This window comes from Andrena cerasifolii, chromosome 9 (assembly GCF_050908995.1).
Source record: "Andrena cerasifolii isolate SP2316 chromosome 9, iyAndCera1_principal, whole genome shotgun sequence".
In the NCBI taxonomy this organism is placed as follows: domain Eukaryota; kingdom Metazoa; phylum Arthropoda; class Insecta; order Hymenoptera; family Andrenidae; genus Andrena; species Andrena cerasifolii.
In genome coordinates this window covers 15,324,646-16,254,122 of record NC_135126.1, presented here as the reverse complement: position 1 = coordinate 16,254,122, position 929,477 = coordinate 15,324,646, and the positions used below count along the sequence as shown (strand labels likewise).

Here is a 929,477-nt window from a genome sequence, read left to right as displayed (position 1 = left end):
CCATAAACAAGCAAGAAAAACCAGACCTAACCCAGGACGAACCCGGTGAAACTAGTAAAAAAGTGGAAAAAATTAGAAAAAAAATTGAAAAAATTATAAAAAATTGTATAAAAAACATTGTGGGGGAGGTCTGGGTTACAAAAAAGCAGGAAAAACCAGACCTAACCCATAAACAAGCAAGAAAAACCAGACCTAACCCAGGACGAACCCGGTGAAACTAGTAAAAAAGTGGAAAAAATTAGAAAAAAAATTGAAAAAATTATAAAAAATTGTATAAAAAACATTGTGGGGGAGGTCTGGGTTACAAAAAAGCAGGAAAAACCAGACCTAACCCATAAACAAGCAAGAAAAACCAGAAGACCTAACCCAGGACGAACCCGGTGAAACTAGTAAAAAAGTGGAAAAAATTAGAAAAAAAATTGAAAAAATTATAAAAAATTGTATAAAAAACATTGTGGGGGAGGTCTGGGTTACAAAAAAGCAGGAAAAACCAGACCTAACCCATAAACAAGCAAGAAAAACCAGACCTAACCCAGGACGAACCCGGTGAAACTAGTAAAAAAGTGGAAAAAATTAGAAAAAAAATTGAAAAAATTATAAAAAATTGTATAAAAAACATTGTGGGGGAGGTCTGGGTTACAAAAAAGCAGGAAAAACCAGACCTAACCCATAAACAAGCAAGAAAAACCAGACCTAACCCAGGACGAACCCGGTGAAACTAGTAAAAAAGTGGAAAAAATTAGAAAAAAAATTGAAAAAATTATAAAAAATTGTATAAAAAACATTGTGGGGGAGGTCTGGGTTACAAAAAAGCAGGAAAAACCAGACCTAACCCATAAACAAGCAAGAAAAACCAGACCTAACCCAGGACGAACCCGGTGAAACTAGTAAAAAAGTGGAAAAAATTAGAAAAAAAATTGAAAAAATTATAAAAAATTGTATAAAAAACATTGTGGGGGAGGTCTGGGTTACAAAAAAGCAGGAAAAACCAGACCTAACCCATAAACAAGCAAGAAAAACCAGACCTAACCCAGGACGAACCCGGTGAAACTAGTAAAAAAGTGGAAAAAATTAGAAAAAAAATTGAAAAAATTATAAAAAATTGTATAAAAAACATTGTGGGGGAGGTCTGGGTTACAAAAAAGCAGGAAAAACCAGACCTAACCCATAAACAAGCAAGAAAAACCAGACCTAACCCAGGACGAACCCGGTGAAACTAGTAAAAAAGTGGAAAAAATTAGAAAAAAAATTGAAAAAATTATAAAAAATTGTATAAAAAACATTGTGGGGGAGGTCTGGGTTACAAAAAAGCAGGAAAAACCAGACCTAACCCATAAACAAGCAAGAAAAACCAGACCTAACCCAGGACGAACCCGGTGAAACTAGTAAAAAAGTGGAAAAAATTAGAAAAAAATTGAAAAAATTATAAAAAATTGTATAAAAAACATTGTGGGGGAGGTCTGGGTTACAAAAAAGCAGGAAAAACCAGACCTAACCCATAAACAAGCAAGAAAAACCAGACCTAACCCAGGACGAACCCGGTGAAACTAGTAAAAAAGTGGAAAAAATTAGAAAAAAATTGAAAAAATTATAAAAAATTGTATAAAAAACATTGTGGGGGAGGTCTGGGTTACAAAAAAGCAGGAAAAACCAGACCTAACCCATAAACAAGCAAGAAAAACCAGACCTAACCCAGGACGAACCCGGTGAAACTAGTAAAAAAGTGGAAAAAATTAGAAAAAAAATTGAAAAAATTATAAAAAATTGTATAAAAAACATTGTGGGGGAGGTCTGGGTTACAAAAAAGCAGGAAAAACCAGACCTAACCCATAAACAAGCAAGAAAAACCAGACCTAACCCAGGACGAACCCGGTGAAACTAGTAAAAAAGTGGAAAAAATTAGAAAAAAAATTGAAAAAATTATAAAAAATTGTATAAAAAACATTGTGGGGGAGGTCTGGGTTACAAAAAAGCAGGAAAAACCAGACCTAACCCATAAACAAGCAAGAAAAACCAGACCTAACCCAGGACGAACCCGGTGAAACTAGTAAAAAAGTGGAAAAAATTAGAAAAAAAATTGAAAAAATTATAAAAAATTGTATAAAAAACATTGTGGGGGAGGTCTGGGTTACAAAAAAGCAGGAAAAACCAGACCTAACCCATAAACAAGCAAGAAAAACCAGACCTAACCCAGGACGAACCCGGTGAAACTAGTAAAAAAGTGGAAAAAATTAGAAAAAAAATTGAAAAAATTATAAAAAATTGTATAAAAAACATTGTGGGGGAGGTCTGGGTTACAAAAAAGCAGGAAAAACCAGACCTAACCCATAAACAAGCAAGAAAAACCAGACCTAACCCAGGACGAACCCGGTGAAACTAGTAAAAAAGTGGAAAAAATTAGAAAAAAAATTGAAAAAATTATAAAAAATTGTATAAAAAACATTGTGGGGGAGGTCTGGGTTACAAAAAAGCAGGAAAAACCAGACCTAACCCATAAACAAGCAAGAAAAACCAGACCTAACCCAGGACGAACCCGGTGAAACTAGTAAAAAAGTGGAAAAAATTAGAAAAAAAATTGAAAAAATTATAAAAAATTGTATAAAAAACATTGTGGGGGAGGTCTGGGTTACAAAAAAGCAGGAAAAACCAGACCTAACCCATAAACAAGCAAGAAAAACCAGACCTAACCCAGGACGAACCCGGTGAAACTAGTAAAAAAGTGGAAAAAATTAGAAAAAAAATTGAAAAAATTATAAAAAATTGTATAAAAAACATTGTGGGGGAGGTCTGGGTTACAAAAAAGCAGGAAAAACCAGACCTAACCCATAAACAAGCAAGAAAAACCAGACCTAACCCAGGACGAACCCGGTGAAACTAGTAAAAAAGTGGAAAAAATTAGAAAAAAATTTGAAAAAATTATAAAAAATTGTATAAAAAACATTGTGGGGGAGGTCTGGGTTACAAAAAAGCAGGAAAAACCAGACCTAACCCATAAACAAGCAAGAAAAACCAGACCTAACCCAGGACGAACCCGGTGAAACTAGTAAAAAAGTGGAAAAAATTAGAAAAAAAATTGAAAAAATTATAAAAAATTGTATAAAAAACATTGTGGGGGAGGTCTGGGTTACAAAAAAGCAGGAAAAACCAGACCTAACCCATAAACAAGCAAGAAAAACCAGACCTAACCCAGGACGAACCCGGTGAAACTAGTAAAAAAGTGGAAAAAATTAGAAAAAAAATTGAAAAAATTATAAAAAATTGTATAAAAAACATTGTGGGGGAGGTCTGGGTTACAAAAAAGCAGGAAAAACCAGACCTAACCCATAAACAAGCAAGAAAAACCAGACCTAACCCAGGACGAACCCGGTGAAACTAGTAAAAAAGTGGAAAAAATTAGAAAAAAAATTGAAAAAATTATAAAAAATTGTATAAAAAACATTGTGGGGGAGGTCTGGGTTACAAAAAAGCAGGAAAAACCAGACCTAACCCATAAACAAGCAAGAAAAACCAGACCTAACCCAGGACGAACCCGGTGAAACTAGTAAAAAAGTGGAAAAAATTAGAAAAAAAATTGAAAAAATTATAAAAAATTGTATAAAAAACATTGTGGGGGAGGTCTGGGTTACAAAAAAGCAGGAAAAACCAGACCTAACCCATAAACAAGCAAGAAAAACCAGACCTAACCCAGGACGAACCCGGTGAAACTAGTAAAAAAGTGGAAAAAATTAGAAAAAAAATTGAAAAAATTATAAAAAATTGTATAAAAAACATTGTGGGGGAGGTCTGGGTTACAAAAAAGCAGGAAAAACCAGACCTAACCCATAAACAAGCAAGAAAAACCAGACCTAACCCAGGACGAACCCGGTGAAACTAGTAAAAAAGTGGAAAAAATTAGAAAAAAAATTGAAAAAATTATAAAAAATTGTATAAAAAACATTGTGGGGGAGGTCTGGGTTACAAAAAAGCAGGAAAAACCAGACCTAACCCATAAACAAGCAAGAAAAACCAGACCTAACCCAGGACGAACCCGGTGAAACTAGTAAAAAAGTGGAAAAAATTAGAAAAAAAATTGAAAAAATTATAAAAAATTGTATAAAAAACATTGTGGGGGAGGTCTGGGTTACAAAAAAGCAGGAAAAACCAGACCTAACCCATAAACAAGCAAGAAAAACCAGACCTAACCCAGGACGAACCCGGTGAAACTAGTAAAAAAGTGGAAAAAATTAGAAAAAAAATTGAAAAAATTATAAAAAATTGTATAAAAAACATTGTGGGGGAGGTCTGGGTTACAAAAAAGCAGGAAAAACCAGACCTAACCCATAAACAAGCAAGAAAAACCAGACCTAACCCAGGACGAACCCGGTGAAACTAGTAAAAAAGTGGAAAAAATTAGAAAAAAAATTGAAAAAATTATAAAAAATTGTATAAAAAACATTGTGGGGGAGGTCTGGGTTACAAAAAAGCAGGAAAAACCAGACCTAACCCATAAACAAGCAAGAAAAACCAGACCTAACCCAGGACGAACCCGGTGAAACTAGTAAAAAAGTGGAAAAAATTAGAAAAAAAATTGAAAAAATTATAAAAAATTGTATAAAAAACAGTCTGGGGGAGGTCTGCATTTAAAAAAATACAAAAAAAACAGACCTAACCCAGGACGAACCCACTGAAATTGGTAAAAAAGTGAAAAAAAGTAGAAAAAAATTGAGAAAAGTAGAAAAAACATGAGAAAAGTATTAAAAAAACATAAACAAAATGAGAAAAGTATAAAAAAGTATTAAAAAAGTATAAAAAAAACTTACGAAAAGTATTAAAAAGTATAAAAAATAAAATAAAAAACATAAGAAAACTATAAAAAACCATAAAAAAGAGAAAAATAAAAAAAAAACATAAAAAACATGAGCAAAGTATTAAAGAAAATATAAAAAACATAAGAAAAACTCAAGAAAAGTATAAAAAAGTATAAAAAAAAACATGATTGTAAACGAATAGCGACTGCTGTAATTGTAGAAATTTTTCAAAAGTGTATGACTGCTGAAATTGTAGAGATTGTAAACGAATAGCGACTTCTGAAATTGTAGAGATTGTAACCGAATAGCGACTGCTAGATTTGTAGAAACTTTTAAAATGTGTACCATCTGCTGAAATTGTAGAAATTTTTTAAATGTGCACGACTGCTGAAATTGTAGAAATTTTATAAATGTGTACCGTCTGTTAAAAGTGTAGAAATTTTTTAAATGCGTACCATCTGCTGAATTTGTAGAAATTTTTTAAATGCGTACCATCTGCTGAATTTGTAGAAATTTTTTAAATGTGCACGACTGCTGAAATTGTAGAAATTTTATAAATGTGTACCGTCTGTTAAAAGTGTAGAAATTTTTTAAATGCGTACCGTCTGCTGAAATTGTAGAGATTGTATACGAGTAGCGAATACTGATATTGTAGAAATTTTTTAAATGTGTACCGACTACTGAAATTGTAGAAATTTTTTAAATGTGTACCGTCTGTTAAAAGTGTAGAAATTTTTTAAATGTGTACCGTCTGCTGAAATTGTAGAGATTGTATACGAATAGCGACTACTGAAATTGTAGAAATTTTTTAAATGTGTACCGACTACTGAAATTGTAGAGATTGTAAACGAATAGCGACTGCTGTAATTATAGAAATTTTTAAATGTGTGCGACTGCTGAAATTGTAAAAATTTTTTAAATGTGTACCGTCTGTTAAAAGTGTAGAAATTTTTTAAATGCGTACCGTCTGCTGAAATTGTAGAGATTGTATACGAATAGCGAATACTGAAATTGTAGAAATTTTTTAAATGTGTACCGACTACTGAAATTGTAGAGATTGTAAATGAATAGCGACTGCTGAAATTGTAGAAATTTCTTAAATGTGTACCGACTCCTGTTATTGTAGAGATTGTAAACGAATAGCGACTGCTGAAATTGTAGAAATTTCTTAAATGTGTACCGACTCCTGTTATTGTAGAGATTGTAAACGAATAGCGACTGCTGAAATTGTAGAAATTTCTTAAATGTGTACCGACTCCTGTTATTGTAGAAATTGTAAACGAATAGCGACTGCTGTAATTGTAGAGATTGTAAACGAATAGCGACTGCTGGATTTGTAGAAACTTTTAAAATGTGCACGACTGCTGCAATTGTAGAAATTTTATGAATGTGCACGACTGCTGAAATTGTAGAAATTTTTTAAATGTGTACCGTCTGTTAAAAGTGTAGAATTTTTTAAATGTGTAACGTCTGCTGAAATTGTAGTGATTGTATACGAATAGCGACTGCTGATATTGTAGAAATTTTTTAAATGTGTACCGACTACTGAAATTGTAGAGATTGTAAACGAATAGCGACTGCTGAAATTGTAGAAATTTCTTATATGTGTACCGACTCCTGAAATTGTAGAGATTGTAAACGAATAGCGACTCCTGAAATTGTAGAGATTGTAAACGAATAGCGACTGCTGTAATTGTAGAGATTGTAAACGAATAGCGACTGCTGTAATTGTAGAGATTGTAAACGAATAGCGACTTCTGAAATTGCAGAGATTTTAAACGAATAGCGACTGCTGTAATTGTAGAGATTGTAAACGAATAGCGTCTGCTGAAATTGTAGTGATTGTATACGAATAGCGACTGCTGATATTGTAGAAATTTTTTAAATGTGTACCGACTACTGAAATTGTAGAGATTGTAAACGAATAGCGACTGCTGAAATTGTAGAGATTGTAAACGAATAGCGACTTCTGTAATTGTAGAGATTGTAAACGAATAGCGTCTGCTGAAATTGTAGTGATTGTATACGAATAGCGACTGCTGATATTGTAGAAATTTTTTAAATGTGTACCGACTACTGAAATTGTAGAAATTTCTTAAATGTGTACCGACTCCTGAAATTGTAGAGATTGTAAACGAATAGCGACTGCTGTAATTGTAGAGATTGTAAACGAATAGCGTCTGCTGAAATTGTAGTGATTGTATACGAATAGCGACTGCTGATATTGTAGAAATTTTTTAAATGTGTACCGACTACTGAAATTGTAGAGATTGTAAACGAATAGCGACTGCTGAAATTGTAGAGATTGTAAACGAATAGCGACTTCTGAAATTGCAGAGATTTTAAACGAATAGCGACTGCTGAAATTGTAGAAATTTCTTAAATGTGTACCGACTCCTGAAATTGTAGAGATTGTAAACGAATAGCGACTGCTGTAATTGTAGAGATTGTAAACGAATAGCGACTGCTGGATTTGTAGAAACTTTTAAAATGTGCACGACTGCTGCAATTGTAGAAATTTTATGAATGTGCACGACTGCTGAAATTGTAGAAATTTTTTAAATATGTACCGTCTGTTAAAAGTGTAGAATTTTTTAAATGTGTAACGTCTGCTGAAATTGTAGTGATTGTATACGAATAGCGACTGCTGATATTGTAGAAATTTTTTAAATGTGTACCGACTACTGAAATTGTAGAGATTATAAACGATTCGCGACTGCTGTAATTGTAGAAATTTTATAAATGTGTACGACTGCTGAAATTGTAGAAATTTTTTAAATGTGTACCGTCTGTTAAAAGTGTAGAAATTTTTTAAATGTGTACCGACTACTGAATTTGTAGACGTTGTAAACGAATAGCGACTGCTGTAATTGTAGAGATTGTAAACGAATAGCGACTGCTGAAATTGTAGAGATTGTAAACGAATAGCGACTTCTGAAATTGCAGAGATTTTAAACGAATAGCGACTGCTGAAATTGTAGAAATTTCTTAAATGTGTACGTATAATGATTTCAAGCAATAACCTAACTTTCAATGTTATTAAATACTGAAGTTTATGGAATTATTATCAATAAAGAAATCTCTTTTCACCTTCAATTACTTCCTTATGCTTCTACTTTATGTATAATTTTAAAAATTAATTTAACTTTATTTATTATGTATTATTTAGAATTAGATTTCGAAAAGTGTAAAATTGGGTCATTCGAAACCCGCGAGTTACAAATGATTCTGTTAGCGTAACAATTTAAAAATCATTTTATAAACGTATTCCGTGCAACGACCGAGAAAGAAGGATCACAACAAAACAAGATACATACACGAACACATACGCGTTTTGACCTTGCTGTGATATTCAGATTTATTTAACGCAAAACAAATTTATTTAACATAAAAATTTATATAAACAACAACATTATTTTTGTGGAAGACATGCTTTCATGATGTAACGTGGAATACGTCGCCAAGGACGTACAGAGTTCAAAACCATCGAAGAAATCAACGAAATGAAATAAATCATGCAAAACCATCGAAGAAATACCTACCCGAAAGAGAATAAAATTCTGATTAGATATCTAAACCGAACCAAACTCACCGAATGTAAGTTTGGCTCGATCTGGACCCTTAAACTAGATCGTAGGCTTCAGCTTGATAACGTTTTGCAAGACGCAATGCATTGGAAAACGTTACCAAGTCCAGGCACACCAACGCGGATGTACCTACGAAATATTTCTGGTCCATATTCGACCACATTACGATACATTTTTGAAAATTTGGAAAAAGTCTTACGACTAAAGTTCTTAAACTAAAACGTATTGCTAAGACTATGGCTAGTTAAAACTAAGCACCTTTGCAAGTTCTTCCGCGATGTATAAAATTTTTGGATTAGTGGCTTAAAGTTAGTTTAATGCAGGGGGGAGGGGAAGAATTTTGGAATAAATGATTGCTTTGGCAGCAGTCATTTATTATTATACTATTATTTTATAAAGGGACCATGCGAGGTCGAGATATCAGGTGGTAAAAGTGACATTTTTCATTTCTCGTAATATTGCCACTAGTGCGTCTTTATATTTAGCCAAGCAAAAGTAGCGAACATACTGACCAAGCAGTACCAACAATGACTGTCATTGTTTATTAAACGAATCTAATGACTCGAATGTAATTACTGTTAAGAGAGAAGATTTGAAAGAACTCACACGAAAGAGTTGAACTTCAGAAATGTAACTCGTATTCGATACATTAAGCATCCCGAATGATTGTGAAATTAAAGAAAAGAAATTTAGAATGTTTGAAACACGATATTAAAACTCCTAGCGCGAATTTAAAATTTATTCATTGTATTTTTCTACGTGTATTAAACATTTGGAAACACACACACATTAAATGTTACTATTCACGAATACTAACAATAATACGAATACAGCAATCGTTTTGTTCAATAGCATGCAGAAAAATTGAAAGAATGAAAAAGTATCACTCACCGTTCGTTGAAAATAGTCTGACTGCTATCTATGCAGACATGCACCCCCTTTAGCAGTAGCTATTCGATCTGCAGGCGAATGTCCAGCAGTTGCAGGGTCAGTACCAAATAGAATGTGTCCAACTTCCAAATATGTCAGAGCACTGGTGCTCTGAATTAATTCTAGATGCGTTAAAACACTGACTTTACTTTCGCGTTCACATTACTAACACGCAGGGCCATTGTGCACTATGAAATACTTTATCGCGAAATAAGCACTGATTCTACAATCGCATTGCACACGATTACAAAAGCAGTTCATGTTTTTAAACATCTCTCAGTAGTGGAAAGATGTGTGTGGAATCGAGTAAAGTCTTTCCAAAATAGTCCTCTGGGGGCACTGAGTGTAATGTAGTAGAATCTTGTTGAACGATCTCCCACATAGTCCAGTAATCGATGAAATTAATGCACGAATCGAGAAATCACGAAATAATATGTAGGCACGTTCACTGATCCGATCGCTGCCGCGGTTAACGTTGAACTGCGTGGCTTACACCTGTCGTCAATGTTGTCACATTGGTAGAGGTTGCGGTCGACCTCAACTGTTTACTATGGAACGTGAAATTTCTTAAGGGTAGAGATAATCCTATATCGCAATATCCCTTGCAAAACATGTACTTTTCGCGGCTGTAGCCATGCACGCTGCTCTTTCTATGTATACCTATATGTCCAGATACTTATTGTTAGTGTATTGCAGTAGAATATTGATGAACGACCTCCCACCTATTCCAGTAATCGATGGAAATAATACATTAAGATATACTATGGCATTTCAATAGTTCTTCCGTCCGATCCGTCCCCGGACTTTGGTGAACGTCGTTATTGAACTCCAATATTTCACGTATCTTGAGAATTCCACGTATCTTTATTTTATATATTTATATATGTGGAGGAAAGGAAAGGAAGGATTTAATCGAACATTTCGAGAACTACTTAGGATATTTGACAATCACAGCCTATTCATGTTTTATTCGGAGAATCTAATGACTCGAAGGTAATAACTATTAATAAGATAACTCATACGAAAGATTTAAACTTAAGAAGCGTAACCAAATCATTAAGCATCTCGAATGATTGTGAAATTAAAGAAAAAATAGTTTAGAATGTTTAAAACGCCATACTAAGACTTTTATCTCGAATTTAATACATATATATATATTGCATTTTTCTGTGCGTATTAAACGAGAAGTATATGTATAATTTGGAAGCACACGCATAATGTTACTATTCACGAGTACTAACAATAAGTATGTATTAGTGGTCACTATGCTCGCTACAGCAATCATTTTGTTCGATAGCATACAGAAAAATTCAAAGAATGAAAAAGTATCACTCACCGTTCGTTGAAAATAGTTTCACTGCTATCCATGCAGACATGCATCCCCATGCAGGCGAATGTCCAGCAGTTATAGGATCAGTACCGAATAGAATGTGTCACACTTCCAAATATGTCCCATTACTTTCGCGATGAAAAAACAATAGGAGCACTGGTGCTCTGAATTAATTCTAGATGCGTTAAAACACTGACTTTACGTTCGCGTTCACATTACTAACACGCAGGGCCACTGTGCACTATGAAATACTTTATCGCGAAATAAGCACTGATTCTACAATCGCATTGCACACGATTACAAAAGCACTTCATGTTTTTAAACATCCCTCAACAGTGGAAAGATGTGTTCGGAATCGAGTAAAGTGTTTCCAAAATAGTCCTCTGGGCACTCAGTGTAATGTAGTAGAATCTTGTTGAACGATCTCCCAAATAGTCCAGTAATCGATGAAGTTGATGCGCGAATTGAGAAATCACGAGATAATATGTACTATGACGTGCACACACTTCACTGAACCGATGAATTTCTCAGGGCTACACAAAATTTGATTTCCCAATGCGGAAATATATCAAGAGTAACGCGATTTGCTGTTGTATCCATGCACCCCGCGACACTCACGAGTCATGCAACTTTCTGCGAGGCTTTTAAGAATTAGATTTTACTATAAATTTCACAGTGTTGCCGGTAAACTAATCTCGGGGCAAATAGGATCCAATTATTATTACTTCGCTAGAATGATTAAACAGTGCATTAAAAAGTTGCGGGAATGTCAGTAACAGCATGAATTTTTAATACTTTTCAGAGTACGATACGTGAAAGGGTTCTACTACACGCGAAGTACTAATAAACATTGTCATCTTGCAATTTATATAGTGTCTTGATCCCCGAAATGGATTTTCGGGGAGAAATCCGCGTGAAACTTAGCCAAAGCATAGCGTAGCAAAATCCTACCCTTTATGTCAAACACGACGCTGTTCATGATGCCGCTACCTTCAGACCTGAAATTATGGGTCGGTAATACAGTTGGGGTGGCGACACGAACATCCACAAGGTGATAGGTCTATCCTGTACCTCGCCTGTGGTAACGGGATAACATGACGTCGAAAGAGGTGGCGCCAAGTAACGTCTCTGAAGAGCGACTTACAAGGGACGTTCGGCAACCCTGAAGTTCAGAAAAACATGGTGTACAAGTAGAGTAGTTCCTCCGTATGCAATTTTTGGGGATGAATGGCACCCTTTGAAAGAAATGTTTTGTAAAACATGTTACGATCGCGTTGAAATTTACTTGAGAATTATTCCTGGAGCGTCTGAAATACCCGCAGAAATAGGTAGTACCGTGGCCTTGGAGAAAGCTAAAGACATGCATTGTACACACGTAGGCAGCAAGGTTGCGTGACATTAACGTTCTCCCGAATAACAGAGAAAGCAGTGGGGTCGGTCGTTTCATTCGGAACACTTTATCCGATGGTTGCTCGAGATATCTCGGTGTTAACGGTTAAACGAGCTACTTGGTAAGCTTAAATACATACATAAGTACGTACATGCGCATAGTATGGTATACTACCGCGCGCTATCGCCGACAACGGACTCGACAGAGTCTCGCTCTCGCATTTATTCCCATGGGATACGGATCTCACAAATTTCCTCTGTCTACGCTATGAAACCGATAAGGATATCGCGCATTTTTCCGAGCCATTGTGCCTATACACGCTACCCCATAAATCCATATTAGGGAACACGGTAGGATATCGGAAGTTAACGTATCGCCCCTTTTATCTGTTCTCGGAAATTTATCGGCAAGCTTGAGAATTTTATCCGGCTCGGTGAATGAAATTGCACAGAAATTCATTTTGAATCAGCCTCGTCGGTTGCCCTCCTTTTTAATCAACTTACTCTAGCTGGCTGAGCGTAGAGAAACATTTCACATTACGAAGTACCTATGTATGTAAATACATGCTTGGCATCGTGCCCCTAAATTAAACGGAACCAGGGCAGAAGCGTTTATGTTGCATTTCCTCGTTAATTTCGTAACTTGATCGTGTTAACGCGACACTTTGCGATTCGTATCGTATGAACGACACGTTAAACTTTTCCGTCTGATATGAGAAGGATTTTGTTACCAGTCCATCGGATTACTACTTAATTGCGGATGGTCTACTCAACGTCGCTCGCGTAGGTAATATCGTATTTCGTCCACGCGATATTATTAGCGAGTTTTACGCGTACCCTATAGGTATAGATTGGCGAACAAACAATGATGAAATGACGTGGACATTTGCCCATTTATTAATTAGATAGCATTTAATTGCGAGGGTCGCGTTCGGTAACGCGCGATAGAAGCTAAAGCTTTGATACCATTTTAACTTACCTAGGGCTGTCCCCCTCGACCACGGTTCTTAACTTAACGGGGTAGGTAATAATAATTATCGAAACGCGATCCTTCCCAACTGTTTTTTTTCTCTCTCGTTCGACAAAATGGTCGGGGCTCGGTTCGGCGTGGCACCAGCGGTTGGGGGGTGGAAGGGTTGAAAGGCGTGAAAGGCGTGCAGCAAGCAATTTGAGGCTTTATTGCGGAAAAGCTCGGTAATTTTACGAGTTTTCCAGTGAGGGCGAATTAAGATTTGCATAACGTCGGCGCGCCGCTCGGACCCAAGTGCCGAAAAATGCAAATGTAGCCTCGCGCTGAGAATTCTTTCTTTCTCTTCGTTGGTCCTTGTTCTTTTCCTGCCCCTCAGACTTGTGCGGAGGAGACGACGAAATCGTAAGGCGTAAGGCGTAAGGCCGTAAGGGATGTCGCGTAAGTGGAGAATAGGGGGTGGGTCTGCTAGCGTTAGGCGAGCGCAAGACTTGGACCCTGTTGGACCGAAATTTCAACGCGATGCCTCTCGCCCTGGAAATGCTGCAACGAAAGCACCTTCTCTACCTACTTACCCTCTTTACCCTGTTTTTTACAATCTTTTGGAGTTTCCCCTCGTTTGTTCTCGCTTCCCGAGAGAGATTCCGTACCTCGACAACAGGGGAAATTGGGACGGAATTCGATATTTTTTACGAGTCGGTAGAATCTTGGCTTTATTGTTTGTAAACTGTTTTGCAGGGTCGCAGCCTTATGGAAAATTTATGGTAATGTGGACTAATTGCGTGGCGTCGTGGTAAGAAGTCTCGAGAAAACTCTTCTATGTTATATCCACGTGTAAGTAGCGGTAAATCTGTTGCTCCAGCAATCATTAGGATCGGCCACAACTGTTTTTCCGTATTAACGGCCTATTACGGGTTCCAGACACGCTGCTGCTGGACGTAACGGCATTCGATAGCTTTCGCGATCGTTAGCGTAAACCGGTCCCGTCGAAACGCATTCACGCATGGCTCGGGTGCAGATGATTACGTTAATAATGAACACAATTGGTGCTCACCTGCGTGACTCGACGAACGCGCGTTTAATCTGTTTACCCACGCTCGTTCGTACTATCGCGTAGTTGCGCGTTTGTTGGCCAGAATCGCGATCGCTGCCGATTCCAAGCTAGATTACATCCTACCGCGCACCCAAAGCTAGGTACGCGCGAAGCAATCTCATGACGTTGGGGACGGGGAAAAAGTGAAACAAATAAAATAGAGAAAGCAGTGGCTACGGGGAGGGTAGAAACGTGGTGGTGGAACGTATTTACGGTATATTTTCGTATCGCCTACGGGCTGGTCAAACGGGGTCAAACGTCAATTCGGCCCACGGCGCGCGGCGTATTCCCGGCACGCTGCAGAATCAGTGGGAGGTGTATTCTCCGCGAGAAATCTCGTGTAGGGATAAAGTTCTTGGTTATCGCTCTCGACTCGCCCGCCCGCCCGGTACTCGTTGTATTCGCCCAAGTAGTGGAGCCCGGTCGAGTCCAGTCGAATCGAATGAGATCGAGTTTCCTTTCGGACCCTCCACTTTCTAAACTTCTCAGATCTCTGCTCCCGTACATACAGATTCGTGGCATTTTTTCCTCGAAATTTCCCGTTTGTACCGATTTCCGTTCGAAACCGTCGACGAAGCAGGACCTAGGGGAAATATGAAATGCGTATCTACCTACCTGCGCGTTTTAAAGATGAAAGCTCTCGGATTAAATGCAACGTGCTCTTTTCCTTTGGACGGCCGCACCGCGCTCGCGGAACGAGATGTCAACGAGAACGTTTCGCTCCGCTCGAGACGCGGCATACGTACTCGTGGCGGGCGGTAAATTTAAATTTGATTGAATTATACAGTGTACCGGGGAAGATCGTTTAAAGTACAAGCAAATGCTTTCACGATCGAATTCGTCACGTGGTTTCTGCCGCGGAACCGTCGCGCGCGTCGCCCCTGTTTGCGCATAATAAATATTTATAAGGCGGGACAGAGACACCGCCACGAGGAGAGTGCTCTGTCTCGTTTTTCGATCGGTTTTCTCGCGAATTGGGCTAATTTCGGCAGTCGTCGCTGGCTCGATCGAGTTCCTCCCAAGGGCTGCGGTTCGCGTTAAAATTTCACGAGCCTTCTTCCGCAAGAATCCCACAGCCTTTACTCCCCACGATGCGATGTGGTGGCGATGGTGGCGATGGTTTAGGCTTTTAGAACGTAGTTTGCCGTATCGTCGTTAACGCGTAAGCAGCTTACCAGGGATACTCGCGCTTTGCGAAATGCTACACCGTAAAATATCCACCGCTATCGCTGGATAGGGAACACGGGAGCTTGTTATATTTGCAATTACGGCCCGCCCCTTCAACCAACACACAACTTTTAATCATCGCCTTCCGTAATTATTACCTCAGGCATACATACATGTATGTATGTATGCATCTCGAGCGATCTTGACCGTGTTCGATAGTTATACAGGTATCGATCGAACCGCGTTCTACAGCTCCCTTTCGCAGTTTCGCCTGTACACTCTGGCGTGGCTCGTGTTTTTGTCGTTGGTAAACCTTTATGGGCTCGTGACCATGCGCGCGCGACCCGCCTCGTCGAATCCGCAGACAAATGGGGCGTTTCGACATTCTGACCCCTGAATTTCGTCGCAGTCTTTGTCAACCGGCATCCGTTCCATTTCTCTCTCGTATTCTTGCTCGTTGTCCAACACCGAACGAGCGAGCGTGGCTCACTTCCCCGAAACCGTCCATTTACGTAAACAACAGCCTTTGCTCCCCTATATGTACATATATAAGTAGTGCCCTCCGCCTGGCCCACTATAACATACACTTGTAACTTAAAAAATGTCACGATTTGCTTTATCGTTGCATTATTCGACCACCCTTTCCACTCGTTTATTTCTAAATAACAATCAGTTGTCGCCGTTCGGTTCCCTAAACACGATAGACGCCCCGAGGAAATCTCAATTCTATACGCACATGCAATTAGGTTCCGAGATAGCAGGACGAATCTTATTTCCCCCTTTTATTCTTACGCTTCCTCCTCGAGCGGCTCCTCTGCTTGGGCACAATTATGGGCGGAGGTGGACCGGGGTCGGGCAGAGGAATGTAATTTCGTGGCGCCTTAAATTCAATTTCGAGCGTGTTCTTTAGGTTGTCGTTGGGCATAATTTGCCTTATTGCCTTGAGCGAAAGCATTTCCTCGTCGGGTTTCTTGGCTGGCGGTTGCTGGTCCGGTATCACGTGAACTTTCGTGCAGCCCTTTTTGCATTTTTCACCTAGGCGAGATGAAGGAGCAGGTTCAACGTCTCGGTTAAAGAAAAGGAATTTGTGCACCTACCTTGCGCGTCCGCGCAATTGAAGTCGAAGCTGAGATTATCCTGCCCGTCGTGCCCCTGCCCCGGCTGGAATTCCCTCTCGGCCTTCGGTATTCTCACGGACAGAAAGTTATTGTCGATCTCGTGCGTAACTTCGTCGTAGGGTGGTGCCGCGTCCGGGTGGGGGCACGTCGGATGAAGGCACCGCGGGCAGAAGCACTCGTTGCCGTCGTCGTCGTCATCGTCGTAACTCGTCATGTTGCTTCACACTTTTTGCCACTCCACTATCCGCGACGCTGTTTGGTCGCAATGTTTTCACCGGCAGATTTTTTGTTTTACAGCTTGGAGGTTCGCCGGACGGACACCATTTTACGAAACGATACGACGGGGACAGCAATCGAACGAGAAATTCTTTCTGTTATCGCCGGATAACGGAATGTGATCCGTTAACGTTGCCATTTCCCCGTGAAAATTACACGGAGCGCGATTAAATTTTCTTTCTCAAAGAAGCGCGCGCGCGTTTCCACGGTAACGTTCCTCGTAGCGCCGTTAAGAAGCGTTACTCTTTTTATTAAACGATTTTATTCAGCTTCTATCCTCTGTTTGTATGTTTGCTTGTATGTATGGTTGAAATCTGGCAACTCAAATTTAACCCACTTCCAACTATACATTTGTCTTGAAACTTTGCAGGGGTGCGTAGTTTGGATGATAATACAATATTTAAAAAAAAAAAATTAACCCCGACCGGGTGAAAAAATTACCCAGTCATGAATAAATATAACCCATAACCACAAATCCAAACGACTTGAAATCAGCCACTCGCGTTCTTTATGAAAGCGACAAAAAGCCGCTGCGTTCGGGACCCTAGACGCATCGCGATTACCGAGAAATGATCCGTCACGTATGTACGAATAGTAAAACTAAAACTTTGCAGGTGTTCGTAGTATATTACCATGAAAATTTTAGTACAAGAAAAGAATTATTTTTTAGTGACTGTAGCACTACAACGTTTAAACAAACTGTCAAACTGTATGCAGCAATAAAAGATATTTGTAAAGAAAATAAAAAATTATGTTAAAATGTAGTAAACTAAAAAATAATTCTTTTCTTGTTTGCTTCAGTTTTGATGGTGTTAATATCACTTTAAATAAAATCGTGGGGCACGATATTTCAAAACAGGATATGAATGATTTTAATACTTCAACTTCTGGTTGCACATGGTGCCCCGCGATTTTATTTAAAGTGATATTAACACCATCAAAATTTAAGTACAATAAAATATTTTTTACGTACACGATTGCATATCAGTTGCTTATTTAATGAATAATGTTAATTTGCATAATTTATTCTAACTAAAGAAATCCTTTTCTATTGGATACAGAGGCACGATTAGCGTAGTTTGGCGTATTTAGTTATTAAGCGTAGCCCCGATGGCAGATGAAAGGCTGGAAAAGCATGCCTTTTTGATATTAAACTTCTGATTGGAAATTAATCGTTGAATAGGGGCGTAGTTGCGGCACGGCGCAAATAACTTGGCCAATTTCGCAAAATTACCTACAGACTCGACTAATAATAATTGCGACGAAGCCGGAAGCGAGATTGAAGCGAAGTGAAAAGTTTGCGTGCGGGCTGATCGGTACGCGAGGTTTGATCGACCGGTTGTGGTCGTGCAGGAAAACACGCGGCAATACGTACGCATAGGTGTATCGTATGCCTGATGGATTAACGCGCAGCACTAATTTTGTTCGATTCGCGCGTATCTTTTCCACGATAATTCTCTGTAGCTGGCAATTTTCTGCGCTTTTACTCTCTCGAAGCGTGCATAAAATATTAATTAAGATAGCCCGCCTGGAATACTCCCTGGAGCTTCTCTGTATTAAAAAGCGCACTTAATTAAAATTTACACGGTCGGCTATAGACGCGTAGCGTAGGAGCAGCTCGCTTGTATACGAGCGACCGTGACAGAAGTACTTAGGTATCTAATTTTTAATGGCACTGTCAGTGTGGCCACCGCGCCGCGCCGACTTAAAAACCCTTATCGATTAATGAAATCGGCCTTCTTACACTTTTTACTGGTTGATCAAAGTTCAAGCACCGACTACAATCGAATAATTATCGGCTTTTAAATGAAATTCTTCGCTAGGGCCTGGCCGCTTTACTCGGAAACTTTTCAAGTTGACGCAATTTCTTGGGTAATACCCAGAGATTAGATTAATTTGATGAATTAAACTGTCTGCTTGGAGTTCGTTAAAGTCGTTACAGCGAGCTGGCGTATAATCGCCTCGGCTCCGATCTATTTTTCCTCTCTTCCTTGGAGCTTGGAATTTCTCTGGTAACAACGCCCGATAGAATCGCGCGGCCAACTACTTTCTTCTTACAATTACTATGTAGGTGTCTATCGAATCAGACTCGCGAGCCCTACTACTTGCAACGATAATGCTCGCAAAAGTTGTGCTACTCGAGGATTCGGTGGAGGAAAGGGACGTTGCATACGTAGAATTTTTGTTGAAACGTGCTTCGCGATTTCACTTGTTCCGCATGAAAAGGAATTCAGCTGGCGCGGCTCCTCGAGCAAGCAGCGCATGGCCCGCTTAATATTTTTCATTCCTTCTGAGGTATGGACGAGGAAAGGAGAGAAGAGTATTCAGATGCGGGTGCAGATGAGTAAGGAGCGTTACAGGGACCGTCCCGGATCCCGGATCCCGGATCCCGGATCCCGGGCAACTAAACGAGACGCGGGTGGCCCGGGTCGCGAGATGAGACAGGATCGTTGTTTTCTCTCTAAAATTTCTTCTGGACACGAAAGTGCAGTGCTAGAAAAGCTTGTCGGAGCTTGGTGGTTTCATTGTCTCGTATTTGCGCCCGTCTTCTTCCCCGCCCGCGGCAGAAAAAGCCTCCCCGTGCGTCGTGTCATCCTGTTGAGTGGATGGATTCATATTTTACCGGGAAATATACCAAGATTGCTGTCGTCGAACGTCCCAACAACTCCGTGTTCGCACTTTCTCCCATCGGCGCACTCGCTAGCCAACTTTTTCCTTTTACCCTGCTGCGACCTTTCCTGTTCGATATTTTAATCTCGAGCTTAGAATCTCTCCAGCTGCGGAATAGGAGAGAGCTACTTAACAAGGTGTACGAGAGGGAGAATGGAAATTCCATCAATCTCTTGGCTCGTCGGCCTAGATACCTAATGTTATGCGGCGTAGCTCTTGTTTCAAGTTCCACCGCCAGCTTCTTCGGCCTGCTAAGGATTTTCACAAAAAGAATCGAAACAGTCGTTATGTTCGGTTCCACGACCCGTTTGTTAGGGATGAACCATTTGCAACGTACTCGGGCGGCGAAATGATGGGTTATGCTAGCTCGCGTGTTATACTGGCGAAAGATCGACTGAAACGCGGCGGGAAGCTTCCAAAGGGCAGCGCGTAGTAGTTGCTGGAATGATCGCGGCGGACAAAGGGTTTTTAATTAAAACTGGGGGGATTAAAATTAATTTCAACGTTGTACTCGCTGGCGTTTTTACAGAGCGTGCAATATTTACGCGTACCCGGAACTTTGTTCGTTTTAGTTTCGCGCGGCTTACGACTATTCGTTTCGAGCATTTGAGTTTGTCGAAACATAAGCGAGCTTTATTTAACCAGGTTGTGGTTCTCCAGAGTAGGTATAATGTCATTGTACGTCAACGTAGCGTATCCATTCTAGGTAACGGCTAACGAGATGACCGCGTAATATCGTTGCGCGAGTTGCCAAGCACGAAACATTTTTAACGAGGCACCCGTGAAAGGATAACCTTCCCGTTCTAATCTCCTCGTCTCTCGTTCATTCTGCGCCAACTTTTCGATCGCTCGAGCAATTAACGTTATTTCATCCGTAGGAAAATAATTTGTTTGCCGACAGATTGCACGCGCAATCAAAGTTATCAACGCTGCAGCACGCGATACGGGATCGATAGCAATACTTTGCCAGCTTGGCGTATACCTTCTGTATGGGCTAACGTTTCTAGCTGGCCGCATTACGGTTCGATAGCTAATGTAAATAGGTACATAGATTGAATGGCTGCTAGCCTCAAATCATCCAGCAGTGGTATTTACCTACCTATGTAACGTGTCTATGTGTCGTGGGAATAGTCGGTAATGAAATCGGTGTGCGTCGACGTTGAATGATGTTGAGTAATGTTATCGCTTCCTTCCGTCATGCATCTGATTACAGGTTCGCCACGCTTCGTCATTAACCAGAAATTTGCAGAGAGAATAATTTTAGAAACTTTTCGTTTAGAGACGCGTAGCGTTCGTTTCGCGGAAAAGTATAAAGAAGAACCGTGGCAGGTATCGGGCTAAAATGGTGAGAAGAATGGAGCGGTATCGACCGCCGCGTCATCGTACGCGTCGATTAATGTAAATCCAATCGAGATTATCGCGGTCTGCCTCTCGTCAATAAAATTGCAATTGCAACGCATCGTTACGTCTCTCGCTATACGCGGCCAGTTTGCGTTCGGGCAATTTGCTCTTGCCAAACTTTAACTCTATTCCGCTATAATAGCCGAGATACCTAAATAAATTAGCGGGGAACAAATAATAACGAGCGAAAGCGATGGCACGCGAGACACGCGTACACAAACTGGCTGTAAATCTCTCTATAGTTTAATACCAAGAATTATTTACAATCGAGGATAATTCGGTATAACTGCTCGCGCTGTTTGTTTCGCCGATTGGCCTGATACGCGATTGTTTGTCGCTATAAATCGATGTAAATCGGCGCAAAGCGGTGTAAAGCGGTGTAAAGCGGTGTAAAGCGGTGTAAAGCGGTGTAAATCGGTGTAAATCGATGTCTGGTTTACCTAACCAAGATATTGCAAGCGGCTGCGATCGGACAGACGATATTAAACGGGCAGAGGGGCGTGATATATTTCAAAGCGCCTTAATTAAAAGCCGTGGAGATAGATAACGATTACGCGATGTCTGGATGCTGCAAAAGACTCGAGGCCGACCAAGTGGTCGATGCCGCGCCGCTCGATGCTTCCCTTTGTATCAAACTTGCGCACTGCCGTCCCGAGATTATTACCAACGTTTATCATCCTTATCGTTCGGACTCGTCCTTGTTTGAAAGGTCCAGTTGCGTAACGGTGCTCGTTCTCCCTCGGTCCATGCTCCTACACCTGGATCGACGAGATCGTTCCCGTTCGCTAACCGAGTGCAGAGCGGCTCTTGAAATACGTTTGCCAATCGATCCAATCAATTTAATTAAGGACCCGATACATTATGCCCTGGACCGCGTCCATTCTAGACCCTGGCATCATTTAGACCATCATCATCACCATTTCATTTCCAATCGTATTCTTCTCCGATTACTTCATTCGTATTACATATCGTATTATATATACGCATTACGTAATTAGGTATCTATCCAAGCTGTTTCTGTTAATGTCCGTTACTTGTAACAAGGAGGCCGCCGAAAGTGCCCAAATGGGTTTGATCGCGTTTTAATTAATGGCAGAGATGGCTCCCCTTTCGATGAATAGAAACTTTGAGGACTCGTGGACGGTATTTAACGCAATATCGTTATTGGGCCACTGCGCGCCAACTTCTGCTTAATTGGGATTTTCCTGGAAGCTTAAGAAATTACTTGCGCTTAATTGTCCGCTCCGGTCCGTTCATTAAGAATCGCTCTCCGACCAGCTCTCTGGTGGCTGGCCACATTTATATCGAACAGAAATTTCTCTTTATCCTCGAAATCGACCTCTTGGAGATGGTTTCCAAGAGCTGGGCAATCAAAATTTCGCAGGGATTCCCATGGTAACGTAACGCGTGGCTGTTTTCTCGAGCAACGGAACAAGCTTGAAAAAAAGGTGCGAACGGAATCTTCTCATCACTTGTATATACGTAAGTAGGTGTAAGTAGGTTCTCGTTTCTATTTTCTTCCGATGATTCGAAATACACGTATACTTTGGATAGGGTTTGACGATTTTCGGGTGGCCGGCGGAGGAAAGGAGGCAGGTCGGAAGAAGAGAGGTCAGCGCGTGACAAATGAGGCTGTTTGTCCGAGGCTCGTGCACACGGATAACGAGCCCTCTCGGAGAGGGGTCTCCATAGGTCCTCTTTGGCTGTCGGCTCTCGCGAGTCGACTCGAGCGGCTCTGCCTCGTTCACCCGAGAAAATTGCGTACTTTAAACACGCCTGTCTACTAGGTACCTCTAATTCTCGAGTACGCCGTTGTTTCTAATTGACGCGGTAATTAGCGGTGGTGAGACGGCCGGTTTCGCAATTAGGAACCGCGACAGGAAGTCGCGTCGCGTCGCGTCGGTCGGCTGAAGAAGAAAATCGTTCAACTAGCCGTTTTCCGTTTTCGGAACATGGGTATAGGTGGAGGAAACGTAGCGCGAACGCTGCCCCGGGTATTAGAAGCCGGAGCAGCGGACGTGTCTGGCATCGAGGAAGCTTGCTTAATTAGCAGCTGTTTGGCGCGTAGATCCGCGTGTAATTACCTATTAGCAGCTGGCCCGATCGAAACGGTGATTCAGCGTTCACTCTCGTCAACGTTGTATCGCGGCCCTCAATTAGGCCATCGCTAAATAGAATCGGCTGGGAGAAGCTGGGATAAGGTGGGTATTTTTCGCTTGGCGTCGCAAATGAGCTGTCAGCTCGACGTCGCCGCCCGTGGCGTGGCGCGGCGCGGCGCATCCCGACCCACCACTATCGATTCATTTTTTCCTTTAAACCTGTCGCCCCGTACCACCTTCCCTTCGTCCCGAGGGTAATGTTAATTCGTAAAAAATTTATCGGCTCGGCAGCGTCGCGGCCAGATCCACGCGATCGGTGAAATTGGGCGAATCGTCGGGAAACGAAAGGAGTACGTGGCGGCGCGCCTCAGCCTCCCTTAAATTCTTCTCTCTTTCTGTTCCTCCTTCTGACCGACAAACGTCATGCTACGTCCTCCTCGAGGTCGCATGGAAGCTCGCGATAATCCGCGAATAAATTCAGCTGCCTCGCGATCTTGCTGACGCCCGTGCCTACGATTTATCGCCGGGCCCGCGCTTCGAGGACGCCTCCCCGGACGTTCCCGGCATGGCATCGGTAATCGTGGACGGAACTCGGCCTCGGGCTCGGAATGTCCTCTACTCGTACATATATTTTTCTCGCCCGATTTTCATTAGATCCTCGGCGTGGCGTTTCACGCGCGTAGACGCGGCTGGGATATGCAAATTGGATGGCAGTATCTCAGCTCGGGCCGCATATGGGGACCGTGGATATTGGAAGAGAAGGCAGTGCCGCGACGCGACGTAGTCGGTCGGAACGTCGCGTCGGAAGACGAGAAAACTTCCGCGAGAAAGAATTCTTGGTGCAGCTTTTAAAGAGATTCCGTTCGGTGCGTCGGAAACTCGTGGAAATACCAGTCTCGGAGTAATAACAGTTTTAAAAGGCCACCACGGTTCAGATGGTTGTTTGGCGCGTTTCCTCGTTTAGGAACTGTGGGAGAAGGAAAGAGAAAATGCTAGGACATCATTTATATTATCGAAAGTGGGGAAAGCCGTCCCCGTCCGGTGGGCGCAAGGCGAAACATAGCGGTTTTCGGCTCATAACCTATAAGGAGCGGCCGCTTATAAATAAAATGGATGGACCCGAAGACAGTGCCCCCTAAAGGGCGAGCCTGGGACATGGTATTATGGTGGCTGATCGGAACCAATAAATCACCCGGTGGTCGGTCCCCGATGACGTTAACCATCGATCATTCGCAATTCGCAATTCGCGGCAAGGGATCGTCGACCCAGAGCGCGGGGGTGTGCACGAGACCTAAACTAATCGATATTCCACCATTAAGTAGAGACACTTAATTAAGATCAATAAGGCTTTTGATGCGACATTAACGCTATATGACGGTTCACTTTGACACATTGGCGCGCGCGGAACTATGGAACGCGTCTCGTTCATCGATGCGTTCGCATTAACGAGTTTCCGCTTTCTGATGGACGATTCCGCGACCCGAACATACAACCATCGATTAACGCGTTCCATTACCTATCGCCGTGATGCCCTGTCATTCGGCATTTTATCGAGAATTTATTTACCTATAGGTAGTTTGCTACCACCGACTTTTCCATAATTTCGTCCTCAACACTTTGCCCCTTTCTCCGTTATTCTTTCGTATTCCACGACCGGATCGCGCGCGAATCCGTAGAGGTTTCAATATTTTATGCGCAAGTCGCTTTTGCGCCAGTCTCGTCAGCCGGTGAAAATATGTTTACACGCCGTTAGGTGTAGCACCTCCGGGAGAGAAACGTTACTCCGAACAAGTAAAACGTCAAGCCGACGTTCCTGAAATAATACGCGCATAGCTCGCCAGTTTATCTTGATACACGCGGCATTTCCTCGATACATAAAATAGTAGCATCCGTTTATGGACGTAGAGGGAGAGCGTTTCGAATGTGCTCGTTCCACGTGATAAATCTCAGCCAAGCAGAGCGATATCGTTCGTAAGCATTTGCGCGTAGGACGTGTACCCTACTCCATGCATCGAGTCCGTCTACGTCTCCGCGTTCTATCGTAAAAATCACCCCTCTCCACGCGCGCGCTCGCATTGGTCCACCGTATTTCAGGACCATTTACACGGCGAAATTAATTGCTCCGTTTATGTGCAGTGGCCCGCGTGCCCGTCCAAGAAAACTACCTACCTGCAAATTTTCACTGAAATATCCGAGTTTATTTTCAGCGATCCGTGCATCGAGTCACTCAGCCGTTGGAGATTAAATTTTATTTCAGCGAGTCGCCAGTTTTCCGTGGAAAATAACGCGTCCGTAAATTCGGGTCACCGATTCCGGGATCCTGGGATCCCGGGATTCCGACTTTTGCGCGAATAAACTGGCCTGATTTGCCGGATCCGCGGATTTATTAGCGCCGAAACGAAATAACGTTGGGAAGCGTCGCGCACGGTCTTTCCGAGGATTTAACGTCCTCGCGCCGAGCTAACGACCTCGCTTCCGGACCTAACAGAGGCCAACGAATCACGCGTTGCTATTAGCATCAGACCTCGGCTGCTCGCCAGTTCAGACTTAATCGACTAATAGTAGATACCTTACATCCAGATAGGCACTTCACTTGGATCACGGTCTCCACTTATGTACCTTATCCGAGTATGTATCTACTGTCTCTATGGCCTATGGCTTCGCAGTTTGCATTCGTGGCGATCAATCCAGTGGGTCGTTAAGCGCGATCGTCGTAAGATTGTGGGAAAAAATTGTCCTTATCCCAAGCTATCCAACGGCCGTAAATCTGATTCTCGAGACAAGAATATTATCTGGAGTATAAATTGGAGACGCGCTTGAGCAATTTCATTGATTTATCGAGCTGGCCGAGATGGTTTCTCGAGGGATGGAACAGAGAGACATCGAAGCGTGCCGGACAGTGGTATCTTTGAACTTTATTTGCCAGCGGTGGATCGAGGCTGGCCGCGGGCTCATTACAGCGGCGCATTATCCAAATTGCAGGCATTTCGTAGGTCTGTTTGTTGGCAACCCGTTTCGCCACCGAGCCGAGCAGCCGAATTTATGGCGTTCTTGCATGAGATCACCCGCGAACGTAATCCTTCCCTTCCAAGACAAAATTTTCCCTCCTTCTACGATCATCTATCTCCCTTGCTCGCGTATCGTTGGTTATCGTCGACTGTCGTCGCTTCGCAAATCATTTCTGCGTCGTTACGATCGCTGATCCGTGAATCCCCGACACTCCGCGATCGCGCGACTCCACCAGCTTTAACTTATCGTTAGAGTTGCAAGGTTCGGTGGCGGCAAAGTACAGGGAACAAGGAACAAGGAACAGAGAACAAAGAACAAAGAACAAACCGCTCACGTTCTCCGTGCAAAGGAAAATATTGACAAACTCGGAAAGTCGAGTTGGCAAACTCGTCCTATCGGGACAGCACAGTATTTCCGGGCCGGATTAAATAGGTGGAAGCGGTCGGATAATCGTTGTTGGCTGCACGCTTTACGAAACCACCGGCGCTTTTGTCGGAAGTCTCGACAGGGCGATTTAAGCGACGTCCAAACTACGGAGACTTACGGGCGTGACCTATATGAACCCAGCCGAGCAGCGCCGCGCGCCGTGCCGTGCCGTGCCGTGCCGTGCCGCGCCGCTGCAACTAAAGTTACGGCCACGGAAATAAATCCGGTTTAGTCCCACGGGAAGAGACAGATTTATTTCCGGAGGAACATTGGACCATCCGTGCCTCCCCCATTTCACCTATTCCAGCCGTGTGCGCATTCACAGAAATAGGAGCGATTACGAGGGTGTGCGGTTCGAGCCGCGAGATTATTTTCAGCCACCGATAATGTCGACTGGTTCTTATCGGTGATGGATTAACGGTACCCACCCCGATACCACGGATTTCAATAAGCGCCGACCAACTTGGGCCGGATAAAAGTGTATTTCCGAAGGGATTTCGGTAGCGGTCGTTGAAATTTGCCCCTGTTTCGCCCCCGATTCCTCCGCCTTCCACCGTTCACGGAGTAATTCCGGAAATGCGTTCTTGTTTGTCGCATATCAAAAGACAGCAGGTGTAGGTTGGTACGAGTCGATATACCGCGAATCGAATTATCGTTTGCTTTGACGATATCGTTTAAAAGGCTGGCCATGAAAAAGCGGCTTTACGCTTTTTGCGCGGTGCCGCTGGATACCGAATGCTCTCGCTGTTTAGCAGGCAAAGTTCTTTCACGTTCCCTTTTATCCCGTCGCCGTCCATATCGCTGTCGCATCCGTGATAATGCGAAAGCAGTACGCGCGTGGTAAGATTCGATCAGCTACCGATAGAGCAAGCCGGTTGGAAGGAAACCGCGATAATTTTTGCGTCGAAATAAGAGATTTACGAGGAAACCTCTTGGACGCATAAAGTGAATACTGTACGGGGTATATGTACGTAGGTACGTTGAGCAGAGACGAGGAGGGACCGCAAGGCGCAAAAGGACGCGGCGTGGCTATGTATACACGATTACCCAAGCACCCATGTGCCGTATGCCGTATGCCGTATGCCGTATACCGTGCATACGTATGTACGTGCGGAGCATAGGTGACAGAAGGAGGGCAACTTTACCGAAGAGTGTCTAGCTCTCGTGTGATTGAAGCTCGTCCAGGTCGAAGGAGCTCCACGTAGATGGAGGTGAAAGGAGGCGAAGCCTTCACCCTCTTAAGCCGTCCACAGTCCACGCTCCACGCTCCAAGATAAATCCCCCGACGTGCTGCTCTTACCAACTAACGGGATTCCTCGAAATAGTAGGTACGCTTAGTTACCAGAAGGGTTCTCCGCTATGCTCGCTCCTCCACTTTTGGTAAAACGATCCCACGGCGATACCTGGCGACAGTCCACGAGTCACCGACGCCGAGGCCACGTCTGACAACTCGCAGCCAGACTTTCTTACCGTACGCCCACACAAGTAATTTCCCCTGGATGCGGGGATTTTGTCGAGCTTGACGATTCCCAGCCAGATATTTTATTGCTCTTCTGCGGGGCTGGCCTCGGTATTTAGCTGCTGCCACAGCGTAATTAATTGCTTGAATCTTGCGGAACGGGAATGTTCATTGAGACAATAAGAGGAGACGAGCCCGAGGTTTTACCAACTACGCGTTGTAATCGCGGTGGCGGGGATAAAACATTTAACGTTCTTCCGTTGCTTGGGCACGGGCAACTTTCGAGACCGAGGGAGATACAACGTCGTCGTAGCGACCAATCTCTTTTGCCAGTGAAACGCGCCAACAGTCGTGCTCTGTGCTCTGTGCTCTGTGCTCTGTGCTCTGTGCTCTGTGTGTAGGTATGGGTACATCGATAAAGATTTTACTCGGAAATTCCCTCGCAACAGATGAGTGCGCTGCTTGCGAACGGTACCTAAATATTTAAACCGCGAATTTATTCGTTTGCTCCGCCGTTACTTTGACGCGGAAAAGGTTTAGCTTCGCGAACATTGAACGTTGCGCGTGGACGTTGGAGATTACGAACCAAGTTACATTTCGATGTAACGATGTTCCGCGGCTGCAGAATCGCTATCCTGTTGGTTATTTGGTATTTCGACAGTGGTACGAGCCAGCGAAGGAGCGAACCAGAGGACGAGGCGCCTAGGTATTCGGAGCGTTTGGTCAGTCCGCGTCCGTTCTCAGTGTTTAATCCCCCCGCCCTCGTAAAAATGTTAATTTTAACGGACGATTAAGCTTCCACGGGCACGATTAACGCGACGCACGTCGCGACTCGAATTTCTTCGGCCGTAATTGCGTTTTGTTTTCGTGCTGGTCTCGATAATCGAGCGGCCGCCCTTACAAAGCACTCGTCGACATCGCGAACAATGACAAATGACTGCCTGGACCACTGTGTAATTTTCCAGCAGCGATTAGTTGGAGAAGTGGTTCTTAAGTCGTTCGTAACTTTCTAGCCAAGTTCCGGAAGCGGGGGTGCCTACTTGTTTAATGGATCGTTTAATCGGATATCGAAAGTTTCAAGTTGGAGCGTCTGTCAGAAAATTCGCTGTCGTAATTTCCAACAGCCACGTCGCGTCACTCCGGTGAACCGTCGATACTCAACCCACCCGTATCTCGCCCGAAACATTCTTCCCAAATATTTTGCAACGTACTTGCATACTCTGGATTCCAATCCGAGCGGTTGCTCCGAGAGAACGCCGACGAGTCGCGTGGTGCCGTGTTTCACCTTTCTCCTTCGAATCAGATTCGTTAGAATTTTTTGTTAATCAGCTACCTACGACTTTTATCATCGTTATCGTTATCCACCTCCCGAGGCGAGCAGACACCTGATGGACCTCGGCCGCTGTTAATTGCTTCAAGATTTATCACCGATACTATTTCGCTACACCTGCTCGTCTATTCTGTTATACCTATAACAGTTATAACGGAATAGCATTGAAAGGAGGGGGAGAACAGATCGGAGTATGCAGAGAAGAGAAGCAGAGAAAGATTTTTTCTCTTTACCCCTTTTTCTCTTTTCCTCTTTTTCCTTTCTCGGAGGGAATTAAAAACTTTTATTACTACCAGCACGAGCAATATTTGAATTCAGAGGCTGAAAGTACTGGAAAGTACCTAGAGTGTGCCTGCAGGTGCGGTCGAGCGCGGTCTCTGCAATATGTTCGGTAAAACGTTCGCTTTTTTCGATACGCCGGCGCGCGGCGCGGCGTGGCTCGGGATGGATCGGCGCCGTGACACAGGGCTTGGCTGGCTTAGTAATTGCGAAATGTCAGGCTGCTAAAACGTATTTCAAGTCGAGCTCGGTATTTAAAAGTTGTCTGCGCTCTTTGATGTACTTTCGAGCATAGATACGAGTTCGGAGAGGGAGGATGGCTGTGCGCGAGATTTCAATTGAACCACACGGCTCCTTTATATTACTTATACATACATATCTAGTGTGTATGTACGTTTTGACCGTATCGTGAAAGGGGAATCGATTATTACCTATAGCTGCACCCCCCTCCCATTTATTTCTCCTTTTTATTTTTCACCAGCTTCATTATACCCGTTAACTATTCCATCCGGGTCTTTGCCTGCGTATTTTCCTACTGTAAACTTTGTCTTTTGTTCCGCCTTCAACTCTGCCACCATGTTTCCACTTTACGGAGCTGCGTATTTCACGTTAGCATCGCCCAGGGAAAAATTATACCGCACTCTCCCTCATTTCTTTCCATCGTTCTCCATCGCTCCGCGAGCCGTACTTACGGCGTCGTTCGTCCGCTCCTCACTCTCCTTTCATCTGTTTTCAACGAGAAAATCCATCGTGCCGCGAACCTGTACGCGTAAGGTATCGTGCACGAGATGATGCACGCGTAATTCTCTCTCGCGCCTAAGTAGTAAACTGGATAACTTTGCCGCAAGAAATCTTAGGGAAGCCGGCGCTACACAGCCGCGCAAACGTAGTTTATTACTCGCGAAAGTCTTGGGAACAGGCGCAGCTACCTACCTATAATGGGCAATAATAGGTAAAGCATATTTCTCGTTTCGCTGCCTGGAGAGCTCAACAAGACACAAGGGCGGACCCCCTCCAAGAGTAATAAAATAGAAAAATATTACGACATTGTGTATTATTCTATATAAATAATTAATGTGAATTTACTTATTTAGGCTATACAATCAGCTAGAAAAATGTACTTATGTACTTTTACATATTTCGCCCCCTCCTGGAAGGAATTAAAACGCGCGACGCGAGGCAAACGGGTATTCGGTTTTAGCCGAAAGGTGCTCGGGACGATGCGCGAGTGTTTTCTTTTTCGCTGTAGACAGCACGCGAGGAGACGCTGCTACACGAAATCTTGGGAAGCAAGGGACGACGAGTTTACGTTTACGTGCCTCGAGGAAAGGAGAAACAGAGGAAGGAACGATACTCGTCGTCGGCGGCTAAATTTCTCGGCACGTTCTAGCTGCTTCCCTTTAAAAATGCTTAAGATGACGGGAATGAAGGCTGAATCCGCGTATCCAGCGCGCTCTGTCACCACTACCCTATTATTCTTTTAATAAATTTCCTTGGACCTGTGTACCTTGGACCGAGCGTATAACGCTTTTACCATCACGCGTGCAGCCTTTTCACTGGCAGTCGATTTTTTGACTTTCAGATGAGCACGGCCCATGAATATTTCTCGTGGAACTGCGTTATTGAACGCGCCCAACGCTCGTTGCTCGTATAAACTTCTCCAACGGTCTCACACAGAAGTGAAAAGAATAAAACAAAAGCGGGAAATAAAAATAAAAAGAGGAATGGCAATGGGGAAGGGTACACCCGGTCGAACGGCGCGGCCTGCGGTGATAGGTTTTTAAAGTAACGTGCTTTTCCGCGAACGATGAATTTTATTCAAGAGACGTAATCGGTTAACCGACACTGTCGACGCCGACGGAAACACAATTCGACGAGCTCGTCCCTGCGAATATCGGCGTGCGAGCAAATTCGATGCCGGGGCATGTCGCGTGTCGCGTGTTCGGACCTTCGGACGGCGCGATCTATAATCACATTATCAAGGACGCGTTGTCCGCTTTGCTCGGATTTCTCCTAGGTATCCCGTCTATCTACAGGTATGATCGGGTAGGTAGGCTTTGGAGTACTGGTGATGCTGCGATATCGAACGCTGACTAGGTGAAAATTCCCGGTAGAGAAGCGACTTGATTAACAAAATGGCCTTATCCACTTATATTTGCTGGTTCGATTATTTCGTGCTGGGGCATTTTATTGATTAGGTAGGTACCTACTTCTACTTGACAATGGATGGACTCGGGAGAGCAGCGGTACTTGCCGAACAATATATCTTATCGATTATACGGGGCACGGGGAGAGGGGGGTGGGGTGGCGGACTCTCGGTGAGGCGTTAATAAACCACCGCGACCGCCCCTTCGCAAATAGAACCATATATTATGAAGGACTCGTCGAGTCGGTGGTTATGGTCGGATAATCCAAACCGCATCGATTGATCGGCGAGCTCGCAGCGCCGCAGTCGCGGCATTAACGGTACGAAGAGCCACAAACTGGCAGGGAACGCTATGAAATGCTCGAAACGCGTTACGGGAGACGCACGGAACCTAGGCGAAAGCGGGAAAGAATGCGCCAGCGAAAGTCGTGGTTGAACGAATGCTCGGTTAATCTCGGGGATGGCGCGAGGGTTTAATAATGCAGAAGGGAAACAGTTTCCAAGGATCTCGGGCTAGAGGGGAAGACACCGTGCGGACTCGTCGAGCAGATTACGGTTTAATCTCGAGCAACTTACAGCGAATTTCAAATTCTAATGAGCGAAACTTTTCACTTTACAAATCGTACTAAACTCTGGTATATTCACGAGTGGCGGGAATTAACGAGACCGTGATCGCGTTGGCGCGACGATATGTATTTGATCCGTACCTCGTGACCGCTCGCGACCGTTCGTGATCGCGGTGTTGGAGGTTGTCCGTTGACAAATACGAAAAATCGTGCTGGACGAAGATCGAAGGTGGGCCGCAGCGGGCCCCTATTAATTTTCATCGACGCGGCTTGACAAAACCACTTTGAAAACGTCCCGGAGACAAATAACGTCGTCGCTCCTTTCGTAAGAGTGATGCACGGCCGCCATCGCTCCTGCCGGCTCCTCGCCAGTATCCCGACTCGGAATTCCCGAGGTGAAACTACCCTCCAACCCCGATTCCCTGCTTCCCTTGGCCCTCAACCGAGCCACCTCGTTTTCTAGTCCCGTATTTCATTCCTCGGCCTTCTAGCGAGCGCGTGTGTGTAAACGCGCCCCAGTACCACTCGTGGCCATAATTCCGTTTAACAGCGTCGCCCCGCTGGCAAACATCACGACGGAAAGACGGCGACGACGACATTCATCCTGTAGCAGAGCTAGACCACGGCCAAGCGTTGTCTTGGCAGGTCCTGATCCGGTGACGGGGGATGGAAGAGGAGGATGAAAAAGATAATTGTATTTTATGAATTCGAGATAAGCCGAAAACTGCTTTCAACTGGAACCACAGGGATGAAGGGCAGGAGGTGGTAGGAGATTGTAGGAGGCTGAGAAAGCGGTGGTCGAGTAGGGTGCACGAAGAAGGGATGCCCTGCATAACATCAACATAATTTTCAAGAGCCGCGAGAGGTCGCATTTCCATAATGGGATGCATCGAAAGCTGGGGGCTTGGCTGGTTTGCTTCCACTCTACCCTTTCTCCTTCGTTCTTTGGTTATGCCGCCTACACCTCTCGCTCTCTCTATCTTTCTATCTCTCGTCTCTCTTGATCCCGGTAACGGTAATACGCTTCAGTCTCGCATCTAGAGCAAAACGTCGAAAAGGGGTTGCTCGAGTAACGACGACACCGCAAAACGCCAGCCGTGCGATTCCTCGTGTTTCGTACGTGATGGATGAGACTGGTCTTTCTGTCTTCCCCGCGAATTTCTCATCTTTCTTTTGCTTGTTTCGCATCCGCTCTGGCTTCTTCTGGCCTTGCCCAACTTCTTCGCCGTTCGCCCTCACCGAGCTTTCGTCGCGTTTAACCCCGCTCCACTGGCTGCAGCTCGAAATTCCCAAAGTTTCGCAAAGAAATCGCTAGACCGCTGTCTCTATCGAACGATATGAACGCGCCATATGGCTTGGCGTTTCGTGCTTCCTTCCGCCCGGTCTATTGCTAGTCCATCTCTGGTCCATCTGGCTTTGGCCGGCTCTCTTCTAGCCTCTCTTCTCGCCATTTTTATCAGCCAACCAAATGTATTCCATCGCGCGCCTGTATCCGATGTAGCTTTGTGCGCGATGCGGCACGCGACTTGCCTTGCATCGTCAATTTCCCCGACTTTTAATGCGCGCAAAACGATTGGCCGAGCAAGTTGCATTTTGGCCCAGCTCGGAACACGCCGTAGTAGATGCATCAATGTCGAAACGGACGGACACTCGATGGAAGATTGTGCCGTCGCTCTGCAACTTGTGTTAAACTAAGTTTCGTGCCGGTCCATACAACTTGCTATATAACTGTTGGACGACAAGAATTGACGAGCAGGAAGTTTGACAGCGATAACCGGGCTGGCGAGGGGCGTCGGGCGTCGTGCGTCGGGCGTCGGGCGTCGGGCGTCGGGTGTCGGGCGTCCGGGTGACGCAAACATTACGGCGACTCGATCGTGTCCAGTAAAACGATAGATTTTCGTTAAGCCGGGCGACAGTATTGAAAAATCTGTCATATAGTAGACGCGTCGTATGACAGACGCATCCGTGGGGTGTAGTAAAAGTTTGCGGCAGTGTGCGAAATCGTTGGCAAATTCAAAGCGGTTTTACACACTCGATACACCCACGGGGACGGAAACAATTGACTTGGTTTTTGTTGGTGCTGCTACTTAGGTACTCTACTAACAACTAACTACTTGGGACGACGCAGGTCTGTTCTGCAACGTAGCGTATTTCACTGCGAGCGCAAAGAGCCCGCTGTCAACACCTATTAACGTGTGCAACTGAAAGTTCTTCCCGGCCAAGGACAAAATAACAAGTTTTTACTCGCAGCAATCGTCGAAAGCGATCGACCGATGAGTTTCAGGACTCTCGGTTAGTCTGCACTCGTTGCAAAGCTATCACTTTAAAGGGTATCGCATTTTTCGAAGGATCGGAGGTGGATGGAAGCCACGGAACGGACGGAAACGGATGGAAGCAATCGCTGCCTATGTAGGCTCTACGCCTCAGGCCCTAGGTCGTGCCCAGTTGCGGTCTCGATATCCCGCGCGCAATTGAAATCGGATCTACCCATTGTAGATGCTTTCAAACGACAGAATCATCATTTCGGCACGCAAACGGCTCGTATACGTATGCCGAGCCCCGATTGTGATATTCGACGCCAGCGGGATGCGAGAGCCAGGACAAAGGAGAAAAGAATCGAGCGAGAGACGGCAATCGAATTGCCCATTTGGTTTCACTAGCAGCGGGGATGCGCTAACCTAAACTCGGGAATGTTCGTTTGACGTCGACGCGACGACGACGACGACGACGACGGCGGTGAGCCCGTTGCAAATTATGCCGCAGTTTTCATTACGCTTGCTAATTTGGCTTCGACCAGAGTTACGAAGGTTACACAAAAGAACGGGACGACGAACGTTGAAACCCTCTTTTCACCGTAACCGAGCGCTGTTAGGAAGCGTAGAGAGAAAAAGTGTATGTATCTACTACTTAGTAATTTTCATCGCTGGACACTTTGTTTCCCGGCGCTGGCCATGTCGGGACGTATGAAAAAAGACGGAGAAAGTAGGAACTAGGAACAGAAGCTCATTTTGCGGCCGAGTATTCGGTCGTTTGACGTGCTATGGCTTGATCTCAAAGGCGCCCGAGAGTCTTCTTCTTCTCGTAGGTCGGACCTCGGTCGAGCAAATAAACTGTCGCACTTAAGAGCCTTTAGAGAACGGGTTGACCCAGCAACGGTCTTACAGTTTGCTCGAGGCGACAGCTAGAGCGAAGATGAAAGAGAACCGAAGTAATTACGTTTGGGTGATGGCGAGACTTGAATCTTCGATCCTCCAGCACTGAGCCCGGAAGAAAGGAGTTAGCCAGCCTTTCCCGTTTTTCGTTTCGCAACGAGGGGGAAAGAAGCGAAGCGTCGCGTCGAGTACCTAGAGCGAGGATTTCCGTTTTCCGGAAAATCGGACGTCTGCGTCCTCCGCGTAAATGTTTTGCTCATTTCTCCGCGCAGGTTTCGCCCATTCCATGGTTTAGATGACCTAGTTCATTCACGTGCATTCACGTTCGTTCGTTTCGAGTGGAATGCATCGCGCGTCACGATGCAGCCGATATGTACCTATTTAAGTAGGTATGTTGTATGTACATACGTATATGTAAGTACATAAGTGCAGGCCCTTAGCGTGGACAACGGTATTCGGGTATTGTGTTCATTTCGAAGCAATTACCTCGACGCACGTGTACGGATATTAATAGGGAATGGTTAGCGAATTCGTTGAGTTGGTTGGAACGGGCCGATAACACGAGTAACCGGAAAACCCTGAGATTACACACGGTTTGCTGGCGAGCGAACGAGACTCTGCGAGGGGTTTTGCGCCGGCATGAAAATTAGTCCGGTCTTCTTGGTCAATTTACGGGGTAAGATACCATGTCGAAGTTGGCTAAGTTTATGACTTGGTGGAGGATCCCTCGCCGCGCCATGCCGTGGCGTGGCACGATAACGGTGGGTGTAGCGCGCCAGCACGATCGAGCAACCGAGGATGACGAGTACGAGGAGCACGGGTTTACGTATACGCCTAGCTTTGTACCCGCTTTCATTAACAGCCACGGGTATTATCAAATAATAACTTGGACCTGGCGAACCCCCGCGATCCCCTCGTGTCCCCGAGGGGCTACTACGAGAATCGATAGCAGTTTCAGACGAGTTGCGCTCTCTCTCTCTCTCTCTCTCTCTCTCAATAACAATCTCTCGGGCTCTCGAGTACGCTCGCGCGTTATCTTTACAGCCGTGTCTCGCACCGGTTAGCTTTCAATCTCTGCAAATACTACCCACGCTCTCCTTTCTTTTCGTCCCTTCGAATGTACTTGCTCCGGCAGAATCCACTCCAACAACTACGTAGTAAAGCAATTAACGGCGATCAGGATGGTCGGATAGACACGATTCCAATCGATAGGTCGCAGCTGTGGGTGAACGTAGATACCCGGGTACATAGGGGTAAAAGACGGAAGAAACGATGAACCGTCGTCGCTTTTTTCACGTCGAAGATAAATTTCACAGCTCAAGGCGAACGACAGGTATGGCGACTCGCGAGTCCAGAGCTAGCAAGTTAATATCCTGCCGTGAATGGAGTCGACAGGTCTTTCCGAGCCGAATTTAACCTACTCCAGGCCGTATAGCGCCGTTTTACCGCCTGTATCGTTGATACCAGAGAGCAAGCAAATTATGGCTTGTTTAAATACTCGAGCTTTACTCGTTCACGAATGCGGAAAACATTGGGGGAAAGCCTAAGAGAGCGACAAGGGAAAGAGGAAAGTGGGGGCGAGATGATGGCGATAGAAGGCCACTCGCAAGGTTTGCCAAGATTTACGTGCTCGGAATTTCCTGCACGAATGCTTTGAGCGTGAGAAATTCTTCGACGCGACTCTCGCGAAAGCCCTCGCGTAGGTACCGTCGCAGCGCACCGCGACGCGATCCCGTGCTTCCGTAGCCTGTACAGCCTGCGCAAAGTGGCAACATCTACCTATGTACCTAAGCGCTTAGTTTATCGCTTCTGACAGGTCATTCGACGCTTCTCTGAGAACCGCAAGTATTGCCGTATCTTATCTTCTCTCTGCTTGGAAGTTTTACAGAATCGTGTAACCGGGTTGCGCATCGTCCAAGAGGCAGACACGAGCAGCGACCATCTCGTAATATCGACCACGCTATGCAGAAACTCTTGACGAATTACGGTTCCGTAGAGCGTGCATAGAAGGCTGGCAGGGACGGGCACGTAGAGATGGAGGGCCGTTGACCCTGAAGGGAAGCCCGAATGGAGCAATTACGGTCCGAGCAGAACTAAACGCGCAGTAGTCGCGGTTGCCTGTTGTTCGCTGTCCGGGATTACCGAGGTCGTTAGACCGAGAAACGCTGTCGTAACTCGATTAATTTATACAAGCCGGCCCCGAATCAAGACGGTACGCCCTTAATGCGCCAGCTAAATTCTCCCTCGTCGTTTCTCGTTGGAAAAGTCTCGTTACATCGCCTCGGGGACGTTATATGTATGTATATTGTAGGTAGGTAGTATGTATCGGCCGTCCGCTCCCGAACCAGTAATCGCTGCTGATCGAACTTGGCGTCGAGTCGAGTATAGCCTCGAGCAATTATCCTAGCACGGTGTAGGTACAGTTAGTTGCGAAGTAACTTGCCGCCAGTAGCGCCACGTAATAAGGATCAGTTGATTGCAGGCTAATCTCCTCTGGTTTTCGTTAGCCTCCCTGCAAGGGAAACTGAACGGATTTCGAAATTCCAAGTAGGCGCGCGTCTATGGCCTTCTGACCTCTGTGGAGTGTGGCCAACGGCGGGTTAGCTCTGACGACTTGCTCGTCCTTGGGCCTGCATCGTCGCAATGAGAAATACCGGCGGAAAGCGCCCGCGTTATTATGGATATTCGTTAGAAGTTTCTGGGGAGTGGAGCGAGGAACGACAATGAATAACCAGTAAAGGAAACGGTTCGCTGTGCATAGCATGTTCGTGTAGCTCGTTAAACGCGATTCGTAATAATAGTTGGGTAAACGGTGACTGGACTAGTCTAGATTCGGTACCTAATACGAGTTTTCGGTGAATTCGGTTATCGCGGCGCAGCTTAAAAATTTTCACGCGTTTCTCTTCGTTCTTCGCGGGAGACGGAGGAGCTAAATATTGCTGGCGCTTTATCGCAGGCTGGATAAATAGGTTTTAATTTAGAGCCGTTGGCCGATGTTAAATTTCACGACATCGCACGCCGTGCGGTATTCTTCTTACTCTATCACTCGGTTGCCGTGAGAAATCTTTCCGGGCGTAATTTATAGTTAGCCGGTTATGAAATGGCGGTATAGGTATGCGTGGGCACTCGCCAGTTTTATCTTCGCTATAATATTAGAAGGCTAATATATCCCCGTTACGCTTCCGACCCCGTGTATTTTCTGTTTAACGCGCGATCAAAGTAGCAAACGCTTCCGGCCGATCGAATTCGATCGGCCAACGAGTTTCAAATCAACGACAATTACTTAGCTAACAATAAGTGAAACGTCTACACGGCCCCGTACGCGTCCTCGTTGATCGATTTTTCTGCTTTCGAATCGACAAGAAAATTTCGCGCAATACAGTTGCGTGCAATGAACGCAGAAGCGACAAGCATTAAACTAACGTAACGGTAATTACTAATTAACGTCATTCGGGATAGGCGTTCACGGACGTTTGACTCGCTGCGAGAAGCGAAATTGTTTACACTTGTTTGCCAAGCGCGCAAAATGTTCCGAGCGACGTCGGGCAAATATTTCGTTTCAGAGAGAAATTAAAGCAGACTTTCCGAGTCAGTGGCCCGGGAACGCGCAAGGATTTGTTGCATAGACGTTCGCGATACGAGGGAAATTAAACAGCCGCGGATTTCGCTTCCTCGAGGCATTTACAACATTCACCGCCGCGCCGCGGGATGTTACAAGTTGCTACAAGGGCGGCAATTACATGTTTATAATGCACTTTGATCGCTGAAACGTTTATATAGCTGCTGGATTCGTTTAATTCCGCCTGGAGCCTGTTGCCCGTGCAACGCGAGACCGCGAAGTAAAATCTCGTGGCCCTCGAAGGGCCGTAGGTATCGGTGTAAAAATGGAAGTTGAAATTCGATGGGAACCTAGCCGTTCGCTGGGTGTACGCGGCGTAGGGGGAAAAAGAGTATCTCGATGCAATTAATATTCCATCCCGGGACGCGATCTGAATTAATATTAGTTCGGTGTCCGCAGATGCGTTCTTCGCCACGGGCTCGTCACGTCCGCCGTGGAATTGCCAACCTCGTTTTATTTGGCGAAATTGAGAGACGAACGGTCGAACGAGTCCGTTCGGCGAGTAGGGGAAAAGGGAAAAAAGTACGTGGACGTAACGAAAATTTCAGCAGAGCACGAGAGTCGAGATAACGGAACACTGATTGCAGCCTAACGATCTGTGCAACGTTAATTATTCGGCTCGCTTCGATCGTCATGCTCGTTACGCACGTCCCGCCCGGTTATTGCTCCAAGATGAAATTTTTCCAGATGCGTGGTAGCCTATAATTTTAATCGGCCACTACATCAATATTCCTCCTCGGCAGAGGAAACGAATTTTCCGATTCAATTAATATTCTGTTCCACGGCGCGATTTGAATTAAATTTACTTGGGCGGTCGCCCCTGTGGCGGCGATGTGGTGTTCGATCGCGACTCCTCGTCGTCGCGGTCGGCGTCGAATCGGTTTTCGGTTCTCGATCAAGGAATATAAAAAGTGAAAGTTAAGCGTCGATTCGATGGTACATAATCCGTGATCGCGTTGACGGATGCTGTGCGCGTGCTGGGTGCCGTCACGTTTGCCACTAACTCTGCCCGATAGAGCCGGTTCCGAGCACGAATCGGTTATTCGTGGTCGGTTGACGACGTGTGAACTGTAAATCGTGGTGGCCGCGGCACGGGCGTAGCTGCTCGAGGGCGGCATTCCGCTCGAGTTCCTAATGCAAACGTAATCCAACTAAGGTCAGCGCATGCTGCTTTGTAAGCTGCCGGTGGTTCGGAATTAATGCCAACCCCGGAATCCGCCGCCGCGCCGCGCCGCGCCGCGCCGCGCCGCGCCGCGCAGCAACCCCTCGCGCCTATCTCGCCCACTTTTTCACAGCAGAACAGACGCGCTCAATTGTTCCCGATTCTTCCACGGGATTCCAGTGACATTCCCTCGGCGACGACCGCCACACCGAACTTTCAACTTTATCGGTCCAAGTGCGGAAATTTGCAAACGCCCGGAAGAAAGTTACTCTATTTCTCGCCCTCGTTAAGCGGTTCTGCGCTTGAAACAAGAGAAACTTGTCGTCCTAATCGAAACAGCCGAGACGGATGGAAATTTACGTATCAGGTACCGTCCAACCTTAGTTCGGCCAACATGACCTCGTTTCAGTTGAAACTTGCGATGCATTAGATTGGAAAATGTGCACGTCGCGCCGGCAAGATTGAATCGTCCTGCGGACATTTCGCCTTTCGATTTCGTTTATTCGAGCAGACTTGCCGCGAGATTGAGGAGCGCGTTACCGAACAGTCGTGCTAAGGAATACGGATACCTACTTCTTTTCGCCGTATAGAAGACACGTAGTGGGAGATTGCTTGGATTATTCTGTATTGCTCTCGCAACTGTAGGTACTCGCCAGAATGAATGGCAATCGTTACCGGGAGATCTTACGACTCGCTTTACATGGATTATTACGATTATCGTGATAGACACAGGGAAAGGGAACGAGCACCCTCGTCGCTGCTCATTATCGCGACTGTTCTTTCAACGAAGCGGAGCATATTATCATCGCGTCCTCCTTTCCACCATTTCTCTCCTCAAGAGTTTCCCTCGTGTTTCGACCGAATCGTGATAGATTCCTTGACCGTGAAAGTACGAATAGTATCGATATAAAGTCGCATATCAGGAGCAAGGGTGTGCATGACTTTGCGGTTTCACGTTGCATAGGAATGGTATTAGACCCGGCATGGAATTACGGTAAGCTGGTGGTCGGTGATGTTTATAACTGTTCCGGATTTAAACCGGCGCGGCGTTATACATATCTCGGATCCTGAAGGGCTTGGGAATCTCACTGGTTACACGTATCCTTTGACTCTGCCGAGGCTTTACGCCGCGATAGCGTGTGCAGGTGCATACACGCTCTAAAGCGTATGCGTTCAACGGCAATGAAAATGCGATCATTCCAGCTCCTCTTCCATTCCAATAGGCCTAACTAAATCCATTTTGGCGTCTCTATTCCGTCCAACTCGTTCAACCAATACGCTCGTTGCTATATTTTAGAGTTAGAGAATTCCGCTTTGCTAACAGCGCCAACATTTCGACTTTCGTCTTTCGTCGGACAGAAAGTTTCTCTTCGCTCCAGCTACTCCCTCGACGTTTTCCTTTCCGTCTCTCAGGTATAACCTACCGTAGTCACCGGGCCTCGGATGTCCGTGAAACACAGATATTCCAATGGAGCAGGAATTTTCTCGCAAACGATTTCTGTAGTCAAATCCCACGTTGCCGAACAGGTGGACGAGACGCTTTTGCGTCTATCTTGTCCACGTCGATTGCCTCAAAGAACACCCCTTGTAATGAGCCAATAATAAGTGAACTGAATCATCGAGCTGGTGGAAACGAACGGACAGGGAACAGCGATCGATTTGCCGAGAGTCTACGTACATAGGGAAGAAAGAGACAACGAAATTAAAGAAAATAGCGGATTCTACGCGTGCCCGCTACATACTCGAGGCTTTCGTTCTGAATTGCTGTTCCCACAGGCTTTTGTTTGCTTCTCCGCTACCGATACATATAACCTACCCTTCCATTCGGTTGGATGGCCCGGCGAACTCGGTCCGATTCCGACCGCCCCGAGCGACCGTCTGCTTCCACCCCCTCCGCACCGAATAGTTATAATTGTTATATTATGTCGACGTTGATTGCACGAAATTGGTCGGTTAAAGTTTCTACGTTACATCCCTCGCGGCGCGATTGTCCGAGACAGACAATTAAAACTTGCATATCCTGGCCATCTGGATTATTCCTGTCCAGGGAAGAACTATCTCTGTCGATCGGTCGAAAACCCTTCGTTAAAGTCTCCGTGGACCAACCACCGCTTCCACCGAAAAGTTCCTCCACCAGAGCCTCGAAATCCCACTGGCCCGGATGCGGTACCTATACAGTAGTGTAGTCCTTTCCGTCGCGTCATTGGGAACGAGCTTTTGTGGGAACCGATTGGTGGCTGCCAGCAACCCGTTTGCCATGGAATGTGGTAGGTAACCTGCGAATAACCACGCAAACGCGGCTTTAAAGATTAAGGGGAAAGCACGCGTTTTGCTGTGCACGCCAACTGTATTACGGAACTACTTGTCAAGGGTAGTTTGCAAAATCCATTTTGTCTCAGTTATGCCCGTTAAACGCCCATTCACGCGCAAGCGTTTCCTTTGATCGTTCGTCAAAGCGCAAAGACCGTCGACGAGCTTGACGCGACGCGACGCGACGCGACGCGACGCGACGCGAGAACCATGCAACGGACGACGACCACGCGCAACGGCTCGAATTTTCCTTATTCCAAGATAATAGTAAGAAAACGGAAATTGAAGTTTTATATCTGATTGAAAAAGTTCAGCATACGTATTTGCGATTTGCGTCTTACCAGTTGGGGAAGCCTCTGAGTTTTTTGTCGCACGACTGTACCGATATACCTATGTAGCAACTCAATTAAACATGACGACACTGGAAGTGTTGCAGGAGAACCAGCAGCGATTTTGTATTCCTGTACATCGAAGTTAATTAGTGGCCTATTTTTATGTGGCAAGACGGTACAGGACCAATATCGGTCATCTGGATCTAGTTACTCGGAGGTGTAATAGCAATAGCGACAAACTTAATAGCGACTCCCACACTCTTGACCTTTTCTCTGGATCCCTGACATCCTTCGGAACATCAGTGGTTAGGTATCTTGAAAGCGGTTAGGGGTGACACTACTTTGTACACTTTGTATATATGTATATATTTGTAAGCGTAATCAACGTTAAGTGCAACGACTTGTAACCTAGTAGTAAGTTTTTCTTGTTCCTTGTTATGTTTTGCAATAATGTATTTAAAAGGTTATACCCATTAATAATAAATAAATAAATATCTAGCCGGTGCAAATTCCATTTGGGTTTTAACCGCAGACCTCTACGAGTTACGTATGTTGGAGCGAATTCCCCGGTTACGGCTCCCTGGGTGCGCGCGTTTTTCATCGGCACGAGAGGCGTTTGTTTCGGTGCCGGAGAAATACGTGACGATTAAAACGCGCCCTCGACGTTTATACGGGGTACGTTGTTCTCGGTGGCTCGGCCGGGAAGAGGTATTCAATTACAGTGCAGGCAAGGATTTGCAGGTAAGACTTATTCGACTCGAAATACAATCGGCTAATGGAAGAGGAGCGAGACGATCGGGGGAATGGGGTCTCGGTGGCAGTGGCGGTGAAACGAAAATAGGATTGGAAGTGGGTCGAAAGGCGGCATTTTCTTCTCCGCTCGCGTCTCTTTCTTCGACAAAGCCCCGGGCACCAGGCACCAGGCACCGGGCACCGGGCACCGGGCTTCGGGCCCCGGGTATACAGGTACATACATATACCTATACCTAGGTACTTGCCGGCATTGTGTTGTCGGACCAAAAACGAATGGCCGGATTTTCAAAGATTCCGAAGGCTTGGAAGGCGAACGAGTGTGCCGATGGCTCGTTTAAACCGTCCCCTTCTTCTTCCTCCGCTGGATTAAATTCTACGCGCTACTCGGCCCGGAACTCTTTGCAATAAAAGGGCGATCGTTTCTACTTGGATCGCATCCCGCGATTATCCTAGAGTAGAGCTTTCTTGCTTTCTTTCTTTCATTATTTTCACGTCCGTTTAATCGGAGCGAAAGAGTTGGGCGGTCAACGAGAAAAGTAATCGAATCATAAACAGATAGCATAACGAAATAATAGAGCGGGCAGATTCCCTATTACCCGGAGTTGTTCGGTGGACGGTTGGTTGAAACACGCTTGGCGTTTCCCGTCCTTCGCATCGTCGACTATTGTGTCTTGTAACCACCCTGATTATACTCTCCACGCACGGTGAATGCCGGTCGTTCCTATTGTAGATTCATTGCGAGGCCGCGACAGCCTATGGCGACGCCCGCCAAATGCTCGCGATAATACGGGCAAATGCGTTTACGAAAATTCCACCGGCTGGCTTTTCCGCTGCTGCTGATTGTACTCGGGCAATAGACGAATGAAACATGGCCATCTGCAGAGGCGAACCACCATCGATCCTCCGTTTATCATCGCATAATACGAAATCCATTCCTTCGGGCGCGGGCAAAATCGGGGAACAAATATCGAAACCCAGCCGAGCTTCCAAATCTTTCTCGCATTCAAAAGCGTTTCTCTGTCCCGTTCGCGGTTACCAGTGCCTAGTTGGAAAACAGCCGCGCTAATGTATACAATATACGAGCCTGGGCCGATCTACCACGATATTTCTGTGCTCCCTCCGTGCTTCTCTATAGGTTTCCGATAAAATCGTGTTAGCAAGCTGGTCGGCATTAGCCAGTCAGCGAGGAATTGGAATTGGCGGCCGAATCGATTCACGCGCCGATCTTGCGACGCTGCTCCCGAACAATCGTACAAGTAAATAACGCGAATGGCTCGAAGCAAATCTGCTTACATTAGCAGGCCCATTGTTGTCGGTAATTGCTATAGAAGCTGCTCCTGGCTGTAGTATTCCGCGCGACTGTAGTCAGACGATCATCTCGCGTAGTCGCGTACATGCATATACACACACGTAATACGTAATGCCGGTTTATTGCACTGCTGCCAAATGCATAATGCGGGTATCTGTGTGGGAGCCGCGTATGGCTATGCGCTTGCATCTGTTCAACTAACCCTCTACCGTGATCGCGGGTAAACTCTCAAAGCGTTCTCAATTATTCAGGAAAATCGTATTCCTGCTTGCGGATATCTAATGCTCTCCTCCTTGCACTGTCCTCGACGAGGAACGGAGAATGCGTTATCCTGCTACAACAAACGATAAACAAGTCCGTGTCCCGACCATCGATGATGACGAACCAGTAGCGATAGCGAAATGTCGAATAAGTTTGCAAAGGACAACGGTGATACCCAGCTAACCAGAGCAGAAAGGTGGTTCGAAGGAGAAAAAGGAAAGCACAGCAGAGCCGTGGGCAATGCGCAGGGAAGCTGGCGCGGACAGGTGGACGAATTGCGAGTGTGTTGCGGCACGCTGCTGCTAGATATCACGGTCGAAAGGTCAGTCGGTGATAAACGAGGTCGTTTGTCTGTGCCCCGGATGTAAGAAAATGAAGTTTCCTTCCCGTGAGCATCGCGGTGCTTTGTTTCACCGGACGCGAGCTTTATCGCCGCGCCGGTAAATTACCCTGGCTGGAAGCGTGCGTGGAGGTAAACCGGTTACCGCGATCGCTCCGTCATTTGTGTACCCAGAATCCTCCAGCTCGAGGGCTCACCGTCCAAACACCATATGGAAAAGCAAGATGTTGGAGGGGGAGAGAGGATGGAGGAGATTAAAGAAGCGCTCGATAAGCGCACGGAACAGCATTTCGGGTACCTACGCGAGAAGATACGAGACTAAACGAGACACGGAAGTCTATTTGAGGAGCCGTTCGGAATTATGAATAAAACTCGACGCCGATGAATTCGTTGCACGACTTTCCACCGGAAGAAATTATATAATCTGGATGGATCCGCACGAGTCGTAGCGGTAAGAATTACAAATTACATAGTCGGCGAAGCGAGCGTTCAGTTACAGAAAAAGGACCGGAGTCCGTTTCGGCCATTTGTAATTTTCCGCTCGATGTAGCATAAGCTTGCTGGCACGATTCAGAGTACTTTTAGCTATTTGCTGAAGCTTGCCAGAAGATATTTCATTTCGTTGCGGAGGGAAAGCTGCTAGGCGCGGCGCGGCGCGGCGCAGGCGAGTGCAAGCGATATCGTGGCAGCCGAAGAAAGAATTCCAAAGGAAACTATAAGCTTGGGAATCGATTGGATTCTTATTCGAGCGTTCCTTCCCCTTTTTGTAGCCTGTTGGAGCGTCGCGCCGCTCAAGTTTGGTGGGGAAATTGGACGCGCAGTCCTTTGAAAACTCGAATAATTAAACGGCAGAAACGCAAGAGCGAGCGTAACTCGTTGGAGCTCGCGGTCGTTCGGTGGTATCTAGATGCACGAAACTCATTTAGGTCCGTCAACGCGTCAAGCGAATCACGCCGATCGGCTAGTGGCTAGAGAGAAAACCGGCGTGTGGTTGTCTGCCGTGGAAAACGGGAAAGGTCGCGCTCTCGTCCTGCACCTACATAGTGTATGTATGTGTGCAGCCGTGCCTTCTCCCGATCGCGCATAATTCAACTTTCTGCCCCTCGGCCGTCCTTCTCCATCCCCTCTCTACCCTCACGCGACGCGACGCGACGCGACGCGACGCGACGCGACGATCCTGCGGCCTAGCAGATAAACTCCAGCCAGTATTTTATTGGCTAGTTGACTTACGCCGCTGAAAGTAATTTATGTTTTGAATATGCTAAAACTCTTCTCATAAATATGAAACAAGCGTCACGGCAAGATAACGAATTTTACAAACGGTCTCGACCCTACTAATGCTTTTTTCTTCGGCTTGGTCCGTTTGCTCTACCGTTATCCTAGCCCCAGCTATCGAGCGATAGAAATTCCGCGATACGAACCTCTGGCACTAGCCTGATTATGCATCGACGACAAGGCTCCTTCTTTCCAGCTACGTACCGGGCCGACTGCCCCGGACGATATTTTTCTTAACACGAGTGGGGTTTCGAAGAAATAATCGCGGTTTCCTCTTGAATATTTAGTGACGAACGGCGCGGCGGGAAATGACTGGGAATCAGAGGTGGCGGTATCGGTCTTTATAACGAAGATGGGCCCGAGCCAGCGCTGAATGGCGAGAAATTTCAATTGGCCGTGGTACACGTATCGACGAAATGGGAAAAGATGAAGGTGCCACGAAGCCCGACACCGCGCGCCGGGTCTGAAGTAATAATTTTTGCTTAGGATCGATGCGGTTTCCGATCCGCGACGTCGGGATACAATCGATGACGAATGCAGGATACGGGTAATCGGATTAAATAAATTGATGGATGGATCCTGCGGTGGTTTCTAGTAAATCCCAACGGTACGCCTTCGTGATGTACGCTGTAAAATAAATCCGCGAGACGGATTACAGTGTGTGTAGGTATGTGTGCGTTCGGATCGCGCTGAACCCCGTTGTGCTCGTGGATTTAATTCGTGCATTAATTCTTGCTTCAGTCACTTTTACGGACGTCTCGACGCGTTGCTTCCAACTCTATCTATGCTAATTGCTCCGAAGCGCGTCTAGTAAGTTATTTCCACGCGACGATTGAGCCTCGCAAAAAATCAGAATAAACCTGTCTCTCGTCCTTATCGAGGATTTCGTGGAGAAGCAAAGTAGGGAAGAGGTGCTATAAAAGGGACAAATCGAATTGCCAAAATTCTAAACGCATTGCACGTGCAAGTTATTTTCCTGTTTATGACAACAGAAGTGCCCCAGTCATTTCGCGTAAACTTCACTGCGGTCCACTGCGGTCTCACTTACGACAGAGTAGTAATCCGCGGTTCATGTTTTTCGGCAGTAAAAGTAAATTATTTTCGTTGATTTTCTGTGTTGTTTTCTGAGATCAAGATATATACAAAGTGTTAAAGTGTTATACCATTAAAATAGCCTGTATTCAACTGAAACGAAAATACTTAATAGGTAAGTTTAATAGGTAATTGTTTTCTTTGTTTTGAGGTTATTTTATATTAAACTCATAGTCTTGAAAGGGACAGCTTAACGAGTCTTAAATGGGGCGACCGTTTCATGGCTGCCCCTCTCGTACACATGTACTTTACCAGCAATAAGAATTATTTAAAAACGCAAAATAATGAAAGTGTACTCGTATTGTCAGAGTTTTAAATTGACAAATTATCTGAAAGTATCGATGATCTGAGAATACCTTGCCTCGCTAAGCCAAGTATTTGACTGAAAGCACCTTTATGTACTTGCGGCTCATTTTCATTTCGCGTCTTTTTTTTATTTTATAATTATTATTATCTTCTATTTTTTCTCTTTCCCGTCCTCGACTTTTTCCTTACTTGGCGTATGTTTTTTTACTTTTTTAAAGTTTTTTATGGGGATTATAACTTAGAAATTATCACGGGGCAGAATTAACGATAAATTCTACGTAAGTTTAACAACTACGAAAAGAAACCATGCGTACGATACATGGTGCGCGAAGCAGCTTATGGCGCCGAACGTATTTAACATTGAAAAATATGTATGCATTTTTAGCATTTCGTGGCCAAGCTAGTTTTTCCTTACTCCCTACCATACTCGTGTAACGACCATCGGCGATACTTTTATCTACCATTTGTATTTTAGCGGTAGGTATTGCTTTGATCTAGAGATTTTCCGCTTTCGTTGTACCGCTACTATCGTCATCGAACGAATGTAATTTTGCAATAAGAATTTGTTTGGAAGCAGTTATATATTGACTTTCTTCGTTATGTTTGTATTTGAAGTATCGCGATGATTGCAAGGATCTTTCAGATTTTTCCATCCTGTGAAATTGTGTTTTATTATATCTTGAAATTCAAATGATTTTTTCAACGTATCCAGACAATTGGATCGGTGGAATTGGTTTAAATTTGAATTTTCAGATATAAAGGAAGCATACAAGAAGGAAACAGAGGATAAATTTTTTCCCTTAACGTTGATCGCACTGCTTTTAGTTATTTTAGTTACAACTTAGCGTAGAACTTGTGTAGAAATAGAGTGGCATATTGTGTCCGTATGGCAGAAAGTCTTGTTGCTCGATATTTTTAACGCACAATTTATTGGTGTTGGAGTAAAATTAATTTAGTACGTTTGTTGGTGAATCGAAATATTATTAATGGGAAACTAATAAAAGCAACGAATAGCGTGACAACTACTGTGGATTCTATTAAAGTACTACGAATGTCTTTCACAAAAGATTGAAAAGCATCGAGGGAGATGTGTTTTTAGCGTCTTTTCTTCACTAATGTGACTTAATTTTTTTAATTCTTAACGCTATGTCTTTTGACAAATTTTGTCGATTTATCTTATTTCACAAATTTCCAGAAACTTATGCGAACAAAATTTTTTAACAACTTACCTTATTTGACACTTGGTAGGTTATAAATAATTCAATAGCCGAACAATCCCGAGAGTCGACGAACGAAACATGTGTTAGTGAAGGGTATTATGTTGAATCATAAGAAAAATCTTACATCTCTGTCATGCGTGGAGCGATTTTATTGAATTTGGTCTTATTCGAAAGCTTATATGCGGCAGCAACAGCCGACATATACAGGGTGTCGAAACATGTACTTGGCGTCGAGACGCATACTGTCCCATTTAAAACTACCTAGACGTAAAAGGGACATTTCCCACTTATTTGAAAATCCAAGATTTTGTTATTTTCTATTAGAGTTGATGAATTTGTAATATACTTTTATTCAAGGGAAATAAGCACGCTTTCTATTGATATACTTGCTTTTTAAATACCTATAATGATATTGTCAGACATGAACCGAAAGAAGAAAATGATAGCGACAGCGTTAAACATCCCATAAATTATCGCCGGTCCAAATACGTTTCTTTCGTACGGGACGAGAGGTCGCGCAAATACACTGGCGTGCAACTGACGTTTAATCTAATGCGAGCTGGGTAAACGGACGAACCGCGCGAACCCACTTTTCGTTACGAAAGCGCCGCCAATTAAATCTTTGAAAAGTTAGCCCAGCCTGGAGCGTACCTACCTATACTTGGCATCATATACCTATGTATGCAGGTTCGTATGGCTATACTTGGCGGCCAGCTCGTACCGTTGTATCTTCTGTGTACAGTGTACGGTAAGTCCATACCAAGCAACGTTGGGAATGAACGCGACTGCGTATGCCCCATAAAACATCGCTCGGCTCGAAGCTGAAAGTGCTGTAGAACATGCGTTACATATCCACTGTCCTGTACAAGAATATACATACCTCCTATTTGCGGCACGTGGTTGCCAGCGGCGAATTCAGGAGCCTTTCTTGGAGGGGGCGATTTTTCAATCTTCTTTTACACGATTTAAAATTTGCTTGTAATTTATATTTTAATATCTCTATCTGTTACTACTGTATAGCCTAAATAATTAAATTCGCATTAATTATACAGAATATTCGCCCCCCTCTGGATCTGGTCGCGGTAATAATTCCGTGACGAGTGACGCTTCGTGGTATTATTATACCTCGGCTGATATTAAGCATAAGGAAAGAACTCGTCACAGGTGTATATCGAGTGGTATATGTAGAGTGGTACGCACAGCATTTTTTTCGCGTGTTCATCGATGCGCGGTGGAAAGGCCAGAGTAACCTCGGCCAGATTTATACGCCTTACGCGAGTATCCATCATCGATGTTTTTAATATGTCCGACGGGTCTGCGTAACGACATTCGCGACACGAGCTATGCGCGCGTGTAACGATCGATATTGCTTCACCGCGCGACAATGCACACCGCGTTCTGAACGGTTTCCGCAAAATTGCTTTCCACTATTCACGATAGTACCTAGCATCCGGAAACGTGTGCACTTGAAATTTTAGTTAGCGAAATTTCATCGAACGTTCAGTAACGGTTGAAACGTTTGGACGTGAAACGACGAACAGGAATTAATTTGCTCGTTCCCACGCGAAATCGTACAATCTGTTACCGACACACTTGTCGGCTACTGCCAAACCTGCTCCTGCTCCTGCTCCTGCTCCTGCTCCTCGCCGAATCCGCTAGCAGGATCTACGAACGCTCTAAATCTTCGTCCACTTTGGCCTCTCGACTTTCCTTCTCACCCTCGTAAGTTGTTACCGTAGAACGGATGGGGCGGTGTCGATAAGATTTCCCAGCCAGCCAAACTTCTTCCTGTGCCCGGTGAAATTTCCCAAGCCCTTCATCCAGGATTGCGCCGCGCCGATGCTCTTCCAGGGCTTTGCGAACGGTCTCGCACGCAAACGACGCTTTTGAAATTTCGTCACGCGCGCGTACAGCTCACCTCGAAATCGTGGCCGAGTGCACTTCTAAGCGCTTTCGCCAGTTAATTGGTCGCGAAACTGAATTCCGCGATACGTGACCGCCGTATCTACAGACTTTAAAACGATAGGATCGTGCTCCGGGGCCTAGAAAGCTCTATATTGTAGTTATTTCCTTGTTCGCTAATCGACACTTCCCCGAACGCGAATCAACCGTGCGAGCGCACCTTGGAACAAATAAGCACCTATATAGTAGGAACGGTTCAACGCTTGTGCGGTCTAATAATCGAGCTTTGCGCGGCACGTGGTCGAAATATTGTCTTTTCGCCAGGAGCACTCCGCTTGGCCCGGAACCACCCAGCCAGTCTTTGCTTTAATAGAATCGTTATTCAGAGGAATCGATAGATGTCAGCTATTGAACGGCAAGCAATTCCGCTTAGCAAACTAGCAAATGAACTCGAGAACGTTCAAGTCGACGTCTGATTCTGAGTAGATTGATTTTTCCCCGAACCGGAGTGAAATGGGACTGTCTGGCTGGACCATTTTTCGGTAACAGCTGCTTTCATCGATATCACCAGATACGCACATATCTACCTAAGTCGGTACATATTACGTACAGAGATTCGTTTGATCGCAGACCCGTGCCCCGGGGGTCGTAATTTCTAACGACAACGCAAAAGGGAAGCGGCCCCCTGTTTGCTGTTTACCGCGAGTCGAATCTCGGTAGCGCGCTGCGGTTCGAACAATACGCGCAAGTAGTTTAGTCTCTACGGATACCGCATAACCTGTAGCTTTACAGGATAAACTGATACGCGGTAACAAAGACGCGGAACTGCGGTGAGCGAGGCCCTCGCTTAACGACGCTTCTGTTGATTTCTGCGGCCGCGGATAGCAACGATCGGGTATAAATTAGAGGCCCGCAAAGGCATTGAAACAGGTTGGGGATGCTATTGGGAGACTGCAGATCAAGAAGGCTCCTGGCGGCGACATTCTGTATTTTCATTCGCTATTCAGCCGCGCAGATGCTGAAGTCCGCCTCTAGCAAACTTTGGCTCCAGCTCTACTACGTCTTCAGGTGCTCGTTGATGTTTTCTTACTTCCCCATCGCTTGGAAAACGGCAAGACCCAGAAAACCGAGGTAAAAAAAATTTGGCCGGTACTGCGCGACAAGCACAGCTTTGGGTTTGATGCGTAATATACAAAGCAAATTGCAAAATCGGGGCATTTATGTATACCTGATAGTCTAAAAATAATGTACGTAATATGACAGGATTATTTAATTACCTGATAAAAAGGTACCAGCTATGAAAAATAACTTTTGTTAAACCTCTGAAAACTAACGTTAGAAGCGAAATCTAGCTTTGGCCGGTAGGTACCTACTGTACGGCTCGGCTAGAGTTGTTCCTTTCAGCAGCCGCCTGAAGGAAATTGCACAGGACAGAAGACATAGCCGAGTTCCACAAAGTGGCTCGATTTACAGATTAACGGAAATCAGGGGAATGAAACGCGTTCGCGAATGAACGAAGCTCGTTGCAAATACGATTCACTGGATTGATGTTTGAAGTGTACCCGAGAGGACTGATTCCAGCGGAATTTTACCCAGAATTTTATCGAATCGAACGATGAATGCTAGCGTGCAAATTCCACCAGAAATCATTCCCTGTATGTACACAGCAAAGAGTATACACGCACCGCTTTATGATTACAGCTGGCATTCGTTTATTAACTCCGATGGACTGTTCTATAATGCGCGCGAACTGTCAGTGATTTCACAGCGAATTCTCGGATTCGTCGAACAGGGCTTCCACGCGGTATACATACCCGCCATTCAACCACACTTATTCATATCCCTCGAATCGTTGAAAAGATTTTTTTACTCCTTCCACCGTAACATTTATTTCTGATAAATACCGCGAAAGTCAATTCTCCCGCTGACAAAAAAAAAACCAGCAGATTGGATTTAATCGGGAAATACAGGCTATGGATAAAAGCAACGACGTGGCTTCATCGACTACTTGATTTTCCGAATAGGCGGCTTCGCGTATCCAACATTTGCCATTTTTGATTTTCCCCCTGTCGATTTTCGACAAAGATGTTTGGCTCTGGGTGACCAGCCTCTGTCGAGGCGACCGCGACGCGCATCCTTATCGATTCCGCTGTCCCCGTAGCCACCAGCCGTCCACGCGATTAATTGATCAAGCGTTAGGAGAGGACGACCGCGCGTCGTTTGTCAGAGACGTTGTTAGGGTCTTCCAGATTCGAGAACCTCCTTCAATCTCCTCCGACCTCTGGCGCCTATTTCAGGTGCTCCTCCCTTATTGGCCAAGTTGCGGCAAATTTCCACGCAGCAGCCCTACGTTCGCTTTCCGATTCGTGATTCGTCGATCCTACTGATTCAGACATCGGGAAGCGATGGATCCCTTCAAAGGGAAGGAACCAAGTCCAAAGGAGACTTACCTGTAGTATTCGCGTGTTTCGAGAATAGCGAGTGAAATTGTCGCGTTCGACTTTCCAGGAGATTAATTAATTAACACGGATGGATGTTACGAATGAAGCGGCTAACACGTATCGGGACACGCGTCCTATACCTATCCAATTTACCTGGCATACTCCTAAGGGATCGTGCATTATACATATTGCAGAAATTAATTAAAGCTGTCGTAGCTGTGCGTCTTGGTTAGCACGCGTCAACGTCACTTTTAGGTATTAATTATAGGAATTGTCCTAGGAATTGCGCGATAGCAGCGTATCGGTGAAATTATTCATTTCTGAATCAAAGAGACAGAAATTCAACAGAGAAGCGAACCGAGCATGGCGACACGGTCACTTGTATAATGAGAAACCGATGCACGGGCTCGTGTTAAAGCATTCAGAGTACGTACACATGTAGGTACCTACTGTACGTAACGTAGCTGCTCGAAGATGGCGCGCCTCGAAGCATCTGCGATTTCCGATGAAAAGATCCGTGTATGGGCGGTTAAAGCGGAGTTACTGGCTAGCAGAGATTATCAGATTTCCCGCCGTTATTTTTCCTCCTTGATTCCCGCTCGAAATGCAATTTAATTCGACTCCGCTTTCTGTACGCTCGGCATTGAGAAGTAACGAATAAAGTTGGCACATACCTACGTATTTGAGGACGCGTTGGTGCGCGGCAACGCCAACGTGGAACATCGCGGGTAGGCCCTCGTTAGAAAATATTTCGCGCATTTAAAAAATTCTCTTGGTACAAACGTTCCTGCAATTTTGCATCGATAAAACTTTCTTCATTCCAAAGTTATTTGAACTGTGCGCGCAGAGTGTTTAACGTGTTTTAAGCGCCTCTCGTCCGGTTAGGACGGCTGCCCGGTAATTCCCCGCAGCGTGTAACGAAGGAACCATTCTTCTCGTTCTCTGATCTTCAAGCTCACGTCAAACCTGTCGACTTTCGTTCAATTTTCCACGAATAATTCTCGCCGCTCAGTAATAATTATCCTCGGCTATGGGGTCACTATCGACGTACCTACACGAATCATTTTAATCGCAGGCTATTTGGAAAGTATCAAACTGTTGGCGCAAAGGAACTCGAAAAGCATTCTAGCCAGATAGCTAGGTACATATTGTACTTGGTATACGGAAAGAGTGACCCAAAAATAAGGCCTTTTTTAGCCTCTTTTTGGTCCCACGATTTTGCAACGGAATTTTGTGCCAAATAATACCTTATTAGTTTCTCAGATATGGGAGGTCAAAGACGTGAAAATTCGTTATCGCATCAACCCGTACGCTTCGATGTACGAACTTCTATATGTCAGTCCGATAATTTAAACATTTATTTCTAGGGGTTTTGCTGACTGCTAACAACGAATTTCAACTTAGATATTCAAAATTCACGAAAAAAAATAATAGATTTTCAAAATCACTTCTTTCACCTCCCATATCTCAGAAACTAATTGTCACCTCAACTTAAAAATTTCGTGTGATTGATGTCTCATCGTAAGGTATCGTTTCGCTATTTTTTGAGTCACTCTTTTCGGAGACGAATACCTGAAAATCTTTCACCCATTAAACATGCAAACAGGCCAAAATAAAAAGACACCTGTTTCTTATTTTTCTGGCCTCTAAACTACAACATATCCAAATACCAAAGCAATGGAAGGCGGACATCTGGGATAGGGGAAATGTGTCTAAAACGATCGTAATATCGCGGTAAAATGATCTCTGGCTATTCTGCGGCTATTAGCGCTGCTATTTCTTAATATCGATGTACAAAAGTTCAGCCTATATGTGGTCAAGTGTCGCACTTACAAGGAACACTATTCAATTGATGATGGAATCACGCAGATTTCTTTATATAGATCGAAAATATATATCACAAAGGTCACGAAGATGTAAATTAAAGATGCTCCCAATAGCTGGTCTGACCTTGAAAAATCGGCAAAGGTGGAACCGGGGAATCTGTGTGTTGAAATTTAAATATCTCTATTGTATGAAAATTAGCTTTAATACTCGGCTTCGTCCGAAATTTAGATTCTGATTTTATAAAAAAATTTTTTTTTAGTTTTCTTTTTAAGTAGTCACATTCATCTGGATTAGTCAATCATAATGAGCTGAGGCACATTTTGTGATCCCAGAGTTTATCGGTCGAAAGTTTTTAGGCAACAGACAAACACCTACAAACATATTAGAAGCTTTCTGCTTTATATATTAAGATACATTATAGTATATGATAATAAATGATAATACTAATGAGGTCAGTGACATGTTTAGACTGTCTCGTTGATCAAGGTATGAAAGAAACAGTGTTCGCTCGTTGCAGTCATTGTGAAATTTATTATTGCTTCAGTCACTTTTTTAAACCTTTTTGTCGACAAGATTATCATAAATGTAATGGTTAATATTACCCACTGTTGTGATTTCATTAGTATTATCATTAATTTTTTCTAATTACTATTTATCATTAATCTATTATCATTCATTTACTATAATGTATATTCATATAATAGAAATAATTAAATTTGAACACACGTATTTGTCGTTCTCTTTCCCTAATTTTGTTTCCTTCCTCGGTGTCACCTTCGCCAATTTTTCAAGGTCAGACCAGCTTTTGGGAGTATCTTTAGTTTACATTTTTGTGACCCTTGTGGCATATACTTTCGATTTATATAAAAAAATCTGCGCCATTCCATCATCAATTGAATAGTGTTCCTTGTAAGTGCCGTGTAAATATCAGGACTCTGTGTGTGTGTGTGTGTTATAAACAAGACAAAATCAAAATTACTGTCTTTTATCTAAGCTAAGATCTTTCTCAATGTTGTTTAATTTTTGTCATAAACGGCTTAGTGTGACAGCTGTTTCTTCACGAATTTAATGACAATTCAAGAATAATTTAATGTATGTTTCGTTACCGAATGTAATAATTTGACGTTATTCAATCACTGAATGTGAGTTGGATGTTTGGGGTCATACGATCCCTCTCTAGTGGGGTAAACTGATCCCAGGAATGCCAGGGAGTGCGTGAGAGAATTTGAGTCTGTAAAGCTGATCTCATTTTCTTATGTTTTTTAGTTGATTTTAAGTATTTCTATTCATTGATTATGTACCAAAAATTATCTAAGATTTGATTTTTTTTTAAAAATTGTTTTAATTTATTATGTTTCGTGACTCAGCTTAATTTCTGTTTTTATCAGTTTTTTATTATCAGTATGTAGGAAATGATCCTCTGGTATGCCTTCACAAAAATGTGAATAAAAAATATAATTGATCAGGTAGCTAAATTTGATCTCAGCCAATAATAAGGTAAGTAAACTAACTTACACAAACCACTTTACTTTCATTTAAATAATGTGCATTTGCAATTTTTATATGAATTACGCCTCAAGGGTGTCGTTTTAGACACCTTTCCCCTACTCTCCTTGTTAATAAGTTTTAGTAGCGAGTTTCGTCGTGCTCGATGCTTTGGAAATTAGAAGAAGAGTTGGTAACGATAAGGAGGAGAAATGATTGGAAATAAGAAGCGTGGAAGCCGAGAGAGGTGGTTGGCGTTCGCGACATGCTTGCACTGGCCGGTGCTCGCGGTACTTTGCAAGCCCGCCGAGAATCCAAGAGACTTAAAAACAGCTCTAGTGCAAAAAAACGCATCGTTCTCCAGCCTCCACCCCCTGACCTGTTTTCGTTGTACTCGCAAGAAACCCTTAGCAGTAGCTGCAGTAGCCCGTGGCGTGGCGTTCGAGTAATTCAGATGGTGGCGTTCGTGGCGTGATAAAAGTAATGCCCGACGCGTTGTAAACAGCGCGTAAATGAAAAAGATACGAGACGGTAGGTGGATAGTTGGAGGAGCCTCTTATTTTGTTCCCCGGTCCAAGCCCCGCCTTCCACGCAAACTCTCATAAACTCATAAACTTTCCCCGCGCGTCTCTTTCTCTCTGTTCATGCTGTCTCGTTTCTCCACCCCATTCCCACCCCTGCTACGTCGTTCTCCTTTCCTTACTCTCGTTCCCTCGTTCGCGCGATAGTTTGTTTGCCAGGGAGCTCGGGTCGCGTTGATTAATTATCGAAATATAAAGCTCGATGAATCGCATCGATAAAAGGTGAATTGTTCTTTGCTTCCCGACTCGGTCACGTTTTAAGGTTTCCCTTGTTTATCCACGGCCGCGGATAATAAGTCGTCGACAACCGTGACGCGGCTGGCGGCAGAAATTATTTTTAACGAAGCGGAGCGCAGGGGTGGGTAAAACTGGTCCGGGAAACGCGGCATTAAATCGGTTGCCGGTGAAATCGGACGGTGGGGCACGGCGTAGAAGAATCTAGAATCTAGAATCCTAGGGAGGGGGGGGGGGGGTGGTCGGGGCTGGAAAGCTCGTTAATTCGGCACGCCGTTGTTCGACGCGGAACTCGGAGGAAGAACAAAACGCGAGCGCTGCCGCGGCCCGGCCACGTTCGTCCTAATGAAAAAGTTAATTGGCCAGTGTTCGTGAAATGGCCGATCGCGTCACGATGGCCAACTATTACGCTACATCGTTGCCTGCAAGCTTCCAACCTAGAAAAGCTTCCCATTAACGCGTACACTGCGGCTAATTAATCTGCAAAGCCTATTTTCCGGCTCGTCGTTGGGCGTCCAAGTCTTTTGAAGCCCCGCCTCGTCGGCTAGAAATTCGATCCCCCTAGTGCCGGTGGAACGACCATCCAGCCAGCCGCTGCTCGTTCGGTCGAAAGTCGAAATGCATATGTACCTACATACATATGTATGTAATACGCGAGCATCGATAGCCGTGAGCCGTTAGCCGTTAGCGGAAAAACTGAAAAAGGCAGGGACGCCATTACTCGACGTCGCGTATCTTTCCCGGTGATAACGATTAATCCCAGCCGCTAGCGTTTTTCAACGACTGTATCCTTGGCCCTTGGTATCGGCCTCCGAATTATTCCAGACAGATTCGTAAAAACGAACGAGGTTGGCTAATCGCCGATACCACCACTCTCTGATTAAGCTCGTAGGTATGTAGGTAATTGGAGAATCTTGTCCGCCGTGGAATGCGGGCAGGGGTCATAGCCGGGGACTTCGGAGCTTGCCAGAAAGGAGACGAGGGAAGGAAGAGAGGAGGAAGATGGGAGTAAGTAGGTACAGAGACGTGGCGAAGATTGACCTTGATTCGCGGTGATTCACCATTTCGTCTTGTTGTCCGAGACGCATTTGACACGTCTGAAGTTAATCTGTACCACGGATATTGACGGAAAGGGAAAAGTTTGAGCGACTAGTAACCGTTCTCTGATCAATTCCCAGGCGTGCTTTTCAGCACAGAAGTGGATAGCAGTCTGTATTGTTAGCCAGCAGTGGTATTCGCGTTCTATCGTTTACGGTTCGTCGCAAGGTCCTTTGTCCGAGGACAAAAACCACGATTGGAAATCGAAACCGAGAGGGCTATCGGTAAAACGGGAACGAAAGGGAAGAGAAGAGAAGCAGCGGCGGCGGCAAGTAGCGAGAGCACTGTGGGCAGTGTGTGCTCTGTGAACACCACGAGCTAATATCCGGCGACTAACGGCAAACGTTCTCTTTTGGTAACGTTGTATGTATAGCGATCGGTCATCAAACATCTTAATAGCCTTTTATCTGACTGCGACATTCTGGAATTTCACACGCCACGTCTGGCCACCGAATCGCAAGTAGTTTTGTACATAGATATCTACCTACGCAGGTGCATGGATGCGTGTATAGATAGTTTGCTTTAAACTCATCATTTAGTTGTTCCGCTCCCGATCGTGTTTACACGCGTTCGAAAAGCGCAACGCGCTACACGATAGGAATAAAATCGGCAAACTTTCTATTTGACGAGTACGGTAATCGGAAATCGAATCGGGGAGATGGATCAACGGTATGTACATATGGGAAGCAGTAGGATGGTCGAGTACACCGAGAGTGGCATCTCGACCTGGGGCGGTTACGACAGAGATGGTTCGTTACTGATCGGTCTCTGTACTTACCTACAATGTGCCTAGATTACGTTCGACTGCTTACGCTGGAGATTTCGATTAAAGCGAGAATCTGGATAGCGCTGCTTTCTGGTCTATTTTCGCCTCCATGTTCATTCGCAGCTCCAGTGCGGCGCGGAGCCGCATCGGGGTAAATTCGCACTCGTATTACGCGTCATCAATCATAAGGAACTATTGTTGTTGTTGTTGTTACTGCTACGCAAAGCGAATACGGTAGTTAAGCGTGAATTTACGTATCTTTGACCCGAACAAATTGATAGGCAAATAGCGCGCAAGACAAAGTCGTGCTCGGCGGGATGAAAATTACAGAGAACAAAAGCCCAAGCTGAGAACGCTAAATTGTTCGGGGGAACTGTCGCGTGTAATTCGTCGCACTTATACCTCGAAGCGTTTCCGTTTCCAAGTGTCTGGCGTATCGTTGCAACCTAGCATCTTGACGAGACGAGCAGGAGTTCGCCAGGCGACGGAAGTTCATCAAAGTTCCATTCGTAGCACGAAGCAGAAGGGGGTGTACCGCGTATCGAGACCCGCAGGAGACGATAACACGGGGAAAAAAGTCGCCGCCGAAAGAGCTTTTCATCCTGTTTGCTCGCTCGAAAGTAGTGTCAGTCGCAGGTTCGTGCGACATGCATTGCTCACTGCCCGCTGGTTGCTCCTCTCGCTCCCTATCGTCCTGTCCTTTCATTCTCACCGACGTCGACGTCTACTCGGCCTTTGGAACGACCACGTTTCACCCTGCAATCGTGCATAAAACAGACGCTTCACTTCGAGCTTGACATCTAATTGTAAGCAACGTTTCACCTCCATACGTACATACATGTAGGCATATGTGTATGCACAGATCGCCACTATCTCCGTATCCCGTCGTTAGTGCTTCTAAGACCTACCTTAACCGAGTAGAAGTGAAAACTTTGCCCCTCCTTGGACAGGATTGAATTTTCATATTTCCCGAGACGGCAAAGGAGCAATTCACTTCTGTCGACTCAAAGTTGTTAATTCTCGTATCCCGATGTTGCGCGAGTTATCACACCACTCACGCATCGATTCGGTACCTATGTACAAGGGATTAATGCGTGAATCTATCAACCGCGCAACGTGTACGCAACCTCGAGACGGTCTTGCGCCCGAGTTGGCTGGTACACCCTCAACACTGTACAGTGTACACGAAAGCTTGAATAACGACGGCCATTGCTTTTGCGCCGTCTGTTTACCACTCTCGCCGCGTTTCAGACGCGCAATGAAACAAAGGAAAAGGGAACGCGTCGGCGTCGGCGTCGGCGTCGGCGTCGGCGTCGGATCGCTTGAATATTCCTCGTTTAATGAATTCACCTCGCCACACCGCAAACACGCAAACGCAGCCGCGATTATTTGCCACTCGACTTCTATCTCGCCGGATCTTCTTTCTCTGCCCACTCAACGTAATTACTTAACCCGCGAATCCAGATCAGTTGCCCACGGATCTCCTTTGGAGTTCAGCTAGCCCTACCATTCGTTCGCATATACTACCTATCTTCCGTAAGAACGAATCAACTAAATTAGCTCGAAACGAACTCGAGGCTGAACTCTTAGCCAAAATGCACGGATAAAAATGCTGATTGGTCTCCACGGGAATGACTGAAATTTCGACGCTGCAGGCTGACTTTGTTCTTGGCTGGAAATCCAGCTGGTAGTTGCCGCGATACTTGGGCACAGATGAATTCAACTTGCCTATCAACGCTCGAGAACAGCCAAGTCCGTTTGTCCGCTTGGCTCTGGCCAGCTGTTCCTTTGCCTCCGGGAAGCTACATCCCCGCGTTTCATCCTCCTTCCGTCCAACTGAATTGGGAACAGAATCCGCCTAAAGCTCAACCCTGGACTTCCATCCTGTCTTGTAATTTAAATAGACGGCACACTCTCGGGCAAGAGCGAAGAAACGGCTGACAATGTGCGGATTGAAGCAGCTGGCAGGCAAGAGGGGAAAAGAGAGTCATTCTACAATAATTTGACCATTCCCTCGGAACAGTCGAAGCCACGGCCACGACGGTCTGTCCGCCAATTATGGTAGGAATCTCCCCGAGAAGGGACTAACCGACGTCGGATACGTCGCGTCGGTGTACATCGGTGGTGTCGGCAACAGGACGCAGCAAACCAACTAGGCCAGCTCACCTCTCCGAAACGTTCGACGTGAAAACGGCAGGGCAGAGCCGGGAAATTAGCTGCTCCCACGATAAATTGGAGTTTCTGATTTTCGTTTTGCGGTCATCAACGTCACGTCCCTGCTGGCCATCTCTTCCAGCTGTCCCCACCCTCTTGCTCTGCTACCGACCTATTTACCAATTTCTGATAAATTGAGTTTCGTCCTCCGTGCCCCGTCCGCGCTTTCCACGTACGTCCACGGAAGCGGGTCCGTGACTGTTTAAATCGACGAGCCGGATGGACATGGACGCGGCGCTGTCCGGCTCAACGGGAGAACCAACCCTGTTACGGGTCCCTCGAAACTACAAAATTCCTGCCGTTTTCCATTTAACCTCGAATAACGAGCGGCCAAACGTCTCTGACCGAGCTTTTCGCGCTTAAATCGCTTTTGTCACGAATAATAGATAACCTACATCCTACATCCAGCTACTTATGTAATAATTAATCTTTAACGCGGTAATTTTAAGGGATACCGGTTAGTTTATTTTCTCACCGAGAATATAATCTTAGGAATCCGTGTTCGTTCGCGGGTGTGCCCATAAAATACACGAAATAGACGAACTAAACGAAATATCCGTTTACAACGTTATTCACTGGGATTCTTTCTCTCTTTCTCGCAACGTGACAGAATTTCGATTCAGTCGAACGGATTCGTATTTTTCCGCGTCGATTACGAACGACCAAGAATTTTTGCGAACTCAACGGTTTTCATCGTTCGGAAGCTACGAGTGCTGCATATTCGCCGTCGTATACAAGATTGCCAATATCGGCGAATCGGATATTGGTAGCGACGAAAACGCAATTTTAGGCTCAAGGCTGAATCTCGATACCTAGTTTGCGATTTTATCCAGGCACGCGAGCTACGCGAGTACGCTGATCCGTTGGGCGCATTCGATCGGTATCGCTCGGTATCGTTCGCTGGAGAACAGACTCTCGACGGGCTCGGTACTCCAATTTTGCGCGATCTTGATAGCCCGACCGTTCCCGTTCCTGTTCCCTGTGCCGCTGCACGTTTTATGCCCGGCCTTCCGTAGTGTTTCGCTTTTCTAATTTACTACTGCGGCCCAGCCGCGGAAAATTACGCGTACCTATTTCAAACTCGACCGCGCGCGCAAAACCTCTTTATCGATCGGTACTAACTAGAGGGAACCCTTAGCCACTGTTTGCAAACGCGAGCCCTTTGATCGTTATAGAAACTCGAATATTAATCCATCGTTCAAGGGAACGACATGGCCTGGCCCTTGCACCACGTATCGATACCGTAAACCGTAATTTCACATTCGCGGCAACTACGGCTTGGAAAGCTCCCAAGGATTTATGTGCGTGCCATTTCAGACTGCTTTCTCTCCTCCTTTTACGTTCTCCTCTTGTTGTTATATCGCTCTGTGCGCGAACCATCATCGAACCTGTCGATAATTTCATGCAGGAAACGTATGAAATTCTGGCTGCGCGCGCGTGACCGCGAAATTCCGACACAACCGCATCATTCAGTTTAACGCGGTATATATCAAGAACAGTGATTTAATGCGCATCTATGGAGCAATAATATCGATAACCAGCCCGGTCAAGGAAAATTCAATTCCCCGCGTTGGTGGCTTCGATAAATGTAGGTTCTTCCCCTCTATCTCTCCTGACGATCAGTTTTAACAAAGGCATAAAATGCAAACATCTGTCCCAAGGCAACTGTTTTTTTAGAACGCGGTGCCCTCTTGCCAAAGAAATTATTCTGCCTCGCGTTTTACCCTCCGTCTTCCTTTATGCACATTAACACTGGCAAGCTTTACATTATTCAGGATACCTAGCGAGGTTGGTCGTTTGAATTCCATTAATGGACCGCTGATCAGCGTGAAAAATTGACTCGATGACACTCGACGATCGCTACGAACCGTGGCAAAGTAAGGAAAACCACGAGAATCAAAGTTATTCTGACCAGAGGCAGAAGTGGGGAACGGAATGATAACTCTAAAGTTTCCTACGTTGGAACTTTTAACGAGGGGATGCCCGCTGAGTTTTTACTCCTCCCTATCTGGATTTAAACAGAGAAGCAAAAGGATTGAGGGAATAATAGAAAAACTCGCGGTACGGCGGATATTTGAATTTCCAGCAGTTGTCATAGCTATACGCGTGGAAGATGCTCGTAGGATCGAAAGGGTAGGTAATTAAGTTTCTTCTACCGCACTTGGGAAATTGGCCGCAGACCGTTTCCTTGTTTAATGAAACGCGGCGGGAAGGTGTCGTTGAGCGCGCGGTTAACGACGAACTGCGGTGAGCAAACGTTTTTGGAAAATATCGTAAATTGCGAAACCAGTAGAAGACAAATGATTTAAGCGCTTCAACGTCGGAACACGGTTCCGAGAAATGCCGGTAATTCTCGGTAACGAAAGGGAGCACAGAGCGGTTACGTACGCCCGAAATGGCAGACGAGGAGAAACAGACAAACGAAGAAAGAAGTAAAAAACTGTTGGGAGAAGGAACTTTCGAAGATTGGGTTCTAACGGGTAGTGTCGGTGGATCTCGAGGTCGTGCGGTGCGCCTCGCGATACACACTGCACACCCCTTTCTTCGATTTTATGGCCAAAACTACAGAAACGAAATTTTTGAATTTTACAATTTTACAAAACCTCAAAACTTATTTTTAATAAAGTTATACTTTCAAGTAAATTTTTTTAATTTTCCTTCTTATTTAAAATTCGCAATCACTTAGTTGCCAACCCAATAATACAAACATTCAAACAGAGGATCGAAGTTGAATAAAATCGTTTAAAAAAGGCTAAAAAGGATTGTAATGTATAACATGTGAACCATTCTCGGTGTTCGAGACACGCTGAATCGTGTTTAAGAAAATGCAATGAATAATTGCATTTATAGACTGAAAATAGTCGAACGTAAAATAGGAATGAAAATCATTGCAGGATATTATGGGATTGATAACTATTTTATGTATTGAGAATTGATTATTATATGAAAAGGTTATTTCTAAAACACTACTTTAAAAATTGTATAAATTACGCACCACCAGGAATTGAATCCACGCCTTGAAATTATTTTCAGATCTTTGGATAACGCGATATAAGTGTTTGAAGCAACTTGAAAATCTGGATTAATTCTTTGCGATCAATTTATTAATCATTTGCATTTATTTCCCCACTTTGCGTCGTTAGAAACCTACACCTTTCGATCATCCCCAAAGTCTGGTATTTACTAACATAAGAAAAATGGCTCTGATTTTTCACCAGTAACCTCAAGGAAGACGTGAGAATCGGCGATGGAGCCGCAAACCCGAGGACATGAAAAGTGCCAACGAAAAAGGGAAAAGGAAAAGGAAAAGGAAAAGGAAGAGGAAAAGAGAGAAGAAAAGGTAGAGGTAAAGGGCATAATTTTATAAGTGTTGAGGAGGAGCGGCTCGCAGAATAGCGGATGTAAGGCGGTTACGGGGAATGGAGTGAAGCCGAGCCAGTATTGCATTAAAATTTACATAATAGCCGACTCTAAGCCCACCCCGTCCCACCCTGGTTGCATTACTCGACCGACCTCCCGCTGTACCCAGCCCAAATACAGATGTATAATATATTTTCACCGTTTACTTTCATCGCTCGACCCACGAATTTCCACAAGTTACCGCCTCTCACTGTCGGCAGTGTCGGCACTGATCGTGCGAGTCTCTTCCTCCTCTGTTAGGGTTAGGGTTAGTTCGAGTTAGGGGGATCGCAGAGACGCGCACGGGAAAATTCATAGAACGAAGGTAATATTAAGTTCTCGTCGACGCGGAATAACGTAAACTTAGACGAGGGAGTAGCCACCGGGGGGAGGAGCGATTAAAGGAAAGGTGCGTTAGGTGTGCTCCAAGTTGATTGGCACTTTAAATCGCGGTCATTAAATTTCCCTTTAGTTTCGCTGAAAGCAGAGCCTCCAGCAAAGAATAGCCAAGCGCGCCGGATTAACGCGATCATAAATGATTAACGAGAGAGTTCCGCTCCGGCTGCAAGCTCTCTTAACAATGGAGCATCAGCTACAGGAAAGTTTGTGTAAGCTGATGCCGATGTACTACTTTGCTAGCCTCCGTTAGCCCCTGACACGCAAATACGTATGTCCTCGCCACCCTCGGAAAGGGAAAGAGTTCCTCGGCTATCGGCCGATTCATTTGTCCAGCCAGATGAACGCCTATGTGCATTACAGCACGCTTGTTTTCTCCTTTGTTTGCGCGTAATCTGAAGTCTTAGCCCGAACGTTGTACCAGTTTTCCCTCGGAGATCGAGACAAATGCGTGCCGAGTTCGTTAAACAACATCTCTAACGGGCAACTGCTACCACGTCCGATTGTTTTCGGAATTCTTCCTTCTTTTGGTGGGAATTGTTTAATAACGCTAAAGCTCCGTTCTCACCGTGCGTGCCCTCTCGTGCTAGCTTTTAGGTACTCGACCAATAACGGAAGTGCTCGTACAAAACTGTCAGTCGCACCAGACGCGATGCACGGCATGAGTTGCATCTGTCAGCCAACAGGCTGCATTTACCCGGACGGTGGGTGGACGTGTGCTGCAAACTGCAAACTGCAAACTGCAAGCTGCAAATCCTCTTGTCCGTGGTTGGCACGCACGAGCTCCCGTGTCTCGATCCAAAGCCATAGTTTCGCGATATCAAAAAATCCCGATGTTTCCGAGCGTTTTGATAGCGGGTTTAAAGGAGGCGTTGTCGCGGTTCCACAATTTATAGAAGGCGAGGTGAAACGCGACAGTACCTAGGTACTCTGACAAATATCGCGGATATCAGAATCGAGAAAGGGAAAGCGTAGGTACATGACGTAAACAAGATTCGTGCCCGGCGTACGAAACTGGCAAAGTCACCCGCCCGTTTCACCCGAATTTATCGGCAACGGGTTACTCTTTTCCTTCGAAGCTGTTTAAATTGTTGGAAACTCGTTGGAGAATCACAAACACGGTCGGTTGGTTATGTTCTCCGCGAGATAGGTATCTGGATCGAAGGGACGCGATGGACATGGAAATAAAAGGAGAATGGAAGCGCTTACGACTACGGTGTAATAACGCGTAACGTCCGCGTTACCGCCACTTTATTGCCGGAGCCGCAGTTACAGAAGCAACCGATGGACGATTTACGAAGGATCCGCGATGCTCGCACAATGCTCGCACGCCTGATGCGAATCGAAAGTTATTGGCGTTTTCTGCCCTTCCATCGGATCCCCGTTCTTCCACCAGCCTCCAGCACGGAGCTGGAGCAGCGGAGATGCCCGATAAGAGGCGCCAGCGCTGCTTCCAAGTGCCCTCCTGCGTCGAGAATTACCGTCGTCGAGCAGTCAATAAGCGTCTACCATGGCTGACTTTACGTCCATCCGTGCCACTCGGAAAAACCAACCTATATGGACCACTTGCCCGTGACTCGTCGACGCAAAAATTGAGTAGAAAAAAATCAGTTGATCGGCCACCAAGAATCCCGCTATATTTTTCCCCAGCGATCCTCGGGCGAATATCCCGTGGGTTATCGTATCTCCTTAATATTTTACGGCAAGAATTCGGCGATTCGAATATATTCAGTACTTACCTACATACTACGCCGGGCCCGATCAAGACAGTTGAATTTTCCTTTTATCCAGACCGCGGTAAAGGTATGCGAAAAAGCGAGGGGAGTCGTTAGCCGAAGGAGAAGTTGGCACGGGCGAGGGTGAACGTTATCGTTGCTGATGTATACATACGCCCGTTCGCTGAAATTTACAGGCGGCTGGGTGGGCGCATTTTTGTGAGTGCGCTAACCATGCCGGGGAAAAAGGTGGCCCGTGACCGGCTAAACTGCAGACCAGCGCGTTTTATGGACACATAATGCATTTAGCTCGGCGCAATTGCTAGGGAGAAGTGCTACAATCAGCAGGGGCATTGACTCCCCGCGTTGTAAGTTTCGTTCGGAGCGCCGACTGCAGAGTCGGCCGTGTTTCGCACGCGTAGCACCTACCTGGTGATCGCCAGCGACGGGCTTGATCCACTTTTCCTCGTTACGTGATTACGCGAGAGAAGTTTCATGTTCACGGCCGTAAATGCGCGCCTCTCGTGAAACTCGCAAACACTTGGGAACATCGGAGATTGCATAGTTCCAGGTTGGCTTAAACCCGTCGCTAATCACGCGGTGAACAATGCGTCCGACAGCTCGGTGCGCGGGCGCAGCCTTCGGGGTTGTGTCGGAGTCGGAATGCATTCGTGCAAGAAATTCGCGAAACTAATGTGCCAGTTTGTCATTTTCATCCGAGGTGTTCGCCTCAGGGTAAGTCGGACGAATTGTTGGCGGTACGCTCGTGCTCTTAATCCAGTGCCAGCCAGTCGACGTTTTTGTCCCGTCCCTAGCACTCTTAGCAGCAGCTTCCCATCGATACATACCTACTTCCCATCGTCTGCTCATTTATTTCTGCCTCTTTCTATTGTACCAAGTACCTATCGTAGGGAATAACGCACGTGCCACGAATGTAGCCCATCTCCCGTTTCTCCTGTTCAGGTATTCGCGCAAACGCGATAAGCATACCGTGAAACGAGCTTTTTCGACAAGCTTGTCGCTGTGAAAGGTCAAAACGCATATAGGTGTCTTGGTGAAAGCATAGGGGATAGTCCGCCGCATCGGTGTTACCTACTCCAACAGACAGACGTGTAGTAGGTATCATCTAATCACGGTTCAGGAGCACACTCGTATCTTGGACTCTTTGTTTCAGTTTCGATCTCAACGGTGCTTCTACCCCGTCTTGCTGAATCGAATCGGGGCGTTAATTTGTACGCCTCGCGATTTTACGAATGGGGTAGACAGAGGAAGGTTCTACCTATTTTTATTCCGGTGGGTCATCTTAAATTTTCATTTCCGTCTTGAAAGTTCTTTGATGGCGGACCGTGGAGTAGCTGGGTCTTTGTTCACCTGTTCACCGTCAGAGGAGAATCCTCAAAGAATAGAGCGGAACAGGGGTTGGAGAAGTAAGTAGGACAGGAAAGAATACCGCGTCACTGTCCGTTATCAATTGTCTGCTACGCTCGCCCTGTCCGTTTCGCGTTCGATGATCTGATAACATTGCCGTGGAAATGTAGAACGCGACTTTTTAAACTTGCAAGCTATAGGGGATTGCGTGCTCGAAACTTTCAAACATCCTCCCTGGTTATCTTACGCGTTTCCAATCTTCCAATCAAGAATTTTTATCGCATCATCGATTTACTTGACATCGATTCCCCGCACCCCATCAATTTCCTTTCCGTCGATTTCCTTCGCAAGCATAAATCTTCTTACCGTCGATACTCTGTGCGCGTTCTTTTTTTCATAGCTACGGTATTTCTTAATTCTCGATTTCCCGCATCGATTTTCCATTTTCTCCATCTCTCGCCACTCATCCTTCTCTCCGATGGAAAGTTCTTTTCGGCGAAGGCGAAGGCGAAGGCGAAGGCGAAGGCGAAGGCGAAAGCTCTGAAAGGGCACAGCGGCTACGTGTCAACCCATCGATCTACCTACTTACCTGCCTTCTTTTTCCCTTGCTCTGGTCTGGTCTGGTATGGTCTTGTCTGGCCTCGTCTAGCCTCGTCTGGTTTCGTCTGATCTCGTCTGATCTCGTCCCGGCTCCTCCAGTCTATTCGTCCCGTTCTGTCCGAGACAGTCGGTACAGAGCCTTATCGCTCGAGTTTCGTACGTATGCGAGTTTACGGACAGCTTAGAGCCACGACTGCGAAATTCTGCGTCTCGCTCGGCGAAATTGAATCCGACCTCCGGGGAAATGTTCTTGGCATTCGCGACGTCCAGTTTCTCTAGCCTCCTCCCCGGTCCAAGAAATTTGATTACCAAACGCTTCTCGCGAACGTACCCGAGTACACGCGCCTTCCCCCAAACTTCCATCAAATATTGCTCGCCCGGCGCCGTACGCGTACGAATTACGAGACACCAACCATTAAACCCGACATGATCGTTCGCGGATAAAACTCGTGCAACTTACAATATAATTAATATCGGTTGAAGCGCTTCCACGTTTGTCTTTGAAACGCGCCCAATGAAAAATATACACGTCCGCGTTATTACATTTCAAGCACGGGCTTCGGATGGCCGGGCATAGTATTAAATGTATTTTATTCCCCTCGTCGTTCGTTATTTAAATAACCATCGGTGCTTCCGGATTAAAAGCTCGTAGCGGTACTATCGGTAATATTTTACAATAACACGAAACGCCGCAAAAGCGTCACGAGCCAGGACCAGAAATTGATTCCTCGTACCGGCTGTATCACGGGTTTAATCCTGTCAGAACTCCGAAGAACAAACGGAAACGACGCGACCGCGACGGCTCAGTATCAGTGGTGGTGCGTCTGACTTGTCATCGACCACGCTACTTGTGGAAACGATACGCAACGCTGCTGCAAGCTGCGACTGACCGCGCCAGCCGCCGCCGGATTCCGTAAACGATATCCCTATAAAAAACTTGAAAAAAAAAATAAAAAAAAAGATGTGATATTCTCAGATCATCAATACCCATACCTTCCTCCCTCGCGTGCTTTCAGATAATTTGTCAATTTAAAACTCTGACAATACGAGTACACTTTCATTATTTTGCGTTTTTAAATAATTCTTATTCATCGACACGTTGACCTTGCCTGGTCACGCCAATGTATTTGACTGAAAGCACCTTTATGAGTTCACATCTTATTTTTATTTTTGTGATTTATTTGATTTTATGTACCTACTTGGCGTAATTTTTGTACTTTTTTTTTTCAAGTTTTTTTTTTATGGGGATCTCGAACCTTCTCCGGACAACTTCCAAGTCTACGATTCTACGTATAAAGACATATACAGGGTGTCGAAACATGTACTTGGCGTCGAGACGCTGCCGCGTCTCTAGATTTCTTATACCATCTTTTCCATGAAACAAACGATAATCGACCCTTGTGTTTCGGACGTTTCAATTTACATATTTGGATAGAGCGCGAAAGGTAAATTGCGCGGAAAGTGTATCGATCGTATGTTTCAAGTTTTAAAATAGGTGCCCGCCTTTGAATATTAATCGAAAGAATGGATATCCGACGGGATAGCTGGTATGCATTTTTTATGAAATATCGAACGTGGAGGAGCTAGTTGCGCCAGCTTTTCCGCCGAGCTTCCTCTAGAATCTGGAAAGCAACGGTGGTAGCTCGTATATGCATCCTTCAAAGGGGCGGAATCAAAGGGTGGCTCTGGCATACATAGGTAGTACTTGTCAAGAGGGGATCCCTCGTTATTAAAATTACAGAACTGGTCGCGACTCGAAAAACCGCTAGGAGATTCCAAGGGAGGGAGAAAAGTTAGCTTTTGCTGCGAAGCATTTCCCTTGGAACGCGAAAGGAAAGGACTGGAGAACATTCGAGGTATTCGTGGGAAAATATAGCAAGGAAATTCTCTGCCCCTAGGGAGTCGAGTTGTACTTTTGTTAAGCTGAAATCAAACGTTCCGTCGGTGCCTACTTATTCGCGCCATAAAGATTTCAAGCGCGCGTGCTGCTTCTCCATTCGACGATTCGCTCCCGACGGGGTAGATTTTTCCGCTGGTTCCTTCGTTATCTCTCGTTAGTCCGCCGGGTCGCGCGTATTAATCGAGTTCGGGGTAACGGTCGTTTCAGGGGGCCTCGGACCCCGGCCCGCGCGCGGCGTCTAAGAATTCTCAACGAGCAATGTAGAGTGAGACGAAGGGAAGCGTAAAAACCTTGGCTGCTACTAGCTGCTGGTTAATTGGGTCAACTGCAGCCAAATTGGCAGTAAACTTGGCATAACTGTGGCCGTACCGAAAACACCGCTCGATATATTCCGAAGCTTGACGCGGAGAATGTAGCGGGAGAAAACGTAACCTCGTCTCTTATCTTCTTCCCAAGGAGGAGCTCGAGCTTCTTGGAAAAAATCAGCTTTCCTTCCACGATACCGCGAGAAGGCAGGGCGGAAAAGTTTGAAGGAAACATAACCGGAGTCTGGCAGACGAGGAAACCGATATATCCAGCGGATATCGACGCTACCGATTCTTCTATCGCATAAGAGATTCCTTTGAATGCGAGCAACATACCGCGCGCTAGCTGAAAAATTACAATACCTGGTGCTTCCTCCGAGTTATCCTCCCGTCAAAGGTACACGGTAGGAAGGTATATCTCCGCGATATTCTGGCTGCTCTGGCTGGCAGCAGAATCCTAATACGATTTCCAAGCCCATTTCGCGCAGACCTAGCCGAGGGCTAAAAGGTTACGCGACCACCGCTCGAAGTAAGCTCACTCGTAAATCAATCGAACCGGGCGGCCGTTCTCGCGTCGATCCCATGCCAACGTTCCAACTTCTAGCCAGTAAAAAAGATCACACTGTTGGCCTATCTTCGCCCACCGCGCCGGACCAAGCCAGAAATTACGATCCCAAGCCAAGTATGCTTTCATTTTTAATGCAAACGTTGCAACAGGTGCGCCTACGGCTTGTTGCGTGTCGCTGATCTCGCTTCTCGCGAGATCCAGCCAGATAGATAGGCTTTCCTAAATTAGCCATCGGACTGGAAGCTTCGTCGAGTCTTCCGTCTATTTTGTCATCGGGGAGCGGAAATTTCAATTCGAGTTGTACGATCGCGCGAGGTTTTCATAGGCTCGAGTAGATCGGATTTCTAGATTTCTACCTCGACAGACGGGTTCGGATCGAAAGGCAGCGAGGTCGCGAGTCGTCGACCATCGTTCACGGACTGTCGCCCCTCGAAACTCCTCGAACTAAGTTAATTTCAGAAACGTCGTCCCGGCGCTTCCGCAAACGAAACTTCCCTGGAGCGAAGATTGAGCCAGGAAAAGAAAGAAAAAGTCGCTCGCAGGAAATGAAAGACGAACGAAGGAAACCAACCGGAAAGGGAAGAAGGTCGGGAGGCGGCTAAACGCCGGGCGAAACGGACATTCTTCAACTCTGACGATGAGTTTCTATGTCCACCGTCAACGCTTTCGATCTCTGCCAATCCGTGCGAGCAATCCGTTACCGATTACTTTCCAACGACCTTGTCCGCATCCTTCGTTCTCTGTCACTTTTTCCGGCTGCATGGGCGTCTGCCGACGTTAATTCCAAACTTATCTGCTCTCATTAGAATCTCTGCACGTTCGAAAGAGAAACGAAAAGTTTCAAACAGCGAGCGATCTCGAAAAACACGAAATGCCGTAAGTTCCCGCATTACACCTAACCTAAAAGAAAGAAATTTGATCGTTCGCGCGAGCAAGGAAAACTCGAGAAGGATGACTGCTGTGACAGTTTACACGACGCGCATTTCATTTCCAACGATCCAAGTAATTACGCCGAGGTACCTATATCGTCCTTTTCGCTGGCAGCAAGAAGCTTCCCGCCGATTTCTTGCCCCAGGCCAAACGATCGACCGTTTGAAAGCTAGCTTTGAAAGGAGAACTTTTTCGTTGCTCGACACGGAAATTTGGAAGCGTCCAAAGCGACGCGACGCCTTCGCCTCTAGGCTGAACGGATAGACAAAGGGGATCGAGGGAGGATGCCATTCGGGAAGAAACCACAAGAGATTTCTTGATGCTCGAAGGTTTCACTGCGCTGGCAAGTGCAGCTTTTGCAGCAACAGTACTTTTAGGTTATTTTACGATGCGCTTCGGAAAAGAGTTCTCGCTCCCTTCAACGAGGTTTGAATGTGGAGAAAAAACGGGCTCTATCACCTCGAGGTAAACCCAGCTCGGAATAAATTTGAGAAAAAAATTTCCACCGTCGTTATTACTTACGACGTGTATAACATTGCCCCGCACCGTCCAACTTTTACAATGATAACCGATCAACATCGTACCTAACTTGATTAATGGAAAAACATGCAGAGGAATCTTGCTTTCAGCAACGACTAACGACTTTGACGCGTGAAATAGCGAGAGAGGATAGCTGGTTTCAATGAAGTTGCATCTTGAATCTGAGTGGTCGTACTTGTTTCGGGGTGAACTGGAGACCCAGCGAGAAAGATGGAATAAATAGGGAGATTGGCGATAATTAGTTATCAGAGTAGCTAAGCAAAGCGCAGACAGTATCTGAGAAGATGGGAAAATGGGAAAATGGAAAAATGGGAAAATGCCCCTCCGGGCATCCCATGCTGTAGAGAAGCGAATAAAAATGTGGATACCTACTCGCGGCGAGCCGCGAAGCTGGATAGACGGAGACTCGCGCGAAAAAAACGCTGCGGCATGAATATTCAGTGTGGATGATCAAGTTTTAACTATCCGTCGGTCTATTAATCTTGCGGCGCTATTGGCTGCCTCCGGCGCGATTCATAATGATGGCAGTTCGTCGATTATGTGCCGTTGACGTGCAACGACGTTCATTGCCCGACATCGCGCCCCCGAAAACCTATCCGTGTCGAGGAAGCGACAACTTGCTGCCATGTTTTCGATAGTATCTGTCTATGGATAGGTCGTTTGGCTTCACGAGCCGTACTTACCTATCAATGTACCTAACCCAGACCTCTTTATCATCTTTATCTGCGCTTTGTGTACCTAGGTAGATACCTATGTATATCGTGCACCCATCCGCGTTTTTCTCTCCACTTCATTCGTCTTCCAGTGGACGTTGATCACGAGAAATAAATTAGAATCGTTGGCCGTGTAGTGTCTCGAAAAAGCAATTACGAGCGGCCGTAATGGATCACTCGTCCAATCTTCGATCTTCTACTTTCACTTTCGTCTCGAGGTATTACGCGTCCGCAGACGATATACAGGTAGACAGGTACAATATACTCTAGTGTTGATACACGTTGGTAAATGGAGTTGCGCGCATCTTTGCTGAAGGAATGGCGTGAGTGGTCAAAGGGAACAACGTAATCTGGGAAGTTGCCGTTGGCCCAGACAGAGAGGAGTTGGCGGCTTGGTGTCGGTAGGTCTAGCTAGAACGTCTAGACTCCGGACTCTAGCCTCTATGCTTTAGACTTTAGTGGTTGAAAAAGGTGGTGGGTGTCGGTGGACGTCAAGATTCAGTCGAAAGGGGAAGGGGGGAAGCTCGGACAAGTGGTAGAGGAGGAGAGAAGAGAACACGGTGGTCAGCCGATGCTGCAAATGCGAGGAAAAAGAAACGGTTCGAGTAAAGGGAAGCTTTAACGAGATCGATGAAGCCAACGTTGCAGCACGCCCAGATAGGACCACGACCGGGACCACGACCTCAACACTGACCACGACCACCACGACTCCCCAACTCGAACTCGTACGCATCGCCTACATTTTCCTATACATATGTATATAGGATACGGCCGAGGGCTGTCGTGTTAACATCGGTTTAATGGCGGCCCGTTAAGGGGCTAGGCGCGCCTTAAGCGATGAAATAAACCACCTTAATGCTCGGCCATGGCCCGTGCTTTTTCACGAAACCGGGGCATTCTTCTACGACGCCAGCACGTTGTTTCCCCGAGGCTCGCCGCCGCCTGGGATAAATGTGGCGCATTTGCGACACCCACGCTAGGTTTGCTACAGGCCCTTACCGTCCTACAAAGTGACTTTTATTTTTACTCTAAATATTAGCCCGGTTGCCCTCTAACCTTCACGGGGACGACAGGGATTTCGATGGTAAGCACAGCTCGCTCAGAGGGTTCGGTCACGCTCCCAGACTCTTGTAAAAAGCCGTCCCTTCAGCCTCACCTAACTCAACACCTCTGCCCAACGTGCTGACAACGTGGACAATCGATTCCATCGAGGTCGCTCTGTTTCTCCACGTGTGATCCACTGCGAGAGGTCCTCGGAAGAACGTAAGATATGGGGCCAGCAACGGCTAGCAGCTACGTTAACATCCGCTTAATGGCGCGACATTTGCAAGGGATTTGCAGCTTTAAGCGGCGAAATAAACCGCCGCGCCATGCCGTCGGCCCGCTCGTTCTTCTCCACTCAAACGCCCCTCATTCCCCTTGTTTTTCATCGCTGCTGCTGGTACGATACTTTCCGACACATTGACTTTTATCGTAGGAGATTTCTCAGATTTCTCTCTCCCTGCGACTCGTAGGTTGAAGCGCGCCTCGGAGCCTCTGTCTTGCAGTTTTGATTAAGCGTTCGATGCCGATGCCTGCCTGTATCGTCGTATGCCTCGTGGCTCCAGTTTAAATGACTTTGCTTTTACGTTTATTAAAGTTAAGAGCATACCGATATATTTCGCAACATGCTCGTTGTTTAAAGGCTAGCGGAACGAAGGATAAAGTCGGTTTGATCAATCGTCGTGCCGAGCGGCCTGTACTTAAATGGTTAATTTCATTAAGTAGTGGTATGGGCGAACAAAGTAAGAGCGAGCGCAGGTTTTTATCGATACCGCGGCTTTTCGAGGCAACGAACGTTTAATTGGGAAAATATGAAGCCAGAGGTAGAACGCAGTGGAATACCAACGGAAGCATCCGCGCGTATTCGACGTTGCATCGTTTCTGCCTTCTGGCTAGATAGGTATGGATAGGTACGTCGACAGTTGCGAGGCAGCCCGATGACCACCTGCACGGAAACGCGATCGTTGCCCGTTGTTCGATGTCGACCATTTTTTTTGTTTTTCGCTCTTCGAGAGCAATATCACGGATTTATATTGTATTAACCGTGAGACTTGCTACGTAATATGCTGACGGACGATAGGGTCTGAAGTTTAGTCTGAACTTGGTCCAAGCGGGCCAAGCAGTCTCTCCAAGTGAAATTAAAGACGGGCACGGGAATGTGGAATTTATTAATCACGCAGTAATACGGGTAATATCGTTAATACCACAGGCTTCGGCGATGCTCGTAATCGTTTTCTGCCCGATTCCGTCGGCTACAAATTAATTAACGCTGAAGTTTGTTGATTCTGAAATTAATCTCTTTGTGATCCCGTTATCCGATTAAATACCGTTGTGCCGTCATTGATTGCTTGCCAGCAAAAAATATTATACTCGATAAATGCGATCGTTGGTAGGATTTACTTTCCCTCCAATTAACGGTGTCAGCTACGCCGTTTTCCAGGCCTGAAAATGCCAGTTTCCCTCGTCCAAAGACGAAACTACCGAATAACGAGGGCGCGACTATAGTGGCTCATTGTTACGCTTTGGATAGAACAGTGAATTCGACAAGTTGCTGCCTGTCGTCGATGCCTGAAATGAAAAGTGTCGCGATAAGCACACGCGTTCACCGCGTTCATCACGATCGACACTTGAGCACCCACTGCGAACGCTTTCAAAACCGTTTTAAGGCCATCCTCCGTTGAATTCGTGAAAGGGACCACTTTCTTCTAACGTGGATTGACGCCGTGCCCGAGTTTTCGCCAATCAAACAGAAGAGCAACTTGACACACGTACAATGTCCCGATACAGTGTACCGCGTGTCTATAGTCTATGTCTATACTATACTGTAGACTCTATAGTCTATAGCTGTAATTGAAATCTCGAGACGCGCTCGTCGCGATAAAAGGCTAGGAGGAAAAACACGACAAGAATCGCGTCTAAGCTGTTCCGTCTGGAGCTTTTTGTTTCCGAACTCCATTGTCGCCAGTCTTTTATAGCCTCGACAAAGGTGTTTAACGTTTACTTTAAAAACATGAAAAGCTATGGTATGTTTCTACAGCCACCGACGTAACAGTCGTTTCAATGCTCCTCTTTCCAATCGTCCGTATTCGGTCCATTCCAACGCCTTTCTGGAGCCCGAGAAAACGTCCAAGGCTTCCTATGGCCGCGCCCGCGCCGTTTCTCTTCTATCCCCTACCTACTGTCTCGCGATTCAATTTAATTCACTCGAAATTCGCGGATACTACGGTCCAAGTATCGACAGCTTCGTTCCTCCCGCTTCTTGATATTTCGCACGGTTTGTTCGTTTCCGACTCGCGAACAGAAACCGTAGCTTTACACGAGCGAGAATGATTATTACGTAGTACGCAAGTACCTAATCCGTATTTCGACGAAACGCTGTCTTTCAGAGGAAGCGGAAAAACGTTTTAAAAGCAACCTCCGGGGAATTTATGACTCCAAACGAAAGCGAAGTGGGCTCTATCGAGCCACTTTGGCGCTGTGTATCGACTTTCTGCTTTCCCCTTTCTTTCCACTTTCCACTTTCCACTCGTCTCTCTCGTACGAGCCAGTAAAAGCCACACGGAGGCCCGTATTCGTCCATCGATCGGGCGTTCGCAAAAGAATTTGCCCGATAACTGTTGTCGTTTAAGAGGAAGCTAGTTGCTTTTACATGTCCGTCGCTGGCAGTGTGGGAGGAGAAGCGAAAACGCATCAGTTGGAGCTAACCGTTCCGATAACGAGCACGGATCCGTGCTTTTTAGTCGGGCAAGAAATTCGCGCGAAAAAACTAATCTCGAGCCTCGTATTTCGCGTGGAACGTGGATAAAGCAGGTTTTTCCCGTAAGGCCAGCCAGAAGGGCGCCGACGAGACCGCTCACCGCAGACACAGGGAGTTTCTCGACGCGTCCAATTTGCAGCCGCTCGCGTTCGTTCGACTCGCGATAGTTTGTCAAACAAGCGACTCGGCGAATTCCCTGCGTTTTCTACAGGACAGTCTGCCGCGATGAAACGAGCTCGCTCAGCTCGCAGATCGTCGGCTTAAGCGTTAAGCCTTCAGGCCTCAGCCCTAAGCGGCCGAGCAGCACGTATCCCGCCGTATCATGCCCTATCGTGCCGAGTCGCTCCGCTTTAATAAGACGGCCAGAGTTAGGGGAGGATCTTGTTGCCGATGTTTCGCCTCTATCGGTAGTTTGGAACTGCGAGGAAAGTTTCGTACAGTTTCGTATCTCTTTCGGTTCACCCGGTTTCCGACGCGCGCCGACTAGGCTCGGCTCGGCTCGGCTCGGCTCGGCGAGCCCTGATTTATTTAAGTATCTATATAGCCGCCCTGGAGCGAGCTTTCTTTGCTTGTTTGTCAGATTTATGAACGCGCCATCGCGACACCGACATCCGGGCACAAAGGATTGTTTGTCGATAATTAAGCGTCGTAACTCTTTAGACTTGCAAGCACGTCGCGCCCGAGAACTTTCTTGCTCGTGCTCCGCTCGCGGCTCAAAAATTGCTTTATCGCCTTATTCCCGGATATTGATCGCTAGCAACGTGTATGGCTCACCTATCGCGCCAACGCCAACGCAACGAAAGCTCCTAGCGGATAATAGCTTATACATAATAAGTTGCCATCGCGGATGGCAAAGCCGATCGTTTGAAAGTTGCCGCAAGCTCGGCTTTCGTGGTACGCGGCAGGAAAGTAGAGTTAGCAGGAGTTCGGGTCAACTAATTCCGCGGTGCTCCAGCGACATACGTCTGTGTTTCTCAGCAATCTGCTTAGCGCACTCCCGACGTCCGGTCCATCTACGACAATCTCAACCTCCTTCGTTTCAACCTATTACGATTAAACGTAACGGTCGCTGGTCGCTGGCTACAATGCCGTAAGTATATACATATGTATGTATGTATGTATGTACGTGTGTACCGGGCAACTGGCAACTGGCAACTGGCAACATTCCGTTCGATAGACGGTACGCGCTCGTTGCGTTGCTGGAAAAGCGGAGGACAATGGACATGCTCTCCAGGACTTTTCCCGACGTAGAAGCCCAATTATCGTGGCAGTTCCAAGCTTGTTCAAGCAGATCCCTCTGTCCAGATAAGTACTTATTATAACACCGACGCAATTTAAGCGTCGGTGAATGTCCCAATTTCTGCTCATTTAAAAGATAAATCCTCGTAAAGAAGGTGTAAAAAATTGGTTTCTGATGAAAATTTGCAGACTAATTGATTAATTCTTTAATAATAAATCAACCAATTGAAAAACTATTTAAGAAAGATATTTCAAGATTGTTAACTATTAGTAATTTCTAACTAAATATATATCCGTATTTCGTGCAACTCTCGCGTAAATGTTTAAATAGTTTAGAATTATTTGTTGCAACTATAGTACAAACGTAACGCATATAATAATAAGAAAAATACGAAATGATCAGAAATGGGGACATTCACCTTAGGTACTCTCGTTAGCCTCGTTACCACGAATGAACTAATGTTTCCATTTCATCGATCCCATCCACGCTCCATTATAATTACGTAAATCCTAATATATCCTAGTCCAACTAGGTATCTCGTACTATCAAAATCCATTACCGATTCCCCTCCGTGATAAGCTTCTTCTCTATCATGAATCTCCATTATAATTATTAGCTGCTCGAACACGATACCGCATACTCTTCTAATAATTGTACGCATTAAGTAGTTGCCACTGTCTCGAAACTGTTATCGAAACGTCGCGTTCTGGAAACAGTAATTACATATGTACCCAGTGCGGCGGAACATTGCCGCGTACATACAGAATTCTTTGCATCGAAAGTTTTGCCGATTATCCGAGGGCGAACGTCAGAAGGCAGAAATTCTTCTTATTGTTAGTTTCGAGTAGCCGGAGCAGCGGACGAATGGCTAAATTGAATGGCAAATTTTAGCAACCTCTTTGTCCAGTACCATCACCGATTGTCCATGTACTTTGCAATTTGCAGAAATACCTATGTACATGGCCCCTGCAGAGGAACTAAAGTCTAAACGGTAATCGTTGTGTAAGAGGTTTCTCATCTGTTCTGCAAAGAATTAACACATTCTGCCAGCGGTATCGTAGATCTGACAAAGAAGAATCGCGACCCTTCGGAAGCTAGCAGTAAAGAGTTTGCTGGCGTGAGAATTAGTTCCGCGGCGGTGGGCGCTCACAGATTCATATCGAGGAAGATCGTCCGTCTTTCCAGCCGACGACATTCCTTTCATTTAGAAGCTATAATCGCGTTCTCTCTCTCTCTCTCCTCGCGGTCATAAATCATCGAGGCGGCGCGCGGCAAGAAGGGGGCCCTCGAGAATCGCGAACTCGGAGAAATCTCTATTTTCGCCCAAAAGTCTGCGAGTCGCAAAAGATGGGCAAAAAATTATTTGAAATAAAAAATTGGGTTCGACTAAAAGACGAAAATTTGAAAGGACGCGCAACGAGGGACTTCGTGCAACATGAAGCCGCGTACGCGAATGGTTGCGCGCATCGTTGAAATCAGCGGAAAGAATACAGTCTTCCGATTGTTGAAAAGCCTTTGGGTTCGAATTATCAGGGAAGATCTACCCACCCCACTGTTTTGCTTTCTCGCTGCGAGCGAGGATCTTTGGGCCCTAATAAACTGCCCGTGTTAACAGCTGAGAGCAATAAAATCGACGGGCCAGATAAAATACCCAGTAGAAAAAAATTCGCTGATTTTATTGACGCCTAACTTGAGCGTCTAGGGGCCGATTTTCTTCTTCATTCACAGAATATAAATTGAATTGGATCCAAATTCCAAAATCATCCTCACTAACCATTCTTTAAGGGGGTAGACACGGGTAATGCAGCGCGGTGTATATCGACACAATCTGGCCCGAAACATGGGTTCGGGATTTTTCGTTTTTCGTCCTTATATGAGCAGATTTGGGGCTGGGCGAGGTCTCATTCGAAAGAGGAAGGTTCAATGCGGAGCGGTCTGCTCATGGTTCAACGAGATTGTGTTGATATGTAATAATATCAGTGTCCAAAGTAGAGCAAAAGTCGACAAAATATACCCGCAGAATCCAAGCATTTTTAGGTCACTAAAAGAGTTTTGTGACTCAAACGGTGAGCAGAGCGCTCCGCATTGAATTTGGACTATAATTATTAACGATATTACGTGTAAAACTTATTTGCAGAATTGAAAGCCCCGTTTCGTTAAAAGTAGTCCGATTTCAATTATTTTCTGTCCATTTAATCAGGAGAATGACAGGAAAAATAAAGAAATTCCCTTTCCGTATAATCGATGATACATCGCGGAGCAACTCCTGGCAACAGTTTAGGCTTCTATCAAAGGCTCTCGAGCGTCTCGAGGCTCGCCAAGATTAGTGGAGCTTCAATCGACTAAAGAACGCGTGAATACGAGAACATTGTTCAGTCAGTCATGATTGAACTACTTGAATTATTTCAATCATGGCGGTTCGATTAAAAATTCACTCGGATTATTCTTATTCACGACGAATAAGACCACAGTCTCTTTCATTTGATACGTCATTTAAATAATATGTTATTTAAATAATGCTGATCTCTAGCCTGCGAGCGGTTCTTCGGTCGGCAACTAACTCGAACCGCTGAATAATTCAGCGGGACGCTCGCGCTTCTTAACGTTAGTACTACTTACATACTTACTTAGGTAGCTGATATGTGCTTAGCTCGCGCACAGATAATTATCAGAACGCGCGAATCGGGAAGCCATTTATCGGCCTCGCCTCCCTGTCATTCCTCGTGGATGTCAAGTAGGAGGTAGTCGCACATGGTTGCCGTCGCGTGCAATGGAAACGCGCTGTGGCTAAAACGCCGCCCGTCAAGATCAAAGCGTCGCTTCGCATCGCGCAATTGTCATCAGCGGAGCTCGATATATTGTATTCTATTTAAAATACGTCGCGTCGCGTCGCGTCGCGTCGCGTCGCGTCGCGTCGCGTCACGTCGCGTCACATCACGTCACGTCACCGCGAATCGTCGGCCAACGTTTTTTTCCATCTCCGTTGGTGATTTCGGAGAAATAAATAAAATCGAGAAATATAAATACCGATAACAATCGGAAGTGCAGGCGGCCGAGGCCGAAAAAAACACCAGCCCACCTACAAATGCTTCGTATTTCATCCTGTGTCATTTTCCATCCGCACCCTCTCGTTTCGTTATAATAAAACCATCGAAACAATGGGGCACGCTCGCCCGTCCGATTTTTTATCTTGTCGAGAGTCTTCTATCAATTGGAGGGATCTTTCGACCGCGAGTTTGCCGCCCCGAATTCAAAACGGCATAGCCTTTCTGTTTTAAAGAGTTCCCGTTCACTGGCTCTCTGCCCCATCCACCCATACGCACCAAGCGCAAAACTCGGGCAATATACAAATGTGTATGCGTAACCTCATTGCATCGTGGCAACCATTTTGAAACGAACATGCCTAAGTAAGTGGGGCTCGGGTTCGCTCGCGTTCGTGTTCCCGGTAGAATTTGGATACGTAGCAGGAAATTTCATTACGAAATTTCATCGATGGCCCCGGATTGGCCTCGCAACCAGATAGTACATACATATACCTAGGTACATAATATAAACCTCCAGCGATATACCCCCCTCGACCCCTCGCCTCGGATGAAGAAAAATAATTGGGCTGATCAAGTACGATACAGCAAATAGAAGAAGCAATTTCAGTGTTGGGTTGGTCCGGCACGGAGGAGGACAACATCGAGGAGAAAAGTTTAGTAGGAGACCGTGTGTCGCCGACACGAAACAATAGGTAGCTACCTATGTAACTAGTTACTAGTATGAGTTGCGACATGAAAGGGAGTACGTTCGACGTACCTAGCTACTTATTGTTAGTGATGAAACATAGAGGAATACGTACTGTAGACGGGAAATGGAGAAGTGGATAGGGCCGTGAAAGGGTGAGTTTGTTGGCAGATGGAGTGGAAAGAAACGTAATTACAAATAGTTGTTCCACCTTTCGCCCGCAAGTCTGGACGTTCTGCTTCCCTTCAACTTTCTCGTTCAATTCGACAAATGGCTGTACCGATTGTCGGGATTTCTAGTTTTACGGTAGGATAGTTAAGTTGCTCCAGCAAAGCAACCTCGAGGCGGTTGACGGTTGATTCTTCTTCCGCTGAAATCCGGCGACCCTGCTTTACGCAACATATTGTCGCTTTATCTTTTCTACACGCTTAACCCCCCGTTGAAAACGTTGTTCTTCCCTGTGTGCTTTGCCTTCGTACGCTGTATTTTCTGCTCCGTCTCTCCGTCGCACGAAAAGGCAACGCTTGCACTGATTTCTAGGATTTCCGAGACACGGCACGATTGGGATTACGATTACATACCGCGAACTTATTTTGTCGATTTCACGTGTACCCGGCTGAATTTCCATTAGCGTTAATTTAAATCCGCTACGCGCACGCCATAGCATAGAACTAAGCGGATTGTAGGTATGTGTCGGCACGTAGAATGCGCGTAACATTGGTCAGCGAAAATAATTCTCGGATTTCGGCGATACGAAATTAACGTCCGAACCAGGCCGACCCTCCTAAACCATAGCAATGCCGTTGGAACGTTCTACGCGCAACCACATATGTACATACGTGAAAAACCGAGAACACGGCCCCGTGATTATCGGCACGGCGTAGAACTACATACATATTTCATCCACCAGCCAAACTTGCTTTTCATTATACTTGATATCGAGCGCAGGCAAAATTAGGTAGGTACCTACGCTATTAAATGACTACACAGTTAATTACGATTCCACTGCGTGATTAATTAGCTATCGGGTATTCACGCGCAGTGCAACATAATTTATTTCTATTGGTTTAATTAGCTTAGCAAATGCAGTCATTTGGTGCGATGGACGTGAATACGGACCTCAAATCGTGAAATTGAAATCTCGCAAAGGTTTCGACTGCGTTTATCCTACTTAAGAATATTTTATTACGACTCGTGTCTGTGTCGGCCGGAAGCTTACCGAATCGCCGATTCATGAAATGGTTCCGGTAAAATCAAACGGTGTTTCGTTTCGGAATCCACTGCCGCGATTGTTGGCCCCGAAAAAAGTGTTGCGGCGTACTTAGTTACGCGCGAAGGTGTGTACCGAGCCCGGGTCGTCTTTGAGTGGTGAGCGGGATTCAGAAACGCTTTGATCAGCACAAACCGAGTAACGGAAATTATTAAATCGACACAGTCACCCAGATGACCTGTGTGTAGGTAAACAGAAAGTTAGGGGTACGACTCGGCGCGGCGCGGCGCGGCGCGGCGCCGCTATATTTGCTGATTAGATGCAAACCGAGCTTGCAACGGGTCGAGTTGGGTCGCGTCGGTCGGGTCGGGTCGGGTCGGGTTGCATCGCATCCCGTCCTCATTCCCTCTATGCTTGCCCAGAAACTCTCGCATTTTCCAGTTGGCCCTCGCTAGAATTCCCTGTATACATAGAATTAGCGGTTAGCAGCAGTCCTCTGGTCTGGCGAAAGTGCGGACTGCTTCGTTAACTCGCGGATTCGCCGGAAGACGTGCTCGGGCTGCGAACCAGCCAACTGGCCAACGAAAGGGCAACCTCGAGTCGCGGAGATGACGCAGTCCTTGCCCAACGTACTCTCGTAACTCTCTTGCTACGGATGGATGGCGAACGATCGGTGCAAAATTTCACGTGGCATCGAGGGATCAGTGACTACTTAGACGAGGAGACTGTGACAGATACCTAGCAGGTAGGTGTCGTACCTACAAGTTTCATCCAGGCTCTAGAATCTAGAATATCTGCTGGTGGAGATAGCGCTGCGAGCCAGTCCAGAAGTCCAGAATTAGGGAAAATTGAAGGAATGCCAGAGAGACGGTGGGAAGGCCGGATAATGCGCCATCTTCCGTCAGAGATAGGTACATACCTATGTAGCTACCGGTTTTTGTGGCGAGTACTTGTGCGCGTAACCCAAGCCTCCAGGGACCTCGGTGAAACGATGCTTTCGCGATACAGGAAACTTTGAGGCAACCGCGGGACAGACGAACAGAAGCGAAGAATCAGCCTCGGATCGTGAAACGAGATAATAACTTAATTCAAAAACGATTCAATCCCTGGTAATTACTTGGCCGCGCCCGTCTGCATCCGCCTGCGTCCGTCTGCGTCCGTCTGCGTCCGTCTGCGTCCGTCTGCGTCCGTAGATAAACGGAAAGCGAGCTCGCGATCGATAATTTGCTACTCGAAGCTCGTCGAAAATAAGCCAGTTTACCTACTATTGATGCATCGAGTTAGCCGATTCAATCCACCATTCCCCCAGTTCTCTAGTCACAACCATCCTAATTAGACTGCGGATTGACACGCGCCCACGCCGTATTTAATTTCAATCGGATGAGAATGAAAATGGAATCGGATCAGCGCGACGGAAAAGATGGTGGATTCAGAGTTCAAATAGTAGAACCGGGATTTGGAACGCGACTCCTGCAGACAGTTTCGACAAGTTTGCATCGTCTCGATACAGAAGGGCTCGGGGGCAAAAAAGGGTTGACGAGGACCAACGATAAGTAGGTAGGGTCCCGTTTTTCATATAAAGCTATTTACAATTAAAACTATTATGCTTTACTTTTTCAGAGTTGTCGGTTAATATCACAAAATGTGTGTGAATGCAAAATGTCCTTAACATAAAACAAAATAAGTAAAAAAACTCTTTTCAAATTAACAAATATTTAATGAATTTTTTTAAACAAAAGAACGAAAATAGAGGACACAGATTCAGCTCGAACAAAATATTGCATAATAATCTTGGCTCAATATAAAGATATAACTCTCTTTTAAGCACTTTGGCCTTATTTCTTAAACTCAAATTATGTTAATTGGTTTACTTCAACAAAGACAACCACTCTTTTTTATTATATTAATATTACCCTTGCCAACAACATAGTTATGCTGCAACATTCAATCGATTGTTTACGAATGGAGATTTTGCATTTGGGACTTTTGACCCGCCGGACTTTTAGCCCCACTCTACTCTACGCATGCAATCGGCATGCTTTTCAAAGGTATCTATGCATGCAAGCGTATATATACGCGAGCCGGAAAATCAACTCGCTTTCCAGTCTTGAAAAATATGTAAATTGTTAGAAAGTCGCGGTTACGCATACAGGGGGACGGAGCGAGAGGGTGACAGGTGAAAGAGTTGGTAGGAAGCACTCGACTGCTCGGAGGCGCATCTGATCTAAATACGCGTGTGCCCTTACCTCCAAGACAATTGAAACGGGTGCATAATAGGGACCCTCGTTCTCTCGTCCCGTCCTTCCTTCGCAGAAGACCTTGCTTTGCATCTTTATTGTTTGTATTCAACACGAATAATTGCTTTTTGAATTAACCCTCAGCGTGGAATTAACATGTCAAATGCTTATCTTCTACTGCAGCCTTTCGAAGCTCTCGATGCTTCTCCCTTTGGCGCGGCGCGGCGTCCTTTCAATGTCAAAGCCTTGTTAGGAAATTAAAAGTCGTTTCATCAACTCTGTTCTGCATTCTTCTGTCCCTCTGGCTTTCGTAATAAACGCGTGTTTCCCTGAAATATTTTCCTTTCTCTATCACCAAAAGTTCCATCTTATTCGCTGGACGCTACACGGTAACAGGTCATTCACCTCGAGTAAAACGTCACACGAAACAAAAAATTGTATGGAAGAATAGAAAGATAAAAACGGGTGAAAGATGCTTATAACAGCGACGAAATATAAGTACACAGAATTAGCCCAAGTAATTGCGAACTAACGAGGAAACGCTCGTTCAAAAGATAGCACACACGTGACAGATGTAGAATTTTGCATCTTTAACGAATGATACGGTGAGATTACAAGCCAGGATATGCGAATCACTGGAAAAGAGTCGCGACATTTCCAGGTTTTGTGTAAAACAAAGAAAAACTGAAGAATACCATGGGCGAAATGATGTTGTAGTACATTAGAAAAAAAACTACAACACTTATTTAGTAAGTAGTGTGCGGATTGTTCCTTATTTTCGATTAAGTACCGCGAATATAATCCTCTGATAAGTTAATCCACTTTTCTTTAAGGCACTTTCTTAATTCATTGTTATTTTTAAATTGCCCATTTTCTCTATAAACTGCTAGAACAAGGTGTCCCTAACAGTTCTCAATGATATTAAAATCAGGAGAGCATGCTGGCTAGTCAACAAGTGGAATATTTTCAGATGAAAAATAATCTGAAAGAATTTTGGCAATATGAAAGATGAAATTACTGCCACCAATGTGTAGGTACCGCATACTTCTTAGTTTATTCTTGTATTAAATTATGGCAAGCGGTGCCATTCATTGGACCTTCAACAAATACGATGTGAATTTTTAGAAATATAGTTGAGTTGTGCACTCTCGTCTACTATTCTATCCTTTGCGTCGGGGTGGCCGGCGATGAAAACACCCCGGCGCAAGCATAGTAATAATCGAAGCCGTATAGGCCATCTAGGCGTCTTTTCTTCATAGACTTTGCAATTTTTGCAATTGATAAATATTGTTTTCTTAACTCGAAAATTCTCTGAATTTCCCCTTTGTTGAAATACAGAAAGACACTAAGGAATCTAAATGAAAGTTGAAGTGTGCTACGATTTCGCCCATGGTATTCATCAGTGTTTCCTTGGTGTACAAAACACCTATGTTGTGACTCTTTTCCAGCGATCCGCACATCCTGGCTCATAACTTGGCCGTATAATTCGTTGCATACACAAAATTCTACATCTTTTTTACTGAGAGTGTACGAGTAATGAGTGCCGGAACGCAACCGAAATCTCAACGGTGTCCTTTACGTCGGCTTTCACGAATCGCTATCCCCATTACATTAACGAGCAGACGCCGTGGAATTTACAGCGGAATGAGATTTTGAACGAAACGCCTGCTGGAGTGCCCCCAAAAAACAGACGAGGAGAGGGAACAGAAAGAACAAGAGTTGCGGGGGGAAAGAAAGTTTCGAGGTGCCGTTCGTAATCGTAACATTCGTAACACCTCCATTGAGTTGGTACGCGAGATAGAATACGATCTCGTTTGATGAAAATTAACGAGCAAGCTTCTTAGCATGGATTTCACCGGGATTACTCCGTAGCGTTGGATGTATGGGCCCGCGCAACTCACTGAACGCCGAGCCGAGCCGAGCCGAGCCCTACCCTTTCATCGAACTTGCCTTCATAACGAGAACGAACATCGAGACAAACTTGAGAAATCAGACGAAGATGGGGAGAGAGCGGGGGAGAGGTAGAATTGAAGGAGAACGTTGGCACTCGTCGTTGCATCGTCGGTTAAAGAATCAAATTTCACGCTGGCCAATTTTATTTCGGCTAGCCATCAGAGGGAATTTATTTATTTATTTATTAAGTTAAAGATGATCCACCAGTCTAATTAGATCTGCGCCTCGAAGTAGGTACTCCTTTCTTTTTCCTCCCGAGATTATTATTATTTATTACACGGCACAAGCCCATTGAGTACATATGAAAAGAACAAGTGCACAATAGTGTACTTACTATTACAACAGTATACAGGCAAAGACATTTGAACGAAAAGAAGATAACATTACGCCAAGAAAACTTGGAACGAGGAACAATCTTGCAATTATTATGGAAGAATTGAAGCGACGCGTTGACAAATCGAGAGATTTGCGGGAGGGTGAGGGATGCGAGGTTGAGCAGGACGCAAATTCCAGCGCTTGGTGAATTAACCTGTCGTGACGCGGCGCGGCTGTTATTATTTAATTTCAGGTACATTGCAGATAAATTCGATTGGCTTAGAAGAGCGCGGTGCGCTAAACTCATCGAGTTTACTTTGTGCGGAGGGAAGGAGAGTCAGGATTAAGAGGAATCCGATTTCAGCGAGTCTCTCTCAAAGAATCGTGCTCGCCTTTCGCCTGCATATGTATACACCTAGTCGGAGGGCGGTTGATTATTGTGGAGAAGACCCGTGGACACGTGGGCGCGTGGTCGGTAATGTCGGCTGATATCGCGATAAAGTTTGAGTTGAACGAAGGATCACGGGGGTGAAACGGCCTGCTTCCGCCCCGTCGGCATTAACAATGGAACATCCCGCGTTCGTTTCGTGTAAACACTCGCGCCTCCGCCTTTCACTGTACAAGCCCTGCTCTGAAAAGCTGTGTAAAGCGTCCGCGCGAATGGCGCAAGCTCGCCGTCTGTTCTTTATTGCGGCAGTTAAACGAGCGGCCTTGAATATTTGATTGGCAATTTCACGCTCCGACAAAAGATCAGCCCCAGACTGACCGTCCTCTCATGGGGAGGGCTGACCGCGTATAATCAGACGTAAGGCTCCGTACGATTCGTATGCTCGCAGACTACGTACCTACGTAAAGTATTACACTTTGGGGAGGACGAATTTTTCGGAGAACAGGAGAGGAATGAGAGTTGGACGTTGTTTGCTGCTTCATCGATCCGTTTCCCGTTGTAGCCACGCTGAGTATCTATCTCGTTATCGGAGAACGGGAAAATGCAAACTCGAGAGAAGAAGTCCCGGGATGAAAGAATGAGAATCTTGAGTCTTACGGTAGGTGCTCCGACGATACAATAAGAGAATATGAAATAAAGATGTGTCAAAGGAGGCACTCCATTGCCAGGCAGAAAGAAGGAAAAACGCGAGACGAGTATACCTATACATACATAACTATGTATATCTACTATTGTGTATAGATCTGAGAACGAATGGAACTCGACATCGCCGGCATTGCAAGGGTTTTCTGTACTCCACGGCCAGAGGAGTTGCAAGAGGAGTTGCATGGGTACACCAAACAAATGTGCCGCAACAGCCGTGGACTGTTTTGGTCAGTCATCTGCTAGACAGTAACCCTGGCCAGCCGAAAAGTAGCACGCTCCCTTTGGCTTTAAACTTTAAACACTCGAACCTTCCGAAAAGAAGGCAAGGCAATCCTGCTTGCAGCATGCTGCTCGCAGCAGTTAAATGTTAAATGTCGCTTTAATACGCGGTCCGCTTTTTCCTCTCCAGCTGCTGATTGTTCTCCTCAGGATTAATGGCCCCACCGAGCGGGATAATCGCAGAAATTGAGGTTCAGCAGCATTGATTTGAAGCGCGTCCTCGTTCTTCTTGTTGCTGGCAGTTTACAACCCTGTCGCGCGTGGCAAACGTTATTTCGCTTCTGAATAAATGCCATTGAAATTAATTAATCGATCGACCCGGTCTCGGGGAAGTTATTCGCCCTAAACATTGCCGCTTATTAGGAGACGGCTGTTGTTTAAATTGAAGGTATGTATGTATTGGTTTGCGTTGGACAAAGTTTCCTTGATCGCGGCACGGCACGACGACGACGACGCGGCTTAGCATTCCGAATGCGGCGTCCTTTAGCCTTAGGTAAGTGAATCTCTACCGGAGCGTAGTCGAGACAGGCTGATTCGGAACGCCTGAAAGGTAGTTTAATTTGGCTTCTCCGTTGGACGCGACGCGTTTATACCTAACCCGCCGTTCGCTATATTTCCTAGAATTCCGAGCAGCAAATTTTCTCGTCAATTCTCACAACGTACCTATCGTTCAGGACACCGTGATATCGTTAAAAAAAACTTGATTGTTGTTCGATATTTCAATATTCTTGAAAGCCTCGGAGGACATTGAATTTCGACCGATATTTCGAGCGAATGGAATTCGGGCGCTCGTGATTGCTGGAATTGGAAAGTTGTCACGGACAAGTGTTCGCGGGCAGATTGTATTCCGCGGTTAGAAAGGGATTTAATTTCCCTCTCGATCAAACGGTCGGCATTTATGGATCGCATAAGCCACGAGCCATGTATTTTCGGATGCTATACGCAGCCTTCGACCCTTCCCCGGGGTACCTACATATTCCTCGTCGTTCGACAGGCAAGATGATGGGGACTATTTGCAGGATCCTTGCAGAGTCAGCAATACCGATCGCCCTCACTGGCAGTAAGATTTTTCATTCGAGGATACATCGGTACTTGGGACTTGAATCCGGCAGGTGCAAAACGTGCACCCTCTATCGTTTTAAACTGGAATCGAGCAAACGGTGATTGCTCGACCTCTGCCGCTTCCATTATACGAAAGCCTTGCGATTCGCCGGTGTCGTTGAATTATTAACGAGCGGCTGAAATTACAGTCAGGGACCGTGGAAATCGGCTGACAGTGTCAGCGTTACTGTCAACCTCACCGCGACGCGACGTCTTCGTTCTCTGCTCCGTTTCTGTTTTCGAGCAATTACATCGCGTCGATTATAGATTCGACCCAGTGAAACTTTAATATCCGGTCGCTGCCGCTGCAAAAGGCCGGAAATGACGAGGGGTGCATAGGTGGTGGTGGTGGTGGTGGTGTTGGTGCTGCTGGGGCGAGCACCTATCTACGCTAGGTAGGTATACACATACCTGCATCCAGTTGATCCTATCCGCCAGGAATTTTCCGTCCCGAGACCTCGGCATATCTATTGACGTTCAGCTTGTAAATTGCTTAGTTGCCCGTAACACCCGTACACTGTACAAGTTAATCGCGATGAGCTTTTAGGCAAAAGAGCAGAAGAGGGTATGCTTGCCGAGGAATCGACGAGAGGAAAAACTGCGCGTTTCCTATCTTTCGAAATGGCTGACTGTCCGCGATTTATCTTGAACGCGTCGGCGCCGACGTTTTCCGCGTGGACGGCCGCGGGGAACGCCAGACAGAAACTGTTGGAGTTGCTGGGCCATACCAAGCGGAAAATTACAAATAGTTGGTGGATTCTGCCGGCCAAGATCCGATACGGGACCGGAAGTGGCAAGAAATCTGGCTACAGAGCGAAACAAAGAAAAGCTGCTGGGCCAGCGGTGCATAGAACGATAAATAATGGAAACTGGTGCGTCTGTTTCCCTCCCGTAAACATATTCCTCAACGAGAATATCGACGGAGAAAGAATAATTGCCACCGTTAAGACTCCATCGGCCATTTTCTCGGAGAAATATGGCAAACGCAAATGGAATAAATTTCAGTGGAGGATAGTTACGTAGATGCGCGCAATTTTTCCGTCCATTCATCGGTGGGAAACGGAAAACAGTTTCGCTGACCACGCACGTGCAGCGAGTCGGCCAGAAAGGGGTCAGTAGGTCAAAGGCATCCACCCGTTAAAGTAAGCAGTTTCGAGGGCCATGCCGCGCCACTCCGAGATAAACACGTGGAGAAGAAACGTGGCAAGATAAGAGAAACTGGTTGTGGATTAGGTGGAATCGCGCCAATTCGCTGTCCCACTCGGTGGCGCGATTCGAACATATTCTACATATTCCGATCTTGTGCCCAGGCAACGCCCAATCACACGCGTTATACCTATACGTATTATATTACTCAAGAATGCTTTCGAGATGTTTCTAAGCTAAGCGGCGACACCACGCCCAATAGCGAAACAAAACCGATTTCACTCCGCAAATCGGCAGACTCGAGATCCGACTCTCGACCGGGTAACACGGCTAAAACCTACTTGTACCACACCTCAGTCTAGTTTAGTTGTTTTTGAATAAAAACTTACTTGGTCTTTGAATTTAAAGAAACATGGTGTAGTTCACCCGGTGGATTCTTATCCTTTAATCACTCCCGAACCCACGATTACGCCAGATCCCCGCCTCACACTGCGTCCAATGGACTCGGTAAGTTCCTCTTCCGGTAAAAACATCGGTTTTCAGCGTGGGTTCATCTAATCCATGTGTGAACAATGCGTAAATTTTATCGAAAAAATAAAAAAATAATTTCCACTTTAGAGAAATTTACTTCAATAAAATGTAATATGTATGGCTGTGATAATATTTTTCCCACTCAAGTTATATGTCTGTATATCGAGACCGTACCCAATATCGCCTAGCAAAAGTTAAATCGCTGTCAATTCAATAATAATTTATATTTTGCATGCAATTCGTTTGAAAGTAAAGAGAAATTATTCATCTTTCATGAAATCTAACATTTTTTAACTAGGAATTAGTCATTTTCACATGTGCTTTTATTATTTCTTGCTGCATAAATGTTTTTTTATCCACCTTTGATTTTATTTTTATTACAAAAATATGGAAATAGAATTTTTTAAATATTTGATTTTTTACGTTCGGTAGTACATATTGAACAAATAAAGTTTATTTCGGTTGCTCCGCACATTTCGTGATCCAACCTGTAACAAACATTACATCGAAACCATTGTTCTCCGGTAGGTGGTATTGAGAACACGCATACCGCTAAAACAATTCATTTCTTAAGTACATCCATAAATCAACAGACGCGGTCGCGTCTGGAAGCTAATTCCCCCTTCCCATGTCTCTATACACGAAAGATAGCGAAATTGACAGGTCGTCGGAGCTGTTTTAGCCTTATTATCTTATTTTATGACATAGTCCCGGTGTTTCTACATGATTAAGCGAATCATTTTTTTTTTTCGAACCTATATGTCGTTTTACTGAATATATCAAGCTATTTGTCTAAAAGATATAAGATTTATTCTGAATTAATAGTTATAAAAATGATACTTTTAGTATTACGAGGAATAAATGTCATTTTGCTGTCATTCAATGAAAAGAAATGATACGTTTACACGATTTTATTCAGCTTCGATTCTCTGTTTGCTTCTTGTATGTTTGCTACATATCTGAAAACTCGAATTTAACACAAAATCCACCAATCCACTGAATATGTATTACAACACGTATAACATAATTGACATATTTAATCAAGGTTACAGGTAGGAACATGTAAAATTCGCATACGTTAATATCCACGCACAGTATCGTGGCCGAGGCCGTGGTCGTGGTCGGGGCCGTGGCGGTCAGGAGGAAAGCCGTTAAGGCGGAAAAGTTTATTAACTTAATATTGTTAATTTATTTATAATTTATTAAGTAATAAATTTCTTTCCTCGCATATATACGTTTTCTTTGTGGTGAAATTTCCTACAGAGTGACCGGCGGTACATTAGCTTGATAAGATCAACGCAACAAAAATTCACAAATTATGAAAAAAGTGATGAAATCCCCCCCATAACCATGACTCATGTATGAAAGAAGCTAATTCCTTTTAATTCACGAAAAAAGTTCTCACGCAAAGATTGTGAAATCATCTTTGCTAATTCCCTTTGTACCTTTAATTCACGAAAAACATTCAAAACATTCTCACGCAAAGATTGTGAAATCAACTTTGCTAATTCCAATTGTATTCTCGTTCTCCGTTCGAACACTGATTCCTCTGTCATTTTTTATACTTGACATTCCTTTATTGGCCACAAATCAATTCAGTGGTCAGATTTTCAGCTTCGGTTTTAAGGAATTAGCGGGTGAGGCCTGTAGTTGACACAAAAACTTTTACGAGAGGGACATCTTCTGTTAAAAATGTCGTATAAAAATCGTTTTACGATGGAAAATAACAAAAACTTGGTAGAGACTAATTTAAACGAATCAAAGTCGGTAATAGATTAATAGCACATTCGCCAACCTGCCTAGTGATATGAAACATTTTGTTTTAAGTCGACTTCATAGTTTTTTCTTACACCACGCCCGCTAATTCCTTAAAACCGAAGCTGAAAATCTGACCACTGAATTGATTTGTGGCCAATAAAGGAATGTCAAGTATAAAAAGTGACAGAGGAATCAGTGTTCGAACGGAGAACGAGAAAACAATTGGAATTAGCAAAGTTGATTTCACAATCTTTGCGTGAGAATGTTTTTAATGTTTTTCGCGAATTAAAGGTACAATTCGAATTAGCAAAGATGATTTCACAATCTTTGCGTGAGAACTTTTTTCGTAAATTAAAGGGTTAAAGGTACAATTGGAATTAGCAAAGATGATTTCACAATCTTTGCGTGAGAACTTTTTTCGTGAATTAAAGGGAATTAGCTTCTTTCATACATGAGTCATGTTTATGGGGGGGGGGGGTAGGTATTTCTAGTAGATACTCTTGCATCGACAGAATTATTAGGCTTGCCTAATAAAAAAGGTATTATTGTTTTAGTATAATAACTCGCTTTTCAGGATATTACACGTTTCCGATTTTTTTGGCACATGTTATCATTTAATTTCTTACTAAAACGCTACGATGTTCAAAGTGTGTATTATAATTTTTGGGTAACTGTTTAAAAATCGGCCGGGTCCATTCGACCCAGTGTAACCACGAAGGGTTAAGCAACTGCACAGACCCAGCTGCATTCCCGTCGGCGATTCGTTGCAATTCCAATACATCGGAATGGAGTTTAATATTTGAAAAAGAAGCTGGTACACGCAGCGGAGTCGATGAGCTCGATTGCTGTTTGTTCTACTCCGATTGCCAAGAATTTCCTATCACGCTCGGATGGCTTTTGTTTCGCCGCGCCGGAGAAAACTTTATGAGCCGGCAGGCGAGTTTCCGTACGCAAACTTTCCGAATGATGCCTTTTCCGTGCGTGCACGAGGCAACGGGATGCGGTAGGAACTTGCGACGCCCGAATCCACTTGCTTCCGACGTTTCCCTTTTTTCCACCGAGTAAAGTTTCCTCGCTTTTACTCGCGTTTGCGGTGTCTTGGAGGCAGCCTGGAATGCGGCCAAATAAAACGCCTGGCCAGGTAAACGCGGGAACGCGGAAGCACGCGAGAACTCGTTAAACGATTCTGCGAGACGTTAAAAGGAGCTGCCGCCGCCAGTAAACAGGGGAAATTATGCTGCTCTGTCGGTATTAGACGGGCAAACAAACAGGCCACAAAGTTGTTGATAGAGTGGAAGAAAAAGATGGGTCGGACTGGAAGCAGCAAGAAATGAACGTGTCAAAGTGGAGTGACGGGGATGGGGCGAGCAGTGGGCACAGAGGACTGAGCATTTCTCGGTCGGTGAGAAAAGAGTAGGTACGATCAAAACCATCTACCTATGTATCGAGAGTTGGAATTCCGAACGCAACGTGTCGCAACTGCCGTCAGACCTCCACGATCCTTCGCGCCGGCAAAAGTTACGACAAGGGATTGCCTTGAGATCACAAGACAAGACAGCTTCCAGCCTTCGGTTTCTAGGATCGAATACGACCTTTCGTTCTTGCACCAGTGGAGGGCAATCGATGTTGATGAATCCTTGGTTAAAAGTTCCCTTTTCCGCGTGGTAATTGCTGGAGGCGCGCGTGCCGTCCCCATTCCCACCGGACCCTCAGGATTTTCTTCTCGAAATCGCATCCCCGTTTACGTACAGAGGGAACTCCAACGATCGGGGCCAATCTTTTCTCTGGATCGTAAAGCAGAATTATTCGCCCGCACCCCTACCTCTAACCCACTTAAACCTCTCCCCTCCTGGCGAAGGAAACAGTGGTCTCTCTCGAACACGAGCCCTCTCCTTTGCGGCCGTCTCGACCTTCCTTCCGATCGGTTTAGCGTCACCTCTGTCGATAATGAAATCCTCTCTGCCTTCAGAATTCCGTGGCTTCTCGGCCTCCTCACGGCCGCCCGGAGATTCAAAAACGTGCCACGAAACGCAAACGCCAAACACAGCACTGAGGCTCCCAAACTCCGCGATCACTCAACTTTCTTGTTTTATACCTTCTCTTATTTTTATTAGCTTATTTAGCATCGCAACACCGTCTAATTCGCCAAGGAATTTTCGAAAACATGGCCATGATCGCACGATGATGGAATGGAAATGAGTTGGTGGTGGACTCGAGGGAGCGACTGTGCAAGCACGTCAGGCCGTGTCGGGTAACGGAAAAAGGGGAATCGAGAGGGACAGAGGGAAAGGAGGGGAAAAGACATGTCCTGCGGGATTAAAGCAAAGCTCTGCGAAATTGCACGAATGCCACGGAGTTTCAATAAACCCGACCACCGCCGCGCGCCGCCGTGGTTAAAGGCGGCTCGTGATGATATTGATTTTAATTTGAAATAAATCCAGTCTCTTTCGCGTGCGGGTTAACACGGCGCGGCCGCGGCGGGCCGCGGCGGGCCGTGGTCAGGGGCAGGAGGAGCGCGACATTGGAAGAAGGACGAAACCGTTTCATTTGCTATTCAATACGGTTCCCTCGAATAAACTGCCGAATATCGTTTCACGTTTGACAAATCTAGGAAAAAGAAGAACGAAAACGGACGAAGGGGAGGAATGCCTCTCGCTATAGATAGGTAGGTACACGTAGGTTTACAAAAACAAGCACCCGATCGATCGAAGGGAAGCTTCCATGGAATTTCCGTCGTCGTTGCCAGGATTTTGAAGGAGAAACGACCCTCGAACCACCACTTGCCATCTAATTGCCCCATTCAACGAAAACTCCACTTTGCGACGTGATCGTCTGTACTGATAGGAATTTCTCTCGTGTTATCGCGAGCAGGTTGCCGCGAAGATTCACGCAACCGAGAGAAAAATCAAATTTCCTTTGGTCGTTATGAAATACCAGGGGAAACGCAATCGCGTCGTCTCGTTCAGATCGGAGAAGCCAGAGCTTTTTCTCGGAATGATGCCATACCTCCCTAAAAGCGCGAATCAGAGAAACAAAGGATAACCTCTGAATGGCAGGCTTGAAATGTGCAGCCTGCGAGCAGCGTTTCAAAAGAAATTGAAAAGAAAAAAAAGAGGCCGGCCGTACGTAGTAAAAGCAGAGAATAACTCGCATTAATTTTAATATATTTATATTTCACCCCTCAAAGGCCGTGTTTTTCAATAAAAGCCAGCCCACTTGATCGAATTAACATGCTAATCGACCCGATACGCCGATAAAACGCAATGCAAATGTTGCAGTTTCCTGGAAATTGCAGGAACTCGTGCAGCTGTAAATTACCTCGGAAGACAGAATGATCGGGGAAAGTGATGGTCGAGGAAATCTCCACGATCTTCCACAGCTATCGAATAATCTCGTTGTGGCTGGGGTGAAAGAATCTTGGCAATGCTGGCTGAGTGCGAACTTGTACCTGTTGGACCGTTGTACATTTTGCAGCGTCCAATTCAAATTTCCACGATGGAAATTGCCATTTGTCACGTGCGGCGTATTTGCAATTCGCGCCGCGTGAGTCCTGTTTTCCCTTTCTGGCCGGCGCGACGGTTCATAGTTCTCAGCGTGCGTTTATTAACAAATTTTGCTCACCAGTCACAGGCAGCGCGCGAGAGACACCTCTCCCCGTACCTCTGCTACCTCTCCGAGGTGAATTTGTACCGGGACAGATAGAACCGACGTAATTTCCGCAGCCACGGTGTTTCGAGGGAAGGTTCGCTCGTCGATCGTATCTTTCTGTTCGCGACGCTAAACGTTCACCGTATCTGCATCAAAATCCCATTAATCATACTCTCGCCGTGACGCAACGGTCCGACGACGACGTTTTTCTCGGACGAGTCTCGAGCTGTCTGAAATTTTAATCTGTTCCGCGTTCACGGTATGTAGTAGGTACTACCTATAGGTAACCAAAGTAGGTATATCCAGCGCAGCAGCTAAAGGATGAGTCAGTTGGTCGTTCTCAGATAGCCTCCCTGTGTTAAGGCGATACCTACTATTACGGATGCGAACTCGCCGATGGATGCGGCAGAGTTGAGCAGTGCTGCGACTATCAAGGGTGATAAAGCAAACGTTAAGGTTTACACAGCTTAATGTTTCATCGAGACGACTTGGCAATTTTAACGCCAATGGAGCGTTTATACAGGTGGTGCTCGATCGACGAGATACGCCGTGACACACTGCCAGCCAGCAGCAGCAGCAGCAGTACGTTCTTGTTACTTGTGGCCGCGCAACTCCTCCTTCCGTCGCCGTCGTAGTTTCAGCCCGCCAACTTAGTTTCCTTCGCTGCTGTTGCCGTAGTTACTAATTATTCTTGGAACGCTCGCGCCAGCAACTACGCAACGAAGTACATAGCCCGAAATCAGTCCAGTCCGACCCAGTCACGCCAGAGCTCCGGCAAACGACCAGCCGGACAGCCAGACAACCTGCATTTCTATGACCCTCCCGCTTCCCCGCAGAGTCGCGCGCACCCACGCTATCCACTACCTCCTATCTGCTTTTACCCTCGCTCCGATCCACCATGTCTTTCTCAAAAATTCCTTCTCGTCAAATTGTCAAGCGAAAGTCGGATCAACTGCAATTTTGCCCATCCATTTACCATTTCGAGGACTCTGTGAGTTTCCGGCATCGTCAAAACAATTTCTGCCCGTCGAGTTATTAGACTTGGTCGTTGTTACGTGGGGTAATTATTGTTGGAAAGGCGGTGGCCGCGGGCCGAGAACAGTTGCTCGGTGTTAGCTACGTACCAAGATGGAAGGAAGAGAGGTCGATGGCGAGCGGGAGGAGAAGGAGGAGAAGGATCTAGACAAAGTAGCTTCTCGCGGGCTTCCTTCCTATTATCTGTGCTTGGCGGTCCGCTCAGCCAGCATGCATACAAAACAGTATTTATAGCCAGCATAGCGGCGTACGGCCCGGAGGGTCGAGTTCAACAAATATTCATCCCCCAGAGTCGAAACACGATCGTTCGTTCGGGTTGCTACGTCTCGGCCTCGGCCTCGGCCTCGGCGTCGCCACAGTCGCGGTCTTTTCGTCAGTTGAACACAGACCACCTAAATAGAATAGAGTCCAGAAGACTTGTCTATCTTTCATCGACACGTTCTCTCACCAATAATTTAACCCCAGCCGCGGTGAGAAATGTTTTTTCAGCTATGTGGGTAGGTAACTGTTTTCAGTGAATCACCATCTCTGGTTCGCCATTTCGTTAAACATCACAGAGAGTCGTAAATAGAAACCACAGACATATAACCGTTGAGTTTCGTCGGATTCGTTGCATTGCCGTGCAGCGTACTGGAACTATCTATCGGCCATAGTTGCGCGAGAATGTTACACCGTGTCATGACCCCGCGTTGCGTGTCCAAAGGCGTTCCTTCGATTCCACGCATCGCAAAACGATAACCGATGTAACGCGATGTTGTAACGATCGCGCAAAGTAGATACGTAAAGACTAACGTTTCTGCTGCGCCATCTAAAACCAAGGAAGTAAAACCCAACGACCTATCCAAGTGTACTTCCACCCGTTCGAGAAATACGCGTACGTCCTACTCCTTTTCATTCGAGTTCCGAAATCTCCTACTCTTACGATCTCTGCTGCCATTGTAATAAGTCCCGGTGCGAGTTGTTTTTGCGGATTTACCTACACCGTAACATTCCGGGCAACAGTTTGCTCCTCGAACGTGCTTCGGCTTTACCCGGCATAACTAAGAGAATGTCCGTTGAATGGGTCGAGATGAAAGTTACCGCGATCGAACTTCGGAGTCACTAGTCGAATCGGGATTCTATACCTAGCTACTCGGTTCCAGGAATATGACAAGCGAGCCGCTCGCGTTACCTCTTCCGCTTGCTCGCGGATACGCGTATTAACGTATCCATAACTTTCGTGGAAACGACCGAGGACGCGGAGGAAAGTTTAGGCACCGCGCCGTGGTAATGCTGAAGCCATCTTGCGCGACGAGCTCAAAAAGTTGGCAAACTTAGTCCGTGGATTCATTATCGTTGAAGACGCCTCGCGCCCCTTTAGTATCGAGCATGCAACCCAATACGAGCTGCTTTCTTTATTTTTCAAATTCGGGTTTGTAGTACTTGTAAATCTTCGCGAGAATAGAGAATACCGTTTGTTGGCTCGCTGTGTCGCCTTTGGACGGTTACACAGCGGAAGCAAAGGTATCGACCCTCCAACGTTCAAACGAATTATTTAATCCAGGTTCTCGCGGAACTGCTCCGCGACAGCTCCATCGATCTAAGAAGTCCCGATGGGACTTTTCCCGCGGCAAACGTAGCCCGATAACTTTTCAAATTACACCGTTAAAGTAACGCTGTAACGTTACCGGATGCAGGCTGAACAATATCTGAGGGAGTGGGAAAAAATACGGTCAAAGTGACTTTCTCCTGGGCCGCTAGCTTGGTTATCATATTTCACCGCCGCGGTGGGCGACGTAAATCCGCGTAATTTAAATTTTAAAGTGCAAAACAGTTAGGTACGCCGGTGTTTTATTTCGCCCCCTCACGGGGCAAGGAAGAGACGGTCAGGCGGTGCACTGCACACCGAACGAAACAACGGACACTACCGGGAGAAGAGCAACATGCGCAAAAACCACGGAAAAGTATCGAGGAGAGAAAGTTGAAGGCAAAGAACGAGGAGACGGAGAGGGAAATATTCGCTACGTAAATTCCAACTTGCAATCTTCCTAGCGATGCAGTAGCTCGGTTTCAAAGCCGTCTCTAGCTTCTTCCGCTTTGCATGGCCTCCCAGAGGCACCGAATGCTGGACGGATCGCGGATCGCGGATCGCGGATCGCGAGCCGGTTACTCGTCCTCTCCTCTTCAGCGGCAAGAAGTCTTCTTAGCTTCTCCTCGAGACTTTTTTCAGACCGGTTCCGAAAGCAGATCCGAATATCAGTTGCTCGCGATCTATTTAGGGAGTTTACCGTGATCCGAGATAGATATCCAAGTCTCGCGTAGCACGATAAACCTCTCGCGGTGGAAACTGACCAAGATCAGCGCGGATTTATGTAGGTAGGTGCTCGATACCGACCAAGATTCGTGACCAGGACCTCTTTAGTCTGGACTGGTTAATTACGGTTCAGCCGAAGAAGTAAAAGTAATCTTGGAATAACTATGCGTTCCCAAAATTCAGCTGTACCTGCAGGAAGGTGGTGAATTTATACGAACCAATGACTCGGCTCAAATGCCCCCATTCTAGCGATAGGTACGTTGCGCGACACCACTATACCCAATTACATTCCGTGCCGCCCCTTTTATACGTATTCTTCTTTACCTGCCGCCCTGGCTGCTCGATCTTATCCGCAGAGAGAATCATAAATAAACAGAAACGTCGCGCCAAGGGAGAGGTTTAAGAGCGAAGCGGCTCGGAAAGAGGATCAAAGAGGAAGTAGCGCTCCCGTTCCCAAGCGACACGATTTGAATGTAAGGGCAACGGGGCGGCGGCGATACGTAAGTAAGCACTTGTATGGAAGTCGGTGCACCCGAGTAAACGGAGCGAACCTAACTATGTATAAACGGGAGGGCTAGCTGCTGAACTTGCACGTCTCGCCTCGTGCCACAAATGGAACAGCTTGCAAGTTGATCAGGTGTAGCTCGAGGGAAATAGAGACGCGAATCCATTGCACCGCGGCCCGGTATTGACATCGCTTCGAGCTTCCTGTTCCAAGCCGCATCTAATGCTAGGTATTCCAGCATAGAGGATGGGGATAGGTATCCTCGTCAGAGTCAGAAGGGACGCCGGTACAAGATTACATTATTCGAGGATTACGGCAAGGATGTTGGCTGATCGGCTAAGTATACGCAACTGAACTTTCCCATTTTTCGAGGAAAGAAATGTACGACCGAACAACGGGACAAGGGCTGGTTTTCTAGCACTAGCTGCTCAGCGCGGCGGCATCCCTCTTGCTCGTCCTCGCCGCTTCTTATCGCGCCAGCCGGTTTTTTCGGTGTATCGACGCGCGTCAGCCCGTTCTTTCGTTCACGGTCGATCGACGTGCTTTTTCCAGGCTTCCCGGGCAGAGAAATTTATCGTCGAGCCGAAGGGGAACTCGACGGCTCGGTATCTCGCGGCAGCAGAGCATTAACCTCGAAGGCGCAACGCCTCGCGACGCCTTTTCGCGCGTCCTGTAGGTACACAAGAGCGGGTGTCGGGCTGGCGCGAACGCCACAGTCGCCGCAGTTGCCAATTAGGTTTGGCCCGCTGGATAATTGGATGACTGGATTCGAGATCGTGTATCCCGTATCGATAGACCGACTAAAACGAGGCCGTCGATACGGTTGCCCATGGCGACTACCGTCCGGATCGCGCACATTTTCCTCGCGGAAAACGCCTTTCGCCTCTTAGGTACTTACATTGGATAGTAGGGGTAGGCATGAAGCGTGAAAACACCCGGTTGACTAAGCTCGTCCATTCATCTGTATTCTTTTGGTCCCTCGGTTCCATAAGTTTCCACGTATTTAACGCGGGCATGTACTTACGCATTGCGACAGGCATTTGGCGGAAAACTACTTAGGTGGGTACACAGCTCGCAAGCTGGTGGTGAAAGCGAATCGCTCGCCGAGGTGTGTTCCACTATTCGCAAAGAAACCTGGCAAAAACCAGAGTGGTTGTCCGTTAGTCCGTGCTCGAATCTCACCTGCGATTCTCCAAAACCGTTTGAAAACGATCCCTGGTCCGCCATCAGATCAATTTCCAACGAATCGAAAAGCATGGCACCTACTATTTCATGGAAAGTTGCTATGTACGGAACAGGTTCGTTTGTCCTGCCCATTGAACGTGGCGTTGCAAACTGATTGCAATTAAACGAGCATACGAAAAAGAAAACAGGGGAGAGGAAAAAGCTGGGACGATAACCTGGCTGCGGCGAAACAATAGTTGCTCTCGATCGAGGCATTCAATCGAGGAGGGAATGCTTCTCGGCGAATTTCAAAGACAATGGCCAGGATAAATGGAAAACTACCGGTTTTCGTGATACTCGTGTGATTCGGCGTGGCAATCGCAGCAGTCACGGCGCCACGACGCTACGCGACGCGACGCGACGCGCCGCGCCGGCCAATTAATTTTACCTAGCTCGAATCGAGTACCTTTTGTTCCCGATAGAAGCGTGCCATTGTCGCGCGCCAATTCGTCCCGATTGCCCCGATCGACCCACCGTACTCTCATTGCGGTCATTGCGGTCATTGCGGAACAAACTTACGGTTGGTACGCGACTAATTAATTAATTCATGGTCTATCAAAGCGGAGACGCCCGAAACCAATGGACAGCGGTATTGATACGCGGGAGAGTACGGTAAACTTTGATGCGTGGCCGCAGCAGCCCGATTTAGTCGCGGTCAACGATACCTTATAATTTATAACACAAAGAATCTTGCTCGATTTCCAAGCTAACAGCTAAGGGATTGAAATGAATCGCACCATTCGTCGGTTTATTCCAGTTTTATTATAAAATATAATAATAGGTAACATTTACGCCATGTCGAATGTTTACGTCCTATACGTATATGTATAATATGTACAGTCGATCAAGTGCTACATAAGTGACGGGAGCACACTGGCAGCGTTTACCGCCCACTCTCGCAAAACACTTGCTTTCGTCGCTTTCGTACATACATATTTGTATTCCAAAGTATTTTGGTTGCGTTTACGCACCAGAACACGCACCGAGGAAATAGAGGAATAGCGAGACTCAAATGATAGGCGTGCAATTAACAAAGGTTTCAATTGCTTTGAAAAAATATTGCCAAACAATCGGATCACCGGCTCTGATGTCAAAGACAGTTTCTTTTCCAGATTCAGCCAACACCCGGGTCGCTATTATTTGGACACGCTTGGGTTTTAGTGACGCGTAATAACGCGTTACGTGACACGGGCCACCGACGCGACGCGAACAGAGGAAACTAAGTAATCCTCCAACCATCAGCTTGACTTTACTGCAACGCAACGTAACACTTTGACGGTCGATTACTATCAGATCGGAGTTAATTTATCCGAAAGTTGGTCGCCGACCACGCAGTCAAAAGCGCTATCCAATCGGCGCTGGCGTTATCTCCGCGTCTACGAAGGGCGAGCAATTTCCATGCAAATAAGGAGCAAGGGTCGAGGGAATGGTTACAAATCCGTCGCAATCGATTCATCGTTTCCTCCAAGCATCAAAGAATAGGACGAGTTTACGAGCCGAGGTAAAACCTTAGACATCATTTCCTTTCCAAGATTCGTCCCCTCGCTCCTGAAATACTGAATCTCGACCTACAGGATCTCTTTTAATTACTTCGCGCCCCTCCTTTTTCTTCATCTGAAAGCGAAAACACACTCCGCAGTGTCTCGACAACTCGACCGGTCGCGGTCGGGTGGTTTAGAGATTACGTCAGCCAACTTGGTCCTCGGACTCCTCGGGGATCGAAATCTACTCTGCTCGAGCTCTCGATTTAATTGTGCCGGTAGTTTGAGGCGCGGTAAACCACGGGTACATCAAAACGAGCGTGTCGGGGTCGAAAGTTATTAGTTAGCTTCACCGAGGAGCAACGAGGACGTCGCTCTCCACTACATAAATAACCCGAACAAAGGGAAATTTAATCCACTCCGGCATGGAAGCTGTGTAGGAAAAATGGGGTCGCGAGACATCCGACAGGAATTCCAAAGGCCAACGAGTCCCGGAGCCAATTGTCCCACGATTGTCTGAATTCTGCCGCCAACGTGGCTAGAACCGCTCGACAGAGCGAAGGAGGAGGCTCTCTTTCTCGCAACAGGTCGGCGCACCCGATACTATGAAAATCGACGAGAACTCGATCGCGGCAGTCTTCGCCACGCCGGAAACTCGGAGGCGAACGAGTTTTCAACTTTTCTTTCATCCGACTTTCGCCGCAAACCCATGCCGAGAATCTTACTCGGGCTACTTTTATCTCCTTTCACGTTTCCTGCCTTCGAACGGATGCCGCGACACGGGCAAGTCCCTTTGCAAACACGTGGTGGGCGAAACACCATCCATGGAAAACTGGGACACATATCTACATATATACCTAAGTAGCTCGTGCTCACTTCCCCTTTTATTTCCATATCCACGCGTAGAGTAAAGAAGCCGAATATGACGACCTCTCCTAATATGAGACCCTATTTCTTTACTAACTAACCGTGTATTAGTTGCGTTGAGCGTCTTAAGCAAGCACATATTTCTGAAATACGTTGCAGAAAGTTTTTGAAATGGTTCGATTAACTTGCAAATACCTCTAAAGTGGTAAGTGTATAATGATTTTCACAAATACTCAAATAAATGATGAAGATTTAACTTCGAAGCTACTTAGTAGTTATCGTGTTATTGTTTCCAAATACGAGACCCGTGAAAGTTCTAGTGATGAGAGTGAAGAAGAAATTGGTCTGAATAATGAAAGTGATTAAGAAAGAAAATTATGATACAGAATGTTTGTTTTGCACAGGTCTTTACTCTTCAGATGTGCTAGGTGAACAATGGGTTAAGAAATAGATTTCACGTGCCGACTTTATAAAAAAAAAAGAAAGAAAAAATAAGTTTCAACAAATTGGGTCTCATATTAGAGACATATCGCATTAAGAATACATGTCATGTGTGTCGAATTTTAATAAAAGTGTTCTCGGTCAAGAGTTATGATGTTTTTAAGAAATGGGTCTCATACTCGGCTACTTTACCCTATGCGTACAGTAGAGTATCGGTAGATGTTGCGTCCCGAGAAATGGCTCGCGGCGAGTTCTCAAGAAGGATGACTAAAGTCATGGTGGAAACTTTACATCAAAGACTTTGGACGAACGAGTCTTGCTGGCGGTGGGGATCGATCGACCACAGATCGATTGAGCGCCGTGCGTTTTCGTTCGAGGAAGCGCTCGCTTCGTCGGAAAATATTTCTCGGAACTCAGAGAGGCGAAAGAAACGGCTGGAAGAAGCCGGCGAACGGTAGGAACGGAAAGACGTTAAAGACGGGAAGTCGACTGTAATAATTTTCACGGCGAGCACCATTACACGTGTGACGCGGTTCCACGGTTCCACGGTTCCACGGACGAGTGTCTCTGCAAGCGAAACGTAACTCTCCAGAAAAGAAAAGCTGGGAGAACTACGGAGCAGCTCGAGAAGGCGCGTGGTGAAAAACGAGGGAGAAGACGCGATGCGACGCACGCGACGCACGCGACGACTCAGGTCGACTCGACACGAGTCGATTGTTTCACAACCTGACTTTTCTTTTACACCGGTTCCTCAAATCCTTCACGGTAAATCTTTTCTGTCCGCGAGCTTCGTTCTCCTCGAGGGGAACTTTTAAACCACTCGGATCTCAGCGTTCGGTGTACGGTGTACGGTGTACGGTGTACGGTGTACGATGCACGGTAAAGCTATATCCATAGAAACGAGAAACCCAGATGAAAACGTTTCGATTTTTCTTTCAAAGAAATCATCGTTTAAATTACCCCTCGTTTAAAAGCGTAACTGTCGTAGTGTCGTAACTGTCCTAATTTGTAAAACTACGCTATACGATGCACAGTGGGACGCATTCACTTCATTTTTTACATATTTCATCATTTATTGATTATAATCTAAGATTACAGGTAATATATTGTATAATAAATACAATAATCTTTTTTTTTCTCGTCGCTCATATATTTATATGGATCAGGGCTTATTAATAAATTATTTAGAATATCTTGATTTGCTATTTTTCGGCTGCTCTTTTTACGTATAATTCGCAGTAGTTTTTGAAATCTTTATTTCGGGCTTTCTGGGCTTACTCTGTTAAATATTTTACAAAAATTTTTAGATTTCCATTTCTAGAAAATGATCAGTTTTTTTACATTGGAATAGTTTTAGTTAGTCTTTTTCTCGTAATGAAAAATATAAATACTTATATTCTATTGCCAAATTAAGATTTTTTGTTACCATTTTCGTATTTTTCTAAATTAAAAGAATTGTTCGTATTCGTTCGCAAATTCAAGCATACCTCATAATTCTGGATAGATTCAATTTCACGAAATTCAATTATTTATATCCGACCGCATCCGACACTTTGAAGAAATCATATTTTTTTGCACAAAAGCAGGTACAAGTCAGGAAAAATATACTGTTTTGCTTCAATTTTTTTATTTTCAATAATAATGGTGCAAAATGAATGTTTTTAACTTGAAAATACTCTAATTGAGTAATGTTAAAATATAATAATAATAAGTAATATATGTTGCAAGTGAAGCACGCAGAGGTGTGAAACGTGCAAATGTATGAATGAATCATGCATGTAATCAGAGAGTTATTGGAATCGAGTTTTGGGGAAACAAATAAAAAAGAAGCAAGCAAGTTCTAATAATGACCCATGACAATCCGCTCCTGAATTCAACAATTGACTATCGTTTGCCAGCCAATAGCTGAAATGTGGCCAGTAACATTATCTTTGCTAGATCATTCGGATACATAATCAAGTTCTGTATTTTATTTAAGTTTCTTATCAGTGATTTAAATGATTTTTGTACTTATTGTACAATATATTACCCGTAATCTTAGATTCTCTTGAGTATAAGATAATCTGTAATAAAGCAGAAAGTTTATATATTTGTGTGTTTGTGTATCGCCTAAAAACTTTCCAGCGGTAAATTCTGGGGTCACGAAACGTACCCCGGCTCATTATGCCTGGCTAATCCAGACGAATGTGTCTGTTTTCACAAAAAAATTATTTATTCATCACTAAATGATGAAATATGTAAAAAAAAATGGAGCGAATGCCTACTTAAGTGTCGATCCGTCCCACAACAAGACAATCTTCTCGATTCTTGAATAAAAACTTTGTCGTTTCCCATTTGGCTATAGGGCGATGGTTAGGTACTTAAGTACTTACAATTAGTTACACTTCCAACAGATAGATCTTATTCCGCGCCTTTCCAAGTCCGTCTTCTCTTGAGGCGAAGGTTTTTCACAGCGCGTACAGATCACGCGATATAACTTTACCTCCGAGCGGCGACCAGCGGCGACTGAGTTGGCCGTATATCTGGAAAGAAGCCGGAATCCTAAACCGCGAAACTGCCGCATGGGGGAGAGAGAGAGAGTCAGGTAGCGTCTTACGTAATATTTTTTAACCTAATTTTCAATAAATACAAATTCTGTCATATTAATGTTCCAGTAAAGTAGTTTTAGTTTAAATATCCCGAAATCGAGTTAAACGAATGATATAAAGATTTAAAAGAATGTTAATAACTGAAAAAATTGAATGTAAAAAATATTACGTAATTGTTATTCTGGGGGAGGGAGGAGGTAAGAAATCGGCAAAATTACCCTTACGTAATTTAAGGACGGCCCCTATCCGAGAGGCGAGACAAGCAGCAATTAGTCTAGGCGTAAGCTTAACGAGTCGGTTGTCGGTTTGACAATTACGTTTTTCGTCTGGCGCAGTTTGCGGCGCTCGCGTCGGCATGGGCGAGAGATTCGCTTTAAAGAGAGGAAAACAAGAGGCAGCCTTAGCTAGAACAGAGGGGTGGGCGTGAACGTAAGAGAGGTGAAAAGCGCGTGGAAAAAGGGGCCTCGGCTTTTAGCGATTTTATGATATTTTCAAAGGTGGCGTTGTTTTTCACGCGGCCGAGAAAGCGTGTAACGCGGCAGATTCTCCATTCTCCGCGTTCTTCTTTCTTCTTTTCCGTGTTACTCGGCGGCAATTTGGATCGTATCGGAGGCGGTTTCCACGCGGCACGGCGAAAGGAGGCGCCGATTTTATTTTGCTCGGTGGTCCGTCGACAAAGCTCGTCGAACCGCGATGAACTCGTTGTTGCGTGCACGCCGCGACTATGTTGAAATCGGATCGAGCAAAAGCGCACTAGCCAGGAACCGAAGCACCGGTGCGTGCAACCCGAGCGTATCAACGCGAGCACGATTGCAGCGCCGACTTACTCGACTGTTCGCGAGTAACGCGAATTTCACTTGGACAATGCGGATCCCTTCACAGCCGCCAATCATCTCCCCCGCTCTCCGTTCGAAAATCAACTCGTAAATCGATACCTATCTTGCCTGCCGTTATTATTCCTATCCTGTCCGTGCGTGCGTGGAATTTTAATTGCGACTAGCTGTGACACGAACCTTTGGAGCCTTTGTCGAACCAGAAGGGTATCGATCAGGCATTGTTATCTGGCCTTCAAATTATCCTCTAGCTAGCAGAGAGAAATCGAGTGGAGGAACGCAACGTGTCGTGAGTTTGCGCCAGCGCGTTCACCTTCCGTGGCGCGGCGCTGTTGGTGGATGCGAATTACGCAGCCAGCAGCGCATTAACGCATTGCCGATTGCTTGCCGCCTGTCTCGCGAATTGGAAAGGCCAAGGCGTAAAATGCGGTGATTAGCATTGCGTAGGTCGGCTCGCTCCTAAACAACCCGCGCTTCAGCTCGATTCCCTTGATGGGAATTAATCGAGCCCCTCCCCCGCCGTGGAGAAACGCGGAGGAGCGCGGAGGAGCGCGGTGCGGCGCGCGTTTTGTCTAATGCGTGATTTAATCTAGCCGCGACGGAGGACTGTAACTCTGAGCGATTCTGCGAAATCTACGACTATTCCGTGTACTTTAGCGCTACCTCCCGCAACACTGTGAGCTCGACTAATGTCAATTAGGAATTCCCTTTCAATATCCAGCTTCGGTGAAAAGTCCGATAGCAAAGTTTCCTCGTCTTCTAGCGTGATCGTGCAGTTGTTTTATTTCGCATGGACCATAGCATCCTGAACATTTTAATAAAACTTGCTTGCGGCAGGATGATAAAATACGCGTTCCACGTGGAACGGTTTAGCAAGTTTGAAACAGCGCAAAGTAATTGTAGAGATAGGGAGGCTTCATGGGGGTTTGAACGTGGCGAATACAATTGCACGTTCCGCAGGGACTCGAGGAGGTGTTGGAAGGTTGGCGAAGCACGACGGAAAGAAGCAGACGTTCCGTCCCATTGCTCGTTCGTATACATATCGTGTGTACTGGTTAAGTAGCTCTTCCGTGGCGGCAGCGACGAGCGACGATACATCGATATCCAAGGATGTCAAGAGACCAAACGCAAAACCATTGCGCTCGACCTAATGCTACGCTATACACGTTAACAACGTACAGAAACGTACATAAACGTAGATAAACGTTCATCTCTAAATACATAGTAGGGCGCGTGACGGCGGACGCGCTACGCACATAAGTACACACGTTCACGCGTATGCACACGCGTACAGAGACATGCGTTGGTCGTATACCCACGTGAGTGAACGCAGAGCCGCGGTTCTGGATCTGGTGGCGGGATCACGACGAGGGGGATACTGGAGTCCGCGGTGGTTCGGTGGTCGACGGGCTCGTCAACAGACCGTCACGAAGGAGAGGGTGGTCGTCTTTGGCGAGGCATAGGCGTGAATCGATTGGGAGTATCTCGATTGTCAAATGCGCAGCGGGTCGGTGTGTGGGTTGGACGGCTTGTGCCGTGCGGCGCAGAAGCTCAGCCCAAAGCACAGCATCAGCAACGCCACAGAGCCTACCAGCAGGTGGCTCGACCACGACACGGAACACTTTCCTGAAACAGATGCGACACGTCTGAGTAGATCCTCCAAAGGAACGCGTCCATCCTCGATTAAATACACCTCGATCAACTTAGAGCACGTCGGTCATCGAAAATATCCGGCCGGGGCGTTCCACGGTCAAGTGAACGAGCTGCAAAACGTAACGCCCACCATTCCTTGGCATAAATTGAAGAGTAAATGGTGGAACGGTTTGAACGCAGTCGTGCCGGGCGGGCGGCCTGACTCGTCTGATTCGCGAATCGCGAGAAAATCAAGAATTACTACAGAGTGGTAGACGCGCGCGGCTCGTACTTTCGACAAGTAAAGTCCTGAAATGGTTGCAGGTTGGCGAGTGCTCGCTACTACCCAATGCGCAAACTTCCACGAAGGTCGTTACATTTGTAAGAGTAATTCTACCGACGCACCGTCTCCGTCTCCGTCTCCGTCGCTGCACACCGACCGGCTTTTTCTATACTTCGTCAGGACGAGAATCTCGCCTAACGACATCACCCTCGAGGCTCGAACCAGCCACGGATGCAAATAACTCGCGAGCATGCAAAACCAATTCAACCCTGAAATGGCTACGGTTACCTGAAATCAACGTTTATTCAACGTTGCTAATTCCAGCCTTTATTTCTGGGAAGCCACGCGGCAACGCGTATATAACACACTAGACCCTAGCGATCACGAATCGTTTGGCATCGATCAAACAAGTCGCGTCGCGTCGCGTCACGTCGCAAGAATTCTCGCGAAAATAGCTCGCCGTGGGGATGCGCTGGCACGGGTCGTTAAATCCGCGCTCGGAGCGATACTCACCGAGATTGTATACGTTAGCACCCTTCCCGCAGGATTCCCGTACCTCCCGGTTGTCCCATCCTATGGGATACATCACCAGGCCGCCGCATATCATCACCGCTGTAACCAGAAAATCACAGCACGTTTACTAGCCGGCTAAATCTCTCGCGTCTTTCCATTATCGTCCAGGTCAGTCCTTTCGCGGATCACAGGGATGCCGGGCATTCCGCGTCTCTGATATCCGTTGTTACCGTTCACTGCCGCCCAGGTAATTCCAGTAGGTACCGTTTCGGTTTACACGGGCCCTAGCCAATCGACCTCAGACTTCCCGGGCAACCGCGTCACTTTCCACGCTTTATCTCTCTTCCTTTTCCCTCGTTTTGCTTCATCAACCGTGAATGCACGGCAAACATTGGTACAGCCATTTTTACTGGAAATTTTTCAAGATACGGGGTATCCAACTTCTGCGAACCCCCGTAGAAACAAGCACGAAATTTCCCGGGTACAAAAGTTTGGCCGTAAAAGGTCAGTGCATGTTCGCATCTTTACAGATCAAACTGCACAATGATATCGGAGTTGCCGCGCTAATAATACATAATACTCGAATTACTCTCGGAGTGGTGTTTCCGGAAGTTTGTTAGTAATAATGCTGGGCCAGCAGCGCTGGGTGAAAATTCATTTGGAAAACGGCGAGGACGAAAATGGGACGCGTCACCGTTTGAAAGAATGATATTCGAGTAATATCCATTCCCTTTGTGGACCGTGGTGGTTCTCTACCGCTGCCGCGACGCGACGCCACGCGGCGCGACGCCACGCGGCGCGACGCAACGCGACGGGTTTTTCCATTACTTCGCAAACAGCAGACGTTCCTATTAACGTGTTCGCTCTACGTCTCTGTCTCCCGAACGCGTTGGCGTCGCTGCCGTTTCCTTCCGCGAAACTTTGTAAACGGTTAAATATTATCGTGCCTTCGAACGATACTGCTCCGGCGAGATAATACTACGCCGCGGGGGATTAAACTGCGCCGAGGGAATGTGAAAAGTCGGGAAGACGTTTAAAATTCCCTACGGACCCTATTCTGCAATTCCCTGGAAATTTATTTGCAACCATTCCATAGCAACCCCAGTCGTCCCACCCTGCCCTACATCCGTGCAAAGCCACGAAATCTACCCGAACCTGTAGGTATGTAGTGTATCGTACGTACCTAACAATAAGTACATATGTACCTTATGGATCTATCGGACCGGAGCCTATCGGGAAACTTGTAATCACTTCTATTATAAACTGCCTTCTCGAGAGACTGATGTTGAAGTTATTATAGAACTTGTTGCGTAACCTGTTACGAAGCACGCTGCAAAGTCTATTGTAAAGAGCTGTCGTAAAGTTTATCGCGAGTACAAGCGTTATCCCGTAGAGCGTAGAATGTACACGGGTAGTCCATCGCGAAGCTCATTAGATAGGTACGTGATATGTGTATACCTACCGGTTTCGTTCAACAATGAAACCATGGCAGACTTTGCGTTAAGTAAAGATATAGGGAGGGCGGTCGTAAAAGTGTTCCGAGAGTCGCAACGAGCAAATTGATAGATTTATCCACATATAAGGGGCGCGTGTTTGGAACGCAATTCCTACTGATATTCCTCAAAGACCGCCGCTGTTCCAGTGTTTAATTTACGACCTCCCCATATCTGTGCGGTACTATACCTACTTCTTGCCGCGTCACATCGGTTAACCCTCGATCGTACGAAAGCTAATCCAGACCGATGTAACGATAGGTAGGTTCCTCAAGATTACACTCCATTCCTTCGGCACATTCACTTATAGTGAATGCAGTTTCTCGATTTGGAATGTATTTTTCTGAAAGTACTCATAGTAAGTACAATACCTAGGAAATCCTGAAAATGGTATCTGCAATGGGCGCGCGCGAGGGACGGCAGGGTCCTCTTATTTTAGAATAATTGGTTGGACGTTAATAACTTTCAGGATTTCTTAGTTACTGCGAGTATTTTAAAAAAAAATATATTCCAAATCGGGAAACTCCATTCGCTATAAGTGAATGTTTACCTGTCAGAGTCTAGACTCTAGACTCTAGACTCTAGATTATAGTTATACTTATTAGGATGAGAGTAATTGGTGACTCGATCGATACGGTTTACGGAGTTCAGTGTCGTTGGATGTGAAAATTTAAAGGCATACTTACCAGCGAGCAGCTGCAGGGTGCCCAGAACTCTGGTGTGTTTGGGTGTTTTCAATATGTGCGGCAGAAAACTGGAGGCTGCAGCCAGCAAAGTTAGCGCGCCGATCACCGCGATCGCCACGCCGATTCCCATCGTGACGGTGCTCGCCTGCCACCAGGTGCTCGGTATATCCCAGAAGCTGCAATCAAACTTTCCGATACCGTGGAATTCCGCGACTTTTCCAGGGGTGAGATAGAGTCAGAACAGGAGAACTACAAAGAACGTGATCCGACTGAATCGAGTGGCCAAAGCGCGGCGCGGTGCAGCGTGCGGATTAATCGATTAAACCGATCGAATGCGATCCCGTTTAATGAAATGGCGGAAATCGCAGCAACGACCCTGTAGTACCAGCTTTAATTAACAAGCTCCGACTGGAAAGTCGGATGAAACGAAGCGCGTCTCGATCGATTACGAATTAAAACTGGATTCAGCCGCGTTAGTTTTTCCAAAGTTTCGGCGTTCGAGGAAATTCCACCCGACACCCTTCTCAAAGGCAGCCAGCGAACAAATGAATTTTCTCCCTAGCAACACCTGCTTTTCTGCATTGTGTATCAACTTGTGTGTGCAGCGGTAATCGATAGTTAGGTGCGTTTACGGGAATCGCGGAGCGCTTATCGAATCGCGATTAGCGTCAGCCACGCCTCACCGTTCTCTGTTTCGCGATCCAATTATCTGATTCGCGAATAAATTACGGAAAAAAACTGTTGGAGTCTATTAGGAGATTCATTTACATTTGTCCAGGTAAAAGAGGTCAGCTCGCGAGATTACGTATTTGATTCGCAGTTTGATTTTCTGGCATAGCACAGGATCGCCAGGTATTTACTGGAATTTCGAGCTCACTGGCCACCAGGCAGTTCGATTCACGATTCACCGGCGCGGCGTTAACACAAACGGCGATAATTCGATACACTCGGCCGCCAGTGCATTCTGTTTTTGTTTCACAGCCCGTATCCAATTCCAACGTCCACGATCCATGCAGAATTTTCTTCGGTAGTACATATTTGTCGTGCACCAGCACCGGCACCGTCACCGTCATCAAAGCGTCGTCCTTCGAAAGTGGCCCCCAAAAGTTCCATGCAGCACGTGCTTGGTGCTTTGAAACGTTCGCATGTTCTGTGAACCAAATTTTCGGACAACGCGCGTGGATATATATATATCATCCTCGATGTTTCTTTTGGCCTTCCCTTTTGATTTCGAAATCCATATTATTGTATATGTATGTATGTACTTTCGAAAGCGGTCTGGTTGGAAAGAACGATTTGTCGGGAAGCGAGCAGTTTGCTTGGCGAGCAGAAAGTTTCTACCAGAAACGTTGCCGCGGCACGGCCGGTGAACGAGCGGAAGGTTAATTCGGTGCATGAAAAATACGTATCGGCGGACGGGATCGGATCGACGGCGCGGCGGCGACCGATTCGAACGAATTTTCCCGATACCAGGGTGAAATAGTGGGAACAGTGTCGTTACACGCGTAACCATATTTACCGGGAAATTACATTTTAATTCCCGCGTTTCCCGGCCGAGTGACTACGATCGAAACAAATGGAGGAATGGGAGGGGTATTTCATCGGTCGTTGCGCGTTTAAACGGAAACAAAATAAAAACACCGAAGCAGGAAAGAGGGAAAAAATACGAAACCAAATCCGCGTCGATCCTAGGGATTGCAATCGCTGTAGTCCGCGTGGCTTCTTTTTTTTTTTTTTTTTGAACAACGAAACTCTCAGGCTTGCAGTGGCAACGATTTTACGAGACAGACTCAGAATCGTTGCGCGCGAAGAAATTTTTTACAAGTTCTTAGCTTCGCTTTTGCGACCGCCATTCCTGCAAAATTATTCCAGCTGCGTGGCTGAAATTATACGAGTTCTTACGTCTTCACCCGTCACCGACTGAAATTAAGTGGCCTATCGCCGGCCGAGCCTCCTTCGAGACACCTATAATCTGCACGCGTTTCTCTTAACATCGTGCGCGAATACGGAATACATAGGAGGAAACTTGTATTCTCTGCCACGTCTTAATAATACGTGTCCGACAAGCTTTTCTTTCCGGCATAAAAATAGCTGTTTGCGAACTAGAACACCGAGGTATGGTGAATTTTAAGCGGTGTTGGACAATTTATACGAGCCTTCTTCGGAAGTAGTAAATAAGGCTTAGTAATCGCGGGGCCGCAAACTTCTTCCTACTTTTACTAAGTAGCACCGTCTACTTATTGTTAGTTTTAGTCGAACAAGAGTTTATATCGCAACCTTTGAAGATAACGAGTTTACTCTTAATAGTCCTGGTCAAGTTACTGTGTGAAAAATCATGAAAAAATGCTAAAAAATGCTAACTACTTGACTCGTTTGAGTAGAAGGGAAGCGGAACGGCTCAGCGCGGCCGTCCAGACTTACGTACGTACATACATACCTGGAGTATCTGGCGCACTCGTAAACTATTTCGGGAGCAGTGTTCGGCGCCCTTATTCGTGGATAGTTGCAACGCCGAAAGGAACTAAAGTACGCGTCCGCTTTTCCCAACAGCCGTCCCTGAAATTTCAAATACACACGTGTGCACTTAGATGCGAATGAAAAGCGAGACGGCCCGAGGATTTCGGTATTCGTTTCGGCGGCTGAAACGGATCGCGTTCGCAAGACGGTTTTACGGCATTCCAGGAGAGGTGGAGGACTGCGAGAAGGTTAAACGTCGACGGGGTCCGTTTTGCCGTGTTTTCGTCTCCGCTTTGACGAAATCGTGAAAGCGGAGTAAACTTTTCGGGGACGGTCCTCGGTGAAATTTCACGAGAATCACTTCCGTGCAGCGGTTGCTTTCGCGCGTGCAAAAGTCCAGAGGGTTTTAGTCGAGTTAATGGCGTTCGACTGGAGCAGAGAGAAGAGCGGCAGCGGGATCGTTACTCTTTGCACGCCGGAATACACGACGGTTTTGCATTAGGACTCGATTCGCGAACAAAACCGTTGACCCCGTGCCAACTAATTGTAAGTAGTTTCTTCCTTCCTCGAGAGATTAACTGTCGCGACTCGGTCTCGAGCAGCGTTCGGTCCCTTCTTTCCTTCGCAATAGATACGCGCGTAGGTTCCACGGCAAGATTTTGTTTTAGATGACCAGACTCGGCCACTCACGGCCTACTTGAGTGGTTTTTCGAGTGCACGGCACGTTTTCTAGGACAGTAGCGGCGAAGAAGCGAGCAAGGCAAATGTAAATTCACTTATGCATTTATTCATTTCGCTACTCGAGTATTTTCAAAGCTATTCAGGGCCCCCTTCTGCGCCGCGGCCCGGCCGTCCTGCTGCTCGAGAAGGCTATACGTTTCGAAGGGACACCCCGTGCTCGAACCTTCGAACCTTGGAGCTTCGCGCCGAAATTATTCATCGACCATTTTCTGCCCGCTTTCTGCGTCACTTTAATCACCCCCCGCCGGAGTCATTAAAACTTCTTCACTTTGCGATGGGCTTTTAATTCTTCTTCGAAAGAACGAATCGCAATGGAATCAATCGAGGTTTCCAAGTTTTTCCACGAGTCCTGTGGAGTTGCCTAAACGTCAGCCGGGATAATTGCCAAGGCAGCGCAGGAACGGCGAGAGGAAGCAATTTTTCTGGAAACTTGTGCAACCACTTGTCCAGACTCGAAAGGATTTTCCTGGCTTCTTTAAAGAGTCGGCTCCCTGACTGAATTTCCCAAACACGCGTCGTTTGTTCGGCTAGTTGGGACTCCAAGACTTTGGACGAGGAAAAGTTGCTTCGCAGTAATTTAATCGGAGTCCGAGGGAAGAAGGTACATATGTAGGAGCGGGCCAGCTGCAAAGCTGCCTTCCCAACAACCTCCGTTGCATCGGCAATCCGAGACTCCCTTATCCTGCTTCGTTCGTAACGAACTATGCTACGCGATATATGTATTCCCCCGCCCGCCTTCCTCCAAATTTCTAGCCCTCGATGTCCACAAGTTTGCACACTTGTTGACTATCCCCGCGGCTCTCGTGACGCCGTAAGCGATTCGATTCCCATTCCCTGCAATTCGGATTAATCGCGATGCCCTTTCGCCGATTTTCCCCCTACGTTTCCTAAGTGTCCCCTTTCTCGCTTCCCTCGCGGCTCCGACAATTCGAGCTTTAAAAATCCGATTACGTTTCCCTCGTCTTTGCGAATCGAACGCTTGAGCAACAGCAGCGTTCGTAAAGTTGCGTTAATCGGTGGGGCGTCGCGCGCCACTCTCTTGCGCGATCTGCTGTTCACTTGTTGATTTCGTTGGTCGTTGACCCGTGTAAACAGTTCGTTACGTAGCGCGATCGCGCCATGCCACTGAACAGTTGCAGGCGCCGCCAGGAAACGCGCTACCTATTCTGTGTAAACAGCTTCATGCAGAACTTGTAATAATTTCTCTGCCTCGAAACTAATCGGTATGCTAATGCGTCTAACACTAGAGAAATATTCCCTACTTTACTCGATGAAAATGGCTGTTGTCTAGGTTTAAAGCTTCGCTCTATGCTCTGCAGCTTTTGAAAATGCATTCGCATTCGCCGAAATGTAGCGGCGACCGACCTGTAATCGGATCGCACTTAATTACGCAGCGAAAATCAACGGATAATAGCGAGGATTAGTGGAGCGTTTTACACGGCGCGGCGAGAGAGTTAACGAGATTCGATGGAAAGTGTTGAATTTCTGGATGCCAAGTCCACCGGTTCGTTGCCCAGGCTAAGGTCGGGTAAGGAATGTTAGTAGCCATTTAGCGGTAAAGTAATGTCGGGTAATTTTGTCGAGTTACACGTGCGTTTATTCGTCGCGACATACATAATTGAATGGTTGCCCGGTACGTGTGATCGCACAGCTGGTTGGATTCGTTGATTCGCATAAAACTTGCTGCATTTTAATTTCTCGATAATTGCTGGATCCGCAGAGACGTTACTTAACGTATAATATTTTCAATGACAGAACGCCACTATGATTGTTATTAGCGTTTCTCGATCGAAAGAGACTCGATATCTCGCGTAGCATTTGGCTCGGAAATTCGGAATCGTTCGGGATCGGTCGGGATAAGCGGGTAGCGGAGCGCGAACTTGGAAACCTATTAACGTTTCTTTGGATCTTTGTTTCTCCAGCAACGTTTCCGCATCCCCGGAGACATTAATACGGGTTGCCGGTTCACGATAGCGGATAGAGTTTCCAAGTTCCTCGGATGGTTTGATGCGAGTCGCGCCGTGCGGGCACGGAGGTGGGTTGAAATTGGCGTGGGCGAAGCTTCGCGCCAATTTAACGATCGCGAGATCCACGGGCCAACCTCGTGCCAATCTTCATCCACGCGAGTTTCCTTCTTACGCGCAAAGTAATCGCCAAATCCTGCCTAAAGCTACCACCTATTAGTTCTAATTTGTCTACAATTGGAAGGATTGCTGTTCCCTGTTTTCACTCGGTGGTGGCAGCCACGCGTGCCGCCTAATTCGATAAGCGTTCGCACGAAACGTTATAATCGAAATTTTGCTCGTTTCCTGGCGCGCTCCGAAGAAGGATTTACAGGCGCGGCGCCGTTTGTTAATCCCGTCGAACGACCGTGTTCAATTTAGAAAACACGCTGCGAACGGTGGTATCCAGCGGACTGCGATAAAATCGATATTGAAAATTTGATTCCATCACCAAGCCAGATATCGCGCGGTTCTCCCTTCGTCAGCGTCGATGACGCGTCGCTTAATTAACGACTACATCCGACGAGATTCTGCTCGCGTGCTCCTAACAGGATTTACGCTTTATAAATTGGCTGGAAAAAATGTGGCTAACACTGCTAACAGGCGGCGAGGATGCTAGAGGTGGCACGCCGATTCTTTATTGCTCGTCGCCACTTGTAGAAGCTAAAATCCAGCGTTTCCCTGGAGCGGGCGATGCATATTGCATAACGACAAGTGAACCGAGGTGGCTTTCAGCTTTCGGCTTTGCTTCGTTCCGAAGAGCAATCAATTTCGTGCAACTGTCGGAACGTGATCGCAACGCGCAACATTGTCTCGCTGCAGGCGCTCTCTCTCGCGTCGCGTCGTTTCGAACAAACCGATCGCCAGATATTAGCCGTCGCGTCGCCGCGTCATTCTTCCTCTCGCGCTCGTACAGGAGCAACGGGGAATAGTTGCGAGTTATGCGTAGAATTCAACGAAAGCGTCGCATTGTTGATCGAATGATGGATAGAGGAGGAAGAACGCATCGCTTACCTGGATCCAGTAAGGCAGGTAAAATCCTGAACAGGCGAGGATCGATGCCACGGTGGACAAGGTTGCCCACAGCACGCACAGCACTGTCATCTCATCGGTTTAAAACCGTCTCTCTCTCTCTCTCTCACCCCCCTTTACTCCCTCGCTCTCTGGCTTTTCTTCTACCTTTACTCTCTATTCGCGCATGATTGTCGATGGTTTGAAAACTGTCAGCCACCAGAGTTCCCCCGATTCCACTGATGTTACCCCCTCGACAACTCGAGACTGCTGCTCTTTCCCCTGCTCGTTCTCGGTGAATCCAGCAGTCGAGACTTTAGAGTTCACTTTACACTTGAATCGTACGTAATATTAAAAGTCACGGTTGCCCACGGTCACCGACGAATCACTGCTACGAACGGAGACGCTCGCTGGAAGAAAGGAAAACCGTCGCCGTCGCGCCGTCTCCTCTTGATCTTTCGGTGAAACGCACAAGCGCGACGTGGCCACCACTCTCTCTCTATCTCTGTTCCTGCTGTCGGGAGGTGGGGGGGGGGAGGGCGAAAATAACCCGTAAACGAGCACCAAACGGTCTGTCACGGTCAAGGTTCGCGGGGCACGATATATATTTGTGGACAACCTCGAGCAGGAGTCGAGGTTGAGGTATCAGTCGAGTCCTCAAAGACGATCCATCCGTTGGTGAAGCTTGGAACGCTGGGACTTGGGCGGTCCAGGTCGGGGATAAATTCCCTCTTGAAAGTATCGCGTTTTAAATATCAGAGATCTGGTTCCTTGGACAAGCGCATGTCGCGAGCCACGTTGGACGAGACACGACACGCGTCGCTTTACCCCGCCGTTATAGAGCGGATAGCAGAAACGCGCTATAGTTAATTATAGACGTACGCGCGTAATCACGTAGATCGTTGGCCGGCTCTCGATAAAAATTCACCGCGTCGCTTCATTTTCTCGGGTCGCGTAACCGCACCCGCAGCCGCGTATCTCTTCGCCGAGAGAAAGAACTGGCAGTGGAATATATAATAAAGTGGAGCGACCAAGGATAGAAGGAAGAGGAGATGGGCCGGAGGTGGAAAAAGAAACGTCCCTTCCGGACACACCGGCGAAAAGTTTAATTTTAGACGCGCACCGGCCTCGGCTTGGCTCTCCTGCTTCGTCTCGGCGCGGCGGCTACGGTGAAACAGGAGGCTGAGAGACGGAGAACGAGTCGGCGTCGTCGTCGTCGTCGTGCCCGGCGCCGCTACTTGACTGCGACTGAACCGCACCGCACCGCACCGCACAGCAGAGAACCGAGTGGAAGCGAGTCGCGGCGCACGGCGCGCGCTCGGCGCCACCCCCAACGCCACCCCCAACGCCACCCTCTACTCTCTACCCATCTGGCGAACATGTGTGCGCGTCCTCCACCCTCCGTCCTCTGTTGGCCATGCTGACCGGGAGCCGACCTCGCCGCTTTCCTCCGATTCCGCTCGATTCGAATCGACTCAGCTCCACCGGAACCTACGCACCTGTGCTCCCTAAAAAAAAAAACTCTAATTATCACGGCTAACTATATAGCATCCTGTTCTCTACCTGTTGACAAGAGTCTCGTATTCCGTCATTCCGAGCGCGGTTCTTCCCATTTCGTCAAAGCCTTCTTTTCCTTTGTCACCGCTCGCTCTTTCCTATCGGATTTTCCATCGCATCTCTCCCGCGAGTGAACCCAAGCAAAGAAACGCGGTCACCTCGTATCACGAATCTCTAGCGTTTACCGCTGCTACCATTCGCTACTCTACTTCGCGGAATATAGGCCTCTCTGATCATCAGGGACAGCCTTCTAACATCCTTTATGCAACACTGACCGTTCCACGATAGGTATGTACTAATCGTCAGACTCATGAGATACTTTTACGATCCACGTAGTATTAAAAATGAAAATGAAGAGACTTTCCGGAAAGAAGGATCTACGGAAAGCCCCCTGAGAAAACATATACATACAATGTAGGTATATGTACGTACTCTCCAAGGGAACGTAGTCGCCTTTGTCGTATTCTGCGTTGACACAGTTACCGTCGTCATCTCGAGGCTACGGTAATACATTTGTCCACAAGCGCATCTTCCTCTCCCGCGACGTTCGCATCTGGGAGACATGTGAACCGAAAAATGCCGATTTTGGTAACGCCCACGCTAGGCATTCCAAGTCTCGAGAAATTAACGCGTCGATATTCTTTGAAGACGCGATGTATGTATACATTGTCGCGTCGCGTCGCGCGCTTCAAAAGAAATTCAAATGTGCCGGGCTGTTCGCAAAGTCGGCCAGTCCCAAATAAATACCTACGCGAGGCAAATGTTTCTGCTTACCGTGGCGAAGATGCGCTGCTTTGAAAATTCAGGAGGAAAGCATCGAAGGAATACCTACGCGACGGAGAATCGCAGATATTCGCGCGGTGATTGGCGCAGCGAAAGTCGACACGGGACACCTGGTAGGATTTACCTCGCAACCGTACCGTGCTAATTTACAATGGAGTACGGCTTGTTATGGAGCGACAAAAGTGCGCGCGCACTTCTGGGCGCACGTTTCTCTCCTTCTATTCTCGTTTCCTTGCAGCTGGCAAGCTGGCTGGCGATACTTTCCGAATACAAAGCTGTTCTCGCTCGACGCGAATGGTGCGGCGTCACTGTTTTTTTTTCCCGCGTGAACCGGTGCAGCGGGAGTTCGACGGGAAACCGGTGTCGGCGTAATTGGCAGGGAACTGGCCGTGCAGGGGTTGATGAAAAGCCAAACAGGGAAGCGAGAAACAGGCCGGGGCGCGGGCGTTTCGAGCGAACGGAAAAGGAAAAGGGGAACTACCTATGTATGTAGGAGAACGGCGCAGTAGTCGAGTAGTGGAAGTGAAAGAAGAAAGAGGATAAGATTAAAGGCGTTTATGGTTACGCCGTGGCGCAAAAGCTTGCGACAAACCGGACAAACGTGACTCGCATTATGATTTTAATTTACGCTTGTCAGGCAAAGCCTGCCGATCACCGAGCACTTTTTCAATGAATTTCGACAAGGGAGGAATTGTTTACGATCGGTGAACCGCGCGGCGGACCGCCGCGGCCGCTCTCGGCGAGTCAAATGTTTTCGAGGCAAAACATACGTGGGACGAGGCATTATTTTTCGAGTCTCGACACGCAGCCGATGTTTCAACTTTCAACAACCCCACTTATTCGAAACAATATTTTGACGTTGTAACGCGCCGACGAACAACGTGACCGATCAAACAGCCGACACCCTCTGAATTTTTCCGGCAAATCCCTGTCCGCTTTTGTCCCGTACCTACCCGCCGCGCCGCATCAACTTGGCCAACTGCAACAAAATTAAATCTGTTTCTAGATAAAACGTACCGGATGCTGCAGCTGCAGAGAAACTTTCTAACCGCGGTCGGGGCTGATGGGAAAATAATGCTGTTCTCCGTTTCGCTAGATATATTGTCGCATAATATGACGAGAAGGTTCCGCGATAGCGCGGGCCGTTGATAAATTGCAGGTACAAACTTTACGAGTTGGTGGAACTCGTTGAAAGCGGCAAAAAGCATGTTGGCGGAGCCATGCCTTGGGATCGCCGTTTTCGTGGTCTCGCTTCTTCTCCTCTGATATCCTTCCTTCGTTTCTCTAATTTCAACCCGTGCCAGCTTCCCAGCGATAATTATGAAAAGCGGTGTACGGTGCTCGCAGTCATCCACAGATATAAAATTAATTCTCATCGATCTCGAGTGCCCGTTCTCGATAAAATTGAACTCGCAAAGAAAGGGCGAATGGGAAGCAGACGGGAGCAGACGCAAGCAACGAAGAAAGTGAAATTTAAGGGGAAGAGGGTAGAAAGTATCAAAGCTGAGAGAAAACAGGAGCGAGATCAAACCGATAAGGGGAGGAAAACTCCAGAGGAACCGGGAACATTCGATGCAGGAAACAAGAGTTGGAAAAGAGAAAACTTTGACGCGTAAGAAAAGCTCAGGGCAGGTGTAAGGGAAAGAAAGAAATAAAGAACGGCGATTACGAGGAAGGGAAGAAGAAGGAGGACGACGACGATGTGGCACTAGAAGTGGCCCGATGTATCGTTCCATTTCGCAGAACGGAATAAAACTTTCCATTCTGCTGGGTGGTCCGCGAGAGACGCGAGCACTCTCTAACTCTAGCTCTTACCCGTTCTCGTGCTCGTGCTCGTGCTCGTGCTCGTGCTCGTTCTTTTCTCCACCGTTCGTAACCGACGTTGAGAGGAGGGCTGTTGGATGTAGCGCGTGGTTGCGCGTGGTCGCGAGTGAGCGCCAGAGAATTTGCGCGCCAGCTAGAGGCCGATCAAACGTCGAGGGAGAGGCGAGTCTCGTTTCGGTGTAAATTTCATCGAGTTTTACCGTTCTTGGCTACATCCTACTGCCCCGCCAGAGCTAAAATCTCGTTTGGCCAACGGAATTTTTCCGTGCCCGTGGTTTTATCTCTCAACAACGCGCGTATTAATCACCGCTCCACTTTTACTACATAAATTCATAAATGTTACAGAGAGTTCCATTTCGTTTCTTTTGGACCGAATGAACGTCCGCGTCGGAAGGTGGAGAAAAAAATATCCAAGTTGGGAATTTTCGAGGTACCTATGCCCGTTGCTCGTCGAGTTCGTATTGCGAACTGGTGTTCTCTTTCCTTTCTCCGTCTTTGTTCCTTTTATCTCGTGTCGTCGGCTGGTTTATCGCTCGACAAGGTGCCGCGAGAAGTCATCATCTTTCGAAGCAGATTACGACCGGCCATTTCGCTTGGACGGTCGCGGTCGGTTCAACATCGCGAGGTCGTTCACAGTCCAAACGCGAATTACCTCGTCCGATGACCTCGCGGTCTCGGAATTAACTTTCTATCGAGCTATTATTGTTCCGGTACGTCAATCAACTACGCGACCCTCCGACGTCGAATGGCGAAAATCCAGCTCGAATGCACAGCCACCGCGTTTATTACCATGGAAACGTCTAACACCTTCAAATGGATATGATTTTTAACCGAATTAACCGCGTATCGATCCAGCCAGTGAGCAGTTGGCGGACGGTGGGGTTTGCTTTGCCATTTTCCGTAGTCACTTAATTAAAGAGCGCTGCTTCCTCCGCTAGAAGCAACTGAAAGAAATATGTGCTTGTCGTTTCGAAAGCTCACCCGCAGCATCGATTGATCCAGCGAACCGCACTACTTACTTCGTTTCTGTATCCATTATTCATAATTCGACGATTCGGACAAAGCAACGTCAACAAGATGGGTAACATCTGCTCGCCCGTCTGCCTGCCCACCGGGAATATCAGTTTTTCTATCGCACCCCTGCGCGAAACGACCGAACGCTATCGGACCAGATAAAAAGGACCTTATTGCTCGAGTCGGTGGAGCGAGCCGCAGCCTTTGCCTCTAGACTTGGATCGACAAGGCATCGATTAGGAAACACCCGGAATTGCGGAGGTCCGACGTTCTTCACCAGACCCTCTCTCTGATCCACCTATCGACGTTACGCTCTTTTCTTACTCGCTGCTGCCAGGCCCTCTTGAAAGATGGACGCGCCGATCCTAACTTTTCTACCAAGAAATATGTACATACCTGCCTACGCGTATTCCGTTCGGTTTTTACCCATCCTTGTTTGAGTTTCAAAGTTTATTCGTTCGCCGGTAGGTAAACGATGGGAACACGAATACGAAACGAACTAGGCATGATAATAGGAGGAAATCAGAAATGGGAGAATCGTGACCCCTAGCTATGTATGCCGAATAGCTAGATATTTGAAAAAAGCTTGTAGGTAAATACGTAGGTAGCGTTGCGGAAAGGTTCGTGGCTCCGGCCAGACAGTTTCCCTTGAGGGGATACGGGAAACTTTGAAGGAGGATATTTTTATCAACTCGGCTGCGCGCTGCGTGGCGAAGACTCGAAAACAACTCGAGTCGAGCTAGCCTTTTCCTCCGCCCTCCGAGTGCAGGCTTGCAGGCTCTGTAACCTGTATCGGCGAGGCAAAGAAGGGTCAGGCAAGTCTAGTTTTATTGCCGGTTTCTCGCGGCTCTCTCTCTCTAACGTAAGACGGAGGCGAAGCTAAGCGAGCCGAACCGCTCGAGATAAGAGGGAGAGTTTATTAGAAGGAAGAAAGCAGGGCTCTCGCCGGTGTTCGGTGAACCAGAAAAAGACCCTTATCACGGGGCGAAAAGCCGGTGAATAAATACAGTTTCACCGAGTTGCTGGCACCGCTGAACTTTCCGATTCTTCGGAGCATCGGGGAAGTAGGACGGGGCCAGCGAGCTGCAGGAAAGAGGAAAAAGGGAAAAGGGAAAAGGAAAAGAAAACGACACGGCGGACCATGCGTTTAGTCCAGCTATAACGCGCACTTTTACCACCTCCTTCCCCTCCGCGTTTCTTCTTCTGTCACCGATTCGGTTCGATCTCGAAAGGTGAAAATTCTCGCGAGTTTGCCCGCTAGATTGAATAGAGAATAAGGATAATCGTCTGTAACGCTAAAAGTGCCGGTGCCACGGTCCAGCATCTCGATAAAAATACGCTGGCCCCGAGGGGATTGCTCGCTTTGTCTTCTCGCGACTAATTGTTCCACACGGAAGAATTCATTCCCGGCGGACGTTTAATTGCCCAGTTTTCTCTCACGTTTTCCGACCCTGACAGGATTCCAGGGATGGGGACACGTGTCTTCGAAGGCTAACAAACGATCATCCTAAGTAGATCGATGCGGGCTGGGAATGCAGGCGTTATTGGATTAGAAACGAAGCTGTCACCTGTGCGCGACACTTGAATTCCAAGAGAATTTTACGAAAATGAGAGCTTATCGAATGGCGAATATCCGAAGCTAAGCTATCTTCGCTCTATCCGTAATTATCGAGGGTCGATCGAAGGACAGCGCGCGCGACGCAGAGACGACAGGTAACGGGGAAGATTAAGTGGGTGGCGTCGAACAGCGGCGTCGCGTCGCCGTCAGACCTCCGACCTAGACGCCCGCGCCGCGCCGCGTTGGATCGGGCATGCTAATGAACTGGTTCACCGGCGCAGTTTACCGTGCACGCTTTAATCAAAGACCAACTGGCAATTACAATTATCCTAGGGATTTGTTGCCATTCTCCGCGCGTTCCCTGGCTCTGCCGACGAAAGAGGCCACGTTGGGCTTTTATTTGCGAGACCCGTCGTTACCGTCGTCGTCGGAAAACTTCTGGCCAACCGTCTGCGTTCGCCCACTGTAATCATGCCAGGCTCGTAATTGACGCTGCAACCGAGAAATCGGCGATTCCTCGTCTTCGATCGATTCGCGTTCGACTCGAAATACCTAAGTAGCTGCATGCCTGGTGGTTGTCGGCTCAAGTGCCACGTATCGCGCGCATCATCGAGGAAGTTTTAACGTGGAAGAAAAGCCAGCTAATTGTAAGTAGACCACGCGCTTGCCTCGTCCGTGGCCGAATGTCGGCGGAACAAAAATACCGACATGGAAACAGCTACTTAGGAAAGCGAGTTGGATTTCGTTATTACGAAACTGTCGGAGACGAAGCGCCTTTCGAGAAGATACTTTTGCCTGCTCGAAGAGGCCCCTTTGATACACCCCGTGCTGCCGTTTGCTTTGAAAAAGTCTTATATTCTCGCGGCGTAAAGTCTGGCGAAAAGCGAGAAGCGAGAAGCGAGAAGCGAGAAGCGAGAAGCGCGAAGCGCGAAGCGAATTTTCCTAGCCGTTCGAGTGACACTCGACCTCTTGCTACTTGCTACCCTCTAAACTCCGCCGTAGAATCGCCGTACGCTCGACAAAGCAAGGATCGATCTGAGGCTGCCATGCCGGGGTGTGTATATATCCTTCCCTTCCTACGACTGTCTATAAAATAAACCTTGTTTACGGTAAATCGAATTTGTTGGAGGCTGACCGCGGGGCAGTCTGTTCCCAGCAATTCCTTCTAATTTTATACTCCCCGATCGTTCGAGCTTTGTTCACCTATCCTCGGACTGGACTATCGGTTGCCACTATCGTTCCTCGAAAACTTTCGACCAGCGGAAAGTCCGCAGAAAGACTGACGGCCTGTAATAAATTAGAATTAGAGGAAGGTTGGAGCGAAATGGTACATGGTCGGCCTGTGGAGGGCGGGCCAGCGCGAACGTGGGGAAGTTCCGTGACAATTTGAATATATCTAACTAATCGGCCAAGTGTCAGAACGAGCTGGGCCACGTAGAACGCGTATACATGTCCCAGGCCGATTGTGTTCGATTCTCGATAACTAGCTCCAAGTTGCCGGGGGTACGTGAGCGAAATTTCTCCACGCCAACGATCCAAACTTTCGCCGAGATTGACGCTTTAGTGTCTACTACGCCTCTGTCCTGGCGTCGCAACGCGTCGCGCCGCGCGAAACGCCATAAACTGCAGCCCTTGTACTCGAAAACAGGCTCAGCTCGTATTAAACTTGCTCCCCGATACAGAGAAGCGTGCATTTATCGGGTGGGTACAAAGTTCCCGATTAAGCGGTCACTCGTCTGTGCGTGTTCTCAGCGTGGGATTAACAAGACACTGAGTATTATCATTTTTACACGCACGAAACTCGGAAAGTTACATTGCCTCGATCCTCGACAGCCAACCCGGCCATCAGCGACCCAGGACGAGCGGGCAATAAAAATATTGTTTACGAGGGAGTAAAACCGGCTTCGTGTTCCATCTAGCAGCAGTCGCGCTGCTCCTCGCCGCAAATAAAAGCGTCCGGGACACGGGGGGAAAAAAGTATCGAGGAGGATCGTTGGGCAGCGGCAAGTCGCGAAACGTAACACAGCGGCGTTCGCGTAAAACGAAATGAAACGGCAGCCGAGGCGTCGCTCGCGGAAATGAAACGGGGAAACAGGGAAGCGGTGAAATAGGAGGGAAAACCACGGAACAAGGACACTGCTCGACCGGAAGCTCGCGTTTATGCAAACTTGCGTGCGGCTGGAACGTGTTGCGCGACTACAGCGTCTCGAGGGTCTCGCCGCGTTATCGAATCTGCGGGGAAATATTGCACGTGCAACTTTGGCTCGTTCCTTTTTCACGACTCTTCGATGGTGCTGTCACAAGCCGAGACGTCTTTTCCTTTGAACCGCGACACGCCCAACTTTTCTTCTTGTAACAAGCAGCACCGAAGCGGAGGAGATTAAAAACGTAATGCCGGTGGTCTCGGGGATCTCGATTTACGCAGACACCAGGAAGGCTTTCGGAGAGGACAAGAGTTCGGCATCGCATCCATAATGCAATCGCTAGCTCCTAAACCCGAGGAGTCCTGATAACGATTCGATCCTCGATGTCTCGACCCTTCTCACGCTCCTTCCAGTAAACCCCTTGATTTATTAACATTCCCTTTGAATCTCTGAAAAGTCCAGATCCCGGCGCTGCCCTTTCGTATCTAACAATGGAATCCGAAAAGTTACCTGCGTAATTTCTGTCCTTGTCTACGAACGTGTGTTTGGGAATTATCGTGGAATTCATTTGCTCGGCCACGGTCCAGTCAGTTATTGGCGTGACGGGACGCGCCAATAATTCATACGCCGACACGTATAAACGAGCGGCAAGAGGGTGGAGGAGGACGAGGAAAGTGTGCAGAGTTCCCGCGTTACCTCGAAAATGTTAAACGGCAATAAATGTGTTATGAAACGGGGCTTTTGTCTATTGCTTATTTCATGACGAAACTTCCGCCCCGCCGGGCACATTAATTTCGCGCCTCCGCCACGTACATATTATATACATAGATACATACATGGCAAAACGGAGCGGCAGGCGTGTTCGTTTTTACCCCGGATAGCCAGTAGCCGTCAACGAAATTCCGTTAAAACACGATCGCGAGTCTGTCTGAATTTAGGGAGCCCGGCAAATGCTTCAGCTGCAACGCAGTGGTCATTTTCCGAGGGAACGCTCGTCGTTCGTTTGCTACTTTTTGTACCGTGTTTGAAATCTTTAAAAGTTCGAACCACGACAATTCGTCAGAATGTAATCGCGATTACCTATCTACGAGTAGCGTAAAAGAGTTCGCTCGTGACACCGTCTAGACTATACTAATAATAATAATATACGGACGTAAAAGCGAGCTCTCGACCTGTCCATTTTCGCGTAGTTGGGCGTTCAGACGAAGCACGCGGGATCGAAACGCTGGGGAGGGACGACCGACGACCGACGACCGCAAAAACTTGGAAACACGGAGCTTTATGAATATTTAATGAAATTGGAATATTCACGGGCGCCAGTCCCCCGGCTTTCCACAATACTTATTTCGCAATAAAACTTTGGTGGTCCGTCGTCGAATCCCCGGGCTCCAGTGTCGCGACACCAGCCAACAACAGTCGACCGTGGACCCGCGACCAAAAATCGCGTCGCGTTTTTAGGACCTCGTATTTTCCACGGACACCTCGAGAAATACCTAAGCTTCCTCTGTGCGGTTAGAGGCACAATTCGTGGATCTCGCGGAACGCAGCGCCGCGCTGCTTCGTCCCTTTATCGTTACGATAAAATTGCACGGTGTAACAACACTCGTACGTAATGGTGGCTCTTTAGGCGGCTGTCCAAGTCCTTCAGATTCTACGAACCTCTCTCCAATTGCAATGTACGAGAGTCTTGCGAGAGACTTGAACGGTTCAGTTCTCTCTAGCTTCTTCCATGCGTTCGTGAATAGTATACCTATGTATACGATATACCTACATACCATATTTCTGGAACCAAGACAAATCTGAACATATAGGTATCTCCTCTCGACCGCCCATCCACAACATTTCCACTCCGTACATTATGGATTACTGTAAATTGCAAGAGGTTACTTGAAAAGTTCTCAACCTAATTTAGGATTATCGTAGTAACAAGGCGAAATTCCAAAGAAAAGCGAAATCTTTGCGTAGGAAGCGAACGGGTGGCTAAAGTTTCTCAGCGGGCAGCAATGTTTTAGCAGCGGAAACGTGACCACAGCGTTTGTTCTTCTTGGATACGTAACGCGATACATTCGAAAGGTAAAGGTGAAAAGTCCGCCTATTGGTCCGTGCAAGGGACATCGTGAGTCGCTGGATTATCAAGGGCGCTTCAGATGTTCGGATGATCCGGCCGATGAGTGGCGTTTCACGCATGGTCGCATCCTCATCGAGACCGTTCTTGACCTCCAAGTGGTCGGCCCTACGGCTTCTACCGACATAAGGGACAGAAAAGGAGGGGACCGATGAGACTTGCAAGTCTAGCTACGTACGAGTACAATACATACACGGGAAGGATGGCGTTCGAGACCAAGAGATCGGTGTTGCCGTTGGTGTACTACCTATTCGAGGAGTTTACGAGACCAGTCTTTCATTGGTAACGCGGGGAGATTTAACTTTTAACGACGAAAATAAACTCGATAATTAATACGGGAAGCTGCGATGCGAAAAGATTGCGCAAGCGGTTGAAAAGGGTCGCGTGGCCAACCCTAGCGTAAAGCGGCGTAAAGTCTCATCTCGGATGAGACGCCAACGAAACGCAGCGAAGAAATTGGGTGAAAGTTGGTGGAACTCGCGGCGAAGTTTACGAGGGAAGCTGCTCGAATTCTTGTCTCTTTTTCTTAGCTAAATATTGTCGCCAGTCACGATAACGTTTTCCTTTGGCTCGAGCGTAACAAGCCTCGAATAAAGTTTATTCACGGGGAATTTGTTGGCTCGATAAATCTGGACGAGACATCGTATCCGTGGCCGTTTACTAGCACAGAGGGGATCGATTCTTCGTCCTCGAGACTGGACTAGGAAAAAATCGTCGATCCGGCTGGCGGTGATGGTGGCGGCGGTGAGACGAGTAAAGGAAAGAAGGGTTGATGGTGGCATGGGGTCGCGAGAACCGAGCCTGGCAAGGAAAAAAAATGAATTATGCGACGAATCGAAAATGCTGGTCACGATGGAACGCAAGGGTATTGTCCTGTCTTGTCTCTCGCTATCGCTCTTCTTTTCCTTCGCCGTTCGCCGTTGGCCGTTCGCCGTTCGCCGTTCGCCGTTCGCGGTTCTTGCTTCTCTGCAGGGAAAAAGATGGGGAACCCGGAGACGAGAAGCAACGGAACGAGCTGACGAGTTATGATTCGTAAGGGTGCCGTCGGGTGTTTCTCCCACCGATGGATTGCCTATCTCGCTGCCCCGCTTTTGTCACAGTGAATCGCTAGGAATTTTGTTTAGCCAGAGAAGGAGGAATAGTCGGCGTGGCCAATAAGGCGAGAACTCGTTCAATCGCAGACAATAATTTAATATTCTCTCCGTGTCCGCACGGCCGAGAGGGAAAAATGCACGGGGAAAAGTATTGTCGCGGTGGGGTATTATCATTCGGTATTGTACACAGATACCGCGGCTCCAGGTTATGCATAAAAAGGGAGCTGCTACTTGTCCCGAGTCGAATTGCTTTCGTGGCTATCTAATAATTGGGAGCCAGTACCGCGGAAAAGCTCGATTAAATAGAGTAATTCGCCGAGAATTTTTCAAGTTCGCGTTCTTCCATCTTTTATGGTAATTGAATTTCGAACGATAAACGAAGAGAACTGGAGACATTCCACATCGGCTGTTCACCCAAGTCCTATGTAATACATATGTAGCACGAAACGCAAGATTATTTCGACAATCGCTCGTGAATTTGTTTGGAGTAATTTGTCGCTAAAGAATCAATGGCACGTTTCACGCTCGTTGTCAGCAAATTGATCGGATTCGATTTGCGTTTAAATATCATTTCTCGATATGTCGCAGAAATCGTCGCTTCGCGATAACTCTCGCGTCCGTTTGAATCTCTCTCTCCCTCTGAAATGCAAAGATAATTCGCCGAGCAATCGATGGTCTAGCAGGGGCTCGGAAAAGAGCGCGCGCCAAGTGAATCGCCGTGGCAAAGAAGATAATTAAGGAAGGTAGAAGGAATTAATAGAAAAGGCTGATTAAGAGAAGAAGGAGGGCAGGACGTCTCCAGGTCCTCGCGTGTTTCCATTTGCTCGGATCAGTCGTCATCCCGCAGTTAATCTTGGCCGAGGGGTGAATAGGGGATGAACTAGAGGCGCAACGGGATCGTTAGTTTTAATCGTTTGACCGGTGCTAGTCTCTCTTTCGTTCGGCTTTCTCTCTTCCTCTCTTCCTCCGTCCCAGATGGTTCTCCTGGTGGAGCTTGTTCGTTTTCTCTTAGACGATCCCGGCTCTACCCTTTCTGCTTCGTTCCTCCCTTAAGTGCGTACTCCCCCGTGGCCAGGCTCAGACGACATTATCGATGGCGGGCATTAAACGTTTTTCCTCCTCTAGCAAGCCCTGCCTTCGATGGCCGAGCATAGATTTCTTGGGCACGGAGCCTCCGACGACACCCCGCGGTATCGTTTTTTCGGTCATAGCGAAAGCGCCACCACGGATGAGAATTTTCAGGAAAATTAAAATATCAGTCGTAAAGGTGGCAATTCACTGATTCTGAGCAATCGCATCTGTCAACCGTCCTTTTTTCTACTTGCTTTGTGCCACGTCGAAAAGTTAATTTCATCCGCTAAGGGTTTAATGAAAATGTATTTCCACTGGTGGCGATAGACGACCTCGTGCCGTCATTAATAAGTAGATATAATTGAGCAGGATCAGGCGAGCAGCAGGACCGCTAGCGAATTCCAAAGAATACCAAAGTAGACGTAGAAGCGGGTAGCTAGCCTAGTAGGACTACTTAGCTGGCTAGGGGCATTTTAATGGAAATGCTGGGAAATCTGGATTCTCGTTGCGGCGCCACGACTGAATCACGCGGAAACGGAAGATAACGTTCTCGAGGTAAGTCCTTCCTGTGTCTACGCCTCTACGGTTTCGCGCAAATGCGAGTGGCTGAAATTCTAGTCGGACACGGCCACACCAGCGGAACCTTTGCGGATGAACGTTTAACCGGCCCGGGCGCATGAAAAATTCATGCACCTTTGTCTACCAGGATTACGCCCCTGACCAGTGGCCTTGCTCGCGCGCGTCCCAACGCCAGCCACCTACATACCTATTTAGCCTAGAAATTAAAACGTAGCGAGTACATAGGTAGAAGATAGGTATGCAAGGATTTGGCGCTCGGATCATTGAATACCTACCTAAGTAGTAGGAAAAATGACCACCGCGTTAAGGCGAAAACGAAAGGGCTATCGTTACGTGGGGCTAATTTAAGGTAAGGGAATCTTAATCTCGTGGGGTGGAGAAAGAAGGGGAAAGAAGGGGAAAGAAGGGGAAGGAAGGGGAACGAAGGAGAAAAGAGGGAATCTCTCCGCGGAGCAGAAGCAACAGCCGAGAAAAGAACGAGAGGGGTGTAGCCGGTTGCGCTCACGGATTTTCCACCTGACACTCGTTGCCCCAGGGTGTAATTTCAGTAATTTAATTCCTCGGCTTAATAAGAGTCGCCCGACACCGGAAGGTGGGGGCTAGAAAGAGGCGCAGAGGAATGGGGATAAGAAAATAGGAAAGTAGCGAGGCGTTTCGTTCGAGCCGGTAGGATCTAGAATCGCGCGCGAGATGCGAGATGCATGGTTCGCTTCTCGTTCCCTCCATCCGCGGTGAACCCCATTATAATTCTGAATGGCGCTCGGACGCATTTAACGAGACGCGGAACCGGTAATGAAAGCGAATTCCATTAATTATTCTTCCGCTCGTGTCTCTTACACTTGCACGAAAGGGCGAACATACGCGGAACGCGTGTTACCGCGTTATAAATTACTCGGCTGAAAATAAGTCCAACAAACGAGCGGACGGATCGTCGCTTTTATCCGCCCCCGACCATCCGTCATCCTTCACGATCGTGAAAAAGGACGGCTCTCCTAGCGGCTGCGAAAGGCAATCAAGGGGAAACGCGCGTATTAAGAAGGTATCTTTCTTCCATCGCGAGTCCTATCGTTATTCCGCACTTAACGAACCTTTTAATTTAATTGCATCCCGCCATTGCCCCTTCTTTCAAATCTTCAAGTGTTTTCCGGAGTTTAGGGTGGAGAGAGGCTAAATTACTCGGCTAAATTGCGCAAGTTGCTTCTGGTAAAGAAATTGGGTCGATCCATCCTTTACTCCTGGATATCCTAGTTATGTGGCTCGTATGGGAAGGATAGATGTGGAGACGGTAGAAATGGGGGAGATGGGAGAGACGAGAAACAGTGCGCGCGTTGGTTAATCCGGTTTTCTCCGATTTACTACTCTCGCATGCGGCACAGAGGAAGCGGCGCGGCGTTGTTGAGGCAATACGTGCATGGGCTTAATACCGTGGGAGCACGGCCTCAAAGATACGTCCTTCGCACCGGATTAGCCTATCTAGCGGCGATGAGCCCCCGCGCACGCTAATTATCTCTTCCAGAGAGCGTCGTCACCGCGAAATATCATCGCAGCTTTTGTCGCTTTTTAATTGACACAGAAGTTCAGCGGACTCGTTGCTTGCCACCGTGGATCCTCCACGCCAGCTCCGAATTAATGAAATTCTGAAAAAGGCGCGCGTTCTCCTACGAAAGCGAATATGTAACAGGGGCAGGGAGAGAGCATGCGAAGGATCTTACGATACCCCTAGGTGTTAAAGATTAACAAAACAATATTGGAGCAGATGGAGGTGGAAGTGGCGCGTGCTGACCGAGCGTATCGGGTTATTAGCGCGAGTCCCCGCGCTGCGGGAATCGATCAGGGATATCTACGGTGTCCTACGGCCAGCTGCATAAATCGCATTCCAGCCGTGTTTGCGTGCACCTAGGCTCGCTGATTTCGCGTTCTGCGGCTTTGCGACAACGTGACCGCATCACCACCGCTAAATCCCACCGATATTATTAAGCGACGCTCGCGACGCCGACGCCGGCACACGCGAATCCGTACCCACCAACACGGCAAGATCAACCCCAGCCACCGCAAACGCACGTCGATCGGACGATACCGCGACGATAGTTAAACGACGAGGGTTAGGTCGTGATCGACACGTCTCTCCCCACCTACCCATAAATTCTCTTTTGCCCTATAATTTAACGCGAACCGTACTCGTTTTTTTTCCCAACGATCGTTCACCATTTAACGGTTGATAAAAGCTGAAAGCATCGCTGGATGGATTTTTCGAGCGACGCATATTGCGCGAGAAGCTACGAGAATTTAATTAACATTGTATAAAACGTGACGCGGGCGGTTGGCATGCAACGATTATTAAAATGTAGATATAATTCGTTGTTACGCCCGGCCCCATGTCACGAGCGAGACGAGATATCCTCTTCGTTTCATTTCCCCGATTCCCTGTCATTGCTGGATAAATCCAATGGTTAATTAAGTATTTGAATAATTTAATTCAACGGTACGTATGCGTGGTATGGTATTAAATATTTGAAAGCATGCAAATATCCGTTAAAATTAATAATGCGTTGAATTTCCCGGCTGGTGGTATTATTTAAACGTAGAGCGTGTCTTTGACGATATAGAAAACGGTCACGAACTTTATACCGTCGACTTTTGCAACTCTGATCCGTAAAACTTGCGAACCAGCGGAACCAGTTGGATCGTTAGCCACGAAACATTTGGTGTGAATTGGAACTAATCTCGGTCTAGGATACATAGGTACGCAGGGGATGCACGCGTTGCACGCGTATGTGTATTTAAAGCGAGGAGGCAGGGGTCGGCTATCGGACATATCCTGCCCGGAAGATTCTAGAATCTAGAATCCAGCCGGTTCGGCACGTACCAGCCATTAGACCAGATCTGGAGCCACGCTGCGCTGAATGCTCGACGATCCAGTCTGTATTATCTTGAATGATCCTTAACGAGCTGCGAGTACTCGTGCCCGATAACGGTATCGGACCAAGCTCTTTCGATACTTCCACGGTCCGCCCTGTGTGTACGCACCCATCGCAAACGACGATAGGCTTCGCTTTCCTTCCAAACAAATTCATCCGTAAGTTTGCTGGAGAAACATTCTTTACCTCGGTTGCGTTCCATTTAGGTAGCGTCTGCAAAGAATCCACTCTCCCAACTCATGCGAATGTTTTCAGACCGTGCAAATACAACTGCAAACCTCGCTATTTATTTTCACGTTCCCCGTATACCTACGCGTTGAGCGACCGTCGTTTAAAAGCCGTCCAACTATTCGTCGGATGCGCAACATTTTTACGCTTTTCCGCATCGGATCATTAGCTTCGCGTAAACTCGGTACCCGCGCTCTTGCAGCTCGCACAGCTTTTTCAACTCACTAAAGCGAATGTACAAACAACGAAGGGAGCGCACACGCGTGACGGAAATTCGGGAATATATCGCGGCAAGAAGGAAGAGATGGAGTTAGAGGATGTGTAGGAGGGTTAACAACGTGATCACGGTTCAAGCACTCCCACAGGATCGCCCCACCGCGCCGTGCCGCGCTGCATCGGCTAGCATACCTTTTCCAGCCCCTTCTCTCCCGATGTACTTGCAAGATAGACATCCCCCGGCGTATGCGAACGTCTAACAAGTACGGATATAGACGTGCCACGTGTAGAAACCTGTGCGGGTATACTTATACTTTCACAGCTGATCCGAGAGGTGCATCGGTCTCCTTGGTCGCCTCTTTTAAAAGCTTTTAAGCGCGAGCCTACATAGATACGATATTACATAGGACGATTTGTTTTTCAATCCAAATAACGGTTCGTAGCCCAAAGGATCCCCGTAACCGCATAAATCCAAGCCGTAGCTGTTGGTTACGTAACACCGGATTTGCTAGCCCGCAAAGTTTACGCAGTCAGGCACGGGAGTTGAAAGAATCACCATCGTTTCCTTCTCCCGTAACACCTAGTTATCCTCGGGATTTACTCTCACAGGGATAACGCGTGCACACGCGTACACGCGCGCTCGTCTACGAACACCGGTCTAGATAGAACAGAGCAGGTGATTTCGTAGCCTACGATGCCGGAGGTCGTCAGTCACCGATCACCGATCCCCGATCCCTGGATAGCCGATGTACACAGCTAGGTACTTTGCTCCGCAGGATTTACACTGTTCTTGGCTTCTCGCCCCATCCAATCGATGCAACGTCCTCGTACAAGTACATACTACATACCTAAGCCGCTGTGCGTCTACAGTCTACGCTAACGCTCGAAATTATGCTTACACCACTTACACCACTTACACGCGTTGCACGCAACTTTTTTCTACTACCTACCTAAACACAGCAACATAGTTGACACAGGGGAAAAACTTGTCTCGTACTTTCTCCCTCGTATTCCACTCGGATCAACAACATATGTTGCTGTTTCCAAGCACGCGCATAAATACGGAAAGACTTATCTGTTCAGCTATTGAACGTCGTCGCTCTACAATGCCTCCAAACGAGGGCAATTTCACCCTGCTTTATTAGAGGCGAGTCAAAGTGTTTCCCCGCGGGACGCGGAGTAAATTGCGTCGTAACGAGAGACCTGCAGAGAAATTTCAGAGAATAGCGCAACCAAGACGGCAGCGAATTTTAGACTGCTCCGCGAAACAGTGATGCGTGCCATGGCGTGTTATCATTGTTGGAAAAAAAAAACAAATTCTACCCTGTGCACCGGGCCCGGGCGGCTAGTCCAAAGAAGAAGAACCGCCTAGCCTGGAATCCAGGAAGAAGAACGGAAGAGCTACGATAGGCCGATGAAATCGGCTATCGGATGCCAGATATCGTTTATTGCCGGAACATCCGCAAATGCTGGAAATATTTCCGTCGCGTCGAGCTTGCTTAGGTATTACGAGTATCTACGTAGCTACTAGCATCGTATCTAGGATTCCGATTCGTGCTCTTATGTAGATTTATAATTTCCATGTTATCGGAAACAGTCAGGGAGTAAAGCCCGACAAGTCTGGTTCTACAATGAATCGGTGCATACTACGACGATACTAGCCAGCATTCTCGAAAGGCCAATTTCTCCCTTCGAAAGCTTTAGGTACCTAAATACATACCTACTACACGCGAGAGCCCTTCGGATCGGATCGGATCGGATCGGATCGGATCGGATCGGATCGGATCGGATCGGTGACCGATAACCAGACAACGCAATCAATTACGGGGATCGAGCAGAGAGTTAATTAGCTCGTGGAGGGTTTGTCGACAAGCTAAACGCTCATAAAGGTAACGATACCGGCGCGGCGAGCGCGGCGACGAACAGACATTTGTCTACGAGTCTACGGTCTAGTCTACAGGGGCGCTTAGATTTTCGGTCGACGAAGCCACAAGTTCATAGATGAATGGCGCCAACGCAACGCAGGATATAACGTTGATCCGCCCGCGTCGCGTCGGCGTCGTTTCTGCGCTTGGCAACCCGCACGGCGAATATTCGTGATCACGTTGCATCCGGGACAGATTATCGGCAAGTAAATACAGCATTATACCGTGTAATCTAGACTCCACGCAGCTTCTTAGTCATTAGAAGCCCGGTCGGCTTACCGGTGTATCCGATCCTTGATTATTATTAATAGCTTGAACATCTAAGTAGTGGCAACGAGCCAGCGGATGTTAACGATTGCGAGCAGGCACACGCACCTTTCCCCTATCCAGCCCGATTTCTCGACCAGTCGCATTGTCCTCCCGAAATGTTTCCCTTCACCGCGACGGTAACACTTTATCTCTTCGATTAGCCTCCTCAGTATAGTATTATTGCATTTCGCCTCGGCCGATGCGTTTTTGATTTCACTTTTTAATCGAAACGTTAGAAAAAAAGAAGATCCTCCGGGAATCGTGTACTGGCGCGTATCGTAAAAAGTTATCGTTGCCCGACGCGGAGTAAAAAATAGCTCGATAAATTCGGACAACGTCCATCGAGGCTCGTAAATTAAATCGTATGAAAAAGGAAGGAAATGCTATTGCCGCGTGGCAGCGAATAAATCGCTATCGAAACGGCGCAGCGCGGCGCGGCGAATGCAGCTTGGCTAATTGAGAGTAATCGCGCGCGTTTAGATGTTCCAAGGGGTCCCGCGAAAACGATCGACGCAAGAAAGTTAGCAGTTTGTCGCAAGTCGGACGAGTTTCCTGCACTTTGAATCGTGGCGCGAAGTCGAGGACTTATGCACGTAGGTACGTACAGTGGAGCTCATAAACTTTGAAAAGGAATACCCTACTGACGAAATAGATAGCTAACTGCTCTGCGGATAAAAAGAGACGCGTACATCGCGCTCATGGAAGCGTGTAATACCTACGTTTGTTGGACGGCTCTGCTTCGACTCATCGCCTAATTGTTATTCTTAGAAGCGACCGTTTACGAACATTCCGTTTTTATGTACTTGTAGGTACGTACTACAGCGGTCTGTCTCAGTCTGCCGCCAGCCATGCGTTGCGCGAATAACGGTGAACAGAATTCTCGCGCCCAATTATTTTTTTACTCCCCAAATCGTATGTATACAACGCTGAATTTCGACGCGTGGATCAGTCGGCTGAGCGACGAATCAGTGCCGCCAAAATCATCCGCGCCTGCATCGTCATAATGATCGTTAACCATGGAGTACAGGGCATCGCAATTACCATTTTTCTCGCTGAGTTTTCCGGTTCCGTTTGACAGCGCGTGCAAATTAGCTCGATGACCCGTTTTCTGGCGTTTCAACAAAATAATTGGACGATTTTTCTGTGCCGATGAGCCAGACAAGCTCGCGAGTCGCGTTAGATCGTGGGAAAATGAAAGATAGAAGCGTGTTTTCAGGTCCTGGCAAGAAAATCTGTTGCATCGGTTATTGTCGGATACCGGTTCTTGAAACAAGCCGGTTTATCGGCATTTCTCAGCGATAGTTTAGCAAGGCTGTTATCGTTTATCGTTGCCGTTGCCGTTGCCGTTGCCGGTGCGTCGAGATTCAAATCAAGAGGAGAAACGTTCTCCGAGTAACCGTGCACTCATCGGGCGAACACAGTTTCATTAGTCTAATGGATTTCGATACTCGAAACGCTGATTCTCGTAACGCGAAACTCCAAGTAATCAAAGCAATGGGAAGAAAAGCTGTGGGGGGCTTTTAAATCCCGTGGACGCCGACGTGAACGCTAACGGGTTGACACGCGGGAAAATAGAAATTATTTAGAACTCATCAGACAACGAGACTTTCTATTATAGGTACATTTCATTACTTTACCAGTGACAGTTTCGAGTGGAGGATTAAACGCGAGTCGTGTTTGGTAACAGGTTAGATAACCAGCCTTTAGAAGTGACCGTTTGAAGGTGTTCAAAGGGAGCCCGGTATTTCCGCGCAATTAATATTAGGTAGAACGGGTCAAGTTACGTTTGGACGCAGCTTTAAAGCAGCAATTCCCCGTCGCCTGGTTGCTATGAAAATTCTTGGATTACGTTCTGCTCGGGACGATAAACGGTTAATTGCAAGAATAAAGCTACGCTCGCCGGTAGCCCCGTTTCATCGACCGAAATTAAACGGTAAATCAGATTTAAAAGGCTTTCTCGCGGCGACCGCGACGTTACCGGGCCAACGAGCCTTAATTACCAAGATATTAAAATATTCACGCCGCAAGTCTGAGCTCGCGGTGCCGCTATCGGAATCGCAGCAAACGAGGGAAACGGTCTCGCCAACGACGAAGCGCAGACACGAGGTTCTTCCAACGATACGTGCCAAAACAATCACTCATCGTGTATATAAACAGCGAGCGTTTAGATCTCGAACCGCGGTTCGATCCGACCGATCGAATCTTCCTGCTCTTGTTGCGCGCCTCAGTCGCAGAGTCGCCTTCGTCGTAAACGGATTCGTAAGTTGCTCGTCCGCACCTCTGCGAGTTTGCTCCGCTCGGCGCGTTAGCATGTCTCCGGGCTACGCGTAGCTCGATGGACTTTGAGTTTTCGCGATTTCGATCATACAGCGGTGGAGTCGAGTGAGATATCACGTTGTCATTCCATAGCGGCACACGTGCGAGGGGATGAAACGAAGGACAACAAAGTTCTATCTGCTATCGGTTATCGCCCTATCAGCGATACAGAAGCACACGCGTGAATGCGTTTCAACAGCTTCAACCTCTCGTAATCTCCTCGCGCAGTTGGCAGAATTTTGAGAGCCGACGCGACAGGCGTGACAACGCGGGAAGCAGGGAAGCGGCACGATGAAATTAACGAAAAAGGCCGTGGATGGGAAAGGGAAAGGGAGGGAAGGATTACTTTTCTGACAGCCGTTCCATTTCACGCACAATTTACCGAGGACGTTCCACTTAAAAGACCTTTGCATGATTGCTTTCGCACCGGGTACGAGCGAAAAGGGCAAGGCGCAACCAGTGACGAATAGCTCTACGGTTGCTCGTTAATTATACCTAATGTGTGCTTGCTCCGCTCGAAGAGATCGGCTGCCTCGAAAAGCAATCTCTCGTCCTCTTTCGTTTCGAATCCATTGCTCCGTTCTTGTTTCCCATGTTTTGGGGCATGTCGTCTGTTGGGAAAATAGAGGATTCGACAGCCCCGAGCTCGCAGATGGTGCAAGAGGACAAAGTCGACGTAATGACGAGATTCGTCGATTTCCTGGCCACCGTAGGATCCTTTCTACTGGTGCTCGTTACGCTTCCATTCTCGCTGTGCTTCGCGTTCAAGGTCGTCCAGGAGTACGAAAGGGCTGTCGTTTTCAGGATGGGTCGCTTGAAGGGAGAGGCTTACGGGCCAGGTAAATATCGCGCAATTTCACGTCCGTTCGTAAACAACACCTCTGGATAACGTCGTAAGTTGTAGCCGTTGTGTAGGGAATTTCCCGGGGCAAGACTTTAGCGCGATCTTATCTCTCTACGCGAGCTGATAGCGTTAGCGGAACTTTCGCCTTGCTCCCGGCCAGATACTTACCTTTCGCGTTTTAAGGTTCAAGTAACTTGTTGCCTTTGCTAGGGACGTTCTTCGTGATGCCATGCGTGGACAACTGCGTGCGCGTGGACATGAGAACGGTGTCGTTCGACGTTCCCCCGCAGGAAGTCCTCACCAAGGACTCCGTGACGGTTAGCGTGGACGCGGTCGTCTATTACCGCATAAAGGAGCCACTGAATGCCGTTATCAAGATAGCCAACTACAGGTATACGTATACGCGACCGAATTACGAGTTTCTGATCCAACGGACGACGGAATACTAGAGTGCTTAGCGCGGAGTGATGAAGCGACTCTTTCTTTGTGAACCACCGTTGACCACCGCATAAATTGTAAAGGTGTTTCAAACGCTGCGCGTGGGAAGCGCGCTAATGCGTCGCGACATAGACAAAAGGAGAGGCGGCGCGGTGCATCGCGTTGGCAGAGTGCACCCGACGCGACGCTTCTTTCAAAGAAGCATCCAATCTTCTTGATCGGGCGAACTCGAAACGAAGAGAGAAGCAAGTTATCGGAAACGCAACAGAACTCGACGTTCCGGGGATAACGTAAATTAATTGGAATTCCTTATGCGGCCGGGTTAATTAACACGGACACGGGTTTCTGAAATTTTAATTAGCATCACGAGGACCGTGTAGTTCCGAGAGACGGGACCCCCTTCAGAGCGTATCAACGACGGACGAGAAAAATGCGAGGGACGGCTCCTCGAAGACTTACGAGAGCGTGACGAAATTACCTGGATAATTTCCGACGGCGCGGCGCGACGCGGAGCAGGCGATTAATTGCGTAAAAGTTGAGCGGACGCGATATCAATTTGGAAATCTTGCGACTCGAGTCCCCGTTCGATGGCATAGTTTTGATTTTGCTTGGACGGTGGTAGCTGTACTGTAATATAACATAGGGTATAATACGTAATGCTTGGACGTGTAGCGACGCCTAAGGGGCACCAAAATATGCTAGTTTCTACAGTTGTTTTCTAACAACTGGTCCCTCGAAAAAGCTAGCCAGAGTTCTGGTGCGCGCGGTATTTAAGCCGCGAACTGGCCGACGCGACGTTTAATTAACTAGAGCACGCCGACCTGCTGTTCAATTATGGGCAAGACGGCAGCGTAATTAAAGTACAGCTTGACGAGAAGACTACGGTGGAAGGTATTGCGACCGAAACGAATTAGTTTTGAATTCACTACGCGAAAAATTAAAAAAATCGTTGCACCTACCGTACGTTGAACGTTGAATAGCGTAGGTATACCTACTCGTTGCGTTTCAGTCATTCCACGCGACTGCTGGCGGCCAGTACGCTGAGGACAGTGCTAGGAACGAGGAGCTTGGCCGAGATTCTGGCTGAACGCGAAACCGTCTCCCACACCATGCAGGCATCTCTGGACGAGGCCACGGACCCATGGGGCGTCAAGGTTGAACGCGTCGAAATGTAAGCTTGTCTTCTAATTATTCGTTTTAAAGAATGTACGTCTCGATCTCGATGGCCTAACCTAACCCATGATCGAATCGGTCAAATCAGTGGAATTTACCGTTTCTTTCTTCCCTGTCGCGTTGCAATACGTTACGATCGATCGACGAAGTCCCATTACCTGTCGGTAACTCGTGCGAGTTCGATACGCGCTAGGGAATCGGAATTGCTTCGGTGTTTGAGTATCCTTTGACTGTAACGACGCGATACTCGCAAGTATCGACGGTTCTTTCAACGCATTCGAACGGTGCTCGGTAAAACGAAGTCGATATCGAACTCGTTAGGATGAAAGCACGCTCGTAGGGGTGCTCCCATCGTTGAATCGGTGTGAACGCGTCCTTGTTATACAATTTGAAAAAAATATTCCGCAGAGATTGCGATCTCGAGAAAGAGCGTTACTAATGTTAGGAAGAATTCCTGTACTAACAATAAGCCTGAAAAAGGTTAGAAGTTGCGGGACGCTGGAGAATACGGAATACGAGAAACGACTCCGCGTAAGCAGTAGGCGTTTTGCTCTAAGGGGTTGCGTAGACACTTATGAATAGCTTCGACCCTATAAAGAGCACTCCGGTCTCGACGTGCCACGACGAGACGCGTGCTTTCCAATAGCCAGACGCTGCTGTTGCACGGTGCAAAAGCCGAAAAAGCTCGAGTGCCTTCCAAAGGGGTTGTTTGCCAGTGTACCGGAAACTCGCCCAACAGTCGGGAAATCCTGTGCATGCATGTTTACGTAAGCGATCGTGCCAACATTTATCCGATGCTCGTGACCACTGCGAATTCAAACCTATATGAAAACGCTCTAAATCGTAACCGCTGTCCAAGGATGGAACAAGGTAGGCAACGTTAGGTACTGGGTTAGGTATAAATATAAACTGCGTCAATAATCGCGGAATGTTTTAAACGAAAACATTAACGCCGGGATCCTCGCTTATCCGGCTGAGGTGTCGCGTGTCGCGCGATTTCGCATAAATTTACGGCCTCGTGCCTTTCAGCGATTCCACGGGAATTCGATAACTGTTTGAACGCAGCTCCGCTCGGGCTGCGCTCTTTTCAACGTCGAATTCAGAAGGATCGTTCGTCTGAAAGCGGAGCCATTGCCATCGAAAGGGCAACATAAAGCAAAGGAAGAATCTCTTTTATTCTCGCTGTGTCTACTGTCTACCGAGCTACCGGAAGGAAGTTACGTTCTTTACCGTGACTCGAAGCTGCACTCGAACGTATTCTGGTACTCGTTTGTACATGGGCTTTTCGCATCGGGCGGTATCCTCGTCGATAAAAGGATACAATGAAAACGGAGCGTCGGGCGGTTCTAAAGTCCAAGCGCCCGTCGCGTCGCCTCGCGTCGCGTCGCGTCGCGTCGCATCGATTGCCCCTACACATACCCTACTCTATATCGTGCGACGATCTCGAAACCGTTTCCTCGGGTTATGAAACGGGTCTGTAAGTGGCCGCGTACGTGGCCGCAAATAGACGTAGCTACCGAGCAGGTAAACCGAACGACAACGTAACGGACGTTGCTGATTTAGAAAGGACGTTCGACTTCCGGTGCAGCTGCAACGAGCCATGGCCACGGAGGCGGAAGCCGCAAGGGAGGCGCGGGCAAAAGTGATTGCGGCGGAGGGAGAGATGTTGGCTTCCCGAGCACTGAAAGAGGCCAGCGACGTCATCTCCACGAGTCCAGCTGCCCTTCAGGTAAGTAGCTACTCTACGCTCTTCGGACTCCGTATGTATCGGTCTTCTGTCACTCGCTTTTCACGCCAGCAGCTACGATATCTGCAAACGCTAAGCAACATATCGGCGGAGAAGAATTCGACCATCATCTTTCCTCTGCCAATCGACATTCTGACACCTTTCCTCAACTGTGGCTTGCGTGCAGACGCGAACCAAAGGACCACAGAACGTGCGAACTTGCAGCCGAATGATACGGGGCATGGTGCGTAGCTAAGTAAATAAATACTCTCGGAGGAATTGAGACGTGCGTGTGCACCGTGCAGTCTTGTCGCGACCCCCCGTCGAGTTTCCACGTCACGTTCGAGGCGTTACAGCGTGCCGTGAAAGTGCCCCCAGCTCCACCTCCACATGCCAGAACTTTAAGTCGAGGAAAAGTGAAACGTACGTGCCGCACCGACCGCGTCTTTATGAAACCCTATAAAACGGCAACTCCGCACAGCGGTACCTACGTATAAGTATTGAAATTTACGTACTTTCGAGTGATCAATTCAAGCCAGCGATGAAAATGACAGAACTCGTTATCTGCTGCCGAGAGCCACCAACGCCCCGCGGACAAGATACGAACAGAAAGTATAAATTTCAATGTTATTATGCTGCACCGGGGCCGCGGGTTTCCTTCCGTTTTTAACAGAACAAAATATCCCGCGCGTAATGTATGTAGAATGTTTTATAAACAGCGGAGGAGCTTTAACTGGGACTATTATTTACGCGGAAAATTCTTGGGTGAGTTATGGCGGTTGTTAGCCATGCCACGACACACGGCCACGGTCGGACCAGGATTAAAAAGCTCCCACCGTTTCGTCTGAAAAGTTGGAGAAAGCTCGTTCGCAATGTCCGAAAGCAACAAATAAATCTGCAGCTGCCTCGCGTCTCGCTCCTCGCCGAGCAGAACGGTACCTAAAGACGAGTCGGATTCTGTGAAATTGATCGAGAAAGCTCGTACGGTATCTTGCTACGTAATAGGCAGATTTGAATACGGTTTAATCGGTAGACTGGCAAATGAGTAAATACTTGTGTCGCGAATCGGAAGAACTCGCTTGCTCCTGCAACCGGAGAATCTTCCGTGTCGACGTTCCGTGTTTGAGAAGGACTAATATTGAGGATCGCGATTAATAAACGCTATGGCTCGTGGGGTATTAATCCCTTTGGCTACAAATATTTGCCCGCCAAATTAATTCGTACCCTCGACAGCAAGACGTCACATGGGCATTCGTAATCCAACCAAAGGGATAACCACCGAGATACGCAGCAATTACGTTTCCAACTAATTATAAGAACGAGCATTACGCGACCGAGTCACGTCCGCGAAAGTTGGTATCAAAGTCGTCCAAGAAAAAGCAGATAAATCCCGCGAAGCTGGTAATTCAATCTCCAACTCGTGGCTCGTCGGGGAATACGATTTTCGGAATAAATCTGTTGAAAAGTTGCGCCCGCAGTGGGAACATTTTTCAAAATTTGTTCAACGTACAACGTCGACCCGCGAATATTTTTCTGATCTATGACCAGTGTCCCGCGGACCGAGAGATTTATCGCTTACGCTCCCACTGCTCCGCGTAGGAAATTACTAAAAGAACATTAATCTTTACTCGCGTTACCTTTAATTATTCCGCTCGGTTACGATTTCGAGGGAACAGCCTGTTTGGAAAAAGATTTACCTACCAACCGGCTTTCATCAAATACTTATTCGTATTGGCGGTAATGACCAGGACGCTCACGATCCACGGCTAATTAATGTGGATCGGTATTGTGGCGAGCTTATTCTGGCACAGAGAGGAATTCAGCTCCCTCTGTCCCGGATGCACGATTCACGCGGAAATGGTTGCTCGTGAAACTTGACCGTTCGCGATTTATCATTACGAGGGGGTTCGCTTGTAGGTACGTTTAGTGACTAATTGTAAGAAAGTACTGCTTAGTCTGAAAATGGGCAACGGTAAAAAATATCCTTTCCCTGTTTCAGGATGGAGCGGTTTATCTTGTCCGTGTTAGTTACCGACACCGAAACAAACAGTATTATACGTATGACGCGTAGCGTTTTGAACGTTGGTAATTCTCGTAGGAATTCACAGAGACATTATCGTACAGGGGCACAGCTTTCCAAAGCTCGTTAAATATTCAGCCCGTGGAACGTGAAGGGTCAAGCCACGACGAGTAGGTATGCACTATGCATTCAGCAAATCCGATAACTTTCATCGCGGGTATCGCTGACTCGCGGGATCCATCTAAACCGAATCTCCGTCTCTTTAATACTCCGTAATTTCTTCGAGGATAATTAGCGGCCGCTTGCACGTAGGTCGGCGTCGACGTTGCTTTACGGCGCAATTAAAAAATTTTTAATTCTGCCGAGGCCTTTCCTTCAGTTCCCTTCTCGCCGACGAATATACGCTGCCCTCTTCCCGTCGTAATACGCCCGCTCGTCGAGCTAACTTTTCACGCCGTTCTTTCTTCAGCTACACTTACCTACCTCGCTCCAAACCGACGCGAACTTTTCACCTTCACCGCTCTTCCCCTTCTTCCGTTTTATGCCACGAGTTATTTTTGCACGGAAGAATTAAGTCTGAGCAGGATACGGTACGGCTGACGTAGAGTTCACGACACCGGGCATCGGACATCTGTCTGCAGCTCCATCCCCATTTTGTTTGAAACAAGAAGGCGGGTAGTGTTTTCGCGTACAATTAAGGGATGATCACGTTCGCCGCCCGTCTATCGCTCTATCGCCTTCTGGGGAATATTTCGAGTGTTTCAGAGGCGAGGAGGGCAAAGAGAAACGGGGAACAAATATACCGGGCTCGCCAATTTACCCCGTCGAAAGGCACGATTAATGTTTCATCGGGTCCAGATCTTCTGGGATTTTTCTGAACTTGTAGGCTTCCCGGGATTTTTCGCGCATCCTCACGACCGAACAATCTTTCTCTCACGGATCTCGCTTCTTCCACGTTCCGAGAAATGCTTCCCCACCTACAAAATAATTTCTCGAAGGGATGGTCTGGAAATGGGTGAGTTATGTTGTCTGGAGTTTTATGTTTTCAAGCCCGGCTCCACGGTGCAACTTTTCGGACGGCATAAACCGAAGAAGAAACGTGACCGGAGCTTCCTATAGATCCCGTACCAGCGAGAGAATGCTTTTCCGTGTCCGTTGTTCGCGGAATCGACGGACAACAGCGATAGTAGCAATTAAAAGTTAGCAGTCGCTAAACAATAGGACTTTTCTTGCTACGGGCCGCCCGAATTCTTTTTCGCTCGGCCACTTGCGGATCAAAAAACTGATCGCGATCGCGAAACGTGCCGTTTCTCCTACACTCCAGAGCGATAAATATTTCTCGCGTCCATTAGTTCTCCCGTCACCGAAGTCGCTGGACTGTTTAAAAAGTGGCAAGAGCGCCGCGCTGTGCCGGCTAAAGTTATTCTAGCACCTCTAATGCCGTTTCCAGAGAGGATTAAACGAGACCTACGACTTGCGAGCGAGGCGGTAGGGTTCAACGAACGTGAAAGGGCTGTGGAGCTACGCGGAAACCGGCACGTAATTTTATGTAACGGAACCGAACGCCACTTTGCTCTTTGTTCGAAAGAACCTTTTTTGCCCCGGTGCATTGCGACACCCCGCTGGCGCTGCCTCCATTAGAACTGTCGCTCAAGATTTCCTGGATTTTCCGAATTTTCCCAATTATCTGCTAGCGAACGGCGAAATAATTCGCGGCACGAGGGTGTAGAATTGTAGAGAGGATCATCGATGGTTGCTCATACGGGGGCAAATTGCCGTTGTTTGGAGGCATGAACCGCGCCCATAAATAAGGGGGAAGGAAATCGCGCATGCGATAGGTAACGCATAACCTGGGGGCTTTTTCCAGTCTTGAAATATCGTTGGAGCTCTCCGAACAAGGGTGTAGATAGGTATTAGGCGGATCGCGTCGCGAGAGACGAAGCGGGGTAAAAATGTAGCGTCGGGAATAAAAATGAAACGGGGCTAAGGAAAAAGCGGTGGGAGGGTGTTACTGCCACTGGGTTTCATTATGCAGCCTCTTATAGTTGGCGTAACTCCCATTGGTCGTAAATGTGAATTACGGCTGGCCGAAATAGCTTGGCGCACCTTACTGTATCCACGTACGAAAAATCCCTTTTTCCCGCTCCCGTCCCCCTTCGCATCCCCCTCACCTTCCCGCACCAGCCCAGCGAACGAGGATAATTTATACCACCGAGGACCACGTCCGATGAATGAAAATGGTCGTCGACCTTTGCCGAGCGGCGGTTTTTTTCCAACGGACAACTGCCAGCGGCAAGTTTCGCCAGTTGACGAGACAGGAATTAAACGGAGGCAGGGGTCGAAATGGCTTGGACCATTTGAATGCACTCCAAACGATCCCTCGCCGCGTCGCGAGCTCTCCTGGAACATTCCCCTTCGAAGCCAAGTAGGTATATATGTTTTCTCTTCGTTCACTCTCGTTTCCGGGACACCAGGTATACCGTACTTAATTTCTATTGCCGATTTATCGAGGGCACGAGAGATGCTGGGCCATTTGGTTTACTTTGACAGTTAATAAGCTATCGAAAGGCTCAGATACCTACATATGTTCGGTCAGAGAGGACGGGAGACTACCGTTCACCAGAATCAATTTAAAAGGGAATACCTTAAAACTGGACGAACCGGCCGTCAAAATCTACTTAAAGTCTACAACATGAAACAACATTGACGTAAATGAATCAGCCCGGGTAGCGTCGCGTAACTCGATTTCAACGGTATACGGACTGGCCAGTGGGCCGACCGGCAAAAATTAATTTAAAGCTGTAAACGAGAAGTTGAGGGGACACGGTGGTTGTAGGTTGCGCATACGCGGCAGTCGTTGCTTTGGTTTGCTTCGGTTTGATATGGTTTAGATTTGGCTGGACGTTGAATAGCATCGTCCAGACGTCGGAAGCACTCGAAGCGATAAAGCTTGGTAGGTCAGGGTGGACTTTGGTGGCCACCACGGACCGCTGTCGGATCGATAATTAATGCGGTGTGCAGTGCGTACTGTCCAATTATTGATATTTCGAGGGATCCTGCGGCGTTAACTCGTTCCACGTGGTTAACGGTGTGTTCGCCTCTAGATTATGGTTTAAAGCGGAAGCGCTGCCGAACGGTGAATAGGTATGACGGTAGCCTTTAAAATTATCATGCAAACAGGCCCGCTCGTAATTAATAGGTTAATTATCGAACACGGCATTCCAGGTTAACTCTCGTTAACTGCTCCTAAATTAAATCATTTTCCTTTCCACCAGCTTTCCAGTTGCGCCTGAGCTAAGTAATTGCATACATATTCTTTACTCCGGCCGGTTGCTAATTATACGCCGCGTCCGATTGTTGACGACTACTTAATTCCACGATCATCTGGATCGCTCGCCAGGGGCTCGTTCATCGGCTCGGGATTACTGGCACCATCTTTTGGAGGGAGGGGCAGGTTCGTCGGGTTCCGATTACCAGCAGTGGCGAAAGCTAGTCGCGCAACTACCCTTCCTAGGGGTAGTTCCACGGCCTTCCCACCGTCGATAACTAGCGTTTTCTCCGGGCCAATGCTTGCATTGCTTACCTGTCAGGTGAGTGCTCGGTAGCTGCGAAAGATACGTACCTACATCGAAACGACCTTTTGCTCGCATCTTCTCTCAGAGACTCGTCGGATACAACATCACCGAGTTTTCACCTTTTCCCTGCCACAGTAACGTAAATGTTCCTTTCAACTCTAGACCATTAATGGAAATCAATAATTCATGCGCGAACAAAAGGGCCGCAAATTCCCGGATGAATCGCCTATGAACGGTCAATTATCCGTCCTTTAACAAAGCGACCAGCTTATAACCGAGCAACCGATACGGATCGCCCATTAATTTACAGCAATTTGGCATTGCACATAATTAGGAAACTCATCGGGATCTTCTATTAATGTCTACCATGTTCGATCTATAATTCCCGATTGCGTTCCATTATTTTTATCCAGACTCGAGGGATCATCGAAAATCCAAAACAGTAGGTAGCTTCTCGTGAAATCAAACGACCGAGAGCGCGAAATCCGCGCGGAATTTATTGGTCGCGTAAATATTCCGTTTGACGCGGGCCTGTTCACTCTTCAGCGTTTCTATTACCGACATAAATAGGTGATGCAAAAATTCTTTATAGAAACCCGGATAGGTAAACACCCCTTATCTCGTATTCTTAGCTGCGAGCATTTCACGGTACCTGACGAAGCCTTGTTCTCGCGCGTTTCTTCCACGATGAGGACGCGGTGTAACATTTTTCCGCAAAACGACGCGTCTTCGTCCAAGACAGGAAATGGAAAATGTCAGGGATTCGTGCTCTCGAAATCAAAGCGAAACGAAAGTTTGTTGTTGCAGAATCGGACGTGGAAGCCGAATACATTGGAATGCGGCGACGAGCGAGTTTCCCATTGTGTTCGAACGTTACAAATATTCTTTGCGCGCTTCTGATGGAAAAAACAAATAGGTATTTCCGATTGCTGTTACATTTACGCGTTGAGGAATGAAATTTCATGGAAATTCTCGTCACGCGACGCGACGCAATTTTATATAAGTATAAGTAGGTACTCGTACGCGTCGTCTGCGTTTAACGCTGGCCCAGTGAAAAATAGAAAAGAATCGCTGGAACGGTATGCCAGAAAGATTTGTTTCCGTTTCCCTCGACGAGGATCTGTGACATCGAGTTCGCGCTCGGAGAACCGCATCTTCCGGTCGCTCCGCTCCGAGAGTTTGCTGGCAGAGGAGAATTATCGAAGGGATTGGATCAGCGAGAACCGGAAGCAGCGCCGATCAGAGTTTTCGATGCTGGGTCGAGAGGAAAACGCGTGACCCGCATATGAAAGATAATCGGTGGAAATTCCTGCTTGGACGCGGGAATATCCGATGCCCGGGATTAATTTATCATCGACGACTCGTCCGTTTTGTTCGCCGATGAAAGGGGTCAGGCTCGCTGGAGCACAAAGCGTACCGCAGGACAAAGCTGCTAATTATACAAATTACGAAGGCTGTCCGCGCGGTGCGTCGATGGATTTCAATCGGCAAAATAATCACGTCCCCCGCAGAAACCAGTCACCGTCCAACTTTGTCAAACGAGGCTATTAATCGAACCGGGCACGGTACAAAGGAGGAGGAGAAGGAAAGGAATTTCGAAGACTTTAGAAATCTACAAATCTTCTAATCGTGCAGATTTAATGAATCGGTTCGGTTTCAGACGGTGCGGCGCGGGCGCCGTGCAGGCGAGCAGCCTGAAACTATTTAAAAATCTGGCACTGAGTTGCGTGAAAAACAATGTGTCGCGAGAACAACGGATTCGCCTGCAAAATTTCCCGAAAACTTGCTCGGAAGCGCACCTATCTCAGCTCGTTACCCTGCGTTTCCGACGCCCGACAACTTTACGAAAGCTTCCGCGATATAATTTTCGTGACTGTAAGGGAGCCCGCCCTCCACGCTTCCGTTCACAATTTCGTAGGATAAACTCGTCGAGATACCTATATACCCAGCCACGACTACGGGACAGCTTTCGGCGACGTATGAGAAATTTCCTTGGTAGGCCCTCCTGAATCGACCGGTCTTTGGACATCCACCAGGTACCTACCTTCTGCTAGCCGCCACTCGCAGTCCTTTAAAATTCACCGTCCGGTATTCCAGTTCTTTCCTGGCTTACTTACCCAAACAGGAAGAAAAAAGACCATGGCGAGTTCTTAGGATTAGATGCGAGATAACTTTTCCGACGCCGAATGGGGCCGTTCGCCAAGTTTTTCCACTTTTCCAGCGACAAGTTATCGCCAAGAGGAGAGGGAAATTTTTGGAATTGGTACGAGCCAACTACGCGTTCCCGGTCATCCATACCCATATTCGACCATTTTTATTCTTCTAGTAATTGAAAGGAAATTTACTCAAGTATCAACTACCCTGAGACTGGAGAGGACGTGCGAATATGTTAGAACACATGAAATCTATGAAATTCCAAAGGGCATAGACGATGTGGGACAAGCATTAATGCCTGCCGCGTTCTCCGGGCTATACATCTTCAGGGATCAATGAGCCGATCCTCGCTAAGCTTATTAGTCGAGGAAAAGATATTTGGACGGAGAGATAAAAAAATTAGAACCTAATAATAAGGGGATAGAACTCGTACGTAAAACCGGATAGAAGGCAAATCGGTAGATATCAGTGGACCTATTTTTCAAAGTTAACGTTGTTGAGCTGGAAATAAACTGGGCCGCTCGAATTCCTTGAAAAGGTGGAATTTCCAAATAAAGTAGTAATTGTATCAATGTTTAAACGGCGAACGAAAGTAGCGTAATTGCAAGTTTGTAGCAACTCGAAGTATCCTCTCGCATTTCTATTATACCCTGAGCATTTAAGAAATTGCAAGCTCTTAAGACTCTCCAGATTCTCGAGATTATTGTTGTTCCTTTGATATTCCATGTTCCATGAAACTGTTGGGACAGTTGAAAACTTGAAACATTCCCCGTCTGGAATTGTAGACAACAGCGATCCGAAGAATAACTTAGGAAAAGTCGCACACCGTCTAGATTTGTTAAAAACTTTACAAGATTAAATAAAGAGGGCCGAGAGAAGTTGGATGAAAGTAAAAAGGCTGTGCGGCTGTTGCATCCAATCGGAAGCAGTTACGAAGATAAGTGGAGCGAGGTTCGCTCCACTGAGACTAATTGTAAGCAGAACTGCGGTGCAAAAGTTCTTTGGATTAAGTACAAAGGCAGGTAACGTGTCGTTCGAAAGGGGCTCGCACACGTTGTATCTATTGCATCGATATCGCTGTTGAAAGTTGCCTCTAAGTAGTCGGTCGATGGCGTGCATTAAATTTTTCGTAATATCGCGAAAAGTAACCGCCCATCCTGACTTTCCAGATCATCGCGGAGCGCCGAAGCGTTGAAATACAACTGCTTCGCGTTCACCCTCCGCCGTCCTGAATTTCTCTTGCCCCGGCAACGTTCCTGCAAATTATCGTGTGTCGAGATAATAGATGGCGGATATTAAATATTACACCGAAGGAACGAGTCGAGATACTTTCAAATACGAAGAAATATTCGAGTTTGGCCAACGTTTCTCGCCCAAAGGAAACCCACGAATTTTCGACTTCCGTCGCTTATTTAAACGTTAAGGTCCCTTGCTGTTTTCTACTTGTTCAATAAATCATTTGCAAATCGTTGAGAAATCGGTAAGGCGTTTGGAGGATCGCGAGGATCCGACACTAGCGGTTGAAGTACCGTTCCGGTTTAAGGATCAAACAAAATTGGCGTTAAAGTCGTGTAAGACGAGAAATCAAGTAATAGCATTTTGTCTATCTTACGAACGCCTCAGAGTGATTACAAAATGCTCGCGTGAAAGAGTAATTTGCGAAAAAGTGGACGTCAATAAGCAGACTTTCGTAGGCTCGAGCCAATAACGTCCAGTACCCTGAGCCGGAATTAAAATTTAATTAGAAAGGTGAGCTTATCCAGCGGCGCGTTACCGCGTTACCGCATGCCCGTCCGCGCCTGGATCGTTTCACGTTGAAGCGCGGATAATATCGTTGCACCTCCTTTTCACGATCGATCGACCTAAGAAAATATGTACACGCTTACTTGCGCGAGCGCTCGCGTATCTAACGAAAGCCAAATCTCCCTTGTTTAAACATCTACGAAAAGAGGAAACTTTGCCAGCTGTACAAAAGGGCAAGAGTGTGAGGGGGGATTGTAAAGCTGAGGATGAACAGCGAAAGAGAATATCGTACCCAGACCTATCGAGTTGCTGGCTTTTCGCCGAGTCTGAACACCAGCAGCGTTTTTCCCCTTTAAAACCGCAACGCGTTCGTCATGCCACGACTCACGGCGCGTGTATCGCGTAGCCATTAAATCCGCAGTGGTAGTGGCAGGGCTGAAAAAGCAGTTCATGAAGAGCGGTGAAGGCTGAAGTTGGAGTAAAATCTTATCATCGATATCCACCGGGATTTCAAGTGCCAGGTAAACAGAGTCGTATTTGAGATTTCCCATGCGGGGTTGACAGAGTAAGTGAGCGTGATGTGGAAGGTAGAGGATCACGGAGTGACGGAGAAAGAGGACGGACGTAAAGGGAACACCAGGGAACAAGCTAGGAGGAGAGGATCCAGAGAGTGGCCCATGTTCGTAGACGGATGGAAAGGAATAAAACCAGCCGGATGTCCCTTAAGAGATCTTCATCGGAAGAGATTGTGTCCTTAATGCTGCCAGTCCGAATCCAGCACGAAATTACATCTACCGCTGCTTCTTCATATCTCCACGCAAAGAATCGTCGATGCACCTGCCTATCATCTCTATCGAACAATAGAATTTCTCTTTCACCTCTTTTTCTTTCTCTTTCGCCCTGATCGCTTCCACTTTTCCTCTCTACGTTGAATAAGTACCCACGTCCGCGGACCGGTCGAACAACTCGATGAATCCTTCAATACCGGATCGAATAAACAATTATCGGTCCGCTACCACCGGCTACCGGTACGTATTTTAATCCATTTCTTTTCTTTCGTAGGTACGCGCGATCGATACCACGATATACAAACTGCAAAATAAAGCATCATTCTGCGCGTCGCCATCGCATAGTAGAGGACGTGGGGCATGAGGCGGCGGAGGGCTGCGCGCCATGGGAATACCAGATTTATTCCGCGTGGCAGTATTATTAATCCCTATTAATTGAAAATCCCTCACGCCTTCTACACTCTGTCCTTTCGTGTCCCACTGTGTCGGTGTTTTACGTTTTCGTGGATTCGCGACAACTGAAATGTGTAATGCTGAAATTTTCGGGCGAGAAGCCTTCGCGGAGATGCGGCTGAATCGCACGTAAGCTTTCTTTTGTTCCTCGTTTGGCGACGTTGCGCCTTGCTTCAGTTCGAAAGCGATCCTCGGTCGGATTCGCCACGTCTAAATTGTAGGTTGGACACGGAAAGTAAAAATTTCAGCTGGTAAATTACGCCGGTATCGGAGTCTCTGGAGCTTCTTTATCCTTCTTCTCCTTCGTTTTTACCACGTACACACATTTTTCTGGGATCGCCGGAATAATTAAAGCAGAATTTAATTAAGCAATCTGCAACGTGCCGTTGAAAGTCGAGCGTGAAATAAATAAAGGTTGGACCTAAACATGCTTGCCCGAAGGATCAAATATGCCATGGCGCATTTAACGCACAAACAGTACATCGATCTGCTAGCGGAGCCCAATTGGAGAAAGATTCGAAAGATAGATCTGAACCTTTTGGTGGGTGGTCCGACGCTCTCCGGATCGTAGAGCTGCGAAACCTCGACATATCGAAATATTTAATTTGTACCTTTCTCAGGCTAATCCGTTTACAACCCGACGCGCAGCCTTAAACGCGCGGGCTTCGAAACGGATCAGAGTGCTGGCGCGGCCAAAATACCTTAACAAGAAATATGATCCAACGTGAGTAATTAGCTTGTGTCTCGTGTCGGAGGATTTCACACTGGTGGTATGGTTTGCTCGCAGAAAAGTCCCTCCACCGTACCCGAGAATCCATCCGCTGACGCTCGCAGCTACCAGCAGCAAACGTATCCTAGACTTGGCTCTTCCCAAGAAGAGGTGATTCGATTCGCTTGTTTCGCCGCGCCGGAACGGAACGAGATCTCGAAGGAAATTAACGAATTGCTCGTTCCTCGATCAGATTGCTGTTGTCGAACATGGGGTTCCCGACCAGCGGCAACATCGTCGAGCTCCTGTATAAGGTTGAAAACTCCCGCTACCTCAAGTATCGATTCTTCTGCAACGCCAGGCAGCAGCGGGAACTGAAGAGGAAGTGAGTAGTAGAGGCCAGACACGGAGCTGTCCTTTGCCCCGTGTCACCCTACGGGAGGAAACAGCTGCAGCTTAGAAGCTTTGGTCCAATCGAAAAGCAACGTGATCAGACTGTCCTTGGAATGGCTCGCATTCGCAAATCTGATCTCGTAAAGTCGGATTTGGATTCTCTTGATCCCCAGCGCGATAAAGAATCGGGGACACGCTTCTTTTACCGCATTTCAACAGGAGCAGGATATTGACTTTCCACTTTCCGTACCGATTAAACTCGGTGTGCAACTCGCGAACAGTTAGCAGACTCGAGTACCCGTAGATGTAATTATTAATAGTGCCCAAGGGTGTCTCGAAATTTGCCAAACAAGTGGAAGCGCATGCGCATTCCTCCTCCCGTTCTCCCACCTTCTCGCTCTGCTCGTTCCACTCATTCTCACGTTAGTCCCGGAAACTGCCCGTTCGTCGGCTGATTAAATAACGGAGGATCTCTTCAAAGTTCTCCACTCTCTTTTTCGGGGGTAAGAATTTGCATCGATGTTTGCGCTACCGTTTCGTTCCAGGAACCAAATCATGGCAAGGTTACGCAGAACGATAAAACCCGAGGATTGGAATCGACACTTGAAAGTTCTGGAAAGATTGGCTGCCCCAAAAGTGCCGCCGAGGCCCAAATTCCCCGTATGCACACATTCGTTCATACGTATTTTCCGGTAAAAAAAAAAAGTGTATTCGTGCTCGTCGTTAGAGAGTAAATTGCAGGACAGAAAAAGAAAATGGAGGCCGGTGAACATGAGGAGAATCGAAAACTTAGCGACGCCAGCGGCGAGGGAGACACCGGAAGTCAGGGATCCGTTCACGGTACCGCCAGCCGCTCTCACTTACCAGATCAGCAAACGCATCGTGGAAATTGCATACCCAAAGACTGTGCCGGAAATTACACCCCCCCGGATCCCGGGCACCGTTTCTCCGGCCGCGTTGAAGGCCGTCGGTACGCCGATCGTTCGCCTCTCTTTCCGATTTTTCCCCCGTCCAACTGGCCACTCGATGGAGAGTGAACTTACTTAAGGGAGTTAGCGCGTAAAATGGGCAAGTTGAAAATTCCCTGGTCGGCCAGTTTTCCCTTCCTTCTCGGTTGCCCGCAGTTCCGCGAGCCGTAAAACTGCCAGCGGTAATTAAAACGACGGTGTCCGATTTTTCTTTTCTATCCCCGGCGAGGACTCGGCAAATATAAATTTCCTTCGAAATTTCCTCGTTAGCCGGCAACCGTGCTTTTGTAAGTAGTACTACGCGGCCGTTTTTCTACTCCCGCGCTATCCCGTCGCCTTGACAGTGAATTAATTCTCCTTCGAGCCATTTGTTCGGTTTAAGGGCGAGTAGTAGAGCGACAGGATGCATGGCCTTTAATTTCCCAGCTTCTCCGAGGACGATATTCCTGGCGAAACCAGCTGTACGTCCCGCAGGAATGGAGACAGACCTCAGGGAGGACGCGTTCCAGGTATCGCCGAAAGCATTAAAGGCGAAAGCAAGCAAGAGGCTGAAATTTTTGGCCAGGCCAAAAACATACAGGAGATGAGTGGTTCGTCTACCCAACCCTTCTTCCAGAACGGATGCGTCCATGTTTCGTCCTGTATCGTAATTCGTCACCTACACCGTTCTGTATTGTCCTCCCCTCTAAATATAAGACTCCACCGCATCTGGCATTTCTCTCGCATCGGGGTGTCCAAGATCAATCGGTGGATCTAAGTAGAATACCTACATACGCGTCTACCGCGATGGTCGCGGTGGTTCCAGTAAAGTTTTCTCGGGACAGATAGAAGCCGGATCGTTGCCAATCTCCAGTTGAATTAATGCTGTAGTTGTAATCGTACACTTAATCGCGAGATAACGCCAAAAGACTCCAAGGTATCTTCCAACTAATGGTTGACGAGCTGTCAATAGTCGAGTAAAAGTGTCAGAGGTGTCGCGGGAAAGGAAGACAATGGGAATTTTATATCGGCGGGGACAGTGTGTTTACACAGGATCGATGGTTTGCGGTGCATCGCGAGCAAGGATGTTCGATACGTGTCGCGTAACCTCCATACGAACGTGCCGAGCTCGAGAGAAATTCGATAGAAAAGAGTCACCGACCGTTTCCCCTCTTGAGAACAATTTTGTAAATAGAAGACCGATCCGGTTCGAGGCCGAAAACAATTTCGAAAAATTCTTTCGATTTTTACCTACAGAGCTGCCACGTACAGCAAAACTGCGACAGAGCATTCGAATCGCGTAGAATTTTAAAGTGATCAGTCGATCGTGTGCTTACTAAAAAGTATCGATATGCATCGGGGAGCTTCCGTTTCCGAGCTTGATCGGAAATGATCTTGTTCCCTGTCGACCCGACCCGTCCATGATCTTATCTGTTCCAGCCTCGGTTCTCCTTCGATTCGATTGGAAACACCCACGGGGAACAGACCAGAAATTTAGATGAAAATGGAACCACAGGGAAACGGTTATCTATAAAACAACGATTATCCTCCCACGGTGGTGACCAGAATCGTTTCTGGACTCTCCCTGAAATAATATACGACATCCTTGCTTGGAAATATCGTTTTCTCGGTCCAAGATCTCCGTCGATCTCGGCGATCCAGCTTCATCCTGTGCTCTTTCGTTTTGCCCGTAAAGACATTACCCATTACTGGCTCTCCTTGGTGCAACATGGTCATATTTCGCCTTAGGAGAAAATAGTATTGAAAATCTGGGAGCTCCTTCTATCCGTCGTTAATTCCGATTTTCTATTTCTAATCGAGTCACGGTTAAATTCTCGAATCTGTAGGCGTAAGCGTCGGCCAACAGTTGTACAGAGTAATACAGTTATGTACTTGCGATTAGTAAAGCGTGCAACTCGAATTGACGTTCAGCAGCCTAAACTTGCCTATTTGGGGAAAAAACGGATTTTAGGGTGGCTATAATTGAAAAGGTAGGTGCAACGGGCGGTAGAATGTAGGAGCCTTTGAAAATGCACTCGCTATCACGTGACGAATGGAATGTAAATGCATGGGGTCGAGGACGAGTGGAATCCTCTTACGATTCCATCCACGTTCAGGCACTTTTCTGGCTGGCTGTCACTCTTCGGCCGCGCTCCACCAAAACTCCCACCTCGGTTTTCGCGCAACCACCATAATTGGCACGGTATGGTGGGTCTGGTTTAGTCTGTTTCGACACCAGACACAGCTTTCGCGACACAAGATTAAACCTAATAAGAATATCCGAATTAGTTATTCTTCGCTTTCGTCAGCCCGTTGCGGGTCTCGCCCCTGTTATCCCTGTTAGGATTATTATCGGCAATTGTCCGTCGGGCGATATTCGTGATTTTTCAAACTACGGCGATACACGTTCGTCTTTCTCCAAGGTCGACGAGGGAGGTCGAGGTAACGGCTTTATTGGATATTGGAAAACGTCCCCCGTCCCTGGTTGCGTCCGTTTTAAAGGCCCACCTGCGGCCACCTATGATCATTGTTCGGGGCTCGAACCTCGGAACTCCGCGCCGCCGCCGCCGACTCCCGTAAATTTCCACGCTTCCTTTCTGCATTATGTATGTCCCAGAGCGCAGAACGCGGCTGATTGTGAGTTCGTCGTCCTTCTTTGTCAGATAAATCGCTCGGTCCTGGATCGACGTTTCGCCGCAACGAAGGAAAGAATTGAAAGGATCGGTGTCGCTCGGTAATCAAGGAGATACGTTACGCGATATGCTAATGGTAACTGCGAGCGTAACTGTAATAAAGAAGAAAACTTCTCTCGCGGTGATGGCGTAGAGTTTAGAGATAAATTACCAAAAGTTACTACACTCGACACCATGCAACTCTGATGAAATAGGTATATACGCGTACCTTATATAAAAATCTATGCGCCCGTTTCATACGAATCGAAGAAATTACCCGCCTTTATACGCCGCCTTATTCTTCGTTATCGCGAATCGTGTGCCTAATTTCTTTGGCTCGCATAGAGAGGTTTACTTTCAGTCGTTTCCCCGCGTTATTCTTTTGCTTGGAACAAAAGGGAGGAAAGAAGTGCCGAAAATACTAGACGAAACGCACTTATCGTCCTTTCATCGCGGAAAGGAATAAATTAATTGCCAGAGGCGTTTTGTTTCCATTTATTTGAGCGGTACTTATTTCTTTCGAGACGAGGGATATTCAAGCTCCAGAGAACCTTACAAAGGCAAAGTGTTGGATCGCGTGACCGTTTCTTTGCTTTACTTTACTGTAACGAGCAGCAACACTCGCTTTTAAATTATAGCTCCTTTCCACGGAAAATACTAGGCAATAAAAAATTCATCTTAATTACGCTGTTTACTTGGTTTCTTTTCAAAGATAATATCAAGTGTCGTCCATAGTCGTTGTGCTCTTAAACCCAATGATCCGAATCCAGAGAATACATATAAAATTGAAGATTAAGCCGCAGCGGTGCTCACGTATCTGCGTCACGATCGAGCTTTCGTTTAATCGCAAATCTATCGTCGCGAAGGCTCGAACGTGAATCTAATTTTACGCCGCGCCAGCTTCGATTCGCGTAGCTTCCGCCAGTTTCATCTAATAAACTACGTTTCCCCACCACATTTCACGAATCCCCGACCAGTCGAAACGCAATCGTTGACAATTACCTCGGTATCAACCGCAAAATCCCGGTTACATGCGACAGACCAATTTCCAGCGACGTCTGTCCAAACTGCCGCTGCATATACGCGAACGCAGGAGCAACGGTACTTGCGCGGCCCACACGCGCACCGTTCGTGTCGCCCAAAATCGCTTCTTGAACTGTCGAGTGGGAATACCGATGACAAAAATCGAGTTTCAAAGCTTTGCGAAGGAAAACGCGTAGATAGGTCAGTAGGTAAGTGCCAGCAAACACTCGATTCTCTGAAAACGCCGGACGCTTCGAACGCAGCGATTGGATGTGAGTAAATCTACAGCACTCTGCGTTACATCATTATTATTCATTATCTCGGATTACGGGGACCTCGCAGCACAGGCTAAACCCTAACCAACCCGTCTCCACTCGTTGACTATTTAGTTGACTATTTCAGCTTCAAAAAATTCTAAAAGTCTGGGCGTGTAAGAATTCCTTCCTCCATAGAATGGAATTCCCGCGTCAACATTGGATGTTTCTAAAACATTTTATAACTGATCAGACACGATTTTTTTTTTGGTAAAAATGTGGGGAAAAAATTGATTCGCGTGTAACTTCCAGAATTTGTGTTCAAATTTTTCGGCCAAGAAGATATCTACTTCCACTCTATAGAGTTTGATGTATAAAGTGGTCCACCTGAATCGATGTAGGTATGTACATCACCTGCAGCGACGCGCCGTACAGGGTTATCATCAACGATTAATAAGTTGGACAATTTTATACATTCCGACGTTTTTTTTTTTTGTAATTACTCGGAAACGTACCCAGAATAGATTGTGAAAAGTACGACTATAACGATTATTTGGTATGAAAGTAATTTAGCGTTAAAGAAACTAACGATTTTACGTATCTAGTAGTCCACTACCCCCTTAAACCGTGGCATTTTTGACGGAAAATCGTGGAGAAAGGTGCAGGATTGCAAGCTAATGGCCACGTCGTGAACGCCTACGTTCACGGAATCCCAGCCCTCTGGGTACTGGGTCTCGTAGTTCTCAATGAATCCGCGAGCAACTGTCAATGCCCGAAATTAAGCGGTCAATAATCCCTTTACGCTTTCGCTTTCGTACGAAGCAGAGGAAGAAAGGGTTAGTGGCGATATATCCGTTTGACAGGGAAAAAGCCGGATTCCAAGGAGCCCCGTAAAAATGCTTTTAATTGGTCGTTACCGTGGCTCGTTCGTCACTAGAAAAGTACAATAGAACCAATGGAAGGGTAGAAACGGATTTCGGTGGAACTAAGGAGTTATGTAGCTCTCAGGTTTGAAACGCTTCGCTCGGAATACCGAGTTCGTTAGCGTATTTTAATAATCGTTTCTGTGGAACAGAATGGTGAGTAGGTGTAGGTATGTAAAAAGGCCACAGGAGTGTTAGAGAACATGAATACTTATCCGTTTACATTGATCGCGATAATCAGTGACCGTGGGTAGGTGCATGAAATTTCTGCGCGATGGGCGCGAATAGCTAACTATTCGATTCTGTGCGCGATCGTTGTTGAAATTGAATCCCCGCGTGGAAAGGCAGCGGTAAGTTCCCGAGGGAACGCTAAGTTGGAGGCTTAGCTTACAGGAAATAAAGATAAATGACGGCACTTGACGGGGGACGAATTGATGAAAGTGGTGGCAGGGTGCCACCATATATCGGCACCCGATTTGTCCTCGATAAGAATGGATATCTATGGCCAGGCCTGAACAACGATACTCGTGTTTCATTAGAATCCGAATTGCAGGTGCACTCGTTCAGACAGAAATGTCAGCATGGATAGAAGAAAATAATAAAATCCAGACGACACGGTCGTGCAGTTTCCGATTTGACAAGGACAAATCGAATTGTGGTGGCGAGCACGAAATCGGACCAACGCGGCGCGGCGGATGGATATTCCGTCGTAATGATGACCGATCGTTCTGGACCCCGTCTTATTTGTCGAAAGCTGATTCCGTTCCCTCGTCTCGTTTCCGTATAAGTTATCCATCCAACAGCTCCCGCTTTCTCTCTCTCTCTCTCTCTCTCTCTACCCCGTACATTTGTATTCTTCCCTTGCCTCTGATCAACTTCTCCACGTTAAAATGCATCGCGCATAAACGATTTTCGCCAGACCTAGGCCACTTTTAAACGAATTGCTTAAACAACCGGCAGCGGAATAATTGAATGATTTAATTGCATCGAAATGACCGATAATGGAAAAATAGAGATCGTATCTCGTTTACATTACATAACTATTTGTACCATTTGTACCATTTGACGGCGCCGTTGATATTTCATACCTTCAACGATCGCGTAATGACCATCTGGCAAATGATCCATTGCATATAATTAGAACGATGGTGGTATTCGTACGGAATAACGAGCGTGTGCAAGTTTGTAGATTTGAACGTATGTATGTGACCAGTAGTGGTGCGATTGTTAACGTATTATTGTCATTGTTGTTATTGGTGCCCCAGCGGGATAATAAATAGTTGGTCGCGATTACTGGTACCGACACGTGTATTTCTGCCTCCGCGGAGTAACAGAGTGTGTTTTGTTGCTTCGTTATATACTTATGCTCGTTAATTTTGAGTATGAGTTTTTGAGAATCCTCGCCGACCCGACCGGAACCGTCCCAGCCCCATAAAACAAAAAGATTTCGCGTTGGAAGAAAATCGTTCGCCGGTTTCGGTAGAAAGCCGCGCCGCGTCACAGATAATTTACATGGAAATGAGGATCGGCATTGATTTCACGTCGAACCCAGTAACAGAACTAGCCCGGTGATAGATTGTCCCGCTACCTGACGTCGATCAAGTTTTCCCTCTTTCTTTCTTCAAACTTTCGCTTCCCTCTCGATCGAGTCCTGCTTTCCTCCTCCGCCTCCTCCTCCTCCTCCTCCTCCTCCTCCTCCTCGACGGATGTAAATTCCTACCGAACACGTAATCTTCTACGTGTCGAAACACGTGCCCCGTTTCACCATTCTGCTCCATTTTTTACCTGCTACCTTTCGCGTGTTCTTTTCTGAAACTTCCGATGGGGCAGAAGGAGAGGGAGGACCTTTGGCGTTTTCTTTTAACGCGACCGTGTAAATACGTGGCGCATAGCGATCAAAGGGGACGCACAAGAATGGAACGAATTGCTTTCGATCGGTATGAAAAGTGCTTGTAACGAGAAATATCTACAACGTCTTCGATTTCTCGCACCTTTTGTGAAGCGACATTCTCGAGCCAGGTCAGGCGGTACGGTGCGGCGCGTAGAAATTGCGCCATTAATTTAACGAGCAACGCGGCGCGACGGCACACGGCTCCCGGTAAATTTCAGCTGGGTCATTAAAGCGCCGCTTGTATCCCTTGTAATCGTATTATCGAAAAATCTACGGGCTTGGAAATTGCTGGGATCGGCAAGGCTATCGCTCGTAGATGCGACGAGTTTTACCGCCTCTGATGGAGAAACGTTTCTTCGTTCATCTCCTTGTCGTGCCGAGAGACTACAAAGATAAAAGGGTAACTGGGAAATGAAAGAGAAACATGGGCATTTCAGTGGTTTATCCGAGGATCAAACAGACTAAAATCCGCTGGACACGATATTGGGGCCGGCTGAAAGTTTCTCGATAAATCATGGCGAAAAAGCGAACGGGGTAGGTAGGTACGAGGCGGAGGGAGTTGCGAAACTAATAAATATTAATACCGTAATCGATCGGAAGTTTTTCGGGGCGCCCCTTTGAACGATTCGACCAACGCCGCGGAAAGGTTCCATCAACTTTATATTTCCTCATCGCGTACAACGGTCTGACAACGAGTATTCCTGTGGAAAGGACAAACTTCACTCGTAATATATACCATATACGCAGCACCAGGCGTATATGTGATTGTTTTCGAAAACATAGTACGAGTAATTGTCCCGCTCCACGTCCCAGAGGCACTGAAAGCTCCCGTGGATACTTTGATCGAGACGTTGAATAATGCTCACCTGCGCCACTATTTTGTACCTTGCAACAAGAAGAACAAATCTTTTCTATAGAAGCGTACCTCGAAACGCGTTAACGATTGCTGTTTTACCTGTCGTAATCTTTCTTGCTGATCGCCCTTTGCAAATCAGACCCGATCTCCGTGCACAATTTCGCCGACTCCTTGGGATGATACGAGGTGACCGTGGACAGCTTGTTCTCCATCACATTCTCCACGATTTTATCCACCTGTTGGGCGTCGAAACCGCGGAACGATTCGAGCCTATAGGTATTCTGATACTTGGGAATCTGCTCGCCGTTCACAGAGAAAACATTCCGCCCATTAAATTAATCCGCCACTTTTTTCTTCGCAGAATCTAGATGATTCTGAATCGTTCGGTGGCAATAATACCTTGTACTTTTAGCGTACCTTCAATCGGTCTCCGCGTCTATGGAAAAACACGCGACTCCCGATTGAACCGAGCATGGACATCTTCGACAACAGCTTCCTCCTACTCTAAAAACGTATCAAGGATTTAGAAGCGAACGATTTAGTCTCTTAGCCGTCTTTTCGTTAGACGCAAGTCGATCGTTAAGTCGCGAGTTAACCTAACGTTTCGCGACAGACAGACAATAATCGTTGGTTAATGGTACCTCGGAGAACTGTGACGTCTTCACGCTGGCCCCCGACAACGCCGCCATCGACCGAAATCTCGACGGTCGAGCGTCGTTGGATTGCTTGCTTTGCCGCTGTAGGTTCATAATGTCGATAATAATTGTCGTCCGCAAAGAAACGCAAAAATCCTCCTCTCTCCACGGATATACTTGTTCAGAGTTACTATGGAATTTGCTATTTACGAGGGAATGAACCAAGACAAAAGTTTCATCTTCTATCTTGTAAATACGATTTCTTATACTCTAGAGTCTAACTATATAGATATAAAGTACAAACTCAATTTTCCATCTTCCTGGATCACTCGCGTTTCGACACTTTCGACGATCCTCCGGCTGTTGCCTTAGAGGAGGGAACAGCGCGATTACGATTTACGACACGTTGACGTTGCAATGCTTAATCGGTGTCGATTATAGGTACAGTCGGTTACGTGAAATTTGCCTGAAATTGCATCCACTCGTATTACTATATCGATTCCCAAAGGATTCGCTTCGCCAGATGCCCAGATGGACAATTACTGACGATTTACCGCGAAAATGCTTTTCCAGGATATTTCGCAAAGCGTAGGATTTATTAAAAAGGTTGGATTCAAGGTATAAGTCATAAGTAATGGAATAAGTTTTTGTAAACTTATGTATATTCAACTTGAGCCCGTTATCGAGTTACAAGAATTTTTACGTGTCTGCAAACGCTTGGATGGTTTACACTTTACGGACTACTTATACAGTAAGTTAGTCGCAAAGTTGTTCGTCCGTTGGAAAGTTACAAATAGGTACTTCTCCGATTCGCTGGCTGCTAAGATTCATCGACTGTTTCGGTGGCATAAGTTTACAGAGTCAACACGCGAGCGTATTACTACAGAGGGAAATGAAAAAGTACTTGTTTGGCGGCAGAAAAAATAACTTGTACCTATACCGGGCCGCGTAGAAGCGAATCACTCGCAACAGCACGATCTTTGAATAGTTAATCAGACGGAAGACGGTAAATCGTCTGTCGCGTGTTGAATTTCGAAGCGGGTATTCGGTTGATCGTGGTCAGAGGAGCACGCATCGAACCCAAGGAGATGAGGAGGACGAACCGTTCGTCTGTCCGTTTCCTTTGGAATTTGCATAAAATAAGCAGTATCCCCGTAATACCGATAATCCGATTAAAATTACCTACGTACCACCGACGAATTAGCCGATTTACCCGATTCACGTGGCTCGATTCGTCGAGGTATCGAATGGACGCAAAGGTCTGACGACGACATCGAAAGAGGGCAGCGAGGGTGGACGCGCGATAACGGGGCAGCCCTCTGAATAGTAAAATATTACGGGTGTGAGTTACCGCGGGTTCTGGATTCGTAGAAAATTCAGTGCACGCGATAAACGTCCAGGCTCGTAAATCACGCATCCGCTTCTCCTGTAAACGGCGCGGCAGCGTCGCTCACCGAAACATCGTGTCCACCAGCAGCAGGATCAGGCTGAATAAGATGGCTCTCCTGTTGACGTTACCGGTACCACCGTGCTGCATCGCCGCAGGATGTTCGCCTGAAAAGAAACTTGCTTGACGGTCCGATCGGCAGCTGCCAGGGAAAATTTGCACTCGCGGTTTTTGCTCCAAGCGCTCACCATTCAACACGTGAACCATCACGCTGGCCGGAGCGACTTTGCTCGAAACGCACGTGTAATTGCCACTGTCGTTGAGCAGTGCACGCGTTATTAACAGCTTGCTGGTAGTGCCGTTCTTGCCTTTCTCCGTTTCCAGGGAAACGCCACCCCTGTCAACCACAAAATCGCATTATTATTATTACGGAAACGGTTGGGTTTCCGCGGAAAGAAGGCTGGATGTTGCGGACCTAGAGAGACGGAGAAATGCAAGGCAAAACGCACCTTGGACCGTCGAAATCGATCATCACACCGGCATGGTACCACGTCACGTTGCTCGGAGGAATATCTTGCGCGTCCACGATACAAGTCAGACTGATCGTACTACCCCTCTTCACGTACACTTCCCCGTGGCCCGTGATCTGTGCTTGCACGTCTATTTCGGCACAAGCAAAACGGAACACTGTCCTTTAGTGACTTTAGTCCAGACAGACTTGTTATTCGACCGATTCGACAAGTTCGGCACGAACCAAGAAGACGCGCTTGCGTACCTTGCAGTTTAATTACTTTAGTTTGCAAGTAGGATAAGTGGGATAAGTGAGATAAGTCGGAAAAGCGAGATAAGTAGCTGTGTTCGCGTACATACTTGTTGCAACGAACGCTTACGTTATGAAAAAGTGGAATAACTAAATTGCACTCGCAGCCCGATCAACCGATTCTTCGTGGAAAATCTACGTAAACTCGCTGCTTGCAGATTACCGAGGCCCAAACCGACAGAAACTCACCCAAAACTTTCAATGTAACCGCCCTATATATCTTAGGCTCTGTATTAACTTGACACTCGTAAATGCCGGCATCCCGTGGTTGCACGAAATCTATTCGCAGATTCCAGTCGTCGTTCTTCGGATCGCCGACTATCGTAAATCTTGCGTCGCTCGTGTAAGTCACAGACATGGACGTTAAGATGTGTAGGTCCCTTTTTCGGATCCAAGACACCTGCTACAAATTCCGCGTCACTTGCGCAGTATTCTTCACACGCGGAATTACGAATTACAAATCAGCCGGTGAAAACGCTCCACACCGTCCAAGTATCCTAGACAACAAATCGACTGCGCCTCGACGTGGCGATAAACTATCTACGTACGAGTAGTAGTCGGTAGGTAGTGTAGCGCATGAAAGGAATCTGGCAAAAACACTCGTGAAACACAGTGATCCCCGGGGTGGCTAAAAAATCTCCAAGTTATTGATTACATAAAAAAATATGTCAAACAAAAGTTGTAGATCTAGACAAGGAACATTTTTTATGTTCTACCTATTACTTTTTCTCGTGTGACAAACGGTTTTCGAAAAAAATTCCAAAGAATTAAAAAAACAATTTTTATTTTTCAAATTTTACAAGATAAAGACATGTTTGTTTCCCTGAAAATTGGGAACCGAAATTTGCAAAAATAACGAAGATATATACGTCAGAAATGGGGTAGGGTGATCTGCCCAGTGAATGAACGTTGCTCGTGTAATACGAAAAATTAACGCTTACACCGTAATTTAGAGTGGACACCCACAGGCGTCTCGCAAAAGCGGTTTTCTTTTTTATTCAATAGTTGTCCTAGCGGCCGTTCAACCACTGGCAAAAGTGGACTACGCATAATTACGATCTTATAAGACTAGTAAAGTATGAAATCAAGTGTTCATTCACTGGACAGGTCACCCTATTCAGACATTTTTGCGAATTTCGGTCCAAAATTTTCAGAAAACATTCATGAAACAGACATATCATACACTGAAAATATGGAAAAGAAATTTTGTTATCTTTTTGGCATATCTCGGCATATGCCCCGCCTTAAATGTTTAAAATATAGTCCTCGAAAATAAAAGTTACAATTTTTTTCTTCTTCGCCTTTATAAATAAAAAGTGTTCGGGAGAGATTTAAAGTTTTAAAATTTGAAAAATAACAATGAATTTTTTTAGTTTTTCGGACTTTTTTTATTTAATCAATAACTTGGGCTGGATATTATAGAAAATCGACTTTGCGAGCTGTTGAATAATTATTTAAATGTCCAAGGGCCCAGGGGCGGCACCTTTCCCCCGTTATCCGATCGGGCTCAAACTTTACACAGATTTTTTCTGTTATTATACTTTTCTACTGCGAAGAAAATTGAATAGTCGAAAATAAAAGCCACCCCAGTGCCATACTTTGCGCGGTGTACAGCGTGGCGAAATTTTAATCTCGACCAAATCGCCCGCTTACGAAGGTATTCGATTCGGAATCGTGTGGAAGTTTCCAAGGAAATTGCAAACTCACGGTTCTGTTCCCCAAGTTCTTAACCCGGCACAACAGCACGACAGATTGCCCCACGACGGCGGTCACTTTTTGGGCCGTATCTTTATAAAAGTACGTCCTCTTCGTCCCTCGATGCGAGCGTTCCCCTTTATCGAGCTTTTCCTCGTCGACGCGTTGTACCGCTGAAATTCACCCATCGGAGAAACCTGTAACTATGGTACCTATCCAGGTTTTTCAACGGCGCGAAGAAAAGCGAAAGAAAAACCAAGCGAAACGATCCAAGGATAGCGCGTCAAGTTAAATCGACCTACCTACCCTACATATTTTCATCGAGCACGGCAAAATATCGTCCGCGAATTTATGAGTTCGAAGAGTTTCCGAAATCTCGTACGCAGTAGGCGGCACAAACGGCAAGTTTAAATAATTAAAAGGCGAAAGTGATTGAACCGATCGTGTTGGATCCTGCTTTATTCGTAAATAAGCAGTCGCGTATTCGCGATAGCAACAGGGCTGTGGTTCTACCTAGATTCCAGTGACCGGATGACGGTTCGGCGTGTAACAGGTACCCGATTCCAAAGAGTAGAAGGGCCATGCCGTGGAACGGTGCCATTCTTTCTTTTTACGTGCCAAACTCTTTCATCTTCAATCACCACCCTTATGCTTGCCTTCGAAATTCTCCGAGCTCTCGAAAATCTGTTGGCAGTTTCACCCCGGCATCATCCCTTCACGATTATCATTCCTCGTCCTCCATCTGTCGAACACTTCCTTCGAGATACACGTGTAGTCGATCCTTTCTCCGGGAACAAACCAAACGAATTTCCACCCACAAAGTTTAAAGGAGCGACGCTATACATTTTCCAAAAATTCCGTGGCAACGATCCCGATCATTGACACGCAACCGAATCTTGGATAAAAATAAAAGGACGCGTTGTGCGACGCGGCACCTTCAACGAGGATCCATTTCCGATCCAAACATAAACTTGTGCTTTAATGAAAGTTACGCATCCCCAGGGATTACTTTCATCACTCTTGTAATCGTGGAAATCCTGCAACGTGCTCCGGCAACGCTTTGGCGCTCGATCGAACAACGAAAAGAAACGATAAAGAAACAACTCCGAAAACAGTGCGCTTCGATAGCGTTCCGAATACTGAAAGGCACCTCCTGTTGGAGATGAAAGGAAAACGACCAAATCAGGACGCAGTGGCGCCTCACGAGTCGCGATCCTCCCTCTCGATATTTGCGATTGCGCCGCACCGCGCCGCGCCGCGCCGCGCCGCGCCGACAGCTCGCTCTTGGTAAGAACCAAGATATTCTTATCTTCGTAACACCCGTATCTGGTACCTGTAGGTACTCAGCTGCTCGATCGGAAGGGTTCAAATAATCTAAATCATATTGTAGGTTCAAAAATAATATATTCAAATACACAATATTTTAACAATTTCTATCTACATGATATATGTATAGGATAACTATCGCAACGTGTATAAATTGTGTAGGAAAACGTTTGCATAAAGTGATTGTAAACGGTAGGTAGAAAAAATAAACTTCAAACGTCACCTCCAAGCATAGGAGATACGTAAATTTGTACGAATCTAACGTTCCTACTTCCGCTGGTCTTATAAATAGTTACTATTTTAGATTTATTATAGTATAAAATGTGAGAAACTTTGTACGCTGTAACGATTATGCGTTGAGACAGCGGTAGCACCCAAAGCTTTTCAAGTTGAATAATACAACGCCGACGTATCGCTACTGGAATGAAGCAAGAGTTTGTTTAATTTCTTAAAAAATCTCCTTTTGTACCACCAGTTTTTGAAACTAATTCTATATCGGTAATTCTCATGGACTTGGGGGAAGCCGCGTATTTACACATATCATAAATGGTTAATGCCGCGATACTCACGGCCGTTAAAGCTTCCATTTCAACTCCGGTTTTACCGGTACACCTGACTTCTCCAGTGATCTCTATTCGATGAGACTCTGGCTCTAGGCGTAGCTGTACGTTCACGTAAGATAACGAAAGTGGATGACACAACGGTATCAAATCGCAAGTACGTTTCGCTGCCATGATACCTGCTAATTGCGCTACGGAGAACACATCTCCCTTTTTCACGTTGTTCTCAGCTATTAATTTACTTATAATCGAATCGACCTGCACGATTCCTCTGGCTGTCGCGACGCGTTTAGTTTCGCTTTTCGAGCCGACATCTACCATGCTCGCTTTGCCACTTTTATCCACGTGCGACAACGAGGAGAATCTTCTAATGCTCGCAGAATTCTTAAACCGTGGAGTCACGCGCGTTACGTACGCATTTCGCGCGCTCTTTCGCCAATCTTTATCACCTCCGGCAAGTATTCGTTTCTTTCCAGCTGCAAGCACAAGTAATAAAATTTAGATTATTGAAACGAAACTATTCGTTAGTGGCAGAAAGTAGATTAAGCGATAACGTTTCTACGCAATTTCGAGCAAGCAATACTTTACATTTTATATTAACCACCGATCAGTATCATTGGCCTATTTTCCAGCTGGGATAGATTGAACATTCCTGAAACATACGCATTATCAGGAACATGTAAACGTTATCGCTTCAAAGGGATGTGATCGTGTGCGTGTGGTTTTAAATGCAAGATAATCTTCTACGATACGTGCTTGCGCATCGGAGATAAAACATACCTGCATGCTGTTTCTTTTTACGTCGTACCGCGATGCCGATCATTTCTCTCAAATCATCGTCGGATGCTCCATTGCGCAAAGCATCTCGAAGAGATACTTCTCCTTTGCCCTCGAACAAGCAGACCTTCAAATTTCCATCTGCCGTTATTCTCAACCGATTACACGAGCTACAAAAGTGCTGACTCATTGACGTAATAAATCCGATTTGCCCTGCAAATCCGGGGACACGATATGCCTATATTACAAAGGGATAGCATTTTCTTAGTGACACGCAAGCAAACAAAATTTTATTGCGTTATTGTATAAGTACATTCTCAATTACTACGCACTTTCGACGTATCGTTGTACTCGTTCGAAAAACGCTGCAGGTCAGGATATAACTCTCTAATCATTTTCTTCATCCGGTCGAAGGAAATCATTTTATTCTCCTTCCACTCGTTCCCTTGGAAAGGCATATATTCGATGAAGCGTACGTCAACTGGACGATCTTTCGTTAAGCCAACAAAATCACTTAACTCGTCGTCGTTAAAACCTTTCATTACCACGCAGTTCACCTTTAAAATGAATAACGCGTCGTTCCTTTATTCCTACGAATTTCACTATCCTTTTCACATCTTCTCACCTTTACTGGATTATAACCTAGTTGAATGGCTAGATCTATCGCACCCATGACTCTTGACCAACCTTTCCTACGGGTGAACCGCTCGAAACGATCTTCTCTTAATGTATCCAACGAAATGTTTATCGCGTCCAATCCTGCCCGTTGGAGAGCTGGTAATTGGCGGATTAATGTTAAACCATTGGTGGTAATCGCAACTTGCCTCAAACCAGGCAGTTGCTTCAGACCAGCTGTGGTAATAAATTTTTATCGTACTAAAATGCATTTTTTGCTAGATATAGAAGTATTTACCAATAATATCGGCGATATCCTTTCGTACGGTTGGTTCACCACCCGTTAAACGTATTTTATGTACACCCTCTTTCACAAATAATTCGGCTATCTTCATTATTTCATCTGTTCTTAAAATACCATCGCTTTTTGTCAACTTAACTCCTTCCGATGGCATACAGTACAAACCTAAAGGACAGAACATTTAAGAAATTTACCTACTTAACATTGTAAAAGGTCCGTGGCGATTGCTTACATCGAAGATTACAACGTTCAGTGACTGAAATGCGTAAATAAGTATGATGCCGTCCAAAAGAATCTGTGAGCACGTCATTGCTACTGCTTTCATTTAGTAACTTCTTAAACTTTTGCACCTGCAATAAATATGTGCGTAGAGTGTTTATGTTTCTTAAATATTGCTTTTCATGCCAATATGCAGCAAATACGAAAGAACACCTACTCGAGATGACGTATTCGACGCAACGGATGTTTCCGTAGACGAATACACAGCGCCAATGGCTGATTTAATATTAATCTTGCGAAACATTTAAGGAAGATTCGTGGTACATGTAACGTCTACGTTTGATAGGAAATTTTTTAGTTTCCGGTAGAAATAGTGATAAAAAGTGTTATATAATAGATGTTTTCTCAAGATGGAGGTTGCCTCCTTACTTATAACTTACTTATCCAGAACTTTCGTTATTACTCTGCTACGCGTTGCGGTTACCTATTTATCCTCGAAACAATGAAAACAATCGTCGTTCCCTGACGTCCACTTGACGCAACTTGATGTCCCTGAGCTTGTCACGCTTGTCAAAACCTATTATCACGATAACTCCTATCAATTTTGCGAGTGCTTCTTCCTGGCCAATCACTGGACATAGTCAGTCTGTACTGATTACAGTGATTACTACCTACCGTGCAACACCTCCGAAGAACGAAGTAGTAGTCACTGTTATCTCGAAGTCATCTCTTTTTTTTGACAATGACAGCTTTCCTCATTCAACATTTTCATTAATTTCCTACAATCAGCGTTCTTTGGTGTTCTTTCACACCCCAACCGCGACATGGTGATGGTCTGCGCGTAATGCCCCCGCGAAATTTACAACTCGTGGCGCAACTCCGTCTTGCCATCTAATGACACACTAATTAACTAACAATAAGCTGCCCCTATTGTTAAATTGGATTTTTTTTTTTTTTAAGAACATGTCAGGCCTGGCACAGGCCTATATGTGGCTTCCTTCAGGTACTAGCAGCATAGTTACATAGAAATTTACAAATATAAAGTTAGTACAGCATCTCTATACAGTTTTTCCAAAGTCTATTAGTTTCCGGACAGTCTTATGTCAATCTAAAACTAGCTTAGCTACATCTCTAATACACACTTCATTACCTAGTCTTACAACTATAATTATATACAAAGATCGTTAATTTTAAGAAAGTTGTCAATGATTGACAGTTCTTTGATCTTTGGTCCCTTTAGGAATGTGCTGGCAGAATATGGGGGATCCATTTGCATTCCATGTCGCCGTCTAGTGACGACACTAGTAAACAGAGTTGCCCCTGGCATACGGAAACCAGAATTTACCAGAATACAAAACGCAAAACAGCCTGTTTTGCCTTTCGGTTCATTTTGTCATATTTTTGTTGCATATTGCATGCAGTTGCGTATCTTTTCAGTTATCAGGGTCAGTTGGGGTGAGTTGAGGTCAGTTTGGTCCAGTTTGCTTTATATGAGGTTATGGAATTGATAATACGTTGATGTTATGTTAACATGCATTCGTTGCACGTTACCTGTACAATATAATAGACAGCACCTTATTATTTGTATACGGCTATACGTTAGCAACGGAAATTGAAGGAAACATGTCTTTATTTCCGGCGTATTCCATTGAGAAAGCTAAATCCTCGACTGCAGGAGATGAACCGACCAGTTGGCTATCCAATTCTAGTTACCTAGAACGAATTTCGTCTAATAAACTTGCTTGTCACTCTTCAGAATCTTCGGATGAAATTGTAAGCGAAATTCCTTGCCCGAATGAGCAGGTATCGCGTGATACTCCTTTGTTAAGCGGAGAGAGACCCATACCGGTGGAAAGGAAAAGATCCAGACATACGAGAAGACGAGAGAAGGAGAAAAGAAAATATGCACGCAAAGCACTGGCAAAACCGGAATACAAACAAGAAGTGGAAAATGTGTATTTCGAAGACAAATTTAGAGACAAGGGAAATGCCACTGTAAATACGCTCTGCTCCAGAGTAAGACCACATTACGACGTTAAAACACATTCCCTTGGTTTTGTTTTGTACAAGCAACCAAAGAGAGGCACCTGTGAAAGGTATTACGTAAGAAATATTGATTCCATAGACAGCAAAAAGAAAAGAGACAATATTATTACAAGAGAAACTGCTACCAATTCGGCTAAGGAAGATGAAGACACCCCTTCGTGGAGCACTAATTTTGAACAACTGCAGAGAAACAGAATTAAAGAACATAACCAGAAATTAACCGACGATCCAAATAACATTAAATTATGGGTCGAATATATAGAATTTCAGGTAGCGAGTCATGCTTCCTAAGTGTTGTTAATAAGCCTAAGCCTTACCTCTACAATATTCTTCGCAACAATTACCATGGGCCTAATTTTCTTTCTACTTGGCACATTTGACATCTAAATTCAAATCCTCCTTTGCCCATATTTCTGCTCGTTATTATAATTCCCTTCCACCCTGCATGTATTACGTTCTCTGTATGTGTCAAGTAAAAAAGACGATATTAATATTTCTTACATAAAGTACATCTTACTTACAGGATACATTAGAGTACTTTCAAAAATATAGAACCATGAAAGATGTGCATCGAGCAACAACATTAAAAAAATTATCAATAGTTGAAAAAGCTATAGAGAAAAATTCAGATTCTATGGAGTTATTAAGATTAAAATTGTCTTTTATGGGAGAACTCTTGCCTGCCGACGAATTTTCGAAACAGCTTGAAACATTAGTTAACAAGGACTCTGGAAACACTATTTTATGGCAAGAGTTTATCATGACTGTACAAGCTTCGGTAGCAATGTGTACAGTACCGAAAGTTTTAGATTTATATTCCAAATGCTTTTGTATTTTAAAACATAAAGCCAGGACAAACCCGCGTATGTATGACGAACGATTATTAGGTATGTAAGAAATTTATAAATTATCCTTAACTCTCCATTAAACCAATTTACATGATAATATCTAGCTTAACAATGTAGAGATGCTGCACTGGTGTCTAACGTTTCTGAGGCATACTGGACTTTGGGAACAAATGTGGGAAACGATACGTTTGAATCTCACTCTGAACCTTAGTTTAAGCAAGGAAAGCCTATCTTTTCAAAGAACGATAGATGAGAAGAAACTAAGTAAATAGCGTAGTAATTAGTAGCAGATAAAAAGCAACATTACCATTGGCAATATTAATATTTATATTAATTTAAAGTTGGAATGGAAGAAGTAATACTAATGTCAAGATTACCGCTCAATCAATTGTGGCAAAGAACAGAATCATTGAGAGAAAATTGTCATTGGATCAGCGTCAGCAGAGATGAATTAGAATTAGTTGGTGATTCTCGAAGATTCGTCCTACCGGATGATGTTGCGGATTTTGTGCATCCAATACTTTCACGAAATTTGAATTTCCGAATGGCGATTCATGCGTTACTTTTACTGAAAATACCACTTTTACCTACTCGAGACCACACGTTACAAGTAGTATAACAAGATACGCTACATTTAAACAAATTATTCATTCTAACTAGAAAATAATTATATCCTATTTCATGCCCTGTTTATTTACAGGTGTTATCCTTAAAAGAATTTCAATGGGGAGTAGAAACTTCCGAAGTGTTACTTCCTTTCGCTTATCCGGCGGTGGGTGAAATGACTAGTCATAACGAAAGGAAGGAGTTATTGACCGGTATACTCGAAGGTCGTTTAACGTCAGGTCCTCAATATCTCACGTTTCATCCTGCACAAGAGTCATACTTGGATTTCATACGCGAAATATTTTTCACAATCGCCGAAAATTTACCTCCTCTGCAGCGTACTAGTATATACATTTGGTGGTTAAGATTTGAAAGAATGCTTATTTTTCTTCACAAAGACGATCCTTTAAAATACGACACCAAGTATGATTATTTCTTATTTCACTGTTTATAATTCGTAACTTTAGCTGATTGTACATTGCCTACAGAGACGGATGTAAAAGTACATAAGTACATTTCTCAACCCTCTTTTACAAGATTTAAAATTTGCTTGTAACTTATATTTTAATATTTCTGATACTATAGCTTAAATAATTAAATTCGGGCGATCGCCCCCCCGCCCCTGGATCCACCCTTGATTGCCTACTTTTTTTTGCAGGGGAAAGAAACTAAAGACAATGTTAAAGGAATTCTTGAAAAAAGAGGAAAACCGGAATAACTTGCACTTCTATAATGAATATGCATTAATAGAAAAGGAAATGGGAAAATTCGATAATTGCGTGAATATTTTGGAAACGGCAATTCAATCCCAAGGTGCCTGCCCCTCTGTAATTGCTAATTTAGAGGAAAGAGCAGCACTTCTTAGCTTATATCGAACGTTTATCGAAACATTACTTAATTCTGATACGTACCAAGAAACGAATAAACTACGGATATTGAATGTTCTTGAACAAATGGTACCTATGGTTGCTGAAAATCAACTGCAATTTGTCGAAGAATATTTGGAAAATTGCGTAAAAGGCTTCTTACAAGAAGTTGCTGTGGAAGATGATAAGGATACGTATTTACTACCCAATTTCAAGTGCGACACGATTGCATGCTACGCGTATCTTTTGTATATACGAGATTCCGATATTTACAAAGTAATGAACATGTTTGTAAATTGTCTGAATCATTACAAAGAGTGTCATCATATACAGGTATTACATTCTATTCGTCAGGTTTAAGCTAGATATTTGATTAGGCATTTAATGCCCTATGTATACTACGTCTATTCCAGGAAATATTATATGAAAGTGAAATCACACTTTTACAACTACATTGCAAACAGACTCGGGAGACAAGTATTTTGAAGAGAGTGTTGGATGATATGTTAAATTTATATCCAAATAATTTTTTTGCTCTTTCAGTGTTCGCTTGCATCGAGGTAAAGATAATAAGAACATATCCTGGCAAATAATCTCCAGACTATAACGTAGAAAATTTTAATTGTAATATTTATTTAACAGAGCGAGTTACCAATATGGAAATTTAATAGTCAAAAGACCAATCTTGATTTGTGGAAAGCGGTTGCTATGTGTCTAGCGTGCCGTAAACGTATCCATTTGTTAAGGCAGCTGAAAGATTCTGTCAGTACGAATGCAGCAATAAATAAATTGCTGCATTTCCATGAAACACTCGCGAGGTATATATATTCAATCAATTTCTCTCGACGCTTTGCATTAGGCGTAAGCGTAACGCCATTTGTAATATTACAGAGTACCTACAACTAGGTGCTGTCCATTACTGTGGAGATTGTACATGCTCCTTCTCAGAGAATATAATTTGTGCGAAAAGAAAGGCGAAGAAGTGTATCATGAAAGTGTTACGCAGTGTCCTTGGGCCAGAAGCATCTATATCGATGCAGCCGAAGTTGCTCCTCAGCTTCTTACACAAGTTCAAGATGTAATACGTGAAAAAGAATTGAGAATGCATGTTACGCCTGAAGAATTGAACATCTTACGCGGTTAATTTTGATTACAGTGTAAACGGTACATAGATACATATCTACTATGTAAATAACAAGTATTACATATACAAGTATATATATTAATATAAATCAGATTTTCTCGTGTATAGACAAGTTATTGTCGTTGCTACTTGTAATTTTATTCATAAAGAAGAAATAAATCCTTTTATAATAACGCTGGCGAGTAATCTGCAATGTTTTCTGTTAAACAGGACACCGAAACAGGTGACACAGTTTAACTTCACTTGTGCAAGATAAGATTGCGGTTAGAAATAATTAATTGGCGAATATACGAGTGGCAAGTAGATCTCAATCTTTCTATATGTATAATTACAGTATCGGTGTTTTCGGATCGCTGATTTTCTTGCGATATGTCAATCTTAATTAAACATTATAGGTTAAGTGGATCGAAGTAATTCGTAATACATAATTTGAAATCATGTTGCCAACACGAATCACGTATGAAAATTTTACTAATTTTCATAACGAATAATCTAATAGAGATACGAATTTCAGTATGTAATTTTACTTATATAGAGTCTCCTTCATTTCCCCAGAATTCAATCTTGAATCTTCTTTATTTAAGTAAATATAAGTATAAGGAGTGAGATGCTATCATTCAAAAGGGATATAAAAATTTTCAGTTGTAAATTCTAATTTTACTACCTCGATATGGATCTGAAAGCTGTTGTTGTCTCTGGGGAAGCACCAGAATCCGACGATGACAGCGCAAACATTGTCAGTGTACGTTGCTTCCATATTTTTTCATAACATTCAATTCACTTTTACCTTAGAAGAAGAACCTCGCAAAGAAAGTTGTTACAATTTACACAGGCTATAGGATTTCCCTCTCTACGAACTCCCAACTATTGTGGTACTATCATTTCCGGCGAAGCTCCTGAATCTGATGATGGTAAAGTTCTCTTTACATTCTTACTTGCTACGATGATATAGAAGATTTTTTAAGCTACATTCCTTCGTAATTTACTTTAATCTTCATCAGATGGAACAAGTTTGAGCAGCGTCAGCGGAGCGGTTGACGCTATGGCTTGCATGCCATATACCGACATCAAAATACCAAAATCAAAGAAAAGTTCTATACGATATAACAGTTTGCTACATAAAAAATTACGTAAGTTTCAACTTTTACTTTAGAAAGAATAAAACAGTTTGTTCTTCGGTAACATTGTTTTATTAACGCTATAATAGTACAATATGCATATATCTATTACTAAAGTATTACCTAATAATTCTGACACAGAAAAATTGGTAATAACATAATTGTTCGAGTAATATTAATTTCTATCAGACTGAGACTCATTTCACTTCGCCTAAAATTTCAATTATTTAAAAGCATTCCGAGTATTCGAATTTGAGTATTTTATAGGTATTATATAAACGATATCATCTAGCACATAAGTTGTTTAAGAAATGGTACTTAACATTTGAATTGACACATCTCATAATGGAATAGATGAATGCAATGAAACTTTGGATAAAGATCTTGTGCAAATGACCGAAGGAACGATCGGCACTGCTGTTCAAGAATTATCAGGTGTCAATCGACAATTGCTCAGAAGCGAATTTATTCTTCAAGAGGCTGTCTGTCAATTGCGTAGCGCCTGCAATCGAACGAAGGAAGCTTCGAATGCTTTGCATCAGATCATAGATGCTAATTTTCTACATTCCATTAAAACCTAATTTACGTAAATATACAAGATAGTTATTAGAATATCTGTAATGGACGTAAGATGATGATAATGAATAATAATAAATAATAATACTAATAATAATAAAAAAAAATAATACTGGTCTAGAAAACTGAAGAAAGAAAGAAGAAATGGAGTTTTTAAAGGATTCAGTGGGTAGGATATTATTGAGCATCAGTTCCTCTCTTTAATTGGCAGTTCTATTAAATGTATCAACTGTTTCCTAGCACATCGTAAAATTCAAATAAAATATTCCTTTCGGCGCATGAGAGAAAAAAGATCATTGAAAAATTACATACAGAAATTCGATTACGCATTATCAAATACGTTTATGGTGATCGTTGCATTTTAAATATCCAAATGATGGTAAACGTAAACGCTACTTTGTTGTATACAGATGTTAAAGTATATATCAAAGAATGTCACGATATTTTGTTTTTAGTGTTTCTGCAAAGAATAAACATAAGCGTGAAATTTACTGCTTTTAACTTTTTCTCATCATCATTAATCATCATTACATAGATTTTCGTAACGTTGGATCAATATTTTAGGTTTTTTTAGAATATTAAGGAGTTAGCGTCTCCCTATAATTAATACGTAAAGAAAGATTTAATGATGTAAACCTTATTTTGCGTATGCATAATCTTTTCAGAAACACCTGCGCATTTCCTTCTTTTTCTGCAGTTTTTTTTTCTTATCAAATGCATAACTTCGGTATCAAAGGGCTGATATTGTTTTCTCCTATTACAATGCTAAATTTAGTGTATAATGAATTGGTGATTGTAATGGGGATGCACTCTTTCTCTATAAATTCAGTCTTAAACATTTCTTCGATCTTCGTTGAACTAAAGCTTGGTATAATTATAATATATCTACGTACAAAAGTTCATAAACCAAACGTGTCGTCCTTCTGCTAATATTGATATGACAACATCGTGACGGAATGTTTTCTTTGACATGATATTTTCTATATAAATTTTCTTTATGTAATACACTCAGATTATTTAATGGCTAAATTGCATGTATTACAACTATGCATGTGTATTTAAGACTGTTCATTTTGCAGTAAAGCAATCCCTTATGCCACGTTCTACAAAATCAATGTTAACGCTAAAGCATATCTGTGTGCCACTGATTTGAACAGAGGAGGACTAGAAAATAAGTTGCTATCAACGAAAGGTACAACTACATATTATCGTCATAGTAATTAACTTATAATATGGACAAGCATTAACTTTCAATGTATGTACGTCTTTTTGGCTAATAAATTTAAACATTCACGTATTCGGTAGATACTTGCAAATACTTGAGAAACAACGTTTGTCCATCCATTGAAATTGGGAATGCATCGATTCCGTATACATGTTTCTTCGCCATTGCAATTCGCCATCCATCAAAATTCTATGCAGGAGAATTTCAAGGTTCTTATCATTCGAGGTGATGGAGACATTCAGTTGTCATGAATAGTATGATGGTAAGAAGATGGGCTCAATTCCAGAAAAGGATTAAAGTTTGTTGTAGTTGGCGACCTTTATAAAATATGCGACGTCGCATTCGATACATATTAGCCAATGTGAGGGCGCCCACCCCCCACATGGCCTACGCTCGCTCCATCTCTCCACCGCTTGCATACATCTGAAGGAGAGCCATCGACTCTTGCGCTTGTCGTTTTTCAGCCAAGAATCTACCTGAGGCCTCTTTCAATTGTTCCAAGAAGATTCTAAAGTAATTAAGTAATTCAATATGTGGCAATCTATACCTTCTGCAATTACAAATTTAGTTACATACAAAGGCTTTACATACCTGTCAGGCACTATATCAGCTAAGCTGTCTGGGTCCATATCACTGAGCAATTCTAAATCATTTCCACCGAGTAACGATATATGCGACGGATCCCCGTGCAGTGACGAGACTAATGGTTCTATCGGTGGCCGACGTCTTCTGATTTCGTCTCCCCTCAATCCACTTCCTATGTTATCTACATCGTCCACCACAATGTAACGAGAAGCAGCTTTACTACTTCCTGCTGCCACCCACTTTTGATCTCCGTGTAAAACCATTAAACTAGCGTTCCTTTCTAAGGTCGCAAAATATTCCTCGTCGTCTACTTCGGTGCCTATAGCAGAAATAGCACATCATCTCGAATATACATTAATTTATTTTTATATTAGCTGCAGAAATATTGCCTTACCATCTTGTTCTAAAACAATAGTGAGTTTCGCATCCAAAGGCAAAGATAAGCGATTTCTTGCGATGCTAGTCAATTCTTTCAGAGACGAAGCAGTGATTCCCTTTCGTTTATCCCTGGCATGATCAACAATTTTATACGGATTTCCCAATCCTTGCGATATTCCTGTTGTTTCTGACATATTGCTTGAAAGTGCCAAACAAAGAAGAACAAGATGAAAACTGCTCACCGAGAGGTCTACACCCCTCTAGTTGGATCGGAGGTATTAAATTTACGTTGTTAAAGGTACAGTTTCTTGAGACGAGTAGACTGCTACCAAGGCCAGATTATCGTTGCACATTGGTTCATCAATGCTGCTGTTTATCTTTAAATTAAATGGCAAATCCAAGATTCGCATTTACGAATCTGAATTAACAACTAAATATACTATCGCGACTAACTCCACACTAAACACTGTTGATTTTTATTAAATTTTCGTTACAAAAGCTTCTGTAGCGATTCTTAGAACACTAAATAGGTACGTAGTTGAGACGTAATTAAGAAAAGGCAGTGTTTTGGATTGCATTAGGTTTTTGGTTCTTACGAGGATTCTACTACAATTATTAACAATTAATGTGGAAGAATAAAAAAAAACTCGGAAACCTTAAAAGACGAGTTACGCGTCAAGTGACTGAACTGACCGTATGTCAACTCAACACTGGGTCAATGGTGCAACTACCCCTCCTATTTATGTTCTCTGTAGACTACTGTGCAGTGTGCACTGTGTATGGCACGGCCGACTGCCGAGAGCAGCCGAGAGACACCCTCCATGCTATTCCCACCAATCCCACCCAACATGGCATCCTCCACACCACACAGCACAGAAATCAATAACCCACCCGACTCTAATATTCATTTTTTTTTTCCCCCACCAGGCGAATTGTTTGTTTACCAAATGCCAATGTCCTTAACGGAAATTCGATGTAACGGACTCGATAAATGCGAGGAAAAATTTGTTCATTCCTCATCGATTTACCGTTTTCTCACTTATACTATATGTATTCGGGGACACCAAGTATCCCCTCTGATCTTTTTCGTAGAATAACAGACTTGACAAATCGTAGTTTTTTAATGTTTCATATATACTTAGTAAATCGACGATGAGATAAAATATTATAATACGCTTTCAATAGGCTTTTAAAGAACAAAGTGAATAGAGCCTTTGTTATAACTGTTTGGACTACCACCTAGTGGTTTATCCTTTTCTTAAAGCTCATTTATCAATACCAATCATTTTTAACCGACTTAAAAAAAGGAGGAGGTTACAGATTCGACCCGTATGTTTTTTTATTTATTTATTTTTTTATGTTTATCCCCGCATAACTCCTCAGCATATGGACCGATTTTGATGATCTCTTTTTTATTCAAAAGAGGGCGATAGGCCCTGTTCTACACTGCATCAATATTGGCCCAATACTTTGCCAGTACTGGTTAATAATAAAGACTATTATCACCTAATTATTATTGTTATATACGTACGCGCATATCTCCTAAGCATGTGTCAATATATATAAAACTAAAACCACAAAAAATAAAAAATTAAAAAAAAAATTAAAACCGACTTCAAAAAAATAAAAATGCACTAAAAAGTAAAAAATAATTTAAACCCTCATTTAATCTACGACTCCCATATTTTTTAAGTCAGCGTCGCATCATTTGCACTGTGTAAATCTGGCGCCGACTTAAAAATATGAGAGTTGTAGAATAAGTGATATAATTTTTTTTTAAATTTTTTTTCTATGCAAACACACCATACATATACTAATTAATAAAAATTAAAGCCGACTTCAAAATAAATAAAACTGCACTAAAAAAGTAAAAAAAAATTTTCTTTTATTTAATCTACGACTCTCATATTTTTTTAGTCGACACTTCATCATTTGGACTGTGTAAATCTGGCACCGACTTAAAAAATATGAGAGTCGTAGATTAAATAAGAGAAAAATTATTTTTTATTTTTTTAAAGTCGATTTTAATTTTTTAGAAAATTTGTTATTTTTAACTTTTTAGTTTTAAATATATATTGACACAACATGCTGAGGAGATATGCGCGTACGTACATAAAATAATAATACCAATGTCGATGCAGTGTAGGATGGGGTCACCTCTTTCGAATAAAAAAAAGATCATCCAAATCGGTCCATATGTTGAGGAATTATGCGGGGACAAATATATAAAAAAAAAAATACGTACAGGTCGAATCTATTACCTCCTCGTTTTTGAAGTCGGTTAAAAAGCCACGTTACACCTACCCTATATGTATGTAAAGGAATTTTGTGCGCGAGCGAGTGTATGGCATAATAACAACTGTGAATGAATGCATGTGCCCTATCAGATATTTGTACACGAACAATTTTATATAAAAATAGTACACAAAGTACAAAGTTGAAATTCACATCAGATATATGTATGTAGCATTTTACTAGGATCTCTGAACTAAAGACACAGCACTGCAGTTAAATTTAGACCAATGAGACTAGATACTGTTTTAAGTTTAAACTTGGCTCAGAGTTAGCCCAGTTAGGGCTCTTAGCTGAACCTGAAATCTCACTCGAATGGAATCGATTAAATTCATTTAAAATATTAATAAAGCCAAGTCAGAAATGCCTTTACCGAGTGGAAATAAAGAACCAGATGACAGTCAAACGTGGGAATTAGCAGAAAGATGTCTTCTTCCGATTGCATTCTCCCATGCGGTTGCAGTCATTCTAGCAACTGTATTAAATACGTTGGGTATATCACAAACATCTAGTTTTGTGCTCTTCCTCTTATTATTGGTCATATCCATAGGGGCTACGCTGTTCTATCACAACCTGAAGGTATGTTTAAATAAAATTATATTGGATTGAATATTATATAATTTCTTTAAAGAAACCATAAGTACATACTTTAGCACCAAAGATTAACATTCTCACCAGTTCTCAAGCGTATAAAAATATATATCTTTTCCTTAATCTTGAGCGATTAGAACAGACGATTGTGTCATTGATCGCATACTACTATTTCAAAGACTGGGAGCATAAATAAAGATCTTTGACTTGCGCTTACGTTCTAATCTTAACGCTACAAACACTACATGCCAGTACAAGTTTGACAATGTTAATATTCAGAGATATAAATGATGCAGGTAACTGCTGCAGGGAAAGCAGTTCTTATCACAGGGTGCGACTCTAGAGTTGGATACACTTTAAGCAAACAATTGGACGAATTGGTAAAACGCACTTTATACATACTGTAACTACATACAATCGAAATCATCTATTTATACTGTACTTTCATAATCGTTTTTTAAGGGATTTACAGTTTTTGCTGGATTCACTAGCAAAGCAGAAAATGAAGAGGCGATGCAAAAATTAAAACAAGAAGCTTCTGGCAGGTTACACGTATTACAGTTAGATGTTACTAGTGAACATGATATCCACTCCACGTTTCTTTACGTAAACGAAAACTTGCCAGATGGAGCACCAGGTTCAAAATTCCACTTTCCAGTCAACATTTACCGATTAATGTTATTTATTTATTGTGCGTACCTGACTCTCGAGCTTTATTACATACATTCTGTATTATTAGGTTTATGGGCACTGATACACGCTGCCGCTTGGGTGACTTTAGGCGAATGCGAATGGGTACCTTCTTCTGTATTAAAACGCAGCATAGACGTTAATGTCATTGGCGTTGCTCGATTATCTCAGGTGATCTTATCAGAAGACTATAATAATTACTGTAAAACATATACTAACTGTAAAATGATAATTTCCTCGTTTAAAGGTTTTTCTACCTCTAATTAGACGATCGAAAGGTCGTATTGTATTAGTTGGCAGTCTTCTAGCGCGTATACCGAGTCCAGTTCGGGGCATTTATTGCGCAGTTAAGGTACATCAGTTTCTATTATTAACGATAGCTTTCTTAAGGGGGGACCCCACCCTGAAGCCACTTACAAAAGAGAAAGTTAGGGATTTTTTTGTTCTTATAAATAACAATATAGGGCTTGGATTTTTTTATATAGTTTTAAAGCAATCTTTATTTTGCTAGAAATTTTTTTTTTATGAAAAATTGTATAAAATGGCTTCCCGGAGTGCTGCAAAAAAACTGGCCCACACTCTCGGGAATGACTGGGGGTCTGTTCCAATTCGCGCATTGAGCGCATGAAATCGGTGGCATCATACGATTCCCTAGGATTTCTCTCACATCCCACCAATAGCGCAGGAACTGCAGGAATTCGGAGTTGCATCAGTTCCTGCGCGCTTCGTGCACTGCAAGTGGCATCGTATTGGTGGGATGTGAGAGAAATCCTAGGGAATCGTATGATGCCACCAATTTCATGCGCTCAATGCGCGAATTGGAACAGACCCTGTATCATCTGAGATGGAAATACAAAAAAGATATATAAACAGGAATATATTATCTTTGACCTACGGCCGATTTCTTCACCTTCAGTAATCTTCCAGTTAGAGTTATGTTCCACATAACTGCCACATGATAGCATACAACTGCTCGACGAGTGCCACATGATAGCATCCAAATGGTCGTTCACTGACCGGGACTTTAGTCGGAGGTCAAGAAATCGGGCATTAGCGTAGGATTTTCGCAAAATTCTAATTATTTTGGAAATTATAGCAGTTTGAAGAATTGGCTTTAATTTTTTACATAAACATTTGCACTGAAATGCTTGCAAAAAATCGAATAATTGAAATATTCAAAAAATCCTACACTATGTCATAGATGATATATTCCTGTTTATATATCTTTTTTGTATTTCCTTCTCAGATGATCCAGTCATTCCTGGGAGTGTGGGCCAGTTTTTTTGCAGTGCTCCGGGAAGCCATTTTGTACAATTTTTCATAAAAAAAAATTTTTTTCTAGCAAAGTAAAGATTGCTTTAAAACTATATAAAAAATCTAAGTCCTATATTTTTATTTATACAATAAAAAAATCCCTAACTTTGTCTTTTGTTAGTGGCTTCAGGGTGGGGTCTACCCTTAATTAAATGCAACTGTAAAAAAATAGTTTCTACATGTAAATTAGGCTGCAGTCGAAGCCTGGGGAGCCTGTCTCAGATTAGAAATGAGAAGATGGGGAGTAGATGTGGTTATCGTTGAAACCGGTGAATATGTATCTGGTAATGCATGGCTAAAAGATAACAGCGTGTTATTAGAACAAGCCAGAGACATGTGGACGCAACTGGAACCTCAGACACGTAAAGAATATGGGCAAGAATTATTTCAGAAGGAAATGTTAGCTCTCGAGAAATACACGCAAGGTCTGCAAGCAGATTTAACACCTGTAACTAGAGCTTTAACGGATGGTGTAACGAAAACTTTTCCAATGAGAAGGTATACACCGGTCTCGCGTAACGAAAGAATACAAGCTTTTTGTAGCGATTACCTTCCGAAACCAGTCTACGACATATTATACACAAATTAATTGCAAATAAAAGCATAAATTGATACAATTAGACAGTAAGGTAATTGAAAATCCAAAATATCCAAAATATGATTGTGTTTATTCATTAACTAGTAATTAATATTAACCAATATTTGAGAGATAATTTATGCATGCCATCATATTTATGGATACATTTCCACAAAGAATAAAATTGATATAAAGAATACAATGTGTTGTATGATCACTATATTTAAAATTTGTTTATTATTCCACATATTAACACATCTTGTATGTACTACACTACATGCTTAAATGCATCTTCAATGTGTACGTGCCATTTAAAGCAAAAGGGGAACAGAGTAAGTGGTGTAAACTGTAAATACAAGAGCATACATAATTTTGTTACGAAACCGAGTTCTACCAAAAAGTACAGCCATTTTTTATCTCCGTAATAAGGACAGTTTCCAAGAACATTTATTAAATTGCTGTAAAGAGAAAACCTAGGGAGTAAGGGAATTGGGGAAGGAGATGATGTAATAGAAAAAATCAGTGGAAGAGACCCCTCGGTGGGAAAGTTGATAGTGGGATTTTTGAGGAAGAGAGAGAGAGAGAGAGAGAGAGAGAGAGAGAGAGAGAGAGAGAGAGAGAGAGAGAGAGAGAGAGAGAGAGAGAGAGAGAGAGAGAGAGAGAGAGAGAGAGAGAGAGAGAGAGAGAGAGAGAGAGAGAGGTATGAGAAAGAGGAGGGAAACAAATTGGCAAGACCGAAATAGATTCAGTATAAATATGAATATTAACTTTTATTGTATCCTATTACATAGCAGGAAAAGAGGAGGGAAAAGAAATGAATGAATGAAGTTGCGGTAAGCAGTCCATAAATGATAGTTACCACAGAATAATATTCAATCTCTATACCCTTACTTTACGTTTCTCTCAATTGTTCAATTTGCCGTTGCTTGCCTGATCGAATGAAACTGCGAAACTCATTGTCCGCAATATTTAGTTACGTTAACATTTTTTTCCTACAGATTGTACAAATTTCCAAATGTATTTACACTGCGGGTACAACAGATTGCGCTACTGTTGTCGCAGTGGTGATTTCCACTTTCTATACTTTGTAAAATCGTAACGTCGGTAAAAATATTTCCGCAGAACAAGGTTCTACAACACGAGCAGCACACACGGGAATGCAGAAAATACAAATATGGTCAAACCACAGACCAGGTATATAGGGTGGACGAGTGGTAGGAATTAAAATTAAATCTTATAGGTCACATTTATGACATATCAGACACTGAAAATAACGAAAACAATTTTTTATCTTTTTGGCATGCTTGGTATATGCCCCGCCTTAAATGTTTAAAATATAGTCCTCGAAAATAAAAGTTACAATTTTTTTCTTTGCCTCTATAAATAAAAAGTGTTCGAGGATTTATACTTTCGAAATTTGAAAAATAACATTTTTTTTTAGTTTTTCGGACTTTTTTTCGAAAACTATTTGTCGCACGAGAAAAAGTAATGGAACATAAAAGATGCTCGTCCGGATCTACAACTTTTTTTGACATATTTTTTTGGTAATTATTTACTTTAGCGATTCCTCACCGATTTTGATGAAATTTGGATATGTTGTAAAACTCCACATTTTGAACAACTTTTTCCTATCCATGTTACCGTCGCTCGGCCTTAGTTTCCGAGATATTTGCGAAAAACTTCTGTTGATTTATTCCGACACAACACATTCCACTTTCCAACTTGCCCCGGATATTAGTATAGGTTGGGGTTAGATTAGTGGGGGGGGGGGGGCGTGGTAACAAATCGATGTAAGTTTGAGATTTCAACCAGAAACTTGTGGATGCCCGTCAACCCCGACTCTGTTCGGCGGCGCCGGATATTAGAATGTCTCTGGTTCTAAAACATAATTTTTTTGCTAGGAAGAGGGTGCTTTCGAGAGCACCTATTAGATGTGTGGGGGCTCCCGTCAACACCCCGACTCACATCGGTTCGTCACCATGGTTTACGCGCCCGCGAGCGGGCGCGCGCCCCCCGCGCGAAACTAGCCCCAACCAATACTAATACCCGAGACAAGTTGAAAAGTGGAATGCGTTGTGTTGGAATAAGTCAACCAAAGTTTTTTGCAAATATCTCGGAAACTAAGACCGAGTGACGGTAACATGTACACGAAAAAGTTGTTCAGTATCGTGTCCCCGACAACATATCCAAATTTCATCAAAATCGGTGCGGAATCGCTAAAGTAAATAATTACCATTTTTTTATGCAATAACTTGGAGTGTAATTATAGAAAGTCGACTTTACGAGCTGTTGAATATTTATTTAAATGTCCAAGGGCCCAGGAGCAGCACCTTTTCCCATTATTCGATTGGGCTCAAACTGTACACAGATTTTGTCTGTTATTATTTGAAACTATTCCGGGGGGTGCCGCGAAGAAAATTCAAAAGTCGAAAATAAGAGCCACCCTAATCTACAAGCACGCACACCCTTCAGCATTTCAACACTTTTCCGAGTATTTGCAGAGTTGGACACTGTTCGTGCAGAGGCCGCTGAATTCAGTCCTTGCGTTATGAGTCGGTAACACAGTTTGGGTGGTGACACAAAGTCCCGTAAGGTGAGATAGGTCTATCCTATACTTTGTCGATGGTCAAACAATCATTCCATTGACTAGAACCGCTGGGAAGTTGAATCGAAAATGGATGAAACGTTTGTGATTCCTTGAAAATCATCCAGCCGTTCTCGACGATCTACTACTATGTACATGGAAGAGAAACATTCATACGATCCAGCGTATATAAAATAAGAAAGGCTAATTATTCGGACGGCAATAATTAGTTGTTTGTTTTGTGTTGAAAGCAAGTGCGTGCTATTGTTGAATCGGAGATATCGGTGATTAGAATTTAAAATTGAAAAAAGTAGCGGGGAGTTGGCACTACCTGCTATTTTGTTTTGATTCGATGTGTTGCTTTCAGGTCAGGCATACATACATGCATACATACATACATGCATACATACATACATACATACATACATACATACATACATACATACATGCATACATGCATGCATACATACATACCGATATACGTACTGCGACCTGCGACAAAGTTCGATACATGTCGTGTTCGCGTCGTGTTCCGCGCGTCATGCGTATACGTACACGGCTGAGTGCTTTCCGCACATCACCGCGCATAGAGCTGGGCGGTTGTGTGTAAAGATTGTAAAGAATTTCACGTCGGCAACTGTGTAGTGGCAGGGGGAGGTCCTTAGCCCCCTTCGCGAGTCGTGAGGCCGACGCCGGTAATGAGTGTTTATACTATAACCGCGACGACACCGACTACGAGTACAATAATATCAACAACAACAACAACAACAACAACAACAACGACGACGACGACGACGACGGCGGCGGCGGCGTCGACGGTAGTGGGTACAGCGACGACAACGGCTACGTCAACAACAACGGCGCCGGCGGCGGTTGCCGTGTCGCCCGAAGCTGCACCCGGTTGGATAGAATTTTGTGAGAGACACGCCCGCGCTTCAGCTTCTGATTTTGCCAAGGCATTTTGTACCTATGTCAGTTTAAACTTACCGGAAAGCGCCAGGTCGAATCTCTCTCATCGTGATTTTTTAAGGAAATTCGTCGAGAGTTTCTGTGAACACTTCGAAAGTGAATACTTGCGTCGTACAGTCAGGTCTGCTGTAATCATAAAAAATATATTTTTTTTATTTCTTACATCTCACATTTCTTTGCATCCTTTATATTCAAAATTATATAGTTAACGATCTCATAGTTAACTATGATACTTGGATAACAGTCATTCTTTATAGAAGAATCCAATGTATGTATTATTCTGTAGAAAGAGAAAATCCAAACAAGAGTTTAACATACCCAACGATTATATTTTACAGATCACCGTCTTTCGCACACTATGATACAAGACATACGGCCACCAATGACAGAGATATACCAAGTCAAAACAATAATGCCCCTATTCGTGCTTCGTCTCATGAAGAATTCAGCGATTATTCCGAACACGATGGCGATGCTATATCCCCCAAACCTACACATAAACCCTTTTTTCGTCGGCTCTCCTTTAAGGGACTTAAGAAGGGTAAGAACTTTTTCCATAAGCAGCAAAGCGACGAGGTGGAATTATCTCATAGCGAACATCGCAGAGATAAACATTCGAAAGCTAAGCTGTCCAAGATCGTGGTAGAATGTAGAAAAGAGGGTGTCGTTAATTCCTTGATGGGAGAGAACATCGATGGGACTCAGAAATGGGACAAGTCCAGGCTTGCTTTGATAAAAGCGATTGGCGGATATATGTTAGAATTTTATTCTCCCCCGAAAGCGGTGAAGCCACGCAGCGGCGTATTTTGTTCCGCGATAACAGAAGCTAGAGAAACAACCGCGCTGGAAATGCCAGATCATGAAAATACATTTGTACTAAAGACCCAGAACATGGAGTTTGTAATAGAAGCTCACGATTCAAACGATATGCGATCATGGTTGGCTACCATTAAATATTGTATGCGCACGGTACAACAAAATTTCTGTAGTCCGGGTTCTGGGACAGACGCTACTGGAAACTCTTTGGGGCATGGTTCGTTGGCTGTTGGTAATGAAGGAGACAGACTGAGGGCTAATTCCGCGAGTAAGAGTTCTCGGTCTACGATTCTTGAACACGGAGAAGAGGCGCCAAACAATCCACCGGAGATACCTCCGAGACTTGGTACACGAAGTAACAGTAATTTGGAATTATTATGTTCGTCGCAACAAGATATCGAACAAAGTAAGATACTCTTATTTACGATAGACTGTAATAGAAGATTATCTCAGAGATGAAAATATTAAATGAAAGTGTATGCATGTTTTATAGTGGCCACGAACGACGGCGAAGCGGATTTATCCAGCAGTTTAAGAGAATATCCATGGTTCCATGGGACCCTTCCTAGATCGGATGCAGCACAGCTGGTTTTACACAGCGCTGCTAATGGTCACGGTGTGTTTCTTGTTCGCCAAAGTGAAACAAGGAAAGGGGAGTTTGTATTAACTTTCAATTTCCAAGGCAGAGCGAAGGTGAAATTAATTTTTCGTCAAGTTCGTAAATATACGGTCGAAAATCTAATTCAAATTCTGATAGATGAACTCTCCTCTTCTTCAACCATTATTGCAGCATTTACGTATGACATTAAATGATCAAGGTCACTGTCGAGTTCAACATCTTTGCTTTCCCGCCATATACGACATGCTTGAACACTTTCGTCAAAATGCCATACCTCTGGAGTCCGGTGGAACCGCGGATGTAACTCTGACGGAATTCGTGGTGGCGAACCATGCCATACGGTCGGGTCATCATAACGCACCTGGAACGAACCAGCAACAGTTACAAGAAAGAAGACCACCAGCAGCCCCAGAGCCCAGAGAAGTAAGAGTCAACAGTGGAAGTCTAACTCCTCTTGAGTGAACGCGAGTGGCCAACACCCACAGTCTGAAGTCTAATTCTACAGACAGTGAGTAAATAACCAACTAACTAAAGTGATGCACCCATTTTTCGTGCGGCTGGAAATACATACGTACATACATACTAAATTAATATCCGTATCCGTATCCGCATCCGCATCCGTCTGTTCGTTCGTAATGGTTTCATCAATTCTTTAGTAGTTCATGTAGATCCATATTCGGATTACTTTGTAACTATTCAAGCACTATTACATTTTTTCTTCAAAATATAAATTGTTTTATAGCATTAACGGATCATTTATATGTTGTTAATATCTTTCTACTTATACATAATGCTATACATTAATTATTTAATAAATCATGCATTTATTATAAGAATACGTAATAATGTTGTTCTCTCTTTCGAATCATAATTATACAATACTTTACATTTTTAGTTTTTCTGTTAATAATTTATTTAAAAAAGAAAATTGTAATACATGTTTTCCCGTTTTAAAATAAATCTATGTAATTCTGGAATACTTGCAATTGTAATATTTTATAAAAGCTACTTGTTCTAATGGTTCCAACTGTTCTCTTGGTTACTCTCACCGTTTTTTGTCTAGACTCAATTTAGCCAAAACATAACGATACATAATTTTCTGTCAAGTGTAATGTACTTTAAATCCGAATGTGGAAACTTGGTAGAATGTAATATGTAATGTAACGTAACGTAACGTAACGTAACGTAACGAAATGAAATGAAATGAATCACGGCAGGAGCAATGATTAGAGAAACATAATACGCCTCATGTGAAATGTGTGACAACCCTTAGTGTTGAATGATTTTGTGGATATTACAAGAAATAATGATACTCAATAAGTATGACCGTGGGGCAAGGAGCTAGAGCTGTTCGAGTACTCGGAAAAAGCGAGCGGCTCGAAGAGAATCGCGCGGGCCGAAAGTACCAAGTGGGCCAAAATTTGAATGTTTCGAATATTTTACAATACATATGTTTATTGTTAAAATGTAAACTGCAAATGAAAATATTCTCTAACTATTGAAAATAATTTTTCGCGTATGTATGATTTAATAATATTTCTTCTTGCGTTTTCCTTTGTTTTTCTTTCTTCTTTACCTTTTCCGTATGGATTATATTTCTATCGAGTCACTGTTAACAAAGACTGTTACCCGTTAACAAAAAATGAATAAGTAAAAATAAATAAAGAATTCAAAGAATCAAAATTAAAATTATGGGTTTTTCCATGTGTCTGTGATGTAATGTGATCTTACATTAATTGAATAAAGAAATTAAATTTGGAAAAATGAATTATGCGAGATCGATAGGTTTTAAACATTTCCATGGCCAGATGGCAAAACCTGATATGTCCAGTTTTCCTGATTTTACAGCACAGCAGTTTTAAAGTTTTTCCAGCTGTGAAAAATTTATTTTCATTTCTTTAGTCATTCATTAAGAAACTTTAATCACAAATATTAATTGAATATGGAAATAGTAGGTAGCTTAAGACAGGGAATTAATAATAGTAACTATTTTTCTACGGAAAGGTGTGGAGATTAATTTATTACAAATTTTCATTAATTTCATCCTCAAAGTCTTCAGTAGTGGGCAATGCGCAACAAAAACGCATCATGAATTGCTACTTCGTTTTGTTTCTAAACTACACGCTGTAGAGATGTCATATATTGCAAACATTCAGATTTCATCTATATAGACACACATGGAAAAACCCATAATCTTAATTTTGACTCTTTGAATTCTTTATACTTATTCATTTTTTGTTAACGGGTAACAGCCTTTATTAACAGTGACTCGATAGAAATATAATCCATACAGAAAAGGCAAAGAAGAAAGAAAAACAAAGGAAAACGCAAGAAGAAATATTATTAAATCATACATCCGCGAAAAATTATTTTCAATAGTTAGAGAATATTTTCATTTGCAGTTTACATTTTAACAATAAACATATGTATTGTAAAATATTCGAAACATTCAAGCTTCAAACTACTCGACTTACTCGGACTGCTCGGTTCTTTTGGCCCGCTCGGAAACCGAGTCTCGGCTCGGTCCGAATTTCAAGCTACTCGAACAGCCCTACAAGGAGCTCGCTTTTATATGTACTTACCTTACATAAAATATTCTTAAAGTTTCTGGTTTTCTCCATTCGACACTTGTGTTTTCATTTATTACTTTCTTTTCTAAATAGTCTTTAACGTTTAAACTGTATAAATATAAGAGGGAAGTCGATTAATTATTTGCTTTAATCCAGAAAGTTTAAGAAACTTCTCAATTACTTTAATTAACTGAAATCTGAAACAAATAATTACTTATTTGTTAACAATATAGGTGCGCACATATGGAGGTTCTATAAGAACACGTATAGAATCACTCGAAAGACTGGAACAACAGAACAACACTGTGCAACAACAAAGTTCATCGTCGTCTAGCGGTAGAGCCGTTCAAAATACTTACAGCTTTCTTTGACGATGGATTCATAACACTCTACCATCAGGCTATAACCTAGTTAGCCCTCCAGATTAATTACTTTCCACACTTCTACTGACTGCGGAAAGACAGACACAGATTTTAAGCTGATCTTACTCGTACCCTAAAGGGCTACTCAAAAGTGTATTATTCTTCTTACATAAACAGTATATTTTCTCAACTCGACTGCTTCCAATCTTTCCAATCTTGCTAGAGAAATTTTAAAATGCATTTCTCGACTCTTCCCGGCATGCACAAATTATGTATTATAAATAGACGATGAATAGAATTTAGAGATAACTTTCACAGCTGCTCCTTTTTGCATGTTCAGATGTATCAGCTCGTAGGCTCTTTCACTGTATTATGTAAAGTATTATGTGTATCAAAGCGATTGGGAAAATATTTTACAACGATAGAGAATAATCCACTATGTTAATTAATTCACTCAAGTGTATGTATGTGTGTATGAATGTACTTACGTAACATTATATGCAAAAAGAAACACATGTAAATTTATTGTAGGGAATCCTTCCTTGTATAATCTGCAAAACACTATTATACAATAGTGTTATTAACTGGTACATATATATTATATAATATGTAGTCAGATCTGTATTAACCAATACCAATACATAGATCTATTTCCATTGAAATTTTATCTCAACGACTGACAATGAGCTTTAAGGTGTATCAGACTACGTAGTCTTGTCTATGACTATGTTGCATAGAATTATTGATTTTGCTCCTATACATTCCTAGAAATATCCATCAGTTGGTTAAATAAATAATTTGGCTTTGATGTTAAATTTAAATAAAAATGAAAACACAGTAAGCATAGTTATAGATTTTAATAAAATAAAGGTACAATTAGGTTTTGCAATATGTATACCGAGTGACAAAATATATTAACAAACTGAGTATGTGTAGCATGTAAAAATTATTCGTACACGACAGATAGAGCAATATGACTGAATGTGCAAAACTAGATTATAAATAAATACGTATATAAATGTATTAATGATATCGATATAACGAAATATGTTTAATAACAATACAGCATTAAGCACAAAAACTCCGCGAACATTATTCTTATCTAGAGACGCGTAGCGTCTTGACGCCAAGTACATGTTCGACACTCTGTATATGTCGACTGTCGCTATCGCTATCATTTACTCGTCGCCCGGCTATTCCAACCTAACTTGAAACTTATTTCATTAATATCTCATCACGCCTGCGATATTTTCTAAATTTAATGGCATTTTTCTTATGTAAACCGCGTGTAAACTTTCGAATAAGACCAAATTCAATAAAATCGGTCCACGCATGACAAAGATATCGTAATATCATCTCATGGATCTGTCGGAAACTGTAAGATTTTTCTTCTGATTCTCTAGTCAAAATTTTCGTCGATGTTTTTAAATGGGATTCTTTTTGATGGGTTAATTAAAATGTCCGCGATATGAGTAATGGAATGAACACAATGTATGAACACACCATTTTAGCTGTGTATATGTAGTTGTGTCATCTTAAGCACAGTTGGAAACCACCTTTATGTACTTGCAGCCCATTTTGATTTCACATCTTTTTTTTATTTTGTACTTATTATTATCTTCTATTTTTTGCGATTTATTTTATTTCATGTACTTGGCGTAATTTTTTTACTTTTTTTAAGTTTCTTATGGGGATCCAACATACAGAAATATGGAGAAAGAGAATACATAAAAAGATTCGGTAGTCCGTGAGCTTATAGAGGAGCAAATCCTTGCGGTATGTTAGGATTCTCCTATACCGCGCTGTGATAATACACGCCAGCACAGAAGATACATATGTATGTGCCTAGCCATTTTCTGTTCTTGTCGGATTACGGATACATAGAATTAGCTCCTCGGTCATCGCTCATCATTCTCATCAATCATCATGTGTTAGCAGTGTGATCCGCTAACACTGCTAACTGGAGTCGAAATCGAGCATGATCGATCAGCCAATATGGCGACTGTAACAGTTCTTTGGCGGATAAAGAAGGAGAACATACATTTCGACGTAGAGAAAAATAAGTTGATGTTTTCATTTTAAATAGCACATCGCGCAGACGCATAAATAACGTTCAAAAGGCCATTAATTCTAAAAATCTTTCTCATTTAGAAAATCAAGTCACGTACATAATCAAAATGATCATACAACTTTATTTGCAACACATAAATGTTTACTTCCTTAATTCTTCTTCTAGTACTGTTAAGCGTTGTTCCAGAACAGTGACAGCATTACATAACGACTGTACCTGCTCGTTAAGTGCATCTACTATTATATTATTCGAATGTGCGGGAAATCCTTTGTCTGGTACGTTAACAACATGACCTGCCCCAAAAGGCCTCTTAGTTTTGTCAATAATCACTTTTTGTTCTATATTTTTTTTCCACTGTCCACTGTCAGATACTTTGGAATTACTTTTACTGTTCTGTAGATTGATATCATTAAATTTGTTGTGCAGTAACTAAAATAATATGGTATCGTGATGTTATATTGTTATAAATGAAATAAACTGTATAAAACTTTTTACAACGATATATAAAATCTGATAATAGTTATTACTTCGTCAACCTCCTTCTCCTTCTCCTCCTCCGTCTCTCCCTCGCACATATCACTAACAGTATGTAACTTTTCATCTTCGACGCCGAAGTTTGATTCTTTAATACACGAACCTAGTTTTCGAGGTATTCTACAAGCCACATTATCCTTATCAAAATTAGTTTTCCACATCAATAATTGAGAATCTGCTCCACCGGAAGCAAAAAATTCTCCATTAGCAGAGAATGTTATCGATGTTACACTTGTACCATTCGCGTGTCCTTTAAGCGTATAAATCGGACGACCTTCCAGCAAATCTAATACCTGTTTTATAATTTCCCAGAGATTTAAATTTAAATAGAGAAAATATATAGATAAAGAAAATGATATAGAAAAAAATTCAAAATACCTTCATTGTAGAATCGTTAGATGCAGTTAACATGAAGTTTCCTTTTGGATGAAATTTTACCATGTTCACAGGACCGTTATGAGTCGCGTAATGCTGATACAAGGAAGTAGTACGCAAATCATACAATTTTACGCAACCAGCCATATTCGCAGATCCAACAACAGAGCCACTCGGATGAAATTCCACGTACTTGTTATGAGCTAGTAAAGTTATGCATTTTGTAGTTTAATCATTCTAATAAATTTATAAAAATTTCTTGTAATTATATAAATCCTCTAAAAGCGTTTTTAAATAAGAATATAAAAGCGTGCATTATACCTTTTCCATCGTAAAAAGTCTTGATACATTGTTTACTAGTAACATCCCATAATTTGATTGTTTTATCGTCGCTGCAAGATACTACAAGTCTACCATCTGAAGAAAATTTAGCGCATCTGACCCAGCTTGTATGACCGACGAGTGACATAATAAATCTTCTTTGACAGACCGTCCATAATTTAATGCTTTTGTCATCTGATGCAGTAAGCAACTGCGTATCCAAGTACACATAATAAGCTCGAATAATCTTTAAAAGTAAAATTGCCAAGTGATTAATTTAAGATGATAATAATACCTTCTCTCCATCCGGACTAAATTGTACCGATCTAACAGCTCCCAAGTGCGCTTTAAAGTCTAAACATTGACCTGTCACTTTGGGCACCCAAATTCTAACAGATCTGTCTCTGGAAGCGGTGGCTAACACTTCACCCGACGGCGCAAAGGTGACATCGTTAATAGCATCCTTATGACCTAGAAATCTGTAAGCTCTTACAGATTCCTTAAGATTCCATAGTATTATAGTTTTATCCAAACTCCCTGATACAAGTTGAGTAGTCTCTGGATGAAAACACAAGCTTGCGATATCATTGTCATGACCCTTAAAATGTCTTTCAATCGTAGGATCGTAAGGAGTTTCAGTCATTGTTCCAAGATAAAGCATAACAGATAAAACGTCACATTCACAGCGTCTCGCAACACTTACTTGACAGGTATCACATATTCTTAACCTAGTAGGAGTTATTAACGCAGGCAGAAATCAGTATATATTTATATAGTTTGCAGTAGTAATGTGTATAAGAATACAGAGGATTCGATTACCTGATTTTTTACTTCATCCGACCAGCTAGTCGATGTACTATATTTAACTATATATACATATATGTATGTATTCGTGAAACGTATAGGAATTTTGTAGAAATATTAATGTACAATCTTTTTTGTTATTTGTACGTATGTACATAGTTCCATAGCTAAGATCAATTCACTCGTGTAAAGCATTGCCAGGTGTTTGCCGGTGTGTCGGGTTCATTGAACAGTTTGATTCAAAACGAACTTTTACGACTTTTACTACGGCAGTCAACAGAGCTATTCGAAGCAGTCGGATCAGCCCAGCTTAAAATTCTGAAGGCGGGAGATTCAAGTAGTTACATGCAATTAGCTTATTCGAAGAAAGTTACAGTTGCGCCGAATGTTTGTAAATAAGATTGAATAATTTGACGAAACTAAAGAAAGAGAAACAAGAGAGATACAGCAACACTGAAATAATTTGTTCGCCTTTTTTATTTGAGAATGTTTGAGAAGGCTAATTAGCAGGGTTGAATTAGATCTTTATTTGGAAGATACATAGGTATTCATAGGATATTCGAACATAACTGTAGATGGAGGTGATTAAACACAAATGTACAAACGAAATACAATGCGGTACTCCTCGTCACGTGCCTAACGGTGTGAGCGTAGCTTTTGTCAGTGGCACACTATTCAAACACGTCTTCGTCTCTGGCTCTAGTCATTAATTGTACACTCGACTTACATGCTAAAGCTCCGCACTATCGCTTCATTTCTTTTAAAAATAATCATATATATACTTTGCGATAAAAAAAATCAGGTAATGTTGCTTCATAAACTTGACATTGCACCGCAATCTCTTGTACTTGGCCAGCTACGCGGGCGACCGTGAAGAATTTTGCAATCACGCAGAAAAAACAGAAGAGGGAGCGACGTAATTCGTAGCAAATCATGAGACGTGTCTCATGAAAAGCACTTTTTAGAGATTCGCACATGTATCACGCGAACCTTTAATCTTTCTCAACTACCAAGTGTCCCGACAACTTTAACTTTCCCTAAATGCTTCAAACATTCATAGACCGAAAATGGAATATGAAGTCAAGAAGATATATTATAATAGTACTAGAAGGCATTGCTCACTGTATCCTCTTTTTTCTGGTATCTTAAAAAATTCTCTAGAACGATGCGCCGCAAGACAAAGAGATAGTCGTGCAGATCATCTATGTATTCGTGTAATCGTTTTAACGTTATTCTTTAAATACATTCTTGTGTCTTTGCGTGAAATGCTTGTATGAGTTCTCATTTTTTTGTATTTTTTTATAATAAAATTATATTTCTAATCTTTGTTGATTAGCTGTTGTTGCCCTGTGAAAACTGCCTTCTGTCACAACACAATAATACTTGCATGGTGGGTTCACACTTCTGAATTTGGTTGATCTTTCATTATATCACAATGTTACGTCTGCATAATCTTTTCGTTAATATTAATAGGATCTTTCCCCTGATGATCGCAGATACCAAATTCAAATGCAAAATTTTGCTAATTCAATGTCTTATTTAAGAAATATCCCAAGCCGCTCTACCAATATTTCCCTACCAATTCCAAATATCCCCTTCTACATCAAAACGATTAAATGTAACTTTGGAAACATTTTTCAATGTAAAACCGTATTATGCGTATGTAGTATCCGCAGCATTTCTGTGTTCCGTGTTCGTTTTTGCTGTTACTTGAGTAATCAATCAATCCACATAGACACAATCAATTAGTCGCTTACGTTTCTTTTGTATATTTCACAAAACTATTGAACAACAATCTTAAACGTTAAAGTTGCTACTTTATATATTAATAAAACTCACGTACACGACTTTGTGTAAAATTTCTCCCAAGTCTTTGCTCTTGCTTAAGATACGACTTGGATTCTTTCATAAATAGACAATTGAATTACGATCTTACAGCATTATTATAATGTTTCACTGTGCATTGCTCTATCGCATTCTTATTACTGTTGCGTATGAGGTTTACCACGGGACGTATAACCGCCACGATTTCCTCCCCTTTGTCCGCGAAATTGTCCTCGGCCACCTCTGTCCATGCCACGATCACCTCGTGGACCACCTCTTGGTCCGCCACCGCCCCGTTTGTAACCAGAATTGTAACCACCGTTTCCTTCGTTATTCCCCCAAGAACGTTGTTGATAGCCATTCTGATAATTGCTATCATTACGGTAATATGTTCCTGAACGAACAACCGTTATGTAATTACAATATATATAGATAGAAATATACAATCTTAACTAACTAACTAATGATCACACACCTCGCTTAGTTTATATATGTTATATTCCTCACCTTGCCCGCCGCGTCCATTTTGCTGATAACCGCCGCCGCCGCCCCTGCCTCTTCCATTGTACCCGTTAGAATTGGTTCTCCTTCCACCCCTGCCTCCTCTGTACCCACTGCGCTGTTGATCGCCCCATCCTTGTTGAGAAGTTTGCTGTGGCGACTGTTGGGAATCCTGAGCAGGTTGTTGCGACTGATCTGTCTGATTCCAATCGTTGGTCTCGGTCATCTGACACCAGTCCACAGATTCGCTTGGTTGTTCTAATTCAGTTTCAGGTGGTGGTACTGTTTCGTCTTGAATTTCTTCACTTTTCTCCTAAATGATTAATATTTCAATACTATAGCCGCTACAGAATATACAGAGAAACGATATACATTGAACTGTTCGGTTGGACGAAGCATACAAGTATCTCAGCAGGTGGTTGTTGGATTTCTTGTTGATGTTCAAAAGTTTGGGTTGGCGCTTGCTGCGATATTTGTTGCGTAGGAGCTTGCTGTTGTGGCTGCTGTTGAAAGTTGGCAGGATGCTGCGGACTGTACGGTATAGTCGGCTGCTGATGAGAAGGTGGCATTGGAATAGGCGGTGGTGGATTAGGATTAGCAAATCCGGGAATGTGGGACATATCCTGCGGTGGTTGATGTTGATACATCACCTGTTGTGCTACTACTGGTGCATTTGCGAAATTTTGGTTAGTAAATGTTTGGGAAGGAATAGGTGCATTTACAACAGCAGCAGGAATGTGTGAAACAATAGGTGCCTGTGACGTCACATCTGGCGAATCAAGTTCCGACTCTTGAAGAAAAAAGAAATTTGGTGTGCCTATCACATCGTTAATTCTAGGAGCCTGTGGGGGTTGTTGCTGAGTTTGTTGAGACTGTTGTTGTTGCTGTGGCGGTGGCTGTGGTTGCGGTTGTGGTTGTGGTTGAGGAACAAATCCTGCAGCATTTGTGTAGTAAGATGTTTCAACAGGTGCGGCTGGATGCGGCGGAATAGATTGCGCCACTACGGGTATCGGCCCAGCAGCGACTGGAGTGGTCCCAGAAACAACGGGGAGAGGAGCAACTTGTACCGGAAAATTAGGAATAGGAATCATAGACTCGGGTGGAATGTGTCTGTCGTTGCTATTATATTCTTCATTGACTTGTTCTTGTGCAGGAGTTTCTGATATTTGAGACTCCGCAACTACCTCTGTAACCTGCGAAGAAAAATTTAATAAATCAACTTCCTCCAACATTATCCTTGCCCCTATTCCCACGTACCTTTCTCCCCACTGGGATTAACTTTAAATACAACTTACTTCCTGACTTCCGTTTCCGGTGCGACTGAGAGAGGAGTGAAAGAGAGTGCAGTTTTGGAAGTGGATGTGTGTGGAGTGTTGGAGTTGAGTATAGAGGGGGAAAGGTGGAGTAACAGGAAGGCGGGGTGAGGGAAGGAAGTGGTGAGAGTGAAGGAAAGGAGAAAGGGGGAGAAGAAAAGGGCGAAAAGAGTAGTTCAAGGTTAGGTAGGAAAGCGGGAGAAGACAAACAAATTAGGCGCGGAGAGGAAGAGAAAGAAATAGGTAAGGAAGAGCAAGGAGAAGGAGCAGGAAAGTGGCGACAAAGTAACGAAAGGAAGAGCGTAGCGAAGGAAGTGTGGGGAGGGGGGAGGGAACAGAAAAGGAGTAAGGAAAGACAGTAAGGGATGGCCGACGAGAGGAAAGAGGGGGAGGAGAAGGGGAAAGAAGTTAAGAAAAAGGGCAAGCCTACGAATGCGGAAAGATTCAAGCAGGAGAGAAGAAATTGTACAGAAGGAATAGGCGGCAAGCTGAGAAGAAAAAGGGAGAGACAAGAGGAGGAGATAGGCTTAGTGGACGAGAACGAAAAGGTGTTTGATTCACAGGTAGGGAAAGGAGGACAAGAGAAAGGGGATATAATGGAGATGCTAAGATACATGAGGGAGGAGATAGCAGAAGGTAGGGAAGAGGCAAAGGAAAGGTCAAAACGGGCAGGAGGAGTGAGTGGCTGAAAAGAGAGGTAGAGGGGTTAAAGGACGAAATGAGGAATTAAGGATGGAGGAGGAGGGATGGTGGTAGTGAAGCTGGAGGATAGGGAAACGAAAAGAAGAGTGATGGAGGCGAAGAAGAAGTTGGAAGGCAGAAAAGAGAGAATAGATGATGATCTGACATGGCTGGAAAGGAAGATGAGGAGAAACCTAGAAACAATTGCAGAGGGGGAGAGAAGGAGAGGAAAGAGGGTCTGGGTGAGATATGGTAGGATAATGATAGGGAGAGGTTGGTGGAGGTGGGATGAAAGAAACGAGGTGCTGAGAGACGTAAGGGGGAGGGAGAGGAGTAAGGAAACAGAAAGGGAAACGGAGCAAGGGAGGAAGGAATAATCGAGGTGAAGGCAAAAACAGGAGCAAAGAGGTGAATGTTTGTAAGAATATACGTCAGTGGAGACTTGGATACAAAGTTAGAATGTTCCCTGTTCAACATTTTAACAGCAGACTTGGAGGAAGATTTGGAGAAAGGAAGATGAGGGGTGGTAAAGATTGGAGGAGAGAAAATACGGTCGTTAGCGTATGCGGACGATGTAGTCCTAGTAGCAGAAGACGAAAGTGAGATGGGGGGAATGATAAGTAAATTAGAAAGGTATTTGGATAGGAAGAATGCGGTGTTGCTCACGTTGAATGTGGAGAAGAAAATAATGAGATTTTCGAAAGGAGGTGGGAGGAAGAAAAAATGAAGTTGGAAGAAATTTACATATTTAGGATATGAGATAGGAAGGAATGGAGGACAAGAGGAGCAGGTGGCAGCTAGAGCAAGAAAGGTAGCAGTGGCAATGCGGCAAGTATGGGGAATAGGAAAAAGAAAGTTCGCGAGAGACGTAAGGAGCGAGTTATGGAGTGGAGATTTCGGGATGGCAGGAAAGGAAAGCGTTAGAAGCGATGCAAGCAACATTCATCAAGTGGGTGTTAGGAATGAAACGGGTAACGCCGGGGTATGTGGTGAGGAAAGAGGTGGATAGGGACAGGAAGAAGGGCATACAATTATTTAGATAAGGCTGGAAGAGGCAGGAGGGTGTGGGTAAGAAAGTATTGGGAGAAAATAAAGAAGATAGAGAACAAAGAGGAAAGAGAGTCCGCGTGGGAGGAGGAGAGTTCTATAAGGAATGAAGATAGGGGAGGTGGGATACGGGGAGATCGAGAAGATACTGAAAGAGATACGAAAGGCAAACATGGGAAAAGATAAGGGAGTCAAGGTACAACAAGTGGTACAAGTGGGAGGAAGAGTTCCCGTAATATCTGGAAAAGGGTTGGGGGTGGAGAGATGGAGAAGAATAACCAGGTTCAAATTGGGGAACGGGGTAAGGGACGCAAGGTACTGGGAAGAGATAGAAAAAAAGGGTATGTAGAGTTTGTGGGAGCGAAGAGGAAACGTGGGAACATGTATGGGAAAGGTGTAGGGAAAGGGGAGACAAAGGTAGTTGGCAGGAGAATGTAAGGGATGTGTTGGGAGAAGGGAGGGGGGAGAGAAGTTTGGTTAAGAGCACTGGAAGACGACAGGAGCAGAAGGCAAGAGGGAGAAAGGGGAGGAGAGAGAGAAGGGGAAGGGGGAGCAAGGATGTGAGAAAGAGAGAGGGAGGGCGAAAGGAGGTAAGAAAGAAGAAGAGGAAGAAGAGAAAGCAAGAGAGAGGAAGAGGAAGAGAGAAGGAAGAAAGACAGAGAGTGAATGCGAAAACGGGGGGAAGGAACGATGAATGTGGAGAGAGTAGTATAAGGTACGGCGGCGGCGGCGAGAGAGAGAGAGAGAGAGAGAGAGAGAGAGAGAGAGAGGAGCGATGCGTAGGGAGGGAGGGAGGGAGGGGGGAGAAGAAACATGGATAGTAGGATATGCGAGAGGTAGAAGGCGTCGAGCGGAGAATTGTAAATATAGATGTAGTTAAGTATAAGTGTAAGGAGTAATTTTAAGTAGAGATAAGTAAAGAAAATGTATGGAAGGATACGGATGTTCTTGCAACCCTAACAATAAAGGGAGACAATAAAGATATACATACATACATACATAAAACTTACTTCCTCCACTGTAGCTTCCGCCTCGTGAACTTGATCAAAATAGCCACACTGGTTAATAGAAGTGATAATTTCCTTCAACTTATTGTAAGTCGTGCCAATAATTTCTCTTTGCTTTCCATCGACAATGGCTACATAATGCTCTGCTACTTTTTGTACTTGTTGAAGAAAAGTTGGTTCACCTTCCTCGTGATGATGTTTCATCATTACTTCGTTATACAGACTATCCAAGTACTTCAAATCGTCTTCCGTTAATTTCACAGCACCGTTCTTTCCAGCAAGGAAATCTTCCCTAACAGATTCTGTTCCCATGTTCATCAGTACATCTTGAATAAGAAGAACTTCTCTCACCTGTGTAAGAAATGTGCAAGAAACATTTGGCGGACTTTAATATTTGATTAGACATATTTGAAAATTCGAATTAGACGAGTACGATGCTAATTTCATCCTTCGTACCTTCGCGATATCATGTTGCATTCTCTCCATAACTTCTTTCCTTGCCAATTTTTTCTGTTGTTTAACCGCATCATGCGCGATACCAGTAATCTGCTTCTGTAACTCCCGTGTAATATCCAATGTTTGTAATACTTCATCGTATTTAGCCACTGCTGATTTCTGATCTGCATTCAATTCTCTTCCATTCTTTTGCAGGTCCCTGTACGACTCCAACTTCACCTGCATATAATCAATGTGCATATAAGGTTGTTAGCTTCTTACTCTGAAATACTTTATATACACGATGACACGAGTGGTGTTATACATTAAAAGATTATAATACGTATGTATACAGTTTATATACATCTATATAAAGTTTTGAGATGCGTAAAACTAAATAAAAGTACCATATATAGGTAGACAAAAAAGCAGTAAAATTATTAATCAAGTATAAATTTTACTAAATTTCATGTATGCGAAGTGATATTTAATTACTGATAGAAGAAGTGAACTAACTTTGCTTCAGAATATCGTAATATTGTAAAGGGCTATGATTGTGTAAAACTGTGTTCGCGCAAATATGTAGCAAAAACGAGGACAAACGGAGAATTCGCTAGGGATAGATTAGTTTATAATTTGAAGAGGTAAATATTTTACTGAGATTGTTAACGTTTTGCTAAACCGCAGCAGATACCCAATACAGAATTTCATTTAGCCGGTAGCGGCTTGAAAGCACGTTGTGCAAAGTTTTGTGCATCTTTAGAAGATACCGCCATGACACGAGGCACAGGATAGCAAATTTATGCATTCGAAGGTACAAAGAACATTAATTTTCCTACAAAGTGGTTGCATCGAGAACAATCAAGTAATAAAATATGGTATTAAGAGTAAGTCGGTATTAGTATAATGATTATTAGATACCTACGGAATTCTCAAGCGTGAGCACATGGCGTGTACGATCATGGCGGATCGCATTGTGAGAGGCATCAACTGACAGATAGTTTTCTTATCGTTATTCGTGTATGTATCATCCGAGTACTCACCTTACGCTTTTCAAGATTCCGTATCTTATGTTCGATAACAATAATCACTTGGCGTATAGGTTCTACGGTCTCCGTAGAGGCCTGTTTCTCTAGTTTAGGGTTGGCAGAAGGCATCCTTCACGGGCAACAAACGCGAACTGGAAATCAGAATACTAGACTAGCGAAGCCGCGGCCGCGGCCGCGGGGTACAGGGACAGGGAAGTGGGGTATGGTAGTATGGTTACGCGCATGCTCATTCTCTTACTCCGACTCTACCTAACCTCTCTGCCAATGCCGTAACAATTCTCCATTCGAGCCCTATCCTTATTAGCATTCAAATTATAAACCATAAGCCGAAGACAAATATTTATGCAACCAACTGTAAAACTGTTGGCCCATATAAATCACGTATTCCGTTCATCTTTGAATGCATACTACTTTGCCTCTCTCTTGCATTCTCAAATATGTACGAACAATTGAATACGAACGCTTGCAAACTTACTATACCACGATCTTTGCGTTTGTATCGTTAAGTAACAATTAAAAGAGCGACAGCGCGATGTCGATAGTGTCGATATACACTTTTAAAAAACTTTTACTTTTATTGAAAAAGATTAATGAAAACATAAATTATGCGAGTAATATTCCATTACAATATAATATGTATATATATATTTTCTTTTGATCAATTTTTCATTTGAACCGTAATAACAGAAATACTGTAACTTGTATGGTTATGAAATTTTATACTTAATCTCCATTATGTTCCAGAAAATAATAAAAAGTTTACAATAGAACAAATAAACATACGTTTTTTTGTTTTTGAATAAAATACAATATAACAATGATAATCATTTCTATAATTATGACAAAGATTTTACTTTATATATTATTATAGAATTATATATATATATATATATATATATATATATATATATATATATATATAATACAACTTGTAATTTTGCGCCATATCAACCGAAATAAATGACTCGTAAAGTTATATTGGATTTCCGACTAAAACATAGCGAAATTTCATTAATTTGATGATTTAGTTAAAAGATTCCAGTGATAAATGGATATACATCCATCCACCCCCCACACACACACGCGCGAACACACGCACATATATATAGCACCAACTTCTTATCGAACATTGCATGGCACATTTGCTAGAAAGAAAATACTTTGCAACTGCATACTTTCCTTTATTGTTACTGCGTCAGTGTCCAAATGCCCGCATTTTTAGGTTTCAAGTTAATAGTTACCTCCAATAATTTATTATACAACTCCGTAAATCCGACAGTATAGTCACTAATACAATATCCATGTATTTCAATTTCAATTTGTTATAGCATATGAAAGATGTCTAAAGCTCCATGGCTTTGTGTCATAGCAGTCACCTGCCCTCGCTATTATATTTTTACAATTTACAAATATAATTTGATATATCGTCTTCGAAAAATACATTCGCGCCACACACGCATATCACCACTCTCATCTTTAGAGAATATCTTTTTCCTTAAGAAATCTAAAAACACATTAAAAACTTAAACGACTTAAGGCTTAAACAATGCCAATAATAGATCTAATGAAAATGATAGTTATTGTAAGATATGTAACATAATAAAATATATAATAATATGGATTTAATACGATTTCAAGTATAGCATTTACTTAATGTACAGTAAAATTGTTAGCAAATGTTATTCTACTATTATAGGTATGTATCTATCGCCTACTGCCTATTGGAAGGAAAGTATCCATAGAAACGTCCTTAGCGGCAAAATCTGTGTATGCGAATCTTCGAATTTTCATTGCTAAAACATTGCGACGTGTGTAATTAATTTAATTAATTATTATAAGTAGAATAAAGATTTCGAGTCTTAGGCGCTTCCAAGTAAGAAAAGTAAATTTTCTACCCCACCTGAGTAGATATTACTTTTTAAATTATTCCTCGAGCTTGCATTGATTGTTGCGTAATATTTGAAAAATCAACACTGCACATGAAGAGCAAAAATTCTAGACTGATATTATCATGATTTACAGACGTATTAACGTATGTATATGTATACATATAAAATTCAAAAATTGACACTTGAATTACTAACAATAGGATACTGCAATGGATGATGAGATAATGCGCGTTATTAAAAAGATTATACATATACATATTGAGACATGATGAACCGAAGGTGAATAGAATAGAAGAAAATATTTCTAATCTTATTAAAAGTGTTTTTATATACAAATGTTTTACAACGTGTGTAATGTTTTAGAGTAAGAGAAGACTGCACATTTTCAGAATATTGCATTTGTCATAGAGCATTTTATTAAAAGAATGTTATCTTGGAACACCTCTGGATATTTGAAAGTTTCATATATAAACGTATTTTATACGTATGAATTTTGAAGTTGCTTCATCTACTTATGTACAAACTAACATGAACATAAATATCGTTTACATCTGGTCAACGTTAAAAAAAGATAATAGCGATTATTATACGTCTGTATACATACACATGTATATAGAAAAGAATGCGCAATGAATTTCCATGATACAGTGAAAAGAACAAACAGAATAACAGTTTGTTTCTTTCAATTAGAGGGTGTGATGTATGTATGTAAATATATTACACAAGGTCACGACGTTCCGTACGCCATATCACTTTGTATGTACTTTATCCTAAAATCATTTGTCTTTCGTATTTTTTTTTCTTCAGATCTTAACACATCAGACCTCGATATTATACGGTATGTATAAGATTATCACGATACAAATGTTAAAACTAAAGGTCTATATTCACACAAATATCCGTAAATCTCTATTATGTTACTACAATGGCAAAGTTTGGGCTCGTCTCTAATTCTTACGCGGGATTGATTGAATATCTTACACATGTCCGGAGTTTATACGCGAAACTGTTCCTTACTTACCTTACGGTAACACGGCTTACCGAGTACTACTTATCACTAGAACTATAGTTTCTTGATTACACGTTAACATTTAACTTCACCATTCGTCACAGTATCTAGTATTAATTATTAACTGGAGTTAAACATTTACCATTCTCAAAATACAATGTTCAATTGTTTGGTCTCGGGACTGGTGTTATATGTATTACGTATTTACGTTCATAAAACTGATATATCACTAGACTCTCAATGGTCTTGAGACATTGAATACTAAACCGAACCATTGATTATCGTAGCACCACTAAGATGGTATACTGCTCATTTGCACATTGCAAGACACTGTTTCAGAATTGTCTTCAGTTTTCTGTGTAGGCACCTGTGAATCGGAAGTATTAACAATCATTTCAGTTGCTTGCGTTTCTGAAATATTTTCAGCCATTTCTCCTGCACTATTCACCAAACGGGATAATGTAGAGGTCTTTAGGCTCGACTTCAGTTTTGCTTGTTGCTCCAAATTATCTATTTCCGCCCAGATAGTTCTAACTTCTTTAAATAACTGAAAAGTATGGTTTTAAAATTATTCTAATTCTAAAATCTTGGATGCGTAATATAATTATGTATTTACCTGATTTAACCATGTTTCGTCTGCTAATAATTCGTTTAATATTATTGTAGTATCTTTATTAGGATCTGCTACTCTCTTATCCGCTACTCTCCTGGCACACTCCAAAAACATCAAATATTTCTGATGCGCTACCTTATTATACAAAGCTACTTTTGCTTGACATAATCGGCACAATAAAAAATCCTAAGAAACGTGCGAAAATATCCGTCATTCAATTATTCCATTTACCATAACGACGAACACGAACGCGAAGACCAAGACGTAATTGAAGAAAACAGAATCATTTAAAAATCACCTTCTCTTGAGGTATCCTTGGATCAGGGGGAGAACCTTCCAGTGTAGTTGCATTATATGGTTGGCCATATAACAAAACTCTGGCGTATATTTTAGGCTGTTGACAACCAGCGCACAGTTTATCTTTGTATTCTGTAGACGTTAAATCCTTGAGAACGTTGAGGCACGGCCAGGTTGATATTGCATTTATAACGTTTGATCGCCATTCTGTTGTTGATAAAAGACGACGTTTCCTCTCTTCCGTTACTTCATCGACGGTCTTAACATTTGATAGAAAGTAATCATCTACGCAGAATAAATGAGAGAAATATTTGATTAGCGAAAATTCCCTGCATAGTATTGGAATTATTATGCAGATAAAAAGATAAAACTCGTACCTTGTTCTTGAAATATCTCTGTAAGGAAGTTAGAATCTAAAGCTTGCGAGATCAATGTTTGTATATATACTTCAAAATTATCTTGATATTTTTCCGCGTCTCTCATCGATTTATCGATATATTCGCTAAAAAGAATAAAGAAAAAATTCATTTACAATTGATAAAATATTTTTAGCCTAGAACCTACCTATCGTCAATAATCATTTCGTCCCTCAAAAATTCTACCACAGTTTCCGTTTTGCCCTGTTGCCAAACCTTTACTGGAACTTGTTGATATACATGACGATTTTGCGGTGCCCAACCCGAATACTATAAAAAGATAATTAGTATGTATGCAGATAGTAAGCGCCGTAAAATAAAACTACATACTCCTTCTTACCGTAGATATGTTTCTGTATAAAGTGTTGCCATTAGACTTAAATGGCTCGTACTTTTGCAGCAGTGTTTTGCCGTCTATTCTCCAGAGTGCTGGATATTCTTCGTCCAATTCCGCCTTCATTACAACAAATTCTCCAGACTAAAAGATGTACAATAATTACTGATGAGAACGACACGCAATAAGAGAAACGGTTGTTTTGAAAGTCAATTAAAATGCTTTGACACTACAAATTTATGTTTTACAAGGTTACATTCGTAAAAAATTTACCGCATCTTCTGAATTATCCATTGAGCGCTGCATGCAACATGTAAATGTGTACACGTTTATACAGGGTGTCCCACTAAGGAGTGGACAGCGCGATATCTCTTAAAGTATTGTCGATAAAAATATAAAAAAAATAGGGAATTGCATGGTTCGAGGGGGCCCATTTATTAGCGCGAACGAATTTTGTTTTCGATTATTATTTTAAAAGATACGATGGTCAAGTTCGGTTTTTCAAATGGAACTATTTTTTTTGAAGACCTGAGTTGATAGTGCGTTCCAAGACAAATTTAATAAGCTTTAATGTATACACTTTATTTCCACTGGTTTTTAAGATATTGCGCTTGCAAAATTACTGATTTTCACTGGAAGAAAACCCTCTGGAATGGCAAAAACCGGGGGCGGTCTTACTGGCGCCACGGGTGGCACTGCCTGTTGAAATGGATACTTACCTGCCAAAGGTCTACGCCAGAAATGGCAGGCCCAAAGGCTGGACAATTCTTTTCTTTTGACACAATCTGCTCCCTATGGTTGAAATTTAGTCTAGCAACTTTCACTCCTCCTAACCTAACCAATCCAACTTGCATCCCTCCCAAAAGAACCGGCCATCCGAGCGTAGAAGCAAGTGCGAAATAAAAGTAACGATGCGCTTCTCGATACCGCAGATGTACCTACCTAAGTAGCATTTCTGACGGAAAAGAATTGTCCAGCTTTTGGGCCTGCAAACCCTGTCGTAGACCTTTGGCAGGTAGGTATCAGTTTCAACAGGCAATGCCACCCGTAGCGCCAGTAAGACCGACCCCGGTCCTTCCTATTCCAGAGGGTTTTCTTCCAGTGAAAATCAGTAATTTTGCAAGCGCAATATCTTAAAAACCAGTGGAAATAAAGTGTATACATTAAAGCTTATTAAATTTGTCTTGGAACGCACTATCAACTCAGGTCTTCAAAAAAAATAGTTCCATTTGAAAAACCGAACTTGACCATCGTATCTTTTAAAATAATAATCGAAAACAAAATTCGTTCGCGCTAATAAATGGGCCCCCTCGAACCATGCAATTCCCTATTTTTTTTATATTTTTATCGACAATACTTTAAGAGATATCGCGCTGTCCACTCCTTAGTGGGACACCCTGTATATGTATGTACATATACGCGGAGCCGTAAGCATACACAGCTTACGAGAATAATATAAGAATTGAACGGGTACCTTGAATGGAGAAATATCAATATCTTCATCACTGACAGATGCTAATAGTTTTTCATCTATTTTGCAAGATAACTTTCCAGTGACATTAGAAGTTTTCGATGGTGTCTCGTGTTTCTTCCTGGCAGACTTCTTTGAAACAACGTCACAAGGAGAATAATCATCTTCCTCCAAGGCTTTTCTGCTCTTTTTCGTAATAACAGGCCTCCCGCGTTTTTTCTTCTTCTCCTCCTCGTCTCCAACTAATTTTACAGCGGGCGTCCAAGCAGGATCAGAATCAGAATCACCCTGTTCTTCGTCATTATCATAGTAGTCTATACCCTGTTGTCGATCTAGAAATTGTTTCACAGAAGTTTTCTCCTTTGCTTTTCTTCTAGACGTTTCTCGTCTCGGAGGCAACAGCAACGGATCTACTGGAAGAGCAATATTCACTTGTGACACACGCACGAATAATTGATATGCATGCTTAATATAATAAAAGAAAACGGTACTGTGTATACATATGTCACCTTCTTCGTGCTTTTTTGAAGCCTTCCCAGATGACGAAAGCGATGCTTCTGCTGCTGCAGCCGCTGCCGCCGCAGCCGCCGCCGCGGCTCTTCTTTTTCTATCTGTTGGTCCTCCAGGTTTGATTGGTCTTCCTTTCTTAGGTTTACCTTCCGTCTTTATGCTTCCTGTGTCTATAGCGTTAGATGCATTTGAAGTTGTTACTTTTTTATCCGGTTTCTTAGGAGGAAATAGAAAATCATCATCACTGGTAAATCCATCGTCGCTTGAATCGAAATTCTGCTTTTTCCGTTCCTTCGGCAATGGGAAGTAGCGCGGATCATTGGCATAATCTATTACTGGTGTTTCTTTAGGTGGTAGTGGTGGTGGCGGTGGTGCTGGTGGTGGTGGTGCTGCTGCTGGTTTTTCTGGTTGTATTTTTACTGCTTCTCCATTTATAGAACTTTCTACTGGTTTATTAGATTCTACGGGGATATAAGGCTTCGACCTACTCCAAGTTGCTTTTCTGCCACCACGAATCGCAGGTGGAGGTGAAGGTTCCCTTTCACCTTGTAGGAACTTTAAGTAACTCGTCATAAATCCTGAACTAGGATCTTTGTTGGGTCTTTTAAAGTCTTTGTTTAATGAAGTTGCTGCTTGAATTGGTTGTTGATGTTGCTGCAGGAACCCTAGTTCTTCTTCAATGTTAGGAACAATTACTTTAGGCTGATCGTCTCTCACTTCTTGACTATAACTAGCATTTTGATTTGCTGTATTTTCACCAAAAGCAATAGGCGTGATCTCAACGGAAGATTGAAATTCATGTGGATGGTGATGGCTCGGAGGGATATGGAAAGCAGGAAAATATGGGATAGGAGGTGGGGCGTGATGATGGGGAACCATCAGAGACTGATGCTGATGCGCCGGTGTACCAACAAAATTACTCGAATGATGTAAAGTTGATTGCGAACTAAAAGCCCCTGATGCACCAGGAAACATTTTCGTAGGTGGCGGAGGTAAATTCCATCTTTCAAAATCAAAGTAACCATTTTGTTGTTGTTGATTCGTATTATGATGCGCAGGCGGTGGTATTCTACTCAGATATTCCGTCACTGTTGTTGCTCCACTTATCTCATTCGAAGAAGCAGCATGTCCACCCTTTTCCAAACTTTTCCTTTTCTTATTGGCAGTGTCAACTTTTCGTCGTTCTTCTGTTTGCTTATGCTGTTCAGTTGGACTAACAGAGACAGTGGTCTGTTGTTGTACTTGACAAGAGCTTTGTTGTAACGTCTGTAAATTCTTTACTATACTCATAGGATCTCCTCTACAACTGCTCAAGTCTTGTAGAGTTACTTGGTTGGATTCGAAATATGTTTGTTGCCTATCAGAGACATTTACTACTCGTTGTACTTGCTGCTGAACTGGCAAAGTTTGAGGATTTATTTCAGCATTTCCACCAGTATATAGAGCAACCGAAAATTTCCTATTAGCATTCGTCTGTCGATTATCGTTATTTTCCCAACATATCTGTTTCTGCGTTTGTGAAAAATCTTGGTGCTGTCTATCATAATTTTTACTATCTGCGTTGTATGTGCTTTTATTTTCAGTCGTACCCAGAGCTCTTGTGATAACCGACGAATAAACAACTTGTCCTTGCGACGCAGGTCGTGGTACGGTAACATCTAATGGAGATGGAGGAGTAAGCTGCTGTTGTACAGCTTTGTACGGTGGTCCAGTTGCGCATTGATTTCCATTATTTTCAACGTGTTGTAAAGGCGAAGGAGAAGATATCGTAGCCATTGGACTATTATACATAGGATAAGCAGGACTTGGAACGTGTCCTAATGGACTTGCTTGCGAATGCGCTTGTAACGGGCTCGGCCTGCGTGGTACAACTACGCTACAATCAGGTCCATTTTGTGTGGAATTATTGGAGGAGTATGCAGAATCGGTAGAAGTTGCAGACTTTGATCTTCCCGAATGATGATACTCTGAATCAGTTGCAGATCCTGTCAAGTAATGCCTATACGATGTTGTTTGTTGCTGCTGATTCAAAACATGAAATTGCTGTTGCTGTTGCGGTTGCTGAGGATGTGCTTGTAAGTTACTGTTTGACGGAGTCCTTTGATTAGCAAGCTTTCCACTTGTACTTGTGCAATTTGTACCATTCCCAGTTGTATAATTCAAACTTCTTGTATCCATAATCGAAAAACTGATAGGGGACGATTGTGTATTATCGTGTGATGTTTGTTCGTTTCTTCCATGTTCACTGTGTGCATTTAATTCGGGATATATTTTCGTCTGTGCTTTAGTCTGAATACTTTGCTGAGATGAAGAAGTTGCTTTATTCGGTGGTGAAGCGAAATTAGTATTTCGCGTGGATTGTTTATCCTGAGATTGCGAAGATACAGATCTAACAGACGTATTCAAGAATATAGTTGTCGATGACACTGACCTGGCAGGAAGTTGAGAGATTCTGTACTCTTTGCTGGATGTATTACTTGGAGTCGAAACAATGCACGATTGTTGGTGCTGAAGAGAAGGCTGCACCTTCCCATTAGGAGCTTGATTCCCATTTCCAGCAGGGTAATTGTTCGCTAATGTTTCAGAACTGAACGTAGTAGGTACTTGCTGGAAGAATGTTTGATTGCTATTTGCTTGCGACGTAGGAACCACAGACTTAATGCTTACTGACGGTGACTGAGGTCTAACGTTTACTGGTTTTTTACTATCTGGGTAACTGGATGATTTAAATTCTGTAGCAGAAACAGACGACGATGTAGGCAGCTGGGAATTAATATTATTTATAGTTTGAGTAGTAGCAAAATGAGAATTGAATGTGTTTTCATAAACACCAGCGGGTGGTTTCGTGGCCGACGATGGTCCTGGAGATGATGGAACGACACTTTCGTGTGGTAAAATACCAAACGGGCTAGGTAATTGTACATTGTTCTGATGGGTCCATGCCAATGTAGATGTGGGTGACGTAGCTGCACCCTGATGCTCGAAAAATGTTGGTTGATGCGCCGAGCTATAATTCTCCCTTAGTACAGGGATATCAGACTCTGTTGTGGTATTTTGTTTCGCTACTGATACTGCTTGTGCTTGTGCCTGGACAAGAGCTTGTCTATGTTGAGTCACATAATGCGCCTGCTTAGGATTAGGATGATGAAACAGTGGAGAAAAGACATCGTATCCCACAGGGGGTGGAGATAAAAACCCCCCTGGGTTAAATGGAGACGGCTGACCCGCCAGAGTTGCTGTTGTATGAGCTGCTTGTAAAAGTAACTGTGACGTTGTTGTCGATGGCGCTGCTTGAGTAGCAGCTGTTGCTAAGTGATGAGATACAAAATCACTGTTTGTGCTCGAGTTGGCCGATTGAAACGTGTTGGTTGCAGTACCTGCAGCAAGACGGTTGTACGATGCATACCATGGACCAACAGGATCCATTACCCAACCCTGGCACGGCTGTGCCTAGCCTGCTTGGTCCACGTATAGTAGACTTTCCTGTATATATTCTGTCAAATCTTTTCCACGTCCATTCCTTCTGTATACGTAGTGGTTTAAACCAAAAACTTTCTTACTGTATACATAGTCTATGCACTTTCAACCAGTAATTAGGATGAACAATAATATATAACGGTTCCTCCATCTTATTCTGAAAAAAAATGGATAGTTTTTATGCAACATACATCCACAAGATACGCATTACTATCAGCATTGCCATTACCATTACGATAAAAAGAGCATTTAAAATTCAAAGAAATGATTAATGAAAAATCATATAAATGTCATTTATTCAGTGGATTGTTGAGCAATGTATCGCAACAGTGATACATAAGTGCTGTCAGATTTTTTTCATTATAACGTTAATATTAGAAGGAATTATAGGTAAAAGAGTAGAATCAGGTGGCTACAGTAGATATCGGAATCACAATCACGATACAGTAGAAAGACTCACGTTTTTTGTAAAATCCTTAATGCACCACAACGCAATGTGGTCAGTGCTCCGATATGTTGGACAACTGGCGCTGGTGAAAAGTTGTCGAAGCAAAGCTCGGTATAAAAACAAACTAATAAAAGATGTGCGCAGTTTTTTAAAAATCAACAAGAATCCAGTGTAGCGTCTTTTCATGTCCTATTGTAATAGAGTCCTTAGAAGTTTCATATGTGCATAATCATTGTTTATCATGGGTAAGAAAATCGCCAGATTTTTTATCTGTAACAAGTGCTGAGACAACGGTTTCACGTTCAGCAATAAACAGCCATATGTGTTGAATACCGATTACGTTTGCCGGTGTACAAGATATAACGTCTCGCCGAATAACACAATAAATATGGCTACACAAACTTGGCCAACGCACGACACACGATCGGCTGGCACCGTGATTAAGCTCACATGATTTAACCATTCGAAGAAAAGTGTACATTCCGGGTAAACCTTAGACCCGGTACTCGCGCATACACCGCGACGAGTTAACGTGGTTAACGTCGCACAGGCTCATTTATCGCGGGGAATCGAACAATGTTACCCCGCACTCACAGTGCCTATTATAGGCCACCATTTTGAATCGAATCAACAATACACCGCGCCATCTACTGTTGCGATCTCCGCTGGTGTGAGTCTGTGTTATGTGAAGTTAGCTATAGGACATAGGGATATCAAGTTTTGATGCGAGAGCGAAATTCAAAATCCTTTGTAGGCATGCAGGTTCGAAGCGAGTAGCACATCTGGAAGATTTTAAGCGAGATCGAAACGGAGGACGAGGAAGAGTTTATTGCCAGGACTCATAAACACGTAGAGCGCGTTGTGCTTCTCGAGGATGCTCGTACAATATTAGTAGCTGATACCTGAACTCAGAAGGCGTACGAGATAGGCCAGACGAAGATAGTAAATAGCTTAACTTTTCCTTCCACATCTGCGTGGTAAAACCACTTAAAATTCTGTCTTTGCTTTAAAGTTAGGGTAAAATCTCTGGTCGGGAAAGTCATACACTTTGTTCCGGTGACGTCTTCTTGACCCTGAGCATTGCGCTTACCTACCTTTTAGATGTGTATGTAATGTACGACCACCAGCCGAGAGTGGAGAGAAGCGCGAAGGAAGGGCCAAGGACGGAGAGACGGCTAGAGGACAACCCACTGACGAAACTCAAAGGATGTCATTCATTCGAAAGATGCCTCGGAGTCAGAGGAGTAGGGCGCTCAGAAGGCACAAGCGAGGAGCGACTTTGTAGAAACGGCAGATCGAACTTGTTAGCAATTAAAATCCAACCTTGGAAATTATTCAGAAAGTGTTTCATTCCATTTCTCTTTCATCATTGAAATTCCCGCGCAAACTCGTGAGCTGGTGTTTCAGCGCTCCGCGGGCACGGAACCGCCGTCTAATTTGAAATCCCCCACGGAATCGCGCAACTCTGCAGATTGCGGATCAGGAATCAACAAGGACAGGCAGGGATTTTTAACTTCTATATAAAGATATATATATCTCTTTTGTAGGACTCTACTTTAATCCTGTAAGAAATCTTTATAGGATTTACAAACATCGATGTATAGCAGTACTTACCTAGCAGGAATAGTGTATACCTACTTGCATCCGTATACGGCGTACGTACGAATGCATATGCGTACAAGTAGATGATCCGTACAACCTGTTGATCAGTAAAATGATTCTATGCCATCGTACTTTTCACTTTTCCATCTATCTTATTGTTAATTATGTAGATATTCTAATTATTATCCGCGACTACCAATTAGCTCACGATGTGCACATAAAAAGAAAAAGAAGAACAGATTATAAAAATATATTTCCTTTGAAAATGCAAAAAAAGTTCATTAGGATGTCATTAAGTAAATATGTACTGACATTCATAATAATAACATTTATTTATATGATATTGTAAGAATATATTTATAATCGTTATTATAATAATAATAATCATAACGTAACTAGCGAGTATGTTCGTTTCGTTACTGATTGAAGTAGGTATCACCCATTTGAATTACTGCCAAATTATTGCTACCATAGAGAAAGTGAGCAGATTGCGAATTTGCAAATGTTGCAAATTTTCATACTCGATATCGTAAGAAAAAATAGGATTCAACAATTAAGACACTTAGTTGAATATATTGTAGATATCATAAAAAGTATACTGATGCCACCGTGTAGTAGTAGTAGTAGTCGTAGTAGTGGTATTAGTAGTAGTCGTAGTTGTAGAAAAGGATTCGTAGGAGTTATCGACTACTGAGATTCATGAACCTTGCTTCAACACGCAGACTGAGTCTGTATGTTAGTTTTCTTAGGTAATAACGCGCTGTCGACCTCCAATTACACTATTAGAAACTAGAAGGTGAAAAACATTGTTATTAATTGAGAGAGAAGAGAAAAGTAAATTAATCCAAAGCTGTGGAATCTATTAATGTGTATGTATAGTAGTAGTACAGTGGCGATATCACAGCTACTTTCGATATCATACAATATTCAGATGTTTCTCTTTATACATATTTGTCTACCGTATTTGCATTTTACAAATCCTGTACGTTTCACACGTATAGTTTTTCTTCCTTTTCTTTTTCTTCATCTTCTCCTTCTTTTTTTTTTTAGAAAACTTATAAATATTAACTTTATTCCACATATCATGATCTTTCTTTAATTCCTTATAATTATGAACTTTAATTTTTTGAATTTTTTTGAAACTTTAACATCGAATAATCGATTAATCGATATAAGATATAAGACAAGCAACATGGTTATAACAATCTACAAAAAGTAAATAAATAATCTAGAAAATACATTAGGAAAATCGTTAATCAAGTATTTCTTACGAGAGAATCCAAGTAACGCACTTATGAAAATTTTAAAACAATAATAAGCACGATTGTGTAAGAATAAATAAACAATATGTGGCAGCACAGGATGCATGACACGATTCAGCTTTGGTTTTTGTGAAATACACCCATATTAATCCCTAATTACGGTAACATTAGAAAATGCAATATTATATATACATATGCCAAGTGTTCCAGATTTTATCGGGCAAACATTGGGAGCATGTGTAGAGGCACTCGAAATTGAGAAAAAGTGCATATGCGTATGTATGTATGTATGTGCGTATAACACAAAACATTCGATCGATCAAGCGATCTGTACAGGTGTACTAGGTACTGACAGCACACAATTTCACATCTCTGTATTTCAGAAATGTTGTGCGCTTACATTAACTTTTTTTTCTTATTTTGGCTGCGTCTACGTGCCCCCAAAGTTTGTCGGTCAAAAGCTGCGACACCCTCTATACATATATGTAGGATGACCAATATTGCTCTGCTTTATTCACGTTGTTTTCATTTGTACGGTATACTATTCCACGGCTACCTCATTTGCATCTTACGTTGTTGCCAAACTGCGAACTTTCTATATGCTGTGTTTAATAATTGATTTAAATGACTTGTTAAATGTTGACTGACAGCGGAAAAGTCTCGTTGAACACGGTCCTAAAAAGACAAAAATTTCAGGAATACAACACAATGCTGATATGTATGTACATAAATATAAAATGTGTACAGGGTGTTGAAAAAAGGGAGGTTCAGGGCTACCTTACTGTGTCTCTTAGATTACACAGGGGTGGCCTAAGGCCTGAAGCGAACAATCGCTTGTAACTGTGAATGGGACTGATTTCCCTGTGTATGTTCACTAATTCCAAGCACTTCTAACTGCATTTTGTTCAATTTCAGATCCTTTTCTTTCAACGTCCTGCGTATAGTAAGACTTACTTCGAAAGGTTTAAGTTTAGCAGAATGAAATCTGTGTAAGGCTTCATGCATTCTAATCGCTTTTTCTTCAAGCTGCGGAGTTGTAGGTGGAAAACTGCGCCAAAAATGCCTTAGAAGCTCACACGTGCACACATAAACATTACGCAACTCCTTCTCTAAATCCTTTGGTATTAATTCTGTGGCCAATATAAAAGAGGTTATTATCATTTTTTTACACTTCAATCGCCCAAAGTTGATGATTCCAATGGAATATACTTACGTCCGAGACTTTCTTCTCTAAAGCCTTTCATTAAAGAGCCACCTGGAGTTAACTCTCCTAACGCTGAAACTGCTGCAGCTGGACTAACTAATGATGTTGCTAATTGCCTTGGTATACTGTTTCCTGTCAGCCAACCAGTCGTTTCTCTCTTTAATTGATTTAACGTGATAAGAAGCTCTTCGGATGTGGACTCTGCGCTGCTGTATCCTGGTACAGGGCCGTGTAAATACCTATCTACATGCGCCAAATTTAAAGGTGCACTTTTATTTGTGTTTGTGTCACAATTACTGTCGAGATCATCATAAATTAATTTCTCCTGTATTCTAAGCTGAAAACAAGAAAGAGGAAAGCATAAGTTTAATATAACGACTGCAATTCTACAAGCAAGCGTAATATGCACATTAGAAATTTACTTTTTTAGTCTTTGGTTGATCTTCCGATTGATTAAACAATGTTGCAGTTTTGCTCGCAGATGGTGTCGATCCGTTTAATTGCGGTTGGGTAGACTGTGCAGATTGCTTGGCAGTGCTGGCTTTTAAAACCATAATGCTGTGTTGATTAAATCTCTTGATCATACTTTGATGTACGATATTTCCTGAAGATTTGTCGGCTTTGCCATGTCCAGTCCCATAATTCTCATCTAGACTTTGATCTTCAAAAGAAGTTATGTCTACTAATGGATCATCGATACCCGTTTGAATATCTTTCTTGAGTTCTTGATCATCTATTTTGGCACATTCGGTAAAAAGATCCTTGTTCCCTGCATTGATACGATCTCTATGAAAGTAATGCGACTGAAAGAACTTTGTCCAAAAGTCAGATTCTGACATTTTATGAGGCACATTCTCTTGATGTTTTCGCTTTACAGCTGGATAAGTCTTAAATATACATTCTATTATATCAACAGTTAAATTATACTTCAACCCATTACAGCCATCGGTTTGCGGTTTTATATCAGCCTAGGAGTAATATATTTAACTATCAACCGATTGATTTCTCTTTTGACTAGTATCCTACGTTTAAGTATTAAGGACTACTCTTACCAAGAAAGCGCTATTGACACCTATTTCTTGACGTTGGTTCTTTTTGGCTTGAGTATACTCTGCAGCATGCTGCGACCAAAACTCCTCCGATGAAATAACTTGCGTAATAACTAGATCTCTGTATAATTGAAGCAGTACTGGATTTTCCTGGAGCATTCTGACAAATAATACCATATTCAATCATACAAATAGAACAAAGAATCATTTAGAACATTCAAGAACATACCTATTCTTCTCTTCTAATTCTTTATTCACTTTTCTCTTAAATTTTGGTAATAACTGTTGAAGTAATTCTTTTACATCGTCACGATCCTTAATTTGTGCCTCTTGCCCGTTTCTGTTTACAAAGTGAAATGTAGATGACGAACCATCGTGCAACACAACTTGCAGCTGTATTTTTGACTTTCCTTCGGGCGATATCTTTTGCACTAGAAAGACAAAATACTAGTATATACCTTAAGATATACAGATATAATTACTTTAGAAATTATCTATTATTATAAGATGTAATCTTTTGTATTTAATAAAGGTTAGTAACAAAAAGTTAGAATCAGAAAGAACAAGTGCAGTGAATTTATAGCAATATGATTTTTCTTTAATATTCCTTTTATTAAACATTATTTTGATCATTACACGAATGTTCTTACATTTAATGTCAGCATATTTGTGACTGACAGATACAGTATCTCTGTTATCGAGCATCCAAGCTATTCGTTCGTTCATAACATATAGCGTACCATCTCCTTTTTTATAACGGACTTGTCCTACTTGCATCAGAACGTCTTCCGATGATGTAGTCATGGTGGATATAATGTATAATACAATTCTTCTAAAAATAATAGATACAATCCTATAAAAATATATCAAAATATAAATATATTATATTCCGAGGAAATAAATACAACACTTAAAATTTTATGCAGTATATCATTAAAATTAGTTGTAGAAAATCGTAAATCGTAAAGTTGTACAATTGTAGAATTTGATAACATTACTCTGGAGAAACTTTAATACCTATATCACATTGTCAAAAGACAAGTACCACCAATATTCTATATATTAGTACCTCGAAACGATAATGTTGATAATTGCACAAGTTACTGAAGGGAGAGATCATTTGTGATCTATCGTCGCGTGGATAGAAATACAATCTGAAAGTAATTTCACCACAGAAAGAAAAACGACTGAATTTATAAAGTTGGTAAAAAAATGTAAGTAAAAATTTAAAAGATTGATGCGTTTATGCGGCTTTGCGATCAACTGCCACGCAAATTAAAGAGAAATTAGCGACTTATAGAATTTTAGGCAAAAAATATAGTTCTATATAGAATTTACAGTTTGTCACTACGCGTCCTTGAGTGTATAATTCACTACCAACGTAATGACTTTCAGGGAAAAGAGAATATTTTTTGTTTGGAATATTTCGTAACACAAACTCATTAGTACACACACCAATAATGCTTGATAAACAATTGAATGTTTGGAAATGTAGGAGAACTTTTGAGTCTACATTGAGAACAAAACACTGATGCGATATTGCCCGTGATTCACTTTTTATTTCATTAATTATGGTTATCGACAGAATAAATGCTTTTCCTATGGTTTAAGGCACAGATCGCGTGTTTCTTAATCACGGAAGTGGGAAATCTAGCTATAATAGGCCCATTTACCGGTGACAAAATGTGAAAAATCGTGGAACAATGTAGAAGCCCGTTGGGCGGCACGGCCATGTGCAGAAACACACATCAGTGGACGCATCGCGAAGCAAAGACGGCTGCGGCTGCGAACGGACCGTCGGTACGAACAGCACCATCGACCTGCCGAGACTACCGCACTCTGTCGTCCCACTCAACTTCCATCGGTTTCCTGTTCTCGTCCAGACATTTCTTTTCATTTCTTTCTTCCTTCCCCTCGCGACGCCAATATATTCAAACTCTCGTTATATTTTATAGTCGCCTAGTCACATATAATATTACTAGCTTAAATTCAAGCAGCGGAGTAATCATTCTTCTCACCAAAGTTCTGAATTTGATTAAAGCAGCTCAATTTGTACGTTTAGAATGCAAGCTGCGCATGCGTAGATATCAAGCCGCTGCAACGCGCGAAATTTTAATAATTACGATAATTACAAACCTAATAGCTGCTCCCCGCTATGTCATATTAATTGAAGCATAGGCATTAATTCAAAGATAACGATGATTTTAACATGTGCAATTACTGCAATCTTAAATACTGCTCTACATGTCCTTTAAAACGGTGAAACTAGCCAATTTTTTATATAAAAATTACGGCTAGGGTAAGAAAAGATGCCCTCTATTACGATATCATAAAATTGAAAAGACATGCCAATTGTAGTGTGGCAATTGATTGATTTTCATTTACGTAATTAGAAGAGGACAAAAATATTTCGTTGATCTGCAAACCTATGTATCTGTTTTGAAGTTATCGGTGAAACAGCTAAATGGCGCATGTCCTTGTTCATTTTAAAATATATGAAAAAATTACGTAATAAAGATTTTGTTATACCTATTATAAAGCTGATATAGCAATACAATTTCATAAATCTGAATTACAAAACAGAATGAAAGGTATGACTTAGATTTTCTTAGGAAAGAATATTATAAATATTATCTTATAAAATAATTAAATATCAGTTGCTTCATTTCAAAGGAGAATTTAAGTACGTAATACAAAAACAAGAACAACCAAAAGTATGTTTTGGATCAGGAGTGCCTCGCGATACGTCCGACAAGGGTATGAGCCCCTTTATGAGCCATTATACATTAGAAAAGCATCAAAATGTAGCCCCAAATTCATATAATACTTTAGAATCTTTTAAAGCGTTTAAAACTAAGGTACGAGTTAGTGCCCGTAATACATACATGTATAATGTTAAAGCCTATGCAAATCAAATTAAAAGAACACATTCGCTTCCAGCCTTGTTCCCATAGTATAAGTAAAAAAGGTTATGGTGGTCTTGTCAGATTCGGCAAACAGATTGCGTTCAAGAATAATTATCCATCTCCGTTCGCGTACGATACTTTTGTATTTCCCAAGCCAGTGGTTAAATCAAAATACCCATTCGATACCAACAGCAAAAGGCAGACACTTGTTACCAATGCGAATCCAGGGTATGACAATAACATTACCAGAATACTTAACACGATTCTTTCGTCGCGATAAATTAATATTAAAAACAACATAGCCCAGGGATGTATGTCAGTACTAAAGAAAGTATGACATTTGAGCACAATTTTGGAGGCAGGGTAAAAATGAGACTCGGAGTAGATCTAAAATGTTGCGGTCAAAATAGAGACATCTGCAAAATATGTGGTCAAAGACCGATCGGTGATTATTGGCACTTGAAGAATGCAGTATTTTTATGCAGAGTATGCATGGCTAAAGAGTTAGAAGAGCAAATAAAATATAAAAGAACAGAGTTAAAATTGTTTCGTGTAAGTTTGTTATGTTCGATGTAATGTATCGTAATTACTATATGTGTGTGTGTGTGCGTGCGTATGTTTAAAAATATGTCTCGAACATTTTAGAAAATACGAGATTGTTCCCTTATACATCAACACGAAGGAACAACAGCAAAGATATGGTTGATGCATCCCACAGTTGTTACACAATGGTCGCGTAGAGAAGCTTACCTCTCTACTTACTTGAAAGAGTAAATAAAATTGATTTACGCTATATAACTCATATTTGAAGAAAAATTTCTGCTAAAAATGTACATGGTAAGATAGGCAAAAATGAATTTCAATATTTATCCTTATCACATTTTAATGCAAATATTTACTTACTAAAGAAATTTCTTACACCGAACCGGCATATCCCGGCTTTCATCAACATTTATACAATTCCTTACAATAAATATATGCTTGTTTAAATATTATATATACAAACATGATATAAAAAATAGTGAGATTAAATATATGTATATAAAGCAAGTACTTCAAATAATATAACTGCTTAAGTGGTATCAATAGTAGATTCTAATTGATAATATACATATTTTTATGCTGATATTATCATTACGTATACATGGTAATCAGTCTACACAAAAGGAATACTAGTGATCGATATCAAGTATTACCTTTGTATTAATATATATGTGTGTGTATGTGTGTGTGTGTGTGTGTACTATACTATACTATATACTTTGTAAGCAATGAATAAACATTACAGACAAACGATATCGAATTTTAACTGTCTTGACTATAAATAATATATATAGTATAAAATGCTAATCTACGAACAAAATTCAAAGAAACAATTTACATTTATCCATTTATGCTTAAACAAATATTTGCTTTGTGATTTAAGTAATAATTACTGATCATCATTCGATCATTCCATTGCCCATCAGTTATAAGTAATAAATGATGCATCTTCAACTTTATCTGCCTGCTGTAGAATTAACGGTAATGGTGTTGTGACATCTTCTACGGGGTTACCACCGTCAGGGGCTTGCCTCGATAATACAGGAACAGACGTGTCAGAAGAAGTAGAATAACTCTTTTCCGTCATTTCTACTATATCAATCAGTTCCGCCTGTGACTTTTCAAACGATATAGTTGTAGTTGACTCTGTACTATTACTCGCTAGTAGATCATTGTAACTGGATTTACGGAGAAGAGTCATGTCAATGTTATCGTCAATATTCTCTGCCACTCCCGCGGGTGTCATCCTAAAGACTTCAACATTTTCCGAAGATAAGCCACTGTCCTCCATGAAATTTTGTACTTTATTTAATCTCCTATCTATCGATGTACTAAAGGCTTCAACATAACGATTGTCTAATCGTTCAATGGCATCTCCCTCTGATGATGCCTGCGAATGACATAGGTCTGGCACTAAATGTTTATAGAAAAGCGGATTAAACATGTTATTTAAATCCATGTGACGAACATTCGAAGCTACCAGATAACTTGTCAATTCATCGCATTTTGATGTATCGCTGTTTTCCTCGGCAACTAGTTCTTCGCGGATTACTGTTGACATTTTATTCGAAATTTGTGATTGTGTAGCTACCTCATCTTCATCATTAACCGCATCATTTACATCAGTCAGACGACCTGCCGTTCCATTTTCACACATTTCAATACTTTCCTCCTCATCTCCATTGTCAGTTTGTGTCGGTACGGTGCATACTTTCAGCTTTTGTCTGCACCTATTACCATCTTGAAGATCGGTGTTGTTTTGTTGTAAATTTATCATTAAATCGGTAATATTTCTCTTCATTGGCATACTTCTAGTCGAATGCGGTTGTAGAGGGAATTGCAAAGATAACTTGTCAAGTAAGTAGTTTATATGAGTTTTTGTTCCACGTTCTGGGTAATCGGTAAAGTTATCCCCCGACGTTCTAGTATCTTGCACCGAATGCTCATCTCCATGATGGGTTTCACAATTATCATTCGATAAGTTTCGTTTAGTATAGGAACTTGACATTTTAGAGGAGCCAGGTTTAATTGTTTCATAACTAATTGCTCTTTTACTACTACTACTACTACTGCTGTTGCTGCTGCTACTGCTACTGCTACTACTACGACTACGACTACGACTACGACTACGACTACGACTACGACTACGACTACGACTACGACTACTACTATAGGGCTCGAGCCCACTATTTTCAATTTCACTTGTACTTGGTACATTTTGTTTTTCGTCCTCCGTAACATCTATATTATGCAATAACTTGTTGTCTGGCTGAGATATTTGACACATTCTATTGTTATTATAATTAGTCGGTGTCGCGGACCTAATAGTATCTGCATTTTTGTAGTCACTATTCTCATTATCACCGTTTGGTTCATTTAAGTCGAATTCATTTTCAAAGTCGTCTTCAAAAGCTGTGTTTGTGACATCGCGTAGTCGCGATTCCAGCCGTTTTGTAATTTCATCTAATTCAGTTAGTTTTTGTCTATAAGAAAGATAAGTATTCGGATAAAAAATTTCAAAGAATACATATACCTATCTGGAAATAAAAGAGGAAGAGAATGAAATTTTCTTACTTCAAGGATAAGGATAAGAATGACATAGATGCATCTTCAAGACCAACATGCGTTACAGAGCCGTTCAGTTGATTTTCACTATATACTGACTTGTTTTCATCCTGTTCAGGCATAACATTTCTTTCTGTATCACTAGATTGCATCTCACCAGTACATGATGCAAACCAACCGAATTGTGATGCATTACACGTTGAAACTCGCATGTTATTTAATGTTAATGTTGATTTTCGGAAGAACGATAAATTATCCAGTGGTGTTATAGATACCTAAAATATAGAAATATACAGTAGGTAGTAAAATACGCAGGAAGAAATACCATAGCATATACATATACATAAATGAAACTTAAATGGTACTTTAATTTGTCCGTTGCATTTGCCAGTAAAGTCCATTATATGAAACCACCCAGACACTGTAGGAAATCCATTGATTAAGAGAGAGAGATCAATAGCAGAAAATCCAATAACAATATCTCGCTCCAAGTTCAGTTGCGTACTGGTGTCCGTGTCTAAAATACGCCAGATCTTTAAGATGAATCTCCTTTCATCCTAAAAATAAACACACTTACAATTACATAAAAAACAAGCAAGTAATGTGAGTAAAATAAAAATTGACGTACGTGCAAAAGTAATTCTGTTGGTAGTTTCGTATTACATTTCCAGTTCCACTTGGGATTGCAACTATCTGGGAAAACATTGGTAATCATGTACGAGTTTAACTGTTTTGAACGATCAGATTTATTGGCCTGAAAAGATACATATGTACTTGGCGCAATGGTTTCATCAGCTTTCTCTATTTTCGGCAGATGCAATGCGCATTCGATCTCTATAACAGCTCTAAACATTGTTTCGTTACGTGCAGAATCCACAGATTCTTTTTCTGTACGAATGTCAACTGGAGAATTAGATACTGTGGTACCGTAACCAGCGTTCGATCCCTGATTTACCCCTTCGTCGTACTCAGCACCGACGCCCACGCTTCTATAAGTTTCTGTAGGTAACTGAAAAGTATGTCTAACGCTACCGTTGTCACTCTCATCTGAATCATTATTAAAGTTCAATTCGTTTATGCACATTTCTTCTACGTTAGCTCCTTGCTTTTCTTCTGATTCAATCTCTGTGTCTGCTGCCTGATCTATACTGGCTTTCACATTTAAAACATGCGTTAAACGGTCAACTAAAGTATGTAAAACTGAATGTTCCGAATTTGAAATCTTCTCTTGCGACTCTTCGTTCAATTTCAATTCTTTAACAGTTGAAATGTCTGTCTGACATTCTTGAGTTTTTAAATTTGAGAAACACGTTTCTCTCTCGGCTGTATCTATAGTATAATGCTGGGCATCGTCTTGTGTATGTATTTCCATGTTTGATTGTAATTTATACGTGCCAGATTTTATAGAATATTTTGTATTCTGCAAGCGTTGTGCGCAACCAGAAAACATTTCTGGACAACTTATTGTTTGCAATGTCGTGCCGATATTACGCAATCCTCTTGACATTTCTAACAATGCGATTTGTTCCGCAGTTCCAAGAGCTACTAATGCAAGTAACTGACCGCAGGATCGACTAGATACTGGATCAATAATTGGTACCCATCCATCTACACTTACAACAGGATACTGCAACGGGCAATTATAGAGAATATTATCAATAGCTCTGGTATGATCTGCTTAATTAGCAATTATGTGTGTGCGTGTGCGCGTGTAAATATATATATACCTTAGATAGTAACAAATGAGGCAGTACGCGTGGATCTCTGTACGCAACGTATAATTGATGTATAGGCAATTTCGCCAATCCCAGTAGATTATCTACATTGTTATTTCTATGGTAAACTTCAATGATTATGTAATTGTCTTTAATACGATCTAGCAAATCAGTGTCATGAATAAGAGGTACTAACTGCAATATAAAAAGATAGTATGATGACAACACACACGTGTGCATGTGTACATTTATAGACATATATAAGAACTGAAATAGTTACTTGACAGAACTGGTAACACGGATTTCTTGTGTTGTTACAAATTTGACTTCTACTCTTATCCTGCTTCCAAAATGCTCTACATATTAAATACGTATTTAATTCTGGCAAATCTTTCCCTTCAGCTATATATATCAAGCCCTGAAGTAAAACCTGTGGACCGATTATTCTCTTAACGAAGATAATAAATTTGAGAAAGTGAAAACTAATAATGTGTTAAATTATATATTTGTACCTTATCGTTAATACTGGTTTCTTGATCTTTAGCATCAACTTTCTTGTCGTCTATATTCTTTGTCCTGTGTCGGGATATGTTTTTTGTAACAAGTAAATCTCGGTCAGTATTTAAACAGTCTACCTCTTTTGCCGAAACTGATGATACTTGACTACTTGTTTTCGATTGAGCTTCTGTAGCACTTTTGCTTCTTTTATTTCTATCTTGGCTCGATAGCCGTTGTGTTTCCAAAACAGGAATATTTTCTTTCAAAGACACTATACCATCTAGAAAGAAACGTAATATATACTATGATTGCATTACATTCTGATTAACATTGCTTTCTTGGTTAAAATATACTGACCGATATACTCGCTCCCAAAGTGAGTGGAATCTAAGACTAATTCTACAATTACGCTTAATTGGCCAATTTTGATTCCTTTATTAAGAATTATCAAACGGTGTGTGGTACTACAATTCTCACTTTGTACGATATCATTAACGTACATAGTACCTGTGCCTAATTCAGTTAACGATTTTCTATTAAGATGACGGACAAGTATTTTAAACTTTATGAAATACTCTGCATATGCTTTTAGTGTTGATATTCTATATATGCCACCATGATTGAAGGATATTACTGCAAAGGTACATACTTTCATTAATTCCAATACATCATTATCAATAGTTAATATATGTATTATGAAGATTGTAAGGGGCAACACTGCGATGGGCATACCTTGATTTCTTTGCTTCTTGGAACATATGCTAATACGTTTATTTTCTCTCATTAGTTTCTGTCCTTTCTCGTCCATACGACCACACGGTATATCATACTGTACAAAATATGTTGCAGACAAGAAGCTATTATCATTGTCTGAAGACCGATACAACATTATGTCAGTAGATGCAGCAAACGTGTACTTAAAATATTCTTAAATGTTATCTATATAAGTTTTATAAGTCTACATACGTGATAAAGAAGAAGATTTAACTCGTCTATAGCCAGCAGGACTTAGAGTAAATGATTCCACATAAATTCTAATTCCACCTGCATGGTTCGAGCGTTGAGTTTCTGAAACATTATATAACTAAGATTATAACTTTCCTTAATATAGCGGAGAAGTAAAAATTCTTACTTAAATGACTCGCGAACCTTTTGGTTTGGCACATGATTTTTCTTCCAATGGTTTTGCGTCTTCTAAGGAGGAATTTGTTTGTGTAACAGATGTATTACTAGGCGTTATCTTCTTATTACCATATCTATAACATTTAAAACTATTGGATGCAAGATCTATCAAACCTGGAGGTGGTGATGTTGATCTCAATGTACATAGTGCTTTACGTTCATCGATAGGTCTCATATCCCTGCCCAAAAAGTATTCATATAATGTGACTTGGTCTTGGACAGAAGCGCAAGATTCTGAGCTATCGCTTAATATATTATCGCTGAAAGCCAAAACATCCTCGTTATACGTTTCTCTTAATATAGCTCGTCTGAGTTTTTGCGCTCTTGCAACAACTTGTGCAACGAGTCTATCCATTTCTTCGTTATTAACTGTTCTCAAAGGTTCTTGAAATTCTGTTCTTTTCGACTTCAAAATAGATCTATAAACTTCACTTTCATCGAACTTTAATCTACTACATGCGTTGTATCTATCACTTATCACATCTTTTCGACTTCTAAAGCTATCGCCAGCTGATAGTATGCCATAATCAGTACCTTGCTTTTTATCATATTTGTGTGTTTTCAACTGCATGTTTGAAGGGTTCGCCGCACGTTCTAATTTCATAGAAATATGCACTTCTCCCAGTTTATTGCCAGAATCATTTATTATTGGAATATACTTAAAAAGTGGTTTAAGCTCAAAGACCTCTAATAAATCTGTGATTCGAGATGTTCCTATAACTGCGTTAGTTTCCTCTTCTGTAACAATCACTAATTCTACACACTCGCAATTCTTAACATATTCTTCAAAGAGATTTATACTTGTGCAAATGGCATAAATTACAGTTGTTTCCCGCTCTGATCTTGTAACGCTCTTTGTAATATCTGTCGGTCTACAAAAGTAAAGGTAAATTGAGTACTATTAATTGGAAAATGTGAAATATTCGAAATGTAAAATACCTAAATTGAGCACTATCAGTTTCACCCCACCAAGATGCAAACACTCTGATTTCTCCGAGATTTCTTTTCAGCCAAATAACTTGGTCTATGACAAATCTCAAATAACCGTGAATTTTGCCCTCAACCAACGGTGGTAAAGATCTGTGTGATTTCATCTCTGTATCCATTTATTTCTCATAGTATGGTGCATTATTAGATTCAATTAAATTTCTAGATTCATTTACGTTCATATACGTTGATTTGCGTCTGTCAACGATCTACTTATATAGGTTAGCATTGGTTAGCGTTGGTTAGCATTGGTTAGCATCACCAAAACATGTCAAAATATCGCTCAACATTATTGATTACACTTAAACATCCTAAACGTACGTAGTATGTACCATCAATTGGAAAAATTCACTTTCTCCTATTTTCTTTCAACTACGAATATAAAAGCAATGTATCGCGTTCGTTATGTACATACAATTTAATTTCGCGTCACAGTTAGAAAAACGTGGCCGATCCTTATGTTAACCTTGGTATCATTTGGTCAATTTGGTTGCATTTGGTAGTATACCACTGCCTACACTGCATACGCCATGATACGCCATACCACAGCCGACTCTAGTACTAGCCGTGCTATACAACGTGGCAACACCGCTCATGCGAGGATCGGCACTATCGGGAGTCCTATTTTCAATACCTAGTACAGTTTTATACTCAGCATTATAATTAACGTTATTTTGTGATATAAAATTATACTAATATATGGGTATTTTTTATTAATTACGTATAACCAATACATAATATCAAAACTATAGTAAGTAGAAGTAATACAGAAGTATATTAATATTTATAAACGTAGTATATATTTTGTGGACTCTCGGGGTAGTTTGGTGGTGTGATGCATTATATTTTAAATATTTACAGAGATTTCAAGAAAATATAACTGTGAAACAAGATAAAGCTATCTTTCAACCAAATTGAAGGATTTAAAAATTGATAAAAGTATGTATAAGTTAATAGAGACCTGAAATAGACAAAATTATTGGCACGAAGCCAAACAGGTTAAGGCAACTCGAGGAAAAGAGGTTAGCATAATTACCTATTGAACGGAACAATTATGCAGTTAATTATAAAATCGTGTTAGAGGCAGGGGTTGAAACGGTTCTGAGAATAATTATTTTAAATTGTTATATATCGGTTCTGACTGAAACAGTTATGAAGAATCGATATTTTGAATAACTGTTATAAGGAACCGAAATTTCTGGCTATATCGGTTTTATAACAGTAATGTATCCTATCTGTTACGCATCGGGTATGTGTAGCACGTTCCAAAATATTTACGATCAATGTCACATTTTTTTAAAGGAAATTCGATTTGTTTATAAGTCTTTTTATCGCTGGGCCTCTTTATCTGGTGTCTCTCTTTTTAAAACTCCATCAATGCAGGAAAAACCGAAATGAAAGACAGCATCTGTAAATTAAGTAATGAAAAGAGAGATTCTAGTTAGAGAGGTTCAGCGATGAAGGATCTTATAGACAAATGCGAAGAGCAATACTCTGAGTCGGAGGGTTCAAGACCAATTGGCCAGAATCACTTGTACCTCTGAACTAGTGGCGAGCACGTTGAATTTAATACAAAAATATTATATTTCGCAGCAAGACACGTTTTCGTCCTCGAGACACTGTCTTTATTAAAAAAGAAAAATAGTTAATAATCTACATAATTAATATAAAATTAGTAGTAAGTTTGTACATATTAGGAAAGTTATTGTTGTTAGTGTTAGCAATACTTTAAATTAAGTGTCAAATTAATATTAGTTGTAGTGTATAATAGTTATTAGTGATATTTAAAAACATATCGACATAATGGGCCAAAAGAAATGCGACATTGTTCGTAATTATTTTGAAATATGCGATGACAGAATGAAAATGCGATGTATAGTTGGAAGTTGCTCTGCAACAATTTCGGTACGTATATACAATTTACTTTATTTAAATTTTTACACACTTACGGGGGCACACCACATTAAACGTAACTTAAAAAAAAAATGATTTCAAACTACTTGTTTTTTTTAATTAAAGTTTTTAATTTATGATTTTTAGAAGTGATATCTGCGCGCATTTCCAACTGACTATTATTTATGGTTTTCACAGAATCGTTTAATAAAATATTTGAAAAAATTGATAATAATTTAAACAAAATACTGCGGTAAGCTTGACCACAAACACTTGTCCATCTGAAAATGCTAAATAATGTATATCTGATTGAATACTAATATATGTTAACTTACATAAAATATGTTTATGATTTTCAGATTGCAAAAGTTAAGATTCCAAATTACCATCATTTATTATGGTTTCCATTATTGCGTACATATGAATAAATGAGGTTATCACTTCTTCAGTGAGAACAGAAAGGCCCCCTCTTTGTAAGTGATCAAAGTATATATACATTGCCTATTTTATCCTCCATAATTAATAATCTATATATATATATTGCAATTTAACTTTTTAGCAACAGATTGGGACCCATAACCGGATATATAATTTTTAATGGAATCATCTACAACCGGCAGAATATTTTGTTGGTGTCCAATTTTTACGAGGAATAGCAACCATTTATTTTTTCGGTAATTCCTTATCTTTGGGGAATAAAATATAGAATTGTAATTATTATCTTTCAAAGTACTACCATAATTTCCCTTGCAATTGGGAACACACCAACGCCGTGGCATTATTAATGAATATGTGAAATTTGTATAAAAAAAATATATGTAAAACAAAATGTCCAAAAATGCTACAGATTGTAATAAATAAATGTGTTACACGCAGAAATAAGGATCTGTAGGGTTAATATAAATAAATAAAACACCTGGATTATTGCTTCGATTCTGATATTTAGAGGACTTCAGTACTACCTATGTACATTAATATAAACATTTGAAAAATAGACGGGAAACCCAAAGGTCGGTAGAGGGAGATTGTGTAGCCGGGAGGGCGGTGGTTAGCGAGAGGCTGGGAGGCTGATACGGTAGGTTGGGTTAGGTATATCGAAGCCGGACTCTCACAGTGTTGCCATTTTGCCTTCAGCACGGCTAGTACTAGAGTCGGCTGTGCCCTGGTCCTGTGTTAAAAGATACAGTGCATACAGTGTATGTACATACCTATGGCAGTTGATGGCAGTGTAGGACCTCCATGATGGAGCTCCGTGAGCTCCCCACCTAGACTTCGAGAAAGGATGCCCTCTGATCAAAACAAGGTCAACGGTTAATTACAATTGCGAAATCCAACGAATTCTTCGGCAAAAATGGATTTTCTGCTAAAATATCAATTCCAGTGGCTATTGCTATGACAAATAATGTTAACAACATTCACACTAACCGCCCAGTATAAATTATTATTAACTACGCTCGATAGAACTCAAGATATCAAGCAATTAGTAACATTTGGCCTTGGATTTGCAAATGATTTTCTACGCCGAATGAATTCTCTTTTATTCTTAATGTTTAATCGTTCGATACATTAATGTTAATGCTTATACATATCACATAATATTATTTATAATGTATAAATACATTTTAGTTGAACTTGGTGTAAATGAATAGCTGCAGGAATATTTGGAGAAATGTGAGTGACATACTTGTTTCTCCCTCTTAGTTATTAACATCAACGAAATATAGGATAGAGCGATAGACCTATCACCTTATGGGAGTCAAATTCACATCACTAACACATACAGCCACGGTACTCTATGAAACACTTTTTGGCAGGCACAGGTAGTCGACTCTACAATCGCATTACACACGATTGCAAAAGCACTTCCTGTTTTTAAATGTCCTTCAGTTTCTGAAAAAGTCTTCTAGGTAACGGGTATGTCTCAATGGAATCCTGTTAAAAGGCCTCCCACATGGTCCAATAATCTATGAAATTGATGCGCGAATTGAGAAATCACGAGATAATATGCACTAAGTATGGCGTGCACACACTTCACTGAACCGATGAATTTCTGAGGGCTAGACAAAATTTTATTTCACAATGCGGGTTTGAAAAGTAACTCGATTTGCAGTTGCATCCATGCACCCCACGACACTGATGCACCATACAACTTGCAGCGAGGCTTTTAAGAATTAGATTTTACTGTAAATTTCAGTGTTGGCGGTAAACTAATACTCGGGGCAAATAGGATCCAATTATTATTACTTCACTAGAATGATTAAACAGTGCATTAGAAAGTTGCAGAAATGTCAGTAACAGCGTGAATTTTTAATATTTTTCGCCGTACGATACGTGAAAGTATTCTACTACACGTAAAGTACTAATAAACAATGTCATCTTGCAATTTATAGCTTACACGGACTTTGAAGAAATACCAATTTTGAGCGCCATAGTGTCTTGATCCCCGAAATGGATTTTCGGAGAAACATCCGCGCGAGTCGTTGACAAACCGAGCCAAAGCATAGCGTAGCAAAAGTCTACCCTCTATAGCCGCGTATTCACCTGTGCATTCGGCGCACATCAGGGGGTGGAAACTCCGGCAAAACTTTTGGATCAGTATTTGCGCGCCCTCTAAGCTATGAAAGATTCTGTTTGAACCAAAATTCAATATGGCGGCTCATGCCGGAAAAATTAAATACACTCAGAATTTGCGTACTGTAATATGTAGAATAAGAAATACATTTGTTCACACCTTAAGAAGATTTGGAATTTGCAAATCCAGCTAACAAAATTCATTTTTGTGTCTTTTAATAGCATTTAACGAGTGCATTCCAAAAATACAAGTTTTAAGTTTAGGAAATCATTTTTAATATTTTTTACAGTAAATTAAAAGTTTTTGATAGAAGAGTTAATAAACTAAATCTTTTTTATGTATTAGGAATTTTTTTTACTCACCTCAGACTAATCGCAAGTCTTTCTCGCATGCGAATTGCTTCACGGAACTTCGTACATTTTTTATGTATCTCATCTTTAATGTATTCATGTATTTGCTCAAATTATACTTTATTTACTCGAAAATACATATGAAATCGTTCGTCGTCTTTAAGTAAATCTTTAAGGAGAACATGAAATTCACCAAGGATACTTCTTTGTTGATTTATTTGATGAACCCAGTACCGTCGATTCATTTTTTTGTTCCTTCTTCGTTTTAAAAGATAAATGCAAACCATTTTCATTAGATCTTCTTGATCGTCATAATCGTCTAATTCGTTTTTAAGAAGAATGTCCATGCAAAGAATGTTCACGCGACCACGCAATATACCTAGATGAGCTACAGATGTTTCGTCGCGTCGAGTGTGGTCACGGTTACATATGTGCACTGTTCGCGTCGTGTGTGGACGCGTCGGGTGGCGTGGCGTTTCAATAGTATGTTCCTGCCTTTGTATCAAACTCACTCTGAACAAATCACACACCTTTCAGCATTTCAACACATTTCAGAGTAGTTCCTGAGTTGAGCGCTGTTCATGAGCAGATGCCACTACATTCAGACCTCAAATTATGGGTCGATAACACAGTTTGGGGGGCGGCACGACATCCATAAGGTGATATAGGTCTATCGTATACCTCGTCTGATGGAAAGGTAGGAAAGCAGCTTCAGTTCAAAGATGTCTCCGTCAGATGGCCATGGCGTTCCTAGATCCAAAATTGAAGAAAATATTTAATGAATTGCAATATCTCTGCAATAAATAGATCTATATTCTTACACTGTAAGAAAATGAACAAAATCATAACGAAACTGGAGTGACTATATTATGGACAATAATATGCCCGCTAGTAGCGACTTGCGTAAAACCGAGACGATAATTCTACACCCTAGCGCCAAAGTGCTGGATACAACGCGCTCGTTTCCCCCTGAGATGTTTGTACCACGATAGTATCGTTCGCTAATGTTTTCGCTGTAAGATTTCTGGTAGCTTCTCGACCGAAATAACAGCTTGCTGGTAGCGAATGATGACGGACGGTACGGGTAACGACGATTCTACAGCATTCAACGCGATATCCGGTAAGCCTTCGAATTCTCTTTGATGTCTGAGGTTTGACACCGGCCATTGTAGGTTAGGTGTCTTTCAGCACAATAGGTTTTCCTCGGACAAAGAGAGTTTGTACAAAGATTCCCAACAGTTAAACTCGACACCCGTACCTCGTACGGATCTTTGATTTATTCAACATCATTTGCAAAGAATACTTTCATGGGGAAATGTTCCATGGAAACCGTAAAGGTGACCTTAGAATTACAAATATTTCACGGTTCTGATATATACCCACGCGGTCAGGGACTACAGTTCGTTTCATATATGTTTGTATGTATATATAGCATGTATATACATATATATCGTAAAGTAGTCGGGAAATTTGGGTAAACCATAAGGAGAAATCAGTCGATTATGCATAAAATGTGACTTACAGATTCTTCCAAGGCAGTAACATGTACATCAAGTGCCCTTGTCCTATACTCCACGGCGCAAGCATGGGCTGCACAGTTTCATCGCAGTGTCACGCGTACCAGGATATCAGAGTCGTCGGACGAAGAAGACTTTTCTCAGTATCAGTTCGAAGATGACCTGGAGTACCTGAGGTCATTGGACCCCAAGGAGTGGAAAGATCAGGATCATTACGCGGTGTTGGGCTTGAAGAAGCTCAGGCACAAAGCGACCGAAGATATTATAAAACGGGCTTGTACGTAAAGAAAGTTGAAAGTATACTTTGTAAAGGAATGTAGATCTTATATCGTTCGCCGTCGCGCCCGATGCTCTGATTAACGCGGTTAAAGAGTATTTGTTGGGTGAATTACAGATAAGCAGAAGATCCTCAAACACCATCCAGATAAACGTAAGGCGCTGGGCGAGGAGATTCGGCCGGACGACGATTATTTCACCTGTATCACGCGGGCCTGGGAGATCCTAGGAAGCTCCGCGAAGAGGCGGAGTTACGACAGCGTGGATCCTTACTTTAACGACGATTTACCGGACGAGAAAGACTGCAAAACTGACTTTTACATGATAATGGGTAAAGCATTTAAGGAAAACGCGAGGTGGTCAGTGAAAAAGCCCGTGCCGCGATTAGGTTGGCCAGACACGCCCAGAGACAAAGTGGAAAAGTTCTATTCGTTTTGGTACGAGTTTGATTCGTGGCGCGAGTACTCTTACCTAGACGAAGAAGACAAAGAGAGCGGTCAGGAGTAAGTACTTGTAGATGGAATGCCTCGTATACGTTTAGTCTTTGGGATCCCCTTACTATATTCTGTAACTTGCAATTGCTTGTTTAGCCGAGACATGCGCAAGTGGATCGAGAAGAAGAACAAAGCTACACGGGCAAAGCGGAAGAAAGAGGAAATGACGCGTATACGCAGCTTGGTCGACATGGCTTACAACACAGACCCTAGAATAAAGAAGTTCCAGCAGGACGACAAGGACAGGAAGACAGCGGCGAAGAAGGCGAAGCAGGAGGCTGCGAAGGCGAGGCAGCAGGAGGAAGAGAGGATAGCGAGAGATGCGGCTGAGAAGGAGAGAGTAGAGAAGGAGAAGCGAGACAGCGAGGAGAAAGCCAAGATGGATGCGCTGAAGCAAGAAAGGGAGGTGCAAAAGAAGGCCCTTCGCAAGGAAAGGAAAGCGCTGAGAGATTTCTGTAAAGCGAACAACTACTTCGCGGAGAACTCGGTGGAGAGTATCAGGCACATGGAGAGCGTGGAGAAGATCTGCGAGCTGTTCAAGCTCGTTCAGCTGGAAGATGCCATGAGAAAGTTGCAGGCAGATGGTAGATCCGCGTTTCTCGGCATCGTCGAGGAAACCGAGAAGAAGATCGAAGCGGAACGCCGGGCTGGGGTGATCACCAACGATATGCGAAACACACCGGAGAAACAGGTCAAGTCCTACACTGCTCCGTGGAACGAGAACGACCTGCAGCTGTTAATAAAGGCCGTGAACTTGTTCCCAGCGGGAACGAACCAACGCTGGGAGGTAGTGGCCAATTTTATCAATCAGCACAGTAGCTCTTCTGCCGGTGTGACGCGTGACGCGAAGGAGGTTCTCGCCAAAGCCAAGGACCTACAGTCCACAGACTTCAGCAAGTCAAGTCTGAAAGAGCAAGCGAACAAGAAAGCCTTCGACAACTTCATCGCGGAGAAAAAGGCCAAGGAGTCCGTGGAGGACCGAATGCCGGCCGTCACCGAGCGTTTAGATCATCCTATATCGAACGGTATCGCTGCCGAGCAAAAAGACGGGAAAAAGGAGGCTACACCGTGGACCCCAGCGGAGCAGAAACTTCTGGAGCAAGCCCTGAAAACTTATCCCACGACCGTGCCCGATAGGTGGGATCAAATCGCAGCTTGCATACCGACTAGGACGAAAAAGGAATGCGTAAGGAGGTATAAGGTAAGTCCCGTAGATATAGATCGTAAAAGACAGTCGATTGTTTGTATAATTAGCATTACGAATTTTCACGGGCATGGTGGTTACGTTGCAGGAGCTGGTGGAACTCGTCAAGGCGAAAAAGGCGGCGCAAGTAACGAAATAATATTAGCCTGTCCTTAAACCAAATAATTCTTTTCTAACTTATTACGCTCGGGCTCAGACGACCCGACGTGAATGAATTCGGGTAGGAGAACAGAGTTGATCGAGTTTCGAAGACAAGGATGGAATTTTAGCTTTCACCGGAAACGCCAGCTACTACTGTATATACCTGTGCCTTGCTTTAGCCTGTACGTGCACAGTTCGTAACAGTTCTCTAGGAATTATCTGCTGTTCACGCTCGCGCGCGGAAATCGCTGCACCCTAGTGGCTGTACACAATACACATCCGTGGCAATCGTTAACCGCGCCGAAGAGATCCAACACTCTCAATCCCCCCCCGGGTCGAAGGCAACGTTCGCGGAAATAACCATTTTTTTTCCATGTATCGTTCCTTTCGCGATCCAACGATCGAGACATTTCTTGTAAGTAATGTAACATACGGTATCAAAGAAAACGCAGTCGAGAGCGACACGTACGCATACTACTTTATAAATAAAGACGAACAATATTTCGAAGGAGGCTCGTTGAATTCAATCTCCGTCGCCGCAACTCCATGAAACCAGATCCTTGAGATGTTTGAAATCCTTATATTTTAATTTGACACATTTTTGACAACATTAACAACAACAATTTCTTCGTGTTAGTTTTTTTTTTTTTCATTTTTCTTTTGGTTTGTTCTCTATTCAGCAGATATCGTTCATGCAGTTCCATCGTCGTCCACGTCAGTCTCGTTCGCACAGAAACTCGGAACCACATGCACATACGCGTGTATATAACATTCGAATATCCTTGCGCTAAACAATTTCGCTTTACCAAAAAATGTCGTTTCACGTTCTCGGTGTTTCGCGATCTCGAAAAATACGTCGAGCGTAAAACGTTGAATCCGCTCGAATAAACGAAGCGAAGTATTTATTCAGGGTGGGCGTAGGTGTAACGATGGATCTTTAATTCCTCGATCAATCGATCGGTCAGCTTTGGTTTTCCATTTACTCTCCTCTGTTGGAACGTTTACATCAACGTTCGTTTCCCAAGGACGTTATACCAATAATAATTCTATGTTAGTAAATCGTTTGGGTAACATTGACCGATCGATCGACTCCCATAATCGCGAGTAACAAAAAGGAAAACGGATAAGCCTAGTGGCCGCGAGTTCGGCAATTCCTTCGCTATAAGAAATATAGACACAGCTTTGTCCCGTGATTACGCTTGTTCGTCATCTCACCCATTCGCGCGCAACAAACAAGTCCCATTTATCATCCACCTGTGCGCGTAACGCGTTCTTCTCTCGCAAATACACGGCCCAAAAGATAAATCGAAGAATTGCGCACGTGAAAGTGTTTGCAAATTGTTCCTCGAGTGTTCGTTTTTCGAGGGAATCGATTTCGAAGATACGCGGGGAACAGGTTCGAACGAGAGAAAAGTCTGACGAGTAAGAAGCGAGGGGAGCAGAAATCGAAAGGAAAAAAAAAGAAAGAAAACGGCAGTATATATCGTGTGCGTGTCTGTCGGCTGTGCACCGGGGCGGGGGTCTCTTAACTCTGTAAAATTCCTAACGAGAGTCGTGTTCCCTGTTGGGCCTGGTCCTGCAACCGGAGTATGCTCCCCAACTTTGGGAACGCTTTACGCTCGCAAACTGTTGGAGCGCAAGAAGTGAAATTCGATCGTTTCCCGAGCTATTCGGTTACGTTTTCGATTCGATAGCGAAGATGGACAGAAAAACGTAAGAGGATCGCTTCACTCCTCGTCTACGCGACAGTGTGTACGGCTTTTGTGCTGTTACCATAAAAAGAAAGAAAAGGAACAGAGGCTGGCTTCCATTCGAGCGATCGTCGAGCAACGCAACAACGTCTGTAATAAAAATAAGCGGTGCGATTAGCGTGTGTGAGAGCCTAAGCTGTGCTACGAGACCGGTGGTATCGCGAGTAAGCAAATCCTTCAATTTTTGATCGTATGATCATTATAGTCGCTCAACTTATGAAACCGCGAGTGCAACTTGGGAGCATGCCCCCCTTCTGTACGCATTACCGTCCTAGGAGAGTAAAGTAGTAGAATTACTGTAAGATTCCGTTCGGAACTCGTTTGCTTTCCGTTTAAAACACCGTCTATGCTACCATTTCCTCCGGTCTACTTCTCGTTGCGATCAGCGTTTGCTCTTTCGTTTAATCAACTGCTCCACCGATCACTCCTAAGTAGCCGTACGTTTCCGACGATTCACAGTCTCATAGCATAAAAAATGTTGGTCTCTCTAACCACGCCTATTAAAACACTTACGGGGCGCGGCGACGCGGCGCGTCTCGATTTTTAAAGATAATAATGGTTCTTCTACTACGCGCGTACCCTACGATATTCGGTGTAAACGTCACTTCGCAACAGTATAAAAAGACCGCTTAGATACACAAACACGTAATCGTTAGAAAGACGCTGGAATAAAAATGAATACGAAAGGTCGAGTACAATGTATATAAGTAGCGTTACCAGGACGATTATTTAAATATTAGGACGCGACTGGTGCCTCGGCGGGTGTCGCTCGCTTTGTACGAATTTCGTTTCGGTTCTCTCTTGGCCGGCACCTCACACACACCACGTACCCCTAAGAAAATGTCCAGAGTCGATTTGTTCGCGTCTCTTTTGAACAGTTCTCTTTCATTTTGGTTCCCTTGGTGGCGAAGAGCTCGTGTCGCCCGCGGCTCTTCGAGCGCATCCTGATATCCTATTAGAATATCTGTAGCTGCCGCTCGAAAGTCGGGAGGTACCCTGAGAGGTGATGAACGAGGATAGCTACCGTCCAATCAGCTTCGCACCTCGAGTTGATTATTCCCACGCGCGCCTAACAAATGTGCGTCGGGCGACTCCGAACTTTCGAGCGGCAATTTATACAGGCTGTCCCAGAATCGTGGGGCAAAAGTTGCGTAGCTAACGGTAGCCGGCAATGCGTTGAAATCCGATTAGGTCGGAACGAAACGCAAAACGAGAAACCTAGGGCTCGGATGATGGCTAACGCGTTTGCGACGAGGCGAAAGTAGAATGCTTGGTAATGGAAAAACGCGGCGAGAGAGGAGCTACGGAGTATGTGCTTCTGAAAATGTCATCGATGAGAATTATTGTCGACGTCGTTTCAAGGTACACGAGAGAGATTGCACGGCGATTCTTTCGTTCGGCTTTCCTCCAACACCTTGGCGCTCCTGCAGATTACCTCTGCAACGTTTCCCGTCAAACGTCCGCGAACGAAAGCGCGTCGAAAGAAGGAACGGCTGAGCTGATCATTGTCGGCCACTATCGAATCGGTCTTTCGCCTTCTTGGACTGGAATCAGCCCGAACACCGATTCGAGACACTTGACGAGTGATTAAAAATCAGTCACGAGTTACTTCACGATGTCCAAAGCTCTTCTCCGCGATACATATTTCGAAACGCCTGCCTTTATTTCCCGCTCTCTGGTTCCTAGATCACGAGAGTAACGCCATTGCACGCGGTAGGATATAAAATCGGAGGCTGCGCGATGTCCGCGGTGATCAGCTTTCATTCTTTTCGCCGATAAAGTTTGTGCGTGGAAGGGAACGGCTGCCACTCCCGATCGATTCGTCTGTCCAGTGTCGAAAGCTATGTAGGAAAATGTCCAGGTAGACGCGTGCTTCTACTCTCTCTCTGTCTCTCTTCACGCTCATTCTTCCTCGGACAAGCGCGCTCTCTTCCTCTTTCATACACGCACACATACACACGCACGCGCGTGCTCCTCTTGAAATTTCGTTTGGGGCGCAATTTGTAAAAATCGAGTCTAAAAGGGGAAGAAGGGGGTAGGGCGAGTAAAATCGTTGGAGCGCTTTGATAGAAAAGATCGGTGTCGGTGAACGCGACTCGCGCGAGTGGTAGACGTTTCCGGAATTGGACTATCGGGAATCGATGAAACAGCGATGCTAGATCGTTCAGTCCCAATTCTTGTGTGGAAGATCACGTAAAGGGGCCGAAACGTGGGCATCGAGCAAGAACGAGTGTACCCGATGGGTGAGTCCGAATATGCGTGGTTCCGTAGGAATATACTTATATCTCCATAGATACCGTCCGATCGTAGTGCGAGCAAAAAGAAACGCGTCGCGTGCTCGGCTGGCCGATCGCGCGTAGACTCAACCTAGACTATACAAACGAATCTCGTAGCGTTCCTGCGTTTTATCGGCCATTCATCCTCGCGCAACGCATATGTACAGTTACATACGAATAATAATAATAATATCTATAATATCCGTTACAAGTATCGTAGCGTACACACTCAACACGAAACTTGGTAATTCGCGGCAAATGGTACTTTGTCTAAGTTGATAAAAGTCTCTTCTCTGGTCCGAAAGAAGTTACAGATACTTAGGCACTTGTTATATCTCATCTAGAAATCCATATCGTACGAAGAGCAATATAATGAGTTCGATTTCGTTATCCTAGTAACCGGCAATCGGAGGAATAAAAGTTTACGATAAGAATGAGAGCGACGGGGATCGATCGATTCCGCGCGGACTCCCTGCCTCCTCGGCGGCGAGAGGAAGCTACGCTCGCCGGGAGGGTCGCGCGCGTTCGATAGCTGCCCTTAGAAAATTCATTTCCTCCGTGATCGTCCCTCTCTTCTTCTCATCGCGTTGGCGTGCACGCGTCCGCGCAAAATACAAAATACAACCCGATCCGGGTGCGAAAGACCAGTGTGGACGCGCGATCGGTCGTTGCTCTCGTTGCTTTATTGCTTGCGTCATCCCGTCCTCCTCCGATCGCGTCGAAATCCGCCCTATCAACTTCTCACCATTCACGCGTTGGACACGTAGAAAAGACCATCGCGTCATTGTCCGCATTGATTGCGAGGCGTGCTTGCTTCCCGAGTGCCCGGGAAGCATCACTGTCTGCCCGGCACCGGACGAAGATCGCCGCACGAAAGCGTCTTCATCGGGAACGGCTATGCAACGGAGCTAGGAATATGGCCGACAGAACGAGAATCGCGTCGCTAAGACGGTGGTGGTTGTTGCTGTGCTGGTGGCTGCGACGACGTTGCCTGCCCACCGCGATAGAACGGCTGATACTGGCGCGGGCCAGCAGGTTGCTGCTCCTGCAGAGGTTGATACCCGATTCCCGTCGGCTGCTGACCTTGCTGGTACGGCGGTGCCCACTGCTGGTCCGTGGCCTGCTGCAACTGGTACGTCAGCGGTTGTCCACGACGTTCTTGCAACAGCAACTGATGCGCTGCTCGATCCATCTCCTCACGCGTCATATCTAGCGCCTCTTGCATCTCCCGCGATGTGTACCTCACGAATTCGGGGTCGCAGTACTTGCCCAGTCCTTGCTCCACGAGTACCTGAATATTATACCATCCAAGTACACGTTCCTACTGTAACAATGGGAGGTGACGCGTTCACCGTATCTCGTACACTTACCCGACCGACGAGACTCTCCGCGCTTCCGATCACCTCGAAGTTCGGCTTCCGGTCGGCGGGGCTTCCCGGGAGGCTGTGGGACAGGCGCTCTGCGCCGATGCTTCCGTTACTCTCCCCGGCCCAGGAAACTGACGAACGAGGAGAGCCGTCAAGGAATTAAGCTCGTCGCGCTACGCTCTGCCTCTAGTCTAAACGATCCCGGCAGCAGGCTCGTGCCACATCGAGCGTTGCGTGGATTAGTTATGCGTAAAGCGAATTCCGGCAGAACGCATGCTTCGAGCGACAGTGTCGTCATGCGATGCACACGCTTTTTACCCCGTCCACGTCTCTCTTCGTACATTCGTGCCGCGTTTGCGATCGTGCGACAAACAAAAGGTGGTTTCTGAGGTGCGATTGTGGGATGCGTGCGTGCGTGCGTGCGTGCGATAAATAACTCAACGGCTAGACAACAAAAAGGGTTGCGTACATTTGCGTCAAGCTAGTCGCACGTTTGCAGCGACCGAGTGCTCCAAGAGCCAAACCGAATCGTCCAAAAAGCGTGCACTGGTCCAATTCGATTCGATTCTTTTCTATTCTGTTCGCAAGCACTCGGTGTAAAAAAACGCACGACTACGTCGCATCGTGGTGGAGTGGTGGAGTGGTGGGTCTGGACGCAGCAAAGATTCTGGCGAATCCCCTGCAGTGACTCACGCGAGGTTTCGTGGAGGGTCGATGCACGCCTTTGCGCTTGACATTTTTACCGAATCACTTGTGCGCCTGAGAAGTGGATGTATTGGTATATAAATGGTGCGAAGCTGGTGGACGAAAGGCGTGGATCGACCGGAGGACGAAGCATTGGTCGAGGGTTAGTCACCTCTGCCATGGTAAGAGGCCCGATGCGACTGACAGGAGGAGCAGACGCGGCAGGGGCGCGAGTCGACGTCGGCGAGGAAGCTGGCGACGGCGATCGCCTGGGTCTGGGCGAGCTTCAGGCCGTTGGCGACGGTTCGCGCGACGCTGGTGCCGGTGCCGGTTCCGGTTCCGGTTCCGGTACCGGTTCCGGTGCCGATGGCAGTGCTGGTGCTGGTGCCGTTGCCGGGGTCGGGGCCGGGGCCGGTGCTCGCGGAGGTGGTCGAGCTACTCGACTGGCATCCGCTGCTCGCATCGCGCTTCCTGAAGCTCGGTACCGCCGAATTGCCCGCCAGCGGCTCGCGGCGACTGCGAGCACGTGACCGAGACGCCACCGGGAACTCTTGCCCCGTGGATCCTCCTCGGCTTCTGACCTTCTCGGAGCTGCTCCAACCGCTAGACCCTCCGGAATCTCCGGTACCACCGGACCCGCTGAACTCGCTGCCCGCCGACGATTCCACATCCTCGCGATCTACGGCTGCCGTTTATCCACGCGATACCGCGCGTTAGCACTCGTGCGCTCATTTATCGTACCTTCGAACCTATCTCGCCTCTGTGGTCGCGTGACTCTTGCGGAAATCTCCTGGTTATTCCCGAAGGAGATTGTCTACTGCTCTGGTCATTTGGTTAACGACGCGAATCGATAAACGGGAGGCGAGATAACTCTTTGACGCGAAATCAGATCGAAAGAGATAGAAAGAGAAACGGAAGAAGAAGAAGAGTAGAGAAGTAGAGAGAAAGAGAGAAAGAGAGAAAGAGAGAAAGTGTTGATCGTACCGTGATTACTCCAGACGGCACAATCGACGCAGCAGCCCCGTGTCGGGTAGGAATAGTAACAGCGCGCCCCGTTGGAGGATGAGCCGGGGCTCGGGCTGGTCGTGGCGGTGGACGTGTTCGTGCTCGACGTGCTCGTGCACGTGGCGATCGACGGCGTGCCGCTGCCGGACTTGCTGGACGATTGTTGCGCGGGGTGCGGGGTGCCTGTGCTCGGGGCATTGGAGGGGGGTGGGTGGTTCCTTCGGGGTGGTGGCGTCGGCGGGGTCAGCTGCTGCTCGATTCCGTCCTGAAGACTGCTTTGAGCAATCGCGGCGACGTCGACGCGCGCGCGCGCGTGTCACGAGTACGCACAGGAAACGGGCAAAAACCACTCTCTTAGTTTGTTAGCGGACCACCACACAGGTGCAAACCCTCGCCCGCACGGCCGCACGGCCGCACGGCCGCCTGCCCGCCCGCGTCCTCGAGAACCTCGTGCGCCACTGATTCGCTCACAACCAGTGCGATCAGTCGCTGCGCCGAGGCGCTCGACGATGTCGCGGAGTTGAGAAGCGCCCGAGTCAGCCAGAGATCGTACCCGCGCCGCGGTACGATGTCGAGGACCAAGAAAAACCTCATGCAGTAATCTACGCGTTCTTATTCTCATTGTCAGTACGCGTCACCTCGCGAGTTCCTCGTCGGTTCTCAACTATCTTCACCAACTATCACGCTTCGTATCGCCGAGAGCGTCCCCTCCCCTCCCGCGGGACACCCTCGGCCGAGCAAACTCGACGAGATCGTCGAGGTCCGGTGATTAGTGGTTAACGCATGCAAGCGCCGCAAGCGAAAAATGCTATTCGATCAAATAAAAGCAAACTATTCAAATCCCATAGCCCTAACTTGTCTTACCATATTCGCTATTCGGATGAAGGTAGTTACCGCTACCTGGACCACTGAAACGTACGACAGTAAACAGAAGGCCGTGGAATCATGTGAGATATCGCGAAGATTCACGCGAGAATCGGATTCTTTATCTCTTTTGCTGGCAAGAAATTTACCTGGCACATTTCTACTTTATACGCGTTCACCTAAACGCTCATAACGGGACTGGTTCTAAAGATATAGCACGTGATCTTACAAACGCGAGTACCACCGAGACGGATACTGGCGGCAGCCAGAACAATTGATAAAACTCTCTCTACTTACTCGACCACCTTGTAAGAGGGGTGGTAGGGTTGCTGTTGAACGGGATTCCCGAACATGGCCAACGGTCTTAGAGGAATGTTCTCCTCTATGCCTGTCAGCTTTTGATCCATTCCCATTTGGTTCATCGCGCTGTCGCTCAGACCACTAGACACATTCGGAACGTTTACCATGAAACTTCGATATTAAACACCTTCGATAGACTATCGTTGCCAGAAACACAAAACTAACCCGGCTACGTTTGGCACAACTTGATGAGACCTCGCGGTAATTTGATTCGGTGCGTCAGGCCCGCCCGCTCTGTGCAATGAGGAGTACGGCAGGAAGTCTATGGAATTCGTCGGGGAAGCCTGGCAAACGTAACAGATAAGATAATTATATCGTCGACAACTCCTTCAACCTTCTCAACAATTACATTCGCGAAAAGACGATTACCTTGGTCGTGGAGTTTACTTTGAGCGACCTCGCCCTATTGAAACCGTGGTGTCCCTTCCTCATACTCGACCAGACGCTGCCGAAGAGAGAATGGTTCCTCTGCGAAACGAAAAGGTGACAAGATTAATCGTAGCTTCGTTAATACCGCGAGACTTTGTAAATGTGCTACGATACCCTGTGCATGGGTTCTGGATCGTCGAGAAGTTCCTCCAAGTTCCCAGAAATGGCTCTCTTTAACTCGGGGCCCGCTTCGTGCAGAGTCCTCAAACCAGCCTGCATAAAATCACCATAATTAGCGAGCCGATTGTGAAACGTAGGTACTCTCTGCATCTAGGAAACGTTACCTGTAGGGTGACCGTGTTGTGACAGTCCTTGTCGCCGTCCTTCATTTCCTGCTCCTTGCGTTTCTTAAACCTTCGAAAGTAGTCCTGGATCAGGAAGGTCGCGTAAAACTTTCCCACGGTTACCTCGTCGTCGACTGGAAAGATCTTTTCGTTAGAGACACTTCCTCGAAAGGAACGCGGGGGATAAGCGATCGAAGGGAATACCTCCGGGTGGCGGGACCACTTGATCCAGGAGCTTCGGGCTGGTTCTCTTCCATATCTTCTGGATAACCTTTCTAAGCTCGTCGTTAGCTACGTCGATGTTCCCCTCGGTTTTGATTCGTAGCGAGGTCCTCACCACGGCGAACAACGTCGCGTTGAACAACACCGTGCCGTCGCTGTTCAACGGCATGTTCATCGAGACCAGCCTCTGAAGATGCGTGCAGTTAAAGCGAAGGGAACAGAGGAACGGTACACCGTGTCACTGAGATACTAACTTTACACGCGACTCGATGGGGACAGAGTTTACCGAATCCCAATGGCGGCGATATCTTCCTGAGAAGAGTCACCACGTCCAGGTGCTTGATGCGACCCTTGGCGTCGGGATCGTACTCGGACCAGAGACGAATGAACTCGTCCAAATGGTGGGGACCCAGGATCGACCAATCCCTCGTCAAGTAATCGAAATTGTCCATGATCACAGCGACGAAAAGATTGATGATCTGATAGAAACAGGGGTAGATACGTGAGTTCTGGGAGATAATATAGGGAACGAGATAATATTACGTCGACTTCTGAGCCACTTACGAGGAAGGAGCATAAAACGTAGAAAGATATAAAGTAGGGAAATGCAATGTCGGACCCACAGCCATTTGGATTGTTGACTTCGTCGCTGTGCGGATCGCACTTCACTACACCCGGTTGTACCGAACAGTCCATCATGATTTCTTGCCAAGCCTCGCCTGCGTCGACAGCAATGAATATAATGGGAGGTTGGAAAATTGATGGATCGCTCGCGAAACGTACCTGTAGCCGATCTGAATAGCACCAGCACCGCTTGTGGAAACGATTGAAAGTTATTGTTCCTGTTTATCGATGTGTCGTCGTCGATCGCGATTTTTCCAAACACCTAGAGTAGAAACGAGCCTCTTTCGTTTAGGAATCTTCATCTACGCTTGTACTTGTCTTTCGTAGTCGATCGATCGCTTACCTGCATACCTATCACGGCGTAAATAAAAAACAGCATTATAATAAGTAGAGCTACGTAGGGCAGAGCCTGGAAGGATTTAATGAAAGTCCAGAGAAGCGTCCTGATGCCTTCCCCCCTGCTCAGCAGCTTCACCAATCGCATCACTCGGAACAGCCGGAAGAAGTTAATGGAAATGATGGTCGAGCCCGGCTGAAAGTTTTAGTTGAACGTGAAATCGCGTTCCCTCGTTGCCCCTGTTATTTGTAACGATGGAGTTTGCTCCATCTATCGAGAAATAGAACTCACGTTCACTTCCGAGTAAACGATGTCGATGAAACTTCCGAGGACGATAATGAAGTCGAAGACGTTCCAAGCGTCGCCGAAGTAATTCTGCGGGCAATCGAACGCATTTCATCTCGACAGAGCCAACGAAATAAATACCACCCACTGCTCCCTTTCCTTTTCCGAAATAAAACGGTACCTTAAACCGAAACGCAGCAAGCTTGAAGATGAACTCCAGGGCAAACACCACGGTGAAGATCATGTTGAGGACATCCAACGCCTCCGTGTAGACCTCTGGTTGCCGATAGAATTTCATCGCTAACGTGACAGTGTTGATCATGATCAGAGTGAAGATGGTGTACTCGAACGGCTGAGAGGTGACGAACCACCAGACTTTGTACTGTATTCGATGCTTCGGTATGTATCGCCGCACTGGTTTCGCCTTCAACGCGAACTCGATGCAGTTTCGCTGCGAAATAATCATTTGAACGGGAGGAGCATAGAATGCACGAGTGGCCACGAATGCTGGAACGTTGGACGGAGAGAGCCGAGTCGCTCCACTCACCTGATTCTTGTCGAGCTCGCAGTGTTTGTACTCTTGTTCACCCTCGTTCTGGAAAGTGACAATAACGAAACCAACGAAGATGTTCACCATGAAGAATGCTATGATAATGATGTAAATGATGTAGTACGCGGCCACTATCGGTCGAAAATTATGAATTGGTCCATGATCCTCCTTGTTGGAGTCGATCGACACGTCTAGCAATCTGTTGGGAGAGAAAACGCTAAGCGATGCACACCGACCGCCCGATAGTTTCTTCTTTAAAAGCAAAGCCATCCTTCGATCCAACTAAGGGAAGAATACGGGTTTACTTACGACGGCCAGCCCTCGAACGTGGACACGGTGAAGAGCGTGAGCATCGCCTTCGCCACGTCGTCGAAGTGGAAACGGTTCTGGTGCCAGTTTCTCTCCTTCATCACCGGCTTATTGATGTTACCGTCCTCGAACTCTAGGTACGTACCCCTGAAAGCAGCAGCAGTTATATCTCCTACTGTTCCACTCGCGGGTATCGTTATCGTCGTCATCGTTGCAATTTTTGCAGCGTAGAAAAAAGAGTAAAAACGACGACAACGACGAACGATACTCCGTACTCGTATCAAAGGCACAACTTACTGGCACTCGTCCTTCGTCATTTTCGATGCATCGGAACAACAGAAAAATTTCCCCTAAATAACACAAGAAACCCATTAGCGTGGAGCAGGCAGATCGCTTGGAGATCGAAGCGAGACTTCGCGCAACGAAAAAGCCACCGGACGCACCGATACTCTTCGTATCCGATTTAACGATCTGTGTGGGTTCGCGGTGCTAGGGTGTTTTCAAAGAAACTGGGCGCGAAGAGAATCGGTGGCGTTGGTCGACAGGAACGAAAACAGCATATCGTTAATTGGCCATTCCCTTGCTAGAGCAAAGTGAGTAGCAGCGAGCGGTCGAGCAAAGTAAAGGAAAGATGAAAGAAATAAAACTTGAAAAGTGAGAGAGAGAAAGAAACCATTCCGTTTAGCGTGCACATATACGATACATATAGGTAAATATGTACAGAGTAGCCGCCGCGCCGCTGTCCGGCTTGGCCTACGCCCTATGATCCCTACGTCGATCTCGCGAGTTCCATTCTGATTTACTATTTATCGCGCAAGAATTATCTCCGGCTCGGAACTTTCCTCGTTAGACCACGAACGCGCCAACTTTTTCGCCAGGAAGGCATCGCGTATAGGGGAGTTCTAGTCGCGAGCAAGTTCGTCCGCGATTTGTTCGCTCGAATGGAAAACGAAGTTGGAAAGGCGCCATCGGGCTCCTCCAATTTGAAATTTCGTCCGAGATACCTTCTCCGTTTCATTGCCGTTTCTCGTTGATGGCCTTCGAGCCGAAGCTCTCGACAAGACGCGACCGATAAGGCCGCCATTGCGCAGGGTGCTCCCGAAACGTTTGATCATCGATTATTTCCTAGACGGAACCTGGTCAACCTGGTGGACGGAACACCCTTCGGTCCATAATTGCTCGCAAGTGAAAAAGCACAGGCGTTCCGAATCGTCGCTCTTTTCTCTAAAAATTTAGGAAATTCTTGGAATAAACAGATCTCGATCAAGGGAGCGTATTACAGAGCGACGATCCCTCTGGGATGTCCCTAAACAAACGTTTCCTCTACGTCGACGTGCACCGCGATCTTCCGCGAAGGTACAGTTGATGGAACGAGGAAGCTTTGCGATACGATTTCCTCGATCTCTCGTACAGATTTGGGAACCAACACCGAGCGTAGCGTGGGCTTCCTGGGTGGGTCAAGGATGCTTGATATCTGGTTTCGTTAGTAGCCGGAACAACGTTCCCGGTTAGCGGAAATGCAACCTGCGAACGGGAAGATAGGAAACGAGCATCGTGCGCCTCTCGTCCTGTTCGTGTCAACCGTAACCACGAGATTCGTTCCTCGAACCTTTCAAACTCCAAAGCCGCATTTTACTCCCACCCACGTATGCGACGACACTTGTGGATGTTCCGTTCTACGCTAGCGTGAGCTATGCAGTATGCAGGCGTCTAAGGGTCCACGCGTAAATGAAACACTTGGAAGGTACTCTAACCGTCTGCGTCTACGAGTATGTACACGTTCTACGTTTGGATGGTTCTCTACTCTGAATCTCGTTCCGTGGCACCTCTCGACACTTGGCAAGACGAGTCTTTCCTCGACAACTTCAAACGAGGATCCTCGCGGCTGTAATTCGCGCGGAAAACGATCACACAGCTTCCAATAACGCTGGAACGTACCATAATGGATCAGGTAAATGGCCAGACCGGTCCCAATTACATAGCGTAAGCCGTAAGGGTACCTAGATAAATTTGAGGATCACGAGCGTATGAAATTACCAAAGCTGAGAACGCACAGAGCTTGCCACCCTCTCTGGTGATGAAATCGATCGAGGGGCCGCACTGTTTCAATTGAATGTGTATCGACCAGAGAGGAAACAGGACCAGCTACTTAAATTGGTGTTGCTGCGTGAGCAACGGTGGCTCGTGGTTGGGTGTACGCGCACGACGATCATGCACTACGTTTAAAGCTTCATTCTCATATACACAGCGAAAGTAGCATGCCTATCTGTTAAACGTGTCTTTCTCTATCTGGAGTCGGATGTCTATGAAGCATTCGTTAAGTCGTGTGGCGAGTCGTGTACAGCTCCGTTACGGACGAGCCTAGTGGTTCTCGCCCCCGCCTGGTTCTCTTGGTGAAGCGTTAAAATCGTCGGCTGCGTGTTACCGTGCTCGAGGGTGTTATCGTGAACGCAGAGGCTCTCCGCAAAGGGTAATATTGGCAGCGACCGCGTATCCTCCACCGGGTTAATCGATCAGCGTCCCAGTTTCATGCTCCACGATAACGTATTATCGGCTCGCGCGTATCGCACCGATCAATGGGCGCGCGACAACAAGCTTGACTCGCTTGACTCGCTAGAGTTTGTCAGAGGGTTGCTTCTACTCCGTGATCTACGGGTGCTTCGTTGCCGATATTCCCCTCTGTAGAGCCGAAGAAGGTTCGAGAAAGACTAGCGGGATCGACGGAAAGTTCAGGTGGTGTTGCGATCGGTCAGCGTGCAGCGTTTCGTGAAATACGGGGTGGAGGGATCCGAGGGCGAGATGAATATAATCAGGGCTGAATTAAGACCCCTAGAGGCTCTAAGGCCTAACGGGTGATCACTCTGACGCGATATACAATTTCTTAGGTATCAAATTGTTTGACTAAAAAGTGTTTCTAATAAAAGTTAGATTTTAAGCACGTGGTTATTTTGCTTATTGGTTAATCCAGCACTGAATGTAATATTCAAGGACTGGTCGATCCTTTCGATGAAAGATCATTTCCTCGGACGTCTTCCAGCACCCCGTATCTCGCGAGGGAGTTTCAAGTTTCCGGTCCGCGGACGCGCCTCTAAAGCTTGCAATTGTACTTAACGCGAGACCGTTCGTCTGCCTGGCGTGGATTACGAAGAACAACGACGAAGAAACAAAAACGAGAGAGAAGGTGAAAGAAGGAAACGAGAACAAAAATGAACAGAAGAGAGTGAGAGAGAGAGAGAGAGAGAAGGGGGGAGATAGATGGAGAGATAGAATGAATGAAAAAAAAAGAGAGAAAGAAAGAAAAAACGAAACCAGAAACAGGTAGACAGAAGAAGTAGAAGTAGAAGAGTAGAAGTTGACGTAGGTGGCTTGCTTAGTTTAAAGTTTCTAAGTGTTGGTGGTTGGCTTTACCTTAAACAGCTGTACCCCGATAACAGCGAACATGAACTGTAGGAGATAGGTGACCAACATAATGTTGCCGATCGTTTTAATGGCGACAATCACACACTTCACTACGTACTTTTTACGTAGTTGGTATCAGGGCAGGTGAGCAGGGCGAGCGAGCACAGCGGGGAACACGGGATCGTGAGACAGACAGACAGAAAGAGAAAACAAAAAAAATATAAAGTAGCATTAATCGAGGGGTCGGCTAGTATTGCTCGTGGAGCTGGGCTTGGTTTCTTAAAGGGCTGGCGCTATATGGCTAGGGCTAGGGGCAGGGGAATTCGGGAAGCTAGCTTAAGTGTACTCGTTATCGATGCACATTGCGCAATGTACAATTCCGCGTGTCGATTCGTCGCGTCGTTTGACGGCCCTTTCTTTCCCTTCCTTTCATAGCAGCGCCTCTGAAACGCCATTGTCCCTCTATTTACGAGCATGTATGCAGTCTGTTCGTGCCGTCTAGCGTCTGCTTGGCCACAGAAAACGCATTTCTCTTTTTCACTCTGGTCGCATCCACTTCCTTCTTGCTCTTTCCTTTCCGTTTGCCTTTCCGTGCAACGCGAATCTCTTTCCTCGCTGCGTGTTTAAATCGTTAAACTAAGCCCTCGCCATCCATCCAACCCACCAGTGCTCGATGTTTTTTCACGGCAATGCACCTATGGGGCCTCGGACCAGATATGTACGCGTTTCCTCGTCGGAACTAATCCACGAAACTTTCGATCTTGGTCGTCCCGCTTCGTCGTTGGACCGAGACGCTTCCGTCGCGTCATCTTTTAAAGAGATTAGTAGAAATTGTCTACCGCAAAGTATCCTTCTCCGGGATACACGGCAAACATCGTCAAGATTCATAGGCACTTATCGTCCTTGGAACGATATTCCACGACACTAACGACACGATGCATTTTCACCCTCTAGCACTCTCTCGAACTCGAACCAGGCACTCGATTCGTACAAAGTTCCTCGAGCTTCTTGAACGACTTGCACAACTTGCGCGACTTGCACCCAAGGACGCGCCTTGCACTCGTCTCTCGACCGCTACATCAGTCGACTAATGCTGACATAAAAAAAACAACTAGCCTAATCGGCCTACGGTCTCGGGGCGAGTCAAAGTGCAAAGAGTTGAAAGGAAGGTGCATCCTTGGAGCTCTAACGATCACATCAAAGTAAAAAAAAAAACGAGTACCTTTGCTTCTCATTGAACAGCTCATTGGCTGTCGTAGAACGTGTAGTAGCGAACGATCGATACTCGTGAAACTACTACTTGTCTCTGGCTAACAATAAGACTAATTAGATGCAACGACGAGCGATCGCGTGGAAAGTAAACTACACTACGAATCGTCTAAGTTGCACTCTAACTCCGTTCGATCGTCGAACTTTGCTTCTCGCTCTGCTTTCCTCAGTTTGCTGCTTGATTCGGAAGAAAAACAAAGAGCACCAAGGAAACTTTGGAAACTTTGGTCGTTTAAAGTCTAGATTGTTTAGAGTCTAGACATTCTAAACTGTAGGCATCCAAGTTTCTGGGCGGCGCTCGGGGAGGAAATAACGGATCGAAGGGGATCAGCGCGCTTAAAGTGAACTGTACGAGTTCCGTCGTAACGCGGGCTAAACCTAAACGCACTGGACGAGCAGGTAAACGAGTCTACAGGGAAACGCGCGATTATAAAGGAACTTTTTCATTTTGTTTATTCTGTTTCCGATCGTTGTTCAGGCCGAGGTAAAATGCCCTGCGAGTAGACCGGATAGTCCAGAAGACAAATGGCGCGGCGAAGGAACATCGGGGGACTTTCTTCCCTCTCTTCTACACTCTTTCTCGAATCCTTTCCTTTCCTTTCTCTCGTGTTAATATAGCGAACACACCACTGTAACGCTCAGCCGGCACAAGCATGCAATTGTCAAACACTCCTCTACTGTCGGTTTTAAGTGTTTCAATCGCGAAGCCCGCATGAGCTTTTCTGATCGTGTCTGTGTCCGTGTCCGTGTCCGTGTCCGTGTCCGTGTCGATGTCTGTTTGGATCGCGGGCACAGGCTGGATCATCTGTTGCCGTCCGAAATGTCTCGCCCGCTCGTAACGAGTCAACAACTCTCGTTTACTTAACAGTACTTAATCGTGAGAGATCTCGAGCACCCTTTCCGCGCACCCCAATTTCGTTCGAGACATCCCGTTCGACTATGGTCACCGTCCCATCTCGCGTACACAAGGTGTCTCCTCAACGCAACAGATTCACCTCGCTCTACGTGTCTCTTCGAGTTACTGTGTCTGATATTTAGTCTTCCAGCTATAGAGCTCTCGAGCAGCGTAGTGAAGGCGAAAAGAAACAGAGGGAGACAGTCAGAAGAAGAGAGAAGACAGAGGCAACAGATTAGAGGGGGGAAGGGGAGGGAGAGTGAGTGAGTGTGTGTGGATGTGTGTGTGTGTGTGTGAGAGAGAGAGATAGAGAGAGAGAGAGAGAGAGAGAGAGAGAGAGAGAGAGATGTAAAGAAAGTCATAGGTGTCCAGACAAAGGGAAAATAAACGAAGACACGAAAGCCAAAGTCGAAATAGACCAAGGGCACGGGTGGACCTTGCGAAAAGCCAGTTTCTGTCTTCTAAAATCGCTTTCCCCGAGAGTTACGCGCACACATATGCAAGCATATGCGTGTATCTCTGTCTACTTTGAGCTACCGTCTCATCTCCCCCCGGTCACTCGTCTACTATAACGTATAAATGCTGGTACACTACTTGGTACACGTATACTATGCGTATCGGCATGCCGTGGCATAGCGTGATATATAGATATAGATAATGAGAGATATCTAGTACGACCGTGTTTCCTATTACTACCATTCGATAGTCCCGTAGCGTGGGATACCTTTTAGACTAATCGACAAACAAAGAATCCCATTAATGGCAATGCAACAGAAAAAGCATCTTGCTACGCGAGTCATCTACGGTCCGGATCGGTCCTCGGGCGAGCCGCGGAGATAGATCAGCGCTGCCTCGCGCGCTCGTTTCTACCATCGTCGGGTTTGCTAAGCTGCGAACGAACACGACCGTGGTCGGGAGTGTCGGCGGACGATGGTGAAGCGTTCCCTTTCCCAGTGAAAAGTGGCCGCGTCGCGTGCCCCCATGGAGCAGCCTTTACGGCCTTTACGCCGAAGCATCCGCGACCGTTTTCTCTCTCTAGAGGCCATTTCAACTGGGCATGGATTAAGGTGAAGCCAAACTCTGAAGCCAGTCGAGGGACAAAGACGGGCAAGCTCGTTTATTAGACGGCAATCAGCGCGTTAGACGATTATCGGAAATGTATTCGGCGGGGTGCCCAAGCTCGTTTAAAGGAGCCGGCGTAAAAGTGTCTCGAACGAGGGCAGCCTTTCTGTAGCGCTGGGCATCGCGCGTCGCTGGGAAAGTAGACAAAGAAAAACGTTCCAAGGGATGGACAGAAGAGAGATCCGAGGTGGTCCCGGTGTGAGAGGTTTCGGGGAGAGAGTGTCGAGACAAGAAACCCAATGAGTAAGTAAGTTACACGTAAAAAACAGCTTGTTTCACAGGGAGGATACCCAGAGGTGCATTTGTCGGAAAAACAACGTCTGCCTCGTGCCCGCACCTCTCGACGATTATTTTCCACGAAGCGACCCATCAATCATCATCGAGTGCCATTTCCAGCTAGACTCTGTGTTCTCTATTTCCACGGTGGTCGCGAAAGCGTCGTGCGAGCATCGAGTAATCGCGAATAATCGTCGATAAAGGTAGCCGGGATGTCGAGCAAAGGCGTACTGAGGTGGTAGACGAATTTGGTAGTAGTGAATAATTGGTGATGGTGAATTATTTTGGCGTTGCATCAAACGTATGTGAAGTAATGAATGAACGAGATATGACGATACATATCGGATCGTAAGAGAGGGCTGGGGTTGGGGGTGTTGAGGGGGTTTTGGGGTGGGGTGATCGGCAGACTGTAAGGGCTGGGGTGTAAACGGGGGGTTCGGTTGTATATTATATGCCACTCTAGTGTACTACGAGAGGTTTCGAAGGAATGTCCCAGAACCTTTTTTGTGCCGGGGCCTGGCAATCCTACCTTGAACAGTTGTACGCCAATGACGGCGAACACGAACTGCAGGAGGCTGGTGACGAGGACTATGTTTCCGATAGTCTTTACCGCTACGATGACGCACTGTACTACGTGCTGGGTTCAACATTAATCATAATGTAGATCCGCTCTTTCAGAAACGGGGTTACGTGTGCCGATTAATTTTTATCACGTCGGTTACCTCTCGTTTCGTTCTTATCGTTTTATTTTACTTCGTACATTTTTTTTGTTCTCTGTTAGATCGTGTACTCTGGTTTTGGTACTACTTCGCGAGTCACGCGGGGAGTTTCGCAGAGGACGAAGGAGCACGAGCACATCTTTAACGCGGTAGGTATAATTTTTTATAAGCGCGACAGAAAGATTTTTCAAGAATTAATGGTAGGCGTAATGTCCTCGCGAGGCATTTGCCGGGCGACTCGAAATTTCAGATACTTGGTACTATTTAAGGAAATTTAAGGTGTCGGTACTATTGTCGCCTCCATTCGCAAAAGCGACCACGTTAGAAAGTTTCAAGTTGGACTCATCACGCGACTCGAGCTATACCGAAAGCGTTACGCGAACCGTTGTACATCTACTTCGGGGCGTGCGCTGCACTCGTGTGACCGATTTACTCGAAATTAACGATCGTACGTGGATAATATTCCAAGAAAAATACCTTTAATCCCTTGGCTCGATTGATGGCGCGCAGGGGCCTCAGGACGCGCAGCACGCGGAGGACCTTCACGACGGAAAACGCGCCGGAGCTGGAAACACCAAAGGAAATAAACCTTCCGTTCGCAGCATCCTCCAAGTTCCACGAATTCGCGATACCGTACCTGAAAGACATTGAAATGAGAGACGAGCAGACGACCAACAGGTCGAGCAGATTGAACGCCGATCGGCAGAACGCGCCGTCGTGTATGATGAAACCGTAGGAGATCATCTTCAGGCAGATCTCGATCGTAAACACTGTGGTGAAAAAATAGTCGAAATTCTGTAATATCTGTAACCAAAAACGAGGATAATGTGGTTAGTATCGAGGAATTATGAACGAGCGGAAGGTCCGTCGTACCTGATTTCTATAAGATAAAGCGCTTAGGGGATCCTCGGCCGCTAACATGGCCGAGGATATCATGATACAGACGAGAATCACGTTGCCAAAGTAGTTGTGGTTGCAGAACCAATGGCAGAAGACTCGAATCCTGAAACACAGTGTGCGGGATAACGTAAGGTCAAAGAAAATTGTTTGCTGGACAAAGTACCTAACGCGGTAATCGCTCGCTACCTGTTTGTTTGCGAGAAAATGAAGAATGCTGTGCCAGCTGGGATCGGTTGTACCTTCGTGGCCATGTTGAACTCGGACATTCGTCGCGGCCTAGCTGACACCCCTTGCCCCGTGCCATCGTCTACGCAAATGTTCTACTTAAACAGAGTACTAAATATAAATTGAATTCACGAAAATGTTCGATCGAACAGGGGTAGTACCATGCATCTCGTTATGCTCGCCCTCTTCTTCTTCCTCTTCCTCCTCTTCTTCCTCCTCCTCCTCCTCCTCCTCGTCCTCTTCCTTCGTTTCGTTAGGATCCTGCTCGAGATCGGTCTCACCACCCTCGTCGTCACCCCCGAGTTCTTCGCCGCTGTCACCTTGTTCCTCGCTAACTTCATCCCTCGCTGGTGCGTCACTGTGAGATTTATTCTTCTCGGCCTGAAAACCATCAAGCCCCTCGATCATTAATTTCTATCAAGACATTGACACGTTCGCCAGCTTAAATACCAGACACGGCCCCCCGACTCCCCTTCGAATTCCGTGTCGCGCGAGGTCGAAGCGCGCCCTCGCCTCGGCAAGGTTAACGCTCGACAGCTACCGATTTTTCATTAGCTCGTCGACGAAACACGAACGATTAAGCTCTCGGCGCGAAGCTACGCGGGGACGCGACGCTATCGTCGCCCATTGTTCAACGGCGGCCTCTTTTCTCCACCCCTGCCGCGGATCTTCACGCTCCACCCGCTCCGCGTATTTATAGTCGTTCGTTACAAAATGTTACACGAAAAAACGAAGGATAAAAAACGGGAAATTGCGAGGGGCGGTCGGGGCCCGGGGAGGGGTAGATAGAAAACTAACAATGGCGCGGAGGATGTTTCTCAATAACGGCTTTAATTCCGTAGTATCGGTATTCGATTGCGACGACCTCGATTCCCCGTGCGTACTTTATAGTTCGCAGTACCTCGAGCATACAGGCGCAACGATTAAAAGAGATGACACAGTTTTTAACCGATACTCGTTAACTGGAAATTAACTGCGAGACAATTTCCACGCGGCTTTTCCTGCAACGGCGACTCCGCGCGAAAATTCCGAATCGCAGAGTAAACTAAACAGTTTATACTTTCGAATCATTGTCTGGGATTACCATCGTCCAGGCTGTACGCCCGACTCGCTAATTCACCGCTTTATTAAAAACGCAGACGCGAGACAGTCCCGGCGTGCCCCGTTTATTAACCTACCGAATAAAGAGCTCTTCGTGCAAGTATGCCGCTCTCCGAGTTTCCAGAGACATCCTCGTCTCAAAGTCGCATTAAAACCGTTCGATTGAGAGAAAACGAACGGGTATAAATAAATGGGCCATCGTATGTATATATTAACAATTTAATAAATGTACTTTCTCGTCGATTCGAGCACTCGTTCGTGTATTAGCAAAGGCAATTTGCAGACTTAATTGAAAGAGCGCGCAACAACGGTGTCAGCGTTGGAAGCCCGCGGATGGCCTAGATCCGAGCGCGTAATTGCGGCGCGGCAAATATTCGTAAGATTCAAACTCGGGAATGCGTAACGAGCAATAAAAAGCCGGTGAAGGGCCGTGTCGGAGTCGGCGTCAGAGCTGGCGCGGCGTCTGGCGGGCGACAGCAAACGAGCCCCCTATTCCGACGCTCTTTGAGAGAACGATAAAACGACCGGCATTCTAATTTTCCTCGCCCTCGCGGCTAAGTAAACGCAATAACGAAACGTTTATTGAGGCGACGTGCTGTCATTCTCGTTGCTTTCCCCGTGTTAAGAATTCCCTGCCAGACGCTCCAATACTTGAATGAAGCTGCGGTCGGAAGCAGCAGAAGGTAAGAAACTGGAGGAAACTCACCTCCTCTTCGGCTTCCTTCTCGATAGCAGTCAATGACTCGGCGTCCGCCAGATTATCGACAGCGATGGCCAAGAAGACGTTCAGTAGAATATCTGCGTTGCTTCTTACGTCAAGGATCATTTACCACGAGTGCCGAGGACCGCGACGCTTCGGCGCGCGTTAATAGATTCGCTGATCTGCTCGAGCTCTTTCGCGACGACGTTATTACGAGAGGATTATTACTTCCGCGAGGTTTATGCTAATTCGTTTCTACCGATTGTACGAGTCTGTTGTTTCTGAAAAGGATACAGTTGCCGCATATAAAGAGGATGATGAAGTAGAAACAGGCGAGCATGCCGAAGCTCGCTACCCCTCCGTAGGCTCTGATTCCGTCGTACATCACGGCATTCCAGTCCTCTCCGGTTAATATCTGCGAATCGAAACGAGGCGATGATATCTCCACTTTGTAGCGTGATACGAAAGGTGGCAGAGTCGACGAGGAATCGCGAGCTCACCTGAAAGACTGTCAACAAGCTCTGCCAGAAGCTGTCGAAATTATGACGAGGTTTGTCCTGCAGCTCGCTGAAATTGAACTTCCCCCCGAACACCTGTGGAAGAATAAGAATCGTGAAGCAGGGGACCAGGAGCAGTGATCGTAATAAAAGCGAAGGACGGATCGTACCTGCATGCCCAGGAGAGCAAAGATCACGATGAACAGGAAGAGCAGAAGCAGCAGGGACGCGATCGATTGTATGGAATTCAACAGAGAGGCCACCAAGTTCGACAGCGACTTCCAATATCTAAAATCCAACGCGTGATTGCAATCCGAAGGCTAGATGCAAAAACAGCTAGGCACGACTGTGTCGCCCGCAGAATCGAACTTACTGTGTCACTTTGAACACCCTGAGCAATCTGACGCAACGCAGAACGGAAACGCCGAGCGGCGGCATCACGTGCGTGTTCGTCAAGATCATCTCGGTAATCGAGCCGATCACGACGAAACAGTCGAACCGATTGAACAACGAGACAAAGTAACCCTGGACAGGAACAAACGATAGTGATTTAAACGTCCGAGTTTACGTCGCAATTTTATCCGGGCCGATTACTCCCCTTCGCGAATCCCAAAGCTACCTTAAGGATAAGACAAAGTGTTTCGCGACTTACTTGAAATCCTAAACTATACATCTTCAGCATCATCTCCATGGAGAACAGCGTGATGAAAAACATGTTTGTGATCTCTGCGCGATGGAAGAAAGGAACGAGTAACATATTAGACAGGAGATAACGCGAGAAACTAGAGGAATCTTCGAGATTACCGTACCTTGAAAATCGTCCAACCAAGATGGCTGATTGTAATGCTCGGTCGCCAGAACGCCCGTGTTCAGGAATACCAGTACTATGATCAGCCAGTAGAAAACCTGCGACTTCACGGCTTTCCTACAGGCCCTCCTCATTCTCCTGTTTACCCTGCGCATTTCCATTGCAAAATCATTCGATCAAAGCCTCCGCGGCGTAGCTCACTTCGCATTTCATAAGTAGGGCCTTTCGGACTGTTCGATCTTACGGACAGCCAATCCACATTGTAACGAACCAAGTATATCGAGCAGACTGCTCGGCTGTTCGTTTCGTTCGACCAGCAATAAACGACGAACGAAAAGTTCTTACCTATCGAAGTCCCGCTTTTTCCGCCTCCACACAGACTCCTGCTGAACCCCTTCCTCGTCCCCCTCTAATTGATCCGTGCTCTCCATCTCGCTCTGCTGCTTCGCTGTAAGAAAGCATTTCGTTCGACTCGACTTTACTTACACCCTCCTTCCGTCTTCCTTTTTGACATCTGTGTCAATAATTCCACGCAAGAACTAGGTGGGTCGCGGTGTCAGCCTAACGTACTAGCCTTCAACTCGAATAGAAGTGAGTTTAAAGTGAGATTGCCACGCGGGAAAAGGTGCTCGATAAGATCGAGAGACGTACACTTTCCGTCCTGCATTTTCGGCTCGTCGGTCTCCGGCTCGATGACCTCCGCCTGCGTGATCCAGTCCAGGTAGCCCCTGAGATCGTCCTCGATCTGCTGTTTCTCCCTGAGCTTGTGGAAGTCGCCCCGCGCCTTCGCCTTCTCCCTCTCTTTGGAGAACTCGCTGCGCCGAGCAAAGATTGCACGCGATTGCGGCCGTGATTAAAGGTGGCGGTGTCGAGGGTAATTGGGACGTTCGCGGATGAAACGGAAATCGAGAGGCTGGGCGAGTACAAAACACGAGGAAGTTTGCGGAAAGCGGGACGACGAGACTCGTGCCTCCGTGCCTCGCGACTTTCCTGCAAACTTTCTGCCCTATTTCCCTTCGCTCGCGTCCATCGATCGCGTTTCGCTCGAGCGCGTTCGACTATCTTATCGCGGCGGGGAAGGGGCGCGGAAAGTTCGAATGCTCGAGATGTATTTTTATTTCGTTGATTGCCGCCGGTTGTACGATTCCGTTAAGAACACGATTTCACGACACGCTGTGTGCAAGGAGGAAGATATTTATATTTGGACCTTCCTGGGGGACCACGGGACGCTCCAGAGGCCAATAATATCGAACGTAGACTCCAGGGGGGATGAGCGGATCCGCGCTATCGGAAATGGAAAGCTTTTCACCCGGGCAAGGTCCGTCGAGCTCGAGGGACCGACCTTCTATCGATACTTAACCGTGCATAGTATCTAAAATACTCACCCGGACAACACACCGAGAATCAGATTCATCACGAAGAAAGCTCCAAGTATAACCATCGAGATAAAATAAATCCACTGCCACGAGCTTCCCATCGCGTCTTCGATCTGGAGGGCAAACGATCAGCGGCTGAGTCGCTGATAAAAGCGAGATGAGATTTTCCTTGCATGCATGAGATTTCTATTACGAGCAGCTCGAGCCGCTTGTAAAACGTTTAAAGGAGATTACGTAATAACGGAAATTGCGTTATCGATCAAGCAGCACGTCGCTCGCGAAAATAATGTATCGACATTCATTGGAGAAGAGGGTGACGATGGATTTCCGTTAATACTCCACGGCACGGAATCAATCTTACGCTGTAAAGCACGTCCGTCCAGCCCTCGAGCGTAACGCACTGGAAGACCGTCAACATGGCCAGGCCGAAGTTGTCGAAATTCGTGATACCCCAATTCGGACCGTCCCAGAACTGCTTGCTGCAGTAGTACTCGGGCCCCAAGTTGTCGCACTGGAAGCCGCCAGGCCCGCACGGAATCGGGTCCTCCATTATAGCATCTGGAATTTTCAATAATTTCGATAGCGTCGGGGGTTTGACTATTAGCGGTCAGCTCGGTGGTCGTCGCTTTTCCTCCGCGTGCGCCGGGATTTGGGCAGAGGTATGCAGTTGGCAGCGGACGAGGTTGCCAGGTGGTCAGGTGACGGGTTCCGCGGGTATCGGCTCCCGTCCGAGTTAGGTACGCGAATTCACGGATTCTCGTGAATCAGCTGTTTACCGATGGGACACGCGCCGTTGCGCCGCGGCCGGCTGGCCACGCAGCTCGCGTTCCGCGCGCTAAGAATAATTAGACGCTAGTTTCGCCGCGGCTGAATCATATCTAAAATAGCGCCGCGCCGCGCCGCGCCGCCCCGGTGCAAAGTGTGTTTCGGGGTTAAGCCGGGAACTCCCTTGGCGTCCTCTGCCAACTTCTCTTCGATATTTCTTCATTTTTTCAAGGAATTCTTCCCGCTGCGGGAGCGATCGATGCCCCGTCGCAGGGCACTTACGTAATTTCGATTGTAGCTCGTTTAATCGCGAAGAAAGCCCCTAGCAGCTGGGACCTGGACGCTGGGAGCTCTTGATTCGTTCAATTACTGGCTACTCAGAGGCGCGGGCAAGCAATTAACCAGCATCGGTTGACAGAACACGCGTACCAATTGATCGCTCGATTAACAGTGAACGCCTACGTAACTCTAGATCCTACACCTACCCCGTCTGATAGGTGCTCAACGATATCGAGCGTTCAGAGTGGCCCCGCACTTACCGGTCACGTTGTGCCTGCACGTTTTGTGCATTTTCCCGGAGAACAGCTCGAGGCCGATGATGGCGTAAATAATGATGACGAACAGAACCAGCAGGGCGATGTGCAGCAGAGGTATCATCGCTCTCAAAATCGAGTTGAGGACCACTTGAAGACCTGGACAGATGGAAGGAAAGAGTCGCGTTAATTCACTTTCCTCGGCGGCCGTCGCGCTTCTACGATAAAAAGGGGACAAAGGAAACGCGCGTCGGGGGTGTCTGATTGTGAGCGCGATCCATCGCGGTCAGAAATATCGCTTTGATATGGAAATCCCCTTACTTGGCACTCCGGAGACCAGCCTGAGAGGTCGCAGCACTCGGAAAGCCCTTAGCGCTTTCACGTCGAAGCCTTCTTTCATGAGTATCGTCAACACCGTGCTCACCATTCTGCAAACCAGAGATATGGAGATTAAACGATCGCGAGCGAAACGCTCATTTCACTATTCGCCCGTGTCACACCGCGAGCACACAGCGATCTCGGTCCCTTCCTCTCGACGCTCTTTTTTCTAACGAGCGCGTCGCTGCAGCGATCTCGATCGCGATGGGATCGTGTCGAAATTAAAAGCACTCCGCTGGGGGGCGAGACGAAGGAAGCTACGAGCAAATGAAGGAAACTCTCTTGTTTCGCCAACTAAGCAGAACTTATTGAATCAGAAGTGGAGCGCGCGAGAGGGAATAAAGGGGGTCGGTCGTGTGTCGATTCAATGTCATCGCGGGTATCGGGCGTGGAGCGTTCCAGAGCCGCGCACGACAATAAAATAGCGCGATGAAAGTCGAACAGAGGATCTCGGCGGCGAAATCTCTGCGCACTAAAGCTTCCGTTATTGGCCCCGGCGATTCCCATTATCGTCGATTTACGGCGGCCACGTGTCCTCTCGGTGGAACGATAAACTTATACCACGAGAAAAGATCGGGGTTGACAGTCTCGGGGCAGATAAGCACTTTCCACCCTCCGCCGTAATCGCGCGAACAGTGCGCCGACCTTCTTTGGTAATCTGCTAAGCGATCCAACACATTCCAACTACGTACCCGGGAGAAATAAAGAAATAGAAAGGAAACTCCACGAATTCCATGCAAGCTTTCTCGCTACTCTCGCGGGTTATAAGTAATGGGCAGCTGGATGCAATTGTACTCACCCTATAACTACTATCGAGAAATCTAGTATGTTCCATCCGTTGCGGAGATAAGCGCCAGCGTGAGCGACGAAGCCGTAAGCGATGATCTTCATTACGCACTCGACCGTAAAAATCACAAGAAATATATACTCTATTTTTTCCTGAAACAGAGCCAACGGACACACCGCGTGAGATGACACGAAGCCGCTCCCTTTGATCTCGCGCGCAAGAACAGCTGAAAAGTCACGAGCCTTCCAGTTAAATTCCCTTTGCGCCTGGAACCGTTGACGCGCCACAAGTAAACGTTTCCTTTTAATTAAGTGGAGAACGTCTCGCCGGCAGGTAAATGTTGTCAACTTACTCGCGTCGAAATCACCGCTGCAAGCGTGCTCCTCGCCTGCGAGCATCTAATTTTCGGGTAATTGCGTAATTACGTGTGTAAACATAGTGCAACGCGAACACCATGGCCGCACATCGGCTCTAAGTATCCACTTTCGCAAACTCCAGCCAACCTTCCATCATTTTCCCACGCGCTACTAGGGTGTCATCGAGAATCCCGCCCTCGAGCACCCTCCTCGTCGCCCTCTCGCGCATCGGCGAAAATGATGCACGCGACACACGCGTGGCTAGGCTAAACGCTCTCGCTGGAAACATTTCCGTACGTTCCGCGTGTTTTATCGAATCACGGAGGAAACGTAGTTAATTATTTAACGCTCGTTTTCGTTCGAAACGATTGGCCCGAAAATACGGTCCATCATCGGTCAATCGTATAGGTAATTCATGCGAATATTACAGCCTCCTGCTCGTTGCAGCAGTAATCGATCGGACTTCCTCTTTCCTCGAGGCGTCCGCGTCGCGTCGCGTCGCGTCGCGTCGCCCACGGACCGGGAATTCGTGTGCGATTTTATAGAAAAGCTGGAGGTCGAGCGAGCGCTGGCCTGAGGTAGAGATCAAAAGCCTTCGCGAAATGGACAAATCAAATGAAACAGGACGCCGAGGGTGGAGGACTGGGACGGAAAAAGTAGACGAATCGCGAAGCAGAATACCTATAAAGAAGGGAAACGGGGGAAAGAGGGTGGAAGGCTAAGTGAAGTTGCGAAGGGAATGTTGAATGGCGAGGGTAAAACCGCAGGGGTTGAGGAAGGGAAAAAAGGGTATGCTCTCGGGGCGTCCATTACGTTTAATATCCGAAATCGATCGATCATTGGTTGGTCGGAATAGCAGAGCAGTTCCACTTCGCTATTATATTACCTCTCGGCTTTGCTTGTGCAAGATTTCTGTCGCGCGGTGCAGCGTCACGCTCCCCCAGACGCAGCCGGTATTACTCCGTTATCTTGGAATAAGGCAATGATATTTTTCCACCGATATTGCCCCTTATCTTCGTCTTTTTGCCTACCCGACGCGACGGCTGGCTGGTCAGATCGATAGCCCGGTTCGAAGCGCTTATACTACTTACGCCCCGTGTGGTTTATCAATGACTGATCAAGACTGTCTACACCCACTTGCCGTTACTACGGCCTTCTTGACACACATCGGCAAACGAATCAAGGGGAACGTGACGTAAACGGTTCAAAGGAAAACCGAGAGTGAAGAGGAACCATCCACGGCAACGAGAAAACAATCTGACACCGTTACACGTTCTTGCTCGTATATTCGAAACTCCTGCAAAGTTTTAAATAACCCCAGTAACTTGGCCAGTTCTAACCGTTTCGAAGATGAAATGATTGATAAAACGTCACCAAGGTCGTAACGCAAGATGTCAAGTGTTATTTTGTAAAAGGTCGGATGGTATCGATTGCGATAGCTCGGTTGCTCAGTTTGTCAATAGAATTAATGGAAGACAGGGATGGCTACAATCGAGGAAGGGGGTCAAATAGAAGCGGGGTTTATAGCAAGTTTTTTATGGCCTTTGTGGCCTGGTTCCACCCTTGCAGCGACGTCCACACGTTACGATACACCCTCTACGGTCTACACACACGGGACGTCTTTTGCCCAACTTTCCGGTCTGACGCGACATAGACGCGTGTGCTCTATCGGCCGCGATAAGCCCGTGGAAAAAGCCCACCATCTAATAAAAGGTTTTATGCTTCGCCTCGAAGGCCAGATCTTGGCGGATCATCTCGGGCAAGCTTTTACCCATTTTCCGGGACACGGGCTCCGCTAGCTTCGATTCTATCCACCCTCGAATTTACCGGGACCCACGTTCAATGATCCTCGAACGATTCCTTTCACCGCCGGGACGTGTGTGCGAGCAATTTGCGTCCTTTTCAAGAGGCATCGTCAACAGCTGTTTTACAGCAGCTCTGTTTTCACTGTCGTTCTACACGGTACGGTGAAAATTTCGAGGAAGCCGCGACGCGAATACTTGGATTCAACAGAGGCGAAGGAGATGGCAGGGTGTGCTGAGAGCTAAGTGGGATACGATGCAAAGGTCGCGCTATATGGAAATGCAATTTCCGCAACAACGCGACGTATCTAAGATGCTATAAAATTGTGTCATCTTCCGCTGCAATCGGTGTACAGTGGCCCATATGTGAATCACATTTTCCAATAATAGTGGACCACGGCGCGACCCGTTGTTGGCAAGATTGAACAATTATCGAAGCTTCGGGTCGAATGAATTTCATGCCATCAACCCTGTCTCTTGAACAGAGTGTTTATTTATCGATAAAACGGACCATTCGCGGTTGGTTCGATGAACGGACCTGTTATTCCTATTATATTCTCTATTATTAGAACGATCGAAATTTCTTGGTCGCGGGGTTCGTCGGGCGAACGCTGTTTTGGTCTTCGGGGAATGAAACGAAGGCTCGTGGCACTTATCAGAGAGATTTTTCGGCTTTCAACTTGCGAAATTCAATGAATAAGAAATATAGCTCGCGATCCCTCCGATATTAAAACGCTCGTCTGTTAATCGTTGAATCAGATTAAGCGATCGTTGGAATAAAACTGGTACTTACCAAATACTGGTTGGTCAGATTAGAATCGCCGTACGGGTACGGTGTGTAGACTGCCAGGGCGACGCAGTTCGCGAATATCGTCATGAGAATAAGCCACTCGAACGGCCTGGGAAGTTGAGTCGATTGAAGCTAAGGCTAAGGAAAATGAAAATGACCTCGACTATGCCGGTAATTCCACGCACCCCTTACCTTTTTAACAAGCCCTTAAACATAAACAGTGCCTGGAAAGCGGAAAAAAAAACTTGCCACTTAATGGCACGCTGACAAGGTATCACGCGTCCCTTCTAATCTTACGTGGATGACAATAAGAGCGAATGTCACCTTGAATTAATGGCGGGAATCTGTTTTATCAGGTTCTGTATCGAATAACTCGGCGCGCGTCGCAAATGTTTTACGTAACTGGCAGAGAGGAGGGTGGAATTGGGACAATACATGCTGATAACCGCTTTGTCAACAGGGGTGGACGTCAACGGATACGTTCCTCGAGGTTCGTCTCCACCCTCCTCCGCTGACCTGCTTCGAATTCGATGGGGTCGGCTGGCCGAAGACGGCGACGAGAGTAAATAGAGATTCCCAAGAACCTCTGCTCCGTATTAATGCCGAAAGCGATCCGAATGATCGGCGCGTCGCGCACCGAAAAGCTTGAGAAAAGGATACTTCCATTCGACGACGTCTATGCACATCTTCCGCACGGGATTCTTGAGGGGTAGACAGAAGAGGGCCCTGACGGGCCTGTCGGGTGGGGGTTTGCCACCCCTGCGAGCCGGCCTCTTGGTGGCGGACTTGGGAGCACCGGTGCTGGTCCCGAGAGTTTGGCCCGTCTGCGACTGCGCGGGTGCTGGCTGTCCGTCCTGGGCAGATTGGGGGTTCAGGTGCTGCCCGAGGATGGGGGGGGTCGCGGCAGTCGGCTGGGCCCCCGGCAGCCCAGGGGGGCCCAACCCCGAGCCCCCATCCCCCCCCGCGCTCATCGGTCGCTCCTCCGCGCCTCGATCAGCTCCGTGCTTTCGCTTCGCCGCTCTCTTCTTCTTCTTCTACCTCTTCGCCTTCGCTTCCGTTTGCCTCCTCCGCCTCCTCCTCCGCCTCCTCCTCCTCCTCCTCCCCCTCCTTCACCTTCACCCTCTCCTCCACTGCCTAGTACACAGACGTAGGCAGACTCCTCCGGACCCTGGCTGGCCTGCACGCAGACGCCCGTCCAGACGCCCGACGACGCCGATCGACGCGCTCTCTCAGAGACGCCCCACCACCCGCTGCAGCTCGCCGGCATGCTACGGCACTGGGCTCTTTCGAACCTCCCTCCGTGACCTAAACATCGTAGACATTAATCCTTTTATTAGTCACCTTCCAACTCCACTGAAACTTCACATCCTCCGCTACAAGATACCGCAGCTCCCCGCCCCGCCTAAAATTCTACACCGTCGGCTAATCATCGGCGATTAAGACCGCAGAAGGACCGATGCAACTCTCGCTCATTATCGCGATCCTGAAATGGGAAATAGGCAAATAGGCACTGCTCCGCTTGCTCCTGAATATTCCAGGCGTCCGCGGGAACGGCAATCTGGCACCGCGGCGCCTCCGACGATTCTAGCGATAAATATTTATGACCGCGAGACGAAGCAGCTCCGTCCTACTTCCTCGTGCCGCGTTAACATTTAACGCTGTACGAGTGTACGCTGTACAAGAGTCGATCTCACCGCTATCGCGAGGAGAGATCAAAAGTTCCGAAAGCTGCAAGAACTTAGGTAAAAGCTATTCGTTGTTTTCCTCCGCAGGAATGTCGAGCTTTTCCTCCAGCTCGCTCAAACCCGCACCTGTTCTTCTTGCATTCGGCGTAGCGACTCCTACCGCGCTTTGACTTTTCCAGACTCCGCGGGGAGGACGAAATTCACCGTTCCAACCGTGTCATCAGTCCTCCGACGGCCAATTGCAGACCTTTGAATCTTTGAAACACCCGAATTTCCCTATCAATCGAAAGTTTAGACGCTACAGTCTAGACTTCTATCGAAGGGGAGAGCCTAACCGAAAAAAGATCAACGTGTCCAGCAGGAGACGGAGCCAGACAAATCGCGTCTGAGTTTCGGCAAGTCCGGGGGCCTAGGATTTATAACAGACTCGCGCTATATTTAGTGAGCCCGAATACTATATGGAAAGTTCTACCTGCGAGCGAGTTTCTCGAGCGCCTGCCTGCTTCCGTCGCGCGATCTTCTCCGGAATCGGTAGTCAGACTTAATCTATTGTTGATCCCTTTAACCTGTCCCCGCGCCTACGCGATGAGACCGTTTAATCTCTTCGTGCTCCCATTACGTCGCGATATCGCAGCATCAAGGAGAAATTACTGCGCCAAGCAGACTGGTTACAGTTCCATACAAATTATATCCCTCGCTCGTAGTGGCGGGTCTAAGAAAAACGCGTGTCGAGCTCGCAAGCGTGTAGGCGAGGCTATTCGGTGAATGAATTCGCGCGTCAGATACTCCATTCGATGTTTACGCGTCTGGGGATCGCTTTGTTCTAAATTGAAATTCAACGGCTGCCTTTTCATTGTCTCGTTAAGTGGCCCTCTTTCTCTCTCCTATTTTCCTCTACGATCTCTTGAATTCGAGGCTGGCAAAGAGCAGCCACCGTTTCAGCCCGAATAAAGCATTTCGTCCGGCCGGGCAAGCCCCGTTTTCGCCGACACAGGAAACGCCGATTGAAGGAAAACCGATCGGCGAACGGACTAATTTCAACACTGACGTCATCACGACGATCCCCCGTTTCTCACTTGCGTGGCACGTCTACTCGCTTTTTCGTGACGATCGAAGAAAGGCGCGCGTGACGCGGGGGACTCAAATAAAGCCTCGTCGTAGGAGATGCGCGTTCGAATAGATTCGGAGATAGAGACGAGTTCCGTTTCACAGGCTGAGTCGGAGGATCACCGAACTCGACGGGAAAGTAGAAACCGATCGAACCCCTGAACCGCCTTTTCCCGTTTATTCCGACTAATCCATCCCACGTGCCACCCCCTTCGCAAAATCTAAAAGGACGCTAACATTCGCGGCTGTTTCAATGGAAACAGCATGGCAGAAATTAGATACGAGTTTTTAATGGCACGGACAGCATTATTCACCTTCGTCACCCGTTTTTCGAGGCAGGTGCTCGACAAACAAGCCGCGAGTCAATTAACGCGGCCGCGCGGTTCGTTTCGGACGGCCTCGTCGATAGACCGCCGGGAAGGATTCGCCGACTAATCGGTTTATGGATAATTGAATTGCCGTGGATCTCGAGGCGGCTATTATCGGGAGGGAGAATAAACGAACGCGACCGATAGCTGGGTGGAAGCTGGCGCAATGATACGGCCATTCTTGTTAATTGGCGTTCGCCGACGTACGTTGGCGTTGGTTCGACGCGAGAGGCGAGGAACGCGTGGTGCCGCGACGCGCCTGTTCCGCTTTCCTATTTATTTCCCTTGCCGGCCATTCGATCGAGCATCGATCGCCGCTAATAAACTTTCCCCCTGTCGCACAGGTACAGAGAGGCACGCTCCCTCGCAAGATAGTCACCAACCGGTGCTAACGAGTTAAATTTAGTTCACCACTTCGCTGCCACGGAAGCAGCGAGCAAGCTAGGCCGCTTACCCGTTGGCCTCCTGGCACGTGCCGCGCTCCATCCTTGCGGTCCCTTTTTCCGTCCACGCTAGCGATAAAACACAAGTCTGCGTGGCTTTAAGCCCGATTATTCTTCCGAATGGATGATGAAAGTAGGAGGGATCGAAGGGCTTAATGACGAACGAAGAGAAATCCACGATTATTCCAGGGAAGAAGAGAGAAGACGAAGCCGCAGTAGAGCAGATGTCATCACTCCTAACGATAATTAGCCGTCGAACAATAATCTAGTAACCGAGAAGCGATCGTTTCGATTAAGGACGCTGGTTAATTAACGGAGAAGCTGGTCGCCAGCCGGATCCGACAAGGATTCTCACGGCCGCAACTAGTTGGCTTCCGTTAATTGCAATTTTATGGGCAAACGATCTAGAAATCGATACCGAGGAGGATGTGCGCGCAAGTGGCGTCTGTAATAGCGTTTTGGTGAAACATACGAACACTTATATAATTCACGGGAATAAACCGCCGCGGCGATGAGTATCGGGAGGGAAAAACATGTTGCCGGTGAAGCTGGCGTCTTTGCGAGAGCCGGGGGATGAAAGGGTAGGCAATAAAACGAAAACGGGAGCAGAAATTTATAAAGAGAGAAGATGGGGGAGGAGCATTATTTCCGGTGCAGTGCGTTCTACGGTAATTCTATTGTCCGCTAACTCGAGCCGAGTTTCCCAGGCTGATATCAATATTTCACCGTCGCAGAGTCCTTCCGCGACTTCGCGAAAGAAGGCCGATCGTTCGTGAAATATGCAGTGGCCCCACTCCACGCGTTCATCTTCCTTCCTGTTCCTCTGTCTGCAATAGTCCGCATCCCCTCCGAATCACGCGAAATCCCCCCATACTTGCAGCTACGAGAAGAATTTTGTCCGGGGGGATTTTAATGTTTCGCGGAAAGCCGATAGCTCGACCAGCTTGCTCCGTTTCAAGAGTACAGAATGCTTCGATGAGCCCATTAAACTGTTCGATGCCCGGCGGGTGGCCGAAAATTCGACTACCGCAAGGAAACGCAGATAGAGATCGCTGGGACTCCATTAAATTGACCGTCGATCCGCGAACGCGATACAATGCGCGTATCTGGAGCACGCCTGGTTGAATAGGATTCACTGAGCGCGCATTAATGCCACTGAAATTCATCCTGTCGCGATATTAATTCGATTCGCTGGGATTCACAAGTCGGCTGTCGTTTGCTCGTTACTCGGCGGCGAGGACGACGCGACCATCTTCTTCGAATTTAACTTACACTCGCGTTATCACTGTCCGCTATCCTATTCGATTGGCGTTTCGTTCGTCGATAGCGGACGGTATAGAGTCGGAATTGTTTGTGATTCTCGGAGAACGAAGGTGAACGCGACTTTTGAACGCGGACGCACGCGATCGGAGCTTCTCCTCGAAGCCGTACTCGAGATATTTTTACTCCTAGACACATGTCCGGGCACCCGTCAAGATCGTGGAACTCCTCTTATCTATCGTTTAAAATAGACCTAACTTCGAACGCCCCTCGGTCGATGGGGGCTCGATCGTTAGACGCAGCGGGGGAGGGCCTCGGGGCAAGAATCCCGCGTGGATCTCTATCGAAAGGGAGAACTGGAGCGCGGCTGAGCACTCTAGATGGCGGAATAAGCAGGAAACCACCGGTAATTCCGCAGACGCGAGCCTTTTCGCGAAAGCGAGACGGGGTAATCGCGTGGAGAAAGGCGCGTGCACGGGGCAGGCTGCTTGTGCGGGCAAAGTGCGCCGCGGAGCGTCGAGTGAAAAGCAAATAACGAGGGGAGGAAAGCGGCGGTGCAGGTCCGACGAAAGGACAGAGGGAAAAGGAAGGCTTTTAAAAATAGTTGGCGACAGGTACTCTAGGTCACGAAGCTGAGGGCATTCGGGGCGATATCCCGGCCGCGAATCTGCAAAATTGACGTTTCTCCTCTGAAAGAGACACTTGTAACTCGTAACACATCGAGGGCTCGGCCTCCCTCTTTGACGATGCCCTTGCGGCACGGACAAAACGCGCCCTCCGCGTGAAAAAAAATGGGATCGGCGAGAGATAGAGCTGGAATATCTTTTCCAGACCTCGGACTGGCTCGTGTTTACTTGCAGGAGAGATTGCTATAGCTCGGAGGATCCACTTGGGTTGCAGGGAACGGGGGATGGAAATTACGTAAAGGGGTTAAAAGCTTAGAACGCGAAAGTTTGCTTCATAGTTCGGGGAAGAGTGGACTGGCTCGAAAAGAAGGAATTTCAAGCGGTTAACGCGCAAAGAGTTAAAGGATCCTCGGAATATCTAGCCGACAGAGTTTCGAAAGTTTCGAGTTGCCGGATATTATTATTCGTATTATTCGAGCTGGAATCGATTCCTATCTCTATGCCAGACCGCTGCCTCTTTTTTTCTTCCACTATTCGCCTTTCCATTTATTCGCAAGAAGAGAAATGGCCATCTATCATCCCTGAAAATACGTCTCTGCCAGGGAATGTTGCTTTCGACAATCGGAGTGGACGCGGGTGAGAGCAGAAAAGTATTTCCTTTAATATTTGCGTTTCGTCGCGAACTCGTCCATCTCCCAAATCCGTGGAAAATCCAGCGAAAGCTATTTAATACGGAGCCTTGATGTCTCTCGCAGAACCGGAAGAGCTTCCTTTCGATTAGCGTCGCTCGATATCGCCGCTGCGAAACATGGAGCGCAACCGACTGCCTGGGTAGAAAAGGAAACGATGTTTCCGCGCCGCTAAAGTAATCCGTCCACGGAAGCGTCGTGAAACGGAAAGCCAATGAAATTGCAATATCGAGCGTCATCGGAACGATCCCGCATCCACGAACAACCTTATCGTAACGGTGTTTTTATCATCGCTTAGACTGCTTAGAGGGCCGCACCAACCGCTTTATCCTTTCATCAACGGACGCTAATTATTATTTTCCCTCGATTCGACCCGGAGAGAACAATGTGGCCTTTCCTCCCACCTTCCCTTCCTAATTCCTCTGTGCCCACCTAGCTCTCCATCTTCCTTTACCCGACCCCTGCCGCTCTAGATCCTTTCAACACCGAATAGTTTAGCTCCGTGTGAATCGAATTCTCGTTGAACAGGGCCTCGAAAACGATCCGTCATCGCGCTAGCAAGATTTACGTATGCACAGGCAACGGACCTGGCGTCCCCAGCATCCCGCAAAGAAGACTTCGTCGATACGATACGATCCGATCCGATCCGATCCCGTATTTGTTCTACGATTTACGACGTTCCTCGTTTTACTAGGAAGATCTGATGGCTGCGAGAGTCGATTGGAAAAGGGTCGGCGTTTGATAGACGATGAAATCGCCTTTCACCTTCTTCCTTCAACGACCGGTTGCAATATTTTGCAGTTTCCGAGGGGGGAAGCACAATAGTTACCTACTCGAACGCGCGACGCAAGCTGTAACGCCACTCGAACGCAATGAAACATCCACGAGTCTCGGTGGATCAAAGTTTCCAAAGAGGATTCTACTCGCCGTTCATAACGGAGAGAACGAAGGGGAAACGAGGAAGAGAGGAAGCCCAATGTCGCGTAACAGCGTTCCGGTGTCCGTGGCCTGTTAATACCGTTGCTTAGCGGTCGTAGCCGAATGACAGAGCGAGGGTGGCGACGAGCATCCGAGGGAAATCAAAGTCGATCTCTTTGTCTCCGGGCGTGTTTCGCTCGCGTGACTGACCTCCGCGGGTACCGTATATCATTAGCCTGAATATCGAGCGTACACACCCCAACTGGCCTTTTGTTTTTCGCCACCGAGATCAGAGGCTCCTCCTTAAGTCTAAACCGTCGCGTAGGGGGACGCTCTCCTATCGCTCGGTGGCGCCAGCCTCCTAATAATGGACCGCGTTCCTCGCGTGTCTTTCAATCGAGATCGAGGCTCCTGCTACGCAGGTGCGCTTGGAAAGTGTCCGGCGCGGATCAGAAGCGAAGATTTTCAAGAATTTTCAACGGAGTAGGACGCGCGGTGCTCTAACAGCTGCCTAGTTTAACGGATGCTGACACGAATTTCGTTTTAAGAGCGCAGAACGGGAAGCGGCGAAGCAGTCCACTGATTTCCATGGACCACGATTTGAGTGCCACTGCCTCAGGCCGCCCGCGTCCGTCAGCTCTATTTTCAACGAAAGCGCCTTGTTTTTCGCGAAACTCCGCGTCGAACTAGTAGGCGTTTCGTGCTCTGTAAACGGGGAGTGACATCGCTAAAGCACTTGCAATTTCGACGTTCGCCGGTGAGACCAAACGTTCCTACTAACTGCAATTGGAACCGACCTGTTTAGGCTACCGATGTTTCTCCTTCGATCTCTGCTAGTCGAGAATGAGATTCGTCGAGAGAATTCAAAGTTCCAGGAAAGGAATCTCCGTGCTGATTTCGTGGGCGGAAAGTTGGAGCAAAGTCGGGCCATTCGAACGGATGAATTTTATTTTCGTCGGAAGCTAGTGGAAAGGAATTGCTCTTGTAGCAGGGAACTCTGGTCGTGAATCGGGGACATCAATGGCCGCTGCGTAGTTCTCGCCGCGAATTTCTTATTATTACTTTATTACTCTAATAGAAGAAAGCTGAATATTTAAAAATTCCTCTGCGATTTCATTAAGAAGATAAATATCCACGCGTCCACCTTTGTGCTGGAAAAGAGGTACCTATCGGACAAGCTCGGCTCCGCGTTTCGCGTTGCGTGGTGACTGTGGCGAGAGGAACAAGCTGCCTCGTTCGTAAGAATCCGATTTACTCTCTCGCGATGAAAGGCTTGAAGCTCCTCGCTCGAATGAAATCGTCCAGGCAAATTAAGCTGTTCGTTAACGCGACATTGTTCCGGGTGAAAGCGCGCTCCTCTCGATGGTGGCCATCATTTACAGGCAAAACTGACGCGCAACTTTTCAGGCCCCATTACCATACGTCACGGCGACGCACGTTCGGGACAATATCGTGCCGTAGCAGCGATTCAAAGCGATTATTTTGTCGGGACTATTCCGATGAGAAACGACGCGGTGGTATCTTCTGTGCAAAAACAGCGTGCCGTAGCTGCAGCCGAATTCAACGAATTCTATTGTTAAACTTTCCGGGGGTCGTTAAGTCATGCTCGAGCAATGTTGCGGTGCATCGATAAGCTCGCGCGAGCTGAGGGAATAAAAGGATCGCGCAGGTAGTTGTTCCGTTTCAACTTTTAAGTAGATCTGGGGAGCGAAGCGTGGGTTGGTTAGGCGTTTAGCAAAACAATGTAAATGCTCGGGCGGCATACTTTCGAAAGAACCGCGAATGACGAACGATGGGCAGCATTAATTTCTTAGCGCGATGACGTCCGTCTAGGTAATTTACACTTCGGAAAGGCAACGTTCCTGGCGGAATGCCTTGGAATGTCGACTGGGAATCCGAGGTGAAACCTCATTATGCATCGACCCGAATTTCCTTGGGATTAGACCGCGACTTCGGGGAATCAGGTCGATCGGGGCGGCCGCTTCTTCGCGAGCGGTCGGCGAGCGCCAAGGAGAAGGCGAAGCACAAAGTAGAAAGGATTCGAAAGCAAGGGGACACCCTTTAACCGAAAAGTTAATACCGAGGGTGGACACGGGGGACGATTTTTATTTTCGTTGGCGGAACGTCACCGAGTTAGAACTCGCCTATATCCTAGAACGAAAGATCGAAAACGAAGCGAAACGAGGAGCGACGTGGCAAAGGTTCGAACATCGCTGGAAATGTCTGCTTTTAGCTGGCAAGGAGCGCTACACCTGATTTGCCAAGCGAGTCCGAAGAAAACGGCTGCCCTGCCTTCTTTTAGGGTGCCAAGAAAGCGAGCACGTTCGCCACGCTCAGGACCGCTCAAGTGAAAACAGACATGCACCGTTGTTCCCCGTTTTCGAGGAGCACTCAGTCGCCTCGCGAACAATATGTTACGGGAATTTCCAACTGGAATTCCCAGGCGAGCGTTCGAACGCTGTTTCGCGTACACGTTCAACAACAACGCTGATGGACTGAAATCCCGCCCTTCGCGCAACAACCCCTTTGTTCCCCGGAGATCAAAGGCTGGCTGATTTTTTGAGACGACACCCTTTGACACGCACCATAATAGCTGCGCCTCGCAATCAGCTGCGTTGATTTAGGCGAGGCGATTCGACGAACTGGCGGATGGAAATCATGCCAGTCAAGAAATCGACCGCTATAAATGTCAAGTCTATAAACGAGCACCGCCGAGCCTGGCCATAAAGAAGAAGCCCGGCATTTTTATGACGCGTGTTTGCACGCTATCCCAAACGAACGAGCCCTGAATATGTTTACGGGGTATTATGAAGCGATCGACAAACGACCACGCGTGCAGTGGTTTCGTGGGTGGAAGCTAAATACAAGAGTTGCGAGAATGCGAGGAGCTTTGAAGAAGCGAAAAGGTTAACGAATTTCTAGTTTCTTAGACGACGGCGCGGAAAAGGTCGCGTCGATGAGAACGCCCTGGCATTGATATTTAGTACCTACGTTGCCCTTTTAACGGCCTTTAGGTATCGTCCTTCTCTGCTCGGCTGTAACCTTCGTCGGTTACGGTAAAAAGTTTTGCTTTCGTGGTACCGGTTATTGACTCGAACGTCCGAGTCGCGTCTTCGTTCTCTGTTTACGAATCGACCGTCGACGGGTAACGTCCAAACCAATCCCCGATCCAAAGCACATGTACCTACATACGTGCTTGATCACGGGTTAAATGTTTTCTAAATATTTCTACTCCGAGCTTTCTAGCAGCGATTAAAACCAGGATGCTCGTTTCTTTTGCAGGAAACTCGAGGAAGCTGTGACTAACGCTTTATTTATGAATTTCATAAAGATACGCTTCGTTTTTGGTGCGCGTAAAGCTCGGACTTACCACATATCTTGGAAGAGAGCGGTATCGGTGGAGCAATTGTGTTGCGTATCACGTGAATCGGGCGTATCCGCTCGTCATATCCGCGTGGACGCGCTCGCGGCCGTGATCCTTCGCCGCCAGGACGTCTTCTCTGCTCTTCCCCTGTTTCTCCGCCACTTCCCTCTTCGAGCTTCCTCCTCTCCAGCACTTTTTCCACCGTCTTCCTCGCCCGCTTCTCTCCTTCTTTTGCACGCGACGACACACAACGGACAACTCACTTACGGCACCTTTTGTCCTCGCGCTATCGCTCCTTCCACCCTCTCTGTCCCTTGAATTTCCAGAGCGACGGCGTTACTCTCCGCTTCCTCGCTGTTCTCCAGCCCGTCGCTTGCTGGCCGGCCCTCCGTTTCTTAGGACACTATTGCTACTACCAGCCACATCGCTGGCGTTCACCAAACAGGAGAAAACAGTAAGAGGCGACTTGTATCTACAGGCAGCTGATTGCGAGTACCTATCTCCGTCTTGTCTTACTGTCGCCTCTTATTATTCTCTACAACATTTAAATCGGCTGTATCATTTCGTCCGTTTCTGAAAGCGGTTTGTTCGCGCGAGAGAACCAACCACCGTTTCACACGCACGCACACATCTCTAGCAGAGGCCGAGCATCGCTCTACCACCGCGACCGCCGCGAATCCCACCACTCCTTCTTCTCTCGCCTTGTGTTTAAACTTATAAATAGATATCTGGGTGCGTTCGATTATATTTATATGTACGCGGTTATACGTATGTATACATACATACGTAATAGGTATATATGTATATAGATTGGCGTGCCACGACGCGACGCGACGCGACGCGACGCGACGTTCCGTTCCTACACCCTCGCCGCTACCACGGACGCGAAATAGTGCGAGCTGCGCGTATTATTCATGGTACACCTAAGTAGTTACGCGCTCCCCTGCTCGCGCTCTCTCTGGCTCACGCACACCCCGCCACGCCGCTCTGCGCTCTGTCTCCCTCCCACGGCTCGTGATCGGATCCGCCGATACACTTGAGCGGCACCTAAGAAAATCGCGCCAGTCGGTTCCACCGATCATTGGCCGACCCGAGCACCGTTCTCTCTCCCCCCTTTTCTAGTCTCAACTAACTTCCGTGCACACGAGGGCGGTTTAGAACTCTACGTGCAAAAGAGGCGTCGGCGGCAAATCAATCGCCTGCCTTACCTTCTCCCGGCACTCATACTCCACGGTTATCGTATCCACCTCGCACCCTCTCCCGGATCTTCAACCCGTAACCTTTGCCTCTCTTTTCCTCTCTTTTCCCCGGCGTTCGCGGTGTGAGAGAGTTCCGAGCGATAGTCCTGGGTCGCCCTCTTCCAAATCTCTGTCAGATTTCTCTCAGGCTTTCCCTGGTTCGTTCCTTCTCCCTCGCTTCCACTATCGCGAAATTAATGTTCCTCCACCCAAGAAGACGAACGCTACTGCCCGGTCGTAGATGTGACTCAAATCTACCCGCACACTTCCTCCTCGTCGCGATCCTTCGACGCCCGGGATGGCCAGCGCCGATCGGCCCGAGAGCAGTCCGAGTTTTACCGAGGCTCTCTCGCTTCCCGGCGAATTCGAGAAGCAAGGAAAGCCGAGATTATCGCACGCACGATTTTTCGAAATTTACTCCGCGTAGGAACGACGACGAGGACGACCACGACGGCAGCGGCCACAGCGACGGCACACGACACGTTCGACTCGACGATATGCCGCCGGCTCGACACTAGCGACGCCTGGCGTCGCGGCGCCCCACCCCCATCCTACGTGTATAAGGTTGCGTGTGCGACGTCGGTCGTCGCGACGCGCCGCGACGTTCCTTCGGGGTGAAAGGAACAGAGTGGAACAGAGCGAATGGAGAGGTTAACTTCTCGCACCGAGATTTCGCAACTCTCGAAAGAAATTGCGATAACGCGCCTCGTCTACAAACCCTCGCGTTTCAATCGAAACGAACGACTTTCTTTCGCATCGCCATGTCTTTTTGTAGTAGAAAAACATTTCTTATCGTCGATTCGTTCGTACGACCTACATTCGCGGCGACAAATCCTTTGGTATCAGATTCCACGTAAAAGCACGAGCAGTAAGAGGCACGAGTTGTTTCAGCTTGCACCGTTGTAGTAGTTACGATAATAGTGCCGTAATTACACGAAGCGTTATCCAATAACGAGTCACGGAAGTTAGAAAAGATAACCAAGGATCAAAGGACTAAGTAGGTAGCGCGTTCAGATCGGAAGAATATGTGTGTCAAAAAGAATGGAGTGTAGTAGGTGTATTGCGAGATACAGAAGCCTATTTATACGATCGATTGCCGGCAAGATTGATCCTATTTTAAACAACGCGCGACCAGTGTCGAAATACTTGCTGCAAAAGATGTGCGAAGGAAAGAATGAAAGTGAAATTGTTGCGTTCAAGCAAAATTCAACGTAATGAAAGAGTATATGTATAACCTACGCGTGAGCATCTACTGTAAAATTAATTTAAATTCCACGACGCAGGATACAGTTAGAGAGGACTCGATGGCTAGTGAAAACTGTCAGCTAAAGGGGTAACAAACCGCTGCTCCGTTCGCTAAATCATGTGGCGCCATCGAACGAGCACGCAATCACTCACTTTTCCCGCTAAAACAACGATAAAACAGTAGAAAAAAAGTCTCTACCCTCTTGCATGCAAAGTAAACTGCTGATTATCATTTTCGCAATCGTTTCGAATTCCCATGCATATCGTTCCGCGACAACGACTTTCCAACAACTTTTGCACCATTTTTACGTTGGTACAAATAAGCGTGCTCTATAATTAACAACGCGTCAGTCTACCCGTAGAACCTTATTCTATTCTTAAACTGTTCCACCGAAGAAAAGATAAGCCGGGGTTGCCGAGGGCCTGTGTTTTATTTATACAAGCTTCTCTGTCTGACTATATTTATATATGTACCGAGAAAGCAACGATTTTAAACAGTACGCAAATAAGTGAGAATGCTACATTCCCTCGAATTTCCAAGCGAGACTCGAACGTATAATAACGATGATTTTTCCAGTAAGCATATCTCGAGCAATGTACGTATGTTACTCGTGCCCTGCTTCAACTTAGGAAAATCATAAATTATTAGCATGGATCGAGGAAAATATGTATAACCCAATTAAAATGTGTGCATGACGACTGCAGTGATTTTTCATTTACAGATCTGCCCGTACAGGAACCGACGTTAATTGCATCGATGACTTTTAATCGTGTACGTCGGTATACCTTGCACTTACAGAATAATGATGCTATTCCGTAGGAACGTAAATGCTTATGTCGAGTATTTCGTTGGGACAGCTTAAATGTTAACCTAACCTAAATCAACAGCTACGCAAAGAACAATGGCGAATGCTGTTAATGGATGGAAAATATACGTTGCAATCGAATGTCTATAGAGCGAATTAGGAATGTACGATTCTCGACCGATAAAGACACCGATCTCGGTCAGAGGAACAAAGGTACTCGTGCATTGTTCGTATTTGCCAATGTTCAAGGACTTTCTAAAACACGCTCGCTACACGGCCAAGAGGGTATTATAAAAGTAAATGGGAAATTTAAGGACCGATTAAGTAGGGGGACTTGCCGATATTCCTTAATTTCGGTAAATTCGTTAAAGATAGTAATGAAACGATCACCGGAAACAAACTGGAATTTCCGGCTGAGTCCGTTGGATCTATCCTCGTGATTGGACAGATGAATTGCGCCTCAGTAGAAAGGGCGAATGGCGTGGTGTTAATAGAGGCTTAGAGGGAATCGGAAACTGTTGCTGACTATCTTTCTTTCGGTCGTAAGCCGGCACCGGTTCACCATAAGAACCGACTGTGACGCGTGCCAACTGCTCCGAAATTATTCTGGTGCGCAGTACACCGTTGCTTTCACTCGTCTCGTCGGTTCAACCAGTCCACTTTACATTTCCTGACGTGGTTTTAACGCGGTAAGCTCTAAACGGTACGCGATGGCGGCGGTTGACTGTTACCAGAATCAAGCCCAGGCCGAGGGTACCGGCCAACAGACACCAACTCACCAACAGTCGTCTCATCAGCAACACCACCAGCACCAGCAGCAGCAACAGTCGCAATCCCAGCCACAGCTGCAGCAAGCTACCGCTGGAATTCCAGGCAAAGATGACGAACGCAAACTTTTCGTCGGTGGCCTATCGCGTAATACCACCGACAAGGAGCTGCGGGATCATTTCGGCAAATTCGGGGAAATCGAGAGCATCTCCGTTAAAATCGATCCCTATACCGGTATGTCGCGTGGTTTCGCGTTTATGGTCTTTACCAACCCGAAGACCATCGACAAACTTTTGGCCTCCGGTGAACATTACATCAACAAACGAAAGGTCGGTAGCACTTTAGGGATCAGGAGCGATTCACGCGTACATCCGCAAACTTTTCGCCCGACCGTTTCTCCTCTATTTATACGAATTTCTATGTCCAGTAAAGTATCTTCTCGCTTTTACCGTAGGTGGATCCAAAACGGGTGAGTAAAAAGCCCCAGCATGGTAAAATTTTTGTCGGAGGCCTCACTCCTGAAATCACGGACGAAGATATCAAGTCGTACTTCGGACAGTATGGGACTATCGTAGAGTTACAAGCGCCGTTTGATAAAGTTAAGAATCAGAGAAAAGGATTTTGCTTTATAACGTTCGACTCTAAGGAGGTCGTGTATAAGCTATTGAAAACCCCGAAACAAACGATAAACGGCAAGGAAGTGGACGTGAAAAAAGTAAAAGTCAATCCAGATCCGAGGAATCAAGGATTTTGGGGTCCGGGATATGGTTATGGTTACGGCGGTGGTTACGGCTACATTCCTGAATACTGTAACGGCTATCAGGGAGGATACGATATCTACGCGAGCTACGATTATGAAAGTTACGACGAATACGACAATATGGGATACGGGGCCCAAGGTAAGCCACGAGGAAATGGTCAGGGACCACGTCAGTTTCAAAGACATCAACCATATTAAGAAAGAAAAAGGGTATATGAATCCTACATACTCGAAATTTGGTGATAAAGCAAGAACATAATAAGGAGTAGACCAACTTTATCTAGGTGCAGTCCAAGACTGAGACAGGAATTTGGGAGAAAAGAGCTTATGGAGTCTGTACAAGACTGCTATTGGAGCCCCAAATTCCTTAATCTTTGTATGTCGAGTCTGTAAAATACTAGATAATTATTCTGTGTACATTTTCTAAAGAAGGAATGAATTTTTCATTGATTTACAATCAGTGTAATTAATAGGTCGAAAGGATTGTGTCTTTTCACGTCTATGCACATTTCGTCACTGATTGCATGAGACAGTTATTAACGGAGACTACCAAAATGAATGTTCATACATTTTTACTCGAGGTGAATTTTTTGTACACAAACATGCTTTTTTCTTACACCTGTTAAAGGAAACTCGACAAGACAGTGATTAATATCAACCCCATTGCAACAATCTTTTTTGAAACACCACACACACACACACACACACACACACACACACACACACACACACACACACAAACACAGAGTAAAAATTGAAATGATTGATTTACTCCTCTTTTCTTGTTATTCATGATTCATAATACTAACATGTATATCTTATAATTTAATACTCTAATTATTCTTTAGCATCTTAAGTTGCATTACTAAAGTATTGTTTATTATATGCTTGGTGTTAATCTTATTAGAAACGCAACGCTGTGTCGTTCATATTAGGACTTTACGTCGATAAACAGTTTCAGTTCAGAAAGCAGTTCTCACAGTTAGAGATAATCGGTAGATGTAAAACAAACTTACTATTCATGGACCAATGGTTCGTACTCCTAATTACACGTACTTCTTCCTCATAAATTTATAATCTAATCGTATTATCTATTATCATCTAATTGTTTATAATCTAAAGTAAGTCCTGTAACTTATACGAATCATAAGGTATCATGAGAGGCATACGTATGTTCGTATGTTATATATGTATATGCGTGTACACATACATAATGATGTATACGTGTACGAATTAGTATATAATGATGTAGTAATTAAGAGAAAGATAAAAATATTTCAAAATGAATATAATTAAAATATGAACGTCCTGGGTAGATACGCGAAGAGTACGCGAGTGGTAGAAAATGGTTCCAAAATATTCGAAAATCATAGCAGAAGTTGCACGAGGGGGGGAGGGGGCGACGATAACGATAAGTCCCCTATAGTTCGCATTCATTTTAGTTCATAGCGACATAATAATTTCGTTGCTACGTCTCTTAGTGCTTCTTCTTCGATTCTTGTTTCTTGTTATTTCGGTTATAGCGATGGCAAAATTTCATTAATGATTTTGGAAGGTTGCTGCACTCGTGTACTCCTGTGTTATATGGAAGACATACAAATATGGCAAAAATGATTGTGTCTTGTTACATGGGGGAAAAAAGTTTCACAAACACTGAATCAACGGAATGTTTAAGGCATCGGAACAGACGAAAATATACATAAATTACTATAATTTAGGCTAGTACATACGATGTTTCTTTTTGCATTTGCAACAAACAGCGGCAGTTCCTGTCTGGTGTAAAAAAAAGACTGCACTTCGTATCGCGAAAAAGACTGTTAACGCGTAGAGTATCATTCAACGTGATACGGAACCGTAGAGAATTCGACAGCCAATAGATCTTGCGATTTCCTCGACTAGAAGACGTAAAGCGCGGCAACGTGATTATAGAAAATGTAAATACGACATTTCGGGACTCCATTTTAGATACATCGAAATTATATCATACCCAAGGCTCATAAGGCTTTAAACATTCAAGTTCTTCTCAGATGTTGCAAAAGTATGGACAGTTCGGCTTAAATACAATTCATTACAGACAAACACAATGGAAAATAGACCGTTCCCTTGAGAAAAAGATTTTAAGCCAAGCTAATTGTGCTTTTGAAATTAAATCTGTATACTGTGTATACCATATTTGCTGCGTGTGGAAAATATATATGAATATATATATACATATATATATATATATAATATATATAAATATAAAAAAGAGAACAGAGTGTGAAATTAAAGGAAATAACACAAATATTTTGTTACTATTGATTACTATTCGCCTGTTTCACCCATGACACAATGTATATTTTAATTATAACAAAAAATAAAATATTCATTAATTGAAAAGTACTTTGTGACGTTCTTGTTCTAATGGATACTTATGGATGAATAGAAACACATATTTTAGTAGGAATTTTTGTATTTACATCATAGGAAAGAAAAAATCATAAGTACATATATAAAATATATAACTCCTTCCTTATCCTGGTGTAGAATGTCATTACAATGAAGCAAGTTTCGTCGAATATTTGATACTTATACATGCACAAATCATGAACAATGGTATGTTTACGAGTATCTATGAATAAATTTAGGATAGTGACTGTTAACTTTTCGCTAATAACAAGTTTCAAATAAAATGGTGAAAAACGGTCTTTTCCATTCCATCATTTCGTACGTCCTTTAGAAATTATTTTAAAATCCGCTCGTACATGACTAACCCGTGCAAATCGCACGTATATAGACACTGCGTAAGCACACGTTCAGTACGAAATATCAAATTAGTACACACTTATATAATTCACCACTACATCGGTACATTAGATCCTGCTTTATTGCAAATTGATAAAATACAGTATGCGTCAAAAATTCGCGTTGATAGGGAAATTGATATGATTTGGTATTAAAACACAATACCCGTACGCAATGTCGAAGGGAAATAAGTGTGAAAACGGTAATGAAATGAATTTCGTGGATCCATTTAGAACTCGGCTTGAAGCTGGTTAATGGCAGTTGCATGCGTTGCATGGGTGTAAACGGAGTACGGACGGACAGCTGCAGTGTCATCACCTTGGTGTGCGTCGTATTGTACGGAACGAAGTTTGTGGCGTTGGAAGTTCGAAAAGGAGCGAGCTGATACTATGTCTCAGAGAAAATTGACAAAAGTTATGTCGCGATTAATGTCGCCACTTTGGCCAAGAGAACCCGCGATGTAGCCTCTTCCATAGTCGATTTCATCGCGTTCGCGTTTATTCATCATCGATGTACCGAGAAGTATCGGGAGCATTTCGTGCACCATTTCCGCAGCCAAGTCGCATGAAATCTTCCGTTGTTGTTGTTCTCGCAACAACATTCGTCTATTGTCGTGTCACCTTTTGTCGTTATTTTCGACGTTATCATTCTCGTTTAGTATCTCCGTTGTCACCGTTCTCACAAGTGCCTTCTCTCTCCCTCTCTCATACTCTTCAATCACTATTTTCCGATCTGAATCCCGCGAAAACCAGTGTATGCATCGAGTGACGTTCTAATATCTTTATCAATCCAGATTCCGGTAAGTTTAAATACACACTATTCTGAAAGTTCATCACCTTGTATGTACGCTCTTCACCTGTGTGTTCGCACTGTTCGCCGCAGAGAGATTTCTCACCAGAATCGTGCCTCTTCTGTTTCTCCGCGCATTGTTTATTTGTTGTGTGCTGATTCGTCGTGATTCGTAACTTACGACTCGCTTCACGACACCGTGCCGCAGCATTTCTTTTCCACACACCAAGTACTCTTCCGCGATGACCAACCCGCGAATACGTTTTTGTGGAAAAATTTGTCGAGTCCCTTCCGGAAAACTTTGCCCAGCTTGCTTCTGAAAATTCGTCGAATGAGACAATGATAATTAACGCGGCACGCGATAAATGGTCGTGCGATCGATGCAACGTAATCCTCGCTAATCGTGCTGTCTTGTTCGCGCAAAATCATAAACAATACTTTTCTCTGTGAGATTTTTAAGAATCGGGCGCAAAACGTTCAGGCTTTCAATGAAGATTGGATTCATGTGTGACTGTGCAAGCGTTCAAAGAACGATTTATTATTTTTTATTGTTTTTATTTTGTCCTTTGTGAAATGCCTAGTTTATCGTAAAAGAGCATGGGTATGTCCAAAGCGTGTATTCGTTCTATAATATTGTAGTCTGTATGTATAACTACTAAGTACTGTAGTTACTGGCTACGCTTTTATCAACGAAACATTGGCTCACTTCTTGGCTCCAAGTCATAGCACTGGTCAACCGAAAATTGACATAGCAAAAGCAAAGCAGAAATTGCATTAGCTAAAATTTGAATTGCATCGTTTCAGTGTGAGAAAAAGAGCTGTTCGTTTATAGTATTTTAGTATTTATAGTATGTCATTCAAAGTATTCCCTCGAAGAATTTATTACCTAACAGGGATAAACTAAGACAATACTCTGACATATTACGGTTGTCCTTGAAACTTTATAAATCACATATTTTTGATTTTGACAGTCATCATCAAAGATACATAAATCAAGGCTCAATGTACATAATAATTAGACTTTTCAGCATGATTAAATAATTCTTGTGCACTGTAAAGGTACAGTCGGTAAAGTTGTGAAATCTAATGAATCGTTTGAATGTTAAGCTTGTAAGGAACTTAAACATTAAAATTGCCGTCATTTACAGATATGAGGTGGACGATTCATTCCAGAATACGTCGCATTTACTAAAGATTTTGAAGACAAACGGATTTCCTTGTCGACAAAACGGCAAAGTGTTCTCGTTTGGTACATAGACTAGAAGAAAAAGATGTCCCAGTTAAGTATTAGTACAGGAAAGAGAGGGAGGAGTGTTGCAAGCTCCTCTGCATCTACTGTATCGTCTCTAAGCAGCTCAACCGACTTAGCAAGCCTGTTCGAATGTCCGGTTTGCTTTGATTACGTTCTTCCACCGATCCTACAGTGCCAGAGCGGACATCTTGTTTGTAGCACTTGTCGACCAAAGCTTAACTGCTGCCCTACCTGTAGAGGTCCATTAGGTATGTAACGGGGTCCTTGGAACGTAGAATACATAACTTGTTCCTTCATATTTTGCTTCTATTTGTTATCGACGTAGGTAATATCCGCAACCTGGCTATGGAAAAAGTGGCGGGTAACGTAATGTTTCCTTGCAAGTATTCGACAAGTGGATGCACAGTCTCTTTAGTGCATACTGAAAAGGCAGATCACGAAGATGCATGTGAATTCCGTCCATACAGTTGTCCCTGCCCAGGTGCTTCTTGCAAATGGCAAGGGTCCCTCGAGCAAGTAATGCCGCACCTCGTTATGAGTCACAAAAGTATTACGACTCTACAAGGTATTGCCAGCGAATGAATTGTAAGCTCGTGTTCTCTTGCAACCAAGAAACTAACGACACTTTCCCTATTTTACAGGAGAAGATATTGTTTTTTTAGCAACTGATATTAATCTTCCTGGTGCGGTGGACTGGGTAATGATGCAGTCCTGTTTCGGTCATCACTTTATGCTAGTACTTGAAAAGCAAGAAAAATACGATGGGCATCAACAATTTTTTGCGATTGTTCAACTGATCGGTTCGAGGAAGCAGGCAGAAAACTTTGCTTACAGGTGAGTATCCGCTGCGGTGACATATTGGGATAACGATTTAATGAAAATTCTACTGTTGAACAGACTAGAATTGAATGGACATAAAAGGCGCCTGACATGGGAAGCTATGCCACGTTCAATTCACGAAGGTGTGTCGTCTGCAATTTTAAATTCAGACTGCCTTGTATTTGACACCTCTATCGCGCAATTATTTGCCGATAATGGAAATCTAGGAATAAATGTTACAATTTCCATGGCATGAGGAAAGCTGGAAAAAGCAGTGTGAATCTTTTAAACGTATCGTGCAGTCTTTAGATCGTAACTTCATCTTCATACTGAGGATTGCCCGTTATGTACATATAGCATTTTTTTACGTTACCACAGATAAATATTAGCAATATGGATGTTAGGAAATGTTTGGAATGTGTTGATGAAGCACAGTAATCAAACGCTCAGTTACAGGACCTCTCTTTAGAAGCTTTAAAGTGTACTTGTATGTGATATTAACACTACAACATGATAACAATAAACAACCTTTCAATATACTTGCGCTGACTTTAAAGCTTTGGCACTGGGTAAAGCATCGATTCCAAAAAGTACCGGGTCACCAATTGCGCACTCTTGTCACGATCGTTTAGTCATTTCTTACCGAACCGATGGTTTTATGCTTTTATGCTTTCTAATATAAGATACATTCTTTATAGAAGCAACGCTATATTCTCTAAAACGGAGTACAGTTCTCGCCGAGAGATCTGCAATGATCTGATTATGTACGATATGGTACTGGAAACAAAAAAAACTCGAAGCACATCACATACCTGAAGCAGTCTATAACTATATACGTAATTCTGTTTACTCTATATTAATTGAATTTTGAACGCATTAAGTGTACATCTGTCATTATTTATTTTCATCAAGGAACTTCATACGCTCACATATTTATTATCATCCCCCAGTTTTGTTATTACTTATAATTATAACGCGAGTTCGCCTTGTAATAAATCCATGTTTTTCTTCTTTTCTTTATATAAACTTAGCGACACATTGGATTCAATTTATGTCGCGTTATATTGAAACTGAATCCTTCCTATTCTATAACATTTGTATTGTATATTTTGCACCTTCTGTATATCGCTAGGTTTTTTTTTACAAGGCTCAAGTCTCGAATCGATAGACGAAGCATATCAAATTAAAAACTAGCAGCAAGTTCGCAAACACCGTGATAAGGGTTTACGATTACTACGATGCGCTCGAGCATATTGGAAAACTATTACTTGGTTAAAGGATAATTGGATAGTATTGCTTTACACCGTGATATTTGTTGTATTTTTACCAACAGCGAGCATGACGGTAGTTAGTCGGTGGCATTGTTATCAATCTCAATTCCATCGAGACGAAACGTTGAAGCAAATGTATCGGCAATACACACGGGAACACGAAAGTAGTTGGTATACGATAAGCAGGTGCAAAGTAATAGGAATAAAGTTACGCAATCTTATCCCCTTTTTCTTACGAATTTTGAACTAGATGAATTTAGAAGAATACAGATCCAATAAACTGTTGCATAGTAATTTTATAAGTAATTGGTGACATTGTACATAATGCCTAAGTTATCATTTTTAGAGGATCTTTTAATATCATCTATTACAGGATATAGTAAAGAGTATGATTTAGTATAATTTATCATTAAAAATTGATTTCTAAAAAATGTGTAATGAGCCGAAGACGTAAGAAGTCACAAGTATGCACACTAAAGTTTAATTCTCTGGAAAGAAATGATTACACAGCGTTGGACTAAACTGACTAATGGTAACACGCTAGGCCACGATCGAATTACGAATTCTAAAAGACCTAGACAAAATGCAACGAGATGATTGTGCGAAGATTCTCGATTCGACTTTACAAAGATAACGATGTGATGTAACGGAGAAAGGCTCCGCGATTGAAATGTTTCTCGTCAAATCGTGACTCTTACGTCATCATGAATCGCGTTTAAAATGTTGGAACATTCCAGGCGTAGACGAAAAGTTGCTGTAAATAGGACAAACTTTGTATGTGATAAAGCTATTAATTCATAATTGTAAATTAACGTGCCGACATGCATATATACGAAGTTCAAAGGAATATGGGAACCAATTGCATGTTATGCATATGTATAAGTATATATAAATATATAAGCGTAATTTGGCATATAAATATATATAAAAATGTATTTATATATATGTATATATATGCGTATAAGGCTTATATTATTATACCTACGTTTACAGAAGTGTAATTGAACGGAACAGTTTATTTCGATAGCGTTAAAAGTTTAAGCAGTCTTGGCGGTTACTGGAAAAAAAAACATTCGAATCTAATTTTCACGTTAATTGTTATTCGAGCAGACTATATAAGAAATATCTTCCCGTTTTACGCTTATGATGCACCAATGAAACGGCATCATGATTCGCACACTTAGAACATTACTAAATCATACGTTGAGAAGTAATAACGACGAGAAAAAAAAGTTTGGTCATAAAAATAAGACAAAACTTTGCCGGCGCGGCGATACGTTACTCGAACAATTAAATCGGATTTGAACGGTCGTCGGTGAAGATCGCGTCGAATACGAAAGTGCGAATTTTATTACGAGGATACCATGTCGCTAAGATGTATGTACATATAATTCAATAAGATATAAATCTAGACTTAACCACGGTAAAACGTTTAATCGGTTATCATAGTAATTTATTCTTACAGATCAACAACAATGGTACGCGAATATTTTTAACTGATGCGATCATTAGAATCGTTTAATTTAAGCCCTTACCGCACGCTCTTTTACAGAGATGTTAATAATAATGCTCGAATGAGATTTTTTTTTAACGTTTACCCCCTAAGAATTGTTACTACGCGAAACAAACGTATTGAACCTCTAACGGAAAGTAATTTTATCGTAAGGATTTAATGATACAGACGCACATGTGACTGTTGCATTAACGCTTGGAATTCGGTTGTGTCTATGGCAAAGATTTCGATGATCTACAAATTTCTTTCTAACTATTAAGCTAGTTCTTATGTGATTTCATAACTTTAGTTCGACAATTTATTATCGGTTACGTATATAATTACGAACAGGTACTTCGATATAGACCGTATTAAATAACACCATGAATGCTGTTCCTAAGCGTCAAATAAATTTGTTATTAAAATAATCCTTTCTTTTTAGAGAATTTTGTTCAAGTGCCTTCGTTATGTTCGAATTCAATAATTTTTCTATGTACGCGCACTGTGCAAAGACATCCGTAAACGTATTTATAACGGATGTAAGTGGCAGTATATGCAAGCGCTGTAATTAAATGAATACATTTGAAGTTTATGGCAGAGAGAGACTAGTTTCTTAAACGACAGTAAGCAGCGGTATCCAAATTTGGCATAAATCTTTTCACGCGTAACGTGATCTTAATCTTTGTGCCAATTACGTAACGTTTGTAAATAAATTTACAGCTTTTTTGTGGGCGTAGAGGCAGAGCCACCTAGCGACGATCGAGGGGCATTACGAATCACTCGAATCCATTAGATTCTTCTCTATACTCGACTTGCATCGTGCTTGCGCGTATTCCAGCGTATTCTACTTGTTGCTCAGAAGCACGACTCGTGGCCGGCATATTCCCGCAGAGTTTTTTAGAAGTCTGTGGAATTTTAACAAGTAATTGTACGCAGGAAAGATGGCCAACTATCACAAGCCGGAATCAAAAGCCATTCAAGAACTGAAAGATATCGCGACAAAGCTGAGAATTCATTCGATCAATGCCACGCAAGCCAGCAAATCCGGGTACGTGAAATATTGATATACACAACATGCCTTCCAGTAACCATACAATTAATCCATTTTATATTAAATAATCTTTCCAATAGCCAGCGCGTGACAGTGTCGATCGATTAATAAATCACCGCGATTCCAAGTTACAGCCTGTATCCAAAAGTCGAGCTTTTGGAAAATCGCGCCGAAAGTTTGCCTCGAAAGCGACACTTTTTGCTTTTTTACCGTTGCGCTAACTATCGAAATTGCCTGCAGCTAGGTATAATGAGCTATAATCGGTTGCCTTACGCCTGCCACACGAGTCGTTTCTTTTTTTAGCTTTGCGTCGCGTGAGACCGCGGTCGCGGAAATTTTTTCTAGCGACTTTCAGATTGCGCTTTCCCGAATCGTCCGTATATCTAATGTCACCTCACTTTTTCCAACACTGTTGCACGCGTCACGCGGTTCAAGGTAATCTCGCACTTCTGATTCATGTTTATTCATACAATGGAAACTGGAATAACGTAATTATTGCTTGGACGTATATATGTAAATACAGAGATTGACCATACTGGGAATTGGGGAATTTTAGGTCTGTGGATTCCTTACTTTCAAATAAATTAAAGTTCGTTAACTGTAAATGTACATATTTTCCTCCAATGTGATTCTAAACGTAACGTCGAAAGCAGGATAGCGTCTTCATGATTAAACGTAACGAGTTAACGATGAACTGTAAATTACTGCTGACGGAAAAGACGTGTAAAGCCCCCCACATTTTTTTGCGCGTGCTTTGGCACATAGCAACGGCCTCTGCATGTGCACGCACGATACAAGAATGATGCAGGCTAAAGAATCGTTACGTAACTTCCCGGCGATGAGAAGACGGTTAACAATCGGGAATATACATACATAACGTTAAAACTATCGTTGAAAATAATATTCAGCTTCGTGTGACATTGAACACGATAAAGAAATATATAAGTCTGTTAAATAAGTTCCTTTGATCGTGTCTCCAACAACGAGAACGCTTCGAAATATGTATCTCCTTTACTAAAACGCGCTGCCTTGCCTTAGCCTTTGAGATAGCCTAGTCTGATAACAACTGTGGTTCCACTGTAAAAAATCCGTGCAGTAGATAAGTCACGGAAAAAACCGTTGAAACAAGTAGAGACACGAGCACTATCAAAGGAATAGGATTACTTTCGTAAACTCTCGTTATTAAATCTTCCTTTTATAACTGATTTCAACTACTAAAGCGACAGACTTCTTTACGGGGGGCCCCCAAGTTTGAAGTTATCTGTAAAATTGCTGCCCTCACTCGTGCCCTATGCAAATACACGTTGCGTCGCATATCGTAAATACTTGCGTAGCAATGAAGAGGCCGAAGGGATTCTCCCCATTCTTCTCGTGGGACGCAAGCGCGTTGATTTTGAAATGGCCTGTAATCGACGTGAGGGAAAGTAGGGAGGTTCTGGCGCGCAGTACTCGCAAAAGGCTGTCTCCCCTCACTTGTTATCGAACGCTTGTCCGGTGACGATCTCGAGAAGGATACCTTTAATTCACGATGGTGTACGATACGAACGTGGAGAAACTCCAAGATCTTGCGAACAAGCTTCGCATCCAGTGCATCCAGGCGACCGAGGCATCGAAAAGCGGGTACGATGAAAGGGGCATTTTTTTCGAAAACGGAATTTTAATATATTTCCCTCTGCGGTATTTGTAAAAATTTCGCAACTATTAGACTACCTGCTTCTCACTGAGTAGATTTAGATTCGAACTTTTATTACCACGTTGCACATTATTTTGGATCGGGAAGCTAGGAGATTCGTTCGAAATCTTTCTCAATTCGTTTTTCGAAAAATTTAATAGAAAATATTCTTCTGCCGTGAATAGTGGAAATTCTACGCTGCTAATTTAAATTTGTATAGGAATGTACGTTAGAACTCGTCGCGTTTGTTCGCTTCGACATCTCGCGCATTTTATAATACTACAATTTAATGACCGGTATTTTTGTGAATGTTGACGAGTACTGGCAGCAGTTACTTTAATTGCTTTGAAATTTATGACGATGCCCGACACACTTCGTGAGCCCGGAGTAGTTACATTACCATAACAAGATACGAGAGCCATAAGAACGACGCACACCGAAAAAATGCGAAAAGAAATGTACACATCTGCTATTACTTCGCCAAATTTGAATTAATAATCTCTGAACGTTCATATTTCAAACTCAAATGGTACGTATTCCTGTACGTTAAATGGAGCGAAACCGTAATATACTTTTTTCCATTACATTGATTACACGTTATGTAATTCTAATTTTATGATTCCCATGTGTTGATATTTAGCGGTCGCGTGATCGAGATAAATGACCCATTGCCCTTCAGAGATAATAGTTGACTGTGATCGCGAATCGATATCGCATATCTCCAATTGTCGGACGCATCTTCGTATATTTTCGAAACCACGAAATTCACATTTCTTAATTTCTCGCATTTCGTATTGTTTCAGCCATCCGACATCATGTTCTTCAATGGCAGAAATTATGTCCGTTTTATTTTTCCACACGATGCGCTACAAAGTTTCGGCACCGCGCGACCCGAGCAGCGATAGATTTATTCTGAGCAAAGGTCACGCCGCTCCTATTCTTTATGCAGGTAAACTTTAGCATGCGTGTACGTTAAACGATCCCATCGCGGAGCATCGTAACATCGCGTGATGCTTATTTTTTGTACACTTACAGCATGGGCCGAAGCGGGTCTCTTCCCAGCAAGCGAGTTGCAGAATTTGAGAAAAATTGATAGTGACTTGGAGGGCCATCCTACTCCAAGGCTGAACTTTGTCGATGTAGGCACCGGTTCTCTTGGCCAAGGTCTCTCTGTCGCTGCGGGAATGGCTTATGTGGGAAAGAACTTTGACAAGGCGAACTACCGGTATATTTAAATTTAAAAATTGCGTTAAACGCGTGTTAGGATAGTTGAAATAAAGGGATACTTACTCATACTTGTAAAGGGCAGAACTAACAGTAGAACGATGTATTTGCAGTGTATACTGCCTGATCGGTGATGGTGAAGCAGCAGAAGGCTCCATATGGGAAGCCCTTCATTTCTCATCTTTCTATAAATTGGACAACCTCTGCGCCATTTTCGACATAAACCGTTTGGGCCAAAGCGAGGCAACGTCTCTGCAACATAACATGGAAGTCTATCGCAAGAGACTGGAAGCTTTCGGCTTTAATGCTCTGGTCGTTGACGGCCATGACGTTGAAGAATTAGCTAAGGTATACCTAAACACGTACGATTAGAAGTAAAGTGTGTGCACGGAAAATTTAATATAAAATTTTCTAGGCTTTCCATGAAGCACAAAACACTAAAGGACGCCCAACTGCTATTCTAGCAAAGACGTTTAAGGGTAAGAACTTCCCCAACATCGAGGATCTTGAGAATTGGCACGGTAAACCACTTGGAAATAAAGCAAACGAAGTCGTTCAAGTAAGCATCGAATACTGTGCACCTGTGCATAGAAACATTCACCCATGTGTGGATATTAACGAACCATTTAATTACAGTTTCTAACCGGGATGTTGAAGAATTCTGGTCCCCTTGCATTACATCCTCAGAAACCATTGATCGATGATGCTCCAAAAGTAGACATCAGTAATGTTAAGCTAGCATCACCTCCAAGTTATAAACTGGGAGAACAAGTAGCTACGAGATTGGCTTACGGTACCGCTTTAGCCAAGGTTTGTACTTATTCCGCCGCATCTAAACATTCCTATGCAATTCCTACGAATCTTCCATTTGTTATTTGTTTTAGCTCGCGAAAAATAATCCCCGCGTAGTCGCTCTAGACGGTGACACAAAAAATTCTACGTACGCAGAGAAGATCAAGACCGTTGATCCAGCTAGGTTTATCGAGGGCTTCATTGCCGAGCAAAACGTCGTAGGTGTTGCGATCGGTGCAGCATGCAGGGACAGAACGGTCGCGTTTGTGTCGGCCTTCGCTACCTTTTTCACTCGCGCGTTTGATCAGGTAAAGTAGACAGATCTTTTATCGCTACGCGTTACGTAATTATATGAATTAACTTACACGAGTATTCGTTACAGATCCGTATGGGTGCCATTTCACAAACCAACGTGAACTTTGTTGGATCTCATTGTGGCGTTTCGATCGGCGAAGACGGCCCATCGCAGATGGGTCTGGAGGATGTAGCCATGTTCCGTACAGTTCCTGGTTCTACAGTTTTCTATCCCAGCGATGCCGTTTCAACGGAGCGCGCCATTGAATTGGCAGCTAATACAAAGGGTATCTGCTTCGTGCGCACTTCTCGCCCTGCCACAGCAGTGCTGTATAAAAACGATGAACCGTTCGTCGTCGGCGAAGGTAAGGTAGTTAAAGCTTCCGCAAAGGACCAAGTTCTCGTTATCGGAGCTGGCGTAACATTGCACGAGGCGCTCCAAGCTGCCGAAGACCTGTCGAAAACCGGAGTACATGTGCGAGTGATCGATCCATTTACGGTGAAACCACTGGACGCACAGTTGATCGTGAAGAACGCCAAAGAAGTTGGTGGAAAGATCGTTACCGTCGAAGATCATTACCCGGAAGGTGGCCTGGGCGATGCAGTTCTCTCAGCGGTGGCATTGGAGAGAAATATCGTAGTTAAAAAGCTAGCTGTTTCAGAAGTGCCGCGCTCTGGTCCTCCATCTGTATTGCTGGACAAATATGGAATAAGCTCGAAAAAAATTGTCGCCGCCGTTCAAGAAATTTTGAAGCTCTAATCCCCATCGAGCGTATTAGATTAATCGGCACTGTTGTGTTACGAAAAGAGTGATACGCAGGACATACTGTCACATGCTGACCAACTAATGCATTCCGTGTCATTTATACGCATTTAGTGTGCGCATAATGGTTGAAAAAGAAAAGTTGATTTGTATCGATGTATAACGGAGAACAGATGCTCATATAAAGAAATATACACACATATTTTATACAGGAAAATTTTGAGCCCGGAATCCGTGTTTGAATTTTTATAAATGAAAATGTTAATTTATACAAGAGTTTGATACGAGCTAGTTTGTAGATTAAGAACGTCGTACTGCCTCCGCACGGCGTGCGTCGGTGATTTACGAATTGTTTTTACCGTGGAGCGATTCTATCTACGGTGCTACAAGCAAATAGATGCATTTTCAAAAGGAAGCGAATTTTGAATTGTTTTTATCGATACCTACCTCAAGCGTACCATCTCGCGATGTGTTACATATCGTATAGAATAAATAAAGACTTTACGAAAAGGAAATCGTTTCATTCGTCTTGGGAACAACCGAGTTCACTTGTCGCGTAAGCAGAGGGTTTGAAAAGTGGCGGGCACAGTGTACCGTAGAGGAAGTGTGATTTTTAAGTAACTAAGGTAATGAAAGAGAATTCCCTAGATTACCAAACGAGGTGCTGGAAGAATCGCATGGCGATTGGTCGAAGAGCTCCATAGGGAGAAGAAAGAAGGGAAAGATAGAGAACGAGGGGAGATAGCAGCGCCACAATTCCCTGCAATTTCCTGGACTAAACAAGGAACGGTTGACGTTCCTCGTTGTTTGGACCGATGTCTGGCTAGCTATTCGCCATCCAAAATATCCAGGCTGGCACGGTCGAGCTACGTGTGTATAGGTGCGCGCAAGTGCTGACCGTAGATTGTCACTGCGTATACGTAGCGGTATCTCTCTCACGCGTGTACATGTGTGTACATGTGTGTGCATGTGTGCGAGATACACACGCGTGTGCGTCTCCCGTTGCGCGATTCGCGTTCGCGTATCCCGAAAAAGATGGCCGCCATGAAAGCGTACGGTGGTGATGTTGACGTCGTTTGCAGCAAGGCCGCGTCACGTCCTCGAAAAGCGTGAAAAGAACGCGATCGCTCGAATGCTTCCGCGACCCTCGTGGTGCGCCCGTACGAGAAAACGATACAGCGAGAAAGTTGTGGACGATTCGAAGACGCGAGTGCGGTGTTCGCTGGATCCCTCCTGTCGCGGTGCTCGACGAAAACGACAAGGAACGGCAGAGAGGAGAAAGAAAAGAGGGAGAACGAGCAAGGAACGTGCCCAGCTACAGGGGTTGAAGGGAATACCGTGCGACAGAGAGAGAAACGGAAACGGACAAAGAGCGGAGCTAAGAAGAAGGGAAAGGAGGAAAGCTGAAGGATCGCGTGGAAAATACAGGGTGATACGGAAGTGAGTAGCCGTACTTCGTACGTAGGATCGCGGCTGGTGTGTGGACTGTAGTGGTGCCGCGAGTGAAACAAATGCGTGCGCGTCTTACGCCACCGATTCCCTCTATTGCCGACGATATCACCCTGGTCAACCTGTTCTCCGCCTTTCCACGGCAACTTGCGTTTCACGCGTAACTCGAAACATTGTGTCAACGAGGGACGGCCATATTAATTCGTAGTCCCCGCCGTCACATTTATTCCGAGGAATACACGGTAGCACGGTTCTCGTTACTCTTTCGGCACGTAACCCCGTGCGTTACTCGCGTCGTGGGCCCAGTATTGCCCTGTGTGTATCGTATCGTGGCGTGTCCGTGGTTGTATCGTATCGTGCCTCGCCGTACCGTCCCGTGTCCCGTGTGCCTTGTGTCGTGTGTCGTGTACCTATCGTGCCGTATCGTGCCGTGCCGTGCCGTGCCGTGTCGTGTCGTGACCCTCGACCACTTGGATATATACGCGTTACCACGTACCCTCCAGCTTTCGCCGGATGACGGATCGTGTATGTGCTGCATGGACCGCGGTACAAGTGCGTACGAGCGACCTAAACCACAGCCAGTACGTCAGTTCCGTGCCGCCCAATGCTCGTGCATTCCACCGAGATAACTTGCCGGTTCTCTACCACCGACTCGTCTACCCATTCTGCCAGCAGTACCACCCTTCCTAGATCCTCTACTACCCGCAGAGTGAGTACAGCCACTGTACTTTTCTCGTGTTATTACGCCCCTGTCTGTGTTCGCTACGTAAAGTATGGCTCGTCCAGTGTCCTGCGTAAAGGCCTTACACCTTCGGAGAACCCCTCGACGAGAGTACGGTTATATCGCTCTCTAGTATTTTCTACGATCGGTCATTTCTCTGCTAAGCATTTGGCCTTCGCGCTCCTCGGTAATCAGCGTCTTGCTTTTTGGTTTTCTACTTTCCCTGTGGCACATATATGTCGGTGGTCTGTAATATCTATCGATCGAACGGCAATCAAATGTATTAGAGTCGATAGCTGCTTCTCAAGCGCGCGTTTACTTATTGACAAGCATTATTTGGTCGTCGCTAAGGCATTCTTAAGGACACGGTATAGCATTGTTCGATATCATTAGCACGTTCGATCTTATGTTTTCATTCGGTTCTCTGATACTATTAGACACGACGTTAGAAAGGCACGCGACGAGTCTCTTGTATGTAACAATTGCTCGATTACTAATGCGCCATGCGTCGTGCTTTAAATTGCTGGAATAACAGCAAAGCAAATATCAACATAACCTCAATTTAGAATAGCAACAGGGAAAAGTTATAAAGAATTTCAGCAGGCTATACATTCTAACAAATGTTCACCGTACAAGCATCGCCGTAGGAATGTTTTCTTTGGAACTAATTATGCAGAAATATGCAAGGTGGTTTGATACTACAGACAGAACCTTAATAGCGAAAGAGAACTTACAGAATGAGACAAGAAAGCTTAGTAACGCAAGTTTAACGCAAAGCTTCGAGCTTTCGGGTAAAACTTCGCGATACATTTGAGCTACCAATATCAGTTAGGTTAAAGTAAAAATCCACAGGTACTGGGTGTGAATTACAGCATTTCTACAGATGAAAACAAAACTGACCTAGAACAAACTTCGCTTTTTCCGAGACCACCATTGTAGAGAATTGAAACTTGTGAAAATGTCAACGTTCTGCAGTACGCGTATCTTTACACTGCTCTGTTTACTGGAACATTTTTGTCCTTTATAACGATGTTGTATTAATTAAAACGATACCTATAGTTATGAAAGAGATTTGTTTATGAAATCGCGAAGAGCGAATTACTTTTCTGTCCGTGGATATTCCGAGCGAGGAGAAATACTGTCTGCGTAGGTGGATATCAATTGATCGCATTTGTGATGCGAGCAATTTTTAGGGTGAAAAGACGGTCTCACGGGGCGATTAATCATTTGGCTGGTAGCAGCTCGGCCTATTTAATAGCGTGTTCCAGTGGCCTGTCGCTCGGCCTTTTTATACCGGTCTCAAAGGCGGTCGAGTGTACTTGGTATTTCGTAGCAGTGGTGCCGTTACGATGCCACCGTGCGAGATTCTTGCTACTATTACCAACGCCACTGAACTTTTCCTCCTTTTTCCCTTCCCGGAACGCGTATGAACACCGAACTGTCGCTTTTTCATAATATTTAGCGTTTTTCACTGGCATCGTGCCCGCTATGCTTAAAATTTCCACTTCGTTCGCGTAAGTAATCTTGCTCCTCTCGAGTCTCGGACTTAGGAGATGCTGTGCTCCGCCGCGAAGGGCCAGGTAACCGACGTTCGATAAGTAAACGAACCTTTCTCGAAATACATAAATACATCTGGCAAAGGGAAAAGGATTATTACGGGCTCGGAGCTGCCGACGCGAGTACAGATGTGGCTTCTAATTTTCGGGGCAGGCGAACGACAGGGGCTGCGAGGAGAGGAGTAACTTCTGGCCATGGGAGGCATCGGGATTTGCCGAGTTGGGAACAGCGTGGAAAAAGCGAAAGCATTTCCAATCTATCTTCGCAGCAATTGGAACGTTCTATCGCGACTCGCGTTTCATATTTCCCTCGGAATCGGACCTCAATTAAGCCTTCGATCCGGATCAACGATCAGTTTTCCTCCATCCAACTTGGCCGAGTAAGCGGATAAACGAATTAACCGTTTCGCAGGGAATTGTTCGGAGCGAAAACTCCTGCTGCCCGCTTTAATTTACACGCTTTTCCATCTTTTGGCCGTGGCTTGCTCGTGCTTTCCTAGTTCCACTGGTTTACTTGCACTACGATTTATGGTGGTCCCCCGATTTCTTGATTCGTGTCGCAGCTTTCCCTGATTTATCGTTTTTTAATGATCTGTTGCTAAAATTGTAGGCCACGTGTGTTCGTGAATTTGTAAGCTTCCCACAGTTTCCCAGCGAACGAGGGTAGACGACCGTCGACGGTGCACAGCGACCGAATCGAAATTGTCGAACGCGCGATCGTTTTTCTTATTTTATCTTATCTTAATGTTTTAATCGTTGCCGCGCGATACTGCACGGGCGCCGTTGTAATCTATAACACGAGTATTATTTAATTCTTTGAATATCGGCTTCCTTCTCGGGCCGCTCAAAAGATCTTTTTGGTAGCGTTTGACGTACGTGTTGCGCGATGTTGCGACAATAAGCGTAACGTTAACGTTCTAGGAATCTTCCCCCTGAAAAACTCGTGCAACTGTAGTCTCTTAAAATCCCCATGTAGTCGTCACTGGAAACTGGAAAGCTTTGCAAACAGTTGCGCTTGGAAAAAAACTGTTCTTGTATGAATAGCTACATATGCAGCCGGCTGAATTTTATCTTTATACACGACGCGTAAGACAAAGTGGATGAAGATTTCAGTGGGCCAGTCTTGATAGGGTCGAAGGCAGCGTGACTAATTGGTCGCTCGACACGATCGAATACAGCGAGGCGTATATATCGAGCAAAAACGTCCGGTCGCGTTCGCAGCGTTCGTTCGGCTCACGCGTTGTTTTTCTTGCCGACACGTAACAACGTCACCGTGTACCCTCGCTTCCCTCGCTTCTCCATTCTTGACTCTTCCACGCGACTGAAGAAGTCCCTCGGAGAGTTCTCTCCGTCCCCATCGCCGTCGTCTTCGCGACAACACGAGCCGCGCGAGATTCGCCTTACAAGCGCTGGCACTTACACTCGAAATCTCGTATCGCAGCAGCCTCTCCCCGTATTTACCGTTCCTCCGTCAAAGCGTGCCGTAGCCTTCTGGAAGGCACTTGGATCGTTTCCTGCCTCCTGGAGTTTCCTAAATTCTACCGAGGCACGTCTGCATAGAGAGCTGCCCGGTATTTTTACGGGGCTTGCCTCGGGACCCCGAAACTTTCTTGCCAGGCAAGCTTCCTGGGACATTCTCGACTTCCGGGTAAACCCGTCCCTTGCCCCCGATGATGAGAATTTACGGCAACGTGCTCTGTAACGAGGAAAAGCCGAGGCATTTCGATTCATTCCAAGCGCACGTGCGTGCGCGCGTGTGCGGGTGTGCCAGCAGCACCGAAAGAGAGTCATTATCTCGTCCGCAGCAAGGATAGTCGACCGTGGAATCGCGAATCCGTTTATCGCAACGCCGCGACGAATCTGGCGTTAACGTTTCAGCTCTCAGCGCTTAATACGCTCCGTGTGTGCATATCATTGACCATATTCACGGAACGCCCGCGTGCGATTGACTCGGCGCTTATGAACGTCCATAGCACCGATAATGTTAAGGCTGCCGCGATATCACCGATTACCTATACGTTGCAACTTTTATGCCGAGCAAAGGGAATCATCGACGATGGTTCTTACCTTCCTCGTGCCATGAGTTTACAATCGTAGGAAACTGTTACTGCAGCGGTGGAATGATTATCTAAAATAAAAGTAGATGGTTCGGGTAGTCGGGAGGCAACGTCTGGGAAAAAACGCTTCGAGCAGCAGCGGTACTCCGACTGGCTTTTTAGCGACTCGGCGACCGCGTAAATACTGAATCTAAAAACAGGGACTTTGCTGGAACGTAGGATAGTTTGTTCGTGGCCAGGGCGCGGCACTCCAGCCATCTAAAATAAAACTAAACGCGGTAGAGGGTACCGTGTGGCTAGTCGACCTCGTAGAACCGCAGAGAGTTGACGGAAACCGAGCGTCCTCGGTGTCGCGATAGTATCGAATCCGAAATCGACGGGCTCCACCTTTTCCCCATCGCTGCGATCCCTCCTCGTCTCCTTCGATTTCCACGATTTCAACGATTTCAACGACTTTCCACGAGTTTCACGACTCCCGACCCGCGGAAAGATTAACGCGCTTCGGAGCGTTCGGTAAGTGGCTCCGAATCAGATTAGTCGACCTCCTGGATGTAATTCCGTTCGATTTCGATTACTTCGCTTGATTCAGATTATCTGGATAAAGTTAAGCGGGCGTTTACCAATCCTGGGCAGGTGTGTTGGCTTGAAATACGCGCGTACGTAGGATTACGCAGCGGAAATATCGAGGGGCTGCGGCACGCGACATTTCTGCTCCTCCGCGGTCTAGTCTCTTCTGTAACTCTTCGTTCTGGATTCGAAGCAGTGCTGGGTTACCGAGCAGTTCGATTCTTATTAATCTCGAGTCGCGGTAATAGCCTTCTTCGCCCAGCCACGGAATGGCGAACTCGCACGAACGCGTCGCTTCATAAATCTCCAGTAGAATAGAGACGTATTTTGTTCGACATTCCACTGTAATTGCGTTTCTGTCCATCGGTACGGTGCCCCGTATCGTCTGCGTCGCCTGTATCCACCGCGGATCTCTCATAAGGTGCAAATCCACGATCGAACAAAAATATCGTGTCTCGGATGAGACTTTAATCTCACGAGACAATTATTTTTTAATTATTTTATCATGAATGTAGACATCATTTGTCACTTAATTATTTAGGGTAATTATGGGATAGTTTACATATTATTAGTTGAACATCTTGTCCTGCTACTAGCATTAATGAAAATAAAAATTTTAATATTTGTCACCCTTAAAAAAATTCAAACTAAAAACATCCACTTTTTAGGAGAGACGCCGCACGTGCGGGAATGGTGCCGCATTTCGAAAAAACGTTTAATTTTCCAGTTAAACTTGTTAATTTTAATTGTTTATTTAAAAAAATAGTAAAAGCAAAGTAAAATGAAACATCTTTTTAATTTATACAGTTATAAAATACAATAAAATTGGAAAAATAAATAGGTACAGATATTATTTCTGCTTTTTTTTAAAACTTAATTGTCTTTTCTTCTTCCTTCCACATTCGTTACACATAAAATAAAAATAAAATGTGAAAAAGAGTAAAAAGCCCAGAAATATGTTCGGATTATCAGATTTGTCATTAAAAAATAAATAATTTGCTTTGAGATATCGCGGTATCTATTTTGAGACACTTTGTATTTTTAACATTAAAAGCATCGTTTAGTCGACTTAGGTACCTTCCGATACAGCGCGCATAAAAGTGCGGCATCTATCTCAAATGCCCGGAAGAGACGCCGCACTTTCGTATTTCCAAGTGCTATGTCGAATATCACCTATTCTGGCGAGAAATATTCCACAGAGTTCCTTTAACGTATTACAAAAGTTGTATCACGAAAAATTATGAATTTTTAACTACTACGATAGCAAAAATAAACTCGACGTATAAGTATCGAGGCAGTGGTGCGGTAGGCTTACCTCGAAAAATAGTAAAATCTTTAAAAGTAATAATGGAAACACGTTCTTGCTTATTGATCTAACCTAAACGAACAGCCTAAAGCAAATAAAATCGGCAGTGTTGTATTTTATTACCGATAACCCTGAAATACCGAAGGTGCGGCATCTCTCCCGCAATTACCCTATGTAATTTTGTGGTGAATAAAGACGAATTATTATTATTATCTCGTCTCGCGACTATTTCCATTATTTACATTTAATTGTTGCTGAGATTTTAAAAATTTCATCGTAGATTCGCACCTTTACTCTACTTCTTGCCCGCATCTCCTTCTTCCCTGGCCTTTCCTTCCTTAATACACATGCGTGATCTGGTAAAGAAGTCGAAAGAACAACTGGAAACCCTGGCAGGACTCAAAGTATCGATCAAAGGAAAACTCGCCCGAGATTACCGAGGAGATCGGCGATCCAGGGCGCGATTGTTGTTGGAACGTTCTCTCTCCCCGAACCCGTGCCATTCTTTCTTTCCCCGGTTACGCGAAAGATTCGAGGGAAGATGGACCGCTAATAGAGCGGCGAAAGTTTACGGCGGCGACTCGCGAGCGGATTAGAAAAATGGAGCGCGATTCGAGGGCAATTTAAAGAGCCCGAAACGGAAACGACTCCCACGCGAGCCTAGCGGTTGGTTACTTTCGGGTCGCGTTCGAAATAAACTTAACGCCAGATAATAATCGTAACGACTCGAACGGGCGGAACTCGACGAAGGAATTGCGAGCAGGGCAATAAACGTTCGTTATCTCGCTTTTAAACAATCCCGTTCCTCCGTTTCGTTGCCGAGCTCGCGCGCTCGTTACACCGACTTCTTTGGCTTTCATCTCCCGCGAATTCGCTACGGGGCTTCACAGATTTCTGATTCGACGAATCCGGGGAGCGATTGAAACCATCGCGGTTTCCCCGGCGTATTGCCACGAAGAGTAATGCTGCGTCTCTTGAACGACCGTGGCTGATCCTTGAAAACGATAAAATAATCGACCTACATTCGTCGAGCCTTCGCTTCATTTAACGACGAAGACAAGTTAGGATCTACTGGTAGCATTTACCGAAGATAGATATTCCGATACTGCCTGTAGGTACCTTTCCGAAGTCACGTACTCTATTCTCCCTGTTTTTCAAATCGAATTGCCAGCGACGAGGCTAGACGCAAAGTAGATAGGTAACGAAATGGTACGAGGTACATAGTCACTACTTAGTCAGGCCTCCGCCGCATCGAACATCCATTTTGCTGGTTGATTTTGCTTCGGCAACGTCAGCCAATAATGGGCAGTAGTTGTTCTCTATTGTCCAGATAAATTTCGACGACGCAGCGTTCGCTGGATTATCGATATCCTTGGATTGTACAGCAGCGGAAAAGGATATCGAGAGAGCGGGGGATGTTGGGACTAAAAAAGAAGAGAGGGTGGAGAACCGTATCGATAACGCGATTCTTCTAGAGGCCTCTGTTTCGTTCGACGCGTTCCGTTGACGAGTGACGCGGAAATTTCTTAGAGCGCCCAAGCTGGACCCTGGCCTCGCGATGATATTCTTATCGGAATTCTTTCCAGCGCCGACTGCGGCGTTCCCAGAAAGGGATCCAAGAGAGGAAAGGTCGAAATCTTTTAATCGGTGGCTACCTTGAAGCGAGCCTGGCGAGTCACGCGACGCAGATAAAGTCGGCCGCCCGCGGCTTCATAAAATTCAAGGGGCGCGCGTTGGAACATCGCGGGAATTTTGATATGCCGCGCGAAAATACCAACGCGCCGTGGTTATTATCGCGGCTTAATTGTTCGCGGGGATAATTAAAGCCCGGGGATGTCCGAGCGCCGCGCGAGGAATTTTTCCGTCCAGGGGCGAAGGGTTTGGATTCGACTGTAAAAAGTTGCTTTCTCCGTGGTGGGCGTAAAATGGGTTACCCTTTTCAAAAGAAACGGGCTTTCCTCGTGCATAAAATTGGCAAGATACGCGGGAACTAGGCGAGTGATCGCCTCGAGTGGCCATCGTGTTGCGCGGCGGGAGATGATGGACCGATACGGTAATCGATGGATCCCGCTTACCACCATTCATTCAACTTAAATAATCGATGCGCCTCCGAGACGGGGGAGCAAAGATAAAGCAGCCTCCTGGGAACCGCGTAGCTACCCGCGGATTAAAAACCACCGTCCAGGCTTGGCCGAATAAAGGTCAGCGTAAAAATAAAGCCGCGGACGTGAAAGAGCGAGTCGACCCGACTCGGTTTCCATTGCAACATTTTCGATGGCAAGTAGAAGCTTCCGCGACTCCGGACGCAGAGGGGAAGACTAATCAGATTCTCTTCGGTGAATATCGCCGAGTCGAGTGTCCGTCTGCTTCTCGTTAGCTTCCGTCATACATCAAAGACACATCGGTACCTTCAAGAAGCCTTGCTTCCCCTGTGACATTTTACATTTTTTACGCGGCTGGACGTTCCCGCGACGGGCAAATTATCGACGCGAGCGGAGAGTTACGGACGAAATTTCTGTAAAAATAAATCACATTAAATTTCTGGTATAATTAAACTACGTATCCTTTTTGCAACCGTGATTCGCGTGTTGGTTCCGGTTGACGCGCGGCGGTTCCAGCCCTCTGGAGTCTGAGCCGTCGGAGGAGGGTTTCCGGCGTTTAAAACGATAGACCCGAAAGATGAGGCAGAGCACCCTGAAAGTCAGACAGTGGAACGTTACGAGGGTGGCCTAGGTGCCCGTAAATTACGGCGGGGGCGACGCTGAGCGGGCTGCGACACAGACCCTTCTTTGTAGGGCCTACTAACCCAGGAAAGGGGGGATATATCGACACTGGAGCATCGATCCCTCGAGTGGACGGTGCCGCACTGCCACCAGACATTCCTTTCTCCCACGACCGACAGGACAGTTTCCTCAATTCTGCGTTACGCTCTGCCGAGGACTTTGATCGCTCAAAGCCACCGACACGTGTCCCCGCTTCACCCTTTACCCCTCGCTCTTCTTCGTTCCCACCAGCGAGTGAAAGAGAAAGTACATAGGTACCTGATCGCGCATACTTGCGACAAACACGTGGCTTCCTCGAGCGATTCCCAGAGCAGGGAAGCGACCTTGAGTGCCGAAAACCTTCTGCAACCACCGTAGCGGGGGCGGTAAAAATGTATGCGCGGGGAATGCTCGCTGGGGTGGTTAGGGAGGGCTTCGGAGTGGTGGACCTATTGTTCGCAGTTCTCCCAATAGACGACAGACCCTCGAGGGTCGAGTATCTGGTACACAGAGGCTCCGGGAATACCTTAGCAGTTAGCAGGCTCTGTCTTTACCCACGAAGAGTGCGCATTGGGGGGCAAGATGCTTTGGAAAGCATGTTAATTCCTGCAATAAGCGATTCGAGTCACTGATTTTATCAGCGGTACAAGGAATGCGAGCATATTCGTTAGTATCGTCCTTGTTCTCGATTGCGAGACAACGTTGCAAGCGTATTCTCAATTACGCGTCTCCCCGAAGACATGTATCCTTGCAGAATAATTTGCGACTCCCGACGGAGCTCCAGATACGCTCTTTCGTCGGAGATCCATCTCTCGTTACCGTTCCACTACAATCTCGAGACGCCTGCAGAACGGGGAACTGGTGATTGGTTCGGCCCGCGATCCAGTAAAGTCGTTAACCAAGTCGATAAACTGCGACAAAGCGTATCGGCGACCGAGGTGTATCTGGGAACGATGGGATGGGATTTGGAAGTTGCTTTGGGCCCTGGTATACCTCTGCTCGGTCTCTCGATAGCGAGCTACTTTTTCTATATCACGATTCCTCCATATCACGTGTCTACAGTTTAGTCAGACTCTAGGAAAGTTTTCTCGCAGCTATCCTCGGGCCAGGGAAATAGAGGCTGAATTTTCTCGGGGCGGGAACCATCCCCCCTGATGCGAACCACCACGAAATCATGGGTGGTATTTGGAGCCGCGAAATGCGAGAACTTTCCCGACAGCTAAAACAAGCTGCATTGCTATTGCACGCCGCTAAATAGCAGAAATAATATAGCGAATGGGTAACGGGTTGCGTTACTTCGCTTTGTCCCGCTTTGTTTCCAGCGAGCATTAACGGAGCCGCGTCGGGAGACGTTCGGGATCGAATTTGTTGTTCGGCGAGAGAGCCGAGAATGGATATCGATGTCCGATATCTTGCGCGCGTAAAAGGGAAAAGAGTTCCTTCGGTTTAGTGGCCCTCTTTCTCTCCGTCCTGTCTTCCATCGAATGCAATTTCGCGTCCATCGAGAACGACCAGTTTCGCCTGTCCTTCGGGAGAAGTATTCGTTTCCTTTTCACTGTACGGCGGAGATCGCCGGAGGAATCGGGAATGGGGCGAATTCGAGTGCATCTAATGACGATGCTGTGTCGCCTTGCTGCCAAGTTTTGGCAATTGCTGCGCAATATCCCACTGAATCATCGACGTTCCATTAATCCTTGGCCATTAAAGCTACCTATATACGACTGATGCGTGCCGTTCCAGCAGCTTCTTCGAAAACATTACTCACCCCCGTGCTCGATGTCTAATTAAGAGCCTTCGTTCGTGGAAGGAAGGTCCGACTCGCACGATACATGATACATAATCGAAGATTCCGCGTCGAGCCTCCGAGGCGACCAATTAAAATTCAGATTCAAAGTTCAATGCAGAATGATGAGTGCGACACATAGACTCTCCGCGAGCGGTTAGGGGTCGTCCTTAAATTACCTAAGGCTTTTGGGGTCATGTAGCGTCTTACGTAATATTTTTAACCTAACTTTTGTAGGCAGGTGTGCCCGAACACTGCGTAGCGGCGGTGCCCCCGGTGGCCCGCCGGCGGGCGCACGATGACGAGAGCCGAAGACGGCAATCACACCCGAACGTTCCCAATGTACAGAACCGTTTCACATTTAATAAACTACATCTATAATTCACCCCTATAGTTTCAATAAATATAAATTCTATCATTAATATTTCAGGAAAGTAATTTTAGTTTTCCCGAAAGCGAGTTAATTGAATTATATAAACTGTAGAGATGCGGTGTAAAAAATATTACGTAGGGGGGAAGAGGTTGGAATATAAAATCTTACGAGTTCTTATACTTGGGAAGGGAGGGGTACGAAATCAGCAAAATTACCCTTACGTAATTTAAGGGCGGCCCCTCAGCTCGCGTCACTGCCACGCGATTTAGTCGAAAACTCTGGTTGCAACTCGTAAATGGAAACGAAATGGAAATACGTTATATTGTTGCGATGTAATTAGTCCGCAAGTTTTACACGGGGCTTCTAACGGTGTATAGTAATAACTGGCCATTCCATGGAGCACGGAACGTTTTACGCCGCGGCTGTAATTCCAGCCGTAAGACAAACGTTCCCTGTTTTATGCTTTTTCCCTAAGCTCTTAAAGGGGGCCGCCGGACTCGTAAAAGGGGCACGCGCGCAGCAGAGGGCTGGGAAACGAAGGGAACGGCCGCGGCGGGGACGTACGCGTAAGCTCGTAATCTCGATAGCGATCTAATCCCTAAACTGCAGGCGAAAGGGAAGGGTGGTGACGGCACGTAGGAAACATAAACGAAACAGCCTTGCGCGATCCAACTTGCCTCGATCGGCCACCTTCTCCCTTCCCCGCGATAGAAGGACCCACCAATGGATCGACAGATTCAACCCCATCTCTACCAAATTTATTTTAGATCCATTTTACATAGTGCTCGCAGGAATCAGTAATCGCTAGCTTCAAATTAACGTTAGCTTGTTATCAGTGCCGTATCATTTCCTCGTTTAACACGGTCACGAATCGAACGGAGGTAGAATTGGACGGGAGGTTGACGAAACACTCGCAAGTCAGACACACGTCGAATAGACCGAGGCGGTATTCGATTTTACGCTGGCAACGGGGGAAAATAATGGTCGAATGAGCGGAGAAGAGTAATTAGAAGTGGCGGGCCATGGGTGGAGCGGCGTCGATTCGATCGATTCGATCGATTCGATGATTTTTGCCCTGACGCGGTGGAAGGCAACACGGTGCATATGCTCGACAGCCGAGTACGATGACGCCATGTGTTTCCAGCTGGATTACGGGGCGAGTGGAGGGTTCGATAGAGCCAACGAACGAATGAACGAACGTGTTCTAGGAGCGCTATACAGGGTGCGCGAAATGTTCCGGGTATGTGGGCTTCCGTGGGACGAGAAACGGCCGAGGGTTGCTACGCACACAACCACCACCCCCCGCCCAACTACTGCCTTCCGTGTTTCTAGCGATGCTTTCGACATGCCTCGAGTCCTTCCAAGTTCGCTTAGCAACTTTCGGTTACTGGAATAACAGTTGTAGGGTCTTTTCTATATTTTGATTCTATTCTATAGAATATCTTATATATACAAAAGCTCGCAAATTATTTTTATTCTCTGCTGGTATTTGTGGCTCCTCGTGATTGCGCTCTGAAGCAAGTAAGTGGAACTGGAAAAAAGTTGCAAGTTGCATATCTTAGGGACCGGATCGGCGTGACCAAATAAGGAGGTATACGTATAATTTGTGGTTAAATAATGGAAAAGTCCTGACTCGTCACGGGCAATCTATTTGCCTATGTAATGGTTTAACCCTTCAGTGCCAAACGTATCATATACGATACGCTCCCTTTCTTTGCAGTTTTAAGAGTAGTTTTATTCATTGATGAAAGCTAGACCTACCTGAATTCTGTATTCGCTTGATATTTTTTTTTTACATAAAAATTCAGACCATTTTTAACGATAAAAAAGACGGGATATTTTTCCCTCAACGGAACCGAGGTGCCGGCTCTAAAGGATTAAAAAGAAGGTTACAAAGGAAATTTAGTTTCTTTTTATTGCCAAATGGATTCAGTGGTACCATGATTCTCTAAACTGCTAAAATTTTCTTTCTTACGAATAATACTACAAGCAATGTATATTTCTCTGAAAATTCACCGATTCAGCGGTAAATTGGAACCGTTTCACCTAGCTTCGAAACGAAACTCGAGCCCGCTGGGAGGTTGCGATGAAAGTTTGTTCGATCCGGTGGCAGACGATCGATGCTCGTTAAATTGCCGGTAGGATGATCAGAGGGAGGATTTACGCCTTTACGGGAATACGGTATGGTTGTACCGGCGTAGAACGAGAGGGCAACGTGGAAACTACGAGATGTCGCAATACGCGCGTGTCAAGCAGACAGATGTGTGTATTCGTCCGACGCGTGATCGGCTCCAGGATAAAAACAGAGCGGACGTTTAATTGCGGTTTAAGACAGATCGATAGGCACGCGCGTGGTTCTTCCCTCCTATTAAATATTTCATTCGAGCGATGCGGCGTTTGTTTTCCATCGCGTAGGTAATATCCACTTGTCGCCGCCTCGTCGTTAACTCGCCCCGCTAAATTGCATATTAAATTCGTCGCGTCGCGTCGCGGCGGTCTTGCCCCAGCTCGCCGTTGTTTATCCTCGAGGCAGGCCAAGCTACCAGGACGACTACGATTCCACGAAACGCGAAATCACTTCTTTCCCTCGCTCAACGTTTCACATTTGCGCCAGCTCATAATTAACTACGAAGTAGCCTCATTATGCACGTGGAAAATCGGCCAGTATCGACTCCGCGAAGTTATTTATTGGATTAGTACGAGGGCAGAATTCCTAGTCGATCGATCGCAGAGCGGAGGAATTCAAGTGCACCGCTTTGCGCTCGTTCGTTGGAAATTATTAGAGGCACGCGCGACGCTACAGTGTCAGCGTAGATTTCTCGCGCGTGGCAGCGACGTTCGTCTTTATCGCGGAATTAAGGTACACGAGGATGAGCTGGCGCGACACGAACGCCGCGCCGGGGTGAAAAGAGCCACGGATTACGCTCGAGCTTGGCGAGAATCTTTCCAGTTAATTGCGAATTCATTAATACCAAGGTGTTCCCAGTTAACGTTCTCTCTCCCGTTTGCGGTGTTACGTGGCCGAGAACTGCGCTCCTCGTTCCAGTATTAATTACACACGTACATCTTGCGTCTGGATATTATACGATCCTCGGCACACAAGAACTCATTCATTCTTATTCACCGAGACTGATTCGATTCGTTGGCGAGCATTTCCCTGCCACCGTCCGCGGAGGGCTTTGCTTTCGCGCGTAAAATCTGATCTCGCGCGCGTAGCTGCTCTGCGAGGTAACGATGGCCGGAAGCGGTACGTACTTAAGCCCCGTTACGCACTTGCGACAAGTTGCCGGCAACCAGGTCGCCGACGACCACGAGGTGCACGGGGATATATGAGTTCGTACGCACTTGGTCGCGGCGAGCAACAAAGGTTTCTGGTCTCTCGTCGGCCAAGTTGCCGGCAACTTGTCGCAAGTGCGTAACGGGGCTTAATCCTGAGCTAAGGGTCCTTCGAAGCAAGCTGCGTGGAACCTGTTAAAACTCGGAAATGCAGGATTCAGGATATACGTAATATACAACCATGATCTCCAGCGGCTAATTAACGCATCAACCCCTCGGCGAAAGAGCGCGCATCCTTCCCCGTCAATTCTTATTTGGCGTAACAGTGAAAAAAGATGCGCACCCTCTCACGGTTAGCGGCGAAGGGGTGAGAAACTCGCGACTGGCTCGCTAAAAGTGCGCAGGTCGTCCCGGAATATACTTCCGCCGTTGATGTTTTTATTAGAACTCTGGTTCCTGATGCAAACTGGCGACGGGCAGGCCAGGCACGCAGCAGGCAGCCAGTCGACCGGCTGGTCGCTTATGCCTTTACTAGGGGGTTGCCATAAGCTTAAAGGGGATGCACTCTGCCTTTTGACGGCCGACTTCTTTGTCCTCGGGTTTTTCCACCTGCTCCTCTACGGCCAGGAAACTGGACGCGAGTTGCGCGAGGGATGACGATTCAGCCCTTCGACCTGATCAGATCTTATCAGCACGATGCTGTACGTATATTCTGATACGCGCAAGATTACAAGCGCGCACCGCGGGTTTGTAGGGTAGCCTGGTATTAACCACTACTTCTCCATTTTGCAATTTCGCAACTTCATCTATCGGTTATCGATCCTCCGCGCAGCCGTTGGAAAAATGTGTCGCGTATAAATGTTTCACTCGGAAGCTCCGAGTCGGGGCTAACGATTAACACGTTGCGAATCCGTTCTCCCTCGTACCCGTACTCGTATGTATCTATGTACGTGTATTGAAAGTCGATACTTAGTTTCGGTGGTAAGTTAATGCTGGCAGTAAAAGGTATCGCGATTAAAGCCCGTTGCTGTAACGACGGGAACGGACGCCGCGCCGGCGATATTAACCGTTACGAGAATCCATACGAAGAAGGGGAATAAAAGTTGGCTAGATGCTGGCCGACGCGCGTACCTGCTAGAGGGAAATTAAGGGGGATGATAAAAACAGACGGCGCTGGTGGTAAGCGAAGTGGACGATAACGAAATGGGACGGTGTTTAGGGGCGGGCGAATAACATCCCGGATTTAGGTGGGCGCAGCGTCGCTCGTCTCTCTTCGGGATTTATCTTTGTTCTTGGCGGTTGATGGTTCATTTACATGATAAAGCTGGCAACGGTATGTTGGTGCACGCTCTAAGGTTTTACGGCCGAGTGCAAGCCCGAAGCGTCGCGATGCACACCGATAATTGTGACCGTGGCGTTTTAGTTCCTCTGCCGCGCGCTATTTGCATACGCCCGTAATAATATTTCTTTCCTACCGTCCCGAGCCGTTCCTCCTCCAAACTACCGGTTAACCGCGATATTTAAGGGAGCCGTAGGCCCGACGTAAACGCGATCCGCTAGCTGGCAAACTTCGGTACGCGTCCCCTCGCCTTCTTGGATCATCAGTGCGCTTTCTTCGAATAGTATTTTACGCCAATCTCAGGCTTTGCGTTCCTTCTTCCGAGCGGTAACGCAACGCTAGTGTCGCAAAGTCTCTCGGGCGTGGTTCGAGTTACTCGACAGAATGGAAATGTAATTCCGCGGCCAGGCGCTCGCTCCAGGAAGACAGCGAAAGCCGACAAGGCTTCTTCGAGGAATTAGAAACGAAGCGGATCGCCGCAGGAATCCGGAAGACTCGATGAGTGATGACCATTCGTCGGATGATCTTGAAACCGTGTCCTCTGCCTCGCCTCCTCCCTCTAAATACGCTCTAATGGAGCCGAGAAAGAAGGAGCGGCTCCCGTGGGTCGGTTTTCTTCGCGAGACGCACCGGCGAAATTGAAATTTCCCCGCATTAAAGTCCGCGCGTGGAATTTAATTAAATCCCTCCTATCCGGCCTCGGATCGTTTTGACGCGGCGAAAACGTTATTCAGACTTTTGTCTTTGCCCGAGTGAAAGTAGGTCGAAGCTATTTTATCCCCCCTTGAAACAATTGCGATATTGCTTCCTCCCTCTCGCGAAACTTGAGATTTTCCCCGTCGCAGCTGCAAAATTTCGTCCCGGGCACGTCGGCAAATGTACCTACTTAGGTGGCAAGCGAGGGAAAAATTTCCTGCGCTCTGACAGGATCCGCTAATAATGTCGGGCCGAAGAGTCGGACAGAAGAATTACGTGGACGCGTATCTGTCGCGTTTCATTCGATGCGTGCAATTAGTCGAATCGTCGGGTGGAAATCTGCGAAGCAGGGTGAAGGTTCTACCCCTCGCCAAGCTTGGAAAATTACATCGATCGTCCTTTCCCTTTTCAAAGGAGTATGGCTGCGCCCTTTGACCCTTGCTCGTTCTCCGCCAACGCGATATGCGATATCCGCGTCTCTCGCCTTGGCTTCCGTTTTCTCCCCGAAAATCCCCAATGGAAACGTTCCTCGGCACGATATTTAACGACACAATGTCTCGGCCCTTACCGCTTCCCCTCCTCCCTCTGTGCCCCCTTTTCGTTGGTTGCCGCCTAATGCGCCAGTCTCGTTTCGAGATCTCCAGCGTGCGGAAGAGACAGCTCCCCGGAACACGCAAACAAAACGCTGAATTCCTCGGCTAAAAAATCGAGTTTAAGCGCGCGCTCCCGTTCCTCTCGCGAGCCTTCGAACAATCACGGTGGACTTTGGAAACGGTGGAACGGGTTCGCTGCAACGCCCGACCTCCCCCCGTATACTATCGTATCGTTTCGTTTCCCCCTTAAAGTAATGGAATTGCGAAAATTCGTTTCCAGTGCTCTCGAAGCTTTCATTTTGCGCGCGTTATCCCGCGGCAACCGGATTTCGTAGCGTAATTCGAAAGTAGCCGTGTCTGAGGGCGCTCCGCTGGCTCCCGTAGAAGCTACTTCTTCCCCTCGAAGCTGCTCCCCGGATCGGGCAACGAGAAATTTTACGACGCTGCAGATACTTAATTCCGAGTAGTCCGCGTGGCTCGAAATGGTCGAAGGAAACAGGCGCAAGAGTATGCGGGGGCGAGCTTCGGCTCTCGAATAATGCGTTTAGCCTCGGAATCTCGAAAGCTCATTACAGGCCGCCGAAGATCGTCTAATCTTGGATAAACGGGCAGAAGAAGGTGCTCCTGGTACTTCGGGGTTAAACGTAGGCTCGGTTAGGCTCGTTTCCCTGGATTCCATCAACTTCTATACGTGTTAGAGACTAGTCGATGCTTTAAGATCGAACATGGATGTTCGGGAGTTTTGGGGAGATTAAAGTGTCTGGAATGCGGTACAGGTGTGCCCCATGTCCGCCCCGGTACACAGTAATTTTTGAATTCCATGAAAAATGGGTTAGCGTGGCCGCGAACGAGGAGAGAGAGGGATCGTTTGAAGGAAGAAAGCGGCCGGCGCAAAGCGGGACCGTGCCCGTTCCAACCCCCGAGCAAAAGCTTCTTTTTCGCTTTGTAGCCTGGTATCGCGCATTAGTCTAGCTGCGCGCAAAAGCACTGTTACCCGGCGCGCGTTATCCACTCGGTATATCGCATCTTTCTATGTCGCGTGCTGCACGCGAAACACCGCGAGACGCTTGACCGCCTAACATCTCCAGACCTGGATCTTCTCGCGATTCGCCAATTTCTCTCACCTTTCCCTTCGCCCTCGTTCCCTTCTCTAACTGCAATTCGTACGAAAAGTAGCTGCGTCCTTCCTCTTTTCATCGCGACGAACAACGGACAGGCTTTCTAAACACGGTTGCCGAAGGAAAAATTCGAGGGAAAACGCGCCTACTGAGAATTACGGTATTCGCATGGCTGATCGCACGATGCATCAGCTGTTACGTGGCAACAGGTGGTCCTTTTGTCGAAATGGGGAAAGAACGGTATAATTTTTTAATGACTTTTCAGTCGGCTCTGGAACGAAGCCTGTGAAATTTAGGATCTCTTTTGCCGCGTAGCGCCCTGCAATTATCATCCTTGACATTTCGATTCGCCGCCCCCTCTCGAACATTTAAAACTTCTTCCCAGGAATGGAACCGTTGCGAATGCCGCCAGGCGCCAAATGCCACTAGCCATATTCTTTCTCCTAGATACGACTCTCACCCACACAAAATCGTGCTTCTAAAGTCTAATGGAAAGAGCTTCGATGACGTTGCTTTTTATAAATATAAATGTCCCTTGGAGCACGATGGAAGGGCGAATTACTCACACCCCAATACACAGAATAACAGACACACATCGCGAAATTTGGGTAGACCACGAATCCTCTGACGTTGGTAACTCCAGCCCGTTCGTCGCCCATATACCTAATATACCTAATATACCTAATGTCAGCTGGTTTTATCCACGCAACGTGTGCCGACCGGTGTCCCCAGTCGTGCCACGGAAATTCACGTATTTGCGTTTTTGGTCACGCGAGAATGATAGCGTACGAGCGCGGTGCTCTTTCTTGGAACAACTCCGTCCCGGTCTATGCGGATCGAACGGTTTCATCGGAAGTCAAGTGGTCGTTCGTTAATCGACGGAGGAAAATTTCAAACGGCATTAAGAACGGCTACCATGCAAATGCCCGGATCGTTCTTTTCTTCTTGTCTTCGCTTCTCCTCTTGACGCAGGAAAATGAATTCCGCCGCCGGGCAGGAACAGTGGGCGAACGGAATTTATCGGTTGCTCGGAAGTAGAATAATTTAAATGAGCCGTCGACGATATCGGGAATGAAAATTAAATAGCCGGCTGATTGACGAGCTGGAAAAAGCTTCGACGTTTGAATCGTCCTGGCTTCCTCGGTGCACGGTGGCCCGGGAGACCAGCTAAAACTATTCAATCTCGAGCAACGTAACGAGGCCTGAATTCTGCTTATTTATCTTATTTATCAGGCACATGAAGCTTTTGCGCAAGGTAAAGGCCGTCGCGCATTTTGGCGAAGCGAATCGAAGAAATTAATAATAATTAATGAATTCTCGCTGCGCTTTGGTCATCAATTGTTTCTAAACTTTTTTCGTCGTATCTCCGCGCTTCGCCAAAATGTGGAGAAAAGGATAGCGATCACCTTATATCGAACCAGAACTAACCCACTACTGTCCCTCATTACCCCTGAATCTGCGCAACTCACTTGGTACATCGAACTTCTCCCATCAAACTTTCGCGAGCTTTTAATCATCGTTCCCAACGGTTTACTGGGAAAGAAGAATTCGTACGCGCGATTCACGCGGAGAACGGGCGGGAGAAGCTACGCGTAGCGCGAAATAAAGCTCCGTAGAACGGTAGACTAGGCAGAATCGTGTAATCGATAGATAACTCCGTACTCTGGCCCGGGCTCTACTTTTGTCGAGAGACGTTCAAGGAAGAATAATTGCTATTCGTCACGAAGCGGTGCGCGAGCCTCCCAGAGAAACGGAAGCTCGGATTAATCTTATGCAAAAGATTTCTCCAAATTTATCCCGCCAGCAAGATAATTGAAGCCTTTTGCTTTCTATCGAAAAATCGGCAAACAGAGCTCGCGAACGGAATATAGGTAACCCACCTATCGGTGGCCGATCAGAAACGATCGAGAGCAGCTCGGAAGTTTTTCATCGATGAAACGTTTGGAAAGCTGCCTCGATGAAAGATTCATCGGACCTAACCGATATATCAAGGGTCTCCAGCGGAATTTGAAATAAAATGTTGATCGATCAACTTTATCCGTTTATTTTACGGACCAGAGCCCTTTCATGGTGGAGGGGGCGCGAAACAGCGCCCAGAATTCAATCTCTGACGATATTAGTCACGTTCCTGTAGGTCGACTTCTTAGCGAAGCTTCCCTCCTGCTCTTCTATCGGTCGCCTCGAACGTCCTTGGACGATTACCTCGACTCAGCACCGCGTCCGAGGTAAATGTTTTTCCCCGCTCTGGAAGACGAAATGCTTTACGGCTGACGCAGGAGAAAAGAAAGATGCGGACCCGAGAAGCCTGTTATTCTTCCCGATCGATCTGCTTCGGATGCTATCGAGATTCGGGCTGGATGGACGGACCTCCTCTTGCTTGTCAGGCGGATCGAGCAGAGTGTATTGCGTGGCGTTAACGAAGATTGTGGATATTTCTGAACGTAACACAGAAATTCGTTATCGTTATCCTGGGTGTCGCAGTTACGCCTCTGCTTCGAAAGTATTGCTCCCCATCGCGTTGTTCCAAGGTTCTAATTCGGTAATTCAGTAATCTATATTTGATGGGAACGACAAGCATCGTGGACGACGCACGAGAGGCGGCAGTACGTAACGACGTTTATCGATGGCTGCGGCACGTACGCGGTTCGCCTCGGTTCGAATTACCATCGGAACTCGGTTATCGCGGAGATACGTCGGTGGAATTTTCTCAGAGAATCGCTGTCGCGCTCGGAAATTCGCGAGCGGAGTCAGTCGACGCGATGAACTCCAGCCGTAAAAGTTTTACAGCGAGTCCGGAGTCTCGAGAGTTTGTCGGTGTTCCTAGAGGCGAGACGGAGAAGGTACGAAAAGGAAGGTTCTCTGCGGATATCGAGGGAATCGCGGGAAAGAAAGGCGTGGATGGATCGCGAACAAGCGGAACGCCGCGACGTGACACAGGTCCGCATTCCCCGCGAAAAATAGTTTCCACCGGTGGGAAGCAATTAGAAAAGTCCTCGAATAAATCGGGGCTTTTAAAGCCCCGCGTCCCACGCGCGGCCGCAATTCCTCGTCGCGAACAAACAGCAAAAGGGAAAAAGAGAAAAGAGAGAGGAAGAGAGAATGGGTCCCGGGCAATCGGACAGGCCTGGCATTCGTATCGAAAGCCAACAATCAGAAAGAAGCGCGCCTCCCCGCGTTTAATCCTCTTTACCCTTGGCGCTGGCCGCCCCGCTGCTATCGGCGCGTACGTTATCGCTCTAATTGGTTGTCAGTTGAGCCGGAAAGGAATCTCAAAGCTCGAAGCCCACGGAATTCCGTGAAAATAATCCCCCCCGGAGCGACTATCTAGTATCTACTCGGCCCAATCCATTTTTATGAGCTCCGAAAGGAATAAACCACCGTCCGGTGCCCGAGGTGACGATTTACCGCCTAGCTTTCCACGATTTAGAGCGCGCCGATTTCTCTGTACACGAGCCCTAGGACACTGCCAGTTGAAACTTAGAAATCATTCGATTCTTGTGTTTTTGCATTGCAGATGGTAGTGGTGCAGCAGGCGTTGGCGTTGGCGTTGAGTTGGTAGTGCAGTGTGTAGCGGCTGTGGAGACCACCCGTAGAGTCAGCCTGGAGAAGGGAAGAGGAACGGAAGAAAAAGGGGCGAAGAAGACTAGGAAGAGGAAGAGAAAGGGGAAAGATTGGAGTGGCAGGCAGGAACGTAGAGGAAGGTGGAAGAGAGTAAAGAAAAGAGGGAGGCTGGTCTCGTAGGGGGGCATCGTCTAGAGATCTTCCGGTAATTCAGGATCGAAGCTCGGGGCTGCGAAGGTCGCTGATGTCCGCTACGAGCCCTGCCCCTACCCCTGCCACCTCACCACTGTCATCGTCACCGTCACCGCCACCGCCACCGTCACTGTCACTCTCACTCTCACCGTCGCCGTCACTCTCGCCGTCACCCGAACGTATAGCAGGAGGAGGAACAACAGCCTCGCCGCCGTCGACGCCCGGAAAGATCGCGCCGCTCCTCGTTAGCCTAGGCCTCGATCCAAGGAGAAGGGACAAGTGTCGACGGGGTAGCTTGCGCGAGCTTCGGCGACCACCACGCGTTTTCTCATCCGGAATCTCAGTACCACTGCTGCTGTACCGCCGATCAGCTCGACCACCCCTCTGAATGTCTTCGCACATCCAAAAGTCGTGCGTGGTGAGGACACAGGTTCATTTCACACCCTTTCTATATATCTCCTTCCCTCTCTTTCTCTCTGCACCACACTAGCACCGTTCGTGCTCGAGCAACCACTACTCCGCTCCGTCCTACGTTCCCTTTCAACCGCGTGCAGAGTCTCGTCTTTCCTTTGCCTGCAACGTTCGCGGAACGAATGATGATCCTCGCTCGAGCCACCAAGATTAATCGCGGGGCAACGTTAGCTCCGCGAGAACACGGCCGCTAGGCAGTGTTCTCCAAGCAGACGAGAATCGAGCACTGCCCGTCAACCCTACAACCGAATAACGTTTCCCCGGTCACTCGTATCGACATTCGAGAAATTAGACGCTCGGACCGTCGGCGTCGTTTCTTTGAATCCAAGGCTGCATTACACGCGAATTAATAGCGCAACGTAATTAGCCCATTCGTACAGCTTTTCGATGCGTGGCTGTCGTTCCGTGCACTGATAATGCAGATGCTTTCGCGGAAAACGATACGTTCGTGGAGCCGGATTTGAATTTCGGAATAGATGCTCGTTGCTTGTATTCTTGTTTACGCTCCTTTGAACGGCGAGTAACATTTACGAATCATTGCTATCGCGCCCGGGCTCCTCGAAAGAAATTGATGCGCTCAAGCGGGACACGCGATAGCAATGATTCATAAACACTTTGGGCATGAGCGAGGTAGAGCACACCCTGTAGAACCAAATACCCCGGAGTCCTCTTGTAGTTCTCTCGAATGAGATATCGCACGAAGGGAATCGTACGAGCTGATGTTGGCCAGCCTCCAACGAGTTTGGCGGCACGTGCGTTAAATCGATGCACCCAGTTGCACGCGATCGATGTCACGTGCAGCGCGTGGATCGAGAACGTTTCGATGCAGCTCGATCGCAGGTTCAACAATCTCCTCCGCTCGCGATAGAGCTGACAAAACAAGAAACGAGAAACGAGAAACGAGAAACGAGAAAACGATGACGAGAATTTGCGTAAACATTCGGACCGGTTAAGATCGATGACGATATCGCAAAATCGAGCCAGCCAAGTGGACGGAATTTCGCGAAAGGCTGCTGACACGCGCCACGGAATCGCATTATTGAATCGTTGGAATTTAAAAGTTAATATCGGAAATCCTTCACGCCCGACGTATCGAACTTCGGTGTTGCCTGTAGTCGGGGGCCTCCCGATACAGACTCGCGCTTTCCTCGTCCTTGTTCCTCCTCGGCGAGAAAGGAAAATTGGGAAACCGTAACGAGAGAAGGAAAACTACTCTCCGGAAATCGTTTCCCTCCTCGATCGAGTCACGAACCCGTTAAATCTCCGAGGCGCGATACAGTGGCTCGGAACGGCTTTCAATTTCGGCGGGGAAGAGAAAATGAAAGAGAGAGAGAGAGAGAGAGAGAGGCTGACTCGATTCATTTTCTAATTCGACCGGAGAAGTGGGGGTGGCGAGGAATTTTATCGCGCTGGAGGCGTAACATTAGAAGGGGGATAGCCGGATGGCGACTCGAAGAGATAAAGAAACAAGGTAGAGTGTGTGGTGTTGGTACAGACTCCCGTACGGAGGGGTAGTTTGCGAACCGACTAGGGAAGTTGCAAATGGGGAAAGTTACGCGAAAGTAAGATCGGCGAGAGTTTCGTGTAAGTAACCGATGGTCGAAAATTAACTCCTTCGCGATCGGCAACTTCTCTCCCCCGAGCACCTTGAATTTTTCCAGCCGCGAAAATTCTGCCGGTTGTTGTGCCCGCCGTGCCGAAACCCCTTTAAATACCATACCTGTTCTTCTTTTCTTTCCCGTGCTTCGAGGGTGTAATTGATTCCCCAAAGAAGCAACAGCATCTCGAGCCAAGGTCGCTTAAATACTGACGGTGTTTTACCGTTGCAGATTTAAGTACTCGTTTTAATGGCCGAGCGGTTGACGCTTAGTTTTCGTCAGGTAATTCTCACCATTACTCGCTTCTTTCAATTATGTTTCTCGGCTCTCTTTTTCTTTTGCTGCTTTAAGGGGGAATGGAAAGCGTAAAAAGCGAGCTCGCGCACGGTACACCAGATACCGAGGGAAATGCTGACTTAACGATCAGGCGTTTCATAAACGGCCGCACCTTTTCACGCTTTTCCTCCTTCTCGGGCTTCGCCATTCGCCGTTCGCCGTCGTTGCTTATTTTCATAAACATGCAAAGCGCGTAAAGACACGATTATCGGCTTAACAAACGATTCTCTCATTTCACTAAACGCGCCCGCCCGTTCGATGGCAACGGATCCGACCATCCCTTCTTCTTTTCCCTTCCGTGAAATTCCTTTTATGAATATCCTACGTTCCGGTTTAGATAGAGATATCCATACTCGCCCCTCCATAATGTCGAGTTATTTCCACGTCGCGCTCGACATTTATTGCGCGCTCAAATCATCCGTTTGACCTATATAGCACGAAAATCTCGGCGCGCGTGCTGTTTCCCAGATTTCATAACGGACAGATTGAATTTGGTAGATGAAAGCGCAGTTATTCATCGCTAGTTTTTCTCGTTCAGCTCGTTTCAATTCCGGCCGACCTTCGATACCACGTACTTAGAGAGATGGTCTACCAAGCGAAGGCAACGAAAAATCAATTTCAAATAATTTCCCTCGACCCTAATTAAACCGAGCGGGACGATGCTATCGAGGGTTTGGTGGAACAAAGATTTTTCACTTCGCAGAGCGTAGATGAATGAAACGGGACTCTGCATCGGTCCGAGGATTCTCGTCGCATTGTCCGGGGTGGTTGTGTATCGCGCAGGCAAATAGCTGCATGGAGGAGGAGAGTTGGCAGGAAATTTGTGGGCACGGTGCTTAGTCCGAGTACGTCCCTGAGAATACCACCGATGGCATTCTGCGACCCGGTGGACGAACACGCGTTCACCTTAGCGATCCTCCACGAGAGCAAGAACGCCCTCTCTGCGTCCTCTTCCTATTCTATTATACTTTAAACTCCCGTGTCGCGAAACTTGCCTCGTTTTGAGACAGCGCTTGTCGCGGGGAATAGGATCACTTGCAATTAAGCGGTTATCTTTATTTCAGAATGTTCGTTATTAATATAGAAATATATGAAAATGGCGTAGCTCCAACCCCCGGTGGCGAGGTCTCTCCTATTCCCTTATCATCGTTAAGGGTAGGAGACTCGACTCGCGGTACGCTGGCCGCAAATCATCGATCGTCGATTACGGGATGAATCGAAAGGAAGGAGGATTCCGTCGGATGGCTACTCGTGCAGGGACACGAACACTCATTCCGTTTGCCCAATATTTGCGGTTTAATAGGGACTGGTCGTCTACAGCTTGTTTTCGCACGTGTCCCGCCGTGATTTCTGCTACCTCCCGCGGTATTAATCTTCATCCCTCGTGTTTAATAATTACGCGGTGAATCATTGGCCGACCGTTTGCCCCGACGTTCGCAAGCTGGCCTGGCTAAGGTTTCTTCGGACCTTACCAGCAAAGTAACTTCGACGGATTAACCAATGTAAGGTAACGCGGGAGAGAACAAATTCGGGACAGGAGTTGGAACGGATTTCCGAAGCCGCGATTCCGTCGAATCCGTGTAAAACGGCAAGCTCAGGCGAGGCTAATTAATTGTACAACTCCCGGGAAACTTCGCTATTAAGTATTGTATTTTGCCGGTCAGCCGGAACCAGCGTTTGCTACAGGAAATGTTTTCTCCGCCAGCACCTCGATATTACGCTTCAGCTTTATCGGACCACTTTTCCAAAGTTTCCTCCGCGAAGATCTCCCTGAGCTGTTCCCGAAAACGATTCTCCAGCTTTCTCGTCTTCCTTTTCGATTCCCTTCTGGCAAACTCCCATCGGTTTCGCTTCCTCCGAGGACAAAAATACTACTTTCAATGTTTATATATTTTTCTTTTTTCATTTTATTTATTCGTTTGTCTATATCGGTTGCTAACTGGAACGTCACCAGCTAGAAATCCGTGGAGCTATTCGAGTGCGAGCGGTTTAGTCTGGAATGTCGACGGTTCGAGGGGTTAATTTAAATGGTTTTACCCCGGGTCATCTCGAGAAGTCTTTGAGCGCGACGTTTTTATTTGTATTTAATCGACTGCTCACCGATTCACCGGCTTGCAGGGGCTTGAAGCGACATTGAGTGACAGCAAAAAGAAGTACGGCGACAAGGTGAATGCACTTCTGTCCGCCTGGGAGCATGTCACCAATTTCATTCCTGGGGCAACGCCAGAGGCCACCCAGTCTCTCATAGAATGGGCTCACAAGTGAGTATTCGCGTCGATCGTTCCTCTCGTATCATCGAACCATCGCAATTATCCCCCGCCATTCCTACCCTCCCATCCTCGTTTCCTCTTGTTATTCCTCCGCTCTGAAATAACAACGCCTCGCGGACAATTCGTTTCGGGGTTTTCTTCTTCGCGGGAGGTACAGAGGATCGCGTTGATGAACAGTGTGTACTCGTATTTACCGCCCCGCGGGACCCCTTGCGAAACGATCGTGTTCCGCGACGCTGAAGGGGATCATATCCGCAGGAAAAACGATCAAGGCGTTGCTTCTTTCCATCTGCTTCTTTGAGCTTCTCGAAGATAAAAGCTTAGTCCTTCACGGGGCTATCGCTGATCCTGCTAGGATATCCTGCGAAACGAAGGGCAATCTGACGAATTTGTTGCAGACACACGTTGAAACTGGTACTGCGCGGGGAGTGGCCAAAGTTGTCACCCGCGCCAAAGACGCACCTCAGCGTTACCTTGCAGAGGTGCGCGTCTCACCTGGTGCAACATCCCGCTGCACCCAGGTGCACTGCCCTGATAGCTCTGGTGCACAATCCATGGACTCATCCCGCTCTCGACAGTATACTTAACGGCCAACCGGATTCCGAACATGAGGAGGGTACGCTAATCATCGTAGCCACAGCCTTCTGCTTTCATTTCTCTTTCTTCTGAATTTCTAACCAGGGTCATTTTGATTTTCACAGAATTCTGCTGTTCGGAGAAAGGTGAACTGCTGACAATGAGGCTGAAAATACTTTGCGAGGACCGCTGCGAGGACATAGCGGTAAACCTCGCGGCCGCTTGCGTACGCTCCCTCCGGCGGAGTGATCGGTTGCGCTCGCTCTCGGATTCTCATCACATTCATTACATGATCGACGTCTACATTGTTCTCCTCTATAAATTGAAACGCACGCAAGATATATTCGCTCAAGTGAGTACCGTTCGACGCGGCGGGAGAGACGGCTGACCTCTCGCTGTGCGATTTTTCTCGCGATACTGTACTCTGATTCTTTTCGACGGATATAGGCTACGTGTAATGTCAGTCGGATAAATTTTTTTCGTAGGGCTAAGAGAAACGTTTTCTTTTCAGTTAAAATTAATGGACCTCAGCGACGGATTGGAGTTGGTCCAAAGACTCAGCGGTGAAAGACCCACGAAATATGGAACCGCGCGCGTTTGGAGGAATTCGATAAAGGCCGCCGAATTGGTTGCACAGTATCTCGTTACCGCCGGCATGGTTCGCCCTGTGCCAGAGACGGGCGCGAATATTCTCGAGCAGATCCTCAGTTCTTGGGCATTGTTACACTCTAAATTAAAGGACGTCGCGCCTACGTTGCCGGGAATGATTAGAAAGCTGATCGAACCTGCTGAGAGCGCCCAGCACATTTATATCTTCTGCGCGGTGCTCGTGAAACACGTGAGTAAACTCTCCAACCCTTCAACTCTCGCTCTTTTAAATTGGCCAAACGCAGAAACAAGTGCTTCAAGCTGTTTGCTCAACTCCCGTTTCGCTTCGTAATTGCAGTTCGGGGACAGCATAAAGCCGCTGGTGATCGAGCTGTACATCAGGGCGTTGACGACGGACATGAACGAGCTGGAAAGTCAGAAAGCAAAGTCCGACAAGGAGAAGGCTCGCGAGACCTCGAAGCGTTTGAGCGCGCAGTTCCTGAGACTGGCCGACGTGGTTGGCAGCAACATCGGCATCGCTCGAGAATGCGTCTTGACAGCGTTCTCTCTGCATCCGACGAGGGCCTGCTACGACAGGATCAAGGAGATCGCCGTGGCGTGTGGGAAGATGAAAGAGGATGGGTCAATAGCGGCTGAGAACATCGTCGTGAGCGATAAGCTGAAGCACGTCTTTGAGAGCAGTCATTCGAACGCGGGGTCGGTAAAGAACGACAGCAACACCGGGAAGCAGTGCGAAGGGACGAACGACGGGAACGAGGAATCTTCCTCGACTCTGTGTGCTTCCTCGTTGGCTGGCTCGGCGCCTGCTGTGCCGACGCCAACGGCCGCGAAGAAGGGCATCGACTTTCAGAACGGGCTGGTGAGCAAGACCTTCCAGCGCACGGATCAGCTGTTGAAAAGTCTTCTGACTACGCCGAAGAAGGGAGAGTCCGCGAATTCGACGTGCGACAAGTGCCCTCTGCACCCAAAAAGGGATCCACTGATCATCGGACCTCTCGGAGAACTGTGCTTCAACTGCGGCGAGTTCACCGGTAACGATCTTTCCAGAAGCAAAACCCCGGAGACCAAGGAGGCGCCGAAGACGGCGACGGCGACGACGGCGACAACGACGAGAAACGTGGAGAGGACGCTCGACGCGTTGATTTTGATCCAAGGCGATGCTGTCACGGGTTCGGCGAATTACGATGAGAAATCGGTGCCGAATCAGGTGCTCGACGGGGAGAAGCTCGGCCTGTCGCCGCAGCTCTGCGACGACTTGGCTGTTGTTTTGAGCAGTCCTCGTTACCACATGCTCAGCTGGGTCCTGGATTGGAAGGAGTTGAACAGCTTGTGCGAAAGATACTTGGAGAACGCCGAGGAGATGAGGAACACCAACAAAGAACTCAAGTATCTGAACATCGATTACTCGCAATTCAAGGATTGGCCCTCGGAGGACGAAACGAAGGATATCTTTTTCGGGATCGAGAAGGGCTACGAGCAGTGGGTCGATTTGCCTTCGGATAACTCGGAGCAATTCGGTAGTTTTCAACCTGCCGGAGGCTACAAGAGGTCCTCGACCAGAAGGAGCCTCGACGACACCACCACCACCGACTCGGACAGCGGGAGCGTGCTGCGCATAAGAAGAACGGGAAGGCAGAGGAAGATCCACAGGCTAGAGTCCTCCGAGAGCGACTATGACAGCACGGAGCGTAAGCCAAAACATTTCAGAAACAGAGTCAGCTCGGTTTCCGACAGCGACAGCAACACGCAAGACAGCCAAACCGACAGCCTCGGCAGCGACGGCTGTCGGCTGGAAACGAAGAAGAAGCCGAGCAACTCTTCCAGCAAGGAGACGATCAAGAAACGCTCCAAGTCGTCCAAGCTGACCGTCGATTCGGTCTCGCATTTCCATATGCTAGTGAACGAGAACGTTCGACACGCGAACACGAACGAGGACGCGAGTGGCTCCGATGTGAGCAGCAACGATATCATCACCCTGTTCTCCGCCGACATGGACGAGAACAAACGGGAGACGATAAAAGGCTCGGCGTACACGGCAGCCGCGCCGCTGATAATCACCGAGAGAAGAAGCGACCCGGCGGTACTTAAATCCTTAAGAATGTTCAGGCCGCAGAACTCGAAGAAGCCGACGAGGATCGCTCAGATACTACAGAAAAACTTGTTGAATAAGAGTAAGGACAATAATAATTTAGAAAATAACGCGAGCAGCGTGTCGAAATTCGCCCCCATGCTCAGCACGCTCAACCTGAACCCGAAGATCGTGCTGACAAGAGCGGACGAGGTGGACGGTAGGCTGATTCGATCCAAGAAGCAGCAACGATTGAGCAGTGGCGACATCACCAGCGAGCTCATGAACATCCAGAAGAACATGCCGTTCTCTCCTAATAAGAACGCGATATCCCCGTATCAGAAGCAAAAGGGGAACGGGCCACCGAACACGGCCAAATCGGATTTAACCTCCGCCGATGGGCGGGACTTGAATTCGAAATCGAGTCTGGGTAAGCGGAAGTTCGATATCCTCGCGAAGGCTGTCAGAGACTCGGACATCCTGGCGAAGAACGTGCCAGGTTTAAACTCGCTGGACATGATGGTGCCGCCGAGGATGCAGCCCACCGTCAACGTCGTCCAGCTCTCCAGAAACATTCCACAGAGTCCGAACTCGGGTTCGGTGAACAGCGGCAACACTCCTCCGAGGCCGAACAGGACTCCAAGCGTCGCTGGGAATATCCAGCTACCTGGCACGCCCTCCTCAGGGGGGCACGACAGCGGTGTTGGTATGAGTCCAGCCGGTCAGACACCTCCTCCCAGGTCGTCGACTCTTCCCGACGTAGGCGAGGAGGCGAACCAACCACCCGACAGCTCGCCGACGTCCTCGACCAACACCAACGTCTCCAGTCAACTCGAACCGGACTCGAGCCCGAGACCGATGCCTATCCGTCGAAATCAACCGAATCAGTCACCGAAAAAGTCTCCCTCTCCCTCGTCCGCTGTCACCACCACAACCACCACCACGACCACGATCAGCTCGGTCGTCGCCTCGACAACCATCTCATCCTCCGAGCAACTGCAGATCGTTTGCAAACCGGATGGCACTTACCAGCTGGCCTCTGTGAATCCGAACGCCGTGTCTAATCAGAGGAACGTTCTCAATCTGCAGAATATGGACGACGGGAACGTCGGTGGTTTCTCGCGGCAGAACCAACGCTCCGAGAACACTACGAACGCGAGCAGAAGCACGTACGAGAGGCTGACGTCCACAAAATCAACGTCGCAGTCCGGACAAAACGCTGGCTTGCCGAAGTTTCAGCAGGCGTTCGGTAAAACTATATACACCCTTTCGACGGACGGGTCGAGCGGCGTCGCGGGATCCACGTCGGAGACCCTGATTCAGTCGACGTCCCCTCAGAAGGCGAATCTCTCGAAGGCGGTGCAGACGTCCGTGCCTAACGCGCAACAAACCAATCCGTCGGCGGGAATCAACGTACAGTCGATCACAAACATTCCAAACACGTTACAGCTATCCACGGGCAGGCAAATACTGAATATCGTTCAGAGCTCTGGAAACAACGCGAACGTGGCGTCCAACCCGAACGCCAATCAGACGCTGACGCAGCTGGTGCAGAGCGTGCAGAACGCTCCCCCGGGTGTGATATACACGCACAAAATCCCCGTAACGATATCCACCACGAACCCGAGTCAGTTGAACATTATACCCACCATATCGCACGCGAACTCGATACCAACTGGGAGGACGCCTGTAGTCAAGCTGAACATTATTCGATCCACCACACCGTTGCGACAGCAGAACATCACGGGGGCTATTCAGGCCGTCTTGACCACCCCTAGGTTGCAGCAGCAGCAGCAGCAGCAGCAGCAGCAGCAACAGCAACAGCCGCAACAGCAACAACCGCCGGCGGTCAGAACGGACAGCTTGATCGGCTCCCCGATCGAAGTACCGAACCAAGTCAGCTCGACCACTCTAGAACAGCTGAGGGAGTTCGAAAGCGTGTTGGAGCAGGTGAAAGAGAGGAGCACGATCCAACCGCAATCGCATCAGATGATTTCTACCGCAGCCACAACTACCGTGCAAACGCAAACGACCACCCAACAGACGCAGGCTACCAAACAGCAGCAACAACAACAGCAACAACAGCAACAACAGCAGCAACAACAGCAACAGGTTTCCGTCAGCGCCCTCGCCCAGCAGCTCCTGATGCCGACGCAGCAAGCCGCCAACAACGACTTTACGAGCAACGGCAATACCATCAACTTCCAACCGGACGTGTTCTCTCAGAAAGTCTCACTGGCTTACGTGAATCAGAACACAGGGGCCGGGGCTGCTAAGACCCCGAATTCAACACCAGTGGTCGTGGTGACCAGCTACTGTCAACCCGCAGCTTCGCCAGCTTTAAGCGTCACTTCCCAGAGTTCTTCCAGCCCGTGCGTCACCCCAGCACCTGCGCCTATACCTTCCGCTGGGAAAACGCCTCCCACGCCACCCTCCGCGAAAACGGTGAAGAAATCGGCGCCGAAGCCTGTGAAAACCAGCGCGACGAACACGTCGAAAGCATCGCCGATCCCGAAGCCGCAGCAGAAGCCTCAAGAGGACGAGCAAACCGCTCAGAGGATCTACGCTATTTTGGACGAGTATGCGGAGCAGCTGCGAAACTCTCCGGACCTGAACAACAAGCCCGCTCCGAGGAGAAGATCCAATCCACCGACCAATCCTAGTCAGTCATCGAAAAGGAAGAAGTCTAGCGCGAACAAAACGAAACCGATCGGCCAGCAGAACTCGGAACTAAGTCCTAGCACCGACGACCTCGGCAGGACTATGGGCAGCGAGGATTCTTCCAGCGGTGTCGTGCACGTGCAAGACAGTCCAGCCGGATTCTCTGCTCCAGAGGAACCCACCAATAACGTTGGCAACGTCACCGACGCGAACGCAGAAGTCCGAAATCTCACCAACGACTCCAACGACGGGGTGGAGCTGAACGTGAAGAGGCGAAATCTGATATTTGCCGAGCCTGGATCCGGTCAGCCGAGAGCGGTGATCGTTCAGGAGGCTGTCCAGACGAGTTCCGTGAGCGTCAGCGAAGCTCTGGCATCGGTTACAGGGAAGATGGGTAGCACCGCTGTCCTTGTTCCAGGCACCAATTACATCTTGCCGATGAATCTGGTGAAAGGTGGGCAACAGTTCACGATAGTCTCCAGCGGATCGAAACTTCTGGCGACCGTACCTGCGACGGTTCGAACAACCGGAAACACCGGCGTCTCGAACACTCTGGTACTTCAGTCCTTTCTCAATCAAGCGGGGAAAATAATCTCGCAGCCGACGCAGGTGAAGCAAGTGAAGATACCAACGCTGCAGACTCTGTCCGGCAGTCAAGCTCTGACCACCGCGCAGAACGTTCAGACCGCCTCGATGGTGATCCCCCAAACAGGAAACACTGGCCAGTTCGCGGGAGACGCAGCGACAGAGAAGAGCAACATCATCGGTGACCTGACCATGACGAAATCAGACGCGGTCACGGGTGGAGTCGCCGTTGAGCCCGCGACGAACGCGATCGTCGTGAACAAGAGCAATTCTGCGATCGGTCTGATTCAACGGAATTTGAACGAGGTTTCTGAGAATCAACAGATATGTGGAGTTATAACAAGTAATCCGAATTTGACGCTTCAAGGCACGAGACTGTTCAATTCCTCTATACACAAACTGTCGACACCCGCGGGACTGAAGTCAGACAACGTGGTGTGTCTGACGCCGACAGCAACGATCGCTCACACGCCTGAGAAAAAGTCACCGCAGGAGAGTCAGGTTCACAACGAGAAGCCAATCTCCATTCAACCTGGTGCCACGATCGCTCTCGCGTTCGCCACACAGCCGGACGTCTCGATGCTGAACGACGCCCCACAGCAGCAACAGCAGAAAGACACGAAGGAGGTATCCACGGAAATAATTGCCGGTTCCAAGATCATCTCACCAAAGACGGTGAAGAGAAAAATCGACGACGCTATGGGTATGTCGACCGGCCACCGTTTCAAAGTTCTGAATTCTTTCTGACAATTAGAGAATGGTAAATGATAACCATGACTTTCCCATTCTTTCCTCTTGCTTCACAGCCTGTCTTTCAAGCAGCTTCAACAGTTCGAAGCTCGCCTGGAAGCCATAAGTAACGTCGACACGCATTTCTGTTTTCAGATACCATGTCCACGATAGCAGTCGGTCAGTCGAGCAAACAGTCGGGAGGCATCGACAACGCGGCACAGTTTTTGGTGACTGGCGGACCGAGCAGTTCTGACAGTCAAGAGTCTCCGGTGCAGCAGTCGAACGAGGGCATCGACGTGGCGTGCAAAGTCGGGAATGGATTGCTGTACGGAAACGCGAGGTTGCAAGAGGCTTGGGAACCGGAGGGTAAAGTCTCACCGGACACACCCTGGCGATACGTTCCCGCGTCTACGAACTCGTTGAACATGGAGCCCTTGAACTCTAGATACTCGGACAATTCGGAGAACGTGCAGAGCGTGCTGCAGATCATCAACAAGGGTCAGGGTATCGAGATGGCGAGCGGACAGATTTATCAGACGAATACGAAAAAGTATTTCATGAACCACACTCTGGAGCCGTTTCAACAGTATTCGAACAAAAGTAACGCGATGAAGACACCGTTGAATCCTAGACTAGACCGAGAGTTGTTGCAGCAGAAGATGGAGAGGAAAGCGGCGGCAACGGAGCGCGAGATGAGGCTACAGAAAAGCTTGTCCGACGAGTGCGAAGATTTGGGCGTGGACGAGCCGAGTACCAGCGACTTGTTCCCGGAGGCGGATTTACTCTTCGACACGAACCACTCGCCATCGTTCGATCACTCCTCTCAGGATGCGTCTTGCAGCCAGCCACTCGGGATGAAGTCGTACAGCGGTTCCTATTTTCGGTCCCTGGACTCGTCGAGCGGCAGCAGGGATGCCAGTCCGGTGGCAGACTTCAAGCTGAACGAACGGAGGAGAACCACCACCAGCCAGCGGACGAGGTCCTTGACGACGGACTCCTCGAAGAGGTCGAAAAGGAACAAGGCGGAGGACCTGCATCTGGAGAATCCGGCGAAGCACATGCGCTTGACCCTGGACAACTTGAGCCAGGACGATGCGTCGAACAGCAACTCAGATATCTCGAGGCTCTCGCCGACGAACTTGGGCTCGTTGGAGAACGATTCGTTGAAGGACATCGATCGAGCGAAGATCGCCTCAAGGAACGGCTCGAAAGAGGGCTCGCCGAGCAGAGTATCCAACATTCCGTCGAACATGAAGCTGGACATTGACTTGGATTCGGAATCCCTGCCACCGACCATCAACGTGAATAACGCATCAGCGGCTAGTTCTGGCGACGAGAGTTTGACTTTGCTAAGCGGTACCACCGCCGACGTCACCATACCTTCGCCGCTTTCGCCGATCGCTGGCCCGATGCTGTCGACTCATAAGTACACCTACACCAATAAGAAGCGAATACCGTCGAAGGTGACCAGGATGGATTACTTGTCGTGGGAGAGCCCGATGTCCGAGAGGACGAGGTCGAGCAGCGACGAGGAGGATTCCAGCATAAGCGAATCGATAGGCAGTCAGCCGGAGGAGAACGCTCTGAGCAACGGCCTGGACGATAGCGTGCAGAGCCTCAAGTCCCTGACGAGCGAGCGGCGTTGCAATTATTTAAAAAAGAAGGACAAGGTGCAAGTGAACACCAGAGTGATGCTGAATCGATCGGATCATCACAAGGGCAGCTTCTCGAAGCGCATCAAGGCGAACGAATCGCTCCAGGACTCGATGATAGTCTCCAGCGATAAAGCGTCCGAGCCGTCGGACGACGAGGGAAGCAACATCGCTTTGGTCGAGCCAGACTGTCGAGCCAGACGATCCAGCTTGCGCGGCCACGTTAAGAAGGGGTGCGCCTGCTGCAACGGGTCCCCGGAGAGACCGAAGAAGAAGTCCGTCAAGTCAGATCATTCGAGATTAAAGAAACGACTGTCTTCGAAACAGGTGGGGAAGAAAAGGTAGTCCTAGCGTTCGAAGGCTCGCCGGAGCATCGCGTGTTCTAACGTAATGGTACGCTTGTCCCTGCGGCGCGCAATCCAATCCAGTCGGACCGCAGAGGAATAGGCGGAGGAGGAAGAGAGTTCCCGGATTGTCGAACGCATCGCTCCCCTCGGACGTTCTGAGGACGAAGCCGCGGACCTGTAAATCCGACGATAGCAAGAACGAGAGGAGGCGCATCGAAGGAACCGAATCGCTCGGAGTTCGCTCGGGTCGGCCTCGACGATCCATAAAAATAACAAGCTTGTAAATATTCATATAGTAGCAAACAAACATGAGAGTTGTTGGATGGAGGAGAAACTTTTCTGGCATCCCCGTAACTCGGTGTGTGCCTATCTTCTGTATAGGCAAAGAATGTTAATCGCGAGGCAATCGCTCGCGAGGTAAATACGATTTGCAAGGGAGAGAGGACGAAACGAAACGATTCATTAGCGGTTCTCGACGAGAATAGATCATCCTTTTACCACTAGATGTTATTACGATACCTAGATGTAAGGTACAGATTATAATGAATGGCAGACTTAGATTAAATCGTTAAGAATATTAGAGACGCAATCTAGTCAAGAGATAAGGTTTGTGGCGAGGAATAAGCGAGTCGAGGGGAAGAATAAGAGAGAAATACGAGTGAAAGGAAAAGGAAGCGGATGGATAAGAAAGGGAGAAAGAATGCTGGAGGTAGAGTGAGAGAGAAAAAACGAAAGAGAAAATAGAATGTATCCGATTGTTGATAGATCCCTCGCAAACTGAAGAGCCTGAATTTATAATTCTGTCTCTACTGTATCTATCATGATGATACTATTCCACGTTCTTACACGGTGTGGTCAGACTGAGTAGACGAATAGACCATAGATCTCGTTCGGTGAATTAACGTAGTAAGACACGCATTGAACTTTTGCCTTTCCGCGTAACGCTTCTCGATAAACTTAGAACCTTATCTTTGTAATCGGGACGATCCTTGTAAATTGTAGTATCATACCTCGAATCGAAGGAGTACTGGATGATTAAAAACGGACGATCGATAGAAGCCGAATACACGGCGAAGAAATAACAGATATCGAGAACGGAGGAGATAGAAGAGGGAAAGAAACGAGGAAAGAGATATATGCATACATATGTGTGTGTGTGTGTGTATATATATATATATATAATATATAAATATATATATATATATAATATATATAAATATATGTATGTATGCATGTATACTAAAATCAACTTGTCTGTCGTACGGGCCGACCATACCTTGTCACGGTGCATGTAAAAAAACGTACCCAAAAAATTGTACATTACGTAGACAATTCATTAAAAGTATAATATTATATCGCTGCACTTTAGTACAAAATCGCTTCACCTTGTTTTCAGAATGACAGGTTTATATATCATCTTTCGGTGTGCTCTGTCGTGACGCGTGAGAATGCCTGCAATTTATTATAAATTATAAACAAACAAACAAACAAAAAAAATATGATACACTTGTAAAGGTTGTGTGATTAAGCTACGAGAAAAAAACACTGAGATGAATTTGCGTACGTTTCTTTCGCGCCTTGGTCGCGGAGTGATTCTATTGAAAAAAAATTCCCGCGCGTACATGGCTAGAATTCGTTAACCAGGAGGCGTTTGTTATTATTGTCCTCCGGCGCAGAAGCTAAGAGTTAAGGATGTTGAAAAGTAATGTTCCTGTGAATAGTCTCCTTTCGTGATACGAACCAAAGTGACTCTCCGTTTAATGAAAAGCAAGTGAATTAAAGAGAAACGACACAATGAGGATGAGGAAGATTGGAGGAGGAGGAGGAGGAAGAGGAGGGGGAAGAGACAGAAGAGCGTGGGAGATATGTATGAAATTTACTGTCTTTCTTGTAATTGGGTGTAAATTGTATTGATTCGATTGCTTCTCGATTCTGGACGTGTTAATGTAAGATAGATATCTTCTTTTTCATATTTCCATTCTATCGGCGACGATTAGTCACACAAAACAAAGAAGAAGGAGAAGAAGAAGAAAACTCTACCTCGTGCGCGTGCTGATCATCTTTCGTAGTTCTCGTCGTGTTTTTAAGAAGTTTCTACGTCGCGTGTAGACCAAAGAAATCGCCCGCTGTTGCTCCAACGATTTACAATAACAATAATAGACAATCTGTAATCTGTGTTGCAAAGATTCGAGTGTTAAACATATTAGAGGCAACTTTGACCCTAGTGTATGCATTCTTAGCAATGGTCCATCTAAAAAGGACAAAACTTTGAAGACCATTGATCTAGATCTAACTATGCTTTTCTAAGTTCACTGTCCTCTATTTCACGGGGAGGCCCGCAGTTCCTTGTACAACCAAAAGGGGGATGATTTCTCGCCAAAAAACGAGCAGAAAATGTGAAAGACAAAGGAAAGAAATTGGTAGCACGTATTTCCGAGCGAGATATCGTCCCCTTTTCGCCGGTGCCACAAGTCGCGATACATCCTAAACGTTATACTTGCCCTAACCGCCTGTTTGTAAATAACTATACACTCCGATGTCCACGAGTCCCCGTCATGTTCTTCAACGAACCGTCTCGAAAACCTTTCAAAACGATCCGACGAGTTTTCAGCGGCGCGAGTCGGCGAGGACGATACCGCGTTATCGCTGTTGTCTAAAGAGTAAGCTCTTATCTTCCTGTACATTTAAAGCGAGGTAAGAAGAAGACAGGGAAGACTGCGAGGAGTGGACGGAGTAGAAGAGGGCGAATGACGATAAGCAGTAACAGAGAAAGAGAGAGAGAGCGAGCGAGCGAAAGAGACAGTGAGTGAGAGAGAGAGAGAGAGAGAGAGAGAGAGAGAGAGAGAGAGAGAGAGAGAGAGAGAGAGAAACGGACGAACGAACAGACGGCAGACACATGGACAGAGACGTTTAGCAAAGGAGATGCATCTGTGTGTAGATGTAAATTTTTGAAGGAGCGTCGCACCAAAATAATAATACGTATTTTTCGACGGGATGGGAAAGGAAGGAACGTTACGTGCAAACTTATACGTTAGAGCAAAGCGAGCGAGAGAGGGAGAGCGTGAAGGGAATAATTCGTTTGTCATTGATAGCCTGGCCTTTTTCGCCACCTTTAGTCGTACCAATCGCATTTATAATAGAGGGGTAACTGTAGTCTTCGTAAAGAACAACTCGTGAGTGGACTTAATTAAGAGAGAGACTGCGAAAAACGTAGAAGAAACGCTTAATGATGAACAAAAGTTTTCCAGGGCCGAGAGAACTTTTTCGAGGTACTTAAATAAAGAGAGGAAAAAACGAGATTAAGGACGAGTGATACGGACAAGTGGGAAGACCGAGAAGGAGAGAGAGAAGGTGGGGAAGAAAATTAAAGAAACCGCTTCATACTGGCCGTTAAACGTGATCGACTTAAGAAGTTTTTGTATCGTATCGTATCGTATCGTATCGTATCGTTCTGTTTGTTAAGACTACTGTTTTTTCTCACTCGAAGCATCCCTTACTATACCAGTATTCGAGACGACGATGATTGTTGCCGTGTCACTTTGATATCCGTAATTGAGCAATGCGAAGAAAATTAGTGTACATGAGGGGGGGAGAGTGTGCGTGGTGTGTGAACGAGAGAGAGAGAGAGAGAGAGAGAGAGAGAGAGAGAGGGAGAGAGCGAGAGGGAGAGAGAAGTAGGAAACGGCCGTACACTGCAAAAACGTACATTCATTAAGGATACGTACTGTCGTTTAGCACAAATCAGTTAAAGATCGAGGGATTAAGTGGACGTAAACGATGAGGGAGCGCGTTAAGGGCGGGGATAGTTGTTGAAGGAGAAGGGAAAGATGGGAGAGGAGTGTAATAGTCACTGGGTACAGTCATGTCCGATGAGGAAACAGGAAATAACGAAAGATCTGCTTCTCTGTATATACATACATATATGAAAGAAATAATACAGTATAAAGAAAGAGAAAATACACCACACGCCACACGCCACACGCCACACGCCATACACTACACATACGCGCGCGGATGAAGGGAACATTTCTTTTCTAAACGTATACCGCTATACATATGCACTGTAATTAAATACAAAGCGCTGATAACACATATTTTCGAGGTATGCAACCAGTCGGAGGATGTTTCTTCGGTGACGATCGCGATTCGATCCAAAACACACGTCATACGCGCATTTGTTTAACGTAGAATCGATGTTTACATGTAAATACACGCGCCCGTCGACATTTATATGTAAATATTTGACGAGCGTTAAGCGACAAAGATTACGCATAAAATTCATTGCAACCTTCGTAGTTCTCTGTGCGTGATACGTATGTATGTATTAATCAATCAATGAAACCTTCGTGAATCCCGACGAAGGGTAACGGGCCTCGTGTTGCTTCGACGAATTTCTTCTGTAAAGCGCGGGTCCTGAAACGAAAGTATCGGATTTTTGGAACTGCTTAAGATTCGCTCTACCGTGAAATGACTCAAAGCGTGTAGCGCGATCTTGGCTATCGAAATTGAAGGATTTTTCGGAAAAATTACTCGACCGCTGAACAGCATTCTATCGCTTAGTTCGATTATTGGCATAAATGTTCCTTTGTTCGTCACTGTCACGCTTACTTGCAGTACCCATTCACCCCCGATAGTACATCATGAACTTGTTCATTGTATCCCCGCTTTCAGATCCAACTGAATGCTACCCGATCGAAATCTGGATCATAAAGAGTTGAGACCGCTATCGTGGCTTTTCTGGATATTGGATGTGCAAATACTCGAATACTCGAATGTTCGTTACGCGCGGATTCGAAGGTCGAATACATTGAACACGGGAGTTATTTAATTGTAAAATTTTCATTGAAACGGCGTTCTTTTAAATATCTTCTTACTCGAGCCGCTGATTTCTGATTTAATTGAGTTTCACATCGATAGAACTGTTATAAATATATCTTATCTTAAGAGCTTCGAATCCCTATCAGTGACCGTGTGCTCGAATATCTGAATGCTAAGAACTGTGAAGTGCATCAGGAGGAGAACACGCTAGAGCTGAAGGAAAAGTGTTGGTTCTATTTGCAGTTGCAAATAACTAGCATGTCGAGTAGTTTGCGAAATCGATGATGCGAAGGGAATAGAGACAAGACAGATTACCAGAAATTAACGGAAATAATCGCTCGTTCTCGTTGGTTTTTATCGATGGCGAGGGGAAGAAAACGAAGAAATGCTCCGTGGATATGACTGTACAGCGTATTAACTTGTCCGGAGGTACATATATTGAGAATCCTTTTACAAAACGAAGTATTAAGGATTGCATATTGTACATAAACAAGACATATTTTCTATATAAGGGACGTCGCTCGGTAAGGCCGATGGCTCGAAAAATATTGCAATATTATGGTAATTCTTTTAAGCGGTAGGATAGCCTTTAATCGTTTTATGTAATGTAATGATAGAAGAGGGTCTGGCAGAATAAAAGTGAAAGTTCTGTATTTAAACATCTTCTGAAACGTCTACATTTATTCAGCTATCGTTCATTCGCATTCGCCTTTGGCGCTTAATTACTGGCTTAAACACTAGCTTAAAGGTAAGAACCATTTTCTACCTTTCACTGAAATGTAAAAGGCAGTGACGAATTAAAGTATCATCGATACAGGGTTCGTTTTATGTACAAATGAATGTATTTCTATCATTTATAGTACAACTACGTTCATACAACAGATGTTGTCACACCTATAGGCAGAACTTCTTTTCTAATAGATCTTAAGCATGATCCGAAGCATTAGCGTTAGCGGTTCCGTGCTCTTTCCGCTGGTTTTCCATTTCCTGAAACGAAGAACATTTAGGAAAGTGATGAATAGGATAAAAGCACCGCAAACTTACTCGCTGAATGATGTCTAATAACGTGGCGTTTTCGTTCGACTGAAAGAATTCATTTATTTCTTGCGGAATGCAAAAATGATTCGGTGCTTTCGGTTGGATACCAATTTCTTCACCGATGAATCTGAATTCTGGCACGTCGTTTATCTGATTTTGTAATTCTTCGTACGTGAAAAGCGTTCCTTTGGTAGCCGATTCATCCAAAGGACCAAAGTCAACTATCTTCACTTTTTCTTTCTCGTAGCGTATAACATCGAACGAATCTGCAATGTTGTACGGCTTTTCTCCCGTTAACCGTTTATGGTAATGTGATATAAAAATTATACAACATTTCTCCACTTACAATTACTCAATGGAAACCTGTTTTTAATACGTTCCATAAATAAGCTCTTGATGTCTATTTGTATATTATACTTTTCCGATTCGTTGTAGCTGTGGTACTGCGATATATCTCGTTGACTAATCGCTATTCATAATTAGAATGATAATCCAATCGGATAAATATATTACAGAGCAATACAGAACACTAAATGTCAAGACAATTTATCACCTGTAAGTTCATTTTCTATCACGAAGCAGCGAAATTCGGTGCATGGATTAATATCTCGCCACTGCTTTAACACAAGGCAAGACGTCAGAGGAACGTCATGATCCGCGTAATTCTTAACGTTATTTAGGTCTCTCGCGATTCTATCCGAGCTCTTTAGCAGCAAAAACACCTCTTCCAGCGTGTTGCATTTAAGAGTTTTGGTTGGCGCAACCCAAGTAGCATCCTGAAAAGAAATGAAAATAAATCAGCATAACAGAAGAAGATAAAAATGTACGTTTTATCATTGAAATCATAATTGACGTACTAAAGGTGAACTCCAGTTGCCCTTAATAAAGATCGCGCCGTACTCATCTATGACATCTTGAATCTTCTGACTGAACACTGGAAATGTTGGTTGAGCCTCCAGCGCATGCTGAAAAAAACATTTTGTATTTATTTTATCCATAGCAATGATTTAATTAGTTTCGCATACACGGTATATTAAATCTACCTCTTCGTCCAATACTGGCGATCCATCTGCCCACTTATCATTCTGTAACGCAGTGTTCGTTGCCTCGACAGGCATCAGAAATGCATCGTGCTCTAAGTACTCGAGCACATTGTTAGGAATGTGAAGAATAGTGGCTTTCAAGGAATCTTTATGAAATTGTGGATACCATGATGAAAAGGAACATTCGTATTTTAAACTGCTCACCATATTAATGCCTAAACCGAACGTTTGCAAGCATTTTTATGTAAACTTTTAGGTACTGGTAGGTAACAAAATAATCAGAACTGAAGCAAGACTTACAATAACGATATCGATAGCAATACAACGATCAATTTAACAATTCCGCATTCATGCGCATTCCGTTTTTATTTGGTTCTATATAAATCGAACATGAATCCTGAAACACATGAAACATTTCAAACGTTACCAAAGAATGGGAAATAATCGAGGATTGGTGTATTACGCTTGGAACATCGTGTTTGCTAGCCGCACCTGGCCGCACCTTCGTTAGTGTGATGCTGATGACGCTTTCATCAGCGCAATTAGGTATATAGAATCGTTGCTGCGAAGCAAGAAAATAATGCACCATGAATACGAATCGGGATTAGATATTAAAATTTACAACAGTCGCGATAGGCGCTCGTACGGAATCTTTTTAACTGCAAGATAAAATCCAGTTACATCGAGTCGGGTTACGTGCTCGAGTCTACATATATAAAATGGCAACCTTACAGAGAAGATGATCTGCGCGTCTCTGTTCGATCATGTTTTTCCGTTTATTCACCGAGCGGTACATATCGTAGCGTTTGTTTAATACAAACATTTATTTCGGTAGGTGATTCTTTATTAGATCGAACGATCCAAGTTGTGGAAGTGGCTATTACATCGTAATGGTAGAAATACGTAATCGCAACAGTTAACCTACTGACAGCTCTTATTGAATTTTTGTATAGGTTGCTTGTACGGTAGAAGAATTTGAAAATGGCAAGAACGAGGCTTTCGGAGGAAGTGTTCCTGGATGCGATCGGTCAGAGGAAAGTCATGCACTGTATCGCGTATCAGCTAAATGTGTCAACGTCGATATTTTTAAGCATCTGAGATACGCTGCGATTATATAAACATTCCAGGCGGAATACGTGTAGCGTGTAGCGAACGGGATCGTTATACCTCGCTCATAATATGGGTAAGCGAGCGCCTATTCTAACTTTTATAGAAATCTCTAGGTTATATTTGTATCGGCTGTAAAGGGCTTTGCGTTTTAAGTGATGGCAGGGAACGAAAGTACCCCTGGATCTTTGACGGAGGATTCGCTATCCACGAGGCTGCAATGGCTTCGTCAGCGGCGGGAAGCTCTGCAAGAAAAGTTAGCTCAAAAGAATAACGAGCTTAAAAATCTATGCGTAGAGGAGGCAGAATTGACTGGTGTTTTGCCAGCAGAGATCCCGTTAGAGCCTGGAGAAAGTCCGCCAGTATTCAGGAGAAGAGTTGGAACAGCATTTACGTATCCGCAGAACTTAATTAATAAACTGAAAACAAACGAAGTTGTACGTCTTATAATTGTCTAGATTATGAAGAAATCTATCCATTTGGATGTGTAACCAGACCAACGAAATCCATTTTTGCGCAGGAGGAGTCCACCTTAGAATTAGAGCGACAAGTACAAATCGGTATAGTGGAAGCTGCCTTAGGAATCGTGAACGATCCAACGGAAAGCAAAGCGGTACGTCGTAAGCACAGATTAGTGTATCAACAAAGTCAGCGCAGGCTTCAGGAGTTGGAAGCCCGGTTGAATTTTATAAGACAGAGTCGCAGCAAAACGCATCATTCGACGCAACTCCAACACTCCACAGTCTACAATGCTCAGCCGCATTTATACACGAACGTGAAGCACAGAACAAAGAAACCTCGGCCACCGCTAGACAGCACAGGTACTGGATTATCAATGCTCGATAGCAAACGATTCTGTTTCCCTAATTGTATCTTGAACGTGTGTTTCTACAGGGAACGACGCGAACTCAAAAGTCACGAAAGGTTTGCTTCAAGACGATGGTATAAGCTTAAGTCCACTAGGATCGGAAGATAAATGTAATACTTATCCCGTTCACGGATACGATGATCAAGGGCTTGTGTCTAATACCTGCAATCACAATCACGTTGGTGCTTACTGTCCGACAATCTCCGATCAGCGGCAAAATATCAAGATAATAGAGCACGATCATAACGATAATCAAAACGTCTACATACTGCCTGACCAATATCGAACGCGAACGTATTCCCACGGGAGCGGTGGTTCGCGCGGTCAGAATCACTATCAAGACAACGAGCGAATGTATCGTCCACTGCCAAACACGTATACCGAAGAAGAGCGGCAAATACGGTATCGTCAGTTGCAACAGCAACTACAGGATCAGACTCACAACTATCAACAGTACACCGAGTACAAGCAATTGGACAACGATGTTCAGCGAAGATCCGGTCCGGAATACTACGACAGAGACTTTCGTACGCTACATTATTCGCAGATACCCGAATTTCCAGTCTACCATAAAAATAACTCTCAACCACAGTCGTTGAGACGGGATCGTGATTCTAGTGGGAGTAAAAATTTACGATACACGGATTCACTTAGCGAGGTGCAGATGCCTTTGGGCTATTGGATGCGATACGAGGATGAAATTGTCTGGTGCACAGACGATCAACCTGCCGCGGATAGATTCGGTAGCTTGGACCGAAGGAAGCGCAATGCCACCCAACACACTGCCAGTATAGGCGCTGACATACAGCCACGATACCGCGCGGTATCTATAGGGGGAAGTAAAAATTCTCCTTCTGTCGCGTCCCATCAGAATGCCTCTGTTCACTTGCTCCCGTTGTCCGAGCAACCGTCGGCGAACAATAAAATGCTGCTCCGTACGCAATCGTTGGGTAGCGTGGAGAAATGGCACTCGAGTCATTTACACGAACTGTACGACGGTAAAGACACCACTGATAATGTCAGCCGCAAAGGCAGAGAGAAAGAATGGTATGAAACCTCTTTAGATTCGGGCACGAGCCCAGGACTGGAGCTCGGCTTGGTAACGTCGCACAAAAACGTTCATTACCAGTCCACTCTTCCAGCCTACTCTAAATCCTCTCATGCTGGCAACGGCGATGACGGGAAGAGTAATTATATTTCTCCGATTAGCCGTAAAACAGACGCAGCAACGACGGAGAACGAGCAACAGTTGCAGCCGCTGTCGTCAAATCGTTACGAACAAACGCGGAAGAAAGTGCTTGAAATCCCAGCCGAATCGAAATCGTCTCAGGAGATAAGCGAGGAGACGATTATATTGGGATCGTCCCAGAACTGTACGATCGTTCAGGCTGGGAAATATCAACCGTATAGGGAAGTCACAAAACCATTCGAAATGTCTGACTTTTATAAATACTCCACCAAGTTCCGTAAAAGAAACGAAACGAATGGTCCGAACAGTTCGAGCGATGCTCAGGATGATTCTCGAAGCGTGCACTGTACTGGGACAGACGCGGATCCGCACGCGGAATCTGATTCCCCAAGTACCCTGCACAACGGATCGGTTGCCAATTCGGTTCAAAAAAGGATCTATCAACCAGTTCAGCGAATGACCTGTCAGCCTTATCTTACGTCATTGAGGTAATCGTTTGCCTGTGCATAAATTGGGGACAATCTGAAAGGGCGACGCGAAATAGAAATGATAGGCTGGACCTGTCGAAAGAAATATTCACAGTTTATTCTGAATTCGTGGCAGATTGAAATATAAGATTTCGAAATTGGAGTAATTTCTGCTACGATGCGGCATTCGTGTTCCAAGGGATTCTAAACCAATGGCTACAAATCAATTAGCGTTGATGGTATATAATTGATATTACCAATACCGCTTCTGTGCAATAAAAATAATTGTACTTTGAAAAGGTGTGAGCCCTTTTACGATATTAAATCCAAAAGCATTTGAAAATGTTTTGAGGATCGACTGCCTCGATACCGAGACCTGATTAGTGCCTTATGTTAATTGAAATTCTTATCAAAATTATACGAATGGTATATAAATACTTAGCAATTTATTGCTTCAGAAACAAATCAAGACTTACGCGTTATGTGATTTATGAACAATACGAGCACGAAACATTGATTGATTAGGTAGTCAATTAGTGATTAGTTCATCGTAAAGGATGATGGAATAGTACTGACTGCATTTATTCGCCACACAAATTACGAATAAATATTTTTATAATTGTTTTTATAGTATAAATATTGTACTATACAGTTTGAAGACTTGCTTCCAAACAATTGGAAGAGTTAAAAGTATATGAATGCATAAAAGAGAAGTACTGGTGAGATAATAAACGTTAGAAAATAGAAAATACATGAATTACGTATTATCGACAAAGAATGATTCTTCGAATCATATATTTCAATATATCATTATGTACTCGTATATATTATTATAGTACCAGTATTCTACGTAATGTTCATACGTTCATAGTAGAACAACAGTACATTAGATTCCATTAATTTTGCGTGCCTTTGATCTTAGAGCCAAAGATACAAACGATGCTTTGGTTAGAAATATCTTATATTTATTCAAATGGAATATATGTATATTTCGAATCTACGAATATAATAAAATTGTATTTAGTTCCATAAAAATATTCATAATACCATTTTGATGTTATGTATCTAGAGACGCGGTAGCGTCTCGACCCCAAGTACAGGAAAGACACCCTGTATATGTCGACTGTCGCTACCGTGTAAGTACCTTTACTCGTCGCGGAGCTATTCCAACCTAACCTGAAACTTATTTCCTTAATATCTCATCACGCCTGCAATATTTTCTAAATTTAAACGCATTTTTCTTATGTAAACCGCATATAAGCTTTCGAATAAGACCAATTTCAATAAAATCGGTCCGCGCATAACCGAGATATCGTAATATCATCTCGTGAATCTGTCAGATGCGATAAGGTTTTTCTCCTGATTCTCCAACAAAATTTTGTCGACATAATACGTATACGCGTTACACGCACACCTTCAGCCAAAACGGAACTAACACACGTTTCGTTCGTCAATCGCTATCTTCGCTATGCAATCTACTCCAAATTTTGACAGCTTACCGTCAAGTTATAACCAAGTTATAAACGTGTTTTTACAAATATATACATAAATGAATTTCTTTTTAATTTAAATGATAAAAACCAATTTAAACGAATTCTACCAATTCAATTGTCTTGAAGCTTTGCAGGCGTGCGTAGTTTTGATGACAATACAATATATTTAAAAAAAAGACCCGAAAGGATGAAAAAATTATCCAGTCATCAATTAATAACATAATAATAATTTATAATATTGAAAATTATCTGAAATCATTCTCTATGTAAATTAGTAGTATTTTGAATAAAATGTTTATTCGTATTAAAATATTTATTTGTATTTATTATTACATTTATGTACGTGCAGCTCATTTTGATTTCGCATCTTTTTTTATTTTATAATTATTATTATCTTCTATTTTTTGTGATTTATTTGCTTTCATGTTCATACTATAGTAACAGGATAAATTCATCGCGATTAATTTTCATTGCTTGTTGAGCGCATTTTCTAAAATGTTATGACAGATCCGTTAACAAAATAAATGATTAATTTAAATCCACTTTCATTGCCTATCCCACATATACTATCATTCATCATTGCATAATATAATATATACTACCACTAATATTGTTACTAATTTCTTATTAAAAACAATCGATTTTTATACAAATACCTCCTTATTTATAACATCGACGAAGTATAGGATAGACCTATCACCTATACTTTGTCGATGGTAATACCACAGACGAGGTATAGAATTCTATCTACCTCGTCTGTGGTAATGCACGTAACAACAGAAGATATATACGTGCCTCTTCTTTATCGACTTTGTCGGATACCTCCTTGGTCATCCTGTGATCCTGATATTAGGAGCCAAAATCGGACGGTGGAAGACAGCCGATAAAGACGGAGAGCACATATATCTTCTGTTACCACGTGCAATACTTGTAAATTATATTGTAATTCTTACAAGTTTGTACTGAATAAAGGCACATATAGCTGTGCGAGGTCTAATCGATTGCCGTTGATCAAGAATAAAAGCAAGAGAACAAAATCAATGCGAAATTTACTACTATGTGTTTAAACTTTTAAATGGAACTACAGAAGTACAGAAATTAAAGGCGAATCGATGCCGCCAAGGAATTGTTTCTAACTAATTACTTATAAGTGAAGTCTATGTAAAGATCGTTACTGAACATTGTTAATTAACTGAACTTTCATATGCAATAACAAATGTACGAAAATTATTTGCAGAAAAGCGGTAATTTACTATTTCTCGCGGGTAGCCGCACGTATTTCAACGACCGCCATTTTGTAGTGAGAGAGTATACCCGACTCGCTCTAACCCTTTTCTGTCCTTGTCGGATACCTCCTTTGCATCATGTAATCCTGCTACCAGGAGCCAAAATATGGCCGCCAAACACAAACATTTGGCACGTCGTTAGATGGCGCTGATTTCTATGATCGATAAAGGAGAGATTTATTTGGCGAGATATTAATTCAAAATACTCGAGAAAAGAATTATTAACACTTCTTTAGAAGGCTCGTAAGCCTTTAATAACTGCTTATTATACGTAAAAGGGGAGGAAGAAGTATTGCTGAAGATCGTAAGACGGAAGATTTGAAACGTGTGAAACGGGATTTAAAGTTGTATATTTTCAACTGCAACCACAAAAGTGGATAACTGAACTAGGTACTTTGTTAATTAACTGAACTTTCATATGCAATAACAAATGTACGAAAATTATTTGCAGAAAAGCGGTAATTTACTATTTCTCGCGGGTAGCCGCACTTATTTCAACGATCGCCATTTTGTATTGAGAGAGTATACCCCACTCGCTCTAACCCTTTTCTGTCCTTGTCGGATACCTCCTTTGCATCATGTAATCCTGCTACCAGGAGCCAAAATATGGCCGCCAAACACAAACATTTGGCACGTCGTTAGATGGCGCTGATTTCTATGATCGATAAAGGAGGGATTCATTTGGCGAGATATTAATTCAAAATACTCGAGAAAAAAATTATTAACACTTCTTTAGAAGGCTCGTAAGCCTTTAATAACTGCTTATTATACGTAAAAGGGGAGGAAGAAGTATTGCTGAAGATCGTAAGACGGAAGACTTGAAACGTGTGAAACGGGGCTTAAAGTTATCGTTTGAAATAAACTTTATTTATTTGAAATCACATTTAATTGGTTTTCAATATGTTTTATCAATACATACGCATATATATCTAAGCAAAGCAAAATTCATAGTGTATTCTTCGAATTTTTACAACGTGGTTTGTTATAATCAGCGAATAATACCATCAAAGTATCTAATCTAAAAACTCGTGGGTTCGAATTTATTTACAACCTTAACACCTATGGACTCCGCGGCACGAATTTTATCCTAATATAGGACAGAAATTACTTCCCTTCTAATATTGCTTTCTTACTCGTCTACTTGATGTATAATAACAACTATCTCTACGAAACTAGCTTAACCCAGTGCTCGCATAGACGTGAATATTTTACACAGACGTCTTGCAGTTCCAAAAATTCACGTTCGAAATACATAATACAGGTATCATCATCATCAGTAGCATCCCTGGTCGATTAAAAGCCGAGCCACTTCTGTCATCCCCCAGAGGAGAGTGCTGCGACATCGAAGCAAGCTGCTCCGCTGCAAACGAAGCACAGTATTTTCACACGACTCTGTCAACATTACTTGTAATTGCCAAGAGAGAAGACTACGCGACAGCTCACCTGGCACTATCTTGTTATTCTCTATCGCGTTCGTTACGTAGCTGTTCCTGGCGGCTGAAACAAGTCGAACGGGTCGTGGTAACGCGGAAGCAGTGGCTAGACTCGCCCGAGACGAGAAAAGGGTCAGTTGTCTTTATTACTTACGGGCACCTTCCGTGGCGAATCGCATTACTTCCGAGGGCTTGCTCCAGCCGTAACGATTTTTCGACAGAACGAGGGCCTCGTAGTGGGTCGCTTCCTCTAGCCCCGTCAAGTTGAACGAGTACGTGTGAATGAAACTATTGCCGTCGTTGCCGCTGGGTATGTACAACGTGTGCCACTCACCAGGGATGCCATTCTGTGGAAAGCGCAAGGATTATCAGAGACCAGCATAGGGGCATTCGGTGGGGCCGTGAGAACCACTCTTACCCTGAATTTACAAAATCTGAACTCGTATTGGACGATGGGGCTGTAACTGTAGACCTCCCAGACGAAATTGTACGAGGTCTTGGAGAGGCTGTGCGAGATCTTCTTGAAGCTGGCGGGGTTGGCGATGCCCGATATCTCGACCGCCGACTCGGTGATTCCCAAGGAATTAGAAGCCCTGCACAGGTAGAAGCCGTAATCCGTCGTCCTGACGTTCCTTATCACTAAACTGTGATCGCTGCCCGCGTTGTGCTTCACTATCCTCGACGAATATGTCACGCTCCTGTTGTTCAAGTACCACTCCACCTGCAGTCAGAGCCGTTTAAACTCACAATTGGTAGAATACACCCCAGAACCTTTCTCGAGCTCAACCCTCGCGGGCTACTTTCCGCGACGAGTGCCGCGAGTCACGCTTCCTACGAATCGATTCGTCACGTGTCATCAGAAGTTAAAGGAAGGCTGATCGCTTTATTGGACCGTTCACTAAGGCCATCAGCCTCGAGGTCCTTATTTAAATAACTCGACGGCTTTAAGAAGGGGCTCGAAGACAAAGGCGAGGGTGCTGGAAGCAATTAAAAGTCCGACAACCAGTGGAATCCCTATTACGAAGAAACGGGGTTCTTCTCTCTATTCTTGCAAGACTGCTCACCGTTGCCTCGGGCCAGGCAGTCACCCCGCAATGCAACTGCACCCGTATCCCAGGCGGTGCGTGCATCCAGGTCTTCGTCATCTCCATCCTGGGCTTGTCTGCTTGGTCCCCAATCGTCGATCGTTAAGCAGGATCGATAGATAAAACAGAGGAAAGGCGGATATAGAGCGATGATCATGGCACGATACGTTAAGCGCGCTAAACTCTGTTGGAATCTCTGTAAACGCTGTTCTTGGAATATAGATCGTTCAACTTAGCGAGAGACGCCATCGTCATCAGTCGTGCTCGCGTCATTGGCACGTTTAATTAGCCAGACACGGGGATTCTGTCCTCCGACAGTTTCTAATCTTCGTCAAGATTACCTCGTGGACTGATTACACTAGTTTACAAAATAAAATAAAAAATTCTGCAGTAGATGCTACTATTTTTTTCATCACTTAATTGCGAATATCTCGTGTTGCGAATTAAAGATAATTAAATCACCAACAAATGTACTTGACAAAATTTTCAAATCAGTTCAGTAGTTCGGGTGAAATCGATGGAAATGTGTGAAAAAAAACAATTTCTTCGACCGATTGATATCGACGATTCACTTAATAATCTGGAAAAAATCGAAATCGCAACAATGGGTCCAGTTTCTCATTTCTCACGTTGAGTCTGTACTTTTATGAAACAAACGAGGCACTACTGAAGAAAATCTATGGATAAATACCGGAGCTAGAGACAATTGTGTGAAAACACAATTTTATTGTGTTATTTCAATTTTAATTCGTTCTGTACATTTTTTCCAGCATCTTGTTAATATATGTGTGTTTTAGAAATAGTTGTAAAACATAAGATAATTGATGACTGTCGTCAAGATAAAGCAAGAAATTATTTAAAAAGAAAATTATATAAGAAAATTAAATTCATTGAACCTTGCTTCTTTATTGGCGTACTAAAGTATTAAAACTTAATTTTCTCGCTAAAGCCGTTTTCTGACATTCACCGCGCCCCCCCCCCCCGCCCATACTCTTGATTTATCGTCAGCGAACGATTTGACGCACTCGAACGTCGCGTGGCTGCAATTAGATCCTGCAGCCTTCTGATCGGAATACTAAACAGACGAGTGCACGGCGATTTCCTAATTTAATTAGGGCGGTTTAAGAGCGCATCCAGGATGGCGCACGCGATTACTTCCGCGCGTATAAACGGACATACGTGGTAGTCGATTAACTCGAACGTAGGTGCACCGCGAAGAATCCGCGCTATCTTTGCATCCCGAAACGTGAATACGCTTTCGTTATCGCGATATGCTTGTATTCAAGGAACCAACGAAGCCGGGGACGTGCAAGGTGCTGTAGATACCTCGGCGCAAACACGCTCGCTGTGGAAACGAGTAAAGATTAGAGCGTTAGAGGAGTAGCAGCAGGATCGTGAGATGTTTATAGGAAATTGTAAAACGTTATCGGAGAACGGTGTCTCGTGATAACGAGTAGATCGAGCAGAGCTGAACGTGGTCCCTTCGTTAATTAGCTACTGGAAACGTCAGAAGCTGAACTGCCGCGTTGATGAGGTGTAATGAAACGAGAGAGAGTCGAGCGGCAATTAAACCTCATCACCGAGATGACTAGACGATCTCTTATAATTTCGAAAGTGTTCCCATTACAAAATTGCAACTTACATTTGACATACAGGTCTATAGTAGCCATGGCGGATTCTCCAACGTCGTTCGTCGCGATGCAGGTGTAGCGGCCAGCGAGGCTAGGATCCTCAGCGTGAAATCGCAGACGGGATCTGTCGTACACCAACGGTATCTCCCAATCCTGTGAATGGACAAACGGTTTTTAACTTTCCACAGCTCCAAGCGTCGAATATTCGCGTGCAATGGACATTCTTGGCTACTTAGTCACGGTCCAGGGTTACGAGAAGGATATTAATCACCTTGTTCCTCCAGGTTACCACAGGAACAGGAACACCTTTAGCCACACACGCCATGTCCACCTCCTCCCCCAAATTCACTTCCAGCTTACCCGACTCTGGCACTGGTTCAACGCTCGGAGGATCTGGAAAATAATCGGCATTTATTCTCGGTATAACCCTTTGGTGACCATTATACTCGTGCCCATTCGTACTTTGAACCCAATATAATTCCATATTAATTAGCTTGAATTCAGATCGCCTCGAATCCCAAGCGACGCGAAAGGCCGAAACCCTCGCGGCTTGCGAGGCTCCATGGAGAAAAGTTTCCTGAATTTGTTTGCGGAGGGACGTGAAACTCAAAGGCGCCCTCGGGCCGTCCATAATTTCACGGCGATCGGACAGGATCGATACTCGTGTTTAGACTCGCGTTTTTTCCCTGCCTCCACCCCCCGATCGACGGTGGTTTTAAATTATCGATTGCAATTAATTGCCGTGCATCGGTGTTTCGCTCACCGCTGTGTACCAATTAGCAGCGGCACCGCAGGGGAGTAGCCAAACAATTATCGGGGGTCGCGAGAAATGGCAAAGTGCCCCGGGATCGATGCCTGTGATGTTGATTCGCGGGCGATTGGATGTGCTTGAGAATCCTGTGCGATCATGTGGATATTTACTTGGCAGGATAATGTTATACTTACACATCACTTCGATCTCGTGGACTTGCGTGGCGTGTCCCCAGGGCGCTGGCCGAGACGCCTGGCACACATATTCTCCGGTATCGTTCCGTTTCACGTGGGAAACTTCCAAGCTCCTGTTTGAGTACATTCTAACTCTTTCGGGCGGTACGTGTCGCGGTTCGCCGCTGTCTGCTAGAAGGATGCCGTCCTTCCACCATCTCACCCTAGTTTGCACATTGTCTGGGCACGAAACACCAATGCGAAACTTTTCAATCTCCTCTGGACAGTAATTTCTAAGATGAAAACTTTTCAATCGGGGAATTCTAAATTACTTGCGTAAGAACTCACTCAACCCAAGTGGCTCAAAGGGCTTTGTAAAAAGAAAAGAAAACTCGATTTTATTCTTTAAATAATTTTTCATAATCACCTAATGAATTTCATTGGATTTGCATTAAAAATATTTTTATCCGTTCAACTCGACTCCCCCCAATATCAAATCCTGAGTGCGCTACTGCGCTGAACGCTTTCTCTCAAAACTAGCCAGAAATCATTTCTCCACAGATTCGACGAATTGATATTGGCAACCGTTCGCAAGGTGTCAAGACCTCGGGATGAAGACAAATATTTATTGGAACGATAAGCTGCAAGCCGGCTAAGTATTCTTCGTTCGACCTAATTTCACTTTAATCCGGACTCGATGGAACACCGAGGCCGTGGCTCGTCCCGCAACGTTCGCGTCCGCGGCGTAAAGAGCAAAAGGCCGCGTACTTTAATCCGAAGCGGTCTTAGGAGTCGTTGATCGTCTTAGCGTGCGCGACCTCCCGTTCGAGCCGAGACAAGGTAAAGCGAATGCTGGACAGGCAATCCCGTTTAGCGAAACCACCGATGACAGGACGATCGATTCCACGGCAAATTGTTTGCCGTTCGTGTCTGTGTGCATAAAGGTGTCGCTGTGGACGCGTGCCCATGCTTAAGGAAATTAGCATCGATCGCCGCCCGAAATTGCGACGCTGCTCCAGCTTTAACGATCGCGTGAATATTAAACACACAAGCTTCCTTTCATTTTCAATTGGGTACGAAATAATAGAGACATTGGTTCCGGCAAATTTCTGATATATAAAGTCTCGCTATGATGCGCAAAGACAGGGCCGGTTAAGGCCTTTAAAGGACTTAAGCACTTAAAAGATTTTGAGGCTCGCTTATAGAGAGTGATGTGATCGCTTCAACGCAATGTTCTGATAATTTTACTAAAAAGTGTTTTTAACAAAAGTTAGAGTTTAAAATTCAGAATATTTCTATGGTGCCCCCCTTTTATTTTGCTTATTGGTTAATCCAGCACACTGTAAAGAGGACGAGTCGACGTCACTTTCGATCCAGAGTTCGTGGGTCGTTCAGAAGTGATCCAAGAAGCATTTGCAAATTTGCAAGAAGCAGGAAATAGAGAAGCTATTTACAATTCTGATCTGAGAACTTCCTCCAGCGCGAGACAGGAAGGATCGTCCTTCTGGGAGGAAGATCACGGTATAACGAGCCAGGAGTTACACCGTTGTTGCAGTTTACGAGGTGCAACAGGTGATATTTGTTTGCAGATTCCTTTTTGCGTACAAGTCACCCCCGAGCCTTTTCCCGATCGCGTACTCGCCGATGACTCGCGTTATTGCTTCACCGATATTTACCTCTTTGTACCTTTCCAGGAGTCACCGTTTCGCAGCACTCTCGCTGGCCACGATAAAGGCGACAAGTTTGCGCAGAAACTTACCGAGGTCCTCGACGTAACACGGAAGTAGAACAGTGTCGCTCTCGAACGTCTTGACCGTGGTCGGGTAGCTCTTGAAGCCGTTGTTTGCCGTCGCCCGGCATCCTGCAACAATGTCCAACCTCGATATTAACAATCCCCCGATCAACCGCCCAGTCGGATGCTAATCCGTTCTTTTCTCCATCAGAGATCCATCTAGGTCGCGAAAATATGTTTTCGCCCCAATCTCCCGTTTCAACTCGCCAGTCTTTGCCACCACGCAGGACCTAAGATACACGTCGGCTCTAATTCTAGAATTAGACGATAACGGAATCCTGCGTGATGTCCGCGAGCTCGCGAAAAGCTGAATGCGTGCGACGAAACCGCAGGGCGGTTTCAAGTTTTCGCTGGGGCCAGCGAAAACTGACTCGTCGCAAGGAGATAAAAGCAACGGGGCAGGGTTGATTCCGAGTGCATCGAAGCAAACGAATTCGGAGGCTTGGAGATGGTTGGAGTAATTTCGCGAACTCGTTCCCGCGCCCGTCACGTGGTTGGCCCTCGCGAACGTGATATTCGCGACGGAAATTTGAGTCAGTGCAACATAGCTGGAGATTGGGAATGTCGCTGCGAGAATCGAATAAAAGACGCGCCTCTCCTAGACATTCGCCGATTCGTTCAAACGATTTCAGAAGAGAAAACCGTCATCGGAAGCCAGTGCTAGCGCGAAACATCTACCGTGTGCTCGTCCAGCAGTTCGAAATGATGGAAAAGTGGATCCGTGTCACGTCACGTGGCGTGTCAAAGATGTTATCAGGTGGACGTTTCGCTTGGTCTCGATTGTCACTGGTTTCAACCGGCGACGGAGGCACTGACAGATTTTTTTTTCGCGATCGGATTTGAGCACAGGCATCGACAATCGCTCAAACGGGGTCGACTCGAAATACCTGTGCTCCTGGTTGAAAAGCGAGACGGGGGAAGAATGCGCGTTAGCGGAAAATACGTGTTGCCCCACTCACCCGCGAGGAAAATGAGAAAAGTCCAGTAGAGGAGCACCATGTTACAGAAGCATATATGCACGTCGCACTACCCTCTAGTCGCGAAACACACCGAGAGCTAGAGACTACTTGGAATCGTGCTGTCGCACGCGTGGACTCTTCGACTTTTCACGAGACACTGATCTCGGGCTAAGATGGTGATCGTGTTCCTGCGATCTGAACGCACACACGGGCGCGCGCCTGCTCACGCACGCTTGTCGTCGCGTGTAATTATGACCAGTTGCCCATTGTGCGATTCAGGGATGCTCATGTGACCCGCGGAAGCATTTTAAACGCTGCAATGCCTCTCGCGGGGGCGCTCTGTTTTCTTAAGCAAGAACACACAAGTACTTACGGATAGTTCCAAAGGAATTTTCTGCAATTTTCTTATTGACCGAAGAAGCTTTTCATTGCAACCTGGCTTGCGTGGTTACTTGTGATTATTGCAGAGTTGCGATTGAGTAAATGAGTAAAGTGCGAATATAAAGTTATTCCTGCGAATTGGTAGTGGATGATATCGATATCGTTCGATTTAGAAGCTTCAGCGTGGAGGATGATTTCCTTGGCCTGGCTCTAGCTGAGAACCGTTGCACCCTATTGCACGCTGCCGCTGTGTATACGTGCGCAGGGTGTCCATCTACCAACACCGAAGGCATTCTTCTATAATTTGTTCAATTTACGCAACGACACGTACCATACATAGAGTCATTCATCGAGTTATCCATTAAATCGTTAATCTAATATATGAATCGACGGTTTTAAAAGGAGGCGATAAACCGCGCGCCCTCCTCGACGGTAGTAAACAAATAGAAATGTCACTGTCACCGCTACGTTTACGAATTTGAAAAACCTTTAAGCAGGCAGTCATTGATTCTTATTCCTCTGCCTACAGGACCTCGACGATGCTCAGCAGTATCTCCAAGTATTCCACGAGTTCTCTCTGAATTACTCGATAATCCAGTGAACCGACAGCGCTGGGCTTGATTAAATGAAAGGAATGACAAGAGGGAGGAGTACGCGAGATGACTAAGCTCGTCGGAGCGACGGGAACAGCGGAGAGCTGGTTACTCGAAACTTTTACAGTATCGCATTTTAATTTCCCTCGAACCTCTCCATGGTTCTTATCGCTCCTCCGCGGGCTGGACAGAAGGCTCCTTCCATCTGTACCAGCGAGGCGAGAGCAAAAAATATAGCAGCTCGTCGAACGAAGACGATATCTTGCTAGTCCCTCAGGGGCCTGCGAACAACGGAGCTGCGCCCCAAGCGCCGCGCCGTTCGTTTTCAGAATCGGCCGTGAGCGGCAGCTTGACCCTCATCCACGGTCAAACTCTGGCGTTTTATACTTCTGTCAGGGTAACAGGCCGGAATACGATTTCCACGAAAATCGTACTAAGCTGATCATTGTCTGCGCGGCTTCTTTCTCGGGAATACCTGAACAGTCCGACATCCCTTCTCCCTTTGCTAGAAATTCTAAGATTCGTTCCCTTTGCATCTTTACATTGTACCTCTCTTAAGGGCGAAATCCTATTTTTGAGGCTTAAAACATAGCAACATTTGGGATTTTTTAAAAAGAAATTTCATGCATAACTCCTATATTTATTATTGAAAATTAATATAACAACAACTGCAACTTCTTCAAAGATGCATGAAAACATGGTTCAAATTTTATAAGTATCGAATCGCTAGTTTCTTAAAAAAATCAAAATTTTCCTGTTTTTAGTCCCAAGGATTGAAAAAACCGACTTTTATTTAAACATTTTGCGAAAGTACATATCCTCAAGAACGTACTGTTAAATTTTCATGAACAAATTCCGATTATAGATGAGAACTTTGAACGCGTTTTTCTCGAAACGTCATTTTTTCACATCGTGAAGATGAAATCTCAAAATCTATCGAAAATCTATCACCTATGATTCTCGCAGGGACTACAACCAAGTATTTTCATCGAGTCTAACCTACTTTTAAAATCGAAAATAGCAATAGAAAAAAAGCCGAAAAATATATTTTTTTTAATTTTGCCCGACATTTTGCTAATTTTTAAGATAAATTACTAATTATAGTCCGAGCGATAGCGACAGAAATACTGATCAAGAATCTGTTCGGATTTTTGGTTTCAGATAAGTCTAACTGCTGAAATCGCTTGCACGAGCGAGGCATGGATCTTAAAACATGTCATCAAGACCGCCTTCAAAAGCTTTTTAAAAGCAATAAGTTTATTACTTTTATACATTTTTATTTACTGTATAAATATAATTTAATAAATAGAAACAATTTTTATTAAATTCCTGAAAATCGCTGAATTTATCGGCGCACTAACCGGAATGACCCCTTAATTCGTACCCCCTCAGCTGGACTCAGAAGTGCCGAAGCCTCTGTAGTGTCCTTCTATCACAGAGGTGCAGTTTGGCGTGGAGTAATGCTGTGGCAGAGTGGAATTCAAATCGGAGGCAAACATAGAGAGTCGTAATGTCGAGGGCAGAAGGAAGGATATTACGGGCTACTTACAAGTACTCGTTAGTGGGCATTGTGGACGCAGGACGCACCATTGAGCCACATTGTTCGCGCATTATGCACGCAGAGGCTCAGCGACGGTTCGACTGGGTGTATTGATAACGTTATTCCAGTCTGAATGAAGTCGAATCAGGTATGGACGGCAGCAGGCACCGGGGCAACCTGCTCGCGATTTATAAATATAACGTGAAATCAACGGGAAGGCTTTGATAAACGTCACTCAAAGGCTGCGAGCGTGGAGAGCAGATCCACGCGACGCGCCTGACGTATTCTAATTGCCCCTGCAAAATTTTTCAGCAAATGAATAACGTGTCACTGGTTCTCCTCTTGTAAAATAAAACTGCGACGACAATGGGGGAGGAACGCAGAGGGACAACTTTTTAAATTTCGGTTTAAAATTTTTTTAGAGAACTACTCCACTCGATATCATCGCCAGGGTTGTTTTTTCATTACTATATTTTTCTTTACCGTTACCCCAAAGGCAAAAAGTCTAAGGACGCCCTTGTCGACAATCATCCCTTCTCGAATTTGTCAAGATTATGGGGAATCGTGACTCTCTTCTTATTCTATAAATATCTGCTCTCGCAGTGGCATCTGCTTAATAAGCCTGACGATTTCCAATAATAAGTAGCATTTTATCGCACCCCATTGAGGGGTTGGTCAGACGTCGATCTTAATTTACGATTCAAAGCTCTCCCGCGATATTTTATGCGTCGACATGAAGGTTCCCCGTGCGCGGACGTAGGTAGGTACTCTGGAAGCCTTTTGCGATCACCTTCTCCGGTATCTCGGACTTAGGGATCGTTTTTTACTCGATATAAATGCGCGAAACGCGAAGCAGCTTCGAAGCGAATCTACGTCGAAGCTGTGTCGGACGGTTCCCTGTGTCCTCATGGAAATACAGGGATCGTTTTATGAAAACCCCCCACTATCTGAGCTGGATTCCCTCACGGTCCCCGAACGTCCACTTTTTCCACTCGGGGATTGTCGCTATCCGTAAATATTCATGACAACGATGAAATTCAGCTACAGAGGGCGGCATAGTCGGACAAATATCGCCCCCTTTCCTCCCCCCTTGGCCGCAGTTCTGCTGCTGCTGACAAATTGTGCAAACCGCCGACGGCGACTTCTTTCTCACCCCCTCCTCGAAAACGGGCCAGCTCGCCGCAGCCGCGATTCAACCGCGATGAGGACGATGTTTGCTCGCGAGTTTCCCGCTTCGTGGCACGCTTTTCAAGCATTTCGGCAATTCCCGTGACTTACGGCCGTATCTCGGTCCTCTGAAGTGGTTTCTAATTCTATGGACGGGATCAGCTGCACCGGTCCCCGCCCTTCTTTGAAGGGGCGGGTGCGAGATGTTTAGAATCCACATGGTAATGGCGTCCATGGCTCGCAAGGAAATACACCATAGAAATTTTCTGAATTTTACCATTTCGCAATTGTGGACGTAATTGTAACATTTCGCGTCTTTCCTGCTCGTCATCGACGCAGAAATTCCGAAGAGCATTCCCCTCTTTGCATACAGCTTTCCGCGCGCTGCGATTCCTTTCGTTTCGCTCCCAGTGAAACGCGTTCCCGTGATTTAATTATAGGTATGCCGCCGAGAGAATTACGTGCAGCGCGCGCATCGACCGCTTCATTATGCTGCGCTTATCACTCGGATAATCGAAATAACTCGCCACTCGAAGGAGCTTTGCACGTACCCCAGCTGCATTAAAAGCTCGGCCAAGTACTTTCGCGTAATAAGCGCCCCGCGATCCCCCGGCTATAAATAATTGCGCGGAGCCCGCAGCCGCCTCGCTCGATAATACGCTCTTCACGGTTCTTATTAATATATAATTCGATACGCTGGGAAATTCGCCGCGATACCTACGTGGACAGAATTTCGAAGCGGCTGCCCCGGGGGATCAGCCTTCCTTTTCGAACGCTGCGCAACTTTCAGGGGCCACCCCTCGCCGATTACTTATGCACCGGCCCCCGAATAATCCGCGGCTTACACGCGATATTTCCGGCGGAAAAGACGCGGTAAGGAGATACCCGGTGCCACAGTCACTTTCGCCAGAGCCGCTCAGTCGCTGGCGAGAAGAAAAACGAAAGGGGACGAGAAGCCCAAAGGAGGGCCGGAGTAATCCTTCGCCCCCTCGGTTTCGAGACGGGCGTGCGCGTGGTCGTGCGAATCCGTGTGAATATGCTTAATCCAAACCGAAGAAGACACTTTAGAACGGTTCTCAATTATCTGATACACTCAGCGAGGCGGCATAGAGGGCCTGTTAAGCTGATTACAAAATCTGTTTGCCCAGAGAATCACGCTGGCAGACGAACGAGGGCTGAACGCCTGCTCGTTTACAGTTTATCGAAAAATTGTCGGGGGTTTGATTAAACTAGCGCGCTTGGCTTTGCGATTATGGAAAGATGGAATGTTAATTCGTATATGAATTTTGGGGGATACGGAGATACTTGTGGAGTCTTTGTTCTTTATGAGCTAATCTGTCCGAGCTTGAAATTGTTTAATACTCGTAAAGTGTTATTAAAAGTAACTGACGTTTCAGCGATATCCAAGAAGTTCGTTCGCCGACTAACACCAGTGCGGAGCACTGCTCGTTACCATCGGTAATTCGAGCAGCGGCAGACAGTGGCTAAAAACTCATGGTTTAATTAGCGGTAATTTGCCGAAGCACTAGCCCCAAGCGAGACATCGCTGGCTGAAGTGTGCTCACGGTGTGCTCAAAGGAATAGTTAGGCTGCCGGTTAGGGTCGGAAATGGGATTAATTGCATAGGTCACGCTGCAGCACCGGAAACCCTTTACGCACCGATTCATAAGCGAACACGGCCGATCGAGGCTCTAATTAAACGCGCCCAAATGAAACACGTTTTTCATCTCGCGTAGCCACCGTTCTGCTTTTTGCTAACTGAACAGGGCGATTATTCTGTGAAAAACGAAAATGAAAACAGGGCTCGAGGGACAGGGGCTGGAATATAAAAAAAAGAGAAGGGAGGAATGTAAAGCCGCGTGGGAAGAGCGAGAGTCCCTCTGGTGGTTCGCGTGACATATTTGGGGAAAACGAGTCGATTAATTCTCGCCCGTGAATTAACGCAATCCAACGGATTGCCAGATTTTATCAGTGTCCCGGGCTAAACGGGCCGTTTGCAACGAACTGTGAAACGGACAATATCTTTGCACGCACGCACGCACGGAATACAACGCTGCGTGCCTAATACAGCGAGGTGGAAACGTCAAGAGAGAGAATAGAGATAAATAGAGAAGCTCGCATAATTCAAGGTAATTTATGATAAGTTAAGACAAACCGACGCTCCCGCAACTTGCCATCTACAACCCCGCGATTACCCTGCGCGTCGCTGGAAATCTTCTGACTTACAGCTTTTCCCCCGCAATTTTACTTGTACCCACGTTCTCGGTGTATCTCAGAAGAGTGCTTGCGGATAAAAGTTTCATCCAACGAGATCAAATTTTTCATAACTGAGCGTACACGCCGCTCGGCCATGTACTTTCCGCGAGTGGAGCGTACCCGGCCGGCGATTTACCTGGTCGCGGGGAATAAACACGGGTGGGAATGGGGTGGTGAAGGCGAGACGAGGAGGGACGCGGCCCACTTTTCCAGGCAGAACAGCGAAACTCGGGACGGAAAGGTCACTACAACGGAGCTGCTACTGCGAAAGCCGCGTACGATTCGAAGAACAATAAGAAGAGGGGACGGGATCACGAGCAACGAAATAATTGCTCGACCTCGTGGACAAAGTGAATTTTCATTTGGAGGACAGGAGCAAATATTAATGAACGCCGCCTTAAAGACGGGACGCTAATTAATTCGTTAGCAGTCTGGTTTCTCGGAACGGCATATCAATTTCATCGCAGGATTATGTTATTTTGTGATATTGCTATGGTAAGTGGCTTTGGTCACACGAATGAGACACGACTTGGTTAAATACCGTTCTGTAGCTGCACTCGTAATTGGCTCGTTTGTATAATAATTTCCACTGTCCTTTCAAGGGACTTGTTTGGCTTCTCCTCGGTACGTCGACTGAAAAAGAGTGAGAGAGAAAGTTGATTCTTAGGGCCACGTCAGTCTTTCCATGTCGCCGGCGATTAATGTAAATTTAAGCGCCTTGCATATTCATACGAGCCGTATGAAATATAAGTTACTGTTTTCGTGGGGCTACCCAGCTGAAATCTTCATAATTTCACTTTTATAAAGCGCGATGTTTTATGCATGAGAAGCCTCGCTACCGACACGAAAGGGAGACGTAGGTATAGCGCTGCTCGAAACAATTGGCTGGTCACTATTCAGCCTTCTAGACACCACAGGAAGATGTAGATCATACTCGAGAACAATCGTAGGAAAGTCTTTCTGCCCATTCACCATCTCTGACAAAAACTTTAGATAGGTGCTCCTCCTCGTCCTTTGGACAATTCAATATTTTCTCCTGCGTGGGAGCAAGAGTGACTTTCCAGTTGCCTAGCAAAGGCCATTGCAATACCGTGGACTGTGAACTCGCCTCGGGAGCCACTCGACTAATGAGTAGGTACCGACATAGGATAAGTTTACGATACAGAGCGAGTGGAACGTCCCGGAATTCGTGGATAAACTGTCGCAGCTTTCGAACAGAGCCTGGACCGACAGAGATGTTGACTACCGCGTATTCGCGCTGACCACTCGTCTAACTTTCAGCCAGAGGCACCGAGTTAAAAGTGAAGTTAGAAAATTAGGAAGTTAGCGCAGCCGAATTACAAGAGTTACGCTCGAAATGCGTTTTATCGCCGAGCACAGCAGATCGTAGCACAGCGGACGGTCCTAAAGGCCCCCGAAGCTACTTGTCCGAGCTGCTGAATAACTCAACAGAGTCCATTCAAGTGATGGCGACCGGATGATTAATCCGACGCTTTGCGGTGGCCACGCTCGCCGGGCAAAGAGGCTTATGACATAATAAAAGCGAGATTACCATGGCAAACGCATACTAGCTCGCTGTCGTTGTTAAAGAACAGCGTAAACATGCCGTCTGCATCTTCAGATCGACTCGAGCGCTATAAGACACTGCTTAGGTACCTAATTGGACCACCTCTGCTGAAACTATTCTGCATGCCTATACTGTCATAACTGATTCCACTGAGAAGCTTATACTTTGCGCGCAGAATCGATTTATCCTGCGAACAGAAGCACAAGGTTGTCGCCGATATCAAATAGACTAACAATAAGTAAGGAAGCTGTAAAGCGTGCACGGGAGAGAATAATTCATACACCACAGGAAATTATCTTCGGTTAATTACGAGGGGGTGGAGAAAGACATTGCCACGCTACCTTGTTCCAAGGATTAGAGTGAAACAAAAACGTAGGAATGTTAACGGAATCGTTCGTTTCACCGTCGCGACGTTCACTTTCATCGGGCGATTCCTCCGCGGACATCGCGACAAATTGAATCGTGGCGATGATCGTGCCAAGCTAAGTGCCGCTGTCAGAAAGTCACTCGAAAAGGAGCTATCGATCGCGCTGAGGAGGACAAGGGCGAACAATAGTGGGAATCCTCGCGAGAGACGTGTCTTTTTCACCGTCCAAGCTATCCTTTCGGAGGAGGAGCTGGATTCTACAGGGAATTGCATGTTTTATTCGTCCTTTCGAATATTTATGCTCGCGAGGGATTGGATTAACCGATCGGGAAGCGAACGACGACTTCGCGACTAAACAACAGCCTGCGTGGTTTATCGAGGTCACGTTTCAAAGGAAGTCGATGGATATAACTAAAACTAGGAAGTTAAAGAGACAAAGCGAGGGAAAGACAGTTTCGTCGACGAAGGAAATACGATGCGAAGGGAAATAAGTCTCCTTATTTTATCCGAACAAAGTTTACGCGTTGTGGAAGAGGAGCGGGTGGGCGAGGGACAGGCGAGGATACTCTTTGCGCAGCTAATCCGGTAACGACAGGTCTCTCTAACGAATTTGTCTCGGGTCGTTGAAATAAATTCGTGGAACCGAAGTCGCGCGATGACGCGGCATAAACTTAACGTCAGGCGGATCTCCTTCTCGACGTGCGCCGGAAGAAGCGACTCAGCTCCGCTACGGATACGCTCTCGCTTCGGTAATTTCGTACGCGAGCTGGCAGGTGTTAATTAGTCGTCTGTTTTTCCACGATTTACCAAGCTCGAGGCGTGCTCGCTGGTAAACATCCACTTAACTACCACGGAGGAGAAACTGATTATTAATTAAATATCCGACGTGCTCTCCGGCGATGAAGATAGCTTCGAGATAGTTTGATATTGTTATGAGTTGCCTAAAATAATACGTACATTAAAACAGGCATCTAATAGTAGACACAAATGTATTTACTATTAGATGCTCGGTGACGAATTACTTGGGCTCGTTCATTACTCCGACGTCTTATCAAAAGGGTACAAGGTTCGTATCACCCTGAACCCCACCACCAAGAACGAAAACGGGCAGTTCCAAAACATGACACTTAGCTAGCAGTCATTATAATTAAGTTATTCACGCGCAGCAGAGTATTCTAGGATACTCTTGTCGGTTCCTGATTTAATTAAGTGTATCCTATTAATAAAGTTATTTGAAATAAAAGTGTAATTAATGAACCCGCAGGCTTCCATTTCACTTCACCTCATAACAATATACTGTAGGGATGTCGGGCGATTAGACTGATTAGGCAGAGTTCACTAAATGGACACTCGTAAACAGGTAACTCTGCAGGACTGCCCTCGTGTATTCTTATCTCGAGATTCACACTCACAGCACACACTCTTGACACGCGTTCCGGTCACCCGAATCCTCCACGTGCATTCGGAGAAAGCATTCCAACCCCACAGCCCTGATATATTCGATGCTCTATCATAAACATCCTCTCTCGGTTCCAATCGCTCTGTTTCAAACATACTTTATCAACCGAAGAGCCTTCGCGCTCCCACAATACCTACGTAATTACCAAGCAGTATTGGTAGCAGAGAATATACGAAATAACTATGCAAATTGTATAAAGGTCTGACTGATTTGGCGTTAACACAGTTCCCCGTTTTCCTCACAGGGTATGCGTGTAATCTGGTTGCCTCTCGTTCGGGGGCTGCGCACCCTCTTCGCACGGTCCTCGAAATTGCATCTGTATGCGTCGTACGCTCGACACGTTCGCGAGAAATAGTGTACGCGGCTACGTGCGTATTTTGACAACGAGAGAGATGGGGGGGGGGGGGTTGGAGGGCAGGAAGTAGGGGAAGGAGTCGGATGCGGGAAAGCTTGAGACGGGGAAGGAACATGAGAAGAAAGGGGTGAATAGAGGGTGGTGTTGGAAGTTTGGGATAACTTTGTGACGTTGATGGCGCTAGAGAATGAAAGTTCGACGAGAAGCTCGACGCGATTGGTTTGAGGCTTGCCGGTGCTGCTCGCTTTTCGAGCTTATTCGATTTTCAGATAGTTTCTCGATAGGTTCTTTCTTCCTGACTCTACGCCTATGCCATTCGGTATGGGGTGTCGTTTCGGTATTATCCGGCCCTCCATTCGTCCACGTCCACCACTTCCACCCGTCTCATCCCCCGTTTCTCCCTCCGTTACACCCGTTTTCCTGTTACTTTCACCACGCCAGCCCCCTCTGTCCCGCTCGCTTCCGTCGACTTTCAGTTTCCAGATCCTCTCTCTGCGGTCGGGGATAACTATTCCCCCACCCTTCGCTTCTCTATTGACCCACTGACACACAAATTTCAACTTCGCCGTTTCCCTTTGAGTCATCCGGCCAGTTTCACCCTCCCCGTCACCCTCCGCGGAAGCTGTATTTTATGAGCGACTCGTTCTTTCTCCTCCCCCCTCAAGGATCCCCATTGATTTCCATCGACCTAATTACTTTTCCCTGGCCGCGTCGTTCTGTTGTTCGTGGGGGCCTCTCGAAGGTAAATGGTCCCTCCCTTTCTTGCCGATCATCTTTAGAATCACGCGTGACTGTGCAAGATGCTTCGAGCATACTATTAGCGTAGAGAAAGATAATGTCCTGCGGCTGCGCTACGCCGCTCTGCGTTCAATGTGCGCGTACCCTTAATTCTACGAAAGGATTACTTTTTCTAAACATCGAACGGTAAGTTGTGTACGCGTCCCTCATCCGCTCCCGGCCAACTTTAACGCGCCATTTCCCAACTTCCACGCAACCTCGTTCTCATAACACTATAACCCACTTTTTCCGTTCCTTCCAAGAACCCTATAACTTAACCGTCAACCTCCTATCGTTATCACCCCAACGCTGCCACCCTTTGTCCATGCACACTATCAACCCCTCAGTTCCACTGCGTTTTTCTTCCCCTATTCGATCGTCTTTAGTCTGTATCATTCTTCATTGTAGCTCACGCGAACACCAGACAGTTTCTCCTCAGCGGTAGGAGTCAAGGGGAGTTTGGAACGCCCACGCCGGAGTAGCCAGCGATTTTCCCGAAACTTTCCACCAAGTATTATCTGTACAGTTTCCCACAGTTCTGCGCGTTCTCGCGCTGAATCTCGTCCCTTCCCCTCTGTGATGGTAAATAGTTGAACAGAGGCGGGGCGCGAGTTCGTCTGCGCCCGCCAGGATCGATCGTGAAATATGCAAATGGGCGCTTAAGAGCAGAAGTTTGAAAAATTCCAGAGGCACCGTCCCTGCGGTAGACAGTCAAACGGATTCGCGCGTAATTAGTCAGCCGCGGGAAACGTTATCAGCAGAGGGATGGGGACGATTAAAAAACCCGGCGCGTCTTTGGTTCAAAATATCGACAGGAGGAAAAACGATGGGCGTGTTGACGTTTTCTCGCGAAACTCGCGTCGCGCGAAACGTTTGTCGATGCACAAAGGTCGCGGGGGTGTAAATCCGAAGCGACAAAAGTTCCCTCGCATGCCTCGTTTCCAGCTCCCGCGGATTAATTAAAAATCTCATTTGGCGCGGTCGTGTCGCGCGAGCACGCACAGCAACCTGTGAATTTGAATTTAAATACGGAGGCCCTGCAATCCCCTGTCATCATTCCGTTGCTTCGAAGTGATCGTTGGACGGCGTGGAAGTAGCTTTAGAATTATTATAATACTTTGTGCCTCGCAGTGGAGATCTAAAGACAGAGAATTTCTGATTCCCTGATCCGAAGCGTCTGTCCCGTTTACAAATGGCCACGATCACGAGAACGCGTCGTGTCAAACGCGAAAGTAGTCCAGGGTAAATAAGATCGAGCACTGGAAACGGCGGCATTTTTTAGATTCGCGTCCGCACCGTGGCCCCTGCGCCTCGATTATCGCTGACCGTCGTTCTGATTTTTAATGCATGCAAAACGAATGCATACATGCATAGCGGCATGCAAATCGGGGGAATGCAACGGAGTCGTCGCGTTTCGACGAACGTGTGCGCGCCGATATGGGCGGGAACTGTGTGCAGGGGGATCGAGAAGCCGAATATTACAAGTAATACTGGATCCATGATGTCGGTTGGGCGGAATCGATCCGAGGTAAATTTTTTCGGCCGGTCGCACTTTCAACGCGGCGAGTGAACAATTGAGGCGAAAAAACGTGGCAATCTCAGTCGCCGATGTAAATGTAAATTCGCATCTGGCGGCGATGTATCGTGCGCCAACGAAACGCCACCGGTGAAAATCGGTGGCTCGTATTAATAGGAGACCCGAAGTGAGTTATTACGGGCTGGTGTGTTCTTACCGTGAATATTATCCAGGAACACCGTGCCGTGCTCATTCCGAGCCACCCTGTACCGTCCGCGAATTCCACGCGAATCGATTTTTAATTTCCCCGTCAATCAAAAACATGCGCAATTATATAGTTTCAATTTCACCTGGCAGCATTTATTAAACCCTCGAATTTCGGAGCGATTGTGCGCGACGTGTAACGCTTCACTTTTCTATCGATATTTCTATCCTTTCCCCCGTTTTGTACGTGGAGGCTGCTGACTCAGAGGGTCGGGAGAAAGAAGCGGCGCAAGAAATGTACGCTGCACCCTTAATACGGCAGCCAGATTAATATTTGAAGGACCCATACACCGCGCCCGCGGTTGAGAGTCTCTGCTTCTGTGCCGGACGTTTATCACATGAAATTTGCTGCAGATACCCGTTCTCCTCGGAGCATAGAATCCCTGGTGCTGGTACTTGTCTCTAAATTTCCGTCTCTGTCTGACAAACGCCTCTGCAACGAAACACTATCAAGCCTAAAGTCTGATAAAGTTGCATAGAAATGATAATGGAAAGTGTTTTAACGCATCTGCATCGTGCGACTGTCACGTAAATGGAATTACCGGTGAGATCAAGTAGTCTAATCTGGCATAGGTCAGACGCGCGCTGCTCCTTCCGCGAGTCTCATTTGAGGAATTCATTTCGGTTGCCTATATTCTTCTGCTTTCGCGGATTAATAACCGCTAGGGTGCGTGTCCCTTTTACGCTGTACGCGAAAGTAAATACTGACGACGGTTATTCTGATTGCAACGTGCAAGTTTGCTAAGTAAATTCAGGAGAGCGATGTTGGTGGTTCGTTTTATTTCAGACGACTAGCTTTATGTTTTCTGTTTCGCCCCCAGGCTGCGGAAGCCTGGATGTTTTCTATGTTTCATATACGTATAAAGAAGGATACGACTGTAACTCGCTAAATCTCGTGAAAGCAATGATTTCTCCTCGGTCGCAGAAGTTAGGGCAAAAAGGCTCGATGGCCTCGAAAGAAGCAAAGAAGAGTTTTGCCCGCAGAACCTGGCAATGATTGATGCAGGGGGCCCTCGCTCGCGAATTCTAGGCCCGCGTTACAAATTTCCCTCGTTACAGGGCGCCCTGACAACTGGGAGAAGGACTGATTTATCGCCAGGCGAAAGAAAAATAGGAATATGTTCGTACGTAGCATTGAAATGAGAGAGGATGGATGAACGTCGGGAAATATTCATTACCGGATCGATTGAAGCTCTGACAGAATCGCCGTGGTTCGCAGTTAACGATTTCGAAATGATCTCCGCGTGAAAGGGAGACCCGGTTTATTGGTGTAATAGTTTTATTCACGAACGATCGATACACCTGGTACACTCGATGCAATTCACGCATCATGTTTAATGGAAGAACAGTGGAAGGAAGAAAATGTTACGCGATGACACAAGATTCTCTGCTTCCCGTGCTACTTTGCATTCCTTCAACGGGATTCTAAAATGCTTGGAACCTGTACCCTTCCAGGACCAGCAGGACCAGAGGCTTGAGTGCTCCATGACCAATTCCCTCTCTTTAAGCAAAGAAATTTAGGTGAAATCACCCCCAGATTGTCCAGCAATCCTCGTTCTAAAATCTACCAGACTGCTCTGAAATTCGCTAAAAAAAATCTAGGTCTCCAGTGGAGCCATCGCTGTGGCACGCTCGGCGCGCTGACGCGAGAGTCGCCCTGCAAAATGATATCACCAGGCCCGCGATGATTGCGGATCGATGGCGGACGATCGATCGAGGGAGTGTCTTAGAATCGGGGATTCGGTGGGTTCATTATGTGTTCTTAATCGCGCATGCACCCGATGATGCAGCTCTAACGTGAAATTGGCCTGCCAGTTGATCGCTCCTGTTGCTACGACACGGTTTCATCCCCTCCGTTCTAAACGCAGGTGTACCTGACCTGTTACTTGGAAGAGCAACCGTTTAGTTGCGTTCGATCAGCGTCTTGGATCGGAAGGGCAGCAGTGCCATCGCATCGAACACCACGATCGCAAGTGAATATCCCCACGGTCTTAACATGTACAGCATCTACCTTCTACTGTTCTACCTTATATATGTCATCTACCGCATCTCCGTTCTGGTCCGTTTCGCGATCGCGTAAAAGACCGCGCGTAAGATCCTCCTACCGTGGGCAGAGTGTCAACGCTACTCCACCCGCTCTTCGCTTGGTATTTATCCTCCCATAGATATCGATTCCGAGTACCCGAGGCACTCGTCCCGAGTAGTTTGATTCCGCCGGTGCGAAAGCTGGATGGAAGACAATGGGGAAAGAGATGGTAGAGGTCGCGAGTCCCGCCTAATCCGCCGCCAACGTCTCGGTCCAAGGGTTCAGGGACTCGAGGATGGAACGAGTCGATCCGCGACAGGCATTCCACATTCAGAATTTCATCGTAACGTATATCTGTAGCTAACGAAGGTATATGCCGCAAGTAGTATAGTGCCGAGCAAGTCAGTCAAAGAGAAGCGATCGACGACAAAGGGGCCGAGACTTCGCTCTTGTTCCCTGCTCTGCATACAGTGCCTGTCGCGAGAACGAATCAGTGCGAACTTTCAAGTTTCTAGGCAGAGTGAAACGGTAGGCTTTTAGCAAAATCCCTGGTATCCTTGTACCGAGGGTTCTGTCGTCACGAGTAGCAAGTAGCTGGAAAGGTATTTATTTCGATGCTCCCTATTGTTGCAATTGCTATGCCAGCTAACGGCTCCTACGTGACGAGATACAGATTCCCGTGACAAGTACTTTCTGCGTAGAACAGCGTCTCGCTTGACAATTCAGGACTCGTTTTAAATTAAAATTGCCTCGCGAGACGACGCAGCGAGGTTGTTTAACTAACAAATAACAAGGTAGATTCTGCATTTCACATTTCTGCTCATTAAAATGCAATTCCTGCTGGAAATTCTTCTTATTCTCTCGCGCAATCGAATCGCAGGATGAACTAGAGGAGCAAATATTAATTACTGTTATCCAATTGTATTTTATCGATTTTCACTCGACTAGGTACGAATGTCCTTTCCCCACCTACGAAAGGGCCTACGGTTGCTTTCTCGCCTCGCGGTGTCCTTCCCTGTTGCTTCGAACTCATTTGTCGACATGCACAGGAGAGTGCCGAACCGTCGTTAATATGGAGGACAAGTACGAGAGCGAGTCTTATTAACCGTGTCCGTAAACCACATTACGCGGCGTATGCACATAGCAAATGTTTCGCATTAAGTGGCCTAGAATCCTGCGCGATACGCTCCCGCGCGCATACTGTGCTTATTAATTTTTATTACCTCCCGCTGCACGGTCCGTACCCCAGCGCGAGAAATAGCACGGCGAGGTGGGATGCAGGCTTACGGTTTCTCGATTGCCCATCAAGTCGAAGGAAATGAAAGAAGGTTGTTCTCCTATCGAGAGGTATCAGCCGAATAAGACTCTGAACGAAATTCCATATTTCTAGCAACTTAATAATAACTAGGATCGACACGTGAGCTCGGGGGAAGAACCCTTGAGTCCTGAATAGATTCCACCCTGCTCCGTGTTTCTGTAGCACGGAAGCGCTAGGAAATCCTCAAGAATAAACTTACTATAATAAATTAGGGGACGATTGTAGGAGATGGAACGCTCGTTCGAATAATTGTGATCAGCACCCTGTAGATACACACGTGTGTGTCCATGTATAGGGCTCTTCCTCTCTAGAGAGAGGGGATTGTAGGTGGTAGGTACGCGACAGTAGTAGACAGACAGACCAAGTCAGACATGCGCTAAGAGGGACTCGCGGCAGTGAAAGAGGTCCGGAGCAAAACCCACGTTTCAGTTTGTCGCGTGTGCTAGCCCGACGCGCACATTGTCCTGGCGGGAAAGTCGTCGGAGGATGTCGTGTGGTGGCACGACAGCTTCCCCGAGAGCTGGCGCGGGCAGTTGAACGGATCTGGCGTATCATCGCGAAGGATGAAGCCAACGTCGAGGAAAACGACGTCGAACGGGAGGAAGTGCGACGCCACGTTCACCCTCACGAGGTTCATCCTGCGAATCCTTCGGTCAATTAATTGGCGAATTTTGCCCCGGCCCCGCCGCCACAAGCATTAAACACGCGGGATCTCGTTTAACCACGGACGTTCAATTCGCTGGCGGCTTCTATCTTCTTGCCGTGCCGCAGTGAGGACGAGAATCAGTGATTGCGATAGTTCCCCAGGTACCAGCTAATAGAGTCACCGTATTTGCGTTTTCAGAGCACCTGTGATTGAATCTCGATAGCACAGTGAACGTGAATGGTGGTCGTTCGATAGCTTGCAACTACACGCGGAGACGGAGGACGTTTGTTTAATCGTCGCGAGGTTCCAGTTGTCAGTGTAAAATGTTGTTGGTACCTCCAGTCGTTTTCGGGAGCAGCGTTGCCTTAAGGAAGCCCGCGGAAAGAGGCGGAACCGAGAAGGTTGTATTTCTATCCGAGATACGCTGTATTTTATCTGTCTCGGCCGGACGGATGTCTTCTTCGTAAGGTACTGGCAAACGTCGAACGTTAATAAATCATCGCCGCGTTTATTTTAGCTGTGGATTGAAAACAAACAATAGCCCGTGCCCGTGCATTAATATCGGTGTGTAGAGTCGCGATTGTACGCGGTATTAGCGGCCCGCACTCCGGCGTCCGTGTGCCGAACGGCTCGCAATATTTGCAAGTACAGACGGGCCCTATTGTTAATTGCCCTGTGGCAATTAGCAATCAGACAGTCCTCGCTGAAACGAAACAATGACGGAGACACTAGATGACAGAGGCGAGAAGTCGGAGAAAGCAGTCCTCCAGGTAAATTAATGCCATTTTCATTAACATGTCTTCGGTCGCGACCTCGATGCTGTTGTTCCGCGTTTAGTCGATCACCGAGATAAACTGTTATCGTCCCACGATCGTCAGTCACGTAACAAACTACTCGATTTATGCACTCGGTGCCGGTTTAATCCCCGGATATGTGGATATCAGAGCGGGATCGCCCGTCAATGAATACGAGGGCCGGAGGATTAATCGCTCCGTCGACTTTACTTCGCAGCACATACAAGAGATCAACAGCCAAGTGGCGCAGTTCCGAGATCTACTGATAAACATCGGGCAACCGCGAGACTGCCCAGAGCTTCGCGAGAAAATCCGGAAACTGCGTCGAAACTGCGTAGAAGCGTGTAAAGCCACGTCTCAGCTTATACTGCCAGAAGTACAAAGGTAGGTGAGAAGAAGCGGTATGCTTAAAGCTTATGCGTGGGTGTCAGAAAATATCTAGCATTCCGAGTGAGTTAATCCACAAGTGCACCGCTAGCGGACACGCTAATGAAGCGATACTGGAACGATACGGTGAACCAAGTAACGTATTCTTGAGAACGAAACTCCGCTTACAGCAGCCAGAGGTGCGATTAAAAATCGCGTGAATGAAACAGGACGTCTATCCCTCCGAGTTTCCCTGTCCTAGCAGCGAAGCCCTCGCCGACAAAGGGTTAAATCGCGCGAGCTTTCCTCTGGATAACCGTTGCCGTATCGACTTTGTAGTTTATCAGCGATCAGGGAGGTCGGAGCTTGGCAGGGTTAAAGCGAGTAAGAAACGGCGGAGAAACGGTGGTGATTGATTAACCAGTTTACGTCAATTACGCTGATCGAACGTTAAACGAAGACGTCGCGCGGAACGAATTCGAATTGCTTCCGGCTAATGAGATTCCAATTAACGGGGTAAATAGATTGCTATGATAGAAGCCGACCGGGCCGCGACCGTGAAACACGTTCGTGACCAGCTTCCGTTCCAGCCGCGTGGATCACCCACGTATTTTCCCCCCGCCTCGATGATACTCGAAAATCCGCCACCGTGAGCCGGAAATCCTCAAGTACGAGGCATTGTCCGCTCCTATTGTGCCCGCAGGATTTATCGGGCTTATTATGGCCGCGTTTCTTCCCCACCGAATTACATTTAATTCTCTCGGGGGGGGGGGGGGGGGCGGAAAAAAGGATCAACCCTTCGTACATGACGCGAAGCCGGCGAAACGATTTGCCAGACCCACGATTGCTCGTATTCTCGCAAATTACCGTAACAATCTTATCGCGCGTCTTGGGGGATAAAAGAATTGTGACATAAAACATCGCGAGGGTTGTGTGCTTTGGAGGTTGTAATAAAGAATCTTATGGATTCGGGGATTTGTTTCCCAGAGAAGAACGCCTGCGAGGTCCAAGTACATATCCTCCGGCCATTAAAAAATTATCTTTCAGGAGGTTGCCTGTTCTAATGAAAATCTAAATGTTCCACGAGCCCCTCTCTCTTCCCGCGTAAACTCCCTCCTTCTCGCAGATCTGCAACGGGAGAGACGAGTTGAAATTGAAAGTCCAGTAGCGGATCGTTGGAGAGGGCAGCTCTGGAAGACCTTTCGGTGCCTCCGAGTCGAAGATCGCTTGAGAAATGGTTAATTAAAAGGAAACTGTAGCTAGAAACGGAAACTCTCCCTCGAGGCCTCCTAATTAATTATTTCGACCTGACCATGGCTGGCCTCGAGCCCAATGATTGAACATAATATTAGATATATATAATTGCTTAATTATAACGTGTACGTCGAGCAGTGCCGTGTTGCGTGCACACGTTTCCCATCCACCCCTAGCAACGCTCCCGATTCACGTAACGCTCCTGCGTAATTTCTGCTACGCCTCAAACGTCAGACGCACACTAATTGCGATTTAAACCTCGTTCAAACATTTATCCCTCCTGGATCGAGTAGACGATCGTCGTAAACAACGCGACCGGTTTTTCTTCGGAAATCGACAAACAAGTATCCAAGTTCTATGTGGAATAAGGAAAGCTGGCGGGGAGGCTGACAGAAAGCCACGGCGTATCACGAGAACCGCGCGGAAACGCTGAGAATTTTTCGTTTGACTCATCTTGCCAACAGTTTTTCCAATATTACCGCGCGGCACAATAATCGCGCCTCGTGCAACCTATCTCACAAAATCACGCCACTTTTGTATCGACCACGCGACACACGCCACGGAACCCTCGCTTTCTTCCCGCGTTTCTATGAAAATTGGCCTCGCGTTTCGCGCCAACTACCCCGTTGCGCGATTAACGCTTCGATCTCGCGATCGCTGACCGTTCCCCATCGAAACGCTCCCGCACGAGCTCTAGATCAGCCGGCTACGTGGTTCTTGCATAAATCACAGCCACCTGCGACCCGAAACACGCATCGGAAGCTCAAAACTTTTTTACCGCCTGTTCCCGACTTTATTCCAGCTAATCGACGGTGTAACCGAGGGCAGAGTAGGTAGGTATGTAAGGGACGAGCGTGGGTGGGTTCGAATTCGTTGCGCGAGAAGTGACGGATAGGGGCTAGTTTCCAAACCGCGACTCCAACTGCCACCCCCGGTCAGCGAGCTTGCGTTAAACTGGGCAAAACCCTCTGCCAGCTGGAGGGCCAGGGACACGTGGGGACCGTCTTTCGTTCTGTGAAGCTGTGGACCTCGGAGGTGCAACTAGAGGAGAAATGAAAGTTTCTGTCACGCGACCCGCTTTTCTAAAGATACTTGTAGTATTGTTGTTTTCACCCCGCCGTCGTGCGATTTGCTATGCTGGGGAATGGTTAAGAGAAAGCTTCGAGCCGTGTCTTTAGCGAACCTCCACACTGCTCGTTAAATCCGCGATTTTCCGCCCTCGCGAGAAAGAAAGAGCCGCGCACCGCGAACCTTCGACCTCGTTACCAATGAAATCCTTTGATTTCACCCCGTCTTTACAAGGAACAGCGTGAAATATTCAGGCGCGCCAGCAGGCGCGGGAATTGAAGACGCACGGGGTAGACACAGAGGGTTGCGTATTATGTGAGCCCGATTCCGGGGATGTTTACCATAGCAAACTCATAAAAAAGGCTCGGGTGGACGTTTGTATAGCGAGACCTTGTTTCCGGGTTACAGATGGGAGAAGATACCGAAAGTGACCGCATTCAGCTCCTCCAAACTTCTTCTCAATTGATTCTCTATTGCCTACTAAAGTTTTGAGTTCGAGTCCGGTTCCCTGGAAAACCTCGATACGCTGGCGAAGTGCGTCAGCGTTATCTGCAAGTGCATCGTAAACTATAGAGTCTAGACTAAACCAATGGGATATAAATTGATTTGTTATTTTTAGTCTCTGATTTCTACGTAGAACGAATGTACTTCACGGACTGGAATTGGTCAGAGTACTCCATATTATTCCTCGCATACTTTTCAGTTGAAATTCGCAGCCCCCATTCGTGTTTCTGGTTGGACCGGAGGAATTTAAAAAAATGGTACGCGGATCGAGGAGGGCGGCTCTAATTGGGCCCGCGGCGATTACTTCGATTTCCCGTAGATGCTAATAACCGCATTTTTCGAGTAATTAACTGGATGAACGGAAGTTCGTCAAGTTGCTGGTCACGGAACGAATCACAATCAGCACGAAACAGGACAAAAGAGTAGAGTAATAATTGCGAGGAAGGGGAGAGAAGATTGGGTAGTTCCGCAACGGGGAGAATCCTTAACGAGGAAACTTTTGTTTTTTTACCGCAGCGAAAATAATATATGTCAGCCGAATAATATGCTTTCAGGACCACTGACATCGGGATCCCCGTGGACTGTCCGAATCTGATGCTGCTGTTCTACGTGGTTCAGCTATTCTTACGCGAGCTGTGCAAAAGCAGGAACCTCATCCGTATCGTGCCCATGGATATGGCGGATTATTACAGTAAGTACGACAGCTGCCCCTGTTTCACTAGCAGAAGCATGTCGGGTCAGGGTTACGATGAGACGTTTAAATAAATTGACAATGAGGCCCGGGCCACCGTTCATGAATGTAACACCGCGTCCTATTGCACCTAAGTAGTTCCCGAGAACCGGATGGCGAGCTCCATCCTCTGGCAACATTGGGTCGAGTTTTCTAGCTCTATGATTACAGGACTTTGTTAAAAAGAAAAGACTCCTATCGAGTTTGTCTAGAAAGCTACTTTAATTCAAGCATATTTATTTATTTATTTATTTATTTATTTAATATTACATATTACTATACAATACTTTTACTGGTTGAAGAGCCAAAGAAAAACGAGCTGAGCCAACTATCCTTCCACGTTCATGTTACAATTTTCTTTTGTTATTTTTCGCACGGAAGGATAATAGAAAGTTTCGAGAAGTTCTATCGAGTGGATGCATTTCCCGAGTCATCCACTTTTAATTCCAACAATGCGCAGCGAGAACTAAACCGACGTATTTATTAATGGGTTCCAGACTCTCGGCCAGGTCCGTCGAACATCGGCAACGTGATGTCGCAGATCCTTCTGTGCAAGCAAATCCGGCCGGACTTCTACGAGGAAGAGCTGTGCAGCATCAGAAAAGACTCCGAGGAAATTCGCCATCTGATAGCCGAACTGCAGGAGTTTATGCCCCAGTCCGACGGCGATATAGGTAATGTCGTATTTCTCCCTCGCCGTTCACGCCCATCGTCCCTTATTTCCGCGGAATTTTATTTCACCACGCCGAGAACGCCTCTTGTATCCCCCGATCCTCTATTCTCGCCCGGTTGATCGAATTTATCCACCCGCTCGTTTCGAGGGATGGTGTTACGGACATCGTTGGTTATCAAAGCGCGAATACAGGGCGATTCGAAACTAGCTGGTGAAATTGAGAAAGCCCTGCAGACGAAAGTCGATGCATACAAACACGGACCTTGAAGTGCTCCCTTCTCAAGTTACGCCAGAGGTTATTCCGAGAAAGGATGATCCTTCTTATCTTTGAGCTTTGCGAGTAGAATACGCCCCCAATGTCTGACCACCTACTTCTGCACGATTCTACGCCAAAAGTTTTCCAGATAGAAGGTGTATGAGACGCGAAGGGTGCATTTCGCAACCCTTAGGCGCCGTTAATTCGATTACGCGTGCCCGCGAAGGCATCGATCTATTTATACCCTAATATCTCATTCTCCCTCGACATCCCTGTTCCTTCGCCACCCTATTCCTCTTCCGGCGCCTGCCCCCTATTCACCCATCTCTAATCGGGTTACTCCAGAGGCCAAGGTCTGGATTTCAAAGGAGAGCGCGTTCTCCGTTCGCCTCTGGCGAGCATTGTCTTGCTCCCATTCATTCCACGGAGCAAACGTATTACCTTCCGACAGACTAAAGCTTCGCTATAGAGTTCATCCGTGGCAATTCCCGGCCGGATGCTACACGTCCACCTTAATTGTTCGTCGATATAACGATGAAAGCACCACCGTGCTGCTTGCCCCGCGGGCCGAAAAAAATAGAACATCGCGGAAATCACGGGGCGTCGTGAGCTTCGATCGCGCGAGCGATAAATTCGGAACTTAGATGTGGAGAGGGAGAGAGAGGGTGGAGCGGAACAGGCTTCGACATTGAAGAGGTACCGGGTCAAGGTTGAGCGGAACTTCCTCCAGCATCGTTCCTGGGGCGCGAAATTCACGCTCGAGAGAGGCCGCGGGGCTGCAAAAGGGAAATAAGAAAACAAGGTGCTTCTCGCCGGAATTTTCAAAACGGCGCGAACGAGACGCGAGGGAAAAGGGGACGCTCGGTTGACTCGCCGAGTGGTCGGCAGGGAAAAAAAAGCTGAGAAGCAGGAGCACTGAGGAAAGTTTTAAAATTCGTGGAAAGCCGTGTCGTTCCGCTTTGACGCACGATTTAACGCGCGCGGCGATAGCGGCATAGGTGCGCGACGGGAAAACGCCGGGCCATTATTTAACGTTAGAGATCGGGGTCATGGACGGATGAAAACGCGAGAACCCATGTGTGCTCGCGTTTTCCCTCTGCTCGCCCCGGAAACCGGAATTCTGCCGGGAAAGTCGAGAGGGTGGGCGGCACGGAGGGAGGAGCGTGGCTCGACCGCGAGCCGATAAAGCATTTCGAGCCACGGTCCGCGAAACAAACGCGGGGGGAGAGCGAGGCTAAACGAACGCGTTTCGTATAAATCGGCTGGGGTTCGGTTACCTCAATCGCCATGGTTAAGCTGTTGCTTGATTCCATTCCCAGATACCTCTGTTTGCCGCGATGGAATTAACATGTTCGGGTACCCGCGATATGTTATCTGTGTCGAGGGTCAAGGGCGCGCGGCATTTCATTCCTGCCGTGGTAACGCGGGAAAACAAACCGCGGCGACCGAAAAAGGGTTTCACCGCGCCGAATGGAAGAATGGAGTTAGCGAATTTGGCCCACCCACGGTTTGGCGAACAAAGGAGCCGGGCATTAGCATGATTTTGTTGCCCCTTCGTTATTTTTGGATCACAGAGCGTGCAAAAGGAGCGAGCATCGCCGAGGTATCGAGCACCCACGCAACCCTCGAAATCGAATGAGAGACACTCGCGTGGGCATTGTGGTTTCTGTTTCCGGTATTGCTTTCCATGCAGGTGGCATTAATTGCGTTGGAAGCTACTAACGAGGATATTTCAAATTTTCTTACCTTACGCTGTTCCAATGGAAGTCGCCCTCCTCGGCGGAGAGCTCCTTTGACGTGTCTCGGGAAACGCCCGGCATCGATTCAGGGCTGTTTATCGAGCACCTATCGCAAAAAGAATCCAGTTGAGCTGTAAGAAAAAACGTATCGCGTCGTTCCGCGAAAGAAGTCGTTATCGATCACGATGCGATTCGTTTTTTTAAGTCTCCAAGGAAACTTGAAAGCGGCCCTTCAATTAAGAGCGCGTTTGCCCTCGAGCTTCCGTGGAACAAAATTACCCTCCATTAACTAATTACGCGCCCGAGAGCCGTCTATTTACCCGTAGTTTAGCGGGCTAATATTCAACAAACGGGGAAAATACTATTCCCCCTTTTTGAGCAACGATTTTTAACGGTTAAGCCGGTAATTCTGCGGCGGGTTTCTCTCTTTCCACTTAACCATTAAGACGGTGAACCGTGCTCCGTGAGAGGCTGGCAGCGGAACGGAGCTAAGAGAGATTTTGTTTGCACGTTCGCAGAGAAGTACACGGCGCTACAGAACCCCGGAAATAGAGGGACCCGTATCAATGGCAGGCGAGTTCATCGATGGAATCAAAGCAACGACAGAACCGCCAGACAATCGTCCTACTTTCGCGGAGCGCTGAATCTCTTCTGTTGCGCGGCCAGAGCCAACTATGTTTAAACTAATCAAACGCCTACACTTGCCCGTCAAAAGAACGTAACTTTCGTTTCGTGGACACCCCCGACGCGAGACAGCAGAGTTGGGCATTAACTAAATAAAAAGTTATTTAAATAACGGATCAAATAAGAGTTAGTTTAACTTTAGATCATCTGACGAATAAAGTTACCTTTTTTTATTCGTCGAGCGTTTCAACTTGAGCGTCGAATAAATTTTTCTATTTTCGCTTTATTCGAAATTTATTTAAATAAAAAAATCGCCCATCTCTGCCTCTCAGTGAAATGTTCGTTAAACTCCGCAGAATTATTGTCGACGCTCGGAGGCATGCGAAAGAAACCGTAGAAAAAAAGCGTCTACGTCGACGTATTCTGCGTTTCGCGATCGTGAAGCTCGCGAAATCAACTAAGTAAGTAGGTACTTAGTCGATTAATCGGTAAGAACCTGACGCAAGATTTATTTAGTTGATAAGTACGGATCTATAAATAATGTACAAACACACGCAGACGCGTTTCTGTAAAGTGGACATATTTTTTTAAAAAAGATTTAAATTTAAAGAGAATTAATTTACGACGGAATCGTTCAGGGTTGAATTTTATCCAACTTCGATGCAACCGCGTTAAACTTTCGTATCGGTGATCGACCAATTACCTCCGTGAACAGATTGGCCGTTTCATAAATTATTATGTGTTCCCCAAGTTTCGAACCGCAAATAGATATTCATATTTATGGAAATTATAGATGTAACGTCCTCATTCGTTCCCCTAATTGTATTCGAAACCGGAGCACTCGTATATTCATATGGTAAACTTTATAGTCGTAACTGATTCGTGACTGGTAACCGGCGAAACGTAACTTCGAAACTCAAATTTCGTGGATAATTAATGTCGAGAATACACGGTACAGGTGAACACAAACCAGCTCAAACTTCTCACTGATTGCGCGGACATATTGCATCGGAAAGTAGTAAACTAAATGCCAATCAAATTAAACGTTAACGATTCCAATATTCTCGTAAATGGACCAACGTACAGCCACATATCGCTCGTTTACAATAAGAATGACGCAACTACGCGTGTATCGTATATCTCATGTTCGAGACTTAGAGCTACCACATATATCACGAGTCATGTGGTTTTGTGATAAACTGTCGAATTCGTAATTTCGTTACTTGTGAAGATACTATATCATTTTTTAATAGTTTACAGAAGTAAATTTTAGATTTTGACTCTTCGGTTGCTTCACTCTTAGAGCAAATGATCGATGGATATAATTCTATACACGGTTTATGTTAAGGATAAATATATTACTGTATGAATGTTACAAGAAAGAAAAAGATATGTACGAAATCTATATACATATATATGTACAGACATCTATATGTATACATGTTAAAAGTATCAGATTAGGTGTTGCACTGTTTTTTTTTAGAAATTGAAGGATAAGGGTAGAAATGGGGAACAAATGGGTGTTGGATAAATGTATGGGTAGATCGTGGGTGATAGGTGAAGTGGGGTCAGCTGATGGGAACAAAGTTGAGACGTGGGGTATCAGGGTATTATTCCAAAATTTTCTCAATTTCTAAAAAAAAAAACAGTTTGTGACACTTCATGGGAGATTACAACGTATGTATTACTCGTATTGCAATTATATCGGTGAAAAATAATAATCTATTTCCATTCGATTGTTCGCGATATTAAACGTTACACAGACATAGTACACACAAGAAAAACTACTGTTTTGGAATTCATTGCATTTTAACGACATATTAAATCTAACAAGGCACGATTCACGTATCGATTACGCACGATTGAAACATAATTCCATGCCAAATATTCGAGGAACTTGAAAATATGGTGATTGAAGTAGGTAATCATTATAATATATCGAAATTGCAAATTAGAAAATCAGCGACAATGCATAATAATAATTAGTTTAAATGCCGCGTGCAACGCGAGTAATCGAGTTCAGTTTTACTAGCTGTTATACACATGCATCCACGGTCCCCTCAACACAAAATTCCAGCGATTCGCCGAATGCGTTATATTGGATTTCGGAACCGCAAATTGAATAGGAACCTGAGCAAGGACGTACGAAAATAGGTAACGCATACCAATTGTCGATTTAATTGGAAAATCTGCCTCGGTTTGGCTGCAACACTCCATCACACACTGCACAGAAAGACATCTATGTTACCGATGTGTCTACTTGTAAGGATCTCGCCTAACTAATCAAACCCCGCACGTTTCTTTTATTTGGCGGTGCAAAGAAACTACGATTGCTCCACCTGAATTCTCTATCGACGGAAAATATTATTGTATATTATATTATATTTGGAAAATAATAAATGGATAATGAATCTAAATATTCGTGTTTGATTTCAAAAGACAAATCTAAAACCGCCAAATTACACAGTCTACGACAAGAATCGAAATTCTCCTAATTCCGTTACCTTTCATACAGCGCAGGAAACTGTGTGATTCCTTTCCTTCTGCTAGCGAAGTAAATTAAAGCTTCAATATTCTATACAATTACCTGCAACGCTGTGAAACTAAAACGCACCGAATATAAACAATATTTCACTTAACACGATCCAGCAGGTCAAACCACCTGCACTAAATTATACTCGAAGCATGCAGCTCCCTCTAGAGATGTCGCTTTTAAAATCGAAAGCACGAGCTGGTGTGCGTTCACTACTACTACATATATACGAACAGCTCAGGTTATATAATGGTGGACGTATAGAGCCACATTTGTCGTTCTTGGTTTTGGATTAAGCATCGTTGAATGCCTGTAACGATGTCTGTTAGTAGAATAATTGTAAGTAATTCCGCCTGGCCATTTATTACAGTCTTCTACTTCCAACGAGTTATATTACGTTGCCTAACTTAGTAGAATTGATTCGTTAATGATAGAGTTTAATCGTGTGACAACCTACTTGCTGAATTGATAGAATGAAAACATTCGCGCCTCGGTATACAGAGTATTGCATGAAAGTAATAGTGCTCGTTCCTTTTTCTAGGTGCGATCATTCTCCTCCAGCTCTGCTGTGCAACAAATGGTCAAGGTGCGTCTTTTGAATATATATTTAATACAAAATTATATAACTCGAAGTAAAACCATGTTCTCCGATTCATGGAATATTTTTTAATAGCCCCCGATCCAAGTCTTCGGTTTAGAAGGACGATACGCGGTGGCACTTTACTCAGCAGCGACAAAGCAGAAGTCACTGCAAAATGTTGAGAAAGATCTTGTCAAATTCCAAGTATGTAATTCCACCTTTTCCATTGAATGAATTACGATGCTTTAAAATTAACTGCATCTTTAATAAATCGAGGTTTGTTTGTCGTATTAGGATCTTATGAAGAAAGATCAAAAGCTGAATGAATTTGTGAAGGATCCATCGACAAAACGGAAGGTGAAGGTGGAAGCGCTTAAGTCGATCTGCAGTAAGATAAGTTTGTCTAAAGAAACATCAAATCTGTTGGGCCTGCTCGCAGAAAATGGTCGACTTGGGAAATTGAACACCGTGATCAATACGTTCAAATTATTACTGGCTGCTAGTAGAGGTGAGGTTGTTTGCGAAGTAATTAGTGCGAAACCACTCGATGCCGATATGAAGACTAAGCTCGAAGGAGCCTTAAAAGGATTCTTAAGCAAAGGACAAACTATTCAACTTAGCACAAAGGTTGATCCTTCTCTTATTGGAGGCATGATTGTATCGATAGGTGATAAATACGTAGACATGAGTGTTGCCACTAAAATTAAAAAGTATAGCGAGGTCATTAAAGCTGCAGCATGATCACTTTTTATAACATTCAGTACAGTAAAGAATAAAGTACTCGTATAGGCATTCACGAGTACAATGTACATCATTGAACAATAAATTATTCCAAATTCAATTACGCTCATTAATCTGTTGTTTCTCTTTTTGTTCATCCCTTTTACACGTAAGATACATTTATTTTACTGTTTCTACGGACGTCTAATAAAAATGAAGAACCAAATCTTACTGTTCTGTTACCCAAAAACTTCTATTAACATTAATAGAAGAGAGTTTATTTGCAATTACGTTATGTATAAGCTATTACAGTTATAAATTAAACACACCTTTGCAAGGATTTCTATTAACATTTATATTATAATCAAAATACATATTGCTGTTGCTTTCGTTGCAACTGTTAAAAAATGGCCTACTTAATGGAATGCCGTGAATGACGATGATTTCATAAAAACAATGCACTTATATGTCGTTTTAAAATGTATAACAATATACATATAATACTTCACCACAATAAATCTTAAAAAAGAAAAGATTTAAACACATGATCACAATTTGTTTCCTGCAAAAACTCTTACACTGTTTAAAACACTACAAAAAAGGACAATGATACCACATGATATATGATCTAAATAAAAATTGACTTTGCAATTAATAATTACGAAAGAATATTATGCATGTCCATACTAACAAGTAGTACTCAGTGAACATTTTGTAACTTTCTTCTCGATTACAATCGGAATACAGTAAACTGTCGCTATGGGCTCGCGGCGAACGCTTAACGATTAGCGTCGACGATTCCGAGCCGCGAGAGAGAAAGAGAGAGAGAGAGAGAGACAGATGAAGCAAGGCAGAGTATCATACTTTCCCTCTTTCGGAGCAGGCAGAACGACTCTATCGTCCTTTCTCGCTCGCTCTCGAGCGAATAGCTCCAAGAAGTGGTGAGGATAGCGACGAGCGCTTAACGGAAACAGTTGAGTTGAGCCCATAGCGGCTCTTTACTGTAATACGAAAAGTTTAATCGTTACATTAAAATTTGACTAGAAGGTATGTTGTATAAACAAAATTTTCGTTTCGTGTATAAAAATGCACACACAAAAGCACTTTGCTCCAATCGCGAAGTAAACTATACTCGTTATTACCCAGATGTGCAAAGAAAGTGAAGGCACATCTTTATAGAACTTACTACCTATAAGCTATTAATTAAAATTGAAGTAACTCATACACGAAATAGTTTGCTTTTTCAATATGATCTTACATTTCAACTGAAGGTATGTTATTTTCCACTAGGACCCAATCTTCCTCCTCAATCGTGGGTGGCATTATAGATTCTTTTGATAAAACTGAAACCGCCAACAATTATATAAGTCCAAACGTATACGAATAATTAGACACGCCGATTAACTTACACTTACTATGAAATTGGACTTCTAATTCATGCCTATCCATATCTGCTGTGTATGGCATCCTCGCATCTGCATAATTACTCTCCAACGAAGGGTAGTTTAATTTATCTCGTAGAATCTTCTTTCTGCATTCACCTAAATCTTCCAACTTTTTCAACTCCGTTCGGTAACTAACATCATCATCCCCGGACTCAGTTTCCGTATGATCACTATGCTCGTTGTATTCCTCCTGACTATCATCTTTTTCTTCTCTCGAGGTATCATTGGAATGTGTCTTACAACTAATGTACGTAATTGTGTCGATACACTGAGACACGTTGGAATTAGTAGCAGTAATTTGACTGCTTGTCATGTACTTCGATAAATCGAAGTCCAACACGTCAGCTAAAAGCTTTTCTTTGTTTTCAACATCGCGTTGAATTGATTCCAGATTCCTATCAGTCTTCAATATGAAATCGTCATCGATACTTAATGTTAGTAAAGATGAATGGGTCGTTTTTGCATCATTCGCGTTGATCTGATCCTTGTTCAGGGCAGGCAAGTCATCGACATCAGGTACCGACGAACAATTCTCATTCCCATTTGTTACTCTATTACGCGACTTTTTAATCTTCCTTTCTGGAGTGAAGACAACGTCTTCGAATTCTTGTTGACCAATTTTTTGGAATATTTGTCTCCTTTCGTTGTATTTTTCGTTTTGGTCGATACCGTTTGTTTTACAGGCATCATTCTGTTCCATTGCCCTGCTAGTATCCACTGTTAACGAAGTATTTAGGTTTATTGTCGTTGCAGATGGTATTTCCACAGCTTCTTCGGCATGCACAATTGAAGTTGCGTCGGCGTCAGCTGTGACAATTGGCACAATGCTGAAAAGTAATATTTAATTTAGAATGGGCTGTGTACATGCTGATAAAAAATGAAACATTTTCATTTTTACACCTTACCCTACAGATTGAATGATGTTAGTTGGGTTAATTTTGTGAAAAGACATAGCTGGCACTATCGCGCTTTCTTTCAGTTTGGAAGTTAATTCTAGTATACCATTGGTAACAGGTTTGCTGATTTCAGCAAACGATGATAGTGGATCCGGTGTATTGTTTATTTCTAAAAGTTTAATCATTGTTAAAACTTGGAGAGAAGATACAGGAAAACATTTACAGAGATAATATCTACCTGGCAAGAACATATCAGTTTCGGGATAATACGCGATACGTATGATGTTCCTCTCTCCTTCCAAAACAAATATTTCATCTTTAGTGCAAGCAACATCAGTAACGCGGCGTAAGTCTGTTATAATAGACGTTATAGCAATAGTTTGAGGATTTACTACATATATAATATCGTCGCTGTATGTTACTAGTAAATCATCACAGAACGGTAAAATAACACCAAACGTGGGCTCCCCTCGATTTTTCTTAGAACTCTCTGGTGCCGGATTTAGAAGTTCAACTTCTGTATGACCGGATCGGATAGCATCCTGAATAATACATTTAATGGTGAAAACTGATGAAAATGAATTTAAAATAATACGCTTTCACACAAACCTTAAAGATAAGTGTTTTCAACACAGTTCCAATTTTATCAGCTTGCCATAAACGTAGCCCAGGCCTACTAGCATAGATTACTAAATCTTGTCCACAGTTTTGCCGCGAACCGAATACAGCTCCCAGCTTTCCCAATCTGAAATGTTTAATCGTTAGGTGAATGCTTCGATTCGACCATAGCAAATTATTCCTTAAAAATTCAATACTAACATTTTACGTTCTTTCTGACCAACTTGTGTCACTTTTCCGTTCTCGTTCCTATTTACTAGTATTGTACGCAATATTGTCGAAACCAACAATGATCCTTGCTGATAACTAAGCTGCACCACAGCATACTTCTCGTTTAGCAATTCCGACGACTTTGACAAGTGCTATTGAAAGATTGCCATAGAAGTTTTTATGAAAACTTGTAAAGGACTACGTTCATTCTCTATTACATACCATGTAGAAATCAATTTCAGTCAGTACTACTAAACCATCCTGGTCCCCGCTAAATAATTTCATACCATTTTTAGACCACTCGACTGTTGTTACGGCGCTGTTATGCAATCCACTAATACTGTATCTTTCTACCTGTTTCTTCTGTTTCGGTTTCAAGCTATCTGGTAAAGAATCTGGTGGATTCTTGGGTATTTGAAAAACAGTTACAACACCATGTTCGTTACCAGCAGCAACCATATAATCCACAGTCGATATCACTTGAATGCACGTGATTTTTGAATTAACATTCTGAGGAAATAAAGCATTATCAGGTATGGACATGAAACGACCAATAGATTGAACGATTGTTTTAAAAATTACCTCGCATCTAAGCCTTTGTAAATCCTGCTTCTCTCTGTTAAACCAATACACTAATCCATGGTTAGTTCCAATGGCTATAAATTCAGGCACAGCGTCGACACAGGTAAAGTTGATATTATGCGTGAACAATCCATTCTGAATTTTAGCAGGTATCTGCTGCAGTAGCATCGCGAGGGGAGCCCATTCTCTTAAAGGGCCACCATCTTCGCACATAGGTGTTGTCATTGTAAGTGCTATATTCAGAATATTGAAATTCTATATTCTGTGTTAATTGTGTTTCAGAAATTACATGAAATGCGATGTACAGTTAATGTGCAACTTAAGAATACTCGTACTATATGTGAATAATTCGTAAATAAATTGTTTAAGGATCTCCTGTTCTGTCGAATTGCATCGCAGTTTGCAATTTGTCAGCGACAAACTACACTGTAATAGTCGGAACAGTTATTTACGATACAGTCATCAAAACAAATATATCAAATTACCTTGTTATTGACTGAACGCGATTCGTAGAAAGTGTTACAATATCAACGAATTACATCTTTCCCATCAGGCTGCGTAAAAGAATATTCTTCGAATGAACATTGCAATACTTTATCCAATATCGTTTGACACTTCGGCATCGGCAATCTGCATTCGCGATATATGTATGTGCACGCCTTCGATAACCATAAACCACGTTATGTATAGAATAGGCGCAATTATTTTGTCGTTGCACTTTATAGATTTTATTATTTTTACAGTTTACCTTTTACACGGTGAATGTGTAATATAAATTGGTTCATTGCAGTGTAGGAACAAAAATATACTGTATTGATATTCCATGAATTAAAAGAAAATATTTTGCTCGGGATCCAAAATTTCAGGAAATGTATACTTAATATGAAAACGTCGAAAACTTTTGTCCACTATCTATTTGTATAATAGGAGATAAAGTTTAATTCATTATTTAATACTGTGCGTTCGCGTATAAATGTTTCCGATTGCGAAAATACCACAAAAACAACTACATTTTAGTGCGCGCTGTAATGGAGGCGCGGAAAGAGCGCCATTAAAGCGTCACCGTCACCACAGACGAGGGTATAGGTGTAGGACCTATACCCAGAGTTAGGAGCGATGGGGCCGCAGTGATGGAGGGAGAAACACCTACAGGAGCGGTGGTAATGTTACGTGGCTGAAGCAGGCGCCGTTCATGCACACATAACCACCACTCCTGTAGGTCTTTCCCCCTCCATTCACTGCGGCCCCATCGCTCCTAACACTGCCTATACCTGGTCTGTGGCGTCACCAACGGATGCTGCGAACTAGGAAAATCAGCAAACCGAGACTTGCACTTTCTGTTGTTATTCTGTGAAATTAAATTTAAAAAAATCAAGAAAGTAGGTGGGATTAAAATGAAACATTTGAACAAATTTAGCGACAAAGGAGCGACTTTTAATTTATACCTTTCGGGAGTTTGTTGCACTTACTTAAAGGGCAAACATTGTTTCCGAGCCCAAGAACAATCGGATTTTGTTACCATATTCGTAATGAACTGCAACATTACCAGTATAATATCGAAATATTATCTGCGGAGATATTTTGATATTTCAAAATGAAAATTTTCTTGTAACTTCGTAAAATTATATAATGTGCATTCGTACAAAACATAATCATCAAATACAGGTTTAGCTTCTTGCTTTAAGTATCTATTATGCGTGGCAGTAACAATCAAATTTATATTACTTTTAATGCTATACACACGACTTCAATAATCAACAAAAAAAATAGCGATTTTTAACCATAGGGATCGGAGTACTAACAGTGGATTCTATATTAAGACGTTCGAAACGTAATTTGCTACATTTAACTTCTATGTAAGGAATCGTAGAGAATAATTTAAGGGAAATTTGTTTGATATATAAAACGATTAATTGACCGACCTGTACAAACGATATCGCTATCAACTTTCTTCCATAACAAAAACCCAAACAATTGACTTTCGCACAACATTAGGAGAATGTGGGACTTACTAACGGGATCGCACGTGAAATCATTATGAAATGAATTTAATTTAAACATTATACAGCCGATGACAAAAGTGTAATGCTTCCATTCTTACTGCCTGACTGGTTGTAAACTGTTATTCTTTTACAAGTATCTTATAATTATAATAATAGTATAATATTAATATTATATCAGACAGATTCACACAACGTTCGCAGTATGAAAAGTGTTTTTTTCTTTATATATTTTTTTGCATCTTTTACGCTTTTCTGCTAATGTTTACGCTCCCCAATGACTAATACATGTAGCGCAAATACTTGGTAAATCGTTTCCGTTTAAAAGTGAAAAAATGTGTAAAAACGTGAACCTTCGATGCGACGACGGTATAGAGCATTATTCTGGGGAAGGGAATTTGCGTATTGTTTTTCACTTAATTTTTTCTCATTAATATTAATAAATTTTGGATTCGCTGAAATACTCCTAATTCCTGTCGGTGGCTCGGAGCTTCTCTTCAACAGCTTCCTCGGAAGCCTCTGATAGGTCTGTTGCCTGTATGTACTTTTGCACGCCGACCAAAGACTTTTTCAAAGCGTCGAAAGAACTCGAGTACAACATCTTCTTCTTGACTTTGGCCGTGTCAGGACACCACGACATCAAGAACAATTTCTGTTTCTTGGAAGCCTGGAACATAACGAGCACTGTGTGAATATCCATGCCAGCGGTAGAAATACGATCTTTACATAACGCTGTATCGAAAATAGTGGATGCGTTACCTCAGAAGTACCCTGACACTGATGAGTGTACTCGAAATCGTAGAGGCCATAGCGACACTCCCCGGTACCGCCTTTCTGCAAATCTTCGAGGAAGTTGTCGTAAGCCGCGTCGCGAGGTCCGATCACTTCAACGTCGATTTGCTTCTCGTCCTTAATGTAGAAGATTACATATCGATGTTTTTTGTCTTTTTTAATCTCCTCGTACGTCGTCTTACAAACGTCGGCCACTGTTACTCCAGATGCCTAAACAAACAGAACCGGACGACGGTTATTAATAAAATTTTATTAACTTTGGTTATACAGCAAACATTTATTATATGTACAACATGGAATTCACTTCTAGTGGGCTCAGAAGTAATAGAAGATTTCAAGTGACAAGCGATCCTTGCCGATACCATAAAGATAAATCAAGCCTGATACTGAGTCACAATGTTGCATAACGATTGGATAAAAATTTTGTTTATAAAACTTAATCGCACCTGTTGAAACCGATATCGGTGACAAGAGACTCACAACTCAGCACGATTCATAGAAGGCGTATCTCTAATCTCTATCGCATTAATTCTAACACGCTGCTTTAATGTTATTAAACTTGGTGGCGAAAAACCACAAAATTAATCAGAATAAACGCAATTAAAGTTAATTAAATAAATTAATTCGCTAGATGCGTTCATTAGTAACGGGTAAGTAGCATTTACAGCTTTTCAAAGATTACAAGGTATCGGTATTCAGCTCGTACCCTTCCCGCCCCCGCCCCCGCCCAATACCACCATCGATCCACCGATCCTTCGTTCCACCGCCGCGCGGGGGAAGATTATCGAGCGTCGGTCATCTTTCTGCATTGCGATAAAATAGTTGTTGACCGATGAAAAGGGGGGAGGAGGCGAGGAAGGAGGGCCCTGCTAATATCGGCCGCTATCGGTATTACGCGGCGTGTTAGTCTGACCGTTTAAGCTTATTTCGCGGGCAATCGTGGGGGACGCGTACCGAAATAAAGTCTTCCCACGCACGTATCCGACGCTAAAAGAGATCCCCGACGTCCATTTCTAAAGTTATCCCCTTACCCCCGCGGGCACGTGCCGTACGGTACACGAAAAAGGAATCTCCCGTTTGCCGGCGTGCGTTTCTTCCACTCTGTGGAAATTTGTGAAATACGACCATGACACCACGACGCGCCGCGCGATTATTCTGCGGGGAGGGAGGGTGAGGACGCGTGCGCGCACGCCAAAGAGGAAGGAAGACAGTCTGAAAGGGAGGGGTAATGCTACAGATGCACGACACGGCACGCACGGAGTGAAAAGTTCCAAGTGGGATAGTAGTTATTTTTGAAACAGCTTTCGTCTAGGATCAACGCTTTCGGATAGAAAGTCTATTCTCTATTCGGATACCAATAAAAGCCCCTCTGCATACCGATGAACGCACGCAGCGACGTCGCGGGAAAGATAGCGGTGCGAGGGTATAAACAAGAAACTGCAAAACCGCTAAAATTAGTCGTATAAAACGTAATTCGATATTTAAAGTTTAAAGCGGACCGTTTGCCAGCACACGCGCCTCCGAACGCTCTAAATTCTGTCATTCATTGAAATACCCGATTTTACCTATGTAGGGTAGTCGAGGGGACCTAGGAGGGTGCGCGGCTCCTCTTCTAAATTCAAATAGAAATATGGAATTACAATAATTAAGCGTGTTAGGTGATCGTTGAGTCGAGTATCTATAAATTAAAATTTCGGCCGAAAGAAATGACAACGGAGGAAACGTTTCTACCGGTTGGTAATCGTGTTTCATTGTGAATGTGTTTGAGCAAACGGTCGGAGCTTTGTCTACACTCGAGCATAATGAACGTGTAAGGGTCGATCGGGGTGCAAAAGGGTCCGGGCGAAAAGTGTAACGTGGTTGGAGGATAGCCAGTGTGGATGGAGGATGCAATTCCTCGGTCGATATTCTGGCACGACGGGGGATGCCGGTTAGGGCCAGACTTGGCTCCCTCTAGGGCGTTGTTGTAAACGTCTCTTGTGTGTGGCACAAGGTCAAACGGAAGATGATTCACCGACGAGGAGCGACATGGTCGGTCGTTTGACTGGCAAGTAAACTGGTCGTTTACATGTATGGCTTTACGCGCAATCGCCTGGTCGGTTAATAAAAAGAGAGCGACGGACCGCGTACGACCTTTGCCTCGCAACCATGGAAATACCTTTCGAAAAATAATCATAATTATAGGAATCCGTCTACCGGTTGTAGATAAACGCAGCGTGTGAAATATCAGATTTTATAACTTCCTGACGAGTACCTCTTAATTGTGCTAACTTTATTTTCTAAAATTACTGGAAAAGGAATATTATACGGAGGCAATGTGCGTAATCCTGCGGAACAGTTGGGACGCTGTTTCTTTTTTAACGGGTAACGTAGAGTAGAGAAATATGCGCGACAGTGCGAATTAGAAAGAACGAATGATATTGACCGTCGCAATGTCGAGGATAATCAGCTTATTCACCACGTTTACGGAGGCGTCAGTGAACTTTGAGAGTCACTGGCCTGCAAGAACCGACCTCCTTACGGGCTCATTGAATTTTTCCCTCTCTACCAGAACTCCTCTTGTAGTTCACTGTCATCCTCGAGGCTATAGTAAGAAAAAGAGAGAGAGAGAGAGAAAGAGGCGGGGAGGGAGGGTTAGTTTCGTAAGGAAACCGAGCACTTCATTACCAAGGATACAGCATCTGTATCGGTAACTAGCATAAATATTCAAACTTTATCCAAAGAACCGTAGTTACTGCTTGCGCCAGTTTCACGTGGTTAAGTCTATGTCGCCAATTTGCCGGAAACGGAATGCGACTATGCTTAATTAATCCTTCTGGAATTTCGATAGATGCGTGACGTGTACAATGAATCGCTGCGATTCACCGATCGCCCAATAAATACTTTCGAGGGAAATCCTTTGCTCACGCGATTCGATTTAAAGAGCATCGATAATTTCGAGCAATTAACGATCTATAAAATAACAACGTCCCCAGCTTGGAGATAATTGCAGCCAATAGATAACACTGATAAACGAAAATGGCAGAAGGAAACTGCTCCGCAGCGCAATAGATTTATCTTCAAATAAACCATAAGAATTTACGTACTCTTCGAACATACACGAGTTTATTTCACGCTTGTACCCAGGGCACACAATTGCAGAATTCCTTAACTAAAAAGGACGTTTCCTTTTTTGTTGGGGGTAGGCGAGGGGTAGGCGGTTAAAGGTGGTGATGAGGTAAAATGGTATTCGAAGAGATAAAATTTATATCGGAATGGGGGCAGTGTGCGATCGATAATAAAGTTCAATATTTCGACATCTTGCGCGAAGATTGGAAGGCAGTTTCGATCTGGCGTGACTTACGTCCGTTATGTAAATTTTTGGCAATTACGACTCAAATTCGAGGGAATGCTTGAGCTCACGACAAAATTGCACAACGATAACAGTACTTGAACGTATTTCGCAGTGTGCAACGAGATTAACGTCAAATATATGGAACAAAAGGGGACAGGATTTCCTTAATTCGCTCGACCGGTAAGAAAAATCGTGCGAGAAGAGTTCGCTGCGCTTATTTCTGTTTTCGCGATAGCAGATTGTGAAGTGCGAATTGAATTGAACAGTCAGCACTGAGCTATACACATGCGATACGAAGAAATAAGATGATTAATTGTCGAAAGTATTACGATCAGGGAGAGGGGGGGGGGGCGTTGCTCCCCTATGCAAGAAACGAAGGACCCGTTTCGATCCTTGTGTAATTAAATACCACGACACTGGGAGAGAGAATTCACAGAGATGATTGCCATGCGACGCGATAAGTTACAACACAACAGGGGAGCTTCAACTGTTCGACGACGGAGCGAATTTTTATCTCCCGTCTCCGATCACAGTTGTTCTCTCCAGTCTCTGGCTGTCGTATCGCGAAACTGGGAATGAATCACCCGCTTCCTGGAAGCAAAGGAACCGCGATTGGCACGTAAAAGTGCGCCTACGTGCGAGCAGTGCTGAGAAGTTCTCTCCTCGGTTCGTTGCTAAAAGAGCATGAAAATCAATGAACACAGACGATCCCAAATAATACGGTTCGGAATAAGGAAATCGATGGATCAGTTTGGCGAAAGTAGAAAGCGATCGTTCTCGCGGCGTATTGCCGGGACAGAAATGGCGACCGGCGCGTCTGCTTCGGCCATAACCACAAAGTAACCCGTCCCATTCCGTACCGGTTCCCAGAGGTTCGTTGACATTTTTCGGAGGGCGGATACATGCACAGTATGATATTTACCATTTCGTGATGCCGCAGCCGGTGAGAAGAATCACGTAAACAAGCACTTTTAACCTACACTTTCACGGGAGCCTCGGTTCTGGTGGAACTGAATAGGCGCAGTGTCCAGTCGCGGGGGTCGCGGCTTACGAACGAACGAACAAGCGAACAGAACGAACGGGAAGGGAGGCTCCCTCTCAGCTAGCTTTCTGCGAATCCTGTATCCCTACGCCTGCGCGCGCGCACTTCTGATTAACTCTGCCTTGATTGGCCGGTCCGTGCCTAACGAGAACTCCGCGATTCAATTTATATGCGTATTTCACGAAAAACTATCGTTAACTAATCGCGCATCGCGGCAGTCTCGTTCTTTTTCACGGTAAACTGATGGATTTAGTTTGCGTCAGCGTGAATTTTATTTCCAAGCCGATAGCATCGGTTGCAGTGCGCAAGCGTTGTGCGACGCGGTCATGCCGGCCGTTTGTAATACTTTCAATTTCGGCTAGAATACAATTTCCTTATGGATTACCTTAAGGATGAGGTTGATAAGTGAGATGTTTGATAAGTTGGAACGGTTTTTGAATCGATTTCATCAGCAATGATATGTAATTTACGGGAATTAATCATCGATGCGACCTGCCGGTCATGCTAGCCAATCATCGCAAAGGACGTGGGGAAATTACCTTATATGGGCAGCGGCATGCAAGCGACCGCATACAGACGTCGCGCGTTGTTCCGTGCGCATGCTGCATATTTTGCGTGCGCACGACGCGCACTTAGTTGACAGTTTTAAAACACACGGAACTGTGATAGCACAATATTGGATGGATGGTAATTACGAGAACACTATCGGTAAATGATTTAAAATATCTCTGACGCGCATACTTTCCTTTCTACTTGCACCATTTAAGGATTTCTATCTTATTCAGTTAGGAATGAGATTTAAGTCGATGCTGAAGGGTAGAGGAACCATCTATCATTGATGTACTTTAGCTTTTCCAGTATTATAGAATCGAAGAATTTATAAATCACATTGAAATATTCGCATAAATATATTTTACCTCGAATATGACAAAATATGATTAAAGACAATTTGGTATAGGCATGAAATACGAGATACAGTAAAATGTTGAGTTCAAAGTGTTGTGGAGTACACGTAGAATGTCATTGTAATACTGTTATCACTTATACAGCTTAAAAGTATATCTAATACATTCAAAGATTATTTTTCCATATAACTACTTGCTTTCTTATACATTCTTTAAATAAAATTAATAGTCAGATTGCTGCTCTATACGCGATACAACTAAAATAGTGAACAATGTTACAGTCGTCTAACGAACTATACATTAAGAAGTACAAGGAACGATTAACGAGAAAAATAACGTATTTTTATAGAATTCAAACCAATGAAGCTCGTATTTCCTAAAAAATATAACGTTAAGATTCCTATTGCGTAAATAAAAATATGAATTTCTCTACAACTTTTTAATGATATACCGTCTAAATACATATATGTACAATTTTGGCAAATTTGTAGATAATAGCGAATACATGCTTCATTCTGAGAATATATTCTAATTAGTATTTTGTATAAATATATGAGTAAGCATCGATTATATTTATAAATTATCGTATCTAATAAGTATCGACATCTTGGATAAATCAAATTTCACACTGAAATTCTATATTATCCAATAAATATTTACTTGTTTATTTTGCCGTCGTTAGATCACCTAAATTAACTTCGTATAAGTATAAAGAAATCCATATCCTTTTATTTTAGAGTATAAAATTCTATTTATTCAAGATATCATATTTATGATCACATAATAAAAAGAACGATCTAGTACACGGATACAGTACACAGAAAAGAATACCTAATTCTCTTTAGATATTAGTAAAAATCATATTACCACAATATAATTATTAAATATCTATTCAACTTGCTACAGAGTGAACTTAACAATAATTATCGGATAGATCTAAAAATATCGTGTTTGTCATTGTTTCATACAGTAATATATCTATAAGAATTTAGCCATTTAAATTATTTGAATTGTTTAGGGAGTATGTACAAATTTTCGCTTGGGAAACATACTTCGAAGCTTCAATGGCCAAATTATATTGGCGGTAGTTTGCAGTGTATGCGACGCTTGTGAAACACTGCAGACGAATAAAAAAATATCGATAGGTACAATGTTCTTACAATTTTTTCGCACGAAGCAATGAGACATTAGCATTCTAATAACTAATATCGTCGCACAATTCAAATTTCTATAGCCTTTGCTTTTTTTCCTTTTCTTTTTTGTCATGTGGCGGCCACTTTATTGGCAATTAACATACGGAACACGGGAAAGTGTCGCGTAGCAACGTACGTAAATCATGATTAGTATATTTATGGTCTATATCCATTGTTGTTAATGAAATCATCTACTCGACATCAATTTCCGTTGAGAAATAAATACTTTTTGCGATATAAGTTTATTATCTTGATGATGGAGGATGAAAATGTAAATGTACCTCTGATAAAAGGTAGAAAACCACATTACTGAAGCAGAAAGACAAATGCAATTACAAAGTTCATAAATAATTCAAATCGTAATACTTTTTCCTTAAGTACTCCTTAACGGCGTTTTTTGAAGAACAAAAAATCTTTTAAAGAACATTGAAATTACATTCCTTTGTACAGAATGCAGTAATTATGATCTTGTGGATACAACTATATGGTAGGAACCACCTATATCTTCTCTAAAAAGAGTCATCATTTATTAGAAGAAAAAAAAAACTATTTTTATATGAGAACTATACATAAGCTAGTTTCTCAGTCAATTGTTACAAGATTTTTTTCTTGCTTTTGCAATTAACCAGATTTGTTCAAGGACTAATATGTGTCTTCGTAACTACACGATAATGTTTGCAACTTAGCCTTGCAATATTTTCCTGATTATTCAAGCTAACAGAACGTTAGATGAGCCCTCGTTTTTTCTTATAATCTTCTAAGTTCAGTGATCGCCGAGGTCCTGTATCTTTAATATTACTAATTGGCTTCGGCAATACACTGACGGGATTGTCTGTAAAAAAAAAAGAAGATACATTACGTCCCATATACTTTGTAACGCATAGATGTTAGAAAAGATTGAATACTGATGCTTTTTCTACAAGACTTACTCGGAATTGGTACTTCCAAATCTATTGTGATATCAAAATCGTGAGCGTTAAATAGATCTTCAGTGCTTTGTTTCTTCTTTGTTTCTTGTCCATTTTCTTTTTCATTATTCGCCGCTACTGCATCAGCTTGTTGGGGAGTTGCTTTCTCATTCGCTGGAGCGGTAGATGTGACTTCCTCATCCTCTGGTTTGTAAACCATTCTTGGTTTTGTGCTTCGTCTGGTAAATGGATCATCTACCTTTTTACCTTTATTAGCTTTAATCTCTTCCTGCGATATGAAACATACATATTAAATTGTATAAAAATAATCAATTGCAATACCTTTAGAATACCGTGAAATCCGTATTATTAAATTACCATAATAGCTTTCTCCGCCTCTTCGACATTCTTTTTCCGGTTACGGTCATTAATGTAAGATATGCTAGATATCGTTGCAGTGCGCATTTTATCAAGTTCAGAAGCTCGTTCTTCAAGCTCGCCCAATTCTTGATTCAATCGAGTAGCGGTTTCATCGTCCCCTCTACAATTAGCTGCGTCCCTTTCCCGCATAAGCTGCGCCTTTTTCATTGCATAATTGTATGGATTTTGTTTGAACCTTTCCTTCTCTCGCACTATCTTCTCTATATCTTCCTCCTTGAACTCGTACACCAACGCTTCTTTAATGTCTTTTAGTTTATGCTCAACTTCTTCGAACGTAGGCATGGATATCCCTTGCAAAGCGCAGGTTTCCTTCCATTTGAAAAACTCGGATTCGGTGAATTCTTGATTTGATACGAACTCTAATCTAAACACGCGTTCCTGTGCTCCGTGCCTTAGCTTCAACCCTTTGTTCGTCCTCGTCCCGCCAAGCTGATAAATCTTTCCGGTTTCGCAGACACCACTAATTTCAGCTACTCTGTAGACAGGTTTCCCATTGTTGTTTCCAATGCCAATCCTAACGAAACAACCTTGTACTACTCTATCAAAGAAAGGTAGATGCACGAATCTCTCCATTTTATGGCGAGATAATCTAATTTTATTGAGATCCTCCTTGTTACTGACGTATACTGGTTTCTTGGGTTTGGTCTTATTACTAGTGACGGATCTGGAAAGATGTACATTTGATTATTACCGAATTGCCATTTTTTATTGAAAAAATAATAGGCACTCACTTCTTATCATTGTCGGAATCTGAGTCCCTGCTGTCACTCGAAGACGATCTGCGATGAGACGATGGCTTTGCAGTTTCTTCATCTTCACCACTGTCCGATGAGCCACTATCATCGGAATAGATATCAGATGCTTTAAGCTTTGTTTTATTTGCACCTCCTTTATGATCATCTTCTAATTCTTCCTCTTCGATGTCTTTTGATTGTTGTTGCTGTTGCTCTATCCTCTGTTTCTCTTTCTCCTCTGATAAAAGGGGTATAACGTATTTATGAAGATGAATAATCTGTAAATGAAAATGTGAGAGTACAATTTCTTTGATACTTTACCTCTTTCTTTTTTCTCTTCTCTTCTGGCCTTCAGGAGAGACATTGCATGGAATTTCTTATCTTGCTTCTCCTCTATTGTCTTCTTACGATCTTTGCTACGTTCTTTAGGATCCGGTGCTCTATCGACTTTCCTTTCTTCGGCGCTCTTCTCTTTCTTCCTTGATTCTTTCTGCTTTTTCATTTCTTGCTTCCTTGCCATTCTCAATTTCTTCTCGATCTCGAATCTTGTTTTCATGATTTCACGCTGTTCGATGCGTTTAAAGATTTCCTGTTCGCGTTCTTTTTCCGTCATTTGAGCAAGCCTCGCCTGATCTTCGGCATCCCCCATTAACTTATCATCGTAGCCATCATTAAATTCTTCTTGGCTGAAATCAGAAACGCTGGCATCCGAATCTGAAACCTCGCCTGCAAATACAAATTATTTCTTAGCTTCGTAGGATTGCAAAGTACATATAGCGTTTCCATATTGATTTTGCATTTTAGCGCAAACAATTACCTTCTTCTGGTTCAGAGACCTTTTCGGGTTCCTTTTCACTGGCGCTTTCCTCGCTGCTAGACTTTGTCATCTTTCGTTTATTTCGTTTAGTTGGCACTTTCTTTTTCTTATTTTTACCAGCCTTTGTACCCCAATCATCGTCCGAATCTGATGTATCTGAATCATGTTTGCTGTCCTTTCTAGCAGTTCCATTGTCTTCGTTCGATTGGGAGTCATCCTGAGTCTTGCCTTTCTTCTTCTTAGCAAGTGATAATAAGTCCTAACGCGAAGAAGAAATTTATCAAAACATACAACAAGCCAAACAAGATTGTCACAAACATAAATGTTTCATAGTTTCCCGCGTATTCGAACTTGGAACGACTACTCTCAGAAATGAAGTATACATGTGTGAAGCATTGGAAACTTAAACGTGCATCATCTAGCAGCGTGAACAGGTTATGTAAAATAATCTTCGCGCGTACATCGTTCCACGCGGTACGATTCGATAAATGCAGCATTATTATCGAAATTAGCTCACTCGATTTTCAAAGCGTGAAAAACGAGTGGGAAAAAACGGAAAGCAGAAGGGTATACAACATGAGATTTTTATGGTAAGGTTATATCATTTACATTATCCAAATCCGAACCACTTTCCGACGCACTGCCGCTACTATCAGAATCTATAAGGGCCTGATTCTTTCTCTTTGGCATCGTCACGAAAGTTTGCACACGGAGATCGTGGAAATTGCACGCCCTCCTAACAAAGACAAATCTAACGTCATGCAAGATATACAATAAACTAGGAAGACCGCGTCCGCGACGACCGCGTAGAACCCAAGACGTTAAACATCAACGCCGACACAGTAGCGGTACCGCGCGCCATTCCGGTTTCATCAACCTAGTTTTAAACTTCAACTATTCACTTTACGTCCCGTTATATACGATTATTCCGCATATGAATCGGCAGTAAGCGATACAGAAGACGCTGGCATCGCGATATTCCGTTTCTCTGTCATAATTAACGAATTCTCGTTCTAATTTGCGCGACGATTTCGCGGGTGTCGGGTTCCCGGAACAGAGACATTCTCCTTCGCGCATTGGCAACCGTGGATGTTGAATGTTGACACTTTTTGCCGTCAATGGCGTACGTTAGACGCACCTATGTCGATGTGTCAGAGAAATTTTCTACTATATTGGATTTTGTATGACGTTGTCGTCTAGCAGTGAGATGTAATTATAGGAGTGGCATTTACGAATTAATTGTAATAGGTAGTAGTGTCGTAGAGATCCTGAGCATTCTAATTACGGATGTTTAAAATTAGAATGCTCAATGGCTGTGAATATGGAAGTAGAAAAGAACACATCCAAAGAGGTTGACACTCAGCTTTTGGCGAGCAATTCGATGCAATTTAATGATGACATTCGAAACGACGACGAAAACATCCGGGATCTCGGGGATCAATTTTTACCTCTCGGGAATAAAACGATCGGTAGCGAGAAATGCGGCCGCACCGTTATATACAGGCGACTCGAAGATCCTGACATTTACGCGAAGAGTCTGGACGATAATCGGTTATCGAACAATGAGAAAGAAGAGGAATGTATCCCAAGTAAAGAGAAAGGAAAGGAATCGTCAAACATCAGGAAAGTTTCCAAAAATGACAGCAACATCCAACGATCAGAGGTAACGCCAGAAAACTCCACTGATGGCTGTGTATCTCAAGCTCCATTAGCTTTTACAATTGACTTTGGCAACAAGGAAATGGATACGACCAAGTATCAAAATTTATTCGAAAGATACAATGCCAGACATAAACGAAATCTTTCTATGTCCAAGGTAGATATCTTTATTTGTTTCAAATGGGAGTACGTAGAATTCAGTGGATTTTATGTATCATTTAAAGGGAATGTGCTAAGAGTCGGATGAACTTTTCAGGTAGAAATAAATTCCAAGAAAAGTGGCACGTCGTTCTCTTCCAATTTAACTCAGAAGCAAAAGGTTTCTAGTACACATTCCGAGGGGTACTTTAGTAGCGAGGATGACACGAAAAGGAAAACGGATCAGTTATCGGAGAAGCTGAAACAATTAAGTAATATTACTTGTTTATTTCTGGATGTAGATATTATGGTTTTTTTTTTAAACTAAATAGTTGGCTTTTGACTATTATATTCTTTAACATGGGATGCATTTGTTACACAGATGGGAAATTAATTTTTTTTCGTAAGGACCCTTCTTAACATTCACTAGTAAGACACTTCTAACTTTTAGCACAAGTTAACAATTTTCTGTAATATATTTAACTTGCAATGCTCGAAATAATCCTTGATTCTTTTGTAACCATCGAAGACTACTTCCTTTTGAAGAACAAATTCTGTATAATGGAAGACTATATCTGTAAAGTATGAGTCATGATGAAGTCACCTTTACTATGCTTTTTAATATTCCTCTCAAGCACTTCGATACGCTCACAGTATGTAGGCTGCCGACATTAATGATTTTAATATCAAATTGACATTAAAACTTTAAAATTAAATTTGCTAAATTAGATTGGAAGATTGTTCAACTATCTTTATTAAATATTTTACTATTTCATTATGGTATTTCGTATATTTTATAATTCTGGCTAATTTTCCACCCTTTTAGGTTCAAAAGTATTTTCTAAACCATCTCAAGGTGTAAAAAAATCTGCCTCTGCTGTGAAAGTATCAAATTTCCAGAATAAACAGGATTCTATGACTAGATCTTTCGAGCAGGCGAAGCAAAGTAAACGTCCGCATAAGAATCTCTCTTTAGAACTCGGTTATACAGAAAGGACGCACGCATCTTACTGGGTGCCCCAGAAGTCTGCTACTATAAACGATTTAAGTCGAATTCAAACAAATAATTATGACGACGATGGCGGTGAGAAATTATACACAAAAAACATTGACCCGGAAGATGATTACGGACATTCGTCTGATAATACCTCTGATAAAGTGTCCAACATCAATTACGCTAGGAATAAAAATATTAATACGAAAGAACACAATTTGTCTAGAGTTAGTTACATGGTGGAAGTAAATCCGGACGAACCGGCTGACACCGACATAGATACTTTTAATGTTAGTAATGTCGATGGAGGGTCGGATGGCGCGGTTAGCGAGGCGGGTACATATACGGTACACAAAGATTATACCGATGAAGAGAAGGCAAGGATGGATATCGACAAAGTATTCAGCGTTGGTGTTTTAACTGAAGATGAAAACAACGAATCATGTATTCATAGCTTTAAGGTAAACTAATTGTACATTACGTCTTTATTATGTGGTGCATAATAATCTCCCTTTATTAACAGTTGAAATATGTTTGTTTCGAAGATGTGTGTTTCAAGGGACAACAACACCTGGATATCGGAATGGGCTACTCAAGTAGCGGAACACAATTCTCTTCCACCGGCGATCGGTGGGCCAACCGGGCGTACTCCCCCACTAAGTCCTTCCAAGATACCGTCTCCTATTCATACTAGATCTCAAAGACTGGCTCGCGGCCGCAATGTACGAAAGACTCGTGATCGGTGTAATGCTATCACGCGTGTTTATCAGACTTATATGACAATGAACATTTCTAGGAACAAAGTGACAGCAGCTTAGATGCAGAATCGTACTTGCGCATAAAAGAAAGAATTGGTTTAATGTCGAACCAACAAATACTCATTGATTCTGGTGGAGAGTCGGATGACGATACCAGTAACAGTTATCATACGCCTCCGCATAGTTCGCAACGAACGCCCGTACACGGTACTTTGGCAAGACGGGGAAGCTTATCTGAATCTCTTTTTAGAAGGATTAACACCAGCGAGAATAGGAGAAGTATTCGTAAGTATTTGAGTTCAAACAAATCGAAGACTGAAGACGCAAGCGCTGAGCCCAGTAGTCCGTCCAAAGATATGGCTTCGCTTCATTTAGGAAGACGAAGTAGTTCCTTGGACAGGTAAGAAAAGCGATTTTTATGAACGTGTGTAATGCAAGCTATTGTGGTTCTAAATACCGAAATATTCAATTTCTCATGATGCAGGAGAGAATATACATCCGATACAACTGAATCGAATACGTCCAGGAGAAGTAGCGTGAAGTATTATCAAGACGATGAAGCTAAATATACAAATAGTCCTGTTTTCAGTCGCTTAAGACCATCCACTCCGAAATTAACCAACAGTCCAATTGTAGCTCGTAAGGCAGTTACAAAGATCGTTAATTCGCCAGTGTTGGAAAGGACTAAGCATTTGGCAAAATCTTCTCCGCAAGCTAAAAATATTGGGTACTTTACTTGTGTCGAAAACAGGTATGCATGTGAGGAGAAGCCAAGAATATCATATATAAATATATATATTACTAAATGCATTCATTTTTTTCAAGTCCGTACATGCTAAGAAAATCCAATAGCACTGCAAGTTACGATGAAGGAAGCATTAGCTTTAATAGCAAAGAGACACTGGCGAAAACGAACAGTGTCCTGCAGAATAGTCCGAATCTCCAACGTAATCTAAACATCCAAAGATCGTGCAGCAACGCAAATATTAGAAACGTGAAGTCTCAAAGTCATTCATCTCGCCGGAGTAGCTTTAACAGTAGTGACATCGACAGAACATCTCCGGGAGGGAGATGCCTTGTCGCGTCTGATAGCAGCAGCGAAACCGGTGAACAGCAGCTGAAATCATCGGGAGCCGCGATGTCTTCTGGGATTAAATTAAATCGAGCTTTTAGTATAAGAAGAGCTAGGTACTTATAAAAATAGACAGTACGCCAGAGGTAGTTCGCATTCTATTGTTTGTTTAATATTATGTTTTACGATATGCATAGATTGAACTGTGAATCTGATACAACGCCAAATACAACTCCCGAGGAAAGACGCAGAAGAGCTCAAAGTGAAGTAAAGACAGCACCCGCAAGTAAACAAAGTTATCATCGAAGTCGCGCAAGTAACGCGAATACGCATAGCAAAGAACCCTTAAAAAAGTCTGAGCCTATAAAACCCAGGGCTGTATCTATATCAAGGGCCGACAGTACTAGAATTAGCATGAGAGCGCCAAAATCATCTCATGTAAGTGACTTTGATACCTGCGGACTAATTGCTGATATGTATCATGGTATTTCCTAATTCATGATACATCGTAATACTTTTAGTATGCTCCTATTACACAGCGGCCCAATCAGAAAGGAAATAAGGATCAGAAGTCTGGCAGAAGTAATTCCACATTAACATCGAAGGAAGTAGAGTTTCAAAATTGGAAAAGGAGAAAGAGTTATGATCCAATGAAAGCAGCTGCCGAGGGCAGGAAGAAATTAGTTGATAACTCGAAGAAACATCACAGCACGGAAGATAGTTCGGGAAAGTAAGTATTCATTTACGAAGTAGCATTGGAAACAGTTAAATTAACCTTTGAAGTTATTAATGTGTTTCCAGCCACGATAATTCTGTATTACGGTCAGCAAGTTTTCATGGAACCGGGGGCGCTCTTTCATTAGCCAATGAATGGTCTGACAACGAATTAAACTTTGCTCAGAACGATAATCAAGTACCTCCACCGTGTAGTCCACAATTGGTAGATATATACACGGATTCTTCTCAAAAGAAAGCATGCCATTATCATAAATAATTGTTAAACTTTTGATAAGCAGGAAAGCGACAGTGATCTCGAAACATCTTATTATTTACAAGCAACGCAGAATGTTGTAACAGCTATGTCGGCTCGAATTACAGTCTGTCGTTCACCTTTAGTGGATTCAGATAATGAAAGTGACGAAGACACTAGTCATAGCCTACATAAAAATATATCAAAAAGCTTGCACCAGCCTAGCGATACGGAGAGTAGTGACGATCGCCAGCCTAACACACAGACTACTATCTCAAACACCAAATATAACAGAGCATTTAGGTAAAAGCTTGCAATATCAAACTAACCGATGCTATCGATACGCGTTCTAAGAATTTATTTTCAGCTTACGCAGAGCAAGACTAGATCTACAGCCAACGAAACTATCAACAAATGTAAATAAAAGTAAATCGGTCACGCACGATACTCGGGGGAAGTCAGAATCTGTTACAAGCATTAGTAGAACCGATTCTGGGCGCTTTAGTATGCGATCGAACAGAACTTCAAACGCTGTACGTATTTCTTTCCACGTAGAATATATAAACTTCCATGAAACGGATTTTTAAATGTAACTTGTTTCACTATTAGGGACCCAAAGCAAAGCCAAAAGAAGCCAAAAAATCAATGGCACCCAATGCAAGGGAAATTGAAATGCAAAATTGGAAGCGTCGCAAAAGTTATGATCCTATGAAAGCAGCAATGGAAGGGAAAAAGAAAGCAGGTTTGGCAAAGAAAACCGCGAACTCAAGCCTTTCTCCGAGGTAAGCAGCTGTTTGTATCTGCCGATTCAGGAAATAATGTAAAAGCATTCCGATTTCTTATTAATATAAAAAGTAATTATTTCACTGTGTTGTTAGGACTGATAGCGATCGATAATCTAATGATAGAGACCATCGATACAAGCAAGTGGTACGAAACAGACTTGTTTGATTTTGCGATGTAGATTTTTTTAAGAGGTACCCCGAATAAACGTAACTTTTAATGTCGTTGCTAGTTCTGGCCTCTTCAGAAAATCATATTGCAACGCTGCTGCTTTTTCGTTTTATTTACTGTTTACATTAATTCATTGCTTATTACAATGCACTATTAAATCCATGAGTACTGTGGATCCGTCACTATTTCATATAGAAAGTTACGTTGGATATATTCATCTTTTTCTGTTCAATATCCGTATTCATTCTTTAGTTCATGAAAGAATTTTCAACTGAATTATGTTTTAGCGGATTCAGCTCTAAAACTGTTTACTCGTAATATACACACTTCTTTATAAACGTGTAAAGCAGAAACTTCAGCCTAGTTTGTTGTGGCTTATTATTGTGATACACAGCTACATTCATTTTTTAAGCCTCGTCTATCCATTGATTTTGTTTGCATGATTCAAGAAAGAACCAAGCATATTAAAGTGTTTCTGTTTTTGCACAAGTTCGAAAAATTTATTTAACAATTCACGATTAATGTAAATAAAAGAATATTTCTCAAGCTGTTCACTTAGAGATTATTATAGAAATTTAATGAACGAAGTTACTAAAGTTTCTACAGACCTCTTATAGCGTATAGATCCAAAGTTCTAACATTCTGAAACATTGCGATAAGTTTGATTTAATAAATGGTTCTTTCTTTATAGTTGTAGCCTAAGAAAAATATTATTCGCTTTGGTTTTAGTCATGTTGCAAGATCACGCAGTTTCCATGGCTCATCAGGATTCGGAGTTAGCGATTGGAGCGACGAAGAGTTGGCTATATCCGCGGACGAAACTGCTCTTTATTAACAAGATCAAGCTGTCGATGATATTGAATGAATGAATCAACTATAGTGATTAAATGTACATAAAGGATAAGGAACTTGGTTCTTACAGAATTGCTCTATAAATAGTTCTATACATTTAAAATTATATTAAATGGAGAAGAGTGTTAAAAAATCTTTTCTATATTAAAAGATTCTATTTTTTGCAACTTTTAACATTAAGAAACTATAGATCTATATGGCTGTCAGTACTGTTTTAAGTTCAAGTATCACTGTTCAACAAAATTGATGCATACCTTTGTAATATTAGTAAGCAGATGTTTTCGTATGTTAATTCCTTTATTTCTCACGATCTGAATTCCGATACTGCATATTACAATGTGTTGTGTCTAGTATCAAATGCCCTGTAAATAGGAAATGAAGGCGCCAGAGTCCTCCAAAACTTGTGGTAAAGAAACGATCGATCATAGTTCCAATGTTAGGGCCTAAACGTAGTGAATACTAAATACACAGAATCGTGTGTTATTGGTTTAATTGCGATTGGACCAATCATATAGTGGTATAGAGGCATCGACATCTTCGCGTTATAGTTTCTCAAAGTACATAGCGCTATTATTCATCGCATTACTCGTTACAGTGATTTATAAAAGTCTATAGAGTATCGCGTGCTCTCTAATTTACTTCAATCAAACTTTACCGTTTCTTTATACAATAGCATTAATATCAATATATATATATGTATATATATTGATAACAGTACCAAAAATTTGTTAGTTTGTAATAAATGCAGACCTATACATATTGCTTGATAATAAATTAGGAAAGATTCCCATACATCATTAACTTGTATATGAGCTCTCTGCATTTCGATATAATCATTGATGTACGCAAGGAAGCAATGCTACTTGCACTTGAGATGTGCAATGAATTATTGTAATTACTTTTCACATCCAATAATTTAATAGTTATTGTGATCATACTATGCTTTAAGATGTTAGTACGTATTAAAATATTATATTTTATTATTGACCAATTGTACATCTTTCCGTTCGCTGCAAATTATGTAAATATTAGGAGTTTTTCAATTGATTATACAAACGGGAATCTATCTTGCTTGCTCGATGAGATTTAAGGTGATCAATAGACCGATATTGATCTGCATAATTTAGATACAATACTAAGCTTATTATATAATGCATGATTGCAAAGAAAAAAACTTAATATGTACTTGTTCAAAGGTTTATATCGTTTGGTTGCGCTGCTTGTTACCCTATTACAAATTTATTGATCACTTCAAATTCTACGAAATTCAGGCAGATCAATTATTTGTACGTGCTTTTTCTGGTTCTATTCAAACATATTCCAGTTTTATTGCATAATTTTTTAAATAAATGTTATATTTATTTCGTCTGTAATTCTGAAGACGAATGATCCTCTGAAAAATGTTACTATTATACTTGGTAACACTTTGGAAATTGAAGAATTGCATATCATTTTGTTAAAAGTTATGCAGTAAAAAAAGAACGCGGCATATCGTACGATACGTATAAAAAAAAATATTGGTCAATGAAATTGTAACGTATTTTATTAAAAGTTTATTTCGAGAAACTTCACCACGAAGAATTGTATGTTCTGCACATTTATTATTATTACTATGAAAATGCACTTTGCTTTCTGTATCTTCCGTTTTAAATAACCTAAGGAGGTGCTAATTGTAAATTTTGTTTAATTTAGTTTTCCATATCCCACCTTTCCATTCAGTCATAGAACGTTAATTAATTCGTAATGAATACAGATATAATTTCTTATTAGCTTTAACATTTAAACGTTAATGGACTATAAATTAGTTTAGCTCGATAAATTTCACGTTTGCGCGTGGAGGGCTATAAAGCCTTCTCCGTGCGCGAATAATTCTGCAAATGGTGCGAAATAAGTTTTACGTTATAAGAGAATACGTTTATACTATACAGATTTCTAATGTCATGTTAAAGATATTTATAACGATGCATGTGCATAGCGTTGCTGCATCTTGTTTTAATATGGGTATATTCATTTCGTGTTCGCCCTTCCAATCAAAATGGGCTTCCATTGTGAAGATTATTGTGATTGCAAAACTATTATTACATATTATATCGTTTACGTGAAATTGATAATCGCTCTTCCATCGTCCTGCTTTACATGCAAAAGCAAAAATAATATGGCTACCATTTATTATTCAATGATCGGTTATTTTCGTTACTTTTTCGATACGATATAATCACAAATAATTCGAAATTTAACGAAACGATTCATTGTTTTTGTAATAGTAAAAGATAACCGGTGAAATGAAATTATTACAAAAAGTCATCTCTTTTGCAATGGCGGTATCATGTTATACATTTCTGTATACAATTATAAAAGTCATTTACACGCGTGATGTTTAACATTTTACCAGTTTCAATAGACAAGTTACATTGCTTTATTAAATGCGATATATCATACGACTTTTCCAACACATTTTGGCGCGAACGCCCACAGGCAACTTTGGTGATCCAATATAGGAAGCGCAATATATATTTTTCTATCTGCAACGCCTAGCGACAGACGTAATAAGTTCGATCCGATTGTTAATGGTTTTGTATGATGATTTCTAGAGTGTGCGTGATTTATTTTCATCGTATACATGTTGCCTGCGATGCAAAATGAATAGTAATCAGTATCGTTTTACAATATGTTGTAAAACACCTTGACATGTTTGATAAGGGTATGATAAATAAATGACAGAAGAGTAATGTATCTGTTCTCTTCATAAAAAAGACTTTTGTGAATTTACTTCCCCGCAAATATTATGGATAATGGTTTAACGCGTATCCTTACCTTAATGAATAAACTTATCTATTATTAGTTTGAAAGAGAGGCATAATAACACCACACCGATTTGAGTATGCGCAATAATATGAGATCCTTGATGGCGCTAACGTTAAATGCGACGCGGGACTCGGATCAGCGTTGATTGGCGTTGAACAGCGCGCGTGCGAAAGTCGAGCACGTGGCTACCGAGACTGACCGGGACTGTCGCATGTTGATATTGTCTATTACACGTTTTAACTGAATGTTTACAGACGTATTAAAGAATTTAAGTAAGTTTAATTGGTAAATTGAAAGATGAAGATGAAAGTGAGAAAACCGTATAAGGTACGTTGAGTTTAATGGGAAATAGAAGTTTTACAATACCGATATAACCTTAAGCATTTATGCATCCAGTGTGATTAAGTTATAAATTGTGTATTTGTATGATTATAGGCGAATATGAATAATTTTATGAATCCTGATGATTCGACACCTGAAAGCGATTACCTTTCTGGTAATGACGTTGATGAGGATGAAGATGAAGAAGAGGAAGAGAAGGTGATATCGAATAAAAAGAGGAAAAATGTGGTGGAAATGAAAGAAGAGACGGTGATACCCGATAAAAAGAGGAGAAAAGTTACCGAAGATACTACAAATATTATGCCAAATAAAAGGAAAAAGTTAAAGAGCGATTTGTATAAACCTCCCACCGTTGAAGAGCTAAATCAACTCAGGGAGACGGAGAATCTATTTCACTCCAACTTGTTCAGGCTACAGATAGAAGAGATGTTAAGTGAAATTCAAATTAAAGATAAATACAAACGCCTATTTGATAGTTGGTTTCAAAAATTAGAGAATACTATACAATCGATTAATGAAACAGAGGAGTTCCAGGTTTGTAGTTTTATCCAAGAACATTGTAATATATTGGAATAATGTATATTTCAAATTATGATCTTAGCTTTCAGATACAGCATTAGGAAAGAAACTGAACGTGATCGTTCCAATGCCTAATGTGCCAGAAGAAACAAAAGGCACATTTAAATTTCTTAAACCGTCAAATATCGCCGTCGTAGGATCTTACGCGTACGATGCTGCAGTTGGTCCAAATATCACTGTAGATGTAATGATCGAAATGCCTGCTGAAATGTTTCAAAAAGTGGACTATCAAAATTATAGGTACATGAAAAAGAAAGCGTTGTATCTGGCCTACGTAGCATCTAGTATCACTGACGATATTGCCGAGAACAAAAAATTTCTTGGAGATAATCTAAGGCCAATTTTGAAGCTTGTACCAAACGGTAAATTAGGCACAAAAGTTACTGTATTGGTACACGTATCGATGGAAGACGGAAGCTTTAAACTGAATAGATTTCTACCAGAGAAGAATAGCATTAGACCTGGATGGTTTCTCACGAACGCAGAAAATGGTACAGAACACTTTTGGATGGTCTGTTTCTTTTTCCTTTCACAATTATATTACTTTTTTTTTAAATAGAATTATACTTACAGAAGATTTACCGCCGACGCCACATTACAATTCTGTAATCCTTCGCGACTTGGTAATGTCGCGATCAAATTTGGAAAATTTGAAGATAATAAAAGAATATCCAAACTTGAGAGATGGGATCATTTTACTGAAAATATGGTTGGCACAGCGTGATTTGACGAAAGGTTTTGAATCTTTTAATGGATACGTTATAACGATGTTTGTTTTATACTTATTATGCATTAAGAAGCTGAATACATTTATGAGCAGTTATCAAATAGTCAGGAATGTATGGAGTTATTTAGGTAAGGTATATTTTCTAGACAATCTGTAAAGATGGCAATTTCATTGGTAATGATAATTAACATTTTGTGTTTCACTAGTGCAACTTAATTTGTGCGAAACTGGGATAACAATGAATCAAGAAAAAAATAGTCAAGACAGGGTTTTCAGTTATCAAAAGTATTATGACTGTGTATTCCTGGACAGTACTGGTTATCATAATGTCGCAGCACATGTGACTAAAGCTACTTTCTCTTGGATACAAAGAGAAGCAGAACTTTCTTTGAATCACTTGGACAGCGCGCACGCTGATAGCTTTCAGTCCCTTTTTATGAGAAAAGTGCCATTTTATAGGGCATTTGATCATCTTATATGGTAGTTATTATAATATACTCTATGATATTATTTTTTCAAATAGATTTGTGAGACTGTGAAGCTAATGAAATGTGTAGTTTAAAGAATACTCAGGCGCTAAAGAAGCTAGTGGGTACTCGATCAAGCAGCACTGACAAATTAGACTATGGTTCTGATTACCGAAATCAAGCGATAAAAATCCTTTATAATATGTTGGAAAAGGGACTCACAAATAGAGTACAGCGAATCTGTGTTTCACCAAAGGAAGTTGCTGAGTGGGATTGTACAGAAGACGATTATGACGATATTGGAGAAATTCTTATCGGACTAGAATTAAATGCCGAGTTTTGCTTTAACATTGTTGATAAAGGGCCTGAAGCGAATTTGCCAGAAGTGTGTAAACTGTTTAAGTACGGCCCTAAGAAGTATCAGATCTGTTAAATGCAACGAGTGTTGTGTTTCAGGCAATTGGATTTCGAAAATTCTGGGGTAAAAAGTCGCAGTTACGTCGATTTCAAGATACATCTACCCGAGAAGCTGTAATTTGGTCAAAAGGCAAAACGTTATCAGGGAAAAGACTGATATGTAAAAAGATCGTAACTTTCCTGTTGACAAAAAAATTGGGTCTCCGTGATAACCAGTTTATATATATCGCTGATGAAATGGAGGAGTTTCTAAAATTGCCGAGGGCAAGTGTACTTAATAGTTATAATATACACTTGTACAAATAAATAACTCTGTCTATAACGAACAGGTGAAAATAACGCATTTCGCTTATGGCACCGGCGAAGAAGCTATCCTGAAAGTGATGAACGTATTTAATCAACTTGAAACGCATTTGATGTCCCTCACGGACATCCCCTTGTCGATACACGGAGTTCAAGGATCCAGCGCAGTTTTTCGATATACAGATGTCTTCCCACCCCTAGCGACGACTTATCGTCCTGATAATAAACTCATCAAGGGAAGGAAAGACTGCTTGGTACTATCGGAAAACGTTACTGCAGCTCCTAAATATGTTTGTCCACTTGAAGTAAGTTTGCAATTATCGACTAGTGGAAAGTGGCCAGATGAATTGGAGGCTCTTAGAAAAACAAAAGCTGCCTTTCATATACAAATTGCAGAATGCCTCAGGAAGCAATATATGTTGACGGTAAAGGCGAGTTTCTCACACGTTGATGTGTACAAGGTAGTTACGTTGAATTTTTACTATTCTTAACTTCAAAGTGACGTTAGATATGGGAAAAATGACTAATAAGTAATAATACGTTATTAGGAGGGATTTGTGTTTCGCTTAAGAGTAGCGCATCAAAAAGAAGTTGGTTGCCTAAAGCAACAGGTAACCGAGGATGGAGTTACACAATACAAAGATAACGAAGAATCGATTGATTTGGAGAATAAATTGTTCGAATTACCGAAGTTAACTGGTGCATTGCACGGGTAAGGATAATTTATGAAAAGAAAGTAGACTCCTTTATAAGATTTCAAATTAATAAGACATTCACGTTGCAGACTGCATGCTCAACAACCATCCTACGGAGCTGCTTGTTGCTTAACGAAACGTTGGCTTTCCGCTCAGTTACTGGATGATTCCCATATACCAGACGTGGCAGTTGAGTTACTCATGGCTTCCATATATTTAACACCAGCTCCATACAGACCTACTCAGATGCCGCAAGTCGCATTCTTGAGAATGTTAGAAGTTCTTGCAAGAGGTCATTGGAATACAGATCCTGTTATCGTTAATTTCAACGATGAAATGTCCAGTAAGTGTCCATGATAGTATTGGAGTTTCTTACTCTTTCTGCTGCTAACATACCTATAATCGCAGGAGAAGAAATCGTAGCTGTCGAAACACATTTTGGATCATCTCGCAACAGCCTGCCACCATTATTTATATCGACTCCTTACGATCAGCAGAGATCAATATGGACTAGGAAAGCACCGAGTACTTTAATTTTAAACCGTATTTCGGCGCTGGCAAAGCAATCTTTAAAACTGTTCGAGGATCAACTGTTCGTAAAATCTATATTGGACTTTAAGGCTTTATTCCGGCCACCACTCAGCGAATATGATTGTTTGATTCATTTGAAGCCGCTTATGGTACCTAGACGAATGCAGAACAGCGATGCCAGTGATAAATATCCAGTCCTTGACTGGCATCCTTATAAGAAACACTCGAGGCAGAAGATACCAATTGTGGACTTTGATCCGGTACAGTGCTTCTTAAAAGAACTGAGGGTAAGTTTAAATACTAATTGTTATATACGATACTATATACGTACATACGAATGTTTTCGTGACTCTTGAATTTTATTTCTAGGATGGTTACGATGAATTTGCTCTATTTTTTTACGATACCTATGGTGGTACAGTGATAGGAGTGGTACTGAAGCCTTCTGCTTTAGAAGTTAAAGACTTCAAGGTAACAAATATTATCTGTAGGAAGCTGAACAATAACGGTCAATTAGTTCTAAATGTTTCGGCAATGATTCAAGACTTTTACGTACTTGGCAACGGTATCGTAGAAGCAATCGATGTTCGATCAAAAAGGTTTTCTTTAACTTGACGATCTTAAGTATGATATATCGGAACTTATATATAAACACAAAGAATGTACAAAATGTACATGATACAATAAATGCTGTTTTTATATCGCCAATGTATATTCATGAATAGATAAGAGGCAGCTAAAACAGATACAATATATTTATTTCAATAAATATATATGTACACGTAAAAAGGAAGATTTATAAAACATTCTATAATACTATATCAGTATTGTTTTAAAATACGGGCCCAAACTGATGAGTTTACTTCTACGAACGCATATTATTTATAGCATACTTTTACTTATTTCATCATTAAAGATCTTAGTTCAGCGTTCAATTTCATAATAACTGGATCATCAAATGCGTAGCTGCCAGTTTTCAAAAGGGAATCGCGTTCTTCAAGTAGTGCCTGTAACCGTTCGTTATATTCCTCTGACTTTTTCAACGTACTCCTGTTACTGCTGTGTAAAATTTTGGGATCTATAGTGGTCGGTGTAAATACTTGAGAGTAAGCATGTGTGTCTATAAACGATGATTTCGGTTTAATCACATCGATTTCCTTTTGGATCTCATTCAATAAAATTTGATCATTTGTCAGGGCAGTGGAATCCGCGCACAGTATTTCTTCTAGACTATGTAAAAAACAGTGGATATAATATGTTTTTCTACTCTAGTATACCCTTACATATCAATGTAAATTTTTGTATTAACATGCATTATTTATAAATCATACGTACTCCAAATTTTGCAATTCTTCCTTGCTATTCTTTATTTGAACTTGTATAGCCTGTTGATGCTCCATTTTCATACGATGTATTTCGCGAACTGCTTTCGCCCATCGTTCTTTAAACAGCGATTTACTCTCCTGCGTGTTTTGTAACTTTTCCTCAAGGGTTTTCACTTCCTGTAATAAGCTTGCTGTTTGATCCTGCGTTAAGGATCCTCTTTGATAAACATCTAATTCTTCCGACTGCTTTCTTACAAGCAATTGCAATCTTTCATTTTCAGTACTCAGTTGTTCAGCCTGTGTTTCTAGAGCAGTCTTCTCTTTTTCAAGAGCATTAATCTATAACATTCAAAGGGATGCATAATTCTGTACGCATCACAGGAGCCAAACAATTTTACTGACCTTCGACGTAAGTCCATCTTGCATCGTTCGAGATGACTCTCTGAGGTCTCGTAGTTTCACTTCATACCTCCATTGTAAATCTTCGTTCGCTTTAATTAATCTAGTCTCCTTTTCAAGACTTTTCAATCTCCGCATCCTTAAGTCTTCAGTAGCATTGTTTAAACTTTTCGCTAACATTTTACACTGATCAACGCTACACGCAAGTTTTGCTTCTAAACTTTCTCTGTGCCTCTGCCATTCCTGACTTAGCAAGTTTAAATGACGATTCTCTTTTCTTTTCAGCTAAATCGTGAAAAAGAATCTCTTGTGACTTATTTTAAGCAAACGTGTTTGTAGAGATTTTATATTAGTACACGGTTTTACCTCAACTTTAAATATTTCTGTTTGTCTTTCTTTCCACGTCTCCAATTCGTCAACTATTTTATATGCTAAACTATCGTCTAAGATTGGAGGACCCAAATTTTCACCTGATTTCAAAGAGCATGTAATAGGATGTAACCAACCAGTACTCTATAATATTGTACATTGCTTTAACATAAGGTCAGGCTATATAAGAAAAACTTACTAGGCGTTTTTCTTTTGACTTTATAATATGGTCCGTGATCCTCTAAGTTTAATAGAATATCTAAATTGCCAACAGTATTTTCTTCCATATCATATAATGACACGTCACACTGACATTCAGACTGTGAACAGTTTATTACATTTAAGCAGATATACATGTTTATTGTGAACTATTATTTATCTTTATTGTATTACCTTATTTTGATGAAATAATTTTTTTACATCAACCTTGCTTTGAGCTATACAAGTTGTGGTACTTCCTTCTACCTTATATATACTGATTTTAGGAGGGAAAGTTAACAGTAAATGTTTAATTTCATCTGTTGCTGATATAAAATGCAATTTACATCCTATATCGTGCAATGTAAGTTTTTCTCCTAATGAAAGCGGCAGTTTCGGATAAAATGTTGAAACAAATTCAGTTTTTGGATGATGCAACCTGAATTCACAATGAAATTGTGTTCAGTTTAAAAAGGTTCAATAATATAAAAAGACAGAGTTTTAGCTTGCAAAGTAATATATATACCGAATTTCACTATTTGGTACTGTTAATTTAGGGGACGTTGATTTAATTGCTATCAATGAGATGTTCAAGCAATAACAGTGATGAGCTTCTACGCCTTTGGAGTACTCGTTGTCACTGCATTGACAGAGTAATGCGTCGACTGATTGCGAACAGACAGGTGGAATTGTTTGATTCTTAATAACTTCGCAACTTAAGGACTGCTTATTTAAATTATGGTAACCATTAGCGAATTGCATCCAACTAAATGCCTGAGCCTCACTCGAATGCTCTTTGAAATCCCCAGCAGGATTTCTATGATAGTCTATTTCATTATAATTCTGGAAAGCACATTTAAATGAAAGTGAAAATATCTATTCTTAAACTCTTTCGTCCTTCTAGAAATTACGATTTGCGATACAGAAACTTACAATTTGTTTAGAATTATTTTGTTGTTCACTGATCAGTGTGTTTGGAGTCTCCATTGCACTATCGGTTTTACTTCCTATATATTGTAATTTCAACTGTAAATCGAGATATGAATTTCTACATTTCATTTCATCATTTTCAGTCAGATCCTTTTTGTATAAATAACACCTCTGATCTAAAGTGTAGCTATTATTCTCAGCAGTTCTGAGAAATTCATCGATATTAGCAGTAGGGACCAGTGGTTGCAAATTAACTTCTGACTGTCCTATCAGATCATCTTTGTATCTCAAGTAGATAAACAGGAATGGTTTTAGCTGCAAGTATTCTTTCAGAACTCTCAACGAACTTCTGATCCTTATCACAATTTTCTCATTGAGCGTCCAAACATCTCCATATTCTCTTTTAGACTGATCGAAGCACACGTCATTTTCTAATATCTTACACCAGAAGTGTAAATTATTTTTCATATCCGTATAACATTTTGCAGGTAATAAAAAATCTACATTTGCTGCAGATATGGCTGTGACGTTCATTAAGAATAATTCATGACAAGTGCTTAGCGGGCCCAATTGTATAAGTCTTTCATCGTGTAGTAAAATTGGAGATAGTTTGTTAGATTGGAAGTCTGTTTGTTCCTGTGAATTTCTCAACTGTAATTTCATAGGCAACGTAACATTTCATTTTCATCTGTACATATTCAACAAAATTTTAACTACAGCAACTAAATCGTTTACCTCTAATTGAGAATTTAATGTTATAGGTTCTTGGTCGTGTATGCTTAAAGCAATAAGCAGTTCCGGTTTATGTATTTTAAGATCACCCTTCAGTCCTAATAGTTTATGCCAATTAGCTTTCACGTTAGCATTGGTGTTTCTAGAAAGGACTTGGGCGGACCTCAGACTAAGTAGAAGGTATCCCAGTTTTTCTTTACTATCATTTCCCTTAACAGCAAGACATTCTAATTTCAGTGGTACTTGTCCTGATCTCATTCTACAAAGTTAAGATTATCTTAATGAAATAACTGCTGGTTTGTACTAGTTTAATTTCCTTTTGATACATACTTCCGCAGTCTACTCTTATCTACCTCCCAAACCAAATCGTGATTGTATTGGGGATTTGCGCTCGGTTCTATTGCTTCAGTTTCTAACGAATGTCCATTTAAAGTGGCGACCACTAACGTGGGTATCAAAATTTGATCAAAACCGTTCCCTAAAGTTATCAACATGTAATATTTGGGCCTCCCAGAGGCAATTTTTCTCTTAACTTAGATGGACAATGTTAAAGGATATGTTTACTGCGTTCGGAAATGTATAATTTCATTTGTTACGGTGCATTATTTTACCAGGAGTACAATAAAAGGTGCTTGATTAGCAAATAATGTTACGATCTGTCGATCTATGTTAATTTCTTGAAGCGCAAGTTTTCTAGTAAAGGTTAATAAGTAAAAGATGACGAGCTTTACCTTCTTTTATGTTCAATACAATTCGAACGTCAGAACTTGTTATTTCCTCCATCGTATCCCGATATATCGCACAAAAATGGTAAAAATAAACTTCGCAAATATTTAATGAATATCAAAGAAATCGGTAAAATTCAAATCGGTTTCCATGGGAACGCGAGCACTTAGCGTTGCGCACAACATTATCATTTCAAAATGTCACATACTATTTTTAAACGGGCGGTACCGTTTCGGGCATAAAGTCCTTTAGCGAGTAACATTTTGCAGCCTGACAAATGCCCCAAATCTCGCGATTGTAACTCGAATTTCAATATTTTTCACTTTTCATTGTGTTTAAAAATTCAAACCACCGCCCTATCTCCCGTCACTAGATAGACAATTATGCACCTAAATGTCCCTATTCGCTAACAAGCTTGTTCTTAACGCACTGAATAATAACAATAGAAACCTGCACACAGCTTGGAATAGTTCTAATACGCATTTAAAAAATCTGCCTCGAGAAGGGCGAGAAATTGTTTTTATTAATGAAAACAGCGTTCACAAGATACTAGAGTCCGCAGCGATGAGAGGGCGCTAGCGCCGCGGCAGTTGGCGTTGCGAAGGCGGCTTTAGCCCGTCTCAAGTTGGCAGCATTGTCGGCCTCGTAACAAATCTCACCCATGTCGAGTCAAGCGCGAGAGACTGGAGCGTAAGCTTGTCCGCGATTGTTTGTCCGCGTTCGACGGCTGTTTCGAGTAGCGTGCGTGCGATCGGTGGACGGCGCGGCCGAGAAAAGTTGAATTGTTGGGCCCGCTGGAGCGAGGTTCCGCGAGAGGGACTCGGCGGGGCAGCGGACAGGGAATAGAGAGCGGTTGGAAGTTGGAAGTGACTGGTCGGTTGATCCGGGCTGCAGTGTGGGCACTGGGCATACACAATAGCCGGATCGGTCCCTCCTACTGCAAGAGGTGACACGGCTGCGGTATTCTCCCCCGGCCACAGAAAGAGGAACATTCGAAGCTCGCGAAGTGCATGTGCCCGTGCGCCCTGTGTGCGTGCGTGTCAACGGTGTGTGCGGGTGGGGGGGAAAGAGTTCAGAGCCGCTTCGGCGGCGCTCCCCGAATCCCGAGCCGCATAATCGAGTGGCCGCGGTGGTGAGGCAGGCCTGTCGCGGGCCTATCGGGCCACGAGATTCAGCAGTACGATCGCGATCGCACGCGGCGGGGCCGTTTGTAATGGAGGTGGTTCCGGAGTGTGTTCCCGTGCGCGAGAACAGGTCACGGCGATGCACGCTGTATTGACTGAGACGCGATATTATTTATCGTTGACTAGTCCCCCCGGCCGGCCGGGTCAGAACAGAGCCAGGTCGAAATTGGTATGGAATCGTCCAGGGCCCTCCACACCACGAACACTCGCTCCCGTCTCTGATAACCACTAGCCGCTTAGAAACAGATAGAAGAGCCACTAGCAGGGGGAGCAGGAAGAGCAGGAAGAGGAGGAGGAGGAGGAGGAAGGAGTAGAAGAAGAAGAAGAAAGAAGGGAAAGAGATATACAGCTGTGTGTGTGTGTGTGCGTGTGTGTTTTTCGCGCGTGTTCCTCCCAAGTTCTTTGCCCTCTCCTTCGCCCGCGTATAAAAAGTGTAAACAGTTTTCCCCGAAATCTGCTTCGAGGTTAGGATAGCATCGGGATTGATCCCCTGAAGGCATCGACCGACGAACCGTGACACCTGCGACTCGCCGCGTACGGTGTCCCTCGTTTCTCTCTCTCTCTCTCTCGCTCTCTCTCTCTCTCACACACACACCATCTTTCTCCCTCTTTCTACGTACGTGTATCCACGCAGGAAGCCGCCTGAGTACCATTCCCATCGACGGTCGTCCGAGGGAAGGACGACGAGAAAAGGAAATATGTCAAGAATGGGGATCGATCCCCGATACGGCAACATACATTGTCGCAACCATTAAAATTCGCCCGGTTGCGTTGTACGACCGACGTATCGCGGAGGGGGTGGGGAGGGGGGGCACATTCGATCGTTCTGATTCGCGCGTTTTTTACGTTAATTTAAAAAGAGGTGTAAGAAAGGGAGAGACGATTGAAACGGACTGCCCGCGAAAGGGCAGAGGACACTCGGAGACAAAATGCAGAAAAGAGACGGTAGAGAGACCCGCGAGAAGGAGCTCGCCCGTTCCGAGCGCGACCAGGAAGCTGCCAAGAGGGTCTCTCATGGCAGCGGTAACGCAGCGAGATCCAACGTGCATTCCTCCAGGTACAGTGTCACGTCGTCGTCGAACGTGCTGATGGTCGGCCCAAACTTTCGCGTCGGCAAGAAGATCGGCTCCGGCAACTTCGGGGAACTTCGACTTGGTGAGTCGATTGCCTTCTTTTCCTTATTCTCTTATCCGCCGCGTACAGTTGCCTCGTCGAATGCTCGTCGTTTACCTTCTCGTGCACGTCCCGTTGCGTCGTGTCACCGCGCCCCCGTCGACGGCGATAGCACCGCGTGAAAGTGGCTTGTTTAATGGCACATAAAACAAAATGGAGCCACGGTAAAGGGCACAAGCCTCGCGTCTGTAACCACATTTCTTGCCACTTGCAAGGCTCCCTTTTCCCTAACCTCTCTTTCAGCGGTCGCGTCGCCGCTACGGCGAAACTTCACCGTTGATCGATCGTGATTTTATATCGGGTCGGGACACGCGAAACGTCGTTTCTCTTTGTTACAACGCGGGCCTGTTTTCTGAAACGAATATCATACGCTCAACGAAGCAATTATACTTCGAACGATTGATTAGGTTCGTTATTCCAGCTCGGGGACCGGAATTCCCGGCGATTAGAGGCTGCTCGAACCGCAGGCTTTATAGATTTCCTTTGTTCCGTAAGAAAGTATTTGAATGGCGTAAATTTTCTCCAGGCTAAAGCGGCCGCGCTCGCCATTTGTCATTTTTAAATACACAGGGGGCGTTTGTGGCTGAGAAGTGGCCCAGTTAGTGGGTTAAAAGAAATGAAAATTTATTGGAGTAGTAGGGCTCGGTCGTGGTAGGTGGAACTTTTGTGTTGGAGTTTACGTAGTAACATATTAAGATTGATGAAAAGAATGCAAGTCGGGGATTACTTAATGAGCATGTAAGATAATCGTTGGTAGATATAGGCAGGTCGATAAAAGGAAGAAACGCCTGGATGCACTTTTAAAGCACAAAATCAATTTACTTTAAAAACTAAATAAGAAGGTCAATATCCCCGATAAAGCACACTTTGTACGAACTTGTCATACGTACGAATGCATAATGGTTATTTCTAGCCGATTATGTTCTTTGATGTCCGGTGGTAGCTGTTCTTTAGCCGATGGCTAGCAAACGGTACCTAATACTTTTTTCAAGTAAGCCGCCAGTTTCAATGTGTATTTTCTCAGCATTCTCTTTAATCCATCCATTGTCCTGCTAGTTTCTGAACACTAACTACGGCCCATTCTCCATTGCAAGCGACAGTTCCTAACAAAAGTGGATTTTATTTTGCTCGTCTAGCTATTTTTCGAATACCGTTCCACCCACGTGGAACACGCTCATTCATCTTGTTTGTTCCGCCACTTTTTGCCAGGTACCGAACGGGTCTTTACAACGATCTACCTGAAAATTTCATTGTTTACAATCCCCCCGCTGGTGAAATTTTCAACGGCACATCTGTGCTGAAATATTCCTTGAATATTGAAAACCCAACATCGAACGCGTTTTAAGTTAATCAAACCTGCTCCAAATTATAGACCTATTTTTCATCATTTTCGCTGAATTAATGGTGATTTTAAATCCAAAAGGAAACAATAATTCATTATATTCTTCAATAACTAATGCACTAATGCCATTCCAATTTCCATTGATACCTCTGAACTTTCAACTCCATTTTCTTAAGAAATTTCAATTACTTGATACATCCCACAAGTTCGACACATTATTGCACAGAGCATACCCTACGCTGCACGGGAAATTTCCACCAAATCTGTGTCTCGGAGCTCGCGCAATCTCCTCTCAAGTTTTACACGCGCCCGGAGTGGCCCTATCATCGTCAAAGTTAGCGTCTTACCTCGTTGACGTAATCAGGCGCGATAAATTCGTGGTATCATTTATCTATGCTAAGAGCAGTCCGAATATAGAAGTGTTTACACTCGCCACGCGATTATTAGCGTCGCGTTGCACCGTTTTATTAAGCGAGGCCCGGGCTTTCCGTAAACACGGCCTCTGCTTTGGATTCACGGGGATCAACAAAACCAGCCGACTCGTAAACAATCGGGGATATCGAAATATTTTGCTCCGTTTTGCTCGCTCGCAGCCCCGCCACGCGACACAGCCTCAAGCTCGAGTCTCCTTGATGAACATTGCTTAACTTTTACCGAGCGCCGATGTTTTATGCATAAGCGCGAGGCGATAACCGGCCCGTTACAATGCCCGCCACTTGGTAACAACTCGCAGAAACTTTTCTGCCATCTAGTTCCGTCTGCATTAGTAAACAACGGAACGGATTACCGTTCTTAGCCGGGCGGCGCGTGTCAGCCGTGTCATCGGTACCATCGTCACGTTACCTACGTAAATATTAGAAAAAGGAAAGGGGTTAATGGAGTTTGCGGTACGCGAATCATAAAGCCGCGTAAGGGAAAGCGTAAAGTTAGCCGCGACGGGGCGCGTTGTGTCGCTGCCAGTCTGAAATCACGTCGGTAGACAGAGATCGTCCTTGCTTCGCTGCATTAGTGCATGTTTACGCGTTATCAGCTGAATTATTACCCGGCTGCGAGTGGCCTCTCGTGCTGCTTATCGCCGTATCGCGGTACCGTTGGCTCATGATATTTTGAAGTTAAGCGGCTTCTGTTTCACGCCTTCAAACGAGTGGGAGGCTGTTCGTTTTGTAAATCACTACGACCTTGGGTTTCTTCAAAGGAAGTGTCTTTCCCCTCTGTTCTTCATTCTCGGAGGCTTCCTTCTTTCGGATCGGCGATTTCTTATAGGAAACATCCACCGCAAATCCTTGAACTTGCTTCGAGCAATTATTCGGGCTCGCCGTGACCGAGCATTGCCAAGTGTAATGCCACGGAACCGCGTGATCGAGTTAAATCGTGAAAGTCTGCGCCGTGGATATCAATTATATCGCAGAACGGGTGGGGATGTTTAAAGCCAACGCGTCGAATTAGCAGGTAGCTCTATTCGAAGATATTGTTTTTATCTAAAATAGTAGAACTCGAATTGTTTTTTTATTATTGCTCGTTTTTCGAATAAGGACTAGGTATGCCTTGGTTTTTATGGCGAGCAGCTCGTTGGGCTGAAAAATTCTAGCCTTCTCCAGTGATTCATCCCCGAAAGACCAGCCGCGTGTGAATCCCCATTTGGTTCTTCTACTTCGACGGCTCCTTAAAATCCCTCGAACAAATTGAGACCCTACCTCGTTCTGCCCTTCGAACGAAGTCGTCTCTCGTTGCAGTTCGTGCTGCACGAGGCTTTTGGACACGGGTAGGGTTCTTTTGTTGCGAGCGCTATAGCCTGGGCCAGAAGGAATTGACCGCTGACGACCATGGAGGGGCCATCCAACCAGGCACAAGCTCTGTGCCTAGGGGCGGTCCTAAACTGATGTTTACGATTTTTTTTTTTAAACTATAAAGGTGAACGTCCCAATTTCTGCTCATTTAAGAGGTAACTCGTCATAAAGAAGGTGTAAAAAATTTGTTTGATTAATTCTTTAATAATAAATCAACCGATTCAAAAACTATTTACGAAAGATATTTCAAGATGTTTAACTATTAGTAATTTGTAATTAAATATATAATGCTCTAAATGTCCGTATTTCTGCTCGTGAAAAATAGCGAATGTCTTGCCCCAAAAGCTCGTGCAACAGTCGCGTAAATGGGGACATTCACCTTATTAATCTTGGATTAAACTCTTTTGGGATTTATATTTTTATCAGAGGCATCTTTAAACTTGCAGAAAATATTTCTTTTATGTCGATGCTTCTTATTAATTATTAATCATTCTGGAATTCATAAATATCTGTTACTTTTGGGGGCTGTTACACGAGAATCCCCACTCAAGTAAGTAGCCAGAGCTGCAAATTCTAAGGAAAAGAAGCGAAATGATATTTGCAACGCTAACGTCCCACTTCCGATCCCCCAGTTGATGGAAATACACTGTTAGAATATACAAAAGGACAAAAGCACCGATAGCTCTGAAATCGCGACAGCCTCGAGGATCCCCGGTATCCATGGATTTGCTCGATTGCAGCGGGTGTAGACGATTTCCAGCCCGGCTGAATATCCGCGTTGATTTATGAATGGTCGTCGAAGCGTCGAACAAAGCCCTCGCGTGTATCCGCGAGCTCGTAAATTAACGGGCGGCGTCGAACGCTCGCATCGTTGCCCGCGCCGATATTTATCCCTGCGAAAGAAGTTCTCGCCTCGTTGTTAATAATCACTGCGTGCACGTGGCGCGCGCGCGCGCCTCCGTATAATTACGGTTGTTAATTTACGGGCGACAATAACGCCGCCGCGCCGGTGTCAACGATTCAGCGGCATTGCTCGTTGATAAGTGAACGTTAACGCGGGTCGAGTTCGGCCGTGTTTAGAGCGAGCGGCGTTGTGAACGCTGATGAGTCATTCTTAATATTAAAGCGTTGGTCGTACGGATCACGGCTGTCGTTCGCGTATGCGCTTGCAATACGGGCGCATTAACGACGGACGTTCCGAGCGATTCGTTTCCCTTCCACCGTCGAAACTTTGTATCGATTCGCGGACTGGCCGATACGACCCTATATATAAATTAAAGCTTCTCCTATCTGGATGTCCGGGTGTCCGAAGCACTCGCGGCACTTGGGCCCGGTTTCTAAATCGGGTTACTATCTGCTTGTTTGAGTAACAGAACTATGGAAAGCGGAGGAGGGAAAGGCCCGCGCACTTATCGCGGCTCTTGCTACTTATGAGTGGATCCAGACATCCTCGAGCTCAAACAGCAGTACCTCGCGATGTCGGTCTTCCATTATCTATAATCCCACGCTCGAGCACCGCGGGTATCTCGAGGAAAGTGTCCCCTAAGCCTCCCATTCGAAAAAATATCGTAAAGATTGAAAGCCCCCCTTGGACGGTTAGGTAACTCTGTTTTAAAAATCGCCACGGCGTATCACGGGATCCCCGGTGCGCATTGATCGATTCAGTGTCTGGTGTTGCTGCCGCTTTACATTCGAGCGATTCCACGGGCCGCGATAAAGGAGCGTTAATACTGTCGTTCTGCTACCCGGTGCACTTTCGTCGCTCGACCGGCTCACTGGAGTGTGAAGCGTCCCTCTTCCGCCCGCGGGCCTTCCTATCGATGCCGTCGAACGTGTCTCCTTCTGTCTTTGTGCCGAGCACGATCATTCAGCTCCGCGGAAGGCATAAACCCGTGGGCTGGATTAGCAGGATAATTCAGCTGTCGTTTTTCCTTTGCACGGTGCATGAATGAGCGCGTAGCGGAGCCTAGGATCGAACCGCGCCGTCGCCAGCTTCTTTGCGAGATTCTGCGTATTGCGCCGATCGCATCTAAACAACAAACGATAACAACGTTCGCTATCTTAATGCATAGACCGTGGCACCGCTTTGTCCGCGCTTCCATTAACACTAATTGCAGATGTACGCTTCGAATGGAGCGCTACTCTCGAGGCTCCGTTTCCGCGCGTCGAGCGGGTACCTACCACTATTCTTGGCAGAACAGATTGTTGGTTTCATCGAAGGCAATCGACGCGAAGGCTCTCTGCGTTAAGCCGCGTATTCACCTGCGCATTCGCCCCGAATGTGCATTCGGCGCGCACCGATTTTTTGCTCGTCCGGTGTTCGGCGCGTGTTCGGGGCGCGGCGCGCATTCGGGCCGATCCGCTTGTTGGCGGTCCATCAAAGCGCGCATTCGGGTCCGAACAATACCATGAAAAGGACGCCGCAAATTTCACTCAACCCCGAACGCACGCCGAATGCGCGCCGAATGCGCGCTGAGCTCCGAACGGGCAAAAAATCGGTGCGCGCCGAATGCACATTCGGGGCGAATGCGCAGGTGAATACGCGGCTTTAGATCGTTCGTTTACGTGGAATATTTTGGCCGCAGCTGTTCCTTCTTGTACCCGTGTTAATCCCCTACCTGAGACCCTTATCTACAACTCCGCCAGCTTTTCCTTCGAATCTCTATGAACCGCGGCAGATTCAACTTGTCCATTGATTTTCAGATTGCGCTACTTATAACCTAACCCAGACTCAAGTGTAGACGCACGCTTAATTATCAGGTGCCTTCTACCTCTATTTTTCGCAACTAAGTCGAGTCGACCTTCGTCCGCGTAATAGCTGGTTAATCGTTACTCATCTGAAATTGCTATCTGTAATTTGCGGGATAGATTTCCCGCGATTAGATAGAATTTTTTATCGATCGAGATTGGTCGCGACTAGACGGTCGAGCGTCCAGGGAACGGGGAACAGTCATCGCGGTCGTGACTCGTTCGACATGGAATGCAAAGGAGCGATCGTCACGAGCCACGTGGTCCCATTAGCGTCGTCGGGCGCGTGCTGGCCCGCGTTATCACTTTATCACCTTCCCGGTCGCTTTCCACGTCCATAAATGCATTTACCCGAGGCGATCGCGGCGAGACACGGTCGCCGTGTTTCTCGAAGCTCAGGCTGAAAGACGAGAAGCGGTAAATTGCTTTCGAAACCGAGCCGAGAAGAGGCGGTTGCACCGCGGACGCGAGGAAACTGGCTTTCTGCGGTGGTCGCGGGCTCTGCCCCGCGGATTCTAGACGTCTTCCGCGATATTGTATCCTCGACCGTTCGCGTGGTACGGCTCGAGGACGTATATACGGCACGTGGAAGAGAAATCTCCATCGGCGATCAATCGACGAGTTCAATACCGCTGTGATCTGAAATCTCTGTAACGTTTCATTCAAGCTCCGTGTGATTCGAAGCGGCGCAGGGGCCGAGGCGAACGGGGTCACGCGTAAATCGTACAGAGATTTCGTTTTTCCAATTCGAAGCGTTTGTTTGTGCTTTGGAAAGGCTTTCGCTACCGCTTCGAGCGTGGGTGATTCCCTTCGACTGGCCGCTGCATCGATTTCCTCCTCGCCTATGTTGCACACGCGAGTGCGCGCGTTAGTTGCACGCCACGACGCATCGATGATTAGCAGGCTGTGAAGTTTCAGCCGCGGCTCCAAGTCGCCGTCTCTTTTCCGCGCCGCGCGGAAAATTCGATCAGCTGACGCTGACGTCACTGTGGTGTAAAGCTGCGAAATTGGAGGCACGGTAGAGCCCGACTGTTTCTAAATCCAAAGTGGATGATATATCCTTGGAGCGTGGTTCCTTCTTGGACGTTCTTCTGTCTGTTATCGATTTGATCGCCCTCGGTGTTAATTAGTACAGTGGGTGGCAGAAAGTTGGCCAAAAGGAATTGCTTAGAAAGGGCCACTGAAAGTATCTTCCACGATACTCTCTCTTATCAGTCGTCTCACCTAAGCTCCACGATAACGCGTATTTTTCTTCTCCTCGCCTAATCGTCAAGGTGGAGCCGGTTAAGTTAGAGTTGACGGTGTAGAACTGTAGAATGCAGAAGGTTACGAGTAGGTTTCTAACACCAGCTATTTAGCTGTCCTTTATTTGGGCGGAACGTTGCTGCTCGTTCGGTGACAGGAAGTACGAAATTCCAAACCGTAGGCCACAGAGTGGCGGTACTGTAAAACCGACCATCCGGTCGTACCTGAGGGGGTCGATCGTGTCTGTTACTCCGTTCCCACGGTCACGTTCCGGAAAAATTGATCGAGCCGCTTCGCGGACGTGCTCCAAATCCGTCCTCCTCTTCTCTGCTCTCTCAAGTGCCCGTCACACGGAACGCTGTAAAAATTCCGAGCAAACAATCGGGAAACCTACAAACGCGTTTCAAAGAAGTTTCCTCGGTCGTCCATTGAATTTGCCACGTTGGAGATTCCCTCGACCCTCCGCGACCCAGTTTTAATTTCCTCGGCGCGGTTCTGGAGCTCGCCGAGTAGCCGCGTATCCTCCAGGAGGCCAAAGGAAATTCTGCGGGAACAGAGGCAGGCGTCCGCGTTTCGGTGGCGCAGGAGCTACGGTCCCTTCACCGAGCACGCTAGCGCCCCAAGTTCTCGGTCAGCTGATTCACACCAGCTGCCCAGCTGACTCTTAATTTCCCCCAACGGCCGGGGCCAACCAGCTTGCCCCGTCGCTGCAGGTTTTCCCGGCATACCTACCCGGCGGATCGAACGACCGGTCGTTGGTTCGCTGCTGGATGGGCAATATCGCTGGTGAATTTCGCAGCCGTGCACGGGGGACACTGTCGCAGGCACGCACACCATCGCCGCGCGGACGTTGGAGGGCAGGTAGCAACCTGCCCGAGCCTGACTCGCTGGCTCGAGTGACTCAGGGAGAAGCTGATGACTGCAAAGTGAAATGAACTCGGCCCCGGATCCGGCTAGACTAGCCGCGCACCGTGTAACGTCCTTTTACCGTCGCCTCGTCGATGGCCGCCCAGCTTCGCCCGCTCCTTCCTACTCTCGCACGCCTGCTCGCTCCGTCCCTCGTTCGCTCATTTACACAGCCATTCCCTGTGCGCTCGCCAGCTCGAGAACGGAAACGGCCATATATATTTTTAGACGGCCACTTCTTCGGCCACTCGGACTTGACCCACGCGGCATTAACGGTGCCACGCGCGCGCTCGTTCGCGCGTCTACCTGTTCCACGGGCTCGCGACGGTAATTGCTTCGCAATCCGATCGGATGGAAGTGCCAGATGCGGAATTGGTCGCGATAGTGGGAGAGGCAGGGTGAAGCGAGGGATTCGGTTCGATGCCGATCGAGGGAATTGACGAAGTAACCTGGATATTTTGTCAGTGGTGCATGGAACTTGGAGGCTCGATTTAAATCTGGCATAATAGTGAATGATTTATGTGATTATATACACAGGGGAATTTCTGATGTACATCGATGGCTTGGTGCACAAATATTCTATGCCCACTTTTAGTGTTTTCGAGAAATACAGGTTTAAAATGCTATGGTACATAATTAAAAAAATTAAATTTTTCCGATTTTATTTTCCAATTTCGCAAAAAATGTGGGTTAGTCCGTTTTTGCTCTCAATTCCCTGTGTAACGAAGAAAAATATTATTTTCGACAAGAACTATATCTTGCATATAAAAACTGAAATTTCACAAAAGTTCTCCGAGCAACGCTGATGAGCGAAAAACGTACTAAATGTGTACTAAACGTAAACAGTTATCGAGTTATCGTTCGCCAAATATTCACCCTGTGATTACTCATTAACTGTTGACAAGCTCAATATTTCTCCGCTAGCAACACTTATTTGCCGTGCGGCATTTCTCGTCTATTTGCGTTTACCTTGCCCCGTCTCGCAGTTGATTCACGATCACGCATTTCCTCGGTTACCGCCGTAATTTCAGCTCATAATTGATGGCAAAGCTCCAAAGTACCGCGCGACGCGACAAACGAACTTCCCTTAATTAGCCGCCACCTGTAAAGCCTTCGAAACAATCAAAGTATCGCGGTTGATGCTATCATCGGTGCGGCGGTTCGTTGCTTGTACCCCTGTCCCTGTCAACCGACACACGGGCGTCGAGCTTTATCATTTAATAAGCGAGCCGCTATCGAAGAAACGCGAGCGTCTCTCAATTACTTCATTAGTCTGACTCATCTAAATGGAAACGCGTACGTGTTTTTCGTTGCATTTGCGTCTCGTTCCCGACTCGCTCGCTAAAACAAGCTTACGCGTCTGTTTTATCCCGCGCATCCAGGTCGGGTCGCTCGAGCTCTCTTCTTCACTGGCGTTAGTTTACTAGAAAAACTGCCGTAAATCAGAATTCATAATAAAGTGATAATGTTTTTTTAAAATAGCCTTCGGGGCCCTTCTGGGCAGGGTGGTAGGGATCTGCTTATCGGCCGCCTGTTAACTCCGCCGCTGCTCTTCTTCTTTTCCGCGTCGCGAGGTCCGCGGATTCTCGGCCAACGTCTGCGGCAGTTCGATGCACGCATTTCAATTTCAACGCTGAATCGCGACACGTTGACGCGTTCATCTGGTACGGCTGCGGATTGTGACAGGAGGAAGGTTGGTGAAATATGAGGGGCGAGGAGAATAGATGTCGCAGCAGAGAGAAATTAAAGTACAGAGTAGAGGACATGTTGCGGGAGATATGCTCGCGAAGTAATTGATCGGTATGCCGCGACGCGCATTCGGAATTTTTCTCCTTCCTGTTCATTTGGCGACGGTCCATGATGGAGCATCGAAATTCCCTCCCGACTATATAATATTTAAAGTTCGAGTCAGAGAGGCATCTGATTAGCCCTAAAAGTTTCCTACAAGAAAATCCCTGCACCCAGGTCGCCCTTTCCGAGCTTCCTTAACGCCCCGTGGAAATTCCCATCAGCCGGCTCGAAAATGGCCACAGTCGATCGAGATGGATTAAGGGTAAGTTGACGGTTCATCGCGGGACGTTTGTCGCGTGTTATTCGAGGCTGACAATGATCGAGGGGAGGGTAGGTTGCTCGGGGGAGGAGCGTTCTTGGGCAATGCGCAAGGGGACAGGAGGAAAGGGGAGCGAGGATAGTAAAAGCAGACATTGCGCAGGCATCCGACAATTGGCGCGCGTTATTTTCGTTTTTCCTCGCAACTATCGGCCGTCCATTTTCTCCGAATCCTTGTTGCTGCGCGTATTATCGTGCACGTGCAAAACGAAAGGCGTCAGCAAACACGACGGTAGCGTCAGAGGCGATGCATCGAGCGTGGCCAGCCGATTCTCGCGCGCGGTTCCGCTTGTTAGCTCGCCCCGCGTTATCGAGTTATGCCTGCTGACAATGATTTACGCCTGGCCACGCGTATTGGCAGAGACGCGCGGTTTCGCCCGAGCAAGTAGCTACCGAAGGGAATGCGACGGTCGTTTGGTCTACGCCAGTCGAACTTGGCCTACGATTTAGTCGTCAGTCGCCTTCCGAATCTTCGCGAACATTATGTACCTACTCGTTGCATAGTTGGGAGATGCACGCGACACCTGGAGACGCTGGCGATTATCGGTGCCAAGTAGCCAAAAAATGGAGCACCCAATTTGTACGCATTAGAAGAAAGTCGTTGAAAGATCTCACCCAGTCAGCTGCCTAGACAGACTCGTTTCTAGCGGCGATCTTCCGGCTATTTCTAGCGGCGTGGGCAATCGCGCGCAGGAAGATATAAATTTTTTTTTGAGGCCAAAGCGTTGCCGCTCTCCGAGCCCGTCTCGTCTGACAGGCATTCCAAGAAGCCTCGCTATTTGCCGCAGACCACTTGGCACGGCAACGTCTCCCGCTTTATGACATAATCGGGGGAAAACGCGTACCTTAGGTAGATTTATCGCGCGGAGGTCGTTGCAGACGCACGCTCTGGAGAGCTGCTGGATCTTGATGAGAACGAGCGTGCGTTAGAGGCAGGGGCGATGAAATTGGCAGATATCCTCCAAGTGCGCTTAAACATGGGAACTTTTTCAATTAAAGATTCGCGGACGGGTTACGTAGGGAATCGATCAGCTTCTAAATCGATCGATCCAGAAAATTAAGGATCGAGCTAGCCGTGGTGCGCGCAGTGATTGTCTCCGTTATCTGTGCCCGCCAGACGGCTCTGACATTCTACCTATTGTTTAAACTTCTACCCAAGCATTACGGTAAAAGGTTTTGATCGCGGGGAGAAAAAAAACTGGGTCGTTGCTGCGTTGAGCTCTGATTAACGGGACTATCGTGTTTCCAACGAAAACACTATGTATATACGATATATAAAAAGAAAGGAAGTTACCCCATTTTTCCCCGATATTTTGGCCCCCTTTGTCTTTGCCTCTGTTTTCCGTTCATCGAGAGTGTCGATGCAACGATACTTCCAACCATCATTTTCTCCGCGTTTCCCATTCAACTCGACTTAACTGCTTTAACTTTTAGAGGGCCGCTATGGCCACCTAAGAATTTGGATATTTTGCCGGCCATTTTGGTGGTATGTATGCATAAATTTTACAATTTCAATGAAAAAATCCAGGCCCGCTAAAGGTTAAAATCCAGTGACCGGGGGCCGTTACTTTTTCACTTATCCGCGGAATTAAAGTATTCGCGCTGCGCTATCAACGATTTAACGATGACGTTCATTCCTCTGCTCGTAAACAGGCACGAAAGGAACATATATTTTTTTTTTACGGCCTTTGGCAAACAGCGGGCCGAACGAGGTCCCCCTTCTTCCTCTGTTTGCAGCGGCTCTCGTAAATCCACTCATTCGGTTCGCGTGGACACCGAGGAGAGCCCTAGGGCACGGATAAAATCCTCGAAACTGAAGTTAAACGCCCTTTGGACACAATGCCCGCGTCCCACTTCCCTGTTATTTTTTAATATCGCGCTGGCTAACGCGACCAGCTCGGTTGCGCGGCAGGCAAACGGGCGTTTTCGAACGAAAAGCAGCGGTATTTTTAACGCGAGAGTTGCCTGACTCACGTCAGCCGAGGCTTCCACCGGATTTTTGCTGCACTCGCGCCACGCACCTGCCCGCGTATGCAGAAGCTAGCCGCGGTCCAAAAATACGTGCGGTATTTGAATATAATTTCGTGTCTCGTAGTCGCGAAACCGCGAACCGACTATTATTAGCCCCCCGATCGTACAGAGCCGTCTTTGTTCCGTTTTTTTTTTGCCCGTTGCTCGTCGATACGTACCATCTATTATCGTTTCGTCGCGATAATCATAAGCTGTCGCTGCGGCGCGATTAAATAGACAGGATGATGGGTCAGAAATTGCAACGCTCGCCAAGATAATCGTAGGAGTAACGCATTAATTACTGGTTACGCGTCCGCGCGTAAAGCCGATCGTGTATTCACAGTTGCGTACACCTTTCGCTGTTCCCCGGAGGAAATTTCAATTTTTCCGGGGAGAAAGGGTCTCGCGAGTCGGTTTTTTTCAGATCCGCTTTGCCGAAGTTTGTTCGGCGAGAGGGGTGGGTTCAAAGTAATTAGCTTCTGAAGCCTCGTTCGCATTAGTCAAGTTGTATTTCAAGGCAAGTGAAGTTGAAAGAATCTTCCTTCACCGGAAACTTTAAACAAGCCTGAGAGGTAAAGTAGTTTCAAGTTACTTGAAAAACAAGCGACTTGTGGTCAAGTAACTTGACTAATGAGAACGAGGCTTAAGCAACGCTGCAGATATCACTGACATCGAATTGTTGAAATCCTGGTCCCGATACACTTGGACCTGGACAGACAATCGTATCAGACGCGCTGGTACTCGCTGCAACGACGATTCAGAGGGAAAGGCCGCGAACAAAACCGCCGTTTTCGTTGGTTCGCTGGTAGCAGCTAGCTGCTCGCGTTGTCAACGGGCGAATCGGTTTTTGCGCGCGCACGCACACGCCTCGGAGAGCACATAATAGCGGGGTCTCTTCGTCGATGGCCTCTTTAGCCAAAGTCGGCCTCGGCTTCTAAACGTGAACGCGCACGCATAGAATTCTGACTTTCCAAATGGCGAATCGCGTGTACAGGGTGTGCCATTCGCATCGAGGATCCTCCTCCATCGATATTTATTAGTTTAACGAGCGTTGAGAACACTTGAAGTATTCTCTATCGCATAATACGACAGGCCTGATCGAACAATGAGGTTCGTTGGGAACAAAAGGGCGATAGCGAGCGTACACTCGCGAGCAACTGCTGGAAACGGAACTATCGCGACACCCTGTACACACGGCACGCGAGTAGTTTACACTAACCAGCTGATGTTTAATGCGAGACGTGGGTATACAGAGCGGTGTACGCGACGTAAACTTTACCTCTCGTTGATTCAGGCCCGTTCCTCGCAGCTCGCGACCTTCGAAGCCTGTCACGGAAGTGGAAGCCTTCCAGGAAGCCGTCGGCGAACCGTCGATCAAACGATCCTCTTGCCGACATTCAGTGTTTTCGGTTTATTCTTCTTTGTTCCCATAAACGGAGCGAAGAAGGAATGATTTTGCCAGCTAATGCCACTCCGTTCATCGTCGTTTTCTTTCGGATCCAGCCTAGGATCTAGGTGATATCAATCCCGAGGTCGAGAACTTCATTAGAAAAGACGCGGCGGAGGCGTTATAACGAAAGGTCAAGCGCACCATTGTATTTGCGATCGATCCCTCGTCGTCGGGGCTCTAATTTCCTCGTCACTTCGACAGGTTGCCGTTGTCTGTATCCCCTCGCTGTTCACAGACACCGATGTTGCCTCTATTTTGCTTCTAACTCGCCCTTCTCCCGCCTCGACAGCTTCCACGCCTTCGCTGCCCTCGTCGTCGCTCCCGGAAATGCCTCCGCTGGCTTTTCCGCGAAAATCATTTTAATTAGCCCGATCGTACTCGCGAAACGGCTATCTCCGCCGAGGGGATGAATATTTCAAGCCTGGTTTACATACCGTTTCGTTCGTTAGTAGGTACCTACCTACTCTATATTGCAATCTTGCAAAGTGGAAAGATGGGAAACACACGGTGCGCCCGAGAGAAGGTGGGCGTTTTAATTAGCTGCTTTCAATGAAATTACAGCGGCGGCTAGGTTATCTATCAAATTAATAGCTAATACTTTCTCCCTTGTTAATTCCTCGTCCCGAGGTTCAGCCGTTTTCACTGCTCTCACTTTCGCTTTATCGTTGAATCGTTAACGTCCACCGTCCAGGCGTTTTTTCCACACTCGAGTGGAACGAGTTCCACCCGCCTTTGCCTTCGTTAGGATCCTCGAATTTGTTTTCCAGCCACGCTCTTATAATTCCTTCTCCCCCGCGTTTCAGTTCGCGCGCCTCCGAACAAGGCCACTGGAACGTTGCGCAAGTTTCACCGAGCTTGAAAAGCAAATTCCGCGGGAATTTATTAAGGGGCGCGAGCCGGCCTCCCCGATACAAAGTTTGCACAAAAGGTTCTCCCTCTTTCTCCGGCTTCTTTTTCTTTACTTTTTCAAATTTATTAATTACTCAACTGGTCCACTTCGACTAATGGAAGAAATGGTCCCCGCGAAATGCACGGCCGTTCACGGCCTGTGGAAACGTAACTTCGAGAGCCACTCGACGAGACCGGGGGGCCTTCACCACGAGAGCTGGTTCTTCCAGTGAAATTTTATCTCGCGTCGCTTTATGAGAAAAGAGGGGTCGGTCGGCCCCTGTGCACCGTGCATCCGAGATCAAAATGTCAACGGGAGGAAAATATTTCTCGTACATACGAGCTACTCGCTTTGTCGAAAAAAAAAAGAAGAAACCAGGGAGAAAACGGAAGCGCTCGTGGGATCCGCTTTCTCGATGATTTTCCTCGGGATTTTTCGTGGATAAAGGTGGTCGAGGTAGCCGCGATTTCCTGCCCTTTCAAAGTCGTGTTACCAAAGCGTCGAGAGATATTAAACCCCCTCGCAGGCTGTCCTCGATAAACGATACGAGAAAAAGAGCAGAGAGAAAGGTTAGCGTCGAGTTTCCAAACTTCTTCCTTCCATCCCAGTCGCCCGTCTCTCCCACTCCCCTCTCCGCTTCCACTCCGTGCCTTTTAATTGTGTTAATTACAGATTAATTACAGAATTTTAGGTGATTAACGGATGATAACTATCGTTCCTCGCGGTAACGATCGGCTTTAATTCGAGACACTGTAGTTAGGCAACGTTGTTTCTTCAAGATTCTCGCGTAATTAAATCGACTGTCTCCTCCCCTAATTAGATCTCATCCTGCCATTCGAACACCCGCCGCCTTATCAATCTGCATTTAATTAGCGTCACTGCTCCTCCATTGCAAACACAAATTAAACGGATCGGTGAAGAGGCAGCTTAAATTCGACCCGTCGATTATTCACCAGCGAGAGAGGTCATTAGGCGCCATTATCGGTTTTTAATGAAAATAGTGGCCTGGACGGTGGCGGGATCGTCATTCGATCGTGAAATGCGAGAATTCTTCTTTTTCGACGATACCCGATGGTACCGATACTTTCGTAATTGTCGCTAGCACGTCGGTTCCATAACGAGAGGCGACTAACGAAAGGAATTCTAACGGTTCGCCAGTGGCAGTTACAATATCGGGGATCAAAGAGCACATTGGGGCCCCTGGAATTTGATTCACGTGCATCAGCAGGCTACCACGAAGCATGTTTTGTTCCCACGACAATCAAAGGACGGTGGATATCGAGCGCGATCCTTGAACCATGGTGTCCGGTTCCCCCTTTATCGGGAGCTACTTCTAACTTATAAAAGTTCTCCAAAGCGAGCCTGGAATTGTGGATAATCGTGATTCTCGCTTCCTCGGCGAATCTAGCGGAGTTGGCACCGCGAACTTGCGAAGAGTTAAAAAACCAATAGGATTCTGGCGCAGTCTATGCGCGGGGCTGTCGAAATTTTTCGAAGAGCGGGCACGAAAAATTACCAAATAATTTGACGGAGGTGCTATTAACGCGTTGCAGAGCCGCGGATGTTTGCTCTGCCCCGCTATCGTTTCACTTTCATAAATCAACGGGTTTTACGAAATCCGCGACGACCGAGCAACATCCATCGTTCTCTCGGTAATTATAAATAAACCACGGTATTCCCTTCCGCTCGATGGAACTTGTTTCGATAGGTCGGAAAATTCTATTTCCGATCGGTGTAATTGGAGCCCGATAATGCCGGCTGACGACCCGAGGCGTGTGAATTATCGAGCGCGCCGCTTTATTTCGCGGTCTCCTCGTGAATCGTTAATTTCGGAAGCGCGTCGAGCGCGGAATTGCTGGAATGCTCGGAAACTTACCTATCGTCATCTCGGTGATCCATCCAGTGGAGGGCCCTCGGCGGAAAATTCGAGACGCGGCACCGCTGAAAAAGCAACGAGTTTTCCGCTGGGCGCGGTGCGAGATTGCGAATTACGAAGTTCGAGCCGCTCAGATTACCCTTGATTGTAGATTACACGGGAAAAGCGTTGACGGAAGCGGATTGCTCGTTAAAAAAAGGTTTACCTCGCGGTCTCGTAATTTTATTTGATAATTGCACGCGGCATTCGGATCGCTGGCGCCTGACATTTAAACGCTCCACGGCCGTTTAAAAGGAGAAACATTTTTCTAATGGGCTTCCAGTGGGGAAATGTCACAAGCAGCGCGAACTACTACATAAAACATCCCTCGTCTTCGAGGCACTTCCAGTCATCCTTCGATTACTCGCCAAGATTAGATTCAACCCTCTCTTCTAAACGACCTGCCCCTACACGGACCTTTCTCCACGCCCCTCGTATCTTGATACGCGCTAGAATCTCGATTCCATCTCTGCGGAGGGTATCAATCATTCGGCAGTCGAGTGAATTTCCACAGACGTTAGCAATAGCTACTTAGCTACATGTGCAGCAGAGTTAAAGTAACCTTGATTCGATGCGTTATTTAAATAAATGTCTACGAAGAAATTAAAGATACACTCTGCTACAGCTTTTCCCAAGTGCCTCGCTGCCCACCCACTATCCGCCATGCGAGAGTACATCCGTAATCCAAGACCCTTCAACGTTGGGTCTACGTTAGATTTCGCGAGGGTTCTGAAAGGCGGGGCCGTGAAAAGCTGAGGACGAAGGGAAAAGACTAGAGACTGGCTGGAGCCTCGGGGTGTTTGCCAGAAGTGGCTTTCTGGTGGACACAAAGTCTCCCTTGTCCGCGACCACGTATTCTTTCGTCTCGCGACCAACTGGTCGGCCGGCTGCACGTGCTGGTACCCTGACCTACATTCACACCTACGTCTAAGCCTGTGTCTACGACGACGGTCGATCGTCTGACCGCCCCGGCGTCGATTGCCTGGCAATTGATTTAATATTTTCGAAATTACCGCCCCATTCTGCCCTAAATTCTGCAACGTCGCCCTCCGGAAAAAGTATTTCTGTCGTCGGCCAGCGGTTTTCCCTGCCTCTTCGCGTCGAACCTGTTGCTTCCGTTCTGCGTTACAATGCCACGCACCGAGTCTTAGACAAGTAAGTACATCCCGGGTAACGTCAGCAGAGGTCCCCTTCCTTGAGCAGGCTTTTATCGTGGATGGGAAGCTGGAGGGGTGGATAGAATCGTGAAACGTTTCCTTTGGTACCAGAAGAAACTACATTTTAATTTTTCGAGCAGAAGTTGCATGGACTTAGCGATTTTCTTCGGTCTTCCTATTTAATGTCCCTTGAACTCCGCTGCTCCACGAGGTTCAGTAATGCATTGCTACTTGGCGTAGCTGTTAACGGTTGCTTCGCGGTTGCACGGTCAATCCTCTTTAATTAATGATTTCATTATCTATTTATGGGACGAGAATCTTTCACAGTTGAGCCTATATCCAGGTCGTTCGCTCGCAGTGTTGTTCATCGCCACCGTGCGGGCGACTCCGGGATACGCTGACTCTTTGATTCATGAAAACAGAAGAAAGCAGTCGATACTGACATAAAGACGGAGGCAATTGTCCTTTTGCATCGCGTCCCTGCTCGCAAGGAAATGCTCGGTAATTGCTAGAAGTTGCTCCAGCCAGATGCGAAAGCATTTTCACGCCAATTTTCCTGGCGTTATTTTTATTGATTGCGCGGAGCTATCGCAGCCTTGGGTTAGATCAAAGCCCCGGCGCGGAGCAAAGAATAGTGCCCGCAAAGAAAAGGGGGAGAGCAGGTAAATCGATGATGCGCCTCCTCGCTCCCCGTTCGTCGGCATTTATCTTCGTTCCCGTAGCACGATAACAACGCCCGTTAAACCACATCCAGGCACGTATTTCGATTAATAAAGATTTGCGAGCATTGCAAAGCGAGGATCATTCACTCCGCTTCGCTCATTGCTCTATGGAGTCGCGCATCGTATCTCTGCTTCGTATTCAAACGTTGGATTGAAAATTTCAGGAGCGCAATCGTGCCGACTGTAATTACAAACCTCTGTGCGATCGCGTCCCCGATAATCACGACGTATCGTTGACGATATATGTACTTCTTAACGTTCTTTGTAATCTCCCGATCTGGATCGAAGCCCCCCGTCGCTCGGGAATTATGCATTTCCTTCGAGGCGTATCGATTTTCCTCGGACGAAAACGCTCGCGTGGACAGAGGCTGCTCGTGAAAGTCGCATTCGTCATGGACGTGGGCGACGTGGACGTGGCGACATTGAAATTGACTTTTGAGCAACGCGAAAAGAGGCCACGGAGGGTCGATAAATCGAAGCTGGGGGAGGCCCTCCGTCTATCGTTCGGCCGGGTTACAGGGTTTGTTGATAGGGCCGGTAGTTAAAGTTACGCTATACGCATTAAGGCGGGCACCTCTCGAAAATCAAATTTCTGCTCGGCTGCTCCCCACGGAGCATGTGCCCCGCTCCACGGCATCGATTATCCTCCTGGCAACAAGCAGTGACTCAATCTCTTACTTTCTCCGTGCTCTTCGGTCGAAACGGACCGTGTCTCGCGAACCGCGCATTTCTTCGACTGGATTGTAATCAATGGATGCTTCGTCCCGAGGTAATATCCGTTCCATATTATCTTCCACTTCCCTAGCTACTCAAAAACTATCCTTGAAATCAATAATACTTGGCACGGTCGCCTTGTAATTTCACTTCCACTAATTCCTAGTACTTCACGCCACTACCTGTGACTCCAAGATCGTTCCGATTCGCTCGTCACAAGTAAAGGCTGTCGTGTATTTTGGCGAAGCGAAGAAATTAATAATAATTCATTAATTGTCGCTGCGCTTCGGTGACCATTTGTTTATGAACTTTTTCCTTCGTATCGCCGTGCTTCGCCAAAATGCGCGGTGGCCTTAAAGTTGAAAGTCCAATGAAAACACGTGACCGTGAAAAGCTAAAACAATATCTCCTCGCCGAATATTTGTATCCACCCGCGAACGAATGCCAAAGTGTGGAAAACAGACGGAGCAACAGGATTGCCCCTCAGGCTATATATACCAAGCAGAGTTCTGCGTCGCCTGCACTCAAATTTATCCCGCTATTTACTCGACCGATAAATTCTTCTCCCAGCTCGAAAGGTGCGAACAAGAAGGAAGAGGAAAATAGAAAACAGATTTCGTTGGATTCGGGTAGGAGATTCGATGGCGGAGATACAGGAAGCCTGCGACGATGTCGGTAGACGCTCTTGAGATGGTCTCGTAGCATCAGCAGCGTCGATAGGAACTGCAGCTCGCGCGTAATTAACACTCAGCCTCTCCGCGCGTGCATTAGCAGGAGCTGCGTTTCACAGGGTGCAGTGCTCGCAGTCGAACACCCCTCGATCGCGCGATGTATCTCGAGGGGCGGCAAAGAAGCGTTCGAACCCCTTTCTCTGGCGTAGGTGCACTGGCAGTTCCGTTAATTATAGCTGGATGCGCATCGATGGCTGCCACTTGGCCAACTTCCGTCGCGGATTGGTTTAAGGAGTTTGCTTAGTTGCGCGTGAATTAGCCAGGACCCGCGGTTTCTGGGAAAACTTTGCGGGAAAGTTTCGCGCGGTGGACCGGATCTCGTTAGAAACGAAACACGGACGTGTTTGGTCCCCGCTGGATCAGCTAACTCCCCAAACGGGCTTACCGGTTCGGGCGCGGGTCACAGTGCGCTAGAAAAAGTGGTCGCTCTAATTTCCTGCAAAATTCAAGGACGTCGGATTTCTGGTGGAAATGCCAATTAGGTACCTAGGCGATGCATCCTGGCTGCATCCGCCTGTACGGTTTGCATCGGTATCAACGACTAATTGCTTTAGTCTAAATCAGTTACCAGTGCCGCTAATTGGATCAGCTTAATTAACCGAGCGCGCGTTAGCGAGCCCGCGCGAGCGTTCCACAATACGCGCTTTGTATTTTGATCTTCGTAATGGGCTTCGTAAGCCCGCGATGCACGCGTAACTCCCTGCGAAGCTTCTCAATTGCCGTGTACGTACGCATCGATATCTGTTTAATGAGCAAAGTCCTGCGCAGCTTCGCAAATTAGGTAGCCGAGGGTCTTGCCGTCTTCGTCGCCGGTTAATTCGGCTGTTGATGGATCAAATGACGCCATTACGAGACACCCTGCAACTCGACCCTTACAAGTATCGCCACACCGATTCGGTCCTTGCTCGTTCTCAAAGTACACTCGCTGCTTCGTCGCCAACGCGTCGAGTAACAAGTTTCCAGCTTGCTGGCCCAATTATCGAATAGGTACGTGTACACGGACGCGATGATAAAACGGCACTCTAGCAGGTGCTTCGTCATCAATGAGATTACTGTACACGAAAAGTCTGCGCTCGCTTCTGTAAATCTTATTACCAGTCGGATGCAAAACAAGATTTAAAGGGAAGGATGGTAAACAACTTTGTACCTAAGTTCTTTACAACTGCACCCGTGTAAATGCGGGAGGTTTCAGGAGACGTACGTTGATGGCAACGTTCATCGAAACTAGTTTCCACTATGAGGGAGAGTAATTTCCGAAAATGAAGTTGGTCGGTCGAATTGAAGCTTCGTTTGCGGATGGACGAGCTATCGAACGCGAAGTATTGGCCTGTATTTTTCGCTCGTGCCGGGGATCCGGCGATTTGTGTCGATTTTACGACAGGCCAGCAGCCATGGTCGACCAAGTTTTCACGCCGTGGGCGCATTGAACCGTAAGATCCTAAGGATTCAGTGCGAAGATGTTCTGGGGCTTCGCCAACACATGTTCTGGCATCTCGTTCAGTAGACCGGGGACCGTTCAATGTCCTATATCATCGAGCAATTCCTGTTTCCTTCGCGAAGTCGCGACTTTCTGTGCAGCAAATCGAGTATATGCGATTGTGACCTAGTCCGATGGGGAGCATGGCTAGAAGGTGCAAGATTTCGCTGCAGAGACCCTTTCGGTGGGCTGCTTCTGTCTGGGAGGATAGAATACGGTATTACGCTTAGAGGCTACGACCCTAATTCTATGGAGCAGTATATTACGCTACGAGACAAATCACTGCTACGACGCTGATGACAAAACGACTCTGAGCTTCTCAACCACTAAATCTCGACTTTGGCTTCTGAAGATCACGCGTATTCTTTGCGCGCCGCTCCTCTCTGGTTTTCCTACACTTTGCACCTTCCTGTATCTCGCGCACTTACCATTTCCACGTTGACAAGATCCACGGTAGCCTCAACAGAGGTAAGAATTTAAGGCTGACGTTATTGGGCTCGTAAAACCGTTCTTTTGATCCGTGACCCGGTGCCAGTTGGTCCGCGCAGGATGCTCGGGAAGCCTGGAGGTCGAGGTACCGTGTGAACGGGGCTTCATGTGGTGTAGGAAGAAACGCTAGAACGATAGGGGCAGGGTAGGAGGAGAAAGAGGCGAGGTGTGGTAGGGAGAAAGGAGAAGTGCAACTCGGCTTGCAGCGTGTGCAGCGTGCACCGGAGACTCGTCTCGATCGTGACACCTGCGCCTTTTCTCTCCTTCTTCCAGCGCGTTGCTCGCTCCTTGTCCCGACAATTCGTTGCCTTCCTTTCCAAGGCATCGTCAGTCAGCCGCACTTTATGCTGGCTCGCGGCATTGCACCGCAGACACAGCTGTCCCTGGTAACGGTCGAAGGGATCCTGGTCGAGGGATCCTCAAGGTCCTCCTACGGTTGCCACGCTTTCGAAATTCTTCGCCTTCGTTTCCCCTCTAACCGACGGCTAGGCAGCGACGGGCCCCGAGCCGCTTGCAATCGCTTCCAGCCGCTCGGGCCGCTCGAATTTAAAAGACCCAAAGACCTCTTGGAAATTTTCATTCGAGACGGAGCCAACGGCTGCTTCTGGGAACGGTTTTTCTGCTACCGCCCGTCGAGCCTGTTCGATTCCGACGTGTAACGAGGTCGACGCGGGACAGAGAAGCTCGAAGCTGTTTCCAGTTTCGAGCCGCTGCCGCTTTAAAATAAACCGTGAATCTCGGCGTTCCTTGTCGACGCAACGATGATGCAATGTCGGGGATTTCGCGATGACTTGGAGCGATCGTGTTTCGTCCGCCTGTCGCCCTGATAAATTCGGGCGGCAGCGATTGATAGCCGTGGTCTTTGAAGAAGAAGCTCTACGAACATCGTGCTGTCTGTTGGAGCTGAATCGCATCGGCTGTCGAATTATTTCACGCGTTCTCTCTTGCTTGTCGACAGACACAGCATCAGACGTTAAAGCAGCCAGTGCTCTGCGATCGGGCGCTTCAATCCTGGTAAATTCTAGGCCAGGTACGGCGCGACTGTGGCGGTGACACGAAAACAATGTAGGTAACACTGTTTACTAACGTCAATTCGAGATAGCCAGCCGATGTATTTGAAGAATTACTGTTTCAACAATTATCGAAGTTACGTAAGATATCGATAAAACAATCACGCCCTGAAACGCGGTCCTGGGTGAATCCTCTAATCTCCCCGCGCCCAAAATCGGCCAAATATGTATTCCCATTTTGACAGGAAAACGCATCGCTCGTCTATCGAATTTCGCGAGCATGCACAGCACACGCTGGAATAGGATTACCTAGGCTATGTATTTGTTTTTTGGATTTGCCAGTCGCTGGAAACACGAACGAGCGATACCGGAATCCAGTTATTGGCCGAGTTTCCATCGTCGCGATTTTTCTGCGTCGTCGAACAGTGGCAGTTGATTCAATGGTCCTTAGATTTCCACCAGCAGCCCCTATTTCCCAGCTGTGTATTCGTCTCTTATTATGGTGGAGGGAGGGCGAAGGATCCACCCTTGCGACGAGATATTTCGATTGACTCGCGTCCCGGAACTGTATTTCCCAGGAAAGACACGAGCTGGTGGGGAGAGTGTGCTGGAAGTTTTCGATCGTTGACTGGATCCGGTGGCAAGGTCTCGTTAATTCTTATTTCGTTGGGGGAAAAATTGGCGGCTGAAGGTGAGCGCGCGGAGTCGTGTTACTTTCGTAAGGAACGCGTGATATGTCACTCCTTTGAAAGAGAACGAGCGCCTTGCATTTTGTAACGAGCTACGCGCCGCTGCTTAGTGGCTAGTTTCTCAGCTCAGATTACTCTGGACGGAGCACCGCTATCGATGCCTGATAACGCGGCGTTCTCTGACGTCGATTCCCCGTGTCCAAGACCTATCGGCCATTTGTAATTGCGTTGCATCATGCTGTTTCGTGCAACGTAACAAGATCCCGAGCGGGAATACGGAGTAATAAGAATCAGAGCTGGGCTGGGGTATTGTACGGGGTCTTCGAGGGGGTTACGGTAGCGTTGGGGGTGATAACAGAGGGTAGGATTTAGGGAAATGTATTTCGGTGGTGGGAAGCCTTGGGTGACGCTGGAAGGAAAAGTTTCGGCTTCGCTATGCCGTCGATCGATCGACGAACTGTATTTTAAGGAACACGGTAGAGGAAATATTGATTGCATCACTCGAATATTTAGCGTGCATTCACTTCCGTCTGATTTGGCACTAGTAGCAGGAAAGTATTTTTGCGGGATTGTTCGCTAAGTAGTGGCATGCTTTATCAGTCGTGGAGATACGAAGATTACTTTATAGCACGTGGGTTTGGAGGTGATGCAATCAATATTTCCAGTACATTATGCTTGTCCCTATCGAGATAATAGCAGAATGAACCGTAGGAAGTATAAAGCACGCACGAGGTTAAAAACGATGCCTTACACGGGACAAAAGGTGGTGGTCGAGGGGTTAAGCAGCGAAGGGGTTAGATCGTTATACGGGCGCCCCTCGAATGGGAATTCGATTTCCGTGGGGCGGAGGGGTTCGCGAACGGGTCGAAATAAACGGCACGCGCGTGTCGTCCGGCGGAAAAGCGCAGAAAGGGGCCGAAAGGAGGATGGAGGGGGCAACGGCGGCGATGGTGGTCAGAGGAATACGGACAACAGGCGAAGTGTGAGCAACGTCCTATATGGAGTGGCACGCGTGCGTCGTTATTGCGGGAGCAGCCCGATGGAGAGTATGGGGAGGCGACTCGAAACAGAGGGGGCCCTCGAGCCGCGGAGAGAGACGCGGAAACAAAGGGAATGCGATGGATCGGGGGGAGGGGGGGGGGGTGGAAAAACGGAGGCACAGAGGCTGGTGCGGGAGGGCAAGAAGATGAGATGAAAAGAAGGGGGTAAGGATCGAGAAATGTAGCAGGGCGAGAGGGGGAGAGTCGGCGAGGGTGGAATAGGCTCCGGTAGCCCGCGATCGATGGGAGCGATGTTGCCTCGGCTTGCTCGTACGTTCCGCTTCGATTTTCTGGCGGTCGTTGGAAGGCTGGGTCGACTCGGTTGCTCGGTCGACCGGTCGGGGTACGCTGGTTGGCTGATGCCTTCTCTGCCAGCCTGCCACCACTAGGGGACATTCCACGCGAACTCGGACAGATTTCGGAGTAAGTTTTCGTAGATTGCTGAAAGTTCAATATGCCGTAGTCTTTAGTGATATTTAAACGTACCTCAAAGGAGTTTTCAAAATTTTGAAAAATGTCGATTTTACAGCTGTTTGAAGTTAAGTGCTACCTTTTTTTCAATACATTATAGCTATGGAAGTAGTAAACGGACGGAGATGAGCTTTACGGTGCTTATAGAGACGACATTGAAGTTTGAAGAAAAAATTATTTTAGTTTAAAAAAAAAATTTGAACCATTTTTGTGAACATAGTTTTATCCTTCCCCTTGATTGGTCCCGTAAAAATTGCCGAAAGTTGACGCTGCGTCGCCCAGCACCGGCTCGATTGGTCGGGCCATGCGGTACTCGCAGCGGCCAAGCTGCTACACCTGATATTCTTATACATGATTCTCGAAAATGGTAAGTATTTGAAAAAAAAAACTGAAGGAGGAAAACTCTTACTGTTTTTTATATCCAACATAATACGGTATACCAATTTTTGGTGTTCGCAATATTTTCGTTGAAACGAGGGTGACTTTCAGTTTTTTTTAAATGGAATGCTGTATATTTGATTACCCAATCTGAAAGCGACTGTCAAGACAAATTCAACCATATGGTATACTATGATCTTCAAAGCCACGCAAGGTTAGGAATGAAGTAAATATATTGAACTATCTATCTAGTAGATTGAGTTTCTTTCTGTCATTCCTAACCTTGTCCATCCTAACATTTTAAAATGTCCATATTTTTTAAAATTTGTCCATCAAGGGGAAGGATAGAACTATGTTCACAAAAATGGTTCAATTTTTTTTTTAAACTGAAATAGTTTTTTCTTAAAACTTCAATGTCTTCTCTATAAGCACCGTAAAGCTCATCTCCATCCGTTTACCACTTCCATAGTTATAATGTATTGAAAAAAAAGGTAACACTTAACTTCAAACAGATGTAAAATCGACATTTCTCAAAATTTTGAAAAATCCTTTGAGGTACGTTTAAATATCACTAAAGACTACGGCATATTGAAATTTCAGCAATCTACGAAAACTTACTCCGAAATCTGTCCGAGTTCGCATGGAATGTCCCCTAGGTTAGAGGGTTAAAAGTGTCTGCGCACCACTTCCCAACACGTGGACCCCGAGACACCACGCTTTTCCTTTCCTCCGCGCGCGAACGCGGTGAACACGATCAACGCGGCCCACTTTTTATCCCCCTCCCCCCTTCTCTGGCACCGCCGCCTCCTCCCTTGTCTACCTACTGCCTACCTACCCACCCACCTACCTACCTAAAGCTCACTGCCGTCGACTGCCTACCACCTTCAGAACCCTCTCGCCTCGGGATCGCTCGACACACGATCCTCCTCATCGTTCGTTCGGTTCGCTGGCTCGTTCGCTTGCCACGTCGAGGTTATCGGCGGCTGGAAAGTCGACTGCAACACGTGCATCTCTGCCTCGGCCGCCTCGAGTCACGCTAGAGAATAATTTTCCCTTTCACCGCCTACTTGCCCGTTTCCAGCCCCTGCCCACCCCGCGCCCCTGTTCCGTCGTCAGGCGACTAGACACAGTCGCGCCCGTTCCGGTTTCTCGATATCCTCCGTGTCGATCGGCTAGTCGTTGCTATCGGCCCGCCGCCGTTATTATTACACTTTCGTGTCGCGCTTTAAAATAGCATTACCCCGCGGCGCGTTGTCGCGCCGCTGCAAGGGAGCTGCGTATCGATTTTCTGCCACACCGTCGCTGGGCAGAAATTCGAAATCAGGCACAGGCGCTCTGTCGCCCTACAGGGCCTCGAGCAAGTCAAGGTACACAGAGATCCCCTCCCCCCCTTTACCGTCGCTTGCTCCATCCTCAAGGCGCGAAACCCTTCGTTTCCTAACGGGGATATCAGGCGCGCCGTTAAAATGGAAATCGTGCGCTCGCGACCGAGTATTAGGCTCTCGACTGACCCACTTTTACTCCGCGAAGGCGTCCTTTTCTTTTATATAATCTCTCGATACCTGCCGGCGCAACGTCATTGTTATTGCATCGCGACCGTGTTTTTTCTCCGCGCGAAACAGGTAAATAAGTGGAGCCGCGTTCTGAATACTTAACCGAGCCGGGCGTCGCCTTCGTCGTTGCTCTCGCATTTCCTCTAGGACGGGCAGGCCGGTGCAACGTCAGCTCGATTCTCTTCCAGTTTGTCGTCGCGGCGATTTTTGTCTGGGCAGAGTCTCGCTTGCACCGGTAGGACAGGTTATATCCGCCCGGTTCGTTGGATCGCTCGTTTCCTTCGATGCGAATCGAGCAACGTTTGCCCAGGATTCGTTACGCCTGCAATCCCGTTCCGACACATTCGTCGGCCATCGCCCGGTGATGCGCGTCGTTTCGAAGTTACGTTATGATTAAAGCGGGAGGCCAACAAGTGGTTAAGAGGGTGACATTGTAAATCGAATCCTCCAATATCTGCCACCCGCGGCTTTCGATTTTACCTATAGAGGACTTGAACTTTCTCCGCCGTTTGGCCCATTGATCGCCAACTTCTTTCTTCGCAACTCCCTCGTATGCTGTATCACGGTTGAGTTCGTCGCGAGTGGATATTGCGTTTGTAGCTCGACGACCGTCCATCGTTGGCGGAGCAATTAACCCTGCTGGCTCAAGAAACGCGCGATTCAATTTGTCGAGGCTTCCCTTGCATGCCTCCCTTTCAAACGCGCCACTCTGTGACCAGTAGTCGAGCCGCGCTTTAATTGTATTTACGCGCACACGTCCATCCGAACGATTAACCTGCTTCGTTACTCTAATTTCGCAAAGGTTAGAAATGCTGTAGCGTTAAAGGTGTCTAAAGTTCGTGTTCGAAAAAAGGAGGTTCGTATTCTAGCTCGCATCTTCTATGCTAAATCAAACATGAAAAAGCGGATCACCGTGCATAACCACGTCTCAAGATCCCCCGATCCGTCTCTAGGAAAGATTTTCCTCTTCCTCGAACTGAAACTGGAACAATGGGTCTCTCGAAGCACCATTACGGTAGTATTTTCAAAGCTCTCTGAAAACCTACACCAACGTACAAAGCTTTACGGATTCCCCGGTATAATAATGTAAGATACACCGCCTGTTTCGGTTTCAATCGTCATCAACATACTCGGGGAACTCGGCATTCATTACCGAACGGAGCAGAGATCGAATTTCTTTCCTGCGAGCGATCGGGGGCAATCTTTGAGGTCGCGAAGGATCTTTAGAATAATAGCCGATCGAGCAGCGAGGGCGTGGCGTTCGCATCGGAAATCATTGTGCGGCCACGAATCAGGATGGACGCGAAACGCAACATTAATTACGCGAAAGCACTGACTATAATTGCGTGGCGGGAGTCAACGACCCTCGCGCGTGCAAGAGGTCCGAGTGATCCGCGGATCTGGCTCAGGCTTGCTCAGCTGTGTCTTTCGCGGCGCGATTACCTCAGCACGGTCGAGCAATGCAGGAATGCGCGCTTCTTCCTTCGCGCGCCTCGGCGGATGAAGACTTTCGGCGAACCAGAGCCGCGGCTTTACGTAATCGCGACACACGGACGTTGCGTCGCGCTGGTCGTTCCCAGAACCGCGAAAAGGACACCCTCCATTTTTCGCTGATGAAGCGAACGGTGCGCTACTTCGAGGGGCCGTAACACCCGACCATTCCTATTGCTCATCGATCCCTGATTCATCGACGAATAGCGACGATAGCTGGTATCGGATGGTTCGGTGGATTTTATCCTGGACGTTTAAAGCGACACGTTCCCGAGACACGAGGGGGACAAAAAGAATCAGGGACGGATAATACTTGCGCGAGATTCAACGTGTTGAAAGCATACTTTTCCAATAGCGCCGCGAACGGGAATGGAATATTGGTAATCGTCGCGAGGAAATTACACGGAATTACACAGACGATTTGTGGAGCACGGCAGCGGTGGCGGAGATCGCGTGAGAGAACCGTACCGTACCGTACGATATCCCCGCTGATGGGGATCTATGCGGGCGGAAGAGTTGCGATCGATACAATCTTCCGAGGGAAATATAACTTGCTCGCTCCGCTCCGCGAGCCGCATTTCGCGGCCGGTCACGCGTCCTACGCCCCTCGAAATACCTTGGGGGCTAGGTCGCCCCGCTAGGCATGGGAATGAATCCCCCCTCCCCAATATTGCAAATTATCCTTGCTCCGGGCGCTGCATATCGTTGACCTCGCGGTGGCCTTCCATTGTGCACGCGGAATTACGAAACGTGCGCTCGGAGCTCCGAGGCGTTCCAGATACTCGCGTGCACAAAAGAAGCCTCCAGACGGGCCCGCGCGCATCCGTCTTCGAGCTGGAGCTCGAGCGCATTCGTCTTCGTTAGCGGCCGATTCATTTCGGCTCGGATGAACTCGCCGGTTAGAGCGACTTCTAGGAGCATCGGAAAGAACGGCGAACACGTGATTCGGTTGGTTTAGGGGGATGGAGAAGAGAACTATGCCTCTCGAAGTTGACGAAATGGAGCAGCAGGGCCCGGGGCCGTTCGTGCCGTATCGCGCTCCACATCGCGAGCCGCTGGAAATTTCACAGTTCACGCGATTCCCCTCCGTCATTTTTCATTCTAATATCTTCCACTCCCACGTCCACCTCCCCGTCTCGCTCTCAACTCTTTCCCCGTCGCTCGGCCCAGCAGTTTTTTCCACTGTCCCCCGCGGAACGACATCGATTATGGCGGATATCTTATTCAGAAGCTGCTGGCCGGCCGCCAGCATTTCTTTCAAACTTCCTGCGACGCCGTTCACTTTCGTTCGTGTACCGTTGCACTCGAGAATGGCCCCGCGGATCCACGGAAATGTTAATAACAGATTCATCGAGCGATCCCCGAGTGTCTACTTTCGGCGAACGTCCCACAATCGAAATGGGACCGGTGATTCGTAGTAGGTATACACTGCGTCTACCGATAGCCCGTCGATACGATAAATTTCATCGAGCGTGACGAACGAGGGGATAAGGGATTATAATTGCGACGTGGAGGTGGGTCGCCCGTTTCGTAAGACGTTAATTGGGATCGTAGACCGAGGATACTTACCTTCACCGGTTCACGCGTTTACTCCCGATCGAATGCTCGGCTGAGCAACGATTTCGACATGCCAGGCAGACGCGGATGAGCCAACCATAGACGGCCACCGGCTAGCAGGATGATAATTGCATCTTGCGAATCTCGCCACCGAGGAAAAACAAAGACGGGAGAGAGAAAAAAAACACCGATGGGAATACTTGAAAAAGTTGTTGCTGAAACCCGGCTGGGCACGGTTTCAATTTGCTCCGAGTAAACAGAGAGCGTTGCCGCCGGTAAAAAAATATCATCCTTGAAAGGGGATACTTAATTAATTACCTTGGCCTCGGCGCTCGGCTTGTCCGTCGAAACCAATGCTCTGTTTATTGTTGCTTCCCGGGGAAATTGTTTATTATTATTAATGCGGCAATGAAAACGGTTCCAGCGAGGCTCCAACGTCGACGGGTTCCCGTTGCCGCGGGGCGTCTCGTTATAAACTAATACCTACATACATACATACATCGGCGCGCGGTTTCGCGCAAGTATTAGGCTCTTCATATGCGTTTCGTTGCCCGTAGCGTAGAAATCAACAGGCTACGAAAACAGTGATTTCGTTCCCCGAGTTCGATTTATTAGATTTTCCAGGCGAAACCCTTCCGAACCGAACTAAACACTCGGCTTTGCGGCTTAGCCGGGCTTCGGTGTTGCTCGGTGGTCCATTTTGTCAGACGTTTCGGGCACGCCAAACACTGCTCGAGGAAATGCATTTGGAATGGCAGAAAAAATCAATCTCGGTGGGATCGGGAATACGCGAACCTGGACACGTTACTGACGAAGTAGCTTTGTCAGAGAGGCGAAGAAGGGAACTTTGCTGAATTTGCTTGATTACTTTGGAAGAAATCGAAGGTAGGAGGACGGTAGACGCTGTAAGAGAAGAATAGCAGTGGATACTTTAAGCAGATTCAACGTCGATCAATCTTTTCGGTTGGTGACATTTACCCTGCACTCGACTGCATCGTTCCACTTGATAAACTTAACGTAGATCTGGCAATGCCAATTAAACGGCTGGCCGCGGTCGTAAGTCACCGATCGGGGCAGAGTTCCTAGGGGTTCCCGATGAGCAGCGAGATTATAACTTAAGTAACAGGTGCACGGACGGTGGAGCCATCAAGGACGACTAATCCGTGTTAACAAACAAGAGGGAGTAGTCGGGGGTGGTGTGTCGTGGCGTCTATTCACGGTTAAAGGCGTTTGCGTAAGGGGTCGAGGTCAGGCAATAATGCTCCGGGACCTATTATCTCCAGTAACGTTTTAGTAACGAGAACAACATTCCCACTGAGAATCAGGGGCACCTCGTCGTCCCAGAGAGCGCGATGCTCGGCGAAGGGAATTGTGGAACCGTTGCCGCGGATTTGTTCGGGCTGTGCTTGACGTCTTTGACCTAGCACAGAGGCAGCCAGGAGTTGAGGATAGAAATGTGTATGTACACAGCGAGGCCTGTGTGACAAGACCGATAATTAGACTCGGCCTAAAGTGTACGCGCCTGATAATTAAAGCTGGAGTAACCCATTACGCGGTGCCTCGAGTTCTCGCCAGCATACCGAATAACTTCAACGGCGGCGCGGTAAACGGAACTGTGATCCGATAAGAACGCGATTTGGCTCCGTTCGCGGAACAAGCATTCTAATCGCCCCGGAGCTTCAACTTTGTTTCCCTCGGAAGGAAAACCTAGAACGAAGGGATCACGTGCCCGAGCGGAAGCACCATTCGTATACCGGGAATTAAAATTTGCTGCAAACTGTCCTCGATACGGAATCGAAGTGACTACCTAGGCAGGCTAAATTAAATTTGTTTACCATCGAGCGAAAGTTCGCGCGTTAATCTTGTTTCCCACGATTCCTGGCTTGTTTTTTTTTGTCCGAAAAATCTGCTTTCCCGGCCGAGCAATACCTAGTCAGTGGAGCTGGTTGCGTTGCAATCTGGAAATCCAATTAGTGGGGGTAGTGTCGCGGAAAGAAAGATTCGTTGGAAAAATCGAGCTTGCACGGGTATGATTCGCTGTATCGTTGGAACGGGACTGATCGCTCGCGGCGCGCTGGCAACTGCTCGCGAATCAATTTGCATGGGAGCGTCGTCGAGGCTCGCGGCGGACCCCGCGCCTTTCACGCTGTCCTTGCTCGAGCTCGCTGATAACAGCCGATATAAAAAGGCCGCCGAAGCGGGGGATGAAATGCAGCGGGCGTGAAAAATTCCTTACGTGCTCGGCTCCTCGAGCAAGAGGCTGATCGATCAAGGCCTCCTCATAAATAACTGAATACGTGTCTGGAGACGCCGCGGCGACACCCGGGGATATCCCTCGGCGCCTTCGCAATAAAGGACCCGCTGCGGAAAAGGACCCTCTGTACGATTATTCGCTTCGAGAGGGAAACTCGATGCTTATCGACATCGTTCGCACGGTAACGTGTCACACATCGCGAGCTGCCGTGGCTTTGTAGTTCTTTAGACGACTGATGTCGCCGATTTCCATTAGCGATGCGGGCCCGGATAGCCTCGAATGCTATTCGAATCCCAACAATTTCAACCCTCTAATGGCCGCTGCAGCTAGCAGCCGTGAAAGATAGGTACGGCGCCCGCGCGTTTGAAAGCTGAAAATCCAGCTCTCGTCGCTTTCTCCCGCTTTCGTCGCGAGCTTCCACCATCGGCGCCAATTACATAAAGCAGAAATTACGAAACGATCCCATCTCGTCCGGCGTTGTTTCTCGCACGGTTTGCAGGCCGGTGGCGCGTGACGCGCGAAACTCGCTTGAAATTCGACGATCGGCTGCCACTTTACATACCTGCAATTAACGAGCACGTCGCGCGCTCGCTAATTGTGAATTAATGCTCAGATATTATCGACGCGGCTGTATTTTGCTGGCCGCCTATTTGTCGCCGGGAGTGATTCAATTGCGCCGTTTAATCGGACGAATAGTTGTTGATCCCGTGAGAGATGGACACTCGATTGACCGTGATACGAAAAGTACGCTGTCTTCCGAGCAACGAATATAGGACGTGCTGGGAAAGAAACGGGTTCCCGAGATGCTGTTGCGGATCGCGTGCCAAACCTCGAAACTAGTTCATCCCTATTCCTTTCCCCCAACCAATCATTTACATAGGTACAGTCTGTAAAGAAACTAATAGCTTGCTCCTCAGTTTCCCTCTCTACGGTCGGTGAAATTTTATCAGAAGGGTATCGCAGCCCGTCGAGAATCGTTAATCGAATTCTCTGCCAGCTGGAATTTAATCGTCCGTTGGTAATCCCATCCGACTTTATTCATTTCGCGTGATGATCTCGAGATAACGTCTCGGTTCGATTAATCGTTTAATTAAGCATACGTGACCGTTCGCTCGCGTCCGGTTTCTTTCCCTTCCAGAACGGAAGTACGAGCGGACGGATTCGCGTTATAAAACGTCTGCAGCGACGGGTAAATTTCCGATGGCATTAGTCGCCGATTGTGTCGGCTCGATCGACGCGGGCAGGGCGAGTGGAGGGACCTCGAGCATCGAACAGAGTGCACAGAGAAAGGAGGGTAGAATAAAGAAACTAAGTAGGGAAAAGTTGGAGACTGTGGTAGATGCGGAATGAAAGTAGAATACCTAAGTCTGGTGCATATCTTTCGACTGCATAAAATGATCGATGGAAATGAATCTGCTTTCGCTAATGCGTTTGCATTACGCTGTCACGTGCTGCACCGCTTGTTCTTTCGTGTACGTACACGCGCACGCATTAAGCTCGTCTGATTCGGCACGTGAGTTCCGGCACTGATTCATCACTGTCGCGCGCTCGTCAATTACGCTCGTGATTAATCAATTCGCGATTCACGATTCCAATTGTTGTCCTTAATCGCACGAGTTCACGCGAGCTGACTCTGGCGCGCGACTGCCACCGATCCTCCTTAAGCTATCTATCCTAGTTCGTACACCGAAATTCGGCTATACTAGACATAGCATTATCAGTCGACACTGATCGCTTAGGCCTCCCTTAAATCTGTAAATCCAGGCAATTAAGTCATTATGGCAGTGAACACAGATTAATCCAAGGAACAAGGGGCAGTGCCTCTTTTTAGAAACAAACAGGTAGAAAGAGGGACCTAACCCAGATCTTTCACCAAAATCTTAATCCTCGTCTTCTTCCAAAGTCCTTCCATCCACTTCCAAGGGAGGTTTTTCTCCTGCCGCGATTGCGTGCCCAGAACGAACTCTGCCCCGTCTCAAGCTTGTCGCTGAAATGTACCGGGAAGCACTTTCGTTTTCGAAAGCTTCTAGCACAGTCAGAGTCTTCGCAAACTCGCCAGTCAAAGTTGGTCGCGATGCATCGTGACACAGTGACATTCTTGTCCAAAACTTGACGTCCGCGAGGTCGCCGATAGCACCTTTGTTCTCTACCGGGTATAAAGTCTCCAAAAGCGTTTCGAAACGCAGCTCTGCATCGCGGGGTTCTCTGGATGGCGTCCCCTCAAGTCGCGATTCGTATTCGATCCATTGGTACGGGGGAATTGAATTATTGATAAATTTAAAGTCTGCTCCGGGGCTGCGCAGGCATTGCTCGGTAACCACAACCGCAACCGCCGCATATGTTGGCCCACAAGTCTGGCCAATCCAATTTACTTCCGCCAAGTGCAATCGAACAGAGGAAGTTAGCCCCTCGGCGCGGAATTATCGCGGGATTACGGTGTCGTCGAAATGGGAAGCTTAGGCGAGCGTAACGCAATTAACAGCGATACAGGCTTTTTATATTATACGGAGGCTATCGTGCGCGTTAATATCGACAGCGACGGTGCATTAATTGCGACGGTCAGGGAGTACGCGTTTATTGATATTTATGCTAACGAGAGAGAGAGAGAGAGGGGGAGGGAGGTGGGAGTATATCGGCACAGATGGAGGGCACACCCAGGCCGATATCCGCGATTGCGTAAAACAGTCGCGACGGGTGTAAATAAGCCGCGCGGGATAGAGATTAAAGACCGGTAGCGCTGCACGGGACGTGCGAAAAAGAAAAAGTATCGATAAGTTCGTTGGTGCGCGTGATACGTGTAATTGGCGCAATAACGGAACGAGTGCTGACCTTTTGGCTTCTGCTTCTGTTCCAGGGAAGAACCTCTACAATAACGAGCATGTAGCAGTTAAAATGGTGAGTGTGCCGCGATTAACGAGCGACATTTTTTCCAGTCGCGTACTTATTGGATACGCCGGAGAAGTAAAGAGAATTATTACGAGGCCGTTTGTTTGATTGGCGGCCAATTATGAATTCAATTCTGAAGCGATCTCTGTCTCTGTCCCCGCAGGAACCAATGAGGACGAAGGCGCCGCAGCTACACTTAGAATATAGGTTTTACAAATTATTAGGTACACACGGTGAGTGTCGGCTTCGCGATCGTAGCGAGATTGATGTTGCGCGGGCGGTTCCATCCACTCACTCCCGTATTTCGTTAATGCACTCAGAGGGTGTACCGGAGATATACTATTTCGGCCCGTGCGGGAAGTACAACGCCCTGGTGATGGAGCTTCTCGGCCCGAGCCTGGAGGACCTGTTCGACCTCTGCGGCAGGAGGTTTACCCTGCAGACCGTTCTCAGAATCGCCACACAACTCGTAAGTGCAGTTAGCCTAATAATTTTACCATGGACTCGGTATATGTATGGGTACATAGTTCGAGCGCGTAGAGATCTAGGAAGTGGTGGAACGTTCGATCAAACTTGTTGCTCGATGTACGAGTGCTGTGTCCACTAATTAATTCTATCTCGGGCATGATGTTAGAGTACTCGCCAGCTTTGTTACGTATACGTAACCTCTGTTAGAGTTGGGTATTATTCGAATGAAAATTTATCAAATCATGCCCGACTCTGGCCTCTGTGTTCCTTGGAAGTAACGTTTCGTGAGAATAGACGAAGGTCGAAGGACCATCTAAGGATGCAGGACGCGAGGATCCAGGGATATGCTGTTGGAATACTTGTGTAACAGTTGAACGTTACTACTTTGCGCAGCTCCATAGGATAGAATACGTTCACAGTCGGCACCTGATCTACCGTGACATCAAGCCGGAGAACTTCCTGATAGGACGGTACACAGCCAAGCGGGAGAAGATTATTCACATCATCGACTTCGGGCTGGCCAAGGAGTACATAGACCTGGAGACGAACAAGCACATACCGTATCGGGAACACAAAAGCCTGACGGGCACGGCGCGTTACATGAGCATCAACACGCACCTTGGAAAAGGTAACTTTTATTTCGCCGCCCCCGCCCCAGAAACCGTCCGCAAAAACTCTTGAAACTTTACCGTGCCCGCGATCTACGCGACGGAGAAAGTTGTAAGCGAGCCACGCGCCCTGATACGCCGTTCTAAATCTGTGGTGCCGGTCGTCCGTCGATGTTCTATCCAGCTAGGATTGCTGCACGGTAATTCGATCGCCGCCGAATTATTGCCACAGCGGGAGAAATTAGAACGGGAGATAGGTGTGATAGGCGATGATCGAAGGGAAGCTTAACAATTCGAGAATTAAAAGTTGCCCCGGGGCTAGCTATTGTATCAGTCGAGAGATCGTCGGTGGATTAAGGGGTAATGGCACGGTGATAGGCAAAAAAATGGTAGGATAACCTTGGAGGCGGTTTTAAAGAAATTTATAAACTTTAAACTTATTAAAAATGTAACGTAAGGTTCTTGTGACGTGTATAGAGAAGAAGAAAAAATTTTTTTTTCAGAGTTTTCAACAAAAAATGGCGGCGTGGTGGAATTTTTCACGTCCACGCGGTTGGACCTAGAACAAGCCGACAAGAAGTTTTGTAATCTACACACTAAACACTAGAGAAGTACCAAAGATTTCGAAAGAAATATTGATTTTTGAAGGAATAGCATAGAACATTTGAAGACAGTCCTGTTTTGCTAGAAAATTCAAATGTTGGACGTGAAAAATTCCCCCGCGAAATGACCCCGTCATTTCTGTTAAAGAAATCTGAAAAAAAATATATTTTCGTTCTTCTTTACACGCATCATAAGAACCTTATGATACATTTTTCATAAAGTTGATGAATTTCTTTAAAATCGCCTCGAAAGTTAACCCAGCATTTTTGGCCTAGCATCGTGGCGTTAACCTTTAAACGGTGCAAAGGTAGAAGTTAGACCGGCGCGGCGGCTAAGCGTGCGTGGAGACAGCGAGCAAACATGGACGTATTCTTTCTGCCAATCAGAGCAGAGCAGAAGAGACGACCTGGAAGCGCTGGGGCACATGTTCATGTACTTCCTGCGCGGCAGCCTACCTTGGCAGGGTCTGAAGGCGGACACGCTGAAGGAACGGTACCAGAAGATCGGCGAGACGAAACGGAACACGCCGATCGAGGTGCTCTGCGAGGGCCATCCCGAGGAGATGGCCACGTACCTGCGGTACGTCCGTCGGCTGGATTTCTTCGAGACCCCCGACTACGAGTACCTGAGGAACCTGTTCTACGATCTGTACGAGAAACGGGGCTTCGCCGACGACGAGGAGTTCGACTGGATCGGCAAGACGTTGGTGCGTGATCCCCTGTTCGGGTGACCCGCCGTGCAAGCGGTCCACTTTCTCTTTTATCTATTCGCAATGCATGCCAAGAAAGGAAGACAGAATGATAGGGGGAAATTTCATTGATGGCCGATTGTGCTCAGGGACGAGAAGCACACGTCGCAAGAGTCGATATCGAGCCGATCTAACTCGGAGTTTCATCTTGATGAGTTATCAAACCATTTCCGTTCTCGCGTCAGCAACTGTACGAGCTGTCGCAGCTACCGTTCGATCACGAGCAAATTAAATGAATTTTTTATCACTATCAGAGTACTGAGATTGTGTTTAAGTCGCCCAGCGACGCAGCGAGCCGCTTACATAGCGTCTAATCGTTAGCAAACTCCGAGGTATCGTCTCTTCTCGGGGTAAGTAAGTCGCCCTGAGTCGAATCCGTCTGCGCCGTCCCGTCCGTCACTCCGGTGAAATCGTGTTTCACTGATTTTTCACGTTTGCATGCTGCCCCCAAATCTATATCTAGCCAACAAACTTCGAGCAGCTTAGAGCGCTGAGGACGGCTCCCCCGTCGCACATCGAGAAAACGAGATCGGATAAGGTGGGTGGCGTTACACATGGAGGATCGCGCTTTATCTTTACCTGTACACGAGATAGCTCCGGTCGAAGCTGTTACAAGAATCAGACTTTCGGCTCCAATAGCAAAGGGACGATGCCTGCGCCCCGATACGCGTGTTTGCGCGTGCTCTGTGTGTCCATAGTTTGCCCAAGGCCGAAGCGTAAACCACGCTCCAAAGTGAGCCGCTCGTAAAAAGCTCGCCGAAACGTATACTGGAAGCTTATCGACTTTTATTCCGCCGTGCCTGAAACTCTTACTTCTCTTTTCAAGCACGATATCTTCCCTAAGCCGAGATTCTCATCTACGCCCGCCTGAATATTCCACGAAACTTCTTCACCGCTCACCGCTTCTCGCGCTTCCCGCTTCCCGCTTCCTCTTACGTTAAACTGTTTAATTTACACTCTCCGTAACACCGTTCCGCGATACTTACGGTAGCCTTGCCAGCGGACGCCGATCGATAACAGCTTTTCCCTTTTCCGCCCAAGAATAGCGCTATTTTTCTTTCCGCGAGACCGTCAGCGATGGGGCCTTACACGCTACCAATCACATCTCGCGTAGCCTCTCTCTCTTCCACGCACTCATTCTCGATTACTTAATTCGATGCTTTCTTTTTGCAGACGATATTGATCGTAATCTGCAAATGTTGTGTAATTTCATTCCTTTAACGAGAACATAGAATTCTATCATCTACAGTTCGAAGAGCAGTGTTCGAAATAATAATGTCACTGCCGAGTATTGTTTCATTCTTGATTCCAAGTATGTTATACGAAAAATTTGTCCACTTGTAAAAGCACAGAGAGCCACGGGACCATCGTTTCAATATGACGTTTGTGTTTCGTTTTCAGTCCACGCTCGTTGGATCCGTGCAGACCAGGCAGGAGATGTTCGGAACGTCGAATCGCGAACGATATCCGTACAAGGTATGCTCCGCCTATAATCACACTAATCTCTATTTTACGACACAGCATGGATATGGATGTGCGAAGTGATATGCTTAAATACTTTTTTTTCTCGAATAACCGCATGAATAATACGCGTCCACGGTAACGGAATAGATTTCTCAGCGACTTCGAGTACAGTCTTTAGTGGCTTCGGTTTCGAACGGGAGATTTGCCTGGAATGTACGATGCGGATGCGTGCACCTTCTGTAAATTATTATAAACGAACGATTCTGTTTCTTTGCGAAACACGGGAATCGTCGGTGTACATATAGGAATGCGATGATTTTGAGGAGGATGTTGTCCTCATGTTGGATGAGGTTCACATCGAAATGCAGGGCAACTATGTAAGCCATGAAAATTTTGTAATTGCTCCGCCCTAGGTTCTTCGTGCAGGCGTTTTATCTTATCGAGGGTAACCGGCACGGTGCCTGGAAGTTTGCGTAGTTATGTGGAATGCGCGCGATCACCGCGGCCACCGCGTAGATAATACGATCCTCTGAAATGCAGTGAATACCTGCGACTTTCGTGAAAAAGACTTCGTCTAAGGTTAGAATCTCAACGGGGGGCACAATAATGCGCAGCGAAACTTTCGAACGAACAAGCTCCATAAACTTTACGTTTCGAGTTGGAACGCTTGTACGAAGAAGCGAGCTAAGACACGCTGTATTTAAAATCCCCGTTGGCAATCCTCTAGTATCTTTCATCGTATCGGTATTATATCTTAATGTAGCTAGCTCATAGTACCTAAGCAGTAGAGATTTCATTCAGAACAAAGTCATCGGTACATATCTGCATATGTACATATATATATGTATCTTATTCACCACAGAACTAGACTATGTAAAGTTAGGGACTAACAAGGGAAGTTATGCAACCCGGAAATTCAGAAATTATGCAACTTTGTGTGCAAGTAGAGTAGTAGTTCTTCGTAACACAAACCTATTTTTTGTTGGTTTCATGTTGGTTCCGCTCCCTGGAAAAAGGCATAATTTTATTTTCCGTGGAATATCTCGCGAACGCTGAGAGATATCGAAAAGAAGTTTAAACAAAAATTGCGTCTTCTTTTTATATCCACAAAACTGCGTAAAAATAATTAGCGAATTAAGCATTGGTGGTGGGGGTAATTTGAAAAGTATGTATTTTTCGATAATTACTTTGATATAAAAAAGATGCAACTTTTGTTTATACTTTTCCACGAAAAAGAAAATTCTGCCCTTCTTTCAAGTGGAGGAGGTTCGCCCCTTAAAACCGCATCATGGCACTAAGAAAAAAATAGGTTTGTGTTACGGATGAACTACACTCTACTTGCACACAAAGTTGCATAATTTTCTGAATTTCCTGGTTGCCTATCTTCCCCTGTAAAACAAACTTCACTCACGATACAAGACAGTCCCATCTCGAAATCATGCATCGGGCAAACTTGCAAGGTTCAATGTATTCGCTCGAGTGCTGTTTTCTAACTTTTTGCCTTCTCTAATTTTACTGACTAACGCGTTTGAATCTCGACACTCTCGTGCTTGTTCCTTCAGGATGTGACAGGTCCAGGGGTGGGAAGCGGGGGCGGTAAGGGGGTGGGGACCACGTGGCCAGATACCGTGAAGCAATCAGGAGCTGGTGGTACATTGACGCCTGCTGATAGGCACGGTTCAGTACAGGTGAGTGGCCCTTGCGATCCTTTGCGCCGTCCATTGTCCCGCGACATTTGTCCGCCCGTCGATCGTTCCATTCTCCTAATGTTACACGTCCTTGTCGTATCGCGGATCGCGGATCCCATTCGCTTGAAACGGAAATTCGAGACGCGGCGCGCACCGCATGGAAATGTTTTAGAGAGCTCAGATCGTGCGGGGAATTTGCCAAACGTTACGTCCGAGTATAGAGAAACAGAGCGTCCTTATCCGTTCTCACCATCTGTCTGCTCCACCCTTGAACCCCGTTTCTTCTGCGTCTAGACAAAGGCGCCAGTGGATTATGGCCAGGTCGATGTCTACGCGAATTGGTTTGTTGCAGCATGCTGTCTTTGTTCAGTTGATCGGTTTCTTTTTCCAACACACTAATCCGCTTGTTTGCCGCTCGAGGACACTAGAGAACCGCGAGCTGTGTTTTTCAAGAGCGACTTCGTTAACCAAGTTGATTAGTTGCATCACGTGCTAGAGTTTCACTTTATTTGTATTAGCAACGTCCCATGAATACGAAGCGCCGCTTGCTCCACGTAAATTCCGCTCTTCATCCTCCGAGATAGAGACCCAGCGCACGTGTACATACGTATTATATGCATCTGTCGTGTATCTCGTGTCGTTAGATCGGTAGGATACACGATATCGTAAACTCACGGTGTACAAAGTCCCGCCGATCGTTACATCTTCCAGTAATCAAACGTGTAGCTTCCCCCCTTTTCACGTAATCGTACATCCCTCCGCTCTGCTCGCTCGCAATGTCTCTCACGATGATTGCTTGTACACGTAGGTGGTGTCTTCGACGAACGGGGAATTAGCCAACGACGACCCGACTGCTGGACACTCCAACACGCCGATTACAGCGCCTCAAGAAGTGGACATGGTCGACGAAACCAAGTTAGTATTGCAATCGATCTGCCTTTCTTGCATTACGATCAGTAGATTAGATTACAGGTTCTGTACACACGTTGTCCCCGTACGTCCTCGCTTCGATGGGCGAGGGGTAACACCTCTGATACGTAGTCTTCCAACACTGCATGCACGCGTACTCCTTCTTTGGATGATTCGTTGAACATCTCTGCTACGAATCGTTCCGAGGCAGCGTACACTAATCAGTCTGGTAGAAACTTAGCGGTGATCGGTAGCAGGGTCACGTTCTTAACAATACTATCTTACACTCTTTACTCGTGCCCCCAGCATGATACACGTTAAAAATCTCCTGTCTATCCTATTTCAGAAGCAAATCTTTGCCGAGAAAAAAGTGTCGTGGATGTGGAAAGACCCTACACCGAAGTTCCAACCTTCCTGCATCTACCGTTCACCACGATCCGATCCCCGAACTAGGCTCGATCTCTCAGTACAAGTGGCCGTTACAGAATTTCCTTTTGCGCAACATAGGGGAAAAATACAATGTTCGACTGCCTTACGTATAGCAGGGACAAAATCAATCTAATTCGGAGCGCGGGGGAGGGGGAGGGGGGGTGCCGCGCCGCACGCGTCGCGCTTAGAACGCGGGGAGCGCGAGACAAAAGAGACAAGTCGGCGTGGAGTAAAAATAGGGAGTCTAGTTTGGCGCGATTCAATGTCGGGGACGCGGCCTTGAGCGGCCAGTTGATTTTGTTCCAACTGTACCAGGCTGTAGGATCATCCTCCGCCTTTCCCCTCGTGTGTCCCTGTCGACGCCGCGAGCCCTGCGCCTGGAGCACACTTGGTTCCGAGGGACAGGCAGCGAGAGCGCTCGAATTTTCTCCCCCGCGCCGCTTTTGGAATGCCCCCCACGGTCCTCTGTTGTCGTGCCTCTTGCATGTTGGTGTCATAGCGTAAGACGATCGAAAGAAGACGACTCTAAGTCCTATTAGTCTTTGCTTTATTTGCAGATGCTGTTGCTTCTTCAAGCGAAAGAAGAAGAAAAGTGGCAGACAAAAGTGACTGTTGGAAGAAGACAAAAGTGGGGGGGCAGTAGAGTGCGCGTGTAACAGTGCAGACGAAGGTGGGGAGGAAGGTGTCATCGTCGCCGTCGCGTTCTCCAAGCGCGAGAGGATCGGCGACGGGGAGGACGGGGAAGCTGCGGCCGATCCGGAAACAGAGAAGCCCGTCAGGTTGCCGGCTGCCGGAAGTCGGTCCGGCTCCCAGGATTCGGTGCTGCACACTACCGTCACGATGACACGCTTATTACTGCTGCTATTATTATCATATCAATGATTATTATCACGATTAACTTTGCCCTTCTTCCTTTTTTCTCTCCTTACGATTATTATTATAATTATTACTGCTACCGCTATCTCACAATTACTGTATTATTATTTTATTATTATTTTATTATTGTCATTATCGTCCACTGATAATCATCGTCATCTCGTCTACGATCATCGTTTACGGAGCCCAACATCGTTGTCAATGTCGATGTTAACCATACACACGCGTACATACACACACATACACTTGCTGTAAGCTCGTCATCGCGTTGACCGAGGGTACACGGCCGAAGACGACGGAGACCCCATCGTCGGCTTGGGATCGTTTCGCTCCTCGGCAAGTCGGTGGTCCCCGCCCAAGCGTGTGCAACAAGAGTAAAGGAATTGACGTGCCCGATGGTGAAAGAGAACGCGTTTTGTGCCTACGACACTCGTTTTTCGCGGACCGCCGTTGGCCCCTGTTCGAATGGACACGCGCCGATCGTTGTATACCCCGCGGTAAATATGTGTTACGATACGTGTAGTAAAATCGTAAAAAAAAAAACGAATCAATGCTGAGATCTCATTTCGCACGAAAGTCCCCGGATAGATGTTAACGAGCGTAGCGTGTACTCTCCTGCTTGTATCGACGTCCGGCGACGGCGCACGTGTCGTAGCCTAGATCGAATCCGGACGGGCATGAAACTGAGAGGACATCGACAGCCATCGTTCGCGTAGGGCTCGCTTCGGTCGGTGCGCGACGCATCGAGCAAGGGCCACAGAGTCAAAGAAGCGTCGGAAAGTTCGTGATCAAGTAAGTCGGAGTTCTTTTCGTTCTCTTTGGCGACCGTGAGACGATCGATCGTCTCGTAACTTTTGTGGGATTTGGTCTTCTTCGTTGGGGATCCCGCTATTCTCGTTTTCTGTTCCGTTTTTGGGAATCGTACAGAGTGCTAGCTTAGCTGGTGAATCGAACTCGTGAGAGGAAGCGAAGGAGGTCTCTAGTTTAACATTTTCTATTGCTCCCTTTTACGAGTTCTATCGAGCAATTAAATTTGTAACTATAACTGTGCAACACCCTGTAGAAAAAATTGTCTGACGAGTCCTTTCATCGGGAAGATTATCCTCTGAATTTCATGTCGTGGGGATACACGAAGCGAACGTGTACAACAGTATTAACGCTATCAATAAGTAGCCGCGAAGGTCGCGCTACATCGTGCTCATCGTAACTTTAGTTGAATAATATTATTTCTCGCAACGACTATTTTTTACGCCTACACTGCCTGCCGTTGCTCTACACGTGCGTACGAAGCTGCGCGTACTTTGTATCCAACGTGTGACGTATCAGTTAATCGCGTATCTTCTAACGACCTTGAAAGCGGGTGCTGGAATTATGCGATTTGTAACCGGGGAAGAGGCACAAAGCCCACTCGCGACTGTGGCGTCCGATCGAATCTCGGTTTCATGCCCTCCGCGGGAATCGTCGCGTTAAAGAGCGCGACACGCCGCAGAATTAATTCAAACTACACACTTCACGTAACATATCGAAAGAAAAAGTACACGAGCACGTGAGAACTTTGTGTCCGTAGATACTAATTGTCTGCCGTGAAAATTTCGTAGGACGTAGGTCAGCAAATTATGTACACGTACGTGTCGATGCAGTTGATCCGTGCTCCACCAAACGCGAGGATTCGAGGGAGAGCATCGTTCGTCTACGAGCGGGACCGCTGATTTCCTAGAAATTTCCTTTGCATTTTTATTCCTGGATCAAGCGCGTTAACGAAGCTAACTGCTGTATATACGTATAGGGGCGTAACGAAGACAAGGAGAGAACCAAAGTACGCTCGCGACTGATCGTGCATCAACGTAGGTCCGATTTCGAAACAGTGAGAGAACTTTTATCGCCCCGGCAATGTGTTTGTAACGCTAAGAACGAAACAGGCGGCACGGAATTTCCTCCAAACGTAAATATGCACCATTGGATTCGAGCCAGGAGAAAAAATGAGATAGAAAAAGATGTAAACACGGACGTGATGCAGCACACAGTGCCGTGAACTTATACTTTGTGGTGACCATGGTCGAGGGCTCGTTTAATACGTTATTTCCACGAAGTTACGAGAAGCGGAGCGTTACAAAGTGATACATAGAGATCTCTGTGGACTGGAGGCGTGAAGAGATACTTAACGCGAATCTGCGGGCTGTTGATGTTCAGGAGGAAGGAAGGAAAGGATCTTGTCCGTTCTGCCGATTGAACGAGCAAGTAAGTGTTCGAATCGTTGGCCAGCAGGACGTTTTGTTACAAATTTCCCGACGCTCTTTTAGATGAATCGTTTTATTCGGTGATTTTCCAGGGACCCTGTGTCGTTGTAACGTTCATTTGCAGACTGATTAACGATAAAACGATTTGTGCGCACCTCTATCTTAAGTTTCTTCGTATTTCGAAATTAGATATGGAGTGTACATACACGATTAATAGATGTTAAGGTAAAAAGAAGTTATCGCAAACTGTGCCGTGTTCTCGCAAACCGTCGTTCCTTCTTAACCGCTCCTACCGGGAAGGAAGATGCAATAGCCAGAGAGAAAGAGCGAGAGAGAGAGAGAGAGAGAGAGAGAGAGATTTTCTAAGAAAAAGAAAAATGTCCATATCTCTAAATATTACCGAGTAACATTGTATTACGCGTAGGTGTAACAAGAAAGTTACTGTTCGAAAGTAAACACATGTATCGCCGTAAGTGTATCAGTAGTTGCAGGAGTAAGTATACTATCGTCGTTAATCGATAAAAAGAGCAATAACGATAACGAGCCAAGAGCGATGCGTCTGGTTAGATAATCGTTGACCGATAAAAATAAAGGGAAGATGAAGAAATCGAAGCAGATTAGGGAGAGCACTAGTCGATGGTGTCACAGTTCTTATCATTCTAGAATAAAATCACGTCCACTCGCAGAGAGAAAGAGGGAGACATCTCGGCAGGGTCTACGAATTTGTAACAAAACGGACGATCAACGGAGTAGAATCAGTCTGTTTAATCGGCCAGTGAGCATAGATGTTTTTCTTCTCTCAGGAGTACTCGGGAGTACACTGGGGGACGGTGTACAAGTGACAGACCAACTCCTCGTGTCTGCGCGTGGAAACGACGAGCGTTGAGATTTATCGTGTTCGAAGGTCCAAACTTTTTGCTATACTTGACGCAAATTCAGCCGGCCGATAAAGGCCACTTGCCTGGCTAGCTAACGTCATAAAGCTCTTTAGACATAAGAGGACGTCTTTGACCTTGTAAGGGTGTCTTTCACTGCGAATCCACTTTTGCCGGTTCGTACCACCGACCAAACCCATTTGCCTTTTATTTTCACCCTCGTGTCCACATTCTACACCGAGACTCTATGACCTGGCATCTCTGTTTCTTACGTGTTGCGCTTTCTTCCAATCGAATGGAGTTACGTACTACCAGAGGCTCGGGGTTGTAACGCGCGCCTCTTTGGAAGAATACACCGACGCTTCGACAGTGTTCCATGTAGCTTCCATCAGCGTATTTTCAGATCCCAAGAAAGTCAGCCGCGATGCTATCGAGTTGTCGAGGTGTTCTCCCAAAAGGGCACGACCCGTGCCGTGAAGCCTCCAGCAGTATCCACCCCTAAAAGAGCGATGTGTCGAGAGATAGAGAAGCAGAGTAGCTAAAGGGGTTTTTACCCTTCGATGGCCCCGGTCTAGGTACCAATTGAGTTTGCGTGAAAGTATAGCCTGGCCGACGATTGCGCACCACTCCCGAGCCATACCAATGTAACGTGTTAGAGCGTGCCGCGAGTGCCTGTACACGTTGTATGAAATATTTAATGGCCAAGCGCATCCGTCGACGAAACGATCATTACGATGTACTTAGAGAGCGTGTCGGGGCTTCTCGATACGAGCAGCAAACCAAGCGTCGATGCGTTGGTCGCCTCTATGGGGGTCGCGTTTCTTCACCCTTGCGACACGCGAATAAAATTATACCGGCCGTCGGGTGTCTTGTGGTAAATACGCTTAAATGGAGATAAGAGCTAAAAGAGAAAAAGAAGACAAAAAAACCATTAAACTCTATGGATTTCCTCTCTCGTTATTATACGTATGTATATATCTGCATCTTCCCACTGGATACGCACCGAGAGTATTGTTCCTTTTGTAAGCTTGCCGGCGCAAGCGATCGTCAAACAATCAGATGCGTATGCTCGCGATTTATATTTACAGCGGCGAGGGGAGAAGAAGAAGGGAAAGGAGGAGAGAATGGTTCGCGGTAGAGAAAATAGAGAAAGCTCGGTGGGAGGGGGGGATGAACGGAATGATAGGGACAGAGAGAATGGAAAGCGGAAAGACCGTTGTCCTCCAGCTGCTGGGAGCGCGTTGTACACTCACGCGGAAAGAGAACGAATCTTTGCGTTATTCAGATGGCTTCGGAAGCTAATGCCTGTTAAGTTCTCTTACTTTCGTCGACGGTATCTCCTCTGTAAGCATGATCTCTTGACGGATAAACACGCGTAATTCCGTGACTAGGGTATGTATGTATGTTAGCCGTTGGTTTCCAAATTTAAGGAGCAGTATCTCCATGGACACTCCATGGAGAGAAAAAGAGCGAGTGAATGTGTCGATGAGAGAAAGGGCGAGGCGAGGCGAGCGGGTGAGCCTTATGAAAATACGAGAACCCTCCGTATTTATATCGCTACTCCGGCGCAGATCGTTGGCGCGATTATTGCTGCGACTATGTTGCGATTTAGCTTGTAGTTTTTTAGTCGACTTTTCAAGCGTCACCGACTTTTAAGACACAACACGACTGACTGTTGGTTAAGTATAATTGTGAGTGAACAAAGGAAAAAGAAAGGGAAGAGCGGTACACAGGAGAAGAGAACACTCCCCTTGTCCGATCCAGGATGTCTCTCTTTCTTTTCAAATATTCGATTTTAGTTTCTTTTCTTTTCTCTTATTCACTCTTTTACTCCGTGCAGGAAGGCTGTTACACGCTCGTCCTAACGACGAGACAGTGACTCGTTTCGAAGGAAACGATTATTTGTATATTGGTGCGAATAGATCGGACCAAGTTCGACGTATGCGATGTGTCTTTCATTTCCTTGCTCTAGATAAGTTGTGAAAAGGAGGGCAGGAATCGATCGCAAAGAGATGCATAGAGGATGCGCGAAAATGGACCCGATGTATTTTTCTCTCCTGCATGTATCGATGGTGATACTTGTACTCTCGATCATATTTCTTTTATTTTATCTTGGCCCATCATCTGTGCGCATCCTGTGCATGGAACTGTGATCTCTCCTAGTTGTATCGTTGTGTATTTCTCGGTCGCTTTCATTGTGAAGGAAGGAAACTATCGTTTAATTTTGATTCCTTTTTTTTTTTTTTAAATGTGACACTTAATAAAAACCGCATCGAAGCCTGCAACCGCTGTGTCGTGCTTTTACGTAGTGAATCTTTCACGCGATACGCTACTCTCTCGAATCGTGATTTAGATAATACATATGTGATTAACGTGCGTTACGTATATTATTACTATTATCATTACTATTGTTTCTCTAGCATGTATTCGTTGCTAAAGGATTACGTATGTAGCTTGTGTTCTATGATTGTATTCGCCGCGTCCATGGAATTGGCAGCTGACGTTCATTACCGAATAGCGTGTGCCCCATGTATATGAGTGTGTTCGATGACGTCGGAGACGTTTTCGTGGTGTTTATCGATAGAGAGGCGAGACGTTGCGCTACGCGAACGAGGGCAACAAACATCGGATGTATCGGCTTTACTTTGTAAATAGAGATTGTCGGAATGGACAGAGCAGTACGCACACGGTGACACGAGAGATGTTAAGGGGGGTACAAAACACGAGATGTCGGATATGTCAGGGAGAGATGTATCAGCTTCAAATTATATACACATATACATATTACATAAAAGCTATATCAATAATGGTGATTAATAAGCTGTACCATTAATACAGTGAGAGTTACTGTCGCGCGACCGACTAATTTTATTACCACCGCGTAATCTCAACGACGCCAGTGAGAGAGAAACGGAGCAACGGAGAAGTGGAATGTGTTCTTTACGGCGGAATCGGAGTTGGACGAAGCAAACGGGGGACGAGAAAGGATGGTCTTAATACGGATTCTACGTCGGTAATTTATAGAGGCGATTCAAGGGTATAGGATTAAATGCTTCGAAGCGAATTTTGTCCATTTCGTACATGTCTACACACACAAAAGTTGGCACGGACCACGTGCCCGACGTTTTTTGCGAGGATATTCTATACTATATTAACGAAACGAAAACTGTTCACTTTTAACGCGCTTCTTTTTTCCCCTGTTATTGTACTAGTGGGATTCGTTTTCTTTCCACTTGTGGAGCCCGTCATCTAAAATAACCGATTGAAGGACGAGGAAATTAATGTACATAGAAATTAAATTGTTTGAGTACTATTCCGTTGGAATTCTCTGTTTTGCGACGATAAGCGTTGAGGGTACGATGGCGGGGAGCGGTTTGCATGCCGACGATGTGTGAAAACACGAGACTGAGAGACACACCGGACCACACAAAAAAAAAGAAAAAAAAAGAAGAAATTTAATGCGTTCAATTCGCGTAATATAAACGACAACGTAAATACGATTTATTCAGACAGAGAACCATGTTTTCGTTAGTTTTGTCAAACAAATATGCACCTCTTCCCCCCACCCCCCCCCCCCCATACATATATACTAAATTTTTATCATACTTGTAAGCTGTGATTGAAATCCTATCTTTTAACTCGTAATCACTGGCTTACAAACTGTTATTTAACGACTATATATGAAAAATGAGAAGAAAAACCGTCTGATAAAGCTGCTTTAATGGAACTGAAAAATACATTGAGAATCCGTGGAAATTCTTTTCCATGTAAATATGTGTTGTGCCTGCGCACTTAGGAAAACCATAGAAGAGTCCTTAACTGAATTTCTTATACGTTTACATTTTGATTTACGCAATTCGGGCCCTAACAACCGAGCTTACTTTGCCCTCTTATTTATCTACGTGTGTTGAAGAAAAGTTCGTTTGAAAGATATTTCGAGTTGCATTCGATTGCGCTAAATAGAAAAAACGTACAAAAAGTCTGATTTTCAAGTCTTTTATTCTGTTTAGAGCTACTTATTTATATACACTTTTCTTTTTTCTTCGGTCTTTGTTGGCAGAGGAGTAAAAAAATTATTCTATTGTAGAAATAGCATATTTAGGAAGAAGGAGTGAAATGAATGGAAGTCCGAGACTTTCATTATGTAAAACTATTGATTTAATATAAAATTATTAAAAAAATACTGTTGTGAGATTACATTGAAAAACTTCTGTAGGACAGCAATTCCAAGAAGAAAAGACAATTTTTAACTTTAACTTAATTTTATGCTCTAAAGGTCCTTGTCACGTTTTATTTCGATTCTCCACAGACATTACTGCATTCGCGATATAATACAGAAAAGGATACAACATGTTGTACTGTACAGGATTTGAATATCTAAATCTTATTTAGCCGCGTTCGCTTCCGCGTTTCAGTTTTTATTTTCAGCCTCCGCGTTCCTCCGAGACATTTTCAAAATAGTTTCTATGGTAACTAATTCTCTATGACCCTCTAGCATTTCTATAAAAAATGGTTCTTGCAATAGCATGTGGTTGAAAGTGGCAGTAAAATTGATAATAAGCTTTTTCATCATATTTATTGTCTCTAAAGTTTTGTTTGTCTTTTCTTTGTGTCTAAAAGAAAAACGATTCAACAAAAAAATAAAACAAAAACGTCAGTAAAAAATTCTTACACAAGCGCACTCACCTCGCTATCTCGGGATGTGTTTCGTCAAACTTTTTGCTGCGCATTTCTTCTTGCTCCTTAAAGAAGTTTCTGTATTCGTACAGTGAATTCTGACACTGAATCTTCAAGTCCAGCTGCTTTTCCCTCGCCTCGCCTATGGACTTTTGTAACGATAAAATATTGTCATTCAGACAAAATAATTTACTCATACAGGCATAAATCTTTCTAGAACAGAACGTTGGAGTTATTTGGTATTAGAGAGTTCGGTACTAGTTATTCAAAATTCTGCTTACTTCTTCATCTCTTGATCACCTTCTTTGCCTGATAGAATGGCTTGAATAGCGTAAGAATGAAGACATAATTTTATACCTTCATTGTTTATAAGAAAATTTGCTGTTGCCTCGTGCAAACTTGTTACCATAGTCCCTGCGTCTCCCGCTGGTTTGTCTCTGGTCGTTTCTGAAAGCATTAGCGTTCAAATTATTCTCGTACTATCGAATAATGCTTTTGTGTGCAACAGCTTTGTGACGTACGGTACTCATGCTGTGCTTTAAGTATTAGCGACCTGGCACTTAAGTGTTTCAGTGTCTCCCTTGTGTTCCTGATTCTTTCCTCGATAGGTTTAAAATCGTCCAGGGAGACTGCTCCAATAGGAAAATTGGAAACGCTTTCACCCAAACTTGTGGCAGCATCTTTCAGTCTTTTAAATTCCAACATTTTGGATAAATATGTACTAAACCAGCGTTAACTACAGTGTATCTTTTTACCGGTCTCGGTATTATTTCCGAATTCGAGTTTACTTACAGTTATCGAGAGATTCACTTCATATTACTACGCTATTTCTGCATCAGTTAGGGTGGAACTAACGCATCATGCTACAATATTTAAAATACATTTAAAGTGAACACTGTTTGAAAAATATAAACAAAATGGTGTAGAGAGAAAGGTTATATCTGGGAATACATAAATTTGTCATAGTAGTTCTAAGAGCATTATTATAGCGAATTCGGCACCCCGCACTGGTGCGTACTGAGCGCGAACTTTTTCGGTGCCAAGATCACTACTAGAACTAGCGCATTTGGCAGGCACGCACTAGTGATCCTCTAGGTAGTGATCGGAAAATGTGTCCGCGTTTTCTATTGGTCGACGCCATTGCTCTGCTAAACCGGAAATAGAGAGAGCAAGTAAATAAGATCTACCAATTGGATTCCACAACATTGAGCGAAAAGTGGGATCAGCAGCAAACTTCATTTAATACTGAGGCGTGTGATCTTTGAACTAAGGAGGGCAGTATTCTTTTAACCTTTCGGTACTCGCGTCTATTTCGGGGTGTGTTTCAATTCACGCATACTGCGCATAGACTGCGGGCAATGGTGATTGGTGGTTCATGCAGCGAGTGAATAGACTGCATAACCTAATTCGTAGAATTCCCTAGAATTCTCCAACTTCTAGCGCATGATGCGTGCAGCAACTACAGAAAATCAAACCATAGGCAGCCAATGCACATAATGCGCGCACGCGTAGTTGTTCGAATTCGAATGCTCCAATCAGGTTATGCAGTCCATACACTCACCGTATGAACCGCCAATCACCATTGCCAGCAGCTATGCGCAGTATGCGTGAATTGAAACACACCCTCGGTCTCGCGAGCACTCGCTTCGTGCACTGAGTGCACGGTGACGTATTATTGAGAAAGATAACTGCTAAACCTAACCTTACTTTCGTTTCTCAGAACGGGTGAACAGAAATTTATATTTGCATATTTGCCTGCACCAATCAGAAGCGATCACGAAAATCACGAATCACTGTGAAAAGTCACCATGATTGGGAACCATTGGGAACGAACATAGCGAATTCGGATGAACCGCACCCAGGGATCGGCGGGCTCCAGCTACCACCGATGGAGGGGGAAACACCTACAGGAGCGGTGGCAATGGCGTGTGACTAACGCAGGCACAGTTCATGCACGAATAACCACCGCTCCTGTAGGTGTTTCCCCCTCCATCGGTGGTAGCTGGAGCCCGCCGATCCCTGGGTGCGGTTCATCCGAATTCGCTATGTTCGTTCCCAATGGTTCCCAATCACGGTGACTTTTCACAGTGATTCGTGATTTTCGTGATCGCTTCTGATTGGTGCAGGCAGAACAGTGATTCGCGATTTTCGTGATCTGATTGGTGGAGAGCATAACTGCTCTCTGCACGCGCCACATAACCCCAATTTCTAATTTCTCTCGAAACATTCTCAAGTCCTCACTGTTCTTATAGAATCTGAGTTGTATATTTTGAACCAATATAATCATTCTTGATCTATTTAAATTAACGAATATTTCTTCACTTTAGTTAAAAGTATAATGTATATATGAATACTTTAGCCAATCAAATCAGTGCGTGCGTACATTGGCTATTTATGAATGTATATACTATATATTCGTTGAATTAGCACGCTTTGACTGTAACACGAGCTATATTGAAGTATTTTATAAAAAATACTTCAATCATGATCAAGAATTACGATCACAGTATTCACAGTGAGCAAAGTCACTCCAGGTAAAAAAATCACGATCACAGTGATAAATCACTGTCAGTGATTTTGCACGTTTTGCATTCCATCCCTAGTTGTAATCTGCCTTCTTGTTGTTATGTTAACGTTGTATGCAAGGAGCATGCTCGATAAATCGAGTAGTCGAACATAGTCGAACGTAGTCGAACACTATCGAGCAGGGAAGAGCTCGCATACTCTGGGAGGGGGTAAAAGGGAGTGGAGTGCGCGGTTGTCCGGGCGGCCATTGCGGGTACATTGTCCGAAATCGCGAATGCAATTGAGTGCTGTGTACCACGCGAGTGAAATCCAGGAGAATCGAAGGTCATCCCCAAAGAAAGGTGCTCCGTGTGAAGCCCGGGACGCGCACGAAACCCCGGCCCGATGGCTGAATCCGACAAGCTGAATATTGACAACATCATAGCTCGGCTCTTGGAAGGTAAAGCTGCTCTGCCCTGCTTGCCCGCCTCAAAGGGGGGAGATGCCACTTAAATGTCCGCCTCATCTTTTCCTACGCTTCCTTTATACTCGTGCGTTCTTGCCTTCTTGCCGGCTACCTCGAATCAACTGCTACCTTCCTATCTCCTGCCGAGGAGAAAATCGCGCCTTCTTACTCTTTCCTCCTCCTCTGCCTACAGTGCCTACTCCTTCCTTTTCTGCCTCTTTCTGTTTTTCATCGATTACGCAACTCTCTCTCTCTCTCTTTCTCTCTCTCCCTCTCTCTTTCTTCAAATGCAACCGATTTTAATCATTCGTCAACCGAATTTAACGGCCGAGACTCACGGTGCCTTACTAAAAATCTTCGTTTCTGAAACAGCTCACCCGTGTACGTGCGTCTAACAATCGCCGCTTTGTGCGTATGTACCGAACGTAGTTCGTAACTTTTACTGCTCCTTTCGTTCTCTCGTATCGTCTGTTCTTTAGAACATTTTTAATTTAATCATTAATAAATAGATGAAGATGATTTATTCGATAATCTGTCTTACAATTAGAACAATCAATTACGCTAGCGGTAGGAAGCTAAAGTATAGTTTCCCGCGATAAACGATCAGATAAACATAGGCCTAGCGCGTTCAACGCTCGATCCTATGTCCTTATCTGTGTTGCTTTTGAGAAAGATTACCGTTTTCTGTAACTTTGTTGATACGTCACTTTGTAGACCTTAACGTCCGTTTTTACTTAATTACTGAGATTCCTGTATGTAACCTTTACCGTGCGTCAATTTAATATTTCAGTAAGGGGAGCCAGGCCAGGAAAAAATGTACAATTAACGGAAGGTGAAATAAAAGGGCTCTGTCTGAAATCGCGTGAAATTTTTTTATCGCAACCTATCCTATTAGAGCTCGAAGCACCGCTAAAAATATGTGGTAAGTTACTGACAATTATTATGCTTTTCTCTTCTCTCTTACAGTTATATAATTAACCCCTTAGCTGTGGAAATATATAAGTTTCGAAAAGCAACCAATGTATTCTTCTTTTTAAGGTGATATTCACGGGCAGTATTATGATTTACTACGGCTATTCGAATATGGTGGATTTCCACCAGAAAGCAATTATCTGTTCCTAGGGGACTATGTTGATAGAGGGAAACAATCATTAGAGACGATCTGTCTCCTTCTTGCCTATAAGATCAAATATCCAGAGAACTTTTTCTTGCTGCGTGGAAATCATGAGTGCGCCTCTATCAACAGGATATATGGATTTTATGACGAATGTAAGGAGTTACAAGAATGTAACAAAATAGTAAATACCCACATCTTTCGCTCCTATCCTTCTAGTTATTAAATCTAGAAATTACTGCTTCTGTGTTATATAGGTAAACGCCGATACAATATTAAATTATGGAAAACGTTCACCGATTGTTTCAATTGCTTACCTGTCGCGGCGATAGTCGATGAGAAAATATTCTGTTGCCACGGTGGTCTCAGTCCGGATCTCCAAAATATGGAACAGATCAGACGCATCATGCGGCCGACGGATGTACCCGATCAAGGTTTATTATGCGATTTACTTTGGTCGGACCCAGACAAGGATACAATGGGTTGGGGGGAAAACGATCGTGGTGTATCGTTTACATTTGGGGCCGAAGTTGTTGCCAAATTTTTACATAAGCATGACTTTGACCTCATATGTCGTGCCCATCAGGTATGTATGTCATAGCACGTGCAATATGGTTAAATTTAGTATCATGTATAATTCTCAAGTTGTATCAGTGTATTCGCTAGATTGTGGCACCGGGTGTGCTTCGTTGGCACGAAGCAACTAATTCCAGTATCTAAGATGAACCATATGAAAATTTTAGGTGGTCGAAGATGGCTATGAATTCTTTGCGAAGAGGCAGCTAGTTACCCTGTTCTCGGCACCAAATTACTGTGGCGAATTCGACAATGCCGGAGCTATGATGTCCGTCGATGAAACTCTTATGTGCAGTTTCCAAATCCTAAAGCCAGCAGACAAAAAGAAATTAACGTACGGTGGTTTGAACGCAGGTAGACCAGTGACGCCCCCGCGAGGTGGAAATAACAAAAACAAGAAGAAGTGAAATCCTTAGATTTGTTTCTCAATCCCTATCTTTTATAATTTTTTCCCCCGCCCCTGCCCCCTTTCGTTTTTCTTTTATTTTTTTCCTTTGTGAATGCAACGCTTATGAGTTTAAAACAGATCCCTCGAAACTCGACCATCTTTTAAGACATTAAGTTCTTGTAAGAGAGATGTTATTGTTATTATTTCACCTAGTATCGCCACTATTATCATCGAAGCTATCACCATATTACTTTGAAATTTATCTTGTATTACGCTAAGCCGTTTACAAATGACACATGAAGTAAAAAGAAATCCGGAGAGGCATTGCTCGTTAAGCTCGTTAAGTAAAAGTAAGAAAGAGAAGTAATAGGGGAAAAAGTATGTTGTCAGATGTGTATTTATAAAAGAAAGTTACCACCAAGTTCGATTACCCAAGGTTAGATTAGAAATTCTCTACGGCTATTAAGTGATAAGCGTAAGGAAACGCTAATGGCAAGCTCGTTGTTCATTTTTTCACTTGGATATCTTCCTCGACGGTTTTCTAAGAGCACTAATTCCGAGAGCATTCGGAACGTGAGTGAGCGAGATGTGTGGCGTAATACGATCGATACGATGCCATAAAGAATTTCTTAAGCCATTCTTCGGTTTTTCGGCATAATTATGTACTTGATCAGCGTGGTTATCAGTATAGATACATAATATCGCATACGTAGGAATTTTCAGCGACAAATATTTCCGATGTGATACGTAGTCTTGGCTTGGTTGCACAACATTTGTAAACGATATACAGATACTACTTTTTAAAGGAACCGTTTTTGTAGAATGTGCTTTTGTAATTAAATTTTTATAAATTAAAAGAAAAAAAAAAGGTGCGGCCTGTTAGCTGTTGAGTGAAAATCGGCTGGGTTTTCGGTAAGATTTTTAAGAGGAAAACGAAGCGAACAGAACAAGATTCGCGTATTCCAGCTGGGCAGATTAATTATACAGGAAAAGCGTTGACTATGTATCCGCGAAGCTTCTCTGGATTTTACTTGACGCCATTGTGGTCACTAATTTTCGGAGATAGAAACATAAAATAGAGTTGATACAATGGCAAGCTGTAAATGTGTATAATGCGAGTAACGAAGTTGCGAGCACGTAACACGTACACATACATACGATAGAAAGGAAAAGGAATATACCCCGAATAAACCCCGATTTCTAAGGATTTTATCGTAGAAACGTTAGTGGCCCCACTCATTAATCTCATAACCATTTACACGCTATTATTGATTTTGTTGATTTCCTTGACACGCACTTTTTCATGCACCACGTAGCTCACGAACCCATTTTCAGTTACGTGCGAAGAGAAATCGTGAAATACATACCGTTCTGTAAAAATCAGCGCGACAAGCAAAACAAGCACTGATCGATCATGTTTGCCTCCCCTGTACTTGTACATTAATTTCTATTTTATAAATAAAACTCACGAAAAAAATTCTCCCATTCTTTTTTTCTTTCTTTCTTTTTGCTTTAATATTTCGTTTCCGTTTACATTTAGTAAGCATCGTCTTAACTTTGATACGATACTCGCCGCATTATTCGTTTAATATCGATTTTCGCGGATTCAACTATTCGATCGCTAATTGGAACTTTTCCATTCACATCTCGTGTGTATGTACATATATGTACATACTTATCTGATAAGTTACTGCTACTATCGATAAGACTATTACGAACAATATCGGGCAATAAATTTGTAATTGTACAAACAAATTTGTTTTTTGTCACAAGACAAAAGCCTGTTTTTGGCTATTTTCAACAGGATTTTAATAGCTTTGCTGAATAGGGGTTAGGTCTGGGTCGATGCACATGCTGGTTAAACAGCCACCAGTCGATTATTAGGTGTCACTCGACAGCGCTGCGACTCCAAATGGATATCTGTAAACAGTGTAAACTGTAAACAGTCGTATATACATACATATGCATACCAAACGTTTAGATAACTACATTCTACATACATATATACATAAAAGTTGATCTGTTTTTAGCGTCAGTTTACCACGAAAAATAAGTAGAACCGCTAATAATTCGTACTAGACGTAGGCTCTTAAATGAAAGTAGGTTTTTAATATTAGAAATAAGATTCGCGTAATTACCGACTGTACATAAAGGAATTGGAACTGTAATAACTTCAGGATAGATGTTTTTACTTATAACGTTCTTCTATTTAGCTAGGGTGATTAAATGTATCTAAGGGATGAAGCACTTTTTATTAACAAATAAAGTCGTTCCTCTAAATTACTGCGTTCCCATTTTTTTTACGAACGAATACTGCAAGTTGTTACGTATAATGTATATAAGTGCCATGCGGAAAAGAATGCAACACATAGGTATGTAAATAATGTACCATCATAATAATCATAAATATAATCTGTTGAAAGAATGAATATCGTTCATTAATCGACAACGATGCATTCTCCTTATCGTAAAGAGTAATGGAATTTACACATACATAGGTACTTATATGGAAGCTCGTCGTAAAAGAAGAGAGTAAAGATCGACGAATAATTAAGTATATACCTAAAGGCTATTTTTCGGATGCTAAGAAAACGGGAAGAAAATGAAAAGGATAAATAATTTGTATACTTATCAGAGTAACTATTGCTTGTAGCGGGTGCGCTAGGTGGAGAAGGATGGTCGAACCGTGATTCGCCAACTTGATGTGGCGCGTTTTGGAAATGAATTCGTACGATGGTCGTAGAGCGTATAGACGACCACGGAATCGACATCTAATTTTAATGAATTAAGTTAACGGTGATAGTTGATAGTGTAGCGGTGTAGCGACGACGAGGTGCAGGAGAGACAAGCCTCGCCCCTGAGCCCACGTAAGTACAGACTCTATACTCCGTAGCTCGGGTATATCCCATCCGAGTGGAAGAAGACTCCGCCTTTTGGCACGGGGTCCAAAGGAAGCATGTCGCGATGCCAAGTTGGCCGAGCGTGGGTGTCCGCGTAGGAGGATCTTTGAGAAACCCCTCCTTCCTCGTGGAGACTTTCCCTTCCTCCCGAATCTCCTCTCTATGTTGCTCGATCGGTTTACCTCAGGTCGTGTCGGGGAGAGGAAACCGGCGCGGCGCGGTGCGGCGGAAACCAGAGGAGGAGATCTGCCGCGAAAAGAGTGAGGGTAGGGTATACGCATCGGAGAATGATGTCTCGATGATAAGCCACGAGGTGTAGTCGGCTCGAGGGAGTTCTTTCTGATTCATCCGATGCCGTGCGTTCACGCAGCGGCTTTAAGCCCTTGTCAGCGTCCGGAGCTCGAGGTGAGGACAACTCCTGTTGACGAGATGTGTGTGAGCCCGTCCACGATGTCGAGCAATCCTCTGATATTCGCTCAGGATCTCCAATCTCGCTGATTGCCTCGAAACGTTTAACGACCGGCCACGAAACATTACCGTCCTACCACGCTCTCGCTCATTTTTTTTTTCTTTCCGCTTCCTCATCGTTGTCGTCGTCGTCATCATCGTCATCGTCGTCGCCGTCGTCTTCGTCGTCGTCGTCGTGGTCGTAGTTTTCGTCGTTAACAACGAAGTCTCCGTTTCCACCTGCCATCCGATTCTTCTTTTATATTGTCGTGGAACGGTTATACTGCCAGCTGAGGAGAGACTGTAAACAAAAGGAAAAGTGCAAGTGCCAGAGTGTGCAACGTGTTTGATTGTTTTGTTTGGAGAAACACTCGGTGTTTGTGCCACTTGGTCGTGATCAACTTTTTTTTCTATCGTTGCCCTTTAAAATCGGATGTTACGCAGGGTACATCGATGATTCGGTCAAGTGGATATTTTACGGCCCGGAGATCGAGATTTTATCGAGCCGGTGAAGAGATCGATGCGGTTCGGCGAGGAAAATCACTAAAGTCGTGATACGTATAGTTATAGTTTCGGGTATAGGTTGCGATTGAAAGTGAATGGAAACAAGTGCGAAAGTTTGATCGTTCCTGGCCGAGAGAAGATATCCAGCATTTAGTAAGAGGACCAGAAGTTCTTGTTGATGCAGTTGTAACCTCGACAAGAATGCAACAGCAAGACCGCGATCCACGGCACGATATCACCACAGCCGATTGCTGTTATCAGCAGTGGGTCCCTTCGCATCATCAGAATCACCATGCTCAGCCTAGCACGAATCTGCCGTCTCCCATGCAACAGATGGAAGGTACTGTTACGTTTTTCCTAATTTCTTTTCAACGGAAACGCGATCGGCTGGAAATTTCCATTACATCGTCATTTATACGCGTTTGAATTGAAAGGCTGGAATATGGTAAAGGTGGTTCGGTATCGTTTCAGCATGCTTACAGACCGCGGGAAGAGCGAAGCGATCCCATAGTCCGAACTTGCCGAAAACCTCGTTGACGCAGCACGCCGCAAACTCATCCATTTCCTCGACGACTGCTATCGAAGCTCGCAACGATAGCAACAACAATAATCGCCATCACGGAGATCACCATCCGGGCGAGAACGGCGGGAACGGCGGGAACGGCGGGACCTCGACGGAAGAAGCCGGTGGTGGTTCGAAAAGGCCTCTTCATGCCGCTCTAGTCGGCGTCGGGGCTGCTCTCGAGGCGAAGCCGCTTTGGGAAGAGTTCCATCAATTAGGAACAGAAATGATCGTCACCAAGGCTGGAAGGAGAATGTTTCCCACCTTCCAGGTCGCTATACATACCTATCTATCTTTACTGTTTGCACGCTCGGCGATGAAGGGGACGAAGGGGTTGAAAGACCGAATTTCCAATTTGTTGTGCAGTGCCGGTTTTTTGGTTTGGATCCAAGCACGGATTACCTGCTAGTGATGGATTTTGTGCCGTGCGACGACAAGAGGTACCGATACGCTTTCCATAGCAGCGCTTGGGTAGTGGCCGGTCGCGCGGATCCAGTATCACCCCCCAGGATACACGTGCACCCTGATAGTCCTGCGAGCGGTGCTCATTGGATGAAACAGCCGGTTTCATTCGACAAGTTGAAGCTGACCAACAATCAGCTGGACGACAACGGACACGTAAGCGACAGTTTCGTCAGTTTCGATAGTTTCCACGTGAATGTTGGTTGGCCGGCAGCGTAGTTGTTTCCGAAAGTGGCGCGAGAGAGACACACCTACGCAATAAAGTAGACGGGGGGATGTCGCGACGGTATCGCGTTCCACGTGTTTGTCGTTTACGGACGAGTTCGCCTTAATTGACCTGAGATACGAGCCTGTCCTGCGCGAGAAATAATAACAGCTAGATAGACGGGCAGAGAGAGAGAGAGAAACGCGTCGTAACGATTCCTCCCTTAAGCCGTGTCCCTCCTTTCCCGTTCTTTATTCTTTACTCTTTACTTTTCCTTGCACAATCACCATAGGTACCAGCTACAAAGCTCGGCAATAAAGCATTCAAAGTTATTACCGTCTTGCGAGTAATTAGTAGGAATAATTGTTTTAACACGTTCATCAGATTTACGCTCTGCTGGCGGACGATTGTTTATCGCGCAGCGAATTAATAGCGAACGAATCGATGACTCTACTTTCTCTTTACTTACTACTTGGACTAGACTTGAAAATCAATGTACGATTATGACCGCACCGAAAATCTATCGCTAGCTTTCATCGTACTCCTGGGGAGCATTCCCGTCTAGCGTACTCTTTGGATCTTGCGCTGTCTGCGCCTTATTAATTTCCCCCTGCTGTCGCCACCGAGAAGCACCGATAGAAACTGTACCGCGCGTAGAGCAACGTAAACATGCGTAATATAAACGTAGTCCTGCAAGCCTGGGAAAGGCGGAGAGGCGGAAAAGACTCTGGACTTGTATATGGCTGCGAAAAGAATCAACAGCGCGGGAGGATTCTGTCCACGGATACGATTGGAAATTTCAAGAGCGCGGCAAGGAATAATTGGTGGGTGAAAAGAGTGGAAGCTCGATTAGAATGGATTCGCAATGGGTCAGGTTCTAGTACGCACTGTGCGCATCGAAGCCGAGAAACTCGTGGTTCCGTTGATCCGTTCGTCTTCATTGTGTCCTAATGCACCTGCGGTTGCGCCAAAAATAATCGTCCGTATGTATCCGTGCCAAATTCAGCATGTCAGGCAGCATTGCACGCGAAGCGATTCAGCATTGAGACGTATCGGCATACCGATTAATAGATGAGCTTTCGGTCGGCTGAGGTCCGGTCGATTGGTCAGTCGCGAATCAGTAAGAGGACGGCGCGGACCTCCGATCTACCCGCTACCGTCGCGCCCGCCGCGGTCGCGGTCGCATCCGCTCAGGACAATGTCGCGGTTCCTTTTCTCAGGATTGATTTCCATCTGGCTTCTGTTGGTTCTCATCTACATGTTTCAAAACTTGAACGATTCCGTTGTTTCCACGACGCGTATCGGTATCGAACGCGTCCTCGGTTATTGCAAACACGAGTTGGACGCTCGTGCCGACAAGCTCGTTTCACGAACGTGTTCGATACTTTAATCTAACGCTGGAAGAACCAGAGATTTTAATGTCGCGGCACCTCGATTCTTTAATAGGTATGAGCTAAAAGATCGACTTTGGTGTCTTTGGCGCGCGCGCGCCAAGTGGAGGGCGGGCGGGCCAGCATTCTTTCGCGTGGAATAGTTTGTTCCTTTAATTGCCCAACGGGACTTTGTAAAAACTCGGAAGCCGCCGCGCTGGACCGCTCGCGCTCGAGCAAACGATTCTAGCTTTCGTAATTGGTGAGCTTTGCGTCTCGTTGGAGCGGAGGGTGGGAACAGGGAAGTACTCTAGGAATTCCGACGTTTCGTCTCGTAAATTTCATGTTGCGACGGAACAGGGACAGTTGCTCGGACAGAGATAAGGGAAGAGGGGAGAAATAGGAGGAAAATCGGGCGTTTAAAGATTCTGGTTGCCAGTGCGAGGCAGGCCAGCATCGGGCCACACGCGCTTTCTATGTTTCGACGAAGAGGTTTTCACTCCTCTTCCTACCTTCTCCGTTTCAGTCGCTCGGATCCTCTTCTTTCCGTGTATTCAAAGAGACACATGCCCCGGCATATGCAGCGTGCAAGAGGAAGGACGAGGGTGTCGGGTAGCAAGAGTGGGTCGGGGGTTAGTTTTTACACTAATTAGTCACCGAGTCTCTCGTGGCTGTCAAACATTGTGACCGCCCCCCTGCGGTGGCCCTTCCTTTAAAAGAAAAGAAAGTTGCCCGCGTGCGTAGGTATATATGCGTTTCCCTTTTCTTCCCCTTACTTTCGACAGTCTCGGCTCCGCGCCGCGTCGATTCCTCCTTGGACATGTAAATGCCGGCTAATTGCACCAGTGTGGGTGATCGATCGATCGATCGGTGGTTTGTTCGCGTTTCAGATAATCCTGAATTCGATGCATCGGTACCAACCGCGGTGTCACGTGGTGGTGGCACCGTCCCCGCCGGGTTCCGGCCCGGATCCCCGCACGGAGAACTTCAAAACCTTCACGTTCCCGGAGACGAGATTCACCGCGGTCACCGCTTACCAGAATCATCGCATAACGCAGCTGAAGATCGCCAGCAATCCGTTCGCCAAAGGGTTCCGCGACTGCGAGTCGGACGACTGCGACTCTGTTGCCGTTTCTAGTATGCAGAACCCTGCCAAGAGACCCGCTACCGCTGCCTCCACCGTTTTGTCCTCGAGCTACGCGAACACCATACCAGCCGTGCAAATTCCCAGCATGTCCAGCCAGGAACACCATCAATTCTACGGCACCGCCGCGCCAACACCCTGGACTTATTCCGGACATCACGGACACCACGGACACCATGGACAATCAGCCGCCCACGTGAATTCCGTTCATTATCCTGCGCATCCGCATCCGCATCCACACCCGCATCACTCGCATCCAGGAGCGTCCCTCTACGGGCCACGGTAATTCTGACTCACCAACATTCGTACATGTGTATTTTTCGCGGAATCAGCTCTGCGAAGGATAGAAGTAGCACGGTTTTCGATCAACAACCGAGTAATTCTGTTATACCTAATTAGTAATTACCTACGCGGAGAAGGAGCGCCGTGCGTCTGTCGTGCCTTACCAACCAAATATGTAAATGCGGGGAACGTTTGTGAATACTATGCCAAAGGTAGTGCCAATTACCTAAATTTAAGCGTGTAATATAGGATAATTTAAATTATATTCGTATCTAAAGCGCCTTTATAATTAAAGTAAGAACAGCGATTGTTAATCGAGACGATACGAGATATCTTTTCACTCGCGCATATTTATTTAACGAGAAGAAAAAGAGAAGCGTGTATAACCCTAATCACCCTAAGTCGCAATGAATGATCGCGAAGCTTGAAGAAAGTTCTCGCGAGACTCGCGACACCGATTAAAGGTAGTTTTGATAAGCGACATTTTTTTTTCAGAGGATTTTGAAAAATGCAAATGTGGCAAAAGATTGAATGACTCGGTTGCACGCGCGCGGTGTGGCGGCCTTTAGGATGATCGAGCAGATCGAGTCGCGCGATACAAATCGGTTGGCGTGTCGTAGGTCTGTAGCAGCACGGCCGAAAAAGAAAGTGCCTTTTGTAGGAGCAAAGTGCATCTATTTATACAAGGTGTCTGAAATGCCAAACGAGCCTAAAACGCTCTCGAGCCAAGACGGGAAAGTAAACGCACCGTGACAACCCCGTGAGAGAGCTTGGCTACTAAGTGCCTTAATAAATTATACCCCAAGTATCGCGTGCTATTGTATCTCGAAACTTTTTCCCCCTTTCAAACTTACGTTCCTGACTCGACAGCGAATTCGTTACACAACGTGTTCTGTACCTACCTACGCATTCGAAAAACAACAACTTAACGAAATAAACGTGAATCCGATGTCAAGTAGACGACTTAAACATCAGCCTTCTACTACTTCCCACAGTTCCCACGGCTTTCCTCCTGCCTCGAGTACCCTCTTCTCCCAAACTGCGGCCTTCAAACCCGAAATTTCACCGCTCGCTGCAAATCGTTGAATATTATTACACGACGTATAGTGGTATACCTATATGCTGTATATGCTTTGACATCGGGACTCTTGGAAACGGCAAACTAATGCCAACGAAACGAAACGAAAGGGAAGGAAACGAAGCGAACTCGAGCGTCTGACGCGAGTCTGTCGCTTGTTGCGCATAGAAAAACGGATGGACCGACGGACGTGACTCGTGATTGATGGCGACGCGAAGAACCTCGTTGTGTAAACATATTATAAACGTATCCTTAATGACTCTCGCGGAATATCTTTCTTCTCGTGCATCGTTGGAGCGTTTCGCAGTGGGCCGTGTGCTCGGAACGTCGCGTCGGTGCGGCGACGTAACGTATGCAGGTACCTATTGTCGCAAACAACAGAAATAACGAATCAAAGCAACTCCAGTTTTACTATTCCCGCTTAAATTAGCCACAGGTCTGTTACAACGTGTAAGTTGTAACAATCGTGGACACGTGAGTACAAAGAAAATGGAAGTATGTTGGCGGTGTTTGAAGTTGAAGAGAAGGGACTTTTCGCGTACAGAAGGAGCCCGCTTATCGGTGACGCGTGACGGCGCCGGCAATAAAAACCCACCGTCGGCCTATCCTCGCTTATTCTTTCATCTTGTTCGTAGGTGCCAGCCTGTGGAAGTTGACCCCCGACAGGGTTAGGTGACTGCGCGCCGCTGGTGGCACCCCCGTTTGCGAGAACCAGCTGCCCTCAAAGGCCAATCTCGTGTACGTGGAACACCAACGGTGTTACAGCTGTTACAGCACAGAGTCATTCGATTCGAATTCCCCAATGTTTACTCTTATCGAAGCGTTTAGGAACCTTCTCAAGAGCATTCGCTAAGTATGTAATCTGTGCACGCCCGCACGCCCTATGTCCCATCGGGGAAAAACTTGTATACGTGTAGCACGGCTGACTGCTGAGGGACCTCCAAAGAAGTGTCTGGAATTCTTCACTTTCCCGTCGCGTGCTACTCCATCTTTTCACTGCCCAACCCTTGCGTTCACTTGCCCTGGAGAACCGAGGGGAACTATGGCGCGGTATTAAACGATGAGGCAGGGCGAAATAAAATGATAGATAAGATTCTAGGGATGCGAAGCGGTTAATAAATCTCACTAATTTTCCGGTAGTAGCTCGTTGGTCTCGGATCAAAGAGCGACAAATGAATCGCTCTGTAGACGGAAGAAAAAAAAAAGGCGAGAAATGGAGGCGGCGCGACGGAGGAGGAGGAAGAAGGAAAGAGCCAGCATCCGTAAAGCGAAACATGTCAGGATGAGGGTGAGAGGGAGGTGAGATCTTGAGTTATCCCACGGGCCATGAATCCGTCATCGCTAGCTACCAGAGGGAATACCGTGTATACGGTGCGACGACTGCCGGAGCTTTTATAGTTTCCACGCAGTTTCGTTCGACCGTGCGGTTTTTCAAACTTAGGCGCGAACCGCGAATTGCGATCCACGATCCACTCTCCAGTCTCTACCAGCCGTATCCGAAACGCGCCGATTTAGTTTTATTCCTCGAATTACGAGACGCCAGCAATGCACTTACGAGAAACGGAGAAGTTGGAATTTCTTAGGATTCTCTAAAGTCCATCTCGGCGGAGTAATATTAGATGACAGAATTTCTCATTATCAGAATCGATGCGGGATTTGCGAAAGAAAGACTATATTTGTTATTTCGAGAGTAGGATTTGCGTTTCGGTGGAAAGATCTGGAAAGAGGATGAGAGAGCAGATCTAGTGTCCCTCTAGCTCGTACGTCGCGTCGTGTCGCGTCGCGTCGGAGGCACATACGACGAGCAGAAGTTCATATCCTGCGGTACCAGCCGCACGAATATGGCTGCAATGACAGATTTACAGATTCCAGCCATCGGGCTGCTCGCTTCTTCGGGATTCTTAAAGCGTACGTCCAACTTAGAGCGGGATGTGCCTTGGATGGTCGGAGTGTGCGTCAAATCGCACCTCCACTGTTTATGCTTTACTTTGCCCCAACCTTCGGCTCTCTCTACTTCTCAAACTTTTTCTTTCTCTTTTCCGTCCTTGTCGTTGCCCTGGCCGTCGTCATCGTCATCGTCGTTATTGTCCTCCCCTTGCTCGCCGAGTGTCGCATTTTATTTAAATATTCAATTATACTGAATCCTCGGACCTACAACTAACAGTTTCATTTAGTTTAAAGTAAGTGTGCTCAGTTTTTGGATACGAAAAACAGAAATTGATAGTGAGCCGAGAGATATCGCAGGTGACTGACGTAATTGACGCCGAGAAGTAACGAGCATCGTGTAGTCGTTATTTGTATTTCATGCTTATTAGCAACAACAAAATGACCGCGAGTTACCGCTTGTCGACTCATCCCCCTTAATTGCACGACGACAGCTGACTTGGAACAAATATGATTTAAAATTGGATTTCGTCGTAAATTTAAGTTGCTGTCAAAATGGCAAATGTTCCTGTTTTTCCCTTCGCTCCTCCTTCTACAGGTGCGCGCATGAAGTATGTAGTTGCTGCGCCAAATCCATCATTCACCTTTGCCACTCGTCGATTGCCACGGTAGTGACGATACCTAACCGCGGCGGCGTGGCCATTAATAATATTCCGTTATGCGCGTGTAGATAGTGATTATGGAATTCCAAGTATTTGACAATTTGTTTGATCGAAAAACCGTATAGCGGAAAGAAGACAGAGAGGAAAACGGACATGTCTGTTAACGCCACGAAAACTGTCCAAGCAAGCCAAGTATCCGAAGACAGACACTGACCGTGAACCACGAGGCCTAAAAGAAGTTTACCTTATGTCGTAAATAGAGGGGACGTCTTTCTTGACTCGCTCTTTCGGAGATGGCTGGGTTGACACCGCCACGTGCTCCGCGGTCGCAAACCTTCCACAATTTCCATCTACCTTCTAACAATAAGCTTCGGATTTCATACGTGCAACTCTAGTCGATCAAGATATTACCTTCCACTGGAACGGATTGCTGCTTCCCCCCAAACACTCTTCTATCTTTACTCGTATGTATGCTTTATATCAAGCAATCCACGTCACGTCGATTAGAGTAACACTATCTATACGCTGATTTGCTGATTTGCTGATTCTGTGACAAGTTCGAAAGGAAAGAGGAGTAACGCGCGCATAAGATGGACCTCAAAAGATTTTCGTTGTAACATAGTCGGCAGGCATATCCTATCTCACCGCTGGAATCCTCATATGTCTTTCATCGTGCCTTTCCAACACCTCGGAGCCTCTCGGATCATTTTGCTCGGTCTCTCTTCCTCTTTTCTTCCGAGAGCCCCTGTCTCGAGCCACAGCAATACGAGAAGGCAATCATATCCCATCCCACTATCCCAGCTCGACCAAAATATCGCTTCGACTACTTACCGAGTGGCCAAAACCAGGGCCGTGTTTGCGCGGTACACAAACACCCCTTTACCTAATTCTTCCACCACTCTCTTACTATTTAATGCCATTCAATCACTTCTTTCAGTCTTTCTACTAAATGCATACGTTCGTAATAATTATTCTTCTACTTTTCTGTCTGTGTTCTGTTACCACTTCGCGTACGTCGCTCGATAGGGTACGCATTGCAACACGAAGTACGTGCTTATACGTATCGCTACAGGCCTGCACAGGCGAGGTATAGAAGGTATAGAATTCACCACAGACGACGACCAATGTAAATTTTTAGCACACGGATCGTATACCATTTTCGTGTCGCATACAACGTTATCGATCGTAATTCTACTAGCGGTTAGAATTGAAATTAAATATTTTTTCCTTACCTAAATTTACCGACTCCGGTTCATCGTTGATTGATTTGAATTAGTGCCAGAGTCAGCGTTCGTAAGTGTAGAATGCGCGTCAAAACCACTGTTTCTTCACAAAGTCGGAATTCCAATGATGCTAATAACTGCTAACTAATCTATAAATATATAAGGATAGGTAGCTACGTATCGACGCGATGAAAAATTTAATCAGTTACCTTAGCAAGTTCCTGTAACGGACACGTAACGACGCCACATGCACTGACGGCTCTAGCAAACTTACTTTACCTTTCGTTGGTTAAATTGGGTTAAATTTAAATCTAACCTTTGCGCGTGAGTGATGTTTGATGTTTTCGTTCAGTATTCTGTATATACCTCAATATACCTATACTCTGCATTGCACTGGATTGTGATTGCAAAAGACGATTATGTGAAAATCGCAAAAGTTTTCAACGATACTTGGTTTAAGTGAAGATATAAATGTAGAAATAAATGTAAACGTACAACATCGACGTACGGGAAAAGAGACAGCGAAGAAGCTTTTCAAGCGCATAACCTAGCTTCCCTTTGAAACGTAAATATAATTTCCTTTATATCTAAATTAAATTTATTGATTGTTCTTTGTAGTTTTGGTATGCGTTTAACCCTTAGTATCATGATTTTTTTATTTTACTCAGAAAAATTCATACCGGTCCAGTTTTGTACACGCTTCATCGTAAAAATAAGCAAAAAATTCCTAGTGTAACATTTTTTTTATATAAATGAACAAATATGGATATAATACCAGTGTTAAACCATGCATAAAGGTACCTATGTATTATAATGTTAAGCCAAGGTATTTTCAGTGGTCCTGGCGAAATTAAGAGTTGTAATCAACAATAAGGGACTGTGTATCACAGTAGAATTTCTACAGATGTATTTCTGCCCTAAGGACACTTGTTACATATGGTAATAATAAAGTAATGCTTTAAAGTTTGTGAAAAAGCCCTCAAATGGCGAGCATGACTTTTTTAATTTGTGTAACCCACGGGTGTTACACTATGATACTGAGGGTTAAAACAAAATAGAAATATCGGTTTACCTCTATGGATCGCATCTTTTTTTTTATAGATTCTACAATGAATTCCCCAGGATCTCAAGCCCTAGAGGCAGCAAAAAATATGAAAGATTTGGCAGTATTTAAGAAGCCGATAGGTGTTGCTAAAAGGCACAGAAGGGTGCGGCACAAAATTTTAGACGAAGATACATACGTAAAAGGAATGGGGGCGATTATACAGAGAGACTTTTTCCCACATCTAGATAAACTTCAAGCGCAGAATCAATATCTAGACGCGCTAGAGCAGAACGATGTGAAAAGAATGAGAGAACTTTATGAAAAGTATAGTTCTGGACGACCGGTAACGAATAGACCCGTCAGTCCTGCGACGTTTGAGACACCCATGAACGAGGTGGAATCAGAGGACGAACAGTTGAAGTCGTCCGAAACGCCGAAAGATACACCTGCTGGCTCGAGCACAAAAGAGAAGAATAAAATAGAAGCTAAAACTGGTTTGGACGCGTATTTAAGCATGCACACGAGCGAGGATAATGCAAGCTTCGAGGAGATGATGGTGGAGGCAGAGAAGAGGCTCAAGTTGAAATTTGCTTGGCTCTACGAGGCCGAGGAGAAGTCATTGGCATTGATGAACGACAAAAGTTCGGACGCTTTAGCTATCGAGAATGGAGATGGGAAGCCTAATCGCTTGGACAGCTGGTATTACAAGAATAAAAATTACATTATGTATGTTCCCGACGGAGTGGAATTAACTCCTGACGAAAGGATAGACCTAGCCAGGAGAAAGCAACTGGTGGTACACGAAAATACCAGACTTCGAACGAATCCATTCAACGAACAACAGAACAAGGACACCATTAACGAGTTGGCAAAGAGTCAGTCGAAGGCAAACGATGGAAAAATCGGAGTGGATGGCAAAGAAATTGTGAGAAACCCAACTCCCAGGATCAATGGATTTAGTTTTGTAGCAACACCGAGTCCGAGACCTGGGGAGTGCGAAAGCCCTTTGATGACGTGGGGTCAAATCGAAGGTACGCCATTCAGGTTAGACGGTGGAGATACTCCTCTATTGAGAACGAGTCAGGGGCCGTCGTTTAGAATGGCAGAACCTCCGAAAAGAGAACAGCTTGCGTTGCAGTTGGCAGAAAAAGCTGGTGAAAGACACAGGGATAGGAAAACTAAAGCGTTGGAAGCGGCACGAAGATCATTAGCGACGTAATTATTCTCTTTCTATACCTATGCGTAGATAATTTAAGATAATGCATGCTGCATGTTACATGGACTGTTTTGTTCTGCAGGCCTTCACCAAGATCAACTATAGACCGTTTGAGTACCATGTCTCCAGCGGCTAGAAGATTAGCTACTCAAAAGCTGCGCATCGCGAGTACACCATCTCCACGAAGAGCTCTGTCATCAAGAACACCGTCCATAGGTGTTAGAACACCGGGCACTCCAAGAATAACTACACCCTCGAAATCTGAGAATCGCGTTGAATCTGAAAACAGTAGTACAAGGTGTCAAGGTCCTGTTCTCACCGACAATCTACTTAATTTACCTCTCCAGAGACAAAGGGCGGCGGATTTTTTTAATAAATAAAACGCATGAAAACTTATCAAGTACTAAAACCTATCCAGTACTAGTGTATGATATTGTAAATATATGTATTATGCCTACCTCTGAATGAGAAATACTAACTTATAATGTAACCGCCTACTGTTTATATGCTAAAGTTATTATTTTCTAATAAAATATAAAACAAAGTGATGTTTGGCGGTAGGAAATAGTTTGTTAATCTTGAATAAATTCAACATACATTACTGAACTGAAATACTCTTGCACGAGCAAAGTAGTAGGTACTTGAATTCATCTCACCGCATGTCCACATTAATATAATACAGCCGTAACGCGGACACACACGTTTGCCATGTAAAAAGAATTTTCATCTCTCCATTATTCTGAAACACGAATACAGGAAGTTTGAAAAGTATGTTTAGGTAAGCGTTTGTAACAGGAAATACAATACGACTAAGTACGCGGATATTATTGTTACGGATGGCGCAATTCATTTCTGGATTCAAACCATTTTCGTGTATATAAGGCAATCGGAATGGAGGATATGGCAAACGAAAGAAGATCCTCGTCGATATGAAGCCTTGGACTTTGAATAGAGTTTTCGTGTTGGCGGTGTGCTGCTTGTTGATCGTTCAGGCAGAACAGCAACGGTGCAAATGCGGAGGTTTGGGATCAGGTAAACGACCGAATTCAATTCAGCTTATTAGCGTAATGTAACTTTAACTTACAACTCTCTAACGCTCTCTATTGATTCTAGGTACAAATCCTTGCACCTGCAGCGAGACTCTTGTAAAGGCCGCAAACTTACCGAAACCAACGTACTACGCATCACCGCAACAAATTAACGATGCTGCTGTTGCGCGTAACAATATAATCCTTGCACCTGTCGCTACTCAGGCTCAGGCCGGTTGCTCCAACTCGCAGCAAATCACCAGCAATTCTGAATCTATTACATACAGCAACAGTAACTCTAATTCTTACGTCAACAGTAATTCAAATGCATACAGTAACAGCGATTCTTTGGCATCTTCGGCATCTGCGGTATCTTCGGCATCTGCGGTACCTTCGGCATCTTCGACATGTAGCGGCAGCAGCTCAGTTGCATATAATAGCGATGAATCTATCGTGTACAGTAAGAGCGACTCGAATGCATACGGCAGCTCTTCCAGTTCTTCTGGTTCGCCTGTTGTTTATAACGACGCCGCCGTACCTGTCGCTGATGCTTCGAGCAGTAGCAATTCTGGTTGTGGTTGTCAAAAGCAAAACGTGGAAGCTCTAGAAATTGATGTCCCGACAAATTCCAATGGCAACATTGTACCAAGGTATTTAAAGACTTTTGCTTCTGTCGAATTTTGGGAATCGTGTCAGTTCTCTCATTCTAAAATGTTTAAAATGGCTGTTTGCAGATTTCCACCAGTCGGCGATCTGTGTTATCCCCTTGACATCGATGCGCGGAGTGGAAAATTGATAGAGAAAACCACAGTAATTCCGGCTAATCCTGGCAAAATCGTATGCAACAGTTGTAATCCGTTGGCTCCTTATGAAATATGCGTGAATGCGCAAACTGGAGAGGCAACGAGCAGGGCACTTGTGTCCAGCTCTCCGGCTGAGTCCAGTGGATCCGCTTCTATAATCTTTGGGAAAGCAAATGTTGGTGCAGCTAGTGGGACGATAAGTGGAAATTTGAATTCGGGAATTTTTGCTGCATCCAGATCTGGAACGTATGGAAGCTCAAACTCTGGATCGGTTGGATTTGGTCGGCCAACCTCTGGAGTATATAGTTTACCTCGTTTACTGTATGCCGCGGCCGGTTCAAACGCTGCCAGGGGACAAACGCAGTACTCGGAAATAACTAGAGGCGGCAGCTTCTCAGATTGTGACGATGACACAGGTTCGAATGCTAACTGTATCATTTCATGATATAAAAATGAAAAATCTCATTGTCGTTGCTACTCGACTGATAGAAAGTAATACACACCATTTGGGTATTTTGCAGACGCAATTAATGGAGACTCGTATCCAGAGGTGCCAGCAGACGCGGTTTCTCTCACTCTTGCGTACAAAAACCTTCGCGCTCCGAATGTAATTTACAGGCAAGGGAAGCAATTTGTACCGGAAGACAAATTATCGTTCGGCCATCGTACCGTGCCAAACGACGCGAAATATGACAAGAAACTTGCCGATATCGCGGAAGAAAAGCTCGTGACGGTGGAGAAGCCTGTCGTGGAACTGAAAATAGCACCTCCAAGAACTGTCCTTATGGGGTCTTATGACGAACGAGAAGAAGCTAAACTCGCCGAACTTGAAGCGATCGAACGCGAGAGCATAACGCGAGAAGAAAGTGCGGATCAAGTGGCAGAGAGCCTCCTCACTTACAGGTAAGTCCGATCGCTAGAAATATGTATGTGAATTGTGATTTGCGAAGCAACTATCTGCTAGCTAATGCATATGTCAACCGTTTCTAGGGACCTCGGTTATGCACCAGTCGGTTCGGTTTTCGCCAAATCAACAAGGTACAACGGAATAATCAACGGGGAAATAAACGATAGCTCGGAACAACCATGCGGTCCGTTAGGTCCACCGATACCAGATTACGTTCCAGGCTCGGTAGTAGTCCAACAAGAACTTATCGGCAACTTGCCTGCAAGCCCTACCGCTGGAGACATCAATCAAAGCGTAGAGATTCAAAGTGTACAGACAAATCCCAGACCTTCTCCAAGATTTGGATTTTATAAACAGAGATTCTACGAATAATGTAATATCCGATCTCTTTAGTTTTAATAATTCCAAGTCATACTAGAAAGCGTTATTGTATGATTGCGCGTCTCGAGAAACGATCGTGATAAATTGAATATTCTCCATGAAAGCATAATGCCTCTTTTCTTATGCGACGCAATATGAACGCAAAGGGATCGAATATGATGTGTGTAAATGGCAGACGCACCGCAACGCAATACCTATAGATGCTCGACGATGATAATAAAAAAAATTCTTCAAATATTAATTTTGTGTTTCTTACTTTGTTACTAATAGTTAATAATACATACTACTCCGACATATCTATTCGCCTTTATTTAAAATAATTTAGTAGGGAATAGAAATATGTACTAGCACTTTCTCCCATACCTACATCTTACCGCAATAAAATAAATTTACCTACTTAATTAATAATAGATTTATTAACTGGTTGATTTGCATATTACATTCTTGGCTACTTACGTTCTACGCTTTAACAAGAAAGTTCATCAACTTGCAATAATAACGCACGATTCTGTAAATGATCTTGTGACTTGCGCTGGCGAGGATCTTTCGTTCCATTTAGAGTGTTTAGACGTCTCGTTTATGTCTCACAGTCATAGCCCAGAATAGCGTAAATTGTATTTAAAATTAAATAAATCGGCGAGTTTTATTGCTGAGAAGAACGGAGCCCGTTTAGTTTGCATTTCGGAAAGAGTCGGAATAGATTTGAAAGATTTGTGGAATTACGAATCGCTTGTGATTGATAATTTGGAAGAGAAGAGGATAATATTTAACGGTGTTTGTTACGGCTTTGCTGTACTTAGGTACATGGAGATTTACGATGTTCCTTCGGCCTCGACTTCCGTAGTTTAAGCGAACCTGTCAGCACCTCGTGAACCACCCTTTCTAGAGTGCGGGGTAAGGGGAGCTTTTCATACGAGCACCACATGGCAGACCATGATGATTGTCTTGAAAGAACTATAACGTCTGTATCTGTATTCTGTAGATAGAACGCGCGCGTCACTATTTAAGGAACCACCATTATACTTTCTTCTCCTTTTGCGTTCTCTCCTCTTCTCTTTTCTTTTTCTAATCATATCTCTATAGGTACTTTGCTACACGCGTGACTTTGACCTTTCAGTCACGTATCTCACGCTCTTATTTCATCTTTCTTGTTAAACTTGGGCCTTCTGCTTTACGTCGATACCGCTTGATCCAAGATATTAACCGGTATCGTCTGTACGAAGCGTTTTTGCGTTTACCAACCCGACGCCAACCATTTAATTTACCTATAAACTATACGGTTCCGTGCTGATGGCTGTGTAGGTATAACGCAATTATATTTTAAACTCGCAACCAGAGGTACGTGCGTTTCATCTCCGTCTTCGTAAACACTCTCGGAGCTGCTTCAGCACGTACGAGAATTGCGAAATTTTTTTTTTTTAAACAATAATCATGGGTTTCCCGCCAGTTCACTTCCTTTATACTGACAAATTGCGAAACTTGTACTTGACCTGACTGGACAATCTGGCGACAAACAGGAAGAGGAATCACTTTTAATGGGCATATATTAAGAACGCAAGATTGTAACCAGCAGATGTGGCGAGATGAGTTCGAGAGCAAGGATTTGGATTTTCATCGCTTTTTGTTCAATCGCGAATTTAGAAAGGTGCTACAGTTATGTCGACGATAGAGCCAAGATAGTGACGTACGGCGAACCGTGCGTTGAACCACGCCAATTGCCGATCAAGATCGAGGTACAAATTAGCGTCTATTAATTTCGCACTTTTAATCGATCGAGTCTGCTCGAAACATGTTTATCGTAAGTATAACTTTTTCATGAAACACCATCAGGGGCCGATGCCGCCCACGGAAGAAGTCAAGGTACCTGTGTCGCTGGATTTTAGAGTTATTTCGGACATGTATGTACAGCCTCCGCGTCCCGCCGAATACCCAATTGCCATTCAAGTGCCATGTGCTACTGAATCGTTATCGAAACTGATCGCAACAGAGGACCCTTTGCGAGGAAAATCTTACGCGTACAACAGCTACGTGCCTCCCGCAGCCAACCCACTACCCCTTCCAAAGAATTACGACTTTGCAGTGGATATTCCAGTCGCGACCAAACAGTAATTTCCATCGCTACTAGTTTATAAAACCCCCAACTCTCCAATTCACCTACTTGCGACTCTAACTGACTTGTGCTTTTTTTCTTTTCCCTTCTGCAGAATTGCTTGCGAACGATCCGAAGAAGCCGTTCCCCGGCTGAAGGGTCTTGTACCTCGGGTTGACAGAATACTCGTACCTGCGTGCCAGCAGTCGTCATCGTGTCCATGTTCAGTTAATTAACAAATATGAAAGTTATATAAATGATGCGCTATTGTGAAAATATAAGAGAGAGAGAGGGAGAGATGAATAAAACCCAAGTACCTACGATCCGTTTAAACCTTTCACTGTTTTATTACAGTCACTGTTTAGTCGCTAGAGTGTTAAATCGAATATAAACGAAATGATTACTGGACATAGAACGCGTACGAATAATCAGACGGAGTGAAATACGTGCTCGTTTAGGTTTACGAATTCCCTTAAATCGAGATGGATAATTTAAGAAGGAGCTTCTGTCCGAAGCAGCACAAGTTTTGCCATCGTATAGATTAGTAATCTCAATTGTTGTCAAAGTTTCGCACGATCTGCGTGCTCTCTGTTGAAAGGAGATATCAATTCTGCGAGTATATGAGGCTATCCTCGCCGATCGGAATCAATCAGTCTGTACCTGTTGGAAGAATGAGGAACGGCCGTTCGACGATCTGTCTCTCCTGCGTGCTACTATTCGCCACTCTTAGTTTAATTTCTGCAAATGACAATGAAGCTATCGGAGCAGGAGCAGTTAGCGAAACCATAGGCATAGGAGATTCGCCGTTCCCATCTGATCGAGCAAATCCATCCGACGATCCAGGATCTGTGCAGTCTGTTCAGACGTCGACGGAGGAGACAATTCTATCTAAGGCAACTACTATTCTAGACGACACAAATGCCTCAAACAATGAATTGGAGCGGAGGGAAAAGGTACCGATTATATTATTTTTCACTGATTACAAGTACCTATGTATACCTACTCTCTGTCTCGCAACCACCCTAGATGCCCGACGCTAGAGGCCTGTCCGTGTCAGATATAAATGATATAACGTTGGAAAATATAAAAGAGGTACTACAGTTTATCGTTAATCATTGGTGCGATTGATGTTGCAAGTAAATAGGCGAGCACGCTAAGGAAACTTAAATGCTTTTAGAAGGATGCAGGCGAAGCGATCAAGTTGCCGAAACGTCATACAATAGGATGGTTGCCCGATGAATTCCCCGACACGCAACTGCAAAGTTGTTCCTGCAGCGAGGAAGCTTTAAACTTTGGCCACGAGTACAGGTTGGGAGTGATTATCCACGAGATCTTCTGCGAAGCGAATAAGCTGCTTCACTACTTGGTACTCGCCGGTAAAAATTTGAAATTTGAATTTCTACCGAAATTACCGCTACCGTTCAACGTAGCAGAAGGCGAAGCGAAGAATGTGTTTTCGTTGCGCAACATTCTACTAGGCGAAACTCTGTTCGAAATCGTGGAGCAGAGTCTGGGGGGTCTGCAGGTATTCTTAGAGGATTCGGAGAACCTCCTGCTTTTATTCGACAGAATAAGAAAGTGCATCCCTCTGTCTAGCATTCGAGAGACTTTGGCCGTACTGAGAATCGCGATTAAAAAATTCTTCTCTCACATCCGAGGATTTGCCATCGACCTCGGACCACATTTCGGTATAAGTGTAAATATGGATATTTTAGGGGAGCTCGGGGAGGTAATTGTTGTAGCGGAAGAAATCCTATTGAAATTTTTTTATGAATATTCGCCGAGCTCTCTCGAGGGATGGATGAACTTATTGTCGGAGGTGGTTTCAATGCTGGAACTTCTATTCGAAAAGCTCTCCAATCCTGAATGGTTTTATCGATTCGCGGTTCTTTTAAAAACATTCGCGTATACTGTGCACGGTTTTTATTGCGGGTTCTACGCTTCCGGATTTCCGCAATCTATTGGCTTTGCTCCATCTTTCATAGGAAATTTCTTTCTAAACACCTGTAAGGCCCCCATTGCGGAAAATGGAGAAGGACCTTCGTCGTTGGTTACAGTCGTTCCAGATATTCCAGACGTTACGTGGATGGGGCAGAAAACGAACGGGCAAAACGACTGCCCGATCTTTCCAGATATTAGCTCCGTAAATGTTGGGATGCAAAGTTCGATACCTCAATCCGTAATAGCCAGATTAGAAGCATCTGCCAAGCATTCGCAGTATCAAAGATCACACGATTATTTAGTATCAAATGTTAGAAACGGCATAACAAATAGATTTCCGTTTCAGCCAAAATGGTCGGTGAATAATGCCGAGCCCTCTAGCCTTGACTCATCTTTGACAAATAATCCGACGTTTAACGAGCCATTCCAATCGTTGAATTTACTCTCAGCACCTCTACAACAAGCTACACCACCACCCCCTTTACCGATTCCCACTGATATGTCACCGCTCAGTCACGAACCGTCGCCGTCGCCGTCGGATTTAAGTAGACCCGACGCATTGCCCCCATATAAGAATTCGGCAGCTGACAAATACGATCAGCTGCTTCCAGACGCTCCTGCAACCGAGACCTACGACGATCCGTCCGAATTTACATATTCCCCCCCGAGTGAGGCAATACAAAATTCTCAGGACGAGGGCAATTCGGATCCTGTCATTCCACTGTTACCGCCACTTCCGTTGTTTCCAGGGGGGGCAAGTGTTGAAAACGGCTCCTCTGTCGACAGTATCGACACACCGCAATCGGAATCTTTCCCCCGGGAAACAAACTCCTTCTTAGGTTCTATAGAATCTTCCGATACTACCCCGCGCAATGTATCGACGCTTCTATCGATTGCTCAGCAGAAGGCTCATCAGCCGATTTTGCAATCACTTTTGTCAGTTCCGCAAGTAGGAACTTTTCAAAGAGACTCCTCGGCTCAAGCTTCAGAAACTCCTTTGGAGACAGAAGCCTCGCAGCCAAGTTCTCGCGTTACCAACGCTTTCCTTAATTTGCCTGAAAAGGTCGCTTATTTTTACAAACATCTCTATCCGCAGTTGCAACGACTGCAACACGGTAATAGCGGATCAGCGTTATCACCGAATACAGCCGAGAAGAAACTTGCTAATCCCTGCGGTACGGTGGCTTCTCTGCCCGCTGTATCGGAACTTAATAACGTTCTGAAAGGCGTTGCAGGGTTGCAGTTTCCCTTGGAGTTTCCTCGCAACGAAATATCGTCCGCCTTAGGTAATGTTGCTTTAACGCCCGGTGATGCGGTAATTATCATTCCAACCAACGGTTTAGTATTAATAGGACGCGTAGTAGATACGGTTAGCCAGATTAGTTTCAATGTGTACAAGTTGAAATCGATGTCCACAAGTTCTCAGGGCCGCGCGAAGATTTGGCATCTTCGATTCAGAGATATGCGCAATCCGATATGCGAGCAACAATTGCAGTTACTTTCTCAGAGCTAACATTTTCCAGATCTAAATACGTAGGTATGTAATTTTATTGAAACAGCTGTGTATAATATCTAGCGTGCAGCGTATTCGCCGTATTTCTAAACTTTGTACATTCTAGAATTATTAATTTATTTGTGAACCTATCGAAATAAAGTTATTTATTGCTGGAGAAGGAGCTTGTTTAATTCTTGGAAACACTGTCAACGATTTTACAGGGGTTTCGTTAGCGTTACGCGTCGTTGCGTAATCGCGCGAGCATTGAGAATTGAAGAGTTTGCTGACGATAGAAACGAAAAGTTTCGATCGGTACGGTACGACGACGATGGAATCGTAGAAACAGTATCGCGGTATTATTGCACCAGCGAATCAAGGATGAATTTTGTTCGCATCGAGGATTCGTTGAGTTCGAAGAATCGAAGAACCATCGAAAGGAGCCAAGAGGAAAGACCAATTTTAAAATTGCATCAAAGTGAAATCGTTGAAAGACATGCCCAAAGTGCCGTGCTCTATTCCCTATTCGATACTGACAAACTGATTCATGTATTGTACAAAAAAAAAGCTGTGGGAACACGGTGTTGCGGGGGTTATATAATGTCCGGGAAACAAAGATAATCTACCGCAAAAAATGCAATTCATGACGCGACGCGGATTAATAAAAGCAGCTGTACGGCTGGCGAGCAATTCATTTTAGTTTTGCAAGTGGCAAGTGCGAACTGCTGAAGAGGCAGTGCAGAACTACAGAGAACTCATTGTCAATGAACTGCTGGCGACAGTAAAGAATCGAGAATAACGTACAACGTATGTACTACGATCGTACATGTACGTACATAGGTTGCAGGTTCAAAGCCTCAAGTGGTTATTTATCTGATCTTTGATCTTAATTCGTTTTATCGTAGTTGCACTGTTCGGGCGAGGCTTCTAGCAAAGCAGTTTACTGCCGTTCCTCCGACAGAAACTACCTACCTCGTTCTGGTCCGAATACATATACCTACTTAACAGATATTACTAATCGTAAGGTCGCAATATGACCCGATTTCTTCTCTTCGGTGTTCTCCTCGCCTGTCTGTTTTACGCGTTCCAGGTATTTACTTACATACGTATCATAACCGACAAGTCGACACTCGGGGGTGTTTAATCGGTGGATTATTTTACCGATGATTTATTTTACCTTTTAGGCAAATCCGTTGCCGCAAGATGCGGCGCAGCAGCCTCCAGACAGCGATTTCGACCGGATCGCGGAGAAGACCAAGGAAATATGGAATAACGCGAAAGATGCGATCGGGGACCGAGTGCAAAAATTCATGAACGATCCGACCGTGAACGACGCCCTCGAGAGAGCCAAATCACTTCTGAATCAAGGCGGTGAGAGTATTCGCAAGGAAGCCGAGAAGATTGGAGACAAGTTTAATGACTAATCGTGCAGTCTGTGCGCGGCTGTGCGATACGCGATAAAATCCACTCGTTCTTTTAATTCTCAAGCACATTATGTAGTTTCTGTTTTCTTCGCGATTAGAATATTACGCGCGCGCGTGTGTGTATGTATGTGTTTACGCGACTACGCGTACTTAGGTACTACATATGTATGTTTCTCGAAGGCAGCGTCAACTTTGACACGGACATCGAGATACGATAAAAAGAAACTTCATTTTACTTTATCGGAGTGCTAGTTATTTGTATCGCGACTAATCGATCATCGCTGTTATATAATGTACGTGCAACGCTAAAAAAATATATAAAATAGAAATAAAAGAGAAAGATTCGTGTATCCGAACTCATCCCAAAGATTCGTGTATATCTTTAATCTTTATCCCTCGAACGTCTTAAACTGTTTCAAACGTTTCAACGAATGAAAGATTTAAAGGGCCACGCAACCTGCAGATTTTCAAGATTCCGCGATTAAATGTTAACCCTGAGAGTGGGTGGTAATTAGTAATTACATCGAATGAGATGCCAAAAACTGTACGAGCTTGGATGAAATGTTACAGCGGCGATGAGAAAGACAAGTATACCTGGAGTGAAAATCGAGGGAAAGCGTTGATACATGCATAGCTGGATGGCAGAATTAAAATGGTAATGGGTCAAGACCCGTTCTTTCTATTTAACGATCGTCAGCACATGCGTAGATAAGAAACTGCACCGTGTCGACTCGAGAAGAAACGGCAAACGACTTTGTGGCCTCGAATGCTGCACAGCACTAACAGAATCAACAAGTTCATCGATTCTGTAGATTTTTCCATAGACCCTTGTCCCCTTGACTCAGCCACTTACAAGAAACCGTATTTACAAACAAGTTTCAAAGCTCGATTATATACGTATGCACATAATTTTTTTTTGTCTTTTTTTTTTCTCTGATTGTGAGAAATCCTAATGCTCGTTAGCTTTCGCGTTTTCGTGTCGCACCTACATAATAGGTATGTAAGCATTGAACATACACGTTCCAATGCTTGACTGTTAATAAGCTGATGTAACATGTTGGATAGACGAGAGAACGGTGACACAAAATTCGAGATAATTTCGATCAGGATGCCTTGAACTTTAACTCTAAAGTCTAGAGTCTAGACTCTAGAGTATCAGCCAAGTAGCCGTGCCTTTGGAACCAGTAACTAATTTATATCTGATCGTGAAAACCGTGCTGTCGAGTTCTCGCAACTAATTTTATTTTTCGCACCCTACTGTCAATTATCCCAACACATAAAATTTCGAGAAATTCGATAGCAGTTTATTTGCGTAGAATTTCCAGAGGGATGCAAGAATCACAACTGATGCCGGTCACATGTATGTATGCATGTATGTATGTAGCAAGATAAACGACATTGTGCCCTCGTGCACCCCTGATAAGGATCGCCTATAAAAGTGGTAGCTTGCGTGGCTGATGCGTCAGTTACTTTCTAGTTGTTTGGCAGAGTTGTTGTTGGTTAGCTGGATAGCTGAAGAGAAATATGAAGAGGATTTTAGCGATCGTGTTGGCCGTTACGGTCCTGTCCGAGGCTAAAGTCGCGCCACCGGCCACCGCTACCAATTCCGAAACAACTTTTGAATCTCAATTGACCGAGTTCATTGGTCAGGCCCAAGCCAACATCAATAACTTGACCAAACAAATCCAGGAACAACTGAACCTGCCCGACCAGGAGACCATCGTTAGGACCGTGAAACAGCAAAGCACCGACTTCGTTACCAACGTCCAAGCGTACATGCAGAACATGACCGAGGAGGTAAGCAATGAAACGAACGCCCGCGTTATTATAAACATAATTCTTTACGGAGACAACTTGCAAGGGCTTTCCTTTTTCAGGTGAAAAATAAACGTCCCGAGTTGGAATCGATGTGGAACGACGTTAAAGTTAAACTGAATAAGGTCGTGGAGGATATTAACAGCGGAATTCCGAACGCCCAGGAACAGGTAGCCGATTTGCAGGCTAAATTCCAACAAGGAGTTCAGGTGGTGCTCAAAGAATCTGACACCGCCGCCAAATCTTTGGGTCAGCACTCTGGAAAGATCCAGGAAGACTTAGCCAAATTCACGAAGCAAGCGGTCGACATTGCTGTACAGGCGACGCAGAACCTTAATAACCAACTCCAGCAAGCCGCTGCTACGACAAGCTAAACGAAATATTCCAACCTTCGCTACCTATCACGCGTTAAACATTAAACTGTTGCGTGGTAATCAGTACGAATAACAAGGATTCTCGTGTGATTCCTATCAATAGACGTTTCATCATCTATAGTCTACGCTATACTATGCTATTGCTTTATATATCGAATGTAATCATATAAGTTAAATACAACCAATACAAACTCTTCGTTTCCCCATTTTATCGCTCTGTTCTCCGAACGTTCGACGTTTAAAGCGAATCAAATTCTACACCGTATGCATATATGTACGTACTACATACCTACGTATATATAACTGTAGAATGTAGAGTCGATAGAGTCTCGATAAGGCGCGTTGCGATGTATGATGCATAGGAAAGTGGTAATGTAACGTTACCGAGAACGGTGATGTGGCAATCATGCCACTGGGCTTTGCGAAAATCCATTGTGAAATAAGATTTGCGCTTGCAAAGCGGATTACTCGATATTTCAAAATGTAGATTATGTTTGGAGGGGAAGGTGTAGTCAGCGCTAAGCGCACATTGCTTCCACCCAAGAATTTTCGGGCAGCTGGAACCACCGTGTTTAAGCATTGCAACAAGTTCCCTACAGACTGCTGCCCAAATGCCCACGCTTGTACAGTGTACGCTCGTACAGTAATCCTTTGCCACTTTGCTTCTGTTCGAGGATCGGTAACGTTCGTCTTCCCACTCCAAAGGGGAATGACAACGAGCTAATCGAACGGTGATCATTCTTCGTCAAATAGAGTATGTGTACGTACATACTAATTGTAAGTACGTAAATTCGTTTTCGAGAAAATGAAAATATTAACGGTTCTGCGGTTGCTGCTGCTATTGCTTTTCACCATATGTACGGTGAGTGAAACACTTGTTTTTCCTTCGCATCTAAAAGCTGTTTCGTGACTGAACTTTCTTGCCAGCCGGTATTGACGAGTTCCGAGGAGGTACTCGGAAAGGAACGTAAAAACATCCTGGAAAGGATTTCGAGCAGCGTGTCGAGAGTATCGGATGGCCGTACTCGCCGAGCGGATAATATAAACAGGGGGTTCGAGTGGATAATTCGATGCGTAAACATCTTGGGTCAAGTGGACAATTTCATCTCTGACAGGACAAGGAGTATCATTCGAAAATTGCACACCATGTACAACGAAGACGATGCCGATAGAGATGTGTATAGAAATTCCAATCAACGTAAACGACGTAAACGTGTTTCCAGCAATTGAACACGATCAATTAAAAATAAAGTGTTTGTTTGGTGCCTATATTCTATTTGGAATTATCTATAACTACACCCGAAAAGCTTTACTCGGTAACGTAACCGATCAATGGTACCATTTATTGATAGTAATCGATTATGACGCTAAACGGCTAAATCAGACGGTGCCCGATTATTTTGCCGATTCTGTCAGAATATCGATAGGTATTTAAGCATAATGTTATTACAGAAACTATACACATATAGATACGATATATCGAGATCTAATGATCATTATGCATATACCTATGTGTTTACGCATGGCATTAGGAAATTTAAATAATTACAAACGATGTTTGTCCATATATTTTACTTGGCATGTATGTATGTATGTACTTATACTTACTTGTGCGTTGACGCGACGCGACGTTGGCTTTCATAATAATCGGCTAATAAATTGTATGTACCGTGAAACGAAATGAAAGTTAGAAAATGGAAATTCTGGAATTAATTGCGGTTTCGAGGCATTCTTGCTGAGCTGCTGGGCTGCAGAGATTGCCAGAGATAGCCAAATAGGTTATTAAAGGGGAACAATGGAAAAGAAAAGTGACGACTAAAGATGCATTTTCACTTGAAGATCAGCCGTGAGTGGCCGTGGGCCGCTCTAAGGCCGCCGTGAGCATCGGTAACGCGCTATGAAAATGGGTTGCTCTAAGCTCGTGAGTCGTGAGGGAATTGCGGATGATCTTTATCGAAAGGTTGGTGAATTTCTCGCTAGGTAGCGACTGTATCCGACAGTCACCGGATCAGGCTGATCGGGCGACTTGTGCTAAGTTTTATCGTTTACCACATGTTCATTAATTAAATAGAAATATAATAGCTATCGTGAGGAGAATCACACTTGGGGGCTATCATCGTTCGTTTCAGAACTCTGTCGGCGGGAAATTGCAGAAAGGTGATTTCCTGCGCAAGGAGAACGGAGTTACGTCACGCAGCAGCAAGATATCTCGGTGTGTCGGGCTCGGGCAGACACCGTGTTCCCCCGTACGTCTCGTCTCGTCTCCACGAATACCAACGAATACCAAGTGTTCCTGCTTCCTTTACTCGCACTTTCGCGTTTGTGCCTGTCAAAACTCGAAAGTCACGCACACCTTAACTTTCGCGGACGAGTGTGCTTAAGTAACCACACCATTGGCGCATAACCTATAAACGATCGTGATTCGAAAACCGATCGTGAATGTTGATAGTTGTTACGGCCAGTACGGCCTCCTGTCAATCGTTTTGGGGTCGAACAAGATTTCGAATTGTAAGCTCCGCTATCTAACGAGCATTTCGCGAAACTCAATACCACTCGATATACTCCTGTATCGGGACGTTGAATCGCGAAATATTTTTTTGACGTTAAGCAGTTACTGGGAAATTAGTCAAAATTCCGGTCCCGACTAGGAAACGAGAAGGCCCGCAACAAACCGGCGGCAGAAATCCACCAACCACTGGCGAAGAATCCTCGTCGGGTGGCAAAATGAATAGCAAAAGAAAGAATCGTTCCAATACCAACAGGTGCCTCATTTTTATTTCCTTTACTTCCCTTATCTCTGCGATATCAAAATTACTAGAACCCTTCCTCCTTGTCCGTTTTAAACATTCCTTTCAAACCTCTTTACAAGCAGCAGTTTATTTCTAGATCCCCACGTGCCCGAGGTCCACAAGAGAGATGCGTTGCCGCTGAAGGTGTATATAACAACGCCCACTTCATGCATGCGATAACCAGCCACGTTGGCAATATTGTACAGGTATCCAAACTTATTTCACAAACAAAAGGATCCAAACTCTCAGATATTACTGAGTAACGATGGGTCCGGGTATAATAGTATGTAATAGGTTATTTCTCGATATATCTACTTAGCAGCAGACGTGACTACGTGCGATATGAAATGACTGCTCGTCCCTTACTTTTTCTTCACTTTATAATAAATATTACTGTAACTTTCTATTTTTATGACAGATTCAAACGCTGAATGGCTCGGTATACGAAGGTATTTTTCGCACGTTCTCCAGTCAGTTCGATGTTGTCTTAGAAATGGCGCATCGCGTAGAAGGTTCGGGGAAGATAAGCGTAGAAAGCGTAGTAGAAAAATTAATTTTTAAGCCACAAGATATCATTACTATGTCTGCCAAGGATGTTGATCTAGACTATGCTATACGCGATACATTCCAAACGGACACTGCTATTAGTAAATACAATGGTGTAATTGGTGAAAAAGAATTAGAGCCTTGGGATGCTCCGCCTGCTACTATGAATGGGGATGATTTGGAATTGGATGGCACTACTGTGAGTATTTACTACAAAAAGGAAAGAGAAATACATATCAACATTTAATTAAAACACTCTGAAACTTGTATGCCAATTTTTTTTTAGAACGGGTGGGATGCCAATGACATGTTTCGTAAAAATGAACAAAAGTACGGAGTTCAGACAACCTACGAACCAACCTTAGCTGCTTATACTTTCCCACTTCAAAGAAAAGATACGAAAGATTACAAGGAACAAGAGCAAAAGGCTGCAGAGATAGCGAATGAAATAGAATCGCAGCCAAATCACAAAGCCAGATTGGAGCTTGAAAACGGCGACGAAGAGGAAAGATTTGCAGCTGTGGTGCAGTTTATTGCTCTATTGTCATAATTATCTAACAAATCGTGGAATTAGCTATCTTCTATTAATGACGCATCATTTTAGGTGAGACCCAACGAGGGTAAATATATTCCACCTCCCCTGAAGAAGAAAAATGGAAATACTGGAAAGTTAATAAGATCTAACGAACCCCCACCTTCGCCAGGACCTGCAACCACCAATAAGAATGTATTTAATCAGCAACCTCCGTCCAATGTGAATGTAAACATTCCCCCATCTTCTAACCTTCCTATTGGAATGCAAAGCGCTCATCCTTCGGTACAACATCCGGTACCGTTAAATATGGGAATGCCACCTAGTGGAGTGGTGGTCACGTATAATAATCCTCCACCACCATTTGTGCCTCCATCAGCATCGCAGCCAGCACCACCAGGTATACTATTTTAAATGATATTTCATATATTGAAGATTTTATATATTTAACGAAATGTTATTGCGTGCGCAGTACCTGTGATGCAACAGACACAACAACAATCTCAAGCTACTCCTATATCACAAGTGAGTTTCCCACCGCAACAACAGCAAGCACCGCCATCTAAGATAAACACAGACAAACGAGAACGTCCTGGTAGACAACAAGTGTATCAAGCTGATAAAGCGCCACCAGCACCATTTCCTCAAACGAACGTTGCTGCGTCTCACCAGCAGCAGCAGCAGCAGCAGCAGCAACAACAACAACAACAACAACAATCGTCGCATCAACAACACGGTCAATTACAACAGCAAAATTCCGTAGAAGGGCAGCGGTGTGACATAGTTCCGCATAAATCGGATCACAGAAAGGTAATATCCCAATTATGAATCATGTTTTGAAGTATTATAGTAATAAAATTGTTACGAGCCGGGGCTGCGGCAACGCGAGAGGCCGGCGTGATGCGTATTTCCGAAGGAATACGGTTCATGAGTTTGTTAGTTATAGGGATTGCAAATTTACCGACTTTTTCAATTACCTATAATTCCGTAATTTTTTCAATCAAAACCGGTTTACTGGTAATTTACCGGTAATTTTTAAAGGTATTGAAAATATATGAGTAAACATTACAAAAAAAAATCAATGAAAAGAATCTTAACTTACACACATAATTAAATAATTTTTATTTAACAATTCTTTTTAACAAATAAGCACGCGAAAAACATAATTTGTCCAAACTTTGTTTTCCTGATAAATCGCTCTCTCCGATTTTACACTTGTTGGTCGGGTAGTCCTTAAGAAATCATATGCCATTTGTAGATATTTTTTCTTTACTTTTTCTACTTGAAAATACGACATGTTTGATGGCTTGATTCAGATTTTTAGTTTTCTTTTGGATCAGAGTTGGTTCTTTATGAGATAGTTCGGTTTTCGTCTGTATTAATGTTTGAAGTTTTTTTCACTGATAACGACGGAATTAATAAACGCATATATGCGCTACATTGCTATACATAATTTATGGAATTACCGGTAAAAATTTTAGGGTATTTCTCGCGATTTACCGGTATTGCAATCCCTAGTTAGTTAGGTGCGCGGACGAACCTGATGCGAAATCAGGGAGCCTCTAGGAATGGAGTCAAGCGTGGACGAACCTGATTTTAATAATCGGGGAGCCGCAGGAGGGTGAAACGTTGTGAACGAACCCGATGCGAAATCGGAGAGTCACTAGGAAGAAATTCACAGACGAACTCAACGCGTAGTCGAGAAGCTGCTAGGAAGCTGGATTATTCACAGGCGAACCCAGTGCGAAACCAGGGAGCTGTTCGGAGGGTGGTAAATTTACAGACAAACCTGATGCAAAATCAGAGAGTCGTGGGAAATGTTAGTGATGCCTCGTAACTCTTAATTAATGTTTGATACAACTCGAACGGCAAAGTTGTATCGGTGGGTATGTGCTACTACTATTATAAGGATCGATGAGTAAAATATGGGTTTAACGAATCTACTCGATTTACACGTGAACACCATTTGTATATTCAATAATTAATTATTGTACAGATGTAAGTGTCGCGGTTAATTAATTAAATAAATAGTGTAAGTTACCACTAGTTTGCACGGTGTTGATGCACTGACAGTGCGGGGCATAAGAGTGGCCATTTCAATATGCCAAATAGAATGTAAACCAAACTCGCGGATTCTATGAGGTTAACTGTGATTCTGAAGGGGACTCGAGCCCGATCTTAGTAGATTTAACCAGCTCTGTACGAGCGTGACACGACGTGACTTTACGCGTGATTGTATAGCTTTGAACCGAAGAGGGTTGAAACCAAAGGGTTTATATAGTGCCAAAATGAGTGGGGATTCGCTAGAAATCTCCATATAAGGAAATCCTAGGCGTCGTCCGTCGTCGTGTCACTCCCGTTCTCATGGTCGCGATCCAGCTGGCCGAGATCATGACCCCTATTACTGGTATGTGATAACCGAAAGGCTTTTAGGGCGTTTTCCCTTCGCAGACGCGAGCTTGAAAAAACGGTTGAGAGCGGCGTATGGGAAAATTCCACATACGTAACAAAATGATTACATGAAATTGATACGTTATTAAAGGTTCCAACACCGCGCAGTAGGGATGATCAACATTCAGACTTGAGGCAATTTGCAACGGATTTCAAATTAGCAGAAGCACAAGCACAAGACACGCCATCAGTACCGAGAAAGCAACAGCACCAACATCAGCAGGATTCGCATTCTTCGTCTCAAATTACTCAAACGCATCATCCGGCAGCCCATCAACACCCACCGCCGCCACAGTCGCAGCAGCAACCGCAACAACATCCGAATCCGCAGCAGCAACAGCAGCAACAACATCAAAATCAGACGGTTCAAGAAGAAACTGTGGTGACTAGTAAACCACCACCAGGCCCGTTATCTGTTCGATCCACCAGTCCTCCCCAAACACAACAACAAACTCCAACAAATACACCTACTACTCCACAAGAACCTACCGTCGACAAAATTACCACGGCTTTCAAAAAGTCAACGTTAAATCCAAATGCTAAAGAATTCAATCCAAACACAAAACCTTTCACACCGGTAAGCTGATGATTTCTCGATATATGTATAAGTTAAATGAGAATTGACTAATAATTTGTAAATGTTAACGTGTATTTTTAGCGGTCTCCTAGCACACCGACACCCAGTAGACCACACACTCCGCAAACACCACAATACACTGGAGCAACAATGCCTACGACTGTGGTTATGCCTGCATACGTAATGACTAGCCAACCGCCAACTGCATTCAGCCAACCACCGGCTCAACCTGTGACAAGGTTCCGGAAGGGTCAGTATCTAGGTATCCGCCGCATTTTATTTTCAATTCTCTATTTGTTAATGAGTCGTTCACTTGTTGTACCACGTTAAGAAACAGAAGAATTATTTCTAATGGTTAGAATGTCTATAAGAGGAAATATATTGCGTTGTGATTATTTCAGTGCCGGTGATGCATGCGCAGCATCGCGCGCAAGACATAGCTTCTCAAATGCAAGTGGTAGCAGCGACTGGACAGCCTTTAATGGCGCCGGCCCCTTTGCATCCACCATTCCAGGTGCCTTATCCTGGCCAACCAGCATATCAACAGATGGTACGCATGGTTCAGGCTCCACCACCACCTCCACATATGGCTACACCTTATCATCACCATGACTCACCAGGACCGCAGGCCCCTGGTATTCAGTACATGGGTCCACATACGCATCCACACCCACACGTTGCCCAACAACCACCAAGCCAGACACCTTCTCCAGCTAATCCCAACCCACCACACACACCAGGCACTTACAACCCTCCTGGTACTCCACAACCCACATATCCTCCACCACCTCCTCAAGGTCATGCTCCAAGCTATCCAATAATGTGTCCTATAATTCCTCCTCATATACCGATACCACCGCAGCACATGCAATACCTACCACCGCAACCACCTCCTGGAGCGCAGCAAACTATACCAGTGATTTTGCCGCATAATCAGTAGCTGCGTACAGAAATGGATGAAGAATGAGAGAACTACTAGTATTCTACAGAGGTAGAATAAGGTTTACAAATTCAAGTTACTTTCACGATGGCATTAGGCACTCGAAGAGGCTTTCACTTATTGCTTGTAATCTTACATCGATACAGCTATAAGCAACTGTGTAAGTTTTATCTTTTCTGCCTTAACGTCTAAACGTTGTTCGTTTGTTTTTTCTTTTCGTCGTTTCTTTTTTCATTTTTCCTTTTTCGTGTTTCATAGTAATAACGATATCATTCCAAACAAAAAGCAATACATACATTAAACTTTAAACTAATTCAAGTACCAAATAGCAATCTTTACGAGGAACAGATTTTATAAGTAGATAAAGTTATATTAAAGTAAAGTAAAGGAAAGTGCTGATCATCTTGAAAGTGACTTCTTTAAGCGGGTTGGCTAATTACGAACGACCCACAAGAATGTTTAGTCCCTCGAATATTATATTTGAATCTTCATCGCACGAGACAGATTTTAATATGCAGTTTACCACTATGCAAGGCTATGAGTTATTAATTTACATATTAAAATAAACAACATGATTTTAAAGATTGATTTGTAGCAAAAGACGGAATGTAAAAAGTAAATCTATCATATAGGTGGTGCCTATATGATATCTTAGAAAACGGAAAAAACTAAAGAGGGACTGTGACTACAAAATGCTGCGAGATATATTCAATTTTAAAAACAATTCAATCTTCGTTATATATAGTAGTTTGCGCTACTTTCTGAACATTTGTTAAGTCGAAATCCAACCTGCATGGTTGGCACAGAGTGCGATCCCACAGGCTGATGGTGTATACATGTACCTTCGAAGATCCAAGTACTCGAAAAGCTGAAAATATCGTGATCATATTACGCGAGTAAAACAATCTTTTTCTCCTTTTTTTTTACATAAAGCAATGATTGGAATTATGTAAAAAATATAATATATGGCATATTTTTCTGCTCATACTTTCGCATGCGATAAATCGCTCCAGCGGACAAAGAATTAGGAACATTATATATATGAAATTACATTAATTATGCAAAGCAGAGAAGAAACGCGGTGGTGAAATAATTGAGACAGAACACTAAATTTTGCAGTATGTTAATGATGGGTTTTGTTATGAGATGCTGGTACATAAAATCCTCGAAGCACAGATCAAGTCGAATTAAAAAAAAAATCGTTTACGGGGAAAAATGGGTCGGGCGAGCTACATGTGGGTGAAAACGACCCGACGATGATTGTCGCGACAAATAAAAAGCATCTGGTTGTACGTGAAGAGGTACAAATGTCCTGTACTCAAAATTCTATTATTTCTTATTGAGCAGTTCAGGGCATAGAATTCCGACGTTATGCGCTAATGTATTAGAAGTGACATTCACAGATTTCACGTGTTTGTTCAACTAAATGAATAACAAGTAAACAAGTAATGAGACAATAGAGGATACTGCTTTATCTGTACTTTCATGTGAAACTCGAATTGCCCGGTCAGTATTAGAATGATTTAATTGCGTATCCTACTACGATACATAGTGGATGCTGTATGATCTGTGAAACATCTCTTTATCAATGAGTTTGCTTTTCTTATGAATAGAAGAAAGAATGTGGAAGAAATTTATATAACTGAAGTAAACATACGAACAATGTTTTATTGCCGTACGGATTGTGAAAAATGCATTGCGTTGCACTTGAAACGATTGTCCTTGAGACAGTTAAATCGATTGTGTATGTACCTCTTACATGTAAACAAATACTGTCGGATGCTATGGCATTGAAAAAGACAAGTTGAACTACGGCCTTAGACCTAGTCGTGTATATAAGAAAAATGGAGGCAAGGACGATCCTTATCTGAGAGATAGTTGAGTGCGTGGCATCGTTAGACACAAATTTTATATCGAAGAGATTTAAAAAAAAAACATCAAAATAAAGTCAATGCGTTAAAAGCCAACTGATGCATCATCATTTATTTAATCATTTTATTATCGATATCATCTGGAAATATTAAAAGAAAATGAAATCTCGGAGGAGTTTTAGATAATCATAATCCGCTTAGAAGTTATCTACCTTAGGTTAGTGGAGGAATACAATTTTCGTAGGAAGTTAACTACTTTATAAAGCGTAGTTTCGTTCGCAGTTACCAACGAGAATGCCTGGGCAGATTCGAAGCGATTAATTACAGTGATGGAGGGGGAAACACCTACAAGAGTGGTGGTAATGCGTGCGTGAACTGATGCCAGCGCCAACGGGAAGCCAGCCACGGCCAACCAGCGTCGACAATCTATTTCCCGGGGACGCTGGTTGGCCGTAGTTAACTTCGCGTTAGCGCCACTTGGCTTGGTGCTGACGTCAGTTCACGCACGCATTACCACCACTCCTGTAGGTGTTTCCCCCTCCATCACTGCAATTAATCGCTCCGAACTCTGACATAACCTAAAGCATGAGATTAATTTAGAAAGCATGCATCATACGTATATGCCGATACGTACGTCAGTCAATAGGTATGTAAGTACGTATTAAATAGTAAACACACGTGGTTTATATAGATAACAAGTGAAATTGTTAAATTCGCGATGAAGACTCAAAACTGGAAAGAATTGGAAGTGCGTTTGAGCGACTCTGTATTAAAGACCATCGAGGAATTAAAATTTCCTTATATGACACCAGTGCAGGTACAGTATTATACAGTGAAAAACATGTTCGTACAAAATCGTTACGTAGGTACATTCTCTATGAAACTTGTACAAAGTATCGACATTAATATCATGATTAACATTAGAATAACGTGTAACTATATATATAGTAACAGATAGCAAATAATAATAGACTGACATAGAAATTTTTTATGTAATTATACATAGGCAGCTTCTATACCATTGTTATTGAAGGGTAAAGATGTTGCAGCAGAAGCGGTGACAGGTAGTGGGAAAACAATTGCCTTTCTAGTTCCTTTATTAGAAATATTACAGGTATTTGTAAAAATTTTTCATACACGGTTAATATTTTTTAGCCCATGCTTGTAGATAGTAGAAATTGTGTGGTAAATAATTACTTTGTATCTAAAACAGAAGCGAAAAGAAACATGGAAATCTACAGAAATCGGAGCTATAATAATTAGCCCTACAAGAGAATTAGCTGTACAGATTAATGAAGTTTTACAAAGATTTTTAAACAATATCCCATACTTGAAGCAAATATTACTTGTCGGTGGTACAACCATTACAGAAGATGCAAACAGGCTTAAAAAAGGCGCAAACGTTATTGTGGCAACACCTGGTAGATTGGAAGATTTATTGTCTAACTGTAAAAGTACAAATCTGACAACATGGGTGAAATCTTTGGTACTTTTGAAATTTCAAGCATCCTACCTTTATGATAGCTAATGTGTTAATATGTCTTAATGATCGTATTTGCAGGAAATCCTGATTTTAGACGAAGCGGACAGGTTATTAGATTTGGGTTTTTCTGCGACATTGGATAGGATATTAAGTTATTTACCTCGTCTGAGAAGAACGGGCCTCTTTTCTGCAACGCAGACAAAAGAATTGCAACAGCTAATCAGGGCCGGATTGAGAAATCCAGCCTTGATAACCATCAAAGAAAAAACAAATATTTCCACGCCTTCAAACTTAAAAAACAATTATGCTATTGTAAATGCTGAGTACAAGTTATCCACGATGATAGATTTTATAGAACAAAAAGGAACCGATTTAAAATATATGATCTTTCTGTCTACCTGCGCATGCGTTGATTATTTCAGCCATATTATACAAGCGTAAGTTACATTTGGCAATGTTCAAGTAGAAGCTGATAAAAATAGGTTTCATAACATTTCTCACTTTTAGAATGTTGCCATCGGTTCAAGTGCTTGCCATACATGGTAAAATGAGGAGCAAGAGGTACAAAGTATTTAACGAATTTCGAAATATCCAAGAAGGTATTCTAATTTGCACAGATGTAATGGCTCGTGGGATTGATATTTTAGAAATGGATTGGGTCTTACAATACGATCCTCCGTGTTCGGCTAGTAGTTTCGTGCATAGGTGAGAGAACTTTTTACACAATCTGCATATGTATACGTTGTTCACAGACGTAGACAATATATTCCTTGTTCCACTAGGTGTGGTAGAACCGCTCGAATTGGCAATGAAGGGAACGCATTATTATTTCTCCTGGAAACAGAAGATGCGTATGTAGATTTTATCAAGAGAAATCAGAAAGTAGATTTACAGGAAATAAATTTGGAACCGTCTATGATTTCGTATGAGAAGTGTTTAAAGCGTATGAGAGATTTACAAAAGCAAGACCGACTTGTTCTCGACAAAGCGAATAGAGCGTTCGTATCGTACGTGCAAGCATACAATAAACACGAATGTAACTTAATACTAAGATTGAAAGACATTGATCTGGGAAGTCTGGCATTGGGCTTCGGTTTATTGCGAATGCCTCGGATGCCCGAACTTAAAGGAAGAGACACATCGACTTTTAAGCAGGAAGACATCGATATCAATTCAATTGGCTATTCAAATAAACAAAGAGAGAAAAACCGTTTAGAGAAATTGAAGATCTTCGAGGATAGTGGAGTATGGCCCGCGTCGGGTAAACGTAAACGTAAACAAACCGAGCCTTGGGCCGAAGCTAAAAAGAGAAAACTGGAAAAGCAAGAGAACCGTAGAAAACGAAAAGAGAAGAAAATGAAACAGAAAATGTCGACAAACCCGACGAAAAAACGAAGGAGAAAGATAAACGAAGCAGATATGGAGGAGCTGGCAAAAGATGTAGCATTAATTAAGAAATTACAAAAGAAAAAGGTATTAACCGGTAAAGGTATCCACCTACCATTCGATAAATATATCAATATCGATTTCTAATTTACGAAAATTGTTCTAGATTTCGCAAGAAGAATTTGACAAGGCTTTCGTAACTGACTCATAGGTTTCATATAAAAATAAGAAATAATATGTACATGCAGAGCATTCTGCTACCTAATATATTTCTGTACAATTGTGATAACATGAGGTAAACAATCACTTAAAGACATTATCTACTACGGGATCTCGTAGTTCCCCGCTATGGCTGCGTTTCGACAGCCCCCTCCCTTCGCTCGTCTTACGTTAATTGCAATCTGATACATAGAGATAAACAGATTCCGTGCTACATATCCAAGTAATTTGTGTGTACGCTTCATGTACGCATATAATGCAGCAGTGGTACTCAAATAAAAATATAATTATTGCCAGCGAAATATGTATTTAGATTTTCCCGAAAATTAAATATATATATGAAAATAAATTGGCGTAATGTTCTATTAAAATTTAATTACTCGGTTGTTTCGCAGAACAATATCTATACGCTGAGTATCACTGATGAGATATGCAAGCTACATAGTATGTAAGTACATATGTCATATACTATACATATACGTGAAGTCCTTTCGAAGAAAGAGCCTACCCGATATAAGTATGTATGAGTGAGCGGACCGGACCCCACTTAGGCTTCGAGTGCGAAAGGAGGGGGAGAACGTAAGCACTACTGGTTTATCTGAGATGTGAGCCATAGCGGTGAGTCACTCGTTTGCGCTACACAGAGTATCAGCACGTTATGTAGTTTTTTATTTTTCTACCATTATTCTTATCAACAACATCTATATATTAATATACGGATAAAAAGTAATTTGTGGGTGACAAAAAATGACCGAGACAGAAACAAATGATCGTCCCAAATGGCTGTTGGAACTAGAAAATCGAAAGAGAAAGGTAGGCTTTTAACAATTTCACTCTCCTTAAAAACGCTTCCCAAACATTCATTTAATAACTTGATATCTTCGCTTTGTTATTGATTCGTAACTATTTAGGAAATTATCACAGTTATCATTGAAAGAAGAAAATGTTGCATTTAATGTAGTAGTGCCTTTAGCAAATGTCCAATTTGTATAATACTTATGTCAGAGCTTTTACGGTATTAAGTATCCCATCTGTTTATGCATGTAGAAATGATTGATTTACTGCTACTAACAGTAAGATAGTAATTAAAATTATTTTATTTAGCCTCGATTAGCACACGAAGCTGGAGCAGGAGCCCCTTGCGTACTTTGCAAAACAGCATGTCCTGGCTTGGATTTACATTTTTGGAGAAAGATTTGTAAAAACTGTAAATGCAACAAAGATGACCATGATGTCGACGATGAAGATTTCCCACAATTTGACTTGTTGTTTGGCTCCTCGAGAAAGTACAAGAAGAAGCCTATGCGTAAATATCAGTATTGGAAAGAGAATTTGATATTGTAACGTGATAATAATTCTTTATTACGTCGTTCCTTTAGTGTTACATATAAGCAATGAGAAAGGGCACAGCGAAGAAGCATTCGAATGGGTACCACCGGATACAACAAAAGAGCTCGCCACAGATTACATGAAAGCATTACCCACGGAGAAATTACCCATTAAAGGATCAGCTGGTGCAGCTGTAAGAAGACAGCTATTACAAAAACAATTACCTCTTCACGATATAGATTATAAAGTTTGCGACGAATTGAGCGAACAAGAGCAGAAACAATTTGAACAGTATTTAGAGAACATAAGGAAATATGTGGGGCAAGGAACAGTGACAAAGGTAAATTATAAATAATTCATACAAACAGTAGTATTACGTAATCTGGATAAATTCTAATTTTATTTATATATAATATTTTTTACATTCTAGATACTAAGCGCTCGTCCGTTTGATCGATCATTAATGACACCTGCTAATGCGACTGACATGCAAAGTTTTAGTCCGCAACATAAACCGAATGTACAAGCGACTATGGTTCAATTACGCACACCAAGTAGTTTCACGCCGAAAGGATCGTACAAGCACGAATTGTCTGCTGCTTCAGAAATGCTAAACAGTTCGAATGATGTCAGAAATATACCAGTTCTTGAAAAATATAATTTGATCGGTGCCTGTAATAGAACTGTAAAATCAGAAGCAATCGCAGGTGGGGTGTATAATAAGGGTATTAATCAAACTAATTTTCCAAGAGCTGATAACAATCGAGATATGGCAAGTAAAAAGCTTCCAACAACTGGACATTTAAAGTATCCAAGTTCTGATGTAATTAGAAACGTTAATTCGGAAGTTACGTCCCCTTTGAATCCAGTGCAACATTATAAAGATGCATATAAGGATAAAGTTGGGAGTCCATTTACTTCACTTTTACATTCAAAACCAATCAACGACGATGCGTATATTGCGGAAAGTATGCTAACAGATGTATTTCGTTCCCCGAGCACAGCATATACCAATGACATAATTGGTAGTACGTTAGATAAAGAGGGTTTAATGTTTATACGGGAAAAACTTTCGAATAAATATAGCAAACAGGAGAATCAAGGACAAGTGCCTTATGCTGCTCCCAGTTTTACAAGAGATTTAGATTCGGGTGACGCATTACCGAAGAATAGTAACACTCTATCGCAAAACGTGTGCGACAGCAAAAGGGCAGACGTAACAGTTACTAGTACTATCGTAAACAATCCTTGTGGAACTTTGACAGTAGCAGAAGCTAAAATTCAAACAGCAGAGGGAGGAGGAGGAGGTAGTAGTATTGAACCCAAGCCAATAAAGGAGGACAAGGAAGTACTAAAATCTAGTTCACAAGTAATTCAATCAATTCCTCTGAATTCCATGTCAGTTTCTAACATGGGTGATAAAGAAAAATTGAAAGAGCACAGATCGCTGTCACCACAACCGCGTCTAGAATGTACGAACGAAGGGAAGTTAAGCAGTTTTATGACACCTGCTACAGTTATTTTTTCTGAAAAACTGCAAAATCAGATATTCCCTTGTGAAACAACTGTTACGTCGAGCCAACCCATGGAGGATTTATCGAATATAAGACACCTGAAAGGTGCCATGGAAGAGCTGACAGTGAACGATCCCATTAATTCACAAAAGTGCCATAAGTGCGAGGAGGAGATACGTATTGGTGATGTGGCCGTAATTACAGAGAAGACTGAGAGTTCTGCGTGGCATCCAGGATGCTTTGTTTGTAATGTGTGTGATGAATTGTTGGTAGATTTAGTATATTTTTATTACAGAAACAAATTATATTGCGGCAGAGATTTGGCGATGCTTCTAGGAATTCCTAGATGTTTCGCCTGTGACGAGGTAATTATAATATGTAGCATGGTTAATAAATTTATAACGGCTTATAACTCGTATTCCTGTTTTTTCAGCTTATTTTTGTACGAGAATATACTGTCGCAGAGGGTCAGAATTATCACGTAAAACACTTTTGCTGCTGGGACTGTGATGTTCCTTTAGCTGGGAAACAATATATTACAGAGAATGACCGTCCGTTATGTCTTCCGTGTTATCAGAAGACATATGCAAAGACTTGTAACATGTGCGAAAAGGTAATCGCTGCTGATCAGCAAGGTGTTGCTGTGAAAGATCTAAATTTTCACGCAACGAGTGTCTGTTTCTGTTGTTATATTTGTAATAAGAATTTATTACACGGAAGAATGGCGGTAAAAGAAAAAAAACTATTCTGCAGTAAAGAATGCATTTCGAAATTCTTACATCCGCAAATTTGATGCCCAATTATGAGAAACGTATTTGATTCTTTTGTTTTTTTTTTCATATTCGGTGTACTCTTTTTCACATTTTATAATTTATACTTTACATCCCTTTGTTATGCAGCAGTGCAGTAAGTAGGTAGTTTCGTATTTTTAAAGAACAAAGATTTTACACAATTTCGTGTCAAGAAAATATATATTTTTTAGTCAGTGTAAACGTACTCTCTAACAAACATCCATTGTAAATTGTAATCTTTGCATTCAGAACATTGCAATTAATTATAAATACAACATTAATTAAACAGGCAACGCGTACAAAATTCATTTTCATTAAATATAACTATATTCTTTATATTATAAGAATATTCTATCATTTAAGGTCTTCAATAGTTGTATAAAAACTTGTTAGAATACATTTAAATAGTTTTTCAAGGATAGTATATACAATTCTGTTTGATGAGATACCTGATGTCATATAGCTTTTGAACAGACCAATAATTACAATTTGGTTGCATTTTAAAAAAGAATTTTGAAAATACTTTCGAACGTATCATAAAGCAATCCCTTATAAGTAACAAACACCTGAAATCTGTCATTCTGATCTTAATAAAAATTATTGTATAGCTACACATAAATAAGTATAAAAAAAATACAGCTTTAGGATATAATAATACCATTTTAAATTTTTTAAATCTTCACTTTCTCAAATTTATATGTAAACGTATTGAAAGAACATGGAGTAATATAATTTTGAAGAGGGAAAAATTGCATTGTACAGTGAGAAATGTTAAAAATTTTCACAAATGAATTGGTGATATGACGACAAGTGATTTTGAGGTAGAGGAATCTTGAAACTCAATATTTTGCTTGGACCTTTAACTGGACTGGTTATTACGTTATTACTTTTTTCTTTTTAGTCTGGATATTAAAGATAAGTAGTATACATACTTTTTAACATTAAAAAGTGAACTCTATACTTACCATATTACATATAACTAATCTATTACAACGAATGCGTTTTAAAAATAATTTTTAATCATTTGTTCAGCACGTTTCAGTCTGAATCACTATCAACAACGGTGTAAACTCTTTTAAATGAACTGCGTGATTCGCGATGTTTTGTCGGTGATTCAGATGTTTTTGTCAGGTCCTTGCTAGAGGAATCCCTATTTCTTTGAGCACGCGTAACACGTCCTAAAATTCATATACATCACAGTTAGTCATTATAATATATTTTCACTAGCTTTCGCTAACAATAATCATGACATCGCAAACCTTCTGATATAATATTGCTTTTATTTAATTCCGCAACATCCTTGAGCCTCTCATTCCTCTCCTTCGCTTTCTTGCACTTTTCTATATTTGGTCGTCCAGTTACTCCATTCTTTACTAATACCTTTTGAAGGCACCTTATTCTTGCCGCATTTGACCTACATCCAGCCCAGAGATCGTTATAAGATTTCACGTGTATACCAGTAGCTCTAATATACTTTTTCAAAACTTGTATTTTTCTATTGTCTTCGGGTCTCTGAAATAATACAAATACAAGTACATTATTTCATGAATGTACGTTTATGAAGAGCGCCATATCCGATATTCTACTTACGTTACTTTTCCCTTTTCCACCATCTTTCGGAGAACTACTTTTACTGTCGCTTTCATCTTCGCTCTTACTTTTCAACGATTCCACATCAGATAGACTTTCCTCTACCTTCTTATCCTCCATTGTCCCAGAGCCTTCATCTTCCTCGTCTTCCTCGTCTTCTTGTTCAATCAACTTTTGAGTTCCTTTTTTCGGTCTACCTCGCCCCCTTCGCGACTCGCTAGATGATTTTGTAGTCTTTGTACTAGTTGCTTTCTTAAGTTTTCTTTTGGTTCGTGGACTGTAATCTGTATCCGATACATTATCGTTTTCCTCAGAATCGGTATTTTTGACTTTACCAAACGACCCCCGACCACTTTTCTTTCCCTTGTTTGCAGTCTGTTTAGATTTTACTTCGGACAATTGCTGCGAATCTGATTTCTCCGCGTCGGAACAACTAACATCCAATTCTGAATCATTAGGTTTGGCTTTGACAATTATAGTTTTTGGTTTAGGCTTTCTGGCCTTCTCTGGTTCGCTATCAGAAGAACTCGAAGATTCTTTGTCACTGGCACACTCTACCGAAAGTTCTAAACCTTCTACTACTTCAGCATCTTCTACTTGCGTTTTGCCACGTTTATTCTTTCTTTTAATATTTTCTTCCTCTTTTCCCACTTCTTTGTCTTTTACAGTTGCTTCTCCCTCGTCGACCTTTGTAGATGTATTATCCTTTTGAATCAAAAAGAAAGACACAGGCTATTGTAATAGAAGAATGCTTAAAATATTATAGATAATATAATATTTCAGAGTTTTTTTTTTACCTTCTGTTCTTCATCCGCTGCATCCCGAGTCCTATCCTTTTTCTCAATTGCAGTATTGTTTGTAGTACACTCTTCCTCATCATTTTCGCTATTAGACTTGCCGTCGTTATCACTATTAGACTTGTCATTATTTTCGCTATGGGACTTATCATCGACTTCGCTATCGGACTTTGCATCGACTTCGCTATCGGACTTTGCATCGACTTCGCTATCGGACTTTGCATCATGGACCTCTTTCGTATCTACATTTATACTTTCATCCGGCATAGATTTATTTTCTACGTCTTCTTTATTATCGGAAGCACTCAAACTCTTTGCATCCTGGTTGGCATCTTTAACGGTGCCATTGACTTCGTGGATTGATTTAGTCTCATGTTCTTCGGATACTGTTTCCTTCACAGAGGTGCAAGGTTTTTTAGCAGGTAATTGCATCTTCTTGTCTTCTAAAGTTTCTTCCCGCGATCTCTTTTGTGTGGGTTCATTAACACCTACAGAAGCATCAGAAACTTCCAAAGGAGGCGCTTCATCTTGTGCTTCTTTGTCACTTTGATCAGATTCAACCATTTTTTACAAATTCACCTAAAACTGTGAAAAATGAAAAGCACCTTAAGTAATTACATGAAATCCGCTTGCTAATTTGTTTGCTCTTTTTGTTTGTTATTGATAATATGAAAAGGTCTTAACAAATAGTGAATGAATATTAACTGAACAAGCGCATGCATATGTACATGTAATAAATTGTAAAGTACTGATGAGCAGCCTCCAAAATATTTTTTGTCATTTAAGGTTTTACAGCATCACTGATATCATCACTGGCCCCAACTGACCCAATGGAGAAAAACGCAATTAACTTACTATGTGAAAATCGCCTATCAATGTTCGATTAATTATCTCACGAGAGGTGATCGCAACGTTTGCGCGGCAAAATCTACGACGCGCGGTGCGGTAACTACGTGTCGCTATTGGCGTTGAATGGTGTTGAGCCACCTATAGGCTATAGGGCTATAGTATAGTCCTGTCGTAAATTATGAGAATGATATATTTCATATTCTCTACTTTCCAATATTTTAGACACTCTAATTTGAAATACGTCTCGGATTTCGAATAAAACTATTATTTAAATTATCAGATTGACCAACTTTAAACATATTTCATAATTGTATCAAGTTGCAATACATGTATGTATATGCGTATGTAGGTAGATACTATATTGTAACGTTACTCGTATCCGTATCTCACGTAAAGTTTCTTTACGCGATGAACTAATCACAGAGTGAAACCATACAATTGAATCATTGTTTCATCGTGTCACGACACATTCGTACTTATATTGATTATAAACAAATGGATCATTGCGTATGCGTATGTATTCATTCTGATTTCTCTGTGTAGGTATGCGTCGGGATGCGTACATCTGTGGTTTGTGACGCATATGCGCAAATACGTAAATACCATACCAGTAAATGCATACATTGCGTAGCAGGTATATAGTGCATTTATAAATTCAAAATTGTATAAAGTTTTTATAAAGTGTTAAGAATGAAGCATAAGAAAGAGAAGAAATCTAAACACGAAAAGAAGAAATCAAAAAAGGACGACCGAAAGCATAGAAAGCAAAAAAAATACGATGAATCTAGTTCAAGTAGTGTGAGTTTTAACTTAATATAACTTAACGCATACATCCATTTGAATTGATTGTTTGTAGCTTAACCTCCACAAATGTCATTTCTAATATCTACTTTGCTAATAATTACAAAGGTAATACAATTTTAGAACAGTAGCGAAGATGAAGAAGAATGGGTGGAAAAACCAACATCTGAATCTGTTTCTGTGGAAGAAAATTCATCTATTTCATCGATGGATCAGAAGACAATCCATAAAAGAGACGACTGGATGAATCTGAAAAGCATATTCCCATGTGTATTTAATGAGAAAAAATCAGCATCTTCGAACAGGGATAAAAATGCTGATAAACCTGATTTGGATAAATTGGGTCAAAGCAATAGGGAATTAAATCCATATTGGAGAAATGGCGGTGACGGTCTACCAGCTATAGATTTAATGAACGCAGATACCAGTCCAGTAATGGATGCAAGTTGGTTAAAGAAAAGCCTTAGGCGAGCGCAAGAACAGGCAGAGCACGAGGGAAAGAGTCTAAAGGACATAGCGGCTGAAAGATGGGGTGTAAGTCTGCAATATTATTTGTGTCTAGTGCAAACAAATATTTGCGATAATAATATTAATCTCTTTTAGTCTTTAGAAGCCATACAGGAAATGATATATAAAGCAGAAAGATCGTCAAAGAGGAATAAATCAGATGAAATTATGGATAGTAGTAAAAAATCCAGATTGGAGAATCAATCGAGAGGCTGTGAGAGCTATGAAATTAATAGGCATTATTCGTCTTGTTCTACAAGGTCAAGGAGGGGCATAATAATTAGTCATAGATCTAGGTCTAGATCTAGATCCAGATCCAGAAGTCAGGACAGACATAAACAATATAGAAAATATGACAGGCCAGGATATGAAAAGCAACAAAAACACAAGTATAAAAAACCCATGGATGATGATTGTTCTACTAACACTTTGTATAAAATGCATTCCTCTGGTACTAAAAAATGGCAGAGGGCGAAAATATCAGATAAAACTGAAGAAAGTCAATTTGATTCAAATCCTCGTAAAATAGAAACTATTAGTATTCAAAGTAACAGCAGCAGCAACAGCAACAAAGATGACATAACAACTAATGAAATTAAGCCTATAACAGAAGCAGAAATGAACAAGTTGGGAGCAAAAATAGTTAAAGCCGAAATAATGGGAAATACTGTACGTTAAGATGCAGATCCTTGAACTATTATACATTTAGATTGTGAGCTACTAAATTTGTATAAATTCATGGCAATATTTTCTTTATAGGAACTTGCCGCTGAATTAAAAGATCAACTGAAAAGAGCTAGAGAACTTACTGCAAAAGCTATTCCATTACGCGAAACGGATAAACTTCAAGATGTAATTCTTACACACACCGATAATAAGGGTATGTATACAAAATGAAAGAATTGCGAGGTAGATGATTTATTAAAAGCTGCTTATATGTAATAATAGGTATTACAAGACCGTTGCACTCTGGAAGTCAGTCTACAACTTCCTTTAGACAAACCAAACAAACCAGGCAAAAGAATCTGCAGACACATGTTTCTGGAGAAAGAGTACGGCATTACGTTGACGACGATGAATATACATTGCAGCAATTAGTAAGTATTCGACTGATACCGACCGATATGAAATGATCGCGATAATGACGTTAGATACGAGTAAAGTAATAAATATTTTCAGTTTGAACGCGAGAAAGGAAGATCCGTGAATGAAGATGATGCTACATTTGTCAAAATTGCTTCCAAGGTATACAATAATATGCGATAAAAAAATTATTTTAAAACAGCCGTATAAGTAAACATGTTCGGTAACTACTTTACAGAATATGGATATGGATGATATATTTGGGGAACAAATCACACGTACTACGTTACCTCGGAAACAAGATGACAAGAATCGTTCGCTCGCTATCAAGGAACACAAACAACTATCGAAAAATCTGGACAGTTGTCGTTGGTGCATTGATTCAGAATATATGTTGAAACATATGATTGTTTCAATGGATTCTGAAATCTGTTTGAGCCTTCCTCATTATACATCTTTGGCTGATGGGCATTGCATACTAACACCTATACAGCACGTTGCTTGTCAATTACAATTGGACGAGAATATTTGGGAGAAATTGAAGGTATACTCATTAGTATAATAGTATAATTGAAGGTACTTTCTTTAAAATTTCTTTTTGTCATCAGATATATAAACGAGTTTTATACAAGATGTTTATGGACCAAAACCAATATCCAGTGTTCTATGAAATATACAAGAGTCGTCACAAATTTCCGCATATGCAATTGGAATGTATTCCTTTACCAAAAGAAATTGGCGAATTGGCACCGATGTATTTCAAAGTAAATATATTAATGGCAACATGGTTTATAATTGTATACCTTAAACTTAATATCTGATGTTCTTGGTATAGAAAGGCTTATTAGAGTGCGAAACAGAGTGGTCGATGAATAAGAAGGTAGTAGATCTTGAGCACAAGGATGTACGTCAAGCCATTCCAAACGGCCTATCCTATTTCGCGGTAGAATTTGAAAGAAACAAAGGATATGCTCATGTCATCGAGGACGAACATATGTTCCCGAAGAATTTTGCGGAGGTAACTTTGTCCTGCAAAAAGCTGTTTAAACTTAAAAATTTTCTGTAACCGAGGAATTTTGTTTGATTTTTTCAGGAGATCATAGGTGGAATGTTAGATTTAGATCATGACGTATGGAGAAAGCCAAAGAAAGAAAATTTTGATCAGCAAAGAGAGAAGGTATTAAAATTTTCAAAAATATGGGAAAACTATGACTCTGGAATAACGGATCATGCTTAATTCTGAAATGGCTAATTATGAAGAATAAAGTTGTACATAGGAATGCAAGTTCATATTTCTTTTTTTAAAATTCAAAATATATGCATAGAATATATGTACATGTACATATCTTATATTCTGTTCTTCCCTTCACTGTAAAATCCGGCCACCGGCACTTTCTGAAGAATATCTTTCAGGATAGACGGAAACAATGATAACATTTTAAAACATGTTCCCATTTTATCACTATCCATTATCATTCGATATCCAGATTCCAAATGTTCTCTTTCCTCTTTTGTTGCATTTTTCAAAAGCATTTGTAATCTTACGTCTATTCCAAGGCTTTTCAAAAAGCTTGTTTGAGTCACTGGTCCAAATGTAATCAACCTGTTGCCTTTCTCTGCGATCTTTCTCAGTGCCGCGAAATCGACATCTGCGGTCAGATCTGCAGATCCTGGACGCGATAGAGGATCGTGTACCTTATGCCGGGAGAATGCACGGAAAGTATCAGTTCCGTCACCATTGTGACCATAGTCGCAAATTAAAGCAATTCCGCCACATTCCCATAAATGCTCTGCTATATAATCTATTATTACTAAACTTTCTGGGCTAATCTCTACGTGATCCCTTCTCTCGTCGCTCTAAAAAATAATGATTTATTTGATTTTCATCTGGTACTTTCTTCTAGTAGCAACAGTACCCTGTATAATAGAATTACATGCCTACCGATATGTAAACAGTGGCGGGAGTTGGTGCATTTGATAATACAAAACGTAACTTTTCTTCTGTACTTTCTTGGACAACATCCACTAGAACTTCGCTCCATCCTCTGTCAGTTTTCTGAAGTGAAAATTTTTTTATTCGTTCGACGTGCGATGAAGAATCTTCCAGTAAATATGGCAATGCCTCGCATACCTGGAACTTATGTATTGGTAGCGCATCAAAAAATTCATGGGCTAAAAATATGCTGAATTTCTTAGGTACGTCCTTGATAGAATCATACCAATATATAGTCACACCATCTTCCGTAAGACCTTCTCTATAATAAGTAACGGAGGTTGGTTGAATTTCATTTCTTTTAATATCATGTTCTTTGGTTGTCTTACACAAAGTCTGTGCCTGAATCAATGAAAGAGCAGGACTTATTTCCACCAAATGTATCGATACATCGTTCAAGATGCCTAATTGCTTAAACACCTGTGCGATAAATATGCGTTTACATGAAAAATTCTTACTCTTGACATAAAAGAAATGGTAAAAGCATACCCGCAATATATCTTTAATTAAAGTTCCTCTACCTGGGCCTAGTTCTACAATTTGAAAGGGACACTTGGAAAGTTTCATCTTTTCGTGTACCATCCATACAGCTATCATCTGGGAAACAATGAAAATATAAATGACAATTACGTGTGAAAAGATTACGAGTTCAAATGTACGTTTGCTTCTATACTTCTCCAAATAATTGTGTAATTTCTGGAGATGTTGTGAAGTCACCCTTTTCGCCAAAAACATCTTTGTTCATGTAATAACCTGCAGTTGGATGAGTTAGAACTTCTTTCATATAATCTGCGACAGATATTGGCCCGCATGACAGAATCTTTGAGTATAAATGTCGATAAAGATTTCGCGACTTTGCTTGATCCAAAGATAAGGAATTGGATGATGAGTAGAAGATGCAGTTTATCTTTTGCCAATTTAATAACTCTTTTGCATCAAATAATTTATAGTTATCGATATATTTTTTAGACATTCGACATGTTCGCAGCATGCTTAAAAAACAAACTGTTTACGATACTACTTTCGTGCATACATACTGTAACTTACAGCGAATTCGGTATCTCGCACTGACTCTGCGCTAGTTCCAGAAGATAACTTGGATTGGTTGTTTCTGATAGAGACGAAGATAGCTCTATAAGAATCAACCAATCCAAGTCATTGTTTGGCACCAGCGCAGAGTCAGTGCGAGGTACCGATTCGCTATAATATAGTAAGTGCTCTACGTACATACTTATTTACAAAGCAGCCTTGGCAGACCTTATCACAGCAGATGGTGACACGAAGTTCCATAAGGACCGACCTGCCTGTATCTGAACCTCTGCCTTTTCCCCTCCAAGCCTACCTTCCCCTCGCCGATAGTCCTAGCTTCTGCTCCGTCTATATATGTCTATCGATCGGAACAACCTGTATCGTCTTTGATTGGTTGCCGCCATTTGTGGCAAAAGCAGAAGTAGACAGGGAAAGAAACTGTAAAAAGGAGAGACAAAAATACGCATAAAAAATTTAAAGAAAAATTTGCGTAACTCCCTCCTCCCTTCTTTATAGCTCGATGAGTCGAGTTAGGCTGAAGTTAGCGACCGACTACCCCCTTCCGAGTGACGCAAAATTACATTGGATGATAGGTCTTCCTATACTTTTTCGCGTTTGCTAGTCTTGTGAAAGTATGTCCTTCACCTAAATATATTTCCGCGATTCGGGCTTATTGAACGGTTTATCTACTTAAAAATTACATTAAACATTCATTTGTCGGGTTAGCAGCGATCATTTTATTCACAATGCACGTGCGTGTATGCGTAGAACATTCACATATACGTACCTCTTATTCAAATGTAAGTCTCTAAAAATATAAAGTCTATCGCGTCAATATAATTGATTTTGTTGGGATCATACTTTGGACGGAGATATCATTATTGGATATAGAGTAACGCTCTCGTTTGGGAAGACTAGGGAGTATTCGCATTTTTTGTCCTCGCCTCGAAGCGGTTGGCACAAATGTCGCACCTTTCCTTTACACTTTAAATGATACAAACCTTATTATAGTAAAATACTTGGTTCGAACGATAACGAAATGTTAAATGTACGATAGAAAGTTTATACAATTCGAAAAAAGCAACGAGGCAACTCTGAGTGCAATGTTACGTAAGAGTTATGTTCTAATCGTTAGTCGAGAATAAATTAAAGCGCGTGAACTTATAGTTCATATATGATAGCCGGTTACACCGACAGCAGTCAAACGGATGTACAATACAATACGATCAGGAATAGAGTGAACGAGCGCTATGCTATTGTCACCGCTACGCTGCACAATGCAATTGATCTCGACGTCGCGAGACGCCGAAATGGGAAGAGTGTTTAATTATTTACTGGTGTCCGGGCGATGACAAACGTCTTTGCGACTGGTACGGATTTTGCAGTAAGCGCGGCGAACATTCAATTACTCGCAGCAGTAATGCGTCGATGTAATCCTCCAAGTCGGTTAGGCGTTTCTTTTTGTCCGACACATCCGCCTGCAGCCGCAACGTCAACTCTATCAGGTCCTGCGTTTACGAAACAGCCATTTAGAAATCACTACCCCACGTTTCTTTATGGCAGAATAAGATAGAGTAAGATAACCATAATTACAGGCGTATTTGAATAATACTTCCCTGTGAATATACCGGGCCTCGTCGCGTTTAAATAAATAAATAATTACCTCTCTCGATTTTCCGTCGAACTGAGCGAGAACTTCATGGGGCAAGTGACTCTTCGATATCGGTGGGCTTTTAATCGCGTCTTCGCCACCGATGATGATTCTTTCCGACGACAGATGATGATCGTCGTTCAGCTCTTTCAGTTTACTCTCCTTGTCCTTTTTCTTGTCTTTTCTAGGTTGCTTCTCCTCTTTAGGACTCCAGCAACCGTGTCTGTCATCCTTCTTCTCCTTCAATTTATCCTCCTTGCTACTCTTCTCCTTGTTCGAGGCAGTTTTCTCCTCCTTGCTCTTGACGTGGACGATTTCCCGCGGCGCAGGGCTGAGCGGTTCCAACGCTTCTTGGAACTTGGAAATCGCGGAAGGCGAATTAATCGGCGAAGATTCGCGGTGATCGTCTTTTGGCTGGTCGATCACGATCTTTGGGCTCGGTTTGCTCTCCCACCTGAACAGATTTATCGCAATGCTTTATTCTCCTTTCTAGCAGGAACTTCCGTTCGAGGAGATTCGCGCTTACCTCTTAACAGGATTTACTTGCTTCCCGTAAAGCTTGAGACCCCATTCGTCCTCTCTCGCGTGCTCCACCTTCGACAGCGAGGTGGTGGAAGCGCTCATAGAGTACCGCGGTGGTTTGCTAGGGGCAGCGTTGGCCGGCGCTGGCGGTGGAAGATGCGCGTCGTGGAAATGATTACCAGAAGACACGCTCGAAGCTGCCGAGCCCACGCTGTTGGCGTGCCCACCGACCACGGGGGCGTTCAGGGATGACGCTGAGCTCTTGTGAGACAGATCATCGAACTGAAATACGCGGCATCAGATTGCATTAGTCTAAGCTCTACAAAGATGCTTCAACGGAGCAGAACATTTGGTTTTAGCCAGAATTCCATTTTAACTTACCGTAAATTCGTCCTCGTCCTCGCTGATAACACCGGGATCAGCCTCTCCGGGTTGCTGTCGGGTGGTCCTGAACTTGTGCTCCTCCCTTTCATCCAAATTATCCTCCTTCTCGAGGTTGTGCTTGCTCTTCCCCTTCACACGGTTCCCAATCGACTTCGCCAACTTCTTCAAGCCCTTCCGCTTCTCGAAGCTGCCTATGCTCAGTAGACTTCCGCCGATCGAATGGGCAGCGTTCGACAGTTGGCCCAAGGAACTTTTGTGCCGTTCCTTGTGACTCAGATCGGTCAAGCTGCCCGCTTTTACGATGAAACCGATCTTCACCTCGAGCTCGCCCCTCTGTTTCGTGTTCTCCTTGCCTGGTTTACTTCCAAGCGTGTACCTAGACGTGATTCAAACATCGAGGTATCACGAAAAGTACCTTAATACATCCTAAAGGTCAACCCCCAAGAAAGTAGGCAAGGTGAACCCACGATTACCCGAATTTCAAATTCAGCAATTTCTTTTCCCTTCGCTGACCTCAACAGAGACATTTTGGGCCACTAGTGTGGGAGCAGAATCGTTTAGAAGACGTCACGAATTACAAAGAACTTTCATCCACTGAGTGCTACCTTTCTCTTTTCTCATTTATTTCAGACAGAAATTTACCTAATAATTGCCACAACTTTCCAAGGCACCTTACTCGGCGTACTCTTCTCCGTTCACTCGCGATGCTTTCCTACCTCTGTATACAGGACGTTACATTTAAATCGATCCCCGCGAGCATCTCCGAATAATGTTAGCACTGCCTTAATTGAAGAATGGAAAGAAGAGCGAGCCTCGAAGACCTACCATCTGTTCCGTGGCCTCTCGTACACGTCGAAGCTGGACAAGGGTATGCTGATGGTGCCGAGGAACTCGTCCACGCCCAGGAAATTGCGATGAAGGGCCGTGAGGACGATTTCCGCGGTGTTCCCCTGCTCGGGGATAGTTAATTCGCATTCCTCGTGCCATTCCACGTCCTTCGCGGCCTTCTCCTTCACGGACGTTTGGTATTTCTCCTTACCGAGGGCGATCGTCACGAAACAGTCGTTGGTCTCTGCGCGTTTATTAGCTTTAACTTTAGCTGCTTCAACGTGGACGGAGAGAGCGAGAGAGGGATACACGGTCAACCGCAAGGTCACGATTAACGAGCTGCATAACGGGAATTAAATCTCGGAGGAGACGGGCCTGCGCTCCATTGTACACTTATTGCTCGCGTAAAATACCTCGGGGAGTCCATGAACTCTGCGCGATTCGTAACCCCTGTCTCGAACGGGTCGCTCGTCAAAATCAAATTTGTCACCCATTGGTAGGGAAAAATTGATATCAAGTTCGCAAAGCTTGGAAGAAGCTTGCTCTGTTTAAGGGGACGTTCATAAATTACGTAAGACTTCTATTTATGTTGGTCTTATTCTATATTATTTATTAACATTTTTAACCTAATTTTTAATTCATACAAATTCTATCATTAATCCTCTAGAAAAGTAATTTTAGTTTGATTTCCCGAAACCGAGTTAAATGAGTTATATAAACTTTTAAAAGAATTTCAATAACTGAAAAAGTGCAATGCAAAAAATGTTACGTAAGGACAGGTGGGAGGGGGTAAGAAATCACCAAAAATACCCTTACGTAATTTAAGGACGGCCCCTAATGGCGATTGCTGCAAGGCTGACGCGACGTTCGTTACGCGAGGATTACGCGTGCGAATGTAAGTATTTGGAATTTTGCATGCCTCGCGAAATTCGATTCAAGCGATGCAATATCGACGCTAGCATCGCAAGGCAATTCGATTTCCATTGTTTTGAAATTTGACTCGGCTCGAAGGAGGGGAAAAGTAGCGACGCGGCGAGCAAGGCCGTCTATATGTCGCAACCTCGTAATCGCTGCCCTCTTAATTAATATCACATACGTCCGATCGCGATACTCACTGTGTTTTCCTTTGGTCAATAGGGTCCTCGCCCTCTGAACTGCGAACAAAGAAGAAAACCTTGTTAGACGCGGCGAGGACACGATTAATCCATCGTCCGATTGGCTGCGCCGCGCGTGCGGCTGCTCGATCATTCCATTGATCTTATTACACGGGCCGTCCGACTGAACCCGTGCCACGAATTCTGTACGGGTGCAGTGCGCAGAAAATTATTGTTCGGTTAGCCCACGAAAGAAGGGACTCGCACCTGGGAAGCTGAAGATTCCAGAAACGCGTTTCCCAGCGCTTTATTTATTTACATAGGCCGGTACACCGACGCGAAGTTCGTACCATTGCCTTTGAACGCGGTGGCCACGAATTATTTATCCACGCTTCTATCGAATTCAACGAATCCTCCGCGGTGGATCCGTGATAATAAAAGAAAGAGGCGTATCCGTTACGCGCGATAAAGCGCTGCACACGCTCTGATCGAAGCGTGAAGCTGCATGGCGCGCAGCTTCAGATCCTATCCGGCTGAATTTCCACCGATTATCCAGGTTCGTTATTCGAGAATTCCCGACGCGTTTTTCCTTTTCGCGCAACGAAGGTTTCTCTTTCTCTAGAGACCGAGGAAAGTCGCTCGGGGTATTTAGAATAATGCTTCGCAAAACCGCGCGATAGCTGGCGAGAGTACATAATAACGCGGCTTCCTATCCGCGGTAAAAGCGTCGACGGTATCGGATCGTTCCCGCCCATTATTCGTCCCAGCATTCTTACCGCGAAACCGCGCTTCTACCGCGTATCGTTGCCTCACCATTTTCGCCTCGCTCCCACTTTTTACCGTGCACTCGATCGAGAAACAATTTCAACGCGCTTCCTAGCTTCCTCCTGTGCCCTTTACTTAATTCTCTACCTACCTGTCCTTTGACACACGACTACGCTACGCGCTTGTCTCTTAACGTAATCGCTGCGCTAAGCGAATACATCCTGCTGCTAATATTTTTCCTTTTACTTCGTTATTGAACGCAGCAGATGTTTCTATGAAATTTTATTCATTTTATTAATTTTATACAGTTGTCTCGTGGTACTGTTTCCGCCGCGACGATGATCACGTTGTTCCACTTTGCGCGCCAAGTAATAACGCGTGGGACGCGCTCGGCGAGCTCAAAAACTGCTCGGCGGACTAGTGTGGAGTATATGGTTTTCCTACGATTTCTAGGCTGGGAAAATCAACTCTCTCGCTGCATTCTTCTGCGAGTCGATTAAACGCGCGAGCCAACTCACCGCGGCTGCAGCCGAATAGGTATCGTCTGCTCGGGAAGGAACATTAACGGTTCGAGATCGCGATGGTACCGGCTCGATTTCGTCGGAATACTTTTTTCGCGCGGAAGGAGACGGATCGCTGATACGATCATCTTGTCCAAAGAGAAATGTACGCGTTACCCCTCTCACTGTACGTTACTTCCTTTTTCAATCTGCAGCGTGCAAGGTTCGTTGGTTAACAGGTATTCTGACCCCTTTATATCTTTCTTTGCTCGCATCTACGAGACGCGTACGTTACCCAGGGCCCGGGGGTAGTACCTGCGGCCCTGGGCAGAGGCTCGTGCACGCGAACGAAAAGGGGGACACATCAGCTGCTTCTACACATGCTTTCACACTCCGCCTATTTTGCATAGAAACGAAAGCGCTGAGAGCTTGTCAACCGACTACTACACGCTCTGCGAGCTGCAATTACCCAGAATAAAGCAAACTCTACGTTGATACACGTCAGCGGCGTAGCGTCATCCGATCGAGCCCCTCGTGTTCGCTCGCACGTCCGCTTGGGAATATTCCGCGAAGTTCTGCGAAGTAAAACAAACGGGCTGCCAATTTTCGGCTGTTGACTCATCGGGAGTATCTGGGGCGTGGATAATCGCGCGCGTTTTAAATACGCCGTGGCTTTTTGGCGCGTCTCGGGCGCAACATGCAACCGGTGCGCGCGTCTCGTGACTTCGACGCGAGGCAGGAAAATATTTACATATCCCCGGAGCAGCGAGCAGGAATGCGCAAGTTCCTTCCGTGCGCACGGCTATGAAAATATGCGCGCATGCAAACATGTCCAGATCGCAATCTCCCTGCTTCTCAGAGGCAAGTACGTTCCGTGCTCGAAAGGCATTCGAGTTTTCACCGCCTCTCTACCGCCAAATTATCGCGTTACGGGAGGCTGAGCCTCGAGACGCGATCGGAGTTTCCATCGATGGTCGATTTTCCCGAGCTTCGTTCGCGGTAAACGTTCTCCCAGGATGTACCCACCCGTCCGACCAAATCGACGGTTTAAAAATACTGTGTTGCGACGAACGAGGTCGGTACGAATACGGCACACGTCGTTGGCTACGTAGAACCGTATCAACCATACGTGAAAATGTTTAGAGAGCGTTTGTTAGAGGTGGATTCATGGATGGGACGAAATCGACGGGTCGTTATGTCGTTAACCGAGTTCCTAGAGCAACGTAACGAGATTGCACGGCTTCGATCGCCTACATTCGATGTAGGATACGTAACCTAGCTTACGCATATGCAGTAATCGGTTTACGGTACATCTGCTTCGGCTCGAACCACCTGCCGCGCCGATCTACGCTACTGTCTATCGCGTTTCCACTTGGACGCAGCTTTTCGCCGCTTACCTGTCACTTGAACGTGCGTCGGACTCCACATTTTCGTCGACTAGGTCACAGGCCTTCGGTCGCGAATGCGTTCATCTGTCGCTCCTCGTACCGACGTAACGACGTACCGATCTATGTAACGATGAACACTGCGGTGTCGGCTACTGGCATTACGCGTCGTACTTTTCGCAGGTCCACGCGGTACGGTAACGAGCCACGCCACGACCAAATACTCACTCGCCGCGATGCATCAACAAGAACTATACTTCACTGTTACTGTTCGAACAACCGCTACGTCCGTCTCGCGCATCGCGCACCATTACGGTGACTACTACGCATCGACTCTCGCGCATCCACCACGCTTACGCCTCAGGCGCGTGCCACGCACCGAGGGGGCCCCGTGCTCCTTTATTTGTGTCAACTGAATATTTCGGATACTATGGAGAAGGTAAACAAATCTGATACCATATCGCTGTGTCCTATTTTCTCTCTTTCTTCAAATATCTTTGTAAATATTTTTCGAAGTATATCAGTGGTATTCTGTAAAGTATTCCTTTTCTTCATGGTGCTGATTTATTACACTCGTTGGCGGAATAATGAATCCTTGGACGACAATTACGTTCGACCTTCGCATTCGCGTATTTCAGATGAAAATTATTCCGCCCAGACTGTCGGCGAAGATGCGCAGCGTGTATATTTAGTAAAAGTATAAAGTTTACAGAGAACAATAGACGCAACTCGATGCATCGATATACCGTACAATCATCGCGATTCGTCATCGGTAAGATAAGAGGATACACACACATGATACACAGCGATGTAGGTACGACTGATTTCGACAATAATTACTGATAATATCGCAGTGGCGATTTCCTTTCTCTTCATAAATATACGCCTTGATACGATACGAAGAACTAACAATAAACATGATTATACAGTCCATTCGTACTATATAGTCAAACGCTTCTTGTGTTTTTTAGACGGAAGGTACGATTGACTACAAAAATGATAATAACATTTTCTAGGGAGTGAATGTATAATTAGAGAAACATTCGAACGATCTTAATTGCACCGTTTCGCATTTATTTTATCAGAGGTTCGCCATCGGTACATTATCGCACACTTAAGTTCCATTATCGAGATACGGGAATGTACTTGTTTGTTAGATCGGCATTGCGATGATTCCGCGATTACATCACGCTCCCACATCCACCTTTCGTCCGGATGGTAATTAGCAATCTACTCGGTTTTGTGTATCCTCTATTCTCCTATTCGTTCTTTCATTAATCACGAACGATTTCTAACACGAAACAGCGATCGCTACTTTGCATGAACGAAATCAATTTTGTGTGCTGCTACTTTTGAGAAATCTGATTAACGACAGCATTCTGTACGGAGAACTATATCGCCAGCGTGATAAGCTCCATGTCGGTTTCAAAATGCACTAGCAAGCCAAATGTATAGTAAGAGGTGACGAGCATGCCTCGTCATGTGTACATACTGCAAATAGGCATGTGTATAATGAATATACATTTTATGTAGCCACACACAATTGCACCTGTGCGTGTGTAGACTCTTCGGGTAATGGAACGGATGTTGATGGGTAATAAAAGTCAGCCAATAATTGAATTGCGTGCGTAAACACAATGTTTCTCGGTGAAGATGGATAGCGATTGCCAATTGCCAATTATCGATCTTTTAGTATCCCTCCCGTTTACTACTACGCCTATGCATTGGCACATTTTTATACGTGAGAAAACATGCTAGGACTTTCTGATTCATTCTGTCTGAACCAACGCGCACGTGATTCACTAGACTTGCACCGCGCAACAGGTGTTTTGCTTTTCTGTCTCCCATAAGGAACCACGGCGTCTGAATCACTGCCTGTATGGGTACGATCGCGTTTCTATATTCATAAGTCGATACACGAGTGCATGGGGTGCGCCTGAATATACACATGGTAGGATCGCAGAAAATAAGCTGTACCCATTACTTTTACGTTACTTCACGAACCCATTTAATCTGATCATTGTTTGTAACGTTTTCTGCATTAGCCCGAAAATATCCGATTGCAGGTTTAATTGAATTTCCTACGTTCGTCGACAGGTGGTGCTGGATTAAGAGACAATTCTCGATCTTGCCACAAGATGGCTATGAACAGCAACCCATTCTCGCAAGAGCTTCAACCATAACTTAATCCTTCAAATGTGAACAACCTATTCTATATAAAGGTATTCTGCTACTCACAGCAAGCTCTACTACATAAACCTTATTGAGAATTCTACGCTCTATATTCCCTCTCACTCCGTACCAGTTGCTACTTGCTACTAACAAAACAAGTGTCACAACATGTCTACTCGTAGCGTCGCTTCATCCCCACTAGATCAGCGCGGGCGGTCTCTGCCGCATTCCCCTTTTCTTTTTTCTTTTTTCCTATTTCCCCGTTCCTTTCTATCCCTGTTTCTCTTGTACCCCCCTCTACGTAGGCAGATTGCGACCAAAGCTAACGACAGCGTCTCGCACGGATGGCTACGGTGCGTGTCGAGGAACGTATCGCTTTCGATCGGCCATACGTCTATAGATCCGTGACATTCCAAGAGATTGCAGGTGGTGGCTGCTCGGTCGCGACGGCCATTGGTGCACGTGACAGCTCGCGTACGCGTGAACCGACCTTTAAGCTTCCAATCCCCAATCCCCCATGCCCGTAGCCCCGTGTACAACGATCCACGACGATCCACGGCGGTGCGTACCGTCAGTCGATTCGAATAATCGCCTCGTGGCAGGTGAAGACGAAAATCGGCGAGGCCAGGTTAGCAGTCAGTTGCGCCCAAGTGAGCCAGCCAGCTGCCGCATGAGGCACGGACGAACCGTAAGGCCGCGCCTCGATCGTCGATCCACTCGATCCTCCGTCGAAAATCTCCTCGTTACCGATCGGTAGTGTGCGTGCGCGAGCTTTCTCGCAGCCATCCCGCGTGTACCGCGTACAGCACATTATCTCCACTGGATTCCTCCTCGTTCTCGCTCGGGTAGTTCGTCTCGTCGCAGCGGCCGCTTCCCCCGTTCGCCAGTTTTCGCTTCGTTCTGCGCCGCGCGACACTACGAGGACCGGAGGCATGTCTTCGTCGAAGGGTGACAATGCACCGTGCGCACGACTCTGCCACATCGTGAAATGGGACGATTTCGACGGTTACGGGTTCAACTTGCACGCGGAGAAAGGGAAGAACGGGCAGTTCATCGGGAAGGTGGACGACGGGTCGCCGAGTCAGGCCGCTGGTCTGCGACAGGGCGATCGGATCGTCGAGGTTAACGAAATCAACATCGCTAACGAGACCCACAAGCAGGTGGTCGAGCGCATTAAAGCCTTTCCCAATGAGACCAAGCTGCTGGTGGTTCACCAGGAGGCCGACGAATATTTCAAGGCTAACAACATCGTTATCAAGGCCACCATGGCGAACATCAAGGTGATCAAGACCCCGGAGAAGAATCCGAACAGTGTCGAGCAAGAGGAGATGAACGGCAGCAATGCTTCGATCGACGAGGTACAGTATCACGCTTAAATCTCGTTTCTTCTTCTTCCTTTATCCACGATCGTTCAAGCGCTACGCGAAAACACGTGAAACCTACGATCTCTGAATGGCCGGGAGCGTGCACACCTGTTACTTCTGTGTACTCGTCCGGATCCCCTCGCGAAGATGAGTAATATGAGCATACTTTTCAACGATAAGAAACTTTCTTCGCTGTACAGTTCTGCGTTCTTACAATACTTCTGCTAACTTCGCGATTCTACAATTTAGGAAAGAACCCATGTACACATTCGTTTCTCTGCGATGATATCTTTGCACCGTGAGTGAGTCAGCCATCGGTTTAGCCGGAATTATAAATCATGTTTCTGTTTTCTTGTCTTTGGTTACGCGGCTGACACAAGTTCCACGAACTTGAGCGGCGTACCTAAAGTCCATTAAATTGGATTCCGATTGCATGAATAACCATAGGCGTAATCTCGCTCGCCGTGATTTGTCTTATCAACGTACCAGGCCAGTTCCCGAGCAAGGAAAAGTGGCGGAGGTTTTTACGTATCCAGAGATAAGGCGTGCAAGCGTTTCACGCCAGCCTCTGCGGTCTCGAAACATCTGTGTTTATCCCGGTTGGGTGGCAGCGGTGAGGCGAGGTAGAAAAAAAAAAGTTAGCGCGCCATACGTGGAACGCAGTCTGGTTGCGCGCGCGCGGAACGTTCCAACAAACACGTAGAAACGGAGAGTTTGGATGTTTTTTTTCCCCCTGCTTTCGCTCTGATGAAAAGGGTCGGTCGGCGAGTTGCGTGAGACGCGGCATTCGAATTACGCGCGCTGCCCGGTCGGCGCAAAAACTCTTCGCGAACCCTGAGAAAGCTCGTTCATCGAGCGTCGACGCTTCTCAACCGATGACTCGGGTGAAACGCCAGACAACAGCTCGGCGAGCTTGATTTGAAATTGAAACGATATAAAACATTTCCCTCCTTTGTTTGCGGTAATTTTATCTGGAATCGAGGAATTAAAGAAAGAGCGAACGATGTTATTCGTGTGCCGTTGAAGCGAGCGAGATATATATTGCGGCTCGCCTAAAAATAAACATTTTGCATTGTGAACTCGAACGTTTTATCGCGCAGCATGCGATTTCGAAGTAAACCCGGCTCGATATAATACTTATCGCACGTATGCTTGTCTCGTTCCGGTGAGACGCCGGCGAACGATAACTCGCTCATTATCACAGCCTCCGCGAGCGTTCCTCCTACCCGTGAGTATATTTATATCTCTCGGTTTCTTCCGTCGACTCTACTCGACAATAGCTTTCATCTCTGTTCTAGCCGGGGCACAAAATTTTATTTAATCTTATCGGGTCGATTAATCTTATCCGCTGTTTCCACAGAAGGGTGTTTCAAGCTGTGTGGTACATACGCTACAAAAGGGGTGACTTAAAAGCTAACGATTATGCATTTTAAAAACACCTATTTTGAAGTACCCGGTACGCTTCGCGGCTTCCAGTGTAATCGAGCGCTTTGGAACATAATACTTGATCGATTGCTCGCTCCGCGTCACGACCGAGAGGAATCTCAGCTTTTAGCGTAGTAAAGTGAAATAATACATGGGAATATTTGTCGAAGGCTTCAGCAGCCGCGTCAGTCTCGCCTGCCCAAGGACGATTCGTTATCTCCTCCGAGAAGCGGAGCTATTAGAAAAACCAATTTTCCCCGTTCGTGATTTCTGACGTGACTCGTTGGTCGAAGGTGAGCGGTCGCCGTCGAGCACCCAGTGACTCACTTGCTTCGCTCGTAAACGATAAGACACGTTTACGGAACCGACGCGACGGGACGGGACTACCCGCCGTCCCACTTCTGTCCCTGTTCCCCGGGCGAGTTTTAAACTACCGCCGTTTATCGGCCTTCGAAGACCGCTGGGACGCGCTCGTTCCTCTCTCGGTTATCAGGTGAAACGGCCGATAGCGCGCGGCGCATAGCTGCATCCTCGGATGTAACAATTACGGCGTTAATCGGCGGAAGTTCCTCCTTTGCAGAATGTGCGCGCCGCGCTGGCCTTAATTCGCCTCCCATGGGATCCGCGTTCGATCTCCTTTCCGCGACCCAGCTGCTCCCACGAGCCTGATCGCGCCAGATAAGCCCGCGAAGAGATTCGCCCGGCGCCGATACGGTTCGCCGGATTTCCGGCCACTTTTCCGCCGTCGAATTACGTAAATGCTATCGAAGACGAACCGTGCAATATTACGCGGCTACGGGCTTGTGCATCGGGCTGAGACAGCCTCGGACGGGAAAATCGTTGGAAATGGGGGGTCTCGCGCGCACTCTCGATCTTATGGTAAAACGATTGGCACTTCGTCGGCCGTTCTTTCGCGCGCTCGCAGCTGCGCGATCTCATGGCGCGCGTGGGCGTAGGAATTCAACCTTATTTCATACCAGTCGCCGAGAGGGATGTATGGTAAGAAGATCTGGATCCCACTCGTCGGATGCAGTCGCTGTGTTCGGAGATTTGAACGAGCGCGGCGACAGGAACGAGAGCTCGCGGTGGAACGCGCGACGGATAGAGTGTCAAGGAAATGTAAAAGAAACGCTGTCCGGTGCCTCGTAAAAATCCCGCATATCCGTGGCGTGCACTCGATTGCGCGTATGGTAAATAATTAATCGGCTCTATGCAGGATAGTCAATTTCCTGCCAGCGTTTTTCATTGCGCAATCGGCCGGCTGCTCGCGGCACACGCGACAGCAAGAACGAGAGGGAAAATCGTTTGCTCCGAGCGGAACGGACGAACGGTCCTTGGGGATTTTCGTTAATATCACGGTCGGCGCATTGGGAATGTGGTTTTTCTGCGATCTAATTTCATGCAACGATACAGTGATTACCTGCTACTTACCTGCTTACTTAACTGCGTCGCGGCGCACGTTCGAAGTGGGCGGGGACGAGTAACTCTCGATATTTAAAAGTTGGCGATATCGTCGCTCGAAATTGGCTCGACTCAAAGAAACTACGCGACTGATAATGTTTAAAGGAAAAAGGAAATGAGAAAAGGAAACTATAGGGGGAGAAGTAGTGGGTCAACCCGTGGATCGCGAAGTGTCAATGGGGGGTGTGGGTCCCCACGGTTGTCTCTAGTATTTATTTAATTTTCCTTATTCATTAATGACGTAACACTGATTTTTCATAAATGAAAGAAAGGAAATATTTACCTTATCTTATACGGGGATGGAGGGTCGCTGGTAATTTGAATATTATAAAAGAGGATCGTCGATCAAAAAAGCTTGGGAAGCACTGCATTAAGGAATACACTTCCATTAAGTTTGATACACAGAAGCAAGAGATTACTGCGCGTTTAAAAGGCCCAAAACAGGTGTCATAAAAATTGACCCTGTCGGCTAGTTGGTTCCCATGCTCAGAAATTCTAGTAATAGGGTCATTAAATAGAGGATTCGACCTGTATAATCTCGGATGAAAGAGGAGTGTTCCGCAATGCCCTAGGCACATAATAAAAATGAACTAACTCCAGTAACTCCGCGCAGTTACTATAACCATTGAGAATATTAAACACAAAGTAAATATTGACCGAAGAAAAAAGCTGACATTCCCTGTGCATCGACGTAATGACAGTCTCGTTAGAGAGGCGTTTCTATCGCGTGCGAGTTGCGCGGAGGTGAACGATGTCACGTTAAACACGGAGAAATTCCGTCGCGGCAACGGCTAGCCTTAAAAATTCCGTTACCCGCTCTTATTCGATTACCGAGTCCGAGCGATTTTCGAAGAAAGCGTGCCAAAACGTCAGCCGTGTCCACGGCTGAATACGTATGCAGATAACGGGCAGTCCCCTTCTTTCGAGGAATCTACCCACCGCAGTGCATCGTCTTCCGCAACAGAACAATTGCACGCAACGGTCGACTTTCAGTCTGTCCCGATTCACTAGCTCGCTGCTTTTTCGGCTATCTCCGAACCGTTTAGGAAACTGGCCCCCTCAGTGTTCTTGCAATGGACCAGCAATTATGCAACCAGTAATTACGTAACGCTTTGGAAGTTTGAACAGGACTAAAATTTGTTTCCTTTGATCCTTTAACTCCGATAGGTGGATCCACTATACTTGAACGACAGCGTTTGTTGGGCGATAAGTAGTTGAATCAACGGATGAGAGACCTTAGACCTCGGAGCAGTGTTTCGCCAACCTTTTTTTGAGTCGCGATCAGTGATTCAAAGGAAAAGGCCCATCTTGCGACCCACGGGTTGAGAATCACTGCCTTAGAGACTTTGAGAGTTTAGAGTTGAAGAGTCGCCACAGGGTTGGCCCGATCGAAGTATTACAGCGGATTGAAGAATAACGCGGAGGAAAGTCCCCGGTGCTGTCAGAGGGACTAATTGAATTGCGATATCGTGGACAGTGCCGCAACAGCGTGACACAGATTCTGCAAATTTTATAGAGGGGTTACGCATCATCTTGGCGCGTAAACACTGTCTTTTGCACGGGACTGACGTTTCCCTCGGCGAAACGTGATCCTCGATGACGGCATTATCATCCGCGAGCAAATCGAATATTCCCTGGCGCGCGTCCTCTGCGCCGTGACTGTGCTTCCGATGGCAGCGAAACACGGCGGTGGAAAAATTTCGTGCGCGCCTGGGAAGCGACTCCGATTAGAGAGCAAGAGTTTTTTTCGACGGCGTTCGAAGCGTAAAGAGGGAAGGAGACAGCCGCGACTAACATTATTTCGAAGAGATTTAAACGGTCTGCGACTCGAAACCGGTTCTACGCCGCGCTTGCCTCTATTCGATGGAATTCCTTTAAGTACCGTTCGGGATATTGCATCAGGACCCAAGGTCGTTCGTGAGTTTCTTCCACGAATTGGTGTCTCCGTTTTCAACCCGAGAATTCTTTTACTATCTGCACCCACCACCGTCCGTTGGCTCCCCGGCTGTGCTTACCCTGCTAACGTAATCCACCGCTTTGATTCACTGGCTACAAGTCATTCTCGAGCCTCTGCGCATATTTGCTTTTGTCCCGCGGCTTAGAACGTTTCGGAAGGCTGCGCCAGCTTCTAATTTCCTACTTAATCCTTCTTATCTCGCGCTCGGTTTATTCTACTCCTTCTGGTCTATTCGAGGCTGTTCCCGACCAGGGAAGAAGAACGCGAGGTAACGTCCACTAATTATCGCGCCCGCACTCTTACTTTCTATCGGCAGGCGTTAAGGCGAAACGCCTGCGCGTTGTGCAACGGACAAATTCGAGCCTCTGGCTGCGCGCACATTTGATACGCACCTTTTTAGCCTGGAGATTCGAAACTGAACGATCGAAGTCCGTTGATTGTAATAGCTTCCTCGTTATTAAGCGTGACGATGCCAGCTCAAACTAAGCGTTCCCAGAAGTCACGTTCGAGTCATAATCTACTCCGTTCGATATGGTCGTTGCGGACTGTGGAGTTCGTTTAGAAGCGCATGTTTTGGGAAAAAAGTAGCGCGCCGCGGCGCGCGATCGGCCTTGATACGTGACAAGCGTTTCTTACACGTCGATCGCGTTCCTTTCTAGCGAACGACGTCGCGTTCGACTGTGGCATTTCTTGCGAAATTGTCGCGATTCCACGAGAAGCAGGTGCAGGTGTTTTTTTCTCTCTCTTATAATTGATGCATTGTCGAAGGCCCAGAGGTCTGAAGGGACTATAGGTAAGGTGTTTGCTTTCAGAACGTGCAGAAATCGAGCGGCTCGAACGACACGTCGGCGTCGCAGCACAGCGAGAGCAGCACCGTGTCAGCGAACGCGACGAGGACGTCGACGAGGAGCGACGAGAGCGAACGCGACGAGCCCGCCCGAGAGAATGGGAACGGTATCAGGAATGAGTCGTCGGCGACGATGGGCGAGCACGCGACTGGGAACGGCAGCGTCGGTGGAGCCGAGCCCCGGCAGGGCCTGAACCTCAAGATGAGCGCCAAGGAGCTCAGGGCCCAGCTGGCCGCGCGCAAAAAGTACGACCCCAAGAAGGAGTCGATCGGTTTTAAGGACAAATTCGACATCGTGCAGAAGTTATAACCGGCGCGCTTCACCCTCGTCTCGACAGTCTTGTCGGCCATGCTCCTCGCGGTGCTCATCTCTGTCCTTCGGTGGGTCGGGACATTGACGGACGATTCGCTCGCGCGATACGCTTCGCTGTTGCGTTTCCCAGAATCGCTGGAACCTTGGAAGCGTAGTTGATGGCAGAGGTGCAGTGGAGTCGAATTGAAGCTGACGCGGAGGCAGTTAAGCTTCCGTGCATTCGTCAATGGGATTAATGGGAAGTGAATGAGAGAGGAGGTTCCACTTTGAATAAACCTAAATTGAGGCTCAGCTGTTTACGTTCTCACGTTTTTGCAACGGCCTTGCTCTGGTACTCGGAGAGTGTTTACTTTAACGGCTGGATGAGCTGACCTACTGCACTATTTCCCGTCCACTGGCTCTGCACGCATGGTCAGCGAAATAGAGAAGCAGGTTGACGCATCCAGGCGTTAAGGTAAACACGATTCGAGCTCGGACAATAAACGTGCGAAAATAAGCAGCCGAGCGCGTGCATCTTATTCGGCTTCCATTGACTCCGCGAATGGATGCACGGTGGCCTGAAGTATCACCGCCGATGAGTCTTACCATTTCGATCTAACTGCCGCATATGCTTATACCACGACTCCGCTAGATCTCTACCAGCATATACGCGTCCCCTCAGAACTGGATTCCGTACAGACTACGCGAAAAGATACGCGGAAGCTCGTAGTTTTCGTCTATCTAGTCCACCTATTCCACCTATTCCATCTATTCCATCTATTCCCCGACAGTCAGAACGTTGAAAGGCGTTTATACGATCGATCAAGCGCTGAAAGTCTATCGTTCCATTAGGCTACCGGTTGTCCCCGCTGCCAGCAAAGAACGGCGTTCGCGGGGTCCAAGGACGATCGCGACGACGCGGGAGAAAGTGTAACGTTGCGCGCCGCGGCGGCATCGCTTATCCGTTATCAAATTCAGGACACGTGTCGTTGCCCGTGTTATCATCGTGCGTTGCAGAAACGCGCGCAATTCGCAGCGTTGAATAGTTTCGAGCAGCTTCGCCCGCGGGCCCGTGGTCAGCGAGAGCGCCGTTAGCGGAGGAAAGGAGATCCACGAAAGTGACTAGCGGAGCTGGGTACCCGCCACCAAGATTCGAACGAATTACGTAATTTAAGAAATGTAACACGGCGACACAATGGTGAGAAGACCCGAGCGGGTTTCCACGTTCGTCTCCCGGAGTCGCGAGGATTCGTAGAAAACGCTCGGTTACCATCCAACCCGGCATTGCTAAATATTACGACAAGCTGTTGCGCAACATTCAATTATCGTGGCCGTCGTGATCCTTTTGCGTCGCGCTTCGTACCTGTCGCGAATGCGCGAGCACCGGGCGATCGTTTTTTTTTTCCTTTTCGTTAGATTTGTGTACGCAGCGATGACATTTCGTCTAGCGACGATCTCCGCGGCCACGATTATCGAAATGTCGCGTGATGAGTCACGCGGAATGTGCAAAAAATCTTAGTTATTATCCTGCTATTAAGCGACAGCGAGGAAAAGTCACTCGTCGCGCCCCTTCCCCCCGCGGACGCGACGCGTAATGTCGCGTCACGGGCTTTCCGGCTTATCGGCTGTTCGCACGGAAATATTTGGGTCGCGGGATTCGCAACGCGCACCGTCAGGGTACTGCATTTATCAATATTGTTTACGCGCGGGCGTCAGACGTAACGCGAATATTGATACGCTATTCCTGGAAGCTGTGAGTAATCGTACCGAGCCATCCCACGGTTAAACTAGCGATATCTCGGTATCGTAGCAGTCACACGTTTTATATGGCGCGTCTATTGTCCGGGGTAATTAGGATCGATACGATCAGGCTCTTTCGTAACTTCGGCGAGCGCTGTGTTCCGTTCGAAGTACGACAAGACACGGTTCCTTCCTTCCAACCATTCCGCGTCTTCCGTCCGAGTTCTTAAAACGATCGGTTTCTTTCTCGCAAAGACAACGGTTACAGTTTTCTGTTTGGTTACGTTTCAGCGGGGATCTTATAAACGACAGTAAATTTCGCCGAGCGCCGACAAAAGAGTATCGAACGAATTGATATTGATTCCAAGCGGATTGCAAGTTTGCAAGCAGGATCGACCGAGTAAATAAGAGAAGAGTTCGAGGATGATCCAACGCGATCCATCGGCCCCTGGCCGTGTGCCGAGCGTCTTGTGTAAATTCTCTGATATATCTCTTGTTTTTTTTCCCCCTCTTTGTTTTCGTCGCAATACTCTTTGCGAGAGGCTCGATGTGTAACAGATGTCTGCTTCTCTGTAAATATGAAATGTTCCGTACGCCAAGGTCGGTGCAACGATCGGAAGAAGCACGATCGAAACGATGATTAAGAACCGAGATACGCCGTGACGGCCTGTCTCGCTGAAAAATTGATGTCGACAGGTACCGATAAATCATTAGCTATTACGCTGGTTCGCGATACTGCTGTGGCTGGTAAAGAAAAAACAACTTTTAAAACTGTACCACTAATCGGTTTCACCTGGGTACAGCTCGGAGGATCGCGGGAGGAAAGCTCCTCCCGCGCCAACCATTGCACCGGTCCCTTGAAAATGTATATAAAACATCCTGCGTGTAAGGTCAGAATGCACACGTTGTTACGATTATCGCACATGTCCGACCGTTAATTTGTAAGCCGTAACTTTAAGCATTATGTTTGACGACAAGACGACTTTAGTTCTATGTTATTCATCAAATTACGTTTATCCCGCGTACATCTGTGTATAAATAGCGTTGTACGTAATACGCTTGTTCGTTTTATTTCTCCTTCACCTCCTTGCCTTCGCTGTTCGCGTCGATTGTCGGTAAATAAGGTTAATCGTGTGATGGATTAATCTCGTAACTAACCTTCGAATTTGGCAAATACTAGAGAACTTCCATAACGACTGTTGAACTTGTCTAAGTTGGACAACCTACTGGATAGTAACGCGTACGTTCGATCGGTAAACCGTAAAAAAGTAGTAACAGATGTTAATACTACTTTTTTACGGTTTAACATCTGTTAATACTACTTTTTTACGGTTTACCGATCGAACGTACGCGTTACCCACGGTCGATATAGCAGTTTTCATTAAATTGATCTTCTACGTTAATAGTAGGTATTGTCATTTATATACACCATAAGTTACGGTAAGTTGGAAACAAAAGATGAAAGTAGAATAGAAATTGACTTTCTGTGGTTAGATGATTTCACTTTTGCGAGCGTAATACTAGACTCCGCAGCGTTTAGATTAGTTCAAAGAACTCTAATATTTTACAAAAAACAAACTGAAAAGGAAAGTTATCACAGCTTATATTTCAGCCTTCTTAAATTCACGATCCATTCTTTTTTACCAAATCCAAAGCATCGTTAATTAATAACCCAACTAAAAAGTGCAGCGATTTCCCGAGCGGGTATCGAGAAGTCGATAGGTCGCGTATTTTCGAACCGTCGGCGTCGCAACGACGAATGAACGGAGAAAGGGGAGGACGGACGTGGAAGGCGCGAGTGAGTGGCGAGGCAGACGGTGTTTGTAAATTACCTGTAAATTAACAGCGCGGAGGTGGGTCGTATCGGTAACGCGATGAAAAAAGCGGACGACGGTGGGCTGTTGCTCTCGGAGCAAGGTGGAAGCGAGAGAGGACGACGGGCTTGGGACTGGCGCGAGTGAGAGAGAGAGCGAGAGGCGGACATATATGGTCGCGGGGTCGAAGAAGCTCTCAGGTTACGCCGCGCCGTCGGCGCTAACCGTTTTCACGATCTTGTTCGCTCTCCTTCTTCCTCCGCATCCCTCTCCCCTCCTCTCGCTCGAATCCACTGCTCCTCGACAGCAACGTGTTTCTCGACGATCCTCCCTTCTCTCGCCGAGCGCGACGCCGACGTCTCGGGCGCACGCACGCGCGCGGCTATCGTTGCCTCTGCGTCGCGCCACGACCAAAAATATCGGCAGGCGCGCGTCCGCTTGGGTGAGAAGGAGAGAGGGCGAGTCGCGGGACAAGGACGGACTAAGGGTTGTGACGCCCCTTGCTCGTCACGCCGCCAGAGAAGGGACGAGGTTCCCGTTATTTCGAGATTATCGGGGATTGCCTGCTTTTTGGAATCGTGCCGATCGTCTCGTCCACTCTCGATATCGAGTCGGATTCCAAATCTCGCGACACGAGCCTTCGGGAATTAGAGGGGAATTCAGCCGAAGCTTTGTTATCCGAGCTAATTGTAAGACGCAGACATGAACGTTCCAATAAGGGAATTTGGGTATAATAGTAGATCACTGGATCTCACGACGTTGATTGTTTAACCGCAAAATGGGGTAAAAATTTATTTAACCGCAAAATGGGGTAAAAAGAAAATATGCAAGGAAGCAAATAATGGTATTTGATAAAGTTAACGATAGTAAACGAATAACGATGAACGTTAAAAACTTCCACAAAGCTGCGTTAATGCATAGATGCTGAAACGGTCCTCCGTCCAAGGGGCCCGCGCCCTTGACCAACGAGCTTTATGAGTTCTCTATTGTTTTCAGCGCCAACTTGCAATAACGCGCGCAGTTTCGACATCCACTTCGCCTAAACGAAAGTCTAGGCAGAAAATTGCTATTCCACCGTTCGGGTCCACTTCTGTTATAAAATTGTCAGATTATACAGAATGTCGGTGAATAATACAGGCCCGAGGATATTGAGTAACCGCGTGGGAGTTTGGTGGACTAAGAATAGAGGGGCGAGAAATGCAGAATCGCAGAATTTTGATCCCTCGATTTTACCATTTCCGAGCGCGCACGGCCGTGCGCGGTTCTTTCTGGCGATCTCGGCGCGGCTACCGAAACGGAGAAAACCGTCCGTCGGAGGGTTTATTTGTCGAAGCCGGCTGAGGAGCTGCAGCCGAAACGACCGTGACGACATCGATAAAAATTTGCGAATTCGCCGCGTCGCGCGGGGAATATGTTCCGCGGGCTTTTTACCACGGTGACTAAGGATCCTAATTCGAAGGAGGGATTAACGACCGAGTTTCGATTACGGCATTCCGAGGTAGTCAGAATTGGAAATTGTTGGCTTGGGTTTAACAACGAGGCCCGCGGTTGTTGACGGTGCCGCTTTCCAACGCGTTATTCGAAGATGCAATTTCTCTCGAAATAGACAGTCAGCTCGCTAAATAGATCCATCGACACACGCGACAAAAATCTTCCGGAGCTCTTGGTGCCGTGCTCGCGTATATTTTCGTAAACAGTAAACAGTAGAAAATTGTCTTTGGGATCGAAATCATCCCCGCGATCTATCGCGATAGACACGGAAGATGGTGGCGAATCGGTAAGAAGCTTTCCCACACCCGCGCTTAGAAAAGCGCAGAGTGATTCGCGCAGAGTGATTTGCAAGGAGCCGCAGGTGGTTCGAGGAGTTCAGTGCATCGAAAGCTGTAGCTATTGCAGGTGTTCTGAAAGGAATTCGCGGCCCCAGGGTGGAGCAAGAGGGGGCCGTTTGTGATACGCGGTTGTACGCATAATAGGGGCCGGTATCTTGTCCTGTCCTCGCACTCATAACATCTATTTCCAGAGCGGACCAACGACTAAGTTTAGATCGGCTGTTCCATATACTCGTGCCATTCGCCCACTCGGCTCCACTCGCTTCAACAAAATCTGATAAACGAACAAATAAGTGATCCACGCCCACGTCGTCGACCTTTGCAGTCCCTTTTACCCCCCTTTCTTTCCCGTTCACCTAGTTTTTCCCGCCGGTCGCTGCTAATCGTACGCGTCGGGTCCACCGGGCTTGCGACGCGGAACGGGGGTTGTTCCCATCGTTACTCGGTAATGCAACGATAATAAACGTTTCGCTACGGCCGCTGTAAAGATGCGAGCGGATAAACACCGGTCTGCGCGCGAATTGCCTCCGCCATACTGTATTTAGGTCGGGCAAGAGAGCGCGGGATAAACACTTCTCCCAGCTGGCGATTCTGAATCCTCCTTGCTGCACTGGAACACTCTGGACGCGGCTCGATCCAGCACGTTCCGTGGAAGCGAATCCATTAGCCGCGGAGCGCAGCAACTTTGAATCACGCAGATAGGGAAGCGCGCTGATGCGTTTTAGAAGAAGACCTGGCGAGAATAAAGGAGATAGAGAGTAATAAATCGGAGGCGGCCACGATTGCTTTCCATTTCTTTTTTGTATAGCGGGCTAAAAGTAACGCCACTAAAAATATAGCGAGCGTAAAGCGAGAAATTTTCTGCTCAGACTGCGTTACACGTTAAGTCGCCTCCGCGGGCGTAGATGCATACGTCAAACTTGGAATGTCGTCTGTCGAGCGCGCGCACGCGGAACTTCACACTTTTACAGTCACACATTTTCAGGCAAACTTATGGTCAGCGTCGTAACGTTCAATTATTCGAGGGTAATTGAATTTTATGAACGTCGTCTCTTTTAAATTCTTCGGCTATTCGTATCGAAACATTAGATTACGAGATATAAATCTTTGAATGGTATATTTCTATCGGAGATAAATATGAAATGCGATTAATCAATTGGCTCCTAAGCTCGCGGAAAGTAGTGAATAAAAATCGAGAAATCGGGCATATGAATATCTAGAGATGATTAAACCAACGAGTAGACGTGCACGTTGCATGAAAGTTAACGAATACATCAGTTACCTCGCATCCTAATGAATTTCTGCAGACGGCAAAGCGCTCGAAGCGTTCAATATCGAGCGCGTCGCCGTGGGACCGAATCCGTTCTGGAAGATTCAGCTGTTAAATCCGATTCTCGGGCAAAAGTAGAAAGATGTTAGCGGGCGGTAGGAAATAGAATACCGTGCGAAGAAAAAGTGGGTCTTGGCCGCTGTTCCCGACGAAAATAAATTTTTTGGTCGCATCGCCGATTCGGAGGTCTAATCAGACTTTTTTCTCTCCTCGATGTAGCTGGACGCATAATAGCGTTGAATCGACAAGTGACGGTGCTCGCCGCGACCCTTAGCTCTCGGAGCTATTCAGATTTCTATGAGAGATTTTTGGCCAGCATTCAAAAGGCCGATCGAGCGCACCGTGTCGATATCTTTGCTCGAATTTCCTGCGGCTCTCGGTCTGACTAATACGGCCCGCGACCACTCCCGGAACTGACTTTCCCGCGAAACTCGCGAATCTCGAGGCGCGTTACGAAATTTCTGGCTTCGTCCCACATCGGCACTCGACTATTATACCAATAAAACAGGGGGTGTCACGAGCAGCGGCCTGTCTTATGTAAAACGAAACAATCTCCGCGTTCAATTCCACGCTCCAGCGCGTTCGAGCGGAGCGAGCAACGGAGATAAAACGCCGCTCGCGAAAAAGAGCGCAATATATTCATCGTCCGCGCAAACATTATTTTTAAGAAGCCATTATTCAGCCTCGCATCTGGGGGGATCCAGGCCGCCCCAGTGGGCCCCAGCGACGAAGCTGCCTCCGCGATTCGAGGTATCGTCTTAATAAACAGGAACGTGGCAATTAGTTTGAATTATCGCGGTCGGGAGGGTGCTCGCGCGGAGGGGAAAGAAGCCGCTCGCCGCCCATCCGGAAAATGTTACAATACGCTGGCGATGAGAAGGATAGAGAGGGAGAGGCGGTGCTCGAGGAACAGAGAAATCCCGCACGCGGTCCCGAGATACGAGTCTCTCTCGGTTCTGGCAAGCCGAGCACTTTTCTAAATATACACGATCGCCCCTCACCGCTCAATCTATCTTTGCGTATTAGAATCTATACCTAACGACTCCAACACCCGTGCCTCCACCGTCCCACGGATCGCCGCGACGCGACGTTTACTCAGGGATCGGCTCAACTGCTTATGGCCCACCCTCTATATCCAGCCTCTGTCTTCTCGATCGTTCGAGCCGTCCTTTCACGCATTTACACAATCTCCATATCCCGCATTCCCACTCTGCAACGCGACGCGGCGGTCCAGTGGGATATTCAGTAGTAAAGGTCGATATTAGCCAGACCTGTGGTAGGGCACAGGTGACGCTGGACGTTCAACAACAACTGTGAAAATTCCAATGGAATATGGCCGAGAAGGAAACGTCGATACGGCGGAATCGGGTTTTAAGAGGTGGTCTACGAGGAAAGGCGCGGCTGGCCGCGGGCAAATAAGCAAATTCGCGGCGCTGCGTAAATACCGCGTCTTCGCGGAAACGAAAGCGCGAGCGTCGGGAGAGAAAAAAGGCAGAGGAAACGAGGGCGTGGAGACGTCCGCGCTATGGCACTTTGGGTTTCGTAAGCGCGTCGCGTTTTCGTGCTAATTCCGATGGATCCACGCTGACACATTTCGCCCCTGTGACGGCGAATATCTTTGCGTTCGCGACGCCTTTTCCTCGCGCAGATTCGAGCGTCGTTTGAGTCAGGCGTTCTCTTTGCAGCCACTCGACAAACGCATTTCGAAGGAATTCCAACAGATTTCTTCTTGCGTTTGTTCTGAAAAGACACTCCCACTTCTCGAAGGCACTTGAGTACCAGCAAGGCTCGAGTAGTCGTGAAACTTAACACTGTGACGGCCGCTGTCATGTACATATAAAATAGAGTGTCCGTCTGTCTGTCTGTCTGTCTGCTACCCTGTAACCGAGCAACTAATATATCAATCTCGAGTTGTTTTGTTTAACGCGCAGCACAATCCTCGGAGAAGGTTTTAGGCTACTTAACTCCCTCGCTTTAGCAGTGGCTGTCAAAAACAGGGATCGAAAAAGAACCTTCGCTGTGTTTATAGTTGTCGATTGTTTTACCGATCTAAAACCCTTCGCTGCTTATTTATTAGCGATGTACGAGGCGTTGAAAGCAAAATCGGACTAACCCACATTTAAAAATACTAACTCAATTTTGCAAGAAATGTGGGTTTGTCCGTTTTTGCTCCCAATGCCTCATATCACAGAATTTAATTTGCGACAGAAAATTGCCCACACGAAAGCAAGTGCAGCATCTAGTTCGAAGTAACTGGGTAATTTGTCCCCCAAACCGATGACGACTCATTGCAGCAGAATGCGAAACGCTCGAGCCACTTGCGTGCAATCGCAAGGTGTAAGAGGAAAGTGATGCTACATTGTCGCGAAGGATGCTAATTTAGATCCGAGGACGTCAACGTAAAATTCTTGCACGGTGACTTCTTAATTTAGTTGCAGCGACGATTAATCTGCTATAAGGTGTTTCATTTTCCTGCCGCTTCTGACTCATCCCTGCGCGGCTGATTGACAATGCCCCCCGTGTCTCCCGTTTCCTCCAGCATCCTCGGCCTCTGGGAATAACGGCGCGGACGTGACGCTGCCCGGTGGAGAGTAAACGGACCGATGGGGAATTTAAAAAAGCAACAAGCAGCGGGCGAGGAGAGAGAGAACTATTTATGGTCGCAAGAGCGCTCGTGGGGCATATTTTCGCGGCGAACGGTGTCGAGGTTGTTATTTTCGCGCTCTAGTTTCAAGTTCATCAGGAGCGGGTATCACCGCGTCCCCACTAATTACAAGCTTTCAAGTTCAATAGCGGCGGAAGTGCCAAGAAAAGGGGTCGGCCGAAGGAGAAGGCAGTACTACCGTACAGCAAGGGGTGGATCCGCGGCCGGTGGCTGCGTGGAGGGTGGTGAAAGGGGGTGGCGGGCGCGCAGGATTCCCCTTGAGCCGCTGGAGCGAGCCTCTAGGTTCGAGGGCGTAGGTGTGGAGACAGTGGGGATCGCGAGGACGCGGTTGCATCGGGGGAGTCGCGCCGACGCACACGGCGCTCTCCACCTCGAGGTGTCACGACACTGGCGACGATACTCCGTGTGGTTAGTTGGCGCGCGGGGCCCCGGTGACTGGGACGGCAAATACAAGCGCTCCGTATAAAAGGAGAGACAAGAGACAGGGCCAAACGGGCGCGGTAAACTGTAAACGGAGTGACGACCACACAGTGACGACGACGAAGACGACCGAATATTAGATTCTACTTTTCATTTCTTTCACTCTTTCCCCTCCCTTGTTCGTTACGCTCCTTCGCTTCGGCTATCGAGGAGCAAAGTGCGCGTACCTCGTCGACGAGCCGCGAGCTCGCCGAGGTGCCTGGAATCGTCCGAGATAATAGGATTTCCACCGCGAGGCTTCCCGACGCGAAAGGATAATTGGCGACCCAGCCTCAAGTAAGTTGCCCTGTTTGACACGCTGGATTTTTGAGCGAGAGAGGGTGCACGTAGCGAGCGAGTGAGAACAGACCCACTTTTCACGGTGAACCGCGTGTGCATTTGGTGCAGCAGTGCTTCAAAGTGTTACGTTCCGAGTGCACTCCTCGGTCGCACTCCCTCGGAGATCTTTGGACCAGGACGGTGCCTAATCATTCTCTCTCCTCGAACGTACATATCTGCGACTTGTACCCTTGCAAATGCTCTCGATATAGTGCAGAGACTGTGGCGAGCGATGCGCTCGCTGGACGGCGCAGGGTAGCGCGAGTGGTATAGGTCAACGATAATCGCCCAATTCGAGCGCTAGCGATTACGGCGTTAGAGGGGCCGATACGGTGACCTTGACACGAGTACGTCTTAAGAACGATGTCGCGGTGCCAGGAGGCAGTGGAACGTTAGAGGCGGCGATCTTTCGGAGGCGATTTCTTTGCCGGATTGTTGGAAAGGATCGGCGAGCGGCTCCGTGACTAATCGCCACGAGTCTCGTCGCGTCCAACCACCAAGAACTATTCGTAGACTACTATCTAGGTATCTAGGCCCGAAGTCCATTTATTTTTAGAAAGACGTAACGTGAGGAGGAACGGGTCGTCGTTCCACTCGCCCTTTCGATCATCTCGCCGGGCACGTTTTCTTCCGTTTTTCCGTCTGTCCACTTCGCGTCTCCTCGGCCAGACACATCCATCACTTGTCCTCTCGCCTCTTCTGTCATTTCCTCCGATCGTGCCCCGCTCCTTCGCACGCACTTTCGCCCGTTCGCCCGATCCATTTCACGCACCGATCCGTCGGTGCGTCCACCATTTTGTTCTCATCGGTTTACGCTCCTGTCGCGTCCACATTCTTACCCTCGCGTCTCCTCTCAGCCGAGGTAGCGTTAAGTGTCGAGCACAAGCAAAGGGGAGCTGGCGCAAAAGCTTGGCAATCAACATTTCCGTTTAACGAAGATACGATCGATGACTCATGCGCGATCGCGGGGGGTTTCGATCTGTCAAAAATTCCTCACCGATCCTTCACTCGCCGCGGTGGAGTTTCGAGATATTTATAGACCTCATGGTCAGCCAACCAGAAAATTGCACCTGTTGATCGACGAAGCCTGTCGAAATTAGCACGGGATGACTAACTTATTGCTTTTGACGTTGCCTGTCATCGTCTAGTCACGCCGTTCATTATATACCCCGCGTCTTTTTTTAACCCCGTCGCTACTGGTCTCTGCATCGGTTAAAAACAGCTCGCATACGTTGGGATAGTCGTGGAATTGAGTTTCAGAAACGAGTGGCAGGATCACGTGACATTGTCCCCCATTTCGATCATCAGCGCACGCTTAACCGTGCTCGATGGCCGCTTTCGGAGGAAAGGTGCAGCCGCGGGGGTCCGAGGGGGTGCGGTGTGTCGCGTATCCGGGAAAGAAAAGGCTTTCGACGCCTTCGAGAATAAACCGGCACGTCGATATAGGATTTCGGGTGGCGTCGACTCGCGTTAGCGTGGCTTTGAGTCAGTCTACGGAAATAGACGTTGGGGCGCGAGTGATGCCGAGGAAATAGTAGCAGAGACAGAAGAAGAGTGCGCCGGAACGCGTGCCTCGGCTAATAATTATAACTTCTAGGTCGCATATAGTGCGCTCCGGTAAGTTTATCTCGGTATTAGCCTCTCCGATGACCTAATATCCTTCTCGTCGCCGCAATTCGAGACGTGAATCACTCCCTCGTGACGGATCGGCGCGGATCGAAAACGAGCTTTCCCTCGCCTCCCGTTTTCGGCCGCCGTCCATGCCAGGTATCGCCGAGGAGAAGAAACCACCCGGGCCGTTTATCGCTCTGCCCCGCGGTGCTTTCGTGGCGCGGGCAAAAAGTCTGATATCGCAATTAGATTTTCGCCCCCGACTAACGACACCGACACCGTTCCGCGGACGATATTTTCGTCCCGTCATTGCTAAACGATGCTTCATTCATTCCATTCTTTTTATAACCGCATCCACATTGTGCCACTTGTTATTAGGTCAGCCTGTCATCGAATATATTACATCGAGCGAGAAGACAATAAAATTATGCCAAGTCGCGGCGATCGTTTCTACACACCGACCGACGAAAATATTGTCACAGAGCCGGCACTCGCCGAGACACCTGTTCGGTCATTAATTTCCACGGCGACCACCGAAACTAATGATTCACTGGTAGATTTTACGCTTCGTTGTACCTTCCTTGCCGCTTGAAAGGGTCGTTGGATGAATATATAAATAATCCCCCAATTTTCGCGATATCTTTTTCTTACGTAGGTACTTCTTTGTACCAGCAGACTCTATTCGCAGTATTTCCAAGCGCGAAAAAAAGAACACGTGGAACGAATATTCCGTGTAAATCGAGGGGTGAGTGTAGTCTGTTAATTAGATTAATCATAGTCCACTCGTGGATCCCACCCCGCTGATCGATTAAGTTCCCACGGAACCGAAACGCAGTCATTGTTAGCTCGGTCGATGAATCGTGCTTTAAGCTCGCGGTAGAATGTTCGTGACTGAACAGGCCGTCTATTCAGAGACTATATTTCGAAACGATTCGAGTGTCCATCACCCCGAGCGATCACAGTAGCCACTAAAGGATCCCAGACCGTTTGAAAATAAACGTCCCTTTCGATATTCGGTCATTCCCTTCTCCACTTGGCACACACGGAACCGTCCTGTCAAAACCGTATCCCGAACAAAGAGCAAGGAACTTGCGTTAGATTCGCGCAGCGAAAATGGGGGTCGTTAACCCTGATCGTTCTCCAACGCAAAGTCACGATCATCGCGCGAATTCCTAACGAACCATTTCACGTTCTCGCGCTTTTCTTACACTTCTGTCTTTCTACTTCAGCTCATTTCCCTTCGTTTCCCTGTGACACCGTCCACCTTCTTCTAAACTCCAACGAAACGAAGTTCGAGGTAAAATGTTCGAAGATCACCTTCGAATTTATGAGAGACCCTGCGGTTCGTTTTTAGCGGAGGCGCGTATACGCACGCCCTGGCACGTAGCAAATCTAATTGGATGGAAATCGGTGGCACGGAGTTAACGAAATCGGTTGAACATGAAAATGAAACGCGGAGAAGGGATAGAATGAGAACGGGTGTTACGAAGCGCAGCAATCTCGGGAATGCTTCGGGGCTCGTTGCCAAGTCTTACCGTGACGTTGTAACACTTGGTCCATTCGTTCTGCTTTGCGTTTCGTCGCTTCATCGGACTTCACGCTGTATGCCGGCGTGCCTTCGTTTTACCCTCAACCTCTAATTAGGCGCTGGAACAGGCCTTTGGGTGAACGCAGACGGATCTGGGGGTATTATCTGGAGACTTGAATGCCAGCTCGCAGCGTTTTCTGACGTCCTTTCCAGGAAAGTACAACGCGTTGGGAAAGGGGGAGACAGTTGGGAGTGGAAACTCCGTGATCGTGAATCTTGTCGAAGCTGAAGGCTGGATAGTTCGCAACCCCTTGAAGATTCTTTAGCAAAGCTTTTCGAAAAATTCATTTGATTCCCGTGTTGTATCGTGACCCAAATGTCTATGTTTCTACAGTTAGATGCCAAACATAATAACCGATTACCAAGATAACTGGCCCACCTATTTTCGAGCCAAGAGCCGCATTAATAATAGTGGTCTTACGTCACTGTTCGGCCTTGGACGTCTTGGAAAATATGCTTGGAGTCGCGGATTCCACGAAAATCCGCCGTTCGCCACGGTCAATTTCCATTCATCGTTCATTAACTCTCACAGACTCGCTCGCATCATTATTATCGAAAGCCTTGAAACAATTCTCTCGAAAGAGGTCTGCGGGATTTAGGAGTGGGCCAGAGACGAGCCTCTAATCGTTGTAGGACGCTCGTTGGTCGAATTAGTAGATATTCGCGAAGGTAACTCTGGCGGAAAAATCCTCGAGAATTCCACGAGCCGAAAACGCTCCACGTCGTCGAATTACATAAAGGTCTATTTTGAATTTGTTAGCCGCCATATATCATTTCTCGAATTTGGATGTAACGCGGGGAATATGATAATTTGGCCCGTGTCACCAGCGATTTTGAAACTGGAAACTTTCCGCGCATCTCGCACTTCTTAATCTTCCGCGCGATTAATCATCCGTTCAGCGACACGCACTCGTTAATGGCCGCTATAAAACGCGAGCCTTCGGGTAATTGCGGCGGAGCCCTCCGCCTTATACTCTTTCTGTAATTCGATATGATTACGCAACGCGTGAAAAACTGCGCGTATCTTTGGCCCCACGCGTAGCTTGAAAATACGCGATGAAGTCAGATTGAAAAGTTCGTTTTCTCGTGTACGTAATTGCTAAGTTAACCGAGATGAATGGTTGAAACGCAGGTGTAACGAGGATACATTTGAGAGGAGCGGTCGTGGCGATCCTCGCCCGCGAGGAGCAACTAGGATAGGTTGGATGGTGCCGCGGGTCGGCGCCGTTTGAACCAGTCCCGAGGAGATCGTCCAGGATTCCTCGCGAAGGGAGATCCAGGAAAGCGGCGGAAGAAGGGTGGCGTAGCACCCGTGAGATACGCGGTAAAGGGAGGTGCGAAGGCGACCCGTCGCCATGGGGGTCGCCGACGATTTCGCGCCGAGCTTCACCCAGAAGCCTCAGCTGAGGCAGGAGGACGACGGGAACCGATTGATCTTCGAGTGCCAGCTGGTCAGCTCGCCTAAACCGGAGATATCATGGTACCGCGGCGAGACAGAGCTCAGCCCCGATACGAGGACCAACTTCCGTATGCAGAGCATCGGGACCAACAAGTTCCTGGTGGTTCTGGAGCTCGATGACGTCATCGAGACCGACGCCGGCCTCTACAAGGTCAAGGCCAAGAACAAGATGGGCGAGGTCGCGGCATCGATTAACCTTAATTTCAGCCGTGAGTACATTCCGCTTCTTCTCCTCCCATTCGCGGCCGTTATCCACCTTTTACCAATTCATCGCGCCCCTGAACGTTGCGTAACGCGATCACCGAACGTATCTCATCGGCGGATTTACACCTTTCGCAGAGACGTTCTTGACCCCCTGCGCTCTGGGTCTGGGACTCTCCGTGTCCTTACTAAAATAGTATCCTCGGTTTATTGCCATTTATTTTTAACGCGCTCTAAGACCGTTTCCCCCCTTCGTTCCATTCGAATTACCCAATTCAAACGAACTTTCGTTGTTTTCCAGCTGTCGATGAGCCTAGGGAGAAGTAAGTCCCTCGATCTTGTGATTTTAACGATCAACGAGTTTGTCGCTTCTCCAGGCTCCACTTTTTCTTTCATTTCCGCTCTGTTCTCTAACGCTTTTTTTACTTCTTTACTTCTCGGCATATTTTTGCGTTTTACCATTTTAGTAGCCGCGCTTATTATGCTTCTTTTCTTGTGTATGCTTTTAGCTGCGGAGGAGCCGGAGAGAAGAGGGTGAGTGTTTCGCTTCCTCTTCGCGAATGCTTTCACGCGTGTCAAATAAATAACCTTCTGCGTGCGATTTCTCGGTGTTCTTTTAGTTTTCTCTTTGTGCCCTAACCACTGCTAACCCTTGAACACTCGTCCGAGCGACGATTTCCATGGTGGGCCGACGATCGAGACGCGTCCAATGGTTTCGTCGATAATGTTTAGGTGCACATCAAATGCGGTTGGGTAAAAATAACCGTCGCGGAATGCTCGCTATTTTTGGGCGCGTTCACGTGCGCTTGTTCGCGCTCGCGCTCCCGTCCGATAAGAGGAACCGACAGCAATGCCTCTTCTAGCTGCCCGATCGCTTAATTTTCTTCTTCTGCCCACGCATACGGGTCTGACTGGTCGACGTGCAAATAGAATCGAGAACCTCTATTTTCATTCTCGGTCCTTTAAGGCTAAAGCCGCAACGCTTGTTCCGCGAACGTATCGTCACCATCGGTCTATTTTTCTCTTCCCCTATTTCTTTGCGAGCACGCACGCTGTTTTTGCTAAAAATAATTTCACCAACTTCCGTGGACGTTAAGTTTGGGCGTTCGTCGAAAGTTCCATTGAGCTCTGAGCTTGCCGTTGATAAAATTGGGTCGAAAGTCGGGTTCTCCGGGGGCCATGGCGAGGCGCGGCGACCGACGGGACGTTATATTTTCGGATCGGATCGACAGACGCGATACCCGTGAATTTCTAAAAGTAACGCGAGCCTTTAACGCTCCAACGTTTACGAATATTAGGCACCGCCTTGGATTCTGCCTCGGAAGGTTCCCGGAGTAGATGGAGTTTTTAGCTGGTTTTGTTGAAACGAGGAGCTGATCGCGAGCTACGCAGCAGATGGACCGATCGACCGCGTAGCGTGAAAGCCCGAGGAAACAGCTGCAGCCTACTTCTTCGCTAAAGTTAGTTGCGGCGTGCCTCGCGCCTGCCATCCCCCTTTTTCTCTCGCGCGATCTTCTTGGTTTTACCGTTCCCAACGTTCCGTTATTCTTCTCCGCGTTAAACGCCCTCGCGATCGCGCTAGATTAATCGCCGCTGTCTTTGTCCACGCGTGTAATATTAGAGGAGGGCCCACGGCGGGGGAGTAATTAATTCTGGCGTTTGCTACGTTAGAAGAGGGTGACGCAACGTGTTCCAGGAAAAGCACCTTTAAATATGAAACGCGGCTTGAATGGAAGGAGGGTGTTGAACCCGCCGAGATTTCAAAGTGGCTCTTAATGCTCGCAGCATCTCTAAAACGAGCGATCGGAGTGTTCTCTTCCTGCTAGGTAACAACGAGGCCGCAGTGCGATACCGCTGATTCGTAGACGGTGCTGGTTAAACAAAACAAAAGTTATTCCTGGCGACGGGGCGCGGCGAGTATCGCGAAGCAAACCCTCGGAGTCAGCGAGCGTAGAAAATGGTTCTCCCTGTCCTGCCAAAACGTGTCTTCCGTAACTCGCGACACGGAACATCCTTGTGCGCGAAAAGTCTTGACGTCGGTCCACCGCGTTGCCCAACTAACCATCTACAATGTAACCCTCCTCGATTTCACGCCGCGGCTGACAAAGCACCGACCCGTTCTACTGGCAACCGGTCCGTGTTTACTATTAACGCTGCACGATCGTCCCGATGGTCGCGCGACGGCCACGGCGATCATCCTCGCCTTTCGTGTATCGTTCAGCGTGCCGTGTGACGATGTTAGATAGGCGGGCGCCACGTTCGACGGCCATTTCAGATGTTCGATCCACGTTTTGCAGACAAATCGACGGCATCGCGCCAACTTTTGCGAAAAAGCCTTCTATCAGACAAGAAGACGACGGTAAACGACTACTTTTCGAATGTCGCATCACAGCCGATCCCACGCCAAAAGTTACGTGGTTTCACGATGGGAATATGGTCAAAGACTCACCGAGGCACAAGGTTAGCCCCGCCGACTGAGTTTTACGTTTCCTCCGCGTGCTTACTCGACCGCTCGAATGCTTCTTTCAGCTGACCGTCGACAAGGATGGCCACTCGTACTTCGCGACGCTGGAAATAAAAAATGTGACCGTCGAGGATGCTGGCAAATACAAGGTCACCGCGAAGAACGAGCTCGGCGAGTCGAACGCCACGATTTCCTTGAACTTCGACAGTAAGTACCACACGAAATTGGCTAAATCTATGGCTATCCATGTACTTCGACGCTGGTGACACGGTTTACATTTCCTTGCACCGCTTAATTTTTTGTAATCACGATTCACTCACTTTCTACATGCTCGCGGGTGTATTTGTTTTATTCTTTATGTACTGTACGTAGTTTGCACTTGATCAGAATTTTCATCGGAACCTTTAGCAAGTCTCACAGCGAAATATCGCCCACGAAGTAAATGTAAACTGGTCCATCGGCTTCCATTCATCCATTCTTCTTCGCCTTCACTCATTCGGGATGTATATCGATGATCCTATCTTCAACTCTGCATCTACGATCTCTAATGTCTACCCTACTTCTTGTCTTATCCACCTCAAGCTATCTCTCTCTTTCTCTCTCACTCTCTTTTATTCTGTATTTTTTCTGATCGCCCTATTTTTTTTTTTCAAAGTTCTACACTCTGTTTTTATTCATCCATCGTCCGACATGTTTATTTTTTAATGGTTTATCTCGGTCGAGCAATGAGCACGTATCGATTGTCAGCTCGACGGAGCTACGATATACAGCCCGGTTGATATTTTCTTTACGACTAAAGGAACACAAGAGGACCGTTCGTAGGCTACAGATCAGAGTCCGATTAATCTGTAACGAAATGCTGCTTTCATTCGCGTATTAATATCGATTTGCATTCCGTGCGCATCAGATCTGCGCGGCTCGGTTGAATTTTCAAGAGAAAGCACTCATGCGAGATTATAAACGAGAAGGAATTTGATCGGTGTACGGAATGCGAATCGACCTCACGCTGACGCTTCGTTAGGTTGCTGCAATCACGTACAATCTTCTTATTCTGTTTCATTCACACGAGCCACACTGTATAATAAGAATAATAATAGTAATCGAGAGTCATATACGTAGACACAAGCGCACAGTCACACGTGTTCGAATGTTCACGATTAAATCTGTGTTTTGGAAGTTAGCAATTAATACAAATCTACTAAAAGAGATTCGACCACGTAACCGAGTAAACGTAGACTTTGCGTAATACCTTCATCGCTCGTTCTTTAACGTGCTTAACAAACTGTTGCATTCATCAAGGATTTCATGCAGTGTTAAATGTACGTTAGCTTATCTCTGTGATAATAAACGAGTCCGAGTAACCGTAGAGGCTAATTAACCGATGGAGTCGTTTGAAACTGGAAACGAGATGATGCGCGATTAGGGGAAGCTCGTTGTTCGCGGTAGGGAGGAGAAAAGAAAAGCGGGAAAAGCGGTGGAGAGAAGTTAGGAGACGTCGGTGCTGCCAGGTAGGGCTACAGTCGACACTTTGAACGGTATTATAGTTTTAAGTAGTATTACACTGCGAGCGATTGCGACCAGACGGTACAGAACAAGCACAGACAAGGCACATAATAGGGGAATCGGTGGAACCTCGGTCCACGTGCTCCACTTTACGTATACACGTTTGCCAAGCAGCGACGAAGGGTGTAACAGCGTGTAATCGAATCGATACGTAGCTCTGACCTTGGATCGAAGGGCTTAAACCTTCCGCAACCAGGTTGAAGATTCAAAGGAATCGCGTAAGATGCGATCAGCATAAGGGTGCGAAGGGATTAAGCGATAGAAATGATGTTGTAAAGGGATGTGTGATTCGACACGTAGATTCGTTTCTATCAACGTAGGCGACGAGGCGCCCGTACCTGACGACGGTATTAAACCGACCTTCACCGAACGACCGGTAATAAGGCAATCGGACGACGGTAACACCATCACCTTCGAATGCCGATTAGTCGGCGATCCGAAACCGGGTGTCAAGTGGTAAGAGTCTGTCCATCCGTGTGCCCCGTCCAACAGGAAGTACGCTAAAGTCGCGGCCATTTTAGCCACCCCTCGTAGACCCTCCCGCCACACAGCATGCTCTGACCCCCCTGACTCCACCCTCAGCCGTCCAACAGAGACTATCACTGTCCTCGACGAGTCGTCCGCGTACTTCCGATCGCGTTACCGTTTCGGGAAGCACTGAGCATGCAGCACGTTTTGATGCGCACCAACTAGGTATCACGGTACCGAAGAGGTGAAAGAAGGCGGAAGAATCAACATGTCACTGGAGCTCGATCAGAAGCTGTACCACCTCGCTAGATTAAAGATCGACAACGTGGCGAAAGGCGACGCCGGGGAATACCGAGCGGTCGCGAAGAACAAGCACGGCCAGGGGGTGGCCACCATTAACCTCAACTTCGAGGGGGGTGACAAGCTAAAGTATGCATCGATAACTGTCGAGCTAGGTGGTCGTCGCGTCGCTAGAACTTTCCAGAACCTCGGCGTTTCTCTTCCAACATTCTCACCCTTTCTTTCTTCGACCGAAGAGAGTCGAATCTTACAAGCAACGATTACTACATTCTTTAGGAGAGTTAATGATCTGTGTGAGCGGGTCAACTTTTTTCAAACCAAGCTTCACCTACAATTTCACTTTTTGATTTTTCTACCATTTTTGCTAATTCTTAATGGGGCATCCCTTGACTAAATAAATAAATAAAGAGAAACGCGGGGCGATGCGGAAACTCGCTAGCGACGCGGTGAACGTAGGATTGGACGAGCCTTCGAGGATTCCAGCTCTGCTCTCCGCGAGTTGGAGAACGGGGATAGGGTGTCTGACGTGTCGATTTATGCAGAATACCAGACGGTAAGCCACCGCGTTTTCCGAAGAAACCGACAATACGACAGGAAGGAGACGTGCTGATCATGGAGTGTATCCTGGAAGCGCACCCTGTACCGGACATTACGTGGTACCAGGGCCAGAAACCGATCAGCGACAGCAAACGCGTCAAGATGTCACGCAAGGCGACTGGAAAGGACACTTACTTGCTCACGCTCGAGATCTCGAATCCCACCAAGGCCGACGGCGGAAATTACCGATGCAACGCGTTTAACAACTTCGGCGAGAGTAACGCCAACATCTCCCTCAACTTCCAAGGCAAGTCCTGCTCGATGCAAGAAACGCGCGCCTCTCGTTGGTTCCTCCTCCATCTACTTTCTCACCCTCGCCCCCCACAGGCGAGCAATTGTGACTTTTTTTTCGAGATCTTTTTGTTATCCGTTGCGAGACGTCAGAGAGACCAACGAGACGTCCCCAGAAACCCCCTTCTTCTATCTCCTAGCACGTTCTTCTTCTTCTTCTTCTTGTTCGTCTTGTCAGTCATTCGAGAATGTTTCCCAGCGGAATGTCGTAACGCGTCGTTTACATTCGCGTTGCTCGAGCATGCGTATGAGTAGGATAAGTTTCCGTGCGTCGTTTCCAAGAGAAGGTAAGTACGTCACGCTAATTAATCGTGAAGTTCCTCACTCGTCGCTTCTTAACTCACAGATCCTAGTCTGAATTTCTGAGTTGGAAAGGCTCGTGGAATTCAGGCGAGGCTCGAGAAAGCAGTCAACTAATACCGTTTAAAATTCACTAATCCCATCCAACCGTCCGATCGCGGCACTCCGAATTCTCTGAATCTACTTTGCGACGAGAGCCGCGATCGGAGCTGCTTCTGGTCTCTAACAGCCGGAAGTAGTAACCGTAACGCGTGAGCCTGCCTAATCGTGGATCCTCTCCAAGATGCAGAAGAGGGACCTGGTTTCGCGCCGACGTTCGTCGAGAAACCGCGTATCATTCCGAACGAAACCGGTACCCTGATCACGATGAAGTGCAAGTGCAAGGCGAACCCGAAGCCAGAAGTCACGTGGTTCCGGGGGAGCAACGTCGTCAAGGAGTCATCGAAGATTTCGATTAAGACCAAGAATGTCGAGGAGGACGTGTACGAGTTGATCATGGAGATCAAGGTAAGCGTGGGACACGGGGAATCTTTTATTATTCTATCGAAAACGTGGATTATGACTCATGCGAACCTCAACAGGATCCTTCGGCACCGGACGGTGGCACCTACAGGTGTCACGTGAAGAACGAGTACGGCGAAAGCAACGCTAATCTGAATCTGAACATCGAGGCTGAACCAGAGCCGGAAGGGGACGGCCCCACGTTCGTCGAGAAGCCGCGCATACAGTCCCAGGACCAGGGTAAACTGGTGATAATGGACTGCAAGGTTAAAGCGGCGCCGAAGCCAGAGATCGTGTGGACCCACGCTGGCCAGGTGGTGACGGAGTCCTCGAAGATCTCCATCAGCGTCGTTCAGGAAAAGGACGATATTTATTACATCAAGCTGACCCTCAGGGATCCTGGCCCAGAGGACTCTGGCTTGTACAAGTGCAACATCAAGAATGCTCTCGGCGAACTCAACGCTAACCTTACGCTTAACGTTGAAAGTGAGTCTTCTATTTAAGTATCTCTATTTCCAGCTTATTCACCGCATTCACGCGTTTCCAATGACCGTTTGCAGTCATACCTGTGATCAAGGAGAAACCGAAGGTGATAAAGATCGTGAAGAAGAAGACGGTCGTGGTCGAGTGCCATGTCCTGTCCAAGTTCACGCCAGAGTGCACTTGGTTCAAAGAAACGCAGGCCGTCAAGCAGGACACCAGGCACAAGGTGCACGTGGAGCAAGTGAAAGAGGTATGTAAAGGTGGTGGAGGTTTAGCTTGGGAGAGGGACAGGGGTGAAGGAAATACGTTTTGCAGGGAGAGTTTGCTGTGAAATTGGAAATCGAGCAAGTGTCAGCCTCCGATAAGGGTATTTACAAGCTGGTCGCACGCAATGAGAAAGGAGAGGCTACGTCCCAGGTTGTGGAAGTTACGGAGATCATGGAGGAAGGGGAGAAACCCAAGATAGCGTCTGGTTTGAAATCAGTGGTGAGTTCTTTTAATTTCAATCGGGGTTGAGTTTGAAATTGAATTGTTTCGAAGTGATATGTATATTTGCGTACAGACGGTCGAGGAAGGGAAATCCATCGAACTTGTCGCCAGTCTCTCGAAACAGGACCGCAAAGTGACCATCACGTGGTACAGGTAGATAAATTGCCCCGATTAATATTTGATCGGTGACCTACTTTTTATTCACCCTGATATATTTCTCGTCTGCGCAGAGAATCCACGGTGGTGAAGTCTTCCAAAGACATCATGATCTCTTTCAATGGCACAGATATGAAACTGAACATCACGTCTGCTTCCACATCGTTCTCGGGAACGTACAAGGTTGTGGTCACCAACGAACACGGTCAAGATGAATCGTCCGCCCGATTGGTCGTCAAGGTAGGACCTTGTTAAATATGCAACTGAGATTTCAACTCTTTCTCTGTCACCCCACGTTACGATCTCGATCACTGAAACTTGTCGATTCAACCCCTTGTTTGACACCGTTGACGTTCTCCCCCATAATTTATATGTATTATAGAGTTTATGTAAAGTGTATACCAGGGAACAGTGTGTTCAAAGTGTCCTTGAATGTTGCATGCAATTCCTTGTACGTATTGTAGAAAAAGGAAGAGGAGAAGAAAGAGGAGGAGGAGGAAGAGAAGAAGAAGAAGAAGGTCGAGAAGAAAGAGGAGAAGAAGGAGGAGGAGAAGAAAGAGGAGAAGAAAGAGGAGAAGAAAGAGGAGAAGAAAGAGGAGAAGAAGGTAGAAAAGAAAGAAGAAAAGAAGGAGGAGAAGAAGGAAGAGAAGGTAGAGACCACTATTGCTATCGTAAACAAATTCTGCAGTCGGAAGGGCTTATTCCTCTGCGTATCCCCTTTGCCCAATCTTTTAAAGTACCGTGTAACTAACATTTGCTACGTTCCCTCTTTACACATACACCTCAAACATAATCACTGAAACGGGATCTTAATCCTTTCACGGAAAAATATTTTTATTTCGTGTACTTGTAACAAGGGATTAAGCTTTCGTTTCCTTTACACGATAACTCGGCTGTTTTGAAACGCATTTCGGTGTTGCAATGGAAAAAAGGTAATGAGATCGATCTCGAGCGACGAGGAGGATGACGAGTACGAGGAAAGCATCCTCGAAGAAGAGGAGGAGGAGGAAGTGGTGAGTGTAATCGAATCCAGCATCGCGGAGCCGATTATCGAAGAACCAGACTCAGAAACAGTTTTTCAAATCGAGGTACACATACACCATACACTCCACATATTTGCACAAACATAATCTTCCACGATTTTTCTGCGTACTTCGCAGTATTAAACTCGTCTTTCTCAACACTTTTTGCCAGAGGAACATTTTTTCCGCACCTCTCGAAAACTTACGAAGGTTTTTGTTTATTTTTTTCAAGGAAATACCTGACAACAAACAGAACGGTATCGACAAACCTACTCCCAAGAAGGTACGGACCATTTTTTTTTTTATTTTGGAAAGAAACAAGGGAAGGAACTTTACACTGTTTTCGTTCAGAACTACAAAACCATTTTACATTTTATGTACACCCCCCCTGTGGTTCCCTGTGATTGTTGCAGACCTGTTTTTGCCCCCTTGTCTTAACCGTGTGCTCACGAATTTAATAATAAAACAAATGTAGAGTGGATTGTTTATAGCGGCAAGTAGTGACACTGCTGTTTATTTTTCTGTTGCAGAAATTGGAAGTCATTCAGGTGAGCAATAAATAAAGAGGATACTTATTAGCAAGTTATGCGCTCGAATCATTCAACAGGCCTTTCAATTGCATTGCGAACGATCAGTAGACACGACTGTTATGCGTATTTAACGCAGTTGTGGTGGGATGATGCGTGGCTGCAATACGAACGACTATTTTCTGCTTCTGCTAATGGCAACTTTCTCTCTTTTCAGCTTTTGCTGAAGAAATATTCTCTTTTCAGCTTTACTAATGCGCAGCTCTTGCTAACCAATCTCCCCATCTGTTTCAGCGACTGTTATTTGCGTTACGATCTTTATAATAATTTGATTTCAATGCTATTTTAAGCTATCTTCCTTTTCAGCTAAATTCAATTATGAAACATACACTGCTTCTTAATCCACACGCTACAGGATACCTAAGCTTTGAATAAGAGCTTTTAACGAACTCTTAGTACCCTCTCCCTAGAAGCTGGGCTATGAAACTTTCCTGAAAATTCTATTCTTTCTTTTCTCTAGCTTTGCAGCATGCTTTGTTTGCCGTGTACCTTGTGTGCAATATATACCTGATACGCATGTATCGAACTTTTCTCTGTAGTACTGTGTGAAATATAGTTTGTGTAAGATAAAGTATAGCGTAGAACGTTTGAAGTATGAAATGATGTAAAAAGTAGAAAGTTGGCGCAGGTGAGGATGTTGTGGAATGTTTTGCGTGCCATAGTTTGTGTAATACAATTTAACACATCACTGAATTTTTATTTCTGCCCTTACGTAGAAGAAGCCAGAAGAGAAGGTCGAAGAGAAAAAGGAAGCAGCGAAGGTAATTAAATATTTGCATCTTCAGCCTTTTAAAAGACAACTTCATAACCCAAGCAATCTTTCTTTTCGCAGAAGAAGGTCGTAAAGAAGGAAGAAGAAAAGAAAGAGGTAAGAATATCCTTCCAACTAATTACATTCCTTTGATTACCTATACTTGAATCCTTGTTAAAATTCGTTTCTTCTTCGTTTCAGGAAGCCACGCTCAAAGCAGAAAAAACGGTATCTCGAAAGCAGTCTATCAGCAGAGTAAGTATCGCGGCTCCCAAATCGTTTACAAACTACTGCAGAGAAATATCATCTACCTTTTGTCTCAATTTAATCCTAGGTGGAGGAATTACGAACGGAAAGTCGAAGAAGCTCTCTGGTGTCAACCGAGGAAAAGGTCGAGCACTGATTTACGCTTAATTCATTTAACAAATACCTACACCAAGACTATGCAATTAACAAGATGCTTCGCTGCTTCGTAGATACCCACACTTTTATTTATCTTTCTTTCCATACACGTAGATAAGCGAAGACGGCTCCACAACACCGCGACGCTTTTCTATCCAGAAGGTACACGAGCACTGACTAATTACACGTAGAAGTAACACAAGTTTTAATCGACTGAAACAATTGCGAAATGCTAGGTGAAGGTAGAGAAATTAAGTGACTTCTTCGCTAATGTTACATTGTTTACATGAAACAGACTGAAGAGGAGGTAAAGACAGAGAGCAGACGGTCTTCCATTGTCCAGAAGCAACAGGTGACAGCAGAAAAGGTAAGAAAATTCTGCCTTACGATATCCAACTCGTTAATTGTTATATTAACTTCCTTGTGTAGTTTAAGCTCACGTCAGTCCCTAACAGTTGTGTAGTTGTTGGTAAATTAAAAGAAAATTCTTGCATACGAACAGCGTAAGTACTGTGTGTAGCGTTTAACCTTCTTAAAAGAGACAAAAGAAGGCCAGTAACACCTGGTGTTTAATTGTTGTATCCACGTATTTGAGAGCGAAGTATTAAGAAGGGAAAATAGTGAAACGCGCAGGAGGAAGAGAACCCCACATTGTACGTTTTATTTTTTTGAATTTCTAGGCGGGTAGAGAGCCCCCTAGATTAAGGCCCGCGATTACACTCGCGCAAGACACCAAGGTACACAAAACACCACATTCACACGTTACTGAACATTTACAATACTCGTGCGGGGGGTTTAAATGAGATAAATAATTTTAGGACGCACCTTACACGAGATACCACGTGCTTAGGCGAAAATCAGGAAACGAGACTAAGGTAGATCTATCGTTAATCACCCTCATCGGGTTTAAATATCAAAATTACACTTTGCGTATTAAGAAAAAGTCTAAAACACGTACTTGTGTTATTGGTGTCACTGTAGGTCACGTTTAAAGAAAACGTGAGGCAAGAAGTCACTCAACCTGACGCCGAAATCGAGGTAAACTCGATAAAATGATTCGTTAATAGAAATCTAATGCAGAATTTTATTTAGAGAGGAAAGTTGCTTATAAACATTGATACTTGTAGGATATTTGGGCATCCGTGCCAAGAGAACCAGAAATAAAACCCATTGAAAGGAGAGAGGTACACAATTTACAAAATATATGTTTACTTGCTGTCGTGCAAGGCTCCTCCTCTTAACGACGCGACTTTCTCTTCTAGGGCTCGCCAAAATTCACCCTCGAAACGCGCAAACATGACACTACACTGAAAGTGGAGGTACACCAGTTTCAAAACCTTCCATTTTTCCAAACGATAATGTAACACGCGAGTTTGTTTCAATGCCATTCTATTCTAGGATACACCAAGCACGAGACGAACATCTATCACACACGAACCTCGCGAAAAACCAGATATTAAGGTAGACATATCGTTTCAGCGGTAGCTGTGTTAAAAATTGATTTCAGAATTTTTTAACTGGGTAAAATCATTTGTAGGATAAATTGCAAGCGACGCATAAATTGGAACGCGATCAATCACCGACCGGTAGACGCGAGGTACACGATAAATAATTTTTTTTTTAATTTTTGATGAATATTCCGAGTTATTTATAAAAACGCCATTCTAGGAAGCACCCGAGTTACACAGTCCTAAGCCACACACACGCAGGGCTGTTAAAGATACACAGGTACACAATGAACGACACACACCTCGATCGATAGCTGAATGAGTAGTGTGTATAATAATTAAATGGGCATAATTTTAGGTTACCATTGAACCACGAGTTACCCAACGCGAGGGTACAGTGATTAGGAACGGCGAGGTACACGATTCACGTTACTAAATTGAATTACACTCTTTCATTTTTCAACAGCATTTTTTTTTATATTTGTTTCATTTTTATTATAGGATAAACCAACAGCTAAACTTAAACCACAATCACACGAACCTGACGACGAAATAGAGGTAGATAGTTTGTTACTGTTATAGGGTATAATGTGACTTGGTAAATAGGTATTAAGGGGTGAAAATATTTTAGGATATTTGGGCGGATAGGCCGACGGAACGCGAAATAAAGCCAATTAGGAGAGACGAGGTATAGTGGAAAATTAAAACGGTCATGTTGCACGTGACAGTGTGTTACGTATTGTTATTGTTTATACGCGATAGGCGTCTTTTTTTTACACACTTTTTCGTTTCAGGATGTCGCGAAACCCACACTTAAATTAGACACGCGTAGACCGAGCGACGATGTAGAGGTATATTTAACTTGAAAATTTTAAAATACTACTTATGATACACACATTTATACGATTCATCATTTTTAGCGTACACGGGTTAAAAAACCAAAGAGTAAAGTTAAGGCAACCAAAAAAGCTGAGGTACAGGGCAATCAATACACATTAATGAAACATTGCAACACTGATTATTGTATCGTTTAAACGGGAAATTATTTCAGGAAACATTACAAGCACCGAAACCGACACTCACAACATCCACACCGAAAGTCGATGACGAGACAGAGGTAGTTCTGCGCTTGAATATTTGAATTTCCTTTAGGTTTCGATTTAAAAGAAAAGTAGAACTTATTCGTGTACATACTTTTAGGATATTTGGGCCGATAAGCCGAAAGATCGCGAGATTAAACCTATTAAAAAGGACACGGTGCAGGTCAAAATCGAAAGTACTGATACTGTGGCGAAGAAGCCACAGGATCGTGATATTAAGTCTGTTAAGAAAACCGGAGACGTTCCAAATTCAAAGTCTAAGCCACTAGTGCAAGAGTCGAGCGATGAAATAGAGGTAGTTTTGCACTTAAATATTTGAATTTCCTTCAGGTTTCGATTTAAAAGAAGAGTCGAACTTATTCGTGTACATACTTTTAGGATATTTGGGCTGATAAGTCAAAAGATCGCGAGATTAAACCTATCATAAAGGATACAGTGCTGATCAAAATCACAAGTACTGACACTTTGGCGAAGACGCCACAGGATCGCGAAATTAAACCTGTTAAGAAAACTAAAGATGTTCCAAAATCAACGCCTAAACCACTAGTTCAAGAGCCAAACGATGAAATAGAGGTAGTTCTCTGCTTGAATATTAAAATTTCCTCTAGCTTTCGATTGAAAAGAAAAGTGGAACTTATTCGTGAACATACTTTTAGGATATTTGGGCTGATAAGCCGAAAGATCGCGAAATTAAATCCATTAAAAAGGACGAGGTACAGGTTAAACTCACAAGTACTGACACTTTAGCGAACATGCCACAGACTCGCGAAACTAAACCTGTTAAGAAAACTAAAGACGTTCCAAAGTCAACGTCTAAGCCACTAGTACAAGAGCCAAACGACGAGATAGAGGTAGTCCTGTGCTTCAACATATAAATTTCCGTTAGATTTCGTTTTAAAAGAAAAGTAGAACTTATTTTGGACATTTCTTTAGGATATTTGGGCTGATAAGCCGAAAGATCGCGAGATTAAACCTATTAAAAAGGACGAGGTACAGTTGAAAATCACAAGTACTGACACTTTGGCGAAAATGCCGCAGGATTGCGAAATTAAGTCCGTTAAGAAATCTAAAGATGTTCCAAAGCCAACGCCTAAACCACAAATACAAGAGCCAAACGATGAAATAGAGGTAGTTCTGCACTTGAATATTGGAATTCCCTTTAGGTTTCGATATAAAAAAAATCTAATATATTCTGGATATTTCTTTAGGATATTTGGGCCGATAAGCCGAAAGATCGCGAGATTAAACCTATTAAAAAGGACGAGGCACAGCTCACAATTACAAGTACTGATACTTTGGCGAAGACGCCACAGGATCGCGAAATTAAGTCCGTTAAGAAAACTAAAGACGTGCCAAAGTTAACGCCTAAACCACTAGTACAAAAGCCAAACGACGAGATAGAGGTAGTCCTGTGCTTCAATATTTAAATTTCCTTTAGGTTTCGATATAAAAGAAAAGTCGAATTTATTCTGGATATTTCTTTAGGATATTTGGGCTGATAAGCCGAAAGATCGGGAGATTAAACCTATTAAAAAAGACGAGGCACAGCTCAAAATTACAAGTACTGATACTTTGGCGAAGACGCCACAGGATCGCGAAATTAAGTCTGTTAAGAAAACTAAAGACGTTCCAAAATCAACGCCTAAGCCACAAGTACAAGAGTCAAACGATGAGATAGAGGTAGCTTTTTTTAAATATTATTTAGTAGATTCTCGGGGATGAATAATTACAATTGGGCAAACGATTTTTAGGATATCTGGGCGGACATGCCACAAGATCGTGAGGTTAAATCTATTAAAAAGGACACGGTACAGATCAAAATCCCAAGTACTGACACTTTGGCGAAGACGCCACAGGATCGCGAAATTAAGTCCGTTAAGAAAACTAAAGGCGTATCAAAGCCAACGCCTAAACCTCAAATACAAGAGCCAAACGATGAAATAGAGGTAGTTCTGCACTTGAATATTGAAATTTCCTTTAGGTTTCGATATAAAAGAAAAGTCGAATTTATTCTGGATATTTCTTTAGGATATTTGGGCTGATAAGCCGAAAGATCGCGAGATTAAACCTATTAAAAAGGACGAGGCACAGCTCAAAATTACAAGTACTGATACTTTGGCGAAGACGCCACAGGATCGCGAAACTAAGTCTGTTAAGAAAACTAAAGACGTTCCAAAACCAACGCCTAAGCCACAAGTACAAGAATCAAACGATGAGATAGAGGTAGCTTTTTGTTTAATATTATTTAGTAGATTCTCGGGGATGAGTAATTACAATTGGGCAAACGATTTTTAGGACATCTGGGCGGACATGCCACAAGATCGCGAGGTTAAATCAATCTGGAAAGAGGTACAATACAATTCGTTTCGGTCGGATCATATTATATTGACTTGTACTACTGAAAACACGAATATTCGCTCGTTTTAGGTACCGCGAGAGACTAGCACTGACCTACCACAAACACAATACAAAGAAGTTGAGGTACACATCAGTGCACTATAAACATAGGATTCATAAAAAATACACAGATTTTTTTCATAACAATTAAACACACATTTTAGGATAATCAGAAACCGAAATTGAACGACTCGAGCGAGAAAGCTGATTCTTTGAAACATAAAACGGAGTCGCCGTTAGTTAAATCAACCGACAAAGCGGAGGTAGAAATGAAAACTAAGGCCGTTCGTCCACGCAGCGTCGCGTCATAGACGCGTACGCGTAGAGACCAATCGTACGCCAGGCATCTTGACAAATGCAGATCAATCTCCACGCGTACGCGTCTATGACGCGACGCTTCGTGGACAGACAGCCTAAGACTTTATACCCTACCGTGCACACTAAACAGAAAAACATTTTTTAGGAGCAGGTTAAACCGAAATTGAGAACCACTCGTAAGAAAACTGAAACAGGAAAGGTAGACACGATCACACAGAACACTTAACACCATTATCGCAATGTCACGTTTGTGTAAAACAATTATTCTGATCGTTTTAGAAAGAGGAAGCGAAACCGAAATCTACCTCTCGCAAGCTTGACGATGCGGGCAAGGTATAATTTTTTTTTTTCTTTCGTGCGAAATGCATTTTTTTAATATTTCTTTTATTCACGATTTTAGAAGAAAGAACCGACCGCGAGGCGTAGGTCATCGACAAAGTCGACAGAGGGGTCTAAGGTACAGGGAATAGAGAACACAATACTTTGTAACATGTCACGAGTTTTTCACACTACATCCACTTGTTTATTTTTTCTTTTTTACGTACTGTACTCGTTACTCAATCGAATGAATATTGTTCAGGAGGAAGAGCCTAAGTTAGACTCAAAACAGAAGGACACTGTAAGCAACGAGCCTAAGGTACACGAAACAAGTACACGTGACACGTGCACACTTCAAACTACACTTCTATCAGAAATTTTCCCTCTCTTAAACTCACTATGACGCTGTAATAACGTTAAAACTGCTATGGTTTCGATTAATTCCATGTCTACTTTCTGTACTAACATTAATCAAGAGGCGAGCGCATCTTATCGCTTGCATATTTTTCTAGAAGGAGCAACTCACCGCTAAATCGAAGACCGTGACGAAAGAAGAGACGAAGGTACAAAAGTGTATCAGAATATACGCATTTTTTAACAACACATACGCCACGTTGCGTACGAAACGTATCGAACTAGTTTTAATTACATGACGCGTGAATTTCAGGGGGAACTGAAATCCAAATCCAAAGTAGAAGAAACTAAGGTACACAGAATGCTTACACATACACACGCACACTGTAAATAGGTAGCAAAGCGTTCGTATTAGGCAAACTCTTACGCGATACAATTAATTTATAGAAAGTGGAAGCCGCCAAACCGCAGGCCACTCCCGGTAAACCCGTGGAGCCCAAGGTACACAACACGCACACATTTTTTTCCAATCTTTTTGTCATTTTCGCGCGGAAGTAGACTGTAGAGAAATGCGATACACGAGACTGTTAATTTTGTAGAAAGAGGAACCCGCCACGAAACCCAAGACTGCCGTTAGCAAACCCGAAGAGGCAAAGGTACACGACGATACGTTCTCTCGATTCATTTCGCGCGCGATTCCTTTTTTACGTAGAAAATTCTCGCGTCGACACAACTCGTGACATTTTCACTCTTTTAGAAGGAAGAACCCGCTCCCACACCAAAGACAACACTTGGTAAACCCGAGCAGGCGAAGGTACATGACGATAGAAAACACTTTTCTTTTTACACACATGATTTTATAAAGGGTCAGCTCGCTTGGTTCTGGCCGTGCTTCATTTCTTGAACTCTTCTACAATATTTCGTGAATATGGTTTTGGAGAAATTAATACCGCAGGCCTTCATCTAGACAATGTTCATGAAATATCGTAGAAATGTTCCCAAAACAAGTGCACCAAGGAAAAATCAAGTGAATTGACTGTGCGCGTAAAAAGAAACAACATGAGACACGATCGGTTTTTTTAGAAGGAAGAACCCGCTCCCAAACCAAAGACAACACTTGGTAAACCCGAACTGCCAAAGGTACACGAAATCAAAGCCGTGCAAAACGAATTTATACGTAACACACATGACACATATCCTAATTATCATGCACGTGATAATCATTCTGATCAGCACCAGTACTTCATCTAATATTTCTATTGTAATATTTCTATTCACTTTGTCATCGTGATACCATTTGTCATGGAAACATTCTTTCAGCCGAAAGTGAGCCTGAATCATCGTAACAATGAATGTAACAACTTTTTTTTCAGTGAAATCATCGTAACATGGAACATAACAAATTACTAAGTCACATCGTTGCTACGTTCGCGAGTTTTAACCGATCAAGCGTCTCGAAACTGGGTTTCATTAAGGTTTCTGTTTGTTTTATTTACAGACGGAGGAGCAAGGTAGGAAGTTCAGCCTGAAGCCTGTGGCTAAGGTACTAGCAACGACTATATTTTGCAACATTGCTATCTATGAGGAAATTTGCTCAATACTACTTTTCTGAATTACAGCTCGAAGCCGAGAAGAAGACTCTGAACAAAGTGGAGCTCAAGGTGAGCGTTTCTTCTGTTTTTATCACGTATACACTTAAATATGTCGAGCTGAATTGTTTCTAAACGATGAACGGTCATCCGCGCCCCTTGTATTTGCCACTAAAGTACTCGCAACGCCCTGGCAAATATCATTTCGAATAAACATTGATATTAAACGCAGCCGGTGACGACCAATGCCAGCGAGGAGAAATCAAGGCTGCGTAAACCGCCGAAATACGAAATTAAAGCCGAGAGCTTTCAGTCTGTACAGCTTAAACCAATTCCCAAGGAGCCTAAAAAGCCTCAGAGGGCTGAGAATGGCACTATGGTTGATCTGAAGGTATCCCTACGATAGGGCAATCAAAATAATTATCCTCTGTCTCTCTGCATCTACGTCTGTGTTGAATATTTACAAAACAAGGCTCCTCGCCTGTCTTCGATCTACGATTCTTCTACTTTCTCTATGGCTACGAAACGATTCACATTTCTCCTAATACTTCACGAAGCATTCAATCTCGCAACAGTTTATTACCTGTGTAATAAGAAGCTCTTTCTGCTTCTCGTCTCTTCTGTTTCGACGGCTTCCTGTCCTCTCTCTGCGTTCTCTCGCTTCGATGTCGCCGATAACACTGACATAATTTCTTCTCCGCGACTCTTCTCTTATTTATTATCATTATTATACTCTTCGGCTTCGCCGAAGCCTCTACAAACTGTTTCCTTTCTGCCTAATCACTAAATACAGTAATCGCGGTGGCAAGGGGTTCTAAACGCCACTGGCTTTAGGGGTTCTAAAGGCCCGTGGACACCACTTCGCGAATCTGGCGGTCCACGCGTGAAAGTGCCTCGACACTTCTCTATCTATCACTGTTTCGCGCACAGCTTCAACTTTAACGCTCAGAATCGCGAGAGATCGGTTTAAACCAGTCTCGCTGATTAACCGATGTTCGATGTCGCGCAGAAAACCGAGAAGGCGGAGAAAGTGGAGTTGAAGAAAGCGAAGACGGCCAAGGAGAGGAAGGAGAGCGGCTACGAGCTTCCGGAGATTCCAGACTACGAGAGGCCAGTACTGGAGAAGCCACAGGAGTTCGATTTCGGCGACCGCGTGGCTCGAGACAAGACCAAGCTCGATAGACCGACTACTCAGGTAAGAACGCAGTTGCTTCCGCCTCTACGAACCACCGTAAACACGTTCGTGCCTATCGCGACCCCTAAGGCCACCTCGATTCGTAAACACGATCGTCTAGCCCCCATTTCAACGAAATATACCCTTGCAAGTCGAATATTCAACGCTACGATGACTAATGATTTTTCTTTTCACGCGGCCGAGCAGAAATTCGAGTCTAAGGTGAGTAATCCTCCGTTATTAATACGAAAATACATGGAACGATTTTGCCAAGCCGCTGTATGTAGCTTTACCCAAGGATCTGCGCGAAATTTTGCAACGCTCGAAATTTCGTAAGCTCGGAAATGATCGAGTTATGGACCCCGCCCGACGTATAAAGCTCTCTCGTTTTCGTCGCGGTGCGCGAGGGGCCGTCGGTCCCAGAACGACGGCTGCAAAAATAGTGGAGGCTCGGAGGAGTAGCCCCTCGGTTGTCCTCGCGCATGAATCAAACACCGCGGACGACGATGGTCGTCGGCGACACGAAATGCTCGCTGGCGGATTGGCAACAGCCCCCGGGGCCATATTTTCCGCTCTCGTCGAAGATCACCGCTGCCTACGCGACACAAATACCCTGGACGTCGGCGGGCGTTTAATTCGCGTAACCGCAATTAACGCGACACGGGCGTACACGCGGAGCTAATAATCGGGCGAGCGGGATGGCGGTTTGGCAAGCGGCGACTGTACCTCCCGCGGCCGCGCGCATCAGCTTCATACCGGCCGATAGAGGGGGAACTATTCTGGCAAATAGCTGCTCGTATATCACCCCCCTTCGGTCCCCTGATTTTTCGCCGCGGGGAAACGAGGATGGAGAAAATGTCGATCGCTATTTTCGGTGTTATTGCGTACGGCCCGCGCCCGACCCGATATCTCCTCCCTTTCGATTTTCCCAGCGATTCGAGAGATCAGTCTCGATCCAGTCTTAATCACCGTGCGATCGTGATCGCGCCCTGTTAGCGCCGTACGCCGCGGAGACCTTAGAGAAATCGATCCTTGGTAAATCTCGACGACCGTGCTGTGGCAGCTTGCTCTTCTCCGATCGTTTTTGGACGAAGAATTCCAGGAGATCGTTAATTATTTGACGCTCGAGGCGAAAGAAAATCAGTTGGAATTATGGAGCGAGTCTGCCAGAGCGACGGGGAATGCTTGAGCAAACACGCTTATCGCTTCTGTGCTCTGAGATTCGGGAGGGATTTACTGATCGTCTTTTCCGTGGTCGCAGCCGAAAGTGCCGGAAATCAAAGCACCCGAGACACCGAAGATCGAAGTGATCAAGGACGTCACACCGGCTGGAAGCAGAAAGGGTTCCCTGGTACCTGGTAGCGGTACTAGCAGTCGACGTGGTTCACTGATACCACCCGAAGAATTGGGTCGAAGGCCCAGCCTGATCATCAGTGACGAGGTATGTTACGAGATATCATTCCTCGACCCGGAGGTATATCGACTACTGTCTTGGGAATCGACTGGAGCCACGCAACGATATCCATCGAGGTGACGATCCTCTTTGAAAACCGCGAATCTATGCGCACGATTTCAGGGGATTCTCGATGCTGCGCGATGGTAGCTTGGAAACGAAGTAAATGGATATCGGTGCCACGGCCCGTCCTCGAAAAGTCAGGGGATTTGCTCCGCGACGACTTGGATCCAGGGGATGGAAGATGAAACGCGTCATCTTAAACGCGTTTTATCGAAGAATTTGTTAATCGAGGTCCCTTTGACAGTTTGCCAAGCAATGTTCTTAATAGCTCGCGATGTCCGACGCCTGCCCAGAAATAATCGCGTTCGGGCCTATTTTCGTGTAATTACTCAGTACGAATTTTTGGGTTCGCGGGAGGCGACCGAGCGTGTCCAAAAGCTGAAATCGGTAATGCATCATAAACGACGACAGATGAGGCTTTCGAAGGATCCGGGGCCAATGCATCATCGCGCTTGGCCCGAGATCGGAATTGGCTGGGAAAAGTAACGGCCCGATGGAGCAAATCGACTGACATTTCGAGTGGAGCCCTCGGTGGCTACTCACGGTCTCGAATTTCATTACTGTTTTCATTACGACGCTCGAGACCCGCTCGCTTAAGCCTCTTTATTGTCCCGTGACCATTTCGCTGTCCGGGCGAGGAGCGGGACCGTGGGTAGCCGCGGGGGTACGAGGATCAAGAGCCAGAACATAGAGAGGAGTAGCTCGCGTAAGGAACTAGATGGAAACGTAGGTAGAACAATGGCTACTGCTGGTTAGCCCTATGTAGTACTGTTGGAGTTTTATTTTCTTTTGAGTTTCGTAGTGATGTCGATGATATAGCGATCCCATACTCGTGATAGTCTTTTAGAGCTAGATATGTCGAATGAAGTGAACCCCCGACGTGCTTCTCTGACAGTACGAACACGAGTTCGGGTGTGTACGTTAGCGTTAATAGTGTCAGCAAAGCGTGAAAGCTAGTCTAGCATATTCCTGTTCGTGAAACGTCCAAGCAAGCCCAGCTTCTGAAAACACCACATATCCTCCACCGAACCCTATCATCTCTCGCGAGACATTACAGCCCGTCCGTCGAGACGGCACCGATGCACGAGCGAGGAATACTTAAGCAACGTTAAGATGCGAAAGAGAGCCTCGCAAGAGCGAGAGGCAGCCGCGCGACAGATCGCAGAATCTTGCGCACGAAACGTATACGTGTGTCTGCGAGAAACATGCATACGCACGTAGACACATGCACGCGCATACACACATACACACCCAGACACACACACAGACGATACTTAAGGAAGTGCAGAGTGGTAAAGGACGGTTTGGTTCATAGGAGAATAGGAAGCTGCGACCAGGCGAGGTGGTGGACGAGCGCAAGGTGAGAGAAACCACTGGAAATGGAAAAGCGAATGCCTCGTCTGCAACCTTACTCGACTACCAATTGCACTTATTTCACTTTTCACTTGTTCTTTCTACCTTTTACTTACACGTTAAAGTTTCTCTCGCACACACTCACCGGAACGTTGAACGAAGAGACACCCCCGTTTGCACCTGTCACGCACGACGTTCAAGTTTTCAACCGAGCCCACGCACCGATCTTTCTTCTCTCTTCGTTCAATCCTGCCTGCTCACCGCTACCACTCTCTACCATTATTTATTCAGTTTACTCATAATCGTAACCGACCAGCCAGCGGCCAAACGAGTTCGAATAGATTCGAGTACGTTGAAACGGATGAATTGCGTCGCTACAGGGAAGATACGAACGTGGATTGGCCGCGGGTCGGTCGTTGCGGGCAGAGGTTCCATCCGAGCGAATCGAACGCGATCAAGATTAAATCCGTTTCGCAATCGCGCCGCCGACGCGGCGCGACGGCAGGGACCTCGCCTCGCTCCCTTCTACAGCGTAATAATTATTGACGCAAAAGAATGCACCACTGCACAATTGCACCAACGCACCACTGCACCTGGCACGGATACCCGCTGCAACCGAGTCTATGCGCACTGTCTACTCAAACGATTTACCACGTATCACTATCTACTATTAATATCGATAATCATAACGACGACAGCAAGACGACCAATAATGATTAATACCCGTAATAATGACAATAACAAGGATGGAGGAAGAATGCGAGGCGTGTCTGGCGCGAGAGGAGCCAGACACGAGATACGGCCTATCTTAAATCATTAGTATACAAGGTTTCGAATTCCCTCTGGCATAGACCCGGCTGCTCGTAGATTACATTTTGGCAAGCATTGTCGCGAAGGGACATGCATCGCCGTTAACAAATGCCTAGACAACGCGGCAAAGATCCACGGCACGTGAACACCAGGGGGGAAACCAGCCCGAAAGAAAGACACGGGCTCGTTACTCGTACTAGGAATGCCATTTTACGCAGACCGAACACTTGTTATCCTCTGCCAACGGTCGGATGAAACTATCAATTTGCCGGACGGCTAAGGTCGACTCTGACTTATGGTAGCGTACATTTAATACTTTGCCGCCGATTAATCAAACAGCTGCCGCGGCCGGGCCCGATCCAATGGACACGGGTGCCGTTTCGCGATTCCGTTATTTCTGGCCGTATCTCGTTCCCGTTCTCGTGCTCGTCTCCCCGAAGACACGTCACGGATTCCTCGACCGATTTTCTCGGATCATCCACTCCCGTTTACGTTCGAGCTTCCCTCCGTGCTCGTCCCCTTCTTGGCGGACCGTCCCGCGAGATTTATGGAGCGCGGTGTAATCTCGATCGCTCCCGTTTCTATCGAATGAGCACCGGGGCCACCTGACATCGCGGCTAGGAATATTCTCACAGGACTCGGGAATTACTGGGAGTGTCGCGATGGTGGAACCCCATAGCGTGGAAGGTTCGAGGAACTCGATTGATAATTATATCGCAGCGCCCGTTAGATCGCGTTCACGTCTAAAGCTCGCTGAATGCGACTGTCGCGCACGTCCGCTGATTTAATAGCACTTTTACATCAGCTGACGTGCACCGCGGAATACGACTGCAGAAAAACTGCACGGCCAACACTGCACATGCACTGCCGAAGCCGGTAAGGCGACCATCACCCCTCTGAATATTCCCAATTTCCCACAACCCTGTGATCGTCTCTCCTAGAAACAAATCTCTTCAACCTTGTGCCGTTTTTCCCTTTACATTCTTCATATCGTGACTTTCGCTCACGTTTACTCGTCCCTCTTCCTACACGTTCGCGTTACAGGAGCACCGGAGAATAACGTCGATCGCCAGTTTTTTTGTAGCCCTAGTGTCCCTTATTTTGCCACACGTGTTTCACCGTTCTTTGCACGTGGATCCAGCCAAACAGTAGAACCCTCCACTCGCGATAGCAGCAGCCACAAGGAGAACAAACGATCTCGCACGAATCTGACGCAAGCCTCTATAATTTTTTGCAGTTGGGAAGGCTACGGCCCGGCGAGGTGTGGGACGCCAAGGTGAGATTTGTGTTCGCTATAACACAAAGCTTACCTGCCCGAGCACCATCACCTGCGAACTCTTTCTTTTTATATGTTTCTCACCCCTCTTTTTGGACCTCTGTGTCTCCCCACCACTCTTCAAGACTTTTTTATATATTTATTTTGCCCACCCCCCGCCCCGACGAACGATTTGAATATTTTTATCCCGTGACACAGCTATGCGCGGGCCGATCGAACGAAACGTGGGAACCCTTTGCTTTCGAGACACGGTATATTCACTCTGCCAGAGTTCAGAGACTTTGTGGCTGTGTCTGTACTTGGAACTTTTCGTTCGAACGGTCCTCGCGATCACAAAGTGCAGTTTAACAGCGAGAAACTAAACCCAGCCGATTGTTGAAACCCCAGGCGCAGGGAGCACAGAACACCACCGCATACCACCACCACGGAGCGCCGATAATATTAATTCTGCGATCACGCAAACGATTTTTTTTTAGTTGAATTTTTTGGGGCTGCCGCAGCTGCTGTCCACTCCCCGCTATTTCTACCACCGCGGCCTAATTACGCGTGTTCGAGAGAGCACACTGACAATGGGGCGTGAACTCGCCCCTTTTCTCCGTCGAGAACCCCCCCTAAAACAGCTCGAGACCCACCCGAAACGCCTTTAATACATTTCTATCATTCTTGCCACACTGATGTTTCTCTGTTTCCTCACTTTCTTCTGTTTTTTTTCCATTTCCACGTCACCCACGTACAGAATAAGCCCGGCCGTCCTGGCATACTGCAGGGGAAAGAGGTTAGCGAAAACACTTACTGTTTTGTCGTTGGTATATGTCGCATACGCGCGTCGTCACGCACAACCTGTACTTTTATGTATTTTTCTTTTGGTGCGTGCCGCAAAGCTCGAAACTGTTCGCAATGCGTATTGTAAATACTATGCAAAGAGCGCCACTCATCAAGCTGCTCGGTTGTTTCTCGACGGAATGGCGAACTGTCGTGCTTACTCCACCATCGTTCACTTGTTTATTCATTTATTGAGCACGACAGGAACGCTTTCAGTCGAGGCGACCCGCGGCTAGCGTATACGTTTGCTTGATTCGAGCGAATACGGTGTGTATACGGGAAGTAGAAGTTAGATTGTGGTAAGACACTGATTCTCTGTTCGAACGGTTTTTATTTGTTCATTCTTTCTCTGTGCAAAAGCCTATGTGCGTATCACCGTTCACGTTTGAAGTAGTATCGCGCCGTTCGGCGTCAGGCGAGCCGCAGTGGTACGAGCGCGGTACGGTCAGACGATGCTCGCTCTCCAGTGGCACTGGAGTTTTTCCAATTTTTAAATAGAATTTGGCTACTTTAACTGGTACTTCATTGACCTGCAACATTGAAAGTGCTACTGCGGAACGTTTGGGGCCCGACGTGTAAATTAGAAACGAGCCTTGCTTGTTCTCGTGAGGAACATTACACGTAGTGCTAATATTCAGCGAAACGTCATCGTATGTATCTAAATATTCATGGTGCTCACAATATAATATATGTTCGCGACGTAAGTCCATAGACGCGATGACAATCGTGGACAATCTTCACATGTGTTTTCTTTTGTTTTTAATGCGGGTCGCCGTGTATAATGTGTATAAAATTCAATGTGCCTCCTTGTGAATAATCTTAATCGTGTAGCCGATTTGTGTCAATGATCGAGGTCGAAGGATCGAGAGATGGTGGTTAAATTGTGTCGATAGTAACGCCAATCTACATACATTCCACACACCCCACACATCTGTTTCCCTAAATTATCCCTGGAAATTGTCAATTGTGTGTCTCTCTCTCTCTCTCTCTCTCTCTTTTTATGTTTCCCCATCTTATTGGTTGTTCTCACAATTACGTCCATTAACCGTGCACCACGTAAAACGTAAGAATGTATCTAAACGGAAGGCGGGAATTTGTTAACAATTGTATCTAACAGCGATGGCGTGACGAAAATCGAAAAGTTCCGTGAGCGTCACGAATCACCCGTTTTAAGTATCACAGGATCTTTTAACAGAGGGGCGATGCAAATAAAAGATTCGCAGACCAAGTCTGATCGCTTTTGTGGTTTAACGAGTACCTTTAATTTCAACGACACGGCTTATTTTTTATTTGCACGCAGTATATCTATGTACTATGTTAGTCTAATTGTGTAAGACGCTTCGATCGATGGCCAAGAAGCTTCGTATTGCTTTTAATATCGAATTCGAGTTGGAAATGAACGTCCTCTATAATAATCCTTTGAGACTTTCTATCGAGGAAAAGGCCCTCGATCGATGCAGCGAGTAATCGACGGTGATACCGTCCTGATGCCCCCAGGTTTTCATGTGTACTCACTTATTATTTCGCAGCGAAGCTCACTTCTCACGTATTGCGATACGAACTTCGTGTAAAGACACTTAATCTCGTAGCAATAGGTTTAATCTTGTGACTGATCAACTGCTGACAATATCGCGCGCCGAATTCTTCAGGGTTCGGCATCGACGAAGCAAAACATCCCTCCTCCACGTAACTTGAGAACCTACTGTTTATATGTATACCATGCATACCCCATCTATGCGTCGACCCAACCACCCTGGATTCTTCGTTTTTACACATACTTGAAATATCCTTTCGATATCAAGACAAGACACAGAACCAGGGTGGTTAAAACGTGTATATGTTACCCTTCCTTCCAACCACGCGCGTTCAAGGGTCCCAAACGAAATTTACCGAGATGAACACCCTAAGGTGCTTCCAAGTGTATCGATCGGTTTATCGGGACCCTTGAAGTCAGAGTGGCTGAAAAAAATCTCCAGAGAACCTAGACGCGTTCAGAAACGTTTCTGAACGCGCGTCAACCCTTGTCTGGCTAACGGAGGCACGCCAAGAAAGACGAATCAGCTGGCCTCGCCTAACAGCTTCTATTCACTTAACTAGGTGGCTAACGTTTAGTGGTTTAACGCTTCTGAAACTAACGATGTGAGCTAATGGTGTGATTAACGCGCGAATGATAACTCGCACCGCGTTACTGCACGAAAGCACCGTGCATAGAACGATGGCCGCGACTTTCGTCCTCTATCGTCCGTTTTGGGGCCATCCAATTGATCTTTGTGTTTGTATAGTGGAGAGTTGAAGATGCGACAGGTAGGTCGACGAAAGTGACGAAAGTGGCCGTCGTTCTAGCTTGCTGCTTCCTTTTTCGAATGCTTTTAATGCTCGATAAGAAACGAAGCGCACAGTGTGGGAGGGATTTTGCTGACGATTTCGGTGGTTGATGCAGCGTCGTCGTCCGAGCACGGACGTTAGAAGACCCAGCGTGGCGGACCTCGAGAATAAGATCAACCAGCCGAGCACACCCCTTCGAGATGTTGGACCACCGGGACCACCCCAAATCGTCGATGTCCAGGAGTCATACTCCGCCGTCGAAGGTGTTTATTTTATTAAGGAATACTTGGATATTTAGCTGATCTTTCTTGCAACTGATTATACTGATTTAAGCATTTTCTGCTTATACGTATTATTCCTGTCTACTTGGATTCGGAGTGAACGAAATGTCTGTTTCACCTAGACTCGACGGCGTATCTCACGGTCGGGGTGGAGGGTTCGCCCGCACCGACCTTCAAGTTCTACAAGGGAATCACCGAGATCATCGAAGGTGGCCGATTCAAGTTCCTCACGGACACGGAGACCAATACGATCACCCTCTGCATGAGGAAGACGAAGCCCAACGACGAGGGCACATACAAGATCGTCGTGAGCAACATCCATGGCGAGGACTCCGCCGAGATGCAACTATACGTGTCCGGTAGGCAATTCCGTCTATCCTAAACCCTATGAATCCTTGAGGGACGATATACGAACGTTCTCTAATCTACGAAATGCAGACGCCAGTGGTATGGACTTCCGTGCCATGCTGAAGAAGAGAAAGTACCAGAAATGGGCGAGGGAAGAGGCGGAGCAGGAGAAGGTGGACCTGAAGGAGGTGGAGAAACCGATGCCAGCGTTGAAGAAGGTGGAGAAGGTGCGTATTCAAGTCCGTGCGCGATAAGATGGTCTTCTTAAAAAATCTCGTGGTCACCGTGTATCTCGAAGGGTCTTGCCTATTTTACTTTGGTACGCATGTCGATATAATCGTGAATCTGTTGCATTTCACTGGTCGTGTTCCTCGGACACATGCGATGATCGTGTAACAGCTCGGTACGCTATACAGCATATGATCATTTTGGTGTAAAGAATGTTGTTTGTCGTTTAATTGGAATCCGTCCAAGCACGGACTCGTGCCCGGCGATCAATGGAGAAATATGTGCAGCAGTTTTGAGCCTGGTCAAGGGCTTTGTTGCACATGCACCACGGTACGTATGCATTATACCGTGGAAGCGATCTGTATCGGCTGAATCGATCATCGATCATCGATCCGGTGGCGTATCGTCGTTCCTGGCCTGTTTCTTCTCTGTACGTTTGTCTTCGTAGTCGCTGCACGACAGCGAGATGCATGGAAGGAGCTGGTTACAAGACGGGGAGGATATAGTGATCTTGGAGGAGGGTGAGGAGGTCCTTCGAATTTCTCTAGACAAGAAGGGTGAAGCTAACTGGAGCTGGCTAAAGGTTTTCAGCCGTCATCCCCCCAGTAGATAACTCCTAGTCAGACACCGACGAGACTTACCACCAACGTACTAACGTCCCCCCCTACTTTCTGCAATTTTAACCATCACTCGACAATATGCATATCGTTTCCACTGCCGAGAGTTCACCGTTGTTATTAAGAAAACGATGGGAGCGAAATGTAAAGGTGCACAACCACGACGAGACAAAAATATCGTGTCTCACATGAGACTTTAATCTCGCGTGACAATTATTTTATAATTTTTTCATTATTTAACGAGACAATTCCCATTAGTTACATCTAGTCGTTGCTGCGATTTTTGTCCCGTGATAAAAGAGTCTCGTGTAAAATCTCGTGGATTCGCACCTTAAAGGTTGCCTGAGTGAAAGAAAATTGCGGAGAGATACACTCAAATTAATACACACACATTGAATCGGACGGACGATATACGACAGTAACGCGAGCAAGTGGAAAGTTGGACGACAAGACCGACCGGACCCAACCGTATCCACTATACACAGGCACACACGTTAAACACAATTGTCACATGTACACACGTTAGTTTAGAGCTAATGCTGCACTTCAAATTGTATTTCGATGCACTCGTGCCGTGAATAATATCGTATCAGTATCGTCGAGCTCCATTAACCAATCATTTATTAACCAGACGATTAACTTGTACTACCGGCACTCTCATTGAATGTTCTCATGGTTAACAATGCATGGGATAGAAATGATTGTATCGTGTACAAAAGCAACGTTCGAGGAGAAGATTAACTGGTGCGAATTGTGTGTATCCCGCACGTATTGCCAGGCAGCAAGCATTATCTCTAAATGTTCAATGTTGTAACGCGGATGGCCCTGACGCAAGTCCGACCGGACCTTTCTCTGGCGTAACGTTTCGCCCCGAAACTCGAGACGATTGCGATTTGGAAAAGCGTCCGGCGGAAGCATAAATCAGGGTCGTCCGAAAATCGATATCGCTGGTTGGTATATAACAGTGTCACTAACGTGGACGTGTGTGTGTGCCGGGCATGCAGGACGTCTTCGACATTCAGCGCAGGCCAAGTTTGCAGGAGCTAATCGCCGACTGGCCGATACTAGCGACAACGGTCAAAGAGAAGGTTCGCGAACAATCTTAAGACAATCTTAACTTTTTCTTCATTCCACGCGCTCGACTCCGCTTTAACCCCTTGGGCTCCCGATGCACCCGACAAGAACGTAGCACCAGTTCACACCACTTGACAAATTTACAATCTGACAGTGCCGCCACTTGCGTTCCGTTGCGTCCCGTGTCCCCAAAGGGTTAAAAAGATAAAGCTTCGAACGAGAGAAGAGACGCCCCACACTTACTTCCGTCCCGCAAGGCTTCAGTTAATTAATCACCAGCATTATCTCGACCCAGACCGCGCCACGACGAGAAAATGAGCTCCTTACCATGACAACAGCCACGCGGCAGCGATTGATACTGTCCCGACCATTCGATGGGAAGAACGTGTGAATCGTTCGCGGGAACGGCGAGGGGATCGCGAGATTTTCCGTCGCGTTTTTTGTAGCGTTTGCAGCTTCTTGGGTTCGGGTTGTGCTGTGGCAACGAGGAAATTCTCGCGATCGATCTCGCTGTAAGATAAACCCGGTGGGGGGGAACTACCTGCTTTGGCCTGCGCTTATTTCTTCTAGAGACACACGGCTTCTCAGACCCTACGTGGAACCACTGACATTAACGAGCAAACCAGAGGGGTTGTTTTTTCGCTGATTGTCAGCCACGAAACGATGATTCGTGACCAATAAGTACGTGTGTTTTTGTACGCTTCAGTTTTGCTTTAGCATCAGACTCACACGATCAAGGAAATAGATATTGTCGATCAGACCTGTGACCGCAGACGAATTTTGTTGTTTTATAGAGTAGTGGATCTCGTAGACCCTCCCTGGCCGAATTAATTCCCGACTGGCCGACCCTGCACCATTTCACCAAGACGGAGGTTGGATCTCGTACTCCTCGACGACGTGCGATACTATCTCACGATCGTCCAGCGATCTCCCGTGATATCGAGCGTCTTTCTTTATCTCTCTTCTACCACTATACTCGCTCTATTTTGCATCGCTCAACGACCTGTTCAGTGTTCACTAATCGTTAAAACACCCCCCTATCGCGACAGTTCATTCTATCTGTGCATCTCCTTCCGTCGCACCTAAGCCGCGATCATACGTACTTAGTATAACACCTCCGACTATTCGACACTTCTTCTTCTTCTTCTTCTTCTGCTACTCTCTCACCCCCTTTCCTTCTCTTCTCACTTCATTTCTTAGAACTGTACGCACGTACAGCTTGCCTGAAAAGCTTCGAGTCTCTGTCGATGTTCCTTCTACATCTTCCACTATCTTGCAATGGAGTACTATTTTTTCTGACAATCATTTTTTTCCACTCGCCTGACGACTTTTCGGTGACGGATTTTGCAGCTGTTTTTTTTGTTGACGCTGTCGAGGCAGGACGCCGTGTAGGCTTCAAACACGTTCGTCCCCGTCGACCCAGGTTTTTTCTTTTTTGGTCGGCAATTTTGTACGAGCTTTTTTCCACTCGCCGAGACGGGACACGTCGCAAGCCGATTCTTTTCGCCACGATCGCCTTCGATTTTTTTTCAATCTGTTAACTCTTCTTCTTCTTCCTTGTTGTGCCTAGCGACGCTGTCATGGTTGACGGTCTTACTGGATGCAATGGCAGAGTGTCCGCGGGTAGCCAGATATTAACGAGACCGTCTTGTTCACAGAAACAGGAAAGCTTCCTCAAGCCACTGGTGGACCAGTATGCCAAGGAGGGCAAAGACAAGAAGGTCGTCTTCGAGGCGAATTTCTCGAAGCCGAACTGCAAACCGAAATGGTTCTTCCGAAAGGACGTAAGTTAGGGCTGTTACTCTACTTTGCGAAAACGCACCCTACTTACTAAACGACCCTGTGTCGCGTTTAGGAACTGTTCCCTTCGGCGAAGTACAAGTTTAAGAACGAGGAGGATTGCTACCAGCTGATCATCACGGGTCCCAAGGTAGAAGACACAGGCAAATACACTATCGAAATATCGGGTGTCTCGAGCACAGGCTTCCTCAACGTCGAGGGTAAGTTTCCGTTAAACGATTGTTTGCATAGAAATGATCGACACGTGGATGTCTCTGTTAATCAGAACCTGATCCAACGTACACATTCACCAAACCGCTCTCGAAGAAGACGAGCGGTTTCACCAAGCACGAAGTTTACATGGAGTGTACCATCAGCTCCAATCTCGCCCAAGTTACGTGGTACAAAGGAAAAACGAAGCTCGATGTAAGCTACTCACTACCAATAGCCTCTGAATCTCGATAGTTACGGAAAAGATTTCGAATCGCTTAACGATCAATTCACTCTTTTCCCAGGATGGCGATCAGTACAGTATATCAAAGGACATGAGCGGTGTCTGCCGACTGACCATAAAGAGCGCCACGCTCGAAGATAGCGGCGAATACATTTGCAAAATTAACAAGCAATCCGACAAGACTGAGACTGTCTTGACTGTAGTCGGTAAGTCTCTTTCACCTGAGAAAATTGTTAATGGAGGTTCCTGTGACTGTAAAATACACTGTTATCTTCGCAGAATACCCTTACAAGTTCGTGAAGGTACTGAAGCACCAGCAGCTAGTGGAGAAGGAGACGTTGACCCTGGTCTGCGAGCTGGACGACGCTGGTGGCGATGTGAAATGGTTCAAGGGTGACCAAGAGATCGTGCCTGACAAGAGGTAACATCTGCGAACTTATTCAAGCATGCAGAACACTTTCACGCGAACGTATCCACCTTTGTGCAGGGTACAAATCAAGGAAGATGGTAGGAAGAGGAAGCTTATCATCAAAGACACAAAAGTCACCGATGCTGGCCTCTATTCCTGCGTCAGCAACGCCGACAAGACGGAAGCGGAGATAGTGATAAACTGTAAGTGACATCCACCTTCGGCACAGGATTTTGTTAGATGAAGATGCAACGAGTAATTGAATGAAACTCCTCAGACGCGAATCGGTTCAACAAGAAGCTGAAGGACACAGTGGCCATAGAAAGGGAGAAGCTGGTGCTCGACGTGGAGCTTCAGGACCAGACAGCTCCAGCTGTGTGGCTGTTTAATGGCAAGCAGATCGAGCCCAGCGAGAGGATCGAGATCAAGAATCTGGGCGGTGGCAAGCATCAGCTGGTGTTCAACAACGTGGACATGAGCGACGACGGTGAAATCACCTGCGAGAGCGGGGAGCTGAAGAGCAGCTGCAAGCTGACCGTGAAGAAGGGCGAGAGCAAGCCTATCGTCGAGGTGCCTGACAAGGTCGAAGGGCCTTGCAGCGCACCGCTGGTGTTCGTCGTTCCCTTCAAGAGTAAGTTCTTTAGCGTCTACGTACTTTCTGTGAATCGAAGAAGAGGAATCTTGGAACATAATGTCTGTTTTTACAGTCGAAGGTACCAAGCAGAGCCAGGTAGAGGCAAAGCTGATGAAAGATGGCAAGCCACTGCCGCTGAAGGAAGTCGAGGTGGTTGTTGGCGAGGACAAGATCACCTTCAAAATCAAGAAGCCCTCTCGCGATCAATCCGGCATTTACCAGGTGAAGATCGGCAACAATCAGGGAGAGGAGATCAAGGACGTGAACGTCAACATGCAAGGTACGTATCTTTGCACTCGAAACGTCACAGACAATGTAACTTCAGTGGGATCAGGCACGGAACCCGGAATAGGAGACCTCGGAGGAATTACAAAACCCCTATTCCTCTATATTTCTGTGGTTTTTTAGACGTGCCATCGGCGCCCACGGACGTGGACGTGAACGAGATCTTCCAGAACTCGTGCGTGGTGTCGTTCAAGCCCTCGAAGGACGATGGTGGATCGCCAATCACGAAGTACGTGATCGAGCGTCTGGATATGAGCTTGAAATCCCAATGGGACAGCGTCGGCGAGGTCGCGCCGGGTGAAAAGTGCGTCTACAAGGTCCAAGACCTGATCGCGAAGAAGGAGTACAAGTTCCGCATAAGGGCTGTGAACAAGCTCGGTTCAAGCGAACCGGCGATGTTCGCCAAGCCGGTTCTCGCTAAAGATCCATGGGGTACGTAGAAGAAGCTCGCTCCTAATCAAAATACAAAACACACAAACAATTTTCCCTTATTCTGTTGTTCAGATGAACCTGGCAAGCCCACAAACGTGGACGTCACCGACTGGGACAAGGACCACGCTGACTTGCAGTGGACGAAGCCAGAAAACGACGGCGGAGCGCCTATCACAGGCTACGTGATCGAATACAAGGAGAAATTCGGCAAGGAATGGGTGAAGGGCAAAGAGATCGAGGGTGACGTGACGCAAGCAACCATCGACGGCCTGAAAGAGGGCACCCAATACGAATTCAGGATCAGGGCAGTGAACAAAGCTGGTCCAGGTGAACCCTCTGATGCCACGAAACCGATCATAGCTAAGTCTCGATTCGTCAAGCCGTACATCGTTGGCGATGGCCTGACGAATCTGATCGTGAAGAAGGGACAAGTGATCAAGTACGACATCAAGTACGCTGGTGAACCGGAGCCAGAGGTGCACTGGTTCCTTGGGGACAAAGAGCTCGTCCAAGATTCCGCTGAAAGGATCACGATCGACAAGTATGAAAGGAACACCGTTCTTACTGTCAGAAAGACGACCAGGCCTGACTCGGGGAAATACAAACTGGTGCTGTCGAATGGCTCTGGCACCTGCGAGAGCATTGCTGATGTCGTTGTTCTGGGTACGTATTTTGAACCGACTTCAAAAAGAAAGAAGTTCTGCGTTCGATGTGTATGTATGCATGTTAGTATGTATTATGTTTGTCCGCGAATTTCTCCGCAACTACTGGACCGATTTTCGCAAAACTTATTGCATTTCGTTTAGCTTCGATCAAATTTGGTCGTGGAGAAAGAATTATCGAAATCGGTTAAGTAGTTTTGAAGTTACGCCAAAAATAGGAAATCTGTTTCATTAACCGACTTCATTATTATTATTATTAAATAAATGTAGCTATATAACTTAAATAACTGAAAAGTGAAAAATTCAAGAAAATTAAAACCGACTTCAAGAACATAAAAATGCAAAAAAGGAAAAAAATATTTTTTTTCTTATTTAATCTACGAGTCTTAGCATTTTGAAGTCGGCGCCAGATTTACACAGTGCAAATGAGGCGCCGACATAAAAATATTGAGAATCGTAGATTAAATAAGGAAATTTTTTTTTACTTTTTGTGCATTTCTATGTTGTTGAAGTCGGTTTTGATTTTTTTGAATTTTTATATTTTTTTAGTCTGTAATTTGGTGTATGTTATGTGACAATAACAAGGAACTCATGGGATGGTTTCTTTTAGACAAACCATCCAAACCGACCGGACCGCTGAAGGTGGAAGAAGTGCGCTCCGATCACGTCAAGGTGAAGTGGCAGAAACCACAAGACAACGGTGGCACTGACATCACCGGGTATGTTCTGGAGAAGATGGACATGGACACCGGAAGATGGGTGCCTGCTGGAGAGGTTGGACCGAACGAGGATAACTTCACCTTCAGTGGCCTGACTCCTAAGAAGAAGTACAAGTTCCGTGTGAAGGCTGTTAACAAGGAGGGCGAATCCGAGCCACTCGAGGTGGACGAAGCCATTCTCGCTAAGAATCCTTATGGTGAGCGTCTTACCTAATCCCTCGGGAAATAACGAAGCATTGCCCAGTGTTTGAAACTTGTAAATACACAATTGCGTGATTCCGCTTTCAGACGAACCTGGTAAGCCTGGTAAGCCAGAGATATTTGACTACGACAACGTCAGCGTGTCTCTGAAGTGGGAGAAGCCATCGACCGACGGTGGGAGACCAATCACCCACTATACCGTCGAGATGAAAGATAAATTCTCACCTGATTGGGTCGAGGTGGCGAAAACCGCCGACGCCACCACCGAGGTGAAGGTCGAGGATCTCAAAGAGAAAATGGTGTATCAATTCCGTGTGCGTGCTCACAATAAGGCTGGCCCTGGCCAGCCTAGCGAGCCCACGGACAACCACCTCTGCAAGCACAAGAACCGTAAGTGTATTTTCTTTCTAGGTGTCTAAGTGCTTGCCCACTTGACTGTGAACTTTCCTAATGCTCTGTATCGTGATTTCAGTGAAACCAAGAATCGACAGAACCAACTTGAAATCCGTGATCATCAAGGCTGGTCGCACACACAAGTGGAACGTGGATATCAGCGGTGAACCGCCTCCAGAAGTGAAATGGGTCTGGAGGGACAACATCCCGCTAACGAACACGGAACGAATCAAGATCGAGAACGTCGATTACCACACGGACTTCACGATCGTGAACGCGATGCGCAAGGACACCGGGAAGTACACCATCATCGCTGAGAACAGTAACGGCAAGGACGAGGAGACTGTGGAACTCACGGTTCTTGGTAAGTTTCGTAATTTTTTCTTAAGCAATTTAAATGCCCAACTTGCACGCAATTATCGATTGAATATTTTTCATTCGATATTCAGGAAAACCAGACTCACCAAAGGGCCCGCTGGAGGTGACGGACGTAACCGCCACGTCGGCTAAAGTGAAATGGGAGAAGCCAGAGGACGATGGCGGTATGCCGATCAAGGAATACGAGATCGAGAAACTGGACACGAAGACGGGCAAATGGGTCAGAGTGGGGAAGATCCCAGGAAACTCGCCACTTACGGAATTCGAAGTGACGGGACTGAATCCAGGCAGCGAGTACAAGTTCCGTGTCACCGCAGTCAACGACGAGGGCGATTCCGAGCCTCTTGAAAGCGAGCGCCCAATCATTGCCAAGAATCCATTCGGTAGGTTCACCACAATCTTCAAGCAGCTTTCATACGTTAGGATTAAACTCTGTAAATGGAACTGTAGAATTTTTCGGAAACGAAAAAATAATAATTTTGAAATATTTGAATTTCAATTCTCTAAAAGTGTCGCAGTGTCGTTCTAGAGTTAATTACATCAAATTAACTTATACCGATTAATTACAGACGAACCTCACAAGCCTGGAACTCCAGAGATAACCGATTACGACAACGAGTCTGTCAGCTTAAAATGGGCAGCGCCAGATTTCGATGGCGGAGCACCCATCGAGAAGTACATAATCGAGAAGAAAGATCGGTATAAGCCAGACTGGGAGAAGGCCATGGAGGTGCCTGGAGGTCAGCTGGAAGCCAAAGTGGCTGACTTGAAGGAACGGGGCGAGTACCAGTTCAGAGTGATCGCGGTGAACAAGGCGGGAACATCTCCTCCGTCGGATGCATCCAAGATGCAGATATGCAAGCACAAATCACGTGAATATCCCTTTCTCCTTCTCTCGTGACAACGATGCAATCGATTATCCCCGTTCCAATACTTAAACATGTCTTTCGTTTCAGTGAAACCGAGAATCGACCGCACAAACCTGAAACCGATCACTGTGCGAGCCGGCAAAACGATCAAATACGACGTGGACGTACGCGGTGAACCGCCACCGGAAATCACGTGGTACCACGTTAACCAAGCGATGAAGACCGGCGAGAATATCGAGATCGTTAACGTGGATTACAATACGAAAATCAGTATTACCGATTGCTTGCGCAAGAACACTGGAGTCTGGAAGATAAAGGCTGTGAACCCTCATGGCGAAGACGAGGCCGAAGTCGAGATCACGATACTCTGTGAGTCTTGAAATGTTCGATGATTAACGTAACGCTGTATTACTGTATTTTCTGACATCTGATGCGATGTTTTCTTTTAACAGCGGCTCCTGGCAAGCCAAAGGGTCCGCTCAAAGTGACTGATGTGACCAAGGGCGGGTGCAAGTTGAAATGGGGAAAACCAGAGGACGACGGTGGCAAGCCCGTTACCAGTTACCAAGTCGAGAAACTGGACAAGGCTACTGGACGATGGGTACCTGTTGGACGCACCTCGGACACCGAAATGGACGTTAAGGGTCTGCAAGAGGGTCACGAGTACGAGTTCAGGGTGAAGGCTATCAACGAAGAGGGTGAATCCGAGCCACTGGTCACCGATGGCACCACTCTAGCAAAGAATCCTTATGGTACCATTTTACCCTTTTTTATACATTCGCTCAGGATATCTTGGCGATGAAGAAGCATCAATTTTTATGGTTGAATATCAATTTTTTAGACGTAGCCAGCAAGCCTGGCGTACCAGAGTTCGAGGATTGGGACGTGGATCGCGTGGACCTGAAGTGGGAGCCTCCAAAGGACAACGGAGGTGCAGGCATTACGGGTTACATCATCGAAATGAAAGAGAAACCGTCGACACAGTGGCAGGAAGCTACGGTGACGGAATCCCCGCAACCAAAGGGACGAGTGACTGGCCTGAAGAAGGGCTCCACTTACCAATTCCGTGTTCGCGCCGTGAACAAGGCTGGACCATCGGAGCCTAGCGACGCGACCAAGCCGCACGTAGCAAAAGCTCGACACTGTGAGTGTCTCTTATTGTCTCGTGATGTAGGGTAGCGAATGGAGACCTTTAACACGGTTTGTTTTCACAGTGAAGCCACACATTAACCGCGACAAGCTGCAGACGATCAAGGTCAGAGCTGGTCAGTTGGTGAAACTGGAGGTGGACGTGGAGGGTGAGCCACCCCCAACGATCACCTGGAACTTTGGTGGCGCGGTTCTACAAACTGGCGCCAATGTGAAGATCGACAACGAGGATTACCTGACGAAAATCCACCTGACCGACACCAGTCGCAAGCTCAGCGGCAAATACACCATCAAAGCTGTGAACGACTCGGGCCAAGACGAGGCTGACGTGGAGATCATCATCCTCGACAAGCCTGGAAAGCCCGAGGGCCCTCTGGAAGTGACGGACGTCCACAAAGAAGGATGCAAACTGAAGTGGAGCAAACCGAAGGACGACGGTGGCCTGCCTCTGTCCAGCTACGTAATCGAGAAGATGGACGTGACTACAGGGCGATGGGTGCCCGCTGGCATCGTCGATCCTGACAAAACAGAGCACGCCATCACGGGCTTGGAACCTGGTAAGAAGTACGAGTTCCGCGTAAAGGCTGTCAATGAAGAAGGAGAATCGGAGCCTTTGCAGACGGACACTGCTATCATCGCTAAGAATCCATTCGGTATGTACTATCAGTGTTTCAGATATTTTTAAGAAGATATAGTGAAGTGACTTGTACCGAGGTTCCATGTTACTGTCTTTCTGTCTAGACGCTCCCGCGGCCCCTGGCCTGCCAGAGATCGTCGACTGGTCCGAGAACATGGTGAAACTGAAGTGGGAGCCACCCATCAGAGACGGTGGTGCACCCATCACAGGATACATCATCGAAATGAAGGACAAGTTCGGTACAGCGTTCGTGAAGGCAGCTGAGGTGCACGGGCCACAGTGCTCGGGAACAGTGCAGAGACTGGAAGAAGGAAACCAATACCAGTTCAGGGTCCGAGCTGTTAACAAAGCTGGACCTGGTGAACCTAGCGAGGCTACCAACCCTCACACTGCCAAGGCTCGTTGGTGTAAGTACGATATGAGCTTGATCGTACAGGTAATGGGTGTTCTAATTAAATAATTGGATCCTTTATAGTGAAACCGTTCATCGATCGCACGAACCTGCAACCGATCACCGTGAAAGTTGGTCTGACCGTGACTTTGGACGTGAACATCATTGGAGAACCGCCTCCAAAGGTGACCTGGTCGTTCGACGGGAAGGAGCTCGTGTCTGACGATACGATGCGTATCGACAACATAGATTACAACACCAAGTTCTTCATCTTGAAGACCAAGCGAGCTCACACTGGCAAATACGTGATCAACGCGAAGAACGAGGTGGGCGAGGACACCGCTGAGGTTGAAATCACCGTCCTCGGTAAACCGAGCAAACCGAAGGTACGTTATCACCGAGATGTTCGTCACTTGGAATCTTCTTGCTGGGTTCTCTGTATTTTTCACGAAATTAATCTACTTTCCAGGGTCCCCTGGAAGTCTTCGACGTGAACAAACACGGTTGCAAGCTGAAATGGGAGAAACCGGAAGACGATGGTGGCGCACCGGTGGAGTATTACGAGATCGAGAAACTGGACCCGCTCACGGGACAATGGATCCCCTGTGCAAAATCCACAGAACCGGAAGTCACGGTAACTGGACTCCAAGAGGGCAAACCTTACAAGTTCCGCGTGAAAGCAGTGAACAGAGAAGGCGAATCAGATGATCTGGAGGCTGATAAATCCATCATCGCTAAGAATCCATTCGGTACTTTTTCCAAAACTTTTCATTTCCCATTTCTTGGAACATTCTTGCAAAATGAGTGGGCTGAATATTAAATGACCATTAATTCCAGACGAGCCTGGCAAGCCTGGTCGTCCAGAAATTACGAACTGGGACAAGGACTTCGTGGATCTCGAATGGAGGCCACCCAAAGACGACGGCGGTGCTCCCATCGAGAAATACATTATACAGATGAGAGACAAGGAAGGAAGGCAGTGGATAGACGTTGCAAAGGTGCAGGGAGACCGAACCGCCACTAAAGTGACCGATGGCATCGAGCCAGGCCACGAATACGAGTTCAGAGTGGTGGCTGTTAACAGGGCGGGACCTGGTGAACCCAGCGACACTTCCAAAAGCGTTGTGGCCAAACCACGATTTTGTAAGTGCACTTGCAATCCTTCACTCTTCGCTTCTGATCTTCCCCGCGTGTATATTCACGAAATTTGCATTCCTGTTGTTGTTTACAGTGGCCCCGCGTATCGATCGCAAGAACTTACAGAAGAAGATGATGCGAGTGGGACAGCTGCTGCGAATCGAGGCAGACATACAGGGCGAGCCACCTCCAGCGATCACGTGGAAGCTCAAGGACGCCGTGCTGAAGAGCATGGATCGCCTCAAGATCGAAAACGAGGACTACCACACCACTTTCATCATGAGTAAGCTGCAGAGGTCCGACGCCGGAACCTACACGGTGATCGCCAAGAACGATAGCGGCACCGATCAGGTCGACGTTGAGATCCAGGTGCTGAGCAAGCCTGGTAAACCGAAGGGGCCTCTGGAAGTGTCGAACGTGACCGCGGAGGGCTGCAAGCTGAAATGGGAGAAGCCGGACGACGATGGCGGCGAGCCGGTCGATCATTACGTCGTCGAGAGGATGGACGTCGACACTGGAAGATGGGTACCGTGTGCCACGAGCAAAACACCGGAAGCTGACGTCACTGGACTCAACGAGGGCAAGGACTACTTGTTCAGAGTAAAGGCTGTTAACTCCGAGGGCGAATCCGAGCCCCTGGAGACTCCGATCCCAACTACAGCGAAGAATCCATACAGTAAGCTTAACTTCTATCAACCAGTGTTTCTCTCCACTACCAGGCGGAGTTGGGCCTTATTCGAATAATTTCGAATAATATTTACGAATAAAACGAAGTTACTTGAGAATAACGAATAAAAATTTATTTGGATAAAAAATTAGTCGAATAAAAAATTATTCGTCATTCTCGAATAACTTCGTTTTATTCGCAATTCTTATTCGAGATCATTCGAATAAAGATTTATTCGAATAATGCCCAACTCTGTTACCAGGTGATTAAGCACACTAACCATTTGCGAATTACAGCCGAACCTGACGCGCCCAGCAAGCCAGACCTGAAGGACTGGTCCAAGCACCACGTGGACTTGAAGTGGAAAGCTCCAAAGAACGACGGCGGAGCGCCGATCGAGAAGTACATAATAGAGAAGAAGGACCAGTACGGTAAATGGCAGAAGGCGGCTGAAGTTCCTGGAAACAAGACAGACGGTCGCGTGGAGGACCTCGTGGAGGGCCAAAAGTACCAGTTCCGCGTGAAGGCAGTGAACAAGGGTGGCCAGAGCAAACCCAGCGAACCGAGCGACAGCTTGGTAGCTAAGGATCGTTACGCAGCCCCGAGGATCGATCGCACGAACCTGAAGGACATCACGATCAAGGCTGGCAATCACGTCCGCCTGGACGTGAAGGTCACTGGTGAACCGCCGCCATCGAAGACGTGGTACCTGAACAAGGCCAAGCAGGAGTCTGCTGGGGTCGTGACCATCGAATTGGAAGACTACAGAACCAAGTTCATAGTGTCGTCAGTCAGCAGGGCTCACTGCGGCACTTTGACACTGAAGGCGGAGAACAGCTCTGGAAAGGACGAAGCTTCCATCGAGATTCTCGTCCTAGACAAGCCCGGCAAACCGGAAGGTCCCCTGAAAGTGTCCGACGTGCACAAAGAGGGATGCACCCTCAAATGGAACCCGCCGCTGGACGATGGCGGCGCGCCATTGGATCACTATGTCGTCGAGAAGATGGACACGGAAACGGGCAGGTGGATACCCGTGGGAAGGACCAAGGAGCCCACCATGGTCGTGGAGAACCTGGCACCTGGACAGGAGTACAAGTTCCGTGTCGCTGCTGTGAACGCAGAGGGCGAATCGGAGCCTTTGGAAACCGATCATGGAATCGTAGCCAAGAATCCATTCGGTTAGCTTCAGATTCTTATTCCACTCGATTTAATTACGCTTGATGAAAGTGTATGATTTTTTATTACGTTGTATTCGTGTTACAGACGAACCAGGGCCACCTGGTCGCCCAGAGGCAACCGATTGGGACAGGGATCACATAGACCTGAGATGGACTCCACCATTGAAAGATGGTGGATCTCCAATCACCGGATATATTGTGGAGAAGCGCGAGAAAGACAGTCCACGCTGGATAAAGGCTCTGGAAACCGGACCCGAGTGCAAGGGACGCGTCGACAACCTCGACGAGGGTGTCGAGTACGAGTTCCGCGTGAAAGCGATCAACGCGGCTGGTCCTGGGGAACCATCCGACACCAGCAAACCCATCACTGCCAAGTGTCGACGACGTAAGTATATTTCACATCATTACATTCACCCTGGGGAATCGTCAGGTACATCGCAGCGTTATTTCTTCCCCAACAGTCCCGCCGAGAATCGACAGAAAGACCTTGCGTGACATCACAGTACGCGAGAACGAAGGATTCCACTTCGACGTGAAGATCATCGGTGAACCGCCCCCAGACGTCACCTGGGTGATCAACAACAAGAGCATTCAGCAGACCACCTTCCGTCGAATTCAGAACGTCCCTTACAACAGCAAGTTCTACAACGACAAACCCGAGCGCAAGGACAGTGGCATGTACAAGATCACGGCGGTGAATCAGCATGGTTCTGACACCGCCGAGGTCGAAGTCACCGTTGTCTGTGAGTGTGCACTTTTGCTACTGATTTAGAAAATACATTTTTCGGTACGGGAGCATTTCTGAAGTGATGCACTGTTCGCAGCCAAGCCGGGCAAGCCCGAGGGACCGCTCGAGGTGTCGGACATCCACAAGGAGGGATGCACACTCAAGTGGAAGAAGCCGAAGGACGATGGTGGCGAACCAATCGAAGGATACCTCGTGGAGAAGTTCGATCCAGACACAGGTGTCTGGTTGCCAGTCGGTAAAACGACAGGTCCGGAGATGAAAGTGGAAGGACTGACACCTGGACACGAGTACAAGTTCAGAGTGAAGGCGCTTAATAAGGAAGGAGAATCGGAGCCTTTGGAGACGTACAGTTCGATAGTCGCCAAGGATCCATTCAGTACGTACTTGGATAAGAGACAAGCTAGATTTTGAGAGACTTTAGTACAATATATATAGTGGGCTTGCGAAGAAAATCCTTCAAGTTTGGAGAAAAATAGATTTTTATCATTTTAGACTCTCTTTCACAGCAGTAGAAATGAGTTTATGAGCTTGGAGGATTTCCACCTAAAGTAGGCAACAATTGTGAACTTAGTGGTGTTAAAATATGAGTTTTAGAAAGAATGGACTTAGTGAATTTCCTTTTACGTTCACGATATTTCTTTAAATGTGCAAAATTGAGGCTTTGATTAACTGTAATCACGGTAAAATTTGTTCAGCTGTCCCAAGCCCTCCAGGAGCACCAGAGCCCGTCGACTGGACCGCCAATCAGGTGGACCTCACCTGGAAGGAGCCCGTCAGCGACGGTGGATCTCCCATCACTGGATACATTGTCGAGAAGAAGGACAAATACAGTACCATGTGGGAGAAAGCTTTGGAAATCGAGACACCCACTACGAAGGCCCTGGTACATGGCCTGATCGAGGGTAACGATTACCTGTTCCGTGTGATCGCTGTAAACAAAGCTGGCCAGTCGGAGCCTGGGGACTCGAGCAAAACGTTCACCGCTAAACCACGCTTCTGTAAGTAATCGTGAACGCAACAGACACTTAGTCAATCGGCAGAAATCTTAAGGGGCGGCAGAGAATTTTAATTGTCGGTATTCGTGGCAACCGTCCAGTTTCTTTTTATTATCATGTTGTATCCCTGACACGAAACAAGTATCCTCGCCGGGAATACAGCGGCGCACCAAACGCTCTATAAATAATCGTCATTCGAGGCGATTTTGGCACCTGTCGATCGATCTCTCACCTATAAATCTGCTCGTTTCAGTGGCACCCAAGATCGACAGACGCAATCTGCGGGACGTCACTCTGTCAGCCGGTTCGCTGCTAAGATTCGACGCGAACGTGATCGGCGAGCCTCCGCCACACATCGAGTGGCGATACGGAGCGATCCCTCTGCACTCCGACAGGAAGGTACAGATCGACAACTCGGATTACAGCACAAAGTTCAGCATCCGACCGGTCTCCCGCGACGACAGTGGAGATTACAGTGTCACAGCGAGCAACTCGTCAGGAAGGGACTCTGTCACTGTACAAGTCACAGTCACCGACAAACCAATGCCGCCCGAAGGACCGCTCCAAGTCTCGGACGTGCATAAGGAGGGATGCAAGCTCAAGTGGAAGAGGCCCAAGGACGACGGTGGTACCCCGATCGAGTACTACCAAGTGGACAAAATGGACCCGGAGACTGGGTGCTGGGTACCCTGCGGTCGATCTACTGAGCCGAGTAAGTTCAGCTATAGTTTTAGAAGATTGCTGAGAAAAATGTGTGAACAGGTGAGCTAACACTGTCACGTTCCTTCAGACTTGGAGGTGTCTGGTTTGACACCAGGCAAAGAGTACTTGTTCCGTGTCAGCGCGGTGAACGCTGAGGGAGAATCCAAGCCTCTGGAAACGGAACAGGCGATACTAGCGAAGAATCCATTCGGTAAGTGAATTGGAAATAAAGCTTATCGAACAGGAAGGATAATAATGGGCGTCGCGTAAACTGCACACTCTGTTTCCATTTTGTAGATGAACCAGGCAAGCCAGGAGACCTAAGAGCCACAGACTGGGACAAGGATCACGTGGACCTCGCGTGGACGCCACCGATGAATGACGGCGGATCCCCTATCACAGGGTACGTGATCGAGAAGAAAGACAAGTACGGTGAATGGGAGAAGGCAGTGGAGGTGCCAGCGGACGAGACGACGGCCACCGTTCCCGACCTAATAGAAGGCCAGCCTTACGAGTTCCGTGTGCGAGCGGTGAACAAAGCTGGCCCCGGCGAGCCATCCGACGCAACGCCAACGATCATTGCGAAACCGCGAAACCAAGCGCCGAGAATCGACCGCACCAATCTGGTGGAGGTCAGAATCAAAGCTGGTCAGAACTTCAGCTTCGACGTGAAGGTTACTGGCGAGCCTCCGCCCACCACGAAGTGGATGCTTGGAAAACGGGAGGTCAGGCCTACGGAGCACATCAAGGTCAAGCACGTGGATTACAATACGAGCTTGAACGTCAGGATGGCTACCAGAGCGGATTCAGGGAAGTACACGCTTACTGCCGAGAATATTAATGGCATGGACGAGGCGACGGTGAAGGTGACGGTGCTGGACAGACCCAGCCCGCCCCAGGGACCTTTGAGAGCGTCGGACGTGCACGCAGAGGGATGCAAGCTCACGTGGAAGCCTCCGGACGACGATGGCGGACAGCCCGTGGACAAGTACGTCGTGGAGAAGATGGACGAGGCGACTGGTCGATGGGTACCAGCTGGTGAGACCGATGGCCCGGAGACCTCTCTGAACGTGGAAGGCCTCACTCCAGGGCATAAGTACAAGTTCAGGGTCCGCGCTGTTAACAAGCAGGGCAAATCGGAACCCCTTGCTGCCATGCAGAGCGTCGAGGCCAAGAATCCTTTCGGTGAGTACATAAAATTAGGAAGAGTTGGAACTTGTATCTCTACATCGGTTTTAATCGCCACTTGCAGACGAACCAGGGAAACCTGGCACCCCGACTGTCAGCGACTACGACTCCGACTTTGTCGAGCTGCAGTGGTCTCGGCCGCAAGAAGATGGCGGCTCGCCTATTACTGGCTACATCATAGAGAAGCGAGACAAGTACAGCCCTACCTGGGAGAAGTGCGCTGAAGTCGAAGGAGACGTGAACCGTGGGAAGGTTAACGATCTGGTTGAAGGCACCCACTACGAGTTCCGCGTTAGGGCGGTGAACAAAGCTGGGCCTGGAGAGCCGTCGGACGCCTCGAAATCCCACTTGGCGCGCCCCAAAAACCGTGAGTTTCTATTTCCCTAGGCTTTCAAAAATCCTCAAAATCCTCCCCGTTCACGACTCAATCGTACGACATTCCTTTGCAGTGCCACCAAAGATCGACAGGAAGTACATGCTGGACGTGAAGGTGAAAGCTGGCGGTTTCTACGAGCTGGACGTGCCAGTCAGCGGCGAGCCACCCCCATCGAAGGAGTGGTCGCTGAAGGGGTCGATGGTGATGGCGAACGATCGCATCAAGATCGTGAACGAGGACTACAACACGAAGGTGCGCGTCATAGAGGCGAAGCGGTCAGATTCTGGCGTGTACACGCTGGAGGCGAAGAACATCAACGGCAGAGACACGGCGACGCTGACGGTGAACGTCCTCGACGTGCCATCTCCGCCGGAGGGTCCTCTGAAAATCGACAACGTGACGAAGAACGGCTGCAACCTGAGGTGGAAGCCACCGAAGGACGATGGTGGCTCGGAGATACAATATTACCAGGTCGAGAAAATGGATACGGAGAACATGCGCTGGGTGCCTGTAGCAGAGGCATCTTCCACTTCCGCTCACGTGGACCACCTGATCGAGGGACACGACTACCAATTCAGAGTGCGAGCCGTGAACAAGCAGGGAGAATCCTCTCCGCTCACTGGCATGGACACGATCACAGCCAAAGATCCGTACGACAAACCCGACAAGCCTGGGGCACCAGTTGCCACCGACTGGGACAAGGATCACGTTGATCTGGAATGGGCGCCACCGAAGAGGGACGGCGGGTCGCCCATCACGGGGTACATTATCGAGAAACGACCTCGGTTCGGACAGTGGGAGAAGGCCGCTGAAATTGAGGGAAATAAGACCAGGGGCACTGCTCCTGACTTGATCGAGGGACAGGAGTACGAGTTCAGGGTGATCGCTGTGAACAAGGCTGGCCCTGGAGAACCATCCGAAGCCTCAATGCCGATCATCGCCAAACCAAGATTCCGTGAGTGGAGAACTCTGTTTTCTAACAAGGAATGATCACGATCCCGGAAATTAAAAAAATCTGGGACTCTGTGAACATACAAGGGGGTGAAATTGACTCCTTAAATTCCGGCTATTTTGCGATTTTGAAGAAGTAACTTTTGTCTTGAAACTTCTTTTCTATCGCTTAGAGATAGCGAGTTACAAAATAAAATCGGAAAATAGCCGAATTTTCAGCGGTTAATTTCACCCCCTTAGAGTGAATTTGGGCAGCAAACAAAAATTGCGTTGTAATCAGGAAGAAATCCCCTATATACTCACAAAGTTTCAGATTTTTTTTTACATCTGGATTCGGGATCTTCCCTTGTAAGTTTCGTGAATTGGATTCGATTGTGTTAAGGTAATTGTGACGTATTTTATTACAGTTGCTCCGTGGTTCGACCCACACGCGCTGAGCGACCTGGTGGTGCGCGCTGGACAGAAGATCAGCTACATCATTCCCATCCAGGCGTCCCCCAAGCCAATGGCAACGTGGACCTTGGACGGAGCAGTGATTATGGCCGATTCTCGGCACGAGATGTACACCACCAACACAGAGACCACCTTCGAGATTGCATTCTCCGTGCGCTCTGACACTGGCCGATACGCCTTGACTCTGGTGAATGATCAGGGGAAGTTTAGGTGACTTTTGTTCCTGGGTAGCAAATCGAGGGATTTGATGGGGAAGAGATTTGTTAATTGAATGGTTTCGATGATTTCAGCTCGAGCGCCAGAGTGACTGTCCTCGACAGACCCTCGCCACCCAAGAAGCCACTCGTGATCAGCAACATCACCAAGGAAGGCTGTCACTTGGCCTGGGGTCATCCAGAGGACGACGGAGGCAGTGCGATCTTGCACTACGTCGTCGAGAAGATGGACTTCTCTCGAGGCACCTGGTCCGATGCTGGCATGAGCACGGTGCTGAGCCACGAGGTGGCTCGATTGACGCATCGCAAAGAATACCTCTTCCGAGTGAAAGCTGTCAATTCCATTGGGGAGTCTGACCCGCTCGAGGCACCGAAGAGCATCATAGCCAAGAACGAATTCGGTTAGTGCTCGATATCAGGCTACTTACTTTATCATCCACTCTGTTCGCGATCCTCAAGTTTGAATGCGTGGGGGAGGAGTTGCCTTTTACAGTAAAAGCAGCTATCAAAGCTGAGCCTCACTCACCTTCTTACATTTACATTTCAATGATTTTCTCTATCTTTTTCTTTTTTTTTCTTATCCATTTATATTCTTCGTAAACCTGTATACAATATGAGTACCATACAGATAGGTAATATCAAACGATTGAAATTTCAAGCTTCATTGTATTCGATAAAGAATTCAAACAACTCGTAACTTGTTTCGAAACGAGAAAGGTGTAATAAATTTAATAAACCATGTTTAGACGAGCCAGACGCGCCAGGAAGGCCACAGATCACGGACTGGGACAGAGACCACGTGGATCTGACGTGGCCGGCGCCAAGCAGCGACGGTGGTTCACCAATCACAGGGTACATCGTCCAGAAGAAGGAGAAAGGTAGCCCTTACTGGGTGAACGCAATCCACGTTCCACCGAATCAGACAAACGCCACTGTTCCTGATCTAACCGAGGGACAGGAGTACGAATTCCGTGTGATCGCCACGAACGCTGCTGGACAGTCCGAGCCATCCGAACCCAGCGACCTAATCACTGCCAAACCACGCTACTGTGAGTTTCTCCAGCAACAGTGCTCTTTGCATTTGAACCTATTTGAACGTAACGTTAATGGAACGTTTTCCGATGTTTCAGTGGCTCCAAAGATCAAGACGCCTCTGCAAGATATCCGAATCAAGGCTGGGCTCATCTTCCACGCCGACATCGACTTTGTCGGCGAGCCGACCCCCGAGGTCACCTGGACCGTTGGAAGCAAAGAGTTGGCGACTACCGACAGAACAACAGTCACCTCTATCGGCTACCACACTATCGTTCACACTGTGAACGCTCAGAGATCCGATTCTGGACTATACCATTTGCTGCTGAAGAACAGCAGTGGAATAGACGAAGGCAGCTTCCAGGTGATTGTGCTCGACAGACCTGGCCCGCCAGAGGGTCCTCTGGAGTACGAAGAGATCACAAGCCAGTCGGTTACGCTTTCGTGGAAACCGCCCAAGGATAACGGCGGTAGTGAACTCACGTGAGTAAAGGCACAACCAAAACAGCGTATTTTATAAACACTTTGCGATTAGGAATATAAAGTACAGAGCAAATATCTCATTTGCAGTGGCTACGTGATCGAGAAACGCGACCTGACTCACGGTGGAGGCTGGGTGCCAGCGGTAACCCACGTTAATCCAAAATACAACCACGCCACCGTTCCAAGGCTGCTCGAAGGCACCACATACGAATTCAGAGTGAGCGCGGAGAACCTCCAGGGACGTTCCGAACCACTCACCACTGACCGCTCGATCGTCGCCAAGAACCAATTCGGTAAGCGTTTCTCTTCAAAATTTAAACTTTCCAAAGTACCTTTCTTTTCAATTAACCCTTGAATTTCGTCTGTGCAGTCGTACCAGGGCAACCTGGCAAGCCAGAATGCCTGGACGCGGACAAAGACCATATAAAGATCAGGTGGGCAGCACCGATCAGCAACGGAGGGTCGAAGATAATCGGTTACGACGTGGAAAGACGAGATAGGGCAACCGGTCGCTGGCTAAAGGTGAACAAAGAGCCAGTGAGGTACGCTGAATACTACGACGACCACGTAACCGAGGGCCACCAGTATGAGTACCGAGTCGCTGCCATCAATGCGGCAGGCTCTGGCAAGGCTAGCGACACATCCGCTGTCTTCATCGCTAAACCGATGAAGGAGGCGCCGAAACTGAACCTGGACGCGCTAATTGGACGTAAGATCAAGGTCCGCGCAGGGGAGCCCATCAACGTTAACATTCCACTGTCTGGTGCGCCCACTCCCACTATCGAATGGACCAAGGATGCAAGGCCGCTGCTCGAAACTCTTCGAATATCGGTAAGCAAAGAGTGTTTAATGCCAATTACAATTATTATGAAAGTTGATAACATATACACACTAGGGTGGCTCTTATTTTCGATTTTTTAATTTTTTTCGCGGCACTCCACAGAATAGTTTCAAATAATAAAAAAAAAATTGTGTAAAGTCTGATCCCGATCGGATAACGGAGAAAGGTGCCCCTGGGCCCTTAAACATTTAAATAAGCAACCCACAAAGTCGATTTTATATAATATCCTCCAAGTTATTGATTACATAAAAAAATATGTCAAACAAAAGTTGTAGATCCAGACAAGAAGCATCTTTTATTTTCTATTACTTTTTCTCGTGCAAAAAACTAAACAATACACACCTAATACACACCTGGGTAAAAGAAACTTTTATTTTTAACTTCGATTTACAAAAAAAAAGAACAAAAAAGAAACTGTTTCAACTTGAACTAAAATTTGACTTATATCCCTTTGCCCGCTCACCAGAGAATTATCTGCAGCGTTGATTGAACATCGCCTACGATGGTAATTTAATATATGAATGATTGTACAATGTTCAGACCGAAACGAAGAGCGACCGCACCAACCTGCTGGTCGAGAAGTCTGTCCGCGAGGATGGCGGGATCTACAGGATCACGGCGACGAACGAGCACGGAAAGGACTCGGCGGATATCGAGGTTATCGTGGTCGACAGACCTGGACCGCCGCAAGGTCCGCTGCAATACACTGGAACAACGCAGGACACTGTTTCTCTGTCCTGGAACAAGCCTCAGGACGACGGTGGATCCGACATTACCAACTACATCGTGGAGGTGTCGGATTACGGAGCAGATAACTGGCGACAGACGCCCGGATACTGTCCCAGAACGAGCTACACCGCGAAGGGGCTTACCGAGGGCAAGAAATACGTGTTCAGAGTGCGCGCAGAGAACATGTACGGCGTGTCTGAACCCCTGGAAGGGAAACCAATTATTGCCAAGAGTCCTTACGATCCACCCGATGCGCCCAGCCAACCGGAGATACTTGGCTACACCCCCAACAGCTGTAGCCTGCTGTGGAATGCACCACTCAACACTGGTGGAAAGCCTATCACTGGTGAGATATTTAGTTTAAATTCAGTTTACTGTTTCTACGTGTCCGCTGGCACCTGTAAAATCTCCACTTTGGTTTTGGAAAGGCGTGTTACATGTTTGATGGAGTACTTTGCTCTTTCAGGATACTACGTGGAGAGACGCGAGCGTGGTGGCGAATGGCTGAAGGTGAACAATTATCCAACTCCGAATACAACATTCACGGTACAGGATCTTCACGAAGGGTCCAAGTACGAATTCAGAGTAATCGCTGTGAACGAAGCTGGACCCGGCAAGCCTAGCAAGCCCACTGAACCTATTACCGCTGGTCATCAGCGCTGTGAGTGTTTAGACAGAAGAATACTTTCTAGGTTGCACCGGTATAGTCACTGATTAAATGATATCGTTTCAGTGCGACCTGACGCTCCGGAGCCACCGAAGCCCGACAGGATAACCAAGGACTCGGTGACCCTGAGCTGGCGACCACCGCGCAGCGATGGCGGTGCCAAAATCAGAGGGTACATCATCCAGATGAAGAAGAGAGGCGACGATGAATGGGACGACGTGAACGGTGCTCCGATACCGAGCAACGTGTACACTGTACCGAAGCTAACAGAGGGCGAGGAGTACCTCTTCAGGGTGATCGCGGTGAACGACATAGGCAACAGCGACCCCAGCAAACAGAGCAATCCGATCGTCATCGAGGAACAGCCCAACAAGCCCGTCATGGACCTCGGAGCAGTCCGCGACATCACCGTTCGTGCTGGCGAGGACTTCTCCATCCACGTACCTTACATCGGCTTCCCGAAACCCACTGCCACCTGGTTCGCCAACGATGTCATCAAGGACGAGACCGACCATCGCGTACACCAGCAGCTGGGTGACGATTACGCTAGGTACGCTTGCTATTCAACTATCTTTCTTACTTTTCGATATTAGGGAAAATATTATGTTTGAGCTCCTCTGTCTACAGTCTCGTGGTGAAGAACGCTAAGCGTTCGGACGGCGGACAGTACCGCCTACAGTTGCGCAATTCATCGGGCTTCGACACAGCTACGGTGAACGTTAAGGTTCTAGACCGACCGAGCCCACCGCAGAACCTCCACGCGGACGAGTTCGGTGGAGATGCCCTGACCCTGTTCTGGAACCCACCGAAGGATAACGGCGGCGCGGATATCACCAACTACGTGGTCGAGAAGCGAGAGCCGAAGGGCACCTGGTCGAAGGTGAGCAGCTACATCACCACGCCGTTCGTGCGCGTGAGAAACCTCATGGTGGGAAGCACCTACGAGTTCCGAGTGATGGCCGAGAACCAGTACGGCACCTCGGAGCCTGTGACTACGATGGATCCGATCAAGGCCAGACATCCGTTCGATCCTCCTGGCGCGCCTGGAACACCGAAGGGTGTCGAGAGCACGGAGGACAGCATCACCATCACCTGGACCAAGCCTCGCCATGATGGAGGATCTCCTATCCTAGGATACGTGATCGAGAAGAGGATGTTGAGGGAGGACAAGTGGGTGAAGGCCACCCCGTCGCTCGTTCACGAGACCACTTACAGGGTGACTGGGCTCATGGAAAATCACGACTACGAGTTCCGCGTGGCTGCTGAGAATGCGGCTGGACGTGGACCGTGGAGCTCCAACTCGGACGTGATCAGAGCGCTGGCACCAGCTTGTGAGTATTCCTTAACGAAATGATTGTTTGATGACCTACTTGTTTACTATTTAGGGTGGCTCTTATTTACTCTTGGTGAATCTTTTTTATGCTTACATCTTCGATATTTTTGCGAATATCGGTTCCAAATTTTCAAGAAACATTCATGACATATCAAACACTGAAAATATGGAATTTGTTTTATCATTTTGGCACATCCCAGTATATGCCCCGCCTTAAATGTTTAAAAAATAGTCCGCGAAAATAAAAATTACAATTATTCTTCTTCGCCTTCGAATATTTAATTTTCAAGTGCCCAGGAGCAGCACGTTTTCCCGTTATCCGATCGGGCTCAAGCTTTACACAATTTTTTTTTACTATTTGTAACTATTCTGGGGGGTGCCGCGAAGAAAATTCAGAAGTCGAAAATAAGAGCCACTCTATTATTGCTTACTGACTTCACGAACCTAAATCGTTTGCAGTCCCGCCGAGGATCACGTCGGACCTCAGCATCCGCGACATGACGGTGATCGCTGGAGAACCGTTCACGATAACTGTTCCCTACACGGCGAATCCGAAACCGAGACCGAGCTGGTCCATCAACGGCGAAGAAGTTCTCACGGGAGATAGAATTAAGTTCGACACTACGGACGTTGCCTCGCAGTTCATCAACAAGAAGGCCAAGAGGTCCGATACGGGAACATATACTATCTATCTGACCAACACTGTCGGCACGGACCATGCCTCGTGCAAAGTTCTCGTTGTCGGTGAGTTTTTGTGTCCAAGAGTTGGAAAATTAAGGGAAATCTGTCTGAATGAGGGTAACGGAGCAATTCTGTTTGCAGACAAACCGTCACCGCCACAAGCGCCTTTGGATATTTCCGATATCACGCCGGAAACTTGCGCCCTGTCCTGGAAACCTCCCTTCGACGATGGTGGTTCGCCTGTTACAAACTACATAGTCGAGAAGTTCGATCCGGCTGGCGTAAGCATTATTATTATTTATAAGAGTTGCAATATTGTACGGACATAAGACGTGGAGTACTATTATAAGTTTCTACGCTGGGATAATATTTTCCAAAAAAAGAGAGGTCCCATTTACACAAAGCAGAAAACAGAAGAGGGACCCTCGTGTGATAGCGATTGGAAGGTATTAAACGATTCGAATGATTGCAGTACTGGGTGAAGCTGAGCAGTTTCGTGAGGAACACTCACTACGACGTGATTGGCCTGGAACCCAGCAGACAGTACAACTTCCGTATCCGTGCTGAGAACCAGTACGGAGTATCAGAGCCACTGCAGGCGGATGAGCCCATCACTGCCAAGTTCCCATTCACTGTGCCCGATCCACCTGGACAGCCACGCGTAATCGATTGGGATACCTCGAATGCGACTGTCGTCTGGACTCGACCGATGTCCGATGGTGGTTCTCGTATCCAAGTAAGTGTACCTACCGCCTTGGACAACTAAGACAAACATTCCTTGCCTTTTGGGCCACTCGAAATGCTCGTTATCGACACCAAATGTGATAAAGTTGAAGAGCGATAATCATTATTCCTGAATTACTCAATAATGGATTTGCTTCTCCATCCAGGGTTACAAGATCGAGTTCCGCGATCCAGCGGACGATGCTCAATGGCGGGTGGCGAACGACTACCTGGTGAAGGACACGACCTACATCTGCTACAATCTGCAGAGCGGACACGAGTACGAGTTCAGGATAAGAGCGAAGAACGCGGCAGGTTTCAGCAAACCGAGCCCACCGTCTGCACCCTTCAAACTCAAGAGCAAGTTCAAGGTGCCCTCGCCCCCAGGCACGCCGCAAGTGCGCAAGGTCGGCAAAAACTACGTGGACCTGAAGTGGGAGGCCCCGGTCTCCGACGGCGGAAGCCGCATCACCGGCTACGTGATCGAGAAGCGCGAAGTGGGCAGCGCCATTTGGGCCAAGTGCAACGAGTACAACGTCACGGACACCGAGTACACTGTTATGCACCTGATCGAGAAGGGCGACTACGAATTCAGGATCTTCGCGGTGAACGCCGCCGGAAGATCAGAGCCGAGCTCCTGCACCACCCCCGTCAAGATCTGCGAGGTCGAGGGCGGCGAGAAACCAGAGTTCGTCAGGACTCTGCCCGTCAGGGAAATCGTGCCTCTTGGAAAGGTGCACGTGTTCGAGTGCGAGGCCAGTGGGAAGCCTCTGCCGACAGCCAGGTTGGTACTCTACGAGAGATTTCGCTTTCAGGAGATTGAGTTTGCGTTAACGTTCACGTCCGGAACTGGTTTTATTACAGGTGGCTGAGGAACGGCAGGGAGATCACGGTCGGTGGCAGATTCCGCACGGAGGCGTTCGATGGAATCTACAGGTTGGTGATATCGGAAGTGTGGGAGGCGGACGACGGCGACTACAGTTGCCAAGTGTCGAATCCGCTTGGCACGGCTACGACGACGTCTCGATTGAAGATCGGCACGCCACCTCGCATCGAGCGTATGCCGGATGACCTATACCTGGCTGAAGGCGACAACACCAAGATCAAGATCTACTACAGCGGTGACCAGCCCATGGACATTACCCTGAAGAAGGACGGCCGCAAAGTGACCGAGACCGGCCACGTCAAGTACACCGTGTTCGACGAGTACCTCATCATCTTCATCAAGGATATCGAGAAGGACGACGCTGGCACCTACGACCTGTCGATTTCCAACGACAGCGGCAGCGTGAGTGGATCCTTCAACGTGCACATCACTGGCCTGCCAGGTCCTCCAATAGGACCTCTCGACGTCTCGGACATCAACAAACACACTTGCACGCTGTCCTGGCACCCACCGAAAGTGGACGGCGGTCTCCGCGTGACCCACTACGTCGTGGAGCGTCGCGACGTCAGCCTCACGCACTGGATCATAGTCTCCACGTTCTGCAAAGACACCACGTTCATGGTGCAGGGTCTGACGGAGGGGCAGGAGTATCTGTTCCGCGTGATGGCGGTGAACGACAACGGAATGGGACCACCGCTGGAAGGAGTGAACCCCATCAAGGCGAAGGCACCGTTCGATCCACCGGGACCGCCAGGAACGCCCAAGGTTACCGAGGTCGGCGGCGATTTTGTGAACCTCTCCTGGGAGAGGCCAGAGACGGACGGAGGCTCGAAGATTCAGGGCTACTGGATCGACAAACGCGAAGTGGGCAGCCAGGCCTGGCAACGCGTGAACGCAGCCATCTGCCTGCCCACGCAGATCAACATCAGCAACTTGATCGAGGGAAGGCAGTACGAGTTCCGCGTGTTCGCGCAGAACGTGGCCGGCCTCGGGCCGGAATCGAAGGCCTCCACGTCGGTGAAGATCACCGATCCTCAGGCGGCCAAGCCTCCCGAGGTCATTCAGCCGCTGCACAAAGTGAACTGCGTGCAGAATCACAACGCCACCTTCACGTGCAAGATCATTGGTACACCGAAGCCGACCATCACGTGGTTCAAGGGAGCTCGCGAGATCGTCAGTGGATCCCGGTACAACATATACTCGGAAGGCGACGTGCACAATCTGATAATCCACGACGTGTTCGGCGAGGACGCGGACGAGTACCACTGTCGCGCCGTAAACAAGTGCGGCGTCAAGTCGACCAAGGGCGAGCTTCTGATCAAGACGCCCCCGAAGCTGAACGTGCCGCCGAGGTTCAGGGACACCGCCTTCTTCGACAAAGGCGTGAACGTTGTCATCAAGATCCCCTTCACCGGCTACCCCAAGCCAAAGATCACCTGGGTCAGAGAGGGAGAGCTGATCGAGTCAGGCGGCCACTACACCGTCGAGGTGAAGGAGAGGCACGCCGTGCTCACGATCATAGACGGTACTCGAATCGACTCCGGACCCTATCGCATCACCGCGGAGAACGACCTCGGCCAGGACACGGCGATCATCAAGATTCAGATCAGCGACCGGCCGGACCCGCCCAGGTTCCCACAGATCGACAACATCGGCCACGACTCTCTGGCGCTCAGCTGGAAGCCGCCTCTTTGGGACGGCGGCAGCAACATCACCAACTACCAGGTGGAGAAGCGAGAGCACCCGATGACCAGCTGGATCAGAGTAGGAAACACCAGGTTCTGCACGATGGCCGTGACTGGACTCAGTCCAGGTCACTCGTACGACTTCCGCGTGTGCGCGGAGAACATCTACGGCAGGTCCGATCCCAGCGAGGTCACGCCTCTCGTCACCACCAAGGGCACAGTGAAGAGGGAGTTCAAGCAGAAAGAGTACAAAGTGGACGAGACCGGCAAGAAGATCCGCGGGCGAAGCGACGAGAAACCGACCAACTACGATCAATTCGTATTCGACATTTACAGCAAGTACGTGCCGCAGCCAGTTGAGATCAAGCACATCTCCGTCTACGATAGATACGACATCCTCGAGGAGATAGGAACCGGTGCGTTCGGGGTGGTTCACCGCTGCCGCGAGAGAGCCACCGGAAACATCTTTGCCGCCAAGTTCATACCCGTCTCCCACGCGATGGAGAAGGAGCTGATCAGAAAGGAGATCGATATAATGAATCAGCTGCACCATCCGAAACTGATCAATCTTCACGACGCCTTTGAAGACGACGACGAGATGGTCCTGATATTCGAGTTGTAAGTATCTCGAAGACTATATGGGCTCAGAAGCTGTTGCTTCATCAGTAACCTCGACGTTTCGTCTGTTCAGCTTGTCCGGAGGTGAACTCTTTGAGAGAATCACCGCCGAGGGCTACACTATGTCCGAGGCTGAAGTCATCAACTACATGAGGCAGATCTGCGAAGGCGTCAAACACATGCACGAGAAGAACATCATACACTTGGGTAAACCATCCTTCTTGCTAGCTTTCTCTTTCGATGCGTACACAGGTAATTGCAAAGCTGCGATTCTTTGCAGACATCAAGCCCGAGAACATCATGTGCCAGATGCGCAACAACACCAACGTGAAACTGATCGACTTTGGTCTAGCCACGAAACTCGACCCCAACGAAGTGGTGAAGATCAGCACTGGCACGGCAGAATTCGCCGCTCCTGAGATCGTCGAGCGCGAACCTGTCGGCTTCTACACGGACATGTGGGCCTGCGGTGTATTGGCCTACGTTCTGTAAGCGGAGCTTTAGATTCCTATTACTTTTCCTGCTTTCAGAATCTTCGTCAGGCTAACTGAAACGATTTCTATGACAGATTGAGCGGCCTATCGCCGTTCGCTGGGGACAACGACATCGAGACCCTGAAGAACGTTAAGGCCTGCGACTGGGACTTTGACGAAGAAGCATTCCGCGATGTTTCCGAGGAAGGCAAGGACTTTATCAGGCGACTGCTCATCAAGAACAAAGAGTACGTTTCTTCAACCTCGATAAAACAACCTCGGTACTAATCTCGATAACCTTACGTTACACTGTTCTCCAGGAAGCGTATGACTGCCCACGAGTGCCTGGTGCATCCATGGTTGACTGGCGACCACAGCGACCGAACCAAACCGATCTCGAGCAGCCGATACCTCAGCTTCAGAGACAGACTCCGAGCCAAGTACGAGAACTGGGACAAATACGTTCTTCCCATTGGTAGACTGTCCGAGTACTCGTCGCTAAGGAAACTACTGGTCGATAAATACAAGATTTACGATTCCTGCTTCGGTAAGCGATAATAATGCGGTACTAGTAGAGATGGGCAGATGGAGAAGGCAGAAGGAAAATCGTGACAAATGGTTTTACAAATCCACGGCAGATCGACGACAAGCGGCGCCAAGGTTCGTCATCAAGCCTACCAGTGCGTTCGCTTACGAGGGCCAGAGCGTCAAGTTCACTTGCCGCGTGATCGCCATCGCTGCCCCGACCCTCACCTGGTTCCACAACAACCAGGAGCTCCGACAGTCCGTGAAATTCATGAAACGGTATCACGGCGACGACTACACCTTCATCATCAACAGAGTGAAGTTGGAGGACCGGGGAGAGTACGTGATCAGGGCGGAGAATCATTACGGGTACAGAGAGGAGGTCGTCTTCCTCAACGTGCAACGTAAGTTTCAACTCGTATCAATGATCTTTAGCTGATCGCCCGCAAAACGGAACAAATATCTCGATCGCATTGAACTTTCAGCGCTGCCTATCGAGATACCAAAGTACAGACCCGAACTGCACCCCGTTAGAAGAAGAGAACCCCTCGGCTACAACGTCTGGATGGAGACGATCGAATCGGCGCCGAGCTTCACCTTCCTGCTCAGACCTCGCGTGATCCAGGTGAGGCAGACGTGTAAGCTCCTCTGCTGTCTGAGCGGCAACCCGCCGCCGACAGTGAAGTGGTACAAGGACAGGGACGAACTGTCCAAGTACCATTACGCGATGACGCACTCGGACGGCGTCGTGACGCTCGAGATCATCGACTGCAAGCCAGAGGACAGCGGCAAATACCGGTGCGTGGCCAGCAACATCCATGGAAAAGATGAGACCACCTGCGTCGTCATTGTCGAAGGTACGGTGGATCGTTTGGAAGATCAGTGACGATCAAAACAGTCACTAGAGTGTATGGGACGAATTGCGCGAGGTTCGTGTGGAGCCAAGTGTCTCGGAGGGACTCATGGAATATTTATTTGTAGGCACTGGAGAAACTGAGGAGCAAGTCAAATTAGCGCACGACCTCCTACATTCCGGAGGTAGAGCTATCACGAGTGTAGCCCTCTCCTATTTTAACCCCTCCGCCCTTAGACGCACAGAAATCTGTAAAACGTTACCGCGATAATCTGTTTCGTGTACTTTTAGCCAAGCTCCACTTCCAACTAACATTCCTACTTGTTTGGCGATAACTCCCCGGCGAGAGAGTGCCGTTAGGCGCATGTTGATTAGTCGCTTTGTTGGCATTCAGTGCCAACGTCCCCGCTGCATTCGATTAAATTGCGAATGCTGGGAAGGTTGGCCGTGCCGGCACGGCGCACGGGCTAGACGTTAGTGCTTTGAACTCCCAAGCGAGGAACATCGACCTCGGTGTCTGAGAATGAAATAACTTTCCTCGTAGATCGACGATTCATCGAGCAACCATTGAAACCGGCACCACCGCCGATCGTCACGATCCACAAGTCTGGCGGTTACAGCGGATACAGCTCCACCACCACGCAGGGCGCCAGCAGTTATAGTAGTTCTACCAATAAGCAAAATTCCACGACCTCCTCTTCCTACAAAGTAAGCGCAATCTTTGAAACTTGTCGAATCGATTGTCTGGAGACGTGCTACATACGCGTGAGCCGATTTCTTTTCAGGCCACAGACTCCAGCACGGACAAACGAAGCGTTAAGAAGTACGGCCTGGACGCCACAGGGAGCCCGTCTCGTTCCAGAAGCACCACCAAAGAGTTGATTCGTAAGTGGAATAGGTTAATGGTAGATGCGAAGATTTTGACAAGCTCACGCTAGCGATTTCTCTTTGAAAGATCCGCCGGATGACTCGATGAGAGCGCCTCAGTTCACAAGGAAGCTGAACGATCTGACCATCAACGATGGAGAGCAGCTAGAGCTGAGCGCGAAGGTCGACGGTGATCCAGAGCCACAGATCACCTGGTCCAAGAACGGCAAGGTAAGCGGAAGCTTAGGCTAATCTGTTTAGAATGTGAGAAAGTGACGAGGTGATCGAAACTCAAAATTACTCATTAGACGCTCAGCTCGTCGGGGATCATGGAATTGAAGTACAAAGGCGGAGTCGCAAGTCTCGTTATCAAGGAAGTATTCCCTGAAGACGAGGGCGAGTACACGTGCCAAGCGACCAACAGCATCGGTACAGCAAGTACCTCGAGCAAGCTGACAGTGAAACGTAAGTGAAACGAGCCGGGACTAATGCTACTGGAACAAGAGAGGAAAGATAAACTGGCGCTTAATCGTTGTTTCCTCAGCCATGGCGAACGCCGCTGCCAAGAAGAAGACCGACGACAAGCCCCCATCGATCGTGGACCACCTGACGAGCAAGTTCGTAAAGGATGGCGAGGCAGTGCTCCTGAGCTGTCGAATAATCGGCGCGAAGAAGTTCGACGTGGTATGGCTTCACAATAACAAGGAGATCAAGCCCAGCAAGGACTTCCAGTACAGCAACGAGGCGAACATCTACAAACTGAACATCGCCGAGATCTTCCCCGAAGACTCCGGCACCTACACCTGCGAAGCGTTCAACGACGCAGGGGAGAGCTTCTCGTCGTGCACATTAAACGTACTTGGTAAGTTGGCGAACCTTTTCATTGCTACTTTACAAAGTTCCACAGACTCTGTCGATCACTGAACTGACTTTATCCCCTGCAGTTCCAAACGAGGAACCGAAGAGCCCAGTCTTCACGACATTCCCGCAATCTGCAACGGTGAGCGAAGGCGAGTCGGTTACGTTCACAAGCAAGACTGAGACCGCGCCTTTGAAAGGTAAGGGGAGAAAAGATTTAATTATTGTGTTAATATCCAGAGATGGGCAAAAGTTGAAAAATTTATTCGACACTGAAGTTGAAACCCTCGACGAATAGAAAAATTAATTTTATTCGTTGAATATTCTAAAGTTTAAGTAACTTTTATTTGATCCGTTACTTGATTAATTTTTTATTTAATTAATGCCCAAATCTGTGTAACATCCCTCCCGAAATAGGAATCGAAGATGAATGAGAGTAATTGACGTGATTGTTTCTGTAACACAGTGACGTGGTTGAAGGACGGAAAAGCCATCCCAGAAACAAGCAGCAGGTACCTCTTCAGTTCCGACGGTGACAAATCGTTCGAGTTGCGTATAAAATCGTGCACGGCCACCGACGTTGGCCAATACATTGCCCGCGCGATCGGCAAGAAGGGCGAGACGAACGCCGCGTTCGCCCTGAACGTTACCGGCGCAAACGATCAGTGAGATCGCCCATTTCCCCGCGCGTACGATCGCGTGAAATAGATCGCAATACGACAACGTTTCGGTGAGATCCATCTATTTTTTACTACTGTCTTATATACTCTATCCGAATTAGCCATCGATTACTGCAAATCTTCATCTTTTCGTTGTTCTAATTAATCTCTTTTCAGCCCCTACGATCTTATCGAGAGAACAATGGTATATAATATATATATATCATATCACTTCAGATATACTATATTATATTATATATATATATATATATAAAAAGAGTGAGAAACATGTAAAAACGGACTGTAAAAATTTTCGACCCGCGAATGTGTCGCGACGATAGGTGGTATAATAACGTTCGTGTATAAAAGAGAAATTGAAGAACCTACTTTGTATTCGTACTACTCTATACATGTAAAGTATCATGGAACACTGTATTTTCTTTTTGTGTGCTTATCATATCGCAGAAAAAAAAGGGTGATTGTCGGTTATATACGGTGAAAGAAAAGGAATCTAAGACGTTGAGTAATACACGGATAGCACGCGCAATCTATACGTTAATACGAGCTTTGCTGTATACACGAATTAGCATATTTTAAGTACACAATGGTGCATAACGACAGTACTGTTGAAAGTTCAATGATAGACCCTCACAGTGGATCCCAGCAAGACGGCCAGCATCCTCGAATAATTGAAACATCCTTTAACATCTCGCCTTGCCGGGTTCACTATGCGCTATAATCGATACTGTCGAGATGTACGTCCTTATTCCATGTAATCGTACGCACTGTCGTGTTATACTTGTTTGAAGACTGCTTCCGTTACAAAATTTACGATAAATAAACTATGATTCAAATATAGACGCCTAAATTATTTCCCTCATTCATACGATCGCTTGCACGCACACAGAGGTAACGAACAACATCACAGTTCATTTTATAAAATATGTCCCTTTATATACAATGACATGGATGTATCATACAGTGTCGCGCAAGGTGTCGGGATCGATGATACTGGGGTATCCCGATTTCGAAATAAAGGAATCCTTAAAATCCCTCTTTACCTCGGTGTACAGATGCAAATGCCGATACTTATCATCGGGGCGAACAGTTACGAACATCACGCCACAGTCCAACACATGCCCATATTTCAACTGACACGACTCGTCCTCGTATATGATAGTCACGTTAGTTATTATATTATGTTCTGCGCATTGATTCAAACATTCCTTTTGCTCGCAAACGGAGTCTTTCACAACGTCAATTCTCGACAGAATCGTCTCCCCCATACAATAACCTTGCAAAAACATTGGATATTAAAAGGGGAGTAAATAAAAATCACTTACATTCGCAGTCTTCTTCAGTTACCAGTCGTAAATAACGTCGTATGACGAGTGAGAAACGCGTCCACGCTCTTTATAGCCGGATTACAGGGGATGTTGTATAGAGGAAGATTGCGGATCAATATAGTCTGCCAATAATCTTGCTCCGGATAATAAATGTAAGCCGATGTCTTTATCAAAAACAGCTTGCCATCCATGACACAGTGACAGGGAACCTCGGTGAAGCTTTCAGGAACTTCTGCACCTTTCGTCCATTTACCTGAAACAGTCGAATGTACTATTAGGCAGCCAAAACAGCCACAAATATTTCTCATTTCTACGAAATGATACTGTACCTGTATGTATATCGAGCGTATCAACTGTATACAATTTCAACCTGTGCCTTCCCACGCCGCCGACTATCACTAGCTTCTCCTTCAAAAACACAGTAACCATGTGTCTTCTTGGAACAGGCAATGTTGCTTGATAATACCACTTTTTAAGTATCAGACAATACCGCCAAATGATTTGGTTGAACTGCCCAGTCCCTAATCCCATTTCTCCCCCAACTGTGTACACGCTGAAACCTGAACAAGAGTTTTACGTGATTACGAGTTCCTCTGCCTTGAAAAACGGTGGAATGTGAATGTTGGAAACATACCTCTACCAACAACTTGCATCCCAATTATCCATTTCTCTGAGTTCCTCGTATTTCTTAATTGTACGCACTTGGATAGAACGCTACCGTTCCACGTGTACAAGTACGCGTCCTTGTTGATGAACTCTTCCATCTGATATATAACCACACCTTGCATAAACTTGGGTCGCCTCTCTTCTTTTACATCCGCAATGTCCGATGTCTGAAATTATATTTATATAACAGTATTTTTAAGAATCCCATGAAAACACCATTACACGATAACAAGATTTTAATTACCATATGGTGTTCTATCCATTGCATCCTTACAAGGTACAAGTATTCAACGGAGGATCTCACATTGACATTTTGGAGTAGCTGAGTGATATTATCTTTGGACAACTCGACAAGCGAATGTAAAGGAAGTTCGCCGAAACGGTCTAAACACACAGATAGACAAACGTCCTGTAATGGCTTTTCGTTTAACTCCTGCGCCACTAACCAAACATCGATTACTTTCTCTGGCAGCAGCCAACATAGAGCTATGATATCTATAGCGTCGTTTGTTAATTCGTCGACCATGAACAACACGCTCAATTGCAACAAATTTAGTAACTCTACGAAGTTATCTTTTACGAACTTTGTCATAGAATCTTTTATTGAATGACAATACATGTCTACGCACTCTTTATCATCCTGAACCCATTCAACAAAACTCTAAAACCATGAAAACGATCTTTTACATAGTTATAAGAAAATCGGGTAAAAATGTATTATATTAATCGACGCATCGAGGTGGCGCGAACCTGTAAGGTTTCCAAGGAGACATCGTAATTAATAACGTGTTCCTTGTTGTGAGAGTCATTGAAGTTGTGCGAGAAAAGGGATGAGAAGTAGCGACTTTTGTTCGCGAGTTTCTCCTTGTTCACTTCGATGCGGTGTCCATCGAGAATCAAAGTTGTATTCCCCTCCATGTTATTTAAACTAACGTGAGAAACTTGAGCCGGTCTTCTTCCTCAGTTTAAATGCACGCATAATCGGCAAAAATCCTCTCTCTTTGAAAGTCACGTACCGACTGCCCGCGTCTTTGCGGGAATAGCATTTAAATATTGCGCTTGCGCAGAACGTTGTTTCAGGGACAGGGAACTAATATCTAGGAACGTTAGTTTTCTCGTCCCTAGGGAATCGAAATATTGGCGGGAAAAGTATTGTCGAAAATAGCGTCACCAAATAGAATTTCAAATCTTAAGGACGTAATTTATCACGTCACAATAAACAGTTACGATAATTCCTTTACTCATTTATTTGCATCCTGAAGGTCCAGACTGGTCCAGACCTCATCGACAGTATTACTAATATATTACTTACCAAAGAGTTTTCAAAATCTATTTTATTTACTAACCATGAAACACCAGCTGGAAGAAATATATAAAGTACAGCAACCCAATCGATATCTTTGCCTCTTTTTGAACTGCACCCCCTCTCTTCCTAGAATATCCAATAAATTATTTATAACCAATCGATTATAAACAAACCAACTACAAATATCACAAGTACTCTAAAGTCTATATTTCGAGACGCAACTCTGAGAATATATGAATCTCATAGGAAAAAGCAGCTCATATGGATGAAAATATATTTCCTTACTTTATTTACCCTCTAAAGTCTTGGACCTCCAGTCAGACCTCTTATTGTTCTATGAAACAACTTTCAATGCTAAAACTGTTTACTTATATTGCTGTAAACGATATTTTAAATATTTCTTTAATTTACGGACAGAAAAAAGCCAGCGTCGCGGTGAACGGTGCGAACTAAACTGGGCGTGAAAACACGCTCGCTGCCAAGCAACAGACAGAGACTTTTCACGCGATTCGTCACTGCCAGCAACTGCCAGTCAAAGAGTTAAAAAGCGTGGGGTATCGAGTTTGCGATCGCCTTGAATGAATTGCAGAGTTTTGTCAATTCTGTGCGATTCGAAATGTCAGCCGGTTGATATTGGTTTGGTAGTTACGTCAACGTTTATGCCTTTCATCGCGACGACTTTTGCAATTCCAAAATACGATGGATCGAGGACTTATTGATAAATTCGTGGAAGTAACGGGTAAATATCGTTGTAGATAAGCGCAGGTTAATATTTTGAAGTTATGCGGTAAACTTGCACGAAACTTGCACATTATTACCAGGGGAGAGCGAAGCCACTGCTCATCAGTACTTGTCCCTGACCGATGGCAATGTGGCGGCTGCAATTACCTTAATGTTCGAAGGAGGCCAAGCACCTGAACCGGAGCATGTAGCTGTAGACGCCGAACCAGAAGTCAGACCTCCTATTTTACCTATACAGGAAGTACTGGTGCCACCGGAGCCAGTTTGTTCTTTCCCAAGATTATCCAACAATGTGTTTGATAGATTCAGAGATTTCGCAGTGGAGACACGTAAGTAATGCCGCTTCTATTTGACGTTGATTAACACGTAACAGGGATGTTTTATAAGATTATGTATTTAATATAGAAAGGCAGGAAGAAGAAATGGCCCTTCGAGTAGCTGGGGTCAAGCAAATCTCCCAGCGTAAGTCAAAAAGGCTGGAAGATTTATTTAGACCTCCATGTAATATCCTTTTCTTAGGCTCCTTTCTGGAGGCTCGTGAACACGCCAAGACATTAAATCGTTGGCTACTTGTAAATATACAAAATCCCCAGGAATTTGCCTGCCAAATTCTTAACAGAGACGTGTGGTCGAATCAGCAGATCCAAGAAATCGTGAAAGATCATTTCGTGCTGTGGCAAGTAAGTCGTAAGGAAAGTTCCTCGGTAAGCTTGTCAATTAGCATGACTAATCGACAAGTTTACCGATTCCTCTTTCGATTTCAATGAAAACCAGAGAAATTCAATGCTTACGTTTCTAAACAGGTCTTGTCGAGTACAAGCGACGGAAAGCGGTACATAGATTTCTACAACGTGTCTGAGTACCCTTATCTGGCAGTAATAGATCCTAGAACAGGAGAGTGCATGCATACGTACAATCACATTACCGTCGACATTTTAATGTCTGCTTTGAATGATATGTTAAGTAGCCATCCATCCCCGGAGAGCGTATCAAACGATTCGTTTAATTACAAGAAATGGAACAGTTGTACGGCGACGACAGCAGAAGAAAGTTCTGTGTCCAATTCAGCAGTACACGTAAAGTTTTTCATGTTAAACTAAGCGTAGGACATTGTGATTTTCCATTTGCTCCAATTCTAAATTTTACTTCTAGGATGGCAGTAGTAGTAGTAAGACTTCCAAACATGTGATCGATAACATAAATATAAATGACTCAGGCAAGTGGAGTGTATGAAATATACGGAATCCTTTTAAATATATACTTATAGAGAAATTGCTTTGTTCGCAGGCAATCACAATGGCACCACGGATGTCCAGAGTTCAAGTCCGCCGATCAGTACTTCTCGAAATCTGAGTAAAAAAAGGAGAATGGATGAGTCGGATTTGATTACCGAAAGCCAAGAAATAAGTTCCAAGGTATGCTTGTAACATCGTTATAAAGAAATCGTTTATTTAAATTTATGTAATGCAAATTAATGCGTAACGATTTGTTTAGGACGAATCGTGTGAACCGAAATGTGACTCCAGCAAAGTTAAAACCAGTAAGGCATTACATTCTAATTCTCTGCTAAAGATTGTTACGAATGATTTCTTAGGATTAATCGGAATATATTTTCTGTGCAGACAGTGAATCTATAAGACTTTGTTTAAGGCTGCCAACTGGTAAAAAAGAAACGATATCAATGTGCGCAGCAGATACAATAGAGGTAAGCCTCATAATTTTATAACTGCAAATGGAGTAATGACATAATGGAACTCGTATCGACTTTCATCTTTTAGGACTTTATAAACAAAATGAAAAGCATGGGTTATGCTTCAGCTGATCATACATATTTGGTACCATTTCCAAGAACAAACATCGGAGAACTCTCCCCGGAAATACCACTATCGGACACAATTCTATCTCCAGCAAACACAGTATTTATAACGAAGATATAGTGATATATTAGGTAAGCAATTCGCCTTTGGATAAAAAGATTAATAACGAAGATAACAGGGTGTATTTTTTCATTATTACAGAACATGGTAATACATTGCGAATATTTATTTCCTTTTGATTATCAGTTGGGATGTATCTTAATTTTAATGACTACTGTGTAATCTAAAAACAATTAGTACATATAGCTATGCACTGCCATGAATATTCGATTGATGTTTGTGTATAGTTACAATTCAATTACAATGCCTCTTTAAATACTTGGAGCGAACGGAACGGATGGGATAAAGAAATATGGCAACTCAACCCTTTTCTTTATATACGATTAAAATGCAATTAAATATTAATTCGACGTTGCAGTAACCATGAAGAAACATTGTACTTCCATAATACAAGCTCCAAACGATCTTCGTAATCTCTTCTTTTCACTTGGAAACCATTACATATATTTTCACTGTGCTTCCTGTATACTCGATATTTACCGTTACAAGGCTGTTTGAGAAGTAAATGAATCTTTGTCAAAAACATTTCGAGACACAAACGCATCTATTCTGTTTATCTAGTATGGTTCCCAGGAGCTGCATATCGGATAAACTTCCTTATCAGAAGGTGCCAAAAAAGTTGTTTTAGCAAATGTATGTTAAATACTTAATTAGAACAATTCTTCGAAATACTTTCTCTGCGTCGCAGAAAAAGCACTTGCCTTTATTATAAACTGTATTATATTATAGAAAATTATATATAGATATAAAATCAATAAATTTTAAGTCCAGTGGTATAATTGAGAATTCTTTGTCAACAAATGTTTAATTTAAATAAAAGGCATACAAGATATTTGCACAAGTACTTTGGAACACTCATTCTTTATAGGATCTTTAATTTATATAACATTAAACATTCATTAACAAAACACTTGGTTTGCTGCGTTTATTTACATTAATGCACTATAAAGATGATGTGATAACGTAAACAGTTACATCATAATGTGTTAAATATAATTGGTTTCTCTATGTAATAAGATATATGTGTACAAATGACATACAATTTTTTATAATATTGTCATACACAAAAATGTATATGTATCGTAACGTCGTAAATAATTCAACGTGCGACGATAAATATTAATCACACTGAAAGGGTAATTTATATGCATTGCAGTGGCTCGGTGATGTATCAAAATCTTAACTATCACATTTATTTACACATAAATATCGTTTTGTAGATGTAAGTACATAATCAGAATTTCGATAAATTAGTAATACAATCGTATATGTTTCGCTAATTCCTCTATGAAAGTTTTAAAGTAGATAGTTCTCACCATCATTTTTATCCAGGAACATTTTCCCATCAAGTTAGTACAGCACCCAATACCCATTAATAGTCAGTATACCCTGCCAAACGTTGTTATGATTTGATGAACAAAGCAGGCTACTACTGAAGCGATTGGATAAAAGTTGTCTGTGTACGTAAGGCTATGCCAGTCTCATCTTCTGTATAATGAAATAAAACAGAATAACGAAAAATTAGGCGTAAGAATAAACGATATATCAATAGAAATTATAATGATTTAGCATCGTTGAGCAATTAGAATCTCGTCAAGATATTAGTCGAATTAGATTCTTTCTCGTACACCAAGCATTGATGAAATAATGTTTCTTCTCCACATAATGTGTTATAAAACAATGTATGTAACATATAATACGTTCAGAAAATACATTAAACAAATAAATTAAGTAAAATACAGAACAAATATATCGTGGGTATGCTGGTAAAACGCACTAAGTCATAATGTATGATTTTTCAGAAACTGAACTTAGTTTTAAGTTAATAAGCCAATGTTAAATCAAATAGATGTAGAATAAACGACTTATTATGATAAAAAAGTCCTGTATATCTTGACTTGGTGTATTTTCCCAGTATGCCCACGATATGCAGTCTTCAAAATTATACAATACTATTGAGAGGCGCTTAAATAACGACTCCAGTACCTTTATTTTTAATATGTAAAAGTGGTACACAGTGACTAGAGGACATTACGCGATCCTATAACAATTATTCACATCAATTACCTTCAGTTTCGTTTCATGTATTTGAAATGTTGTACAGAAAGGAGGAAAACTATCCGAAAACTGTTGAACGTCGATATCATTGAATAACTCAATCGAGTCACTGTTACTTTCAATATTGGTGTATCATCTGCAATCTACTTATTTGTTAATGACTTGAGTATTATATGAATACTTTGATATAATTCTTTTAATACATAAATATTTATATTAGTTTCCATTTACGATACAAGCGACTTTGATCAAAGAACTGTATTATGTAAGCAACAGCGCTGAGCTGTTACGCTTTGCAATCCATTTGTTGAATACGAAAAGCACATTAGTGCAGATAGAAGCTTTTCTGCTTTCGAGAGCAACAAAGTTAAGCTTGAAAATATTATTTCGGATGTCAAAAATATACATATATGTATTTGTATTTATAATCCTGACGGTACATACGAGAGTATATTCTTTCTTAACGATCAAACAGTAGAAGCTTATGTAAGGAATTCCTCTCTCATACCAAAATATTTCAAGAAAATGCCCATTGGCGTGCGGTCCAATCCCATACCACCTATTTTGTTGACAAGCTTATTCTTCAGATTCCTTAATCTCAGCGATGCGTGTACAAAAGTTACTGAAATCATCAATAAGATTAGTACACCTGCGTATCCATAAAGCAGTATCTATCACTTACCACAGAAGGATAGTAAGAGGCTAAATAAGAATATCAGAACGGCGTATCTCTGGAACGCCACGTAACATGCACAAATGACAGTAAGAATGATTGGAAGTTGCGGGTATTGCCGTCTTATTTCGCATATTGACGTATTTCCGGAGAATACAAAAAAGCATTGACCCCATATTGCTAACATTGCTAGCATACCGACAACCATCTTTAACGGATGCATTGACCTGGATAGAAACATGTAATATTAATGGTATCTGTGTATTCGATGAAATGAGCACATTTTCTAAATCATTGTAATACTTGCCCCACGATGAGCATGATGGCAATGGTCATATAGAGATAATTGGTTTGATAGTAAACAAGATTGTTCACCACTCTATTGCCCCACTTCTCGAAGTCTCCGAAATTCGGCAACTGGAAACGCGACGACTCCAAAAGAAAATCGGTCAAACTGCGTAGGGGTGGCAATTCCCAGCTTTCGCTTATCGACTTCGCTTTATCCATTGTTGCAATCCCACTTATGATTACAAAATCAAACACTCAATTTCTACGCTTTCACGTTCGCCGATCTTTGACTGCCTCGTCTTTCGGTATTTTTGGATGATGACGAGCACGAGACGAATACCTAGTCATGCGATGTTCAGCTGATCAACGGGTGTCCCCGTTCGAAAATAATTAACTAGACCACTTTGCGAATGCAGTCTCTACTTTCGCGAGTTAACGAAATTTCACTTCTCATCTGTTCGAATAAAAAGGATCGAGCAGCATGGAGATCAGGCCCCCCGAAGCCAGTTCGACTACTGATAAAATGTCTTCTCGCTTCTCGCGTTCGCGTTTCCTTATCGTCTGTCAAGTGGTAAACATATCGAAGAACAATACAGGATTCGCGTCATTCTTTATATCAGGAAATTCGAACACAGCGCGCAGTTTAAAAGTCATTCGTGTCGACATGTAAATTAAACAACAATAGAGGCTCGCAAAGTGAAACTAAATATAGGAAAATCAATTGGGAATGCATTGTATACTTTTCGGAAAGGTAAGGATCGATGTGTGTAACATTACATATAGGTGTAAGAAAATTCTAAAAAACTCCTTTCCTTTACACATCCATTTTTATTTTTCTCGCTTAAGAAATACACGTTTCTCATTTAATTTGTTCTCTGTACTGGCGAAATTACAGTGCCTCGAGTTGAGTGAGGAAAAAACACCTGCTCCGCGTTACAACGTGTAACGCATGTTCACGCAATAACGTGAATTACAATTATTTCGGTCAACATTATTACTCTGTCGTAGTTAAAATAGATTCATGCAGTGCGATTAGTCGTTATTATTAAATAGGAATGTTACGATAAGTCAGCTATATAAAAAGGCACGTTACGGTTGGTCGTGTGAAATGACAGCGGTAATGCTTAATTAATGGAATCGCATGCGTCGATCCAATCATTGTACACATCAATCGGTTCCGACAGCACGTTCACGGTGGTTTGGTAATCCTCTAAACAAACTCGACAGGAGATTCTAGCTGTGTTTCGGCCCTTGTCCCTAAAGTTGTGATGGAACGTTACAAAGGATATATTAAATTCCTCGGCAAGCGTCTTCAACTTACATCTTAACTTCGCACGATTTCTCGTGGTTACAGAATGGGCAGGTAAATTGTATATCCATAGGCTCGATAGCTTTCCTCTTTTGCGGAGCTTGCCGTTTACTTTTCCTTCGACCCATTTTGGATACGTTAGCGATCCTTTCGACTTCTCCAAGTATATAACCGTTACGGCGGTTTAAATGCCTCGTGTAGGCTTGGAGCAGCGGTATATTTACGATCGAGTTACCATTCGAGTTATTAGCTTCGATCTCGAAATTATTATAAAACTTACTCGATTAAACGATTTAAACGATTCGAAGTAGATACGATATTATCGCCTCTCGCGAACGATAGCGGTATGCAAATACCAGTGAAAACTTCACAATGTTGTATCGATTAATGTCGAAAGGTGACTAACACCGTTACCATTCAAAAAGATATCGAACGGTTGTAATCTGATAAAGTGTAAACGACGGCGCGATTGTTGCAAGCCGCGGCTCATTTTTCATACTCCAAAGTTTACTCGTATGTGCAGCGGTTCTCTTTTAAAATATCTTGGTAATTTCTTTTCTAGAGATACGATCGTACGATTCAGAATTTATAGATGGGGGCAGAATAATGATACGCATTACTTGTCGGCGACGATGTTTAATGTATGTATTTCTATCACAATATTCAGAAATTATAGGCGATAAGTTTTGATACAAAATTAAGATCGAGTATGGTACAAATTGGTGTACAATAACTTTAAGCACGCAAATAAGTAAATTTCACGATTTCATGTTGAGCCATTATAATTTATTCTTTATGTAATTAAATATTAATGACACGTGACAATTTTTGCACCCTATTAAGCAACAGATCTCCCTGCTTGACCATAGCTTGGTATTGCCAATTTTTGCTATCTGGTCTATTGGTTTCAACTATTCCGCCAACACGGTCCACTTTACAGTGTAATCTTCCTGCCGCGATGAAGCGCGACAGCTCTCTGAAAGAAACAATTACCACAACGTGAGCATACGATCTATGGCTTCGTTAATTAAAAGACGAATGACTGCACAGCTTACTGATCAATGTACTCTATTGTGACGCCGAAAGCTTCTGCCATGTATTGAAGCGTCAGAGATCTATAGGATTCGAGAAGTTGCGTGTACGCGAGAATACGCATTTCTCTAACGTAATACCGATAATGAGGGAATATTAAGTAATCCCTCCGCAGTAACCCTTCCACGTGTGCTACAAACATATCAACACGTTATTGCACATCCATGACTCAAGTTTCTGTTCTTAAATAAAATGTCGCAGTACCGAGATTCTTGAAAAAGTCGGCGTACTGGCAATTGTACAGAGAAAACAAGTAGTCTTTGACATCTGAATTACTGTGAAGCACCTCCAAAATTTCCGAGCCCTTAATGATTTTATCTCTGAGCTCGTTCCTTGGCAGACTTATCATGCTCAAGTACACCGTGTACCTCACAAAGGTATTGTAGTCCATAAGCTCGTAACTCGTGAATGTACTAATAGTATCCAGAAAGAAATTTGCAGCCTCTTTGAAATCACGCACCGCTATGCAATACGTTCCCTGGTACACTTTCAGACGATTCCGTCTGTCCCAGTCTCCGCCTTCTTCTATCAAGCTGCAACAAACGGACGGTATCAATGCCATCGTTAAACGGACACCGCGTTCTAAACACCTTTTACCTTTTAGCTTTCTCAATGTTCCTCGTGATATGATCATGGTCCAAATAGAACAATCCAATCCTAATATTATGAAACACTATATCTAATCTGTGCCCTAAAGATACAGTTTTATCGTATGTTTTTCTAAATGATGAAATGGCACCTTCTTTGTCCCCTATTCTGCAGAGGTGCTCTGATTTCTTAAGGTTTGCCTCGCGAACTTCCATTTCGCCCAAGTTCTTCTCCGCATCCTCGATCGCGTCGTCTAACTTTTTTAATTGCTCCATGTTGCGAGTCTTCATCGCGGACAGCAGGGCTTCGTCGACCTTCCAGTCCAAATCTTTGCATACTTCTTCGTAGAACGGAGCCATATCTGTAAAAGATACTCGTTGCATGCTCTGTAACTTTCGCAACATACCGACTAAAGATCTGTCGCCGGCAAGCGAGGAGATCAGTGAGGGTTAGTCGCAAATTATAAACCTAACCACACAGAAGGCAGACTCGTAAGAAGGTTACGGTAAATGTCACGATGGAGGGATTTTAGTACGAGTACGCGAATTAACAGAACTTGTAAGATTAGAAATGAACGATTTACACAGCCGAGTGTTTATTAAATATGTTAATGGACAGAGGCTTTTAATTTCACGGGAAAAAGATGCAGTCTCACTTTCTGCTTTAATAGCATCTAGCAGTTTGTTCTTTAAATGAGGATCATCTTTGTGCTCCGGCAGGCTCAGCAAAAACTTTGTTTGAGCCAACTCCAAATTCGGATTTTTCTCCAAACCCTCCTCTTCTAGATTCTCTAGCGGCATTTTAAATTGAAATAATATTCGCAACTATCGATGAACACAATGACCCGACACTTTGTGCTTTGCGAACCACAGACTATTAAATAAGGTTCAGATGGAAAACTGCGTGCTCCTATATTTTTCTGATAGATGTCGACACCAACTCTTTTCTCGCATGCTCCTACATTCTCAATTGTTATGGTTTTAAAGCGAAAACTTTCGTTATGTGCTGACACAAACTATTCCCGAACTTCGATAAATCTCTGATACTCTGTAAAGACGGGGTCATTCTCTTCCTTCACGGATGAAAGAGTAACGATATCGTAATTAAGCGAATAAGATGTCGTTTATTGACAACAGCGAAAAATGATTTTATGTTGCATTCGAAGAGACACAGAGCTAACTATTGATAAAGTTGCGTGAACCATTCTTGAACCTCCAAGGAATATTCGGGCAGGGATAGAAGCATATTGTAGATGGGAAACGCGAACAGCAACGTTTCGTCGCCTATTCTTCCAAGAAATTTGCGGTTCAGCCTTGTTGTTCCATCGTTGGGTCATCTTTTTGTAATTGACACGATTTCACAGGGAAATGTAATCGCTTCTAGCCCTTAGCGATGTTCCCCAACGTTGAATGATCCACGAAACCGTTTCGAATACGTGAGAAACATTGGACCTCGCGGGACTTGGATCGAGTTCTTATTTCTCTACTGATTAAACGTGCGATTAATCTGTGCTCTCTTCCCTTTCCCTTGCTACTTTCAGTTTTAATGGTCAAACTTCCGGGGCAGGGGTTCTCAATCGTTGGACTAGCTCGATGGAAGAACGAAACGACAGAGAAATGGCAAGTTTGATTCGTAGGTATCAAAGTGTCTGGATCTTGGAGGATTCATTTCCAGCGAATCATACAATTATGGTAATCCACAGCGATGGATACTAAATAACGATCACGATGGTGCAGTGATATGGCAGAAGGTAGAAGCGAGCAAGCGAGCGACCGGTTACATTTTCGGTGAGAAATCGGCGTATAGGTCGATCGATAGATCTCTCAGACACCCATGCGTTTGAAATATCGTTACGTTTAAATAGAAAGAGTGACATAGGACTCGATATAAGGTGGTGACCCAGTTCTCTCACTCGCTTGCGCTTTGAATTGTTATCCTCTCTCTCATTCTTCGTTTCTTTCACATTTTTTCTCTTTTTATTTTTATTTCGATACGATCAACAGCGAAACCACTTAAATCTGTATAATATATTTATACTTAATAGTTAAATCCTTAGCGATCAATTTACAATCAAGTTAATTCGATTAACCGACGAAGTGCGCTCGATTAATGTTATAGCGATGGCTGGTTCCGTCCGAGACACGGCATATATGTTCGTTTCCCATATCCTTGCTTCCACCACACCGGTCTCTTTCTTCTCTGGATTGAATTTCATCCGCTCTGCACGGTCCCGTTTCATTATCGATGAACGATTAACACCGACGACACTTATGCTATTAACTGTTCCATCTGAATCGGAATGGACTCTGAAAAAACATCTACTATAGTAAATTGTCGATCGTACACGCGCCATTGTGTCCTTGAGGCCGATAGAGAACAAAAGAAACATTCATTATATAGACATCAGTTATTATATCAACGATTCTCTCATCTATACCCTGTGCATCATTTTAAATGTTTTCAACACATTCTATGTGGATTACTCGATAAATGTTTCTCCCTTACCGTAGATAGTCAATATATAATATTTATACTTTTTATGTATATCTCGATTAAATATACACACGCGCGCGCGTATGCGTGTGCGTAGCTCATTTCTGTACGTTTACATATACGCGAACGCGTGTATATGCTTTCATTTATTTATAATGCACAACCATGCCGGATGCATAATTGTACATCGTACGTTGTAGGTACAGCGTCGATCAGCGACAAAGGAGGATGCGTGTCGATTATGGCGTGCACGGCTGTACCAACAGTTCATCTTTTCGTTCGCGCGCCGCGCCGGACCGTCCCGTGTCACCGCGTGCGTCGACACGCGACGCTCTCTGAATCTCCTCGATTGTTCGGAACGCGGCAATGAAATATAATCAACGAGACAACATAACGCCGATAACTATAAAAATCACGGTAACGTACGAATATCTTCACAGCGGTGTCCAGAGAGTCAACGAACAACCGATAAACAAATCGCAACGAGAACGTTATGGCTATGGCTGTGGCGGGTGCGAGGTTACGAACGCGAGGATGCCTTCTAATAATTCGAGAAACAGCCGCCCCGAACCGGAGAGAAGGCGTCCCGGCGAACGGTCTTAGAAATTATTTATCCCGTGCATTGTCCTTAACGACGCGATTACGACAGTAACTATTTAAATATATATATATGTATATGCACTCCGTTAGAAAAAAGCTTACAAAGTTCGCAAGCGAGAAGCTGAACGGCGTGTGGCTCAGTCTGTACATGGAAAAAGATCTTGCGCCAACGTCGTCGACCGCGACGTTGAGACTCTAACAGCGAACAGACGATTATATTGTTTGCAGGATTTGTCGCTCGTAGCTCGAGAGAACGTAACAAACAAGATTAATGTGAAAGCGCAGTACGCGGGGCGTTCGCTTGCCGCGGTGGAAACGAAAGAACGCAAAAGATCGGCGTCCGACAACTTAGTCTTAGCGAAGCACAACGGAACGTAGAGTGCCAACTCTCGCGAGGCTCACAATTCTGAACGAAGAGGGGTTGCCTGGAATTTAGAATCTTGTACGATACAATTTTAGCGTCCTCTAAAAGCGGAAAGGTCGCGCGTGATTCAATGCTTTTTCGTTGTCTTTAAACGACGTCGTCCGCGCGCGAAATTACTCGGCTGATCGCGATAAACGGCGCTACGATTCAACGAATCGAACTGACTAGATTCGCATTAAACATGTACAGTTTGCAATTAATCGTGTGCACGCGCGCATCCGCGTTATTGCTTTGATGTAACGAAATCTACCCGACAACCTGTGCGCGTGCACGCGCTCGGCCGTGCCTGCGAGGCCCCGGCGCGGCGTTCGTTCCGACACCAGCGACTCGAGAATATTTCCAAACTTTTCCCCGCTGCTTTCGGGAGAGCACCGTTCCATTTGCCAGCGAATTCTCGTAATTGCGGTACCGTAACGAGCGCGCGACGATTACGGTCGAGGCCACGGGAAGCGCGCGTGTACATGTATGTATTCCATTAACTCGGATATATCTTGCCCATTGATTTGTAAAAAATGCTGTTGCTTGTTTAACCCTTTGGGTGCACACGGGCGGGGTACGCCCATGGGCGTTCGGCGGCTACGATTAAGGGATGCGTCCGGGGGAGTCCCGCACGCGGTAAACGCGTTGGAATCGTCGGTGCCCAAACGATTAAACAACAATCTCACTCGCGTATAGAACTGTACAGTTAACAGGTGCGCGTGGTCCTCGCGCACAAAGCTAACGAAATAATGTCTCTTGCACAACAAAACGAGATAAAACGAAGGAAATAACAATGGCTATATGCGCGCATTCGTGATGCTAACAAGAAATGTTCGACGAAATGCAACAGTGATTCATGATAAACGACAACAGGATTGCACTTTGCTCGCCAGTCGAACGAAACGATCGCGGGGATATCCTTCAACAATAACGAAAGGATAACGGTAACGCTGCGAAGCGACGCAGGAGAGAAGGAAATTCGAGAACGAAAGGCCGACATCGTCATCATCGTTATTAACGATCCGTGACGAGTCGAAGGCGTTGCTAGACGGTCCTCACGTGACAAGGGAGGCTGAATTCGTTGCGTGTGCGACAACCGCGTGTTCCCAGTAGCGTTTTCCACGGTCCCCGAGCCGCGCGCCCCGTCGCTACTCGCGGCGCGATCGTTAGTCGTGAGCGACAGAGAGGAAAGGGTGGAGAAAGGAGTGGCTGCAAGCTCAGAATGAAATGGGGAAAAAACATGAGCGAAAAACGCAACGAAACGTGGGATGGAGAAGACGGCGGGGCGGGGTTGGCAGAGTGAGAGAGAGAGAGAGAGAGAGAGAGGAAAGAAAATAGAGGAAGGAAACGCGCGAGCGCGCGAATCGCTGTAGCAAAGTCGCGGCAGAAAGAGCGTCCGCGACGGTTTCGAAGCGGTTTCGAAGCGGTTTCGTTAGACGACCGATTGTTCCGGCGGCGGATCCTAAACGTGTAAAAATACGTAGAAAAGATAAACATAGCGCTCGAATCGCTATCGTGTTCGAATAGCTTTACATCGATTATCATACACCGTCGTAAGCAAGGTCGACCGGCGGCCTGTGGTGAGACGGGAGGTAAGACGGCGGCGTAGAAGTGCCTGGCGTGGCGCCGCTCACGCTCGCGTAGCCACCTGGGTAATTAGCGCTCGGCGCGTGGATCCCAGCCGGCGGTGCCGGATACGCGTCGAAGGAACTAGAGTACGAACCGTTGTACGGATAAGGATTGGCCATGTGACCCAGGGATGGGTGCATCCCTCCCATGCCGCTCATACCGCCCATCCCGTACGTCCGTTGCATCAGGCTGGGCTCCAGGCCGCTGAATAGGTACCCGTTCGTCGAGCCCATCGGCACTGGGTAATGGGGGCCGGGGATTATGTTCGGGTACGAGTTACCGGGATGCCCGTGGCTCATGCTGGGCGTGTAGTTGCTCGACGCCAGATTCTCCACCGTGTACGACTTGCTGTGCTGCTGCTGCTGCTGTTGCTGCTGTTGGTGCTGCTGCTGTTGGTGCTGTTGCTGCTGTTGCTGCTGCTGCTGCTGTTGCTGCTGCTGCTGCTGCGAATCCTGATGCTGACGAGTGTTCATGCTATAGAGAGACCCGTATCCATCGTTGGGGGAGTTGTGCAGCGAGCTGGGGTATAGGCCGCCGCCAGGTGCCAGCGGGGGACTGTAGGTGGACATCCCCGCGTTGGGCATTCCAGAGAAGCCGGACAGATAGGACTGATGATGGGCCTCCATCTTCTCCGCGAGGGATCCGTCGTCGGTCATGCCGGGGTGAGCGTGCTGCAGACGCTGGCTGCCCCCGTCGGCTATGCTCGGTATCTGGTCGACTAGAGATTCCAGGTCGCTGAGGCTCTTGGACGCCACGTCCTGCCCGGTGTTCCTCTTTATGCCGTACTGCTCGTGAGGATGGTGCGGCGACATCGAGTGGGTCGGCGTGTGCGGGTGCGTATGCGGCGGAGTCGGATGGGAGTGGTGCGAGTGTTCGTCGGTCGCCTGGCTGAGAGGGGTCGGGGTGGTCTGATGAGGATTGTGGGGATCCGAGGTTTGCTCGTGGTAGCCCATGTAGCTGGTGTAGCTCGGGTGAGACGGGGTTCCCGGGCTACCGTGGTGGACCGTGTTTTCGGGATTGCCGGCCGGATTGTACTGGCGATGATCGTTGCTCATGTTCTGCTGGGAGATGCTGGTGGGTGGCTCAAAGTCCGGGTGCTCGACGCTCGGCGAGGTCAACGGCGACGGCTCCAAGTTGTTCTCCGAGGAGATGGCGGTGTTGATCTCGGAGGACAGGTCGGAGTGGGTGAACGAGAGCGACATGGACTTGGGACTTTGGCTGTAGTGCTGCAAGTGGACCGGGCTCTGCTTCGCGTTCAAGTTGTAGGGGCTGTCGTTGATGCCCTGTCCGTAGAACCCGGAGTCGTTCATCGGCTGTGGATACGGCGCCATGTGCGCGAACGTCTTCGGGGGCGAGAAACAGCTGGGCACCACGGAGCCGTAGCCGTCTCCTATGTGGCCCCCCATGCTCTGGTGTTGTTGCTGCTGCTGTTGCTGCTCTCGCTCCCTCATCTCTCTCTCCTGTTGCTTCTGCTGCTGGTGGATCTTTTTCGGGCGCCCGCGACGCTTCTTGATCACCTCCCCGTTCGCGTCCAGCTTCTCGGGATCCGGAGGCGGCTGGTCCTCCGGGTTCTTTATCTTCTTCGGTCTGCCCCTCTTCTTCTTGCCGGGTATCTGGGGGTTCTCCTGCTTGATGACTGTCCCGTTCACCTCCGTGATTCTGCTCTCCCCCTCGTTGGTCAGATCGTCGCCGAACGCGGGCTTCTTGTCCTCGATCGCCTCGTGGTCCTTCTTCTTCAGCTTCGAGTCCGCGAACACGATGTCGGACTCGTCCAGATGGGTTATGGTGCCGTTCAAGTAATCGCGAAACTTCTTGAGGGCCGCGTAATATGGCACCTTGTCCGCCGCTCGTGGCAGTTGCGCGCATCTCGCGCTGCTCGATGGCATCACCCACATGTACTGCAATCCAACGGTTATCACTCGTCGATTAAACAACATTTCCACCCTATCGCCCAACAATTTTTTAATGTTTTTACAGCGTTCTCGACTTACCGTGTTCGTTCCGTCCACCAGGTTGGGCTGTCTACCGAATCCAAATTCCTTCTTCCCCGAAAACACCTCGTAGATTAGCTTACCGTTGAACACCGCGATCTTCGGCTTGTACTTTCGTAATTTCTCCAACAGAATGTGACTGCCTGCAAGAGAGAAACGGTTTCACGGATCGTAAAAATCTACAATCTCATCCCGCGGAGCCAGAAACAATAGACGCTACATTTACAATTTATTCCAACACGAATCATCACCAATATTCAAATATACCGCGAATTATGCATTAATTATACAATGTTTCACATTGAACGAGTGTTGGCGGAACAGATTATTTGAAAAAAAAACAAAGCACCCTCAAAGATCCATTATATTAATTTATTTTTTCAAAAAAAAAAAAATCGCGCGCTTATAATTCCCCACCAGGTATTTGAGACACCCTGTATACGCCTAATCGCAATACAGAATTATCTCTACCGTCGCAAGCTACCCGAGTTGCAGATCGAACCGGCAGTTATAGTTCGTTGGTCGTTTGAAACGCGACGGATGGACCGCGGTTCTCTGGCAGCGAGAGAATTTCGAGGGACGAGGTTGGCAGCACTGGTACCGCGTGCCGCCAGTCTTCTCGCGGTGACGATCGTAAAGTGAACCGGCTGAAAGTCAAAGCCGATCGTGTAATTGTTGTTGATTGTTGTTGATCGATCCCTGTGATATATCCGACACCCTGGCGAAACAGGGACCATCCTGACTCGCGATCGACCAGTGAAGCAACTTTTGGGACCGCGACATCCGATAGATCGTGAATCGAGGCCCAGTGTCGTTGGTCGTCAAACGTCTCGTCGCTGGCGGACACCCAGGCACGGTGAGCAGACAAACAGCTTATTCTTACTTGAATTCTCGCCCGCGAAACCTGTCTCGCCGCGTCTACTTGTAATTTATAACATTCCGCACCGGTGTCCCGTATCCGGCTCGTCGATTCGTGGGTCTAGGCGCTCGGTATGGAAAAGTCGTTGGCTACGAACGAGATACGTTTCGCCAGCCTTTCGTTTATTAATGAGAGCGTTCGAGCACGGTCATGGGCGTAGAAGCCGCGAAACATTTACATAGCTACACACCGCGCGCGGTGAAAAAAGAAGCTTGTCGGCGAGCGAGAATGTACGAGAACCGCTCTCGTCCGCGGTTAAGCAGATAACTTCGTTACGCTCTATCGTCGCGAGGGAATGAATCGTTCTGCGTGGTGTTTAACGAGACAGCAACGTCCTTTGGCCGAGGACAGCCGCGACGTAAGAACCATTCTAAGTTGTATGCCCCAATTTCTGCTAATTTAAGAGGTTACTCGTCATAAAGGTGTACAAAATTTGTTCGTAATAAAAACTTGCAGAGTAATTGATTAATTCTTTAATAATAGATCAACTAATTCAAAAACTATTTAAGAAAGATATTTCAAGACGTTTAACTATTAGTAATTTGTAATTAAATATAATGCTCTAAATGTCCGTATTTCTGCTCACGAAAAATAGCGATGTACGTATTTCTGGGCCGGTATTCATAGTCGCTACTTATTCTTAAGCAAATGCTTAAGCATTCGGCATCCTTTACTAGCTACTAGGTTAGTAGAGGATGCCGCATGCTTAAGCATTTGCTTAAGAATAAGTAGCGACTATGAATACCAGCCCTAATCACCATTTGTACCATTTTCTGCTCGTATAATATGTTGCCTTTTCAGGTTAAAATAAGTTCCATCTTTTACGCAGATGTTTTATAACGCAACAGTAAATCCTAAAATAACGATAAAGGAAAAATAAAATGCCTTCGAAGAGAAATAGAGATTACGGCATACATTGAATTGTGAGGTTATGTTACTAAAATTTTGGTGAGTAGAAATGCGGGCATGACGGTGATTCACTTGACCCTAAACCTAATCACCTGTTTTCTACTTAAAAGAAATAAAAATAGTAAAAACAATCTACTTCCAAAGCACAATACGGTATCTGTTTTAGTTGTTAAATAAGAACTTTTACTGCAAAAACTATTTCCTGCCGAATTATCGAATACCAATAGCGACGCTGTTCCTTAGCACAACCAGCTAGAAAACACGGTCGAAAAATCACGAGTCTCTCATTTTAAAAGTTTTTCGTTGCTTATGCTGCACTCTGATTAGTCCCAAGCTCGTGCAACACTCGCGTAAACGTTTAAATAATTTAGAATTATTTCGTTGCAACTATAGTACAAACGTAACGCTTGTAATAATAAGAAAAATACGAAACGAGCAGAAATTGGGACATTCGTCATAGGAATTCCTCGGCCGTTCTTTTTCTCGAACCGTCCGCGGCGAACGGAAAAATGGCAACGTTTCGGAAACCGTTATCTCATCGAGAAGCGACCGGTTTCATTATGCCACTGCTAAAATTCAACGGACTACAAAGGCGGCATTTATCTTGCTGTCGCGAAAACAAAATTATCGAAACGAAAAAACGAGAAAGAAGGGAATATTCCGGTTAACGCGGGGCCGCGATAAGCGCCAACCAAAGTGAATAAATTCGTAACTCCTCGATTCCCGATTTCGAATATCCTAGTGCCTCGAAACGTTCTCCCTTGAAACGTTATTTTTTCGCGTGCTGTTCCGTGCGTCGTGCGGCGAGCAAACAGATCGGCGTGTACGCGCGATAGAACGGGCGCGCGGCGAAAGAACCTCGGAAACTTTGCTCGATCATTCGCTCGCCTCGCTGCGAGAAGTAGTCTGCTTTTTTTGCCGTCCATGTGTGCACGGTGTGTTTAAAATTCTTGTACGCGTTAGATGGATGGCGTCAGAGTCGTCGCATCCGCTTTGCTTAGCGGAAGCTCGAAAGGAGGATCACTTTATAACGAGCAGCATTATACGGGGTATAAATTCCAATTGGTGCATAAAATTGTCTCTTCGCTTCCACCTGTGTACACGCATCTAATAGATTGTTGAATACCGAGTTCACAGAGAATCTTGGGGCACGTTCGCGATGAACGAGGTAAATCTTAAGTTCTAAATATCTAAACGAGCGTCGTCGCCCCGTTGAAAAGAGAGAGAGAGAGTTTATTTGCCGACTCTAGTCGTTTACTGACCTTCTTTGATTTCCTTCCTGGTGAGATCGGCGCTGCCTTTAGTGGCGCGAGCCACCATATTTGTGAAACCGATACCGAAGCGCAACAGCTTGTAATCGTCATCCGCTGTGAGTGGTTCGGGTGTCAGTCCGCTCAGGTGTAAGCACTTCCCTGGAAAAAGTGATTTAATCGGCGGTCAGACACGGTACACCGAAAGAACCTGCCGCCAGGGTCACGGTTTTTCCGAGGGCCGCGGGAAGCGCGCCAAGAATCTTCGCTGTTCGAGTTCGACCGATATCCATCGGGAGGAAGGCGGCGGAATTTCAATGGGTCTGGGTCAAACGTTGTCGACAAACTGTCTGGAACTTCCGACTTTCCGCCGTAAACTCGCCGCGATAAATTGCCCGCGTCATCGGCGAAAGAAAATGGAAAGTTCGGGACTGCACAGTAGTCGGGGATATCGTTCGCTCGACCATCGGAACTTCACACCCCCTTAATTCATTGGTATCGTTCGGCTCCTCTCCGACGCGAATCTATACCCGTCGCGCATTACGAGGGAGGATTCTGGCGAAGCGAATTCTTTCGCCCCCGAACACAGCGATAATTCCTGGCATTTTATTCGCGCCGCCAAGAGTCGCGTTCAAGGAAAAGAAACGCTCCTCCACCGTCCACCGTGCCCTGTTAATTACCGGGGATTTTTGCTTCTCGCGGCGGCGAAACGGCCCCGTTTTCGCGCTTTGTGTCGTCGCCGGCAATTTAGAGGAAGCACTTGTCAGCGGTGGCGATGGTGTGCAGCAGGTGTTACAAAACGGCCCGTTCAAACGGATTAAATAGGTCTGGGTCAAGCTTGGTCGATTCTTCTTTTTATTCCCCTCCGCGAAGTTCAGTCATAAATCGCCCCGTTCCGCCGCTCGCGGGAAATTATTGTCCAAAGTCGGGGAAATTTGTTTAGGGGCCTTGAACGTTGTTTGGCTCGATTCGAGAACTTTTCGCGATCCTCCTGCCACTTTATTAACAAGTTTCCTCGCGCGTACTTATCCCCCTCCCCCTCGAGGATGCCCGAGGAGAGGAATTCTTTCCCCGGGGCTTAATCGTCTTTCGCGTTCGCAGCGCGAGCGTAAAAGTCGGTAAACGGAATTAGCATCGCGGCATTGAATGGTCGAAACAGAAAGAAAGGTTCTGGAGGCATTGAGTTTTCCAGGTCGTCGGTCGCTGGCTCTTTGATACGGTTACGCGTGCTGTACTACATACCTATAATAGTATCTCGGCGGTTCACCGTGCCAACGGATCACCTCTGAAGGAGAATACTCGATGAATAGTGAATAATGGATGCTGGCGTTGGTTTGTTTACAGTTTCAGGGGTGTAATTTTATGCCTCGAGTGGTCGCGATCTTTCCGAGCGCCATCGTCGGTTTCTTTTTCATATGTACGTGGTATGGCGAACGGAGATACGAAGAGCGATTACTCGATACCTTTATCGGCCCGTCCTACGTGCGCGTTTGATTGCTCGCCAAACGTATCGCGAGCGCCCTCTCCCCCTCGTCGTCTGATATATTATCGCGAGTGGTTGTCGATGAGGGAAACCGTGGGAGTCGTTTCGCGAAAGCCGAGAGAAATGAATCGAAACGAATCGAAGAGAACGACGACAGGGGAATGGAGGAGGGGCTGGGGAGAGGCGAAGGAGAGAAAAGTGTGGCGTGGTGGCGCGAAATTACAGACGTCGCCAAAGTATATCCCGCGAGCTAGCAGGCGAGCGTTTACCCCCGGCAGCAGCAGCAGCAGATAGAGATTTATGACGCGGCCTCGGAAATTCTCTCCCTCTTGTCCTCCCGGTCTCACCTCCTCGTGAACCACCGACCTACAGCCGGAGCACACGACCTTGGAGAACTTCGGAACAAAGTTAAACGCTCGTCTGCCGGCGTTGCACGCTTCCTCCGGCGAGCGGAGGACGCGCTCGTTCGTTCGCTGGCTGTTCGAGTCAACGGGCGAGAAAAAGGTGGGAAAAGTAGTGGAAAAAACGGGGGAGAAAGGGGTCGAAAGCGAGAGGGAAACTCTTGCCGCCCGCTTTGGAGAAACTGCTGCACGGCCGATGGGCTGGCGTGTACACGCGCCGAGCGGAAAGGCTGCCGGCCCCTCCGAACAAGACTAACGGCCGATCGAGCAAACTTTATCCAAGCGAAACGCGACCACCCCTGTCGCTCGCGACGCTAACCTAACCCAACTCTGCCTCCCTAGACCCTTTCCGCGTTTCCTCGCCGCCTTCTCCCGCGAAACGCCCATAATTCTCGCGAGGCATCCCGCTGCGGATCCCTCTCCTCCGCGACGAACATCCAATGTCCCGAAAGCCACTAGTCGGGAGCCGCCGGTGCCGGTGGAAGCTTGAAACGGCGAAGGGAGAAACTATCTTTCCCCGCAGCTACAAAGAAACGAGATCGCTATTCCCACGAGTGGCTTCCGCGCGGCAAAACATCCGCCGCGCGTGTGTACCTCGAAGCGCGAGCAAACTCGGGCCTCCGATCTTCGAGGCGTTTGTAAATTTGTCCCGGCACTTGAAACTTTCAAAGTCGAAAGAGTTTCGGTTTCCCCTGTCCGACCGACTTAGCCGCTCGCTGACCGACTTTACGGGCCGTGCCGGCGCAACAGGACCCCGCGTTACATTTTTCCTCCTGCTCGTGTTTCTCCGCGCCAGCCGCGGGTATCGTTGCTGGCTCCGCGGGCCAACTGGCGTACGCGAGCAGAATTTATCGCTCGCGATATTTTTTGCACGCCTCGTAACTCTGCGTGTTCGCCACAGCGGTGGTGGTGGTGGTGGTGGTGGCCGCGCGTTTTGCTCTTCGGTGCCCTATGTTCGGGGTTTTCGAGAAGCGATTCGCTTGGGAGGAGGTGGCTGGTGTCGAGGAGACGGGCCCGATCGACGGGTGATCGAAAAGATTACGCGCGTCTTCCATCGGGAGTTGTCGAAATTTCGTTGACCCAGATTCGTCGTTCTTTTCCTACAGTCGTCTGAATGAACTGGCTGGTTCGAGTTCGAGCTGCAGGGGATGCGAGGAGAGCCAGGTGAAAATCGATGCAACCGAGAGAAAGAGAGAGAGAGAAAGAGAGAGAGAGAGGAAGAGAGAGAGAGAGGGAGAAAGAGGGAGAGAGCGAGAGAGAGAGAGAGGAGACCTGTGCGTGGGTACCGCGGGAGACCGCGCCTGGAAAATCAATTTTCAGGGTTTTCCAGGACGAAGACCCGTTCACGGAGACCTAGGAAACAGTGGAGCGTTCCGCGATGCTCTCTTTTCTATCGCACGTACCCCGCTGCTCACCCCGTCAAACTACCACAATTTGCCAGCGAGCACGTGTTAACCCTAGACGCGTTTAACGACATTCTCCTAAGAATTCTGGCGGTAGGGTTTTTGTACAGTCCCGTTGGGAATGCTCGGAGCTCGCGAGCAGACCGAGCGGCGCCATTTTTTTCTCGCTGGAGAGAAGAGATCGTTTTATTTGGGGTTCGTGGGACGAAGGGATTTCGAGGATACTCGCTCCGTCTGGTATCGGCTGGCGGTGGACAAGGGAAGGGATCGAGGGACAGTTTCGATCGTCGCGAGGGAAATCTTTGCTTGGTCGCGGGTAGTGTTCCTTCTCGAGAATTTCTCGAGAAATTTTATAATTGCTTATTTTTTATTTCTCGAGAAATACTATAATTTGTCGAGAAACTTAAGTCTAGGAAAAATATTATAAATCTCATTTATTTTCGTGAATGAATGTATTACTAGTTAATCGCGAACGTATAAACACATCTACGATTTATAATGCATCTTATTAATAACATTAGAACCTATATGAATTCCAATAGAAAATCACAGTACAGAAGATTCGATATTATTAACTGCTGAAGGTGTTCTTAAATTCTTACTTAAAAATTTAGAAAAATTGTATCCTGAATTAAGTACCTAATGAGTTTCTTGTGGCTATTAAAGAAGAAATATAGAAAAGAGGGGATAAGACTATTGTATCCCGTATAAAATTTTTGCACGATCCAGAATTTCTTCCAAAAGGGTCAAAAGACGCATTTTTTCATTTAACAGCCAAGATAGAAATTTATAAAACGTCAAAATATAACAGTAACAGATATTGCCACAAAAAAAATAGATTCGCTGACGCTACATTAGACGCATTGTGCTATTTAAAAAAAAAATTTAAAACCAAAAAGTAATGTTTCGCTTTGTACAAATTTTGTATTAAATAAAATTTACCAATTATATTTAATATCTATTTTTTCATTTACACAAGTTTTGTATAAATTAGACAGGAATAATCATTCGGTTTAAGTTTTCTTTTGGTTTTGATAAATATTATCAACAATATTAAAAAAATATAAGTTTGCAATATTTTTTTTTCAATTTCTCGAGAATTCTCAAGAAATATGAGCTCATTTCTGATTTCTCGAGAAACCAAAAATATCGGGAAATCAGGAACACTAGTCGCGGGTAAACGAGGAGAGAGTAGGAGGAACGGGATAGAAGAGAGAGCTCGCGAAACGCGTACCTGGTGGCGACGGGATCGACGTCGGTGAAAAAATATCCCTTCGTCCAGGGATTCTCGAAAAGATGGGGCACAAAATTCTAGGGGGTAGCGAACGTGCACGGACTGTAAGCTGCTATCGAGCGGATAGGCGTGCGACAACCCCTTCCCGGCTCCCCCGTCCCTCTCGGCCAGCTCTAGTTCCCTTTTTCCTGCCTCTCTGCCCCTCCCTCCGTGCTGTCACCCCTTTGGACCGAGCAGCAGGCTGGCAGAAGGGTGGCAGGGTGGCAGGGTGGCCGGTGGGTGGAAAAGGGAGGAGGCAGAGGCTACACGCTTTCCCGCACTCACCGACCAGCCCTCCTTCGCCACCTGTACCCTTCGCCCATCTCGTTTTACCCTACCCAGCCCTCGGCAGCCCTCTCTCTCTCTCTCTCTCTCTCTCTCTCTCTCTCTCTCTGTCTCTCTCTCTCCTCTCCCTGGCTCATTCTCGCTCTGCCTCACCCTCACCCTCAACCTCACCCTCGCCCTCGCACTCGCCCGCACCCTCACCCACACCCTCGAGCTCACCGCCCTCATCCTCGCCCTCTTCCCTTCGCCCGACACAGCCGCCACTCATTATAGTTCCCACCACTAGCAACCCCAACCTCCGCCACCTCCTTTCCCACCTCCGCCAGCATCGACAACCGTCAGGCTTGCATCCCTTTTCCACTCACGCACTTGGCCGGCTTCGCCAATCTTTTTCGCAGGTCACTGCTACGATACCCTTCGACGCTGAATACGACGCTCCTTCTTCTTCTTCTTCGCCACCCCCTATCCCCTCCCACTACTCCTCTTTATCCTCCTTATCCTCCTCATTCTCCTCCTCGTTTCTCTCCTATCCGTGATATTTCCCCGAGCTCGATAGCCGTCGAGAGAAATCGCGCAGAGTTCGTCAAATTTTTCCGCAAACTCAGGCACGCGCTAGTTCCTACCCCGAGTACAGTATATATATCTATGTATAAAGAAATACCCCATTTGATCGTGCGATCGTGAGACGAGGGAAAGCTTGAAAGTAACGGTGAACGCGAAAAAATGTCGGCCGAGCGTACATTCTACATTCCCGAAGTATCGACGCCTGTTCGAAACTAGAATGTTCGTTCGCGACTTCTTCGGTCGCAGTTACGTTACTCCTTCTTTCCTCGTTCCCTCCTCCGCGTCTTTCAACCCCGAGTATTTGTTCGCGTGCGACCGATTTCCAGCGCACCTACCTACCGCCGCTCCCGCCGGCCACTCGATAATTTGGCAGGTTTTCGACATCTATTTTCGAGCTCCCCCTTGCTTTGCGTAATTTTCGTATTTTTGTTAGACCCGCCACGATCACTCCACGTCCAAAATAACGGGCGCTCGTTCCCCTTCTCGTCTTTCCTCGCTCGCCCGACGCTGCCCCTGAAATTCCTCGCACGAACTCTTCTCACGCGGGATCGCCGATAATCGATAATCGATCCGGGCGAGATACTGCTTCGACGGCAGGGTGTCCGTGCCAGGCACGGTCGGGCTCCTTTCGGGACGTTGCTCGCGGAAGAAAAGTTTCTCCGTGCGAAAACTTGGACCGAGTGGTTGGAAGTACGTCGGGCGACCGAACGATATAGGGCGTAATCTCGAGCAAAGGGGCGCGCAAGTCAAAACTCTAGTTCTCAAGTTAACGAGCGCCGGGGAGTCGAGAGTTGCGCTTCCTACTTTGCGACACCCACGGAATCGGCAACGCGAAAATCCGTCACCGCAATCTTCGCCGCGAAATCGAGCGCGATCGATGGATTCGTCTACTTGACAATTCTGTACTCGTCAAGGAAAGTGATAAGGAACGTGCGAGGAGAGTGGACTGTCCTCTTCCCAGCAACGTCTACGCGGTCTAGTTGCCGAGCTCAGTGTCACAGGTTTCACAATAACGCGCCAGCGAGGGAAGAAGGCTAACGACGCGCAGCTGTCGCGAAACGGCAGGTAGTTAGCAGCGGTCGAGGTCGGGGTCGCGAATCGCGAGTCATGGCTCTGAGCAACGCCACGGAGCCAAGAGCCTCGAGGATCCGCTGGAAACGACCACGAAAAGTTTCCCTGGTCACCTTCAACTCTCGCGGCGTTCGAAAAAGCCCGCCGACCGAATTGGGTCACCGACCGAACCTCCTCCGCCCCCAGCGTTCTCGATTACACCCCCGCGGGCCAGTCTTGCTCGTCGCCCCGCCGACACCAAACTTTTTCACCCTCTTGCGAACAATGCCGTCTCGAGCATCGAGCTTCTCGCGGTGCTCGCGACGTCGACGCGCGCAACTCACAGCGCGCTCCTTTTCGCGGTCGTTCGACTGTCACTCGATTCTCGATCAGGCTTTGTCGCTTCCCTGCCAAATCTCGCGAGACTCCTGACGAATGAAAGCCGAGGTCTGTCGCCGCGGTTCCCAGCTCTGGCGAGCTTGCCTCAGTCTCGTTCCAGTTCCCCAAGGCGGCTTCGTAACCTTGAGGGACGATAATACTCTGGCTATTTGGACGATAGGCTCGGTAGATTTTTCCAGATTTCGAAATTAGGTCATCGTTCGACACCTACTCGACCACTCGCGCAAAGATTCTAGGGGTGGAATGCGCACTGTTCTTTACGACAGGAACGAGACGAGTCGGGGACGCACGCGGTAGCTTCCTGAGAATTTCTCGCGCACAAAGGTCGTGCTTGGAGCGTATTTCCCACCTGGTAACACGAAATTATCCCAAGCAGCAGGCTGCTGCTCCCCGCTGGCTCTCTCCGGTGATCGATGGTCGGGTCGATGACACGCTTCTGACCGTGGGTGTGCGAGGGCGGTTTTGCGTCTTGCTCGGCAAGAAGAGGCACGCGCGAGTACGCGATTCGGTGCTGTTGGAAAATGCGACTGGTGGCGAGTTTGACAGCGACAGCCGCGATTTCTCGACGCGGCAGCGGCGGCGGCGAGCGCGCGAGCCTCGATCACTGGGCCGCTTTCTGGCTCGCTTTCCAGCGATCGAACCGGCTGAACCGCGCTGAAATTTTTCGGCGTTTACTGCCTTTAGGCCCGGTCCGCTTCCCCCTCTCTCTGGGGCTTAAATTGACCCGTCGTTCTCGATCCACCCATCCTCCTACCCTTGCGGCCCACTCAAACCGCCCCTCTTCCTGCTCTCCATAGCTGCCAACCAACCCTCGTCCCACCACCCTCCCGTACCCCCGCTTGCCACAGCTTCCAACCTTTTTACCCCGTACTACCCTGCTTCCGCCTCCCTCTACCTCCTCCTCTCGCAGTCCCTCCCCGAGCCACCTCCTCTCTCACCCCCCTTTTTATTCTGCTCTCCCTCGCGCGCACCACTCATTATAGTTCCTCCCTCTCCACTACAACCGTCCTCCCTCACCGCTTTACTCCTCTTCACAGTCCGACTCAACCCGCTTCGTATCCTCCTCCCTACCCTTCTCCACCCTCCTCCTCCTCCTCCCCCTTCCCTACACGCCGCCACCACCCACCACCACCACCCCATCCACTGCTCTACCGCAACCCCGGGAAAACCCTGGAAAATCCAGCAGCGCACACCTAACTTCACCCCGTATGTACCGGCTATGTGTGAACGCGCTCGCGTTCGCCCTCCCTTGTATGCACACGCGCCCGTACCTGTGCATATACTCGCGGTTATATGTGCACGGGCCCATGTACTCGCGGGCAACGCATACAGCGTGCAGGGACGCCCGTGTAAATGCACGCGCGCACGTAATAGGCATCGCTCGGCCCGGAAGCGCGCAAAATTGTTTGCTCAAAGGCCGACGGGTATGACCTAACGATGGATCTGCGCGTCTCCCAAGGAACTTGCCCCGGAGACGGTGGCGTTTCACGCTAGTGGCGCAAATTGCCTCGAATCCCGGCGCTCCAACTTGATCGCGAGTCGACCAGCAAAGTCTCGAGATCGCTGTCGTAGCGGAGGGCGCGAAACGTTTCGAAACCGCGGTCAACAACCTGCGCTTTAACCCTTCATACAAAACAATTCTTCCTGCACGTCCAAGGATTTCGTTTCTTCCGACTTTCATCCCCTTCGAAGCGTCGCGACTATTGCTTCCTCCACGTGACCCACTAGACGCGAAAATACCGCCGTAAATCTGGAGGACAATTTGCACTCGGTCACCCTACGAGCTATTCCACGTCAAAACGAATAGGTGGAAAATTTAGTTTCACCGATTCTCTTCAAAATTACAGCATTTGTCGATAACCTTGCAAAAACAAAGTATACTGAATTTCAACGGCCTGTGTCAAATAGTTTTCGAAATATTTAATGGTAAAGTTTCGAAAATTCAAACAAAATCGGCTGACGCGTCTTCACTTAAACTGTAATATCTCGGTGATTTTTAAATATAATGCCACCGTCTTGGGCTCATTTTAAAGCCGAAGGAATTCTTTCTCAAACCGTATATAGAATATTTTGTTTATTGTTAATAAACTTAACAGTAATCGATGTCAAAGTTTCAAATCGCGATTTGACGTCGTTCCCAGCCACTGTCCGGCTTGAAAAATATACCATTCGATTCGTTAAGTCTTCAGCTAATAAATTCCTTTTTCAAAAAAGTCGAGAGATTTTGGGAACTGTTAACAAAAAAATAAAACTTACGATAGTGCACACCGCTTGGAACTGCACAGATCCCATGGTCAGTCCGCACGCACGCGTTTTCAAAACAATAGCCTAGCGTAGGAAAGTATTTATATACGATGAATTAAATCAAATTTTTCTTTCGGTGTTTTGGGTATTCTCGAGAAAAATAGTAGGAATATCTGCTACCTACTATTGCTAATCTTTTATATGGTGAGCGTCTTTATTGCTTTGTTGGAAGTAAACCAAAGTTTATCAGCGTATCAGGTAAGTAGGTTCTATGTTCCTTTACATGATATTATTTATTTGTAAATGATAATATTTTCTACCGTATATATCGCATAAACTATACAGGTACCATTGGAGCAAAAAGTCCCTTATTGGGACTGTTACCTCGCATGGGAACTTATGGCTCCTTCACTTGAAATTAGAAAACTATATTTATTTTTATTTTTTAGAATGCACCACTACAAAAGACGAACCGATCGCGGCATGAAGTCTTTAGAAATTATGAAACGAGCTGCAGAGGACGTAATAAAGGGTATAATGAAATTATGTAAAGCAGCCAGGGAATATAATCTTTGTAGAGATTCTTTGAATAGATTTATTGCAAGGTATAAAGACAATCCGGGTAAAGTTTGTTTTGGATATGCAGCGGCACGACAAGTGTTGTGTTTTTTTATGAAATTATATTTTTTATTATATGCTTTCGTAATAAGATGGCCAAAACATAAAGAAATGATGCCAAAGTATTTAAATAGTGTTTTTGCTTTAGTTGAGAGAAGATTTTTGTTAGTTTTTAGTTCAAAGTGAGTCTCTGACTTATATTTTTATTTTTTGTTAAGGAAATAATGCTTTCCGTTCATATTGTATGCCAAAAAGAATTGGTTTAATAAATATTTGTTGGTTTAAGAAGAGTTTTTTTACCTATTTAGTTTTATTTTACACGAAAAGTTGGTTAGAAGATATTAGGGACTTTTTACCCCAAGCAATAGACTTTTTGTCCCGCGCATGGGGCAACAAGTCCATTTTGAATTAACGAACATTTTGTTGTATAACTCAACAAAAAATAACAGTATCGCCAAATGAACTTCGTGAATGTAAAGCCTAATAGTTATAGTTTTTATAAATTAACACCAGTTGTCTCTAGATTGTTAGTACTAAATTTTACATAAGTTTATACGAAAAACGGGAGTATTAGCCCAGCCCTACCCTACAGTTTAAGCGATGACGCGACAGCCGATTTTGTTTCAATTTTCGAAACTTTACCATTAAATATTTCGGAAACTATTTAACACAGGTCGTTGAAATTCAGTATACTTTGTTTCTGCAAGGTTATCGACAAATACTGTAATTTTGAAGATAATCGGTGAAACTAAAGTTTTCACGTATTCGTTTTGACGTGGAATAGCTCTTACGCGCAAGTATCGAGCCTCGGCGGAGCGACGCTCCCCTGGAAGCTACTTCACCTACAGACCGATTTCGCGCGGGAGCATTTCCAGCGCGAATTCCCGCGATCGACGCAGCGGATCGAACAGACCTCGAGTCTATCGAACGGAGTGCGGAGGTTGGCGCGCGTACCGGCGCCAAGACGCGCGTACTCGGCCACGCGTTCGCGTCGTCGAGTGTTTCCACCGATAGAACGCGTTAAAAATAAACGCGGCGATCGTCGCTCGGTCGATCGCGTCGAGGGCTCGCGAGGGCAAGAAAAAACGGGGGAACGACCGAGTTTTTCGAATCGTCGGGTAATTTGCGCTTCTATCGAGCCGTCTCTCGCTGAATTTAATCGCGAGCGCGCGATTTCCCTCTGAATTATCGTCGGGCAAGGGTTGCTGTAATCGAAAGGGCCATCTCGATCGAGATCGAGGGACTCTTCCTCGCTTCCCGCGGCCCTAGCGCGCCCTTCCTTTCAGCCGACGCTATTCGCGAGCGCGTAACTCGAATTGCTGCGAAATTAGGTCGAGGAAACTGGCACGTTCTTCCCGCGAGCCAATCGAGCGCACTCCGACGCGCTGCGTTCTCGTGAATTTTTTCCCTCCTTTTCGCCATCGAAACTTGGCCGCGATCGTAGACGGGGACTCGAAGCGACGCTCGACACCGCGCGTCGCTTTACATCGGCTTAATTAACCGACTCGCGAGATCACGGCGCTCGGGCCGTGGTTTCGCGTAAAGGGAGCCTACGGGGAGAGCGAGCAGCTAGAAATACACGGGGTGTCCCAAAATACGCGGTGCAGACGCGGGGGAAAAGCGACTCCTCTCGAGAGTGTATTTATGTAGCGACACGCGGAGGTTTCTTCGTATCTAGTTCAAAGGATAACGCGCTATCGTCTAGCGTCTTGTGGCCGTTATCCTGGCACGAGAAGTGAAACTGGAAGAAGCGTGATCAATGTAGATGAACGAGTATCGCTGTAATTCCTCTTAAGTTATACCTAGTGAGGAGGCCGAAAAGAGGCAAATGTTTGTGAATTTTTTTTGAAAAAGCGGAAACATATATTTTTCAGAACTTTTTGCACTTAAAAGAGCAACATTTGAAGAACATTTGGTAATTTTTTTGTAGAAAAATATTTACGTTTATAATAATAATACAACAACATTCAAGAAGGCTTTTTAAAACCGGTGAGCAAGATATCTAAAAAACTACTGCACCTGAAATTTGGTGGGCTCATTTTTTTAAAAATCTACTGAATGACGGAGGGCCTTTTTTCCGTTGTATAGTCTCGATTTTATCAACGAAAAACGGCCATTAGTGATAACTATCAAGCCATTTTTCGTTGATATAATCAATAACCGATATTTATATAACAAATAAGCTTACCAAATTTCAGAAAGATTGGTGTAATAGTTTTTGAGATATTTTGCTCGCCGTTTTTAAAAAGGCTTCTTGAATGTCGTTGTATTTTTATAATAAACGTAAATATTGTTCTACAAAAAATACCAACTGTTCTTTAAATATTGCTCTTTTATGTGCAAAAAATTCTATAAAAATATATGCTTCCGTTTTTTTTTAAAAAAGTCACCTCTTTTCGATCTCTTGACTAGGTATAACCCCTTAACGTAGGTTTCCCTATACGCGACTGAACGCAACGCGAAGAATTTCAAAGTTGATTTTCTCGAAAACGAAGCGCGATATTAAAAAATGTTATTTCTTTCTCTCGACTGATTTACTTGTTATAAGTCTGAAAGAAAGAGTAACTTTTTTTTATATCGCGCTTCATTTTCGAGAAAATCAGCTTTGAAATCCTTCGCGGTGTGTCCAGTCGCGTGCAGGGGAACCTACCTTTAAACGGAGAGCTTTTATGTTTCGAGACACCCCGCGCAGAGAAAAAGGAGCGCAACTCACAGAAATGGTTGCCTGGTCCAGCGTAGTGGTGGCCCTTGTAAGCGGCGAAGAGTCCAGGGTTGATTCCAATCTGCGACAAAAATGAATCGCGTTACTGAGGCCGTCTGGGGCGGTAATCGCCGCGGACGTAGCTCGTGCATAGAATATAACCAGGAGAACTTTCGATCCCGCCGGACGAACAACGACTTCTCCGATACGGAAATAACGGCAACGCGCTTAATTTAGTTTCATCGGCGTTCAACGATTTATCGCCGCGCGGAACGCTCCGCGCCGCTCCAATCTTGCAGGAATTATTACGCGGCAGGCTTATTTCCAACTAGTTTCCGCGCCCGGTGATAGCATTATTGTCTTGGCGGCTTTGTTCGCCACTTCGATCTCCGACTATCGTTTGCTTCTCCCTCTGCTCCACAGACTTTGCGAATCTCACGGCGAACGTGTACCAGCCGTGCAGTTTTTCGAGGACTCAACGTCGTTCCTTTCGACGCGCAGCTCCTTCTTCGACCTAGAGCCTCTCGATGGAATCGCGGAACGCAGCGGGCGGGGGTTGGCGGGAGGGGCAAGGAGCACGAGTCGTGAATGTGGCTTTTTGCAATTCCTTACGGTCAATTCCTCTCCCGGCACGGTACACACGCGTGCAGATTTCACGTACACGGTTCTTACCCGCGATTATGCAACGCGGTAGACACAGGTGTGGTAGTACCTGTTGCGCAACCACATTATCTTCGCTGTTCGCTCCGTCGGTTGGACAATTAATAACGACAAAGTCCAAGGATACGGGACAGGGACGCTGTTAGAGACGCGTGTCCTCGCTGGTTAGGCTGTTGTTGCGGCTTTCGGTGCGTCGTTCCCGGCGCTCCGATCTTCTCGCGGCAAGAACAACCTTCGACACTTGGTCCGCCATGTTCGTTAGAAAATGAATCACAGAAACAAAAGGAAACTGCCGCATACCTATGATTTCCTTATCCGATCCCCCAAATTCTCCAATAGCCTTTTCCACTCGCGTTCGCAAGAACCAAGATGATCGACTCAAGGTGGAAGAAGAGGTCGCGGGATTCTGAGAGACAGGAGAGCTTCTAATCCGTAAAAGTTAGGACCGATTAGTGCGACGAGAGGAGTGGAATGAGCGGACTGAACGCAGGGTAGGGGTGGTGGTGGTGGCGGCGGGTCTTTGGCCAAAATCGCGTTATATCGTTTGTCGCGCACGGGTGGTTGAGTCCTCTCCCTCCGTACATAAAGTACGTATCGCATTAGCGCGTTAACGCCAATGCGTTAGCCGGTCGGCCGGCGTCGAATGGCGCTTCGGCCGGGATAAACGAGGATAAAATGATAGGGGGCAGTGCCGCGGGGGAGGGAGGGGTCGCGGAGCGAGGGTAGGGTGTGGAATTGTCGCCGATTGAAAACAACGCGCGTCGATGAGACTCGACTCGACTCGGCTCGACCCGGCCTGGGTCGGCGCGCGATAGACAGAGAGGAGTGACAGGAAATCGGAGGACAGGGGTGGGACGGGGCGGTTGAAATCGTGGGGGTGTTCCACGGGGGTAGAGGGCCTCGGCGAAGGCCGGCCAACACACACCGGTGTCCCGCTGCGTTCGATTACAACGACGCCCGTAATAACCGAATTGCCCACGGCCCGTTAAAGCGTTTACACCGTTTGACGGATGATCGACCACGCTGACTACTCGTTCCGCGTAATATATGAATATGAACCAGCCGCTAACGGACTCCCCCGTCACCGAACCGCGATACTAACCCGCCTGCCACGGAACTGCTTGCGGCCAAGAAAACGTGCCCAAGAAACCGAGGTAGCCTTCCAGTCGCTCTGCAACTACGAGATGTGTACTGAGCTACGTTTCGAGGGAACCGTATGGCAGTTACGCGAAAGTAAAAAGTCTGGTTCAAGAGGCAAGGGCGAATACCTCTTTGTGCGAATTATTATCCCTACACCTCGGTGTTCGCGTGGCTAGCAGGTGTCACGTGTTTATTGCGGGACGGCCCAGGAACCGGGCAGAGCAGCCCGAGAAACTCGAGATTGCGGGGAATCAATGGGCGCTGATAGAAATACGACGATCCCGATCGGTGGATGGAACGGAACGGCCGGGCCGGGAGGAACGTGAGCGCGCACGAGTTCGCGCTCGTTACCAACGTCAAGCGTGATAACCGAATTGGGTATGGACCATTAAAGCGATTACGACACCTGACGAACGCGCTACAAACGGCCATTTGTCGTCGTTACGTTCCTACCGTCTCGCTACCTTCGAGATGGATTTTCCTGCTAACTAGGCGGCCGTTATGCCGACGGCTAAGCGGATTAATCGTTCCACTCGCGAAAAACGACGCGACGGGATCGCGCGGCCGACGACAGCTCCTTCGCTAGAATTTTTGATTCTCATGCTCCACGGTGGATCGATCGAGAAGCGCGAGAGGGGAGACCGTAAACGTGTCCTCGTGTCCTATTCCTGTCCACGGACCGGCGGGATAATTCTGAAAGAAGCAGGGCTGGAGAACTTACTATGATGATGTCGAGGTTGCTGGTAAGGTGATCTGGAAGAACGCGCTTGCTCACTTCTTCTTCCGGCATGCCGTCGAATCTGTCGTGCTTCTTCCTCTCTTTGTACGTCTTTGCCCGCTTCTTCGCCTCGGCCAGCTCCGCCCTAAATCAAATTGTCAGCGTTACGTCGGGACTTTACATTCCCTCGTTCACGGGACTACAGCTCGCGGCCGCTGTCACCGAATCGGATCGCGTTACGGGGACTACTGGCCCACTCTGACATGCCCGTAATTCGCCGAGTGTCCTTTGCCAGCGAGGATAGAGTACCGCTTTGAACCGCGTTACTGGACGCGAATCGGTGGTCCAGGTCGTATCGGGTAACGAGATCCGCGCGTGGGCAAAGTCTCCGCGAATCGACTCGCTCGGAACGGGCGAAACAATCGTAGCCGGGGATTTTTGAAAAGCGAGCTCGATGCGCCCGATTTGCCTCGGAAAAATGGGATATCGCTGCAATCGAGTGCGACCAAATTACCTTAGCCCACTCCGCGCCGCGAATATTCCCAATAATTTCCGTTTTATTACCAGCAGATTTCAACCGTACTGAGAGGAGGAGGCTCGAAATCACTTTCCTACAGGGTCATTTTTCTGTCGCGCTCGAGAATTATTTACTCAGGCGAGCTTCTTCGAGGGCAAACTAAAACAGCTATAATCTAGTCTAGTCGCATCGATCGCACGTCTATCGACCTCGCTGCGTATTATTATTATTTAGAGTGAACCGTGGCCGTCGACCGCGAACACTCGTCGCACGCGGCGTACTTACCAAAATTATGCCGTAAATATGCAACCGATTCCGGTCGGCCTCGTTAACGCGATTATCGGATTTAGCGAGCGTGTCGCCGCGGCGAAACGGTAGAAACCCCCGCCCCTTTCAGCGACCACGGATCCTTTTAATAATAACGACCGCTCCGCGACGATTTCACCCCCTACTTTCCATGTAAACTTGACTTTGCTGGATAGTTTGCATAATGCACGACCGATATCTTCGCCCGGGCCTCGCAATTAAGGGGCGTTTAAATTCATCGGTGCGGAGTGGTCCGAGTGGTTGGACGATTCTCTGACAGGATGCCCTCTCGACGCGTGCCACGGGCTATCGTTTAAGAAAAGCTGCACACGGTGTCCTTTTTTTACGGGGCGAAGACTGGCATTTATGTCGCGCACCCCGAAGCAACGGGGTTTTGGAAACAGAGTATATACGAGGTGTCCTTACTCTTCCGGGGTGAGAATCATCTCGGATTTTCTTTTGCGGCCCCGCTTCTTCGGTTGGTGCGCCAGCTGAGGGTTCACGTTGCCGTTCATCAGGCCGAGGTTCATCTGTAGGTGTTGCGGTGGCCCGGATAGGGGGCCAGGCGGTGTGGAGGTAGGTGTAGCCAAGCCTGTTTGCCCCCCTGCGGGACACGTCATGTTCTCGGGGTTACCGCCAGGGCTGCTGGCCGTCCTCATGCCGCCCATCGACATTTCCTCGTCCACGAACGAGTACGGGTCCACTGGGGTCTCGCACTTGATCGCCACCTGCGAGATCATACGGTTTCTTTCGGTTAGATTCTTTGGGAAAGGTCTGGCTTAGGTGCTGTTTTGCGTAAAGGAATGAGATAACTGCACTAATCATTGGCACTCCTGATTAAAAAGCCAAATATTAAGAAGTACAAGCTTAGAAAGCACTTTTTTACAATTTCTTATTTTTCTTTCACTACGACACTGCAAAGCCCAATAGCTGAACTACACATTTTACATCTGGCAACACCACGAAGTGGAACAAAGGGCCGAGTTTTAGGCGTTTTTATACAATTTTGATAAGGGGTAGGCAAGTATATTTTGTCGGTTTATAATCAAGTAATGGATTGAAATACAAATTTACCAAGTGTTGTATGTATTTAATAGAGAATGAAGTAGTGTGTTTAAACACTTTAAACTTTGTTTTTAACTACATATGTTTTTCTATATAATCTCAAATTTTAGGGTGCCAATTTAGGGTACTTTTATGCCTATTTTTGTTCTTCATTGAATATTTTTAAAATGAAAGGTTTAATAGGTACTCAAGATGTTTTATTTTAATGAGAAATCCATAATCATTGATATAACTAAAAATTAAGACCATATAAAAACTTGATAAAAAAAATATGGACATATTTATTTATTTTGGGGATAAGGAATGAAATTTTTTTATTATTTTTTGCTGGTTTTCTATCTTGGCAGTCCTCTACTAGCGTTCTCTGTTTTCTATGTACCAAAGGGTTTTCCCGTATAAATAAATAAATAAAAGAGTTAGCTAGAGTAGTAGAAAATTACATTGTCGTTCGTAAGTATCAGGGCACCTACTCTGTGTAGAATAATAATTGTGGAGAAAGTTTCGTTGAAAATTTATTGAGGAAATCAAACAAACGTTGCGTTATTTGACATTTTCAATTAAAAGCGGATGTCCCAATATTTAAGGACGGCAGTATAGCGCTTGGTGATTCTGATAAGGGATGGTTGGGATTTTGAAAAAGTCAGCAGAGAGTTATTACGCTACACGTTCCATGACACTGTTTTCGTCACACTTCCCCGTGCTTCCTGGAAAGTAATTTTTTAGGGCGTCCAGTGTGAAACTTCCCAGGGCGTGTGCTTTAGCGAGCGTCCCTCGTTTATTTACAACGGAACAACGGCGCTCGAATTGAAGATCTTTAAAACTGCGCCGAAGCTGCTGGGGGCACCGTGCCCCAGAATTCCGTCAACTGCGTCGGAATTCATTACGAATTCGCCGTAGTTTTTTTACACGCTCGTCCATTCGTCCGTTGAGGAAATAAAATTTCGCAGGGCACGTGGAGCACGTGCCATCATGAACACGTAGAGCAGCAATCGTAAAATGTATATTCCAGTGGGTATACGGCCCGAAAATTGGCGGGGCAACGGCGATTGCCCGCCCCCGCATCGAAGCCACGCCGCGTCGCCCAATTTCCACGATCAGAGAAACCCGCCTTCTTGAAACGCTGCATTTTGCAAAGAATTCCAAGAAATCCATTGAAATCCTCCGCGAGATGCGCGTCGATGGCAAGCTTCTGCGCAAAGGTGACTCAGGACTATCGTGGCGAGATATTGCCTGGGACCTTGAAGCGAATCACGCACGAAAGCAGAGAAAGGAAGGGACAAGGTTTATCAGAGTCTGGCAGGCACCGCAGCTGATTATCTTTCGGCGGTTTAGCCTCGATCTGGGGTTATCTGCGAGCGGGACCGCGCGTGCACTTGGTGTTAGAGGTCTAGAGAACTCGTAAAATTAGACGGACGTTAAAGTAAACACACTTGGGTCGTCGAGGCGAGATTCTTAAAGGCGGCATCGCAGATTCACGCGCATCGGTTCAGTGACGGTTCAGTGGGGTCAGTGGTAAAAAAGCATGGTTTGCCTGTTTCCGAATGGAGCGGTTGTTGCTTGCCCGTGCCAGTTGCTCGCACCGACGCAAAGAGACCACCGAATCGTCAGGCAGCTGATGGATATCAGTTTAGCAATCCGCTTTAAAGCGGCGAATTCGGTGTGTAGTTACATAGCTGAAGGCAGTAGGGCCGATCGACTCGAGTTCGTCTACGTCGCTCCACTTTAAGGCTCCGTGCATTCGTCAATGGGAGATCCATAGTAGGGGAAGGGAATGAGAGGTGGCGAGATACACACCATACGACCCTAAAGCCTGCCTCCTCTGTGCTCCTTATTTTCTCACGTTTTTTTCAGCGTCCTTGTCCCCGACGCTCGAAACGTGTTTACTTTAACGCCCGGCTGATTCGACCGACTTCTCCTATTTCGCTGACCATGCACGTAGCGCCAGTGGAAGAGAAATAGGGAAGTGGGTCGAGCCATCCGGCCGTGAAGGTAAACAGGTTTCGGGCGCCGGGATAAGGACGCTGAAAAAATCCGGCGAGGAAATGGACGCGACTTGGGGTCGTATTCGAGTATCTCTCATTCAGTGTCTACCGATCCCATTGAAGAGTCGAGCGGTTCCATACGCGCGATATCTTGGCCGAAAGGTTGCAAGAAGCGGGGTTGGAGAGCGCAGAATCGAGAAGGTCGCTTGCATCGGCGACCAAGAGGGCGGACTCGATCTCGAGCGGCGCCGATAAATTCGAGACGTGTCCACGTATAACGATTTAATTCGAGAAACACGTCCGACTGAAATCGGGGCTCGCTGTTGACGAATTTCGGCCGTGTCCAAGGGATCGCCTGGGCAGAGATCGAAAGGCCAGTCGTTGCTTAAAACGTACTCTCGCCCCCTCTTTGATTGCTGGTAACACTGGCTCACCTTGGTAAATGTTGCTCCCATCGTTTCGGCGGTGCTTGGATTTTCGAAAGCGCGAACGAGTGTTATTCGTGCCGCTCGAAATCTCTGCCGCCATTGGAAATTGACCAGGTGTACGCGATACGCGAGGGATGGACGAGATGTATCTCCGTGCGGCTGCACGCTCGCGAGATGGACCGTTGCATAAGCGGGGACCGTAAAGCTAACATGAAAATGCAAATCGGCCGCGTGGCGTTACGAAAGTAGCCCAAGTGACGATCGCGCGAGCCTTTATCGGGCAATTTATCGGCCGTAACAGTGATAGGGAGTCGCTAGATCCTAGCCCCCTAACGAGTACCCGATCGTACATTGTCTTTATTGGCCAATAATTCCCGAGTTTTATTCATCGGGCATTTTTCCGCGCGGTACCGCCGATCGCCAGCCGTATCCACGGTTACGTGTCCCCGCGATTAATTCAACGTTAACCGCAAACCTTCTGCGCCTCTCATTCTCGCTGACCTTTATCTCAGCGTACGCGTCGACCCAGCTTCGTCCTCTGCCGCCTAATCCCGATTCAGCGTCGCGGAAAAGTTCGATTATCGCAGCGAGTAATAACACTTGCCAAGCGACGACTGACTCTGTCCAACCTCGGCGAACCTCTGAGGTAGTCCATCGAACGGGCAACTCGAAACTATTCGAATTTAACGAGCGAGCAAGTTCACCGTCGCGGCTCTCTTGACCTCGAAACAGGAGGTACCTATCCGTCAAAAGACAACCTTGCCACCAAACTTACTATTTTCCTCCTTGCTAAAGTTAGCAAGCTGTCGCTAGGAGGAAGGAATTGTACCTACAGGTTCAGCCACGCGAAATTACCAGCTTGATTTACGTCGACGTTGTTGGTTCCGGGGACGAAGGGTGGCACAAAAGTCCTATTACTTTTGCTCTTTGAAACGCATGGACGATACGTAGGGCGTAAATGAACCAATACTCGGACGCTTACGAGGCTTAAGGAATAGCGGCGAAGATTTCTACTAATTTAATTTGTAAATCATCGTGAACTAAAAAAATACTGAAATGTGGAGGATATCACAATATTATACTTACTAGCGGAAAGTGAAAAAAAAGTTTATGTAGTATAATAGACGTATGTATTAATGAAGATATGACGATATGCAGATGGTCTAGTAAGCGGACGGCCTTAAAATGTACTGGTACTTTAAGGAAATTCTTGTACCAGTAAATAAACTTATACTTCTTCGAGAAAAAAAAATTCTAGCAAGTCTAACCATTTTAAACTAAATTTAAATCTATTTACTATTATACTAATGTATTATTATAAATAAGAAATGCAGTCAATATTTTCTTAAGAATTGAGCGGTGTTGTCTAAACAGGAGCTTAAGAAATTTCTCCCACAGTGTGTTAAAAAATAATTACTTCCATAACGATTTTAATTAATATTGCTAAATACTTAATTTTGGTTTTTAATTGCATTAAAAATTAAGTTTAAAAATAAATGAAAATCGCGTTACTGTTCAGGCACTGGTGCATTTGCCTCGTACGAGCTGCCTGAGCCTGTCGGCGAGGAATTGTCCATTTCTCCTTGGAGGGCATGGGAAAGGGAAAAAAGCAGCGATGTCGCGGTAGCTCGGAGCGTAAATAGGAAAAACTCACCTGTCCGAGGGTGGAAGCGGTGGAGCCAGGTTGCTGGGGTTGATGCGCTGTCGCCGATATCGGCGTCAGGGGTGTGTGCGGCGTGTGTGGTGTGTGCGGTGTATGCGGTGTCAGCGGCGTGTGGTACTGCTGACTGCTGTCACCGCCTGTGCTCCTCATCTCGAGATCCGGACTTGTCTCGTAACCGTCATCCCTCGCTTCTTGCTTCACCATCACCCCTGCGCAGAAAAAGCCATCGCCCGTTGTCCTCTCAATCTCCTCCGCCTTTGTCCTTAACCACTTAGCATTCCTAGCTTGCAATATCTCCCCCGCCCCTAATCGCATCGCGACCTTGCGATATTCCGCAACGTTTTCAATATCCAAAACCAGCGGCGTTATTTTTTCACCGGCTTATCACTTTGCCTGTACTTCCCCGGCGTAAGTCGTCTCTCTACGGTTCGAATAAAAGTTTCCGGGAAAATCGGGCTCGATCACTTTCCTCAGCTGTTTCCTTTATTCTCTCTCAACTTTCGTAGCTGCGGTTAAGCTGGGATTTCCTACATATCAGATACGTATCCAAACACAGTTGTTTTTTTTTCCAGCGCGCGACGTATTTAGTTAGATTTTTATCATCGGAGCGAGAAGGTTCTGCACCGAGAAAGTGGAATAAGCTTTCGTGCACCACAATTAGGCATAGTTACGCAGAAAGCTAGCACCTCTCAATGATCTGAAACTACGTTTTAGTTTGAAGAATTTAATTGTTAAAGAAAAGTAGCTTTATTTCTATTGGGTATATTTTATCCCTTGGTATTGCTTTACAATGCTTTTTTAATGGGTTATTTAATGGTGAGCAGTATGATTAATATTATTCTGAATTTTCTGTAACTTTTGTTGTTTTAAACTTAAAATGGAACTGTGGCTTGGTAGTTTTAATAATTGCAATACGTAAGAATTGTTCTACGGGTTGATAATTTTTTGCAAAATAAAGATCATAACATTATGCGATCCATACTGCTTTTATCTAATTTTTTGTCATTGCGAGGGTTGCTAGCTTTCTGCATAACTAGGCCGAATGGAGGAATTGAGAGCAAAAACGGACTAACCCACATTTTTTGCGAAATTCAGTTAGTACCAATAATATATTCCAATAGGCTCTACTAACCATATAGAATAGGATGATAAATTAATTTATTTTCAATGCGTGTTAGACCGTTCTTCCTCTCAATGCCTCGATTTATTATTTACGCGAGCAAGAATATGACGAAATGAAAAGCACTCCATTAACACGTTCCGCGGCTTAATACTTGCGTCCACAGCCTCGGTCGACGAAGTTTCCATCAAAACCGACCTTTCTTCGTCTTTCAATTATGAATCGAAATCACCTCAGGTCCGCACCGAGCACGCGGGATCGAGAGTTAATCGGCTACCTCTAATGCTGAGTTTTACACCTGACGAGTGTTCGGCCTCGTGAGCCCACTGAGCCGAGCACTCGTCCAGTCTGAGCGCATATTCTAGTACTCGGCCGAGTAATCCGGCGGGCAAAAATTTCACTCGGCCGAGTAGCAGACCGATGACTCGGCCGAGTCACTCGCCAGGTGTAAACCTACCTTAATTCACCGAGATTCGCGTAACAGCGGCTAGTTCGACCGGCAGTCAACAACGCGTGAAACCGTTGAGCGAGCGCGCCGAGAAGCACAGTGCCACGCGAGCCGCTGATTCTTCTCAAATATTTTTTACGCGTCCTTTAGCCCCGACGATGCGCGAAATCCTCCTCGCGTTGCGTCACGCTATCGTTCACACTTTCGCTGCCAGTCACGCCACTGCCCCGGCTCTATTTGCAAACGTTGCCGGCTTCCTCGCGAAATAGAACGTTCTCCAACGAAAATCCCACCGCGCTCTCCTCTTTAACGATCCGCCGCGGCCTTCTTGAAAATTCAATAACTATTCTTAAACTCGTTGACCAGGGAACGTGGGAACCCATCCTCGAAAATCCCTGCGTACGTGGTTAGCCGAGTCGAGTGCTCGCGAGTCCCTATTCACGATTGATAATCCGTGCCGCCGTGGTTCGAGGGATCCCTGAATTCCTGCCCGTCTTTCGGAAAAGCCCGCTACCGCGAAATATCGGCGGAAAAGCGACGCCGGTGGATCGAGCCGAGTCTGAAAATGAACGCGGTCGGGATAAGCGCGCGCGCTGGTTTTTCACGATGCCAAACGCATAAGTGACGGGGCGCGGACGGAGGTTCGGGGGGGGATGGGGCGCGTAGTCGCATTTGCAAGGTACAATATACAAAATTAAAATGATATTTGATTCGTTATTCCTTTGTCCGCGTAATCGCGCGATATTGAATTGTCCCGGGCGGGGGCGGTTTTTTCCCCCATCGTACCGAAAGTTTCCTCTGAAATGTTTCGCGGCCAGTATTTTCATGCGAGTCGCGAACGTTTGATAGTTGGAAATTATATTCGCTGGCCGTAGGAAGCTGCGCGGCCGATTCGATGCGCCGCGGACCAATCTTCGAAACAGAGAGCTCTGCCAATAAATTTAATGCAACGCTAATTTAAAACGTGAAACGTTTCCCCGAATTTTTGCCGGCGCTAATTAATCAGCCCCGCTCTCCCTTTATTGCGAAATTCCATTCCATCTCCGGCAAATATACAGTTTCGGTGGAAAGCGCGGAACGTCCTCTGCCCGCAGCTCGCTCGCTCGCTCGCTCGCTCGCTGTCGATTTGGTTCCGCGTCGGCGATTCTTTGGTCGGTATGGTGGACGCAAGGAATATACTGGCAACTCTCTGCGCTACGTGCTCGTTACGCATTCTGTATAATTTTTAGCCACGAGTACCTACATCGATTAACTATTTATTGATTATCTAGCAGTGAAATCGCTCGAGAATCAAGTATTTGTTGCGAATTAATTACAAGGAGATGAAAGAGAGCACAGACTTCTCCTTTTACACAATGTTTATTACTATCACTTAGAGTAAAAAAAAATACATATTTTCAGTCTAGACAGTGTTTTAGAAAGTGTCTTTGGTTTTGCCCTGATATCGAGCTTAAAAATAAAGATAAAACGGTTTCCTTGGAATATGTTTCTCTCACAACCTGTAATTTCGGAAGGGACCTCCGAAAAAAGAATTGAACCAAAATTATTAAAATAGCCACTAGGAGAAGGCGAGTTGTACGATAAATGTCGATTTTCCTTGTGCTCAGATGGCTATTTTTTTATCTCCGAAACTACTTAGAGCTTTTACGCTTTAATGTTGAGGTCCACTCCAGAAAGGAATATATTTCGGACATGCTGTAAAAATTTCAAGTCGGTTCGAACCTCGGGTTTTTCACAATCAGGGCAAACCCACAGAAAAACGCGTACACAACAGGCAACTATAGCGCCGTTATATACGTGTATATATTATCCAAAAAAAATTGTTTTATAGTTTATAGTATTAATTAACATTACCCAAAAGTAGGTAGTCAGAATTTGTATTCGTCTCCTTGTAATTAATTCGCAAAAAATACATGATCTTCGAGCAATTTGACTTCCTACTTTGTACTTAGTCCCCTTAAGTATTGCAGATTTCTACTGTATATTTCTATCGAGTAATAGACTAATCACTCGCGTCCAGATCCCTTCCATCCTCCACACAGTTTCACTAGCAAGTGATTTTATGCTTACCTTGACTCCCGGAGCAGTTCATCGTCGTCCCGTTCGGTCCTCCATTTTGCACGGGCGAAGGGTACGACCTGGAAAGAGAGATCAAAGGATATCGTTAATACGACGCACCATTTGCGCTGAAATTTCTCTAAGATCGCCGCGCCGCGCGATCCTCGGTCAGAACGAGTGGTTAACCGTGCTTTTCTTTTCTTTGCAGACATGAAGCCGCAGGGGATATCTTCGCTCGTCGACCAGCAACAGGTAATTTTGACATGTTTAATTGACTCGCCCGTTTGCTACTTAGTAAGACTACTCTCCTGATATCGAGTGTGTTCTCACGACCACGAGCATCCATAAGCCCCAGCGTCTTTCGAAAGAACAGCTTTTCTCGGTTTCGTTTGTCGCGGCGGAGATCTCCCTGCGAGAGACGCGGGGCTTGAATAGACTCGGGGCAAGCGGAACGGAGACATTACGGTCCGCGTTGCTTGCGTGGCGAGAAAGATTGCCTTCAAACTTTCCTCCACCTTTCGTTAAAACTTGGGGCAAATGGGGGCCCAGATAGCGGGCTTTAAAGTGCGTTTCCATCGGCGCTCGAGCCAGGCGGGAGCGGGCCTTTCATCCCGCGAACCCGCGTCGAAATCGATCAAGCACACCGCGATAACTTTGCTCCATCGAATTTCAATACCGTCGCTAGTCGTCGTCATCCTCGTCACCGCGATTCGAAAGAGTGCTTCTCTCGCTAAATGCCTCGCGTCTCTATCGGCCTCTACTTTCCCACTGTGCGCACATGTAAGAAGGGACAGGGTGGATGCTTTCTTTATGCACGGGCCAAACGGTTCGAGATGTTTGAAAGGGCAGAAAATCGTAATCAACCGTGGCGTCGTTAGAGCGCGTAAACCCGCGTGCACCGCGTTTAATTGATTGTGCTCCCTATAAGCATGCGCCAATTATGATTGTTCTCTCTATTATCCACCCCTTTCGTTTCCTCTCCCAGCCGTCTCGCTCTCTCTCTCTCTCTCCCTCCCCGTCTACCCCTACCCATCTTTCGGCTAATTACGAGACTCGATGAGCTTTGCACCGCGCGTCGAAACCGAACCGCGTATCGAGATCGTTTTAAGCGAGTTACTGCCAAACGGAAGTGCCATTCCTCACGCTTCGCGCGCAGAGTACGCGTTACGTTAGGGATCGTGGCGTTCTTTGGGAATTGGGGTAGATTGGCAGCGACAAATGACGATGAATGGAATGGAATTTGGGGCGGGCCTGCGAGGAGGCAATGGCACGTCGTGCGCGTAAATCGGCTCGTAGTTGTTTCGAAGAACGGCCGGGCCAAGTTGGAGATCCGCGTCACGGTGATAACAGCCGGCGGATGCTCGCATAAACTTCTCGGCAAAGTGAAACCATTACGATCAGCTGTGCGCCCGATCGATTAACCACCTTCACGCTCGCGGAATCGAAAACAGTTCTTACAACTTCTCCTGCAAGTATTCCACCGGATCACCGACCTTCCAATCAAATTAGCTTCGCCACTGAGCCTGTTCTGGCTTTCCCGCGGCCAAATACAAACGCGTATTCTGCTCTTCGTCACCCGACAACAATTTTGCATTTTCAAATCCATGAAAATATGGGTAATCGTGGACTCAGGGGCCTAAATATTTTACTCTAGACAGTAGCGCATTCAGGATTAAATCTTGGAGGGAACCGAGTTGAAGGGATACGAATATTTTTAATACAAATTCAATAAAATTCATTACGTGGTGAGAAAAAATTATGTAATGAATGAAATCCAGCTTTCACTTTGGACGGTAGAATGTTTTTCTTTCTACTTCTGATTGCTCGTTTAGGGTAGACCTTGGGCGATTGTATCGCGTTAAATATCTCAAAACATATTATAGATATTAACATAAATTTTGGATATATGATGAAGAATGACATTTCGAATACACACATCCATATCCTAGCAGTATAGATACACAATAGACACGCATAGTGAAGAAAATAACTTTTCGATACCCTAAAGTAACTTTTCCTTACTGATTTAAAATTGTAATATAAATACTCCCTTTGCAAGTACGTGTTTTCTCTATTTTTTAATATTTAATCTTGTCATTTTTAAAGTAATACTGATCGTTACTTATCACTTTTAAGTGGCTCGTTAATAAAAAATTATAATTTAAGTTGCAAAACCTGGTCGGGGGCGATTGTAACATCGGCAGTCGGGGTCGGTTGTACCGGGACAGAATCGAATAGTGACGAAGAAGATTAACTAACTAAAAAATGGGTGCAGCGCACTGAATGTAAGGATTGACCACACGAAGAATGCACCAGCCAAAACGTTTTCTATTTCTGCCACAATGGCGACACCGCATAATTGGTTATACATTTTACTTTTTTCATTTATTATCATAATTAAAATCAATAAATACTTTAATTCTGTAAAGTCAAATCCATGCTACTATCAACTTCATGCAGTGTTACAACCGACCCGGGGTCAGGGACGGTTGTAACACTTTCTCCGCTTCTCATTTTTTATTAATAACCGGAATATTACTTGACATACCGCGAAACTGTTGTGGCTCAAATAATGGCAGATAAGTAAGTAACATTTTCGTTAAAAAAACTATTATTGTAACTGTAATAGTTTTTGCGTAAGCGTATTCCAAAGTCAAAGTGTTACTACCGCCCCCGAGCTACCCTATTTGATACTTTTACCACTAGAACTCTTCTCTACTCCTTAATTACAAAGAAATTAATTTATGGGGAGCGATTTAGAGTAACCCCCTCTACTCTAACTCCATGAAACTTGTTCCCGATACGCGTGACCTTGCAATCCATGCCGAAAAACACATCTAGTCTTGGAGGCACTCGAGCGTGCCCCAAGTGCGCCTCGCTGAATCTGCTCCTCCAGCTATAATTGGCCTGGCAGTGATCGGGTAAGGTTCGACAGTGGATCAGGTCCAAAGGCCGCGTTACTCGAGCGACTCTCGAGTCGCGCGGGTTATGGGGTTCCCGACGCGACGCGACGTTCCGCGGTGCAAATACTACCCTCGAGACTAAATACAAACAATCGGGCGGGCACGCAGCGGCGTTCGCGGCATAATGCAGCCAGCCGGCCAGCTGCGTTGTTTCCGTTAAAATTGAAAATTACAGACCCCCCCGATCCGTTTGTCGAAGGCCCCGGCAAAGGGAGCAAAATATCAGATCAATATTTGCGTAGCCGTGCGCACGCACCCCCGCGAGCCCCCCGACCCGTTTATAATATTTGCGGGTTTTCCGCCGGATCGGTTTCAGCGGTTTCAAATTCCTTGGCTCGATCGGCACCGATTTCCAAAGAGCTGGCGCCCCTGAATTGTTTAGACTGGTCGTGGGCGACGCGAATAGGCGATTGGTAGCACGGCAAGCTTTCATAGGCACCCCTGGGCCCCTAAATTCATCGATCTCTACCTTCGATCACGTATATTAAGCTGGCGTAGCCATTTGAAAAGGCCGACGCAAAATTAATACGATATTTTTTTCCTATTTATTTGCTAATTATTTGCCAAAGAATTCTTTTTTTTGCTCCAGCCGTTTTCGAGAAACAATGGCTATGCTACCGTAATATTAAGCTGGCGTAGCTACTTATTGTATCTCTGTACCTAAGAAAGATATCAATCCCATTCTTGCAGCATATTTTTTTGGTAATTTATTGCTCTTAAAACCGTGGCTGCTCTAGCTTAATATTACGGTAGCACAGCCATTGTTTCTCGAAAACGGCTGGAGCAAAAAATTTAATTCTTTGGCAAATAATTAGCAAGTAAATAGGAAAAAATATCGTATTAATTTTGCGTTGGCCTTTTCAAATAGCTACGCCAGCTTAATATACGTCCTGCGATCATTGGGCACAGTTTACCATTGCCGGGAAATCCACCCAACGCAGGTGGACTCGGTCGGAGGTCCCTGAAAGAAGCACCCCTTCGCGGTATCTTTCATTTCTCGCTCTTATTCCCTCTGGTATTATTCTTCGAATATTCAAAATGATTGTTGGGATTCAAGTTGCGTACAAGTCGAGGACAATTACAGGGGGTGGAAGAAGGTCTGATGCAAGGAAAAAGAAACTGAAGCCAGGGCAATACCTACGTTTGTAATAACTCCGAGCATCTAAATACCGTAATCTCTATAATCGAGGGTGAAAAAGCCAGCGTACACTGCCGTTTACATGTAAATAGCCGCTCGCTTATGCGGGGACTTTAAACTTCTCTTCTGGCTTTAAATTATAGGCTACGCGCCGCGCGACTATTACGTAGGGCCGGCCGTATTAATAGTGCACGTCGCGTCCTAGGAAAAAACACCACGGCCCAGTGTTTTATTATCATAGTCCTCGCGATAAGTCAGCCGTAGGGTGGACGCGGAGGAAGCCGCGAAGATCCTATCGACTTCCGTCCTATCGTCGATCGTTTCCGCAACCCCCGACCGACGGGCACCGCGGCTTCCACGTGGCTCGGCGTATTTTTCTCGCGGCTGTCGGGGACAGGGAGACGTTGTCATCGAGCAGCTCGTCAGGGCGAAAGAGTTACGTAAAGCGTCTCGGGTACACCTCGGCGGGGCTTTACGATCCACTGGAAACATTGGAAAAGGTGGGACCACATTTATTCCCCGGACTGACGCGATCCGAGTCGTCCCCGTTTAACGGTAGGAGCATGCATAACGACCGCCCACGCTCCGCGAACGAAGATGCGTGCCCGACGTCCATTTCGCGCGGCTGCTCGCCCGACGGTCGTCGATTTTTCACACGGAACGAGCTCCTGCGCGTGCAAAACACCTAACAGCGATGGCCACCACCTTGCCCGCCGAGGAAACTTTCAGCCGGCGACGGTGATGTCATCGATACCGCGCGCGAGACTTTAGCGGTTTTCCTCTCCTCCTTTTTAACTCCGTTAAAAGTCTCTGTTCCACGTTTTCCTCGTTCTCGGCTTTCCAATGGCGCGATTCGAGGAGATAGCGCTGCAGGAGGTGGGACAAACTTTGGCGGCCTCCGCTTTTCGCGGCCATCTACGAAATCGTTTTGCGTCGCCGAGTACACGCGAGAAGTTCGTCACATTCGCACCTTTCGCGAGCGAGCGAGCTGCATAGGTAGACAGGTTCGCCGGGGCGCAGATTCCCGTCGATATTCTCCGTTCGTGGAATCGGCCAGCGTGAAACGCTCGCAACGCAATCGTTGTCCCATCTTGCTCCACCATTCGCAACGTAGCACGCAACCGCGCCAGCTGAATTTCTTCTCGCGTTGATTCTCTTCGCTGCTGTTTGGTATCACCTTCGATGAACTCATTTTCGGCTGGCCTAGCGGCTCGGCGAGACCGCGCTTGACTTTCCAAGAGAAAAGGAAAGGAAGGCCGAGAGGAAAGTGTTTTCATGAGACGCGCGTAGGTGGCAAGACCATGGGGATGCACTTGCTATCGGCGCGCTCAGTATTCACGGTGCAACGCGCAGTGGGAAACGATCGTTCGGATGCATTTAGGGGGACTCGCTGGCGAGGAGGCTCGCGGCTCCCTTTTCCCGCGTGTCCCCGGGGGAGAAAACTCGCGCGAGTACTTTTAGCCATCTTTGCGCTATAAGCGTTCATGTGTTGGTTTAATTGAAAGAAATATCAGATTAAAGCAGACGAAGCATCCAGTGGCGGATTTAAGGAAAAAGACCCAGCTGGCAAACGTTCCGAGGGACCATTTTTCGGGAAAACGAAGAGATAGTTTATTAAATCGAGCTAAGTGTAGTAGTACAGAAAAAATACAGTGTTTGGATAAAATCATTATTTTCTTGTAGATTAGGCCCTTGGGGTGCTTCCTTTCTCATCCTATCTCGAAGATGGCTGGCTAATTCGGATCAAAGTAATTTCTGGTTTACAATTAGCAAAATTCGCGAGGTTCGAAAGACGAGAGCCGCACAAGCGCCTGTTCCGCGCAAAGTTCGTCGGAAAGCACTCGGCCGTTAGAAGGCCCGAGCCTTGGAGGTTTCGTAGGGATAGTCTTACTGCCGTCCTCCTAATCTTTTGTATCTCCGTCACAGGGGCGATAGGGAAAGCCGAGCGTGGGCGTGATAAAGGTGACTCGACGCTGCGGCAAAAAAATATCCGAGTTGTGCGTCGCGACCGTAATTCCTGGGGCCGATCTTCCGAGGCTCTCCGGCCGGGATAAAGTGCCGGTAGAAAAAAAACCTGTCCTTACGTGGGCTCCCCGAGTTTTCCCAGCGAACGTGCGCGGCGATAAAAAGATTGCCGTCCGAGAGGAACGGTTCTGGCGAGAGGGTACAGTCGGGTGTAGCAGTGGACGCGGTTTCGCGCGAGGATCGAGGATCGAAGGGGAACAGAGATTCTTGGACATTTGCAAAAGTAGAGAGGGGATGCAGAACGCCAAGTACTCCGTCGAATATCGTGGTTTCGCGGAGGAAAAGGGCAGAACGATCGGGCATATCGGTGAAAAGTACCTACGTTTCCTTCTCGGCCCTTTTTCCATGGCGGTGTGCGCAGCGTTGCTCGTTTCTGCACGCTAATTCGAAAATACTCGGAATAATTTTCAGTCGGAGCTATACGTAGGCTATGTAGTTTTTATGTGCAGCTCGGACCTATGTGCCGCGGGCCCCGATGTACATACATAGGTATACGCGTATATGCCGGCAAGGTAAATATACAAGGTATATAAGGGTAGCGTGTAGGAGATGGTTGGTACATAGAAGTACTTGCTGGAAACGACTAGGGCTGTCGACGGGGGTGAGGCGAGGGCGGCGGGCAAGGGAATGGAGAGATTCTATCCGTCTCTCTCTCTCTCTCTCTCTCTCTCTCTCTCTCTCTCTCTCTGTGTCTCTCTGTCTCTATCTACTACCTCTGTTCGCTTCGCTCCCTCTTCTCTAGTAGGGAAAGCTTGGAGCGCGCTGGCCGAGAACGGACCTCCGAGTCGCAGCCAGGAGAATCGTGAGCGATTCGAGGAGAAATTTCGTTTGCACCCGCGACTATTCTCGTTTGATTAAAGTTTGGCGGAGGGTGACACGGCGTCCGACACGGCGGGGTACAGTGACCTCGGATATGGAAAAATCGAAGCGAAGCCGTGGCGAGTCGGAGTTACAAGTTCCAACGAACCCCGGGCATTTCGTCGGGAACGAAGACGATCGAGGGAGTAACGCCGGCCGATGCAGCCGCGCTTTTCCCCGGAAGTTCCGCGGATCGGGTTACGCGTTTCGCCGGGTGAAACCGGAGCTCGGAGGTTTTTGCCCGGCCGGGCGATGGACGTTTCAAAACAAAATCGCGATCGAAATAACGATCCGTCGTTGCGCGATTCCGCCTGTAAGAAGGGAAGAGTCGCGGGGAACGGAAGCAGAGCTCGAGCGTTCTCGACCTATCCGCCGAAATATCGAGCGACGTCTGTCTCACGAGGGCTTCGATTTTTCCGAACGGTGCAGAGATTCGCGTGACACGGTGAATGGAGGAGAGTGGGCGAGAGCAGGACGAAGAAGGAGGATGGACGAAATGCATGGAAGCGGAGAGGAGCAGAGGAGCGGAGCAGCGGAGAAACAGAGGAGCGACGAGGTATCGCGCGGGGTTCGTAGCTACCCCTAAGCCGGGCTGTGGCTGGTGCTGGTGCTGCTGCTCGTTGCTAGGGGAAACCTCCAGAAAACTCTACACACACACATTGCCCATATACCACGGCAATACGTACACGCATACCCATACAAATTTTCGCGCACACACCGCCGGGGACACCTACAACTACGCGCATACACGAGCACGCCAGACACAGAGACATAGACACGGACGTGGCAGCTCGCACACGCTCGCTAAAGGGGGCAACGAGAGAAGCTCACGCACGTACGCTCACGCACACCTTGACGCCCCGTGGAAAATGTCGATAACGAAAAACCACTGCTCTTTCGCTCGCTCGCTCTCTCTCTCTCTCTCTCTCTCTCCTCCTCCTCCACCCTCACACTCCAGCCCCCCACACCTCTCTCTTTCTCTCCCTGTCCCTCTCTATCCTCCTAGAACGCCCCCTTTCCCTTCTCCGTTTTCCCTTTTCCGCCTCGGAGAACCGGCTTTCCGGGCAAACTATTTCATTGTTGCGAAAAAATCGACCATTTCCGGCGACGCACGGGAAGAAAGGGAACCGGGATCGCGCGATTAGGTCGGCTCGGAGCATCTCGCAGCACCCGCGGACGACGTTTCCCCCGAATCGCGGCTGCCGAGCTCTCCCGGATCCTCGAGACACCTTGCCAGGACACTCGTTTCACGGGCGATTTCGCCGCTAGAGTAGAGACCGTACCCCGGCGGACCGCGAGTCGACGACGAATCGGCGGAACAGGGCGAGAAGGGAGAAAAAAAAGAGGGGACGAGCCGCCGCGGCCGCTCGAGAGACCCTGGTCCTCCTGGGGACAATCTCTTTGGTGGAACGCCGCGCCGACTGGCTGGCTGGAACCGCGCTCTCCGGTCCGCAGGGAAAAAGGAGAAGAAAAGCGGCCACGTTAACGAGGACGGATACCGCGTGGGCGTTGCGGTTTCTCCGCGACGATGGACGTTTCAACGAAGCCACGGATTATTGCTGGCTATGCACTGGGCTGAAATTGCTGGTCACGTGGAACACTTTTCTAGTCTCCCTAACCCTTAGTCGATCCTGCTGGTAGCTTCGTTAAGGATTCGTCGAGGCCAAGCACCGATACAGGTGGCCTCGAGTTAGATGTGCTCGTTAGTAACCGAACCTCGAAGTGATCTGCGGCCGTATTAAATGTACAGGGCTTCCAGAAAAATTTAACTATGTAACTAAAATAAACGCCTCCCACAAATTCAAAAGATTCTGACAATTCAACCATCCGAAATCGGGAGCAGCGACCCTCCTTGGCGACCGGAGGCGTGAACGAACCAGACCTCGGTGATCGTTCCTACGCGAAATGAATATTCACGCGTGCAGCACGCAAAGATCGCCGCTGGCCCATTCGTCCTCGACGCGAACTGTTTCGAAAGAAAGACACAGGTCCGTCTCTCCAAGTTTGGAGGCGCGTTAGCGGCCGGGCCCGCCGGCTCTGGGGTTATTATTCGGCTCGTAAATTTTTATCGCGCACGCAGGACTCCATTTTTACGAGGGCCATTACGTCGTTGCCACGTAAGGTTGCGCCAGCAGTTCCTTTTTCTCCTTTTCCTCCCGTTTCCCGTTCGTTTTCTCATGCCCTCTCGGCGAACGCCTTCCCTCGAACAAAAGCCTAGGCGGAGAGGTCTCCATCGAACGGTACAACTCGTGAATTTCGTTCTAACGTTATCAATGAATTCGTGGTTTCCGAGTCGCGAGCACTCGAGTAATCGGAAAAGTTGGTCGGATCGCCGAGCGAGTTTCAAGAGCGCGAAGGGAAAAACAAACACTGGTGGAAGAAGAAAGGAGGCGGTGGTAGTGGGATAAGGAGAAGAGGAAGAAGAAGAAGAAGAAGCAAGGGAGGAAGGAATCGGCGAGCGGGCATCGATTCTGGTCGAAGGTCGAACGACCTTCGGCAAAACGGAGAAGGGGGATTCCCCAGAGTGGAATCGACGTATCGCCTTAGGTCGCGTCGTAGTTCCGAGTTTCCAGTTATAAATTACAGGGTAGACGACCGAGTTCCACCGTTTCTTCTGCTCTGTGACGTCGACGGGAACGGTCCCCCTCTCGCCTTCCTCCTCTCCTTTTCCTCTTGCATCGCCTCCTCGCCCCTGTTTCCCTCTTTTTTCTTCCCTTCGGTCGCCTAACTGGCTCGCAGGAGCGGGTATGCCGCCTCGCGTATCGGAGCGTCTGAACCACGTGTGGTCCCCATTCATAAAATCCTCCAGCCCGTAGCACGTGCATCGGAACCCCCTAAACGACACCAGCGCGCTTATAAAACACTGTTCACCCCTCGACTCCGAGCCGCCCCTCCATGCAGCCCCCTCGGCGCAGGGTAATAAGGTGAAAGAACCGATTTCGGAGCAGACAGATCTTTACGGAGCGATATTCCAATTCCAGGTGGCCCTGCGTGTCGGAAAAGGCAGGTAAGCCAAGAGACATTGCCGCTCCGACGCCGTGTTATCCGATTTTATGCGAAATCGATTTTCACTCGTCCCTCGTCTAGTCGGTCGCGCTAGTAGCTAATCCATCGGATGCATCGCGATCTCGTCGTCGAGCAGGGAATAATCTGCGTCGTTTGGCTCTCTTTTCCTCTCGACCGGAGACAATGGATACCCGAACGAGCCCCCTTGTCCCGGCGCCTCTCTCGTCGCCACCTCCTCGAGGAGCAACAACTCCCGCGATCCTCCAGACCGCGGGGCAATCTCGCCCGCAGAATCTGTGTAACGGTCGCGATCGATGTGGGTTAGGTCGATCGACCGAGCGATCCACAGAGGACTTCCTCCTCGCGCCGCCCCTTAAGGGGGAACACCACTGCGACGGCCGGAAAAGTAAGCCATTTTTAAGAATTTTTTTCAGGAATAATTTACAGTTTTCATAGAAAAATTTTATTACCTACCTTTAGTACACTGTCTTAAGAGACTATACAAAAAAAATAAATAGAAAAACATCCATCAATTTTAATATATTAATTAATCTTCTAGACTCCCCCACGCGAGCTGATCGAAAGTGTAACTATAAACTAGCAGGTCCGAAATCAAATTTCTTTTTTTTTTATAAACTATACGAGTGTAGTTCCCGTTGTACGTACGGATTCTTTGATTGAGAGCAAATTTTTTTAAATACACTCGAAAAACTGTCCATCTTATTCGCGGATTTTCGAAACTTTTCTTCTAAAGCGCACCATTTTTACAAAAATAATTTGTTTAAGAAATCGGTACGTACAACGGAAACTACACTCATATAGTTTATAAAAAAAAATCAAATTTGATTTCGGACCTGCTGGTCCATAGTTACACCTTCGATCAGTTCGCGTGGGGGGGTCTAGAAGATTAATTAATATATTAAAATTTATGGATGTCTCCTATTTATTTTTTTTGTATAGTCTCTTAAGACACCGTACTAAAAGTAGGTAATACAAATGTTCTATGAAAACTGTAAATTATTCCTGAAAAAAATTCTTAAAAATGGCTTACTTTTCCGGCCGTCGCAGTGGTGTTTCCCCTTAAGAAGCGTTCTCGATTTTCATGTAATTCAAATGAACCGCGGAGCCGTCCTCGCCGAGACTTGCTGAGACATCAAGACGCTGAGAGAAGACAGCCAGCCTCTCGATAACGCAGCAACCGAGGCGTACCTGCCTAGCTCTGGCCATCGGCTCGATTTAATTCAAGGTTCCCCGATATTCAGTCGGAAAAATTGCGTATCCGCATACACTCGTTGGCGCTCGACTTTCAATCGACGGTGCGACGTTACGGATAAGCACCGTTCCCATCTGCTTCATCCTCCTTGCTCACGGCCAAACTTCCATTTACCCGCCTATCGATTTTCAATCGTCGGAATAGGTGTCTCCAAGTTTCCGTGTCCAAGGTCGGGGTTAGTTAGTCGCTTCAATTTCCGCGGGCAAACTCCTGCCCTCGGTGCTAAACCGAATAGCGTCCGACGCGATCAGTTGCAGCGTCTCGGGGCGAGTCCAAGTGACGGCTTGAATTTCCTATTTAGAGGGCCACGAACCTCCCGAAAATTACTCTGCGCGATATCGCCGGGGGTGGGCCGAGGGAGCGGGATCGAACGCAACGCCGACAGGTTGCAAAGCCACGCGCCAAAACTGACTCGGGATTTAAAAGCTCCCTGGCGTAATCTGCTGCTAGTACTATAATCTACCGCGCGGCTATCTCTGGCGGAAAGATGGGCTGGAAAAAATGGATGAACGACGCGCGGCAGCCTCCTCTCTCCCGCGGCTCTTGTTTCCGGCCTCTCCTGGGTCAATGGAAAACACGCGAATACACGAGGGTGAGTCGATACATATCGGGCACACACACACACACGCGCGCGCGCGCGCGCGTACACGTAGGTACAGCTGGTATTCCCCTGGCCTAGGTGAGTCCAATCAAATTTTATGATTTGTATCCATCTCGCTCCTCGCGATCCTGACCTACCGCCAGCCGTTCCAACGATAGCGCCGCTTTTTTCCAGCCCCTGTTCCTCTCTCTCTCCAGCTCCGCGCCCCCTCTTCACTCTCTCTTTCTCCCTGTGCCTCCATCGGATTTCCCCTGTCTCGACCTCCGCGAAAAAAAGCGAGAGTGACTTCGAAAGTCAATAAATCGAATTTCTGTTGGACGCTTGAAACTTTTCTCCCCTCTGATCGGCCCGTTTTATCTGCCTCGCTCTCCCCTTCGCGCGCGCTACACCGATGAAATATGAACGGCCGACGACCGTGGAAACTTTCGTCGCGACCCTTTTCCATCCCGTCGCGGGCTGCAGTCTCGCAGTGTCGATGCAACGGAACGTATATACGCGCGATATATATATGTAGCTATCTACGTATATACCGAGATCGCGAGTCGATAGGGATGCATTTTCCAGAGAAATCGTCCGTGCCCCGATTGCCTCGCTCCCCCTCCCCGTGTCTCTCCGGAACGTTCGCAGGGAGCTGGGATGATCGCTGGAACCACGGATAGATCGATGTCGGCCCGTCCCTTCTCGACGTCCACGAGTTTAAACGACTGGAAGAAACGTCGCGTTCCCAGGCAGCGTTTCGGCAGAACGCTGGAAGCCGCAGTTGGGATCCAACGTGGGGCGAGCATCTAGTCGAAAATCTTCCACGCTCCAGATCCTCCGACGGTCGGTTTCGGGAGACGGAGGGGGAGGGCGGCAATAAGGCGTTTTCCGGCGGGAAACGGGGCCACCGTCCGTTTCGCCCAAAAGACGAGCGTCCAGAGAGACGAGCACGGGAACGAGGGGGTTAGACGTTGCGCGTCTGGTTACGATTCACGGCTCTGCCAAGTCGTATATTCGCGTTCGAGCTAGAGGGTGGAGGGAGCGGTGACGAAGCAGGGAAATGGAAAAAGTAGAGGAACTGGGAGCGGAGGGTCGAATCGGTGGAGAAGGGCGAGAGGAGACGAAGAGAAAGAGAAACGACCCTTCCTTCGAATCCCCAAAGCGAGACGCCACGGCGACGAGACTTTGACCGAGTTTTGAAGCGACTCCTACATCGATGCGAGGGTGAGCGTGGGAGGACGGGGTGGACGAAGGAGAAGAGAGAAATGGCGAGGAGCGCGTCGCCCTCCCAGACGACGCGACCTCCCGTTGCCTCGCGTTGCCTCGTAATTTCTCGCATAGCCGCCAGTAAACCATTTACCCTGGCCCGTGCCAAAAGTTCGCCAGTCACGCTTCCCGATTCGCGACTATGCCGCGCACCTCGACCACCTCGCGCCCGCTCCGTCGCTGCAACTTGTTCCTTCCTCTGCGTCCACCTGCGGGGTAAGGCAACCGAAACCAACGAAACGCAAATGAGGAGGAAAGTGTTCCCCAGGGGCTACGCGTCGATACTTTCGATCGTGTCCTCCTACAGCGACCAACGCGCCAGGGCTCTATAATTTGGTAGCCTCCGGTAGTATTGACGGGTGAAAAGGCGCGTTGCGCGTTGGGAAATCGAGAAGAGCATTAGGAAGGACGTATTACAGGGGAGAAATGGGGAGTGCGTTGGTGTTCAAGCTTGATATCGCGAAAAGAAGAGTAGGGCCGATTGCAGCCGTGGGCGATGATGTTTTGACGGCCATCCCGCGCTCGCGACATTAACGTCCGCCAAAGCACTTTGCCAACGAGCGCCTCCATATATCTTCCGACAACGACTAATATCTCGGAAACTTCGCTGCGTACGATAAGTCGGTCAAACGTAACGCTATTCATAAATTTCATTCCCGCGTGGGACCTCTGTAACGCCAGAAAGGACTCGCAGGAAGCACAAAAAACTTCAAACTACACGCAGCGTCTGTTTTCTAACTATTTGATCGGCCCATAAGTAGGATAGACCGGGTCGAATCGGATCACCTTGTGTTTCATGGTAAAAAAATAATAATCGGACATTAAAAAACTAATTTTTTAATATATATTCGTGACCAGCGCACCTTTGGCTTTACCATGAATATATAAAATTTAAAACTAAACAGTAAAATCTTTCTTTTATAAACAGAAAACGAAAAATTGAGAAATATTCGATTCGTCCCGAAACTTGGGGCGAATCGGATAACCCGAAAATCTCTGATAAAACTAAAATTTTAATAACAAATCTTTGGAATTAACTTAGAAAAATATAATTCAATAACAATGAGAGCAATTGACACTACTTGGCACATATATCGCAAGCATATTGTAACTTTTTACCGCCTCTGTCAGTACAATTCTCAGGGCACCACTCGTCTCGGACAATCTTCTGAAAGTGGACGAATTAACTTTTCACCACAGTAAATACAATGCCATCTTCTTAAAACCATTAATTTATTTATTTTTTTCGTCATTTCTTTAGGTTTAATTTTTATCACAGCATCCTTTATTTATTTATTTTTTTTTTTGACACCATGATCCCTGAATGCTTTTTTTTATGTAAGTACGAACCATCCAACGATTATCATATTTATAATAATAAAAATACTCAAATGAAACATAAGAGTGATCTGATTCGCCCCAAATAACGTGATCCGATTAACCCCATATATAAGTATTTCAAAGGTTGTAGATTACATAAACATATTATTAACTATCGTAGAATGAGTCGAATTTAACTTCTGGGTTAATATTGTTAACCCGGCGTTGGCAAGGTAGAGTCTCACAGACCCCGAAGATTTTAAATTAAGTATAACTTTTTAACAACGCGAGGCAGTGTTATTTTGTTTGTTCATTATATAAGCTGGGAAGAGTATATTTTTGTTGAAAATTAAAGATGCTTAATTAGTTAAGTATTTTTGGTTAATAAAAATTGAATTAAAGATATGGATTTCTATAATACACTAAATTATTTGCGGGGTCTGTGGGACCTCATCTTACTACCCTTGTAACATTTCTCCACCTTACCAACGCCGGGTTAAGTAGTTAAATCGTTACTCAGCACGAGGTTCCAAACTTCTTAAACCTCACACACCTCGTGTATCTTCTTCACCGCTACAGTTGCATTATTTCCTTTACCCTTTATCAACCTAATTCTAATACCTGCACTATTCCGATTTACACTCGTCAACTTATCACGCAACATTCCGCGAAGGTCCCCTCACGTATTTAAATACCGATCGCGACGAGTTCGATTGTTTAAAACTGATCTCCGGGAAAACCCTCGTTACTTGTGGGACGACCTAAGTAATACAATAGACACTGGCCCTGGAGCCACGAGAAGTTTACATAAAAATCAGAATAAAGACAGAAAGCACCTGACTGGCTACGAGCAGGTAGATTACGCAAATGGTTTCCCCAGAACGAGCATAAGCTCGTCGAAAATACCCAGACGAGGGTTCAAGGGAGAGGAGTTTCTTATAAGCTATTCGCAGGTTATTTAATACCCCCCATCTCACGGCGTTTATGCGAAGAAAACGGAAAGGACGGTGAGGCGAATCGAGGGAGGAGCGACAAGGGGTTGGGGGGTAGGGTAAACAAGAAGGGCACGCGTGTGCTTACTGATATTCGGGACGGACGCATCGCCGGGATGCCTGAAGGGCATGTACCCATCAAAGTTGGCTGGCCGACGACCGGTCGAAGATATTCATGAGCGACTTTCCGAAACTTGTCAACAACCACCCCGAAAATTCTTCGCGCGAACAGCAGGGCTGCGGGGGAGGGGTGGTGTGGGGCAGCGCGTGTTCCGAACTTTCCAGTTTCTCGCCGAATTCCGCAAAGTTTCCTCCCCTTGTTGGTACTTGCGCGCCGCGTCAAGCAAATCCCCCCGCTTATGGAGTTACAAGGACGGAGATAGCGCTTCGAAATATTCGAGAAACCTGTCCCATTGTAACGCGTCCGGCTCGTGGCTGCTCGTATTCAGTCGCGGCGCGAATCATCGCACCTCGCACTATCATCCACTGACCGAGGAGAGTGGATAATAAAGATTGACGGAGGAAGATACTTGCGGGAGAGGAAACGGCGATCGGTTAAGCTGATATCGGTAGTGGTCACTGTGAAGATGCGGGAGAAAGAAAGCTGAGCGAGTCGACTAAATTTTCATTCGAATCAGTGTTTAAATAAATATGTGCGAATAAATTTTTATTCTAATAATCTTCGAATAAAATAATCGAATAAAATGAAATTATTCGACAATAACGAATGATTTTTTATTTGACTGAAAATTTATTCGAATAGAAATTTAGTCGACTCAACGGATGAATAAAATGATCACGTGGTTTCGGCGATGTATGGTGACATCATTGACTGACACCCGCGAGATCTAACCCTACTTAGTAGCATTTTTGGTTGGCCAACGGTAGGCAACAGTTGGAAATTAGTTGGGATATAGTTAGTGTTTTGCCTACAAATTTGCTGACAAAAAAAACTTACGACAGTTTGCCTACAAATATTCAATATTGGGCCTACAATTACTATGGTTGGTTAAATAATAAAAAATTTACAACGTTGATTAAATGTCGTCTTACAAATGTCAGAAAATTTGCTACTTTCAAATATGAGTTATTATAAGGGAGAGTGGGGTAAACATGAACGCGGGGTAATCGCGAATGCGATGGTTACGGCATTTTAATAAATAAAAACGATGTTCCCTCTCCACTAGCTAATAGTTTAGGTCGTATCCAACGCCGGGCAGAAAGTAATAAATGCAGAACGCTCATGCTATTCAAGATAAACACAATTTATTATTTTCATCATGTTTCAAGTAATATTTTGTCCATTTTCAATTGCATGTAATTACTGTTGAATTAATGATACAATTGTTATTTTTAATCTAAAATACAGAACTTTTTTACCAACATTTTGTGACCAACGCGTTGCTTGAATCATGATTCTAACCTCTGAAATAAATTCTTTTTTATTTTTTGATGTCAAGGGGTATTGACGAACAAATCGGATGGGGTAATCTCGAACCGTGGATATTTAGCACTCTGTTCGTGATAACCCCACGGCAGTTGAGTAATCACAAACACCAAGGGTTTTACTTTTTCACTAAAAAGTTGATTTTTATTATACTTTTTCAAAAAGTCGTCACAGTACTTTATAGATGAATAGTTTAAGTATGTTTGTAAATAACAAACAAATTCATTTCTCACATAGTTTTCGTTTTGTTTGGTTTTTTGCTTAGCTGTTCGAAATGACTCCACTCTTCCTTATTCCAAGTTGTAATTTTTCTTCTCTTATTTATAAATACGTAACGAGGACGTCTGTCTTAAGACGAATGTGAAATTTTAAGGAATGAGTCTAAAGCTCGAATGGTGATATTTTGTAGAATATTTCGCGTCACTGCGCAGTTTTTATAAACAAATAATACTAGTTATATAACTAGAAATTAGAAGTGTTTACAAGGAAATGTGTTTGGTAGTTGCGAACAGCGGTTGCTTCGTAAGCGGAAAGTTTGGGTTCGATTCTCCTCACCGCGAATTTCTTTTGTCCTAAACCAGACTTGAAAAATACGCCTTCTGGACGTCTTTAAGACGTCTTTTGGAAAGAAGCCTTCCCAGATAGCACACAGACGTCTAAAGACGCTCTAAAGCCGTCCAGACTTAAAACGGACGCACAATTGACGTCTTTAAGATGTCTGTGCTATGTGGGTTTAGTTGGGCATGGAAAGAAATCTTCAGTTGGGCCTGCGTTGATTACAATCGTTGGCCCATTTAAAAATAGCGGGACACTCCAACAGTTGGCCAACGGATAACACGTTATTGGCCCAACAAACTCCTAACCAATAAATGCTACCAGGGAATGTTTCAGGTTAAGTAACTCTTGTCATAGCTCGGCGTCCAAACGTGTGTTGGACACAGTACAGACTTCCATCGATAGATGTCGGGTATCACATTTATTCGTCGTTCAACCAGGTCGAATAACGAATAAATTCTTATTCGAATAAATCTGGCTCGAATAACGGCACAGATTTATTCGTGAATAACGAATAATTTTTCGTCGAATAAAATCGTTATTCGTTATTCGCGAATAAACCTTGGGGATTTATACGAATACGTATTCGAATGAAAATTTAGTCGAATAATGCCGAACTCTTGAGTGAGTGAGGGAAGGAGCGTCCGGCCGACGAGCGACGCGGCGAGAGGAAACGCGCGCGAAATTTAGGCGCGTAAAGAAGATTGCATGCCAGTAAAAACGTCATGGTAACCGCGCCGGTAATTTCAGGCTAACGTCAAGATTACGCACGCCGGCGCGAAACTCCGCTGGCCCTGAGATTCCCCTGGCTTTGGGCTTTAAACGTACACGCTAGATTTATGACGAAATTTGCGCGCGAGCGCTCGGTCCCGCTACCGGCTAGCTCCAGAGACGGCGAACACAGTGGAGCCTCCATTATCCGAACTGTTTTACTGTTCGATGAAACTACCGCTGAACGGAGGTTGTTTTCGTAGAATTTGAAGGTTCGACCTGAACCGTATGTACCCGAAATTTCAGGGGACTTAGAAGAAGATACTGTTTCGCCCTGGTTCTCATACAATGGCGCACACGTTGGTATTCTTTGGCATGCGCCTGGTGGGAAGGTTGCACGGGGTCTATCCATATGCATGCACACGCGTGCATAAACTGTTGCAAGCCGTGCACGCGCGCATCACGTTCGCCACGTACGAGGCGCCTACGTGTACGAACGTTCGATGCGCGTTTCCTCCTCTGTGTGCATGTGCGTCAACTGCGTCTGACGCGCCGATATACGGTAACCTCGAAGCGTGTGCCACGAAAAAAGCTAGCCTTAATGGTACCCAAGCGGCTTTGGGAACTCGCTCTTCCATAGGCAAGGATTTCTGGCGATCGGGCCTGCTCCGAGAGCGTTCGGTGCTTGACAGTGCAAACGCTGGACGTCTAGAGGAAGGACTCCGGTTGATAGAGTGATTATTTCGCCAGTTTTTCGCCGCGCCGATGGAGAGAAACGAGCCGCGATCGAACCGAGCCGTGACGCAGCTCCGTACCGTCGTTAGCCGCGCAACGGGCTAGTCCCCGGGAAAACAGCGGTAATATTACATTAATTTATTAAAAGTACATTTAATTATTCGGATCGTTATAACTACGTGGACGGCGGGTAGGCGAGGCAGCTCCAAAAAGCGGCGCGCGGCATCGTACCCGCGATGCAATTAAAGTCGAACGTAAACTGATAGGGAGGCTGTTACACGAAACTCCGAGGTAATGATTACGCGGCGGCCCGTTGTAATTTATTACCGTGCGCGCGCTCGTTATTCTCAATTGTAACGTAATTCGGTAATACGGCCTAATTGCGGTCTTAATAAGACCGTTGCGCTCGGATTGTCCTCTTTTCGCGACGCGTCCCTCCTTCTTCTTATTCTTCCTCCTTCCCCTCCGACTTTTCGTCTTCTTTTCTCGCTTCGAGTTCCGTTTTGCCGCTAGCCGAAGCGCCGGAAAAAAACCAACGTCCTTCCTCGATTCGAGGCCGAAACCGGTTCACCGAGCAATTTGTATCGGTATCACCGAGAACGCCTCTCTTATACGCGAGATATCGCCGCGCTCGCTGATAAAGCGGCAAAACGCGCGTCTAAATGCGAGGATACGAGCGAGACAGCCGTACGCGGACGTGGCCGTCGAGCGTCTTCGTCGAGCCTTTTCGCAATTTGCCGCGCGTTCGGTAATCAGGATGACTCACGACGGGACCAGCTATCGCGCGCCGCGCCGAACGATGCTCGATACGTGTCTGCCTCGGCGTCAGCTAACCACATTTCCCGACATTTTCAAGTTGCATACTCTGCGTCACGGTTTCGATTTCCTGGCTAGTGGCTGCTTTCGGCCACCTTTTTTTCCGGCTGCTTCAGTTGCGCAGTCGTTGGATAGGTAGGAGGTACGCGGCCGTTCAAGCAACGCTGCGTAGAGGAGCGTACAAGTTGGGTACACAGATGAGTCGAGAGGCAATCTACACCGTGACGTCACGTTCATTCCGAAAGTCGTTTATCTACCGTAAAACTTGTTCCTGCTCCAAAAGCTTGTAGAGCCTTATATGTCTCGCAACCAGTCCACTACCAATTCTCTCTTACGATAGTCTGAGCCTATAGTTCAGTTCGCCACGCTGCCACCAGTGCCAGTTTAGACAGACCCAATTCTTTGTTCAGTTCACTTCCTCGCCTCTAGTGCCATTTCTTCGGCACTGCTCTCGATATCGCGTCGCCCTCGGTGTGCCGTATCCGTTCTTTCGGTTGGGAGCGTTGGTACCAAGGTACCTATTCCTCTGGTCCACAGAGGCCGTGGCGGCTTAGAGAATGGCCATTGCGGCGGTGTTTTTTTTCGGCGTTGCTCGATTCGAGGAGGTTAGCGAGGCCTGGTCCCAAGGTTGCTTCCAGGGGCATACATCAGCGCGTTAGAAAGTTCGAGAAGCATATCGCGGTGGACAGGTAAGCATGAAAGGATGGCGCGCAAACGTGGCGCTCTCGGTTGGGGCAGAGGCCGAGGGGGAGCGGTGAGCTCACTGTTTACGAACGTTCCTCGTTCGCAGACGTTGCGGCTCGCGTTGCTTACATCGGCTCTGTCGGGGACGAAAAGGTCGAAAGAGCGAAACCGTCGGCGAGGGCCGAAACCCACCGAGCGAGCACGATCTGCCTCTAACACAGCCACGCGTATCCTCTCTTCCTACACGGGCCAGCGAGGCGCACACCTACCGCGCGTACACCTACACGTAAACGCGGATGATTATCGAAAAAGAGGGGAAAAACGAAGGAAAGAGAGAAAGAAAGAAAGAAAGAAAGAAAGAAAGAAAGAAAGAAGAAGAAACTGCTCGCCAGCTTGGTAGGCGAAGGAAACCGTAGGTAATCGTGCGAGCAGAAACGCTGACGCAGATAAGGGAAACCCTTACGACCGCCTCTGGTGGCGGTGGCCGCTATTTACGAGCGGTCTCGCTCGGGAACCAAAGGGTTCGCTCGCTCGCGCCCGGTCACCTGCAGAAATTCGAAAATTCTTCGGCCCCGAGAAATCTCCATTCGATTCCCCGCATCTCGGCGCGGCGCTCCGCGAATTAACCATCTCGTCCGCCACCTTGGAAAATTTGCAAACGGCGCCGACGCGTCCGACGTTCCCCCCGAAATTTCGGCGTCCTTGGCCAGACGAGGCGAGGCGACTCGAGTCTCGATCGTCGGCGGATTTTTTGAGCCGCCTCGATGGAATTACAGCGACCGCGAAACCGCGCGGCGGATCCTCTTCCAAGGATAATCGCTGCTCCCTTTTCCTGTGAATCGTGAATCCTGGTGGACGAATTTGGTGGGCCAGCGAGGGGGTCCGGCACCAGAATTCCGTCCGCGTCGTCCGTGTCGTAGATAAAATCGCGCCGGCCTTGGTCCCCGCTAATTTTCCGCTCGGGATCCTCGCGGGAGGCGCGTAGAACGCAGAACGTGCGCGTAATCACGCTGGTCAGCATGGTTGCCAGACCACGCGGGGATTTTCTCGCGCCGCCGCTCGGGGCTCGAAAGAGAAACGGCGACGTTTTTCGCCCGAACGGAAATACCGGGGACACGTATCGGCCCGAGCAATGTGGACGCCGCGAGGACAAGGATGTCTCTGCAAGATGGCTGCCTGGGGTCGCGTCTTTTTTTAACGAGACGACCAAGGATGTTTTTCCTCCGGACAGTTTCGCCGGCGAGCAGGCGACGGAAAAACTTCTAATCCGGCAACGCTGGCTCCTGAGCGAGAACAGGCCGGTAGAGCCTGATAAAAATAAATTTGCGCCCGGAATAATCGCGGAGCTCCCTAGAGATCCGTATGGACGGCGTCTAGGTGCTGTTTGGCATAGCGAGGCCGATGGGATGCGCGGCCCGAGCGCGTTATTTCGGCGTTTTTGATAAGCTCCCTTTCTGGCCTCGGCCCGATAAAAAAGGGACCGCGCTCGGCTCCCCGCAATCGACTCGCGTAAATACGGGATTCCCTTCCACTTTTGCCTTTTAATTCCATCGGCTGACCTCGGGCACGCCAGGGGAAAGTGGCTGTTCTAGGGCAGCTGGACGTACTTGGGAGGTTTCTCTTAAAAAACAATGGGAATGAGCGCGAGCTTCTAATTTATGTACCACTCGGGCGCTCCGTCTTTTTGCTGGCTTAGGTGTCAAGGTGGCAGGTTTTTGCTGGACCGCACCTACCGATCATTAGCAGTTTCAGAGCGCGAGGCATCGACAAGTAAAGCTGGACTGGACGATTGAATATTCAAGGGGCAGCGGAGCACGTCAAGAGTTACATTACGTCTTTACATTTTCGTTATTACAGAGATTCGGCGTTAGCGGCGTCTTCTAAGTGATCGCGAACGCTCGCCGGTTGCATCGACTACTCTCGCTCTTTCCGCGGCTCGCGTGTAACGGAAATCTATAGATCTTTGATGGCACGAGGATGAATAATACATACAACCTTCGACGACGTGTGAGCAGAAGCGTTTCGGCAGAAATTTATTTACTTTGAGCAGCTCGGTGCTTTCCGCGATCCTCGGTACACAAGGCGGCACACTCTCGGAGCCTCTTTTTTCGCGTGCTTTCATGAGTTCATCGGGTCTGAATCATCGCGAGCGACTGGTAACTTCCAGCGAGCGATTATAGGTGATTCGGTCGGCGGATCGGCTGAGGATTTCGATAACTGCTCGCGCGAGACGAGCGCGGTCCTTTCGCCGACACTTTGACGCGGCGCCGCGTCCTCGTACCGACGAGTTCTCTTGCGTCACGTGCGCGCGCTTCGAGAGGAGCGCGGAAGGCGCGGAGTGATATACATCGTGAGTCACCAAAAAACCGCCAGGAAAAAGGCGTTGGGCGTGTTTCGTTCGCGCGCCTCGATATGGTCGCGCGTCACCTCCGACCGCCTTCCGCCGGGGACCGGTCCGTTTGATCGTCCAGGACGATTATCGCACCGGAGATCGGCTTCTGCGCGTCGCTTTTTTCGAGCGTTCGCGGTTGTTTTGCGCGAGATATCGGCGCCGCTGGCTCGCGCTGGTCCGCGTCTTTTGAAGGGACGCGTATCTCGACGGTGCCGTAGAGCGCGTTGCAGGAACGGAGACGGAAAGGCAGGGAGGCGGAGAGCGGGAAAGACGCGTGTTACGAAACCATAGTCTGCGAGAGCCGAAGGAGGAGAAGAGGCGGGTGGAGGATGAGAGGGAGGTTGAGGAGGTGGCGGAGGAGGAGAGCAGCCCGTTCGACGAGCTCTCTTCGTGAGGCCGTTTGTGTTCTATCCTCCTCCCCCGTTGCCTCGGCCCGCGACCCACCACCCCGTCTTTCGCATCCACCTTCGTACTTTTCCTTCTCTTCCTCTTTCGCTGGGTTACTCTCATCTCTGTCTCTCAAAAGCCACCCACCCACCCAACCCTCCTGCCTACCCTCCAGCTCTCCGCTTCCACCTCGACGTTTGCTTCGGGCTAAAATAAAAACACGAGGGAGATAACCGAGCGAGACGGAGGGGCAGGGCGAGCGGGGGGGAGGATAGAGAGCGAACGGGAGAAAGAGAAAGAGACAGAGGGACGGTCTGTGCGCGCAGCGAAGAAGAAAGGAACGAAAGGAAGAAAGAGCGAGCGCGCAAAGCCGAAGGAGTGAAAAAAGAAATGAAAGCGCCGGGAAGGGAGAGAAAAAAGAGGAGCAGAATGATAGGGCGAGGAGGGCGCAGGGGAGGAAGGTCGAGGAGAAAGGTAACGCGAGGAAGAACCGGAGGGAACGGAGAAGAAAGGGAGGAAGGAACGCGCGGTAGAGTCTCTCGCATGACTCGCAGCGCGATTTACGCGCGTTAAGTCTCAAAGTCATGCGCGCGTACCTCTTTTTTCTTCCTTGCCCGTTCTTTTTTTCCTCTCCTGCTCGCGAAACAATCTGTCCGATCGCGTACGGCTGCGTCGCGAAACAGCACGCGGCCGTTCCTTCCACGGCCGCCATAGGGTAAGTGTGGGTATTACTGCGGACTTTTAAGGTAGGTTAACTTTAAAACCCCTCGATACGGCGTTCGAATGAATGAAAGTTCCTCCTTCTTTTTTTAAAAGAAATTAATAATTCCATAAAAAATATATGAGGGCGGGGTAATAAGCACGGTTAATTAAAAACACAGAAATTTGTCGATCAATGTCATTGCTGGAGTTACTGCGAATGTATTACCGCGGTCCGAGGTCAGACGAAACATAACCTTAGTATAAATATCACTTGTGGATAGAAAGATTATTTAACTTTGTTTATTGACTAAAATCAGCAGGAATGAGTAATAATTTAAATCTTAGTAATTAGTAGTACATAATTGTATTTATTGCACGATCCGTACTTAAATGAATAGTAAATTTAATGTTATCAGGTCGGAAAAAAGGTTAGATTGGGCTGTCGTCGGTCGGCAGTAATACACGCACATGGTGTAAAGTACTGCAAGAAATAAAAATTAAAACTAAAATGTAGGTGACTGATTTACTGTTTTTCAGAAAAGATAACTCTTACTCTATCGAGTAATAACGCTGCACTACATGTATTACTGTTAATAACAAAAATATAACAGTTTTTCAAGTAGGTGTTCACGACCGCCATATCGGGAATCGACCGAAGTTTCGCCTTGACGAATTTCAAACTACGATAAAAGAATTAATAATAACTTTGCTGTACATATTTATTAATAATTATCTGTAATAGAGGTTAAAATAATTTTATAAAAAATTTTCAAGAGATTATGTACTTTCCAACATTAAATATGATCTGCTTTAGAATATCCACAGTAATCGGGGCATCCGCGGTAATACTCCCACCCTACGTGTCGCGAATACGGCAAGCTACGATTTTCGAAATCGAGCTTCCCTGCGTTTCGCCGCGCGATAATATCGTGGGTAGGTAGTAGAAAGCGAATTCGATAGTTTGAAGCGTTCCGCGTAGGTTTCGGGCATTGCTGTTCCAAGCAGCTGGTCGGATCGAAGCAGTAATGAGCGGCCGAGAGGCTCGAGGATACCGTTGCACACGCTCGAGCGTGTCTCCAGCACCACGCTGCGCTCCTTCCACCCACGACGCCGATGAAGAAATTCGACATCGCGGAGCAGAAGGCGCTCGCGCTCGCGCGCTAAGTTGACGTAACGACCGCTGGCTACGGTCACGTTCGAGGGAGCAATAATGCTCGGGATAAATACGTCTGTACCGTGGGTCGGGGATAATTAAAATCGCAGTCCGCCGAAGAGTAATTGCCGTGATTGCACGGGGCCTTAATATAGTGTCTTGGATAGCCACGGGGGCATCGTAATACGTTTCCTGGTGAGCGCGCTGCGCAAATGAGCCGAATTATCGCCGGCGACGGTTAACGATGCACGCTCGCGTCTCGAGCTTGTCGCTTGGCCCGCGCGTGCTCCAGATACGTGTTCCTTTGGAAAACGGGACGAGCTTTCGAGATCCGTCCAGGCCGGGGCAGGTCGGCCCGTTTCTTCCACGGCGGTTCTTAAACGGTCTTAAATTGCGCCACCAAAGAATACGACTTTATCGAAGGCGACTCGCGGATACCTGCATCTTGTAGGCTATTCATGTATTCCGAACTTATGGAATACATGAATAACTTCAACGGGACCGGCCGACAGCGAGCCGGTAGGAATCCAGAGAGCGGGAGAAAGAGAAAAAGGGTGAAAGGGACGAGGAGGAAACGAGAGGATGAGAGCACGAGGGGTGGAGAGGAGGGGGAAGAGGCGAGGAGGCTCGATCTTATTGATAAGGTCGATTTATCGGCGGTGCACGATTTATCTGTGACACGTGGTCGAGTTTGCCTTCGTTTCCGTCGTTTTTCTCGGTTCACGGTTCTGTTACGGCCGCGTTCAAACCGTTCGCCGTCCCGTGGCGACGTTATCCGCGCCAAAACACGTTCCCCGACCATGTGCCTTCGTTTACGTCGCTCCCGTGCCCCACGATCCCGTGATCGCACGCCTTTTTTTACACCTTTCAGCGCCTCATCCCCCGACTGTCGCATCTCGGCGGCGATATCTTGTCAAATTACCGTCAACGACTCTATCCCGTGAAACGGCCACGATCGCTGATCCTCCAGCGCCATTTGTCGCGAAGAATAATCGCCCTTCCGTTCGCTCGCTATTCAGCCTCTCTCCATCCGACGTTTCTCCTGGCGACGGAGAGACGGTGCGCGAGACGGCACCGGATTCTGCCGGAGATTCGCGGCGGAAAGTTGTTCGCGAATTCGCCAGATAGCCGAGGGATATGCTCATCGAAGCGTAATGTAGCCTTGACCTATTGGCGCCTTCGCGTCTGCTCCAAACTTCTCGCGGTTTGGCTTCGATTCTACGGACCTCGAGCGCGCTCTCTCGTCGTCTCCGTTTTCGTGGACGCGGAAAACCCGCCAACGGACCGTCCGTCGCCCTTTCCCTCGAACCGCGGGCGACACGCAGGGATTTAGTGGCTCCTTTCGCCCACCACCGCCGTTTTTATTCCCCTCCCGCTGGTAGAAGCGTTTGCGACTCGACCGAATTCGTTGGAATATTTCTCCCTGGCAGCGACGTTTATCGCCGCGACGTCGATCATGCCCGATAACGCGCGCCAGCGCGGAACGTCAACGTCGAGATACGCCGAACAAATTACACGGATTAGGGAACGAGGTTAAGGCACGACCGGACCTTGCACAACGAATACAAATGCTACCCTGTCCCTTGGCGGCGCGTGACGAAATTCGTAAAAAGCTCGACGCCTCCGAGGGGTTGGAAGCCCAGGGATTTCACCGGCGAGGGAGTACCGGTTCGGCGACGACGCGATAACGTCCGACTGGACCTGCTTCCCTCGAATCCAGAGAGAGAGAGAGAGAGAGGGAGAGAGAGGATAGAAACGCCTCTGCGAACGTTGCTGCGGCGGTCAGCAGCCGAACGGTACTCGCTCGCAGCGCGACAACGAAATCCAGGCTGGAAAGCCAGTCATTTCGGCAGCCAACTCGTGAAACCGCGCGCTCGCGATAATTCCGCTCGCTTATGGGCCGTAAATCAGCCGATAATTAACTTGTAGAATATCGGCCGGGCGATCGAGCCTGGGCCCGATCCGACGGCCGCCGACTTTCCCGTACGAGCTGCTCGCGAGATCAGCATTTCTTCTCTCAGCGAGCTGGTCGTAAGCGAATTTTGCGGTGAAATCGTTGCCTCTTTTTAGGGAATTTAGAGAATTTTAGAGTCGCGTTCCAGCGAGGATCGCGAGATTGGGATCTCTCGAGTGCAGACTCTTGCCACAGTGGGTTTGTATTCGTATGTTCCTACGAGGTAGCATGTCAGAGTCGTGAAATTGTTAACGGATCGGTAGATTCGTGATCGATGACACCTGCCACGGGAGCGTGTACGAACCTCAGAATCGTGAAAACCCTGCATTTTCGAGTTCCTAACACAGTCGACTCGAATTTGCAAGCTAAATCCAGAAACCTCGGACGATACAACAGCTTCCTCTCGATTCGTCCCGTTATTAGCGCCGAAGGAGCGGACTGGAACGAAATTCAGGCGCCTCGGTTTCTCGAAGATGCGTTTGGTTTACGAATCGTGTTCCCGTGGCCGACGGTAGCGAAATCCGGTTCTGGCCGAGGAGTCCTCGCGCGAGTTGCTCGTTGCTCGTTTCTCCGCGCGATTTTGGCACGAAAAGAGAAAGGGGGACTGAACGTTGGTAGACAGGGTGGGGAGGGGACTTACATTTTGTAGTGATGCTGCATGTGATGGGCTAGGTGCAGGTCGGCGGGGTGTTGCTGTAGCTGTTGTTGCTGTTGCTGCTGCTGTTGCTGCTGCTGCTGCTGCTGCTGCATGGTCTGGTGATGGTGGGTCTGCGGGGGGTCCAGGCTAGAGGCACCCAACAGGGTGGCGCTCTCCCTAAACAGCGTTGCCACCTGCATCTTCGCTGACGATTGTTCCTCGAGCTGAGCGACGAGTTACGGCCCCCGTGGATCTTGCGCGTAATCGCGCGGTACCTTCTTGCTCGGGGCCCGTCCGCAGTTGAGCAGCGATTCCGCGACTCGACGAGGGGTCTGGCGGACGAGCGTCGCGTTTCGGGGTAGTTTGCTCCTGCTCGGCTGATCAACTGCTGCTGCGGATCGACGCTCGCGTTCGAGAGACCTAGGAGGTGTCCCTATCGGACAGAGGGAAGCTGGAGAATCGTGGATGCCCCGACGGTCCCCGTGGAGGGACCGCGAGCCGTCGCGTCGCGTCGGCTAAGGGCTGAGCTACGCGCGGCCTCGATTCCTCGAGGACAAGGAAGCTCCTCGCTTCTCGCACCTGCACCTGCACTCACTGGACACACTGTCACCGGATCAGTTACCGTCGCGACGACGGGACCGAGCCGGTCGGTCGCCGGCGACGGCGACGGCGACGGTCGAGCCGCCTGAGTCGAGAGTCCTAGCCTGAGAGTTCAATCGAGCCCCCTCGAGCTGCTCGTCCTCCGGTTACCGCTCGCGATCCTCCTTACCATCCTCATCGTCCTCCAGGATACCTGCTAGTTGGTCTCGCCGCCGGTTCGATCCTCCGCCAGCTGCGAGCAAGCCTGAATCGTCGGCCGGCTACTTAGCCCGTGTCCTCGAGCACGAAGGTCGAACAGACGTGGCCGATTACGCACGCGAAAGTCCCCCGGTTCTCGAGAGTGCACGCTCTCTCGCGGTTTTCACCGGCCGCTGGCACACGTGACCACCGCCCGGAGATCACTGCCCGGACCGAATATCCTCCGCTGGCAACTTTCTTTTTTCGAGTTTCTCCTGTTCCGCTTTGGGCTCCTCGGTTCACCGTGTCGCGGCCGTATCGCGTTCTATCGCGTCTGCTCGGCGCGGCTGGGACAGCGCGAGACGGGTATTCGATTCAGCTGGCTGGCTCTCAGGACTGCTCCGTCCCGTCGCCGATCATCCTCCTCCGTTCCCGTTGCTTCGCCACCCAGTGGAGATTTGCGCGTTGGTCGGCACCCACGCCCCGCGCGACTTTTCCTCTGTTTCTTTGTCTGGCCCCGCGCGTTCAGCGGTACCACCTCGATAGTCGCAGCGACGTAGCCGCGATAACGCGACAGCGTGCCGCTCCTAAAATTTCACGCGGCTTCGGCGATAAGGCTGGAGTCGCGGCCGCGCGCCTCTCCTCGTCCCTTTCCTCGGCTTTTCCAGCGTTGGCCGTCGGCGGCCGTCTCTCCAGGCTATCGCTCCACGTTTCCTTCCTTTCCTCTTGGTCTCCCTGTCGCTCCTTCTCCGTCGTTTCCCCTGCCTCTGCCTCTGCTCGACTGTCCGTGTGCACTTGGGCGAACTGTGTCGTCGCGTAAACACTCGTGCACGCGCACCACAGAACCTGGAACCGCGGCAGCAAGAGTCGGCACCGCACTGCTTGCCTGTGTCGCTGGTTAGGGCGCTCGAGCCGCCAGCTTCGGGCGTTTCCGACCTCCATCGACTGCGCTCGGTGCCGCTCGGTTTCGGAGCCTCCCGCCGGCCGCGACGGCGGCAGCGACCACGACCACGACGACGACGACGACGACGTCGACGGCACCGACGGCGACGACGATCACGACGCTGATGGCTGCGACTGCCTCCGACTATCTTTCCTCCCTTTCTCTAGCCCTCTCACTCCCACGCGCATCTCCGCCAGCACAAGTTTCTCCTTTTGTCTCGCAGTTTCTGCGTCCCTTTCGTCCTCTTCCTCTACGCCCGGCCGTGTCTATTCCGTGCCAGGTGTAGCACAGCGGTGCAAGTTTACCGGGACTAATCGATACCGGGCGATCGATGATAAATCGCGGCACGCGACCCCCTCGATCGATCCAAAAGCGGATTGATCGCGGCCCCGGCAGTTCCTTCTTTATCGGGGATCGAGTAGCTGGGGCTCCTCGGCTAGAGATTTCGCCGTGAGCGCGCCGCTGAATTTACGAGCGGCAGGTCCGCCGTTCGTCCTTTCCACGCGGGTACTTACGCGGGTACCGACGGCGTTATGCAAATTACGCGACGAGATCGTGTTCGCGAGCGTGTTGCAACGGCATTCTTCGAGCCACCGCCACGGACCTCGTATTAATATTTACTCGCCGGGACTCCGAAAACCAGCCGAAACGGAGCGACTCGTTCGCTGGATCTTTGAAATTCGCGCGGGGCGGGGGCGTACCTACGCTTTTAATTGATTCCAAGTTCCCGCGGCGCCCTTCGAAACGCCGCGGTTCCTCCGCTCCGTCCACGAGCCTCGCTGAAGAAACAGTCGCGTTTCAGCTATTCCACGTCAAAACGAATAGGTGAAAAATTTAGTTTCACCGATTCTCTTCAAAATTACAGCATTTGTCGATAACCTTGCAAAAACAAAGTATACTAAATTTCAACGGCCTGTGTCAAATAGTTTTCGAAATATTTAATGGTAAAGTTTCGAAAATTCAAACAAAATCGGCTGACGCGTCATCACTTAAACTGTAATATCTCGGTCATTTTTAAAGATAATGCCACTGTCTTGGGTTCATTTTAAAGCTGAAGGAATGCGTTCTCGAAACGTATACAGAATATTTTGTTTATTGTTAATAAACTTAACAGTAATCGATGTCAAAGTTTTAAATCACGATTTGATGTCGTTCCCACCCACGGTCCGGCTTGAAAAAATACCATTCGATTCGTTAAGTCTTCAGCTAATAAATTCCTTTTTTCAAAAAAGTCGAGAGATTTTGGGAACTGTTAACAAAAAAATAAAACTTACTATAGTGCTACCTACTATTGCTAATCTTTTATATGGTGTGCAGATATTCCTACAATTTTTCTCGAGAATACCGAAAACACTGAAAGAAAAATTCGTTTTAACCCATCGTATATAAATACTTTCCTACGCTAGGCTATTGTTTTGAAAACGCGTGCGTGCGGACTGACCATGGGATCCGTGCAGTTCCAAGCGGTGTGCACTATCGTAAGTTTTATTTTTTTATTAACTGTTCCCAAAATATCTCGACTTTTTTGAAAAAAGGAATTTATTAGCTGAAGACTTAACGAATCGAATGGTATTTTTTTCAAGCTGAACCGTGGGTGGGAACGACGTCAAATCGCGATTTGAAACTTTGACATCGATTACTGTTAAGATTATTAACAATAAACAAAATATTTTATACACGGATGGAGAAAGTATTCCTTCGGTTTTAAAATGAGCCCAAGACGATGGCATTATCTTTAAAAGCGACCGAGATATTACAGTTTAAGTGATGACGCGTCAGCCGATTTTGTTTGAATTTTCGAAACTTTAACATTAAATATTTCGAAAACTATTTGACACAGGCCGTTGAAATTCAGTATACTTTGTTATTGCAAGGTTAACGACAAATGCTGTAATTTTGAAGAGAATCGGTGAAACTAAATTGTTCACCTACCCGTTCTGACGTGGAATAGCTGATTTGCGGTCGAAAAGGGAGCACATCAGCAGAACATCTGAGCTCGCGAGAGAAATTTCGTGGAGGGCCATTTCCCAGGGGGAGCGGGGGAAAAACTGTGACGCGTGGAGCGCAGCTGGACCGCGAATTTCGTGGGTGAAAATCGATCGAAGGGATCGATCGCTGGTAATCCGTGGCTCGGTGGGCCGATTTCCTGGCAGTCTACCTGGCTAGCTGACTGGATGCATGGCCGCCGCGGTGCGGTGCGGTACGGTGCGGTGTGCTCGCAGCGTTTCAGGCTACGTGCACGTACAGCGGCTGGAAACGTGCGTGGGTGCGTTCCCTCGCGCCTGCCTCGGTGTTCGTGTAGTGTGTACAATCCATTCGACCGAGTCTGCCGCGAGGGTGTATCGGAGTGGGAGCACGAGCACGAGCGCAGTGCGCGGGCGCGGGAGCGAGCGCGAGCGCAGAAACCACTCACTCGCTCGCGCTCGCGCGAATCTCGCAAGGGGAACGCCGGAGAGACGGAGACCGAGCGACCGGAGCGGCCGAGAGCTTCGTGCTGCACAGGGTGATACTCGGGTAACTGATCGATCCCGTGCCAGTCTACTCCGCTCGAAAATCAGGGAACGTGGATCGAGGGAAATTCGCATTTTCTCAGTTGTAGGCGGCCTTTCTTTCGAGCAGGAGCTTCTTAACGGCAACCGTACAGGGCTCTGCTCTGTTGAATTGAGAGGAAAGGATCGTTCGCACCTTTTACCCGTTCTGACGGTTTAGGTTCAGCTTTCGTGGACCTTCATTTCGAGGGACAACTCGTGATACTCACTCACCTAACTCAGACTTTCCATTAGAGAGAATTACAAGTATTCCGTGGAGTTTATAAAGAGCTGAATTTCAGCCCCGTTCCGTAACAAAGAGAAGAAATAATGTAAATGTTTCTGCAGCATTTGGCATCGATGATAGCTTGCTCGTAGCTAGCAGAGGATAGTTCTCCGAGTAGATTTTCTCATAAATATCTCGCTTCTTTGAGTCTGCGGAGTATGCTCCTTCTGGCCATGTGCTTCGGAATCACCTTGTAGAAGGGCACGTACGCGCACACGTATGCACGGGGCGGTCAGTGTGGTGGTGCATGCGGTGACCCTGCCACACGATGTAGGTGGATGGAATACCAGGGCTGTACCGAGGAAACGTGCCGCGCGCACTCCCCGATCTTCGCCCCGGAAAAATTCCAACTTTTTCTCTAGCCGTTCTTTCGCCAAATCTCCTGCGAATCTCAGCAGAAAAAGGTCGACTACTTAGCCTAGCCTCTTTACATCAATAAAATTCGCGGTAACGTAAACCTAATCCAACGATCTACGAGATCCATTTGATTCGACGCGCAACGTTTCCAAATCCGAGAGACCTTTTCACGTCGATTTGAACGCTTTAAAAAGAACAAAACAGCTTCGAATTCCAAGTTGCGTATGTTGAAATCCTTCAGCGAAGGTGGACCGACTCGAAGGAATAGTTTTCACGCACATGGGAGCATCGTTTTGGAGCGATGTCGCGATCTCTTGATCCCATGATCGCGCCGCGGGGGTTCATTCTCCCGGCCACGATTACTTTTACCGGCGGTGGCGCGGTGTGCCGCGACTCGATCTCTTCCGTCAATTATCGGGATAAATAATGTCAAAGTCAAACTCCTTAACACGCTCCTGTTTTGAATAGGCGGTGTGCGTGTGCGCGCGCTGGCCAGCCAGTACGCGTGTGACGGTGTGCATAGGAGCGGGTTGCCGCGCGAGCGCCAGTCAGCGAGCGAGCATGCGGAGTCGAGGGTGGATTTCACGCGATGGTGCGAGGGAGTAAGAGAGCCAAGGGAGACGCGACCAGCCGAGGACGGAGAGGGCGAGCGGTCGGATGAAGCGATAGCCGCGCGAGGGAGCGAGAAGCAAGGTGCACCGAGAGGAGAGAGAAAGGGTGAAAGGGAGAGAAAGAGAGAGAGAGAGAGAGAGAGTGGGAGAAGGAGGAAGGGAGAGAGGTTTCATCCAGCGGGCGGGTGCGAGAGAGGGAAAGGCAGAGGGACCGAGGGAAAACGAGGTGGAACTGGCCGTTTCCCGCGAGAAAGAGCGAGAGGGAAAGAAAAGACGATACCGTCGTCGAAGCTCACGCAAACACGCTCCTGGCAAGCTCGCACACCGCTGCCTGCCAGACTCCCACCACGCGAACTTTCGGAAAAATCAATAGAATACAAGAAAAGCCCACGCTGCGCTGCTAGCCGAGTGGAGTCCTCTCTTCCTCCTTCTCTCTTCCCTCCGCGCTTTCCTTCCTTCCTTCCTTCCTTCCATCCTTCCTTCGTCCCCCGTTTTTCTCCGGCCCCATTCGCGCACGTTTACCTGTCCGTTGTCCTCCAAACAAAGACGAAACGCGAGCCAGCCAGCGGCCGGCGGCCAACCCATGGAAAACGGAATGCTAGGTCTCCCGCCTCGCGTCCTCGGGGATCGCGCGAGCGCAGGGAAAGTCGAGATTTCGGCTGCGAAAAGGAAAGACCGACCAAAAAGTCCACAGCTATTTCGGCTACAGAGATACTCTATCTAATTGGAACATAGATAGCCTCCCGTTCCACCTCCAATCGTCGCTCCCCTCCTCTTAAGCCTGCCTCCTCCTTTCCCATTTTCTCTGTCCCGGGCTCTCTGGGATCTGGAGGCGAATCAGGTGGCGAAAGTAACCGGTTCCAGGGGCCTTTCTTTCCTCCGAAGACGCGCGTGCCCTGACGATCTCCGTCGACGGCCGACCCGGGATCCCTGCTACCTCCAGGCATTCGCGTCGAGCCCCTGGAAAGGGCACTTTGAAAGCGGCTCTACTCGAATGGACAGCAGAGATCATCGAAGGGAGGTCGAACACGGTTGCGGGACATGAATTCTCGAATTCTCATCGTTTATCTAGAACAGGGAAGTGGTAGGAAGAGGATCCTTGCGAGAGATATTGAAAATCCTTGTTGGAAGGCAAGATTCGGAAGAACGGAGGTGCATGGGGTTGCCGTTGCCGGTGGTTGTGCACTCTTTGGAACGGAATTTGGGGGATGATGCAGGTGGACGATCGCGTGGCGCAGCGGGCGTCGAAGCATATGCCGCGACAGATCCAAGCGGAATCGTAGCCTGCCTCGTACTAAACGGAACTGACCCAGCTTCGTGGCTTTGTACCCTTCGCTGATCTCACTCGCGCTCTCTCTACCCTCTCTCTTCCTCTCTCCCCTCCGCTGGGCTGCTGTTAGCCGTCTCTGTCCCCCTCGCGCCCACGGCGCGTCGCGTCGCGGCGCCTCTTTGTCCTCCACCCCTTGACATTCTCCCACCGCCCCGGCGAGAGACACCCTCGAGAAGTTTCAATTTATACTGAAAGTCGTCATGACCGAATCCACAAATACGTACGCTCGCCTCGCGGCTCCTGCCCTCCATTCATATCAGCTGAGTACGCGTAAACACGAACGTAGTCGAGCGTCCGCGTCTTCCCTCGACAATCGCGATCGACCCTCCGCCAGCACGACGCCCCCCTTTCTCGTATCTCCACTTCTCTCCGGAAAATGAGATTCTTGGTCAGAACGTCCCATCCGCCGGGGCCGTTTTTCCTCAAAACAGTTGGCGCAGCAACGTCGCGCCACGTTTCGGATGAAAGTATCGAGTGGAGGTTCGATAGTGACGCAAGGCCGATCCGAAATTGGCAAGGACAGGTCTGTAAATATTTGAAGATCCTCGCGCCGCGGTGAAAGCCAACGCGTTTCTGCATCCCGAGATCGAGCGGCTCGCGTGAGATCGTTGCGCGAGTCCGGTCACGCGACACCGCGATCAGGTACGCAGGATCGCGTGCGTGGCTCGCCGCTTCGAGTGTCTTTGAAGACGCTTAATAATACGTCTTGGGGCGTGACGGCGGGGCGAGTGGTCAACCACCGCGGCCAAACTCAATCTCTTTCCGTGTTATTTACTCGAGCCGCGTTAATTAAGAGACAATCGAGCTCGGCTGCGTCTGGAATCGCGTGGAAACGACGCGTGCGCGCGGGGAGGCGGAAACGCGTGCTTACACCGGGTATATGTAAATCGTCTGTCGAGGTCGAGATCGAATGGGCCCACGGTGTTCTCGAGGGTTATATGCCTGGGACTTAGCCTGTGTGCGGGCCTGATAGAGGGGTCATGAGACTAAACAGGCCTGGCGACGGGCGATGGCGATGGCTGGTGACCACGTTGGGTCTCCTAGCTATCGAGTGTCGAAGGATTGATTGTTTAGAGAGAGAGAGAGAGAGAGAGGGTTTGAGAATGGCAAGCGGCCATGACGCTGTCTTCCTGAAGAATAGGGACTCTGTATCTGGAGGATCTGGTCACGGAGCGAGGAAGGTTATGCCTTTTGGTAAGAGGACTGTAATGAACCCCTTGAAGTATAGAGTAGGGTAGGGTGGGGCTAAAAGTCCAGCGGGTTAAAAGTCCCGAATTCAAAATCTGTATTCCTAAGCAATGTATTGAGTTTCGCAGTATACTATGTAAAAGGCGAGAAGAAAAGGAGGTGACCACAGTGTCGCCAGTCGCTCCTGGACGTTCGTGCGAATTACACGACGTCTTCGTTATTCTTATGTAGGTATCGAAAACCAAAAGAAATACGTCGTCTTTATTGTTTCGTACGAAGTAAACCACAGTTTAAAAGCGTATCAGCCAAGTACGGTAAGATTGTATGTTCCTTTATTAACCCTCTAGTGCATACGCCTGCCTTAAGGCGGGCACCTGTTTAATCCAGGAGTTGGGCGCCTATAATTTTTTTTCAGAATTCTCAGTTGCCAGCCTTAAAAGTATTGCCACACCGCACATATTAGCCTAAGAAACATGTCAATCTGACGTTTCGATTTGACAGAAATCTAGTTCGAAGTGCATTTTTGAGCTAAGCATGCTGCGAAAATTATTTGTGAAAGTAAAAAATCGAATAGAATACTTCCCGACACCGTGCAGCTGAAAACAAATTATTGGTAAGTAGTTCGTGTAGTGATCTATCGAATGGAATAAAGATTTGAAAGCCAAAAATAATTTACACCTGTGAAGCGAGGCTTGGCCGGTAGCCGCCTTAAGGCGGTATCGTGTTAGTGGATCATCCTAAGTTATAGTTAGGGAGTTAGTTTATCATCCTAATGATTGATGCGTAAAAATTTTTACTTGTGCACCATTCAGCTCTTTGTTCATGAAATTTGGTATCTATATACCTACATATATCGTATCATACTATTATAATAAAGCCATAACAATTGTTTGTATGCTCACAATAATCTCAAAAAGTACTGAACAAATCATTACGAAATTTTAACTACAGTATCCTTGAACAACAAGAAGGGATTATAGGGATTATACCCTATCCTTTATTATACTACTATCCTGTAGTAAATTTGGGTATAGATGAGTGCGTAAGAGTGAAACAGCATCACCCGCGATGCAACTATCTCTTTTCAACAGGGTGGCCCGGCTCCTAATACTCACAGTTCGGATTCCAGATATTCTACAGTTGAATGGATGAACCGCACGTTTCTAACAAGCATTCGTTCGCTTCATTCGCGGTTCTCGCCCTTCCCCGCTGCAAGTAGGCAACGGAGCAGGGACAAGCCGCTATAAATTACCGTGACGCGTAGAGGCGGACTCACAGATTCGGTTCCGTCAGCGTGAGTGGTACGAAGCACCGTTTCCCTGTTTCGGAACGGAGCAGTGGAACGCGAGACTGACGGGGCTGAACCACAACAGAACTGACACGTGTGAATCCGCCTTAACGCGTTGCACAAGCTGGGCCTGTCGCGGCCAGCTACGGACCAGAAGCGCTTGCAGTCGCCTCGAACCCTTCACCAGACCTCGGAGTCTCTTTGGAGTGCATCTCACTGCTACCTCCTGAGTGTATCGATTTTTCTTGCGGTCGAGTTGCTGGAAAATTCGCGACGGGGGTGAATCGAACACGCCCCTCGTTAGAGTCACCCACCCTTTGGCCCTCTTCCTCCTTCGAGGATTCATCATATCAGCGTGTGCAAACCGCAATTTAAAACAGTCCATCGTCCCAGCGCTCCTCGCGTCGAGCTCGGAAGCGTGGACGTGTTGGCGAAAGGGTAGCCTTACCCGCTGCACGGCGGATGAAAGAGCGAGGGATCGAGAGCGCGGCCTCGACGGGCCGACTGAGAAGTGGACACGGCCCGGAGGAGGATAAAATAAGCGAATCAGCAGGTCGTTGTCGTAATTCTGGCTACGTCACCGCTGGCTGCCCCTCTACACTCGGCGGAGGGTTGTGTACCCCTCGTGCAGAGGGGGCGCAGAGGCGGGCGAGAGCAACGACGATGCGATCGTGGCGAGGCGCGGGAGGGGGGCTGCTGCTGCGGATGGGGTGCACCAGAGGGGTTGCACGGGGGGAGAGGGGATCGAAATGGAGGGTGGGATGGGGACAGAGCGCGGCGGTGAGAGGAACGCGCGGAACGCTTTATGAATGAATGTTTCCACGCCAAGTGTGCCGAGAGAGCGAGAGAGCGAGAGGGCGAGAGAGGCACCCGTGTGTCCCGCGTGTAAACACAATAATACCGACGTTTCCATTCATCAGGTCGACCCCGCCAAAGCACGCCGCGACCTCGAGAAATGCCTTTCGAGGCGCCACGTGGATCGCACACCCCTTCCTCGGCCCCCCTCCGCCCTACCCCCTCTTGCTTCTTTTTTTTTCATCCGCCGACCCTCCGCGGCACTGTTTAAAAACCGATTCCAGCCTCTCCTTCTCGGCTCGCCGCGCGACAACACCCACCCTGTTGTCCCGTCGGGGCTCCTCCAACGCGAACCACCGCGACCAATCGGTTGCCGCTAAAGCAATTAAGGGTGCAGCTTTCCCTTTAACCTCGATTCCTCGCTGCTCGACGTTAGGCGAGCAGGCAACCGTGCGTCAGCGATGCGTTACGAGTAATTGGAGAAATTTCAAGGAAGGCTGATGCACGCGTAATATCGTTTTCCTCGGCGTGGTAGGATTTCTCGCGCAGCGGGCTAACTTGGACGCGTAGCGTTTCTTTACGCGACACAGCGTTTCAGAGGAGATGCGTTGCATTTGCTTCGCGCGTTTGCGGGGAATAGGAGCAGAAGCCTGCGCGGCGCTCGATGAATAAGGGTAAACCGGGGGCGGTGTTAACACTTTCACTTTGGAATACGCTTACGCAATAACTATTACAGTTACAACAACAGTTTTTTTTTTACGAAAATGTTACTCATCTGACATTATTTGAGCCACAACAGTTTCGCTGTATGTCAAGTAATATCTCCATAAAAAACTTGAGAAAAGTAAAAAAATTACGCCAAGTACATGAAATCAAATAAATCACAAAAAATAGAAGATAATAATAATTATAAAATAAAAAAAGATGTGAAATCAAAATGAGCTGCACGTACATAAAGGTAATGATAAATACAAATAAATATTTTAATACGAATAAACATTTTATTCAAAATACTATGTACTTGGCGTAATTTTTTTACTTTTCTCAAGTTTTTATTGGAGATCTCACTTCTTTTTACAAAGATAATTTGCATAGAGAATGACTTCAGATAATTTTCAATATTATAAATTATTATTATATTATTAATTGATGACTGGATAATTTTTTCATCCTCTCGGGTTTTTTTTTAAATATATTGTATCGTCATCCAAACTACGCACGCCTGCAAAGCTTCAAGACAATTGGATTGGTAGAATTCGTTTAAATTGGTTTTTATCATTTAAATTAAAAAGAAATTCATTTATGTATATATTTGTAAAAACACGTTTATAACTTGGTTATAACTTGACGGTAAGCTGTCAAAATTTGGAGTAGATTGCATAGCGAAGATAGCGATTGACGAACGAAACGTGCGTTAGTTCCGTTTTGGCTGAAGGTGTGCGTGTAACGCGTATACGTATTATGTTGATAAAAAAATTTCTTGGAGAAAACAAAGAAAAATCTTAAAATTTGCGACTGATCCATGAGACGATATTATGATATCTGTATAATGCGCGGACCGATTTTAATGAAATTGGTCTTATTCAAAAGCTTATATGCGGTATACATGAGAAAAGTGCCTTTAAATTTAGGAAATATTGCAGGCGTGATGAGATATATGAAATAAGTTTCAGGAAAAGTTACTTCAGTGTATCGAAAAGTTATTTTCTTCACTATGCGTGTCTATTGTGTATCTATACTGCTAGGATATGGATGTGTGTATTCGAAATGTGATTCTCTTGTACGAAATAGGGTTCTTAGTTGATCAGTGACCATTCTAAAAGCCAAGATGGGTGGCTCGGTCTTGTTCCAACTATGCATCGCGACTTTGATTGCACGCCAGTGACCTACTCTGGACAAACGACTCAATAAGACTTCCAATTAACTTCCCCGGCGCTTATCATTCGCACTCGTCACCCGTGCAAGTTCGCTCAGCCGTGGGACACTTTAGCTCCAGCGCGCGTCGCGGTCTGATATTTCGAAAATGTTAATGCCCCGGAAGGTTGCATCGCGTCGCGTCGGTACGTCACCGCATAAGCGTGAAGTTCGAAGAGCCCTTCTGTTTGCACGTTTCAGGTCTGCCAGAGGAAGAGGCGAGGCGGAAGGGATTCCGTGAAGTCGTGGGCGGAGAAGAGCGTCTGGTCCTTGGTATGCGCCATGGAGTTAGGTTTGATACCGGAGCCAAGCCTGGAAAGTGTCTCGTTCGCCGCGTTCTCGGATGGCGGGGCGCTGGTGGAAACGACTGCAGCGGTTACCAAGGAATTCCCCTCGATAAATTCCCCAATCGACGCGGTGGCGAATCGTTCGCCGCGAGAGCCTCTTGGACTCGTCGCGAGGTTGCCCGCGCAGCCCCCCAGGAAGCCCCCGCCGGGCAGAAGGCGCGCCGCGAAATCTACGACCGCCGAGAGGAACGTTTACGCGGGCTGGAGGGACCGCGCGAGGAATACCACGGTGGAGAATTTTTGGAAGTCGTGCAAGAGAAAAGTGGGAAGACCGAGGAAACGGGCGAGCAGGAATCGTCAGGACTTGCCCTTCCCTTTCCAGCAAATGGATGGGGATCTCTTTCTCCATCAGACTCGGAGCGCCGACCTTCCCAATGGAATCGGCTACCAGGATTACCAAACTTCGAAGCTCAGGGACGTCGACAAGAGGACTCCGCAGCGCTACCAATCGGCGAGCGCCGTCGGGCGGAGAAGCTTCGCCTGTGCACGCACCGCTGATCGTCAGGTGCATCGTAGCAACGAGAGGGAAAGGTGCGTATCGAAAAGTCGCGCGAAGAGGAAGAATAATCTCAAGGCCGCCAAAATTGTGGAAGCTGAACCTTCCACGGTCCTCGTACCCTTAAAAAACCAAGCTCCCACCCCTAACGATCGAGACGAAGAAGTCTACACCGAGGACTACTGGGAATACGGTCAAACCGATCTCTGTACTCCATTCATCGATCCCGCGATGATGAATACCCGCGGTAGCGCACGCTTCCAGCCTTCGCCGATCAACTACGAAACGATGACCGAGTTTCCCCCGTTCGAGTCGAATTCACTGGATGACGTCGATGCGCTTCCGCTGGCCGAGAGGATCTCGAACGGGAGCAAATCCTCGGTGGAAGACGAGCAGGATCGTTCCGCGGGAAGCAGCGATCAAAGCGAGCGCAAGTACAGCGGGGTGTTCAACGACGGTTCAAACGATGCCGATCTCGTGGATCACGAGCAACGATCAACCAGCGTCGAGAGACGTAAACAGCGGACGAAACGCAGCCTGCCGCTTTCGTCTCGTAGCGAAAAAGACGATAACGACGATCCTCTATGCAAATCGGCCGAGAGCGGTGCTACCTGTAACGAGAAGCAGGCCTCCAGCGTGAAAAGGGGCAAGGCAGGCTCGACTGGGAGCGTAATCGGCGCGTCAGCGAGGGGCGCTCCGAAAATTGACGCGATTCAAGGGAAAATGCTTGGAAACGACTCGGAGTATCGCGATATGAGGAGGGTGACGCGTGGTTCCAAGAGGATCAGCAAGGAGAACTTTGTCGGGAAGCTGGTGTGGGGCAGCTGCTCGGGATGGTGGCCAGGCAAGCACCCCAAGATTATTTATTTTCGATACTGTTTGCCAGCTCGCTTCGGCATTCTCCTTTTCGCGTAAACATTTCAATTGGCGAACGGCCGACGAACCTGCTAACTGGACCATCTGTTGTCGCGATATTCGTACTCTTTGGGCGCCGAGCGTTCTCTAGCGCGGGGATCCTCCGAAAGGTCCAGTTGACGGGTTCTAGGCGCGGACAGATAGAATAGAAAATAGACTAATCGAGCAAGAGACTTCTGCACGCGTCGCTGGACCGCGGCGAATAGTTTAGGCAACGAACTGCAGCGGTTACCAGCCACTGCCTCAAGTAAACATTTCTGTAATAACATTACAGCGTTAATTGTGGACGCGGGCCATGTAGGGATGTTATCCGAGGCGGGAAAATTGTGGGTTTACTGGATCGGAGAAGCTCGTATATCATTAGTGAATATGAATCTTTTATTTATATTTTATTCTTTATTTTTTCTCTCTCTTTCTCTCTCTCTCTCTCTCTCTCTCTCTCTCTCTCTCTCTCTCTGTCTCTGCTAAACTCCGATGCGTGCGACACGTCCCCACGTAATTGGCCGTCGTTACCGTAATTTCAGCTGAGCGAAAAGACACAGATCGAGCCGTTCTCGTGCAACCTGAAGTACAGACTGACGCAGAACCCGAACGTGGCGCGGGTCCGAGCCATCGACGCAACTATGCAGGTTTTCTTCTCGTTCCATTTTCTTCTTTCCCCTGTTTGTTTCTCGCCTGTCCATCCGTCTCTCCTCGATCGATTGTACTAACAGAGGGAGTGTATACAGCCCGCTGGGTCCGCTCTATTGTATTTCGACCCCGTGCGAACGTTTACGAGGAGCTTTACCGTCGAATTTGCCTCAGATGCTGCGCAAACGGCTCGGCTGCACCCTCACGAAGCCTTACTCCACTTGGATCCACAACAATTTCTCGCAAGTGATCGAGAGTAAGTGACCACCGCGCTCTCCTCGCGAGCGTCGCCGTGAGTAACGCCGTGCTTTCTTTCCTGTCGCAGCGCTGGACGAGATCAAGTTCTACCCGTACCCGCCCAAGATACAGCAGAAGCTGGACCACTTGAAGGAGAAGAACGCGAAAGTCACCGAGAAGTACTTGCTGGACCAAAAGCGTACGTGCCCCCTCGTTCGTTGCACTTTAATGTTTGCCTTTGACCGTTAATCGGTGCGCTTGGCCGAGCAGGTGAAAGCCAGGCGAAAAAGGTCCCCGAGAAGCCGCAAGAGTCGCCGCAACAGAACAACGTGGATTTGACGCGCCTGCCGCTGAGGGACCAGCACCCGGGGGTCGTAACCTGGGCGAAAATCGCCGGGCACAATTGGTGGCCAGGTAACGCCAGCCTTTCACAGTACTACCCTCCCAACGCCGGAAAATTAAGCAATCTTCGCCACCGCGAAACGCGCCACCCCGTTTCGGCTGTTTCCAAATTCCAATCACCTCGGCTCTTTGTCTCGATGGAATTACTATTTCTGCGACTGAAGTTCAGTCGAGCGGGGATCGATGCCGCATTGGAAACCGCTGCTTTTTTTTTCACCGTCGAACGGCGAAGCAAAGTGTCTCTACTCTCTACGCGCTTTTGTGTGCTGCAGCGATGATTATCGATTACCGCGACTGTTGCATGCGTGAGCCGAGCTTCGGCTGCCAGTGGATCATGTGGTACGGGGACTACAAGCTCTCAGAGGTAAAGATTCTCGCCGAATAAAGGGGGATCGAAGGTTACGAGATCGTGGGTGGTGTCGGGTCGTATTCTTCTTCACTATGTTCTCGGAAATTCTCGTTACGCGACAGGTCCATCATCAGTTGTTCCTGAGGTTCGAGAAGGGAATCGAGAAGCTGCGCGACTACATAAACAACACTAAGAAGCACGCTTACCTCGTGGGTGTTCTGCAAGCCTCGAAGGTAGAATCGATTAACATTGGAGGAACAGCGTTGAGTCAATAGGGGCAACTTGCGAGGCCATTTTTAAGGGGAATCCTATTTTTCTGTCTAAAAACATAGCAAAATTTGGGAATATTTTGTGAAGAAAGTAGCGATTCGATTTGGCTGATATTTGGACCATGTTTTTATGCGTCTTTGAAGAGGGTACAGTTTTATTTTCATTAATTTTTAATAATAAATATAAGAGTTATGCATGGTTGACCGTTATGCAGCGGAAAATTCGTCGTCCGCTGGTGCGCGTGATATTTATCTTCGAGGTGTTCTGAAATAGAAAAATGAAACGGAGTTTTACTTTATACATATGTAGCTTCAATTCGATGAACCAGAATACCGATAAGTTGGATACTTTTTTTGCTGCGTTAGAAAATTGGCGCAAAATTGGATAGCAAAAATTAAAGGTTCAGACCTTTCAGTTTGAAAACTCACCATTCTCCTCAATAAATCTTTTTCTTTTCTTCTGGCTCACCAAACTGAAGCTACATATGTATAAAGTGAAACGCCGTTTCATTTTCCTGTTTCAGATGAACCGCATCGCTGGTTTGTTAATAAAAAATTCTTAAATTTTACCACGTTTTTGGCCCAAGAGATAGGATTCCCCTCTTAACGGGGCCCCTAATTTTTTACTCTAAAGTGCCCGCCATTCCATTCCTCTAGGCGAAAGCTTTCGAAAGGCGTCGAATGCGTAGAACGATCGCGACGCATTAACTTAACGCTGTTCCCCCGATACATCCGGTTCGTTTCGATCGCTGTTCCTCCACTTGCAGGACCACTGCTCCCGTTTCGGCTGTGCGACCGACGACTGGACGCTGGCGGACGCGTTCAAATACTTCTCGCAAGCGAATCGCCCAGCGCGACAGGATCCCCCGAGGAAGGGAGACTCCGTGAAAATATACGACAAGTACTCCACGCACATCGTCAAGAAGCTAAACGAGCTGAAGAACAACCCGAACATAGACGACCAGCGGGCGGACGACATAAAGAGCAGCGGTGAGTTAAAAGATTGATCTTTTATGGAGCGCGAAACTACCCCGTCGACATTTTGATCCAGACGATCTACGCTCGGTGATCAGCGGCCAAACCCCTCTAGAATCCTTGTGCTTGAAATGCTTGAAGACCCCGAAAGATGCCACAGAAGCCCACCCCTTCTTCGAAGGATCCCTCTGCAAGGATTGCTCGGTATGAAAGCCATCACCAGTACACTTCAGCCTGAAATATGGTTGTAACGCTTTCATGCCCACAGATCGCTGTTTGCCATCGTTTCAGGAACAGTATAAGCCCTGCATGTTCGTCTTCGGGAACGATGCGAAATGCGTAAGTAGCTTGCACCAATCTGCCCTCCGACTCGCCCCTTTTAAGGGGTCATGCTACTTTGATCGGTCGAAAAACGAAGCTATCTTTAAAAATAAAAATTCTCAGTAAACACAGCGTGTAATGAAATAAAGGTTTTGGAATTTATTAAGCTACTCATATCATACAGAAGAAATTAAAAGGATTTTTTAAATTTGTTTAATACCAAAAAGATTTATTTCATTACATGTTGAATTTACTGAGAAAAAAAATCTTTAAAAATGGCTTGATTTTTCGGCCGATTAAAGTGAAATGGCCTCTTAACACCGTCGATGATCGAGGGTTGACTTTCGTTGCTAGTTCTACTGCACGGTTTGCGCCAGCTCCGGGACGGTGATCATCTGCGACAACGAGGACTGCCCGAGGTAAATTGGTCGCCGCGATCGGCTTCGTCAGTACACGCGGGTAACCGTTGGTTTTCCAGGGTTTACTGCACAGCCTGCATGAAACACTTGCTGTGCCCGACGACGTACGACGAGGTGCTGCAGGAGGATCCTTGGGAGTGCTTCCTCTGCAAGAGCAGCTCCGGGTCGTCCTCCAGCACCGTCGTCAAGCCGCGGCCCAGCTGGAAGGACAAGATAATCGACATGTTCCGCACGAATTGCAACTCGAAGGTGCGAGTGACCGAGCACAGCGACGTGAAGAGAAAGATCCGCGTGCTTTCACTGTTCGATGGTTTGAGTACAGGTAAATTAGCATTCATTTTCTCGTAGAACAAATCTTCATCGATTCTCGCGAATGTATATGGTTGCTCGCAGGACTGCTGGTGCTCCAGAAGCTGAGCTTGGTCGTGGACGTTTACTACGCCAGCGAAATCGACTCAGACGCGCTGATGGTCAGCGCGTCGCACTTCGGCGATCGCATCGTTCAACTCGGCGACGTCAGGGACATAACGAAGGAGAAGATCAAGGAGATTGGCCCGATCGATCTCCTGATCGGTGGGTCGCCGTGCAACGACTTGAGCCTGGCTAATCCTGCGCGGCTCGGCCTCTATGGTTCGACAATTAATTCAGACGCTTGTGCTCTAAGAGGCTGTCCCTTTTAACACGATTCTCGCAACTCTTCTTTCAGACCCAAGGGGTACAGGGGTCCTCTTCTTCGAGTACTGTCGAATTATGAAGCTGGTGAAGAGAATTAACAGCGGGCGTCGCCTGTTTTGGATGTACGAGAACGTCGCCTCGATGCCCAGCGAGTACAGATTAGAGATTAACAAGTGCGTAATCGTGTAAGAATCCTTGGAATTAATTGTTTCAAGAGTGTTCGTAAATGTTGCGGTTTTTCAGGCACTTGGGTCAAGAACCAGACGTGATAGACTCCGCAGACTTCTCGCCCCAGCACAGGCTGAGGCTGTACTGGCACAATCTGCCGATAGAACCGCATTTCTTATCTTTCCAAGGGGAGCAGGACGTGCAGGAATTTCTGACGCCGCACTGCCAGCGCTACGCGCTCGTCAAGAAGATCCGAACCGTCACCACGAAAGTGAATTCTCTGAAGCAAGGTACGAAGCGTTATTAATTCTGCTCGATGACCGTCGAGCTTCTATCTAATCGAGCGCACTCTGTTAACGTTAGGTAAATTGGCGTTGAAACCGATCCTGATGAAGGACGAGAGCGACTCGCTGTGGATCACCGAGCTCGAGGAGATATTCGGCTTCCCCCGACACTACACGGACGTGAAGAATCTGTCGGCCACGAAGAGGCAGAGATTGATTGGGAAATCCTGGAGCGTGCAAACTTTAACTGCAATCTTGAGACCACTTTGCCCGTTTTTCGAGTGCAATTCGATCGATACCAATTAATCGCGTTGCGTAGACGCAGATCCACGCGAATATAGCATTAGAGTACTACGCCATTGAGGGCGTAACCGTGTTTGAACGGAAGTGTTTAACCGACTTCAAAAAGGAGGAGGTTACTCAATTCGTCACGTACATATATTTCGTTATGTATGTATGGATATTCACGCATAACTTCCGTATAGGTGCTCGATTTCGATGATTCTTTTTTTAGTTGAAAGAGTATGAAGAGCCGGTGGTACCATGTTAATTTTTTTTTATTATTATTATCTAGAGACGCTAGAATTATCCAGAATTCCAGTTTTAATGTATGATCGCGCATAAATTTGTAACGCGTGGACCGATTTGGATGATTCTTTCGTTGTTATATGGAGTATGTTCCCCAATTGGTACAATGATAAATGTTTTTTAACCGACTTCAAACAAAGATCAGTAAAAATTATAAAATTATAAACTTTAAAAAAAAGAGTAAAAAACCGACTTCAAACGTGCGCTAAGAAGGTTAAAATAATATTTTTTTTAAATCGGTGCCAAAATAGAAACAGAATTAAATCAATTTCGAAACCTTTATCAATTATATTCCATTAGCACACTGACGCCCGAGAATTAGAGCGCGCAAAAATTTAGTGGGTGTTGCGGCCGCAAGCAACGCGCCGCGCCGCGCGATTCGAACGTGTGCCCGCTAACTCATAACAGCTGATAAGTCAGCAGAGGGTGTCTTTGTAACGTTTTTGACCGCTAATCAGCTTCGCGGGGCGCTCGCTCCGCGACCGTTAGTTCTGAGAACAGCGCCGTCGTTACAAGAACGCCGTTTTTGATTATCAAAAAGTCTTGCTCGCGCACATTGCGCTACGTGCTGTTTTAAGTGGAGTTATTCACCAGTGACCCGTTTGTCGCATCGCGCTCACGCGTCTTTGTCTCTGTCGGTGTCAATTGTGTTTTACGATGTCATTGTGTTGCACGACCATCAGTGGGTTCGCTGAGTGACGAGAATAAACTAGTGTCGTCCACCTGAGACCTTCATCCCGTCATTCTTCCCTCGAGTCGCCCAGCACCGGCATTTCAAAACGCTCTTGGCGGAAACAGTGGGACATCACGCATAATGAGCAGATTTAATTTTGTTTTTATTTTGGCACCGATTTAAAAAATATTATTTTATCCTTTTTAGCGCACCTTTGAAGTCGGTTTTTTTACTTTTTTTAAAGTCTCGTCTAGTCCAAAAAGAGAATCGTGAAACGAATATTTTTTAAAACTTTTTCTGTTTTTTTAAAAAAAAAAATCATTTTTATCGTTTATTTTTAACTCTATTACAATCAGACAACAAGCGACTAATGTCTCGTCCGTCCTTTTCTCCGCCTGTAGATTTGTAAACGCGTTTCCCTTTCTCTTCGAAGCTTACATTTTACACGCGTTAAAAAGGTATCGTACACTGTGTACACTTTGTTCTACGCTACTGGAACGACAGAAATACAAAAACGGCATTGCAAATTGTGTTATTCTCGAGGAATATAAACATAGTATCGTTGGTATGTACAGATGCACAATATTTGTCAGGGACTGGTTAAGAGTTATTTTGCACTTTCTCGTATCTCATGCGGAAGTATCCTCTGCGAGGTTCCCGGCTCGTTGGCAGAACGTCGTTCCCACCTGCGTAAGGTACGGGCTTTTGTTGATTCAGTTGCAGCAACGTGATAGGCACCGGTATGCACCCTACCAAGCAATTCACGTGCCGCATCATGGAAGCTGGCAACGGTGTATTAATAAACACTTCTTCTCGTTCGGTGTCGACTCCCCTGACAATCCCTACGCAGATGTGTATTTCGTGTTAACCTCGTGCTGTTATTATAGAGGCGATAGAACGCGAACAAGTGTCGATGCTTACCAAAGCCGTAACAAGAGCAAAGCGGCGATCTATCGAGTACTCGAAGACCAGATATGGTTTCAGCCCCTTGCGATTCGCCGCCTTCTAAGTCGATCCCACACAAAGCTACTATGTTACCGTTCATCACGTTCAGGACGTGCGACGACGACACGGAGGCTCGCGGAATGGAGACAGTCAGAGAAGAGAAAGACGTTCTGTAATTATAAAAATCCAAAGGCGTTCGAATTTTTGTTAACCCTTATGGGAAAAGGGATACTTACGCATATGGCACAGCTTCGTTGATGCTGAATGACGTGGAGCCGTAGCACGGTCTAAAAATGTAATCAAATTAACGACAATCGATACCACGGAAATATAACACAGTAGACTCTTTCTTACGTAGAGCTCTCGGGTCTCCTTGCGATCTCGCTGAGGTAAGAGATCAGGACCAGTTCCCGTTGCTGGTAAGGCTCCATGTTCCAAGTGTCGTTCACTGGGGCGCTCTTTCGCTCGGCACAAGAACGCAACAAGCATAACTCGTGGTCACACAGTCGCCTCCAGTCGACGATGTTCCTGCTCCACGAGGCCCACGGAAGTTTCTAGAAATACATTCCCTTGTTTAACCACGGGTCCGTGAAACTCTCATGGAAACAGTAAAGCCGAGGATGAATTGAAGCTAATTTTTTAAAACTTAGCATAGCATAGCTTAGCACAGCTTTCAGGTGGATTCCCGGCTTAAAGAATCCCAACGATTTACCTGTTGGTTCACCACTTGCTTGCTCAAGTACGAAGCGTAGTTGTTCTTGGGCTTCTCAGACATGATCTGCACCACCAGGGAAGGTCGAGTAAGTTTTATAGTGAAAACGGCAATGTCCCATCCGATGCCATACGTGAAGCCCATTGTGTTCACGACGATCGGCAAACGCGAAAGCATAGGGCAGCTGGACAGTCTGTCCACTAAGATTTTCATGCCTTCGATGTATCTCGTGATGCATCGCGTGACGTTTATATCGCCGATGTACAATTGGAACACTGGGGTCTTTAAATGCGTGAAATTCGGCCCCATTAGCGGTTGCTCTATTAAATTGATCGATATACAACCTTGTGGTGTGCATTCCGCCTGACCTAGGTCAACGTCCACCAGGACCACCATTTTGGAAACAGGTAGCAGGCTGTTTATCAAATAACGCGCCGCAGTGGATTTGCCAACGCTTTTACCGCCAGCGATCAAAGTGCAGCACCAGTTACCCGCGCGCCAACGATCCAGCATATTGTCGCTGACTTCCTGCGCCACGCGTGGATCGATGATCAATTCCTTGCAAGCATAATTGCCAACGTAGAGATTCGATTGCAGTATCGCCTCGGCTCTCTTTGGATCGGTCCAAGATAGGTACGACGAGTTGCATATTTTTGGGAACAGTTTGAATGGATAATACACGTTCAGGAACCTCGTCAATTTGTTTTCTAAATTCGAAAGCAGAATGACCGCCGCGCCTGGTTGGATTTTATCGATATCAGCGACCAATTCGTTTCTAGTGTCTCGAGAAACGCCTTCAGCGCGAAGAGTTACCCAGATGTCTGACTCGTTACTCGGGGAATATTTATAACTCGTCGCGATCGAAACGCTGCTGTACCCTCTGGGGGAGTAGATTTCGACAGGCTCGCTCTCCGCGGTGACCACGTGTCCGTAAGCTTCCGCCGCTCCGTAAACTACTCTCATAACTAATTTACCCGTGAAACAAAATCGCGAATTCTCTGACATTACTACAACCGCTTTGTTCCTCAAGCAGTAAAATCGTACAAGACCCTGAACATCCTCAGCATTATTCATACTTCCTCTGTAAGTATAACTCGCGGTTTCTGTTTCTAATACACTATCCATCTTGCCAACCGTACTGAGTTTTATGTCTCCAAAGCACTCTTCGTTCATTGTAGTCTGTTCCCTGAAATCCCACGTGCCAATGGAGACACTGGGATCTTTGTTTTGTAGCGATTTCCTGTCCTTTCGCTCCTTACGAGTACCCTTTGACGACGACGCTATCCTGGTCTCGTCCCCTCCACTGAAAGAGGTATCGCTCGGATTGATTGATTCAGCTATCACGACGCAAGCCTCGACTTTTTTCGATTTGGTGGGCTTCCTGTACAACAGGTTGTGGACAACGGTATCCTTCTCTGTTCTGAATTTCTGTGTGTGCCTAAGTGCTTCCGGTATGCTCAGGGACGAGAGGGTCTCTGAAAGAGCCTCGACTATCACAGGCGTACCTACGTTTCTTTGCTGTTTTGAAACGTGACACCGCTTGTCGCCTCTGGGTGACCATGCTCCTGTAGAGTCGTCTCCAGACTCTAAAAGAAGATCCACAGAATCTGAAATTTAAGCAACTTCTTTCCATAATGGTGTTCTTTACTCATATAAAGGTGTTATACCATACTTTATCTGCAACCTATAAATAATATACGGTGTTTACACCGGTATACAAGTACACAAGGTCAAAAGCAGTTTGAGTCCATGGCTAGAACACAAAGGTTCCTTACATCGTGGCTTATTGCTGGTACCCTTGATGGTAGTAGGTGCCTTTTTCTTTTTTCGCTTTGAACTAGATTGCGAGGCCAGTTGTTCATTGTCTGTATAATCTGTACTTAACAAAGTACCCTGAATGTTTTGGGTTCTCACAGATGCAGAGTTCATGGTTAAACATTTAAGGAATGACTTTCTTTTCCCTTGAACGACTTTGTTCCTCCTTTTGTACTGCGGCAATTTCCTGTATTAAACGGTACACTCGTAACAAAGTGAGAAACGCGTTCTGGCGGAATTTTATCAGCATGTTATCGGTATCAGATAAAACTTAAGAAGCATCCTAAACGGTTATTCTTTACTCACGCTTTAGTTTGCTTCGCAGCGGCTTTAAGTACCTTTATTTTCGACTTTTTCGCCTGTGTTGTTTTCATCTTTCTGTTATGTAAAATGGGAAAGGGTCAGATTTTCAAAGGCCACATTTTCAAAAACTAACCTCGACTGTCCTGTAAACTAACACTTATTTAGAATTTATCCATATCCTGGCATGGACGTGTTTTCATTTCTCTTTAGTTCGAGCCTTCCACCACCAGGTGCGTATGCGTTCCATGGCCCAGAAATTTAATAGTTTTTAACTTCCCGTTAAAAAGCAGTAAATCAGTCAGATTATTGCGCAATATCGCGCACAATGGACCACTTAGAGCCTCGAGAGGACCCAAAATGCATAAAGCATACGAATAGACAAGTAATAAACACTTAATTTATTACTTTACGGGGCCGTTTAATTTATAGGCTTCGTCATGCGATGGCTGTGACATTTGTGGTCCATGAACTACACAACTTTGTAACTCTCATTCAAAAGTAATGGGATAATATTATTGCATAACGAGCTGCAACAAATCCAAGGACTTAGGATCGCAAATAAATGAAGCAATAAACAATTCTTTCAGGTTTGCGCGTAACGGTATTCCTCATCAGCATACATTGGAGTATCGATATCAAATTATGAAATAGCGTGAACATTAATTATGTTCCACCGATGCAATGACCATGTTGATTAAAATGCCAGTGAGGGAGTTGTTTCATCCGTTTTATCCATTAAAGAGGCACGCGAGTAGGGAAAATGGAAATGGAACTTTAATGTGATTTCGATGAGGGCCCACGAAGGCTAGACGAAGGCGACTCTTCAGCGACGCATCGCGGCTACTATAGTTACCATCCAATGTTAACGACACGGAGTCACGGTATTGTGTTCAACATTAATAACCACGAAAAATGGAGTTACCTGTTACATATTGTTTGTGTGGCCGTTCTTACGATTCCGAACAATTTATGATACAATGTGACGTCTGCAAAGAGTGGTACCACGGGGGGTAAGGATTCGAAATTCCAACAATTGGATACAATGCTCCGAACGCCGTGGCCGAATTCTACTTCGCCAAACCGTACACAAACAGTTACTTCTATCTATTTTATTAAGAATCCTTCAGCGGTTCGGTTATTCTCGCGAGTTTCTCTGCCTGTAATACCTTCTTGACGATTGATAATGACGAAATAGCTTCTTGCGGGAGAGGAAAAGGTTTTGTTGATACTAACATAACCTGCCTAACGAGAAAGCTTTACTTGAGTTTTGTTCGTTCCGTGTTCGCTCGTATCGCGTGGTGGAGTACGGATTTCGTAGCACAGTGTAGAAATGCTGGAAACATTCTGCATTTATCTGTAACTTTCGTTTTTCTTCCAAGGTGTGTATCCGTGAAGGAGTACATGTCCATAGACCTCGACAAATACCACTGTCCACGTTGCGAAGCCATGTGCGGACCTTCCCTTAGTGAGTACTCAGAGGCTTTCGCTTTGAACGATTTATTACGGGATCAAGAGTCGTAATCGATGGTACGGTAATTGTTTTGCAGTGAAAGCGAGGTTGAACTGGCATAGACACGATTATTCGGAGTCAGATGCAGATAAAAAACCAGTGCAGACCGGCACGCCAGTATTTATAAGGGAATTGAAATCTAGACACTTTCCGAAGGCAGACGATATTGTTAAACATGTTAGAGGACAGCAGTTGTCTCTTCAGTATTTACAAACCAATGGATTCGAGGCTCCCATTATAATCGACGGAAAAGATGGGCTCGACATGACCCTTCCACCTCCAAACTTCAGTGTTTATGATATAGAAAGTTACATAGGTACCGATGCTATACTCACATTTCTTATTTGCGTGGAAATATATGTCTGACGAATGTACGCCGTCTGTTTTAGGTGGTGATCGGGATATGGATGTAATCGACGTCACGAGGCAAAGTAACATAAGAATAAAACTAAGAGACTTTGTCGAATATTACAACTCCCCTTGCAGGACAAGGGTTCTTAATGTGATTAGCCTTGAATTCACGAACACTGGGTATACCAATATTTGTTGGCTTTAAATGTTTCTAGGAAGTATATATGTAAATTGACGAAATAAACGTTGCAGTCTCTCGCCAATGGTAGAAGCGCCGTACATCGCGCGCAAGCTCGACTGGGTGAACTCGGTTTGGCCCCGAGATTGGCCCGAGGACAGTGATATAAAACGTCCCGAAGTACAAAAGTATTGTCTAATGGGGGTGAAGGACAGTTTCACAGATTTCCACGTGGATTTCGGTGGCACGTCCGTGTGGTATCACGTTCTACGCGGGGAGAAAGTGTTCTACCTGATCAGGCCCACGCCCGCGAATATGCAATTGTACCAGCACTGGATGTGCAGCTCGACGCAGAGCGAAACATTCTTCGGAGATCAAGCGGACGCGTGTTATAAGTGCGTTATAAAGCAAGGCCAGACCATGATGATTCCAACGGGATGGATACACGCCGTGTTAACTCCAGTCGATTCATTGGTCTTTGGCGGGAATTTTGTACATAGTCTCAACATTCCGATGCAAATACAGTGAGTATTACGACCGTGAATCCGGTGAACGACGAATCGCATCCAATCACTACCACTTAATTTCAATACTTTATAGAATATACGAATTAGAAAAAAAAATGAAGACTCCCGCCAAATTTCAATATCCTGGTTTTGAGACAATCAATTGGTTTGCAGCAAAGAAATTACTGAAAGAACTGAAAGAGTTAAATAACGAGGGAAAGAAATGTCCAGCGTATCTTTTGCAGGGCGTGAAAGCGTTGCTCAGTATTCTCAAGCAATGGAACACAGACAAAGACGTAAGTTCGTTTCTTCCGCGGCAAGAGCCATTGTGTTGTAGTGTATACTTCACGGACAGTCCAGAGTTTACTTCTATTTCAGTATAATATGATCAGTAGGGGTCAAATACCAGAGACCATAAATAGTCAGAAGTTACTGAAAGATTTCAGTAAAGAGATCAGACACGCCGAGCGTTTCTTGATATCCCTGAATCCTCCGAAACCAGAGCGGGAGAGCAAGCGCAAGAAAAAGAAACCGTTGAACAAAGATTTCGTCGACTACGACGTGGCTGACAGAATGGCCGAGAACCCGTTCAAATCTACGCTGAAAGAGACAAACAAGGAAACGACGATCGGCGAGTCACTGCCGTCCGGTAGACCACCGTTGAAGTTAACTTTACCAAAGCCCATCATGTACCCGTACGTGAAAACTCAGGCCCCAATCTTGGACGAAAAGACTGGCGCTGCTCCAGTTGGGAAACGATCGGCGAAGCAAGGCAAACAGAGTCCCACCGTGATTAGGTTTAAGCTCGGCAACAACGAAGTCGTGAGAAGTACGCACGACAACATAAATGTGTACAAGGGATTACCTGCGGATCATCCCCTCGAAGCGCCAAAAGAGTTGACGTGGAAGCAGACCTCCATATACGATTTCCACGACGGCAGTAACGAGAGCGATTACGGCCGATTCATGATAGACGAATCGCCGAAACGGAAAAGAACGCCCAGGGCCAATACGCAGAAGCGATTAAAACGCGATTATGACGGGGACGTGGACGTTCTGAGCGACGTGCCGAAAAATGGTATCGAGGAATTGTTGAAGGCCTCGGCTTACACGTTGGGAAACGGTGCACAGAGATTGGACGTAACGTACGTATCGAATCATTAAACGAACCACAATGATCACAGTTCCTGTACATATAATGTTAAATGATTTTAGGTCTACGATTCCACAGTACAATCAGCCTATGCCACCTCCCACTGGGTAAGATGAGTGAAACGATAGTACTGTAACGCATAGTGCATTTGCTTAGGCATGTTCGACGTTGTTTCTCTTTTACACATTACTTGTTCTCCCATTATCTGGTAGTCTTTCTTGTGATTCAATTTTAGTATCGAAGCGCCGTTGTTTTATGTTTTTGGTGTCTTAGTATTTATAAATTGAAAACGACCAGTTCTGGCAGGGCATCTCCATCGACGAGAGAGGCGATCGCCGGGATGTTGTCGTTCAGCGAGCAATGTTATTCTACGACGTCGAACACCACCTCGAAGTCCACGAAAGCTAGTAAAACGCAGCCAGACGACGATGACGATCAGTCGATAGAGAACATTGATAAAGTTCACCAGGACGATGATTTCAGTACGTAGAGACGTAAGTGACCCGCCCTGTGCACTAGTGTAACTTCACTACTTTTCGATACAGTTTACCCAGCTCTAGACGCTTCAGACGACGAGGATTATATTTTCAAGTCAAAATCGAAAAGCCAAATAGACGAGGCATGGAATCCGAAAGCTAGGGTGGGCCCCCTGCTGCCAAAGACGAATCGACCTGCGAGAGAGGGTGTAAAGAAGACGTCAGTGGAAAAGGGGCTCGAGGCAGCGGCGGCGAAACGTGCTAAGCAATCGGTACGCAGACTTCTGATCTTCGTGTCGATTATGTCAGATCTGATTGTTACGTAACAACCAAGTCATGCTCATTTGAATCGGTGTTCACGTTGCGTGTATACAATAATACAGGTCCATCCCTTCGTAACACAAATTAATTCATTTTGTCTCTGTGTACGCAACCTTACGTTCATATTCATCTTAATACCCATAATTCTTTCATTCTCGCATACTCGTGTTGCGTAGGAAGATTATCTGGATAACAACATGGATAAGGGCAGCAAGAAGAAATTGGTAGGCATATTACCGCTTTACGCTTTACTTTGTATTAACGCGTTGCGCGATCTTCGCTTCTGCTTGTTCTCTCATGGAAAGCACACTTAGTGTCATCTGATTTCATTGTCTGCAAACTGTACTTGTTACTATTATGATGTACGACAGTGGAGGTGAAACTAATTAATCCTTGCGTTACGTGACACGATAGAATGCAACTAAAAGGACATACAATAAAAAGAAACCGAAGAACTCGCCCGTGACTTCGGTAGGTGGTGCATCGACCACGTCGGCGGAAGACACTGTTAAAACAAATATTGGCTTCGGTTCGATACTGACCAGTCCTAACAGGCTGAAAGACGTTAAAGCGAAACTGGCAGCCCCCGTTCCAGTTGGTAACGTATCTTGCATCAATCTCTGCTATTTTATATAAATAGTTCTTCGCGCAGGCAAATGCTCAACGTATTTTCTTGACTGTCATTGAATTTTTGTAGAACGGAAACCAAAGAAAGGAATGAAAACTGCTAAACAACGGTTGGGAAAGATTCTGAAGCTTCACAAAATGATGCACTAAGCAGTTAAAGTGCATACAGCGAAACTAAGCTAAAACATCACACGTCATTTTCTTCATTTGTGTATAAAATTCATGTAATAGGTGTACATTGCTATGTAAATATATCTTACTCGTTAAGGTAGCATATCTATCTTAAGACTCTAGTTTTACAGATTATGATCGTTTTTCTTTTTTAACGAGATATTTATATTTATTGACGTATTATTGATTTTTGATACTTGACTACTTCAGTAACACGTTATTTATTTTACAATGTACGCTTACTGAAGCTTTTCCTAATCGGACGATTTGATATTGAGGATTCCGAGGATAACAATTTGGAGGAGGGGGCAACTTTTGTCTATCTGTGAATGTAAAGAGGCTGTAGCATATTAAATCATGTTAACTATCGCATAGTTAACGGTAAATTTCGTATTTCGCGACAATTATATGGCGATTGGCAGAACAAATGGGGGATCTTGAACTTTCGATTCCTGAAACTTTGTTAATAACATTTTTACCTGATTGTACACTTTCTCATTGCCGTTTCGGTGAACTGTACTTACGCGTACCATTTAATTATGCCACATTATTTTTCATTCTGATCCATAGCAATATTTAATAATTTATCTTATCAAGTAAGTTCCATCCATAACGAACATGAGCGAGACTATAATAGATTTTATAATATAATTTCGTTTGTTTCTATTTCGATAGATAATGTATGTAATGCTCTTTTATATGTCTACTATATATTGTAAGTGATCATGCAGATACAAAAAAAAATGCAAAAGTTGCACTTACACGTTGTCTCCATTATTGTGATCTCATGTCGTGACATATATTAACGCAATAACTTTCTATTTTATAGGGCTGCGTGAATGATGCAATAATGCCTTTTCAAATGAGAATTATCGTGGGACTTGGTATAGTATTGCTAATTACCAATTTTTATATATTTATCGAACGTGCAGGGAGAATAAAACGAGCGATTGCTACAGAATTTTATCAACCTTGTCATAAAATACGCATTTTTATTGCAGATAACGCTATAAATAACCATTCAATTTTTCAGATTCGAATAGTACCGCTTAATGTACACTTACAACCTCATAAACTATTCGCAAGTGTTCTGTAAAAATGTTTTGTCGAAAATGTAAGTCACAGGTAAATAACACCTTCCGTTTCGTTCGATTGATAATTATTATTTTCAGCCAAGCATATTTGTACGATCAGTTTTCTTAGGAAATACTTCTATCTTTGTACGTGACATAACAGGATTAGCTGAGGTGTTTGTATTTCGCGGCGCGTGTAGGATCCGAGGAAGCGAGCGCATGCGTAAAGTTGCTACTGTTCGTTAGTATTCAACGGTACCTCTGACAGTATGGGTCGCGCGTGTCACGCTTCGTGCGAGTCGTGCTTTCGCGAGAATCCCCTGCGATCGTCCCGTTAATCGTGTTGTTTGTTAATTCTATTCGTGGGGGTACGTTTCGACCATTTTCCCCTAGCTTCGTCGGAAACATCTGTGCTCAACGTCGCGTCAAATTTACGCGATTTCCCATTGAAAAGTTATTGCTTCGAATACATCGTGTTATCAGTATCGTTACGTATGTGTGTTCGCGAGTATAGATCGCGTAGATGTAGATTTCGTGCACGAAATCGTGAAGCAGTGGTGTGTCAATCGGAAAAGAGAAATTGTGATGTGTGATAGTACCGACTGAGGCTTTAATTGTTTCGTCGCTACCGCGTGGAATATTCAAGACGCCATCGCGTGTACTTGACGTTTGCAAGGTAAGCAAAATACTTCCTTCCTTTTAGCGTTTTAGTTAAATGAAAGATTATTATTCCCTGCACCGTGTGTTTTATAATACGTTCTATAAGGCAGGGTTAGTCTGAGATGCCTGTATGGTGTCATTAAATACGCAGGGTCGTTATTTCCAACAAGATATTTTAAATTTCAAACTCGGTGTAAAGCGGAAACTGTCACGCGGTACAGAAACGTGTCAATCGACTTCCGCCTCTGCAGTAATATTTCTATGCATTATCGTGAACTTAAGATAGACTTGTCACGCGGACGCCTTTTCCGCCGCGTTTAAAATTAAATCTGCGGTGTGAGGTACGGAAGTATTATCGTAGAGCATTCTCCTGAGCAGTTTATTGGCATAGAGTCGAGACACGACGGAAGAGGTGATATTATTTATAACAGCGTAAAGAATACTTTTTTTTATACAAAAACTCGGGAAGAACAGAGAGTAGATTGAAAGTTTAGAATTCTAGAACGTCTGTGTCATTTATAGGCCATTTAATTACATTACGAAATACGGTTATGCATTCGTTGCAAAAAGTTTAATGAAACGGTCAGGTATTACAAAATACATGTTTCGTATGTCTATTATCGGCAGTGATTTAGCAAACTTTGTCTATCAGAATGCCTTTTGTGACGTAGAATAAAAATGAAGAACGGTAAGAACAATTTAAAAAAAAAAACGAATGGAGTCTGGCGATTGTGGTTAGGAATTCCACAAACGTGGAGGGGTTTAAGGAAACTTATGAAAACGTCATCTTGCGACGGTTGATAGATTCCGTTTCGTATTTCGGAGGTTACAAAAGAAACTGCGAATCACGCAGTGCTGGTTGTGGCGTAATTGCAATCGGTGACGCGCGACATTTATCTCGCGACGTTTCTGATCAGCATACGTTGAAGTTTGAACAAAGGTGCATCAGATATGAAGCTGGTGAACTTCGAACGATACGCTCGTGAATAAGAAGCAGCGTGATTGGCGCGCGGTAAATTTAAAAAATGTCCACCAACGAAAGAGAGCAGAGTCATGTGTTATGTACACAGATACTGAAATATTTAATTGACATTGAAAAAAGCGTTGGTAGTTCAAGGTCACCGAGTAGTTATCTTCTCGAGATAACTTTGCTTCCTATTCCATCGTTTGTTCGTTTCTTTTTTGTTGCTATAGCTTTCAACTCGTGACAGCATTTCAACGCAATAAATCATTCCGTGCATACTTGAAGCCAGTAAAAACTCATTTGGTAACTCGAACTGTCTGCTCCATAAGCAAGCTTAAATGACCACTTGAATTGGCTTAAATTCTGATTGACAATTTGGAAGACACTGTATCTGAGAGGCTTTCGTTGTTATTCTCCAGTGATGCTGGTTGTTTGGCAAGGAGCTCGCCGTTGCCTAGGTTGCAGCGGGCAGCGCACCAATCAAGGCTACCAACTGCGCCGTTATCGAGGGTCAATCGGCGATAAACTAGATCGATATCAACTCGTTGGAACCCGGTGAGTCCATGATTCATTATTTTTATTTATTTTTTTTTTGTTTTCCTGTGTGTTTCTAGCACACAGGATGGCGTTTCAAGCATTTCGCTTATATTGCCCAACGAACGATAGTCATTTTTCCTTTTTCCCTCCTCTCTCCTTCGGGTCCCAGCAGCAGCGACGCACCGGGAGACAGGTGATGGTCACCCATCTTTCCCCAGTACGCCGCCCCGTGATGTTTAACTTCGGTGATCTTACGGGAACCGGTGTTTCCATCACGGCCATGGCCGCTGGTCCATGATTCATTATTGGTGCGTGCATGAGAATTCGTTTAAACCCATCGCCAAATGGCGACTTCCTAGTAGGAAGTTCCTACCGACATCTCTCGACCAACCACGAACGTGGCAATTTATTCAATACCGAGGCAAGCTTCGTAATAGAAAACAGTCACGATTGGTCAAGTCCTTCGCGACTCTATTCTCTTTCGCGTTACAATAACGTTCACGGCTAGGGACAAAGACTGCGCACTCTGTGGTTGTATTTTATCCAATGGAAGCCTCCGATACGTATTAATTATGAAACTGCAAACAGACGATCGACGCGCTACAAGAATAGCCTTTCTTATCGTCGCGCGGTGGTCGAGTTCAATGGACGTGAATGGTTGATGCGACACTTTAATTCAATCGGACGGACGCCGGCGCTAGTAGATCACACTTTCGTATTACGCGTACGCATGTGTAGGTTGATCGTCGCCGCGGCGGTTGCACGGCAGACATGCACGCGTAAAAGAACTCCGGACACTGTGTCAATGTACTTGGGGGATCGAGTAATCCTCCACTCTCGCGCACCCAGCCAATTGATCGAATTGTTTGATCGTGGAAAAATTTTCGTATCAGCGCGGCGACTGGAAACGTTCGCGATGATTTGCAACCAGTGGCGGATTTAGGAAAAAAGGCACAGGTGGCAAACGTTCCGAGGGGGGCCATTTTTCGGAAAAATGAAGAGGTAGTTTATTAAAAACGGCCTAATGGAAGTAGTACAGAAAAATAATATAATGTTACGATAAAAAATCATAATTTTTTTTAAGGTAAGGTCTTATGGGCAGGGGCTCATTTTTCGGAAAAATGATGTAGTTTACTAAAAACGGGCTCAGTGTAGCGGTACAGAAAAAAAATATAGTTTGGATAAAATCATAATTTTTTTAAGGATGGGGCCCAGGGGGCCTTACGTACCCTTTCTTTGAAATCTGCACTGGGTCAAATCGTAATTGTTTTGCTGCGATAAGACGCAGCGGTGAAGATTGCATTGGCGAAACCGAATGAAAAATTATAACATTTCCACACGCTAGGCTTCCTTTGCGAGCAGATCCGTTTTGAGAATTCGAGTACGCGTGCACTTGACTAAACCTTGACACGGCGGCAAATCTCGTTACATATTCTGTATATTTTAAATTCAATTGCACGTGGCGCGACATTCGAAGTGTTCCAATGACCGTCGCCGCTCCGCGTAGTCGGGTAGACTTCCCCGTAAAGAATCTATGTAGTGCTAGGAAGCAACTGTTTTAATGACTGTTGTGACAATGAACTAGTTAGAGTTTCTCTAACAGCTTCCTTACGACATTGCTCGCAACGAAATCGTGCATGAAATTGAAAACGGCTGCGACGTCCTCGATCATCTCGCATTATGAAAGTTAATGACGAATAAAACCTTATCGTTCAGTTCTTTATAGTCCAATTAACTTTTCTCGGACGACTAGGCCGTTTCAATTGAACAAAGACGATTAGTAGAACCAATGATAACTGAGATTATACCGCGGCAGTGAAAGGGAAGAGCCAGGGGAGAGGGCACAGCATAGCGTTTCCTTGAAGTAATTTCAGTTCATCGAAAATGTAGTTCCCTATTTGCCTCGCGGAATTTCGAATTTCGACATTAGGGTTAGCGGTTCGCTAAAGAGATAGCGCTGCGTGTAACTTATGAGATTCGGGAGTGTTTGGGAACCCCTGCTGCGGTCGATCGGTACGCAATTGATTTTCTAAAGTGCCCATATTTAAAAAATACTTCGTTCTAAATTCAATCGTATTATCTAGAATTGGGCCTTTGAAAGGTTAATTAGTAGATGCGGCAGTCGAGGTCGTTTAAGGGGGATAAGGGAATTCGGAGCAATCGCTCGCGGCAAGTGCATAATTACAGGCAATAACTGTCGATATAGGGGTCATAAAGCTTCGCCAGATTCATGCCGGTGCGTCAGTCAACCATTGGACGCCGTAGCGTTCGTACCTCTTGGAAGGTCGCGCGAGCTAGCTCGTTCGTTACCAGTGCCGTACGCTCTCCCGCTTCACGCTGCTAGTTCTCTGGCGACTGGTACTTTCCTCCTGCCAGTGAATTCTTCACTACGAGAACCGAGACATCGTCGTCGTTCCCACGTGGCTTCGTGCTTCGTCGTCGCGACCCTAGAAAATCCTGTCGGATCGAAGTGAAGAACACCCACGGAACGGCAGTACCTAACCTCCAACGATATTACCTACCATAGCTGACAAGAGGCATTGAACGCTGTCACAATCGACAGAAGTCACGTGCAGTGGGACAGAGCGATATTCGACGTGCACGCGATTATTTTTCGCGATACGTTTACATAATCATCGACTAGTTACGCGCAGTGGGGTGGTTTTCGGAACAATTTGTTCTCGCGAGTTACTTCCAAAGTGATGTTTATTGTGCTCCCTGCGGCGTGCAGTTTTTTCCTCGGGGGAATAGTGTCGAGGTTAAGGTCGCTTCGGAAACCTGCCTGATAAGGTCGTCAGATAGGTACGTACAAGATACATTTCATTGCCAGTTGTAGAACGTGGAGCTACCTTTCTTGCGCGATATATATATATATATAGTTTTAAGTATTGTTTTCTTTCGGTTGCATTGTTTCCCATCTTGCGCGTGCACTTGGCTATATCGCGGAATAAAAGATAATGGGTCGGGTGGATCGATTTTCCGAATGATGCATTTCGTTAGACGGAGAAACCATTGATTGTCATTGTTCTCTGGCGTTACTTCGACGAAGCGCATTCTTCGGTTCTAATGGACTAATGGGTTGTCGCTTTAAAATTTCGCTTCAAATTCATGGAACGGTTATTAAAAAGAGCACGGTTAATAGGGCCATTGTCACACACCGATTATTGTATCACGATCGAACGGACACGTGGTATCTTCGGTTTCTTCCGTATCGATTCGGCCGTTCTCGGTACGTTTAAATCTATGTATCGATCAGACGATATGCAAGGTGTAATTCCCGGTAAAATTATTCTTTGTTATGCATGTACATATGAGACTCTTATTGCAGGCATCGCGTCTTCATATTGCCTATGCGAATAACCTCGGGCAAATTCGTTAATCATGTTCGTCGAGCGCTTATAAAAATTTATAAAATTGTTATCACGAGTTGAAACGGACGCAAAACAGTTGCCCCCTTGTTCGTAAAAGGCCCTAGCGATGATAAGAAATGAACGTTTAGAAGATTTACGCGACTCGCGGCCAAGTCACTAGGTAAAGGGAATGAATGATTCGCATTGTGGCACGTGGTTCGTGTTCGGTAGTTTTCGTTGATCTTCGCGTAAACTCGACCTCCCTGGCTAGCCGCCACGGTGCACACATTCACACGCCGATGCAAACCAGTTCGTACCGGGTTATCGGTAAGTCTGCCTCGTAAAATTCGAGGGCGCACCAGGAAAAAAATTGAGTCGAAAAGGGAAACAAACAAAACAATGATTTCGATAAAAACATCTCCATTATTCGCCAGGCTTTGATCTATGTGTAATATTTTCGCTGGAACCTTTCGTCCTTCCGACGATACTTTTATCGTCCCGATCTTGAAACGGAAATTAGACGGTTCTCACGTTGTTGTCCGGAATGCAGCGAAGGCGGGGGCAGAGATAGATAGCTGCTGTCTATCGCAAAAAACGGGCATCACCCAAGTGAAGTGAGAGATTTGGCAAGTGTGCGTGGCAGAGGGGAGACAGAGGGAGATGCGTTGATGACTGGAGTGGGAGAGAGAGAGAGAGGAAGAAAGAGGGAGAGAAAGAGAGAGAGAGAGAGAGAGAGAGAGAGAGAGAGAGAGAGAGAGTGTGCTCGAACGGTAGAGGTTCTCTGGGATACTCTCGGTCAGTCACATACGTAACGCGGCAACGCGATCACGTTTTAGTTTCTCCGCAACGAACCGATTAATTTCGTCATCGTCGGCTGAATTTACACGCGCGTATTGTGTTCGCGTTCACACACACTCACACACTCACAGTGCTCGTTCACCGTTCCGATCGCGTGTGAGTTCACTTTCAAGACTATATACTTGAGTGCGATTAGTTCGTTTTTCAGTTATCAGCAGTGTCGTAACAGTGGGGGAGGGGTTCGAGTGACTTTGGTGCGTGCTAATTCTATCTCTCTCTCTCTTCCATCTGGCCTGAACCGAGCATTAATTAGACGAAGAAGGTAGGTTTGCACGCGTGCGTGAAAACTTAACATCCGGCTGACCTTTCTCCCGAGCTTTTCACGGTGCCATTGACTGGCACGTGTTCCCCAACGTTCGCCACAGAACTTCGCTCCGTTTGACAACCCGCGATAGAAACGTTCCTGCCTTTTCGAGAGGCCTTACGTAATGTTTTGCATTTAATTTGTTTTTATTATAACCTTATTATTCGTGGAAGTCAGGCTTTCGTTTCGGGTACGGGCGAAGCCTCCGTCGTACGAAGGAATGTGGTCCGCACGTGGCTACATTATCATCGAATGAATCACTATCATAAGGTTTATTAGTTGCCAATCGGGGGAGGGGAATACGTAAGGCTAGCACGGAATTTGCTTTTTGATATTTCACGCGCGTGTTTACTCGAATGGTCGCTTAGGAATGCGGCACGATTTTCACGTTCCCGCGACTATCGCTCGACGAAAATTATAATAAAACTATCGATCGCCGCGAATTTTCAATTTTCTCCGCCGCTTCGAAAAGAAGATCGACCGATCGACTTTGTAATCGATACCGATCGATGCGACATACATCGGTGTGAGTGAGATACCACGTCGTCTTAAGTAACGCTGGGTACATTTAGTATGGCAGTGTCACAATTGAGAAGTTGCCAGAATTGATTTCGAAGTGAGTTAGAGGGTCGAGCGAACGATATTATTAGATTTGCTTAGCTGTTGAAAAACGTACTCTCCCGACGCGAACATTAGATGCTCCCCCATGAGACGCGCATCTGCCGAGCCTGCTTGAATTTATATCGCAAACGACCGTCAGTGACGTCAATTCGAGCGCCTCGTGTTGACGCCGTAACTAATAAATTTCGTCGCGTCAGCTTCCTTACGCGCATCGATAAATGCTCGATCGTAATATTCGTCTAACTGGTTACTGCTGCATTGCCGTGTGCAACTGTCAACAAATGCGCTGTGGTCTCTCGGGGAGAAAGCGGATTGGCACGACGAGCCTTCCGAGAACTTAATCTCTGATTGGTCGAAGTCGAAGGCGTTGGTTCTCCGGCGACTCGCGATTGGTTCGACTGGTCATCGACCAAGGGGCTCGATCGTCAGTGCTTCTCATTCGATGCATTTATTCAAATATTCAAACGTTTTCGAACATTCGCGTCACTTTACGATCCTCCTATATCGCGTCACGTCGCGATATTCTTCAAATTTTCAACATTTTTAAGCGCTCTCGTTTATTCTTCTCCACATACCTATGCAAATGCTTTCAAAATGTTTCGCTCATCGATTCGTTTTACGCTATTGTCCCCATATATAGTTATCCACTTTTAGTGCTCAATATTCAAGAACGAATGTCGCGTTCAAGTTCGAAAGGTCGCGCTGCCTAATTCAACATCGTGACTTTTGCCGTTCCCCACGTGTTTCCACGGCTACGTTATTCCCCGGTGTTGAAACCTCGATCATCTAGCGAGGAGCGAGTTATTTTAACGTTCGTGACGCAATAAGGCAGACGCACTGCGTTACGAGACTTTGTACAGTCTCGCGCGATCACATTGACTCCCCGCGACCTGACGTTGCAGTTTCAACTGACAGGCCTCGGTTCCTGGAACGCCGAGTACCCCGTCTACAAAAATTTCTTTCATACTAAATTTGACTCTGATCTGGCAATAAGTAAACGTCCGTCGGGAACAGATTAGAGTATAGAGTGACTCGGTTCTGGCTATCAGTAAATAAGACGTTGCAATGTCGTAGCTACATAGCTAATATGTAGACACTTGCCGCTCAAATTAGACTGGGATCAACAGACCTGTGACGGATTTAATGGGCTCAGGAGCAGGCCCCCTCCCCAGCAGAGATGGGCAAAATATTTATTTAAATAAAAATTTCAAAAGACGAATAACAGTTACAAAATTTTTTTTCGTTATGTCATCGAATAACGAAGAAAGTTGAAGTAACTTTTATTTGATCCGTTATTTGAATATTTTTTATTTAGTTAATGTCCAAATCTGCCCCCCAGGGACAAATCTTCCAAAAAAATTATGATTTCTCTCATTTTACCCAAATACAATTTTTGTCGGTTTCCCATTATGTTCATACCACGCGCGCATAAATTTATTCGTAATTGCGGTATATATACAGGGTGTCCCAGAACGGTGGGCCTTTTTCCTTAAATCCGCCGCTGCACTGGGCTATTCGAATTTCCTGTTTTTTTTATGGTAACGTTGCTGAGGGTTACTCGATGCACTCGTGCCCCCTGCATTCCAGACAGTTGCAAATCGAAATGCATAAATTATCTTGATGGCGAGTTACCGATTTATATTACGCATAGGTAATTGCTCCGGTTTTAATTGCGGCAAGCCGAGCGTGTGGCTTAATGTTTCCAGCGAATCCACGCGAGCGGAGGCGCGTGTTAAACGTCACGTGGATTGAAACGGTCACGAAGGAGAGAACCTCGACCGAGACGAGACGAGATATTCGCGTAAAAGTTGGCAACTCTATTTCGCTCTGTCACTGGCCTAGATTTCGAGCGACGCGCGCCCCTTTCGATTTAGCCGTAACATTTTATTAATTTTTCACATATTCTCACAATGGGAACGCATGTCGCGTAACGTGCGCAAAACTAGTTGCATCATATGGAGATGAAAATACAACCGATAGGAAAAAGTCACGAAATTACAACATACGTGCAAGAAGTTTCGTGTTCAATTAATACACGAGGCAAATTGCGAGAGGGTAAGGAGTAAATAAGCTCCATTTTTTACAGTTGTTGAGTTATGACGTGTGGTATACCCACGTATAAAAAATTCTACGTCAATTGGTGCACGTTTAATGCAAATCCGATAAAAAATAAGCAATTTATTGCATATTTTGAACCCGCACCCATTACTGTTTCGTTTGTGCAATATTTTTATTTCGAGCAGCTCCAGAAACAGTAAAAACTTATCGACTCAGTTACCACTACTTATTGTGTGAAATTATATATTTTTCAATTAATAATTTTATAAACAATTTTTTTTCTAATTTACTAAAAGTTGGTAAAAACTGGAGCTGCACTCTTTTAGCATGAAAGAAGAAAACTCGATTCTGGATTAACTTATAACGCCCGAAGAAACGTGACTTCCTGCAGCTGTTAATATTTCGTAGTAAAGTGCGCGTAAATTATTCATCGCACGTGATTTCGATCGCTGGCGCGAGTACCCTTCTCCTCGGGCGACTTGAATCGAGTCTCCACGATCGTTTACATAGATCATTTTTGCCGCGTACCGAGTACGCCGTACTCCATCGCTTGTACAAACACTAGGAATTTATCTGGATGCGGCAGATACGGCCAGATAGCGGTTTAAACCTCTGCTGTGCGGATGGTGACTCGTCATTGCATAAGGTTAAGTGATATCCGACTTTCTATGCGGAGGCAGGGATCATTCGGATTGGCGAAATTGGAGCTTCGCGCGTCACCGTTGATTTTCGCGAGGGCTCGTCGTCGCTGCGGGGGCACCGATTGGTCGGCGCGTCGCTTGACGTCAGTCGGTACAATGGAATAATCGGGGGCTTGGGTAATTGCGCTTTATTATTTTGTTCCTTCCCGGTGGATCGGTCCCCGGCTATCAGAGTCATCGCGATTAGTCTCTATCGGTGGACGAGCTGTAATTGCTGGAAAAAATTTCCATAATGTCTGTCGCGTGGAACCTTGGGAAAAGTAGCGGGATGGATCTTTTATCTGGTCCCTCGTTTAAATTGCTTGTTACGAGCTTGGCCTTCAAACGCTGGAAATTTCCCCAATAAATATTGATTTAGACAGATTAGCCGTGGACTTAGATCAGCCATTAAGAGATGGAAGAATTTAGAGTCGTAGAGGAAGGGACGGATAATATCGGCCGTAGGGGCGATCGTTACAAGTGCGTTCGTAGGTAGCGCGGAGACGCGCTTCGAGATGAGTTTTCCGTGAAACTGTCGAAGTAGGATCGAAAAATAACATTGCATCATCTCGCTTCTTCCGTGAATCGTTGATTGCGTTCGTTCCGGGGTTAGTGCGCTTTAAACCTGTTGGAAAGATTTCGACTTACGTGCCGGAGTGCACGCTGCGGGGACACTTGTTGGACCCGGGCGATGGCGATGGAGGCTGCGAGCAGCAAACTTTGTAACGCATCGTGTAAACACGCTTAGCACTCCCCTTTACAGATTTCCTATTACCAACAGTCGGTTAATATCTACATTATCGACGACAGGTAAATAAAGATTACTCTTCTTTACCGGCAGGTACTGCTATCCGCACGTTTCGTTGCATTGCCTCGCTAGAAGATGGCAGCACTGCCAATCGTAGAGTACCGATTGAAATTGAACTTGGAAAAGCTTCGGAAACGTTTGTAGGATATTTTAAGTGTCTTTGGAGCCCTTGAAGGCTGCGTGTTCGCATACTTTACCTAAAATAGAAATATTACGTGTACAAAAGTTGGAGATCTGTGGGAAAAGATTTTAGACGTTCAAGTGGAAGAGCGACGACGTTTCTGGCTCCTTTGCTTCGCGTTTCCCGCGCATTTATCTTTAACCGCTATATGTATAATGCTATCGCAGGCGCGATCTCGAGAAATTCTGCGATTACGTAAAAGAATTACATTCGAAGAATAATTGATTCCAAGAAGAGGACGTCGAAAACATTAAATTTGATTTTTCCGCGAGTCACCTTTTACTGGCTGCAGCGTTTCTTTACCTCGAGTGGAAACTGGTGTTCACCAGTTTGCCATTAGTCGGGACATGATTACACGATAATTCTAAGCTGCAATTACCAATTCAGTGATCAAGTATCGGAGTGGCAGTACGCTACAATATGTTACGTTATTATTGTTCAGCACTTTCGCTCGCAAACGAGTGGCGCAAAGCCGGGATTCCACTGAGGCAATTTTTTGGCACCGGGCAACGTGCGACGCATCTTTTTTTCGCATGCAAAACGTCACCCTCGCACGCATCGCATGCGACATATTGCCTCGCATTGTCTCAGTGCTACCGCACCTTAAGAGTGAAAGAAAATGTTGCATAAATATTACAAAAGCGACTTTATTTTTTTTTTTTTCCAATGAAAACATATTTTATAGATATGTATACGCATCACATTCTGTCTACTTCGTTATAGTTTCACGCGCATTTCCCGCCCAGCTGACCGCTATTGCGTTGCATCTTTGTAACTGGAAGTGTAACTTGTATTTTGAAACTCGCATGAAGTCATCGTGATAAAGTAATTGGAGTCACAGGGCTCCACCTGCGCCGAGATCGCGTTATCGGACTCGGCGCGTGCACAGTTTCGGCACATTCGTTCTCGAGATCGCCTTTCGATTCGAAATCGCCTAGAGGAATCTTTGTTGCGTCCGATGCGTCCGCGATACCCGCGGCTGGTCGCGGGGAGCGTCTGGAAAGGGAACGCGTGGAAGCGGACTCGCGACCGAGTCGAATCCTGTTTTCATCGAGGCGATCGGTTAGGTAAGAGGTGGTTCCTCGAGGGCTCCTTGGAAGGACAATCGTTGAACCGGATCCTCGGCAAAGACGAACGCTGGCAGTCGTCGATATCCGACTATCGGCAATGTGTATTCCACGTGAAACTTCTCTCATAATCGTCGAGCATTGCGTAATCAATAGCGATAGCCTACCACGCTGAGCCCAGCTCTTCGCGCATCGCAAACTGATCAGAGAAATTAGTTTGATCGTTAAGTCGCGTAGCTGAGAGGAAGGAACCGGTAGCAACGTACGGACACCTTTCTAAGGCCAATACCGGTGAATTAGCAGGGCCCGATCTGCCTCTTCCTCCGCTCGGGGAAAAATGATTTTCGCCGCTCCTTATATTTGATTATAAATAATCATTTTAAAATAGTTGGTTTAGCGGTGGTTTAGCGGACAACTTTTGGTAGATTTAAAATAAAAAAAAATGTGTGTAAATCTCCCAAAAGGCCCTATGGCGAGGAGGCCCGCTGAACCATCTAACCTAAACCAACTACCGATCGCGATTTTTTTGCGAATATCTCGAAAACTAACGCCGAGCGTCGCTAAAATGTATAGGAAAAAGTTGTTCAGAATCATGTCCCCGGCACCATATTCCAAGGCCAGCGAAATCGGTCAGGACTGCCCTTTTGTAAATAATTACCATACTTATACGAGTGATTGAAAAACAATTTAAGTATAAGTTCGATCTTAAATTCCAACACGTATTACTTACTTCTTTACCAGTTTTTCAAAAGGTTATACTTTTTCTTGATCTTAAATTTCTCTTTCTACCAATTTTACCGCCCCCAAATTAGCCGCTCTGGGCGACCTCCCTGCTTACTCCCCCGATCGGGCCCCGAGGATTAGCTCCTTTAGACCTACCAATCTACTAATGGGGATTAATGTCCCGTGCTCATCCAGCCATTAGAACACCGCACCACACGTGGCGCGCTGAGAAACGAGCTTCTGAATTCTAATTCGTTTTCCTCCACCGATCGCTCTCGGCCCGAAGAGGGAAGGAAACAGAGGCGACGTGTTCTGGCGGCTGAATAAGAAACGAAGCCACGCACCGTTTCCCTGGCGGTGTGTTTCAATTGTCTCCGGAGTGCCTGTTCCCATGCAGACGCCGCGCGCAGGTGTGCAGTCCCGACGCTCGTATAAAGCTTCTCCTACCTGAATGATCTAATAGCAGGCAGGCTCATTACGCGGCTGGCAATTAATTCGCCCCGGCTTTTCGTGGCCGGCCGTGGCGGTGTCGACAATTACCCAGAGAGGCCCCATTGTGCGCGGCGACCTTCCACCGCGCCTCGCCGATGCAATTTTTCTTACAAGCCGGCGTCCGCTGGATTCAGGTGGAATTCGATGGAACCCGACGGAATTCGACGGCGGACGTCGCCGCGTTCGGCCAGAGATAATCGACGCGAGAAGGGCGACACACGGGGCGCGCGCATCAGCCGGTCGTCGTCAGAAACTATTCAGCATGCTCTCTGAATACCGCGATCCATCTGCACCGACCTATTTCCGCCTAAAAATAGCCAATAGAATGATTGTGGCTGAAGCAACTCGTCCACTCGGGCCGCGGCGTTTTAACACGATTAAACGCGAAGGCGCCTTACCGCGCAATTGGCTCCCTCTCCCTCCCCGACCTTTTGGATCCCGTTCTTTTCGCTTCCTTTGCCCCGTCGTGCTTTGCTCGCCTTCCGTTTCGAAACTGCCGATTCGCGGGCTGATTCCTCGTACGTTGCGCCTGTGCGAGCATTGCGCACCGTCGTCTCGCCTTGCGACTCCTGCCCGCAGCGCTGGCGACAGAGCAGAGGAAGGACGGCAGCTTCCTCCGCGCAGCCCGTACCCAAAACGCGCGGTTATCATTCGGATAGCAATTATCATTCCTTCACGCGCCTCGCTTCATGCGAAACTGAATTTTCGCACGTTGATTGGGCGCGTGTCGGTATCGGCACGTAATTGCTGGCTCGCGAGGTCGTCGGCGACAAATCGCGAAGATACGCTACGCGATAACAGTGGAATTCAGCTGTTTTCATATAGATATTATTTGTTTTAACAGAATAAACCTAATTTTATGCTGATTCGGACAAGTTGGGCGATAATTGCTTTAAGACAATATGTCCTGAAAATCGGCTTGAAAACTGAAGTCATGACTTTTGGCAACCTAAGGTGCTGGGAGAAATGAAATTAGACGCGTAATGACACGTGCTTTTATGAAATTACACTCTCGAGAGACAAGTATAATCTCATCGTGGATTGGCACCTTAATGCGTTTTTACGTATAGAGTCTGAAATATAGCAACTCAGCTAACTCTCCTACCGACTCACCTAGATTCGCCCTGCGTTTTGATAACATTATTCTTCCCCTTATTCATCGATGCTAATGACAGGTAGACGAATATGGCACGAACAGTAACGAGCCACGTTTGCCGCGTTTTTTCTGCTCGACGGGCCTTGAAGCAAGCATGTTTTCGCTGTCGCGGCTTCGATGGACCATGACGCGTGTCCTACTTTTCGCTAGACGAAAATCGCGTGACTTTGAAACACAGGCGCGATAGATCGCGTGCTCGGTGTGCACTAGGGTGGCTTTTATATACTCTTGGTAACATTTTTTTTCAAGATTTTCTTCGGGGCATCCTCCAGAATAGTTCCAAATAAGTAAAAAAAATTGTGTAGAGTTTGAGCTCGATCGGATAACGGGAAAGGGTGCCCCTGGGCCCTTAAACATTTAAATTATTATTTAACAGTTCGCGAAGACCGAAAAACTAAATAAATAAAAAACTTTTTTCCCCTCAAATTTTGAAAGTTTAAATGTTTCTAGAGCACTTTTTATTTATGAAGGCGAACAAAAAAAGTGGAATTTTTATTTTCGAGGAGTATTTTTTAAACATTTAAGGGGGGGGGGCATATACCGCAATATGCGAAAAAGATAAAAAAAATTTTTTTTCTTATTTTCAGTGCTTGATATGTTGTCATGAATGTTTCCTGAAAATTTGGAACCGAAATTCGCAAAAATATCGCACATATAGTCATATTTCGATAATTTTGCGAATATATAGTCATATTTCGATATTTTTTCGAAGATATAGTCATATTTCGATATTTTTGCGAATTTCGTTCCCAATTTTTCAGGAAACATTCATGACATATCAAACACTGAAAATAAGAATTTTTTATCTTTTTCGCATATTTCGGTATATTCCCCCCTTAAATGTTTAAAAAATAGTCCTCGAAAATAAAAATTCCATTTTTTTTGTTCGCCTTCATAAATAAAAAGTGTTCTATAAGCATTTAAACTTTCAAAATTTGAGGAAAAAATAATTAACATAAAAGATGCTCCTTCTCCGGATCTACAACCTTTGTTTGATATATTTTTTTTATTTAATCAATAACTTGGAGGATATTATATAAAATCGACTTCGCGAGCTGTTAAATAATGATTTAAATGTTTAAGGGCCCAGGGGCACCCATTTACACGATTTTTTTAAAATTATTTGTAACTATTTTGGAAGATGCCCCGAAGAAAATTCAAAAGACCAAAAATTAAAGCCATCCTATTGTGCACCCACCCCTGACGTCACAAAAACCGACGATAATCCATTCGCGATTAACCTTCATAATTCCTCCCCGGTTACTTTCCTCATCTCTGCCTCAGGACCTCTCGATAGCCAGGACATTGTGCCTTAAATAAATTAAAAGCACGCAGTGCGCGACCCTGTGCGCAGTTGCTTCCGCGCAGAGAAGGGATTCGCGCGGCTTGCAGTCGCCGCGCCGATTCGAATCTGCCCGCGGGCGTGCGTCGGTAGGGATCAACGACGGCCCCAGCTGGACCAATCGGGGCTCGAGCCGGCGGGGGCTCGACTCCGCGCGCGTAAAGGTGGATTCACAAAGGCGCGGTTCCGCGACGCTTCAGCGGCGCCAGCGTCAGTGTGAGCGGCTGACACGGGTAAACGCGACGGCTGCATTCGTAAACGGGGAAACAATATTTTTCAGCACTCACACCGACGCCGCTGCACCGCCACGGTATGTGTGAATCCGCCTTAATCGGTCTCATAAAGTAGCCGCGTGCCTCCTCGGCGGACTTAGTCGCAGCCCGTAGTTCTCGCCGCGCGCCGTGCGTCGTGCACCAGACTCGCACCAAAATTTCTCCCACCTTTCCCCTTTGCTACGATCCACCTCGCCTCGCGCTTCCTCCCAGCTTCCCTGCCGTCGCCTCTCCTTCCTAAAACGCGAAGGGCGCAGCGCGAGAATCGGTAGTCGAGCGCTCGAGTCCCGCGAGCACGCCACGAGACACCACGCGACACCTTGCACCGGAGACGGAGACTGCAATCGCGGCCTGGGAACGCTCGAATCGTCTGCACCTGGTCGTTCCTCCACGGAGGATCGCGACCGTCGGCTCGATCGCCGATCGACGGTTGGCGATCTCGAGGGCGTTTGGAGCCCTTCGTGGATTAGCTATCCGTTCAGGTGGGGAAAGAGGGTCGTAAGTACTGAACGTTGGGTGTTGCGCAAGATTCCTATCCACCGGGGCATTCTCCCCTTTCGAATCGGGGACTTTAGTGGGGCCATCAGGATCGTTAGATTCCTTGCGGTTGATGTCGTCTTCTCTCTTTCATTTGGGAGTGCGATGGGTGACGCTCGGTTACCTCGCGCGCTTATCTCTGCACGAGCCAACGATCGTTCCGAAATGGCGGGTTTTTGAAAGTCATGTGCCGCTTATGCGATACAGGGACAGAGAGAGAGGCGACGGAGGAGCGAGCGAGCGAGCGGGAAGTCGCGGAGAAACAGCGAGGAGGATATTATTAATAGAGACACAGGAGGATCGTACACTGTGCGCGATGGTATTGCGTTGCAACGACGACCTTTCCGCGCCGAAAATGCATACATAGTCTTACGCTATCGCGTGTCCACGAGGTTGTCGCGATCGGACGATCGATTTATAGTCGATGGGAACGATACGTCCAGCGCGAACTCTTCTCGACCGTTGCTTCCCATTAACTCTTTTGTTGATTAGTAATTACACGATGGAACGTGGCAGAAAAGTGTGCTTCTTTGGATGCAAGAATAAGCCCTCGGTGCCGAAAGTCAGTTTCGAGAAAAGTGTCTGTAAACATTACGAAGTTAGATATTTTTTATACATAGTGATGCTATTGTAAAACTGTCTATATTATTTAAAAATTATGTTATAAATTAATCAGTGAAATTAACTTCAATTATTGCCTTCTCAGGCCCTTCTTGCATAGAGTGGACAAATATAGGGAAAAAATTGTTTTATTTTTTATTTAATATTTGCATAATACTTGAAAAAAATATAGAATATTGAGAAAATATAGTCACAAAAATAGGCATATATCGTGTCACGTTCAGGTTGATGTATGTTTGGATTAGACACGAATTAGAGTGAGTTGGTCAACATTGATTCACAAAATTTACCATTGCTTTGCCAATTTTAAATATATCTAATTGTGCGTTTTATGCAAAACCGGCCAGAGTGTCCTGAGGTCATTCTTGCATCCAACGGTACAATTAGAAAACTATCTTTTGGACAAAGGAAAGTGGAAGTACACCTAACCTTTCTCCTCCGCCTTCCTACCGTAACTGACAATCTTATTTGCAAGCCGGTAGCTCGAATGCGAAGTGTATCTCGATTAACCCTCGGTTGTCACACTGGGTCAAATTGACCCTGCAATTTTTTAAGCAAAAAACTTTTTGTCGCAACTCTTATTGCTTCAATTTTTTTTAAGCACGACGACTCTTTAAACGTCAACTTTCAACGACGTGTATATATTCTACAATGTTGAAACTTTATCTCAGAATTTTTCAGACTTAATTTAACAAATAGTTTATAAATAACAACCGATTGAAAATTGGCAGGGTCAAATCGACCCAGTGTGACTACGAGGTTCGAAAAAGTAGGTGCGACAACCGAGGGTTAAACCTGCCGATCCAGTTTGCGGTACCAGATTTTTCGCACCGAACGTCATCATTTTTCCTCGTTTAAAGGGGCTTCCCCGTGTAGGCAGCTCGCAAATGTGGAATATCTCGAGCGTTCGTTTCTTATCAGCTTCTTCCACGTAGAAGTTGCAGCGCAAAAGTTACGGCTTAAGTAATTTCGATGGAAATAATGCGCGCGATAAGAAGCGGCTGAAGAACGGCATAGGACAGTTGATAAGCGGCGAGTGAGATGAGAGAAAGATTCGGATGAGCTATCACGGAAGGTGGATATAGGCGGGCGAGCGCACGTGTCGCCCGCGTGGCTCGTATGTACGTGAATCGGTGTCGCTTAACGACAGGAATAGGCAGCGCAGCCTGCAATTTGATGTTTCTTCTCGATGGTGCGCCACCGCGGAGCTACGGTGATCCCGGCCAGGCTCTTCACACCGCGATAACGTTGTCGTTTATCTCTCCCAACCAGCCGCGAACGTCCTCGCCGATCTCGTTACGAGATCACCTCTTCTTCTTTGTCATCAATTAGAATCGATTCGTCTCCTCCTCTCCCTTCTTCGTCGCGCGCTCGAGTGTCATTAGAAAGCCATTAATGCGTGTTAATTTTAGCGACCCCGTGGGAACCTGTTCTTTGCACGCGCGATAGCGGCTCTTCATCATTTAGAGCACCTTTGTTATCGACGAGCGCAAATGGAAAATAAATACGCGACGGGCCTCGAAATCGCAATTAGCCCATCGTTTAGCCGCGGCTATAAATCTGCACGGGGCTCGGCCGAGTGAATCGCGAGCTCGTGGAAATTTATAATACCCGCTGTTTCTGATGCACTCGCAATCGGGCGTATCGCGTGGAAGATCGCCGATCGATCCTCCGCGTCGGAGGCCACGCTCGTTAATTCCCTCGAAGGCGAGTCGATGATTCTGCCCGTGATTCGGCCGACTCTTCCCTCCCGCGAGAGGACACGGTTACGAAGCCGCGGTTGATTCGCATCCCGCTGGGTGGTCGCGTACACGGCATCTATTTTTGCGAGACCATTGCGTCAAAGCCTTAGCCTCCCATTCAGAGCCGCGAATAGAACGTCTCTCCTCTCTGTCTCGTCCCATTTCGTCCTGCTGACAGTGCATAACACACCTATTCTCTGGCCACCGCGCCGCATCTACCATCGAACCTTCCACTTGCTCGTTCACTCGTGATTAATTTTATTACCCCCCGACACTCGAATCTCGCTCGTGGAGCTAGTATCGGCGTCTCGTTGTGATCGAAACTCATTGTCTTCTTCGAAAAGTGATAGTAATAATAAGTAAGGCTTGTGGTTTGATATTTAAAGTGAGTTCAAAGTGGACCTCTGTCGGTAAAAGTAGCCAGTGGCGGATTTAAGGAAAAAGGCCCGGGTGGCAGACGTTCCGAGGGGTACATATTTTCGCAAAAATTAAGAGCTTCCGAAGGTCGCTAACAACCCGTTAAATCCGCCGCGCTGATAGTAGCCGATGGTGATTTAATCGTTTTGGAATACGCAGAGGGTGTTCCTGGTGGACAGATTTCCGCGGATGCGCCGCGTCGATGGTGACGAGGCGATTGCGCAACCACGAGCGAATTAAATCCGTAACCCGCGACGAAAAGTCACGCGAGCGTAGTTGTCGCCTTTTTATTTCCGTCCCACCCTGACTGCCCCATTCGCGCTCCGCGAAGGGAGGAATTGAAGGGGGGAAGGAATTTAAGTTCACTCTCAACGAAAATTTATTGAAGTTCGTACAGTCGACGTAGACTACGAAAGGGAACAGGTGTCTAACCGATCCGTGATCGTTTTCTGTTGCAGGGAAGATGCGGCCCTGCTGCTGGAGCTGAGACCGCCTCGCAGGCTGCGAAAGACGGAAGGTCCGCAACCTCGACCGATCAGCAAAAAGTAAGGAAACCTCGAATCGATATCGCCTCGCGTCTCGTCCTTTTCCACGTTGCTAGCGAACCAAATCGAAAGCGAGATAGAACAGAAAGCACGAAGCAGAGACTCAGAACGAAAATTCAGAGATAATACACGGAGAAAAAGAGCAGGCACAGGCGAGGGCTAGAATAGAAAGTGAGAGAGTTTTGAGCGCGGCAGAGGGGGAGAGAAAGGAACGGAGGAAGAAGAGGCGCAGAAACGATCGATTGTCGTAGAATCAAGATCGAAGGAGGAATAGCGAAACGAAACGACAAGGACTCTTTCGAAGAACTAAAGAGGGAGAAAGAGATAGAGAAAAGAAAGAACCGTTCGTACCGATCACTTTCTTCCCCTGTCAGTCCTCGTTCTCTTAAGTAGACAGAACAGTGGGACGAATCGGAGAGAGGGGCGATCGTGTCGAGGGGAGATAGCGAATTAACGAGAAAATGGCCCCGAGCTCCACGGGCAGCGTGTCGATGAATCGCCTGCTGAATGCTGCGTGCCTCGCGTTCCTCGTCGTTCTTCAAAGTTCCGCTAGCGCGGACAGGGCAGGCTTCGCGAAACCGCCTCCGTGTCAGAGGTAAGTACAAAACTGACCAACAACTATCCCCCTGATCGCTGGCCACCGCTATATGTATATCGTAGTGCCGATGTATATCCGTGTTATCGTCAACGCTTCCAACGATAGCGCGCTCGCTTTCCTCCTTCCTCCTTTCTCTCCCCCGCGTGTTTCACATTTCGTCACCCCCCTGAACGCACGCACACCTCCTTCTGTCTCTGCTTTTCCCCCCGCGGGAGGTGGGCGAGGTGGTGCACCTCGACGCGGGCGCTCTTAGATTTTACACACGTACCTACCAGCTGCTCGGAGAACGAAGCTCCGCGACGACCGCGAGGATAAACGTCCAGGAGATTCGCGAGAGGCGGTAACGCGGGTTGCGCAATCGCGTGACTCGCGGAACGCGGTGATTCAAGTGCAGGAATCCGCGACCGCTCGACTATCTGCTCTCGAACTATCAGCTATTATTTGTTAGCAGCGGGCCACAAAAGTATTCGGACACCCTTTAAAACGGAGTAACTTTTTCAAAATTGGTCCAAACGATTTGTATTTTTTTTTTAGAAGCTAGGAGGATTAGTTTACCAAGATCGCTTTTTTCAAATTTTTTAGCTAAACCTGTAATGAAAATTAAAAATCCCGTTTGTAGATTTAAGTAAATTGCACGCGTGCTGAATATTTCACCGAAATCGGGTAACGTTTCGGCCTATAACTATAATAAACTTAAAGATGGCGCATATTGCGATGCCTGTTGCTTGTTTATGCACGAACCAGGTTGCGAGGCGGGTAAAACGAGTTTCAGCGTCACGTGTGACCACGCGAGATTCTTCAATCTATTGATAACTGTCTTCAGATGCTGAGTAACGTTCGAGGAGTCTAGCATACGAGCAGCGACGAGAATACTCCTTCAGCTACAGTGCCTTAAAGGTGTCTAAAGCATTAATAGCACTCGCGTTACCGTGTGACAGGGGTTGCGCGTATAGAACACCGAGAATTGGTATGCACGAACTTAGTAGCAGCCACATGTTGCGAACAGCTGATCGAGTCATCGGTTGCTCGCAATGTCGCGCGCGTGTCACGGGACCTCGCGGAGGATTGCGCGCCCACGATCATTTCGCGTCACGGCTCGCAGAAATAGTCCGCGCTTTCGGAGAAATTCCATCGCCAGGCAATTCGATGGTCCCGCGTTGTTTCCGCGAGCACGCGACTCGTTGATTCATCGAGCCCGATTTCCCTCGCTTTTAGAGAGACTCAAAGGTGTTTACCACCGAGGTCCCTCAACTCCTTGCGCACCTAGTGGAAGATTCTCGTTATTAAAAGGGAGCTTTTGTTCGCGATGTCTCGTCGAGCTTCGTTGCCACGCTAGGGGTGGCTTCTACGAAGGAATAATCGATCGCGACGTCCACCGTCGCTCGTTCTTTCGCGACACCTCAAAACGGGAATCGCCTCGAGCCAGAGGAATGGCCTTAGCAATGAACTACGAAACGGAGCACGCGTAGCGCGCAGCAGGCTTTTAAATTAACCTGTTCCGCAAGTACAATGAACGTGACCTTAACGCTACGTCGGAGAAGAACGCGACGCGTGATCTCCGCGCTGATCGACGCGGGACGCGTGTCCGATAGCGTCGAAAATGCGTCGCTCGCTCGCGATAACGCTCGATCCCACCGCGCGCGGTGTCTTATCTCGAAGGCCGCGGGGAACATCGACCGCGAGCAAACACCGAATAGTCTTCGTTACCTCCAATAGCTTCGACGCATTAATTACCCTCGTGACGCAAGTCGCTAATGCCCCGCGAGATTTCAGCGGTGTTCTGTTATCTTGTTCCACCGAAGGAGCGTTGTGGAACGTCCGCTGGGGCCCCGTGGGCCGGTGGAAATCGGGTCGAGGGTTCCGCGCACGTTTCACGTCGGTCGCTTCAATTCGCGCATCCTCTTTCTCGAGTGATTCCTCCGGATAGTGACGCGCGTACGCGACGCGACGCGAGATTGTCGCTGTAACGAATATCTAGATTGCCCGCGACAAATATTAGGCTGATTAAGGGAATACGAGCCGTTCGACGGTGTCGCGATAAGATTCCTTCCAGCGAGCTTTGTTCTTCGGGTAACTCGTTGCGTCGACATCCGCGGACGGTTCCCCAGCGTTTGTCGCCCGAGTGGAAACGCTTCGAAAAGAGTATAAGTATCTGGAAACACGGCGATCGCTATCCCGTCCGTGCGCTCTTGCCGCGGCGAACGTGAGACTGCGAGTGGACAAGGCGGGCACTCGGTCCCTCTCAGTCATTCGCTGTTTCTCTCACTCCACACGATAAGGAAATCAGGAGAATTTGCACACCGCACTTTACCTTTTCCATCTAAAGCCGGGAACACACCTGAAAGTTCAGCTAAGCTATGCTGAGATTTAAAAAAAATTATCTTCGATACATTCTTATGGGATCGGTTCCACCAAAAGCGAAGATAAGCTGTGCTATGCTTTTTCGGAAGCTATTTCTTAGCTTTTAACTTCCGAAAAAACATTGGACAGCTTGGCTTACAAGGGAGCATCCCGAAGCCGAAAATTCAAAAAATTCTGAAACTCTGTGAATACGTAGGGAATTTCCTCCTGATTATAACGCAATTTTTGTTTGCTGCCCAAATTCACTCTAAGGGGGTGTAATTGACCCCCGAAAATCCGGTTATTTTCCGATTTTGTGTTACAATTCGTGAACTGTAAAATAATTTCTTTACCAAATGATAGATCTAATTAAAAGAAGTAACTTCTGACTTGAAACTTTCGTTCTATCTCTTACAAAATCGGAAAATAGCCGAATTTTCAGGGGTTAATTTCACCCCCTTCGAGTGCATTTGGGCAGCAAACCAAGATTTCGTTGTAATCCGGAAGAAATCCCGTACTTATTCACAAAGTTTAAGACTTTTTTGAATTTTCGGCTTCGGGATCTTCCCTTGTTAGTTTTGGGTGGAAACGCTTCCATAAGAATGTGTGGAAGCTAATTTTTTTTAACTTAGATTCTAGGCGGATCCTCGGCTTAACACGCTTCCTCCCGCGACTCTGCAATGAGCAGTCGTCTCCGCATCTATCGCTCCATTGTGGACTCGCGGTCCTTCCCGCGTGGTCCCTGCAGCTTGCAGGCGTGCCTTTTGCATTCGGGAGAAATGATAGCAGCTCGCGACACCTTGAAACGGGAAGCTGCTCCTCGCTGAAGCACTCGCGACGGATCTCTAGGGCGAAGGTCGAGCAGAAGCGTGGGAATGCGTTCTCGCACGCACGATCCGCGCGGCGGCACTTTGGCCGCGTTCCTCTTTGCTCGAGGAAAACGAGAGGCCGCGTTCTCCCACGGTAATTCGAGCACGAACACTTCTTATCGAAGATTCCAGCGTTCTGTGGGTCGCGACGAAATTAATCGAGTCACGGCTTGTCGCGTGTCGGGACACGCATCGCGGGAACCTCGTCTCCAAGGCCGTCGTTGCTGCTCCGGGTGCTGGATAAGTCTTTGTGGGCTTGTACAGGATGTCCCGTAATTCGTGGTGCGATCGAAAAGAGCTTGATTCTTTGAAAATGTCAGACGAAATCTGTTTGTTCTGCATAGAGCTGACTGGAGCCCACTTGAGCTTTATTTGTGCGACCAGTTTGAAAAGTAGGTTACTTGGGAGATAGCGAGAATCTTCTACGGTTGGGGGGAAATATCGTCTGACTGCTTGGAAGGCTGGAGAATCAAAATACATCTTCCATCGAGCAGTTAGGCTAGTTACGGTGTCTAGAACTGTAGAAACTGAGTCCATACTTTTACGTACATTTAGAGCCGAACCCTTGAGCGGTGGATAACTTAGAACGATATTAGAATCTCATCTCGTTACAATCTAGAATCCTTTCCTTCGCAAAGAAGTAACGCTAATAGCAAGTAATTCGTGTACGTAGTTTGATAGTTGGGATGGGTCGAAATGGCCTCGCATCCGCCAGGCGAGGGTTAAGCTAATAATGAAATTACTTGTCAGGTTCAGCAATCAAATCGCAATCTAAAACTTCTCTAAATTGATTAACTCCGTGCTGCACAGCTCCCTAACTCTACCGCGCTCCACAAGTAGGGTAAACATGCCTAAATCGTACCCCTTAAGAACAAATGCTTATTACATGAATAAAATGTACAAAAAAATTGTATGTTAAAAGATTTTATTAAAAATGCAGTTAAAACTAAATTAAAATGCACTAAAAAATAATTCTTTTCTTGTACTACAATTTCCATGGTGATATACTACGAACGCCTGCAAAGTTTTAGTTTTACTATTCGCGATGCGACTAACGTCCCGAACGCAGCGGCTTTTTGTCGTTTTTGTAAAGAACGCGAGTGGCTGATTTCAAGTCGTTTGGATTTGTGGTTATGGGTTATATTTATTGATGACTGGGTAATTTTTTCACCTACTCGGGGTTAATTTTTTTTATAAATATTGTATTGTCACCCAAACTACGCACGCCTGCAAAGCTTCAAGACAATTGGATAGTTGGAAGTGGGTTAAATTTGAGTTGCCAGATTTCAACCATACATACATTAAACAAACAGAGGATCGAAGCTGAATAAAATCGTTTAAAAAATAACAGAGAAAATGAAACACAATTAGTGGTAATCAACTCTTTATTAATAGAATAAACAGTTCTATAAACTCAAACAACCAAAAATAATCAAATCCTATTCAAAAACGATTTATTTTCAATACGGAAAAAGTACGATTTAGGATTAATGTTCCTAAATCGTACCATACTTGTCCTAATTCGTACTTTCAAATTTAATTACTACAATCGTCGTCACGTACATATTCAAAAGTAATTCTAGCTATTCCCGCGCAAAACTCGTGTACCTATATTTTGCACTGCGCGCACTGTATCATATTTTCCTGTCTATTTTCTTGACACAATTTACAAACCCAGCTTTCATTTTCATCGTCTTTCTTCTTCATCTTTTCTTTCTTTTGCGTATTAATTTGGGCATATTCTTCCTCTCACGAGATCCCTTTTTTGCTGTTCTGGTTTTTCTGGTTATGAGTTTCTTTTTAGCCTCGTACAATTTTCTTCCTAGATTAAGCTTACACACGGTGGTACGAAATAGGAACATGAATCAATTTGAATTCAAATCTATGGCGCTAAAATATAGGGCACTGTTCGTTGATGTCAAAACAAGAAATAAACTTGAAAATGGACGTAGTTTCACATAGAAATTTGTTGCACTGATTCTCACAAATAGTAATTACACAAAATCCTTAAGAATCATGGCAAAATTTTAGTGAAAAGAAGTGATTCGGCTTGTTAATGGCGTATGGCTAACTGTTGTTTAAACTTTACACACTTGCGCTTACGCACGCAGGTACGAATTAGGCAAGCTTCCCCTATATAGATACTTGCGTTGGAAGGGATTTGCAGCAGTTCTCCGGACCTACCACGAATTACGCGACACTCCCAAACGGAATAGACATAACAGTTCGTCGCTCGAATAGGCTCGACCCTCGGTGAGACGGTAATCCCGCCAAAAAAAAAAAAAAAAACTGGGAAAGTTGGAAAGTATGGTCCAGGGATCATTACTTCCGACCGCTAGTCGCTCAAGAACGCGTCCCAGTGGATGGAAGGATCTCAGGACCTGGCTTCTTTCTCCGGATTACAGTAGAGCGTCAATTATCCGATCCAGTGTTGCATCATCGCTATATTCACCACTAGTTGGAACTAGCGTAGCGGTACACACATACTTTGCGCAATATTATTTAATAAGTAACTTTATGTGTAATTCCTATAGTTATAACCTGGGTAAGTACACGCATGCTTCATTATCCGAACACCTCGATTTACCGAACCACATCGGTTCCAAGTAGTTGGGATAATTGACGTTCTACTGTATTTCGTTCCCGGTCTCAGCCGTTGGGCTCCCCCAGTGCTGGATTAACCAATAAGCAAAATAAGCAACTTCTTGGGGCATCGGGAGAAAGGGGGCACCATAGAAATCTTTTGAATTTCAAAATCTAACTTTTGTTAGAAACACTTTTTAGTGAAATTATCGGAAATGCGTAAGAAATCGTACATTGCGCTGCAGCGATCACCCGGTATAAGGGGGCCTGAAAATTTTTGAAACGCTTAGGGCCTCTAAAGGTCTTAATCCGGCCCTGGGCTCCCCAGAAACATGGAGCATGAATTACGGAAACTTTCGGCGTCGAATCGCGCGATCTTTCCACCCCCCGCTCGGAAAGGAAGCAAGAGAAATCAGAAAACGGACGTTGGAAGGAAAGAAACCCGTAGACATTGCGCCTGTGTGTGACTTTGCAGCGACGTTTACTGCCACGGCGACCTCCTGCACACGATACAAATGGCGTCGATCTACAAGGACTCGAAGACCTTCGTCGACATGAAGATGAAGCACCCGCCGAACGAGACGCTGCTGTTGTTCCGCGAGTTCATGGAGAGGGTGGACCAGATGCCGACCAGGCATCAGATCGAGCAGTTCGTCAACGACACCTTCGACCCGGAGGGCTCAGAGTTCGAGGAGTGGGATCCAGCGGACTGGACCACCCACCCGAAGTTCCTAAACAAGGTACTGGACGAGGAGCTGCGAAAGTTCGCCTCCAATCTGAACCACATCTGGAAGCTGCTGGGCAGGAAGATGAAGGACGACGTGAGGATCAACGAGGACCACTACTCGATCATCTACGTGCCGTACCCGGTGATCGTGCCCGGCGGCAGGTTCCGGGAGTTCTATTACTGGGACTCGTACTGGATCATTAAGGGGCTGCTGCTGTCGGAGATGTACGCGACGGTGAAGGGGATGCTGAGCAATTTCGTCTCGCTGGTGGACAAGATCGGTTTCATACCGAACGGGGGCAGGATTTATTACACGATGAGGTCCCATCCGCCGCTGCTGATCCCCATGGTCGACGAGTACCTGAAGACCACCCACGACTACAAGTGGCTGGAGGAGAACCTCTGGCTGCTCGAGAAGGAGTTCGACTTCTGGATGACCAATCGAACGGTCGAGGTCGAGCTGGACGGCGCCAAGTACACGCTAGCGAGATACTACGAGGAGTCGTCGGGCCCGCGCCCCGAGTCCTACAAGTAAGAGCCGTTTCAACAATCTCGCGTTTGCCCCTGCGCTTCGGTTTCGCGATCGTCTAACGGCCAGCTGATTTTCCCAACCAGAGAGGATTATCTGACCAGCCAGAGCTTCCGCACCGCCGAGGAAAAGGACAACTACTACGCGGAGCTGAAGACCGCCGCCGAGTCGGGCTGGGACTTCTCCAGCCGTTGGTTCATATTCGATGGCACGAACAAAGGTAACACGGGTGTCGACCCTGGCGTGTCGACCTATCGCGTCGAGAATAAAGGGAAAGAGGGTAACGGTGTTCGCGCGGGTCCTTCTTATCTAGATCTCGAGGCAGCGGACGCTGTCGTCACTTGTGGGCGAGGGCGACTCGCGTGACCGCGGTGCACGACTTCGTTTCTGAACTGGTCTGAGACAAAGCGGCCGACGGGGCTTACCGCGCGCCTAACGAGGAACTGTGTCGGCAATTATTGTGTTATCCGCGATATCTTGGGCGAGATATCTCGATACGCCCGTTCAAGGCCCGCGCTCGTCCCGTTCCCTAAGTGAAAGCGGGGCTGCCGCTTTAGCGGAAAGTAAAGCGTATCGCCCGCCCCTGCTATCGCTCCGCTCTCGATTCTCGACGGGGGTCGTCCTTAAATCACCTAAGGGTTTTTCGGGGAAGTCAGGACTTTTTTAAAATTAATTATACAGACCTTTAAAAGAATCTTAATAATTGAAGAAATGGAATTTAAAAATCCTTACGCAAGGAAGGGGGTTGCAATATAAAATCTTACGAATTCTTATACCGGGGAGGGAGGAGGGGGTAAGAAATCGGCAAAATTACCGTTACGTAATTTAAAGATGGCCCCACACGGCAGTTTGCCGTTCCAACGCCGCGACAAGGGCCACCCCTCTACAGAGCTGTTCTTTAGGTAACCTGACCAACTTGAAAACGAGATACATTATCCCCGTGGATCTGAACTCGATAATATATCGGAATGCGCAGCTGCTGGCGCAGTACAATCAGAGGATGGGCAACGAGACCAAGGCGGCGTACTATCGGAAGAGAGCCGAGGAGTGGAAGAGGGCGGTGACTGCCGTGCTCTGGCACGACGAGGTGGGCGCGTGGCTCGACTACGATATACTGAACGACATCAAGAGAGACTATTTCTATCCGACGAACGTGCTGCCCCTCTGGACCAACTGCTACGACGTAGCCAAGAGGGAGGAGTACGTGGCGAAGGTGCTCAAGTATCTCGAGAAGAATCAGATCATGCTGAACATGGGCGGCATACCCACCACCCTCGAGCACTCGGGTGAGCAGTGGGACTACCCGAACGCCTGGCCCCCGTTGCAGTACTTCGTCGTCATGGCGTTGAACAACACCGACGACCCGTGGGCCCAGAGGCTCGCATACGAGATCAGCGAGAGATGGGTCCGCAGCAATTACAAAGCGTTCAATGAAACGCACAGCATGTTCGAGAAGGTAACTAGCCGTCCACGATCGGCACAGGCGCGAGCAGGCTGATTGTACCAATCGGTTTCAAAGTTATAAGCGTCCGTAGGGCGGAGTTGGGCATTATTCGAATAAATTTGTATTCCAATAATTTTGTATCCGAATGAATTTTTATTCCAATGATGTCGGACAAGAATTGCGAATGAAACGAAGTTATTCGAGAATAACGAACAATTTTTTATTCGGATAATGCCCAACTTAGGGACACTAGTTCAAAAGAATCGACGTCTCAACGTTGTCTGCCTTCTTATCGCGGCATCTATCCCGCGCTCGGCGTCGCTCGGCTGTGCTCGGCTGTGCTCGTCGCTGTAAACGGTAACACGACCGAGGAAGGAACGAACTTTTGGGTTTCGGTTCGCAGTACGACGCGACGGTGTCGGGTGGCTACGGCGGTGGCGGCGAGTACGAGGTGCAGCTGGGTTTCGGCTGGTCGAACGGGATCGTCATGGACTTGCTGGACAGGTACGGCGACAGGTTGACCGCCGAAGATCATTTCGTGGACGACGACGTGATGCAGAGCGCAGCCCCGCAGCAGGTGGTCGTCTCGACGGCTGGCCAGGTGATGACTGGCATCCTAGCCCTCATTATATCGCTGGCTGCAGGATTTATAGGGTGAGGTGAGTGTCGCGCAGCTCGCGCATCGCTCACTGGAGGCTGGGACCCCACGAAACCTCACGGAGTAACGTCCACCCTGTCTGCTTCTCTGTTTCAGATATCCTTCTTCTGGTGTAACGCATCTAGGAGAATCTTTACGAGAGCGAAATGTATTATCCGTCTAAAGGCGTTTTCTCTCGGCAACAAAGGTGGAAGGGAACGCGTCGCTGAAGCAGCACCGTTCCTTCTACCTTTGTTTTCGCTCAGCTCGGCGATTGGTAAGAGGGAAAGCAAAAGAAACGTAATCAGTCGAGGACCGAGTCAGAGAGCGAGTGCGGGCACTGGCCACTCGAGGCTCGTTCGGATTCTTTCGCGGTGTACCCGCCGAGGAACCACCGGAAGAACTCAAACGAACGCGTAACTTAGTTTCTTGCCGCTTATACGCGCAGCCAAAGCGTGCTCTGTTAGCCGCCAGGTCTGATTCCACTGGCAGAGTGCCTTGTAAAGGATAGTCTATTAACTTGGAGAAGCGACGGAGAGACGCGTGAGATTCCGAGCTGGATTCACGGGATCGTCGTTTTAAAGTGCCTGATCGATCCCGATGGTCGCAACCAACTAGCCCATAGAGTTCTTACTTAACCATTCCATTAGGCGTGCACCGTCGCGAATGATATTCTGTGATTATTCGAGGGAACTATTCGCTGGTCGAGAACGCGTTCCCGCGATACGATAACGATCGTCCCGCCAGCCTCGAAATTTCTCCGCCGCGGTAGCATTTACGATTTCCTGATCGCGAAGGATGATTGAACGACAGCCGTCATCGTGTGTAACAACAGCGAAAAGAAGATAATCCCCTTCTTCGCGGGGGACGAACGCGCGATCGTTTCGCAAGAGGGCACGGACCTCCGTGCGTCGGATTTTTGGCCATAATCGTTAGTATTATTAGAATAGCCTCCGCCCGTGACAGAGGACCAAATAGAGGGCGATGTAAAGTATCCAGGAGTTAGCGAGGAAAGTCACTCCCGCCCCAGTCGCAACCCGCCGCGCCGTTTCAGGGGTATCACAAGCGAAGGAAAACCAGTGCCGACTTTGGACAGCTCCTAGTTGCCACTGAATTCTCTCTCGCGCTCTTCAGATCTCGAATTCCTTTCTCTGGCAACGAAGAACAGCTCCGCACGAATGTACAGAGCATTTAAGGAGCGACGTTTGCCATTTTCCTGTGTCGATCTGTGGACACGGATTCACCAGACATAGATTCACCTGCGAAAATCGTGACCGTCGTTCTTCTTGTGCCCCGTGCGAACCGATTGAGAAGAGTGGCAGATCTATCTAGTCAGATCGACACGCAGGGGCGCGTGTTTGCGTCCGAGAACGGCGCACCGAGACCTGAGAATCGCCAAAGTTGCTACTCATCGATCTTTCGTGCTCCACGAGCAATCGAGACGTGGCGGACGGAAGGAAGCGCGGAGGAAATGGAATAGTGGACGAAGACAGTCGTTCCTTCGGGATGTAGGAGAATTGGCCTCTAGCAGGCAGCAGTATACCTCCCTCGAATCTTTTTATCGTTACGGGAATACTTTTACCCAGAAAAGAAGCGAGTAAGTCCGATTGTCGACACGTTGCACTCGCGGTTGGAACGATTTATCGTTGTATTTATTAGGCGTCGAGCATACGTTCCGCACGTTTACGTCATCGGCTCGATAGATCCGGCGTGCTCGGTGAACGATAGAGTGAAATAAAGTTTGTCGTTGAAATTGATTTGTTCCTTACTTCCGAGGTTGCGCGGGTCATTGCCTTCCGACAGGATTAGAAAGATCGGCGCCACGGTTCGACGAGGTAAACGATAACGTTCTCTGCCCTTTCCTCCCCTCGTTCAATAAATTACCAGCATGCCTTCTTTAACCCACGTTTCCCTGCCTGTGTGGTGACTTTTAAATAAACTATGTGAATCAGAATGTCCACCTAAACCGGCCCAGTCTACGTACCCTACTCTAACGTTCCCGGATGGTGTGGTAAGTTCTGTGTGTACTCGATAAACGGTAACGAAGAGTCGAGAGGTAAAGGGTGTCTAACAGAATCTCGACACGAGTTTATACGACGCCAAGGGTGAAGGTGCCATTGCGCTACTTTGCGTTCTATAAACTGGAACTCTGCTCAGTACCACTTTCTATCAACTTCCATCCCTCTGTTGAATAACCAGAGAAAGGTGACGAACCTCCCTAATACCTCCGTAACGATATCTCCCGCATAATTCTTCACCTGTCTGTAACAAAACGTCTCCTTCGCCGTTCCAGATCGCCCGCATTACCGTCCCCCTCTCGCCGGCGAATTCCTACGACAGCGAAACACGAACGCATCGGCGAGTCGCGACATTAGCCTCCTGGCTCGTCATCTTTGAGCAGACACAGCTCGATCGAATCGGCTCTGGCTCCCTCCAGGTTCGAGCTCGATCTTTCCATCGGTCGCGCTATCTCTCGAGACGCGACGAAAGGAATGCCGACGATTCGGCTCGCGGAGACCGGAAGCCGCTGGTGCCGAGCCGACACAGTGGTTGGTACCGCGCGACGCTGCGATCGTCGAGCGGATCTCGGGCTTCGCGAGGCGGATCTTTCGAAACGAGAATCGTAGGCGGAAGGTCCCACGGACCTCTGGAAGCTGGTGGACTTTTGGTAACGCGAAGCCATCGTCGGTTTCCGACCCGATGCGTTTGTAAAGATAGGAAGATCGACCGGACCTCGAGGATGGATTTATCGATCGATCCGCGGCGCACGGTGAGGTGGGCGTGACAGGAACACGTCGTTCAAGCGTTTCGCGGGAGAGCCGATCGCTCAAGGATGCACTTATTTCTTGACGAGGGAAACGTGAGATCGGCCAGTTATGCTTCTTCTTTCCCGTGTCCGTGAGACTCGAAGCGCGGACCCGAGGAAACGGGGTTACGTCATATCTCAGAATGCTAAAACACGCGATTACGGAGCCGCGAGATAGAGAGAATTCCTCCGCTAGGCGAGGTCTTGTAATTCGCTCGACTGATGGACAAAAAGAAGGCTGGGAGGATGTCTGCTCAGTTGCCTGAACGGAAGAAACGTTCCAAATTCTTCGTTTCGGCTTCGTCGAAGAAAATCAAAGTCTAATTGGCTCGTAGGGTAGTGCTTCCTTTCGCGTAGTGGGTGTCAGGCAGGGTCAGTTGTAGGAATGTTTGGAAGGGAACAGATTCCAAGGGATAGCATCGTAAATCCACAATTTATTTACTCAAACAAAATTGGAGGCTCGGGAAGGGTTTCCACCCGCGAGGTGAGCTAGTGGCAATCGGTTAATGGAATGGTATTTGCAATCGTCGAGCAATCGGACGATTAAAGTTGAAGTCGAGAGAAAACAGTGGCGATTTTATGTTCTCCTTAAAACTTTGAACTTCAGTATTCCGTTAGAGCCACATTATGGTAGGCACCAGTCTATCACGGAACACCCAGTCTATCGCTAATTCGAGTTTCTGCAACGTTTACAGGATGGTGATGTACAAGAGGCGGCATTACTACGTCCCCGCGCCGTCGACGATGCCGAACAAGAGGAAAGTGATCAGTCCAAGCAGCAACCTCTACCGGAAGAGAATCGCCTATACCGAGCTCAAGGATATGAACAACGATTGACAGTAGTTAGTCGCGTAGAAGATCCATTGGTTAACCGATTGTACAGCGAGAAGTGCGCGAGAACTGGTAGGGCGGAGAAGCGGGCGTTGGAGGAGGATGGCGATGACGGGGGGCACCTAGAAACGCGCGAGAACGCGTGCTGCACAGTCGGGTGCTGGTGGCGTGGCCGAAAGTGGAAGGTGTGCAAGGTGACGAACTGAAAAAAAAAGCGTTCTCGATTCACCTCGCCGAAGGCTAGAAAGCGATCACTTCGAATCGCCTGGTTCACGAGCGGCGCGCACGCGGTTCCCTGCGCGTCTCGGCCGTGAGGATCGCGCATGCGCGACCGCAAGCGCACCAATTACGCTTTCGAGAGAACGCAAGTGACGCTGGCGCGCGCCTCGCGAGGTTCACCGACGCGTCGAATCAGCCGAGAAACAGTTCCTCCGCGTCGCGTTATTCGGTCGAAGGATGTTCCGCTTCACTCTTATCTGTTCCGTGCTCCAGCCTGCTTCGTAGTTCCTAAAAAAAACGATCTCCTTGATTAAAGTTTCATTCCGCCCACTTGCTCCCGTTTTCTGGCTCCGTACATTCGGCCTAACGAGTTCCAATTACGCCTAGCCTCGCGAAATGCGCGCGCGCACGTGGACGCTTGAAGGGCTTCTTCGAATTGATCGCTCGCGCCTTCGAAGAATGCGAAAGGACCAGGGCGATGCCTCTTCGGAGCCTGCTCGGCGCAAAGTTCGCGTATCGAAGTAAAATAAGACAGACAATAAAAGTAATGGAGAGTGATAGACACGAGGCTGCGTGCGTGCCAGCAGCCGGATACCACCAAGCAGGATGTAAAGCGAACGCTGCACGTTCTACGTATATTTATAGGCGACTTTAGGTAATTGATAATCAAGGAACGATACCGCTATAGGTCAAATTAATCATAAAAAAAATGTTGTATTTTTGTAAGGGAATCCGTTTAGCTTGCGCGTTTAGTTGCGACGACGGTAGGCGCGCATCGTGCACAGCGCGCGCACCCGCTTGTCCCTGTTCGGAGCGGAAAGGGTAGCACTCGGCGATCGTCGCTAGTCGGTCGACGATCGTCGAGACCCTCGACGCGTCGCTACGATGCTCTCTCCGTGTTCCTTTTCGAATTCGCCGTCGACGGGCATTTGGCCATTATTTTCTAACCGTTTCGTAATCGCTTGTTCTTAGACCACTGAGGCTGCTCTACTTAATCGCTGTCGCCACCGCAAACGCGCCAATTTCGATCGAGACGACCAGTCGACGGCGATACGAAGCTTCCTAAATCGGCGACCGTGATACCACGGTGACCTGTGCACGATGCGCTGCTATCTCGAAACGGGCGACGAGACAAAGTTTCGCTCGATGACCACTCGTGAAAGTGCTTCATTTCCATTCATTGCGTTTCCATAGGGTACCCTTTAATCCGCAGTGCAATCGCAAACTTGTAGTCCTCTAATCTACCTTTCAAAGAGAATCAATCGGTTTCTACCATTTTAGTTAATACGCTACGAGACACCCTGTCCAAGTCTCGAGTGCAGCTTTGTTTGTATATAAAAACGCCACGTACCGTGGAGCAGAGTACAGTCGCGAAGCGCCCCTCCTCGAACTCCAAAATCGCCCCGAATTCCCTTTGTAAATAGTTTCACTTTTTACGTTTGTCTGCTTGAAGGCCAACCCCATTGGCCGTAGTTAGTTCGAGCGAGGATCGAGCTTTGGTGTCTCGATCGATCTGCTTTACGGTTCTCCGGCAGACATCGCGCCCGTTACTACATCCCAGGTACAATACGGGGAACCACGTTCCTTTCGTTCGACCTGTAAACGGAAAGTTCTTCAAGTTCAACTCGTGAGAGCCGAACCGATCCGCCCTTCGAAAGGACATTTAGCGTGATTCGAGGTGTAGTTAGTATTAAAGGAAATTTTGCCAAGTGTGAAGAAAAATGTTCCAGAGATGAACGCGTCGTCCTTGTTCCGAGTGATCGACAGCGTTACGACGAATCTTAAGATCGACGTCGGTAATGGAATATTTAGTGTTTATCAAATATCGCGCGAAGGTGAATGATAGTATTGGATACAGATCAACGTATCTCCGAGCGCGCCAACATTTAGACATTTTAATTGTTACTAATTTTAATTATTATCATGATTATCGAACACCGCGTTATTATGGTTTTGAGTGGATAACGGGGAAGGGTGAAAGAAGCGTTTCTTTGCGTGCGTGTGTTTTAAAATTGGCGCGCAACTGTTCGAAACGAGCGATACGGAAACGAGGCGAAACCGCGGCCCAACGGACGGACTATCCATATCGCGAATTCTCGAGGTAGGTAGTTAGCGAAGCTTCTGGTAAGGATCATTAAGAAGCTTTATTGGCCCGTAGAAATACTCGTAGCGATCATGACTAAAGAGTAACGGTTCTTTAATCGTTGTCCCTCGGTTGTACGCGTCAACGATCGATGCATGTTTTCTTTGATACCTTGAGAGAGGGCGTAATATCACCGGCGAAGAAGGCCCCTTTCGAAGGCTGTAGTATACACGTTTTACGCCGAAACAAATCTTTTATTTTCGACACGCATCTAACCACTCGGCAAGTGGGGCTATCAATGCAGGATACGCTGCCATATGTTTAGACGTAACTATAACTTTTGATCGAGCAGGATACTTTCGGCGTATCGTCGTAGTATAATGTTTTAGTAATAATTTCAATAGAATTTCGGGAAAGACAGAGACAGAGATGCGTGGCCGTATATGGTGCGATGTGTATATGGATGTGTAGGCGGTGTGTATGTGCGGACGCAAGTTAAAGACAAATTATCTCCCCCTCGGGAAGGCCACACGCCACCCACTCACGTATGTATACTGATCGATACATTCGGCTGTACGAATGAACAGCGAGGTGCTTGAACTCTGTCGGTCAAGAGGGGATCGAAGGAATTTCTTTTCGCGTGGTGCATTTACCGTTCTGAAGAATTCTTTCGCGCAACGCCGAGGAAACGACACACCCCCGTGTATATTATTCAACCCTGCTCCTTTACTTATTTATTTATGCCATACGTCATTATAAATACCACTGCGCGTGCTCTATCATTGTGTTTGATGTTTGACGAGAGAAAGACAGCCACGCTTGCGTTGGAACGGTGAATTTCGATCCTCTCGCTAACGATACCAGCCAAACGAGAATCACAGGCGACGCACACGTACGCACACTGTAAATGTACGATACCTTGATTATTGTGATACTTGGAAATAAGTAGGTACGAACGTTGTATATTACGTTTCTCATTCTTTTCCTTTATCTCCAGCCTTCAAGCTCCTTGTCTCGCGTGCGCATCTGCGGAATGTTAGCTCGATAGCGATCGGAGATGAAATCGGCTCGAAGGATTTGCAAATCCCCATCGCAATGGAAATCGCCGTTCGGAAGTAAGTGAACCTTTAGGTTCTCGTTAGATGTATACATTTAGTATGAAATGCTAAACCTCGGGGTAGATCGCAGCGGTGCAATGAGTGCGTATATATACATATACATACACATGTATATACATTGTACACACGTGTTAAAGAAGTTATGATACGCAGGCGTGTCATTGGGAGATTTTTTTTAGAAAATTACCGAGTCCGTCTCTTTCTTTACTATGTACACATGTATCTGTAATTGTATATTTTAACGAAGAACACTCGTTTGGTAAATAAAGGATTTAAAAATGAACACGCATGAAGAGGAAGGGATTACAGGGGTTGTCTGTTTTGCAGGTAGCATGGTCGAACGAAGGCAGCCAGATTTTGATGGATAATTACTTTGTTTTCATTTACAATACCATATAACAACAAGGAAAAATACTGAATTAAACGGGGATACCTTATTTGGTGTATCACACGGGCACGAGCTGATTCACGTTTTTCGCGATAGATCCTCTATAGTTTCTTGGCAATACAATATAATACTTGTCATTGGTAAGTCCGTGCACAATCGTCCGATTCGCCACTTCGTCGACACGCTTTTCGAGGCTTCCATTCTATCGATCAACGTCGTCTTTGTCTAATCAAATGTCGCGATTTAAATGTTTAAAATCCAAACAGTTCTCATTGCTGATCGAATGGAAGTTGGAAACCGTTTCGACGAGGTGGTGGAAATTTTGACTCTAAACGATAAGGCAATCGAGAGTGGCAGTCAGTTGCCATCCAAGTCGAACATTTTCAATGTGAATCTGTTTCACACGCTCTTCGGTTCCGTCAAGATACAAGGTCTAGAAAAATATAGATGTATATGCAAAGTGTACCTTCTAACGTCGCTCGACCGTATCATCATCGTCGATAACGTGACAGGGCAATAGCCGTTTCAATCGTAAAGTCTAATTGCGACGCCTCGAGCAGTGAAACGTTACGAGCTCGAAGATCTGTGCTTCCCCGTTCAATGTTCACCGCGACACGTGTTCCACCTCTTATTACACGGGGCAAAAATATATCACAAATTAATTCGAAAGTCACAGAAATAATATCCGCTACAGAAAAGTCTTACAACGCAGCGATCGTCGCTCTGCCGCTTCCCTTAACTATTAAGTGTAAAACTGCGCTCCATCTACACGTACGCTAAAAAGAGACTTCAGAGCTCGCGGGGGGGAAGTACGAAAACAAGACGGGACCAAAGTATCAACATATACGCTACCTCTCTCGCAAAAAAAAAAACAACGAGCGCTACATACTTAAAACCTTTAGTAAACGTAATACTAAAAAACGGAAAGTCGTTGACAGAAACGGGTAATAGGTAGGCGCGCACCGCAGAGTAGGCAGGCGTCGACACATGTCTGTAAAATGAGCAATCCTCGTCTTCGACGAATAATAAATTATTTCGGGGCACTCGTCAATGCTGCGTTAATTAATCATCATGAATAGAGAGAAATTAAGGGGAAGACAAATCGCGAAAAGTGTCTATACCATCAGCACTTTGGTGCGTAAACAAATGTACATACGTATATACAGGGGTACGTGTGTGTGTGTGTCTCATTTTGAATATGTATAATGTGTGCGTGTACGGGGGTTTGGGCGTGTATACGTGTTTCTCTTTCTCGTTTCACATTCTTCTTCATTTTCTTCGTTCCTTTAGACAAAGTCACATCACTGGAGGCATTGTAAATATAACCGTCTAATAGTTTCCGTAATCCTATAATAAATATTTATCACAAAAGACTGGTCTATAATAATAAGTGGCTTTTGCGGCTTACAGTAGTGCTCGATGACAACGCACTCAGTTTACTCTCTTCGCGGCGACGCCGAGAATACGAGTTACGAGTCCTTACCCTAACTATGTACAAATCATACGTCACTAGTACTTTCACGTTTACACTCTCTTTCTCTTTACACTGCGCGCAATCGCTCCGACAATAAATACGACAACGATACGTGCCTTTCGCTATCACTTGTACTTACCGACATTCGTGCAGCACACGACAGAGAATCGATGAAATCGTAAGTATGGTAATAAATACTTTGTTACGTAGTAACCGAGAGTCCGTTCGGTTATCGATGCGTCTTCCGAATGCACTATTCGCTTGAGGAAACAGTTGTTTGCCCGCATCTCTTGATATCCTGAACGGCTGCTACGATCGTTCGCACGATCCTTCTCTTCCGTAACGCTTGAAATTAATTCAGAAGAATACTTGTGCGAGAGACGCAAGGGATCGATCGAAACGGGTTCGAGATCGTTTTTAAACTGCGCAGTCCTCGTTGCCGCGAGAGTGCCGCTCGTGGTTCGTGTACCGTAACAGCGGAGCCCCGACGTTCACGGCTCCTGTTTCTTCCTCGGTGGTCACGGAACACGTGACGATCTCCTCTGCAAGGAGAATCAGAGGAATTGATACGCTGACGATCGGAGAATGAAGCAGAGCAGCATTCCTACGTACCAGGTAAACAAAGTTGCAATTGATCGCTACTAGGATTAGTACTGTCCCCTGTACCGCTGTCTTTGCTATGCTGAGAGCTCGTCTCCAAGTATAAATGTGTCTGTGTCTCGGGCAGCACCGCGGCTACAATGGCAGTAGTTGGTTGCGCGTTTCTACTTTGCGCAACGGCGTTCAGGCGTCTCCTGGTTTGGTAGATAATCACCACCCACACCACGGACGTGCCCACGGCGCAGCACACCACGGTGATTATAATTAAACCCAATATATCGTCTTCGTTGACTGCGGCAGGACTAGGGGTAGAAGTAGGCGCTGAAAGCACAAATGGTATTGTTGTGAACGCTCTATGGACAAGAGTCCAAGGCCTAGTGGTGCTCGTAACAGGGATAAGAAGACGGTGGAGAAAACGAACGCGATATCGATTTCCTGTCAAGCCGTCATTCGAAACCCAGGCGCCATTGCGAGCAGGCGGAGTTAAGATTACACTATTTCTGTATACTAGACAATAGTTTATTGTTCTTGTTTACCTTGTATTCTCGGTTCTTGTATTAAATCACTATTACGTCAAACCGAGCAACCAGCGTTACACAAAAGTGTAACAGTATTTTATTAAACAACGTCGATCGTGTTGTACCTAGTGGATTATAATTTGTACAATGTTTCCTACCTGGTTTCACAGTCAGATGGGACGCACCGACGACGCTGCCCAAAGAATTGCTCATTTCGCATTCGTAGTTGCCCGCGTCGCTAACTATGGTATTGACGATTATCAATAACTGATCTTCGGCAGTGAAGAAATGGCGCTCGGTCGCTTGTAAAGGATTGCCATTCTTACGCCAGGACAACTTTGGCCTGGGCGTGCCACTCGCCATGCACTCCATCACGATCGAGCCGCCGACCATTATTTCCTTGTTCTCCATCGGTTTCACGAACGATGGCGTTTCTGTTACAGAGAACGTTCCACTGTGAATTCTTAGAGGCTCGTTAAAAGGCAAGGCTTTGCGGATAGTTACCTAATATAGTGAGCGTAGCGTTCGCGACAATAAGGCCAGCGAGGTTCTGCGCGGTGCAAGAGTAGACGCCACTGTCGGCAGTTTTCACATCCACGATAAACAATACATCATCGGTGGGCATCATGTGCATTCTCCTCTCCCTGGCTGCCGGGAAATCGTTCCCTCCGTCCTTCTGCCACGCGATCTGGGGCGACGGGTGCCCTTCCGCCGAGCATTCCAGACGCGCAGTGCTCCCAGCAGTTACGCGTATGTCATGGGGAATTTTCGAGAACGATGGGTAAACTGTAAAAGGCACGCGCGAATAGTTCGTTCGTTCATCCGTGATGTAAGTCATTGGCGCACCCAGAGGGGCCCTGGCTCCCCCCAAAGAAAAAGGAGATTAATGTAACCACGGCTGAAGTAACTCAAGAGCTTTGTAAAAAGAAAAGGAAACTGGATTTTATTCTTTAAGTCAATTTTTCTAATCACCTAACGAATTTTATTGAATTTGCATGAAAAATATTTGTATCCCTTCAACTCGACTCCCCCAAGATTAAATCCTGAGTGCGCCACTGATGTAAGTACGAATACGTTGCAGGTTTATCTGGGAACTCACTTAAAATGCTGATCTTTGCTTTTGCAGAGTACGTCGTCCCGTAAGTGTTCGTCACCATGCACTGATACTTCCCAGCATTCGTGTGCGTGACATTCGTGAGATGTAAGATAGAAGATGCCTCCGTTACACCGCTGCTCTCCATGGAGTCTGTGTTTATTTGCAAATTACCGTCCTCTATTTCGACGTTGTCGTGCTTCCAAGTGAATTGCAACGGAGCGTTGGCGGTACTCGTTACGCGGCACACTAACGTTACGTTGTCCCCTTTGATGCCCATCTGACTTTTAGGCTCCTCGATGATCCTTGGTTTCGGGTATTCGTCTACACCCATGTTAATTATAAGTAACACGCTTGCAACGCGAAGTAAGTAGAAGTTTGTGAGTTCCAGGCAGAGAATCGTACTAACCGCATGTAAAATTTTTGTGATGAAGCTGAGTCAATGACATGCCCTGCAACCAATGCGGATATCCGCAATACACTTCCGCGTCGGTGTATCTGTGCTCTTGTAGCCACATACTCAACCATTGCAATCCGCAATCGCAGACCAAGGCTCCTGCGTACAAAGAAGATATGTGTAATAATAATAATTTATTTATTTATTTAAATGGAAGCCTTTTGATACAAACAATAATCTAGCACATAAAATAGTATATACACTGAGCAATGAAGGGTAGATTAGAAAAAGAATTATACACGTAATACGTAACATAGTGGAATTATTTCCCTCAAATATATTCAACTATCATTCGATTGAAAAACAGAGCCTCGAACGTGTCTATCCTTTTTGATACGTACTTGAATTCATCCTGAGTTTAGTTAGACTGGTCATCGAAACAAACGCATTTTCCTGAATGCTCGTTACGTCGTTTCCAGTCAAGTCCAGCTCGGTCACGCTGCTTAAGCCGGTGAACGCGTTCTTGTTGACCGATTTTATTCTATTGTGCGCCAATCCTAATTTCCACAGGTGTCCCAATGGAGCGAAGGCGCCGTTAGTATCTTCCACCAGGTACGAGATTTTGTTGCTGTTAAGTTCCCTTTAACATAAACGGATACTGTGAGGAATTTATCAATTTTCTAAGTTTTAAGTCAACCATGAGCAACTCTACGCGGCCGCAATATTAAATACTTAAATATACTAATCAAAGAGTTTTAATTTATAGGGCGAATTTGTTGTGTCTGACACAGGCTCGCGGGTTGCTCAACACTGTTTTAAGTCACCCTGTATATACGTACAGTATCTGTAAATTGGGGGTTGAACCGAATGCACCGTCCCAAATATACGTGATTTGATTGTGGTCCATTTTAAGTTTCTCCAACTTTTCTAAATATTCGAAAGTACCCCGCTCGATGGACATTATCTCATTGTGCGACAGATCCCTGTAGACAGATTTAAAATCACACTCCAGCGCAATAAATTAGTTGCATAAGGTAAAAGTGTTACTAACAATTCCACGATTTCTTTACACAATTCCCATGATTGCGTTTCGATCGTTTTAATTCGATTGTGCGACAATGTTAACTTCTGCAAACGTTCCAACCCAAACAGGCCGCCCTTTCTCACTTTAGTCAGTAAATTGAAATCAAGTTGCAAGATCGTCAAATTCTTGAGCGGCCAGAACGCGCCGTCGTCCAACCATTCGATCTTGTTTCGCTTTAAGCGCAACTCCTTCAGATTTTCTACACCCATAAGGCTAAGCCCTTGGATGGTCTGCAATTCGTTCCTATTTATTTCTCTGTAAAATATATAATTTTTTATTCGCACGTGCAGAAAGAAAAGTAGGTGTTGCGATAATACGACTGAATGCCTTACAATATGCGCAATCTTTTCAAATTTTTGAAGAGGTCCTTCAATTGAACCAAGTGATTTTTGTTTAAACGTAATTCCTCTAAGTTGGTCAAGTTATCCAAACTTCTATTTTCGATTATTCGTATTTGATTCATATTTAGATTTCTGCAAAGACAATTCACAAATGTGTGCATAGCTTGAAAGTATACAGGCAGAATATATTATAAAATTTACGAAAAGGAAAACCACAGGCTACGTACAAATGTGTAAGGTTATTAGGAGCAAAGAAAGATCCATTTCGTATGACACTGATTTTGTTTCCACTGATATCCAGGTTCTCCAGCTGCTGCAGGCTGAGCAATGCAGTTCCGTTTATACCAGTGATCGAGTTATGAGCCCTACGAGCAAACAAACATTATTCTATAGATATAATTGATTCTACTCTCAGAAGAATTAGTGAACCCATATACCTACAATGCAAGGTGCGTTAAGTTTCTAACGAAAAACAGATCTGGCACTTGTGTTAACTGGTTCTTATTCACTTTAAGGCTCTGTAAATGCGTACTTTCGGATAAGGCGATTGTAAAGTTATCTCCAAATTTGTTGGCACTGAGGTCCCTGCAAGAATCATTATCACCACTTGTAAGTAATTACAATTCTTTTCTTAACGAAGCAATTAATCGTTAGAACTGATGTTAAATATAGCATTTGAATGAAAAGTACTTACAATTCTTTGAGCTTAGTTAAATGTAATAATGCATTATACTCCAAACTAGTTATATGATTCTCCTTCAGTTCCCTGCAAAGTAAAGAAACACAATTGATAATAATTTATTTCTCTTATCGTTTTGTCTTTTGTATTCATCTAGCAATGAACCGTGTTATTCGAGAAACATAGCTCTCCTTACTTTCTGCCAATGGGATTCTTTGAAATTTTCATGTCTATAAACGTAAGTACAAGGCAATTGTTAGATACAAGTTGGGTTACAGCATTAAAGGTAAGGTTTTCTTCATCTAGATCTGGCTCTCCTTGACTCTAAGCTTTATAAAGCGACAATAGTCTTGTCCCCATGCATATCACCTTATATGGTCAGGAATTGCTCTCAACGTACGTGTAACCACAGGTTACCCTTATCATTTCACCATTCAAGAAGTAAGAACAAGATTCTCCCCAAGTATTAATGTACCTCATTTTCATTAATTTCGAATCCCAAAGCAGGAAAGAAATAATATAGAAAAGCAGGTATCACCTTTCTCATAAAATCCGGTACTGACGGTTATTTTTAGTTTAAATATTTACTGCTTTCCCTGGTAAAACATTCGAAATCACGCTTTATTAAACATTCGATCCGTACGATGTCCCTAAACAAATTCTAAATAGCCCGAGCAGCGAGGAGTGAATGCTTGAAAAATCTCATAACCTTTCCCGTGGAAAAGAATCGTTCGCTTTCCGCTCGGTAAAACGAGCTCTGTTATCGCTTGTATTAACATAACGTTTCTGTTAGGAATTCCTGTATCCTATCTTATCTACGTTAGATCATGTTACACCGAATGTGCGTAGCTTTCAATTTTAAATCTCAACGATTCGTTACGCGCAACGAAACAGCGTAACCCGATCGAGGAGCAATGGAGAGAAAAAAAACGGTCGCAAAATTTCGGGATAACAACGTGTATGGGGGAGAACGAAGGGACCAGAAGAGACGAGAGACGTGAAAGACGATCGAACCGTCGTTAAAGGGTCTGGAAGGGTCCGAGGGTCCAATTGCAGTGGGATTAGCCGCGGAGAAACGGCGTCTCTCCCGCGGCAGGTTCTTGATAGGATAATGAGCGACGATTATTTACTCACAAGATTTCTGTCCATGGTGGTAGCCCGCTGGGTGCTCCGATCAATTGTAAGCTGCTGCAGTCGACCACATTTCCAAGGCACGCACATTCGACGGGACACTGATTGTCCTTAGCGCTGTATAATATCGAGTCGGCACTGGTAAGGTTCAATGGGATGGTGCACAGTATTAGTAACAAAACGGTCGTCCATTCGCGCCTCCACTCCAGCCGACGTACGAGAATGCCCCGTCCCGAATTCGACATCGTACGCGGCCGTCGGTCTTGTATCGTTCCGTTTTTAAAACTTATTTCGTAATTGTGCGCACAGTATCGCCGACGATTCTCCCCATAGCGGTTCGTAGGACGACCACGCCACTCCCCGTAACAGCATCACCATAATAAACGAAAATGCCCACGGGTCTTATCGATTCAAAACAAACTGGTCGCCTCACGAAAACGCTCCGTCCCACACACCATGATGACGCCTACGGACCGATCAGAACCGATGCGAGACTCCCCGACTGATGATTGCCCCCGAGACCATTCTTTCTCTCTCCCTATTTACTCGCAACATTCCAACCGCCCGAGTCGCTAGCAATCGACCCTAGCTAGTGACATTTCTGCTCGTCTCACTATATAGCAGCTAATGCCCATATATATGAGAGTTAATATCGAAGTCTGTAATATATGCGAATTTTAACTGTTGTATTATTATCCACATTATTGTCATATTTTCATTTAATATCTTAAGGGGGTAGACACGGGTAATGCAGCGCGCTGTATACCGACACAATCTGGCCCGAAACATGGGTTCGGGATTTTTCAAAAAATCCGCATTGAATCTTCTTCTTTCGAATGAGACCTCTCCCAGGCCAAAATCTGCTCATATAAGAACGAAAAACGAAAAATCGTGACTACATTCCCAAATCAGAGTTCCGCCATATTGGCGATAATACATAGCAAGTCACGTGACAAATTTAGTTGAGGTAGTAGATACGAGATGGCGCCTACTCGGGAGGACTGCCAACGTGGATTCATAGCAAAACTGAAGCTATAGCTGGATATACGAGCCACAATAAAAGCATGATAGAGTCAATGTATGCATTTTCGGACGATTGTAGGTTAGGTTATATTCATTTTAGGCATACATTGACATAGGAACTGCTTGGAATTATATACATTTACTAAATTAACGCTTTTATCGTTACATATATATCACTTGAAATCGCTGTCGTATTTATGTCATAGTAATTCAGGCAGTTAGAACAACGGACTAACCTACATTAAAAAAAAATTTCCTATTGTACATCGATGGCTTACAATTAGTGTACACATATTGTATGTCCACTTTTAACGTTTTTGAGAAAAACAGGTTGAAACATTCAATGGTACTTTATAATTACATAAATACTTTTTGCATTATTGTAATATAGGTATCACTGAAAGTATGTAATTAGTAGTATAAGTTAGAATCTGCAAAATTATAATAATAACTCGACAATAATGCTTGGAAGTTGGACATGCTATTGTAACCAAGTACAGAGGAGGACATACTATACTGAATGATATTATATAAAAATGAATGAAAGGAATAATACTGGAAATAATCTCACTTCAATATTATATTTATTTTTAAAGTAACAGGAATAAAAAAGTAATTCGTGGTAGATATAGGAAGACTTTAAAATTTTTTTATTTATTGTTACATTTTTCCAAGACTATTTTCATCCAGTAACGTCTCCGGAGAGCAAATCAAAGAGCGAGAAGTGGCGCAGATGTTTCGAGACAGTGACTGTTCTGAAATTTAGTATACCTCTTTCCACTTCATGTTCTCCTGATACCTGGGCCAAAATCTGGCAAAAATTTTCAGAATGCACAAAATTGGACTATGTACTAGGAGAACCTGATGTCGAAAGAGGTGGCACTAAGTAACGTCTTCGGAGAGAGAATCGAGGATGCCTTCGAAGCTGAAATTCAGAATACCTCTTTTCGCTTCATGTTCTCCTGATACCTGGGCCAAAATCTGGCAAAAATTTTCAGAATGCACAAAATTGGGCTATGTACTAGGAGAACATGATGTCGAAAGAGGTGGCACTAAGTAACGTCTTCGGAGAGAGAATCGAGGATGCCTTCGAAGCTGAAATTCAGAATACCTCTTTTCGCTTCATGTTCTCCTGATACCTGGGCCAAAATCTGGCAAAAATTTTCAGAATGCACAAAATTGGGCTATGTACTAGGAGAACATGATGTCGAAAGAGGTGGCACTAAGTAACGTCTTCGGAGAGAGAATCGAGGATGCCTTCGAAGCTGAAATTCAGAATACCTCTTTTCGCTTCATGTTCTCCTGATACCTGGGCCAAAATCTGGCAAAAATTTTCAGAATGCACAAAATTGGGCTATGTACTAGGAGAACATGATGTCGAAAGAGGTGGCACTAAGTAACGTCTTCGGAGAGAGAATCGAGGATGCCTTCGAAGCTGAAATTCAGAATACCTCTTTTCGCTTCATGTTCTCCTGATACCTGGGCCAAAATCTGGCAAAAATTTTCAGAATGCACAAAATTGGGCTATGTACTAGGAGAACATGATGTCGAAAGAGGTGGCACTAAGTAACGTCTTCGGAGAGAGAATCGAGGATGCCTTCGAAGCTGAAATTCAGAATACCTCTTTTCGCTTCATGTTCTCCTGATACCTGGGCCAAAATCTGGAGAAAATTTTCAGAATGCACAAAATTGGGCTTTGTAACAGGAGAACATGCCGTCGAAAGAGATGACACAAAGTAACGTCTCCGGAGAGCAAATTAAAGAGCGAGAAGTGGCGCAGATGTTTCGAGACAGTGACTGTTTAACGAAGAGACGCAGAATTTTTTAATGCCTCTTGAAAGGCCTGCGCCTCTTATTTGCAACTTTAAGGCGATGCCTTTGAAGCTGATATAGCCACTAAACATTTGTTGTCATATAGCATATATTTAGGTTATATTTTCTGTCACTTCGAGGAGCCGACCACATAATAATCACGCGCATCCAGTCTGCGCATTTTCACTAGCCCAATTCAACATTCAATACAATTTTGTATATATAATGTTTGTTGATAACTGCTTTCTGCAGAGGACGTGTAATAAGTGTATTTCATGTTCTGTTTCGGTGCTTTGCTAGTAAAAAAATGTCTAACCTAACAAATTTCATTTTCTGGGGACATTCCCTCATCTATATTCCCTTTTCACTTAGAATTCCTTACTACTAACGTAGAATATTGTAGCATAAGCACATTTCAAGTAATTAAAATGTACAGTGAATTTTCTACGTTTACAGTACCAGCCGACTTTCCGTTTAAATTTTTATAAGTATAACGGAACAGCTGAGAATTTCTTTCCTTATTCAGAATAGAATACAGAAATAACAAACAGCTCCTTCTCGCGTTCACCGGGTAATCGTCGATCTATCGGTATTACCATTTCTGTGCAGAAAAAAATGCTGTAATACCGACTTGCCGAATCGGCCAGGTCACGTGACGTGTCTACCCCCTTAACTTGACTTTTTCATTCATCTCGTGTCAGCGGGAAAGTATTGTCTAGGTTAGCTTGGAAACCTAACCTTAAACATAAAGTAACTTATTCTAGCCACTGTGCTAGCACAATTTTCATATTCTAGAATTCGTTTCTTTCGTTTAATTGATTCCTAGAAATGATGTTTTATCAAACTTAATGCAACTTGGATACATTTAGCAGCAGCGATCTGAAATATCCCCAGATGAAACGCGTGGCCAATAGTTCTTCTGCTGAGCGAAAGTGATAACCGCGAAAATTCGCTAATGCGAAGGTAAAACAGATTTTTGACGCGGAATGCGTCATCACCAGGAAAACGTTTAAAAATTTGTTATATGAGTCTAGACTCTTCAAACAAAAGAACTATACTCACTTTTCTTCGAATTTTTTAATAAAGCTGCATCAAAAATTTGAAGAAAAATTTGCGTAACCCCCACTTTCTTTGCAAAGTGTAAGATATATAGCATCAGAATGTGATAAGTTGTGCGGGAGCACATATGAATAGTGTTGAAACACATCTGTTCTTACTAAATATTTATATTTGTATTAAATCGCTATTCGTACATTTTGTCAATAAATCACTATTTCACAGCATCATTTTCCTCTTTAAACAAATCAGTAACATTACATACAAAGCTTTCATGAAACATTATAATATGCTTGCCCCTGTAGGAAATGTTTAAATGTAAATCATTATACTTACATAATATATATGTATCCATCATATCAAACCGACTAATATTTCTCAATAATCTTCGGTATATAATTTCGTGCACTGAAAACCAATGATAATGGTCACAGGCTGATAGTTCTCATCACCGTAAAGAACTTTACTCGCGAGGTTTGACTTACATCGAAATCTAAGTCAAACTTTACATCTCTCTTGTAACTTTCAACCTCGTGCTAGAATTCTGTCGAACTCGAGATTAATCTGAAACTCAATACATGTACTTGCATTCTGTAATCTCTCTCTGATCGAAATTGCTTTGAAATCCGCTACAAGAATTTAACCACGCGAAGAAAGTTCAAGATACACGATTTCTTGCAAACATTTCTATAAAAATAAAGAGCCTATTACGCGTTGACTTTTATTGCGATAAATAAGCATATTACTAATGGCAAAGTCATTGACAAACCATTGAAATACGATACTTTTAACCCATCCGTAGAATTTAATGACTCGATTAATTGCGCTGCTACTGCTTGCGGTACAAAAGCACTAGCAACGCAACACACGTACAATACCTACTGTATTTACGTGCAAGTCTCGCTGAACATAATCAATGCACGCGGGGCGAACTGTCGCATCGGACAAATACAATTGAACAATATGTATACATACATAAAAAGAATATACAGACGATATCTAGTAAGTAGTAAAATAAAAATGGCCCACTGTTTCTGCCCAGAACAATTTAGAGTGTAATCGAATAGACAATGGGTGTTTCAAACCACGCCGCGTTTAATATTCGAGGAAATGACCGTCTATGCGTTTCAAGATATCATGTTAAAACAATAGATATCGTATTTAAAAATAACGAGTTTAACTTTATATGTCGAAAGATATAATCTGAAAATATGTTTCTTAGTATCTGGAAATATGAAATGATTGCAATTATGGTTAAAAATATACGTAGTGTGATATTTTGTAGTACAATCATATTGCTCACGATATATTCACAATGTGTATAGTCGTCTATCGCCACTTGGCCGAACAGGAGCCAAGTGGATGCTAATTTATCCAACCGAAAAATATTCGTTCAGCAGCGCGCCTTTATACTTTGTAGTTGCTCCGCTTGCACGAGCGTAAAATAGAACATCTTTTCAGCCGCACGAAAGAAAGAAAGGCTACTTCAGATTTCGCAGGGAACTAACTGGCTATGGTGATTGCTTTTTGACTGTAAATACCACCTCGCTCTGTTTACATTGATCCACGTGGAGGATATTACCCTGTAAGAGGGAGAGCGACATATGGAGAAGACGTTTGCGACTCTTTATAATACAGGTAATTATTATTACTCAGCACGTGCGTGAATACGTCGAATACAATGGCGAATATACTTGGCCATTAACAAGAGAAGGCCCCTTTGCTAGTTGGAAGCCATTATACGCGATAGTAAAGTAAATGGTTCGTCCCAGTTGCTCTGTATCATGGTAGTATAGTTTGATTACCGATTAGCTACTCCAATTTCCACCTGTACGACGTTAAGTGGTGGGATGATACGAGCTAATCAGCGCCGCGTCTACCGGCTCCATGCACGACGGACATGTCAGCGAGCGCAGCAACCAGTCGTCGATGCAGCCAGCGTGATAAGTGTGCATACACGGTAAATAACGCACTTTCTCCCCTACCACTAGCTCCATCATGCATATCACGCACTCTCCCTTCTTAGTCCCATCGTACTCCCGCATAGGCAGATGCTGGATAAGTCCTATGCGCTTTGCGATCCGCACTTGCTGCTCCTCTTCGCTCAGAATACCTCCGTTCCCTGGCCCTAGAGTGACGCCGACGCCGATGCCACGAGCGATGCTTAAATTGGTCGACTGTAGGTGACGCTCCCTTGTAGAGACTGGTGGATAATAGGAGCCAATCACCTCCTACGCCAGAACAAAATGAAAGTCATACTTCATTGAATCGAACAAAGCATTCAATCGCCGATAACACCATCCCTCCATTAAAACACATGTATCCTGCATAGCTCGGATTTGAAAGTGTATTAAGAAGGAATTGTTACACGAACGCTAATCTTATCGCTACGAAAGAAAACAGAAAGAGAAATCGGGGACGACGCTATATCGAACTCGAGGCGTTCGCAGATTCGTGACGGATAAAGCGTAGGAAGGACAGAAATCGCGGTCAGGCGGAGTTAATAAAAGAAATGGAATTACATTATAGGGTATCGGAGGTCCAAGGCCTTCCTGCGACGAAGCGCCAGTCAACGTAGGATCAGGATTATTACTCAACAAAGTGGTATTGTCTTGATGACTGCCGCCAGCGCGCTTCAAGCAATTTCCCATTTTGACGGAACGTCAGGGCCGATCCGCCGTCTATCGAGCAGCGCGCACCGATCCGTCGATTATAGAATCGCGACGATTTTCACGTGTGATAGCTCTGGTCCTGTCCCCATCCTAAATCGCCTGTTTCCCCGTTGCCTCGCGTCGGGGGCACCGTGCTGGTCGATCCGAGCGAATGACAGCTCGCGGCCTCCCGTCAAAATACAGTTGGCGCAGAGATCCTCACCAGCGAAACATCCTCCGCCACATACCTCCACCACAGCTGAGCGCCCTACGCGTCCGACCAGAGACGCGGCGGAAAAAAAAGAAGCAGGCCAGCTACTCGCAGGTTGCGCGGAAAAAAACACTTTTCACATCTCTCGCGCGACGTTCTTCAAACGTTTAGTACACACCGTCGCTGGCCATCGCTACATCCTGCTGCGTAGAAAACCACTCGCGGTGATTCGTCGCTGGACACCACGGCGCCCAATCGCTGCCAGCCGGCCCCTGTGCGCTGCAACGAGTTTGCAGAAGCGTCGGGAGTGCGTACGGCCTGTTCGAAAGACACTGGGCAGCTGGCTCGCGATTAGTAGACGCGCGGCGACCAATCGCGAGATGGCGTTCGCGGCGCGGCGCTTTCGATTCAAATTGTAGAATCGGGGCAGTGATTTGTGGACAGTTTTCAGTAATACTTTCTTCTGCCAGTCGACGTGTCTATTACGGCTTTATAATTGTATGGGTATACTTCAATCGCCGAAAGTTTATGTATGGAATGTTGACGATAAATGCACAAATGTTTTGCAGAAAAATAAATTTCTGTATATCACGTTTCCTGTGTTTCATTCGATGTTTCATTTTATTGGATTTCATTCCTAATCCGGCAAAGAAGGAAGTTGGGCAAACTGGATGCTCGAACGATTTCTGCGTAGAGAGCTGTTTGTTTACGCCGACGATCGTGATTGTAGACTTGTGACCTTTGTTCCGCCGTTGCTCCGCAGATCCATACTTTCGATCGTATTTCCCTTGATCTTGAACGCTCCGCGATCGATAATCCGAGTATTTCGGGAGCCCCGTCTTTATTGCGTAATGATGCAATCGGATGTCACTTCGTTGCTCATAACTCGGACCGCTTTAACTCGCGCGTAATTAGTGAATAAATTAAATTGCGCCGGCATGAATGGTCAGTCCTCCGGGCTGGATCCCTTTCGCAATAATGCAGATTAGCAATTGCCTCCTGGTAAAGGGAGAATAGGGGGGAGCTGATAAAGAAACGTAAACAGATGAAATCATAACGAAAGCCACTCCGGCCCTTCGTTTAGTCAAACTTTTATTTGCGGAGTTATCTCCAGCTGATCTACCATCACGCTGTAAAATATGAATACAATAGAATCTCTGCTAGTGCAAATAAACGACCGCGCGGATAAGGAGATTTTGCGATAGCAGGGTACACACTTTCTAACGCTGTGTATCCGATATTATATCCTACCCGTGACGGTGTACTCTTTCCAGCTTCGTAGCCCTCTCAGCAGATTTCGATTTCTGTTTCCAAGCTTAGCAGTGTTACACGCGAACGACGCGTACCCACACCACTAGCTTTGCATAAAGTTGTCGCGATTAAATCTTACGGTGATCTGATAGTAACGGAAGAGTGTTTCCAGCGACAGTAGGTATGTTGCAGAAGGCTGCGCGCTGTCCACGGGAATTGTTTGCCTGGCGGAGGTTCTATTGTAATAATAAAATCGGTATTCTTCGAGCGTAACGCAAGAATGTTAGACGGCCTGGAAGGGTCGTCCACGCGTTTATCTTATCGCGTTGTGACCCCTAACCCCGTACAAATACGAAAAGCAAGAGGACCTTTGGCACCGATTCACTCCCCCCCCTCCTGAGAGAGGGGTACTCCAGTTGATTCGGTGTCGTTGTCCATTCGGTCGGCGAGCTCGGTCAAGGCAGGAAGCACTTACTTAACCGATACACCGCGGACAGCTTCCCATCAACCGTGCTTGCCCGTTTTGCACCCCAATCGTTCTCAGTTCGAGCACTCCGCTCAGCCAGCGATCTCCGCGACGATCTACCGCGTGCAACTGTGCGTCCTGAACCGTGCGGAATACAATCGAGACGGCACGAGTGAGTCAGTGAGTGAGTCTTACGATCTACGGTTCCTCTTCCTTCCCTCTTTCACTTGCGCGTGGTGAGATTCATCGGTCCTCGCGTTTACCCCCGTTTCAAGGTAATGGCAAGCCTTCTGTGCAGCTTCTGTCTCCTAACTAACTACTTTAGCGCTTCATCGATCAATCTTAATTAGACGCAAGGTCGCGATTGAGAAGTGAGAACTAAATCCTGAAAACTCAATATTATTCGAATTCCAAATTGAAAGATCTCGGGGAAATTTGAAAGATATATGTCTGCTCCAATATCTGTGGTCGACGAAGCGTTAAAGTCTGAAGCACAAAGATTTTTTATATAATACAATAGAGACGGCCCCTGAGCCAACAGCTGCATAGCAGTAAGTAAATACGTGTGGCCATTTCTTCGAAATTTTAGCGCCGATCTTGAACGCGCATGAGTTTGTGAAGTCGAGTCAGCCTGTGGTGGAATTTGGTGCAACGCGACGAATGGACTAGAGCGATGCCCACGTGGAAAAGGGGATGAAGAACGCTTCGGAGGAAGAGTAAGGACCTCGCCCTTGGTCACCACCGCAAGAAGCAACATGGCTGTGGATCGTAGATCGTGGAACCGCGCGGCGATCTTCCTCGTGGCGATCTGCGTCGCGATCGGCGCGGTGCAAGCAGGTAAACCTGTCTTTCCAGCAATTTCCGTGCTGCTTGGAAAAACTTATGATCGCGATTGCTGTAATGTAACTTATCTAGCCTTGGTGGTGGAAGTCTCTTCGTCGCCTTGTTATCGGTTGCGCGTGTTATTTGACTCTTCGTTCCGAGAAGCTGCATCGGGTGCACAGTTCGCGTATCGACCTCGTTATCGTCAGAGCGTAACATCCATTCACAACGCGATTTCTGGGAATGGCTATTTTTGTCCAGTTTTCTTCGATTCACTTTACACGCGCAGTATAGGATCTCGATCTTATTAGTAGCTTTGCATTTGCTTCATCTTCTTCTAAACATTACTAGTTCAACCCCAGATCCTCCTTCTTCTAAAGGAACATTCGAGGCTTTAATTAAAATAGCCCCTTTAATTTATATTAGTCGAGACTAACTCTGGTTACCGCAATGCTCCTGTTACTCGCCTACTTCGGTGGCTCTGCTGCACGCGGGTTGCGTGCAGTAGGAGTCTACGGACCGTGCGATTTTTCTACGTCTCTAACAATCTTGTTTCAGAAATCATCAATGACCCCACGCTGTGCAGCAGGACGAAATGCAAAGGTAAATTACAGCGAAACTATTCTCTCACGTTACACGGGACGAAGCGTAGAGATAATTAAGAAAATATTCTTCATACTATGTTCCTCCAGTGCCAGCGAACCGGAAGTTCAAGTACGAAGAGGGTGTGTCGTACTGGTACAGATACCTCGTGGACGTAAGCGCGAACCTAGGGGGCGAGCAGTCCAACCATTCTCGAAACGAGTCGACCTTGCACGTGGCCGGCAACGTGGTAATTCGATTCTCCAGTCCCTGCGAGGGTAGCTTGAAGTTTCACAACGCCACCCTGTACCACGACCCCCGCAAGTACAACCCCGAGTTCCCTGATCGAGCTGGGGCAGAGTTCAATGCCAACATGGAGCGGTTTACCTTGAGGTTCGCCTTCGACGACGGCCGGATAGACGAGCTGTGCCCGGACAAGCGCGAGCCGACTTGGGCGTTGAACCTGAAGAGGGGCGTCCTCTCGATGCTGCAGAACACCATGCACAGGTTCGACGTGGACCGCCGCGTGGACGAGCTGGACGTGAACGGCGTCTGCCCGACCACCTACCGCCTCCACGAGGCGAGGCACACCAGCCTGCTGGTAAAGAAGACGAAGAACCTCTCGGACTGCGCGTACGGATCGAGGCACTTCTCCATCATCCAGTCGAACGTGTACAGGAGCCCTCGATCGGGGTCCCACCCGTCCCGGCACCCTCTCCTCGACTCGCGAAGCGACTGCGAGCTCACCATCGACCACAACGTGTACCAGGAGGTGGTCTGTAGGGATCTGCACCGATTGCAGCCGCTCTCCAGCGGCCACACGGGCGCGAAGACGGAGTCCACGGCCACCCTTCGACTGATCGCGGAGATGAAAGACAATTACGAGGGAAACGACGAGGACGACGACGAGGAGGAGGAGGAGGAGGAGGAGGACGGCAAGGATAAGCATGAGCGAGGGGTGGGGAAGAGGACCACTCTGCTGTACGATTACGCGAAAACGGCTAGGACCGTGAACGGGGAGCTGAGGACCTCCAGAGACCTCCTGAAGACCATGTGCCGATTGGGGGTCAGCACGGAGGAACTGCAACAGCGATTCTCCGAGACCTTCACCACGTTCGTGCATTCGGCGCGGCTTCTCGATTACGCCTCGCTGTCGCAGCTGTTCGTCAGGGCCAACGGTATCTGCAAAACTGGGAAGTGAGTAGATGTTTGAATGGTTCGATGGCAATGCAAGCTTCATGGCTGCTCATCCTTTTGTAGGAAACACATCGTTGATGCTCTACCCTTCATGGGCAGCAACGCGGCCGTGAACGTGATGAAGGACCTGATAATAAAGAGGTACGTCGACCAGGGGACGGTTAACAACTGGGTGACAGCGTTCGCGTTGATCCCGCGACCGAACCTGGACACCATCAGGGCTGTCTCGCCCCTGCTGGAGTTCCAGAGTCAGATCTCAAGTGCTCAGTTCATTCTGAGCTACTCAGCGATGATCCACGCATTCTGCTCGACCCACGAGCTGCGGTGCAGTAATCTGGACCAGGTGACGCGCTTCCTGTCCTATCTCGAGCAGAAGATCCAGAAGGGCTGCGCACCTCGAACGTATTCTCCCTCGGAGATCAAAGACGTGCGTAATAGCGTTCCTCGGCTAGAAGATGCGAGCGATGGAAATTTCAGCTTAAAATTGTTCTCGATTACGTTTTACAGACGATCGAAGCTCTGAAGGCGATAGGGAACATGGGCTTGGAAACGAGAAGCTTGCTGAAACGATTGAAGGAGTGCATCGACGACGAGAGCGGCTTCCTGCCGATGGAAGTCCGCGTTGCGAGCATCGATGCTCATCGCAGGATGCCGTCCTGCGAGAAGACTCGGGATCAGTTCTTCCTCAACTATTATAGGAACTTTACATTGGACGCAGAGACGCGTATCGCGTCTTACTTGCAAGTGATGCGCTGCCCCGATTACAACGTCGTTAAAACCATCAAGCACACCCTCAAGGTGGAAGAAGTCAACCAAGGTACTGCAATTCGTGATTCTTCGAATAATTCAAATATTTGAATACTCCTAATTATTCGAATAACTCGAATATTTGAATACTCCTAATTATTCGAATAACTCGAATATTTGAATACTCCTAATTATTCGAATAACTCGAATACTCCTAATTATTCGAATAATTCAAATACTCCTAATTCTTCGAATACCTACTCTTAATTCATCGAATAATTCGAATACTTCTAGTTCTTCGAATAATTCGAATATTCGCATTCTCCTAATTATTCGAATATTCAAATCTGAAATTCGAATTCTCTGGTATTCGAATCTCAAATTCGAATTCTCTGATATTCGAATCTCAAATTCGAATTCTCTAGTATTCGAATACTTAAATTATTCGAATATTGGTTACAGACTTAGTCTAGAACCAATTCTTGGACACCGTTCAATCGTACTCAACCGATACAAAATAGAAAACATTCTTCACAGTGGGGACTTTCGTTTGGAGCCACTTGACGAACCTGTACAATTCGGCCTCGCCGACGAGGATCGAAATCCAGAGCCTTTTGACGGACAGGGACCTCGACGACAAGTTCAATAGCGATAGGAGGAAGTTCTCGAGGAACTACGACGGCTCCTTCTTCTCGGAGGAGTACAACTTCGGCGCCAACTACCAAGGGAATCTGATCTTCTCCCCCAAATCTTACATCCCCCGTTCAGCGACGTTTAACGTTACATTCGACCTCTTCGGCGAGTCCGTGAACGTCTTCGAGCTGACCACGAGGCTCGAGGGCCTCGAATATTACGCGGAGAAGCTATTCGGCCCTGACGGGCCGTACAATAACGAGAAAGTCTCGGGATTCTTTAAAAGCTTCCTCAGGAGTTACAGATCAGCCCCGGAAGAGGAGGACTACTGGAAACGCGTGAAGAGGCTACCAAATGTCATCGACAATAACTTCAACAATCCTCGGATCAGCTTCGGCTACAAGGTAGAATCATCGTTGCACTATGCCTGATCGTACAGATTAAAGCATTCTTTTGTTACGGTTTTGCTCAGGTATTTGGGAACGACCTGAAGTACGTGGTGCTGGACGGCGATCCAGAAATCAGAGACGCCCTAGTGCGCCTTAACCCGTGGGAAAAGTTGAAGCAAATCACTTCTGGCAAGGAAATCCACTATGAGAACGCGATGATGTTCTTGGATTCCACTTACGTGGTGCCCATGACGTCTGGTTTGCCTGTGCGTTTGGATTTCGCTGGCTCCGCGGCGTGCAATTTCAAGATGTCAGGGCTACTCGACACCAAGAGGATCTCCAACCAGGAGATTGAACTCGTCAGCAACATCGCGCCCAGGTAAGTAACGTGGCCATTCCCGTTTCACGCTGAATACCTTAAATACAATACGCGAGATGTCCCTTTTAACATCGACACTAAACATAACTGTTGCGTTTTCATATATCTTCTCCCGTGCACAATCTTTTTAAGATCGAGAAAGGCAATTGAAATATTTTAGCTGGTCGAAAGCTGAAGATGAATCATGATTACTTTTTAATAATTTAAACAGCATGAGCGTGGACGTGGTCGGCAGCATGACCGTGGACGCCTTCTACAAGAGCGCTGGGATTAAATTACGATCCAACGTGTACTCCTCCGGGGCGGTCCAGATTCACTTGGACGTGAAAGGGCTGCAGTCGGTCAGGCTGAGCCTGGGTCTGCCGAACAAGAAGATGGAGGTGTTCTCGATAGGCACGGATATTCTACTGACGACTGGCAAGGGATCAGAAGTGGAGGAGAAGCCTCTGGGGGTTCTAGTCGCCGGTCAGAATGTCAACAATAAGAATTGGAAGCAAGCGATCGTCCCAGGCGGAGTCATTAGCAACACGAGCTGCAGTTGGACCGCTCTAGACAGGCTCGTGGGGCTGAAACTATGCGTGGATTATCAACTGTCGAATGTAACGAAAAATCCCAGCGCGCCTTACTTTGTCCTCAGTGGACCCACGCTCTTCAAGATCTCGCTGATCAAGGCTGACCCGACGGCTAAGAACTACTTGCTGGAATACAAATGGGAGAAAACGGAGGTACCGTTTATTTTCTCCGTGTGTGTTGTAGAGAATTACTTTCGTTTAATCACCTCTCCGGTTTCGTTGCAGAAGCAAAGTCTCTTCAGGGCTGCGTTCGACACGCCCGGGTCCCAGGTGAACAGGGAGCTCAGCGCGACCGTTTCCTTCGACGCGAAGACGAACAACGTTTCCGTTTTGTTGAGGTCCGCGGGGAACTCGATAGTAGCGGAAGGGACCTACAAGAGCACGGAGAACGAGACGTTCATAGACGTAGGTTTCGACATAAATGGCACCAAGCACTTGGACGCCAGCATAGGCTACGCTACCAAGAAATTTCAGTACGGATACACGTTCAGCCCCCAGATGCATCTGATCGTGAATAACGAGCGAATCGCTGCTCTATCAGGTATTCAGGATTCCAAAGAGACCTTAACTTCCTTACCATGAATTAACCAGAGGCTTGAATGTTGAAGGAACGATAAGGAACGCCTGGAAGAACAACGTGTCCCAGTGCGACGTAGACCTGACGTTCCGAACGAAGAAGGTTTGGAGCAAACTGGTAGGTTACATCGTTAGAAGGAACGTGAGCCTGGCAGCCGACTTCCAACTGGACTACCAGCTGCAAAAGATGCCCAAGAAGGAGACCCTTCAGCTAGACATCTCGCTATCCGATCGCTCCTCCAACACTCTAACTCACAAAGCCGCTGATCTGAAGTTGCGTTCCACCGCGTATCCGCAGCTGAACACGGTGATAACAGCGTGGTACCAGCAGGCATTAGGCCACCTGGAGTTGCACGCGGAGGTTAACTCCAGTCCGCATCTCAAGGACGACCGACACAAGCTTACGGCGCAGCTGATACTCTCGTACTCGAAGATGTACTTTCAGAATCATGACACGAAGGTGAGCGCCTTGGTAGCAATCACGAAGCCTATTCAGAACTTGGACATCAAGCTGGGAATCAACCACTACGCGATGGGGCCGGAGTCGAAGACCAGGCTGCTGATAGGATACGCTCCAGGTATGAGGATCCTGCATCGATTAATTATTATAAATTTAATAAGGTGAAGAAAACACATTAAAAATAGGTATTACAGAATATAAGTCTAACTTAATAATATTTCATTATCTTAATACATATATTAAATATACTTAAATATACTTAAAGATATTTAATGTACGAGTATTAAAGCTATTTAATATTTAGATATTCAATATTAAAGATAAATAATATATTAAATAAACTTAAATATATGTAATATATTAAATATACTTAGAGATATTCAATATATCACATACTTAGAGATATTTAAGACTTAAAGATATTTAATTAACTTATCTAGTGTGATGGTTGTGCTTGCATCACCACTTTTCTTTTCTCCATTTATGAAAAATCAGTGTTACATAATTAATAGAATATAGCAATGTAATCATATTAAAATAAATAAGTGCTAAGAATTATCAACTAAAAATAACCACGCCAACCCTCGAAAAAACACTTTAATCTAAAATAATGGTTACTTAACTTTCGACTCTTCTTCGTTCAGGGAAAGAGATCAGCCTAGCGGTGCACCTGATAATGCCGCGTGGGCTGATGTACTCCATGGAGGGCCACGCGAACCTGACCATCCCCAACTTCAACTCCATGCTAGCAGGCGTGCGAATAACCGAGAGGTCGAGGCGCACGTACGAGCTAGACTTCAACGGGACGTGGTTCAGCGGGCACAACCTGACTGCTCGGGGCACCTACTCGGACAGGTCCGTGTCGACCGTGATCAGCCACAGCCTGAAGCTGATCCTCAAGTCTCCCAGCTTCGCTAGCGATGTTCTGCTGAATTGCAAACTCTATCGGAACTACAACGACGTCAGGGCGAGCGTGTACGTGGAGCAGGTGGATCGGGACAAGTACGCGTTCATCCTGAATCACACGGTGATTTCGGCGACGGACCTGCTGTCGCACGTGGAAGGACGGTACAGGGAGAACGTGTACTCGGTGACGACGAGCGTCGACATGGACCGCGAGATCCGAATGGAGGTGCACCTGGACAAGTGGAGGGACGTTCACCTGGCGTTGACTGGGGTCAACGAGGAGAACAAAAAAAGCTTCGGGGCGGAAGTGAAGTGGGACGCGAATCGGGACCCAACGCTCAAGGTCGCTGTGTTCTTCACGCTGGACAAGGTGGAGGTCCCAGCGATCTCGGAGGAGCAACTGCCAGAGAGGAACCTCAGCGCGATCGTCACCTTCACCTTCCCCGGCCGCTTCGTCATTGGGTCCTGCAACGTGGCTGCCCGTGGACTGTATAATTACATCGTGGATGCCGCGATCGACTGGAATCCAGCGCAGACCATCGGGCTCTTCATCGCTACGGGATACGACGTCACGACGTCGACGAAGTCTATGAAGCTGGACAGTCAGCTGGTCACCCCTTTCGAGAACTGGAGGAGAACTGCCTTACGTGCCAAGTAATTATCCTTTCGCGCTGGGAAGCTTCTAGGGTCGGGGTCTTTTGAGCCATGATTCTATGTGACGAAATACGGCGAAAATCGAAAGTGAAGAAATTGAGGTGGAGGCTTCGTTCTTTGAATACGGCAACTCTTCATTTTTGTCTCATTCTATCACGCAGAATCACCCCTTCCATTTTCTACCACCTGTTGCAGACCACCCTTTACAGTATTTTGATTAATTTTCAACTGCAACTGAAGCGTCCTCGTAGAAAACACTGTAAGTGCCAAAATTAAAAAAAAAATTATATCGGAAGATGTTCTAGTTGCCAGGTAGGACCTACAGAATTTAATTTTCGGCACTTACAGAATTTTCTACAAGTAGCCTCCGATTCATTTCTTTTCCAGAGATTGCTAAAAGCATTGTTTTAAAATCGTGGTACAGGTACCTGCAAGAACCAAAGAGGATCAAATTGAGCATGGGCACTCACTGGAGAGATTCGCAACGCTTAATGGCGGAGTTCGAAGGCAGCGCGGAGGAGCGCAACAAGACCAGAGAATGGAGAGTGAACAGCAGCGTGACCAGCTCCGTTCACTCAATTTCCTGGATCACCGTCAACGTCACCCACAAGATCGTCGGTTCGCAGATCGCCGATACTCGTCTGCTGGTCAAGTACGATCCAGACAAGGTGATCGAGGCCTGGAGCGTCTGGCACCTGGACAAAGAGTCCGACAACGTGTTCAATCTAGCAGGGAACCTGCACCTCGAGTCTCCAGTGACCAGTTACAGGAAGTCAGACATGAGGTGCCAGCTGCAGATCCTGCCAGACTGGAAGTTCTTGGGAGCGTCGAACCTGGACCTGGACAAGAGGACCTACACGGCGAAACTGGTCGGCGACCTTCGCCGTATCAGGGAGTCCATGGTCCAGTTCAACCTCACCACACCCTTGGAGAAGATGTCCTACGTCCGCGGAAGGTTCGGCTTGTCGGAGAGCAACAGACACGTAGTCGCTGAAGTGGTCACTCCGGGCGGGCCGATCGGCTTCGAGGCGCTCTGCCAGTTCTTCATGGCCAACTACGACTTCAACGTGAAGCTCTCCCTAGCTACGCCCCTGGAGATCCTCCAGAAGAGCCTGCTCGTGGCGAAGCTGAACAACCGGGAGGCTGACTTCAGGGTCGCCTACAACAGCATGCTCGCTGGCTTCCAGGGCGTCTGGCACTATCGCAACATCACCGACTTCCACTACACCTACCTGCTGTTCACGCCGATCCGCGGCTTGGAGGAGAGCGGAGTCGTAACCAAGCTGATCCTCGTATACACGGAGGACAACCGGCTCGAAGTGGACACGGAATTCTCCGTCAGGCTGGCCGAGGTGAAGCTCGGAGCGAAGGCTAAAGCTGGCCCGAGACCACCTCCCGTCAACATACTGATCAAAAGTCCGATCGTCGAAGCGAAGAACTCGAGCGTCGAGGAGAAGAATGATTCTGAGGAGCAGCTGATGGAAGATGAGGAGGAAGAGGAGGAGAACCTGTACTGGCATGGGGAGATGGAGATAAATCCAGCGATCGTGGAGCCGATCACCGTGGAGCTGGACATAGACAACGAGGGGTCGTTGTACAAGGTCCTGGGCACCCTGCAATACCTGCAAGGGAAGATCATCGTCGACGACACGTTCACCTTGGTAGACCTGTTCAACATGAGGAACGAGCTGAGCATCATCACGCCATTCAAGTTCGCAAATGAAATCGTCTGCCTGAACGTGTTCCTGGTGGACATGGAACAGTCCAGCTACACGATGCAAGTAGCCGTGAACGTTAAGCAGAACGTGACCTGGTTGGAGACGGGATTGGATGTCAACTACGTGTACAGCGAGGGTGAGAACGAGGACTCTCAGACGCACTACTTGAAGCTGAACGTGAAGACTCCCCTGGACTTCCTCAAGTTCCTCCAAACGGACACCACGCTGGACGTCGAGGAGAATTTCTACAAAGCGACGGTGGGGATTCGCGCGCCGAACAGCGCGATCGAAGTGCAGGGGTCCCTGGAGACGGAGGAGGCGTTCCTGGACACGCTACTCGTGGTCCAAGTGGACACGCCGCTGTTCAAGCTTTCTAGATCGACGGTCACCGCCAAGCGGGACTTCACGGAGAGGGAGAAGTACGTGAAGTTCAGCGCGGAGATCGCCGCACCGATCTCCAAGTCCTTGTCCTTGCAATCCGACTGGTACGCGGAGGAAGATCGCGTCAGAGGTTCTATGGTCTTGACTACTTGGATGGAGGCGCTGAAGAGCGTCGAGGCCAATGTGTCTTACTGGAACGCGGTTAAGACGAACGACACCGCTAGCTTGACGATCCACGCGAGGCACCTCGTCCACCAGGCGTACAAGCTTTCTGGGAATTATAGTGGCGGGGTCATTGAGGGTGTGCTTTGCACGCCACTCTCGAAGAAGCCACATTTCGAGTTTCACGGTGACTTGAGGAAAGTTAACGACACCCTGTACAATTTAGACGGCGAGCTTTCGAACCTGCTGACCACGCAGGTGCGAAAGGTATCCGCCACGTTCGTCACGCAAAACGATTCTCTGCACACCATGGAGATGACTATGCGACCGAAAACGGGCGATGGTTCTCAGGAAATCGTTCTCACGCTGAAGAGAGAGAAGTACGCTGTAAATGTTGCCCTGGAGGGTGGAGATATGAACGGCACGGTGGACGCCAACTTTATTAACTCTTTGAACTGGGACGTCAGAGCGCGGGGGGAAGTTCCGAAGCAATCAGGCGAGAAGGAGCTGTACCAGCTCAGCACGTTCATGAACGTTCAAGTGAACGGCAACACCACCTTGTACGTTCATGCAGAGACACCTCTGAAGGAGATTCGACGTCTCAGCTTGAGTGGAAACATGTTGCTGACGAATAACAGCGGTGAAATTCGCGTGCACGATAGACTGAACGAAGATACGGAGTACGTGACCCTGCAGTGGAAGCTGAAGTACTTGGTGGAAATGTTCGGGAGGGTGCTGATTGGATATCAAAAGGAGAACGGCGGTGCCAAAGATGTGGACACTCAATTGTACTTCAGGAACCCTGGTCGAGTTTTCAGGAATATTGATGCTGGTTTCGATGTGGACGTCGATCACCAGAAGTGGAAATTCGGGGCGAACGCTACCGTCGGGTTCCGCAACCACGAGAACATCGATGGAGTGTTCATCATCACGCTACCACCACCCAACAGAGATGACCATCGATTCCTGATTAGCTACCACGCGAATGGTGGGATTAAGGACACGTCCTACGTGATCGGCTACAACGCCGTACGCGCCAAGACTAATTATGCCTCCGATGGATCGGTTTGTACTCCACTGTATTTGTACAGGGTGATTCGCGTAGCGAGTTCTTCCTTTTTTGTAACAAACCTCACTTTTGTCTCCAATCACCATCGAGAAAACTCTCTTACGCGTATCACCTTGCCTTCTGGGCCATATACAGTGGCAAAGGAAATAAAGTTTACAACTTTTAAAGTCGCATAACTTTTTTGGAATTGATCTAAATGATATGATTTTTTTTTTTGAGAAGCTGGAAGGATTAGTTTGCTAAGAGACGTGTTTCGTAGTTTTTAAAAAAAAAAATGCAATTGGTCGGAATAGCAAAACAAATAGTAAAGGTCGTTTTTTAAACTTTTTGTTGCGAGCCTGTAATAAAAATTGAAAAAAAAACCGTTTATAGATTGCAGTAAGTTGTATACATGCTTAAAATTTCATCAAAATCGATTAACGTTGCTCTGAGTTAGAAACGCTTAAAGATCGCAGAATAATGTCGCAAATCGCTGCTTTCGAGAATTTCGGGAAAAAGTTTAAAAAACGACCTTTACTGTTTTTTTTCTATTCCGAGCAATTGCATTTTTTCAAAACGACGAAACACGTCACTTAGCAAACTAATGCTTGCAGCTTCTAAGAAAAAACTCGTCAGTTGGACCAATTCTAAAAAAGTTATGCGATTTTAAAAGTTGTAAACTTTCTTTCGTCCCAACTGTACATGGGTCCCTCAATTTTGGGACGCCTTGTATGAAGACTAGTTTAATTATTTCCTACGTAAAACTTGTTACAGATCCACATGGGCAAGCGAGACATCAATGGACACCTTCGAGGATCCTGGGGGATGCTGCCCATTCAGTCCGTCAACAATCTCTTTAACGTGACCTTCGATAATAAAGAGATCGAGTTCAAGTACTCCCTGTACACGCCGAGGTTCCAGCAGCAGGAGACGCTGGTGGTCTTATTCAATTACGACGCCACTCCAGTCGGGGAGACGCGGCTAATCAACGCGGACGTGTATTACCCAGCTAGCACACACATTGGTTCAGCGAACGTTTCCTTCGACAGCCTGGTGAACGTTAACGGGACCATCAACGCTGTCCTACCAATGGCGAACATTTCCCAACTTGGTTGCCAGTTCGTGGTATTTACCACCCTGTAAGTGGACCCTGAAATTTACCAAATTGTCACATTTGTCAAAGTACCACTGTAAATCGTTCTATTTCAGGCAGCAGAACAAGAGATACGTGAAGGTGATCTGGCCGCAGAACACAGCCATACTGGACTCGGATTACTCCTACCGCAGCGAGAAGCTGGACTCCGATCTGGAGGGTGTTCTGCACGTGGAAGTGCCCCTTAGCACTCGCCACGTTGGCCACTTGACGTACGGTTACGAGAGACGGCCCCAGGTGACCACCGGTTACTCGCAACTGACGTACAACAAGCAGAAAGTTCTCCACGGCAAATACAATTCCAAGAGCGAGTCCAGGGCAGGGTTCGAGAAGGATCGCGTGCAGATCACCATCGAGAACGTGTACAAACCGATAGGAGTCCTGTACATAAATCAGTACGAGTACAGCGCGGGAAACGAGGGGACCAATTACCCGACAGTGGAGTTCAAACACGTGAACCTGTACCAACTGGACAACCGTACCGCGTTCAACGTAGCAGGTGAATCTCGAATCAAAACCAGCCACACGGGACAGGATATTCATCTAAAGGCGATACACTCCAACAGAACGTTGCAATTCAAGACTGACTACCAGGTACTATCAGGTGAATTCGATCAGAACACCAGCCTGAGCCTGACCCAGGACGTCTGGATCTCCTACCACGTGAACATCCTGAACAAAACGACGGAAGACGTGGGCAACCAGTTCGTAGTGCTGACCGTGTCCTACCCTCGAAGGAACTTCACCCTGGACGGCTCTTACTGGGTCGGCAGGGAGGAGATCAGGTCCGAAGTGAAGCTCGACTGGGACCAAGAGACGAGCCCTAGAACCGTCGGCGCGATGTTCAACTGGGCGAACGTCTCCTCTGCAGACGTCCAACAACGAGCGACCTTCTCCTTAAGACACCCAAGCTTCCAGAAGGAGGTGTTCTTAAAAGGCGAGTTGCTGAAGAAGGATTCGAGGGATCTGGTGAACGTAGCAATCACCGCGGACTACTCCACCGATCTGAACAAACTGTTCGTGTTCTCTGCGTTGCTGAGGGACGAAAGTAGTCCACCAACTTCCAGGAGGTACGTCTACGAGGTGACGGGGAAGCATCCCAGCACGAATTTGGACCTCGATATCCGAGGGTTCGTGCACAAGCACGAGAACACGCTGTTCGACACGGTAAACAACGCTAGCTACAAGCGCAGCTACCTGGTCACGGAATCTGGGCAATTAAATGGCCACTTGGATCTGAAACACAAGCAGATTATCTTGCAGCGGGATTATAACGAAGCGGTGAAGTACCTGAACGTACGATACTACTCGTTGGATAAGCGACACGTTGTGAATGGCAGCGTGGTGAACACGCCGGACCTGAACGCTACCGGGGCTTTCCTGTTCGACCCGGAGGAGAAGCTGACGTGGATGATGCTGAATTACACCCCGGACGCCGTGGAGAGTCTGCGGATGTACGGGAGGATCCCCGACGCTAGGAACGCGATGTTCGACATTTGGAGGACCTACGAGGAAGACTACACCGTGTCTGACGTGTCTTTCTACTTGAAGCTGAATCACTCTAGGCTGGTGACGTCCACCCTTCGCTGGAGGCCCGACCTGAAGAGCGACGTGATTAGCGGGATCAAGAAGGCCGTGGTGGACACGTACACCGGGATAAACAACGACGCTGATTACTGGAAGCAGTACGTGAAGAGCGAAACCGTGAGCGTGATATCCGATGTGTGGGACGATGCTCAAGAGGACCTTCGAGAATTCATCGACGACTGGAACAGCCTGAAGGAGCTGCAGACGGACTTGGAGGAGCTGAAGATCTACCTCAACAACTCTTATAACGCAAACGATTTTTATATCAAGGATGTGGTTGGCTTTGGGATTTACGTGATCGACGAGCTCTCTCTGCGAAGCCACATTCAGTCCCTGCCGAATATCTTGAACGAGATATGGGAGATAATGGGCGAGTCCGGGGAGGCGATTAGAAACTCCCTCCTCTGGATCATCGAGACTATTAAGAACGCCCTTAACAAGGTCTCCGAGATCATCGCGGCGATCTTGAGAGGTGACTCTGTCACGCAGGTGGCGAACATTATCGAGAAGCTGATCGAGAAGTACGACCAGTTCGTGAAAGACCTTCATGTCTCTTTCATCAAGTACATGGAGAACCTCTGGGGCAATATATCTCAGACCATCTCGCAGCAGTGGAACCGATTCCTGTTGGCGGTGGAGCCGCTCTTCATTCGTTTGATACACTATCTGGAGACCGTGGTGTGGAAGGCAAGCAAGGAGGTGGTGGACTTCCTGTACGACCGGAGGAACGATCTTATCGCCTCGCCTTACTTCGACCGGTTCACGAACTTCACCCAAGACATCGACAGGGTCTACAGGGACATCAAGGCCCATGATATAGTGACGAACGTTCAGAAGTACTCGGGGGTGGTGATACGGTTCCTGAAGGAGAGGTACTTCACCTTCGTGCCGTTCGGTAAGGAGCTGAAGGACGTGGTTGATGAGATCGTGACTGAACTGAAGGAGCTGCAGAAGCTGCCTTCCATACACTACGCTTTGGAGAAGATGCAGCAGGTGTACGACAGGGCGTACTACTTCTACGAGTATCTAGAAATACGGGCTAAGATAGAGTCTGCCATTCGACTGATCCACTCGAAGCTGATGGACATCAGTCAGACGGCCCTGAATGCCGAGAGCCAGTACAGAGAGGCTAAGACGAAGTTCATATTCGATCCTAACCAGGGGCTGATGTGCTTGGAGCAGAAGCTTCCTATGTCTTGGCACGCTTTCAATCAGACTCCAGAGTTCCATGAGATTCCTGAATTCAGGGCTATCTCGGATGTGAGGCTGTACTTCGTCTCTTCGAACCTGACCTTCTGGAGCTTGTACAGGTACAAGCCCTACATGGAGCCACAGAATTGGCTGCCACCGTTCAAAGGTACGTAATACTAGTCCCTATAGTAGCTTGACAAGCATGAACTTCATCTTAATTCTAATCTCTGATGATCATTTCAGCGCAAGCAATGATCGTTGGATCGCAGCACTTCACTACCTTTGATGGAAAACACCTGGACTTTGTAGGCCCTTGCACATACTTGTTGGCGCGTGATTTCGTGCGAGATACATTTACTATTTTGGTTAAATACGATTTACAATCCGATCGAATCACGCACAAGATTATTATCCTGATCGGCAAGAACGCCATCGAGCTGGATCTTTTCAATGATGTTAGTACCAAATATTGAATTATGCGACTTTTGCGGTCGAGTAATGTCCAATCTGCTCGGCATTCCGGTGGGAGAGAATTTACTGAGTGATTCTACGTGAGAAAATAAGACGAAAATGAGGAGTAAAGAAATTACGGTGGAGGCTTCTTTTCTTAATTACAATTAGTTATTGATGCTCTAGAATTCGACTGAGGAATCGTTAAGCGACGGAACAGTTACCGTCAAGGTTCTACTGACCTACACGCGCCACTGGTCGCCTAGTTGCAATACTCCAGGCGTTCCTCACCCGAAATCCTGAACATTAAAATAACTAAGAAAAGAAGCTTCCACCGCAATTCCTTCACTCTTCACTTCCGTCTTATTTTCTCACATAAAATCACCCAGTAAATTTTCTCCCACCTAACATCAAGCACTCTGAATAATTCCAACACGAAACATTTCTTTCCAGACCATTAAAATCGCTTCCGAACACTCGCCGTGGACAACGAGCAATCTACAGCTTCCCATCGAGCTGGACAACGGAACAACGTACGTCTACCAGGCGGAGAACATCATCACCGTGGAGCGCAAGCAGAACCAGCTACAATTGGAGTGCAATCTGAAATTCGACCTGTGCACTCTGGAGTTATCGGGGTGGTACTACGGTAAAACCGCTGGGATTCTCGGCACGATGAACAACGAGGCGATGGACGACGTGACCTCCTCGGACGGTACCGTGGTGCGGGACGTCGCAAAGTTCGCTGGAAGTTGGTCGATCGACGCGAGGGACGATTGCTCTCACGCTTCTAATCTAACATCTACGATTAAACGCGAGGACGAAGAAGTCGTCTCGGAATTTTGCCACGACCTATTCGTGAACAGGAGCTCCGAGTTCGTGTCCTGCTTCGACGTGGCTGATCCGGAGGAGTACTCCAAGATGTGCGCTCGCAGCACGAGCAAATTGGAAGCTTGTACGGTGGCGTTGTCCTACATGCAGATCTGCGCGTTCCGCGATACGTATCTGAGGATACCGGACGTGTGCACCAGCTGCACCATGATGAACGGCAACCAGATGGAGGAGGGGCAGTTCAAGAGATTAGAGGGTGGACACGTGCCGATGTCCAGCGACGTCGTCTTCATCGTAGAAGGAAAGGAGTGCAATCGTGACGTCAAGCAGAATCGCAGCGTGGAGCAGTTGGTCACTCAGTTGAGCAAGGAGTTAAGGGATCAAGGGTTGGCCGATAACCGCTGGTCCCTGGTCGTCTTCGGGGCGGACGGTGTGTTCGATCGCCCTAGGAGCGTGGTCTTCGATGGCCAAGTCTTCACGAAGAACGTGGCACGATTCATTGATTACTTCGATCATGTGCCTGTCGGCGACGGCAGTCGCGACATCTTCGACGCGATCGTCTTCGCCACGAAGCTCGTCTTCAGGGCTGGCGTATCCAAGACATTCATCCTAATGCCCTGCTCGCACTGCGAGCCGGAGAACCAAACGCTGGATTACTCTGTGTTGCACGAGGTTCTACTAGAACGCGACATCAAGCTCCACATTCTGATGGACGGCGATTTCGAATTCGAGAAGGAGAGGCTGAATAAGGTCTTCTACGGCCTGGACGCGAGCAAGTCGTACACGAAGAAGGATTCCAGGACGCTGACTGGGGACGCAGATTTGAGGAGACAGGTGAAGCTGTCGAAGAGCGCTCTTGGATACTGCACTCCCTTGTCCCTGGAGATGAATGGGACCATTTTCAGCGGCGATAAGCTGCGATTTGATAAGCTGGCTGCCATCAAGAAATTCGTCAGCGTGTTCTCGAAGAGGGTGGCTCTGACCGCGCTGCCCAATCCTTGTCAAAATTGCGAATGCACCGCTGACAATAATGGAGTCACGCGAATGGAATGCATACCGTGTGTTTATCCAACGCCAGTCACGGTAGATTACGTGAGTCTTTTATGTACATATGCACGCAAAGTGTCCCTTTATTTGTGGGACTTATTCCAGGATTATCATTCTTTCCTTCTTTTGCAGGATGCATTCAATCTCAACGATTCGCTGATAGCCCTGCAACCACTGAACATCGATTACGGTCAGATAGACATCGACGATAATTAAAGTACTAGACGATGTACGGACAGATGATGATCCGACAGCTGCTAAGCCGCCGTCGCACATAATTCCTATTTATTTAACACGCTGTATCGTGAAGTGTTTACCGACCAAGGAGCTCTCACCTCTTGATAACAAAGTATTTAAGACATGCCGTTGCACACATCTGTAACGGATAATATCGTGTACGCAATAATTTAAATTATACGAATAACTTTACAGATATTTGTAAAATAGTATTCGCCCGGAGTTTTATTGGAAAACGGTGCGAGAGGAATCATTAGATATATGCATAGTATACGAAAGAGCCAGTCTCATTTATTAATTAACGACGCTCCGCCTTTCCTGTTTGTGTCGGCTTGTACAAACATTCAATTAGAAAATTGAAGTCGAAGAACGAAAGAAACATCTCGCGGTTTTAGGGCTCGCCCAAGAAACGTAACAATACATCGAGCAAATAATCGTAATACGTGATTATATTAAGAGTAACTTATATTATGGATCGTATGTTTCATGTTCTTTTTATACAGCTTTTGTTTTTGATTGGTCCTTTATGAAATACTAATTATCGAGAATTATACTTTATTACGTTTACAATTCGATTAAACTGACGTATGTAAACGCAGTGCCATTCCGTTCGATCGTTACTTAGATCGCTAACAATGAATAAAATATCATATAGTGTAACCGTTTGGTAAGATGGCTATAAAATAACTAAAAATATTTCACTTACAGACACTTTAAAGATAGTTTAAAAAGCATTCCCTGTTTTATACATATTATGGCAATGCGCAGGCATGGCAAAGATTTGCGCCAAAATCCTTTGGCGCGAGATTCTACGGTCGGAAGGATAATTAGCCCCCTTTTAAAGATCATAAAAAGTAACTGATTGAGATAGAAACGATGTCGCTGTATTGTAAATATTATATAAAGCGCAAGATGACAATAAAAATTGCGTAGTATAAATTTGATGTGTAGAAGTTTGAGAGATGTTTGTCTTAAATGAAAAAAGAAAAAATGGAGTGTTTCACTCGAATAACAAGTTGAAAGGGTTGCCTGTGTACAGGAGAAGTTATAATTGTTTCATAAAAGAACAACCATGTAGTCGTGATTGATTTATAAAATCTTTCGCTTATATATCATCTGTGTATATAATAACTCGAAACATACTATACAAATATAATACGAATCGTAAATGGCAATCCATTCGCGTTACATTCTTTACGTTCCAGCTTTGTGCCAACATCTTTGGGAGACTAAAAGATGGCGGTCAAATCTACCTATCCTATTGATTATAATTCAACTTACCCTAAAAGAAACATGATAATTAAAATAATAATAAAATCTATAAAGACCGATCGAGCCTTTAACAAAACGTAACGAAAACGTGGAGCTTCCTTCGAACGAAGGGAAGCGTGATAAGAAAATTCATCGGGTTCGAAACAACCTATCGTAGCCATGGATCATGTAATTTATATAGCATACATGACGGCCGTAGAAAGGAAGGGAGAAACTCAGCACAAAACCATTTGTGCCAATGTTATTTGGCCACTATTGCGATATCGTTATCTAAACGCGCTGTAAAATGGTCACCTGGTATCGTGTGCCTGCAGGTGATTGGGAGCGTCCGCGAACGTGAATTTCAATTTATACGCTTCTGCTACCAATACACCTATCTCCGAATCTGTCCAATTTTGCGTAGGCAGGTTCTGTAGCATTAACATCAGTCCCTAAACAGAAGCAACGAATCACTTGTGTCTCTTTTCCCTTCGGAATTTCATTAAAACGAACTCTAATCGGTCACTTACTTGAAAATCTGGTTGTAAAAGGAGATGACGCCTCCAGCGAAGAAGAAACGCGGCACATACGTAAAGCTGAAACGAAGCAAATCTGTCCGATTCGGCTAAATAAGTGTCCCACAAACGAATCGTGCAATGAAGCGGGATTTCTCTCGTTAATAAATTATTCATCCACCGAAAGGAAAACTGTAAGTAATCTACACCGTGCTTATGAAGGTGCCGATGCAACGGCGCTGGAAAAAGGAAACACGAATGTGAATGCGCTAAAGGAAAGAAATGATAGTACACTGATAAGTGCGATTGATAGATGCGTACCATCGATTCTTTGTATGAGTTCTTTCAGCTGGTTCACTTTGTGCTGAATGCCTAATTGAGCAAAGATATAATTATCTTGAATACCATCGAGAAACTTAGACAAGCACCAAAAGCTATCTGCCTCGATGATGTCTCGTTGCTCTTTCTTTAACGACGCGACATCGTAATTTTCCAAGTCCTGCCATGCCGATACAGGTACCGCTTCTTGTAAAAATACCAGAAAGAAAGGTGTCACTAGATCATTCATCCCCTAAAGAAAGAAAAGAAACAAAACGAGAAAAAAAGGGCACAGATAAAGTCAGCCTAAAGGTCACGTGCATGGGCGTGGAACGTGCATTTGAAGCAATGTAATCTTACGTACTTGAACGTATCCAGAAGCAGGATGACGAATGGCCCAAATATAAAGTATCCTTTCGAAAATCAACTGCACCGTTGTTTGTTGGAACAACGAAATGAGGGGCGACATTCGCGGAATATCAATGTGAATTTGACGATATGTATCTTGGAACCCTTCGTCCCTTTCAGTATCGTAATACTGTTTTACTAAATTCCAGTAATCCAGACGCTTGCGTTCTAACACGTGCTGCCTTCGCTCTAAATTAGCTGGCAAATACTCCTATATCATCGAAAGCAAACAGTAATGTTGAAGTTACGCATGGAACCCTCTCGTTGAACATACAAGTACGCTTTAGTTTACTTTTCTTACTTACAGACAATAACCTCCATGTGACGGAGCGCAATCTCGCAGGTACACCCGACCATGATAGTTGCCTTAATTCATCTAAATTTAATACAGAGGCTTCCAAAAGGGACTGAAATTTATCTACTTTACTTTCGCCATCTACAATTATTAACAAATCAAAACTAAGAACACAGCGGGATGAATTTCGACATAAAATGTCACTCCATATGCACCTTGTTCCTTGGAAGGTATAAAAAATTTATTAGGAGCGTTCGTTTGTCTCAGCGGTTGCGGCCTGCCTGGGAATTGCGTCGGTCTATGCTGCGGGGAAGCACCGTATCTCACATCAGTGTCCTCTACGGAATGTTGACTGTTGTTCACTTGAGGCTGCATTGACAAATTAGCGTTTCTCAACTGCAAAGGTTGGACGGCTAATCTTTGGAGAGCCTCCGCTTTTTTCTCCTCGGGAATGATTTCTTGAACTTTCTGAGGCTTCAGACTTGCTCCTGAGTCTATGCAAGCTTTCCTCGATCGATGGCTGTTAATGACGCTGATAGCGGCGGAATGGCTAACTCGCTTTGATATCTTCACGTCGGAGACGGTGCAGAATTCGTCATCTCCGGAGTCCCAAGCGTCATCGATGCTTTCTTGAAAATCTTGAAAAGACGTGGAGCTTCCGCTGCCTCCTGACGTCCCTCCCCCACTCGTAGATATCGCATTTGTTAAAGTACCAGACATGAGCGTCGTGGCACCCATTTTGCCAAATTTACCATCTTGTTTGAGGCTTGGCCTTTTATCGTGCATCCAATATGTAAATAATGATATTGTTAATAATAGTTGCTTGGATAAATGTATAAGTTGTATAAGATAATAATATTAACCCGCTGTTTTACCGTGATCTATTCTACCCAGCACCGCAATGTCCGCTGGAAGAATACATAGGGGTGCTGGGTAGAATACATCACGGTAAAATAGTTTTTCAGCCAAAACAAACCCCCGTGTACGGAGTACCCGATGCGCCCACTTGTGTAAAACTTTTAGGCGCGTCTGCCGGCGGGTTAATATAACTTGGACACACCTGCCTGGCACAGCATGCGTACTCTTTTTCCAAAATGACTGATGCGTTTGGTAAGCTTGATGACTTTGATTTTCCATAGTTATTAAAAACTGTGTTAACTGGCACCTGCCACTTTTCCACGATAATTGAAAAAGCAATACAAATTCCTCATTCCCTTAGGACCAATTACTGAAACAAGATACATGTTATTAACACTAGCACATTCAATTAAAATTAATGTAAAAAATTACAGAGATCTTGTGATAATCACATGACATTAACAAAATTACATAACTCTATCATTCTTCTAACTGATATTAGTTCGGAGGTGTCCAATGAAGATGAACTTACGATACACGTTGTCTCTGAATATGTGCATAAGCAACTATATTGCAACATGCCTCAAAATGTATTTTCACTGATGGCAATAGACGATTGAAATTACATATATTTATAGTATTTACTCGACTTGGGGCAATGAAGCATTACGAAGCGATAAAAAAACAATGACGATATTAGTCTGAGCTCGGGCTCCATAATATGTATGACTTATTAGAAGTAGGTTATGTTACCCACCGTAATTACTCCAATTACGATTAATGGAAAGAGAAGAGGGAAACAGTATTCTTACGTTTGCGAATGTTTATGCAATCGCGTAATTACGTCAACACTGAACGAGCTGAAGAAGCATTTAAATCGTCGTATAGCTTTTAAAGTATGGATTGCTTCATACATAAGGGAAGTAGATGTTTCCCTTAATGCACTCGAAATTCCGAAGACCACCGAGAAAGTGATCGCGCCACCAGATGTACAGTCCAGTGGGTGAAGTTTTTAAAATTTAACGAAATTATAAGTAATGCGACTAATACGCTATGCCAAAACCATCTCTGGTAAACGTTCACTGTTTTTGACGTATGACAAGCTTATAACTGGTGCTGCCACCGAAGTATGTAATGGCTATGTATATCAAACTTTGCAGTACCAGTCTGTTATTTAGCTTTAAACGTTATTTAACTTTAAACGACAGAAATTTGGGATAGAGATAGCAGTTTGCTATGATCCAGTAATTCTTAACTTCTTCAACTAGCATTACGTAAAATTCCCTTGGTTCTTTACATGTGGTGTGTCAGTTTGACAAGTAAAATCTGAACCTCCCTTCCTCATCCACCGAAATCTAATGCGAGTACCGTTAAATGCAAACCCATTTAAAAATAGAATCCCTAAAATCTCAGATACACATCTAAGAAGCAAAGGTATATAGAGATCAACGCGGCATTTCTCATATCTATCCTATGAATGCGATTGCTACATGACACATCTTTACACGTTATACGAAACGTGTGTTTGTTACGAGTTACGACTTATCTAGAATTACGTTTAAGAGTGTGCATCCATCTCGAGGTTGTGTGCATCGCGAGTATGTGCATGGATATCGGTGTTTCTCAACCTTGAGGGCAAATGGCACCGCATTGTGAAAAAATTGCACAAAAGTTCGGTTGCTATACAATTCCATGAATTGAGAATCTATGATAAAAGTATATTAGTAAATGCGATGAATTGTCAGTGATTCTTAATCCGATTGGGAAATCTTTCTTGTACCTAAGTGCATTACGTTCGAAGATACTTTTCCAGCTAAAGCAATTTCCCTCAGTTTTGCACAGTTTTGCAGTTTACCTGCGCTTAGATTGGAATCTTGATTAAACACGTAGTCGCGAAAATTAGAGTCTGCTAGCGCAAATGTTTTACGGAGGTGTACTTTGAATGGCGAGTTGAGCACTGCTGCGATGCGTGAGGACGATGTCACGTGTACACAACACACAAGTAGTACAGCAAGTATGTTGATCCGTCATAATCGGTCTCAGCGTCAGTCGATCGCGTGCGTTTCACGCCGTCGTGTTTCCAGCGGCGTGTTTAAAGAATACTTACTGCTCCTGAGTGTAAAGATGTAAGGACGTTAGCGATCGATCGCAAATAAACGTGTACGCGCGTCAGAATCGAATCAGATCGTCTAGAGAAATGTGTACAAACGAAACCTTCCCGTTCTTTTCGTGAATCGATTCCGCCGCCGTTTGACGTTTGATGGATTGATGGTAAGGTGCATTATAAACACATGCAATGTGTTTTCTATTATACTAGCAGTTCTAACGGGGAACCTTGAATATTCTAAAAGATTATGTTTGATTTATTTAGAAGTATCGAGCCGACGGATTTATTGGTTACTGTAACTTTATCGCGAACTTGTAAGATGTAGGTTCGTCGTATCGCCCCGTCGTAACTCAATTATACTTTCTTCGTAACACTCTACTTCGGATCACTTCCGGGTTCTTTTTACCTTTCAGCCATTCTTTTTACCTTTCAGTCGTTCTTTTATATCCTAAAATTATACCGCGTAGGCGTATGTTTTTCCTCCTGTGCTACAATTATCCTTTATCCGTGTTTACGAATACATTTGCAAGTTTAATAATAACTGCAACTGAAATGCGCTTTTTTAAAGTGCTGTAAATAACGATAATATTATTTTCAGTGTGTAGTACTTTATTTGAATTTTTTTAACGTTACGCTGCCAATTAATGGCTATCTTCATATTTTCTTTTCAGGTTCACTGAGTTAACATTGCACTATCTTTTTCCCTTCTGCGTGGATAGAATTTAAATAAATTATTCCTGACTTGAAACTTAATGGATAAAAAATAACATGATGTAAATAGCTGGATTAAATATTGAAACATTAAACATTTTGCTAGATTACCTCATATCTTTTATCAGTTTGTTCAATTTTTAGAACACATTCATTATTATCAGAAGAAATGTACCTGATTGTATCATATCAACTTTTTTATCATCAAGAATTTACCCGTGTAATCAATTAATATAAAAGTGTAGTCATCAAAATTGATTTCATAAGAATTACATTATACAAATTCAATAACTTGATTAAAATAAAATAGATTCTTGTTTGTTTCATTATGAATTTTATAAATGAATCCAGTCCGTTGAGAGTAATATATGATTTCATTGTGAAACTCCAGAAATAATGACCTAAAACTAAAGGAGCACACTTGAGAAATCAGACTGCAAGTATAACTTTCACCTGTAATAATTAACGTACCTTGAGGATAAAAGGATCAGTTTAGAAGATATATGAGCTCTATAACAGACTGTGATCAAATGTGAGAATACACAGAAATGATATAGTGTTATATTTTTCGAGCACAGTTTAAGCATTAATTCAAAATGTCGGACGCCGAGGAAGATGATGTATGTACACTAGCATTATATTAAAATCAGAATTATTTACCATTAATGTGTTATTTATCGATATGTTTACTTTCTTTCATATATTTCAGTTCCAAGATGCCCATGAATCCATGCCAGAGTAAGTATAACGCTTGCTTGTAACAAACACGCAAATGTATTTGCCACGTGTCCTGAGCTATAGTGTTTTTTTAAAGGGCCACTTCCATGGACTTGGATACGGCAATAATGGAAGCGGGAAAGGCGATACACTATTTTTTTAACAATGATTTTGACAAAGCGAGGAAGATTATGGAGCCATGGGCAGCCACTAGCATGTACCACTCTTTAGGGACAAGTGTATTCGCGTTTCTGGAGGCCATTCTCACCTTTGAACAAGTATTAAATTACAATAAATTGCAAACTACCCGAATACCTTTCTAAATAATGAATTGTAATCTGTATTGTTTAGGCGTACATCGAGAAGGCAGCTATAGCTGTGAAACAGTGCATGGGTGTATGCTTGAAGCAACGTAAGCATATATCTTTGTCACAGAATCTTGGCAAAATTGTTAAGAAGACTAACTATGATAATTATACAATTGGTACGTACGCACATATAAGTACATCATCGTACAACAGCATGTCTAGTTAAACTACGTATTGCTTTCTGCATATGACGCATGATTATACAAATGAAATGTTTTGAGAAGCATGTCACATTGTTGCACCGAGCGTTTCCCGCATTGAATATCGGATTATTTCTTATTTACGAGAACTCGTTTCACATCTCACTCCCACTGCAAATTTGCAGAGGCAGAGAAACTTGAGAGAAGCGCCTGTTCTAAGCTATCATCTTATACAAGTTATTGGCAAAGCCTCGGCATTTAATAAGACATACTCTTTACGCGAATTTATCTTTCTTTTTAGAATAATGAAATTGTTCATATGTTAATAATACGCTATGCTGGCGGAGCTAGTAAGCATACAGCATGCAAGGAATGATAGAGAATTAATATTGCAGAGGAAGTGCATGCGGAGCTCTGTTATGCCGAGTCACTCCTTTTAAAATCGATGCTCACGTTTGTGGAGGACGAGACTCTGGTCAGCTTTGTCAAGGGTGGATTGAAAATTCGTACCTGCTTTCTATCGTACAAGTAAACTAATTATATCGCGAATTATCCACTACAACCCTTCGTGGAATGGCCATGCATTGCTCTAACCGCGTCGTTTATTTTCAGAGAATGCTTGATAATGTTAAATAGCCGTAAGTGGGAGAACGACGTTCACAAAGTACATTTCGAGAGCGGTGTTCGTACAGGGATTGGTGCATTTAATTTGGTGCGCACAGTTCTCGTTATTCCCCAAAGCCATTTAAGCAACAACGAACTAACTACTTTTTCATATCTTTCAGATGATCTCGCTATTGCCGGCAAGGATTACCAAGCTGCTGGAGTTCATTGGATTCTCAGGCGATAAGGTAACTCTCGTACAAATCAATTTCATGCAGGAGCGTATTCCGTGAGAATGTAATATCTACTCTGTCGACAGGACTATGGTTTAGCGGAATTAGAGGCAGGGTATAAGGAAAGAAAAGGGTTGCGACATGTACTGTGCGCAATGATCCTTTTATTCTACCATTTGATATTATCGTTCATTCTCAGTCACACAGACGGTGATCTAGACTGGTGTGAAAAGGTTTTGAAAGACGAATTGAGTCTTTATCCGAACGGTGTGTGGTTCTTATTTTTCAAGGGAAGATTAGAACTGACGAGAGGGAATTTTGAGAAATCTATAGAATGGTATAATAGGTCTTGGAACAGTCAAGACTTGTGGCCCCAATTCCACCATCTTTGCTTTTGGGAACTAATGTGGGCGCATTGTTCTCTGCAGCAATGGAATCAGGCTGCAACGTTCGCTGACAACATGGCCAACGAGTCGAATTGGTCTCGTACTGTCTGTTTATACCAAAAAGCCGCGATTCTCCTTATGCAGAATCCGCCGTCGAATAGCGAGGAAAAAGACGCGATAGACATTTTGATGACGCGAGTGCCGAAGTATAAGCAGCGTGTAGCAGGAAAGTCACTGCCGATGGAAAAGTTTGTGATTAAAAAGACCGAACGTTATTTCGCGCAGAAAAAGAATCTAGTCCTTCCTGTATTCGAACTTATGTACGTATGGAACTTCTTCCGAATACTCGGCAAGAGGCAAGATTTAATGTTAAATATATTTAAACTGATAGAGGCTGCTGAGAAGGAGCTCGCGAAGAACTCGTAAGTCTCCTCGATTACATATTACGCACGGTATATACAATTATTCAGCGTTACTAGAAGATTCTGCAATGTTTTTTTTAAGGAAAAATGGATTCCAAGCAGATAACGAAGCGCTCTTATTACTGATAAAAGGCGCTTGTTTACGACAAATGAAGCATCCATTGCTAGCCGAGGATTGTTTAAGACGTGTCCTCGAATTGGATAAATCAATTAAAGAAGATACTTATTTGCTTCCGTATGCAACGGTAGAGCTAGCTTTGCTGGCCCAAGATCAAGGAAACACTCAACTCGCTATTGGATTCCTAGAAGATGCTAAGTAAGCGGTTTTTTCTGTATTTCGAATACATATGTCGAGGAGACTAATGAATAATTGATTGCTCGATTATATTGCAGGAAGAATTTCACCGGGTACCTGCTAGAATCCAGATTGCATTTCAGAATTCATTCTGACTTAATGAAATTGACTGTAAAGAAGACCGAAGATGTTGCAGCATAATGATTCCAGGGGGATATAGGGTCTCTGTAAGAAACCATTTCATTACTGCGAATAGCATCACTATTGCAGGTCCAAGCACAGTCGATTTTCTTAACGTTACGTTTCCTTTCATTTTTACGAAACAAATTTTGTTATGTAGTTCTTAATTTTTTCTTCCTCTCGGAATGGCTTATCTTTCTTGATATCACGATGGTTCTTTTTCTATACTATTAGTATGTCACGCGTTTTTGCTACTTTACACACGAACCAGTATTTCTAGCGATTGAAGTTCGTGAACTATTACACTGTACATCTAATGCATATATTGTAAACTAGTTCGAAAGGTCTAATGAAGATTTAGGGATTAAATTATTTTCTTAATTTAAATAATTTCTACTATACCGTGCATTAACTAACCTTAACGTAGACTTTAAACGCGCCAATTTAATTGGCGTTAGGGGAAATCTAATGCCCGGTGTCATTTGCGTGTACATAAAAGAATGTTTACTTTGAACTTCAATGATTAAGCAAATAGGAATTTGCATACCGTGGTCGTCCGAGAGTTCCGTGCTCCTCTTCAGTGACGATGCTTCATTCTCAAAGACAAAAGGAAACTAAAATAAAAGACTACCAAACGCGACTAGGAATCATGATCAGCGAACATCACTGACTCTATTCTTGTGATGAGAAACACTACGTAAAATGTGCAATTCCGTTTGAACTGATCAAATGTTATGGCGTCGATGGCGCATATACTACTGCCGCTTGAATTGCTCCCAGGTATCTGCGACAGCAAAGACTCAAATTACAAGCAGTTGAATTAAGAATATTACGATGAATACAACCATAATGTAATTGGAACAATTCACTCGAAATATACCGCCAAAGAATGTAATGAAATTGAATGCGACCGAATAGTAATGCGTGTCTCCGAATAGTAATGAATGTACAATTAAAAGGGAGTAAATATTAAGTCTAAGTAAAAGAGAATATTAATTGCGCAGTGAAGTGTTTGGATGTTGATGGATACGGTGATATATCTTAAGGGGGGAACCTCGTGTATAACGCATAAAAAAGGGACAAGTTTGAGATTTTTTTTTCAAAGAGTCAGTGCAACGAATCTTTTTTAAAACTTTTGGGATATGTTTGTGTACATGTTGACAAATAAACATTTGTTATGTTACAAAATGGCCGCTGGTTATGGAGAAATTAGCCGATTTCGCCGTAGTCTCGCCGACGGAGTTGCAAATCGGTGTAGTCTTTGGCATCAAGTAGCACGAAAAAACCAAGCAGTTTCTTGTTCTGTAAGTATAAAATTGCGCTGTCCATCTAGCTGTGGGAGAAGGAAGAAGTACAAAATTGCGAAAATAGTGAGCTTTTAAGCGGTGGTACGCAAGAAATGGAGAATTTCAGAAATTTTTCTCGTACTGTTTATGGGCAAAAATTGGTAAAAAAATTTTTTTTTTTGGAGGTTTATCGACGAGAAGATGCAATAAACTATATATGCACAGGCGCAACTTAATTGGTTGAATAGCTTTTGAGCTATCGTGTACACCGCGTTTTGTAAATGTGAAAAAAGTGTTTACGAGAAAACGTTAAAAATTTTCCGCGCACGCGTTTATGTATGGGCCTTTAGAGTTTGACTTTTGGCCAGACTATTGATTAAGCCCCTCAAAAAATCGATTTTTTGGACCGATTACACAAGGTTCCCTCTCTTAATATGCGCGCAGCGCTGCACACGTCTTCCCACTGCAAAGTACGCGGAAGAAACCGGAAGAAATGACCCCGCGTTAAAATGCGAGTGTACCGCAGAGTGGGGATGAGCCAACCCCTTCCTCTGCAAGTCGAGATGTAGGGTATTTTCCACACGGCGATTCAAGATAATTCAGATGATAACGGGTTATGTAAAAACACATAAGTAATCGAAAATAGCTGCATCGTTGACGGTTCATTGAACTAAATGGTATCCTCTGTGTTTCGAACGCCAGCGTTGTTATCCCTTTCGATTGCGATCGTTTCAACTAATGTGATTCAGGAGTTAATTAGGAGAGCTCATCTTACATTAATTCACGTTGGTTTGTGACCTGAGAGAATATTAGCGAATATGATTACAACGCAAGTAACGGTAAGAAATATGACTAAAAATGACAAGCCGGTATTTTACCTCCGGTAAAAAAATCGGTGTTTCAGATGAGTGTAGTGCCCTATTGTACCATCGTTAGTAAAGAACGAGGGATTAGGATTCTTTTGTCGCTACGTGTGGAATCTATAAGTTGTAATATTAATTTTTATGATTTTATAATAAATAAAGGAGGCCAAAGTTGTCATAAATAAGATATTAATAAAAACGATAAACATAGAGCACCTGATATTAAAAGTGTGTAAGTACACGTGCACTATATAATATATTTATTATTAATAATTATATTGGAACAATTTCATCATAAAAAGGGGCCTTTTTCATATTGGAAAAGAACCACCCATATGATAGGCTATTAATGAGTAACTGCGATAAATACTTTTAATATGTAAATATGTTAGAACGTGCGCGTAGATCTTACAGGGTCGCTAATTGGGACATTTACCTTACATCCTATAAGTACGTCGTCTGTGGTCGAGCGAAATAACCTGTGCGATATTTATTGCTGGATGTTGCTAGAACCCTACACATTCATAGATGGCAGTAAAAGTAGACAAAATAATTGCAGAAGAGGAACAATTCGTTATTTCTTTGGACTTTGAAGCAGTGGCATTTACTTAAACGGGCGCCATTTTGAAATGAGAGAATATATCCCTCTCACTCCAAGCATGAATCCTCGTCGGATACCTCTTTGCTCATCATGTGTTCCTCCTACTAGGAGACAAAATCCAACGAGCCCGGGCTCGCGTAACCGAAATGGCGAACCTATGTCTGTCCTTATTCCATAGTTCCTCTCCACTACCTTAATCATTTTTAGTAGAAAATTAGGAGAGCATAAGTAGTGACACCATACGCAAATGTGCAGAAATATATACGCAACAGCCGACGGTTATAATAACTGTTATAAGTCATAAGTGAAACCATATGCTGTTGAAAATTAAAACCTAATGAAAGAGGCATTTTTCACGAATGATGGATATAGTTCGCATCAAAATCGCATTGTTTCGATTTACGATTACAGACAAGGCTGTTGCACACGTCTCAGCTGCTTCCTTCGGTCCATATCAGTGACCTTAGAAAGGGATGGTTCGCGCGCATCTGTAGTAGTCTGTCTGTGCTGTGCTCCGATCATCACCTACGCACATAAAGCTTTGACATACATACATGTACGTATAAAGTCCGGTATGGCGGTTTTGCCTTCACTGTGTGAGTATGTACGGATTCATTTTTCAAAGATTTGTAACTATCAATGGCAAGTGTAATACATCTTCAGGAAGAATTTTCAATCCCGATGCGATTACGCGAATAAATATTCGTAATAATATTCCAATTACCAAGTCGACTACTACCGACACGCCGTCTTCCAACTGATCTAACCTACTTTGTCATTTCATTAAGCCGGCGTTATTGAGTTGCAACCGTCGAAAAGTGAAATAAATTGTGCAATTCGACAGTCTGGTTTTTTACTTTTACGCGACGTGAAAATCATCTCAAGTACTGTCAGTCGTCGATCATAAAGAAAGCAATCACTCGAAAGGGTTGAAATTTCGTGACTCGTGTAGTGCCCGTAACTGTTCGATCTTTTCACGTTGTTGAGTACGTACTGTTCCTTGGTATTGTTTATGCTTTCCATTACAGAGGAATCGTATCCGTAAAAGAGGGAGGCAATTGGTAATGTCAAGAGGCACAAGTATAGAGGAATTCTAGCAGTAGCACGATAAATATTCGTTAGGGATATGTATTTAGGTGAGTAGATAATTCGCAAGTGAGGATAAAGTTCTATCGATGCGTTATCCAGAAATCTCGCTTGCAAAAGGTGAAGAGTGAACTAGTATAAATTGCGATGAGTGCAATGGGGCCTGACGTGCAAGGCTCTCTGCGAGAAGCCTTGTACGAAACGTTGACTGGCATTCTATCTCCGCATCGGGAGACACGCCAGGCAGCTGAGCAAAGGATTCAGGCGTTAGAAGTCACAGAGGAGTTTGGTATACATTTAACGGAGTTTGTGGTAGACCCCAACGGGCATTTACCTATCCGACAATTAGCTTCCGTATTATTGAAGCAGTACGTCGAGAGTCATTGGTCTTCTGTGGCCGAGAAGTTTCAGCCGCCTGAGATAAAGCACGCGACAAAAGAAAGAATCAAAGAATTATTGCCACTGGGGCTTAGGGAATCTATTAGTAAGGTGATTCGATATAAGTAACGTTTAATCGTTTTCTGTGTATATCTGTGCTAGCAACTATAAAGATTCTTGCTGTTTACTTCAGGTGCGTTCAGCAGTAGCCTATGCAATATCAGCTATCGCGCACTGGGACTGGCCCGAGAATTGGCCAGGCTTGTTCGATATACTCGTAAGTTGTTTGAGCGGAGAAAGCGAATATGCTGTCCACGGAGCGATGAGAGTTCTAACAGAGTTCACCTCTGACCTCACTGATAATCAGTTACCGAACGTGGGACCAGTAATTCTTCAAGAAATGTACAGAATATTTCAAAGCGAAAATGTAAGTTCGTTCTCCGATTCTCTTCTGCCGTTACAATAATCGCGGCGAATTCTTTCAGCAATATTCCATTAGAACCCGTGGCCGCGCGGTGGAAATCTTTACGACGATCACGACACTGGTCGCCGCTACGGGAGTTTATCAGAAAGGATTTACAGAGCAGTACCTGCAGCCAGTCATTCCTATGTTCTGCGAGAAGTTTGTCCAGTGTCTGCGAGTGGCTGACGGCCCGACCAGCGACACTGGGCTGAAGACGGATGTGATCAAAGCTATAAATTGCCTCGTTACCAAATTACCAAAATATGTGTCCAACTTCTTACCGCAGATACTGCCACCTGTTTGGGAGACGCTAACGCAGAGCGCGAAGATCTATCAGGAAAGAACTGTGAACGGGGACGGAGAGACGAACGAGAAGGAAGTCGATTCGGATGGTAAACCTCACGGCCGAAATGATTTCTTCTCGATAAACTGGGGATTGTTTAAAAGTACATTAATTTTCTCTTCGCAGGGGAGGTAATTAATTTCAACAATCTGATTATCGCGATATTCGAGTTTATCGACTCCATCGTGGACCACAAGCGGTTTTCAAACCTCTTGGACAACCTGCTGCAAGAGGTGATGTATTACCTGATCATCTTCATGCAAATAACCGACGAGCAGATTGAATTATGGACCACGAGTCCGAATCAATTTGTCGAGGAAGAGGACGCGTTCGCTTACAACGTTCGCATATCCGCGCAGGAGCTTCTAACGGCAAGTATACCTGGAACAAGTCGAGTTTACTTTTAGCCACGGAGCTGAACGGTGTCTTATCATGAATATCCTACGCAGACGCTTGTAAATTATTCCGAGAAGGCGGTGAATGTTCTCTGCGAGCTAGTCACTCGTCACATCGAAGCGACGAGCAGAATGCAAAGCTCGAACGGTGGAGGCGAGAACAGCGAATCGTGGTGGAAGCTGCGCGAGTCTTCTATCCTGGCGATGAGCAAAATAAAGGACGATGTTGTTAAGAAGCATACGGCTGGCGTCCTTCAGTTCGATATTATTAGATTTTTAGATACAGTCGTTTTAGCTACTTTAAATGATTCAGGTATGTGGAAAAGAAAGTCTCGCTTCTCATGCGGCTACGTTTAAGCTTCTGACTTTTGTGCTTGGAAACCATCAGGGGCACCGCCGTTGCTGCTCGGTCGTTGCTTATGCGTTGGCGGCAAGTACGTCGAGATAATGCCGCCAGAGATGAGCTCACGGTTCCTCGAGGCAACGGTCAACGGCTTACAGGAGAACCAACCACCTTGTATCCGCATTAGCGCGGTGAAAGCGATTTATTGGTTCTGCAAAGCTTCTACCACGGAAACCAACAACACCATCGGCAATATTATACGATCCCATTTGCCCAACATATTCCAGGGACTGTTCAATTTAACCAGTCAACCGTCCACCCAGATTTTGACTCTAGTCATGGAGACTTTCCAAGTGTTGGTCTCGGTAATATCGATTAGTATGCAATGAGTTTCATCCTCTCCCACGCTGTACTGTTCACTTTACATCCAGCTCTGTTCTTCGTCTGTCCAGCTGGATAAAGCATTCACCGCCTCGGTGGAAAGCAAAATCTGCCCATTGACCATTGCTGTGTTCCTGAAATTTTATAGCGACCCCATAATCCTAGATCTGTGCCAAGACATATTCAAAAGTTTAACCCAGAATCCGGACTGCATAGGACCGTTACAGACTCGTTTGATACCAACGTTGACAAGCATGATGGCCGTGACGCCTAGGGACAAGTCCAAGGATGGTAAGTATCTCTCTCTATCTTCGAAAAATCTTTGCCAGCAAAACGCGTCGAGCTGAATGCTTCTCTTTCTCTCGCAGAAAGCTGTCGGGACGTGGCGTTGGATGTTTTGCAAGTCCTGGTGCAATACTCCCCAAGACCACTGAGCAGTGCTCTGATCGAGACTGCGTTCCCCGCCGCGTGCCACTGTATCCTGAATTCAGAAGATAACGAAACACTGCCCAGCGGTGGTAAGGTGATACGTACTTACTTGTCCGTCGCCGATCGACAAGTCATCAATCATCGAGACAGCGATGGCCAGACTGGTTTGCAATACATACTGCAAATAGTCGCTCGACTGCTGGACCCACAGGTAGTAGTACCGCTCATTATTTCCTCGTTAGCGTTCCCCGATGATCGAATTGGATCTTTAACGCGCGATACCTCGCAGTCGAACGAGTTCACGGGCATGTTCATCGGGCGATTGGTGACGACGCTGATCAGGAAAGCGGGTAGTTCGTTGGGGGAGAATCTGGATTTGTTACTGAAGGCTGTGCTGAGCAAGATGCAACGGGCGGAGAACTTGTCCGTGATACAGGGCCTCCTAATGATATACACTCATCTGATAAACACCGAGTTCGACGCGATGCTCAACTTTCTATCCACCGTGCCCGGCCCGACGGGGGAGAGCGCGCTCGCCTTCGTGCTCACCGAGTGGGTCAGCAGGCAACACCTGTTCATCGACAGATACGACCGCAAAGTGGCAACGGTCGCGCTTTGCAAATTGCTGGAGCACGGTGTCACTCACGGCGACAGTCGATTGAATGAGATCACCGTCAGGGGCGATCGGATATTTTCAGGTACGTGGACTCGCCACTGAATTCGAACCGCTGCGGTCGGTGCTTGTAACGAATAGGAGTTAACACTGACGTTTGTAAAGTGTCGGGACTGTGATAAGATTACAGTGTTAATTCGAAAGGGCGTATCTGCAACTTTCGCTTAAATTGAGTTATTGCCGCCAGGTAGCACAAAATTAGTTTATATGTATATTAAATAAAACAGCCATTGCATCGAGACTGAAGATGTAACAGTTTATATTTCGGACGTATGTGAAATCGATGCCTGATTTTGGGCGCAGGTATCTAGCAAAGTCTCCTTTGGAGTTTATGAAATATTTTACGGGTTCGTCAGAAATATTTAGATACCTTTTTATCCAGATTTAATATTTAACCCGAACCGATTTATATAAAATACCGATGGCGTAACACAAAATACTAAAAGTCCATTTATCTCAGAACCACCTTTTGACCAGATACGCCCTTTTGAATTAACACGACACTTTGGCCACCTGTTTTAATTTCGACAAGTGAAACGACCGAACGCCTAAGTAGTTCTCATACGGGGGAGCGTCTGATACATGTATTCGAGTAATAGATATCGACAAAATATTTCTTTAGAAACAGCGAGCGGCTAACTAAAGTTACGAAAACCTATACAGGGAACGAGGAGGGCGTGAGGACCAGGAGTAAAGCCGCGGCGCAGCCTTATGAGTGGACCACGATACCGGTCCTGGCCAAGATATTCAAGCTGATCATCAACGAATTGTCGAACGACATCGAAGCAGTCGCTGCCAATCAGGACTCGAGCGTCAGTAACAAGTTTGATATTTATTTTACAAAGTTGGGGTGCGGGGAAGCTTAGAGGTGGTAAATCGGTGTTTAAACGCGCAGGAATCCGATGACGACGAGGAAGGCGGCGACGACAACGCTTACCTAGATCCGGGCTACGACGTCATACTATGTACGTGTGTGTTTTATCGATCTCTAACGCGTAACAGTACAAAATTCAGCGCTAAGTCTCGCGGGCAGATTGAACGGTGTACAAAGAAGACGCGAATAATTTACACGTTTCTCTGTTAGTATTGGAAGAGGCGGCGACCGAGGTGGACAACGAAGAAGGTGACCCGGACATGTTACAAGACTCCATCTACCACTTGAACCTTATCCAATATTTACGGGACTTCCTGCTGAACTTCTCCACCCATCATTGTTTTCCAGCGTACGTGCAGCACCTGAATATTCTGGAACGTAAAGTTCTAAGCAGTTTAAACATCAACGCGTCGTTCATGTAATGGATGAATAGATATATATATTGATGATCAAATTTTTGATTTTCATAATAAAATATGCAACTCTTTCTATGTCTTTTCTCTCTGTCTCGAGCCTGTCCCACCGAAGGTTCGTGTGATCGAATTTCTTTACGGTGGGCAAGTTGACGGACACAGTTGCTTCGTGTTTAATGCAGTTTCAAGAATCTCTCTTTCGGTTGCTGAGTATATAGCTCGAGGAGTATATTCTCTCGCGCCCCAATGGGAAACCGTCGACTTTCATTTATACACAAGACCATCGTCACATTTATTGTACATATCTACAAAGGCGTACTCATTCTATCTTTCGTCCAGAGAATAGTCTTGGCTCGTGTAAAATAATCTACATACGTACATTCATATGTATACATACTCGTTACATAATAAATATTTACAACCGAGGCCCAGGCGAGCTCGGGCTACATCTACGTCGACTCGATTCTACCGCCGAGTTCGTGGCCCGAACGACGGAGGAGATCGTTGAGGGACAGTTAACACGAATAGGATCGTCGAATGGCAGTTCTGAGCGTACATCTCCGCACGCGTACCGATCAAGAGCGATCGCGAGGCTGGCAGACATACAGCGGGAAAGGATTAGTCGGGTGTCAAGTGATTCGCTGGGTAACTCCGTTCAGACCGTGGTGACCGACAGAAGGCCCATCAGTTTCCCCCCAGGTCCGGGGCCCCCTGTTCCGCCCACCCTGTTCCCGTGCACTAGCATCTCCTGCACGGTGGTGAAGTCGTCCAAGGTGTTCTTCTTGCGAGCCATCTTCTTGTGGCTGAGCTCGACGATGTTGAGCGGCTTCTTGGCCAGCTTCTCGTCCACGTGCTCGCACGCGAGAAGCTCGTTGGTCTGTTGCAGCTGCAGCTGTTGCTGCTGCTGTTGCTGCAGCACCAGCTCCTGCTGCCTCTGCTTGCGCTCGCGGGCGCGCTCCAGTTGCCTCTTGCGCTCCTCCTTGGTCCAGTACCTGCCGACCTGCAACAGAACGATCCTCCGTGCAATCCAAGCCGAACGGGACACGAGTGGGAGACGAGGGACAGTGGGAGCAGGTTCTATCTTCCCGTGGTGGCTCGTGGACTCGCGACAGAGTATTAGGAGACCTCTTACTCGACTTGGTTTCAACTACAGTGAAAGCAAGCGTTTCCGCGGAAGGAAACTCGAAGCCTCCTACCTTTATTTCCGACATGGTGTCGTCTTCCGTGCTGTGGCCGGCTCGCTCCTCGGATATCTTGATCGCCCTGTTCCTGAGAATACGATTCCTCACCGGCCTCCTGGCGATGTACCTCGTCCCGTCCGCTCTCCTCTTCACCTTCCACTCCATCTGCACGTCGCCCCCCTTGTCCTCGGGCGGCACCCAGGCGGTCGACGTGCACACTTGCTGGCTGCCGACGAACTGGTACCGCGTGAGATTCGGCGCTTGAAAGTTCCCGTGGGACTTGGACTTCTTCGCGGTGCTGGTCACCTCCCTCTGGTTCGCTGTGGTCCAGTTCCTCTGGCTCAGCGCCTGCTTGAACAGCTGCTGCTGCAGCAGCATCGTCTGTTGAAGATTGGCCATGTTCGTGTACATGGTGTCAGCGGGCATGGCAGCGGTAGTCGTGGAGTCTCCGCGGTCTTTGTGATGATGGGAGCTCGAGGTTTTTCTCACGGTTTGATTTCTAGCCTGCTTGCTCGTCGGGCACGTGCAGCCCACCTTCTGCTGTTGTTGCTGTTGCTGTTGCTGTTGCTGCTGCTGCTGCTGCATCGTCTGCACTTTCGGCGGACAGAGCACCAAGGTGCTTCTGTGATGGTCCTTCTCGCCCTGGTGAAGCTCCAGCGTCAACGGGTTACTGTTGCACGACTCGCCGGTGTTGTAGGCGCTCGAGCTGTCCTTCTCCTCGCCCGAGCTGTTGCTCTTGGAGGAGGAATGCCACCTGGTCTGGTTCGCCTGGTTCGTTGTGATCGTCGTGACGGTGGTGGTCATGGTGGTGGTCGCCGCGGCCTGCGTCCAGCGCTGATGCTCGTACGGGGACGAGTAGATCGGCTCGCTGTCAGACTCCGGTATGGTCTCATAAATGTGCTCCGTCTCGCTCCACACGCGGTTCGAGTACGCGTCGGCCAGCTTCACCGACTGCTGCCCGCGCACGCACAGGTTCTCCATCTTCTTCGAGCAGTTCTTCACCGTCTCCTGCATCCACTGCTTGCGATCGTCTCCGTGATGCGGCGGCGAAGACTTCTGCGAGTTCTGGGAGGAGCAGGTCGAGGACGAGGTGGTCGTGGAGAACACGTTGCCCGGCGCTTGCTGCTGAGAGGTGTGAGAGGGGACCGGAGGCAGCGCCTTCAGCATGGAAACGTTCTCCTCCATCTCTTTGGTCCGCTCCTCCGTCTGCTGCTGCTGCTGCCGGATCAGCTGCTCGATCAGGCTGTTCTGATACGCGGGTAGGTGCTCCGGGGACAACGGCGGCGATTCCTAAACACAGACACCCACCGTCATCAAAGAGGAGAACAGCGAGGGATAAGGTTCTCGGGGCGAAAGGCTCCTTACCTGCCGGTACGTGCGCCGGTCCTCGTACTCGTCGTCCTGCAAGCATTTCGCAGAAACGTGTTATCTACCTCGCTGCTGAGATAATCTCTCGGGCTATTTAAAACTGAAAGTCCGCTGGAAATTTACCTGATAGAGACACCGGCTGACGAGAATGGTCACCGCGCTCTTCGTCTCGGCGAACAGGTTCTCCGTCTGCTCTTTGTTCGCCACGTCCTTCCCGTTTACCTGAAACAACCCCGCCAGCTCAGTGCTACGTTCCTCCGGAGCCCCGGTGAGCGTCCATCGGTGATCGATCGGAAGGAGTCGCGATGGAAACGATCAGCCCCAGATGGGAGTGGCGCGATCGAGAGGCAAGCAACGGGCATACCGGAAGGATGATGAATTCGCGCGGAAGGAACAGCAGGGCGCAAAGACATTCCCCGACAGACGGATCGAGGGAAGAAATCTGTGGACCCAGGTCGCCCGTTTTTCCATCCGATTTCCCTTAAGTCGACTACTTTGTCCGTAATTACAATCCGCCCTAACGAGATTAGGAGGGTAGCAGGTTGGAAGGAAATCGCGAGGAGCAAAGCGCGCGACGAGCTCTCCTAACGGGGTCGCCTCTTGTCGCCCTCCGCTCCGGTAATCGAATCAGCCAGGTCGACTAGTCCGCGTCGACGACGATCGAGCAACGCCCGATGCTTGCAACTTTAAAATCTTCGATACCCCTTGCCGATACTCGCGAGTAGCCTGATACAAGTAGATGCCCCCCCATCTAAGAAGCGATCGAGCTGCGCGCGTACCGTATAAACCTAGAGCAGTTTTAGAGGGCGGTTACGAAACTCTCGTAATTCCCATCGCGTCCGGTAGCAAGCAGGAATCCACAACTCACCCTCAAGATTTGGTCGCCCTCCCGGAGACGGCCGTCTCGCGCCGCGAGACTTTCAGGAACTATTTCCGAGATATAAACTTCCGTGTCGACGTCCTCGCTGCCGGAGCCGGAGCTGTAGCACACCGTCAGCCCCAGTTTCTCCGCGCTCCCCGTTTTCCGCAGCGTCACTTCCTGCAAAATCGTTTCGCGTCAGCGGAGCTCCGGTCGCGCCCTCCGAATGGAGACTAGACGGTCGCGTCGCGTCAAAATCCTTTCACAAACTTTCAACTGCGCGATACCTCGAAGTCAATGTCGTGCGCTAGGAAGTCCTCGAAGCTGTCGTTGGTCTGCTCGTCGACGCTGGCGGGCAGCTCCTCCTCGAGGAAGCCGGCCCAGTCGGTCTGCACCGCGGTCGACACGAGGGTCGGGCAAGCGTTCACCGCGTGCTCCTTCTTCGCCGGCTCCGGGGTTCGCTCCTCGACCGCCTCGCTCTTCTCGTGCGGCTGCTCCTTCCACGCGTTTCGCTGACTCTGCACCGATTGCCGCCGGAGCACCTCCACGATGATCGGCTCCTGGGCCGATTGAAAGCAACGCACCGCATCTTCGTGACTGGAGTTCGATACGTCTTGCCCGTTCACCTGCGAACAAACAGCGAATCGTTGCAGACGGAGGACCCTGTTGTTACCGTGTAGGTAATTTTATATGTATGTACAAAAAATTTGGAATAAAACGTGCAATAAAATAAGTAGATCTTCAAAAATTGAAATTTAATCTGAGTAAAGTTGAATAACATTTAATCGTAACGAAGAATAACGATTTCCAAATAAATAATATCGTATTAAAAGACAAACATCGGAAAGGTATTGTATTTTAAAATAAACTTTTACTGCGATTTCTAATTATTTCGAAAGGGAAGAAGTAAACGAAATTTCATTGAAATATCTTTTTACATAAATGGAAGGCTAAGAACGAGGCCCTCCTGGAAAGTGGGGCCCGATGCTGCAGTCCCTCTAGACACCCCTTCAGCGCTTCGGTGTCCTCGGCAAGAGGAATCCTCTAATCGGAGGATCGAAGGAAAGGGCACGCCGCGCGCCGACCGCGACGTTCGCGAGTGGATCGTGCTCCACGAGTAATTAAAAGATGACAGGAGGGGCGGTTATCGGGGAAAAACCGAGCCGCTTCTACGAAGCGCAAGTATTAATAGATAAAGCAGGGTCAATTGGCGAGAATGCAAAGAGGAACGTCGGGTGGAAGCGCGGTCCTCGAATAATATTTAAATGCGGGACGGGTCGCGCCGCGTCGCCAGGGGGTGGTCCTTTGACGATTCTGGGGCGAATTTCGCTGTACGATCCATTAACGGAATTACAGATGATATTCATCGCGTCCTCCTTTCCGCCCGTGGGACACGAGGGTCGTTATCCTATTTACAGTTTTAAACGGCGGCTGTTTTACACGGAGCTAGAGCTCCGAGAGCCGGGCCCCTTCGGCCTCTTGTTACCGAGTTTTCGCAGTGCCTCTGTTTTTTTCACTCCAGAGCAGCCCTCCCTCTCTCTCTCTCTCTTTGCGGACTCGCAGAGTTTTCTGTGGCGCACAAACAGCGTATTTCAATCGGATTACCGTGCTTCGAGGCCGGAACCATCCTTGATCGGTTGTAATCGGTGAAACGAGTCCCTATGGATGCGTAGTAGGGTGGCACTTATTTACACTTGGTAAAATTTTTTTCAAGATTTTCTTCGGGGCACCCTCCAGAGTAGTTCCAAATAATTAAAAAAAATCCGTGTAAAGGTTTGAGCTCGATCGAATAACGGGAAAGGGTGCCCCTGGGCCCTTAAACATTATTTAACAGCACGGGAAGTCGATTTAATATAATATCCTCCAAGTTATTGATTGAATAAAAAAATGAGTCAAACAAAAGTTGTAGATCCGGACAAGGAGCATCTTTTATGTTGTATTACTTTTTCTCGTGCGACAAACGGTTTTGGAAAAAAGTCCGAAAAACTAAAAAAAAAAAACTTTTTTTCCCTCAATTTTTTTCTAGAACACTTTTTGTTTATGAAGGCGAACAATAAAAATGGAATTTTTATTTTCGAGGACTATTTTTTTAACATTTAAGGGGGGGCATATACCGAAGTATGCGAAAAAGATAAAAAAAATTCTTCTTATTTTCAGTGTTTGATATGTCATGAATGTTCCTGAAAAATTGGGAACGAAATTCGCAAAAATGTCGAAGATATAGAGTCTATATATTCGATATTTTTGCGAATTTCGGTTATTAACCCTTCGTCGACACACCTCTTTTTTCGATTAACTTTGACATACTGGATGGCTCACACACAGCGGAATATTTGAACGACTGTAATTCGCCTCTAAAGAATCCAATCGTTATGAAAAAAAGCATGAGCCAATTTCAAGTCTCTAGAATGTATTTCAATATTTTTTTTATTAAAATTTTACCACAGTTTTTCTAAAAAAAAATCTCGATTACCATAGGTCAAGAAAAAACGAAAAATTCTTCAACAAATTGTAACTTTTACAAATTTCAATTTCAGAAGTAAAAATCCGCAGAGTTGTTGGTCAGATATAATATTTTGAGAAAAAAAAATAGTTTCTAAGTCGACGTTGGAAAAAAGGTATTTATTTATATAGATTACAGAAGGTACGCTATTTTGGCAATTGAAAGAACAGATATTCGACGAATATCCACGATGTTCTACTTATTAAAAAAGGTACTTAGCCTCAAAATCAGCTCATGGATGGTTCACACCCAGAGTGTCAACGAAGGGTTAAAGTAAGCAGCTAATTAATTAGAGACTTCTTTTAATTTCTTGCTTCATATCCAAACAATTTTTGCAGCACGTGGAGCCAATCGCGGTGCAAGCATAATTTTATAATAGTTTTCATTCATTAAGCGTTCATTTATCGATGCGTTTACCCTATGGTCAGCCGCTAAGAACCTAAAAGAAGAATTTCTTGGATAGGACTGAGCAGAGCGAGCGGAATCATCCCTCTACCCCTGTGACATTTCAGCTTGTGGGTAGTGCGACTTCTATCCCCCTCACAGTACTACCTACTTACATACCTAGCAAGTTTCTCTCTTCAGGATCAGTTCCCAGAACATCGCGGCGAGTTTCGAGCGACCACGTGAAATCGCCGCGCGGAGCGACGTCGCCGGAGAGCTCGGCGGCAACGAGCGCATTCGTCGGAGCAGTAATTAAAGGACACATTCTTCTATCGATGGCGGTCGCAGTGCGGCTGACGAATTTATAGGAATCCGCGTTATCCGCGTCGGTCGGCTAACGAACGCCCCGCGACACGCGGCGCTTTCTCCGCGAGAATTAACGAGACGAAGAGAGGTCGCGCCCTCCTCTTCTATCGGCGCGGTGCTCGTGCGAAGCTCCCGTAAACTGTGACACGCACCGCCACCACCCGCCCTCCAACCCTTCTCAGCCACCTTCTACACACCTCCCTTTCAATCCTTTCAAAAGGCTCTAGCCTTTAAACCCTTTTCAAAAGTTTCCTCCGACGGCAAATACGCGTACAACCAGCCGCCCCCGTCGATCTCTGTTTCCTCCACCCTGCCGGCCCTCTGGGAAACCGCGCGCGATCGACGGCCGCGGCGTTCGTTTCCATCGTGATTCTCCTATAGACTGTGGACGAAGCCGATGGAGCAGTACCGAACGAATCGATCGCTCCTCTTCCTTCTGGCGTGGTCCCGCCGCGGCCGCGTTGCTCCTAATCGCCAAATAAGTGCCAGAGAAAAGTGGAGGGAGGATTGGGGGGGCAAGGGGATCGGATGTCGAGCGAGGAGGAAGACGTTTCTGCGGTGGGTGCCGTCAGTCTTCCGTAATTTCTCGATCGATGATTCGCCCCGTCGTTCTTTCGTTTGCTCGTTCGTCCGCTCGTCCTTTCGTTCCATTAGTCGCGGTCCAAGGATGCTTCCAGCCGTTTTACGAAGAACACTCGAGCCCCCCTTTTTATTCCGCGTCGAAGAAACGAACGGTCTCCGTGTAGACGACTCTGGGGGCCGTGTACACTTCCCCGGCAGGGTAATTTTAAACGAGCCGCGTCGATCGATCGGAGGCCTGCGTCTATCCACGTATCGGTAAACAAGTGGAAGGAAAGAGGAGCGCGCAGACAAACTGGCGACAATCGAACGCGATTGGATTTGTATAACGGTCTTCGCTCGACGAGTGCCAAGACTGATAATACATTCTCCAGGCGTCTGATTACTAAAATCGGGAGAATGTTACGCGGCGATCTAAGGGTACGTTTACGTGGGAGCTGCGATAGAAACTATTACGGTGCGAATCCACGATGAGATTTTACATCAGGCTTTTCGGTGACACGAGACAGAAATCTCAGCAGCAACTAAATATAAATAATGGAAACAGCCGCGGGGATAAGATTTTTGAAAATGTATCATGAAACTTATCTCGCGAGAGTCTATTTTCGTGAATTTAATGACAAAATAATTTTAAATATAATAAAATAATGAAGTAATTTTCTCGTGAGATTAAAGTCCCATGTGAGACACGATATTTTTGTCTCAGGGTGGATTTGCACCTTAAGAGCGTCGATCGGACGCTTGCATCGTTGGTCATCTGTTACAAGGAGAGGTTTTTAGGTGCCCGCTTCCGATTGATTTGGTTTTTGGATATGTTTTACAGGACCGAAAAATAAGAAATAGGTGCCTTTTTATTTTGGACCGTTTGCATGTTTAGGAGGTGAAACTACTCTTCAAAGTTCATAAGCAGAGGTTCAAAAGTTTGTATTGTTAGTTTAAAGAATATTATAACATTGTTAGTTTAAAGAATATTATAACATTGTTAGTTTAAAGAATATTATAACATTGTTAGTTTAAAGAATATTATAACATTGTTAGTTTAAAGAATATTATAACTTGGTATGGATGATATTCCTGCCACCAGTCACTTTTGTAGGGGAGAGTCGTGCGGTACCGACCGCTCTAAGTTTTTTTGTTATATCTTTGGGTAGAGTCGATAAAAATCAGAAAAGAATAACTTTATTCATCGAATAAATTTTCGTCGAATAAAAAAGTTAACTTTGACCGTCGAATAAATTCTCATTGAATAAAAAAATTAACTTTATTCGTCGAATAATTTAAAGTGAAAGTAACTTTTATTTGATCCTTTTTTAAATAATTTTTTATTTAGTTAATTCCCAACTCTGCTTGCAAATAACACACTGGATAACTTCATCATTAAATCCTAGCATCCTAGTTGTTAGGTTATCATACCTATTCTTATTTACTTTATTTTTCTGCGGGACAAGGTAGAAGGAAGGCTAAATGAATATCTTATAAATTAATCGGAGTTACTAACAGATTGAACTTACAGATAATGGTCGGTACTGTACGACAAACACGGGGAAACATTTTAGATCATGGTATATTATATACAAAAAAATATTGCAAAACTAGGGCGTTTTAGTAAACTTAATAGATTAGAGATAGTATACATAATAGAACAAAATCATTTACTCACACGAGAAACAAAAGATTCGCTTTAAAAAATAACTTTTAACCCACTGAATATCAACGTATACGTTTAATGCCTCAGAACATCGAGAGCAATGGAGTAAACAATATGGCCTTGAAAAAGGTTATAGAGATTTGTGATTTTCATTTGTTAATGCAAATAAATTGCTAATATCTGCTCGAAGAAGCGAGAACTAGCTTTGGTCGGTACTGCATGACTCTCCCCTACCTCTCTTATGAAGTTATGAACTTTGACGGGGTGGTTTAACCCCCTAAATATAAAAGTGGGCCGTTATAAAAAATCACGTACATCTCATTTTTCCTCGCTGCTTAAATGTAAACGCTTCCATTATAAAACTACAGAATGTACCTATTTCCACGCTTCGCTCTCATCGCGGCTCCGACCGTTCATCGCAGTTCCAACGCAAACATACCCTTAACTCGCAAGTTATTCCCATTTCCCATCGATTCTCCTCCCATGGCCTCAGCTCGAAAATTGAAGGCTCTCTCCTCGAGCAAGTCCCCCCGGCCAGTAAAATGTTCCAGCATTAAAAAATGCGGAGGCCCTAGGATCCATAAATTACTGGACGCGTTCCGCGAGTTACGAGGCACGGCGCCGCACCGCGCCGTTCTCGGAAGAATTATCGCGACGCGATGCCGCGCCGGATATCCTTCCCTCCGTGTACATTTCTCTCTCGTCCCCGATTTCCGTTGTTTCTCCGCCCCGTTCTTGTCTCTCCCTCTTCCCTCTCAGGGACACGCCTCGCCTGGGAAGCTTTCGCTGGCAGGTTCGCGAGAGTCGGCGAAATCGCGGCCGCGAGGGGCGGAAGACAGTGACGCGGCAGTGGCCCCTCGGAGGCCTGCGGATTTATTTCGCGCGACACGTACGGAGTGGAAAAATCGTTTGGCTCCGCGCGCGGTTACCGGCGAGAAACGCGAGGAAAGGAAAGGGAAAGGGATGAGGCGGCGAAGGAGAAGGGAGGGCGCGAGGGGGCGGGTGAGGGTAAAGAGGGCAAAGGCAAGGGGGATAAGAGAAGGCAGGGGCAGGGGTCGAAGGGCGAACAGGCAGGCAGGCATTTCTGTCGGCAAAGCGCGGATTGTGAGGCAGTCGGCGAGCGGAGCGGAGCGAAACGGGGGGAGGAGGAATCGCGTACAAGGAAGAAAAAAGGGAGCCGTCAAGCTCTCGCTCGCGTTCCGTAAACACGGAAGTCTGAAGTGCTCCGGCTTTGAACACCCACGACTACCGAACGACGACGACGACGACGACGACGACGACGACGACGACGTAGACGACGACGGCGCCGACGACGACGACGATCGTAATTACCATCCGTAGGTGAGACCCCCGGAAAACGTGACGTTTACGTTTCACCTGTGCGCCGCGCCACCTTCCACAGCCCCCTACGATTTCCCCGATTTGCCACCCTCGGGATTCCCCTCTGGCGCCAACCCTCGCGTGACACCCTCGTCGGATGGCCGTCGCGGGCCCACGCGGACATCTCTGCGAGCGGCCTCGCGAAGAGGTCCCGTCCATAGACACATATATATGTAGATGGAGCGCAAGCTGAGAGGGTGAGAAGATTCGCGATAAATCAGGTAATTGCTTCCCCCCACCTGGGGCCCAATTTTTAGAATAAAAACTATGATTTTATTCAAACACTATATTTTTGTTTCTGTACTACCTACTACGCTTAGCTCGTTTTTAGTAAACTACCTCGTCATTTTCCCGAAAAACGGGCCCCTCGGAACGTTTGCCACCTGGGCCTTTTTCCTTAAATCCGCCAGTGACTGAACCTCTGCCTTTTCTCCTCCAATTCTACGTTTCCCTCGCTTTAGTCCCAGCTTACGATCCTTCTATATATTTCTATGCTTCCGTCCTCCAAGGTGCATCCCCGAATTCCTGAAGGTCCACGCACGCGCATCAGTCCCGCGACGGTTCAGCGCCCTCGCTGTCAATGGCCCGTTTGTTCCAGCGCCAAAGAACCGATATAGGGTAAACTCGGGTAAGTCCGTGATAGTTTAAGAATTTGACTATTAACTGCTAATATTTACATATTCCGAAAGTGTGTCTTGGATATAATGATAGGTCAGACATCAGAGAAACACATAATAGGTTAACAGAAATTTACTACGTATAGCTTATTGAAAATATATAAAATTAAGTTGTCATGGCATACTCCGGTTACTCCGTGATAGCTCTGGTTACTCTGCGATAGCTCCGATTACTCCGTTTAGTACTCTGGTAACTCCGTGATAGTTCTCGCTAGCCCGTGATATGGCCATCAACTACTTTTTTTATATTATTTTATATTATTTTACGTTAGTTTACATTAGTTTACATTATTTTACATTATTTTATATTATTTTACGTTAGTTTACATTAGTTTACATTATTTTACATTATTTTATATTATTTTACGTTAGTTTACATTAGTTTACATTATTTTACATTATTTTATATTATTTTACATTATTTTATATTATTTTATATTATTTTTATATTATTATTATTAAATGATTGGATTGACGCATAGGAGACCAAGTAGACATCTGAGTTTCAACACCGTGGCCTATGGTAGCAAAAGATGTTGAAGAACAGGATGCTGAAGTTGGGGACATTACCTTTCCCCTGGGATCATTCCTTGGTGGAACTCGTTCTATATTTGAATGGGAAAATTGCAAAATATCAGTAGAGGAGATTAGTGTTTCCCGAGCATTAGGTTCTTCATGTGCCTGTGGTCGCTCCGTAACAAGAGATGGAGCTATAGCTTCATCAGTAATAGCAGCTCTGTTTATTGGAAAGATTCCTGTATCTTCCGAAAACTGCTTATTATTGTGCTCGGAATGAAAGTAGATAGTAGCCAGGCTGGAGCGAGCAAACTATTGAAATCAAATCTGTTGGGTTTCTCTCCAGGATAAGAGTGCATATATTCGTCCAGTTCCTTCCTCCAATGGCTCTTTAGATGTTTGAGACGCAAGGAAAGAGGGTATCTGGTATTTTCCATCAGAACTTCTCGAACAGCACAATCAGAAACGCAGGCTCGGGCGCACGAAAAATAAGAATTTAGTCAGTTTTCATAAGCAAAAATAACACTGATGCCTTACTGTATGATAATTTCAAGAGTAAGACTCGTTAAACTGTCATCTTGCCATCGCATACCTGCAGTTTGAACTTTCCATTTATCTTCTAAAGCACGTATAATACATAAACAAACGATCGTCCACAAACAGCACGAAAAATTTCACGAATAATGCGCTGCCGGAACAAAATGCTCTCACTCTATCGCGCTAACTTCAAATGACTGATTATTTTACCACAACATAAACTAGAAGATCAACGCTGTCTGTTAGTTTTTGTTCCACTTAAATTGGGTCAGTCAAATTCGAGTTACAGGTAAATGAAAAAGTATCACGGAGTGACCTGTACCACGAGCTTACCCGAGTTTACCCTAATACATGTGCGCAGACCTTAACCTTAACCGAGGACCGCGACAATATCTCGGCAAGAGAATCGAATATATATTCTAAAGGGACTGGATCGAGGGGATGAAGCTGTGGACTGTAGACTGTAAGGGTGGAGAGTTCCAAACACCGCAGTGCTAAGTGCTTTCTTGTTCGCAGATAAGCCTGCAGTGGCCTACACACCCAGTGACGGCGCCCTTTAGGAAGCATCGACTAACGTGTCTCCATCTGCCGAGTTTGCGATATCTTTAAGTGACAAATTGCAGCCGCGTACGGGGACAATCGTCCGCCGCCTCTTAACGCGTCTGAAGGTGGAGCGGTAAGAGGTCCGTTATCAAAGAGCCCCCCGAGTGGCAGAGGTATCCGCGCCAGGGGGAGCGAAGTCGCCCTGGCGGAATTGCGCGATTAAGAAGCGCCGACCTTGGCGGTATAAATGACGATCGAGAGGGGAAGAGGGTGGGGCGGAGAGTGACAGTAGCGAGGGTGACCGTAACGCGAGATAAGGCCGGGCCGCGATTTTAAATTGCCTGCCATCCGTCTCTGTCCGCGTCTCATCTGACGGCTGTCAGAGGCGTCCCATCGCGATTATCGCGTCACGGCACCGCCGCACAGTGAGAGAAATGACATATTCGCGGTCAAAAATCGATTCCCACGCCAAATCGAAATGATAAAATTAGTAAGCAATGTTGTTTTTTTTATTGTCATCCACCATTTTTTAGAAACTATTCCTTAGTACAGCATTCTATACTACAGTATAATGCAACTTTCTAGACTCATAAAGTATAAAGTTACAGCTTTAGGACTTCAAGATACGACGTTTTTCGTTCGTATGATCGCTATTTTATTAGTTTTAGCCGACTTCGAGCGGCCACATTGGATCCGCTATCTTCTCTTTCACAAATCATCCAACGGATTCGTAATCAGCGATACCTGGTACCCCGGTGTACCAAGTTTCGTTGATTTTCATTTCGATTTGGCGTGGGAATCGACTTTTGACCGCGACTATGTGATTTTCTCCCACTGTGCGCCGCGCCGCGGGAACGCGCTCGATTCCGATTCCGTTTCCGTTTGATTCCCCGTCGTTTCCGGGGGTCCCGTCCCCGAATGCACGCGCCGGCAGCAATGTCTCGCGGCGACAAGATTGACAAGATCGATGAGAAGTTTGGAAAAACGAGAACAGACGGGTCGGCGGGAGGGCCAGTGGATTTGGCGGTCCATCGCGCGTAAGCCACGCTTTCAACCCATCGAGGATGATCGAGGAGGACGAGCTTGAAACGCTCGCGCCAGCCCAGCCGACCAAATTGCAAATATATTTGCGCCAGGGGGGGAGCACCGTCGCCGTCGCCGATTTATGGCTTCATCCCGATTTTTCGGAGATTTCGGGGGACGTCCTGCTCGCGGTGGGCGGGCAGCGAAGACGACGCGGTGTCGACGAGCGAGTCGAAATTTATGACGGTGATTAATATTTCCGGAGGAGCGGTGCGCTCGTGCCGCGAACAGTCCCACCTCGTTAGCGGTTCCGTTTCGATCGCGAGGACTCGGGGAACTGCTAGGAGCCTAGGACGAAGAAGACGGGGTTATCGGAGGATGGTTGGAGGCGCTGGATACTCGCTCGGGACCTGGACCTCGCCCAGATATATTATTACGCGTCTGGGTGGAACGCGAGAGGAATAAACCTTTCGGTTGTTCAATCTCGCGACTTCAAAAGAATCGTTAAGGTGCGAATCCACGTTGACATTTCACATGAGACTTTTCTATCGCGAATCAAAAATCTTAGCAACAACTGAATGCGAATAATGGAAACAGTCGCGAGAGATAAGATTTTTTTTTAAAAATATCATGAAATTTGTCTCGTGGGAGTCTAACAAGTAAACATTCGCTTATAGGGAATAGAGTTTCCCGATCGGGAATATATATTTTTAAAGTACTCATAGTAATTAAGAAATTTTTTTTACAACAAACAATAACGTCATATTCGGATTCAGCACCACAAAAAGCATACAGATGCCAGGTTTTAGCCAATTATTCTTAAATAAGAGGATTTTGCCGTTTTTCGCATAGGTACGCCTTGAGGCTACATTGAATGTTATCGATAACACGAGTAAAATAGGTTCATTGCAGATATAATTTTCAGGATTTCTTAGATACTACGAGTACTTTAAAAATATATATTCCAAATCGGGAAACTCTATTCCCTATAATTTTTAATTTTATATTTTATACTTCTTGTACATTATGTTTATATTTTGTAATCTAAAGGGTTCTCCCGTTTATATAATAATAATAATAATAATAACTGAATGTTTACTTGTAAGTAGTTTCATGAAATTAATGACAAAATAATTAAAAAATAATAAAACAATCGTCTGATGAGATTAAAGTTTCACGTAAGACCCGATACTTTTGTCTCCTCGTGGATTCGCACCGTTAGAGTCTAAGCTAATGCGACTGTCGAGTTTGTACCATTTATAGCCCTTTGTCCAATGGATCACTTTTGACTTTTCTCGCAGACCGCAGGAATCCACGGATAGAAAATTGGCGCGGAAAGATCGCGTCTGGATTGGAGCCGTGAACCGGTTCGCGGGAGTCTGTCCCGGAACGGTTCGCGGTGGAAATCTGCCGCAATTATTTCCGCGTAGCCTAATTAAAGGCAGGGGAACGAGCAGCGTCGCTGGTTCTCTCGACTCGACCCTAATTGCCGCGTTATCGCGCGCGCGAACCTCGATTCCCGCGGTCTAATGAACCGAGATACATATTCGAATCGGCCGCGCCCTCCCCGCTGCTCCCCTGGCATTCCTCCGCGAGAATTTCAATTATTCGAGCTGCTGGGGGACCCCGACCCGCGGAGGATGCTAGGATCGCGTCGCTGACGGAGGACGATGCAACGATCACGGGGGAGGGGGTGGCGATTCCGACCGTCGATGATTCCACTGATCGATCGCGAGGAGCATCGTTGTCGGCGAGGCCGGCTTATCGATCTGTTGCGCGCGTTTCATAGACCAGCCGTCGAACGGACGTCGATCATTCGCTGGAGAAATGCCTGCGCGACTGTAATTGTAATTAAACTACAGACAGGGAGTGTCTACTGCGCGAGACAATAGCTCAAGGGCCGTTCAAAGATTATTGCTCCCCGCGTGGCGAGCGTGGACAGCAATATGGAAGGAACAAAGTCGTGGCACGAAACTCAAAGGGACCCCCAGCCGGTAGTATCTGCGAATTGATCGCGGGGGCGGCGAACGGAGGGCGCGCCGCCTTGCACGCTCTCTCGCCAGAGAAAACGCGGACGATGGAGAAATTTGCTGGTAGCGCCACTCGGCGCGGCGACGCGCTTGTTTGTCAAACGGGAGCCCCGTAAACGTGTTTGGAAATCGCGCGTTCAAACACGGCTCGCTATTTTCCCCGGGGGAGTCCGCCTCGCGATATCGCGTCGCGCGGAAATTTCGAGCGAGGGAAAAAGGGACAGCCTCGGCCCTACTCGACTCGGCTCGACTCGACTCGATTCGCGCGGGATTCCAAAGTTTACCCATCTTAACGACCGTCGTCCTATGCAAACTCCGGCTTCTCTTTGCTATAAACCGCTTCGACAGCCGACGCCTACGCGTCCACGGAGACGCGGCAGGAGCACTCCTCGCAGCTGTGAATCGATGTTCGTCATCCTGCGCGATCGATCCCTCGTCCTGTACTTTATAGCGCACTAGGAACTATCGCAGGCGCCCTTTCAATTAAGCGCTCAGTGCCACTAGAGCACCTATGCCCCCTTGGTCTCGAGGAGCTGTCCTATCTTGCTTGCGCCCGATATACGCGGAGTTTGGTGCGAAGAGGCGAACAAGTCGTGGCAGATAAGAAGGGACAAAAGAACGGGCGAAGCGAATCTTCTTCGGAATCGGGGAAAAATCCGGGGAATACTATGTCGATTTTCGCTCGCCTTTCTCTCCGCGCGCTCGTTCCGCCCGTTGAATAACCGCTCGTTTCGTCGCGGTGGCGTTCGCGGAATTAAAGAGGGAGAGAGAGCCGAGGGAAAAGGGCAAATAGCGATCGCGCTGGTTTTGCGCGGAAGCGATTGATATCGGGGGCTCTCCCTCTGCCAATTAAAAACGCGCCGGCGGCCGAGGTTCGATCCCCGATCGACGGGACAATCGACCGAGCGCGTTTAATGGCCGCGCTTAATCGATTATCGCCGCGTCAATGGTCCCCGGCGGCGTCTCCTTCGTTCGCAGCCTCGCCGGCTCTGATTCCCCATCGATCCCAAGGATCCGACGTCCTCGCGGGTCCGCGAGGTCTTTGGAATCCGCGCCGACGAATTCAGGGTCGACGAACGGATTAATAAAGTCCCAGCAGCGATGTCATCGTCATCGCCCCCTTTCCGCTGTTTTATCCGGCGCTCTTTACGCTGGCGCACGCTTATCAGCGATTCCGCGAGCCCGGCGCGATCGATAGGTCGATTCTTCGAACAGAGGAACGGCGATAAATTCGCTGATACCGATTCCCCGCCGGAGAGGGATGATGGAAATAGCTGTGCGCGCAGCGAAAGACGAGTGAGAAAATTGAACGAACAGGGGAAATGCGCTCGTGTAGGCCGAGAACCATGAAAACGTCGACGGATTCGCGCTCATCTATGCAACGGAGCTCGACTCCGACCGCGGATTAACGGAGAAACACCCTCTTCACCCTGTCCCGCCTCATCTTCTGGCGATGTGCACGGAGGCTCCGCGGCACGGCGTAGAAGGGTTGCAATTTTCGTTACTCTCCTCCTTTTCTACTCGGCAAATAATAAGTGCCGCGGTTCGGCGCGGCGCGCTTTACGTCCCTCCCTTTTCGCCGTGACAAGCCGAGTGCCTTTTCCGCGGAACGGCTGGGTACTCCTCTCCTCCCCTTGTTCCGTTTTAGGCGCAACTATTTATCTAGGGCGTCCTGTCTGTATTAGAATGGCTATTGGATCCTTTGGATACCGATTTCATATGTCGATGGCCAGCGTGCAACGACCCCTTTGGCCTGATTCGCAAAATCAGGCGGACGGAGGGATAACGCGCGGATGAAAAATCGTCGAAGCGGAGAGTAACGAGGTTCGACGTGTTCCCGACGGTGAAATTCACGCGAAAAGTCGGAATATGCTCAGCGTTCCCGTTCGACGGCCGGTAGAGCCTACCCACCCCTGTCCTGCCACTACTCTTTTTTTCGTTTCGCCTATTCGTCGGACTGCACGGGGGGATGAATGGAGCCGACCGCCGCGAAACGCCCGTCAAACTCTTCCCGCTCGGCGACGCATTGGCGTGAACCTCTCCTCGGCGGAATCGACCCGAAGGCATCCCCCGATACCGCAACCAGAGTATTCTAACGTGGAAAAATGCCTGGCGAAAGCATTTCCTTCCCCTTCCGTAAACTGATTCCACGCATCAGAGGAACGAGATTCGACGAGCGAGCTCCCTCGGAGGCGGATCGCTCCGGTGTCTGTGTCTCCTTCTCCTCCTTCCTCCGGCGCCTGTGTACTCCACGGTGCGCCGTTTAAATAAAACTGTTTATCCGTGGTAGGTAACGCGATAATCGAAAGCGGAGGGTCGGTGCACACACGAATCTTTTCAAAATCATCATCTCGCGTCATTTACATCTGAAATTTATAATATCTGAGCGTTCGGCTATCAGGGCCCTCGACTATCTGAGTGTTCAACTATCTGAGCATTCGACTATCTGAGCATTCGAGTATCTGAGCGTTCGACTATCTGAGCGTTCGACTATCTGAGCGTTCGACTATCTGAGCGTTCAACTATCTGAGCATTCGACTATCTGAGCGTTCGACTATCTGAGCGTTCGACTATCTGAGCGTTCGACTATCTGAGTGTTCAACTATCTGAGTGTTCAACTATCTGAGCATTCGACTATCTGAGCGTTCGACTATCTGAGCGTTCGACTATCTGAGTGTTCAACTATCTGAGCATTCGACTATCTGAGCGTTCGACTATCTGAGTGTTCGACTATCTGAGCGTTCAACTATCTGAGCATTCGACTATCTGAGCGTACGACTATCTGAGCGTTCGACTATCTGAGCGTTCGACTATCTGAGTGTTCAACTATCTGAGCATTCGACTATCTGAGCGTTCGACTATCTGAGTGTTCAACTATCTGAGCATTCGACTATCTGAGCGTTCGACTATCTGAGCGTTCGACTATCTGAGCGTTCGACTATCTGAGCGTTCGACTATCTGAGCGTTCAACTATCTAAGCATTCGACTATCTGAGCGTTCGACTATCTGAGCGTTCGACTATCTGAGCGTTCAACTATCTGAGCATTCGACTATCTGAGCATTCGACTATCTGAGCATTCGACTATCTGAGTGTTCAACTATCTGAGCGTTCGACTATCTCGGCGTTCACGATTCGCTTTGATTGGTTGTTGGGTAGATATCTGCAATGTCAACGCTTTATACTTAAGGGCCTTATTACTATTTCTTCGTTGTATAAGTGGAACTTAATTCCGTCAATTAAACTATTATCATTATTATTATTAAGGGATACGGTGCCAGACCCATAAATTTGCCCATCTGTTTCACCCCCGAGCAAAGCTTTTTCCCTTTCTACTTCCCTTCCCGTTGCTGCCCCCGGACGGAGGAGACGAAGGACTTTTAATTTCCAAGAAACTGATGGCAGAGATGCACGGAAACGTGACCGAAATCGGTAACCGGGGAAGCCGGTTCCATGGCAAAGCGCCAGCCGACGTTGTCGCGTTCTAAGCTGCGCTCCAACCCACCATCCACGGTATCGTGGACTCGAAACAGGAAGGCTGCTCGAGACGACCCCAGGAGACGCGATAACCAGCTCTGCTCGTCGTTTAACGTCTCGGATAATTTCTCCTGGCTCGGTATCCTCCCCCGACGTATCCTGCGCGATTAATTGGAGCAAATCGCGGGCGAAAGCTGCGCGGCGAAGTCGTAAAAGGGGGTTGAAGACGGTAGCACGTGTGCATCGGAAGCCCTGAGCGCGGATCTGCATTCTTTACGGTTGTCGCGTAATAGTGGATTAAGGGCTTAACGATTCCAGCCTGTGCAAATACGTACGCGAACCTAGATTCTCGAGGCTACAAGTCGCCAAATGTGTTTTTTGGCACGCATCGGCGCAAAATGCCCAGGATCCTTAAATGCGGTCCGTCCATTTGATTACGGCCGTTCGATTTGGCTGCGCCTTTGCCACGTCGTCCTTAAATTACATAAGGGTTTTTTGGAAGGGAGGGAGTTGCGAATTTCTTATGTTTTCTTACAAGGAGGAGGGAGATCCATGTAGCGTCTTGCGTAATATTAATTTAATCTAATTTTCGATATGAGCGAGCCAAAAAACGTTTCGTCGCGAGTTAAATGAATTATCTAAATTTTTAAAAGAATCTTAATAACTGAAAAAATACAGTGTAAAAAATATTACGTAAGGGAGGGTTAAAAAATCTTACGAGTTCTTATACTGGCGGAGGGAAGGGTTAAGAAATTGCCAAGACTACCCTTACGTAATTTAAGGAAAAACCCCTATCACATTTGGCGACTGGGATCCTGAAGCTATTACACAGTACAACCTTTTCCCTTTGATCATTGTTTAAACATATTTATATGTTCATAATGCAATAATAAATTATATCGTTGTACTCGGGTGGGTTCATAGAATAATTTGACGTAACGAACAATCGAATAACTCTTACCGTTTCAACACAACAGATGTTCAAAGTTGAAGATTTGCAGTTTTTTTCAAAATCGATTTTCTCAAAAACTGAGGGTGATGGCGACAAATGGGTTGCGGATTCGTTTTCAGGGCCCGAAAACACAAGTCCAGATGGCTGTTGCACTGTGTTATCGCGTCGCAAGAGATGCAAGCGTGTCCCAACTGTAGATGGATCACCCACCTTTACATTTCGTCCCTTCGCGATGCACTGCTCTCTCCTCTGGCTTAAATCGACACCGTTTCACGGGGAGAGGGCGAAAAATGTCGCCTGGAGACAAGCACGGCGAAGACGACGTCGCGGGCCTGGAGAAGCATCGATCGAGGACATCGCGGGAAGTTGAAAGCTAGAAATTCGCGATTCCCGCGCACCCTCCGAATTCACGTTCGCCGCGGTTTTCGTTCCCGTCTAGAAAATTCCGCCGGGGATGGATGCTTTCAGGAGGCTGTCGATACTCGGGGCTTTCGCGTATTATTGCTTCACAGCAGGGCGAGCACGACGCGAGGGACCGCTCGCTGGCTGACTATCCGCCGCCGCGCGATCATCTAGGGTAGAAAAGCGGACGAAACCGGGGGGAGGGAGGGTCGGGCGAAATGGGGTGAAGCGCGAAGGACAGACGGATTATGCCGGGCAAGTGGTCCTCCACTTTCTCTTTTCCCGCTCCCTTCTTCCGCGCGCTTGCAGCCCGCGCTTTCGCCGCTGCAGACCCTTCCGATTCACTGAAAAATCCTGGATAAATAATCAGAGAGATCCCCAACGTCCGCATGCCTGGACGCCAAAAGTCGGGCTGTGCAGCACGAGGTACATACCTGCGCGTTAATATCCGCGAAAAGAAAGCCGCGTAAATTCAACGGGTAGATTTCGCGAGAGCATTGTCCCCGGGGCAGGCTCGGCTCGAAAAAGGGCGGTAAAACGCGTCGCAGAGCTTTGACCGAGGAGCGTGCGTAATCGTATTAAAAAAAGCGGTCCCCTTAAAGCGTGCCAGAGTATGAACTCGAACGCAGCATCCAGCCTCCTGGACTGTAACGCGAGCGACCTGGGGAGAGCCGTGGCGAAGCGTCTTGACGTTAATCGGCGTGGGTGGCTAATAGTTGTTAACCAGAGGCCAGCAGGGCGAAGCGGATGGTCTCGTCGATCTGCGAAGGATTATTCGGGATTTCCTCGGTTGCCAGGACGACCCGGAGCCGCGATTCGTCGCGAGATTCCGCTCGAGTACTCGTCCCCATCAACCCGTGCCACGGAGAAATCGCGAAGCGTTCCTCGTGTTCCCCTCGTAGGAAGTTAACCTTAACCTCGACGGCTAAGGGGATAAGTTAGCTCCTCCAGGGAGATGGAGCGTTTCGCGGTTGCGCAAGTTTCTCGAGTGGTCTTGGCCGGGCGATTCCCGCGGCGGTTTCTTTCGCCGAGTTTTACGAGCAACGTCGTTCATCCGCTCGACCAAGCGTGTCCAGCGGACCGAGCGTCGGTCGTGGCGCTCGTTGAGCCTGCATTCAGCCTCGTGGACGCGCGTACCCGTGTCCTCCATGCGTGAACAGGCGACGCGACGTTCCGCGCCAAGGCGCTCTTCCGCCGAGCGCCGAGCCAGCTCGAATGCGCTTCGACACCAGCCAACTGACCGAGCCGTAGCTATTCCCTGTTAGCGCGGCGATTCGCTTATCGAGGAGGGTTAGGCACATGGGATGCCCACCCCTCGTTCAAAGAAGAACGTCGAGACGACGGGGGACACACGCGCGCGCAAATTCCGACGGAAACGCAACGAACTGGAGTTCTGCCAGCTTGGTTCTCGATTAATTTATTCCGTCTGGAGCACGCGTACTCCCGCTCCCCCTCGGCCCCTCTCGCTCCACCGCACTGTTTCCCGCAACGGCAGCCGTTGTGCCCTCTGCTCTCTCTGGTCGGCCACGTTCTTCTCCACCACCAGCGGCTCCTGACCCACGAAACCTCCGCGGTGTGTTCAGACACCGTGACGAGAGGAAAGGACCAACTTGTGTATAGGAACGATCCTCGCACCTCCACCCTATGAAATAGGTACCTTCCTTTTGTCTCGGTGAAACTATTGTATTTATCCTTCGCGGTTACCTCGTCGTCGACCCTCTTCCCACTCTTTTGTCTCTCTTTGGTCAGGAGCTTCACCTTGCTGCGAGGCCTTTAGTAGTCGCACATGGGTCGTTCCGCGCGAAGTCGGACTCTTTTCGGAGTAACATTTCGGATTTTGCTGCAACTTGGATATGTTGTAGTCTTTAGGGGTGTATAAACATATCTCGAAGGATTTTTCGAAATGTCAAAAATTGTGGATGTTACAGCTCTTTGAAATATAGTGTCTACTATTTTTCCAAAAATTATAACTGTTGAACTAATAAACTGATGGAAATGACCTTTTGGGTGCTTACAGTGCAGATATAAGAGTACCTAATAAAAATTATTTCACTTAATAAAAACGAATATTTGACCATTTATTTAGTAATTGTTCTAAACAAATGCAATTTTATAGTTGAAGGCACCTTTTTAAAAATTTGGAAAAATAGGAGGATAAAGCCCTGCTTTCCCTCTGTATGGACATGTTTCGAAAAACGTGGACGTTTTAAAATTGGCCGAATGAAAATTAATTGAACGTAACGCTGCGTGAAATCACACCGGCTCGACTGGTCGTTCGGGCCGTGCGGTACTCGCAGCGGCCAAGCGGCTGTACCTGCCACTTTTATATAGGGTATTAATGAGGACCGCTGCAAGGTTTAATACCGTTAACAGTTACTGGAAACTCACTCTCTGTCGATGGCACTTATTGTTTGAAACATTTAAGTTGCCATTGTTTATTAGTTCAACAGTTATAATTTTTGGAAAAATAGTAGCCACTATATTTCAAAGAGCTGTAACATCCACAATTTTTGACATTTCCAAAAATCCTTCGAGATATGTTTATACACCCCTAAAGACTACAACATATCCAAGTTGCAGCAAAATCCGAAATGTTACTCCGACAAGTGTCCGACTTCGCGTGGAATGACTCACATATGATACGAAGGAAATCCTCCTCGATATCGTCGCTCGTTTGCAGTCGGAGGTCCGCGGTCTTGAGGCGTGGTAGCCCTAATCCGATACGAGGCAACGGTCCATAGCGCGTTTCTCCCGTGACCGTGCAATTCCCAGCAATTTCGTCCCGCGAAGTAAACGCGATTGCGGCCTCATTAACCTGCCGTTTGCCGGGAGTCTGGCTGCCACATGGCCATCCCCGAAATCTCTGCCAATCTCCGCATCGAAAATTCATTTCGCTGGTAAGCGGGCTACTTCCGTTCCACCGTCGATCACTGCAGCTCCTCGCCTCTGGATTTTCCCCGTGACCGTTGTACGGAGAGTTTTCACCGAGGGGAGCTGTTTTGGGGAAACCTATTTAAAATCCATCATCTCTCGTCATGAACGCGGAGCGTTTGCGCCGCTGCTCGCCGCATCGCGAGGGGACGAAGGGGACGGAGGTGGGCCCATCGCGGTGAAAAGATCCGTAGTGGCGCGCCCATTCTGAAATCCAGACGGCCTTTCTTCCGACAGACAGGACTTTCACGAATCGGACGCGCAGGACATCTTGCCGCGCGACGAACAAAGGGGCCTCCTCGTGCCACCTGGCTGCGCTTTCGACGCGAATAAAGCGGTTACTTGGCGGATAATAAAAAAGACAGGGAGGGGGAGAGGGCGGTTCGAGAGAGGGTGAAAAGAACCCGCCAGGGTGCGACGATGACCGCGCGAGAAACCGCGAACCAACGGTCGCGCATTAAATTCCCATTAACGCCGGCTCAACCACCCCCTGTCATCGTTTCTTTTTACGCACCCTCGTTGCCGTGCCCCCTTACCCCTTCGTCATCGACCACCTTTATCTCCGTCCAGTTTCCGTTCTCTCGCGCCTCCTCTCCCGTTCCATTTCCTCCTTTCCTCGCCCCTCCTCTCTGTCCCGTTCCACGGCAACCTCCTCGAGGAAATTTGTTATTCGAATATCGCGCGGTCTGCGCGACGACAGGAGCCGCAAACGAGTGGAGAGGTGAAGAGGAGGGATGGTAAACGCGCAGAGAAAGAAGGGGAAGAAATTGTGGATGGTGCATTGGGGTCGTTTCGGAGGGAAGATCTTCTTACTATTAACCCTCTAGTGCATACGCCTGCCTTAAGGCGGGCACCTGTTTAATCGAGGAGTTGGGCGGCTATAATTTTTTTTCAGAATTCTCAGTTGCCAGCCTTAAAAGTATTGCCACACCGCACATATTAGCCCAAGAAACATGCCAATCTGACGTTTCGATTTGACAGAAATCTAGTTTGAAGTGCATTCTTGAGCTAAGCATGCTGCGAAAATTATTTGTGAAAGTAAAAAAAAAACAAATAAAATACTTCCCGACACCGTACAGCTAAAAAAAAATTATTGGTAAGTAAAACCAATAATTTTTTAAAACAGACATCGAATTCGGTGTTTTCATCCCCGAATTAGACTAGTCTAATTTTTCCAACTGAATTAAAAATCTATGCACTAGAGGGTTAATACGGTTGTTAAAACCACTTCGCGTAAATGTTCTCGTTTAGCGATCAACACCGGGAGAGAGAGAGAGAGAGAGAGAGAGAGAGAGAGAGAGAGAGAGAGAGAAACGTCTCGACGGGCCACGCTTTGCCGTCCCCTGGGGCTAGACGAATTAAAGAAGAGAGGAAAATCGAACACAACCGCGAGAGACAACTATTACTGGATGATCGTGTCGCTTTCGAGTTGCAGCGCAATTAACAATCATTTCGAATACAGTCGGTTGTTCCAGTAACCACAGTGGGAGTTTCGGGTGTACCTTGTGAACCCCAACCACCGATTTAGCACCCCGGGCAGGTGTTGAGGGGCTCCCGCCGAACGGTCACCACCCATCTAAGAACCAGCCGCGCCCAGAGCAGCTTAACTTTGGCAATGTTACGCGAACCTGTGCTTTCTATGTGCCACAGCCGCTGGCGGAATTAATTGCCTATTCTGGACAGGTAATGAATACGAAACAGTAGCTCCGAGGGATCCTCAATTATTATTGCTACCTACCCGGATTAACTTAGCAAGTTAGCTATAACAGCGCGCCGCTCTCGAGAACGCGCGACAGCCCCCTAAGCTCTAAACGATCGGCGATCAATTCGATCGACAACTGCGTCCGCAAATAGACGTCCACCTGTCGAGCTCCAAGTGGTCTTCAGCACCGCCGACTCGCTCGCAAGTAACACGGGAGCGAGCCAGTTCGATAGTCGATTCCCCAGCGCCCATCTACGCCCAAGGAAATTAGCTTTTCCTGCCATTTATCAACCGGCCGAGGCTGCGCGAACGAGAAATGGAGAAAGAGATAATGACGGGCGAGGGGGTTAAAGAGGCAAAGCCGAAAGAACCGAAACGGAAGGGTGGAGCGGAGCGATAGCCGCCGCATCGGTAGGGGAAAGAAATATCGAGATAATTAGGTTGCCATCGGAGGGTAGTTTAGTTACACGGAATCACGAGGAACCGTTATCTCCGCTGATTATGCCGGCGATTAATTCCGTGGGCGTTCTGGTTGCTGAATCGTTCGAGACACGATCGTCGATATCGATGAAAACGACGCGGAGGGCCAGCGGAGCGCACACAACCGTTCGCGAGGGCGGTGAATGAAAACGGAAGGGGCTGAAAATCGCGGCACGCGAATACATCGACGACCGTTCGACCAATTTTTCGCCAGCGGTAATAAAGATAAAAAAAAATCGGGGAGAAAAAGGAGGGGAAAAAAGGAAAGGATCATTGGTCGGATGGACTAAAGGGGTGTCCTTTTGCGCTCGCCGTTCTTTTTACGAATGCCAACGGTCCCGTTTGCTGTTTTCCCTTCCGACCGGCCGATACACGAGCGATTTGCTTTTTGTCGCTCGAGCATCCAGACACGATCCCATTCCGCCGAAATACACGAGGGGCCCGGGCGGGCAGGCGCGTGTTCGCTTCGCGCTACCGACCATTGTCCGCGCCCTTCGACTACCCCATTGAACCGCCCTAGCCAGCCATATCCGCTCTTCTCGCTTCTCCTCTTCGCGCTTCTGTCGTCGATCGCCCAATCGTCCAGGCCGCGGGATCCAGCCGCCCGCTGTCTGCCATCCCCGACGCGACTTTAATCGCGTCCACCCTTCGATCATCCCCTTTAGCCGCGCGTAATCCGTGGCTCTTAAGGATTCTCCGCGATTCACTCGAGGATGCTCCGAAAAAGTCCCCCTTTTTCCCCTGCCGGCTAAACTGGATGCGAAGGGGGTCGCGGCAATCCTCGAGAAACGAATTTTCTTTTCTCGTTGCTCGGACACACGCCGCGCCCGCGGTCTCACAGTGGGACGGATCGACGCTTAAGTAGGCATTCACATCACTTTGTACATATTTCATAATTTAGTGATTACTAGCTTTAGATTGCAGAACTTAGATACTGATTTAAAAAAAATTATTTTTTGTTGTGAAAATAGACACATTCATCTGGATCTGTTTACCGCTGGAAAGTTTTTAGGCGGTACGCAAAGACACAAATATATAAACTTTCTGCTTTATTACAGATTATCTTATACTTAAGATAATCTAAGATTGCAGGTAATATATTGTACAATAAATACAAAAATCATTTACATGTCTGATAAGAAACTTAAATAAAATACAGAACTTGATTATGTATCCGAATCATCTAGCAAAGATAATGTTTCTGGCCACATTTGTTTTCTCCGCTCTGTTCTTATCAATGGGATTCTTGATGTAGAAATATATGGATCGGAGCTTATTAATAAATTATTTAGAACATCTTAATATAATAAATAATTGAATTTCGTGAAATTGAATCTAACCAGAATTATGAGGTATGCTTGAATTTACGAACAAACACGAACAGTTCTTTTAATTTAGAAAAACACGAAAATGGTAACAGAAATCTTGATTCGGCAACAGAATATAAGTATTTTTATTTTTCACTGCAGGAACAAGACTAACTAAAACTATCGCAATGTAAAAAGCTGATCATTTTCTAGAAATGGAAATCTAACATTTCTTTAGAATATTTAATAGAGGAAGCCCCGAAAGCCCGAAATAAAGATTTCAAAAACTACTGCGAATTATACGCGAAAAGAGCAGCCGAAAAATGACAAATCAAGATGTGATTCTAAATAATTTATTAATAAGCCCCGATCCATATAAATATATGGAAAACAACATCAAGAGTCCCATTGTTAAAAAGAGCGACGGGAAAAAAATGATTATTGTATTTATTACACAATATATTACCTGCTATCTTAGACTATAATCAATAAATGATGAAATATGTAAAAAATGAAGTGAATGCCTACTTAAGTGTCGATCCGTCCCACTGTGCGTCTGTCCGGCTTCACTCCTCCCCCTGCGCTCGGTTCAGGGCTCGTTACGCGACGAGAAAATATCGGCGAGATCGTCGAAAGAATCGTGCGAGGATATCCTTGCGGCGGGCCGAGGGTGGTGCTCCCACCCTGCTCGTTTTCTCGTTCATCAGGATCGTGGAAACGCGTCGAGTCACGCAACAACGGATTCCCAGGTTTCCACGCTCGGATCGCTTGGATGATGTACGGGCGAGCCCGAGAAACGCGCTTGCCATTCCCCGCTTACATTGTGCAGGGATTTACCCGCTGGTGAACGCGATGATCGTTCTCGCGAACACGTCCGGTGATTTTATCCGAGCTCTTGCCTAGTCCAGCGAGGACAACGCTGCTGTGCTCGGCTGGCAGTTCGGGTGTCGTCGGAGGAATCTAACGCGGTTCCTCTTCCCGTCCATCGAACAATACCGTATCGGAACGCATCGTTATCGTTTATCCCTCAAGCGTCTCCGATTTGCTGCCGAGACTCTCCCGTTTCTGCGGGTCGTAATATTTCCCCAATGGTCAGTTGCCCCGAGCAGGGAGTCCGTATAAATACTAGAAACAATGGTTCGCGACCATTGTCCCGTTCCGTCGTCCGTTCGTTGCTCTTTCCTTGCATCGATCGCCAGCGAAAAACCTTGCACCACGTGTAATTAGCCCTGGATCCCTTCGCGGAGCGTTGCCTTGATCGAATTATCGCGTCTCAAGGAAAACGTTTCTCGCTTTTTTAGCTGTGGGAGAAATGACGATGCGGGGTAGATATGGGGAAAGGAGGGGCGAGAAGCAGGGCTTGAAACCGTTATTATAAAGATTTCGGTTCTTGAAAGAGTTATGAAGAACCTTTAGTCGGAATAACCGTTATAAAGAACCTAAATATCAGACTATATAAGTATAAGTTACGGTTCCTATATAGCTCTATAACTTTTATTTTTTAGGTTCTATATAAGTTACAAAGCGGTTATAGAACCGATTCTTGTAACGATTGTACAGAGTTTTACAGTAAATGAAATCACAACATATTACAACTATAGATTACTCTGTGTAACCGAATTGTTTAAAATTATTATAAATAAGTAAGCAAATATATATTATTACACATAGTAATCTATAGTTGTAATATGTTGTGATTTCATTTACTGTAAAATTCTGTACAATTGTTACAAGAATCGGTTCTATAACCGCTTTGTAACTTATATAGAACCTAAAAAATAAAAGTTATAGAACCTAAAAAATAAAAGTTATAGAACCTAAAAAATAAAAGTTATAGAACCTAAAAAATAAAAGTTATAGAACCTAAAAAATAAAAGTTATAGAACCTAAAAAATAAAAGTTATAGAACCTAAAAAATAAAAGTTATAGAGCTATATAGGAACCGTAACTTATACTTATATAGTCTGATATTTAGGTTCTTTATAACGGTTATTCCGAATAAAGGTTCTTCATAACTCTTTCAGTCAGAACCTTTATATAACAGTTTGAAACAGTTATTTCCGAAATCTATTCAAGCCCTGGCGAGAAGCAGGAGAAGGTTGAGCAGAGGGGTGAAACGAAGAGGAGTGGGAAAAGTGGATAGGGTAATCGGGAGAGGAGGTTAAAGCGAAAAGCAAAGAGAGACCTGGACGGAGGAAATGAAATATATGGCGAAGAAGAAGAGAGAAGTGACTCGTGGTGGTAAAGATGTCAGAGGAGTAGCTAAGCAGAAGAGGAGAAGGCGAGAGCAGGAGGAAGAGAATGGACAGGGAAAGAGAAAAGGCGGGAAATGTGGGGAACACCAGGGGTTGACCGAACTCGTTGCTCCGGAATTAATTTGGGTAATTGGTGTAAACAAGACACTGGTAACTAATTGCCGAGCCGCTGAGCGAGGTCCACTCTCGCATGAACGATCTCGATCGACCGAAATTTAATTGTTCGGCTTTTAGGTAAACGTGGACGCTCCGTCGCCGGTAGTGTCGCCGTTAATCTCGACGCGCTCTCGTTGGTTCTTTTACCCCGCCGGGCGAATCGAAACGGGAGCACAGGGGAGAATTCGCGTAACGAGTTAAAGATCCGGCGCAGAAAGTTTCCCGATTGGTCGCGTATTTTGGGGCAGAGAGACCGAAGAGAGGAAAATATTAGCACGACGATCCTTGGCCGGTCGCTGAGTGAGTGGACGAACGGAACAGGAGAAATTCGATGAAACGTGGAGTAGGTGGCTAGGTACGCGCGCGTGCGACGCGGAAATTTCATGCGGAGAGCTGCAAAGGGAGCGCTAAATGGAGAGTCCGCGCTACTAGAGAGAACCTCCGTTAAACGGCCGGCAAATTGGAACAAAGTTAAAGCGTCTCCTCCATCGGGGCTCGGTTAATTTTCCTCGAGCTCCCTCGCTGTGCCCTGGTCCGACCAGTAGCTCGCGTTACAGACTCTAAATCGAATTAATTCGATTGCGCGTTGTCTTTCAAGGCCGAGACAAAGCCCGCGCCCAGAAAGGAATCCGATTTGCTCCTCGCCTCCGTCGGTGCCTTCTGAAAATTCGCCCGACAGAGCCGACGGAGGAAGCCACGATCGGGGGCCGCTTCGCTCGAAATAGCGGGGTCGGTTAATATCGAGGCTGTGGCGGAAGAAAGCTGCATTCCGGCTAAAAAAAGAGTCCCAGCCAGCTTCCAGCGCTCTCGGATCGCGCCGCGGCTCTGGATCCCATCGTGGGACGAACATCATCTCCAGGATGCCTGCGCTCGCTGAGGATCCCACCTCGTCTCGTTCAACGACAAGCGCTGGTTAGCCCGCGATACTCTTCCGTGATCTCGTCACGGAGGAACGAACACTGGGTTGTCTGATTCGCGGAATAAATCCTGGAGAGCTCGATGAACGACAGCTGGCAAAGAGTTCTCGAAAGCAGGCCTCGGTGAAAGGATCCTCGACTTTGTCGCGAAAGCGACTTCCTAATCATTTTCCCAGGGGAGGAAAGTTGGAGCGTCGCTTCTGGATTCGGTGGAACGGACCAGGGGCCAAGGATACACCAGCGGATCGCGAATTAGCTTGGCCAGCAACTTCTCCCAAGTCCCCGGAACTCTCGGACGCGAAGAAAGAAGAGAGGACCGAGAGTCTTCCCTGCCTTCCGTCCAATCGTTTCTTCCACGGTCGGGGAAACTTTCCGCACAAAACCCGGAGGAAGACGTCTCCCCCTCGTACTCCATCGACTATGGACTATCTCTTTGCAAAATGCCTCTTCGACGTCTCCCGGGGAACTGCGGCTAGCGAAATGCCCCCCGCAAAAGCTGAAGCGATTTCACGTGAATTTTCTGCGAAATCTAGATGCGATAAACTAGACTTTTCTTGTTTTTCCGGAGGATTTTAGAAATAGCAGAGTCCTCGGATGGGAGCGAGAGGTGGAAATGTAGGGAAATCCCGAGGCGAACGACACCAGGCTTCCTTCCGCGACAGTTACCGCTAATCCCTCGGTTTTCACGCTCCAGGGAGGATTTCGATCGGGCGGACGCGCAAGGTAATCGTAGGCACGTAAACGATGTGGAGCGTAGACTCGAGCTTCCGGGCTCGTCTGTTCGTTCAAGCGAGAGTTCGAATTTCAGTGGTTCGACCTCGCCGTGCCCATCGAGTCTCCCCAGCCTCGACCAACGAGCATATGTACGCGTTAATCCCTAGAAGAAGCTGTCCTCGACAAGAATCGAATCAGGGTCGAAGAAGAGCGAAGGAGCCGATGCGATCTGCCTCTCGAGTTGGGAATTTCATTCGTTACGACGCTGGCGAAGTGGTAACGAAGACCGGTGGCAATACTCGACCGATATAAATTTGCGGCGATTAATTAAAGACCGGGAGTATTATCCGCGTCGCGTGAATCGCAATGCGCCCTGTTTCGACGACAGGGTTTCGAGCAAGGGTTGACCGACGCTCGTCGCGCGGGCTCCAAGGGAACACGCATTCGGCTTCAAAGTGACTACAAACCCGAGCCACTGTTTTCGAGTGGAGCGCAAATAGTGACAGCGAAAATGCGCCGCGTCTGTCCATTTTCCAGCATTTTCCGAAGCCGCCCACTTGTCGCCTTGCTGCCCCGTCTCGCTCCATCGCCCTCTAATCGAAAGGCCACCGGACGAACTGATACGGTTCCCCCGGTGTTCGCGCGAGAAACGTTCGCCGGAGGAAGATAGGGAATGGAGAATTGGAGAATCAAAGGACCCGTTATAGATAAATATTTCCGCGGGACCCATGAAACGTTTCTGTCGATCTGTAGAAGTAGAAGGGTACTCGTGGCCGCTCTTTATTATGCGAATCGCCGCTTTGATCGCGACCGTGTTCGTCTTTGACGCATTCGATCGGCCACTCCTTCAATTATCGTCGGCATATCCGCGGGCGGAGCGAGGACCATGGACGGAGGCCGTGTGCAAATTAACACCGGGATATCGACCTGGCCCGCCACCTCGGACTACCTTAGCCTCGCGGATCCGTGGATCGCGGCAGGCTGCAAGACAACCGGTCGATTTCGCCAGCGAGACCATCCTTCAACCAAATCCCATCAACGTCGACGAGAGCAAATCCTTGTATAATGGAGCGATCTCGACGACCCATCGATTCCTACGCCTCCTCGCGTTCGCCTCCTTCGTTTCCCTCTTGCTCGCCCTTTCACCACGCAATGGCTGCGGTATATAGTTATACATGTTGCTACGCGATCTCTCGCGCTATCCGCACCCTCTGCCCCATCCTGTTTCATCCTCCTCCGTCGCAGCCGAGTTGCTTTCAATTTTCTCCGTTTCCCCTACGCGGGCCGACTCCCAACATCCGTCCAAATTCTATTTCACACGTATGATGTACGGCGCGCAACAATTTTCGAGCCAGCCGCGTGATAACGCCGCTGGCGAGTTCCTTGGATCGCGCTGGATCCGGAGCGACCGACTGGCGCCTGTGTACAGATACAATTTGTATACTTCACGAGCAGGACACAACGGGAACGCGATTTAGCGGAATTACTGTTCCCCGCTCGTAATTACTGCTTCTCCCAATTCGGTATGCCTGGCGGCTTGTTACATTGCGGTCTCGCGGGAGGGCGAGGGAACAACGATCGATACTGCAACCCTTGCTACAACGTTCCAACGAGGACCTCGATCGCCTCGATCCTCCGATGAGAGACCGTTCCATAGTTAATAAGATTTAGGGCGCCCGAATGTGTGCGCCCTTTTAGAGAAACTTCGACAGATTTCGGAGGCACTGGCAACGATGCAAACAACTGGAATCGCAGTGCACTGCTGTTAAGCGTAAGCTTAAAGATAGGATTCAATTAAGATCTTTAGAGGATCTTTTAAGCACTTAACAGATTTTGAGGGTGATCACCTAAACGCATTGTACGATTCCTTTGACATTTCCGATAATTTGACGAAAAATTGTTTCTAACAAAAATAGGATTTTAAAATTCAGAAAATTTCTGTGGTGCCCCTCTTTCTCCTGGTGCCGTAAAAACGTGCCTATTTTGCTATCGAGTTCAAAGGTCGCGCTTTTATGACTTCCAAAGATGATTCATCGCGAAAAGAAATAAAATAAAAATTAAAAAATATCGCTGTTTTCCCCAGCCGTGGAAAATCGTTCTTCTTGAACCACTATCGTATCAAAATTTACATTTCTAGAAAAAGCCTATTAATACTACGAATGTACAATTATCACTCGAAAGTTAAAAGATTCAAGTACGCGAAAATGACGCTGGGGTGTAGTGAACTCTATGTGACCGATTCGTGATTATAAGAAAGTGCGACCACGGATGGTTAAAGATATCTATGATTGAGATACCTAAGGCAAAAATCCTCCTACTTTATCTCGCCAACGTTCCTCCGACTCAGCGTTTCATCCCCTTGTACCTATGTCGATTAATTTCTCTCGTTAGCCGATACCGTCAATTAAGCTCCACTCGACGCTTCGTCCCTGGATCATCCGAATGACGCGAATCGCCCTGTGGGTTAAGGGAGCCTCTCCTCGGCGAGGCTCTTGGACTTGCCAAGGAAACGAGCAATCGACCGTAATTGCGGTACGGCCGGGGCCTCGATTAGGCGAAACCACGTTCGTTATTGGATAATTAGACGAAGACGGTGTCTCGGCCCGTCGAACGTGAATCATCGGCTGTAACCAAATCAGCCACTCGCTCCGGGCACCGAGTACAGTACATACCGCCCACGCAGCGAAACGCTGAAATTTTGCACGTGGAGCTCTTAACGGGGTCCGGCCGCCGCTATTTATCCTTTCTTAATTAAAATCGGATATTCGCGAGGGAGTATCGGCGCTGCGGTCTCGCTTTGATTCTATTTACCGTTCCGCGATCGCATTTAAATCGGAATATCTCGCTGGGGCGTTCCCGTGCATTGATCGTGGACCAGTTTCCGTATCCATCGGTGGATTCACGCTGCCCCTGAAAGAGCTATTCAGGCAACGAATCAAGCAAATGGCGAAACGATATTATCGGCTGCCCAACGCGATGTCCGTCAATTATCCGCGTCACTCGCGGCGTAAAGCTAGACTCTCTCTCTATACGCCCCGGTTCATCCTATTCATCCTCTGTTTTTCTTATGCACGTTGACAATTTGAGTCGCGCTGCGCCTCGCCTCGGCTCGCTGACACAATTGAACCGAGGCGAGGTGAAAGCTTCAGGTAGATCGCAGTGGCGCACTCGGGATTTAAGGGGTTACCTACCGTCAGGGGGTAGAAAAAGAATCGATTCTTTGGGAATTTATTTCAGAAAGTGCATGCATATTTTTATGCAATGTTTTTTGTATTCAGATGAGGAACACTTTAACAGGTTATTATATTATGTTTTGGTATAAAAATATTTAGTTATTGCGAAATTACAACTGATTTCCCGGAAGCTGTTTTTAGACCGGTGATCACGATTTCTCCAAAACCGCTTCACCAATCTTTCTGAAACTTTGTAGGTTTCTTCTAGACGTTCAAATCTAGTCTTTATTCGAAGCATTTGTTTTTCCAATGCATAGTTTTTATTTCATGGATGAAAAATGAGTGTTTTTTCTACGAAAATCGATCGTTTCACTTTAAACATCTGCCATTTTGTCCCAGATTAATATTTTATAAAACGGAACGATTAAAGACTAGATAAAATATTGTACTAACTAAATTTTCTTCGTTTTTTTATTTCAGATAACCCAGTTCGGAATAACGTCGGTCGCCACAAAACATGCTTTTTAAAACAGTTTCCGGGAAATCAGTTGTAATTGTGCAATAACTAAATATTTGTATACCAAAACATAATATAATAACCTGCTAAAGCGTCCCTCGTCTGAATACAAAAACCATTGCATAAAAATATGCATGTACTTTCTGAAATAAATTCCCAAAGAATCGATTATTTTTCTACCTCCTCACTGTGGGTAACCCCATAATCTTGGGGAGGTCCGAGTTGAGCGGATAACAGTATTTTTAATTTCATTAGGTGATTACAAAAATTTACTTAAAGAATAAATTTCAGTTTTCTTTTCTTCTTACAACGCACCTTCTGAGAAAGCCTAACGCACCCACGTAAATTTCCATTTCGAACTTATCACTACCCCGGGTCGATTGGCTAGTTCGGAGCGCCCCGATAGAACGTTTCTTCCCTTAAACGTGACCTCTCGATCGAGGATTTCGTCTGCACTCGCGGAACCCCGACGATAAAAAAGGGGACAGAGAGAAGAGGGGAAACGGGAGAAGGGGCGCATCGCAAACGAGCGGAATCTCCGTCGCTAATCTACCTCCGCTTGATTACGGATGATCCGACTGGAGTCGGCGATCTGTGCGCGAACCGATCCCAGCCCCCGACGCCCGGCGGATTACCAGGCTAAACAATTTCGATCCGAGACACCGGGAAAATTGGGCAGCGGGATTATAGCGCGAAAAAAGGTCGAGTGCAACTTTCCACCCCTTATCGTCCCTCTTCCTCCTGTTCCAGAAGCCTCTGGCTTCGTACGCGGTTCGTTTACGACGATTACATTCAACTTGCCGCAATTTCCTCGCACATTTCGAGAAGAACTAGCGAGGAGAACGTGGGCGAGCCTTCCTCCCATCTCCAATCGCTTCGAATAACTTCGAATCGTTTCGAAACGGAGATTCGAATCCGCATCGCTACCCCTAAACCCTAAAACGTTGAAACTCCGGCCTGGCGTCTCACTCGCCCCAGTGCAATAGCTGTCCGAGGAGCCCGGCGTAGCTCCAAGAAAACGGACAAAGGTGAAAGAAAGACGGCCGGGAAAAGAAGTTGCTTGGGAGGGGTAAAGGCGCGAGGCGACGGTCGCCGAGGGAAACAGGAGAATAAACGCGAGGCGGGAGCGCGAATGGAACAAGTTTCTGTATTTCTAAAGCCTCTCTTGACTCGAACTAACGCAGAAACTCTGACCACGGTTGACCGAGCACCGACTCCCCCTCGGCAAATACTGGCTTCGACACACAATATTATCGCGCTCTGGGGATCTAAACTATCGCGGAAGAGAGAAAGAGCGAGCCGGCGCGAAACACCTCTACCCGCCAACCTAGACGAACTCTTTCAACAGGCGCGACCTCGTCACCGCTTCTCGCCGCAGAGCAACCGGTGTATCTTTCAAGCACAGTTTCAGCCACGTTCCGCGCGGCGGAACACGGTCCCGCGATACCCTGCTTTCAAACGGAAACCGAAACCAACACCGGGGTCCCGGTTTATGGTCGATCGATCCCGAGCGCGACCGCGACGACGACCGCGGCGGGATGCTTCTCGCGCTCGGAATGCCATTGTCTCGTCTGCCGGACAGGCATCCATGTCAATTCCATTAGATACCGGGGGGTAATTGATACCAACGCTAAACTACCTCGCGATGCGGCCCGAAGGGCCATTATACGACGCTCTCTGACTCCGTCGATCAGCCGGAGTCTTTTTCAGAGGATCTCCAAGATCGAATTCGCCGGATAAATCGATAGGATTTCCGCGAGCCGCGGTGGATCCTTCGAGGAGTATCGCCGGGCCGCGTCCTTTGTGCGAGAAATTAAATTAAATGACCGTCCCCGCAAAGCGAAACCCTCGAATACACCTGATAATTCCATCGGCAGCCATCAGGGGATAAACTAATTTCCCCGTCCTTTGTTCCCGTTTCAGGCTGGTCTTCGAACAAAAGGTCGATACGCGGGGGCGATCTCGAAATCCATCAGTTCACCCTCGTCCCCCCACGTCGCTCTCGCGTGACCTCTTTCCGTATCGCGTCGCCCCTCATCATTTTCAGAACCGACGAAATCCCCCGGCCCTCCGTGGTGTTTCTTTCGTCGATTCTCGTTCGCGGGGGTTGGTTCCCCGCGAACGAGAACGATCGGGGACAAACGCCGGAGAATAATTCCCGAGCAATTAATCGCGCGACATTGGCGCAATTAACGCACGCGCTCTAAGAAGTATTGTCGGCCTCCCGCGGCTTCCGTCTCCTTCGATCGCTCGTTCGCCACCCTTTTCGTCGAGGGCGCGAATTAACGAGCTACCCCTCCCACGACCTTTTTCGTGGCACGTCGGCAATCAAGAATATCCAGGCGCGTATTCTCTCGCCTGTCGCGGGGCAACGGGCTCGACCAGGCTCGGCTGGACGCGGCCGATTCGACGGTCCCGTCGAGCAACCGAGGCGAGATTAATGCGGTCGGCTGGGTGAGCGCCACCGCTTGTCGAGGACGCTTCACGTCGCGTGTTCCGCCGCGAATTAAGCACGCAGGGACGCCAGGACACCACGGAAATTACGTTATTACCGGCAACACTCGTCGGCTGGGATTTTCGAACAGATGTCGGGCGTCCCGACCATTAGTCATCGCGCTTCATTTCGGGGACCATGGGATCTACCCCTAAGGTGGTCTCTTGCTTCGCCCTCGCCCGGGTTTGGTCTACCTGAAGCTCTCACCTCGGTTCAGAGTTTTGGTCAGTCTTTCGGAGAATTCACTGGCAGCGCGAGTGACAATTGTTTCAACGGGCATGGTGGGAGTGAGATGGTCAGAATGCGTAAGAAAAGCGTGGAGAAAATAAAATCAGCTGAGGTGTAAAGGAAATTCAATCTGAAGGGGTTCAAATCCGCCCTCACGGTTATCGCGGTCTTGCATTCTTTTAATATTACTTTATTCTCCTTTTCCTAGCGCGATGGAGCATAGAAAACTCAGCAATTCTTATCTATATATAAAGTTTCATTCCACCCTCGCACAGTTACGAAGTTAAAAAAAGAAAGAAAAATTGATTTTACCCCTTGGAAGCGAATTTCCACAGAAAATGAAAATTGCTGCTCGCGTACTACTATATGCTATGCGTTTAAGAACTTTCATTAACCATTCACGATCACAAGGGGTGTATCACACCCCAGCCAATTTTTTTTTCCTTCGCTAATATTTCTGTAAATTTTTAAACCTTTTTCTTCTTCTTGTTCTTCTTTTTCATCTTTACCAACACGATAACTTTAAACACGATATTCCGATCCTATGCCATAAATCAGCCGTTCACAGGACAAATCGATTAACTCCACTTTTTGAAGTATTTTAATTTATTATAAATATAAAAAGTTATGACTGAACCAAGTGCTTTGACACTTAAATTTAAAATATTTCCAAAAGTGGAGATAATCGATTTGTCCTGTGAACGGCTCAAATGTACCCCTCCATAAACGGTGCGGGCGGCAAATAATTGACAATAACTCATAAGATCGCAATTTAACGCAGAAAAATGCAACGGGCCTTTCTTCAAGAAACTTCAAACTTTATTTTACAACAATCATTGCCGCTTGATTTCGTTTGATACATAACTATTTCGTTAGGAGAGGTGAAAAAATATATAGGCCATGTATTCTCCTCTACCATAGCTGTAAACAGTGAAATAAACCAATAAAACCAGAATATATATTAACTTACAGCACGTCAGATAGCTATCAGCACAGAAAAAAACGAATTATAGTTTGACATTATATGAAAAAGTTCCTTTCAATTCTGGTCTAAAAGTTCCAGATCATAACACTAGCAACTTTGAGATCGCATATCTCTAAGAGGATTGTACAATAAAAATTGGTATTAGTGAAGAATCATGCTTTGATAAGTCATAAATGAAATGCAATACACAGATCTGTAAAAATCAGGAAAAAAATTCTCCACTTTAGGCCAGGTTTTTGGACGTGCCACTGTGCGTCATCTAGAAACCCGAAAACAACAAGCAACCTAGCCGTAAAACAACTCGCCGCAACGTCCACTCCTCGCTCCCTCATCAAGCGCCGCGCTCCAACTTCCAATAAGTTCGGACGCAAAGTAGTTGCCAGCCAGGGGCTAAAAGTGGAATACCCCCCGACATTAATTTATCGTGAGAGCAGCGGTACACCGCGACAAAGGCTCGACCGGCATCCCCGTGCACCTCGACCGCGACATTTGTTCCTCGTCGATTCGCCGGCGAGGAGAAGCGCGGCCGGCGCGGCGGATAAGAGGTCGCGGGCGGAGGGGTGGCTCGGTGAAAAGAGATCGGCGCGAGTGCGAGGGAAAAGAGGATCGCCGCGGAGCTGCAAGGATTTGCGAGGAAAGTGAAAGAAGGAGGATGAGGAGCGCGGCGGTGAGCACGTCGAGGCAGAAAGGAGCTGGGCGTGGGGGAGGAGAAAGCTGAGCCCAGCGTGGCATCGAACAGAAGAAAAGGACTCGAGAACGACTACTCGCTCGAGGGGCAGAAATGTCACGAATAGGATGATATCGGGACTGAAAGTGGGATCGGGGTCTGGGTACCGAATCGAGATTGGGATTAAGATTGAATCGCGACAAAATAGAATCGGATAAGAAGCTCGCCAGCGCGGTAGCGGGGGGGTGGCATTGACTCTGTGCACGCGGTTCCCGAGGAGAAACCTCGGCAATTTATTCGATCGATCGCTCGGAACGTCTGGGAAGCAGAGGTGCCTTTTTTCCTCGCACATTAGAACTCAAGCCATTCGTGAATGATAATTGATCTTCCTTGATATCTGCGAGGCAACAAGCGTTCAAAGAAGCAAAAGCGCGTCCCTGGGCCCGCGCACAGGGGCGTGAAACTCACGCGTGCCACGTTCTGCGCCGTCAAGGAGGAAAGCAGCGGGAGTTTTTCATGGAAATATCGGCGGCTGACTCGATCAAAAGGGAGGCAGGCACGAGCGTTTCCCTTTCGGGCGTAACGTTCACTTCTGCGCGCGTGTTATCGTGCGACGCTCAAAGAGTCGCTTCAACGTCGTCGTATCTCGATGAAACCGACACCACCGGCTGGCTCTTGGTCTCGCCCGGCTCTTTACTTTTTCCAGCGGTAGCCCGTGAAACGAATCCATCCACGGAATCTTTCGTCGGTCTCAGGAGCCGCTTCTCATCCTCGCGTCCCCGGCTAAGGACGCTCACTGCAGATCGCGGCTGCTAATTAGGAGCTCCCCTAAGAAAGACTTTCTTATCGCTGTTCCGCCGCGATACGTCCTCCCGAAAGGGTGGATGACAGACACTCGACTACAGAGGATTACAGGATATCGACTCGCGTGTCGCTGCTTTGTCGGAAGCGGCCTGCTGCGTCAGAAGCTACCCGCATCGCGGCTCCAAACTCGCGGAAAGTCGGCGAAGTGGTTCTTGTCGACGGTGGAAGGCGGGATACAGGGGGAAGGAGATGATCTTGACTTTGCAAGTCGGGATAAGTTGTTAAATTATGTAGAGATACGGCGGAGCTCGCAGGAAGCGCACACTTCCCACGCAACCCCGCGAGAATCCCACGCGTCAATTTCCGTTAATTCCAAGCCTCTTATTCCCTCTGTGCGAAAACCAAAGCCATGCTCGCCTTCCTTTTTAATCCCGCCGGTGCCTGATGAAAACTTTGACCCCGTTCGCTATCCGCCGACCGTTTCGCATACATATCGTCCGGCTCCAATGCAGCGAGCGTTTTCCGGGCGAAATTACCTGCTGCCAGCGGAACGCGAACCACCGTGCACGGATAGCAGCGAAGAGTTCTAGAAACTAAGGGTCGCATTGTATAGAGTAAAGTAGCCGAATATGACGACCTCTCCTAATATGAGACCCCAGCTTATCTCCGCTACAGAACTCTTGAATGCCATCGCGATGCTGTTTCTTTAATAATCTAACCGTGTATTAGTTGTTTTGTCCGCACAGTGGCATTGTAATCGATCGAGCGTCTTGAGCAAGCACATATTTCTGAAATACGTTGCATCATCTTATCTTTCCTCTGTTTGCGACTGAACGCAACGTCGAGAACTTCAAAGTCGATTTGCTCGAAGATGAAGCGCAACATCAAAAAAGTTCGTTCCTTTTTCTCCACTCATTTACTTCTTATAAGTCGAAAAGAAAGAGTAACTTTTTTTGATATCGCGCTTCATTTTCGAGAAAATCGACTTGAAATCCTTGGCACGTCCGTTGCGTCCAGTCGCTTATAGGAAAACGAAAGCGAAACCCTTTCAGGCCAACGTTGATCGGCGAGCAGGAGACTCGTCGGCGCGATCCGCCCGGCGCGTCGCGACGCCGCGCCGCTGTGAACGCACACCAAGGTGGAGCACTTAAGCGCGCGTCTGCGGGGATCGGTTGACCTCCTCCCCGCGCACTGTCTGCAAAAGCTTTTACGGCGGAGCGTCGAGTGGTAAGCTTCCATCGTTCTGGCGAACCTCGACAGAAGTAAATCGCTCCGTCTCGCGTCACCTCGACCTGGTTACACTCGATTCGATTCAGCCACCCTCGCGCCAACTTTTGCCAGTCGTAGGTCGCGCACAGTGGTTCGTTCAACCCTCCTCCGAGCCCCGTCCGCGGCCCCGCGGCAAGTGTCAAGAGTGCAGCAGTTCGATCGCTGATCGGGAGGCACCGCGACGAGCAACTTTCCCGTGGAATGCTGCGCGACACCCCCGCGAGTGGATAATGACGCATGTTCCCGACCCACGCGAATATCTCTTTGTGACACCCCCATTATTAAAGTCTCCTCGTTACGCCGCGCCTATCTTCCCTATCTCTGCCCCCACCTCACTGTCTCACTGTATCCCGTTGCGATTGAATGGTGATTCAACCTAGCGAAACAAACGCGGGCGAAAAGCTGACGAACTTTCGGACGCACCCGTGTCGGGAGTTGCGTTCTAGGATTACGCAAACTCGATAAGAGAATGCGTAGTCGAAGCTGCAGAATCTAGAAGCAGGGTGGAAAAGCGGAGGAAGAAAGGCCGTGGTAAGGCGAGGGTGAAAGGGAGCGAGATTAGGCAGGAGAGATTGAAGGAAACGCGAACGCAAGGTTTCGAGAGCCCGGGAGGGCTCGACAACATCGGGTATAAACGAGTCGGTATGTAGGATAATGAGGTGCTACTCCTCGGCCGAGTCAAAGTCTTGGAGGCAGCAGTGGTTATAAATGAAAGCAGCCTCGACTACTAGCTGCGCTTTCATGGCAGCGTGTTCATCGTGGCTGGCAGCTTTTGCTTGACTACGCGCACACTCCCTGAAAGAGGTCCACTGGATCTAATTGCTCGAGGAAAAGGATACAAACGCGACGATTACGTGCCCGCGATCCCCGGCAAAGGGGGGAAGGGGGAAAAAAAGAGAAGAGAGGGGCCCGGTTTTCAGCGACGTCTGGCAGCGCGTTTTACATTTTTAAGCCCCGTTAATCGGCGTGACGCGCCAAGAAAATATACAACCGCATCGAGCTGGGCGGCAAATTAACGCGCGCGCGTTATATTTCCGCGTCTCTGCTTTACGTCTTCCCGTTCGCTCGCGAAGGAAGCTGCGGCAGCCACGGATTGAAGTCGAACGGTAATCGAGAGGCAGACGGCTCGCAGCTAGACGGGAGGAAGGGCAGTGCCTATCTGGCGCGACCGTTCCCGTCCGATTTAGTATTTTAATAAAACCGTGGCGAAGATACGGGTGGCTGGGAGTTACGAGGAGCGAGGGGAATGCGAGAGCGGCAGGGCCGAAGCCGGCGCGGCGGACGAACGGGCAGGAAGGAAGGAAAGGTCACGTTAATGGCACCATAGATTTCCACCCTCCATTTACCCCTTCCGTTCGCATCTTGTCGCGAGGAAGAAACGTCGGGGAAAAGGATGGTCCGTGGGTGGTTGGGTGGGTCGACGAAGGGCGCAGCGACGCGGGCGTGGACGTGGAGCGCGGAGGGTCGAAAGGAACGGGCTGCCATGCCAGTGGCTGAAAGGGGCGCGAGTCGCTTAACCCCCTAAACGCGCGGAATAATTTACGATCGGTTCCATCCGCGTTCACCACCACGATCTCCTTCGACGGTTGGTTTCTTTCAGCCTTTTTTTTTATCCTCCCTCTTCCCCTAAAACCGCGTCCCTTCCGGCATCAGTCGAAAGCACACAGACGCGAGAAGGCGCACACGTATTCGGGTGGCATTCAAAACCGGGGGAATCGACGGATTTATCTCTGATCTTCGATTCTCCGTGGCCGCGATTGCGTCTGCCTCGCTGTCCTCTTAAAGCTGTGTCTTCGTCGCCGCGGAGCGAGACGGCTTCGCCGAAGGAACATCTCTGGCGAGAAGCTCTAAAAGGGAGAAGGAGATGGGGAAGGGAGGGTTGGAGAGTCGGTCGAAAGTGGTGGAGCCGCTGCAAGCTCAGAGATTGGATCGTGGTCGAAATTAAAATCCAGATATCGCCGTGGCGGAGCCGGTGGCTTGCACAGCTGCGACAGCCGCGATGCTTTCGTTGCAAGCAATTCAATGAAAAGGTTAGCCCTGTTGAAGCGGTTTCGATTAGAAAGTATCGTCCAATTGCTAGCGATCACGGCGCGGAGGGGAGGGCAGCGGAGGCACTCCACCGGGTGGAAGTAGGAAAGAATATCGGATGCACGATTGGAAGTGTAGCGATGCTCTTTTTATCGCGCGGAAAGAGCTTCTCCTCGAGGATCGTCCAATAGAAGGCTCGATCGAATTCGATTGGATCGCGCAAGGGAGCCGAGCGGAGGAGCAATAATAGCTATGCTAATATTTGCTGGTCGATGTTCAAGGAAATCGTTGAATTCGATGCGTGGAGATCTTATCGTGAAGGAGGCGCGGTGCTCCGGGATAGAGGCGTGCTGGCTGTACGCGCGGGCCCTTCTCTCTGTCTCTACTCTCTCAAGTGGCTTTGACGGTACACGAACGGAATGCTCGTTCTAGCCCTGAGTACACACTATCGATGGAACGAGGTCGGAACTTGGAACCGCGCAAAGTGCTTGCTCCACCTAAATGGAATCTTTATCAAAGACGGATCGCGAGCCAGCGACACCGTCAGCGTTAAACAGTCGAAGAAATCATCCGGGCCCTCCGAACGCTACTCCGATCGTTTTACCAAAAATTCACTGTACGCGTCTCCTGTGTGGAATTCCCTATCAGGAAAAGTATATTACATTATTGGAACGCGTTCAGCATAAATTCTTGCGACTGCTGGCTTTTAAGCTCGGTACTCCGATGTCCCGACTATGTCACGAATATAGTTCTATTCTGGAAGTCAGCGGTCTTCTCGCGTTGGAACATCGTCGACGTCTATCCGATCTGACTTGCCTTTTCAGTATTATTAATGGCTACACCGATTCTGCGTACATTTTGGCTCTGCTTAACCTGTATGCGCCTACTGTTTCTCTAAGATCGACTTCTCTTTTTATCGAAACACAGCACGTCGTTTGGGATGAATAACTCCATTAATAGAATATGTAAATTAGCGAATCGTTATAGCGAACATGTTGATTTTTTTAACGGTACATTGGTTACCTTTAAATATCGTTCGCGGGCCTTGGCTCGCAGGAACGTCTTTGTACACGCCCGTTAATTTAAATTCTAACGTTAATAGTATTAGTTCATTAGTTCCATTATTTTATTGTATCATGGTTTGTTTACGTACGTACTGGCTTTTCTTCTGTTTTTTCTTTTACATTGTTTATTTGTTAATTGTAAACTAAAGGGTCTTTACCCGTTGATATAAACAATAATAATAATAATAATAATTGCTCGTTTGTTATCGGATTTGCATGAAACGCGCAACAAACTGTAGAGTTTTTGTTTACGTACATTACACGTCAGAACTAAAAAATTGTCAAAAATAGAACCCTTTTGCTGCAAGGTCCTGAATTTCACAGAAACCTATCGCACGGCTGTATCGGTACCAGACCGTGTACCCACGATCGCAGTGAAATTAATAAGTAGGTAAATTAATTAGACGTTCCCAGGGGCACAGCCCCGCCCGTGGGCTCCACGGGCTTCCGCAGATACGTAATGCGGAGAAGCTTGTTCCGCCAGGACTCCGTGAGATTATTAATTCCACTGCGAAGCGACCACCAGTATATTGTGATCGAGATTCGCGATCATCGTCTGCGGTCCTCTGCCTCGCGCACCGCCCCCTGTCTCTCGCTTTAACGTGCGTGTCTGCGTATACACAGCCACGGATCCGTGATATAATAGCCGGATGGCGCGCGAGCAAACGCGTCGCGGCCCCCGAGCACCCATGGGGATCCCAAAACTCCTGTCTGACTCTTCCACGACTCTTCCTTCGCCCTGCCCCGCGAGACCCGGGCGTGTTGGCGCGTGCACGCGTCTCCGCCTTCCAACGATCTCCCTCTTGCCAATCAGCCGTGATTAATCGATCCAGCGGGGGCTCTCGAGAACGCCGCGCGTCCCAGCGATCTCGAATCGACGAATTATTGACAAACTTCTGGTCGTTCCAGCGGCGCCCAAGCGGCTGTAACGCGGCGCGAACTTTTAACGGCGCTCGTGGACGAAAACAATCGGCCGCGTTGCCGCTCCATGGAGCATTCGACGGCTCAGCGGCCGAGAAATTAAGTGCGCTGACTCCTTCGAACGGAATGCTCCAACAAGTCCAACAGCCGAGGATGAAAATTCCCGATAAATGCAGCTAAAGGTATTTACCCACCGCGACAGGCATCGCGAGCAACCCTGCCCAGCGAGCCCGTGCTGCGGCACTGTTTTCGCACGCGGATGAACGGGACGCAACGATATAAAGCGCATAACAAATTGAATTTCTCGCGGCGCGCGACTTAATTACGCGGGACCGGCGACAAAGGCGTCGGCTTTTTCCGCGCGGCGCGCTAAAAGGGGACAGGGCATTTTCTGTCGGCCATTCGAGTTAATACATCGATTGCCGGCGGCGGGAAGCTGCGCTCTTCTGTACAGCGGCATAATTAAGCGCGAGCAGGGGCATGGAACAGCTAAATAGAATCTAGACATAGCTATAGAGGAATATTATATGTGTCGAGCGCGCGAGTTCGCAGAGAAAACGCCCGCCGAGGCAAAGTTTCCGCCAGCCGAGGAAAAGAAGGTGCGCTGAATGCGAGGAACGGTGGCAGGCTGGAGGCAGGGGGTGGAATGCGAGCAGACAACGCGGAACGAGGCGAGGCGACAGCGGCCGCGAGGATTATCGTCGACATAAAGGCCGCGCTCTGTAAGCTCCGCGGCAGCCATCCGACGCATTCATCTTTCCCGAAGGTTAAACGCTGCGGTGTCCGAAGCGGGGGTCTAGGGAGAAAGCGCAGTGGAACCAGGAAAGGAATCGAATTCCAAGAAACGGGGGAGCCGAGAGATAAAGGGAGAAGGGATGGGAAGAAGAGGAAGACGAAGCGAGGATGGTCTCGTCCGTGGTGTGCGCGACGAGTTTTGTATCGAGCCGCGTCGACATGGATGGAGTGGCCTGCGCTGGTAGACTGAGAGAAAAAGAGTAGCGGAAGTAAAGCCTCGACTCAATTAGCTACATCCAGCTTAATGAAAGCGGTCGCAGCGACCCAATAAAATTGTAATAAAGTCGCGCTCGCCGCGTCGTTGCGTTACAACGGAGGAGACGGGGGGATAGACACCAGGGGGGAGGCAAGGTGAGGGTGGTAACGATATAAAAGAGGAGGGAATAAAGGGAGACAGAGAGAGGCATTCGACGAACGGCAACGTCAATAGACGCGGATTCGTATCGCCTGAACAATGTACACCGCCACTGGACAAGGCTTGAATGCGGCGGACGGGTGGAAAAAGCGAGAGAATGCTTAACCACCCTCGACCCCCTCCGCCTCCATGGAAGGGAAAAATTAGGCTTCAATACCGCGGGTAGAACTTCCCTAATTGCATTTCCTGGTCACGGCCTCTCGAGCTCCTCCTCGCGCGACCAGGCGCGATTCAGAACAAAAAAGGGGAGGGGCGTTTTTTTTTCTCCCGGTTCTCGGTGCAACGAAGAGCTGCGGCGCAAACACGCTCTGTGTACGTAGCCGTGCCCTGGGCGCATTTGTGCGAAAATACATTTGTATAAGTGTGGGAAAAATTGGAGGAGTCTCGATGTGCTCGCGAAATGGTTATTTCGGGAAAATCGGGATGCCTCGAGGGGATGTAAGGGTGGGATTCGAATGAAATTTCGACCGAGCTAATCGTTAATCAGTAGAGCGTTAAGTGGGAAGAGGCAGCCCTCGGCCAGGGAGCAGCAAAGGGTAGAGCGTTGGAAGGGAAAGGCGAAAAAACGAAACAGAGAGAAATCAGTCAAATACGATTGCCGATAGAGGAGCACGCAAAGTTAATAGCGTTTCGTCGACGCGTTAATCTCGTTTCCAACGCCTCTACGTTGCACGTTGGAACGAGCTCTCCTTTCTATCTCCACGCGTTCCCGCTCTTTTTCCCACTTTTGTCTCCCCGGCGAGTCCTCCTTTTTGGCCCCGCAGCGTCCCAACGGCAAACCGAGCGACGTCTGTTAAATTCTCCCCAATCGATCCCGTTCGCCCTCGATCTCCGCGAGACTTTCAGCGACTTGTACCCGCGGTTTCGTTAAATGCAAATCGTCGACGTGTTACTCCGCTCCGGATGGGCGGAGTGCCGGCGAATTTATCGCAATTTATTGCCTGGTTGAAACGGACGTTGGGATAAAACAAACCAAGTGACTTCTAATTCAGTTATGGTAGACCAGGGCGAATCGGATCGCTTTGAGTTTGACGATAAAAAAATAATAAGCAAACATTCAAAAACTAATTTTGTATTATATATTCCTGACCAGGACACCTTTGGCTTTAAAAGGAATATATAAAAATTAAAACTAAACATAAAAATGTTACTTTCATAATAAAAACTTTCATTCACTGTTGCAATGCATGACCACGCTTGACCACGTGGTCCTAGCAACACCTACCCTCGTTCAGTCTCCCGCTGTTCCACAGAACGAAAGACGTCGAGGCACTGATCCGACATCCCCCGAAGAGAGAACGCCCTCGATGGATCTAGCCCACGTCACCCCGACAATGGTAAACGACTTCTCCTCGAGGAGAGATGGAGGAAGGTCGTGACGACTAACAGCGATCCTCAGCGACCGATTCGAGCCCCGGCTGGGGAAGTAATATCGCAAGCGGGAGTGGTGGTATCAGCATAGAAGCTTTCGCAGCCGGTTGTTCGCAGTAACCCATATACATCCGAGGGATCCATCCACTCGGCCTCGCCTCATCATTGCCGCGAGGCTTTCGGCCGTTCGCGGAGCGAGCGCACGGCCGTACATATCCGACGGGCACGGGGAGCAGTCATCGAAAATTGCTAGTGTCGAAGAAGAAAGGTGGTGCGGGACGCGCGGGGGAAGAGAGAGAGAGAGAGAGAGAGAGAGAGAGAGAGAGAGAGAGAGGTAGCAGGAAAGTGGAAACGAGATCGGGAGTCGGTGGCGACGAGGGTGACCGAGAGGGTGGGCGACGCCGACGTCGGCTGGAACGAGGGAAACGGAAGGAGCGAGCGGTGACCGACAACGAAGACGGAAGAGCAAGACACGGAGGTCTGCAAAGGCAACGAATCGCAACAGAAGGCAAAGGGAAGCTGCGAGGGGTGGGCAAAGGGGGAGAACCGATTCCCCGACTGCCGGGCACAATGGACGCATCCCATCGCAGGAATATGCTCCACTTTTCCCTCCGCGTGCTCTCGCCTCCTCTTTCGCTGGCGACGCGTCGCCCTTAGCCTCCTTTCTTCTCCGTCTTCTCATCCCCCGTCGTCCTTTCTTTCTCCACCTCTCCCGCGACCTAATCTACTCGCGACCTATCCGCCAACGCGTTTACGCGCTCCTGCAACGGAGCTTTCTTCCGGGGGATCGTTTTCCTTCGCGCTCTCCCTTTGCTCCCGAGGCGTGGAATCTCGCCGAGACTATCCTATAACCTCGATACGATATCCAGCTTCCGCTGGTAGGTTGTAGGGCAGAGGATAAACTCTCGCTCTGGTCGACTAGCAACGAGACGGAAAGAAACTTGCCCGCTTTTACAGCGAGAGAAATGGGAGGAGTAACAAGATGGGTGGCGTTTCGCGTTATCCAAGAAATCGTACTCTTAACCGGGACACCTTTTGTCCACGCCGCAGAAAAGGAATATCCGCATCCGCCGCGCCGCGAAAGATGTTGCGATCTGAAAGGCACGACATACACCGCTCGTTCCGGTGGGGAATAAGACGACCCCGATGTTCTCTCGCGCGTTTACCGCGCTTCGAGTTGGCGAGGCCCCTGCATCTCGACGCTCGCCTTAATATCTCCGTTCAGGTCGCGAGCAACGGGTGGACAATGAGGGGGTAGGCCCTTCCGCGGCTTCCCTCACAATACCGAGTTCCGTTGGTCCATGTCGCCGAGCGGCATCGAGAAGAGATGCTTCCTAGGAGCGTTCCCACGATGGCACGGGGCATCGGCCGATGGGAAAGCCCGGGAAATCGTGGGGGGTAGGAAGCGGCGGGCAAAATAACGTGTCGGAGGGGTTGGGCGCGCGATGTTTGGGGGTGAGATCCCGCGGAGGAGAAACACGAGGGCTAATATATCACTCGTCCACGCGTGCATCCGCGCCGCTGGTAACGAACGAATGAATACCCGCTAATTTGCGTGGAATGAATTTCATTTCGCGAAAACTGCCGTGCAGTTTACCGCACCAACAGATGCTGGCCCGCGCACCGCTCCTCCCTGCACCCTCGCCCTTCCCCACGACGCGCAAGCTTCCGCAGCGGATAAACCAGCATCAGCCTGATTCACCCGCTGGAAAATAATTTCCTATGCTCGTCGCCTCGCCTATGTATCATCCTCGACTCTGCCTCAGAAATCCTGGACACCTCGGACAATTTCCTAGCGGCTTTGGTATATAACCATACATATATTCAGAAGCTTCCAATTCATCATCCCCTAACACTTTACAATTATTCTTTCCGGAACCAAGCTACAAGCCGCGTTCGCAATTGAACCGTCCAGCGAATTTCGCGATGCTCGCGTTGCGAATGGATGCTCGGTGGTGGTGCAAAGCGGAGGAGCTGGAATTTGGGCATGATGGAAGGCAGGACAGCGTGGAACGGGGACGAACGAACATGGGAACAGGAGCGTCGAGCCGGTCGAGCGTGTGTATGGAAATGTGGACCAAGTCGAGGGACACGGTACGACGCTGAGGTGCTTTGTGCCCGTCGAATGGAAGGACAGTGGGATGCGGTACATTTTGAACTCGTCCCTGGAGACTACGCCTATAATACGCGGTCGCAATCAGAGTTAAGTGTCCTCTTCTCCATGTGGCTCCGCTCTCTGTCCTGGTTATCGTGGCCCCTGCATTCCGAAACCGAGCAGGCTCGGCTCCACGTTCCACCGCGATCCAATCGCGGCCTACGTAACGTGGGTGGAAGAAATACAGTGAGGTCGTAAGAGGTCGAGGACCATATGTACGATAGTAGGTACCTATAATTCTGTTTCCTCGAGCTTTCTTCTCGATTCTGATTTACTACTTTCCACGAGGTTAACCCTCGGTTGTCACGCTTATTTTTTCGAACGTAATTGTCACAATTCGATCCAAGGCAATTTTCAAACAATATAGGAATTATGTTCATCGTTGAAAATTAACATTTAAAGGATCACCATATTTAGGCAGTACCTACTTAGTGCCATTTTCAATGATGCCTCAAATACCTATATCTACCTCAAAGTCAAATTGTGGATCATTTTGACCCAATGTGACAACCGAGGGTCAAGAAATCAATTGTAATTTTTATATTTTTCACCGAGAAAACTATAGTTATTGCAGAATTTAAGAAAGATCGACAGTGGGCGTAAGTTTGCCCCGAAAGGCACAGCCGTTAATGTGTTAATAATTACATTTGATATGAACATATAAAGTCGCATTCGAGATCGAGATTTTAGGTACTCAATTGTTTCAACGTTTGCGGTTAGATATCCAATAATCGCCTGTCAAATAGATAACTTTGTTACGTTATACATTATATTATTAATAACATTAGATCGCAATAATGTCTAGATCTTATACAGCGACTACCGGGAAGAGGAAGTATAAAGCATTTATAGATTCCGATCTTGATAAAGCTTTAGCTGATGTTAGAACTGGAATGTCTCAACAGCAAGCTAGTAAAAAATGTAATATAAGTAGAGGTACTATTCAAAACCATTTGAAACGTTCTTGTACCAAGAAATAAAATAGAACTATTAATATAATAGATGATAATGTCTGCAAAATATGTTTTTGTAAATGGGAAACATATAAAGGACCTGACTGGGTAATCGAGGAACCGAAACAATTTCTTATGAATGTCCAGTCTGTCTGGATGACGATTAAATTTTAGTTAAGATGTAAAAAATTTTTATTTTAAATTTTTATTTTAAAATAAACAAATTTAAGTGTGAATGTATCTAAAGGTTGGAACCGACAGGTCCAGTAATTTAGTCGAGTAGCGAGTAATTTAGTAATTTACGATTGTCTTATTAAACTACTCGACTAAATTTTAATATCCACACACGAAAAATGATTAAATTATTTGCTAATCGACTAAACTACTGGACGTATCTGAACCAGTCTTTACTGACTTCAGAGTAGTAAAACTTAACCTGTTACTGCTATTTATATGATGTGCCAATGTTACCCCGTACCGGCTGGTATTTAACATGTATTAAAGAAGAAAGTGACAAAAATTTTATGCATTTTAACACTTGTAGTACAATCACGAAACATGCAAACTTATGATAGGATACTTAAAGCAACTGTAAACATTTTAATTTTTACATTACATAACAAAATGTATCAAAAACCTGCCAATGTTCCCCCATTTTACGGTACCCACCAGAGAAACATAACCCAAGTAAGTACCCCGCCACATTCTTTCCACCCACAACAACAACGCGATGTTCCTCCCGTCATCGCCAAGTCGCTCCCGACGCGAGTAAACAAGCACCCCCGTGTCGTCGCACCCTCGTCGAGACGAGAGGAAGCACGAGAGACTTCGAGTCGTTATAAACGTAGCGAAATGGCCGGACGATGAAACGTCGTTTCGTAACGACTCGATAGGTCCGAGACGCCAGCCCACCCAACCCCACTAATTTATTCACCCGTCCCCCGGCGTCGGAGTTATTATTGCGCCCAAGGAATCGGTCGAAAGAGAAAGTTTGGCTAAGAAGTCCAATCGATTAGCGCGCCGACACGAGCACCCGACACGACTGTGCAATTAAGCGATCGCTCACCCCGCCCCCGCTTATCCCCGATAATCGACAAGCCTCCGGAGCGTCGACTCATGCTTAGAACCGGCGACGGTCTAACTCTCGTTTCCGTGCTAACGACTCTCGTCGATTTCATCGGCGTCGCCCGCGTCTCGCCCCAAGGAGAGCCTTTATCCGCGAAATTAGCGGATCAACGGAGAGAAGGGTGGCCGTCGCGACGCCCACGCTCGCAACGCTCGTAACCGGTCGCGGCGACCGAGTGAATCGACGCTGTCAGCCGTTTGAGCGACTTGTGAAAACAATCGGAGGCGCGGCGGCCACGCTTTACGAGCACGCGCCGCGTGCACGGTGTCTTCCGCGTCAAACAAAGGGACGGGCGAAGGAAAAGACTACGAGAGACAAAGAGAGGCAGCAGGCGTGGAAAGAGAATGCGAGAGTTACGCGCGAGCTCATAAACGATTTCGCGGCTGCTGGAAACAATCATTCCCTGTTTATCTTTCTTCGCCACCTGACCCACCCCATAGATGGGAGCTAGACGAGCAACGTGGGATGGAGAAGGCTTTTTCTAACGGACGAGCGAAAGGAATCACGATTTTAGGATCATTGACTGTCATTGGAGGTGTGCGAGAGCATGCAAATTTCTTTTGGGTTTGCTTTTATCGAGTGGGTGCAGAGTTGGGCATTAACTAAACAGAAAATCATTTAAATAACGGATTAAATAAAAGCTACTTTAACTTTAGTTTATTTGACGGATAAACTTAATTTTTTCATTCGACAATAATTTTTTGAACTTCTATTCGTTATTCGAAATTTTCAGTTAAGGGGTCATTCTACTTTGAACCGCCGAAAAATTAAGCTATTTTTAAAGATATCTTTCTTAGCAAATGCAACATATAATGAGATAAATCTGTTTGGTATTTATTAAGCTACTCTTATATTATATAACAAAATTTAAAAAGAATTTTTGCAATTTGTTTTAATCGTTTTTTTACAGTTACGGATAAGCCTGAGCCGAGAAATCGCTTATGCCGTGAACTCTTTTTTTAGGTGCCATATTGACACTGAAAAAACAATCAAAACAAATTGCAAAAATTCCCTTTAATTTCCCTTGTATAATATAAAAGCAGCTTAATAAATACCAAAAAGATTTAGTTGGTTATATGTTGTATCTACGCAGAAAAAAATCTTTACAAATAGCTTAATTTTTTGGTTGATCAAAGTAGAAGGACCTCTTAAATAAAATTGTTGCCTATCTCTGACAAGAGTGAGTACCTCTCGCGTGGAGCGCTGCGCTCGTCTTGGAAAGAGCTAGATTTTCTCGAGAAAGATCTCCTAAACCCCAGAATCCCTTGCACAGCTCGCCGGGGCGGATAGGATCGAGCGTAGAGACGGCAACAGGGAGCGAGGCGCGTTCGCCAGTGATTTCGATCGAAATCAGAGGCAACGGAGAACGAGTAACGGAGAACGCGCTGGGATTGGCCTAGCCATCCGAATGGATCCGCAGTTACATTGTCGACTGACGATGTGACGCATCGTTTAATCGACTGCACACGAATTGCCTTTCGAGTAACCGAATGCTCGTTAGCCCAGTAACGCGTCCACTGCCTATTCGTTTAATTCGATACGAGCCCCCTTTTACCGTTTCCCCATCCCCGTAGCCGTGCTTTGTCTCCCGTCTCTCTCCCTCTGGCCCCCTCATCGAAATCACCCGGCGCTTCACATACGTCGTCGATTCGTCGCGACGAATCGCGCGCGGACCGCAGAGCTCTGATCGCTCTCGCGTAGGTATTTCATTCGGAACGTCGATACACGGCCGCAGCCACCGAAATCGTGACGAGTGCTTGAACCGAGGGAAATCTATGGAACGACAGAGGCCAGATTTTGGAAGAGAGACCACTACAGTATTTACTCGCTAAGAGCTCGCGGCTCGGGACCGGCGAGGAGCATTTAACGTAGAGGAGTCACGATTCCGAGCGATCGTTTCTCGCTTCATTCAGTTCCTCTGCCTTCGCAGAACTAGAGTGAGCCAGATAGCGCCGAACTCTTGACGTGCAGGCCAAACCGAGCTCTTAGCGAATAAATACTGTACCTGCTTAATCCTAATTCGAGGAGACGAAAGGTTTCTTACCATAATCTTACGCGGCATACAAACAATTCCCATTCCTAAATTTACAACTACACATGCAATATTTATGTGAGAAATAATCGAGCATAGCAAAGCGCCACGGTTCACTCTGTACTCTATATGTACTCTGTACAATCGATATCACGTGAATTATTAGCCCGCACAGCGGCGTTCCGTAGCGCGTAGAGATGCCCGCACACGTTGCGTCGCGGCGCCGCAGACACGGCGGCGGCTAAAGAATATTCAAATAAAGCCTCGGTGGCAAATGTTTGCCTGTATGTTTGATCGCGCTGTACGGGCCTTTTGACTTATTTTAATTATACGGATGCGTTGACCGCGGCAACGATCGATCGTCGACCGCGACGAATATTTCATACGCTCGGCCGAGCATCGTCCGCCGTTATTATTGCCGAAAATTGTGGACGGACAGCGGGCAGAGAGGAACGAGGGAGGACGGAAAATTCGGATTAATTTTACGCCGGCTCTCAAAGATATCGAACGCGATCTCGCGCGCGATGTGTGGGTAGGGAAACGGCCGCGCGACGCGGCTCGGCGCGGCGGCCGGTTTCTCGCTTCCTTTTAAACACCCGTTTCAAACGGCGATGCTATCTTTCCGCTTTTTCTCGGCCGGTCCCCGCCGCGACCACGAGCCTCTTCACCATGAATGCGGCACATTCAACGCAACAGAGGACAGCCCGCTTTTCTGCCCTCGCCGCCTTCCTTCCCATCCCTCTCTCGCCCTTCGCCCGCGACAACCTCGAGACCGCGTCCGCACGAATTTCTCCATGACGAAACCCAGAACCGATAACTCTGCACCGCCGACAGGAACGATGCATCGCTTCTTTACACCCAATTTCAAAAGGGATCAGAATATTTCAGCACTTTGAGCGTAGCGTCCACTACAGTGGCGCACCCAAAGGGAGGCATCTCCCAAAGAAAAAGGAGATTGATTAACCATGACTAATGGGTACCTAATTCAAGAGCTTTGTGAAAAGGAAAGGAGACTGGATTTTATTCGTTAAGTTAATTTTTATAATCACTAAATGAATTTTATTGAATTTGCATTAAAAATATTTCTATCCCTTCGACTCGGTTCCCCCTAAGATTAAATCCTGAGTGCGCTACTGATCCACTATAATAGTGCTTGCCCGTCTCGACTAAATGGCTCCATTTCATAAGAAAGTAATCTCTGCAAAATTTTAATGCAATCGGAGAACAGGTAGGCGTGCCGAGCAGGCTTTAAACTTAAAGTTTAGAATTCATCAATGGTTTGGATTTAAAGAATTTCTCAAAAATGTAGTAAGCCCTATCGAAATTTTGTTCAAATAATATTAAAAGAGCATTCGATTTTCTACAATTAATGTTTATACAATTTTGTCGTGCTTCCAACCATTTTTTAGATAATAGCGTTTGAATATAGAGGTCCGCACTCCGGCGCGTACCACGTCTATGGTGTGCTGTGTATTGTCTATACGTGTGTGGTGCGAACCTCTCTATATTCAAACGCTATTATCTAAAAAATGGTTGGAAGCACGACAAAATAGTAGATACAGTAACTGCAGAAAATTCAATGCTCTTTTAATATTATTTGAACAAAATTTCGATAGAGCTTACCATTTTTGAGAAATTCTTTAAATCCAAATCATTGGTGAATTCTAAACTTCTTCAGGAATTATTTTTTTATAAAATGAAACCACACTAAGGGGTGAGAGCAGAAGAAATCGTATGTTGTAAAATAAGGGCCACCCTATTGGCACTTATATATGTATCGCCCCGTTAGTTTGGATATTTGTACAGTTCAGAAGAGAGTAACATCGTAGAGTTGGCGTTGGGGGAATTGGTAAGGCGCGTGGCTAGTAAGTACTCACAAGGAGAGTATTTTAAGTGTCCGCCTCCGATGATTTTGATTTTTGGATATGTTATAGAGGACCGAAAAATAAGAAATACGTGTTTTTTATTTTTCCCCGTTTCGATATTTGGAGGGTGAAAACTGCGTTCAAAGTTAGGGTTGAAAAATCATTTTTGTGGATTTTTGAAAATCTGGCGAGTCAGTCATATTTCGCATTCAAAGACACAAAATTCGTCCATTGACACTATTCCCCTATCTCTAATAGTTCTCGAGATATTCCACAAAAATGATTTTTCAATCCTAACTTTGAACGCACTTTTCACCCTCCAAATATGAAAACAGGGAAAAATAAAAAAACACGTATTTCTTATTTTTCGGTCCTCTATAACATATCCAAAAATCAGAATGATCAGAGGCGGACACTTAAAATACTCTCCTTGTCAGAGGCCCCGCAGATTTTGGATTCGAGACTTGAGTCCCACCACTTGCGTCTCGGTTTTTCGCCAACGAAATTATCGATCTCCAGAATCGACGATGCAAGTTTGCTCGGGGATCATCTGCCAAGGACGCTGCGAGGTGGTCAGGATGTATAGCGTTTAGAGGAGAGAGGAGGTCTGGCGGCTCCATACAGTGCGCGTAGAATTCCGAATTCGCGCGCAGGAATACCGAAAGGATGCCTCTCCCGGCTGTAGGGTGAAATGAATATTCAGCGGGCGTGGATGGTGGCATTGGTGGCGCGTCGTGCTTTCGAATATTCAGCGTGCGCGGGCCCCCTGCGAAACACACAAGCGCGCGCGCAACCAGACGGTCGCGGTCGGTCTGCTACTCTCTGCTGTCGGTAAAACGACCTTCCGCATCTTCCGGGAGTTCGTACTCGCCACACTGAGAGCCAAGGAAAGGACAACGACAGAAGAGGACGAAGATCACCCACAGCAGCAAGGACACCAAGGACGATCGGGATAAAGAAGAGGAACCAGGATTGCAGGAAGAGAAGAAAGAAGAACAGGACCACCGAGGCAACGACAAGGACATAGACAAGACAAACACGCTGACAGACGTAACAACGACACAGACACGGACAACGGACCCAAAACTAGGACCAGCCACGAAGGGAAAGGACTACAAGAAGCCGCATGCAAGGACCAAACAAGAAGAAAGGTATTAGAACCTGCGATCACCTCTGCAGGCAGTGAGCAGTAATGCGAGCTGTGGTGGTGCAGGTAAACGGCTGTAAGCCATCCTGCTGGGATCGAGCATCCGCTGGCGGCTCTACCTCCTCGTGGTCCCCGCTGGACAGCGCTCCACGTCGCCTCGCGACGTGGAGGGCCGACTAAACGAGCCGCTTCCCCCCAGGGGTAGATCCAACTTGTCCGATGACCCGCAAGGCGAGGGCAGGGTTTTTCCAAGTCGCGTGCCTTCCATCTACGCACGCCGTTTCCCTTGGCAGTATTCCCAGAAAGATAGAGAATAACACCTTTTCTCGCGAAGCCGGTATGAGTCGGAAAACCGACTTGGTTGTACGGCGTGTCCGATCGCTATCACGATCGGGACCAGAAGCGCGCACAATACTTGCTACTCTCTGCTGGCTGTGGCTCGATCCAGGGAAACGCGCTCCTTTCGCCTTGCCTACGCGCTGCGTACACGAGGCCGCGCGTGTATTATCCAATTCCCGTGCGCATCCTGCTCAGCGTTTCCTCGCGGACGTTTCCCGAGGTAGGTATCGTAGCGTCGAGTCTCCTCGCGCGACGCGAGGAATCGAAAGTTTCATCGAAACTCGAGGAAGGAGATAGCGGGGAAGCTGACGCTGGCAAGTTTGGCGCGGGATGCGCTTTCTGGGTTGGAGGAAGCGCAGGAGAGCTCTTAGGGGATTCCGGTTTAACGGAGGCAGGGCGAGGAAACAGAGGCTCCGAAGGAAGACGGATGAAGAGGTCGAGTAATCGGATTAGCAGCTGGTATGTGTCGACGCTTCGAGTACGCGTCGCTGCTCCCAAACTCGGAAAGTACTTGGATCCTCGCCTCGAAAGCTTTGCCGACGCATAGTTTCCGAATTACGTTGTAATCGTGTTAACGTTCCAGTAGCGTGCCCTCGACACGCCTTCACCTCCGCCAGGCCGTGCCGCGCGCATTCCGTGACGTTTGCGCTGCGTAGGCAGCCGAGCGAGCCTCGAGTTTCGAGAAGGGAACTTGCTCCGTGTCCCCTGCCCCGAATCATTGTCCTGGAATTTACCCACGCGATTCCACGACCGCAGGACACCGCGTGCCTCCTCGCCGCTACTGGCCAAAGAATCTACAGGCGGCACCAAAGCCGCTGGACCCTAAATCCAGCTAAACGTCCCCTGCAAATCAACCGAATACCACAATACAGCTTCCCCCTCGTCTCCCCCACGACTCCTCCCCTACTGTATATACGCGTGAGTGTGTAATTAAAGCCTAAGGACGATTTTTGGTACTGCATACTTTTAAATTAATTCCGAATATCAAAGAAGAATATATCCCGCGTTCCCCTCGAGCGGCTATTCTGTCGGCTTCGGGAGGAATTTCAGAGAACAGCCGCGTTGGTCCGCCGGCGCCCGAAAATCCAAAGTTTTTCCATCAGCTGCCATGCAGTGGGCGAGGCGGAGGGCGAGGGGATGGATCGCGGGGAATCCGGCGAGCGTGGGAGTCTTCGATGCACGAGATAATCGAGGACTGAAAATGGCACGGGGGGATATAGCTTTCTGGCGGGTGGCTCTCTTATTCGCTCGCGGCTTCTCTATCTCCCGTTCCACGGGAGTACGCGCGATAATGGAAGGCACCGACACGCTCGGCGAAATTAATTTGACGCGATTCGCGGCTGTCGCGGAGGGGGAGCAAACGAGGGGATCCGTGTAAATGGGTAGGTAGGCGATTATGTGCTTGTGCATTCGTTAAGCCCACTTTATTTAATGATTCCGCGTTCGAATATAGTTACTGAATAAGGTGGCGCATTCGTGTTCCCCGGCGCTCGTAATAAAGACGATAAATGCATCCGCGAAGCGAGCTGAGGCGCGCACGGACTCGGCTCTCCGAGTGACGGTAATCGGGACGACCTATTTCCTCGCCGGCGTTCACCGTCGAAGCGTCGACGGCGAGCACTCGAGCGACGCTCTCCTCAGCCTCCGAGCGAAAGAAATCCGGGTCGGATGTTTCGCAAATACAATACACACCTGGGTCCGCGAAATTTATTGGTTCGCTCTGTTCGATGACACTCCGAGCCGCCCGCGGGAAAGACACTCGATACTTTCACCCTCTCGTCTACCAGCCGATCGCTCCTGTTCCTCATCCGCTTTCTCGAGCGCACGAACCAGCCGCGCGTGCAGCAGCCGAACGAGCGATCGTTAAGCCGATTCCAATGGAGAATGTCCAGAATCCCTTTCCACCCAGAGGGCAGAGGCCCTCCGCTTCCCCGACCAACCCTTTTGTCCTGCCAACGAACGAATCTACGCCGCTCTACGCGCGCTATTATCGCTACTAAACGACTCTCGGCTCGCTAACGAGTCCCGCGCCAGCGTTCTCGATAAACGCTGAGCGCGGTTGCTCGCGGAATCGATGGTGGCTAACGATGTCCCGAGAAGAAAGCTAGGGGAAGTAATTAACCCGTCGGATCGAGTCCGTTCGCCAGCCCTACACGTCTCACTATTCGAATCGATTTAACCGATCAGGGAGCGACGCAGAATCCTCTGAGTAGCCGGGCTCAAAACGAATTCCAAGGCGAAATAAGTAAACACGCGGAAGGCCTCTCCGGTTAAAGAAGGGTGCGCGAGCAAGATCGCCTCGGGTTACTCGTCGTTGACACACGGATGTACCAGCTTCTACTGCACCCGCCTCGAAACATCTTACCTAACATTCATCCCTTTCGCGTTCTCGCGGCGGGGGAGAAACGCTTTCCGCTCGTCATCCAGCGTGAAACGCGCTTTACAGCTTAGCATGGTCCAAACGTAGGTATTTGGGTCAAAGTCTGCGCGAACGAGTCTCGAGCGGATTCTCCGCCCTTCCGCTTCGTGAACGAATTAAAAGATCGAGCTAATTCCCATCTGCCGTCGAGCACTTTAGTAATGCAGCCTCCGCCACAGTCGTACACCGTAACTAGGATTTCGCCTGAATTTCCGCTTAGCCAGCGTTACCCCCGGGATCCCACGACACTGGAATCGAGAGCGTAAACTTTTACCGTTTTCGCCCGTTGGCAACTCGCGTCCGAGGTGGCCGGTGGAAAAAAGGGGGTTAAAAGAGTAAGCAGCCCCCCCGTTGTCGCGCAGAACCGTCGAGCCCACAAATTGTCGCCCGGCGCCGCTGGAGCCCGCTCCAAAAATATCCAATTGCAGCCCGCTGCAAACTACATATGTACATATGTACAAACACCCCGCTACACCGGCGGAGGGTGCGGAGAAAGGGGGAGCGTGGGGAACAGGCGGCCGAAGCGGCAGCGTCCGTATAATAAATGTTTCTTCGCGCTCCACGGCGACGACCAATCTGTGCGCGGCTCGGAAAAACTTGGAAAACGATGGACAGATACGGCGAGGGGGAGCTCACTTATTGGCCGGCCGTGTCGGTGAAACGGGAGACGCGAGAAAGAACCGGCTGGGCAAACCTGGCTCCCAAGTCACACGATACACTCGCCCGGCTTAAACGCTCCACGACTTTTCCCTTTTCCTCTGTTTTCCGATGCTGACGGCGGTGACGGCCGGCGGTCACAGTTTTGCCAGCTGCGGACGCCACTTTCGGGAAACGGGCGGGTAATTCGAGAAGGGAAACGGGGAATCGAGCCCGATCCGAGGTATGCGAGTCCTCTGACCGCGAACGGGCGACAACGCGGAGTGATGTATGGGCAATGAAAGGCGCTAATGGTTTGTGGCGAGGCTAGAGTATTTGGACTGTTGGGTGCGAGAAGGGACTCAGCGTCAAAACCCGGTTTCGAGAAAAGTATGTGTAAATATTACGAAGTTAGATATTTTTTTATACGTAGTGCAGTTGCTGTAAAAGTGTCTATAATATTTAAAAAGTTGATATATCTCCTTTGAAGTTGCATTTTTACAGTGTTTACACCTTTTTATAATATTCAAATAACCTGCGAAGGTAAATTGAATAAGTGTAAAGAAGACACGTTATAAATAGATATTTCAGAATATAATTCTAACTTAATAATATTTAAATATCTCAATACTTAAAGATATTTAATATGTTTAAATATCTTATTTAGTCTGATGGTTGTGCTTGTATCACCAGCTCTTTCTCTTTTTCGTTTATGAAAAATCAGTGTTACATCATTAATAGAATATGGCAATTAATGAATTGAAATGAAATTGAAATATGCTTCTTGCATAAAATGAAGAGATAAAAGAAAAAAATGTTGTCTTTTAACATTATTTTTTATTATTTGCATAATATTTGAAAAAATTGCATAATATTGAATAATTAAGAATTTTGTTTATTATATAATACAAAATATGGAAGAAACAAAATGTGGCTGGGAAATAAGTATGGAACGGATCGATGTTCTGGAAAAAAGTATGGAACAATATAAATTTGCAAAGAGATTAACAATAATTTTTTCAGTATTTATATTACCTAGCATTTTCTGACATTTGTACATGCATATTAGTTAGTTACTTCATGGTTTTCATTTCATTATTCTCTTTTCAATTGGTAACGCGCCTGGCTACCACGCAGAGGATCCGCAGAGATCTCGGGTTCAAGTCCCAGCGTTCGAAGGTTCCCTTTTTCGCCACATACTCAAACGCTACTCTTTGCACTGCTACCACCGATTCGATTAAGAATTTGCGATTGTATTATTCACGCTACTCTGTTCGTAACGCGATGAATTAGGCAAGAGTCACAGGAAGCCTCGATTCAACGGAGTCGGTATGTATGTACTTAGTTTCTTGTCCCCCCTTTCACGCCCTTCTCGTCTTTCTTTCGCCCTCCTCCTCTGCTCGGTTCTTACCGACGCTTGATCCCCGACCACTATGCGCCGCCCCCGACACTGATGGAGCAGCAAAATCCTCGTCGGTTGTCGTAATTACTAATTATCCCGAAACGCAACGACGTCTAACTAGCAGACGGATTCTAATTTCTGTTTGAGACGCTCCGCGCCTCTGTCTGTCCGTTTGCGAGCGCACACACCGCCAGCCAGCCGGGTTTATCGCGCTGACGCTTCGAGATCTAATCAACACCCGGTCCTAGTCTCACGGTTGTGTTCTATGACGACATCCGATTCGGGCGGATCGATAGGGCGCGTCTAACCTACGCGCCGCCGATAATCCTTTGTAGATCCGAATCGGCTGCGACAACTCGTGGCTTAAAAACGTAGGTGGGTACCATAGGAAGCGAGCGTGTGCAGACAGAAATCGAATGGCTGGCTTCCTCCTGGAAAGCACAGAAGGCAGATACCGCGAGCGATAAGAGGAGTAACGAAAACGAGAGAACGGGGGAGAGCCGCGAAGAAAGAGAGAGGAAAGGATGTTCCTAAATGGTCCCCGTGTCGGAGCCAATATCCGCCGTTGATTCTGCAAATTACGCGATTAATATTCGCCGGTCGGGGACCCGGCGGTCGTTTAATTAAAACGTCCCGACGAACTTACGATGGCCACCGGCTGTTATTACAGATCGATGAAAATACAACGCACACACGGTCTGGGCCGCGTCCGTATCACTTTATCGGGCAGCGGCCGCGATTATACACGGGACACGGGCTGCGAACAACGGCACGAAAAGCCGTGTAAAAGCCGAGCGTGTAGGTACATAACTGGACCGCGCGGCTCGGATCCAGCGCTGGCCCCCCTTCGTCCCATCCCCCATCGTCGAGCTCGTAGGGCCCCGACGCGGAGGGACCATCGACAAGGTCGATCCACTCGCACGAAAACGTCCCCCGCCCCCCCACGCGCGCGCCAACGCCCCCGCTTAGACGGAATTAAAGAAATCCTCGCTAATATCTCTCGACGATTGACAGACAGATGGAAGAGAGGAGAGGTCGTTAACCGACGATCGTAGATCTCCCGATGCGGCGAGAAAGCAACGGCGAACGAACGGCCCGGCCGGGTGGGGAAAGAAAGTAAGAAGGAAGGGAAGAAAGGAGAGGAAGAGCGAGCGATCAAGAGATGGGGGACCGTGAGCTTCGGGGGCAAGGGGCTCGGAAGAGGCTGCTCGACGAGGAGGCGAGTGCAACGAGGAGGGGCCGGCAGGGAGAAGAAAGGGGAAAAGGGGGAAAACAGCGGTGACGAGAACGGGAGGGGTAGGCAAGAGGAACTGCCGAGATTCCGGCTTTATTGGCGCAAATGGCAATTATCTCGAGTACGGAGAGCATTCGGGTAAAAGAAGTAAAATATTTCCACCGTTTCCCAGCTGTCAAGTAATTTTTACGATTTCGCCGTCTCCCCCTTCTTCTCCTTCGTCTCTAACGAACACTTTACACGACGCGTTCCTCGTCGTTACAAGACAACGCCGCGCGCGCGACGCAACTAATTGGAAATCTTCGCGAGCACCGCGATCATTGGGCGCAACGCACGGTGCTTTTCGTCGGAGTTCTCCAGCGAGTTGACGAACGAGATTAGGGTCAACGAGGATCGCGAGAGTAACGGGGATCGACCGGCAGCCGATCGGCGCTGACGCGGAGCTGGACCCGCGCCGCGGTGCAATCCGTTGGCAAACACGAGGGCGCAGATTAAACAGGGCCTCCCCGTCGACAGCGTGCTTTCTCACGCTTCCACGCGTGCCGCCCGCTGGAGCCCCCGGAGAAAAACACAGCGTCCGAATATTAATGAAGTTCGCTAATCCCTAGAAGCGGCAAGACGAAGGCCCTAAGTACTTCGGTCTACACTCTCCACCGAAGAATCGACTACCAAACGCAATAGAGCACTCTCTATCGACCGCTCTCCGTGCTCCGAGGCGGAACTTTGGAAATCTGTGGGAAGAGCGTGGGGAGGCGATATCTCCGTTCGCACAGGCTCTCATCTCGCGGCTGGGAAGACGGATCGAAGTTCGAACCGCAACCAACGACCCGGCGTCGTCCGCGAGACGATCGCTCGGCTATGATAATCCGCGGATGCGGGGGAGGCGGCGTGTCGCGCGATATGCATTTAAATTACGCCCCGTTATTAAAGCGGCACGCGCGTCTCCTCGGCTAATCGAATCCGTGTAATCGCTACACGTACACGCCCGCGTCAAGTCCACGCGTACACGCGACGCTTCCCTGGCGCTCCTCCATCGACGCGTCGATCGTATGGCAGGCACCCGCTATGCTATGCCTCCTCGAAACCATCGAGCTCCGTTCGAGCACCTTGGGCGTCGCGTTAAAAATCCGAATGCAAATCGCGGCGCAAGATAAATGTCCCCATTAGCGAGCGTGCCCACTTCATCCGCCAGCAGCTTTCATTTCCCCGGGAGAAATGATAAACGCGCCGAGTGAAATACAGCCGGCCAATCCAGCCATAATGCAACTTATTCAGATTAGCGACGAGAGGGCAATTAAAAAATCAATTAATCGGGACGCGAGATAAGCGGTAGTAAAACACAAGTAGGTCGATAAGGGGGACAACAGACTGGGGTACTTGGGTCGCAGAATTCTCGAGTAAAACTTCGGATCGTTCTGTAAAGTCAATTTTCATTTACTTTATTTTCATTTCAGTTTATTGTACGGCTGACTACTTTTACATAGAACGGGTTGCGAATTATCGTCAGAGGAACTCAACAATTTAACAGCAATGTGTTTAGCTCTGAACTGCTTAAAATTCTCCCTGAGAAGATATAATAATTACTCTTGGAGTTAACTTGTTCGGTTACCTTCTCAATTTTTAATACAGCTATATTTTTGTTATCGGTTAATTTTTATCGCGTGCCGTAATACATTTCGTTTATCGTACTGTAAACAATCGGGTTTGCCCGTAAAAGGAAATAAATAAATAACTTTCGAACCCCTGGAGATACTCCGTGCCGATAAGAAACATAATATTCTTGAGCGGCCGATAGCGGGGCTACTTACAATGCACGATCTCGCAGCCCCCGAGTGTATCGAACGGCCTCGAAGGGGCCTGTTTAAACTTTAAACGCAACCGTTTGCTCCCGATTTTTCACACTGTTCCCAGGGATTAAGCGGCCCGTCTGCGTCGCCATTGCGGACCGCCGAGGCGTGAAAGGAAACGCGGAAGGGGGTGAGTGGCGATAGTAGCTCGAATGGTAGTAGTCGTCGGGGTTTCCCGCGTGCCGCCGCGAACATTACCATCGTAATTTCCATGGTGTAATGGTGGACCGGCCGGGGATATCGCGCGGGGATGCTTTTCACTTTTGTCGCTCGAGTGTCTATCCCAGCGTCATCCACGAACCACTCGAGGCCTGCGTCCGTAAACGATCCGCGACATTTCAGCGACACCCCGAGGCGTTCCTAGCCACGCGCCGTTATTCCAACCGGGAGCCAGGCGTCGCGAAACACTCGCACGCGTCAATTATCCCCCGTCCTGTATTTTCTTCTCGCTAAGCGACTAATTCCACCGTCGCCACCACCTCCTCTCCCCCTCCCCCGTCCCGCTGGGCGAAGCTCGACGGCGCGTCTCCTCCTGGAGGAGCTTATCGCGAGTGAAATCGACCGACGAGCACTCGATGCCGCCGCGGCAGCTCAAACTCCGTCGCGCCGAGAGCCATATTTTTCGTTCGTCACGGTAAATTGATTTGTCGAGAACGGAGCAGCGCCCCCGTTAATCATCCTTCTCCGTTCACCCGTTAAAGAGTGGACACGCCGTTGAGTAAAGTCGTTTTCGCGGCTAGGGACGTTTGTAGACGTTTCTCCTTTTAATTGACGGACCACCGTTGCCACGATTCAGTGGCTTGTATAGCGTACAGTGGAATCTGATAGTAATACTTGGTCTCGAGAGTAAGACATCAGCATTTTAAATTAAATGCAAGAAGGGGGGCCCCCGAAAGCTTCGATGCGCGAGTCAACGGTACGTTGAACCCTCCTCCCCCCCCGGAGGCTTCGGGGAAATTCGCTTATCGCCGCGGTGTTTGTCTACCTGTGAACTTGCTCCGGCTGCGAGAACGATAAGAAGGAAAAAAAATGAAGGTGAAACGTGACCGAGCGTTCAACGATACGACGCTTCCTTCGTACAGGCGCGTGTATACGTAATATTTGTGCCCGCCTTCGCGACTACTCGCGAAAAAGCCGTGGCTTCCACCGCTCGAGGAGCATCGCTCGTGGAAAACTACGGGCATGTCCCGTGAAGCGAGAGGAAATTATTCAGCGGAACGTAAAGCGCCGCAAGATTTCGTAGAAACAATGCCGCGGAAACTCACCCTGACTAACGATCGCCGCTAATGACTAAACATTCGTGCGAGAACAAAAAAAAAAAATGGCACGTCGGATCGAGCAACGCGTTGTATTTCGATTCCCAGGATGGAGAGCGCAAACAGGGTTGTAGTAATTGCGCCGAGTGGATCGTTCCGGCGCACGGTAAATTTGCATGATAATTAAAAACGTAACGTTCGCGACCTTAGTGGATGGTAATAATTGACTTCAGTTTTGTTAACGTTTACCTACGGCCGCTTTGTGCGCCGCGCAAAGCTCTTCCGTTATCGGCAACTAATTTAATAAAGCCCGACCCCGTTGCCCGGAATGGTAAACAAACCAGCAACGTTTATCTTGCTGTTGATTCTTTCGCTACGGCTATATAAACGTACTTTGTACTTGTGACATTGGCATCCGTGTAATTCCCTACCCCATCCCTACTATTGTTCGTCAATTTTTAACATATTCGTCTCATTGTTCTGCTCGTCCAACGTGCATCGCCACCGTTACCTTTGCGCAGTGTTATTCTCATTAATCGTGGGACTCTTAAAGGGTCACTGAGAAAGAGCAAACTCGAAAACGCGTGTAATCGTTATGGGAACGTTTTCAATTTCTGAGGTTATCTTTATTCGTATACTTTAGACGCCACGGGACGTTACATCTCTGCTTCTATTTGCCCGTTAGAAATTGGTTATCTATAGCCATCTGGTGGTAAGTGCAGTAAATTCTATTGTGCGTTTCGCGGGCCAGGTGCTTATCGCATACAGCAGAAATCTGCATTAAACGAGATTTGTCAGTTACGACTCGAGATTTTGTCCTGGGAAGAAAGAAATTTTCCCCTCTTCCTTCGTTGTCCTGATTGATATATTATTAATACCACCTGCGTTACCCCCGCCACTATTATTACACTATCCCCCGGCAATTGTTTCTGGTCGAGATCCTCCGGGACCCTTGTTAGAGACTAATAATAATCGATCTATCGAGAGAAACTAATGTGCAGCAGGAACAGAACGTAAACAAAATGTCGCGTTTATATATGTCCGTCGCGAGCATCCAGCGTGCCACGATACAATGGAAAGTTCGAGAGTTGGGAGGAGATATCTTGGAAAAGGAAGGAACTTGGGTCGGCACACGGATTGTACGTTAATTAACGCGAAAACTGGGTCGCCGGTCATCGGCAGTTAGTATCTAGGCACGCTCCAAAGAGTCCTCGGGAAAAAGAGGAAATTGTAAATGAAATACGCAAGAGTTAACTCTTTATTTCGACGCGAATGCTTAACCATGACGCCCCAGTGCAATGTTCACCTATCTCTCTCTCTCCCCCCTTCCTTTCCTCCTGTCCTCCTCTCTGCTGCTTGTTTTGCGTCGTCGTGACCGCTCGAGAGTCAGGTTAAAACAGATAGATGCCCCTCTGGATTCTTTACTTTTTCATCTTTCGCTGATCTCATGGAGAGGAGTTCGTTATCGTCGCTGTTAATTGCGATACTGCATTTGGCGCGCGTCAATAACCTCAATCGATGATCACGAAGATCGGAGAGAACGCGAAGTTTCAAGGTCAGGCGAGGGATCAGTTGGGAAACGTTTTGCTCCTCGATTGTTTGCGTTACCCGACACTGGATACCCTATGGCTACCCCGTGTATCGTAATCCCACAGAGCTTTGGGCAAACGTTTCGAAGCGGCAATGTCGACAGGACGCCGGCCTTCGAGTGCGATAATTCGTAAACGCTAAACGGCCCGGAGGAACTTCAGTAATCACGAGGGAACCAATGTTTTCTGTATAGTACAGCGGTCGACCGTTACAATATTACCAACGGTTAAAATCGCGGCAACTCGCAGGACGAGTGGGACCGATAAACGCACGGATTTCCTCGGACGCGACACGGCCGCGAGAGTTGGAAAGTTAAGAAAGAAGCGGATCGCTTACCTTTAATATCACGAAATCCATGTCGCCCTGGACCGGTGCCGGATGTGGAAGCGTGTCGATGACGTTTGCAGGACGAGATGCGGCGGGATGCGGACGATCTCGAGGAGCAGAAGCGCAGTCCAAGGCCTTGGTGCGAGCCGGGCGAAGCGGAGAAAAGGGAGCAGGAATGCCAGCCGCTGGCCGAGCGATGAAAACTGTTAACGCCGGTAAAACGCGGCACTCGAGACACTTCTTTTCCACTTGTCGCGTGGTCGGCGACGAGGAACGACCGGGGCGGGCACTCACACGCGGCACGAGGCGGCTGGATCGTCGTCACTCCGATGATCTAGCATCGCTGCGTTTCGTCGTGGGTCCGACGACCACGAACGCGAACGCGAATACGAAACTCGGTTACTCGGCCCTACGGAGTTTTGGAAATCGCGGGAGAGAGAGAGAGAGAGGGGGCGAGACGAGGCGAGACGAGGCAAGGCGACGCGAAACGACACGGGACCGAGTTGAGGCGAGACGATGTTGCGTGGAACGCGAGCGAACACGGAACGAACCGATTCAACCAACACGCGTGGCGGCTCAGCGTCGACTGAATTCAACGTCGGTCGCGCGCCACGAGTGGGAGGCGTGTCTCGTGCTCGGGAAGAAAGAGACCGAGCTATGTCTACACCGCGGCCGAGAGGGGATGGAAGGAGAAAGAGTGGGAGCTAGAAGAATCCACGGTGCGTGGGACAGCGACGAGGCGAGGGGGATGAGCGACCGAGGTCTCCGACGCTCGCACTTGCTTGCAACTAGTGATAGGTGAGAGAGGCGAAGGGGAGAGAGCAGGAGAAATGAATTCAGGAGGAACAGACGCGCGACGGGATTGAACGGAACGGAATGGAATGGAACGAGATACCTCCAGCGAGCCTCGCGGAGACGAGCGAATGACACAAAGAGTGGAAAAGAGTTACACAAATGCTGATTATCCGAAAGTACCGTTTGCAACGTCGCCGCGATAGCTCAGGTACGTAGCCAGCAGCGATAAGTTCTCTCCCCGCGGTAAACCGATACCCATCGAGCTTCGTATTTCTATTCCGCGTCGCTCTCGGACGCGATCTCGTGCTCTCCTCTCCATCGAGCGGTAATTTCTATCGAGTGATCATCGCCGATTCCAGACGATCCACCAGTCATTACCAGCCCCGCTCTCGCAATCCATTGCTTCGCCGTGGAACGCGAGTAAAGCCGCGTGCACGCCATTTCATCGACACAATCGTGTTGTAAATGCGTTTAGAGGCTCGTATCTGGAAAATGGGTCGAAGCTTGGCGATTAAAACGGCGATTAAACGAGATCGATCGGTCGGTAAAACTCAATGGATTTTCATTAGCTCCGTTCAACCGCCGCCGGAGATTCCGTTCCTCGCGGTACGAATTGTATCGGGATCATTCGAGCGAACGGAACGGGACGATTAACGCCGCTGTCGCCGCGAGAGGGGGAAGGTAGCGCGCCGTCGTTGCATTTTTGGAAGAAGAGGAGAGGACGTGACAAGGGCACGAAGGTCGAGAAATGTTTAACACAGCGCGAGAGTGGAGAGAGAAAGGGATCCGCTTTTCTTTTATTTACAGGGCCACAACCGCCCCCTCTGTCCCCTCTGACACTAGACACAGATAACAGATACACGCGTGTCTTTCACCTTTGTTTCCATTCCAACGCCGCAGACTGTCGTCAATTACCGTCGCGTTTCGGTGAGCCACGATGTCGCATCGCATTACCGGGTGCTGGCGTCAAGGTTGCCTTTCCATCAGACGCGCTCCATATTGGCGTGTTGCTTTCATCGCGAATGCAAGCACACGAATATTCGAGAATAAATTCATTCATTGCAGTTGGTTGTGGAATTTCCAAGAATTTCAAAGGGTCGCGAAGCGACTGTGGATATTTAGAGATCGAGCAATATTTTTCCTCCTTTTACGATGATATCCAGCGAAGGATTATCGTAGCTCTCGCTCGCGTTTGCCGAGCGCTGGGACGCGTGTCGCGTTTTGCGATCATAGGTAAACGCGTCCGCGGGGAAACAAAAAATTCATAATCGCGATCTTAATAAGAAAAGTCGCGTGGAAAGCGACTGAAAAAGTTGGCAAGTTCCCGCCGTCTCATTTGTAATCCCAACTCTCCTCAACCCTTCCTCATCGCGCCGCTCTCGAAGCCCACTCGTAATTACCAAAGTTAATTTGCGAATCGCAAATTTAATTGGCTGGTTCTTGAAGGTTCCTTAAACTTCGTCTTTCGCGGAGCACGGCTACGGCGAAGGTTCCCCCAGCTTCGTGGGAACGGCGAGCGGGGAATCGAAAATTTCGATCGCATCGGCGACGCCGGGGAGCACTCGAGGAACTCCACGTGGATAGGGAGAGCCGGCGAAAAGTAATTGGCAACGGACTTGGCGAAGGAAACGCGTTGCGACGGCGAAGCCACGCGGATCTCTATCCTGTTTGAAAAAAAAAGAGAAACAGGAAGATTGTCAGCGGCGCGCGTAGCTCGGCAACGCTTACGCAAATATCGATGTCTCCTCGCCCTGCGCTCCTTTTATCTCCGCTCGCGAGGGAGGGCAACAACGTTTGAAAGAGGACACCCCAACTCATTACCAAAGAAGCACGAACGGATGTTCATAGATACGTATGCGTGGCAGGGTTAAAGACAGGACAAAAGGAGAGAGAGACGCGTCGGTTTCCTGAGATTTTACCGCAACCAGCTCTCTCGGCGCAAACGGAAGAAAGAAGATTCCGCGTGACGGCTCGAGTCTTTTAATTAGGCAGTCTGTGATCTGCCGAGCATTTTTCCTTCCCCTTTCCTCCTGCTTCTCTATCCTCCCCTCGGCCCCCGGCAGCCCCTTAACGCTCCGCTCGGTCACGCCTTGCGCGGTCAACGCCGGGCGACGATTCCGTTTGCGACTCACGTCCTGGGATGCAGCGGACCGACTTTCTTCCTCTCGTTTCGCTTTCCATATCTCGCGAAGTGGCTTCGGAGGCAGGATCGATTCCCCTTTTCCTCCTCGGTGAAACTCGACGCGTCGGCACTCCCGCGAGACCACGCGTGTCGGCAACCAGGGCTCTCTTCCAACGGCCAAGGATCAAAGCGAGCAAAACGGTCGTAACTTCGTGGCACTGTCTACGGACTTTCGGCATCCCGAGGCCGGCGAAGTCGACAAACCTAAAGAACGTGCCTATGTTATAAACGAATAAAAACTTTTCCGCGAGAAGAAAAGAAAAGGCGCAAGTGATGCGCCAATCGGTGGCGGAAATTTTTCGCTGTACGTCTATTCGACGATTACGCTGAATGGCGAGCAAGCTGGCCGAATGAAAGGAGGAAGGAAGAAGGGAACGCATTGGACAGGTCCGCGGCCGTATAGATGATAGAATCGGTCTCCATCGACCAGGGATTGAAAGCGTGCAAAATAGCGGACACGCTTGCAGAGGGCGATACGGGAAGGGTACGCCGGCGCGCGCCTTTTATACGCCTGCACACAGCCACCTTCCGTACCCTCAATGGGCGTCGGGGACAGGAGAATAAATTAACGAGGTGTTTGTCCGCTATCGCCGCCCCTCTCGCCCTCCCCTCGCCGTACCGGATTAAAATCATCCTGTCTTTAATAATTACGCCGGCCGAATACGCTAAATGAGGCGCGCGTCGCGACGCCTGTCGCTTTTTGATAATGTTATTTACAGCTTCGGCTCCATAATGGGCCACCGAACCGCGCGAATACGCACAAATTACTCCAGCGGCATTGTCCCGATCCGGAATGGGAGGAAACATAATGCGCGAGTTTTCCAGGGAACTTTGTCCGGGCGGCGCTGAAAGCGAAGAGCCGCCTCATTGTGGCATCAGCTCATGAAAGATGCATAGAGGTGTCTACGCACAAATAAAGAGAACAGAATCACCCGGCACCCTGGACTTCGCTCCTCCGTGTCTGTCAGGATTTAATTATTTAAGCGTTCCCCGGATATGCCGCGGAACCTTGCTTCCGACCCACACTTCTCCCCCCGGGGCATTGCTTCTTTGCGTCTGAATGCATCACCTACGTCACGAACAGTAGACAGAACACGCTTTCGGATATTCTGATATGACACGAGCTTTAATTCTTTTAAATACATTGGGAAAATTGTAACAGTTTGTCGGTAGATGCTTATAAGTGGCAAGAGAAGAACGCTTCTCCTCTTTCCTGTATGCGATTCACAGGTTTATGGCACTCTCGAACAGCTCCAGCATCCTCTTCATTTCCTTGCTGAAAGGTAAAAGGCGACTGTTAATATGAATAGACAAGAGAGCAATGGCGCACTCAGGATTTAATTTTGGGGGGGAGCCGAGTCGAACAGATATTTTTAATGCAAATTCAACGAAATTCATTAGGTGATCATAAAAACTTATTTAACCCTTTAGTGCCCAGACACCCAAAAAAAAAAGTTTCCCAAAATTATTAACTACGTATCGAGTTTTTTATGCGCTCGAAAATGATGTGACGTATACGTCACACTGGGCGCTAAAGAGTTAAAAAATAAAATCCAGTTTTCTTTTCTTTTTACAAAGCTCCTTCTTTGTGGAGTGCCAGGGCCCCTTGCACCCCTCTGGGTGCGCCACTGCAAGAGAGTATATCTGGAGAATCCTTTTCAAACTCGCATTTGTTCCGCCAGCTTATAGAAAGGTCCCATCGACTTGGATAGCTCCTCGCACTTCGCCATTAACTGATACATCGACTTAATGTTATGATCCACTGTATCACAGGTCTTGCAAACCGCATCTCTGTACGTTTCCAAGCACCCGACAGTCAGCGCAGAGGCCTGAAAATGTTCCCCTTGCAACTCATCCAGAAGCGAATGCTTTGATAAAAGAAAAGGACCAAGAATTTACGCTGTGCAAAATAGCAGCCAGATTCTCTGTCAAGGCATCGACAGAGGTGGCCACTTTCCTAGCTTCCATCTCCAACTCGTTCAATACGTTATGATCGAGCAGGTGCAGCTGAGGTGTTAGAGCCTGCCTGTACAAGCAAGGCGTAGAGCTACGGGAGCCAGGGAAAGACGGTGTCTCTCCTTTCTTCGTCACCGGGCTAGAGAGTTTAATCTTGTTCTCCAAATCCTCCGTGACGAAGAGGACCATGTCTCCGTCCTGCATCACTGTCCCCTCGAGCTGCAGGTACCCCATCGCCTTGTGGTAACTGGGAGGGTCCAAGTCCTCGTCCTCCACTGGACTGTCCCCTCTGTTCCTCAAGTTGAGTTGATCGGGCCTGCCACCCACGCCGTGCATCTTCTCTAGACTCTCCTCCAAGAACTTCGTCCCATCGATATCCGGCGACTCAATTAGCGATCTCAATTCTGAAATAGGCGGGGATGATTGCGAGTCGAACGATATTTCGGAGTAAGAGGCTGTCATCTCGTGCAGCTGAAATCCAGGGATTAGTCAATGCTCGCAGTGCGATCTTCCGCGGTTAATAGCAAAGGAAACTCGTAAAGAAAAAAGATACTTCAAACGCAGTCGACTAACTCTAACCTTACTCTATCTTCGTCGTAGTCGACGGCAGCATTCTTTTCACTCCGCATCGCTGCTACTTGCTTCGAGTGCCCCTCGTTTTCATCCGATTCCATTTTTCCGCGATGATTCAATCTTTCTCTCTGTAGCTCGATGACACGATAGAAATTATTCTGGGGCTGACAAGTTGTGACACTATCGATCCTTTTTGTTGTCAGACGCGTTATCCATTAACAATACAGGTACATACAGCGATTTGCCTACGAAAAATGCTTTTCGGCTAGCAGTAAGGTAGCACGCGACTGACCATCTATTGTTATTCATAGGTATCGCTAGTCCTACACTACCATCCGATGAGCAATCTGCTACAAAATCTCTAGATTCCCAGCGGGATGTTATCTTATGTTTACGTTCCCATCAATGCTCACCGACTGGCGCGATAAGCATGAAATAATCTGTAAAATGTATAAAAACGTGAACGTAAATGCCTTGTCGTTTCTAATTGCTGGGATCGAGAGACGAGATTGCTGAAATGTTCGACATTTATGTTACAATTGGAAGAATTTGATACCGAATTGATTAACGGTACTTGATGAGTCTTAATGTTCGTTTAAGACATGAAGTATCTTGGAAGTTCGCTGTTGTTTTTCGTACTTGTTAGTGCCGTAAAATTTGTGTCTCCGCACAATGATTTCTTCGACGAAGAGTTGATGTTAAAATCCTTGCCGAGTAATCATGTTTACGCGTATTTTCAATTTACTACCGTGTGGGAGACGGCGAAGGAAGCGAAGGCGTGTAAGTTGTTTTAGTGAAAATATATTTTGTTTATTTACTTATTTTCAATGAACGAATATTATTATATTCTTTGTACACTGCAATCCTTTACACGTGTTAACATTCTAGTACAACACTCCCATTTATTCCCAAGAGGACTCGGTGAAATTATAAGTCGCCATGGTGTAGACGAATTACACCTGACTTTAACCAAAGGACTGTGGAATTACCAAAAATGGGGATATCCTTATCACGATGCAGGTCCTGGCGCAGAGATATCAACATGGTTTCACAGAGATGTTGCCAAGTAAATCAAAGATCATTTAAAACATTCAGATGAATTATTCCAGCGGTATAATAATTGTCTTGAACTCTCGCAGTGTCGATGACGAGTGGAAAGGTCTAACGAACGCTTTAGCGGGTCTGTTCTGTGCCTCTCTAAATTTTGTTAATCCCTCAAATAGTATGTCTCCAGAATTTACATTCCGCCCCATGGGTGTTGTAGAGCATAGCGTAAATTCCAGTCACCTACGCTATTCGTCACTGCCAAGGGAAATAGTTTGTACAGAAAATTTAACGCCATTCAAGAAATTGTTACCATGTAACTCTAAGGTATGTATAGAAGACACAGTGTTAGGTTTGCTGTGTAACACAAAATGTTACTTTGCAATGTTTTTGATAGAAAGGTTTGGCAACACTATTGAACTCTGCGTATATTCATAATACGAACTATCATTCCATTGGAGTACACTTCCGAGTGATATGTTCAAACGCATTGTGCACGAGGACGTCATTAGAATTACGACAGACAGTTTCGTTAATATACGACACTATGGCAGATGTATCGCAGGTAAGTTTTCATCGAACCTGTACAAAGTAGCAAAAGTTCTCAGCATTTATGCGAGGCATCTTTTAGGATTGGTCAATTCGGAAATTCTTTGGCATGGGAATTAAGGGCGCGTGCCCCCTTGCTACAATGAGTAACGTATACATCGACGTGTCTAATAACAATACAAATCAAATTTACGAACTGGCGCCGCCTCCGAGTGCGAAGATTATTAGCCTTCGTGGCGGCCAGCAAAATAGAATAGCAGTTTACGACATCAGGTCTCATTCTACGAAGGGAATGTTTAACATCGGAGTTATACATAAAAGTGGTCAGAAGGCGAGCTTAAGCTATCCGTCGATTTTGTTTGCAAACCGATACATCATCGGTATGTATAAATTTAGAGGTGCTTTGGCGCCTCTATGCTAACAAGTGTCTGCTGCCCTTTCTGCAAAATATTATCAAATATTTTAATTTAAAAGAGTCGGGACAATTTCAAAATTGATTCAGTATGGCAACTCACATATGAATTACTGCTAATCCGTTATATGAAAAAGAAGTGAATTGTTTTTAAAATTGTCTCAAGCCTCTGAGTTTAAGCTTTTCCTAATTTATTTCACTCAAAATTTGTCACTCTCCGAAATTTGCCGCTCCCCATAATTTGTTAGCTCCTAAAAACTTGTTGCTCCCCAAAATTTGCCGCCCTAGGTTGCGGCCCACTTAGCCTAAACACAAATCCGCCCCTGTGTAAAATCGTAATTTGAAAGCTACGCAGGCAGCAATCTGAAAACAAGTTTCTCGATGCAGGGTACGGGCAAGAAAGGGGTAGCTTGGTAACGAAACTGTATAATAACTACTGGCAAGCTCTCGACATTGTTTTACTAGAAAATATTCCATGGTATTTGCCGGTGTATCTACACTCTGTCACAATAACTTGTGGAGGGAAGAAGATTGTCCCATGTGAGTAGTTGCCTTTGTTACCTATTACTATTTCTGCTGTAGCAGATTATATTTGTTGCTTGAAAACACGTATTCCAGTGGCGCAGCGTTATTTACCTGGAAAAGAAAGGAAAAGTCCATATTATCTGGAAATGGTGCTGCGGTTGCCGCCGCAGTCAGTAACGAAGTTCTCGATTGAAATGGACTACTCGTTCCTTAAATGGCAAGAATACCCACCGGACGCCAATCACGGATTTTACATGGGTTCCGCTGTAATTACTGCGTTGCTGCCTATCGCAAGAAATTACACCGCACTGCCACTGGATGGAAGTACTATAACATCAAGGTTAAAGCTGGATAGTTTGTTCAACAATTCTGTGCGTATAGCTTTGGAACATTTTAACAGCGTAATTAAATTTTCAGCTTTAACGCCTCGAGAGATGGATACTTGGTCCAGTTAAGAACCGAATCTTTGCTCATCAGTCTTCCGACGCCAGATTTCAGTATGCCGTACAATGTTATTTGCTTAGCGTGTACAGCAGTCGCCCTGGCATTTGGCCCGCTTCACAATATCTCAACGAAACGATTAGTTTTAAAACGAAACGAAATGGATTGGACAGAAAGACTATGCTCTTTCTTCGCAGAGAAGATTAAACCAAAGAAAAAGAAGCAAGAATGAAGAAATATAATTTATTAGCTTTGCTTCTGTACATGTAATTACTCTTAAATCCAACGAAATACTTAAGAATGTCGTTCAGAATGAGACAGATCGTCGCTGCAGAACTGTAGGACATAAAAATTCAGATACAACGCCAATGGTATGAGAATAATGCTAAAAACTCTTGATCGCTGAAGATGAACGGTTCTTAATACAATTTTATTCTTCTTTCTTTTCCTCCTATTTGTTTTTTTTTTTAAATATTACATAAAGTATAAAAAGTGCGCATAGTTCTTCGTCGTATAACAAATGCGATTAGACCTGCGTCGATTAAAAATATCAAGATTTAATTCGTTACTTTACAAAGGTTAGCAAGAAGTTTTTTTTATGAAAAACCGTACAATGCATTGCAAATGATAGCATCGCCTATATTGCGTAACTTTTCATATTTCAATAATTGCATAAAATAGAAACAATAAATATCGTAACAAATGTAAGTTACTGAGATTTTATGGTGCTGGTCTAAGGACTGGGGATAAATTCGTATGCGCGTTCAAAATTGTACCACAGTATTTGCTTGTACAGTTTTCGCTGCTGGTATTCAAAATGTTATCCGACACCCATTCGCCCGTTTGATCCGTCGGGCAAATGTGCGATTTCACGTGAAGCTTAGTCGACGAAAGCTTTTGCAACAGCGATTGCGTCACATTGCCGGTGATGTACTTCATTGGATCCCTATTTTCATCCGAAGATACAGCAGTCTGATTCGAAGTCACCTCTTCGTCCGAGGAACACAGGTCGATCATTGTGACAGTGTCCGATGATATTGCGCGCAAGGTCGCTTCTTTTAGAGGTTTAACGATAGGTGTATTATTTTCGTCGTAAGATTCTGCGTTCTCGAAAAAAGCCGGGTTTCCGATAATCCGTTCATTACTAACCATCACTTCACCTTTTACCATTGGGCTCGCGTCATTCTCGTCACTCGGGGCTTTGCGTTTCGACGAGACGTGGGATCTCAAACTCTCCGGATCTCCCGCCGTCGACTCCATGTTGTCGATGGAAACTTTTCGGCCGGAACACCGATGTCTACGCGGATCTCGTTGAATACTGTTCACTTGTTCTGCAGTTAGGCGCGTCAAAAGAACGTAAACGGGTCGACACACAACATATAACAATTGCGAATGTATGCTCAACACTAGAAGAAAGAAACAGCTTTGTCAGAGTGCTGCCGGTCTGTCAATTCTTTATCTCACCGTTTACTTTCGAAACGTTATCATAGAAGGTAAACAACGTCTAAGTATCGAGTACTCACTTGGCTTCCTCTCAACAGAGTTTACAAATTTGTATTGGTGAACGTAATCGTCGATCGGTTTCTCTCGATTCTGCTTGTACGTAACGAGCCATCTGTCGCTTTGAAAATCCGCTTCCAACCACTTGGGTCTAGACGAACTGTCCAAAACGGGAGCGATCAGATATCTCTCTATCCTATCCAGCCTTTCTAGCTGTGTTTCTTCTGTCATCGCCTTCGACTTCTTAGTTAATAATAAACCGGCGGGAGACGAGAAAGGGATGCTCAAAAATTTTGAAAAATTAATAGAACTACGAACACGCCGGGAGGGACGCTCAACGGCGCCGTTCTTAACAGTGGCGCCGTTATTCGTTCCCATTGATTTCGATTCCTCTTTTTGCGAACATAATGCAAAGTAGTCCAAGAATTGGTCTTGCCTCAATTCAGGCTCCGCGGTCGACAAATCTGGCGTCGCGGGTCGTGAATTATTCCTAATCTGTTCTCGATCGCAGCACACGCGCTCGTGCTCCTATAAAATTATAAAATATCAGTAACTCCACCTACTCCCTCTGCTATAATTCACTAGGTACGTACCTTCATCTGCTCTAAGCTTATAAACTCAGCGTCGCAATTGTCACACAAGTAAATGTCTTCCTTTGATGGCTTGACCATTTGAATGGGGTGCTGCTGTTGCTTCAATTTACTAGATAAGCAAGAAGCAACTCCATTGCGGGTGAGTAACTTTTTTCGCGGGCTCTCGGTTCTTTTATCATAATTCTGTGAATATACAAGTGTCGTTTTAGGTTTACAATGAAACCACATCCAGCCATATATAGTAGAATATTCGAGTAGCTCGAAATTCGATTCGAGCCGAGCGCGCGAAAGAACCGAGCAGTGTGAACGTGTTTCGAGCGGCTTGAAACAATCTAGTGGCTCGAACCAGTTCTTTAGCGTAAATGTTTTTTGTGTGTAACTGTCATACGAAAATTTTCATTGCTTGCTTGCTATTTTGAAATATAAACGCTTTGCATTGGACGAATATAGTCATCCATAGTAACGAAAGGGTTAATACAGCTTACAATATTCTAAGCATTCGAGAGGGCAGCTCGAAAGTTTTAATATTCCCGAAACAGATTTCAACTGCTCGGATCGTTCGAGGCACCCGATTGTTTCAAGCCGCTCGGTTCGGCTCGGCTCGGCTCGGTTATTCGAACTGAGTATATCCCAGCTCGCTTTTTCCGAGTACTCGAACAGCTCTAAAATATAGTCGCATTATAACTACTAACCATATTTTCATTACGAAACGTCACTAACAATTTTCCAGTGGTCTTGTGATACAAACTTGTCGTAGAGTCCCAATTGTTAACATATTCCAGGTCTTCGTGTGGATACCGTGCGAGATAAGAGCAGAAACGTAAAAGATACTCGCTTCTGTGGTACGTATAACATCTGAATACCAATTTCTTTAAATTGGCCATCCAGTTCTGAAATATAATAGACATTTTAAAATTCAGACATGGTATCAGCGATTGCGTAGTGTTTTTACAACCAGCACTTACTTCACTGAGTCTCTTAGGTCTTGTTAGGGGATTGGAGAACTTTACTTCCTTTGGCCACCATCGTGGTTCGATGATCACTTCTGTGGTGTCATGACCTAGCGAACACTGTACCATGAAGGTCACAAAACGCTCCAGCTGTACCTGGAATTAAACATTTCTTATGTAATCTCATTCTTTCTCCCTCGGTTGTTCGATATACAAGCATTGATTAAATGTTATCCATACCAATGTAATTTTCTCCAGAGACGTCGGATATCCATTGGCGAACAGAAGAGGAAGGTTGGATACCACAGAACCTTCCTCCAAAGGATTAATATTCTTCGATTCTATGTTATTCGTCACATCCATCATAGCTTCGCTCGTGTCTCCGAGCAGTTGGCTCCGAGGTAAACCAACCTCGTAATTTTGTTCCTGTAGCGTTGAGTATCTCATATTTTACAGGCTATCCACATTATTTATGTGTGACGTGGGTTCGAAAGATGTTCCTCGGGATACAATTCTGTGCGAAAAAGATTCTTGTAACTAACGCAGAAAGTGTACGAGTCGCTTCACGTAACCATGGTAGAGAAAGAAACCCAAGAATAAAATAAATTACAATCCAGGCTGTCTATTTATTACGCAAACAGATATTACAAGTTAATTTAATTGTGTCTATTACATTATATGTACCTATGTCCTTCTAACATACCAAGTATAATCGACAGAGGTTTCTCTGGTGTCGTACAATTCTATACACGCAACTGTGTGTAAACAGGTGAGACACGAGGAATGAGAAAGCTCTGTAAGGATTAAGTAACCGTTCGCGTTTCGTTCAACTAGTGCACGGAATAGACAATTGTCAGTTACGGTTCTAGGAAATTCATTGTGGGAAAGGTCAAAGGTGCAGGGATGAATGTTAAACGGGCTGAAAATGCGAGTCCGATTGTTAAGAAGCGTGATCGATGTTACGAAGATACGCGTATGCGCGATTAACGATCATGTACCTGTTCAGTAGCTTCTGAGACGGCCGAGCGACCTTTCTTGCTCTCTATTTTCAGACTGACGCTCTATCCGATCAAAGACTTTCTTTCGCGCCGTTTTGTGACCACAGTATATGTAAAGTATTTAGTGTAATCTCTACGGTAGCTAGTTTATTGCGATATATCAGGCAAAGCCACTATTGTAACATAGAGGCGGTTCGTATTACTTTCGTAATACTTCTAACAACGAAAGTAGATATCGGTACGCGTAGAAATGTTCATATTCGCGATCTACGTGGTCTTTTACAAAAGTCAATTCACCACATGAGCGGTTAGATGCATCGCGAGTCGCAGAACAAGAAAATCGCCCGTTAAATAGGCGTTTCGTTTGCTCGATGTTCGAAAACGGATAAACACGGGTAATACAAATCCAACGTATGTATGTGTACATGCACTGACAGTTGGTTCCCTCCTTAACAGAATGCCTAGCAATGATCAAGCACCGTATATTTCAAGATGGCGGAACGAATCAGTCCAATTCCCGCTAGCTTGCGACCGTTTGCAAACTACCGTACCTAACGCGTCGCAACATCCTCGTTTACAATTCCCGCCCACTATTCTGATGCCTCGACATTCTTTGCACCGATCCTACCGCATTCCCGCGCGACATTTCTCCTAATTTGCACGCAAATACTATTACAGCGACAATCGCGCTCGACAGGTTTCAAAGTTACAGAAACCCCCGTCCTGTGACTGTTCTTCTTTATCAGTTCCGGCCAATTCCGAGCACTCGCCGTCGCGCCTGCGCACTTCGCATGCACGATACTTCTTTTCTAATGCCTTCAAACTTCCTCTTTTCGTAGAAGAAATCGAAGTAATAAAATAATAAATTAATTCATCCCAAAATCATTAGAAAGCTCAGCGTTGCGCTAAATATGAACGAAGTAGGATGGGCTGAAATGTAACGGTACGTACCGTTACATGCCCATGCTTGGGCCTTACTCAACATGTGTTTAAAAATGTATTCTGAACGCTTGTTCCAAAAATATGAATATATGACGTTGCTGCTTTCGGAGAATATTTTACGTGTATGGTATTGCAATGGAGGAAATTTAGATTGTCGAAATTGAGTTAGTAGCAATAATGTATTCCAATAGACTGTACTAATCATATAAAATAGGAAAAATTCATTTTTTTCAATGTGGGTTAGTCCGTTTTTGCACCCAATGCCTCATATATGCTCAATAATAAATAAACTGTGTGTCCTGAGATTCATTAACAGATATTTCGAGAGATAAAATATAGAAATATTGCTCAAAAACGGATAAAAACGGTCAACATCGAGTTTAAGTTCACCTTCGCAGTGTATCACATACTTAATGACCAAGTTTCTATAATTTCTTGTTAGAGGCGCTGATATTGTGATTCTTGACGTGTTTCTATCTCGTAGGTGAAGTTCTTCTGTATAGTTTTGATGTGTGTTTAGTATCCATGGACTTACATGTGCTTTCGTGCACCACGCGGGTGAAAATTGCGTTGAAATTGAAAATTGTGCGCCCTGTTTTCGTGTGCCTCGTCGGTGTGCAAGATCTGTGCAACGTGACGATCTAAAGAGATCGCAGAAAAATGGCCCTGTACAACTTCAAGAAAATAGCGGTGGTCCCCACCGCGAAGGTTAGTCGGCGCACCCTTCGTTTCATACTTACGATTAGTTTCTTTTTATACTGACACTTCGTTTTCTTCATTTAGGACTTCATCGATATAATCTTGTCGAAGACCCAGCGCAAAACCCCGACAGTTGTCCATAAGAATTATAGCATCGGAAGGATACGTGCGTTCTACGTGCGTAAAGTAAAGTTTACGCAGCAAAACTTTCACGACAGATTGTCTCAAATAATACAGGAGTTTCCTAAGCTAGACGATGTCCATCCGTTTTATGCCGATTTGATGAATGTCTTGTACGATAAAGACCATTACAAGCTAGCTCTCGGTCAGATTAATGTGGCCAGGCATTTGATTGACAAGTGAGTACAGCGAAGTGTGTTTGTACGGAGCTGTATTCTAACATTCTTACGTGTCTTCATAATAGCGTAGCAAAGGATTATGCAAGACTGATGAAATATGGAGACTCTTTGTATCGGTGTAAGCAGCTGAAGAAGGCCGCCTTGGGTCGCATGGCCACTGTTATGAAGAGACAAGCCGCGAATTTAGCATATTTGGAACAAGTCAGGCAGCATCTGGCTCGTTTGCCCAGCATAGATCCCTATACACGTACCATCATCATATGCGGCTTCCCGAACGTCGGTAAAAGCAGCTTTATAAACAAGGTGATTGAGCGTTATTTTTTATTCTGTTTGCATGGAACTTTTTGAAGGAAAATTGGTAACATTTCTTTCCTTGTAGATTACTCGTGCCGATGTCGAGGTCCAACCATACGCGTTTACAACAAAGTCGCTGTATGTCGGTCACATGGATTACAAATATTTGAGATGGCAGGTAATCGACACCCCGGGAATCCTGGATCACCCACTAGAGGAGAGGAACGTGATCGAAATGCAGGCGATAACCGCCCTCGCGCATTTAAGGGCAGCTGTTCTCTACTTCTGCGACATATCGGAGCAGTGCGGGCATAGTTTGGAAGAACAAGTACGTCGATGAATTAATTACGCTCATCGCTGGGCTCCTCGGCGTTAACGCGATGCGAATCAAGAATAATATTTTGCAGATCAAACTGTTCGAATCTATCAAACCTCTGTTCGTCAATAAACCTTTAACGGTTGTGGCGAACAAAGCGGACGTGTTACGTTTAGAGGAGCTAGCACCCGAGAAGCAAACAATTTTAAAATCACTGGAGGACAAGGAGGTCCCTGTATTAGAGATGAGCACGATTACAGACTTTGGAGTAATGGACGTGAAACTACAAGCCTGCGAGCGTCTGCTAGCTTACCGTGTTGATCAGAAGATTCGAACGAAAAAAGTACTAAAATGTATCCTATCGTTTAACAAAGTTTAAGCGCGCATATACTTACGCGTTTATGATTACAGGTGGAAGGGCTGCTGAATCGCTTGCACGTCGCACACCCTGTTCCGAGGGACAATAAAGTTCGTGCCCCCTGTATTCCGGAGAGTGTTCTGAAGAAGAAGCAGGCCATGGAGGAGCAGGCGAAGAGGAAACGAAAGCTGGAGCGAGAAATAGAAGAAGAAATGGGTGACGACTACGTGCTTGACTTGAAGAAGAACTACGATATCGAAGGGGATCAGAAGTTCGATATAATTCCAGAGATTTGGGAGGGACACAACATCGCTGATTACATTGATCCAGAGATATTCGAGGTTTGTACTTTCACTTTTAGCCACGTTCAAATTTACTTTCCGTCGCTTACCTCGCGCGTTTCCTTTCGTAGAAACTGAATGAACTCGAAAGAGACGAGCAACTTCGCGAGGAAACCGGCATGTACGATCACAAGATGCCCGAGCTGTCGGAGACGATGCGCGAGATCGTACACCTGGCCAAGCAGATTCGAGACAAGAAAGCTATTATGAAGGATGAGGCGCGAATTCAGAAGGCCTCCACGAAACCCGTGATGCCACGTACAGCCACGTCCAGGGTACGAGATAGGTCAGTGTCGAAGCTGAAGAACCAGATGGAGAAGCTGGGCATCGATATGGAAGATACCGAAAACGTGAGTAGTGTATCGGAGCGGTAATGGTACTAGGTCGCTTATAAGATCGTACGATAATCGTGTTCTGTCTCAACAGGCACACTTCACGAAGACGAGAGGACGATCGAGGTCCTGCTCGCAACCTGCCAGAAAACGTATGCGACTGGAGTCTGTGTCTCAGTCGAGGGCTCGAAGCAGCTCGAGGGCGGCGCGAGACGATATGGGCGTAAAGGACACCGCGATGAAGACCAAGCTGAAGAACATAGCGCACAAGGCTTTGAAGAAAAAGATCGCGAAGAAGGGTTTGAAGGGAGAGGCGGATCGATTCATCGGTACAAAAATGCCCAAGCATCTGTTCTCCGGTAAAAGGGGCGTTGGCAAAACAGACAGAAGATAATGATATTCACGCGGTTGTTGTTATTTCGAGGATTTTTATTGAGCTTCCATCTTGTCGGGCGAATAAATTTGCATTTGCCAGAAATCGTTGTTACCCAGCAGTTGAAGGCACGATTAGCGTGCAGTTGAATTCGTGCAAGATACCACGACAATATGAATGAATTGTCTCTCGCATTGCATAACTCGGTTGTCAGGGTGACCTTCGCCCTCGCACGGGGTGAGCAACATCGCCGTTCGGCGAAAGTTTATTGCTGTCGTGCGGTGATAACCCCTTAACCGTAGTATTCAAGAGTCTGCCTCGTTCATGGAGTCGCGTTCCTTACATTCTAAATAACCACCGATATCGAGGTTCGCTGCGTTGTGCAACAGATCGCTCGCGCCGGCTCGTACCGGGCGATGGGCGTTGATTGAAAGTCTTTCTGTTATAAATAACGAATAAATTTTTATTTTGTTACATCATCGATGGTTGATTAGAAAGTACAAGTAACGTGAGGTTAGGATGCCCATTGTGCGTAGTCGAAATTAGCTCCGCGAACGACTGCTTCGATACAGCGAAGCGCGTAAACATCTATTCAGTAGCGAGTTCAATGAAATCTCGGCTCGCGAGTTTGTGACTTGTACGCTCACACGCCACGCGATGTAGATGGAATAAAAAGAGTCTCTAAGCGTTTTCTTATCGACTTTAAAGGGATGCGATATGGGTGTGTTGCTGTGTATACAAGAGAGTTGGAGAGCTCCTCGACGCGCACGAATCTCAATACATTTACAAGCCCTCGGTACAACGTCGATCGCAACGAAATGCAGAATTATTCTCGCAAATTTCAATGATCTCCAAGATGTGCCCTGTAATCTATTAGGAACTAATGAAATCTCGAGCGACAGAAAACTTTACGAAGCGGCGATTTCGCGTGCAGGTCGATTGAAATCGATCGGTGATCGAGCGTAGACCGTTTGATCGTGCATACGTTCGATACTCGATACGCGTATGAATCTGATACTCGAATCAAGAACAATCGAAATAAATTAAAGGAACACAGCGGCGCGCGGCAGCTGTGCCGTCGTTTCTCACGCGCAATTAAAACCATTTCTTTCCGACGAAGAAAATCGAGCCGGCAACGTTGATCGTGTAACGTGGTGCGCGCACTCGACAAGTGTCATCGACCATTTTCAAAAGTAATTTTCCTATCGCGGCTCTCGTCAGTTTCCCCGTTGTCAACGGATCGATCGAACCCACAACGTTTCGCTTAACCAGGTCGCGTATGTACAAAGATAATTAAAAAAAGAAGAAGGAGAAGGAGGAAGTGGAATCTAACGATACGAATTACGATTATTTACGAGCAATAACGTCAAGCAGATATCTTAGTATCACAGTCAATGCGAGGCCCACGACTAGGGGGGAGGGGGGCCTGGGCCTTCGGTGGTGCCTCGGATCGAGTTAACCGTCGATCATCGATTTCGCGACAGAATCCTCCGTCTTTGGCTACGACGCCGCGTGCTCTCTCATTAAATGGAACGACCGTCCTCCCGACAGAGAACTTTTGCGAAGCGTACACGCGTCGTACAACGGACGAAGAGGAGCACGAAAGGAAGAAAGTTCTGCGAGCGCGATAGCTGTGTCGCGAGGGACGACGGACAGGTGGCACCACCGAACGCTATTCGGACGATTCTTTGGTGAGTCCTCGATAACGATAGACCGTTCTTTTCTCTTTATCTCTCGGATTCCTCCGCAACTGTTTCTCTATTACGCCCCGCGTATCGCGGCGCATACCGGGCGTTCGCGTGTGTCGCACGCGCGCCAGTCTATTCGTTCGTTCACTTTTACCGGCAGAAGCGATACGGAAACAGTTCAGGAACAAGCACACTCGAGCACTTGAATGTTCTTCCAATAGGAGACTTTCAGCTGCGTAGAGTCGTTCTCGTCGAAGTAGACGATCATAAGCTGGTCGAGCTTGCTCGGCGCGCAGCAGGGCTTGGGCACCTTCTTCCTGTCTTCCTTCCACAGCAGGCTCTGCAGCAGGGCGTGATGGTGGGCCGGATTGTATCTGGGCGGGCATCGACCCTTGCAGTAACCGGCGTCGAACGTTTTCGGGTAGACGATGAACTCGAAGCCCTTGAGGTCCTTGAACATCACGGTCAGCTCGTGCCTGCAGCACTTTTTGCTCTCGCCCTTGCACTTGGTCCTGCGGCCTTTGTGCAGCGACATCAGCTCCTCGGGAGTGGAGCGTTTCGACCTGCCGCTCGACGTTAGCTCCGCGAACACGTTCAGCACTGGCGCGGAGAAGGCTCGCTGCACTGGCTGCCCGTCGCGTAGGAATTCCAGCTCGAGGCCGAGATTCTCCAGGCCAGCCTCGTGCCACGAGGAGACGGCCTCGGTGGAGTCCAACTCTATCCATCTGGAGTCTCTGGAGGCGCTTCCCTCGATCCTCTTCCGAACGATCAGCCTCCTCGAATGGAACGTATTTAGGTAAAGCAGAACGTCCACGTGGTCGGAGCGCTCGGTGTAGTGACTGTGGAGCAGAATCCGAAGCGTCGCGTGATCCACCGACGCGCTCTCGTCCGGCCGAGAAATTTCCACGGGGAAGAACAACCGGTGACGGTACCGCCCTCCTCTCTCCATCCTCTCGTGCGCTCCGCTCGATCCATTTCCAGGATGCGCTGCAACAAAACAACCGCGACTCAGTGAACGCCGACATTACGTAAACGAAAACCTCTCCTGCAGCCTTGGACCTCTCTCCCTCTCTCCGCGTTACTCGCGCCTTCGCGCGTACCTCCTATTCATTCAGTTGTTATTAATATTCCACCGCGGCTATTGTTAGCGTTCTTAGCGTCATCCTCGGTGCTCGCGTGGTATTAATGCGATCCCAATCGCGTGTCACTGTCGTCGGAACAGTTCGGTAAGCTGCAAGTTTCCCGGACGGTTTTTCCGCGGTTCGGTCGGCAGGCTCGACGACGCGTATCCGGTAGAGGCGACGAGAACCGTCCACTCTCGTCCGTTCCATTTATATCGGGCAATTAGAGGAATCATCAAACTCCCCGGGGTAATTTGTTAATAAGCGTACGCGCGCGTCGTTAGCCTCGTTACTCGATGAGACGTGTTGACGTTCGCGCACGCGTAACCATTCCTCGCCGGGTACTAAACGAAACGATACCTACTATCTCGGGGGATCTTGCCGCGTCGGTACATACTCTTACATTCTGCGGGAGGACCCGCGCGGAAACGAAACTAGCGGGTTCCAGGAATCGGTGCGAGAACGCCCAAGTATTTGCGAGGCGTCCTGCTTCTCCGATCTCACGGGGGGCGCTACGATCGACGGAGGGCACTGATACTTTCTCGCGCCTTCTATCCTCCCTGCTCGTTCTCTGAACGGTCGTCCGGCTCGGTGAACCGAAACCGAGCGTTCCCCGGTAAGACGACACCGACGGATTAGCGGCGTGTCGCGCGGCGTCAACTCGCTCGGTACCAGTCGTAAAACAACGTGTAACACGACGCTCCTGTTACGCGTTTCGTCGTACGAGGTAAATCTGTCGGGGACGTAAAAATACGACCAGACTATCTGAGAGCGTTATCTCGGATCCCGCGCGTCCCGGGACGCCTTAACGGTCCACTTTGGAGTGCCGTTTCGCCCCGTAGCCCCGTCGCCCCTCGAAGCCGTTAACTAGCTTCCCAGAAACTAGTCTCCCAACGGAATGACTCGCGTCGCGAGTTTTAAGCTCGAACGCTGCAGCGATTCACCTGTTTATTTAAGAAATTTAACTAGCCTCCCAATAAGCTTCTAACGAGAACTGTTTATATTCCGAATGTGACTCAACCGAAAGAGCAGAGCGGCGATACTGGTAATCGAGGTGGCGGGGCTCCCCTCGCGAGCTTTCGTTCTGAATCAATCCCATCCGATTAACCGCGGCATCACCGCTCTAGAGCCCGTCCCACGCGCCAAACTATTCGTTTGTTTGTCAGTGGGCAGCGGTTACGACTCGGCGCGGACCGTCCCTAGAATAGGATCGCGGTGGCGAATCCGTGGCCGTGATTGCGCGGCGGACAATAATCGCCAGGCCGCGATTTGCGCTTGGCGATCGACCAACGATCGCAAAATAGCTCGGCGAGAGATCGGCCGGGAATCCGCGGCATCCCGATAATTCGGCGTAAAAGCCGATGGGAAGGCTACGCAGCCACCCCGATGCTCATTCACAGGCGCCAATTATAGGCCACCTTGCGCGCCACCGCCGCTCGAAATACGCCCGCGTACAGGGGTCATTATTTTCCCCAAAGGTATCCCGCGGTATTTTCGGGACGGCGTTCGCGGAATCGTCCGTCTCGATCACTGATCGCGACCGGTCGAGCCGCCTCGAGGAAGAAACGCGCTCCAGCTGCGAGGGGAAGTCGGACTGCGCTGGTAGCTGGCGGTGCTTCCTCGACGGCTCGTTCTTATTGCATTCGGGAACTCGTCGCCCGGCATTCCATCGCGATTGGAATTTCTATTTCATAATAACGCAGTCCCGCGGCTCGGGGGAGCCCGTGTCCAGCCTCGTCTCGCAGAGATGTCGCGAGAACCGTCCCCTTTTTGATCGGGCAACTCGACTACGGTCTCCCTGATGAAATCGAAAGCCCTTTGTCGCGCTGGATCCGCGGAGGTCGCCGCGCTCAGCCACGAGAGCCTACCAAATTCGTTTGGAGGCCGAGGGAGGCGAGCCGTTGGCAGCTCGGCGAAGGGTGCTCGTAAGCCCACTTCTGCCCCTTTCCACGCAGTCAAACGTCACGTATATACCTCGACCCTTCCCCGTAATAGTCCTCCTCTTCTACGCGTATGAAACGTGTCGCGCCGCGCTGCATCGCTCGAGGATTTGGAAAGAGCCACTCGACCAAGCTAGTTTCACGCTTTCCGGTCTCCTCCCGCTTCCTGCCCGTGTCTCTTTCACGCGCAGCCTCCTCGCCGATCGCTTTGTGCCGTTAAAAAGGAATAAGACCTACTTCAGACGGGGCACTCGCGCTGGGCGGCTAGAGATGCCTCGGAAGGATACGGAGAGATAGGGGCCGTGTAAATTACGATGACTAGTTTCTAGTTCCCAGAGCATCGGAACGCTCGCTCTCCTAGCTTATGCGCGTGGCTTTACTTTTCGCGTTGCGGGTACTTGGAGAGTGGAAAAGGTACCTTTCGCAGTTAGTTATTCCCGTGCATTCGTGGGAGGGGAAGCACAGCGGTGAGTCACCACGGATATCAGTCGCGAGATACAAACGTGTCTAGCCGGAGAAGGTCCTAAAAAGAAGAAGAGGGTCTCTCTCGTGTAGGTAGACGCGGCGCGTTAGTCTCAATACACGTGGCGAAACCCGTCGGTTTTCTTTGAATATTCGGCGGAAACTCCACGAGCTAGATGTTTACACGGGTAGTAATTATAGCGGGCCCGTGTGTATATTTTTTCAGAAAGGCGACTACGTGATTGCGCGCTTCCAAGGATCGTTCGCTCGTTCTTTCTCTCGCGAGAGTTCTCAAATAACGCGCGGATGGAAACGGAGAGAAATACCATTCTATGAACAGGCACGGGGCAAAGCGGGTCCCTCCGCTTCCGCCACTTTACCTGTAGCGTGAAACACATGCAGTCTCTTGGCACTTCTCGAGCTCTGCCCGTCCAGCTGCTGCACTTTCTTCAGGTACTCTCTGTGCGCTCTCTCGTACTCCGCTTGGCTCACGTTCGCCTGCGAACAGAATTGCACAGCATGATTCTCGGCGACGCCCGGCTAACTGGGTATTGCGGAACTTGCCGGGGGAAACGGACACGGGCGACGCGTCTCGTTCCTCCTAATCAGTTGTAAAACACGCCGCATTGTACGGCGAGGCGTCCAAACCCGCGGCAAGTTCGTAGCGATTAGAACGAGGAGAGGAGAGAAACGGAGAATGCGGGGGACCAGTGCTCCCAGCGGACTTGGAAAGAGTCCAGCTTATCGGGCGAATCGTGGCTTGAACTTTCGGCTCGCTTAATTGAATCTCGGTTGCGTATCCAGCGGGGTCGCGCGCGATAATCGGTTCGCGGGCGTGACATAGAAATTATCTAATTTTCTGGGGTCGCGCGAGGCGGCAGCTGGCGATTCCAGCGGCTGCGCGGCTTCTCCAAGCAGAGCCGAGCAGCTCGACTCGACTCTCGACCCTTCCCGCCTTTTTCCTCCCGTTTCTCCTTTTGCTTCACGCCTGACCCCTCTCGAGCCGTCATCTCGTCGTCTGGACGCGCCGGTCCGAGGGGCAGCTCCTCGGTCATTGTGCCTCCAAGCTCCTCCAGCGGACCCGCCCGCTTTCCTCGGACCCCACTTTCCATCTCGAGCACCGTTGCAATTTTCGAGCAGCCTTCTCCCCTTAAGCGTCGCGAGGCCTCGCCGTTTCCGCGGATGAGAAACTCCAGACGCGCTAGACGCTTCCGTAAAATTAACTCGTCTACCGAGTCTGGCTCCTTCCGCCGAGCACCAGCGAGCACAGCTTCCTAGGGGGCTCTCGAACGTCGAGCTCTCGGTTAATTGGAGCACGTGCTAAAATCGCTGGATAGAAAGGCCACCGCGAGTCCGCCAGCTTTTACGGACACTTTCGCGGATTACTTTTTGCGGCTTAAGCCTCGGCCCGAGTAAACGGTCGTAACGATCAGCCGCATAGTTGATCGTAAGCCACGGCACGCCGCGGTGGACGTGGCTCGGTTACGACCCTCTTCATTAAGCAGATTATTTGTCGGTAATAATAGCGCAGGGGAAACAGAAGAACCGGCGCTTTGGAGTAGCTACGACGGATATTAGAATGTCTAAGTAGATGCCGTTGAATCGAGAGCTTCGGCATCGAGACGGCATGCGAGGATTGCGAGGTGGGACGGTCGTCTTGCTTGGTAAAGGGTCTTTCAATAAGGGCGCTCGAACTTAAAATTAAATAAAGAGAGGTGTACGCGAGCTATGGCGGAAATCTTTATTGCGGATTAAAGTAGATTCAATTCCATTATGTTTTAAAAATAACATCGCTCAAATGGCCCCGCTTTGATTGCAAGAGGCGATCCGAGAGACCCAATTTTCGATGACTAACAACGCCGAGAAGAGGCGATGTCAGCTGGCCGGCAAGATCGCGCGACTTATCGCCCTTAGACTTTTTTCATTGGGACTACGTTAAGTCCCTGGGCTATTCACGACGTTGCTGAAACCCAGCCGGATTTATTTGGAAGAGTCATCCAAAATTGGGTCTCCCGGATCGCCTCCTGCAATCGATGCCGTGGAAGCCATTTGAACGATATTATTTTGAAAACATAATGGCACTGGATGTACTATAATCCGTAATCAAGATTTCCGCCATAGCTCGCATACACCTCGTTTCATTAAATTTTAAAGATCGCGCGCCCTTATTGAAAGACCCTAAACTTGGGCCACTCTCAACCACTGCCCACCTCGCTGTGCTCTTTCATCGCTCTTCTAAATTAGGGAGTCACCAGCCACGAAACAGAGACGCACATGGACGCCTCCGCAGTGTCCAGAGCGGAGTCGCTTAACTGCTCGCTCTCTTTAAAGCGAGTTAGTCGGGCCGACCGAGTTCCGGTGCGTCGGGACAGTGGCCCCGTGGCGCGTCGCGAATTCGCGCCAATTCCTCTTTCCCTCCAAGCACGATTCCCCTGTCTCGACCCGTAAGTCGACCGGGACCCGCGTGGTTCCGAATCAGACCGCGACCCTGGCCGAGTTGACTCCTCTCAATAACCGTTTGACTCGACCGAGAGGTCGGTCAGTGTCGCGTTCGCCGATCTTTCGACTCGGTTTGCAGCGAGCCTGAAAAGGGGTCGCTGGGCCGTTCCGTCGAGCGCGGAGGATACTCGGCTCGTTGTTTCAATCCTGGCCGCTTCCGGGTCGAGAAAGCGGCGAGCTCGTAACCCGTGGCGTAAAAATAAATTCGCGGCGTTCGCGTCTCTGCTTGGACCGCGGCTCGCGAAAGCGGAAGTCGGCGGCTCTCGATCGGGAGTGGATCACCGTGGATCGAAGGAACATAGCGGGGTGTATGTATTTGGGACGCGTTCGAGTGGTGCGCGCAGCTTTGCTCCGGCGAGTATGTATACGGGGAGTTCCCTTAATGCTAGAGGTTTCTCTCAAGTGAAGGGTAAGAGGAAGAAGCAGGGAATGTCACGAAACAATTTTATCGAGGAAATTAAGTGTTTCGTTCCAGTGCAGAGTGGACATTTCCTGCTTTTAATCAGTATATCAAAACATTAACGTTATCTTGCTGGGGCATTTGAACTCTATAACCCTTTCTGATTCGAGAGTACTGTATTCCCAATTGTCACCAACCAAATGTGCTATAAATCGCGGAATCACGAACCATGGGCATTCCTCGGTTTTCCTTTCTCCCTTCAAGGAAGAGGATAGAAATAATATTAGATGAATCTCCATAGCAGTGCACACGCGACTGAAACATCTCGAAACCTAATTGTTGTTATTTCTATCCCCGTCTACGGTTTAGGGTAATTGTGGGACAGTTGCCGCGCCTTAAGGAAAATTGTCACCGTGTATAAATTTTGCAATGAAAATTTATTCCAAGGCTACATATTATTAGTTGAACATCCTACTACTAGTATTAAAGAAAATCAAAATTTTAATAGTTGTCACCCTTAAGAACTTGAAACTAAAAACATCCATTTTTTATGACCCTGATTACCGGTAACCCTGAAATACCGAAGGTGCGGTATCTGTCCCGCAATTACCCTACGCGGTATAACTGCTCGTTAGGGTTAAGGGGATTCCCCTTAAGTTGCTGTTTGGATAATTCCCAGGTGCTTGCTCTTTCCTTACGCGTCCAAGTAATTACCGTTCCAGTCCCCAAAACCTGCACGGTTCTCTGGGCCCTCATCTCTCGATACTCCAGCGCTCCAGTGTCTTCGTCCCCTTCAACCCTTACGGCCACGCTGTATCCGCGGCTTACTTTACTTGTCCCCGATCCTTCGACGAGAATCGTAACGAGGTCCCACGCGCGCGGAGGGCATTGGATGGGTGACGTTCCCGCGAATGCCGATGTCCTTGGAGAAACCATCGCGCAACGACGCTCGTTCCCTTTGCCTCCCACGCTACAGCTCCTCCTCGGAGAAAGATATTTCGCAAGCCATCTGGGTCCCGGCGAGTCGGGTCACATTCCTCGCGTTACCTTCGCCTCCGCCTCGAAACGCGGGAACGCCGTCGCGCTCGTACTTCTTCGAACGGCTGCTTTCGAAAGCAATTTTCTTTTCCCGCCCGCTCCGTTCCAGCGGACGTAGCGCGCAGCCGGTGCTCCTCGTGCTCGTTGCTTTCTCTCCGGGGAACGCAGCCGATCCCGACGAATCGACGCTCGATTCTCCGTCGGGATCGATCCCTGCCCAAGCACCTTTCGCGAGACGAATAACCAAACCGAAGCTCTCCGTTATGCAACAACGACCATTCCTCAACCTCGCATCGTATCCAGCGTCCATCGGTCGAGTGCCGATGCTGCGGGCATAGATCGCTAGCTAACTTCTTGCTCGATCAAGCTTGATGCGTGTTGGCAAGCGATGGCCCGTGACGGCAGCATGCGTACTTGAAACTGAGGTGAAGCTACCTGGAATGCCGATGGGGCGTCAGAAGTCTGCCAAAGGGACAGCACTTGGACTAAAAGAACGCAACTAGCGGTACCTCACTGGACGCTTGAGTAAAGGCTCCCTCGGAGCGACGCGATTACTCGCGGCGGTCTACTGTAGGGTTTTGCGTTGGCACGTGGTAATTTATGAATAATTAATGTTTTATATTTAGTTATTCTGTCTGTATAGAGAGAACTCAAAAATCGTTGCGAATAGTGCAGTTTATTGAGAGATATAGAGAACTGATGCGATACAATAGATGCGTGACGATTTATGCGAATGTTATCGAGATACTACTGCTCTGTATAACCGAGCACTCAGGTCGGTCGCGAGAGCGTGAGTGTGTGTACGAGTGTTGCGAAAGGTAAATAAGAGGTCCATCAGCTGTTTGATAATATTCTTGCGAATGATGTGAAAAGTAGAGATAGAGAGAAAGAGAGATGGACAGAGAGAGAGATATGATTCTGCTGAAACACTGTCACAGTAAATATTTATTAGTTTCTAAGATTTTGTTTAACATATTTGTAAAGCAGTCATTTTCTCCGTAACATAATTTGTCCCCAAGCAGTTAAGACGCGTGTTTCTTTTACGCTCTAAAAGTAACGATCATTTCCAATTGGATATCCCCCGCGTTACTATAGGTGCGCGGCGGCTTATGGACAGCCACAGAGATGTTCCACGTTGGTCCGCGCCTTAAAAATGCCGAGCAGGGGAGTCCCGTGACGCAACAGCTGTAAAAGTTGGCCGCGTAACGAGGAAGGAATCCAAGCACGCATCTCTCGAGCCGCGCTGCTTATCCTCCTCCTCGTTTTATTTCGCCGCTTCCGGGCCTACCTCGTTCCGTTATCGATATCTCGGCGAGTCGATGCTCGGTTAAAGTTCACAGCTACCCACGCGGAGCAGTATTTTCGGCTGCGGGGGTTCGAGACGGTCCCGGTGGGACGTTGCATCGGTGACTCAGCCAGAAGTCTCTTTGAACGGGTAACCGTTCCTCTTTAAACGTTGTATCGTCTGGACGAGAAGCGTGAACGATGGAAATGCGAAGAAGGAGGATGCAGCCGGACTCTGGTGATCGAAGAGAGACAACTGGTTCTGCGTTCCCTTCGGCATTAGAGGTGGCCGCGTTCGAGTCCCGCGCCGGCTCTCACGTTTCTCGGTGACGTCCTCGGGTTTGGAGGACAGCCGGGAATCGACTTTCGTTATCGCGTACAGCCGTAACGGCGTCGCTGACGGCTATAGCTGCCGCGACAACAGGTGTTCCCGCCCACGTTCATCCTCTAGACTCTACAGCACTCTACGACATCCGGAACGGGACGGGACGGAGATTCAGCCTCCGTCATCGACCGAACCGCGGGCGCGGGCTACCGGAATCACGGGCCGAATGCCGATTTCACCGGTCCGCCTGGGACTTTCCGGATGACAGAGTGCCGGCGTAACGCTCCGAATTTAGATCAGGCGCGGCGACAACGACTTTCGAATGGCCGCGTAAATGAAGCGGGGCGGGGATTGCCCGGACTGTTGGTCGGGGAAACACCTGGTGAGAATCGCGAAGCTCTATCGATGCTACGTACCAAGACGGAGCTAGCCGGCCGGCAAAAGAAACTAGTCGGTCCGGTCTGGGGCCCGTTTGATCCCAGTCGTTAATCCCTCGTATCGTGTACCGCGAGAGGGGCGCGTAGTCGCGGCCTCGGTTAAAAGCAAAAGGCGAGCGTCCGAGGAGAGGCAGGACGACGATCGGAAGATCCGATCGGAGTGGACGTGGGCGTTCGCGCACGCACGTGGACAGCCGGTTGCCTGCATAGCAGAAGGATCGGCGCACGTGCTCGTGCATGCGTTAGCGAAAGTGGGGCAACGCGGACCACCCACGGTCCTCGTCTTCGACTCGCCGCCTGTTTACGGATGCCGCCGACTCGCGACTCCCTCGAGTCGTCTCTTTCGCTCGCCTCGAGCCTGTTTGCCGGCGGCAAACCCAAGGCTCCTTTCGATTAGGTACTCTCTCCCCGTCGATTTTCGCGAGGACCGACCGCCGCGCAACACCTGTTGCCCCGGAGCCACGTACGTGCCGCTCAACTCGGTCCCCGTCTTTCGATCTTCGTTACCGAACAGGGACGACCCGACGAGGCGCGCGGAGATGGCCTCTCCTGTCGCGTTCCTCCTTTCCTTTCTTCCCTTTCTTCCTATTCTTCCCGTACGTTCCTTTTCTTTCCTTTCATCGTCCCGCCGCTTCGTCACCTCGCCCCGAGCCATCCACGCCGCCACAGACGGCAACCTTTTCTCTGCATCTTCGATCTTCTCCCTCTGCTCCGCCTATCCGCCGCGTGTCCGTCTATCAACCACTATCTCTCCGTTCTCTCTTTCATTCCTCTCCGTCCCCCTTCATCCCCCACACCCCTCGCCGTTCTGCTCGCACCTTTCCCTCGGCCGGTACGCTCCTTTCGACGGGGCTACGGACTTTTTTCGCGACGCGACGACGCGGCACTGGCCCCCGCGATCTTTCGAGCATCGCGAAAGTCGTCCCCTTTCGCGGCGACGCGAAAACAGTCGTATACGTTCTGTCAAAAAAGTACCGGCGAATCGATCGTTTAAAAAGCTCGCTTAAAGGGATCGTTGAAATTCTTTTTGTCGCTAAGTCGGCGCAACTGTCCTCTATACTCGCGCGGAGTTTGAGCGTCATTTGTCATTTAGTTTGTTTGCAGTGCGCCATTGTGTCAGTTCGTCTCAAGTGTGTTTTGCGATTTTTAGAATGGATAAAAATATCGAACAAGGAATCTGTACGAGTTTGAAAAGCAAACCAGTCAACAAGCTTCGGAATGGCGCCTTCCAATTCAACCGAAAATGAGAAAAGCACGTCAAAGTCGATCAAAAGTGAAGGTGATGTTGGCAGTTTTTTTGGATTACCGCGGGGTGTTGCGCACTCGGAATTCTTGCCACAAGGTAAGTCAGTAAATAAAGAATATTATCTGAGCGTTACGCGGCGTTTGAGAGAGCAAATTCGTCGAAAAAGACCAGATTTGTGGAAAGAAAACTCATGGATTTTGCACCACGATAACGCACCATCTCACAAGGCTATTATTGCGAACGAATTTCTGGCCAAAAACTCAAGAAATCTTATCGAGCAGCCACCGTATTCCCCTGATATGGCTGCGGCCGACTTTTTTCTTCTTCCAAAACTGAAATTACCACTTCGAGGCACCCGTTTTCAGTCGATAGATGACGTACAAGAGAATTCGCGGCGAGTACTGAAGTTGATCCCAAAAAGTGCGTTGAAAAAATGTTTCGATGATTGGGTTCTTCGTTGGCATAAGTGTATTATTTCGAAAGGGGCCTGCTTTGAAGGCGATGCAATAAATTTGGACGAATAATACATATTTTGTGTTTCGTTGACCAATTCCCGGTACTTTTTTGACAGAACGTACATCTCTACGGAGCGGGAGAAAGCGGGAGGGACTCACCTTGGAGGGGTCGGGTATCCTCTTCAAGCCAAGACCTCGCGCGATGCTCCTCCTGATGATCTCCAGCTCGCTCTCGTCGAGAACGGTCCTCGTCGTCTGCCGCTGGTCCTCCTCTTCTCGGAAAGCGTCCTCGAATGCGTCCTCGTAGACGTCCTCGAGACCGGTCGAGCGGTCGAGGTCGTGCCGGGGACCGGTTCGCAGCAGTGGGTCCTCTCGCGACGGCATCGGTACGGCCGCCGCGGCAGCGCAGAGCGCCGCGATCGCCATCGTTATCAGCAGAACACGAGGAGCGCTCCGCCCCGCTACTTTCCGCTCGGAGGAGCGTCTCTGTGCCCGGAGCGTCTCCGAGCTGCTGACGGGGACACCGGTCGCACCCTCGGCGATCCACGACGGTCCACACTCGCGAAAGCGTTCCCCTCGGCACGGGTCGGGCGACTCGGTCGCGAGGGCTCTCGGGACAGCGCGGGCGCCTCTAGCGATCCCGCGAATGGGAACCGCGACGAAAGCGCGGCCTGAACTGGCGCCGATTGGCCCGTGCGAGCACACCGATGCTGCCTCCTGGTCCTCGTTATCACGGGTCACGCGTCGACGAGTCGTTGCCAGCTTTCCCATAGCCGGCTCGTGATGCGAGTTGGCGCCCGATCCGGCGGGATGTCTCCAGGTCAGGGAGCACCACGTCGCTACGTCGCTCCCTTGCGCCGATTCGACTTTCCCTCCTCTCCTCTCGGCCACCCTATCCGCTTCTCTGGCCAGACTCGTGGATCGCGAAGCAGCGGCCACCGACGTAACGATCTCTACGCGCGCCCGCACTTTTCCTCGCGGCAGTATCTCTCCGAGCACCTCTCCGTCTCGGTCGATTCAACAGCCGCTCCTCTCGCGGGATCTAACGGGGTATCCGCGACCGATCGTCCACCGGTTTGGTTTCTTCTTCCTGCGCGACGGCAACGGAGACTGCGAGTAGGACGACGACGGCGTCGGCGACGGCGAGCACGACGCGGGCAAAGAGGACACGGCCGGGGAGCAGCGTGGAAAGGAGAACGAGGAACACGGCGGAGACAGTGCCGAGGCGGTCATCTTAAAACGCGAACCGATCGAGGGCCCTCGCTCGTCGACGATTTACTGGTAATCCTGCCCTCGTTGCGCCCCACGGACGCGCAATGGATCGCGGTCTTGGAAGAGCGCGACGCGACGCGACGCGAGAATGCTGGGGATTGCGACCGGCACGGGACGAGGAGGCGCGACCCGCTCCGCTCGAGTGCTGCGCGTCGACTGTCCAATACCGTGGTAACGCGCGCCCGCGTATATATCCCGCTGACTACTCCCCTACTACTACTACTGTACTATTACTACTACTACTACTATTACCACTAATGCTACTCTCGGGATTATGCTCAGTACGAACTCACGAGCATCGAATCAATTCACTGCCACCCATGCGTCGTCTCGATTAAATCCAGCATTGCACGTGAAAGTAAACGTCTCGATTAACGATTGCGCGCGTACGTCCACGATAGATAGCCGTACTTCGAATTTACCAATCATCCAGTCTCTCGAAACTCGCGGTCCAACTTTGTCGAGCGTGTTCGGGCGATTTTTATAACTCTCCTAATAACCGCTGGCATGTCAAAGGCTAAGTAAGAGGTAAGCGACCCAGTCGCCTAACTGCCGCTGGGATAATTGTCATCCGCGGTATCTGCGCTTATTTCGTAGACTGGGGGCCTTATTTGGAGCGCGAAGGCTTGGAGTACCGCAACAGGATAAATCCTTTATGACGAAGATCCTTTATTATTCTAATCCATAGAGCAAGTGCAAGACCTATACCATTAACCTCGCAAGCACTTCGGATGCACACATTCGTCCACACGTGCTTTATATAGCGCGTATTACGGATCCGCGATAAATAACTGAGACTCGTCGTTCGCGTTCAGCCGCTACGCGATACTTACACGGTATTTCGCTTGCTGTGAAACGTGTCGCGCTCGATTTAACGAAGTGCTTAACGCAGTGCTTCGCCTCGTTGCGAAGTTACTTATCGCATCGATCCCATCGCTATCGATCACTTTACCAACGTATGGTCATCCCGACGCCAGCGTCGCGCCCTCGACTTCCATCCACCCTTCAAGCTCGTCGAAGCGAGGCGATCGCGAACGAGAACGACCAGGAGCGGACGATCGGACTTGAATGGACGAAACGGGGACGCTTCCTCGGCGAATCTCGTCGGCTGGCGGCCGAACGAAGAGCCGGCGCTCGGGCCGAACCTTATCACCGGAAGGGTCGTTAAATGGAACAACGTTGACGAGGAAATCAAGACGGCCAGGCGATTGGAATAATCGCGCGCGAGGTCAGAAGTCACCTCAAAACGAGCGCCGAGCACGTTCCCCGCTGCGCCGCGGCGCGACGTCTCGATTTCGGTGGCGAGCGGGTTGATCTTTCGACCGGCACCCGCGCGTGCCCGGCAGTCCGGATCCCTTTCGCGGAACGATTCGCCGGAAACGGAACGTAGGACGATTTCGAGGAAGCTCCTCCCTGGAATGGCAACAGAGCCCGGCGGGGGCTCGTGACTTTTTTCGCGGAACGGAACGCTCGCGTGACGACGTCCTCACCTCCGAGACCCGCCAGCCAAGGGGTGTTCCGCCCGATTCGCGCGATAACGCGATGACAATCGGAATTTTCATGGCTGTTGCTAGAATGTCCCGTGACATCAAGTATGACCTGGCTGGATCGAGCAAACTCGAGCACGGGTATTACCCGAGATCTATCGAGTAGTAGTAAACTTCTATTATTCATGTTTATGAGTCATTAAGCTTCTTGCTCGCCGTCTCGTATTCTTCTCCTCTCGGCCTTCCAATCAACCTACTTGTGCCGAATTCTAACGCTTCGGGTGCCCTAAATCGGCGTTCTTCAACCTTTTCACACCTGCGCAATTTTTAGTGGATTGACACTTCAGCCTAAATCACCTCTTATACAGCAGAATTATAATTTTATAGTAGGCTGAGCAACCTCTCAAAAATATCTACAAAATAGCAACACGAAAACGTATTTTTAACCGACTTCAAAAAGGAGGAGGTTACAGATTCCACCTGTATGTATGTTTTTTTATGTTTGTTCCCGCATATTTTTTTTTTTTTTCCGAAAGAGGACGATGCCCCGGTGGTCTCATCCCCTACTGCATCAATATTAGCTGAATATTTTGCTAGTTCTGGTTAATAAAGACTATTGTCACCTAATTATTATTATTTTCTGTAATTATTATTATTATCTTTTGTGTCAATATCTATATATATAAAAACCATCAAATAAAAACATTAAAACCAGCTGCAAAAAAATAAAAATGCACACAAAAGTAAAAAATAATTTGTCCCCTTATTTAATCTACGACTCTCAATTTTTCAAGTCGGCGCCAGCTTTACACAGTGATGGGGCGTGGACATAAAAAATTGTGAGTCGTAGATTAAATAAGGGAAAAAATTATTTTTTAAATCCCTTTTGCACTGAGCATTTTCTTGATTTACGCCATGCAATACCAATTCTACAATATTCATACATTCACAGTTATCTACTAATAATACACACCCCAGCAATTATATTTTTTAAAAAATCATACCGACATACCTAAAAATAGAAATTAAAACAACGACTTAAGAACGTCAATAACTTCATCAGCCGTAATCTCGAAACAAAATTTTGGCTTTACGTCACTATTGCGCTGATAGCTTGAAATAAAAAGCAATATACACAATATTTTCTTTATTCGATCTAATGTTATAAAATTACAACTATACTTTTTTTTATTTTTAGTTTTCGGGCCGGTCCGCGAACCACCGTTTGAAGAACACTGCCCTAAATCCTCTACACCGAACGGGCTTATATATTTGTCCTTCGAGTCGCTTCCTCGGCCCGCGTCCGCGAGTCAAGGTACCATCGCCCGAGGAAGCTCTAGTGCCGATCGATCGATTCCAAGACGCGCGCTGGATCGATCCAGGAGAGTCAAAGCTCCCTCCGCCGAGCCGCTTAAAGAACGTAGTCGAAAAAACGACGGAGGCCTCTGGCTTGCCCCGTTTAACGATCGGCCGGCGCGTTACGTCGCGCTGTTTGTTCCTGGAAGCGGCGATCGTCGCGGGAGAGGCGCAAGGTAGAGCGTGATTCATGGATACGCGGGACAGGCGGCGGTTCCTGCTCGCCCCTCGTGTTATTCGTCCTCGTCGAAAGCGGTGAGTTGCCGCTCGTTCCCGCTAATGCCCCGTAATATTCCGTAATACGCCGATGACTAAGCCAATTTCGCGGGCCGAGTTCCTTCGAGCGAGCCGTGCCCACGCGTTCATGAACCGCGCGCGGCCCGAGCGTGTCCGCTCGGAGCGTGTCGCGTGTCCCGGGGATTCTCCGTGGACGGGATATCCTGATCGATCGCGTTCTCGCGTACCGTGCGTCTCCTTCCGAGAATGTCACTTACACCGAGTCTTCGAGCCTGCGACGAGGTGCACTCCAGTTTAATTGATAGGTATTCTAGGAGGCCAGTCATCGCAGAGACGTTTCAGCGAGGATATCAGTGGTGTATGTCGCTCGAATCCCCGCGAGGAATCCCGACAAGCTCCGGAGGAATTCGGCGCGCAGCTCGAGCCGGAAGGAAACGAGGGACTGGAGGCGAAGCCAACGGCTGGCGATCCGCTTGGAAACTCCTCGAGTATCCCGAGGAGCCAGGGAATGTCGGTGAATCGGCTAAAAATAAAGAAGCCCCATACCGGTGCTCCTTCTCGCTCGTCCAACGAACTTGAGCGGCGAGCTCGTGGTCGCGCGTTCCCAAGGCCGAACGGTCCCCGAAACCGCTATCACGCGCGTGAATGGCGACAAAGCGATCGGGGCCCCCGGATCGTTTGACGAGCTTCCTCCGCTCGGAGTGGAGGAACGCGAGCGGGGACCCAGGCTTACCTTTCCTTCGAGAAGAGAAAGCAGAGTTACCATTTCGCGGCATCTTAACCGTGCGCTTTACTAGCCACCCTTTCATCTCTCGTTAGCCTGCTATATTCTTTCGCAGCGAAATCGCGTGGAAACGATATTAGAACGCCTATGGTCGGCGAGCTAGGTCTATAAGAAAATTAGGTGAACCCAGACTGTCGCGCGGCAACGATCACGATTTCGCGCTCGTCCAAACCAACCACGTAACCCCGTTTCAGGTTGAGTAACTTGGCCGCAGCTGTTCCTTTATTACGATACATCCCGCGCGTCCCAGATCGGGAAAGGAACCGCTTGCCCTTCCTCCGACCTTTGCAGATGCATCGCGATGCAGAAAACAGAACCAATAATTACCTTGCCGAGACACGACGCCCCGATCGGCCGCGATATCTTCGCTAACGACGCGTGCGAGCCTCGGGATTAAGCGAGCCTCGCGCGGGATTATACTCTTCGAAAATACTTTCCCTCCTCTCGTTTTCTTCATTCCGTCCGGCCACGAAAACGATCCTCTCCGCTGCACACGGAACACGCGATCCCATCGGCGCCCCATTCATCGTTTCTCTTTCCCGTTACGCCGCCTGGAAATTCGGAAACGTTTAGGGGCACGCACGTGAGTCACGTGGGAACGAAACCGCGAGCCGAGCCGGAATATTTGGCGGTGCTCGATGGGTCTTCTCGAAAGTCGACGACGCGTTCTCGATTACCCGCGAAACCGCGCATACCGGTGGTTTATAGAGCTTCCCGTGGTATCTGCCGCGTCCAACGAATTCCATCTAACGAAGTCTTACTACTCGCGTTGCGCTCCGGTGGTAGGGCAAGGGAAAGAGCTCGTGCGAGGGGAATTGTGATTTATTCGCAACACATAGAAAGAAACTAGGCACCCGGCGATTTCAAATCGGCTTGGAGCTCGGCCCCGAAACGCGGAACAAGTTGAAGAGCTGCTGCTCGCTGACAGTGCACCGACGACCCAGTTAACGTCTGGCGCAGCCTCCTGGGGAGAACGTTCCGTATCGGCGCGCGGCACGGGATCGGAAGTGTAGCCGCGCAAGAGGAGCATCGGTGAAGGCGAACGGAAACGAGTGGACGGCCGGATGGGTACGTCGCGCGTGGATTCGCGGGATGAATCGATCGCGGATCGAGGCACAAAGGAATGCGAAGTAGGATGAGACGAGCGCTCCGCTTCGCGTCCACTGCTTCGTCAGCTATTATTTATCAGACACCTCTGCTCTCTGGAAGTCGCGAAACAACGGATTCCCGCGGTTCGTTGCAAGCCTCCGAGATTCCACCTGGGAATAACGGGCAACCGATTTCCCCGGAACCTCGCTGCCTATTCCACCACTTCTCGGTCGAAACGCAGGAGTCGCGAAGGTAAGGCAGCTCGGCACCCTGCGTCGGAAGAGGGTGGGAAGGGGCTGGCGCGTGGCCGAGCTATCGGTCGATCGGTGAGTCAAATCCTCTTCCATGTTACTCAGCCAGCTCGCTTTAGGGAATTTCTATCGGGTCAGCCGCCACCAACACCCGTCTCGATTCATCGGTGTTTCGCGAATAAGCGTGTTCGAAGCTCTAGTGATCGGGAACTACGCGTCAAGCGATAAATAGGGTATTCCGTGGTCGATGTCGTCGCTGCCATTGATCGGTAATCAGGGATTGATCCGCGGAGAGGGATGTTTCACCACTCCAGCACCCCGGGAATGTACTTGTCGATCAGCTTCTCGTAGTAGGGCCAGAGCTTCTCGATGTCCGGCATCTCGCCGCTCTTCGTGTAGAGATCGTATTTACTGAAACGGGAAAAATCGAATGGTTACCGAACATCTTCTACGATCCAGAGAAGAGGGGCCGGAAAAGCAACTCACTTGAACTCGTTGATCCACTTGAGCCTCTCCATGTCCTCGGCGGTGCAGAAGTGCATGTAGTCGCCGCCAGCGTGCCAGGGATAGAATGAGTGATAGCGGATCATGGCCAGCGCCTGGTTGGGCAGTTTGGCGTTGTTGTGCACCAGCACGCGGTACAGGTACTCGTCGTGGCCCCAGGACATGAGCAGCTTGTCCATGCCGCACTTCGCCTCGTACATGCCGTACTTAGTGCTGGAACGGAGCAACGGGGGCGTTGATAGAGCCATCGAAAGCAAACAATTCGGGCTATCGGGAAATAGTGGCGTACACCCAAAGCTTTTGTCTGGAAATTACGGCTGATGAAATTAGCGACGTTCTTAAGACGCTGCTTTGATTTCTACCTTTATAATTATAAATTATAATTACTAAGGTGTATATTATTAGTATATAAAATAATGGCCACTGCTGCATTGCGCGATCTAAATTAACAAAATGTAGAACCACGTTTTTACGCTGCCATTTTCTGGGTGTCTTTGAAAGCTTCCTCAGGCCACTATTGCGCTGATAGCTTTTCCCAGGGACCTGTCCCTGGTGTTCGTAATCGTGCTTCACTCACTTGTAGCGCGAGTCTTCCCCGTCCGGGTTGTCCTCGAAGCTGGTCTCCCTGTAGACGATCGAGTCGGCCCAGGCGCACCCCACCGGGAACGTGTCGCCAACCACCGCCCACTGAGGCTCCCCATAGAACGCCATTACCTGAAAACCACCGATACCTTCGAGACACGAATACACGAATGCGCGAAAATAGCGTCGTACCTTTCCCAGGTCGTGGATCAAGCCGGTCAAGTGGAACCAGTCCAAGTCGGGGTGGTCCTTCTTGATGGACTCCGCGGTCTGGAAGGCGTGCACGATGTTCGGCAGGCTGGTGTCCGGGTCGCTCTCGTCCACGAGGTTGTTCAGCTTGATCAGGGCGTCCTTTACCGTCATCTTGAATTTGTCGAACCGCATCCACTCCTTCATGCGAGCTGGAACGCAGGGGGGTCGCTCTATCATTCCAGCCACCTCGAATTTCGCGCCGCGCGGATTCCGTTCGTTTAACAGTTTAAGGAGATCAACGGATCGCCCGATGCGGGGGACGTTTCCCGGAACGGCAGAATAGTCGCGGCTTATGGACAGCCGCAGTGGAAATGCTTCGCGTTGGTCTGATTTTTATTTAAATAACAATTTCGAGTAACGAGTAAAAGTTAACGAAATTATTCGTCGTGCGTCGAATAAAGTTAGCTCGGATTTTCGAACCGACTCGGTATTTAAATAATTTTTTATTTAGTTAAGGCCCAACTCTGGTTTGAGCAAACTCATAAACCACCACGTAGGGGAGACCGGGGCTAGTTGATACAGGCGGCAAGTTGATACACACGAATTATCTCGACACCGTATATATGTAGCTCCATTTGAGCGAAATATGTGAAGATTGTTGTTCAATTCTTTCCTACGATCCAGCGTACGTGTGTAGATTGACGTTAAGATCGTTTTTTAACTGTTTTCGTTTATACAGAGAATAAGTAAATAGTTTTGATACATCCAAATTGATCGTCGAAATAACATTTTTTCATTCATTTTGTACGTATTTTCTCAAGTTTTCGCTTACTATATATTAAAGAGGAAGGACCGAAGTATATTTTGGCAGATTTGTTACTAAGTAATTAATTCAAATAAAAAATGAAAAAAATTGAAAACAGAATAACGTATCAACTAGCCCCGCAGTGGGGTAAACTGATACATTCTACCTTCGTCGAAATAACATTTTTTCATTAATTTTGTATATATATTCTCAACTTTTCATTTACAATATATCAAAGAAGAAGGATCAAAGTATATTTTAGCATAATTGTTATCAACTAGTTAATTCAAACAATTAATTCAGTCTGAAGTACGTTTGGGAGAGTCGAAGCGCTCGCGGGGCTTCTTTTCAAAGTGACTCCGCGGTCACCTTGCCGCTCTATTTACTCACATTGGACGAATTCGACGGTTTGGTTGGCGTGCATCTTGCGGTACGTTTTCCGCACGCGTTCCTTCACGGGGTCCGTGGGGTCCTCGGAGTAGTCCCGGAACTGGCTCTGCAACTTCCCCGAGTAGACAGGCTCCGGACGGTACTTGTCCGAGGGGTCCAGGATGGTGGCTTGCCTTTGCGGCTGTGCCTGTCGACAGACGAAACGTTCGTCATTACTCGCTTCTCCCTCGTTTCACCGTCATTCTTCAATATCAAACAGTGTTCACGCGTGCTCGTTCGCCCACGATCCATGAAAGTAGCTCCGTCCATCTGTGGCCAGTTGGTCGAGCCGAGTGTTATCGGAACGCATCGACCGATTTCCCGGCTGCGAGCGTGCTCGGCCAAGGGAAGCAAAGTTCACCGGGACACAAAATCGAGATGCTGGAGCTGATGACACGCTGACGTTCGCTCCGGTTTACGCTCGTATTCGCTTTCGTCCCCGGAACGCTAATGGCGCGAAAAGTCTCGCTCGACTCTGGGACACGAGCTTCTCAAGGAACTACCTACCCGTGATTGACGCGTCGGGATCGCAACGAAGGGAGAAGGAAACGGGGGAAGCGTCGATGCAGCGGCGGCGGATCGGTACGCTGGAGAACGAACGACTGGAGAAATGAACCTCGGAGATGGTCGGTGGCGTTATCATTCCTCGCCGATACTTACGATCGTCTTGGCCGACATCTGTCTATACGGGTTCCTTTATTCCTTCTGGTATTGAGTATGCAACACTGACTGACTAGTCCCATCCGGCGGAGTTAACTTATAAATCTGAGGCAATTCACCCTTGACCTCCGCTTGATCAAAGTGTGGTCACGTGTGTAATGTACGATACACGTTATCTCCTCCCAACACATCCGCGCCGCGTTTTTAAACAGTCAAACGTATCCGATAAAAATTACCGTGTAACGTGGGGCTTAACGATGTATGAGTAGCGGAACGGCGCAGCGGTCGATCCACCACCTCTTCGCGTTTCCCGCGGAAGAACCCACCCGAAAGATCCGTTTAACACCGACACCCCGCCTCCCGATCTCGTTGCAGTTCCAGCGTCTACGTCGTTGATCCCGCGATCCCGTTAACGACCAGGAAACTTGCAACCTAATCTGCTAATCCCTGATAAGGCCGCGCGTGTGCCGCGATCGATATCGGCGCCTCGATGTCCACCGAAAACCCTCCGAATTACCGTTCGTTATCTCCGCCCGTTAAAAAGAAAACTCGAGCACCGCGAGAGTCGCCGGAGCGTAACGATATTACGAGTGCCATTATATAAGCGAGAAAAGATTATCAACGCGCCGGGGAAAAAAGGCGCGCGGAGATACCGCGCGCTCGCGGACACTCATGAATGGCACTCTTTCTCCGGCGAAAAAGCTGCTTTGGATTCATCTGTGTAAGATAATGAAAAAAATTGTCGTATAGCGGTATTTTCCTGTCGACCCCATGAAAGCCTGGCCTATTC

General features: G+C 46.1%; 77 protein-coding genes and 4 long non-coding RNA genes across 243 annotated transcripts; 43 read left to right on the top strand and 38 right to left on the bottom strand.

Annotated features, from left to right (window-relative positions):
* Positions 1-16,002: 16,002 nt before the first annotated feature.
* LOC143373203 (uncharacterized) lies at positions 16,003-16,582 on the bottom strand. The gene is made up of 2 exons (XM_076820193.1): positions 16,348-16,582; positions 16,003-16,285 (listed from the first exon to the last, which is right to left on the bottom strand). The coding sequence occupies exons 1-2, from the start codon at positions 16,580-16,582 to the stop codon at positions 16,020-16,022; spliced, it is 501 nt and encodes a 166-aa protein (XP_076676308.1). The 3' UTR covers positions 16,003-16,019.
* An 87,399-nt stretch (positions 16,583-103,981) lies between these two features.
* On the bottom strand, positions 103,982-120,423 carry LOC143373166 (LHFPL tetraspan subfamily member 6 protein). Of its 2 annotated transcripts, XR_013086420.1 has the most exons (6): positions 120,271-120,423; positions 116,493-116,611; positions 114,056-114,231; positions 111,877-111,975; positions 108,400-111,074; positions 103,982-106,912 (listed from the first exon to the last, which is right to left on the bottom strand). XR_013086420.1 is itself a non-coding variant. In XM_076820122.1 (5 exons), exons 1-5 carry the CDS (start codon positions 120,358-120,360, stop codon positions 110,941-110,943), a joined length of 618 nt encoding a protein of 205 aa, XP_076676237.1. In that variant the 5' UTR covers positions 120,361-120,423; the 3' UTR covers positions 103,982-110,940. The 2 variants fall into 2 exon arrangements, 1 of the variants encoding a protein (XP_076676237.1); XM_076820122.1 differs by having other exon boundaries at positions 103,982-111,074.
* A 20,067-nt stretch (positions 120,424-140,490) lies between these two features.
* On the top strand, positions 140,491-150,544 carry LOC143373162 (band 7 protein AGAP004871). Of its 6 annotated transcripts, none has more exons than XM_076820113.1 (6): positions 141,882-142,767; positions 142,983-143,163; positions 144,220-144,381; positions 145,947-146,112; positions 146,185-146,353; positions 148,109-148,704. In XM_076820113.1, exons 1-6 carry the CDS (start codon positions 142,521-142,523, stop codon positions 148,135-148,137), a joined length of 954 nt encoding a protein of 317 aa, XP_076676228.1. In that variant the 5' UTR covers positions 141,882-142,520; the 3' UTR covers positions 148,138-148,704. The 6 variants fall into 6 exon arrangements, with proteins under 6 accessions (XP_076676230.1, XP_076676228.1, XP_076676227.1 ...); XM_076820112.1 differs by having other exon boundaries at positions 146,182-146,353; XM_076820115.1 differs by lacking the exons at positions 141,882-142,767; positions 146,185-146,353; positions 148,109-148,704 and adding exons at positions 140,491-141,871; positions 148,895-150,544.
* A 768-nt stretch (positions 150,545-151,312) lies between these two features.
* Theg (Testicular haploid expressed gene) lies at positions 151,313-162,258 on the top strand. Its single transcript, XM_076819765.1, has 7 exons — positions 151,313-157,383; positions 157,463-157,566; positions 157,630-157,722; positions 157,805-157,936; positions 158,490-158,604; positions 158,686-158,914; positions 159,339-162,258. Exons 1-7 carry the CDS (start codon positions 157,270-157,272, stop codon positions 159,497-159,499), a joined length of 948 nt encoding a protein of 315 aa, XP_076675880.1. The 5' UTR covers positions 151,313-157,269; the 3' UTR covers positions 159,500-162,258.
* A 4,097-nt stretch (positions 162,259-166,355) lies between these two features.
* On the bottom strand, positions 166,356-167,105 carry LOC143373441 (dynein light chain Tctex-type 5). The gene is made up of 3 exons (XM_076820710.1): positions 166,928-167,105; positions 166,610-166,806; positions 166,356-166,539 (listed from the first exon to the last, which is right to left on the bottom strand). The coding sequence occupies exons 1-3, from the start codon at positions 166,988-166,990 to the stop codon at positions 166,374-166,376; spliced, it is 426 nt and encodes a 141-aa protein (XP_076676825.1). The 5' UTR covers positions 166,991-167,105; the 3' UTR covers positions 166,356-166,373.
* Positions 167,106-167,875: 770 nt separating this feature from the next.
* On the bottom strand, positions 167,876-172,269 carry LOC143373164 (junctional adhesion molecule B). 3 transcript variants are annotated; one of them, XM_076820120.1, is made up of 7 exons: positions 171,866-172,269; positions 171,561-171,789; positions 171,060-171,220; positions 169,542-169,755; positions 169,042-169,192; positions 168,781-168,929; positions 167,877-168,699 (listed from the first exon to the last, which is right to left on the bottom strand). In XM_076820120.1, exons 2-7 carry the CDS (start codon positions 171,646-171,648, stop codon positions 168,596-168,598), a joined length of 867 nt encoding a protein of 288 aa, XP_076676235.1. In that variant the 5' UTR covers positions 171,649-171,789; positions 171,866-172,269; the 3' UTR covers positions 167,877-168,595. The 3 variants fall into 3 exon arrangements, with proteins under 3 accessions (XP_076676236.1, XP_076676235.1, XP_076676234.1); XM_076820121.1 differs by having other exon boundaries at positions 167,876-168,699; positions 169,542-169,752; positions 171,561-172,269; XM_076820119.1 differs by having other exon boundaries at positions 171,561-172,268.
* Positions 172,270-172,431: 162 nt separating this feature from the next.
* On the bottom strand, positions 172,432-175,489 carry Mocs1 (Molybdenum cofactor synthesis 1). 2 transcript variants are annotated; one of them, XM_076820107.1, is made up of 9 exons: positions 175,286-175,489; positions 175,063-175,178; positions 174,859-174,976; positions 174,624-174,791; positions 174,336-174,562; positions 174,043-174,267; positions 173,714-173,948; positions 173,535-173,585; positions 172,432-173,409 (listed from the first exon to the last, which is right to left on the bottom strand). In XM_076820107.1, exons 2-9 carry the CDS (start codon positions 175,147-175,149, stop codon positions 172,814-172,816), a joined length of 1,707 nt encoding a protein of 568 aa, XP_076676222.1. In that variant the 5' UTR covers positions 175,150-175,178; positions 175,286-175,489; the 3' UTR covers positions 172,432-172,813. The 2 variants fall into 2 exon arrangements, with proteins under 2 accessions (XP_076676222.1, XP_076676223.1); XM_076820108.1 differs by having other exon boundaries at positions 173,271-173,409; positions 173,522-173,585; positions 175,286-175,488.
* A 683-nt stretch (positions 175,490-176,172) lies between these two features.
* On the top strand, positions 176,173-180,651 carry LOC143373157 (nuclear exosome regulator NRDE2). 2 transcript variants are annotated; one of them, XM_076820104.1, is made up of 10 exons: positions 176,173-177,161; positions 177,415-177,778; positions 177,857-178,003; positions 178,081-178,349; positions 178,440-178,768; positions 179,004-179,544; positions 179,625-179,771; positions 179,854-180,029; positions 180,103-180,375; positions 180,566-180,651. In XM_076820104.1, exons 1-9 carry the CDS (start codon positions 176,469-176,471, stop codon positions 180,353-180,355), a joined length of 2,919 nt encoding a protein of 972 aa, XP_076676219.1. In that variant the 5' UTR covers positions 176,173-176,468; the 3' UTR covers positions 180,356-180,375; positions 180,566-180,651. The 2 variants fall into 2 exon arrangements, with proteins under 2 accessions (XP_076676219.1, XP_076676218.1); XM_076820103.1 differs by lacking the exon at positions 180,566-180,651 and having other exon boundaries at positions 180,103-180,443.
* Positions 180,587-183,346, top strand: LOC143373168 (uncharacterized). 3 transcript variants are annotated; one of them, XM_076820129.1, is made up of 5 exons: positions 180,587-180,655; positions 180,998-181,097; positions 181,188-181,266; positions 181,357-181,485; positions 181,828-183,346. In XM_076820129.1, exons 2-5 carry the CDS (start codon positions 181,026-181,028, stop codon positions 182,052-182,054), a joined length of 507 nt encoding a protein of 168 aa, XP_076676244.1. In that variant the 5' UTR covers positions 180,587-180,655; positions 180,998-181,025; the 3' UTR covers positions 182,055-183,346. The 3 variants fall into 3 exon arrangements, with proteins under 3 accessions (XP_076676244.1, XP_076676245.1, XP_076676246.1); XM_076820130.1 differs by having other exon boundaries at positions 180,605-180,651; XM_076820131.1 differs by lacking the exon at positions 180,587-180,655 and adding an exon at positions 180,850-180,868.
* Positions 182,241-190,704, bottom strand: LOC143373167 (DNA fragmentation factor subunit alpha). Of its 5 annotated transcripts, none has more exons than XM_076820128.1 (4): positions 190,593-190,704; positions 184,254-184,435; positions 183,866-184,178; positions 182,241-183,782 (listed from the first exon to the last, which is right to left on the bottom strand). In XM_076820128.1, the coding sequence occupies exons 2-4, from the start codon at positions 184,429-184,431 to the stop codon at positions 183,662-183,664; spliced, it is 612 nt and encodes a 203-aa protein (XP_076676243.1). In that variant the 5' UTR covers positions 184,432-184,435; positions 190,593-190,704; the 3' UTR covers positions 182,241-183,661. The 5 variants fall into 5 exon arrangements, with proteins under 5 accessions (XP_076676243.1, XP_076676241.1, XP_076676238.1 ...); XM_076820126.1 differs by lacking the exon at positions 190,593-190,704 and adding an exon at positions 186,903-187,043; XM_076820123.1 differs by lacking the exon at positions 190,593-190,704 and adding an exon at positions 186,903-187,041 and having other exon boundaries at positions 184,254-184,614.
* On the top strand, positions 186,893-189,741 carry LOC143373163 (D-beta-hydroxybutyrate dehydrogenase, mitochondrial). 2 transcript variants are annotated; one of them, XM_076820117.1, is made up of 6 exons: positions 186,893-187,108; positions 187,417-187,500; positions 187,583-187,757; positions 187,860-187,981; positions 188,058-188,162; positions 189,315-189,741. In XM_076820117.1, exons 1-6 carry the CDS (start codon positions 186,893-186,895, stop codon positions 189,711-189,713), a joined length of 1,101 nt encoding a protein of 366 aa, XP_076676232.1. In that variant the 3' UTR covers positions 189,714-189,741. The 2 variants fall into 2 exon arrangements, with proteins under 2 accessions (XP_076676232.1, XP_076676233.1); XM_076820118.1 differs by lacking the exon at positions 187,417-187,500.
* A 2,200-nt stretch (positions 190,705-192,904) lies between the features above and the next one.
* On the top strand, positions 192,905-198,702 carry Lnk (SH2B adapter-like protein Lnk; the record flags this gene model as incomplete). Its single annotated transcript, XM_076820191.1, has 5 exons — positions 192,905-193,200; positions 193,593-194,476; positions 194,564-194,763; positions 194,861-195,112; positions 197,493-198,702. Coding segments are annotated over 5 exons (1,770 nt in total), but the record flags the coding sequence as incomplete, so codon positions are not given.
* A 1,042-nt stretch (positions 198,703-199,744) lies between these two features.
* On the bottom strand, positions 199,745-201,668 carry Poc1 (Proteome of centrioles 1). The gene is made up of 5 exons (XM_076820109.1): positions 201,218-201,668; positions 200,923-201,133; positions 200,605-200,804; positions 200,220-200,519; positions 199,745-200,121 (listed from the first exon to the last, which is right to left on the bottom strand). Exons 1-5 carry the CDS (start codon positions 201,581-201,583, stop codon positions 199,834-199,836), a joined length of 1,365 nt encoding a protein of 454 aa, XP_076676224.1. The 5' UTR covers positions 201,584-201,668; the 3' UTR covers positions 199,745-199,833.
* A 561-nt stretch (positions 201,669-202,229) lies between these two features.
* On the bottom strand, positions 202,230-209,758 carry Capr (caprin family member). 2 transcript variants are annotated; one of them, XM_076820106.1, is made up of 6 exons: positions 209,578-209,758; positions 208,556-208,774; positions 208,103-208,450; positions 204,453-205,244; positions 204,058-204,361; positions 202,230-203,944 (listed from the first exon to the last, which is right to left on the bottom strand). In XM_076820106.1, exons 1-6 carry the CDS (start codon positions 209,689-209,691, stop codon positions 203,709-203,711), a joined length of 2,013 nt encoding a protein of 670 aa, XP_076676221.1. In that variant the 5' UTR covers positions 209,692-209,758; the 3' UTR covers positions 202,230-203,708. The 2 variants fall into 2 exon arrangements, with proteins under 2 accessions (XP_076676221.1, XP_076676220.1); XM_076820105.1 differs by having other exon boundaries at positions 204,058-204,364; positions 209,578-209,757.
* A 985-nt stretch (positions 209,759-210,743) lies between these two features.
* LOC143373585 (uncharacterized) lies at positions 210,744-220,683 on the bottom strand. Of its 4 annotated transcripts, none has more exons than XM_076820995.1 (10): positions 220,060-220,683; positions 216,122-219,756; positions 215,616-216,025; positions 214,415-214,441; positions 214,148-214,285; positions 213,956-214,077; positions 213,769-213,893; positions 213,393-213,676; positions 213,098-213,280; positions 210,744-213,028 (listed from the first exon to the last, which is right to left on the bottom strand). In XM_076820995.1, exons 2-10 carry the CDS (start codon positions 219,546-219,548, stop codon positions 212,774-212,776), a joined length of 4,971 nt encoding a protein of 1,656 aa, XP_076677110.1. In that variant the 5' UTR covers positions 219,549-219,756; positions 220,060-220,683; the 3' UTR covers positions 210,744-212,773. The 4 variants fall into 4 exon arrangements, with proteins under 4 accessions (XP_076677110.1, XP_076677111.1, XP_076677112.1 ...); XM_076820996.1 differs by having other exon boundaries at positions 215,616-216,022; XM_076820997.1 differs by lacking the exon at positions 214,415-214,441 and having other exon boundaries at positions 220,060-220,682.
* A 1,279-nt stretch (positions 220,684-221,962) lies between these two features.
* Tfb1 (transcription factor B1) lies at positions 221,963-227,016 on the bottom strand. 4 transcript variants are annotated; one of them, XM_076820854.1, is made up of 8 exons: positions 226,838-227,016; positions 225,815-225,996; positions 225,394-225,595; positions 225,168-225,324; positions 224,538-225,083; positions 224,125-224,452; positions 223,866-224,041; positions 221,963-223,586 (listed from the first exon to the last, which is right to left on the bottom strand). In XM_076820854.1, the coding sequence occupies exons 1-8, from the start codon at positions 226,978-226,980 to the stop codon at positions 223,464-223,466; spliced, it is 1,857 nt and encodes a 618-aa protein (XP_076676969.1). In that variant the 5' UTR covers positions 226,981-227,016; the 3' UTR covers positions 221,963-223,463. The 4 variants fall into 4 exon arrangements, with proteins under 4 accessions (XP_076676969.1, XP_076676968.1, XP_076676970.1 ...); XM_076820853.1 differs by having other exon boundaries at positions 225,815-226,017; positions 226,838-227,015; XM_076820855.1 differs by lacking the exon at positions 226,838-227,016 and adding an exon at positions 226,234-226,365 and having other exon boundaries at positions 225,815-226,017.
* A 44-nt stretch (positions 227,017-227,060) lies between these two features.
* LOC143373511 (uncharacterized) lies at positions 227,061-229,196 on the top strand. Of its 2 annotated transcripts, XM_076820857.1 has the most exons (5): positions 227,061-227,755; positions 227,838-228,022; positions 228,105-228,298; positions 228,373-228,622; positions 228,716-229,196. In XM_076820857.1, the coding sequence occupies exons 1-5, from the start codon at positions 227,749-227,751 to the stop codon at positions 228,842-228,844; spliced, it is 765 nt and encodes a 254-aa protein (XP_076676972.1). In that variant the 5' UTR covers positions 227,061-227,748; the 3' UTR covers positions 228,845-229,196. The 2 variants fall into 2 exon arrangements, with proteins under 2 accessions (XP_076676972.1, XP_076676973.1); XM_076820858.1 differs by lacking the exon at positions 228,373-228,622.
* On the bottom strand, positions 228,936-235,908 carry LOC143373508 (uncharacterized). 10 transcript variants are annotated; one of them, XM_076820851.1, is made up of 14 exons: positions 235,397-235,445; positions 235,108-235,323; positions 234,688-234,833; positions 234,524-234,585; positions 234,358-234,459; positions 234,124-234,261; positions 233,749-234,024; positions 233,406-233,671; positions 233,174-233,323; positions 232,906-233,088; positions 231,807-232,805; positions 231,544-231,735; positions 231,188-231,453; positions 228,936-231,096 (listed from the first exon to the last, which is right to left on the bottom strand). In XM_076820851.1, the coding sequence occupies exons 3-14, from the start codon at positions 234,717-234,719 to the stop codon at positions 229,536-229,538; spliced, it is 4,227 nt and encodes a 1,408-aa protein (XP_076676966.1). In that variant the 5' UTR covers positions 234,720-234,833; positions 235,108-235,323; positions 235,397-235,445; the 3' UTR covers positions 228,936-229,535. The 10 variants fall into 10 exon arrangements, with proteins under 10 accessions (XP_076676966.1, XP_076676961.1, XP_076676959.1 ...); XM_076820846.1 differs by adding an exon at positions 235,513-235,908 and having other exon boundaries at positions 228,936-230,003; positions 230,082-231,096; positions 234,541-235,445; XM_076820844.1 differs by adding an exon at positions 235,513-235,905 and having other exon boundaries at positions 234,541-235,323; positions 235,375-235,445.
* Positions 235,909-236,149: 241 nt separating this feature from the next.
* Positions 236,150-238,406, top strand: LOC143373512 (uncharacterized). 2 transcript variants are annotated; one of them, XR_013086475.1, is made up of 5 exons: positions 236,150-236,311; positions 236,422-236,582; positions 237,601-237,706; positions 237,813-237,926; positions 238,013-238,406. It is a non-coding gene; the product is annotated as an uncharacterized LOC143373512 (long non-coding RNA). The 2 variants fall into 2 exon arrangements; XR_013086476.1 differs by having other exon boundaries at positions 236,152-236,311; positions 237,652-237,706.
* A 2,898-nt stretch (positions 238,407-241,304) lies between these two features.
* LOC143372906 (dnaJ homolog subfamily C member 2) lies at positions 241,305-244,515 on the top strand. Of its 2 annotated transcripts, none has more exons than XM_076819540.1 (5): positions 241,305-241,495; positions 241,900-242,169; positions 242,287-242,671; positions 242,759-243,863; positions 243,955-244,515. In XM_076819540.1, the coding sequence occupies exons 1-5, from the start codon at positions 241,441-241,443 to the stop codon at positions 244,003-244,005; spliced, it is 1,866 nt and encodes a 621-aa protein (XP_076675655.1). In that variant the 5' UTR covers positions 241,305-241,440; the 3' UTR covers positions 244,006-244,515. The 2 variants fall into 2 exon arrangements, with proteins under 2 accessions (XP_076675655.1, XP_076675656.1); XM_076819541.1 differs by lacking the exon at positions 241,305-241,495 and adding an exon at positions 241,550-241,712.
* A 52-nt stretch (positions 244,516-244,567) lies between these two features.
* Ca-alpha1d (Ca[2+]-channel protein alpha[[1]] subunit D) lies at positions 244,568-286,287 on the bottom strand. Of its 5 annotated transcripts, XM_076819531.1 has the most exons (44): positions 285,721-286,287; positions 284,519-284,939; positions 274,713-275,357; positions 274,056-274,161; positions 271,117-271,256; positions 270,261-270,367; positions 269,946-270,098; positions 269,003-269,199; positions 268,651-268,754; positions 267,917-268,080; positions 267,611-267,713; positions 267,267-267,412; positions 267,110-267,183; positions 266,831-266,982; positions 266,628-266,745; positions 266,461-266,553; positions 266,255-266,375; positions 265,967-266,058; positions 264,321-264,540; positions 264,121-264,241; positions 263,908-264,037; positions 263,672-263,838; positions 263,512-263,599; positions 262,845-262,952; positions 258,763-258,870; positions 255,652-255,704; positions 255,355-255,501; positions 255,043-255,244; positions 254,677-254,946; positions 254,502-254,585; positions 254,217-254,405; positions 254,033-254,135; positions 253,814-253,968; positions 253,504-253,728; positions 253,232-253,436; positions 253,028-253,161; positions 252,858-252,956; positions 252,684-252,782; positions 252,480-252,598; positions 252,252-252,395; positions 251,070-251,365; positions 250,258-250,770; positions 249,405-249,532; positions 244,568-249,325 (listed from the first exon to the last, which is right to left on the bottom strand). In XM_076819531.1, the coding sequence occupies exons 3-44, from the start codon at positions 275,021-275,023 to the stop codon at positions 248,978-248,980; spliced, it is 6,636 nt and encodes a 2,211-aa protein (XP_076675646.1). In that variant the 5' UTR covers positions 275,024-275,357; positions 284,519-284,939; positions 285,721-286,287; the 3' UTR covers positions 244,568-248,977. The 5 variants fall into 5 exon arrangements, with proteins under 5 accessions (XP_076675646.1, XP_076675648.1, XP_076675647.1 ...); XM_076819533.1 differs by lacking the exon at positions 262,845-262,952 and having other exon boundaries at positions 285,721-286,286; XM_076819532.1 differs by lacking the exon at positions 258,763-258,870 and having other exon boundaries at positions 285,721-286,285.
* A 1,994-nt stretch (positions 286,288-288,281) lies between these two features.
* On the top strand, positions 288,282-291,711 carry LOC143372908 (RNA-binding protein squid). Its single transcript, XM_076819545.1, has 2 exons — positions 288,282-288,898; positions 289,024-291,711. Exons 1-2 carry the CDS (start codon positions 288,512-288,514, stop codon positions 289,525-289,527), a joined length of 891 nt encoding a protein of 296 aa, XP_076675660.1. The 5' UTR covers positions 288,282-288,511; the 3' UTR covers positions 289,528-291,711.
* A 618-nt stretch (positions 291,712-292,329) lies between these two features.
* LOC143372909 (E3 ubiquitin-protein ligase SIAH1) lies at positions 292,330-298,164 on the top strand. Of its 3 annotated transcripts, none has more exons than XM_076819546.1 (5): positions 292,330-292,912; positions 294,051-294,402; positions 294,480-294,719; positions 294,796-294,988; positions 295,052-298,164. In XM_076819546.1, the coding sequence occupies exons 2-5, from the start codon at positions 294,174-294,176 to the stop codon at positions 295,227-295,229; spliced, it is 840 nt and encodes a 279-aa protein (XP_076675661.1). In that variant the 5' UTR covers positions 292,330-292,912; positions 294,051-294,173; the 3' UTR covers positions 295,230-298,164. The 3 variants fall into 3 exon arrangements, with proteins under 3 accessions (XP_076675661.1, XP_076675662.1, XP_076675663.1); XM_076819547.1 differs by lacking the exon at positions 292,330-292,912 and adding an exon at positions 292,946-293,503; XM_076819548.1 differs by lacking the exon at positions 292,330-292,912 and adding an exon at positions 293,740-293,961.
* A 388-nt stretch (positions 298,165-298,552) lies between these two features.
* Positions 298,553-303,947, top strand: LOC143372905 (transketolase-like protein 2). Of its 2 annotated transcripts, none has more exons than XM_076819537.1 (8): positions 298,553-298,784; positions 301,263-301,408; positions 301,495-301,684; positions 301,797-302,031; positions 302,099-302,242; positions 302,320-302,493; positions 302,568-302,783; positions 302,858-303,947. In XM_076819537.1, exons 1-8 carry the CDS (start codon positions 298,678-298,680, stop codon positions 303,527-303,529), a joined length of 1,884 nt encoding a protein of 627 aa, XP_076675652.1. In that variant the 5' UTR covers positions 298,553-298,677; the 3' UTR covers positions 303,530-303,947. The 2 variants fall into 2 exon arrangements, with proteins under 2 accessions (XP_076675652.1, XP_076675653.1); XM_076819538.1 differs by lacking the exon at positions 298,553-298,784 and adding an exon at positions 300,246-300,407.
* A 146-nt stretch (positions 303,948-304,093) lies between these two features.
* Positions 304,094-341,495, top strand: LOC143372901 (uncharacterized). Of its 5 annotated transcripts, none has more exons than XM_076819527.1 (8): positions 304,094-305,690; positions 331,405-331,547; positions 331,955-332,172; positions 332,258-332,484; positions 332,644-332,970; positions 333,079-336,859; positions 336,893-338,758; positions 338,941-341,495. In XM_076819527.1, the coding sequence occupies exons 1-8, from the start codon at positions 305,586-305,588 to the stop codon at positions 340,782-340,784; spliced, it is 8,511 nt and encodes a 2,836-aa protein (XP_076675642.1). In that variant the 5' UTR covers positions 304,094-305,585; the 3' UTR covers positions 340,785-341,495. The 5 variants fall into 5 exon arrangements, with proteins under 5 accessions (XP_076675642.1, XP_076675645.1, XP_076675643.1 ...); XM_076819530.1 differs by adding an exon at positions 326,643-327,299 and having other exon boundaries at positions 333,079-338,758; XM_076819528.1 differs by adding an exon at positions 326,643-327,311 and having other exon boundaries at positions 333,079-338,758.
* Positions 341,496-346,423: 4,928 nt separating this feature from the next.
* On the bottom strand, positions 346,424-348,335 carry LOC143372907 (translation initiation factor eIF2 assembly protein). 3 transcript variants are annotated; one of them, XM_076819542.1, is made up of 8 exons: positions 348,188-348,335; positions 347,986-348,082; positions 347,686-347,900; positions 347,500-347,607; positions 347,196-347,418; positions 346,989-347,111; positions 346,649-346,908; positions 346,424-346,591 (listed from the first exon to the last, which is right to left on the bottom strand). In XM_076819542.1, the coding sequence occupies exons 3-8, from the start codon at positions 347,890-347,892 to the stop codon at positions 346,529-346,531; spliced, it is 984 nt and encodes a 327-aa protein (XP_076675657.1). In that variant the 5' UTR covers positions 347,893-347,900; positions 347,986-348,082; positions 348,188-348,335; the 3' UTR covers positions 346,424-346,528. The 3 variants fall into 3 exon arrangements, with proteins under 3 accessions (XP_076675657.1, XP_076675659.1, XP_076675658.1); XM_076819544.1 differs by having other exon boundaries at positions 347,500-347,604; XM_076819543.1 differs by having other exon boundaries at positions 348,178-348,317.
* A 384-nt stretch (positions 348,336-348,719) lies between these two features.
* Positions 348,720-352,401, top strand: Sstn (stepping stone). The gene is made up of 4 exons (XM_076819536.1): positions 348,720-348,868; positions 348,949-349,229; positions 349,313-349,613; positions 349,687-352,401. Exons 1-4 carry the CDS (start codon positions 348,865-348,867, stop codon positions 351,339-351,341), a joined length of 2,241 nt encoding a protein of 746 aa, XP_076675651.1. The 5' UTR covers positions 348,720-348,864; the 3' UTR covers positions 351,342-352,401.
* A 2,539-nt stretch (positions 352,402-354,940) lies between these two features.
* On the bottom strand, positions 354,941-362,087 carry LOC143372980 (neurotrimin). The gene is made up of 10 exons (XM_076819696.1): positions 361,920-362,087; positions 360,928-361,029; positions 359,190-359,408; positions 358,516-358,637; positions 358,256-358,397; positions 356,593-356,690; positions 355,947-356,249; positions 355,683-355,875; positions 355,539-355,592; positions 354,941-355,455 (listed from the first exon to the last, which is right to left on the bottom strand). Exons 1-10 carry the CDS (start codon positions 361,957-361,959, stop codon positions 355,304-355,306), a joined length of 1,425 nt encoding a protein of 474 aa, XP_076675811.1. The 5' UTR covers positions 361,960-362,087; the 3' UTR covers positions 354,941-355,303.
* Positions 362,088-377,504: 15,417 nt separating this feature from the next.
* Mat89ba (nucleolar protein 6 Mat89Ba) lies at positions 377,505-420,923 on the top strand. Of its 2 annotated transcripts, none has more exons than XM_076819442.1 (12): positions 377,505-377,515; positions 416,647-416,987; positions 417,055-417,523; positions 417,606-417,887; positions 417,966-418,239; positions 418,317-418,611; positions 418,683-418,907; positions 418,973-419,407; positions 419,495-419,658; positions 419,731-419,984; positions 420,050-420,459; positions 420,542-420,923. In XM_076819442.1, exons 1-12 carry the CDS (start codon positions 377,506-377,508, stop codon positions 420,785-420,787), a joined length of 3,405 nt encoding a protein of 1,134 aa, XP_076675557.1. In that variant the 5' UTR covers position 377,505; the 3' UTR covers positions 420,788-420,923. The 2 variants fall into 2 exon arrangements, with proteins under 2 accessions (XP_076675557.1, XP_076675556.1); XM_076819441.1 differs by lacking the exon at positions 377,505-377,515 and adding an exon at positions 416,255-416,438 and having other exon boundaries at positions 416,547-416,987.
* Positions 377,856-388,578, top strand: Dcma (decima). 2 transcript variants are annotated; one of them, XM_076819475.1, is made up of 6 exons: positions 377,856-378,552; positions 378,669-378,921; positions 379,163-379,329; positions 382,692-382,828; positions 383,365-383,541; positions 386,054-388,578. In XM_076819475.1, the coding sequence occupies exons 2-6, from the start codon at positions 378,868-378,870 to the stop codon at positions 386,215-386,217; spliced, it is 699 nt and encodes a 232-aa protein (XP_076675590.1). In that variant the 5' UTR covers positions 377,856-378,552; positions 378,669-378,867; the 3' UTR covers positions 386,218-388,578. The 2 variants fall into 2 exon arrangements, with proteins under 2 accessions (XP_076675590.1, XP_076675589.1); XM_076819474.1 differs by having other exon boundaries at positions 377,856-378,921.
* LOC143372851 (uncharacterized) lies at positions 388,361-394,814 on the bottom strand. Of its 4 annotated transcripts, XM_076819451.1 has the most exons (11): positions 394,492-394,814; positions 394,229-394,402; positions 393,744-393,976; positions 393,384-393,671; positions 393,153-393,313; positions 392,943-393,078; positions 392,572-392,875; positions 392,343-392,502; positions 391,402-392,264; positions 391,251-391,335; positions 390,333-390,993 (listed from the first exon to the last, which is right to left on the bottom strand). In XM_076819451.1, exons 3-11 carry the CDS (start codon positions 393,966-393,968, stop codon positions 390,954-390,956), a joined length of 2,262 nt encoding a protein of 753 aa, XP_076675566.1. In that variant the 5' UTR covers positions 393,969-393,976; positions 394,229-394,402; positions 394,492-394,814; the 3' UTR covers positions 390,333-390,953. The 4 variants fall into 4 exon arrangements, with proteins under 4 accessions (XP_076675568.1, XP_076675569.1, XP_076675566.1 ...); XM_076819453.1 differs by lacking the exon at positions 390,333-390,993 and adding an exon at positions 388,361-388,382 and having other exon boundaries at positions 394,229-394,814; XM_076819454.1 differs by lacking the exon at positions 390,333-390,993 and adding an exon at positions 388,361-388,382 and having other exon boundaries at positions 391,408-392,264; positions 394,229-394,813.
* Positions 388,895-390,126, top strand: Atpsyno (ATP synthase subunit O, mitochondrial). The gene is made up of 4 exons (XM_076819476.1): positions 388,895-389,031; positions 389,234-389,278; positions 389,366-389,476; positions 389,567-390,126. Exons 1-4 carry the CDS (start codon positions 388,999-389,001, stop codon positions 390,011-390,013), a joined length of 636 nt encoding a protein of 211 aa, XP_076675591.1. The 5' UTR covers positions 388,895-388,998; the 3' UTR covers positions 390,014-390,126.
* Tsr (Cofilin/actin-depolymerizing factor homolog tsr) lies at positions 395,995-396,827 on the bottom strand. The gene is made up of 3 exons (XM_076819481.1): positions 396,804-396,827; positions 396,503-396,745; positions 395,995-396,410 (listed from the first exon to the last, which is right to left on the bottom strand). The coding sequence occupies exons 1-3, from the start codon at positions 396,810-396,812 to the stop codon at positions 396,210-396,212; spliced, it is 453 nt and encodes a 150-aa protein (XP_076675596.1). The 5' UTR covers positions 396,813-396,827; the 3' UTR covers positions 395,995-396,209.
* Positions 401,801-406,682, bottom strand: Rtf1 (RNA polymerase-associated protein Rtf1). The gene is made up of 7 exons (XM_076819455.1): positions 406,519-406,682; positions 405,910-406,168; positions 405,414-405,818; positions 405,090-405,330; positions 404,296-405,022; positions 403,939-404,206; positions 401,801-403,841 (listed from the first exon to the last, which is right to left on the bottom strand). The coding sequence occupies exons 1-7, from the start codon at positions 406,597-406,599 to the stop codon at positions 403,735-403,737; spliced, it is 2,088 nt and encodes a 695-aa protein (XP_076675570.1). The 5' UTR covers positions 406,600-406,682; the 3' UTR covers positions 401,801-403,734.
* LOC143372844 (uncharacterized) lies at positions 407,037-415,543 on the top strand. 3 transcript variants are annotated; one of them, XM_076819440.1, is made up of 15 exons: positions 407,037-407,725; positions 407,825-407,978; positions 408,533-409,161; positions 409,246-409,422; positions 409,497-409,858; positions 409,943-410,209; positions 410,284-410,646; positions 410,728-410,968; positions 411,052-411,260; positions 411,332-411,470; positions 411,547-411,803; positions 411,868-412,033; positions 412,110-412,282; positions 412,379-412,430; positions 413,184-415,543. In XM_076819440.1, exons 1-14 carry the CDS (start codon positions 407,219-407,221, stop codon positions 412,395-412,397), a joined length of 3,663 nt encoding a protein of 1,220 aa, XP_076675555.1. In that variant the 5' UTR covers positions 407,037-407,218; the 3' UTR covers positions 412,398-412,430; positions 413,184-415,543. The 3 variants fall into 3 exon arrangements, with proteins under 3 accessions (XP_076675555.1, XP_076675554.1, XP_076675553.1); XM_076819439.1 differs by lacking the exon at positions 412,379-412,430 and having other exon boundaries at positions 411,070-411,260; XM_076819438.1 differs by lacking the exon at positions 412,379-412,430 and having other exon boundaries at positions 407,038-407,725.
* Rha (rha) lies at positions 420,910-425,487 on the bottom strand. Of its 3 annotated transcripts, none has more exons than XM_076819443.1 (11): positions 424,857-425,487; positions 424,456-424,603; positions 424,129-424,384; positions 423,397-424,044; positions 422,990-423,306; positions 422,659-422,902; positions 422,465-422,585; positions 422,263-422,366; positions 421,900-422,181; positions 421,508-421,836; positions 420,910-421,402 (listed from the first exon to the last, which is right to left on the bottom strand). In XM_076819443.1, the coding sequence occupies exons 1-11, from the start codon at positions 424,906-424,908 to the stop codon at positions 421,072-421,074; spliced, it is 2,832 nt and encodes a 943-aa protein (XP_076675558.1). In that variant the 5' UTR covers positions 424,909-425,487; the 3' UTR covers positions 420,910-421,071. The 3 variants fall into 3 exon arrangements, with proteins under 3 accessions (XP_076675558.1, XP_076675559.1, XP_076675560.1); XM_076819444.1 differs by having other exon boundaries at positions 423,397-424,029; XM_076819445.1 differs by lacking the exon at positions 424,456-424,603.
* Positions 425,488-425,530: 43 nt separating this feature from the next.
* Positions 425,531-471,553, top strand: Gish (casein kinase I gish). 12 transcript variants are annotated; one of them, XM_076819467.1, is made up of 11 exons: positions 425,531-427,190; positions 462,197-462,237; positions 462,392-462,461; positions 462,549-462,697; positions 463,090-463,324; positions 464,294-464,613; positions 465,119-465,193; positions 466,057-466,131; positions 467,682-467,807; positions 468,616-468,722; positions 469,063-469,296. In XM_076819467.1, the coding sequence occupies exons 1-11, from the start codon at positions 426,965-426,967 to the stop codon at positions 469,256-469,258; spliced, it is 1,620 nt and encodes a 539-aa protein (XP_076675582.1). In that variant the 5' UTR covers positions 425,531-426,964; the 3' UTR covers positions 469,259-469,296. The 12 variants fall into 12 exon arrangements, with proteins under 12 accessions (XP_076675582.1, XP_076675572.1, XP_076675575.1 ...); XM_076819468.1 differs by lacking the exon at positions 469,063-469,296 and adding an exon at positions 469,685-471,553 and having other exon boundaries at positions 425,533-427,190; XM_076819457.1 differs by lacking the exons at positions 465,119-465,193; positions 469,063-469,296 and adding an exon at positions 469,685-471,553 and having other exon boundaries at positions 425,532-425,797; positions 425,838-427,190; positions 462,392-462,697.
* Positions 471,554-477,268: 5,715 nt separating this feature from the next.
* On the bottom strand, positions 477,269-478,748 carry LOC143372860 (uncharacterized). Its single transcript, XM_076819473.1, has 4 exons — positions 478,332-478,748; positions 478,092-478,257; positions 477,820-478,023; positions 477,269-477,746 (listed from the first exon to the last, which is right to left on the bottom strand). The coding sequence occupies exons 1-4, from the start codon at positions 478,513-478,515 to the stop codon at positions 477,545-477,547; spliced, it is 756 nt and encodes a 251-aa protein (XP_076675588.1). The 5' UTR covers positions 478,516-478,748; the 3' UTR covers positions 477,269-477,544.
* Positions 478,749-480,503: 1,755 nt separating this feature from the next.
* On the top strand, positions 480,504-483,046 carry LOC143372859 (serine/threonine-protein phosphatase PP1-gamma catalytic subunit B). Its single transcript, XM_076819472.1, has 5 exons — positions 480,504-480,775; positions 481,572-481,703; positions 481,820-482,050; positions 482,153-482,481; positions 482,639-483,046. The coding sequence occupies exons 1-5, from the start codon at positions 480,721-480,723 to the stop codon at positions 482,876-482,878; spliced, it is 987 nt and encodes a 328-aa protein (XP_076675587.1). The 5' UTR covers positions 480,504-480,720; the 3' UTR covers positions 482,879-483,046.
* Positions 483,047-486,370: 3,324 nt separating this feature from the next.
* Positions 486,371-487,692, bottom strand: LOC143372866 (uncharacterized). Its single transcript, XR_013086379.1, has 3 exons — positions 487,558-487,692; positions 487,191-487,465; positions 486,371-486,507 (listed from the first exon to the last, which is right to left on the bottom strand). It is a non-coding gene; the product is annotated as an uncharacterized LOC143372866 (long non-coding RNA).
* On the top strand, positions 486,912-491,690 carry LOC143372858 (T-box transcription factor TBX5-A). Its single transcript, XM_076819471.1, has 4 exons — positions 486,912-487,050; positions 487,182-487,543; positions 487,639-487,890; positions 490,200-491,690. The coding sequence occupies exons 1-4, from the start codon at positions 486,912-486,914 to the stop codon at positions 490,737-490,739; spliced, it is 1,293 nt and encodes a 430-aa protein (XP_076675586.1). The 3' UTR covers positions 490,740-491,690.
* Positions 491,691-495,877: 4,187 nt separating this feature from the next.
* Positions 495,878-498,407, top strand: LOC143372857 (splicing factor ESS-2 homolog). The gene is made up of 3 exons (XM_076819470.1): positions 495,878-496,147; positions 496,684-497,842; positions 497,926-498,407. Exons 2-3 carry the CDS (start codon positions 496,692-496,694, stop codon positions 498,221-498,223), a joined length of 1,449 nt encoding a protein of 482 aa, XP_076675585.1. The 5' UTR covers positions 495,878-496,147; positions 496,684-496,691; the 3' UTR covers positions 498,224-498,407.
* A 313-nt stretch (positions 498,408-498,720) lies between these two features.
* LOC143372854 (uncharacterized) lies at positions 498,721-501,203 on the top strand. Its single transcript, XM_076819456.1, has 5 exons — positions 498,721-498,875; positions 498,957-499,521; positions 499,606-500,090; positions 500,196-500,577; positions 500,665-501,203. The coding sequence occupies exons 1-5, from the start codon at positions 498,773-498,775 to the stop codon at positions 500,951-500,953; spliced, it is 1,824 nt and encodes a 607-aa protein (XP_076675571.1). The 5' UTR covers positions 498,721-498,772; the 3' UTR covers positions 500,954-501,203.
* Positions 501,204-502,514: 1,311 nt separating this feature from the next.
* On the top strand, positions 502,515-503,297 carry LOC143372865 (uncharacterized). Its single transcript, XM_076819482.1, has 3 exons — positions 502,515-502,695; positions 502,793-503,067; positions 503,167-503,297. The coding sequence occupies exons 1-3, from the start codon at positions 502,546-502,548 to the stop codon at positions 503,285-503,287; spliced, it is 546 nt and encodes a 181-aa protein (XP_076675597.1). The 5' UTR covers positions 502,515-502,545; the 3' UTR covers positions 503,288-503,297.
* Positions 503,298-503,525: 228 nt separating this feature from the next.
* On the top strand, positions 503,526-508,275 carry LOC143372848 (uncharacterized). Of its 3 annotated transcripts, XM_076819447.1 has the most exons (6): positions 503,527-504,004; positions 504,078-504,143; positions 504,229-505,804; positions 505,847-507,312; positions 507,390-507,574; positions 507,669-508,275. In XM_076819447.1, exons 1-4 carry the CDS (start codon positions 503,672-503,674, stop codon positions 506,503-506,505), a joined length of 2,634 nt encoding a protein of 877 aa, XP_076675562.1. In that variant the 5' UTR covers positions 503,527-503,671; the 3' UTR covers positions 506,506-507,312; positions 507,390-507,574; positions 507,669-508,275. The 3 variants fall into 3 exon arrangements, with proteins under 3 accessions (XP_076675561.1, XP_076675562.1, XP_076675563.1); XM_076819446.1 differs by having other exon boundaries at positions 503,526-504,004; positions 504,229-507,291; XM_076819448.1 differs by lacking the exons at positions 503,527-504,004; positions 504,078-504,143; positions 504,229-505,804 and having other exon boundaries at positions 507,136-507,291.
* A 1,092-nt stretch (positions 508,276-509,367) lies between these two features.
* On the top strand, positions 509,368-510,291 carry A4 (apolipophorin-III-like protein). Its single transcript, XM_076819480.1, has 2 exons — positions 509,368-509,705; positions 509,786-510,291. The coding sequence occupies exons 1-2, from the start codon at positions 509,433-509,435 to the stop codon at positions 510,095-510,097; spliced, it is 585 nt and encodes a 194-aa protein (XP_076675595.1). The 5' UTR covers positions 509,368-509,432; the 3' UTR covers positions 510,098-510,291.
* Positions 510,292-512,025: 1,734 nt separating this feature from the next.
* On the top strand, positions 512,026-519,899 carry LOC143372850 (uncharacterized). 2 transcript variants are annotated; one of them, XM_076819450.1, is made up of 10 exons: positions 512,026-512,057; positions 512,746-512,859; positions 512,984-513,092; positions 513,305-513,631; positions 513,719-513,955; positions 514,037-514,364; positions 514,437-514,774; positions 516,507-516,992; positions 517,074-517,242; positions 517,394-519,899. In XM_076819450.1, the coding sequence occupies exons 1-10, from the start codon at positions 512,041-512,043 to the stop codon at positions 517,930-517,932; spliced, it is 2,664 nt and encodes an 887-aa protein (XP_076675565.1). In that variant the 5' UTR covers positions 512,026-512,040; the 3' UTR covers positions 517,933-519,899. The 2 variants fall into 2 exon arrangements, with proteins under 2 accessions (XP_076675565.1, XP_076675564.1); XM_076819449.1 differs by having other exon boundaries at positions 517,074-517,254.
* A 487-nt stretch (positions 519,900-520,386) lies between these two features.
* On the top strand, positions 520,387-523,469 carry LOC143373259 (ATP-dependent RNA helicase DDX55). 4 transcript variants are annotated; one of them, XR_013086441.1, is made up of 8 exons: positions 520,387-520,620; positions 520,810-520,917; positions 521,017-521,289; positions 521,365-521,723; positions 521,794-521,991; positions 522,069-522,759; positions 522,839-522,967; positions 523,287-523,305. XR_013086441.1 is itself a non-coding variant. In XM_076820304.1 (7 exons), the coding sequence occupies exons 1-7, from the start codon at positions 520,522-520,524 to the stop codon at positions 523,341-523,343; spliced, it is 1,785 nt and encodes a 594-aa protein (XP_076676419.1). In that variant the 5' UTR covers positions 520,387-520,521; the 3' UTR covers positions 523,344-523,469. The 4 variants fall into 4 exon arrangements, 2 of the variants coding, with proteins under 2 accessions (XP_076676419.1, XP_076676420.1); XR_013086442.1 differs by lacking the exon at positions 523,287-523,305 and adding an exon at positions 522,980-523,193 and having other exon boundaries at positions 522,839-522,933; XM_076820304.1 differs by lacking the exon at positions 522,839-522,967 and having other exon boundaries at positions 523,287-523,469.
* Positions 523,470-523,499: 30 nt separating this feature from the next.
* On the top strand, positions 523,500-526,818 carry Tes (testin LIM domain protein). The gene is made up of 5 exons (XM_076820300.1): positions 523,500-523,704; positions 523,996-524,197; positions 524,271-524,560; positions 524,651-526,099; positions 526,168-526,818. The coding sequence occupies exons 1-5, from the start codon at positions 523,639-523,641 to the stop codon at positions 526,525-526,527; spliced, it is 2,367 nt and encodes a 788-aa protein (XP_076676415.1). The 5' UTR covers positions 523,500-523,638; the 3' UTR covers positions 526,528-526,818.
* Positions 526,687-529,931, bottom strand: LOC143373260 (uncharacterized). Of its 5 annotated transcripts, none has more exons than XM_076820309.1 (5): positions 529,768-529,931; positions 528,913-529,491; positions 528,116-528,820; positions 527,785-528,037; positions 526,687-527,703 (listed from the first exon to the last, which is right to left on the bottom strand). In XM_076820309.1, exons 2-5 carry the CDS (start codon positions 529,474-529,476, stop codon positions 527,564-527,566), a joined length of 1,662 nt encoding a protein of 553 aa, XP_076676424.1. In that variant the 5' UTR covers positions 529,477-529,491; positions 529,768-529,931; the 3' UTR covers positions 526,687-527,563. The 5 variants fall into 5 exon arrangements, with proteins under 5 accessions (XP_076676424.1, XP_076676421.1, XP_076676425.1 ...); XM_076820306.1 differs by having other exon boundaries at positions 528,913-529,497; positions 529,768-529,924; XM_076820310.1 differs by lacking the exon at positions 529,768-529,931 and adding an exon at positions 529,641-529,662.
* Positions 529,932-530,174: 243 nt separating this feature from the next.
* Positions 530,175-533,493, top strand: LOC143373258 (CWF19-like protein 2). 2 transcript variants are annotated; one of them, XM_076820302.1, is made up of 10 exons: positions 530,175-530,559; positions 530,686-531,096; positions 531,166-531,738; positions 531,829-531,949; positions 532,018-532,166; positions 532,249-532,314; positions 532,391-532,696; positions 532,761-532,916; positions 532,988-533,170; positions 533,246-533,493. In XM_076820302.1, exons 1-10 carry the CDS (start codon positions 530,452-530,454, stop codon positions 533,387-533,389), a joined length of 2,217 nt encoding a protein of 738 aa, XP_076676417.1. In that variant the 5' UTR covers positions 530,175-530,451; the 3' UTR covers positions 533,390-533,493. The 2 variants fall into 2 exon arrangements, with proteins under 2 accessions (XP_076676417.1, XP_076676418.1); XM_076820303.1 differs by having other exon boundaries at positions 530,383-530,559; positions 530,691-531,096.
* LOC143373263 (protein arginine methyltransferase NDUFAF7, mitochondrial) lies at positions 533,433-535,430 on the bottom strand. 2 transcript variants are annotated; one of them, XM_076820313.1, is made up of 6 exons: positions 535,373-535,430; positions 534,819-535,137; positions 534,635-534,742; positions 534,284-534,565; positions 534,095-534,208; positions 533,433-534,009 (listed from the first exon to the last, which is right to left on the bottom strand). In XM_076820313.1, the coding sequence occupies exons 2-6, from the start codon at positions 535,134-535,136 to the stop codon at positions 533,500-533,502; spliced, it is 1,332 nt and encodes a 443-aa protein (XP_076676428.1). In that variant the 5' UTR covers position 535,137; positions 535,373-535,430; the 3' UTR covers positions 533,433-533,499. The 2 variants fall into 2 exon arrangements, with proteins under 2 accessions (XP_076676428.1, XP_076676427.1); XM_076820312.1 differs by lacking the exon at positions 535,373-535,430 and having other exon boundaries at positions 534,819-535,198.
* Positions 535,431-535,887: 457 nt separating this feature from the next.
* On the bottom strand, positions 535,888-542,729 carry Rip11 (Rab11 interacting protein). The gene is made up of 7 exons (XM_076820311.1): positions 542,316-542,729; positions 539,675-539,713; positions 538,557-538,803; positions 537,729-538,107; positions 537,352-537,629; positions 536,838-537,279; positions 535,888-536,682 (listed from the first exon to the last, which is right to left on the bottom strand). The coding sequence occupies exons 1-7, from the start codon at positions 542,344-542,346 to the stop codon at positions 536,506-536,508; spliced, it is 1,593 nt and encodes a 530-aa protein (XP_076676426.1). The 5' UTR covers positions 542,347-542,729; the 3' UTR covers positions 535,888-536,505.
* Positions 542,730-544,823: 2,094 nt separating this feature from the next.
* On the top strand, positions 544,824-554,615 carry LOC143373264 (uncharacterized). Its single transcript, XM_076820315.1, has 2 exons — positions 544,824-545,833; positions 551,495-554,615. The coding sequence occupies exons 1-2, from the start codon at positions 545,408-545,410 to the stop codon at positions 551,837-551,839; spliced, it is 771 nt and encodes a 256-aa protein (XP_076676430.1). The 5' UTR covers positions 544,824-545,407; the 3' UTR covers positions 551,840-554,615.
* A 6,907-nt stretch (positions 554,616-561,522) lies between these two features.
* Positions 561,523-629,351, top strand: Bent (projectin protein bent). 40 transcript variants are annotated; one of them, XM_076819886.1, is made up of 106 exons: positions 561,524-561,836; positions 561,875-561,955; positions 566,329-566,864; positions 567,158-567,179; positions 569,154-569,316; positions 569,386-569,527; positions 571,204-571,339; positions 571,577-571,780; positions 572,194-572,495; positions 573,129-573,346; positions 573,421-573,826; positions 573,901-574,073; positions 574,139-574,309; positions 574,386-574,465; positions 574,543-574,708; positions 574,933-575,118; positions 575,401-575,556; positions 575,723-575,773; positions 576,021-576,038; positions 576,794-576,838; positions 576,910-576,945; positions 577,030-577,083; positions 577,163-577,219; positions 577,345-577,392; positions 577,526-577,597; positions 583,324-583,374; positions 583,479-583,517; positions 583,613-583,666; positions 583,765-583,821; positions 583,923-583,979; positions 584,249-584,305; positions 584,664-584,708; positions 584,785-584,826; positions 584,987-585,145; positions 585,764-585,949; positions 586,136-586,150; positions 587,190-587,369; positions 588,760-588,804; positions 590,845-590,883; positions 591,620-591,658; positions 594,146-594,293; positions 594,434-594,670; positions 594,750-594,886; positions 598,237-598,362; positions 598,434-598,578; positions 598,644-598,783; positions 598,873-599,017; positions 599,091-599,232; positions 599,299-599,423; positions 599,498-599,851; positions 599,928-600,134; positions 600,263-600,571; positions 600,644-601,234; positions 601,844-602,149; positions 602,241-602,543; positions 602,626-602,910; positions 602,996-603,307; positions 603,494-603,796; positions 603,881-604,162; positions 604,246-604,545; positions 604,635-604,937; positions 605,008-605,595; positions 605,684-605,986; positions 606,055-606,356; positions 606,440-606,719; positions 606,808-607,113; positions 607,202-607,783; positions 608,071-608,952; positions 609,038-609,337; positions 609,414-609,695; positions 609,777-610,076; positions 610,396-610,698; positions 610,949-611,407; positions 611,486-611,608; positions 611,695-612,582; positions 612,650-612,952; positions 613,035-613,916; positions 614,320-614,575; positions 614,656-614,981; positions 615,327-615,629; positions 615,711-616,095; positions 616,183-616,388; positions 616,466-616,926; positions 617,477-618,011; positions 618,132-618,326; positions 618,399-618,882; positions 618,960-619,663; positions 620,125-620,409; positions 620,488-620,627; positions 620,819-621,082; positions 621,237-621,853; positions 621,934-624,258; positions 624,332-624,465; positions 624,539-624,746; positions 624,827-624,979; positions 625,052-625,278; positions 625,370-625,660; positions 625,742-626,113; positions 626,238-626,294; positions 626,654-626,817; positions 626,895-626,994; positions 627,065-627,207; positions 627,285-627,441; positions 627,521-627,838; positions 627,921-628,034; positions 628,301-629,351. In XM_076819886.1, exons 3-106 carry the CDS (start codon positions 566,552-566,554, stop codon positions 628,501-628,503), a joined length of 26,694 nt encoding a protein of 8,897 aa, XP_076676001.1. In that variant the 5' UTR covers positions 561,524-561,836; positions 561,875-561,955; positions 566,329-566,551; the 3' UTR covers positions 628,504-629,351. The 40 variants fall into 40 exon arrangements, with proteins under 40 accessions (XP_076676009.1, XP_076676001.1, XP_076676002.1 ...); XM_076819895.1 differs by having other exon boundaries at positions 561,525-561,955; positions 575,401-575,481; XM_076819894.1 differs by lacking the exon at positions 626,238-626,294 and having other exon boundaries at positions 561,523-561,955.
* On the top strand, positions 578,362-583,249 carry LOC143373074 (uncharacterized). The gene is made up of 26 exons (XM_076819928.1): positions 578,362-578,414; positions 578,493-578,549; positions 578,629-578,691; positions 578,768-578,827; positions 578,899-578,958; positions 579,037-579,093; positions 579,180-579,236; positions 579,310-579,366; positions 579,473-579,529; positions 579,599-579,652; positions 579,730-579,795; positions 579,879-580,073; positions 580,157-580,351; positions 580,435-580,629; positions 580,712-580,906; positions 580,987-581,181; positions 581,264-581,458; positions 581,530-581,724; positions 581,807-582,001; positions 582,074-582,127; positions 582,206-582,259; positions 582,340-582,438; positions 582,639-582,692; positions 582,773-582,826; positions 582,894-582,950; positions 583,074-583,249. The coding sequence occupies exons 14-26, from the start codon at positions 580,531-580,533 to the stop codon at positions 583,212-583,214; spliced, it is 1,587 nt and encodes a 528-aa protein (XP_076676043.1). The 5' UTR covers positions 578,362-578,414; positions 578,493-578,549; positions 578,629-578,691; positions 578,768-578,827; positions 578,899-578,958; positions 579,037-579,093; positions 579,180-579,236; positions 579,310-579,366; positions 579,473-579,529; positions 579,599-579,652; positions 579,730-579,795; positions 579,879-580,073; positions 580,157-580,351; positions 580,435-580,530; the 3' UTR covers positions 583,215-583,249.
* A 70-nt stretch (positions 629,352-629,421) lies between the features above and the next one.
* LOC143373075 (uncharacterized) lies at positions 629,422-631,550 on the bottom strand. Its single transcript, XM_076819929.1, has 6 exons — positions 631,256-631,550; positions 630,750-631,166; positions 630,474-630,672; positions 630,169-630,399; positions 629,859-630,092; positions 629,422-629,787 (listed from the first exon to the last, which is right to left on the bottom strand). Exons 1-6 carry the CDS (start codon positions 631,421-631,423, stop codon positions 629,468-629,470), a joined length of 1,569 nt encoding a protein of 522 aa, XP_076676044.1. The 5' UTR covers positions 631,424-631,550; the 3' UTR covers positions 629,422-629,467.
* A 671-nt stretch (positions 631,551-632,221) lies between these two features.
* LOC143372833 (UBX domain-containing protein 7) lies at positions 632,222-635,978 on the top strand. 3 transcript variants are annotated; one of them, XM_076819423.1, is made up of 11 exons: positions 632,222-632,550; positions 632,633-632,881; positions 632,958-633,014; positions 633,072-633,232; positions 633,356-633,628; positions 633,705-633,768; positions 633,840-633,967; positions 634,047-634,092; positions 634,175-634,257; positions 634,331-634,500; positions 634,571-635,978. In XM_076819423.1, the coding sequence occupies exons 1-10, from the start codon at positions 632,511-632,513 to the stop codon at positions 634,487-634,489; spliced, it is 1,260 nt and encodes a 419-aa protein (XP_076675538.1). In that variant the 5' UTR covers positions 632,222-632,510; the 3' UTR covers positions 634,490-634,500; positions 634,571-635,978. The 3 variants fall into 3 exon arrangements, with proteins under 3 accessions (XP_076675538.1, XP_076675537.1, XP_076675536.1); XM_076819422.1 differs by having other exon boundaries at positions 632,223-632,550; positions 632,958-633,232; positions 635,051-635,978; XM_076819421.1 differs by having other exon boundaries at positions 632,224-632,550; positions 632,958-633,232.
* On the bottom strand, positions 635,654-638,058 carry Jwa (PRA1 family protein Jwa). Of its 6 annotated transcripts, XM_076819426.1 has the most exons (5): positions 637,528-638,058; positions 637,230-637,447; positions 637,056-637,169; positions 636,557-636,683; positions 635,654-635,977 (listed from the first exon to the last, which is right to left on the bottom strand). In XM_076819426.1, the coding sequence occupies exons 1-4, from the start codon at positions 637,725-637,727 to the stop codon at positions 636,559-636,561; spliced, it is 657 nt and encodes a 218-aa protein (XP_076675541.1). In that variant the 5' UTR covers positions 637,728-638,058; the 3' UTR covers positions 635,654-635,977; positions 636,557-636,558. The 6 variants fall into 6 exon arrangements, with proteins under 6 accessions (XP_076675541.1, XP_076675540.1, XP_076675543.1 ...); XM_076819425.1 differs by having other exon boundaries at positions 635,654-636,683; positions 637,528-638,057; XM_076819428.1 differs by having other exon boundaries at positions 635,654-636,690; positions 636,992-637,169; positions 637,528-638,054.
* Positions 638,059-638,316: 258 nt separating this feature from the next.
* Positions 638,317-639,246, bottom strand: LOC143372836 (transcription elongation factor 1 homolog). Its single transcript, XM_076819431.1, has 3 exons — positions 639,098-639,246; positions 638,830-638,974; positions 638,317-638,765 (listed from the first exon to the last, which is right to left on the bottom strand). Exons 2-3 carry the CDS (start codon positions 638,943-638,945, stop codon positions 638,633-638,635), a joined length of 249 nt encoding a protein of 82 aa, XP_076675546.1. The 5' UTR covers positions 638,946-638,974; positions 639,098-639,246; the 3' UTR covers positions 638,317-638,632.
* A 191-nt stretch (positions 639,247-639,437) lies between these two features.
* On the bottom strand, positions 639,438-641,378 carry Rpn7 (regulatory particle non-ATPase 7). Its single transcript, XM_076819424.1, has 5 exons — positions 641,153-641,378; positions 640,507-640,858; positions 640,114-640,442; positions 639,873-640,041; positions 639,438-639,793 (listed from the first exon to the last, which is right to left on the bottom strand). Exons 1-5 carry the CDS (start codon positions 641,295-641,297, stop codon positions 639,619-639,621), a joined length of 1,170 nt encoding a protein of 389 aa, XP_076675539.1. The 5' UTR covers positions 641,298-641,378; the 3' UTR covers positions 639,438-639,618.
* Positions 641,379-642,443: 1,065 nt separating this feature from the next.
* Positions 642,444-704,505, bottom strand: Tdg (Thymine DNA glycosylase). 2 transcript variants are annotated; one of them, XM_076819398.1, is made up of 9 exons: positions 702,815-704,505; positions 675,230-675,297; positions 671,583-671,800; positions 666,880-667,181; positions 665,634-665,775; positions 663,125-663,194; positions 650,704-650,853; positions 647,614-647,756; positions 642,444-647,520 (listed from the first exon to the last, which is right to left on the bottom strand). In XM_076819398.1, exons 1-9 carry the CDS (start codon positions 703,009-703,011, stop codon positions 645,535-645,537), a joined length of 3,276 nt encoding a protein of 1,091 aa, XP_076675513.1. In that variant the 5' UTR covers positions 703,012-704,505; the 3' UTR covers positions 642,444-645,534. The 2 variants fall into 2 exon arrangements, with proteins under 2 accessions (XP_076675513.1, XP_076675514.1); XM_076819399.1 differs by lacking the exon at positions 702,815-704,505 and adding an exon at positions 679,779-679,825.
* Positions 648,203-723,159, top strand: Dnmt3 (DNA methyltransferase 3). Of its 7 annotated transcripts, none has more exons than XM_076819392.1 (19): positions 648,203-648,469; positions 675,426-675,469; positions 715,039-716,515; positions 716,861-716,949; positions 717,111-717,215; positions 717,391-717,472; positions 717,542-717,652; positions 717,724-717,867; positions 718,128-718,219; positions 718,327-718,437; positions 719,241-719,463; positions 719,525-719,652; positions 719,740-719,787; positions 720,124-720,188; positions 720,248-720,510; positions 720,582-720,818; positions 720,895-721,036; positions 721,107-721,321; positions 721,395-723,159. In XM_076819392.1, exons 2-19 carry the CDS (start codon positions 675,428-675,430, stop codon positions 721,619-721,621), a joined length of 3,801 nt encoding a protein of 1,266 aa, XP_076675507.1. In that variant the 5' UTR covers positions 648,203-648,469; positions 675,426-675,427; the 3' UTR covers positions 721,622-723,159. The 7 variants fall into 7 exon arrangements, with proteins under 7 accessions (XP_076675507.1, XP_076675506.1, XP_076675509.1 ...); XM_076819391.1 differs by having other exon boundaries at positions 715,030-716,515; XM_076819393.1 differs by lacking the exons at positions 648,203-648,469; positions 675,426-675,469 and adding an exon at positions 694,078-694,208 and having other exon boundaries at positions 715,030-716,515.
* LOC143372827 (polynucleotide 5'-hydroxyl-kinase NOL9) lies at positions 722,889-726,503 on the bottom strand. Its single transcript, XM_076819405.1, has 8 exons — positions 726,485-726,503; positions 726,355-726,426; positions 726,009-726,235; positions 724,234-725,840; positions 723,876-724,075; positions 723,758-723,808; positions 723,498-723,691; positions 722,889-723,418 (listed from the first exon to the last, which is right to left on the bottom strand). Exons 2-8 carry the CDS (start codon positions 726,420-726,422, stop codon positions 723,177-723,179), a joined length of 2,589 nt encoding a protein of 862 aa, XP_076675520.1. The 5' UTR covers positions 726,423-726,426; positions 726,485-726,503; the 3' UTR covers positions 722,889-723,176.
* A 469-nt stretch (positions 726,504-726,972) lies between these two features.
* Positions 726,973-732,405, top strand: LOC143372825 (histone lysine demethylase PHF8). 4 transcript variants are annotated; one of them, XM_076819401.1, is made up of 13 exons: positions 726,973-727,361; positions 727,731-727,816; positions 727,899-728,177; positions 728,251-728,392; positions 728,465-728,914; positions 728,991-729,192; positions 729,275-730,041; positions 730,112-730,156; positions 730,323-730,531; positions 730,595-730,797; positions 731,023-731,070; positions 731,261-731,444; positions 731,544-732,405. In XM_076819401.1, exons 1-13 carry the CDS (start codon positions 727,264-727,266, stop codon positions 731,621-731,623), a joined length of 2,793 nt encoding a protein of 930 aa, XP_076675516.1. In that variant the 5' UTR covers positions 726,973-727,263; the 3' UTR covers positions 731,624-732,405. The 4 variants fall into 4 exon arrangements, with proteins under 4 accessions (XP_076675516.1, XP_076675517.1, XP_076675519.1 ...); XM_076819402.1 differs by having other exon boundaries at positions 726,975-727,361; positions 730,347-730,531; XM_076819403.1 differs by having other exon boundaries at positions 726,978-727,361; positions 730,356-730,531.
* A 559-nt stretch (positions 732,406-732,964) lies between these two features.
* LOC143372828 (trehalase) lies at positions 732,965-769,281 on the top strand. 9 transcript variants are annotated; one of them, XR_013086370.1, is made up of 9 exons: positions 732,965-733,393; positions 734,761-734,896; positions 752,566-752,652; positions 759,518-760,300; positions 760,385-760,518; positions 761,201-761,754; positions 762,146-762,396; positions 765,881-766,201; positions 766,443-769,281. XR_013086370.1 is itself a non-coding variant. In XM_076819406.1 (8 exons), exons 2-8 carry the CDS (start codon positions 734,763-734,765, stop codon positions 766,020-766,022), a joined length of 2,085 nt encoding a protein of 694 aa, XP_076675521.1. In that variant the 5' UTR covers positions 732,965-733,393; positions 734,761-734,762; the 3' UTR covers positions 766,023-769,281. The 9 variants fall into 9 exon arrangements, 8 of the variants coding, with proteins under 8 accessions (XP_076675521.1, XP_076675527.1, XP_076675522.1 ...); XM_076819406.1 differs by having other exon boundaries at positions 765,881-769,281; XM_076819412.1 differs by lacking the exons at positions 765,881-766,201; positions 766,443-769,281 and adding an exon at positions 762,497-764,132 and having other exon boundaries at positions 762,146-762,401.
* Positions 758,303-758,924, bottom strand: LOC143372839 (uncharacterized). The gene is made up of 2 exons (XR_013086374.1): positions 758,605-758,924; positions 758,303-758,542 (listed from the first exon to the last, which is right to left on the bottom strand). It is a non-coding gene; the product is annotated as an uncharacterized LOC143372839 (long non-coding RNA).
* A 510-nt stretch (positions 769,282-769,791) lies between the features above and the next one.
* LOC143372824 (uncharacterized) lies at positions 769,792-777,741 on the bottom strand. The gene is made up of 14 exons (XM_076819400.1): positions 777,145-777,741; positions 776,026-776,097; positions 775,773-775,916; positions 775,559-775,696; positions 775,323-775,463; positions 774,958-775,245; positions 774,746-774,889; positions 774,308-774,546; positions 773,919-774,065; positions 773,516-773,833; positions 772,921-773,202; positions 772,575-772,850; positions 771,911-772,219; positions 769,792-771,840 (listed from the first exon to the last, which is right to left on the bottom strand). The coding sequence occupies exons 1-14, from the start codon at positions 777,384-777,386 to the stop codon at positions 771,716-771,718; spliced, it is 2,865 nt and encodes a 954-aa protein (XP_076675515.1). The 5' UTR covers positions 777,387-777,741; the 3' UTR covers positions 769,792-771,715.
* A 1,924-nt stretch (positions 777,742-779,665) lies between these two features.
* Positions 779,666-782,402, top strand: LOC143372871 (uncharacterized). Its single transcript, XR_013086381.1, has 2 exons — positions 779,666-780,207; positions 780,244-782,402. It is a non-coding gene; the product is annotated as an uncharacterized LOC143372871 (long non-coding RNA).
* Positions 781,187-784,155, bottom strand: Rnf11 (Ring finger protein 11). The gene is made up of 2 exons (XM_076819488.1): positions 783,555-784,155; positions 781,187-783,263 (listed from the first exon to the last, which is right to left on the bottom strand). The coding sequence occupies exons 1-2, from the start codon at positions 783,681-783,683 to the stop codon at positions 782,871-782,873; spliced, it is 522 nt and encodes a 173-aa protein (XP_076675603.1). The 5' UTR covers positions 783,684-784,155; the 3' UTR covers positions 781,187-782,870.
* Positions 784,156-785,438: 1,283 nt separating this feature from the next.
* Apoltp (Apolipoprotein lipid transfer particle) lies at positions 785,439-803,313 on the top strand. Its single transcript, XM_076819432.1, has 18 exons — positions 785,439-785,886; positions 786,201-786,448; positions 786,992-787,036; positions 787,126-788,212; positions 788,276-788,639; positions 788,720-789,029; positions 789,497-789,996; positions 790,065-790,360; positions 790,572-791,085; positions 791,158-791,473; positions 791,541-792,086; positions 792,613-793,528; positions 793,953-796,854; positions 797,612-797,976; positions 798,047-800,934; positions 801,012-801,223; positions 801,672-803,141; positions 803,229-803,313. Exons 2-18 carry the CDS (start codon positions 786,367-786,369, stop codon positions 803,310-803,312), a joined length of 12,897 nt encoding a protein of 4,298 aa, XP_076675547.1. The 5' UTR covers positions 785,439-785,886; positions 786,201-786,366; the 3' UTR covers position 803,313.
* Positions 803,314-803,599: 286 nt separating this feature from the next.
* On the bottom strand, positions 803,600-808,091 carry Tbc1d22 (TBC1 domain family member 22). Of its 4 annotated transcripts, none has more exons than XM_076819417.1 (8): positions 807,791-808,091; positions 807,181-807,348; positions 806,336-806,892; positions 806,131-806,261; positions 805,782-806,036; positions 805,421-805,670; positions 805,115-805,338; positions 803,600-805,036 (listed from the first exon to the last, which is right to left on the bottom strand). In XM_076819417.1, the coding sequence occupies exons 2-8, from the start codon at positions 807,255-807,257 to the stop codon at positions 804,896-804,898; spliced, it is 1,635 nt and encodes a 544-aa protein (XP_076675532.1). In that variant the 5' UTR covers positions 807,258-807,348; positions 807,791-808,091; the 3' UTR covers positions 803,600-804,895. The 4 variants fall into 4 exon arrangements, with proteins under 4 accessions (XP_076675532.1, XP_076675534.1, XP_076675533.1 ...); XM_076819419.1 differs by having other exon boundaries at positions 807,893-808,091; XM_076819418.1 differs by lacking the exon at positions 807,791-808,091 and adding an exon at positions 807,736-807,754.
* An 854-nt stretch (positions 808,092-808,945) lies between these two features.
* Positions 808,946-814,662, top strand: LOC143372830 (tetratricopeptide repeat protein 39B). 3 transcript variants are annotated; one of them, XM_076819415.1, is made up of 12 exons: positions 808,949-809,249; positions 809,350-809,427; positions 810,188-810,416; positions 810,506-810,534; positions 810,611-810,791; positions 810,865-810,997; positions 811,417-811,549; positions 811,634-811,733; positions 811,807-811,872; positions 811,944-812,665; positions 812,748-812,981; positions 813,059-814,662. In XM_076819415.1, the coding sequence occupies exons 3-12, from the start codon at positions 810,393-810,395 to the stop codon at positions 813,159-813,161; spliced, it is 1,725 nt and encodes a 574-aa protein (XP_076675530.1). In that variant the 5' UTR covers positions 808,949-809,249; positions 809,350-809,427; positions 810,188-810,392; the 3' UTR covers positions 813,162-814,662. The 3 variants fall into 3 exon arrangements, with proteins under 3 accessions (XP_076675531.1, XP_076675530.1, XP_076675529.1); XM_076819416.1 differs by lacking the exon at positions 809,350-809,427 and having other exon boundaries at positions 808,946-809,249; positions 810,598-810,791; XM_076819414.1 differs by lacking the exon at positions 809,350-809,427.
* Positions 814,663-816,458: 1,796 nt separating this feature from the next.
* Positions 816,459-821,742, top strand: Ipo9 (Importin 9). 7 transcript variants are annotated; one of them, XM_076820651.1, is made up of 14 exons: positions 816,459-816,486; positions 816,919-817,026; positions 817,097-817,465; positions 817,548-817,781; positions 817,840-818,209; positions 818,287-818,531; positions 818,610-818,868; positions 818,944-819,263; positions 819,351-819,570; positions 819,648-819,922; positions 819,998-820,406; positions 821,045-821,193; positions 821,277-821,346; positions 821,466-821,742. In XM_076820651.1, exons 3-14 carry the CDS (start codon positions 817,124-817,126, stop codon positions 821,675-821,677), a joined length of 3,105 nt encoding a protein of 1,034 aa, XP_076676766.1. In that variant the 5' UTR covers positions 816,459-816,486; positions 816,919-817,026; positions 817,097-817,123; the 3' UTR covers positions 821,678-821,742. The 7 variants fall into 7 exon arrangements, with proteins under 7 accessions (XP_076676766.1, XP_076676768.1, XP_076676765.1 ...); XM_076820653.1 differs by having other exon boundaries at positions 816,471-816,486; positions 817,079-817,465; XM_076820650.1 differs by having other exon boundaries at positions 816,472-816,490.
* Slip1 (SLo interacting protein 1) lies at positions 821,042-890,210 on the bottom strand. The gene is made up of 7 exons (XM_076820656.1): positions 889,622-890,210; positions 825,364-825,702; positions 825,086-825,256; positions 824,341-824,439; positions 824,215-824,250; positions 822,865-824,139; positions 821,042-822,668 (listed from the first exon to the last, which is right to left on the bottom strand). Exons 1-7 carry the CDS (start codon positions 889,640-889,642, stop codon positions 822,324-822,326), a joined length of 2,286 nt encoding a protein of 761 aa, XP_076676771.1. The 5' UTR covers positions 889,643-890,210; the 3' UTR covers positions 821,042-822,323.
* A 211-nt stretch (positions 890,211-890,421) lies between these two features.
* On the top strand, positions 890,422-898,797 carry Pig-t (phosphatidylinositol glycan anchor biosynthesis class T). Of its 2 annotated transcripts, none has more exons than XM_076820660.1 (8): positions 890,422-890,615; positions 896,007-896,184; positions 896,258-896,489; positions 896,560-896,727; positions 896,794-897,091; positions 897,511-897,663; positions 897,742-897,988; positions 898,066-898,797. In XM_076820660.1, exons 1-8 carry the CDS (start codon positions 890,567-890,569, stop codon positions 898,319-898,321), a joined length of 1,581 nt encoding a protein of 526 aa, XP_076676775.1. In that variant the 5' UTR covers positions 890,422-890,566; the 3' UTR covers positions 898,322-898,797. The 2 variants fall into 2 exon arrangements, with proteins under 2 accessions (XP_076676775.1, XP_076676774.1); XM_076820659.1 differs by lacking the exon at positions 890,422-890,615 and adding an exon at positions 895,563-895,898.
* On the bottom strand, positions 893,695-895,387 carry Borcs6 (BLOC-1 related complex subunit 6). Of its 4 annotated transcripts, none has more exons than XM_076820662.1 (4): positions 895,130-895,387; positions 894,489-895,016; positions 894,254-894,418; positions 893,695-893,861 (listed from the first exon to the last, which is right to left on the bottom strand). In XM_076820662.1, the coding sequence occupies exons 1-4, from the start codon at positions 895,217-895,219 to the stop codon at positions 893,814-893,816; spliced, it is 831 nt and encodes a 276-aa protein (XP_076676777.1). In that variant the 5' UTR covers positions 895,220-895,387; the 3' UTR covers positions 893,695-893,813. The 4 variants fall into 4 exon arrangements, with proteins under 4 accessions (XP_076676777.1, XP_076676776.1, XP_076676778.1 ...); XM_076820661.1 differs by having other exon boundaries at positions 893,695-893,865; positions 894,258-894,418; positions 895,130-895,386; XM_076820663.1 differs by having other exon boundaries at positions 893,695-894,170; positions 894,202-894,418; positions 895,130-895,382.
* Ova (ovaries absent) lies at positions 898,544-902,867 on the bottom strand. Its single transcript, XM_076820658.1, has 7 exons — positions 902,131-902,867; positions 901,373-901,646; positions 901,148-901,288; positions 900,875-901,072; positions 900,183-900,365; positions 899,613-900,117; positions 898,544-899,495 (listed from the first exon to the last, which is right to left on the bottom strand). Exons 2-7 carry the CDS (start codon positions 901,577-901,579, stop codon positions 898,810-898,812), a joined length of 1,920 nt encoding a protein of 639 aa, XP_076676773.1. The 5' UTR covers positions 901,580-901,646; positions 902,131-902,867; the 3' UTR covers positions 898,544-898,809.
* Positions 902,868-903,569: 702 nt separating this feature from the next.
* Non1 (nucleolar GTP-binding protein 1) lies at positions 903,570-906,249 on the top strand. The gene is made up of 8 exons (XM_076819845.1): positions 903,570-903,780; positions 903,856-904,130; positions 904,196-904,433; positions 904,510-904,752; positions 904,832-905,083; positions 905,152-905,439; positions 905,511-905,789; positions 905,866-906,249. The coding sequence occupies exons 1-8, from the start codon at positions 903,733-903,735 to the stop codon at positions 906,163-906,165; spliced, it is 1,923 nt and encodes a 640-aa protein (XP_076675960.1). The 5' UTR covers positions 903,570-903,732; the 3' UTR covers positions 906,166-906,249.
* Positions 906,250-906,580: 331 nt separating this feature from the next.
* Positions 906,581-920,478, bottom strand: Mav (TGF-beta domain-containing family member maverick). 2 transcript variants are annotated; one of them, XR_013086414.1, is made up of 4 exons: positions 919,199-920,478; positions 911,736-911,853; positions 906,799-908,819; positions 906,581-906,758 (listed from the first exon to the last, which is right to left on the bottom strand). XR_013086414.1 is itself a non-coding variant. In XM_076819846.1 (3 exons), the coding sequence occupies exons 1-3, from the start codon at positions 919,808-919,810 to the stop codon at positions 908,011-908,013; spliced, it is 1,539 nt and encodes a 512-aa protein (XP_076675961.1). In that variant the 5' UTR covers positions 919,811-920,478; the 3' UTR covers positions 906,581-908,010. The 2 variants fall into 2 exon arrangements, 1 of the variants encoding a protein (XP_076675961.1); XM_076819846.1 differs by having other exon boundaries at positions 906,581-908,819.
* Positions 920,479-924,979: 4,501 nt separating this feature from the next.
* Miox (Myo-inositol oxygenase) lies at positions 924,980-928,848 on the bottom strand. Of its 2 annotated transcripts, XM_076819857.1 has the most exons (7): positions 928,688-928,809; positions 928,255-928,614; positions 927,989-928,175; positions 926,794-927,002; positions 926,597-926,750; positions 926,002-926,232; positions 924,980-925,926 (listed from the first exon to the last, which is right to left on the bottom strand). In XM_076819857.1, exons 2-7 carry the CDS (start codon positions 928,295-928,297, stop codon positions 925,818-925,820), a joined length of 933 nt encoding a protein of 310 aa, XP_076675972.1. In that variant the 5' UTR covers positions 928,298-928,614; positions 928,688-928,809; the 3' UTR covers positions 924,980-925,817. The 2 variants fall into 2 exon arrangements, with proteins under 2 accessions (XP_076675972.1, XP_076675973.1); XM_076819858.1 differs by lacking the exon at positions 928,255-928,614 and having other exon boundaries at positions 926,597-926,733; positions 928,688-928,848.
* Between the last annotated feature and the right edge of the window lie 629 nt (positions 928,849-929,477).

Excerpts from the sequence above, each read along its gene's own strand:
- LOC143373203 (XM_076820193.1), bottom strand. The coding sequence starts at position 16,582 with ATGACGAGTTACGACGATGACGACGACGACGGCAACGAGTGCTTCTGC. Across the intron at positions 16,286-16,347 it reads CAATTGCGCGGACGCGCAAG|GTGAAAAATGCAAAAAGGGC; the intron begins GTAGGTGCACAA and ends CATCTCGCCTAG.
- LOC143373166 (XM_076820122.1), bottom strand. The coding sequence starts at position 120,360 with ATGACAGTGCTGTGCGTGCTGTGGGCAACCTTGTCCACCGTGGCATCG. Across the intron at positions 111,976-114,055 it reads CACCCTGCAGCTGCTCGCTG|CGGTGATGATATGCGGCGGC; the intron begins GTAAGTATGCCT and ends TTCTGGTTACAG. Across the intron at positions 111,075-111,876 it reads TGCTAACGTATACAATCTCG|GAAAGTGTTCCGTGTCGTGG; the intron begins GTGAGTATCGCT and ends CATCTGTTTCAG.
- LOC143373162 (XM_076820110.1), top strand. The coding sequence starts at position 142,521 with ATGTTTTGGGGCATGTCGTCTGTTGGGAAAATAGAGGATTCGACAGCC. Across the intron at positions 142,768-142,982 it reads GGGAGAGGCTTACGGGCCAG|GGACGTTCTTCGTGATGCCA; the intron begins GTAAATATCGCG and ends TGCCTTTGCTAG. Across the intron at positions 146,113-148,894 it reads CGAGTCCAGCTGCCCTTCAG|AGGCGAGGAGGGCAAAGAGA; the intron begins GTAAGTAGCTAC and ends CGAGTGTTTCAG.
- Theg (XM_076819765.1), top strand. The coding sequence starts at position 157,270 with ATGCTTGCCCGAAGGATCAAATATGCCATGGCGCATTTAACGCACAAA. Across the intron at positions 157,937-158,489 it reads CAGCGGGAACTGAAGAGGAA|GAACCAAATCATGGCAAGGT; the intron begins GTGAGTAGTAGA and ends GTTTCGTTCCAG. Across the intron at positions 158,915-159,338 it reads GGCCGCGTTGAAGGCCGTCG|CTTCTCCGAGGACGATATTC; the intron begins GTACGCCGATCG and ends TTAATTTCCCAG.
- LOC143373441 (XM_076820710.1), bottom strand. The coding sequence starts at position 166,990 with ATGTCCATGCTCGGTTCAATCGGGAGTCGCGTGTTTTTCCATAGACGC. Across the intron at positions 166,807-166,927 it reads GACGCGGAGACCGATTGAAG|ATTCCCAAGTATCAGAATAC; the intron begins GTACGCTAAAAG and ends AACGGCGAGCAG. Across the intron at positions 166,540-166,609 it reads AGCAAGAAAGATTACGACAG|GTACAAAATAGTGGCGCAGG; the intron begins GTAAAACAGCAA and ends TCTTGTTGCAAG.
- LOC143373164 (XM_076820120.1), bottom strand. The coding sequence starts at position 171,648 with ATGGCACCGTTCCACGGCATGGCCCTTCTACTCTTTGGAATCGGGTAC. Across the intron at positions 169,193-169,541 it reads GGTTACATTGAAAGTTTTGG|ACGTGCAAGCACAGATCACG; the intron begins GTGAGTTTCTGT and ends GTGCCGAAATAG. Across the intron at positions 168,700-168,780 it reads GATGGTTCACGTGTTGAATG|GCGAACATCCTGCGGCGATG; the intron begins GTGAGCGCTTGG and ends GTTTCTTTTCAG.
- Mocs1 (XM_076820107.1), bottom strand. The coding sequence starts at position 175,149 with ATGTTTCGCAAGATTAATATTAAATCAGCCATTGGCGCTGTGTATTCG. Across the intron at positions 174,792-174,858 it reads TGAACGTTGTAATCTTCGAT|GTTTGTACTGTATGCCATCG; the intron begins GTAAGCAATCGC and ends TCTGTCCTTTAG. Across the intron at positions 174,563-174,623 it reads GGATATCGCCGATATTATTG|CTGGTCTGAAGCAACTGCCT; the intron begins GTAAATACTTCT and ends TTATTACCACAG.
- LOC143373157 (XM_076820104.1), top strand. The coding sequence starts at position 176,469 with ATGTCTTTATTTCCGGCGTATTCCATTGAGAAAGCTAAATCCTCGACT. Across the intron at positions 177,779-177,856 it reads GTATGACGAACGATTATTAG|AGATGCTGCACTGGTGTCTA; the intron begins GTATGTAAGAAA and ends TTAACAATGTAG. Across the intron at positions 178,004-178,080 it reads GATAGATGAGAAGAAACTAA|TTGGAATGGAAGAAGTAATA; the intron begins GTAAATAGCGTA and ends ATTAATTTAAAG.
- LOC143373168 (XM_076820129.1), top strand. The coding sequence starts at position 181,026 with ATGGATCTGAAAGCTGTTGTTGTCTCTGGGGAAGCACCAGAATCCGAC. Across the intron at positions 181,267-181,356 it reads AGCTCCTGAATCTGATGATG|ATGGAACAAGTTTGAGCAGC; the intron begins GTAAAGTTCTCT and ends AATCTTCATCAG. Across the intron at positions 181,486-181,827 it reads TTTGCTACATAAAAAATTAC|ATGAATGCAATGAAACTTTG; the intron begins GTAAGTTTCAAC and ends ATAATGGAATAG.
- LOC143373167 (XM_076820128.1), bottom strand. The coding sequence starts at position 184,431 with ATGTCAGAAACAACAGGAATATCGCAAGGATTGGGAAATCCGTATAAA. Across the intron at positions 184,179-184,253 it reads TATTGTTTTAGAACAAGATG|GCACCGAAGTAGACGACGAG; the intron begins GTAAGGCAATAT and ends TTTCTGCTATAG. Across the intron at positions 183,783-183,865 it reads GCTGATATAGTGCCTGACAG|AATCTTCTTGGAACAATTGA; the intron begins GTATGTAAAGCC and ends TAATTACTTTAG.
- LOC143373163 (XM_076820117.1), top strand. The coding sequence starts at position 186,893 with ATGCCTTTACCGAGTGGAAATAAAGAACCAGATGACAGTCAAACGTGG. Across the intron at positions 187,758-187,859 it reads CTTGCCAGATGGAGCACCAG|GTTTATGGGCACTGATACAC; the intron begins GTTCAAAATTCC and ends CTGTATTATTAG. Across the intron at positions 188,163-189,314 it reads GCATTTATTGCGCAGTTAAG|GCTGCAGTCGAAGCCTGGGG; the intron begins GTACATCAGTTT and ends CATGTAAATTAG.
- Poc1 (XM_076820109.1), bottom strand. The coding sequence starts at position 201,583 with ATGCTTTATCTTGGAACAATGACTGAAACTCCTTACGATCCTACGATT. Across the intron at positions 201,134-201,217 it reads TTAGTCCGGATGGAGAGAAG|TTGCTTACTGCATCAGATGA; the intron begins GTATTATTATCA and ends TTGGATACGCAG. Across the intron at positions 200,122-200,219 it reads AGGAGAAGGAGGTTGACGAA|TTACTGCACAACAAATTTAA; the intron begins GTAATAACTATT and ends ATATTATTTTAG.
- Capr (XM_076820105.1), bottom strand. The coding sequence starts at position 209,691 with ATGCCTTCTGCCAACCCTAAACTAGAGAAACAGGCCTCTACGGAGACC. Across the intron at positions 208,775-209,577 it reads GGAATCTTGAAAAGCGTAAG|GTGAAGTTGGAGTCGTACAG; the intron begins GTGAGTACTCGG and ends GATTATATGCAG. Across the intron at positions 204,365-204,452 it reads AACCACCTGCTGAGATACTT|GAGAAAAGTGAAGAAATTCA; the intron begins GTATGCTTCGTC and ends TTAATCATTTAG.
- LOC143373585 (XM_076820995.1), bottom strand. The coding sequence starts at position 219,548 with ATGGATCCTGTTGGTCCATGGTATGCATCGTACAACCGTCTTGCTGCA. Across the intron at positions 214,442-215,615 it reads TTGATATTTCTCCATTCAAG|CGCTCAATGGATAATTCAGA; the intron begins GTACCCGTTCAA and ends TGTTGCATGCAG. Across the intron at positions 213,029-213,097 it reads ACGAAACATGGTTAAATCAG|TTATTTAAAGAAGTTAGAAC; the intron begins GTAAATACATAA and ends CATACTTTTCAG.
- Tfb1 (XM_076820853.1), bottom strand. The coding sequence starts at position 226,980 with ATGGTGCTGTTCGTACCGACGGTCCGTTCGCAGCCGCAGCCGTCTTTG. Across the intron at positions 225,596-225,814 it reads CAAATATGCTGACATTAAAT|TGCAAAAGATATCGCCCGAA; the intron begins GTAAGAACATTC and ends TTGTCTTTCTAG. Across the intron at positions 225,325-225,393 it reads GAATTAGAAGAGAAGAATAG|AATGCTCCAGGAAAATCCAG; the intron begins GTATGTTCTTGA and ends ATTATTTGTCAG.
- LOC143373511 (XM_076820857.1), top strand. Across the intron at positions 228,023-228,104 it reads TTAAAGCGTTTAAAACTAAG|CCTTGTTCCCATAGTATAAG; the intron begins GTACGAGTTAGT and ends ATTCGCTTCCAG. Across the intron at positions 228,299-228,372 it reads GTTACCAATGCGAATCCAGG|CCCAGGGATGTATGTCAGTA; the intron begins GTATGACAATAA and ends AAAACAACATAG.
- LOC143373508 (XM_076820842.1), bottom strand. The coding sequence starts at position 235,679 with ATGGATACAGAGATGAAATCACACAGATCTTTACCACCGTTGGTTGAG. Across the intron at positions 231,454-231,543 it reads AATGCAACGGACAAATTAAA|GTATCTATAACACCACTGGA; the intron begins GTACCATTTAAG and ends TCTATATTTTAG. Across the intron at positions 231,097-231,187 it reads TTCTTATCCTTATCCTTGAA|ACAAAAACTAACTGAATTAG; the intron begins GTAAGAAAATTT and ends TCTTTCTTATAG.
- LOC143372906 (XM_076819540.1), top strand. The coding sequence starts at position 241,441 with ATGATGACGGACGGTACGGGTAACGACGATTCTACAGCATTCAACGCG. Across the intron at positions 241,496-241,899 it reads AGCATTCAACGCGATATCCG|ATTCTTCCAAGGCAGTAACA; the intron begins GTAAGCCTTCGA and ends TGTGACTTACAG. Across the intron at positions 242,170-242,286 it reads AGATATTATAAAACGGGCTT|ATAAGCAGAAGATCCTCAAA; the intron begins GTACGTAAAGAA and ends GGTGAATTACAG.
- Ca-alpha1d (XM_076819531.1), bottom strand. The coding sequence starts at position 275,023 with ATGAGCGCGGGGGGGGATGGGGGCTCGGGGTTGGGCCCCCCTGGGCTG. Across the intron at positions 267,413-267,610 it reads AAAAAGCGGGACTTCGATAG|GGTAAACAGGAGAATGAGGA; the intron begins GTAAGAACTTTT and ends GGAAATGCGCAG. Across the intron at positions 255,705-258,762 it reads TCGGGGTACAGCTGTTTAAG|GGGAAATTTTTCTGTTGTTC; the intron begins GTAAAGCCAACC and ends TGTGTTATTTAG.
- LOC143372908 (XM_076819545.1), top strand. The coding sequence starts at position 288,512 with ATGGCGGCGGTTGACTGTTACCAGAATCAAGCCCAGGCCGAGGGTACC. Across the intron at positions 288,899-289,023 it reads ATTACATCAACAAACGAAAG|GTGGATCCAAAACGGGTGAG; the intron begins GTCGGTAGCACT and ends CTTTTACCGTAG.
- LOC143372909 (XM_076819546.1), top strand. The coding sequence starts at position 294,174 with ATGTCCCAGTTAAGTATTAGTACAGGAAAGAGAGGGAGGAGTGTTGCA. Across the intron at positions 294,720-294,795 it reads AAGTATTACGACTCTACAAG|GAGAAGATATTGTTTTTTTA; the intron begins GTATTGCCAGCG and ends CCTATTTTACAG. Across the intron at positions 294,989-295,051 it reads GCAGAAAACTTTGCTTACAG|ACTAGAATTGAATGGACATA; the intron begins GTGAGTATCCGC and ends ACTGTTGAACAG.
- LOC143372905 (XM_076819537.1), top strand. The coding sequence starts at position 298,678 with ATGGCCAACTATCACAAGCCGGAATCAAAAGCCATTCAAGAACTGAAA. Across the intron at positions 301,685-301,796 it reads TTTGACAAGGCGAACTACCG|TGTATACTGCCTGATCGGTG; the intron begins GTATATTTAAAT and ends ATGTATTTGCAG. Across the intron at positions 302,784-302,857 it reads TCACTCGCGCGTTTGATCAG|ATCCGTATGGGTGCCATTTC; the intron begins GTAAAGTAGACA and ends TATTCGTTACAG.
- LOC143372901 (XM_076819526.1), top strand. The coding sequence starts at position 305,586 with ATGCTCGTGCATTCCACCGAGATAACTTGCCGGTTCTCTACCACCGAC. Across the intron at positions 305,691-331,404 it reads GATCCTCTACTACCCGCAGA|GGGCTTGAAGCGACATTGAG; the intron begins GTGAGTACAGCC and ends ACCGGCTTGCAG. Across the intron at positions 332,971-333,078 it reads GCGCGGTGCTCGTGAAACAC|TTCGGGGACAGCATAAAGCC; the intron begins GTGAGTAAACTC and ends TCGTAATTGCAG.
- LOC143372907 (XM_076819542.1), bottom strand. The coding sequence starts at position 347,892 with ATGGTGAGCAGTTTAAAATACGAATGTTCCTTTTCATCATGGTATCCA. Across the intron at positions 347,608-347,685 it reads CGCCAGTATTGGACGAAGAG|CATGCGCTGGAGGCTCAACC; the intron begins GTAGATTTAATA and ends TGTTTTTTTCAG. Across the intron at positions 347,112-347,195 it reads GATAGAAAATGAACTTACAG|CGATTAGTCAACGAGATATA; the intron begins GTGATAAATTGT and ends AATTATGAATAG.
- Sstn (XM_076819536.1), top strand. Across the intron at positions 349,230-349,312 it reads AACTGAAAACAAACGAAGTT|GAGGAGTCCACCTTAGAATT; the intron begins GTACGTCTTATA and ends ATTTTTGCGCAG. Across the intron at positions 349,614-349,686 it reads GCCACCGCTAGACAGCACAG|GGAACGACGCGAACTCAAAA; the intron begins GTACTGGATTAT and ends GTGTTTCTACAG.
- LOC143372980 (XM_076819696.1), bottom strand. The coding sequence starts at position 361,959 with ATGGTGCTCCTCTACTGGACTTTTCTCATTTTCCTCGCGG. Across the intron at positions 361,030-361,919 it reads TTTTCTCATTTTCCTCGCGG|GATGCCGGGCGACGGCAAAC; the intron begins GTGAGTGGGGCA and ends ACATTGTTGCAG. Across the intron at positions 355,593-355,682 it reads ATTCGCCACGGAAGGTGCCC|CCGCCAGGAACAGCTACGTA; the intron begins GTAAGTAATAAA and ends GACTTGTTTCAG.
- Dcma (XM_076819475.1), top strand. The coding sequence starts at position 378,868 with ATGACGGAGACACTAGATGACAGAGGCGAGAAGTCGGAGAAAGCAGTC. Across the intron at positions 378,922-379,162 it reads CGGAGAAAGCAGTCCTCCAG|CACATACAAGAGATCAACAG; the intron begins GTAAATTAATGC and ends TTTACTTCGCAG. Across the intron at positions 383,542-386,053 it reads CCAGTCCGACGGCGATATAG|AGAAGTACACGGCGCTACAG; the intron begins GTAATGTCGTAT and ends GCACGTTCGCAG.
- Atpsyno (XM_076819476.1), top strand. The coding sequence starts at position 388,999 with ATGCCTGTAACGATGTCTGTTAGTAGAATAATT. Across the intron at positions 389,032-389,233 it reads TGTCTGTTAGTAGAATAATT|GTGCGATCATTCTCCTCCAG; the intron begins GTAAGTAATTCC and ends TCCTTTTTCTAG. Across the intron at positions 389,477-389,566 it reads AAGATCTTGTCAAATTCCAA|GATCTTATGAAGAAAGATCA; the intron begins GTATGTAATTCC and ends TTGTCGTATTAG.
- LOC143372851 (XM_076819451.1), bottom strand. The coding sequence starts at position 393,968 with ATGACAACACCTATGTGCGAAGATGGTGGCCCTTTAAGAGAATGGGCT. Across the intron at positions 392,265-392,342 it reads AACATCATTCAATCTGTAGG|CATTGTGCCAATTGTCACAG; the intron begins GTAAGGTGTAAA and ends ATTACTTTTCAG. Across the intron at positions 390,994-391,250 it reads AACATACCTTCAGTTGAAAT|TAAAGAGCCGCTATGGGCTC; the intron begins GTAAGATCATAT and ends TTCGTATTACAG.
- Tsr (XM_076819481.1), bottom strand. Across the intron at positions 396,411-396,502 it reads AGTGTCAGGGTACTTCTGAG|GCTTCCAAGAAACAGAAATT; the intron begins GTAACGCATCCA and ends GTTATGTTCCAG.
- Rtf1 (XM_076819455.1), bottom strand. The coding sequence starts at position 406,599 with ATGCCAAAGAGAAAGAATCAGGCCCTTATAGATTCTGATAGTAGCGGC. Across the intron at positions 405,819-405,909 it reads GGTCTCTGAACCAGAAGAAG|GCGAGGTTTCAGATTCGGAT; the intron begins GTAATTGTTTGC and ends TTGTATTTGCAG. Across the intron at positions 405,331-405,413 it reads AGAAGAGAAAAAAGAAAGAG|AGGAGAAAGAGAAACAGAGG; the intron begins GTAAAGTATCAA and ends CCCTTTTATCAG.
- LOC143372844 (XM_076819438.1), top strand. The coding sequence starts at position 407,219 with ATGGCTGTGAATATGGAAGTAGAAAAGAACACATCCAAAGAGGTTGAC. Across the intron at positions 407,726-407,824 it reads GAAATCTTTCTATGTCCAAG|GTAGAAATAAATTCCAAGAA; the intron begins GTAGATATCTTT and ends TGAACTTTTCAG. Across the intron at positions 410,210-410,283 it reads TTTACTTGTGTCGAAAACAG|TCCGTACATGCTAAGAAAAT; the intron begins GTATGCATGTGA and ends ATTTTTTTCAAG.
- Mat89ba (XM_076819441.1), top strand. The coding sequence starts at position 416,409 with ATGAAGATGAAAGTGAGAAAACCGTATAAG. Across the intron at positions 418,240-418,316 it reads GCATTTGATCATCTTATATG|TTTAAAGAATACTCAGGCGC; the intron begins GTAGTTATTATA and ends TGAAATGTGTAG. Across the intron at positions 419,659-419,730 it reads TTAACTGGTGCATTGCACGG|ACTGCATGCTCAACAACCAT; the intron begins GTAAGGATAATT and ends TTCACGTTGCAG.
- Rha (XM_076819443.1), bottom strand. The coding sequence starts at position 424,908 with ATGGAGGAAATAACAAGTTCTGACGTTCGAATTGTATTGAACATAAAA. Across the intron at positions 424,604-424,856 it reads TGTATTGAACATAAAAGAAG|GGAACGGTTTTGATCAAATT; the intron begins GTAAAGCTCGTC and ends TGATAACTTTAG. Across the intron at positions 422,367-422,464 it reads AGTCAAAAGAAAAACGCCTA|GTGAAAATTTGGGTCCTCCA; the intron begins GTAAGTTTTTCT and ends CTTTGAAATCAG.
- Gish (XM_076819467.1), top strand. The coding sequence starts at position 426,965 with ATGCAGAAAAGAGACGGTAGAGAGACCCGCGAGAAGGAGCTCGCCCGT. Across the intron at positions 427,191-462,196 it reads CTTCGGGGAACTTCGACTTG|GGAAGAACCTCTACAATAAC; the intron begins GTGAGTCGATTG and ends CTTCTGTTCCAG. Across the intron at positions 468,723-469,062 it reads GACATGGTCGACGAAACCAA|AAGCAAATCTTTGCCGAGAA; the intron begins GTTAGTATTGCA and ends ATCCTATTTCAG.
- LOC143372860 (XM_076819473.1), bottom strand. The coding sequence starts at position 478,515 with ATGTTGGAATTTAAAAGACTGAAAGATGCTGCCACAAGTTTGGGTGAA. Across the intron at positions 478,258-478,331 it reads TAAAGCACAGCATGAGTACC|AAACGACCAGAGACAAACCA; the intron begins GTACGTCACAAA and ends TAATGCTTTCAG. Across the intron at positions 477,747-477,819 it reads ACACATCCCGAGATAGCGAG|ACACAAAGAAAAGACAAACA; the intron begins GTGAGTGCGCTT and ends TTTTTCTTTTAG.
- LOC143372859 (XM_076819472.1), top strand. The coding sequence starts at position 480,721 with ATGGCTGAATCCGACAAGCTGAATATTGACAACATCATAGCTCGGCTC. Across the intron at positions 480,776-481,571 it reads CATAGCTCGGCTCTTGGAAG|TAAGGGGAGCCAGGCCAGGA; the intron begins GTAAAGCTGCTC and ends TTAATATTTCAG. Across the intron at positions 481,704-481,819 it reads AGCACCGCTAAAAATATGTG|GTGATATTCACGGGCAGTAT; the intron begins GTAAGTTACTGA and ends CTTCTTTTTAAG.
- LOC143372858 (XM_076819471.1), top strand. The coding sequence starts at position 486,912 with ATGCAACAGCAAGACCGCGATCCACGGCACGATATCACCACAGCCGAT. Across the intron at positions 487,051-487,181 it reads TCCCATGCAACAGATGGAAG|CATGCTTACAGACCGCGGGA; the intron begins GTACTGTTACGT and ends GTATCGTTTCAG. Across the intron at positions 487,544-487,638 it reads GAATGTTTCCCACCTTCCAG|TGCCGGTTTTTTGGTTTGGA; the intron begins GTCGCTATACAT and ends TTTGTTGTGCAG.
- LOC143372857 (XM_076819470.1), top strand. The coding sequence starts at position 496,692 with ATGAATTCCCCAGGATCTCAAGCCCTAGAGGCAGCAAAAAATATGAAA. Across the intron at positions 497,843-497,925 it reads GCACGAAGATCATTAGCGAC|GCCTTCACCAAGATCAACTA; the intron begins GTAATTATTCTC and ends TTTGTTCTGCAG.
- LOC143372854 (XM_076819456.1), top strand. The coding sequence starts at position 498,773 with ATGAAGCCTTGGACTTTGAATAGAGTTTTCGTGTTGGCGGTGTGCTGC. Across the intron at positions 499,522-499,605 it reads AATGGCAACATTGTACCAAG|ATTTCCACCAGTCGGCGATC; the intron begins GTATTTAAAGAC and ends GGCTGTTTGCAG. Across the intron at positions 500,091-500,195 it reads AGATTGTGACGATGACACAG|ACGCAATTAATGGAGACTCG; the intron begins GTTCGAATGCTA and ends GGTATTTTGCAG.
- LOC143372865 (XM_076819482.1), top strand. The coding sequence starts at position 502,546 with ATGAGTTCGAGAGCAAGGATTTGGATTTTCATCGCTTTTTGTTCAATC. Across the intron at positions 502,696-502,792 it reads AATTGCCGATCAAGATCGAG|GGGCCGATGCCGCCCACGGA; the intron begins GTACAAATTAGC and ends AAACACCATCAG. Across the intron at positions 503,068-503,166 it reads ATTCCAGTCGCGACCAAACA|AATTGCTTGCGAACGATCCG; the intron begins GTAATTTCCATC and ends TCCCTTCTGCAG.
- LOC143372848 (XM_076819446.1), top strand. The coding sequence starts at position 503,672 with ATGAGGCTATCCTCGCCGATCGGAATCAATCAGTCTGTACCTGTTGGA. Across the intron at positions 504,005-504,077 it reads AATTGGAGCGGAGGGAAAAG|ATGCCCGACGCTAGAGGCCT; the intron begins GTACCGATTATA and ends CAACCACCCTAG. Across the intron at positions 504,144-504,228 it reads CGTTGGAAAATATAAAAGAG|AAGGATGCAGGCGAAGCGAT; the intron begins GTACTACAGTTT and ends AAATGCTTTTAG.
- A4 (XM_076819480.1), top strand. The coding sequence starts at position 509,433 with ATGAAGAGGATTTTAGCGATCGTGTTGGCCGTTACGGTCCTGTCCGAG. Across the intron at positions 509,706-509,785 it reads TGCAGAACATGACCGAGGAG|GTGAAAAATAAACGTCCCGA; the intron begins GTAAGCAATGAA and ends TTCCTTTTTCAG.
- LOC143372850 (XM_076819449.1), top strand. Across the intron at positions 514,365-514,436 it reads ATCGCAGCCAGCACCACCAG|TACCTGTGATGCAACAGACA; the intron begins GTATACTATTTT and ends TTGCGTGCGCAG. Across the intron at positions 517,255-517,393 it reads CCGGAAGGGTCAGTATCTAG|TGCCGGTGATGCATGCGCAG; the intron begins GTATCCGCCGCA and ends TGATTATTTCAG.
- LOC143373259 (XM_076820304.1), top strand. The coding sequence starts at position 520,522 with ATGAAGACTCAAAACTGGAAAGAATTGGAAGTGCGTTTGAGCGACTCT. Across the intron at positions 521,290-521,364 it reads CAACATGGGTGAAATCTTTG|GAAATCCTGATTTTAGACGA; the intron begins GTACTTTTGAAA and ends TCGTATTTGCAG. Across the intron at positions 521,724-521,793 it reads TTCAGCCATATTATACAAGC|AATGTTGCCATCGGTTCAAG; the intron begins GTAAGTTACATT and ends TCTCACTTTTAG.
- Tes (XM_076820300.1), top strand. The coding sequence starts at position 523,639 with ATGACCGAGACAGAAACAAATGATCGTCCCAAATGGCTGTTGGAACTA. Across the intron at positions 524,198-524,270 it reads GTACAAGAAGAAGCCTATGC|TGTTACATATAAGCAATGAG; the intron begins GTAAATATCAGT and ends TCGTTCCTTTAG. Across the intron at positions 524,561-524,650 it reads GGCAAGGAACAGTGACAAAG|ATACTAAGCGCTCGTCCGTT; the intron begins GTAAATTATAAA and ends TTTACATTCTAG.
- LOC143373260 (XM_076820309.1), bottom strand. The coding sequence starts at position 529,476 with ATGGTTGAATCTGATCAAAGTGACAAAGAAGCACAAGATGAAGCGCCT. Across the intron at positions 528,038-528,115 it reads GTGGAAAAGGGAAAAGTAAC|AGACCCGAAGACAATAGAAA; the intron begins GTAAGTAGAATA and ends GTATTATTTCAG. Across the intron at positions 527,704-527,784 it reads AAGCAATATTATATCAGAAG|GACGTGTTACGCGTGCTCAA; the intron begins GTTTGCGATGTC and ends TATGAATTTTAG.
- LOC143373258 (XM_076820302.1), top strand. The coding sequence starts at position 530,452 with ATGAAGCATAAGAAAGAGAAGAAATCTAAACACGAAAAGAAGAAATCA. Across the intron at positions 531,950-532,017 it reads TACACACACCGATAATAAGG|GTATTACAAGACCGTTGCAC; the intron begins GTATGTATACAA and ends ATGTAATAATAG. Across the intron at positions 532,167-532,248 it reads AATATACATTGCAGCAATTA|TTTGAACGCGAGAAAGGAAG; the intron begins GTAAGTATTCGA and ends AAATATTTTCAG.
- LOC143373263 (XM_076820313.1), bottom strand. The coding sequence starts at position 535,136 with ATGCTGCGAACATGTCGAATGTCTAAAAAATATATCGATAACTATAAA. Across the intron at positions 534,209-534,283 it reads TACCAATACATAAGTTCCAG|AAAACTGACAGAGGATGGAG; the intron begins GTATGCGAGGCA and ends TTTTCACTTCAG. Across the intron at positions 534,010-534,094 it reads CCGCCACTGTTTACATATCG|AGCGACGAGAGAAGGGATCA; the intron begins GTAGGCATGTAA and ends ATTATTTTTTAG.
- Rip11 (XM_076820311.1), bottom strand. The coding sequence starts at position 542,346 with ATGTGGAGTCCGACGCACGTTCAAGTGACAG. Across the intron at positions 538,108-538,556 it reads GAGAGGCCACGGAACAGATG|GTACACGCTTGGAAGTAAAC; the intron begins GTAGGTCTTCGA and ends AATCACGTCTAG. Across the intron at positions 537,630-537,728 it reads AGGACGAGGACGAATTTACG|TTCGATGATCTGTCTCACAA; the intron begins GTAAGTTAAAAT and ends CGCGTATTTCAG.
- LOC143373264 (XM_076820315.1), top strand. The coding sequence starts at position 545,408 with ATGTCTTCGTCGAAGGGTGACAATGCACCGTGCGCACGACTCTGCCAC. Across the intron at positions 545,834-551,494 it reads GCAATGCTTCGATCGACGAG|AACGTGCAGAAATCGAGCGG; the intron begins GTACAGTATCAC and ends GTTTGCTTTCAG.
- Bent (XM_076819886.1), top strand. The coding sequence starts at position 566,552 with ATGGGGGTCGCCGACGATTTCGCGCCGAGCTTCACCCAGAAGCCTCAG. Across the intron at positions 598,363-598,433 it reads AATGGTTCTTCCGAAAGGAC|GAACTGTTCCCTTCGGCGAA; the intron begins GTAAGTTAGGGC and ends TGTCGCGTTTAG. Across the intron at positions 605,596-605,683 it reads CATCGCTAAGAATCCATTCG|ACGCTCCCGCGGCCCCTGGC; the intron begins GTATGTACTATC and ends CTTTCTGTCTAG.
- LOC143373074 (XM_076819928.1), top strand. The coding sequence starts at position 580,531 with ATGCCACAGACTCGCGAAACTAAACCTGTTAAGAAAACTAAAGACGTT. Across the intron at positions 581,459-581,529 it reads AGTCAAACGATGAGATAGAG|GATATCTGGGCGGACATGCC; the intron begins GTAGCTTTTTTT and ends AACGATTTTTAG. Across the intron at positions 581,725-581,806 it reads AGCCAAACGATGAAATAGAG|GATATTTGGGCTGATAAGCC; the intron begins GTAGTTCTGCAC and ends ATATTTCTTTAG.
- LOC143373075 (XM_076819929.1), bottom strand. The coding sequence starts at position 631,423 with ATGGAGGGGAATACAACTTTGATTCTCGATGGACACCGCATCGAAGTG. Across the intron at positions 630,093-630,168 it reads TACGCTCGATATACATACAG|GTAAATGGACGAAAGGTGCA; the intron begins GTACAGTATCAT and ends CGACTGTTTCAG. Across the intron at positions 629,788-629,858 it reads TACGACGTTATTTACGACTG|GTTATTGTATGGGGGAGACG; the intron begins GTAACTGAAGAA and ends TGTTTTTGCAAG.
- LOC143372833 (XM_076819422.1), top strand. The coding sequence starts at position 632,511 with ATGGATCGAGGACTTATTGATAAATTCGTGGAAGTAACGG. Across the intron at positions 633,629-633,704 it reads TGTCCAATTCAGCAGTACAC|GATGGCAGTAGTAGTAGTAA; the intron begins GTAAAGTTTTTC and ends TTTTACTTCTAG. Across the intron at positions 633,769-633,839 it reads CATAAATATAAATGACTCAG|GCAATCACAATGGCACCACG; the intron begins GCAAGTGGAGTG and ends CTTTGTTCGCAG.
- Jwa (XM_076819426.1), bottom strand. The coding sequence starts at position 637,727 with ATGGATAAAGCGAAGTCGATAAGCGAAAGCTGGGAATTGCCACCCCTA. Across the intron at positions 637,448-637,527 it reads GCCATCATGCTCATCGTGGG|GTCAATGCATCCGTTAAAGA; the intron begins GCAAGTATTACA and ends GTTTCTATCCAG. Across the intron at positions 637,170-637,229 it reads CCTCTTACTATCCTTCTGTG|TAACTTTTGTACACGCATCG; the intron begins GTAAGTGATAGA and ends TGATGATTTCAG.
- LOC143372836 (XM_076819431.1), bottom strand. The coding sequence starts at position 638,945 with ATGGGTCGAAGGAAAAGTAAACGGCAAGCTCCGCAAAAGAGGAAAGCT. Across the intron at positions 638,766-638,829 it reads AAATCGTGCGAAGTTAAGAT|GGACAAGGGCCGAAACACAG; the intron begins GTAAGTTGAAGA and ends TCACAACTTTAG.
- Rpn7 (XM_076819424.1), bottom strand. The coding sequence starts at position 641,297 with ATGCCGCTAGAGAATCTAGAAGAGGAGGGTTTGGAGAAAAATCCGAAT. Across the intron at positions 640,859-641,152 it reads AGATGCTATTAAAGCAGAAA|ATATGGCTCCGTTCTACGAA; the intron begins GTGAGACTGCAT and ends TATCTTTTACAG. Across the intron at positions 639,794-639,872 it reads ACAATAGAGTACATTGATCA|AGAGCTGTCGCGCTTCATCG; the intron begins GTAAGCTGTGCA and ends TGTTTCTTTCAG.
- Dnmt3 (XM_076819391.1), top strand. The coding sequence starts at position 675,428 with ATGAAGCCGCAGGGGATATCTTCGCTCGTCGACCAGCAACAG. Across the intron at positions 716,950-717,110 it reads GAGAAGCTCGTATATCATTA|CTGAGCGAAAAGACACAGAT; the intron begins GTGAATATGAAT and ends CCGTAATTTCAG. Across the intron at positions 719,653-719,739 it reads CCCTCTGCAAGGATTGCTCG|GAACAGTATAAGCCCTGCAT; the intron begins GTATGAAAGCCA and ends CCATCGTTTCAG.
- Tdg (XM_076819398.1), bottom strand. The coding sequence starts at position 703,011 with ATGCAGGTGGCAACGCTGTTTAGGGAGAGCGCCACCCTGTTGGGTGCC. Across the intron at positions 671,801-675,229 it reads GAACTGCTCCGGGAGTCAAG|GGGTGATGGTGAAGCAAGAA; the intron begins GTAAGCATAAAA and ends TTTTCTGCGCAG. Across the intron at positions 667,182-671,582 it reads CCGCTTCCACCCTCGGACAG|GTGGCGATCAAGTGCGAGAC; the intron begins GTGAGTTTTTCC and ends ATGATCTCGCAG.
- LOC143372827 (XM_076819405.1), bottom strand. The coding sequence starts at position 726,422 with ATGAAAACAACACAGGCGAAAAAGTCGAAAATAAAGGTACTTAAAGCC. Across the intron at positions 724,076-724,233 it reads AGCAAGTGGTGAACCAACAG|AAACTTCCGTGGGCCTCGTG; the intron begins GTAAATCGTTGG and ends ATGTATTTCTAG. Across the intron at positions 723,809-723,875 it reads AGGAGACCCGAGAGCTCTAC|ACCGTGCTACGGCTCCACGT; the intron begins GTAAGAAAGAGT and ends TTACATTTTTAG.
- LOC143372825 (XM_076819401.1), top strand. The coding sequence starts at position 727,264 with ATGGAGTTACCTGTTACATATTGTTTGTGTGGCCGTTCTTACGATTCC. Across the intron at positions 727,362-727,730 it reads AAAGAGTGGTACCACGGGGG|GTGTGTATCCGTGAAGGAGT; the intron begins GTAAGGATTCGA and ends TTTTCTTCCAAG. Across the intron at positions 730,798-731,022 it reads CGAAACGTGCTAAGCAATCG|GAAGATTATCTGGATAACAA; the intron begins GTACGCAGACTT and ends CGTGTTGCGTAG.
- LOC143372828 (XM_076819406.1), top strand. The coding sequence starts at position 734,763 with ATGCTGGTTGTTTGGCAAGGAGCTCGCCGTTGCCTAGGTTGCAGCGGG. Across the intron at positions 760,301-760,384 it reads CCGCGCCCCGAGTCCTACAA|AGAGGATTATCTGACCAGCC; the intron begins GTAAGAGCCGTT and ends TTTCCCAACCAG. Across the intron at positions 760,519-761,200 it reads ATTCGATGGCACGAACAAAG|GTAACCTGACCAACTTGAAA; the intron begins GTAACACGGGTG and ends GCTGTTCTTTAG.
- LOC143372824 (XM_076819400.1), bottom strand. The coding sequence starts at position 777,386 with ATGTCGAATTCGGGACGGGGCATTCTCGTACGTCGGCTGGAGTGGAGG. Across the intron at positions 775,917-776,025 it reads TTAACTAAGCTCAAAGAATT|GGACCTCAGTGCCAACAAAT; the intron begins GTAAGTACTTTT and ends TGATTCTTGCAG. Across the intron at positions 771,841-771,910 it reads ATTGCAACTTTGTTTACCTG|AGGAGATCGTCACGTGTTCC; the intron begins GTACGTAGGAAT and ends TTCTCCTTGCAG.
- Rnf11 (XM_076819488.1), bottom strand. The coding sequence starts at position 783,683 with ATGGGAAATTGCTTGAAGCGCGCTGGCGGCAGTCATCAAGACAATACC. Across the intron at positions 783,264-783,554 it reads GACCTCCGATACCCTATAAT|GAGGTGATTGGCTCCTATTA; the intron begins GTAATTCCATTT and ends GTTCTGGCGTAG.
- Apoltp (XM_076819432.1), top strand. The coding sequence starts at position 786,367 with ATGGCTGTGGATCGTAGATCGTGGAACCGCGCGGCGATCTTCCTCGTG. Across the intron at positions 801,224-801,671 it reads AGCTGGATCTTTTCAATGAT|ACCATTAAAATCGCTTCCGA; the intron begins GTTAGTACCAAA and ends ATTTCTTTCCAG. Across the intron at positions 803,142-803,228 it reads CGCCAGTCACGGTAGATTAC|GATGCATTCAATCTCAACGA; the intron begins GTGAGTCTTTTA and ends CTTCTTTTGCAG.
- Tbc1d22 (XM_076819417.1), bottom strand. The coding sequence starts at position 807,257 with ATGGAAAATCAAAGTCATCAAGCTTACCAAACGCATCAGTCATTTTGG. Across the intron at positions 806,037-806,130 it reads TCACATGGAGGTTATTGTCT|GAGTATTTGCCAGCTAATTT; the intron begins GTAAGTAAGAAA and ends TCGATGATATAG. Across the intron at positions 805,339-805,420 it reads ACTCATACAAAGAATCGATG|CGCCGTTGCATCGGCACCTT; the intron begins GTACGCATCTAT and ends TCCTTTTTCCAG.
- LOC143372830 (XM_076819414.1), top strand. The coding sequence starts at position 810,393 with ATGTCGGACGCCGAGGAAGATGAT. Across the intron at positions 810,792-810,864 it reads CCATTCTCACCTTTGAACAA|GCGTACATCGAGAAGGCAGC; the intron begins GTATTAAATTAC and ends TGTATTGTTTAG. Across the intron at positions 811,550-811,633 it reads ACCTGCTTTCTATCGTACAA|AGAATGCTTGATAATGTTAA; the intron begins GTAAACTAATTA and ends GTTTATTTTCAG.
- Ipo9 (XM_076820651.1), top strand. The coding sequence starts at position 817,124 with ATGAGTGCAATGGGGCCTGACGTGCAAGGCTCTCTGCGAGAAGCCTTG. Across the intron at positions 818,532-818,609 it reads CCGCGCAGGAGCTTCTAACG|ACGCTTGTAAATTATTCCGA; the intron begins GCAAGTATACCT and ends TATCCTACGCAG. Across the intron at positions 819,264-819,350 it reads CTTTCCAAGTGTTGGTCTCG|CTGGATAAAGCATTCACCGC; the intron begins GTAATATCGATT and ends TCGTCTGTCCAG.
- Slip1 (XM_076820656.1), bottom strand. The coding sequence starts at position 889,642 with ATGGATTTCGTGATATTAAAG. Across the intron at positions 824,440-825,085 it reads AGGGCGACCAAATCTTGAGG|GTAAACGGGAAGGACGTGGC; the intron begins GTGAGTTGTGGA and ends GGGTTGTTTCAG. Across the intron at positions 822,669-822,864 it reads ACACCATGTCGGAAATAAAG|GTCGGCAGGTACTGGACCAA; the intron begins GTAGGAGGCTTC and ends GTTCTGTTGCAG.
- Borcs6 (XM_076820662.1), bottom strand. The coding sequence starts at position 895,219 with ATGGAATCGGATGAAAACGAGGGGCACTCGAAGCAAGTAGCAGCGATG. Across the intron at positions 894,419-894,488 it reads TGGCTGCTATTTTGCACAGC|GCCTCTGCGCTGACTGTCGG; the intron begins GTAAATTCTTGG and ends GAACATTTTCAG. Across the intron at positions 893,862-894,253 it reads AGCTGGCGGAACAAATGCGA|GAAATGAAGAGGATGCTGGA; the intron begins GTTTGAAAAGGA and ends CCTTTCAGCAAG.
- Pig-t (XM_076820659.1), top strand. The coding sequence starts at position 895,721 with ATGAAGTATCTTGGAAGTTCGCTGTTGTTTTTCGTACTTGTTAGTGCC. Across the intron at positions 896,185-896,257 it reads TTTCACAGAGATGTTGCCAA|TGTCGATGACGAGTGGAAAG; the intron begins GTAAATCAAAGA and ends GAACTCTCGCAG. Across the intron at positions 896,490-896,559 it reads TGTTACCATGTAACTCTAAG|AAAGGTTTGGCAACACTATT; the intron begins GTATGTATAGAA and ends TGTTTTTGATAG.
- Ova (XM_076820658.1), bottom strand. The coding sequence starts at position 901,579 with ATGAGATACTCAACGCTACAGGAACAAAATTACGAGGTTGGTTTACCT. Across the intron at positions 900,366-900,874 it reads CGTTTCGTAATGAAAATATG|AATTATGATAAAAGAACCGA; the intron begins GTTAGTAGTTAT and ends GTATATTCACAG. Across the intron at positions 899,496-899,612 it reads CTCTGTTGAGAGGAAGCCAA|TGTTGAGCATACATTCGCAA; the intron begins GTGAGTACTCGA and ends TCTTTCTTCTAG.
- Non1 (XM_076819845.1), top strand. The coding sequence starts at position 903,733 with ATGGCCCTGTACAACTTCAAGAAAATAGCGGTGGTCCCCACCGCGAAG. Across the intron at positions 904,131-904,195 it reads GCCAGGCATTTGATTGACAA|CGTAGCAAAGGATTATGCAA; the intron begins GTGAGTACAGCG and ends TCTTCATAATAG. Across the intron at positions 905,084-905,151 it reads AGAAGATTCGAACGAAAAAA|GTGGAAGGGCTGCTGAATCG; the intron begins GTACTAAAATGT and ends TTATGATTACAG.
- Mav (XM_076819846.1), bottom strand. The coding sequence starts at position 919,810 with ATGGGAAAGCTGGCAACGACTCGTCGACGCGTGACCCGTGATAACGAG. Across the intron at positions 911,854-919,198 it reads GGATACCCGACCCCTCCAAG|GCGAACGTGAGCCAAGCGGA; the intron begins GTGAGTCCCTCC and ends TTCTGTTCGCAG. Across the intron at positions 908,820-911,735 it reads GCATGTGTTTCACGCTACAG|CGCATCCTGGAAATGGATCG; the intron begins GTAAAGTGGCGG and ends GTTTTGTTGCAG.
- Miox (XM_076819857.1), bottom strand. The coding sequence starts at position 928,297 with ATGGACGGAGCTACTTTCATGGATCGTGGGCGAACGAGCACGC. Across the intron at positions 928,176-928,254 it reads TCGTGGGCGAACGAGCACGC|GCACAGCCGCAAAGGCAAGC; the intron begins GTGAACACTGTT and ends GTCTGTCGACAG. Across the intron at positions 927,003-927,988 it reads AACCGTCGAATTCGTCCAAT|CTCGCATGAAGGAGTGGATG; the intron begins GTGAGTAAATAG and ends CCTGCGTTCCAG.